Source organism: Pectinophora gossypiella, chromosome 28 (assembly GCF_024362695.1).
Source record: "Pectinophora gossypiella chromosome 28, ilPecGoss1.1, whole genome shotgun sequence".
In the NCBI taxonomy this organism is placed as follows: domain Eukaryota; kingdom Metazoa; phylum Arthropoda; class Insecta; order Lepidoptera; family Gelechiidae; genus Pectinophora; species Pectinophora gossypiella.
Window position 1 is genome coordinate 1,267,869 of NC_065431.1, and position 1,027,755 is coordinate 2,295,623.

At 39.4% G+C, this 1,027,755-nt stretch overlaps 32 protein-coding genes, 3 long non-coding RNA genes and 2 other non-coding genes across 80 annotated transcripts in view; 17 read left to right on the plus strand and 20 right to left on the minus strand.

Annotated features, from left to right (window-relative positions):
- Positions 1-5,905: 5,905 nt before the first annotated feature.
- Positions 5,906-59,946, minus strand: LOC126379228 (homeobox protein PKNOX2-like). 2 transcript variants are annotated; one of them, XM_050027919.1, is made up of 11 exons: positions 59,642-59,946; positions 30,275-30,371; positions 29,529-29,718; positions 28,988-29,117; positions 26,918-26,994; positions 24,997-25,090; positions 24,021-24,101; positions 21,431-21,576; positions 15,654-15,789; positions 14,960-15,040; positions 5,906-14,044 (listed from the first exon to the last, which is right to left on the minus strand). In XM_050027919.1, the coding sequence occupies exons 2-11, from the start codon at positions 30,343-30,345 to the stop codon at positions 13,926-13,928; spliced, it is 1,125 nt and encodes a 374-aa protein (XP_049883876.1). In that variant the 5' UTR covers positions 30,346-30,371; positions 59,642-59,946; the 3' UTR covers positions 5,906-13,925. The 2 variants fall into 2 exon arrangements, with proteins under 2 accessions (XP_049883876.1, XP_049883877.1); XM_050027920.1 differs by lacking the exon at positions 59,642-59,946 and adding an exon at positions 58,985-59,070.
- Positions 59,947-61,441: 1,495 nt separating this feature from the next.
- On the plus strand, positions 61,442-81,439 carry LOC126379198 (importin subunit alpha-1-like). Its single transcript, XM_050027883.1, has 11 exons — positions 61,442-61,617; positions 63,119-63,266; positions 68,592-68,739; positions 70,718-70,799; positions 72,017-72,234; positions 73,220-73,311; positions 74,060-74,238; positions 75,353-75,546; positions 75,974-76,145; positions 76,832-76,933; positions 78,646-81,439. The coding sequence occupies exons 1-11, from the start codon at positions 61,555-61,557 to the stop codon at positions 78,775-78,777; spliced, it is 1,530 nt and encodes a 509-aa protein (XP_049883840.1). The 5' UTR covers positions 61,442-61,554; the 3' UTR covers positions 78,778-81,439.
- Positions 81,440-84,091: 2,652 nt separating this feature from the next.
- Positions 84,092-112,978, minus strand: LOC126379213 (ankyrin repeat domain-containing protein 50-like). The gene is made up of 10 exons (XM_050027902.1): positions 112,723-112,978; positions 92,551-92,668; positions 91,616-91,770; positions 90,487-90,619; positions 89,407-89,589; positions 88,705-88,810; positions 88,048-88,188; positions 86,972-87,063; positions 86,295-86,444; positions 84,092-85,070 (listed from the first exon to the last, which is right to left on the minus strand). The coding sequence occupies exons 2-10, from the start codon at positions 92,659-92,661 to the stop codon at positions 84,750-84,752; spliced, it is 1,392 nt and encodes a 463-aa protein (XP_049883859.1). The 5' UTR covers positions 92,662-92,668; positions 112,723-112,978; the 3' UTR covers positions 84,092-84,749.
- Positions 112,979-116,588: 3,610 nt separating this feature from the next.
- LOC126379251 (uncharacterized protein C1orf198 homolog) lies at positions 116,589-389,371 on the minus strand. 7 transcript variants are annotated; one of them, XM_050027950.1, is made up of 4 exons: positions 389,109-389,371; positions 388,401-388,995; positions 385,942-387,022; positions 116,589-116,610 (listed from the first exon to the last, which is right to left on the minus strand). In XM_050027950.1, exons 1-3 carry the CDS (start codon positions 389,238-389,240, stop codon positions 386,901-386,903), a joined length of 849 nt encoding a protein of 282 aa, XP_049883907.1. In that variant the 5' UTR covers positions 389,241-389,371; the 3' UTR covers positions 116,589-116,610; positions 385,942-386,900. The 7 variants fall into 7 exon arrangements, with proteins under 7 accessions (XP_049883907.1, XP_049883902.1, XP_049883906.1 ...); XM_050027945.1 differs by lacking the exon at positions 116,589-116,610 and adding an exon at positions 149,587-149,629; XM_050027949.1 differs by lacking the exon at positions 116,589-116,610 and adding an exon at positions 171,711-171,732.
- LOC126379264 (uncharacterized) lies at positions 118,903-123,440 on the plus strand. The gene is made up of 4 exons (XM_050027972.1): positions 118,903-119,083; positions 120,537-120,703; positions 121,166-121,332; positions 123,037-123,440. Exons 1-4 carry the CDS (start codon positions 118,903-118,905, stop codon positions 123,236-123,238), a joined length of 717 nt encoding a protein of 238 aa, XP_049883929.1. The 3' UTR covers positions 123,239-123,440.
- LOC126379215 (leucine-rich repeat-containing protein 34) lies at positions 126,194-128,013 on the plus strand. The gene is made up of 2 exons (XM_050027904.1): positions 126,194-126,359; positions 126,818-128,013. Exons 1-2 carry the CDS (start codon positions 126,194-126,196, stop codon positions 128,011-128,013), a joined length of 1,362 nt encoding a protein of 453 aa, XP_049883861.1.
- On the plus strand, positions 128,565-205,670 carry LOC126379101 (GTPase-activating protein CdGAPr). Of its 5 annotated transcripts, none has more exons than XM_050027686.1 (25): positions 128,565-129,039; positions 173,471-173,559; positions 174,579-174,658; positions 175,641-175,729; positions 176,787-176,934; positions 178,404-178,566; positions 179,942-180,123; positions 181,234-181,383; positions 185,256-185,382; positions 185,873-186,051; positions 186,845-187,043; positions 187,783-187,914; positions 188,923-189,073; positions 189,702-189,791; positions 189,967-190,070; positions 190,804-190,939; positions 193,159-193,219; positions 193,586-193,686; positions 194,691-194,812; positions 195,342-195,477; positions 196,017-196,126; positions 196,977-197,114; positions 197,741-197,815; positions 200,380-202,272; positions 203,679-205,670. In XM_050027686.1, exons 2-25 carry the CDS (start codon positions 173,492-173,494, stop codon positions 203,755-203,757), a joined length of 4,713 nt encoding a protein of 1,570 aa, XP_049883643.1. In that variant the 5' UTR covers positions 128,565-129,039; positions 173,471-173,491; the 3' UTR covers positions 203,758-205,670. The 5 variants fall into 5 exon arrangements, with proteins under 5 accessions (XP_049883643.1, XP_049883642.1, XP_049883640.1 ...); XM_050027685.1 differs by lacking the exon at positions 128,565-129,039 and adding an exon at positions 163,658-164,446; XM_050027683.1 differs by lacking the exon at positions 128,565-129,039 and adding an exon at positions 163,658-164,416.
- Positions 141,750-141,822, minus strand: Trnak-cuu (transfer RNA lysine (anticodon CUU)). Its single transcript has one exon. It is a non-coding gene; the product is annotated as a tRNA-Lys (tRNA).
- Trnam-cau (transfer RNA methionine (anticodon CAU)) lies at positions 143,016-143,087 on the plus strand. Its single transcript has one exon. It is a non-coding gene; the product is annotated as a tRNA-Met (tRNA).
- LOC126379311 (uncharacterized) lies at positions 207,310-385,919 on the plus strand. Its single transcript, XR_007568305.1, has 3 exons — positions 207,310-209,599; positions 383,527-384,647; positions 384,930-385,919. It is a non-coding gene; the product is annotated as an uncharacterized LOC126379311 (long non-coding RNA).
- LOC126379131 (SID1 transmembrane family member 1-like) lies at positions 236,623-262,712 on the minus strand. The gene is made up of 20 exons (XM_050027768.1): positions 262,493-262,712; positions 258,819-258,888; positions 258,089-258,185; positions 256,781-256,903; positions 253,595-253,859; positions 252,215-252,341; positions 251,624-251,707; positions 251,017-251,186; positions 249,267-249,430; positions 248,477-248,617; positions 247,870-247,981; positions 246,862-246,973; positions 245,831-246,013; positions 245,199-245,319; positions 244,435-244,557; positions 244,017-244,133; positions 241,901-242,033; positions 240,219-240,344; positions 238,595-238,673; positions 236,623-237,676 (listed from the first exon to the last, which is right to left on the minus strand). Exons 1-20 carry the CDS (start codon positions 262,591-262,593, stop codon positions 237,500-237,502), a joined length of 2,625 nt encoding a protein of 874 aa, XP_049883725.1. The 5' UTR covers positions 262,594-262,712; the 3' UTR covers positions 236,623-237,499.
- Positions 264,001-279,370, plus strand: LOC126379169 (wee1-like protein kinase). The gene is made up of 11 exons (XM_050027832.1): positions 264,001-264,360; positions 269,931-270,046; positions 270,989-271,141; positions 271,262-271,347; positions 272,640-272,857; positions 273,536-273,682; positions 275,146-275,285; positions 275,936-276,061; positions 276,897-277,024; positions 277,881-278,047; positions 278,422-279,370. The coding sequence occupies exons 1-11, from the start codon at positions 264,113-264,115 to the stop codon at positions 278,630-278,632; spliced, it is 1,740 nt and encodes a 579-aa protein (XP_049883789.1). The 5' UTR covers positions 264,001-264,112; the 3' UTR covers positions 278,633-279,370.
- Positions 294,688-335,069, plus strand: LOC126379217 (uncharacterized). The gene is made up of 6 exons (XM_050027908.1): positions 294,688-295,429; positions 312,496-312,618; positions 316,722-316,793; positions 317,011-317,156; positions 333,813-333,939; positions 334,876-335,069. Exons 1-6 carry the CDS (start codon positions 294,688-294,690, stop codon positions 335,067-335,069), a joined length of 1,404 nt encoding a protein of 467 aa, XP_049883865.1.
- On the minus strand, positions 363,327-373,362 carry LOC126379145 (uncharacterized). Its single transcript, XM_050027787.1, has 3 exons — positions 373,018-373,362; positions 369,898-370,837; positions 363,327-368,421 (listed from the first exon to the last, which is right to left on the minus strand). The coding sequence occupies exons 1-3, from the start codon at positions 373,084-373,086 to the stop codon at positions 367,184-367,186; spliced, it is 2,247 nt and encodes a 748-aa protein (XP_049883744.1). The 5' UTR covers positions 373,087-373,362; the 3' UTR covers positions 363,327-367,183.
- On the plus strand, positions 374,191-382,866 carry LOC126379261 (protein dj-1beta-like). 3 transcript variants are annotated; one of them, XM_050027965.1, is made up of 6 exons: positions 374,191-374,373; positions 375,063-375,168; positions 378,923-379,042; positions 380,390-380,504; positions 381,113-381,255; positions 381,838-382,866. In XM_050027965.1, the coding sequence occupies exons 1-6, from the start codon at positions 374,264-374,266 to the stop codon at positions 381,940-381,942; spliced, it is 699 nt and encodes a 232-aa protein (XP_049883922.1). In that variant the 5' UTR covers positions 374,191-374,263; the 3' UTR covers positions 381,943-382,866. The 3 variants fall into 3 exon arrangements, with proteins under 3 accessions (XP_049883922.1, XP_049883923.1, XP_049883924.1); XM_050027966.1 differs by lacking the exon at positions 374,191-374,373 and adding an exon at positions 374,388-374,504; XM_050027967.1 differs by lacking the exon at positions 374,191-374,373 and adding an exon at positions 374,590-374,735.
- A 3,668-nt stretch (positions 389,372-393,039) lies between the features above and the next one.
- On the minus strand, positions 393,040-395,126 carry LOC126379300 (uncharacterized). 3 transcript variants are annotated; one of them, XR_007568288.1, is made up of 4 exons: positions 394,900-395,126; positions 394,385-394,514; positions 394,129-394,211; positions 393,040-393,194 (listed from the first exon to the last, which is right to left on the minus strand). It is a non-coding gene; the product is annotated as an uncharacterized LOC126379300 (long non-coding RNA). The 3 variants fall into 3 exon arrangements; XR_007568287.1 differs by having other exon boundaries at positions 394,912-395,125; XR_007568286.1 differs by lacking the exon at positions 394,385-394,514 and having other exon boundaries at positions 394,565-395,123.
- Positions 395,127-395,421: 295 nt separating this feature from the next.
- Positions 395,422-402,709, plus strand: LOC126379147 (zinc finger protein 333-like). The gene is made up of 7 exons (XM_050027790.1): positions 395,422-396,796; positions 397,610-397,910; positions 398,559-398,730; positions 399,272-399,424; positions 400,215-400,313; positions 400,976-401,115; positions 402,249-402,709. Exons 1-7 carry the CDS (start codon positions 395,530-395,532, stop codon positions 402,340-402,342), a joined length of 2,226 nt encoding a protein of 741 aa, XP_049883747.1. The 5' UTR covers positions 395,422-395,529; the 3' UTR covers positions 402,343-402,709.
- Positions 402,710-412,491: 9,782 nt separating this feature from the next.
- On the minus strand, positions 412,492-417,191 carry LOC126379287 (enhancer of rudimentary homolog). Its single transcript, XM_050027995.1, has 3 exons — positions 417,041-417,191; positions 416,775-416,960; positions 412,492-416,255 (listed from the first exon to the last, which is right to left on the minus strand). Exons 1-3 carry the CDS (start codon positions 417,041-417,043, stop codon positions 416,133-416,135), a joined length of 312 nt encoding a protein of 103 aa, XP_049883952.1. The 5' UTR covers positions 417,044-417,191; the 3' UTR covers positions 412,492-416,132.
- A 519-nt stretch (positions 417,192-417,710) lies between these two features.
- Positions 417,711-431,315, plus strand: LOC126379096 (breast cancer type 2 susceptibility protein homolog). The gene is made up of 10 exons (XM_050027667.1): positions 417,711-418,170; positions 418,304-418,451; positions 418,765-423,547; positions 424,471-424,648; positions 425,290-425,497; positions 426,597-426,706; positions 426,976-427,089; positions 427,292-427,493; positions 427,930-428,026; positions 429,200-431,315. Exons 1-10 carry the CDS (start codon positions 417,889-417,891, stop codon positions 430,314-430,316), a joined length of 7,239 nt encoding a protein of 2,412 aa, XP_049883624.1. The 5' UTR covers positions 417,711-417,888; the 3' UTR covers positions 430,317-431,315.
- Positions 431,316-433,309: 1,994 nt separating this feature from the next.
- Positions 433,310-532,540, plus strand: LOC126379155 (glycogen [starch] synthase). Of its 6 annotated transcripts, none has more exons than XR_007568273.1 (19): positions 433,310-433,522; positions 442,747-442,891; positions 451,890-451,967; positions 452,539-452,645; positions 453,393-453,584; positions 454,898-454,992; positions 455,830-455,932; positions 456,390-456,498; positions 457,219-457,372; positions 458,594-458,714; positions 459,739-459,905; positions 460,474-460,588; positions 461,474-461,551; positions 461,740-461,914; positions 462,421-462,550; positions 464,535-464,616; positions 466,314-466,446; positions 470,217-471,515; positions 532,522-532,540. XR_007568273.1 is itself a non-coding variant. In XM_050027801.1 (18 exons), exons 2-18 carry the CDS (start codon positions 442,753-442,755, stop codon positions 470,306-470,308), a joined length of 2,070 nt encoding a protein of 689 aa, XP_049883758.1. In that variant the 5' UTR covers positions 433,310-433,522; positions 442,747-442,752; the 3' UTR covers positions 470,309-474,546. The 6 variants fall into 6 exon arrangements, 3 of the variants coding, with proteins under 3 accessions (XP_049883758.1, XP_049883759.1, XP_049883760.1); XR_007568272.1 differs by lacking the exon at positions 532,522-532,540 and adding an exon at positions 479,080-479,129; XR_007568271.1 differs by lacking the exon at positions 532,522-532,540 and adding an exon at positions 472,868-474,546 and having other exon boundaries at positions 470,217-471,984.
- Positions 467,707-469,429, plus strand: LOC126379282 (uncharacterized). The gene has a single exon (XM_050027990.1). It carries the CDS (start codon positions 468,982-468,984, stop codon positions 469,363-469,365), a length of 384 nt encoding a protein of 127 aa, XP_049883947.1. The 5' UTR covers positions 467,707-468,981; the 3' UTR covers positions 469,366-469,429.
- LOC126379075 (myb-like protein X) lies at positions 474,942-481,781 on the minus strand. Its single transcript, XM_050027637.1, has 7 exons — positions 481,728-481,781; positions 480,047-480,133; positions 479,162-479,398; positions 478,119-478,733; positions 477,091-477,150; positions 476,568-476,834; positions 474,942-476,486 (listed from the first exon to the last, which is right to left on the minus strand). The coding sequence occupies exons 1-7, from the start codon at positions 481,779-481,781 to the stop codon at positions 474,942-474,944; spliced, it is 2,865 nt and encodes a 954-aa protein (XP_049883594.1).
- Positions 494,134-504,117, minus strand: LOC126379076 (uncharacterized). Its single transcript, XM_050027639.1, has 8 exons — positions 503,982-504,117; positions 502,887-503,027; positions 501,843-502,217; positions 499,695-499,892; positions 499,135-499,197; positions 498,424-498,487; positions 496,458-497,626; positions 494,134-496,427 (listed from the first exon to the last, which is right to left on the minus strand). Exons 1-8 carry the CDS (start codon positions 504,115-504,117, stop codon positions 494,134-494,136), a joined length of 4,440 nt encoding a protein of 1,479 aa, XP_049883596.1.
- Positions 510,034-519,017, minus strand: LOC126379077 (uncharacterized). The gene is made up of 8 exons (XM_050027640.1): positions 518,714-519,017; positions 516,112-517,995; positions 515,466-515,603; positions 514,700-514,816; positions 514,126-514,161; positions 512,493-512,561; positions 510,832-510,946; positions 510,034-510,168 (listed from the first exon to the last, which is right to left on the minus strand). The coding sequence occupies exons 1-8, from the start codon at positions 519,015-519,017 to the stop codon at positions 510,111-510,113; spliced, it is 2,721 nt and encodes a 906-aa protein (XP_049883597.1). The 3' UTR covers positions 510,034-510,110.
- On the minus strand, positions 525,039-547,845 carry LOC126379167 (carcinine transporter-like). Of its 2 annotated transcripts, none has more exons than XM_050027830.1 (14): positions 547,714-547,845; positions 546,770-546,937; positions 545,896-545,969; positions 544,969-545,105; positions 544,516-544,702; positions 543,602-543,731; positions 543,134-543,262; positions 542,118-542,310; positions 531,846-531,951; positions 531,145-531,392; positions 530,508-530,587; positions 528,786-528,961; positions 527,102-527,271; positions 525,039-525,173 (listed from the first exon to the last, which is right to left on the minus strand). In XM_050027830.1, the coding sequence occupies exons 2-14, from the start codon at positions 546,855-546,857 to the stop codon at positions 525,152-525,154; spliced, it is 1,740 nt and encodes a 579-aa protein (XP_049883787.1). In that variant the 5' UTR covers positions 546,858-546,937; positions 547,714-547,845; the 3' UTR covers positions 525,039-525,151. The 2 variants fall into 2 exon arrangements, with proteins under 2 accessions (XP_049883787.1, XP_049883786.1); XM_050027829.1 differs by having other exon boundaries at positions 546,761-546,937.
- On the minus strand, positions 547,657-802,912 carry LOC126379097 (acetyl-CoA carboxylase). Of its 12 annotated transcripts, none has more exons than XR_007568241.1 (55): positions 802,538-802,912; positions 792,146-792,243; positions 791,395-791,573; positions 772,496-772,613; positions 771,191-771,298; positions 769,344-769,484; positions 768,258-768,438; positions 767,205-767,312; positions 766,930-767,024; positions 766,303-766,396; positions 765,457-765,572; positions 764,997-765,170; positions 764,461-764,623; positions 763,631-763,793; positions 762,811-762,955; positions 761,374-761,483; positions 760,426-760,592; positions 759,839-760,050; positions 759,475-759,580; positions 759,219-759,356; positions 758,082-758,188; positions 757,195-757,331; positions 755,631-755,717; positions 754,932-755,014; positions 753,277-753,386; positions 752,775-752,903; positions 751,897-752,079; positions 727,573-727,712; positions 726,371-726,581; positions 725,479-725,571; positions 724,794-724,951; positions 723,993-724,173; positions 723,112-723,227; positions 722,124-722,244; positions 721,456-721,552; positions 719,199-719,305; positions 718,639-718,740; positions 718,101-718,203; positions 717,152-717,252; positions 713,155-713,325; positions 711,443-711,662; positions 711,035-711,173; positions 709,526-709,739; positions 708,204-708,390; positions 707,323-707,450; positions 706,144-706,258; positions 705,224-705,401; positions 703,869-703,984; positions 703,139-703,231; positions 702,366-702,460; positions 702,089-702,154; positions 700,765-700,947; positions 699,820-699,960; positions 698,356-698,666; positions 547,657-547,688 (listed from the first exon to the last, which is right to left on the minus strand). XR_007568241.1 is itself a non-coding variant. In XM_050027669.1 (54 exons), the coding sequence occupies exons 1-54, from the start codon at positions 802,626-802,628 to the stop codon at positions 698,601-698,603; spliced, it is 7,179 nt and encodes a 2,392-aa protein (XP_049883626.1). In that variant the 5' UTR covers positions 802,629-802,912; the 3' UTR covers positions 691,313-698,600. The 12 variants fall into 12 exon arrangements, 10 of the variants coding, with proteins under 10 accessions (XP_049883626.1, XP_049883625.1, XP_049883627.1 ...); XR_007568242.1 differs by lacking the exon at positions 547,657-547,688 and adding an exon at positions 602,806-602,849 and having other exon boundaries at positions 698,358-698,666; XM_050027669.1 differs by lacking the exon at positions 547,657-547,688 and having other exon boundaries at positions 691,313-698,666; positions 723,112-723,221.
- On the minus strand, positions 556,145-604,381 carry LOC126379159 (organic cation transporter protein-like). Its single transcript, XM_050027814.1, has 12 exons — positions 604,162-604,381; positions 578,283-578,720; positions 563,600-563,792; positions 563,142-563,271; positions 562,255-562,383; positions 561,267-561,459; positions 560,283-560,388; positions 559,059-559,309; positions 557,987-558,066; positions 557,559-557,734; positions 556,646-556,818; positions 556,145-556,370 (listed from the first exon to the last, which is right to left on the minus strand). Exons 2-12 carry the CDS (start codon positions 578,657-578,659, stop codon positions 556,184-556,186), a joined length of 1,995 nt encoding a protein of 664 aa, XP_049883771.1. The 5' UTR covers positions 578,660-578,720; positions 604,162-604,381; the 3' UTR covers positions 556,145-556,183.
- On the plus strand, positions 655,425-688,656 carry LOC126379078 (lysosomal alpha-mannosidase-like). The gene is made up of 31 exons (XM_050027641.1): positions 655,425-655,442; positions 657,811-657,913; positions 658,172-658,253; positions 658,746-658,931; positions 659,697-659,821; positions 660,801-660,881; positions 661,867-662,003; positions 663,188-663,321; positions 664,797-664,917; positions 665,476-665,583; positions 665,753-665,855; positions 666,656-666,746; positions 667,729-667,819; positions 668,442-668,559; positions 669,215-669,372; positions 670,412-670,504; positions 671,211-671,378; positions 672,109-672,260; positions 673,098-673,219; positions 674,386-674,537; positions 675,382-675,508; positions 676,442-676,569; positions 678,484-678,601; positions 679,556-679,730; positions 679,942-680,054; positions 680,370-680,972; positions 684,232-684,419; positions 685,020-685,169; positions 686,450-686,621; positions 687,955-688,105; positions 688,473-688,656. Exons 1-31 carry the CDS (start codon positions 655,425-655,427, stop codon positions 688,618-688,620), a joined length of 4,416 nt encoding a protein of 1,471 aa, XP_049883598.1. The 3' UTR covers positions 688,621-688,656.
- Positions 743,657-748,352, minus strand: LOC126379245 (uncharacterized). Its single transcript, XM_050027939.1, has 2 exons — positions 747,348-748,352; positions 743,657-744,297 (listed from the first exon to the last, which is right to left on the minus strand). The coding sequence occupies exons 1-2, from the start codon at positions 748,263-748,265 to the stop codon at positions 744,280-744,282; spliced, it is 936 nt and encodes a 311-aa protein (XP_049883896.1). The 5' UTR covers positions 748,266-748,352; the 3' UTR covers positions 743,657-744,279.
- Positions 801,692-857,704, plus strand: LOC126379128 (zinc finger protein swm). Of its 8 annotated transcripts, none has more exons than XM_050027763.1 (24): positions 801,692-802,023; positions 811,065-811,183; positions 811,806-811,961; positions 812,554-812,702; positions 815,115-815,189; positions 816,048-816,160; positions 816,858-816,950; positions 818,859-819,002; positions 819,990-820,090; positions 820,871-820,984; positions 821,116-821,215; positions 826,028-826,152; positions 827,601-827,734; positions 829,181-829,312; positions 837,424-837,576; positions 839,510-839,669; positions 840,564-840,682; positions 842,927-842,971; positions 845,946-846,023; positions 847,390-847,493; positions 851,529-851,673; positions 852,058-852,186; positions 853,792-853,890; positions 855,444-857,704. In XM_050027763.1, the coding sequence occupies exons 2-24, from the start codon at positions 811,150-811,152 to the stop codon at positions 855,528-855,530; spliced, it is 2,589 nt and encodes an 862-aa protein (XP_049883720.1). In that variant the 5' UTR covers positions 801,692-802,023; positions 811,065-811,149; the 3' UTR covers positions 855,531-857,704. The 8 variants fall into 8 exon arrangements, with proteins under 8 accessions (XP_049883720.1, XP_049883714.1, XP_049883717.1 ...); XM_050027757.1 differs by lacking the exon at positions 801,692-802,023 and adding an exon at positions 807,157-807,375; XM_050027760.1 differs by lacking the exon at positions 801,692-802,023 and adding an exon at positions 807,157-807,375 and having other exon boundaries at positions 826,043-826,152.
- A 4,948-nt stretch (positions 857,705-862,652) lies between these two features.
- Positions 862,653-863,537, minus strand: LOC126379308 (uncharacterized). The gene is made up of 3 exons (XR_007568302.1): positions 863,446-863,537; positions 863,112-863,167; positions 862,653-863,010 (listed from the first exon to the last, which is right to left on the minus strand). It is a non-coding gene; the product is annotated as an uncharacterized LOC126379308 (long non-coding RNA).
- A 6,720-nt stretch (positions 863,538-870,257) lies between these two features.
- On the minus strand, positions 870,258-932,577 carry LOC126379109 (probable multidrug resistance-associated protein lethal(2)03659). Its single transcript, XM_050027714.1, has 34 exons — positions 932,343-932,577; positions 914,200-914,411; positions 911,847-911,909; positions 910,547-910,623; positions 909,474-909,576; positions 908,600-908,704; positions 907,486-907,588; positions 903,955-904,186; positions 903,148-903,304; positions 901,808-902,164; positions 900,960-901,107; positions 900,603-900,764; positions 899,691-899,820; positions 898,770-898,879; positions 897,840-897,965; positions 896,200-896,328; positions 893,492-893,591; positions 890,921-891,071; positions 890,302-890,372; positions 889,807-889,972; positions 889,176-889,302; positions 887,400-887,550; positions 886,512-886,748; positions 886,160-886,260; positions 885,853-885,967; positions 885,236-885,327; positions 884,649-884,767; positions 882,548-882,734; positions 880,621-880,793; positions 878,886-879,002; positions 877,796-877,898; positions 876,798-876,907; positions 875,617-875,716; positions 870,258-874,346 (listed from the first exon to the last, which is right to left on the minus strand). Exons 2-34 carry the CDS (start codon positions 914,277-914,279, stop codon positions 874,311-874,313), a joined length of 4,338 nt encoding a protein of 1,445 aa, XP_049883671.1. The 5' UTR covers positions 914,280-914,411; positions 932,343-932,577; the 3' UTR covers positions 870,258-874,310.
- A 4,001-nt stretch (positions 932,578-936,578) lies between these two features.
- Positions 936,579-942,609, minus strand: LOC126379151 (uncharacterized). Its single transcript, XM_050027796.1, has 6 exons — positions 942,413-942,609; positions 942,031-942,131; positions 939,356-940,948; positions 938,489-938,659; positions 937,268-937,431; positions 936,579-936,845 (listed from the first exon to the last, which is right to left on the minus strand). Exons 2-6 carry the CDS (start codon positions 942,103-942,105, stop codon positions 936,665-936,667), a joined length of 2,184 nt encoding a protein of 727 aa, XP_049883753.1. The 5' UTR covers positions 942,106-942,131; positions 942,413-942,609; the 3' UTR covers positions 936,579-936,664.
- A 311-nt stretch (positions 942,610-942,920) lies between these two features.
- LOC126379140 (juvenile hormone esterase-like) lies at positions 942,921-983,698 on the plus strand. 3 transcript variants are annotated; one of them, XM_050027781.1, is made up of 5 exons: positions 942,926-943,038; positions 963,897-963,946; positions 976,066-976,213; positions 980,219-981,489; positions 982,438-983,698. In XM_050027781.1, the coding sequence occupies exons 2-5, from the start codon at positions 963,909-963,911 to the stop codon at positions 983,096-983,098; spliced, it is 2,118 nt and encodes a 705-aa protein (XP_049883738.1). In that variant the 5' UTR covers positions 942,926-943,038; positions 963,897-963,908; the 3' UTR covers positions 983,099-983,698. The 3 variants fall into 3 exon arrangements, with proteins under 3 accessions (XP_049883739.1, XP_049883738.1, XP_049883737.1); XM_050027782.1 differs by lacking the exon at positions 963,897-963,946 and having other exon boundaries at positions 942,921-943,038; XM_050027780.1 differs by lacking the exons at positions 942,926-943,038; positions 963,897-963,946 and adding an exon at positions 969,388-969,716.
- A 2,560-nt stretch (positions 983,699-986,258) lies between these two features.
- LOC126379182 (esterase FE4-like) lies at positions 986,259-995,337 on the minus strand. Of its 2 annotated transcripts, XM_050027859.1 has the most exons (4): positions 995,009-995,337; positions 991,704-991,840; positions 988,903-990,191; positions 986,259-987,490 (listed from the first exon to the last, which is right to left on the minus strand). In XM_050027859.1, exons 2-4 carry the CDS (start codon positions 991,833-991,835, stop codon positions 987,331-987,333), a joined length of 1,581 nt encoding a protein of 526 aa, XP_049883816.1. In that variant the 5' UTR covers positions 991,836-991,840; positions 995,009-995,337; the 3' UTR covers positions 986,259-987,330. The 2 variants fall into 2 exon arrangements, with proteins under 2 accessions (XP_049883816.1, XP_049883815.1); XM_050027858.1 differs by lacking the exon at positions 995,009-995,337 and having other exon boundaries at positions 991,704-992,826.
- Positions 995,338-995,781: 444 nt separating this feature from the next.
- Positions 995,782-1,021,086, plus strand: LOC126379126 (putative uncharacterized protein DDB_G0271606). 2 transcript variants are annotated; one of them, XM_050027752.1, is made up of 17 exons: positions 995,782-995,910; positions 997,349-997,430; positions 998,592-998,690; positions 999,320-999,429; positions 1,001,225-1,001,329; positions 1,003,179-1,003,814; positions 1,004,733-1,005,163; positions 1,006,746-1,006,896; positions 1,007,455-1,007,545; positions 1,007,976-1,008,103; positions 1,009,467-1,009,583; positions 1,010,032-1,010,154; positions 1,011,197-1,011,355; positions 1,012,120-1,012,260; positions 1,013,174-1,013,316; positions 1,013,827-1,013,929; positions 1,015,741-1,021,086. In XM_050027752.1, the coding sequence occupies exons 1-17, from the start codon at positions 995,872-995,874 to the stop codon at positions 1,016,044-1,016,046; spliced, it is 2,964 nt and encodes a 987-aa protein (XP_049883709.1). In that variant the 5' UTR covers positions 995,782-995,871; the 3' UTR covers positions 1,016,047-1,021,086. The 2 variants fall into 2 exon arrangements, with proteins under 2 accessions (XP_049883709.1, XP_049883710.1); XM_050027753.1 differs by having other exon boundaries at positions 1,007,979-1,008,103.
- A 3,944-nt stretch (positions 1,021,087-1,025,030) lies between these two features.
- LOC126379293 (dynein axonemal intermediate chain 7-like) overlaps positions 1,025,031-1,027,755 on the minus strand; it is a 51,385-nt gene continuing 48,660 nt past the window's right edge. Inside the window, exons 22-23 of the mRNA XM_050028000.1 lie at positions 1,027,316-1,027,420; positions 1,025,031-1,025,762 (exon numbers count right to left, since the gene is read on the minus strand). Coding sequence (XP_049883957.1) covers positions 1,025,625-1,025,762; positions 1,027,316-1,027,420 — 243 coding nt within the window. The 3' untranslated portion in view covers positions 1,025,031-1,025,624. The remainder of the gene's footprint in view (positions 1,025,763-1,027,315; positions 1,027,421-1,027,755) is intronic.

Below are 1,027,755 nucleotides of genomic sequence, written 5' to 3' on the forward strand. Positions count from 1 at the left end.
AGTGTTTTTTGACATTTTTGAGAACTGCTGGCCTATTCTGTAACGTTGACAGAAACGGTGGACAACTCGGTTCTGTCAAAAATCAAAATCAAATTTGTTTATTCAACATAGGAAAGTACTTTGTCGAAGTAAACCATCAAACTATATTTTTAATTTACTTTATCAGAGAAAAACTTGTCGAAAGTTAAGTTTACAATAAAATAACAGTCTAAAATGAATTGGATTTTGAATTTTGACAGTACGTAACAAACCGCACCGCACCGCACTCCACCGTTGTGTACCGCAGTTGTCAAAGTTATAAAATATGCCTACTGTATATTAAGTCCTATTTTCTTGGTGATGGATGGGTCTTATTATGTTTTTTTTCTAGGAAGGGTGTTTGGTTTTCAGTTACCTTCTAGCACAAGACTTTTTAGTCTGTGACTGACCTGTTTTTCTTGAATATTTGAATGTTTTTTTTTTTAATATTTGATTGTTTTTTTTTTAAGATTAGACTTGGTAGACTAGTAAAATTGTACAAAACATATTTGTTTTTTGTGAAAATTGTTGGATGCCCAGTATATTATTATAAATATCCTAAAAAATTCAAAATACTTATGTGATATAATTATAAATAAGTATATTAAACTTACAGGTATATTTTAGGGGGAAATATAAGCATATCAACATAAAAGATTTCTATATAAAATATTGAAATGTGGCTGCCAATATAATATACATTTTTATCTTTTTTACAAACAAAAAGACATAAAATATTTTTTGAATATTTTTTATGAAATGTATTTAAAATGTAGTCAAATGAATTGAACGGAATTTTTGAATTGAATTTTAACTAATAATGTGAAAAATAAAATTTTTCAAAAAATCTTAATGGCGGCTGCTATTTTAATGATAAATATAGATTAAAAATAAGCTCAGTAAAAGCTTTAATTTCATCAAGACTTTTCTATATATAACGAATAATAATTATAGAAAATAGAAAAGGTATTGTGAAGAATACATTCCATTTTGTATGTAATAAAAGGGTAAATAAGGACTATTTTTGTACGAAACGTAGACATTTAAAGTTGTAAATATTATTTTTAAGGCATAAATGTAATGAAATTTTTTGTTTATAATAAAATTATGGTAAAATACGCAGTGTACATTGTGTTCTTTATTTTAACCTTTTTCTTTTTTATGTTTACATTAATAATTTGAAAACAGGGGGTCGAAAAAAGCCACTTTGAAGAAATTCACTGAAAAAAGCAATATTGCTATTTGAAGCACTTACCCTTTTAGGCGCAAATGTCAAATTCCAATTCATCTAAAAAGCAATATTTGACATTCGCGCGATTAAAATTGCGTAATAGATTGTCCATTAATGGGTTCTGGGAAATCTACGTGAAAGCGGTGCCAAGGGGCCTCCGGTGTCTCCCAGGGGTGGTGTGGGGCCCTGGCCGGCTGATTCTGCATTCTCGACACCCTCTAACAAGTTCTTCAATGTCTTTACCAATGTTCCTCCAATAAACAAATGCTCGCGCTGAGTTTCATTTTCACAATACCCAAGTGCCTTGAAATGTCAAATTACATACCAACCACCGTTGCTTGTACGAATATTACTTGTCAAATATGGCCGTATCATCTCAATGTACCAGGAAGACAATAAACAGTAGGAGAAAATATCAGAAAATGCAATAGCAAAAAATGGTAAAAACATGGACATTTCGCAGCGAAACGCAAATGAAAGTACCAGGACAACATAGGCTAGTAGGAGTTCGTTAGTAAACAGCCGAGCACACTTGTCGGGAGCTGTCAGAACAATACCCGTCTCTTTCGCACTAGGCTGTATACTATCTCTCTGTCCTGTTCTCAAATCCGTCATCATAAACATGAGAATGTTAAAAAATTGCGGGTAGTTCAACATTTGGTTACTTGTCAACTTGACAGCAGCAGCCGTCAGACAATACACATCTCTTTCGCACTAGCCTTTATGCTATCTCTCTGTCCTGTTGTGAAAAATGGACTCGTCCACTGTTTCTTTGACATTTGTTTTTTTCTTCGCCCATTTAAGAACAGGCTAAGGTCATGAGGCCGTACTGCCAAACTAAACAACACTTCTAACGATATAATGCTCTCCTAGTACTCGATTACAAATATTCAACCTATACTGGCAGAAGATGTGCTCAAAATCGTTTTCTATATTATATTTTATTTAATCGATTTTAAAAATGGAATAATTCGAGTGCCATTTTCATTTTATTTTATAATTACTATATTTATGAATGCCGTTCGTGAAAACACTATTAAAATAAGTTAAAAACTAGTAGGACAAAGTTAAATAAAACACCAAATCTTAAAGCTTAAAGTTGGCTTAATATGTTATTTAGCCAGCAAAATTATACCGTATTAGTATACGTATTGTGTTTTCACGTTCAAATTGTCAATTTGTACTGAAATTAAATTTTTCATGGCCTGTAAAACGAGGCCAAAAACAAATTTTCACTATAAAACATCATAATTAACAGCCTACGCTCGTCCATTGCTGGAAAAAGTCCTCTCCTATGGCACTGAGCTCGGTTACTGAGCTCGGTTTTAGGATTTCCTCCTCCAGCCGCTGCCAGCCACCTTACGGATGTAGTCATACCATCCTATCCCAAGAGCGTCACACTACGTTTTCCAAGATACGGGTGTCCGGTCACGAGCATTAATGTATACACTTTGGTACCATGTCACATTAACTTTTTTGGCAAATTGATCTGTAAGTCTCACTAAATGACAAATATGTTAGTGCGACAGAGTCCTAAAGTGGGTACATGATATTGCTCATGACTGTCCACTCGAGAATCCGTCTTCCCCTACAATCTTATAAATCAGTTTCTTCTAAATTCGCAGCAAACCGCAGATGAAGTACCAGGACAACATAGGCTAGCAGGAGTTCGTTATTAAACAGCCGAGCACACTCTTGTCGGGAGCTGTCAGAACAATACACGTCTCTTTCGCACTTGGCTGTATACTATCTATCTGTCCTGTTCTCCAATCCGTCATCATAAACATGATAAAGTTAAAACATTGCGGGTAGTTCAACATTTGGTTACTTGTCAACTTGACAGCAGCAGCCGTCAGAACAATACACGTCTCTTTCGCACTAGCCTTTATGCTATCTCTCTGTCCTGTTGTGAAAAATGGACTCGCCCGCTGTTTCTCTGACATTTGTTTTTTATTCGCCCATTTAAGAACAGGCTAAGGTCATGAGGCCGTACTGCCAAATTAAACAACACTTCTAACGATGTATGCTCTCCTAGTACTCGATTACAAATATTCAACCTATACTGGCAGAAGATGTGCTCAAAATCGATTTCTTAAAAACGGTCATATTATATTTTATTTAATCGATTTTAAAAATGGAATAATTCGAGTGGACTAATGTTATGGGCGATAGGCAGATCCCTTATCACCATAAGGTTCATCATATCCATCTTTGGACTTCGTATCAACAGTGGCTGCAAGTTGTCTTTGATTACTTGTGGCTCTGCCCACCCCATTAGGGATTACGGGCGTGAGTTTATGTATGTATGTATGTATGTAATAATTCGAGTGCCATTTTCATTTTATTTTATAATTAAGATATTTATGAATGCCGTTCGTGAAAACACTAAAATAAGTTAAAAACTAGTAGGACAAAGTTAAATAAAACACCAAATCTTAAAGCTTAAAGTTGGCCTAAAATATGTTATTTAGCCAGCAAAATATACCGTATTAGTATACGTATTGTGTTTTCACGTTCAAATTGTCAATTTGTACTGCAATTACATTTATTATGGCCTGTGAAACGAGGCCAAAAACAAATTTTCACTGTAAAACATCATAATTAACAGCCTACGCTCGTCCATTGCTGGAAATAGTCCTCTCCTATGGCACTGAGCTCGGTTACTGAGCTCGGTTTTAGGATTTCCTCCTCCAGCCGCTGCCAGCCACCTTACGGATGTAGTCATACCATCCTATCCCAAGAGCGTCACACTACGTTTTCCAAGATATGGGTGTCCGGTCACGAGCATTAATATGTATACACTTTGGTACCATGTCACATTAACTTTTTTGGCAAATTGATCTGTAAGTCTCACTAAATAACAAATATGTTAGTACGATAGAGTCCTAAAGTGGGTACATGATATTGCTCATGACTGTCCGTCCACTCGAGAATCCGTCTTCCCCTACAATCTTATAAATCAGTTTCTTCTAAATTCGCAGCAAACCGCAGATGAAGTACCAGGACAACATAGGCTAGCAGGAGTTCGTTATTAAACAGCCGAGCACACTCTTGTCGGGAGCTGTCAGAACAATACACGTCTCTTTCGCACTTGGCTGTATACCATCTATCTGTCCTGTTCTCCAATCCGTCATCATAAACATGATAAAGTTAAAACATTGCGGGTAGTTCAACATTTGGTTACTTGTCAACTTGACAGCAGCAGCCGTCAGAACAATACACGTCTCTTTCGCACTAGGGTTTATGCTATCTCTCTGTCCTGTTGTGAAAAATGGACTCGCCCACTGTTTCTCTGACATTTGTTTTTTATTCGCCCATTTAAGGGCAGGCTAAGATCATGAGACCGTACTGCCAAACTAAACAACACTTCTAACGATGTATGCTCTCCTAGTACTCGATTACAAATATTCAACCTATACTGGCAGAAGATGTGCTCAAAATCGTTTTCTTAAAAACGGTCATATTATATTTTATTTAATCGATTTAAAAAATGGAATAATTCGAGTGCCATTTTCATTTTATTTTATAATTACTATATTTATGAATGCCGTTCGTGAAAACACTATTAAAATAAGTTAAAAACTAGTAGGACGAAGTTAAATAAAACACCAAATATTAAAGCTTAAAGTTGGCTTAAGTATGTTATTTAGCCACCAAAATATACCGTATTAGTATACGTATTGTGTTTTCACGTTCAAATTGTCAATTTGTACTGAAATTAAATTTTTCATGGCCTGTGAAACGAGGCCAAAAACAAATTTTCACTGTAAAACATCATAATTAACAGCCTACGCTCGTCCATTGCTGGAAATAGTCCTCTCCTATGGCACTGAGCTCGGTTACTGAGCTCGGTTTTAGGATTTCCTCCTCCAGCCGCTGCCAGCCACCTTACGGATGTAGTCATACCATCCTATCCCAAGAGCGATACACTACGTTTTCCAAGATACGGTGTCCACCCGAGAAACCATCTTCCCCTACAATCTCATAAATCAGTTTTTTCTAAACAGTACAACAGATTAATTCGCAGCAAACCGCAGATGAAGTACCAGGACAACATAGGCTAGCAGGAGTTCGTTATTAAACAGCCGAGCACACTTGTCGGGAGCTGTCAGAACAATACCCGTCTCTTTTGCACTAGGCTGTATACTATCTCTCTGTCCTGTTCTCAAATACGTCATCATAAACATGAGAAAGTTAAAATATTGCGGGTAGTTCAACATTTGGTTACTTGTCAACTTGACAGCAGCAGCCGTCAGAACAATACACGTCTCTTTCGTACTAGGGTTTATGCTATCTCTCTGTCCTGTTGTGAAAAATGGACTCGTCCACTGTTTCTTTGACATTTGTTTTTTTTCTTCGCCCATTTAAGAACAGGCTAAGGTCATGAGGCCGTACTGCCAAATTAAACAACACTTCTAACGATGTATGCTCTCCTAGTACTCGATTACACATATTCGAGCGGTTTGCTGGTCAAATTCTTAATCAAAAGATTTTTAATCGATTGAAAAAGAAATAAATTAAATCGACTGAGATTTTAATTACTTATCTTTTTTGTTCTGGACTTGTACATACATGGACAGATAATTCTTTTTTTTATTTCTTTTTATAAAAGAAAAGAAAACAATCAGTAGGAAAAAATTAAATAAAACATGGAAATTATTGAGCCTAAAGTATTTTATTTGACTAGCAAAATATTATGCCGTATTATACGTATTGTATATCCAAGTTGAAATTGTCCGTTTGTACTGAAATTACATTCTTAATGGCCTGTGAAACCAGGCCAAAATCCACAAATAATACGAATTCAACACAAAAATAACAATTTTCACTGTAAAACCGAGCCAGAAAATATTAAAAAAAAACAACTAACGCGATGGCGCTATTACACATTTTTATTCTGTAGGGTGTCAAAAAAGGTTCTTAATAATACCCACATTAGGGCGAAACGTTTTTTTTTATATTTTTGGTCTGGCTTTTAATTATTTTTTTAAACATCTTTATCCAGACTCAAAAAATTGTTTTTTTACAAATATTAAAAAAAGTATGATACAGCAATATTGTTTTTTTATATTTTGCATGTATTTTCAGTACAAACAAACATAACCTTATGTTATAATGAAGCACAGACTGTTAATTCTATAGTATACTAGAAACTGGACATTTTCACTATTCTTTAATTTTTTCGTGTCTTAGAATGATAAAAAAAATTACAATAAGTACAAGATGTTTAGTTCTATACATTGGACTTTTTTAACTGAAACTTTGCTATTGAACATAATAAGACGAAACAATTTGTTTTGGTTTTCCCCGAAGGGCAAGGCAAAGGGAACGATGCCCATACAGCCATGTCTTATGTATTTGTTTTCTTGATGACGATTAATGAAACGATGAAAAGTGATGACGATGAATGATGAAACCTAAACCTCCACCCTCGGCGCAGACTCCTACTCCGAACCCCAAACGAATTAACTCAAAAGTCCGCATAAACTTTCGAGTTATAAAGCGGCTTGTTGGCACGAAGCGAAAATAGATAGGTACACTTTGTTTATTGAATCAGATATAATAACACTATCGCGAATGTTTTCCGACTAACTTAATGCGATCATTAATCACAAAACAGCACTTCGTATTAATTGTTCAGATTATTCAATGAAGAAAGCAACCGTCCCGTTCCCGCCAAAAAGCCTTGCAATAGATAGTCTAATTTCAATCCAGGACAAAAAATATGGTCTGAATTATTACCAAGAGTGAAATTAATTGGAGGACATCGAGATTTTGTTGAAGTAAATCACAAGTCGCCGCGACTAAATGGTATTTCATAGTCTGCTCATTGGGAAACAGACGTGGCTTTAACTGTTATGTGGGCGGAAAGGTTCTCGAATGGCGACCACGTGTCGGACGACGCTCAGTAGATAGGCCGCTACAAGGTGGACCGACGATCTGGTGAAGGTCGCAGGAAGCCGCCGGATGCGGGCAGCGCAGGACCGATCGTCGTGGAGATCCTTGGGGGAGGCCTATGCCCAGCAGTAGGCGTCGTACTGATGATGATGATTAACTTTTATAATTATAACAATACGTAAGCTCATACTATATACCCAACTGGCCTAGGAATAGGTACTACCATCGCAAGATGAACTGAGTGACCGCGATTCACATTTATTTCATGTCATGTATGTGAAGACATTGGTGGAGGCTATTAGCCGTAAAGACACCGCTACCAACCCGCAGTGGAGCAGCGCGGTGGAGAATACTCCATACCTCCTAGTTGATTGAGGGGAGGCCTGTGCCCAGCAGTGGGACATTTATAGGCTGTTTATGTTAGTATGTATGTTTTTTTGTTTTTTTTTTTTAATTTTAAATGTCCAAGATACCAAAATAAACATCTTATACATATTAAAACAATAATTATAACAAGCCCTATGACATAGTAAAAAATATTGGCATTTTTATTCCAACCCACTTCTGTTCGATTGTATTGAATTCGATTTTTGTCTATATAAATGTAAAGATTAATTAAACATTTTAAAATATATAAATAATAACATATATAATGGCCCCGATTCCTGCAGACACCGCCTAATTTTATTTTAAGTTATATCCGTCATTTTCATATCCGTCGAAAAGGAAAGGGACGGATGATTCACAGCTCTTAATTTTAGGAAGAATGAGTAAATGAATGAATAACCCGGGCGAATCAAAAAGGTACGTCGCTGGTATGCAATCCGTTTGACGTGCTGTCTACTTAACTGTGTCGGGTTATTGACGGATGTAAAATTTTTAGATGGTTGGTTTAGATTTGTGCTTAAAATTGACGTGTGTTCCATAAATTTTATGCTTGTCGATTACCCGTCCCTTTCCTTTTCGGCGGATAAGAAAATGACAGATATAACTTAAAATAAAATTAGATGGTATTTACAGGAATTAGCACCATTATAAATATAAAAAATCCCCAACCCAAGCATTAACCTTGCTTCCTGGGGTTGCCTCATAAGTTTATGTTGCTTAAAACAAGAAATAAACACTTTTGTTATTTTTATTTTTTTATAAATGCCCCCTGTTCCGGTTCGTTCGTGGGAAAAAGGTTGGCCATTGCTATTTAGCGCGGTAATATGGCGACCGTTATGGGCAACTTTCCAATAACAGTGAGGGGCGGGTGATTATTTTTTAACAACTAAGATAATAATAATAAATACAGGGTGTTAGTGACACAGTATCGAAAACTAAGGGATGATTTGACGTCGCAAATGTATGAAAATTAAAATAATTTAAAAAACACTAAAATTTTCGTGAGTTTTGCGACGGAAAATTCCACTTGATGTTAAATCAGAATCACTGTCTGAATCATCTCTCTTTCAGTTTTCGGCACAATGTCTCTTACACCCTGTATATTGTTAAAGTATGACTGTATGAATTTGTAACTTTTAATAAAGCATTTTTTTTGTCATTACGGAATATTAACTCGGAAAAAGTAAGGTTCGATTCATTCAATTCGATTCGTTTTTTTATGCAATTTTGAAATATTGATTTATGTTTTATAGTTCATGGAAGACTATCTTAGACAATAGAACTATAAAATCTTTTTTTTTCATGATAATTTTTTTTTTTTACAATTTCAATACAATCGAATAATAGTGTTAAATATTCGTTTTAAAATTACAATTTATTACTACTAAGGTATACGTACAGTTATATTTATTATTTAATAATTATAAAAAATCTTTTTTTTTTCATCAATCCGAATTACGTATATCCGTTGCCTCGTATAACAGACGAAATCACTGACCTCCGATATAATATGGCGGACTTAAAAATGGCGAATTACATATCATGATTTTTTGGTTTACGAGACTGTTTTTTTACAAATGACGCATGATATTCATTTTAACACGAAGTGAAACAAGACAAATGATTCTAAATACTAAAATTACGTATGTTGGTATATAAATAAGACTTAATGTCAGATTTTTTTTTACAATACAGACGCCATTTTAATTTTACATGTCAGTCGCCATTAAGCATTTTATTTTTTAATTTTTACGTAATAGTCGCCATTTTCAAACCCCGCCAAATTGTAACCACATTAGCTAAAATAGAATGGAATACTGACAATTATTGCATAAGAATTTAAATACTGAGTTTTATACCTATTTATTTCTTATTTTTAGCCAACGTGGTCAACCAAGCACTTTACAGTTACGTCAAGCTATTCTACATAATTTGACGTGGATTCTCGACTTATTATATGAAAAAATAACTTTAAATTATGCTTAGATTTTTATATACGCATTTTCTCATTTCAGGGGGTTAAAAAATCCTCATCGAAGCAACAATGTGACTCTTTTAACCACCGCGATTAGTTGATTTAAATTGTAATAATTAGGTACTTACTCTGCATGCTTATGATGTTACCACTCAAAATGTTAATTTTAATTAAATTTTTCATTATCAATAAGTCGATATCTCACGCAATACTGATAGCATCATTCATTCAAATGTCAAAAAATTTACACCTAAACATTAAAAAAAATTGATTACTTTTTAATACATCTGACGTATACAGTTTTGAATCATTTTTTTTTTGAGTATACAATTTACTTGGATCGTATATTTAGGTCGTATAATCGTATTTAAAATTACACAGCGGATTAATTTTAACACTGGGAATTTCAGAAACAAATACTTTTGCAAATTCCTACCTTCTAATACGAAAAAAAGCGCAATTTTTTTTAACAGCCTTTTCCCAATGTAAAATAAAAACGCCGTATCACTTACGATAGTAAAATTCTAATATGGCTGCCTTAAAAAAAATAAACATAATTATACACAGTGAGTATATTATTTAAAACTTATTTTTTTTACAATTTAAATAAATACAATTTTTCTTGTGGACGGTTTTCTATAGTTTTTTCGTGGTTTGTGAAAATATCCTTAAGTCTATTTCATTCAGTCGGCTAAATGGAAGTCAAGACAAAAAAAAAACTTTTTTATTCACAACCCGGTGTATAAAAATTGACGAACGCTTGTTACGAAAATAAAAAGCGGAAAAAATGTAATGATCAAAATGTCCGGTTCTTGAAAAATAAGATTTTATAATTTTATGATTTTCAAAAATGAGGCTTAGTTGAATAAACACGACTTCTCTATTACAAATACAACAACGAATTATGTACTTGACTTTTCTAAAGTCAGCTCTATTTTTACTGCCCAGGATGGGCAGTAAAGTAGTCTAAAGTAGTAGTCTCGACGTAGTAGTTAAAAAAAAAACAATCGATAAAAAACCCATTTAACAATCTTTTGCCTACATAAATACAAAAATATAAATCACCAAAACCTTTAATTTAAAGTAAAACCAATAAAAAAAAAACTACATTAAAAACCGCGTTACATCAAACAAGGCTCTATTGCGTAAGGCCTTTGCCGACAAAATTAAAAAGAAACAATTGAAAATGGCCACGACTCGAAAATTTCTAACCTAAAAATCGTGTTTATTCATCTACCCTTTGCAAGGAAATACAACCTATTATAACTAAATAGATGGATTATTTTTAAGTTTTTCAATTTTATACTTAATAGTGAGGTATGGTTTACGTATACATGGTCTTATCCTACGTGCTAAGTACTGAAATATTGCCTGGCTGAATAGTTTGAGAGCACTGGCGAATAGTACCTGCCTTTGCCTACAATAGATAGTTAAAAAAACATGGTATCCATAGACCATTTTTTTTTTTGTTTTGGTTTTCCCCGAAGGGTAAGGCAAAGGGAACTATGCCCATACAGCCATGTCTGACGTATTTTTTTTCTTGATGATTAATGAAATGATGAAAGGTGATGATGATGAAACCTAAGCCCCCACCCTCGGAGTAGACTCCTACTCCGAACCCCGAACGAATTAACTCAAAAGTCCGCATAAACTTTTGAGTTATGAAGCGGCTTCCTGACACGAAGCGAAAATAGGCAGATACACTTTGTTTATTGAATACTCCAATATAATAACACTCGCGAATGTCTTCCGACTAACTTAATGCGATCATTAACCACAAAACACCACTTCGTATTAATTATTTAGATTATTCAATGAAGAAAGCAACTGTCCCGTTCCCGTCTCCCGCCAAAAAGCCGTATCCATAGACCATGGTATAATAAAACAAGGTATGCTCACTCGTATTTTTTTTCAATTCCATTTTTGAAGTATGGCTTCTGTCATTTTTGATGCTCACTCGTACGAAAACCCGCCATTGCTAGACGTTTGATGACGTAAGTGTTACCACTGTGTTACCAATAGATTGGTATCTCCAACATTCCAAGGACGTACATTTTATTGTTGAAAATTAAGTGAATTACTGACTAATGTATTTAATTACTATTACATATATATAAGAAAACTAGATGCCGCGTGGTTCGCTCGCTGCAAGCAGCTCGCGTGTCCTGTATTAGTTCGAAACTTTGTATGGCGGCCATATTGTTTTTTTTTACCGGCAATTGTATTCGACCAAGATTTTAATAGGTCTCATGAAAACCAAAACGTTCCAGGTGTATATGTTTGCCAGGCCGTAGGGTGCCCCCTGATGCGGAGCAGTTTTCAAAGATGACGTTCCGATCACACCCCTATACATCATTTTTACCTCTGAGACATTTTCTGGAAAAACGAAAATTTGTATGGCGGCCAGTTTTTTTTTCACCGGCGATAAAATTTGACTAAGATTTTAATGAAAATATTAAAACTGTAAGTAAATCTTTTACTAAAAGTTAAAAACGTCAAAAAACATTAGTCGTTGGTAATTTTTTTTTTACAAAATGGCAACGGAGGGTGAGATGACGTCAGCTGGGCTAACCTTGAAATGTTAGCTGTCACTTTTGAGCATACCTGGTTTTATTATATAGGTGGGGAGCGGAGAGTTGCCGTATACTATACGTGGCATTATTCCTTAATCTATGCCACAACTAAAAAACGGGAATGTAGAAGCTTCTCTAAAACCCAGGCAACAATTTCAGTACTTTTTTAGCTAAAAATTGCTTAAAATTAGAGTATACCAAACGTATATGTCTTTTATTTTTTTTATTTGTGACATGGGATTTGTCATGGTACTCAGACTATAATGCATAATTTCAATCTTTTCAGGTTACGTTCCTCAAAAACCATATAAATGGCGCTGTAAAGATGTTCCTTCGTTTAACCGAAGTTAAACGAAGGAACATCTCGCACATTTTTTTCTTTGTTTTTGGGTGTAAATGATGACCCTTGTTATTACACCCAGGCACAATTACATCTTCCACCCATTTTATTCTGATCAAAATAAAGAGAAGCAATATAGGTAGCAACAGGTTGGCCGCTGCAAGGATAATCTTTGCAGGTGGGGATATCTGGTTGATGGTTGCGATGATTGCGAGTGTGGAGTATCACCACAAACTATGGCTCACCTTTTGTGCTGTCCTAAGTGCCCTAACACCTGCACTATTAAAGACCTTTACGAAGCCACTGACAATGCCGTAAGCGTGGCCAATTATTGGTCAGCAAAAATTTAGTATCGATCGCCATCGACTCGCAAAGAAGAAGGTAGCAACTTAATTATATACATGTTGTAATTCAAATATCAAGCAACAATTATTTTTATATATGCTTCTGCCTTTACTTTGTATTTTGGAATAATTATGTACCCGAATAATGAGAAAGTAGGTAATTATCACTTTAAAGCTGCACAACGCCATCTACATTGTTTTTGGTGAACGTAGCCTGTAAAGTCACTCATTGATACGTTTTGAGATGATTTCGAAAACGATAATATTGTATTTAAAATTCAAAAGTGTTTTCAACATTTACTTTTCACAATTTTGGTTCTACAAGCGATCTTAAAATTAGAAATTAGTGCATTTTTAGTTTGACAGATGGCTGAGGAAAGAGAGGCCTTTGCCCAGCATTGGGATTAGTTCTAAAACTAGTTTTATCTCTGTCTCGCACTCGTAGTAAGTGAAGGACGGTACTATTCCACCACCTTGCAAATAAAAAATAAACCAGGGATGAACGTGGGTTCAAGTATTTGACAGCCAAGCAAAGCTCAGTCGAATTGTATGATAATTGGATTCAGTTTTTCGTGGCTGTCAAATACTTAAAACCCACGTTTACCCCTGGTTTATTTTTTATTTGTAAGAGTTATTAAGTGTAGGTGGCAAATCAGCCACTTTATATAACCCTGCGGGCGAGTTGTCCCCTTTTATATTTTTTTTGTAGTCAACTCGCCTGAAACACTTCACTGAGTTTACTTCGACCAAAGAAGGAAGCGGTATTCTGTTACAAAATTTTAGTTTGGACTACAAAAAATATGAAGTGTAAACTGGCCCACAGACCTGTTATTATGTGGGCGACATGCCCCCTAAGCCTATTTTTAGTGCTGTCACACTAAATAAAAATTATGTTTTGTCTGCAAATTGACATCTTAAATGGCCGGAAGCCACCAATGAGTGAAACGAACGCGCGTGGATTATCTATCTCGCTTACACTTAGGCGTCAGGCACACACTAAGCATGACATTGTTGTATAGTGCCCGGAGTATGTAACTCGGAGTATGTAGTTTTCGACCTATTTAGCTCTAGACGTTGATAACCTTCTTTTTTGAAGTCGGTTTAAAATCAGATTGCTTGTAAAACCAAAATGTTCATATATACCGTACCAATTACCACCCTAATGCATACTCTGTTGTATGGGAGGGAAGTGCTCTGAGGGCTGGTCCTCCTGAGGGTCGTGCTCGTCGCCGGAGGGGTCGCCCTCCTGGTCCTCATCCTCTGAGGAGGAGAGGAGGCCTGCAACAGAGAGGGCTTTGTACACACGAGGGGATCTGGAGCATACTAGACCACGCTGCTCCACCGCAGGTTGTTGGGGGTTTGCACGGCTTAACGTGCCATCCGAAGCACGGAATCATCTTACTTTTTCAGACAATCAGGTGATTCAAGCCTACAAGTCTTTACCAAACAAAGGACAGTCTCACAAAGTGATTTCCGCAATTTCCCCATCGGAAATCGAAACCGGATCTACAGTTCGTGACCACGGAAGTTATGTGTGTTATTATGGTGATTATAAATATATAAATAATAGTATTTTATGCAACAGTTGTATAAGAAGGGTCAAAAAATGCGAGTGGCGTGAGTTGCGATGTGAGCCTTGGCGAACATCGCAATAAGAGACGCCACGAGCATTTTTTGACCTAGTTATACAACGTTGCATACAATACTTTTTCTACGACGACGTAATTTTAAACGAAACATAAAAATTTTCCAATTTATTTTCCAACGCGCGGGAAAATGGCGGCAAATGTATACTTTTTTTTTATAGTATATCTATGGCACCAAACAAAGTAAAGGTGCCAGTTTCCAGGTCAAAAAAAAACAACAACAATGCTTTTTTTTTAGAAAAAAGTATACATTTGCCGCCATTTTCCCGCGCGTTGGTAAATAAATTGGAAAATTTTTGTGTTTCGTTTAAAATTACGTCGTCGTAGAAAAAGTATTGTATGCAACGTTGTATAACTAGGTCAAAAAATGCTCGTGGCGTCTCTTATTGCGATGTTCGCCAAGGCTCACATCGCAACTCACGCCACTCGCATTTTTTGACCCTTCTTATACAACTGTTGCATAAAATACTATTACAATATAGGATACTACTGCACGTGTATCCGAACGGCATTAAAAACAAATGAACAAATGAATGTATTAATTTACCAGCTGTGAACTGCGGGTTGGTAAGAGCGTCAGGCCAATACCGCTTGCTTATCGACGAGCCGTTTTTGCTCTTCTTACCACCTGCAATAAAGAGGGAAAAAAATAATTAATAACGTTATTTTATTTAAAAGATCAAAGAATAATTAGGTAACAATAATTTAAAAACAATGAGACGACGCATCCACCACAGGGTTTGTTTGTTAAGACGATAAAATATAAATACTATTTCCATACTCGTATACACTTGGAAAAATTAAAATCATTGCTTACCTGCCTAGACATGTCGTGTACCTGCCTAGACGTTTCGGAATTTTCCATTTTGGGACGAATTATCCGCCTTGGGACGAATAATCCGTCGTGGGACTAATTTTTCGTCTTGGGACGAATTTTCCACCTTGGATTGCATTATCCGTCGTGGGGCGAACCTTATCTTGGGACGCATTATCCGTCGTGGGACGAATCTTATCTTGGGATAAATTTTCCGTTTTGGAACGTATTTTCCGTCTTGGGACGAATTTTCCGTCTTAGGACGAATATTCCGTCTCGGGACGAATGCTCCGTCCTGGTACGAACTTTCCGTCTTGGGATGAATGTTCCGTCTTGGGATGAATTTTCCGTCTTGGGACGAAATATCCGTTTTGAAACGAATGTCCGATCTTGGGGCAAATTGATGATGAATAAAGAATCTACTTACCAGGCTTGTCAGCACAGTCCAGCATGGGCTGCAGGATACGGCGGCGCGCGTTGATGAACCAGTTATTGACTTGCAGCAGCGTCAGCCGCGTCTGCGCGGCCAGGGTGCGCTTCTCCTCCTCTGTGGGGTAGGGGTGCTGGAAGGAGACATTATATTGGTTAATATAAGTTAGAGACCTGAGGGTCAAAAAAGGTCAAATCAGTTCAAAATCAAAAATATCTTTATTCAGTAGGTAACATAGTTACACTTGATCGGACAATCGAACGTCTCATCCACCTAAAACTACTGCAGCTTCTCACAACCTGTATAGCCGGGGAAAAGAAGCTGCAAGAAAAACCTCGGCACAAACCCTAGACGTTCTTTAAAAAATAACAGAAAATATTGTTATACAATTGAGTAATTTAGCTGCCTAATATCAATTCTCAGACAGTTAATCCCATGCATTCATATCTTCTAAATAATCACTAACTTTATAATAAAAGGTTATTATAAAGTTAGTGATTATTTAGTTAGTGACAAAAAAGGTTTTGTAAAGTTTGTTAGCAGTTGAAAGGCAAATTCTGAATGTCAATGGGAATCTTATTGTAAAAACGTATATTTTAAACGTAAATCTATACATTGCCCCTTAAAAGATTTAGTAATCTTATGTAATCGACTTACTTGTAAAGCAAGTTTATTTTTATTCCTGGTATTAACAATGTGCCGATCGCTATTTTTTGCAAATAATCCTATATGTTTTTTTACATATATTAAGTTTTCAAAGATATATTGTGATGCCAACGTTAAAATAGTAATTTCTTTAAATTTCTTACTTTTTCTAAAAGTCAAAACACGAAGTAACTATGGAATTTAAAAAAAAAACTGTAAAAAGCAAACTGTGACGTCATAGAGAAACGTAAGAAAATGACGCACATATTATTGCGTTTTTCTTGATTAAGGTGATGTGTTTCAGTCAGCTAGGTAACGCTGCGTCAGTAGATGGCGTTACTTCTGCAGTTTTCGTATTTTTTTCCATTTATTCGTTTAGTGTTGAGTTCTGACCCAGTGAAATGTTAGGTGGCGAAATCTTACATACATTATCTTTAAGTTAAGCTACAATTTTGAAGTATTTACTGAAGATATCATATTGAAACATTGCATCAAAAGTTGGTGTCATTTCAATTTGTGTACAAACACGAAGCTGTCACACACACATGCGAACTAGGTTAGCTATTAAAAGAGATGCATAATTTGAAGTCTACTTCTAACTTCTAAATGGCGCATTTGGTAAAGCAGTAGCCGCCATTCTTAAGGTTCACGGTTCAAACCCAACTGCATGTTTTAATTGTTTTTACTTTTTGTATTTTTTTTTACAATTGAATTTGGCGAACCCGTCTATTTGTTACGGAATTTTCAAAAAGTATCACTTTTACCAATAATATTATAATTAAGTATACAATAATTTACTTTGCACTAAAGTACCTTCCGTAATTTCCGTATTTTTTATTTTGTAAAATTCTAATAGGCATTAATCGCATCAGTGAACATGCGGCTAACTAAAAAACTACTGAACGGATTTTCATACGGTTTTCACCAATGAGTAGAGTGATTCATGGGCGTGCTTTAGGGTTTATAATTTATACAAGTATTTTTTTTGTATAAAATGGTTCAAAAATGATGATGAATGTCAAACATAATTATCGTTACAAATATAGCCGACTTGGAGCTTTCGGCGAAAACGCTGCCTGAGCCCATTGAGATATAACAAAACAACGTATGGTTGAATTGTTCCTTTTTTGTAGGTATACCGAAAAGTCCACAATATGTCATAATAATTATATTGTGTATAAAGAATTGTGTATATGTATTGTATGATTTTACAAATAACGATCACAGTACAGTAATAATAAGGTAGATTTTTCCTAAATTGCGTAGGTTCAAACTTTGTCGCATCGCGTTTGAAAGATGTAATAGCGCTTCAGGACGTCCCGCAAGCACGGCGCTGATGTCGCAGTATCCGCATATAATTATTATGACTTGTCATTTAGTTCCAATAAAATCCGCGGGACTTCATACGTATGTCAGTGACAGCTGGTGATAGCATGCGGGACACTTAGCACCTAATCGAATTCTATGTTGTTTTCGCGCCCAGTCCAGACGACTCACAGCGCATTTCTGGACATATATTTACGCGTGGTGTTTATTGTTAGGTTAGTTAGTTCAGGTTAGGACGTCTTTTTATAACGAGGACGTTAAAAAAAGACGAGGCTGGGACGTATTGAAGTAGTATTTCCATATATACGCGGCCTGAAATGGGCTGTTTCGGGGACCTGAACTGGTTGCTGTCGAACTTATTATCACGTTTTCTTGATTAAAATTCATAAATAAGTCAAATAGAAAAAAGAAAAAAGATTTTATTTAGTTTTAGATCTGTCAAGATGTCTGTGATGTTTGTTTATTATACATAAGAACTTCAAAATTTATCTTATTTTTTTTCCCAAAGGGCAAGGCAAAGGGAACTATGAACATACAGCCATGTCTTGTGTTTTTTTTCTTGATGATGATTAATGAAATGATGAAACCTAAGCCCCACCCTCGGAGCAGACTCCTACTCCGAACCCCAAATGAAGTAAGCGGCTTGTTGGCGCAAAGCGAAAATAGATAGGTACACTTTGTTTATTGAATATTTCGATTTAATAATACTATCGGGAATGTTTTCCGACTAATGTGATCATTAACCACAAAACACCACTTCGTATTGATTATTTAGATTATTCAATGAAGAAAGCAACCTTCCCGTTCCCGTTTCCACCAAAAAGTCCGCGGCAAAGAGAATATAAATAAATCTGTATGTTGGATGGAAAAACAATTAATTATAAATGACTACTATTTAGGCCGGCAAATGCAACAACTTCTTTTTTGATTTGGTTTTCCCCGAAGGGTAAGGCAAAGGGAACTATGCCCATACAGCCAATTCATTTTATGTATTGATTTTTTATTATAATATATGTCCTCTTTTAAAACACGGTATTTACCCATTATTTAAAAATGTTTAAATAAGATACGTTATTACAAAAATATTTTTCCAATATTCCTTTTCTCAGATTGTAGTATTTTTAGTTTTTTATTTATATTTATTCTCTTCATACAAAATCTCTTTATAAATTGTCACTGACATTCTATTACACTTGTCAAGTAGTCAAAGCCTTTAGAAAAAAAAAACTATCACGCACACAAACTAACATTGACACCTCTACACGCTCAGCAAATACACTGTAATCTGCACCACTACAAATGTAGAATTGATCAAAATTGAGGGTCTGAAATATGGTACTTCTCGTATTCGGACCCTAAATTTTTGTTAGTTTGCGAAAATAATACACCAAAATATTACTATTTATCGGTTTTATAACAATATTCCTCTATCCGTTTTCCTGTAGCACTGCATCAACTTTTGTATGGAAAACGAATCACCTTAAATCTCAAAAATAAGTTAAACTGAGAAATAAGGCCTAAACCAATGATTGACGAATTTGTTTTAGAATTCATGTTTGGATCATAAAAAAATAATAATAATAATAAAAAAGTTTATTTAGGTAAAATCTACGACACACATATACATTTACAACATGAAAATATACACACATTACATTAATATTCAGTGGGAAAACATAAAGGTATATGGGTGCCGCAGTTCACCAAAAAAGGCCAGGGTTCAGTGAAAATTTACCCAGAGGGCAACACTGATTTTCAACCCACGCCGATCGGTGAAAAAATAAATGATTCTCACGTGCTCAGCGGTGAAGGAAAACATCGGGAGGAAACCCACATTCCCGAGAAATGCATTTTCGGAGGTATGTGACCTAACCTTTATTGGTTGGTTGGAAGGTCAGACAGGCAGTCGCTACTGTAAAAAACCGGACCTGTCAAATCTTCAGGTTTCTTCTTACCTTTGAAGGGTTTGCTCTTGGCCCCAGACTTGCCCGAAGGCATTGACGAGGCCTGAGATAACTACTTAACCTTGGCCTTTAAACCACCCGGAATACAGAAGACGGGAGAGAATTGCACTCCTCAGGTTAGATAAGCGGACCTTGTGAAAAACGGGATAATGCTAGGGGGATGACGTCCGCCCTGTAGTTCTGAGCGTAAGAATAGGGCTACGGTACCCCCTGTGTAGGAGCCCGTTCTTAGTTTAAGTCTGAACACCCACTTCTCTTAATACAGGGTGTTAGTGACATCGTAACGAATACTCAGAGGGATGATTCAGACCATGATTCTGAGTTAATATCAAGTGGAATTTTCCGTCGCAAAATTCATGTTTTTTTTAGTTTTTTTAAATTATTTTCAATTCTATACTTTTGCGATGGAAAATTCCACTTGATATTAACTCAGAATAATCAGCTGAATCATCCCTCTCAGTATTCGTTACGATGACACTTACACCCCATACAAGTACATACAGTAGCCATACAAGTAGGTAGTGGTGTTAGTGACACTGTAACGAATACTGAAGGGGATGATTCAAACCATGATTCTAAGTCGATATCAAGTGGAATTTCCTGTCGGGGAAGTCATGAAAATTTTAGAGCTTATTTAAATTATTTTCCGGTCCATACTTTTGCGACGAAAATTCCACTTGATATCAACTTAGAATTATGGCCTGAATCATCTCTCAAAGTTTTCGTTACGATGTCACTAACACCCTGTATAGTTGACAAGGTAAGTTAATGAAAGATGCGAGTGCAATATAAGACGATAATTATTCAGTTATTTAGTTTACAAGATAGAATTAAGGTAGAGTATCGCTTACGTTGAGATTAGTTATTACACTAAAGATTACTAAGTAAGTGAAATAGTCACGCAGCCTGAAAGTAGGTTGTGCGTGACGTAGGTAAATTCTGTGCGGTTCGAGACCGTACACCCTGCCTGTCGTAAGAGGCGACCGAAAGGGGACACTAGGGATCGTGCGTGGTAAGGGTGGGGGCCTGAACCGCTCATCACACGGTCTCCGGGAGGGACGGCAATGCGACATGGCCTCGCATTGCTGTAAAACTGGGATGGCGTTGGGGTGGGGATCTAAAGCAAGTGCGAGGGAACCACCAGTGCGTTCGACAGAGATCCCGGAGCTTCCCGACATGCACAGCAGAGGGCCACCGGAGGGGTTTTAGTCGGTAAGAGTCCGAGATAACCTCGTCGCTCCCCCGGGTGGCGAAGCATCCATGAGGATTTCCCCTTCGTTACCAAAAAAAAAAGGGGGATGATGTATTGAAACAATCTTCTTCATCTATCGTGTGGGTTGTGAGGTGGAGTACCAACCTCACCAACCCTGGTGTCAGGGTTACTATTGAGTCGCCAGAGGCCCCTGACATGGCTCATGTAACGACTACTTACTTACTTAATCAGTAAGTAGTAACCGGGACCAACGGCTTTACGTGCCTTCCGAAGCACAGATCATCTTACTTTTTGGACAATCAGGGGCCTGTTTAATAAAACTTACAATTGTAAATTACAATGACAATTTGATGTACATTGCGGAGTGTGTGATCACGAATATTTTGCAGTTTCATATTAGCTACGCAATGAACATCAAATTGTCGTTCTAATTTACAATTGTAAGTTTTATTAAACAGGCCCCAGGTGACCAGCCTGTAATGTCCTAACCAAACTAGGGATCACAAAGTCATTTTTGTGATATGTCCCCACCGGGATTCGAACCCGGGACCTCCGGATCGTGAGCCCAACGCTCAACCACTGGAAGCCGTTACTTATTGTTATTGAAACAATGAAACAGTGCTTACAACGAGATGCTGGAAGAGCCATGCGCGCATGACCTGGGTGGCGTGCCGCGGTAGGACTCCGCGCTTGCCGCCACAGTCGTCGCCGCAGTCCTCCTCGGGGGGCGGAGACCCCGACACTGACGAGCACGAGTTGTTGGAGTTTGTTCCTGGTGATGAAGGTTTAACGGATAGAATATAACATAGCATAGCGTTAGGTCTAAGACATATACAGGGTTAAAACACATAATAACGGGTTCTTATCGCGTTTAAAGGGGATATGAGACTCCCGATATTTCGACACTGTTGCAAGTGCCATGATCATGGGATGACTGATGAAATTGGAGTGGAGTACATAGATCCATAATTTTCGACGGGCAGACATATCTGTCTACCCTCTTTCTTTGCCGCTTGCTTATGTATTTGATATCGGAATGTTCGGAACCATCTGAACTCGCACCACACTCAACTCACTCAGTGTCGAAATATCGGGAGTCTCATATCCCTATTTTAAACGCGGTAAGAACCCGTTATTGTGTGTTTTAATTATGATAATAACCGCGTAAACTTAAAACAATGCAAATCGACATCGTAAGGAAAACTTTGAGGGATGATTCAGCTCATGACTGGGTTTATATCAAGTGGAATTTTTCGTCGCAAAAGTATGGAACTGAAAATAATTTAAAAAAACTAAAATTTTAATGATTCTTTTTCCTGTCGGAAAATCCATGAAGATTTTTGTGTTTTTTTTTTTATTTTATATAAATAAAAATATTTATTTGACCATAATAACAACAAACTTAGGACAATAGATTAAAAACTAAAAACATAAGCTTCAAAACTTGAACCCTGCTCCTTAAACTAGGTTAGCCTGTATCTTAAGGAGCAGTGATCGGTGCATGCGAGATAACAGTACAGTACCAGTGTTATAACAGCTTGTTCGGATTTAAAATACATACTTAATATTAGTGTTCATATTTGTTAGAGTGTATGTGTGTGTGTGTGAGTGTGTGTGTGTGAGTGTGTGTGTGTGAGTGTGAGTGTATGTGTTTGTGTGTGTGAGTGTGAGTGTGATTTTCTGTTCCTTTTGCGACGGAAAATTCCACTTGATATCAACTCAGAATCATGGTCTGACCAATCCTCAGTATTCGTTACGATGTCACTAACACCCTGTATGTACAGTCATGAGCAATATAATGTACTCACTTTAGGACTCTGTCGCACTAACATATTTAACATTTAGTGAGACTTACAGTTCAATTTATCAAAAAAGTTAATGTGACATGGTACCAAAGTGTATACATATTCATTAAGGCACTCCTCTTAAGAATGTTTCGCAATTTAAATACCTGGGGCACTGGGTCACGAGTACTCTCAAGGACGATATGGACATGGATAGGGAACGCAGAGCCCTGGCTGTCCGATGCAATATGTTGGCTCGTAGGTTTGCAAGATGTTCAAGGCCAGTTAAAATCACGCTATTCAAGGCGTATTGCCAGTCATTTTACACATGCAGCCTGTGGACCAACTATACGCGGAAGGCATACAGGGCACTGCGTGTCCAATAAAATAATGCGTTCAGGGTGATGCTGGGGTTGCCACGCTACTGCAGTGCATCGGGTATGTTTGCCGAGGCACGGACAGATGGCTTCGATGCCATCGTGCGAAAGCGAATAGCCTCACTGGTGCGGCGGGTGCGGGGCAGCGGCAGCGTCCTCCTGAATAGCATTACGGATAGGGTTGATTGCCCTATGGTTAGGCATTGGATGAAGGCACTAATAATGCCTGATTCTGGTGCCTATGATAAATAATGATAGTGTGTTATATATAGGTGTTGTACTACTAACATAGAATTAAGTTTCATTGTTTTCATACTTTAATATTTAATTTGATTGTTAACTAACCTAGTAAGTAAGTGCATTGTTACTAACAAATTATGGATGTATACGTATTATCCGAAATAAATTGTTTTGAATTGAATTGAATATTAATACTCGTGACCGTATATGCTCCTCCCATTACATTGCCTTTTTGAATTATGTACCCAAGCAATGGGAAAATAGGTAATTATCACGTCAAATCTGAACAGCGCCATCTATATTGATTTTGGGGAACGTAGCCTGGAAAGACCCTCAGTAAATAAAGTTCTCACTCTTTATTTAAGAGCTGCGCTCTTGTCGGTGGAGTAATCGCCATCACTCCATAGATAGGGCGTGTAGAACGGTGGTTGCCCCAATCGCCTTCCGTTCCGCAGCACACCGACCAATTTCTCAATCGGTGATGTTCTAGCTAGAGCCCTACCAGAATCCATTTCCTCGGCCTCCAACCAGTACTGATACCGCTGCTGCCCGGCATCAGGGGTGCGCTTTTGAAGTAGCGGCGCCTACTCGCTACGTCACAAGATCGTCATAGAACCTAAGTAGCATTTTATAGGTTAGCCCGTCCCAGTGAGCTACCCACTACGTTCTGCTAATCCTGTCGCTGTTTGGTCGGGGACTGCTTATTTTTATATTCGCAGCTAACCATCATACCTGATGGCCATTCCACTATCCGCCACCTGTGGACCCTGTAGATGGCCTCCAACTCAGCCTACTACAAAAATAAAGTTACTAACCTGTAAAGGAGTCATTATTAGTCAACAACCCGGCTCCAATCTGGCCGATCGGCGTCGACCCCTGGACCACAAGCGAGGACGCTGGAAACAGGGAATATACTGATGTAAGTTTAGTGCTAGTAAGAGTAAGGGAAAAAAGACAAATACTGAGAATTATTGAAGTTTAGGACAGACAGGAGGAGCTCGGTGGCGCAGCGGTAAACGCGCTCGGTCTGCGATTGTTGAAGTTAAGCAACTTTCGCAAAGGCCGGTCATAGGATGGGCGACCACAAAAAAGTTTTCATCTCGAGCTCCTCCGTGCTTCGGAAGCCACGTTAAGCCGTTGGTCCCGGCTGCATTGGCAGTCGTTAATAACCATCAATCCGCACTGGGCCCGCGTGATGGTTTAAAGCCCGATCTCCCTATCCATCCATTGGGAGGGCCCGTGCCCCAGCAGTGGGGACGTTAATGGGCTGGTGATGATGATTGAGGACAGAAGAGGCAAGAGGATTGGACACCTAATAAGACACGACGAATTGAAAAAAAGCTAGAAGGAAAGAGAGGAAGGGGAAGACCAAGAAGTCCTCTTCGTCATACTACATCATATTGGCTAATTCGTACGTAATTATCATGGATAAACTTGTTGAAGGTCAATGTAACATTTTTGAAGTTACGTCATTTCGCAAGGTGTTATGGCTGAGGAGAAGAAATGACAAGAAACTACAAAAGCAACACGTCTTTTAAATCAATGTAGGTATACATTACAAGTTATTAAATAACTAGAGGAACACATTAAATACCAGACATTTTCATCATTTAAGTAGTCAATGGTGCTAATTCCTGTAAACACCATCTTATTTTATTTTAAGTTATACCTGTCATTTTCTAATCCGCCGAAAAGGAAAGGGACAGGTAATCGATAAGCATAAAATTTATGGAACACATACGTCAATTTAAGCACAAATCTAAAGTAATCCTATAAAATCATATAACTCACGTGGGTCCCGCAGCGGCGCCGCGTACGGCAGGTCGGCGTGTGGCGGGAACACGGCGGGGAACGACGGCGCCGGCAGCGGGGGCGCCGGCGGGGACTGCGGGCGGAAGACAAGGGATTCTCTTAAAATGCATAAATGGAACTTTATGGAAAATGCATAAAGAAAACATGAAACAGTAGGACTAGGGCCCTGTGCTGGGAGGTTTTCTGGCCACGTGTTTCCCTCAGCGTTACAGATTCCGATGTGGTAGTAGTTTTACAGCTAGTTACATAATATGTAATTTAATTATGTTTGACGTTCAAAAAGCGCTAACTTTGTAAACCAATTTTGAAAAATAAATATTTTTGAATTTTGAATTTTTGAATTTTATGGTTTTGTCATAATTTTAATGATCATAATCCTTTTCGCATAACGTTTTTAAGCATAATAGTACTTTCCCATAATCACATCTAAGAATACTGGTTTGTTAGGTATAACTTATTTTTGGACTAATATTTGTTGGTATAAATTTTATTCGCATATAAATATGTATCCATAATTCTTTTTACACACGAAAAGTATGCTGAATGATGGATGACCAACAGCATGAAATAGTGTCAAAAAATATAAAAAGTCACAATCATGAACCAAATGCAGCCAAGGAAAAAGTAAGTTTCGGAAATTTTCAAAGTTGTGCCAAAACTTTTCTTATTCGGAGTATAGTTTTTATGCTTATAATACTTATGCTTATATGTCATTATTGTCATTAATTATTATGCTTATGGTAGTTATGAGTTTCAAAATTATGCTTAAAAAGTTATGACAAATTAATACTATGCGTAACTAATAATAGGACAAGTAACATTATGCCATGGTACATTAATTACATAAAAAAATATGCGTAAAAATAGACAACCGGAAGACAATGCATATAATGGTGCTAATTCCTCCCCACCAGCGGCTGAGCTAGGTTTACCTCACCCCCTCGGTCTTACTTTAGTCTTCAATCGTACGGCGTCACACGTCACACACAGATGCGCGTGTACGATAACGTCAATAAACGTTGCATACGTGAACGTGTTAATACTTTATAATAGACTAGCGACCCGCCCCGGCTTCGCTCGGGTGCAATGCTGAGGAAAAAATTTAATTATTTACGACATCACATTAAAAACCTCAAAAATAACAGTATTTATCCACTATTTAATGGATGTTATTATACATATAAACCTTCCTCTTGAATCACACTATCTATTAAAAAAAACCGTATCAAAATCCGTTGCGTAGTTTTAAAGATTTAAGCGTACAGTCACGAGCAATATCATGTACCCACTTTAGAACCCTGTCGCACTATCATATTTGACAGACACACGCGCACACACACACATATGCGCATACAGACGCGCGCTCACATTCACACACACACGCACTCAAACGCACACAGAATCTTTACATTTACCTTACATACTTCTTTGTGTACCACTCAATTTTTATACTTTATGTTTTGTTTTGGCTTCACTTTTCTATAGTTCTAAGGTTATAAATTAGGAGTTCCGTAAGAGGTTGGGAGCCTGGTGATCTGTCACACAGGGTCACACCTAGTATCGACACCAGTCTCTCACAAAGGCACTGTAGTGCGTATCATTACCTTAGTTAAGTTTACATAATTTGTGTTACCTTAATTAAAACACATAATAACGGGTTCTTACCCGGGTTGTGTTACCTTTGTGAAGGGAAAATAAAGATTATTTTTATTTATTTTTTTTTATTTAATGAGACTTACGGTTTAATTTGTCAATAAAGTTAATGTGACGTGGTATCAAAGTGTATACATATTAGTACTCGTGACCGTACATAGGGATATATGGACAGAAAAAGCGACTTTGTTTTATACTATGTAGTGATGTGTGAGCGAGACGGGTAATGTGAACATACATTTCATACCTGATATTGTGGCGAGTTTGAGGTGCTGGAGTGGTCGTCCAGGGGACCGGACAGGTTGTTATTGCTCTCCACGCCGCCTGGAATATGAAGAAATTAAATAAAAAAGAATACACATACATACATACATAAACTCACGCCCGTAATCCCAAATGGGGTGGGCAGAGCCACAAGTAATCAAAGACAACTTGCAGCCACTGTTGATACGAAGTCCTAAGATGGATATGATGAACCTTATGGTGATAAGGGATCAGCCTATCGCCCATAACATTAGTCCATCACGTTAGAGGACGCAATCCCTCTGTCGGTTAAAAAAGAATCATTCGAAAGATAATCATGCGGGGTAAAAGAAAGAAAATCAAAAGAAAAGAAAGATAATCAATAATCGGGGGAAAGATAATCAGAGGGATTGTGTCCTCTAGCATGATGGACTAATGTTATGGGCGATATGCTGATACCTTATCACCATAAGGTTCATCATATCCAGCTTACGACATCGTATCAACAGTGGCTGCAAGTTGTGTTTGATTACTTGCGGCTCTGCCCACCCCATTAGGGATTACGGGCGTGAGTTTATGTATGTATGAGTATAATCATGCGGGGTACCGAACTGAGCATAATACCCCGCTAGCACCAAGTTGGTAGTGTGACTAGGGATCGACGATCCAACGGTGTTATGTTCTCTCTCACTTGTATCGTGTGGGTTGTGAGGTGGATTACCAACGCCATCAACCCTGGTGTCAGGGTTATTATTGAGCCGCCAACGGCCCCTGAGAGTCGTTTGTTTTTTTTTTGTTTTGGTTTTCCCCGAAGGGTAAGGCAAAGGGAACTATGCCCATACAGCCATGTCTTACGTATTTTTTTTCTTGATGATTGATGAAATGATGATGATGAAACCTAAGCCCCCACCCTCGGAGTAGACTTCTACTCCGAACCCCAAACGAATTAACTCAAAAGTCCGCATAAACTTTCGAGTTATGAAGCGGCTTCCTGGCACGAAGCGAAAATAGGCAGATACACTTTGTTTATTGAATACTCCTATATAATAACACTCGCGAATGTCTTCCGACTAACTTAATGCGATCATTAACCACAAAACACCAATTCGTATTAATTATTTAGATTATTCAATGAAGAAAGCAACTGTCCCGTTCCCGTTTCCCGCCAAAAAGCCGAGAGTCGTTTGAATGTATCCTCCCTCCCGCTTTTTTTAATTAAATTTATGGCATGTCCTGATATATATACAGGCTGTTTGGGACATCGTAACGAATACTGAGACGGATGATCCGGGGTTGATTCTAAGCTAATATCAAGTGGAATTTTCCGTCGCAAAAATTCATTTTTTTTTTTTAGTTTTGCGATGGAAAATTCCACTTGATATCAACTCAGAATAATTATGGTCTGAATCATCCCTCGAAGTTTTCGTTACGATGTCAGTAACACCCTGTATGTTATAGAGTTAATTTTCCTTTAGTTTTATTGTTTTCATAGCAATAGCTATTTCTGGTTGGCTCATGTCGACTACTTAAGTTGGTACATGGGCCTTCTCAGGGGCCTTTGGCGGCCCAATATTAACTTGCATCAGCAAGTAGTAACTGGGACCAACGGCTTAACGCGCCTTCCGACGGTGTTACGTTGGTCTTACTTGATGTCACAATTCTTTATTCAATTCAATTCTTGATGAATGGGGTCACAATTCTTGATGTGCATGTATTTTATTTGACTGACACCTGTGTTTTATTCCTAACTCTATGGACACAGAACGGCTTACTGTAAGGCCGACCAATCAGGAACAGCCTTCGGACAGTTGACAATTTGATAATTGTAAGATTGATTTAACAGTTTCACTTCGATAGATTATAATCTGACGAATTATAATACGTTAAATTGTAAGCAGTATGTTACTGTTCACAATTTTTCGACAGTTCACAATCTCATATATACGAGATAGATTATAATCTAACGTTATTTACAATTTTACGGTGACATATATACGTCGCGCTGTGAAAACTTCGATACCGCGTTTCAGAACCATTCCCCCCTCCTTCCCCTCTAATACTACGTGACGCTCACCAGCGGAGTAGTCTGTGCGCAACAGGTTCTCGCTCTGCATCTTGGTCTTGAGGCAGGCGATGTAGCGCCCGCAAAAGTCCCGGCACAGCTCCTGGACCTTCTCCAACTCCAGCAGGTGGATGCGGAGCACCTGGAAACCAGAAGAAAAGCTTATATAATAGAATATATTTACATAACATAAACATACCCCCAGAGAGCTCGGTGGCGCAGCGGTAAACGCGCTCGGTCTGCGATTGTTGAAGTTAAGCAACTTTCGCAAAGGCCGGTCATAGGATGGGTGACCACTATAAAAAAGTTTTCATATCGAGCTCCTCCGTGCTTCGGAAGGCACGTTAAGCCGTTGGTCTCGGCTGCATTAGCAGTCGTTAATAACCATCAATCCGCACTGGGCCCGCGTGATGGTTTAAAGCCCGATCTCCCTATCCATCCATAGGGAAGGCCCGTGCCCCAGCAGTGGGGACGTTAATGGGCTGATGATGATGATGATCGACACAAGATACAGAAATAATGACAACAGATGCAGAAAGGGACAACAACTAACCTGTATGCTTTTGATCATAAGGCCGTCGATCTCTGGCTCGTCGGTGAGGAAGGGCCGACGGTCGCGGCGTTGGTGCTGCACGAAGGCCTGAAGGTCCGCTCCGAAGGCGTCGGCCGCCACGGGCTCCGCCCCCGCTGTGGCCTGCTCGCATCGCTCTAATAAGAGGGCTAGCAGCGGAAACAGTGGGTGTCTGGAAGGACAGAGACAGATTACATTAGCATACAATATAAAAGCCTATAATACTACGTATAGAACGGCAACTCTCCGCTCCCCACCAGCGGCTGAGCTAGCTTTACCTCACCCCCCTCGGTCTTACTTTAGTCTTCAATCGTACGACGTCACACAAACAGTTGCGCGTGTACGATAACGTCAATGTGTATGTGTAGCGAGCGTCACATATGGCGGGTGACGCGGTGAGCGACGCAGATGACGCACCAAGACCCGCTATGTCTGAACCGCACGAGTCTCCATGAACGTCTTCTGTCCACCCTTTCAGGTATACAAGCGTGATGCTATTGTCCAACTCACTAATAACCCTGACACCAGGGTTGATTAGGTTAGTATTCCACCTGACAAACCACACGATAAGAAGATTGTCCAACGGTGTTATGTTGGAAGTTGTATATATGCATCGCGCTGTGAAAACTTCGTTAGCGCGTTTTAGGACTGCAGTGAATGATGCGCGCCATCTGTTGCTTATGGGCGGAATTAGCTCGTCAACCAGTTACTATGTTATGTTGTCTTACTTGTAGACGGCGCGCTTGTCGGCCTCGAACTGTGCCTGGTCGGCGTCCGCGGCCGGCGCTCCGCCCTGCATGCCGCTCACCACGCCCGCCGACGCATCTGCAACCAGAGGAGCTGGAGTTAGACAACATTTGCAACCAGGACGGGCAATCGACAGAAAATGGCCGTGATTCCTGCATACACGAAAAAAAAGAAGTGTTCTTGTATTTGACAAATGACAGATACTGAGGCATGGAACTAACTCTGTATCATCATAAGTTCATAATGAACATTTTTCATATAATAAAGTACAATTAGAGCTGCCTTATTGTTAGTATACCTACTTAAATGAAAATAAAAACCACTTTTCGCATTATAGGTAGGTATTCGCCCCGATTCCTGCAGACACCTCCTAATTTTATTTTAAGTTATACCCATCATTTTCTTATCCGTCGAAAAGGAAAGGACGGGAAATCGACAGGCATAAACTTTATAAAACACACGTGAAATTTTAGGCAGAAATAACAACCCTCTCAAAATTTTACACTGGCGAATAACTCGACGAAATTAAGTTGACAACACACGTCAAACGGGTTGCTTTTTTTTTGACGTGTCTTATTGTAGATTTGCCGCAGATGGCATTAACTACTTGGCCGGACAAATGACAAACGGGTTGCATACCAGCGAGATGCCTATGTGATTCGCTCGGGTTATTTATTCATTCACTCGTTTTAAAATAATAGACGGTGAAAAATAAATTATAAAATGCTAATCTTGAAATAAAAGCCTCATTTTAAAGTAGGGTATTTGACTGGGTCACAGATAAATTATGAAATGCTAATCTAGAAATAGGAGGAGCTCGGTGGCGCAGCGGTAAACGCGCTCGGTCAGCGATTGTTGAGGTTAAGCAACTTTCGCAAAGGCCGGTCATAGGATGGGTGACCACAAAAAAAAAAGTTTTCATCTCGAGCTCCTCCGTGCTTCGGATGGCACGTTAAGCCGTTGGTCCCGGTTGCATTAGCAGTCGTTAATAACCATCAATCCGCACTGGGCCCGCGTGATGGTTTAAGGCCCGATCTCCCTATCCATCCATAAGGAATAGAATAGAATAGAATAGAATAACTTTAAGGAAGGCCCGTGCCCCAGCAGTGGGGACGTTAATGGGCTGGCGATGATGATGATGAATCTAGAAATAGAAGGCAGTCGAAGTTGATCAAAAATCAATCCCATTTCGCTTTCAGACTTAGTAAATAGAATGAGTTCGACGTTTGACCTTTTTTAGTGATGTCACAGGACAGTATTTCCATACAAACTTTAGTAAAAAGTATCTCATTTGACTAGGTTGTCATGTAGCCTATTAACAGCTGTCAATCATCCGTCCCTTTCCTTTTCGGCGGATGGGTATAACTAAAAATAAAATTAGGTATCTGCAGGAATCGGGGCCATTATAACTAAAACAACTTTGGTGTTAATTCCTGTAAACACCATCTGAATTTATTTTAAGTTATATCTGTCATTTTCTTATCCGCCGAAAAGGAAAGGGACGGGTAATCGTTAGGCATAAAATCTTTGTTTTAGATTTGTGCTTCAAATTGACGAGTGTTCCCTATAAAAAAAATTGCATTGGCTAATAACCCGTCAAACGGTTTGCATACCAGCGAGATACCTTTTTAATTCGCCCAGGTTATTCGTTAATTTACTCATTCTTCCTAAAATTAAGAGCTATCAATCATCCTTTTCGGCGGATAAGAAAGTGACAGGTGTAGGCTTAATAGATAGCGAGGAAAACAGGGCGTTAGGGACATCGTAAGGAATACTGAGAGGAATGATTGCGCTGATTATTCTTGATATGATGATGATTTAAGTTAATATCAAGTGGAATTTTCCATCGCAAAAGTAAAGTAAAATTAGGAATTGTCTGCAGGAAAACCATTATAATATTGTAGTTATGTAAAGATCGTCAAAACAATGCCAATGGCATAAAGTAGAACAAGTGGTAACAAGCGGGGACGCCAGTAAACATGTAAGGAGATGCGAGAGACATATACCACGGAACAGAACAGGCTAGTATCCAACCAGTCAAATCAGTTCATCATCATCACCAGCCCATTAACGTCCCCACTGCTGGGGCACGGGCCTTCCCTATGGATGGTTAGGGAGATCGGGCCTTAAACCATCACGCGGGCCCAGTGCTAATGCAGCCGGGTCCAACGGCTTAACGTGCCGTTCCGAAGCACGGAGGAGCTCGAGATGAAAACTTTTTTTTTGTGGTCACCCATCCTATGACTGTCCTTGGCGAAAGTTGCTTCAACAATCGCAGACCGAGCGCGTTTACCGCTGCGCCACCGAGCTCCTCAAATCAGTTACTTCTTACTAAACGTCAAAACACGAAATTACTGCGGAATCTGTAGCACTCTGTGACGTCATAGAAGAACGAAATAAAAAAACCGGATATTATTACGTTTTTCTCGATTCTTCTTCTATCGTGTGGGTTGTGAGGTGAATTACCAACTTCATTAACCCTGCTGTCAGGGTTATTATTGAGCCGCCAAAGGCCCCTGACATGGCTCATGTAACGACTACTTACTTACATCAGTAAGTAGTAACCGGGAAACGAAAAGCCGTTGGCTTAACGTGCCTTCCGAAGCACGGATCATCTTACTTTTTCTCGATTAAGGTTCATAAAAAAGAAAATGTTTTTCTTCACTTTTAGGACTGTCTTTATTTAGTAATCAGTATTTCATCATTTATCTTTGATTTAGGACGCTACCCGATTACACTGGAACGGAATAAAGTGACTCTTGTACCATAGACCACAGTGACTCTTGTACCACAGGACCACATTCACTCTTGTATCACAGGACCATAGTGATTCTTAAACCACAGAACCCCAGTGACTCTTGTACCATAGAACCACAGTCACTCTTATAACACAGGACCAGTCACTCTTGTAAGAACCACAGTGACTCTTGTACCACAGTCACTCTTGTACCACAGGACCAGTCACTCTTGTAAGGACCATAGTGACTCTTCGACCACAGTCACTCTTGTATCACAGGACCACAGTCACTCTTGTACCTCAGGACTACAGTGACTTCAGACAACGAATTATCTCAAAAACCATCCCTTAACCCATAGTTTACTCCGCTCCCCTACGTGTTATGAACGAAGGCTGGCAATAAAAAGAGATATTAAAAGCGAACGCGGCACATTCATCACAAGTGTTGCCAGTTGCCGGATTGATATAAGATGGCCTCACCCCATTCCGGGGTAGTTTTATGTAGTGGCGGCGGTTTGTACGAATAATGGAGGTTTACAATGGTTTTTAAATGTTTACATCCACTCCTTGCCAGATATGTTCAAGTCCCACGTAATAGGGCGAGCCTATTACCATTCTCTCTCTTTATTTAAGAGCTGCGCTCTTGTCGGTGGAGAAATCGCCTTCATTACTCCATAGATAGGGCGTGTAGAACGGTGGTTGCCCCAATCGCCTTCCGTTCCGCAGCACACCGACCAATTTCTCAATCGGTGATGTTAGAATAGAATAGAATAGAAAAAGTTTATTATAAAAGGACGCCACACACAAAAAAAAGACAACAACATCATATCAAATTTCCACTAAAACAATTACAAAAAAGCAAGACGGATGTTTGTCGAAATGACCATAATGTGGTGGTGGACGTCCTGAGATAAAAGGGCCTCACTCAGCACAAGCGGCGTGAACCACGACGCTGATATTATGTGGACCCTGTTGGGTGACGCACGAACATCGTATTTCATAAACATGTGTTAATGGTGTATATATTCAAATTCAATTCAAAAATATACATTATAAAAACGTATATACCAAATTATTTTAATAGAATTAGAGTGTACATAGACAAATATTATCGCAAAGATGTATACGTAAATACTTAAGATTAGAATTAAAAAAAAGAAAGTTATTAATATAGGTAAAACTAGTAAACAAATGTAATAATATAAACAAATACGAATTCCATGAATGTGTAGTCTGTCTGTGTTAGTACCTATATATCGCGCGTGCCGCACCCGCACCCCGATGTTCTAGCTAGAGCCCTACCAGAATCCATTTCCTCGGCCTCCAACCAGTACTGATACCGCAGCTGCCCGGCATCAGGGGTGCGCTTTTGAAGTAGCGGCGCCTACTCGCTACGTCACAAAATCGTCATAGAACCTAAGTAGCATTTTATAGGTTAGCCCGTCCCAGTGAGCTACCCACTACGTTGATTGTTCACTATTGCCATTAACCGGGCACAAATTTTGGAAACCACGTGATATCAACGGGATACTTTCTAAGCTCATCAATTCAATTTAAGAGCCACGCTCTTGTCGGTGTAGCATTTTCCATTCCAGTTTATGAAAGGCCAATTCCTTGACTTCCCTATAAGACACGACGTTAACCTTTTCTTTAATCTGTTCCATGTAAGCTCTTCTTGGTCTTCCCCTTCCTCTCTTTTCTTCTAGCTTTCTAAGCTACGTTCCCCAAAAAAAAAACTATAGGTGGCGCTCTATCAAATTGTTTTTCCTTCTAATTTCATAGATAACAGACATATGCAACTTTTATCTTTGTTTTTGGGTATAAATGATGACCCTTGTTATTTCACCCAGGCACAACACATCTTCCACCCATTATTGTTCTGATCAAAATAAAGAGAAGCAATATAGGTAGCAACATTAGCAAGCGACAATTATTTTTATATGCGTCTGCCTCCGTAGTCTAGTGGTAAGAGCGTTAGGCTCACGATCTGGAGGTCCGGGTTCGATTCCCGATGGGGACATTGTCAAAATCACTTTGTGAGACTGTCCTTTGTTTGGCAAGGACTTTTCAGGCTTGAATCACCTGATTGTCCGAAAAAGTAAGTTGATTCCGTGCTTCGGAGGGCACGTTAAGCCGTTGGTCCCGGCTATTAGCCGTAAAAACACCTCCACCAACCCGCAGTGGAGCAGCGTGGTGGAGTATGCTCCATACCCTCTCCGGTTGATTGAGAGGAGGCCTGTGCCCAGCAGTGGGACGTATATAGGCTATTTATGTTATGTATGTTATGCGTCTGCCATTAGATTTTATATTTTTGAATAATTACGTATGTATGTACCAGATTAATGAGAAAATAGGTAATTATCACGTTAAATCTGGACAGCGCCCTCTATGCTTTTTTAGAGAATGTAGCCTGGAAAGTCCGTCATTATGTAGTATCAATTACTTATACTTATTTCATTATTTACAAATACAATTTTACATTATTACATTAGAAACAACTTCACGCTTAATTTTTTTTTTTTTTTACCAACGAGGTAAGCTTTTATTTGATATGGAGTTTCATAAAATACAAAGATTTTGGTAAGGGTATTACTTTAAAAAATAAAAAGCATCCCCTTTTGACGTGGTTTGTATATTTACCGCAAATATCATGAACTACTTGGCCGGACAAATGGGGACAGATGATGAGCCAATCGCTCATGTATAACAGAACTTACAATCTATTTGTTTTCTTAGTTAGTCAAAATACCAATCGCTTTTTTTTTTTCATTTCTTTTTTAATCTATTTCACTTAGGTGCATGTACCGTTTACATTAAAAACGCTTTAAAAATCGAATAGCAATTTTAACGGACAAGGTGTCTCCCGGTTTCCCCTCATTTTTTTCGCACTCCGCGACGCCCTCCAAACATTTGCTCATTTTGTCTCTAAAAGGCAAAGGACCTCTCGAATTAAGGCTCAACGACAATTAAACCGAAAATTGTCGATGGTTCTTTTTCGGCCAGTACCCAGCGACTTGTCAATTAGTTAAATTTTCTGAACGAAGCGACTGTGTTGCCAGAGTGGAAAATTTGTTTTTGAGTGGTAATTATTTTTAAGTGTTTGAGTGATTTTTACGAGTGTCATTCGTTATAATAATAAGTCAATGTGGTTCTGTGGTACACCGGCTTGCTTCTCAAACGAAAAGCGCCGTTTCAAACCCCGGTACCGGACTTGCATCATCGTCATCATCATCATCAGCCCATTAACGTCCCCACTGCTGGGGCACGGGCCTTCCCTATGGATGGATAGGGAGATCGGGCCCTAAACCATCACGCGGGCCCAGTGCGGATTGATGGTTATTAACGACTGCTAATGCAGCCGGGACCAACGGCTTAACGTGCCTTCCGAAGCACGGAGGAGCTCGAGATGAAAACTTTTTTTTGTGAAAACTCATTGATGCAAGTAAAAAAAAAAGTTTTCACTTTTTTTTTTACTTGCATCAATGAGTTATTAATTTATCTTAAGTGCAATTTTCACTAACACATTGGATCGACCGGTATAAACAGCGATACGGCTCACCATCTATCACGTTGGTCTAACAGAAAGCTCGGTGAGGTGTGGGTACTTAGTTCATCTTGCGATGGATGTGCCTCTGACTACCCCAATTGGGATATAGTCGTCAGGCTCACGAAGTGAGCTTATGTAATGTTATGTATTTTAAACAACAATTAAATGAAATGAGCGGAAATGCCAAAAAGCAGCATTACTTTTTAAGATGAAATGCTTAATGTGGCTGAATGATTAATGACGCACAAACAATTTTTATAAATAATATATAATCTCCTTAGGTTATCAGAATTTCTATGTTTTATTCTTCTATGGTGTTTGATTGTCTTTTGTCAGGCTTTTTGGCGGAAACGGGAACAGGGCGGTTGCTTTCTTCGTTAAATAATCTAAACTTAATAAAATGTCGCACATATTCATATTATTGCGTTTTACTTGATTATAATTCATAAATAAGTAAAATAGGAAAAAGAAAATCATTTTCCTAAGGTTTAGATATGTTTTTATTTAGTAAATCAGAATTTCATAACAAAAATCATGAATCTAATTTATAAGTGTATGGTATATTGACTTCCGGTGTTCGAAAACCTATCCATCGACAGAGGTTACAAGTTCTCTATGATTACTTGTATCTGATGTTTGTTCCTCCCTCTCAGGCCACCACAAAGGAACTATTTCATACGTTTCTCCAACAATATTTTCACTAAAGGGTAAAATCTAGTTTCCATAGAGATCTGTCCTCTACATAATTCACGGTGCACGACGCGACTGTCTACAAACGTCTATTTTTCCCAGACGTACTGTCGTTATAAGTAGTGATGGGTAGGTTTATCGATAAGTCACTAAGTGAAAGTTTATTTTCTTTCTATATTTTCGTACCTTACGAAACTTTCTAAGGCATGTTTCTAGTGTTATCCGTTCTCATAGAGTCCGCTTACCTAACCTACAATTTTGACAGGATTTAACTTTATTCATCATCATCATCTCCCTAGAATTATCCCGTTTTTCACAGGGTCCGCTTACCTAACCTAAAGATTTGACAGGTCCGTCTTTTTTACAGAAGCGACTGCCTGTCTAACCTTCCAAACCGCGACGGGAAAACCAGCCCAATACTGGTTAGAGCACATACCTCCAAAATGCATTTCTCGGCAATTTGTGAATGTGGGTTTCCTCACTATCTTCCCCCTAAACCCCGACCGTTCACCGTTCTCTATTCTCCCTAAATTAGGCTGACTTTTACACCTTAAATCCCGATTAATTGTTCGGAATCATCCCCTAAAGCTTTCGTTACGATGTCACTAACACCCGGTATATTCATTAGATAGGTAATATAGTCACTTTGAATCGTCAATTTTTAATCAAAATAACTCCCTTTTTGTCACTAAATTTGATACGTAAAGATTAACATTTCTCGACATAAGTATTTTTTATAAAAATCAATTATTTCTTTTCTAACTTCATGTCGATAAGCACATCCCTAGGAACGAACTCTCGAACGTATAACTCGGCCATTTGAATGCGGCGCGCGTTCGATCCCGCGCTTCGAATTTTGAATATTTACAATACACGTACCATAGACAAGTGCTGGCTGAAAACTTGGCGGGATTTATAGAAACGCCATCTTGATTTTTGAATGTAGGTATCGTGTAAGGAGTGAGTATTATTGTAATGTTGTTGGGAAGTTAAAATTGCAGTTTTGCACGTATTTTGTTCTGGTTTATTGCGCGGACTTGGCAAGTTTCTCTTGCTGATAATAGGATAATAACGGCCTCTGTGGTCGAGTGGTTGAGCGTTAGGCTCACGATCCGGAGGTCCCGGATTCGAATCCCGGTGGGGAAATATCACGAAAATTGCTTTGTGATCCCTAGCTTGGTTAGGACATTACAGGCTGATCACCTGATGCTCCCGGTTACTACTTACTAATGTAAGTAGACGACATCGTATCAACAGTGGCTGCAAGTTGTCTTTGATTACTTGTGGCTGTGCCCACCCCTTAGCGATAACGGTCGTGAGTCTGTGTGTGTATTTGAACCTCCACAACCGTCCCCTTTTCCGAATCTCCGAGGAGTAATTACCCTCCTTCATATATTTTTAAGGAAAACGCAAATACATACAGTCATGAGCAATACACTTTAGGACTCTGTCGCACTAACATATTTGACATTTAGTGAGACTTACAGTTCAATTTGTCAAAAAAGTTAATGTGACATGGTATCAAAGTGTATACATATTAATGCTCGTGACCGTACATACATACATAAACTCACGCCCGTTATCCCTAATGGGGTGGGCAGAGCCACAAATAATCAAAGACAACTTGCAGCCACTGTTGATACGATGTCGTAAACTAGATATTATTTATTATTTTATTTATTTATTATTAAACCTTATGGTGATAAGGGATCAGCCTATCGCCCATAACATTAGTCCATCATGTTAGAGGACACGATCTCTCTGTTGGTTTTTACGACATGCCCGGGAAGACAAGCAGTTGAATGTGTTCTATGTTTTTTACTTGCTCCCAGATCATTATAGAAGCAAAAAAAAATTTGCTACAAAAAAATCCATAAAACATATAATTTAAATAGCATTTACCCCAGTACCGGACATGCGCCAATGAGTTATTAATTTACACAGTTAGCTCGACAATTGTAGATGGTGATACTCACCTATCACGTTGGTTTAACAGAAAGTGATAACTCTGTGAGGTGTGGGTACTTTCATCTTGCGATGGATTTGCTTCTGACTACCCCAATTGGGACATAGTCGTAACCTTATGTAATTAGTCTTAACCGAGAACATGAAGACAAAATGGAAAGAGTAAATAATGAAAGAAAATTTCCCTCAAGACACAAATGACGGAACATAATTACATCCAAAACGATTTGGGGCTGACTTGCAATAACAGAACTACGTTGCCTCGTAGAAATTCCGTTTTAGTTATAAGGCTACCATGGTTCGCTTTAAATGAATAGAAAAATAGTCCAGAAAACACACACACACACACACACTTCCTCTCTTCCCTTCAACGTTGCTGTGCCCTACAGGGTCCATGTTTTAGTTCCTATACCTATGTAACACCCCATTGTACTACATGGAATGCAATAAATAATTGAATTGAATTGAAAAACGTTAGTGACTGGTTCAAAAATTCAAAAATATTTATTCTTCAAAATTGGCTCACATAGATAGCGCTTTTTGAACGTCAAAAATTAAATTACATATTAGTGCTAATTCCTGCAGACGCCATCTAATTTTATTATAAGTTATACCTGTCATTTTCTTATCTGCTGAAAAAGAAAGAGACGGGTAATCGACAGGCATAAAATTTATGGAACACGCGTCAATTTTAAATAGAAATCTAAAACAACCGTCTAAACAGTTTACATCGGCCAATAACCCGACAGAATTAAGTTAACAGCACACGTCAAACGGTTTGCATACCAGCAAGATACCTTTTCGATTCGCCCGGGTTATTCATTCATTTACTCATTCTTCCTAAAATTAAGAGCTGTCAATCATCTGTTCCTTTCCTTTACGGCGGATGAGAAAATGACAGGTGTAACTTAAAGTAAAATTAGGAGGTGTCTGCAGGAATCGGGGCCATTATGTCACTAGCTGTAAAACTACTACCACATCGGAAGCTGTATCGCTGAGTCTACTTTTTCGGGATCAATCCCGAAGCATAATATGACGAGATCCCATTCGAGATTGACGGGATTCGGCGAATCACCTCGAGTTATACTTTCTGTTTTGATTATGCTGATTTCGAAAGGAAACTTAATTATTTAGTTAGTAATATTAATAATAAAAATATTTATTTCCTTCACAACATAACATGATACAAAGTGTACATATACATCTTAGACAATAGGATTAAACATAACGGGTGATCATGTGTAAAGGCTGGAACCTAAACTAGGATACCCTGTATTTAGCATCCCAGGCCTCCACCTCCAGATCAGCAGTCTTAATGGGTAGCCATAATTACAACTTAGAAAGAAACAAACGACTACAAAAATAAAAGAAATAAGGATAAAAATTAAAAAACTAATCAATCAATAGGGAATTATGTAGAACTATTTGTGTCAAAATATGTGATGGTGTGATTTCGTGTGCATGGTGTGTAAATGAAAGTAATATGTGTGAATGTGTGTGTGTGTAAAAATGGGTGACCATAAAATGGGAGTTAAAAGTCCATTTTAAGATTCCGAGATTTAGGCAAATCAAAATCGAGACAAAACATAATAAATAAAAATAAAAATATAAAATATTGAAGAATAAATGTTTTTGTTTTCATTCACTATCAAGCTATTATTAAAACTATCAACAAGCAGTTTTCATCGTTTTCAGCCATCCTAAATTTACATTCTTTTATGAACTAGACTAGATTCCAAATAATATATAACATGATATAAACAGCCAAAAAAAAGCACTTGCCAACAATAAATCAATATATTTAGATTCAGACTTGAGAATAAAATGGGTACATGATCGCAATACTAAACAGTTACAAAGCTAATGTTTAGCATAAAGTATACATAAATGGGAAGGTCGCGCGGCGCGTGATCCAAATGTGCTACTGCTTCTATGGCTCAATTTACGAATATCCAAGCCTTAAAATGTGAAAAAAAAAATGTCATCACGACAATAGACAGCGATACGGCTGACCTATCACGTTGGTCTAACAGAAACCTCAGTGAGGTGTGGGTACTTAGTTCATCTTGCGATAGATGTACCTCTGACTACCCCAGTTGGGTTATAGTCGTGAGCTTATGTTAAAAAAACCATGAATAGCAACATAACATAGCATCACGCAGAGGTGGTTCTAAGTTATTAGTAGTCTGAGTAGGTCTGAGTCCCTATACGAACTTAGCCACCATCTTACTCCGGTCTACTGAAGTAAGAGGCGCCCACCCCCGCGGATAGAAAATCACTGCTCTAAAAATCTTCAGAAATTTTACAGAAGAAATTGCTATTTGAAAAATCCCGACACACAATGCTATGTCTTCGCAATGGAGAATTTCTAGTCAAGAATCCATCGTCTACACCTCAACACATTAAAAAAAACAACGTGTGTGGCCATCACAAATTACTAAAGATACCGGATCGTGTTTACAAAATTACCATTAGCATTACATTAGACATGCGTTCGCGCATCGAAACTAGTCCAGTGCTTGCATAGTTGTGGTAATTAATAGGCAACACTTCCACTCCGGCGGTGTGCAAGTTAAGAGAAATGGGGGTTAAAATGGCCACGATCGAAGCGATTCATCTAAGAAAGCAATATTGCTATTTGACATTTGTTTGCATTGCGCACTTACTTTTTTATGCGCAAATATCAAATTGCAAGATTAATATCCGTTAAATTGTGCTAGAAACTCTCATTCTACTCGTCAACTTGGCGTGACATATGAACTAATATTATTTTTTCGGTTTTACAGATAAAGTCATCATCATAATCATCATCATCATCATCATTATCATCATCATCATCATCATCATCATCATCCAAGCCGTGTCCGGCGACGGCGACTCCTAAATGTCTATCCCAGGTCGATGTTATGATAGGCTCTAATGTGGCTAGCAAAACCGAACTTCGATTTGAAGGTTCGGCCACATGGCGCACAGAAAACTGGCCAGCAGAATAAAGTACGTAGCTATCAGACTACAAAAAAAAGAAAGTTTTCATCTCGAGCTCCTCCGTGCTTCGGAAGGCACGTTAAGCCGTTGGTCCCGGCTGCATTAGCAGTCGTTAATAACCATCAATCCGCACTGGGCCCGCGTGATGGTATAAGGCCCGTTCTCCCAATCCATCCATAGGGAAGGCCCGTGCCCCAGCAGTGGGGACGTTAATGGGCTGATGATGATGTAGCTATCAGACACTTATCTGGCAGATAACTTCACTGTTATAAACAGACATGTTCACTACACTAACCCTTTAAGAAAACCGAAAACTTAAAAAAACGCTCACCGCTTGTGACTCGCATCAACCCCAACACACGCTTGACGCATTACGATCACTTAGCGTTCAAAAACTGCTGATGAAACTGGAGAGGCGAGAAGCAGTGATAATTAACGTGCAATGTTTATTTCAAATAGTTCCATGTAGATTTGGTTTTTCTCGCTATGCGCTCCGAGAGAGATTATTCGAGAGGCAAGTTCCGGGGCCTCAGTCAAGGGGGGCGAAAAAGGCTAGTTTTGATGAATCATAATAATATATGTACAAAGATTTCTTTCTGATGTATTGCTTTGCTCGTGTCTACCATCAGAATGCCTGTACCAATTTCCTAAACCCTGGAGGGAGTATTTTCTTCCCGCCTCCGTCACATTTTACGTTTCTATATTTGCGCGGGAATGTAACTCACCAACCACGTGCTACCTCCACAGTTAATATCCCTACAGATGGCGCCACTGTTAATCATAGACTAAATACCGCAGAATAATAACTAAATACCATTGTTAGAGCATAGATTAATAACTAATAACTGGACAAGTGTTACAAAATATGATTTGTTTAAAATCGTTTTTTGTTTAAATTCATCAAAAGTAGCCTTTTTAGCATGTTCATGTTCCTATTATTAATTGAATTGTTTCAGATCCTCTAAGGAATGCGACCATTTTACCAAAAATAGCAGAATTGCTTCAATAATGCTCGGAATTCAGGAAATGATTTGGATTTAGATGAATTGCTAAAGTGGTCATTTTAGCCCCCAAGATTTAAACGATTATAAATGACAATCCACAATCACAGTGGTAAAAATGTATGGGATTGACAGCTTAGATCGGTCTTGATATTAACTCTGAATCATCCCCTTTAGTATTGTATTGTATTGTTTCGATCCTGACGCTACTTCTCTTGCTTCCTCCACATTCATCATCGTTTCAGTCACGCCGGTTCAGAGTAGATCGTACTGAACCTTTTCGTAGTGTTTTTTTAAAGTATTTTCAGTTCCATACTTTTGGGACGGAACATTCTACTTGATATCAACTCAGAATCATGGTCTGAACCATGGTATAAGAAGATCAGGTATGCTCAATCCTATGACAAGCCGCCATTGCAAGCCCTTGATGACGTAAGTGTTACCATTCAGTTGGTATCTCCAACATTTCAAGGACGTAAATTCGATTATTAAAAATTACGTGAATTACTGACTAATGTATTTAATTACTATTACTTGTCACATATACAAAAAATATTAAAACTGTAAACAAATCTTTTTACTAAAAGTTCAAAATTTCCTTGCAAAGTAAATATAAAAACATTGGTCGTGGGTAATTTATTTATTACGAAATGGCAATACAGGGTGGGATGACGTCAGCTGGGCTAACCTTGAAATGTTAGCTGTCAGTTTTGAGCATACCTGGTCTTCTTATACCTTGGTCTGAACCATCAAAGTTTTAGTCACGTCACTAACAACCTTACGTAAAAAAAGTCAAGTAAGACGTTGTCCAGACCGTGAGCCAGCCATTTTGTTTTCGGTACCTCACGACGTGGGTAGTTGTGAATGTCAATGGGATTTGAACTGCCGACATTTTGCACAAATGTCATACGCACCGTAGGTTGTCGACAGGGATTGGTCGACTGAATAGTTTATTTTTATCTGATTATACTGTTCTAAGGGTGATATTAATAAACTAATCTCAGCTGAGACTGCCCTTAAGATCTGCTCAAGTCTCTGTTTTTATATGAAAACTGTCACATTGACATGATCTTGAGGGCAGTCTCAGCTGAGATTAGTTTATTAATACCACCCTAACTGTGAGTCTCATTGTGAGGTCGTAGTTTCGAATCCCAGCACCGGCCTAAACCAATGATTTTCAAATTTATTTTTGATTTAATTGACGGAGAGAGAAGAACAATGAAGCGGAAACACAGAAAGAAACACCAGGGGGGTTAAAATGGCCACATCGAAGCAATTCATCTAAGAAAGCAATGTTGCAATGTGACATTTGCGCATATAAAAGTTAGTGCGCAATGCAAACAAATGTCAAATAGCAATATTGCTTTTTAGATGAATTGCTTCGTGGCCATTTTAACCCCCCAGGTCGTAAAATAATATACCTATAAAAAAATAGTATTTTTTTTTTGTCAAACGAGGAACGCCCGGTTGAACCGGTCCGGATGTGCACCAATGAGTTATTAATTCATATTAAGTGCAGTTTTCACTAACACAGTTGTCTCGACCATTATAGACGGCTATACGGCTTACCTATCACGTTGGTCTAACAGAAAGCTCGGTGAGGTGTGGGTGCTTAGTTCATCTTACGATGGATGTACCTCTGACTACCCCAATTGGGATACAGTCGTGAGCTTATGTTATGTTACGGTTTATGTATGTCTGCAGCATTTCTTCTCGTGTGCAAGTTAGCCCACAGTGTGTAATAAACCGCACTTCGATTTCATAAAAGTCAGGCCGGGGTTGAACCTACGACCTCTTAAACGAGTGGCATGCACTACCGACGAGCTACTTACGCCTCGAACCGTTTAATGACAGTAAAATTGAACAGGAGATAATTTCTTGGGCTTGACTGTACTGTAAGTACCTACCCCACACAGATGACAACCAATAATGAAAATTAATTTAAGACAACAGACCTGTGGGAGCCCTGTTGGGCGCGTACCTCGACTCAGGGCGTCGTCTGAGAGAAAGAATTAATCGACCCTAGTGGGTCGACAGCTATAAAGGCTGAATGTACCTACCACAAATAAATAAGTATGTAAAATAATTTGTATTATTTTCATTTCAGATGCTATCCAGAACCTTAATACAAACATCGAGCTCTAACTTTGCCCGTTACATTTTAATAAATGAACAATTTCAAGGTTGGCAACACTGAAAGGGCAGTGACCTCCCGCATTAAACAGTTGCATTTACAGAATTACCTAAATTGGCTACACTGTTAGATAAATATAGAAGTTTTAAATTATAGCGTTATTAGCTTCTATACTATGTTGGTATCTCTTTTCTAATGAGGAATTTTCCAGACTACGTCCCAAAAAAATAATTAGATGGCGCTGTACAGATTTGCCTTCGCTTAACATTCTAATTTCATAGATAACGGATATTATAAGCAACTTTTATCTTTGTTTTTGGGTGTGTGATTTAAATAATATTTACCTAAGTGCTTGCACCAATGAGTTATTAATTTATCAGTAAGCCCTGCACGGTAACTGCGCCGCGGCCTACGACCAATAGCCGTTTGACGTCCATCTACGTAGACAGCATTCGTATTGTTTATTGGTCGAAGCGCTCAATATAATTCGCGGCGCGGTTGTCATGCAGACCCGGCTGATCTGTATTCTCAAAAAAATAGTTTTGTCGATTGGTGCTAATATGTGAAACCAAATAAGTCATGTCGTTCTGTCCAAATACGAACAAAATCACGTGGCACGCATGTTATTGAAAAAAAAAACAAACATATCGATTTCGATATAGTTCATTGATGCGATAGATAATTTTATCACGTTGCGCTGGTGTTAGGGAATGTAATCCCGATCTCGCGTCATCTCGTCTAATTTTTCGAGATCAATCCCGAAGCATAATATCACGAAATCCCATTCGAGACTGACCGGATTGGGCGAATCTCCTTGAGTTATACTTTTTGTTTTGATATTTTATGCTGATTTCCAAAGAAAACTTAATTATTTAGTTAGTAATATTGAAGAATAAAGGTTTTTGTTTTCTTTCGAAAACATTTTGTTTTAATTTACCTCACTATCACAAACAAGCAGTTTTCATCGTTTTCAGCCATCCTAAATTTTCATTTTTTTATGAACTAGTCGAGATCTCGAAAATTCCGGGATCTCTAGTCGGGATGGCATTCCCTAGCTGGTATCCAATCAGCCAGTTTGTTGAAAAAACGAGTCAGCATCTGCGCGGGTCGCAATTTATGGTAATATTTGTTAAATAATATACAAGGTTCGTATTAAGAAACAAATTCTTATAAGGGGATCGCTCCCGACGTATCGAGGAAAGGGTAAATTTATAGGGATGTGCTAGCTTTGTAGTGTCTTATATCGATGGATGGAAAAAAGAAGTCGACAATATGCCAATAATATATAATATATCCTCGCTACGTCGAGAGCGATCCCCCTTATACGAATTTGTTTCATACGAACCTTGTATATTTTTTTTTTGTTTTTTTTTATTTTTTTTTTGTATATTACCTTGTATATTATTTAACAAATATTACCATAAATTGGGTCCCACGCAGATGTTGTTTGTTTCAGATGTGCCAACATCTAGGACCTGTTTCATAAAACTTACAATCGTAAATTACAATGACAATTTGATGTACATTGCGGAGTGTGTGATCACGAATATTTTGCAGTTTCATATTAGCTACGTAATGAACACCAAATTGTCGTTGTAATTTACAATAGGCTAGTTTCCAACTAGTCAAATCAGTTACTTTTTACTAAACGTCAAAACACGAAATTACTATGGAATTTGTATGAAAAAGCACTCTGTGACGTCATAGAAAAACGTGACAAAATGTCGGACTTATTATTACGTTTTTCTTGATTAAAATTCATAAATAAGTTTAATAGAAAAAAGAAAATGTTTTTCGTTAGTTTTAGATGTGTCTTTATTTAGTAATCAGAATTTCATAATTTATCTTGAACCTAGTACACGACCCAATTGTAAGTTTTATTAAACAGGCCCCAGAACGTGCGCAACGGGGAATTTAACACAGTGGCCCCGACTCCTGCAGACATCTCCTAATTTTACTTTAAGTTATACCTGTCATTTTCTTATCCGCCGAAAAGGAAAGGGACAGATGATTGACAGCTCTTAATTTTAGGAAGAATGAGTAAATGAATGAATAACCCGGGCGAATCTAAAAGGTATCTCGCTGGTATGCAAACCGTTTGACGTGGGCTGTCAACTTTATTAACCAATGCAAAAGTTTTATAGGTTTATTTTAGATTTGTGCTTGAAATTGACGTGTGTTCCATAAATTTTATGCTTGTCGATTACCCGTCCCTTTCCTTTTCGGCGGATAAGAAAATGACAGATATAACTTAAAATAAAATTAGATGGTATTTACAGGAATTAGCACCAATGAGGCACTTTCCATGCTACGTTCCCCAAAAACAATATAGATGGCGTTGTACAGATTTAATATAAAAATTACCAATTTTCTCATTGCTCGGGTACATAATTATTCAAAAGTACAATGTAAATGGCAGAAGCATTACATACATAAACAGCCTATATACGTCCCACTGCTGGGCACAGGCCTCCCCCCTCAATCAACCGGAGGGTGTATGGAGCATACTCCACCACGCTGCTCCACTGCGGGTTGGTGGAAGTGTTTTTACGGCTAATAGCCGGGACCAACGGCTTAACGTGCCCTCCGAAGCACGGAATCATCTTACTTTTTCGGACATTCAGGTGATTCAAGCCTGAAAAGTCCTTACCAAACAAAGGACAGTCTCACAAAGTGATTTCGACAATGTCCCCATCGGGAATCGAACCCGGACCTCCAGATCATGAGCCTAACGCTCTAACCACTAGACCACGGAGGCAGAAGCATAATATAAAAATATAATTGTTGGTTAACATTTGGAGGTTATGTACAGAGTTATGTTGCTACCTATATTGCTTCTCTTTATTTTGATTAGAATAATAATGGGTGGAAGATGTGTTGTGCCCGAGTGTAATAACAAAGCAAATGTGTACAGCGCAATCTGTATTTTTTTTTTTTTTGGAACGTCTCATTCAATAAAAGTATTTCAATTTGACATTTGCGCAAGTGAAAGAAATTGCGAAAGTGTGAAGTGTCAACAAATGACAAATTTTAATATTGTAGTTTTAGAATTGCTCCAATGTGGCCTTTTAAACACATCGGGGGCGTAAAGAGGCCGCATTAAAGCAATCCATTGACGGTTTTTTTTTTCTTTATATCCTTAATCTAAATACATGGTTTGAATGATGCCGTTAAACCACAGAGGTTTGTCTCGGCACCTATAAGTAGGTCTGAAAATAACAAATATCAACAGGTATTGATTTGTAATATTATCATTGCTCCAATGTGGCCGTTTTTAGTGTATCAGCCCTATCGATACATCGACATCTTCCCCACCCTAAAGGTAGGGCTACCCCGACATTTCCATGTGGGTCGCATAAAAATAACATTCGCGCCTGGCTTGCTCGCATCTGTTCAAATATTGACTTGCAGCCGACGAGAGTATAAGAGTACGCGATTGCTTTCCAGAAATAGGACTTCCAAGACCATCAGGCTATGGATAGGAGACAAGTAACTTTAAAAAATGACCAAATAACCCTCCATTTTCTTTCGCCGCAGTAGAAATAGCATCAAACTCACAAATATCTTTATCTAGTTGGTAACATCGCGAGAAAAACAAGAGACCAAAGACAGGAGTTTAAAGAGAGAGGAGATCAAAGAGAGAGGAGTGGAGATCTGTTATGCAAGCCCTACATCCCAACAGGAGATAAAGGATTAGAGGAAGAAGTAGAATTGGTAACATAGTTACACTTTGAATCGTCAATTTTTACATAAATATACAGGTGTTAGTGACATCGTAACAAATGACTTCCGATCGAGTCGCTTCTGTAAAAAAGCGGACCTGTCAAATCTTCAGGTTAGGTTAGGTTAGGTTAGTTAGTGCTCCGCCCTGTAGTTCCGGGCGCAAGAATAGGGCTACGGTACCCCCTGCCTGTCGTAAGAGGCGACTGAAAGGGGACACTGGGGATCGTGAGTGATAAGGGCGGGGGCCCGAACCACTCAACACACGATCTCCGGGATGGACGGCAATGCGATATGGCCTCGCATCGCCGTAAAACTGGGATGGCGTAGGGGTGGGGATCTACCCCGGGACGCGCTTTAGTGAAAGCAAGTGCGAGGGGAGCACCGGTGCGTTCGACAGAGATCCCGGAGCTCCCCGACATGCACCGCAGAGGGCCATCGGAGGGGTTTTAGTCGGTAGGAGTCCGACATAACCTCGTCGCTCCCCCGGGTGGCGAGGTATCCATGAGTTCGTTACCAAAAAAAAAAAAAAAAAAAAAAAAAAAAAGGTTAGTTAGTGCTAGGGGATGAGTGACGTCGTAACGAATTCTCAGGGGGATGATTCAAGCCATATTCTGGGTTGATATCAAGTGGTATTTCCTGCCGGAATATCCATGACAAATGTTAGTGTTCTTTAATTATTTTCAGTTCCATACATTTGCGACGGAAGATTCAAATCAAATCAAATAATTATACTTTATTGCACACAACATACAAAACAAATTTACACAAATGGATGTTAGATACAGTACAATCTGGCGGCCTTATTGCTAAGCAGCAATTTCTTCCAGGCAACCAGAAAAAACCAGGGGGGGGGGGGAAAAAGAGCAAAGTTCCACTTGATCACTCAGAATCATGGTCTGAATCATCCCCCTCAGTATTCGTTACGATGCCACTAGCACCTTGTATACATTTACTTACACAATTTAACAACATTAATTACTTAACCAAAGAATACAATTTAAAACATAAAATATATAGCTCTTTTTACATAAGTTTTGCTCCTTTTTAATGTCGGGAATATTCTCGCGAGCAGCACAACTGGGCATGGGAAAGTATGCTCTAAACCCCCTTCTATTGAGGGGAGAGCTGACTTAATAAGTACTACTTCGTCTACGTGTATAGGCTGTCGATGTAAATGAGAACAATTATTTAAATTAGCGAACTCAGGAGCTAGCAACGTGAGCTGTGATGGTTCAGAGGTGGGAATAAGTGCATTTTGCACACGAGCTCTGGCGGAGCCTCCACACCCCAGTTGGGATAAAATAACCATTAATTACTTTACTTTATTTATTTTTTATACAATACAATACAAATACACTTTATTGCACCAAAATAAAAAGAAATAAATATTTATTTAATTTTTTTATATTTTTATATTATTTTTTAAATTGTTAATCATAATTTTGAATGATAATTGTAATTTTATTAATTTAACTTATTAGATATGGATAATTATGTTAATCTGGAATAAATGAATTTATTCTTCTTATCGTGTGGGTTGTGTGATGAAATATCAACCTCGTCAACCCTGGTGTGAGGGTTATTATTGAGCCGCCAAAGGCCCCTGACATGACTCGTGTAACGACTACGTACTTACATCAGTAAGTAGTAACCGGGACCAACGGCTTAACGTGCCTTCCGAAGCACGGATCATCTTACTTTCGGACAATCAGGTGATCAGCCTGTAATGTCCTAACCAAACTAGGGATCACAAAGTGATTTATTCCCATCGGGATTCGAACCCGGGACCTCCGGATCGTGAGCACAACGCTCAACCACTGGACCACGGAGGCCGTTGAAATGAATTTATTATTATTATTTTGAAGAACGTTGTGTATTCGATTCTCAGGTATTTCAAATATAATCCCCTCAGACGACCAGTAAGGCTAAAATGCGCAACGCGATAAAATGCCATATGCTGTTGCTTTTTACGCAGACTCCGTCGTCCAGTGGTTGAGCGTTGGGCTCACGATCCGGAGATCCCGGGTCCGAATCCCGGTGGAGACATACCACAAAAATTACTTTGTGATCCCTAGTTTGGTTGATCCCTAGGACATTACAGGCTGATCACCTGATTGTCTGAAAGTAAGATGATCCGGAAGGCACGTTAAGCCGTTGATCCCGGTTACTACTTACTGATGGAAGTAAGTAGTCGTTACATGAGCCATGTCAGGGGCCTTTGGCGGCTCAATAGTAACCCTGATACCAGACACGATAGAAGAAGATTACGTATATATTAAATTATGTAGGTACTATAAGTTCGTTCCCTCAAATTAAAGTTGTACAATGCCATACTAACATCACTACACTGCCGTAGCTTGACAAGATGCGCCACGGATGCTCTTTTTCCCAGCTATTAGTAGTCTATTTGTTTCTATACGAGGTCAATGCTTGGTAGTCAAATATTTAAAATGACAAATAATATTAAATAACTGGCAACTCCACAATTAAAAGAATCCCTCTTAAAAAAGAAAATCCGTTACAGAAAAACTAAAACGCACACAACAACAGTGAAAATTAAAAACTCAACGTTTGAATAAAGAACGGGCAGGAAAGAAACGCAATTTTTCCCGCTTCCCACTGCAACCGGAAGGTGTTCCGAATTCAAATTTGAAATTGGATCGAGGGATGCTGACGCGGGGTGTTTTGTTTACCTTTCCTTTTTGGGGCGAATTGATTGGTGACGTCAGCGAATATGTTATACTGCAGTGAATTGAGGGTAGGATGAAACGTGTCTTTTTATAAATCAGCAACCTACTTGCTTTGAGGACAGATAGCCCGTTTAGATAGAGCCGGATAACATAACATAGCATAGCATAGAAGATGACAGGTATAACTTAAAATAAAATTAGATGGTGTGTTCTGGATTCAGCACCATTGTGGTCATATGCTTTCCTATCTACCATAAGAAAAGAAATAAGAAATTCGTTCTTCGAACAGGGAGGTTAAATTTGCCACATCAAAGCAAATCATGTAAAAAAGCAATATTGCTATTTGACATTTGTTTGCATTGCGCACTTACTTTTATATGTATGCGCAAATGTCAAATTGAAATATTGCTTTTTTAGATGAATTGCTTTTAATGTGGCCTTTTTAACCCCCCAGGGCTACCACGGATTTCATCATCATCATCATCAGCCCATTAACGTCCCCACTCCTGGGGCACGGGCCTTCCCTATGGATGGATAGGGAGATCGGGCCTTAAACCATCACGCGGGCCCAGTGCGGATTTATGGTTATTAACGACTGCTAATGCAGCCGGGACCAACGGCTTAACGTGCCTTCCGAAGCACGGAGGAGCTCGAGATGAATACTTTTTTTTTTGTGGTCACCCATCCTATGACCGGCCTTACCACGACCACGGATTTATATTGATGTAATTCCAATATAATGACAGGCATAATCTACTCATAATTTTGACCGCATTGCAAACTATCAAGAGCATATTGATGTATATCTGAATCTGATTTGTAACTATGATGTTTGAATTGATAATAAATTCAATTCAAGTGCTTTATTTATTTACACGTACAACATTCTATAATAAACATCGGAAGTATATTCAATTACACGCAATTACACCTTCCAAGCTACGTTCACCAAAAGCAATATGTATAGATAGCGTTGTACAGCTTTAACGTGATAATTACCTATTTTCTCATTACTTAGATAGGTACACAAATGAGTATGATCTCTCCGACCGATTTCGGCCATGGCGACCACTTCGACTCCTAGTCTGCACGACGCTGATGCGCCCGAAGATGGCTTATGTAGCCTATCTTTACAGTGAACTCCCGCGCACAGTGAGGGCACGTGAGCACACCGTTTTGGTAATTATAATGAATAGCGGCAGGGGGACGGGCCTTCAACTCATCACGTTTAGCGTCGAGGTCTGCCGTGCGCTGTTGCTCGAACTCGTGTACTCGCCTCATCACTAGCCTGCGCCATTCTGGGCGCTGTGCTGCCAAAACCCTCCCATTGAGAAGGCTCAATGTTGCATCTTTTCATATGCCGCTTCAGAACATCTTTATACCTGAGGAGTTGTCCGCCATGTTTTCGCTTACCCTCCTCAAGCTCAGAATAAAAGATGCGCTTCGCCACTCTCTCCTCCGCCATACGTGTACACAAATATTCCAAAATACAATGTAATGACTGAAGCATATATCGGTCCAGTGATGGCCTCCGTGGTGTGGTTGAGTGTTGGGCTTACGATCCGGAGGTCCCGGGTTCGAATCCCGGTGGGGTCATATCAGAAAAATCACTTTGTGATCCCTAGTTTGGTTAGGACATTACAGGCTGATCACCTGATTGCCAAAAATGTAAGATGATCCGTGCTTCGGAAGGCACGTTAAGCTATTGGTCCCGGTTACTACTTACTGATGTAAGTAAGTAGTCGTTACATGCCATGTCAGGGGCCTTTCGCGGCTCAATAGTAACCCTGGTGGGTTGATGGGGTTGGTAATCCACCTCACAACCCACACGATAGAAGAAGAAGAAGAAGCATATATAAAACAAATTGTTGCTTGATATTTGGATCACATTATGTATAGAATTATGTTGCTACCTACTTTGCTTCTCTTTACTTTGATCAGAATAATAATGGGTGGAAGATGTAATTGTTCCTGGGTGTAATAAAAAGGGTCATCATTTATACCCAAAAACAAAGATAAAATATGCATGTCTGTTATCCGTGAAATTAAAAGATTAAACAAAGGAAAATCTGCGCCATCTACTTATATTGTTTTTAAGGAACGAAGCCTGGAAAGTCGCTTATTGGGGTAGTCAAAGGTACAGTCATGAGCAATACAATGTACCCACTTTAGGACTCTGTCGCACTAACAAATTTGTCATTTAGTGAGACTCACAGTTCAATTTGTCAAAAAAGTTAATGTGACATGGTACCAAAGTGTATACATATTAATGCTCGTGACCGTACATCCATCGCAAGATGAACTAAGTACCCACACCTCACCGAGCTTTCTGTTAGACCAACATGATAGGTGAGCCGTATCGCCGTCTATAATGGCCGAGCCACTAAAAAAAAGTCACACATTTTCCGCACAAACCTATCACGGATTTTTCGTATTAATTAATTCCTATATTGACAGAGCGAATTGCAGTACTAAACGGCCATCATAGCACTAGTTTAAGTAACAAAAAAAGTTATTTAAAAAAAAACCGACTTCAAAATCTGACAAATAAAAAGTAAGAAATAATAATTTATATTTTTATTATTATTTTTCTGCTCCTTTTACGTTACTGTTAATAATTGTGATTTTGTGTAAGTTTTTTTTTCCTACTGTGTTTGTATTGATACTGTGGCGTCCTCTAATAATAAATATTTTCTTTCTTCTTTCTAATTTTGTTAAATACAATCAATATCTGTTAGAATCTAAATTCTGAAGCCGACGCAGGTAGAAAGGCGGTCGAACTGCATGTTATACCCATTGATCAAATTGAAAACCTCTTTCTTTTTTAAAGTTGGTTAAAACATCGAAGATTATCCCTCGAACAAGCCCTAGTACTAACAGAGGCTAATAAACAAAACGTGTTGTCTTCAAAGCAAATAAATAAAACGAACGCACCATAACTTGTGGTTTAGCGTTATTAAAATCTGTCCATAAGTCGAGACGCCAATTACAGCGCGGCCGAGCGTCACTTGTCTATAATGGCGCAGTTTCCCGCCTTTTTCGCTGTCAAAGCGGTTTTTTCGCGGGAAAGCTGGCAGGGGTTTTGGGAGCTCAGCACTTGGGACAGTATCTTTTGGTTATTATATCCAGGCGCGCATTGTTCGTGCAAATTCTGTTCGGCTGGTTTTCTGTTGAGGATGAATAGTGAGTTTCAAGTGTCTCAGATTTTTGAGAAGTCTTTTTTTTATAATTTCCTTATGTTTGGTTCTAAATGAAAGTTTGGGAAGCTTGGTTGCGAATACAAGAAAAGTTTTTTAGTAGTGTACCCGTTCAATAATTGGATATCTATACTTAGCTATCTATCTATCTTTTATCTATCTTATCTACCTTTTTAGTGGCGTGCGGCCAATCTCCTGCGGCCTCTGCCTTCTGCCGGTCGTACCGGCTGTCCGGTCCATCGGCACCGGGAGGTTGAGGAGGAGAGAGTGGACTTGTACCAGCGCAACTACTTGTTCACTATAATAAACTCACGCGCAGTTGACTCCTGCATGTTAGTTGGGAGGAGCGAGCTCGTCTTAGACCGGAATGGCGTTACACTGTCCACAAAAACGTGGAACTGTATGAAAAGAAGCGTTTAGAAGATCTTGACGTAAAACGTCAAATACGGAAGACTCGACACAAGCCCTCCTACAACTATACATTTAATTCTGCTGGCCAGTTATTCTGTGCGCCATGTGGCCGAATCTTCAAATCGAAGTTCGGTTTTGCTAGTCACATTAGAGCCTATCATAACATCGACCTGGGATAGACATTTAGGAGTCGCCGTCGCCGGACACGGCTTGGATGAGGATGATGATGGATCTATACTTAGTCGATAGTTGGCCTCACGACTATATCCGCATTGGGGGTAGTGAGAGGTACAATCAAAGAGCAAAAGTGTAGTCACTGTGCCCAGCGAATTATTTGTAAATAGTGGTGAAATAATGTACCATTAGGTACTTGTCATAATTATAAAATTTGTTTTATAAGTGTTTATGGTCTATTACAGAAACGACATGTAACCAGAAGGTCTTAAGTGCAACCAGTTAATTTATTACTTTGCAAGAAACTGATTGGACTTTTGCATCATATCGTACATCTACCGCAAGATGAACTAAGCACCCACGCCTCACCGAGCATACTTTAGCGACGGGAAATTCCACTTGATATCAACTCAGGATCATGGTCTGAATCATCCCTCAAAGTTTTCGTTACGACGTCACTAACGCCTTGTATATAATTTATTATATACGTACGTACTTAATAAATAATAAATGCTATAAATATCTATGTGTTGCTGGCAACACAAGTATAAAGATAATTAATTAATATTTTTTGGTATGGCAATGTGTTAAGTATCGAATGGCCGACGCCTCCCGCGAAAGTGTAAGTGTGTATTTTATTAACAATTTAATTAAACAGTGAAAAGTAACAATCTGGTGTTTTGCTGCAGTTGGATTTAGAACCCTCGACCTCTCACCATATACATATTATACAGTCCACACAAACCAAGAGCCGAACAGTATGTATACTCATAAGTATTCTTATTCTTATTCTATATATTTTACTTGTAACTCAGAGTTATCAAGTCATTATTACACCGGCCTACTGAGTTTCTTTCAATATAGCAGTTATGAACACTCGCACTGAAGATAACCGAAGAAATCCTAATTAGGGATAAGCTCGCCTATGCTTTTGTATCTAAATTGTCTTTGTATTTTAAAGCAATAAAGATTACACAAACATACAAGTAGGTACTACTGCTTCTGAAATTCTATAGCCACTTTACCGGCAATGTAGATGTGAGTAGATTTATGTGATAGACTGCAATTTTATCATTACTTTTCGTATGATATCACTAAAAGGAAAGAAAGAAAGAAAAAACATTGATTCGACATACTTATTGTTTTCACATATTAAAACAAAATAATACAATTATGAATGTATGCCGAAACGGTTCCACCTCAACATAATTCCATAGCCTAGGCTATGACGCTTATTTTCGGTTGGAACCGGTAAGGTAATCAGGTAACACATTAAACAAAAAAGATTTATTAAAGATTAGATATAAAGTGTGTTCCTTTAATTATAAATTGCTAATTGATGGACTTTTTGTTACAATGTATTAAGGATCTCCACGACAGGCGGGCAGGCATCCTTGGGGGGAGGCCTATGCCCAGCAGTGGGCGTCGTACGGCTGATAATGACTATGATGATGATATTATTATTTAAGATCTTTTGTACCACTCTAGAGCAAATACATTCATTTTATGGACAATCTTAGTCTGAAATAAAATATAATATTTTTATTTTATTTTCTATTTTCTTTTTATTTTATTTACCTGTAAAAAAATAATTTTACTTTTTCGTTTTACAAAATTATGCTCCTAAAGCTAAAGCGCACCTCTGCCTACCCCTTCAGGATACAGGCGTGATATTCTGTTATGTAATTTTTACCGTTATATCATATCTATATCATTCATAAATGATATTTTAATCAAAATCAAATCAAATCAAATATACTTTATTGCACAGAACTAAAATTTCAACAATCAGACATAACACATGAAAACAGTACAATTTGGTCGGCCTTATTGCTCTAGAGCAATTTCTTCCAGGCAACCACCAAAAGGAAACAAACATTTACAAACAACTTGGATGCGGGATGGTGCAATAAAAAATAAATACCTAAAAGTAAAACTAAAGTTAATATAATAAATACTCTATACTATACGTACATATATTAATAAATACTCAATATAATATAAACCATATATACTAAAAATATACCTAACCATAATCAGAGAAAACTATAATAATAAATAAAAGACTATACACATTTAATCATTAAATAAATGAATAAAGTTTTATTTAATGCTCCTCAGACCCATATTCAGCATCCCTAGCAATATCCAGTTTCTCACAGGGTCCCCTTACCTAACCTGACGATTTGACAGGACCAGTTTTTTACAGAAGCGACTGCCTGTCTGACCGTCCAACCCACGAAGAGAAAACACATACCTCTGAAAATGCATTTCTCGGGAATGTTGGTTTCCTCCACCGCTGAAAATGTGACAAACATTTATGAAGAATGTTTTTTAGTCCGAACCCTATTGTTTGACTATTGTATCTGAAACTCTCTAAAGACCGATGACCTTTACCATATATTGTTGGAATGTGCCCGGAATTCAGATGTTAGAAGTGTTTTGTATACCAATATTTTATGTTTTATGTTTATTTTTATTTTTTTAAAGAACGTCTAGGGCCCTGTGCCGAGGTTTTTCTTGCAGCTTTTTTTCCCCGGCTATACAGGTTGTGAGAAGCTGCAGTAGTTTTAGGCGGATGAGACGTTCGTTATGTAAAATTGACGATTCAAACTATGTTACCTACTGAATAAAGATATTTTTGAATTTGAATTTGAATTTTCAGTCTCAGCGGAGAAGTCAATTGATGGTTGCCAGAGCCACTATCATGTAAGGCTTTTAGTTTGTATAATCTGGTTGACCAATTCTTTGTCTAAGGGATAGGTATGCGAAAGCGCCTATAAGACTGGCATGACCACTCAGGTTGTTCAAAGCCTTATGAAAAAGTAGAAAATTTTTTTTTTCTCTTTTGTATTCTGCTACTTGACGATCTGTTGTTCAACAATGAGCCAATTTTAGGTCCGACTTGTAGTGTGATATGGTTTACTTAATTTAGAAGGGCATTCATCAATGCCACTTCCATTACATGTTGTCGAATCTATTTACTAGATTAGGTACACTATGTCATTTTAGTCTGGAGTGGAGTAGGCTGCCAGTCATTTCTAGCTGTGTCGCTAATGGATTGATATGGTTAGAGAGTCTTGTTTGGTATTTCCGGCTAAATTAGAAAAATGGCATACACTATTTGGTGGAACAGATGGATATCAAAAACTTCCACCCACATTCATAATCCTGGTCTTCAGAAATGTATACACGGATCTTAGTAATCATTTATTTATGCTATTTATTATTGTAAAACATTTCTAAGTTTTCACTCTAACTATAATAATTGAGAGGTAATTTACCTATTTATAAGTAATCATAATTTGTTTTGCAGCCTTTCTTTTATAACTGCAGTGCAAGCATAACTACCATGCAAAATCAAAAAATTTTAAAAACATACTTTCATTTTTTCTTTACTTAATTATTATTAATAATATTGTGAATTAATAACTTACCTATTCCTAAAAATTTGAGCGAAATGTTGAAAGGTAACTCTTTAGTTTGCCTTTTTCAGAAAAGCAAATAGTGGGTAGACTAAAAAATAAAATCGATAAAATCAAATAGAAAAACGAATAAAAATATTATAATAGTGATGCGCAAATTCCAATTTCTCAAGTCCGTCGTCAACAGTATCACAATGTGTAAAAAAAATCGAAATCCCAAATATCGATTTTCAAACACACTAGACGTAGTAAAAAAGCACAATGACTTCAAACCACGTGGAGCGCCAAGGTCGAATTTATGTTTTCAACTTGTCAAGCGCGGCGTGTGATAAATTAATTCTACGGGCCGTTATCGCGGTGGGCAAACACCGAATTTTAACCTTAACTTAAACACTTAAGGTTCAATTTTGTCTGCGCAGCCATCCCACGCATAGTCGCCAACCCGGGCAATATATCTTAGGCCGTGTACTGCCCGTGACAGTTCGTAAACAAACTGGATCTACCGCAACAAAGGGTAACTGTCATTTCCCACTTTATAGCACCACGTACAGCCCGAACACGACACTATATTGCAAATACTAGCTTGCTACACTTCCAGAAATATCTATATGAAGCGTCACGATTATTGACTATACTATAAACTCAATAGTTTTTAATAAAAACACTTACCAGAAAACAACACGCGGTTGAATAATAATGCGGAGTCATCTGAAGTACATCTTGCACTATCGATCACAGTCTTGCAGTTCTCTCAAAAACACAACTAAAAAAAGTATGAGGTTAGCACCAAAAATCGGAAACTCTCAGTCTGTCTATCACTCGTCACGTTTGATCGTTGTTTAAAATGATATTTTATTGCAAACGCGAGACGGTTACGTGTGAATCAAGTCGGCTCGTTATGTGATTAGTTGAATCAAAATAAAAATAGTGTGCCAGACGCTGCGTCGACGGCCGCGCCACTGTCTGTCTGCTGTGCTGTCAATATTCGTCAAAACGAAAATGGCGACACCCTCGACAGAATACGATCAGCGCCGGCCTGCCCGCTACAGCCCTCTCGCTCGCTCCCTCGTACCGAACAAGGACGGAAGGCCGACGTGTTGTCTTCAACCTGACCGGACTGATTTGTGATGTCACGCCCAGCGGCGTAACGTTTTGCGTAATTACACGTTCATGATGGCTTGTAAACTCGTTTTAATAACGTTAATTTACGATCGTTTCATACGTAAGGTCGCCGGATGAAAGTGTCGGTCATAGCGTAGGTTAATTATAGTGTAATGTGGGATTATTTTTGGGCAATACGTCTCTGCGCATGTTAGGCCCGTCCCACCACTCAATATCTGTCGTGAGAGCGCCTCCTACTTGCTTTTATTTTATTCAGTACGTTTTTTCAGATGTTCATCTCAGCTGCATTAATTCGATGGCTCTAGTGCAGTCGCAATGCAGTTTGATTAATAATGAAGTTAAGCATAATTTGCTATTCCACTGCTGTCCTCTTTTGTCAGACAATTACATTACGTTAGGCATTTACACATATTTCATCAAAGTTACTCGCCAGTTTAGTTTCATTCAAGTTTCAATGATGACTATATTTTAGTACAAGAATAAATTAAATGTTCCCTGTAAGTAGATAGATACTTAGCACAAAGATATTACGCTCAAAAGTAATGAACGTTTTCACCTAAACCTAACACGATTCAATTAAAGATAATGACCAGGTGCTGCACTAGATAACTGTCTATCAAAGAGCTATAGCCATTGAGATAAGCATCATACATTAAAGTCATATCATAACCTACTCAACTCTATAATTATCACACCATAAAAGATTAAAGGCTCATTTTATTAATATTACTATAAAATGAGTTATATTTGCAACTAAAATATAGTAATTGGTACAGATATCATTATCGCAAATGCAACAAAGGCAAGGTCAAAGTAATAAAAATGCCATTCATTGTAATGAAAAGGAAACGATAGATTATTGTAGTTTATCCATTGCGTCATTCCTTTCTGTCAGATGAATGCTGAATGTCAGATCAGAACAGCTGATATTTATTTGACGTATGTGCCGTTCAAGCTGTAATCACAACGCGGCGCGTTTATTCCGCATAATAAAATAACACGATTTTGAATATCGATTTTGTATATTTTTTTCTGGAAATCGATGTATTGATTATTTAGAAATAGTATTTTTTAGAAAGAGCGTGTACATCCTTATTGTTACTATTTTTTTTAAGAACTAATAGTGTTGCCATTTTAAAAAAACATATACTGGCATAGGAAGGATTTATTATAAATATCTTTTACGTTTTATTTTACGAACATAAAAAATAGTAAAATACGTATTGCTGAACCTTATAAAAGGCAATATAGTGGGAAGTTAGAGAAAAAATTAATACAATATTTAAAAATTCACTTAACACAAATATTACTTGACATATATTTGTAAGGGGCAACACAATTTTTAAAATTCCGATAATATCCGTCCGTTGCTCTTCGAAATCTTCGAATTTCGTTCTCTCACGTTTCTGTTGCGTTTCTGTGATTTGTTTCTTATTATTTATTGTTCAAATTAATTTACAATGTCCGAAAAAACACACAATTCACGACTCGCTGCCTATAAAAATGCTGGAGTTGGAACAAATGTAAGTAAAAGTGTCTATAATTTAGCTTTTTCTTTGTTCGAATTTCGAAGTCGATTTCATTTGTTTTTTACTAATTTTTCATTCTGATTACGTATGTTCTACTTTTTTTTGCTAATTATGTTTCTTTTGTAATTAATTTCTGACTACGATATGTCGACGAATTAACATTAAATACCCACAATCTTATTATGTTCACTTGTGCTTTTTAAATAAAGGTTTTATTTAAATTAGATTAACCTTTGCTTACTTTTTACATTAGGATTCATGCGATGAACTTCACAGTCCATAATATAATAAAAACTCACCTGACAATTTGTGAAGAGCATACCTATTTGATATAAAAAGGTGAATACTTTCTTTGTTTTAAAATACTACCTCCTTAATATACACACTTTTATTTTAACTTCGAAGTAAAAGTAAGAAGATTCTATGTAATAAATCTTCCCCAATTTAAAATACAAAATACCTTTGACCCCGTTAATCCCCGGAAATTCCTACTATTAAAGAGAAAGTTGTTACCTATAGTATGTATAGCCGTTGGTCCCGGTTATTACTTACTGATGTAAGTTTGTAGTTGTCATGAGTCATGTCAAGGGCCTATGGCAGCTCAAATAATAACCATGACACCATGGTTGATGGGGTTGGTAATCCACCTCACAACCCACACAATAGAAGAAGACCTATAGTATAAACTACAAGGAAAGACTTCAAAGCCACACCAACAAGCTAGCTAGAGATCTACTGCAGATATACCAGATAAGATGTCTGAAAAGATGGAATATACTTTCCCTGCATGAGAGACTAAAAAAATAAATATAGGGTTCAAATTCTGGTAAAACATATCCTTGAGGATCGCAGTTCCTGGACTGCACCTCGAAATAAATAAAATCAACCACACACCATCTGATGAAAGACTTTCAAGTCTATGGCAGATGCAGTGCAGTGGAAAAAAACCTTTGAGTCTATGAAATACCCTATCCAGCATAGAAGCTACCACATACATACACAAACACAACATACACACATATATATAAACTCACACATAATTCCATTTGTTTTGATCTTGACACACTTCTCTTGCTTCCTCCACATTCATCAATTGTTTCATACACGCACATCAGTTCAGGGTAGATACTAAGTCTTATAGGAGCTACTATACATAATAACAGCCTCCATAGTGCAGTGGTTAGAGCATTGTGCCTCATGATCTTGAGATCTGGGATTGATTCCCAATGGGGACATTGACAAAATCATTTTGTGGGACTGTCCTCTGTTTGGTAAGGACATTCCAGGCTTGAATCACCAGATTGTTTCGAAAAAGTACTCCGATGGGCACATGAAGCTATGGTTCCAGATATTAACCATATATAAAGCACCTGTCCTAGCCCGCAGTGGAGCAGCATGGTATAGTATGCTCCATACTCCCACCGCTGGATCGACAGGAAGCCTGTGCCCAGTATTGGTATGTTTAAAGGTTGTTTATGCTTTAATTAATCTTCAGGATCTCCGCCGCAAACGAGCCGAGCTGAGCGTGAACCTCCGCAGGCAAGCCCGTGATGAGCAGCTGCTCAAGAGGCGGGCGATGTCTCCGGAGGCCGGAGATGTGGTGCACGATGAGAAGGTGCGCACTCCGGCTGAGATTGTTCAGGGTATGTTTAGTCATTAGGTTTGCCTATTTTCCGCGTTTAGACTTATGGCCCCTAATCTAATTTAGCCTACTAGCCGCGGCTGGGCAAAGGCCTCCCCTTCATCTCCTTCCTCCTCCACTTCCTCCACCCCTTACGCCCCGTCCTCCCCTTCCTCCTCCCCTTCCTCCTCCCCTTCCTCTCTCTCCTCCTCCTCCTCCTTTCTCCTTCCTCCACCCCTTCCTCCTCCCCTTCCTCTCCCTCCTCTCTTCCTCCTTCCTCCTCCCCTTCCTACTCCCCTTCCTCCTCCCCTTCCTCTCCTTAACATAACATAACATAATAAATACTTTATTGCACAAACAGGAAAAAACAAAATACAAAACAAAAGAGAAATAGAATTCTCCTTCTCCTTCCTCCTCCCCTTCCTCCTAATGATTCGAAGGGCACGTTAAGCTGTTGGTTCCCCCTAGTAGCCCTAAATCACCTCCATTAACCCGCGGTGGAGTAGCGCGGAGGTATGCGCCATACCCCCTCCGGTTGAGGGGTCGCTTGTGCCCAGCAGTGGGACGTATATAGGCTGTTTATGTCATGTTACATATTCTTTAGGTTTATCTTTTTGTCTACATTTGTCAGTTTAATGACATCGAGGCATTGTCAATTAATCAAAATTATGTCAAAATTCTGTGTACAAATAAACAGTTTTTATTTTATTTAAATTACTTAATAAAAAAAATTTGTTATAAATTAATATTTTGCAGTAGTCTGGCAACTCAGTACCTCTACAATTTATAAAGTATACATTAAAAATATTTAGATTTTTAGACCAATATCTACTATGGTAGTGACTTCATGTCATAGAAATATTCTAAAACACATTCAGGAATTCCACAATGATTGCTTGACGAAGTTTTTCGACTTTGATTATGATGGGCATACACAGGATGAATCGTTTGTAAGGCAGATTAAACATGGTATGTTAACCACATAATGAATGTAAATGTTAATAAGACCGAGAAGGACTTACGATGACCAAATTGGAGATGTCCTTAAAATAAAATAAATAAATAAAATAATAAAATAAGCCTTTTTTGCTGTAACTTGCAGTATAAAAATTAATAACATAACATAACATAAACAGCCTATACACGTCCCACTGCTGGGCACAGGCCTCCCCTCAATCAACTGGAGGGGGTATGGAGCATACTCCACCACGCTGCTCCACTGCGGGTTGGTGGAGGTGTTTTTACGGCTAATAGCCGGGACCGACGGCTTAACGTGCCCTCCGAAGCACGGAATCATCTTACTTTTTCGGACAATCAGGTGATTCAAGCCTGAAAAGTCCTTACCAAACAAAGGACAGTCTCACAAAGTGATTTCGACAATGTCCCCATCGGGAATCGAACCCGGACCTCCAGATCGTGAGCCTAACGCTCTAACCACTAGACCACGGAGGCTGTTAAAAAATTAATACTTATTTTTAAATATTTATGATAGCGCGACAGCGAAATATTGAAAATCTAAATATTATGTTAACTGTAAACAACACGTGCGGCTAGCAAACAAACAACACCTGCACTTGTTTACGACACACGTGCAAGGTACGGTAGTGGGGACAACCCTTATAAGAAGGCGAGCCGCACGAGTTGTACCATTCTTGTGTCGAACTCCGTACAGAGAACATCCAATAAAAGTAATCCGTGACAGTAAGCCATTGTTTAACTGGCGCTATGCGTCCTCCACAAAGGTCACTGTTACCTTGGGATCAGAGTATAATATTCTTACTCTAACATCAGAAGTGGGATCGTCCTGCTGCCCACCCATTATATTGAAAAAGACGGCCACAAAGGATGAAACTAAGTTTCAAATACTCGTATTATCCTAATAAGATAATAATCGTGGATGGAGTCAGGTGTTTAATTAATTAAAACTAAGGCTAAACTTGGAATTGGACCTGAATATAAAAATTGGACCTGGACTTGAGCCGTGGCATATTCATCACAATGTCTATGTACTGTCAGGATCGAGGATAATGGTGCCTACCTGCATTTGAATACTATTGTTACGGTGAGTCGTTTTCATACTGGAACTTTATTGTTATTGACTTCATTGCTGGGTGTATTTTAATTTTTAATAATGAGGAAATTGATTTCAAATTAACTTGGAAAGTACTATTTCTCTCAATTTTAAAACAAAATTGACGAGACATATTCCCGCAATACGTGTCAATCATAATTCAAACCGCGTTTTCAAATCGGTTTTCATCATCGTCAAATCTTGGTATTTTGGTCTAAAAATGTTTTGAATTGGTGCAGACACGCTAACGCTGCGTGGTTTAAGCTGTATTTTCTCACTCCAAGCAATAAAGAAATGAACTTTCGTTAAATTACAACGTGATTTGTAATCTACCGTCATTAATCAAATCTTTATAAACCGATTGAAAGAGTCATGTGAATGTGATAATACACCTAGTTATTTTGTTTCATGTGACCACTGCTAAATGACGACGAGTGAATGACAAACGGCGAAGGCGTTACAGCATGGCACACTCTGAGAGTGGCAGCCGTGCCGCGTGTGTGCCGTGTGGTGGTGACTTCGTGGCAGCGTATTGTATACTAAGCTGGCGCTTGATTGCCGATAGCCGCCATTTCTTTTAATAGATTATCAGAATGACCGAACAATCTTCAGAAAGCAAGAAACGTTTCGATTCCAAATGTGCTAAAGTAAAATTATTTCATCCAGGAGACTTTGTGCTTTGTAAAGATACCCAATGGTCTAATAACAAGCTAGGTCCTAAATATTTAGGGCCATATCAAATTGTAAAAATTATTGGCAATGATCGATACGAAATACAAAGTCCTGGCCAAAAAAATACTACAATAGCTCATGAACATCTCAGATTAATACCAAACCTGAATTTAGAATGATCCGTGATAGCAGTTTACAAGAAATAAAAAAAAAATGGTTGTAAAGGTCACTTGTCAAAACAAGCCACAAAATAGCCTCTTGAGTTCATCGAATATTTCTGAGACTGGAACTGCTGCTAATCCAAGCAACTAAAGCCTCTGAGTTTGGCAAACGTCCCTTTCACCGTGATGTTGTTGAAACAAGCTATATTTTCGGCCGCTGAGTTTGACAACTGAACCTTCAGCCAGAACAAGCTTATAAAAATTTAAGCCTCTGAGTCTGGCGAAAAGTAAAATCACCAGAAGCAACAACCAACAAATATCAAAAACAAGCCACAAAATAGCCTCTGAGTTCATCGAATATTTCTGAGACTGGAACTGCTGCTAATCCAAGCAACTAAAGCCTCTGAGTTTGGCAAACGTCCCTTTCACCGTGATGTTGTTGAAACAAGCTATATTTTTGGCCGCTGAGTTTGTCTACTGAACTTTCAACCAGAACAAGCTTATAAAATTTAAGCCTCTGAGTCTGGCGAAAAGTAAAAACTATTTGGTTGATTAACATCTTCACCCATTTTAATCCGATCCTTGAACAAATAACGGACTAGGAAACTATTATTTTTTAATTTGTGAGATCGTATCGATGGAACGATATAGCTTACAACTGGGCGTAACAATGCAATTTAAAGAATGAAACGATTATTATTGAATTTGCCAATTGTAAGCTCGTGTCGATGCACCGATATAGACTTACAACAACTGACTTAACAGCACAAATACTTAGTTACAAATTGAATATGCTACTACAGTGAACTAAAAGATACCCTTGTTTCAGAATAAACGCAAGCTCAGAGCACGAGCTGCGTATCAGTATGGCCGTGATAGCGCGACAGCGAAATATTGAAAATCTAAATATTATGTTAACTGTAAACAACACGTGCGGCTAGCAAACAAACAACACCTGCACTTGTTTACGACACACGTGCAAGGTACGGTAGTGGGGACAACCCTTATAAGAAGGCGAGCCGCACGAGTTGTACCATTCTTGTGTCGAACTCCGTACAGAGAACATCCAATAAAAGTAATCCGTGACAGTAAGCCATTGTTTAACTGGCGCTATGCGTCCTCCACAAAGGTCACTGTTACCTTGGGATCAGAGTATAATATTCTTACTCTAACATTTATATGGGGAACCGGTTTTTCTTTTACAGCTTGTCCTTCGACAAAGGCCTCCTCTAAGGATTTCCATTTCGTTCTGTCCTTTGCAGTGCGTGTCCACCCTGAACCAGCTATCTTTTTTATGTCGTAAAAAAAAAAGATAGATGTCCTTAGAAAAGGTTTAATACGATCTACTCTGAACCGGCGTGCGTGTATGAAGCGATTGATGAATGTGGAGGAAGCAAGAGAAGTGTGTCAGGATCGAAGCAAATAGAAATCATTTATTTTAGATATAAGTATTAGTATAACAGTAGAAGTGAACATTGTAATTACAAACTTATTTCTAAAAAGGGACGCCAGCTCAGCAATATGTTGTGACACTCCGACATCGAGGGAGTGCCACAACGCTGATTTTCAGCTGTGCCCCAAAAAAAAAAACACTAAAAAATAAAATAAAAATAAGATATATAAATGCTTAAATCTAGATAAAACAAATTAAAATTAGCTGTGTTAATAAAGTGTCCATGCAGAGGGTGTAATTGCGTGTGTTTGTTAGGATGTGTGTGATTATGTTCGTTAAGAGGGTGTGCGTGTGTGTATGTGTGAGTAGGGTATATGTCAATATGTGAGACATATGGCCCGGATAGTTAGGATAGGTCAAATTATGGTCGCTCGAAATGGAATTCTATAGTCTCTGCTTACCCCGGAAAATAGGCGTGAGTTTATGTATGTAAGTATGTTAAACAAACTAGCTTCTATTCATAGAATAAAGAATACTACGTATAGAACGGTAACTTCTCCCCTCCGCACCAATTCGTAACGGGCGCCTACCTCACCCCCTCTGCGTCTTAGTCTTAAATGGCAAAAAAAAACATGTGATATCAATTGTCTAGTTTCCTAGGTCAAAAACATGCTAAAATTCTATATCACTACATAGTATAAAACAAAGTCGCTTTTCTGTCCCTATATCCCTCATCATCACCAGCCCATTAACGTCCCCACTGCTGGGGCACGGGCCTTCCCTATGGATGGATAGGGAGATCGGGCCTTAAACCACCACGCGGGCCCAGTGCGGATTGGTTATTAACGACTGCTAATGCAGCCGGGACCAACGGCTTAACGTGCCTTCCGAATCACGGAGGAGCTCGAGATGAAAACTTTTTTTTGTGGTCACCCATCCTATGACCGGCTTTTGCGAAAGTTGCTTAATTTCAACAATCGCAGACCGAGCGCGTTTACCGCTGCGCCACCGAGCTCCTCCAACTATAATATTATTCTCATCCAATTCCAGGCCTCAGATCCGAAGACCTGGCGATCAAGACATCATCAGCGCGCGCAGCCCGTCGTATGTTGTCCCGGGAGCAGAACCCACCTATCTCCACCATGGTGGAGGCTGGAGTCATCAAGCCACTTGTAGAAGCCCTGGACAGAGATGACTGGTAAGCCACTATACAGGTTGTTAGTGACATTGTAACGAATACTGAGGGGGATGATTCAGACCATTATTCTGAGTTAGTATCATGTAGAATTTTCCGTCGCAAAATTAATTTTTATTTTTTAGATTTTAAAATTATTTTCAATTCTATACTTTTGCGATGGAAAATTCCACTTGATATTAACTCAGAATAATCAGCTGAATCATCCCCCTCAGTATTCGTTACCATGTCACTTACACCCCGTACCAGACATACAGGTAGCCATGAAAGAAAGAAAGAAAGTATTTATTATTAGAGGACACCACAGTAACAATACAAACACAGTAGGGAAAAAAAAATATTACACAAAATCACAATTATTAACAAAAACGTAAAAGAAACAGAAAAATAATAATAAAATACAAAATATTGGTCGTACAGTCATGTGGCGGTCATGACCGGATCTACCTATGGGCTGATTGGGCTGCAGCCCAGGGCCCCGGGGTTACAAGGGGCCCCCAGATCCCGCTAAAAAGTAGACCATAATTTGAAAAAAAAAATGTCTGTTAAAATATTTTTTGCTATTAGTTGAGTATTAAGATAGGCCCCCAAGTAGTTTCAGCTCAGGGCCCCACAAATTCACGATCCGACCATGCAGGTAGCCATACAAGTAGGTATGGGTGTTAGGGATACCGTAACGTAAACTGAGGGGGATGATTCAGACCATGATTCTGAGTTGTGAAGAGGAATTTGCTATCGGAATATTCATGGATATTTTAGTGCTTTTTTTTTAAAATTTATTTTCATCTTTGAACAATAAACTAATGATTTACACTGCAATATTGAAACCAATCTGGCTCTATGGAATCGCCCTATGGTCTACCGCCAGCAAATCCAATATACTAAGTCTGCAGAGGGTTCAGAACAATATCTTGAAGACTATGTGCGCGGCGCCCTGGTTTATTCGAAACTCAGAGGTACATCAATACCTAGACATGCCAACGATCACAGAAGAAATTGAAAAGTACAACAAAAGGCATAAGGAACGGTTGAGTAACCATCCAAATCCCTTAGCAACTATGCTGTTGGAAGCTAGCAACAGGGTGAAGAGGCTCAAAAGGAAGGATGTTCTTGGGCGCTGAGTACTATGGAAGATGGTGGCATTGGTTGCTTTACTTCTAACTAATCAATTCACACACCAAATCTGATTAAAGTCTTGCGACTGATTGCAGATATTTAAAAGAAAAAAAATATATATTTTCAGTTACATTTACGACGGAAAATTTCACTTGATATCGACTCAGAATCATGGTTTGAATCATCCCTCAAAGTTTTTGTTACTATGCCACTATAGTCCGGCAATCTCGTGCGCGACCCTCCTGCGGGGCGACAGACGGTGGCGGGGACGGGGTAGCGCGTCATCATCTTGACATTCTAGAACACGGCTGCACTCGTAGAGAAGTGTGCCAGGATAAATCTTGCAATAAGTTGTACTTACTTGTGACGTAATATATGTAGGAGTGAATAAAGAGATAGAACTATTTTATTTTATTTTTATTATTATGCTTGACGACCAATTATTAGGAAAACTAAAATATGAATAGATTGTTTTATTATAAATCAATTTCCATATCGCTTTCATTTTCACTCTCCGTTTGATATTCTTCGTCACTTCTCTTTGATTTCTCCGTGTTTTGCTCATTAATTATTTATGTACAACCTCCTTAAGTTGTCTTGAGATCGCCTCACTCATCCTCAGATATTAATCTCGTGTGCGTCGCCCTCAAAGTAGTACAGATTATCAAGCACGTGTTGCCGCTTCGGCTGCGCGGCCGAGACTGCCGTACTTGACGCGCAGATGCACGCGTTTCCCTTCCCCGCTACACCACCTGCTACCCGCTGACATCTTAGCTACCCCGTCCCCGCCACCGTCTGTCGCCCCGCAGGAGGGTCGCGCACGAGATTGCCGGACTATAACATCCTGTGTATATGTCAATTACAGTGCAGATCTTCAGTTTGAGGCGGCCTGGGCTCTAACCAACATAGCTTCTGGGACCCACAACCATACCATGGCCGTTGTTGATGTAAGTACAGCATTTACTCTCATGATGTGCCATAAGTCACTGTAGGCCAGTGGTAAACCAGCTTGCTTCTAAAATTTATTCCGGGTGCAAAGGAGAACCATATTGAAGACTATAGAGAACCGGAGAGGAAATATGATTGGCCACCTGATACGACACGATTCATTTATGACAAACATCATAGAAGGAAAAATTTAAGGGAAGAGAGGAAGGGGTAGACCTAGGATAACATTTATGAAACAAATAAAAGAGAAGGTGCAGGTCGTGTCGTATCGTGAGGTGAAGGTTTTGGCGGGAAGAAGAGAGGAATGGCGATTACTCCACCGACAAGAGCGCAGCTCCTACTTAATGTTATTTTTAGTGGTTAAGCGTTGGGCTCACGATCCGGAGGTCCCGGGTTCGATTCCCGATGGGTGCATATCACAAAAATTACTTTGTGGTCCCTAGTTTGGTTAGGACATTACAGGCTGATCACCTGATTGTCCGAAAGTAAGATGATCCGTGCTTCGGAAGGCACGTTAAGCTGTTGGTCCCGGTTACTACTTACTGATGTACTGATGTAAGTAAGTAGTAGTTACATGAGTCATGTTGTGAGGTGGAGTACGAACGTCATCAACCCTGACTCCAGGGTTAATGACGTTCGTACTCCACCTCACAACCCACACGATAGAAGAAGAAGATTAAAAAGTCTATCAGGCAAGTCTATCTGATTATTTGAAGTACTTAAGAGATGAAATTATAACGAATTTATTTATAAAAAAATTTAAAACAATGCTATTTAAAAAGAGCTATTATACTGTAGACGAATTTTTAAATGATAAGTTTTAATTTTAATAATTTTAATAACCAACGGCTTAACGTGCCTTCCGAAGCACGGAGGAGCTCGAGATGAAAACTTTTTTTTTGTGGTCACCCATCCTATGATCGGCCTTTGCGAAAGTTGCTTAACTTCAACAATCGCAGACCGAGCGCGTTAACCGCTGCGCCACCGAGCTGGATCTCCCTATCCATCCATAGGGAAGGCCCGTGCCCCAGCAGTGGGGACGTTAATGGGCTGGTGATGATGATGATGAAGTTTTAATTTTAATACACACTTCCTCTCTTCCCTTCAACGTTGCTGTGCCCTACAGGGTCCATGTCATAGTTCCTATGCCTATGTAACACCCCATTGTACTACATGGAATGCAATAAATAATTGAGAATTTAAACTTGTCTTCCAGGGGGGAGCTATTCCAAAGCTGGTATATCTTCTCGCTCGCGGCGGAGTAGTGGGCGAACAAAGCGCCTGGGCCCTCGGCAACATCGCCGGCGACGGCGCCTCCACGCGCGACCTGGTGCTGGAGGGCGGAGCCCTACCGGCGCTGCTGCCGCTGCTGGCGCTCACCACGCCCGCCTCGCAGCTGCGCACCGCCGTCTGGACATATAGCAACCTGTGCAGGTAATTCACGGAGATATTTGCACTAACATCCTTTGGCTTACAAAACAGGTTAGGACACAACCCACACGACAAGAATAATTGTAGATGTGCGGCAAATGGGATTAACCACTTGGCCGGACAAATGGGGAGCATTAAGGGTGCCCGATTGGGCGTGTACCTCTAAGGGGATTACATTTGAAAGAATTAATCGACCCTAGTCCGAAAGCGATAAAAAATAAATAAAAAATCGTTGGTCTAGGCCCTTGCCGAGATTCGAACCTGCGACCTTACAGCGAGAGTCAAGCGTTGTTCCCGCTGGGCCACCACGGCTTCTATGCCTACTGTAAATTAACAAACCTGTTGGCAACATCCAACAAAATTATTATTTTTTACTTTTTTATTTATAAAATAGCAATACTTTTTCCTTCTTCTTCTACGATCAACGAATTGTGTAATAACGCAAATTGTGTGTGCTTAATTATCTAATAAAACTACGTGGTCTACTCAAAGTCGCTGTATTCTTTACCATCTCATATACACCAGGCAGAGCACATCAACATCTGTGTGCGACAAACCTTTACATAGATAGATAAAATACTTGCTTCAAGACAATGGCCACGAGATACAGAAATAAGGACAACAGACACACAATGACACAACAGGCGGCCTTATTGCTCATGCAGAAGTTTCTTCCAGGCAACTTTAACCTTAATTATTTTTATTTTTTTAACTTTGGCGGCAAGGATGTGCTGCCGCCAAAGGATGTTTTCAGGGTACCGAACTGAGCATAGTACCCCGCTAGCCACAAGTTGGTAGTGTGACTAGGGATCGACGATCCAACAGTGTTGTGTTGGAAGCTGTATATGCGTCTTGCTGTGTAAACTTCGATATCGCGTTTCACGACTGCTTGAAAACTGTATTATTGAATGTGACGCCATCTGTTGCATGCGGGCGGAACTAGGTGGCCAACTAGTTGGGTCCGCTACATTAACCTTTATTATTTCAGAAACAAGAATCCGCTGGTAAAATTCGAGATGGTCGCCCCGGCACTGTTTTACATCTCTGAACTGCTCACCGTTCAGGATCAAGACGTTTTAGGTATGTTCTAACATATTAACACACACACATACACTCTTACACACTCACGCACGCACGCACGCATACACACACACCGTCACACACACACTCACACACACACTCACCGTCACAAACACACACACCCCCTCAAATTGACGCTCACATACACTCCCACACACTCGGGGTGAGTCACACACAGACGGCGATACGGCTCACCACCTATCACTTAGTTTATCTTGCGATGGATGTACCTCTTTTTTTATCTCTTGACTATCCCAATTGGGTAATCATGAGCTTGTGTTATGTTGTTATTTTGAAATATATCATTACATACTCTCTCTCTCTCCTTGGCATATTATTCCCATTCCCAAAAAAAAAAAGTTTTCATCTCGAGCTCCTCCGTGCTTCGGAAGGCACGTTAAGCCGTTGGTCCCGGCTGCATTAGCAGTCGTTAATAACCACCAATCCGCACTGGGCCCGCGTGGTGGTTTAAGGCCCGATCTCCCTATCCATCCATAGGGAAGGCCCGTGCCCCAGCAGTGGGGTCGTTAATGGGTTGGTGATGATGGTGATGATCAGTGAGTAACATAGTTACACTTTGAATCGTCAATTATTACATAACGAACGTCTCATCCGCCTAAAACTACTGCAGCTTCTCACAACCTGTATAGCCGGGGAAAAGAAGCTGCAAGAAAAACCTCTGCACAAAACTATCGGCATAAAACCGTCGCCACAAACCTACTAACCATTCTTAACTATCTTTCCACAGCGGACGCTTGCTGGGCGCTGTCATACCTCACTGACGGTCCCAACGAGCGCATAGAAGGTGTCCAGACCACGAAGGATTTGTTGCCGCGAGTGATATCGCTATTGGAGCATAAGGCCGCCGCGGTCAAGACGCCGGCGCTGCGGGCTGTGGGGAACATGCTTACTGGCTCCGATGTGCAGGTAAAAAAAAAACAAAATCTTCTATCGTGTGGCTTGTGAGGTAGACTACCAACCTCATCAACCCTGGTGTCAGGGTTACTATTGAGCCGCCAAAGACACCTGACATGACTCATGTAACGACTACGTACTTACATCAGTAAATAGTAACCGGGACCAACGGCTTAACGTTTCTTCCGAAGCACGGATCGTCTTTCGGACAATCAGGTGATCAGCCTGTAATGTCCTAACCAAACTAGGGATCACAAAGTGCTCCAAATAAAAGTAAAATTAAAACAGGTTAGCGGATAACGGAAGGCGATTGGGGCAACCACCGTTCTACACGCTCTATCTATGGAGTAATGGTAATTACTCCACCGACAAGAGCGCAGCTCTTAAATAAAGAGAGAGAGAGAATACCGCTATTCTCTCTCTCTCTTTATGATGATTTCCGTGTAGAGGATATTTCTTTTGTTTTTTTCTTATACAAGGTGTTAGTGACATCGTAACAAATACTGAGGGGGACGATTCAGACCATTATTCTGAGTTAATATCAAGTGGAATTTTCCGTCGCCGTCAAATTTACGTCCTTGGAATGTTGGAGATACCAATTGAATGGTAACACTTCCGTTATCAATGGGCTAGCAATGGCGGCTTGTCATAGGATTCAGCATACCTTTTATATGCGCAAATGTCAAACTGCAACATTGCTTCGATGTGGCCATTTTAACCCCCCCTGGTCTTCGAATTTAAATTCTAAAATATCTTTATTCAGTAGGTAACATAGTTACACTTTGAATCGTCAATTTTTACATAACGAACGTCTCATCCGCCTAAAACTACTGCAGCTTCCCACAACCTGTATAGCCGGGGAAAAGAAGCTGCAAGAAAAACCTCGGCACAGGGCCCTAGACGTTCTTTAAAAAAAGAAATAAACATACAATTCTTCTTATACCTTGGTGTGTACAGTCATGAGCAATATAATGTACCCACTTAAGGACTCTGTCGCACTAACATATTTGACATTTAGTGAGACTTACAGTTCAATTTGTCAAAAAAGTTAATGTGACATGGTACCAAAGTGTATACATATTAATGCTCGTGCCCGTACTGGATTCATGACCATTGTTGTCTCCAGACGGACCGCTGCATCGAGGCCGGGTGCCTGCCGCCGCTCAACCAGCTGCTGCGCTGCGGCAAGCCGGCGCTCATGAAGGAGGCCGCGTGGGCCATCAGCAACGTGCTGGCCGGCACCACCCACCAGATCCAGGCCGCCCTCGACGGCGGGGCCGCCGGCCATTTGCTGCACGTGCTCACCTATGAGGACATCAAGTCAGTCTTTTTTTTAATTTCCTTATAATAACGGCCTCCGTGGTCCAGTGGTTGAGCGTCGGGCTCACGATCCGGAGGTCCCGGTGGGGACATAATCTTTTATTTATGTGATCGTTATAATTTTTTACATTGTGTTCGACATTATACATTATCCATACTTAACATTATTTAAATATTTCATGACAAGAACATAACAATTTGACATATACAAAAATAATTAATAGCATAAAATGTATAGCAATTTATAATTTAATAGCAAAAAACAAAGTATCAATGTCAATGAATTGAATTGAATTAAGCAATAATGTCAAAATTTCAAAAATATCACTTATTTTTTTTTATTCTTATTTTTAAGCATTATCGAATTGGACCTGGCCTGTAATGATATGTAAATAAATAAATAAATATTTTTTTGTGTTTGTTCAAGATGTCAGAAGGAAGCGGCGTGGGCGATAACCAACGTGTGCCTGGGCGGCACCCCGGAGCAGCTGGACACGCTGCTGTCCGCCGGCTTCCTGGAGCCCTACTGCGCGCTGCTGGCCGCGCCCGACCAGCGCGCGCTCACCGTCGTGCTGGACGGCCTGGCGCATCTGCTGCAGGTGCGCCTCGCGTGCTTTATTATTCAAATTCAAAAATATCTTTATTCAAATTCAAAAATATCTTTATTCAAATTCAATAATATCTTTATTCAAATTCAAAACATTCTTTATTCAAATTCAAAATATCTTTATTCAAATTCAATAATATTTTTATTCAAATTCAAAAATATCTTTATTCAAATTCAAAACATTCTTTATTCAAACTCAAAAATATCTTTATTCAAATTCAATAATATCTTTATTCAAATTCAAAAATATCTAAAGGCGGAGGACAGGAGTCCTAGGCTTTGGAATAGACTACTCTGGGCGCCATCACACTCGCGTCAGAGTACTGCGGGGCGGAAGGCAAGAGGGAAACCACTGCCCTATTTTCCCCTAAAAAAGTAGCATGGAAAATGCTGCACCGACAAGAGCGTGGCTCTTAAATTGATGATGATGAAAAAAAGTAACGTTTTTTGACACTTAGAGCAGAATTTCATAATTTATCTTTGACCTAGGAAACTACCAATTGTCCCAGTGGAGGGCAGGGGTGACTCGGTCCCCCCTAGAGCCAGGTTAATAGTTTTATATGAAACCAAAGCCAAAGGCTGGGATAATTACGTTGAATAAATGATTCTGATTTCTGATCAGGGCCCATTACCACGTAACTTGGTAAAGGAAATAAAGATTTTACTTGCTTATTGCAGGCTGCAGTGAAGTATGGCCAAGTGGAGCCGCTGTGTCTCAAGTTGGAGGAGATCGGTGCCCTGGACCAGATGGAGGCCTTGCAACAACATGAGAACGAGGAGGTAGGACTTGATGAAGTAACTATTATCACATGAGCTCATAAGCTCACGACCAGCGCCGTCTTAAACTAGGCTGGGGCCCTTGGGCACACAAGAATTTGGGGCCCTTTGTGAAAGTAAAGAAAGCGAATTGGAAAGTAAAAAAAGAAAAACACTTACATGTTTTACTAAGTACCTATGAACCCATTTATAAGTAATCAAATACAACATAGGTTCTTTGGTTTTTGGAAAAGTCGCAGTCATCGATAATATAATGGCGTAGTATATGATATGCCTTGTAAATCTAACCTGATAAGATTCCTGATTTGTGAAAAAAGTGTAATGTGCCCGACAAAAATGTTTTGAGAATTAATGTGTGAGAAATTGTGGATCCTTCGGGGCCCCCCGAGAGGGCCCTGGGCACGGGCCCCGTGTGCCCTTATGGTGAAGACGGTATTGCTCACGACTATATCTCTTTTGGGGTAGTCAGAGGTACATCCATCGCAAGATGAACTAAGTACCCACACCTCACCGAGCTTTCTGTTAGACCAACGTGATAGGTGGTGAGCCGTATCGCCGTCTATAATGGTCGACCCGACTGTGTTAGTGCAAACTGCACTTAAGATAAATTAATAACTCATTGGTGCAAGTACGGTACCGGGGTTCGAACCTGCGAAGTTTTAGGAACAAGCCGGTGAATTTTATACAGGGTGTTAGTGACATCGTAACGAAAACTTTGAGGGATGATTGAGACCATGATTCTGAGATGGTATCAAGTGGAATTTTCCGTCGCAAAAGTATGGAACAGAAAATAACTTAAAAAAAAAACAAAAATTTTCATGAATTTTCCGACTGAAAATTCCACTTGATATTAACTCAGAATAATCAGCTGAATCATCCGCCTCAGTATTCGTTACGGTGTCACTAACACCCATACCTACTTGTATGGCTACAGTATGTACTTGTGCGGGGTGTAAGTGACATCGTAACGAAGACTGAGGCGGATGATTCAGCTGATTATTCTGAGTTAATATCAAGTGGATTTTTTAATCGCAAAAGTATATGTAGAATTGAAAATAATTTAAAAATACTAAAAAAAAACATGAATTTTGCGACGGAAAATTCCACTTGATGTCAACTCAGAATCATGGTCTGAATCATCCCCCTCAGTATTCGTTACGATGTCACTAACACCCTGTATATTAAGATTAAGGAATAAAACTACGTATAGAACGGCAACTCTCCGCTCCCCACCAGCGGCTGAGCTAGGTTTACCTCACCCCCTCGGACATAGTTTAAAGTTGAATCGTATGACGTCAGACGTCACACACACAGATGCGCGTGTACGATAACGTCAACGCGACGAACAGGAATTGCCCCAGTGGAGGACAGAGAAGGTGACTCTGTCCCCCCTGGGGCCGGGTTAATGGTCTTGTATGGAACCAAGACCAAAGGCAAAAATCACCACTCCGTATTAATTATTGTAGATTGATGAAAGCAATCGTCCCGTTTCCGCCAAAAAGTCCATACCATAATAAAAAAAAAGAAGACATTTTCTGGGTGCTTCTCCAAAAAAGATCAAGATCACCAAAGACTAGGCTGTATGGGCTAAGTTCCCTTTGCCTGCCCGAATGGGCAAATAATTAAAAAATAAAATAAAATAAAAAAAAAACATATAAAAAATAAAACATAACATAACATATTATACATAACTATAATTAATTTTCCGTTCCCAGGTGTACAAGAAGACAGTGGCGATTTTAGACACGTACTTCGCCGATCAAGAGGACCAGACAGGCCAACCAGCGAAGACAGAGCAGGAGTACCAGTTTGGCACCAACCCACAGGATAATCAAATCAACTTTTAAAACGCCTGCAACTGTATGACAACTTAGCTTATTCCAAGAACAGCAAACAATGTTAACATAATCGTCGGCTCATAGGGTGGTATATAAAACTAATTTTTTTTTTTGGTTTGGTTTTCCCCGAAGGGTAAGGCAAAGGGAACTATGCCCATACAGCCATGTCTGACGTATTTTTTTTCTTGATGATTAATGAAATGATGAAAGGTGATGATGATGAAACCTAAGCCCCCACCCTCGGAGTAGACTCCTACTCCGAACCCCAAACGAATTAACTCAAAAGTCCGCATAAACTTTTGAGTTATGAAGCGGCTTCCCGGCACGAAGCGAAAATAGGCAGATACACTTTGTTTATTGAATACTCCAATATAATAACACTCGCGAATGTCTTCCGACTAACTTAATGCGATCATTAACCACAAAATACTTTTCTAATACGAAGTGCGTATTAATTATTTAGATTACTCAATGAAGAAAGCAACTGTCCCGTTCCCGTTTCCCGCCGAAAAGCCTATATAAAACTAATCTCAGCTTCGAAACTGCCCTCAAGATAATGTCAATGTGACAGTTCTCATATAAAAACAGAGACTTGAGCATGATCTTGAGGGCAGTCTCAGCTGAGATTCGTTTATTAATACCATCCATGGTGCCAACCAAGTAAGCACCTTTTTGAAATTCACCTTCAAATGTAACTCGCAATAGACAAACTGGCTTCAATCCAGATTAAAAATGTAGCGACTTTTTGGCGGGAACGGGACGGTTGCTCTCTTCATTGAATAATCTAAATAATTAATACAAAGTGGTGTTTTGTGGTTAATGATCGCATTAGGTTAGTCTGAAAACATTCGCGATAGTGTTATTATATCGGAATATTCAATAAACAAAGTGTACCTATCTATTTTCGCTTCGTGCCAATAAGCCGCTTTATAACTCGAAAGTTTGCGGATTTTTGAGTTAATTCGTTTGGGGTTAGTAGGAGTGTGCTCCGAGGGTGGGGGCTTAGGTTTCATCATTCATCGTCATCACCTTTCATCATTTCATTAATCATCATCATGAAAAAAAAATAAGATATGGCTGTGTTGGCATAGTTCCCTTTGCCTTGCCCTTCGGGGAAAACCAAAACAAAAAAAATATCTCTTAGTAATTATCCAAATGGAAATTAATTGTAAAAAATCGAGGTTTTGTTGAAGAAATCACATCGTCAAAAGGCGGTTACATGTTAAGTTACACACTGATACTGATTCCTGTATACACCATCTAATTTTATTTTAAGTTATACCTGTCATTTTCTTATCCGCCGAAAAGGAAAGGGACGGGTAATTGACAGGCATAAAATTTATGGAACACACGTCAATTTCAGGCAGGAATTTTGAAAACTCCCAAATTTTTATATTGGCCAATAACCTGACAGAATTTGAAAACTTGATATCCCTATTGTACTCATTCTATTACTCTTTTGTTTTGTTAGCCGACTTCAAAAAAGAAGGTGGATCCAAGTTCGATGGGGTCTCTTTTTTAATTATTCAAAAGTGCTTACAAGGTGTCAAAACGTTCCACTATGAAGCGATGAAACGTAGATTTTATAACTAAGACTGAATTTATAAAACATTGGCCCCGATTCCTGCAGACACCTCCTAATTTTATTTTAAGTTATACCCGTCATTTTCTTATTCGCCGAAAAGGAAAGGGACGGATGTTTGTTTACAAGTTAATTGAATGAATAACCCGGGTGAATAAAATAGGCGTACTGTCTACTTTGTTGTTTTAGATTTATCCTTAAAATTGACGTGTGTTCCATAAATTTTATGCCTGTCGATTACCCGTCCCTTTCTTTTTCAACGGATAAGAAAATTACAAGTATAACTTAAAATAAAATTAGATGGCGTCTGTAGGAATTAGCACCATTGTCTCATTTAATCAACACTTTTACTACATATACAAATAAATAATATTTGACCTCTCATGTGAGGCTAAATAACCTACCTTATTAACCCTCATAATATAATTAATTAATGTTACAAGGCTAAGTTTAAGGGTTTTGGGACCCTAGCTTGGCGACAACAGATGGCGTAAGTGTAGCCATGCATTCGGTGATCGAAATTATTATCTTTGTCATAGATAAACTAAGCTAAATGAGCTCTACACCTTTTTGCCACTACTTGAAGGTCTCGAGAACCTACAAACAATAAAAAATATTATAAATGCTTCCTATTTTCTTCAGGTTTACTCTGGGTCTGAAGTTATTGTCAACTACCTACATAAATGTTAGTTTTGTTACTTATTAGGAACTACATAAAAAAGTTTTGTAAAGGTTTATTTGTAACAACAAAAGTACGTAACTTCAGACCCAGAGTAAACCTGAAAATAGGAAGGATTTATAATATTTTTTATTGTTTGTAGGTTCTCTAGACCTTCAAGTAGTGGCAGAAAGGTGTAGAGCTCATTAAGTTTAGTTTATCTATGAAAAATAGTAATTTCGATCGGCGCTACACTTAAGCTATCTATTGTCGCTGAGCGAGGGTCCCAACACCCTTAAACAATATCCAATTGAAATACCAAGCTGGTCTTGAGATACGTAATCAAATCACCAGGGACCAATATCATATCATGTACAATCAATTGTGATACTATTAGGATGTAAGATTTTAATAAACATTTTAGCTTTTTATTTGTGGCCTATTATTTTCCTAGTCAATTTGAAGAATAGACTAGTTTCCAACTAGTCAAATCAGGTACTTTCTACTAAACGTCTTTTTTTGACCGACGTGACTTGTAGATTTCCCACATATGGCATTAACTACTTGGCCGGACAAATGGGGAGCGCTGAGGTACAAAATTTAAGGAAACAGGCCTGAGGGTGCCCAGTTGGGCGCGACCCTCAGGGCGTCGTCTGAGGGAGTTAATATTTGAAAGAATAAGACAAAAAATAAAAACCATGCTGTGACGTTATATAAAAAAGTGATAAAATGACAAACTTATTACGTTTTATTGATTAAAATTCATAAAAAATGTGTTTCTACTGTTTTAGATCTGTATTTATTAATCAGAATTACGTATGACTTAGGATACTACCCAATTGTAGCTCTCCTAACCCAAAAAATTGCTTGTGAGGTCCTTCACTGAGAAATGTAATGGTAAAAATTGTTTTTTTCTTTTCTGGGAAGTAATCGTAGCAATTGTCTTATATCTAATACTAACAAATTGTGCTGTTCTATTTTCTAAGTTCAATCTACATTGGACTAATCACCGATTATTTTAATTTAACTGATCAACTCTTTCTATAAAACCCTGACGCTGCCAGAATCTTTCTTTCTGAACGATGCAGCCATAAAGAAGAAAAAAGTTGAAGGGTTTATAAAAAATAAATAAGTAGTTGAGAATATTCTTGTTTATTTTAGAAGTAGCGTTTGATAGACAATTTAAATGGATTTTATAAATTAACAAAAGGCATTAACTGAGAATTGAATCGAAGGCCAGTTACAGATGAGCGTCTGAACTCGTGGTAGTTCTCAAACATGCCGATAAAAACTATAAGGGTTTGTATTTTTGAGGTTCAAGGGGGTTAAAATGGCCACATCGAAGCAATTCATCTAAGAAAGCAATATTGCTATTTGACATTTGTTTGCATTGCGCACTTTCTTTTATATGCGCAAATGTCAAATTGCAATATTGCTTTCTTAGATATATTGCTTCAATGTGGCCTTTTTAACCCGCCAGATCCTTAGAAATACTTCAAACGACATTGACCAATGTTGTATGGAATTTGGTCCAAATATACACCACTAAAGAGACCTACGTACCGAAATAAACCACTAAATACTGAGTAGTAATACCAAACCGTAGTCTAAATTATGCTGTCAGTAAAAAGTTATGGCTAAACGAAAAATCATGTTTTTTTTTAACCTTTTCATGGGAAAATATTTTCAATATCATTGTTCCGAATGCATCTGTTGAAAATTAAACAGATTTAAAAAAAAAGTTTCATTCAGCCATAGCTTTTTACTGACACCATATTTTTGACTACAGTTTGGTATTTATTGCTCAGTATTTAGTGGTCTATTTCAGTACATAGTCTTCGTTGGTGATGGATATTTGGACCACTTTAGGTCAATCTCCTTTGGCCTTTATCTGGGCATGAAGGTGGTTGAACATTCTCAGATTATAATCTTATTAAGAAATCTTATAGCTATGACATTATTGATCTAACGAAGTTACGCCTTATTCTGTTCCTTCAGCTTTTCCAATTGTTGCCTGAAATAAATTAAAAATAACTTTAGAAAAGTAATTAAAAAAAAGGAAACAATTTGAAAAGTCATACTGCACATATTTATTTATAATATTTATGTAAATACATAAATTGTGTGGGCTGAGCCACAAGTAATCAAAGACAAATTGCACCCACTTGATATTTATAACCAAAAAAAGTATGCAATCCTCTTAACACTGATTTTACATACTCATGGACGAAAATATAATTCAAATAAGGTTTAGATAAAGTAAGTTTGTTTTTAATCACCGTTTAGCCTTTTTTTACCAGTTCGAGAACTACACCAATAAAACGAAAAAAAACTAACCTCAACTGCTGGTTGAAATCATCTTGAACGATGTCATCTTCCCAGTTATCCTCCCAGACGGACACGTCCTCATCATCAGCGTCTTCCGTACCCCAATCTAACATGAAAATACCCAATTAGTCACAAAGAAATACACAAAACGAACCTTCATACAATGTTCTAGAAAATACAATATTTCCTTACTTTCAGCGGGAAATTCTTCAAATTCATCGTCTTCTTCCAAAAGGCCGAGGTCTACTTTCTGTTTGTCAGCCATTTCAGTTACAATTTAGAGAAATATTAACAAAAATCGAAGGAAAAGCGAATTGTTTATGACAACGCGAAAATGCAATCTTTTGACAGTCACTCTTTAGTGTTGCTATTTCTTAGCAAATTTTTACCTTCCAATCGAATGTTGCAAGCGTAAATGATAATTACCCGATTTAAAATGCTAATAGGACTACCTTTGTAATATTTTTAGGATTCTCGTGTTTAATGTATTATTATAAAGATGCACCTTTGTATGTGCTTACATCAAACGTTAGTCTTCATTTCAGTAGCTCCCGCCAAATGAATGCTTAGCAACGTAACTTGTGAAAAAATATTATTTTGAAGAATCCTTCGCTCACAAAACAAAAGAAAAACAGAATGTCTATGTTTTTGTACGTACAACTAAGGTCTTTGGTACAACTAACTCAATGATCTAACCAACTTTGACTTTTTGAAATATATAACTAAGATGGGTATCAGAGGAAGTAAAAACAATATTATAATTTTCACACACATTTATTTTAATATCATTATAATTACAATACAGTCGTGCATATAATAAGTACTTGAGAGTATTTAATCTCTTAAAAATCACAAGTAATGCCTTAAACCTAAGATTATATCACAAAGTATCACCATAAGTATGTAATCAGACTACAAAAATGGATACTGTAAATAATTATGAAGTTTAATCTAGGTACTGAATAATCAGTATGAAATTTCATAAAAAGGAAATAATTGATAAGATAATCCATTACAAAACAAGACAAATCGTAAAACTGAAATCTACTTAATAATATATTTATCCATGAGAGATATCCTCACAATTTTAATTTCTAAAAACAAATAATTAATTCGAAATTTATTTTAGCATTTTTCTTTGAACTTTTCTCCTTAAAGACTAAAGTATATTTTTTCCTTAAAAATACATAGGAGATCTTCGTATTGAGATAAGTATACAAAACATATCAATACAAAGAATACAAAAATATAATGAAGTACCAACTCTTATCCAAAACTCCCGCCTTACTAGGGAAAAAATTCCCGACCGGCAACACCAAATATATTTTTTTTTCAACTAAAATAGGCGGGTAAGGTACGCGGCCTTTCAGCCTACAAGAACAATTTAAATCCAAATTTTTACTTACTAAAAGTTTAACTGCACTCAAAAAGCAAATACTGGTGCAGAGTTTTTGGTATTTCAAGTTTCTGCGCAATATCAATGAGGGAGGTGCGGAAAAATTTGCGGAAGAATATTCTTGCTTGCGCTAATAAGGTTATGGGAGTTTTGGCGCGCTCGATCAAAACCTCCTTCTGTTTTGAGGTTATAGTTGAGTTTCTTTTGATCATGCAAAGGTCGAAGGCTTCGGCAGCTTCTAGAAGCTTGTAGAAGATGTGTTCATATTCAGGTGATGTCACATTCTGCAGATGGTTGAGGATACCGTCCGGGTCACGGAACTGGGTTTTCATTATTACCTGGAGCATTAAAAAGGTAAGTTTTTATTTCTTGTCGTGCCTATATTTATAAAAAAATGTTTATATCGTGTGTCATTATTTTTAACAATTTACCTGAATATTTAAATGAATTAAATATAAAAGAATTTAAGCATGATTTAACTAAATGGTTATTACATATAGGTTTTTAAAGTGTCAACGAATTCCTTAACTACCTATAGGAATAAGTCTATTAATAATAATATGTATAATTATATAAATATTTGAATGCATACCTACTGTTTTACTTAGAATAATATCTTTAACTTTGTTTTCTTGTAAATAAATGATTGATTATGATTAAAAACCTTTACTGAATCTATATAAAATGGTCATTCTTCTATGAACGAATAAAAAACATGGAACATATTCAGCTGCTTGACTTTGCGCCTCCCGAGTATGTCGGAAAATCCGACAGAGGGGTTGTGTTATCTCTAACATGATGGACTAATAGGTATTATGGGTGATCATCATCATCATCATTATGTGTGATAGGCTGATCCCTTGTCACCATAATTTCATCATATCCATCCAACACAATAAATCATCTGCCATTTTAACAGAGCAACCACTGTTGATTCAATGTTATTTGTGGCTTTACCCACCTCATTAGTCCTATAGGCGTGAGTTTATGTATGTATGTATAATGTAACTTATGTTAACTTCTTTGATTTTCTATTCTATTTATTACATTTATAAATTACAGCCAACAACGGCGTAGCGTGGGTGTCGGCCGCCCGGGGCGGAAGACAATTTTGCCGCCCTTTTATTTAGATATTTCAATTTAATGTATACTATCATTACATACATTAATTCTAGAGAAGTTTTCGGCTAGAACAGTCATAACTATTTACTCGCTCCTTGTTCGAGAGGTATTTACAGTGTAGTCTACGTCTTATGCAACAGCATCGTCACGAACAAGGAGCTTCGTATAATCTCATAATTATATAGGTTAAGCCGTTTTTATGTTACGTCGTGATAACGGAAAACGGGTTTCATTTTTATATATATTATAGATTGTGAAATTTTGCCGCCCCCTAAAAAGTGCCGTCCGGGGCGGGCCGCTCTGCCGCCCCCAATACGCTACGCCGCTGATTACAGTACCTTTGTTTGCATGGCACTGTATAGCATTTCATGGCATTACATAATATTCCCCGGCATAGCATAGCATGGCATAGCATGCAATGACATTGTATTATAACTCACCCTGGCTCCATATCTGAGCAGCATGGTGATAATCTCGCTGCTGGGGTCAGGATTGCTGGCCAGGTACTCTGCCAGTGCCGGCCGCAGCTGGGTGCCATCTTCATCGTTGTAAACCTTCAGGTTCGGGTCTGCTCCGCGTTCGAGGAGGATCTGGAACCGGAAGTGTTGATTTGTACGGACTTTCAAGGCCATGTTCACTAATAAAACTGTAGATGGCGCTGTATAGGGTTGTCTTCGTTTAACCTTCTAATTTCGTGGATTCCAGAATGTAGTTAGATGATTTCCAAGGTCACCTATCGATAGTTTAGTAACTATCGTAAGAGCCACAAAAGACATGTTTTAGTCTACAACATAGACTAAGGAATAATACTGCGTTTAGAACGCCAACTCTCCGCTCCCCACCAGCGGCTGAGCTAGGTTTACCTCACCCCCCGGTCTTACTTTAGTATTCAATCGTATGGCGTCAGACGTCACATATACAGATGCGCGTGTACGATAACGTCGATGTGTAGTATCTTTGTAAAACTAGGTTGTAAGTATGACGTGTCCGAGGTGTGCTTACACATGAAGTTGTTGACGGCGCGAAAGTTGTGGATGAGTTGGGAGGAGGCCTATACCCAGCAGTGGGATGATGCAGGATTGATGATGATGATGAAGTTGTCGATGCTAACACTTACTGTAATGATTTCTTTCCTGTTAGATATATTGTCGGAGCAAGCCACGTGGAGAGGTGACCCGATGACGGAGCTTGAAGCGTTCACGTGCGCGCCTGTAAGTTTAATTAAATATTAATTTAAAGTTTGTGGGAGTACCCGTGGAGGCATTTGGGATAGTAAGGTTCAAATATTCTTTATTCTCATTAAGACATGACATAAGTCACTTACATGAGAACAGATTACAATAAAATAAATACTAATTAATGTTCGTTCGTACAGAAAATTCACAGTTAACTTCACAAGTCTAGTAGCCCGGGACTAATGGATTAACACCTTCCGAAGCACGGAATCATGTTACTTTTCCGTAAAATCATCTTCAATGTCCTTACTTCTTCTTATCGTGTGGGTTGCGAGGTGGAATACCAACCTCATCAACCCTGACGTCAAGGTTATTACTGAGCCGCCAAAGGCCCCTGACATGGCTCATGTAACGACTACATACTTACAGGAAGTAGTAACCGGGACCAGCGGCTTAACGTACCTTCCGAAGCACGAATCATCTTTCTTTCGGACAATCAGGTGATCAGCTTGTAATATTCTAACCAAACTAGGGATCACAAAGTGATTTTTGTGTAATGTCCCCATCGGGATTCGAACCCGGGGCCTCCGGATCGTGAGCACAACGCTCAACCACTCGATTACGGAGGCCATTAATGTCCTTACTAAACAAAGGTGAGTCTCACAAAGTGATTTCGACAATGTCCCTATCGGGTGGTTATTTTTTTACTATGTTATTGTCTCTTTGTTGTTTACATTTAAGTTTGGTAATGTGGCGTCCCATTTGGAAATAAAGCCGTTGGTTACTACTTACTAATGTATGTATCTATGTAATGTAGTCGTTACATGGGTCATGTCAGGGGCTTTTGGCGGCTCAATAATAACCCTCAGGGTTGATGAGGTTGGTATTCCACCTCACCATCCACACGATAAGAAGAAGATGTGGAAATATTTTCTTTCTTAAAGTGGCGCCCAGCATGGGGCCTTACTGGCGCCCTACTTGGGGCCTTGGGCGCAAGTGTATACGCAGACTTCCTCACCAGCAGCTGTGAGCATGTGTAACATGTGCACGTCTCCCTTGAGTATGGCCAGGTCGAGCGGGCTCGGCTTGCTGAGCTCCGCACACGAGTAGTTCACACGGGCACCCTGCTTCACTAGGAGGTTCACCACGTCTGTGTTGCCTGGGGGAAATTTTTTAAAGTATTTTTAATTGTGCTGGTTTATAAATCCAACTGGGCACCCTCAGGACTGTTGTCTTAAATTTTGTAAGAGCCTTCAGCGCCCCCTATTTGTTCGGCCTAGTAGTTAATGCCACTTGCGGCAAATCTACAATAAGTCATTTGTAGATATACGTCCCATTGCTGGGCACAGGCCTCCCCTCAATCAACTGGAGGGGATATGGAGCATACCACCATACCACCATATCCATTAATGGTGGACCACGCTGTTCCAATGCGGGTTGGTAGAGGTATTTTTACGGCTAATAGCCGGGACCAACGGCTTAACGTGCCCTCCGAAGCACGGAATCATCTTACTTTTTCGGACAATCAGGTGATTCAATCCATTGATGATGATGTGATGTCAGGTGATTGATAATAAATCAAGTAAATAAAAAAGTACTGTAGCAGCCAGAAACACTTAACGGTTTTTGCTTTTACGAAGAAAAAGCTAACGTTCAGCATATCCGTACCACTTACCACTAAGAACAGCATAGTGCATGACAGTCCGGTAATCGTTCCTGGCGTCAGTCATCGCGTTGACGTCCGCGCCGAAGCTGATGAGCAGGAGCACCGCGTCCATACCCTGGGCATGAGGAAGAGGATAAATACAGGGTGTCAGTGACGTTGTATCGAAAACTTTGGCGTATGATTCAGTAGTTGATATCAGGTAGAATTTGTTGTCGGAAAATTCATAAAAAAAAATTGTGTTTTTTTTCACTTCCATGCTTTTGCGATGGAAAATTGCATTTGATATCAACTCGGAATCATGGTCTGAATCATCTCTCAAAGTTTTTGTTACGGTGTCACTAACGCATTTGACTATCGCTTCAGAGTGATAGAGTCCGCAGCGCAAGAAACTCCTCAAAAACTTCACTATTGCTATTGTTTTAATACCTACTCCTCCTAGTGTTAATTTATGACTAACAGAAGATTCAGAAAATTATCCGGATGACCCAAATAAGTATCTACTCTAGCCAGCATAGGTACTTAAGACTAAGATTAATCTTGTCGACGTTTCCCCTCCTATTATTTTACTTATCATAGCCGTCGATTTGCCGCAGACGGCATTAACTACCTACTCGGCCGGACAAATGGGGAGCGCTGAGGGCTATGACCCGGAACAAAATTAAAGATTCCCTCCTTCGAAACGATTACGAAGTATTCCATCCAACAACCTACCTTTCTCTGCCGAGCTGCCTTCATGAGCGGCGTCAAGCCCGCCCTGTCTCTAGAGTCAGGGTTAGCTCCGAAAGTCAGCAGTAGCTCCAGATACTCCGGGTCCGACACCAGGTTTATCTCTGAGCCGAAGAAGTAACGCTTGTTCGGATCAGCACCGTGCTCTAGGAGGAGACGAGCGCAATCCTGCGGAGAAATACCATTGGGTTAGTTCGAAGTCCGATGGCCTCCGTGGTCCAGTGGTTTGAGCGTTGGGCTCACGATTCGGAGGTCCCGGGTTCAAATCCCGGTGGGGACATACCACAAAAATCACTTTGTGATCCCTAGTTTGGTTAGGACATAACAGGCTGATCACCTGATTGTCCCAAAATAAGATGAGCCGTGCTTCGGAAGGCACGTTAAGCTGTTGGTCCCGGTTACTACTTACTGATGTAAGTAAGTACTCGTTACATGAGCCATGTCAAGGGCCTTTGGCGGCTCAGTAGTAACCCTGACACCATTGTGTTTATTTTGTGGTTGATGAGGTTGGTAATCCCCCTCACAACCCACACGATAGCAGAAGAAGTTCGAAGTCTAATCGGTAGAAGTCTCAGAGGAATTATTGCCAAGCGCATGCGTACCTCTGCCGATGTACATGAAGGGTCGTTCGTGTTTTATTATTTCATGCGTTTATAGAGACATGTGCGGCAGTGAGATTTTGTGTCATCTCCCTAGCATTATCCGCTTACCTAACCTGAACATTTGACAGGTCCGGTTTTTTACAGAAGCGACTACCTGTCTGGCCTTCCAATTCGCGAAGGGATACCTCCGAAAATGCATTTCAGGAGAATGTGGGTTTCCTCACAGTCGAGCACGAGCACCGATAGTCATTTATGATCCAAAGTTGAATCCGAAAACAAATTCGACAATCACTGGTTTAGGCGTGTGCTGGATTCGAACCTGCGACCTCAAAGTAAGAGGCAAGCGTTCCACCACTTGGGCTACCACGTCTCAATGAGTAGATATTGTGTGCTGTTCGTAAAAGGTATTTCACTTCACAAGTGTAGAAATAGGATAATTTAAGCAGCATGGAAGTTTACTCACATAATGTTTATTCCTGATAGCAAGACGCAGCGGCTCGTCGCAGAGTGTGGTGCGTGGAAACTCTTCACCCGTGTCCTCGCGGTAGTCCACCGCCGCCCCACTCTCCAGCAGTAGCTTCACTAGCTCCGTATACCTGCAATTGACACCAGCTGTTAATTCTTTTTTTTTGACATGACTTATTGTAGACTTGCCACAAATGAACTTGGACGAACAAATAACGAGCGCTGAAGGCTTTCACCCGGTGCAAAATTTAAGACAAAAGGCCTGAGGTTGCCCAGATGGGCGCGAACCTCGGCTCAGGGCGTCATCTGAGAGGATTACATTTGAAAGAATTAATTAAATATGGCATCGATCGCCACCGACTCGCAAAGAAGAAGAAGAGACCCTAGTGGGCCGATGGCGATAAGCGCTTCTTCTATGGTGTGGGTTTTGAGTTGGAGTACCAACCTCATCAACCCCGGTGTCAGGGTTACTATTGAGCCGCCAAAGGCCCCTGACATGGCTCATGTAACGACTACTTACTTACATCAGTAAGTAGTAAGGATCTTCTGGTGATCAGCCAGTATTGTTCTAACCAAACTAGGGATATGTTCCCACCGGGAATCGAACCCGGGAACTCCGGATCGTGAGCCCAACGCTCAACCACTGGACCACAGAGGTCGTCGTTCTTTTACTTAAAAGCCACGCGTTTAGCAAACCAATGAGAATGTCTCCATGAAGGCGAAGTTGCTTTTGGTGCTTTTAGCGTCTAAAGGTACTCCCTCATTGCGAACATTCGCTTGCAATGTAATGTTACAGATCCGAGCATTACATCGGTGAGGGAGGACAAATGCTTTATGCATTTTATCAATTTCGAAACTAGTTGAGTTGGACAGAAAGGGTTACAAATGAGGAAGTGCTAGTAAGAGTAAGGGAAAAGAGACAAATACTGAGAATTATTGAGGACAGAAGAGGCAAGATGATTGGACACTTAATAAGACACGACGAATTTATTAAAAACATCATAGAAGGAAATCTAGAAGGAAAGAGAGGAAGGGGAAAACCAAGAAGAGCTTACATGGAACAGATTAAAGAAAAGGTTAACGTCGTGTCTTATAGGGAAGTCAAGCTTGGTGAAACCAATACAGACCCGTGTTCGGCGCTGAGATGCAACGCGCTGTAGCCGCAGTCATCGCGCGCGTTGACGTCGCAACCGCGCACGAGCAGCAGCCTGGTAGCCTCCAGGTGACGCTGCCAGATCGCGTAGTGCAGGGGGCGGAGCCCCTGAGTCACTGGCTCGTTCACCTGGGAACAATCATGAGGGTATGATGAGTATCCACGGCTTCCTTCACGAGTGAAGGTGCGGATTGTACTTCGTTTGTCTTGCAAGTGTTGCTTTTTTTTTAGTTTGTCAAAAATATTGTAAAGAACTCCGATAATGACAAAGCGACAGCGGTGAGGAAAACATCGTGAGGAAACCCACATTCCCCAGAAATGCATTTTCGGAGATATGTGACTTAACCCCCAGAACCTTTCCTGTCCCCTCCTCCACTCTCTTCTCTTTTATGAGAAGGCGAGTGTCTTATCAGGAGGTGAAGGAATTGGTCTTTGATATACAAGAATGGAGGATACTACACCGACAAGAGCGTGGTTCTTAAATTAGTGATGATGTGACTTAACCTGTATTGAGCTGGTTTTCCCTTCGCGGGTTGGAAGGTCAGACAGGCAGTCGCTTCTGTGTAAAAAACCGGTGCTGTCAAATCTTCAGGTTAGGTAAGAAAAACGGGATATGCTAGGGAGATGATGATTATTATTATCAATTATATTTTCTTTTTTCCCTGCTTACCTCGCCGATGGCGGGAAATAATCGTGAGTTTTATGTATGCGCGTGTGTGTATCTTACAAAAAAAATAAAAAATATTTATTTTTCAAAATTGGCTTACAAAGTTAGCGCTTTTTGACAACTTACCTTAGCGCTTACCTTACGACATCGTATCAACAGTGGCTGCAAGTTGTCTTTGATTACTTGTGGCTCTGCCCACCCCATTAGGGATTACGGGCGTGAGTTTATGTATGTATGTGTACCTTAGCGCCACAAGCCAGCAGGATCCTGATCTCGTCCAGAGGAACCATCCTGATGATGGAGTCAGCCAGCTCGCGCTGCAGCGACTTCTCTGATATCACCTCCGAAGGCATCTTGTTGCTGGAACAAAATAAATTAATGGATATTTGACTGGGTCAAAGATAAATCTTCTCCGGCCTCCGGTTCAGTGGTTGAGCGTTGTGCGCACGATCCGGAGGGCCCGGGTACGAATCCCGGTGGATGGTGGTAACGACTACTTACATCAGTGAGTAGTAACCGGAACCAACGGCTTCACATGCCTTCCGAAGCACGGATCATCTTCCTTTTTGGACAATCAGGTGATCAGCCTGTAATGCCCTTACCAAAGTAGGGATCACAAAGTGATTTTTGTGATATGTCCCCATCGGGATTCGAACCCGGGACGTCCGGATTGTGAGCCCAACGCTCAACCACTGGACATCAAAACACATATAAACACAACACTAAAAATAATTACAAATGTGACAAGAGAAGCACGATCGGCGGCCTTATTGCTAAATAGCAATGTCTTTCAGGCAACCTTAGGGTGAAAGGACTTGCTACATATTGGAGTCGGGGACGGTGCAATACAGATATAAGTAAATAATCCACAGTAATCAATAATTATTTTACTGTTTACTTAATATTGAAAGTTTCGTTGAATAAATGATTCTGATTTCTGAATAATAATAAATAAATAATTCACGTACAGAATACGAAAGAAAATACCGGAAAAAAATATTCGCATGTCCTATTTTAGGACGCGGAAAACTCTGAGATGAAATGCCAATAAACTACTGTTTTTGACCTTCGGCGCACGAGTTGACAAACAGAAACACAGGCCTTGGCTGAAGTCGGTCTAACCTAGAAAATACTAACTTCACTGCCAAGTCTATTTTTTTTTCTGACGTGACTTTAGATTTGCCGCAAATGGCAGTAATTACTTGGCCGGACAAATGGGGAGCACTGAAGGCTCTCACCCGGTACAACGTTTAAGACAACAGGCCTGAGGGTGCCCAGTTGGGCGCGACCTCGGCTCAGGGCGTCGTCTGAGAGGAAAAATATTTGAAAGAATTAATCGATCCTAGTGGGTCGATAGCAACAAGCGCTGATTGAGGGAAATCGTCGTCCACGCCGGCGGAGTCGCTAATGCAACCGGGACCAACGGCTTAACGTGCCTTCCGAAGCACGGAGGAGCTCGAGATGTTTTTTTTTGTGGTCACCCATCAAGTAGTGAATAACACGCGGCAAATCTCTGACTTTTCAAGGACACCTACTAACTACCGAAATCACATGTTATAACCGGGAAAAACACACGTTAGATAATAAATAACGTAGTAACGTCCCGTAGACGAATAACGTAGATTAATCAAGCGCAACACTCGGGCACTCTGCCCGTAATAACTACATAACCTCAATTGGAAAACATTTTATATTTAGAAAAAACGCGCAAAAGCATTATGTTTTTTTTAGTTTTAGTTGTAAAATATTCTCCTGCGCAGATATCTTCTGTCAGTCTGCCACCGCACCGGGCGCCGAAATAGGGGGCCAAAATCAACCAAGACTAATTCACCCGGAAACTAAAATTACATCGGGTTAGATTGCGGCCACATAAAACTCGTACAGGGAAGCCGTAAACGTCATTTTAAAAGACTTACGTAGGTAAATTTCAGTGGCCGTAAATTTATCGAAAAGTTTTGTATTTTAAGGGGCTGAGAGGTGCCATTTTGAGGTTTCGCTCCAGCTAAATATTTTCCTAGGGCCGAAACTTACTTGGAACACGTGCTAAAAAGAGATAGGCCTAGTTTTAAGTGCGAGACAATCTGCTTCCCTTTACTCCTTAGTTCAAAGTCAAAAGTCAGACCGAGAAGGGGTGAGGTCGGCGCTCGATACGAATTGGTGCGGGGCGGAAATTTACCGTACTATATGTATTATTATTCTTTGTTCTATGAAAAAACAGAAGTGTCACGTTTAATAATAATTAGTTTAGCTAATACGATGAACTCACTGTACGTCAGCGGGAGTCGCTGACATCTTGGCAATGACTTCCAATTTTTAATTGGACTCATTTTCCTATTTCCGAGACTATAGTTTGTTTTCTAATGAGATAATGTGTGGAAATACTTTCTTTGATGCTCTAATAATAGACAACAGGATAATGTTGTCAAATGAGATGCTCGTAACGTCTTTTTTTACGTAACTTACCTACCGTCTGTCAGTTCGTTTGCCTCCGGGCATAGGTACCAGGGGGGTTAAAAGCCACATCGAAGCAATTCATCTAAGAAAGCAATATTTCTATTTGACATTTGTTTGCATTGCGCAGTTACATACATTTACATGCGCAAATGTAAAATTTTTGGAAAGCCGATGCTTTCCATACTTTGACGGGCCCAAATTTGAAAGTGCCGGCCAGAGAAAAAAAATGTGTCGATTCTTTCGATTAGATTTCTCTGAACATTTTTTACTATGCCACCAAACGTGTATGACCATTAGTTTGGCTTTAATTGGATTTTAAAAATCTCGATTTTTCATACCTGGTGGTGACTGGGAACCTATTGCCCCCCATCCAAGTCGCTGTAGGTACATTGTGGCGTGAAACGCCAACCCCACCTAACGAAATTCCTCGCTCGGGACTAAATTTGATAGACCTTTGCCAGAATCATAGGACAAGCATAAGCTATCATTATTCTTCTTTTTTTAATTAAGATGGGTTTACTCTTGACTTCATTCTTCCACGAGGAGAAGAAGAGATCGACGTTGGAACTAGCTTACCCAGAAAATACCTATTCACCCGTGATTCAAAGGACCCCAGGTTATAAGATACAGGAAACACCGAAGCCGGCAGCCCATTCCATTCCTTGGCTGTGCGCATTATGAAAGATGAAGCGAAGCGCTTGGTGCGGATTAGTGGTATGTCAACCAAGTAAGGATGGTAACCCGCCGTACGTCTGGATGTCCTCAGGTGGAATGGACTTGGTGGAATGAGCTGATGGATGAGTTTCGCCCATTCTCCTTTCTTGTACTCAGTTTTTTCTTCAGTACCTTGACGTTGGCAGAGTTATGGTTTCTAAACGATGCAGCCAAACATTTAAAAAGGGAAATGTCAAGTGCAATTTAATGGCTGACATGTGTAGATCTGCGCCTGCGCCGATCCGAAGAATCCCCCTTCAAAGAAATTACGTCATTTAATTTGGCGCAAGAGACATGCGTGCGCTGCCCTCGTGTTGGACGCGCGCCATGCGCGTTACAGTAGCGCGCTTTCGCGCAAATGTCATGGGCTCGACCGGGGTTTTTTTCCTCTACTCCGCTTAATGAACAAAGGGAAAGTATTATCTAGAAAGTATCTTTAAAATAGTTTTTATTTGTATTGTAAAATTGCGCATGATATTCAGAAAACAGAATCATTTATTCAACGTAATTACCTATCATGGATAAACTTGTTGAAGGTTAATGTAACATTTATGAATTTACGTCATTTCGCAAGGTGTTATGACTGAGGAGAAGAAATGACAAGAAACTGCTAGAAGAACACATTCAATACCAGACATATTTATCATTTAGGTAGTCATTAATCTTACAATACTTAAGCTTTTTTTAAGTAAACTTCACATGAGCTTTAAATTTATTTTCTGACAAATTTTAAATATTATCTGGTATTTTATCGTAGAAAGACGTATACATAACCCCAAAAAAGATGAATTTAACACCAGATCTGTGCGAGTAAAATGTGTCCTACGAGGATGTGTAGCTGTGCTGTGGAAATGTGTAGGGGTTTCCACCAGAGCTGTGCGAGGTAAATGTCTCGTACGATGAAGTGTAGCGGAGCTGTCAAAATGCGCAGATGTGCGGTTCGAGTTCGAAATCGTCGCAAACCTCGCAACATACTTATTCCTCGCAGCACATTTCTCGCAGCACATTCCTCGCAGCACATTCCTCGCAGCACATTTCTCGCAGCACATTTCTCGCAGCACATTCCTCGCAGCACATTTCTCGCAGCACATTCCTCGCAGCACATTCCTCGCAACACATCCGTTGCAACATATCCTTCGCACACATTTTTCGCTTGTTTTGTATGAAGAATGACGTCGCTTCGCTAAACCCTTTTCCACCAGACTTGAGCTGAGCAAGGCTAGGAAAATGAAGTGATTCTATTGGTGGATTTTTTCCTCGCACACCGCTTAGCTACCTCGCACAGGTGGTGGAAAAGCAGCCTAAAGGCTTACGGATTGAATGGACTAAAGTGGCCCCCACCGCGGGGATGAGGTTACTCCAGCTCACTACAATCTCGTATCGCTGCGGGGCGAAGATTGTCCTTTGTTTATTCTATGACAATGACGAGCCATTTCTCTCATTCAAGTCCTTTGTTTCTTACAACTTTCGTTCCATAAACAAGGAATCAAATTGTTTGTTTTGAGCAAACATTTGGGCCAACAACCTTGGAGCATTGGCCGGCGTTGGCGATAATATGTTTGTTTTGAACAAAGGACCACGTGGAGATCTATACGCGGATAATAATATCCACTGCGTTTACGATCACGCTATTTATAACCTTGATAACTACGCCGCTGGATTTATATTTGAACGGCGCAGGAGTTTCCTTCGGAGATGATTGAGCTAAATCATTTTGATGTTCAATCGACTTGTTCATTATCGAACGACGTAATATGCGATCCTGACGACCATAGAGGCGGCCAATCAGCTCGCGACATACCGACCACGCCGACGTGGTCGGCGATTTCTATCGGCCTACTGAAGTCGATTAATTCTTTCAAATATGTTCTTTTTCTATTGTGTAGGTTGTGAGGTGGATTACTGACCCCATCAACCCTGGTGTCAAGGTTGTTATTGAGCCGTCATAGGCATCAATCGCTTCATACACGCACGCCGGTTCAGAGTAGATCCTACTAAACCTTTTTTAAATAAAAGAAGATAAATATTGAGAGTTATTGAGGACAAAAGAGGCAAGTTGTTTGCACACTTAACGAGACAAGATACATTTATTAAAAACATTATAGAAGAGAAGATATAAGGAAAGACAGGAAGGGGAAGACCAAGAGCTTACATGGAACAGATTAAAGAGAAGGCGAACGTCGTGTCTTATAAGGAAGTCAAAGAATTGGCCTTTGATAGACAAGAGTGGAGAATGCTACTCCGAGAAGACAGTGATGAAGATGGTGATTTTGTTTTTTATTTATTTAATCACAAACGAAAATATTTCACCCTGGCTTAACAGAAAGCTCTGTGAGGTGTGGATACTTAGTTCATCTTGCGATGGATGTACTGCCTACCCCAATCGGAATATAATCGTGAGCTAATGTTTTATTACAAACGAAAATAGCCCTTATTGCCTTTAACAAGTCAAGTTCGGTGATCGCCGAAGGTTACCGCGTTGGAAGACATATCGTTATCGATTGCCAATTTCCTATCGATCGGCGCGTGCGCATATATGGCGACGCCTTGTATCCGATGTATTGGCAAGATGGTCGAATTAGGTTAGTTTTGTAGGGCGTTGAAGGTGGATAGAAATGGGTCCATTTTGCACCTGTTAGGGCTATTATTGACTTTATGTTTTGTGTTCGGGTGAAGCCGACAGGGCCCCGATATCGATCCCGCCGGCGTGGTCGACGACTTCCCTCAATCAGCGCTTATCGCTATCAACCCACTAGGGTCGATTAATTCTTTCAAATATTTTTCCTCTCAGACGACGCCCTGAGCCGAGGTTCGCGCCTTACTGGGCACCCTCAGGCCTGTTGTCTTAAACGTTGTACAGGGAGAGAGCCTTCAGCGCTCCCCATTTGTCCAGCCAAGTAGTTAATGACATCTTTAGGGTATGGTTGAGAAGGCGACAAAATGTCTATTTCTAAATATCCCGGGCCAAACCAAATTTAATTGTTGCCATATCTAAAAATGCGCGTAGACAGTATTGCCATGCCAAATAAACAGATATAAGTATGTCACTGGCATTTCCGATTGACGAACAGCTGATAGTAAAGTACATAAGCAATTTGATAAAAAAAACTTGTCTTTTATCCAATTTTTGTCTTTTTCTAAGTTGTGAGGAAGGAAAGAGATAGTGAAACAATTGTCTGATAGATTCGAAATGTTTTCTGCGAATGTCTGTATGTATTGATTGAAAATGTATGACATATATGGTCACTATATCCGGTGATATATAATTAAAATTTATTGGCAAATGGTATTAATAATTTGGGATCCATTTCAAATCATTTTCTCCCGTTGTTCAAATCAAATTAATTTATTTGCGAGAACATATAAAATACAAAGAGATGGTAAAATAATTTACACAACAATTTAAGTATTATTAATAATAATAAATAATGAATAAAAAATGAATAATGAATAAATATGTAATTCAAGTATTATTGATTGATTGATTGATTGAACAATTTTATGATGTGTACGGCCTGCAATCAGACGTACAATTATAAAAAAAGAAATGGTACATTGACAAGAAAATTATACTTAATATTACAAAATATTTTTTTTTTTGTTGATAGAAAACGTAACGACAATATCCCAATTAGGGTAGCCACAGGCACATGCATCGCAAGATATACTAAGTACCCACGCGTTACCGAGCTATCTATTAGACCAACGTGATAGGTGAGCCGTATCGCCGTCTATAATGGTCGAGCCAACTGTGTTAGTGAAAACTGCACTTAAGATAAATTAATAACTCTTTGGTGCAAGTCCGGTACCGGGATTCGAACCGGTACTCTCCTTTTGACAAGCCAGCCGGTGTACCACAGAACCACAGTCACTAGTTAGAGGGATTCTATTTTTCGGTTTAAAAAGGGGAATTCAATCATTTTTAGAAATACCTGTATATAACGGAAATAATGAATTACGAAACAAATTAATCATTATTTTTATTTATTATGAACTGTTCCATACTGAACCCATTTCAATGATTTATCATCATACTTAATCAAATCCTATGGCAATAAGCATTACGTAAATCAATCTATAAATGTTAATATGACGTCAATGCAAGGTCACTTCGTGCATTACCCGACCGACTCCTCTGCCAATCAGACACGCGTTGTCATAGCAACGGTTGCAGTTTGACAGTTATTTCGGATGACATAACTTTGTGATGGCGTGTTTTTGTTCAATTTATTATAAGTAAAGTGAAGTGATAATCGAAGGAAATTCAAATTGAAGGGAAGAGAGGAAGGGGTATACCTAGGATAACATTTATGAAACAAATAAAAGAGAAGGTGCAGGTCGTGTCGTATCGGGAGGTGAAGGTTTTGGCGGGAAGAAGAGAGGAATGGCGATTACTTCACCGAAAAGAGCGCAGCTCTTAAATAGAGAGAGAGAGAGAGAGAAGTGATAATCCTGAATTGAAAGGCTAGGTAAATAGGATATTCTGAACGTATTATAAGATGTAGGCTAGATTCGATGAATTGGGGATTGAAAATGCGAGTTGATAAATATTATGTGTAGGTGAGTATTTCATCATAGAAGGGAAGCTTTACTACCCAGAATAAGAACTAACTATGGCAGGATGAAGAGCTCGGTGGCGCAGCGCTAAACGCGCTCGGTCTGCGATTGTTGAAGTTAAGCAACTTTCGCAAAGGCCGGTCACAGGATGGGTGACCACAAAAAAAAGTTTTCATCTCAAGCTCCTCTGTGCTTCGGAAGGCACGTTTATTTATTTATTTATTTATTTATGTAATACAAACAAACATTATCATGACAGGCACTTAACCTAATGCGACAATGTTAGCGTACAATCTTATAAGATAACAACGTTAAGCCGTTGGTCCCGGCTGCATTAGCAGTCGTTAATAACCATCAATCCGCACTATGCCCGCGTGATGGTTTAAGGCCCGATCTCCCTATCCATCCATAGGGAAGGCCCAAGCCCCAGCAGTGGGGACGTTAATGGGCTGATGATGATGATGGCAGGATGACTATATGTTTTGAGGGAGCTAAACTTTATAATAAGTTATCATCGCATTCAAATAAAATCGTCGTTTCGTTGCAATGTTTTCAAATCCCTATTCAAATCGAATCTGCGACCTCAAAGTAAGAGGCAAGCGTTCTACCAACTGGGCTACCACAGCTTCAAGGTGGTTTCCGGGATTTGTGCCTGGTTAATAGCAATAGGCTCGCCTCGTTTTAAATGGGAGATACACATAGCTGATTTCTTGTAGGTACGTAGCATATTATGTAAGGTCAATGTGGGGAAGACCGTCTGGGGTAAAAGACCGTCTAGTGCCAATAACTTCTGATTTATAAACATAGCCAAGTAAATTATCTATCGTACGCGATCATAATGACTTTGTCGTCTATAAGTAGTAAGATTCCGTGCTTCAGAGGGCACGTTAAGCCGTTGGTCCCGGCTATTAGCCGTAAAAACACCTTCACCAACCCGCAGTGGAGCAGCGCGGTGGAGTATGCTCCATACCCCCTCCGGTTGATTGAAGGGAGGCCTGTGCCCAGCAGTGGGACGTATATAGGCTGTTTATGTAATATCTTCTTCAATAAATCCAGTCAAACTCATATTTTAGAATATGCCGGTCTTCCCCCACATTGGCCTTATGTCTTGTGTATACATATAGATGTACATAATAATATGTCTCTTAAGTAAATAGTATCGGAAAGATTTGTAGCTACTAAACGTCACATAATGATTTAAGAAGGATTACAAGACAAATGTGTTATTTGGATTTAGTAAACAAATAAGCTGGGAATAGCGATGCATCTAGTATTTACATTTTATGTAACTGTTACACAGCGACACTGTGACAGCCTCCGTGGTCCAGTGGTTAGAGCGTTAGGCTCACGATCTGGAGGTCTGGGTTCGATTCCCGATGGGGACATTGTCGAAATCACTTTGTGAGACTGTTCTTTGTTTGGTAAGGACTTTTCAGACTTGAATCACCTGATTGTCCGAAAAAGTAAGACGATTCCGTGCTTCGGAGGGCACGTTAAGCCGTTGGTCCCGGCTATTAGCACACCTCCACCAACCCGCATTGGTGCAGCGTGGTGGAGTATGCTCCATACCCACTCCGGTTGATTGAGGGGAGGCCTGTGCCCAGCAGTGGGATGTATATAGGCTGTTTATGTTATATTATGTGTGTAACTGTTACATATTGGAAATAATTATCGGATAAGAAAATGACGGGTATATAAGCGGGAAGTATGTCTGTCTCCAACAATCCAAGGCCAGGTCAAAGCTCTGAGATAGGGTTATTTATAGCAGCCATTTTGTTTAGCTGTCGGCCATGTTGTCTGGAGTTTAACCTCGACTTTTGGATTTAATTGGGCTTTCTGTTTATAACATACATAAATAAACTCACGCCTATTTCCCACCGGGGTAAGCAGATAACATAAAATAAAATTAGATGGTGTGCGCTGGCATTAGCACCATTGTCTTTTTGTTGAAGATCTATGACCTGGATATTTATTGCGTGTCTCAGACTAGGTGTTGCCAGATACGAACGCACATTAACCTTATTAAAAAAGTTGTATCTACTTTTATAAATATCCAAGTCTGGCATGTCCCGGTACGGTTGAAGTCCGATCCAAGGTTAGGTCAAAGCTCCACGTTTTGGGGGTATTTATAGAATTCCCTCTCCGATTGGGATTCAGGAACGTACTTGCTTAACCTCACGCTTGTAATCCCTAACAGGGTGGGCTGAGCCACAAGTAATCTGTAATAAGTCTGTCACCGTTGATACGAATTAACAAGATAGATATTATGATGAATTTTTTTTTGACGTGACTTATTGTAGATTTGACGTTACTTGGCCTGATAAATGGGGAGCACTGAAGGCTCTCACCCGGATATGGTGAACCTTATAGTGACAGATGATCAATCATCAAGTTCGAAAGAAATACCCTTTTTTTGCCTTGGAAAAGCGTCTCTCTCTACTTAAGAGCTGCGCTCTTGTCGGTGGAGTAATCGCCATTCCTGTCTTCTTCCCGCCAAAACCTTCACCTCCCGATACGACACGACCTGCACCTTCTCTTTTATTTGTTTCATAAATGTTATCCTAGGTCTACCCCTTCCTCTCTTCCCTTCAATTTTTCCTTTTTTTATGTTTGTTATAAATGAATCGTGTCGTATCACATGGCCAATCATATTTCCTCTCCGGTTCTCTATAGTCTTCAATATGGTTCTCTTTTCTCCAACTCTTTCCAGCACTTTTTCATTTGACACCATTTCAGTCCAGCTTATACCCTCCATCCTTCGCCAACACCACATCTCAAACGCACATCTCAAACGAAAAGGGTACAAGAAGACAATTTATTAAAAAAAATCCTGGAAACGACGTGATATGAACTATTATCCTATTCATTCATAAGTCCCGCGGTCACGGATTCTCAAAATATTCGAAACTTCGTCTAGTTCATAAAAAAAATAAAGTTAGGATAGAATAGAATAGCTAAAAAAAAAAACCTCCACCAACCCGCAGTGGAGCAGCGTGGTGGAGTATGCTCCATACCCTCTCCGGTTGATTGAGAGGAGGCCTGTGCCCAGCAGTGGGACGTATATAGGCTGTTTATGTATGTAGAAATTGAGGTTGGGTAAAACAAATAAAATCCGTCAAGTTCACTGAGACACTGAGTTTATTATTATTTTCCACTATTTTAAACTATTTTTAACAGAAATATTCACTATCTCACACACGTCGTCCGTCACACACCATTCGCCATTACCCCCTTCCTTCTCTCCTTTCCCCTCTCATGCCATCTCACTCACATCATCTCACTCACACACAATCTGTACCGTTCGTTCCATCGTCCCAGTCATCCTACAGCTCGGCCATCCTGAAGTTAAGTCTGCCCTCAGACCACCAAAACAAAGTTACAATGAATCAAGTAAGTATAATAATTATGGTAAGTATAGCAAACAACAACTCAGAGCTAAGAAATACAATGATAGCATAGACTGGCAGCAACAAACACTTCCCTGCAAAAGTTAGGTATCATCAAAACATCTTAAAATTTACAACAAATAGTTTTCATAATAAAATAAAAGTTAGGTATCATCAAACATCTTAAATTAAGAACAGTTTTCTTAAAAATAAAAGTTGGGTGTCATCAAACATCTTAAATTAAGACAGTTTTCTTAAAAATAAAAGTTAGGTATCATCAAACATCTCAAAATTAAGAACAGTTTTCATAAAAATAAAAGTTAGGCAGGTATCATCAAACGTTTTTAAATAATCTTACTCTTATCCTAATAAAAAACACAACATAGTAAAGTTTCAGTATTACACATTCTCTCAATACACAATAATGGCTAATTTTGAATAAAAGTGTACAATAAATCAAGACTATTTAGAAATATAACAGGCACTTAATTAAATTATTAACCTTTTAAGTAGCAACAATATTACATCACACAGCCACAGCACTGAAAGTTTAGAAGAAATAAAATACCTACTGCACTATGAAAATTTTTGCTATGTGATAGTGTACCTACAAACCTTCTCTAATTAGCAGAGCTGTCACCTGCAGGCCAAGGCTTCATGAAATCTGCTGCCGAGCTGGTTCTCCTCGGTCCTTCCGCCAAGTCGTCGAGTTTCTCCACATCATAGCGATCTTTACCCTTAATTGTTGTGACCTTGTAAGGACCTAGGAATTTAGGTTTTATCTTCATTCCAACTCCAAATTGCGTTCTTCTGATCGCCACCAGATCTCCAACTGAATACTTTTGGCTTGCTTTTCTCTTCCTATTGAATGTTCTTGCATTTTCCTCTTGAATTTTTAATATTTGCTGTTTCGCTTTCTCTCTTAAATCTTCTCTATTTATAAAGTAATTTTCTATTTCCTCTTCTTTCAACAATCTACATAATTCTATGTCTTCCCTATTCTTCATCTTCACACCAGTCAGTAACTCAAAAGGAGACATGCCAATGCTTCTCTGGTAGGTACTATTGAGACATCTTTGTATTTTACTGACATGCTTGTACCATAGAGTAGGGTCTTCTATGCAATATTTAGTGAGTACTGATATGATGGTCCTGTGCATCCTCTCAACCTGTCCATTTCCTCTAGGTATGCCCGTTGTGATGGTGATATGCTGGATGCCTTCCTCTTTACAATAGTCTTGGAACTCACCACTAGTAAAAGCGGTTCCCCTGTCTGACACTATCCTAGTAGGGTTTCCAAATGTTTCTTGATGAATCTTTAGTTTCTCTATCGTCTCTCTGCTTGTGGTACTTTTAGTAGGGAAAATCCATGTGAATTTTGTAAAAGCGTCCACAATAGTGAGTATGTGATTATACTGTTTCTTTGTAGTCGTCATAGGTCCAAGGTGATCTACATGTAGGGTATGTAGTGGTACATTTTCCTTGTCTATAGGGTTCAGCCATCCCTCTTGCTTCCCTTCTTTTCGGTTTGCTAGTAAACAAGGAACACATGTGATGATAAAATTCTCAACTTTCTTCTCTAAATTAGAAATGTGGTAGTCCTTACTGATGAGACTCATCATTTTTGTTTTTGCGAAGTGACCATTTTCATGTGCTCTTTTAATTATCTCACTTTCTAAACTCTTCGGAATTACCAACTTCTTTTCTTGTCCTTTATACAGGAGTCCATTATCTAGACAATAATCTTCAAAAGACTGAGACTTCAAAATTTCTTTTATGGCTTTTAAACCTTCATCATTATCTTGCGAATATAGTATGCTGTCATGAAGATCAGAAAATATCATTCCCACATAAGGTACCCTGCTCAATGCGTCGACATGGCGCATTTTCTGGCCTTCACGGTGCACCACTTCAAAATCATAGTCTTGTAATAAAATTATCCATCTAGCCACCCTGGTGGACATTGCCAAGTCTTTCTTCTTTATTGTCATTTCAAATGCCTTACAATCTGTAACAACTTTAAAGTGTATACCAAACAAATAATGTCGAAACTTTTTGATTCCTTCAACTATAGCCAATGCTTCCAATTCATAGCTGCTATATTTGCTTTCTGCATCGCTGGTCTTCCGGCTTAGATAGTGTACTGGATGCAATTGTCCATCTTCTGGATCCCTTTGCATTAAAATTGCTGAATATGCAATGCTTGAAGCATCCGTGTGAACTTCAGTTTCTTTTCTTGGGTCAAAGATTTTTAAGACTGGATTTGTTACCAACGCTTCCTTTAATGTGATGAAACTCTTCCTATGCTCATCACTAAACTCAAATTGAACATTCTTCTTTAATAAGTCTGTTAATGGCTTCGCCACAATGGCAAAATTCTCCACAAACTTCCTGAAATATGAGCATAATCCAACAAAGCTGTGCAGCTGTTTTAAATCTTTTGGCTCTGGATATCTCCTGACTACCTGCGTCTTCTCGGGCGATGGTCGTATCTCTCCACATCCAATAACATGCCCCAAGTATTCAACACTCTTCACCACAAGCTGACTCTTTTTCCAATTAATATCCAGGCCATATTCGGAAGCTCTTCTCAACACTCGTTCCAACCGCTGCACCGCTTGTTGTTCATCCTCTGCTGGAATTAAAATATCGTCAATGAATACCAGAACAATGCCCTCCTCAATCAGATCACGAAATATTATATTTATGAAGCGTGTAAACACCTTCGGACATGTGGCAATACCAAATGGTGCCTTTAGGAATTCGTACTGTCCATTCATAGTTACAAACGATGTGTACTCTATTGAATCTTCATGCACACCAAGGTGAAAATAACCATTTTTTAAATCCAAAGCACTAAAGATCGTTGCATTATGACATTTATCCAGCAAGTTATCAATCAATGGCAGAGGATATTGATCCTTGACCATTTTTTGGTTTAGTTTCCTGTAATCAACGCAGACCCTCAAGCTGCCATCTTTCTTACGTACCAACACCAATGGGCTAGAATATTCAGATGTACTTACGCGGATAATTCCATCCTGTAACCACTGTTTTACTTGAGCATCAATTTCAATCTGTTCCTTTAACGCCACACGACGCGGTCGCTGCGCTACAGGGATATCATCTTTCAGGTGTAGTTTGAGCTTGATGGGAGCTTCCCTCGTCTTTACCGGTTGATATGACGTCACCAACTCACCCACTGCTCGCTGCACTCCCGGTGACACCTCACGTCCTATAATGTCAAAATCAGACACAACACATGCAACACATTGCAACCAATTTTCGTTTTCAAGCATAAAATATACATCCGAGCCATCCATTACCATAACTGTGTGCTGTAAAAATTGTTGCCCAATGATAACAGAACAAGGTATAGCGTTATTTTGCACTATATAAAACGTAATGTCTCTATAACAGACGTCGTCCACAGACACTGATGTTATTATTTGCCCAAGCGCACGAATTCTCGTCGAGCCGAGTCCCGTCAACACCACGTCACAGTCATCGTATTTGCACCCAGTTAAGCTTTTATAGCACTGCCACGACATTAGATTAACATCACTGCCGGTATCAATAAGCGCACTCAGTTCCTTACCAGCAATTTTCATTATTTTCATAGGTTTTCTTGTACCCGTCATGCGTTTATCGACGCTCAGTACATCACCTGTTGTTGACGTGTAGTCGCCATCTTGTTTGCCATTGTCAAATGACACTTCACGGTTGCGTTCCGTTTCACAATATAAAGTTGACGTCTCGTTATCAAATGTCACTTCAGGGTTACGTTCCGCTTCGCAATATAAAGTTGACGTTCGTCTATTTCCCATTTCTGCCACCGAGAAAGAGCGATGTCGCTGCTGTGCCGCAGTACCGCCAACTTGACGATTTCGCTCACGCCCTCTCTGATTTTCAAACTTGCCCGCCGCCGCTTGGACTCCAATTCCGGTGTTTGTTGTCGCGCTCGCGCCGCCGCCATTGCTCGATTCCGCCATTTTGCACTGAGATGACAAATGTCCGAATGAACCGCATCGAAAGCACTTCGAACCCTTGTTTCTATGAGGACAATCCACTGATAAATGCCCATTATCGCCGCAATTGAAGCATTTTCTTCCATCTAGGTAGTGTCCTTGCCGGGGCTGCGCCGATGGTTGTGGTCGCATACCGCCGCCGTCACTTCTTCTGTCGTCGTGTTTCATTTTCTCCTTTATACTCTCATAAATCTTCAATTTTTCTTTCAGCTCGCCGTACGTGGAGACACCATAAAGCATCATTTTGTTGGTTTCCTTGTCAATAATGCCATCGACTATGTATTGTACAGCCACGTAATCTGCCATTTTGCCGCGCCGTCCAAGTTCTTTCATTACCAACATATAATCGAGACAGCTTTCATCTCGTCTCTTTTTCCTCGCGGTCATTATTTCATGTACTTTCTTCACGTCCATTTTATCGGGAAACTCTTTCAACAGCGCCGCCTTTAGGTTCTCCCATGATTTATGAGGTCGTTCCGATTTTATCCACAACGCCGCCGTTCCCGTTAGAGCTCGCCGCGCCACTAATAATTTCTGCAATGGTGACCACGAAAATATTTCCGCGTTATCTTCCAGGTCTTCTATGAAATTTGACACCGTATAATCTCCATCTTGGCCGTTGAATGTAGGCACAAGTTCGGCCGTCATGAAAAGCATTTTGCTCCCAAAATTGACATCCTCTTTAATGCCGTCGTCGTTAACGCGTTGCTGGTCTTTAGACATGTTGGACAAGTGATGAAAACGCCTTTTCGTCGTCGTCGTTCGTCGTAAAATCGCCTTTTCGCCGTTTTCACCCACGCCGCCACGTGCCACGCCACGCCCAACCTCAAACCGCAATACTGTTCTTCAATCCCGTACGAGCCCCCAATTTGTAGAAATTGAGGTTGGGTAAAACAAATAAAATCCGTCAAGTTCACTGAGACACTGAGTTTATTATTATTTTCCACTATTTTAAACTATTTTTAACAGAAATATTCACTATCTCACACACGTCGTCCGTCACACACCATTCGCCATTACCCCCTTCCTTCTCTCCTTTCCCCTCTCATGCCATCTCACTCACATCATCTCACTCACACACAATCTGTACCGTTCGTTCCATCGTCCCAGTCATCCTACATGTATATATGTATGTAGAATAGAATAGAATAACTTTATTCCCAAAACAAGATAAAGATCAGTATACAAATCAAAAAATACACTGCCAGGGAAATGGGACTGACTCAGCATGTTGTTGCGAAGGATAGTAGAAATACCACTCTCAGCAACACTGATATTGTAAGATGGCTGAAAGTTGGCTGTAGTTAAGATGGCTGAAAACGATGAAAACTGCTTGTTGATAGTTTTAGCTTGATATTACATACATACGTAAACTCACGCCTATTTCCCACCGGGGTAAGCAGAGACTATAGAATTCCATTTGCTTCGATCCTGACACACTTCTCTTGCTTCCTCCACATTCATCAATCGCTTCATACACGCACGCCGGTTCAGAGTAGATCGTATTGAACCTTTTCTAAGGACATCTCTAATTTGGTCATCGTAAGTCTTTCTCGGTCTTCCTCTGCCAGCCCTACCATCAACTTTCGCTTTATATACCGCTTAAGTTTTAGCTTGATAGTGAGGTTAATCAAAACAAATACCCATATAAGTACCTTTATGTTTTCCAACTAAATATTAATGTGTGTATATTCTAATGTTTTAAATGTATATGTGTGTCGTAGGTTTTACATAAATAAAGTATTTTATTAATATTTTTATTCTTTAAAATAGTTTTTGAAAGAAAACAAAACCTTTATTCTGCAATATAACCAAATAATTCCGTTTTTGGAAATCAGCAAAATCAAAACAAAAAGTATAACTCGAGGAGATTCGCCCAATCCCGTCGATCTCGAATGGGATCTCGGCATATTATGCTTCGGAATTGATCACGAAAAATTACACGAGATCTCGCGAGATTGGGATTGCATTGCTTAGTGCCAACCACACATGAGTGGAATAGAGACAGGAGGGCGATGGTTGTATACTTATGTACTATATTATGATAAAGATAACATAACATAAACTGCCTATGTACGGGCACAGGCCTCCCCTCAATCAACCGGAGGGGGTATGGAGCATACTCCACCACGCTGCTCCACTGCGAGTTTGTGTTTTTACGGCTAATAGCCGGGACCAACGGCTTAACGTGCCCTCCGAAGCACGGAATCATCTTACTTTTTGGACAATCAGGTGATTCAAGCCTGAAAAGTCCTTACCAGACAAAGGACAGTCTCACAAAGTGATTTCGACAATGTCCTCATCGGGAATCCAACCCGGACCTCCAGATCGTGAGCCTAACGCTCTAACCACTAGACCACGGAGGGTGTTTTACTTTCTTTTTTTTATATTTTCAATGTTTCCAACTCCAAAAACCCGGTGTTATTGTAAACATGCAGTCCATTCGCGTAAGCCGTTTATTCTCGAAGCTAATTCCGTATTGATCAACAGACTCCCACGCATCCGGCGCCTGCGCAACTGTTCGTTGCTGAAACTTTATTGTGATCGTGTTGAATTGAAGGTGTTGGAAATAGGCAAACAAACGGATGGATACACTGTTATACGTTTCTGTTAATATGGAATGTCGTGTAATACTAAGGTAATTTTTATTTCTTACTGTTTTTGTATTCTTCATTTATACATATCCTTCTATCGTGTGGGTTGTGAGGTGGAGTACCAACCTCATCAATGCTGGTGTCAGGGTTACTATTGAGCTGCCAAAGGCCCCTGACATGGCTCATGTAACGACTACTTACTTACATCAGTAAGTAGTAACCGGATCCAACGGCTTAACGTGCCTTCCGAAGCACGGATCATCTTACTTTCGGACAATCAGGTGATCAGCCTGATCACCTGATTGAGATCAGACTACACACACTTGACATTTGTAATATGTAATTTATGTGTAGTTTTGTTAAACATAGGCTGTGCCTTGTAGTACAAGATTTTTTTTTGTAAAAATGTTCATTATTGAAAAACTACAGTCATGTAAACGCAATGCAAATATTGCTTTTTTAGATGAATTGAGTCGTTGTGGCCTTTTTAACCCCTCTCATTACCCGACAGCGACGAAGCAAAAAGGTGGGTTATGTGTTTGACTTTCTTAATGATTCACACATCAAACAAAAGTGACTGTGACTTTGGCAACAACAGATGTACCACGAATGATATCCACAACATGGCCAGACAAATGGGGGGTGTGAGACATCAAAATGTTGAATGGATCTCCATAAAAATGGCATGAAGAAGTTACTGAATGCCTTTGAAAATGCGGCAAAGTTTTGGCGTTCACTACTTGACCGGACAAAGTATTATGGGACTGAATAAAACGTTTGAAGAATGGTAATACCTTGCAGTAGGCAAGTAAGGGTTGCCACTGATGATAATTATCATAAGTCTAGTGGTGTTGCCAGTTGAGGAGAAGTAACCTGGGGCAAAGAGAGAGATAGCTTCAGGAAAGAAGAAGAGAGAAATAGATGTTCTTCTATCGTGTGGGTTGTGAGGTGGATTACCAACCCCATCAACCCTGGTGTCCGGGTTACTATTGAACCGCCAAAGGCCCCTGTCATGGCTCATGTAACGACTACTAACTTGCATCAGTAAGTAGTAACCGGGACCAACGGCCTAACGTGCCTTCCGAAGCACGAGAAGGGTGAACTATTGCACAGACAAGTATATTGTTTGGAGGATAAAAACTGTCTATATCGCCCATCAGATGTCGCTAATGTTGAGTGTGCTTAAATTTTGACAGTTCCTCATACTATTTGCTCCTTTGCGCAGTGTAAAACTGAAAAATCATAGTGTTATGTTTATTCCCTAAAGATCGGAAAGATGACAACTTAGAAAAACTTATTTTCAACCAAAACTGGCTATAAACGACGCACGAACATTTTTAATGGATTTTATACTTTTTATAAATTATAAGTATACAATCTTCTTACTCTATGTCACTAAAGCTTAAAAACTAGATATTAATTATACTTAAAATTAGTCAAATAGCCCGCCTCGGAGCATACCCGGCTGAAATGTACCCTTCACGCTGGCCGCGTTGCCGCGTTGGATGGCCAGCGAGATGTGCTGAACCAGGTATTATCGGCGTCCGAAGGACGTAACGTAATATACGATCCCGACGACGCGATTACTCTAGCCATAGAGGCAGCCAATCAGCTCGCGACACCAAACACTTCAGGGCCCCGATACCGACCCCGCCGGCGTGGTCGACGATTTCCCTTATTCAGCGCTTATCGCTATCGACCCACTAGGGTCGATTAATTCTTTCAAATATTTTTCCTCTCAGACGACGCCCTGAGCCGAGGTTCGCGCCCAACTGGGCACCCTCAGGCCTGTTGTCTTAAACGTTGTACCGGGTGAGAGCCTTCAGCGCTCCCCATTTGTACGGCCAAGTAGGTAATGCCAGCTGCGGCAAATCTACAATAAGTCACGTCAAAAAAAAAATGAACCAGGTATGACCCGGAGCGGGAGTCAATCTTCTTACTTTATAAGATTTTCTGTTTTATTCTTCTATATGGTATGAATGTCAGTCCATTAGGGTAGCCAGAGGCACATGCATCGCAAGATGAACTAAGTACCCACACCTCACCGAGCTTTCTGTTAGACCAACGTGATAGGTGAGCCGTATCGCCGTCTATAATGGTCGAGCCAACTGTGTTAGTGAAAACTGCGCTTACGATAAATTAATAACTCATTGGTGCAAGTCCGGTACCTGGGTTAGAAGCAAGCCGGTAGCTACTCACAGGAAGTTTACAATTTATATTCCAAAATATAACTTCTGGGTTTCACGCTGGTGTATGTTTTCCGAGTTTGTGTTATTTTGTTGGATTTATATGACGCCCGTCATCACTATCAGGGTGGATAAAGCCCCAAATGGTCATCAGACGTCAAGATATTCGTTTTGAACAATTGTACGTAAGGTATAAGGCCGCCTTATGGACCCTGTTTGTCCGGCAAAGTAGCTAATGCCATATAAGTAAAAAAATGGCCACCCTTTGTATTTATGTTATTCTCAGTTTTCTTTCACTATGACATGGTACTATTTTCTTTTAACTTTATTCTATTTTGGAACCCTTTCACGACAGAATTTCCTCTGAATCATCATCTTTTCAACTATTTTAAAATTTAAGCAAGGATACTACGTCATACTTTTCCATTGTCATTGATATATTTTTAAAGTTTCATCACAAGTTTTGGTTATAAAAGCTTAAAAAACGAAACTCACCTCTTTACGACCACCAAAGTCCAAAATCCAGTGGCACTACACACAACGCCTTTGTTCACGCAAAAAGAAAAGAAAAAATCAAACTGCGCGGGAACGCTTTCCCGCGCTGTCAAATTGCTTTTCCACAAATTCTAACCTCAAAATTATCAATTTATTTGTTGAAATAAACTAAATATTTTGTTTGGTTATTAAATATTGGTAAGCAAAAGGCACGTGTGAACTGTTTTGTGGCTCGGTGGCGACTGTTATCGAGTAGAGGCGCGTGGTTCTGTGTAGATGTGTTGGATGGACGCCAATGGCGGTTTGCCAAGTACGAAGTGCTGTGCGATGCAAGCTCTCTTTGTCGGGTTTAGGGCGTAGTTGTCGACTTATGCCTTTGGTGGCGTACAAGGATAAACTAAGGTAATCATGTTCATAGCGTTACAATTTCCCGACGACCCGATTACTCTAGCCATGGAGGCGGCCAATCAGCTCGCGACAACAAACACTTCAGAACTCAGAACCCACTCTCTCTCTTCATTTAAGAGCTGCGCTCTTGTCGTTGGAGTAATCGCCATTACTCCATAGATAGGGCGTGTAGAACGGTGGTTGCCCCAATCGCCTTCCGTTCCGCAGTACACCGACCAATTTCTCAATCGGTGATGTTCCACAACCCACTAGGGTCGATAAATTCTTTCAAATATATCGTTCCTCTCAGACGACGCTCTGAGCCGAGGTTCGCGCCCAACTGGGCACCGTTAGGCCTGTTGTTTTAAATTTTGTATCGGGTGAGAGCCCTCAGCGCTCCCCATTTGTCCGGCCAAGTAGTTAATGCCATCTGCGGCAAATCTACAATAAGTCAAAAAATAAATAAAAAATAAGCTCACCCCAACAAAGATTACGGGCGTGAATAGCATCCATCGTAGTATGCGTACAACAACAGTGCTTGTCTCCCTACGCGCGCGCATGTGTCTGTGAACTCGACACAGCTCGCGGCGCACTTTGTTTACCTCGCTTCTCCTTCATCATTTACTTAGGTACCTGGATAGATACAATACAATATGTTACAGAAAAATACATATGGCATGTATATATGGTTTTCTCTTTTTCACGTGTCTTATTGAGGATTTGCCTCAAATATCATTAACTGCCTCCGTGGTCTAGTGTTTAGAGCGTTAGGCTCACGATCTGGAGGTCTGGGTTCGATTCCCGATGGGGACATTGTCGAAATCACTTTGTGAGACTGCCCTTTGTTTGGTAAGGACTTTTCAGACTTGAATCACCTGATTGTCCGAAAAAGTAAGATGATTCCGTGCTTCGGAGGGCACGTGAAGCCGTTGGTCCCGGCTATTAGCCGTAAAAAACACCTCCACCAACCCACATTGAAGCAGCGTGGTGGAGTATGCTCCATACCCCCTCCGGTTGATTGAGGGGAGGCCTGTGTCCAGCAGTGGGACGTATATGTATAGGCTGTTTATGTTATGTATGTTATGTCATTAACTACTTGGTCGGACAAAAGGGGGGTGCTGAGGGCTCTCACCCGGAACAGGCATGAAGATGCCCAGTAGGACGAACCTAGGCGTAAGGCGAACCTAGGCTCAGGGCGTCGTCTGATAGGAAAATATTTAAAAAAATAGCGATAAGTGCTGAATGAGGGAAATCGTGACCACGCCGGATGGGTCGGTATCGGGGTTCAAAAAAAGGGTGTTTCTAGAGATAATCTGAACTGATTTTGTCGAGTTGCCATGATGTTTTCCCCGACGCAACGGGTAGGTAAGGGTCATACCTACTTGTCTAACTAAAAATAAATTAGGTATACCTACATAGAACTTGCTAAGTCGACGCCTAATTATAATGCTCAGTGACCCATAAACGTGAACGTTGAGGTCAAACGCCGACTTAACAGCTGGTTGGATACAGAATGCTCCAACGCCAAACATCCATACATACACTCACGCCTATTTCCCACCGGGGTAAGCATAGACTATGGAATTCCTTTTGCTTCGATCCTGACACTTCTCTTGCTTCCTCAGTCATCAGTCATTTCATACACGCACGCGTGTTCAGAGTTATTCGACCATGAACTCAAAAATAATTTAGGCCTCTGTGGTCCAGTGGTTGAGCGTTGGACTCACGCTCCGGAGGCCCCGGGTCCGAATCCCGGTGGGGACATATCACAAAAATCACTTTGTGATCCCTAGTTTGGTTAGAACATTACAGGCTGATCACCTGATTGTCCGAAAGTAAGATAAACAACAAACAAACATAAATTCGAAAACATATATTCGACAATCATTGGTTTAGCCTGTGCTGGATGGGAACCTGCGACCTCAAAGTGAGAGGCAAGCGTTCTACCAACTGAGTTACCACTTCAATAAGCAATCTGTCTTAAAACAGAATTAAGGCGGGGGTGTTTTCCCTTGATTCAGTTAATTGTAATGCGAGCGAAGCTGCGGGGCGGTTAGTGGGGTGAGATTAGCTTATGAAGGCGCTGGGAATAGGTTGGGGGCACACTCGGAACTGTTATTTCAAATGAAATCTCTCTCTCTTTATTTAAGAGCTGCGCTCTTGTCGGTGGAGTAATCGCCTTCATTACTCCATAGATAGGGCGTGTAGAACGGTGGTTGCCCCAATCGCCTTCCGTTCCGCAGTACACCGACCAATTTCAAATGAAATAAGTATACTTTATTTATCTTTTTATAACTTAACTTATAAATTTGTTGTTTATAATAAAGATTTATTTTTTTATGGCCGCTGGGGCGGAAAGGTTCTAGAATGGCGACCACGTGTCGGACGACGCTCAGTGGGTAGGCCCGCTACAAGGTGGACCGACGATCTGGTGAAGGTCGCGGGAAGCCGCTGGATGCGGGCAGCGCAGGACCGATCGTCGTGGAGATCCTTGGGGGAGGCCTATGCCCAGCAGTGGGCGTCGTACGGCTGATGATGAATGAAGTATACTTTATTTATGTTTTTATAACTTAACTTATAAATTTGTTGTTTATAATAATAAAGATTTATTTTCAGACATTAAAATCCATAGACATGTCGTGGCCAGATCATAGAATTGATCATTTCATGATGTGCTCGATCATTTCATGAAATGGTCATATTTCATGAAATAGAATATCATTCGTTGGCCACATCATGATGTAGTTTGGCCAGATGAATGAACACAAAACGTTTAACGATATGAGCAAATAAATGCTTGATTACTTCATGATATGCCATGCATAAGGCCAAACGTTGGCAATCATATCGTAAAATTAGTAACATTATCTATCGATAGTGGCGCTGGTGTCGATTATACTTAAAACTTGATTGATATTATAATCGATGAATCAATGTACTTAATTGTACAATTTTCCATATCGAATAGGTACTTACATAATTTAGATCCTAAGAAATGAATCGACTATTCGCATTTTTCTTACACCACATAGCATGGACACCGCCTGCATTAACGATATGGCCCAAACGTTGATTGAAATATAATTAAACGTTGACGTTTCAACGATATGGTCAACTTAAGTTATCTATTTCATGAAATATGACCATTTCATGAAATTATTGTTTATGGACTTTTTTTAATTATTTTCAAGTCTATACTTTTGCTATTCAAAATTCCACTTGATAGTATCTTAGAATAATGAGCTGAATTTGTTACGATGTCACCTACACCCCATACAAGCACGTGTATGGGTGCTAGTCACACCGTAACAAATACAGGACAGGATGATTCAGACCATGATTCTAAGTTGATATCAAGTGGAATTGCCTGTCCGAAAATTCATGAAAATTTTAGTGTTTTAAAATTATTTTCAGTTCCATACATTTGCAACGGAAAATTCACTTGATATCTACTCAGAATCATGGTCTGAGTCATCCTTCAAAGTTTTCGTTACGATGTCACTAACACCCTGTTTGAAAGATGAATAGTCTAAGGTTTGTACGGTCACGAGCATTAATATGTATACACTTTGGTACCATGTCACATTAACTTTTTTGACAAATTGAACTGTAAGTCTCACTAAATGTCAAATATGTTAGTGCGACAGGGTTCTAAAGTGGGTACATTATATTGCTCGTGACTGTACACCCCAGCTCCTAACTCCCAGTGTGCCCTCAGCCTGTGTCAGACAGCAAACCTCATTGTGATCTCATCCCTGGAGACGAGCAGTCGTCCACAAGCGGACAGAAGTCGCAGACAGGAAGATACTCCGACACGTAAGTACCATCATACTGATAGATAGCAAAGAGTCTTCTTCTATCGTGTGTCAGGGTTACTATTGAGCCGCCAAAGGCCCCTGATATGGCTCATGTAACGACTACTTACTTACATTTGTAAGTAATAACCGGGACCAACGGCTTAACGTGCCTTCCGAAGCACGGATCATCTTACTTTCGGAATCCCGTTATTATGTGTTTTAGTTACGATAATAACCGCGTAAACTTAAAACAATGTATAAACAACATTGTGGTTTGAAACAATGTAAAAACAGTTTTTTTTTGACGTGACTTATTGTAGATTTGCCGCAGATGGCATTAACTACTTGGCCGGACAATGGGGAGCGCTGAAGGCTCTCACCCGGAGTAAAAACAGTGACTTCATCTATATTGAAGCACACTATTACCTATCACGTTGGTCTAACAGAAAGCTCGGTGAGTGGGTACTTAGTTCATCTTGCGATTTATGTATCTCTGACTACCCCGTTTGGGATATAGTCGTGAACTTATGCCGTGTTAGGTATAATACTTAGTTGTATGTAAGTTGACCTCAACTCGGCTAAATCTAGTTGAGATGAAGCTAGAGGTCTCTGTGTATGACTTATAAATCGAATTATGGATTCTGAACAGTGAGGTACCGTTTCCGGGAATATTACCGGGTTATCTGAACATGACGCATGTGCACATAGACGACAATTCATTAATTTTGGATTAATTTAAAAATAATTTAATTATAACTACATTTTGTATCTATGTGTAATTGGACTAAGTTTTTATTTATTTATTATAATTGAATTTGTATCTGCCAGTTTAAATGTTTATTACCTTAAAAAATTACAAACCTAAAACCTAAATGATACAAATTTTAATTTGGTAATTATCACGTTAAACTTCCCACTTTGGGAGTGTTCCCGGCAATAAAAAGTAAAAAAAAAATACTTTTTTAAAGTAAAAAGTAATTTGATATAACTTATCATAAGCTCACAAATACATATATTCCAATGAGGGGCTTTTTAGACTACGTTCCACAAAAATTATATAGATGGCGCTGTTCAGATTTGACGGAATAATTACTTTAGAATTATGTAAATTTTAAATTGTCTTTCAACAAGTTTATCTATGATAATTATCATAATCCAATTCAATTCAATTTACATAATCCAATTATAATTGGAGGAGCTCGGTGGCGCAGCGGTAAACGCGCTCGGTCTGCGATTGTTGAAGTTAAGCAACTTTCGCAAAGGCCGGTCATAGGATGGGTGACCACAAAAAAAAAGTTTTCATCTCGAGCTCCTCCGTGCTTCGGAAGGCACGTTATGCCGTTGGTCCCGGCTGCATTAGCAGTCGTTAATAACCATCAATCCGCACTGGGCCCGCGTGGTGGTTTAAGGCCCGATCTCCCTATCCATCCATAGGGAAGGCCCGTGCCCCAGCAGTGGGGACGTTAATGGGCTGATGATGATATGTTGCTACGTATATTGCTTCTCTTTATTTCGATCAGAATAATATTGGATGCAAGATGTATTGTGCCTGGTTATTACAAGGTTCATCAACATCATGTACTTATACTCAAAAACAAAGATAAAAGATGCAATATTTAGTTTAGTTTCATTAAGTTTAATTACCTTTCTGCTACTGTTAAATTTGTAAATTAGTTTATGCATTGTGAGTGCTATGGACTTACACCGTTATTGTTACACATATCAGTCAGAATACCTAATTAAGTTATGGAATAAGCTCAATATGTGTGATGTGGTTGTACTTTTTTAAATAAATAAATAAATAAATAGCAGTTCCGTAACATTAAAAAATATATATATGTCTGTTATCCATGAAACTAAGGAAAATTTTACAGCGCCATCTATAATTTTTTTGGGGAACGTAGCCTGGATAGACCATCATTATAGATGTTAAGAACTCCTCTGGACTATAATAACATAAACTGCAAGACCGCAACTTGATTCTCCTAACCAGGCCATGGTCTTCACGCGCCCCTCCACCATCCCACTACCAACAATCTGGCACCGGTTCTCGGTAACCAGGGGAGGCGTCACCCACAACCTGAGGGTGCAGGACCTTACTCCTGAGATGAGGGAAGCCGCTGTTCAGCTGCTAGCCAAATACTTCACGAGGGATGAGCCGCCTTGCAAGTACATAGGTGAGTTTACTATCTTCTTCTTATCGTGTGGGTTATGAGATGGATTACCAACCTCATAAACCCTGGTGTCAGGGTTACTAATGAGCCGTCAAAGGCCCCTGACATGGCTCATGTAACGACTCATACTTACATCAGCTTACTATCTACTAGGCCACTTTCCAACTAGTTTTTTTTTCTGTCTGAATCATCCCCTGAATATTCGTTACGATCAGAAATCAGAATTATTTATTCAACGTAATTATCATGGATAAACTTGTTGAAGGTCAATGTAACATTTTTGAATTTACGTCATTTCGCAAGGTGTTATGGCTGAGGAGAAGAAATGACAAGAAACTGCAACAGCAACACATCTTTTAAAAACCAATGAGGATATACATTACAAGTTATTTAATAACTAGAGGAACACATTCAATACCAGACATTTTTATCATTTAGATAGTCATTAATCTTATAATAAGCTTTTTTACATAAAGTAAGCTTCACATGAGCTTTAAATTTATTTTCTGACAAATTTAAAATATTATCTGGTATTTTATTGTAAAAACGTATACATAACCCCAAAAAAGATGAATTTAATTTACTTAATATAGAATTTTGAATAGCAATTTTATGTTTATTTCTTGTATTGTAAGTATGCCTTTCACAGTTTCTCGGAAGGAGAGATACATTTTTACGTACATGATGTCACTAACACCCTGTATATAGTTTATTAACAACACAATCACACTCACAATTATGATCAAACCCAGAATTAAAGGGCACGGCCAGAGCTAAACAGTATCTAGGCATATATTATAGTCATTCTTATGAAGGTCGGGGATGCAATGAGTTAGTGTAAAAATGAAAGGAAATGCGGAACGGAATGAGAATTTCGAAATTAAAAATGATTGACCGTCAGAACGAAAGACCAGTATGTGCAGAGTTTGTACTCTGCTACAACAGTGTGCTTTTTCATACAAGTTCCATGGTAATTTCGTGTTTTGACGTTTAGTAAAAAGTAACTGATTTGACTAGTTGGAAACTGTCCTATTGTTCTTAAACAAAAAAAGAAAGAACCGTGATCAGGGCCGTAGTAAGTGGAATTCAGTGGTTTCTGCCTACCCCAACGGGATTTAGGCGTGATGTTACGTATTTGTCAGAAAATAAATTTAAAGCTCATGTGAAGCTTACTTTATGTAAAAAAGCTTATTATAAGATTCATGACTAGGCACTTAAATGATAAAAATGTCTGGTATTAAATGTGTTTCTCTAGTTATTAAATAACTTGTAATGTATCCTCATTGATTTAAAAGATGTGTTGCTGTTGCAGTTTCTTGTCATTTCTTCTCTTCAGCCATAACACCTTGCGAAATGACGTAAATTAAAAAATATAACATTGACCTTCAACAAGTTTATCCATGATAATTACGTTGAATAAATGATTCTGATTTCTGTATGTATGTAATCTTAACAGATATCAACAAGTACCCGACGGCTCTGGCTGAGCTGACTAAACTCTGGTGGAAGACCATGGAGGACAACGTGTCGCTGGTCTGCGTCGAGGACAAAGAGGGGGGGGAGCTGGTGGGGTGCAACGTGCTCACTGTGGCCTGCAGGGGCGATGATGATGAGGCTTTCCAGGTTAGTATCGAATGCCATTGAAGTCTGCGCTGAAGTGCTGAAGTAGTGTTGCCCACCGAAATATCTGATTTACCGGTTTATCTTCTTCTACCGTGTGGGTTGAGGTGAATTACCAACCTCTCTTACTCCCCCTGAACGGCCTCTGTGGTCCAGTGGTTGAGCGTTGGGCTTACGGTCCCGGGTTCGATGCCCGGTGGCGACATATCACAAAAATTACTTTGTGGTCCCTAATTTGGTTAGGACATTATGGGCTGATCACCTGTTGTCCGAAAGTAAGACGATCCATGCTTCGGAAGGCACGTTAAGCCGTTGGTCCCGGTTACTACTTACTGATGTAAGTACGTAGTCGTTGAATCATGTCAGGGGCCTTTGGCGGCTCAATAGTAACCCTGGCACCAGGTTTGGTGAGGTTGGTATTCCACCTCACAAGCCACACGATAAAGAAGGTTACTTTATTCGCAGACGGAAGATAAAGTCTGGGCGAAGCTGTTCGGAGCAGTGGACGCCGTTAGCCGTGGGGTGAATATCTTCGAGAAGTACCGGGTGGAGCAGTACCTTACCGCGTATGGCCTGGTGGTGGACCCCAAGTGGAGGGGGCTTAGCGTTGGGAAGGAGATACTTAGAGCCAGGTAAGTATCACGGAATAGAAGAAACCCTCGATGTAAGTATGACCTTTTTTTTTGACGTGATTTATTGTAGATTTGCCGCAGATGGCATTAACTACTTGGCCGGAAAAATGGGGAGCGCTGAAGGCTATCGCCCGGTACAACGTTTAAGACAACAGGCCTGAGGGTGCCCAGTTGGGCGCGAACCTCGGCTCAGGGCGTCGTCTGAGAAGATCTTACAGAGTGTCACTAAGATTTCGTAACGAAAACTTTGAGGGATGATTCAGACCATGATTCCGAGTTGATATCAAGTGGAATTTTCCGTTGCAAAAGTATGGAACTGAAAATAATTTAAAAATACACTATTCATGAGTTTTCCGACAGGAAATTCCACTTGATATTAACTCAGAATCATGGTCTGAATCATCCCTCTCAGTGTTCATTACGATGTCACTACTACTACTATCGTGTTGGTTGTGACGTGGAATACCAGCGTCATCAACCCTGGTGTCAGGGTTATCATTGAACCGCCAAAGGCCCCTGACATGGCTCATTTAACGATTACTAACTTACATCAGTAAATAGTAACCGCGACCAACGGCTTAACCTGCCTCCCGAAGCACGGATCATCTCACTGACACCCTGATTTTGAAAGAATGAATCGACCCTAGAGGGAAATCGTAGACCACGCCGGCGGGGTCGGTATTGGAATACGATTACCGATGTTAATAATATTTAATGGGATTCCGAACATACCCACTCGCTCTCACATTCCCGGTCAAATTCCGAAGTTATCCCGGTATTACGGAATTCCGCGTCGGTCCCGGGAATTTATTCCCGTTTATTGCGATAGAAGAATGTCTTGGGTAGTAATTGAAGTTGAAGTGTAGATTGAAATCCGTTTTTCTCATTTAAACCATTCGATGAAGATCTTAGCTTGGATTGATCGGTTTCCAGTCAGTTTTTAATTTAAATTCGTCTTATTTTACATTTCTCGTTTATAAAAACCGGCCAAGTGCGACTCGGACTCGCGCACGAAGGGTTCCGTACCATTGTTATTATTGATATCGAGCTAAAAAGGCTTCCCCCCCTTAAATATTTTTGGGCACGGTACCCTAAAAATGAAGAAGAAGAAAGAAAGAAAGTATTTATTATTAGAGGATGCCACAGCAACAATACAGTCACAGTAGGGGAAAAAAAACTTACACAAAATCACAATCAACTCTAAATCTTTTGAGGGGCTGTATTTGTACTATACTTTTTACAGTAATATTATGTACAGTTCCATACATTTGCGACGGAAAATTCCACTTTATCAACTCAGAATAATGGTCTTAATCAGCTTCAAAGTTTTCGTTACGGTGTCACCAACTGTTGTGATTAACGTAGATTTAAAAATGGATTTAGCGTCTGATGAATATTCCAAAAGGTTTTCAAAAAATAAAAATGACTTGCATGTTCTGATGACTTATTTATTGTGTAGGGGTTGAACCACGCCCCAATACAAAGCAAGAAAAAGCGCCTGCTGGCAATGTAATAGTGATATACCTACTTAATTAAACAATAAATTGCTCTGCATAAGACGGCAGGCGCTCCAACCCCAAATACATAGCAAGAAAAAGCGCCTGATAGAAAAGTAATATCTATACCTACTTCATTAAATAATAATTTGCTCTGTATAAGACAGCAGGCGTTCCAACACTAACACCTATATTTCTTTGCCCCTAGGGTGCCTCTGTGTAAGGCCCTGGGCATCAAAGTTACAGCAACTGTCTTCACGGCGGGGGCGTCACAGGCGGTCGCGGCTAAAGCGGGGTTCACGACAATCTTCGAGATTTCTTACGAAGACCTGGCCAAGCGAGGGTTCATCTTCCCAGGCATTGAGGAGGACACGAAGAGTTCAAAGCTGATGGTATTGGTTGTTGAGTAGGTTTGGTCTTGGCTTGATCTGCACACATCATCATCACTAATTTAAGAGCCAAGCTCTTGTCGGTGTAGCATTCTCCATTCTTGTCTATCAAAAACCAATTCCTTCACTTCCTTATAAGACGTTCGCCCACAAACATAAACTCTAATGTTTCCCACCGGGGTAAGCAGAGACTATGGAATTCCATTTGCTTCGATCCTAACACACTTCTTGCTTCCTCCACATTCACCAATCGTTCCATACACGCACGCCGGTTCAGAGTAGATCGTACTGAACCTTTCCTAAGGACATCTCCAATTTGGTCAACGTAAGTCCTTCTAGATCTTCCTCTGCCAGCCCTACCACCAACCTTCGCTTTATATACCGCTTTCGTAATCCTATTATCCTTCATAACGATAACTTTATAACATTCCAAAATCTAGATTAAGTATTTCATTTACTTATAAGTACCTATGTTAGCTTGAAGCATTTATTAGTCATTGTAACGTTCTAGTTAAAGCTGTGATATTTCTTCTCGCAAATCTAAATAATTAATATTATTGATGCAAAGATGATGAGGAGCTCGGTGGCGCAGCGGTTAACGCGCTCGGTCTGCGATTGTTGAAGTTAAGCAACTTTCGCAAAGGCCGGTTATAGGATGGGTGACCACAAAAAAAAAAAGTTTTCATCTCGACCTCCTCCGTGCTTCGGAAGGCACGTTAAGCCGTTGGTCCCGGCTGCATTAGCAGTCGTTAATAACCACCAATCCGTACTGGGCCCGCGTGATGGTTTAAGGCCCGATCTCCCTATCCATCCATAGGGAAGGCCCGTGCCCCAGCAGTGGGGACGTTAATGGGTTGATGATGATGATGATGCAAATTTATTTATTTACCGTGGCTGTTACCTAGTAATTATTATTTTAATGTATTTACTTACATATCAAATGTTTATAATAGCTATCACATGGGACTTAAACATAGCTAGCGAGGACTGGGGGTGTATACTGAGTGGCCCAGAAGTTCGCGTTCAAAATGAAAATTTAGATAGAGGGGCTTATTAGCTACCAGAAACACCCCCTTTGATTTGACTGTTTTTCTTTTTTCACCTAGCGGTACATATCTTTAGCCCATAGTTATGAAGTAAAATAAAAGAATTATTAAGAAAGGAATAGCGACAAAATGATGACTTCTGAAGTAAGGTAGAAAATCTAGAAAAAGGTACAAAATGGGTCATATCTCCTAAACCGTAAATAATTGCTGAACATACATGGGGGTGTTTCTGGTAGCTAATGAGCCCCTCAATCTAATTTTTCATTTTGAACGTGAACTTCTGGGCCACCCTGTATATGCTATAAACTCCTGCCTACCCTTTTCGGGGATACAGGAGTGATGCTATACTTATATGTAATTGTTCTCGTTCATTATAATGAATGTATAGTAATAGTCATAACAAAGTTGTATTAAATGTTTCAAACAAATACTTCAGTGTATCCAAAGGTGCCAAATAAATGTATTGTACCTATGTTAAAGCTTGGATCAATTGTTTTATTCTAAGTAAGAACCTTTTTATTTTATTTTTGCAACTCACTCTAATGTCTTTGTTATTTTATTTTTTTTCATTTTGGCATGATGCAGTTTGCGTATTTGCCACTGACAAAACTATAGGTGTACCAGAATCTCGTGGCAAATGGGGAAATAAAATTTCTATAGTAAGCAACACTCGGGTAATTGGATGAAAACGTCTTGATACTTTTTATTTTTTACCTATTGACGGACAATATGGACATTATATAAAGTACTTATAGAGGTACAAGGTTTTGTGCTACTTTTTATCCTTACTAATGTTATTTTGAGGAAGCGTATGCAATAGTATGAAAGTGTTCACACACTTTATTAGTATTGTCCGCCCGGTTGTCTGGTGAACGCTAACGCCTGAACACTCATCACGTTAAAACTAAGCAATGATGTATCCTACGGGCTTAGCACCGTAAGCGCGCGACTCTTTCTCGCCTCGACATACGTCACCCGTCACTCTCTCACGGTACTACACAGAAAGAGACAGACGATCTTTGTCACGGCGAGAACAAGTCGCGTGCTTACGGTGCTAGGCCCGTAGGAAACATATTATGAAAGAATAAACACCAATTTTGGAAAGTGATTCTTGTTAAAGCGATATTACATCTTTCAATCATTCGTCAAACATGACTTAGAGGTTTCATGGAAAAAAATTGGTTGGAAAAAATTGCTCTAGAGCAATAAGGCCGCCCAAATCGTACTGTATTCATGTGTTATCCCTGATTGTTGAAATTTAGTTCTGTGCAAATAAAGTATATTATTAAGTATATTTGATTTGAAGAATTGACATTATTTGTATACTGTGCGGCTGTCGTAACCACAGATATTTAATACGAGTTTATTCCGTGGTTCATTACTTTTGATAATCATAAACTTGATCATAAATTCATTGTAAATTCATAAGTCATAACAACATTAAATGTCTTTCATGTTCAAGAGACACTAGATTTTTGACATTTCAAATTAAAATTCCAAATTTTACGTAAATTATAAATTTCCGTTTTTTGCAGCGGTTTTCACAACCAGTTGGACGCGAGTGTATATTTTGTGTCATAATTGTTTTTTTCTTCAAATATTTTTTATTGAGATTTATTGGAAACTCACTGCGATGCAGGTGTAAGTTTTGTCTCTGAGGTGGTTTTCGTGGCTTCAGAGTTCTAAACGGAAGAGAGAATACATTTATTTTGCAGTGGAACAATTGAAAGTCGATGACCAGAAAAGCATTATCATAATTTTACTCAACCTAACCTTAATGTAACCATCTAAACTTTGAAGTAACCACCTAATCTTTGAAGTAGCCACCTAATCTTTGAAGTAGCCACGTAATCTTTGAAGTAACCATCTAATCATTGAAGTAGCCACCTAAAGTTGAAGTGAAACCCTCCCCAAGATGATTCATAAACCGATGCCGTTGAGTAAAAGAGAGAGGAAATGTATCTGCGACACAGACCACCTTCTAGGCCAGATCACCGGAGTGCCAGAACCTTTGAAGAGTACTGAGGTTAACAAGATCCGGCTGAGTTTGTTCACGGAGAGGAATTCTGATGGCACGGGATACTTGGTTTTGAGAGGTAACTTATCCAATTTCTACTTTAAGGTGTAATCTACAATAAGTCACGTCAAAAAACAAATCTACTTTAAGGTTTCGGGACCAGTGTTCCTCCGGTTAGGGTTAATAACAGAAATATCTCAACTATGCCTGATGGTAAAATAGAGAAGCCCTAATTGCAGTAGCAACTGAAAAGCAACGCAATGAGTCAGTTACGAATCAATTGCGACTACCATACTGGCCTACTAGGTGCTTCTTCAAGTTTCGCTTAAAGGACCTCATGTTGTAAGAAGAAGGGAACACTTGAGCCCCGGCAACCCCTTCCACTTTTTAATGGTGCGGCAGAGATAGGAATTGGCGAATTTTTTTGTGCGTTGGCCGGCTCGTGTGGCCCTGTGACGGAAGAGGTAGGGTGGGATAAGGGCAAACAATTCTCTCTTAACCTATTTATAATCAATAATTAATTTTGTATCCCCTTAGGTAAAGACCTGCATGATCGATATAAGAAAAGGATCAGAGATTCAGACATCAGAGCCATATGTTTATACATACGAGAATCCCCAAGACGAATAACCAAATTGGATCTTTGCTACAACGAAATAACGGACGTAGGTTTCTTCAAACTTCTCAAAAAGTTGTTAATAAAAGGCCGTTCCAGCATCATAAACTTAAACATTATGAACAATAACATAACTGCGAAATCTATAGAATACTTAGCAAGATACGCGGAGTACGTAAAGTTGAGATATTTGAGGCTAAACGGGAACGATTTTGGCACAATCGGCGGGGGTTATTTCAAAGAGTTTTTACTTAAAAACTCCACCGTTGAATACGTGGACATCGGTCAAACAGACCAAACTCTAACAAACGTAGCACAAATCATCACAGCTCTAAGACCGGAGCACGGAGGTAACACGACAGTGAAAGTGTTAGATTTCAGCAGAATCGTACCTTTATTCAACAGATATTCTTACGAAACAAAATGGCTGGCGTACCATATAGAGTACCTTCTCGAACGCAACACAACAGTTATAGAACTACACTTACAGAAAAACCAATTTATAGGGCACGATATGGAGTATTTCGCGAGGGGATTACGAATGAACAACACTTTATTGTATTTAGACTTAGGTTACAATAGAATTGGGGAATACGGCATAGAATTACTAGCGAAATATCTAGCCGAAGGCCCGCAGTTGATTTTACTAAATGTGGCGGGAAACGGGATTAAAAATACTGGGGCTAGAGCGCTAAGTTTCGGGTTGCCATACTCAAAAGTTCGCGCGCTCGATATTTCTCACAATAAAATCACCGACAGGGGTATTCTGGATATTTTGAACACGTTAAGAAAACCGTATTACATGCGATTTTTGAATCTTTGGGGCAACAAATTTGGACATTTACCCTGTTCAGTTATAAAAAGAATGTTGGAAAATGGGATTCTGTTTCAACACACTATTGACGTGTGGATATACGAAGTGGATGATGTTTTACACGCCGCGTATTATCCTAATCCCGCTGATAGGAATAAGCATCTATATTATTGCGAATTAGAATATGGACACGCTCAACCGATTTATCATATTACAAGAAATGCGATACTTGAACCAGAAGATGTGAAAGTTGATTGTCAACACATGCATAAATTGGGTAAAACATCCAAAAATACTTTTTGATTTTTGTGTTAATTTATTTATTCATTTTTTCTTTTTTGTAAGTCTATTTTTGTATTGTACAGTTGTAAAGTTGTGTTTGTCCTTGTTTACGTGTTTGGATAAAGTTTTGTTTTTTGTAATAAAGAAAAATTATAATTTATGTAAGTAAGTAAAATAATTATACCTATTGTCTTTATATCTGCATGTTTTATTTGTGTTTGTAGCATGGTATAAATAGGTACCTATCCTTTTTCTCATTAGGACATATTCTCAATTGTTGTCATACTGGAATTCCTACTTCTGCCTACCCCAGTTGACTTTACAGTTTACAGCGACATCTGACGGACTAAAGCTCTATCATTTTCTACAGCGCCATCTAAACAGACAGGAAAGTTATGACACATTACTTATAATATCTGTCACTAGATGGCAATAGTAAATGTAAAGCTTCAATACATGTAACGCTAAATATTTTGCTATGAAAATGGGGAGTTTTCAAAATAAAAATGGCAACACAAGTCAAGATGGCGTCACATCGATGAGGCAATTTTTTTTCGCCTGTCAAACGGTTGTTGACTCCCGAAGTCGCCTCGTCTTTCGTGTGCTGTGCAAATAAATAATAATTAACAAATTAGTGTTAATAATCCTTTGTAAATGACTGTGTGATGCGTAAAAACGCTATAATAAAGTGATAAAATTGTTTCGATTGTTTAAAAAGTGCGTGTGAAAATATTAAAATAATGTTGTGTCTTTAACTTAGCAACCTGACACTGGTATACAAAATATTGTTTTCAAATAACATCCCACACGCTGAATGTTTTAATTTCATCACTATCGAGCCGTTAATATTTGTATTGTGCTATTTCCTGTGTTTCATTCGCTAACGATTGCATTCGTAATCGAAAAATATTTTTTTCGTGCTTGAAAAAACTATATTAGACTGTATTTTCTTAAGAAAAAGTGTGTGTGTGTGTTTTAAAATCTGTGTGTGGGATAACCATGGATTTCCACCGTTCAGCCATTGAATAGCTGCCCCCTACAGTGAAGGTATGTTTAAAAATAAAATCTATTTTTGATGTAAACAAGGAACTATGCATGCTTTCTTTGATATGAGATACTTATTCGGTTGTGGATTTCTTATACGAATTTATAAGTCCAGTAACTTGAACATAAAACAAATAAAATAGTAGGTACTTACATATTACCTACATTTTCGAAATCAGGTCAACTGGAATTCTGTAAATTACTTTTACAATTACGAAATATTTTTATTGCGTGCTCCACCAACCCACAGTAGAGCAGCGTATGCTCCATATCCCCTCTGGTTGATTGAGGGGAGGCCTGTGCCCAGGCATGGAGCATACTCCACCACGCTGCTCCACTGCGGGTTGGCATCATGTATTTGAGACATTGTTTCTTTGATATTAGCCCTACCTACACTGTTAAGGATTACAGGTGTGAATTGTGCGTCTAATTATCACACCATTACCATAATTCACACATAACTGAGTAATCAGTCTGTCTAAAGCACTTTCTTTTGCTCTAATTCTAATAACTTGTTAATTGTGTTTGCAAATTTTAATTCAGTCTAGTGGGGTAGTGGTCTGTGCTGCTTTCTTCAAATTTAAAAGTTTTAAACTTTTCTTTTTTACGCTGGAGTGAGTAGTCCAATTGGTAGAACGCTTGCCTCTCACTTTGAGGTCACAGGCTCAAATCCAGCACAGGCCTAAACCAATGATTGACGAATTTGTTTTCGAATTCATGTTTGGATCATAAATGATTATCATGTGCTCAGCATCTTCTAACCGGTAGATTCGCTTCCTCCTTCATTATGCGAACTGTTAAAGAATAGAATTCTCTTCCTGTGTCATTGTTCCCCGATACATATAATTTTGGGGATTTCAAGGCAAGAATAAGCAGAAATCAGTGGTTGAGCGTTGGGGTCACGATCCGGAGGTCCCGGGTTCGAATCCCAGTGGGGAGATATCACAAAAAACACTTTGTGATCCCCAGTTTCCAGCTGCTGGATGCGGGAAGTACGATGATCCGTGCTTCGGATGGCACGTTAAACCGTTGGTCCCCCCGGTTAACTTACTGATGCAAGTATGTAGTTGTTACATGACTCATGTCAAGGGCTCTGGTGGCTCAATAGTAACCCTGACACCTGGGTTTATGGGGTTGGTAATCCACCTCACAACCAACACAAGAGAAGAAGACATTAAACCACACTGCTTAAGACCGGGCTGGATTGTGGTCAACATACATACATACATACATAAACTCACGCCCGTAATCCCAAATGGGGTGGGCAGAGCCACAAGTAATCAAAGACAACTTGCAGCCACTGTGTGCACTTGATTGTTGTCAAACGCACTAAATTTTTTTAATTTCAAAAAATAGTCATCTATCTATCATAATTGGGTGTTTTCGAGACATTTAAACACCTGATTTGGCTTACCAACCACAGACATGCATCAATGGTTATTGAAAGCTGCAATTAAAATATTTTCCCTTCGTATCTCATCATGGTGAAGAAAGTGGTATTGTGTTATAATTATAATGCATATTCACATAGTTATTTTTAAATAATTATTATTGTTAACACTTTCAATTGTTGGGTCTCAGCTCTGTGGTGTCTCACCAACAGCTCTCCACAAGCTGGCCTGCGGAGACTGACTACACTGTTGAGTTCACCAGGTTCGCGCTTCTTCTATTGTGTGGGTTGTGAGGTGAATTACCAACCTCATCAACCCTGGTGTCAAGGTTAATATTGAGCCGCCAAAGGCCCCTGACATGGCTCATGTAACAATTACTAACTTGCATCAGTAAGTAGTAACCGGGACCAACGGCTTAACATGCCTTTCGAAGCACGGATCATCTTACTTTCGGACAATCAGGTGAACAGCCTGTAATTTCCTTACCAAAATGGGGATCACAAAGTGATTTTCGTGATATGTCCCCACCGGGAATCGAATCCAGGACCTCCGGATCGTGAGCTGTATGGTATCATGTACGTATCATACAACAAACACCAACTTATTTAACATTTTGAACTATGTTACTTACAAAGTTACCCTAACTGGTCATTATCCTAATTGTCCTTAATTGCCAGTTGTGCCGCTACACGGATAACCGAGCCCTTTAACTAGTGTGTTAATTTGTTTGCGACATATCTGCACGCTACGTCCGTTAGGGACTGGGCAGGGCATTAAATAATAAATGAGGACAGTTAAGCAAGAAATTGCCACCACTACAAGGCTATACAGAGATCGAATTACTCATCACCAAAACAAACTGGCCCGGAGTTTAAGTGACAACCACTATATGAGACGCCTCAAAAGGACGCACATATGGGATAACATACAGTAGCACCTTAATGAAGGCAGCCTTCTAATGAGGGGGCCTGTCCTGCATGTTAATAAAACCAAGCCATCAAAACTGCTTATGGTCAGTCGACCGATCGCATGTTTGGGCACAAAAATGAAAAAGAAAAAAAAAAAAAAAAAAAAATGTGTCTCTCTTTTCGCGCTTTGTCATTAAAAGTACATTAACATAAGCTCACGACTATATTCCGAATTGGGGTAGTCAGATGTACATCCATCGCAAGATGAACTGAGTACCCACACCTCACCGAGCTTTCTGTTAGACCAACGTGATAGGTGAGCCGTATCGCCGTCTCAAAGCCAACTGTGTTAGTGAAACTTTCGTTTTCACAGGGTCCGCTTACCAAACCTGAAGATTTGACAGGTCCGGTTTTTTACAGAAGCGACTGCCTGTCTGACCTTCCAACCCAAGGGAAAGCCAGCCCAATACAGGATTAGGTCACATACCTCCGAAAATGCATTTCTCGGGAATGTGGGTTTCCTCGCGACGTTTGCCCGCTGAGCACGTGATAATCATTTTATGATCCAAACATGTATTCGAAAATAATTGGATTTGCCTGGTGCTGGGGTTTGAACCTGTGATCTCACAGTGAGAGTCAAGCATTCTTCCAACTGAGCCACTGGGATTTATGTATGTATGCATGTGTAGAGTCTTGAGAAATATAATGCACCCACTTTAGGACACTGTCGCACTAACATATCTGACATTTAGTGAGACTTCAATCACTTACCCACCGAAATAAAATTGTTAGACGGTAAGACATTTAAAAAACGTCTAAAAAATTGGCTAGTTGATATGGAATTTTATGACTTGAATGAATATTTTCAACAACAATGATATTTAAAATTGACATATGTTTATAATGTGACTAATTATTAGGTACTTACTTATTTCCTTGATGCTCAATACTGATATTATTTGTAATATTGTACGTCCGACATGGACATGCTGTTGAGACAATTTCATAATGTTTGACACCTGCATGTATGTACCTACACAGCTTCTCAATAAATGTTTCTTGTTTTGTTTACTTACAGTTCAATTTGACAAAAAAGTTAATGTGACCTGGTACCAAAGTGTATTATACATATTAATGCTCGTGACCGTATGTATGCTTGTGTATTATAAACTGTTTTTCCCTGAAGTATCGGGTTTGATATAAAAGTTGATATATGTTTTTTGTAAACACAGAACGCGCAAAGTCAACAATGATTGTTCGCGTTAGCCGTAACGATAGATTGAAGAATAATACTACGTATAGAACGGTAACTCTTCGCCCCCCCACCAAATCGTATCGGGCGCACCTCACCCCCTCTGGGTCTCACTGCACTGCTGCTAATTCAAGTACACAGCATCTAATTTTATTTTAAGTTATACCTGTCATTTTCGTATCCGTTGTAAAAGTGAGGGACGGATAATCGACAGGCATAAAATTTATGGAACACACGTCGATTTTAGGCAGAAATTAAAAAAAAAAACCCTCCCAAAATTTTACATTGGCCAATAACTCTACGGAATTAAGTTGACAGCTCACTTCAAACGGGTTGCATATAAGCGGGATGCCTATTTGATTCGCCCGGGTTATTCATTCATTTTAAAATTAACCTATTGATAATCATCCATCTCTTTCCTTTTCGACAGATAAGACAATGACGGGTATATCTTAAAATAAAATTACGAGGTTTCTGCGGGAATCGGGGCCACTATCTAATTTTATTTTAAGTTATGTCTGTCATTTTCTTATCCTTTAAAAAGAAAGGGACGAATAATCGTGACGCACATAATTCGTCAATTTTAGGCAGAAATTAAAAAAAACCCTCCCAAAATTTTACATTGACCAATAACCCTACGGAATTAAGTTGACATCACACGTTATGTAAAAAATGTCAATTAAAAGTAACTATGTTACCCGCTGAATAAAAATATTTTTGAATTTATAATAGGCTATTTAAAGTTTTTTTAAGTTAAGTTTTAAGGAAAAGAAATCTTTACCTGGTGCAATCCAGCGTTCAAGGTCTAGGTAGAAATCTTGTGACTTAGAACAGTGGTTGCAGTCAAGTCACTCACTGAACTAGATCGAAAGTCGAAAGTTGTACGTGTTTAGAGAAACCAGCACATAGTGTTGTGCACCCTTCAACGAACTGACACGCAGGTTATGGAGAACTACATAAACCCACGACCATATCCCAATGGGGTAGTCAGAGGTACATCCATCGCGAGATGAACTAATTGCCCACGTCTCACTGAGCTTTCTGTTAGACCAACGTTATAGGTGGTAACGGCTTCCGTGGTCCAGTTGGCAAAAATGATGACCCTTTTTATTACACCCAGGCACAATTACATCTTCCACCCATTATTATTGTTATCAAAATAAAGAGAAGCAATAAATATCAAACCACAATTATTTTTACATAATATAACCGTGGTGACCCAGTTGGTAGAACGCTTGCCTCTCAATTTGAGGTCGCAGGTTCGAGTCCAGCACAGGCCTAATGATTGACGAATTTATTTTCGAATACATGTTTGGATCATAATGATTATCACGTGCTCAGCGGTGAAGGAAAACATCGCGAGAAAACCCGCATTCCCGAGAAATGTATTTTCGGACGTATGTGACCTAACCTGTATTGGGCTGGTTTTCCCTTCGCGTGTTGGGTCAGACAGGCAGTCGCTTTTGTAATAAACCGGACCTGTCAAATCTTCAGGTTAAGAGGACCCTGTGAGAAACGGGATAGTGCTAGGGGGATGATGAATTATTTTTTATATGCTTCTGCCATCACATTGTATTTTGGAATAATTATTTACCCGAGTAATGAGAAAATAGGTAATTATCACGTTAAAGTTGAACAACGCCATCTATATTGTTTTTGGTGAAAGTCGCTTGGAAAGTTCCTCATTGGGGTATAATTGTGAGTGAGCCTATGTTATTATTATGATATGACACGGCCTTTCGCGTGCTAAAGGCCATCCCACCACCATTAAGGGGTGACCCAGAATGACGTAAGCTGCCATTTTTAGCATGACATGGATTCACACCCCTAATGCCATTGGAAATGCCATGATAATTATCCATCATAACCTTTTATGGCAGGGAATATGAATCGTACACATCCACGAACCTGACAGAGGGCAGCAGTACCTGTCCTATTCAATTATCTTTATCTCTCCCCGGTCCCGGGTTCGAATCCCGGTGGGGAAATATCACAAAAAAATACGTTGGCGTTGGCGTAGTAGGGTGGCTCTTAAATTGATGATGATACATAAAATGATAATTTCCCACTGGTGTAAGCAGAGACAATGGAATTCAGAATTCAATGCGTTGTTATAAAAGTTTAGCATAAATGTGATATTCACGTTAATATCACTTCATCGTAACCGCAAAACCCACCGCGGCCAGCTTCACCGATTTGGTCTAGATTTCTAGCCGTAATTATGATACCTTTCAACATAGAATAAGGAATAATTAGGAATAATTTTTTTAGTATATATGGATTATATTAAATTGAGTATTTATTAATATATGTACGTATAGTCCTTCCGAAGCACGGAGGAGCCCGAGATGAAAACTTTTTTTTGTGGTCACCCATCCTGTGACTGGCCTTTGCGAAAGTTGCTTAACTTCAACAATCGCAGACGGAGCGCGTTTACCGCTGCCCCACCGAGCTCCTCAAAAGGTAAAAAAATAGCATGGAAATGCTGCACCGACAAGAGCGTGGCTCTTAAATTGATGATGATGGTACGTATAGTATAGAGTATTTATTATATTAACTTTAGTTTTACTTTTAGGTATTTATTTATTTATTTTTTTTGTTGCACCATCCCGCATCCAAGTTGTAAATGTTTGTTTCCTTTTGTTGGTTGCCTGGAAGAAATTGCTCTAGAGCAATAAGGCCGCCCAAATTGTACTGTATTCATGTGTTATGTCTGATTGTTGAAATTCTAGTTCTGTGCAATAAAGTATATTTGATTTGATTTGAATAATACTACGTATAGAACGGCAACTCTCCGCTCCCCACCAGCGGCTGAGCTAGGTTTACCTCACCCCCTCTTGGTTTGCTTACCCCGGAGGGAGATAAGTGTAATTTTATGCATGTATGCATGTTTTTTTAGATGAAATACTCAATGCCCTGTTTGTATATGTCAACGTAAAATTGTAAATATCGTTAGATTATAATCTATCGATTGAATCTCGCGAGATTGTGAACTGTCGAATAATTATGAATCGTATCATATTGCTTACAATTTAACGTATTATTATTATCGGTAGATTATAATTTATCGAAGTGAAACCGTCAAATTGTGATACGAAACGCACCTCGCGTGCTATACCATAGAGTTACAAAACTATTAGAGTGAGCATAATGTTAATTTGGGATTCTCTTAAAATGCATAAATGTTTTTGTCATAATTTTAATTATCATAATCCTTTTTGCATAACGTTTTTTAGCATAATAGTTTTACTTTCCCATAATAACATCTAGGAATACTGGTTTGTTAGGTATAACTTATTTTTGGGATTAATAAATAGATATCCATAATTCTTTTTTAGAATAATAGTGTTTTGTCATAATTTTTACAAGGCATAACAGTAGGTTAGGGTGCGGCGGGGGTGGCCCTTGGGCCACCCCTATGCCGCCAGCATGTTTATCTTACACACGAAAAGTATACTGAATGATACGTTTCAGATTTTTTAATTTTGATACACTTTTTCCATGTGATGTCAGAATTATTGATTACTTACTAAATAATTAATAAATACGTACTTGATTTCACAATCTTGAAGAGCATTTATTTTATTTGACTGACACCTGTGTTTTATTCCTAACTCTATGGACACAGTACGGTCTACTGTAAGGCCGACCAATCAGGGACAGCCGTCGGACAGTTGACAATTTGACAATTGTAAGATTGTGATTTAACAGTTTTACTTCGATAGATTATAATCTGACGAATAATAATACGTTAAATTGTAAGCAGTATATTACGTTTCACAATTTTTCGACAGTTCACAATCTCGCGAGATAGATTATAATCTAACGTTATTTACAATTTTACGGTGACATATATACGCAATTCGGTAGTTTCCTAAGTCAAAGATAAATTATTAAATTCTGATTACTAAATAAAGACAGATCTAAGGGCGACAAAAGACGTTTTCTTTTTTCTATTTAAATTATTTATGAATTTGAATAAAGAAAAATGTAATAATACCTGCGATATTTTTATATTTGTCACGTCTTTCTATGACGTCACAGGTTGTTTTTTCACACAAATTCCATAGTGATTTCGTGTTTTGACGTTTAGTAAAAAGTAACTGATTTGACTGGTTAGAATACTAATGATATTAAAATTTAACTTCCTCTTTTTATTATTATTTTCCAAATTCCGTTCCTTATCCGGTATATTTTATTATTGAAAAGTTTCCTCGTTTTAACGACTGCACAATAATAATATATGATGCCATAATGATACCACGATAATTATCATTGAAGACCAAGATTATTTTGTCATTGGCGCATCGCTTCGTTCCATACAATCTCTTAACATATTTATATATATTCTATCAGCGACACCTGTAAATTGCGCAGATCGCACACAACATTTCAAGCGATTTGGCATACCTAGTAATATTCTTCATTTCATCTTCAAAGTTCCAGCCTCGATAAAATCGATATATTGATAGTTGTCATTTTGAGAAGTTGGCATTCTGAGAAGTTGGCATTTTGAGAAGTTGTCATATTGAGAAGTTGGCGTATTGAGAAGTTGGCATTTTGCGAGTGGTTGGCATTTTGCGAAGTTGTCGTTATGAGATGAAACTGCTGCGAAAGCCACAAAAAAGAAATGCCCATTGGATGGGAAATACAATCGAATAAAGTGGGTATTCTTATTCCTCTCGACGCCGGGGTGGCCGTGACCTGTATCGCCCAGGACTGCCGCACTGCGTATTGGGAGCGTCACGGAATGACGCACCGCACTATAAAGGCCTCTGTGGTAAAGTGGTTGAGCGTTGGACTCACGATCCGGAGGCCCCGGGTTCGATTCCCGGTGGGGGCATATCACAAAAATCACTTTGTGATCCCTAGTTTGGTTAGGACATTACAGGCTGATCACCTGATTGTCCGAAAGTAAGATGATCCGTGCTTCGGAAGGCACGTTAAGCCGTTGGTCCCGGTTACTATTTACCGATGTAAGTCAGTAATCGTTACGCGAGCCATGTCAGGGGCCTTTGGTGGCTCAATTATAACTCTGACACTAGTGTTGATGAGGTTGGTATTCTACCTCACAACCCACACGATAAGAAGAAGAAGATAGTGGTATAGCGCGGTATTCAGTGACATCTTCATCATCATCAATAGAAACGGAACCCTTTACCATGCGAAAAAATACTTGGAATGCCATCATGGCTGGTTGCCCATCTTTTTTTTTATTTTTTTTTTTTTATTTATTTTCATGGGATAATAAACAATTATACATGATATATTAACAACAGGTGTATGATTTTTTCACATAAGTACATGTACAATCAACCACATTATCCACGTATTAGTTTACAATGTCGTCTAGTGAGTTGAAATAGGTTATGTTATAAATTAAACAAAAAATAAATCAGCTCAGGGCTTGAATAATAGATTTTTTAAATTTAGAACTAGATAAATTGAATATGTCTATATAATGAAATGATTCATTGTATTGAGAGAGAATACGACGTAGAGGTACTCGCCTGCCGGCGTTGGTGCGGCAGCGCACCGTTCTAAACAGCGGGTAGGATCGAGCCGCTCGTCGATGAACTCTCATAGGCACGTTAAATCCAATGTCATTAACAAGGTCTGGGCAGTCTATTAAGTTATGGCAGATTCTATAAAGTCCATCTGACTACTGTTCAAATTACACAGGCTGATAGAAGAAACGTTTATTATTTATTTATTTATTTATAAAAAAGGTACACCAACAGCTTAATAAAACATTAAATAAAATAAAAGTCACATCAGGAATTAGACTGTTACATAAGCCAATTATAGGTGCACACAACATTTGCAAAGTGAGACAACGTAATCGTTTAGTAGATAACTAAATAATAAAATTTAAAAAGCAGATAATTAAAAAAATACATAAAAAAGTAAAATATATATTATGCTGGAGGACATAAATATTTATAAATTTTATCCTTATACTGCCTGAGAGAATTGAAAAATAGGTCTAGATCTGGCATTGCGGCACTTAGTTCATTATGAGTCACGCAGATGCGACTCAACACTCAACGCAATATGTATTGTATATGGCGATCATCGTATCAACAGTGGCTGCAAGTTGTCTTTGATTACTTGTGGCTCTGCCCACCCCATTAGGGATTACGGGCGTGAGTTTATGTATGTATGTATATGGCGATACGGCTCCTATCACGTTGGTCGGACAGAAAGCTCGGTGAGGTGTGGGTACTCAGTTCATCTTGCGATGGATGTGCCCCTGACTACCCCAATCGGGATATAGTCTTATGTTATGGTAATCCGAAACAAAATGCAATTCCATACTCTCTGCTTACCCGAATGGGAAATAGGCGTGAGTTTATGTATGAATGTCATCAGCATTTTCCATTCCAGTCTATCTAAGGCCAACTCCTTGACTTCCCTATAGGACACGACGTTAACCTTTTCTTTAATCTGTTCCATGTAAACTCTTCTTGGTCTTCCCCTTCCTCTCTTTCCTTCTAGCTTTCCGATGATGTCTTTAATAAATTCGTTGTGTCTTATTAGGTGTCCAATCATCTTGCCTCTTCTGTCCTCAATAATTCTCAATATTTGTCTTTTTAGTGACAACCTCTTAAGACCGAGATTTCCAGACACAATAGTTAAACAATGGGGTTTGGATTTATAAAGAACATTCGGTCTTAGGAGGTTAAACGAAAAAAAAAATACAACATCTGTTTGACTGTACAGTCATGAGCAATATAATGTACCCACTTTAGGACTCTGTCGCACTAACATAATTTGACATTCAGTATGCATATTATTGAAAGAAAGAAAGAAAGAAACATTTATTATTTAGGACACCACAGACACGGACCGCTCGTGACCGTACTTAAAACGATGGTAGGTGTTTTTGGCTGTAGGTATCTGTGACAAATCTACAATAAGTCATGTCAAAAAACCCCCCCGAAATACCTATTGTTACTCATCCCCCCCTGAGTCATGGCAGCTTCCGAATCATGTTTCCAGGAATCCAAACGGAGGGGTATCGTCCTTTGAAATACACCATAAAATTACTCACCATAAAAGTATTCGAAGCGATGGCAAAGATAGACTAACGGTTCGCGTACACCAAAACCGATCCGTCGGCCGTTTTCGGGTCGGAGCTGTTCGGACGACTGTCTCGGACGATCAACTGAATACACTGCAGACGATAACGGCCGTTGCCGGTGTAACCATAACACCAAAACACTACTCGATCGCAGAAAGAAGCGGGTAAAACTGACAAAAAATTCAAACATGTTCGGACTCGTCAGTTGATCGTCCGTTTTCGGGCGTTATCGGACGAAGTCGGTAGTAGCAGTGTATGCGCGCTCTTTCTTTTACTTACGTTTGATTTGATCGGCCGAGTTCGGCCGATGACGCCCGAGCATACTTCGGCCGATGGCGGATTCGGTGTACGCGAGCCGTATGTCTGTATGAGACGTCGCATAGCTTGTTTGGCCAAGTAGTGAATTCCATTTGCGGCGAATATACAATGAGACACGAAAAACAACATTCCCGTATAGAGCCGTGGCGCAGCGGTAAACGCGCTCGGTCCGCGATTGTTGAAGTAAAGCAACTTTCGCAGAGGCCGGTCATAGGATGGGTGGCCACAAAAAAAAAGTTTTCATCTCGAGCTCCTCCGTGCTTCGGAAGGCACGTTAAGCCGTTGGTCCCGGCTGCATTAGCAGTCGTTAATAACCACCAATCTGCACTGGGCCCGCGTGGTGGTTTAAGGCCCGATCTCCCTATCCATCCATAGGGTAGGCCCGTGCCCCAGCAGTGGTGACGTTAATGGGCTGATGATGATGATGATAGAGCCGTGGAAGCTGTTAATGTTCAACTAAGATGTCAGCCATAACAGCTTGTTTCGATAACATAAGTATGTATGTCGCAGTCGGATTGTATAATCCGCTGTATTACATTACGGCTAGCTGTTTTCAAAAACATGGCCGTTTTGTAATGCGGCGGTTCAACGATTAGCTGTATTGAATGCGGCTAGACCTATCTATCTACGCGCGGCTACATTACACGTGCGTGATACGATGTTGATACCTAGGTAGGTACCTATTTTAGTAGAGTTTTCGTTCTTCGTTATAAGTGTATGTTTGTCCCTTCGGTTGTCTAGTCTAGTCGCCCAGACGTCTCGACGTATGACGTCACTATGATTTGCCACCCTCTTTTTACCCCTCGACAGAGCTCAGACTAATCCAGTATGTAGACACACTTGTACAAGTTCCATTTAAGAGGATATACCTTTAAGCTTGAGGAGCTCGGTGGCGCAGCGGTTAACGCGCTCGGTCTGCGATTGTTGAAGTAAAGCAACTTTCGCAGAGGCCGGTCATAGGATGGGTGGCCACAAAAAAAAAATTTTTCATCTCGAGCTCCTCCGTGCTTCGGAAGGCACGTTAAGCCGTTGGTCCCGGCTGCATTAGCAGTCGTTAATAACCACCAATCCGCACTGGGCCCGCGTGATGGTTTAAGGCCCGATCTCCCATCCATCCATAGAGAAGGCCCGTGCCCCAGCAGTGGGGACGTTAATGGGCTGATGATGATGATGATGATGACCTTTAAGCTTGTAGTGTCATAGAATATACAGCAGTAGTTTTAGGCGGATCATCTTACTTTTTGGGCAATCAGGTGATCAGCGTATAATGTTCTAACCAAACTAGGGATCACAAAGTGATTTTTGTGATATGTCCCCACCGGGATTCGAACCCGGGGCGTCCGGATCGTGAGCCCAACGCTCAACCACTGGACCACGGAGGCCGTTCAGCCTGTGTAATTTGACCAGTAGTCAGATGGGCAACCGGGCATGACGGCATTCCATGTATTTTTTCGCATGGTAAAGGTTTCCCATCGTTTGCCATATGCCGCTGCTTTTTACGCAGGTTTTTTTTTATAACCACTGACGCAGAAAGACAGAGAGAGGCTCGAGGCCTTTGAAATGTGGTGTTGGAGGAGGATGGAAAGAATAAGTTGGACGAAAAGGGTTACTGAAGAAGTGCTAGTAACAGTAAGGGAAAAGAGGCAAATATTGAGAGTTATTGACGACAGAAGAAGCAAGATTGTCAAAGAAATGCAATATTTAAGTCATAAGTCAAAAATAAATTAATTAGGAAAAAAAATCTCGACCCAAAAAGAGATCGCCCAACGTGGGGCTCGAACCCACGACCCTGAGATTAAGAGTCTCATGCTCTACCGACTGAGCTAGCCGGGCTGTGGTCGAGTGACCCAAATTATATAAACCCTTGTGACGGTAGTAGTAAATCTATGGTTTGTATAGTTGGCCCGTGAGAAGCTTGGCTCTACATGAGATCTGGGGAGTTAAAATGGCCACATCGAAGCAATTCATCTAAGAAATCAATGTTGCCATTTGAAAAAATAAGTGCGCAATGCAAACAAATGTCAAATAGCAATATTGTTTTCTTAGATGTGGCCATTTTAACCCCCCTGATAACTTTTTGACTTGGCATTATTTTACATGAAGACGTTTTTGTTGGGATTCATATTTCTCAAACTAGTTTTTTTTTCGTACAGTTATTTAAAGCCTACAATGGCACCGATTCCTGCAGACACCGTCTAATTTTATTTTAAGTTATATCCGTCATTTTCATATCCGTCGAAAAGGAAAGGGACGGATGATTCACAGCTCTTAATTTTAGGAAGAATGAGTAAATGAATGAATAACCCGGGCGAATCAAAAAGGTATGTCGCTGGTATGCAATCCATTTGACGTGCTGTCTACTTACCTAACTGTGTCGGGCTATTGACTGAAGTAAAATTTTTAGACGGTTGTTTTAGGTTTGTGCTTAAAATTGACGTGTGTTCCATAAATTTTATGCTTGTCGATTACCCGTCCCTTTCCTTTTCGGCGGATAAGAAAATGACAGATATAACCTAAAATAAAATTAGATAGTATTTACAGGAATTAGCACCAATATAAACATAGGCAGTTTGCGTGTGTGTCCGTTGCCTGCTATAAACATGAGCACGATTTATGAACCGTTAAAAAAAAGAAATTGCCTGAATAAAGTTATTATGGTTTTATTTGTCATAATTACTAGTTTATGAGTAGATTAGATTTATTACTTTCTAATGGCCAAGCGAGAGACAAGATGATTGGACACTTAATAAGACACGACGAATTTATTAAAAACATCATAGAAGGGAAGGTTCATCATATCCATCTTTGGACTTCGTATCAACAGTGGCTGCAAGTTGTCTTTGATTACTTGTGGCTCTGCCCACCCCATTAGGGATTACGGGCGTGAGTTTATGTATGTGTGTGTGTGTATCATAGAAGGGAAGCTACAAGGAAAGAGAGGAAGGGGAAGACCAAGAGCTTACATGGAACAGATTGAAGAGAAGGCGAACGTCGTGTCTTATAAGGAGGTGAGGAGGGGAGGAACGGCCTCCGTGGTCCAGTGGTTGAGCGTTGGGCTCATGATCCGGAGGTCCCGGGTTCGAATCCCGGTGGGGACATATCACAAAAATCACTTTGTGATCCCTAGTTTGGTTAGGACATTACAGGCTGATCACCTGATTGTCTGAAAATTAAGATGATCCGTGCTTCGGAAGGCACGTTAAGCCGTTGGTCCCGGTTACTACTTACTGATGTAGGTAAGTAGTCGTTACATGGGCCATGTCAGGGGCCTATGGCGGCTCAATAGTAACCCTGACACCAGGGTTGATGAGGTTGGTACCCGTTTGAGAATCAAGCCGGTGTACCACAGCGCCTTTTTATGTGTTTACTAGCTTTTGGTATATAAAGCGAAAGTTGATGGTAGGGCTGGCAGAGGAAGACCGAGAAGGACTTATGATGACCAAATTGGAGATGTCCTTAGAAAAGGTTCAATACGATCTACTCTGAACCGGCGTGCGTGTATGAAGCGATTGATGAATGTGGAGGAAGCAAGAGAAGTGTGTCAGGATCGAAGCAAATGGAATTCTATAGTCTCTGCTTACCCCGGTGGGAAATAGGCGTGAGTTTATGTATGTATGTATGTAGCTTTTGCCCGCGACTTCGTCCGCGTGGCGTGTTATAAAAGAGAGATCTTTGTGTGTGTGGGAGTGCATGTCAAATTTCAAGCATCTAACTTATGCAGTTTATACATTGTTTTAAGTTTACGCGATTATTATCATAATTAAAGCACATAATAACGGGTTCTTACCCCGTTTAAATGGGGATATCCCGTGATCATGGCACTTGCAACAGTGTCGAAATATCGGGAGTCTCATATCCCCATTTAAACGCGGTAAGAACCCGTTATTATGTGCTTTAATTATGCAGTTTAGATTTTTTTGATACAACATTTCTTTCCCGCTAACTTCCATTTTTCAAAATACAGCCATAACTAAACTTTATATTTACTAAGGTATGCATGCATGCTAGATTGAAAACATCTACTCGTATCTTACGCGGTTAAGATTTTTTCATACAAATGTTTTTTCCCCGCTAACTCCCGTGGTCTAACTTAAGTGGTTTAGATTTTTCATACAAAAGGATTTTCCCGCTAATTCCCGTTCCCGTGGGAATTTCAGGAATGCCTTTCTTAGTGCATCTCTACGATACCTAAGCTACGTCCCTTCCAAATTTCAAGTGCCTACATTTAACCGTTTAGGCTGTGCGTTGATATGTCAGTCAGTGAGTCAGTCAGTTTCTCCTTTTATATATTTAGATAATGTTTCCTACCACGTTATAAAAGTAACTCGAGTTTCACTTTAAACAAAACTCAGTGAACTAACTGGAACGTTCACGGAGTCAGGTAAAGTTTAAGTTAAACTACCGTTGTTTATGTTTACGGAGAATGTTACGAACAATGTTTATGTGTCGTGTTATGGCTCCCTGTGCGATAGTTTATTTTTTATTTTACTTTTAAATTCTGACTAGAATGCCGCCTTTTATGAACATTAGGAAGTCAAGGCTAATTATAGGTGTTATAAAAAAATGTGTAAGTTAAGGCTTGGTTTTACCCGACTGTGGCGAAGCAAAAGGAGAGTTATGTTTAACATTTGCTAATAAGCTGCCTGAAGGTCTATGAACCTGAATAATCACTGAGAGATTCTCATCATCATTAAGAGCCACACTTTTGTCGGTGTAGCATTCTCCACTCTTGACTATCAAAGGCCAATTCCTTCACTTCCTTATAAGACACTACGTTCACCTTCTCTTTAATCTGTTCCATGTAAGCTCTTGGCTTTTGGCTCTTTTAGCTCACTGTACACGTGCGGCCTGTGGGTGAATTACACCCAAACAGCGTACAGGGCCATGCGCACCCATTATAATAACGCCTTCAGGGCGCTGATGGGGCTGCGCCGTCACTGCAGTGCATCTAGGATGCTAGCAGAAGCTGGAGTCGATAGCTTCTCAGCTATAATTAGAAAGCGCATCGCATCCCTGGTCCATCGGGTGAGGAGCAGCTCCAACAGCCTCCTGCAGACTGTCGCGGCAAGGCTGGACGTGGACAGTGCTATTATGCAGCACTGGACCCGCGTCCAACTTGCCAAAGACACTAAATTATATAATTATTTAATAAAGCTCAAGCTCATAGACTTATGTCACGTCAATTTCGGTTGCTTTACATAATTATTAAAATTATTGTACTAAATATAATGTTTTCATATTATTTAATTGATTAATTAATTGTAATTTTTTACTAACATAGATATAAGACGTTTGTTACTAACAATTGCTATGGGAAAACACCCGAAATAAATGATTTTTATTTTTTTCTTGGTCTTCCCCTTCCACTCTTTTCTTCTATCTTCCCTTCTATGTTTTTAATAAATTCTAATGTGTTTACGATGGTGAAAATATTATAAGTGCTGAGTATTATAATGGTCGTGTGATATGAATAATATTTAGAATTCCGTATCTTTTACGACCCTACCATTTTAATTAGTTCAAGTTTCATGCGTTCAGCATACTAATGGGCAGTTTTCTACTGAAAGCGAATGTCTTAAGTGAAACTTGAGTTATTTATTATTTTAATTAATTGACAATAAAATGAACCATTAACCCGCGCGAGTATCAGAAATCAGAATCACTTATTCAACGTAATTATCATAGATAAACTTATTGAAGGTCAATGTAACATTTTTGAATTTACGTCATTTCGCAAGGTGTTATGGCTGAGGAGAAGAAATGACAAGAAACTGCATCAGCAACACGTCTTTTAAATCAATGAGGGTATACATATCTAGAGGAACACATTTAATACCAGACATTTTTATGATAAAGTAAGCTTCACATGAGCTTTAAATTTATTTTCTGACATATTCAAAATATTTTCTAGTATTTTATTGTATACATGAAAAAGATGAATGTAACCCCAAAAAAGGGAGGAACCCTTTGGAAATGAGGAAGTGCTAGTTAGAGTAAGGGAAAAGAGACAAATACTGAGAATTATTGAGGACAGAAGAGGCAAGATGATTGGACACCTAATAAGACACGACGAATTTATTAAAAACATCATAGAAGGGAAGCTACACGGAAAGAGAGGAAGGGGAAGACCAAGAAGAGCTCACATGGAACAGATTAAAGAGAAGGCGAACGTCGTGTCTTATAGGGAAGTGGAAGAATTGGCCTTTGTTAGACAAGAATGGAGAATGCTACACCGACAAGAGCGTGGCTCTTAAATTAGCGATGAATAAAAACAAATAACAAGTAAATTAAGTCGACCCTTTTTTTGGTGTTGTATGGAACGAACAGTCCGCACATACAGCCACGCCCGTGGCTTTGTAGGGGTAGGCAGACGAGATTAATAACTGTAAGGCATAACACACATCATTATCAGCCCATTAACGTCCCCACTGCTGGGGCACGGGCCTTCCCTATGGATGGATAGGGAGATCGGGCCTTAAACCACCACGCGGGCCCAGTGCGGATTGATGGTTATTAACGACTGCTAATGCAGCCGGGACCAACGGCTTAACGTGCCTTCCGAAGCACGGAGGAGCTCGAGATGAAAACTTTTTTTGTGGTCACCCATCCTATGACCAGCCTTAGCGAAAGTTGCTTAACTTCAACAATCGCAGACCGAGCGCGTTAACCGCTGCGCCACCGAGCTCCTCAACACACAAGACGATTAAAATCATATTTGTATTTGAAAAAGATGAATGACAATAAAATTATAGTTAACAATGATAAATTGATATATCTAAAGAGAGATCAAGAGATAAAATAAATGTTACAGCCTTCTCACGTTTTCACTTTCCACCCCTAAACATACTCACGCCCGTAATCCCTAATAGGGTTAGCAGAGCCACAAGCAATCGTAGTTACTTATGATAAGGAGTGCTAAGATGGATTATGACTGAACGTAAATTGCCTTTAATTTATATTTCAATATACCGGGCGTTAGTGACCCATATGTCCCGTAAGTGTCTGCGGAATATCTTCTCGTCCAAAATACCTCAGTGTCTCAAGACGAAAGTCTTTGACCAGTGCGTGTTGCCAGTGATGACCTACGGCAGTGAGAGGTGGCCGCTTACTATGGGTCTCGTGAGGAGGCTCGGTGTCGCTCAGCGGGCAATGGACAGAGCTATGCTCGGTATTTCCCTGCTCGATCGAATCAGAAATGAGGAGATCCGCAGGAGAACTGAAGTCACCGACATAGCTCGGAGAATTGCAAAGTTGAAGTGGCAGTGGGCAGGACACATAGCGAGGAGAACCGATGGCCGCTGGGGCGGAAAGGTTCTAGAATGGCGACCACGTGTCGGACGACGCTCAGTGGGTAGGCCCGCTACAAGGTGGACCGCCGATCTGGTGAAGGTCGCGGGAAGCCGCTGGATGCGGGCAGCGCAGGACCGATCGTCGTGGAGACACTTGGGGGAGGCCTATGCCCAGCAGTGGGCGTCGTACGGCTGATGATGATAATGTACCCGTAAGGCTACCTGTATGTACTTGTATATGGTGTAATTGACATCGTAACGAATACTGAGGGTGGTGATTCGACTGATGATTCTGAGTTAATCTCAAGTGGAATGTTCCATCGCAGAAATGTAGGATTGAATATAATTTAAAAAAAAAAAACACCAACTATCATATGAATTTTGCGACGCAAAATTTCACTAGATATTAACTCAGAATTATGGTCTGTGTCATCCCTCACAGTATTTGTTACGATGTCACTCACGCCCTGTATAAAATCATATAATCTTTCTATGTTATAATGTCCACATAAAGACACCAAAATGGCTGACCGCGCGTCATCAATGACAGCCGGAAGTGGCAATGAACTTGGCGGGAAGCGGCGTTCTTAATTTTAAATTTAACTTTTTTTCTCTCGTGAGACGCACTGGGTCTTTTAAAGGATATTTTTTGTTGTGTAATTGGATCTTCTTGCGTATCTTAGGTCAAAGAAAAATTACGAAATTCTGATTACTAAATAAAGACAGATCTAAAAAACGTTTTCTTTCTTTCTATTTAACTTATTTATGAATTTTAATAAAGGAAAATGTAACAATAACTCCGACATTTTACCAGGTTTTTTCTATGGCATCACAGGGAGCTTTCATACAAATTCCGTAGTGACTTCGTGTTTTGACGATTAGTATACAATACGATACCTGATAAATTTAAAAACGGACCCACTAGAGTTATGACTTTTAAATTACGCGAATGGCTTATTACTAATAGTTTTTATAGTATAAGAGAATTTTTAAATTTTCGACATTTGCATGCTAATAATAATTAGCAGGATAGAGATGCTGTAACACTGCTTTATTGTGACTCTGTACCTACCTATCCTAAACGAATAAATGATTTCTGATTTCTGAGTAAAAAGTAACTGATTTGAGTAGTTGGAACTACTCGGAACCTAGCCTATTGCTTGGGCGCACACCACGTCACTATGCGCTCGTACGATAACGTCAATGTGTAGTGTCTGTGTGAAACGAGGTTGTTTGTATGAAGTGTCCGGGGTGTGCGAATAAAAAAATCTTATGATTATATAGGTATTTTTTTATTGTTGCATTGCAAATGAAATCACGGACAAGACATAAAACCGCGGGTCCATAATACCGCTAGGGGTCAGGTCTGACAAGCTCCGTGACCAGTGTGCCTTCCCCGAGAATATTCCCAAAGTGGCAATGTTCCCGTTGTAATTTGCAACGGGAATATCCGCACTTGACGCCTGATTGTCCTAAAGTAAGATGATTTTTGCTTCGGCACGTTAAGCCGTTGGTCCCGGTTACTACTTACTGATGTAAGTACGTAGTCGTTACTTGAAGGCCTACAGTGCCCTACGTTGTGGGTTGTTGCGGCTTCCGCGTTTCTGCAGTGCATCGGCAATGTTTGCGCTGGCGGATGTCGACAGCTTTGAAGCTATTGAACGCAAGAAAACAGAAAAAAAGAGTCATTGATGCGCAGACTGCGCGGCAGCAGCAACAGCCTCCTGAGGGCGGTAGCCGACAGTGGGGATTGTCCACTGATCGGCTGTATGATTAATAGAACCTTATCGATATTTAAGATAATTTACTAACATAGTTCTTAAGTTTGTTACTAACCAAATGGATCTCGTTGTTCGATAATATACAGGGTGTTAGTGACGTCGTAACGAAAACTGAGGGGGATGATTCAGACCATGATTCTGAGTTAAAATTAAGAGGTATTTTCCGTCGCAAAATTCATGACTTTTTTTAGTATTTTTTTAATTATGTTCAATTCTATACTTTGCGATCGAAGATTCCACTTGATATTAACTCAGAATAATGAGCTAAATCAGCCCTCTCAGTATTCGTTACGATGTCACTAACACCCTGTATATTATGTACCAGTACATACAGTAGCCATACAAGTACGTATGGGTGTTAGTGACACCGTAACGAATACTGAGGGGGATGATTCGGACCATGATTCTGAGTTGATATTAAGTGGAATTTCCTGTCGGAAAATTCATGAAAATTTTTGTGTTTTTTTTTTAATTATTTACCATTCCATACTTTTGCGACGAAAAATTCCTCTTGATATCAACTCAGAATCATGGCTTGAATCATCCCTCAAAGTTTTCGTTACGATGTCACTAACACCCTGTATATTGTTTTTTATCTGCGTAAAAGTTAGATAATAAAGCTATTTTTACATAAGTTTTGCGCCTTTTTACTGCTGGGAATGTTTCCAAAGTGGGAATATTCTCAGGAACAGCGCAGCACTGTCCGTGAGCTTAGGGTCAAGTGTACAACAAGTGTTCATTTCGTTCTATCTTATACCATCTAACGGTTGTGTCATGATTGGTCGGATCATATTTTACTAAGCCGTGGTACAGTCACGAGCAATATAAGTACCCACTTTAGGACTCTGTCGCACTAACATATTTGACATTTAGTGAGACTTGCAGTTCAATTTGTGAAAAAAGTTAATGTGACATGGTACCAAAGTGTATAAAATGCTCGTGACCGTACTTCAGTTGGAAGAACGGTCGACTCTCACCGTGAGGTCCCAGGTTCGAACCCACGGACCTAAACCGAGGATTAACAAATTTGACGATTTGGCGGTGAAGGATGGGTTTCTATTTACTCATTCTTCCTAAAATTAAGAATAAGAATAAAATAACGTTTGGGCGCAGAATGTCCAATTCGCAAAATGTCCAATTAGCAGAATGTCCAAGTCGCAAAATGTCCAGTTCGCAAAACGTCCAATTCGCAGAATGTCCAGTTCGCAAACAAAATTTTGCTGTCAATCATCCGTCCCTTTCCTTTTCGGTGGATAAGAAAATGACAGAATCGGGGCCAGTGTCCTTACTATTAAAGAGTTTTACAACGGGAACATTCGCACTTTGGAAACTTTCCGGGGAACTAACACACGCTGCACACACGCTGCATGGATCGTATTTATAGTCCTTCCTATGAATTAAACAGTCCAATGTGTAGAATACTCGTTTCAATTCAAGTCTCTGAGTGAAAGTAAAACCGGACAGTTATGTAAATGTAACGGCAGTACCAGCGACATCTTGTGCTTTATGACTGTGAAGTTTAAGTTAAAATAATAATATCTTCTTCTATCGTGTGGGTTGTGAGGTGGATAACCAACCTCATCAACCCCGGTTAGGGTTATTATTGAGCCGCCAAAGGCCCCTGACGTGACTCATGTAACGACTACGTACTTACATCAGTAAGTAGTAACCGGGACCAACGGCTTAACGTGCCTTCCGAAGCACGGATCATCTTACTTCTGGATAATCAGGTGATCAGCCTGCAATGTCCTAACCAAACTAGGGATCACAAAGTGATTAGTCCCCACCGGGTTTCGAACCCGGGAGCTCCGGTTCGTGAGCAAAACGCTCAACCACTGGACCAAGGAGGCCGTTAATAATAATATTACAAGGCATCACGCCTGTATCCCTGAATGGGTAAGCAGAGGTGTAAAGTATATACAGGGTGATAGTGACAACGTAACGAATACTGAGGGGGATGTTTCAGACCATGATACTGAGTACATCATCACTAATTTAAGAGCCACGCTTTTGTCGGTGTAGCATCCTCCATGCTACTTTTTAGGGAAAAATAGGGCAGTGGTTTCCCTCCTGCATTCCACCCCGCAGTACTCTGTCTGACGCGACTGGGATGGCGCCCAGAGTAGTCTGTTTCAAAGCCGTACTAGGACTCCAGTCCTCCGCCTCTGAATAGTACTGACAGTTACTGCTGCCCTCTGTCAGGTTCCAGGTTACAGTCCCTGTGACTCGCCTCTTCCGTCCTGCATTGCCGTACCGATGGCTCCCATCTCCGCCTCTGCAACCGTTGAGGTCTTTACCCGTATCCCCGGGCAAGGGTTCGACGTTACACCCCGACTCCGAGTTCTGTGTTAATCTATATCAGCCTGAATTCCTATCCAATTTTGGACGTAGGCCTCATCCATGTTTTTCCACTTCCGACGATCTTGGGCTATCGACATCCAGCCATATCCGGCGTGCCGTGCGATGTCGTCCTTCCATCTCATTGGTGGTCTTCCTCTCGGTCTTGTGAATGCTCGTGGGCGCCACTCTAACAATCTCCCGGTCCATCTTTCTTTGGTCATTTGGTGTCACACATCAAGTGGTTTTTTGTTGGATACGAACCAGCAACCACTGGACCACGAACCCAGTTATATTGATAGATATGATACTCAACAACCCATCACATAATATTAACAAATAAATAAAATTGTTTATTTCGGATCAAAAAATTACATCCATATTATGTTAGTAAGATGTGACTTATGAAACTATTGTTAGTAATGAAAATTATATTTTGCACGCATTCATGACCATCACGTGAACGGGTAAGTTCCCGTGATCGTCACCCTACGCACAAAACATCTCCAAAGCGGCGATGTGTATCGATCAGCTAATGTCTTCAGGATGCTGTTGGGGCTGTTTCTCAACCTGGTGAGCAGGGAGCCAGTTTTTTTGCGTAAGATCGCTTCGAAACCATCGGTCTGATACTCCGCAAACATCCCCGAAGCGCTACAAAAACGCGGTAGACTCAACATCATCCTAAAGACATTATTATACTGTATACGCAGGGTCTCAAGCGATTTTTTGGTGTACCCAACCCACAGATTTCCCGTGTACATAATGACCATAATCATAACTAAATAGAACCAACAGAAGACACACAAACCTCAAAACTTTCAAATATTAATTTTCAAATTCGTGAGTTACCAATACTAAAACTATTTTTGAATGGACTCAAAATAACTTGATTAGCATATTTGGCTTTCCAACTGGTTTTTTGTATTCTTTGATTGAGTTAATTATTTTTATATTACTAACGTTCTTTTGGTGAATAAAGAAAAAAATTGCTGCTTAAATCAGCTGTTTATCTTCCCGGGCATGTCGTAAAAATCGACAGTCTCTTTTCTAACACGATTGATAGTAATCACCGTGGTATAAGAAGACCAGGTATGATCAAAACTGACAGCTAGCATTTCAAGGTTAGCCCAGCTGACGTCATCCCACCCTGCGTTGCCATTTCGTAAGAAATAAATTACCCACGTCCAATGTTTTTAATTTACTTTGCAAGGAAATTTTTTTTGTACTTTTAATAAAAGATTTACGTACACTTTTAATGTTTTTTTTGTTTACGTGGCAAGTATTAGTAATTAAAAACATTAATAATTCACTAAATTTTCAATAATAAAATTTTCGTCCTTTGAATGTTGGAGATACCAATTTAATGGTAACACTTACGTCATCAATGGGCTAGCAATGGCGGCTTGTCATAAGATTGAGCATACCTGGTCTTCTTATAGGTACCATGGGGTAATCACTAACACAGTTGCCTCAGCAGCAATGTCCCCATCGGGATTCGAACCCGGACCTCCAGATCGTGAGCCTAACGCTCTAACCACTAGACCACGGAGGCTGTTAACTATCTAAATAAATTTAAAAAAATGAATAACTGCCTCTGTAAGTACACTGTAATGGGTTTAACACCTCACTCTCTCCCAACAGTTGCGTAATGAATTTTCTCAATTTAAGTTGGTACTTACTTTGTTTTCTTGTTCTAGCGAAAGTATTGTTTTATTTAGTGACTCGCCGCTTTAATGTTGGTAGTTTACTCGTAACTAACATAAGTACACGACCAAATGAACGGCCTCCGTGGTCCAGTGGTTAGAGCGTTGGGCTCACGATCCGGAGGTCCCGGGATCAAATCCCGGTGGGGGCACATCACGAAAATCACTTTGTGATCCCTAGTTTGGCTATGACATTACAGGCTGATCACCTGATTGTCAGAAAGAAAGATGATCCGTGCTTCAGAAGCCACGTTAAGCCTTTGGGCCCGGTTATTACTTACTCATGTAAGTAAGTAGTCGTTACATAAGCCATGTCAGGGGCCTTTGGTGGCTCAATAGTAACCCTGAAACCAGGGTTGATAGTGTTGGTAATCTACCTCGCAATCCACACGATAGAAGTAGACGAGAATATTCCTAATTTGGAAACATTGCGGGGAATGGCACGCACATCACTGGAGGTGGACTACCAAGCCCATCAACCCTGGAGTCAGGGTTATTACTTAGCCGCCAAAGGCCCCTGACATGGCTCATGTAACGACTACTTACGTAAGTAATAACCGGGACCAACGGCTTAACGTGGCTTCCCAAGCACGGATCATCTCTCTTTCAGACAATCAGGTGATCAGCCTGTAATGTCCTAACCAACCATGGCTCATGTAACGACTACTTACTTACATCAGTAAGTAGTAACCGGGACCAACGGCTTAGACAGTGGAATCCGTTTAATTTTCTATACAGTTACCTAGTTTTAAGGTTGTGTTAGATGATGTTAAAACCTGTTTTGAGGTTGCAATAGAAAGCGGTGCGATGTGTAGATCATTGATACCATGGTATAACAAGACCAGGTATGCTCAATCCTATGACAAGCCGCCATTGCTAGCCCATTGGTGACGTAAGTGTTACCATTCAATTGGTATCTCCAACATTCCAAGGACGCTAAATTTATTATTGAAAATCAAGTGAATTACTGACTAATATTTAGTTACTTTGATTGATGCTGCTGGCATTATAAATTTCATTTGCCGATTGATCTTTCAAGTACATACATACATAAACAGCCTATTTACGTCCCACTGCTGGGCACAGGCCTCCCCTCGGGGGGTATGGAGCATACTCCACCACGCTGCTCCAATGCGGGTCAGTGGAGGTGTTTTTACGGCTAATAGCCGGGACCAACGGCTTAACGTGCCCTCCGAAGCACAGAATCATCTTAGTTTTTCGGACAATCAGGTGATTCAAGCCTGAAAAGTCCTTACCAAACAATGGACAGTCTCACATAGTGATTTCGATAATGTCCCCATCGGGAATCGAACCCGTACCTCCAGATCGTGAGCCTAACGCTCTAACCACTAGACCACGGAGGCTGTTAAAAAAAATCTCGTAATAAAATTGGAACAACACCTATGTTTCTCATATGTGCACGTCATTTTACAGTGAGTTGTAAGGTTTTTGAACAGTGTCTGTGGTCTAGTGTTTAGAGCGTTAGGCCCACGATCTGGAGGTCCGGGTTCGATTCCCGATGAGGATGCGGACATCACTTTGTGAGACTGTCCTTTGCACGCTTGAATCACCTGATTGTTCGAAGAAGTAAGATGATTCCGTGCGTCGGAGGGCACGTTAAGCCGTTGGTTAGACGTAAAAATAACATGTCCATCAACTCGCATTATAGCACCGTGGTGGAGTATGCTCCGTACTCCCTTCGCTTGATCGCTGGCAGGCCTGTGCCTAGCAGTGGGACGTATATAGGCTGTTTTAAAAAGTAAGACTTAATAAGACAGAGGGGAGTGAGGTAAACCTAGCTCAGTCGCTGGTGGGGAGCGGAGAGTTGCCGTTCTATACTTAGTATTATTCCTTATTCTGTGTCATTACATTGACTCGATTCGAGTCAATCAGAAATGTTAGAGAAAGTATTACTACCTACCGCATGCAAATTTTCACCCGAATTCAAACAATTTGAAAAACTACGAATTTCGGATTCGGAACGCATCCGTAAGTGTTGCGAGCGTAGGAAAAAATTACCCCTCCTTAGTGTTGCCATGCGACGCTGCACTTCCGCCGACTTCCGCGCATTGTAGCGTGACGTGCGTGCGAAAATATATTTAAAAATATATATATCTCATTGGAATAGTGATGGGGAATTGTTTGTTTAACTAGTATGCGCTCGGTTTTATTATTATTACTTTTTGTCACGCTATAAGATAGTTTCCTAACTTAACGGTGTGAGTTGACGAATATTTAGTATTGTTTATAAGTTTTGAATATAGACATACATGTACAGACATACATGAACTCACGCGTATTTCCAACCGGGGTAAGCAGAGACTATGGGGTTCCATTAGCTTCGATGATCTGACACACTTTTCTTGCTTCCTCGACATTCGTACTATATATTTTCTAAGGACGTCTCCAATTTGGTCAATGTACGAATATAGAGATAGATGCAGTAATATTATGGGCAAGGAGTAAACAATTATAGGTAATTATTAGTACTTAGTATTCAGATTACTTTAAATATTTCGTTTGCTTCTTCTTTTTCTTTATTAATAGTATGTGCATTTTTATGTCATGGCGCCGCAAAATTAGGAGAGCCGACCCCACCTAAAGTGGGATAGCGCAAGGAAGAAGAAGAGATGTGTATTTTTATGTGGCCAAATAATTATGTTTATTTTTATATTGATATACACTTTTTTTCAGTGTTCAGATGTTTTGAACGCTACGTATGATCACGCCTATATCCCGTTGGGATAGGCAGAGACTACTAATTCCAATTACTACGACTTCTTTTGATCCTGATATTATTAAGCTTTCAGTTTCTGCAAAAACTTAAATTACATGCAACTAAAAACATTTACATTCCATATTCCGTGAAAGAACAATTTAGGATATCAGTTTTAAATCGTTACATCTCTAAATACTTTCGTTCTCAATGAATATTATCTATCTATACTTCACAATAGGGTTCACAATGGCACGCCATCGCATGACAGTCATTTTTTAAGTGCCGTTGACAATGGCGTCGGCAAGTGTAATGTCGGGGTCGTTCACTTTTCGCGCGCTTTTTTCCGCGTAGAAGGTCTTTTTAGGTTCACACTCGGTAATTTAATTAAATGATACATGACATGACACTGTGCTTTTTGTTTAAAGCTCGTTGGTCGAGTTTATTGGTCGTAAAAGACCATTTCTTGGCAATACAACTTGCCACCACACTGCACTCATACAGTATTTGAAGTCTTAATATGGATTTTATGAATCGCATGTTGACAGAATACAAGAGTGCCATTACGAATTCTGTTAGTCATATTATAATTGTAATGTTTTGTTCTATTTCAGGTAATACAACGGTTATCCTGTGATGACTTTACCGGTACAATTTTACCGGAGATTCTTTATGGGCAAGTGTCTTTTCTGTACTTTGTCAGTAATGGCTGTCTCTACTCTATGACGACCGCCTGCAATAAATTTTACTTCCCATCAAAAATATCGAAACACATCATAATTTTTATTCAACAAAACACGAGGGTAGCTCAATTTTAAATTTGAATTTGGAACATTAAAAAGTAAAATGTCAATGTTTTTTTAATCCTAATACTCGTATTTAATATTTTTCTGATAAAACTTACGAAACATAAAACTTACGAGGTGTTTCGATTTTTTTGATGAAAAGCATGCAATTGTTGTTGAATTCTGTAGCTGATTTTACGACAGTCACAAGTCGATATACTCAAGTATCTATATAATATAATAGAATAGAATATTATGTTTACTTATCAAAAAACTTAAACATGTATACATTACTGGCGGACCCCGCATTAGGGAAACCCTGTATCGCAGAGGTCCTGAACATTTGTTATTACCAAATACTTTAAAAAAAAACCGGCGAGCTAGCCTTAAATAAGAGTTAATTACTTAAGAGAACGTGTAAATGTATACCGTGTGGCAGTACCAAGAAACAAAATAAAATAAAATCGACTATGTACTTGTTACATGAACCATATTGAACATCCTTTGGCGGCTCAATAATAACCCTGAGGGTTGATGGGGTCGGTTATTCATCTCACAACCTACTTGAGAGAAGAAGGGTCGATAGAAGAAAAATGAGGATAGGTGGTTTGGAATTTGGAACGAAGTCACGTGAACTTACTTGGCAAATTAATACAAAGTCCCTCTACAAAGTTTAAATCTCAGACATGTTAAAACGACATGGTTCTAAAGTCAATGAAACACCTTTTAAGATGCGACCGTACTTCAAAAAACCGCTACTTCATTCCGCAAAAATAGAGATCTTAATATCTTTTGAATAGACTCGCGAATGGGAAACGGTAGTTAACTTAACAGCCGTAGTTAACCGTAGATCTCTTACAGATCCATTGGCCTGTAACAACATACAACTGTGCAATCATTTTTTTTCTTTCTCCAATCATTTGTCATGCTCCGCTGGTTCTTAACTGCCAGTTACGCGTAGGGTTGCCATAGTAAAATATTAAGTTGGAATAATTTATTCTTTATCTTTTTTTTTTTTTTTGACGTAAGTAAATAGTTTAAATTAAATTAGAAATTTAATTAGTTTTATTTATTAGTTGTTTTTAAATTATAATTTTATGATTGTAGTGGGGTGGCCTGTGTTTAATAGAGCATGGATAAGTGTAGGTTGGGACTTTGGAACCAACTAAAATTAACTAAGTAGAATGTTTTTACAAGTTTCTAGCGCTGCAATTATTCGGGCAATTAAACTTATTTTCATTTTATTTATTTTATTTATTTGGCTCACAAAACAGGTTGGGATTACAACACTAAAAATAGGTACAAAAAAAATTGAACTAGATCCCAGCCCAAGACATGACTAGACATTTTCAATCAAAACTGCCTTTTTCCAAAAGATGGCTATTCTTTTTCGTAACCCATCCTTCATACGGGATACAGTCCACGTTGCTCCGTAGTTTATAGCAATTCATCACGAATTTTAGCTGGACAGTATGAAGAACTGTCAAAATTTAGGAACACGCAACATTGCTGCCGCCTACATTTGAGCTTGTAGTTTTTGTCCCCATTATTATATCGGGCTGTTTAGCAATAAGGCCGCCTATTGTGCTTATGTTTTATTCGTATGTTTATGTCCTTTGTATATGTTGTTGTGCAATAAAGTATTATTGATTGATTGAATGATGTACCAAACTTAACATTAAATGCATCGGACTACTCTCACGGAAATTACAGACGGAAATTGGCTTTGACACTACATTTTTTCAGCCGCTTTTTGCGGGAGGTGAGAACGTACACGTACAGCACATATCTACTCACTCGTGAGAAAGAATCAACGTCTCTATAAACGCATGCCAAAACGAAACCGTCACACTTTTAATAACAACCGATCCGATCGTTTATGTAATTCGGCAGAGGGGAACGTGTGCGCTTGGCAACTCCCGTCTATAATTTCTCCGAGTGACAACCATAGGAAACAACAACTTAAACCTAACTGTTCCATAACGTTATAATTATCACGCTAATTCTAAATAAGGTTTTGTTTAGTTAACTAATGTGATAATGTGTAACTGGTGGGTTAAAAAGCAATATTGCAATTTGACATTTGCGCATATAAAATTAAGTGCGCAATGCACACATTTGTCAAATTGTAATATTGCTTTTTTAGATGAATTGCTTCGATGTGGCCTTTTTAATCAGATAGGCATCCCGCCGATGGTCAACCCTTTTGACGTGTGCTGTCAATTTAATTCTCCCGAGTTATTGGCAGATGTAAAATTTTTAGAGGATTGTTTTAGATTTCTGCCTAAAATTGACGTGTGTTATAAATTGTATGCCTGTCGATTGCGCGTCCCTTTCCTTTTCAATGGATAAGAAAATGACAGGTATAACTTAAAATAAAATTAGATGGTGTGTAGTATAGTGTATAGCACCATTAAGATTGTATATAATAAAAATCAAAAAGTCGTTTCAATAAGTCAATTAACAAAATTATTAACATCCACGTGAATGACTAATTCAATTTTGTCCGTTCCAATTTGACATGATTCATACGAAACGTCATAATCTAATTACACAGAAACGTTGACTGATGGCCTTTATGTTTTTTTTTTGGGAATGTTTTTTTGTCTCTCATTATGAGGTCGCAGGTTCGAATCCACGGCCTAAACTCTAAACCAATGATTTTAGAATTTCCTTTACGGACATTCAGGCGATTCAAACCTGCAAAGCCCTTACTAAACAAAAGAAACACGAAGTAATTTCTACAGTGTCCCTATCGGGAATCGAACCCGGACCTTCAGGTCGTGAGCCTAACACTCTAACCACTAGACTACAGACTACGGAGGTTGTTTTAATGGCTGGTTTAATTTTTAATAAAATATCTGTTTAGTGATGTGTTGTGTGATGAATGTACCTCTAACTACCCCAATTGGAATATAGTTGTGAAGTTATGTATGTTGGTAACCAAATTGTTTACATATTAACAATTAAGAAGCTACTTGCGCTTGCGTCGTATAATAAAACTCAACTTATACGGCGTATGGGCTCGGCTGTGAGTCAGGAGTTATGTCATAATCGACCAATTATTTCGATGTAAACAACATGTACCTTGTTGTTATGTTGTTAGATATGATTGGATTGGTAGCGCTACTGTATAGGGATAGCGTCAGTGGTCTAGTGGTTAGAGCGTTTGGCTCACGATCTGGAGGTCCGGGTTCGATTCCCGATGCGGACATTGTCGATATCACTTTGTGAGATTGTCCCTTGTTTGGTAAGGACTTTGCAGGCTTGAATCACCTAATTGTCCGAAAAAGTAAGATGATTCCGTGCTTCGGAGGATACGTTAACCCGTCGATCCCGGCTATTAGTCGTAAAAACACCTCCAGCAATCCGCAGTGAAGCAGCGTGGTGGAGTATGCTCCATACCCCCTCTGGTTGATTGAGAGGAGGCTGTTTATGATGATGACTGTTCAGGGATAATAATTGTTAATTATTAGCAATTCTAAAAAGCAATATTTTAATTTGACATTTGCGCATATAAATGTAAGTGCGCAATGTCAAATAGCAATATCGCTTTCTTAGAATTGCTTCAATGTGGGTCACCTTTACTTCCGGACCAGAAGAGAACTTCTTTTTTTTTATAATTATTGTGCGTGTATTGTAAGAGACATGTCCCACGGTCGTCTGGTGGCGTTACGTCATATTCCCTCGCGGTGCAGATGTTGTGGACTGGTTTAGGGATCTGCCATGCTAAACGGGAAACCATTGTTTAAGATTGTGTAAACGTGTTTTTTAAATTGTGTAAGTGAGTGTATAACGCACACGAATTTTTTGTTTTTTAAAGGACGTCTAGGGGCCTGTGCCGAGGTTTTTCTTGCTACTTCTTTTCCCCGGCTATACAGGTTGTGAGAAGCTGCAGTAGTTTTAGGCGGATGAGACGTTCGTTATGTAAACAATGACGATTCAAAGTGTAACTATCTTCTTCTTATCTTCTTCTGGTGTCAGGGTTACTATTGAGCCGCCAAAGGCGCCTGACATGACTCATGTAATGACTACTTACTTACATCAGTAAGTAGTAACCGGGACCAACGACTTAACGTGCCTTCCGAAGCACGGATCATCTTACATTCGGACAATCAGGTGATCAGCCTGTAATGTCCTAACCAAACTAGGGATCACAAAGTAATTTTTGTGATATTTCCCCACCGGAATTCGAACCCGGGACCTCCGAATAGCGAGCCTAACGCTCAACCACTATATTTTTGAAATTTAATTTGATATCCAATACTGTAACAACTCAAAGAATTGGTGTTTTGAGAGAAGTATTGATTATTTTCTCTATTAATTAGTAAAAATATTTTTTTAAGGAATGCGACATTCCAGGTTTGTATCACCTGATTGTTAGAAAACCATTCTTTCCATAGCGGGGAACTATTTACTTAAGTGTAGTCGTTAAGTAAGTAGTCGTTACATGCGCCATGTCAGAGTTGTTGAGGTCTGTCATTGGTTTTTATAATTAATGCCTCTGCAATGAGATTATTTAGAAGATATGAATGCATGGGATTAACTGTCTGAGAACTGATATTAGGCAGCTAAATTACTCAATTGTATACCAATATTTTATGTTTATTTTCAATTTTTTTTAAAGAACGTCTAGGGCCCTGTGCTGAGGTTTTTCTTGCAGCTTCTTTTCCCCGGCTATACAGGTTGTGAGAAGCTGCAGTAGTTTTAGGCGGATAAGACGTTCATTATGTAAAATTGACGATTCAAAGTGTAACTATGTTACCTACTGAATAAAGATATTTTTGAATTTGAGAAAATAGGTAAATATCACGTTGAATCTCGACAGCGCCATCTATATTCTTTTCGGGCACGTAACCTGGAAAGTCCCTAGTCAAAGTAAAGGTTTCAATAAAGTAAGCTTTCCTCAGGGTGAGGCGGTCATGGTATGTTTACAGACGTGTATCGGGGACCGGAAGCTTAACCGGTCTGGCAATGCCATGAGAAACTGTCCAGTTTTCACGGCTGCAGCGAATTTTACTTTTGTACACACATACATACATAAACTCACGCATATTTTCCACCGGGGTAAGCAGAGACTATGGAATTCCATTTGATTCGATCCTGACGCACTTCTCTTGCTTCCTTCACATTCGTCAATCGTTTCATTCACGCACGCCGCCGGTTCAGAGTAGATCGTCATCATCACCAGCCCATTAACGTCCCCGCTGCTGGGGCACGGGCCTTCCCTATGGATGGATAGGGAGATCGGGCCTTAAACCACCACGCGGGCCCAGTGCGGATTGGTGGTTATTACCGACTGCTAATGCAGCCGGGACCAACGGCTTAACGTGGCTTCCGAAGCACGGAGGAGCTCGAGATGAAAACTTTTTTTTTGTGGTCACCCATCCTATGACCGGCCTTTGCGAAAGTTGCTTAACTTCAACAATCGCAGACCGAGCGCGTTTACCGCTGCGCCACCGAGCTCCTCAGAGTAGATCGTACTAAACCTATTCTAAGGACATCTCCAATTTGGTCAATATATATTATGTTCTTCTAGGACCTTCTTTTATTTTTGTGTTTTGTCAATATAAGCGTAGGTGATGGCCCCGATTCCTGCCGACACGTAATTTTATTTTAAGTTATACCCGTCATTTTCTTATCCGCCTCCTTTTCAGGGGATAAAACAATTACAGGTATAATTTAAAATAAAATTAGATGGTGTCTACAGGAATTAGCATTATAGGGTGAAATTAATAAAAAAACCCTTTCAAAATGTTATATTGGCCAATAACCCGACAGAATAAAGTTGATAGCACACGTCAATCGGATGGCATATGGGCGAGATGCCCAGTTTATTCGCCCGGGTTGTTCATTTATTTTAAAATTAACAGTTATCAATCGTCCGTCCCTTTCCTTTTTTGTGGATAATGACGGGTATAACTTAAAATAACATTTTAGTCGTTTTGTAAAAAGGCAGCATTTTTTTCTTTGTGCCTGACCAGCCATGCAACAAAACGTACGTAACTTTTTTACACGCGATGAAATATGTGTTGCAAAGATCGCATGTCAAACCCAACATGTGTTCACAATACACAAATATGTATAAAACACATTAAATATTCTATCAGGCTGATGTTTATGAATGAGTGTCCGCAGAAGGCGCGCTACAAATGCAGTTGTAGTGTTGTTCGGTATTAGTTATCGATGATATCGATAGTAAATATGCTTGCGCGGAAAGCAATAGGGACCCACTGATTTTCGAATTTATTTTCTAATTCATGTTTGGATCATTAATGTGTATCACCAGCTTAGCGGTGAAGGAAAACATCGTGAGGAAACCCTCATTCTCGAGAAATGCATTTTACATATAACTTATATTGGGCTTTCCCTTCACGGGTTGGCAATTCAGACAGGCAGTCGCTTCTGTAAAAACAAGCGACCCTGTGACAACAGGATAACGCTAAGGAGATGATGATGACTGTAGAGACCTTTCCAAGTCAACTGTCGATAGGCCAATTATCGATAGCTCGACAGCACTACGTAACCGTGAAACGATTCGAGTCAATAGCGTTTTCTCAAGCGATGACCGGTTGCGCTTCCGGTCAAGGTGGAACGAAGCTTATAATCGGTATCATATTTACATTTGAAGAAAGCTTATATACCGAATTATAATTTTTATAGTGTATGTGTAAATAAATAAATAAAACCCCGTGCGTTTGTCAAGTTTTTTTTTAATATGTCGTGCTATTATTTTGTTTTATATATGTATAATGTGTCTTGATAATTGCTCGCGTATATTAGTGGAGAATACCCGATTAGGTTAAATACCAAATAACGGTTTTTCTGTTTCCATTAGTGTGTCCTTTCGATGGACACTTCGTTATTCACTTCAATGTTCGAAACAAATTACGGTACTAATCAATACATACATTATTTTTTTTACCCAAAACGAAAAATATCAGTGTCATTCACTAGGTTAAAAACTCCCCAACTTTAGGGTATTTTTTCCACAGCTGGCAACCCGACGATCGACCGTAGAGCCGCGGCAGCGGTGCGGGGGGGCTGTCAAATCGAATTATATCTTGAGTTACGATTCGCGTTTGTTTTACTAGAAAAAACGCTTTTTCCTACGTTAATTTACTAATAGATTTGTATCTAAGTGCCGTTCCAACGACGAATGAACACGGAAAAACAGAAATAAAACCTATTTAGTGATTAACATCGGAGTGATTCGCATCGGCCGGAGGACTTTGCTATTTTAGTTCTGTAGCCCCAATTTTGCCGTATAAATATTGTTTTTAGTGTCGAAATCGAGCTGCAGACGGTTTTTTTTCTTCCTTTTTTATATCCAAACACGTTACTTGAAATTCAGCGGTGCGTAAAGTGATTGGCCAAAGATTCTATTGCAAATTTTAGCTTTCGAAAACCTATTTACAAGCAAACGTTCGGTGCCAATTCAAGTACAAAAACGGTTTTTGTGTCCTAAATGCAGTGCCAAGTGGACTTGTGATTTAAAACTTAGTGCAATAAAGACAGTTGGACAAAACCAGGCTCTATAAAATACCCAATTAAAAATAATAATTTATAATACTACTGGCTGTGCTGTGCGTCGCCTTTTGCTTATAATAAAAACAATAAATATTTGAAATTGGAACTGTGTCAATATTTTTATACTCACCAAAAGTGGACAAAGGCAAGTGAATATACAGACGTGGAATAAATAAATTTCGGACTAAATGGAATGTTTCAGAGTGAAACTAGAATTTTGTGAGGGAAGAAAATGAGGAGAGTCTTCGGAGTGTGCTCCGATAGCTGGATGCTTTGTGGACAGAATGTGAGCCTGTAGCCGCTCTATATGTTGTCTGTATGTTTTTTACTTTTTATTTTTTAATTTTCCATATGGCTATGTACCTAATATTTTGTTCAGTTTCTTATTGGTTTGTGAAAAAATGTTGGCTTGTTGGCATGGTAATTCATTCTAGGTAAGCATGTCTCATCCTTAGCCACATAGTCAATCACCATCATGTCAGGAAAAATAACTTTTAATGATTCTTGTATTAACTGTTTAATAGCATGTGTGTGTATGTGTGGGTTAAAAGGCCACATCAAAGCAATTCATCTAAAGCAATATTGCTATTTGACATTTGTTTGCTTATTTTTACAGACTTCAAAAAAGGAGGAGGTTCTCAATTCGACAGTATATTTTTTTTATGTTTGTTCAGGGATAACTTTGTTGTAAAATTCACCACACCACATTCAACAAATTGCAATATTGCTTTTTTTAATGAATTACTTTGATGTGGCTTTTTTAACCCCTGTATTTTTTTTTATATTTTGATTGACAATGGTATTTAAAATATTCTTCCACCTATTGAACACACTATCTTGCAGCTGGACATGCATGACTATACTGATGAACAAGTCCTAGTGTAAGGTCTTGAGGGAGGCACTTGCTAGGGTTTTTTGGTAATAAAACGCCGGGGCAGTTATTTATTTATGAACCGATGCAGACTATAATCTTGTTACACAGGAAGCGAGAGAATACAAAACTTGTTACCACCTTAAAAAATATAAAAGTAATTATTTTATTTATTTATTTATTAAATCTTAATACTAAAAATACAATTTGTCAATACCCTGCAAAACTGTTTAAACAGTTTGTCTGCAGCTGCAATATTTTAGTTGGTGTTGCCAACAGCTGGAGAGTTAGCATAGTTGGAAAGCCAAATGTTTAAAAAACGCGACAGGTAAAAATGTATGAGATTTAGATCTGTCTTTATTTAGTAATCAGAAAATCTGAATTTTATAATTTATCTTTGACGTAAGAAACTACCCAATTCGATCCATGTATCGTCATTAAGCCGATGCCATCATCAGTCTAGCCTAAAAAGGCAATTTAGGGAGTGTGAGATACAGTGTTAGGTTAGGTTAGCAACCCGCAGTGGAGCAGCGTGGTGGAGTATGCTCCATACCCCCTCCGGTTGATTGAGGGGAGGCCTGTGCCCAGCAGTGGGACGTATATAGGCTGTTTATGTTTCAAAAATTTGTAGTGTTTGTGTAAAACACCTCACACATTGACGTTATCGTACACGCGCATCTGTGTGTGTGACTTCTGATGCAATACGATTGAAGACTAAAGTAAGACTGACGGGGGTGAGGTAAACCTAGCTCAGCCGCTGGTGGGGAGCGGAGAGTTGCCGTTCTATACGTAGTATTATTCCTTATTCTATGGTGACATAATACTTTAAAAAGTATACAATTGTGACACTCTTTCACAAGTGGTGGTCGATAAGTCATAAAGAAGAGAAGTATCACATAACATTTTACGGAGCAATAAAATTTTACAACAAAATCTTTTATGACACATAAGATAGTGGGGTGTGGTCGTGTGCTAGCGATTCTTGCATAGATTTGCCACTACCGTACATTGAACATCAGCGCTCAAAAGGTGGGACGCAAAGTTACTGTTAATAATAATAATAATAATAATCTTTATTCAAAAAAAAAAAAAAAGAAAGTAAGTCTTTATTCAAAAAAAAAGAAAGTTTACAAAAATGTTTTGAAGACTCTGACTCTTAAACTAGACGAATCTGTGTCTTAAGAGTCAGCGGCCTCTCCCAAATGGTATCAATGAAATTTTGAACAAAGTAGGTAAATTCTTAGTTACTAGAAAAACATGACTAACTCTATATATATATATATATTATATATTATATATTATACTCATATATATATATATATATATATATATATATATATATATATATATATATATATATATATATATATATATATATATATATATATATATATATACATACATACTTATACTTACATACATATAGATACATAAAGATCTATAAATATGTAGAATATAATGAATAGAATAAATTAAATTTTAATATTATATATATGTATGAATAGTGTAATAAGTAAGAGAACTTAACACATTACTCTTTTTATTTAAAATTTGTTAACAGTTCCTCAGTTTTGTCATAGTCCAGGGATAACAAATATTCCTTCAGGATTTTTTTACATTGGTATTTAGTCATATAGCGACGTTGACAGTACTTTACCTCAGTGCGCGATTAGGCGCCGAACTGGCAACACGGCGAAGTGCGTGCAAAAATAGAAGCTCAAAGCGAAAACAGAAGAATGGAACATCATATTTCTAATAAGTAATGACATTGTCCATGTTTCTGAATCTGATACAGTTCAATTTGTTAAAAAAGTTAATGTGAGATCTTCACCTGTATCCCTGGGCAAGGATTTTACGTTATACCCCGTAGGTCTGGCTCCCTATCCGAACTCAGCCACCATTTCACTCCGACCGCGGCAAGGACGCGCCGAACAGGAATTAAAAAACAAAGAATTTGTGAAGTGGTGAGTTGCCATTATCCAACGTAAGCTCATGACAACATCCCAATAGGGGTAGTCAGAGGTACGTCCATTGCAAGGTGAACTAAGTACCCACGCCTCACCGAGCTTTCTCTTAGACCAACGTGATAGGTGAGCCGTATCGCCGTGTATAATGGTCGAGACAACTGTGTTAGTGAAAACTGCACTTGAGATAAATTAATAACACGTTGGTGCAAGTTCGACACCGGGGTTCGATCTGGCGTCCTACGATTGAGAAGCAAGCCGACGTACCACAGGACGACAGTGACAGTGATATTAGGCAGCTAAATTACTCAATTGTACATACATACATACATAAACTCACGCCTATTTCCCACCGGGGTAAGCGGAGACTATAGAATTCCATTTGCTTCGATCCTGACACACTTCTTTTGCTTCCTCCACATTCATCAATCGTTTCATACACGCACGCCGGTTCAGAGTGGATTATTCAATTGTATAAAAATATTTTATGTTTATTTTTTTAAAGAACTTCTAGGGCCCAAAGTTAATGTGCCATGGTACCAAAGTGTATACATATTAATGCTCGTGACCGTACTGGAAAAAAAAATCGGTTCAGTGGAAATCGATTCGTAAAAAGTGAACGGTTCTCGATGCTCTACTAATAAGGTGGATTGAATCGCTACCCGCGTCTCCTATCACGCCGCTACCACACAGCCGCACCCAATACATTATGAAATATGAACTTTGTGACCTACTTATTGAAATACAGTATAACATAGACAAACTATATTCCAGTTTACCAATACTTTAGAATCGTGTCTTCTTCTTATTCTTCTATGGTATGGGTTGTGAGGTAAATTACCAACCTCACCAACCCTGGTGTGGTATTCTTTTAAAATGCATAAATGTTTTTGTCATAATTTTAATTGTCATAATCCTTTTTGCATAACGTTTTTTAGCATAATAGTACTTTCCCATAATAATATCTAGGAATACTAGTTTGTTCGGTATAACTTATTTTTGGACTAATATTTTTTGGTATAAATTTGATTCGCATATAAATAGGTCTCCATCATTGTTTTTTAGAATGTGTTTTGTGATATTTTTTACAAGGCATAACAGTAGGTTAGGGTGCGGCGGGGGTGGCCCTTGGGCCACCCCTACGCCGCCAGCATGTTTGTCTTACACACGAAAAGTATACTGAATGATGACCAACAGCATGAAATAGTGTCAAAAAATATAAAAGTCACAATTGTGAACCAAATGCAGCCAAGGAAAAAGTAAGTTTCGAACATGTTCAAAGTTGTGCCAAAACTTTTCTTAGTCGGAGTATAGTTTTTATGCTTATATATCATTATTGTCATTAATTATTATGCTTATAGTAGTTATGAGTTTCAAAATTATGCTAAAAAAGTTATGACAAATTAATACTATGCGTATTGCGTAACTAATAATAGGACAAGTAACAGTATGCCATGATAAATTATTACATAAAATTTTATGAGTAAAAATAGAGAACCCCCTGGTGTCAGGGTAACTATTGAGCCGCCAAAGGCCCCTGACATGGCTCATGTAACGACTACTTACTTACATTAGTAAGTAGTAACCGGGACCAACGGCTTAACGTGCCTTCCGAAGCACGGATCATCTTTTTGGACAATCAGGTGATCAGCCTGTCATGTCCTAACCAAACTATGGATCACAAAGTGATTTTTGTGTCCCCACCGGGATTCGAACCCGGGACCCCCGGATCGTGAGTCCAACGCTCAACCACTGGACCACGGAGGCCGTTATCCGATATGATCGTGCCTTGTTGACTTGTAACAGAACATCGAGCATTCGCCGTTTTTATATTTTTCGAACTGAACAAGGCGAGTTAAGCATAGAGCCAAACATAGCTATGAACGTTTTAGAATAGAATAGAAATAGTTCATTATAAAAGGACACCACACCCAAAAAAGAAAAAAAAAGACAACAACATCATATAAAATTTCCACTAAAACAATTACAAAAAAGCAAGACGGATGTTTGTCGAAATGATCATAAGGTGGTGGTGGACGTCCTGAGATAAAAGGGCCTCACTCAGCACAAGTCGCGGCGTGAACCACGACGCTGGTATTATGTGGACCCTATTGGGTGACGCACGAACATCATGTTCCATAAACATGTGTTAATGGTGTACATACATTATAATATAATACCAAATTACTTTAATAGAAATAGTGTACATATTTTCATGAGCAAGAACGCTCGATGGAATGCTAAAATGTTCTCGTACTTTTCTCGTGTTGTAACATTCGCACAAATGCTCATTAAAATCTTGAGCATTCATCAAGTTCATCAGCCCCTTTAGTTTCGACATCGGAGATGTCATTAGAAAAGGTTTAGTACGATCTACTCTGAACCGACGTGTTCACTAATCTTATAATAATCTTTTTTACAAAGTTTCTTTTAAATCACTGTCTTAAAACTGTTCAAAGGTAAATTCTAAATGTGAATGGGAATGTTATTGTAAAAAAATATCCGGCCAAGTAGTTAATGCCATCTGCGGCAAATCTAAAATAAAAAAAGAAAAAAAAAAACATTTATTTTCAGACTACAGTCCATAGATACTTACATGCTATGTTAGTAACAAGGTAATAATGTAGATAATAAAATAAACACGGAAAGAAGCCCCTACACAGATGGGCAAGCTCGGTGTATCCCACTATTTCCATGGAAATCTTATCTAGCCTATTCGATCCCACTGCTGGGCAAAAAAACACCCTGTATAATCTTAAAGCATGCTGCGCCTACGCCGACCCTTACAGACAATTACTATGACAGACAGACGTGCAGACGTAAATATAGTCCAAGGCACTGCATACATTGTGGCATGCAAGGATCAATTCATTAGCACATCGACTGATGCAGTCAATGATTAGCTAAGTGCGTAGTACTGAGTATTGTGGGCTACCTACCAGACTTCTAATCGTGTGGGTTGTGAGGTGGAATACCAACCTCATCAACCCTGGTGTCAGGGTTACGATTGAGCCGCCAAAGGCCCCTGACATGGCTCATGTAACGACTACTTACTTACATCAGTAAGTAGTAACCGGGACCAACGGCTTAACGTGCCTTCCGACTTTCGGACAATCAAGTGATCAGCCTGTAATGTCCTAACCAAACTAGGGATCACAAAGTGATTTTCGTGATATGTCCCCACCGGGATTCGAACCCGGGGCCTCCGGACTGGCCCACCAGACTGGTCAAGTAGTTTAAGGTGTTAGGACCCGCGCTATATTCGTTCCGGCGACAATTTTCTCGTCCGTTGAAAAAGAAAGGGACGGATGATTGACAGCTCTTAATTTTAAGAAGAATGAGTGAATTAATGAATAACCCGGGCGAATCGAAAAGGTGTCTACTTCGGGGCCAATATAATAATTACCTATTGTATGTCAGAATGCGACTGAATGTGCTGAACCATAATATTTACTTCCTTCACTATGTATGACCACAATTACTACAATTTTCATTTTATTTCAACAGCCTCCGTGGTCTAGTAGTTAGAGCGTTAGGCTCACGATCTGGAGGTCCGGGTACGATTCCCGATGGGGACATTGTCGAAATCATTTTGTGAGACTGTCCTTTGTTTGGTAAGGACTTTTCAGGCTTGAATCACCTGATTGTCCGAAAAAGTAAGATGATTCCGTGCTTCGGAGGGCACGTTAAGCCGTTGGTCCCGGCTATTAGCCGCAAAAACACCTCCACTAACCCGCAGTGGAGCAGCGTGGTGGAGTATGCTCCATACCCCCTCCGGTTGATTGAGGGGAGGCCTGTGCCCAGCAGTGAGACGTATAGAGGCAGTTTATGTTATGTTATGTTCATTTTATTTCATGAGTGTAGCTGACACACTGAAGGAAAAATTGAAGGGAAGAGAGGAAGGGGTAGACCTAGGATAACATTTATGAAACAAATAAAAGAGAAGGTGCAGGTCGTGTCGTATCGGGAGGTGAAGGTTTTGGCGGGAAGAAGAGAGGAATGGCGGTTACTCCACCGACAAGAGCGCAGCTCTTACATAGAGAGAGAGAGAGCTGACACACTTAACACGTACAAGTAAACATATTATGAATGCAAAACATGCACCGTAGATGCGCAGTGGCAATGCATTATGATGAACACGAGATGACGTTGTAGGGCGCATTCTTGCATTTATTCTTCTCTCGTGTGGGTTGTGAGGTGGATTATCAACCTCATCAACCCTGGTGTCAGGGTCATCATCATCAACACATTAACGTCCCCACTGCAGGGGCACGGGCCTTCCCTATGGATGGATACGCGTAGGGAGAACGGGCCTTAAACCATCACGGGGGCCCAGTGCGGATTGATGGTTATTAACGACTGCTAATGCAGCCGGGACCAACGGCTTAACGTGCCTTCCGAAGCACGGAGGAGCTCGAGATGAAAACTTTTTTTTTTTGTGGTCACCCATCCTATGAGCGGCCTTTGCGAAAGTTGCTTAACTTCAACGATCGCAGACCGAGCGCGTTCACCGCTGCGCCACCGAGCTCCCCGAGGTGTCAGGGTAATTAACTAATTACTGAGCCGCCAAAGGCCCCTGACGGGATTCATGTAACGACTACGTACTTACATCAGTAAGTAGTAACCGGGACCAACGGCTTTTTATATACTTGCATATAAAAAGATTACTTAATTAGTAGATAAACTCGTGCTGTACCGTATACAGGGTGTTAGTGACTCTAACGAAAACTTTAAGGATCATCCGTCAAAGTTTTCGTTACGATGTCACTAACACCTTTTTTTTGACGTGACTTATGACTTGCCGCAGATGGCATTAACTACTTGGCCGGACAAATGGGGGGCGCTGAAGGGTCTCACCCGGTACAACGTTTAAGACAACAGGCCTGAGGGTGCCCAGGTGGGCGCGAACCACGGCTCAGGGCGTCGTCTGAGAGGAAACATATTTGAAAGAATTAATCGATAAACGCTGAATGAGGGAAATCGTATCCACGCCAGCGGGGTCGGTATCGGGGTCCTGAAGTGTTTGGTGTCGCGAGCTGATTGGCTGCTTCTATGGCTAGAGTAATCGGGTCGTAGGGATCGTATATTACGTCCTTCGGACGCCGATGCTTTTTAGTACCGTCCCTAAGCGGGATGTAAACTAACACCCTATATAATGTTAGGAGCTCGGTGGCGCAGCGGTAAATGCGCTCGGTCTGCGATTGTTGAAGTAAAGCAACTTTCGCAAAGGCCGGTCATAGGATGGGTAACCACAAAAAAAAAGTTTTCATCTCGAGCTCCTCCGTGCTTCGGAAGGCACGTTAAGCCGTTGGTCCCGGTTGCATTAGCAGTCGTTAATAACCACCAATCCGCACTGGGCCCGCGTGGTGGTTTAAGGCCCGATCTCCCTATCCATCCATAGGGAAGGCCCGTGCCCCTGCAGTGGGGACGTTAATGGGCTGGTGATGATGATGATGATGATATAATGCTAATGTCAGTCCTTTAGACGCCGATACCTTTTAGTACCGTCCCTAAGCGGGATGTAAACTAACACCCTATATATAATGCTAATGTCAACAGTAGTACAACTGTAGATATGCTTATGCCACTTGAGATAACTTCCAAAAACGTCGTTCGTGAGTTAGGCACTTCATTTGTGCGCGTTTATCTGAAACACTTTAAGATAACGCACTAATGCGTTAGGATATTTGGAGTACTCTCGAATCAGAGTCATTCAACGTAACAAGCTTGTTTCCAACTAGTCAAATCAGTTACTTTTTACTAAACGTCAAAACACGAAATCACTATGGAATTTGTATGAAAAAGCTACCTGTTCTTCTTCTGTCGTGTGGATTGTGAGGTGGATTACCAACCCCCATCAACCCTGGTGTCAGGGTTATTATTGAGCCGCCATAGGCCCCTGACATGACTCACGTAACGACAACGTAGTTACATCAGTAAGTAATCGGGACCAACGGCTTAACGTGCCTTCCGAGGTTCATCTTACTTTCGGACAATCAGGTGATCAGCCGGTAATTTCCTAACCAAACTAGGGATTTGTCCCCACCGGGATTCGAACCCGGGACCTCCAGATCGTGAGCCCAACGCTCAGCCAGTGGACCACGGAGGCCGAGGAGGGGGTAATTAGTATCATACATAACATAAACAGCCTATATACGTCCCACTGCTGGGCACAGGCCTCTCCTCAATCAACCGGAGGGGTACGTTGCATACTCCACCACGCTGCTCCAATGCGGGTTGGTGGATGTGTTTTTACGGCTAATAGCCGGGACCAACGGCTTAACCTGTCCTCCGTAGCACGAAATCATCTTACTTTTTCGGACAATCAGGTGATTCAAGCCTGAAAAGTCCTTACCAAACAAATGACAATCACAAAGTGATTTCGACAATGTCCCCATCAGGAATCGAACCCGGACCTGCAGATCGTGAGCCTAAAGCTCTAACCACTAGACCACGGAGGATTAGTATCATGTTTTCTTTTTAATTAGTGGCCATTCTCCCTCAGGGTTCGCCACGTGGGTCCGTGATGTCGTGCCAGTCGCTGGCTGCGCGTGCGTTCGCCGAGCCCACCACAGCCCAGCACCCCGCACATAGGTAAGTGGAGAACACCGAAAGAATTCTATTTCGTCCCTAGGGACTCTAGACAAATTAACATCTATGGTGAAATACATATTTCTATTTTTTAAATTTGTTTGGGTCAACCAACAATGATACAATCTTCTCTCTTCTTTGTCCACCCCTGTTCCCAGTTTTATTTTAATTTATTTATTTAAAAGGTACACACAACAGGTAACAATCATGGCATGCGAAAATAAAAGGTTACAGATGTGGGTAATAACTAGATTGAAACCCAAAACGTGTATACACGGCGTGGTTAGGAAATTTTGTATCGTGAGGTTGGTTGCAGTTAAATGCTAAAAAGTGGTCAATTACTAAATAACAACAAAATAAAACAAGGAAAAAAAAGTGAAAAGAAACATTCTATCACGGAGGGCAAGCATGGTTAACGACGCCCTGAGCCGAGGTTCGCGCCCAACTGGGCACCCTCATGCCTGTTGTCTTAAATTTTGTACCGGGTGAGAACCCATTTGTCCAGAAGTAGTTAATGCCATTTGCGACAAATCTACAATAAGTCAACTCAAAAACAAGCTACAACCCTTCTTTACTACTACTCCAAAATTCTCAATTTCTTCAATCTCAATTTCAATCTCAATTTTCCTGTACCCAAAGGTTGCCTGGAAGAAATTGCTGCATGAGCAATAGGGCCGCCTGTTGTGCTTTTCAGTATATGTTGTCCTTATCTCCGTATTTTGTGTCCATTGTGCTCAATAAAGTATTTTATCTATCTGTCTATCTATCTACTCCTTCTATCGTGTGAGTCAGACTATAGCTCATCTGACTACTTGCCCCGCGTGCCCTGATAGGTTCCTGCACGCGAGAGGTGCTGATGAATGCCACCGAGGATGCTGTCCGAGTGGCGGAATACTGGGCTGAAGAAATCTGAATGCCATCGAAACGACAAGAAGATCGTGTGGGTTGTGAGGTGGATTACCAACCTCACGATGATGATGATGATGGTGTCACTAACACTAATACTCATTTTCTACTTTCAGATCGGTACGATTCAGTTCAGAGTCGCGCAGCTCCACCAGAGAGAAGAATAATGAAGCGGAAACACAGAAGGAAACACCAGGTAATGAAAGATATACCTAGAACACGAAAAAAAATACATTTTTTTTTGACAAACGGGGAACGCCAGTTCGAACCGCTCCGGACTTGCACCAATGAGTTATTAATTCATCTTAAGTGCAGTTTCCGAGAGGAGCTCGGTGGCGCAGCGGTAAACGCGCTCGGTCTGCGATTGTTGAAGTTAAGCAACTTTCGCAAAGGCCGGTCATAGGATGGGTGACCACAACAAAAAAGTTTTCATCTCGAGCTCCTCCGTGCTTCGGAAGGCACGTTAAGCCGTTGGTCCCGGCTCCATTAGCAGTCGCTAATAATCATCAATCCGCACTGGGCCCGGTTTATGGTTTAAGGCCCGATCTCTCTATCCATCCATAGGGAAGGCCCGTGCCCCAGCAGTTTTCACTAACACAGTTGGTTCGACCATTGTAGACGGCGATACGGCTCACCTATCACGTTGGTCTAACAGAAAGCTCGGTGAGGTGTGGGTACTTAGTTCATCTTGCGATAGATGTACCTCTGACTACCCCAATTGGGATATGGTCGCCGAGCCGTGTCGCCGTTTAATTAGGACATTACAGGCTGATCACCTGATTGTCCGGAAGTATAATGATCCGTGCTTCGGAAGGCACGTTAAGCAGTTGGTCCCGGTTATTACTTACTGATGTAAGTTAGTAGTTGTTACATGAGCCATGTCAGGGGTCTTTGGCGGTTTAATAGTAACCCTGACACCAGGGTTGGTGAGGTTCGCAATTCACCATCAGTAAGTAGTAACCGGGACCAACGGCCTAGCGTGCCTTCCGAAGCACGGATCATCTTACTTTTTGGACAATCAGGTGATCAGCCTGTAATGTCCTATCCAAGCTAGGTATCACGAAGTGATTTTTATATGTCCCCACCGGGATTCGAACCCGGGACCTCCGGATCGTGAGCCCAACGCTCAACCACTGGACCACGGATGTCGTTATTAATAGTGTACTTTGTTTTTTCAGGGTCTATATCGCTGACAGCGTTGTCGGTAACGCCACAGTCACAGAACATGTCCTCCTCATCAAACTTCACCTTCGATCTGCAACAGACGGTAATACGCACAAATTCAAATTCAAAAATATCTTTATTCAGTAGGTAACATAGTTACACTTTGAATCGTCAGTTTTTACATAACGAACGTCTCATCCGCCTAAAACTACTGCAGCTTCTCACAACCTGTACAGCCGGGGAAACCCTGCAAGAAAAACCTCGGCACAGGGCCCTAGACGTTCTTTAAAAAAAAAATAAACATAAAATACTTATTGGTATACAATTGAGTAATTTAGCTGCCTAATATCAGTTCTCAGACAGTTAATCCCATTCATATCTTCTAAATAATCACTTTATAATAACCTCACACACACACACACACACACACACACACACACACACACACACACACACACACACACACACACACACACACACACACACACACACACACACACACACACACACACACACACACACTAATTAAAGAGCCACGCTTTTGTTGGTGTAGCATCCTCCATGCTACTTTTTAGGGAAAAATAGGGCAGTGGTTTCCCTCTTGCCTTCCGCCTCGCAGTACTCTATCTGACGCGAGTGGAATAGCGCTCAGAGTAGTCTATTTCAAAGCCGTACTAGGACTCCTGTCCTCCACCTCTGAATAGTACTGACAGTTACTGCTGCCCTCTGTCAGTTTCCAGGTGATACATTACCAAAAAATCCCAAATAGAATTGAAAATAATTTAAAACAATACTTAACATTTTCATGAGTTTTCCGACAGGAAAATCCACTTGATATCAACTCAGGTCTGTATCATCCTCCTCAGTATCTGTTACGATGTCACTAATGCCCTATCTACTTGTATGAACTTAGACGGGGTGTTAGTGACACCGTAACGAATACTGAGGAAGATGATTCAGACCATGATTCTGAGTTGATATCAAGTGGAATTCTCCAGCGCAAAATTCACGATTCTGTTTATATTTTTTTAATTATTTTCAATTTTATACTCTTGGGACGGAAAATTCCACTTGATATCAACTCGGAATCCTGATCCGAATCATCCCCCTCAGTATTCGTTACGATGTCACTAACACCCTGTATATTTGTCTCGTTCCAGCCTGCTCCAGTAGCGGCGTCATGCCGGTTCCCCAAGCTGGAGGAGTGCGCTCACTTCCACTACGAGCGCGTGTCGCTCGGAGGACTGAGCATTGAGACCATACCGGTGCCCAGCGAGGAGATGAGCGCAGACTGGACACACCACGAAGGTGTAGTATTCAGGCCCTACAGCACACAGCAGACACCAGCGGCGTAGCGTAGTGCGGGTGGCAGGGGCGGCCCGCCCCGGGCGGCACTTTTTAGGGGGCGGCAAAATTTCACAATTTATATATAATATATATAAAAATGAAACCCGTTTTCCGTTGTCACGACATAACATAAAAACGGCTTGACCGATTAGGCTGATTTTTTTTTGTAGTTTACTAATAATCTGTACAAGGTTCTTACGGAAAAAAATATTAAGAAAATCTCTCAGAAAGATTGAAAAATATACATTTAATTTTGCATATTTTAAAAAACGCGCATAACGAACATAAACGTCATTCAATTTAAAACAAAAAAATCAGTGGTAATTTGTAAATTGAAATATCTAAATAAAAGGGCGGCAAAATTGTCTTCCGTCCCGGGCGGTCGACACCCACGCTACGCCGCTGGCGGACACTTCATACAAAACACCTCGTTTCACACAGACACTACACATTGACGTAAACACGCGTATCTGTATGTGTGACGATTGAAGACTAAAGTAAGACTGAGGGGGTGTGGGGCAAACCTAGCTCAGCCGCTTCGTATGGAGTCAAAGCCAGGGACTCTTCTCTCTAAAAAAAATCTGAACCGGACTGAACCGGTGTAGGACCAACCATGGAAAGTCGAACCATCACTTACATAAATGGAGCTTAAAGGAGTCGCCATACTGTGAATGTGGTCACCCATGGATCAAACCCTATCTCACATAGTGAACGAGTGCCCTCTGCACTGGTTCCCAGGTGGCATAGCCGAGCTGCATTGTGTGACGGATGAGGCAGAGACTTGGTTAGGGGAGCTTAAGCTGGATATTTGATCCACGCAGGATATTTTATTTTTGTCTGCCATACGCAATAATAACAGCCTCTGTGGTTACACCGTTAGGCTTACGATCTGGAGGTCCGGGTCCGATTTCCGATGGGGACATTGTCGAAATCACATTGTGAGACTGTCCTTTGTTTGGTAAGGTCTTTTCAGGCTTGAATCACCTGATTGTCCGAAAAATTAAGATGATTCCGTCCTTCGGAGGGCATGTTAAGCCGTTGGTCCCGGCCATTAGCCGTAAAAACACCTCCACCAACCCGCAGTGGAGCAGTGTGGTGGAGTACGCTCCATACTCCCTCCGGTTGATTGAGGGGAGGCCTGTGCCCAGCAGTGGGACGTATATAGGCTGATGTTATGTATACGCAATAATAATATAACACAGGTAGGTTTACTTAACTTTAAATTACCTACTTGTGTTGATCTTGTATTATCTTAAGAACGAGATTTTTGTATGGACTGTTCGGGGTGTGATTCTTGGTGACAATGAGCACGTTTTGGGTCTGTCCAACCTCACCAAAAATATGCCACAAGAGAATTATTTATTCAGATAGATAGATTTTTTTTATCAGTACTCGCAAAACCGTCTAACAGTTTCCCCTTTCATTCCCAGGATGGATATGCCTAAAGGTGCGGTCACACGTGAACTCGTCGTGCGATGAGTCTGTCGACGCGCGCACGCTGACCTGCAGCTGGACGGAGGCGAGTGACGTCAGAGAGTGGACTCTCACCAGGAACAGGGACAACTTGCTGCAACTCGACGATATGCTGCACAGGTGATATGTGACACTAGACATGTCATAATAGACACGCCACACTAGTCATGCTATACTAGATATGCCACACTAGATATGCCACACTAGATATGCCACATTAGATATTCCACACTAGATATTCCACACTAGATATGCCACACTAGATATTCCACACTAGATATGCCACTTTAGATATTCCACACTAGATATTCCACACTAGATATGCCACACTAGATATTCCACAATAGATATTCCACACTAGATATGCCACTTTAGATATTCCACACTAGATATTCCACACTAGATATGCCACACTAGATATTCCACACTAGATATTCCACACTAGATATACCACACTAGATATTCCACAATAGATATGCCACACTAGATATTCTACACTAGATATTCCACACTAGATATTCCACACTAGATATTTCACACTAGATATGCCACACTAGATATTCCACACTAGATATTCCACACTAGATATACCACACTAGATATTCCACAATAGATATGCCACACTAGATATTCTACACTAGATATTCCACACTAGATATTCCACACTAGATATTCCACACTAGATATGCCACACTAGATATTCCACAATAGATATGCCACACTAGATATTCTACACTAGATATTCCACACTAGATATTCCACACTAGATATTCCACACTAGATATGCCACACTAGATATTCCACACTAGATATTCCACACTAGATATACCACACTAGATATTCCACAATAGATATGCCACACTAGATATTCTACACTAGATATTCCACACTAGATATTCCACACTAGATATTTCACACTAGATATGCCAAACTAGATACGATACATACTAGATTTGCCACACTAGATAAGCTACACTAGACATGCCACACTAGACACGCATTTGACTCAACACACGCTACCCAACTCGGCATAATGTAGACTAGACATGCATTCCGCATGCGTGTAGACTTGACACGTTTTGACACGTTACGCTAGACACACAAGTAGACTATCATTGCACCGATTCTGCTCCAATAGAATTCCATCTTAAATCCCCACCCAACACTAACAAAGACGGCCTCTGTGGTCCAGTGGATTGAGCGTTGGTATCACGATCCGGAGGTCCCGGGTTCAAATCCATGTGGGGACACATCACGAAAATCACTTTGGTTATAGGACATTACAGGCTGATCACCTGATTGTCCGCAAGTCGGAAGGCACGTTAAGCCGTTGGTTCCGATTAATACTCACTGATGTATGTAGGTAGTCGTTACATGAACTATGTCAGGGGCCTTTGGCGGCTCAATGGTAACCCTGCCACCAGGGTTGATGTGGTTGGTAATCCACCTCACAGCAACACTATAGAAGAAGACTAACAAAGGCCTTCCTCAACAGATGCATATACGACAGAAAAGTGTCCGGTCTTCCCAACTTGACGGAAGAAGTGCGCCGCTTGCCCAGCCAGGGTGACGAGTACCAGCAGCTGATATCTGACTACGTGCACCACTTGTCCATCATCGCTGACGACTCCATCAACTGCGGGCCGGTGTTGAACTGGCTGCAAATGGACAATAAAGGTAACTTGTTATAGACTTGTGTTTTCCTGCGAAGGATGTACCTCTGACTACCCCCATTGGGATATAGTCATATATAGATACGGCCTCCGTGGTCCAGTGGTTGAGCGTTGGGCTCATCATCATCATCATCAGCCGTACGACGCCCACTGCTGGGCATAGGCCTCCCCCAAGGATCTCCACGACGATCGGTCCTGCGCTGCCCGCATCAGCGTTGGGCTCACAAAATCAAAATCAAAAATATTTATTTTTCAAAATTGGCTTACAAAGTTTGCGCTTTTTGAACGTCAAAAATTAAATTACATATTATGTAACTAGCTGTAAAACTACTACCACATCGGAATCTGTAACGCTGAGGGAAAGACGTGGCCAGAAAACCTCCCAGCACAGGGCCCTAGTCCTACTGTTTCATGTTTTCCTTTCTTTTCTTTTTTTTTAAATCCAATTTGTATTACATAATTTATAAACTTAAATACAATGGTATTCCAATTACAATCGGTGGAAGGAAAATGAAAAATAAAGAGTTTATGTGACTTTATCACAGAAACAGTGTTTTATGAGCTCCCTGATAGAAGCAGGCCTGTCCACATACGCAGCACCCGATCACGAGTTGACGCGATCCGGAGGTCCCGGGTTCGAATACATGGGGACAATCACAAAAATCACTTTGTGATCCCTAGTTTGGCTAGGACATTATAGGCTGATCTCCTGATTGTCCGAAAGTAAGACGATCCGTGCTTCGGAAGGCATGTTAAGCCGTTGGTCCTGGTTACTGATGTGAATACTTTAGTCGTTACATGGTACATGTCAGGGGCCTTTGGCGGCTCAATAGTAATCCTGACACCAGGGTTGATCATCGGTCCTGTTCATCGGTTTGCTCCTCAAACGGGGAGTGGTGAGGTTATATTATGTCTTATGTTGTTGTTATGATGTTATATATTATAATCATAATCATTTTCATTCATCATCATCATCATCAATTTAAGAGCCACGCTCTTGTCGGTGTAGCATTTAAAAATACTCTCCATGCTACTTTTTTTAGGGAAAAATAGGGCAGTGGTTTCCCTCTTGCCTTCCGCCCAAATTCAAATCATTTTTTTATCATTGTTACAGGGCACAAACTTCTGGTGGCCAACGAGGACTCCAGCTCGATCAACACGCCAGCAGTGGCTGCGGCGTACTCCGTCAGGAAATACGTGTCGCAAGCACGGGACGAGATCAGCTTCGAAGTGGGGGACATGATCTCCATCATAGATATGCCTGGTGAGTGCAACGATTGTCCGGTCTAGTGGTGAACGTGGTCGACGAGTATGAGTGAGTGAAAATGGGTGTGTGTGAGTGGGTTAGTGTGTGGATGAGTGGGTAAGTGTGTGAGTGACTGGGTAAATGTGTGAGTGAGTGGGTAAGTGTGTGAGTGACTGGGTAAGTGTGTGAGTGACTGGGTAAGTGTGTGAGTGAGTGGGTAAATGTGTGAAAAAAGGGGGTAAGTGTGTGAGTGTGTGGGTGAGTGGGTAAATATGTGGTTGAAAGCGTGTGAATGAGTGGGTAAATGTGTGAGAGAAAGTGTGTAGGTGGGTAAGTGTGTGAATGAGTGGGTAAGTGTGTGAGAGAAAGTGTGTAGGTGGGTAAATGTGTGAGTGAGTGGGTAAATGTGTGTGGCTAAGTATGCGAATGAGTGGGTAAGTGTGTGAATTTGTGAGTGTGTGGTGAATGAGGGAGTGTTGTGTAAGAGCACAAACCAGAAGAAGTTAGTTGTACGAGTATTAAGTGAGTGAGAATTGACAGCACACGTCAAACGATTTGCATACCAGCGAGATACCTTTTTGATTCGCTCGGGTTATTCATTCATTTACTCATTCTTCCTAAAATTAAGAGCTGTCAATCATCCGTCCCTTTCCTTTTCGGTGGATAAGAAAATGGCAGGTATGACTTAGATTAAAATTAGGAGGTGTCTGCAGGAATCGAGGCCGTGAAATTAAATTCATGTTTTGATCACAGATATATTTTTAATATAAGTACCCATCCTATATTATGTGCCTCATTGTATTGTTTACTGGTAATAAAAATATTTTTCTTTTTCATTTTTTTCATTGTAAAGTTATAAAATGCCAGTCTTAATCAGCTATGTTGATGTATTTATAATAGTATTGGTTTATAGCAGGTGCCTTTGATTGCAATGCTTGTTTTCCTTCTCTGTGGTCACAGATCTAAATATAGACATTCACATATGCATTGCAGCTCGGTCTGCATGACAACCGCGCCGCGCGCGGCGCGAATTATATTGAGCGCTTCAACCAATAAACGATACGAATGCTATCTACGTGGATGGTCGTCAAACGGCTATTGGTCGAAGGCCTCGGTATAATTTGCGCCGTGGCGCGGATACCGTGCAGAGCCTACAGTGCTGTATTACACTATTGTTAATCTAGTTTACAAATAAAATGACAAATACGAGACAATGACCCCGATTCCTGCAGACACCTCCTAATTTTATTTTAAGTATCCGCCGAAAAGGAAAGGGACGGATGATTGTCAACAGGTTAATTTTAAAATGAACGAATAACCCGTGCGAATAACATAACATATCAAATACTTTATTGCACAAACGGGAAAAAACAAAATACAAAACAAAAGAGAAATAGAATGAGTACAATAGGCGGCCTTATTGCTGAGTAGCAATCTCTTCCAGGCAACCTTTAAGTATAGGAGATATTTAATATTATGTAATATAGCGGGATAAAATAAAATAGGCATCTCGCTGGTATGCATTCCGTTTGACGTGCTGTCTACTTAATTCTGTCGGGTTATTGGCCGATGTAAAATATTTAGACGGTTGTTTTAGATTTCTGCTTAAAATTGCCTGTCGATTACCCGTCCCTTTCTTTTTCAACGGATAAGAAAATGACAGGTATAACTTAAAATAAAATTAGATGGCGTCTGCAGGAATTAGCACCAATAACAAATATAATACTAAAAATAAAATATAATTTTACTAATAAGATGACATTTACAGCATGATCAAATATAATTCTAATAATAAAATGACAAATATGATATATCGCATGATCCAATACCATTATTTAATTCAAATTCAAAAATATCTTTATTCAGTAGGTAACATAGTTACACTTTGAATCGTCAATTTTTACATAACGAACGTCTCATCCGCCTAAAACTACTGCAGCTTCTCACAACCTGTATAGCCGGGGAAAAGAAGCTGCAAGAAAAACCTCGGCACAGGGCCCTAGACGTTCTTTAAAAAAATAAAAATAAATATAAAATATTGGTATACAATTGAGTTAAGACAGTTAATCCCATGCATTAATATTTTCTAAATAATCACTAACTTTATAATAACCTTTTTTGTAAAGTTTTTGTTTAACTACTGTCTTAAAACAGTTGAAAGGCAAATTCTGAATGTCAATCGGAATCTTATTGTAAAAACGTATACATTACGTATAATTTATATCTATACTTAATGTTTTTATTTATTTTGACCATCGCGCAGTCCGCTCAAATTTTGCAACACCCTACCAGAGTCATGTACTTACCTTTTTTATGATTTATTAATCATAAATTATTATAACATCCTGTATAATTATGTACATGAAGCAATAAACTATAACTATAGTTGAATCACTACATAGTATTAAACAAAGTCGCTTTTTCTGTCCCTATATCCCTATGTACGCTTAAATCTTTAAAACTACGCAACGGATTTTGATGCGGTTTTTTTTAATAGATAGAGTGATTCAAGAGCAAGGTATATATGTATAATAACATCCATTAAATAGTGGAGAAATACTGTTATTTTTGAGGTTTTTAATGTGATGTCGTAAATAATTTCATTTTTTCCTCAGCATTGCACCCGAGCGAAGCCGGGGCGGGTCGCTAGTAATAAATAATATTGTGTTCACATAACAATTTTCCTGTTGATATAAGGACGTGAGCCATAGTGAAAATCAATAGTGGTGCTAATTCCTGCAGACGCCATCTAATTTTATATTAAGTTATACCTGTCATTTTGTTATCCGCCGAAAAAAAAAAACGGGTCATCGACAGGCATAAAATTTATGGAACACACGTCAATTTTAGGCACAAGTTTAAAACAAGTTAAGTCCCAAATTCTTGTTTAAAGGGTGTTATCATAATAAAGAAAGAAAGAAAGAAAGAAAGAAAGAAAGAAAATATTTATTTCCATATTGGACGCCACATTTACAAACTTACAATACAGAAATAACAAAAAAAATAGAAAAAAAACAAAGACAAATAATACAGACATTAAATACACAATGGAGGCGCCCAAAATAAAAAAAGGATCTCCCTCAGCATAATGCCGTGACACGTGCTTAGCACGGGCCGCGGCGCTGGTATTATGGGAGACCTATCGAACGTGAGCCACGGACACACCAAACTCAATTACGTACCTACTTATATACAATAAAGAAAACATACTATGATACTTATATAGATTATAATGCATTACTTATACTTGATATTATAGATATATATTCCTATTAAAGATATATATGCAAAATGAATAAATAAAACTTACTTATAATAACAAAACTACTAACGAAAAGAATACATTATAATAGATAAATTATGGAGACGTGTAACTGTGTAGTGTGAGTGAATGTACAACGTTGCTATTTGTGCAAATCTCAGCCTCTCAGCGTTCAACATGCGCGAAAGAAAGTGCGACTATCTCGTTCTGCCATGAGCCGCTCGGCGCGGCGCTCGCTTCATACTGGCTACGGCAGTCACCGTCAATAATAATAATAATCGTGTTAGTGACATGCATCGTAACGAATACTGAGGGGGATGATTCAGACCATGACTCTGAGTTAATATCGAGTGGAATTTTCCGTCGCAAAAGTATGGATCGGAAAATAAATAAAAAAAACACAATAAAATGAATTTTTGACAGGAAATTCCAATTAATATCAACTCAGAATCATGGCCTGAATCATCCCCCTAAGTATTCGTTACGATGTCACTAACACCCTGTATAGGCTGTTTATGTGTTGTTATATTTGTATATTTCTGAACGTCTCATCAGCCAAACTACCGCAGCTTCTCAACCTGGAAGCTGCAAGAAAAACCTTCTTTGTAACGTGTTGTATCACCCACAGGGCCCAACGAGTCCCTCTGGTGGCGCGGCAAGCGTGGGTTCCGAGTGGGGTTCTTCCCCCACCACTGCGTCGCTGTCATAGGAGACAAGGTGCCCAGGCACATGACACAGCCACCGCCGATAGTCGGGTATGATTTATAATTCATAATTCATTTATTCACCTTAAAAATGGTGGGTACAGTTTGCACATGGTCAGCATTTAGCATTAGGTCAACATATTTAGTTATGAAAAATATAACATGCAAATAATAATGACAAGAAGATATTAAATTATTAAACATAAAAATTATTCTTTACAAATCAAAGAATAATTTCTTCAACGTAATTATCATGGATAAACTTGTTGAAGGTCAATGTAACATTTTTTAATTTACGTCATTTCGCAAGGTGTTATGGCTGAGGACAAGAAACGACAAGAAACTGCATCAGTCAGAATAGGCACTTTCTGGGTAAGCTCGTTCCACCGTCGATCTCTTCTTCTCCTCGTGCAAGAACGAAGTCAAGAGCAAACCCATATTAATTAAAAAAAAAATCACATCAATACCAGACATTTTTATCATTTAGATAGTCATTAATCTTGTAATAAGCTTTTTTTACATATCATTGTTTCTTTAACAGCTCAGTGGCAGTAGCTCCAATCAAGCCGGTTCTCCGCAAGCACGGCAAGCTGATATCCCTGTTCCGCAGCTTCATCCTGTCTCGACCTTCGCGGCGGAGCCTTAAGCAGCAGGGGATCCTGAAGGAGCGAGTGTTCGGCTGCGACCTGGGAGAGCACCTGCTCAACTGCGGCCATGACGGTCAGTCGGGGGGTGTTGTGTGTCACTTGGGGGGAGTGGGTCACTGGGGGGGGGGGTAGTTTGTTACTTAGGGGGTGTGGTGCGTCACTCTAGGCATAAATATGCGGTTGTGAGATTAAAATTCAAAGCTTACAAATATTTACATCTATAACTGACTTTAAAAAAGGAGGTTCTCAACTCCACCAGTGTGTACCTGTGCTTATATGTTGCTTTTTAGATAAGCATCCAAACTCGTGTGACAATTGAATAATGATAATAAAACACTTTATTGTACTGTACAAGTATGCATATATGTTTTCCTGCGATATCTCAGATACTACACAAATTCAAATTTATTTTGCTCATTAAACTAGTTTATTTCGCGTTACATAATCATGTAATGCAAAATAATATATAACTTATATATAACAGCCTCCGTGGTCTAGTGGTTAGAGCGTTAGGCTCACGATCTGGAGGTCCGGGTTCGATTCCCGATGGGGACATGGTCGAAATCACTTTGTGAGACTGTCCTTTGTTTGGTAAGGACTTTTCAGGCTTGAATCACCTGATTGTCCGAAAAAGTAAGATGAATCCGTGCTTCGGAGGGCACGTTAAGCCGTTGGTCCCGGCTATTAGCCGTAAAAACACCTCCACCAACCCGCAGTGGAGCAGCGTGGTGGAGTATGCTCCATACCCCGTCCGGTTGATTGAGGGGCCTGTGCCCAGCCGTGGGACGTATATAGGCAGTTTATGTTATGTTAATCATATAATGACAATGTTCAACGGATTTTTGTAACTCTCGTTTCCCACGCAGTTCCTCTGGTGCTGGTGGAATGCGCGAGCTGCATCGAGGCCCGCGGCGCCGTGGACGGCGTGTACCGGCTGTCGGGCGGGTCGGGGCTGACGCAGCGGCTGCGCGCCGCCTTCGACGCGGGCGCCGCCCCCGACCTCGCCGCGCCGCCTGTGGCGCGGGACCCGCACGCCGTCGCTAGCTTGCTCAAGATGTACTTCAGGTGAGCGGGCTATTTGCTGTGGTTTTAGTGTAGGGAGGGGTGTAATTAGTCACTCGGGGGGGGGGGGGGGGGTACTAAAGAGTCACTGGGGGGGAGTTGTGGAATCACTCGGGAGGTACTCGCGGGCTTTTGTAGTGTGTCACTTGAGGTACTTGTGCGTCTCTCGGGGAGGGGGTTGTAAGTGCATCACTCGGAGTAATAAACGTCATTCAGAAGGTACTAGTACGTCATTCGGCATATAAGGTGGGGGCCTTATATGCCGTTTAAACATCTATTCGTCGCCAGAAATGTTAAATCCTATGTGTGTGTTTGGGGGGGTTTAGAAGTAATGCTACAACATAACATACCAATGTATAGTTTAAACATCCACTCGTGGCCAGAAATGTTAAGTCCCATGTGTGTGGGGGGGGGGTTTAGTTGTTAGAAGTATATAATATTTTATATTTTAAAAATATATATACTTTTTTTAAATAATATAGTCTTGCGTTTGACCACAAAAAAAAAATTAAGGGAATTAACAGACTTTTTGTAATTATTTATGTTTAGTTTGGTGCAATAAAGTGTATTTGTATTGTATTGTATTGTAAAAAAAATACACAAAATCACCATTATTAACAAAAATGTAAAAGAAACAGAAAAATAATAATAAAATCTCAATCTCACCTCATGTGGATCACGCTTACCTAGCAAATACCTCTCACTCTAGCCATATATTGTTATTGAAATGTTCCGTGTCCAGAGAGCTGCCCAACCCGCTGTGCACGTACCAGCTGTACGAGAGCTTCGTGTCGGCCGTGCAGGCGCCCGACGAGGCGGCGCGGCTGCGGGCCGTGAGGGACACCGTTGTCAAGCTGCCGCCGCCGCACTACAGGTACGTACAGAGGTCCCCGGTTCGATTCCCGGTGGGAACGTATCACAAAAATCACTTTGTGATCCCTAGTTTGAGTAGGAAACTACTAACTGATCTAAGTATGTAGTCGTTACATGAGTCATGTCGGGGGCCTTTGGCGGCTCAATAATGACCCTGACACCAGGGTTGATGAGGTTGGTAATCCACCTCACAACCCACACGATAAGAAGAAAAGCCAGAAGTTGGTAGTGTGGCTAGAGGTTGACGATCCACTTGAGTCATGTTGGAAGTTGTATATATGCGTTTCGCTGTGTAAACTTCAATAGCGCGTTTCAGGACTGCATTATTCAATGGTGGCGCCATCTGTTGGATGCGGGCGGAACTAGCTGGCCAACCAGTAGGGTCCGCCGCACTTGGGACAGTTATCCCGTTTCTCACAGTGTCCGCTTACTTAATTTGAAAATTTGACAGGTCCGGTTTTTTACAGAGGCGACTGCTTGTCTGACCTTCCAACCCGCGAAGTGAAAACCTGTTCAATACAGGTTAGGTCACATACCTCCGAAATGTGCATTTTGTCGGGAATGTGCGTTTCGTCACGATGTTTTCCTTAACCGCTGAGCACGTGATAATCATTTAAGATCCAAACCTGAATTCGAAAACAATTTCTTATTGGTTTAGGACCGTGCTGGGATTCGTACTCGGGACCTCACAGTGAGGGTCAAGCGTTCTTCCCTAATTCATAATTCATTTATTCGCCTTAAAAATGGTAGGTACAGTTTGCAGATGGTCAGCATTTAGCATTAGGTCAACATTTTTAGTTATGAAAATATTAAATTATTAAACTAAAATAAATTAACGAATATAACAATTATTCTTTCCAAATCAAAAAGTCATTCATTACAAAACAATACAGAAAAACAATGTCATAGAATAAAATCGATAAAATAATAACAATTGACCGACTGAGCTACCACGGCTTCAACGGAGAGTTATCGTTCTATAAATAAATTCTAATCCACCTCTCAACAGAACCCTGGCGTACCTGATGCGGCACCTGCGGCGGGTGTCGCTGCTGGGGTCAGTGACCGGCATGACCGCCAGGAACATGGCCATAGTGTGGGCACCCAACTTGCTACGCTCACCAAGACCGCAACACGCCTTGCAGGGAGTAGCCGTACAGGTGTGTGTGCAAGTCCCACACTTACACACAATTCCCACACTTAAAACCCACACACAAATCCCACACATCAATCCCACATTGTTTTAAGTTTACGCGGTTATTATCATAAGTAAAACACATAATAACGCCCCATCCCGTCGACACTGTTGCAAGTGTCATCCCGTGATCATGGCACGGTGTCGAAATATCGGGAGTCTCATATCCCTATTTTAAACGCGGTAAGAACCCGTTATTATGTGTTTTAATTATCAATATCACACACAAATCCCACACATCAATCCCACACATAAATCCCACACACGAATCCCACACACAAATCCCACACATCAATCCCACACACAAATCCCACACATCAATCCCACACATAAATCCCACACACGAATCCCACACACAAATCTCACACGTCAATTCCACACATACATCCCTCACAAATCCCACACAAAAGTCCTACACATGAATCCCACATATATATCTTACACACAAATCCCACACATAAATCTCATACACGAATCCCACACTTTTTCAAGATGATTTGCTTCAACGTGACCTTTTCAAACCATTTTCCTGTTCTAAACACTAGTGTGGGAATTCAGAAGAAATGTTTAAAAGATAAATTCATATTTCGCAGGCGGTGGTGACAGAGTTCCTCATCTGTTTCGCTGAAGAGTTGTTTGCGCAGGAGCAGGGCGCGGACTCTGGACCGGATTCACTCGAACAGGTAGGTTACACTACACATACATACCTACAATCGATCGATTTTGGGGGAAGAAATCGAGATTTTGTCAAAGAAGATCGCATCAGAATGTATTTTTTCAAAAAGGCGCTTGCCTGGTTTCCTCTGAAGATATGTGTGTGTAGTAAATGGCTATTGAGTATAAGTATTTTGTACCCAGCAGGAGGAGGCTGCGTGTGTGGAGGGCGGCGTGGAGACGCGCGGCCGAGACTCGTGCCGCCGCCCCAAGAGCCTGCCGCTACACCCGCCCACCAAGCTGCTCAGGTAACACCACTCACATATATCCATACACATACACACTCCCACACACAGAAACACACATACACACTCCCACACGCAGACTCACCCACACACAAACTAACCCATACATACACACTCTCACAAACATACCCACCCACACATATACACACTCCCACACACATACCCACCTACACACATGCACACTTCCACACGCATACCCACCCACACATACACACTCCCACCCACTACCCACCCCCGCCCCCAACCCACACACACATAAACAATCCCACACGCAGACCCACCCACACACCCACCCACACTCCCATACACATACCCACCCACGTAAATATCAAGACGGGTATCTTAGGTTTAATTTCCTATTTTTATTTTAATCATAGTTATTAGTCGATTAAAATACACGTATTTGTGTAAACTTTAGCATGTAAAGTGTGTATTTGAAGTGAAAATATTGGTGTAAATTCAAATAAATTAGCTGTTAGTCGTACACACCCACCCGCACACACGGCGTTCGCGGGCTATCGCGTATTTACCTGCCCGGACCTGGTGAGTGCATTTTTAAAACATTTGATATCATTCCTTTCTTCCCTGTTGACCCAAAATAATAGACCAATAGACCACTCTGTCATAGTATATTTTAGAATGCCCCTGAAAACAAACAAAAAATAAAGAAGCGTTGGGCTAACGAAACGTATTTCCAGCGTGTGCAATATAGTATTTGTGCCGTCACGTTTGCCAGCCTGGAGGAGGCCCGCCGGCGCGGCAAGCCGGAGTCGTGCGTGAGCCCGCGCCTGCCGCCGCCCTCGGGCGCCATCGCGGCCGCCGCCGGCACGCAGCTGCGGCCGCAGGGGGACCTCAAGCCCAAGTACATCGAGGTACGTGGCCCCACACACCATACGCACAAGGCTCTAACCACAACCGCACACCGGACACTTCATACAAACAACGTCGTTTCACACAGACACTACACATTGACGTTATCGTACACGCGCGTCGTGACGTAATTTGCGCCCAAGTAATAGACTAGTTTCCAAATAGCCAAATCAGTTACTTTTTACTTAACGTGAAAACACAAAATTACCATGGAATTTGTATGAAAAATCAATCTGTGACGTCATAGAAAAACGTGACAAAATGTCGAACTATTACGGATTTCTTGATTAAAATTAAAAAATAAGTTAAATGAGGATCTCGGCGGCGCAGCGGTAAACGCGCTCGGTCTGCGATTGTTGAAGTTAAGCAATTTTCGCAAAGGCCGGTCATAGGATGGATGACCACAAAAAAAAAGAAAGAAAAAAAAAATCATCTCGAGTTGGTCCCGGCTGCGTTAGCAGTCGTTAATAACCACCAATCCGCACTGCCCGCGTGGTGGTTTAAGGCCCAATCTCCCTATACATCCATAGGGAAGGCCCGTGCCCCAGCAGTGGGTACGTTAATGGGCTGGTGATGATGAAGTTAAATAGAAAAAAGAGAACGGTTTTTGTCACCTTTAGATCTGTCTTTATTTAGTAATCAGAATTTCATAATTTATCTTTAAAGAAACTACACAACTAACCACTGAATGGAAAGAAAGAAAGAAAGAAAATATTTATTTCCATATTGGACGCCACATTTACAAACTTACATTACAGAAATAAAAAAAAATAGAAAAAAAAACAAAGACAAAAAGACAAATAATACAGACATTGGCCCCGATTCCTGCAGACACCGCCTAATTTTATTTTAAGTTATATCCGTCATTTTCATATCCGTCGAAAAGGAAAGGAATTACATTCTGATGCGATCTTTGACAAAATCTCGATTTCTTCCCCCAAAATCGATCGATTGTAGGTATGTTGTTGACGGATGATTCACAGCTCTTAATTTTAGGAAGAATGAGTAAATGAATGTGTCGAGTTATTGACTGATGTAAAATTTTTAGACGGTTGGTTTAGATTTGTGCTTAAAATTGACGTGTGTTCCATAAATTTTATGCTTGTCGATTACCCGTCCCTTTTCTTTTCGGCGGATAAGAAAATGACAGATATAACTTAAAATAAAATTAGATGGTATTTACAGGAATTAGCACCATTAAATACACAATGGAGGCGCCCAAAATAAAAAAAAGGATCTCCCTCAGCATAATGCCGTGACACGTGCTTAGCACGGGCCGCGGCGCTGGTATTATGGGAGACCTATCGAACGTGAGCCACGGACACACCAAACTCAATTACGTAACTACTTATATACAATAAAGAAAACATACTATGATACTTACATAGATTATTATAGATATATATTCCTATCAAAAATATATATATGCAAAATGGCCCCGATTCCTGCAGACACCGCCTAATTTTATTTTAGGTTATATCCGTCATTTTCGTATCCGTCGAAAAGGAAAGGGACGGATGATTCACAGCTCTTAATTTTAGGAAGAATGAGTAAATGAATGAATAACCCGGGCGAATCAAAAGGTACGTCGCTGGTATGCATTCCGTTTGACGTGCTGTCTACTTAACTGTGTCGGGTTATTGACGGATGTAAAATTTTTAGACGGTTGGTTTAGATTTGTGCTTAAAATTGACGTGTGTTCCATAAATTTTATGCTTGTCGATTACCCGTCCCTTTCCTTTTCGGCGGATAAGAAAATGACAGATATAACTTAAAATAAAATTAGATGGTCTTTACAGGAATTAGCACCAATGAATAAATAAAACTTACTTAATGGCTTGTTTTAAAGCTAATTTTACTTTTAAGACTTGGATGTAATGATGGAATTTCCAATCGACGTTCCCCAAACACACGATAGATGGCGTTGTTCACTTTTAACGTGATAATTACCTGTTTTCTCATTGCTGGGGTGCATAATTATTCAAAAATGTAATGTAATGGCAGAAGCATATATAAAACTAATTGTTGTTTGATATTTGGATCACATTATGTATAGAATTATGTTGCTACCTATATTGCTTCACTTTATTTTGATCAGAATAATAATGGGTGGAAGTTGTAATTGTACCTTGGTGTAATAAAAAGGGTCATGATTTATACCCAAAAACAAAGACAAACGATGAGATATTATGTCTGTTATCCATGAAATTACTGCCAACAGGTCGGCTCTGGACCCAACAACCTGCCCCAATACCACACTGTGTTGGACCTGCCCGGACCTGGTGAGTGCATTTTTAAAACAGTTGATATCATTCCTTTCTTCCCTGTTGACCCAAAATAATAGACCAATAGACCACTCTGTCATAATATATTTTGGAATGCCCCTGAAAACAAACAAAAAATAAAGAAGCGTTGGGCTAACGAAACAATTATTTTGTACCTAATAAAATAAATGAAAGAAAAGTTTATATTACTAAAATGAAGAGAACCACTAAATAGTCCTCTACAGACACATCTTTATATGTTTTAAAATATTTATTTCCGTTATAATTTTACAGATGTTAAGTCCGATATATCGCGAAAATGTCTTTTCATTGTCGATAAAAAAGAAGAACGACCCAATTATGTTTTTTTTATGTGTATGACAGGTACAAAGCGTGGTCTGAAGCGCTCGCCCCTGGGCTGGCGCGGGCTGTTCTCTCGCAACAAGCTGCAGCGAGCGCCGCCCGCCACGCCGCCACCCATTGAGGTAAACACACATAGTCTCTTTCTCTCTCTCTCTCTCTCACACACACACACACTAGAGAGTCTCTCTCTCACACACACACACAGAGAGAGAGAGAGAGAGAGATTATCTTTCTGTGAGAGAGAGATTATCTTTCTGTGAGAGAGAGATTATCTCTCTCTCTCTTTCACACACACACACACACACACACACACACACTAAACAAACAATACATAATACATGTAGGAAAGGACTTTTTCGTCTTCAATTAAACACGACCTCCATGGTCCAGTGGTTGAGAGTTGGGCTCACGATCCTGAGGCCCGGGTTCGAATCCCGGTGGGGACATATCAGAAAAATCACATTGTGATTCCTAGTTTGGTTAGGACATTACAGGCTGATCACCTGATTGTCCGTGTAAGATGATCCGTGCTTCGGAAGGCACGTTAAGCCGTTGGTCCCGGTTACTATTTACTGATGTAAGTATGTAGTCGTTACATGAGCCATGTCAGGGAACTTTGGCGACTCAGTAATAACCCTGGCACCAAGGTTGATGAGGTTGGTATTCCACCTCACAACCCACACGATAAGAAGAAGAACATGAATTTGAAAACAAATTTGACAATCATTAGTTTAGGCCTGTGTTGAATGTTTGTGTGTGTGGATGTGGGTGTTGGTTTTCCAAATAAAAGTGAATGGTACATGTTGCTCGAGGGAGGCGATGAGGAGCTCGGTGGCGCAGCGGTAAACGCGCTCGGTCTGCGATTGTTGAAGTTAAGCAACTTTCGTAAAGGCCGGTCATAGGATGGGTGACCACAAAAAAAAAGTTTTCATCTCGAGCTCCTCCGTACTTCGGAAGGCACGTTAAGCCGTCGGTCCCGGCTGCATTAGCAGTCGTTAATAACCATCAATCCGCACTGGGCCCGCGTGATGGTTTAAGGCCCGATCTCCCTATCCATCCATAGGGAAGGCCCGTGCCCCAGCAGTGGGGACGTTAATGGGCTGGTGATGATGATGACATGTTGCAGCTTCAAGACACGCCAATGCCGGCGCTGCGGCCGGTGAAGTCGTGCGAGTCCATAGCCTCGGACACTGACACCCTGGCGCCGTTAGCTGAACATAGCGCCGCGCCGCTGAAACACCATACTAGGTAAGTGGGCTATACAGGGTGTTGGTGTGATACATTCGTATTTAGTGTGTGTTTCGAGGATTACAATTTGACAGCCTCCGTGGTCTAGTGGTTAGAGCGTTAGGCTCACGATCTGGAGGTCCGGGTTCGATTCCCGATGGGGACATTGTCGAAATCACTTTGTGAGACTGTCCTTTGTTTGGTAAGGACTTTTCAGGCTTGAAACACCTGATTGTCCGAAAAAGTAAGATGATTCCGTGCTTCGGAGGGCACGTTAAGCCGTTGGTCCCGGCTATTAGCCGTAAAAAACACCTCCACCAACCTGCAGTGGAGCAGCGTGGTGGAGTATGCTCCATACCCCCTCCGGTTGATTGAGGGGAGGCCTGTGCCCAGCAGTGGGACGTATATAGGCAGTTTACGTTATGTTCGAGGATTAGAAATCAAGCGATAAGGCCGCCATTGGCGATGTACCTGGTTAAGAGTCTTTTTGTAATTATTTATTTTTATTTTGGTGCAATAAAGTATAATTTGTGTTGTATTGTACCCGCAGATCGTCATCCTGCGACTCGTACTTCGAGCCGTGGCAGGCGGAGCTGGCCGACATGCGCCTGCGCCTGTCGCCGCAGGAGCGAGACAGACACATGTTCAGCGAGGAGGACGACACCGCTCTACACGCTGTACCACAGGTGAAAAAAAACATAGCATAAAAAAAACATTAGTTCACCACTCAAATTCAGAAATATCTTTATTCAGTTGGTAACAGTTACACTTTGAATCGTCATTTTTTACATAACGAACGTCTCATCCGCCTAAAACTAGGAAAAGAAGCTGCAAGAAACACCTCGGCACAGGGCCCTAGACTTTCTTTAAAAAAAGAAAATAAAAAGATATTGTTACAGATAGTTCTACTCAGTTGTGCGCGCGGCCCTATGTGTGGGTAAACCTTGTAAATATACAGTGACTTTGTGTGCGTGACAAGATGTACAGTCGGGTACAAATATAAATACAGTTATTTACGGGTTATATACGGGTTTTAAAAAAAGAAACAGTTATTTCGTAATTTAATGTTTATTTATCGAACTATTCATTATGAGTTACATTAATTTTAAAATCAACAGCTGTCAATCATCCGTCTCTTTCCTTTTCGGCGGATAAGAAAATGACAAATATAACTTAAAATTAGATGGCGTCTGCAGTGATTAGCACCAATATGTTTATTCAACAGGGGGATTCTCTCTGCTCGACCCCTCCGGAGTCGGGTCTGTGCAGCGCGGAGCCCAGCCCACGACGCAACCTTAGAGTAGACATCGAGGCTGCTAACGAACTGGCTGACAAGTAAGGGTTACTGTTTAATGAGGGACTTTCCAGGTTCCCAAAAAAATTATATAGATGGCGCTGTTCTGTTGTTTTATAAAAAAATACCTCCGCGGTCCAGTGGTTGAGCGTCGGGCTCACGATCCGTCGGGTTCGATTCCCGGTGGGGACATATCACAAAAAATACTTTGTGGTCCCTAGTTTGGATAGCACATTACTGGCTGATCACCAGATTGTAAGAAGATAGGGAAGTCATTCATTCAGTGTAATTTTATCTTCTTATAGATGGATGATGATTACCAACCTCATCAACCCTAGTTTCAAGGTTATTACAGAGCCGCCATAAGCCCCTGACATGGCTCATGGAACTACTACATACTTACATCAGTAAGTAGTAACCGAGACCAACGGCTTAACGGGCCTTCCGAAGCACGGATCATTTTACGGACAATCAGGAGGTGATCAGCCTGTAATGTCCTAACCAAACTAGGGATCACAAAGTGATCTTCGTGATATGTCCCCCACCTGGATTCGAACCCGGGGCCTCCGGATCGTGAGACAACGCTCAACCACTGGACCACATAGGCCGTTATGTGCGTGAATGAGTTCCCTATTACATGGGACTTAAACATAGCAGATGAGTGGGTACAGTCATGAGCAATATAATGTACCCACTTTAGGACTCTGTCGCACTAACATATTTGACATTTAGTGAGACTTACAGTTCAGTTTGTCAAAAAAGTTAATGTGACATGGTACCAAAGTGTATAATTAATGCTCGTGACCGTACACTACTTACCCCTTGGGGGAAAAAGGAGTGATGCTGTGTTATGGCTTTAAAATGGCCACTGAAACATTCTGTCTATTCCAGGCAACGCACAGCCCTGGAGGAACAGCTGGCTTCAATCAGCTACATAGACGGCGAGTCCCCGCGCTCGAGGCCCGCCCACGCTGAGAAGCGACACTCTGCCCGCCCCGCTTCGCCGCCTAGCAGCGATGTCGCTAAACGGTAGGTTAACACGCGCAAATAAAAGTAACTCGGCCAAATTGTGGAAATAATCCGGCCAAATCGTGAAAATAATCCTGCCAAATAGTGAGAATAACTCGGCCAAATAGTGAAAATAATCTGGCCAAATAGTGAAGATAACTCCGCCAAATCGTGAAAACAAATCTGCTAAATAGTGAGAATAACTCGGCCAAACAGTGGAAATAACTCGGGCCAAACAGTAGGAATAACTCGGCAAAAATATTTAAAATAACTCGGCCAAATCGTGAAAATAATTCTGCCAACTAGTGAGAACAACTCGGCCAAATATTTAAATAGTAAGTTTTGCTTTTATAGCAATCACCCGTGCGGAAACTCACAAATTAAGTCGAAGAAATGTCCGAATCGGACGGGACATGAACCCGCAGCTCCTGTCAAGCCGGGGCGAGCGTGTTAACCATTACATCACCGTATTAAGCCGACGCAAAGTGGAATTTTCCGTCGCAAAATTCATGTTTTTTTTTTAAATTCTTTTCAGTTCCATAATTTTGCGACGGAGAATTCCACTTGATAACTACACAGAAAAAAGGTCGGAATCATTCCTCAAAGTTTTCGTTACGATGTCACTAACACCCTGTATATCTTTCCAGCCTATGCAAAGACCGGGACAGTCCCCTGTCATCTACTACGGACTTCCAGAACTCCGCTGGGACAGTGAAGATGAGGTGAGCATCCCACACTATCAATTGCACACACAAACATACATAATAATTAATATTAATTTTGACCAGAAATATAACAAAACACAACCTAAATATAATTTGTGATATGTCCCCACCGGGAATCGAACCCAGAACCTCCGGAGCCCAACGCTCAACCACTGGACCACGGAGGTCATCACAAAAATCACTTTGTGGTCCCTAGTTTGGTTAGGACACTATAGGCTGATCACCTGACTGTCCGAAAGTAAGACGATCTGTGCTTCGGAAGGCACGTTAAGCCGTTGGTCCCGGTTACTACTTACTGATGTAAGTAAGTAATCGTTACATGAGCCATGTCAGGGGACTTTGGCGGCTCAATAGTAACCCTGACACCAGGGCTGATGAGGTTGGTACTCCACCTCACAACCCACACGATAGAAGATGACCTAAATATAATAATTTGTCTGGAAGAACTCGCTCTTAGCGATAAGACCGTTATTTACCATATCGTGTAGGTTATGAAATGTATTACCAACCCCATCAACCCTGGTGTCAGGGTTACTATTGACCCGCCATATGCCCCTGACATGGCTCATGTAACGACTACGTACTTACATCAGTAAGTAGTAACCGGGAGTAACTAAGGGTGTTGGGACCCTTGCTCGGTGACAATAGATGGCGTAAGTGTAGCCATGATCGCTACACTTACGCCATCTATTGTCGATGATCGAAATTATTATTTTTGCCATAGATAAACTAAGCTAAATGAGCTCTTTACCTTTCTGCCACTACTTGAAGGTCTAGAGAACCTACAAACAATAAATAATATTATAAACCCTTTCTATCTTCTTCAGGTTTACTCTGGATCTGAAGTTATTGTCAACTTCCTACTTAAATGTTATTTTTATTACTTATTATTAGAAACTACATATAAAAAAAGTTTTGTAAAGGTTTATTTGTAACAAAACGAGAACGTTACGCTGATCACCCGATTGTCAAAAATAAGTATTTTCATACTGACAGAGGGATTGTGTCCTCTAACATGATGGACTAATGTTATGGGCGATAGGCTGATCCCTTATCACCATAAGGTTCATCATATCCAGCTTACGACATCGTATCAACAGTGGCTGCAAGTTGTCTTTGATTACTTGTGGCTCTGCCCACCCCATTAGGGATTACGGGCGTTAGTTTATGTATGTATGTGTAAGCATTTTCATATTAATAATAACGTGTTATATTTCTGCACATCTCTGCCTACCCCTTCGGGTATACAAGCGTGATGTTATGTTTGTTGTATTTCTGGTCAAGTTCATCAAACCATAGTTTTAGTGTGGTCAATTTAATTCATTGTATATTTATCATTAAATTGTTGTTCATCAGTTGTAGATTGATGTCTTCGCGAGTTTGATAATAATGAACTGGGGAGTTAAAAAGGCCACATCGAAGCAATTCATCTTTAAAGCAATATTGCTATTTGACATTTGCGCATACTCATATAAATAGTTGACAATTACTGTGGCGTTCTAGTTTCAATTATTGAGTAGTATGCTGGTATTCTAATTAAACGACCACATAAAGTAATATTTGAAAGGTTTATTGTTTCTCACATATTTACACATTTTACACTTTTAATGTTAATATTAATGTTTTATAAAACACCGTGTTTTTTGTATTTTTAAACTGTTTTTTTAACACAAGAAAATATTAATTATGAATCCATTTTTGATGCTAAGAAGGAAGTGTCTATCTATCTTTGTCTATGACAATACCTTTTTTATAGTAACCAAAACCATAGACATTGTTACATTTTGTTCGTGATCCGAACAATTACTTCCGCACAATATCCCAGGAAGAGGAAATGACTGAAAACCAGTTTAATTAGAATACCAGCATACTACTCAATAAATTAAACTAGAACGCCACAGTATTTGCCAACTATGTATATGAGTATGCGCAAATGTCAAATTGCAATATTGCTTTATAGATAAATTGCTTCGATGTGGCCTTTTTTACAGATACTTTTAGATTAAAATAAGCATACTTTTTTCACCAAAGGCGATCAAAAATTTTTAAATCGATAATTGATTTAGTCGTATTTACTTAGTTAAAAAATATTCATTGATATTAGTCTGTTTTTTAGATATTAATTTATACATAGATAAAATTAGTTTAGCCTATGTGTCCCGCAGCTTGGCACAGGCCTCCCCTCAATCAACCGGAGGGGGTATGGAGCATACCACGCTGATCCAATGCGGGTTGGTGGAGGAGGAATGATTTCATAATAACAGTATATTTTAAATGAACATGAAAAGTACAAATACAAATATACTTTATTGCACCAAAATAAAAAGAAATAATTACAAAATACTCTTAACTTACCCTTATCGCTTATAGCGAAAAAAAAGAACATATTATTTAAACACAATTATTTCTTACCAATCTGTTGCTGACCTAAAGGAAACTACTCCAGCATTCTCTGACCATTGCTTCCTATGAAACATCTTGAAGTGCCTCTATGTGCTAAACGTACTCACCGAAGCACACCAATCTACAACACCCCTTTTAACACAAACTAACATTTGCAGAGAACGAAACTCGCCGCGTAAAGCGAAAAGCTCACGTTACAGCGGTATGTACGCGATAAACAACTCTAACGAAAACGTCACAGTGTCGAGATTGTCTTGGCACGGGCGCGACGGGCATTCCACATTAATAAAAATCGATTGGCCCATTGAAAACACGTCGATAAGTAACCTTACGAGTACTAACAGCACTATGAACACTCCAGTGACACCTGCCACACCGAATTACGAGACTCTCGAAAGCGACTCCGAAGTCAGTGATAGCAACAAACACACGATAAAAATAAGCAACTGTGACAATTGCAACGAAGAGAAATGTCTCAAATGCGAACTCAAAGCGGCCGATTACGAGAACGTTAAATTCAAGGACAGTCTCGAAATGCTACATAATAGTCCACATTCGAGTGACATCAGTTATCAGAACCTTAACAGACTGTCAGCTGTGTCGACGTCATCAAACTCAGAGTCTGACAAGAAGAATGACGCGTTGAAAACCATGACGTCGTCACATGAAAGCTCTTCGAGTTTCTCGAACCCAAGCAAGAATGATGACCTCTACGAATGCTACAACTTCCGACCGAATTACATTAACTTACAGTCTTCGTCTACCAGCAAAAGTTCGCCCGGTAGCCCTTTGAAAAGTCCGTTAAAGTCTACTATAAGTATTACGTTTCGATCGCCGACTAAATCCAAAGATTACGAGAATGTCGAAACGCCCACTAATGACAGAGATTCAATTTACGAAGATGTTATATTAGATAGGAATCTTTCCATTGTAGAAGAGGCGACCGTGCCTGAAACTGATGCGTCTTTACCAACACCCGCCTGCCAGCCAAGTTACAACCAAGACCTGATCATCCTCGAGACACCAACACAAACTGACATTGAAGAAAACGTCGACGTCTACAGCCAAGTCAAATTCTTCAAGAAAAGTATAGAAGAAGTTAATGCTATGATTCTAGAGTCGCCTGTCAAAGAACGGCATTACGAAAATGTAGGTTTCGGCCCCGAGTTTGACGCCAACGTTGAAACATTAAAGATTTGCGAGAAAGACGTAACCGTTGATAATGACGAACTCCAGAGTCATGACAACGGGAATATCGTTGAAAGTAAAAACTTAAAAGTGAGAGAATTAGCTAATAGATTCGAAAGCCCCACCGAGCAGAAAGGGCCGTTTCTGTTTGAGAAGTTCAAAGCCGAGATTAAATATCCCAGTTTAGAAAGGAAAGAAGATAGTAGAAGGAACAAAGAGAAAGAGTCCAAACCACCGGTGTCGCCGAAAACGTACAAATTGTCCAAGAATTCAAGTAACGCGCGGTCGCTAGACGAAAACGCCTTCGTGAAAGAATTCGGTGGCGACTCGGACAGACGAAAGAGTCTAGAAGTAAGAGATGCGAAGACGAAGAAATTCCTGCCCGATCTAAACCTAAACATGGCGGAGGAACACAAAGAAGAGAAAGTGGAAAGCATAACTCCTACGACGGAGAACAAAATCTCGTTAATACAAAGATTTGACACTAAGAAACCTGATATAAAGAACATAATAAGCTTCGACACCGAGAAGAAACTAAGCAGGGAGAGAATAGAGAAATACAAAGAAGAACGCAGGAACTTTCTAAGAGAGAAGTACAGCTCCCAATCATTCAGAAGCAACCCAGAACAGTTGACCAGAATAAAGATAAAGAAAGAACAAGAAGATAAAATTGACTGCGAAAGATTAAAAGACGAACCGAAGTTTGAGAGGAGAAACACGGTTGATTTGGGCCAAAGAATGCGGTTTTCGCTAGCGAAAAGCGCTAATAATTTAGACGCGATACCTTCCCCGACTAGTCCGACAAGGGAGAGGGGAAGAGAAGAGAACTGTAAGAGAGAGAGTGATCGGAGGGAGTTTGACAGGTAGGTTGGATTTTGTATGTTTTTTTGAGAGCACTTTGATGGTAACACTATTGATATAACCTATATCCTCGTAGCTTCTTTTCCCCGGCTATACAGGTTGTGAGAAGTTGCAGTAGTTTGAGGCGGATGAGACGTTCGTGAAATATATTTACATAAAAATTGATGATTCTCGAACTATGTTACCTAATGAATAAAGATATCTTTTGAGTTTGAAGCCCTGATTCCTTCAGATACCACCTAATTTTATTTTAAGTTATACCTGTCATTTTCTTATCCGCCGAAAAGGAAAGGGACAGGCATAAAATTTATGGAACATACGTCATTTTTTGGCAGAAAAATAACCTTCCAAATTTTATATCGGCCAATAACCCGACAGAATTAAGTTGACAGCGCACGTCAAACGGGTTGCGCATGAGCGAAATGCCTATTTTAAATGCCCGGGTATATATAATACTCATTCATTTTAAAATTGACAGCTGTCAATCATCCGACCCTTTCCTTTTCGGTGGATAAGAAAATGACAGGTGTAATTTAAAATAAAATTAGGAGGTGTGTACTGGAGTCAGGGTCGTTGTAACTGTTAGAAAACATAATTTTATTTTAAGTAAGTAAAATCCTTTCGACATATTTATTTTTTGTTACAAAAGTGTTACCTTCAATGTGTTTTTTTTTTTAATTCTATGTTGTTTTTTTTGTGGATGTGTGTAGTAACAGTATTAAGTCATTTTCATACTAAAATTATTTCCATTGTGTTTCTATAGTAGAAATTTAGGTCTAAATAAATTATTATTTTCCCCGTTATAATGTTTTTAATGTTGTTTAGTGGAATTTTCTAAGAATATGCACGTGTTTTTTATTTTTTTCTAGTAGGCTATTAGGTGTAATTACATTTTTTTTTTCAAAATGTATGCAACTGTCATTAGTGTGGAACAAATCATATAAGGTTTAAAAAGTATGAAAGTTGGAAAGGCTGTAGGATTATTTTTTTATTTGCGACAATAACAGCATAATAGGCTAGTTTCCAACTAGTCAAATCAGTTACTTTTTACTAAACGTCAAAACACGAAATTACTATGGAATTTGTATGAAAAAGCACACTGTGACGTCATAGAAAAACGTGACAAAATGTCGGACTTATTATTACGTTTTTCTTGATTAAAATTCATAAATAAGTTTAATAGAAAAAAGAAAATGTTTTTCGTTAGTTTTAGATGTGTCTTTATTTAGTAATCAGAATTTCATAATTTATCTTGAACCTAGTACACGACCCTATTACCCCAATAATTAATAATAATTATTATTGATAAGAAAATGACAGGTATAACTTAAAATTAAATTAAATGGTGTTTACAGGAATTAGCACCGATAAATAAATGAAATGTAATTTAAACAAAATTTGCCCTCAGGAAAGAGAAGGTGTCACCTTCGTACAACATCCGGGACATGACAGCCCTCTTCGAACAGAAGTCCCTCAACAGCGGATGAACCGTTGGTAATATAGTAACTAGTACAGGCACGAGCAATATCATGTACCCACTTTAGGACTTTGTCGCACTAACATATTTGACATTTAGTGAGACTTACCGTTCAATTTGACAAAAAAGTTAATGTGACGTGGTACCAAAGTGTATACATATTAATGCTCGTGACCGTACAGTCATGAGCAATATCATGTACCCACTTTAGAACCCTGTCACACTCATGGTATCGAAGCAATATTGCAATTTGACATTTGCGCATACAAAAGTAAGTGCGCAATGCAAACAAATGTCAAATAGCAATATTGCTTTCTTAGATGAATTGCTTCTATGTGGCCATATCAACCCCCCTGGTATGCTCAATCCTATGACAAGCCGCCATTGCTAGCCCATTGATGACGTAAGTGTTACCATCAAATTGGTATCTCCAACATTCCAAGGACGTTATAATTGAAAATTAATCGAATTACTGACTAATGTATTTAATTACTATTACTACTTGTCACATATATAAAAGTCATTAAAACTGAAAGTAAATCTTTTACTAAAAGATCAAAATTTCCTTGAAAAGTAAATATGAAATCATTGGTCGTGGGTAATTTATTTTTTACGAAATGGCAACTCAAGGTGGGATGACGTCAGCTGAGATAACCTTGAAATGTTAGCTGTCAATTTTGAGCATACTTGTAAGCTCTGCACGGTAAACGCGCCGCGCGCAATTACATCGAGGCCTTCCACCAATAGCCGTTTGACGTCAATCTACGTAGATAGCATTCGTATCGTTTATTGGTCGACATAACTCGCGCTCAATATAATTCGCGCCGCGCGTGGTTGTCATGCAGACCCGGATGGTATTCTTATACCATGGTTGCACTATCATATTTGACATTTAATGAGACTTACGGTTTGATTTGTCAAGAAAGTTAATGTGACATGGTATCGAAGTGTAAACATAATATATTATTGCTCGTGACCGTACAGTTTGGCGGGTATTGTGAGCTGATAATGTTACTTAGGTTTGTGGCTGGATGGTTTCCTAGCCACGCTACTAACAGTGTTGCCTGACAATCGACTGAATATCGATTAATAATCGATTATTTTCTAAGCACCTAAATAATCTAAATATCGGTATTGCCTATCGATAGCATCGATATTGAAAATTGTATAATGTTATCGTTTATAATCGATTTTTGCAATTTAATCGATTATATCTAACAATATTATTATATTAAAATCGATATAATTTTAGAATTTCCAATATCGATACTATTATTGATGGGCATATCGATATTTAGGGGTAAATAATCGATAATTCGGCAATGCTACTACCAAACTGTGGCTAGCGGGATGATGTGGCTAGCGGGATGAAGAACAGAGCGTAGTACCCCGCCAGCCACAAGTTAGTAGTGTGACTAGGTATTTTGGAAGTTGTATATATGCGTCGCACTGTGTAAACTTCGATAGCGCGTTTCAGGACCGCATTGCTAGCGCCATCTGTTGGTTATGGGCGGAATTAGCTCGTCAACTAGTTGGAGCCCGCCACAGGGTAACCTAATCTCGGTGGCACAACCGTGGTGGCGCGACTGTAGTGGCTCTACCGTAGTGGCGCGACCGTAATGACGCGACTCGGTGGCGCAACCGTGGTGGCGCAACCGTGGTGGCGCGACTGTAGTGGTGCTACTTGGTGGCTGGACCCATGTGGCGTGACGGTGGTGACGCAACTTTACTGGCGCGATTTGGTGGAGCGACCGTGGTGGCGCAACTTTAGTGGAGCGTGGAGGTACCATGGTGTCCTAGTAATATATGGCCCTAACAGCTCACAATACCTCCAAACTTACGTAGCTATATTAACTGTTATTTGTATATTATAAAGAACTAACTTAACTCCATTGTAACCAGCAGTTTGGATAATTATGTTATGGTTATTGAGAGTGCTTTTGCAGTTGTGTGGAGTGTGATCTCCACTTGAGTGGAGCAGCGTGGTGGAGTTTCGGCGACGGAGCATGTTTAATCATCTATTTTTTTTTGAAACGTGGCTTGGACCGCTTCTCATTCAAAGTAATAACATAAACTGCCTATATACGTCCCACTGCTGGGCACAGGCCTCCTCGGTCAACCAAAGGGGGTATGGAGCATACTCCACCAAGCAGCTGTAATGGAGAAAAAAAAAGCACTTTCCACACAATTGTTAAAACATTTTCTATGTAATAAGTGACTTGTTAATTTATTTATTTGTAATGATAAAAAAGTAATTAATTAATCTTAAAATAATAACATCACAAAGTTTTTTAGTATTATTTTGTATTTAATAATTATTAATAATATTATATTATTATTTAAGTTATTTCTATTACTGCATCGACAGGTTAATAATAATATTTTAATGGCAAAAATCTTATCTTTACCTACCCTACAAGTAATCAAAGCGTGAAGTGTGAGTTGAGTGAACCTAAAAACTACGCAGAGGCTAATAAAAATCTAAATTAGTTGACAAATCCACTAAACCGTTTTTGATAAAACTTTCGCCATTGAATATTATTTTTATACTACTCAATCTATTGTTATTTTTGTCTAGTTTATAGTGTAAAGGGTTAGAAATCTTTTTTTTTTCTTTTTTTCATTACAATACTATTTAATTTATATTAAACAATCTGTTTTTTTATATATGTCTTATGTATATTCGTGGAAATCAAAATAACTGAAAAAAAAATTCATAAAAATACCATGAACCATCTATACTACTGAATTCTACTTTATGGGTTAGGTTTAAAAAAACTCAAATCATTTATTGTATGTATTTGGTTACATAGTGGCCCCAATTCCGGCAGACATCTCCTAATTTTATTTTAAGTTATACCCGTCATTTTCTTATCCGCCGAAAAGGAAAGGGACGGATGATTGTCAACAAGTTAATTCTAAAATAAATGAATAACCCGTGCGAATGAAATAGGCATCTCGCTGGTATGCAATCCGTTTGACGTGCTGTCTACTTAATATTGTCGGGTTATTGGCCGATGTAAAATTTTTAGACGGTTGTTTTAGATTTCTGCTTAAAATTGACTTGTATTTCATAAATTTTATGCCTGTCGATTACCCGTCCCTTTCTTTTTCAACGGATGAGAAAATGACAGGTATAACTTAATTAAAGCACATAATGACGGGTTCTTACCGCGTTTAAATGGGGATATGAGACTCCCGTTATTATGTGCTTTAATTATGATAATAACCGCGTAAACTTAAAACAAGGTATAACTTAAAGTAAAATTAGATGGCGTCTGCAGGAATTAGAACCAATTTGGTCTTAAAAAATAATCTTATGACTAAGTTCTACCAAACTCTATCTTTAAAGACATATACAAACATTATTTACAATACGGGATAAAAATCGTTCACAAATAAGGATCTTTCAATGCGTCTTATTGGGGCTTCGGGAGATGCTAGGGCTGGTAGTTATTTCTGTCAGAGGTAATGCTGCCAGCCTGTTGGGCACCTTGCCTCGGTGTGACGCATTGGAGGAGGTGTTTTATTTATAAGATGTGTTTGTTTTGTTTTTAATTGTTCACAAATTATGAATTACGATAATGGCTCGTGTATTTTTGAATTCATCTTTAGATCATAGACAATTGATATCACGTGGTTTTCAGGATTTGTACCCGGTTTATGGCGCTAGGCTCGCCCCCTGTTACATGGGACTTGAACACAGCTGGCGAGGAGTGCGTGTTTTAAATAGTGATGTGCCGGATCGTTAAAAATGTATATCCGCGGATACGGATACAAATGCGGATCTTTATTTTCTTAAAAAAAAGATTAAAGTTTTAGTTATTTTATTGTTAAGTGTGATATTTTATCTTGCTTTCATTATGAAGACCTATCTATCTAAATGTTTGCAATATAAAGGTGCCAAATATTTGATTTTAAGAAATAAAAACAATCTGAATGGAATTTTATAGTTTTTTATATAAAAATTCTACTTAATCATTTGAAAAAGATCCGCGTGAAAAGTAACGGACACGGATACGGATTTTTCTTTTATCTCGGATATCCGCGGATACGGATACGGATATTCGGAACATCACTAGTTTTAAACAATATATCTCTGCCTACCCCTTCGGGTATACAGGCGTGATGCTACACTATGTTGTTATTTACAATAAGACACATGTGCTCAGCGGTGAAGGAAAACGTCGTGAGGAAACACACATTCCTGAGAGCATTTTCGGAGGTATGTGACCTAACCTGTATCGGGCTGGTTTTCCCTTCGCGGGTAGGAAGGTCGGACGGGCAGTCGTGTCTGTAAAAAGCGAACCTGTTAAATCTTCAGGAGATGAAAATAAGACTTATATGGAAAACAGATTGTAATAAATGAATCTCTTGACTTAAATACTCAAAATTATCACAAAATGTTTGTTTAAGAATAATGATTATAATTTATTGCGTAGCTTCTTTAAGCTTAAAACATGATTTAAATATTGTCAAAAAAGTATTTAAAAGAAAATCGAATTGCGGGCCCCTACACTACTCTAACGTTTTATGAAAATCGACAAGGTTTGAATCGAACCCGGATCTCCAGATAATGAGCCCAACGCTCTAACCACTAGACCAAGTATGCTGTTCTCCTCACAAATAATCAAATAAGATTATGAGGAAAATTAATAAAATAAAAAATCACACTTTTTTGGTTATTGCTTTTTTCTTTTAAATGTAATTTTGACAACCCAGTTTCAGAACGCTATCTTTATTTTTTTTTATTTATTACGTGTTGTGTGGCCATATTTGTGAAATATTGAATAAAACATGCATTTATTATTTATATTATATTTTTTAAGCACTGTTTAAACTTAGTGTAGTGGAGAAGCTTTTTGCTGAATTAAAAATGTCATTTATTTTTAATTTTATTTTAACATTGTTTTAAGTTTACGCGGTTATTATCATAAATAAAGCACATAATAACGGGAGAACACCGCCGCCCGTTGGCGGCCGTTATTATGTGCTTTAATTATTTTATTTTAACTTTAAAACGTTGGGTGTTCCTAAATTTTGACAGTTCTCCATACTGGCCTCGATTCCTGCAGACACTTCCTAATTTTACTTTAAGTTATACCTGTCATTTTCTTATCCACCGAAAAGAAAAGGGACGGATGATTGGCAGCTCTTAATTTTAGGAAGAATGAGTAAATGAATGGATAACACGGGCGAATCAAAAAGGTATCTCGCTGGTATTAAAACCGTTTAACGTGTGCTGTCTTAATTCTGTCGGGTTTTTGGCCAATATAACATTTTTAGACGGTTGTTTTAGATTTGTGCTTAAAATTGACGTGTGTTCAATAAATTTTATGCTTGTCCATTGTCCCTTTCCTTTTCGGCGGATAAGAAAATGACAGATATAACTTAAAATTAGATGGTGTTTACAGGGATTAGCACCACTGTCCAGCTAAAATTCGTGATAAATTGCTACAAAATGTGGAGCAAGGTGGAGTGTATCCCGTCTGGAGGATGAGTTACGAAAAAGAAAACCCATCAGTTGGAAAAAGGCAATTTTGAAAATAAGTTTTCCTAAGTTTATTTCTTTCCGATCTTTAGGGAATAAATATGACATTATGATTTTGCAGTTAAACACTGCGCAAAGGGTTATAGCGTAAAAATATAACCAAAACAATTATGTTAGTTTACTCAAATAGTATGGGGAACTGTCAAAATTTAAGCACACTAACAATAAGTACGACTTTTTCCGACAGAGGGATTGTGTCCTCTAACATGATGGACTAATGTTATGGGCGATAGGCTGATCCCTTATCACCATAAGGTTCATCATATCCAGCTTACGACATCGTATCAACAGTGGCTGCAAGGTGTCTTTGATTACTTGTGGCTCTGCCCACCCCATTAGGGATTACGGGCGTGAGTTTATGTATGTATATATGTACGACTTTTGACCGCTTTTACTAATGGCGTCACAGGCCAGTATTTCCATACAAGTTCCATTGAAAATTTTCGTTTGACGTTTCGTAAAAAGTATATCATTTGACTAAGTTGTCAAGCCAATTCTTTATTCTATGCTTGTGGTTCTGCCCGACCCGTTTGGGGTTACAGGCGCGTATCAGTCTCAAGAATCTCATTTTTATCAGTTATATTTAAAAATAAATGACATTTTGAAAAAAGATTTTTCTTCTAAGTTTTATTTAAAAGTGTATCGTTTGTAAAAATTGGAAAATCTCACTGAGACATAAATTGTTGCAGCTATGAAGGGTGAGAGCCCTCAGCACTCCCCATTTGTCCGGCCAAGTGTTTTACAAATCGTATACTTTGTACCGCTTTTAACGAAGCATGATTAGAATGACAACAGGACAGATATAGTACTTCGCTTAGCGCGAAAGAGACGAAGGATTTAACCTCCTAAGACCGAATGTTCTTTATAAATCCAAACACCATTGTTTAACTATTGCGTCTGGAAATCTCGGTCTTAAGAGGATATAAAAAGTATGTATTTACAGTAACGTACTATTGTGTCATACATACATAAACAGCCTATATACGTCCCACTGCTGGGCACAGGCCTCCCGTCAATCAACCGGAGGGGGTATGGAGCATACTCCACCACGCTGCTTCCACTTGATATTAACTCTGAATCATGACAAATGGGGAGTGCTGAAGGCTCTCACCCGGTACAACGTTTAAGACAACAGGCCTGAGGGTGCCCAGTTGGGCGCGCGAACCTCGGCTCAGGGCGTCGTCTGAGAGAAAAAATATTTGAAAGAATTAATCGACCCTAGTGGGTCGATAGCGATAAGCGCTGATTGAGGGAAGTCGTCGACCACGCCGGCGAGGTCGGTATGTCTGAATCATACCCCTCAGTATTCGTTACGGCGTCAATTAAACCCAGTATAATGTGGCTATACTTTGATAAATAAATAGGTGTGTTGTATCTTTCGCACTAACGGTGAGCAGCTTAGTTAGAAAGAGATAGGAGATAATGGTGCTAATTCCTGTAAATACCATCTAATTTTATTTTAAGTTATATCTGTCATTTTCTTATCCACCGAAAAGGAAAGGGACGGGTAATCGACAAGCATAATATTTATGGAACACACGTCAATTTTAAGCACAAACCTAAAACAACCGTCTAAAAATTTTACTTCAGTCAATAACCCGACACAGTAGACAGCACGTCAAACGGATTGCATACCAGCGACGTACCTTTTGATTCGCCCGGGTTATTCATTCATTACTCATTCTTCCTAAAATTAAGAGCTGTGAATCATCCGTTCCTTTCCTTTTCGACGGATATGAAAATGACGGATATAACTTAAAATAAAATTAGGCGGTGTCTGCAGGAATCGGGGCCAATATGTGACTTTAATTATGCTACGTTAAAAATGGTGTTCAACATTGGTGTTATGTTTTTATATAAGTTACTCTTTTGTATATAATATTAAATTTAAAATGCACATTTTTTGTATAAACCACACCGAGTCATCAACTTATGCTAATGAACTTAAATAAAGAATATTGTAAACAGACAATAATGTTTAAAAATAAAGGTAATAATTAAAAAGTAACTTTGCTATACATATTTCGACTAACTTCTGTAATATAATATAACTACCCTACATTGAAATCGTAATGATTATGAGGGACTTTCCACGTTCCCCAAACACACGATAGATGGCGTTGTTCACTCTTAATGTGATAATTATTTCAAAATAAGAATCATATATCATCATTATCATCTTCCTAGCGTTATCATATTTTCAAGGAGCCTGGTCTGTCTACTAAAAACATTACTAATAGAGATGGGCCGAGTACTCGTTTGATACTCGGTACGGTCACGACCATTAATATGGATACACTTTGGTACCACGTCACATTAACTTTTTTGACAAATTGAACTGTAAGTCTCACTAAATGTCAAATATGTTAGTGCGACAGAGTCCTAAAGTGGGTACATTATATTGCTCATGACTGTACATAATTATTCAAAAATGTAATGGAAGAAGAATACAGAATATATAAGACTAATTGTTGCTTGATATTTGGATTACATTATGTATAGAATTATGTTGCTACCTATATTGCTTCTCTTTATTTTGATCAGAATAATAATGGTTTGATGTTGTAATTGTACCTTGGTGTAATGAAAAGGGTCATCATTTATACCCAAAAACAAAGATAAAAGTTTGTCGTAGTGAGTTTTGTGCGAGTTCAGATGGTTCCGAACATTCCGATATGCATACATCTGTTATCAATGAAATTAGAAGTTTAAATCAAGAAAAAACTTAATAACGCCATCTTCATTTTTGAAGAAAGTCTCTCATTGATATCACGTGGTTTCCAGGATATGGACCCGGTTAGGCAGTAACAACATAAATAGCCTATATACGGCCCACTGCTGGGCACAGGCCTCCCCTCAATCAACCGGAGGGGTATGGAGCATGCTCCACCACGCTGCTCCACCCTTTTAAAATCTGCAATAATCAAGGATTTTCCAGGCTACGTTCCCCAATAATGTAGATGGCGTTGTCGCGATCCTTTCGGTTCAATTGGACCACTTTCCCAATTCGCCACGTTTCCCAATACGGCCACTTTCCCAACTCGCCTATTTCCAAATTCGACCACTTTCCCAGTTCGACCACTTTCCCAATTTGCCCATTTCCCAGTTCGACAACTTTCCCGATTGAACAACTACCTTTTAAAAATGGTTTAAATTTTCTTAGTTATGTTAGATTTTCTCAGTTGTTCTTTCTAGTTATGTTATTTGTTACACTCTCAACAGTACTTAATTAAATATTATTCTATTCGGTTCCGGTTTTTATCATAAATAGTTAGTAGAAGTAGGGTAGTACTAAAATAGTTTAAACTGTCATGCCGTAAATTAATCCTGCTTGGCATCGTTTGTTTTTGTGTTTTGCATTGTGAAAATGGAGATAGTTAAAACGAAGAGAAATCAAGATTGTGTGTTATTAGAGGGATATCGGTACTATTTACACAAGAGAAACAAACGTGGAACCTCCTTATGGAGATGCGAAAACAAAGATAAATGCATCGCTTCAATAATTATTTTTTTTGGTATTTTTAACTTGGTAAATTGGTAAGTTATCTAATTGAAAAGTTGTCGAATTTAGAAGTTGTCGAATTGGGAAGTTGTCGAATTGGGAAGTTGTTGAAATGGAAAGTTGTCGAAATGGGAAATAGAATTGATCATTTGTCCAATTGGGAAAGTTGGCGAAATGGGAAAGTGGTCCAATTGAACCGAAAGGGTCGCGATTTAACGTGATAATTACCTAATTTCTCATTACTCTGTGATGAAATCTAAGGGAATGCAAACAGTGCCTGACAAAACTTTAAGAGGAATGTCACGCTTATCTGTAATGCTCTTAAAATATAGATAGGCTCTCTGTCATCGACACTCCCTGTATTTTATTAATTATCTGATTAAGTGTTTATTACATTCAAACGGGGTTTAATTTCATACATACATAATTACATTCATTATTGTACATAATTATTCCAAAATACAATGTAATGGCAGAAACATATATCAAAATAATTGTTGCTTGATATTTGGATTACATTATGTACAGAATTATGTTGCTACCTGTATTGCTTCTCTATATTTTGATTATAATAATAATGGTTGCAAAAAAAAAACGTGGTTGTAAAAAGAGTCATCATTTATACCCAAAAACAAAGACAAAAGTTTGTCGTAGTGAGTTATGTGCGAGTTCAGATGGTTCCGAACATTCCGATATCAAAAACATAAACAAGCGGCAAAGAAAGATGGTAGACAGATATGTCTGCACGTAGAAAATTATGGATCTACCTACTCCACTCCAATCTCATCAGTCATCCCGTGATCATGGCACTTGCAACAGTGTCGAAATATCGGGAGCCTCATATCCTCATTTAAACGCGGTAAGAACCCGTTATTATGTGCTTTAATTAAAGACAAAAGATGTATACTTACATGTTATCCATGAAATTAGAAGGTTAAACGAAGGCAACTCGATACAGCGCCATCTATATTTGTTTTGGGGAACGTACTCTGAAAAGTCTCTCATTAAACGACTTTATCGTAATAAGTAAAATAAAAGAGAATTATCTACTATCACTACGGAGTTTCTGTAAAAAAACTAGACCGCAACTGAACAGGAACTTAAAGCGAACTATAGAATAAACGTTAGGGAGATAATAGTTTATTTCCTTAGAAAGTATTAAATGTGTTAAGACCCTCGCTCAGCGACAATAGATGGCGTTAGTGTAGCGGTGATCGGAATTACTATTTTTGTCATAGATAAACTAAACTAATAACATCATAGAAGGAAAGCTAGAAGGAAAGAGAGGAAGGGGATGACCAAGAAGAGCTTACATGGAACAGATTAAAGAAAAGGTTAACGTCGTGTCTTATAGGGAAGTCAAGGAATTGGCCTTTGATAGACTGGAATGGAAAATGCTACACCGACAAGAGCGTGGCTCTTAAATTGATGATGATGAAACTAAACTAAATGAGCTCTACACCTTTTTGCCACTACTTGAAGGTCTAGAGAACCTACAAACAATAAAAAATATTATAAATCCTTCCTATTTTCTTCAGGTTTACTCTGGGTCTGAATTTACGTCCTCTTTTTGTTACAAATAAACCTTTACAAACTTTTTTTGTATGTAGTTTCTAATAATAAGTAATAAAAATAACATTTAAGTAGGAGGTTGTCAATAACTTCAGATCCAGAGTAAACTGGTAAGTTTTCAATAAAGAACGTATAATTGTGAACATCGTTTATTTTCCGACTGACTGACTGACGCAAGATGGCTGCCGTGTTGCCATTTTCAAACTTAATAATATACTATTATGTACCATAAACCTGAAGAAAATAGGAAGGATTTATAATATGTTTTATTGTTTGTAGGTTCTTTATACCTTCAAGTAGTGGCAAAAGGGTGTAGAGCTCATTTAGTTTAGTTTATCTATGACAAAAATAATAATTTCGATCACCGATACACTTACGCCATCTATTGTCGTCGAGCGAAGGTCCCAATGCCCTTGACACAAATTACTACAATACCTTCATGTGCCCTGATAAATCTATAGAGTTTCCGATCTGCCTTCAATTTTACACCTAACTATTAATAAATAAGAACCAAATCCTTATGAATACTAACTTAGGCATTTTCCAATTAAGTAACTTCTTAATAAGATTTGTAAATTGTTTTAAGTTTACGCGGTTATTATCATAATTAAAGCACATAATAACGGGTTCTTACCGCGTTTAAATGGGGATATGAGACTTCCGATATTTCGACACTGTTGCAAGTGCCATGATGTCATCCCGTGATCATGGCACTTGCAACAGTGTCGAAACATCGGGAGTCTCATATCCCCATTTAAACGCGGTAAGAACCCGTTATTATGTGCTTTAATTATGATTTGTAAATTAATATATTCAATATACTCCGGTACCGGACTTGCACCAATGAGTTATTAATTTATATTAAGTGCAGTTTTCACAAACACAGTTGGCTCGACCATTATAGACGGCGATACGGCTCACCTATCACGTTGGTCTAACAGAAAGCTCGGTGAGGCGTGGGTACTTTGTTCTCTATCTACCTCTTAATTATATTTAAAGTTATACTTACTTGTCTTTTTCTTGTCCGCTGAAATGGATAGGGACGGGTAATCGACAAGCATAAAATTTTTCCCACTCAAAATTTTTCATTGGCCAATAACCCGACAGAATTAAGTTTTCAGCACACGTCAAACGGATTGCATCAACGAGATGTTCATTTTATTCGCCCGGGTTACTCACTCGTTCATTTCAAAATTATCAGCTGTCAATCGTCTGTCTCTTTCCTTTTCGGCGGATAAGAAAATGACAGGTATAACTTAAAATAAAATTAGGAGGTATCTGCGGGAATCACGGCTATTAGGTACCTCTTGCTAAATAAATCTTAAATTGTCATCTCTTCCACTGTTAATAAACTCTTCTATTACTATAAATAGACATTAGGCTTTGTGAATAGTGCCTACGCAGTCTAAAGCGCGTCTAGGGTTCGACTCGAGCTTTAAGTGTCCTCTGCGGATGTGCTGTGTATTATATACCTAATAATAATTATTATTATTAATATTATAGCTACAATAATAGTAATAACGCTTACAACCTTGAGTAGATCAGATTATACAATAAAAAAACATTATGGAAATAACTTTGATGGTTTTATTGGATCCTATTAATAGTAGTAGTCCTAAGCCATATTTAATAATATCTCGAAAACTATACATTTTTAGGCAAAAATAATGAAGAACCCCCACCCTCTTTATAACCCCCCCCCCATCCGTATAAACCCCCCTACACCCCACCCCTATATAAACCTTCCTACACCCCACCCCTATATAAACCGTCCTACACCCCACCCCTATATAAACCCCCCTACACCCCACCCCTATATAAACCCCCCTACACCCCACCCCTATATAAACCCCCCTACACCCCACCCCTATATAAACCCCCCTACACCCCACCCCTATAAAAAACCCCCTACACCCCACCCCTATATAAACCCCCCTACACCCCACCCCTATATAAACCCCCCTACACCCCACCCCTATATAAACCCCCCTACACCCCACCCCTATATAAACCCCCCTACACCCCACCCCTATAAAAATCCCCCTACACCCCACCCCTATATAAACCCCCTTACCCCCACCCCTTTATAAACCCCCCCCTCTACACATCCACCATCCACATCGTGGTCACTCAGTTCATCTTGCGATGGAAGTACCTATTCCTAGGCCAGTAGAGTATATAGTTGTGAGCTTAAGTATTGTTATAATTATAACAGTTAATCATCATCATCAGTACGACGCCTACTGTTGGGCATAGGCCTCCCCCAAGGATTTCCACGACGATCGGTCCTGCGCTGCCCGCATCCAGCGGCTTCCCGCGACCTTCACCAGATCGTCGGTCCACCTTGTAGCGGCCTATCTACTGAGCGTCGTCCGACACGTGGTCGCCATTCGAGAACCTTTCCGCCCACATAACAATTACAGCCACGTCTGTTTCCTAATGAGCAGACTATGAAATACCATTTAGTCGCGGCGACTTGTGATTTACTTCAACAAAATCTCGATGTCCTCCAATTAATTTCACTCTTGGTAATAATTGAGACCATATTTTTTGTCCTGGACTGAAATTAGACTATCTATTGCAAGGCTTTTTGGCGGGAACGGGACGGTTGCTTTCTTCATTGAATAATCTGAACAATTAATACGAAGTGCTGTTTTGTGGTTAATGATCGCATTAAGTTAGTCGGAAAACATAAGCGATAGTGTTATTATATCGGATTCAATAAACAAAGTGTACCTATCTATTTTCGCTTCGTGCCAACAAGCCGCTTTATAACTCGAAAGCTTATGCGGACTTTTGAGTTAATTCGTTTGGGGTTCGGAGTAGGAGTCTGCTCCGAGGGTGGAGGCTTAGGTTTCATCATTCATCGTCATCACTTTTCATCATTTCATTAATCATCATCAAGAAAATAAATACATAAGACATGGCTGTATGGGCATAGTTCCCTTTGCCTTGCCCTTCGGGGAAAACCAAAACAAATTGTTTCGTCTTATTTATTATGTTCAATCATTCAATAGCAAAGGTTCAGTTCAGGCAAAAAAGTCCAATGTATAGAACTAAACATCTTGTACTTATTGTAATTTTTTTATCATTCTAAGACACGAAAAAATTAAAGAATAGTGAAAATGTCCAGTTTCTAGTATACTATAGAATTAACAGTCTGTGCTTCATTATAACATAAGGTTATGTTTGTTTGTACTGAAAATACATGCAAAATTATATATATAAAAAAACAGTATTGTTGTATCATACTTTTTTTTAATATTTGTAAAAAAACAATTTTTTGAGTCTGGATAAAGATGTTTAAAAAAATAATTAAAAGCCAGACCAGAAAAAAAACCAAAACCAGAATAAAAAAAAACGTTTCGCCCTATTGTGGGTATTATTAAGAACCTTTTTTTGACACCCTACAGAATAAAAATGTGTAATAGCGCCGTACTCAAGCTGTAATAGCGCCATCGCGTTAGTTGTTTTTTTTTTTGTTTTCTGGCTCGGTTTTACAGTGAAAATTTTTATTTTTGTGTTGAATTCGTATTATTTGTGGATTTTGGCCTGGTTTTACAGGCCATTAAGAATGTACTTCAGTACAAACGGACAATTTCAACTTGGATATACAATACGTATAATACGGCATAATATTTTGCTAGTCAAATAAAATACTTTAGGCTCAATATTTCCATGTTTTATTATTTCATTTTGTCCTACTGATTTTTTTCTTTTCTTTTGTAAAAAGAAATAAAAAAATAATTATCTTTATTCAGTCCATGTATGTACAAGTCCAGAACAAAAAAGATAAGTAATTAAAATCTCAATCGACTTAATTTATATATTTTTAAATCGATTAAAAATAACATTTTAGCCTGCCCTTAAATAGGCGAATAAACAAACCGTTCGAATATTTGTAATCGAGTACTAGGAGAGCATACATCATTAGAAGTGCTGTTTAGTTTGGCAGTATGGTGTCATGATCTTAGCCTGTCCTTAAATGGGCGAAGAAAAAAACTCAGAGTCCATTTTTGACAACAGGACAGAGAGCTAGCATAAAGGCTAGTGCGAAAGAGACGTGTATTGTTCTGACAGCTGCTACTGCAAACTGACAAGTAACCAAATGTTGAACTACCCGCAATTTTTAACTTTCTCACATTTATGATGACGGATTTGAGAACAGGACAGATAGATAGTATACAGCCTAGTGCGAAAGAGACAGGTATTGTTCTGACAGCTCCCGACAAGTGTGCTCGGCTGTTTACTAACGAACTCCTATTAGCCTATGTTGTCCTGGTACTTCATCTGCGGTTTGCTGCGAATTTAGAAGAAACTGATTTATGAGATTGTAGGGCAAGACGGATTCTCGAGTGGACGGACAGTCATGAGCAATATCATGTACCCACTTTAGGACTCTATCGTACTAACATATTTGTCATTTTGTGAGACTTACTGTTCAATTTGTCAAAAAAGTTAATGTGACATGATACCAAAGTGTATACATATTAACGCTCGTGACTTGACACCCGTATCTTGGAAAACCTAGTGTGACGCTCTTGGGATAGGATGGTATGACTACATCCGTAAGGTGGCTGGCAGCGTCTGGAGGAGGAAATCCTAAAACCGAGCTGAGTGCCATAGGAGAGGACTATTTCCAGCAATGGACGAGCGTAGGCTGTTAATTATGATGTTTTACAGTGAAAATTTGTTTTCGGCCTTGTTTCACAGGCCATGAAAAATTTTGCTGACTAAATAACATATTGTAGGACAACTTTAAGCTTTAAGATTTGGTGTTTTATTTAATTTTGTCCTACTAGCTTTTAACTTATTTTAGTGTTTTCAGGAACGGCATTCATAAATATAGTTTTACAAAATATTTTTTTTTTTTAAATCGATTAAATAAAATATAACCGTTTTAAGAAAACGATTTGAGCAAATGTTCTGTCAGAATAGGTTGAATATTTGTAATCGAGTACTAGGAGAGCATACATCGTTAGAAGTGTTGTTTAGTTTGGCAGTGCGGCCTCATGATCTTAGCCTGCCCTTAAATAGGCGAATAAAAAACAAATGTCAGAGAAACAGTGGGCGAGTCCATTTTTCACAACAGGACAGAGAGATAGCATAAACCCTAGTGCGAAAGAGACGTGTATTGTTCTGACGGCTGCTGCTTTCAAGTTGACAAGTAACCAAATGTTGAACTACCCGCAATATTTTAACTTTCTCATGTTTATGATGACGTATTTGAGAACAGGACAGATAGATAGTATACAGCCTAGTGCAAAAGAGACGGGTATTGTTTTGACAGCTCCCGACAAGTGTGCTCGGCTGTTTACTAACGAACTCCTACTAGCCTATGTTGTCCTGGTACTTCATCTGCGGTTTGTTGCGAATTAATCTGTACTGTTTAGAAGAAACTGATTTATGAGATTGTAGGGGAAGACGGACTCTCTAATGGACACCGTATCTTGGAAAACGTAGTGTATCGCTCTTGGGATAGGATGGTATGACTACATCCGTAAGGTGGCTGGCAGCGGCTGGAGGAGGAAATCCTAAAACCGAGCTCAGTAACCGAGCTCAGCGCCATAGGAGAGGACTATTTCCAGCAATGGACGAGCGTAGGCTGTTAATTATGATGTTTTACAGTGAAAATTTGTTTTTGGCCTCGTTTCACAGGACATGAAAAATTATTATATCGGATTCAATAAACAAAGTGTACCTATCTATTTTCGCTTCGTGCCAACAAGCCGCTTTATAACTCGAAAGTTTATGCGGACTTTTGAGTTAATTCGTTTGGGGTTCGGAGTAGGAGTCTGCTCCGAGGGTGGAGGCTTAGGTTTCATCATTAATCGTCATCACTTTTCATCATTTCATTAATCATCATCAAGAAGATAAATATATAATTTATTTATTATTAATTTATTATTTATTTAATTTTAAGATAACATAGATCCAATTATATAATATGTATAAGACATGGCTGTATGGGCATAGTTCCCTTTCCCTTGCCCTTCGGGGAAAACCAAAACAAATTGTTTCGTCTTATTATGTTCAATCATTCAATAGCAAAGGTTCAGTTCAGGCAAAAAAGTCCAATGTATAGAACTAAACATCTTGTACTTATTGTAATTTTTTTATCATTCTAAGACACGAAAAAATTAAAGAATAGTGAAAATGTCCAGTTTCTAGTATACTATAGAATTAACAGTCTGTGCTTCATTATAACATAAGGTTATGTTTGTTTGTACTGAAAATACATGCAAAATTATATATATAAAAAAAACAGTATTGTTGTATCATAATTTTTTTAATATTTGTAAAAAAACAATTTTTTGAGTCTGGATAAAGATGTTTAAAAAAATAATTAAAAGCCAGACCAGAAAAAAAACCAAAACCAGAATAAAAAAAAACATTTCGCCCTATTGTGGGTATTATTAAGAACCTTTTTTTGACACCCTACAGAATAAAAATGTGTAATAGCGCCGTAATCAAGCTGTAATAGCGCCATCGCGTTAGTTGTTTTTTTTTTGTTTTCTGGCTCGGTTTTACAGTGAAAATTTTTATTTTTGTGTTGAATTCGTATTATTTGTGGATTTTGGCCTGGTTTCACAGGCCATTAAGAATGTACTTTCAGTACAAACGGACAATTTCAACTTGGATATACAATACGTATAATACGGCATAATATTTTGCTAGTCAAATAAAATACTTTAGGCTCAATATTTCCATGTTTTATTATTTCATTTTGTCCTACTGATTTTTTTCTTTTCTTTTGTAAAAAGAAATAAAAAAATAATTATCTTTATTCAGTCCATGTATGTACAAGTCCAGAACAAAAAAGATAAGTAATTAAAATCTCAATCGACTTAATTTATATATTTTTAAATCGATTAAAAATAACATTTTTCGACCAAATGTTCGAGCAGAATAAATAAAACCGTTCGAATATTTGTAATCGAGTACTAGGAGAGCATACATCATTAGAAGTGCTGTTTAGTTTGGCAGTATGGTGTCATGATCTTAGCCTGTCCTTAAATAGGCGAATAAAAAACAAATGTCAGAGAAACAGTGGGCGAGTCCGTTTTTCACAACAGGACAGAGAGATAGCATAAAGGCTAGTGCGAAAGAGACGTGTATTGTTCTGACAGCTGCTACTGCAAACTGACAAGTAACCAAATGTTGAACTACCCGCAATTTTTAACTTTCTCACGTTTATGATGACGAATTTGAGAACAGGACAGATAGATAGTATACAGCCTAGTGCGAAAGAGACAGGTATTGTTCTGACAGCTCCCGACAAGTGTGCTCGGCTGTTTACTAACGAACTCCTATTAGCCTATGTTGTCCTGGTACTTCATCTGCGGTTTGCTGCGAATTTAGAAGAAACTGATTTATGAGATTGTAGGGCAAGACGGATTCTCGAGTGGACGGACAGTCATGAGATCATGTACCCACTTTAGGACTCTATCGTACTAACATATTTGTCATTTAGTGAGACTTACTGTTCAATTTGTCAAAAAAGTTAATGTGACATGATACCAAAGTGTATACATATTAACGCTCGTGACTGGACACCCGTATCTTGGAAAACCTAGTGTGACGCTCTTGGAATAGGATGGTATGACGACATCCGTAAGGTGGCTGGCAGCAGCTGGAGGAGGAAATCTTAAAACCGAGCTGAGTGCCATAGGAGAGGACTATTTCCAGCAATGGACGAGCGCAGGCTGTTAATTATGATGTTTTACAGTGAAAATTTGTTTTTGGCCTCGTTTCACAGGCCATGAAAAATTTAATTTCAGTACAAATTAACAATTTGAACGTGAAAACTCAATACGTATAATAATACGGTATATTTTGCTGACTAAATAACATATTGTAGGACAACTTTAAGCTCTAAGATTTGGTGTTTTATTTAATTTTGTCCTACTAGCTTTTAACTTATTTTAGTGTTTTCAGGAACGGCATTCATAAATATAGTTATTACAAAATAAAATATATATTTTTTTAAATCGATTAAATAAAATATAAGGGTATCATTTAAGCTATCACCAATTTAATTAGTTTTGTGTTTCTTAAATAATAGGGTTTGTCCTCAAAATAGTAGATCTGTCACCAAAATGTAGTCACCAAACAATGCAAAATCAGTTTCACAATAAATCACCTAAAATCCTGAGATATAAGGTCTAGTACCAAATAAATGTTTTTGTATGTATTATAATAGGTGTGTCCTAATAAGTATTTAAACAAACTAATTTAAAGAGATTACCAATAAATCATATTATGTTACTAGAAAATTGCATTAAGTTCAAATAAAAAATTAGGGTTGTCATCATCGTTTCAACCAAAAGATTCTGCTACTTAACTAGACTCCCAAGGTTCTAAATTTCCACTGGTAGTATAAATTATATTTAGCAGAGTAGTAAGTAAAACAATTAAAGTCAATATAATCAATATTTATTGTTTAAAATAATTACCACTGAACAATCAGCGCTGGTTTAAAATAGCTGGCTTATGGCACGCCGCCCGCGTCGCGCATCGTGTGATCGAACCTAGTTACCTACTACCCATCGTTGAGGCCGGATTGGGCAATTTTTAAAGCGCGCCAATTTGTCTCTGCCCCTTTGATCATTTTTTCATTAAAATTATAAATTGATGTATTAAATTGGTAACGAATACTATTAATTTAATATCTGAACGAAATAAAATGTTACTACTGTATTGGTGACAAAATATCAAATAAAAAGGAGTCGCAGTCAGGGATCGATAATCGATTTATTTGGTGACAGATCTACCATTCTGAGCACAGAGTTATTATTTAAGTAACAAAACTGTTATTATAAAAACGAAGTTTATATTCATGTAATGCAAAATAATTTTATTGGTTATCGATCTCTTATTTTACACATATATTAACATTAATTTGATAATTCATACCTGGGAACAATTTTTGTTTATCTGAGAACGAAAATATTTCGTGGCGATAGATCTATTTATTAGGTGATACATCTTGATGACAAATATAAATTTTGGTGATAGAAAATATAGTCCCCAAAATATAACCGTTTTAAGAAAACGATTTGAGCAAATGTTCTGTCAGAATAGGTTGAATATTTGTAATCGAGTACTAGGAGAGCATACATCGTTAGAAGTGTTGTTTAGTTTGGCAGTGCGGCCTCATGATCTTAGCCTGCCCTTAAATAGGCGAATAAAAAACAAATGTCAGAGAAACAGTGGGCGAGTCCATTTTTCACAACAGGACAGAGAGATAGCATAAACCCTAGTGCGAAAGAGACGTGTATTGTTCTGACGGCTGCTGCTGTCAAGTTGACAAGTAACCAAATGTTGAACTACCCGCAATATTTTAACTTTCTCATGTTTATGATGACGTATTTGAGAACAGGACAGATAGGTAGTATACAGCCTAGTGCAAAAGAGACGGGTATTGTTTTGACAGCTCCCGACAAGTGTGCTCGGCTGTTTACTAACGAACTCCTACTAGCCTATGTTGTCCTGGTACTTCATCTGCGGTTTGTTGCGAATTAATCTGTGTTGAAACTGTTTTATGAGATTGTAGGGGAAGACGGACTCTCTAATGGACACCGTATCTTGGAAAACGTAGTGTATCGCTCTTGGGATAGGATGGTATGACTACATCCGTAAGGTGGCTGGCGGCGGCTGGAGGAGGAAATCCTAAAACCGAGCTCAGTAACCGAGCTCAGTGCCATAGGAGAGGACTATTTCCAGCAATGGACGAGCGTAGGCTGTTAATTATGATGTTTTACAGTGAAAATTTGTTTTGGCCTCGTTTCACAGGCCATGAAAAATTTAATTTCAGTACAAATTGACAATTTGAACGTGAAAACACAATACGTATAATAATACGGTAGTATATTTTGCTGGCTAAATAACATATTTCAGGCCAACTTTAAGCTCGATAATTTGGTGTTTTATTTAACTTTGTCCTACTGGTTTTTAACTTATTTTAGTTTTTTTCACGAACGTCATTCATAAAAATAGTTATTACAAAATAAAATAAAAAAGGCACTCGATTTATATATTTTTTAAATCGATTAAATAAAATATAACCGTTTTAATATAACTTTCATGTCGGAACCCAGTTTTTCACGAAAATATTATATAAAAGTTCGCCACCAAACTTGGCGCATTTTGATATTCACCCTTTTAAAATCTGCAATAATCAAGCACTGAGGCTACGTTGCCCAAAACATATAGATGGCGCTGTTGCGATTTGACGTGATAATTACCTATATATATATTCTCATTACTCGGTGAAGAAATTAAAATTCAAAAATATCTTTATTCAGTAGGTAACATAGTTACACTTTGAATCGTCAATTTTTACATAACGAACGTCTTATCCGCCTAAAACTACTGCAGCTTCTCACAACCTGTATAGCCGGGGAAAAGAAGCTGCAAGAAAAACCTCGGTCCAGGGCCCTAGACGTTCTTTTAAAAAAATAAACATAAAATATTTTCATACAATTGAGTAATTTAGCTGCCTAATATCAGTTCTCAGACAGTTAATCCCATGCATTCATATCTTCTAAATAATCACTAACTTTATTATAATCTTTTTTGTAAAAAATTGTAAAAATCTAAGGGAATGCAAACAGTGCCTGACAAAACTTTAAGAGCAATGTCACGCTTATCTGTAATGCTCTTAAAATATAGATAGGCTCTCTGTCATCGACACTCCTCATCGTATCTTATTAATTTTCTGATTAAAAGTAATAATTACATTCAAACGGGGTTTAATTTCATCATACATACATTCATTATTGTACATAATTGTTCCAAAATACAATGTAATGGCAGAAGCATACATAAAAATAATTGTTGCTTGATATTTGGACCACATTATGTACTTACAGAATTATTTTGCTACCTGTATTGCTTCTTTTCATGTTGATTACTTATAATAATAACGGGTTCTTACTGCGTTCAAAGCAGGGATATGATACTCCCTATATTTTGACACTGTTGCAAGTGCCATGATCACGGGATGACTGATGTGATTGAAGTCCAATCTGCTTTGAACGCGGTAAGAACCCGTTATTATGTGTTTTAATTCTGATTATAACCGCGTTAACTTAAACAATGTAATAAAAATTGACATCATTTAAACGCAAAAACAAAGAAAGATGCATATGTCTGTTATCCATGAAATTAGAAGGTTAAACGAAGGCAACTCGATACAGCGCCATCTATATTTGTTTTGGAGAACGTACTCTGAAAAGTCTCATTAAGCGTGAAACTTTCAGTTATTTCAGATGTCTGCTGTCTACGCACCTCACTAGAGGGGTCGCGGGGCGGCCGCCGATCGCCGTTCATTCGTCGCTCGCCGACCCGCTCGTTGGCAACACTAATAAAAAAAAACACTTCTCTCTGCGCCTCGCTCGCGTTCGCGTTCGATTTGTAATCTTATAATAATAATATAATAATATCTTTATTTCGTACCATTAAAGCCTTAAATATATGACAATATTTGTTTACATTTATAAATATGTAGTTACAGGCTGTGACATAATTGCTATGAGTCGGCTGTTATCCCTAAAAGTTTTAAAACTGAGCTAAGGATACCAGCTACCATCCAAAAGTTGTATGCAAAAGCCAAAAGTGAGGGTGCTGACAAATATTGTAATATTTTGGAATTAATAGACAGCGATATAGTTACAGTCCGCTAGTTTTATTTATTGCTATCAAGGATCCCAACATCTGCATTATTTTCAAATTAGCAATGTCCTAACATTTTCTAAAAAAAAGCAGTTTCAATATCAAAAAGCACTTTATTTATATTTACAATTGTATTCATAATTAGTTTAGCAGTAACATAATAAACATATCTATAGAAATTTTATATTACAACTAAGTAAGTAGATTTGATGATAGAACCCTTCTAGAGTCATTCATCAAAAGCAGCCTTAAGCTAGAATTCAAAATATCTCGAAAAGTATGCGTCGTCAGGCAAAAAGAATGAAATCCCCCCACCCTTCAAAACACCTACACCTTTTAGGGTTGTATTAATAAATTAATCTCAGCTTCGAGACTGCCTTCAAGATAATGTCAATGTGACAGTTCTTATAAAAACAGGGACTTGAGCATGATCTTGAGGGCAGTCTCAGCTGAAATTAGTTTATTAATTATTAATATTAGACTACAACGGATTAAACATGAAAATATTAGGGATTTTTAGGAACTTCAGATGTCTGTATGAGTTCCGTATTAGCAACGTAATCATAATCATGTCATTTATTGCATTCCACGTGGTAGGAGGTTGGTAACATAAGTAGAGTAACACATATAGACCCGTACAGTCATGACTTGAGTAATATCATGTACCCACTTTAGAACCCTGTCTCAGTATCACATTTGACATTTAAGACTTATGGTTTAATTTTATGAGGAGCTCGGTGGCGCAGCGGTAAACGCGCTCGGTCTGCGATTGTCGAAGTTAAGCAACTTTCGCAAAGGCCGGTCATAGGATGGGTGACCACAAAAAAAAAGTTTTCATCTCGAGCTCCTCCGTGCTTCGGAAGGCACGTTAAACCGTTGGTCCCGGCTGCATTAGCAGTCGTTAATAACCATCAATCCGCACTGGGCCCGCGTGGTGGTTTAAGGCCCGATCTCCCTATCCATCCATAGGGAAGGCCCGTGCCCCAGCAGTGGGGATGTTATATGGCTGATGATGATGATGGTTTAATTTGTCAAACAAGTTAATGTGACATGGTTTCAAAGTGTATATTAGTCCTCGAGACCGTACATTATTAAGAACATCACAATTGTCTATACATCAGTTTCCTGAAAGGAGATCATCGGATTTCGGCCCAGAAGTCAAAGTGCCGGCCAAAAAATAATTTTGCTATATTCCGTTAGATCTTATTCACTTGAGCATTTATTACTATGGCACCAAAGCTGTAGGATCAATATCTTCGGTTTTATTCGAATTCAAAAAACTGTATTTTTCATACATTTTTGGTCAAAATGTAAAGTGCCGGCCAAGTAACAATAATGGTATATATCCTTAGAACTTATCCGTCTGAGCATTTATTACTATGGCACCAAAGCTGTAGGGTCAATATTTTCGGTTTTATTCGAATTAAAAAAACATGAATTTTCATACATTTTTGGTGAAAATGTGAAGTGCTGGTCAAGAAACAATATTGGTATAATCCGTTATAACTTATCCGTTTGACCATTTATTATTATGGCACCAAACGTCTATGACCATTATTTTGACTTTTGTTGGACTTTACGTTATAGTTTCTGTGTGAAAAGTGCCGGTCAGCAAAAAACACATGTCAAAGCTATCGAGAAGATACCTGTACACATTATTCACTATGACAAAAATGTGTATGACCATTAGTTTGGCTTTTGTTAGATTAAAAAAAAAACTTGATTTTTGATTCATTTTGTAAAAAAATATAATACAACAGGCACGTTATGTAAAGGATCGTCAAAATGTTTATTACTATGGAATTAAACGTCTATGGCCACTATTTTGAACTTGATTCGATTTTTCAAAAATCTGGTGTTTTCATAGATACCTACACACATTTTTGACACATTTTTATAAATTAAAAATAGGTTTGAGTTTACGCTTTAGAAGCTACTTTTTTAAGAAAAGTATGTATACAAGGAAAATACAGTGGGGTGATAGAGGTACTACGTTATCGGCCGAGTAGCACCAGGACATTGTGATTGTGTTAGAGTAAGAATATTATACTCTGATCCCAAGGTAACAGTGACCTTTGTGGAGGACGCATAGCGCCAGTTAAACAATGGCTCACTGTCACGGATTACTTTTATTGGATGTTCTCTGTACGGAGTTCGACACAAGAATGGCACAACTCGTGCGGCTCGCCGTCTTATAAGGGTTGTCCCCACTACCGTACCTTGCACGTGTGTCGTAAACAAGTGCAGGTGTTGTTTGTTTGCTAGCCGCACGTGTTGTTTACAGTTAATATAATATTTAGATTTTCAATATTTCGCTGTCGCGCTATCACGGCCATACTGATACGCAGCTCGTGCTCTGAGCTTGCGTTTATTCTGAAACAAGGGTATCTTTTAGTTCACTGTAGTAGCATATTCAATTTGTAACTAAGTATTTGTACTGTTAAGTCAGTTGTTGTAAGTCTATATCGGTGCATCGACACGAGCTTACAATTGGCAAATTCAATAATAATCGTTTCATTCTTCAAATTGCATTGTTACGCCTGTTATTTGTTCAAAGATCGGATTAAAATGGGTGAAGATGTTAATCAATCAAATAGTTTTTACCTTTCGCCAGACTCAGAGGCTTAAATTTTTATAAGCTTGTTCTGGCTGAAGGTTCAGTTGTCAAACTCAGCGGCCGAAAATATAGCTTGTTTCATCAACATCATGGTGAAAGGGACGTTTGTCAAACTCAGAGGCTTTAGTTGCTTGGATTAGCAGCAGTTCCAGTCTCAGAAATATTCGATGAACTCAGAGGCTATTTTGTGGCTTGTTTTGACAAGTGACCTTTACAACCATTTTTTTTTATTTCTTGTAAACTGCTATCACGGATCATTCTAAATTCGGGTTTGGTATTAATCTGAGATGTTCATGAGCTATTGTAGTATTTTTTTGACCAGGACGAAGACTTTGTATTTCGTATCGATCATTGCCAATATTTTTTACAATTTGATATGGCCCTAAATATTTAGGACCTAGCTTGTTATTAGACCATTGGGTATCTTTACAAAGCACAAAGTCTCCTGGATGAAATAATTTTACTTTAGCACATTTGGAATCGAAACGTTTCTTGCTTTCTGAAGATTGTTCGGTCATTCTGATAATCTATTAAAAGAAATGGCGGCTATCGGCAATCAAGCGCCAGCTTAGTATACAATACGCTGCCACGAAGTCACCACCACACGGTACACACGCGGCACGGCTGCCACGCTCAGACTGTGTCATGCTGTAACGCCTTCGCCGTTTGTCATTCACTCGTCGTCATGTAGCAGTGGTCACATGAAACAAAATAACTAGGTGTATTATCACATTCACATGACTCTTTCAATTGGTTTATAAAGATTTGATTAATGACGGTAGATTACAAATCACGTTGTAATTTAACGAAAGTTCATTTCTTTATTGCTTGGAGTGAGAAAATACAGCTTAAACCACGCAGCGTTAGCGTGTCTGCACCAATTCAAAACATTTTTAGACCAAAATACCAAGATTTGACGATGATGAAAACCGATTTGAAAACGCAGTTTGAATTATGATTGACACGTATTGCGGGAATATATCTCGTCAATTTTGTTTTAAAATAAAGAGAAATAGTACTTTCCAAGTTAATTTGAAATCAATTTCCTCATTATTAAAAATTAAAATACACCCAGCAATGAAGTCAATAACAATAAAGTTCCAGTATGAAAACGACTCACCGTAACAATAGTATTCAAATGCAGGTAGGCACCATTATCCTCGATCCTGACAGTACATAGACATTGTGATGAATATGCCACGGCTCAAGTCCAGGTCCAATTTTTATATTCAGGTCCAATTCCAAGTTTAGCCTTAGTTTTAATTAATTAAACACCTGACTCCATCCACGATTATTATCTTATCAGGATAATACGAGTATTTGAAACTTAGTTTCATCCTTTGTGGCTGTCTTTTTCAATATAATGGGTGGGCAGCAGGACGATCCTCTACTTCTGATGTTAGAGTAAGAATATTATACTCTGATCCCAAGGTAACAGTGACCTTTGTGGAGGACGCATAGCGCCAGTTAAACAATGGCTCACTGTCACGGATTACTTTTATTGGATGTTCTCTGTACGGAGTTCGACACAAGAATGGTACAACTCGTGCGGCTCGCCGTCTTATAAGGGTTGTCCCCACTACCGTACCTTGCACGTGTGTCGTAAACAAGTGCAGGTGTTGTTTGTTTGCTAGCCGCACGTGTTGTTTACAGTTAATATAATATTTAGATTTTCAATATTTCGCTGTCGCGCTATCATACATGCAAAGTACAACTGCCCGACTCCTGTCTTCCCTTAAAGCTACTTCAGACGTCATGCCAAAATACGAGTTTCGTCACTAGATGGCAAGCTTATCTTTGGAGGGTGGTAACCATCTACAGTCATAATAATTCAACCTAAACTTAGGCCGTAACGTTGAGTGGAATGCAAAAACTACAGCCAACGTCATATCTAAAATCAGATGGTATTAATATAGAAGTTCACCTATCAACACACAAAACAAAAACACAAAGTATTTATCTGACTAATAACTAGTCATTGGGAAAGCTCTGCTTGTTGTCATTGTTAAAATGTATAAAAAAAATAAAGATTTTAAAAAGGTCAATAAAAGCCAAAGTCAAAAATGTTTTGCGCCAGATTATTAAATGTTCAAAGTTGTATTAAAGGTCCTTTGTAATCCGCCGTATCGCAATTTTTGCCCAAAGCACTTTATTTTTAAACAAAATAAATAAGAAATCAAGATTTTCAAAATAAAATAAAAGCCAAACTAATGATCGTACACGTTTGGTGCTATAGAAAAAAATGTTAATAGGCATCTACTCGATACTGTCTACATGCTATTTTTGCTGGTCGGCACTTTTCACATTTGAACTAAAACGTAAATTCCAATAAAAGTCAAAATAATGGTCATAGATGTTTGGTGTCATATTAAAAAATATTGAGAAGCAACTATTAGACGGATTCGTCGTATTCTTTTCGATTGCCGGCATTTTAATATATTAACCAAAACGGAAAGTCCAATAAACGTCAAAATAATGGTCATAGAAGTTTGGCGCCATACTAATAAATGTTCTAACGGTCCTTTGTAATACGCCTGTATCCCCTTTTTCCAAACGGACACAATATTTTTTTTTACAAAATGTATGAAAAATCGTGATTTTTAAAATCCAATTAAAGCCAAACTAATGGTCATACACGTTTGGTGTCATAGTAAAAAATGATCAGAGCAATCTACTCGAAAGGTTCGACACATTTTTTTTCTCTGGCCGGCACTTTCAAATTTGGGCCGGCCAAAGTATGGAGAGCCGATGATCTCCTTTTCATGTTTTTAATAGTTTGCAGTCTGAAAGGTGTGAGGGTTCGTAAATGGGGTGTCGTCCGGGGGAAAGTTTCCTGAACACAGTTTTCGAGACATTTTAAATCATAGCTTAGGACTGCCGCTGATATTCAATATCAAAAAAACAAAGGAACTTTTATTTTGACAAAACTAGTGCTCTCTCTTTCCTACACTAAGTGTAAGTGAAAGATATCTTTAAATCACACAAAATAACTTAAAAAAAATGAGCTATTCGGTAACAATTTAATAATAGCACCTTTCTTACATTTTTTTCTAATTTTGTTTTACATTTTATGCGAAGAATTGAACTATTCGAAACAAAATTATCCTAACACTCAAAATACAAAAAGACATATCATGTTTCTTTTTAAAAATCTGAAAGTTTATAACTCCAATTTTAAATGTGAAAGGTGAAACAGATAATAAACGTAATTAAAATAAATGTTGTCATTTTCCAGTGCTGAAATTTAAAAAAAAATAATAAAAAAAAATACATTACTATTGCATTTTTAAAGATATATTACAGTTCACAGGTAATTATACGTAATATATAAATTAGTATTGCCTCATTTTAAGCCTAATTCCATTGTGTCGTAAACAATGAGAAAAAAAGTATAATGACTTTCCAGGCGGAGTGACTTTTGGAGGAGCTCGGTGGCGCAGCGTTTAACGCGCTCGGTCTGCGATTGTTGAAGTAAAGCAACTTTCGCAAAGGCCGGTCATTGGATGGGTGACCACAAAAGAAAAAAAAAAGTTTTCATCTCGAGCTCCTCCGTGCTTCGGAAGGCACGTTAAGCCGTTGGTCCCGGCTGCATTAGCAGTCGTTAATAACCATCAATCCGCACTGGGCCCGCGTGATGGTTTAAGGCCCGATCTCCCTACCCATCCATAGGGAAGGCCCGTGCCCCAGCAGTGGGGACGTTAATGGGCTGATGATGATGATGATGATGACTTTCCAGGCTACGTTCACCAAAAACAATATAGATGGCGTTGTACAGCTTTAACGTGATAATTACCTATTTTCTCATTACTCGGGTACATAATTACTCATATATACAATGTAATGGCAGAAGCATATATATCTAGGAAAGTTAGAATACTATTGAAGGATAATGAATGGAAATTCGATTGTTTATGGTATGAAAGGAGGATGGTTAATGAATGGGACGTAAGGCAGTTTTAAAAAGTAAGAAAGGGAGTCTATGGTGGGATGTCGGTCAGGGTTAGAGGATAAGGGAAGAAGGATTTTTTGTTTTGTTAAAATTAATTATAATGTAACGAGTAAAGATATTTAAAATATCCCGTTTTATTTCTATATGGGTGAATATCGAAATGTGCCAAGTTTGGTGGCGAACTTTCATATTATTTTTTCGTGAAAAATTGGGTCCCGACATGAAAAAGGATCTAAAAGGATCCGAAAGGATGTCGGATCCCAATTGTTCACGAAAAAATAATATGAATGTTCGCCACCAAACTTGACATTTTGATATTCACCCATATCCCACATATAAAAATAATTGTTGCTTGGTATTTGGATCAGATTATGTATAATGTTGCTACTTCTTCTCATTATTTTGATCAGAATAATTGTTGGAAGATGTAATTGTGCTTGTTTGTAATAAAAAGAGTCATCATTTATACCCAAAAACAAAGATATAAAATGCAAATGGCTGTTATCCACGAACGAAGTTAAACGAAGGCTCTGTACAGTCATGAGCAATATCATGTACCCACTATAGAACCCTGTCGCACTATCATATTTGATATTTAAAGAGACTTACGGTTTAATTTGTCGAAAAAAATAATGTGACATGGTTTCAAAGTGTATACATATTAGTACTCGTGACCGTACACCACCATCTATATTGTTTTTGGAGAATATAACACGAAGTCTTTAAAAAGTTTTCCTAAAGTGATATCAACGCCATCTCTGTATATTGATGGAACTAACTAGAACACTCCCCGTTAAAATTAATTTGGTGTCACATCTAATAGTATTTTATGCAACAGTTGTATAAGAAGGGTCAAAAAATGCGAGTGGCGTGAGTTGCGATGTGAGCCTTGGCGAACATCGCAATAAGAGACGCCACGAGCATTTTTTGACCTAGTTATACAACGTTGCATACAATACTTTTTCTACGACGACGTAATTTTAAATGAAACAAAAATTATACAAAGAAAAATTTTATTTATAAAAATGAAGATGTAAATCTTGAGCTAACGTTGAAATTTCTTCTGGTGTAGAATTCAATAGTTCTTCATCCATTTTTCCTTTTTATTTTATACTTTTTAGTGTTTTGAAACGAAACACAAAAATTTTCCAATTTATTTTCCAACGCGCGGGAAAATGGCGGTAAATGTATACTTTTTTTTTATAGTATATCTATGGCACCAAACAAAGTAAAGGTGCCAGTTTCCAGGTCAAAAAAAAAACAACAACAATGCTTTTTTGGCGACATTATAGTACAGTTACACTTTGTAAACAATGCTTTTATAGGCCATAGAGCGTACACTTTTTCAAAGAGTTTAATTATGTATGTACTTATATTAGACTTTTTGGTTATTTAAATGCCAGATTAAAGTAGAGGAGTAGAAAAAATACTATTATGCAACAGTTGTATAAGAAGGGTCAAAAAATGCGAGTGGCGTGAGTTGCGATGTGAGCCTTGGCGAACATCGCAATAAGAGACGCCACGAGCATTTTTTGACCTAGTTATACAACGTTGCATACAATACTTTTTCTACGACGACGTAATTTTAAATGAAACAAAAATTATACAAAGAAAAATTTTATTTATAAAAATGAAGATGTAAATCTTGAGCTAACGTTGAAATTTCTTCTGGTGTAGAATTCAATAGTTCTTCATCCATTTTTCCTTTTTATTTTATACTTTTTAGTGTTTTGAAACGAAACACAAAAATTTTCCAATTTATTTTCCAACGCGCGGGAAAATGGCGGTAAATGTATACTTTTTTTTTATAGTATATCTATGGCACCAAACAAAGTAAAGGTGCCAGTTTCCAGGTCAAAAAAAAAACAACAACAATGCTTTTTTGGCGACATTATAGTACAGTTACACTTTGTAAACAATGCTTTTATAGGCCATAGAGCGTACACTTTTTCAAAGAGTTTAATTATGTATGTACTTATATTAGACTTTTTGGTTATTTAAATGCCAGATTAAAGTAGAGGAGTAGAAAAAAAGTATTTAAAGCATTTTACTGTCATCTTCAAAGAAAGCTTAATCCGTACCCAACTAATAAAATAATTATAATAAGAATCGTCACAAAACGAGTATGTTACACGAATTTTACAAGTCTGTTCCTTTTTTCCTCTAAACTAGTTTTTTTTTTTTAAAAAGGAACGGAATTCATAAGATTTATACATTTTATAAATTATAATTTTAAAAATATTTACTACATTAAAATATGAAACAGAATACAAATTTTTTGACAGTGTACTTATTTCGTCATAAAAAGTGTTTAAAACAGACAGCAAATTCGAAAACAAAATTTTGCATTAAAAAAAGAACTTTTAATTTAAAATATATCTACAGCGGGCTTAGCACCGTAAGCGTGCGACCCTTTCTCGCCTCGACATACGTCACCCGTCACTCTCTCACAGTACTGCACAGAAAGAGACAGAAGATCTCTGTCGCGGCGAGAAAGAGTCGCGTGCTTACGGTGCTAAGCTAACAGATAACCTTCAAGAAAATTCTGTCTTAAATCTATAAAGAGAAGTTGCACTTTATTGTGAAATCCACGAAGGCGCCATTTTGTATATCACATTCCGATGTGATTTTCTCCAACAATAAAGAATCGAATTTCAATTCGAGTAAAAATTGAAACCACATTTTTTTATGTGGATTGATTTTTTTGTTTTTTTTTTATTTGCCCATTCGGGCAGGCAAAGGGAACTTAGCCCATACAGCCTAGTCTTTGGTGATAATATAAAAACAATGTAAAAAACTTTTTTTTTGTTATTTTGTCCGTAGGACAGGCAAAGGTATCATAGCCCATACAGCCAAGTCATATGTTATTTTTATTTATTTATTTTAATTATAAAATTCATAGAAGGCCGAAACCAAGTCTGGCGTATTACGTGGTTTGAAATAAGCGTGTCTATTTCGAGGTTTGCAAGAACAGGTACTTAAACAAAATAAAATAAAAACTAATACAAAGGTAAAGTATAGAGGATATACGATGCATACGATATTACGATATTAGCATAAGGGGCCCGATTCCTGCAGACACATCCTAATTTTAAGTTATACCCGTCATTTTTTTATCCGCCCAAAAGGAAAGGGACGGATGATTTTCAACAAGTTAATTTTAAAACGAATGAATAACCCGGGCGAGCCGTTTGACGTGCTTGCTACTTAACTCTGTTGGGTTGTTGGCCGATGTAAAGTTTTTAGACGGTTGTTTTAGATTTCTGCTTAAAATTGACGTGTGTTCCATAAATTTTATGCAAATTTTATGCCTGTCGATTACCCGTCCCTTTCTTTTTCAGCGGATAAGAAAATGACAGGTATAACTTAAAATAAAATTAGATGGCGTCTGCAGGAATTAGCACCAATGCCTGCTTTTTGTTAACCTATAGTTAATAAATGCATTTGATTTGATTTAAAAGTCACATAAGAATATGATTATTCAAAATGGCGCTCACGCAGTTCGCATATGGCGACAATAAATTCGTAATTAAACGAAAAGTGAGATCTTTTTTATGCTAATGAAAATCTAATATGTGCAATTAGGAGCAATAGAGTAGTTGAAAAGTATATAAAAAAACTCGTTTTTCATTATAGTACCAAGTAGACACAAAATGGCCCCGATTCTGAAAAAGATGATTCCATGTTTCGGAGGGCATGTTAAGTTATTGGTCTCGGCTATTAGCCGTCAAACTCCACCAACACGCAGTGGAGCAGCGTGGGGCAGTATGCTTCATACCCCCTCCGGTTGATGGAAGGGAGGCCTGTGCCCAGCAGTGGGACGTGTATATATGTCGTGGCCAGATCTTCGAATTGATCAAATAGGATATCATTCGTTGGCCACATCATGATGTAGTTTGGCCAGATCAATGAACACAAAACGTTTAACGATATGAGCAACTGAATTATCATGAATTTACTTCATGATATGGCCAAACGTTGGCAATCATATCGTAAAATTAGTAACATTATCCACCGGTAGTGGCGCTGGTATCGATTATATTTAAAACTTGATTGATATTATTATCCATGAATCAATGTAATTGTACAATTTTCCATATCGATTAGGTAAATAATTTTGAACCTAAGAAATTAATCGACTATTCGCATTTTTATTACACCACATAGCATGGACACCGCCTACATTAACGATATGGCCAAACGTTGATTGAAATATCGTTAAACGTTGACGTTTCAACGATATGGTCAACTTAAGTTGGCTATTTCATGAAATATTACCATTCCATGAAATGGTCGAACACATTATGAAATGATTAATTCTATGATCTGGCTACGACATCGATAAGTTACATCAAAAAAACACTTACATATTTCATATATTTTACACTGTTTCAATAGTTAGACTTTTAAATTTTTTCAGTTCATAACAACTTTTATAATTCAATTTACATTCGTTCTTCATACGTCATACAGAAGGGATCGAAAAATTCTGCCGGTAATTGAACCCGCACAATAAAAAGTAATACTACGTATACGGAGCTCGGTGGTTCAGCGGTAAACGCGCTCGGTCTGCGATTGTTGAAGTTAAGCAACTTTCGCAAAGGCCGGTCACAGGATGGGTGACCACAAAAAAAAAGTTTTCATCTCGAGCTCCTCCGTGCTTCGGCACGTTAAGCCGTTGGTCCCGGCTGCATTAGCAGTCGTTAATAACCACCAATCCGCACTGGGCCCGCGTGGTGGTTTAAGGCCCGATCTCCCTATCCATCCATAGGGAAGGCCCGTGCCCCAGCAGTGGGGACGTTAATGGGCTGATGATGATGATGATGGTTCTCGCATTGTTACTGTGTAGGGTTCATTTATGATAAATATTTTTTTACTTTTCTATCTAAAATACGTCTATTTCATCCCTAGGGACTCTAGACAAGTTATCATCTATAGTGAAATACATGTTGAAGGAGAAGAACATAGCTATTGAGGACATGAAGTGCCAAATGTCATGGGAGTCATACAACTGCAGCAAGGAACACACCCTGTTGCTCTGTCTTGATTGTGCTGGTGTCAGCTGGAAGAGAAATTGGCGATAAGTCCGCGTTTTTCGTTAGGTGGTAGGAGTGGAGTTAGCTTGTAAGTTATTGTATAAATTTATTATATTTTTAACACGCACAGCTGCTTGTCTTCTCGGGCATGTCGTAAAAACCGAGAGAGGGATTGTGACGTGATAAAATGTCGGACTTATTATTTCGCTTTTCATCAGATTAAAATTCATAAGTAAGTTAAATATAAAAAGAAAGTGTTTTTCGTTAGTTTTAGATCTGTCTTTATTTAGTATAGACTTCATAATTTATCTATCTTTTTTTTGTTTATTTTTTATTTATCTTTGTGCTAGAACACTACCCAATTGGTTAGTTTCCTAGGTCAAAGATAAATTATGAAATTCTGTTTAAAAAAGGTGATTAAAAAGTTTTTTTTTCTATTAACTAATTTATGATTTTTAATAAAAAAAAATTTAGTAATAAGTGCTACATTTTGTCACATTTTTCTATGACGTCACAGTGTGCTTTTTCATACAAATTCCATAGTGATTTCGTGTTGTGACGTTTAGTAAAAAGTAACTGATTTGACTGGTTGGAAACCAGCATATTGGGCGATCAAGAAGGAAGCCTTTGCTCCAGGGATCAGGTATAATAAGACAAGTTTGCCCAATATACTCAATAATAGCTCAACTTAAGTGGCCGAACCCTGATTACCAAGTCACAGGCCTGTGTGCTTAGTTTGGATGATTAGAGTTCAACAATTCATTTGTACAACTTTGCTTCTTATAAATAAAAAATTAATAAATATAAATATATATAATAAAAGAGTAGAGAGAAGAGAGAGAGAGAGAGAGAGAGAAGAGAGAGAGAGTAGAGAGAGAGAGAGAGAGAGAGAGAGTAGTAGAGTAGTTTTATATTTATATGTAATAAAATATTGTGATACTTACCGCCCAGTTGGTGCTTTGGTCGAGGTAGAAATAGCTTGAGCTGAACCATATCGTGTACGTCAGAGCTATGTACACCCAGCTGTGGACAATATAACAAAAAAACGCTATAGCAAAACAACATAACGTAACATCACGTCTATATCCCTGATTTTTTTTTATTTTTTTTATTTAGGCCGCCTGTTGTGCTTTTCTGTATATGTTGTCCTTATCTCTGTATTTTGTGTCCATTGTGCTCAATAAAGTATTTTATCTATCTATCAATCTATCTTACCATACTATATTTAGAATAGTATATTAGTCATAATATATTTACCATACTATATTTGTGATACTATATTTAGCATACTATATTTGTCATACTATATTTAATATACTATACGAAAACTTTGCAGGATGAATCAGACCATGATTCTGAGTTGATATCAAGTGGAATTTTCCGTCGCAAAAATATGGAACTGAAAATAATTAAAAAAAGAACTAAGATTTCCATGTATTTTCCGACAGGAAATTCCACTTGGTATCAACTCAGATTCATAGTCTAAATCACCTCCTCAATATTTGTTACGATGACACTGTATTGCATTAACATGCTATATTTATCATACTATATTTAACACGCTATATTCACCATACTATATTTTAATATTATTATTATTATTATTTTTAACTGCCTATATACGTCCCACTGCTGGGCACAGGCCTCCCCTCAATCAACCGGAGGGGGTATGGAGCATACTTCACCACGCTGCTCCAATGCAGGTTGGTGGAGGTGTTTTTTTATTATTATTTAATCTTTTTTTTACGTGTGGTTGTTGGGGGGAGGAGGCGAAGCAATTCGTTAAGGACGTGGGCCGTCGCCTTAGAGAGCAAGGCTTTGACCCCCCCTCCGAGTCTTACTTGGCTCAGAGGTTGTCCGTGGCAGTCCAGCGCGGTAACGCTGCTAGTGTCATGGGCACTTTTGGGCCGAATTTGACACGGAGTGGGTTCTTTTTTTTTACGTTGGGAAATGCGTTACGCATACGGTTATGTGGGACTCCCCGGGTGTCGCCACCCGGTATACCCACTAAAACCCAACGGTGTTCCTCCTTGCCGCCGTGTGGCGGGGATACGGGAACGCAATTGCACACAACCGCGTCCCCGCCGGCGGATGCCCTTTGGGGCCCAGCGCCCATGCGAGCGCGTCAAGCGCCTCCCCCTCCGCCGAGGGACACGGAGTGGGTTCTAGGTTAAGTAATTTTAAGTTAGGTTATTTGACTTTAATACATATTAATAATATGTATTAATATACATGTATTAATATGTATATGTGTTTAAATATGTATATGTATTAATATTATTATTAATATGTATATTTTAACTAAATATTAATGTTATGTGTGTATATTTTAATGTTGTAAATGTATATGTGTGTCGTAGATTTTACCTAAATAAACTTTTTTATTATTATTATTTTTATTATTACTTTTTTGTAATACTTGATATTTGGACTAATTTAGAAATATAATAAAATTATCTTTTTTTTTAGTATTAATTTTATTTTGTTTGTTACGACACTGATAATTTTGGTTTTTATTTGATTTTATGTAATTTATTTTTTAATTTGTTTTAATGATGGCGTCCGTACCTGTACCAAAGTATGGTCTCGCGGTGCAGCAGCTTCATGACGATGTAGAACAGCGTGTACAGGAACAGGTTGCTCATCAGCACCAGCAGCAGGTGAGACCCGAAGTCGCGGCTGTGCTGCGCCACCCTGCAACCAACATCTATTTCTCAAAAAAAAAAATGATTTTCTTTTTTTATTTTTTTTCTTTTTCTCTATTTATTTGTTTAAAGGGATAGTGGCCCCGATCCCTGCAGACACCTCCCAATTTTACTTTAAGTTATACCTATCATTTTCTTATCCGTCGAAAAGGAGAGCAAAACCCTGGTTATTGTCAGGGTTATTGTTACTATTGAGCCGCCAAAGGCACCTGACATGGCTCATGTAACGATTACTCACTTACATCAGTAACATTCTCTACTTATTCATTTATTTATTTAAAGGGATAGAGGGGGTATGGAGCATACTCCACCACGCTGCTCCACTGCGGGTTGGTGGAGGTGTTTTTACGGCTAATAGCCGGGACCAACGGCTTATTGGTTGGACATATATCACATTGTATATGCGAATGTCATCAATTGTATGTACTAAACCGTGTTGTATGACGCGGTCAGGAGTGGAGGCCTGGTGACCTGTAACACAGGCTCACTGCCTAGCTCGGGCACCAGTCTGCCACAACTGAACATTTAGTTAATAGTTCTATATTTACCATTGTCATCTACTTATATTGTCACATTTCATATTTCCTTATGTTGAGTTGTGGTGCGATATAAAGATTCTTATTATTATTCTTATCGTGCCCTCCGAAGCACGGAATCATCTTACTTTTTCGGACAATCAGGTGATAACAACATATTTTATATCAGATTTGCAAATGGTAAAAAACAAGGTTAGTGACATCGTAACGAAAACTTTGGGGGATGATTCAGACCATGATCCTGAGGTGATATCAAGTAGAATTTTCCATCGCAAAAGTATACAATTGAAAATAATTTCATAAATGTAAAAAAATGAATTATGCGACGGAAAATTCCACTTGATATAAACTCAGAAACATGGTCTGAATCGTCCCCCGCAGTATTCATTACGATGTTTTCTCAATATATATCTTTTCTTTTTTTTTTCCTTTTTCTTTTTTTTTCTTTTTATCTATTTATTTATTTAAAGGGATAGTGACCCCGATCCCTGCAGACACCTCCCAATTTTACTTTAAGTTATACCTATCATTTTCTTATCCGTCGAAAAGGAAAGCAAAACCCAGAGGCCTGTTTTATAAAACTTACAATTGTAAATTACACTGACAATTTGGTGTTCATTACGTAGCTAATATGAAACTGCAAAATATTCGTGATCACATACTCCGCAATGTACATCAAATTGTCATTGTAATTTACAATTGTAAGTTTTATTAAACAGGCCCCTGGTGTCAGGGTTATTATTGAGCCGCCAAAGGCCCCTGACATGGCTCATGTGACGACTACTCACTTACATCAGTAAGTAGTAACCGGGACCAACGGCTTAACGTGCCTGCACGGATCATCTTACTTTCGGACAATCAGGTGATCAGCCTGTAATGTCCTAACCAAACTAGGGTTCACAAAGTGAGTCTTCTTCTTCTATCGTGTGGGTTGTGAGGTGGAGTACTAACCTCATCAATCCTCATCAACAAAGTGAGTAATATTGTTATATGTACTATGAATACTGACCCGTAGGCGGCGATGGCCCAGTTGGCGAGGTTAGCGATAACTAACAGGACACAGCGACCGCAGTACGTCGGGGTGATGGCCGCCAGAGGGCGCGTCACCAGCTCACGCATCGCGCGATACACCACGCCGCCATCTAGGGGCGAGAGAAATTACTTTTAAGTATAACCCAACTAGTTGACGAGCTAATTCCGCCCATAACCAACAGATGGCGCTAGCAATGCGGTCCTGAAACGCGCTATTGAAGTTTTCACAGCGCGACGCATATATACAACTTTCTTTGGCTCAACACCTAGTCACACTACTTATGGCACATATCTCGACACTTAATAGTTTATACAAAACACCTCGTTTTACACAGACACTACACATTGACGTTATCGTACACATCTGTGTGTGTGACGTTCTGACGCCATAGACGACCAATTAAGGCCGAGGGGATTATTAATTTATTCTACAGCATAACATCAGCTCACGACTATATCCCAATGGGGTAGTCTGAGGTATATCCATCTCAAGGTGAACTAAGTACCCACGCCTCACCATCTATAATGATCCAGCCAACTGTGTTAGTGAAAACTGCACTTAAGATAAATTACAATACAATACAAATACACTTTATTGCACCAAAATAAAAAGAAATAATTACAAAAAGTATCTTAACTAAGTACATGGCAAATGGCGGCCTTATCGCTTAAAGCGATTTCTTCCAGACAACCATAAGGTGAGGAAAAAGGTAAAAAAATTTGACAGATTGCGGGTACAAACTATACATACAACTTACCAATAAATACATGCAAATAAATATATAACATACTTACAAATATAATATCTAACACCCTGTATACCTAACCTATACAGGGTGTTAGTGACATCGTAACGAAAACTTTGAGGGGTGGTTCAGGCCATGATTCTGAGTTGATATCAAGTAGAAATTTCCGTCGCAAAAGTATGGATTGGAAAATAATTAAAAAGAAAAGAAAAATTTTTATGAATTTTTGACACGAAATTCCACTTGATATCAACTCAGAATCATGGTCTGAACCATCCCCATCAGTATTCGTTACGGTGTCACTAACATCCATACCTACTTATATGGCTACCGTATGTACCTACTTGTACGGGGTGTAAGTGTCATCGTAACGAATACTGAGAGGGATGATTCATCAGATTATTTTGAGTTAATATCAAGTGGAATTTTCCATCGCAAAAGTATAGAATTGAAACAAATTAAAAAAACTAAAAAAAATACATGATTTTTGCGACGGAAAATTCCACTTTATTTTAACTCAGAATCATGGTCTGAATCAACCCCCTCAGTATTCGTTACGATGTCACTAACACCCAGTATACATAACCTAGCATATATGATAGCGCGACAGCGAAATATTGAAAATCTAAATATTATGTTAACTGTAAACAACACGTGCGGCTAGCAAACAAACAACACCTGCACTTGTTTACGACACACGTGCAAGGTACGGTAGTGGGGCCAACCCTTATAAGACAGCGAGCCGCACGAGTTGTACCATTCTTGTGTCGAACTCCGTACAGAGAACATCTAATAAAAGTAATCCGTGACAGTGAGCCATTGTTTAACTGGCGCTATGCGTCCTCCACAAAGGTCACTGTTACCTTGGGATTAGAGTATAATATCCGTACTCTAACATATATACCTACTTATATAAATAGTACACACAAAATACCTAATAATAAGCAACTAAAGAGCTTCAGAAAATGAGCACTACAACACACTTCGTTATAAAAACAACCATTACCAAATTAATAACTCATTGGTCAAGAACGCATACAATAAATTAATAACGCATTGGATGATGTATCCCCCGTTTACCCCATTAAATGGGAGGCGAGCCTATTGGATATCGTAGTTCAAAGATAAATTATGAAGTTCCGATTACTAATCAGAAATCAGAATCATTTATTCAACGTAATTATCATGGTTAAACTTGTTGAAGGTCAATGTAACATTTTTGAATTTACGTCATTACGCAAGGTGTTATGGCTGAGGAGAAGAAATGGCAAATTACTAAATAAAGACAAATCTAAAAGTTAAGGGAGTTATGTATGTATGTGTGTGTATGTTTAAGATGCCACTCACCAAGCCGGAACCTGCCCAGGTAGTAGATCTGGAAGGTCATGATGAGGCAGGTCACCAGGTGCAGCGCTGTGAACGCCACCCAGAAGTAGAAGTTGGCGTTCAGCACGCCCACTAGGCCTGCGGGGTAGACAGAACAATCTGTGGCGTGGTTCATACGTATAATTTAATCGATCGACCCAATGATCCATGAATCAATCATCCGCCCATATCAATCACCCACCCATATCAATCACCCACCCATATCAATCACCCACCCATATCAATCTACCCACGGCAATTCACCCATAAACGGCCTCCGTGGTCCAGATACCCTGACACCAGGGTTGATGAGGTTGGTATTCCACCTCACAACCCACACGATAGAAGAAGTCTATCCATATCCATCAACCCATGCCACCAGCCCATATCAAGTACTCACCAATGAATATAATGAGCGCGAGCACTCCGAAGGTGGCGTGCGCACGCGCGTTGATGTCGGGATGTCGCGACTGGTAGATCTTGACCATACACAGTACTGACGTCACGTACATAAACGAAGTGTCTGAAAAAAAAATAAGATTAATGACCATTTTTTTTTGTACTGCGGCGCGGAAGGCAAGAAACCACTGCTCTATTTTTTTCCTAAAAAAGTAGCATGAAAAATGCTGCACCGACTCCGAGGATGCCCAGGCCTTAAATTAGTGATGATGTGACAATTTCACGCACACATTCACGACCACGGCACATAACGTCACTTTAAACCGTTAGTCCTGGGCTACTAGCATAAAAACTAACCTTGTTACCCTTTTTGAGCAGCATGGTGGAGTAAGTTCCATACCCCCTCCAGTTGGCTGGAAGAAATTGCTGCTTAGCAATAATGCCGCCACGTTGTGCTGTATCTTTCGTCCATTTGTGTAAATTTGTTTTGTATGTTGTGTGCAATAAAGTATATTTGATTTGATTTTGATTTGATTTTGACTGAGAGATGGCTTGAGCCCAGTAGGGGGACGTATATAGGCTGTTCATTAGGGGATGCGCTCACTTACACTCACCATAAGAGTTCGGTTTACCATTTTCGTTCGGAACCCTAAAAAGTAACCACTGTTTATGGGGGGGGACACTCTTTTTGGACGAACTTACTCAGAATTATTTTCTACCATTTTGGTTCGGACCCCTAAAAAGTAACCACATAATCTGACTTACCAAACTGGAAGTTCATGCTATTGGGACAAACGTGGTAGGCAGCTGAGAGTAGCCCCTCGCTGACTAGAGCTATGCCCATAGCATACAGCAGGCCAAAGTGTTGAGGGATGCCTAACTCCTTCTGTGAACAAGCATTCCACATTTGAATATAACCACACCCTTCTTCTTCTATCGTGTGGGTTGTGAGGTGGATTACCAACCCCATCAACCCTGGTGTCAGGGTTACTATTGCGCCGCCAAAGGCACCTGACATGACTCATGTAACGACTACGTACTTAGATCAGTAAGTAGTAACCGGGACCAACAGCTTAACGTGCCTTCCGAAGTACGGATCATCGTACTTTCGGACAATCAGGTGATCAGACTGTAATGTCCTAACCAAACTAGGGTTCACAAAGTGATTTTTGTGATATGTCCCCACCGGGATTGGAACCCGGGACCTCCGGATCGTGAGCCCATCGCTCAACCACTGGACAATTTCATTTTGTGCCATAAATTTTGTGCCTGTCGATTACCCGTCCCTTTCTTTTTCAGCGGATAAGTAAATGACAGGTATAACTTAAAATAAAATTAGATGGTGTCTGCAGGGATTAGCACGATTATTGTATTATAAATTATGTTCCCTGACTTACCTCCGAGGCGCTGGTGGCGCGATGCCGGGCGTGCCTCGTGTACACGGCCATGAGGAACAACAGGCCGAGCAGGACATATCCCAGGTTTGAGTACACGTGGTTGAAGTCAGAGACCACCATCAGTGGGTGCGCGCATAGAAAGTTGAAGTAGCACAAATCTTGGTTGCCTGACTGGTTCAGCAGCTGCGGACAAAATACGTGTTCATCATCACCAGTCCATTAACGTCCCCACTGCTGGGGCACGGGCCTTCCCTATGGATGGATAGGGAGACCGGGCCTTAAACCATCACGCGGGCCCAGTGCGGATTGATGGTTATTAACGACTGCTAATGCAGCCGGGACCAACGGCTTAACGTGCCTTCCGAAGCACGGAGGAGCTCGAGATGAAAACTTTTTTTTTGTGGTCACCCATCCTATGACCGGCCTTTGCGAAAGTTGCTTAACTTCAACAATCGCAGACCGAGCGCGTTTACCGCTGCGCCACCGAACCGAAAAATTGCAATATTGCTGTTAGATGAATTGTTTCGATGTGGCCATTGGTCTTGGTCTTTTTACATCCCGGATTTAAGAAAAAGAAAAACAAATTTGAGAGTACTCTAAACCGACAAGCATGCGTGAAGAGTGATGAGAGTCGAAGAGGCGAAGAGGCGAATGAATGTCAGGGTCGTAGTAAGTTGAATTCCGTGGTTCCTGCATACCTTAACGTAAAAACGAACCTGTGCAACTCCTTCTCTTCAGAATTATGCAGCTTCTGATGGCACATTTATCTCCTTTTCAAGTTCTGTGTGCCCAAATCCATTTTCGGGCCTTGATCGAATGGGTAGAAGTAATATTTCGGCTGACTAGGCGTCACTGTTAGATTGGTGGTAGAATTCATCTTGATGTAAAAGAACCGGGTGATTGATATGGGTGGGTGATTGATATGGGTGGGTGATTGATATGGGTGGGTGATTGATATGGGTGGGTGATTGATATGGGTGGGTGATTGATATGGGTGGGTGATTGATATGGACCACGGAGGCGTTACTCACCCGTTGGTACGTGACGACGAGCTGTATCACCGGCAAGGTGTAGAACACGGCCACTGTGAGCACGTTCCAGAGGTACATCTTGGAGCGGGCAGTCAGCACGCGCGGCCGGCACCTGGCCACAACACACAGTCATGAACAATATAATGTACCCACTTTAGGACTCTGTCGCACTAGCATATTTGACATTTAGTGAGACTTAAAGTTCAATTTGTCAAAAAAGTTAATGTGACATGGTACCAGAGTGTATACATATTAATGCTCGTGACCGTACACGCAATTAATCTTCCATCAGAATCATTTATTCAAAGGCTTAACGTGTCTCGGAACCCCGTTGGTCCCGGTTACTACTTATGTAAGTTCGTTACATGAGCCGTATGGAGATGGATAATACAAAATACCCATCAATTTCAGGAGTTTTATAAAAGGAGGCCCATTTCCTCCTCACGTTGAATAAATCTTCTATCGTGTAGGTTTTGAGGTGGATCTCATCAAATCAGGGTTACTATTGAGCCGCCAAAGGTCGCTGACATGACTACGTAGTAACCGGGACCAACGGCTTAACATGCCTTCCAAAACTCGGACAATCAGGTGATTCAAGCCTACAATGTCCTAACCAAACAAAGGACATTCTCACAAAGCTATTTCGACAATCGGAATCGGAAATCGAACCGTACCCTCCAGATCTTGAGCCTAACGCTGTTATGTTCATCTTGTCGGTGCAGCATTCTCCATGCTACTTTTTAGGGAAAAATAGGGCAGTGGTTTCCCTCTTGCCTTCCACCTCGCAGTACTCTGTCTGACGCGAATGGGATGGCGCCCAGAGTAGTCTATTTCAAAGCCGTACTAGGACTCCTGTACTCCGCCTCTGAATAGTGCTGACAGTTACTGCTGTCCTCTGTCAGGTTCCAGGTTACAGTCCCTGTGACTTGCCCTTTCCGTCCTGCATTGCCGTGCCGATGGCTCCTCTTCGCCTCTGCAACCATTGAGCTCCTCAATAAAGCTCATTACCTGGCCAAGTTGGCGACACACAGCCTGCCGCCGACCCGGTACAGGTCCTTGTCAATCTCATTCTCGTCCAGCCGGGAGAACTCCGATTCGGTGTCCGACGACGAACTGCGATCTGGTGACAAAAATACTGTTGTTACCGTGCATCCACACCGCAGTTAACTTTTGTGGAGCAAAACAATGCAACACATTAGGTAACTATCTGTTATGTGTCTGTGAGGAGCTCGGTGGCGCAGCGGTTAACGCGCTCGGCCTGCGATTGTTGAAGTAAAGCAATTTTCGCAAAGGCCGTCCATAGGATGGGTGACCACAAAAAAGAAGTTTTCATCTCGAGCTCCTCTGTACTTCGGAAGGCACGTTAAGCCGTTGGTCCCGGCTGCATTAGCAGTCGTTAATAACCATCAATCCGCACTGGGCCCGCGTGGTGGTTTAAGGCCCGATCTCCCTATCCATCCATAGGGGAGGCCCGTGCCCTATGAGTGGGGACGTTAATGGGCTGATGATGATGATGATGAAATAAAATAATAATGTGTTATGTCTGATTGTTGAAATTTTAGTTCTGTGCAATAAAGTATATTTATTTTGATTTAATTTGATTTTGAATAATTACCATAGAGCGTGTTGTCTCCATCGCCGACGAGCGCCTGTCGCGACGTGGACTCGGCGCTGGTCGTCATGACGTGTGCTCGGCGCCGCGCCGTCGGCACGTTGTCCACGTCGTGGGGCACCGACGGCGGGGTGATGCGGCCTTCTGTCATAGAATAAGGAATAATACTACGTATAGCACGGCAACTCTCCGCTCCCCACCAGCGGCTGAGCTAGGTTTACCTCACCCCCTCGGTCTTACTTTAGTCTTCAATCGTATGGCGTCAGACGTCACACACACAGATGCGCGTGTACGATAATGTAATTTTTTTATTTGTATCTTACTAACATTATAAATGTGAAAGTTTGTTGGATATTTGTTACTCTTTCACGCAAAAACTACTGCAAAGATTTTAATGAAACTTTACAATAATGTAGCTTATACATCAGAATAACACACAGGATTTAACAATTAAAAAAAAAATCGGAAATACTTACTCGCTTTACACTTAAAAAAGTGTAAAACGAGGTGTTTTGTATGAAATGTCCGGGGTGTGTCTATGGTAAGCCCTCAATCAGTGCTTATCGCTATCGACCCACTAGAGTCGATTAATTCTTTCAAATATTCTTCCTCTCAGACGACGCCCTGAGCCGAGGTTCGCGCCCAACTGGGCACCATCAGGCCTGTTGTATTAAACTTTATACCGGGTGAGAGCCTTCAGCGCTCCCCATTTGTTCGGCCAAGTAGTTAATGCCATGTGCGGCAAATCTACAATAAGTCACGTCAAAAAAAAGTCTATGGTAAGCCAACTAACCTTCGCTATGACTGCTGGATTCGACTATGGTTGTATTTAGCATCTTGCGTCGTTGGCAGATCAGTATGATGACGAAAGCCACGTAGAATGATAGGAAGAACCCCAGCACAGCGCCGGCTGCTATCAGATACTCTTGGTACGATATCGTTTCTATTATCCTGAAACTAAGATGGATAGACATTGATTTCCTTAATCTACTAACGTAGTATACAGGGTGTTAGAGACATCGTAACGAAAACTTTGAGGGATGATTCAGACCATGATTCTGAGTTGATATCAAGTGGAATTTTCCGTCGCAAAAGTGAAAAATAATTTAAGAAAACACAATTTTTTTTATGAATTTTTCGACGGGAAATTCCACTTAATATCAACTCAGAATCATGGTCTGAATCATCCCCCTCAGTATTCGTTACGGTGTCACTAAAACCCAGTATAAGTTTTGTTATTAACAAAGGTCGCGTCGTACGATGCTCAGTGGGTAGGCCCGCTACAAGGTGGACCGAGGATCTGGTGAAGGTCGCGGGAAGCCGCTGGATGCGGGCAGCGCAGGACCGATCGTCGTGGAGATCCTTGGGGGAGGCCTATGCCCAGCAGTGGGCGTCGTACGGCTGATGATGATGATGATTAACAAATTATGAGTCCTAGTTACTTGAATAAAGAATTTAATTTATTTTTTATTGAAGTAGAAGTAAAATCGGCTTAATGCGGCCCTCGTGCAGGCTGGAAAACTCAACTAAAAGCATTCATGCCATTGGACCAAAGATTTACAATAAAATCCCTGCCGACAATACAATACAATACACTTTATTGCACCAAAATAAAAAGAAATAATTATATATGCGTAAAAATAGTTATATATGCGTACAAAATACAAAAGTATATATGCGTCTTGCTGTGTAAACTTCGATAGCGCGTTTCACGACTGCTTCAAGACTGCATTATCGAATGTGGCGCCATCTGTTGCATGCGGGTGGAACTAGGTGGCCAACTAGTTGGGTCCGCCACACATTGAGGTTAACGCGGTTAATAAATAAATAAATTAGCATAATAGGATAGTAAATGGCATTATCTAATTAGCCGGATAAACGGGGAGCGTTAAAAAAAGACAAGGCCTCAGGGTGCATTATTAAATGTGGCGCCATCTGTTGCATGTGTGCGGAACTAGTTGGGTCCGCCACAAATGTATAGATAGACTCTTTGAGGGAGCTGTTTAAAGAAATTAATATACTGACGGTCGCAAGTCAATATATATACGAAAACATTATGTATGTACGTAAAAATGTATCTCTCCTTCCGAGAAACTGTAAAAGGCATACTTGCAATACAAGAAATAAAAAATAAAATTGCTATTCAAAATTCTATTTTAAGTAAATTAAATTCATCTTTTTTGGTGTTATGTATACGTTTTTACAATAAAATACCAGATAATATTTTAAATTTGTCAGAAAATAAATTTAAAGCTCATGTGAAGCTTACTTTATGTAAAAAAGCTTATTATAAGATTAATGACTACCTAAATGATAAAAATGTCTGGTATTTAATGTGTTCCTCTAGTAATTATATAACTTGTAATGTATACTTATCTTCATTGGTTTTTAAAAGATGTGTTGCTGTTACAGTTTCTTGTCATTTCTTCTCCTAAGCCATAACACCTTGCGAAATGACGTAAATTCAAAAATGTTACATTGACCTTCAACAAGTTTATCCATGATAATTACGTTGAATAAATGATTCTGATTTCTGACTTTACCTGAAAGTTTTGACTCTATGGTCATCTGTGCGCACTCTAACGGTCTCCCCGCTCCAACCGAGGTATGACGCCATGCGGGGTAGGCTGGAGTTGGACCCGCTAGCCACACAATCCTCGTCCGAGCTCTTCACTATGAACACTATGTAGAATCCTAGAGGGAATGTGTCTTGCTGGAAGAAACAATGCAGGGTGTTAGTGACAACGTGACGAATACTGAGGGGGATGATTCAGACCATGATTCTGAGTAGATATCAAGTGGAATTTTCCGTCGCAAAATTCATGTATTTTTTATATTTTTAAATTATTTTTAAGTCTATACTTTTGCGATAGAAAATTCCACTTGATATTAACTCAGAATGATGAGCTGAATCATCCCTCTCAGTATTCGTTACCATGTCACTTACACCCCGTACAAGTACATACAAGTACATATGTGTGTTAGGGACATCGTAACAAATACCGAGGGGGACGATTCAGATCACGATTCTGAGTTGATATCAAGTGAAAATTCATGATTTTTTTTGTCTTATTAAATTATTTTCAGTTCCACATTTTTGCGATGCGAATTCTCCCACTTTCCACAAAGTTAAAATTTAACCAAACTCACCGTCAAAGTAATGCCTCCTCGCCTTGTCATTGTCAAATAGTAACCATCGTAGAGAATATCCCTCTCATTGTCAAATACCGGACACTGAAACAAAAAAATATTTTTTAAGCTTAAGAATGAATAAAATGTAAAATGATGAAATAATAATACTAAGTATACAACGGTAACTCTCCGTCCCCGCACCAGTACGTATAGGGCGCCGATCTCACCCCCTCCGGGTCTTACTTCAGTCTTAAATGGCCGGGTTATTTTCATTATTTGGCCGAGTTATTTCACTATTTGGCCGAGTTATTTTCACTATTTGGCCGGTTTATTTTTACTATTTAGCAGACTTATTTTCACTGTTTGGCTGAATTATTTTCATTATTTGGCCAGGTTATTTTCATTATTTGGCCGGGTTGATAGTTATTTTCATTATTTGGTAGAGTTATTTTCACTGTTTGGCCGAATTATTTTCATTATTTGACTGAATTATTTTCACTAAATAGTGCCAAATGGCCGGCTTATTCTTACTATTTGGCCGAATTATTTTCGTTATTTGGCTTGGTTATTTAATTCCACTAACACCAAAAGGACAATAGTGGTACTTACCGAAAAATTCTGTATTGAAACGACGGCACATATGTCGTCGTCGGATTCAATCATCACAATAACGCTTTTGGGTCTGGACAGCCAGGATGAGTACTCCGTTCTCAACGCGTTACTTTGTACGAAATACCTAGAATAATAAAAATATAATTTTTATTTCTAACGGGCAGCGCAGGACCGATCGTCGCGTCGTGGAGATCCTTGGGGGAGGCCTATGCCCAGCAGTGGGCGTCGTACGGCTGATGATGATCATGATTTCTAACAGCCAAAATCCAGAGATTGTTAGTAACAAGTAACTTAAAAAACCAAATTATAATAATTGTAGTTAACAATTGTAAAAAATGTTTAATAAACATTTGTAGTTGAATGGTTGTGAGACGCTGTGGTGGTGTGAAGCCTTTTTAGACGGATGAGACGTTCGTTATGTAAAAATTGACGATTCAAAGTGTAACTATGTTACCAACTGAATAAAGATATTTTTGAATTTTAATTGAATTTGAATGGATGTTATTTGAATGGAATGTTGTTGATTATGTATTTTTAATTTGTACAAGATTAAACGATATTTACTTAAAAAACTACATTAGGAAGATTCTACAGGATGTAAGCGACACTAATTAAATGTGCTCAATATGACAGATTTAAAATAAAGCGGCAACGTATTTGGTGCTGACTCTCGGCGCTAGATGGCGCTCGCCGCGCCTGCGCGTCACTTCATTTTGAAAGGCGTGGTACGCGGCGGAGAGGTTAGCCAGAGAGAATTAAAAAAAAAATGTAATAGCTTTTAGTGATAAGTGGTTTTTTTATAAAAGAATTAACGTTGGTTTCACTTTAAAAATGATTAACGGTCAGAAAGAAAGGTAATTTTTGACGTGACTTATTTTAGATTTGCCGCAGACGGCATTAACTACTTGGCCGGACAAATGGGGAGGGCTGAAGGCTCTCACCCGGTACAACGTTTAAGACAACAGGCCTGAGGGTACCCAGTTGGGCGCGAACCTCGGCTCAGGGCTTCGTCTGAGAGCGAGAGAGGGTCGATAGCGATAAGCGCTGAATGAGGAATATCGTCGACCACGCCGGCGGGGTCGGTATCGGGGTTCTGAAGTGTTTGGTGTCGCGAGCTGATTGGCCGCCTCTATGGCTAGAGTAAAGAAAGGTCAGTATGTGCAGAGTTTGTACTCTGCTACAGTAGTAAGTTGAATTCCGTGGTTCCTGCATACCATATGTTATGTTATGTTAGTGGGTTCTGTTTTCCGCATTTAGACTCTAAGATGGCCCATTATGCGTGTAATTGTTGACTACGTAAGCCAACCTATCTCCTTCCAGAAGCTCAGAAGCCTCCTGGGGTTTTCACAGGCTTCATACCATAACGTAATAACTAACCTGTGCAACTCCTTCTCTTCAGAATTATCCAGCTTCTCATGGCACATGTATCTCCTCTTCAAGTTCTGTGTGCCCAAATCCATTTTCGGGCCTTGATCGAACGGGTAGAAGTAATATTTCGGCTGGCTAGGCGTCACTGTTAGGTTGGTGGTAGAATTCATCTTGATGTAAAAATCCTGAACCGTTTCCACGACGATTGTGACCCGTATAGGGTCCGGAGACGCTGAAGTCAGGTGAACTATCGGTATGTTCACCGAGGACACATCTGGAAGGAATTGGTACGGTTTTTTGGGCTCCATTTCGTGTAGGCGACGAGGGAAAATGGCGGACGTTAACATTTCTCTAGTTGGTTTTTAAAAACGGGACAAAGTGCGAATCGGACTCGCGCACGAAGGGTTCCGTACCATTGACGAGATAAACAATGACTTATTAATTTATCTTAAGTGCAGTTTTCACTAACACAGTTGTCTCGACCATTATAGACGGCGATACGGCTCACCTATCACGTTGGTCTAACAGAAAGCTCGGTGAGGTGTGGGTGCTTAGTTCATCTTGCGATGGATGTACCTCTGACTACCCCAAGTGGGATATACTCGTGAGATTATGTTATTATACAGGGTGTTAGTGACATTGTAACGAATACTGAGCGGGATGATTCAGACCGTGATTCTGATTCAATATCAAGTGGAATTTTCCGTCGATATCAACTCAGAATCATGGTCTGAATCATCCCTCAAAGTTTTCGTTACGATGTTACTAACATCTTGTAAGTGCAAAATTGTTTTTTTTTGTTTTATTGTTTATTATGAACTTATTTAGATAAAGTTCAAGTTCATCATTAACAATTATTTTTGAGCATTTCATGGCTTCATAGACTTCATAATTCGTTTATATTAATAATTGGCCTATAATTGGCTTATGTAACAGTCTAATTCCTGATGTAAGTTTTATTTTATTTATGGTTTTATTATATAAGCTGTTGGTGTACCTTTTTTGGTCTTGGCTGTTGGTGTAAATATATTGTTTTAGGGGAATAGTATTATAACATCCGCCATTTTGAACCCACCTCGCCTACGCAAAACATACATAGGTGCCGATTCCTGGGGACACCTCCTAATTTAATTTTAAGTTATACCTGCCCTATTCTTATCCGCCGAAAACGAAAGGGACGGGTAATCGACAGGCTCAAAATTTGAGGAACACAAATTATCAGGCAGAAAGATTTACTCTTTCAAAATTTTGAGTTTAGAAACGTTGTAGATTTACTTTTTATATTTTTTACTATTATGGCAATGGGTCGCTTAGGAGTACGACCATTCCGTTGTACTTTAAGTCGACAGAATTAAGTTCACAGCACACGTCAACCGGGTTGCATACCACCGAGATGCCTATTTGATTCGTTCGGTTATTGTTCTATTCACTCATTCATTTTAAAATTAACTCATTGGGTGACCATTTGAAAAACAGTTTTAAACCACTATTAATTTTGTTAAAAACACAATTAAGACTTTATAAAACGATTCCAAAAAAGTGAAGTGAATGATCTATAAAATGAAGATTTGTCTGAAACGACTCGTTTCCAGGCCGTGAACACTTTAAAAAGCAAATTGACAGCTGTCAATCGTCCGTCCCTTTCTTGTCGGTGGATAAGAAAGTGACAGGTGCAACTTAAAATAAAATTAGGAGGTGTCTGCCGGGTTCAGAACCAGTATTTTTATTAACAGTAACAAAATATATATTGTATATTATGAATAATATTATTTATTTACGTATCAAGGGCCCACAGTAGACTTTAATCCACTTCTCACTCACTAAGCAGCCGTGAACAGAAAGAAGAACAAATAAAAATAAATGTGACATACATACATACACACAAACACATACATACATGCTGGATTTTAAATTTTAATCGTATGCCATACATATTCATATTGCCTTATAGTAACCAGGAAAGCGCATTTTTAAAAGATCACATTCTTATTGTGGTATAAGAAAACCAACGGGCTTAACACCGTAAGCGCGCGACTCTTTCTCGCCTCGACATACGTCACCCGTCACTCTCTCACAGTACTGCACAGAAAGAGACAGACGATCTCTGTCACGGCGAGAGTCGCGTGCTTACGGTGCTAAGCCCACAGGTATGCTCAATCCTATGACAAGCCGCCATTGCTAGCCAATTGATGACGTAAGTGTTACCATTAAATTGGTATTTCCAACATTCCAAGGTCGTAAATTTTATTATTGAAAATTAATTGAATTACTCACTAATGTATTTAATTACTATTACTAGCCACATATTTAGAAATCATTAAAACTGTAAGTAAATATTTTACTAAAAGCTCAAAATTTCCTTGCAAAGTAAATATAAAAACATTGGTCGTGGGTAATTTTTTTTACGAAATGTCAACGCTGGGTGGGGTGACGTCAGCTGGGCTAAATTTGAAATGTTAGCTGTCACTTTTGAGCATACCTGGTTTTTATATACCATGAGTCTTTTTTTATCTTCATTAGTTAAACATTGAAAAACCAATATAGCTATTTGACATTTGTATGCAAATATCAAATTGCAATGTTGCTTTTTTAGATATTAGACCCATAAATTGCTTTGATGTGGTTTTTCAACCGCCAAGATATGCAGTATTACCATTGACATCGTATATAAAGAAATAGACTACCAATCTCTGTAGTGTCCCGAGCTATTTTAGAAAAAAAAACCTTAGCGATTGTGTATCTATTTCTTTATAGTATGCCAATGGCCTTGATTCCTGCAGACACCTCCTAATTTTACTTTCAGTTATACCTGTCATTTTCTTATCCGCCGAAAAGGAAAGGGACGGGTGATTGACAGCTCTTAATTTTAGGAAGAATGAGTAAATGAATGAATAACCCGGGCGAATCAAAAAGGTATCTCGCTGGTATGCAAACCGTTTGACGTGTGCTGTCTACTTAATTCTGTCGGGTTATTGGCCAATGCAGAAATTTTATAGGGCTGTTTTAGATTTGTGTTTAAAATTGTGTTCCATTAATTTTATGCTTGTCGATTACCCGTCCCTTTAATTTTCGGCGGATAAGACAATGACAGATATAACTTAAAATAAAATTAGATGGTGTTTACAGGAATTAGCACCAATGAGTATTACTTTTTATTCTGTGCAACAATCATAACACGAATAGAGCACGACTTACCACAGGTGTCCTCGTCTTCCGCGAACAGGTTATTATGAGGACATAGAGTCCTGGATATGTTGGTGAACTGCTCCAAGCTGAACGGCGTTTGGACCAGCATCGGGAGCTGCCAGGAGAAGACTCCTGGAAATTAAAAAAATAAAATGAAAAAAATAAATTGAAATTTGACGGCGACGTTCTTTCATCTGATTCAACTGTGAAGCCTATTTATATATATTGTGATTTTTCATTTCACTCACTCGATCACCTTGTGAGACTGTCCTTTGTTTGGTAAGGACTTTTCAGGCTTGAATCACCTGATTGTCCGAAAAAGTAAGATGATTCCGTGTTTCGGAGGGCACGATAAGCCGTTGGTCGCGGCTATTAGCCGTAAAAACACCTCCACCAACCCGCAGTGGAGCAGCGTGGTGGAGTATGCTCCATACCCCCTCCGGTTGATTGAGGGGAGTCCTGTGCCCAGCAGTGGGACGTATATAGGCAGTCTATGTTATGTTATGTTATGATCCTTCATTGTTCAAAATTTCTTGTTTGTGTGGTAAATAAAAAAATAAATATTAACTGATTATTATAAAAGCATCTTTCGTACTTACGAAAGTAATATTTATTTTTTTATTTAAGTAGTACTACCTACCTAAGTAAGTAATGACGGTTAAATTAGGTATTGTAATTGGCAACCCTCAGACGTCACACACACAGTTGCACGTGTACGATAATGTCAATGTGTAGTGTCTGTGTAAAACGAGGTTGTTTGTATGAAGTGTCCGCGGTGTGGTATAAAAAATTCAAAAAAAAATCAAAAATATTTCTTTTTAAAATTGGCTTACAAAGTCAGCGCTTTTTGAACGTCAAAAAATTAAATTACATATTATGTAACTAGCTGTAAAACTGCTACCACATCGGAATCTGTAACGCTGAGGGAAAGACGTGGCCAGAAAACCTCCCAGCACAGGGCCCTAGTCCTACTGTTTCATGTTTTCCTTTCTTTTCTTTTTTTTAAATCCAGTTTGTATTACATAAATTATAGACTTAAATACAATGGTATTCCAATTACAGTCTGTGGAACGAAAGTGGTGTAGCGTAGCTCATATTACTTGTTAAGGTAAACATAGAGATAAGTTAGCTTTAAGAACTTTTGTATGTCAGTCACCTAGTAAACGCCTTACAGTGAACACGCACTTATTATTTGCCGCCCTTCTGAACCACATAATAATATACTTAGTCTCACATCCAGTCAGTATCTCCACAATTAGCATAAAACACACTATTTCGAAAAAGTAATGACCATTTCGGCAAAGTGGTATAGTTTACCTTTTTGTTGTCTGGCAGTGATAAAGAGAGGGTAGGTGCGGTTAGCGAAGTCGCTTGCCACCGTGATCCGCGCAGGAGTGTCGTACGCTTCTAGATCCTGGGTGCACACACAAAAATGCACTCACTACATCATCATTGCCATTTGCTATGTACGGTCACGAGCATTAATATGTATACACTTTGGTACCATGTCACATTAACTTTTTTGACAAATTGAACTGTAAGCCTCACTAAATGTCAGATATGTTAGTGCGACAGAGTCCTAAAGTGGGTACATTATATTGCTCATGACTGTACTTAGTTAAGTCTTTTTTGTAATTATTTCTTTTTATTTTGGTGCAATAAAGTGCATTTGTATTGTATTGTATCATCTGTCATCATCATCTCTTGAGCCCTCCGTGGTCCAGTGGTCGAACGTTGGACTCACGATTCTGAGGTCCCGGGTTCGATTCCCGGTGGGGACATGTCACAAAAATTACTTTGTGGTCCCTAGTTTGTTTAGGACATTACTGGCTGATCACCAGATTGTCCGAAAGTACAGGAAGGCACGTTAAGCCGTTGGTCCCGGCTGCATTAGCAGTCGTTAATAACCATCAATCCGCACTGGGCCCGCGTGATGGTTTAAGGCCTGATCTCCCTATCCATCCATAGGGAAGGCCCGCGCCCCAGCAGTGGGGACGTTAATGGGCTGATGATGATGATAGCAAGACGGATGTAACCAAAAACTTACCCCAGCGAACTCCATAATGTATTCAGTACTTTTATTCACATACACCACGTAGGGGACATTGTATTTGTACCTGTGACAACAAAAAAGAAACATTTAGTGTTATTAAAAAAAAACAAATATTTTTGAAACATAGACACATACGCGTGATTGTAAAGATAGGAACAGTTATTAGTGGCACTTGTTAGTGGAAGCTGCTGTCAAGGCAGCTCCCGATGCCAAGACACTTCGCGTCATAGGGCTAAAACACACACATACATAAACAGCCTCCGTGGTCTAGTGGTTAGAGCGTTAGGCTCACGATCTGGAGGTCCGGGTTCGATTCCCGATGGGGACATTGTCGAAATCACTTTGTGAGACTGTCCTTTGTTTGGTAAGGACTGTTCGGGCTTGAATCACCTGATTGTCTGAAAAAGAAAGATGATTCCATGCTTCGGAGGGCACGTTAAGCCGTTGGTCCCGGCTATTAGCCGTAAAAACACCTCCACCAACCCGCATTGGAGCAGCTTGGTGGAATATGCTCCATACCCCCTCCGGTTGATTGAGGAAAGGCCTGTGCCCAGCAGTGGGACGTATATAGGCTGTTTATGTAAAACACACCTATAGCTGTAATTTCAAAAAGTCTATTTCTATAACAATGTCTTGCCATGTACTACGAAAATAGGGAGGAAGATAGCCTGGTGATCCGTAACACAGGCATTCCGTCTAATATGGACACCAGTCTCTCTCACAATAGAAACATGTTCACTGTGAGTAGTACTATGTTAAGTTTTACTGTAATTGTGAGTGAGAAATAAACTTATTTTTAATATTATTAAAGGAGCTATTAACGATTAAAACACGAGATAGGAGTAATTTATTTCTGAAGGAGATATTAATAAAGGAAAAAAAGAAAGAAAGAAAAAAGAAAGAAGAAGAAAGTGCTGCCTGTGCTTCCAATAATAATAATAATAATGGAAATGACAAACATAATAATAATAATATAAAAAATATTGTAACATTACATTTATTACTTTTGACTTTTATTTACTTTTTTTTTACTTTTTTACCATTATTATTTTTGTCTTTTCCTGTTTGTGCAATAAAGTATTTGTTATGTTATCTTATAAAATCTTTATTTTAAGAGCTATTTCTATTCATCGAAAATCGCAGTAAAAGTCGGCAATATACATAAAAGTTCTTGCTAGCCAACATAAAATTAAATTTTGCAACAAACTGCATCTAAAAGTCGATGTCATTAACACCCTGTATACTGAACGTCATCATCCATCAATCTCCATCATCATCCATAGAAATAGAAATAATAAAATATATAATAATAAAAAAGTTAAAAAAAAAATAAACAAAAAACTCCTAAAAAAAAACACTCCACAAAATACTCTTTATTTGCCTTTGAAAAGGGTACATTAATAGATGGATGTTCACAAAAGTGCCTCCTTATCAGCTATCAACAATAGCATGCAAATATTGTTACAGTTTAGAAACATTTCCAATAATTTATAATTATCTTAATTATTTTTTTTATTTATATTTTATATTATTTACATTACAACACATTATTTCCAATTGAATGTTTTTGGGATAAAAATTCTTTGACACTATAAAATTTATGGTAAATAAGCCAGCTATATATTGAACATTGAAGTTGTCTCAGTTGTCAACCTTCCCCCAGAACACACACCCCCACTCCGACTCAACCCCCTTTTTGGCCATTTGTTTACCAAACTATTGGTCATAATATTAATTCCAAAAAAAAAGTCCAAAGGAAATAGATTAAGGAAGTGAGTAATAACATAATACAAAGAGTAATATAGTGAGTAATAGATTGTTTTGTGTACAAAGCGGTACTGAAACCAGTATGGACTTACGGCATTCAGTTGTGGGGTGCTGCAAAAACATCAAATATGGAAATACTACAACGCTTCCAAAACGGAGTGCTCAAATCAATAGCGCGAGCACCTTGGTTCACTCGCATGGACGAACTTCACGAGTACCTTGGAATGAGGACAGTTAACCCTTTCGCGGACAGAGATCATGGGTCATATAGTAGGTAATATGACACCTTACAATCGGAACGTCATTAGACGTTCTGTCCTTGAAAGTGTTAAGCAAGAAATTGCCACCTCTACAAGGCTATACAGAGATTGAATTACTCATCACCAAAACAAACTGGCCCGGAGTTTAAGTGACAACCACTATATGAGACGCCTCAAAAGGACACACATATGGGATAACATACCATAGCACCTTAATGAAGGCAGCCTTCTAATGAGGGGGCCTGTCCTGCATGTTAATAAAACCAAACCATCAAAACTGCTTATGGTCAATCGACCGATCGCATGTTTGGGCACAAAAATGAAAAAAAAAAGATTGTTTTGTATGTTGTGTGCAATAAAGTATATTTGTATTGTATTGTATAATAAGATTGTGATATGATGATTTGATGTGAGTCACTCGGTAAGTGTGGGATTTTCTGTTTATTCACCTGATTAGTGTTAGTGGACAGATAAGGTTTTGTTATCAATAAAATGGGCAATGTATTTTCTTCCTAAATGGGCAATAGATTACATGTAAACTTGCTTTTAAGATTTGTGCAAAAGATCTTAAAATTAAAGTTTATTAGAATCCACAAAAAGACAAATACAGTAACAATTGACTTATAGTTAAGAGTACAGCATCTCTTTGTGGAGGGCCGATGCCTATACTAGGTAGAAACCTGTATTATAGGTCATCGGCCCATATGGATAAACTAGTTGAATGTATTTTTTAAGAAATTTAAGGAATTTACATCATTTCGCAAGGTGTTATGGCTGAGGAGTAGAAATGACAAGTGACTGCAACAGCAACACATCTTTTAAATCAATGTATTACAAGTTATTTAATAACTAGAGGAACACATTTAATACCAGGCCGTTTATCATTTAGGTAATCATTAATCTTATGATGAGCATTTTTACATAAAGTAAGATTCACATGAGCTTTACATTTATTTTCTGACAAATTCAAAATATTATCTGATATTATATTGTAAAAACGTATACATAGCCCCAAAAAAGACGAATTTAATTTACATAATCTAGAATTTTAAATAGCAATTTTAATTTTATTCCTTGTATTGTAAGTATGCCTTTCACAGTTTATCTTAAGGAGAGATGCATTTTTACGTATATACATGTTTTCATTTAATAGAATACATTTAATACCAGGCATTTTTATCATTTAGGTAATCATTAATAAATGATTTTTTTTTTGTTAATCTTATGATGAGCATTTTTACATAAAATAAGATTCACATGAGCTTTACAATTATTTTTCTAATTATGGTATGTGATCTATTTGTCTGTTTCGTCTTGTGTACAATAAACTGTTAATTAAATAAATAACATGGCTATATTTAGTACAGGTTGTACATTTAATCTTGAATAAGAAAATTAAAATGAGTATCATGACACATACCTGGGCTCTCATCCTTATAAGAATCAAGAAGGTATTTTATTAGAAAATATAACCCTCCTTTTAGTCGCAGTCGGGTAAAAAGTAAGAAAAACATATGGTGGATAGTTAAGTAATGAAAACAATGATATTCCTATTGTACAAGCAATTAAGACTATATCATGACAATAATTATGGCTTTGAATACCACAGTTACAGCTACATATAAAGCAATAAATACTTACGTATTGTTATAGTAGAAAATAATCCCATCGCTATTAGAATTTTGTGCGAAACAGCAAGGCACGAACACCAAACAGAAGGTAAACCACAAAAACGAAGCCATTTTTATATATATTGAAGTCTTTTTTTTCTAAATATATTTGAGCGAAATCATTTCAAAAGTTTATAACTCTTCACTTTACAATTTAACGCAATTATTTTATAGTTTTTAGGGTTTTTTTTTCAATTCGCCAAAACACAAAGTCTGCAGATTTTTTTTTTTTTTTTTTTGTTTTTGTTTTCCCCGAAGGGTAAGGCAAAGGGAACTATGCCCATACAGCCATGTCTGACGTATTTTTTTTCTTGATGATTAATGAAATGATGAAAGGTGATGATGATGAAACCTAAGCCCCCACCCTCGGAGTAGACTCCTACTCCGAACCCCAAACGAATTAACTCAAAAGTCCGCATAAACTTTTGAGTTATGAAGCGGCTTCCTGACACGAAGCGAAAATAGGCAGATACACTTTGTTTATTGAATACTCCAATATAATAACACTCGCGAATGTCTTCCGACTAACTTAATGCGATCATTAACCACAAAACACCACTTCGTATTAATTATTTAGATTATTCAATGAAGAAAGCAACTGTCCCGTTCCCGTCTCCCGCCAAAAAGCCCCAAAGTCTGCAGAGCAGCAGAATTGTCAAATAATAGTGTTCAACGGGCAAAATAAAAAACGAAATTTTATTCTGACAGCAGGATAGCTTATTACTGTATTTGTGCGAGTGACTAAGAAAAAAGAGCTCAGTTAAATCGATTTTCGTAGTGCTACTAGAACATCAGTCATTGACAACCGCTGATTCTATTAAAACTACTTGTACTGACTTGTACTATATAGCCGGCACGAGTGCATTGCTAAGTTTTTGAAAGAAAATTAGCTATTGTGCCTAGAAAGTAATCAATGGAAATAAAAATTTTAACAAACATAAGCTACTGCTGCCGCTAGTACATTAGAATGAAAAAAATGCGTTCATTATTATTAGAATTGGATTAAAGAAATGACAAAATCATTAGAAATTAGAAAGTTTTGTACGGTCTATCACTTTTACTTTTGCTTGACTTGTTAATATTTATAAGTTTAATTTATTTGTGCAAGCTAGGTGTAAGCACTGCTCTGATTGCTCAATTTTCAGTTTCGATTGCGATTCAACGATATAAGAAAATTAGCATCTCACAAAGGGATTTTAATTCATATTTCATCCCCATCTTTCTTGTATTTGAAATACAATTCAACAAACAAACAATTTAAAACGCTATATTTTATGCAAACGTTTTTCTTTATTTCTTATGACAACGAAACGTGTTCCATATAAAATGAACGCATCTTAATTTTAACGAATCGAATCACGAACCACAATATCGTTATTTAAAAAAAATAAGTTAATCCAATCAGCTTCATGAATTCAATTCACCGGTCAAATACTGTGCTGTGATTGGCCAATCCCTCAAACAGGTGCTATGCGTCATCCGCCATTATCATTGTGAACTAGTGAAAGTACGCGTGAAGTGAGAAAGTGAAAAAATAGACTGAAAACTAGTGTTATTTGTGTGAAAAAGTGCATTTAATGTGTTAATAAACATGACGGAGTGGTATAGAATGAAGAATGGTTTTAATAACAAACACAATTCGTCAGAATTGTCAGTGGAAACATCGTGTGATACATCGGATTCTTTTACTTTATTTTCGGACAATTTAAGTCCTATACCAGCGTCAATAGTGCCTCGGAAGCTGGATTTTAGTGGTATGGACGACGAGGACGCTACGAAAAACGCCTGTACAGCCCCTGTCTCACTTAGTCCTCCTTACAAACGAGTGAGAGCGTTAAGGTAAGCCATCACTTTCTCGTTAAAATTCTGATCATAAATCACCACGATATTGAGAATTGGTATTCCCAACCCGTCCCATTGGTGTCAGAAACCGTTGTAAGTCGCACAATCTAAGAAAAGCCCCGTTTTGTTTATGTTAGTAGCAGATAGTCAAAATACGTGCCTTTGTCAGCAAAAAATGGCTTGTTTTGAAGTAATAATAATAATAGTACTAGTTTCTAGAACGAAACGCATTTACTATAATGTCCTATCTAACGCTTTGTAAGTCAGTTTGTGGAAGATGATGGGAAGTAATGTGTATTCTACGATGTTTCTGATAGAACTCTCTAGATAGATATTTGATATCTTAAGCAGTAAATAAAATGCTAACATCAACTTCTAAAAGACTTCTAAAATAAATAAGTCAAACCTAAACAAGTCAAATATGTTTTATTGCACATAAACAAAACATACAAACATTTAGCAACAGTACAAATGGGTGGTCTTATTGCTCTGAAGCAATTTCTTCTAGGCAACCACTGCCAGGAATCAGCCATAAATAGAATAGAATAGAAATCATTTATTTTAGGTATAAGTAGGTATAGGTACAGTCATGAGCAATATAATGTACCCACTTTAGTACTCTGTCGCACTAACATATTTGACATTTAGTGAGACTTACAGTTCAATTTGTCAAAAAAGTTAATGTGACATGGTACCAAAGTGTATACATATTAATGCTCGTGACCGTACACAGTAGGAGTGAACATGATAATTAAACCTTCTAAAAAGGGACGTCAGCTCAGCAATATGTTGTGACACTCCGACATTGAGGGAGTGCCACAATACTCATTTTCAGCTGTGCCCCAAAACTACCAAAGAAAATAAAAAGATAGTTCCAAAAAAGCTGTAGAAAACAAGCTATCCTTAAAATGATTATCATAATAACATAACAAATAAAAAAAAACAAAAAATAAATAAATAAAATAAATTATAAATAAATACTGTATTGCACAAAATACAAAACAAATGAGAAATAGAATGAGTACAATAGGTGGCCTTGTACAATAAATGTTGGAATATGACTATAATTTTATGTTTTAATGAAAGAAACAGTTAATTATGCAATCAGATTGAATATACATACCTATTACATAATATAAAGTCATCTTTAATGATTTGAGTAGGCAGAGATAATGAAATTCCACTTACTATAAAGATAAAGATAATTTATTTGCTTAAACATGAGTAATATAAATACAGATGACAGTTGTTGGCAGTTGTTGTTGACTGTTGTTGACAGTTGTTGTTGTTGATGGCAGTTGTTGTTGTTGTTGTGTTGTTTTGTATGTTGTGTGCAATAAAGTATATTTGATTTGATTTGATGACAGTGTTCACATTATAGGTTCTTCATGTTTGCCTTGATGATCTTGGTATATGAAAAAAACCAAACAAAAAATATTTAGAACATAAGTAATTCTTTATAAAGGTAAATTTAAGAGGGCACTCACTGAAACTGTACAAGCCTCCATGTGCAAGCAACCGCAGAAAACATTTTCTCCCCAACCGCGTAGTGGACTCATGGAATAACCTTCCAGAGTCGACGATTCAAAGTGTAACTATGTTACCTACTGAATAAAGATATTTTTGAATTTGAATTTGAAAAGTCAGTGATCAGTGCACGATCAGTGAACTCTTTTTTAAGAATAGACTTGAAGAACATTATAAAAAAACAAAAACCCAAGTGCAGAGACATACACGCATCAGCTTGTGCTGCTAGTATACTTAATAAATAATAATAACAAACTCTAAACGATTTACATATTTTTTCTAACTTTCACATTCGCAAAACATTCACAAAAATTTTGCTAATGCAAATGCGAATTTCAAGAAATAGGTATGCAAATATTCGTTACATCACTACTTGGTACACCACTTTCGCTTCCTCAGATGTAATCAATCTGCATAGGTCTTCTTCTTCTATCGTGAGGGTTGTGAGGTGGATTACCAACCCCATCAACCCTGGTGTTAAGGTTACTATTGAGCTGCCAAAGGCTCCTGACATGGCTCATGTAACAACTACATACTTACATCAGTAAGTAGTAACCGGGACCAACAGCTTAACATGCCTTCCGAAGCACGGATTGTCTTCGTCTTATCTTCATAGGTACTCCCGTGAGTCACTGGCCATTGTATTTGTTGGCAACATCCAACAAATTATAAATATTTTTTACTTTTTAATGCATAAAATAGCAATACTTTTACTTCCTTCTTCTACAATCAACCAACTGTAAGAAACATTATAATTTTTGTGTGCCTAATTCAACTCAAAATCGCTGTATTTTTTACCATCCTCTACTGTTGGAGGCGATGGTTGCTCCGGTAAATAAAAACTCTGAGATGTTAAGTGGACTGTATTAAATTAAAAACTAGAAAAATATTTACATATAAGTTAGCGAGAAATAAGAAAACATCCTCGTCGGCAAAGTCCATGGCGTAAGTCCTGTAATATTGCCATAGCAAAATATATTACAGTAAAATATATTATTATAAGACTTTGATGTTGCCAACATCTACTCTACACACCAGGCAGAGCATATTAACGTCTGTCTGCAACAGTATTATTTGAATTATCTACAAAACAAAACTGTGTTCTATCTTTAATTAAATACATTTAAAGCAGAAATTTGAGACTGATCAGTTGACTATTTCACACAGCTTCAAACACCAAACTCCAAACACAGAAAAAAATAAACAAAAAAGCAGCCAAATGTCCATGGTGATGACAGATTCCTGAAGAGGTTGGGTCAAATGAGAGCGATACGCGCGCCATTCAAGTATGAGCAAATAGTTCATACTCCAACTTTGCACTCCACTCGTGCGCAAACTTCACGACGCACGGAGCTCCGCGATAGTATATTAAAAGGTTGTCTTGTGCATTGTGCGTGGTCTAGTAACAGCCTCCGTGGTCTAGTGGTTAGAGCGTTAGGCTCACGATCTGGAGGTCCGGGTTCGATTCCCGATGGGGATATTGTCGAAATCACTTTGTGAGACTGTCCTTTGTTTGGTAAGGACTTTTCAGGCTTGAATCACCTGATTGTCTGAAAAAGAAAGATGATTCCATGCTTCGGAGGGCACGTTAAGCCGTTGGTCCCGGCTATTAGCCGTAAAAAAAACACCTCCACCAACCCGCAGTGGAGCAGTGTGGTGGAGTATGCTCCATACCCCCTCCGGTTGATTGAGGGGAGGCCTGTGCCCAGCAGTGGGACATATATAGGCAGTTTATGTATGTTATGTATGTTGTGTATTATAACCTGCAGGGCATAAAATCAGTAGAGCTATCATAGCAGTAGAGCTATCGTAGTTATCTGTTTGCAGGAGTAGTAGTAAAAGTGGGCGGGGTTGTATCGGCACCAGCGGTTCTTATATAGGGTTGCCATCCGTCCGGGTTTCCCCAGATTTGTCTTAATTTAGAGGGCATCTGGGGAGCGTCCGGGGAAGGTTTCATTTGTAGACCTGGTTATAAAAAATAAATAAAAAAAATTGGGCTGCGAGACACGCACTATGCTCGCACGCACACGTCCAGTCGTGTTAAGGAAAACGGCTCGGAATCGCAACACTTATAACCGGTTTTTCCCAGTTTATCCCAGATTCTTGTCAAAACATGTCTGGACATGATTGGTCACTTTCCCTCCCAATTTTGGTGACTCATGGCATTGTTGACCATGTATGGTGGGTGCCGTACCAGACTGGTGTAACCTGTTTTTGTGTTGGCAAAAATGTGGTGTTTTAAAGTTGTTGTCATGTTAAACCTGACCTGATCTGATAATTTGTCATAACTGCATTTTTGCCTCTAGTCTACAGTCATGAGTACTAATATGTATACACTTTGAAACCATGTCACAGTGACTTTTTTGACAAATTAAACCATAAGTCTCATTAAATGTCAAATTTTATAGTACGACATGGTTCTAAAGTGGGTACATGATGTTGATCATGACTGTACCTACGTTACTAGGTCGGAGAAAATTATTAGATGAATACCCCATATACATACATCCATAAAGCCTAAAGTGACTGCCAAAACAAAAAAAAAAACAAATGAAACAAAAAAAAAAGGTTAAAAACCAAAACTCGACTACAGCAAAATTACGCTCTAAAACGGCCTCCGTGGTCCAGTGGTTGAGAGTTGTGCTCACGATCCGGAGGTCCTAGGTTCGAATCCCGGTGGGGACAAATCATATTCACTTTGTGATCCCTAGTTTGGCTAGGACATTACATGCTGATCACCTGATTGTCCGAAAGTAAGATGATCCGTGCTTCGGAAGGCACGTTAAGCCGTTGGCCCCGCTTATTACTTACTGATGTAAGTACGTAGTCGTTACATGAGTCATGTCAGGGGCCTATGGCGGCTCAGTAATAACCCTGACACCAGGGTTGATGGGGTTGGTAATTCACCTCACAATCCACACGATAGAAGAAGACAAAAAATCACTTTGTGATCCCTAGTTTGGTTAGGACGTTACAGGCTGATCATCTGAGCGGTCCCCGCTGTCTCCATACCCCGCGCCCCTGCACCGCGCAGGCCAAGTCTGATTTAGACTATCTACCTATAGTACGATCCTGACGTAAAATTTCAGTTAAAAATCAGTTAAACTACAGTTACGTGGCACAATGACAACCAAACATATGATCGGAACAGCTGGCAGATGTTTTGAACAAAAAAAAGATCCACCTACACAAAAAAAAGGATGAAAGCACCTTATTGGGTATACACCTTTACGAGAAAAAAATAACGAGTTTTGCAACATAATAACTTGTGACATGGGTAGTAAGGCTAATTTTGTGTTGTAGCCTTTAGCAGTTTTTTTTTTGGAATCTTTAAGATGTGTGGATTATAGGTACCTACTTTGTTTTTTTTTTATATTATTATGTAGCATACGAATATGCTTTATTGCACCAAAATAAAAGGAAATATTTACAAAAGACTCTAAACTCTAGGTACACGGCAAATGGCGGCCTTATCGCTTAAAGCGATTCCTTCCAGACAACCGTAAGGCGAGGAAATATGTAAAAATTTAAAGATTGCGGGTGTAAACTATAATTACAACTTACCAATAAATACATATAGTCATCCCCCTAGCATTATCCCGTTTCTCACAGGGACCGCTTACCTAACCTGACGATTTGACAGGTCCGGTTTTTAACAGAAGCGACTGCCTGTCTGACCTTCCAACCCTCGAAGGGAAAACCAGCCCAATACAGGTTATGTTACATACCTCTGAAAATGCATTTCTCGGAAATATGGGTTTTCTCACGACATGCACAATGTTACACATAATATAATATTTACGGGAGACAGCCCTTAGCGCTCCCCATTTGTCCGGCCAAGTAATGGCATATGCGGGGAATCTACAATAAGACAAGTCTAAAAAAATGTGTATTCCCTGTCGATTACCCGTCCCTTTCTTTTTCGGCGGATAAGAAAATGACAGGTATAACTTAAAATTAGATGCTATCTGCAGGAATTAGCACCAGTAAATGCATTTGATTTGATTTTGATTTGATTTTTGAACGTTCTTTGTTTGCAGGTTATTCGACAGTCCGCACACACCAAAGACCCTGCTGGAGAAGTGCTCCACCCCCTCACACCCCCACTCCCAGACACGGATGAGGCTGTTTCCCCCCAAACTTAACGTGCCGACGGGTAAGACCCCTTATATATATTTTTAATCTTCTATCATGTGGATTTTGAGGTGGATTAACCCATCAACCCTGGTGTCAGGGTTATTACTGAGCCGCCAAAGGCCTTTGCTTCAGAAGGAACGTAAAGCCGTTGGTCCCGGTTACTACTTCTGATGTAAGTACGTAGTTGTCACTTGAGTCATGTCAGAGGTCTTTGGCGGCTCAATAGTAACCCTGACACCAGGGTTGATGGGGTTGGTAATCCACCTTACAACCCACACGATAGAAGAAGAGAATATAAGCTAGCGATAGGCAGACATTTATAGTATAACATATACCTTACTCCTCGCTAGCCATGTTTAAGTCCAGTAAGCTCTTGTCACCAATGTCTCGCCACACTGCGAGCGTGACGTCGTCATCACGTAAAGTAGTCGTGTTGACAGTCGTCACATTACGGGCGCTTGTCGTCACACCGAGCGCCCGCTGTGTGACATCTCTAACGTAATGTGGAGACAGCTTTAGACTCCTTTTTCTTATTTTTTTATTCAAGGAAAGCCATCATGATCACCACGAACGGTTGCCTCTCATTTTGAGGTCGCAGGTTCGAATCCAGCATAGGCCTAAACCAATGATAGTCGAATTTGTTTTCGAATTCATGTTTGGATCATAAATGATTATCACGTGCTCAGCGGTAAAGGGAACCATCGCGAAGAAACCCACATTCCCGAGAAATACAATTTTTGGAGGTATGTGACCTAACCTGTATTGGGCTGGTTTTCCCTTCGCGGGTTGGAAGGTGAGACAGGCAGTCGCTTCTGTAAAAAAGCGGACCAGTCAAATCTTCAGGTTAGGTTTAGCGGACCCTGTGAGATGATTATGTATTTGTTTATTATTGTGCATGTATTTATAGGTAAGTTGTACTTCCAAAGCCATCTTAATACTATATTGGTATATTTCCCCCTAGGCATGCCGTCGGGCTCGTCACACCACCTTCACCCGCCGAGTGACGAGGACAGCGCGCTGGGAAGCCTGCTGGGCGGCGCCGGGCCTGACGACAGCGACGACTCACGCTTGACCCGCCGCCCGCTCGCCAACATCAACCCTTTTACACCTGATGGTGAGTCACCATCAATTTAAGAGCCACGCTCTTGTCGGTGCAGCATTATCTATGCTACTTTTAAGGAAAAATAGGGCAGTGGTTTCCCTATAATATTCTAATGAATGTATTGTTCGTCAGGTCAAGCGTTGAACAAGAAGAAGCGAGCTCTCTCGAAGACACCAACATGGGACGCATCGCCTGAACAACCAGCGAAAAGGCTCAGAGTAAGTTACATTCAAAATATAACATCCATAGTTAGATAGATACTAAGTTAGAGTTGCATTAATCAAAAGTTATGTCCCCTCTTTCCTCTCTATTTAGATTAACACTTTCAAGTACAGAACGTCTATGGACGTTTCGATTCCAAGGTGTTATACTACCTATTATGAACCATCAATGACCCATGGTCTTTGTCCGTGAAAAGGTTTTGGTATTAGGTATTCGCGGGCCGATTTCCGCAACTCGACGTCTGTGCGCCTATTTTGCGTGATACTTGAAACGGCTGGATCACTCCAGCCAGCCTAGCTCCCCAAGGAAGTCTAACAGTCCTTTGACGTTGCTGACCACCTCAGGGAGGCACCCCATCTCTCTCCTCCACACTCCAGTAGAACATGAGCCGCTGTCTCCTCCGCCTCCATGCAGGCTCTGCACAGGGGGCTGTCTGTGACACCTAGTGTGAACAGATGTTTGTTGAAGGCACCGTGAGCAGTCCGTGAAAGGGTTATAACGAACCTTACTTAACCCTTTCACGGACAGAGACCATGGGTCATTGATGGTTCATAATAGGTAGTATGACACCTTGGAATCGGAACGTCCATAGACGTTCTGTCCTTGAAAGTGTTAAAAAGTATGAAACAAGAAAATACGTATATTTCTCTGAAATTCTTCCGAATATTGATGTTTAGGAGTCAGCCGTGGTTGTATGCCAATCTATCCTAAAAGATGTTCTTCAACGGCGTGTAGTTTTTCGAACCCGTCAAACTTTAAGGGTGGATTCTACGAGTAATTTCATCGAGAAAACACCCCCATATGTAGAGTGAAATCTCAATAAAATTTGCTGTTTTTTTTTTTACAAAATATGAGATTATTTTTAGCAGTTGTGGATATTTTTATTCGATAGAGACGACTTTTTGCAGATAAAAGCAATTTATTTCATGTCCGTAAGGCCTTTGAATCTCGAGATATGAATTTTTATGAAGAAGAAAATCTAAAATTTTAAAATGGCCGCCATTTCTAGAATATTGAGATTTGACCCCACATATGGGGGTGTTTTCTCGATGAAATTGCTAGTAGAATCCACCCTTAAAGTTTGTCGCGTCCGAAAAACTACACACTGTATAGTATGGGTCGTGAGGTGGGGTACCAACCCCATCAACCCTGGTGTCAAGGTTAAATTGAGCCACCAAACGCCCCTGGCTCATGTAACGACTACTTACACCAAAAGATGTTGAGTCTTGTCTATTGTATTTTTTTTTTAAACAATAAACAGCTTAACTGACGCCATATTTTTTTCCAGGAATCAAACATATCTCGTTACAACGTCGAGTTCGTCGAGTTGGGCGTGATCGGGCGCGGCCAGTTCGGTCGGGTCACGAAGTGCGTGAACAAGCTGGACGGCTGCGTGTACGCAATCAAGCGCTCGCTGCGGCCCGTGGCGGGCTCGCAGGCCGAGAGGATGGCGCTCACCGAGGTTTATGCGCACGCGGCGCTCGGGAAACACCCTCACGTGGTCAGGTAATATATCCCGCTCAGGGACGGTACTGAAAAGTATCGGCGTCCGAAGGACGTAATATACGATCCCGACGACCCGATTACTCTAGCCATAGAAGCGGCCAATCAGCTCGCGATATCAAACACTTCAGAACCCCAATACTGACCCCGCCGGCGTGGTCGACGATTTCCCTCAATCAGCGCTTATCGCTATCGACCGCGGGTCGTAATTCTTTCAAATATTCTTCCTCTCAGACGACGCCCTTAGCCGAGGTTCGCGCCCAACTGGGCACCCTCAGGCCTGTTGTCTTAAACGTAGTACCAGGTGAGAGCCTTCCGCGCCCCCCATTTGTCCGGCCAAGTAGTTAGTGCCATCTGCGACAAATCTACAATCATCATCATCAATTTATCCTCTCATCTGCCGGAACGCGGATCTCGACCAGACACAATGTAAAATCTATTGTGTCTGATATCTCGGCAGATGAGAGGTTAAGAGCCACGCTCTTGTCGGTGCAGCATTTTCCATGCTACTTTTTTAGGGGAAAATAGGGCAGTGGTTTCCCTCTTGCCTTCCGCCCCGCAGAAAAAAACAAAAGAAAAAAAATCATTTCATTTCAAACCATGTGCATTTCTTCAGACGCTCTCCTGAACCGGATGTTTGTATCGCCCTCAGGCCTCTCAGATTGGTTTCTTTCCTTGCAGATACTACTCAGCGTGGGCTGAGGATGACCACATGATAATCCAGAACGAGTTCTGCGACGGCGGCTCCCTACAACAGGCTATAGAGACCAGCCCGTTGGCGGAGAGCGAGTTGCTGGTACTCCTGGCGCACATAGCTGATGGACTAGCGTGAGTCATAATAACTGACGGCCTCCAGTCGTTGAGCGTTGGGCTCACGATCCGGAGGTCCCAGGTTCGAATGCCATTGGGGACAATAAAGGGGAGGTCTCGATACAGGAACAAGTTGTATAAACCATTGTCAAAATTAACGCTTGCCTCTAATAACTGCTTTCCCATGTGTAAGTTGCTTAACTTCAACAATCGCAGACCGAGCGCGTTTACCGCTGGGCCACCGAGCTCTTCAAAATTGATATTATTATTTGTTATTGTTTTTAAATAATCTGTGTGTATGCCTGAAAAGGTAGTATTTGGTGATACTCAATGAAAAATAACAGCTGTTTGTAACCTAAATACCATGCACAGAATAAATTTCATTTCATTTCACACATCACGAAATCACTTTGTGATACCTTCTGTGGTTAGATTAGGTTAGGGACCACTATCTACATAATGAGCTTAGATTAACGGTCTCCTTGTTTCACATTCCGAAGGTCCCAGGTTCGAATCCCGGTGGAGACACATCACAAAAATTACATTGTTATCTAGTGTGGTTAGGACATTATAGGCTGATGACCTGATTCTCTGAAAGTAAGACGATCCGTGCTTCGGAAGGCACGTTAAGCCGTTGGCCCCGGTTACTACTTGCTGATGTGAGTACGTAGTCGTTACACGAGTCATGTCAGGGGCCTTTGGCGGCTCAATAGTAACCCTGACACCACGGTTGATGGGGTTGGTACTCCACATAATTAGGGTATGCAATCCCGAAATCGGGATCCCGCGAGATCTCGTAAAATTTTTCGAGATCAATCCCAAAGCATAATATGACGAGATCCCATTCGGAAAATTTAACTTGATATTAACCCAGAATCATGGTCTGGATCATCCCCCTGAGTATTCGTTACGATGTCACTAACATCATTACCAGTCCATTAACGTCCCCACTGCTGGGGCACGGGCCTCCCCTATGGATGGATAGGGAGATCGGGCCTTAAACCATCACGCGGGCCCAGTGCGGATTGATTATTAACGACTGCTAATGCAGCCGGGACCAACGTGTTAACGTGCCTTTTTTTAATCTAAAATTTTTAAGAGCGTTTTTTCTGTACAGAATATGCCACCCTCACTCATATAGCTTACATTGAGTTAGAGCTTAATACAGGTAGTCTGCGATCAGTACCGATCTTCACCAATTTAATACAATGCTCTCGCAAGCGCCGAAGTGGGATTAGCTAGAACACTATTGCAGAAGTCTCTCTATTTAAGAGCTGCACTCTTGTCGGTGGAGTAATCGCCATTCCTCTCTTCTTCCCGCCAAAACCTTCACCTCCCGATACGACACGACCTGCACTTCAGAAGAAGTCTACTTCTCCACTATAATTGGCCAATACAAGAAATTGTGCTCTCTCCCTTCTATTTCGAAGTACATTTCATGATGTAACTAACACTCTGTTTAAATACTTGTTATGTAACAGCTATATACATTCGCTGCAACTCGTTCACATGGACGTGAAGCCAGGTAACATCTTCATATCGCGGTCGGACGGCGGCGACACCCACAGCTGCGACAGCGATGATGAAGAGGGCAGGCGCTCCGACCACAAGTACAAGATCGGTGAGTGGAATTCAAACACAAAAAATACCATCATTCAGTACGTAACACAGTTAACATGGTTCACGCCGCGACTTGTGCTGAGTGAGGCCCTTTTGTCTCAGGACGTCCACCACCACCTTATGGTCATTGTAATGAACATCCTCCTATGCTTTTTGTAATTGTTTTGTAAAAAAAATAAGTGATGTTATTGTCTTGTCTTTGTGTGTGGCGTCCTTTTATAATAAACAATTTCTATTCTATTCTATTCTAACATAGTTATGGGCTCGCATGCCACACGCACACACAAATGATTAGTTGATGAATGATTAGACGGAAAATTCCACTTGATGAGGAGCTCGGTGGCGCAGCGGTTAACGCGCTCGGTCTGCGATTGTTGAATTTAAGCAACTTTCGCAAAGGCCGGTCATAGGATGGGTGACCACAAAAATAAAAAAAAGTTTTCATCTCGAGCTCCTCCGTGCTTCGGAAGGCACGTTAAGCCGTTGGTCCCGGCTGCATTAGCAGTCGTTAATAACCATCAATCCGCACTGGGCCCGCGTGATGGTTTAAGGCCCGATCTCCCTATCCATCCATAGGGAAGGCCCGTGCCCCAGCAGTGGGGACGTTAATGGGCTGGTGATGATTAACTCAGAATTTGTTTTTGCCACCAGGTGATCTGGGCCACGTGACGTGTATATCGTCCCCGACGGTGGAGGAGGGTGACTGCCGATATCTGCCCAGAGAAGTGCTGCAGGATGACTTCGGTCATCTCACCAAGGCGGACATATTCGCTTTTGGTGAGTGTTGTTTGCGCTTCGGAGGTTTTTAAGCCGTTGGTCCCGGCTATTCGCCGTAAAATCTCCACCAACCCGCAGTGAAGCAGCGTGGTGGAGTATGCTGTGCCCAGCAGTGGGACGTGTATATGCTGTTTATGTTATATGTCAGGTTTAAGAAAATTTATTCTCATAAGAATTTTACAATTCACTTACATGAGAAACTTAAAGATATTTTAATATAATAATATATGTTTGAGACAAGCGTACGAATTGCAATATTTCTATTTTCTACTATAAAAAATAAAACGAGGTAGGTAGTTGACGAATAATTTGCATGAGGTGTTATTGTGCGAAGCGTTATATGCACTACTCATTCAACGAGCAAAGCACACGGATATGTTATTTATATAAATTAACAGTCTCCGTGGCCTAGTAGTTAAAGCGTTAGGCTCACGATCTGGAGGTCCGGGTTCGATTCCCGATGGGCACATTGTCGAAATGACTTTGTGAGACTGTCCTTTGTTTGGTAAGGACATTGCGGGCTTGAATTAGTTAATTGTCCGAAAAACTGATGTAAGTTGTTAATGTATGTTATGTATTTCATGGAATGATTTTTCTATTTTTTTTTATTATATTTTTTTTAGTTGTAGTGCCCTAACAGGGTTCCTGTTTGTACTTTCTTTTATTTTAAGACCTCTGTAAAACATCAGGAATGCAATAAATATCTTATCTATACAGAACATGCCACCCTCATATGGCCATAAAATATTAAAATGAAAACCAGGCTGCGTGGTCAAAAGCACTCAAATCTTTTAATAAAAAAAAAACAAGTATAATTGTTGATTGTATGGTGCAGGTCTGACGCTGTTCGAGGCGGCCGGCGGTGGCCCCCTGCCCCAGAACGGGCCGGCGTGGCACGACATCCGGGACGGTAAGCTGCCGCACCTGCCTAAACTGTCCCGGGAGTTCAACCAGCTGCTTAAGGTAAACAACACAAACAATACGGTAGAATAAGGAATAGTGTGATAAGGGATTAAACACTTCACTATCACACTATTCCTTAAACACTCCCTTATCATAGTATTCCTTAAACACTTCCTTAACACACTAATCCTTAGACACTCCCTTATCACATTATTCCTTAAACACTTCCTTAACACACTAATCTTTAGACACTCCCCTATCACACTCTGTCTTAAACAGTCCCTTATCATACTATTTCTTAAACACTCCCTTGTCACACTGTTCCTTAAACACTCCCTTATAACACTATTCCTTAAACACTCCCTTATCACACTATTCCTTAGACACTCCCTTATCACATTATTCCTTAAACACTCCCTTGTCACACTATTCCTTAAACACTCCCTTGTCACACTATTACTTAGACACTCCCTTATCGCAATAATCCTTAAACTCCACTTGATATTAACTCAGAATAATGAGCTGAATCATTCCCCTCTGTATTCATTACGATGTCACTTACACCCCGTAAAAGTATTTACATGTAACCATACAAGTGCGTATGGGTGTTAGTGACACCATAACCAATACTGAGGGGGATGATTCAGACCATGATTCTGAGTCAATATCAAGCGGAATTTCATGTTACAAAATTGGTGAATTTTGTATTTTTTTTATTATTACTTTGCGACTTCCGAAGTGAAAATTCCACTCCGAAGTTGCGAAGTGAAAATTCCACTTGCTATCAACTCGGAATCATGGTCTGAATTTGAATCATCCCTGAAAGATTTCGTTACGATGTCACTAACACCCTGTATGTGCAATAAAGCGTTTTTGTATGGTATTGTGTATAATAAAGTTATTGTACTCTATACAGAAAATGATCGACCCGGATCCGACGCAGCGGCCGTCCGCGGTGCGCCTGCGCAGGCACCCGCTGCTGCACCCGTGCGGGAACAAGAGCAAGTCGCAGCTGCTGAGGGAGTTGGCCGCCACCAACATGAAGAACGAGCTGCTCGCCAGGAAACTGCAGGAAGCAGCCAGGTATGTGGAAACTATCGTGATTAGGTGGCTACTTCAAAGATTAGGTGGTTACTTCAAAGATTAAGCGGTTACTTCAAAGATTAGGTGCTTACTTTAAGGATTAGGTGCTTACTTCAAAGATTAGATGCTTACTTTAAAGATTAGGTGCTTACTTTAAAGATTAGGTGCTTACTTCAAGGATTAGGTGGCCAATTCAAAGATTAGGTGTCTACTTCAAAGATTAAGTGGCCAATTCAAAGGTGGCCAATACAAACACACAAAATAAAATACACATAGGTTTCTTCAATTTCAATCTACCTTTCCTTTTACGTTCCAAAAGTGTTTGTGTGCATTTACTATAAATTACTAACCAAAATTAATTTCTCTTCCGCCAGATGTATAAAATCTCTAACGCCGAACTTGTCAGTGGGGCAGGAGTCCGCCAAGTTCCGGACCAGGTCCGCCAAGCGCCTCCAGCCGGACTCGCTCCGGACACGCTCCGGGAAGCCCAGAGTGGACGCGCAACTAGCCGACATGATACAGTCAGTAACATCACCAATCAGAATACCAATAGACAGGCGAAACAGACGAACGAAGAAGGTATAAAATTAGACTTTAAAGGGTTTAAGGTTTGGTTCTCTAAAGCACTCGGTCTGTCCTTGCGGTTGACCCTGGCAAATGTCGACTCAGCAGTTTATAGGCATATACTGTGACATAAGCTCACGCCTATAACCCCAATGGGGTTAGTCAGAGTTACATCGCATGATGAACTAAGTACCTACGCTTCACAATACATCATAAATATAGTCTATATACTGGACAAATTAAAAATAATCAAATTCAACATACACACACACATACACAAATTCACGCCCGCAATCCCTAATGGGGTGGGCAGAGCCACAAGTAATCAAAAACAACTTGCAGCCACTGTTGATACGATGTCGTAAGCTGGATATGATGAACCTTATGGTGATAAGGGATCAGCCTATCGCCCATAACATTAGTCCATCATGTTAGAAGACACAATCCCTCTGTCGGTTTTTACGACATGCCCGGGAAGACAAGCAGCTGAACGTTTTCTATGTTTTTTATTTGCTCCCAGAACAGCATAGAAGCAATCAAATTCAAAAATATCTTTATTCAGTAGGTAACATAGTTACACTTTGAATCGTAATTTTTTACATAACGAACGTCTCCGCCTGAAACTACTGCAGCTTCCCACAACCTGTATAGCCGGGGAAAAGCAGCTGCAAGAAAAACTTCGGCACAGGGCCCTAGGCGTTCTTTAAAAATGTGTAAAATATTGTTATACAATTGAGTAGTTTTCCAGGTTAAATGATGAAATTCTGATTACTAAATAAAGACAGATCTAAAGGTGACAAAAACGTTTTCTTTTTTCTATGACGTCACTTGACGTGTGCTTTTTCAAACAAATTCCATAGTGATTTCGTGTTTTGACGTTTAGTAAAAAGTAACTGATTTGAATAGTTGGAAACTAGCCTATTTGGTAATGTGACTGCTTAATATTGGTTTCCAGACAGTTAATTCCATAGGGCGAGGTGGAGTGGGTATATTCATTGTATACGTCTGCCTACCCCTTCAGGATATAGGCGTGATGTTATATTAATAATTCTATCGTCGAGCGCTCGTCGAGTCTAGGCTGCGAGGATAGCCCTAAAGTTGCTTTGAGAATCACATAGCGGTATAAAGTTTATATCGAGTGTATAGATAGACGTTAGAATAGGGGCTGATATTTCAATACACTATTTTTTTTATATAAATGGAATAACAAAACTTTGTATGGAAAAAAATAAATTTATTCTACGAATAACCTCTGTTTGTCTATTGAGAAATCGGTCCCAATAACTACGCGACCATAAAAGAAAAAAAATATAGTATAGTAAAAAAAATAAATGATAAGCAATGTGAGTGGATGTTCTTGGATTTTGGAAAAAACGCGATGTCTATCTAAATATTTCTTTTTTTGGAAACTTTTCTAGAAGCATTTAAATACTACCATACAAAAAATATCATACAACATTTTTTTTTCATTTTAAGTTATACCATACAACATTTTTTGCATATTTTAAGTAAAAAAAATAACTTTGAATCCCAAAGAATATTTCCATAGACATCAACAACACTTGGATTGACAGCTTATTTTATTTATAAGGGAAATGAATAATTTATTAACTTCTATGGCTAATGCGATCTATTGAACATAATAAGGGGACTTCTGGCGTGGTGGGGGTGTCGCCGTTTTCGTGGTGGCGCACCGCCGTGCACCACCGATGCACCACAAAAAGTGCCGATTATGTGTGATTGTTAATTTTTATAAAGTTACATGTATTTTAGGTTTAAAGTATATAGGATGTTAGTGACATCGTAACGAAAACTTTGAGGGATGATTCAGACCATGATTCAGAGTTGATATCAAGTGGAATTTTCCGTCGCAAAAGTATAGAATTGAAAATAATTTAAGAAAATTAAAAAAAACATTAATTTTGCGGAGGAAAATTTCACTTGATATCAACTCAGAATCATGGTCTGAATCACACCCCTCAGTATTCGTTACGATGTCACTAACACCCTGTATTATTTCTACGGATCTTTGTTACTTGATCATCATCTTCCTAGCGTTATCCAGTGTTTCACAGGGTCCGCTTACCTAACCTGAAGATTTGACAGGTCCGGTTTTTACAAAAGCGACTGCCTGTCCGACCTTCCAACCCGCGAAGGGAGAAAAAGAGGTTAGGGCACATACCTCCGAAAATGCATTTCTCGGAAATGTCGTTGAATAGATTACATTAGCGATAGAATTACACCGAATTTTGACATGTTTACAAAAAGATCAATTATATAAATATTGATCCTAATTCATTACAAAAGGCATATACTATGGTACTAAAGTTTAGAAAGCTAAATATTTTTTTTTATTACAATAATGTTGCCAAACACAATAAATCTGCCAATAATTACAATATACCAATTGTTGCCACATGCAAATAATTTTTGATAAGAAAAAAAGTTATTTCTCGCCTTAGTATATGTCTTGTTCTTAAAAAATGAACAGCCATACTCCTCTTGACTTTCCATAAAAAAAGTATATAAATACGCTTTAAATATACGCCACGCTAACATTGGTATAGAAACGCCATGTTTTTTTTTAATTATCACCTCAATACAATTTTTTGACTTACAATACAATAATTTAACGCCAATAAAACAAACAAAAACGTTTAAAACAGGACAGAAAACAATCGGCGGTCTTACTGCTGCATTGCAATTTCTCCCGCTTTGTTTATTAAGCTTTTTTTTGTAAAGTGATGTTTAAATAGCATGGTGGTTTAAAACCCGGAAAGCGAATACACATCTGCAAAAGATGTTTTTTTTTTAAGAATTTTGTATAGAAAAAAAGTTTTCAAAAGTGCCTTCTAGATACGTTGAAACTATGTGATCGTCAGTGCTTTGAACAAACGAATTTAAGTGTAACATAATATAAATAGAATGTAATTATTAATCGGTAATTAAAAAAAAAAACTGTCCTAAAAATCTTCCATTTTTTTCTTACTTTGTGATATTTGTATGGAATATAGTTTGTAAGGTTTGGGTGCATAGTTATTTTTTACTGTACAATACAATATTTTACCATACAACAATTTGTTACTTTGTTATATTATACAAACAACATAACATAGGTACCCAAGTACGTTAGGATCGAAGCTAATGGAAGTCCGTAGTCTCTGCTTACCCCGGTGGGAAATAGGCGTGAGTTTATGTATGTGTATAACATAACATAAGCCCACGGCAGCATTCCTAACTGGGCTAGACAGACGGCGAGAAGCTTACGATCGTCTATCGTGTGGCTTGTGAGGTTGATTACCAACCCCATCAACCCTGGTGTCAGGGTTATTACTGAGCCGCCATAGGCCCCTGACATGACTCATGTCACGACTTACTTAAGTAGTAACCGGGAGCAACGGCTTAACGTGCCTTCCGAAGCACGGATCATCTTACTATTTGGACAGTCAGGTGATCAGCCTGTAATGTCCTAACCGAACTAGGGATCAGAAAGTGGTTTTTGTGATTTATCCCCACCGGGATTCGAACCCGGGTCCTCCGGATCGTGAGCACAACGCTCTACCACTGGACCACGGAGGCAGTTAAGCTGACGATAAAATAATTTAAACGATAATATTACGTCGATGTTTGACCTTCTCTTTCCAGATTAGCATTTTATAATTTGTCTTTGACCTACAGGGCTGACATGTGCAAAGTTATAAAATTACCGATCGATTCAATAAATTTTGTCGAAATCGATTTGTTTTTTTATTCCAAACATGCGTGGCGCGTCATTTTGTTCGTATTTTGACAGCATGACATGACTTATTTGTGAGGAGCTCGGTGGCGAAGCGGTAAACGCGCTCGGTCTGCGATTGTTGAAGTAAAGCAACTTTCGCAAAGGCCGGTCATAGGATGGGTGACCAAAAAAAAAAGTTTTCATCTCGAGCTCCTCCGTGCATTGGCAGTCGTTAATAACCACCAATCCGCACTGGGCCCTCGTGGTGGTTTAAGGTCCGATCTCCCTATCCATCCATAGGGAAGGCCCGTGCCCCAGCAGTGGGGACGTTAATGGGCTGATGATGATTAGCACCGATCGACAAAACGACATAATTATATCGTCATAATCGATAAAATGACAGTGACAAAATTTTATTACGTTGCGCACATTAGCCTTCCTGGGTGCTTATTTTTAACTCGCGTGTGAAATTAAGAAGACTACATTTTCTAACACAATCTAAATATCTATGTACCCAAAGTTATATCCTAAATAAGGCAGCTTCTACTGTTCCATGTTAAGAGTCAGTTACACAAATATGTGTTGAGAACATTTTATATTGTTTTTTTATTGACGTTTTAACAATATAAATGTAAAGGGCGCCAAACCTCCTAGACCGAGATGTCGAACCATCACCTATACAGTATGTTAGTGACACCATAACGAAATCTTTGAGGGATTCAGACCGTGATTCCGAGTTGATATTTTATATAAAAAGAAAAAAATGGTATATGGGTCGTTCTTCTTTTTTATCGACAATGATCTGTCCTTCGTTCTGCTTCTGATAAGTTATGTTTTAGAATTTTGTTTCATGTTTCCATTGTCCAAAAATATAGTTATCTTATTATACTCAAAATACAAGCAAAATACTAATCGGTTCCTCAATTAGTCCTTAAAGAAGCTTGATTGTTTTTCACAAAATTCTGTGACAGAGTGGTAAATTAAAATGCTGTCTCCACTCTGTCACAATATTTTTTGGAATGTGTCTACAAAGAAAAGTATGTTACCAAGATAAAGAGAACCTCTAAATGGTCCTCTACAGACACATCTTTATATGATGTTTTAAAATATTTAATGCCGTTATAATTTTAAAGATGTTAAATCCGATAAATTGAGAAAATGTCTTTTTATTGTCGATAAAAAAGAAGAACGATCCATATATGATTACAAATTACATGAGTACACACAAACTATAAAAACAATCTTAAACTATATTAGTACAAACCCTTCTTCTATCGTGTGGGTTGTGAGGTGGATTACCAACCTCACTAACCCTGGTGTCAGGGTTATTATGAGCCGCTTTGGCCTCTGACATGACTCGTGTAACGACTACGTACTTACCTTAAAAACCCCAAAGAAAATGTAAATGCGTTCAGACAGTTATTTGTGTAACTGACTCCGTTCTAGTTTAGATTAAGATGATTGTAATGAGGATTTTTTTAATGTAATATTTATAAAGGAAATCATTTGTATTCTATAGTTGTATAAACATATATTTGAAGATTATAATAACTATGAAACAAGTCAGTGTAGGAGCTAGCATGAGAGACTCCAAGCCTCATTTTCGAAAAAAAATATAGATAGCGCTGTCCATTGCCTTCGTTAAACCTTTTAATTTCATGGATAACAGACATATGCATCTTTTATCTTTGTTTTTGGTTCTAAATACCCTTTTTATTACGCCTAGGCACAATTACACCTTCCACCCATTATTATTCTGATCAAAATTGTGGCGGACCCAACTAGTTGGCCACCTAGTTCCGCTCACATGCAACAGATGGCGCCACATTCAATAATGCAGTCTTCAAGCAGTCGTGAAACGCGATATCGAAGTTTACACAGCAAGACGCATATATACAACTTCCAACAACACTGTTGGATCGTCGATCCCTAGTCACACTACCAGCTTGTGGCTAGCGGAGTACTATGCTCAGTTCGGTACCCCGAAAACATCCTTTGGCGGCAGCACACCCTCGCCGCCAAAAAATAAAGAGAAGCAATATAGGTAGCAACATAACTCTATACGTGCCTCTGTCATTATATTATATTCTTGAAAAATTATGTACCCGAGTAATGAGAAAATAGGTATCCCGTCGAAGTTTTACAGCGCCATCTATATGTTTTTTTGGAGAACGTGGCGTGGTTAGTCCTTCATTAACACATTAGTTAGTGTATAATTATTTTAGCTACGTATATTACATTATTTAAGCGTGTAGGTATTTTAGATTCTTAAACACTTATGTAAAAGCCTTCCCTGGTTATTTGTTTATAATTAATTTACATGTATTTTTTTTTAATCATTATCGGCCGTATATACGTCTGTTTTAGTCATAGGCCGTTTGTTAAATCTTTTAGGTCAACCACTATATTAGTTTTAAGCTTCGGCTACGCGTATTTTAATTGCACAAATTCCAGTTTGCACATGTCATCATTTACTTTGCACAAGTCATCGTTACTTAGCAGTTTGCACAAGTCAGCTTTTCCTTTACTATTATACTAGACAGCATAAATCAATAAGGGTTTTCACAAATAAATAAGTAATTTACATAAATAAAACAAATTGAATTGTGTAAGTACGAGTGAAATGTTTGCACATGCAATATGCGTGTAGTCGGAGCTTTATGTGGATAACTTTGGAGGCCTATCATCTACTAATAACAGCTAATCAGGCGGTTGAAGCGCTCTGCTCAAAGGTGACAAATGCTTTCGACACAATGCATTGTTATCTACGCGGGTTGACGTCTCAAACGTCACACTGGAACCTGACAGAGGGCAGCAGTAACTGTCAGTACTATCCAGAGGCTTTGGAATAGACTACTCGGGGCGCCATCCCACTCGCGTTAGAGTACTGTGATGGGGAAGGCAAGAGGGAAACCACTGCCCTATTTTTCTCGAAAAAAGTGGCATGGAGAATGCTACACCGACAAGAGCGTGACTCATAAATTAGTGATACTCTACCCCTTCTTAGCTGCTAAAGTAAGACCCATAGGGGGTGAGGTCGGCGACCGGTAGGAATTGCCGTGGGGGGGGGAGTTGCCGTTCTATACATAGTGCTGTTTATTCTATGCTTAAGGCCGGGTTTCCAATGACGCGGAGATGGGCGGAGAAGAGCGGAGATGTGTGGATTTGACCAATCACAGCGTTCGTAAGAGCGAAAAATGAAGACGCTCTGTCACTCTCTCCCTCACGGTGATTGGTCGATTCCTGCACATCTCCGCACAGCTCCGCGTCAATGGAAACGCAGCCTACTGGTAGGCCTTTATGGTTTCATCGCGATTTATCCTTCACATTAAAACCCAGTGGTAATTAACATAGTAATATTTAATTTATATGATGGCATATCCACATGGTGGGTTGTCAGAATTTTTGATTAATTTTAGGTGTACGATCTCATTAATCTTTTTTTATTATTATGTATATCGGTTTTTTGCGGAATGTTCCTTTGATATGACTTCAAAATATACATTTTCCTCGTCTAAAATGGCAACACTTATTTCAGTCGACCAATCAGGGCCCGATTGTCATTAAGGGTTGCCATTTTATACGTAATTATAAATATTAGCATAAAACTTGTTTAGTGCATACTTTAATTTCTCCCATACTCTGCTAATCCTGTAAAGAATGTGGAGTGAAAATGTAAGTGTCTTATGAACTGGAAATATAGTACTTTTATTAACACTTTCAAGGACAGAACGTCTAATGACGTTCCGATTCCAAGTTGTCATACTCTCATACTACTTATTATGAACCATCAATGACCCATGGTCTCTGTCCGTGAAAGGGTTAAGTTGTTTTTTCAGAAATAGTTACAATAAAAAAGATAATTGTAAAAAAAAAGAAAGCAAAGGGATATTTTCGCTAAAAAAAATCTTTGTACTTTTAAAATAATAATAATAATATATGTAATAATAATAAAATGTATGTATGGCTGTATAAGGTTGTTTGACCAAAGGTGGGCTTGTCAACGTAAAAATATAGTGATGGATGTTTATGTATATTTGCCGAAATAATATGTAATAAATGCTTGTTTCAATAATTATGGTTTTTTTCTGTTATGTACAGTCATGAGCAATATAATATACCCACTTTAGAACTCTGTCGCACTAACATATTTGACATTTATTCAGACTTACAGTTCAATTTGTCAAAAAAGTTAATGTGACATGGTACCAAAGTGTGTACATATTAAGGCTCGTGACCGTACTACCAATTTGTCTCATAATCTTATGATTGCCAAAAAACAATCTTCTATCGTGTGGGTTGTGAGGTGAATTACCAACCTCACCAACCCTGGTGTCAGGGTTATTATTGAGCCGCCAAAAGCCCCTGACATGGCTCATGTAACGTCTACTTACTTACATCGGTAAGTAGTAACCGGGACCAACGACTTAACGTGCCTTCCGAAGCGCGGATCATCTTACTTTTTTGTTTTTTCCCAAAAACAATATTAGATGGCGTTGTACAGTTTTAATATGGAAATTACCTATTATCTCATTGATCCGGTTCATAATTAATTCAAAAATAGAATGTGAATGCCAGAAGCATATATAACAATAATTGTTGCTTGATATTTGGATCAGATTATGTATAGAATTGACAACATTTCAAATTTTTAAGCCGTGGTTTTTTTGTGCTATTTCGAAAGTACTTGTTTAAATAGAAGACACGTATTTTTTCTTTTCAAGATTTTTCCATTAGAAGTTACAAAAAATATTTTTTGAAAATTGGATTCTGCCATTGATAGAATGAAGGCAGTATACTGTAATGTACCTTTGCATGCGTATTTAAAACAAGTCGCAAACAAAGTGTCATGTTATGTATGACATTTACTTTTTTTATAATTTTTATGTAAAGGTCTGAACTTATTATGCCTTCCTCTTCTGACCTCGTGGATTTTTCAATATATTTCTATTATTACTGAATTAAAAAATCTGAAAAAATGTGTTTTGTGTAAATCATAGAAATATCTCGAAATGGTTTTCGATTTAAGGCACCTTAGTAAAAATGAAATGTTGTCAATTGCGGGTAGCGCAGGACCGATCGTCGTGGAGATCCTTGGGGGAGGCCTGTGCCCAGCAGTGGGCGTCATACGGCTGATGATGATGATGTATAGAATTATCTTGCCACCTATATTGCTTCTTTTGATAAGAATAATAATGGGTGGAAGGTGTAATTGTTTGTGCGTGGGTGTAATAACCAAAGATAAAATGTGATAAATATAATGATAAAAGTTGCATGTCTGTTATCCATGAAAACAGCGCCATCTATACTGTTTTTGAGGAACCCAGCCTGAAAAGTCCCTCATTGTAAAGGTAAGGCCTAAACAGATCTATTTTTTCCGAAAATGGTGACTAGAAATCAGCCTATCGCCCATAACAAATTTCTTATCATGTTGCCACAATCTTTATGTCGGATTTTACGACATTCCCGGGAAAACGAACACATAGTGTAGTGTATTCGCTCTTAGCTACGAATAAATAATATTTATGTAAATGGCAGAAGCATATAAAAAAATAATATTTATTCGTAGGCTCTTAGTCAATTACGAAATAAGCTCCATCTAATGGTGAAAATAGTAACTATTACACTGCGGCATTGCATCTCGTAGTTTTCCTACTTGTCAACAGATGGCGGTAGTACTTACTATTTGCTACTGAACAATAGATGGCGCTTAAAGTCTAAAATAAACTATTTTTTTTTAGCGTACGTACGTGACGTTTTAAGTACGTGACTTCTATAGGGGTGAACACAGCCACAAATAATTTTAAAACAATTTGCATCACACGAGTCCCCTAGTACTACTTATTTCTATTATTTCATTTTATTATTCAATACTAGTTTTATAAAATATGTAAAGTTTATGTGTCTAATTGAGGGACTTTCGAGTCTACGTGGCTCAAAAACATGTTTTTTTTTTGTGTTGTTTTTTAATTATTTTCCATTCCATACTTGATATCAACTCATAATCATGGCCTGAATCACCCTCAAAGTTTTCGTTGCAATGTCACTAACATCCTGTATATACGAAACTTAAAACAATTACAAATGTGACAGGAGAAGTACACTCGGCGGCCTTATTGCTAAATAGCAATTTCTTCCTAGCAACCTAATTAATAATAATAATAATAAAAAAATATATATTAATTATTGTCTTCTGACCATTGGTAAAGTCGTGAATTTGCCCACGCTAATAAGAATTAGAATTTATAGGCATAATTTGTGTCTGTGTTTATGTAGCTTGGAGTTTGAGTATGCTCCATACCCCCTCAGATTGATAAAGGGAAGGCCTTTGCCTAGCTGTGGGACGTATATAGGCTACTTTATGTTATGTAATGTATGTAATCGACAATCACAACATTATTATTGATTGCCAGCTTTGAATAGACCGCGAATCCCACACTATGTTTATACCCTTTTATTTTACGGCAAAATTCCCGCTAAACGGATAACAGTTTAAAATAAAATCTGCATGGACAAACCGGTTCCATTTTAATTCTCTTTATAACAAAAATCCACCGTGACACATTTGAATAAAATTAAAAACCGAAGCATAAAATTAGCCATAATTTCGTATTACGATTGGTAATAAATATAACGATAAAATGTAATTATGACAAAACAGGATCTCCATGACTAAAGGAAAGGGCGAATCGAATTCAACAAAAGATGGCGGCACGTGCGCGCTCCCGCCAAAATATGTGTCAACTGTCAAACGCACGCGTTCATAAATCGCATTGCTTTTTAATTTTTGTCATTTATTTTTGGACTACTTACTGATTTTATTAGCAGTGCCAGCTCGGTTAATACGATAAAAGTTAAGATGGTTGGCAATAAGGCCGCCTATTGTACTAATTCTATTTCTCTTTTGTTTTGTATTTTGTTTTTTCCTGTTTGTGCAATAAAGTATTTGTTATGTTATGTTATGGTTTTTGTTGTTGTTTAGGCGCTAAATTATAATCACATCATCACTAATTTAAGATTCAAGCTACAAAAAAAATACTACCAAATTATAATAAGAATAATATTATACAACAATGGTTTAGGCAAATCCCTAGTGGTTAGAGCGTTAGGCTCACGATCTGGAGGTCTGGGTTCGATTCTCGATTTGCGCATATAAAAGTAAGTGCGCAATGCAAACAAATGTCAAATAGCAATATTGCTTTTTAGAATGAATTGCTTCGATGTGGCCATTTTAACCCCCCTGGTCTTCTCATACACGTCCTTCTTCCAACACCATTTAACTCGTTAAACCATCTCCCATACCGTCCCCAGCATTCAAATCGCCGTATTTATACAATTACTAAGATTTGACACGCCAGAGGGTGCGGCTGTCATAACAATGTATTTTAATAACGGCCTCTGTGGTCCAGTGGTTGAGCGTTGTGCTCAAGATCCGGAGGTCTCGGGTTCTAATCCAGGTGGGGACAAATAACAAAAATCACTTTGTGATCCCTGGTTTGACTTAGGACATCACTGATCACCTGATTGTCCGAAAGTAAGATGATCCGTGCTTCGGAAGGCACGTTAAGCCGTTGGTCCCGGTTATTACTTACTGATGTAAGTAGGTAGTCGTTACATGTGTCATGTCAGGGGCCTATGGCGGCTCAGTAATAACCCTGACACCAGGGTTGATGGGGTTGGTAATCCACCACACAACCCGCACGATAGAAGAAGATACGACTAATGAGGGTCTTACCAGGCTACGTTCCTCAAAAACAATATAGATGGCGCTGTACAGATTTTCCTTTGTTTATCCTTCTGAAAGAATATAATAGAAATTGTTTATTATAAAAGGACGCCACACACAGAAACAAAAAAAAACCATAATTTAAAAAAAATCACATAACAATTACAAAAACAAATGTGAATGAGAACAGACAGACATATGCATCTTTTATCTTTGCTTTTGGGTATAAATAATGACCCTTTTAATTTCACTCAGCGCAATTACATCTTCCACCCATTATTGTTCTGATCAAAATAAAGAGAAGCAATATAGGTAGCAACATAATTCTATACATAATGTGACGCAAATATCAAGTTTTGCGTCACATTATGTATAGAATTTATTTAAACTTAACTTTTTTTTATTTAATAACTTTTTTTTAACTTTTTTTTGGATTATACTGTTTGACAGTTTCTTTGTTTATTGGAATGTGACGTCACGGAGCAAAATACCATGTAACCAACCGTTTTCGCGCGAAATTTGAAATTAATGATGAAAAATTCGTTTTTATTCTATTAAATAAAGCTTTTTCGGGAAAATAAAATATATTAAGAGGTATGAAAAAAGCGTCTGTAATTTTTAAAAAAATTGACAAGTAGCCAATTGCCATTAACCGGATATAAATCCTGGAAACAACGTGATATCAATTACTTATCTATGATCCAGACTTTTGGCGGGAACGGGAACGGGACAATTGCTTTCTTCATTGAATAATCTAAATAATTAATACGAAGTGGTGTTTCGTGGTTAATGATCGCATTGAGTTAGTCGGAAAACATTCGCGACAGTGTTATTGTATCGGAATATTCAATAAACAAAATGTATCTATCTATTTTCGTTTTGTGCCAACAAGCCGCTTTATAACTCTAAAGTTTATGCGGACTTTTGAGGTAATTCGTTTGGGGTTCGGAGTAGGAGTCTGCTCCGAGTGTGGGAGCTTAGGTTTTATCATTCATCGTCATCACCTTTCATCATTTCATTAATCATCAAGAAAAAAATGTAGGACATGGCTGTATGGGCATAGTTCCTTTTGCCTTACCCTTCGGGAAAAACCAAAACAAAAAAAATATCTATGATCCAAACATGAATTCAAATTCAAACTCATAAAGTCGAATTCAGTGGTTCCTGAAAAACATATAACTGAAGTATTTCATAATATTCGCAAAAATAAAAACGATTACACACTCGCTATTACGTAAAACAATTCTTATAAATAACAAAAACCGTATAAGTACTTAATAAAACATTTAAGAAACTCTCAGATTGATGATCGAGTCAGGGCCAACGGGGAGATATAATAAATTCATATCACCATAACTCCATTGCCTTATTCGGCTTCAAATACAAAAGAAATAAAAATATCTTACTACCTTTTCATTTATGATCTTGCCTTCACATCCATTCAAGGAAAAAACAACCCTAATTTTGCTGCCAAAAAACTGGGAACGGTATTCGAACGCTCCCGAAACTTACGCCATTTTGAAATTTGTATATCAGCCAATAACGTAAAAGGGCGGGGCTAATTTCAAAACTGGAACGTTTATTTCTTCACGTGAGCGTTTCTTTTTCTTGCCAGTGTTCAGTCTTGCTTGGGACAGGGGTGAATATGGTTTGTTTTTCAGAAATAGTGATGTTCCAAATCGGTTAAATGACCGGTTATTTATAGCGTAAACGGAAACTTATTGGAATAGAAACTAGTTTAGAAATTCCAAAGTTTGATCAGATTGATTAGATAAACATTTGAAATTAGAACAATTTAATATAAGTAAGTATTAATTCATCGCGTTCTTGGTTATTTTAGCGTACATCTCCGAAGTTAGAAAGTTAGTTAACAAACTAAATTGTATTGGTATTTAGATAAATGACATTTATGTTTCTCTTCACAAAATATAGATAGATAGATAAAATCTTTATTTAGGTTTAAGACTGTACTAACTTTTTAATATTAAAATTTGAGCATAATTATTTGAATTGTCGTATCGACCCAATATCGTAACTTTATGCTTGTATTTAGCAAACAGGACAGAAAACAGTCAGACATACGGCTCATTGGTGTTGAGAGTGTTATAATTTTGCCCATACAAAGTGTGTTTTTTATTTTGCTGTGTACCTTGATGATATTTTGATTGGATGTTCCGTGCATTCTGAAGTATAAATGCGTACTAAATATGGCTAAGTATAGCGCTGTTGAGTTTGAACGTGAGAATTATCTATTTTCTCATTTCTTGGGTACTTGATTGTTCAAAAATAATTGTTGCTTGATATTTGGATCACATTATGTATAGAATTATGTTGCTAGGTATTTATCAGGTACCTATTTATTATTTTTTGTAATTTAACCATGTCTTAGTGAGACTCTGATCCTGCAGTCAAATTGCTTACGCAATTTTGCAGGATATTTCATTTATACCAGTGTTACTTAAGGCTTAATTATAATAAATAATAAAGGTACTTACCTATATTGCTCCCTTTTATTTTGATCAGAATAGTAAATTTTGATCAGAGTACTAAATTACTCAATTGTATACCAATATTTTGTTTATTTATTTATACAAAGAAAACAGATAGTACAGGCAAGCTTATCTCTAAACAAAGAGATTTCTTCCAGCTGACCTACGTGACAAGAGAGACTTTCAACGTATAATATTATATATATATATACATACATACGCGTACAAATTACTAATAATAATTAATTATTAATTATTAATTAATTATTTAATTTGCGTTTGTTTCTATTTTTTAAAGAACATCTAGGGCCCAGGTTTTTCTTGCAGCTTCTTTTCCCCGGCTATACAGGTTGTGAGAAGCTGCAGTAGTTTTAGGCGGATGAGACGTTCGTTATGTAAAATTGACGATTCAAAGTGTAACTATGTTACCTATTGAATAAAGATATTTTTGAATTTGAATTTGAATTTGAGTAATGGATGGAAGATGTAATTGTGCCTGGCCGTAATAACAAGGGTCATCATTTATACCCAAAAACAAAGATAAAAGATGCATATGTCTGTTATCCATGAAATTAGAAGGTTAAACGAAGGAAATATCTTAACAGCGCCATCTATATTGTTCTTGAGTATTGAACCTCATTGTTAAAACAAGAGACAGAGGGACAGAAAACATCTACTTATTCATAAATATGTTTATCAAAATGGACGTCAAATCCAGTGGACTACCTATCCATCCAAAGTATGTAGGTATAACAATGTACTTAATAAGTAAGTAAGTATAGAATATTATTACCTTACCTACCTACTGAACAGTTAAAGAGCAAATGTGCAGTCACTGAACCCAGCGAATTATTTATAAACAGTGGTGAAAACCACAACCCTAAGATTACCTGGCAGAAATTGCTATTTAGCAATAAGGCCGCCTATTGTACTTATGTTTTTATTCGTATGTTTATGTCCTTTGTATATGTCGTAGTGCAATAAAGTATTATTGATTGATTGAAATTATGAACCATTAGTTGTCATAATTATAAAATTTATGTTCTTGTAGGTTTTTTGGTCTATTACAAAAACGACATGTCTTAAGTGCAACCAGTTAATTTATTACTTTGCAAGAAACTAATTGGACCTTTGCACCTTATCGTACCTATTTACTGGTGCTAATTCCTGCAGACGCCATCTAATTTTATTTTAAGTTATACCTGTCATTTACTTATCCGTTTCGTTTGGTTGCTTTTTCATACAAATTCCATTAGTAATTTCTTGTTTTGACGTTTAGTAAAAAGTAACTGATTTGACTAGTTGGAAACTACTCATCCAATAAGATGAAAATTTGAGAACGAAAATTCTCAAAACAGCATGGCGATAAACTCACTCCGAATTCTATACTCACTTAAATTCAAACCCTTAAGTATAAACGAGAATCCACACAACGAAATAGACAATCGAAAAATGCACAAATACCCTCTTTTACTTTATCACGTTACGAACAGACTTATAAAATAACAACCCACAAAAGATCCTATTTCGTTCGACCGAACTCAATCGACCAATCGAAACAAAAAGACGATTACTGGCACTTACACCCTTTTCACGAGGCACCTTCGAATAAACACACACATTCAATAGTACATATTATCTCAATACTGCACCAATTGTTTTATTTCATTGCGAGAAGCAAACCAACTTTTATGCCGCTACAATAAGCGTCAAAAGTGCTGCAAAACTGATTTTGTAAGAGAATAAAGTGACTAGTACTATTAGACCTCTCGAATGAAGGAAGATTTCGTTAGGTTGAAGGAGGAGTGTTCGCGGTGAAAGGAGAGGGGCAGGTCTTAAAGTTTTGGTCGTGTTCACACAAAAGCGCGGGTAAAAAGCCACCCCGTGCGTTCAGGAACGCCCCTTCAAGACCCACCCTAAACTCAGTCGCAACAGCGCTTCTATGCGGGATACTTGTGTTAATGCTCCACCGATATGACCCGCGTTTCCGAACGAACGAATTCTAATTTTATAAATTTATTTTTTTAATTTAATTTATTTTTAGTGACGTGCCTCTTTAGACAATAACCGGTTTTAGAACTTTTAAAAACGGTATTTGAGTTCGTATTTGTTTTTACATTTTTTTTCCGGTAATGAATGTATGATGTACCCAACGGAAAATCTCAAACATGGACCATTGAAGTTGAATCCGTTCGTAAAAAGTTTGGATCACAACATTATGTTGAAAACTATTCAAAATTTGTGTTATAACAAGCCGAATGCTCTTACCATGACGTCTCCGTTTCTAGTAGACAACATTTTGCAGCAGCAGAAGAATGTTAACTTCCACAATCAGTATTTGAACCAACAAATCGAGAACTACATGCAGCGACAAACCTACGAGCGGTCAAGAGAAAACTCCCCAGAGATGGACGATTCAAAAATGGCTGACATCGAAGACGATAATCGAACTGAAGCAGGGGAAGCGAAGTTAGAAAACGACGAAGATTCGAAGAGCCGAGACGAAGACGAGACATTCAACGTCAAAAATGAGGTCTACTACAACGATTATTATCGTAACGAGAACACTACAGCTGAGAAAGAAGTCCTGAACATCCCCAATTTGAGCCGCCGTTGCTCTGCATGCGGTGCGTTTGACTGTCCACCGTTTGCTTGCAAGAAATCCGGCATTCGAAGACTTGAAGAGCTAGAAAAGAGGTTCAACCTGAACTACCAGGAGAATTCAGGAGATGAAGGGGACATTGGCAAGGAGAAAGCGTTCACTGAAGACATGGTGCGGAGTTGTGAGGACTATAGTAGCGAGCAGAAGAAACCGCTGCTGAAATTTAGTGTTAGTGCAATACTTGGCGACAGGGAAGACAGCTCGAAGAACAGCAATGTCAATGGTAAGTTGACCACTATAATTTTTTTTTGTGAGTTATTGTGCCGCAGATGGCATTAACTACTTGGCCGGACAAATGGGGAGCGCTGAAGGCTCTCACTCGGTACAACGTTTTAGACAACAGGCCTGAGGGTGCCCAGTTGGGCGCGAACTTCGGCTCAGAGCGTCGTCTGAAAGGAAAACTATTTGAAAGAATTAATCGACCCTAGTGGGTCGATAGCGATAAGCGCTGACGAAAGTCAGGACCGCCTGTGTAGTATCACATAATATCTTAATAAAACATGCAGAAAAATTGTAATTGGTTGTGCTCAAATGTGCTAAGACGATGGATATAAAATTTATTAAGATATTTGATACAACATACTTACTTATAGCGACTTGAACCCCGTCACCGGATTTACACCAATGAGTTATTTATCTCAAGTGCAGTTTTCACTAACACAGTTGGCTCGACCGTCATAGACGGCGATACGGCTCACCAAAATCGTTTTACGCAAAAATCCTCGAGATACCCGTGGTTTCTTCGCGATGAAAATCTGCACATTGATCTGAGCCTGCCAGCCATTGTCCAATAATTAGTTTAATAAGCTTCTTAACGTTTTTACGATCTGCTCCGCACCATCCTTATCCCCTGGTAGTTGCGGCTTCAGAATACATCCTTCTTAGGGACGGTACTGAAAAGTATCGGCGTCTGAAGGACGTAATATACGATCCTGACGACGCGATTACTCTAGCCATAGAGGCGGCCGATCAGCTCGCGACAACAAACGCTTCAGGATCCCGATACCCCGCCGGCGTGGTCAACGAAATCACAAATTCAGCGCTTGTTGTCAGCGCAGTCGAATGATTCTTTTAAATATTATCCTCTCAGACGACGCCCTGAGGTTCGCGCCCAACTGCGCACCCAAGGGATGTTGTCTTAAATTTTGTACCGTGTGAGAGTCCTCAGCGCCATTCGTCCGCTAAGTACTTAATAAAAAAAATGAAAGTTATAAATTTTACTAACTTAGATATAATATTCTGTTGCTTAGATAAATATTTCATTTTTTTTTATTTCTTAATGCCATTATTATTGTCACGTTAAAAAGTAACCGGGGTGTCGTTGTGTGAAACCGCATATAAAATAGCCCGCCTCGCTGCCCGTTCGTCCTGCTTTTCCGGCAAATGTATGCCGACGGTGGAATACCATTGTATTTAAGTCTATAAATTATGTAATACAAACTGGATTTAAAAAAAAATAAAAGAAAGGAAAACATGAAACAGTAGGACTAGGGCCCTGTGCTGGGAGGTTTTCTGGCCACGTCTTTCCCTCAACGTTACAGATTCCGATGTGGTAGTAGTTTTACAGCTAGTTACATAACATGTAATTTTTTTTTTTGACGTTCAAAAAGCGCTGACTATGTAAGCCAATTTTGAAAAATAAATATTTTTGAATTTTTTTGAACGGTATCGTAAGATATTAATATAAACACATGTTCTTCTTCTATTGTGTGGGCTGTGAGGTGGAATACCAACCTCATCAACCCTGGTGTCAGGGTTACTATTGAGCCGCCAAACGCCGCTGACATGGCTCATAATTATAACGACGACGTACTTACATAAGTAAATAGTAACCGAGACCGACGGCTAACGTGCCTGACAGAAGAAATTTTATTTTATTTTTATTTATTTATTTGGCTCACAAAACAGGTTGGGATTACAACACTAAAAATAGGTACAAAAAAGAATGTTTTGAACTAGATCCCAGCCCAAGACATGTGTGCTCAGCGTAGCCAAATGTTACGAAGCTTGCCAATGCCAAATGTTACGAAAATTAGCTATTTATTAATTCATTTTCTTCAAAAAACTATTAACACGCATAAATTCATGTCCGTACGAATAGTACCTAACGAGGTGGAAAGAAGCTGTTGAACCTATTTAGACTTTAGTATTTTGAGCGACGGAAAATTCCTTGAATGCTATCAATAACTTTTTTAAATCAACGTTTCCATAATCATTACATCAACGCCTTATAGTGAAAACCACAAAGGTTCACGGCTATAACCCAATTAGGGTAGTCAGAGGCACCTACAACCATCGCAAGATGAACTAAGCACCCACACCTCACCGAGTTTTCTGTTAGACCTACGTGATAGGTGAGTCGTATCGCCATGATGACACAGCCCATCATTCTGAGTTATCGAGTGAAAATTTCCATCGCAAAAGTGTATAATTTAAACACATAAAAAATATCATCATCATCAGCCGTATGACGCCCACTGCTGGGCATAGGCCTCCCCCAAGGATCTCCACGACGATCGGTCCTGCGCTGCCCGCATATCAACTCAGAATCATGGTCTGAATCATCCCTCAAAGTTTTCGTTACGATGTCACTAACACGTGTGTGGATATTAATATAACGTATTTTATCCTTTAGTATTTATTATTGAGAAACTATTGTCATATCTACATGTAATGTCATATTTAATTATAATAATACGTCTGATATAAATGGGTATATGTATGAATGTATTTATATTTATATATTTCTATTTTATTTTTTATTTATTTATTTTACTTTTATTTGTTTTTTTTATTTATAGTATTTATTATTTTATACTAGATGTTGCACTGTCCCGCACCAAATTGTAATAATGTTTCCTATCCACTGGTTGCCTGGAAGAAATTGCTGCTTAGCAATAAGGCCGCCAGATTGTACTGTATCTATCTTCATCTGTGTGAATCTGTTCTGTATGTTGTGTGCAATAAAGTATATTTGATTTGATTTGATTTGATCTGTATAGTCACTGAGGTCATGTGGTCATCGGCTTGCTTCTCAAAAATATAGCGACGGATTTCACTTGACGAGCTGAATCATCCCTCTCAGTATTCGTTACGATGTCACTATCACCCTGGATTGAACGACCTCCGTGGTCCAGTGGTTGAGCGTTGGGCTCACGATCCGGAAGTCCTGGATTCGATTCCCGGTGGGGACATATCACAAAAATTACTTTGTGGTCCCTAATTTGGTTAGGACATTACAGGCTGATCACCTGATTATCCGAAAGTAAGATGATCCGTGCTTCGGAAGGCACGTTAAGCCGTTGGTCCCGGTTACTACTTACTGATGTAAGTAAGTAGTCGTTACATGAGCCATGTCAGGGGCCTTTAGTGGCTCAATAGTAACCCTGACACCAGGGTTGATGAGGTTGGTACTTTACCTCACAACCCACACGATAGAAGATCACCCTGGATAATAAAACTTTAAATACAATAAGAGTTAAGTACATTGTGAATTAGACTACTTTACTAAGACTACGCAATAGAATAAAAAGTGAAAGCCCCAAGGCACAGGATAATTTATCTGACATTCGCTTCCTGAAAATATAATTATAAGTACTTAAAAAAAAAGAAGGGAGTCTCAAGCGGAGAAGTTTGTATATTGTATATCTGTGTTTTTTTTTATATAGGGTGTTAGTGACATAGTAACGAATACTCAGGGGCATGATTCAGACCACGATTATTCCGAGTTAATATCAAGTGGAATTTTCCATCGCAAAAGTATAGAATTGCATTTAAGATGTTAATTTAATAACATATTTATTATTGAATTGAAAATAATTTAAAAAAACCTAAAAAAAAAAACATGAATTTTGCGACGGAAAATTCCACTTGATATCAACTCAGAATCATGGTCTGAATCATCCCTTAAAGTTTTCGTTACGATGTGCGGTCACTAACACCCTGTATAGTCACTGAGGTCTTGTGGTCATCGGCTTGCTTCTCGAAAACCCAACGCCGGTTCGATTCCCAGTACCGGACTTGCACCAATGAGTTATTAATTTATCTAAAATGCAGTTTTCACTAAAACAGTTGTCTCGACCATTATAGACGGCGATACGGCTCACCTATCACGTTGGTCTAACAGAAAGCTCGGTGAGGTGTGGGTACTTAGTTCATCTTGCGATGGATGTACCTCTGACTACCCCATGAGGGATATAGTTGTGAGTTTATGTTATTTTATAATAAGATTACATTCACAACTCAACGAGCTTCTGTTAGACCAACGTGATAGGTGAGCCGTATCGCCGTCTATAATGGTCGAGACTACTGTGGTAGTGAAAACTGCACTAACACTTCAGGGCCCCGATACCGACCCCGCCGGCGTGGTCGACGATTTCCCTCATTCAGCGCTTATCGCTATCGACCCACTAGGGTCGATTAATTCTTTCAAATATTTTTCCTCTCAGACGACGCCCTGAGCCGAGGTTCGCGCCCAACTGGGCACCCTCAGGCCTGTTGTCTTAAACGTTGTACCGGGTGAGAGCCTTCGGCGCTCCTCATTTGTCCGGCCAAGTAGTTAATGCCATCTGCGGCAAATCTACAATAAGTCACGTAAAAAAAAAAGAAAACTGCACTTAGATAAATTAATAACTCGTTGATTTAAGTCCGTAACCGGGTTTCGAACCGGCGCTCGGCATTTGAGAAGCAAGCATTTGAACTACAGGACCACAGTGGCTATCTTATCTACTTAACGAGATAAACACTCTAACAGAAATGATTTCATATATAATAATATAATATAAACTGCCTACATACGTCCCACTGCTGGGCACAGGCCTCCCCTCAATCAACCGGAGGGGGTATGGAGCATACTCCACCACGCTGCTCCACTGCAGGTTGGTAGAGGTGTTTTTACGGCTAATAGCCGGGACCAACGGCTTAACGTGCCCTCCGAAGCACGGAATCATCTTAATTTTTCGGACAATCAGGTGATTCAAGCCTGAAAAGTCCTTACCAAACAAAGGACAGTCTCACAGTGATTTCGACAATGTCACCATCGGGAATCGAACCCGGACCTCCAGATCGTGAGCCTAACGCTCTAACCACTAGACCATGGAGGATTTCATAACGTTGTTTTATTTATCCCCGCCTAATTGCTATCCCGATATCAAATAACAGAGGCATACAGCAAAAAATATATTAATAGTAAGCCAACATCAATAATAAAGTAACTTGCGCCAACGAAAATGCTAAGAAAAGGACATATTAATTTCGCTCTCGGACGCCCAGCTATCCCTCCCTTTCTCGCGAAAGCATTTCCCGATGTTGCCGTCTCTTTCGCTCCCCCAGGCTTAAGTGTCTTAGCAGATGTTGCCTCTTTTATTGAAAAACTCGGCAGCCATACTGCGACTCTCAGTAAATTAAGATGTAGCGTTCTGGAGAATCGTTATAGCCAATAACGTTATTAATAGCGCGTTAAACGGTTAACGGTTTTTTTCTGTTATATTAATTTTGGACATCACTATTTCGACAGCTTTTTTGTTTTCTAGTACATAAAATACGCTAGTTTCCAACTAGTCAAAGACGTAATATACGATCCCGACGACCCTATTACTCTAGCCATAGAGGCAGCCAATCAGCTCGCGACACCAAACACTTCAGGACCCCGATACCGACCCCGCCGGCGTGGTCGACGATTTCCCTCATTCAGCGCTTATCGCTATCGACCCACAATTCTTTCAAATATTTTTCCTCTCAGACGACGCCCTGAGCCGAGTTTCGCGCCCAACTGGGCACCCTCAGGCCTGTTGTAAGTAGTTAATGACATATATTCCATCCATTCTACAATAAGTCACGTAAAAAAAACTATCATAGAGTCAGCTTACCTAACCTGAAGGTTTGACAGCTTCGGTGATTAATTACAGAAGCGATTGTCAATAAATATAACCTTTTAAATCAAATGGAGAATGAGCACTATTTTTCTATTTATTTATTTATAAACAAAATTAAGTACATATACACTTTAATACTGTGACGACCGGTTGCCATACAACCATAAAGTTAAAAGTTACGTTGTTTAAATTCGCCTTATAAGCAGGCAAAGATTTGAGGACCATACAGCCTTGACTAAAGTCATTTTTATTTTTTTTTTATTTTTTATTTTATTTTATTCATAAGATATCCAACAGCAGTTTTACAGGTAAAGTTAGAGTATCTAAATTACATAGTGTGTCTTAGCCAATAACAGGATATCATAGATTGCGTTAACTGTTGAACCGAAATTAACAGAAAACAATAACAAAACTTAAATGAACAATACGCTAGTGCACAAACGAGTTACATACAATGGTTTAAAAAGTTAAGAATAATATATTTAAATTACAATTATTTTAACTACAGCATTAGAGTAATAAGCGAGTGAATTGCAAGACATAAATCAATCTGAAACAACGAGCAGTAATACAGCTTCGCGGTAATGAGATGAATACGTGAAAATAGTAATGAAACGAAAGTTTACGGCGGCATGCATTGTTTGTTATTTTTCGATAGTTTGTCTAGTACATGTTTCTGTACTTGTCATCATCATCAAGTAATTTAATGTTCGAAGTTCACGATCAAAATAGGCCTAAGCCTTCAGTTTTCAATATCCAATAAGAAGTTGAGCCGTATTTATCTAGCCTAACCTAACATACATAACAAAAAATAGTCTAAGTATATACGTCTCACAGGGCATCTGTATAAAACGAGGTGTGCCCAAACCTGACAATTCAAATCGAAAGACAAAAGGAACAAAGTTACTTACATAACAACAGATCTAAAATTCACAACACGCCCTAAGGAACACGCTAACCCGCGCCAAAACCTGGCAAAAATCGACATTGCGAGTTATAAAATTATGCATTTCGTACCCAAAGCCCGATTTTCTCGATATTAACATGTCATACCGTCATATTGTGATCGTATATCTGAACGACTCTACGGTTCCCGCCAACCGAATTGATTTTGGATAGTGATGTGATGCGGCTGTTATAAAGTATTTGGTTGGGTGACATTTTGTACTTACTTACTTCTTCTATCGTGTGCTCGTGCCAGGGTTACTATTGAGCCGCCAAAGGCCCCTGACATGGCTCATGTAACTACTACTTACTTACATCAGTAAGTAGTAACCGGGACCAACGGCTTAACGTGCCTTCCGAAGCACGGATCATCTTACCTTTTGGACAACCAGGTGATCAGCCTGTAATGTTCTAAACAAACTAGGGATCAGAAAGTGATTTTTGTGATATGTCCCCACCGGGATTCGAACCCGGGACCTCCAGATCGTGAGCCCAACGCTCAACCACTGGACCACGGAGGCCGTTACTTACTTGCTACTTACACACAAAAACATACGCCCGTAATCCCTAATGGCTAGGCAGAGCCTCACATACATAACGAATTTAAGAGCCACGCTCTTGTCGGTGTAGCATTCTCCATTCTTGTCTATCAAAGACCAATTCCTTCACTTCCTTATAAGACACGACGTTCGCCTTTTCTTTAATCTTTTCCATGTACCTACTTAACCTTTTCTTTGTATTCCTCTTCCTTTCTTTCCTTTTAGGTTCCTTTCTATGATATTTTTAATAAATACGCCGTGTCTTATTAAGTGTCCAATCATCTTGCCTCTTCTGTCCTCAACAACTCTCAATATTTGGCAAATACATTATTATCATATATATTATTTGGCCTCAAATACTTAGGAACAACTTGTAGCCACTGTGGACAGGAACTAAGTACTTACTACTTCCATTGGTGCTTTTAGTCACAGCTATTGTGGACCATTTTATAACTACCACCGAACTACCACGGAACTGCCACGAAATCACTTTATTTTCGAAAAATCAGGTGATTTCAGCCAGTAATTTCCTGACTAGACCAGAAATCAAATCCGGGAATCGAATCCAGGACTGTGAGACCAACGCCAACTACTAGACCACGAAGGCCGTTATTATAATTCCTTAGTCGACTTTACAACATTAATTTCTGAACGTATACTATATTTTTTCTTTACTCCAGTACCCAGCAAAGAAATAGCAGTAGCAGTCACGAAAAATACTATCTCTAACGTACCTAGTACCACTATCACATCACTATCGTAATCGATGTCATTCCTCCACAGTTTTCTCGACCTTATTTCCATCAAATAACGCGCAAAGACCAAAGAGGTTCGACTATAAAAAGTTTATATTACCTCGATTTTTTTCACGCGCGTAAAAATGGACTTGGGAATTCGTGAATTTATTCCCGGAAAGTTCTTTTTGTTGGAAATGAGTAGAATAAACGAAATGGGATATTTAAAGGGTAAGTATTTTATAAGCAGGTGGGATTTATTACTATGTTATGCTGATTTGAAGGTTATGGATGTTCACTCTCTGGTAGTTGCGCTTCCGAATACATAAAAGAATCGGCGTCCGAAGAGCGTAATATACGATCCCGACGACCCGATTACTCTAGCCATAGAGGCGGCCAATCAGCTCGCGACATCAAACACTTCAGAACCCCGATACCGACCCGCCGGCGTTGTCGACGATTTCCTTCATTCAGCGCTTATCGCCATCGACCCATTAGAATTATTCTAGGATTAATCACTAGGATTAATTCTTGCAAATATTCTTCCTCTCAGACGACGCCCTAAGCTGAGGTTCGCGTGCCACGCATGTTAGGGAAAAAACAAACTTAACGATTTCGACAAAATTCATTGAATCGATCGATAATTTTATCACGGTGCGCGTGTTATCCCTGCTGGTTTAATTAATATTTTGACAGAACGACATGACTTATTTGGATTAAAATATTAGCACTAATCGACTAAACGACATAATTATATCAGAAATCAGATTTATTTATTCACCGTAATTATCATGGATAAACTTTTTGTAGGTCAATGTAACATTTTTGAATTTACGTCATTTCGCAAGGTGTTATGGCTGAGAAGAAGAAATGACTAGAAACTGCAACAGCAACACATTATTTAAATCAATGAGGGTACTTTACAAGTTATTTAATAACTAGAGGAACACATTCAATACCAGACATTTTTATCATTTAGGTAATGATTAATCTTATGATAAACTTTTTTACATAAAGTAAGCTTCAGCTTTAAATTATATCGTTTATTTTATCATGGGTCTGCATGACAACCGCGCCGCGAATTATATTGAGCGCTTCGACCAATAAACGATACGAATGCTGTCTACGTAGATGGACGTCAAACGGCTATTGGTCGAAGGCCTCGATATAATACGCACCGCGCGCGGCGTGGTTACCGTGCAGAGCTTACTGTTTTGTTTAAAAAGGTTACACAAATTCCCGCCTTCGGAACGCTACCGCCTCTATGTGTATAGAGCTTAATGTGGAACCAATTACGGTTTGTGTAAACGCAGTGAAACCGTATTATTGTCGTTGCGGTTGTCGGGTGTGTGTGACATTATTATGTTTTCCGGCACTGAAATTTCAGAACAAGTTCTGAAACTAGCGTATATTCAAGGGTTTGCTTGTAATCAGGGACATTCCAGGCTATATTCCAAATTTTCTCATTACTCGGATAAGTACAATAATCTTCTATCGTGTGGGTTGTGAGGTGGAGTACCAACCTCATCAACCCTGGTGGCTATCGACCCACTAGGGTCAATTCTTTTAAATATTTTTCCTCTCAGACGACGCCCTGAGCCGAGGTTCGCGCTAAACTGGGCACCCTCAGGCCTGTTATCTTAAATGTTGTACCCGGTGAGAGCCTTCAGCGCTCCCCATTTGTCCGGTCATGTAGTTAATAATAACCCTACTTAGTTTCCAACTAGTCAAATTAGTTTCTTTTTACTATAAGTACGTCAAAACACGAAATCACTATGTGCTATTTGTATGAAAAACGTGACAAAATGTCGCCCTTAATTACATTTTTCTTTATTAAAATTAATTTATAAATTTATTTAATTTTTAATTCATAAAGTTAAATAGAAAAAACATTTTTTGTCACCTTTAGATCTGTCTTTATTTATTATAAGTACTTAAATTATCTTTGACCTAGGAAACCACCCAATTGGCGCCCAACGTGGGTCATCTTTTTATTCGAGATTTGGATGAGTTCGTGAGTCATTTTGGGCGCTTTAGCTCACGACCTCAATAATCCAAAATTGCTACGTAAAAGTACCCAATATTCTCAGAATATCAAATTCAAAATCCGAAGAGAACGCGTTAACTCGCGACCGCACGCCATTGGGCCGTTTAAATTCCGAACGCGTCTGCGGTCGTGTTAACCGTCGCCTATTTGAAATTGGAACAGGTGTAGTGTATGTTCTAGTGTATTAACTACTTACATGTGTAATAGTTGGGTTATGTTACGTGGAATAAACGATTCTGATTGGCTGCTCGGCGTTTTTGATTGGATAATGCGTTTTAAAGCCATGTTACAAAGAATTTAAAAAACTTATAGACGATACGCAAAACATAATAATGAAAAATACATGCATAAGACCACGCCTATTTCCTTTTGGGTAAGCAGAGACTACGGAATTCCACTTACTTATCGTGACACGTCAATTAAGCATCTTCCACTCTCATCAAAGAAAAAAAAATCAGTGATGGTATAATGGCTCTTAATTTCATTTTAAGCTATACCCGTCATTTTTTTATCCACCGAAAAGGAAAGAGACGGATGATTGACAGCTGGTGATTTTAAAATGAATGAATAACCCGGGCGAATAAAATACGCACCTCGCTGGTATGCAACCCGTTTGACGTGTGCCGTGTGACCCAGTATTAAGTTTGTCAACTTAATTTTGTCGGGTCATTGGCCAATACGGCCAACGGCCTCCGTGGTCCAGTGGTTGAGCGTTGTACTCACGATCCGGAGGTCCCGGGTTCGAATCCCAGTGGGGACAAATTACAAAAATCTTATGTGATCCCTAGTTTGGTTAGGACATTACAGGCTGATCACCTGATTGTCGAAAAAGTAAGATGATCCGTGCTTCGGAAGCCACATTAAGCCGTTGGTCCCGGTTATTACTTACTGATGTAAGTTCGTAGTGGTTACATGAGACATGTCGGAGGCCTATGGCGGGTCAATAACAACCCTGGCACCAGGGTTAATGGGGTTGGTAATCTACCTCACAACCCAGACGATAGAAGAAGAAGACTATAAAAAAACGATGCACTTAATTACTTACTTTACATTTTCCTCTTCTTAGAAAACAAATAATTTTGACTTGTTATTTACTTTGTTTACTACACTACAGTCGCAATATTTTCAACAAAAACTCAATATTTCTGTCATCAAAAACCATAGACTTTATTAAGGGAAAATAAAACGGTTAACCTGTGAAAGCAATAACGTTATAACGCTATAATTAACCGTTATTCGGGGACAATTGCGCGCCGGCTGTCGCGGCGATTTCCCGCCAATTTTTGCGCGGGAAAGTGTGAAAATAATTGATTTGGAGGGGACGTTCGGTTTATTGAAAATTACTTTCCGTTGTGCTATTAATTTGGTTTTTTAATAGACTTTTTGTTATTTTTTATACGTAGATACTTGATGGCGGATTGATAATTAATTGTACTTACTTTTTTATTATAAAATACGCTTGCGTTTGACCACGTCTTTAAGCAATAAATAAAAAAATATACTACCATTAGAACAATTAGTGATTATTTAAAAAAAAAAAAACATTTTACAATAGCTATGCGCGCTAAATTATTTATATTTATTTTTGGCCTGGTTACCTTTAGGCTAGTAAGAATTATATCTGTCAGTGCGTAAGCTAGTGTGATGTTCATTAGTATCGTGACGTGTCAGTCGATATTAAGTCGATCGATTCTTTTCTGTGTAACACTAGATACGTTTTATTTAGTAACTGTTTCCTTATTTTGATAAACTAAATTATATTTGAACAGTGTGATTTTTTTTTTCAAAAAATGAAAGTAGAGAAGCAGATATGATGGTGGGTGTAAGTGGTAGAGTAACGACATCGGTGGTCCAGTAGTTGAGCGTTGGGCTCACGATCCGGAGGCCCCGGGTTCGAATCCCAGTGGGGACACATCACAAAAATCACTTTGTGATCCCTAGTTTGGTTAGGACATCACAGGCTGATCACCTGATTGTCCGAAAGTGATTCGTGCTTCGGAAGGCGTTAAGCCGTTGGTCCCGGTTACTACTCACTGATGTAAGAAAGTAGTCGTTACATGACCCATGTTAGGGCTTTTGGCGGCTCAATAGTAACTCTGACACCAGGGTTGACGAGGTTGGTAAACCACCTCAACCCACACGATAGAAGATAGTCTCTGCTTACCCCGGTGGTAAATAAGCATGAGTTGATGTATGTATGTGTTAAAAGGTAATTGCAATTGTAAATCTTGTCAAAAAAGAACGCAGCACAAGCAATGTACAACGCCCATCATCATCATCATCAGCCCATTAACGTCCCCACTGCTGGGGCACGGGCCTTCTCTATGGATGGATAGGGAGATCGGGCCTTAAACCACCACGCGGGCCCAGTGCGGATTGGTGGTTATTAACGACTGCTAATGCAGCCGGGACCAATGGCTTAACGTGCCTTCCGAAGCACGGAAGAGCTCGAGATGAAAACTTTTTTTTGTGGTCACCCATCCTATGATTGGCCTTTGCGAATGTTGCTTAACTTCAACAATCGCAAACCGAGCGCGTTTACCGCTGCGCCACCGAGCTCCTCAACGCCCAATCGCACAGAATAACACTCAATTCATCTTCCTATTATTACTAGAATTAATCGCTTGGCTTTAAAAAAAGATTTACCTTTGTGTTGGGATCAAAACTATCTTTTTAAATGTTGTAGTTTGGGATTAGTGTTGTTTGGATTCGTATTATTGTTAAGTTTATTGCTGTCTATTGTTGGTGGCTGCGAGCTAGTGATGGGATATATTACCAATGGATACAAAAATATATTCGAAATTTGTATAAGCATGTTCATAGTTACCTTCGTTTAACCTTCTAATTTCACAGATAACAGAGATATTCATCTTTTATCTTTGTTTTTGGGTATAAATGATGACCCTTGTTATTACACGCATTATTAATAGTTGCATAGATATTTTAAACGATTCCAATTATATTCCTTTTATAACATAACATAACATAACAAATACTTTATTGCACAAACAGGAAAAAAACAAAAAAAACAAAACAAAAGAGAAATAGAATTAGTACAAAAAAAAATATAAAAAATATATAATGATATTTAAAATTATATGTATATTTAAAAAAAATATATCGTAAAAAAAATATTATATCCTTGTATTTTTGATTTTGTTCAAAATTGTTTCAAATTGTCTTACGTTCACATCACTATTCAAAATGGTGTAACTCGGTTATATTTTTTTTGCGTCGAATGTTTTCTCAAGTGTTCGTTTCTTATAAAATTTTTCGATATGGATAACAACAGTTTAATTGGGTGTGAAATATTATAACTATTGGTAATTTTAAGTTATATTATAAATTGTCGCCTTCAAAAAAAAAATCAAATATATTTATTTTTCAAAATTGCCTTACATAGTCAGCGCTTTTTGAACGTCAAAAATTAAATTAAATATTATGTAACTTAACTAGCTGTAAAACTACCACCACATCGGAATCTTACGCAGAGGGAAAGACGTGGCCAGAAAACCTAGCAAGCACAGGGCCCTTGTTTCATGTTTTCCTTTCCTTCAAGAGGAAACCGTGTTAGCGCCTGATTGAACCCACACACCCGAATGTGAATTTTATTCACAAAACCTCACTATAGACAAGTTAGTTTCAATCCAGGTTAAAAAAGGCCTCAATTTTTACGTAATCGAGGTTTATATTTTATATCTATGGCAACTCGGCCGTAAAAAAAAACTCTCTTCTCTCTGCGACACTAATTGTATACGTGTGCTCTTTCGCAATAAATTAATTCAAGTGGATTCGCTGTATTTTTATTGTGAAGAAACGATAGAAAGAAGCACATCAGAATATAATTTATCACATAGGCGCTTAAGGCGACGATCTAGAAATACTCGCAATCAAGTGCTGTTTTTTTTAATAGGACTTCCCTACCTGTTCACAAATGCATTATATTTTAATTATTTTTTCCAAGCTGAAAATTCAACTAAAAACCATCAATTCACCTTCAAAAGCAGAAAATAACCTCAAAACGCGTCAAAATCTCATTAATTTTGCCACCTATCATATCACCCCTGAATTAATACTGAAAATTTATACTAATTATAAAATGGTGCCGTCGCTTAGCCCTCCAACTTTTCCACGGTTACGCCTCCCCTAGAGGGCCTCCTTATCCCTCCCCTGAGGGATGACTTAAGAGGTTCCCGATTATATTATCCCATTGGGAATCGCTTGGTTGTTTAACTAAGCTCTTGAGCCCTTGTAATCGCCAATGGTTTTGATTTTACTCGAGGCAAAGAATATCACTACGTATAGAACGGTAACGGATCGAAGCAAATGGAATTCTATAGTCTCTGCTTACCCCGGTGGGAAATAGGCGTGAGTTTATGTATGTATGTATGTACAGAACGGTAAGTCTCCGCTCCGCATCAATTAGTATCGGATGCCGAGCTATATTTAATACATCTTGCGGGTTTTACTTCCTTTTTTATATTCTTCTTCTATCGTGTGGGTTGTGAGGTGAATCACCAACCCCATCCCCTCGGGAGGCGAAGCGAGGATTTTATTTTACTTTTCTTCTTCTTATCGTGTGGGTTGTGAGGTAGAATACCAACACAGATTTTATTTTTATTACAAATTATTAATTAATTTTCCGCGCGAGCCGTGGTAGACCATTTGGTAGAACGCTTGTCTCTCACTTTGACGCAGGAATCCAGCACAGGCCTAAACCAATGATTGTCGAATTTGTTTTCGAATTCATGTTTGGATAAATGCTCACGTGCTCAGCGGTGACGGAAAACAACGTGAGGAAACCTACATTCCCGAGAAATGCATTGGGCTGGTTTTCCCTTCGCGGGTTGGAAGGTTAGACAGGCAGTCGCTTCTGCAGAAAACTGGGTCTGTAAAATGTTCACGTTAGGTAAGCGGACCCTGTGAAAAACGGGATAATGATGAGTGGATCACAGTTTATGCCCCCAGAATCACCTCAACACAAGCGTACCTCCATAATAGCCTTTATAACAACACTCTGTTTCCAATACCCGTATCTTAGTTTAAATTAATACGGGAGTCAAAAACAACCAGGGTTGATTAATGGCCTAACAAAGGCCATACAATATATTAGAGGCGGCGTGGTTTTGACAGGAGCGGGGCAAGAAATCGCGGAGCGTCGGCCACGGCTCGAGTCTTGGGAGATTGGCGATGAATTGGGTATTTTAAGGAACAAATGAAATATCTACTTTTGGATATACAGAAACAGGTAAACTCATAGGATGTTGTATAAGCGGCCAGAATTTTAAATTTTAATATTACAAGTTGCAAACTTAAACTACTTATGCATTTTTTATAATACAAACTGATATAATATATATGAATATACACACACACATATTTATGAATATACACACACACATATTCATATATATACAGGGTGGCCCAGAAGTTCACGTTCATAATGAAAAATTGGATAGAGGGGCTCATTAGCTATTAGAAACACCCCCATGTATGTTCAGCGATTATTTACGGTTTAGGAGATATGACCCATTTTGTACTTTTTTCTAGATTTTCTACCTTACTTCAAAAATAATCATTTTGTCGCTATAATAATTCTTTAATAATTCTTATAATACTTAATTATTTTATTTTACTTTATAACTATGCGTGATGTGTACCGCTAGGTGAAAAAAGAAAAACAGTCAAATATAAGATAAAAAAATATATTGGAAGTCAAAGTGAGAATTCGACCAAAAATGTTAAACTTGTTAATACTTCGCCGAAGAATAATAAACACATGAGATTGTGATGGACCTTGAAAGTATTTCTAATAACTGCTCCATTTAATAGGCTTTTAGAAACATCCAAAAAAGCACCCCGGCTTTCTTTGTAAGTATGTTTTTTGTGTCTGTTTTATTGTGTGCAAATAAATATATAAATAAAATAAAATCCTCGCTTCGTCTCCCAACTTGGACCACGGCAAAACGATTGAGATCGCACCCTTATTGTATTTATAATGGTGTACGCGACGAAGGCAACGCTCGGCGATTACCGTGAGGCTCACAAAGTCGACTAAGTGATTATAAACTGCTATTTCGATGCTTTAATTGGGCTTAGATCGTCTTACACTTAATGAGGGCTGATACTACGATGTTATCTGATATTAGGCTGACAAATAATAATAATAATAAACGTTTATTGCAATCAGATCACAGTGCATAAAAATAGTATGTATCACCAAATTCTACTTTTTCAAGCATACACAATGAAAGAACGGACGGTACAAGTTACATTACGTTAACTTCTGTCTGCATAATAAATAACAATTAATGAAATACCTTAAGCCCATAAGCCCATATTCATAAAATATTTAAACTAAAATAAAAAAACACCAAAATCACATCAAAAAATCTAAATCTAAATACTTACTAAATTCTATAACGAAATTTTGTTTTTTTAAAGAGTGTCTACAGCCCTGTGCCTAGGTTTTTCTTGCAGCTTCTTTTCCCCGGCTATACAGGTTGTGAGAAGCTGCAGTAGTTTTAGGCGGATGAGACGTTCGTTATGTAAAATTGACGATTCCTAAAAGGAACTGTTTTATGTGAAATATAGGGCTAAACATATAATATAAAAACTGCATACTCAGTTCGATATATTCTCGTCAATGCAATAGGTATCCGAGACCGTCAAGTTTCATTACGATTAAAAAACATCTGTTCGTGTTTGGGATTCGGTTCTTATCTACATCTCTGTATAATTTTAATACAATTCATTGTTTTAGCGTATAAAATATGTTTTTTTTTTAAATGTCACTAAAAGTTGGTGACGCTACCGAGTGGTGCCTGTCCCACTAACCTAAATATTTATTTTGTATATTTTTTTACCTACCTAGTAAAATAATAATTACTAACATAGTTTTAAGGGCATTGTTACTAACACTCTATGGACTTAAGTTGTCTGAAAATATATTTTTTTTATTTATTTATTTTTATTTAAAAAGCATTACCTGATCCACCCCGTAATAGAACCCGTATATGCTGAGACTCGTACCACTTGTACTTTCTGAGATTTACTGATAATTGTGTCAGCGATCTTTTGCTTAAATTGAAGAAAAATATGAAATGACCACCTTAATGCTTTTTTGACGTGCCTTATTGTGTCTTCCCCAGAATATCGACAGCCGATGGTGACCAGTCCCTGGCCGATCGCCAAGCCGATCGCCAGCCGCCCCATGCCGACCCATCAGCATCTACAGCACTTGCTGGCTCACTGTCACCATCCTTACTTAGCTGGTGAGTCTACATCAGGGGGGTAAAAAAAGAGCCCCACACGGAAGCAATTCATCTAAATATAATTTGATATTTGCGCATATAAAAGTAAGTGCGCTATGTCAAGAAATATCAAATTAGCAATATTGCTTTTTAAAAAGATGAATTGCTTCACTGTAACCTTTTTAGACTCGCTGAATTGCTTCCAAATTTAAAAATCACTAAATAAAAATATTTTTATAAAAAAAAACAAAACATATAAGTTTCGAAAAAACGACAAAACGCATTTTTTACCGAATATTAATAAACTAATATCTCGACCGAAAGGCCAATAAAAATCGCGAACAAATAAAACAGAATACAATAAAAATTGCCCCCAAAATGCCATAACACCATTCACACAATGCTAATACGAAAATACGAATACCTTGAATAGTCGATCACACAAAAGGTCAATATTGGCAGAACTAACAATGATCTTAGAAATTGCAAAAAAGTGGGATATGTGCTTTTGGCTGCCACCGTCGTTTCTTTAAGTGCATTTTATAATATTTTCGAATTGAATTATTTTTGTATAATTTTGAGTTTTAATCGGATTATTTTGCGGAAGTGGTTTCTTTATCATCTTTAAAAGTAAAATAGTACACCCCTGAGGAGCTCCCTAAGGAGCTTGAGGAGCTCGGTGGCGCAGCGGTAAACGCGCTTGGTGTGCGATTGTTGAAGCTGTTAAGCAACTTTCGCAAAGGCCGGTCATAGGATGGGTGATCACAAAAAAAAGTTTCCATCTCGAGCTCCTCCGTGCTTCGGAAAGCACGTTAAGCCGTTGGTCCCGGCTGCATTAGCAGTCGTTAATAACCACCAATATCCGCACTGGGCCCGCGTGGTGGTTTAAGGCCCGATGTCCCTATCCATCCACAGGGAAGGCCCGTGCCCCAGCAGTGGGGACGTTAATGGGCTGGTGATGATGATGATGATGAGCACACCCCAGACGGACACTCCATATAAATGTGCCGCATTTATATATTTATTTAGGAGAAGGATTTGGCGGAGAGAAGAGAGGAATGGCGATTACTCCACCGACAAGAGCGCAGCTCTTAAATAATGAGAGAGAAATTCCCTCGTTGAACAATGTACTATTTTACTCCTAGAGGAGCTAAAATGGCCACATCGAAGCAATTCATCTAAGAAAGCAATATTGTAATTTGACATTTGCACATATAAAAGTAAGTGCGCAATGCAAACAAATGTCAAATAGCAAAATTGCTTTCTTAGACGAATTGCTTCGATGTGGCCATTTAACCCCCAGCTCTTAAATAATGAGAGAGAAATTTCCCTCGTTGAACAATGTACTATTCTTCTTATCGTGTCGATGGCAAACTAAATAGTATCAGACCAAAACTTGGCAACAAGTATGGCGCTATCTGCAGAGCTCATCAGATCCTCCTGCGTGCAGTTGTTCGGGCACGCAGGACACGATGTAAGATGTTCCATCGTTTGGGGAACAGTGCCGCACTTGCACTTTAAGTCCGAGCCATCCGAGGACCACTTGAACAAATTGTCCTTACTTCGGCCCACCGGAGTCCGAAGTCTATTTAGAGACTTCCAGGTAAGCCAAGGCAAATCAAGACCTGGCGGAAGTCTCTCGGACGGCGAAATAAATGGTTTTGGGAGGTGTACCCGTTCCTGCCAGATCCTGCATCTTTCCTTAGAGCGGTCATCATCATGTAGAGGCGACGCACTTGGCGAAACTTTTGCGTCATTTCAGCCCAATGTACAGTCGTGAGCAATATCATATACCCACTTTACAACCCTGGCGCACTAACATATTTGATATTTAATGTGACTTACGGGTTAATTTGTCAAAAAAGTTAATGTGACATGGTATCAAAATGTATACATATTAGTACTCGGGACCGTACTGTTTCACTCCCTGTTCAATACAGAAGTTATGCATGATATTATGTTCCATTATATTATTATATACAGCCTCCGTGGTCTAGTGGTTAGAGCGTTAGACTCACGATCTGGAGGTCCGGGTTCGATTCCCGATGGGGACATTGTCGAAATCACTTTGTGAGTCTGTCCTTTGTTTGGTAAGGACTTTTCAGGCTTGAATCACCTGATTGTCCGAAAAAGTAAGATGATTCCGTGCTTCGGAGGGTACGTTAAGCCGTTGGTCCCGGCTATTAGCCGTAAAAACACCTCCACCAACCCGCAGTGGAGCAGCGTGGTGGAGTATGCTACATACCCCCTCCGGTTGATCGAGGGGAGGCCTGTGCCCAGCAGTGGGACGTATATAGACAGTTTTTGTTATATTATTATAATACTTATTCATTTTAACAATTATTCCTTTATGATAACCAACAATATTATTTCAGCTTCCAAAATTGTTTTTTTATCATTTTTGTGTTACAAATAAGTAACAGTTAATAGTTAATACTTCAGACATTATTTATATTAGAGCTTAAATAACAGACAAGTATTATGTGTTGTTTGTGGGGCAAATTGGGCGTGAAGGGAGATTTAGGGTTCCGTAACAAATTATGTAACACACGGACAGATTTTTCAGCGCTTATTCAGTGTCCCTCATTCAGCGCTTATCGCTATGGACCCGCTGGGGTCAATTAATTCTTTCAAATATTCTTCCTCTCAGACGACGCCCTGAGCCGAGGTACGCGCCTAACTGGGCACCCTCAGGCCTGTTGTCTAAAATATTGTACCGGGTGAGAGCCTTCAGCTCTCCCCATTTGTCCGGTCAAGTAGTTAATGCCATCTGCGGCAGATCTACAATAAGTCACTTCAAAAAAACATGATATCTTTAAACAGCTGTTGATTTGAAACCAACCTTTAACAAGTTAAAAATAAGCTACGGACCCATCGTTTGCAACGCAAAGTTCGCCCTTCCCTAAGGGTAGTTAATCTCTATACATTGTAAACGTATTGTTGATACATTTACAACAATGGTTTGGCTTTTTAACATTGTGGTCTGAATTATGGGAGGTCTATTTTTATTCTTTTTTGTTCCCTAAGATTTGCAATTTTTTGGGTTACGCCCTTTTTTGTCGGGTTTCCATTGAGAGTGATTGAAATTTTGGATTGTTCGATATTGTAAATTTAAATTTGGAAAACATAAATAAAAAAGTTTTCATCTCGAGCTCCTCCGTGCTTCGGAAGGCACCTTAATCCGTTGGTCCCGGCTGCATTAGCAGTCGTTAATAACCATCAATCCGCACTGGGCCCGCGTGATGGTTTAAGGCCCGATCTCCCTATCCATGCATAGGGAAGGCCTGTGCCCCAGCAGTGGGGACGTTAATGGGCTGATGATGATGATGAAATCCTCTGCTGGACATGTGCGAATTATGCGATGGATGATAGAGCAAGGAACATAATATTATTTTCAACTATTATATAAAGCCTTAAAACGCTTGCGAGCAAGCGTTATCCTGTTTGTCACAGGGTCCGTTTACCTAACTTGAAGATTTAACAGGTCAAGTTTTTTAAAAGAAGCGTCTGCCTCTCTCAAAAAGAAAAGGAAAGAAAAGGAAAGTTTAGGTCACATACCTTCGAAAAGCATTTCTCGGGAATGTGGGTTTCCTCACGATGTTTTCCTTCACCGCTGAGCACGTGATAATCATTTATGATCAAAACCAAATTCTAAAAAAAAATATCTTTGGTGGGCATTAACCTGTGCTGGGATTCCAACCTGCGACATCACGGTGAGAGTCAAACGTTCTTCCAGCTGGTCTGCCACGGCTGATCATCATCATCTTATTTATTCTCTTATTAACGTCCCCACTGCTGGGGCACGGGCCTTCCCTATGGATGAATAGGGAGATCGGGCCTTAAACCACCTCGCGGGCCCAGTGCGGATTGGTGGTTATTAACGACTGCTAATGCAGCCGGGACCGACGGCTTAACGCGCCTTCCGAAGCACGGAGGAGCTCGAGATGAAAACTTTTTATTTGATGGGTTACCAAACCCATCCTATGACCGGCCTTTGCGAAAGTTGCTTAACTTCAACAAACGCAGACCGAGCGCGTTTACCGCTGCGCCACCGAGCTCTTTAGCTCCGGCTGATAGCAGTATTTACATGTTAATGCAATTAAAAATTGTATGTGTTGTTGCAGTAAGGCCGGCGCAAGCGCACACACAAGTGTTTCCTCTGCCAGGAGGGTTCCCGTGGGCGCATAGTTCCAGAGGTTAGTATCCCATACGCTCACGACTATATCCCGATTGGGGTAGTCACAGGTACAGCCATCGCAAGATGAACTAAGTACCTACACACCGAGCTTTCTGTTAGACCAACGTGATAGGTGGCGAGCTGTATCGCCGTCTATAATGGTCGACCCAACTGTGGTAACGAAAAATACAATAAAATTGATTAAGTAAAATAAAGAATTGTATTGTATGGTACAGGTAAACCTCGCCGCGGAATGATGCGCCGAGCAGTCTTCTCAGACCTCCAACGGAAGGGGCTTGAGAAAAGGTTCCAGGTACAGAAGTACATTTCCAAGCCGGACCGGAAGAAGCTGGCTGAGAAACTCGGCTTGAAAGATAGTCAGGTGGGTGCTTGAAAAGATAAATTATAAGAAACCCCGCTTGGGCGCCAATAGTTGGTTACTGGCGCCCGAAATGGGACTTAAAAAAATTTGTTAGCAGAGCGTTTATTTTAATATTTTAGTAATAAACAATGATCGTAGATGAGCAATTCTTGGAGAGATTAGTAATTGTAGAAAACCGGTGCCAAAAACCCACCTTCAAAGATTGTAGGTTAGGTTAGGTTGGTTATATATTCTACAAACTTACACAAAGCAATATAAACAGCCTTTTTCCCACGTAACTATAATACCTATAATAACTGCTGGATGTAGTTGTTTGCCTATTATAATGGCATTAGTTACTTGGCCGGTCAAACGAAGAGCGCTAAGGAGACTAGTAAAAGGCAGCTCTCGGAGTTAGAGTTAGCACTAAAAAAGTATTCGTTATGGCGCCAATTCATTTTAAAAAGTTTAAGTCACACATTTTATCAATCTACTTATATCGTTTAGTACGTTTTTATCTGCTATCGTTGTATGTGATATAATAGACCAATCAGCGTGAAATTTTAAGACGGAAGACATATTAAAGTATTAAAGTATATAACTGTTTGGATGTATAGTTATTTTAGTGTAGCTACATTATATACTAAAGCAAACTAAACAAAGTGGCTTAAATCTATGCATAAATAAAATAAAACACACCTAAAAAATCACAACATGCACCTTACCTACTAAAACCGAGCTAAACCCCGAAAATCTAACCTAAACTTCACACCGAAATTCCGACACAGCAAATAACCAACCATTTAAGATCCCCCTGTAGGCTGAATACAGAGTGTTACAAAAAATACAACCCCTGAGGGTTTACAGAGGGAGGGCCTGTCAAAGGCAGACTGAGGGGAGAGCCGTTGCCGCCCCTACAGCCTTAAAACAATTATATCCGATATTTGAATTTTGAGAGAAAAGAGTTCGATTAATTTATACTGGCTGTTTGGGTGTTGCCGTTGCCCTTTTTGCACCTCGCGTGTGTTTTTAATCTGTGGTAGGGTTATTGTTTTTTACAAGGTATTTTTCAGGGACGCGTTTTGGGTGTGCTATATAATTATAAATTGCTAAGGCTTTTTGGCATTAAGTTAGTCTGAAAACATTCGCGATAGTGTTATTATATCGGAATATTCAATAAACAAAGTGCATCTACCTATTTTTGCTTCGTGCCTACAAGCCGCTTCATAACTCGAAAGTTTATGCGGACTTTTGAGTTATTCGTTTAGGGTTCGAAGTAGGAGTCTGCTCCGAGGGTGGGGGCTTAGGTTTCATCATCATCACCTTTCATCATTTCATTAATCATCAAGAAAAAAATACGTAAGACATGGCTGTATGGGCATAGTTCCCTTTGCCTTACCCTTCGGGGAAAACCAAAACAAAAAAAAAATTGCTAAAGAGCAAATAAAAAACACAGATCGCATTCAGCTCCTTATCTTTCCGGGAATGTCCTAAATACCGACAGAGGGATTGTGTCCTTTTTCATATGATAGACAAAAGTGATTGCAATTTGTCTTTTGATTACATCATCGTTTTGATGACATCGTCTTATAGGAAACATCACGAAAGCGCCTTTTTAAAAATAAATCCCATTCGGAAGTGATTCATATTAACAAAACCTCGCAAATAGGCAAGGTTTCAATTCGGATAAAAAAAGTTGTCTGAATTTTTCCTTGATGGAAATTATTAATTTAACGAAATAGGTTTAGTTGAAGTTGATTTTTCAAAATGGCGCTTAAATGTAGTTTTCACTATCTGCAGGTGGCAATACACCTCGCCCTATTACGAATAACGGGTGGGATTATTATAAAGACTCAATTTTTTCATAATCAATAATAAATTCTGCCATTTCCAAAAATCTTAATGTAATAAGAAAGCTCCTTTAAAACAATCACTATCTATTCCAGATACTTTTTTAAACCGAGTTGTCAGAAAATAATTCAATTTAGCGGGAAAATTCCGGAAATAATCAGTTACCGCGGACCGCTTTGTTTTTTAAATTGAGAAGCAAAAGCATTCAACTTTACAGCCTTGTTTTCGAAAACGAATTATATTTTTATTGTGGTGTCATTCAAACTTATAAGTAGGTTTTTTTTATAAAAAAATGTGTTGAGTATTCTGCTTCTTTGCAGTGTTTTTCTGGTCGAGAAGTCAATATCTAATAACTAACAGGCATTAATAATATTCTATTTAAACTCATTATACCTTCACAATCCCTAAAGAAAGAAAGACACATTTATTAGTAGGTCAGGCAACCCCGGACATAATATAACATAATTTCACAAATATATCCCAATGGGGTAGTCAGAGGCACTTACCTACATCCATCGCAAGACGAACTCAGTACCCACGCCTCACCAAGCTTTCTGTTAGACCTACGTGTTAGGTGAGCCGTATCGCCGTCTATAATGGTCGAGATAACTGTGTTAGTGAAAACTGCACTTGAGATAAACATAAACATAACACTGCTGGGCTCAGGCCTCCCCTCAATCAAACGAAGGGGGTATGGAGCATACTTCACCACGCTGCTCCAATGCGGGCTGGTGGAGGTGTTTTAAAGGCTAATAGCCGGGACCAACGGCTTAACGTGCCCTCCGAAGCTCGTAATCTACTTATTATTTCAGACAATCAGGTGATTCAAGCCTATAAAGTCCTTACCAAACAAAGGACAGTCTCAAAAGTGATTTCGACAATGTCCCCATCGGAAATCGAACGCGGACTTCCAGATCGTGAGCCTAACACTCTAACCACTAGACCACAGAGGCTGTTAACTGCACTTCAGATACTTAAGTAAATTAATAACCCTTGATGCAAAAAAAAGTAGAACAGTATAAAATAAACAAAATCCTTGTATCACAATAAAATACCATAACACTGCAATCGACAAAAACATAAACTTATATTTCGACACGAACGTTTGAAATTGGCCGTAAGAGCTATAAGGCAGTCTTTCCAAGTCAATAAAATCGTAGCGCCCTAAACGATGAGCTATAAAAACGGTAAGATGGTATCGCTGTAAATATTGCCTGGGTTCCGTACAGCAATAGACAAAAACATAAACTTATATATTGCCGTGGGTGAAATAAAACGTATCTAAAGTTTTCCAGTAAAGAAACGTAACCACAACATAGCATCGCATCGCGCCTGTATTCCCAAAGGGGTAGATAGAGATAAATAGTACAGTCATGAGCAATATAATGTACCCACTATAGGGACTCTGTCGCAATAACATATTTGACATTTAGTGAGACTTACAGTTCAATTTGTCAAAAAAGTTAATGTGACATGGTACCAAAGTGTATACATATTAATGCTCGTGACCGTACACCCACTCATCGCTATGTTTAAGTTTCATGTAATCAGGGGCGAGCCTATTGCCGTGGGTAGAAACCCTGGAAACCACGTGATTTCAAATTATATAAAAAAAAAAAATAATAATTCTATGGATGTGCTTTACATCTCTGCCTACCCCTTCGGGAATTCAGGCGTGATCTTCTTTTATTATGTGGGTTGTGAGGCGGTGTACCAACCTCATCAACCCTGGTGTCAGAGTTACTATTGAGCCGCCAAAGGCCCCTGACATGGCTCATGTATCGACTACTTTCAGTAAGTAGTAACCGGGATCAACGGCTTAACGTGCCTTCCGAAGCACGGATCATCTTACTTTCGGACAATCAGGTGGCCTGTAATGTCCTAACCAAACTAGGGACCACAAAGTAATTTTTGTGATATGTCCCCACAGGGAATCGAACCTAGGACCTCCGGATCGTGAGACCAACGCTCAACCACTGGTCCACGAAGGTTGTGATGATGTCAGGTTATTTCTGTCATATCAGTTACTAAATCAACCCCTATAAACGCAATTCACAGTCACAACATACAAGAATCGTCGCATAACAGGATCAATAGTCAAATCCACGGACTTCAAACCCTCTTGCAACTGGACGGAACCCCAGAGCACCCATAGCCATATGAAATAATACTTCAGTACAACGTCTTGAGACAAGGGCGTGAGACAGACATACACTTTTAACACGAGTTAGAGGGAGAAAACCATACTCCGCCGTTACGTCTTAAAATGGCTTTCTATTGGCGGATTTGTATCGAATAAAAGTTTAGCGTCGCTCCGCTATTGGTCCGCGTTTTTACTTTTTTATTTGCGATTCGTTTTTTACGATATTTCTGGATTTTATGGACACTTGTAAGCAGGTTTTCGCTCCGGTTATTTAGTTGCGTTTTGTTGTGGCCCATTTTGCTTTGTTATTTGATATTTGATGTTCGGATACGCGCACGTGAGTTTATATTTGGGACATTGGCAATTTTAGCTTTGTATTTTTATCAGATATAGTTAAGTACTTACGTTAGTTTATTTAGGATTACCCTCAATCCACTAGAGGGACATGTAACATAATGTATGAAGATAACATAACTGTTATGTAGGTCATAGTATAAGAAGACCAGATATGCTCAAAACTGACAGCTAGCATCTCAATTTGAAGGTTAGCCCAGCTCACGTCATCCCACCATGCATTGCCATTTCGTAAAAAATAAATAAATACTAAAAATACTATACCGATTACTCTAGCCATAGAGGCGGCCGATCAGCTCGCGACACCAAACACGTCAGCACCCCGATAAACAGTTCATCGCGTTAAATAATATCGATGATGGTGTAGGGAGCGGTGGTAATTGTAATAAAACCCCACACAAACAATTGAATGAACTGTATTACTTAGGATATTAATTAAATTACAAGATCCAAACATTGAGACGCGTTGGCTTGCTCGCGCTAGAGATGTGACTGACCATAAATGGTAGACTATTAGGTATGTCCCATACAGATGGATTGAAAGTCGCCACGTTGTTAAAAGTACCATCACTCCTGTGTCCCAGAAGGTAGACATAGGTATTTTGTTCAGTCATGAGCAATATCATGTACCCACTTTAGAACCCTGTCGCACTATCATATTTGACATTTAATGAGACTTACGGTTTAATTTGTCAAAAACGGCCTCTGTGGTCTTGTGGTTGAGCGTTGGGCTCACGATCCGGAGGCCCCAAGTTCGAATCCCGGTGGGGACATTTCACAAAAATCACCTGGTTATCCCTCGTTTGGTTAGGACATTACAGGCCGATCACGTGATTGTCCAAAAAGTAAAATGATCCGTGCTTCGGAAGGCACGTTAAGCCGTTGATCCCGGTCAGTACTTACTGATGTAAGTAAGTAGTCGTTACATGAGCCATGTCAGGGGCCTTTGGCGACTCAATAATAACCCTGACACCAGGGTTGATGAGGCTGGTATTCTACCTCACAACCCACACGATAAGAAGAAGAAGTTTGTCAAAAAATTTAATGTGACATGGTATCAAAGTGGTCTCGGCTGCATTAGCAGTCATTAATAACCATCAATCCGCACTGGGCCCGCGTGATGGTTTAAGGCCCGATCTCCCTATCCATCCATAGGGAAGGCCCGTGCCCCAGCAGTGGGGACGTTAATGGGCTGATGATGAATGATCATGGTATATCAAAGTGTATACATATTAGTGCTCGTGACCGTACATAAATACACTCCCTCCTCGCCAGCTACGTAAGTTCTGAGTTAAAACATCCTCATATTATATGCTTATCACAGTTCCAAAACAGATAATGCATTCAGCAAAATAATAGATGGTTGAGATCAAAAGGAGTACAATCAAATTTGGCCATTATGTTAACAATTAATTAAGTCAAACAATGGGATTAGATAACTGTGGAGAGGAAGGGGGAGTTGAACTGAAGGGGTGGGGTGAAGGAATTACGTTTAGACTGTATTTTTTTTTTTCGAAATCTTACTTTGGCACGTGAACATGAACTTCAAAGCTGTTGTCTTTGGTCCCGGTTACTACTTACTGATGTAAGTAAGTAGTCGTTACATGAGCCATTTCAGGGGCCTTTGGCGGCTCAGTAACCCTGACACCAGGGTTGATGGGGTTGGTAATTCACCTCACAACCCACACGATAGAAAACTCCAAAGAAGAAAGGACCAAGAAGAGCTTACATGGAACAGAATAAAGAGAAGCCGAACCTCGTGTCTTGTAAAGAAGTCAAAAAATTGTCGGAAAATGCTACACCGACAAGAGCGTGGCTCTTAAATTAATGATAGATAACGGCGAGCAGAGCTATAAGTTTTCGGAGGACTTCTTGCATTCAATTTTGATATAAATGCTAAGATAGATACGATGAACCTTATAGTAACGTAACAAGTTTTGTGCTCATAAGACGCGTATAAAACTAACTAACACACACCCACACACACACACTCACTTCTTACATACATTTACAAAATACGTTCGAGAAATGCAATAAATATCACAGCTCACTAAACTGGCGCCCATAAATGTGGCCCCATTTTGGGCGCCACTTTAATAATTTCAAAATGTTATTTTTACTCATTTATTTATTAAGCTTAAACGAGATATTAATATTCTTATAATAATATGACCATCAAACGACTAGGTACAAATACTAAAATCAAACATCTCGTTTTACGTGTAACCCAAATAAAACTAATAAGTAAGTACCTACGTATAGCGAATTAATTCAATTGTGCCCGGGTGGGACTGATAACTCTCTAATGATAGCTTCATCCGGATCTCTTTTACGGAACATAGGTGGTTTTTTTTTTTTTTTTTTTTTTTTTTTTTTTTTTTTTTTTTTTTTTTTTTGACGTGACTTATTGTAGATTTGCCGCAGATGGCATTAACTACTTGGCCGGACAAATGGGGAGCGCTGAAGGCTCTCACCCGGTACAACGTTTAAGACAACAGGCCTGAGGGTGCCCAGTTGGGCGCGAACCTCGGCTCAGGGCGTCGTCTGAGAGGAAAAATATTTGAAAGAATTAATCGACCCTAGTGGGTCGATAGCGATAAGCGCTGAATGAGGGAAATCGTCGACCACGCCGGCGGGGTCGGTATCGGGGTCCTGAAGTGTTTGGTGTCGCGAGCTGATTGGCTGCCTCTATGGCTAGGGTAATCGGGTCGTCGGGATCGTATATTACGTCCTTCGGACGCCGATACTTTTCAGTACCGTCCCTAAGCGGGATGTAATCGGAAGCCGCAACTACCAGGGGATTCGGGTGGTGCGGAGCAGAATCGAAAAAACGTTTGGAAGCTAATTTGAGCCATTGGGCAATGGTTGGCAGACCTAGGTCAATGTGCAGATTTTCATTGCGAAGGAACCACGGAGCTCCCGTGGCTTTCCGCATGAAACGATTTTGTATTACCTGTAGACGGTGGATTTGAGAGGGACTCGCATGAGCGAAAACTACCCCTGCATAGGTCATGATCGGACGGATGCAAGTCGTGTAGATTTTCACCTTATTCCTAAGGGACAATTTACTTCGCTTGTTAAGGAGACAATGAAGACGGCCCATTACAAACGCGGCGCGATCGCGCACACGTTTGATATGGGCCTTGAAAGTAAGACGTCTATCTAAGACTACGCCGAGATATTTGACTTGCTCCTCCCAAGGGATCGGCTTGCCAAACATCTTAATGATTTTAAGTTGACGGCGTGACCGTGGCGTGTTATAATAGCCCTTTGAAAAGTACACCGCTGCACTTTTCTCCGGGTTTACCTCGATTCTCCATTTGCGAAACCACTTGCCCAAGGCATTGGCCGCGCGTTGGAGGATTCCGGTCATCATAACTCGACCACGGCACGAAGAATAGATGGCTGTATCATCCGCAAATAAAGCTAATTCGGTATTAGGGGATTTGGGAATGTCACTAGTATACAATGAAAATAGTAAAGGGGAGAGAACGGAGCCTTGTGGGACTCCGGCATGTATAGGGTGCGGTGACGAGAGCGTCCCTTCCACGCGGTAGCGAAAGGTTCGATTTGAGAGGAAGTCTCGTATGATGTGCACGAGACGGTCTGGCACTCCCAGTGAATAAAGCTTGTAGATCAAGCCGTTGTGCCAGACTTTGTCGAACGCTTTCGCCACATCGAAGAAGAGCGGAAACATAGGTGGGGTAGAGTATCTATATTCTAACAATTATTATTATACTCATACTGTTATATTTCAGTAGGAGATCAAATCGTGAACGAGCTTTATTTCCCATTAAACTGTTTCAAATACACAGTTTTTATTTTATTAATATTCTATTGCACTTAATTATTATATACGTCTATCTGCCGTCTTCGTGGTGAATATATAATATTTCTATATCGTAACCATTGACAGAAATTTCTTTAAAAAAAAACTGGACTTTTTTTCCAACAGGAGTCCCGTGTTGGGCGCCAACGAAATATACGAAATTTTAAAAACAAAAAGTAAAACGTCCCATTTCTTGGCAGAGACTTCTTTGTATCTATGTTCAGTTAAATATCGAAATCAAATCTCTTTACATTTTCTGTATCGCCATAAAATCCAATTAAAAGCAAACCTCTTTCAAAAATCGAACGCTACATAAAGGCGACTGCACACCGCCCGTCCCGGAGTCCGTATCCGTAATCTTGGTGCGGCGTGCATTTGACGTTAAATAATTGTAGGGTGCCGCTGAGGCGCATAGAATGGGTAGAGGCGAACTCATTTTATTTTTAATACAAAAACGTTTGGTTTCCAGTTGTTCACATTGTGAGAGTTTTGTTCATATGTTTTGTGTAGTATAGTGTGTGTGTGGTTATATATAGTGAGGTTGGGTGAGTTCTATTTTAATTCACCCGACGATCTCTGTAGCGTAATAACTGGACTATTTGATTAATTGACAAAAATACGCACTACATTTATAAGGTCTAAATAATATTAGTTGAGGAGCTCGGTGGCGCAGCGGTAAACGCGCTCGGTCTGCGATTGTTGAAGTTAAGCTACTTTCGCAAAGGGCGGCCATAGGATGGGTGACCACAAAAAAAAGTTTTCATCTCGAGCTCCTCCGTGCATTCGGCACGCATTTTTAAATATATGCCAAAAAAAACATCAATCATCACATGATTAATAGACAGCCTCTTTGTGAGTTTCCTTAAGTACGACTGACAGCTATAAAAACAAAATCAATTAAAACTTGTTTAAAAAAACAGTCTGGAGCATAGAGTTTGGTTTTTTTAGTCACCCAAATAGATAAACCACTAATATTGCTGAACCTAAACTGTATTTTTTATTTAATTTCAAATGTCACTTCTGTCTTTTAATAGCTCTATATAAAGGGGAGGGTAGTTGAAATTTATTTAATGACGCCCAGAGACGGAGCGACTTCCGTTTTTAAACCGATTTGGATTTCTCCAATGGTATTACGGATTTGTTCGTTTTGAGGAATGTCGCGCCTGTAGATAAATACATAGATAAAGTATTTATTTAACATAAGGTCACGACTTTATTCCAATTGTGGTAGTCAATAATAAAAATAATTTAAAAAACACAAAGAATACATTAATTTTGCGACGGAAAATTCCACTTGATATTAACTCAGAATCATAGCCTGAATCATCCCCCTCAGTATTCGTTATAATGTCACTAACACCATATAACGGCTTCCGTGGTCCAGTGGTTGAGCGTTGGGCTCAGATCCGGAGGTCCTGGGTTCGATTCCCAGTTGGGACATATCACAAGAAAAAATACTTTGTGGTCCCTAGTTTGGTTAGGACATGACAGGCTGATCACCTAATTATCCAAAAAGTAAGATGATCCGTGCTTCGGAAGGCACGTTAAGCCGTTGGTCCCGGTTACTACTTACTGATGTAAGTAAGTAGTCGTTACATGAGCCATGTCAGGGGCCTTTGGCGGCTCAATAGTAACCCTGACACCAGGGTTGATGAGGTTGGTAATCCACCTCATTCATCTTTAGGACTCTGTCGCACTAACATATTTGACATTTAGTGAGACTTACAGTTCAATTTGTCAAAAAAGTTAATGTGACATGGTACCAAGTGTATACATATTAATGCTCGTGACCGTACCGCCGTCCCAAAATAGGCCCTAGCTCAGCATTTGCTGCGGAAACTCGGAACGAGTTTCAGCGCTGTTATTCTGCTGGTACACTACTATTAGTGTATCTAATACTACAAAAAACATAAACTGCCTATATACGTCCCACTGCTGGGCACAGGCCTCCCCTCAATCAACCGGAGGGGGTATGGAGCATACTCCACCACGATGCTCCAATGCGGGTTGGTGGAGGTGTTTATACGGCTAATAGCCGGGACCAACGGCTTAACGTGCCCTCCGAAGCACGGAATTATCTTACATTTTCGGACAATCAGGTGATTCAAGCCTGAAAAGTCCTTACCAAACAAAGGACAGTCTCACAAAGTGATTTCGACTATGTCCCCATCGGAAATCGAACCCGGACCTCCAGATCGTGAGCCTAACGCTCTAACCACTAGACCACGGAGGCTGTACACTACTACTATCTGTCTTTATATATTATTCGGAACTCAACATATTTATATCGTCCACAATGGGAGGGATTCGTTAAAATTCAAATGTATGGAATTCGAAGCCGCCTCCATTTTGTTCCGACTAGAGAGAGGCATGGAGTTGACGGGCTAAATAACATATTTGAATAGTATTTAAAACGTGTTAAATACTTCTTTCACTTGTCCGGCCAAGTAGTGAATGCCATCTGACAAAAAAAAATGTTTATCTGCTGAATCGGGAGAAAAAACACAGTTGAGATGATTTTAGTGCTTCTGAACGCACGTAAAGCTGTTGCTCCCGGTTATTACTTACTGATGTAAGTATGTAGTCGTTACATGAGTCATATCAGGGGCCTATGGCGGCTCAGTAATAACCTTGACACCAGGATTGATGGGATTGGTAATCCACTTCACAATCCACACGGTAGAAGAAGGATTATAAATTAATTTCGAATTATTGTCGTTACTGTTTTGTTATTTAATTGCAATAATCTCGCGTATTGGTCGCCATGTCTGCCGGCGTCCAATGAATCTGATTTTCGGACGAAACGGTTCCGAATTTGAAATATTCATATTTGGAATGAATATTCAAACGGCCCCTGTTTACATTCACGGCGTTCCAATTCCAAATATTTGCATTTATTTATTTTGAATTCTGAACTTTTTTTGGCGCGCCAAGTTGACTTTAGGTTTTAGGGTACCGCGAGTTATTTTCTTTTGTTACAATATCTAAAATACAATATTAATTCAATACAATGGTTCAATTCAATACAATTTAGTCGTTACATGAGCCATGTCAAGGGCCTTTGGCGGCTCAAGGTTGGTAATCTACCTCACACACAACCCAGACGATAAGAAGAAGACATTATATACGTCCCACTGCTGGGCACAAGCGTCTCCTTAATCAACCAAAGGGGTATGAAGCATACTCCACCACGCTGCTCCACTGCGGGTTGGTGGAGGTGTTTTTACGGCTAATAGCCGGGACCAACGGCTTGTTGTACCCGAAAGGGTCTGTGATGTGAGACTCAAATGTAACTGACCAACTTGTACACCATCATAGTAGTATATTTATCTATCTTTAAATAATATGCGGAACCATTGATCGTGAACCGGATTACAGACTTGGCATTTAAAAATTGATTGACAGGGCTGCCATTATTAGCATACGCATCCCGACATGTCAAATGAAAAATGTTTGCAATTCAAATACTGTGGTTTTTAGAGTTGCATTCAAATATTATTTGTTCTTTAACCCTTCAATTTGTATAGTCAAATTAAATAGGTTTGTAATAGCAATATCATATCACTATTATAGTAATTGTAATAAATATGTTATATTTCTTTTTATTTAATTTATTTTTGCCGAACGGAGGTTGCAATGTAAACAACCTTTTTTAAGGTTTTATATTTATATTCGAATTTGACATTTAAACACAGTGGGTCGATGGAGATTTCTATGAGACAAACAGGCATAGATATACTTAGAGTATAATAATTATTGAAAAATGCTGCACCGACAAGAGCGTGGCTCTTAAATTGATGATGATGATAATAATTATTAATATTACGTCATCATACAAGCTAAGCAGCATTTTCTTTCAAACTACTTACATTAAAACTCGTTTTTCTTGAAATAACTCTTTGTGTTTATATTTTTTTTTGTGAAAAATTAAGTATACTGTATTATGTGTACATTATAGAGGTACTTCTTGTATATTAACAACAAAATCGTACATAAAATATTTAATTAAGTACGGTATAAAAAAACCATAAAAGTCAGTCTTAAGATTAATAACGTAAATTTTACGTTTACGCGCCAACTCGATGCGACTTGTTCCCCTCGCATTGCGCTAGGAAATCTCTTCATCCCGTAGAAATTGTAATAAAAGTGAATATGTCAAAAAGTAATTAATTCTGAGCGGTCGCACCCCTGTCTATTGATAGGGTTGGGATGGTGTCGATAAAATATCATGTCGATGTTACTTGAATTATACACTTCTCATAAAAAGAAACACCTTGTGAGTTTATGTTTCGGTTTATCAGAAACGTGTTAAATACAAGTAAGAGGGATAAAAAATAAATTACATCTAACAGTGGGTCTTTAATTCATAGAATCTAATGTTTCAAATTCAAATATGAATTAATAGATATATATAGATATTTTGGAGGAGGTGTTTTATTTATAAGATGTGTTTGTTTTGTTTTTAATTGTTTGAATATGAATTTAATTAAATTCGTGTTTTGTTGAACATAAATTCGGAAACGTTTTAATTATTTTTATAAAAAGTTTATTTGTCGGGTAGATATGAAGTTAGTTTGTTAAATAAATATATAATTGGTTATGAAGTTTTCTAAGTTATACAGGAAAATAAAACTATTCCTTATATAGACAGAGAAAACTAAAAAAGTAACAGTAACTAGTAAATGTATAAGTGTCTCATAGTTTTTAAACATAATTATAATATAGTACTTACCAAATTACGAGTCTCCTAGACAAATTAGATAAATTCATCTTTTCTTAGTAGGTTTTCCCTTCAGGTTGCAGGTGAAGATGTTATTTCTGAAAACAAAACGAAAAGTTAATAATTCATAATAGGTGCCTAGAGATCGGAAGAAGCAGGATAAATCCTAGGGGAGACAAGGTCTCTCGTAATTTCATCGATAACTCCGCAACAAGCACATCACTAATCACCCTTAAAGATGGCGAAAGGGCGGCGCGTCAGCTGTGCCCGGCATATTGTCACCGACACACGACGACCGGACCTAATCGCTTCACTAGTGACATCTAGCGGCCGTGATATTAATGAAATTATAATTAAATTATGTATTTTTAATGGCTTTTGTATTTTAGTATTTTCTTCAATAACAACCCTGAGACCAGGGTTGATGAGTTTGGTAATCAACCTCACAAACCGCACGATAGAAGAAGAGTATTTTTCTCGGATTATCCACCAACCCACAGTAGTGAACAGCGTGGTGAAGTATGCTTCATATTCCTTCAGTTACTTAAGGGGATACCTGTGCCCACCAATAAAATACTCAAATACTCACTCTACAGACTGTAACAACATATTTTCATATTCAAGTTCTAAAAACCAATGGTTACTAGCATATCTCTCACATAGATGGTCTGTAATGTCAAAAGTTCTTAAACAGTCGTGAATATAAGTTCGGGGTTCGAATCAATGATGAATGTGGAGGAAGCAAGAGAAGTGTGTTAAGTTCGAAGCAAATGGAATTCCATAGTCTCTGCTTACCCTGGAGGGAAATTAGGCTTGCGTGTATATGAATCATTAACAAAAGTGTAACAATTGTATCCCAACAAAAATTTCCGTTACTACTTGTCAATAACACCTTTTTGACGAATCAATTACTAACAAAACGATTTCACGGTGAAAAAAGCAAAAAAATCCATATTTAAACATTTGACAAATGATAGTTCGAATTTTGAATCGAACGCGTGAACATCGATCATCAGCTGATTGGTTCCAGCCAATCGGCGGCGATTTGTTATTCGAATTTTGAGTTTTTATTTTTCTATCGTTCGTTCTATTGTTCTATGCCTGATTTTTTATAAAAATAAATCAAGAAAAGGGCTTGCTGGAGTCTGGTATTTACTTATTATACATGGTTTATTTTTGACATTATTACATCAGTAGCAATAATTTATTTTCTGTTGACTTGAGGCGCTTGAATAAAAACTATTTATTAACCGACTTCAAAATAGAAGGAGGTTATCAGTTTGACCCGTATATATGAAATATTGTTAATACTAATATCAAAATATGAAATATAATAAAATCATCGAAATAAAAAAAAACCAACGCTATTATTTTTCGCAAAATCACAACTAAATTCGATTCAATTCATTGCCAGTGGCAAAAAACAGCCATAATGACGTAACAACCCCAATAAAACTGGCGTGTCATTCCAAAATTATGACAAATAATGGATTTTATCACAAAAAAATTATAATAAAGGGAATTTTGTCCGATTCATCATTACCACCAGCCCACTGTGCGGGCGTGAGACGAACGCATCTGTCATCGATATATATTATTATAATAAAAATATTATTAAATTATATTTTTACCCCATTGCTTATAAAATAGTTGGTCTTCTCTGCATTTGTCTTCTTAAAGCTTAAGCTTATGGGTTAGGCAGAACAGCAAAGGTGCCAGCAGAAAACATCGTTAAGTATATATGTATTTTTAATTTGTATAACCAAAGAGATGTAACTGCAAGAAAAAGGTTCGAGAAAAAGAGGTTGCATGCATACTATCGTCTTCCGGCTTACTGTTACATTCACTTATCCATTTTAAAGGAGATCATCGGCTTTCCATACTTTGGCCGGCCCAAATTTGAAAGTGCCGGCCAGAGAAAAAGAAATATTTTTGGCTTTGACTTCTGGGCCGAAATCCGATGATCTCCATTAACAGCTTTCAATCATTCTTCCCTTTCCTTTTAGGCGGACAAGAAAATGACAGGTTTAACTTGAGTCTGTGTATACTTACTTGACTCCCGATAGTTAATAATAATATTATATTATTAGCAATTTCCATCAACTTCATTACAAACTAAAACCACAATATTGCAAAATACTTACAATAAATAGTAAAAAATACACACCATAGAACAAAAATAAAACATTGACTTTTTCTAAACCGAAACACGGGCAAAGGAACACTCGCATTCAGCCACGCCCCGCCATCAATATTTCTGTCAACAACACAATACCGAACGCTGCGAAACAGTCCGCTTTTGCAGCGCTGGCCGAAAATAAAGAAAAAATAACAATTCGATGAGTAAAAAAATAATAAAAAGAAAGTCAGTGGCGTTCGCGCCTTTTTTACTTTTTTTTGGATTAGGTTCCTAATAGTCACAGTTATTTAGTGATATTAAATGAAATACATAATTAACCCCCAAATGTTCTGCGTATAGCCACAGGCCAAACACTTAACACAATACAAATATAAGTACTTTATTGCACCAAAATAAAAGGAAAAGTACCATACAAAAAAAATATTTCTTATCGTGTGTCTCCCTTACTCGTTAACGGATAACGGATAAATAAAAGTAGATAAAAGCTTTATTGAGCACTATGGACGCAACAGATGGCCTTATTGCTCATGAAGCAATTCCTTCCAGGCAACCTTCGGATACAGGAAAGTTTGGTACAAATATAATAGTAGTAGGGTTAGCGCAACTGCCTATATGAAATACGCACATTAATCTAACCTGGCTGTTTTGTGGTGTTAGTGAATTAAAAATAATTAAAAAAAAAATGATGAATTTTGCAAGAGAAGTGTGTCAGGATCGAAGCAAATGGAATTCTATAATCTCTGCTTACCCCGGTGGGAAACAGGCGTGAGTTTATATATGTATGTATGTATGAATTTTGCGACGGAAAATTCCAATTGATATCAACTCAGAATCATGGCGTCAATCATCCCTCAAAGTTTTCGTTACGATGTCACTAACACCCTGTATCTAAATATATAAAAGGAGAAACTGACTGACTGACATATCAACGCACAGCATAAACGGCTAAACGTAGGCACTTGAAATTTGGAAGGGATGTAGCTTAGGTACCGTAGAGGTGCACTAAGAAAGGAATTCCCGGAATTCCTACGGAAACGGGAATTAGCGGGAAAATCCTTTTGTATGAAAATTTTGCTTCTATGCTGTTCTGGGAGCAAATAAAAAACATAGAACACGTTCAGCTGCTTGTCTTCCCGGGCATGTCGTAAAAACCGACAGAGGGATTGCGTCCTCTAACATGATGGACTAATGTTATGGGCGATAGGCTGATCCCTTATCACCATAAGGTTCATCATATCCATCTTAGGATTTCGTATCAACAGTGGCTGCAAGTTGTCTTTGATTACTTGTGGCTCTGCCCACCCCATTTGGGATTACGGGCGTGAGTTTATGTATGTATGTATGTATGTATGAAAAATCTAAACCGCTTAAGTTAGACGCTTGAAATATGGCATGCAGGTACCTTAGTAAACTTAAAGCTTAGTTGCAACAGGATATTTCAAAAATTCCCACGGAAACGGGAGTTAGCGGGAAGAAACATTTGTATGAAAAAATCTAAACTAAGCATAAGTTAGATGCTTGAAATTTGATATGCACTCCTTCACACACAAAGATCTCTCTTTTATAACACGCCACGCGGACGAAGTCGCGGGCGAAAGCTAGTATGAACTAAAATATTAAAGCCTTAATTTCGTCGGCAGGTGAAGATCTGGTTCCAGAACCGACGCATGAAGTGGCGCAACTCCAAGGAACGAGAGCTGCTGGCGTCTGGGGGCTCCCGGGAACAGACGCTGCCTAACAAGAATAACCCACATCCAGACCTATCAGGTTTGTATGATTTTAGAGTATTAACTGAGGAGCTCGGTGGCGCAGCGGTAAACGCGCTCGGTCTGCGATTGTTCAAGTTAAGCAACTTCCGCAAAGGCCGGTCATAGGATGGGTAACCACGAAAAAAAAAACATCTCGAGCTCCTCCGTGCTTCGGAAGGCACGTTAAGCCGTTGGTCCCGGCTGCATTAGCAGTTGTTAATAACCATCAATCCGCACTGGGCCCGCGGGGTGGTTTAAGGCCCGATCTCCCTATCCATCCATAGGGAAGGCCCGTGCCCCAGCAGTGGGGACGTTGATGGGCTGATGATGATGAGAGTATTAACAGGGTATTTGACTGGTTAAAAGACAAATTATAAAATGTCCATTATTAAAGGTCCTATTTTAAGCAATGTTCAATATTAGTAGGTAAATTGCTGCTTAGCAATAAGACCGCCTATTGTGCTTGTTTTTTATTCGTATGTATAACATATCCTGTCCTGTGTATAATGTTTTGTGCGATAAAGAATTATAGATTGATTGATTGATTGAAAGGTCCAGAGTTCGATTCCCGGTCAGAGATTTAGTTTTCGAAACCCAGAATGAATATTAAGGATAAGTACATAAAATACCCCATTTTTGTTAGCACCAAATTTAGTTTTTTGACCTGTTCAAAACGATTAAATAAAAATTATAAATGATTATCACGTGCTCAGCGGTGAAGGAAAACATCGTGAGGAAACCCACATTCCCGAGAAATGCATTTTCGGAGGTATGTGACCTGTGTATTGGGCTGGTTTTCCCTTCGCGGGTTGGAAGGTCAGACAGGCTGTCGCTTTTGTAAAAACCGGACCTGTCAAATCTTCAGGTTAGATAAGCGGACCACGTGAAAAGCGGGATAATGCTAGGGAGATGATGAACCTGTTCAAAACGAATAAAGAATTTCACAAAATTTCAGATGCAGAAGCCGACAAACCGAAGTTATCTCCTCTCTCCATGGATGACCAGGAGGATAAGAGCAAAATCTACGCTAGTACTAGCCAGGAATACAGATTTGATGACAAAATGGCCGCTAATTTCAACAGAGAGTTCAACGAAGAAGAAGAATTTGAAAGCGATAGTGGTTCTGATGAGGAAATCAACGTAACATGACGTGTTTTCGCAAGGTTGGGTTAGGTTAGGTTAGAATTGTAAATAACTTTTGAGGTTAGGTTAAGTTCAGTTTTTTAGGATTACGCTTAAAAGATGTGAAATGAATAATGGCTATTTCTTTTCACAACTCGGGGGTTAAAAACGCCACATCGAAGCAATTCAACTAAAAAAAAGTAATGTTGCAAGTTGACATTTGCGCATATAAAATTAAGTGCGCAATGCAAACAAATGTCAAATAGCAATATTGCTTTCTTAGATAATTGCTTCAATGTCGCCATTTTAACCCCCCTCATATTTTGTTTATTAATTGATCAGAAAATTAATTCACAATTTGTAAATACTTACCTAATACAGATAAATGCATAGGAATAAGCTTTGTAACTTAAATCACAATTATGAAATAGTAGATTAGCAAGTAAATGAGACATTCTTTATAATAATAATTCTAAGACTGTAGATATACCTATCTAAATTATTACGAAAATGTAAAATACATTTTGATATTGGTGCACAGGTGGGTTAAAAAGGCCACATTTAAGCAATTCATCTAAAAAAGCAATATTGCTTATTCACATTTTTTGTCATGGCGCGCTTACTTTGCGTACTTAATTGCAATATTGCATCTTTAAACGAATTGCTTCAATGTGGCCATTTTAAGCCCCCAAAACTGTATATTCCATTATTAGACCACAAAAAAGCAATGATACCTGTTATATTTTGAGAAATCCGTCCTACCCCAAATACCTAACTAACAAATTATTATCGCCTAACATTTATTTGAATAAGTAATATTTTTTCCACATTAAAAATGGCATCTTAAAACACCTTAATTGTAAGACTTTTTAATTTATGAATTGAAATAAAATAATATCACAACACAATAGATTTTAAGTACTTAAATATATAATAAATTCGCACCAAGCTCTTGTAAATAATGTAAGTAATGATAACACAAAAAGTTAAGGAACTGTCAGAATTTTGAAATAAGTAATGTGCAAATAAAATCATTAATATGTCTGAAATTATGCTTGTCAGGAGGTCTAAGACGGCCATATCGAAGCAATTCATTGACATTTGCGCATGTGAAAGTAAGTGCGCAATGTCACATCACATAACAATAGGCTACTTGACAACCTAGTCAATTGAGATACTTTTTACGAAACGTCAAAACGAAAGTTTTCCATGGAGTTTGTATGGAAATACTGTCCTGTGACGTCATCAATAAAAGCGGTCAAACGTATTCATTGTTACATACTTTATTCATAAATAAAATTCGAAAATAAGGCGAAAAGCAAAATGAGATTGATTTTTGATCATCTTAGACTGGCTTCTATTTCTAGTTTAACATTTTGTAATTTATCTTTGATCCAGTCAAATACCATATTTTTGCTTTTATAGCGGAGTTACTTCAATATGGCTTTTATAACCCCCAGATTTATCTACTGACGAATGATTTAAAAACTTTTTGTTTTTATTCTGTAAAAAAAATATAACTGATAACACTTTTAAGTACTCCATTAAAACATAGCATGATGAATTTGACAGCTGTAAAAACAAAACAATTTCTTGGCTGTAAATACCCACAAAACTTAACATTAACATACAGATATAACACTAGAATGCATTACATTTGAGCGGCCTTATTGCTCTAAAGCAATTTCTTCTAGGCAACGGCTACCAGAAATCAACCATTAATAAACTTGGATACGAGATTGTGCCACAAAAAAAGTAATAATTATTTCTGTCTTAGGGCATAAAATGGCCACATTGAAGCAATTTATCTAAAAAAGCAATATTGCTATTTGACATTTCTTGATATTGCGCACTTATTTTCATATGTGCAAATGTCATGTTGCAATATTGTTTTTATAGATGAATTGATTCAATGTGGATTTTTCAACCCTCTGCGGGCTTAGCACCGTAAGCGCGCGACTCTTTCTCGCCTCGACATACGTCACCCGTCACTCTCTCACAGTACTGCACAGAAAGAGACAGACGATCTTTGTCGCGGCGAGAAAGAGGCGCGTGCTTACGGTGCTAGGCCCGCTGATGTCAAATAAATTAAGCTATATTTAATTTTAACAGAGTATAATCGTGATTTTTTTGTTCAAATGAACTGTCAGTTTTCTACTACTATTCTAATATTAATAATATTAAGTTCGGTGATCTCATATATTCTAATGAAATAAGTAAGCTTGATCAAGACTTAAGATAACTGTACGAATAATGAAAATACCTAAATGTGGAAATTAAATTAATAAAATTGATCCGTTGTTTTTTTTTACTTCAATACACACAACACAACACAGTCGGCTCGACCATAACGCTGCGTTTCCGTTGACGCGGATCTGTGCGGAGCTGTGCAGGAATCGACCAATCACCGTGAGGGAGAGAGTGACAGAGCGTCTTTGTTTTTCGCTCTCTCGAATGCTGTGATTGGTCAAATCCGCACATCTCCGCTCTTCTCCGCACAGCTCCGAGTCAATGGAAACGTAGCCTTATAGACGGCGATACGGCTCACCACTTATCACGTTGGTCTAACAGAAAGCTCGGTGAGGTGACTTAGTTCATCTTGCGATCGATGTACCTCTGATGTTTGTGATGTTAATAAACGCAAATATGATAGTTGACAAGTAAAATGTATGGAACACGCGTCAATTTTAGGTAGAAATTTAAAAAGCCCTTCTAAAATGTTTCATTGGCCAATAACCGGACAGAAATAAGTTGACACACGTCAAGCAGATTGCATATGAGCGATATGCCTATTTTATTCGCCCGTGTTGTTCTTACATTTTAAAATTAACAGTTCTCAATCATCCGTCCCTTTCCTTTTCGGTGAATAAGAAAATGTCAGATATTGATTTGATTTGATATAACTTAAAATAAAATTGGGAGGTCTCAGCAGGAATCGGAGTCACTATGTTCCCAACATACGGTCACGAGTACTAATATGTATACATTTTGATACCATGTCACATTGACTTTTTTGACAAATTGACCCGTAAGTGACATTAAATGTCAAATATGTTAGTGCGACAGGGTTCTAAAGTGGGTATATGATATTGGTCATGACTGTATATAACACATATATACCGCATTTTGATTAATAAAATCAATAAGCCATGTTTTTATTAGCCAAACATATTTTCCCGTCAAAAAATTTTCTAGTAAGTAATCGCCATATTTATTGCCGCCAAAAATAAATTTTCGCACAAAAAAAACACAAAACATTAAAGGCGGTACCCGAGTTGTAAATATAAAGGTGCTGTCACACGCCACGGCAAGGAGTTTATTTATGTTCACATTCACACCTACGTTGTGAACACGCCCTAATGTCCGGTGGCGTTATAATAATATATTGGAGAATGTTTTTACTTTTTTGGACCTGTGTTGTATAAGGATTAGATTCTTCTGTCGCGTGGGTTGTGAGTTGTGTAATGTGTATGAGGTGTATTACCAACCCCATCAACCCTGGTGTCAGGGTTACTATTGAGCCGCCAAACGCCTCTTAAATGGGTCATGTAACGACTACATACTTACATCAGTAAGTAGTAACCGGGACCAACGGCTTAACGTGCCTTCCGAAGCACGGATCATCTTACTTTTTGGACTATCAGGTGATCAGCCTGCGGTATACTGTAAGAATGAGATGCTTGTATGGAGTGTGGTATAGAGCCAATTTAATAAATCACATTTGACGTAAGTATATTTACTAATATAATAAAAAAAATCGGATACGGAGCTTAGATCCCCGAGAGTCGGTCATGCCCTCCGTCTCCGGCTTGCCTTCACTAGCCCGCCGGAGTGGACCCCAGCGGGGGCCGCAGGACTCTCACCTCTGGCTTGCCTTCATTGGCCAAGAATTTTCCAAACAGGACACCTCTGCCTACCCTTTCGGGGTAGCGTGGCGTGGCTGCAGCCATACTGGTTCACGTTTATTATCAGTCTGCAGCTGTCAAATGTGATCTATTAAATTGGCCCCACTTTGTTGTTAACGCCACTTAAGATAACCTAACCAAAAAACCCTCAAGCACAAACCTGTCTAATACACATCTTTCCAATTTAACAAGGATTCGCTAAACCTATCTGATCCAACCCCATGCATACAGAATACTCCAAATCTAAGCAAATAAACGATTATTTATTTAAATCTTGCTTCGAGGGAACAGGGAGGTAGTCGGGAATTTTGTGCCCCTTTTTGGGCGCCAATTATTTTAGTCGAAGTTCTTACCCGGGCAGCCGGTTAGTAGAACACTTGCGCCCTGGTCACAGATTCGAATCCAGCACAGGCCTAAACCAATGATTGTCGAATTTGTTTTCGAACTCATGTTTGGATCATAAATGATTATCACGTGTCCAGCGGTGAAGGAAAACATCGTGAGGAAACCCACATTCCCGAGACATGCATTTTTGGAGGTATGTCACCTGTGTATTGGGCTGGTTTTCCCTTCGCGGGTTGGAAGGTCAGACAGGCAGTCACGTGGCAGGCAACCACGCTGCTCCACTGCGGGTTGGCGGAGGTTTGTGGGTTAGTAGGTCGGACCAACGGCTTAACATAAGTAATTACTTATATCACTAGTGTTTTACGCGACTGCGGCGAAGCATAAAGGAGGGTTATGTATTTGACCTCTATCTATGTATGTATTATTATTACTATGTATTATTATTATGTGTGTGTAATTGTTTAGGAGGAGTGCTGACGTGCATTGAATGCGGTCGTACATTTAATGCTAAGATCGGATATGTCAGTCACTTGAGAGCACACGAACGACGCTCTCATTGGTTGTCGAGTCGCTGTGGCCGAATACGGTCAGGAAGGATTATTATTATTATTATGTATGTATATTATGTAAGTATGTATGCAATATATATGCCCGTCTATCCCAACGTAACTTCTAAACCACCTGTCAGAATTTAACAAATGAGGTGTCACTAGAATTGCACTAGAAGAATTTCAGAGAAGTATACCTATTTTCTTTTTGCATACTTATTAGAGCGTGATTTTTCCGTAGTCGCGTTTTTTTTAATCTTATTTTTATAAAATTTGTATTCAGTGACCAATGAATGATAGTTGGTTTAAATCAAAAAATGGGCATCGTTCAAGCATTATTTACCGCCCTAAATCTAACGCCCTCCCCCGGCCCTGTAACTCAGAAATCGCAGATCAAAGTCGACAAATTGTCGCGACATATGTTCGTGACGCTAGTTTCGGCACGTGCCGTCACGTGGCTGTCGCGTGCCGGCACGTCTGCTCCGCATCGATCGGGCGCTGTTTACGAGTTTATTTATTTTTATTTTTGTGTTTACTTTTTTGTTTACTTGTGGTTTAGCGTTGAGGTCAACTGTTGTTGAGAGGTTAAATCCTTATCTCGTTTGCCTGAGAACATCCGTCTCGAAGCAAATAAAAGTAAATTTAAAATATTACTTAAACAATAACTTTTAGACTCGTATCCTGGCTAATTCTGGAGTAATAAATATTTCTTTCTTTCTTTCTACTTATTGTTTATTTGGTTAATTTATATGCTACATATAAAAATATATCCGGTTAATTGAGGGGAAGCTTATACCTAGCAGTGGGACTTACTCGTAAGTATATAAAATATTTATAATTATATTTATTTATTTATTGGTACTGACACAATAAAACATACAAAAAACATATAAACAGACAATACAGGGGGGTTAAAATGGCCACATCGAAGCAATTCATCGCGCACTTACTTTTATATGCGCAAATGTCAAATTGCAATATTGCTTTCTTAGATGAATTGCTTCGATGTGGCCATTTTAACCAGGTAAGCTTATCTCTAAACAAAGCGGTTGATTGAGCGTGTGTTTATTGTGGAGCTCGGTGGCGCAGCGGTAAACGCGCTCGGTCTGCGATTGTTGAAGTTAAGCAACTTTCGCAAAGGCCGGTCTTAGGATGGGTGACCACAAAAAAAAAGTTTTCATCTCGAGCTCCTCCGAGCTTCGGAAGGCACGTTAAGCCGTTGGTCCCGGCTGCATTAGCAGTCGTTAATAACCATCAATCCGCACTGGGCCCGCGTGATGGTTTAAGGCCCGATCTCCCTATCCATCCATAGGGAAGGCCCGTGCCCCAGCAGTGGGGACGTTAATGGGCTGGTGATGATGATGATGATGTATTTATATGACATTTTTCAGACAAAGCGCACTTATGTTTACATGTGCAAATGTTAAATTGCAACATTGCTTTCTTAGATGAATTGCTTCGATGTGGCCATTTTAACCCCCCTATGCCCAGCAGTGGGACGTGTAAAGCTTTTTAAGTATCTAAAGACGTACCTCAATACTAACGCTACTCGGTGAGAGCCCTCAGCGCTCCCCATTTGCCCGGCCAAGTAGTTAATGCCATCTGCGGCAAATCTAAAATAAGTAACAGCCTCCATGGTCTAGTGGTTAGAGCGTTAGGCTCACGATCTGGAGGTCCGGGTTCGATTCCCGATGGGGACATTGTCGAAATCACTTTGTGAAACTGTCCTTTGTTTGGTAAGGACTTTTGTCCGAAAAAGTAAGATGATTCCGTGCTTCGGAGGGCACGTTAAGCCGTTGGTCCCGGCTATTAGCCGTATAAACACCTTCACCAACCCGCAGTGGAGCAGCGTGGTGGTGTATGCTCCATACCCCCTCCGGTTGATTGAGGGGAGGCCTGTGCCCAGTAGTGGGACGTATATAGGCTGTTTATGATTTATGATGATTTGTACGTACATTGTATAATAGACATGGTGTTAGTGACATCGTAACGAATACTGAGGGGGATGATTGAGACAATGATTCTGAGTTGATATCAAATGGATTTTCCTGTCGGTAAAGACATGAATATTTTAGTGTTTTTTTTAATTATTTTCAGGTCCATACTTTTGTGACGGAAAATTCCACTTGACATCAACTCAGAATCATCGTATTTCAACATCGCTCAAAAGTTTTCGTGTATTAAGTATATTCATATAAGTACACATATATATTGAATATGCTTTCCCTTATTTTTTAATTATTTTTTTTAATATGAATGTTGGCACTGACGAAGCCTGTGGTGGATTTACATTCTGTTTTTTATTATTATTGTTTCATATACACATATATCCCAAAGTTTGAACTGCAATTATGCCTCTGTACCTGCGTACAATCCCAAAATAGACTAATTTCCAACTAGTCAAATCAGTTACTTTTTACTAAACGTCAAAATACGAAATCATTATGGAATTGGTATGAAAAAGCACACTGTGACGTCATAGAAAAACGTGATTTTCCGACTTATTCTTACGTTTTTCTTGATTAAAATCCGTAAATAAGTTTAATAGAAAAAAGAAAATGTTTTCCGTTAGTTTTAGATCTGTCTTTATTTCATAATTTATCTCAAACCTAGTACACAACCCAATTTATTTATATTAAAAACTTAATCCCATCATTTAATTAGCTGGAAAATCGCTTCCGTCTCTTTCTAACACTGCATAAAAATATATAAAGCTATCTCCGTCCCACACCACATGACGCTGTAAGATTTTCTATGCATCCGTGCGTTTGATATTGACATATTAAAATAATATTTATTTGCGAAGGGTGGCAAGTTAGGGCGTTTTCACACTATATTCGATCCGAATCCGACCGGATGAATGACCAACCTCACCAACCACCAGGGTTACTATTTTTTTTTGACGTTATATAAACAGCCTATATAACGTCCCACTGCTGGGCACAGCTCTCCCCTCAATCAACCGGAGGGGGTATGGAGCATACTCCACCACGCTGCTCCAATGCGGGTTAGTGAAAGTGTTTTTACGGCTAATAGTCGGGACCAACGGCTTAACGTGCCCTCCGAGGCACGGAATCATCTTACTTTTTCGGACAGTCAGGTAATTCAAGCCTGAAACGTCCTTACCAAATAAAGGACAGTCTCACAAAGTGATTTCGACAATGTCCCCATCGGGAATCGAACCCGGACCTCCAGATCGTGAGCCTAACGCTCTAACCACTAGACCACGGAGGCTGTTAACGTGCACGGAGGTGTTGTATGTGTGTGTTGAATACGTCTACAATTTTCTTGAAACCCGCCGAGAAGGAAAGTGTGTTCGACGCGTGGGAATGGAACCTGGACCTCCAGATCGCGAGCCCCACCCTCTAACCACTGGGCCACGTGCATATAAACAGAAAAGAGTAAATATTGTCTGTCCATTTATTGCAACCCAGTGGAAACCCGATAGGGTAGCAAAGTGCTTGGTAAATCTATTAAGGATGATTCGTAACATATTTGTTAGTAATATTGAGTTACTTACTTACTTAACATTATATTGAAGCCGATTCCAGTATTATTTACTAACACGCTGTTCATCAGTGTTACCAACTCCTAAAATATATAACCCTAAAGCTGAAGTTAAAAACCCCTAAAATTGCTACAATTACTAGGAAATCCCCCTAAAAAAATGTTATTATTAAAATGAGAATAAATAATAGTACCCGTACTGAAAAAATATATAAGTACCCGGGTAAAAAAGAAATGTGCCTCATATATGTGACATGTATCAGACATATTTAATTAAAAAAAGAATAATGATTATATTAAATGACAAATAATATTGTTTAATATTCTTTATTCATACATTATCGAATATTTGAAATATGTCATTTTCTTCTGGTTCTGAGCTTTTGAAATCATACATGTTGACATTCAAAATATGACAAAAACTCCCTAAAAATACCCCTAAAAGTAGAACGCCCCTAAAAAAATCCCATCCCACTTATTTACCCCCTAAATTTGGGGGGAAAACCCCTAAGTTGGTAACCCTGCCGTTCATAAAATTAATGTGCAATTATATACATAAGTATGATATTAAGTTATATTATTTTTTTGGCCGTGACTTTTTGTAGATTTGCCGCAGATGGCATCAACTATTTGGCCGGACAAATGGGGAGCGCTGAAGGCTCTCACCCGGTACAACGTTTAAGACAACAGGCCTGAAGGTGCCCATTTGGGCGCGAACCTCGTGTCAGGGCGTCGTCTGAGAGGAATATTTGAAAGGATTAATCGACCCGGGTCGATAGCGATAAGCGCTGAATGAAGAAAATCGTCGACCACGCCGGCGGGGTAGGTATCGGAGAAAGTTATAATAATTTTTGTTTTAACCTATATTAATCATGCATTGTGTAGTAGGCTGAGCTGTAGGCCATCTACGGGGTCCACAGGTGGCGGATAGTGGAACGGTCATCAGATATGATGGTTGGCTGCGAATATAAAAATAAGCAGTCCCCGACCAAGCAGCGATAGGATTAGCAGAAGGTAGTGGGTAGCTCACTGGGACGGGCTAACCTATAAAATGCTACTTAGGTTCTATGACGATCTTGTGACGTAGCGAGTAGTCGCCGCTACTTCAAAAGCGCACCCCTGATGCCGGGCAGCAGCGGTATCAGTACTGGTTGGAGGCAGAGAAAATGGATTCTAGTAGGGCTCTAGCTGGAAACATCACCGATTGAGAAATTGGTCGGTGTACTGCGGAACGGAAGGCGATTGGGGCAACCACCGTTCTACACGCCCTATCTATGGAGTAATGGAGATTACTTCACCGACTAGAGCGCAGCTCTTAAATAAAGAGAGAGAGAGAGATATTTGTTTTGTTTTTATGTGCTATGTGGTGTTGTGTTGTCCTGCTTCAGGAAATATGTGATACCTTTGCCGACCTTTGGACGCACTTATATGAACATTCTCTTTGGACAAATGTGGTTCCTGTACTTGACATTGGCAGTAATGGTTGTCTCTACTCTATGGCGACCGGTTGCCATACAACCATAAAGTTTAAGTTGAAATACACATCGTCATCTCCCTAGCATTATCCCGTTTTTCACAGGGTCCGCTTACCTAACCTGAAGATTTTACAGGTCCGGTTAATTACAGAAGCGACTGCCTGTCTGACCTTTCAACCCGCGAAGGGAAAACCAGCCAATAGAAAGAAAGAAAGAAAGTATTTATAATTAGAGGACACCACAGTAACAATACAAACACAGTAGGGAAAAAAAAATATTACACTAAATCACAATTATTAACAAAAACGTAAAAGAAACAGAAAAATAATAATAAAATACAAAATATTGGTCGTACAGTCATGTGGCGGTGGTGGACGTCCTCAATAAATGGACCTCGCTCAGCATAAGCCGCGGCGTGAGCCACGACGCTGGTATTCTGCGGGCCCAGACGAGTGAGGCATGGACATCGTGTTCCATACTTATTTATTATTTTTTGTTACATAAGTTCGTACATAAATAACATAATACAAGTTAGGTCACATACCTCCGAAAATGCATTTCTTGGGAACGTGGGCTTCCTCACGATGCTTTGATGTATCAGTCGATTCTTTTCTATCTAACAGTATGTGTACACGATAATACATCTTAAGAAAGGGGGAAGTTAATCCTCTGTAGTTATGAATGTACCTATATGTAATCCTATTTTGTCTTTGAACTGTTTGCGTGCATAGTGTATTGCCTATTGTGAGATCAAAGTAGGTACGTAATACGTTTGCGTTCGAAGATAATTGTATGTATGTAGTCATGTATCCTCCCCGGGAATATTTCCAAAGTGGGAATATTCGTTGTAAAATCTCTTTAATGGTGAGGATACCACGTGCTCGGTCCTGGAGGAAAACATAAGAAACCCACATTCCCGAGAAATGCGTTTCGGAGGTATGTGATCTAACTTGTCGTTCAATCGGCTTGCCGAACTTCATGTGACGTCACGAATCGGGGATCGCCATCTTGGCTGTTTACGCGGTACGACAGGATCAAATCGATGTTCGATTTGCTCCAATCTGAATCGGCTTCGTCTTAGCCGGTAGCCCCCCTGTATTGGGCTGGTTATTCCTTCGCGGGCAGATCAAACAGGCAGTCGCTGTTGAAAACATATGAATATATTTAAGATTTGTATTTTAAATATGGAAACACTTTTGTAATTACATTCATTCGCGGAGCTTTCGTTCTTCCCTTCTCTCAATACAACACAAGACAAGACGCTGCTGTTTTATTTCATTAAATCAATTTCACCGTCCCGACACCCAAGGATTTCTTCAGTCGCTTCTGTAAAAACCGGACCTGTCAAATCGTCCGGACAGGTTAGGTAGCGCATTAGCATTAGAGTAATTATAAGTAAACCTAAGTATGGTGGAGATTTCGAATTAACACTAGATACTAGTAAAGGTAAGACAAAGAAGAGCTTACATGGAACAGATTAAAGAAAAGGTTAACGTCGTGTCTTATAGGGAAGTCAAGGAATTGGCCTTTGATAGACTGAAATAGAAAATGCTACACCGACAAGAGCGCGGCTCTTAAATTGATGACGATGACGAGTAACTTTATTTACTGTACTATTAAGTCTTAATCTTCCTAAAAGTACTTATACTTAAATAAAAAACCCACACGAAGAAGACTTTACAAATTCAAATATAGTTACTTTATTCTATTAAAATAAAAATAAATAATTACAAAGGACTCTTAACTAGGGTACATGTCAAATGACGGCCTTGTTACTTGAAAGAGATTTCTTCCAGACAACAATAAGTCGTGGAAAAATGTAAAAATTGTACAACTTACCAAAAAATATATGCAAATAAATTCTTAACGTACATACAAAAATGAATAATAAATAAGAATAAGTACTTACCTATATAAATCGTACACACAAAATACCTAAATAAGCAACTCAATAGCCACAGAATATACTTAAACAAAACCACAACACACTTCATTACAAAAACAGAACCATTTACAATTTTAAAAAGTGATTAAAGATTTTTATTGTGTATTTTAAATAATAGTTGCAAATCACGTCTCACTAAATTTTGCCTTTGTTAGAGAGAGAGAGAAAACAATAAAAAAACCTCAGAACAATAACTAAAGCATAGAAGCTCAGAACAATAACTAAAGCATAGAAGGAAGGCTAAAATAGCAACAGAACTCTATAATTCTGCTCTACTTTATCTTACGGAACCGGCGTAATGTTAGACAAAGACGCATATACAAAAATTGTTTCGTAATTTCGTAGGTTGTCACAAGTTTTTCATTGCCTAGTGTTGGGTTTCACTTTAGTAATATGTCGATAAAATTAAATTTACTTACAATTAATGTCGATAATTTTTTTTACAAGATTTCTTTTTGTAGGACGCAATTATCTTCTTCTTGATGAACGGAGACTCTGTCTCTGATAGATAAGTATCTAACCATTTTTGGATTATATTGTCTGGTTTATATTAGTTTGGAGCTGCAGCTCACATTCAGGAAGGAAAGAAAATAGCCAACTGTTATCGTTTCATCGGTAAGTATTTTGTAATATTCGAATTTATTTATGTTGTCATCCGCCGTGCACTGGTGTTGATCGACGTGCCGTGCAAATTGGAACCGCCGGATCTAAGCCGCACAGACGGTAAGAGGCCCGATGGGCTCACGCTCATACCCTAGGAGAGGGGGCGTGCTTTATTGTGGGACGCGACCTGCGCTTGCAGGTTTGCAGCAACGCACCTGCCCCGTACTACTCGAAACGCAGGGCTGGCTGCCGAGTGGCCCGCTAGCCAAAAACTGGCGAAATATGGGAATTTAACGCGGACCCACAATTTTGTCCCTTTTGCCATCGAGACTTCGGGTGTGTGGTGCTCGGCCGTAATTACCATTTCATCTGTCTGATCTATAATGTTCAATGTAGGAATAGCATCGTCCACTTCGAATTAGGAACACACATAAATGAATCCGCAGTAAAATGTTTCGAGCAAATACGGCTGTACTTATTTGGAATCCAATTTCGTCTATTAATGCGAATTATCCATTCTTTCTCTTTGTTATCGTCTACAGAAAATCTAAAAATTAAAAGTATCGATAATTTTAGTACATCACTATGGACAATCAACATAACCTCAAATCAATTCCGTATTCATCGATGAAACGTATAATATAATGGATATCTCAAATATTTTATGCTACAAATCTATTCAGCAAAACATATTACTTTCCTAAAATTGTTCAGCAGTTCACATTTCACTAGAAAATTACAAAAAACTTACCGATGAAACGACAGAAGTTGTTGGCTATTTTCTTTTCTTCCTGAATGTGAGCTGCAGCCCCATACCACACAAGACATAATGTCACAGAGTCGAGACACTCAATTATTTGATATAAATAAAAGTTTCTTTCCATTTATTTGGAAAAATATTGTTAAATTATCACTTAAAACAATCTGAACACAAGACACTCGTAAACAAAGTTGACGCGACCGTGTCAAATAGTTCGGTAAATATAAGTAAAATCTTCTTATGTATGTTACTATGTATTTGGCCGAGTTAAAATGAGTCCAATAGGTCCAAATGACATTTCATGTTGTGACAACCTCGGAAAAAATGAAGCAAAGAGCGAATCATTTGTCCTTTTCTCACTCATAGTTTGTGTCGTAAGCTAGAAGAGAGCCGGTTTATAGTTTCTGAATTCTTATTTTAGCCTTCCTTCTATGCTTTAGTTATTGTTCTGAGCATAGAAGGAAGGCTAAAATAGCAACAGAACTCTATAATTCTGCTCTACTTTATCTTACGGAACCGGCGTAATGTTAGACAAAGACGCATATACAAAAATTGTTTCGTAATTTCGTAGGTTGTCACAAGTTTTTCATTGCCTAGTGTTGGGTTTCACTTTAGTAATATGTCGATAAAATTAAATTTACTTACAATTAATGTCGATAAATTTTTTTTACAAGATTTCTTTTTGTAGGATGCAATTATCTTCTTCTTGATGAAAGGAGACTCTGTCTCTGATAGGTAAGTATCTAACCATTTTTGGATTATATTGTCTGGTTTATATTAGTTTGGAGCTGCAGCTCACATTCAGGAAGGAAAGAAAATAGCCAACTGTTATCGTTTCATCGGTAAGTATTTTGTAATATTCGAATTTATTTATGATGTCATCCGCCGTGCACTGGTGTCGATCGACGTGCCGTGCAAATTGGAACCGCCGCCGCCGGGTCTAAGCCGCACAGACGGTAAGAGGCCCGATGGGGTCACGCCATAGACATAGAAAAGAGTATGGACTGGAAATACCTACAGAAAAAACGTGCCACTCTGTAAACATAAAATGGCGGTCTTTACTAGGGCTACAAGCTGTTTCAATACTGGGATTACCATACTCGTACCTACTAGATATAGCATTATACTTAAAAAAATACGGCATACAAGTATTCATAAGAGAACAGAAAGGGAAAGTAAAAGGTAGGTAGGTGGTGTACTGTATCTTTCGTGTAAAACTTGTAAGTATTGTATGTTGTGTGCAATAAAGTATATTTGTATTTGTAAAGGAAGGTTTAGTCAAGATTTATCTAAGTCGCTTACACAAATCTATAACATTCATTACATTCTTTATTGGGCGCAGTTCGTATCAACCTGGAGTGTTGGAGTAGGAGTAAATAAGAACACGAGGTAAAATGAAATATAAATTAGATCGTAAATCTGTTCATTTTCATTAGCAAGTATTTATTTCACACGTTATTAATTATGTACATTATATTTACAATAAATACAAATTTATTAATTTCTAAACAGCTTAGAAATTAGAAACTGTCTTTGTGACACCCTGTCACAATGTTTTTTTTTTTTCATTAAGTCGTTTGATCTTGAGGCGGGACTTGTTCAGCTTTTCTTTTAAATTTTTCATCTCGTCTTCTTGAACTGACTGAAATAAAGTTTAATAATAATGTTAAAATAGTATATGTACAAAATAATCTATAAAAATAAAAGTAAAATATATCTGATTTAAGTGCATTGTGCAGCTGGTTGAATTATACACTCTATATATGTATATCATGGCCCCGATTCCTGCAGACACCGCCTAATTTTATTTTAGGTTATATCCGTCATTTTCGTATCCGTCGAAAAGGAAAGGGACGGATGATTCACAGCTCTTAATTTTAGGAAGAATGAGTAAATTAATGTGTCGGGTTATTGACTGACGTAAAATTTTTAGACGGTTGGTTTAGATTTGTGCTTAAAATTGACGTGTGTTCCATAAATTTTATGCTTGTCGATTACCCGTCCCTTTCCTTTTCGGCGGATAAGAAAAGGACAGATATAACTTAAAATAAAATTAGATGGTATTTACAGGAATTAGCACCCATGTTAAAAATATAAAAAAAGAAAATTATCTGATATACCTTTTCATGTAAATCCAGTCGACACTTTTGGATTTAATATCTGAAATCAAAGATAATAATAATTTACTTATATAAAACGTGTACAACTCATAATTGTTTAGACATAAAACAACTACAGACTTAGTATATACTAAGTTTATTAAGTACATAATAATATGTAGTTGAATGATAGATAGTATAAACGTGTTGTGATAACATGATACAAATATCTTATCTATCTATCCAGCAGTGAGATGATGCAGGCTAGGCTGAAATTTAAATTTAAACACCATTTCATCTGTCTGATCTATAATGTTCAATGTAGGAATAGCATCGTCTCGAAGACGCCTCCACTTTGAATTAGGAACACACATAAATGAATCCGCAGTAAAATGTTTCGAGCAAATACGGCTGTACTTATTTGGAATCCAATTTCGTCTATTAATGCGAATTATCCATTCTTTCTCTTTGTTATCGTCTACAGGAAATCTAAAAATTAAAAGTATCGATAATTTTAGTACATCACTATGGACAATCAACATAACCTCAAATCAATTCCGTATTCATCGATGAAACGTATAATATAATGGATATCTCAAATATTTTATGCTACAAATCTATTCAGCAAAACATATTACTTTCCTAAAATTGTTCAGCAGTTCACATTTCACTAGAAAATTACAAAAAACTTACCGATGAAACGACAGAAGTTGTTGGCTATTTTCTTTTCTTCCTGAATGTGAGCTGCAGCCCCATACCACACAAGACATAATGTCACACAGTCGAGACACTCAATTATTTGATATAAATAAAAGTTTCTTTCCATTTATTTGGAAAAATATTGTTAAATTATCACTTAAAACAATCTGAACACAAGACACTCGTAAACACAGTTGACGCGACCGTGTCAAATAGTTCGGTAAATATAAGTAAAATCTTCTTATGTATGTTACTATGTATTTGGCCGAGTTAAAATGAGTCCAATAGGTCCAAATGACATTTCATGTTGTGACAACCTCGGAAAAAATGAAGCAAAGAGCGAATCATTTGTCCTTTTCTCACTCATAGTTTGTGTCGTAAGCTAGAAGAGAGCCGGTTTATAGTTTCTGAATTCTTATTTTAGCCTTCCTTCTATGCTTTAGTTATTGTTCTGAGAAAAAAACAAAAACCTTTTTTTTTTGTTATGGTTTTCCCCGAAGGGTATGGCAAAGGGAACTATGCCCATACAGCCATGTCTTACGTATTTTTTTTCTTGATGATTAATGAAATGATGAAAGGTGATGATGATGAAACCTAAGCCCCCACCCTCGGAGCAGACTCCTACTCCGAACCCCAAACGAATTAACTCAAAAGTCCGCATAAACTATCGAGTTATGAAGCGGCTTGTTGGCACGAAGCGAAAATAGGTAGATACACTTTGTTTATTGAATACTCCGATATAATAACACTGTCGCGAATGTTTTCCGACTAACTTAATGCGATCATTAACCACAAAACACCACTTCGTATTAATTATTTAGATTATTCATCAAAGAAAGCAACTGTCCCGTTCCCGTTTCCCGCCAAAAAGCCAAAAACAAAAAGTTATTAAAGAATATATACAATGGATAAGTAAGGCTATGAAATAACTATAGTGTTCATTCAATTTTAAAAGGAAAAGAATAAGTAACTTATGATTTTATTGATGAACGTGGAAATTAGCGTTCGTTTGTATTCGAAAATGGAATGTAGTTAACATAATTATCACTTGTAGAACAAGAGAGCATTCGAATTATGAATTGAGCAGGAAACAGGCGTACCAACTACGAATGTGTGTTCCTTTCACATAGATGTACGAATTAGCTACGACAATCAATCAATAATAATTCTTTATTGCACAAAAGCATACGTTAGGGACATTTACAGATGAATAAAATAAGCAGAATAGATGGCTTTATTGCTAAACAGCAATTTCTGCCAGCCAAAATACTTAACGTGAAAATACAAAACTAAAGAGAAATACAAGGAGCACAATAGGCGGCCTTATTGCTAAGTAACAATCTCCTTCAGGCAACCTTTAAGTATAGGAGACGGTTAATATTTTATAATATATAGCAACCATAGCAACCTTAAGGTGAAAGAAATTAATGTATTGGAGCGCGGAATAATTAAACCATTAAACATACATACATACATACATAAACTCACGCCTATTTCCCACCGGGGTAAGCAGAGACTATAGAATTCCATTTGCTTCGATCCTGACACACTTCTCTAAACCATTAATATATATATATATAGAGTGTTAGTGTCATTCAGACTATGATTCTGAGTACTTAGATATCAAGTGGAATTTTCCGTCGCAAAATTATGGAGCTGAAAATAATTAAAAAAACACAAAAATTAACATTGCTTTTATGACAGGAAATTCCACTTGATATCAACTCAGTCTGAACCATCCCCCTCAATATTCATTACGGTGTCACTAACACCCTGTAAGTATAATATAAAACTCCATTTGATATTAACTCAGAATTATGAGCGTTTTGTGTTTGACGTGACTTATTGTAGATCTGCCGCAGATGGCATTAACTACTTGACCGGACAAATGGGGAGCGCTGAGGGCTCTCACCCGCTACAAAATGTAAGACAACAGACCTAAGGGTGCCCAGTTCGGCGCGAACCTCGGAACCTTACTGGCGTCGTCTGAGAGGAAAATTTTAGAAAAAAATAATCGACCCTAAAGTAAAGTAAATATAAAAACATTGGTGGTGGGTAATTTATTTTTTACGAAATGGCAACACAGGATGACGTGAGCTGGGCTAACCTTGAAATGTTAGTTGTCACTTTTGAGCATACCTGGTTTTCTTGTACCATGAGGAAATTGATAGAAAGCCATATCCACTATGATTGTACTTCCGCCCATCAATACATCTCTCATGGTGTAGGTACACTGTGCGCTTGTAAACAACACGGCGACAGGGTTGTACTCTGGGACAAAATATAGGAAATTCCCGGCATTAAAAAGCCGTAAAAGTAATGTAAAATAAAAAAGAGTTTTATTAACCAACCGTCGTTCCGTGCTTCCGAACGTTAAGCCGTTGGTCCCGGTTACTACTTACTGATGTAAGTAGTCGTTACATGAGCCATGTCAGGGGCCTTTGACGGCTCAATAGTAACCCTGACTCCAGGGTTGATGAGGTTGGTAATCCACCTCACAGCCCACACGATAGAAGAGAAGATTAACTTACCTTTAAGCAGATAAGACCAGAGTACGGTCACGAGCATTAATATGTATACACTTTGGTACCATGTCACATTAACTTTTTTGACATATTGAACTGTAAGTCTCACTAAATGTCAAATATGTTGGTGCGACAGAGTCCTAAAGTGGGTACATTATATTGCTCATGACTGTACAAGGAAGAACAATGTGAAACAAAAAACCGACCACTGAATTTACCATTAAAGAGTTTTTACAAAAGGAACATTCCCACTTTGCCACCCCGAACGGCACATCGCTGTACACAACGCAGCCTTATTGCTCAATCAGAAATTTCTTCCAAGGAACCTATAAAATTACAATAAAAACCTTCATATAAAAGACATCAACGCGCATACTTATAACACAAAAATATTACGATGATGGGAAGGGATATCTCCCTTTGTGGTGGTATACTTATAACTACATACTTACAACGAAAACTTTGAGGGATGATTCCGACTATGATTCTGAGTTGATATCAAGTTGAATTTTCCGTCGAAATAGTATGTATTAAGTAATTAAAGCACATAATAACGGGTTCTTACCGCGTTTAAATGGGGATATGAGACTCCCGATATTTCGACACTGTTGCAAGTGCCATGATCACGGGATGACTGATGAGATTGGAGTGGAGTAGGTAGATCCATAATTTTCTATGGGCAGACATATCTGTCTACCCTCTTTCTTTGCCGCTTGTTTATGTTTTTGATATCGGAATGTTCGGAACCATAAGTGTGTATATATAAGTGTGTGTGTATTAAATAAATAATCGAAAATAATTTAAAAAATCACTAAAATTTTCATGAATTTTCCAACACGATATTCCACTCGATATCGACTCAGAATCATGGTCTGAATCATCCCCCTCAGTATTCACTAACATAATAATGTTATTGTGAAGATAGCATAATATTTTTGCCCCCTGAGTCCGTCCACAGCCAACTCTCAAAACTGTTCGGGTTCGAATTTCAGCAAATTGCTAACATTGGATACAGGTTTCATGTTCACTATTCACTGGACGTGCACAGTTACATACACACATTTTAATGGGAACTGTGATGAGTGTATGTGTAAGGATTTTACATGTATCTACTTACCTAGGAATATACTATAATTAATAATAAGGGACTAAGTTCCCCAAGGTGCGGTACAGAGTTGCCTTCGTTTAATCTCCTAATTTCATGGATAACAGACAAAATAATATGCATCTTTTATCTTCGTTTTTGGGTGTAAATGATGACAATTGTTATTACACCAAGGTACAATTACAACTTCCACCCATTATTATTCTGATCAAAATATCATCATCATCAATTTAAGAGCCACGCTCTTGTCGGTGTAGCATTTTCCATTCCAGTCTAAAAATATAAAAAAAAAATAAAAAAAAAATAATCAAAATATAGAGAAGCAATATAGGTAGCAACATAATTCTGTACGTAATGTAATCCAAATATCAAGCGACAATTATTTTTATACATTACATTACATTTTTGACGTATTATATACACATGCAATGAGAAAATAGGTAATTATCACGGTAAATCTGTACAACGCCATCTATATTGTTTTTGGGGAACGTAGCCTGGAAAGTCCCTTATTGGGACGTTCTCAGATAAAATTAGACACCAGTGCGAATTACTTAGTATCCTACTCGTAGGTCAAAGATAAATTATGAAATTCTGATTATTAAATAAATACAGATCTAAAGGTCGCAAAAACGTTTTCTTTTTTCTATTTAACTTATTCATGAATTTTAATAAAGAAAAATGTAATAATAAGTGCGACATTTTGTTACTTTTCTTGTTGATTTTTCGTAAAAATTCCATAGTAATTCCATAGTAACAAAAAGGTAAGTAAGTAACAAACTTCTTCTGGAGGTCTCACGGACCTCAGAGACAAAACAATAGACCGATAATTAGTTTTGCAGGCCAGTGAAGTTTCTCACGGCAACACCTGCAAAATATCGCTAAAATTACAAAAAAAATATATGTATAACATTCCTATAAAGATTATCCCGACAAAAAGACGCAAATCCAAAAGGGCAACATTAGACCACACGCAAGAGCGCAAATAGATACTTTACCTATTAAAAAAAGTATAAAACGACCGAACCCCATATAAACATTACCTTCGTCACCCCTTCCTATTAAAAAAAAGTTCTAAACGCGCGAACGCACCCGAAAAAAAGAACAAAAGCCGACAATTGTCAAAATGGCAGACTAATTTGACAGTAAAAAACGCGCGAATTCAATTGTCAGATAATTTATCGATGTTGTGATGTCGAAAAAAGTTTTTATTAATGATGTTTTATAAAATTCATTCTTTAACATTTGTAGACCATAAATAACGTTAAATAATGTTAGTTGAAGTGTTTTCACGCTACAGTTGGTTTTTTAAAGCAGCTAATGTATACAAATGGATCTCTTCGTTCACAAACTGGTTTTTAAAACGATAATTACAAATTATTACGGTACATAAATTCCTTGAGAATTTGCTAGAGACAGTCAGAAACACGGAATAGAAAAAGTTGAAACTCTACTTCTAATTTCCACTCTAACCCAATTATTAAATTGTCTTTTTACTGTGACACTACGTAAGCTTATGATGTTCAAAAATATAACTGTTTTAATTATCAAAAAAAAATATATAATGTGATTTCAGACATATATCTTACGTAAGCAATAATGTAAATACAAGTTAAAATATGTACCAATACTATTTAAAGATGATTGTACGTGAACAGTTACAAATAGGTAATTTATATTTTTCTGAATAAAGAATTATTGTTATATAAAAATATTTGTTGCTTGATATTTGAATCAGATATGGTATAGAATTATGTTGCCATCTATATTGCTTCTCTTTATTTTGACCAATATAATAATGGGTGGAAGATGTGTTGTGCCTGGGTGTAATAGCAAGGGTCATCATTTATAGCCGAAAACAAAGATGAAAGATGCATTATGTCTGTTTTCCATGAAATCACAAGATTAATTAAACGAGGCTTTTTGGCGGGAACGGGAACGGGACAGTTGCTTTCTTCATTGAATAATCTAAATAATTAATACGAAGTGGTATTTTGTGGTTAATGATCGCATTAAGTTAGTCGGAAGACATTCGCGAGTGTTATTATATTGGAGTATTCAATGAACAAAGTGTATCTGCCTATTTTCGCTTCGTGCCAAGAAGCCGCTGCATAGCTCGAAAGTTTATGCGGACTTTTGAGTTAATTCGTTTGGGGTTCGGAGTAGGCGTCTACTCCGAGGATGGGGGCTTAGGTTTCATCATCATCACCTTTCATCATTTCATTAATCATCAAGAAAAAAAATACGTAAGACATGGCTGTATGGGCATAGTTCCCTTTGCCTTACCCTTCGGGGAAAACCAAAACAAAAAAAAATAATTAAACGAAGGAAAATATTTACAGCGCCATCTATATTGTTTTTGAAAGAACCTCAGCACCGTAACGTAAACACAACGGTAGAATTAAAAATATGGACTTTTTTAATTTCCACTCGCGAACCCGGAGGCCAGGGAAACAATTACATGATGACAATTTAATTATTAATTATCTGTTTGTGATACGTAAACAATTTAAGCCGACTGGCCGGTGGCTGTCAGTGGAACAACTCGGAAAATACAATTTCAATCTCTAAACTTCGGGGCGTATGTCAAAAACCAGTTTGAAATTTGAAAATTTGAACCACCCACACCAAGGGTGCTACATGACTTCAGCTAGCTTCGGAGATATTTCGTTTTGTAATGCTCGTAAAAAAAAATATACCAACCCTTCTTAATTTCTTATTTATTTATTGTTTAAGTATTTATTGGTAACTTATTAACTCGATGTTACCTTTTCATCGCGAAATTAAAAAACTAAAAAACACATTTTTGGTTAACAAGTGCTACGTTTGTATGTACTTTAAATAAGTTTTTACAATAAAATACCAGATAATTTTAGAATTTGTCAGAAAAGAAAAATTTAAAGCTCATGTGAATCTTACTTTATGTAAAAAAATATTATGAGATTAATGATTAATACCTAATTACCTGAATGATAAAAAAGCCTGGTATGAATGTGTTCCTCTAATATTAAATAACTTGTAATGTATACCTACATTGATTTAAAACTACACTTTTCAGACCACGTTGCCTACTTAATAAAACTATAGATGTACAACGTTGACTTCATTAAATTTAACCTTCTAATTTCATAGAATTGAGATATAATGCGTCTTTAATCTTTGTTTTGGATCAAAATAATGACAAGCGGTATAATATAGGTAGCCACGTAATTATATACAAATCTGATCTGAATATCAATACATTTTTGAATAATTAAGTAACCGAGCAATGAGAAAATAGGTACAGTCATGAGTAATACCATGTACCCACTTTAGAACCCTGTCGCACTATCATATTTGACATTTAATGAGACTTACGGTTTAATTTGTCAAAAAAGTTAATGTGACATGGTATCAATGTGTATATATCGTGGCCATATCATAGAATTGATCATTTCATGAAATGATCGACCATTTCATGAAATGGTCGTTGTTCACGCCAACGTGAACGCACCATAATACTGAAAAACGGCAACACCGATGAAGTTCCGGTCCCGGTCCCGGTCTTTTTTCAATTCACTCTCTACGCTACGATCTATCTCCGCGTCACGCACTTAACGACCAACTAACTAATATAACAATGTAACTATCGCGTACGCGCACAACACAAAATGTAACCAGTATCAAGACAATAAACAATCCCCCTCAAGACGAAGGTTTCATTGAAGCAATCCTATCTGCTAAACATCTACAACACAACAAACTATAACCCCACGCCGGAGCTACTGCAGCGCCGACAGTCGTATTTCATGAAATAGAACAACATTCGTTGGCCACATCATGATGTGGTTTGGCCAGATCAATGAACACAAAACGTTTAACGATATGACCAACTAAATGCATGATTACTTCATGATATGGCCAAACGTTAGCGATCATATCGTAAAATAGTAACATTATCCACCGGTAGTGGCGCTGGTGTCGCTTTGTTTATGTTTTGCATAATGGCGGCGGACAATAATTATTCTTGTGTGAACGCGAATAATACGAATAATAATGAGCAAATACAAGATAAAAGTGCAGTGAAGCAATGTTTTGACACTAAGGTGAAAAGAAAAACTCGTATTAACAGTAGACAGCAACTTTATTTTTATTTTTAGGTTATATGGCAAATAATGAAGGTCGAGTGACCACGCTACGTAAATCAATGGACTATTATTGGATTTCAAAATGTGATATAATTAAAACTGCGAATGAAGAGATATTAATTTTAAAAAAGAAAAATATAGACGATCCTACTGTCCGTAAAGTTTCTTTTTTTGACGTGACTTATTGTAGATTTGCCGCAGATGGCATTAACTACTTGAAACGGGATTCTATTAAAACGCATAAATGTTTTTGTCATAATTTAAATTATCATAATCCTTTTTTTTATAATTTTTACAAGGCATAACGGTAGGTTAGGGTGCGGCGGGGGTGGCCCTTGGGCCACCCCTACGCCGCCAGTATGTTTATCTTACACACGAAAAGTATACTGAATGATGACCAATGGCATGAAATAGTGTCAAAAAATATGACGACGACTTCAAAGCGAGATGCAGTTACGGCGTATATGTCAACTACATCAACACTCTGTTAATCGAAAATGACTTTTTAATTTTTATTTGACTTTTAAACATTTTTGTACTTTGTACTAGAGTAATACATTATTTCCTACCTTATTTCGCGTTTTTATTACACCACTTATCATGGACACCCTACATTTATGATATGGCCAAACGTGGATGGAAATATCATTAAACGCTGACGTTTAAACGATATGGTCAGTTGAAGTTGGCCATTTCATGAAATACGACCATTTCATGAAATGGTCGATCATTTCATGAAATGGTCAATTTTATGATCTGGCCACGACATATACATATTAGTGCTCGTGACCGTACTTATCCCGTTAAAGTTATACACCGCCATCTATATATTTTTTTAGGGAACGTGCTGGAAAGTACCTCATTAAGTATTATAAGTCTTTTCTGAGACGATATGGTCAAACGGAAGCAACCCTCGCCATCGTAGCGCGGGAAACTCAATCAAAACGGACATCGTGCGCCGGGCAGCTGCCAGTCGTCAGGATTTTAGAACGCCATTGTTTTTATTTTTTATTTCGCATTGCAACACTAGCCGGTTGGCGGGCTTTTTACCTTTTTAGGTTACGTTAAGTTTTTTTTCTAAAATGTAAGCTAGAAATGTGAAGTGCCATGTAAAAGGCTTGGTTTTTAAATATCAATGCAATTCTTAAGGGAACATTTGACAGATTTGATGTGGTCAGTATTATTATTTGTAAACAGTAAAGTTATTTTGTTTATCAAAAACAGGCGGTCAAAGCAATTCGTCTAAAAAAGCTATATTTCAATTTGATGAGCGCATAAAAAGTAAGTAAGTGACGTCAAATAGCAATATTTTCTCACCTGATCGTAAGTGATCTGATGACTTCCTGTGCTCTGAGATCCACCCTTATAGGTAACTACCACCACTTCTCATCAAAAAAGTCGAAATACTTACCTCGCAATAATTATTTTTAGAATAGAATAGAAATAGTTTATTATAAAAGGGCGCCACACACAAAAAAAGACGACATCATATCAAATTTCCAATAAACAATTACATAAAAGCAAGACGTATGTTAGTCGAAATGATCGTAAGGTGGTGGTGGACGTTCTGAGATAAAAGGGCCTCACTCAGCACAAGTCGCGGCGTGAACCACGACTTTGGTATTATGTGGACCCGGCTGGATGACGCACAAGGATTTTTCATAAGGATTATCAAAAAAATATAAGGTAGGTACTTACTATGAATAAAAAGCAAATGACATTTTACAGTGGATATTAGTTATAAGGTTTTTAATTCTTAATGTTCCATTAAATTCGTGTACTTATTGTTGAACACTGTTAGGACACCGACCATGAATCCCTTCCAAAAACTCCTTTGGTTCGCGCCAAAAACTCCCGCCACCCCAAGCCACGAAAAAAGAAAAAGAAAGTTGACTCGACTACCGCGGTCGCGCGTTTCTGTACTTACAAGAAATTTCTAAAATAACATAAAAGTATATTAATTCAAGTTGTGCTGTTTAAACATAATCTGAAAGTGCACTAGCAGTCTCCAGAGCACCCCGAGGTCAGAAGAAACCAAATTCAACAATCCTGTAAGTACTTTTCCTTTGGTCAGTGTTTTGTATGGGCAAGTCTATTTTTCAGACTAAAAAATTTCACTAATCTCAGTTATCCAACAAACACAAATTCGAAAAAGCTTTGATTTCTGCGAAGTGGAGTATTTATGACAATCCACATCAAAACATACCTATTAATTTAAAAAGCGAACTTATTTTTTACGATATATTAATACCATCATTGTGGAGTCGTATTTTAGTCGCAGAATCGATTTAGAATTTATTGTCATAAGTTATTATCTATTTAAAAAAAGGACTTTTAAATACATCAGCCGATTACACGGATCATTAGGCAAAATTTTGATTTATTTTGAAGGGGTGAAGTCACACTTCGGATACTCCATACAAAAATCTCACTCTTACCGTATTCGGTTCGGTGAGTGCGAGCGGGACGCAGTCAACGCGCCTTCCTCCTCACTCGTTAGTTGCTTCACTGTTGGAACGAATGCGCGGCAGCTCCAAACCTTCCTCTGGCCGTATACAGAAAGGAAGCTGGAAACTTATAAGTGCTTGACAGCGCTGGTGACCCGCGCATGAAAATATATGAACGCGCGCCGATAAGCACCTAAATTGAAACAACCTGCTTCCTTTGTGTAGAACGGACCAGCGCTGTCAAGCGCCGGTAAGCGCTTATAAGTTTCCAGCTTCCTTTCTGTATACGGCCTCTCAGACGACGCCCTGAGCGGAGGTTCGCGCCCAACTGGGCACCCTCAGACCTGTTGTCTTAAACGTTGTACCGGGTGAGAGCCCTCAGCGTTCCCCATTTGTCCGGTCAAGTAGTTAATGCCATCTGCGGCAAATCTACAATAAGTCACGTCAAAAAAATATAAGTAGATAAAATTATCGATCGATTCAATAAGTTTCGTCGATATCGATAAGTTTGTTTCTTTCTCTAACATGCGTGCCCCGTGATTTTGTTCGTATTTTGACAGAACGATAGGTATGACTTATTCGGGTTCACATATTAGCACCAAACAACAAAATGACATAATTATACTGTCAGAAATTTCCTTGCAAAGTAAATTAAAAAACTTTGTCGTGGTTAATTCTTCTTCTTCTTCTATCGTATAGATTTTGAGGTGGATTACCAACCCCATCAACCCTGGCATCAGGGTTATTATTGAGCCGCCATAGGCCCCTAACATGTCATGTAACGACTACTTACTTACATGAGTAAGTAGTAACCGGGACCAACGGTTTAACGTGCCTTCCGAAGCACGGATCATTTTACTTTTGGACAATCAGGTGATCAGCCAGTAATGTCCTAACCAATAGAAATCACAAAGTGATTTTTGTGATTTGTCCCCACCGGGATTCAAACCCGGGATCGTGAGCACAGCGCTCAACCTCTGGACCACGGAAGTTACCTTAGGGATGATTTCGACCATGATTCTGAGTTGATATCAAGTGGAATTTTCCGTCGCAAAAGTATGGAACTGGGGGGTTTAGAGGCGGCCCGGGTAATTTATTTTTTACGAAATGGCAACACAGGATGAGATGACGTCAGCTGGGCTAACCTTGAAATGTTAGCTGTCACGTTTTTGAGCATACCTGGTTTTCTTATACCATTAGTGATATCACTAACATAATTCATATTTGCCACAGACCTGTCATTCTGACCAATACAATTTCAGTAATTTGGCTGCATAGTGGTTGTATACCATTTGCACCCTTGTATTGCCTACAGCGCTGCCAATCAACAACCGAGCTTGCAACGCCGGAGGTCCTGTCAATCAGTCCGATGCATCGCATGCAGCAATTGAATTACTGTAATGATTTACAATTATACTGACTCACGATATTTCGACACTGTTGCAAGTGCCATGATTACGGGATGACTCTCTCATATACCTGCTTTAAACGCGGTAAGAACCCGTTATTATGTGTTTTCATTATGATTTACAAAAAAATGTTTCTAGCTTAGTGGAGTCAGTGACGACCGCCTCGGTGGTCCAGTGGTTGAGCGTTGTGCTCACGATCCCGGGTTCGAATCCCGGTGGGGACATATCGCAAAAATCACTTTGTTATCCCTAGCTTCATCATCAGCCGTATGACGGCCACTGTTGGGCATAGGCCTCCCCCAAGGATCTCCACGACGATCGGTCCTGCGCTGCCCGCATCCAGCGGCTTCCCGCGACCTTCACCAGATCGTCGGTCCACCTTGTAGCGGGCCTACCCACTGAGCGTCGTGGTTAGGACATTACTGGCTGATCACCTGATTGTCCAAAAGTAGTGTATCGGAAGGCACTTAGAAGCTTCAGTGGATGAGACGTTCGAGATAAATTATACACGTAGCGACATCTGTGAGTTAATAGCAATACATCATACAGCGCCATCTATTATCGAGTAGTGGTACTATTTAGTAATATTTTTCTCATTCGTAACGTTATTCTCTTATTGTTAGTCCAAACAACAGAAGTTCCTCTCCAAATCCTTTTTTTTTTTCTTTTACAGAAACTAATTTTTGCTTATCTTCGCACTTATAGCCATTGCCGGGTAGGCAGGCACATACATAATCTCACGTCCGAAATCCCTAATGGGTATAAAAATAAAATACACAAAACGGTACACTTTGGTAAGCGGCATTTATTACAAAAAAGAACATACAAAAATGATTATAACGTAAAAAATAACACTAATCACTTAAAACTATTCAATTCGTTAAAATCTATTAACAATTTTGTGATGATTATGTAGAGTTGTACTTGAACTGAACTTAAATTACTTTTTTTTTCTATATCGTGGTATTATAATAAAAACCACGAAAGCGCATTTTTGAAAAAACACATTCGGAGTTAAGAACATTCAGACGTGAAGTTAAATTGATATTCATTTTTGTATGAAAGTAAAATGTAACAAATTATCACAACTTGTTGAACAAATGTTGTTTATGATGTCAGCTATCTACTCCTGCGAGTTTGTTGATGTTTTAAAAATAACCCTGTATAGAATAAAACACCGCCCTAACGCGTTTTAAACTAGGAAAAATCCGGGGAAAGCTGGACCAGCCCAGGTTTCCCCGGATTTCTATATTCTTAATATCGCTCGGCATTCGTCGCATTTCCAAATACAAATTTCCGTGTTCATCGAGTATTTACATTTACCTTGATTCAGAATTTGATTTTGGAACTGCGTACTTTATTGTTGTTTTGGGTTTGAATATGGAAATTAGCGTTCCATTGCATTCAGAATTTTTCCATGTTCATCGAGTATTAGAATTACAGTGATTCAGAAATTGATTTTAGAACTGCGTACTTTATTGTTGTTTTGTTTTCGAATGTTTGTTTTTTATTTATTTAAATGTTTTTTTGTTCTTCAAGTATTGAATTACTGTGATTCAGAATTAGATTTTGGAACTGTGTACTTTGTTGTTTTGTGTTTGAATATGGAAATTAGTATTCCTTTGAATTCAGAAATTCGTTGATTGGCGAGCGACATTCAAGTAAATATGCATAATTTAAGTTATGTTCAAGTACTCTCTAAATTCTTTTAATCCATTAGATACCGTCAAAATCTCTTGGTAACATTTTTTTAAGTGACTACTTAGTAGAGATTATGGCCAATTCGAATTATATTTTAACTTTATTGTTTGGAAACAGCCTCCGTGGTGTAGTGGTTTGAGAGTTAGGCTCATGATCTGGAGGTCCAGCTTCGATTCCCGATGAGGGCATTGTCGAAATCACTTCGTGAGACTGTCCTTTGTTTTGTGAGGACTTTTCAGGCTTGAATAACCTGATTGCCTGGAAAATATGATTCCGTGCTTCGGAGGGCACGTTAAGCCGGTGGTCCAAGGTTAAGGCAAGAAGGTTAATAAACGAAGGCAACTCTGTACAGCGCCATCTATATTTTTTGGGGAACGTAGTCTGGAGTCCCTCACCTCATTATGACTTTACTTAAAAATTCTCATCGGTCACAATCTCTACTAAACAGTCAACATCAATATACAATTTTAGTTTTATAGAACACTTATTTTTTGTATAAAATCCCTCTCACAGCCTATAGGCATTACAGGACACATCATAAGACTTAAAAACTAACACCCGAATAGGGTAGTTTCCAACTAGTCAAATCAGTTACTTTTTACTAAACGTCAGAACACGAAATTACTATGGAATTCGTATGAAAAAGCACACTGTGACGTCATAGAAAAACGTGACAAAATGTCGCACTCATTATTACATTTTTTTATATAAAAAATCTTAAATAAGTTATATAAATACTTGTTGACAGATGGATTTATAGTATTGTTTTTATTGTTGATTCAGTTTCCTTTTGTTTTCTGTTTCAAGCTTAAAAGGAGGTACCAGCCACTAGTTTTATTGTAAACTCTTTTGTTAAAGAAATAAAGCATATTAGAAAAAAAAACGAAAAAAAAATGCGAAAAAAAAGAAAAATGAAAACGTTTTTGTCACCTTTAGACCTGTCTGTCTTTATTTAGTAATAAGAATTTCATTATTTATCTTTGACATAAGAAACTACCCAATTCTAAGATGTTCACTCCAACTTCCTCGCCTTCCTCGAAGTCAGCTCAAAATCGGTATTCTTATACAGCGCCTTCACTCGAGTTTACTCTAAGCATGACGTCATCATTGTCGTACTATTATGTTGGCAGTATGACATGCTCGACTCCAGTGAGTAAAGTCCTCAAGTCGAGGGCGTAAATGTCAACTTAAAATACCAAAATGCTCAGCTGAGGCTGAGTCGAATAGAAGAAGAGTCGAGTTAACATCTTACAACACGGGTGTAAATGCCTAATTGATAAAAAAGTGAATCTCAAAACAGTTTTTTTGTTAAGTTTTTTTTCACAACCCTTTTATTTCAATAGATCTTTTATGTGGTATACAATTACTGGCTGATTACAATCAATCATTGTGCGAAAACCGGCACCATTTTGTTTTGGGAGTTTTCCAGTTAGTAGTTCCATCATTATGGAGAGATGGCGTTGACATCGCTTTAGAAAAAAAAAATGTCGAATGATCCAAATAAATGGACTGTTGTGTTTTGATTTATTTACTTGAATAAACTTCCAAAAGTGATTTCAGCGCCATCTCTGCTCATTGAAAGAACTAAAATTACTACACCTACTGGAAAACTCTTCATTCGTTGCGTATTTACTTTAACTTAACGATAGTCCATAATATAGAGTTGATATAACCGTTCGACTTTTAAAATATTTCGTTCTTTATTATTTTTCTTTTTTTTTATGAATTTTATTCGTCATTAGAAGATTAAAATACTTAATATAGTTGTTCGGACTGCTATTTCTTGCTGGAACATAATTTCGAAATAGTAATAAATTCATTTTTTAGATGCACATTTTAATATACCTATTACAGTGAGTGTGTTAGAAAAGTAATAAAATAATTGTGTTATTTCAAGTCAGGTAAAACGGTCTTCTTCTTTCGTGTGCCGAGGTTTTTCTTGCAGCTTCTTTTCCCCGGCTATACAGGTTGTGAGAAGCTGCAGTAGTTTTATGCGGATGAGACGTTCGTCATGTAAAAATTGACGATTCAAAGTGTAACTATGTTACCTACTGAATAAAGATATTTTGAATTTGAATTCGTGTGGGTTGTCGCCGTCATGACTCATGTAATGACTGCTTACCTACTTACATCAGTAAGTAGTAACCGGGACCAACGCAACGGCTTAACGTGGTAAAACGGTGAATGGTAATATTGGTAATACCAACTCTATATTATGGAACTTCGTCATATATGGTAAATAAGACACCGAATTTCTGAACTACACATATGAAAGTAAAAAAAAAACCTTATTAAATCCGTGTTTTCACATATTTCTAGTGAGGTCAAGATTTTGTTTTTAATATTTCCCAAAACCTACGGACAAAACAGTGCATATAAAATTTTGTAAATTTATTTTTTGAGGAACATAGTCACATAAGAGAGCAGCAATATTAATTCTAGAAATTCATCATCACTAACTTATTATCACAATACAAAAATATTAATCGAAAAAAATGATAAAAAAATTAAAAAAGAAATGACAAAAAATACTGACACTTTCAATTTCAACCGTTGTGTGGGTTGAGAGGTAAATGAGGGTATTAAAAAATGGGGGACAATTGCGGTAATGAGGGGTTTTCAATCTGGGCGATTCATGTAACTCAGTTTCAGACATTTACGTAAAAAAAGACAGATATGAATACACATAAATTACAAAAATACTATCCTGTGATTGGCTGGCAATAAATTGTCAGGAGTAGTATTGCTTCTAAGTTAAACTGGGAACGAATAAAAACACAAAAATACAAAACCCCTCATTTGAAATGGGAGTAGTAAAATCGAAAAATACTTGACATTTTTCAACTTTTTCACGGGACAAAGCTGTTATGAAATCTCCAACCCAGAAAATGTCATTAAAAATTCACAATTTCTTCACCTAGTTACACTTAACTTCCTAAAACTATGACTGCACTTGTAACTCTTTATCTTGACTCGAGTAATCGTCCTTCTTAACACTCAAATTCTGGATAGTTTCCACATTCTCATCATTTTTCAGCACATTTTGCTCAAAATTCTCCACTAGAAACTGCGTATTTTGATCTGCATGTTTGAATTGCAGATGTTTTTCCAGACTCGACTTTTGCACGCATCTGTACGGACAATGCGGACATTTGACGGACTTTTGCCTCGGTCTGTACGGCTTGACTTGGTTTTTAACGTCAACCTTATCCCCGTCCTTTTCGTTCAGATGCCTCTGCTTATGCTTAGTCAAATTAGTTTTCTGAACGCATCTGTAACTGCACTGATCGCAACTGAAAGGTTTTTGGTCCGTGTGTAAATACATGTGTTTGACTAGGTTTGGTTTTTGAACGGTGCGGTAGTCGCAATACGGACAGGCGAAGGGTTTAAACCCAGTGTGGGTTCTTTCGTGAACCACTAAATTGTTTTTCTGAGCGCATCTGTACTCGCAATATTGACAGCGAAACGGTTTTTCTTTCATGTGAACTAATATGTGCTTGGCAACGTTATTTTTCTGACCAGATTTATAGTCGCAGAAGGTACAAGAGAACGGCTTCTCGCCTGTATGGACCCTTTCGTGTATTTTCAAAATGGCCGGCGATTGACACCTATAAGCGCATTGGGCGCAACTGAATTTACCTAACTTCTCCCCAGCTTCGTTTTCACCGTTTTCCCAACAGATTTTAGCGTGTTGTTTTAAACCCCTTTTGGAGGGAAACACTTCAGCGCATTTATAGCAAATGTATTCCCCTTTTATCATCGAAACGTCTTCGGAAATGGTCAATTTCCCATCGTTTTCATCCTCATCCTTTTCCACGTTTTGATTGTTGTAAACATTCTGATTTTGACCGTTATATTCCGAATAAAACAACTTATTCTGATCCGTCGGTTTTAAATTCTCTTTAGGCTGTTCCTTTGCGTCTTTCCCGCCATTTTGCTCGACGCCATCTTGGGGAAACTTTTTAAAATCGTCCTGGTAAGGGCTGGTATTCTCAAACTGCCTATGTACAACTAAATTTTGTGGGTTTTCGCGGTTATTTGTGTAGTTTTGAACGTAGTTTTGGGGTCGGGAGTATAGGTCTATAGGGTTTAAAGCGGGTATGTCCATGTTAGGGTTGTTAAAGACGTACATATGTAAGTTGGTCGGCTGTTGGTGTTCTGTAGGGACTGCTATATGACCTGGAAAGAGATAAAAAATATAATTGAAACACGGTTTCGAACCCGGGACCACGCTCAACCGCTGGACCGCGGAGCGTATATATAAGATCACGCCTATTTCACGTTGGGGCAGACAGACACCACGGAATTTCATTACTACGATCCTGACACACCACTTTCACTTTCATCAGACTTCATGCATGCTCAATGGTTTAGAATACCCTTCTTTAAACTATCCTGGATCTGATCGCAGTATACGCAGTTTATTTATAGTAATTATGTATAAGAAATATGAAAATAATGGCGCCAATTCCTGCAGACACCTCCTACTTTTAAGTTATACCTGTCATTTTCTTATCCGTCGAAAAAGATTGACAGCTGTTAATTTAAAAAAGAATGAGTGAATAAATGAATACCCCGGGTGAATCAAATAGGTCATCTCTCTGGTATGTGAACCGTTTGACGTGTCAGCATCTGTCGGGTTATTGGCTAATATAACATTTTGGGAGGATTTTTATAATTTCTAGCGGAGATTGACGTGTGTTTCATAAATTGTATGCCTGTCGATTACCCGTCCTTTTTCTTTTCGATGAATAAGAAAATGACAGGTATAACTTAGAATAAGGAATTGGCACTAATCAGTCGAATTCGATTTTACACATAAAACTAGATAAGAAGCTTGTCCAAATAAATGGTAACCTATAACCTTCGAAGCATTAGAAAAAAAAAGAAAGAAAAAACGGAATGCGTTGATGAACTTTGAAACCAGTTTACTTTGGCCTTTCGGTTTTAAATATTTATAGGTAACAGGTTAAGACACATATTATTTTCTATGTAATTTGTTTTTTATTTTCCTAATTAGTGACTTAATAAGACACTACGCATTTATAAAAAAAAAACATAATGGAAGAGGATAGAAAGAAAGAGAGGAAGGGGAAGTCCAAGAAGAGCTTACATGGAACAGATTAAAGGGAATGTGAAAGTCGTGTCTTATAAAGACGTCAAAGAATTGTCCATGGATGAACATGAATGGAGAATGCTACACCGACAAAGGCGTTGCTGTGACTGGACCAGACTTCGCCTGGGTATTTTTTTTTGACGCGATGTGTTTTCTTCAGATGGCATTAACTCCTAAGCGCTAAGGGCTCTCATCTCACCCGGCACAAACAATTTAAGACAAGCCCTGCGGGCGGCCAGTTGGGCGCGAACATCGGCTCAGGGCGTCGTCTGAGAGGTTTATATTTATATAGCGCGGAATGAAAGAAATCGTCCACCACGCCGGCTGGGTCGGAATCGAGGTCCTGTAGTTGGTGGTGTCTGATAGCCGGCATCTATGGCTAGAGTATTGTGAGTTTTAACCCAGTGTGCGTGGTCTGGTGTGACGTCGTAAAAACCGACAGAAGGATTGTGACCCTTCTAACATGAATGATGAACCTTTGTATGAGTGATGGGCTCATGACTTACGTACCTATGAATGTTATTAAGTAATTTACTCACCATTCATCCCATTTGCGTTAATATTCTGGTTAATATTTTCATAAAAATATCCGTCGTCTTCCTGTTCCGACTTTATGTGGAAAGGCATAGGCAGTAAATGCTCGTTTTGTTGTATAGGTCGTTGAGTTTCCTGTAGATCCATCGTTGTGTTCACTAACCGTTGCCCCAAATTTTGCTCTAACCGGTGATTCAAGTTCTGTTCCAATCGTTGCCCCAAATTTTGCTCTAATCGTTGATTCAAACTTTGCTCTAATCGTTGATTCAAACTTTGCTCCAATCGTTGACTCAAATTCTGTTCCAACCGTTGAGCCAAATTCTGCTCAATTAAATTGTCTTGCATGACTATCATTGGAGTCCTTCTTTCATTCTGATTTAAAATCTCCTGCTCTAAGTTTTGGCGACTCAAATGATGAGACAGATCAATTTCATGACTCAAATTATGAGGTAAATCAGACCTTAAATTCTGTGGTAACACATCACTGATACGATTCAAATTTTGACTCAAATCGTTGCTTAGATTTCTAGCTACGTCTTGTTCAGTAAGATTCTGTACTAAAGATTGAGCTAGATTATTTTGCAGCTCCAATTCAGTAGTTAAGTTCCTAGCTAGCGTTAAATCTAAGTTTCTACCCAGATTCTGACTTAGTACTAAGTCTTCAGGCCTACAGTTCTGAGGTATCTCGTTAGCCAAGTTTTGTACTAAGTCTATATCCGTTACTAAATTGCGAGGTAAGTGTGCGGGTATTTCGTTGAAGTTTAAATTACGGCTCAAGTGGTTTGTTTTGAGCATTAATGTGGACATCTGTCGTGGAGATAGAGGAAGTTGGAAATTGTGCGCGATGGTGCTGGCGTTGAGAGACGTCTGCATGGCTTGGTGGAGTTGCTCCATTGAAATTGCGGTGTGCTGGTACTCGGTTTCCATTTGATGGGTTTTCTGGAGCTGAAATAATAAGAGATAGCGATTAATTTATTTTATTATATCCATTTTAGTAGACAGTTTTCCACTGTGTTCGACTTTATGAGTTTGAATTCATGTTTTGATCGTAGATAATTGATATTGAAAGCCTCCCGCCTGGAAGCAATCTAGCGTGGCTGACATGGAAGTCTTTAAATAGGCTCCGGACACAGGTTGGCCGCTGCAAGGATAATCTCTGCAGGTGGGGATACCTGGCTGATGGTTGCGATGATTGCGAGTGTGGAGTATCACCACAAACTATGGCTCACCTTTTGTGCTGTCCTAAGTGCCCTAACACCTGCACTATTAAAGACCTTTACGAAGCCACTGACAATGCCGTAAGCGCGGCTAATTATTGGTCAGCAAAAATTTAGTATCGATCGCCATCGACTCGCAAAGTAGAAGATTGATATTACGTGATTTCAAAGATTTGTGTTCGGTTAATGGTAATAAGCTCGCCCCTTATTACATGGGACTTAAACATAGCTGGTGACGAGTGGGTGTGCATATTATACTATAAATTTTTGTCTACCCCTTCGGGAATATTAGGCGTCACGCTTTGTTATATTTAACAGACTCCAAAAAGGACGATTTTTTTTATAAAAAGAAACTCCGATTACGCCAAGACCAATTTGAATTATTCTTTTACACCCTTAAACACAGTTGGCTCGACCATTATAGACGGCGATACGGGTCACCACCTATCACGTTTGTCTAATAGAAAGCTCGGTGAAGCATAAGTACTCAGTTCACCTTCAATTGATGTACTTGACTAACCCCATTGGGAATAAAGTCGTGAGCTTATGTTAATGCTCACCCACTGCTAAGGTAAGCATTCATTGGGCCATCTTGTGTCTGAAGTATTATTTCTTGTTTTTATATTTATAAGTCAGACATTCAGTGGCAAAAAGCCTAAATTTGTTGGTAGTCCATAATATAGAGTTGATATTACCACCTTATCAGACATTTTATTTGTCCAAATTCCTAAGGCACTGTAATATTAATAATGTGCATATAAAATTAAAAAAATCCGTAACTACAGGCATAACAATAACATACTGAAATAAAAATCGAGTCAGTGTTCATGAAAAACTTTAAAAAAAGATCTATTAAGTATTTATAATACTATTACCAAATAAAATAAGTAATAATTCAATAATTGATATTTTAAAAATCCAGGTAAGTAATGCGGTGAATGGTAATAGCAACTCTGTATTATGTACCACCACCAAGTTTAGGTAAAAATGCTACATAATTAAATTTAAATTTAATTGAATTTCCAACGTATAAATAATATAAAATAAATATTTTACCTTAAATTCACTCTTTTTAAAAGCTCTTTCAAATAAGATATATATTTTAACCGAGTGTGTAAAAACATTTTTGTTTTTTCTGATTATGTATGATTAATCAAATAGCCATATCTAATAATGTCTCAAGATTATTTTTTTTACAGTAGGATAAGTTGCAAACATAATAATAGTTTAAAACCTGCCAATATTAACTAAGACAAAAAATAAATAAAAAAGGACAAAAAATACTTACACTTTTTATATGTATAATGTCACCTTATAGAGAAAACCTACTTTATATATTTCCTTTCTCCAATAAAACCTTACAAACATTGACACCACAATTTTTTATCTCGGTTGACACCAACTTGTCTATTGTCTTGTATGATGTTTCAAAAAAGTGCTTTACAGTTTTTCATTATGAGGTGATGAACTGGATGGTTTGGACTGGATTGTAAACAGGACTACACATTTAAAAACAAACTGATTACATAAAAGACAAAAAGAAGACACCCCTTCAGTTAATGGACAGAAAGCCTGCCTGTAGGTATCAATTATCTAGGCTATATAAGTTTTTTATGTACTTTTTATTTTTTTTTATAATATGTTTAGTGCTGGTATGAAGTTTACATGCCTACTTCTCTATGTAAAGAGGTACTAACTGCAAATTTTACAGACAAATTGTAAGTTTTCCCACATATTAACACTATTTATAGGCACAAACATAAAGTAAATGATGTTATGAGCCCGTTTTACCAAGGATATTCTCGTTAGATGTCAAAGTTCAAACCAGAGACGGGAAACAAGTTTATTACTGAACACTTTTTTATAGAATTTTGAAGACATTTTTGTAAAACTTGAAAATACACTTACACTCTCCAAATACGCCTTGTACTGGTCCTCTTCAATTAAATGCTGGTCTTCTCGCTTAACGAAATCCATAATGGATATTTAAATAACGTTTAGCACAACATAAAAAACAAAGTTTGATTAAAAAAAATACAGTTTTTTATCGCATAACGTTCGAAACCTAACCTAAGCTAGTATTTACACAGGAATATGACTTAAAATTTACATTTTTACCAAATAAAAACGCAAGAGTAACACTAGTAGTTGTAAAATTACATGATTTCAAGTTTCGTTCAAGAGAAAAAATGGAAAAATAGAAGTAAAAAAAGGTTTTTCTGTTCGCTTGACGTTAAGCGAGCGAAAGAAAGGAAGCGGCCATCGACAATGTAGAGTTGCCGTCAACGAACATCTGTCGGGGATACCAGCTTTTGAAATATAAGTATCCTAAAACGTTAAAAATTAGTTGAGTTGATCAAAGATCTTCCGCTCTAGCATGATGCGAATGAAAGCAGAAAGCAGGAGATTAAAAAGATTACAGCTAATACATCTAAAGACAAACCAATAGAAACTATGGCTGTGAAACTTTGAAAACTGTGAAATTTTAGACAAGATAGTAATATTTGTATATAACAAGACGATCGGGGACCAAGTAGTACGCCTCAACAGCGTAGCATAGTACAAAAGAGACAACAGAATTTATAATGGACTATTCTGTCCAATTCCCCATGCCAAGGTTTATTTATGTAACATGTAACATAAATAAACATTAAACGTCATTTTGTCTTTACAATGTCCAGCCAATAGACGGGTATCGAATCCGATATTTTCATTCAATATAAATTCTGTAATATCATATCAATGTTAGACTAAAGATTTAAGTAGGAACAAGACAATGATATTTTTTAGGATAAGTTTAATGACTGTTGGTCCCTTTCGAAATAAATTAACTTCTCATGTTTTTCTTATCACTGGCAACATACTTCATAGACAAAAGTTTCGTTCAAAATCAGTGATATTCTCATTGATTACCAATAATATTTTAATTAGAATCCTTTTGTATTCATTTAAATATTTACTAACCATGTCAAAATTAGATATTAAATGTTTTTACAAATGCTCTTCGCGTTCCCAATAAAGGTCAAGGCTTATCGTATTGACCTATTGATTACATAATTAATTTCGAATGAAAACCGGTGTCTACCGGTTCTTTGACCTTCAAAACGGACAACGAAAGTAATTTCAAAACGTGTGAAAAAAAGTTTTCGTTTTGATGTTTTTCCTAAAAACAGTTTGTTCGAAAACATTATTATTTTCGCAAAAGCTTGCGGTTCCTATAAATTCAAATTTACTATTCAGTAATCTACTGAGTTTGCAAAGAAGGTAATGTTGTTTATTTGATTGCGAAAATACTATTTTTAGCATTTGGAGATCTTCGTAACCTGTTCCGGTCAACCTACCTACATTAAATTTCGTGTTACCGATATGCGGTTTATATTATTTCTTTCTCTCTTGTAAGTACTACGCATTAATAAATAATGTAAATAGGGCAAACTCATGTGATAAAAAAGAAATAGATTAAGAATAAAAAGACGATATACCACCAATCCGCACTGAAAGTTTGCCTCTTCCTTTTTGATTCGAATAGCACAGGACTGGAACTGTCTGCCGTCTCTCTCTCTCTGTTTTTCCAACTGGTTATATTCTGGGAGTCTTCAAGGCTAGAGCGCATAGGCATTTGCTAGGTAAGCGTTATCCACCCTAGATGACATCGTCACTTACTATCAGGTGAGATTGTGGCCAAACATGAGGATATTCTTTATTTTAATTATTAATGAGGTTTTGATTGCCCTGAGTGATCATGCCAGCCTCATAGGTGCTTTCGTATACCCTTAGGCAAAGGATTGGTCAACCAGATAATATGAACACAAGCCTTACATGATAGTGGTTCTGCCTACCAGAAATTGACTTTCGTTGCCATGAGAATGAAAAACCCTATCACATCTTAATTCCAGGCACATTCCAACAATATATGGCTATATTGTTTAAAAATAAATCTATTATAATTGCAGTACTACGAGTTACTGCTCACCAATGTCTACCGCACTGGTGATCCTGGCTCAGGGGGCCGAGGAGATGGAAACCGTCATCACCGTTGACGTGCTGCGACGTGGTGGGGTAAGTTGACCTCCGAAGGTTGAGATTTCCAGACACAATAGTTAAACTGCTTATAATCGACAGACAGAGGCAAAACTGGAGAAATAAAATTGTACGGAAGAAGTTTGTCATTGGTACAACAATCCGTACTTTACTCATATTATAAATGCTAAAGTAACTCTTGTATGTTACCATTTAAAGTCTGAAATGTTGAACCGATTTACATGAAATTTTTTATGACAAGGAAAAGCCAGCATTTATTTTTTTTTGCTTTTTATTTATAATTGAATTAGATAAGGGCTTTCCCGGTTATGTTCCTCAAAACAATAGAGATGATGCTGTAAAGATTTTGAAATGAAATGAAATGAATTTTCTTTTGTTTAACCTTCTAATTTCATGGATAACAGACATGCATCTTTGTTTTTTGGTTATGAATTTTGGATGATCCATTGTTTTAAGTTTACGTGGTTATTATCATAATTAAAACACATAATAACGGGTTCTTACCCCGTTTAGAGTAGGGATATGACTCCCTCATATCCCTACTTTAAAGGGAGTCTCATATCCCTACTTTAAACGCGGTAAGAACCCGTTATTATGTGTTTTAATTTGTATGATCCTTTTTATTACACCCAGGCACAATTGTCTTCCACCCATTATTATTCTGAACAAAATATAAGTAGGTAATATAAATAGCAAATTCTATACATAATGTGATCCAATTCTCAAGCAGCAATAATTTTTATATAAGATTCTGCCATTACATTGTATTTTGGAATAATTATGTACCCAAGTAATGAGAAAATAGGTAATTATCCGAAATAGAGGAGCTCGGTGGCGCAGCGGTAAACGCGCTCGGTCTGCGATTGTTGAAGTTAAGCAACTTTCGCAGAGGCCGGTCATAGGATGGGTGACCACAAAAAAAATTCATCTCGAGCTCCACCATGCTTCGGAAGGCACGTTAAGCCGTTGGTCCCGGCTGCATTAGCAGTCGTTAATAACCACCATTCCGCACTGGGCCCGCGTGATGGTTTAAGGCCCAATCTCCCTATCCATCCATAGGGAAGGCCCGTGCCCTAGCAGTGAGGACGTTAATGAGCTGATGATGATGATCCGAAATAAATCTCGACAGTGCCATGGTAAAAGAAGACCATATGCTCAATCCTATGACAAGCCGCCATTGCTAGCCCATTGATGACGTAAGTGTTACCATTAAATTGGTATCTCCAACATTCCAAGGACGTTAATTTTATTATTGAAAATTAATTGAATTACTGACTAATGTATTTAATTACTATTACTTTTCACTTATATAGAAATTATTAAAACTGTAAGTAAATCTTTTTAAGTTCAAAATTTCCTTGCAAAGTAAATATATTTATACACTTCTCATCAAAAAAATCGAAACACTTCCGTTTTCATTGTTTCTGTCCGAATTTAACACAAAAAAGAATTCATACGATGAAAAAAAATACATAAATGTATAGCTGGCAGTTTGGCCATTACAGTAATAAGCGAAAATTCTAAATTCAAAATTAGAATTTCATTTATTTATCTTATAAACGAAATGAATCACTGTTTTGAGACAAATGTGTGTTTAGGGTTGGAGTACATTTAGCGTTTAAAAACTAAAAATTGGCGCCTATCCTTAAACTTTTTGTTTTTTATTTCAATACTGTGACTTTGGGACGTCTGAAAAAAGGTTTTTTTTCTAAAACGTATGGATACTTCGCCCACAGAAGCCGCCCAAGTTGTGGCATTGCTGGATTCTGGCCTTAGTCAGCGTGTTGTGGCTGCAAGACTGCATCTAAGCCTGTTATCTGTTCATAGAGTCTATAAACGTTATCGGGAGACTGGTTTGTTCACGCGCCGTTCAGGATCTGGCAGGAATCGGGTCACTTCTGAGCGAGATGATCGATTTATTGTAACAACTTCTTTAAGAAATCGACGCCTTAACGCTTTTCAACTGCAGCAGCGGCTTCGTGTTGTACGAAGGGTGGCTGTAAGTGACTCTACAATTAGAAGAAGGTTGAAGGATCGTGGACTGGTACCGCATAAGCTAGCAAATGGGCCGAAATTAACTGCAGACCATCGAAGAGCGCGCCCTAACTTTGCACGTGAGCACCTAAATTGGTCATACCTACAGTGGAGCAAAGTTCTATTTTCTGATGAGTGTAAAATTATGCTGTATGGTAACGACGGAAGGAACAAGGTCTACAGAAGAGACGGAGAACGCTATGCACAATGCTGCATTGAAGAAAAGGTCAGCTATGGTGGCGGTTCGTGGACGGTTTGGGGAGGAATCAGCGCCGACGGTAAGACAGAGCTTGCTTTCGTGTCTGGGCCACGTCTGCCTGCACTAAACTGTCATCGGTACGTCGAAGAGTGTCTCGAGCCTCATGTGATGCCCTATGCACATTTTATTGGCAACGGCTTCATATTCATGCACGACAATGCTAGGGCTCACACCGCGGGCGTCGTACGAGATTATCTTAACGAAGTCGATATCTCTATTATGGAATGGCCAGCAAGAAGCCCGGACATGAATCCCATTGAACATCTGTGGGATGAATTAAAGAGACGAATTCGAGGAAGAGATTCTGCCCCAGAAACACTTAGCCAGCTGCAAGATGCAATCCAAGAGGAATGGGACAATATACCACAGCATGTGATCGTGACTCTCATCCGATCGATGAAGAACCGTATGGAAGCAGTAATTAGAGCTCGGGGAGGGAATACAAGTTATTAAATAAACGTTTTTTAGCTTTTTTTTTCATTTACGTGTGTTGTTTTATCCATTTCCTTTATATTCCATACGGAATAAAAATGACTCATTTAACAAAATACGAAACCTATGAAAAATTCATTTAAATTTAGAACATTAACATTAAGATTTGATAAGCTCATATTACTCACTATTAAACGACATTTAACATTTATTCCTAAATGTACACATTTTTCTGATAATCCTGACAAAACGTAAACTTGCAAGGTGTTTCGATTTTTTTGATGAGAAGTGTATTTACTTTGCAAGTAAAAACTGAACTTAAAAAGATGGTCGTGGGTAATTTAATTATTACGAAATGGCAATACAGGGCGGGATGACGTCAGCTGGGCTAACCTTGAAATGTTAGCTGTCAGTTTTGAGCGTATCTGGTTTTCTTATACTTTTGGGGAACCAAGCTTGGAGGGTACATGTTAGAAGTCATAATTAAAACAGATAATAACAGGGTTCTTACTGCGTTTAAAGTAGGTCTATGGGACTCCTGATATTTCGACACAAAAAAAAAACAGTATCGGGAGTCTCATATCCCTACTTTAAACGCGGTAAGAACCCGTTATTATGTGTTTTAATTATGATAATGGTGCTAATTCCTGTAAATACCATCTAATTTTATTTTAAGTTATATCTGTCATTTTCTTATCCGCCGAAAAGGAAAGGGACGGGTAATCGACAAGCATAAAATTTATGGAACACACGTCAATTTTAAACACAAATCTAAACCAACCGTCTAAAAATTTTACATCAGTCAATAACCCGACACTTTCATTTACTCATTCTTCCTAAAATTAAGAGCTGTGAATCATCCGTCCCTTTCCTTTTCGACGGATATGAAAATGACGGATATAACTTAAAATAAAATTAGACGGTGTCTCCAGGAATCGGGGCCAATAACCGCGTAAACTTAAAACAATGTATATAAGAAGTCACTATCTATCTGATGTCTTCTATCTGATGTACCTGTCTTCTTATACAATAAATATCTGATGTCAGGTAACAGTAACCCTGGCTGGTCTGGATGGTGACTGCCCCGTGCTATGCTCCAGGCAGGTCACCCTGGTGCCCGACAAGTCCCTCGCCGATGCCCTGGCTGAAAACCCTACATACGACGCTGTAAGTATTATAATTTTATTCTTTTTTTTATCAATTTTTTTTTCGAAGCTTAAGCCACTCTTGGTGGATATGCCAGCCTCATAGTTTAGAGCGTTTAATGATGATCAAATCATTACTTTACAAAAGAACACCATTACAGCACTACACCATGCTGTTCAGGGATTGTTATTCCTGAGAGACACAGTACAGTATTTTTAAGAAGCGGTTAAGATTTTTCATACAAAAGGATTTTCCCGCTAATTCCCGTTCCCGTGGGAATTCCTTTCTTAGTGCACCTCTACGGTACCTAAGCTACGTCCCTTCCAAATTTCAAGTGCCTACGTTTAGCCGTTTAGGCTGTGCGTTGATATGTCAGTTTATACAAGCCTTGCCGCTACAGACACTGGATCTGCCAAGAGGCACTCAATCACTCCTCCATGTAGATTTTGGTGGAATAATTTCCTTCTAATCTATATAATAACCTCTGATTACCCCAGTTGGGATATAGTTGAGCTTATGTTATGTTGTTCGTCCGCGTGGAGTCAATGCTTTCACCCCAATCCCTGTTTTAAAACTTTAGGCGATGAATTTCCAAAAATACCTTCCAGAAAACCAGCCCAATACTTACAGTTTAGGTCACTTACCTCCGAAAATGTATTTTTCTTTTATTATGGCAATGGGTCGCTTAGGAGTACGACCATTCTGCCAGTGTCGAAGTGATCAGAAAACAAACTGAAAATATTTGATAGGTTGATTAATTTTAAACTGTAGGTAGAGAGCTAAGCTTCGAGTTGACAAGACAAAACAAGACGTCACAAAACGTTTATCACAATTTCTCGGGAATGTGGATTTCCTGCTTGCTAAATAATAATAATAACATCACATTTAGTGTAAATTGTCTCATTTAGTGTAAATTGTAACAGCCTCCGTGGTCTAGTGGTTAGAGCGTTAGGCTCACGATCTGGAGGTCCGGGTTCGATTCCCGACGGGGACATTGTCGAAATCACTTTGTGAGACTGTCCTTTGTTTGGTGAGGACTTTTCAGGCTTGAATCACCTGATTGTCCGAAAAAGTAAGATGATTCCGTGCTTCGGAGGGCACGTTAAGCCGTTGGTCCCGGCTATTAGCCGTAAAAACACCTCCACTAACCCGCATTGGAGCAGCGTGGTGGAGTATGCTCCGTACCCCCTCCGGTTGATTGAGGGGAGGCCTGTGCCCAGCAGTGGGACGTATATAGGCAGTTTATGTATGTCTCAAGGGGCCTCTACGTGTTGGCTTCGGCCCCACGCACGCCTTCCAAAAGTCCGGGACTCAATAGGCCCGAGATATGGAAACGACATACAAATAATAATAAAAATTGCTTTGCAGGTAATCCTCCCAGGAGGTCTGGAGGGTTCGGACCGTCTTTCCAAGTCCAGCGTAGTGGGCACCCTGCTCAAAGACCAGGAGAAAACATGCAGGATCATTGCTGCCATCTGCGCTGGTGAGTTCTTTCTTTTTTTAATCATTTTTAAGTTGTTTCTTAAAAAAAAATTGGGTGTGCTCTTGACCAGTGAAGTAACGGCCTCCGTGGTCCAGTGGTTGAGCGTTGTGCTCACGATCCGAAGGTTCCGGGTTCAAATCCCTGTGGGGACTAATCACAAAAAACACTTTGTGTTACCTAGTTCAGTTAGGAAATTAAAGGCTGATCACCTGATTGTCCAAAAAGTAATATGATCCGTGCTTCGGAAGGCACGTTAAGCCGTTGGTCCCGGTTACTACTTACTGATGTAAGTGAGTAATCGTTACACGAGCCATGTCAGGGGCCTTTGGCGGCTCAATAATAACCCTGACACCAGGGTTGATGAGGTTGGTACTCCACCTCACAAGTAATAGTAATTAAATACATTAGTCAGTAATTCACTTAATTTTCAATAATCAAATTTACGTCCTTGGTATGTTGGAGATACCAATTTAATGGTAACACAGTGGTAACACATACGTCATCAATGGGCTAGCATCGAAGCAATTCATCTAAGTAAGCAATATTGTGGCCATTTTAACCCCCCCGTCTTCTTATAAAATGACCTCAACAAAATATCCTTTTAACAGCACCAACGGCGTTGGCAGCTCACGGCGTCGGTGTTGGCAAGCGTGTGACGTCATATCCGTCAACGAAAAACAAAATGGCCGCCAACTATACCTACGTGGAGGGGGAGCGGGTTGTGGTAGACGATAATTTCGTTACTAGCAGGGTGAGCTGGCATCAAAATTATTCCTATCTCAATTGTAGGGAGCGCTGGTAAATTGTAATAAAACCCCACACAAACAATTGAATGAACTGTATTACTTAGGATATTAATTAAATTACAAGATCCAAATATTGACACGCGTTGGCTCGCTCGCGCTAGAGATGTGACTGACCATAAATGGTAGACTATTAGGTATGTCCCCTACATCAATGAGGAGCTTTCCAATCGACGTTCCCCAAACACACGATAGATGGCGTTGTTCACTTTTAACGTGATAATTACCTATTTTCTCATTGCTGGGGTACATAATTATTCAAAAATGTAATATAATGGCAAAAGCATATATAAAACTAATTGTTGCTTGATATTTGGATCGCATGATCCCTGAGCCGAGGGTCGCGCCCAACTGGGCACCCTCAGGCCTGTTGTCTTAAACTTTGTTCCGGGTGAGAGCCTTCAACGCTCCCCATTTGTCCGGCCAAGTAGTTAATGCCATCTGCGGCAAATCTACAATAAGTCACGTCAAAAAAAACTTAAGTCCCACATTAGATTACTAATGATTCTTATTTTACCTTTTACTCCCAGGGCCCCGGGACAGCCTACTGGTTTGGCCTGAAGCTGGTTGAGATGCTCGTCAGCAAGGAGAAGGCTGACGAAGTCGAGAAGGGAATGATCATCACTGGATACTGAAGATTTGTGTGAAGTTCAAATATACAGGGTGTTAACATCGTAACGAAAAATTTGAGGGATGGTTCAGACCATGTTTCCGAGTAATAAAACTTTATTTACACCTTTTTTTTTACCTTATTTTACTATGGCGAATGATTCAGACCATGATTCTGAGTTGATATCAAGTGGAATTTTCTGTGGCACACAAAAAATTTCACGACTTTTTTGATAGAAAATTCCACTTGATATCAACTCAGAATCATGGTCTAAATCATCCTCTTAAGTATTCGTTACGATGTCACTAACACTCTGTATAGCCAGACAGGCTAGGGAATAAAGTAGCGTTGTGCTGGTAAAGGGTTTTCAAAATCGGAGTTTCAAACAAACTCACAAATGTTTAAAAGTTGATTTTAATTAAGTGCAAAAGTAAACCGCGTAATATTTTTGTTTTCGAATATTTTATTTTTCATTATTCGGTTTTTTCTTCTGGTATTTATTTATGTAGTCTAAGAATTGTTATTAAATGGACGTAATTTAATTATTAAAATATGAATTTATCTCGTAAATCCCAGGATTTATTTGAGTCAATCAAATCAAATCAAATATACTTTATTGCACAGAACTAAACGTCAACAATCAGACATAACACATGAATACAGTACAATTTGGGCGGCCTTATTGCTCTACAGCAATTTCTTCCAGGCAACCTAGTGGTTGCACCTCAGAATCATGGTCTGAATCATCCCTCAAAGGTTTCGTTACGATGTCACTAACACCCTCTATATTATAAATAAAAACAAAATTTCGATTACTAAATTATATTTGGATATAACTGACTGCAATGTACTCGCTACACAGTAGAAAATACTTAAAATTAAAAGAATATTACACACATTGAAAAATAAATGCAAAAGAGAGAAATTATTTAATAAATAAATTATGAAAGCACGTTTTAATGAACAGTCAGTTATGGATATCAAACCATATAATATCCTAACGCACATTTGGATTCAGTTGGATTCAAAATATCCTGAACAATAACCCCACATTGGCTGATAAAGGACTTTGCAGGCTACATTCACCAAAAGAAGAATACAGATGGCGCTGTATAGTTTTACCTTCGTTTTTAACCTTCTAATTTCATACATGGTATAAGACCAGGTATGCTCAATTCTATGACAAGCCGCCATTGCTAGCCCATTGATGACGTAAGTGTTACCATTCAATTGGTATCTCAAGGACTTTACTTTGTTACTGACTAATGTATTTAATTACTATTGTTTGTAATATATATAAAAATCATTACAACTGTAAGTAAATCTTTTACCAAAAGTGCGAAATTTCCTTGCAAAGTAAATTAAAATCACTGGAATGGTAATTTATTTTCTAAGAAATGGCAACGCAGGGCCGAATGACGTCAGCTGGGCTAACCTTGAAATGCTAGCTGTCAGTTTTGAGCATGCCTGGTTTTCTTATACCGTGGACAGAAGTACATCCATGACACATGTACATGATGGACTAATGTTATGGGCGATAGGCTGATCCCTTATCACCATAAGGTTCATCATATCCATCTTTGGAATTCGTATCAACAGTGGCTGCAAGTTGTCTTTGATTACTTGTGGCTCTGCCCACCCCATTAGGGATTACGGGCGTGAGTTTATGTATGTATGTATGTATGTGTAAGTACATCCATCGCAAGATGAACTAAGTACCCACACTTCACCGTGATAGGTGATGAGCCGTATCGCCCTCTGTTACGGTCGAGCCAGCTGTATTATACTTAACAGTTAAACTAAATGTTTAACTTTAGAACATTTCAGGTTGAAATAGCTTGGTTGTCCGAAAAAGTAAGATTATTTCGTGCTTCGGAAGGCACGTTGGTTTCGGCTACTAGCCGTAAACACACCTCCACTAACCTGCAATGGAGCTGCGTGGTGGAGTATGCTCCATATCCGCGTTCGGTTGAAGGGAGGCATGTGCCCAGCAGTGGGACGCATATAGGCTTGTGGCGCGGACCGAACTAGTTGGCCAGCTAGTTCCGCCCGCATGCAACAGATGGCGCCACACTCAATAATGCAGTCGTCAAGCAGTCGTGAAACGCGCTATCGAAGTTTACACAGCAAGACGCATATATACAACTTCCAACATAACGCCGTTGGATCGTTGATCCTTAGTCATACTACCAACATGTGGCTAGCGGGGTACTATATTTAATTGTAAATAGTAATACAAAAAACAGTCTTAATACTGAGATTACACGAGTTACATTAAATTAATATCAAACTTGATGTATTTGGCAAGTCTAATACTATTTGCGTATTGGCCCCGATTCCTGTACACACCATCTAATTTTATTTTAAGCTGTACCTGTCATTTTCTTATCCGCCGAAAAGGAAAGGAACGGATGCTCGACAGGCCTAAAATTTACAGAACACGTAAATTTTAAGCAGAGATTTATAAGCTCCCAAAATTTTACATCGGCTAATAACCCGACAGAATTAAGATGACAGCACACGTGAAAACGTTTTGCATATCAGCGAGATGCCGTATTCATTCATTCACTCATTCATTTTAAAATTAACAATTGTCAAGTCCCTTTCCTTTTCGACGGATAAGAAAACGATGGTGTACAACTTAAAATAAAAATTAGGTGTCTGCAGGAATCGGGGCCATTAAAAATATTCGAGTATTTTTATATACTAAAAACATCCATTTATTAATAGGTGCTTCTATGCTGTTCTGGGAGCATATAAAAAACATAGGACACGTTCAGCTGCTTCTCTTCCCGGGCATGTCGTAAAAACCGACAGAGGGATTGTGTCCTCTAACATGATGGACTAATGTTATGGGCGATAGGCTGATCCCTTATCACCATAAGGTTCATCATATCCATCTTTGGACTTCGTATCAACAGTGGCTGCAAGTTGTCTTTGATTACTTGTGGCTCTGCCCACCCCATTAGGGATTACGGGCGTGAGTTTATGTATGTATGTATGTATTAATAGGTTTGGTTTACAAAAGCGATTAACATCAGGCCTTGCAATCCTATGGGCTCCGCTGCCGCGTCATACAATAAAGAATACTACGTATAGAACGGCAACTAAGCACCCACCAGTGGCTGAGCTGAAGTTTACCTCACCCCCGTATAGAGTCAGACGTCACACACTCAGATGCGCGTATACGATAACGTCATTGTGTAGTGTCTGTGTAAAACGAGGTGTTTTGTACGAGGTGTCCGGTGTGCGGCCTTGCTCAGCACTGGTGGACAGGCAGCCTTAGTATTTGATATCAATTTAAAAAACATGAAAACAAACTGTTTCAATGTTATATTTTGTCCCGGGATTCGAACCCTTAATCTGAAACACTACAACATTGGCTTCATGCATTGTATTTTAATTATTATTAGGTATCAATATTTAATACGTCATAAATCAATCACAAATAAATATTGCACACACAACTAACGTATCTAATATAATACCATCATAATTATAAAAGATTTTACTAAACAATTTTATAAATAAGCTTCACATACTTACATTGTTTTAAGTTTACGCGGTTATTATCATAATTAAAACACATAATAAAAAAATAATTATAATTAATCTCATCAGTCATCCCGTGATCATGGCACTTGCAACAGTGTCGAAATATCGGGAGTCTCACATCCCCATTTAAACGCGGTAAGAACCCGTTATTATGTGTTTTAATTAAGCTTCACATGTATACATAAGCTATGTATAGTATATCTAATAGAAGCTATCTATGTATACAGTAGCTCAATAATAACCCTGACACCAGGGTTAATGAGGTTGGTAATTTACCTCACGACCCACACGATAGAAGATGTGTATAGAATACAGGGTGTTAGTGACATCGTAATGAATACTTTAAAAACACACAAAAATAAACATGAATTTTGCGACAGAATTCCATTTGATATCAACTCTGAATCGTGGTCTGAATCATCCCTCAAAGTTTTCGTTACGATGTCAATAACATGCAGGAGCACATGACATAACAAATACTTTTACACACATAGTTTTTTGTCATGCAAAATTTTAAATATTATCGAGTAATATTGATTATACTATATGCGCTCAGACATTTGAGTACAGACTAAGAAAATGTAAAAAATATATACCTGTCATTTTCTTATCCGCCGAAAAGGAAAGCGATGAATTATTGACAGCTGTTAATATTAAAATGAATGAGTGAATGAATGAATAACACAGGTGAATCCAATGGGTGGCCGTTTGACCTGTGCTGTTAATTCGGTTACTGGCGAATGTAAAATTTAGGGTTGTTTTAGATTTGTGTTTATGTAGCGACCTTGGTCGCAGATCAATATGTAAACAAACCTGCCCTTGGGCAATGTCACATCATGGTCACCCTACGCCGGTCCTCATTTTTATATATGCTGGAATGGTAGGCTGAATGAAACGTAACGCAAAGGTGTGTGAAAGAGAGAGCAACGAATGAGAGAGAAGAGGGAATTGCGGAATGACAGGGAAATGGCGGTCGGTTATTTATTTATTTATTAAAAATAAGTACTGGGGGGTTAAAATGGCCACATCGAAGCAATTCATCTAAGAAAGCAATATTGCTATTTGACATTTGTTTGCATTGCGCACTTACTTTTATATGCGCAAATGTCAAATTGCAATATTACTTTCTTAGATGAATTGCTTCGATGTGGCCATTTTAAGGCCCCAGTTGTTAATAAGAGAAAACGTAAAAAAATATAAAACGTGTAAAATAAACAAAGGTAAAGAATAATCGTTTCCTTCATGCCCCATATATGTTTATCCACAAAATTTACTGACACCCTACTGCCTACGTCAGCAGAAATTTGACTCCTGTCGATTACCCATCCCTTTCTTTTTCAGCGGATAAGAAAATGACAGGTATAACTTAAAATGCAATTAGATTGTGTCTTCGTACACACCATTGTATATTTAAAGTCCGATATAAAGTTACCAGTTGTCCAGAAAATCGTAACCTGTCTTTGGCACGGAGTCGGTTAGTGTTTCGGTTGATTGGAAGTCCGTTGATGAGGCGTGGCTTGAGAGGAGGCCGCGGTTCTCATCGGAGAGGTCTGGAAACGTAAAGAAAACTTTTTTACCTTACATACATACATAAACTCACGCCTATTTCCCAGCGGGGTAACGACCTCCGTGGTTGAGAGATGGACTCACGATCCGGAGGTCCCGGGTTCGATTCCCGGTGGGGACATATCACAAAAATTACTTTGTGGTCCCTAGTTTGGTTAGGACATTTCTGGCTGATCACCAGATGGTCCGAAAGTGAGATGATCCGTGCTTCGGTAGGCACGTTAAGCCGTTGGTCCCGGTTACTAGTTACTGATGTAAGTGAGTAGTCGTTGTATGAGTCATGTCAGGGGCCTTTGGCGGCTCAATAGTAACCCTGACCCCAGGGTTGATGATGTTGGTACTCCACCTCACAACCCACATGATAAAAAAAGAAGCGAGTTAAGCAGAGACTATTGCACCCGAGCGAAGCCGAGGCGCGTCGCTAGTAATATATATAAATATTTTTTTGTATACTATACACTGCCTACCCCTTAAGGAATACAGCCAATGCTATTAGGTGATACTACGTATTTATCTTTGACCCGATGAAACACCGTACCTAATTAGTTAGTCACACTTTTAATATCTATTCAAACAACAACCAAGCTATGTATGTGTGCAATTAGGAAGTTGACTCATCAAGATGTTTAACTTAACACAAAGATAGACCACGCATTATCCATTGTGTCAATCAACAGACAAAGCACATGTTGACTATTTAGTTTCATTACTATTGTATTGTGTATTGTCATGTTCTATACTACGGTTTTGACTGGGCAAAATAATTGTTATCGTGTGGATTATGAGGTGGATTACCAACCTCATCAACCCTGGTGTCAGGGTTACTATTGAGCTGCCAAAGGCGTCACATGGCTCGTGTAACGATTACTCACTTGCATCAGTAAGTAGCAACTGGGACCAACGACTTAACGTGCCTTCCGAAGCATGGATCTTACTTTCGCACAATCAGGTGATCAGCCTGCAATGTCCTGAGATCACAAAGTGGTTTTTATAATATGTCCCGGTGGGGATTCGAACCCGGGGCCTCCGGATCGCGAGATCAACGCTCAACCACTGGACTACAGAGACAAAATACAGTGGAGGCTGATATCCGTGCACGAAAATGGCGGTGGAGTGGTCATGTCCTTAGAAGAACAGTCTGCCGGGTCTGCATGACAACGGCGCCGCGCACGGCGCGAATTACATTGAGCGCTTCGACCGATAGCCGTTTGACGTCCATCTACGTAGATAGCATTCGTATCGTTATCGCGCTTGGACCAATAGCGCTCGATTAATTCGCGCGGAAAATTACACCATGGGAGCGAAGAACACTTCTTCTCACGTCGGAAGTTACAAACAAAATAAATATAATAAATAACTTACCACTATTAGATTTCACCATGCTGCTTCTGTAGTCCTTCTCAAACTTGGCGTCAGACTGTGGACTCTTAAAATTCGTTCGGAAGAAGTTATCTGAAGACGCTACTATCTGAGTCTGAGGTCCTGGTGTTACCAAACACTCCCGTTCTTCATCCTTCATCTTAAAGTTCCCGATGAACTTACTTATAAATCCCGTGGGAGAAGTCACGTCTCTCTCCTGAGTATCTTTATAAGTTTTCAATTTATCATGAGATTTTAAAGCATTTTTCAGTTCGCAGACAACTTTTGAGTGAGATAGTGCCAATTCGGTCATAACCGGTGGTGGTGATGTTGTTTTCAAGTCTTTTGGGATTCTGTGCTCGCTTAACACGCAGAGGTTTAGTTGGCTTTTGGTTTGGTATAAGAATGGAGCTGAGTGTTCATCTTTATAAGTCGTATTGTCATCATGAACGATCCTCTGGCCATGATCACGACCGAAGAAGGACATCAAATCATCTTTTCTCACCGGAGGATCGTTTATGTCGAAGTCCAGAGAGTCCAGTAGCGCATATTTCAGTGCTATTTCCGGTTTGATTATAGATTCGTTTATAATTTCAGTCTGCAGAAAAAAGTATAGGAAGTTTTTTATTTCATTGCGAAAGTTGTGGTATTTTTAACAGAAACGAGAGCCTGAATAATAATAATGAAGTAGTAAATGCCTAAAAAACATACCTTTTCTTTATCTGTAAGCGTTTCCCAGATGTTTTCGTAAGAATTTTTTGCTTCTTCTATGTCTTCATGAATTTTAGCAGCGAGAGGGTTCATTGAACGGAAATACTCTTCCGCTACAGCGCTCAGCGCCATCGTTGCGTGCGAATTCACTCGCTTTCGTTTGAAACACTCATTTATTATCCATAATTACTGGGGTAATTGAAATGGAAATAAATAATTCGCTGAAATCAACACACATCCACTTAGTACAAGCGACGGAAAATAAATAAAAAAGTTTCCAATGGTTATCAGAGCTAACTTTGGAGATAAGTGGTAACAACGAAAGAGAGAACTTCATAATAATTTTTGTTTCTTTCTATACCACATAAAGCGTACTTTTCATGTTAAATAAACAGCTGTAAATATCGTTCATTTATCGGTTTTTTTTTTTTTTTTTTTTTGGTTTTTCGGCGGGAAAACTTAAGTTGAGCGGGAGCTTAAATTTTTCTTGTGAAGTTTAATTTAAAATATTATTTGTAAAAAGTGTACAAATATAGTATTTTAAGTAGTGTAATTATGGACGGTGATGAGGGGGGTGGGGGCGAAGCCCCCAACCCCGGGTATAAGCGAAAAAGGACGCTGGACAATAGCGGTAGTGGTGAGTGTATAGTCCGGCAATCTCGTGCGCGACCCTCCTGCGGGGCGACAGACGGTGGCGGGGACGGGGTAGCGCGTCATCCTTTTGACATTCTAGAACACGGCTGCACACGTACAGAAGTGTGCCAGGATAAATCTTGCAATAAGTTGTACTTACTTGTGACGTAATATATGTAGGAGTGAATAAAAAGATAGAACTATTTTATTTTATTTTTATTATTATGCTTGAGGACCAATTATTAGGAAAACTAAAATATTAATAGATTGTTTTATTATAAATCAATTTCCATATCACTTTCATTTTCACTCTCCGTTTGTTATTCTTCGTCACTTCTCTTTGATTTCTCCGTGTTTTGCTCATTAATTATTTATGTACAACCTCCTTAAGTTGTCTTAAGATCGCCTTACTCATCCTCAGATATTAATCTCGTGTGCGTCGCCCTCAAAGCAGAACAGAATATCAAGCACGTGTTGCCGCTTCGGCTGCGCGGCCGAGACTGCCGTACTTGACGCGCAGATGCACGCGTTTCCCTTCCCCGCTACACCACCTGCTACCCGCTGACATCTTAGCTACCCCGTCCCCGCCACCGTCTGTCGCCCCGCAGGAGGGTCGCGCACGAGATTGCCGGACTATAGTGACACGGCGGCGGGGGTGAGTGACTTCACATCTTTCGCGCCATACTTTAAACCGAACTATAAGAGATTATACCCCGAAAACTCTTTGGGCAATGAATTTAAGGTCTACGTGCAAGGAATCAATGGAACCTCGACTGAAAGATTAGGCAACAAAAGCCCAGTCTATTTGAACCATATTTTCCAGACGGAAATAAAAGGTGTGGTGGCAATCCACAGAGTGAATGCTAATAAGATTGCTGTGACTTTCAAACAATTTATTACGGCAAACAATTTCTTAACAAATACAGGATTCTTACAAAAACAAAATCTGACAGCGTATATACCTTCGGCTCATATTGAGAAGATTGGAATTATCCGTTTTGTCCCAACTAATATTTCTAACAAAGAACTATATGACAAACTTTCATCCCACTTTGACATTATTGCAGTACGTAGATTCACAAAAAAGGTTGGCAATCAAAAGATTCCCCTTCAAACAGTAAGCTTAACTTTTTTGTCGAATGTATTACCAGATACAGTGCAATACGATTTATTCTCTTACAGGGTTTTTGATTATGTTCCTCCGTTGCAGCAATGCTATCGTTGCATGAAATTTAATCATTCAGCAAAAATATGTAATGGAAAGCAACGTTGCAGCTGCTGCGGCGGTGAACATATATACAAAGAATGTAATACACCAAACGATTTATGTTGCGCGAACTGTGGTGGCCCTCATTTGGCTATTTCAAAAGCATGTCCTATTAAAATGAAAAAAATTGAAGAAAAACGAAATAAAATTACTTATGCTAGTATTACAAATACAAAAAAGTTAAGCTATGCTGATAATGAATTCCCTCCCCTGCCTCAGACAACCAAAACTATTTCTTACGCGAATAAAGCAATTGTAAATAAATCTGTACACAAAATTGTAAATAAAGATGTAAATATCCCTCCTGTACATGTTGTAAATAAAAATGAAAATGTACAAAAAGAAAAAAATACCCCACCCCCGCAAGAGACGATCGATGTTAGGGCCCAGTTACTTAATAACGAGGCCCTTACGTCGGCTATCGTCCGTACACTTGTGGAGTTGGCTAACAATGTTAGCAATCTGCCAATCACAAATGCTAAAATTAAAGATATGCTTTTACAAAATCTTTCATAATGGATCCCAATATACATTCACAGTTACGAATTGCTCAGTATAATATCCAAAGTGTTCGCAATAAAAAACCATTGTTAAATAAGTTCTTGCAAGAACAAAATATTGACATTTGCCTTCTGAATGAAACCTGGCTCAATAATAATCATATTCTTCGTGTCTCTGGATACAATACTCATTTTAAAAATGCTCAGAATGAACATGGTGGTGTAGCAATACTTATTAAACCTTATCTTAAATATAAAAACCTACAAACTACCTTCTATGAAGATGTACAATCAATTGCTATATCACTATCAACAGTGAATGGCGATCTTACAATCCTGTGTGTTTATTGTCCTCCCACTAGTCACATTAGAATAAGTAAACTTCGTAATATAGTTAGAGATCTCCCAAAGCCTATATTCATAGCTGGTGACTTTAATGCACATCATACAGCTTTTGGTTGCCTTTCTATTAAAGGACGTGGACAACAACTGTACGACTTAATGGACGACTTAGACCTATGCATATTAAATGATGGTAATTTCACAACTATAAATTATCCTAATAGAAATCCATCTGCAATTGATGTCAGCTTTGCTAGCCCAACTATTACACCACTGTGTGAGTGGATGGTGCATGATGATAATATGGGTAGTTATCACTTTCCAACTATTACAAATATCACATTAGCCATAGACAGGTACCAGGTAAACCCTCCTACTGAGAAGTTTTTGTATGATAAAACAGACTGGAGTTTATATAGCCAAATGTCTCTAAATTACTTCTCCAATGTAACTGTGAATGTTTCTAATCCAATGGAATCATATAACTGTTTTTGTGATCGGCTTAATGCCCTTAAGTTGGAGTGTGTTCCTAGATTTATTAAAACTAACGCGTATAGAAGTAAGCCGCCAGCTCCATGGTGGAATAAAAGATGTGAGGAGGCTGTAATTGCCTCCTATAAAGCCTTGAATTTCTATAGAAATAATCCTAGTATGGCAAATTTTATTAAGTATAAAAGATTGGATGCAATTAAAAAGAGAACTATTTCTGAGGAAAAGAAAAGCGGTTGGAGAATTCTATGTGATAGTTTTAACAGAACTACTCCTATTAGTCAAATCTGGAATTATATCAAAAGATTTAAAGGCATTAAAGTTGGAAATAGGTCATATAGTGATGAATTTGTTAACCCTTTTTTAGATAAACTTGCAGATAGAGGTGAACAAGTTGATAATTTAAATAATTTCTTTAGTCTTCATAATGACAATGTAAATACTAATTTTTTAATCCAACCATTTTCTTTTCAAGAATTCAAAGTTAGTTTACAAAGTCGTAGGAACACATCTCCAGGATTAGATGACTTTCCATATATTTTAATCAAAAAATTAGATCCATCTGTACAAATATTATTCCTTGATATACTTAATGCTCTTTGGCTTCAACTAGAAATACCACAGTCATGGAAAACACAATGTGTTGTGCCAGTACTTAAAACAGATAAACCACCAGACAATGCAAATTCCTATAGACCAATTTCGTTATCATCTTGTTTAGGAAAAATTTTCGAGAATATGATTAAAATCCGTCTTGATTGGTATGTTGAGTCCAAGGGTATTATACCAAATATTCAATATGGCTTCAGGCGAGGAAGAAGTTGTGCAGACAGCTTTGTCTCGCTTGTGTCAGATCTGAAAAATGCAAAAACAAATAAGTTAAGTGTTGCTTGTGCCTTTCTTGATGTACAAGGCGCATTTGATAATGTGCAACCTGGTATTCTGGTTAAGATTATGTCTCAACTAGATATACCTGGGGTACTATGTCAGTGGATTTATAAATTTTTAGTAGATAGGACTTTATATGTCCGACACAATAATACTTTATATGGACCCAAAACTGCTTCTAAAGGCACAATGCAAGGGGCAACTTTATCCCCATTGTTGTATAATATATATACATGTGAAATTTGTAAATATGTAAATATACAAGATGTAAATATTTTACAATTTGCTGACGATCTAGTTGTATATAGTGTAAATAATGATATTGATTTTGCTATTAATAATGTAAATAATGCTTTAAATAGCCTACATGTATATTATAGCACCAGGCTCAAATTAAATATAAACCCTAGCAAAAGTAATGTTATGATTTTTACAAAAGATCTCCCAAGCACAGCTGTGTTTTTTAATGATCAGGTCATCCCAGTAGTAAATAGACATACTTTCTTAGGAATAATCATTGATAATAGGTTATCATTTGAACAGCATGTTAATTATATTGTACAAAGAGCATCAAAAGGTATAAATATTATGAGATGCTTAGCTGGAGTTTCTTGGGGAGCTGACCCAAAAATATTGTCCATTCTGTATAAAGCCATTGTAAGAAGCCATTTTGACTATAGTTGTTTAGCATATTTAGATAGTCACTTTGTAAATAGATTAGATGTTGTACAAAATAAGGCTTTGAGGATCATATCTGGTGCTATGTGTTCAACTCCCATTCGTGCTATGGAGGTTGAGACGGGTGTAATGCCTCTCACCATAAGAAGGCTATTAATTGCTGAAAGATTTTGTATAAAGCTACAAGCTTCTGACAATAAAGAAATAATTAAAAGAATATTACCTCATCCATGTCAGCAAATTGCACCCTCAATAACTGGAAGTGACCTTCTCTGTCGTAAATCACCAAGCATGTCTCAAATTTTCCTTAAAACACAGATAAAATATTCAAGTATATATAAATATTCTCCATGGCCTTGTTACTCCCTATCTTACAATAGTTTATTATTTGGAATTTCAGTAATAAAAACTAAGGTGGACAATAATCATGAATTTCTTCAATTTATTGAACAAAATAAACAATATTATACATTGTTTACCGATGGCAGCAAAGGTCAGGCCCATGTCCGTAGTGCGGTATATGATCCTCAAATAAATTTTTGTCAAAGTTTTGCTCTTAGCACCAATGCCAGTATTTTTACTGCAGAGGCATATGCAGTTTTAGAAGCGCTGAAAAAAATTTGTAAAATTAATAGTCACAAGTATTTTTTAATACTCACTGATTCATTAAGTGTTCTCCAGGCACTAGACAATTTAAACTTCCACTTCAAATCCAACTATTTATTATTTAAGATAATTCAAATTTTATATGAATTTAAAGCTGTCAAGGGAGTTGAAATATCCTTTATGTGGATACCCTCCCATAGAGGAATAACAGGAAACGAAATTGCGGATAAAGCTGCATATGAGGGGACTAATTTATTAGATGTTTCATTTGTTGCAAATACTCCATTCACTGATTTCTATGCATCAATTAAAAAGGATATGTTAGAAATATGGATTGATTTTTGGAAAGAAGACCAACAAGAAAAAGGAAAATGGTACGGAAGCGTACAAGAAGTTTTACCAACTCAACCGTGGTATAACAATTTGAAGGTTGCTAGCCGAGATTTTATTACGACCATGAACCGGCTTCGTTTTGGCCACCACACCACTCCTGCACATTTATATAGATTGGGCATAATACTGGATAACAAGTGCACCGCCTGTGAAAATACTGTTGGTGATATTGAACATTTGATTTTCAGCTGTCATAAATTTCCGTTAGAAAGACTCATCCTTGCCAGTGAATTAAGTGAAAAATTACCAAATACCCCCCGCCGCCTTAAAGATTTATTAAAAAATGTGAAGTGTTTCCAACCCATTTATAATTACATTAAGAAAACATTTCAAAAAATATAAGTGCATATTTTCATGTGTCTGCTGGAATCAGCTCCAAAATGAAGACGTGGCCTAAAGGTCTATGTAACCAGGCCAAAAATTCCAAAAAAAAAAAAAAAATCGGTTTTTTTTTTTACGAAAGTAAGACACTCATGTTACATTCTATGTCCGTAACCTTTTTCGGTAAAGTATCGTTTTTTGACAAAAAATCAAGTTGTCAAAATGGCTTTCATAAAGGTTGTTTATCTTCTATTTTATACGCCCCAAACGTAAATAAACTAGTGAATTGTGTTCAGAAATAACTATGTTGCATAATAGTGGGCCTTACGGGCCGAGTGACACATCTGTAAACATCGGCCAACCCGTCAATATGAAACAAATGGCACCCCCATTGAACATTGGTCACAACTTGAATAATTTGAGTAAAATTGCTCAACCACCGCCTGCGATGCCTAGTGGGCACTATAATATGCCTGATTACGCTCCTTACGGTCATCCTTCGCTGAATTTAGGTTCCCAATTAGGACCCTTTCCTAACTATCCGAACCACTTTCAGTCGCCGTACATACCTCAGAATGCGACTTCAGTTCATGATACGAGTTGGCAAAATGGAATGTTACCGATGAGTTTGCACCCACAGGCGTCCCACGGGCTGAATTTGGCTAACTATCCTTACGACAAAAGGCCACTGAATTCTGCTTTAAGTAATGCTTATAAGGATGATGAAGTTCCCCATAAGAATTTGCCAATTAACGTGCCGCAAGGTCCAAAAGCATTCCAAAAAGATGAAAGGCTCGATAATTATAGCATGTACAATATAAACCAAGATAGATTTAATAACTTCAATCAACACTACGATTTTAACTTGGTACCTCAAGAGAGATCCTATCTAGATAATACAAGGCGAAAAAGCCTTGAAAACACAGTAAGGCTAATAGAAGACATACTAATTAGTACTTCAAAAAACAAAGAAACTGAGGAGCAGGAAAGAAAAGCAAGTGAAGAAAAGAAACAGGAAATTCCAAAGCAAACTGATCCTCCAAAACCTGTTGAAGAAAACATTGATGAAGAAAAACTCTATGAAGAAAATCTCGACGAAGGAAAACTTGATGAAGATAATATTGATGAGGAAAATCCTCCTGTGGAATCAAGTACAAGTGATGAAGAAATTGGTGAAATAGAGGAAGAAGCGAAAGTTGAATCACCAAAAGAAGATACTTCAAAAAGTAATGAGATTAACCTAAACAAAAATAACGAAAACATGCAAGGTGAAGAAAGTCCAGAAAATTTGACAATGGAAAGGAATGAATTGTTGTCACAGCCAGAAAAATCGGAGAGCCCGATAAATGATGTTACGAATACAGAAAGAGTAATAATAAAAGTAGAACTTGAAGAAGAACCGTGTGACGCAAAAATTCATGTAAAGGTGGAACCTATGTTCTGGGCGGATTCTGATTATGTAGCACCGTTCCAACGGGATCTTAACGGAGTAACGAGTGAAGATGTACCGCATAGAGCAGTCATGTTTGGTGAAAATAGTATCGAGGAGGCTACAGCTTTTGTTAGAAGTGGTAATTAAAATAATAATTTTAACAACATGACTCTATTCCCCCAAAATTGATATTTTGTATTCATCATCATCAAATTAAGAGCTACGCTCTTATCGGTGCAGCATTTTCCATGCTACTTTTTAGGGGTTTTTTACTTTTTCCATGCTTTAGTTTTATTTTGTATTAGATAGATAGATATAGATATAGCCTATATTATGAACTTATTCTAACAAAAACAAACTTTTTTTTAAGGCATTAAGTTTAATTTTTATAATTTTTGTATTAAGGCATTTAAAATCAAGTGATATAAATTGGATGGGAATATCAGTATCATTCTTACTAAGAGCTAGCTAATAAGATAAGATAATATATTTATTGCATTCCTGATGATTTTACAGAGGTCTTAAAAGTAGAGGAAAGTACAAACAGGAACCCTGTGTGTGTGTCGTGTTGTATAACAAAATTCAAAATTTACACAATGAAAACAGACAATTAAAAATAAAAATAATACAGATTATGTGAAAAAAAAAATATAATATCAAATACTTAGTAATCAATGAGGGACTTTCCACCTTTAAAATTCCACTTTTAAAATGAGAGCGAAAACTGCGAAAAGCGAAAAACACCTCACGTCTAAGAGGTTAATGCATAAGATGAATTAAATTCAAATTCGAAATTACTATTTTGGATATACTTTTAACTTTTTTTTTAACATCCCACTGGCAAAATAACATAAATGCTTATGGTCGAAAGACCGATCGCATGTTAGCAGAATAAATAACAAAATAAAAATATTTTTTTTGTTAATTAAAAACCATTTTCTCTCATCCCCAGGCATCCCAACTACAACTTCAACAGCCTATTACGAATGTCCACACTGCTCTCTCCACTTCAACCATCCAAAGCGATTCCTCATCCACGTTAAATGGCACTCCTTCGGTCTCACCTACGAGAGACGGTCAGAAATTGCAAGAGAACGGGAGATCAGCCGGAACCAACGAAGAGAGGCCAGAGTTGTTGACCGGATGAATTCGAAGGAGGTAACGGAGGCGACGACTGCTAAGAAAGTATATCCGTGCAAGGACTGTGACAAGGCATTTTGTTCGAAGGGCAGTCTCAAGAATCATAGGCAAAGGTGAGTTGGTTAAGTAGGCTAAACTTTTGTAGATATGTCATCATCTCTCTAGCGTTATCCCGTTTCTCACAGGGTCCACTTACCTAACCTGAAGGTTTGACAGATCCGGTTATTTACAGAAGCGACTGCCTGTCTGACCTTCCATCCCGTGAAGGAAAACCAACCCAATACGGGTTAATGGGGAATGTGGGTTTCCTCACGATGTTTTCCTTCACTGCTGTGCACGTGAATTCGGAACAAATTCGACAATCATTGGTTTAGGCATATGCTGGGATTCGACTCCCCAATCCCTGCGACTTCAAACTGAGAGGCAAGCGGGCCAACTGGGCTACCACGGCTGATACGGGTACTAGCGACCCGCCCCGGCTTCGCTCGGGTGCTGTGGAAAAAATGAAATTATCTACGAAATCACATTAAAAACGTCAAAAATAACAGTATTTCTGCACTATTTAATGGATGTTATTATACATATAAACCTTCCTCTTGAATCACTCTGTCTATAAAAAAAAACCGCGTCAAAATCCGTTGGGTAGTTTTAAAGATTTAAGCGTACATAGGGATATAGGGACAGATAAAGCGACTTTGTTTTATACTATGTAGTGATTTGTTTTTTAATATTGTGTTTTGTCACCTCTATTGTCCTCCAAGGTTCCACCCAACCCGCGTCCGCGCGTGTAAGCTATGCGGCGCCACTGTGCTGGGCTGGATGGCGCTCCGCGAGCACCTCGCGGCTCACACCTCCATCGGGTATCGCTGCGACCACTGCCACAAACACTTCAAGTATCCGCACTCTCTCGCCAAACACAGGGACACGCACTTGGTAAGGGCATAAAGAATAATACTACGTATAGAACGGCAACTCTCCGCTCCCCACCAGCGGCCGAGCTAGGTTTACCTCACCCCCCTCGGTGTTACTTTACTCTTCAATCGTATGGGCGTCAGATGGAATTTTAAGCGGATGGAGTTATCAAATGGAATTTTCTGTCATTCTAACGTGCAACCTCACAATGAGAGTAAAGCCGGGTTTCCACTGACGCGGAGATGGGCGGAGAAGAGCGGAGATGTGCGGATTTGACCAATCACAGCGTTCGAGAGAGCGAAAAACGAAGACGCTCTGTCATTCTCCCTCACGGTGATTGGTTGATTCCTGCACATCTCCGCACAGCTCCGCGCAGCTCCGAGTCAATAGAAACGCAGCCTTAAGCGTTCTTCCATTTAGGCTACAGGTCCAACAGAATATTCTTTATTTGAAAATTTCGTTACATACATACATTTTCGTAATAACATCTCGTGTGTTCAAAATCCACCTTTGCGCAACCCTAAAAACGAGTCCACAGTCTCACCAGCACCTCTGTCCCCAGGAGAAGACAGTGTCCTGCGAGCTCTGCCCCAAGAAGTTCGGCACGGCAGGCCTACTCAAGATGCACCAGAAGGTCCACGAGCGAGCGCAGCGCGGCGCCACCTTCAGATGCTCGTACTGCGCCAAAGGATTCTATGAGGCTTACAACTTGTCTGTGAGTAGCTTCATTATCATCAATCATCATCATTCATCACTTATCACAAGTTCTGAAGACGCACATTTAGATGCTCCTACTGCGCCAAAGGATTCTATGAGGCTTATAATTTTCTGTGAGTAGCTTCATTACCATCATTCATCATCACTCATCATTATTCATCACTTATCACAACTTCTGAAGACGCACCTTCAGATGCTCCTACTGCGCCAAAGGATTCTATGAGGCTTACAACTTGTCTGTGAGTAGCGCTGATCGCGTTTATTATTATCATCATCACTCATCATCATTATTCATCAGTTATCACAACATCAGAAGATGCTCCAGAAGGCCAACTAGCGTAGCGCGGCGCCACTCCTCGTTGAGCAACAAAATAGTTAAAAAACAGCCAAATCGGTCAAGTCGTTTTTATGTTATGTCGTGACAACGGAAAACAGGGTTCATTTTTATATTTATTTATTTTTTAATTTATTTATATCATTAAAGTATTACATAGTTAGGTAAACCACTGATACCGTTAAACCACAATACGGTTTGTCTCGGTACCAGTCTCCTCAGTTCGTTCGTCTCACAAACATCAGTAAGTTTTATTATCTAAAGCAGTCAAACTAACCTCACATAAAGAATAACAAGTTGCTATGTTCATATAGAATATAGATTGTGAAATTTTGCCGCCCCCTAAAAAGTGCCGCCCGGGGCGGGCTACGCCGCTGCCCGGTTGGTCTGTGAGTATACAGGATGTTAGTAACACATAAATTAGCACCAATGTTGCATGTTTTTTTTCTTTCAGGTCCACGAGCGCACACACCGCAACGAGAGGCCATTTTTATGCGAGATCTGCAACACCAGCTTTGGCACCAACTCGAGCCTCAAGAGACATTTAAAAGTGGTAAGTGCTGTTGGATAGAATGCAAATAATTTCTGCCGAAGGTTGTCTGGAAGAGATCGCTCTTGGCGATAAGGCCGCCTTTGCCCACCTTAGAATTAAGTTTATCCTGTAAATGTTTTGTGAATTTGTGTGCAATAAAGTGTTTTTATTATTATTAATTTAATATTAACGCATATTTATGAAACACGACGTTTGTGCGTCACCCAACAGGGTCCACATAACACCAGCGTGGTGGTTCACGCCGCGACTAGTGCTGAGTGAGGCCATTTTATCTCAGGACGTCCACCACCACTTTATGATCATTTCGACAAACATCTGTCTTGCTTTTTTTTTTAATTGTTTTAGTTGAAATTTGATATGATGTTGTTGTCTTTTTTTTTGTGTGTGGCGTCCTTTAATAATAAACTCATCATCATCAGCCGTACGACGCCCACTGCTGGGCATAGGCCTCCCCCAAGGATTTCCACGAAATAAACTATTTCTATTCTATTTTTTTGCCGCTGCCGTCCGCATTGAAAATTGTCACAATGGAAATAGTAGGAGAATGTGTCCCAGTATTTCCATCAATGGTAATTCGTTATTTAAATAGTGGGATACACCCAAACGACGCGACATCATAGCCCTAAGTACGGTGCCAAGAAGTTTTTCTTTTCAATCTCCAGTCGCACAGCACTTCGAAGCCTCACGAATGCAGCACCTGTCACCGCTCATTCGTGTCTGAGGCCATCCGGGACAGACATGAGGCCAGAATCCACGGAGATCCAGCTCGCTTCCCGCACCGATGTACACTGTGCGATGGCAAGTGAGTATACTGTGGCGGTTTTCCCGCAAGCATTTATTTACTAAACATTTATTGTAATAATTTTAATATTTTAAATTTGTCAGAAAATATATTTAAAGCTCTCGTGAAGCTTACTTTATGTAAAAAAGCTTATTATAAGATTAATGATTGCCTAAACGATAAAAATGTCTGGTATTGAATGTGTTCTTCTAGTTATAAAATAACTTGTAATGTACCCTCATTGATTTAAGCGATGTGTTGCTGTTGCAGTTTCTTGTCATTTCATCTCCTCAGCCATAACACCTTGCGAAATGACGTAAATTCAAAAATATTACATTGACCTTCAACAAGTTTATCCATGATAATTACTTTGAATAAATGATTCTGATTTACTGACTTTCCACGCTATGTTCACCAAAAACAATATAGATGGTTTTGTTTGAATGTGTTAGACAGAAATTCAACCGGATGGGGTATGGAGCATACTCCACCACGCTGCTCCACTGCGGGTTGGTGGAGCCGGGACCAACGGCTTAACGTGCCCATAGTGGGCGTTGGTGTTTATGTAGACAGAAATTAAACTAATACGATTTTGGAATCACTGTTTACTTTCAAGAGGTTTTAAAATAGATTTGAGAAGATTAAATATTAAAACAACCCGGTGAACACAAACTAGGAAGAAAAAAGAAATATGGCGACACCGGAAAAGGTAGTAAGTAGTGCCAACCAAACAAACATTCAGGCGCTCTGATCGGCCGTCCGCTGCGTGTTCAACAGCAACACATATTTTAAATCAATCAGAATCAGAATCATTTATTCAACGCAATTATCATGGATAAACTTGTTGAAGGTCAATGTAACATTTTTGAATTTACGTCATTTCACAAGGTGTTATGGCTGAATAGAAGAAATTACTAGAAACTGCAACAGCAACACATCTTTTAAATCAATGAGGGTACATTACAAGTTATTTAATAACTAGAGGAACACACTCAATACCAGACATTTTTATCATTTAGGTAATCATTTATCTTATAATAAACTTTTTTACATAGAGTAAGTCAAAAAATAAATGACCTCCATGGGTCGGTGGATGAGCTGGGCTCACAATCCGAAGGTATTTAAATAATAATATTATTTATTGTAATTTTCAGGTACACAAAACTCAAGGATCTCCAAAAACATATGAACAAAGCTCATCCCAAAAGCAAAGGTAGGAAGAAGAAAAAGGACAGCGATAGCGAATAATACGTGTTAGAGCGAGACAAATATATATATCACTTTGGTACACTTCTTATTGTAGATGAGTAGTGCAAAAGTTTAGCACATTTGTGTAAGTGAGATAGAAAATAGAAGTTTCCTTTAGAGTAAGCGGGACGGCTGTATGTCGCTTAGATTTACGTTTTAACATTGCGAAATTTTTAAAACATGTCAAAAAATCCCGGAAATTATCTGCCTATTGGGGCAGAATTGGGTAGTTTCCTAGGTCGATGATAAATTATGAAATTCTGATTACTAAATAAAGACAGATCTAAAAGTGGCAAAAATGATTTATCTTTTCTATTATTTTTCTTATTATTTTTTTTTTAAATGAATGTTGGTACTGACGAAGCCTGTGGTGGATTTACATTCTGTTTTTTATTATTATTGTTCATAAAAAAATAAATAAAAAAAACATATTTAAATTCACGCCTGGAATCCCTGTCCGAGGAAATTATTTTCTATTTAATTTATTTATGAAGTTTAATAAAGAAAAATGTAATAATAAGTCCGACATTTTGTCACGTTTTTCTATGACGTCACAGTGTGCTTTTTCATACAAATTCCATAGTAATTTCGTGTTTTGACGTTTAGTGAAAAGTAACTGATTTGACTAGTTGGAAACTACCCTATTAATTTTGCTTCAGTTAGACATTTCTGGAAGTAGCGCTGTCCCTTTCTTGCACCTATCGCAAGACAAGGACGGCACTACTTTTAGAGCTCTCACACTAAACTATTACTGTGATCAAAGCGAGATAGCTGCATCATTACATTGGAACATATTATTAATTTAATTATTATAGTATTACATATTAGTATTAACGTTTTACGACTAAAAAGTGTTCTAAACTAAAAGGGAAATTTGGCTCATTTATCAAACTTTCGGAGGTACGTGACCTGTCAAACCTGAAGATTTGACAGGTCCGGTTTTTCAAATTCAAATAATTTATTTTCAGACCACAATAACGTCCATAGAAAAAATAAATAGGTAATAATAAACAATAAATAAGTAGAAAAATTGTTAAAAAATAAAAAGAGAATTTTACAGAAGCGACTGCCTGTCTGACTTTCCAACCCGAAAGGAAAACCAGCCCAATACAGGTTAGGTCACATACCTCCGAAAATGCATTTCTCGGGAATGTGGGTTTCCTCACGACGTTTTCTTTCACCGCTAAACCCGTGATAAAATGATCTAAACATGAATTCTAAAATTATTGGTTTTAAGCCCGAGTTGAGATTTGAACCTGTGACCTCAGAGTGAGAGTCGAGGGTTCCTCCAACTGGGCTACTCCAGCTCCAAAATTTGAACAGCACAAAAGGTAAGGACTCAGGTTCGATACCTGCTAGTGTATATAATATTGCAACGACACAACTTACATAGAAACTCACGCCCGACATCCCTAATGGGGTGGGTAGACTTTCAATACGAAGTCCTAAGATGGATATGATGGGTATGCAGCTTAAGTAGCAGCCTCAGAGTGAGACAGACAATACGCGCGCTTCCCCTTACAAAAGACAAAGAGAAAGAAAGAAATATTTATTATTTAGGACACCATTTTTCTTTATTAAAACTCCGAAAATAAGTTAAATAGAAAAACGTTTTTGTCTTTATTTAGTAATCAGAATTTCGTAATTAATCTTTGACCTGGGAAACTACCCAGTTACCATGGTATAAGAAGACCAGGTATGCTCAAAAGTGACAGTTCACATTTCAAGGTTAGCCCAGAGGACGTCACTCCCCAGCGTTGCCATTTCGTAAAAAATAAACTACCCACAACCAATGTTTTTATATTTACTTTGCAAGGAAATTTTGAACTATTTAAAAAAAAAGGTACTTACAGATTATAAAGATTTTTATATAATGTGACAAGTAATAGTAATTAAATACATTAGTCAGTAATTCATTTAATTTTCAATGATAAAATTTACGTCCTTGGAATGTTGTAGATGTAAGACCAAATTAATGGTAAGGCTGCGTTTCCATTGCCGCGGAGCTGGGCGGAGAGGTGCGGAGATGTACAGGAATCGACCAATCACTGTGAGGGAGAGAGTGACAGAGCGTCTTCGTTTTTCGCTCTCTCGAACGCTGTGATTGGTCAAATCCGCACATCTCCGCTCTTCTCCGCCCATCTCCGTGTCAGTGGAAACCCGGCCAGTGGAAACCAAACACAGTGGTAACACTTACGTCATCAAAGGGCTAGCAATGGCGGCTTGTCATAGGATTGAGCATACCTGGTTTTCTTATACCATGCCAGTTACCGCGCGGCCTGTCCGTCGTACGCGCAATAGACGGCACTCGGTAGCCGATAGCAATGAGACTGTTTTAAGTTTACGCGGTTATTACATAAAACATAAACTGCCTATATACGTCCCACTGCTGGGCACAGGCCTCCCCTCAATCAACCGACGCGCGGTTATTATCATAATTAAAACACATAATAACGGGGGGGGGGGGGTTACCATTTAAACGCGGTAAGAACCCGTTATTATGTGTTTTAATTAGCAATGAGACTTTCGTATGAAAGAATGAAATCTTAAGTTGTGTCGTTGCGAAACACTTTTTCTGTAGATTAAATGTTGTTCTAACCAAAAATCGTATTTCCTTGTTTTTAGATGTAAAATAAAAAGCTTATGTAATTGTCCTAGGTACCTACTTTATGTAACAATGAGGAATTATCCAGGCTACGTTCCCCAAAAACAATATAGATGGCGTTGTTCAGATTTAACGTGATAATTACCTACTTTCTCATTGCTCGGGTACGGTCACGAGCATTAATACACTTTGGTACCATGTCACATTAACTTTTTTGACAAATTGAACTGTAAGTCTCACTAAATGTCAAATATGTTAGTGCGACAGAGTCCTAAAGTGGGTACATTATATTGCTCATGACTGTACATAATTATTCAAAAATATAATCTAATAGCTGAGGCATATACTGGGTGTTAGTGACATCGTAACGAATACTGAGAGGGATGATTCAGACCATGATTCTGAGTTAATATCTAGTGGAATTTTCCGTCGCAAAATTCATGAAATTTTGAGTTTTGTTTTTAATTATTTTCAATTCCATATTGTGCTTTTAGCTGCATAGAACCAAAATTTCAATAAAAAAAACAATAATGACAAATTATCGAAAATTTTCGATGTAATGGAGACAACAGCTGCTCGAACGGGTCAACGGCCACACGCACCGCGCCACGCGCCCCGCTCCGCACGCCCCGCTCCGCACGCCGGCGGCGGCGGCGGCGCGGCGGCGGCGCGGCCTACAAAGTAGGCACTACGAACCGATCCTATTTCTTTCTCTGTCTATCGTAAATTATAAATTTATTTTATTCTTATTCTTAAATGGACGGATAATCAACAGGCATAAAATTTATGGAATACACGTCAATTTTAAGCAGAAATCTAAAACAACCGACAGAATTAAGTTGACAGCACACGTCAAACGGTTTGCATACCAGCGAGATACCTTTTTGATTCGACCGGGTTATTCATTCATTTACTCATAGGAATCGGGGCCATTATCTACCTAAAACAGTTGAAACAGTAAATAATTGTATTCTTTGTTGTCATTAGAATAACTAACAACCAACTAACACAACCACCACAGATTAGATAATTAGTTACCTACTATGTCAACCATCCACCAACTTAGTATGTAAGTACCTACGCAAAACCACGCTACACAAAAATCGAGCGAGATCGCGTCTAGAATTGGGCGGACACTCCGCCAGAGTGTTGCCTATCGATATTCTATCGATACCTAGTTAAAAAAAAACCAATAGTAGGTACCTATCGATAGATCTTTTAGATCAATACCCATTATTGTTACAAAGCAAGACCTATCGGTACTATCGCAAGTATCGATCTAAATGTACTATCACTACTTTCGATAGTTTAGACAATTTTCAAGTTCAACAATTGATAATCTACCTATCGATAGTTCGGCAACTCCGCCGCGTAGGCAATGTCGGCATGTTCAAAGAAAAAAATTGTCCGAGAGGAGTGATCTTATTTTTCTTGTTACATGTTGGTACCGAGGTACTAAGTACATACTAAGTTATTCGTGTTTTAAATCTCATTGTTAAATCATCAGTAAAGAACTAATTAAACCTATCCTGTTCTGTGTGTACAATATTCATGTAACGGCTACGTGCTTACATAAGTACCTAGTAGACGGGAGCAACGACTTAACGTACCTTCCGAAGCACGGATCATTTTACTTTCGGACAATCAGGTGATCAGCCTGTAACGTCCCAACCAAAGGCCTTATAAACAGATTTTTGTGATATGTCCCCACCGGAATACGAACCCGGACCCTCCGCATCCCATCGCTCAACCACTGGACCACATAGGCCAAGAAGGTTCTAAGACATAATTAAAGGATCCTGGGACGCAAGACCTCCGAGTTAGGGCTTGTTTGATCTGTCTTGATGGATAGTCGGACGTGAATAGCCTCACGGATCAAGGGCAACGCGCGCCAATAAAGTAGGCATTACGAACAGATACTAGGTATTTCTTTGAGTTGATAGGTATCAAGTGAAGTTTCCTGTCGCAAAATTCATAAAAAAATTAGATTTTTTTCAGTCCCATATTGTGTTTTAAGCTGCATAGAACGCACATTTAAAATAAACAAATAATAAAAATTACTAATTGTTAAATTTTATCAATGTCATCAATAATAATAATAACGTATCTACAACTTCAGCTATGCGCAGGTGAATAGCCGGCGCACGGGTCAAGGGCAACGCTCGCCAATAATGTAGGCATACGAACAGATACTATTTCTTTCTCTGTCACTTGCACCATAAACATACTTCTCTCTCTCTGTCTAGTCGTCGGCTCGACTCGGCCGCGGCCGGCGTGTCGTCGGCGCGCCTTTGATGCTTTGCGCTAACGCCGCCGCGCGCTTCCGCGCTCAGTCGAATACTAAGCTTGACCCGAATCGCGTGATGTTTTTCGAGGATATTTTTTTCGTGTTTGTGAGTGTTTTGTGTTTGTTTTATTCTGTAAATGAGTAGTGTCGACTATGATGATAGATCATAGACCATTTACTGCACAAAAGTATGGAAGATTGTTGATGTTTATTAAAGAGCAAGGTGTTGTGTTTGTGAGTGCGTGTGATACCTACCTACCGCGGAGGAAACGCGATGTTGCATACCTACGTGACGTGACATGTTCTAGGGTACCTACCTAGGTACTTCATCCGAAGGAATAACAATTAAGGTAAGGCAAGAGTAGGGTTTTTATTGTTAATAAGTTAGGAACGTTTTAATAACTGGTAGGTAGGTACCGTGCGTGAAAAATCGTGGCAGTAGGTGTTCTACTTCAACAAACTCAACATTTTTAAACGTTGCACCACTAAGCATCTAAATACAAGAGAATGAAAACTCCTACCTAGATACAACATCGTATCACGCACGCACGCGTAACGTAGCCGTGCGTAGGTTTAACGTCTGTGTGCCGCGTTGTTCGACTTACATTGCGGCACAGTAAAAATTCAAAATCTTAATTAAACATTTGCGACAAGAAAAACACCCACCATCGTTTTTAGTACAATCAAATAGGCGTTCCATTTTTTTTTTCGTTACGATGTCCCTAACACCCTGTATAAAAATAATTATTGTTTGATATTTGGATCAGATATGTATAGAATTGTGTTACTACCTGTACTGCTTCTATTTATTTTGATCAGAATAATAATGGGTGGAAGATGTAATTGTGCCTGGGTGTAATAGCAAGGGTCAACATTTAGGCCGGGTTTCCACTGACGCGGAGAAGAGCGGAGATGTGCGGATTTGACCAATCACAGCGTTCGAGAGAACGAAAAACGAAGACGCTCTGTCGCTCTCTCCCTCACGGTGATTGGTGGATTCCTGCATATCTCCGCACAGCTCCGCGTCAATGGAAACGCAGCCTGATACCCAAAAACAAAGATAAAAGATGAATATTTTATGTATGTTGTTGTTCTCAATTAAATTAGAAGGTTAGGGTCTGTTCATACCAAACGGAAAATGCGTCGAGCGTATCATCCGTCGCACTAACGTATCATCGGTTGAGTGTAAACGGTCGAGTTAATTTCCCTCAATCAGCGCTTATCGCTATCGACTCACTAGGGTCGATTAATTCTTTCAAATATTTTTCCTCTCAGACGACGCCCTAAGCCGAGGTTCGCGCCCAACTGGGCACCCTCAGGCTGTTGTCTTAACTTTGTACCGGGTGAGAGCCTTCAGCGCTCCCCATTTGTCCGGCCAAGTAGTTAATGCCATCTGCGGCAAATCTACAATAAGTCACGTAAAAAAAGTCTATGGTTACCCAACTAACCTTCGCTATGACTGCTGGATTCGACTATGGTTGTATTTAGCATCTTGCGTCGTTAACAGATCAGTATGATAACGAACGCTACGTAGAATGAGAGGAAGAAGCCCAGCACAGCGCCGGCTGCTATCAGATACTCTTGGTACGATATCGTTTCCATTATCCTGATACTAAGAGGGATAGAAGTAGAAGTAAAATAAGTCACGTCAAAAAAAAGCGTTTCGCGACTGGTAATACCCGACTGATTATCCGTCAAAAATGAACAAGCCCTTAAATGAAGGCAATTTTTTACAGCGCCATCTATTTTTTTTTTTGGGGAACGTAGCCTGGGTAGTTCCTCATTTAAGTGTAAAAATAAGATCGTATATCAAAGTTTTTATTATCGGTGCCCGTTCCGGCGAACTATTTTTAATTTGACAGCTGTAAAAAATAGTGCTAACCTTTAGATACATATGTAAACTCCACAGAGCCACAAGTAATCAAAGATTATTATATCGTATGTATCTATGTTCATATACTATATACATATATATACTTATTGTAGCACACGTAAACACGCATATACATGCAAACACTTAAACACACACACACACACGTTACTTTGAGCTTGATAAGTTTATACAAATTATTAGCTGTGTTTACCTTTAATTGGTTACGCATTTAGAATAACACCTATGTTTGTTGAATAAGCGTAGTAATAATGTTGTGACTGTTGGTAAACCTAATAAAAAAAAAGACAACTTGCTTGCTGCATGTGAGTTTATGTATGTATATAATTGGGACTGTCATACATTGATATAAAAGGTGTTAGTGACATCGTAACGAATACTCAGGGGGATGATTCAGATCAGTATTCTGATTTAATTTTAATCATCATCACTAATTCAACAGCCGCTTTTGTCGCTGTGGCATTCTCCATGCTACTTTTCTAGGGAAAAATAGGGCAGTGGTTTCCCTCTTGCCTTCCACCCCGCAGTACTCTGACGCGAGTGGGATGTCGCCCAGAGTAGTCTATTTCAAAGCCATACTAGGACTCCTGTCCTCCGCCTCTGAATAGTACTGACAGTTACTACTGCCCTCTGTCAGGTTCCAGGTTACAGTCCCTGTGACTCGCCTCTTAAAATGCGAGTTATTATCCGACAGTAAATTCCACTTGATATCAACTAGAAATGATGGCCTGAATGGTCTCTCAAAGTTTCCGTTACGATGTCCCTAACACTCCCGAATAAGGCTGCGTTTCCATTGACGCGGAGCTGTGCGGAGCGGAGCGGAGATGTGCTGGAATCGACCAATCACCGTGAAGGAGAGTGTGACAGCGTCTTCGTTTTTCGCTCTCTCGAACGCTGTGATTGGTCAAATCCGCACATCTCCGCTCTTCTCCGCCCATCTCCGCTTCAGTGGAAACCGGGCCTAAGTACCGTAAATAACGCGCGTCATACAAAAATACGACAAAACTTGACGCTAAGTTAGCTATACATTCATACGCGGTACGTAGATACAATAAAATCGTCAAAAATTACGTAGATACCGCCGTCGTCTTGGCATCTATAGCGCGTGGTGATTCGTAACGCGGTCGGGTTATGCAATTCCACATGTAGTTCGTCGTCTAATCGCGCACTACGGATTGTCAGACCATAAACCAAGATATGCTCAAAACTGACATCTCATGGTATAAGAAAACCAGGTAAGCTCATCCTATGACAAGCCGCCATTGCTAGCCCTTTGATGACGTATGTGTTACCATTAAATTGGTATCTCCAACATTCCAAGGACATAAATTTTATTATTGAAAATTAAGTGAATTACTGATTAACGTTGACATGTTAGCTGTCACATAAGAAGACCAGGTATGCTCAAAAGTGACAGCTAACATTTCAAGGTTAGCCCAGCTGACGTCATCATACTATCCCTTGGCATTTTATATAAAAACAAATTACCCACAACTTATATTTTTCATTTGCTTTGCAAGGCAATTTTGAACATTTAGTAAAATATTTACTTACTAAGTACGGTCACGAGCATTAATATGTATACACTTTGGTACCATGTCTCCATGTCACATTAACTTTTTTGACAAATTGAACTGTAAGTCTCACTAAATGTCAAATATGTTAGTGAGACAAGAGTTCTAAAGTGGGTACATTATATTGCTCATGACTGTACTCAACGTACGTACATAACAAAAACACCGACGTACGTGTGTGAGTTAATCAGTAATTCTCTTAATTATCAATAAAAAAAATGTGTCCTTGGAATGTTGGAGATACCAATTTAAAGGCAACACTCATGTAACACTTACGTCATTTAACGGCTAGCAATGGCGGCTTTTCATGGGATTGACTTTGATTGAGGGGAGGCCTGTGCCCAGCAGTGGGACGTGTATAGGCTGGTTATGAGCATACCTTTTTTTTGTTGAGCCAACAAATCTACGGTACTTTTTTATCAATGCTGTCGTTAATGGTGGTTGTAGCTCGAATTTTCGATTGATTTTTAATTATTTTTTATTCAACTAATTCCGTTTTTAGCACCTATAATGTTGTTTCTTATTGTTATTTTATGTATTATTGTAAGTAGAAATAATTTATAAGTTGTTATAAGTCCTGTATTGCCAAATCAAAAGTATATTAAGGTTTTTAACTGTTATAAATAGGTATACATAGTCGACAAACCTAAGGGTTAGCGCACATCGACGGTATCTATTCCCCGCTATTCTGCGGTGACCCTATTTTTTTTTAGGTATACAGGGCTTGTGTAAATTTAATTTTGAATATTTTTGAAAAGCCGTATCTGTAAATCTTAATATGCTAATGGTGCTGATTCCTGTACATACCATTTAATTTTATTTTAAGTTATACCTGTCATTCTCTTATCCGCCGAAAAGGAAAGGGACGGATGCTCGACAGGCATAAAATGTATGGAACACACGTCAATTTTAGCCAGAAATTTAAAATGCCCTCCTAAAATTTTATATTGTCCAATAACCCGACAAAATTGAGTTGACAGCCAAACTGGTTGCATATCAGCGAGATGCCTATTTTATTCGCCCGGGTTGTTTATTTATTCACTCATTCATTTTAAAATTAACAGTTGTCAATCATTCGTCCCTTTCCTTTTCGTCGGATAAGAAAATGACGGGTATAACTTAAAATAAATTTAAGTGTCTGCAGGATTCAGGGTCATTATCTATTGTAGTATATTTTTACTTTTATCTTTTAGGTATGGTTTATCATGTCAATAATTTAGAGAATTTAAAAATGTATATTTAAATAAATATTGTCGAATATTCATACCTATTCTTTTTTACCCTTGATTTAGTGGACGTAAACCCACATGAATGTGAATCCCCACATGAATCCCGAGAAATGCATTTTCGGTGGTATGTGACCTAACCTGTATTGGGCTGGATTGCCCTTCGCGGTCAGTCGCTTCTGTAAAAAACCGGACCTGTCAAATATTCAGCTTAAGTAAGTGGACCCTGATAAAAACGGGATAATGCTGGGGAGATGATGATCTAGTGGACATAAACGGCTTTATCGCTAACAGCGATCCCTATCACAGCCTTTAGTCATAGAATAAGAATAATACTACGTATAGAACTGTAACTCTCCGCCCCTCACCGATTCGTACCGCGCGCGGACTTCACCCCCTCTGGGTTTTACTATAGTCTAAAAGGCCGTAAATCGCTAAGGAGTAAGAGCGCGCGCGGATTGTGCCTTGCTCACACGCGTTAGGCGGCATTCGGTAAGAATGTCATTTTTGTATGGACAGCCCGGGGTGTTCTTTAGTAGAGAAATGTGAAATTGTATAATACAAAAAATAATCAAAAAACTTTATTGCTTACATTAATAATATTAGGTACTTACACAGTATCTTAAAGTAATGTATTTTAACTAAAGTGGACTTACTATAACGCTCTAACGAAGAAAAACTAAGATGTCTAGCGAATCTAATTTAGTTTTAGTTTAAAACTGGTGATGATTCCAGTACACACCTAATTTTATTTTAAGTTATACCTGTCATTTTCTTATCCGCCAAAAACGAAAGGGACGGACGGTTGACAGGCATAAAATTTATGGAACACGTCAAATTTACGCAGAAATTTAAACAACCCTCCCAAAATTTTACATTGGCCAATAAACCGACAGAATTATGTTGAAAGCATATGTCAAACGGGCTGCATATCCCCGTGATGTCTATTTCATTCGCCCGGGATATTCATTCATTCGCACATTAATTTTAAAATTAACAGCTGTCAATCGTATATGTTCCCTTTTCCGCAGACAAGAAATTGACAGGTATAACTTAAAATAAATTTAAAAAAATCGGGGACTGTCAACCTAAAATTAAATTAGATTCGTCAGAGGTGCTCTTATATAGACATCTTTACATCTTACCGGTATGTTACGAATATCAGAACATTCGAAGGGCTATTAAATAATTAGCTATTAAAGGTGTGTAACACCATACCGAAATCTGAGGGGAATAATTCAGCTCATAATTCTATACTTTAGCGATGGAATTTTCCACTTGATATTAACTCAGAATCATAAGCTGAATTGTCTGCCTCAGTATTCGTTACGGTGTCACTTACACTCCATTCTAGTACGTACAGATGGCCGAACGGATATGTATGGGTGTTAGTGACACGTAACGAAAACTTTTGGGGATGATTCAAACTCTTAAGTTGATATCAAATGGAAAAAATTCCACTTCATATCAACTCAGAATCAACCTTGAAAGTTTTCGTTACGGCGTCACTAGCACCCTGTATAAGAAAACAAAAATAATGACTTCTCTTACAAAAATCATAAAAACTAAAAAGTATTTTAGAGAACCTATCAATCGTCCAAGACAAAAAAGCAAAGACTAACAGACACTTAAATTAGTGACAACTGTAAAATAGCTCTATCTTTTTCTTGCACGCATTGTAAGTAAAGGATGGAAGTATTTTTAGAGCTGTCAAAATGACTATTTCAGACATTATAGAACTTCAGAATAATTTAAATCTACTGACAAAATTTCTTGTACACAGTTTTTTCTTCAGTACCTTGACGTTGGCAGAATCATCGTTTCTACACGATGCAGCCATAAAAATTAAAAAGTGAAGAGAAGTGACATTATAGTGGAAATCGTGGCACGAAAACGCCATTTTGAAAATCAATATTCTGATAAATTTCACTCCGGGTAACTGGATTGAAACTAGCGCGTTTATTGCGAGAATGTGATTTTTCAAAAAGGCCCTTATCCATTTTAGGCGAAGATTTATGGGCACAGAAGTCGGCAATTTAGCGGTGACCATAATTTATGCTGGACGTAGACATATTTTGGGAATTTTACACCCGTATTTTAAGATGTTCACTCGACTTTTCCTCAACCCCGTCATCAGATGAGGCGAGCTCAAAACCTTCCTCGATCTCAGCTCAAAATTGGTAGTTTTAGACTCTCGAGTTTACTTAATTTTCGTATTATTACGTTGGCAGTATGATATGCTCGAGTCTAGTGAGTAAAGACTCAACTTGAGGACGTAAATGTGAACTCAAAGTACAAAAAAGCTCAACTGAGACAGACACATGTTATTAAAAAAACTGCAAATTACAATCACACGCATAATGCTTAGTAAAATACTAATAATATTAGTATTTGGAAACTATCAAAATACATTCATACATATTTTTTTTTATTTAAAAATATTTTGTACCTTACAAAGTGGGACAGTTTTCCTGTGTTGTATGGAAAAAAAATATCAATTTTATATATTTCTCTTGTTACATCCTGCTCTATCGTGTATTTTCTTCATTATGTTATGATGACAGAATTATGATCACAGAGAAGCAATTAATCAAGATTTGAATTTATTATGGACACATACCGAAAGATCATTGTCATCTCTATATTTTAAACATGAAATTTGAACGCCAGACTAAGTAACTTTATACTGTTATCGGAACCTTAAATTACCAGTAGATTCACTTTTGTTACTTTAAAAAGTTCCCATTATTAAACACCTAATCAACACCATAGAAAGAGAAAAGGAGGATGACTTCTTTTGAGGTGTAACTTTTTTGATACAAACTTTTTGGTTCTTGTTTTTCTTTTTTCAAATTTCGTGTTGCTTGTGTACGGTTACCGACCGTAAGCAAGCAGGTGGTTTAGAGCGTATCAATGTGGGCATTTATAATCCTGTGATTGTTTTTTTTTTAAGGAAAAACAGTTTATTAAAAACCAGTCTGACAAAGTAAAGTTTACTGTTACATGAAGTGAAAATTGAAAAAATTGACGTTTTTTTTTTCTTATTTTTATCGAGGCTTGAGCCATACTTGGTGGTTACACCAGTAGCAAAAAAGAAAACCTCAGCATGCATTGTCAACTTTCATGTCTATCTCGTAATAACTATAGCCATACCATGAAGACCACATCTGGGGAGTTAAAAATGCCACCTCGAAGCAATTTATCTAAAAAAGATATAGAAATATTGTAATATTGTTTTTTTTTTTTGGGTAAATTGCTGTGATGTGTGTGTTGCTTTTTTATCCCCTGGTCATTTTGGAACAATACCATTAGATTCAGTAAAGGAAGCTGCATCAACCCATCTGATCAGTATATTTTTGTCTTCATTAGTTTGAGATACGGTAAACATTTAGGATGTTAAGTTTAAGTTTAGTAATTTTGACTGAATACTGAGCTAAAAGGTGGCAATTCGCTACGTTAGACTTCTGCTATGCACAGAAAGATGTTAGTTACGTGTTTTATTGCGTATTCTTGCAGACACATCCTAAATTTATTTTAAGTTATACCAGTCATTTTCTTATCCCATGTTAATTTTAAAATTAATGAATAACCTGGGCAATTTATCATTTCACATGTACTGTCAACTTAATCTCTCATATGCCGAGATACCAGACACAATAGATTTTACATTGTGTCTGGTCGAGATCCGCGTTCCGGCGTTCGAAAGATTAATTCTGTCGCGTTATTGGACTAATATAAAATTTTGGGAGGGATTTTTAAATTTCTGCCTGAAATTGACGTGACCTTTTTGGTGGGTAAGAAAATGACAGGTATAACTTAAAATAAAATTTGATGGTGTGTACGGTCACGAGTATCAATATGTATGTATACACTTTGAAACCATGTCACATTAACTTTATTGACAAATTCAACCGTAAGACTCATTAAATGACAAATATGATAGTGCGACAGGGCTCTAAAGCGGGTACATGATATTATTGCTCATGACTGTACTGGATATAGCACTGATGAATACACAGGTACTCCACTGATCCAAAATTTTACAATAGTAGGTTTTTTGTTTCCATTTCTTGAAATGTACAATATCCTTACTCCATGGTACAGCTACAGGTAAAATCTTTTGAAATTTTGCAAAGCAAATTTACATAAGACGTTCAAGTTTAACAACAGAAATGCCTCTTTCCTCGACTCTTGTATGCGGTAACTCTCAGTCGGTCTGTCCGGCTGCCTGACGAAGGAGTACGTAGATCTTCTCTTTGATCCAGTCCTTGTTGTATGGAGCATATGTGTTTGTTGATTTTTGGTATACTAGACATGATAGGTCTGCCAACTGAAAAGGAAACATTATTTTTAATGGTAAGTGATCTCAACCCTGGTGTCAGGGTTACTATTGGGCCAAGGATCAAGTAACGACTACATACTTCAGTAAATATAAACCAGGACCATGGTGAATGTCTTGACCAACCCAGGGAATGTTCACAGTGATTTTTTGTTGGACGTGTCCCCGACCAGGAATTGAAACCGTGGACATCGTGAGTGAGCCTAAATATACCTATAAGTGACAGGATGATCACCATAATATAGTTCCATTGTGTTCTTATTACTTGTGGCTCTGCCCATCCCATGAGTGATTATGGACGTGAATTTCTATGTAAGAAGGATTAGTAAGCACTAGCCCTACCTTTTTTGACGTTATTGTATATTTAAGGATTAAATACTTTCTTAATACTAAGATGAGCTAAAAGTTGCGTTATGATGACGTGAAGCTCTGTTCAATCCGTTAACGAAGGTATGTCTTATCTATGAGAACAAAAAAATAAAAAAAATTAAATATGTGTTATTTTTGTACCTGATCAACAAAATCAAACAGTTGAGATATGTCGTAAGTTATTGTAGGTGTATTAGGATTTCGCCTCTTTAAATGCTCCTCGTATATCTTGCAGACACCTTCCATGCAGTCATTGACGCTCTCATAGTCAGAATATGTCCTGGTTTCTGGCCTTGGCCCCGGCTGAACCAGCAAAATTGTATGGGACTGAAAAATATAACCTCAATTTTACCGCCATTTTTACAAGAAATACAAAGTTAACAAGGCAAATTTCTAGTTTCATTTACCATTTTGTAATCCTCAGGGATACGAGAAATGGCGAAAATGATTTTGTAACGTCGCAATGTATTAAAAGCAGCAAATACAATGTTTTTCGAGAAATCTCTCTGTTGGAGAACAGGAACACGGGAAAGCTTACGTTCAAAAATGAAGTAGCGATAGCGAGTGAGGAGCTCAAATTTTTATGATTTTTATGTACAAGTTATAGTAAATAAGAAGTAGCAATGCTATAAAATATCAAACGAATAATAGAAACTATAGAAAGAATGAAATTGGCAACATAAACTAAATTTTAGATTATATTTAGTTTACTTCTTAAAAATTTAATTGAATTTCTGAACGTAATTTTACGTTCCTAATTACGCATCTGAAGAAATAAGTATGACATTTAACTTCAATAAAAATGAATAAAATCAAATAAAACATTATGTTCGAGTAAACAGAAACACAAACTTTTCAATGGAAATATTTAATCTCTGCAAGAAAATAGAATTCGTAATAACATTTCATAAAGACATTTGCGTGCGAAGGAACGTAGCAAAATGCGTTTATTTATCACCAAATAGAACTCTGTTACAATATTAAACAGAGACACAAAACTGTTCTCATCGTATGATGTGATCCCTGTCTTGTTTATACCACCTGCAAGAATTTGTAACAAAATCGTAATGTCAAAATGTCAAAACAAGTTTTCGCTCGCATTTGCAGTCTTTATTTTTCTTATTTTTGCGTTGATAAACAAAGGTTACTTCATTAATGTGTAATGAGTTTTCTTTTTAATTGTAATTCGGTTTATGTTTCAATGTAGTGCTTGTGAAAATCACTTTTTTATCTGTATTGCGTCGTGTTGTTTAACATGGATGGAAATTCAGAATTCATTGCGAATTTTGAGAGTTTACTAAGACAAAAGAGCAGTAAAAACCCTCCAATACTGTACAGAAACACAAGAAAAGAAAATACACTTAATTTTAAACCGATACAGACTATAACAGCTAAAGATGTGATAATGAACGTAGCTAAGCAATTGAAAGCGACACAAAACGCCGATTGCATGAAAACTGGTAAAAAGTCTGTTTTAAATAAAAATCGATACAAGAAATCGACTTTTGTACCTGTAAATATGTTGAGGGAAGAGGAGGTAAGTGAAAAGTTTGTTTTTACTTAAAAAGTTTTCTAACAGCATAATGACCGTAAACAGACCACGCACAGATTAAAAAGCTATACAATAAATAAAAAAAATACAACTTACATATTTTTCTTTATTTTTGCAGCTACCTCTCAAAAAATCCAAGTTTGATACTCAGCCAGTATCCGATACACAATTGATCAACATTGTTCAAGATGCAGAAGCTCTGGACGGACCAAGTGGCATGACGCAAGAGTTTGACACTTCATTCTGCCATAGCCATACTGAAGATGGTAAGTTATTTTTTTTAAATTAGGCAACCAAAAGCCATTTACTACATTTTATGTGCCGGATTGTTCTTGGTGCAAAGGTCCATTGCTGTGCAGTGAGGAAATGCGACTAGTGTAGTGGGCAACTTTGCGTCTGGATCAGTCAGGGGCAGACTTTTTGACGAGTGCAGTAAATCACGGTGTTGTGTAAATTTACTGTGCAAATTGTTTACAAGTATATTGTATTGTTCATTTTATTTACAATTAATTCTATACATAGATATCCATTGTTAAGGCAAAAAAGTCTTCACGTGAATGTTATTTACTTACTTTTCAGGAGGACAAACACTCCAACAACATTACAAAACAGACAAAAATCCAATATTTCCTGTTCTCGACATCACATTGAAAGAGCCTGACCGTAACTCAAGGCTAGACCACATAAATTCATCTCCTCTAGAACCTAATACCGTTGTTAACACCCAAAATGTTGATATCGCAACTGAAAACGAAGATACGGTACTCAAACTAGACACACAAATCGAAAACTGTACTCAACTTTTAAATGATTGTGTTGAAATAGAAAACCAACTAGATGTTCCCATGCAAGACACCTCAATACATGAACCTTTAAGTCCAATTTTTTGTGTAAAATCTAAGAAAATTTCGAACACCTCGTCTGCTTTAGTATTCAATCTCGAATCTTTCGAGAAATTCGAAGCTCTCGCGCAACCAGTCATTGAAGAAACTTCTGACCCAGTAATTGCGAGAAAAATGATCAATTCTCAAATTCTCGGCAAAGAATTGTTCATACAGGCTGATTTCGAGCCTACTGTCAACAGAGTTGATCAAATAAGTCCCATCATTGAGTTGAGTAACGAAGTGTTAAAGGTGGATAAAGAGTTTCTTAACAAAAACTCTTTGAAGGCTACCCTCGAAAGTGCCAAAGAAGATGCAGAAGATACAAAAGAAAAAGGAGGAACAGAGAGCGAGAAAGAAGTCTTTAAAGACGAAATTCTTTTCAGCAGTGATGAGGAAGGCGATTATGTTTACAAATCATACCAAGACCTGCCATTTACTTGTGCCTTAGAAACCTCTTTCTACGATCATATTGATGTCTTGGACAAGACAATGTTCGTAGGCTTCCAGACAGCGAGCAACAAATGTATTCAGATAAATTCAGAATCTTTTTCAAAAGCCAAAGGCTTGTTTGTTGATATAGATGAAGATGTAAAGAAAGAAGCTACTGTGACAGATTTAGTTAAGATTTGTGATACTAATTTTAGTGTGGATGATAATGGTAATAATAATACAGAGAAACTTGAAGTCGGTGCTGCTAGCGACATTAAAGTTGAAGAGGATGTGTTACCAAGTAACAATCCTGTAGAAATTGTGAAAGATTGTAAAGGACTAAAAGAGACAGATAAGTTTAATGTTATTAATGAAAATACGGAAGATCTATTTGCAGATGATGATTATTGTGATATGTTAAGTGTACATTTTGATGAAAAGAATAAAGATAAAACAGACAATGTACAACTTGTTAAAGAAGAAAACCTCGCCTATTCTGTGCCTGTAAAACAGGACAAAAAATTCGAAGGGTTCAAGACAGCTAATAATAAAATAATTCCACTTTCAGAAAAAGCACTGGAACGAACGAAAACAATATTCCAAGATATTATTATCGATGAAAATGTGCAATTTAAATCTATTGCTAACAACGAAGTAACGAACGTAAAACCAAAACTAGCTACAAAGATTGAGAAAGAAGAAAAAAGCATTTTTAGCGACGAAGAAGACATTATATTTGAAGAATATAATCAAAACGAACATCTCAATGAAATTACTAAAATGGACGATGAAATATTTCAAGAGTTTGAAAACGAAATGGGACATGAGGAACAAACAGATACAAAAAAAGAAGAGAAAGCACCTGAATTTGTCGGTTTTAAAACTGCAAACAATAAAAATATGAAAATATCGGATGCGGCATTAGCTAAAACTAAGAATATTTTTCAAGATATTGATTTAAACGATAAATTCGATATTAAAAGTAAAGATACTGATTCGAAACCTGCAGAAGAAATGCTTCTGTATCCGACGACTGGACTTGAAACAGTTGATAATAATAAATCTAACAAACATGTTGAGCTAAACCTAGAAAATGTGGGTTTTAAAACTGCTAGCAATAAGAACATTGAGATATCTAGAAAGGCATTGTCTAAAATTAAGAAGATTTTTAGTGATATTGAATTCACGGATGATTTTAAATTAACTGATATTCCTAATTCAGTTATTGATGTCAATGATGAAGATGAAGCTAGAGAAGTACAAAAAAAATCTCACCACGATGATCAACTATCAAGAAGTAATAGTTACGCTGGCTTCCGGACTGCAAGCAATAAAGATATAAAAATTACAGAACAGGCGCTTTTGAAAACAAAAAATATTTTCCAAGATATTCATTTAGAAAATGACAAGTCTAATAGTAGAAAAGTATCTATTGATTCTATAAAACCTGTTGAAAAAGTCGACAGCAAAGAGATTGCATTTCCTGGATTTAAAACTGCAAGCAACGAAAAAGTTTCTATATCAGCTAATGCACTTGTTAAAAGTAAAAAAGTTTTCAGTGATATAGAAAATTTAAACACTTTTGATGAAAACGAAAATAAGGATGACGAAACCGAACCTCCTTTTTATGGCTTTGAACAAGCTGAGAACGATGTTGCAAATATTGAAACAGCTTTGGCTAAAAGCCAGGTCATACTTGAAAAAATTGGTTATCACGATGTTTTGAGTAATCCTAGCCTTAGCAAAGTGTCTAGTGACGTCATAATTAGCGATCATGTGCAAATAAATCAAGGGTTCCAAGCGGCAAGTGACAAACCCGTTACAGTATCAGCAGAAGCTGTAGAAAAAGCTAAAAATATGTTTAAAGATATAGATACAACGAAAACGGATAAATCTATTTCAGGAAGTGAAGCTAATATTGACAATAAGAATTCAGTGTCAAATTTTGGAGATTTCAAGACGGCTAGTAATAAAGACGTGACAGTATCTATGGCGGCTTTGGAAAAAAGTAAAAAGATATTTCACGATATTGATAAGGATGATAACAGCGACATCTACTTAGAAAAAGGAGGTATTTTAAAAGAACCAGAATTCAAAGGTTTCATTACAGCCAGCAACAAAAATGTGAAGATATCTAAAGAATCTCTAGTTAAAAGCAGAAAGTTAATGCAAGATATTGATGAACAGAAAGATAAAACACAAAGCCAGAGTGCAGATTCTATTCCAACGTTCAGGGGTTTTCAAACAGCGAGTAATAAAAAAGTTAAAATATCTGAAGAAGCTCTCGCTAAAAGTCGAGAGTTGTTTCAAGACATTGATAAGCAAACACCGATTGACATAAGTCTCAATCATCCTGAAAAATCGAATGTGTTTCCAGCATTAAAGAGCTTTCAAACTGCTAACAACAAACAAGTAAAGGTTTCTAAAGAAGCTCTGGCGAAAAGTATAAAGATCTTTCAAAATATTGATCTAAAAGCACCTGAAGATATGAATAATGATTCTATTCCACAATTCAAAGGATTTCAAACTGCTAGTAACAAAGAAGTAAGAATTTCAGAAAAAGCACTCGCTAAAAGTAAAAAGATCTTTCAAGACATTGATGAAAAGGAGTTAGTTGACATAACTGAAACACATTTAGGAAATATAAATGAGGTTCCTACATTTAAAGGCTTCCAAACTGCCAGTAACAAGAAAGTCAAAGTATCCGAAGAAGCTCTAGCTAATAGTAAAAAGATGTTTCAAGATATAGCCGAGGAGAAAGTAGGAAATAAAGATGCAGATTCTATTCCACAATTCAAAGGTTTCCAAACGGCTAATAACAAACAAGTTAAGGTATCCAAGGAAGCTCTTGCTAGAAGTAAAAAGATCTTTCTAGATGTAAGTGAAGATACTGTTGAAAAAAGTGATCTTAATATTAAAAGGCCATCTTTCAAAGGTTTTCATACGGCAAGTAATAAACAAGTACAAATCTCTGGCACTGCTCTGATTCGAAGCAGAAAAATATTCGAAAACCTCGATTTGGACGTACCTATAGTAAACGAAGAGTTTAATGAACATTCTATAGCAAATGAAAACATTCTAAAGAATAAAAATATCGGTTTTAGAACAGGTAATCACAATAAAATTGCGATATCTAAAGAAGCATTAATAAACTCTCGAAAACTATTTTCTGAACTTGACAATTCTTATAATAAAAATCCTAAAATGGGTAAAGAAATGTATAAATCAGAACTGGCTACAAAAGCGGGTATCAAGAGTAACAACGAAAGACATAATTCTGTCAAAGAAGATCACGATGTTGCTAAAACTACTGTCAATAAAGATACGGACAATATAGATAGCATAATCAACACACAAGTATTGAATAACTTCGAAATGACTTTAAACACTGAAGATTTCTTGAAAGAGGAAACTCCAAAGAAATCGAAAAGGTCAGGAAGTCCCATCCTTTCATGTCCAAAAGCAAAGAGGCGGAAAGTGTTCCAAACTCCTTACAGCCAGAAAATCAAAGAAGAAAAAGACGTTCAATTCAAACCTCCAAAAGCATCACCATCGAACGTTTTCAAATTCGATGCAAATTACAAAAAAACAAAGATGTACACTTTGAAAGACTTAGAAAATCTCGAAAAGGAATCCTTAAATCCTGACGAAACAGATTCCTACATTTCGAATTTTAAATTCGAAAACTTACTTTCTTTCGAATTTTTCGGGAAACGGAATGACTTAGACAGATCAACTATTACTATAACTGACTTGAAAAAGCTCTTCTTGGATTCAGTCAACAAGAAATTAGTACCAGAAGGTTGGCTAGACATACATTTAAAACTAATAATATTCAAATTACTTTCGTACGAGTTGAAATTTCCAAAGACTATGAACTTCGTGTGTACTGCCAGGAACGTCATAGAGCAACTAAAATACAGATATGACAAGGAATTGTATAATGCTGAGAGATCAGCGCTAAGGAAGATTATGGAAAAAGATGACATCGCAATGAAGACTTTAGTTCTTTGCGTTGTTGATGTATATTTAGACAAATCTGCTAGCAGGTATGTACCTTATATTACTATATCAATATTATAGTCAAAATATACTAGGTGTTAGTGACACTGTACCAAATACTGCGGGTGATAATTCAGCTAACGACCTCCGTTGTCCAGTGAATGAGCGATGGGCTCACGATCCGGAGGTCCCGGGTTCGAATCCCGGTGGGGACATCACAAAAATCACTTTGTGATCCCTAGTTTGGTTGGGACATTACAGACTGATCACCTGATTGTCCAAAAAGTAAGATGATCCAGAAGGCACCCGTTGGAAGGAAGCCGTTGGTCCCGGTTACTGCTTACTGATGTAAGTAAGTAGTCGTTACATGAGTCATGACAGGGGCCTTTGGCGGCTCAGTAATAACCCTGACACCAGGGTTGATGGGGTTGGTAATCCACCTCACAACCCACACGATAGAAGAAGATTCGGGCTATAGCTTTAAAAGTTACAGAGAGTGGTTGCCCGAATCGACTCTATTCTCTCATGATCATCAATAATTTAAGAGCCACGCTCTTGTCGGTGTAGCATTCTCCACTTTTGTCTATCAAGGCCAATTCTTTGATTTCCTTATAAGACACGACGTTCGCCTTCTCTTTAATCTGTTCCATTTAAGCTCTTGGTCTTCCCCTTCCTTTCTTTCCTTGTAGCTTCTCTTCTATGATATTTTTAATAGATTCGTCGTGTCTTATTAAAGGTCCAATCATCTTACCTCTTCTGTCTTTAATAATTTAATGATAAATAATCTCTCTCATTCTAGGTGACGCTAAAACTTTCATGTACCGATTAATTCTTCATTCATCTCCCCAGCATTGCCCCGTTTTTTCACAGGGTCCAGTTACCTACCCTGAAGATTTGACAGGTCCGGTTTTTTACAAAAGCGACTGCCTGTCTGACCGTTTCATTCGTCATTCTTAATTTAAATTTCCAGCACTACCAACATACCGAACACAGAGCTGCTTCTTTCGGACGGTTGGTACTGCATCAGGGCGGTAACAGATAGAATGTTGGCCAAATTGGTACATGATGACAAAATCAGGATTGGCACGAAATTGGTCACACATGGAGCTGAGTTGGTTGGATCCGAGCAGGCGGTTTCTCCCTGGGAGGTAAGACATACTTACTTATATCACTCTTTACGTGTCAGACACGTGTCGGGGCTAAAATGGCCACACCGAAGCAATCCATCTAAGAAAACAATATTGCAATTTGACATTTGCGCATATAAAAGTAATTGCGCAATGCAAACAATTGTCAAATAGATATTGCATTCTTAGATGAATTGCTTCGATGTGGCCATTTTAGCCCCCCTGATTGTCCGTAAAAGTAAGCTAACGGCACGGTCACGGTTGTTAGCGTTTCCAAATCGAAGTTCCCCAAACTCACGATAAATGGCTTTGTTGACTTTCAACGTGATAATTACCTATTATCTCATTGCTGGGGTACATAATTATTCAAAAATGTAATATAATGGCAGAAGCATAATATAAAACTAATTGTTGCTTGATATTTGGATCACATTATGTATAGAATGATGTTGCTACCTACATTGCTTCTCTTTATTTTGATCAGAATAACAATGGGTGGGAGTTGTAATTGTACCTTGGTGTAATAAAAAGGGTCATCATTTATACCTAAAAACAAAGATAAAAAATGCACATGTCTATCCATGAAAATAGAAGTTTAAACGAAGAAAAAACTTAACAACGCCATCTATCGTGTTTTTGAAAGTTCCTCATTATAATCCTAGGATACTGCATCAATCCGTCTGAAACTCTCCGGCAATTCGACGCGGCGCGCGCACTGGCACGCCCGCCTCGGTTACCATGGCAACGGCGCCATCTTGTCGCAGCTGTCAAACGTGGCGCAAGATGGCGGGAAAGTGTCAAAGTTGCGAGTCTATGTGACCAGAGTGTATCCTGCATTGTATATTGAGAAGTTTGAGGATGGTAGTACTGGTAAGTTAAAAAAAAAGAAAATAAGTGCGAGTACTATTTTTGAATCGGAAATGAGGAGACCCGCAGGAGAACTAAAGTCACCGACATAGCTCGGAGAATAGCAAAGCTGAAGTGGCAGTGGGCAGGACACATAGCGAGGAGAACCGATGGCCGATGGGGCGGAAAGGTTCTGGAATGGCGACCACGTGTCGGACGACGCTCAGTGGGTAGGCCCGCTACAAGGTGGACCGACGATCTGGTGTTGGTCGCGGGAAGCCGCTGGATGCGGGCAGCGCAGGACCGATCGTCGTGGAGATCCTTGGGGGAGGCCAGCAGTGGGCGTCGTTCGGCTGATGATGATGATGACTATTTTTGCGAGTTGATTATTATTTCTACAGAACTCGCTTTGAGCATCATCCCAACCACCTCGCTCAGGATCTCCTGCAAATAAACCAATTCCGTCGTCTTGAAAGACGGCCTATCATGGAGACGGAAATGGATTAATGTTTCTGAATCACCTCTTTATTTAAGTCAGTGGATATGTCTCTCATAAAGCCAAGTTCCCCTTCAGCTCATCTGCTCATAGTAACACAAACGGACGAAACACCACCGAAAGAAACACCGTGCCTTGGAAGGCACGTTAAGCCGTTGGTCCCGGTTACTATTTACTCTCTCTCTCTATTTAAGAGCTGCGCTCTTGTCGGTGGAGTAACCGCCATTCCTCTCTTCTTCCCGCCAAAACCTTCACCTCCCGATACGACACGACCTGCACCTTCTCTTTTATTTGTTTCATAAATGTTATCCTAGGTCTACCCCTTCCTCTCTTCCCTTCAATTTTTCCTTCTATAATGTTTGTTATAATGTGTGTTTGTTTGTTTGTTGTTGTTTGTTATGTTTGTTTGTTACTATTTACTAATGTACCTAAATACGTAGTCGTTACATGAGCCATGTCAGGGTCCTTTTGCGGCTCAATAGTAACCCTGACACCAGGGTTGATGAGGTTGGTAGTTCACCTCACAACCCACACGATAGATGGAGAGACTAAGAAAAAATAAAAAGTGTGAGTACACATAACTTTTAACTGTTTAGGTACTAATATATTGTTGTATGTTGCTCACAGTTACCCGGTCAGAACGTCTAGAGACTTTGCATCAAATGAGATATGAGACGGACAAACAGATGCAGCTTGAGAAGATTTACGAAGAAGTTGAGAAGGAGATTTATGATCAGGTCAGTTAACAGTAACAACCGCTGTGGACCAGTGGTTGAGCGTTGAGCTGGAGGTCCTGGGTTTGAATCCACGAAAATCACTATGTGGTCGCCAGTTTGGTGATTGGTGTGATGATTCACGGGTTTCTAGTGATCACCCTGAAATGTCCAAGCCAAACAAAGGACGGTCTCACAAAGTGACATAATGCCCCTATCGGGAAACGAACCCGGACCTCCTGAACGTGAGCCTGACTCTCGGTCGGTTATGGTATTATTTTAACCTATTACAGGACTCCCAAGATTCCGAAGGCTCAGTACCATCAGGCAGCAAGAGGAAATGTCTAGACTCCGGTTCTCAGATAGCCAAGATGATGAAGAGGAGCAGAGATCCTGCCGAGTTTAGGGTGAGTGTTGTTTATTGCTTATGCAGCAATTTCTGCCATGCGCCCTTTGGGTAAATTGGGTAAAGCAAGAAAATACATTAAATTCATGCCCGTAATCTAACATTATACTTTGTCGGTTTTCACGACATGCCCTGGAAGATTAGCAGCTGAACGCGGTGGTATTTTTAACTTTCCCTAGTTCAGTAAAACCTTTCGATTTCAGTCCAACTTAACGTCGTCACAAACCGACCTCCTAGTAGAGCACACGTCGAGACAACGCGAGAGACAACTCCAATCCATACAGAACAAGGTGCAAGATAGACTGGCTAAATCCGGCCTGAATGTTGGCAGGAATGTCGTGTCGCTATTGAAGATCAGAGTCGCAGGAGTTGAGGAGAGAGAAGACACTGTTGTTGTTAGTAGAGGTACGTGTGAAAACCGCATGAAAATTCGTTCAGCGGTTCTCAGAATTAAAGCGAGCCTGGACCCCCCCCCGAACCAGGTACCGAACAGCCTATATACGTCCCACTGCTGGGCACAGGCCTCCCCTCAATCAACCGGAGGGGGTATGGAGCATATTCCACCACGCTGCTCCACTGCGGGTTGGTGGAGGTGTTTTTACGGCTAATAGCCGGGACCAACGGCTTCACGTGCCTTCCGAAGCACGGATCATCTTACTTCTGGACAATCAGGTGATCAGCCTGTAATGTCCTAACCAAACTAGGGATTACAAAGTGATTTGTCCCCACCGGGATTCGAACCCGGGACCTCCGGATCGCAGAACGCGCAACCACTGGACGGCGGAGGCCGTTCTTTGTGAATAAAGATATTTTTGAGTTTGAATTGTATTTATTCTTCTAGGGATGTTGTCAATATGGAAGCCAAATGATGCCGTAACAGAGATGATCAGAGAGGGAACATGGCTTGAAGTTATTAATGTCATGCCTACTGCTGTCAGGTAAGCGTACACAGCATCACGCCTGTATCCCCAAAAGGGTAGGCTGCGGTGTATAATACACCCACTCTTCGCCAGCTATGTTCAAGTCCCATGTAATAGGCGAGCCTATTGCCATTCATCATCATCATCATCATCAGCCCATTAACGTCCCCACTGCTGGGGCACGGGCCTTCCCTATGGATGGATAGGGAGATCGGGCCTTAAAGCACCACGCGGGCCCAGTGCGGATTGGTGGTTATTAACGACTGCTAATGCAGCCGGGACCAACGTCTTAACGTGCCTTCCGAAGCACGGAGGAGCTCGAGATGAAAACTTTTTTTTTTGGTCAGCCATCCTATGATCGGCCTTTGCGAAAGTTGCTTAACTTCAACAATCGCAGACTCCTCCTCCATTGCCATTAACCGGGCACAAATCCTGAAAACAACGTGATATCAATTATCTATGAGGCAGACATGAATTCATAGGCTGTATACGTCCCACTGCTAGGCATATGCCCCGCCCTCCGAGGGGGTATGGAGCATACTTCACCATGCTGCTCTACTGCGGGTTGTTGGTCATAATATGACCAAAACAATTATGTTTGTTTACTCAAATAGTACGGGGAACTGTCAAAATTTAAGAACACTCAACAGTAGCGACACCAGATGGGAGAAATAGGATTTTTTATCCTCATAATCATACTGAAAAATTAAAATGAAAAAAAAAAAATGAAAATATTGTTTATTGTATCCGATATAGGACTTAATTAGGTACATTCATTTAATTATAAATACAGAGATATATTCAAACTTAGACCCAAATAAATCCATCTCTTAAAAACTGAGCAGAGGTCCCCAAACTAGGCACAGCCTGTATCTTGGGGAACCAAATTACAATTAGGTTGCTGAGTTTGTACGAATAAGGTAAAATGAAATGTAGGTATACTAAAATTTAGGTTTACAAAGTTTCCCAAAATTATCACTAAAATTAACATAGCCAAATTAACTTAAATTAGTCAAAACTGCAACTATTACAATGAGGTAAAGCATTGTGAAAATAAGAATTGCGTGGTGTAACGATGTGTGGTGGATCATCAAAAGGGTAGTAGGGCCTCCGTTTGTTCATAATTTAGGTCAGAAAGATATTTTGTAATTAAAACACAGGCTTGTTATACTATATCTTTTATCATTACAGGTATGCCGAAATCCAACTTTCTGCCGGTCGCCAATCTGTTTTCAGCCAGTTGAAATACAAAGAAACCGAAAAAATAAAACCATATTTAACGTCACTTAAAAGAACCTGCTACCCTATAAAAGACCTAATCAGAAATCCTGGGATGACCACAGACTATAACGAAGTCGATACCGCCGGAATAATATTCGAAATCGATCCATCGATCAAGGAGTTCGATTTGAAAAAGCATCAATTTCAAAACGTGCATTTGACAGATGGCGAGATGAATATAATCTGTGTTAACTTCTGGGGCGGTTTAAAAAAGTTCGGTTTCGATGTTTTGGATACTGGGCAAGTAGTTGCTGCTATGAATTTGCAGAAACGGGCTGGGAACTCTAGAAAAAATATTCCCCATTATAGGGTGACTGAGTTCTCTTACTTCACAAAGACACCTAAAAACGAAAATGCAAGAAAAATCGTCGACGAATTGAGCAAAACATTCTATAGTTTAGACAAAAAAAAGTTTATAAATGACTGCATTAATACGAAGAATAACTACTCTATTAAATTACAGAGTAATGAGAATATATCGCCATACAGATTCCCAAATATGGACTTAAATTTGACAAAGAATAAAATGTTTTTAGATTCGCCCTTGGCGCAGAAAAGTAATCGAATCGATGAGAATGTTAACCTTACAGGGTTGGACTTCGAGTCCACTTTTAAACAGACAGACACGCAAGAATTGTCGCCAAAAACTCTAATGAGGAAGAAGCAAGTTAAAGAAAAAATTGCGAAGTTAAAAAGATATGGCGAACCGCCTCAGCTAAGCCCCATGCATATCATAAACAAATCTAATATGGCGTTCAAAAGCCCGCTAATTTCGAAATCTGACGTTTCTAACAGTGTTGCCAGTGAAAAGAAAATCCTACTAAATCGTGAAAACTCAATGACTGATGAAGAAATTAGTTGCAGCCCAGTGATTTGTATGAATAGGACTTATGTTAAAAGAGCAAACGTTAATCCTGTGAAACTAAATTTTTCTTCCAATGGTGCCATGAATGAGACCAGTTTAAGTGAGGTTGTTGATGAGTTTGCTGAAGAATTTGACGGAAGTCCGCCTTTAAGTTTAGATTAAGTTTGTATATTTGCTAAGTAGATGAGGTGTTAGTGACATCGTAACAAATACTTAGGGGGATGACTCAGACCATGATTCCAAGTTAATATCAAGTGGAATTTTCCGTCGCAAAATTCGTGATTTATTTTTAGTATTTTTAAATTATTTTCAATTCTATACTTTTGCGATGGAAAATTCCACTTGATATTAACTGAGAATAATGAGATGAATCATCCCTCTCAGTATTCGTTACGATGTCACTTACACCCCATACAAGTACATACAAGCAGCCATACAAGTAGATATGGGTGTTAGTGACTCCGTAACGAATACTGAGCGGGATGGTTGAGACCACGATTCTGAGTTCATATCAAGTGGAATGTTGTCCTGTCGGAAAATTCATGATTTTTTTTTTCTATTCCATACTTTTGCGACGGAAAATTTCATTTGATATCAACCCAGAATCATGGTCTGAACCATCACACAAAGTTTTCGTTACAATGTCACTAACACCCTGTATGTCGTAAACTTATGTAAGTTCTAACTGTATATTTGAGAAAAGACCGAAGATTCTGCCATATTTCATATTGCCTGAAAATTCAATGGTCTATGCTTGGCCCCGGAGAGAAATAATCGTTAGTTTATGTATGTATGTGTATGTAAATAGTTTTGCTGAGCGCTGCTGGTGACTTCGACGGATCCCAGGTCAAGAGACGCTGGTCAAGGGTTAGCATCACCAACGGTTACAGCAATATCTTGTACCCACATTAGAACCTTGTCGCATTAAAATATTTGACATTTAGTGAGATTAGAAGTTGGATTTGTCAAAAAGTTAATGTGATAAGGTTCTATATTGGGTACAAGAAGTTATTCCTATAAGTTTCAAATTATATCGTATAAGTTGTTATGTTTAATAATCGTCCAGTGCCTAATAATAATTATCGTAAAATCGTTATAAAGTTGATTATTTATGTAAAGTTTGTAAATTGTATAAAAAATACATATATATTATTCCATAAATACTTTCGTTTTCATATACATTTTGGTATTTGAGAATCCCAACAGAACAGATACGATTCATGCTTACAATCCTTAGCAGGGTTGGGCAGAATTACACGTCACCCAAAAGGCATGTAGCCCAGTCATCGTAGAAAAAAATATTACTGTTTTTTTTAACATCGGTAACTTCGCCCCGCGCCAATTCGCTTCGGTCAGTGACCTCACCCCCTATAGGGGTAGTATTACTCCATTTCGAAACCCTATTTATAGAAAGACGTTTCCTCGATGACAATTCACCGATAGATTAGCGAAGTCATATTTCCCTGATAGCTTACTATGCCGAAGGCAATTTTACCGATGGTTCGTTTCACCGAATTTTATTTTACCGACATGAAATTGCCGTCGTGCTTTATTTTCTCGAAATATTTTAAACTTTTACTATAAAAGTTCATACTCTCTCAAACATCACCCGAGGAATAATCTTTCTATTATTAGTACTTTCTGGCTTCTGTCGACAGGGACAATTGATATTCTATAAACTAATAATACGAAACATGACGTCAAGTGACCAAAAATTGCCCATAATGAAGTTTAAAACACAGTTCTTTTATTGTAGGCGAGTTTTCAATGCTTTAAAATGATTTATTTGGGGTTTGAAACGGCAACATTTGGTTTAAAACGTTTTAAATCGGTTGTTTTACATCTATAGCCCCGGGTGTGTCCACCAGAAAATCTTCTTCTATTGTGTGGGTTGTGAGGTGAATTACTAACCTCATCAATTCTGGTGTCAGGGTTATTATTGAGCTGCCAAAGGCCCCTGACATGGCTCATGTAACGACTACTTACTTACATCAGTAAGTAGCAACCGGGACCAACGGCTTAACGTGCCTTCCGAAGCACGGATCATCTTACTTCTTGGACAATCAGGTGATCAGCCTGTAACGTCCTAACCAAACTAGGGACCACAAAGTGATTTTTGTGATATGGGCCCCCACCGGGATTCGAACCCGGGACCTCCTTATCGTGAGCCTGACGCTCAACCACTGGACCACCCACGGAGGCCACCAGAAAATGATCTGCCATTATTAAAAAAACAGCCCTGTCGGTTTTTACGACATGTCCGAGAAGATAAGCAGCAAAACGCTTCTAAATTTAATAGCGGTGTCTGTTTGTATTAAACATGCTCAAAAAATGCTCATATAAGTTTAAATAATCTAAAATCAACAGAGCGCGTCGAGCCAATAGATCGTAACGAGAAATACATAGAAGTCATTAAAAAAGTTGACATCATTTTTTAACTGCACGCAGTTCTTTTTTTCTCGTAATATTTAAAACGAGATTTACTTATTAGTTGAGATTGCATGCTATTTTGATACACGTGGGTGCCTTTTGAATTACTTTTTTCATTATAATATGCGTTTCCGATAGTGCTATAACAGACACATACACAAGAAATTAGAAAATAAGTACTTATCCCGTTGGAGATCATCATCATCATCAGCCCATTAACGTCCCCACTGCTGGGGCACGGGCCTTCCCTATGGATGGATAGGGAGATCGGGCCTTAAACCATCACGCGGGCCCAGTGCGGTTATTAACGAGTGCTAATGCAGCCGGGACCAACGGCTTAACGTGCCTTCCGAAGCACGGAGGAGCTCGAGATGAAAACTTTTTTTTGTGGTCACCCATCCTATGACCGGCCTTTGCGAAAGTTGCTTAACTTTAACAATCGCAGACCGAGCGCGTTTACCGCTGCGCCACCTAGCTCCTCCCCGTTGGAGATAAACAGCGCCATATATATTTTTTTTGGGGAACGTGGCCTGGAAGTTTCCTCATTCAATCATTTACGATCCGATCACCTGAGGTCCGTATTGCTGTATGTTTACGATCGAAAATTGATATTTTTCGATTTGATATTTATATCAAACCAAAGATATCGTTCGATTAAAATAAAACTGGTCCTAAAACTGGCAACACCGTCAGCTGTCATTTCAAGGTGACCTTCAAACTGGATTAGTTTGACGTTTCATAACCTCTAAACTTTATTTTCATTTACTTTTTCTACCCGCCGGACATGCAAGGCGCTCGGAAATAGCGCAAATAACATTGCAATTCTAATATATTGCTTGTAAACTGTTCAATTTACGTGCCAAGTGCAACTTTCAGTGATAAAACCGTGCTGTGCAGTTAGTTCGTGCGGCCGTCGCTTCAAATAGTTTCTTTGTAAGGTAAGTCGCAGTTTTATAGTATTTATCGGTGTAGATATGCGCGTCGCTTCATTGAGAAGACATCGTGGTTAAAAATAGGCTGAAATTGTGTTCCGGCACTAGTAAAAACAGTCATTGTATTGGCGTTAATCGCAGTAAGTTTTTCACACATTTTCCGTTTAGAAAATTACGTATTGGTGGAAAAAAGTTGGATTAAGGAGGTATTTGTCTTATAAGAAGTTGTAACACTTATCGTACGACCTAGAAATATTTATTAATGTATTTTCAGTAAACGATTTAGTTGATTAAAGCAAAATATTATTATTTATTATAAAAAAATAATAATTAAAATGATTGGTAAGATTCTTTTAAAATGTATAGAAGTTTGATAAATTCGATGAATGATAATATGATTTTGATCCTCTGTTAAGCATATTAATATAGTTTTTATATATTTTTTTTTTTGCTGCAGTTCCATATAGGTACAAGTTAAGGTTTGTTATGATAATAGTAAAAACGACCTATTTAATTATTATTAGATTATATAACTAATAACAGACGGAATAAAGGCGTGAATGTGTGTCACATTTTTATTAAAAAAAAAAGAAATCAAAATTAGTGTTTTTATTTTTGATTTCTTCTTTTTCGATCGAAGCAAATGGCATTCCATAGTCTCTGCTTACTCCGGTGGGCAATAGGCGTAAGTTTATGTCCATATTAGGATTGACAATCTAAATAACAAAATATTCGAATAGATGCTCAATCTTTTAATTTTTATATATTTCCTCGCCTTACGGTTGTCTGGAAGAAATTGCTTTAAGTGATAAGGCGCTATTTGCCATGCATTTAGTTAAGAGTCTTTTGTAAATATTTCCTTTTATTTTGATGCAATAAACTATATTTGTATTTGTAGGATTAAGAAATATTTGACTGCCCACCCCAGAACTGATGGAGCGTTAAGTAGCTGCTATTATTACCACAGCTATCCTATTAAATATAGCTTTCCATGATACTACTTTTAAATTTAATCAGGTATGATTAGATTATATCGCTTTCATTAATCAAATTATTAAAAAAAATGATTCCTACCTCTGGTTACCTGGAAGAAATTGCTCTAGAGCAATAAGGCTGCCAATCGTGTAGTATTATTATAGTAATATTTTCAGAAGGTTGGCAAGAGTCAGAGATAAGTGACGACTAAGATAAATAATATCTTTAAACCTTATTTTAAATAGTAGGTTTAAGCTAAATATCAAGTTGTTTATATATATTGTTTATAGTTAGAATAAGTCCATAATAAAGGTTACATCTATCTAATATGTACAGGGTGTTAGTAACATTGTAACGAAAACTTTGAGGGATGATTCAGACCATGATTCTGAGTTGATATCAAGTAAAATTTTCTGTCGCAAGAGTAAGGAACGGAAAATAATTTTAAAAAGACAATAAAATGTGCATGAATTTTCCGACAGGAAATTCCACTTGATATCAACTCAGAATCATGGTCTGAATCATCCCCCTCAGTATTCGTTATGATGTCACTACTACTATCGTGTGGGTTGTGAGGTGGATTACCAACCTGATCAACCCTGCTGTCAGGGTTACTATTGAGCCGCCAAAGTCCCCTGACATGGCTCATGTAACGACGACGTACTTACATCAGTAAATAGTAACCGGGTCCAACGACTTAACGTGCCTTCCGAAGCACGGATCGTCTTACTTTCGGACAATCAGGTGATCAGCCTGTAATGTCCTCATCAAACTAGGGATCACAATGTGATTTTTGTAATTTGATCCTACCGGGATTCGAACCCGGGAACTCCGGATCGTGAGCCCAACGCTCAACCACTGGACCACGGAAGCCGTACGATGTAACTAACACCCTGTATTTTTATATCAAAATGTTTTTTAATTCATCATTTTTTAATTATCTTTCGTAACAGTTTTAGTGTAAACAATATTACATAAACGATGTTATCACTGTGGCAGTGAACGGGTTGAATTAATCGAGTGACTTTATTAACATAACATAAGTTCACGACTATATCCCAATTGGGGTAGGCAGAGGTACATCCATCGCAAGATGAACTAAGTACCCACGCGTCTCCGAGCTTTCTGTTAGACCAACGTGATAGGTGAGCCGTATCGCCGCCTATAATGGTCGAGACAACTGTGTTAGTGAAAACTGCAGTTAAGATAAATTAATAACTCATTGGTGCAAGTCCGGTAACGGAGTTCGAAATCACGCTGCCCTTTTGAGAAGCAAGCCGGTGTACCACAGAACCAAAACCATTTTTTGGGTGAATATCAAAATGTCAAGTTTGGTGGCGAACTTTCATATTATTTTTTCGTTTAAAATTGGGTTCCGACAAATTCAAATTCAAAAATATCTTTATTCAGTAGGTAACATAGTTACACTTTGAATCGTCAATTTTTACATAACGAACGTCTCATCCGCCTAAAATTACTGCAGCTTCTCACAACCTGTATAGCCGGGGAAAAGAAGCTGCAAGAAAAGCCTCGGTACAGGGCCCTAGACGTTCTTTAAAAAAATAAAAATAAACATAAAATATTGGTATACAATTGAGTAATTTAGCTGCCTAATATCAGTTCTCAGACAGTTAATCCCATGCATTCATATCTTCTAAATAATCACTAACTTTATAATAACCTTTTTTGTAAATCCTTTCGGATCCTTTTGGATCCTTACGATACAATACAATACAAATACAATTTATTGCACCAAAATAAAAAGAAATGATTACAAAAAGACTCTTAACTAAGTAAATGGCAAATGGCATATCGCTTAAAGCGATTTCTTCCAGGCAACCATAAGGTGAGGAAAAATTGAAAAAAAAAAAATATTGAAAGATTGCGGGTACAAACTATAAGTACAACTTATCAATAAATACATGCAAATAAATATATAAAATACTTACAAATATATATACCTAACCTATATACATAACCTAACATATATACCTACCTTTTGGATCCTTTTTCATGTCGGAACCCAATTTTTCACGAAAAAATAATATGAAAGTTCGCCACCAAACTTGGCACATTTTGATATTCACCCTTTTGTTACATAGACCTTTAGGCCACTCATTAGAGGTGTGTAGGTACGAAAGCTAGTGTTGTGACGTCTATCAGAATTGTGTCAGTCGATACTAGGTCGATTGTTTCTTTTCTGTGTAACAGTATGTACAAGATATTATATTTTATGCCATAATGTACATCACGAATTGATCACTTTACGACACGCCGGAGATAAAAAACAGCACGAAATATGCATGACTGTTGTTACCCTGTATACTATCAGATATTGTAGGCATTTATCGGATAACATTCAGCTAAAAAAAAATGTAGTTATTGTACTGTTGTAGTATACACACTAGAAACACGTTATTGATAACGCTTATCGTATTAAATTAAATAATATAATTATGTTATGAGAGTGCTAATTCCAGTGCACGCTGTCAAATTTTATTTTAAGTTATACCTGTCATTTTCTTATCCGCCGAAAACGAAAGGGACGGATGATTGACAGCTCTTAATTTCAGGAAGAATGAGTAAATGAATTAATAACCGTGGCGAATTAAAAAGGTATCTCGCTGGTATGCAAACCGTTTCACGTGTGCTGTCAACATAATTCTGTCGGGTTATTGGCCAATGTAAATTTTTTAAACGATTTTAGATTTGTGCTTAAAATTGACCTGTGTTTCATAAATTTTATGCTTGTCGATTACCCGTCCCTTTCCTTTTCGGCGGATAAGAAAATGACAGATATAACTTAAAATAAAATTAGATGGTGTTTACAGGAATTACTACCTATTATTAGCACCAGTACCTGTAATTTTGTTATCCGCTGAAAAAGAAAGGGACAGGTAATCGACAGACATAAAATTTATTGAACACACGTCAATTTTAGCTAATAACCCGATAGAATTAAGTTGACAGCACACGTCAAAAGGTGTGCATATTAAGCGAGATGCCTATTTTATTCGCCCGGACTACTTACCGATAAAGTATTAGAATAATATAAAGTATTAAGTAATAATGACTGAATTGAGAAACTTTCGATTGTGTTTATGTAACTGACTGAATAGTTACTTTATCTTACTTTATTTTATTCTATTATCGGTTCCTACCCAAGTAGCAACCGATTGTCTTAAAAGAGAATTGTAGATATCTTGAAGGCAAGTAGACTAAATCAAACCCTTGTCTTGGATAAGTCTTATAGGTCTCCAAGGTATCCCTCAAGATATCTTGAAGATACAGTTTAGTAAAAGTGGGCACATACTTTAACTCTTATACAAGACAGACTTAAGACAACGCTAAGTCAGACTTAAACCCTACTTTAGACAATGTTCTTGCATATTCTAAACTTAGAATTCTTGTAGTATCACTTAATACCAAGAATGTATACTTGAAGATATCTACAATACTTAGTTAAGACTATAGGATTGAATTGCACTGAGTCAATTGTAACTTAACGAAGTAAAACTTCAGGTCATACTAAAACGATTTTTACTTCACGGGTCTTTATTTTAGAATATAATGGCGAACATTTATATTAACACAAGAAATGAAGTCTGTAAGAAAATGGCGTCTAAAATATTTGTTAAGTTGTTTTAACAAAAGGTTATTCTGCCGTTTCACATACAGGAAATTATAAACGCATGATTGTTTCTCGTGTAAAATCGATAGAAAGTGTTAAAAAACAGAAGGGCCTTTAATATACCAGAAAAATAATAATAAAATTTGGATTGATTATTCAGCAAATAAAATAAATGGTGACATATAGTATAGAGAAATTCATTTTCTATTAATATGTGACAGCTTAACGCAGTAATTGTTACTACAACAGAAATATATATTAATTTACTTCAGTTTTTGACGATAATATTGTCAAAAAAATATTACATGTTTTCTTCCTGTAAGTGCAAAATGGCGTTAAGTAATATTTTTCTAAATGAAGTAAGACTTTAGAAACAATTGATTTCGTAAGAATCAGTTTAGAAAAGTAAAGTCAAGTTGCACTTCATCAAGTACTAGTTAAGATAAATTTTACTTCAATTGTCTAGGAGTATACCAACTTAAGACAAAAAGTATTTAGTGAATTCCTACTTAAAACTCTTATATCTAAAGTGATCCTCTATTTTGATTTAGTAAAGTAATGTCGTAAAATCATGTTTGTTTATTCTGTGCCAGAATCATCTATGTAACAAGTAACAATTAAAATCGAACAAGCTTAAAACCTATGGAAAGTATGTTTGTTTGAGAGGTAAGTTTTTCGACTCGTGGAAGATAAAAAATATTGTTATGCTGAGTTCTTACTTGGATAGGAATGTGATTTTCTCAATTATTTAATATTTATCACAATTGGAACTAACAAACATAAACTCAATTTGCTAATGAGTCTCCGCGCATACATTCTCATAGGTACCTACATGGTTCGCTGACGCAAAGTAGGTACGATCACCGCGCTTCTAATTGCCAATGGAAACAATGTGATTATTGTAAAAATTAACGAGTATCCGTTGAATATTGTATATACGAAGAACCCTTGCAATTTGATTAACGTCGTGTGTGTGCGCGGTAGTTTCTAATCCCACCTAAAACATTATTGTTAAAAAAGGCGGCCAAATTCCCAATGTCTTTATCAAGCTAAAAAAATAAAGGAATCGAATCTAATGCCCAATTTAAATGCATTTAACCATACACAAAACTTAAAATAGATATGTTTTGTTTATGATTGTGTATAAAGCTTAGTTAAAAATAGGTACATTTTTAAAATTATTAAAAGAAAGAATGAAAGAAGAAAGAAAAGTATCTAGACACGCGGTAGCATGTCAAGCCAAGTTCAAGAAATAGAACTGGCGAGCCGCACCGTGTGTATTATTACACGAACCATTTGGAGCCACTTTTGACCTCCTCATAAATCAAAAACTATTTCACATAAACGTATCAAATTTGGCTCATATATTGAGACTTGTGAGATACATATAAGTGTTCTAAATTTCATAAGCTTATCTCAAACGGTTATTTAGATATTAATGTCCAAAATCCTCATTTTTATCATTGACTGACTGACTGACTCATTTTTATCAAAACTCTAACCCAGTTCCGGATGACCTAGAGAGTTAAAATTTGGTATGCAGATAGGTAATTAGATGAATATAAAGGAAAAAATAAAAAAAAACTGGCAACTTTTTAATAATTAGATTCTATCATGAACGCTTAACATAAATACCTAATTAGTGCCTGTACCTAACTATAGATGTAAGAATCAGTAAGTAATCAAAACTCATGACAGCCGGTCTTTTTGTGGTAGGTATGTAGATTAACTTAACATAACATACAATCACGCCTATATAGGGGTAGGCAGAGCACTAAGTGATCATAAAACTACTTGATGCCACATTCGACAAGTACTTTAAGGGTAGGTAAGCAAGTTGGAACATGTGATTAGCGGTGATAGGTTGTCAGCTTTTCGCCCACGATACAACACAACTCTCATCCATTTTACTGGCATATTATTTTTTTTTAACTTAACGTGAACCTTAAACGAGTTTAATAGGTATTTAAAATGTTTTATACCTATAAAGTCGAATTTTAGAGTTTTGAATTTGTCCTTTTAAAAGGACCCACGCGTTACGAAGATATGTACTTACCTACAATAAGACAGACCTTAGGCTACAATATATTATCTTATGTTATAAGAAGATATGATATGTTATACTGTTACTTATAAATACATTTCAGGACTAAATAACAATAGTATTCAATAGTATTGTTAATTAAATCAAGTAGTTACTATTATTATATTGCTTATTGTTACTTGAAGTCTTATGTACTGCTTAAACTATTTTTGCATGGTTTGTAAGTGTTTATTTTGCAAAATAAATGATTTGATTTGACTGACCATTGAACTTGGCACCCATTTAGATCTCACTTCTTTTGTCGTTGAAGTCAACAACCAAAGCATTGCATAATATTGAGCTTGGCTCTCATTTCACATTTATGTTTTTGATTGGATTTATTTATTATTAGACTAATAGGTACCTAATTTTATATTTGAACTTAGCAGGTTTTAATATAAAACTCGATTTTTCATGGTGTAATGTTGCCGTGCGCTTAGACTAGGTTAGACTAGCTTAGTCATTTTTGAGAAGATTTGTGCGAGACGTAGGTACCTGGGCTGCCACACGCTGGATCGGATTTGAAAAACAGGAACTTACTTACGTTTTTTTTGCCAAAATTAAATGATTGTGTTATACCAATCGATATAAAAAAAATTATGGCAATGAAGAAGATATCGCATCGCTAACAAAAACAGTGGGATGTGCATTATCACAGGTTAATTTTCTGTATTTAATATTCTGCCTTCGAAAACCACCAGATCCTTTTATTATTTGGACTTCATCCATCTTTCTGCTTGCTTTTATTTCGATTTTATCGTCCATTGAATAGACTTTTCTTATGTTTTACTTATTGTAGTCAAAAACGAATAAAACAGTCTTGTATAGGAGCAACAAATAATAAAAATTGCCTTAAGTATATCTAGGCAATCAATTTTTACTTTACAAGACTAAACTGATACTTCACTAAATCAATTTAGTGTTAAGTGAGCCTTTAAATAATCTGAGTAAAGTAAAATAATACTTGTAGACTTAACAGTAGGCTGAGATAAGACTAAATAGTTTTGTGAATACTTAACTTGGTTTTGTGTATTCTAAATTATCTAAAGTAGGATTTGTTGAAAACTATATAGTATTAAAGAAGGAAATGAATTTATGAAGTCCTAATAAGTCCTATTTGATTTGGATAAATCTCACTTTAGCTAAAGTTTAGACATATATGACTTAATCACAATTCTTGATTGCTACTTGGGTATCTTTGCATCAATTTTGGGTCTGTCATTTGGAATACCTTTTATGTAATATACAAACATACATACATCACAACGAACTCACAAATTATACAAATTGGAGATGTCATTAGAAAAGGTTCAGTACGATCTACTCTGAACCGGCGTGCGTGTATGAAACGATTGATGAATGTGGAGGAAGCAAGAGAAGTGTGTCAGGAACGAAGCAAATGGAATTCTATAGTCTCTGTTTACCCCGGTGGGAAAATGGCGTGAGTTTATGTATGTAAGTTGTATAGCAATGTGAATAAAACTAAATATTTACAAGTCAAGGTCGCTGTTTTTCTAATTAACTCGTATATTATGCATACATTACATTAATATACTATGGGCTTGCTTGGAACGAATCCAATTCCAGTAAATATGTTCGGATTCTCTTATAATGTGTGTTCGTGGCGTGTCTATAGATATCATCATCACCAGCCCATTAACGTCCCCACTGCTGGGGCACGGGCCTTCCCTATGGACGGATAGGGAGATCGGGCCTTAAACCATCAAGCGGCCCAGTGCGGATTGATGGTTATTAACGACTGCTAATGCAGGTGGATTACCAACCTCATCAACCCTGGTGTCAGGGTTACTATTGATCCGCCCAAGGCCCCTGACATGACTCATGTAACGACTACGTACATACATCAGTAAGTAGTAACCGGGACCAACGGCTTAACGTGCCTTTCGAAGCACGGATCGTCTTTTGGACAATCGGGTGACCAGCCTGTAATGTCCTAACCAAACTAGGGATCACAAAGTGATTTTTGTGATATGTCCCCACGATTCGAACCCAGGACCTCCGGATCGGTGTCACTGGACCACGGAGAACGTTGTAACGCGGTAAGAACCCGGTATTATGTGTTCTAATTAAGACAACCACACACACGCACTGATGATTGAATGTGGGCCACACATATGACAGCTAACTGATAGGTAGATAAATTATTGTATTTATTGGCATATCCTGATGTCAAGGATATGGCTGTTGTATGGGTGGTTCATATGTATTATGATTATTTTCTAAATGTTTTCTTTTTGTTTTTTTTTTGTTAGAAATAGAGACAATTATATTATGTAAGTTATGTATGCCGTAACAAAGATTTACATCAGATCTATACACACATATATACATTAATACTCTTATTATATATTATATATATATATATATAATAGGAGTTAATTAGTATTAATGTATAAATGTAAACCATGTGGCAGTACTAATTAAATAAATAAATAAATAAGACAAAAACCGCGTCGGGCAACTTCAATCCTCTTTTAATCAGAAAGAACCACAACCTAATCGCCCTTACTTCCTCAACAGACCACCATGTCTCGAGACCGGACCTCCCGTCGGTTCTACCGAGCTGACTCCACCCATGACCTGCTCTCCTTCATGGATCGAGGAGCGGCCGCCAGCGACGAGAACAGGTGGACCTTCGAGACTGCCTGGGAGGCCGCCAATAAAGGTAATCATAATCATATTTTTTTTCATTCATAATCTCTTTTGTGGCATGGTACACTCCCGACGACCCGATTACTCTAGCCATAGAGGCAGCCAATCAGCTCGCGACACCAAACACTTCAGGACCCCGATACCGACCCCGCCGGCGTGGTCGACGATTTCCCTCAATCAGCGCTTATCGCTATCGACCCACTAGGGTCGATTAATTCTTTCAAATATTTTTTCCTCAGACGACGCCCTGAGCCGAGGTTCGCGCCTAACTGGGCACCCTCAAACGGATTACCAACCCCATTAACCCTGGTGTCAGGGTTAATATTGAGCCGTCAAAGGCTCTCGGCATGGCTCATGTAACGACTACTTACATCAGTAAGTAGTAACCGGGACCAACAGCTTAACGTGCCTTCCGAAGCACGGATCGTCTTACTTTCGGACAATCAGGTGATCAGCCTGTAATGTCCTAACCAAACTAGGGATCACAAAGTGCCCCATCGGTATTTGAACCCGGGACCTTCGGATCGTGAGCCCAACGCCTTCTCTTTAATCCATGTAAGTTCTTGGTCTTCCCCTTCCTCTCTTTCCTTGTAGCTTCCCTTCTATGATGTTTTTAGTTTTTGTTTTATCTAAGCTCAAAAGTGCATAACTCTAAATCATAATTAAAGCACATAATAACGGGTTCTTACCGCGTTTAAATGGGGATATGAATCATGGATCTACCTACTCCACTCCAATCTCATCAGTCATCCCGTGATCATGGCACTTGCAACAGTGTCGAAATATCGGGAGTCTCATATCCCCATTTAAACGCGGTAAGAACCCGTTATTATGTGCTTTAATTATGATTTAGAGTTATGCACTTTTGAGCTTAGAAAAAACAAAAACTAAAAACATCATAGAAGGGAATAAAAAACATAGAAAACGTTCAGCTGCTTGTCTTCCCGGGCATGTCGTAAAAACCGACAGAGGGATTGTGTCCTCTAACATGATGGACTAATGTTATGGGCGATAGGCTGATCCCTTATCACCATAAGGTTCATCATATCCAGCTTACGACATCGTATCAACAGTGGCTGCAAGTTGTCTTTGATTACTTGTGGCTCTGCCCACCCCACTAGGGATTACGGGCGTGAGTTTATGTATGTATGTTAATTATGATAATAACCGCGTAAACTTAAAACAATGTACTCTAAATCATGATTTTCATCCACATAGTTTTAGCGCTGGTAACATCTTCAAGGTAAGTAGCGTAGTAATATGACACGCATTGTGCTAACGCAAGTTGCGTGAACAAACATAATATTGAAGACAGGACTAACTGGTTTTGAACATCTTATCAAAACTATGTGTGCTTTGTTTTAATGTAGAATATTTGTTAACATAACATGAACAGCCTACGGCGCGATGGATGGTGATGGAGTCCTGACATACCGGCAGAGTAGTACCAGGAGAGTAGGATGAATAGTAATAGCGAAGGAAACAGCAAACACCAACAGGAATACACAGTTTATTAGACGCCGATAACGACTCCGCCGGCGTGGTCGACGACTTCCCTCATTCAGCGCTTATCGCTATCGACTCGCCAGGGTCGATTAATTCTTTCAAATATTTTTCCTCTTAGACGACGCCCTGAGCCGAGGTTCGCGCCCAACTAGGCACCCTCAGGCCTGTTGTCTTAAACGTTGTACCGGGTGAGAGCCTTCAGCGCTCCCATTTGTCCGGCCAAGTAGTTAATGCCACCTACGGCAAATCTACAATAACACGATGCTATATAAAATACGGTGAAGAATTGATAATCACAATTTAAAGTTAGTGGGCACGGCCAGAGCTAAGCAGTATAGATGCTCTTATCAAAGTCGGGGATACCATTATTGTGGAATGGAATGAGAATTTCGAAATTTGAAATTATGTATACGTTTTTTATATATATTTATGTACACCTAAATTCTATTTTAAGTAATTTGGTAATATTTAATCTATGTATGAATATTAACGCATATTTATGAAACACGACGTTCGTGCGTCACCCAACAGGGTCCACATAACACCAGCGTCGTGGTTCACGCCGCGACTTGTGCTGAGTGAGGCCCTATATCTCAGGACGTCCACCACCACCTTATGATCATTCTAATGAACATCCTCCTATGCTTTTTGTAATTGTTTTATGAAAAAAATTAAGTGATGTTATTGTCTTGTCTTTGTGTGTGGCGTCCTTTTATAATAAACAATTTCTATATTCTAAAATGATTGACGGTAAGAAGGCCAGTATGTGCAGAGTTTGTACTCTACTACAAACGTGTATACGTCCACTGCTGGGCACAGGCCACGTGTACATAGGCTGTCTATGTTCATTGAAACTATGCAGGGTGTTAGTGACAACGTAACGAAAACTGAGGGATAATTCAGACCATGATTCTTAGTTGATATCAAGTGGAATGTTCCGTCGCAAAAGTATTGTTAGGTTTTCTGTAATTTTGTGCGAATTTGTGTTGCCTTCATATGGCAACACTAGGAGAAAGGGTATAAAAAGGCGTGTTTGTCTTTCATTGGGGCTTTTTTGATTCGAGCACGCATCGAAGGCAGACGTACCATTTTGAACACGTGTACACTTGTGTTTGAGCACGCGTGCGTTTTGGAAATTTAGAGTAAGTAACCAATATACTTATTATTTATTATTTCAATGGTTGTTTTATTTATAGAGCATGTACCTGAGGCAGCTTTATGTATATCCAGGTATCCGTATGTTAGTTAATGATCATGTTACCGTGGTCATACTACATTTCAGAAGTGGGATCGTATCCATATTTGTTAATCAGGATACACCGTTTTTGAGATATTTTACTTTGGAAATATATCTGTATAAATATATACATATAGGGTTATCTGAAGAATATTTACACGTTCCAATGTTTTCGAGTTCCAGATTATGCCTCTTGAAGACGAGATCGTTCCACGAAGACGACTGACGAGCCGAGCCGAGCCGAGCCGAGCCGAGCCGAGCCGAGCCGAGCCGAGACGAGCCGAGACGAGCCGAGACGAGCCGAGCCGAGCCGAGACGAGCCGAGACGAGCCGAGATGAGCCGAGACGAGCCGAGACGAGCCGAGCCGAGCCGAGACGAGCCGAGACGAGCCGAGACGAGCCGAGCCGAGCCGAGCCGAGCCGAGCCGAGCCGAGCCGAGCCGGGAGCGCAGCCGGAGAGAGAGCCGGGAGTGCAGCCGGAGAGAGACGTCGCTTCACGCGTCGGCACAACGAGCGACACAGCCAACGACGTCGCGGCGAAGGGCAGGAGGTGCGACGTTCGTCGGCAGCTAAGGGAATAGAAAGGTCAGATAGCCCTACATTTTCATCTAAAGATGTTCTTAATATTGTTGAATCATTAGTTAACTTAAGATCTTAACCTAATCCGACAGCAGTCGCCACATCACATCCTTCCAGTAGTATTATGAACCATGTTACCCGAATTTGGACCCTCATCGAAAAGTCAAAAGATTGATACTTGGTTAAAGAAAGTTAATGAGTGTGCCACTGTTTACGGATGGGATGAGAACAACCGTTATCCACTTCGCAATGCAGAAACTGCAGGAGTTGGCCAAAGTTTGGTATGAAAGCTTCAATTCTATTTTGTACAGCTGGGCAGAATGGCAGCAAAAGTGGTTAGACGCATTTCCTTTTGAACATGATTATGGCCAATCCCTGGAGGATACGCTTAGGCGAAAGAGTAGGTTTGGTGAACCGCTAGAGGTTTATTATTATGAAGAATTAGCCATCGTGAACCGGTGTGACATCGAAGGGAAACGAGCCGTGGACTGCATTATCCACGGATTAAGTGACAAGATAATTAGATCCGGCGATAAGCGTTACGATGTACGCAGCCTGATCAACTCCATTTTCTGATGAGTAATAAGGAGAACCAACCGCCGCCTGATCGCTTTCATTTTAATAAAACAAAGTAGTCGACTGAATCCACAGCGGGAAGTAATAATGACAATAGGGATAAATCAGTTAAGACTTCAAAAAAAATTCAAGTTACAAATTATTTTGTTTTAACTGTAGGGAAAAAGGTTACCCGTATCTTAAATGCCCCAAACCTCTGGTCCAATGTACAGGATGTCGTAGGTTCAGTCATAAAATGGAAACTTGCAGAGTCCTTTTTTTTTTTTTGAAAACCGTGATAATCTAGGTAACATTCCTAAAATCATGCGCATACTTACCTCTAAGTCGGGCTCAAAATATTTCAATACAGTTAGGGTAAATGACACCTCTATGATATCGTTTATAGATTTCGGTAGCGAAATTTCGCTCATAAAACAAACAACGACACTGATTTTGGGGTAGACTGGTGGTCAACCCCCGACTCCATTAAAAGTTTTGGTAGTAATTTTATTTTGTCCATGGGCAGGACACAGGTTAATTTATGCATCGACGGTGTTAGTGCGGATGTTTTGTGTCACGTGGTTGACAGTAATCTGCTCAATTGTCCGATATTAGTAGGACAGTCCTTCACCGAACAGAAGCAGGTGCTGGTATTCAAGAATGCCAACGAATTGAGGTTTTATTATGATAATGAATTCCCTTTTGCTAACGGTGGTAGTGGTGATACTGCGAGTGTAAAGGTCGTCTCCGCTTCATGCGCAAGATTGAGTGGAGAGGCGATTATCAGAGCTCGTACTGATGTTGTGATTAATTGATATGTTAGGCTTAGCGGAAGAGTCGTGGGGAAGCCAAACCGAGAATTCACGATAGCCGGCGGGTTATACAAAGTAGAGGAAGGTCAGCTCTTTGTTCATATTACCCCATTGTCAGCTTTTGTTATATTGATGAAGGTGATATTATAGGTAGATGAAATAGAGTTCAGATTGTCAATCATAATTGTACATCACCCACAGACCTCGTTGGCGAGCATTTAGGTATAGAACCTAAAGATGTTAACTTTAGCAAAAACGCTTGAAGAGCCACATAAACGACGTCTATTTTAACATTTTGAACGAATACAAGCATTGCTTCGCGTAATCATTAGAGGAGTTGGGATGTGCAAATATGACTGAAATGAAAATTGAATTGAATATTGAGCGTCCTGTGGTTTACCGGCCTTACATATTGTCGCACAAGGAACGACAACAAGTAAGAGAAATGGTTGGTGAGATGATGAATGCGGGGATTGTACGAGAAATTGTATCGGAATATGCGAGTCCAATTATGTTGGTTCGTGAGAAGGACGGTAAACAAAGGCTCTGTGTTGATTATAGGTTTCTGAATTCAATGACAGTTAAGATAAGGTACGTGATGGCAGTGATTGAAGACGAGATTGCTCGATTAGTGGGGCAGGCTTACTTTATAACTTTGGATCTGGCATCTGGATACTACCAGGTGCCTATTGCAGAAGAATCGAAACCCTTAACTTCCTTTATCACCCCAGACGACCAATATGAATTTAATCGTATGCCGTTTGGGTTGGCTAACGAACCAGCTGTATTTCAAAGGCTGATGAATAAGGTATTGGTTTCCGCTAGGTTCTCAGAAGCTACTGCTTACATCGATGACGTATTAACTTACGAAAAGGATGTGGAAGAGTGTTTGGATAGGTAAGAAAGGGCTTTACAGTTGATAGAAAAGGCAAGCCTAACTCTGAATTTGGCAAAATGTAATTTCTTACAGCAGAATTATTAACTATTTGGGTTATGATATTAGCGCTACTAGGGTGCGGCCGGCTGACAAAAAGACACAGTCAGTGTTTGATGTTCCTCGTCCCACCAGTCCACATTCCGTCCGCCAATTTCTGGGACTAGTAGGATATTTTCGGAAAATTTATAAGGAATTACGCGTCTTTATCACATCCGTTGAATAAGTTGCTCAAGAAGGATGTGGAATGGTGTTGGACTGAGGAACAAGAAGCCGCATTTGTTGATCTCAAGAGTAGTCTGATAGATAGGCCAATCTTAGCCATTTACGATCCGACCGCCGAAACACAGTTGCACACTGACGCCAGTGAAGTGGGCGTCAGTGGAATATTGATGCAGCGACGTAATGGAAACGACACCTACCATCCCGTAGCGTACTATAGTCGCCAGACATCTCCAGAAGAGAAAAGGTTTATAAACTTGAGACTCTTGCTATAGTAAGTTCGCTCAAAAGTTTCGGGTTTATCTGGGTCAGAATTTTAAAATCATGACCGATTGTAGTGCGTTGCGCTCCATGCTTTCCAAACGTGATTTGGTTAGACGTATTGCCCGCTGGTGGCTGTTTTTGCTTTTTGAATATCGTGCTGGCACGAAAATGTCGCACGTGGACCTTCTATTTCGGAACCCAATTGAGGATCTTAGTTCAATGGAAATTGACGCTGGTCTTTACCCGACGGTTATGTCAATCAATGAGGGGGACAGGTTGTAGACTCTTCAATTAGGTGATAGTGAACTGGGTCGCATTCGGGAATTTCTTACCACTGATATTGATGCAGATGGGTTAAAGTACATAACAGAAAACTAATTCAAATGAGGGCCTATTCCACGTAAACGAAAAGTCGAGGTGCCTTTTCACACCCTGTACATCAATCACCTTGGACCTTTTTGTGCGATCAAAGAGAGGAAAACTCTTACCTATTGGTAGTCGTAGATGCCTTTACGAAATCTAAATTTATCAGGCCAGTCAGAAATACCAAAAACAGTTACAACAACGCGAGAATTAGAAGATATTTTCTATACATTCAGAAATCCAGATCGAATGATTAGCGACCGCAGTACTTGCTTCACATCGTACGTGTTCAAACGTTTTGCTCGGATAAAGGTATTAGACACGTGTTGAACGCAGTTGCAAGTCCTAGGTCCAATGGACAAGTAGAGCAGTGTAATCGCACGATGTTAGGGTCGTTAACTGCGCAAAATCTTAATTTTGACAAGAACGTCTGGGATGACAAGATAGGTAGAGTCCAATGGGGCATGAACAACACCCGTCGGAAGACAACGGGACGGACTGAGGTAATGTTTGGACTTCAGATGGATGCGGAAATTAATCCTATGTTGAACGAAATAGTATGCGAAACGCAAAATTATACTTTATTGTGAGTTCGGGAATCCCTTAAAGATGTAAAAATTGACGATTCAAAGTGTAACAATGTTACCTACTGAATAAACATATTTTTGAGTTTGAATTTGTTGGGATTGATGACTACTTCATTTAACAAATCGAATGTCACCCTGGATTCACGTTAATGATGATAAAGAAAGTAGTGATGAAGATGACTGATTGTGTCATTATTATATACAATCAAAAGAAAGTAAGTAGAGGTACTGTTTGTTGGATGAAACTGTAAGATGTGTATTTAGTAATAGCTTGAGAAGGAGGGCTCATAGCTATTTAGTTAAGGTGACTTTCAATTTTGTGAGGAGGGTACAAAATTATTTTAATTATCGTATATAAGAAGGAAGGGTTTGTATACGATAGTTACAAGTGTGAGAAAGAAGGTTCACACTCAATTGCTTTGCAATAGTTCGTGAGAAAGAAGGGTTTGCGAACTATTGCCAACTTGAATAGCTTTATAATGTTATGATTATTTTAATTATCGTATATAAGAAGGAAGGGTTTGTATACGATAGTTACAAGTGTGAGAAAGAAGGTTCACACTCAATTGCTTTGCAATAGTTCGTGAGAAAGAAGGGTTTGCGAACTATTGCCAACTTGAATAGCTTTATAATATTATGATTATTTTAATTATCGTATATAAGAAGGAAGGGTTTGTATACGATAGTTACAAGTGTGAGAAAGAAGGTTCACACTCAATTGCTTTGCAATAGTTCGTGAGAAAGAAAGGTTTGCGAACTATTGCCAATTTGAATAGCTTTGTAATATTATGATTATTTTAATTATCGTATATAAGAAGGAAAGGTTTGTATACGATAGTTACAAGTGTGAGAAAGAAGGTTCACACTCAATTGCTTTGCAATGGTTCGTGAGAAGGAAGGGTTTGCGAACTATTGACAACTTGAGTAGCTTTATATTATGATTATTTTAATTATCGTATATAAGAAGGAAGGTTTGTATACGATAATTACAAGTGTGAGAAAGAAGGTTCACACTCAATTGCTTTGCAATAGTTCGTGAGAAGGAAGGGTTTGCGAACTATTGACAACTTGAATAGCTTTATATTATGATTAGAAAGAAGAGCTGATGTTTCACCCCGTAAATGTGATTATATGTCGTTGTACTTTTAGATTTTAAGTGAAGCTTTGTAACTGTTCTCGATGAGTGTGGAATCACTTGGCCCGCCGAATGTTAGGTTTGAACATTAGACGTTTTATCTACGTGCATGAGGACATGCACAACGTCAGGATGGTCGAATGTTAGGTTTTCTGTAATTTTGTGCGAATTTGTGTTGCCTTCATATGGCAACACTAGGAGAAAGGGTATAAAAAGGCGTGTTTGTCTTTCATTGGGGCTTTTTTGATTCGAGCACGCATCGAAGGCAGACGTACCATTTTGAACACGTGTACACTTGTGTTTGAGCACGCGTGCGTTTTGGAAATTTAGAGTAAGTAACCAATATACTTATTATTTATTATTTCAATGGTTGTTTTATTTATAGAGCATGTACCTGAGGCAGCTTTATGTATATCCAGGTATCCGTATGTTAGTTAATGATCATGTTACCGTGGTCATACTACAGTATAGATCTGAAAATAACTATTTTTATTAATTTTCCGACAGGAAATTCCACTTGATATCAACTCAGAATCATAGTCTGAATCATCCCCCTCAGTATTCGTTACGGTGTAAATAACAACCATACGTACTTCTATGGGGTGTAAGTGACATCGTAACGAATACTGGGAGGTGTGAGTCAGCTCATTATTCTGAGTTAATATCAAGTCGATTTTTCTATCGCAAAATTATAGACCTGAAAATCGTGAATTTTGCGACGGAAAATTCCACTTGATATCAACTCGGAATCATGGTCTGAATAATCCCCCGGTGTATTCGTTACGATGTCACTAACCCTGTATACCTTTTGTTCTAGTGGGCGGTATCTACACTGTAATCAGATCTAAGGCATATGTCTCTACCGAAGAAATGGGAGAAAATTATTGCTTGCTCGGTGAGTTAATTTTTGTTGTTCTTCTCTATCGTGTGGGTTGTGAGATGGAGTACCAACCTCATTAACCCTGGTGTCAGGGTTACTATTGAGCCGCTAAAGGCCCCTAACATGGCTATTGTAATGACTACTTACTTACATCAGTAGTAGTCAAGTGGAATTTTTCATCGCAAGTTACCCCGATACCGACTCCGCCGACGTAGTCGACGATTTCCCTCATTCAGCGTTTATCGCTATGGACCAGCTAGGGTGGATTAATTCTTTCAAATATTCTTCCTCTCAGACGACGCTCTGAGCCGAGGTTCGCGCCCATCTGGGCACCCTCAGGCATGTTGTCTTAAATTTGGTACCGGTTGAGAGCCCTCAGCGCTCCCCAATTGTCCGGCCAAGTAGTTAATGCCATCTGCGGCAAATCTACAATAAGTCTCGTCAAATTTTTTTTTAATTTTATCGCAATAGTATGAATTTTGAGATGGAAAATTCCACTTTATATTAACTCAGAATAATGGTCTGAATCATCCCCCTCAGTATTCGTTACGGTGTCGATAACCTGTATATTTTTTTTACATTTCAGGACCCTACAAGGAGCAGTGCGCACGTACGGAGGTGGAGGAGGCCGACTTCCCCCCCAACTCCCCTCTCCACGCCGCTGTGACCGAGATGAGGAACCAGGGGTACAAGGTACGTGATATCCAAATTAAGGTTGTTAGGGGTGCATCCGCCTCTTAAACGTTGTACCGGGTGAGAGCCTTCAGCGCTCCCCATTTGTCCGGCCAAGTAGTTAATGCCATCTGCGGCAAATCTACAATAAGTCACGTCAAAAAAAGAAAAAAAAGGTGCATCCGCCTCGGTCTACCACGCCTGCGTCTGTCTCTACTCGGAGACTATTCTGTGGTGATCTTAGCCCACAGGTCGTTAGGCATCCGACAGACGCGACGACTTGGATGCTTTCCTGGAAGGCTGGGCGGAGAAAGCACTGGAGAGAGAGTCCTGGAAAAAATGGAGAGAGGCCTTTGCCCAGCAGTTGCCCGGACACTTTAGGCTAGATAAGATAAGGGGTACATCCATCGCAAGATGAACTAAGCTAGAGATGGCCCGAATATTCGGCTACTATTCGGCCACTTTTTTTGATACTAATTCATACTTGTATGCCGGGATCAATTGCTTAACGTGCCGTCCGAAGCACGGAATCATCTTATTTTTTCAGACAATCAGGTGGTTCAAGCCTGTAAAGTCCTCACCAAACAAAGGAGAGTCTTACAAAGTGATTTCGACAAAGTCCCCATCGGGAATCGAACCTGGACCTCCAGATCGTGAGCCCAACGCTCTAACCACTAGATCACGGAAGCTGTTGTTGGCTGTTGTTGGAGGCGGAGGCTATTGTTGTGGAGTATATTTTTGTTTATTTTAGGTTTTCTTTTTCCACAGCTCCGCACAGGCACGTGGTTGGTTGATGGCAACCCCCAGATCATCCTGTTCGACATCGGCTCAGGCGCATGGCGGATGGACGGATACAAGCAGGAACTGTGGGACACATGCTCCCTGGGCATCCCACACCTGGACATTGAGGCGAACGACGCCGTCATACTGGGCTTCATGGTGGCGCAGTTCATTACTGAGGTGAGCTGACTGACTCACTCACAGACCCACTCACTGACTCGCTCACTGATTCGCTTACTGGCACGCTCACCGACTCACACTTAATCACTAACTGACTCGATCACTGACTCACTCACTGACTCGCTCACAGATCCACTCACTGACTCACACACAGACTCACTCACTGACTCGCTCACAGATCCACTCACTGATTCACACACAGACTCACTCACTGACTCGCTCACAGACTCACTCACTGAATCACTCACTGTCTCACTCACTGACTCGCTTACAGATCCACTCACTGACTCACACACAGACTCACTCACTGAATCACTCACTGTCTCACTCACTGACTCGCTTACAGATCCACTCACTGACTCACACACAGACTCACTCACTGATTCACTCCTGACACGCTTACAGATCCACTCACTGACTCACACACAGACTCACTCACTGAATCACTCACTGACTCACTCACTGACTCGCTTACAGATCCACTCACTGACTCACACACAGACTCACTCACTGAATCACTCACTGACTCACTCACTGACTCGCTTACAGATCCACTCACTGACTCACACACAGACTCGCTTACAGATCCACTCACGGATCCACTCACTGACTCGCTCACTGACTTACTCACTAATTCGGTCACTGACTCTCACTGACTCACACACAGACTCACTCACTGACTTGCTCAGTGACTGGCTCACATACATATCAGATATCAAAAACTATGTAGTGAAATGTCACGTTTTTTTTTTCGTTGACCACATATTATAATTCATGTTTTCGAAGAGCGCGAATAAGGAATAATACTACGTATAGAACGGCAACTCTCCGCTCCCCACCAGCGGCTGAGCTAGGTTTACCTCACTCCCTCGGTCTTACTTTAGTCTGCAATCGTATGGCGTCAGACGTCACACACACAGATGCGCGTGTACGATAACGCCAATGTGTAGTGTCTGTGTAAAACGAGGTGTTTTGTATGAAGTGTCCGGGGTGTGTTACTGCCAGAATGAGATATCTTCTTCTGTCGTGTGGGTTGTGAGGTGGATTACCAACCCCATCGACCCTGGTGTTAGGGTTATTACTGCCGCCATAGGCCCCTGACATGGCTCATGTAACGACTACGTACTTACATCAGTAAGTAATAACCGGGACCAACCGGGAGCAAGTTAAGCAACTTGCCGTCTGAAACACGGATCATCTTACTTTTTGGACAATCAGGTGACCAGCCTGTAATGTCCTAACTAAACTAGGGATCACAAGGTGATTTTTGTGATTTGTCCCCACCGGGATTCGAACCCTACATTTGTTCTCAGTTCAGGAAAGCAGCTGAGAATTACGCCGACACGCCGCCAAGGGTGGTGGCTCACTTCCACGAGTGGCAAGCGGGCATCGGCCTTATTGTGTTGAGGTAAGGTTCACTATTGTTTGTTAAGTTAATCATCATCATTAATTTAATCTCAATAGGGTAGTTTCAGGCTAGTAACAGCCTCTGTGGTCTAGTGGTTAGAGCGTTAGGCTCACGATCTGGAGGTCCGGGTTCGATTTCCGATGGGGACATTGTCGAAATCACTTTGTGAGACTGTCCTTTGTTTGGTAAGGACTTTTCAGCCTTGAATCATCTGATTGTCTGAAAAAGTAAGATGATTCCGTGCTTCGGAGGGCACGTTAAGCCGTTGGTCCCGGCTATATAGCCGTAAAATCACCTCCATCAACCCGCAGTGGAGCAGCGTGGTGGAGTATGCTCCATACCCCTCCGGTTGATTGAGGGGAGGCCTGTGCCCAGCAGTGGAACGTATATAGGCAGTTTATGTAGGCTAGTTTCCAAGTAGTTATTAAGTGGAATTTTCCATCGCAAAAGTTTAGAATAGAAAATATTTTTGCGACGGTAAATTCCACTTGATATCAACTCAGAACCATGGTCTGAATCATCCCGCTCAGTATTCGTTACGGTGTCACTAACACCTATACCTACTTGTATGGCTACAGTATGTACTTGTACGGGGTGTAAGTGACATCGTAACGAATACTGAGAGGGATGATTCAGCTGATTATTCTGAGTTAACGTGAAGTGGAATTTTTCATTGCAAAAGTATAGAATTGAAAATAATTGAAAAAAACTTAAAAAATATCATGAATTTTGCGACGGAAAATTCCATTTGATATCAACTCGGAATCATGGCCTGAATCATCCCTCCAAGTTTTCGTTACGATGTCACTAACACCCTGTATATATATATTTTTTCAGATGTCGCCACGTCGACGTAGCTACGGTGTTCACGACGCATGCAACTTTGTTGGGGAGATATCTTTGCGCTGGGAGCACAGATTTCTATAACAATTTAGATAAGGTAAAAAATTACTCTGGCCTTCATAACTAAGGGTGGTCTTAATAAATTAATCTCAGCTTCGAGATTGCCCTCAAGATCATGTCAATGTGACAGTTCTCATATAAAAACAGAGACTTGAGCATGATCTTGAGGGCAGTCTCAGCTTCTTCTATCGTGTGGGTTTTGAGGTGTATTACTATCCTCATCAACCCTGGTGTCAGGGTTATTATTGAGCCGCCAAAGGCCGCTGACATGGTTCATGTAACGACTACTTACTTACATCAGTAAGTAGTTAGTCACGTTTATTAATACCACCCTAAGTACTTTTTATTACTCTTCAAATCCTTTTTTGTTTCCACTCCTCGCGATATTTTGAAACAAGAAGAAAAATACCCCCTTCCGGTTGATTGAGGAGGCCTGTGCCCAGCAGTGGCACGTATATAGGCTGTTTATGTATGTATCATCTATCTCTGTCTAGTTCTCAGTGGACGAGGAAGCGGGAAAGAGACAAATATACCACCGGTACTGCATGGAGCGAGCGGCCGCACATATGACGCACATCTTCACCACCGTATCGGATATTACTGGTAAGAATAACTAGTAAATCGTCCAAATTTTGCCTCAGATTGTGGTCATTACTTAGTCTTTTGTGCTGTCCTAAGTGCCCTAACACCTGCACTTTTAAAGACCTTTACGAAGCCACTGACAATGCCGTAAGCGTGGCCAATTATTGGTCAAAATTTAATGTCGATCGCCATCGACTCGCAAAGAAGAAGACTACTTGGCCGGTCAAGTGGGGTAAGCATCGTAAACGGGACTCTTTTTTTCGCATAATGTTGTTTGTCCTATTTTAATTAGGCATAACCGGTTAGGCATATTTTTTTTAGCCATAATCGTCTATTGGCATAATGGTTACTTGTCATACTGTTATAAAATTTTATGCAACAAAATAGGGAACCATCGTCAACACGTGAACAGATAAGAGGATTTACTACGTAAGACCTTAAACCTACCTGGCGAGGGCTGCGTGTGTATTATACACATCTGTCTACCCCTTTGAGGGTGCAGGCGTGATGTTATGGTATTGTTATGTCCGGGACGTGACGGAATATACAGGGTGTTAGTGACATCGTAACGAATACTGAGGGGGATGATTCGGACCATGATTCTGAGTTGATATCAAGTGGAATTTTCCGTCGCAAAATTCATGTCTTTTTGTGTTTTTTAAATTATTTTCAGTTCCTTATCCATACTTTTGTGACGGAAAATTCCATTCACGTTAAATATATGATTCTGATTTCAACTAGGTTACGAAGCCGAGCACCTTCTCAAGCGTAAACCGGACATCATAACGCCAAATGGGCTGAACGTGAAGAAATTCTCAGCTCTCCACGAGTTCCAGAACCTCCACGCTTTGGCCAAGGAGAAGATACATGAGTTTGTCAGAGGACACTTCTATGGGTGAGTGCAAAAACAGCGGGTCTCCGATAGATTAAGTTCATCATCATCAGCCCATTAACGTCCCCACTGCTGGGGCACGGGCCTTCCGTATGGATGGATAGGGAGATCGGACCTTGAACCACCACGCGGGCCCAGTGCGGATTGGTGGTTATTAACGACTGCTAATGCAGCCGGGTCCAACGGCTTAACGTGCCTTCCGAAGCACGGAGGAGCTCGAGATGAAAACTTTTTTTTTGTGGTCACCCATCCTATTGCGAAAGATGCTTAACTTCAACAATCGCAGACCGAGCGCGTTTACCGCTGCGCCACCGAGCTCCTCATAGATTAAGTTAGTTAATAAAATTGTACTTACACGGTGTTAGTGACACCGTACCGAATACTGAGATGGATGATTCAGCTCACGATTCAGAGTTGATATCAAGTGGAATTTTCCGTAGCAAAATTCATGTTTTGTTTTGTTTTGACGTGAATTTGACACATCTTAAACCCATTATGGGTTTCAGTGTCGTAATGTAAGAATTTTATAATATCTTTTGTAATGAATCATCATTATCATCAGCCCATTAACGTCCCCACTGCTGGGGCACGGGCCTTCCCTATAGATGGATAGGGAGATACATGAATAAATAAAACGAATAAATAAATAATAAACCGGGACCAATTAGATAGATAGATAGATAGAATACTTTATTGAGCACAATGGACACAAAATACAGAGATAAGGACAGCATATACAGAAAAGCACAACAGGCGGCCTTATTGCTCATGCAGCAATTTCTTCCAGGCAACCTTTGGGTACAGGAAAATTTTGTACAAGTATAATAATAGCGGGTTAGTGCATTCTAACAAAATAAATAATTAAAAACAACAATTATTATATTGTTTCATACATACATACATAAACTCACGCCTATTTCTCTCCCGGGTAAGCAGAGACTTCGATCCTGGCACACTTCTCTTGCTTCCTCGACATTCATCTATCGTTTCATACACTCATGCCAAACAACCGTATTGTTTAATAATTATAAATTATCCGTTAAGCCGTTGGTCCCAGTTACTACTTACCGATGTAAATAAGTAGTCGTTACATGAGTCATGTCAGGGGCCTTTGGCGGCTCAATAGTAACCCTGACACCAGTGTTGATGGGGTTGGTAATCCACCTCACAACCCACACGATAGAAGAAGATTATAAATAATTGTATAATTATTTGCTCTCTCAGACATTTCAACTTCGACCTGGACAAGACTCTCTACTTCTTCATAGCTGGTCGCTACGAGTTCGGAAATAAGGGAGCGGACATCTTCATTGAGGCTTTAGCTAGGCTCAACCACTACATGAAGGTAGGGTATCTTTTAGAGTTACCAAAAAGTTTTTATACTTCCTAACCACGGTAGCAATGGGGAGTTTTCCAGTTAGTTCCAACATGGGACAGAGATGGCGTTGACTTCACTTTAGGAAAGCTTTGTACGGGATGATAATTATTTAACTTTTCTACATTCAAAAGATAAAGATAATTTATTTGCTTAAACTAAGCAAAGCTAAGAGATCTCTCTTAGAGATAAGTCCTCCCTTGTAAACGTCCATTTCATGTTTGTGATGTAACTAGTTGTTAAGTGCAATATAAATTATATATATATATATACAGCCTCCGTGGTCTAGTGGTTAGAGCGTTAGGCTCAAGATCTGGAGGTCCGGGTTCGATTCCCGATGGGGACATTGTCGAAATCACTTTGTGAGACTGTCCTTTGTTTGGTAAGGACTTTTCAGGCTTGAATCACCTGATTGTCCGAAAAAGTAAGATGATTCCGTGCTTCGGAAGGCACGTTAAGCCGTTGGTCCCGGCTATTAGCCGTAAAAACACCTCCACCAACCCGCAGTGGAGCAGCGTGGTGGAGTATGCTCCATACCCCCTCCGGTTGATTGAGGGGAGGCCTGTGCCCAGCAGTGGGACGTATATAGGCTGTTTATTTTTTATTTTATATATATATATATATAAATGTAATAATAAAAATAAAAATTGTTTATTTCAGGCAATAATTATTAATTATACAACACAATTAATACACCCACCCATAATATCATTATTATTACATAATTTGTCCACTTAAATAATTAATTAATTAAATTGAAATTATTATTAATTGAAATTGTAATAATTATACATAATAATAATAAATAATCAATACATGTCAATATCCGGCACAATCAGGCATTCTTTAAATATGTAGTTATATACACAGACTTGTGGATTGCGTCTATAATTAAATTTTTTGTAGAACATAGTCTCTCATGAAAAGATGTTTTCAACCTGCTTAATAGCATGATAAGGTCGCTCACCCCGTTCACTAATATTCTCCTCTTTAGTCGTCCGGCTCGGAGTACACGGTGGTGGCGTTCCTGATCTTCCCGGCGAAGACCAACAACTTCAACGTGGAGAGTCTGCGAGGCCACGCCGTCACCAAGTCACTGAGAGACACCATCAATGACATACAGCAGAAAGTTGGCAAGAGGATGTATGATACCTGCTTGGGGTGAGTTAACTGTCTTTATCTAAAATATCTCATCAAGGTAACTTCCCAGAGTGACCTGTTCCCAGAATGACCCGTTCCCAGAGTGACCCTTGCCCAGAGAGACCCATCCCCATATACACCCTTACCCAGAGATACCCTTACCCAGAGTGACCCGTCCCCATATAGACACTTACCCAGAGAGACCCTTACCCAGAGTGACGCGTCCCCATACAGAACCTTACCCACAATAATCCGTTCCCAAAGTGACCCTTACCCAGAAAGACCTTTACACAGAGAGACCCGTCCCCATAGTGACTCGTTACCGGAGTGACCCTTGTCCAGAGTGGCCCGTCCCCATATACACCCTTACCCAGAGAGACCCTTACACTGAGAGACCCTTACACTGAGAGACCCTTACCCAGAGTGACCCTTACACAGAGATACCCTTACCCAGAGAGACCCTTACCCAGAGAGACCCTTACCCAGAGTGACATGTTCCCAGAGTGACCCGTCTTCAGAGTGACCGGTGCCAGAATATTAAGTTGCCAAGGTTTATTCTAAGGTCATGTCTGTAAACCTTTTTTTACAGAGGTCACTTACCCGACCCCGCGGAGCTTCTAACAAAGGAGGACACGGTGCGACTAAAGCGTTGTCTCTACGCGCTCCAACGCGACGGCCTACCGCCCGTAACGACACATAACGTGGTAAGTACTACCACTTGGTCCACCCGTGGTCGGCGTAGGTTGAAAATCAGTGTTGCCCTCTGGGTAAATTTTCACTGAACCCTGGCCTTTTTTGGTGAACTGCGGCACCCATATATACCTTTATGTTTTCCAATTAAATATTAATTTAAAGTGTGTATATTTAAATGTTGTAAATGTATATGCGTGTCGTAGATTTTACCTAAATAAACTTTTTTATTATTTTGATTATTATTTTTTACTAAAACAAACTAGTGATGTGCCGGATCGTTAAAAATGTATATCCGCGGATACGGATCTGAATACGGATATTTAGTGTAAAGATCCGCGGATACGGATACGGATCTTTATTTTCTTAAAAAAAAAGATTAAAGTTTTAGTTATTTCATTGTTATAAAAGTGATATTTTATCTTGCTTTCATTATAAAGATCTATCTATCTATTTTTCACCTGAAAAAGATCCGTAAAAGATCCGCGTGAAAAGTAACGGACACGGATACGGATTTTTCTTTTATCTCGGATATCCGCGGATACGGATACGGATATCCGGAACATCACTAAAACAAACCTATAATTTAGTAGTATAGAAAATTGATATCACGTGGTGGCGGCCTCCGTGGTCCAGTGGTTGAGCGTTCGAACCCTGGACTCAGGGTTATTACTGAGCCGCCAAAAGCCCCTGACATGACTCATGTAACGTCTACGTACTTACATCAGTAAGTGTCCTAACCAAACTAGGGATCACAAAGCTTTTGTGATTTGTCCCCACCGGGATTCGAACCCGGGACCTACAGATCGTGAGCACAACTCTGAACCACTGGACCACGGAGGCCGTTATATTATGTTACGAAGTGATATTATGTTATGATGATACTTTTTTGTTTTCAGGTGGATGACTGGGCTGATCCAGTACTGAACGGAGTCAGGAGGTGTCAGCTGTTTAACACTGTCAACGATAAAGTTAAAGTAAGAACCACTAAATTAATTCATCATCATTAATTCATTAATTCATCATCTGGCGTCAGACGACACACACACACAGATGCGCGTGTACGATAACGTCAATGTGTAGTGTCTGCGTAAAACGAGGTGTTTTGTATGAAGTGTCCGGGGTGTGTTAATAGTGTACGTAATTTTCCTCGTTGCTTCCCCAGGTGATCTTCCACCCAGAGTTCCTGACGTCCACCAACCCCCTCTTCGGGTTGGATTATGAGGAATTCGTGAGGGGGTGTCATTTGGGGGTGTTTCCCTCGTACTACGAGCCGTGGGGGTACACCCCCGCCGAATGCACTGTTATGGGGATACCTTCTATAACCACCAACCTGTCAGGTAAGTTTGCGAGGCCATTGACCAACCGTACCAACTGTACTACTGTTGGTCCCAACTGTACTACTGTTGGTACCAACTGCACTACTGTTGTTCCCAACTGTTCTACTGTTCGTCCGAACTGCACTACTGTTGGTCCCAACTGTACTACTGTTCGTCCGAACTGCACTACTGTTGGTCCCAACTGTACTACTGTTGGTACCAACTGCTTTCAATGTTTTTTTTTTGTTTACGATAATCCTTGCCTGTTATTTTCTTATCCGCCGAAAAGGAAAGAGACGCGGGTAATCGACAGGCATAAAATTTATTTAATTTTTATTTGTAGAACACGTCAATTTTAGGCAGAATTTTAAAAACCCTCCCAAATTTTTATATTGGCCAATAACTCGACAGAATTAAGTTGACAACACACGTTTACAGCACAGTTTTTTTTTAAATATATATCTGAAAACTGGCAAGTGACCAATTAGGTACCCAAATTGAGTTTTGAGTTTTATTTCTGTCCCCAGGTTTCGGGTGTTTCATGCAGGAGCACATTGCGGACCCAATGTCGTACGGTATCTATGTTGTGGACCGCCGTTACATCTCTCTAGAAGGCTCCGTTCAACAACTGGCTCAGTATATGTTCGACTTTACAAAGTGAGTCCCTTATAACATCATATTCACACATACACTGCTACACACACACACCTGTGTATGTGTGTGTACACCTGTGTGTGTGTATACACCTGTGTGTGTGTGTATACACCTGTGTGTGTGTGTGTGTGTGTGTGTGTGTGTACAGCTGTGTGTGTGTGTGTGTGTGTGTGTGTGTGTGTGTGTGTAGCTGTGTGTGTGTGTGTGTGTGTGTGTGTGTGTGTGTGTAAAGCTGTGTGTGTGTGTGTGTGTGTGTGTGTGTGTGTGTGTGTGTGTGTGTGTGTACAGCTGTGTGTGTGTGTGTGTGTGTGTGTGTGTGTGTGTGTGTGTGTGTGTACAGCTGTGTGTGTGTACACCAGTGTGTGTGTGTGTGTGTGTGTGTGTGTGAAATCAGAAATCAGAATCATTTATTCAACGTAATTATCACGGATAAACTTGTTGAAGGTCAATGAACATTTTTGATATTACGTCATTTCGCAAGTTGTTATGGCTGAGGAGAAGAAATGACAAGAAACTGCAACAGCAACACATCTTTTAAATCAATGAGGGTACATTACAAGTTATTTAATAACTAGAGGAACATATTCAATACCAGACATTTTTATCATTTAGGTAGTCATTAATCTTATAATACGCTTTTTTACATAAAGTAAGCTATGACAAGTGAGTGAGTTGATTTATGCAAATTGTTTAAAGTTATATTTGAGTAATGTTATATGCAGGGTAATTTAGTGACACCGTAACGAATACTGAGGGGGATGATTCAGACCATGATTCTGAGTTGATATCAAGTGGATGTGACTAACACTCTGTATATTTATATTTCCATGATTCTGAGTTGATATCAAGTGGAATATTCCGTCGCAAAATTCATGTTTTTTTTTTAAATTATTTTAGAAACTATACTAACTGCGAACGGAGGGAAAATTCAACTTGATATCAACTCAGAGTCATGGCCTGAATCATCCTTCAAATTTTTTGTTACGATGTCACTAACACCCCGTTAGTATAGTTTCGAAAATAATAAAAAAAAAACATGAATTTTGCGGCGGAAAATTCAACTTGATATTAATAAATAAATTATTAAACGCTGCGCAAGTGGTTATAGTGTAAAAATATAACCAAAACAATACATTTGTTTGCTCAAATAGTATGGGGAACTGTCAAAATTTAAGAACACTCAACAGTAGCGACACCTGACGGGAGAAATGCGCATTTATCCTTATTAGTATGTTATGTAGGGTGGTGGAGTAAAAATAAAATCACTCGTAATAATTAAAACAATGTATCACTCGTAATGTTCGGTCACGAGCATTAATATGTATATACTTTGGTACCATGTCACATTAACTTTTTTGACAAATTGAACTGTAAGTCTCACTAAATGTCAAATATGTTAGTGCGACAGAGTCCTAAAGTGAGTACATTATATTGCTCATGACTGTTCAAAGTTTTTTTATATATTCCTTTTCTTGAAAATTATAATCCAGACAATCACTTCTAATCTCTAACCGCCGCCATCTTCCTTTCCCTTCCTCTCTCTCTCCATCTCACTCCCCCTCAGGACACGTTCATAAACTTAACCTCATACATATCACGTTCATAATAATCCTTCATTCCCACATAACAACATAAATAGCCTATATACGTCCCACTGCTGGGCACAGGCCTCCCCTCAATCAACCGGAGGGGGTATGGAGCATACACCACGCTGCTCCACTGCGGGTTGGTGGAGGTGTTTTTACGGCTAATAACCGAGACCAACGGCTTAACGTGCCCTCCGAAGCACGGAATCATCTTACATTTTCAGACAATCGGTGATTCAAGCCTGTAAAGTCCTTACCAAACAAAGGACAGTCTCACAAAGTGATTTAGACAATGTCCCTATAGGGAATCGACCCCGGACCTCCAGATCGTGAGCCTAGCGCTCTAACCACTAGACCAGGAAGGCTGTTGCCCAGATAAATAACGAAATAAATTATTGCAGACTGACCCGGCGACAGCGTATCATTCAGCGAAACAGAACAGAGCGATTGTCTGACCTGATGGACTGGAGAAACCTCGGCATTGTAAGTTCTTTTTGTATATTTTTGACTGAGTATTTTTTTGAAGACCTGACAGCGGACAGCAGTAACTGTCAGTACTATTCAGAGGCGGAGGACAGGAGTCCTAATACGCCTTTGTAATAGACTACTCTGGGCGCCATCCCACTTGCGTCAGATAGAGTACTGCGGAAGGCAAGAGGGAAACCACTGCCCTATTTTCCCCTAAAAAAGTAGCATGGAAAATGCTGCACCGACAAGAGCGTGGCTCTTAAATTGATGATTTTTTTGAAGAAACATATTTTATAAACGATTTATGAATTTAGATACACATACGTAACTTCCGGTACCTATATTTTTATTTATTTTTACAAAAGTACGTTTTTTTCACAATACTTTCATCATCACCAGCCCATTAACGTCCCCATTGCTGGGGCACGGGCCTTCCCTTGGATGGATAGGGAGATCGGGCCTTAAACCATCACGCGGGCCCAGTGCGGATTGATGGTTATTAACGACTGCTAATGCAGCCGGGACCAACGGCTTATCGTGCCTTCCGAAGCACGGAGGAGCTCGAGATGAAAACTTTTTTTTTGTGGTCATAGGATTCATCATCATCATCATCAGCCCATTAACGTCCCCACTGCTGGGGCACGGGCCTTCCCTATGGATAGATAGGGAGATCGGGCCTTAAACCATCACGCGGGCCCAGTGCGGATTGATGGTTATTAACGACTGCTAACGCAGCCGGGACCAACGGCTTAACGTGCCTTCCGAAGCACGGAGGAGCTCGAGATGAAAACTTTTTTTTTGTGGTCACCCATCCAATGACCGGCCTTTGCGAAAGTTGCTTTACTTCAACAATCGCAGACCGAGCGCGTTAACCGCTGCGCCACCGAGCTCCTCCACATAGTTATCTCATAGTACATACATACATAAACTCACGCCTATTTCCCATCGGGGTAAACAGAGACTATAGAATTGGGTCGTGTACTAGTTCCAAGATAAATTATAAAAGTCTAATTACTAAATAAAGACTGATTTAGGACTAACAAAAAACATTTGCTTTTATCTATTTAACATATTTTTGAATTTTAATCAAGAAAAACGTAATAATAAGTCAGACATTTTATCACGTTTTTCTGTGACGTCACACTGTGCTATTTCATACAAGTTCCATAGTAATTTCGTGTTTTGACGTTTAGTAAAAAGTAACTGATTTGACTAGTTGGAAACTAGCCTATTCCATTTGCTTCGATCCTGACACACTTCTCTTGCTTCCTCCACATTCATCAATCGCTTCATACACGCACGCCGGTTCAGAGTAGTATCTCATAGTTATGTTACAAAATAATAATATATATTTTTTTTTTTTATATAATATATGTTATGTGTGTGTTGTTGTGTTGCTTCTATGCTGTTCTGGGAGCAAATAAAAAACATAGAAAACGTTCAGCTGCTTGTCTTCCCGGGCATGTCGTAAAAACCTACAGAGGGATTGTGTCATCTAACATGATGGACTAATTTTATGGGCGATAGGCTGATCCCTTATCACCATAAGGTACATCATATCCAGCTTACGACATCGTATCAACAGTGGCTGCAAGTTGTCTTTGATTACTTGTGGCTCTGCCCACCCCATTTGGGATTACGGGCGTGAGTTTATGTATGTATGTATGTTACAAAATTTTATTATTTTTATGTCTCTCATCGTTCTCTCGCAGTATTACCGCCAGGCGCGCGCCAACGCCCTGAAGATGGTGTATCCTGACTACGTGGACCACATGGACCGCGAGCTCGGCAAGCAGTTCAACTACCCGCGCCCCATCTCCGAGCCACCCAGCCCTACGCATTCCAGTGAGTAGTTAAACAAAAACTTTACAAAAAAGGTTATTATAAAGTTAGTGATTATTTAGAAGATATGAATGCATGGGATTAACTGTCTGAGAACTGATATTAGGCAGCTAAATTACTCAATTGTATATCAATATTTTATGATTTTTTTTTAATTTTTTTTTTAAAGAACGTCTAGTGCCCTGTGCCGAGGTTTTTCTTGCAGCTTCTTTTCCCCGGCTATACAGGTTGTGAGAAGCTGCAGTAGTTTTAGGCGGATGAGACGTTCGTTATGTAAAAATTGACGATTCAAAGTGTAACTATGTTACCAACTGAATAAAGATATTTTTGAATTTGAATTTGAGTACATCCATTCTCACTCTCTTCAATCAATGAATCAATCAATCAATCATTTATTTGTAAGAACACAAAGTTAAAGATCTTATTCTAAGTAAAACAAATAAATAAATAAATAAATAAATAAAACAGTGCATGTATTCAACCTGCAAGCAGGTGTGCAAATATTTATACATATACCTAATTATATTATTATTAAGACTTATTCCTAGTTAAAGAATTCGTTGACACTATAAAAACACATATGTAATAACAATTTCGTTAAATCATGCTTAAATTCTATCATATTTAATTCCTTTAAATTTTCAGGTAAATTGTTAAAAATTATGACACACATGTTATAAACATTTTTTTTATAAATATACGCACGACAAGGAGGCTGGTATAGTACGTTCGCGTATTGTCTTCTAAGTTGTCTTGTACTTACTTCATTACATTTTTTGAAATAATGTTTTTGTGATTTTACAAAAATGCAGGCATCTTTATTTAAGAGCTGTGCTCTTCTAGGTGGAGTAATCGCCATTACTCCATAGATAGGGCGTGTAGAACGGTGGTTGCCCCAATCGCCTTCCGTTCCGCAGTACACCGACCAATTTCTCAATCGGTGATGTTCTAGCTAGAGCCCTACCAGAATCCATTTCCTCGGCCTCCAACCAGTACTGATACCGCTGCTGTCCGGTATCAGGGAGACATCCATCGAAAGAATACTAAAAAAAAAATAGTGGTCGCCATGGCCGAAATCGGTCGGCGATCATCATCAATCAATAAAAAAATATGTAAAACCAAATTCATACTGTATATGAATTATGAATACTGTAAATATTAACGAAATTAATAAGGTAAACACAAGTACCTTATTAACAAAATGAATAAATTAAACACAACACACAATTGTGACGTGATAGAAAAACGTGATAAAATGTCGGACTTATTATTGCGTTTTTCTTGATCAAAATTCATAAATAGGAACTTTAGGACGACTAGACATCGGCGGGCATTTCGTCCTTATGTTGTGGATATTTCTCCAATCCGCACTAAACAAGAAACAAGAAACATTTATTGAGAAGCTGTGTAGGTACATACATGCAGGTGTCAAACATTATAAAATTGTCTCAACAGCATGTCCATGTCGGACGTACAATATTACAAATAATGTCAGTATTGAGCATCAAGGAATTAAGTAAGTACCTAATAATTAGTCACATTATAAACATTTGTCAATTTTAAATATCATTGTTGTTGAAAATATTCATTCAAGTCATAAAATTCCATATCAACTAGCCAATTTTTTAGACGTTTTTTAAATGTCTTACCTTCAAACAATTTTATTTCGGTGGGTAAGTGATTGAAAATTCGAACGGCTGATACAAATACACTTTTATATAATACTGAACCGTTTGATGATGGAAGATAAAAGTTATATAAATATTTGGAACGTAAGTTTTCCCTAACTGAACATTTCTCTATAAAATATTCCTTGTGATTTTTTACAAATGTACAAATTTCCAAAATGTAAATACATGTCAAGGTTAGTAGGTTGTTAGTTTTAAATACATTTCTGAGTGATTCAATTTGGTACTTTCTATAAATTATCCATATACATCGCTTCTGCAAAATAAATATTGATTTGACGTTTACAGAATTGCCCCAAAAAATTATTCCGTATGACAGTATGGGATAAACAGTGCCATAGTAAGCACTTATTGTGACCGACATTTTGCCTCTTCCTTTTTGATGCAAACAGCGAAGGACTGGAACTTGTCTGCCGTCGTCTGTTATTCCAACTCGTTATAATCTGGGAGTCTTCAAGGATAGAGTGAATAGGCATTAGCTAGGAAAGCGAGATCCACCCTAGACTAAATCGTCACTTACCATAGGTGATATTGTGGACAAACGCGAACCTATTTTATAAAGAAAATAATAAGTTAAATAGAAAAAAAGAGAGTGTGTTTCGTCAGTTTTAGATCTGTCTTTATTTAGTTATAAGAATTTCATAATTTATCTTTGACGTAGGATACTACCCATTTCGCAGGGGGAGCAAAACCTATGGGGTGTTTCCAATAAACTTTGAAATCATGCAAATTTCCAACTTTACTTTATATTTTCTTTATTTTTACATTTCCATTGCATTCTGTAGTCCTTCTACTCGACCACGCCGCCACCTCCTACCGAATTGAGACAAAAGAAACAGTCGACAAACATATGCAAACCGACGAGGACAAATTTGACGATGCGAAACATATTGAACACAAAGGTGACACAACAAAAACCGAACACAAAAATGGCTATAAAAATTCTGAACACAAATATGACTACAAAAATTCTGAACACAAAATTGACATTCAAAAGAAGAACGCAATAAACGTTCAGAAATCGTTAGAGATTTTGGAGATAACCGACGTGGCGGAAGACACAGGGGTGGAAGTGAGTTTCGAGAGGAAAAGTTGGGGGGAGGATGATGGGAGGGAGTGCGAGGAGCATTACAGGACTCCCAGCGACTACCTGCAGCCGCTGACGGAGGCGGTGACCGACCAGATCGACCAGCTCATCTGCAAACTCAACGAATGCCACCAGGCATATAATTAGGTCACACTTTCTATACATTCTCAGGGTGGTAGCACTGAGTATCAAATTGTAGGTTAGCTTTTTAAGAGTGGTATCACTGATTTTCAAAATAGCAATGATTTTTAACCACTCACAGACCACCACACACACAGGCCACTCTCAGTATAGACCCTCTCACCAGTCAGTATACTTGGTGGATGACGAAGGGAGTGCGAGGAGCATTACAGAGGCGGTGGCCGACCAGATCGATCGTCATTAGGAAAATAATTGGGTCACACTTTCTTTGCAATCTTAAGGTGGTAGCACTGATTTTTAGTAGTTTTAGCATTTTCAGGATGGTATCACTGATTTTTTAACTGTAGGTTAGCTTTTTTAAGGTGGTAGTGATGATTTTTAAACTGTTGGTAAGCATTTTCAGGGTGGTAGCACTGGTTTTTCCTTTATAACGTTTTGATTTTGTGTTTTTAAGAACGTTTTGGACACGTAGAACGGATGAAGGTTAATAGGATTACGAAAGCGGTATATAAGGCGAAGGTTGTTGGTAGGGCAGGCGGAGGAAGACCTAAAGGGACGTACATTGACCAAATTGAAGATGTCCTTAGAAAAGGTTCAGTACGATCTACTCTGAACCGGCGTGCGTGTATGAAACGATCGATGAATTTGGAGGAAGCAAGAGAAGTGTGTCAGGATCGAAGCAAATGGAATTCCATAGTCTCTGCTTACCCGGTGGGAACTTGGCATGAGTTTATGTTTGTTAAGAGCGTTTTGGACGTTTGCTTCGTTTGCAGCCGCTGACGTCTGGCCAATCTCCACTTAATACTCGTGATAACCCCGGCCAAATCATGAATTTAATGTTTTTTTTTCTTCACCAGAATGCACGACCCCAGCAGCATCAGTGCACGGGTCTGATGATGAAGATGAAGTGGATGAGGAAAACGAATTGGCAGAACTGAGGATCCAGTGAGACAAGGTATAAAAAAAATATAGTTTTTTTTTAATCATCGAGAATTGTAGTACAGTCATGAGCAATATAATGTACCCACTTTAGGACTCTGTCGCACTAACATATTTGACATTTAGTGAGATGTACAGTTCAATTTGTCAAAAAAGTTAATGTGGCATGGTACCAAAGTGTATACATATTAATGCTCGTGACCGTACGTGGATCTTAGATCAAGAGTTCTCTAGTCGTCGTCATATTGTATAATCACGCGTGTATTCCTGCCAGGGTGGGCAGAGTTGAAGTCTCAATTAACAGAATCCGTCGCCTTCTTCTGTCGTGTGGGTTGTGATTTGGAATACCAACCTCATCAACCCTGGTGTCAGGGTTAGTATTGAGCCGCCAAAGGCCCCTGACATGGCTCATGTAACGACTACTTACATCAGTAAGTAGCGGGACCAACGGCTTAACGTGCCTTCCGAAGCACGGATCATCTTACTTTCGGACAATCAGGTGATCAGCCTGTATTGTCCTAACCAAACTAGGGATCACAAAATGATTTTTGTGATATGTCCCCACCGGGATATGAACCCGGGACCTTCGGATCGTGAGCTTGACGCTAGCTATTCCTGGTATTCGTTCTAAGATGGATATTATGATGAACTGACAACTTAACAAAAAAAAAAATAAAAAAAAAATGCGATGTTTTTATTGGTAACTTATGTCGATCTTTTATCTAAAGAACTTCTTGATCTGAGATGTAGATAGAAAAAAAAAAACAATTATTTACTCTTTTTGTAATGTTCTTAAAAAAAAAATGATTTAATGAAATATTGTGTTCTCTAAATTAAGTCAAAATTTATTTTTTATATACTTTTTTATTAATTTTTAATTATTTTTTTAGGCCAGTATATGATTGTTATGTGAACTTTAGAATTGTCAACATTGCCAACAAAAGTACCTCGGAAAAAAAGATAAAATTTTATTTTTCTAAGTAGTTCCTTCTATATACTTTGATAGTATTTTTATCTGTATATTCGAAATGATATACAGGGTGTTAGTCACATCATACCGAATACTAAGGGTGTTGCTTCAGACCATGATTCTGAGTTAATATCAAGTGGAATTTACCATCGCAAAATTCATGATTTTTTTGTGCTTTTTTAAATTATTTTCAATTCGACACTTTTTGCGATGGAAAATCCACTTGATATTAACTCAGAATAATGAGGTGAATCATCCCCCTCAGTATTCGTTACGATGTCACTTACACCCTGAATACAAAGAAATCGACATTTTAATCTGAAAAATAATGTCTGACATAAAAAATGTGAAAAAAAAATGTTCCTTTTATAAAATTGCAATATTTTAACATATAATAATATAAGTTTTGCACTTTTTAAGTTTAAGCACACAGAAATATAAAATGCTGTCATAAAAACATAAAACAGCCTATAAAGACGTCGTAACGAAAACTTTGACGGATGATTCAGACCATGGTTCTGTGTTGTATATATCAAGTTGTGTATATCAAGTGGAATTTTCCGTCGCAAAAGTATGGAACTGAAATTAATTAAAAAAAAAAAACAAAAAACCTTCATGAAATTTCCGACAGGAAATTCCACTTGATATCAACTCAGAGTCATGGTCTGAATCATCCCCCTCAGTATTCGTTACGATGTCACTAACACCCTGTATAAGTCCCACTGCTGGGCACAGGCTATCCCTCAATCAACCGGAGGGAGTATGGAGCATACTCCACCACAAAAACGTCATAATAAGTAAAAAGAAATATCACAATTTTAAAATAGGGTTGGTACAAAACAACATACATACATAAACTCACGCCCGTAATCCCTAATGGGGTGGGCAGAGCCACAAGTAATCAAAGACAACTTGCAGCCACTGTTGATACGAAGTCCAAAGATGGATATGATGAACCTTATGGTGATAGGGGATCAGCCTATCGCCCATAACATTAGTCCATCATGTTAGAGGACACAATCCCTCTGTCGGTTTTTACGACATGCCCGGGAAGAGAAGCAGCTGAACGTGTTCTATGTTTTTTATATGCTCCCAGAACAGCATAGAAGACAACAAAACAACATAGTGAGGAAACCCACATTCCCGAGAAATGCGTTTCGGAGGTATGTGACCTAACCTGTATTGGGTTGGTTTTCACTTCGCGGGTTGGAAGGTCAGACAGGCAGTCTAACGTTGAGTTGATATTACAACGAAATTCCTCGTAATATCAACTCAGAATCATGGTCTGAATCATCCCCCTCAGTATTCGTTACGGTGTCACTAACACCCATACCAACTTATATGGCTACCTGTATGGTGTATGTACTTGTATGGGGTGTAAGTGATATCGTAACGAATACTGAGAGGAGTGATTCAGCTCATTATTTTCAGTTAATATTAAGTGGAATTTTCCATCGCAAAAGTATAGAATTGAAAATAATTAAAAAAACACAAAATCATACATTTTGCGAAGGAAAATTCCACTTGATATCAACTCAGAATCATGGTCTGAATCATCCCCCTCAGTATTCGTTACGATGTCACTAACACCTTGTATAGTTCTGTAAAATAAATTGCACTGGGTGTGATGTGGCCATTCTGTTTGTCTTCTACACTGCGCTCTTCGAACCAACCCTTTAGCATATTTATGTATAAAACATATATTTACATCAAGTTTATCTACATAGAATTTTACATAAAAATATTGTGTTATACAATAGAAAAAAGATTTTAAAATAATAATTTAGAATTGATTTTAAAGTTAGGAAGCCTTCCTTACTGCCACCTTTGTAATCTTTGCACAAATTGGTGCAATTTTTGCACAACTTTGTGGCACAACAAACTGTTTGTGCTGGTAATGCTCTTCGATTCGGTAGTATATCAAGTTGTTTGGAATTATACTTGTTGTGAAAGAATGCGTCAATCTACATGAAATGTTTTCACAAATTCATCATCATCATCATCATGTCGTCCAAACCGTATCCGGCGACGGCGACTCCTAAATATCTATCCCGGGTCGTTCTTGTGGTGGGCTCTGATGTGGCTGGAGAATCCCAACTTCGACTTGAAGATCCGGTCACACGACACACAATAAAGCTGGTCTGATGAATTGAGTAGTAGTTATAGGAGGGTTACGGTCGAGTCTTCCGTATTTGGCGCTTTGCGTCGATATCTTGTAAACGCTCACAAATTGAGGTGCGCTGGAAGAATCATAAGCTGAGAGAGTTCCATTCTATATGTTATCTAATAAATGAAATTAATTTGGTACTTATAACGATAATACTAAGGAACTCCTTAGTCTCGAGATATATAAAAAACATCACAAATAATAATAAAATACTTTATTGCACACCACTGGAAATGTTGTTGCAAAATTGTGTGAATAGGAATAGGAAGATAAGAAGTGAATAGGGTTCCAACTAATCAAATGAACTTACATAACATAACATAAACTGCCTATATACGTCCCACTGCTGGGCACAGGCCTCCTCTCAATCAACCGGAGAGGGTATGGAGCATACTCCACCACGCTGCTCCACTGCGGGTTGGTGGAGGTGTTTTTTTACGGCTAATAGCCGGGACCAACGGCTTAACGTGCCCTCCGAAGCACGGAATCAACTTACTTTTTCGGACAATCAGGTTATTCAAGCCTGAAAAGTCCTTACCAAACAAAGGACAGTCTCACAAAGTGATTTCGACAATGTCCCCATCGGGAATCGAACCCGGACCTCCAGATCGTGAGCCTAACGCTCTTACCACTAGACCACGGAGGCTGTTATGTTATGATGGCAAATGAACTTACTTTTTACTAAACGTCAAAACACGAAATTACTTTGGAATTTGTATGAAAAAGCACACTGTGACGTCATAGACAAACATGACAAAATGTCGCATTTATTACTACAATTTTCTTTATTAATATTCATAAATAAGTTAAATAGAAAAAAGAAAACGTTTTATGTCACCTTTAGATCTGTCCTTATTTAGTAATCAGAATATCATAATTTATCTTTGACCTAGGAGTACCCAATTTTCCTAATTTGCCAAACCGAAACGGCTTTTGCACAAATTTGTGCAAATTATGACAAACTTGTGCAGCACCAATAAGTGCAAAGATTTAGTTTTAAGTCTGAAGCGAATTTTGCAATTGGAATTTGTCCATTGTCTTTTATTATTGTGCCATACGATCCGGAATTGTTATTTAGTGGTTTAGAAATAAATAAATTGTGTTAAAAGATTTTAGGCTGTTTTATTTTTCTTACACATAGACATAAAACATAACATTAACAAACTATTTACATAACCTAACCCCTGAGCTGCTCCATTACAGGTTGATGGCGTATAACCCAACAGAAGCAGACAGCACACGTCAATCGGGTTAGATACCGAGATGCCTATCTAATTTGTCCGAGTTACTGTTTCATTCACTAACATTTTAAAATTTACAGCTGTCAATCACCCGACCATTTCCATTTCGGCGGATAAGAAAATGACAGGTATAACTTAAAATAAAATTAGGAGGTGTCTATAAGCGCTGCTATTTGTACTCAAGCGGTTAACTTTATTTTAGGCTTTCTTTATCTGTCGATACGGGAATCAATTTCTCTGTATTAGACTCTGTTTCTGTTATATTTTAATCTTCTTTTAAATCTTCTTTGTTTGATTTATCTTTTAAATCTATTTCAATTTTGTCTTCTTCTTTCGATTCAATTTTACTGCTTTCATTCTTAGTATCTTTTGACTCTGTTTCACTCTTCTCTTTCTCTTCAGACTCATGTGTTTCCGGTTCTTCTTTGTGAGTATTGTCTATAGGAGTTTCTTTATTTGGTTCTGTGCTAGAAGAGTCCTTGTTTTCTTTTTGTTCTTCTTTTGGCTTATCCTCTTCTTTCTTGTCAATTGGCTTTTCAGTATTTTCTTCTTTATTTAAATTACTATTATCGACATCTTTGTTTTCATGTGTGATTGATTCTATGTTTTCGTTATGTTCCTCTTTGGTTGGTTTCTTTCCGTTATTATTTTCATCTTTACCATTGTCGTTTTTATCTTTTGGTTCTTTTAAATCTTCAATAGGTTTAATAGTTGTTGTATCTTTATCCTTGTCATCTTTACCATCATTGTTTTTATCTTTTGGCTCTTTTAAATCTTCGATAGGTTTATTAGTTGCTGTATCCTTGTCATCTTTACCACCATTGTTTTTATCTTTTGGTTCTTTTAAATCTTCAATAGGTTTATTAGTTGATGTAGCCTTATCCTTGTCATCTTTACCATCACTGTTTTTATCTTTTGGTTCTTTTAAATCTTCAATAGGTTTAATAGTTGTTGTATCTTTATCCTTGTCATCTTTACCATCATTGTTTTTATCTTTTGGCTCTTTTAAATCTTCGATAGGTTTATTAGTTGCTGTATCCTTATCCTTGTCATCTTTACCATCATTGTTTTTATCTTTTGGTTCTTTCAAGTCACCAATTGGTTTACTTGTTGTCGTAATATTATTATGTTCTGTCATAGTAGCGTCGTCTTTTTGTCCTATTATTTGTGGTTCTTTTCTTTTATCTATTTTTTCGTTACCACCAAAAGCGAATATGTTATCAGAATCATTGATATAAGGTTTCAGGTCATCGTCTATTTCATAGCTATCTTCATCATCCGAGGGATAGAATATGAACACATTTGTGACTTTGTCATTACCAGCGGAGTTGCCGAATATGTTAGTAGCTGATACATGTATAGGCGAGTTTGGTTTAGGCTTCTCATCGGCAGGTTTTCCTTTGTGCGGATTAAAAGTTGTTGCTTTATGATCTTTTTTGTCTTTTCTATGCTTTAAGTCATTCTCTCTTTCTTTAACATCGTCTATTTCAAAATTTGTGTTATGAGTTATGGGGATTTCTTTACCGTCAATGATTATTTTGTCATCTGCAACTGTTTGTTCCTTTTTGTCAATGTCGGCGTTTTTAGTTATGTTTTTCTGGTTGCCTTTGTTAAACTCTTCTTGCTTAGGTTTATCCATTTCCTTCTCTTTAGCTTTTTTTTCTTTTTTGTGGATTGGTTTTCTTTTATGTTCTGTTTCTTTCGGTTTCTCATCTGTGAGTTCCTTTTTGCCTTCGACCAGTGTGTTTCTCATTGCTTCATAGGCCTTTATCTGCCGTGATACTTCCTCGTGCACGTAATTCTTGATGTGCTGCAAAATAATGCTCAATTAATAAAAAGTTGTGAGACTCGGAAATCTCAGCCGTCAACTTGTGCAACCTGTGTAACTTACGCAACCTAGGGGACTGTGTGACTTAGGGGACTTGAGCAACTTGGGTGACCCAGACAATCTAGGCAACCTGAGGGACTCAACTACTGAGGTGCTGCCAGCGGGACCATTCAAACAAGCAATTATGAAGCGTGTACTCCAGGACCCAAGTGTCAACACCACGACCTCACCCCCAAGGATCTCCTCGACACAAGGCGTACAATCTGAGGCGGAGCCACTGGGTCGAGCCTCCGAGATGCAACGACCCGCGCCGCCCAACCCATGCTCTTTCTGCCACAACCTCATGAGCATAATACATGGTCTGCAGGGGTTATAAAAAGCAACATGGACACAATTGAGACCCTGCATCTTAAACGAAAATCTTCACTCTGCCCAGGGTCAGCATGAAGACCAACCCAATGAACCATCTATGGCTGAACCATCTTAACCAACCATCTAAAGGTGTTTCTTTTAGAGTTTACTTACATATTTTCTTTCTTTGTTTTGTTAATATTTATTGTGTAAAATAAATAATTTGAATATTTACCTTCATCAATAGTTCCAAATATGTAGACGTCCAGTCGCCAAACCATTTCCAAAATTCTTCCTGTAAACATAAAATCAAAGTAAGTTATTAATATCTCAACAAATATATTTTGAAGATGAGATCATATTGATCACAATGTCAAAAAGTTATCAGATCTCATATAGAGCCAAGTTTCTAACTCCACACGCCCTAACTAACTGATGTAGGTGCGACTGAAAATCAGCGTTTGCTTCCCTTTGGGCCAAACATATGCTGAGTCGTTTTACCTTTTCAAATAAATGCACACTATCTCACACAACACTTTTGTCATTAATTTTATTTCTTTTCTTTTGTGTAAATGTCTATAGCCTATAAGTGTTATTTTCAATGTTATGTTTTCGTTTTGTGTGCTGTTTGTTTGAATAAACGTTTTCTCTCTCGCTCTCTCTCTCTCTCTAACTCAAATAATACCTTATGCTCATGTGATGGCATACGCTAATACTATATATGTGACGGAATCACCTTGGTATCTTAAGTGCAGTTTTCACTAACACAATTCTTCTTCTTATCGTGTGTATTGTGAAGTAGAATACCAACCTCATCAACCCTGGTGTCAGGGTTATTACTAAGCCGTCAAAGGCCCTAGCATGGCTCATGTAACGACTACATACTTACATCAGTAACTAGTAACCGGGACCAACGGCTTAACGCGCCTTCCAAAGCACGCATCATGTTACTTTCGGACAATCAGGTGATCCTGTAATATCCTAACACTAGTTTGGATCACAAAGTGTCCCCACCGGGATTCGAACCCGGGGCCTCCGGGTCGTGAGCCCAACGCTCCACCACTGGATCACGTTTCTAACACAGTTGACTCGACCATTATAGATGGCCATACGGTTCACCACGTAGGTCTAACAGAAAGCTCGGTGGGTTAGTTACTTAATCCATCTTACAATTGATGTACCTCTGACTACCCCGATCGCGATATAGTCGCGAGATTATGTTCCGATAGAATAGGTCGGGATAATAATATCTTCCATACTTACGTTGTTCAAAAGATCTTTGAATGGATCTGCTTTTTCGACTGGTACAGTTACTTTCTTCGTCATCTCTTCGTCTTTATTAGAATTGTCTCCTTCCGCATTTTGTTTAGAAACATCTTTATGTGGTTCTGACGCCAGAGGACTTTCTGTTTTATAATTTCTTGATAAGTTCTTTTTCAGATGTTTTTTATTATCTGGTTGTTTCTCTACACTTTCTTCAAAACTTGCTTTTTCATTTGTCAAATCTTTATTTTCCTCTAATTTAATTTTGTCATCATGTTTTTCTTCATGTTTCAACTCTAGATAATCTTTTTCGTCATCTATTTGTACTGATTTCAGTGTTTTCGGTATTTCTATGTCGTCTAAATCATGATGGTTTACAAGATTATCATGCGATTCTGTATGTTTATTCGTTTCTTCGTCTTTAGTGTCTTCGATATCATGATTTCCTTCAACAATAATAGGTCTGCTTTCGGCGGGGTGTGGTATGTGCCCTACAGATTCAATATCGCTGTAATTAGGTATGTCAGGTGTGATTTCTTTCTTGTCCTCTTCTTTTTCTTGAACTGACTCTAAGTCTCCGATATCGAAAGACATACCAGGTTTGCTCCAAAGGTCCTGTTCGAACAAGATACATGAATACCGTTATTTTCCACCTACACATATGACACATAATTAATGTAAGTATACAGGTTGTTAGTGACATTGTAACGAAGATTTTGAGGGATGATGTGGACCGTGATTTTGAGTTAATATCAAGTTTAATTTCCATCGCAAAGGTATAGAATTTAAAATAAAACTATACTTTACTACTTCCACTTGACCCGCCAACCCGCAGTGGAGCAGCGTGGTGGAGTATGCTCCATACCCCCTCCGGTTGATTGAGGGGAGGCCTGTGCCCAGCAGTGGGACGTATATAGGCTGTTTATGTTACTTCCACTTGATATTACCTCAGAATCATGAGGTGAATCACCCCCCTCAGTATTCGTTACGATGTCACTAACACCCTGTATGTCATTTGTAACTAGAAATAGATTTATGCTTACATTCCACACATATCCTCGGTCCATGGTCAAATTCATTCCATAAGTTCGCGGCACTCTTATGAACTCTTCATCATCTTCAGTTTCTAAATCATCTTCATCATTATCACCTTCATCACTATCATCATCAGGCATAGCCTCTGCTATCATTTCATCAATCTTATGTTCGAGTTCTTCTTTGAAATCTTCTGCGCTGAAGTCACCTGGTTCTTCATAATCCTTGAGGTGTGTTAATATCTCCTATTGAGAAAGAAGAGATTATGAGGTGAACGTGCATCTAGATGCCCGCAGAAGCCACACGCGCCGAAGCCATTGAATTTTGAAACAAAATGCGGGTCGAGTGACGTACGATTTCAAATAAATGGTTTATAAAATGCGACGATTTCAGCCCGTTTGACGTCATCTTACCGCAAATGGCATTAACTACTTGCCCGGACACATGGAGAGTGCTGAGGGCTCTCACCTAAGGGTGCCTTAAGTAAGTTGGACGCGAACCTCGGCTCAGGGCGTCGTCTGAGTCGTCTGAATATTTGCGTTTTATACTCAGAAACACACATTTCTCGGGAATGTGGATTTCCTCACGATGTTTTCCTTCACCATGTATGCGCCAACATCACATGTACTTAGCCTTTTTTTACGGTTTCCCAAGATACACACTCCGCCTAGTTTGGGAACCTCTGTTCATTTGGATATATTTTTAATATAAGTACCCATCCTACTTTATATGCCTCATTGTATTGTTTTCTCGTAATAAAAATATTTTTCATTTCATTTCACCGTTGAGCACGTGATAATCATACTTAGATAGTTTTTGTAGTAAGTATGGAATGTAATATTCTGGTTATTCGGTTGATTATTTAACTTTTTTACTATCTAATACAAACTTACAGGTTTTGGTGTTGATATAAGCTTCCTTACAAACTCTGGTAAGGCATCGTAGTTCAATTGTGGCAGACGTGGCGCTTCTGGGATGTTCTGTTGAATACATAGATAAAATTAAAAAATAAATACCTAAGTAAGTATTTATAAAACAGTTGACAAAAAATACATAAAGAGAGAGTGATTCAGTAAGTATTTATTTTTTAAAAATGCTCCATTTACTTAATAGGTTTTTAGTAACATCCAAAAAAATAGCGGTAACACACTTAAAAAATGGCGCGAAAATTCGCCATTCTCGTACATGGACGATTGCAGTGAAGTTGCAGCGGTCAGGCGCTAGATGCCGTCAGCGGGATTGAGATGAAGTCAGTCACTAACTGTTTCGTTTACTCAGTTACGATCGGAACGCGGACGGTGTTAGACGTCGTTTCGTTCGGATTTTTGGGGATTCGCGTGATGTGAAACGGGAAAAAGCCCGAGCGAGTACCTTTCGCATATCCCTTGATTCGTGTGTTGTGTATGTTTACCATGTGTTATGATTTTAATAATTATTGTGATAGTAATTATTGATAGTGTGATAGTGAAACAGGAATTGGACTAACACCTAAGAATATTCACGTGAAGCTTACTTTATATAAAAAAGCTTATTATAAGATTAATGAGTACCTAAATGATAAAAATGTCTGGTATTGAATGTGTTCCTCTAGTTAATAACTTGTAATGTACCCTCATTGATTTAAAAGATGTGTTGCTGTTGCAGTTTCTTGTCATTTCTTCTCCTCAGCCATAACACCTTGCGAAATGACGTAAATTCAAAAATGTTACATTGACCTTCAACAAGTTTATCCATGATAATTACGTTGAATAAATGATTCTGATTAGTTGCGTCGTGATCACACGCTTACTGTGTGGGAAGATTTCTGACGTGGCATATTGGCCGCATATGGCCGGACAAAAGGGGAGCGCGGGTTCTCTCACCCGGTATAAAATTTAAGGCAATTGAGGATGCCCAGTTGGCCGCGAATCTCGGCTCAGGTTGTCGTATGGATTATATTGAAAGAATGAAACGACACTAGTGGGCCGATAGCGATAAGCGCTGAAGGCAACTCGTCAACCACGCCGGCGGGGTCGGTGTCGGGGTCCTGAAGAGTTACAAGCCAACTGCAACTTGTTAACTGCGTTTTGGTGAGTGATTTTCTTCTTGTCTTGGTTTTTTATGTGATTCTCTGTCGCGGGGCCACTTCCAATATATTTGAAAACGATATAGGTAGTTTAATGTACGTACTACGTACATGGTGTACGTGAAAAGATTTTATACTATGTACGTGCTATAGTAATAAAGAAAACAACGAATTTAAGTGGCCCCGCTGCTGAGCATACTCCCTAGCGGAGCCACTCAGTAGGTATACACAATTCTAGATGTTTTCTTTCTCTAATTTTAAGTACAGGTAGATGTACGTATTACGTACATAGTGTACGTTTAAAGATTTTATGCGTACGTTCTATAATAAGAAAGAAAGTAATGAATTAAAGTGGCTCCGCTCAGAGCATACTCCACAGCGGAGCCACTCAGTAGGTATACATACTTCCCGATATTTTCTCTGATTAATTTAAAGTACAGGTCGAAGTGGTGGCCCCGCGACAAAGCATCATACTATATTTTGTGTCAAAATCAATATATTATAGTTACCTTGATCTTAATCTCCCTTTTCGATCTAGCAGGCGTCTGAAAACATAGTAACATTATTAAAAGTACATCATACACTTTAAAATATGGGTTGGAAAGGCTCTCATCATTAAGCCACGCTCTTGTCGGTGTAGCATTCTCCATGCTACTTTTCAGGGAAAATAGGGCAGTGGTTTCCCTCTTGCCTTCCGCGCCGCAGTGCTCTGTCTGACGCGAGAGCGATAGCGCCCAGAGTAGTGTATTTCGAAGCCGTACTAGGACTCCTGTCCGCCTCTGAAAGGCCCTAACGCGCATTTTGTGTGACTGCGAACCGCTGTCGAGGGTTCAAACCCGTTCTTTTACTACTACTCCTGCAAACAGATAACTACGATATCTCTACTGCTTCTTAAATTCCATAGCCACTTTACCGGCAATGTACCTACGTATTATTAAACAGAACGACCAGCGGGCTTAGCACCGTAAGCGCGCGACTCTTTCTTTTACCAGTGCAATAGTAAAACCGGTTAGGGTGTCGTAAAAGGGGTCCCAACACTTAGAAAAATTTCACTTCAATTTTGTATGAACCATCGACTTAGCCGAATTTTCGAATGAAATTACTATGGAAGCTGGACTTGTAAAATTTTCAAAAGTTGATTCTACGTAGTGTCGCAAAAAGGGTCCGAGACTTAGAATAATTTTGGTCGTTTTTGTATGAGCCACGGACATAGCCGATTTTCGAGGGAAATTACTATGAAAGCAGGACTTGAAAAATTTTTCAATTTTTTTTGAAAAAGTAAGTTTTTTTTATTTTAATATATGCGGAAGAGGTGGGTTAGGGGCATCTAAAAGGGGGCAATTTTTTGTTATTTTTGCGCTACGACGCACCGTTTTCGAGATATTTTAAAAAATGCGTTTTATGTAATTTAAAAATATATCTTTAATTTTTTCTATAGAGCTCCGCGAAACACGTCCACGCTCGGTGTCCGCCACGCGTAATTCTTTTTTACAGGTATCCTTTTGTCACGGGTGCGAGCGAAGCGAGCACGGAAATTCGCGGCACCCCGACACTGTAGATATAGGTTACGAAGGCTGTATGGCAGGGGGCGAGCAAAGCGAGCCCCCTGCCATATAGCCGAGTGGGTTAGGTTACTTGTGACCATCGAGGCCCGAAGGGCCGAGAGGCGGCGGTGAAGACCTTTAAAGGTCACTGACTTTGAAGGTTTACTACACAAAGTTGATATAATGGGAATATTTTTGATTTTGGATAAGTGACCTTGACCTTTAAGGTCAATGATCTTGGTGACCTTGACCTTTGAGGTCACTGAAATCGAAAGTTTACTGCATAAAGTTGATATAATGGTAATATTTCTGATTTTGGATAAGTGACCTTGACCTTTAAGGTCAATGACCTTGACCTTTGATGTGTCTGACCTACACTATATTTGTGGATAATAAGGGAATAAGGTCATGACCTTGACTTTAAGGTCAGTGACCTCCCAAGGTCATCTAAGGTCACCCGTGGTTTCCCCCCACCCTAATACTCCCACATCCCCCCGGATCCCGAATGTTACTTTTGGCGATTTTTGTTAAAAATTTTCTAGTCCTAATTTTATATGGGACCCTTTTTGCGACACCCCGACCCTATTATACGCCCACGCAAATACACACACACACACACACACACGCACGCACGCACGCACGCACGCACGCACGCACGCACGCACGCACGCACGCACGCACGCACGCACGCACGCACGCACGCACGCACGCACGCGCATACGCTCACAAACAATTTAAAAAAAAAATTTGTCTTATGTATCATCAAATCTCATCTCTGCTAATTTGTGTTATATAAACATAAAATAAGTAGCTATATACACTAATCACCCGAGGGGGGAGCCTGGGGTTCTGTACTACAAGCTAACGCTTCTCACAGACCCCAGTCTCTCTCACCAACCACTGTATCATAATCTTGTTTTATTGTTAATTACCAATTATCGTGTTGATGTGAGAGTAATAAACATATTTTTTTTTTCTCGCCTCGACATACGTCACCCGTCACTCTTTCACAGTACTGTACAGAAAGAGACAGATGATTTCTGTCGCGGCGAGAAAGAGTCGCGTGTTTACGGTGCTAAGCCCGCTGTTCAGTACAATAATTGATTATATTTCAATAAGGTAACATTTTAAAATCGTCGCAATGCCCGGTAAGTACATAAGCTAGTGTTGTGAAGTTCATTATCGTAGTGATGTCATCATCAGCCCCACTGCTGGGGCACGGGCCTTCCCTATGGATGGATAGGGAGATCGGGCCTTAAACCATCACGCGGGCCCAGTGCGGATTGATGGTTATTAACGACTGCTAATGCAGCCGGGACCAACGGCTTAACGTGCCTTCCGAAGCACGGAGGAGCTCGAGATGAAAACTTTCTTTTTTTGTGGTCACCCATCCTGTGACCGGCCTTTGCGAAAGTTGCTTAACTTCAACAATCGCAGACCGAGCGTGTTTACCGCTGCGCCACCGAGCTCCTCGTAGTGATGTATCCAGTCGATATAATATTTATGTGATAGGCTGCAACTGGGTAGATTCCTAGGTCAAAGATAACTTATGAAATTCTGATTAGGTACTAGTTAATAATTTGAGTGATAGAGTGAGAAACAGTGTGATAAGACAGAGATGTGGTGTAAAAGACGATATAGTGACTAGGATTGAGAAGGGAATGTTAGGTTGGTTTGGACACGTTGAGCGGATGAAGGATAATAGAATTGCAAAAGCGGTATATAAAGCGAAAGTTGATGGTAGGGCTGGCAGAGGAAGACCGAGAAGGACTTACGATGATCAAATTGGAGATGTCCTTAAAAAAGGTTCAATACGATCTACTCTGAACCGGCGTGCGTGTATGAAGCGATTGATGAATGTGGAGGAAGCAAGAGAAGTGTGTCAGGATCGAAGCAAATGGAATTCTATAGTCTCTGCTTACCCCGGTGGGAAATAGGCGTGAGTTTATATATGTATGTATGTATGTATGATTAGGTACTAAATAAATACAGATCTAAAGGTGTCATAAAACGTTTTCTTTTTTATATTTAACTTATTTATGAATTATAATAATAATAAGTGCGACATTTTGTCACGTTTCTCTGTGACGTCACTTTTTTTTTTGTTTTGTTTTTCCCCGAAGGGTAAGGCAAAGGGAACTATGCCCATACAGCCATGTCTTACGTATTTTTTTTCTTGATGAAATGATGAAAGATGATGATGATGAAACCTAAGCCCCCACCCTCGGAGTAGACTCCTACTCCGAACCCCAAACGAATTAACTCAAAAGTCCACATAAACTTTCGAGTTATGAAGCGGCTTCCTGGCACGAAGTGAAAATAGGCAGATACACTTTGTTTATTGAATACTCCAATATAATAACACTCGCGAATGTCTTCCGACTAACTTAATGCGATCATTAACCACAAAACACCACTTCGTATTAATTATTTAGATTACTCAATGAAGAAAGCTACTGTCCCGTTCCAGTTTCCCGCCGAAAAGCCTCTATGACGTCACTTCACTTCACTTTTTAAAGTTTATGGCTGCATCGTTTAGAAACGATGATTCTGCCAACGTCAAGGTACCGAAGAAAAAAAAAACAGTAAAAAAAAATATTTAAAAAATATAAAAAAAAATTAGTCGGTAGGTTAATTTAAATTATACTGAAGACTGTTCGGTGGGAAGTCCAATGATGTAGTCCAGAACTAAGTTCCCTAAAAATAAACGTCACAAATTTCGTGGTTTGACGTTTAGTAAAAAGTAACTGATTTGACTAGTTGGAAAGTATCCTATTCTTTCTTCAATCTCCAAGCATCAATTCGAAAATAATTGGTTTACCGTGCCGGGATTTTAACCTACGACCTACTACTACGTTCTTCCAACTGAGTTACCACGGCTCATTTGGGGAACCATTTAAGTTTATTGTTATGAATGGGTAGGTAGGTACATACCGACTTCCGGACAATATTCTGATATTTATTCTTCGCTTGACTGAAGAGAAGATTCCTTGCATTTTTCTTCTGAAATAAATGTATTTATTTTTTAATAATCCGTTTCTTTTTACCTTTGATGGGTTTGCTCTTGGCCCCAGACTTGGCCGAAGGCATTGACGAGGCCTAAGATGGAGCGAGCTCGCTCAGAAGGTGCCTGTTCACTCTGGCCTTGAAAGCACCCGGGTTATATGCATTCGGAAATACAGAAGCCGGCAAAGAATTCCACTCCCTAGCAGTGCGCATAATGAAGGACGATGCGAAGCGCTTTGTGCGAATATTTGGGATGTCCACCAGATGTCCCGGCTATTAGCCGTAAAAAAACACCTCCACCAACCCGCAGTGGAGCAGCGTGGTGGTTTATACCCCCTCCGGTTGATTGAAGGGAGGTGTGTGCCCAGCAGTGGGACGTTTATAGGCTGTTTATGTGTTGAAATATAAGATGTTTACCTCTTCAACAACGTCGTCTCTCCTATCAGTAGTCATTTCAATGTCTGGAGTCTGTAAATTAATCATTCTATTAGTAATTAAAACACATAATAACGGGTTCTTAATTATGATAATAACCGCATAAACTTAAAACATTCTGTTAGTTTCTAAAGAAAGATTAGGTCTAGAATATTCCACAGCCAGATAGTGGCCCCGACTCCTGCAGACACGTCCTAACTTTATTTTAAGTTATACCCGTCATTTTCTTATCCGCTGAAAAGGAAAGAGACGGGTAATCGACAAGCATAAAATGTATGGAACACACGTCAATTTTAAGCACAAATCTAAAACAACCGTCAAAGATTTTTACATTGGTCAATAACTCGACAGAATTAAGTTGACAGGACACGTCAAACGGTTTGCATACCAGCGAGATACCTTTTTGATTCGCCCGGGTTATTCATTCATTAACTCATTCTTCCTAAAATTAAAATCTGTCAATCATCCGTCCCTTTCCTTTTCGGCGGGTAAGAAAATGACAGGTATAACTTAAAGTAAAATTAGGAGGTGTCTGCAGGAATCGGGGCTATAATCACGTTAAAAGTGAACAATGCCATCTATCGAGTGTTTAGGGAACGCCGATTTGAATGTCCCTCATTGGGTTATAGTCGGGAGCTTATACAGTGAAACTTGGTTAAGTGGGACCTGGATAAGTGAGAAACCTCCATAACTGGAACTCATGCTGAGGTCCCAACACTTTGGCACTGAATTACCTCTGTTAGTGGGACGAGGTAAGCCTCTATATCTGGGATTCGTTCTTTCGATTTATCATCATAGTTACCTCTATAACTGAGTCAGCGAGTAAATTTTTTATTCATAAACCTCTGTAACTGAGATAACATTGTTTGTTTACTCATTCTTATTCTACCCACAAATTCCACACGTAATACCAAGTACGTAAGAACACATTTTGAGTTTCAATTACCTTCATTTTTAGTTTCGCTTTACTATCATACAGATGTTTATTTGAAAAATGCCAAAACGAAAGCTACAATCGTTATCTGGGTAAGAGGAATCGAGACACTGGGTAAGTGGAATACCTCTATAAGTGAAACGACATTGCAGGTCCCTTGATGTCTCACTTAACCAGGTTTCACTGTATTTACTTATGTAAAAAGTTGTATTTACCGTTGTTATAAGCGCATCGGTTGTCGTTTCAACTACCGATTCTACTAATTCCTTAGTAGCACTAGTTGTAGCTAATACTTCTGTTTTATTTGATTCTGCTGCATTTTCTTCCGCGTCAACAACTTCTCGTGCAAATTCTTCTAAAGGCGTATCTGATTCTTCTTTTACTTCTTCTGAAATCTGCAAAAAATACATGAAATTAAATGATTTTTCTTTTTATAGCACCCATTCACTAACTGCCTCCGTGGTCCAGTGGTTGAGCGTTGGGCTCACGAGCCGGAGGCCCCGGGTTCGAATCCCGGTGGAGACATCACAAAAATCATCTTTGTGATCCCCAGTTTGGTTAGGACATTACAGGCTCATCACCTGATTGTATGAAAAGTAAGATGATCCGTGCTTCGGAGGTCAGGGGCCTTTGGCGTTTCAATAATAACCCTGACATAACTTAACATTTAACGTGCCTTCCGAAGCACTGATAATCTAACTTTCGGACAATCAGGTGATCAGCCTGAAATGTCCTAACCAAACTAGGGATCACAAAGGGATTTTTGTGATATGTCCCCACCGGGATTCGAACCCGGGACCCCCGGATCGTGAGCCCAACGCTCAATCACTGGACCACGGAGGCCGTTCATATAATGCTTGCAATCAATTACCTTTTCACTAGAATTCTCTGCTTCTAAATCTTCATCTTCATTTTCTTCGTCCTTTCCATCATCTTCGCTCACTTCAGTTTCATCAGGAATGAATGGTAGGCCATGACTGTTGGTGAATGGTCTACTGACATCCATTATATTCAGTCCATCATCATCCTTTGATTTCTGTAATTTAACCATAATAGAACATACCATAGGATCACGAGAAGATGCAAACATAGCTGGCGAGAAGTGGTTGTTTAAACTATACACCTATATAGTTTAATCACCCATTCCTTGCCAGAGGATGATGATATTTGATGGTTAGATATTTGATGATAATATATTTGATGGTTAGATATTTGATGGTAAGATATTTGATGGTTAGATATTTGATGGTAAGATATTTAAACAACTCCAACGTGCTCCAATGCATAAACTACTTTCACCCTAAGGTGCCTGGCAGAAATTGATGTTTAGCAATAAGGCCGCCTATTGTGCTTATGTTTTTATTCGTATGTTTATGTCTTTTGTGTATGTCGTTGTGCAATAAAGTATTATTGATTGATTGATATTTTATGGTAAGATATTTGATGGTAAGATATTTGATAGTAAGATATTTTTTGATGGTAAGATATTTGATGGCATGAAGTCTTTGATGAAAGTTGAAGAAGCGAAAGTGTGTGGTGTCTACCTATCCCAACGGTATGTAAATATCTTACCTGGTTCTCATAAGGCGTCTCAATAACATGGTAGTATATGATTTCTCTCAAGGTTGGTTTATCAGCTCTCGGGTGAACGATCCTTATCGTCTCTTTGTCTCCCTCTCTCACTTGGTAAACGTCAACTTGCTTGCTATCTTCCATCTCACTCGCTTGGGATATTCTTTGCTGAAATCGTTTATCACATTTATTACACTTTCATACCTTTTTTTTGACGTGACTTATTGTAGATTTGCCGCAGATGCCATTAACTACTTGGCCGGACAAATGGGGAGCGCTGAAGGCTCTCACCCGGTACAACGTTTAAGACAACAGGCCTGATTGTGCCCAGTTAGGCGCGAACCTCGGCTCAGGGCGTCGTCTGAGAGGAAAAATATTTGAAAGAATTAATCGACCCTAGCGGGTCGATAGCGATAAGCGCTGAATGAGGGAAATCGATCGACGATTTCCCTCATTCCCGAAAGTGTTCCTGACGACCCGATTACTCTAGCCATAGAGGCAGCCAATCAGCTCGCGACACCAAACACTTCAGGACCCCGATACCGACCCCGCCGGCGTGGTCGACGATTTCCCTCATTCAACGCTTATCGCTATCGACCCACTAGGGTCGATTAATTCTTTCAAATATTTTTCCTCTCAGACGACGCCCTGAGCCGAGGTTCGCGCCCAACTGGGCACCCTCAGGACTGTTGTCTTAAACGTTGTACCGGGTGTGAGCCTTCAGCGCTCCCCATTTGTCCGGCCAAGTAGTTAATGCCATCTGCGGCAAATCTACAATAAGTCACGTCAAAAAAAAAATTGTAATCTAACTAAACTAGGGATGACAAAGTGATTTTTGTGATATGCCCACTGGGATTCGACCGGGAGTTTCGGATCGTGAGCCCAACGCTCAACCACTGGACCTCTGAGGGCGTTACCTCGTAGATAACAAATAAATGCACTTACCTGTATTTTGGGTATGGAATAACCAAGGATGATACTGGATTCAAATAGGAGTAGAATACATGATACCTGTAAGAAAGAGAAAGAAATAATAATTATCGTCATAAACAAATGTTGGCGATTTCAAAAAAGGAACGTCACGTCACTTTTTAAGAGAAAAACGTTTTGGCGGGTGTTCCGTCTGGGACTACGAAGAGAAAAACAAGTGAAGACGATTATTGTCGAGAGAAGCGAAAACTGAAAGACTAGTTGCTGTATTCTTTTGTATTAATATTTCTTATTATAATTTGTAGTAATAATATTTGGTTTCTGTAATAAGAGTGATATTTGTGGTACTTAACATTTTACTGATTAAAACTGAGTATGTTACTAATATTTACGTTTTATTGTAGAGTTTGCTAACACAAAGAGAAAATTGATTCGAAAAAAATCTGATTCGGACGGAATTTGATCTCATAAAATATAATAACAAACATTATAGAAGGAAAAATTGAAGGAAGGGGTAGACCTAGGATAAAATTTATGAAACAAATAAAAGAGAAGGTGCAGGTCGTGACGTATCGGGAGGTGAAGGTTTTGGCGGGAAGAAGAGAGGAATGGCGGTTACTCCACCGACAAGAGCGTAGCTAGAGAGAGAAAATATAATGTGGCCAGCTAGCTAAATTGTTACACCCCGTTTTCGCTAGATGGCGCTTGTCTGTGACATGCTGCCACCACCTCAAGCCGGGACGAGCGTGTTAACAATTACACCTCCGGGTCTTGTCCATGCGAAATTCTTAAATAATTTAATATTTATTTTAATAAGTATCATACTTGTGTCGATTTCTGCAGGCAAACCTAAATTTATTTTAGCTAAGATTACGTTTATAAAAATGTCAAAAACTGGATTTGTATTCTGGCGGCACATTTTAGTTGACGCCTAATCTGTGTGAATAAGACGATTCTGTGCTTCGAAGGGCACGTTAACCCGTAGGTCCCTGCTATTAGGCGTGAAAACACTTCCACCAACCCGCTGCGGAGTAGAGTGGTGGAGTAAGCTCCATACCCCTCCGGTTGATTGAGGGGAGGGCTGTGCTCAGCAGTGGGACGTGTTTAGGCTGGTTATGTTTATGTTAATATCACGTGGAATTTGCCTTCGCAAAAGTATAGAATTGAAAATAATTTAAAAAAAGACACTGAAAAAAAACATAAATTTTGCGATGGAAAATTCCATTTGATATTAACCCTTTCACGGACAGAGATCATGGGTCATTGATGGTTCATAATAGGTAATATCACACATTGGGATCGGAACGACATTAGACGTTCTGTCCTTGAAAGTGTTAACACAGAATCATGGTCTGAATCATCTCCCTCAGTATTCGTTACGATGCCACTAACACCCCGTGCAGGTACATACAGATAGCCATACAAGTAGGTATGGGTGTTAGTGACACCGTAACGAATACTGAGGGGGATGATTCAGACCATGATTCTGAGTTAACTTCTACCCCAACTAACTAACTTCCACTTCCATTTGATATTAACTCAGAATCATGGCCTGAATCATTCCTCAAAGTTTTCGTTACGATGTCACTAACACCCTGTAGATAATTACTTACTTACCGATAAAGTATTCATTGTAAATTTATACACTGTTCTTGATTAAAACTAGAATGATGACTGAATTGAGAAACTTTCGATTCTGTTTATATAATTGACTTAATAGTTATTTTATCTTACTTTATTTTGATCTTATATCGGTTCTTATCTTTGAATCAATTTGGGATCTGTCATTTGGAATACTTTGTATGTAATATACAAACATACATACATCACTACAAACTCACAAATCATACAAATTGGAGTCCTAAAAAGGTTCAGTACGATCTACTCTGAAACGGCGTGCGTGTATGAAACGATTGATGAATGTGGAGGAAGCAAGAGAAGTGTGTCGGGATCGAAGCTAATGGAATTCATAGTCTCTTACCCCGGTGGGAAATAGGCGTGAGTTTATGTAGGCAGGCAGAGCTTAAAGACGATTTGTAGTCATACTTAATGTGGTGTTCGCCCCGATTCCTGCAGACACCTCCTAACTTTATTTTAAGTTATACCTGTCATTTTCTTATCCGCCGAAAAGGAAAGGGACGTATAATTGACAGCTGTTAAATTTAGGAAAAATGAGTAATGAATAAATACCCCGAGCGAATCAAAAAGGTATCTCGCTGGTATGCCAACCGTTTGACGTGTGCTGTCAACTTAATTCTGTCAGGGTTTTGCCAATGTACATTTTTATAGGGTTGATTTAGTTTTGTGCTTAAATTTGACGTGTGTTCCATTTTTACGTTTGTCGATTACCCGTCCCTTTCCTTTTCGGCGGATAAGAAAATGACAGGTATAACTTAAAGTAAAATTAGATGGTGTGTACTGGAATCAATCAACAGCCTCCGTGGTCTAGTGGTTAGAGCGTTAGGCTCACGATCTGGAGGTCCGGGTTCGATTCTCGATGGGGACATTGTCGAAATCACTTTGTGAGACTGTCCTTTGTTTGGTAAAGACTTTTCAGGCTTGACTGTCCGAAAAAGTAAGATGCTGATTCCGTGCTTCGGAGGGCACATTAAGCCGATGGTCCCGGCTATTAGCCGTAAAATCACCTCCACCCGCAGTGGAGCACCGTGGTGGAGTATGCTCCATACACCCTCCGGTTGATTGAGAAGAGGCCTATGCCCAGCAGTGGGACGTATATAGGCTGTTTATGTACTGGAATCAGCATATTCGCACCGTGGTCCGAACCGCTTGTGTTCCGAAACGACTAAAGACCCCAAAAATTCGAGTAACTCCGTCGAAAATAGCTAGTTTCAAATAAGTATATTGTTTATCAGTGATAGATTAAAGATAACACCTACATATCAGTTTCTTTAATTACTTCAACCGTTAATGACTCAAGCTATTCTTAGGTAAATGAAATAACTAATTAACAGTATTAGGGCATGGAAAACCAGCCCAATACAGGTTAGGTCACATATCTCCGAAAATGCATTTCTCGGGTATGTGGGTTTCCTCACGATGTTTTCCTTCACCGCACTGCAGGTCGCTTGCTGTTTTGCTTCACTGTTTCTTCAGTTTTTGAGTTTATTCAATACAAACAGAAATACAAATCTTTTACCTTTATTAGTCATCATCACTAATTCAAGAGCCACGCTCTTGTCGGTGTAGCATTCTCCATGCTACTTTTCTAGGGAAAAATAGGGCAGTGGTTTCCCTCTTGCCTTCCGCCCCGCAGTACTCTGTCCGACGCGAGTGGGATGGCGCCCAGAGTAGTCTATTTCAAAGCCGTATTAGGAATCCTGTCCTTCGCCTCTGAATAGTACTGACAGTTACTGCTGTCCTCTGTCAAGTTCCAGGTTACAGTATCTGTGACTTGCCCCTTTCGTCCTGTATGGTGTGTCAGATGGGCTAAGAGAAATCATAGTTGCCAACCGCACGCGTACCCCGTGCATTGAAGGGAGGCCTGTGCCCAGTAGGTAGTGGGACGTTTATAGGCTGTTTATGATAATGATGAAGTCCCAGAGGGGGTGTAGTAAACCTACGAATAGGTGCGGGGCAGAGGGTTACCTACCGTTCTATTCATTCCATTTTTATTATCTAAATATATAAAAGGAGCAACTGACTGACTGACATATCAACGCACAGCCTAAACGGCTGAACGTAGGCATTTGAAATTTGGAAGGGACGTAGCTAAGTACCGTAGAGGTGCACTAAGAAAGGAATTCCCGGAATTCCCACGGGAACGGGAATTAGCGGGAAAAAACATTTGTATGAAAAAATCGAAACCGCGTAAGATAGATGTTTTCAATCTAGCATGCATAGTAAATATAAAGTTTAGTTATGGCTGTATTTTGAAAAATGAGAGCGGGAAAAAAAAGTGTATGGAAAAAATCTAAACTGCATAAGTTAAATGCTTGAAATTTGATATGCACTCCCACACACACAAAGATCTCTCTTTTATAACACGCCACGCGGATGAAGTCGCGGGCAAAAGCTAGTAATAATTATATTTCTTTTATTTCCACACACATCAATTTACATATTATTCACAATTACATTGACAGATTGTATAATTTTGATGGTGGCTATTTAAAAGCAGAAGGCAACCCTGTCTCTTTGGTTGTTTGTTTTGTATTTGTTACTGTGGTGTCCCTTTATAATAAACGTTTCTTTCTTTCTGTCAAACTAGGGGATCTGTATCTTGAGAGACAGATTAATATGACTGTGGTTTGTCTTATTCTCGACTTCTGCCCACCCTAATAGGGACTACGGGCGCGAGCTTACGCACGTTATTGAAAATAAAAAACATTTTTACACGAATATTTATTAAATAAATTATTAAACCAATAAATTACTTTTAAGTATAACTCAACAGAAAACTCGTTGAGGCGTGGGTACTTCGTTCATCATAACTCTGCCTACCCCAATCGGGATACAGTCGTGAACATACAGTTGTTACGTATAAGTTTTAGTCAAATTGTACCTGGTTCTGGCCATATTATTATCGTACGCCTTTTTAACATCTATAGGAGATACTTTATAATCATTTTGTATATTATCAACGAAAAATCTGCTTACGTTGACTTCCCTCTTGATAGTAGGTCCAGTTTTTCTTGTTTTTTCGTCTCTAGTGATAGCGTAGTCGCCTGGCCTTTTGGCATTGTTGTTGTAATTAGTATTAGTGTGAATGTGCCCTTGGTAAACTACACTAGCCACAGGTGAATTCGGCTTATTAGGCAACGGGAAAGGCTGTTGATATGCGTAAACGAATGGTATAGACACGTGAGTATCGTTCTTGCGTACTTCTAAATTCGGCATCGTTTTACTAAAGAACGGTTCGTATGATTCCTTCCACTCTTTTAAATGGTTAAAGTCGTTTGTTCTCGGTTTTGCCTCCGGTGGGATATAAGTGTATTCCTGTTTAGGCGTTACTGGCAACAGTTTATCTGATAGCTTTTCCAAAAACAACTGCAGCAGGTTTGTGTTTTTGTCTATCTTGTACAAGATTATGTTCGTTAAGTTCTCATTCTTCTGTATCGTCTTTAAAATCTTCTGCTTTTCCATATCCATTTTTGGTTTTTCAGTTGTTGTCGTTGCTAAGGTTGTGAGTTTTGTTGTTATGGACTCCATTAATGAACTGCTGGCGTTTAACGGTATGCCGTTGAGAGATATGTCGTTCAACTGCGGAGCATCGTGGAGCTTCATCAATGCTGATGTTATTAGCTGACCAGCTTCAGCTTTGTTTAAATGCAGCATTTGCGGAGGATTCAACGGTAACATTACATCGATTATATCAGTCTTCTTTTCTTTCTCATTTGGCACTATTATGCTCTCTATGTTCTGCTTCTCTCTCTTTAAAGTGTCAAGCTGATCGTCTATCCGTTTTCTGTGCTGTTTTAGGAGTTGTTTCATCTTTTCCTGTTGTTCTCTTATGTGTTTCACAAGCGGGAAGTATGAAGTTGAAGACTCGGTTTTGTCTCCCGTAGCAGGGACAGGCATAGGAACGCCAACATTGGCCAAGTTTACAGGGGGACTGTTGTTGCAAGGGTTGTACGGGAGGGGAGGAGGTTGGTAGACAGGTTTAGACTCCGGTTTCAGTTCTTGTTTAGGTTCTTGTTTGATTTCCTGCTTGGTTTCCATCGGTACGTAGCGCAGATCTGGTTGTGGCGGGTGACTCGCTTTCTCTTGTTTGTTTTTCTGATCTATATTTTCAACTTTAGATACCTCTGAAACGTTGACTTGAGAAGAATATAGAAGACCATTTCTATTGATACTCTTGTTGATGCTAGTGTAGATTTCCTTAAAACCTGAGTCGATATCCGAGCTGTTTTTAGGTACGATTTTGACTGTCAATTTGTAATTTGGTTTTGAGCCTGATGGAAGATTCATGTCGCCTGTCGCTTGTTGAGTTGGTAATACAACGGGGTTGTTCACAAAAGGCGATGCTGTGGTATCCAAATTTTTGAATTCAGCGAAGTTCCCCATTAATTTGGTGTAGAAGAAAGGGCTCTCTTCTTCTTTAGAACGGGATATTTCTTCTAGAAAAAGATGAGGGTATTTGGACATAAGAGCATTGTGTCTTGATCTGGCGCTAAAAAAGTCTGTGTAAGATGGCTGGGAACCAAACTTGAAGGATTGTGTGCTATGGTCGTATATACGATGCGGGTTCAAGTATTCTATAGGTACATGTTCTTCCTGGTCTTCTGGATCGGGTAATTCTACCTCTCTTACAACTGCTCGATCAGCAAACACATTCTCATCAGACATAACGAAGATGTTTTCGTCCGAATGCCTTTGTAAATGAGGCATATTGTCAGTAGCAATAATCCTTATTTTATCTATCTGTCTTTTGCTTCTTTTATTCTTACTCATAATGAGTCGTTTGTTCATTCTATTCGTGTTTAGGAATCTATTGAGTTTTGATCTCGAACGGGTTTTTAAGTTCGAATATTTCTTTACGGTTACTTTTGGTGATCGCTTCTTCCTATCCAATAGATTTGCCAAACCGAATATTTCCGATGGCTTCAGCTGTTTTTTGAATATGTTATCGTCAATTATGAATGGCAATAGTTCTTGTCGTTTGCTACTCTTTATTCTTGAATCCAAAAGCGTTTGGACGTTCGTTACCTTGTTCTGTCTCTCCAGGGATAGAGTCACTTTCTTGTTTTTATCTTCGAATATTTCGGAATACGTGTCGTAAGGTAAGTAATGGTTGTCGAACACGATTTTGTACTCATTAGAATGGTAATCTGGTGCATTGTCGTCAAAGATACCAGCACCTGGTCTCTTCGCTCTGCTTACGTCACGTTTCCTCATCTCATGTGACGCATCTGTGGATTTACCAGTCTCTGTGTTATTAGCTTCATTCCCACTACCAGTCTCGTCGTAATTCTGATGGTAAGTTTTGATCAACTGCTGTAGGCCTGTGAATAATTTTATACTTTCTGGGTCGGGCGCTTCACCTACGTATTGATTGAAACCTATAGAGAAACCAGTGCCATCTATGTCTTTTATGTAAAACTTCAAATCGCCAAGATTGAAGTAGCTATCGTCTGGTTCAGCCGTCTGTTCCACATTATCAGTGTTCAAAGGCTGTTGCAATCTCTGTGGTATCCCAGAATCACCTAGAACTTTACTGTAATCTAAATCGACGAGGCCGAACTCACCAGAGTTAATAGCTTTTGTGTTCGATAGAAAGGTTGATCCTTGGTACGTCTTTTTCCAATTCTCTCCAAATTTATCGTACACTTTAGGCATAGGCTCGGATAGTTGGACAGCTTTGCTTATAGGATGTGAATCTCTATGTACTACTCTGTTGAAAGGAATTATAATCTTGTTCTTGAGCAGATTTTCTTCTCTTATCTCGAAGGGGTTTTGTAATCGTTTCTTGATGTGCATCATGTTGTTTCCGCGTTTTCCCTTTCTGTGTTTTAAACGAGCGTGTTTAGCGATTTCTTGTAGTGAATCTAAATCAGAATGTATAGCTTTTTGTATTTTCTCAACCAAATCCTTGACGAGTTTCTTTTTTTTCTCACCTTTAATGCCTTTGCCGTCGAAGTGAGTTTCGATTTCGACATAAAGCTCTTCTTCTTCGTTCTTCTTGTGTTTTGGCTTGTCAGTGGTGACAATACTCCTAGGACTATCATTATCACTGACATTCCTAGGTCGCACTTTGACGTTCCGTTTCAGCCGTTTATTTTTGAACTTCTTCTCAAGCTTCGGATATTTAGTCAGATATTTGTTTATGGCTTGGTCTAGGTAAGTGTCTAGTATGTTGCCATTTTCATCTTGAAGCAGATCCGTTTCGAGTTTTTGCGTTTCGCCGTCAAGTTCTGAATTGGCGAGCGTTTTTTTCTTCTCTTCGTCATCTTCCATTCGGGTGAACTTTATTGGTTTGCCGTTGTATATCAGTTTTATCAGTCCTTTGATGTTATTCTCGTTTATCGATCTGTAGAAAGAAAATATATATTTAGTTGGTGAAGTTTCCTTAGGTTAGTGATTGCACGGGAGGACCATACATTTAACACAAAAATATAACAACATATATATACACACACATACATAAACTCACGCCTATTTCCTGCCGAGGTAAGCAGTGACTATGGAATTTCATTTGTTTCTTTCCTGATCTGACACACTTCTCTTGCACATCTCATACCCGCACGCCGCTCCAGAGAAGATTGCGCTGAACCTTTTTAAGGACATCCCCAATTTGGTTAATGTCAGCCCTACCAAGAACCTTCGCTTATCCTTTATTCGCTCGAGAAAAATGATTTATTTCTATAATGGACGCGACAATATAGACTTAGACTCAACAAAAAGATACAAAACAATCATGATTTTCCTGGCAATTTCAGTAATATACTTTCATCATCACCATAAATTTAAGAGCTCTTGTCGGTGTAATATTCAAAACTCTTGTCTATCAAAGGCCAATTCTTTATGTGCCGGACCTTCAAGTACAAGTTCGATTTCACCAGCCACATCAGAGCCCACCACAGCAACGACCCGGGATAAATATTTAGGAGTCACCGTCGTCGGATACGGTTTGGATGACATGATAATGATGATGATGAATTTGTTCTATGCAAGCTCTTTTTGGCCTTCCCCGTCCTATCTTTCCTTCTATCTTCTTCTTCTGTCGTGTGGGTTGTGAGGTGGAATACCAACCCCATCAACCCTGGTGTCAGGCCGTTCTATGATGTTTGACTAGCCCATAAGGAAAATGATGACAAAAGTACTCACGTTTTGTTATGATCATTCTTCAACGTCTTTATGTCTATTATCGTTTTGATCAGCATATGTGGAGCTGAAAGGTAATATAATCAATTCAAATGGTAAAAAATATAGCTTATCTACTCAGTCGATTTGCCTTAAACAAGTATCTCCGAAGGGGTAGGCAAATGTGCGTAGTACACGCACTTCGAGCTTATTGCCTTCAACCAGCCAGGGCATAAATCCTGGAGAATCACGTGACAACATCAACATATTTAATATCTCTGACATGTTTTAGAATTGCCGGAGGAGGAGAATAGGAGAACCTATCGTGTGGGTCGTGAGGTGGATTACCAACCTCATCAATCCTGGTGTCAGAATTATTATTGAGCCGCCAAAGGCCCAGAAAAAAAAGAATGACTACGTACATCAATAAGCAGTAACCGGGACCAAGGGCTTAAGGTGTAGTCTTACTTTTGGACAATCAGGTGATCTTCTTGAAATGTCCTAACCAAACTAGGGAACATAAAGTGACTTTTTTTAGTGATAGGTCCCCATCGAGATTCGAACTCGAGACCTACGCTCAACTGGACCATAGAGGCCGTTGTTAGAATTGCTAAAAGCATGTGATGTCAAGTAGGTGGAGTGCTTCTCAGATCCATGAGGATCTTATGTCACTTGGATGACATTGACTTGGGCGTTGGTGTGCATGGTCTCCATACATAAAAACTGATTACTCACTGTCTTTCCCCAACGTCTCGACGTGGACGACATCGTATTCATCAGGATTCTTCATCACCAATCCTATCATAACACAACATATAAGCATCTGGACGTCCCAATTGTGAGCAAACCTGAGCATAGACCTTCGATCATCATCAGAGGGGGCATGGAGCATACTCCAATAGTACTACCAAAGTGTAAGTAGGAGAAAGCATCAGGTATTAACCTGATGCTGCTTAATAATGATGCTTTTTCTTATTTCTGATCTATTAAATTCAAATCCAAGAATATCTTCATTCAATCAAGTTTTGAATCGTCAAGTTTTACTTAACGAACGTCTCATCCGCCTAAAACTACTGCAGCTTCTCACAACCTGTATAGCCGAGGAAAAGTAGCTGCAAGAGAAACCTCGGCACAGCGCCCTAGATGTTCTTAAAAAAGAACGTAAAATATTGTAAAACAATACAGTAATTTTCCTGCCGAATATCGGTTCCGATACAGTTAATCCTATGCATTTATATCTTCTAAATAATCACTAACCTTATAATAACCTTTTTTTGCAAAATTTATATTCTCACCTTTATCATTTATAGTATTATCGAAGCGTCTAGTATCAAGAAGTTCCAATTTCTCATTAGTCTCGGCAGCAATTTGCTTTTTCAGTCCTTCACATTTCGTAAGTTCGTCGAAAAACTTGCTTTCTATCGAGAAAAGGCTCTTTGGAATTTCGATTATCTCTTTCGAACCATCTTCTTTCTTTTTCAGTAAGGTTTTTTCTGTCAATGAATGTACCGTCATGTCTAGTGAACGAATTTCAACTTTATTGATTTTAAAAAAGGTAAGTTTGTCTTTTGAAAAAATGGGGATGAATTCGGAATCGGTTTTAGTGTATCAATCAACTTCTTCGAGTATGCCAATACCCCATCTGCGAAGGAGTCCGTACTTCTCAAGGTGGCTTTCGGGACGATGAGGGACTTTCCAGGCTAATTCCTCAAAACCAATATAGATGGCGTTGTAAAGATTTTCCTTCGTTTAACCTTCTCATGGATGACAGACATATGCATCTTTTATCTTTGTTTTTGGGTATGAATGATGACCCTTTTTATTACACTTAACAAAATTACATCTTCCACCCATCTTCTTCTTTGCGAGTCGATGGCGATCGAAACTAAATTTTTGCTGACCAATAATTGGCCACGCTTACGGCATTGTCAGTGGCTTCGTAAGGCTTTAATAGTGCAGGTGTTAGGGCACTTAGGACACTATTATTCTGATCAAAATAAAGAAAAGCAATAAAGGTAGCAATATAATCCTATACATAATGTGATCCAAATATAAAGCAACGATTATTTTTCTATATGCTTCTGCTATTACATTGTATTTTGGAATGATTATGTACCCGAGTAATGAGACAATTCACGTTAAATCTTGACAACGCCATCTATATTATTTTTGGGGAACGTAGCCTGGAGGTGCCTCATTATCAAAACAATATTTAAGAGTTACAGACTCTTGAAGATAGATGTCTATGCTCAGCAGAATGTATTATGTTTATATATTGCAAATCATTCAAAGCAATCAAAGCAATCAAAGCAATCAGAAAAAGATATGTCAAAACTTTCGTATGGAGTATAGCCCTCTATGGATGTGAAACTTGGCACAGACACAGAGGGACAGAGAGAGACTCGAGCCTTTTGAAATATGGTGTTGGAGGAGAATGGAAAGAATAAGTTGGACAGAAAGGGTTACAAATGAGGAAGTGCTAGTAAGAGTAAGGGAAAAAAAGACAAATACTGAGAATTATTGAGGACGGTGATTGGACACCTAATAAGACACGACGAATTTATTAAAAACATCATAGAAGGAAAGCTAGAAGGAAATAGAGGAAGGGGAAGACCAAGAAAAGCTTACATGGAACAGATTAAAGAAAAGGTTAACGTCGTGTCTTATAGGGAAGTCAAAGAATTGGTCTTTGATAGACTGGAATGGAAAATGCTACACCGACAAGAGCGTGGCTCTTAAATTGATGATGATGATTGCAAATCATTAATGACTTAAAAACACCAAACCCATATTTGGGTTGGTCTCAGATTGTCCAGGTAGCAATATGACTAACTACAATAAAGACTACATTGCAAAGCGACTACATATTATCTTTTCATCTAGATCTTATATTAACCTTTTCGCAAAATGACTGCATAGCTTGATTGACCAACTTCGTATACTGACAAAACAGTCAAGTGCAAAATGCTTTTTACAAATTTGAAATCACGCACAAACGCTCATTTCAACAACCACACTTCAAACACTTCTCTTGCTTCCTCCACATTCATCAATCGTTTCATACACGCAAGCCGGTTCAGAGTAGATCGCACTGAACCTTTTCTAAGGACATATCCAATTTGGTCAATGTACGTCCTTCTAGGTCTTCCTCCGTCAGCTTTACCACCAACCTTCGCTTTATATACCGCTTTTGTAATTATAGTATCCTTCATCCGCTCTACGTGACCAAATCAACTTAACATTCTCAATCTTAGTCACTATATCATCTTTTACACCACTTTTCTCTCTTACTAAACTAACTAACAGATATTGGCACAAAAATTTCGATATGGGTCATTTGGGAATTGCGACATTTATGGCTATATCCTAAATTTATACGCAATAAAATATTTTATCTTTCTTTTTTGGTCTAAATCTTGTATCTTTATCTTTAGTAAACGTACCTTTGTTCCCTTCATCCCCTTTCCTTCTAAAGTCCAGTTTTTTCTTACCATCAAGATCAAAATTCTGCACCAGTTGATGTACTTTCTTATAAACATCATTAAGATCCATATGTCCTATTATTCCTTGGAGTAGGATATTGTGCATTGCTAAGTGCAATAGGTCGTCTTCAGGTTTAATTTTATCTTTTTTATCATCCATTTTGACATTGTCGACTTCTACTAAGATCTTTGACCGCTCGTGTTCTTTTGTTTTCTCGATTTTATTAATTGTTTGCGTTTCTTCAGCATCTAACTCTTCAAGTAAGGTGGCCAGTTTGTGCGTGAGTATTTCCTTCATTTTTGGATTTCGAACGTGAAACTGGAAATTTTGGGTGTCTGTAAATTTAAAAGAAAAATGTTGTAGCAACGGGATCAAATAACATAAGACCACGGTAATATATACTGGGGTTATAGTAATCAGAGGTACATCCTTCGCAAGATGAACTAAGTACCCACACCTCACCAAGCTTTCTGTTAGACCAACGTAAAAGATAGGTGAGCCGTATCGCCATCTATAATGGTCGAGCCAACTGTGTTAGTGAAAACTGCACTTAAGATAAATTAATAATCATTCGAACCGGCGCTCCCCGTTTGAGAAGCAACACCGGCTTGCTTCACAGCCACAGGGCCACAGTGAATGAATGGCTAGAAATGAATAGCAAAATTCTTTGACTCCAAGCGAAAAATCTGGACGCGACTGAACCGGTGTAGGACCAACCATGGAAAGTCAAACCATCACCTACATAAATGGGGCTTAAAGGAGTCGCCATACCGTGAATGTGGTCACCCGGACCAAACCATATCTCACATAGTGAACGAGTGCCCTGTGCACCAGTTCCCAGGTGGTATAGCCGAGCTGCATTGTGTGACGGATGCAGCAGAGACTTGGTTAAGGGAGCTTAAGCTGGATGTTTGATCCACGCAGGATATTTTATTTTTTGTCTGCCATACGCAATAATAATAATAATAATAATAATAGCAAAATACCTAACGATCTCTTGGTACGGTAATTCCCATCATCATCATCTCTCTCTGTCTTGAAGTCGTAGAAGGTGTCAGTTTTCTGGTCGATCTTGTTGTCATCTGGCTGGAACAATACTTCATTGTTCAGTTGCGCCTGCGTCGGTTCGTGGTTCAGAGACTTTTCTGGGAAAAAGAAAAGGGAATTGTTTGTTGTTTCTTTTTTAGACTTAACCGAGGTGTCAGGTTTGAAGTGTTCTGTGGTGCAGTGTCTAATTGACTAGTTAGTTAGTATTTAAGGTTGGGATTCGCTTCTCGGTGAAGTTATTAAAATTTTCCCTGTTCAGTTTAAACGGTAACGGTTTTTACGAGTTATTTTAGAACACACATAGATACACGCCTATTTCCCACCGGGGTAAGCAGAGACTATGGAATTCCATTCGCTTCGATCCTGACACACTTCTCTTGCTTCCTCCACATTCCCCAATCGTTCCATACACGCACTCTCGTTCAGAGTAGATCATACTGAACCTTTTCTAAGGACATCTCCAATTTGGTCAATGTGCGTCCTTCTAGGCCTTCCTCTGTCAACGCTACCATCAACCTTCTTTCTTTGGTTTTTTTTAGAAAAAGCTTGAAAACTTTCTTTACCTGACGGAATATTCGTCTTTTGATCAAAAAATCTTTGTTGCCACTTTTCTTACCTATCTCCTGACTAGATCTCAATTCGTTGATATCGATTAAAAAATTGGTCACTATAACGGTAAAGGTGATCGCGTTGGCCAGGGAAGTGTCGGATGCCTTGTTGCTAAGCAGCAATCTCTTCCACACCTTCATCATCATCAGCCCATTAACGTCCCCACTGCTGAGGCACGGGCCTTCCCTATGGATGGATAGGGAGATCGGGCCTTAAACCATCACGCGGGCCCAGTGCGGATTGATGGTTATTAACGACTGCTAATGCAGCCGGGACCAAGGTGTCTTCCGAAGCACGGAGGAGCTCGAGATGAGAATTTTTTTTTGTGGTCACCCATCCTATGACCGGCTTTTGCGAAAGTTGCTTAACTTCAACAATCGCAGACCGAGCGCGTTTACCGCTGCGCCACCGAGCTCCTCCACGCCTTACTTGGTGTTTATTACCTTTCTCCTTGCTGGAGAGTAGTCCGTCAATGTCAATGAAGACATTGGTGAGGATCACGGTGAAGGTGAACGCGATGGCGAGCAGGGTGATGCAGAACGCCCTGTAGAAGACCCCGTCGTAGTCGCAGCGAGTCATCTGTAGGTGTGCTTCTGAGGAGAAATACAAATCACGGATGTTATGGATATGAAATTTAAATAAAACACATAATAACGGGATCTTACCGCGTTTAAAGAAAGAGGGTAGACAGATATGTCTGCCCGTAGAAAATTATGGATCTACCTACTCCACTCCAATCTCATCAGTCATCCCGTGATCATGGCACTTGCAACAGTGTCGAAATATCGGACGTCTCATATCCGTGATTTAAACGCGGTAAGAACCCGTTATTATGTGTTTTAATTATTATTTTTCTTTGCGAGTCGATGGCGATCGATATAATTTTTTTGCTGACCAATAATTGGCCACGCTTACGGCATTGTCAGTGGCTTCGTGAAGTTCTTTAATAGTGCAGGTGTTAGGCATTTAGGACAGCATAAAAGGTGAGCCATGGTTTGTGGTGATACTCCAAACTCGCACTCATCGCAACCATCAACCAGGTATCCCCCCCGGATACGGATTTAAGAATGATTATTATAACGACCTCTATGGTCCAGTGTTTGAGCGTTGGGTCCCGGGTTCGAATCCCAGTGGGGACATATCACAAAAATCACTTTGTGATCCCTAGTTTGGTTACGACATTACAGGCTGATCACCTGATTGTCCAAAAAGCAAGATGATCCGTGCTTCGGAAGGTTAAACTGTTGGTCCCGGTTATTACTTACTGATGTAAGTAAGTCGTTACATGAGCCATGTCAGGGACCTTTGGCGGCTCAATAATATCCCTGACACCAGGGTTGATGAGGTTGGTTATTCACCTCACAACCCACACGATTGAAGAAGATACCGGACAGTGGCCTCGATTCATGCAGACACCTCCTAATTTTATTTTAAGTTATACCCGTCATTTTCTTATCCGCCGAAAAGGAAAGGGACGGATGATTCAACAAGTTAATTTTAAAACGAATGATAAACCCGGGCGAATAAAATAGGCATCTGGTATGCAATCCGTTTGACGTGCTGTCTACTTAAATCTGTCGGGTTATTGGCCGATGTAAAAATTTGAGACGGTTGTTTTACATTTCTGCTTAAAATTGACGTGGGTTCCATAAATTTTATGCCTGTCGACTTCCCGTCCTTTTCTTTTTCAGAGGATAAGAAAATGACAGGTATAACTTAAAATAAAATTAGATGGTGTGTACAGTCATGAGCAATATAATGTACCCACTTTAGGACTCTGTCGCACTAACATATTTGACATTTAGTGAGACTTACAGTTCAATTTGTCAAAAAAGTTAATGTTACATGGTACCAAGGTGTATACATATTAATGCTCGCGACCGTACAGGAATTAGCACCATTATCTTACTTAACAAAATATAACACAAAACTAATACTCACATGCGCACGTTGATAATTCTGTAATTTACAATCTTATAACCACTTTACAGAATGTATTTTTCCGCCGTCACTCTATGTGACTCTGACCGCTCATTCATACTGTTTTGTAAACACAATCGTAAATTTCTCGATTCTTTTTTAACATTTCTGAAACTTGTTATTGTGGGCACTGTTTAGTAATAGAAGTAAAAAAAACTCGGTCAAAAGTGTTGGGTGTTCTACTTTTTGTGTCTTCACAATGGTAGGTTGTTATTGACTGTGTTGAGATGCATCTTTTTGGGGCATCGTCATAGAATAAGGAATAATACTACGCATAGAACGGCAACTCTCCGCTCCCCACCAGCGGCTGAGCTAGGTTTACCTCACCCCCTCGGTCTTACTTTAGTCTTCAATCGTATTAGCGTCAGACGACACACACACAGATGCGCGTGTACGATAACGTCAGTGTGTAGTGTCTTTGAGCGAGGATTTTTGTATGAAGTGTCCAGGGTGTGGCGTTGTGGTGGATATGTAGAACAAAGTGTCATGGGTTCGAATCGTTCTGTCTCGGGCTCTAAACCACAGAATTCGACTTAACAGTAGTCATATTAGATAAAAGATAGATAGATAGATATTGTTTATTATAAAGGGACGCCACACGCAAAGACAAGACAATAACATCACTTAAAAAAGCATAGGAGGATGTTCATTAGAATAATCATAACCACCTTATGATTATTCTAGTATGGTTAGGTTCTAATATTCTGGTGGACGTCCTGAGATAAAAGTGCCTCACTCAGCACAAGTCGCGGCGTGAACCACGACGCTGGTATTATGTGGACCCTATATATATATATATATATATATCACAAAAAAGCTGGGTATATCTATTATCACAAAAAAGTATACATAAATACTTAATGTTAGTATTATAATAGTAATTAATGCAAGCGGATATAGTACGCACCTGATGAAACAAATACGAATGCATACAACATAATAAGTAGGAATTATATTATGTAAGTATGTGTATTGTGTAGTCTGTTTGTGTTAGTATCTATCGCGCGCGCAGCTCCTCGAGTCAGCTCGGTCGGCAAAGTAGTATTACGAAACGGGCCTTTGGCGGCTCAATAGTAACCCTGACACCAGGGTTGACAAGATTGGTAGTCCATCGCACAACCCGCACGATAGAACAAGAAGACGAAACGAAGACTAAAATATGACACGTACTAAGTAGTATTACACCTACATCCCCGAAGGGTTAGGCAGCCGCACATCCCGAACACTTCATACAAAAATCCTCGCTCAAAGACACTACACATTGACGTAATCGTACACGCGCATGTGTGTGTGACGTCTGACGCCACACGATTGAAGACTAAAGTAAGACCGAGGAGGTGAGGTAAACCTAGCTCAGCCGCTGGTGGGGAGCGGAGAGTTGCCGTTCTATACGTAGTATTATACCTTATTCTATGCTTTTGGTCAATTTATTATTTATTTATTTGTTCATATAAAGTATAGTACAGTGCAATACATTGTTTCATAGGCTAATAACATATTTATAACCGGTAAGGCAATAAGCCTCTGCAGCCGAACTAGGTGAAACCTGTATCTCAGCATGCAGCACTTGTTCCCAACGGATAATAACAACTTAGCCAAATAAATTGTCCTTATTTAGTACTTACATACTTGTATAGGTATATAACAATTCATTGTTCATTTTGTCTTTGATAGATTGTCAATAGTATATTATTTGACCATTTGATGTGTTAGGTTTGTTTTTGGTTAATTTAAGCTTTTGGTCAAATAATTGAAGAGTACGTATATATAGGAAGTGGTATATAGTGAAACACAACTTAGCAGTTATTCGTTTAATCGTGAACTGACGAATGGCCGAAAATGTATACATAATACCCTTCTTCTTCTATCGTGTGGGTTGTGAGGTGGATTACCAACCTCATCAACCCTGGTACATACCCTCTTTACATAATAACTTAATAACAATAACAAAAGCATACCCTACATTACAATTACATATATACATACATACATAAACTCACGCCCGTAATCCCTAATGGGGTGGGCAGAGCCACAAGTAATCAAAGACAACTTGCAGCCACTGTTGATACGAAGTCCAAAGATGGATATGATGAACCTTATGGTGATAAGGGATCAGCCTATCACCCATAACATTACAATTATGTCTGTCATATTATTGATACCTATTCGATATGTAGTTCTTTTTTAAATATATAATATTCATTAACTGTGTAATTGCTTTTAATTGAATTTAATTGAAATGAAAGATTGAATCATCTTACTTTTTCGGACGATCAAGTGATTCAAGCCTGCAAAGTCGTTCAAAGTCCAAAAAAGGACAGTCTCACAAAGTGATTTCGACAATGTCTCCATCGGGAATCGAATCGGATCTCCGATCCGTGAGCTTAACGCTGTAACCTCTAGACCACAGAGGCTGTTCTGGCTGAGACTTTTTTTCGAATTGATCTTTATATAAGATGGTGAGATGTGAGGCTTGTGGAGAAATAAGACGAATTATAAAGACAGTGTTTAATTGAAGAAGAAGAAGTCACTTCCTACATAACTGTATCCCTAAAGAGGTAGGCAGATGTGCCTCACTTAGCCTGCTAACCCTGTGGACCCTGGTCCACAGAATACCAGCGTCGTGGCTCGCGCCGCGGCTTATGCTGAGTGAGGCACTTTTATAAAGGACACCATCACCATCGTTGACCAATCCATACACTGAATTACAATTTGTCTTAATGTTTACTGTCTATTTATTCGTACTCTCTTGTGTAAGTTTTGTTTTCTCCCTTTTCTCGCCAGCTATGTTTTGTATGTTGCCTGTAATAGGTAGTTTTCTGTACTTACAACTTATTAATAGAATCTATAGATTTACAACTACCGTAGATAGAACATCAGCGCTTAAAAAGTGAAATGTGGCGATGGTGTGGTGTGTAGTGTGGTGTGGTAGTGTGGTGATATAGACACTTTGATCACCACTCCAGGGATCAACATTCAAACGATTTATGACATCATTGTACAAAGAAATTAAAACATGATCTCTCTCTCTCTCTCTCTCTAGGAGTAGGGTCCTGTGCTGGGAGGTTTTCTGGCCACGTCTTTCCCACAATGATACAGCTTCCGATGTGGTAGTAGTTTTACATCCAGTTACATAATACGTAATTTAATTATTGACGTTCAAAAAGCGTTTTTTTTACTAACTAGCGGACTCGACAGACTTCGTTCTGTCAAAAAGATTTGTAATGTAGCAGTTTATTGTTCCTACTTATGGTTAGACAACGTTTGTATGGGAAAAAGAAAAGGGCTGTTTTTAGGATTTTTCCGGCAAATATACGATTTTTTCTCAACGTAAAAACCATAATGGACTTCTAAGAACATTTTAAAAAAAAAGAATTGGCATAATTGGTCCAGGCGTTGTTGAGTTATGCGCTTACCAACACATTTTGCGATTCATTTTTATATTATAGAAGATAGAGTGATAGGGTAACGGCCTCCGTGGTTCAGTAGTTGAGCGTTGGGCGGATCGTGAGATCCGGAGGTCCCGGGTTCGAATCCCGGTGGGGACATATCACAAAAATCACTTTGTGATCCCTAGTTTGTTTAGGACATTACAGACTGATCACTTGATTGTCCAAAAGTAAGAAGATCCGTGCTGCGGAACGTCCCGGTTACTACTTACTTACTGATGTAAGTAAGTAGTCGTTACATGAGCCAGGGGCCTTTGGCGGCTCAGTCATTACCCTGATACCATGGTTGATGAGGCGGGTATTCCACCTCACAAACCACACGATAAGAAAAAAAACTGTGAGATCACAGGTTTGAATCCCAGTACCGGCGTCAACGGGTTGATGAGCTCGGTGGCGCAGCGGGAAACGCGTTCGGTCTGCGATTGTTGAAGTTAAGCATCTTTCGCAAAGGCCGGTCATGGGATGGGTGACCAAAAAAAAAATCATTTCGAGCTCCTCCGTGCTTCGGAACGCACGTTAAGCCGTTGGCCCCGGCTGCTTTAGCAGTCGTTAATAACCATCAATCCGCACTGGGCCCGCGTGATGGTTTAAGGCCCGATCTCCCTATCCATCCATAGAGAAGGCCCGTGCCCCAGCAGTGGGGACGTTAATGGGCTGGTGATGATGATGATACATATAGTTGTGTGCTTATGTTATGTGAATGGTTTGACTACTGCTCTTTTTGGATAGGTCCTAATGTAAGTGTGTATTTTATCTTCTCAGGTATCTTGAGGGACGCCTGTGCCCAGCAGTGGGAGTGGGTCGTGTATACTGATCGTGTTTTAAAAAAGGATTAAAAAAACAAAGGTTACATAATATCACATTTATTATAAATTAAATTATTATTATTAGTTACAGAAAAATATTAGTTAATCTATTAAATACTAAGGCACAAAATGAAATTATATGCATTTTGATCTGTGGTCAATTATTAAATTATTGGCATTATTTGCATTTGAACTGCAAATCAACCGTAATCGAACTGTAACCCAACTGTAACTCAACTGTAATCCAACTGCAATCCAACTGCAATAGATTATTAACTTTTTAGAACTATAAGGTATTGCTATTATTCTGTTCTTCTCTTCTCTCTTCTCCATCCTTCTAGAGTTTCGTCATTTTCTTTAGCATGCTTTCATACTTCATCCTGGAATAGAACGATCTACGGGAATATTAAGATTGTGATAGATTCTGTTCAGCCCATAGACCTCGTATAAGAAATAGACAACCAGTATCTTTTAAAATGTCCGCGACGCATTTTGTCACAAGTCTGTTACGACACTGTACAGTCATGAGCATTAATATGTATGAACACTTTGGTACCATGTCACATTAACTTTTTTGACAAATTGAACTGTAAGTCTCACTAAATGACAAATATGTTAGTGCGACAGAGTCCTAAAGTGAGTACATTATATTGCTCATGACTGTACAGTCATGAAGATAAGCAGCTGAACCATTATCTCTATCTATCATGTGGATTGTGAGGTGAATTATCAACCCCATCAACCCTGGTGTCAGGGTTATTACTCAGCCGCCATAGGCCCCTGACATGACTCATGTAACGACTACGTACTTACATCAGTAAGTAATAACCGGGACCAACGGCTTAACGTGCCTTCCGAAGCACGGATCTTTCTACTTTTTGGACAATCAGGTGATCAGCCTGTAATGTCCTAACCAAACTAGGGATCACAAAGTGATTTTTGTGATTTGTCCCCACCGGGATTTGAACCCGGGACCTCCGGATCGCGAGCACAACGCTCAACCACTGGACCACGGAGACCGTACCCCGTAAGCAATCACAGGAGTATAGTTTATTTACCTGCGTAACATAGCGCGTCTCATGGCCTGGGTATCGAAGTTTTCCGGGTCGATGGTGTCTATTCGAGAGTTGCTGTCGAGTCCTGGCATAATATCCGACTCGCTGTTGTGGTCATCTGAAAAAACGGAATACATTAATAAATTAATACCACAAACCTCATATCTTCTTCTATCGTGTCGGTTGTGAGGTGGAGTACCAATTGGATATGGAGCTATATTCTGTTGACGATTTTATGAAAAAAATACATTGTATTTTATTGTAATTACTTGAATGTAATTTTATTTTATACATAAATAATTTATTACTCATATTAGCCATGACATTGTATTAATTTATTATCTTGTGACATTTTATTTTAATTTATTATCTTCTATGTTGACATTATTTTGTTATCTTCTTCTATCGTGTGGGTTGTGTGGAGTACCACCCTCATCAACCCTGGTGTCAGGGATACTATTGAGCCGCCAAAGGCTGACATGGCTTATGTAACGACTACTTACATCAGTAAGTAGTAACCGGGACCAACGGCTTAACGTGCCTTCCGAAGGATCATCTTACTTTCGGACAATCTGGTGTTCAGTCTGTAATGTCCTAATCAAACTAGGGACCACAAAGTAATTTTTGTGATATGTCCCGTAGGAATCGAACCCAGGACCTACGGATCGTGAGCCCCACGCTCAACCACTGGAGCTCGTACGAATAGACACTCAATTTCTACATTGTTTTAAGTTTACGCGGTTATTATCATAATTAAAACACATAATAACGGGTTCTTGCCGCGTTTAAATCAGTCATCCCGTGATCATGGCACTTGCATCAGTGTCGATATATCGGGAGTCTCATATCCCTGATTTAAACGCGGTAAGAACCCAGTGTTTTAATTAATCACTCAATTTCTGTGAAAAACAGTGTCTTTAATGACGATACATAGATCGAAATAGTTTCGCATGGACAGGAGGAGGACCCAAGTGCAAAGGTTTTTCTTGCAGCTTCTTTTCCCCGGCTATACAGGTTGTGAGAAGCTGCAGTAGTTTTAGGCGGATGAGACGTTCATTATATAAAAATTGACGATTCTAAGTAACTATGTTAACTACCGAATAAAGATATTTTTGAATTTGAATTTGAATGGTAGCTCGTCCCGGCTTGACTGCTGCGGGCTCAAGTCCTGTCCGAGTCAGAATTCCGATCGGCGTGCGTTGAAAATCAGTGTTGCCCTCTGAGTAAATGTTCACTGAACCCTGGCCTTTTTTGGTGAGCTGCGGCACCCATATACCTTTATGTTTTCCAACTCAATATTAATGTGTGTATATTTTAGTATTGTAAATGTATATGTTTGTCGTAGGTTTTACTAAAATTTTTATGTTTGTCATTTCCATATCTCGGGCCTATGGAGTCCCGGAATTTTGGAAGGCGTGCGTGGGGCCGAAACCAACACGTAGAGGCCCCTTAAGATAAGTTAATCTAAATGTTGTGTGACACCAATCGGCGATTAACCCTGTATACACTATGGGAGTGCCAAAGACAATCCCCGGTTCGTGTAGGACTAATTTTCCTTTTTTTTTTTCGATTTAAATTTTCTCTTTGGGGATTCCATTTCCTTGGTCGTTTGTTAGCTTTTTTGTTTTAGTAATAGATTATCCACTTGGCTAGGCAAGAGTCACCTTTGATGACGTCGCTGGCGTGCAAGCTTCCGTCATAGTAAAAGTTGCCCTCTGTGTCCGGTCTTAAGTCTGAAAAGAAAAATAAACCCGATAAAGTACGAGTCATAATCGCTTACCGATCCGTACAGTCATGAGCAATATCATGTACCCACTTTAGAACCCTGTCGCACTATCATATTTGACATTTAAAGAGACTTACGGTTTAATTTGTCAAAAAAGTTAATGCGACATGGTTTCAAAGTGTATACATATCAGTACTCGTGACCGTACACATAAGAGAAATAGCCTTTAAACGTCTCATTTATGGACACAGGCCTCCCCTCAACCAACTGGAGAGGATATGGTATAACTAGATTCGATCCCGGTCCATTTTTCTAATCCCGGGATTTCGGGATTACCTACAGTTAATCTCGGAGTCCCGGGATTGTATTAGTAATAGAAAGTGGTAACAAAAATACAGTGAAACATATCAAAATCAACTCTTTTTTAAATCTTCAGTTAAATATTCAAAGAACAAAACAAAATTAAGCTTTCACGTGATAAAATAAACAACAAACTATGCATTTCTGAAAATAATTTCATAATTGTCTTGTCTGTTTTTTTTTTATTTTACAATAAACTTAAAAAAGTCAACTACCTACTTAAAAACTTGTTTAAATAGTTATGCTATAAAAAAGACTATATACTAAAAACATTTAAGTCTATGCACAATATTAGCATAACTTCTTAGAGCTACAGAAAATAGAATTGTAGCGTTGACAGCGTCTTTCCCAACGGCGACCCGCGCTACGGCGAGTCTCTACTGCGAGTGGCCTTATTTTCCCTCTACGTCGAGCGAGTTGTGATGTTATTGTACAGTTATGGTAAAAACTGGTTTGCTATTTTCTTATACTTTTCAGTTCGTTGTTTTTATATAAGTAGTATTGTTAGACCTATTCAAATCAATCTTTCTTGCTTGTGATTGAAGTGGCTTTTTCGATATTCTTACGTTTAGAATAATTTCAAGGAATCTTTGGAAAATCTCAGTATTGTTGACAAAACATGTACAAAATATGTTTGACTTGACAGGGGACAGTTTAACATTACCATAGGGAAATCAATATTTTTTTTACTTTTTTACGCCATCAGATTCTGGTAGACCTATAGTGTTAGACCTATTCTTTTTTTGTGTTAATACTCGTTTTGTTATCATCAATTAACAAAAAATATCAATATTATCACGACGAAAAGCTGATATTTTATACACTTCATTCCACGCACATTTTCAAATTAACTTATATAAAAAATATTTTAATCCCGAAAATCCCCGGATTTATTAAATTTAATCCCGAAAATTTCGGGATTAAAATACGACCGGGATCCCGGATCGAATCCTTTAGGTATAACCCTAACAATAGGATCAGTTTGTTGTCCGTCCGTCTGTCTGTCAGCCAAAACATTTTTTCTCGGGAACGCGTGGTTGTATCAAGTTGAAACTAACACCTAATACTTATGTCTGTGGTCCCTTGAAGATGTAAAAACATCAAGCTTCCAAATCAACGCAATCGGAAGATAGGGGCCATTTCAGCCTTATTTTCTAAAAAAGTAAAAAAATACAGTAACAAAGAGGAAGAAGTTTGTGATAGCCACTTACCAAATTGTTTCAGGTTTGATTCTATTTTTTCGTTATCTGAAAAACAATTGAAAACTTGGTCATTTTCAGTTCACTAACTGTCTTAAAAAATAAAAACGATTATTTTTGGACAACAAGATTCATTTTGTCGAGCTGTGTTAGTGAAAATTGCGGGCCTAGCACCGTCAGCACGCGACTCTTTCTCGCCGCGACAGCGATCGTCTGTCTCATTCTGTGCAGTACTGTGAGAGAGTGACGGGTGACGTAGGTATGTCGAGGCGAGAAAGAGTCGCGCGCTTACGGTGCTAAGCGCACTGCACGTAAGATAAATTAACAAATTATTATATTATTTAATTATTTAAATTAACAAATTATTTTATTATTAATATTATTTATTTATTATTACTATTATGTCTAAATTCGTATTCTCTTTTAATCATCCTATGTGTGTTATATTGATACATGTGTTATTTTAAGCTGTATGTATTCCTTAAATAAAAAAATAAAAATAAATAAATAAATAAATTATTGGTGCAAGTCCGGACCCGGGGTCAGACAGACGCTCCCCGATGTTTATTAAGTAAAAAAAAATTACCAGGGAAGAACAGGTTCAGTTTCTGTGTGGTCTCAGTCAGGACCGTGCTCATTGGAGAGTACGTGTATAGGACCGGGGTGGATGACGCGCCTGATAATGTACTCTGATACGTTTTAGCTAAAACAAACAAGGTTAAAGTAGGTATTATTCAAAATAATGTATAATGTATCATTCCCCTCAGTATTCGTCATGATGTCACTTTTACCATTGTTTTAAGTTTACGCGGTTATCATAATTTTATTAAAACACATAATAATGGGTTCTTACCGCGTTTAAAGTAGGGATATGAGGTAGATCCATAATCTACTTTAAACGCGGTAAGAACCCGTTATTATGTGTTTTAATTATGATAATGGCCCCGATTCCTGCAGACACCGCCTAATTTTATTTTAAGTTATATCCGTCATTTTCATATCCGTCGAAAAGGAAAGGGACGGATGATTCACAGCTCTTAATTTTAGGAAGAATGAGTAAATGAATGAACAACCCGGGCGAATCAAATGGTACGTCGCTGGTATGCAATCCGTTTGACGTGCTGTCTACTTAACTGTGTTGGGTTATTGACGGATGTAAAATTTTTAGACGGTTGGTTTAGATTTGTGCTTAAAATTGACGTGTGTTCCATAAATTTTATGCTTGTCGATTACCCGTCCCTTTCCTTTTCGGCGGATAAGAAAATGACAGATATAACTTAAAATAAAATTAGATGGTATTTACAGGTATTAGCACCATTAACAGCGTAAACTTAAAACAAGGCATTACTTACTTGTAGGATGGTTTTCAATAGTGGGTACCACAGTGCTAACAGTTGTTTCCTTGTGTGAACTGGGTTTCCTCCGAGGTACGTATATTTTCTCATCCCTCTTGGGTTCCGTAGGCGGTGGTAGAGGGGGCATTTTTATTTCTGAAATCACGTTATATATCGTGTGGGTTGTGACGTGGATTACCAACCCCATCAACCCTGGTGTCAGGGTTATTATTGAGCCGCCATAGGTCCCTGACATGACTCGTGCCAATGACACTATAATGTTAGTCTGATTTGAATGGTGAACATAATCATTAATTTTAATTTGATTTCAACGTACCAAATGCCTTATAAAATTCTAAAAATACGTAAAGTTACCAGAAATAAACTGTTATTTTGGTATGACTAGATAATAGTTTGTTTTAAAGTGCCTTAGGTGGCATTCACTACTTGGCCTGACAAATGGGGAGCGCTGAAGGCAAAGGTGCTACAATGATGACCTGTGTTTGTCGTGTTAGTTGTCCGCTCACTTGTTGGTTCATGATTCTCATTATTTTCGTCTCTGGTTTCGTGTCTGTCTACGCACCGCGCTGCAACGAATACGCCAAAACACAGGTCATCACCCACCCTTACCTTACAAGAAAGTCATACGAATAAATATATTTACCAATATTCTGCAGTCTCCTCAACGCTTTCTCCACACACCAGTCCAGGATTTGGGGGCTTGAGCTCTGTCCAATGCCTTTGCAGAAGCCGGTAGCCATCGTTATAAAAGCATCGCTCTTATGTAGGTCTATTGTATTGATTTTCATTTCATTTGGAGTTTTCGCTGGCGTCGGATCAAACATATTGTCTACTGCTTTCTTGTTTTTAATCGGTTTTTCATCGTCTGCGTTATTGTTTTCAGCTGCACCTTTCCCCCTGTTCTTGCGTCTATTCTTCTTTCTAGAATGATGGCTGATCCACCTGCGTTCTCGTGTTATAACTTTTCCTCCCAACTCGTCAAATCCTGGGTTGTTCACTGGCAATAAAAGTGTAGTGCCTTCAGTTACCTCATCCCTTTTGCTTTTGTAATTGCGTGTGTTGTCATTAAGTTCACCGGTGCTTATAAACCCAGTGAGAAAATTCTTCATCAAAGTGTCAATAAATGTGTTATTAAAATAATATTTGTAGACTAAATCATCGACTGGTTGTTCGTCCTTTTCGTTCAGTAGCAAATGATCTTGGTTTTCTATTCTAGGTATAGATGGGATAGAAAACAGATTGATTTTGACTGAATCAGTGGGGACAGGCCTTAAAGTAGAAGGTCGTGGTGGTGTTTGGATGTCCTCAGCTTTTGCTGTCGCACTATTATCTAGTTTTGCATAAGGCGGTGATGCTGACGGAGATGTCTTTGGTTGGTTATGTTTGCTGTCGAAATAAACTTGTTTCGCCTTCTTCAAAATTCTCGCGAAATTGTTCTGTCTGTGCGAAATTTCGCTCTGTGTCTTTGCTATTGCGTTCTGTTTCGAATTGATTCTTTCATTCTGTGCCAGCATCAATTTTTGGATGTTATAAAACTGCCGCTGTTGAGTCAAGAATTTCTTCTGTTGGATTTCGAATTCGACTAAGTTTTTCGATAGTTCTCTCTCTTTAGTTTTGAAATGTTGCTCTCTAGCAGTGAGTTTCTCGTCCATTTCAGTGATTTTTTGGTTAAAAGCAACAAGATTAGCGTATTTCGATTCAAAGTCTTGGAATTTGTCGGATATTAACTCGACATTCTTTAAGAAATCTTCATTCATTCCGTGGAGCTTCTTGTGAATTTCTTTAATGTCGCTGTGTTGTTTCATTATCTTCTTGAATGTATTAGTTAGCATAGAAAGTACTTTAATAAGCCCTCTTTCGGTTACTGGTCTGATAATTTTACTATCATCATTTTTATTTACAACTTTATACTTGTGTGTGTCTGGTACTGGCGCGTTTTGATGCCAGGCTTCATCTTTCTTAGCAAACATATCTCTGTCGATAAAGCTTCTCGTCGTCCCTTGGGTTTTGTTTAAGTCTTCTGCGATTTCAATCTTTTTGATCACTTCAGATTCGTAATTATTCATACTCCTTTTTGGAACAACATTTGTAGAGTTAGTCTTGTTTGTTTCTTCAGCGATCGCTTCTAGTTTGCTTGTTACGTTGCTCAATTCAGTCAATGGTATTACAGTTAGATTCTGCCCGTCCTCTCTTATCATTTCATTGATTACATAGGTAGAATAGTTCTTCGTTTCATCCATAGCATCTTTGTTGTTTCCAAGAAGGATGGCAATTTCATAGGGATAGTCATTAAAGACTGACGCGGGCTTTAGCTTCGATATAAGTTTGGATTTAATTAACGAAGGGTTTTCATCAAGTACGTTGTTTGTGTTACAGTTCTTGTTTTCACATTTGGTTAGACTTTTCCTGTACCGTCTGACCCTCTTATCCGGAACGTGTGAAAGGAATCTATTTATTATACTCGTTATTGGGGTCCTCGTTTCTTTTTTTATTGAGTTGCGTTCACTTGGCTTTTGATTTGGGGTTACTGCAAGAAATACAGGTTATATTACACACAATACGGACATTTTCAGTTATTACAAAACATCATAATCATCTCCTAAGCGGTATCCCGTTTTCAGAGGGTCCGCTTACCTAACCTGAAGATTTGACAGGTCCGGTTTTTTGCAGAAGCAACTGCCTGTCTGACCTTCCAACCCGCGAAGGGAAAACCAGCCCAATACAGGTTAGGTCACATACATCCATTACGCATTTAATTCTCGTGTATGTGGGTTTTCTCATGATGTTTTCCATGTGATCCAAACATGAATTCGAAAAGTTTATTATTTTAAACCTGGTTTATCTCTAGTCTTCGTTTTGTAAAAATGCGGTGAGAGTTTGATTTTAAGCATGAATTTATAATACATGTATGATTGGTGTGTCTTCTTCTATCGTGTGGGTTGGGAAGTGGATTACCAACCTCATCAACCATGGTGCCAGGGTTACTATTGCCGAAGACCACTGACATGGTTCATGTAACGACTACTTACATCAGTAAGTAGTAACCGGGACCAACGGCTTAAGCTTCCCGAAGCACGGATCATCTTTTGGACAATCAGATGTTCTTCTTGTAATGTCCTCATCAAAAGATCATGGCTTAAAGATCATAAAGTGTTTTTGTGATATGTCCCCATCGGGACTCGAACCCGGGACCTTCTCAGACTCTGCAATTAAAACAACGATTAAAAAATGAAGTCATTACTTACGATCAGCGGAACGCTTGCTTCTTTCTACATAAGACGAAATGAACGGCGAATTTGGCCCACTATTATCACTAAAAGCGTTGAAATCCCCGTGAATTATGTTATCTACATCTATTGAGTTGCCTCTGAAGAGGAAGTTTCCACCAGCTAACTTGTCGTTTTCTTTGAAATTCCTGACCCAAACTCCTTTATTGACAATATTGTTCCTCTCGAGTCGCGGATTTTTGTAACTGCTCTCAACTTCCAAATAATTGCAAAATATACTTGTGACATGCAATGTTATAAGGAATGCTTGTTGTAAAGACATGGTGGGTTCATGTCTTGCTGTGGAGTGCAGAAGCTCTTTAGCAGAGTATTTGAGTAATCGTGCATCACATTTTTGGTTTGTTTGTAAACTTGGGATTAGTGATGGCTGAGGGGTCGAGTTTTATCGATATCGAATCCATTCAAATGACTGCATTGTTTTAAGATTACGCGGTTATTATAATTAAAAGTAGTTTTAGGCGGATGAGACGTTCGTTATGTAAAAATTGACGATTCAAAGTGTAACTATGTTACCTACTGAATAAAGATATTTTTGAATTTGAATTTGAAAAAACACATAATAACGAGTTCTTACCGCGTTTAAATCAGGGATATGAGACTCCAGACATTCCAACTACTCCACTCCAATCTCATCAGTCATCCCGTGATCATGGCACCTGCAACAGTGTCGAAATATCGGGAGTCTCATATCCCTCACTTAAACGCGGTAAGAACCCGTTATTATGTGTTTTAATTTTCAAATGACTGCAGTTGGTAAAGGCGATAAACAAAACTACGATCTTCAGTGTGAATGTTTATCACTGCTATGCACGTTACAGCGAAGAAATATATCATAGATACACTATGCTTCGATGTATCTTCTTGCGATGTGTTAACATCGCGTAAATACTAAATTGCGATGCAGGATACTGCGATAGATTAAAACTTTAGTACACTCCAAAAGCCCCTGACATGTCTCATGTAACGACTACATACATCACTAAGTAGTAACCGGGACCAACGGCTTAACGTGCGTTCCGAAGCACGGATCATCTTAATATTGTTAATGCTGTTTGTTTAATATCCGGTTTCCGTTCCGGTGTACATAGAGCCAATACCTCTATTTAAAAATTGGACTTGCTACATCATAATATCAGAGATAACGGCCTCCGAAGTCCAGTGGTTGAGCATTGGGCTCACGATCCGGAGGTCCCGGGTGCTAATCTCGGTGGGGACACATCACGAAAATCATTTTGTGATCCCTAGTTTGGTTATAGGACTTTACAGGCTGATCTCCTGATTGTCCGAAAGTAAGATGATCTGTGCTTCGGAAGGCACGTTAAGCCGTTGGTCCCGGTTACTACTTACTAATGTATGTAGTCGTTACATGAGTCATGTCAGGGGCGTTTGGCGGCTCAATAGTAACCCTGACACCAGGGTCGATGGGGTTGGTAATCCACCTCACAACCCACACGATAGAAGAAGACATCAGAGATTACTTTCGGATCATCATCATTGCGTATGGCAGACAAAAAATAAAATATCCTGCGTGGATCAAATATCCAGCTTAAGCTCCCTTAACCAAGTCTCTGCCGCATCCGTCACACAATGCAGCCCGGCAGCCCGGCTATGCCACCTGGGAACCGGTGCAGAGGGCACTCGTTCACTATGTGAGATTTGGTTTGATCCGGGTGACCACATTCACGGTATGGCGACTCCTTTAAGCTCCATTTATGTAGGTGATGGTTTGACTTTCCATGGTTGGTCCTTCAACTTCAGTCGGACTTTCAGATTGAAGTTATCGATAAACGCTAACCAATACAGCGCTTCCCTAACCGTCAATATTTACAACGCCTCGCGTGTTCGCTCGGAATCTGTTTTGATTTTCATTTCCACTGTTATTCTGTGTTTTTTTATTATTATTTTCGTATTGATAAGCGTCTGACCTCCTTTAGGTTATGTTACCCTATTTGTAAACAATTTGGTAAAAGAATTTCAGACGTATCCAGTTATTTTATTTGCTACGTTCACCGAGCTTCCTGTTAGAACAACGCGATAGGTGGGCCGTATCGCCGTCTATGATGGTTGAGCCGACTGTGTTAGTGAAAACTGCACTTGAGATAAATTAATGCAAGTTTGGTACCGGGGTTCGACCGACGGCGGCGTAGGATAAAAGCATACATACATAAACTCACGCATAATCCCCACCGGGGTAAGCAAATCCCATTTGCTTCGGGATTAACTGTCTGAGAACTGATATTAGGCAGCTAAATTACTCAATTGTATACCAATATTTTATGTTTAAGGTAAACGCTCCTATTAACGCCACCCAAAAATCGACATCGTTTACCGCCACCTTTTTTAAATTGCGGATATTTTGAATTGTGTCCGAGATAGAAAATTGATTCAAATGTCAAAAGATACATGTATTAATTGACCATGAAACGAACATACCCCTGAGCGTGGGCAACAACAGTCTAATTTGTGATTGGTCTGTAAGTGTGCAGTGTCCGCGCAAGCAACGCGCTCCATACAAGCCACTACTGAAATGCATAAGCATACAACATTTTTTTCTTAAGGTTTTGTGTCCGATGAAACATATATTTCTTCATTTTAGTAATTATAACTACTTGTTAATACGTTTAAGAACTGAGAAAGCATGCTATATTTGATATTTGTGTTAGTTTTAAATGATTAATTTGAGATTTAAAATGTGGCGGTGATAGAAGCATACATTTGCAGTTTGGTTACTATTACCGCCACCTATGGCGGCGATCGATATTTGTATGATATTTGTATTTTTTAGTTATTTAAGGTAACATGCCCAATCATTCATAATGTTATCATCTTATTTTATAGTATGGTTCATGAACTATATTAAAATCTATTAACGCCACACATTTGGTGGAATTCAAGTATCCTGTGCTGCATATAAGTTAATGTTTTTTTTAAAGAAATGTATGAACAAGTAGTTGAAGTAATTATGAATTTCTAATTTAAATACTTTATATATTTATTAAAATATGCTTTGAAACTGGTTATTACATACGTAGCTCTCATTTTGAATATTTATTTGTTTTCTTAAGGCTAATTTTTATGTGGCGGAAATTGAAACACAGAAATTACATACATGTTTCTATTACCGCCACCATAGATTCCCTCTTATGATTTATAGACAGGGTGATGCATTATTCTTCGGACTGACAGAGACGGACGGACAGACCGAAACGGACGGACAGATAGAGACAGACGGACGGACAGACCGAAACGGACGGACAGATAGAGACAGACGGACGGACAGACCGAAACGGACGGACAGATAGAGACAGACGGACGGACAGAGACAGAAGAACAGACAGAGACAGAAGGACAGGCAGAGACAGACGGACGGACAGAGACAGACGGATAGACAGAGACAGAAGGACAGACAGAGACAGACGTACGGACAGAGACAGACGGACGGACAGAGACAGACGGACGGACAGAGACGGACGGACAGAGACAGACGGATAGACAGAGACAGACGGACCGGCAGAGATACAGACGGATAGACAGAGACAGACGTCAATTATGTATATAAATCTATGAAACCAAAAGATTTTTCTATAGTTTATGTCATAATTCATTTAATAAAAAAATAACAATAATAATAAAGTTTATTGAAAACTCCTCATACAGAATCATTTCGTCGACTCCCGAAATCGTGAGGGAGATTGGGAGTTTCTATAGACAGCTATATTCCACGAAAACATCAGGCGAAAACATGGCTCGAGACCCTCGAGCCAAGCTTACCCGACACTACACTGAAGATATCCCGGACGTCAGCCTGTACGAGATTAGGATGGCCCTCAAACAGCTCAAAAACAACAAAGCGGCAGGAGATGACAGAATCACAGCAGAACTTCTGAGAGCGGGCGGAACGCCAATACTCAAAGCCCTCCAGAGGCTCTTCAATTCCGTCATATTTCAGGGCAAAACGCAGAGGGCATAGAGCGGAAGCGAGGTGGTCCTGTTCTTCAAGAAAGGTGATAAAGCCCTACTGAAGAACTACAGACCTATCTCGCTTCTGAGCCATGTCTACAAGTTGTTTTCGAGGGTCATTACGAATCGTCTCGCTTGCAGATTTGACGACTTCCAGCCTCCCGAACAAGCCGGTTTCCGAAAAGGCTTTAGCACCATAGACCACATCCATACGCTGCGGCAGGTTATACAGAAGACCGAAGAGTATAATCTGCCACTTTGCTTGGCGTTTGTGGACTATGCCTTTGATTCGATCGAGACCTGAGCGGTGTTGCAGTCTCTTCAGAGGTGCCAAGTGGACCATAGGTACATCGAAAAGCTAAGGGACCTCTACCAAAATGCCACTATGTCAGTTCGAGTACAGAACCAGAGCTCTAATCCGATCCAACTGCAGCGAGGAGTGAGACAGGGAGATGTCATCTCTCCGAAACTGTTCACTGCTGCATTGAAGGATATTTTTAAGCTTCTGGACTGGAAAGGATTTGGCATCAACATCAACGGTGAGTACCTGACGCACCTTCGATTTGCCGATGATATAGTCCTAATGGCTGAGACCCTGGAAGAACTGAACACCATGCTCGAGCATCTCAGTAACGCATCCCAACGAGTGGGTCTTAGCATGAACATGGCAAAGACAAAAATTATGTCCAACGACCATGTTGCACCCACTCCAGTTCAGGTTGGGAACGTTACACTCGAAGTTGTAGACCAGTACATTTACCTAGGACAAATAATCCAGTTAGGTAAGTCCAACTTCGAGAAAGAGATCTCTCGTCGGATCCAACTCGGATGGGCAGCGTTCGGGAAGCTGCGGAATATCTTCTCGTCCAAAATACCAGTGTCTCAAGACGAAAGTCTTTGACCAGCGCGTGTTGCCAGTGATGACCTACGGCAGTGAGACGTGGCTGCTTACTATGGGTCTCGTGAGGAGGCTCGGTGTCGCTCAGCGGGCAATGGAGAGAGCTATGCTCAGTATTTCCCTGCTTGATCGAATCAGAAATGAGGAAATCCGCAGGAGAACTAAAGTCACCGACATAGCTCGGAGAATTGCAAAACTGAAGTGGCAGTGGGCAGGACACATAGCGAGGAGAACCGATGGCCGCTGGGGCGGAAAGGTTCTGGAGTGGCGACCACGTGTCGGACGACGCTCAGTGGGTAGGCCCGCTACAAGGTGAACCGACGATCTGGTGAAGGTGCCGAGGTGGAAGCCGTTGGATGCGGGCAGCGCAGGACCGATCGTTGTGGAGATCCTTGGGGGAGGCCTATGCCCAGCAGTGGGCGTCATACAGCTGTTGATGATGATGATTATTGAAAACAGTTCGTTTACAGTTTTTGTTGGAACCCTGTCTTTCAAACTAGGTGAACCTGTATTTTGAGAGACAGTGCCTTCCCAATTTATGTATCTATTAACTACATTAACAGTGGTAAAAACAACGTTTTTTTTAAATAAAGTATTTTATTGTACCTGAATAGTTGGTTAGATATCTCGTTGGCGGTATTCGATGCAGCAAAGGCGGTAATAGAAAGAAACCGCAATTTATGTGGCGGTAATAGAGGAAAGTGAGTTTTCGGACATAAAATTATTTTTTATCCAAAATATTCACTCAAAATTAAAAATTCTTGATGTATTTAGCAGAAGACAGTCATAACAATACAAATAAAATAAATAAGCTGCACTAGCAAATACAGAAGTACTTAATTTCTGAGAGGTAATCAGAGCATAGCTTAACCTGGCGGTAATAGGAGCGTTTACTTTTTATTTTTTTTAAAGAACGTCTAGGGCCCTGTGCCGAAGTTTTTTCTTGCAGCTTCTTTTCCCCGGCTATACAGGTTGTGAGAAGCTGCAGTAGTTTTAGGCGGATAAGACGTTCGTTATGTAAAAATTGACGATTCAAAGTGTAACTACGTTACCTACTGAATAAAGATATTTTTGAATTTGAATTTGAATTCGGTCCTGCTTAATTCTTTCAATATGATCCCTTCAGACGCCTTGAGCCGACGTTCGCATCCAACTGGGCACCCTCAGGCCTGTTGTCTTAAATTTTATACCGGGTGAGAGCCCTTAGCGCTGCCCATTTGTCCGGCCAAGTGGTTAATGCCATATACGGCAAATTTACAATTAGTCACGTCAAAAAAACTTGCTTCCTTTGCATTCATCAATCGTTTACATTTGCATAAACTACCATAAAATAGATGGTACAAACCGCTGCCTTATGGCAAAGGTAGCAATATCCTTCAGTCAATGTTTAGGTATAGGAAATGAATAAAAGCGTAGCGTTTATATAAAAAAACATATAATTCAATATTTATTATTTATTTTATAAGTACGTGATACATTTTTTTCATTTCTCAGGCTAGCTTTTGTGGAGGTCTAGAAATCTGATATATTTCGATCATCTACTTCGTACAAATGTCTTTCCTGAAAAAGAAAACGAAATTAATCTCTGTTGGACTAGGTACAGTAGACTCCGCCGGCGGGGTCGCAGTTGTCACGGCATCTCTTGCGAGGTCTACCACGACGCCTGTACCCGTCATCGCCTGTGCCCACCGCTCAGGGTGCATGCGACAAACATGTCCGACCCAATCCCATTTGAAATCAAGGCCGCCCATGCATTTATTTTTTTATTTATTTAATTATTAAAGATACACCATCGGTATACAGGGTGTTAGTAACATCGTAACGAAAACTTTGAGGTATGATTGGGACCATGATTCTGGGATGATATCAAGTGGAATTTTCCGTCGCAAAAGTATGGAACAGAAAATAACTAAAAAAAAAAACAAAAATTTTCATGAATTTTCCGACTGAAAATTCCACTTGATATCATTTCAGAATCATGGTCTGAATCATCCCTCAAAGTTTTCGTTACGATGTTACTAACACCCTGTATACCGATGGTGTATCTTTAATAATTAAATATAATAAATAAAAAAATAAATGCATGGGCGGCCTTGATTTCAAATGGGATTGGGCCGGACATGTTTGTCGCATGCACCCTGAGCGGTGGGCACAGGCGATGACGGGTACAGGCGTACCCGTAGGGGTAGGCGTAGGCGTTTTCTTTTACTTTTTTTTTTTCTTTACATACATAAAAATTACATGAATAAAATTCAACGGACAATGACCGTATGTTATACCATTACAGGCATATACAACACTCAAGTTAGTTTTAAACAAATAATAAAACAAAAAAAAACAATAGAGAAAAAAATTTAGATAAAAAGTATATAAAGTAAAATTATAGGAAATTGAGTGAATTTATATAATATTTGTAAGGAGCTCGGTGGCGCAGCGGTAAACGCGCTCGGTCTTCGATTGTTGACGTAAAACAACTTTCGCAGAGGCCGGTCATAGGATGGGTGACCAAAAAAAAAAAAAGTTTTCATCTCGAGCTCCTCCGTGCTTCGGAACGCACGTTAAGCCGTTGGTCCCGGCTGCATTAGCAGTCGTTAATAACCACCAATCCGCACTGGGCCCGCGTGATGGTTTAAGGCCCGATCTCCCTATCCATCCATAGGGAAGGCCCGTGCCCCAGCAGTGGGGACGTTAATGGGCTGGTGATGATATAATATTTGTAATTTTATATTTAAAGTTGGTGAGGGTTTCGTGGAAGATGTCGATGTTATTTTTACATGCTTCGTTATACGTTAGCATACAACGGTTTAATGGAGAGTATTTGCCAACATTAGTACGATATCGGGGGATGTGCAAACTGTTGCGAATAGGGAACCGTGGAGGCTTTCTAGGCACCGCTAAGCCAATCCGAGACAAAATATTAGGTAACGCGCCTAATACTAATCCATTCAAAACTTTGAAAAGGACATGTTTTTTTCGTCGTAAATGTAGTTTTTCAATATAGAATAACCACTAACCGTTTAAAAACCTTTTTACAAAGTTTCTGTTTAATTACTTACTGTCTTAAAACTGTTCAAAGGTAAATTCTGAATGTCAATGGGAATCTTAATGTAAAAACATATGCATTCGTGTGGGATCAAAGGCCTTTGTAACTATGTTACCTACTGAATAAAAATATTTTTGAATTTTGAATTCAAAACCACTATAAGGTCACCATAAGGTTCATCATATCCAGTTTACGACATCGTATCAACAGTGGCTGCAAGTTGTCTTTGATTACTTGTGGCTCTGCCCACCCCATTAGGGATTACGGGCGTGAGTTTGTGTGTGTGTGTGTGTGTGTGTGTGTGTGTGTGTGTGTGTGTGTGTGTGTAGAATTTTGAATTTGATTTTTTTCGTTTGGAATCAATATTCAGGATATTTTTATTGTGCAATATCATTGTAAGTGTGCGGGCGCCTTAGTTTTGCAAGCCAGTGTACATAACTCTTACTTGCGACTTGGTAACTCCCAGAACCTCTGGTTCCTCCCGTAGTCCTCTGCTTCCTGAATGGTCTGCGGCATCTCCTTGCCGGTGGACTCTGGGAGGAGGAGGCAGAGACACCCTCCGAATATACCCAGCGTTCCAAGGATTATGAGGGGGATGTAGGTTTTTATTGTAGCCTGAAAATACACATTAGAATTAACATCTTCTCTTCCGTGGGTTAATTTCACGCTGGCTTGCATTCTACCCTGGATAGCGCTGGGCGAGATGGACTGGCGAATGTACGCACTGATAAGTAGTGTACCACTTGCTTTGTCTATACTAACTCCCTGGGTGGTTCCTGATAGCGCCAGGTGAGGTACCCAAGTTATATTAAAATTGAATGCACAATGGTACTTCTTCTCATCGTGTGGGTTGTGAGGTGGATTACCAACTTCATCAACCCTGGTGTCAATGTTACTATTGGCTGCCAAAGGCCGCTGACATAGATCATGTAACGACTGCTTACTTACATCAGTAAGTAGTAACCGGGACCAACGGCTTATCGTGTCTTCCGAAGCACGGATCATTAGAACAATTAGGTGATCAGCCTGTAATATCCTAACCAAACTAGGGATCACAAAGGATTTTTCTGATATGTCCCCACCGGGATTCGAACTCGGGACCTCTGGATCGTAAGCCCAACGCTCAACTACTGGAGCGCGTAGGTCGTTATCCCCTAGGTCAAAGTTAAGTTATGAAATTCTGATTACTAAATACAGATCTAAAAGTGACAAAAACGTTTTCTTTTTTCTATTTAACTTATTTATGAATTTTAATCCAGAAAAACGTCATTATAAGTACGACATTTTGTCACGTTTTTCTATGACGTCACAGGGTGCTTTTTCATACAAATTCCATAGTAATTTAGTGTATTGAGGTTTAGTAAAAAGTAACTGTAAAGACAATAGTGCTGATTACAGTACAAACCATCTAATTTTATTTTAAGTTATATACCTGTCATATTCTTATCCGCCGAAAAGGAGAGGGACGGACAATCGACATGCATAAATGAACACACGTCAATTTTAGGCAGAAAAAAAGATCCCTCACAACATTTTATAGTCATCAATAACCCGACAGAATTAAGTTGACAGCCCACGTCAAACGTGTACACATCAGCGATATGCCTATTTTATTCACTTGGGTTATTCATTGATTTTAAAATTGACAGTAGTAATTTCATGCTTTGACGTTTAGTAAAAAGTAACTGTTTTGACTAGTTTTTTTTATCTAATTTTTATCGAGGCTTGAGACACTCTTGGTGGTTATGCCAGCGTCATAGTTTACAGCGTTTGATGATGATCAAATCATCTTTTTACAAAATAACACTATTACAGCATCGGGGATTGTTATTCCTAAGAGACAGTACAGTATTTATATACAAGCCTTGCCGCTACGGACACTGGATCTGTCAGTGGCACCCAATCTCTCCTTCATGTAGATTTTGGTGGTATAAAATTATCCAAATCCTTCTAATATCTTTTATCTGGTCACACTCCACCAAGAAATGAATAAGGTCCTCGTCAGTCCCACAGCGTGTACAATTGGGCGAGTCTTTTGACTAGTTGGAAACTACCCTACTTATTATGTTTAGCTGGCACTTTTTACATCTTTACAAACTATCGCGCTCCTCAAACGACCGCATACTTACCAAATAAACTATATAAGGGACGAGTATAGTCGCCACGTATCCTGTTATATGAATGGTGGCCAGGCCCTGGGCTCTCAGTACAGTGGGCAGCAACTCCGCCGCGTACTGCATGCCGATATTGTAGGATATGTTTACTGCGAACCTGCCCACTATACCCAGACACGCCGACGGTACGCCTAGTGGGTTAACAAAGATTACATGTTACAATGAATGATTGATTGATTGTTTCATGATTGATGAATGTGTCAACAGCCTCCGTGGTCTAGTGGTTAGAGCGTTAGGCTCACGATCTGGAGGTCCGAGTTCGACTCCCGATGGGGACATTGTCGGAATCACTTTGTGAGACTGTCCTTTGTTTGGTAAGGACTTTTCAGGCTCGAATCACTTGATTTCCGAAAAAGTAAGATGATTCCGTGCTTCGGAGGGCACGTTAAGCCGTTGGTCCCGGCCGCAAAACACCTCCACCAACCCGCAGTGGAGCAGCGTGGTGGAGTATGCTCCATACCCCCTCCGGTTGATTGAGTGGAGGCCTGTGCCCAGCAGTGGGACGTATACATATAGGCTGTTTATGTATGTATATATGTGATGAATGTGTAGGATGCAAGAGAAGTGTGTCAGGATCGAAGCAAATGGAATTCCATAGTTTCTGCTTACCCCGGTGGAAAATAGGCGTGAGTTTATATATGTATGTATGTGTACATGTCACAAAAAATAAAATTATACAGGATGTTCGTGACATCGTAACGAAAACTTTGAGGGTTGATTCAAATTCTCAGTAGAATTTTCAGTCGCAAAAGTATGGAACTGAAAATAATTAAAAAAACACTAAAATTTTTATTAATTTTCTGACAGGAAAAACCACTTGATATCAACTCAGAATCATGGTCTGAATCATCTCCCTCAGTATTCGTTACGGTGTCACTAACAACCATAGCTACTTGTATGGCTACCTGTACGTATTTGTACGGGGTGTAAGTGACATCGTAACGAATATTGAGAGTGATGATTCAGCTCATTCTTCTGAGTTAATATCAAGTGGAATTTTCCATCGCAAAAGTATACAATGGAAAATAATTTAAATAAACTAAAAAATATATAAATTTTGCGATGGAAAATCTACTTTAGCTGCCAAAGGCCCCTGACATGGCTCATGTAACAATTACTCACTTACATCAGTAAATAGTAACCGGGACTAATACGCCCACTGCACGGATCATCTTGACCATTCTTTAATCAAGTGCAATTTTCCATCGCAAAACATCGCATTGTGGAGTTGAAAATAATTTATATAAACTAAAAAAAAACCATGAATTTTGCAAGAAGTCAGCATCATTGAAGCGCAGACTGCGCGACAGCAGCAACAGCGTCCTGAGGGCGGTATTGTCCACTGATCGGCTGTATGATTAATAGAACCTTATCGATATTTAAGATGATTTACTAACATAGTTCTTAAGTTTGTTACTAATCAAATGGATCTAGTTGTTCGATAATTTTTTATTTTTTTTGCGACGGAAAATCTACTTGATACTCGTATTAACTCTGAATCATCCTCTTTAGTATTCGTTACGGTGGCACTAACACCCTGTATAATACTCCAATCTATCTTCTTTTATCGTGTGGGTTGCGAGGCGAATTACCAACCTCATCAACCCTGGTGTCAGGGTTGTTATTGAGCCGCCAAAGGCCCCAATGGTTCTATAATATACGTGTATAGAATGTTACCAATAGGCACGGCAGCAGCCAACAAGCTGAATACTCCACTCAGGATCATTGAGCTGCAAGATAGCCAGCGGCGCCCCACACTGAAACCAAAATTAAAGTAGCATTTAATATTATGTAACTGTGGTTTGGTGTCGTTGCTCTTGTGTCGTTGCTCTTGTGTTGTTGCTCTTGTGTCGTCGGTCTTGTGTTGTATGTCTTGTGTTGTATGTCTTGTGTTGTATGTCTTGTGTTGTTGGTCTTGTGTTGTATGTCTTGTGTTGTATGTTTTGTGTTGTATGTCTTGTGTTGTTGGTCTTGTGTTGTTGGTCTTGTGTTGTTGCTCTTGTATTGTTGCTCTTGTGTCGTTGATCTTGTGTCTATGGTCTTGTGTTGTTGGTCTTGTGTCGTTGGTCTCGTGTCTATGGTCTCGTGTCGTCGCTCTTGTGTTGTTGGTCTTGTGTTGTAAGTCTTGTGTTGTTGGTCTTGTGTTGTTGCTCTTGTGTTGTTGCTCTTGAGCAGTTTGTCTTAGGTATATGATTTTGCGTCTTTTTTCTTGTGTCGTTTGTCTTGTACCGGTGGTCGTATGTCTATGGTCTTGTGTCTATGGTCTTGTGTCTGTCTGTGTGTGTCTTGGAATATCAAGGTACTTAATACTTACACATCAAGAATCAGGATCAGCAAGACATCCGCTGGGAACTCGGTGGCTGTAGCGACTGAGAAGGTCGTGAAGATGTCCAGCCCAAGGGAACCGACGTTCCTGACGTGCCCGTCAAACACCATAGCGATGGTGATCCAAATTACGATGAGTAGAAGACTATGGCGGCGCAGGCGTGGCGTCTTGAACAGGTCCAGTGCGGAGTATTTCTTGGTTTCCTCTTCTGCTTTGGCTATTTCTATTGCAGTTTCCTGAAAACATAACATCAGCTACCTACTACCATACTACTACTACTACCATAGACTATATTCGGATAAACCCAACTGGGACAGTCATTTCCCTCATTCTTCACTAGGGTCGATTAATTCTTTCAACAATTTTTCCTCTCAGACGACGCCCTGAGCCGAGGTTCGCGCCCAACTGGGCACCCTCAGGCCTGTTGGCGTAAACGTTGTACCGGGTAAGAGCCTTCAGCGCTCCTCATTTGTCCGGCCAAGTAGTTAATGCCATCTGCGGCAAATCTACAATAAGTCACGTCAAAAAAAAACACGCCTATTTCCCACCAGGGTAAGCAGAGACTATGGAATTCCATTTGCCTCAATACTGACACATTTCTCTCGCTTCCTTAATTCATTAATCGTTTCATACACGCACACCGGTTCAGAGTAGATCGTTCTAAACCTTTTCTTCAAATCAGAACTTACTCTAAAATTCTGTATAATTTCCTTAGGTATTTTCTTCCCGTTGATTCTTTCGCATTTTTTCAAGATCTTCAGAGCTTCGTCGATTCTTCCTTGTGCTATTAGCCATCTGAAATTAAACACATATCGTTGTATATACAGAGTGTTAGTGACATTGTACCGAATACTCAGGGGGATGATTCAGACCATGATTCTGAGTTAATATCAAGTGGATTTTTTTTTCATAATATCCTTAATCCGTGCATATATCTTTATCGCATGCATCCGGAATGATGGGCAAAGATCATCACGGACTGGGTACCACAGGACGGACACAGTAGACGTGGTAGACCCCGGAAACGATGGCGTGATGATCTCGACGGTTATCGAAAAGACTGGATAGAGCTTGCACAGAACCGGGATACTTGGAAAGATATGGGGGAGGCCTTTGAATAATAATAATCCTTAGTCTAAATACATGGTTTGAATGATGCCGTTAAACCACAGAGGTTTGTCTCAGCACCCATTCATCGCATAAAAACAAAAAAAAATAAAAAAAAAATACAGAAAACATTTAAAGGAATCATATCGATAGCGTTACACAAAATGTAGCTTAATAGTTATAGGGGAATGTTTTTATGGGTTTTTTTTTAATTAGGCGCTGGAAAATTCCAACTTGATATTTACTCAGGATTATGAGCTGAATCATCCCCCTCAGTATTCGTTACGGTGTCACTAACACTTGGTATCATGAAAACTGCTATACGGTTGTTTTAGATTTCTGCTTAAAATTGACGTGTATTCCATAAATTTTATGCCTGTCGATTACCCGTCCCTTTCTTTTTCAACGGATAAGAAAATGACAGGTATAACTTTAAATAAAATTAGATGGCGTCTGCAGGAATTAGGACCATTGTTGTTGTGTGGCCTCTGTGGTCCAGTGGTTGAGCGTTGTGCTCACGATCCTTTTTTTTTCTCTCCTCGTTCTCGAACCGAGCGGACGTGTGTTGTGCGATCACTATAAATTCAAATTCAAATTCAAAAATATCTTTATTCAGTAGGTAACATAGTTACACTTTGAATCGTCAATTTTTACATAACGAACGTCTCATCCGCCTAAAACTACTGCAGCTTCTCACAACCTGTATAGCCGGGGAAAAGAAGCTGCAAGAAAAACCTCGGCACAGGGCCCTAGACGTTCTTTTAAAAAAAATAAAAATAAACATAAAATATTGATATACAATTGAGTAATTTAGCTGCCTAATATCAGTTCTCAGACAGTTAATCCCATGCATTCATATCTTCTAAATAATCACTAACTTTATAATAACCTTTTTTGTAAAGTTTTTGTTTAACTACTGTCTTAAAGCAGTTGAAAGGCAAATTCTGAATGTCAATGGGAATCTTATTGTAAAAACGTATACATTGCCCCTTAAAAGATTTAGTAATCTTATGTAATCGACTGACTTGTAAAGCAAGTTTATTTTTATTCCGGGTATTAACAATGTGCCGATCGCTATTTTTTGCAAATAATCCTATATGTTTTTTTACATATATTAAGTTTTCAAAGATATATTGTGATGCCAAAGTTAAAATATTAATTTCTTTAAATTTATTTCTAAGTGACATCTTGGGTCCCAATTTGTAAATCGCCCGAATGGCCCGCTTTTGCAGAACAAAAATGCTGTTCACATCTGCAGCATGACCCCACAGCAAGATGCCGTACGACATTAGACTGTGGAAGTAGGCAAAATAAACTAATCGCGCGGTTTCTACATCGGTTATTAAACGAATTTTTTTGACCGCGAATGCTGCTGAGCTGAGCCTTTTGGACAACTTATCAATATGAGGACTCCATTGCAACTTAGCGTCCAAAGTAATTCCCAAAAATACAGCAGTATCCGTGAGGTCCAATTCCTTATTTTTTACAATAATAGAATCGAGCGGCCTACTAACATTCGATAACGTAAAATAAACATATTTTGTTTTATTTTCATTAAGTAGCAGGTTGTTTACAGTAAACCAATCCACTACCTCTGAAATGGCGTTGTTTACATCGTCAAAGGAATCTTGTCGTCTCTTTACTTTAAAAAGTAAGGAGGTATCATCTGCAAACAGCACCACTTCATGTTTTACAAGACTAGGTAGGTCGTTTATGTAAACTAGGAATAGAAATGGACCTAGAATTGAGCCCTGCGGGACGCCTATAGTGACGTTAGATCCACACGATCTGGAGCCATGCACATCAACCCTCTGAACGCGGCCACTAAGGTACGACTCCAAAAGAGCGATGGCATTATCTGTTATTCCATAGTGACGAAGTTTCGCGATCAATATATCATGACAAACGCAATCGAAGGCTTTGGAAAGGTCACAAAAGACACCAATAGCATCTTTGGACTCCTCCCAAGCCTGAAAAACATGATTTATTAACTCAACACCAGCATCGGTTGTTGAGCGACCCTTTGTGAAACCAAATTGTTTATTAGACATTAAATTGTTTAAATTGAAATGTTGAAGTAATTGCAGTAATAAATTTTTTTCAAATATTTTACTAAGCGTGGGTAGTATAGATATTGGTCTAAAATTAGTAGGGTCAGAAGTACTACCAGCTTTAAACAATGGAATGACTTTACTGTGCTTCATTAAATCTGGAAACACACCATTGTCTACACATTTATTAAATATACATGATAGATAGGGAGCTATGCAATCAATCACGGAGTTAATGACTTTAACAGAGAGACCATGAAGATCTGCAGTCTTTTTCATTTCTAAAGATTTAAAAGCTCTTAAGACGTCCCTAGGACTCACGTGTGTAAATGTTAGTTTATCTACTTTGGACGTATCTATGTGCTCCTTTACAAGTGATTGAGCGAGTGCAGGAGATGACTTCAAGTCCTTGGTAGTCGAAAATGGAATGTCAGTAAAGAATTTTTCAAAAGCTTCAGCAACTTGCTTATCATTTGTGAGTAGTTTACCGTCAATTTGTAATTGATACTCGAGATCGCGTGCTTTTACTTTCCCATTTTCGCTATTTATAACTTTCCAAGTCATTTTAATAATATCTGAGCTACCTTTAATTTTACTGCTAACAAACATTGCCTTCGCGGTAACGCAAACACGTTTAAAAACTTTTGAATACCGTTTTACATAGTCGTGAAAAGCTACGCTATGATTGTATGTTCTTTCTTCATAAAGTTCATACAACCTGTTTCTACTCTTATAAATTCCTACCGTCGCCCAGTCACTAAAAATTCGTGTGTCTGCTTTCTTAATTGTTTTTGCCTTAAATACTTTACTAACTTCCGATTTTGTTAGATTAAATAGGGAGTTATATAACAAATTTGGGTCATCACAGTAAGGAAGTTCTGGTAATTTGTTTGACATATTATCTTTGAATTGTTCTAAACGACTACTTGATATGGGATTGCATGTAACATCCTTTTTCAGAGAGCGGTCAATAAATAAGTTGAAAGATATTTGTTGACCACAGTGATCTGACTTTAATTTATTAATTATTAATTTATCACAAGGTTCTAAGTTACTAAAAATATTATCGATACATTTCGCGGACTGTGACGTGATTCGGGTTGGTTCTGAAAAAAGATTTACAAGATTATAACACTGAAATAAAGATTTGAATGTAGTACTTAATGAGCAATTTTCCAGAATATCAATATTGAAATCACCGCAGACGATAACATGTTTGCTTTTATTACATAATTTGCATAAAGCTTCATCAATAACTTTCTCAAATAGATCATAAGATGAAGCGGGGGGTCTGTATACGCTCAATACAATAAGCCGGCTGAGTTCAATACAGGCTAGCTCAACAGTTCGCTCAACTGAGAGACTTACAATATCCGTTCGTTCCTTATATTTTAAACAATTACGTACTAATATTAATGAACCGCCACGGATAGCCGTCTCCCTGCTGTACGAGCTGGCAACCTGGTGATTATTGAAGCAAACGAACTCATGTTTTTTTAGCCAATGTTCAGTTACGCACATAATATCAACACAATTACTGTTTAAAAAAAGTTCAATTTCAAGTTCCTTGCCCAATATTCCTTGTATGTTTTGGTGTACCAGGTTGATTACATTTGTATTTTTCTTATTGCATTTTATATTTAATATGTCCTCATTTAACTTACTACAGCCAAAGTTTTTCTCTGTTGTCATTAAATTTAATTTAAATCACAAATGTCAGAAATAAAAATAGGCTGCTCAATAGGAGCAGACGCGTTAAAAGCCAACGAATTGGCTGATTCTATTGTAAAAAAAAAGGATAGCGACTTCGCTATTTGTCTTTTGTAAAAGTTAGATAGATAGTAATATCTATCTTTGGTCAAATAAAAATTCCTAACATAGGAATTCGTATCAATAAACTGAAACTTATTATAATAATCGCATACTAAAGTATGCAACGTCAGGTTTAGATCATGTCTAAACTTATTTTCGGTTTTTAGCTGACTTTGGCTGAAAGGCAATGCAAACAAAATCACTTGTGCTACATTCGGTAGGCTGTTAAGTAAGGAAATATAATGAGTAAGTAGTTCTTTGTTCGCGTTACCTCTCCTACCGGCCAAGATTATGATTGTACTATTTTGTGAGATATACTTTTTGATTATTTAATTTGAGTATTTGTAGTTGCTTGCTTTTGGCTCAGTGGTCAAGTTCGGTGCCTCCTGTTTACTCTTATCGGAGAGCCCATATACTGCAGTGGCCATATTTGATTTCTTCGGACCTCTCACTTACCATTCCTGACGTCACTTGAAGAGAATCGGCGCCTCCTGCTTCAACTTGCGTGCGGACCCATCTGCCACGGCGGCCATTGTGAATTTCATCGGACCTCTCGCTTGCGCTTCATTGGGTGCGGAATTCGGTGAATCTTTGCTTATTATTTCATTTTTTTGAAATTGCAAACAAATTGATAATCTAAAAAGACCGGAGACGTGGGAATCGAACTCGGGGTCTTGAGAGCGCCGTGCAGCGCCTTGTCCGCTAGACCACGAATGCGTGAGACTTCGCCGTTAAAATTGAGGATCACTATCAACGTTTCTTATGAGCGCCATCTAGTGAGTTTTAAACGGACCGCTACGCTTCAAGCGACTATACACCGATAGTGCGCATCTAACGATCACTACCACTAATTTACTACAGAGGTCAGCACTTGCATATTATTAACACCTTATACCTACCAGCAATGGATTGTACTGGGTGTTCGTCTAACTTAGATGAGAGTAGAACCGTCAAATGTAATGCTTGCGGGTCACGCTACTGTCTTTCGTGTTTAAACATCAACACGAAAAAGGTCTCGGATATTAAACCTGAGCTATTGGCTACATTGAAATGCCCTTCATGCATGAATGTTAACGCATCTCGTAGAATGCGCTCCGAACATACCTCTGTACGCCTGCCTGCTAGCGCCACTGAATCGCCTACTGCCCATCGCTCATCGCATAACTTGTCCCTTGACGATATAAGCGCTCTTTTCGATCAGAAGCTAGCACCATCTTCTTTGGCCATGACGAACCTACGTACTGCTTGGAAAAATGATGTTAAAACCTTGATTGCTGAAGAAATTAATTTGGCTATAAAGCAGATTAAGGAGGATTTTACCTTAACCACAGATTTTATAATGAACGAGGTAAAAGAGCTGCAGTCGAGGGTTAATGAAAAGGATCGAATTATCAAGAAACTCGAAAGCGAACACTCTAAGCTGCAGAACGATTATGCAAGCTTGTCCAACCGAATCTCCTCTCTGGAAAAAATATCCCGTAGTTGCAACATCGAATTGCAAGCTGTCCCAGAAAGAGATAAAGAAGAGTTGAATACGGTTTTTAAGAAATTGTGCGAGACCGTAAATACCCCAGTCACAGAAGTAGACATACGCGCCTGCCGGCGAGTTGCCAAGATGGATCTCTCATCCAACAGACCTCGCAATATAATTGTAACACTGGCGTCGCCGGGGCTGCGTGATTCGGTTCTATCGGCCGCTCATCGTTTCAATAAAGAACACCCCAAAGACAGGCTAAGCTCGAAGCATATTGGAATTGAAGGAGAAACACGCATGATATATGTTTCGGAGCACTTATCACCTGAAGTAAAACAGCTACATTATGATGTGAGACAGTTCGCGAAGGAGAATGACTATAAATTTGTATGGGTGAAATACAGCCAAGTTTACCTACGAAAAGATATCGACAAGGTCGCCATCCGTGTAAAGAACAAGTCATTTCTTCAATCACTTAAACATTAATATTAATTCTCCTTTTTTACAATGCTACCTGTATTGTCTCTACTTATTCGTTATATTTTGTGTATAACTCATTGTTGTCAGATATTATGAAAGACAACTGCTTGTACTTTCTTGTATGCTTATTAATTATCCTTATTCACTATAGTAATATGTTCACTCATAATGTCATACTTTCAATTACATACGTAACACACATATTAAACCTAACTTTTCGAGAACAATTCTATATATGTATATCTCTATTGTTTATTTGTTTTTCTCAGTATACGACAATATCATCATCACCTCTCTCTAAATCATGCCTTTGCATGCATAACTCTCGTATTAACATTAAAAATCACATACTTTTGCTTCGTGGTAAATTATGTAATAGATATAACAACAACATCATAGTTAACTCAGAAACCTGCTATAATTTTCATGTTATATGGTCCTGTTTATCAATCTTTAATGGCTAATCAAAAGTTGTCTATATTCTACCAAAACGTCAGGGGTCTTAGAACGAAAACCTTACAATTTTATCAAAATATATTGAGCTCCGACTTGGACATAATTTTAATAACCGAGACATGGTTGCACTCAGGGATACTGGACACGGAGCTATGTGATAATAGATACGATGTTTTTCGAAACGATAGAGTAACCGTAACTAAGGGTGGGGGCGTACTGATATGCGTGAAGAAAACTCTAGCAGCCAAGTTTCGCTCTGACTGGTCTAAACCACCTACTGAGCTCTTATGGCTAACAATTCCGCGACGGTCACTTGGCGGTGTAGAACACGACTTACACATTTGTATTACATACATTGTTGGAGGTAAAAGAGATCAGGCGCAACATATCTTTAATGTCATGGATACCGTGTCTAATGCTGTCAACTCTTTTCCTAATGACTATTATCTTATTACCGGTGATTTTAATTTGCCTTGTATTAAATGGTCCGAGCCCCATACTACTATTGTAAAGGAGGGTCTCACTGAGACACAGGAGGCAGCTGAGAGGCTTTTAAACGTTTTTAACATGCTAGAGCTAAATCAATTTAACGTCCATAATAATGCATATGATAACGTATTGGACTTAATTTTCTCTAATTTCTTTTTAACTATAAACAAATCACTAAACCCACTCGTGAACGAGGATCCAAGTCATATTACGTTGGATATAGAAGCTGCCGACATATTTTTACCTACTTTGCCCAAAACATGTACCCCCAAATTTCAATTCCATAAAGCTAACTATAATATAATTAATAGTGAAATTGACAAAATCGACTGGAACTCTATAATTACTGATGTGCCTATGGAAGTTGCAACGAATATATTCTATGAGTTAATTAATAACTTGATAATGTTACATGTCCCAGTTAAACATATTAATAATAATCAACAACTTTATCCGGTGTGGTACTCGAATTCTTTAATTAAACTAATTAAACATAAAGGGAAATCTCATGCAAAGTGGAAAAAATATAAGAACCCTAGAGATTACGACGAATTTTCATTACTTCGCTCTCGCCAAAAATATTTGCAGGAAAAGTGCTACAATAATTTTGTTAAACAATCCCAAGTTAATATTAAACGCAACCCAAAAATGCTATGGAGTTTCATACATACAATGCGCGGAAATAGTGGTAAATCAGGATATCCTAATGTACTCTCGAATGGCCGAGAGACCTTGGATAATGGTCCTGACATCTGCCAAGGCTTTAATGACTTTTTCCAAAGTGTATTTAATCAACCTGCCTTGAATTATCCTGTACAAGACACCTTGCCTGCTCCCCGAGGTGATAGTTGTTATGTGCATACCCTACTGACTAGCAGTGACTTAATATATAAATACATTAACAAATTGGACCCTCATAAGGGAGCCGGTAGCGATGGTATACCACCAGTATTTCTCATTCAGTGTGCACACAGTATATCCAAACCGTTATCAATAATTTTTAATCGCTCTATCAAGGAGGGTATATTTCCCGATGTATGGAAGGAAGCAAACATAGTTCCAATTCATAAAAAGGGGTCTAAGACAATCATACAGAACTACCGACCAATCTCTATACTGAACACAATAGCAAAGTTATTTGAGAGGATTGTATACGATACTATTTATAATACTATAGCTTCCAATATTAGCGAATTCCAGCACGGCTTTTTGCGTCGCAGGTCGGTATACACTAATCTATGTCCCTTTACTAGATATATTTCTCGGAGTATGGAGGAAAACAGTCAGGTGGACGTGATCTACACGGATTTCGAAAAGGCGTTTGACCGTGTGGATCACGTCATACTATTACACAAATTATATAACCTTGGTATACAGGGCGATTTGTTCCGTTGGGTAAAATCCTATATAACAAATAGAACGCAAGCAGTGGTGCTGGGTGGTTATAAGTCTAACTATATACACATCCCCTCTGGAGTCCCCCAGGGATCCCATTTGGGACCTTTATTTTATAATGCGTATTTATTCGACATCCATACGTGCTTTGTACATTCCAGGCACTTACTCTACGCTGATGATAAAAAAATTTACCTAAAAATATCTAAACTTGATGACTGCAGGAAAATTCAAGCAGATCTAGACCGGCTTTCGATATATTATGCATATAACAGAATTAACGTGAATGTTGACAAATGCACACAAATTACCTTCACTCGTAAAAAGAAGCCAATACTGTTTGATTATAATATACATAACATTCTACTTCAACGGGTTGTACAGTCTCGTGACCTGGGCGTTATTTTGGACAGCCAACTTTCCTTCAGCAAACACATTGACACGATTGTTGAAAAAGCCTATAAAAATCTAGGATTTGTTATGCGAGTCTGTAAGCCCTTTGACGACATAGCCTGCATTAAGATGGTCTATTATGCCTATGTAAGAAGTGTTTTGGAGTTTGGAAGCGTAATATGGAATCCACAATACAAAAAATATGTCGAAAAAATTGAACGCATTCAAAAAAAATTCATTAAACACCTTAATTATAGAGAGAAAATAAAATTACCATCCTATGAGGAGGGATGCATATATCACCGCGTCAGTAATCTGAAGGATAGAAGAATACTACTGGACATGGCCTTTTTGCACGATATAGTTAACGCAAGTCTTGATTGTCCCGCACTTACATCATCTATCTCTCTTATCACGCCACAACGACGCCCTCGACATCCCTTACATAAAGTATTTCATATCCAGCGGAATCGCACAAACTACGGAAGCAACGATTTTACTTCACGAGCACTTAATGTTTATAATAATACATTTAGTGATTTTGACATTTATGCTTTATCGAAACCTTCTTTTAAGAAACTTGTACTCGAGAGGTTATCTAAATTATAAATTAGAAGCATATAAATAACCATCATGTAGTTAAATCCATATTATATTTATAATATATTTATAATAATAATAATATATATATATATATATATATATATATATATATAATTACTTAGATATATTGTGCTATTAATGTTAACATGTATGTATTTATTTTGTTATTTCATTGTCTTTTGTATAAGTATAATACACACATACACACACACACACAGACACACGCGAACACGGTTCATTTAAATTTGCATGTTATGATATCCTGTTATTGGCGAAGAAATTTTGTACATGTATTATATAAGAAAACGACTATTGTTAATGCTGTTGGATATCTAAATAAATAAATAAATAAATAAATAAATAAATAAATAAATAAATCCGGAGGCTCCGGGTCCGAATCCCGGTGGGGACATATCACAAAAATCACTTTGTGGTCCCTAGTTCGGTTAGGACATTACAGGCTGATCACCTGATTGTCCGAAAGTAAGATGATCCGTGCTTCGGAAGGCACGTTAAGCCGTTGGTCCCGGTTACTACATACTGATGTAAGTAGTCGTTACATGAGCCATGTCAGGGGCATTTGGCTGCTGAGTAGTAACCCTGACACCAGGGTTGACGAGGTTGGTATTTCACCTCACAACCCATACGATGAGAAGAAGTACCATTGTGCATTGAATTTTAATATAAGTTGGGTACGTTACCTGGCGCTCTCAGGAACCACCCAGGGCGTTAGTATAGACAAAGCAAGTGGTACACTGGTTACCAGTGCGTAGATTCGCCAGTCCATCACGCCCAGCGCTATCCAGGGTAGAATGCAAGCAGCCAGCGTGAAATACACCGCTATTGACATGTTAGCTACGAACGTCCGCCATTTTGGACCCACATACTCAATCACTGAAAGAGAAAATAAGGGTTGAGTTAATCTTACGCTATTCTTTAATCTTCTTATTAGTGTCAAGGTTACTATTGAGCCGCCAGAGGCTCCTGACATACTCATGTAACGACTACGTACTTACATCAGTAAGTAGCATCCGGGAACAACGGCTTAACGTGCCTTCCGATCACGGATCGTCTTACTTTCGGACAATCAGGTGACCAGCCTGTAATGTCGTAACCAAACTAGGGATCACAAAGTGATTTTTGTGATATGTCCCCCCTAGGATTCGAACCCGGGACCTCCGGATCGTGAGACCAACGCTCAACCACTGGACCCCGTTAAAAACTTGTTTTTGTACATATTTATAATGTGCAAATTAAGCCCTTTCATTTGGTTTCCAACACTTCATTAAAGAGTGGGGAAGATGATTCGTGCTTCATACAAGTAAAGCTAAATAAGACATCAAAATAATACAATAAAAATATAAGTAAGTTCAAAAACTAAAACCTATCTACGGAAAAATTACGGAGTATGAAACCTCCGAAAATGCATTACTCGGAAATGTGGGTTTCTTTACGATGTTTACTTTCATCGCTGAGCACGTGATATGAAAATTCCACTTGATATCAACTCAGATTCATGGTCTGAATCATCCCCCTCTGTATTCGTTACGATGTTTGCTTCTTTTCCCCGGCTATACAGGTTGTGACAAGCTGCAGTAATTTTAGGCGGATGAGACGTTCGTTATGTAAAAATTGACGATTCAAAGGGCAACTATGTTACCTACTGAATAAAGATATTTTTGAATTTGAATTTGTTATTAACACCCTGTATACTTACCAACAATATACATGATGATGAAGCAGTTGTCATAAGCCAGGCCGACAAGGAAGCGGCACAGGCAGAATGACCAGAAACTGTCAGCGAAGGCGGTGCCAACTCCGGCCAGGAAACCAGCCATGTTGGATCCTATGGATGATAGGAATATTAACGGCCTCTGCGGTCCAGTACTTGAGCATTATGCTCATGATCCAAGGTCCCGATGGGGACATAACACAAATATAGAACAGCTGAATAAGGGACAGCGTCGACCACGTCAGCGGGGTCACTGAATGGTGGCCAAGGGATGGTATGCGATATCGAGGCAGACCACCAGCCCGGATCGGATAGCATTGTGAGGTATGCCGGAAAGCAATGGATGAGACTTGTACAAGACCCGAAAGGATGGCGTGAAAGAGGCCTATGCGAGCAGTGGGTGGATGCAGGCTGAGTAGATAGTAGATGGAAGAGAGATCTGGAGTTCCTTACCCACTAAAGCTGGTATCCTGCCGTATTTATCAGCTATCCAGCCGAATAAGAAGCCACCGACAATGCCACCACAGAAGAATACAGCCTGGGCCGTCGCAGGGTAGTCGTCCCTGTCGCACACCCAGTTCAACTGCGGAGAGAGAAAAGGATCATCTCTCTAGCATTATCCCGTTTTTTGTAGTCAAAGCTAAAAAAATAATAATCTGGACCCGACTGAACCGGTGTAGGACCAATAATGGAAAGTCAAACCGTGAACGTGGTCACCCTGATCAAACCCTATCTCACATATGAACGAGTGCCCTCTGCACCGGTTCGTAGGTGGCATAGCCGAGCTGCATTGTGTGACGGATGCGGCAGAGACTTGGTTAGGGGAGCTTAAGCTGTGCTGGATTCGAACCTGCGACCTCAAAGTGAGAGGCAAGAGTTCTACCAGCTGGGCTATCACAGCTCACGGAGAGAAAAAAGATAGCATTGTAAAAATATTGCATACAAAACATACGCGTTACATAAGCTCACTGTATCCCAATTGGGGTAGTCAGAAGTATATCTATCGCGAGAACTAAGTATGCATAGCTCCCCCGAGCTTTCCGTTACACAGACGTGTAACTAACATAAACTCACACCTTTTATCCACCGGGGTAAGCAGAGACTTGGAATTCCATTTGCTTCGATCCTGACACACTTCTTGCTTCCTCCACATTCATCAATCGTTTCATACACGCACGCCGGTTTAGAGTCGATCGTACTGAACCTTTTCTAAGAACATTTCCAATTCGGTCAATATTCGTCCTTTTAAGTCTTCCTCTGCCAGCCCTACCTAACCTAACCAACCTTCGCTTTATGAATAAACTACTGCGCTCGCTGACTAATATAAATACGATTTAAGGCTAAATTAATTATATTAGATCAAATACCTCTGTTGCTATAGTTTCATAGGGCACATCAGTGAAGTTGAATTCCCATTTTCCCGCGCATTTCTTGGTCGGCCATTTTGTGTCGGGATCTCGGACGCCATTTTGTAGCACCGTCGTCCAATTCACGTCGTAAACGATACATCTTTCGAATTTATTATCTGTTGTCATTGGAATTGACAGGTGGCGGCTGGAAAAATATTATTATAAAGGTGAATTATAAAACAACTTAGTCCTGCTTTTGATTCTATGTTTTTTTAAAGAACGTTTAGGGCCCTGTGCCGAGGTTTTTCTTGCAGCTTCTTTTCCCTGGCTGAGGTGAGAAGCTGCAGTAGTTTTAGGCGGATGAGACGTTCGTTATGTAAAAATTGACGATTCAAAGTGTAACTATGTTACCTACTGAATGAAGATATTTTTGAATTTGAATTTGAACATGAGAAGGAGACAACAACTCACCGCTCCTCCAAGCTAAGTTCCCCCAACTCTTCCACGTAGCACCAATGGTGTTCAGGCACAATAGTCATAAAGATTTGGGCGAAGTAGACGAAGGCAAAGAATGAAGCATAAGGTATCATCAGGAGGAACAGTATGCGCTGGGGAATAAGAAAATCAAGTTAAATTATTGCAATCGAGAATCGACCTCCGTTCAGGAGTTGAGCGTTGGACTCACGAACCGGAAGTCCCAGGTTCAAATCCCGCTGGGAATCACAAAAATCACTTTGTGAGACCTGGCATAACATTTTGTCACAGTCATTTTATCGATTCTGACGATATAATTATGTCGTTTTGTCGTTTGGTGCTAATATGTGAACCCAAATAAGTTATGTCGTTCTGTCAAAGTACGAACAAAATCACGTGGCACGCATGTTAGGGGTAAAAAACAAACTAATCGATTACGACAAAATTGAATCGATCGATAGTTTTATCCCGTCGCGCATCCTAGCCCTGCTGGTTCTGTTAGGACATTATAAGCTGATCACCAGATTGTCCAAAAGATATCCGTGCTTCAGAAGGCAGGTTAAGCCGTTGGTCACTGTTACTACTTACTGATGTAAGTACGTAGTCGTTACACGAGCGATGCTAGGGCGATGCCTTTAACGGCTCAATAATAACCATGACACCAGGGTTGATGAGGTTGGTAACCTCACAACCCACACGATAGAAGATTTTGCGGTTTACAGGCAAATAGTTCGTGAGTGTTTTTTTGACGTGACTTATTGTAGATTTGCCGCAGATGGCATTAACTACTTGGCCGGAAGTTCGTGAGTGAAAATTACGCTTAGGATAGGTTAATAACTCGTTGGTGCAAGTTCGGTGCTGGGGTTCGAACCGACCAACCACAGGACCAGAGTAACTTTATTTAAGGCAGGTAGTAGACAATACCTGGTACCAGCCAAACTCGCCGATGTAGGGGAACAGGTCGTCCAGATTTTTGAGCTTCAAGGCTGGACAGATTTCTGAAAAAATAAAAAACTGTATTGGCCTCGATTCCTGCACACACCTAATTTTATTTTAAGTTATACCTGTCATTCTGTTATCCGCCGAAAAGGAAAGGGACGGATGATTGACAACTGTTAATTTAAAAAATGAATGAATACCCCGGGCGAATAAAATAGGCATCTCGCTGATGTGGACACGTTTGACGTGTGCTGTCAACTTAATTCTGTCGGATTATTGATAAATACATTTGTGATGGTTTTTTTCTGCCTAAAATTTACATGTGTTCCACAAAAATTAAGCTGGCCAATATAAAATTTTGTGAGGGTTTTTTTTAATTTCTGCTTAAAATTGACGTGTTCCAAAAATTGTATGCCTGTCGATTACCCGTCCCTTTCCTTGTCGGCGGAAAAGAAAATGACAGGCATAACTTAAAATAAAAAAAATAGATGGTGTGTTTTGGAATCAGTACCACTGTCTGTATTTGGTATGATATGTTAATACTGGCGTCCAACTAGTCAAATCAGTTACTTTTTTCTTCACGTCAAAACACGAAATTATGGAATTTGTATGAAAAAGCACACTGTGACGTCATAGAAATGCGTGATAAAATGTCGTACTTATTATTACGTTTTTCTTGATTGTAAAATAAGTTAAAAATAAAAAAATAAAATATGCTTCGTTAGATTTGGATCTGTCTTTATTTAGTAATCAGAATTTCATAATTTGATGGAGATGTTTGCGTCATGAGCCGCAAAAATCGATTTAGGGTTAGTAATCCATATTATTTTGAAAAAAAAAAAATACTTACCAGTCTTACCATTTCTGTCCCCCTCTTCAGAGGTCACGTTTCCAAGGTCACCAGGGGTGGCCCCGCCGATCACGGCCCTCTTCTCATGTGATTCCATTTTGAAAGAACGTTTTTGCTTTAAAAGACACTTTTCCCGACGTGGTTCTGGTCACCGGAAACGGAACTTGGAACGCTGGACTGAAATAAAAAGAAAACATAAATATATGTAGCATTACGCTAACTCACTTCACTCACACTCACTCACCAACCCATTCGTTCACTAACTCACCCATTCACCCACTTAAACTCACCCACTCAAAAAAATCAATTCAGACCATGATTCTGAGTTGATATCAAGTTTAATTTCCTATTGCTTGAAATTTTTCGTATTTTGTGAATATTTACAGTTCCATACTTTTGCGACGGAAAATTCCACTTGATATTAACTCAGAATCATGGTCTGAATCGTCCCTCAAAGTTTTCGTTACGATGTCACTAACACCCTGTTTACTATACATCTCTGCCTACCCTCCGGGGAGATAGTCGTAATTTATTCCCCTTTTCGAAAAAGGACTCGAAGAAAAGTACTCGCTTTCCAAGTAGATGTAGTAATAAAATGTGTGAAGCAAATAATACTGAGAACAGAGATAACCAAAGGCAATTATATACATTTTAGATCAAATATGAAACTGTGATAAGATAGAGATGTGGTGTAAAATATGATATAGTCAAGTTCATTTGGATACGTAGAGCAGATGAAGAATAATAGGATAACAGGGTGTTAGTGACATCGTAACGAATACTGAGGGGGATGATTCAGACCATGACTCCGAGTTGATATCAACTGGAATTTTCCATTGGAAAATTTATGTTTTTTTTTTTAATTATTTTCCGTTAAATACCTTTGCGACGGAAAATTCCTCAAAGTTTTCGTTACGATGTCACTAACCTTATATACAAAAAAATGTACTCACTCAATGTTTTCCTAATTTCCACCAAAGACGCTATGAAACTTTAAATTCAGAACAAACACAAAGTGACCAAAGAATTCAGGGAGAAATGTTTGAATCGAATTATTTAATTAAATACGTCCGAACAAAGCTGAAGTTTCGATGTGAATGAAGATCTGTCTCGCGAGGCATCTTTTGTATAGTTTTAATTATCATGTCGCGGATCGAGTTTCAAATTGGACTATGTTGGAAATGGCTAGATTTCGCGGAAGTTCTAATTTTATGCGAAAAGTCTTTGCTACTGTGTAATATTATCCATTTTTTTATTTTTTTCTTAATGTTCTAGAACTTTCTTTTTATTTTCTTACAGAGTGTGAGTGACATCGTACCGAATACTTAAGGGTCGTCCCCCTGGTCTGAATCATTTTAGACCATGATTCTGAGTTGTTAATAAGCGGAATTTCCTCTCGGAAAATTCATGAAATAATTTGGGCTTTTTAAAATTATTTTCAGTTCACTTCTCTTGTCGGTGTAGCATTCTCCATGCTACTTCTTCTTCTATCGTGTAGGTTGTGAGGTGGAGTACCAACTAGATAAACACATTCTATACCAGGCATTTTTATCGTTTGGCGTCCTCATTCCCAGCAATTTCTTCCAAGCATTCAGACTTATTACCAACCTCATCAAGCCTGGAGTCCGGGTTACTATTCAGCCGCCAAAGGCCTTGGCATGTGTCATGTAACGACTACTTACATCAGTAAGTAGTAACCGGGACCAACGGCTTAACGTGCCTTCTGAAGCACGGATCATTTTACTTTCGGACAATCAGGTGATGAGCCTGTAATATCCTAACCAAACTAGGGACCACAAAGTAATTTCTGTGATATGTCCCCATCGGGAATCAAACCTAGGAACCACTGGGCCACGGTCTTTACGATGTCACTAGCACCCTGTATATTTGTTCCCAGTCCAGAATAGATCGAGTTGTATTGTTTTTTATTGATATTACTATTGTAGGCACTAAACACTGACAATGAATTACCTATAAATAGATACTCATCATTATTTAATTCTGTAGAATAGAAAACGAAGGTCGATTTATTGTTAGTTATAAGCGCACGACTGTATCCCAATTGGGTAGACAGAGTTACCATCGGAAGAACGAAGTACCCACACCTTACGGAGCTTTCTGTTAGACCAACGTGATAGGTAAGCCGTATCGCCGTCTTTAATGGTCGAGACAACAGTGTTAGTGAAAAAGAAAAATTTAAAAACCCCCGACCAAAAATAGTATTCAATTATTATGACAAAAGGTTTAAAATGCTAAACCCTATCATCATCATCATCACCAGCCCATTAACGTCCCTTCCCTATGGATGGATAGGGAGATAGGGCCTTAAACCACCACGCGCGCGGATTGGTGGTTATTATCGACTGCTAATGCAGCCGGGACCTACGGCTTAACGTGCCTTCCGAAGCACGGAGGAGCTCGATATGAAAACTTTTTTTTGTGGTCACCCATCCTATGACCGGCCTTTGCGAAAGTTGCCTTCAACAATCGCAGACCGAGCGCGTTAACCGCTGCGTCACCGAGCTCCTCAAAACCAAAGCTCGAGCTAAACCCTATAAAAAACCAAAAAGTAACTTATCCCACAATGCTTGCAAGCAAACTGAGCGTGTAACATTCCTATCACACTAAACAAACGACCTGATGACCTTGAAGACCTGAACCGATTTCCACAAAACATAGCTAAGAACACTCTCGACTTATATACCTTTCAAACAAAAAAAACGCATTAAAATCGGATCATCCGTTTGGGAGCTACGATGCCACAGACAGACACATACACATTTACACAGACACGTCAAACTTATAACACCCCGTCGTTTTTGCGTCGGGGGTTAAAAACTGCCCATAAGATAAATTAATAACTCATTGGTGCAAGTCTGGTGACGGGGCAGACGAAGCAAGCTGGTTAACCACAGGAGCACAGTGACTATTGAGTTGTTTAATATAACATAAAACACGAGTTCACGTCTATATTCCCTATGGGGTTAGTCAGAGGAACAATTCTTCTTATCGTGTGGGTTGAGGTGGAATACCAACCTCATCAACTCTGGACTCAGGGTTATTATTAAGCCGCCAAAGGTCCCTGACATGGGTCATGTAACGACTACATACTTACATCAGTAAGTAGTAACCGGGACCAACGGCTTAACCTGCCGAACAACGGATCATCTTGCTTTCGGACAATCAGGTGATCAGCCTGTAACGTCCTAACCAAACTAGGGATCTATCACAAGGTGTTTTTTGTGATATGTCCCCAACGGGACTCGAACCCGGGACCTTCGGATCGTGACAACTCTCCACTGGTCCACGGAGGCCGTGTTTAAATGTACCAGTGTTACAGTTTTTATTGAGCGTATAACTAACGATGCACTCGCGTGTGTCCAACAATCAAGCTTATTGACAAGTTGTAATATGATGCAGGGACGTATTTGTGGCTGTGGCGGACCCACCTAGTTGGCCAGCTAGTTCCGCCCACATGCAACAGATGGCGCCACATTCAATAATGCAGTCTTGAAGCAGTCGTAAAACGCGCTATCGAAGTTTACACAGCGAGACGCATAACAACAACATAACACCGTTGGATCGTCGATCCCTAGTCACACTACCATCTTGTGGCTAGCGGGGTACTATGCTCTGTTCGGTACCACGCTTACATTCTTTGGCTGCAGCACATCCTCACCGTCAAATGGCTTTAAAATAATAGGCTACCTGACAAGCTAGTCAGATGAGATACTTTTTACGAAACATCAAAACGAAAGTTTTCTATTGTGTGTCAAGGTCGAAGTAGGTAAATGGAATGGCAACACTATTCTCTGCTTACCCCGGTGTGAAATATTAACTCAGTAATGAGCTGAATCAGCCCCCTCAGTATTCGTTACGATGTCACTTACACTCCGTACCAGAACATAAGTACTGTTGACGACAGGTCGACATGGCAATCGGGGCATGAGGTGAGCCGCGGAGGCGGGGTCGCCCCGCACACCCGCACAGTCCCCGCGGCGTTTTAGTCTTAGTGTCGCACGAGTCCGTATAGACCGCGTTTATCGATTATAATCTCGCTCACATAATTTATTGAATTAGAAATTAACATTAACACAAAAGTATGGGTGTTAGTGACACCGTAACGAATACTGAGGGGGATGATTCAGACCATGATTCTGAGTTGATATCAAGTGGAATTTCCTGTCGGAAAATTCATTAAAAAAATGTTTTTTTTTTATTATTTTTCCGTTCCATACTTTTGCGACGGTAATTTGATATCAACTCAGAATCGTGGCCTGAATCATCCCTCAAAGTTTTCATCACGATGTCACTAACACTCTATATGTGTTAAATTTACTAAACCCGGCCCTGGTTTTGGCCCCACCACGTGAGCAATGAACCAATGGTATTGATATAGCGTACTTTATGGTGCTATAACAAGAGCAATAGGCTATTTGACCAGGTCAAAGATAAATTATAAAATGCTAATCTAGAAATGAGGATAAAAACGAAGCTCAAATGTAGGTGGCAGCACTGACGAGTGTTCCCAAATTTTGACAGTTCTCCATAATAGCCCAAAAAAAAAAATAATTCTAAAATATTTATTTTTCAAAATTGGATTACAAATTTAGCGCTTTTTGAACGTCAAAAAATTAAATTACTTATGTAACTAGCTGTAAAACTACTACCATATCGGAAGCTGTAACGCTGAGGGAAAGACGTGGCCAGAAAACCTCCCAGCACAGGGCCCTAGTCCTACATGTTTTCATTACTTTTTTTTAAATCCAGTTTGTATTACATAATTTATAGACTTAAGTAAATACAATGGTATTCCAATTACAGTCGGTGGAAGGAAAGTGAAAAATAAAGAGTTTATGTGACCCTGCAGACACCTAAATTTATTTTAAGTTATACCTGTCGATTTGTTATCCGCCAAATAGGAAAGGGACGGGTGATTGACAACTGTTAATTTTAAAATGAACGAATAACCCGGGCGAATAAAATAGGCATCTCGCTGGTATGCAACCCGTTTGTCGTGTGCTGTCAACTTTTCTGTCGGATTATTGGCCAATATAAAAAAAAATACCATACAAGCCAGGGGCACGGCAACTCGTAGGCTGATGATGATGATAAAAAATTGGGGGGTTTTTAAAAATCCTGTCTAAAATTGACGTGTGTTCCACAAATTTTATGCCTGTCGATTACCCGTCCCTTTCCGTTTCGGCAGATAAGAAAATGACAGGTATAACTTAAATAAAATTTAAAAAAAATTAATAAAGAAATAAAAAAAAAAATTTAAGTTACTTAAAATAAAATTAGATGGCGTGTACTGGAATCGGCACTATTCTCCAGCTAAAATACGTGATAAATTGCTATAAAATGTGGAGCAACGTGGAGTGTATTCCGCCTGAAGGATGAGTTACGAAAAAGAAAAGCCATCAGTTGGAAAAAGGTTTTGATTGAAAATGTTTTTTTCCAAGTTTCCTTCTTTCCGATCTTTAGGGAATAAATATAACACTATGATTTTGCTGTTAAACGCTGTGCAAAGGGTTATAGTGTAAAAATATAATCAAAATAGGCAGTCGCTTCTGTAAAAAATCAGCCCTGTCAAACCTTCAGGTTAAGTAAGCGGACACCGTGACAACTAGATACAAGGTACTAGGAGATACATTAATTTAATTTCATCTTACTTCATCACATTTCATCTCAATTCATCTTATTTCATAGGATAGGGTAGGGTAGGGTACGGTACGGTAGGTAGGGTTATGGATGAGACTTGCTCAGGACCGGAAAGGATGGCGTGAAAGACAGGAGGCCTATACCCAGCAGAGGGTGGATACAGGCTGAGTTGATAGTAGATAAGACTAAGAGGCTGGTCTAGTTAGTGTCGCAGTGATAAACAGTGCATTAAGAATAAGAATAAATTAAATTTATTGCCAGTAACAATTTACATTTGCTATATAAACTAAGTAATTATGAATATTGCGAATACGGGCAAAAGGAAATGTCTCAGCTTGTGCTGCCATGGAGCCATGTTATGGCGCCATCCAGCGCTGGTTTTCAGTCATTTCCTCTTCCTGGGATATTGTGCGGAAGTAATTGTCAACGAGGGCTAGAGGATATTAAATAGAATTATACAGTAGCTTTAGGTAAAAAAAGAAACAATAAAAATACAATCAATTAAAATTATAAGTAGGTACTCTTGAGTGTGTTTGTGTATGCGTATGCGTGCGTGCGTGTGTGTGTGTGTGTGTGTGGGTGTGGGTGTGTGTGTGTGTGTGTGTGTAAGCGTGTTTGTTGGGTTAGATTGTGTTTGAATGAATGTATAATTATCTCAGAAGTAAACTATTTTAACAACTGCATAATTTCCAGCGTTAAAAAAATCACAAAGTCTTGTCGGTTTTTACGACATGTCCGGGAAGATAGTAGCTGAACGCGTTTCCTGTTTTTCGTTCGCTACTTAGTAACAATGAGATTTTTCGTTTTGTCAATAAGAAGAAAAACAAATACTTTAATTATCTTTACAATTCTAGTTACAGCTGGTTATCACTAGTTTGACGCATTGTTTTACTTAAATATTTATTTTAAGCTGATAAAAATAAGTCTTTGAATTACACAAATATTCATTAAGTATATCCCTAGGTTTTTTGTAGGCCTTGATTTTTTTTCTCGGGTATAAGTATATTCAAAAATATCTGTCGACGGGTTCGGACAGTTATACTATTTCAGTTGCAGTTTCTTGTCATTTCTTCTCCTGAATTAAATTAGTATTAGTATTTATTTAAATTTTGGATAGGTTTATTAAAACAAAAACACAGAAAAAAACTTTTCAATTCTTTAATTTTTCTCTTATATCACAGAATTATTCGAAAAATCACATTTTTGCACCATACAATGAATGGCATTATATAAAATACTGCTAAAATTTGTTCGTTTTGATTAAGATCTAAGTATTATTTACACAAATCCATGTTCAAAGATATATTAATTAATTCATTTCTAAGTCTTTATTACATTTTTATATAAGTACTACTAAAATTACGACGCAACTCATAAAACCCAATATCACAATATATTTAGAAGTAAATTTTGAAAATTACTGTCATTATTATTAATCATTTACATTGTTGAAAAAAAAATTAAAAAAAAATTAGGAGACTCCAGAAAAAAGTTATCTTGATTTTAAATGAAAGAAAGTTTAGAATTGAATTAAGAAATAAAACTAATAGAAGTAATTATAATTAATTATAAATAATTAAAAATAATTAATTATTAGTTTATAATTATTAGGAAATAAATTATTTACAGTTTAACTTAAAACATTAATAGACATAGAACATAGTAAAACTTAAGTTAAATAACTTACTATTACTACTTTACATCGAATTTGAGCTTAAAGGATTCCGCCATTAAAGTTATTTTTTTAATCATCACAGGTACTTTTGAGATTCTGACAAATAATAATTTTAAATATAACAAGAGAGCAATTTGCTTGTATCCGAAGCTGGCAAGAATTAAAAATAATTTATTCTCTGTTCCTTAAGCTTGATTAATTTCATTGACAGCACCATAAAAAAAAATGGTGCTCATTCCAGCAGGCACCTATTTTCTTTTTATCTGTCATTTTCTAATCCACCGAATAGCCTGTTAATTTTTAAATAAATTAGAGAATAAAAAAATAACTCGGATGAATCAAATAGGCATCTCGCTGGTACGCAACCCGTTTGACGTATGCTGTCAACTTGATTCTGTCGGGCTATACGCCTATGTTCCTAAACGTACAATATAAAATGTTTTTAAAAAAGATTTCTGTCTAATATTGACGCGTGCTCTACAAAATTTAAGCCGATCGATTACGCGTCCCTTTCGTTTTCGGTGGATGAGACAATGACAGGTTTAACTAAAAATAAATCTATATTTAACGGCGTTTAACATATCAAACAGTATACCATTGATCCATAGATCAATGCAGTTTGCCTCACACGTTTTTATTTTCAAGAGTATAATAATGATTTTGTACTTTTTAATAGCGTCTAAGCGCACTGTAGTGTGCAGGGGCGTCAGTCAAGTTGCAAACAATTAGGGTTTATGACAATCGACTTTGACAGTGATATTAGTACATTGTTTGAGATTTACGCGGTTATAATAATAATTAAAACACTTAATACCGGATTCTTACCGTGTTAAAATCAGTGATATGAGACTCCCGATATTTCAACACTATTTATTTATTTATTTTATTTAAAAAATATATTTAGCCATGATCACGGGATGACTGATGAAAACCTCCCCATATCCCTGATTTTAACGTGGTAAGAACCCGGTATTATGTGTTTTAATAATGTATGGGATTGACATAAGGTGACATGTCAAACCCATACATTTTTATCACTGTTGAATGCCATAAATCATAATCGTTTGCAATTTGCCTAAAGCCTCTGGATAAGTTTTGACATGTATAACAAAACCAGATATGCTCAATCCTATGACAAATCGCCATTGCTGGCCCATTGATGACCCGTGCGTTGCCACAGTGTTACCACTAAATTGGTATCTCCAACATTCCAAGGACGCAAATTTTATTATTGAAAATTAAGTGAATTACTGACTAATGTATTTAAATACTATTACTTGTCACATATAATATAATAATAATAATATAATAATATATATAAAACTCATTAAAACTCTAAGCAAATCTTTTACTAAAAGTTCAAAATTGCAAAGCAAATTAAAAGCATTGGTTGTGGGTAATTTCTTTTTTACGAAATTGCAACGCAGGGTGGGATGACGTCAGCTGGGCTAACCTTGAAATGTTAGCTGTCACTTTTGAGCATACCTGGTTTTTATATACCTACCATGAGTTTTAACAAGTCACTTTATAACACTAGTTCGGTAACTTAGGATTCCAAATAAATACTTATCTTGTCAAAATAAATCTTTTTCATCTGTCATTCTCATACCTTTCGACTCAAATACTTGACTATCAATCACTGTCAATATATAAATAAGAACATACTATCCCACTCAATTTAACTTCTTTCATGCTGCATTTAGAACCTATAATATCTTCCCTATTCATCATCATATCTCTCACTTTAGTGTTTTTTGACATAATAGGCATAGAATAAAGAATACCACATATAGAATGGCAACTCTTCGCCCTGCACCGATTCGAATCGGGCGCCGACCTCACTCTCTCTGTCCAAAAAAGTAAGATGATTCTTCACAAGACACGTTAAGCCGTTGGTCCCGTACTACTAGCCCGAACAGCTCCACCAGCTTGCAGTGGAGCAGCGTGGTGGAGTATGGTCCCATACCCCCTGTTAATTGAGGAAAGGCGTGTGCCCAGCAGTGGGACGTATATATATATATATATATATATATATATATATATATATATAGGCTATTTATGTTTACATTATTTGTATTTTTTTGGACTCATGCGGCGTTCTCCGTTCTTTCGCTGCTCTCTCTCCTCTGGGATCTGGTTGAAGCCCTGATGGAGGCTCTAATTGAGGCTCTGGAGCCTATCGTCCCGGGCATAGCTCTTACGAACTCCTGGTTATCCTGGATGGAATGGCGTTTGACGTACTTTCCTGGATTCTCTGGGTCTTCGACGGTTTTTCTGTAACAGACAAGTTGCGTCACGATTAGTGGAGCGGAATTCTCTGCCTGTGAATTGTATTTCCGAATGCATATAACCCGGGTGCTTTCAAGGCTAGAGTGAACAGGCACCTTCTGGGTGAGCTCGCCGTATCGCCGTCTATAATGGACGAGACAACTGTGTTCGTTAAAACAGCAAATCCGGTACCAGGGTTTGAACTGGCGCTCTTGAGAAGCAAGTCGGTGAACCACAGGACCACAGTGACTTCCACAGAGTGTCAGAGTTTCTCATCTTACCTGGGGAAACAAGGATTATCCCAGAACCTCTGGTCTTTTCCGAAGTTCTCTCCGTCCTGAAGGGTCTGCGGCATCTCAGTGTCCATGGTCTCTGGCAGGAACAGACAGAGCAGGCCTCCAAAGATGCCCAGCACGCCGAGGATCAGGAGTGGTAGGTCCTGGGATATGTTGGCCTGGAAATTGGGAACATTTTATTGTATCATCAAAACACATAATACCGGGTTCTTACCGCGTTAAATCAGTAACATGAGACTCCCGACATTGACACATCGCAAACACCCTCTCACACACACATATTTATATGACATTTTATTGTAATTATCTCTTAGAGCCCGTGCTCTGAATAAGTGACCTTTCTGACTTTTGATTATCTGCATTATGGGTTGAAGGAATCACAAGAGCAAGCAATTTTTTTACGTGATTTATTAAAGGTTTACTATATATAGCGTTAAACTAATTGGCCGGATAAATAGAGAGAGCTGAGGGCTCTACCTGGCACAAAATTGAAGACAATAGGCCTGAGGGTGCCCAGTTGAGCGCGAACTTCGGCTCAGGGCGTCGTCTGAGAGGATAATATTTGAAATCGTAGTCGTCGTTTGTAGTCGTTACATGAGCCATGTCAGGGGCCTTTGGCGGATCAATAATAACCCTGGCACCAGGGTTGATGAGGTTGGTAATTCCCCTCACAACCCACGCGATAGAAGAAGAGATATTTCAAATAATTAATCGTCTCTAGCCGGCTGATAGCGATAAGCGCTGAATGGGGCAAAGCCTCGACCAAGCCAGCGGGATCGGTATCGGGATCCTGAAGTGTTTGTTGTCGCGAGCTGATTGGTCGCCTCTATGGCTAGGGTAATCGGATCGTTAGGATCGCATGCTATATCCTTTTTTTCAATTTCTTCCAGACACTCACCAGATAAACGACGAAAGGCGCGACGATGGAAGCGACATAACCCATGATATGTATCAAGGCAACGCCCTGGGCCCTCACTACAGTGGGTAGCAGTTCAGCCGCGTACTGAAGACCAATGTTGTAAGAGATGTTGACGGCAAAACGGCCGAGGATAGCCAGAGAGGCTGACGGTCCACCTGAGAGGAAGAAGACGCTCATAAACATTTCTTAAAATAATTAGCAGACATTAACTAAAGGTTAACAAGGTAAGTATGTAGTCGTTACATTAGCCATGTCAGGGCCTTTGGCAAACAGTAACCCTGCCACCAGGGTTGATGAGGTTGGTACTCCATCTCACAGCCCACACGATAGAGTAACAACGTATAAGTTTCCACCTAAGAGCTGATAAGTTGCCAGGGTAGGCAAAGCAACGAAATAATGGTTCTTACCAACTGGCACAGCCGTTGCCAGTAGGCTGAAGATGCCACTGATGACCATGGAGCCACACGCCAGCCATCTCCTGCCCCATCTGAAAAATATGAACAATAAAATAAATCATCATCTTTTCAGCATTATTCCGTTTTTTGACAGGGTCCGCTTACCTAATCTGAATATTTGACAGGTCCGGAACAATTAAACAAATATCATCATCATCATCATCAGCCCAATAACCACTGTGGGGCACGGGCCTTCCCTATGGATGGATAGGGAGATCGGGCCTTAAACCACCACGCGGGCCCAGTGCGGATTGGTGGTTATTAACGACTGCTAATGCAGCCGGGACCAACGGCTTAACGTGCCTTCCGAAGCACGGAGGAGCTCGAGATGAAAACTTTTTTTTTGTGGTCACCCATCCTATGACCGGCCTTTGCGAAAGTTGTTTAACTTCAACAATCGCAGACCGAGCGCGTTTACCGCTGCGCCACCGAGCTCCTCAAACAAATATAGGTTTTATTTATTTACATTTCTCGACATTACAATGCAGAAGCGCCAATGCACCGTAAAACTTTCATAAAAAATAATAAAATAAAATAAAATAAAAAAAATAAATAAAAAAAAATTAACCAGACTTAAGACATATAAGTACAAATAAGGTAACTTAACTATGGTACTGATTCCTGTACACACCATCTAATTTTACTTTAAGTTATACCTGTCATTTTCTAATCCGTCGAAAAAGAAAGGGACGGGTAATCGACAGGCATAAAAGATATGGAACACGGTTGGTAGAACGCTTGCCTCTCATTTTTGAGGTCGCAGGTTCGAATCCAGCACAGGCCTAAACAAATGATTGTCGAATTTGTTTTCGAATTCATGTTTGGATCATCAATGATTATCACGTGCTCAGCGGTGAAGGAACACATCGTGAGGAAACCCACATTCCTGAGAAATGCATTTTCGGAGCTATGTCACCTAACCTGTGTAGGGCTGGTTTTCTTTTCGCTGGTTGGAAGGTCAGACAGGCAGTCGCTTCTGTAAAAACCATGACGATGTTCAGCATTTTTTTTGTTCATCTCTCACCTGTCCAAAACAGCAGTCAAGAACGTGTCAGCTGGTAACTCAGTAGCAGACGCAATGGTGAAGGTGAGGAAGATGTCCAGACCCAAGGAGCCGACATTTCTGACATGGCCATCGAACACCAGAGATATGGCCATCCATATCACAATGAGCAGGATGGCGTTCCTCCGGAGTCGTGGAGTCTTGAACAGGTCCAACACGGAGTAGGTCCGGGACTCAGCTTCGCACTCTTTGATCGTTTTTAGGGATGATTCCTGGAAGACGCGGGAATAGTTTTGTTTTAGACAGTTTATCAAATAGAATTGTTTTTTTTTTTCATTATAAAAGGACACCACACATAACATCACTTAAAATCTTCACAAATTAACAATAAGGCAGAAAGGATGTTCTTTTTCTTCTATCGTGTGGGTTGTGAGGTGGAGTACCAACCTCAGCAACCCTGGTGTCAGAGTTACTATTGAGCCGCCAAAGGCCCCTGACATGGCTCATGTAATGACTACTTATATCAGTATGTAGTAACCGGGACCAACAGCTTAACGTGCCTTCTGAAGCACGGATCATCTTACTTTCGGACAGTCTGGTGATCAGCCAGTAATGTCCTAAACAAATTAGGGACCACAAAGTTTTTTTTTGTGATATGTCCCCACCGGGAATCGAACCCAGGACCTCCGGATCGTGAGTCCAACGCTCAACCACTGGACCACGGAGGTCGTTAGAAAGGATGTTGAACAATGGTGTCCTGAAGGTGCCCAGCTGGGCGCGAACTTCGGCTCAGGGCGTCATATGAGAGGATTATATATTTAAAAGATTTAATCGACACCAACATTCCCGAGAAATTCATTTTCGGAGGTATGTGACCTAACCTGTATTGGGCTGGTTTTCCCTTCGCGGGTTGGAAGGTCAGACTGACAGTCGCTTCTGTAAAAAACCGGATCTGTCTAATCTTTTTAATATTATTTGTATGTCGTGTCTATATCTCGGGCCTATGGAGTCCCGGACTTTTGCAAGGCGTGCGTGGGGCCGAAGCCAACACGTAGAGGCCCCTTAAAACAATTCAATCTAAATGTTGTGTGACTACAACCGGCGATTATCCCTGTAGGCACTATGGGAGTGCACTCAAAGATAATCCGCGGTTCGTGTAGGACTATTGCAGATTATGGGAGCAAAGGGAACTGGGCTATTGGGTTGGGGGTTAGTGGACCGGGGCAATGCCAATCTACAACTCACCGTGAAATCACTAAGGACTTTCTCTGGGATCTTCGTTTTGTTGATCCTCTCAAACTTCTTCATGATCGTCAAAGCCTTGTCGATCTTTCCTTGTGACACCAGCCATCTGAAATATATGAACATAAGTAACATAATGAGAAACTGGTAGCCCATCAAGGCAATGCGATCAGTATCAAGCCGCGTTTTCACTACTAATTATTTTCAGGGGGGTTAATGGATTCTGGTAGGGCTCTAGCTAGAACATCACCGATTGAGAAATTGGTCGGTATACTGCGGAACGCAAGGCGATTGGGGCAACCACCGTTCTACACGCCCTATCTATGGAGCGCAGGTCTTAAATAAAGAGAGAGAGAGAGAGAGAGAGAGAGAGAGAGAATGGCCACATCGAAGCAATTCATCTAAGAAAGCAATGTTGCAATTTGACATTTGCGCATATAAAAGTAAGTGCGCAATGCAAACAAATGTCAAATAGCAATATTGGTTTCTTAGATGAATTGCTTCGATGTGGCCATTTTAATCCCCCCCAGTTCCATACTCTTGCGACGGACAATTCCACTTGATATCAACTCAGAACCATGGTCTGAATCATCCTTAAAATGTAACCTCCGTGGTCAAGTGTTCGAGCGTTGGGCTCACGATCCGAAGGTCCCGGCCTCGAATCCCGGTGGGGACATACCACGAAAATTACTTTGTGATCCCTAGTTTGGTTAGGACATTACTTGCTGATCACCTGATTGTCCGAAAGTAAGATGATCCGTGTATCGGAAGGCACGTTAAGCCATTGGTCCCGGTTACTACTTACTGATGTAAGTACGTAGTCGTTACATGAGCCATGTCAGGGGTTTTTGGTGGCTCAATAATAAATCTGACACCAGGTTTGGTAATCCACCTCATGACCCAGTGGGACAGCGGAGTCTTAGTAATAGGGTCCCGTTTTTGACCCTTTGATTAGGGAATTGTTAAAAACCAAGAAATAAACCTCACCTAGCACTCTCTGGTACCAGCCAAGGAGTAGCAGCAGCCAAGATGAAAGGCACACTGGTTCCAAGCGCGAACCGTCTCCAATCATCAGCCCACAGGGCGATCCAGGGCAGCAGGGAAGCAGCGAGAGTGAAGAACAACGCGATAGACATGTTGGCTACGAAGGTACGCCACTTCGGCCCCACGTATTCTAGCACTGGAATTAATACATTTTTATATTTAACAGCCTCCGTGGTCTAGTGGTTAGAGCGTCAGGCTCACGAACTGGAGGTCCGGGTTTCCCGATGGGGACATTGTTGAAATCACTTTGTGAGACTGTCCTTGGTTTGGTAAGGACTTTTCAGGCTTGAATCACCTGATTGGCCGAAAAAGTAAGATGATTCCGTGCTTCGGAGGGCACGTTAAGCGTTAAGGCTATTAGCCGTAAAACACCTCCACCAACCCGCATTGGAGCCGGACGGAAAATTCCTCTTGATATCATCACAGAATCATTGTTTGATTCATCCCTCAAAGTTTTCGTTACGATGTCACTAACACCCTAACATCCTGTATACATTGACGTTATCGTCCACCCGTACCTGTGTGTAACGTCTGACGCCCAAACGATTGAAGACTAAAGTAAGACCGAGGGGGTGAGGTAAACCTAGCTCAGCCGCTGGTGGGGAGCGGAGAGTTCCCGTTCTATACGTAGTATTCAAATTCAAAATTCAAAAATATCTTTATTCAGTAGGTAACATAGTTACACTTTGAATCGTCAATTTTTACATAACAAACGTCTCATCCGCCTAAAACTACTACAGCTTCTCACAACCTGTATAGCCGGGGAAAAGAAGCTGCAAGAATAACCTCGGCACAGGGCCCTAGACGTTCTTTAAAAAATAAAAATAAACATAAAATCATAAACAAAAAATAATACAATTGAGTAATTTAGCTGCCTAATATTTATTTCATACTCTATGGTTTTGTTATGTGATGATGATGAAGAACTTACCAAGGATGTACATCATAGTGAAGCAGTTGTCGAACGCCAAGCCCACGAGGAACCGACAGAGAGCGAAGGACCAGAAGCTGTCGCAAAATGCTGTGCCTACTCCAGCGATGAAGCCCATCAGGTTTGTTCCTGAAATTACAATACAATACAATACAAATACACTTTATTGCACCAAAATAAAAAGAAATAATTACAAAAAGTCTCTTAACTAAGTACATGGCAAATGGCGCCCTTATCGCTTAAAGCGATTTCTTCCAGACAACCATAAGGTGAGGGAAAAGGTAAAAAAAAATATTGAAAGATTGCGGGTACAAACTATACATACAACTTAACAATAAATACATGCAAATAAATATATAACATACTTACAAATATAATATATACCTAACCTATATACATAACCTAGCATATATACCTACTTATATAAATAGTACACACAAAATACCTAATAATAAACAACATGGGTTAGAATAGAATACCCAATAATGAAACCAATTATTTACAATTATAGACGTTACATTGGGGCTTTTGGCGGCTCAATAATAACCCTGACACCAGTCGATCCGGAGGTCCCGGGTTCGAATTCCTGTAGGGACGTATCACAAAAATAATTTTGTCATCCCTAGTTCGGTTAGGACATTACAGGCTGATCATCTGATTGTCCGAAAGTAAGATGATCCGTGCTTCGGAAGGCACGTTAAGCCATTGGTCCCGGTTACTACTTGCTGATATTTAGGTAGTCGTTACATGAGTCGTGTCAGGGGCCTTTGGCGGCTCAATGATAACCCTGATACCAGGGTTGATGAGGTTGGTCGTCCTCACGACCCATAAGATAGTAGAACGGAAAGCTCGGTGAGGTGTGGGTACTTAGTTCATGGTATGCTTACCAACTAAAGCAGGTATTCTGCCGTATTTATCAGCTATCCAGCCGAAGACGAAACCACCGACTATGGCACCGCAGAAGAAGATGGCCTGGGCTGTGGCGGGCAGGCTGTCCTTCTCACACACCCAGTCCAGCTGTGGAACAGAAAGAGATAGATGTTGGTTAGGTTTTTTAGACGCAAAAATAGGCGAATTAGCGTTTATACAACTGCATACATTTTGTTGGTGGCGCGAATTTGGTTTGTTTTTTAAACTAGTGATGTTAATGCCTCAGTGATTTTCGAGTAGTTACCCATCAAAATTTTGTCCACTGTTTCACCGTGGGTACCTCTCAATTTTAAGATTACGGTTACCCATCCGACTTTTGACCACACCAACCCTACCTTGACCTATATTTTTTTTTCTTATTTTGGTATGGCGTGCACTACTTGACCAGTGTTCACCACTTGTCCGGGCTACTTGCCTGCGAAGCGATGGTCTCATAGGGCACATCGCTGGTGTTGTACTCCCAGCCGCTCTGGCAGGGGACTACAGGCCACTCATCATCAGGGGTGCTCCGCCCCTCAGCCAGGGCCTGCGCCCAGTCAGTCTTGTACATACGGCAGCGGTCGTGAGAGAAGGGACCCTCGGTCTTGGGGGGGATAGCTAGCGCTCGTCTGTGGACAAAAAATCTTATTAATAACAGCCTCCGTGGACTAGTGGCTCACGATCTGAAGGTCCGGGTTCGATTCCCGATGGGGACATTGTGGAAATCACCGTCTCTTCTTCTTCTATCGTGTGGTTTGTGAGGTGAATTACCAACCCCTAGTCTCAGGGTTATTCCTGAGCCGCCATAGGCCCCTGACACCCGTAGTGTTTGACAGTCGCAGTGATAAAAAAGTATGGGACTGACATAAGGTAACATGACCTTTGAACAGTGACAGTGATAAAAATATATGGGACTGACGAAAGGTGACATGACATGTCAACGGTAACAGTGATAAAAATGTATGGAAGGGATTGACTTTAGGTGACATATTTAGGAACCCCTTCAAATTCAAATTCAAATAAATGACACACAGGTACAGTGGGTAGATGTTACAAAGATAATAATAAGACCGCTGTGATCTGCCGGTAGGCGTACAATTAAATTAAATTTGGTGAGACGAGAATTTACTTGTAAGTGTTTAATAATTTTTAATTTGTTTCACATCACCATCAACATCATCATCTTCTCGTTCAACATTAAGTGATCACTTAACTGAAACCTTATTCGACATACAAGGAATAAAAATACAATGGCCCCGATTCCTGCAGACACCGCCTAATTTTATTTTAAGTTATATCCGTCATTTTCATATCCGTCGAAAAGGAAAGGGACGGATGATTCACAGCTCTTAATTTTAGGAAGAATGAGTAAATTAATGTGTCGGGTTATTGACTGACGTAAAATTTTTAAACGGTTGGTTTAGATTTGTGCTTAAAATTGACGTGTGTTTCATAAATTTTATGCTTGTCGATTACCCGTCCCTTTCCTTTTCGGCGGATAAGAAAATGACAGATATAACTTAAAATAAAATTAGATGGTATTTACAGGAATTAGCACCAATTGCTATTCAAAATTCTAGATTAAGTAAATTCAATTCATCTTTTTTGGAGTTATGTATTCGTTTTTTCATTAAAATACAAGATAAAATACTGTGTCAGAAAATAAAGTTAAAGCTCATGTGATTATTTTATGTAAAAAAGCTTATTATAAGATTAATGACTACCTAAATGATAAAAATGTCTGGTATTCAGTGTGTTCCTCTAGTTATTAAATAACTTGTAACGTATATCCTCATTGATTTATAAGATGTGTTGCTGTTGCAGTTTCTTGTCATTTCTTCTCCTCAGCCATAACACCTTGCGAAATGACGTAAATTCAAAAATGTTACATTGACCTTCAACAAGTTTATCCATGACAATTACGTTGAATAAACGATTCTGATTTCTGATAGTCTTTAAACAGCCCTGTTTAGTATTGATGTAGATTTAATTGTTTATATTAAAATGTCTCCCTTCTTTTTTGAAGGTTCTTCCTTGATACAACATGTTACCATCGTGACCGCAACACCGTTGTTTATAGGAAATAAATTATTTGACAACAATACAACATTCACTTCGGGGTGTTATTGAAATTCCTTCAAGCCACGATTTAAGTGGTTATGTCATGTCGTTGAATGTCATATTATGTGCTTTATGTGAGTGTGTCGTGGCCAGATCTTAGAATTGATCATTTCATGATGTGCTCGATCATTTCGTGAAATGAAATAAAATAAAAGCTAGTTTAGGCACCAGCCTCTTCTCAACTTACAATTTTACAAAAATCTTACAATACAAATACACTTTATTGCACCAAAATAAAAAGAAATAATTACAAAAAGTCTCTTAACTAAGTACGTGGCAAATGGCGGCCTTATCGCTTAAAGCGATTTCTTCCAGACAACCATAAGGTGAGGAAAAATGACCAAAAAAAAAACCAATCTGAATGATCTTAGTAACCAAATGTCTTTTGTTATGGATTATTTTTTTGTGGAGGAAATAAACTTTTTGCTTACATAGAATACAAACTGTTTTTAAATCTTAAAAAAATAGAATAAGTACTCACATGTGTATGTAAAATCAAACTGTGACGTCATAGAAAAATGTGTCAAAATGTCACACTTATTATACATACATACATACATAAACAGCCTATATACGTCCCACTGCTGGGCACAGGCCTCCCCTCAATCAACCGGAGGGGGTATGGAGCATACCCCACCACGCTGCTCCACTGCGGGTTGGTGGAGGTGTTTTTACGGCTAATAGCCGGGACCAACGGCTTAACGTGGCCTCCGAAGCACGGAATCATCTTACTTTTTCGGACAATGAGGTGATTCAAGCCTGAAAAGTCCTTACCAAACAAAGGACAGTCTCACAAAGTGATTTCGACAATGTCCCCATCGGGAACCGAACCCGGACCTCCAGATTGTGAGCCTAACGCTCTAACCACTAGACCACGGAGGCTCACTTATTATTACATTTTCTTTATTAAAATTCGTAAATACGTTAAATAGTAAAAAGAAAATGTTTTTTGTCGCTTTTAGATATATTATGTATTTATTTAGTAATCAGAATCAGCTTCCTAGTAAAAGTAGTTTCCTAGGTCAAAGATAAATTATGAAATTGTAATTACTAAATAAAGACATATTTAAAACTTACGAAAAACATTTTCTTTTTTCCTATTTAAGTGTTTTGACGTTTACGTAAAAAGTAACTGTCTTTACATTGTTTTAAGTTTACGCGGTTATTATCATAATTAAAACACATAATAACGGGTTTGGGAGTCTCATATCCCCATTTAAACGCGGTAAGAACCCGTTATTATGTGTTTTAATTAAGTAACTGTCTTCCTATTATCGCGACAAATTCGAAAGCGTGATCTGTATTATTTTTGGGAAACGTAACCTGGGGTGTTAAAATGGCCACATTGAAGCAATTCATCTAAGAAAGCAATATTGCTATTTGACATTTTTTACTGCTGCCCTCTGTCAGGTTCCAGGTTACAGTCCCTGTGATTTGCCCCTTCCGTCCTGCATTGCCGTACCGATAGCTCCCATCTTCGCCTCTGCAATCGTTGAAGTCTTCATCCGTATCCCTGGGCAAGGGTTCTACGTTATACTATTCAGAGGCGGAGGACAGGAGTCCTAGTATGGCTTTGTAATAGACTACTCTGGGCGCCATCCCACTTGCGTCAGACAGAGTACTGCGGAAGGCAAGAGGGAAACCACTGCCCTATTTTCCCCTAAAAAAGTAGCATGGAAAATGCTGCACCGACAAGAGCGTGGCTTTTAAATTGATGATGATGACATTTTTTTGCATTGCGCACTTACTTTTATATGCGCAAATGTCAAATTGCTATATTGCTTTTTAGGTGAATTGCTTTGTTGTGGCCTTTCTAACCCCCAGGAAAGCCCCTTAATATCTACGACCCAGTCAAATACCCTATAGGCTCGCCCCCACAAATCAATCCTAACAATGAAATTACTGACCTAACTTTCAATTTAATCCAACATGGCCTCTGCAAAGGTCAGTTTGCTAAGCGGCGAATTCGTGCAATTGCTAAGGTCATCTTTAATCAACAGTAACTACACTACGGAATTCCGGTATTTATTCCGGTTTCCTAATTCATGATGAATAGACTTTATACGGTCTATTGGATAATATAGCACGAAAACGGTTATTTTAACCGTTTTCTATTGTTAAGTGAGTTTAAAATTAACCTCGAGGGAAAGAACAGATTGTTTTTATCTATTTCTGCGTTTCATTGATATGATTTCTATGAAGTTCACATTATAGAATAGAATAGAAATAGTTTATTATAAAGGGGCGCCACACACAAAAAAAAGACAACAACATCATATCAAATTTCCACTAAAACAATTACGAAAAAGCAAGACGGATGCTTGTCGAAATGATCATAAGGTGGTGGTGGACGTCCTGAGATAAAAAAGGGCCTCACTCAGCACAGGAGCTGATGAGGATGAGGAGCTCGGTGGCGCAGCGGTAAACGCGCTCGGTCTGCGATTGTTGAAGTTAAGCAACATTCGCGATGGCCGGTCATAGGATGGGTGACCACAAAAAAAAAGTTTTCATCTCGAGCTTCTCCGTGCTTAGGAAGGCACGTTAATCCGTTGGTCCCGGCTGTATTAGCAGTCGTTAATAACCATCAATCCGCACTGGGCTCGCGTGATGGTTTAAGGCCCGATCTCCCTATTCATCCATAGGGAAGGCCCGTGCCCCAGCAGTGGGGACGTTAATGGGCTGATGATTATGACGTCTTTCTAGGTCTTCCTCTGCCAGCCCTACCAGCAACCTTCGCCTTATATACAGATTTCCTAAACCTTGCTTCTCAAATGAACCCTGGTACCGTACTTGCAGTAATAAGTTACTAATAATTTATCTGAAGTGCAGTTTTGACTAACACAGTTGGCTCGACCATTATAGACGGCGATACGGCTCACCTATCACGTTGGTCTAACAGAGCTCGGTGAGGCGTGGGTACTTAGTTCATCTTGCGATGAATGTACCTCTGACTACCCTGTAATGTGTTATGTTCGTAATCCTAAGTATTATTTTTCCATCGTGTGGGTTGTGAGGCGGATTACCAACCCCATCAACCTTGGTGTCAGGGTTATTACTGAGCCGCCAAAGGCCCCTGACATGACTCATGTAACGACTACTTACTTACATCAGTAAGTAGTAACCGGGACCAACGGCTTAACGTGCCTTAATTATCTTTCTGCCTCTCCACGTGTCCAATCAAGGAGTTATGTTGTTAATTACTTAATTGAATTTTTTTTTACTCTATATTTTTCCTCAAGATGACTGAATATGTATCGGTTACGTTCAATTATAGTAAATACTAAATATCTTATAGGAATGACATATGTAATTTAATAGGTATTTCCTGTTTTTTCCGTAAGTTACCTAACTGCTCTGCTAAAGTTACCGCGTGAGAACCTTAAGCGTTCCCCATTTGTCCGGCCAAGTAGTTTATGCCATTTACAAATTATCGCGTCAAAAAAAGAAGAATGCGTTCTGATGCTTTTTATCCGAGTATTTGTTTACTTCAATAACTAACCCCGCCGGCGTGGTCGATGATTTCCTTCATTCAGCGCTCACCGCTACCACAAGGGTCGATTAATTCATTCAAATATAATCCTCTCTCTCTAATAATAACAGCTTCCGTGGTCTAGTGGTTAGAGCGTTAGGCTCACAATCTGGAGGTCCGGGTTCGATTCCCGATGGGGGCATTGTCGAAATCACTTTGTGAGACTGTCCTTTGTTTGGTAAGGACTTTTCAGGCTTGAATCACCTGATTGTCCGAAAAAGTAAGATGATTCCGTGCTTCGGAGGGCACGTTAAGCCGTTGGTCCCGGCTATTAGCCGTAAAAACACCTCCACCAACCCGAGGTGGAGCAGCGTGGTGGAGTATGCTCCATACCCCCTCCGGTTGATTGAGGGGAGGCCTGTGCCCAGCAGTGGGACGTATATAGGCAGTTTATGTATGTTATTATCCTGTCAGACGACGCCCTGAGCCGAGGTTCGCTCCCAACTAGCAACTTTCAGGTCTGTTGTCTTAATGTTGAATCGGGTGAGAGCCATCAGCGATCCCGATTTGTCCGTTAGTTAACACGTTCACTGTATATGAACCACATATGAAGCAATTGAAACTCATACATGTTTCTCCCATATTTGTGGGACAGAAAATGGAAAAATGAGACGGGACGCTGCTCCACTGCGGGTTGGTGGAGGTGTTTGGGCTAGTAACTCTTAACGGCTTAACGTGCCTTCCGAAGCACGGAACCACCTTACTTTTTCGGACTGTCAGATAATTCAATCTATACATCCATAAACTCACGCCCGTAATCCCTAATGGGGTGGACAGAGCCACAAGTAATCAAGGACAACTTGTAATGTCCTAGCCAAACAAAGTGATTTCGACAATGTCCACATTGGGAATTGAATCCGGACCTTCAGATCGTGAGCTTAATTCTCTAACCACTAATCCATTTAGGCTGTGAACGCGGAACTCTTTTTTCTTGTGTTTTTATTTGCTACATTAGCCCACATTACATTAGTCCTTTTACACGTGCAGTCTGTGGGTGGATTACACGCGCCGGGCATACAGCGATGTGCGCGTCCAGTATAATAACGCTTTCAGGATATTGTTGAGGTTGCCGCGATATTGCAGCGCCTCTGGTATGTTCGCTGAGGCTTTTTTTTTTGACACGTGACTTATTGTAGATTTGCCGCAGATGGCATTAACTACTTGGCCGGTCAAATGGGGAGCGCTGAAGGCTCTCACCCGGTACAACGTTTAAGAGAGGAAAAATATTGAAAGAATTAATCGACCCTAGTGGGTCGATAGCGATAAGCGCTGAATGGGGGAAATCGTCGACCACGCCGGCGGCGTCGGTATCGAGGTCCTGAAGTGTTTGGTGTCGCGAGCTGATTGGCTGCCTCTTCGCTGAGGCACACACAGATGGTTTTGCAGCAATCATGCGGAAACGTGCGTCGCTTCTCACGCGGAGTCGAGTCAGCCCCAGCAGTATCCTGAAGACGTTATGTGATAGGTGGGACTCCCCCCTTCTAAAAAGGTGGATGGAGCTTCACACTTTATAAGTTTGTATTTATGATCGTCCGAATAATGTCTTACTAACAGTAGTTTATAAGTCGTTTGTATGCTAACATTCTATGGACTTTGTCCGAAATAAACGATTTTTTTTAATAGCCCATTGACATATTTCAATGCAAATACTATATAGATACTATGATAGATTGAGATGTAATTTTTAATGGTAGCTTAGAAAAAAAAACTGTCAGCAGTTTTTTAGTTCCGGTTCTGACGAAGTAATTTGTTATATTGATGGGTGTGACTATACACTGTTAGTGACATCGTAACGAATACTGAGGGGGATGATTCTGAGTTGATATCAAGTGGAATTTCCGTCGCAATGAAAATAATTTAAAAAAAAATACTAAAATGTTAACACCCATAAGTACCTAATTCGCTACCTGCATACTTGTACGTGGTGTAAGTGACATCGTAATGAATGCTGTGAGGGATGATTCAGCTTATTATTCTGAGTTAATATCAAGTAGAATTTTCGATCGCAAAAGTATAGAATAGAAAATAATTTAAAAAAAAGTAAAAGAAAAACATGGTTTTGCGACGGATAATTCCACTTGATATTAACTCAGAATCATGGTCTGAACCATCCCCCTTAGTATTCGTTACAATGTCACTAACACCCTGTATAGTGACTAAGGGTGGTATTAATAAACTAATCTCAGCTTCGAGACTGCCCTCAAGGTCATGTCAATCTGACAGTTCTCATATAAAAACATGATCTCGAGGGCAGTCTCAGCTGAGATTCGTTTATTAATACCAGGCTAAGATTGAAAAGGGAATGTTAAGTTGGTTTGGACATATACAATTGATGACGGTAGATATTTACAAAATACTTTTTTTTTCTGTAGCCTAATTGATGTCCCACTGCTGAGCAAAGGCCTCCCCTTCTCTTTCCAACTCTCCCTGTCTTGGGCATTGTTCTGCCAAGTTAGTCGGAAGGCGAAATTACATCTGATTGGTCTCCACATCGTCGAGGCAGACCACGACGACGGTGGAGGGACGAGCTGGACGCCTTCCGGCACACTTGGCAGACGTCGGGTTTCTTCTCGTCGCGGGCGAAGCAGAACACATCATAAACAGCCTATATACGTCCCACTGCTGGGCACAGGCTTCTCCACAATCAACCGGAGGGGGTATGGAGGATACTCCACCACGCTGCTCCAATGCGGGTTGGTGGAGAACAAAATACTTTTATTTTTCTTTTTTTTGTTACGTAGCATGATAGAGTGAGAAACAGTGTGATAAGAGAGAGATGTGGTGTAAAAGACGATATAGTGACTAAGATTGAGAAGGGAATGTTAGGTTGGTTTGGACACGTAGAGCGGATGAAGGATAATAGGATTACGAAACCGGTATATAAAGCGAAGGTTGGTGAAAAAGTAGAGAAAGACATACATTGACCAAATTGGAGATGTCCTTAGAAAAGGTTCAGTACGATCTACTCTGAACCGGCGTGCGTGTATGGAACGATTGATGAATGTGGAGGAAGCAAGAAGTGTGTCAGGATCGAAGCGAATGGACTTCCAAAGTCTCTGCTTACCCCGGTGGGAAACGGGCGTGATGATGACTTGTAAAATTATTTCAATGACTTGTCAAGGTCACTTTTGTAACTTTTGAATGAACTTTTATCTGCCTATCATCGGATTACGTTTTTTTTCTTTTTTTTTTGGCTAATCGTGATGTTGTATTGAAGATGAACGGGCATAAGAAATCGAACAACAATGAGGGATTTCTCTATTTTTTTTTATCATTTATATTTATTTTTAAAAAAGAAGCTAAGTGTATCTTGCGCGTAGAATTAGCGGTTCTCAATATTTTATTGTTTTCGCTTACATAACTTCTTCTATCGCGTGGGTTGTGAGGTGAATTATCAACCTCATCAACTGATGTTAGGGTTATTATTGAGCCGCCTAAGGCCCTTGACATGGCTCACGTAACGATTACTCACTTACATCAGTACCACCGACTTAACGTGCCTTCCGAAGCACGGATCATCTTACTTTCAGACAATCAGGTGATCAGCCATGTCCTAACCAAACTGGGGATCACAAAGATGATTTTTGTGATCCCCACCGGGATTCAAACCCGGGACTCCGGATCGTGAGGTCAACGCTCAACCACTAAACCACAGAGGCCGCATACATAACATAAACAGCCTATTCTTATATTCGAACCTGCGACCTTACAGTGATAGTCAAGCGTTTTTCCGACTGAGCTACCACGGTTTGGTAAGCAAGCATATCACGCATAAAAAATTATATGGTGTTTACAGGAATTATCACCAATAATTCGCCTAGTTTGGGAGACAGGGTTTCAATGCATAATGAAAACTTATTCCAATAAACTTTATTATTATCATAATTAAAACACATAATGACGGGTTCTTACCGCGTTTAAATCAGAGATATGAGACTCCCGATATTTCGACACTGTTGCAAGTGCCATAATCACGGGATGGCTGATGAGATTGGAATGGAGTAGGTAGATCCATAATTTTCTACGGGCAGACATATCTGTCTACCCTCTTTCTTTCTCTCCGACATCAAATACATAAACAAGCGGCAAAGAAAGAGGGTAGACAGATATGTCTGCCCGTAGAAAATTATGGATCTACCTACTCCACTCCAATCTCAACAGTCATCCCGTGATCATGGCACTTGCAACAGTGTCGAAATATCGGGAGTCTCACATCCCTGCTTTAAACGCGGTAAGAACCCGTTATTATGTGTTTTAATTATGATAATAACCGCGTAAACTTAAAACAATGTTGTTACACGATTTTTGTTTTTGCAAGAATTAGCTTTTTGTATTTTTATGTGTATTTTTCACTCGCATTGGAGCAGCGTGGTGGAGTATGCTCCAAATCCCCTCCGGTTGATTGAGGGGAGGCCTGTGCCCAGCCGTGGGACGTATATAGGCTGTTTTATGTATGTGTATTTTTATGCAAATAAATTGATTTGAGTTACGTCAAAAAAGTAAAAGATTTCTAGCTAAATTACACGGTATCCTAAAAACGTATTAACGTAAAAACTACGCACGTATTTAACGTAATATTTTATTGTACTAAGTAATAATTCGTACATAAAAACCGTAAAAAAACAAAGTCAGAAATGAATTAAAATTAACCTTGAGCCGTTCACTATAACATACAGTACTTACTTAATTAACTGTTTAATATGTTATATCATCATCATTAATTTAAGAGCCACGATCTTGTCGGTGTAGCATTCTTCATGCTGCTTTTTTAGGGAAAAATAGGGCAATGGTTTCCGTCTTGCCTTCCGTCCCGCAGTACTCTGACGCGGGTATGATGGCGCCCAGAACAGTCTATTTCAAAGCCGTACTAGGACTTATGTATGTACAGAGGAGTTCTAGTTTGTAATAGACTACTCTGGGCGCCATCACACTTGCGTCAGACAGAGTACTGCGGGGCGGAAGGTAAGAGGGAAACCACTGCCCTATTTTTACCCTATTATTACCATACTTGTTTACCACTGTCTCTGTTGACATGTCTAGTCACCTTATGCCAGTCCCATACATGTTTACCACTGTCTCAGTTGACATGTCATGTCACCTTATGTCAGTCCAATACATTTTTATTACTGTTGACATGTCTTGTCACCTTATGTCAGTCCCATACATTTTTATCACTGTTGACATGTCATATCACCTTATGTCAGTCCCATACATTTTTATCACTGTCACTGTTGACATGTCTTGTCACCTTGTGTCAGTCAGTCCCATACATGTTTACCACTGTCACTGTTGACATGTCTTGTCACCTTGTGTCAGTCAGTCCCATACATTTTTATCAGTGTCACTGTTGACATGTCATGTCACCTTATGTCAGTCCCATACATTTTTATCACTGTCACTGTTGACATGTCTTGTCACTTTATATCAGTCCTGTCGATTGTCATAATCGTTTGCAACTAAACTAAGGTCTCTGGGCCGATTTTAGAAAATTCTTTCACCATTAGGACGTCAGAAATATCTGAGTAACATGGTCTATATTTATTAGGGCAAGTCCCGGGTAGATGGCCTTAAGAAAAAAACGTGGAACCGTTGGCCAGATATTTCTGGAAACTGATTAATTCGCTTCGGTTTGTGTGTGGAGGCTACATACATAAACCGCCGCATCCGTGGTCCAGTGGTTGAGTGTTGGGGTCACGATTCCTGGTTCGATTCCCGGTGGGGACATATCACAAAAAATAATTTGTAGTCCCTAGTTTGGTTAGGACATTACAGGCTGATCACCTGATTATCCGAAGATGATCCGTGCTTCGGAAGGCACGTTAAGCCGTTGGTCCCGGTTACTACTTACTGATGTAATTAGTCGTTACATGAGCCATGTCAGGGGCCTTTGGCGGCTGAATAGTAACCCTGACACCAGGGTTGATGAGGTTGGTACTCCAACTCACGACCCACACGATAGAAGAAGACCGCCGCCGGGGTAAGCATAGACAATAGAATTCCATTCGCTTCGATCCTGACACACTTCTCTTGCTTCCTCCACATTCATCAATCGCTTCATACACGCACGCCGGTTCAGAGTAGATTGTACTGAACCTTTTCTAAGGACATCTCCAATTTTATAACACCCCGAGGTTAAAATACACTTATACCGCTTTAGTTTCTCAATAACAATTAAGTAGTGCTTATTCGAAATTGCTTAATTTAAAAATTGCGTTAAGTAGTTACCTGCTTTTGGATTCTCATTATTTTTTATGACAATAAAAATAATTATAATAATACTATTGCAGGATTTCCAAGATAATATTATTAAATTCTCAATAAAGGTCTGTGCCCACGTGCTAGGCGGTGAAGGAAAACATCGTGAGGTTATGGAGCCGTGGTAGCCTAGTTGGTAGAACGCTTGTCTCTCACTTTGAGGTCGCAGGTTTGAATCCAGTACAGGCCTAAACCAATGATTGTCGAATTTGTTTTCGAATTCACGTTTGGATCATAAATGATAATCACGTGCTCGGCAGTGAAGGAAAACATCGTGAGGAAACCCACATTCCCGAGAAATGCGTTTTTGGAGGTATGTCTAGCCTGTATTGGGCTGGTTTACTCTTCGGCTTGGAAGCTGAGACAGGCAGTCGCTTCTGTAAACAACCGGACCTGTCAAATCTTCAGGTTAGGTAAGCGGACCTTGTGAAAAACTGGACAATGCTAGGGAGATGTATGCAAAATTCTACATGATATCAACTCGGAATCATGGTCTGAATCATCCCTGAAAGTTTTCGTTACGATGTCACTAACATCCTGTTTACCGGGAATTTTGCCCGGTTCGTGCATGGTTCGGTGGTGGTCAGTGACTAAGGTCTAATACCTGTCGGTATTTGTGGGAGACACGGCTTCCGTACCTCACTCAGCAGGATCCACAGAATACCCGCGTCGTGGCTCGCGCCGCGGCTTATGCTGAGTGAGGCCCTTTTATAAAGGACACCACCACCATCGTTGACCAGTTCATACACTCATACATACATAAACTCACGCCTATTTCCCATCGGGGTAAGCAGAGACTATAGAATTCAATTTGCTTCGATCCTGACACACTTCTCTTGCTTCCTCCACATTCATCAATGGCTTCATACACGCACGCCGGTTCAGCGTTCAACTCAATTATTTGTATTTCTCGTGTATGTTGTTTTTATTATGTGTTTTGATTGTAAGTTATGTGTTACTCCGTGTTTTATATTATATATTTGTTATTTGTTTTATATTTGTTACTGTGGTGTCCCTTTATAATAAACGTTTCTTTCTTTCTTTCTAATGGGCGCTGCGCCATACAAATTCATACAAAGAATATTTATATGCCTGCATCGGGATATCGTCCTGGTATGAACACTGTGTAGTGAACACAGACCTTAATATCGTATTCTATTAAGTTAAGTGTTCTTAAAACGGTTTTCTGAAATACGTTACTAAAGGTCACTCTAAGGCATTCAATAATCAGAAATCAGAATCATTTATTCAACGTAATTATCACGGATAAACTTGTTGAAGGTCAATGTAACATTTTTGAATTTACGTCATTTCGCAAGGTGTTATGGCTGAGGAGAAGAAATGACAAGAAACTGCAACAGCAACACATCTTTTAAATCAATGAGGGTACATTACAAGTTATTTAATAACTAGAGGAACACATTCAATACCAGACATTTTTATCATTTAGGTAAGTAATCATTAATCTTATAATAAGCTTTTTTAGATAAAGTAAGCTTCACGTGAGCTTTAAATTTATTTTCTGACAAATTTAAAATATTATCTGGTATTTTATTGTGCCTCCACTGGGGCAATTCCTGTTCGGCGCGTCCTTGCCGCGGGGGTGGGCGCCTCTTACTTCAGTAGGCCGGAGTGAGATGGTGGCTGAGTTCGAATAGGGACCCAGACCTACGGGGTATAACGTAGAACCCTTGCCCAGGGATACGGGTGAAGACCTCAACGGCTGCAGAGGCGGAGATGGGAGCCATCGGTACGGCAATGCAGGACGGAAGGGGCATGTCACAGGGACTGTAACCTGGAACCTGACAGAGGGCAGCAGTAACTGTCAGTACTATTCAGAGGCAGAGGACAGGAGTCCTAGTATGGCTTTGTAATAGACTACTCTGGGCGCCATCCCACTCGCGTCAGACAGAGTACTGCGGGGCGGAAGGCAAGAGGGAAACCACTGCCCTATTTTTCCCTAAAAAGTAGCATGGAGAGTATTCGGAAAATGCTACACCGACAAGAGCGTGGCTCTAAAATTGATGATGATGATGATTTTATTGTAAAAACGTATAAGTACATAACCCCAAAAAAGATGAATTTAATTTACTTAATCTAGAATTTTGAATAGCAATTTTATTTTTATTCCTTGTATTGTAAGTATGCCTTTCACAGTTTCTCGGAAGGAGAGATTACTTTTCAAACAATCAGGTGATCAGCCTGCAATGTCCTAACTAAACTGGGGATCACAAAGATGATTTTTGTTATGTCCCCACCGGGATTCGAACCCGGGACCTCCGGATAGTGAGCTCAACGCTCAACCACTGGACCACAGAGGCCGTTAGGGTGTTATTTTTTTTATTATTATTATTTTCTTATTTTATTTTATTTTTTCTTTTTATTATTGTTCGTGTCATTATATGTTTATTGCACCAGCCCGTGCTCCAATGCATTAACTTCTTTCACCCTAAGGTTGCCTGGCAGAAATTGCTATTTAGCAATAAGGCCGCCTATTGTACTTATGTTTTTATTCGTATGTTTATGTCCTTTGTATATGTCGTTGTGCAATAAAGTATTATTGATTGATTGATTGATTGATATTATGGAACTGAAAGTAATAAAAAAGTACTAAGGTTTTGCGACGGAAAATTCCAATCCTGGATATATCTACCTACATCTATTCCATAGGTACTGTTTCTTAAAGCAAGAGAAGTTACAGTCTAAAAATAACAGTCAGACAACTCAACCTCGTAATCTTTAACCACCTTACAAATAAAAAATAAACCAGGGCTGAACATGGGTTTAAGTATGTGACAGCCAAGCAAAATTGAATCCAATCATCAATTATGAGCTGAGCCCCCTCAGTATTCAATTTGTGAGGTGGAATATAGGTTAAGGTTATTATAAAGTTAGTGATTATTTAGAAGATATGAATGCATGGGATTAACTTTCTGAGAACTGATATTAGGCAGCTAAATTACTCAATTGTATACCAATATTTTATGTTTATTTTTTTTAAAGAACGTCTAGGGCCCTGTGCCGAGGTTTTTCTTGCAGCTTCTTTTCCCCGGCTATACAGGTTGTGAGAAGCTGCAGTAGTTTTAGGCGGATGAGACGATCGTTATGTAAATATTACTATGTTACCTACTCAATATAGATATTTTTGAAATTTGAATTTGATTACACCTGTGTAGGGTATAGCTTAATTGAAAAGAGAAGAAAAATGACTCACCTCTCTTCGACTGTCAGATTGGCCAGCTCGGGCACCCAGCACCAATGTTGTTCAGGCGCTATCGTCATGAAAATTTGCGAAAAATACACGAACGCAACGAAAAACGCAAACGGTATCATAAGTAGGAACAAAATCTTCTGGTAAAGTCCAAATTCCCCCACATATGGCAATAAATCGTCAAAATCCGTTGCTTTTTTCTTTTTTTCTAAATTATCATCCTTTTTGAAGTTTACTGTGGCAACATTTTCGGCTGTATCGTTGACGTAGCCTTTGTTCACAAAGCCGCCACTCAAGTCTATGTTTGACAGGTTGTCTATGGTTGAGTTTTGGCGGGAATCTTCTTGCTCACAACAAGGAGTTCGCTCTTGTGGCGCCATCTTGTTTTTTTATTTAGAGGTTATCTCTGGTGCATGCTATTCTTCTAGGCTGTTGAGATATCTGAAACAAGAAAAATACATTATTAAGCATAAGTATATCGAAAAAAATCCTTATTCAGTAGGTAACATAGACTTTGAATCGTCAAATTTTACAGGCCTTAACCAATGATTGTCGAATTTGTTTTCAAATTCATGTTTACATCATAAATGATTATCACGAATGAAACCCACAATCCCGAGAAATGCATTTTCGGAGGTATGTGACATAACCTGTATTGGGCTGGTTTTCCCTTCGCGGGTTAGAAGGTCAGTAGTCGCTTCTGTAAAAAACCGAACCTGTCAAATCTTCAGGTTAGGTAAGCGGACCCTATGAAAAACGGGATAATGCTAGGGTGATGATTGAAATATCTGTTTCATTCTGTCTAAAGTACCTACCGACTTATGAACAACACAATGTTAAACACAACCTCACTCGACTAAACCTTAACACTATCTAATAAACTTCAAGACCTAACCTGCATTAGGAATGTTTAGGTAGACAACTTAAGTACATAGATGTGGTCCTAGGCCGTGTTACGATAGTACTTGGCTGTTGATTCGAAATTTAGATGAAGTTTTTTTTTAACGTGACTTATTCACTTTTTTTTTATTTTACTCATTTGCCGCAGATGGCGTTAACTACAATACTGAGAACTGATATTAGGCAGCTAAATTACTCAATTGTATAACAATATTTTATGTTTATTTATTTTTTTAAAGAACGTCTAGGGCCCTGTGCCGAGGTTTTTCTTGCAGCTTCTTTTCCCCGGCTAAACAGGTTGTGAGAAGCTGCAGTAGTTTTAGGCGGATGAGACGTTCAAAGTGTAACTATGTTACCTACTGAATAAAGATATTTTTTGAATTTGAATTATAGAAACGACATGTAACCAGGAGGTCTTAAGTGCAACCAGTAAATTTATTACTTTGCAAGAAACTGTTTAGACCTTTTGTAACGTATTTTACCTCTGACTACCCCAACAGGGATATAGGCGTGAGCTTATGTATATATGTATATCGACGGTAAAAAGCAATCCTGCTGTAACCCACAAAATGCAAAATGTTCACCAGAGCCCAAAAACTTTTGAAAAATTTGAAAAAAAATCATATCTCCTAAACTATTACGCCTATAAATGTGATTTTTAGAACCAAAATGTATTTTTTGATTATCTATCAAGGCAAATACCTAAAACTTACTAGAAGTTAATTTAAGCCTATGTTTGTGTGGGTTACAGCAATCGCACTTTTTTTTCTGTTACACAAAGTTGCTGTAAATGAAGCAGGTAAATGTATGGGCCACTCAAAATCAAGTACTTTATTTATACGCAAAATTGCTGTAAATCACTTATAATAACTATTCCTATACAGCAATTTTGATGTAACTGTCACAAGTCTGTGTTAGCTGGTGCACTTAATTGTTTTAACTAACAGAAGTTGTGAATTGATAATAAAATTAAAATGATGTAAGTATGGAATGACAATTATATGAAGTCATTTTAAAATGTTAAAGAACATAAACCCACTAATAAATAGCTAAATTATGAAATAAAAAATTACCATCTTGCATACATCTAAGCAACAATAGTGTACTCCGCCCGCTTAAAGCACGGGAAATACTACCTGCAGCGTGCTATACTATTTAACAGGTAAATTGTGAGATCAAAAAACTATATACACTACTCCTACCTAGGTATCTATTGAAGAAAATACTTCTGTAGATTTGCCGCAAATGGCATTATTTACTTGGCTAGACAAATGGGGGGCGCTGAGGGCGCGTACCCTGTACAAAATATAAGACAACAGGCAGATTAGCCGCTGTACTTAAAGCTTTGAAGGTACTCAGAAGCCAACCTTTCTCTGCGGCTACCCACTCTGCGACCTGAGGCGTGAAGTAGGAGGTGTGATTGGTGGATGTGGTTCCTTAAATCCTGACCATCTGCTGGATTGACTTCCTCTGAACAATGATTGTATGAATTCTTTGCTTGAAGATGTAGGTATGTGTGTATGGTTATCACGAATGTATGGGCTTCTTCTGGGTGGCGATAAATGATAACGCTCAAGTATGATATTTAAAGCACTCTAATAAACTTTTCACAACAATACTGGTTATAATAAATTATGAGACAATGGATTTACATCTACGTTATGTGAAAACGCAGTATATCGGACGGTGGATTAGACGGAAGTGGTGACGTAGTTCGGTTGCCGGCTTGCCGGAGGTAGGGTGGGAACACGCCGATTGATTCACGATTGAACTGTGTCGCCGCTTTGGTCTGCGTCTGTGACTTAATTCTGATCATGTCCCCCCGCGTTGAAAGTATCGCTTTCAACTGAATCTGTAACATGCTTCTTATCTTCTGCTGGGAGCGGACATATCTTATTGAATGCTCTCCGTATCAATCCCTTATTGGTGAGTATGTCTGCTACACGGGCAACTCCGTCAACTCCTGGATAAGTCTTCTGAATTCGTCCAAGGCACCATTTCATTGGAGGTAGATTATCATCTTTGATGATGACTAACGTCCCTTCTTCAAGATTACCTCTCGATGATCGCCATTTTATCTTCTGTTGTAGCTCGGCCACATACTCTTTGTGCCATCTTGTCCAGAAATTCTGGCGCATCTGCTCAACTCTTTCCCAACGCTGCAGCCTTGTTGGGTTGACGTCGTCTAACCTAGGACTTGGCAAAGCAGTCAAAGGTCGCCCGACCAAGAAATGTCCTGGAGTAAGTGGATTCAGATCCTGCGGATCTGGAGACATTGGTGACAATGGACGTGAATTTAAAATGGATTCGATTTGAACCAAAGTTGTATATAATTCTTCAAATGTAAGATGCGAATCTCCTAACACACGAACTAAATGATATTTGAATGATTTGACCCCTGCCTCCCATAGCCCACCAAAATGGGGCGTATACGCAGGAATGAATTTAAATTCAATGCCTTCATTTGCCATTGTATCTGTAACACCGCATGAAATTTGTTTAAGAAAATTGTTAATTTCATTTTTGGCTCCCACAAATTGGGTGCCATTATCAGAGAAAATCGTTACAGGCTTTGAACGTCGTGCAATAAATCTGCGCAAAGCAGCAATGTATGTTTCCTTAGTTAAATCACTGATCAATTCCAAATGAATAGCTTTAACAGCGAAGCACACAAAGACCGCGACATACACCTTAATAAGCTTGCATCCACGTCCCCGTCTGTCAGCAGCAATAAGAGGACCGGCATAGTCTACACCAGTTGTTTGAAAAGGGTAACCAGGACTTACGCGCTGCTCAGGTAATTGACCCATAATAGGATTGATCGTTTTAGCTTTCATCCTGAAACACCTTTGACACCTGTGTACGATCGCTCTAGCCATGTTTCGACCGCCCAATGGCCAGAATTGTTCCCTAATTGAAGACAGTAGTAATTGTGGGGCTGCGTGAAACAGTCGTTTGTGCTCTTCCGTAAATATAAGCTTCGTAATTGGATGTTTATTCGTCAATAAAATTGGGTGCTTTTTGTCGTATTGAAAATGTGAATTGTTTAAACGCCCTCCAACTCTTATCAATTTATCATCATCTAAGAAAGGAGATAATTTTATCAGTGTATTTTTATTTGACAGGTTTTGCTCATTTTGTAACGTTATGTATTCTGGAAATGATTGTATTTGTGATAGTCTTAATAAATGTTTAAATGAATTATTTAACTCCGTTGCGGCTAGTGGACCGCTCAGTTTTGCATCCGAAACACGATTCTTGCAATTGTGTATAAACCTTAATACGAAAGCGAAAGACCTTTTCAGCTTAAGCAAACTTGAAAATTTATTAAAATCTATGACTGAATCATTCACTTCTCTTGCTGCTGCTAAATGTGTAACTACTTCAGGTAGAAAAGTAGAACCTTTGTCAAGTTTAGAAGTAGGCCAACTATTCTCATCTTCGCTGAAAAAGTGTGGACCCTTCCACCACAAATCCAAATTCTGAATATCAGACATATTTATACCGCGAGTTAATAAATCAGCTGGATTTTGATCTGTATTAATATGACGCCATGTATGATTTTGTGACAACTCCTGTATCTCCGCAACACGATTCTTAACAAATTGTTTTAATTTATTGGGTGCTGTTTTTAACCAACCCAATACTATCGATGAGTCAGTCCATAAAACACATTTTTGAATCGGTAATCGAAAGGATTGAATGACTTTGTCAGTTAAACGGGCAGCTATTAAGGCTCCGCAGAGTTCTAACCGAGGAATTGTTACTGGTTTTAAAGGTGCGACTCGACATTTTGCGCATAATAATCGGGACTGTATAATACCGTCGCTAGATGTCGTCCGAACGAACACACATGCTCCATAAGCATCTTGTGAGGCGTCACAAAATGTATGAAGTTCGATTCTTGTCGGATTATGTCCAGACACGCAGCGGGGTATACGCAAACTATTTAAGAATGTTAAGCCAGACAAGAAATTTTGCCAAATCGTAATGATGTGATGAGGCAACGGCTCATCCCATGAGACTTTAAGCAACCAAAGTTTTTGCAATATAATTTTGGCTTGAATAATAAATACGCACAACAAACCAAGCGGGTCAAAGATTTGTCCAATGGAGGACAAAATTGATCGCTTAGTAGGTTGGGTATCGCTTGTAATTGTTTGAGAAAAATATAATTCATCCGTTGCTGGAGACCAACCAAGCCCTAAGGTGGTACTGGCGGTTTCTTGGCCTAAATTCAAGGGAACGCACGAATTAGCTTGGATGACTGCAAAATTCGAAATATTAGATTTTATTTTACGCAAATTAAAACATCCCGTAGATAGCACTCTGCAAACCTCGTCGCGAATCTTAATTAATTCCTCAATTGACTGACTTCCAGTTACCAAATCATCCACGTAAAAATCTTCATCTATAATTTTTGAAATTAAAGGGTTCTTGCATTCAATTGCAAGCTGTTTCAGGCATCTAATAGCCAAAAAAGGGGCCGACGCCGTGCCGTATGTGACGGTATTTAGCTCATACACATCAAGCTCTTTACTAGGATCGTCTCGCCAAATGATTTTTTGCAAAGATCGCTGTGAATCTGTAACTAACACTTGCCGGTACATTTTCTCGATGTCACCAGTCATAACATACGAGAAATGTCGAAATCTGATTAAAATCGAGAAAAGATCGCTTTGCACTGTGGGGCCGATTAGTTGCAAATCATTGAACGATAACCCAGACGACGTCGGTGCACTTGCATTAAATACTACTCGCAGCTTGGTTGTCTCACTTGTTTCTCGTAAAACTCCATGGTGGGGCAGATAATAAGACTGTTTTTTATTATCGGATTTAGATGTATTTGAACATAGTGACATATGACCTAGCTCCTTATATTCGAATAAGAAATCTGTATACATTTGCCTTAATCGTGACTGACGTTGTAAACGACGTTCAAGAGATAAAAAACACTGTTTTGCACGTTCAAATGAATCGCCCAAACATGATTCAGGCATTTTAAGTGGAATCGACACTACAAATCGACCATCTGGATTACGTGCAAAATTCTGTATAAAATGATCTTCACATTGCTTTTCTTCAATGGATAAAACTGGTTCTGAATGTTTCTCTGTCTCTTCAAGCGACCAAAACTTGTATAACTGGTCCTGTATATCTGTGCAATCATTTTGTATCATATTACAAGTAATTACCTGGTTTTTGCTATGAATTGACTGAGCAAGACCACTGGTGGGCCCCGATACTATATAGCCCAATTTTGTTAATTGTAACACGGGACTATGCGGCCCAAGACGTATTTGGCCTTGATCTATAAGATCCCAGAAAATGTCTGCACCTAACAATAAATCAATGTTAGATGGACTGTAGTACTCGGGATCTGCCAATTTCAATTGTTTGGATATATTTAAATCCTGTATACGAGCACTATCCTTGCACAGATTCGCAATGTTTGGTAAAACTAGAAATGACATCTCGACTTTGTATGGGGTTACTCTGGATTCTATACTTGTATTACAACGCTTGGATATCTGAGACACTGAATTATTTATGCCTACCACTGACGTATGTGTATGTGTACATTTCAGTTTTAACTTGGATAATAATGCCTCCGTCATAAAGGATGCTTGGCTCCCGGAATCGAGAACAGCCCTAGCTTCATGACGCTCATTGTATTTATCTCGAATATATACCACCGCCGTTGAGAGCAACACCGGCTCCGTCACGTGAACTGAGAGCGACGTCGCAGCGTCAACTGGTGGCTGTACTTGCCCCTTTGAGGATGAATCAAAATGCAATAATGTGTTGTGTCTATGCCCGCACTGTGTGCACGGACCTAATCTGCACTCGCGAGCCCGATGGCCCTTTCGCAGACAATTGAGACACAATCTCAGTCTACGACAAGACTCTGCTCTCTCATGTGCAGTTTGCCCTAAAAATGTTTCACAACTAAATATGCGATGATTTCCATTACAAACGGGACATGTAAACGTATACGATTGTTGGGTAACTGTAGCTAAGCCCTTTACATGATCGGTATTTGGTTTAATTTTGTCTGTTTTATTATTCATGTATATAGTTTCTAACAAATCAGCCTTATCTTTCAAAAAACTCATCATTTTCGAAAGTGTGATTGCATCGAGTTTATTTTTATGTTCTTCCCATTCGCGGGATGTTTTAGCATCAAGTTTGGAATTAATCAAGTAGATAATAAGCGTGTCCCATGACTGTGTAGGTTCCCCTAATATTTTTAAAGACCTAAGATTTTTAGAATATGTGTCAATAATATTTCGAATTGACTGTGCCGATTCTTTTTTGATTTGTTCTACACAGAATAAGGATTGAACATGGTTTTGCAGCAACAGCCGTTTATTATCATAGCGATCGCACAATAATTTCCAGGCGACGGTGTAATTGTTGGATGAAAACTCCAACGATCGTATTACCTGTGCAGCACCACCCTCCATAGAAGCTCTCAAATAATGGAATTTTTGAATGTTGTTGATGGATTCATTTTTATGTATCAACGACGAGAATGTATCGCGGAACTCAAGCCAGTTCTCATATTGGCCGCTGAACTTGGGGATCTGGATGGTAGGTAACTTAATGCCGCGAACCACTTTGCTCGCTGAAGACTTTCCTGAAACATACGATTCCTCAGATGAGTCGTTATCATCATCACTCTGCGACGATTCATTGCACTCACACATTTGCATAGCCTTGGCTGAAATAGCATAATATTGATTCTCAAACTCTTGTCTCTCGGATTGTTGTGTTGCTATTTCACTTTCATCCACCTCACATTCGATACAAGTTTGAACTTCATCGAAATGTTTGTAAAATTCGTCTACTTTGGATAAACGGAGTTTTAATTCCGTTTGTTGCACAATAGACAACACAGGCTTTAAGCTGCTTACATAATTAGCAAATGTGGTAAGCCTACCCTTTAGCGAACCTCGTTTTCTAATTAAATCCTTTAAATCTAACATTCTGATGAGCTATGAAAAACGTTAAACAAATTATTTAATTAAGTACGAAAATAAATAATAATTATTCTTGATTTTATTATCTATAAATAACCAATCAATATTCTATAAATAAACTGATTTTGCGTTTTACTTACGTAAAAAGCAAATAATGCAATTAGATTTTAAAAACAATATAAAATATAAGTAGTAAACAACTTTGGGTTCAATTCACTAACAAGCCGTAGGCATTATAAAACTGCATTCCAAAGCGCCCGGCTTCCAGCTACGAGAACAAAAGGCTACGTCACGCGTAGCCGCTGATCAACGCGCTTCTATGTTGTAAACAACTCACGATGTTTTATAATAATAGTGAATTAGATAACAAAGTAATCTATATGCGTGGTTATTGCACATAAATTAATGTAATAATTAGAAATTAATATTAAATCAAATTACCAGGAATATAACTGGTTAATTACCTCTTATAATGTGAATTAATAGAAATAGGTAACTTAATATTATTGGACGGGCTCACTTTAACTACTTCACTTCAGTTCACGGTATCTGACTATTCATAAATTAAGGCTGATTCTTACTTGCTTGTAGCACAAGTGGGTACTTAGCTACGGTATTCTCCACGCTATATAATTCGCTGATTTATCTTTCAAATCTTCTTCCAAAGATTAATCCGGCTCGAAGGACCATTGATTGGTGGATGTGGTTCCTTAAATCCTGACCATCTGCTGGATTGACTTCCTCTGAACAATGATTGTATGAATTCTTTGCTTGAAGATGTAGGTATGTGTGTATGGTTATCACGAATGTATGGGCTTCTTCTGGGTGGCGATAAATGATAACGCTCAAGTATGATATTTAAAGCACTCTAATAAACTTTTCACAACAATACTGGTTATAATAAATTATGAGACAATGGATTTACATCTACGTTATGTGAAAACGCAGTATATCGGACGGTGGATTAGACGGAAGTGGTGACGTAGTTCGGTTGCCGGCTTGCCGGAGGTAGGGTGGGAACACGCCGATTGATTCACGATTGAACTGTGTCGCCGCTTTGGTCTGCGTCTGTGACTTAATTCTGATCAAGGTGTATTTTAAAGTACTCTCTTGCGCGGTGACAAACGATACCACCGTTACCGCTCCTGAGACAGCGAGTCTCACCGGGAAGAGTGTAGTAGCTAGTGCTCTGTGAGACGGCCCGCTAAGCTTCGTACCGGTACAGTCCTGCCACGCCTAGGCCGTTAAGGTCGAAGCATGGCTCTCCCAATGGCAGGCGTGACAAAGGAACGAACGCGCACATTTGTTCGCTCGCGCATCCCTATGGCGCCAGCCGCTGCTTCAAGCCGCAACTCGCCGCACACCAAATACGACGCCCACGCCATATTTCGCTTGCGGAGATCTTCGGCTATCCCCTTTTCCACTGCCGCTACCCCAACTCCCTAGAGCAGAACATGTCGGGAATAAGAGGATAACAACACCGCCAGAACGGTAGTCAACGCACCAAAACCTATATCGATCTCCGGTTTCTCCATGCCCTCTTTGGACATGGAGACGACACCACCGCGCTCATACGCGGCGGTTTACACTACCCCTGGCTCACCCCCACATGCTCCTCCATGTCTATCCCTGCGGATGACGCCCACGCCTGCGCCCGCTCTAGCTCCGGTGAGTTTGCAACCACTGCTCGCAATTGCGAGCAAGAAGGTTCCGCCCACAGTGGTGAATCATCTGCCCAATTGGACGCACCACTTCCGACAGGTGTGGGATAAGTTAGGCCATGTTCGCAACGCGCGTCCGTACGACAAAAGAGTACGCTTCGTGGCGAAAACCGATGAGGAGTTCAGGCTTTACCAGCGTTACGTCACCAACCTGGAGAAAGACACTGGACTCTTTTGGTTCACGTACACAACCCCGATGGAACATTCGCTGAAACTGGCGACCCGCGAATTACCGGAGGATACCGACATCGCAAAACTCGAGGAGGAGCTGAAGAACCGAGGCTACGAACAGGAGTATATCCGGTCCATCCAGGCCCGAACAGGCAAGGTTGGCTGCATCTTCTTCGTGGAGATCCGGCAAACACTGGGGTTCCAAAAGATCTACGAAACCTCCGAACTCCTATATGCATGCCCGGTATAAAAGTTAAACCATAGAGAAGACCCAAGCGCCACAGTGCCACCACTGCCAATAATTCCGGCACAGCAGCCACAACTGTCATCGTCCCATAGCCTGCGTGCGATGCGGTATGAGCCATGTGGCGAAAGACTGCATGCCTCCCCGTGAGGAACCGGCTACCTGTTGCAACTGCAGCGGACTTCACCCGGCTAACAGCTCATCCTGCCCGGTAAAAATGCGCGAGCTGGCAACACGAATGGAGGGCACTACGCCATCAACGAGTGCAAGAGCCTCGAAACCCACAGCAGCAGCTACCGTCGCGAAGCATCCCAGCGAACTGACAGCCCAGAATTCGCACTTGGCAGCGGCAACCGTCCAGATGAACATAAACCGCACAAGTCGAAGCAGTCACGCAAGAAGGCAAAACCTGCCCTGTCTGCCGCTGAGGATTCCGAACCACCACGACCAACACCAACCGCAACAACAACGGCGGTCGCCGCCCCTCCATAGGAAAAGAAGGCAAGGCGGAGACATTACTTCCTACAGTGAATAAGCTGGAGATGCTGGAGCAGACTATCCAGCTACTCTACGATATCCTGGACGCCATCCGAAGCAAGATAGATCCGGTGCCCATTATAGTGAGAGGCTTGACCTCACTACTAATCCAGTTCAGTGGCGGTATTGACCATCTCCATTGGACTGCCAACGACTAGAACGAGGCTGTCCACATCTACTACTCTTCGCTGAATAATTAGTATAGTGGTCATCTTCGAGGGTGAGTGACGTTTCCAAGTGGTAGTTAACAGTCGTCGCCCCAAAGCGTCCACCTTCTTCAGACCGAGCAATATGACGGAGCAGCCCTCCAACACCGGACGACAGTATAAAACTGACGACCATCGCCGCAAGCTGACGTGCGCTCACCGGGCCTACCCCAACGGGTAACCACCCGGTGGGCTTGACCTCGCTAGTGGCAGATATAAGGATTAGACCAACTCCAAATGGACAATCCCGTGACCCACTCGTATAAGTAATAATATAGTATTTTATGCAACAGTTGTATAAGAAGGGTCAAAAAATGCGAGTGGCGTGAGTTGCGATGTGAGCCTTGGCGAACATCGCAATAAGAGACGCCACGAGCATTTTTTGACCTAGTTATACAACGTTGCATACAATACTTTTTCTACGACGACGTAATTTTAAACGAAACACAAAAATTTTCCAATTTATTTTCCAACGCGCGGGAAAATGGCGGCAAATGTATACTTTTTTTTAAAAGTATATCTATGGCACCAAACAAAGTAAAGGTGCCAGTTTCCAGGTCAAAAAAAAAAACAACAACAATGCTTTTTTGGCGACATTATAGTACAGTTACACTTTGTAAACAATGCTTTTATAGGCCATAGAGCGTACACTTTTTCAAAGAGTTTAATTATGTATGTACTTATATTAGACTTTTTGGTTATTTAAATGCCAGATTAAAGTAGAGGAGTAGAAAAAATAATAAAAAAAATGACTCCATATTGGTAGCGTAAGATAGTTACAGCAAATATGTCACTCCTTCCCGACTGTCGCGGAGTAACTGAGCGACGCGGTAACCCGCGGTCATATACGCGCGAGCGCGTATTATAATGGTGGTAAATGCGCATGACCAGTAAATAACGATGTTTTTAAATTGGCGTAAGTTGTCATTGTCTGTAATATCATACTTGTTTAAAATGTAGTAAACAACGCCGATCAACAGATTATTGTCTAATAAATGTAGTAAACACAGTACGTTACTTAAATGTGTTATGCAATTATGCAGTAACCCGCACTGTTCACCATTAAATAGTGCTGTAACTACAAAGATCAAATTATTTGCAAAAGCAAAATTGATGTAAAAGACATATCACAGAAAAATGCTGTTTTTAATGCTATTTACAGCAAATATTCAGTTGTCTTTTTGGAAAAATAAGCAAAATCCCAACGCTGTACAGAAATTTCTAGAGGTCGTAGAGCCATGGGAATAGGACCATTCGACGCAGAATTTTTTTCTGATTCCGAATCAAAAATAAAAAAATTTTGGCCAGGGTGTGGTTTACAGCAGGATTGCTTTTTACCGTCGATATACAAATTGTTACTGCTAATAGTACAATTATTATTTAAATTGTTTCTCTGACATGATTGATAAAACCTTGTTCTGTCGACTGTGTGGCGAATAATTATTTATTTTTGCAAACATGACCTTAACTTATTGAAGTTATCATTCATCAACGGTAACTGGGATTTTGAGTGTGATGCTCTGTCGCGGGGCCACCACCTCCAATTCAGTTGAAAACGATATAGATTACTGTACGTACCATGTACATAGTGTACGTGAAAAGATTTTATGTGTACGTGCTATAATTAGAAAGAAAACAACAAATTAAAGTGGCTTCGCTGGAGAGCATACTCCCCAGCGGAGCCACTCAGTTTGCATACTTCGAGATGTTTTCTTCCTGTAAATTGAAGTATAGTTTGATGTACGTACTACGTACATAGTGTACGTGAAAAGATTTTATGTGTACGTGCTATAATTAGAAAGAAAACAACAAATTAAAGTGGCTTCGCTGGAGAGCATACTCCCCAGCGGAGCCACTCAGTTTGCATACTTCGAGATGTTTTCTTCCTGTAAATTGTAGTATAGTTTGATGTACGTACTACGTACATAGTGTACGTGAAAAGATTTTATGTGTACGTGCTATAATTAGAAAGAAAACAACAAATTAAAGTGTATATGACGGCATGAACAAAACGTGAAGCGCTGAAGATTTTAAGAAACAATCTCCTTGCGAGAACTTTTTATCTATGCACAAACTACTAAGAGAACCTATTTCAGACGAACGTCTCTCATACAAAACAAAGAGCCTCAGAATTTAGAGTATGACACTTGATTTGACATATAAAATTATATTGCCACACGCAAAAATAATTGTGGGGTTGCCATAGTAATGATATGGCACGGCGTGGCAGTAGTGATAGCTTTAAATTATTTAGATTACTTTAAATTTTGATGACAAGGTTTATAAAAAAAAGACTGCAGTTGTATCACATTTTATTTTTTAATTTTGTTTTATATTTTATGGATTTTTTTTCTGAAATAGAGCTTTATTATTATTATTTTAAATATGCCTTTTTGCATTAATGGCAAACTTTCCTCTAAACTCTCTAATCTAGAGACATCTGTACCCTTTAATATTTTGTTTATAATAACACTGCTAATCTTGAGAGACCCGGATAGTTTTTAATAAAAATGTCTTTGTGCAATCCGCATGGCAAACACAATTGTTCCCAGTAGTCCTAAGCCTTCGCAAATTGTCATCACACAAACACTGTAACTTCTGCACTTCTAGAGTTCTTCCTAGCTCACTTTTAGGAAACTGGTGAAATATAGCGTCTTTTCGTCTTTTCGCTTACTTATCTTACACTCATACTGTATAGATATCACAGTTTTCTAGTTGAGAGGCTAACTACGGAATTTATTCAACGCAAATTTCACTCGATCACTTACATTTATAAAACTACAATGAAACAATGATTGATTTTGGATTTTGTTTGGTTAGGACGCCGGGCGGGCAGCGCCTGCCCTTGTGTCTATGTTTATATCCTAACCTAAGATTGTCCCAAGATGGCGGAAGATCGCAGAGGGGTGAAATGAAGTAGGAGAGGGGTGAAGTAGCTGTCATTTTCTAAACTCGATACATTTGCGCTATGGTACAATTTTTTTGTATGAACGTTTCCGGCCGTGTATCTATGACAGATTTGACATAAATTGTCAGTGCCGTACCGATCCGTCACTAAACCTTGTCATCAAAATTTAAAGTAATCTAAATAATTTAAAGCTATCACTACTGCCACGCCGTGCCATATCATTACTATGGCAACCCCACAATTATTTTTGCGTGTGGCAATATAATTTTATATGTCAAATCAAGTGTCATACTCTAAATTCTGAGGCTCTTTGTTTTGTATGAGAGACGTTCGTCTGAAATAGGTTCTCTTAGTAGTTTGTGCATAGATAAAAAGTTCTCGCAAGGAGATTGTTTCTTAAAATCTTCAGCGCTTCACGTTTTGTTCATGCCGTCATATACACTTTAATTTGTTGTTTTCTTTCTAATTATAGCACGTACACATAAAATCTTTTCACGTACACTATGTACGTAGTACGTACATCAAACTATACTACAATTTACAGGAAGAAAACATCTCGAAGTATGCAAACTGAGTGGCTCCGCTGGGGAGTATGCTCTCCAGCGAAGCCACTTTAATTTGTTGTTTTCTTTCTAATTATAGCACGTACACATAAAATCTTTTCACGTACACTATGTACGTAGTACGTACATCAAACTATACTTCAATTTACAGGAAGAAAACATCTCGAAGTATGCAAACTGAGTGGCTCCGCTGGGGAGTATGCTCTCCAGCGAAGCCACTTTAATTTGTTGTTTTCTTTCTAATTATAGCACGTACACATAAAATCTTTTCACGTACACTATGTACATGGTACGTACAGTAATCTATATCGTTTTCAACTGAATTGGAGGTGGTGGCTCCGCGACAGAGCATCACACGATTTTGAAGTGTTGGCTCTATGCATGCGTGTGCTATGAAAAAATAGTCACGGTTAAATAGCCGTGGTCTAGTGGTTAGAGCGTTAGGCTCACGATCTGGAGGGCCGGGCTCGATTACTGATGGGGACATTTCGAAATCACTTTGTGAGACTGTCCTTTGTTTGGTAAGGACTTTTCAGGTTTGAGTCATCTGATTGTACTAAAAGTAAGATGATTCCGTGCTTCGGAGGGCAAGTTAAGCCGTTGGTCCCGGCTATTAGCCGTAAAAACACCTCCACCAACCCGCAGTGGAGCAGCGTGGTGGAGTATGCTCCATACCCCCTCCGGTTGATTGAGGGGAGGCCTGTGCCCAGCAGTGGGACGTGTATAGGCAGTTTATGTTATGTACTTGTGGCTCTGCCCACCCCATTTGGGATTATGGGCGTGAGTTTATGTATGTATACCCGTCATCTTCTTATCCGCCGAAAGGGAAAGGGACGGATGATTGTCAACAAGTTAATTTTAAAACGAATGAATAACCCGAGCGAATAAAATAGGCAAGATCGCTGGTATTGAAATCCGTTTGACGTGTCTACTTAACTCTGTCGGGTTATTGGCTGATGTAAAATTTTTAGACGGTTGTTTTAGATTTCTGCTTACCTAAAATTGACGATCATCATCATCAATTTAAGAGCCACGCTCTTGTCGGTGCAGCATTTTCCATGCTACTTTTTTAGGGAAAAATAGGGCAGTGGTTTCCCTCTTGCCTTCCGCCCCAAAAAAATTGACGTGTATTCCATAAATTTTATGCCTGTCGATTACCCGTCCCTTTCTTTTCCATCGGATAAGAAAATGACAGGTTTAACTTAAAATAAAATTAGATGGCGTCTGCGGGAATTAGCACCATTACCTGTCTGTGTGTACAGTCATGAGCAATATAATGTACCCACTTTAGGACTCTGTCGCACTAACATATTTGACCATTAGGGAGACTTACAGTTCAATTTGTCAAGAAAGTTAAAGTGACATGGTACCAAAATGTATACATATTAATTTAATGCTCGTGACCGTATACATCTCTGCCTAGCCCTTCGTGGATACGGGCGTGATCTGCTATTGCTTAAGTGACAGTTAACAGATGTCTTGTTGAGATTTATGCTGCGCACCTGTTTGCGCAGTGGTCGCTAGTTGCGAAATATAACCTTGTGTGGCGTACTTATTGCTAGGACCGATCTAGAATATTGAACTAAGTACAAGTCTGTACATTTGTCGTGGCCAGGGGGCTTAAAATGGCCACATCGAAGCAATTCATCTAAGAAGACTTATTGTAGATTTGCCGCAGATGGCATAGTAGCTCAAGTACGTGTAATTGTGTCTTGAAATTCGATTCTTACGTGGCTATAGTGGGTATGTGCGTGAGTATATGTTCAAATTCAAATTCAAAAATATCTTTATTCAGTAGGTAACATAGTTACACTTTGAATCGTAATTTTTTACATAACGAACGTCTCATCCGCCTAAAACTACTGCAGCTTCTCACAACCTGTATAGCCGGGGAAAAGAAGCTGCAAGAAAAACCTCGGCACAGGGTCCTAGATGTTCTTTAAAATAAATAAATAAATAAACATAAAATATTGATATACAATTGAGTAATTTAGCTGCCTAATATCAGTTCTCAGACAGTTAATCCCATGCATTCATATCTTCTAAATAATCACTAACTTTATAATAACCTTTTTTGGAAAGTTTTTGTTTAACTACTGTTTTAAAGCAGTTGAAAGGCAAATTCTGAATGTCAATGGGAATCTTATTGTAAAAACGTATACATTGCCCCTTAAAAGATTTTTAATCTTATGTAATCGACTGACTTGTAAAGCAAGTTTATTTTTCTCCCTCTAAGGGTGTGGGCAGAAAATAGACTGTCAAAGACAAAAAAAAAATGCATAACTTAATCACCACTTTGCCTAAAGTAAACATATTTGCATATTTATAAAATTAATTGTTTAATTACTTAAACTTTGATATATATTGACGTCTATAGTGTCCTAAATAATAAATGTTTCTTTCTTTCTTTCTTTCTTTCTTTCTTTCTTTCTTTCTATTAATATATTCGACGAATATTTTACAATTAATTAATAAATTAACTTTTTCTTATTCTGTATCAAGGCACATCCGTATTTTCGCATTGTTATTACAACATCACAGCGTACAGTCATGAGCAATATAATGTACCCACTTTAGGACTCTGTCGCACTAACATATTTGACATTTAGTGAGACTTGCAGTTCAATTTGTCAAAAAAGTTAATGTGACATGGTACCAAAGTGTGTACCCCTTCACCCCTTCCCCCTCATCTCCTTCTGTTATGGGGTTTTCTTATACTATGCCTTATTCTATGCTATAGGTTAGGATACCCAGCGAGGCTCTGCACGGTAACCGCGCCGCGGCGCGAATTATATCGAGGCCTTCGACCAATAGCCGTTTGAAATCCATCTACGTAGATAGCATTCGTATCGTTTATTGGCCGAAGCGCGCAATATAATTCGCGTAGCGCGCGGCGCGATTGTCATGCAGACCCGGCTGATTAGGCTAGTACAAAATATAAACTGCGTTCAAGGACTGTTGCGTAGGCAAAAGGCGCGCCTATTCCGGAACCAACAACTACTAATTTAGGTTTACTTATGGTTAACTTTCAAAAGTAACCTTAATCCATGCTATATCTCACTAAGACACCATGTTGGCGCCATCATCATGGTCGATACCACGGAATAGAAGGAAGAGGATGGAAAGGCAGATAAGGCGGATGGTGGTTAGATTATGGTTAGGTATATTTTTGGTAAATATGTATTTTATTATATTGAACTAGCGACACCCGCCCCGGCGTCAGTCGGGTGCAATGCTGAGGAAAAAATTAAATTATTTACGACATCACATTATAAACCTCAAAAATAACTGTATTTCTCCACTATTTAAATTTAATTATAATACTATTTTTATTTTTTTATGTGATTTATGTGCAAAAAAGAGTTTTTTGTATTGTATTGTATTGTATTTACTGCATGTTATTATACATATAAACCTTCCTCTTGAATCACTCTGTCTATTAAAAAAACCCGCATCAAAATCCGTTGCGCAGTTTTAAAGATTTAAGCGTACATAGGGATGTAGGGGGATTCTCTTAAAATGCATAAATGGTTTTGTCATAATTTTAATTATCATAATCCTTTTTGCATAACGTTTTTTAGCATAATAGCACTTTCCCATAATAACATCTAAGAATACTGGTTTGTTAGGTATAACTTATTTTTGGACTAATATTTGTTGGTATAAATTTGATTCGCATATAAATAGGTATCCATAATTCTTTTTTAGAATAATACGTAGATAAATGTTTTGTCATAATTTTTACAAGGCATAACGGTAGGTTAGGGTGGGGCGGAGGTGGCCCTTGGGCCACCCCTACGCCGCCAGCATGTTTATCTTACACACGAAAAGTATACTGAATGATGACCAACAGCATGAAATAGAGTCAAAAAATATAAAGTGACAATCATGAATCAAATGCAGCCAAGGAAAAAGTAAGTTTCGGAAATGTTAAAAGTTGTGCAAAAACTTTTCTTATTCGGAGTATAGTTTTTATGCTTATAATAATTATGCTTATATATCATTATTGTCATTAATTATTATGCTTATCGTAGTTATGAGTTTCAAAATTATGCTTAAAAAGTTATGACAAATTAATACTATGCGTAACTAATAATAGGACAAGTAACATTATGCCATGGTAAATTATTACATAAAATTTTATGAGAAAAAAATAGAGAACCGATGTAGGGACAGAAAAAGTGACTTTGTTTTATGCTATGTAGTGATTTATTAATATAATATATAATAATTATGTAAGTATAGTAAGTATAGAGTATTTTATTATATATTATTAAATTTAGTTTTACTTTTAGGTATTTATTTTTTCTTGCACCATCCCGCATCCAAGTTGTTTGTAAATGTTTGTTTCCTTTTGGTGGTCGCCTGGAAGAAATTGCTCTAGAGCAATAAGGCCGCCCAAATTGTGCTGTATTCATGTGTTATGTCTGATTGTTGAAATTTAGTTCTGTGCAATAAAGTAATTATTTGATTTGATTTGAAAGGCCCTAACGCGCATTTTTTTACCTTTGATGGGTTCGCTCTTGGCCCCAGACTTGTCCGAAGGAATTGACGAGACCTAAGATGGAGCGAGCTCGCCCAGAAGGTGCCTGTTCACTCTAGCCTTGAAAGCACCCGGGTTATATGCATTCGGAAATACAGAAGACGGCAGTTTTTTTTTGACGTGACTTATTGTAGATTTGCCGCAGATGGCATTAACTACTTGGCCGGACAAATGGGAGCGCTGAAGGCTCTCATCCGGTACAAAATTTAAGACAACAGGAATGAGGGTGCCCAGTTGGGCGCGAACCTCGGCTCTGGGCGTCGTCTGAGAGGAAAAATATTTGAAAGGATTAATCGACCATAGTGGGTCGATAGCGATAAGCGCTGATTTAAGGAAATCGTCGACCACGCCGGCGGGGTCGGTGGTCCTGAAGTGAGGGTTGAACCGGCGATAGCGGTTCTCATGCAAAATGCGCGCTAGGGCCTTTCCAACTTCTTTCTTCTATTTCGTGACATCGTTAAGAAGAAAAAGTAGTTGACAACTAGTTGACAAATTCTGTAGCGCATCAGGCATGTTTGCCGAGGCACACACAGATGGCTTTCATGCTATTGTGCGGAAGAGAGTTGCCTCAATAATGCGGCGTGTGCGCGGGAGGCCCAGTATAGTCCTGAAGGTGTTGTGTGACAGACCTGATTGCCCAATATGGGCATACTGGACGGACCTCCATATTATACCAGTCAAGCCGGGATATGGTGTCCGCCGGTAAAATCGGGTCTGATAAATTTATCATATTTTATTTTTGTTGCTTTTGTTTGTTTTATGTACCTGTTACTAACATTAGGTTTAAGTTACTTTGCACTTACTAACATCTATGGATTTCAAATCCGAAATAAATTCTTATTCATTCATTCATTCATTCAAATTACCTAAAGGATTGCCTGAGTACTTAGTACTTTTATTTAAACCTAGACTTAGGCATTAAAAAATCTATTGTATGCTAAACAGACATTTTTAATTGTTCTGTAACCTTACAACTTTACTAACGCACTTCACAAAGCCACATTTCCGTCGACTCGCTTCTAAAACTACTCACGTTTAACTGCAAAATTAAGTTTGTATTCAAAACTTTTTACAAAGTTAACGTTACTGTTGGCTAAAAGGATTTCAGTATGCAGAATTGTTGATTTAAAGCCGATTTTAGGTTTAAACAACAGCATTTGACGTGCAGTATTGACACTGACCCCGTTGGGTACTGATCACGAATAACATTTTTTTTTCTCGGATGTAATAAAAAAATGGACGCGGCAAAATTGAATGTAATGGATAGGTAGTTTGAACAATCGATTTATTTTCATAATTCATGAGATGCTATAGTTATTATCGATCTTTCAAGATCATTTTGTAGATCAGTTTTTAGAAGTGAATTAAACGGTTAATTACCATGTTATTCAAGATCGTTTAAGTATTGTGTTATAGTTAGAAATGGAAGTAAAATTAGGCCAGGAACTGGTACTCATTCTAGTCTGTAAATTAAAATCGTGTTTGTTTTTGTGATATGTCCCCACTGGAATTCGAACCTGGGACTTCCGCATCGTGAGCCCAACGCTCAACCACTGGACCACGGAGGCCGTTATTTTGAAGGGCTAATTTGTACTTACGTTTTTACTTCGCGACTTATTTTCAAATTTTATTTAAGAACTATGCTACAATGACTATGAAATTTCACCGCTTTTATTGATCTTCTTCTTATCGTGTGGGTTGTGAGGTGGAATACCAGCCTCATCAACCCTGGTGTCAGAGTTATAATTGAGCATTACATATTTACATCATTAAGTAGTAACCAGGACCGACGACTTAACGTGTCTTCCGAAGCACGGATCATCTCACTTTCGGACAATCAGGTGATCAGCCTGTAATGTCCTAACCAAACTAGGGATCACAAAGTGATTTTTGTGATATGTCCCCACCGGGATTCGAACCCGGGCTTTTATTGATGACGTCACAGGACAGTATTTCCATACAAACTCCAAAGAAAACTTTCGTTTTGACGTTTCGTAAAAAGTATCTTTTGACTAGGTTGTCAAGTCTATTGCGTTGAATAAATGATTCTGATTTCTTAATATACCATATCCACTTTCTACCTTAGTTGCTTTCTTACCTCACTCGTTTGAAGCAGGCAATAAACAACTACATAATCACTTAATAAGGCCGCATTTGTACTGTTGCTAAATGTTTTAAAACTGTTTATAACTTTTGTTTGTGTACAATAAAGTACATTTGATTGATTCATTCATTTTAATGACCGGGTGAGAGCCTTCAGCGCTCCCCATTTGTCCGGCCAAGTAGTTAATGCGATATGCGGCAAATCTACAATTAAAAAAAAAACATTCTAATGCAACCCACAGCCGAGCCGTGGTAGCCCAGTTGGTAGAACGCTTGCCTCTCACTTTGAGGTCGCAGGTACGAATCAACCTAAACACTTATATGCATTGGGAAATAAAGAAGACGGCAGAGAATTCTACTCCGTAGCAGTGCGTATAATGAAGGACGATGCGAAGCGCTTTGTGCGAATAGTTGGGATATCCATCAAATAGGGATGGAACCCGGCACGTCTGGAAGTCCGAAGATAAAAGGGGGATGGTGGAATGAGCTCTTGTAGATCGCGGGCACACTCCCCAAAGTCTGTAGAATACCGACATACTGGCGATAGTATTGAGTGGATTAAGTTTGTATGAATCGTTCAATGACACCTTACAATTATTTCTTCATCGAATTGCAATACTTCGTCCACTTTATTAACAAATTAAAATTAGTGTTTTTTAAAGTAAAATTATTTATTTATTTCTATAAAGTTGCCAAGAAAGTGTGGATGGATTGTGTAAAGAATTGCGGGGTTGGGCGCCTCTTACTTCAGTAGGCCGAAGTGAGATAGTGGCTGAGTTCGGATAGGGACCCAGACATAAAGGGATAACGTAGAACCCTTGCCCAAGGATACGGGTGAAGAGCTTGCAGAGGCGGAGATGAGAGCCATCGGTTCGGCAATGCAGGACGGAATGGGCAAGTCACGGACCCATATGGCCATATGGGCAAATCTATAGATAAATCACGACGAACTTACATTGACCAAATTGGAAATGTCCTTAGAAAAGGTTTAGTACGATCTACTCTAAACCAGCGTGCGTGTATGAAGCGATTGATGAATGTGGAGGAAGCAAGAGAAGTGTGTCAGGATCGAAGCAAATGGAATTCTATAGTCTCTGCTTACCCCGGTGGGAAATAGGCGTAAGTTTAAGTTATGTATGTAAATCACGACGAAAAAAAAAACGCAATTTTCGCTTCGTTAATGGCTTGCCATCTGTCTATATACATAACAGACGAGGTTAATAGACTGTGGCTGCGATGCCCGCGGTCAAAGATTCAATGCCAGGTCGGTAAGTTATATAATTCGAGGCCTTCACCTAGTGGTCGAACTATCCGGAACCATATTGTCTTTGGACACAATCGACATGATCTCTGGCAAGTGAAGTTGACTGATCTATTAGCTATTCAAAGATGAAAAACAAAGCAAAAAGAATATTTGAACCGACCATTAAAGACGGCGACACGGCTCACCTATCACGTTGGTCTAACAGAAAGCTCGGTGAGGTGTGGGTACTTAGTTCATCTTGCGATGAGTTGCGTAAAGAGTTGTCATTGAGCGGCGGCAGGTATGTCAAATTTCAGTGGTTTAGAGCCCGAACCGAAGAGCTCGGTGGCGCAGCGGTTAACGCACTCGGTCTGCGATTGTTGAAGTAAAGCAACTTTCGCAAAGGCCGGTCATAGGATGGGTGACCACAAAAAAAAAGTTTTCATCTCGAGCTCCTCCGTGCTTCGGAAGGCACGTTAAGCCGTTGGTCCCGGCTGCGTTAATAAACATCAATCCGCACCGGGCCCGCGTGATGGTTTAAGGCCCGATCTCCCTATCCATCCATAGGGAAGGCCCGTGCCCCAGCAGTAGGGACGTTAATGGGCTGATGATGATGAGAGCCCGAACTATTCGAATCATCATCTCCCTAGCATTATCCCGTTTTTCACAGGGTCGGCTTACCTAAACTGAAGATTTGACAGGTCCGGTTTTTTACAGAAGCGACTGCCTGTCTGACCAACCAAACATTCGAATGATAATCATTATTACAAAATTTTGTTTTGTTGTTCGTAATTATTAAAATAACAATAATTTTAGTTGGACTTAGGGAAGTACTGACTCCAAAATTATAATGCACATTGTACATGTACAATGGTAAAAGATAAAAAGTTAATGACTGAACGTACTTATCTTCAAGCCATGACCCTTCCGGGGTTGATTAAGATAAAACTAGCGGCACGCTAAGATGGCTGTTTTGGCGTTAGTCCCGCTCATCAAATTAAGTGTAACCTCCGTGGTCCAGTGGTTGAGGGTAGGGCTCACGATCCGGAGGTCCTGGGTTCGATTCCCGGTGGGGACATATCACAAAAAATACTTTGTGGTCCCTAGTTTGATTAGGACATTACAGGCTGATCACCTGATTGTCCGAAAGTAAGATAATCCGTGCTTCGGAATACGTTAAGCCGTTGGTCCCGGTTACTATTTACTGATGTAAGTAAGCAGTCGTTACATATTCATGTCAGGGGTCTTTGGCGGCTCAATAATAACCCTGACACCAGGGTTGATGAGGTTGGTAATTCACCTCACAACCCACACGATAGAAGAAGAAAACCTTAGAAATATAGGAAATAAAAGCTAAAACAAAAACATAAAATATCAAAATTGAGTGGTACAGTCATGAGCAATATAATGTACCCACTTTAGGACTCTGTCACAGTAACATATTTGACATTTAGTGAGACTTACAGTTCAATTTGTCAAATAAGTTAATGTGACATGGTACCAAAGTGTATACATATTAATGCTCGTGACCGTACACAAAAGAAGTATGTAGTAAAGTAAATGTAAAGAATCTATGCGTGTTTGAGTCTGTGTGTGCGTGTGTGTGTGTGTGTGTGAATGTGTGTGCGCGTGTGTGCATTCATTCATTAAAACTGTTCGAATATAGGTACCTTTATGTTTTCCAACTAAATATGAATGTGTGTAACTATATTTTAATGTTGTAAATGTATATTACTAGCTGTTACCCGTGACTTCGGACGCATAAAAGCCTACTATTAAAACAAAGGCAAAGTTTCATACAAACTTTTCTACCCCTTTTGACTTCCCTTAGGGGTTGAATTTCGCACAATTCTGTCTTAATGTGGAGCATCCTACAATGAACCTCCATGCAAAGTTTGAGACTCCTAGAACTTGTAGTTTCTGAGATTTTGTGATGAGTGAGTCAGTCAGTCAGTGAACTTTCCCCTTTATACTGGGTGTTAGTGACATCGTAACAAAAACTTTGAGGGGTGATTGAGGCCATGATTCTGAGATGATATCAAGTGGAATTTTCCGTCGCAAAAGTATGGAACTGAAAATAATTAAAAAAAACACAAAAATTTTCATGAAATTTCCGACAGGAAATTCCACTTGACATCAACTCAGAATCATGATCTGAACCATCCTATCTATCCACTAACACCCATACATACTTGTATGGTTAGGTACCTGTATGTACTTGTACAGGGTGTAAGCGACATTGTAACGAATACTGAGAGGGATGAATCGGCTCATTATTCTGAGTTAATATCAAGTGGAATTTTTCCATCGCAAAAGTATAGAATTGAAAATAATTTACGAGAACTAAAAAAAAGTCATGATTTTTGCGACAAAAGATTTCACTTGATGTTAACTCAGAATCATGGTCTGAATCATCCCTCAAAGTTTTCGTTACGATGTCACTAACACCTGTATATTAGATGTGTGTCGTAGGTTTTACGTAAATAAACTTTTTTATTATTAATTCGCGATAGCACTGTTCGAAGAATGCGCGACTAACATCGAAATGTCACAGTCACAGGTTAGAATCCTGGCTCGGGATTCTAAACTTCTAAATTCGACTTATGAATTTGAGTTCATATGTGGCTTTTAGATAATTGATATCACGTGGTTTTCAGGATTTGTGCCCGGTTAATGGCAATAGATACGGTTACAGAGGCGATGATGGGAGCCATCGGTACGGCAACGCAGGACGGAAGGGGCAAGTCACAGGGACTGTAACCTGGAACCTGAGAGCAGCAGTAACTGTCAGTACTATTCAAAGGCGTAGGACAGGAGTCCTAGTACGGCTTTGAAATATACTACTCTGGGTGCCATCCCACTCGCGTCAGACAGAGTACTAAGGGGCGGAAGGCAAGAGGGAAACCACTGCCCTATTTTTCCCTAAAAAGTAGCATGGAGAGTTAGGAGAATGCTACACCGACAAGAGCGTGGCTCTTAAATTAGTTATGCGAATGGCAACAGGCTCCCCCCTATTACATGGAACTTAAACATATCCGGTTAGAAGAGGGTGTATAATCAATCATATTATTAATACTGTACGGTCACGAGCACTAGGGGTAGCTTGCGTAAGGGTCTTTAAACATGTTTAGTGGGCCACTAAACACTTTGATACCATGTCACATTAACTTTTTTGACAAATTAAATCGTAATCTCATTAGATGTCAAATGATAGTGCAACAGGGTTCTAAAGTGGGTACATGATATTACTCATGCATGACTGTACACCTCTGCCTACTCCTTTGGGGCTTAGGGGCGTTGTGCTATTTATGTTATAAAGCAAGTTTATTTATTCTTGATTCATCATCGTCAGCCCATTAACGTCCCCACTGCTGGGGCACGGGCCTTCCCTATGGATGGATACGCGTAGGGAGAACGGGCCTTAAACCATCACGCGGGCCCAGTGCGGATTGATGGTTATTAACGACTGCTAATGCAGCCGGGACCAACGGCTTAACGTGCCTTCCGAAGCACGGAGGAGCTCGAGATGAAAACTTTTTTTTTGTGGTCACCCATCCTATGACCGGCCTTTGCGAAAGTTGCTTAACTCCAACAATCGCAAACCGAGCGCGTTTACCGCTGCGCCACCGAGCTCCTCAATTATTTTTATTTAGTTATTCTTGATTATAGTGTACAAATAACCTCCTTCTGTTTTAAAATCGGTTAGTAATAGATAACTATGAACAAAGAACGAACAGAGTAAAAACTTTTTCAAACTCACCTCCTTCCCTTTTCCGAATAAAAAATAAATAGTTCGAAAAACTGGAGCTCCGAAAAAGAAAATCACTGCACAATTCGAATTTTTAAAATTATCCAATGGCCGACTATAAGCTTTACTTTTTAAATTCGGCTCAATTTGACACAGGCACAAGTAACTAAACGTTCAACCGTAAAATTTACTTGGTTTTTTTTTTAATTCTGTGCAGGCAAACGCGGGCCACGCCGCATCTACTACTACTGCCGGCGACGATGCAACCTTGCTTTTTAAATAACAGCATAACTCTGTTACATTGAACATTTACGAGTGGGTAACTTCGGTTTGTCTATCCGTAATTTTATTAATTATTTATTTATTTAACCTAACAGTTTATTTGTACCTTGTTTGAGTAATCATCATCATCTCCGTTGCGTTAATCCGTTTTTTCACAGGGTCCGCTTACCTAGCCTAAAGATTTGACAGGTCCGGTTTTTTACCAAAGCCATTTCCTGTCTGACCTTCGAAGGGAAAACAAGACCGATACAGACAGGTTAAGGCACATACTTCCGAAACGCATTTATATTCTAACTACATAATTAATATTTTACTACTACTAACCTTATACCTGTTTATATTAAAATTTACGAAAAATTCGGCACGGAAAATTCCACTTGATATCAACTCAGAATCATGGTCTGAATCATCCCTCGAAGTTTTCGTTACGATTTCACTAACACCCTGTATACAAACTAAAATAATGTACAATAATAAGCAATAAAGCTATTTAAGAGTATTATTCAAACTCAAGAGAGAGTATTATTCTGTTAAGTATGCCGAATAAATATTTTCTTTCTTTCTTCTCCCTAGACAAAAATATAATATCTAGGTAAATACACTTTATTAAGAAAAGCACATCTTTGAAAAAAAGTACCTTACATAACATAAACAGCCTGTATTCGTCCCACTGCTGGGCACAGGCTTCCACTCAATCAATTGAAAAGCAATCATTTTAATCCTTCTATGCTTTTTGTAATTGTTTTGTAAAAAAAATAAGTGATGTTATTGTCTTGTCTTTGTGTGTGGCGTCCTTTTATAATAAACAATTTCTATTCTATTCTATTCTTAATATACTAACAAATATCCATGCCTATGTTATGGCAAAATATGCTGTACAGTCATGAGCAATATAATGTACCCACTTTAGGACTCTGTCGCACTAACATATTTGACATTTAATGAGACTTACAGTTCAATTTGTCAAAAAAGTTAATGTGACATGGTACCAAAGTGTATACATATTAATGCTCGTGACCGTACCTACTTAAATATTATTTATTGTTACCACCTAAAATACCATATTTGTGCAATAAATGATTTGATTGATTGATTTAATAAATTAAAAAAAAAAATCTATCTCCCGGAATCAATTTTATGATGTTGAACAAATTAATGGGGGACTTTCAAATCAAATCAAATATACTTAATTGCACAGAACTACATTTAAACAATCAGACATAACACATGAATACAGTACAATTTGGGCGGCCTTATTGCTCTAGAGCAATCGTCATCTATATATTTTTTGGCGTACGCAGCCTGGAAATTCCCTCCCTGAATAATGCAATGAATGTACCTCTACTCACCCCTATTAGGAATAATCGTGAGCTTATATTATGTTTAAGGTGGGCTTGTCTCTAAAAGAAATCTCTTCTTTGATCCCGACTGGTTTCATTTAAGATTGTTGGTAAAACCAAAATTAAAAATAAAAGTATTTCGATAATTTTAGAGACTTACCGGAGTAATCTTCAACAACATTGGCTATCCACTAACAGGCAATAGTAATAAAAACCAACAAACGATGACCTCCCTTCGTACTTAATGTTGTAAGAAATAGTTCAAAAGGATCTTATTGTTACGGATCAACTTATTTTGGATGATAAACTAATTATTCTTCTAGTCGATTATGTCGTATAATTCCTTGGAATAAGGATTTGCAGGTATTAATGTAATGAACATTTCAAGTTACGTTTCCCATAAAAATATAGATGGGGCTGTCCAAATTTAAAAATAGAATAGAATAGAAATAGTTTATTATAAAAGGACGCCACACACAAAAAAAAAAGACAACAACATCATATCAAATTTCCACTAAAACAATTACAAAAAAGCAAGACGGATGTTAGTCGAAACGTGGTCGTGGTCGTGTTTAATGTGGTAATTGGCCCCGGTTCCTGCAGACACATCCTAATTTTACTTAAAGTTATACCTGTCATTTTCTTATCCGCCGAAAAGGAAAGGGACGGATGATTGACAGCTCTTAATTTTACGAAGAATGAGTAAATGAATCAATAACCCAGGCGAATCAAAATGGTATCTCGCTGGTATGCAAACCGTTTGACGTGTACTGTCAACATAATTCGGTCGGGTTACTGGCCAATGTAAAATTTTTATACGGTTGTTTTAGATTTGTGCTTAAAATTGACGTGTGTTCCATAAATTTTATGCTTGTCGATTACCCGTCCTTTTCCTTTTCGGCGGATAAGAAAATGACAGATATAACTTAAAATAAAATTAGATGGTGTTTACCGCTGAGCACGTGGTAATCATTTATGTTCCTCTAGTTATTAAATAACTTGTAATGTACCCTCATTGATTTAAAAGATGTGTTGCTGTTGCAGTGTCTTGTCATTTCTTCTCCTCAGCGAAATGACGTAGATTCAAAAATGTTAAATTGACCTTCAACAAGTTTATCTATGATAATTACGTTGAATAAACGATTCTGATTTCCGGCCAAGTAGTGAACCTATATCTGTCTACAAAAAGTCACATTTAAAAAAAATACCTTTTCTCTTAGACCATGAAGGCCCACCCAATGTTTAGGTATAACTAATTATAAGATATAGTTTTCGGCTAATTAGCTAACAAAAACCGTTTATAAGTTAAAAAAAAATAGACAAAATTAGGACATCGCGCCATCAGCGTAGCGTTATGGGTCAGTACAAGTCGGATAAAAACTAAGGTATGATAACGTCAATGTGAATTGGTTCATCATCATCAATTTAAGAGCCACGCTCTTGTCGGTGTAGCATTTTCCATTCCAGTCTATCAAAGGCCAATTCCTTGACTTCCCTATAAGACACGACGTTAACCTTTTCTTTAATCTGTTCCATGTAAGCTCTTCTTGGTCTTCCCCTTCCTCTCTTTCCTTCTAGCTTTCCTTCTATGTGAATTGGTTACTAACAAAGAAAATAAAATATTTTATCAATAACAAAATTTATAAGTACAGAATTTTACAGAATTAACAGCCTCCATGGTCCAGTGGTTTGAGCGTTGGGCTCACGATCTCAAAGTCCCGGGTTCTAATACCGGTGGGGATATACCACAAAAATCACTTTGTGATCCCTATCAATCCTTCCTGACCGTATTCGGCCACAGCGACTCGGCAACTAATGAGAGCGTCGTTCGTGTGCTCTCATGTGACTGACATATCCGATCTTAGCATTAAATGTACGACCGCATTCAATGCACGTCAGCACTCCTCCTAAATAATTATAATTTATGGCAGCAGGTGGTCGCGCCTTGAGCTCGTCTCGTTTCGTATCGAGCTTCTGGAGTCTCTCCTTCTCGAAGTCAAACACCTTGGTGTTCACTGTACGCCTCCATAACGACCGTTCAGCTGCCTCCGCCTCCCATTGCAACGGGTCTACGTCACATTGTTTCATGTGACGCTTAAGCACATCTTTGTACCGCAGAATTTGGCCGCCTTGTTTCCGCTTGCCACTCTGAAGTTCCGAATAGAAGATGCACTTCGTCACTCTGTCATCAGACATCCGGGAGACATGGCCGCACCACCGCAACTGCCGCCGCATTAGATAGGCCTCTATTCCACCGACATTAGCTCTTCGCAGAACTTCCGTGTGATCCCTAGTTTGATTAGGACATTACAGGCTGATCACCTGATTGTCCGAAAGTAAGATGATCCGTGCTTCGGAAGGCACGTTAAGCCGTTGGACCCGGTTAATACTTATTGATGTAAGTAGTCGTTACACGAGTCATATCAGGGGCCTTTGGCAGCTCAATAGTAACCCTGACACCAGGGTTGTTGGGGCTGGTAATCCATCTCACAACCCACACAACAGAAGGAGAAGACCTTAGAAATATAGGAAACTGAAGCCAAAACAAAAACATAAAATATCAAAATTGAGTGATACACAAAAGAAGTATGTAAAGTAAACGTAAAGATTCTATACGTGTTTAGAATAATTTCATAATCGTAAACAGGTTACACCTCCGGCAACCGCAGTGGAGCAGCGTGGTGGAGTATGCTCCATACCCCCTCCGGTTGATTGAGGGGGGGCCTGTGCCCAGCAGTGGGACGTATATAGGCTGTTTATGTTGTGTTATGTGAAAGAAGTTTATCAGGATCGAAGCAAATTGAATTCCATCGTCTCTTCTTATCCCGCTAGGAAATAGGCGTGAGTTTATTTATGTATGTAAAGAATATATCTATAAAACGCAATTGAATTTCGATTACGACCCCACATACTCATATATAGATTGTTTATGTACATAATTTTTATTATACTTCCGCGCTTTTAAAATTCGAATAAATAAAATTATGCGCCAATCTAAATTGGTCTAACTATGGCACTAGTTTTTTGTCACCACTATTTCTAGGCAGTCGGGAAATGTTTTTCTTCCTATTTTAATTGCGACAAAAACTATAGTTATTAGTCATTATGTTATTTTATTTTGTAACCAATAAATACTAAATTAAATTGAATTGAATACTAGGTAAACGTGATGAGTTGAAGGCCCGTCCCCCTGCCGCTATTCATTATAATTACCAAAACGGTGCTCACGTGCCCTCACTGTGCGCAGGAGTTTACTGTAAACATAGGCTACATAAGCCATCTTCGGGTGCATCAGCGTCGTGCCGACTAGGAGTCGAAGTGGTCGCCATGGCCGAAATCGGTCGGAGATTATCATCACTTAAACTAATGAGGAAACATCGTCGTCAACATTCAGACGCTCGATAGACGCGAGTCTCTAAATAACCAGATACTTGTGTTGGAATGATTCGCAACTTCACCCAGGTAACTACAGTTCGCAACTTCCCTTAAGGCCAGGTAACTACAGTTTTACAGGTAATTGAGCCTCTTAACGTAGATAAGCAAGAGATAGATTTAGTTTAAAAATTTGAGTTACACAATTAATTAATGTAAGTTAGTGTTTAATTTATATGTAAGTTATAATTTTAGATGTAGGTAGGTTTATATTTTTGTTACAATATAATTACTTTTTTGGTGTGGGTGTCTGTGTGTGTGACTGTGAGAGATTGCTACCGCAACAATAAGGCCGCTTTTTGTATTAGGTATTTATTTGTTTATGTATATGTGTGTCGTAGGTTTTACCTAAATAAACTTTTTTATTGTTATTATTATTTGTGTTGTAGGTGTGTACTTTGTTCCGTCTGTGTCAAGTGTCAAATGTTGCCAAGTTAAAACGCGGCTTTGTTATTAAAGATAAAGATTTTTTTTTTCTTTGTTTTTTTTTTTTTTTATATATGATTCAAAGTTACTGTGCAAGGTAGCACATCTTTTTATGTAATTTTACCTCTTTTGTCTTATGTTATCTAGCCTAAAGTGTCCCACTGCTGGGCAAAGGCCTCCCTTCATTTCTTCCAGGACTGTCACTCCAGTGCTTCCTCCAGCCAGCCTTCCAGGAAAGCATCCAAATCGTCGCGCCATCTCCGCCTCGGTCTGTCACGCCTGCGTCTGTCTCTACTCGGAGACCATTCTGTGGTGATCTTAGCCCACAGGTCGTTAGGCATCCGACAGACGTGATCTGCCCAATCCCACCACCTCTTTTATATAGTTTTTTATTCATTTGATTGTCTTTGATTTTGATAATGACTTTTGTTCTTTTTTGTCTTGTAAAAATATATTGTTAAAGAGTTGAAGAAAAGAGAACCATATTGAAGACTATAGAGAACCGGAGAGGAAATATGATTGGCCACCTGATACGACACGATTCATTTATAACAAACATTATAGAAGGAAAAATTGAAGGGAAGAGAGTAAGGGGTAGACCTAGGATAACATTTATGAAACAAATAAAAGAGATGATGCAGGTCGTGTCGTATCGGGAGGTGAAGGTTTTGGCGGGAAGAAGAGAGGAATGGCGATTACTCCACCGACAAGAGCTCAGCTCTTAAATAGAGAGAGAGAGAGAGAGAGAAATATATATTATATTTCTGTCTGCACGAGAACCGTTTTTATTATTGGTAGTTCGTCAATAGTTACAATTATGTTGTCGAGTTAGATTATAATAACTTTATTAAACATGTCGGCCTAGACCTAAAAATCAATTGATTAAGTAATAGTGTCTACTATTAAGTCGACTTGTACCATCACGCTATGTCTAAAACGAAGTGGACAGTCTGTGATTTGTAGGTGAGGAGGCTTTGGGATGTAAGCGGCTCCAAATGACACCTTTCGGAGCCCAAGCCAACCTCGCCTGCACGCGGTACATCCTGCTGGTCAACGAAAGAGGCTCTGGCGATCCATCAACACGCACTGGACCAGCGCGGCGGGCTTATGGTCCAAACCCCCCACTATATGATCCTTGGGGGAGGCCTATGCCCAGCAGTGGGCGTCGTACGGCTGATGATGATGAGACTTTGGCATAGAATGAAGAACGGTAACTTCTTAGAATAAAGAATAATACTAAGTATTGAATGGTAACTCTCCGCCCGGTTGGATAACCAACCCCATCAACCCTGGTATCAGGGTTACTATTACGCCGGGTGAGAGCCTTCAGCGCTCCCTATTTGTCCGGCCAAGTAGTTAATGCCATCTGCGGCAAATCTACAATAAGTCACGTCGAAAAAAAACTATTAAGCCGCCAAAGGCCCCTGATATGACTCATGTAACTACTTACTTCAGCAAGTAGTAACCGGGACCAACGACGTAACGTGCCTTCCGGCACGGATCATCTTACTTTAGGACAATCAGGTGATCAGCCTAGTTTGGTTAGGACATTACAGTCCTAACCAAACTAGGGATAACAATATAATAATAATATTAATAATATTTTTTTTTGTATGTCCCTACAGGGATTCGAATCTGGGACCTCCGGATCGTGAGCACAAAGCTCAACCACTGGACCACGAGGGCCGTACGTAACCTTAAAATAGTAGACTACAGAGAGACAGACAATCGATCAAGCAATAGGTGTGATACGTTGCGAATTGTCAGTCGGAGGTGAGATGAACTGATATACTTGAACGATTGCAGTCGTGAGACAATGGCCCCGATTCCTGCAGACACCGCCTAATTTTATTTTAAGTTATATCCGTCATTTTCATATCCGTCGAAAAGGAAAGGGACGGATGATTCACAGCTCTTAATTTTAGGAAGAATGAGTAAATGAATGAATAACCCGGGCGAATCAAAAGGTACGTCGCTGGTATGCAATCCGTTTGACGTGCTGTCTACTTAACTGTGTCGGGTTATTGTCGGATGTAAAATTTTTAGACGGTTGGTTTAGATTTGTGCTTAAAATTGACGTGTGTTCCATAAATTTTATGCTTGTCGATTACCCGTCCCTTTCCTTTTCGGCGGATAAGAAAATGACAGATATAACTTAAAATAAAATTAGATGGTATTTACAGGAATTAGCACCATTGTGTAGTAACAGTGACAGCGATTAGCGATTTATGATAATCAAAAATCATTTATTTCAGACTTGATGGTCCATCAAGACAAGACATTGGCGCTGAGGATTCAAGTAAAAAAATCGTCGGTAATAACTTATAAACATGGTTTGTTTTTAATGATTTATTATTTAAATAACATTGTAATACATTGTGAAATTGATATTTTTCAAATAACAAAACTATAAACTGTCTGAAAAACTAATGCATGTGTCCTTAGATATTATAACGATAAGAAAAAATACTTACAGTTAAATTGGTAAAAAATATTTGACTGATATCTGACTTTGGCGGCGAGGGCACGAAACTTAAATGTCTGATATATCAGACTTTGGCGGTGAAAGGGTTAACGACTGCTAATGCAGCCGGGCCCAACGGCTTAACGTGCCTTCCGAAGCACGGAGGAGCTCGAGATGAAAACTTTTTTTGTGGTCACCCATCCTGTGACTGGCCTTTGCAAAAGTTGCTTAACTTCAACAATCACAGACGGAGCGCGTTTACCGCTGCCCACCGAGCTCCTCAAAAGGTAAAAAATTAGCATGGAAATGCTGCACCGACAAGAGCGTGGCTCTTAAATTGATGATGGTGATGTCTCCTTATCACGTAGGTCAGCTGGAAGAAATCTCTTTCTTAGAGATAAGGTTACCTGTACTGTCTTTTTTCTTTGTGTGTTTCTTTCTGTGTTCTATTGTGTACAAATAAATAAATATTTGAAAATTTCGGTGTTTTTTTTTGTTAAATCAGCTTCAATACTTTTGCGACGGGAAATTCCACTTGATACCCAGAATCGTGGTCTGAATCATCCATCAGAGTTTTCTTTATGATGTCGCTAACACTCTGTACATAATTTCGTAATGTTTGTAGGTTAGGGTAAATGTAGGTAATGGGGATCACTTAAGCGAAAATGAAAAAAAAAGCTAATCTATGAATCAACTATTTATTACTCTGTTTTTATTATAAACTTTACTCTACTAACTATCGATTGTACTTTGGTTTATTAGTTTTGGTACAATAGCATTTAAAAAAAAAATAACTTTGATCCCGATTGTCAACTTGGGTTGGCAATGGTGATCAGTATGTGGGCAATGGTGATCAACACATATCGCAAATATAATTGTGCGCAGTATTCCACCCAGAACAGTCGGCATGAGTCCAGAGCCCACAAGAAGTGCACCGGTACCATGTTTCATTGTTTCGGCCGAATTCACCATATACAAGACACAAGCTGCTTGCATCTTCTGCATCGTCATTTTCCTGGCATAACACATCCGTGATCACGTCTGACGTCGAAGTAGGTACCTAATCGTTATAAATATAACATCCACAATTTTATTATATAACATTATATAATGAATTAAGTAGAGCAAGGGCAATGGATGGTATTGTCAAATTCATTGTAAACGCAGTATGCTGAAAATTAAGAGATAATTCAACAATAATTTTGTTATAACGTAACATTGGTGCTAATTCTTGTAAACATCATCTATTTTTTTAAGTTATACATTTTCGTATCCGTTCAAAATTTGATCATTTCGCAGCGAATGTACCAGGATAGCATAAGTTTATAGGAGGTTCTTAGCCATCAGTCGGACGCTATTGTTTAAAAGCAGCTGTCAGAACAATACACGTCCCTTTCGCACTCAGCTGTAATGTATCTTTCTGTCTTATTATCAAAATAAACAGTATGAATTATACAAATATTGAGGGTAGTTCAACTTATGGTTAATTCGCAGCGACGCGCAGATGTAAGGACAGAACAATACATATCTCTTTTACACTCAGCAGTATTGCATCTTTCTGTCTTGCTATCAAATGAAACTATTTCGGCGCGTTCCACTTTTCACCGATATTCGGGTCGGCTGAGAAAGGTATATCAATAGAGCGAGATGCACAGATCGATCGACTTTTTGTAGGACGTGTTCGTTTCACTGCTGCAACAAAAAACGTTTCATTTTACGCCATAAGGTAAAAAGAAAGTAATTAAAATATTTAATAAATAAATTAAAAAAAACTAAAATTGATACCGATGCGAAAATTATAGATAAATAGATTTTGATACCCCCTCCGGTTGATTGAGGGGAGGCCTGTGCCCAGCAGTGGGACGTGTATAGGCAGTTTATGTTATGTTATGTTTAGATTTTGATACAAATCTTCAATTCACTGGCAATTTTCGTACCTCCTTTGATATTTTTAAATTAATTTTAATTATGCTATACACGTCGGGCTAAAGAAACAAACAACATAAGTAATTTAATTTAAGAATACATATTTCGATTTGCATCTCAATATCTAAGGAAAGCATTAAATACCAAGAGAAAAATCATGACCAGAAAATACTTCAAGAGAGATTACGGCAGAACGTTCAAATATTTGGTCATTTCGCAGCGAATGTACCAGCGGGCTCGGCACGACTATCTACTGCCGCGCGGCGCGGAATTTATCCGAGGGCTTGGACCAATAGGATCAAAGAATGCTATCCACGTGGATATATTAAATCGATGCGTGCACGACGTCGTCGTACGAGTAGATAGCAATTCCGCTAACAACTGTCACTTGCCGATGGTGGATAGTATATCCAAGTGCGTGCACGGCGCCAATATGGCTGCCGTCTGATTTCTACGTATGACATTTCGATTGACATATATTTATCTGCCTCCCGAGAGTGGCAGATAGGCTTGAGATAGGCGTCGTTAGACAAGTATTTGCAAGTTATTTTGAATAAAAATGTCGAGGGGCTACATCAGAAACTTAATAAGTTTTTATGAAGAGAAGAGGGAGAGAAAGGAGCAGCGGAGCGATGTTAGGAACTTCGCGTATATTTATAGTTTGCCAAGAAACGAGTTTAAAACCAAATAGAACAATTCGGATTTGATACTTACTTCTTTTTCCCTAACTGCGGGTTCATTTCCAAAAAGATCACGAAAACTTTTACTTCACAAAGTTCAAAAGAAGTTGAGGACTTTTCTTAGTTCGTTTGTATTTTTTATGTTCGCGTTTTTTTTTGTTCGCGTTTTTTTGTCATTGAAACAATCACAAGACTCATAATAAAACAGTAAAAACTTGTATAGCGCTATCCTTTTCTAATCTTGTGAGTACGTCAAAAATCGCATTTATAAACCAAAAAAAGAAAAAAGATTACGAAATGAACGAATGATTTAGAACAGCACTATTGGGGGTATAGTGTTAACAAATGAAAAAACAACACTTTTATTTCAGATAGCAACATTTTTTTATGCGACGAGTTATAATTTTATCCACGGTAGATAGTGGATCGCGCTGTCAAACCGTGCCCGCAGAGAAGATAGAAACTGCATATATCTTAAACCATACCGCGCCGCGCCGCGGCGCGGCAGTAGATAGTCGTGCCGAGCCCGCTGGATAGCATAAGTTTATAGGAGGTTCTTGGCTATCAGCCAGACGCTATTGTTTAAAAGCAGCTGTCAGAACAATACTTGTCTCTTTCGCACTAGTCTGGATGCTATCTTTCTGTCCTTTTATCAAAATAATCAGTATAAATTAATCAAATATTGCGGGTAGTTCAACATTTGGTTAATTCGCAGCGACGCGCAGATGTATGGACAGAACAATACCTATCTCTTTTACACTCAGCTGTATTGTATCTTTCTGTCCTGCTGTCAAATGAAACTATTTCGGCGCGTTCCACTTTTCACCGATAGTCGGGTCGGCTGAGAAAGGTATATGCCAATAGAGCGAGATGCACAGATCGATCGACTTTTTGTAGGACGTGTTCGTTTCACTGTTGCAACAAAAAACGTTTCATTTTGCACCAAAAGGTAAAAAAAATAAAGGTAATTAAGATTAAATATTTAAAAAAAAACTAAAATTAAAACCGGTGCGACAAATTATAGATAAATATGTTTTGATACAAATCTTCAATTTACTGGCAAATTTCGTACCTCCTTTGATATTTTTAAATTAATTTTAATTCTGCTATACTAGTCGGGCAAAAGAAACAAACAACATAAGAAATCTAATTTTAATAATAATAAATGGAATATGCATTTCGATTTGCTTCTCCATATCTAAGGAAAGCATTAAACACCAAGAGAAAAATCATAACCAGATACGGCGGAACGTTCAATATTTGGTCATTTCGCAGCGAATGTACCAGGATAGCATAAGTTTATAGGAGGTTCTTGGCTATCAGCCAGACGCTATTGTTTAAAAGCAGCTGTCAGAACAATACTTGTCTCTTTCGCACTAGTCTGGATGCTATCTTTCTGTCCTTTTATCAAAATAATCAGTATAAATTAATCAAATATTGCGGGTAGTTCAACATTTGGTTAATTCGCAGCGACGCGCAGATGTATGGACAGAACAATACCTATCTCTTTTACACTCAGCTGTATTGTATCTTTCTGTCCTGCTGTCAAATGAAACTATTTCGGCGCGTTCCACTTTTCACCGATAGTCGGGTCGGCTGAGAAAGGTATATGCCAATAGAGCGAGATGCACAGATCGATCGACTTTTTTGTAGGACGTGTTCGTTTCACTGTTGCAACAAAAAACGTTTCATGTTGCGCCATAAGGTAAAAAGAAATAAAGGTAATAAAGATTTAATAAAAAAATAAAAAAGTCGAAAATTAATAACGGTGGGAAAATTTATAAATAAATAGATTTTGATACAAATCTTCAATTTAGTGGCATTTTCGTACATCCTTTGATATTTTTAAATTAATTTTAATTCTGCTATACTAGTCGGGCTAAAGAAACAAACAATATAAGTTATATAATTTTAATAATAAATGGAATATGCATTTCGATTTGCGTGTCAATATCTAAGGAAAGCATTAAACACCAAGAGAAAAATCATGACCAGAAAATACTTCCAGAGAGATTACGGCGGAACGTTCAAAATTTGGTCATTTCGCAGCGAATGTACCAGGATAGCATAAGTTTATAGGAGGTTCTTGGCTATCAGCCGGACGCTATTGTTTAAAAGCAGCTGTCAGAACAATACTTGTCTCTTTCGCACTAGTCTGGATGCTATCTTTCTGTCCTTTTATCAAAATAATCAGTATAAATTAATCAAATATTGCGGGTAGTTCAACATTTGGTTAATTCGCAGCGACGCGCAGATGTATGGACAGAACAATACCTATCTCTTTTACACTCAGCTGTATTGTATCTTTCTGTCCTGCTGTCAAATGAAACTATTTCGGCGCGTTCCACTTTTCACCAATAGTCGGGTCGGCTGAGAAAGGTATATGCCAATAGAGCGAGATGCACAGATCGATCACCTTTTTGTAGGACGTGTTCGTTTCACTGTTGCAACAAAAAACGTTTCATATTGCGCCATAAGGTAAAAAGAAATAAAGGTAATAAAGATTTAATAAAAAAATTAAAAAGTCGAAAATAAATAACGGTGGGAAAATTTATAGATAAATAGATTTTGATACAAATCTTCAATTTAGTGGCATTTTCGTACATCCTTTGATATTTTTAAATTAATTTTAATTCTGCTATACTAGTCGGGCTAAAGAAACAAACAATATAAGTTATATAATTTTAATAATAAATGGAATATGCCTTTCGATTTGCGTCTCAATATCTAAAGAAAGCATTAAACACCAAGAGAAAAATCATAACCAGAAAATACTTCAAGAAAGATTACGGCGGAACGTTCAAAATTTGGTCATTTCGCAGCGAATGTACCAGGATAGCATAAGTTTGAAGGAGGTTGTTAGCTATCAGCCGGACGCTATTGTTTAAAAGCAGCTGTCAGAACAATACACGTCTCTTTCGCACTCAGCTGTAATGTATCTTTCTGTCTTATTATCAAAATAAACAGTGTGAATTAGACAAATATTGCGGGTAGTTTAACATTTGGTTCATTCGCAGCCACTCGCACGTCTACGGACAGAACAATACATATCTCTTTCGCACTCAGTAGTATTGTATTTTTCTGTCCTGCTGTCAAATGAAAATATTTCGGCGCGTTCCACTTTTCACCGATTGTCACATCGGCGAGTTTTATATCGGTCGATTATTTTGTAGCACGTGTTCTATTTATTTTATTTCATGTCTGTTTCCTTTTGCACCATGAACTTTTTAATAAGATAAAAAAGTAATAAAGATAATTATTTAAAATAAATACCGATGCGTAAAAGTTATAAATAAATAAATTTTGATATAAATTGGTTTCTAGGATTCGATGTGCATACTTTTCGGCAGCAGAGCAAACGATCTTTATTGTGCTGGCGGACTTCATACCTCCTCAGATATTTTTAAATTTAAATAAATACTAAAGAAACTATGCTTTATTTTTTTATACATAAGTAATTAAGGGTGGCTTGCGTAAGGGTCTTTAAACACGCAACGCACGCTTTTACGCAAGCCACCCTTAAAATATACTTTAATATCACAGGAAAGCGTTAACGTTAACACCATGAGAAAAATAAAATAAACAGAGATAATTCAAGTGTGATTACGGTGAAAAGTTTGGTCATTTTGCACCTAAAGTACCAGGATAGCATAAGTTTGTAGGAGGTTGTTAGCTATCAGCCGGACGCTATTGTTTAAAAGCAGCTGTCAGAACAATACTTGTCTCTTACGCACTAGTCTGGATGCTATCTTTTTGTCCTTTTATCAAAATAATCAGTACTTATAAATTAATCAAATATTGCCGGTAGTTCAACATTTGGTTAATTCGTAGCGCTGCGCAGATGTATGGACAGAACAATACCTATCTCTTTTACACTCAGCTGTATAGTATCTTTCTGTCCTGCTGTCAAATGAAACTATTTCGGCGCGTTCCACTTTTCACCGATAGTCGGGTCGGCTGAGAAAGGTATATGCCAATAGAGCGAGATGCACAGATCGATCGACTTTTTGTAGCTCAGAACAATAACTAAAGCATAGAAGGAAGGCTAAAATAGCAACAGAACTCTATAATTCTGCTCTACTTTATCTTACGGAACCGGCGTAATGTTAGACAAAGACGCATATACAAAAATTGTTTCGTAATTTCGTAGGTTGTCACAAGTTTTTCATTGCCTAGTGTTGGGTTTCACTTTAGTAATATGTCGATAAAATTAAATTTACTTACAATTAATGTCGATAAATTTTTTTTACAAGATTTCTTTTTGTAGGATGCAATTATCTTCTTCTTGATGAAAGGAGACTCTGTCTCTGATAGGTAAGTATCTAACCATTTTTGGATTATATTGTCTGGTTTATATTAGTTTGGAGCTGCAGCTCACATTCAGGAAGGAAAGAAAATAGCCAACTGTTATCGTTTCATCGGTAAGTATTTTGTAATATTCGAATTTATTTATGATGTCATCCGCCGTGCACTGGTGTCGATCGACGTGCCGTGCAAATTGGAACCGCCGCCGCCGGGTCTAAGCCGCACAGACGGTAAGAGGCCCGATGGGGTCACGCCATAGACATAGAAAAGAGTATGGACTGGAAATACCTACAGAAAAAACGTGCCACTCTGTAAACATAAAATGGCGGTCTTTACTAGGGCTACAAGCTGTTTCAATACTAGGATTACCATACTCGTACCTACTAGATATAGCATTATACTTAAAAAAATACGGCATACAAGTATTCATAAGAGAACAGAAAGGGAAAGTAAAAGGTAGGTAGGTGGTGTACTGTATCTTTCGTGTAAAACTTGTAAGTATTGTATGTTGTGTGCAATAAAGTATATTTGTATTTGTAAAGGAAGGTTTAGTCAAGATTTATCTAAGTCGCTTACACAAATCTATAACATTCATTACATTCTTTATTGGGCGCAGTTCGTATCAACCTGGAGTGTTGGAGTAGGAGTAAATAAGAACAGGAGGTAAAATGAAATATAAATTAGATCGTAAATCTGTTCATTTTCATTAGCAAGTATTTATTTCACACGTTATTAATTATGTACATTATATTTACAATAAATACAAATTTATTAATTTCTAAACAGTGTCAATTTGCTTAGAAACTGTCTTTGTGACACCCTGTCACATTGTTTTTTTTTTTCATTAAGTCGTTTGATCTTGAGGCGGGACTTGTTCAGCTTTTCTTTTAAATTTTTCATCTCGTCTTCTTGAACTGACTGAAATAAAGTTTAATAATAATGTTAAAATAGTATATGTACAAAATAATCTATAAAAATAAAAGTAAAATATATCTGATTTAAGTGCATTGTGCAGCTGGTTGAATTATACACTCTATATATGTATATCATGTTAAAAATATAAAAAAAGAAAATTATTTGATATACCTTTTCATGTAAATCCAGTCGACACTTTTGGATTTAATATCTGAAATCAAAGATAATAATAATTTACTTATATAAAACGTGTACAACTCATAATTGTTTAGACATAAAACAACTACAGACTTAGTATATACTAAGTTTATTAAGTACATAATAATATGTAGTTGAATGATAGATAGTATAAACGTGTTGTGATAACATGATACAAATATCTTATCTATCTATCCAGCAGTGAGATGATGCAGGCTAGGCTGAAATTTAAATTTAAACACCATTTCATCTGTCTGATCTATAATGTTCAATGTAGGAATAGCATCGTCTCGAAGACGCCTCCACTTTGAATTAGGAACTCACATAAATGAATCCGCAGTAAAATGTTTCGAGCAAATACGGCTGTACTTATTTGGAATCCAATTTCGTCTATTAATGCGAATTATCCATTCTTTCTCTTTGTTATCGTCTACAGGAAATCTAAAAATTAAAAGTATCGATAATTTTAGTACATCACTATGGACAATCAACATAACCTCAAATAAATTCCGTATTCATCGATGAAACGTATAATATAATGGATATCTCAAATATTTTATGCTACAAATCTATTCAGCAAAACATATTACTTTCCTAAAATTGTTCAGCAGTTCACATTTCACTAGAAAATTACAAAAAACTTACCGATGAAACGACAGAAGTTGTTGGCTATTTTCTTTTCTTCCTGAATGTGAGCTGCAGCCCCATACCACACAAGACATAATGTCACACAGTCGAGACACTCAATTATTTGATATAAATAAAAGTTTCTTTCCATTTATTTGGAAAAATATTGTTAAATTATCACTTAAAACAATCTGAACACAAGACACTCGTAAACACAGTTGACGCGACCGTGTCAAATAGTTCGGTAAATATAAGTAAAATCTTCTTATGTATGTTACTATGTATTTGGCCGAGTTAAAATGAGTCCAATAGGTCAATTCAATTCAATTTTTGAAGTATGGCTTCTGTCATTTTTGACAATTCTGCCAGTGTCCGGGTTGAGAACTACACGAGATTTTCGGTATACAGCCAAATGGTCGGTAGTTTGAGCTAAAACAAACAACAAAACAGCACATTTAATACCATCACCACATTCGTGCAAAAAATAAAATAAGTAATAATAAACACGTATATTTGTTAAGTTGCATATGATGAACTGAGGGAACTACCTAATATTGGTCCATTTTATAGAAAACTAGGTCAAAAGAGTAAAAAAAAAAAAAAAAAAAAAAACATAACGGCCGACATTTCTGAAATGACGAGTGAAAAATAGAATTTCATTAAAGTTTAATTTTGAATCTTTCTATAAAGAGAAGTAGAATATCGATAATAGGCGGTTCCAAAGAAGATAAAACAGAGTTCATATTAAAAGGGCGAGGGAAAGAAGAAGGAAGGACATCATATAGAGAGATAGGAATGTTGGAGCAGTTGAAGAAGATATGGTCAACAGTACCCTCGTCAAGACCACACTCACATAGGGAGTGGTCCCGAACCCTGATCTTTGCGAGAAAATGCGGACTACAGGAGTGGCCAAGTCGCAATCGAATAATAGTTGAAGTAACGAATTTGGGGGCATTGCGAAACTTAAAAAACCAAGGAGTATCTGGTATATTGGGCTGCAAGTTACCGTAGTGTTTGCCTTTTACGAGACGAGATCTGATCCAATCTTCTGTCCATCGAATTTTTATGTCCGCCTTTGCAAGAGAGCGCAAGTCCAAGGGAAAACAGTTCGCATATGTTTCTACCCCATTCCGGGCAGACCACTTAGCACACAGATCTGCTTGCTCATTCCCAGAAATACCAGAATGCCCAGGGATCCACGCAATGGCAACTTCGATACCAGCTAAATGACATTTGTAGAGGACTTCTCTAGTTTTGAGAATAATTGGATGGATATTTTTTGAGCGTAAAGGGGACCCCAGTATATCCTCCAGACAACTGCGACTATCAGAGAAAATTATAGTTTTATTTAAATTATGAGACTCGGCAAAGGACACTGCTTCAAAAATAGCTATGGCCTCACAGGAAAAAATTGAAGATTTTGAAGAGCATTTGAAACTTAAAGTTACATTCTTTTGAGGAACCCACACTGCAGCTCCGGCAGACTCACTGTCTGGTGACTTTGAAGCGTCAGTATACATAGTCAACCAACCTGGGAACTTTTGGTTAAGAATTTCGTTAAAAAGTCTATTAGCACCATGCTCTTGTTTATTAATACCAAAGAATGTTAGTATTTTGGGTTTGAATACTAAGGCAGGAAAGGGAATGGCAAATAAAGGATTACCAGGGAATTGAAAGACCGGAGAATTGTTGTTAAATTTTAGAAAACTTTTATATAAACAAGGGGGATCCTTATGGGACCAATAATTTGATGTCGAGATTAAATTTGAGAGTTGGTTTAAAGAGGTTAATAAAGGGTGAAGAGAATTTTGGGCAATTTTGAAATAGAACCTATCGCAAAGGAACTGTCTCCGAAGGAAAAGAGGTGACTCTAGGCATTCCACTTGGAGAGCTTTAGTGGGGGATGACTTCATAGCCCCACATATAATACGTAGGCACTTAGCTTGAATGTTATCCCACTCGACTAACGCGGTTTTATTACAGGGCTCTAATAGATATGACCCATAATCAAAGTGACTCCGGATAATCGAATTATACAGAAGTTTTTGAGTATAGGGGTGAGCGCCCCACCAGGCTCCTGAGAGAGCTCTCAGGATATTTACTCCTCGTTCACACTTCTCTTTAATATAATTAAAATGGACAGTGCCAGTTAAACGCGAGTCAAACCATACACCTAAAAATTTTGCACAATTTTTGACAGTAATAATTTCCTCGTCGAGGTCTAAGTAAATATGTGGAATGATTCTTTTTCTGGAGAAAACAACTACATTGCTCTTAGAGGCAGACAGTGACAAGCCATGGTCAGAAAGCCAGACACTGAGATCCCTTAGGGCACAATTAAGCCGAGCAGAACATTCCTCAATTGATGAGGATGCATAATACAAGGCTATGTCATCAGCATATTGTAGAATATTACATTCGGACGAGCAACAAGTATCAAGATCTGACGTGTATAAGCTGTATAACAAGGGGCTTAATACAGAGCCCTGGGGTAATCCCTTCCAAACCATTCTTGGGGGCTGTAATGAACCATGGACCCGGACAGAAATTGATCGAGCCATAAATAAATTACAGATGGTGTTCACCATCCTCGCAGGTAGACTCAGCTGTAACATTTTTTGTCTGAGCAGCGGGAGGAGAACGTTGTCATAGGCGGAAGAAATATCGAGGAAAACACCAACGAAATGTTCACCCCTTGAAAAAGCCAAACGAATTTCGGTTGTAAAGACACCCAAGCTATCCATCGTGCCCATTCCTTTACGGAAGCCGAATTGAGTTTTAGACAAGATGCCTCTATTTTCCAAAGTCCACTCTAGTCTGTTTTTAATAAGGTGTTCCATTATTTTTGCCAGGACAGAAGAAAGGGCTATTGGCCTATACGAAGTAGGGTCTTCTGGGTCTTTGCCGGGCTTCAAAATTGGAATAATAATTTGGTGTTTCCAGGAGTCAGGCACAGTACCTGTTTCGTAAATTTTGTTAATAATGCTTAAGAGAATTAATTTGGAAGAATCTGATAGCTTTTTAATAAAAGAGTAGGGTATGCCATCAATACCAGGAGAAGAGTCTTTAACACCATCAAGAATGGAAGAAATTTCGTCAAAGGAAAAAGGTTCATCCAAAGGGTCATAAGAGGGAGAAGCAGGAGCAGATGATGGAAAACAACTTTCAGATGGAACAAATGGAGGAGCTAATTTATCTAAAAAGTCGTCTAGCCAAATTCTAGAATCATTAGAGGAAGGACAATTATTACAAGAGAATGAACCACGAAATCTATTAAAACTTTTCCAAATTATAGAAATTGGTGTACGGGGAGCCAAGTTCTCACAAAAACGGGACCAACCACTCTTTTTCTTTTTTGAAAGTTCTTTTTTGGATTTGGCATTAGCCTTTTGGAAATTAATAAAATTATCCATGGACGGGCAATCCAAGAACACTTGCTCCTCCTCGTCTCTTCTACGAATGGCCTCTGTGCAATCAGAATCCCACCAGGGAGGGGAGGGAATTAAGTCCTTCGGTGTTTTTTTGATCGGAATGTGTTGGTTAGCCGAAGATATTAGTACACTAATAAACTCATTATAAAGATGTATAAAATTCTCCGCTGTAGCCGAAGGAAATGAATTAGTTTTCTCTGTGACAAAACATCTGTATTCTTCCCATTTTGCCCTTGAGAGACGATACTTCAGGAGGGGAGGGACTGGCATAGGGTTTGCAGGAATAGGGCGGGAAAAGGAGATAAGAATTGGAAAGTGATCGCTGCCGTGGGACAAGGAAAGAACTCGCCATGTGCTCTGAGAGGCTAAACTAGGAGAAGCTAGGGAGAGATCGACGCAGCTAGGGTTCTGAGTAGGGGATGTTCTCCTAGTTGGAGTGCAATCATTTAGCAGACAGAGGTTTTGGGTATCAATTAAGTCTATAAGTGAAGAGGAAGGATAGGCGCAATTTAGAGAACCCCACATAGTGTGGTGACAGTTGAAGTCTCCCACCACAACTAAGGGGGGAGGGAGTGTTGAAAGAATAGAATCCAGTTCATAGATGATAGAAGAAGAAGGATATGGAATATAAATAGATACAAAAGTAATTTCTAAGGCTCTGACAGCAACTATATTATAAGTAGGAGAGTGAGGAGGAAGAGAAATTAGAGAATAAATAATAGATTGTTTTATAAGGAGAGCACAGCCATCATAACCACGATCATGATCATCACGGAGACACGAAAATCCAGGAACCCGAAAACGAGACTCCGGGCGTAACCATGTCTCCGAAATGGCCAAGACAAGTGGGGAGTGGGAATTAATAAGAGATATGATATCAGATTTTTTATGTCGTATACTCTTGCAGTTCCATTGGAGTAGAACTGTCGCCATTTTGGATGTTATTGACAGCGGAAATCTGGATTAGTTTTTCTGAGACGTTGTTCGGTATGGCAATATTATGCTGAGTTATTATGTTTATCAGTGAAAGAATAAGGTCAATGAGATTAGCTAATTTCGAACTCAACTCATCTGATTGAGTGTTATTATTGAGCGCACAGCCGTTACATTGAGCAGATTTCGGAGTGTGAACAATATCTTCATGAAGAGATTTATCATATCCCTTATCAAGGGGAGCAGGAGAGCGTCGGTTGATGAAGATGGTCTTACGATGAGAAGTAGGAGGAGGAGTTAAGGGGCTCATAGGCGGACGAGGGGGAGTGGACGTAACAGATGAGTGAAATGGAGAAGGACGAGATATGTCAGAGTACATGGGGCGGGGTCGGCGGAAACGGAGAGAAGCCTCTGAATAGGGAATATTTTCTTCCGACATAACAATCTTTATAGATTTTTGTCTACTATGTTCCGGGCAGCTGGGATGAGTAGCCCAGTGGGGGCCCAAACAAAGAACGCATGTGGCTTGATTTTCGGGAACAGAACAAGATTCACCAGTGTGTGGCTGGGTGCACTTAAAACACTTCGGTTTCGACCTACATTTGATTTTGATGTGTCCAAATTGACAGCATTGGTTGCATTGGATTGTGGGCAAAGTGTATAGACCAACAGGGAGTGAGGTGTAGCAACAGAACACTTTTTCTGGCAAGACTTGCCCCAGGAACGTAACTACCACTGTTTGCGTGGGAATCCACTCCGTTTTACCGTCAGCAACAGATTTCCGATTAAGCCTCCTAGCTTTAATAGCACGGCACTGAGTAGTAGAGCACTCTACAGACGACAAGAACTCTTCCATCGACCATTCAACTGGGATGTTCTTCACAATACCCATGCGAGTAATGTGGAAAGTGGGAATAGACGCTGTATATTTATTGTCATGAAGCAGAGGGCTATCAATAAACAAGTTGGCATATTCGGCGTTTTGAAACTCGACCACCACTCGGTTGCGACCAGCAGATTTTATACCTTCTCTCAAGACTCCAGGAACTTTATGTTTATAAATAACTTGGGCAAATTTGAGAAGTCTGATAGTTAGGCCTGCCGCAGGGTCTGGCTCCACCCGGGAGACATGGACTATGAATGGTCCTTTATCAGAGTCACTGTACTTTAATTTAGTGTCACAGAATTCTGGGAGGGTATATGTGTGTTGAACGGAGGCTGTGGGAGGGATGGAGTTATCTCGCTTAGGTTGAGAGTTAGAGATTGGTTCAGAGCTTCGTTTAACAGCCTTTGCCGTTTTTATAGGCTCAGTGGAATGAGGAGCGATAATATCTCGGTCAGATAAGTGCATGTCAATATCGAGTGAGGTAACCTCACCACCGCCCCCATCTGGGGGCTCCTCAGGATCCATCCACAATAGTTAGAATTAGTAACACCACTTACCTGTATTTAAGCACAACAGACACAGAACAAAACAGTAAACAGTCACAACAAATAAACCGTTTTTCACTGAAAAATCCCAATTTATAATTCGCGCACGTGTAGTAAACAATACCTCAACGAGCAGAATCAACGTCCAATAGGTCCAAATGACATTTCATGTTGTGACAACCTCGGAAAAAATGAAGCAAAGAGCGAATCATTTGTCCTTTTCTCACTCATAGTTTGTGTCGTAAGCTAGAAGAGAGCCGGTTTATAGTTTCTGAATTCTTATTTTAGCCTTCCTTCTATGCTTTAGTTATTGTTCTGAGTTTTGTAGGACGTGTTCGTTTCACTGTTGCAACAAAAAACGTTTCATGTTGTGCCATAAGGTAAAAAGAAATAAAGGTAATAAAGATTTAATAAAAAAATAAAAAAGTCGAAAATTAATAACGGTGGGAAAATTTATAGATAAATAGATTTTGATACAAATCTTCAATTTAGTGGCATTTTCGTACATCCTTTGATATTTTTAAATTAATTTTAATTCTGCTATACTAGTCGGGCTAAAGAAACAAACAATATAAGTTATATAATTTTAATAATAAATGGAATATGCATTTCGATTTGCGTGTCAATATCTAAGGAAAGCATTAAACACCAAGAGAAAAATCATGACCAGAAAATACTTCCAGAGAGATTACGGCGGAACGTTCAAAATTTGGTCATTTCGCAGTGAATGTACCAGGATAGCATAAGTTTATAGGAGGTTCTTCGCCATCAGTCGGACGCTATTGTTTAAAAGCTGCTGTCAGAACAATACACGTCTCTTTCGCACTCAGCATTATTGTATCTTTCTGTCTTATTATCAAAATAAACAGTATAAATTATACAAATATTGAGGGTAGTTCAACTTATGGTTCATTCGCAGCGACGCGCAGGTGTAAGGACAGAACAATACATATCTCTTTTACACTCAGCAGTATTGCATCTTTCTGTCCTGCTGTCAAATGAAACTATTTCGGCGCGTTCCACTTTTCACCGATAGTCGGGTCGGCTGAAAAAGGTATATACCGATAGAGCGAGATGCACAGATCGATCGACTTTTTGTAGGACGTGTTCGTTTCACAATTGCAACAAAAAACGATTCATTTTGCACCAAAAGGTAAAAAAAATAAAGGTAATTAAGATTAAATATTAAAAAAAACTAAAATTAAAACCGGTGCGACAAATTATAGATAAATAGATTTTGATACAAATCTTCAATTTACTGGCAAATATCGTATCTCCTTTGATATTTTTAAATTAATTTTAATTCTGATATACTTACTAGTCGGGCTAAAGAAACAAACAACATAAGAAATCTAATTTTAATAATAATAAATGGAATATGCATTTCGATTTGCTTCTCAATATCTAAGGAAAGCATTAAACACCAAGAGAAAAATCATAACCAGATACGGCGGAACGTTCAATATTTGGTCATTTCGCAGCGAATGTACCAGGATAGCATAAGTTTATAGGAGGTTCTTGGCTATCAGCCGGACGCTATTGTTTAAAAGCAGCTGTCAGAACAATACTTGTCTCTTTCGCACTAGTCTGGATGCTATCTTTCTGTCCTTTTATCAAAATAATCAGTATAAATTAATCAAATATTGCGGGTAGTTCAACATTTGGTTAATTCGCAGCGACGCGCAGATGTATGGACAGAACAATACCTATCTCTTTTACACTCAGCTGTATTGTATCTTTCTGTCCTGCTGTCAAATGAAACTATTTCGGCGCGTTCCACTTTTCACCGATAGTCGGGTCGGCTGACAAAGGTATATGCCAATAGAGCGAGATGCACAGATCGATCGACTTTTTGTAGGACGTGTTCGTTTCACTGTTGCAACAAAAAACGTTTCATGTTGCGCCATAAGGTAAAAAGAAATAAAGGTAATAAAGATTTAATAAAAAAATAAAAAAGTCGAAAATTAATAACGGTGGGAAAATTTATAGATAAATAGATTTTGATACAAATCTTCAATTTAGTGGCATTTTCGTACATCCTTTGATATTTTTAAATTAATTTTAATTCTGCTATACTAGTCGGGCTAAAGAAACAAACAATATAAGTTATATAATTTTAATAATAAATGGAATATGCATTTCGATTTGCGTCTCAATATCTAAAGAAAGCATTAAACACCAAGAGAAAAATCATAACCAGAAAATACTTCAAGAAAGATTACGGCGGAACGTTCAAAATTTGGTCATTTCGCAGCGAATGTACCAGGATAGCATAAGTTTGAAGGAGGTTGTTAGCTATCAGCCGGACGCTATTGTTTAAAAGCAGCTGTCAGAACAATACACGTCTCTTTCGCACTCAGCTGTAATGTATCTTTCTGTCTTATTATCAAAATAAACAGTGTGAATTAGACAAATATTGCGGGTAGTTCAACATTTGGTTAATTCGCACCGACGCGCAGATGTATGGACAGAACAATACATATCTCTTTTACACTCAGCAGTATTGCATCTTTCTGTCTTGCTGTCAAATGAAACTATTTCGGCGCGTTCCACTTTGAGAAAGGTATATGCCGATAGAGCGAGATGCACAGATCGATCGACTTTTTGTAGGACGTGTTCTATTTTATTGGACGTCTGTTTCCTTTTGCACCAATGACTTTTTACTAAGATAAAAAAGAAATAAAGATAATTATTTAAAATAAATATCGATGCGTTTAAATAAATACATTTTGATATAAAGTGGTTTCTAGTATTCTATGTGCATATTTTTCGGCAGCAGAGCAAACCTGATCTTTATTTTGCTGGCGGACTTCATACTTCCGCAGATATTTTTAAATTTAATTTAATACTAAAGAAACTATGCTTTGTTTTTTATACATAAATAATTTTAATAATATCACAGGAAAGCGTTAACTTTAACACCACGTGAAAAATAAAATAAACAGAAGATAATTAAAGTGTGATTACGGTGAAAAGTTTGGTCATTTTGCACCTAAAGTACCAGGATAGCATAAGTTTGTAGGAGGTTGTTAGCTATCAGCCGGACGCTATTGTTTAAAAGCAGCTCTCAGAACAATACTTGTCTCTTTCGCACTAGTCTGGATGCTGTCCTTTTATCAAAATAATCAGTATAAATTAATCAAATATTGCGGGTAGTTCAACATTTGGTTAATTCGCAGCGCTGCGCAGATGTGTGGACAGAACAATACCTATCTCTTTTGCACTCAGCTGTATTGTATCTTTCTGTCCTGCTGTCAAATCAATGATCGGCAGTCATGGTGCCGATCCGACTATCGGTAAAAGTGGAACGCGCCTAAATGGGATGATTAATCTGACAGCAGGACAGAAATATATAATACTGCTGAGTGCGAAAGAGATATATATTGTTCTGTCCATACATCTGCGCGTCGCTGCGAATTAACCAAATGTTGAACTACCCGCAATATTGGATTAATTTATACTGATTATTTTGATAAAAGGACAGAAAGATAGCATCCAGACTAGTGCGAAAGAGACAAGTATTGTTCTGACAGCTGCTTTTAAACAATAGCGTCCGGCTGATAGCTAACAACCTCCTACAAACTTATGCTATCCTGGTACATTCGCTGCGAAATGATCAAATTTTGAACGTTCTGCCGTAATCTCTCTTGAAGTATTTTCTGGTCATTGATTTTTCTCTTGGTGTTTTAATGCTTTCCTTAGATATTGAGACGCAAATGTAAAAAAAATGCATATTCCTTTTATTATTAAAATTAAATAGCTTATGTTGTTTGTTTCTTTAGCCCGACTCCGTGTATCAGAATTAAAATTAATTTAAAAATATCAAAGGTGGTACGTTTGCCAGTAAATTTAAGATTTGTATCAAAATCTATTTATGTCTATAAATTTTCCCACCGGTATTAATTTAATTTTTTTATTTTTTATTTATTAAATCTCAATTACCTTTATTTCTTTTTACCTTATGGCGCAAAATGAAACGTTTTTTGTTGCAACAGTGAAACGAACACGTCCTACAAAAAGTCGATCGATCTGTGCATCTCGCTCTATCGGCATATACCTTTCTCAGCCGACCCGACTATCGGTGAAAAGTGGAACGCGCGGAAATAGTTTCATTTGACAGCAAGACAGAAAGATGCAATACTGCTGGGTGCGAAAGAGATATGTATTCATCTGTCCATACATCTGCGCGTGGCTGCGAATGAACCAAATGTTGAACTACCCGCAATATTTGATTAATTTATACTGATTATTTTGATAAAAGGACAGAAAGATAGCATCCAGACTAGTGCGAAAGAGACAAGTATTGTTCTGACAGCTGCTTTTAAACAATAGCGTCCGGCTGATAGCTAACAACCTCCTATAAATTTATGTTACCCTGGTACTTTAGGTGCAAAATGACCAAACTTTTCACCGTAATCACACTTGAATTATCCTTCTGTTTATTTTATTTTTCTCGTGGTGTTAACTTTAACGCTTTCCTGTGATATTATTAAAATATATTTTTAATTACATGTACTTATAAAAAAACCAAGTATTTATTTAGTATTAATTTAAATTTAAAAATATCTGAGGAGGTATGAAGTCCGCCAGATCAGGTTTGCTCTGCTGCCGAAAAATATGCACATAGAATCCTAGAAACCACTTTATATCAAAATTTATTTATTTATACTTATACGCATCGGTATTTATTTTAAATAATTATCTTTATTTCTTTTTTATCTTAGTAAAAAGCCATTGGTGCAAAAGGAAACAGACATGCAATAAAATAGAACACGTCCCACAAAATAGTCGACCGATATGAAACTCGCCGATGCAACTATCGGTGGAAAGTGGAACGCGCGGAAATATTTTAATTTGACAGCAGAACAGAAAGATACAATACTGCTGAGTGCGAAAGGGATATGTATTGTTCTGTCCGTACACGTGCGAGTGGCTGCGAATGAACCAAATGTTGAACTACCTACAATATTTGTCTAATTCATACTGTTTATTTTGATAATGAGACAGAAAGATACAATACAGCTGAGTGCGAAAGAGACGTGTATTGTTCTGACAGCTGCTTTTAAGCAATAGCGTCCGACTGATAGCCAAGAACCTCCTATAAACTTATACTATCCTGGTACATTCGCTGCGAAATGACCAAATTTTGAACGTTCCGCCGTAATCTCTCTTGAAGTATTTTGTGGTCATGATTTTTCTTTTGGTGTTTAATGCTTTCTTTAGATATTGAGACGCAAATCGAAATGCATATTCCATTTATTATAAAATTAAATTTTACTTATTTTGTTTGTTTCTTTAGCCTCACTAGTATAGCAGAATTAAAATTAATTTTAAAATATCAAAGGAGGTACGAAATTTGCCAGTAAAGTGAAGATTTGTCTCAAAGTCTATTTATCTATAAATTTTTTCACCGGAATTAATTTTAGATTTTTTATTTATATATTAAGGTGCTAATTCCTGTAAATACCATCTAATTTTATTTTAAGTTATATCATTTTCTTATCCGCCGAAAAGGAAAGGGACGGGTAATCGACAAGCATAAAATTTATGGAACACACGTCAATTTTAAGCACAAATCTAAACCAACCGTCTAAAAATTTTACATCAGTCAATAATCCGACACGTTCATTTACTCATTCTTCCTAAAATTAAGAGCTGTGAATCATCCGTCCCTTTCCTTTTCGACGGATATGAAAATGACAGATATAACTTAAAATAAAATTAGACGGTGTCTCCAGGAATCGGGGCCTAAATCTTAATTACCTTTATTTCTTTTTAACTTATGGCGCAAAATGAAACATTTTTTGTTGCAACAGTGAAACGAACACGTCCTACAAAAAGTCGATCGATCTGTGCATCTCGCTCTATTGGCATATACCTTTCTCAGCCGAACGGACTATCGGTGAAAAGTGGAACGCGCGGAAATAATTTCATTTGACAGCAGGACAGAAAGATGCAATACTGCTGAGTGCGTAAGAGATATGTATTCTTCTGTCCATACACCTGCGAGTCGCTGCGAAATAACCAAATGTTGAACTACCCGCAATATTTGATTAATTTATACTGATTATTTTGATAAAAGGACATAAAGATAGCATCCAGACTAGTGCGAAAGAGACAAGTATTGTTCTGACAGCTGCTTTTACACAATAGCGTCCGGCTGATAGCTAACAACCTCCTACAAACTTATGCTATCCTGGTACTTTAGGTTCAAAATGACCAAATTTTGAACTTTTCACCGTAATTACACTTGAATTATCTTCTGTTTATTTTATTTTTCTCGTGATGTTAACATTAACGCTTTCCTGTGATATTATTAAAGTATATTTTTTACTTATAAAAAAAACAAAGTATAGTTCTTTAGTATAAATTTAAATTTAAAAATATCTGAGGAGGTATGAAGTCCGCCAGCAAATTAAAGATCAGGTTTGCTCTGCTGCCGAAAAATATGCACATCGAATCCTAGAAACCACTTTATATCAAAATTTATTTATTTATACGCATCGATATTTATTTTAAATAATTATCTTTATTTCTTTTTTATCTTATTAAAAAGTCCATGGTGCAAAAGGAAACAGACATGCAATAAAATAGTACACGTACAAAATAGTCGACCGATCTATGAAACTCGCCGATGCGACTATCGGTGGAAAGTGGAACGCGCGGAAATACTTTCATTAGACAGCAAGACAGAAAGATGAAATACTGCTGAGTGCGAAAGAGATATGTATTGTTCTGTCCATACACGTGTGAGTCGCTGCGAATTAACCAAATGTTGAACTACCCGCAATATTTGTCTAATTCATACTGTTTATTTTGATAATAAGACTGAAAGATACAATACTGCTGAGTGCGAAAGGGACGTGTATTGTTCTGACAGCTGCTTTTAAACAATAGCGTCCGACTGATAGCCAAGAACCTCCTATAAACTTATGCTATCCTGGTACATTCGCTGCGAAATGATCAAATTTTGAACGTTCCGCCGTAATCTCTCTTGAAGTATTTTTCTGGTTATGATTTTTCTCTTGGTGTCTTTAATGCTTTCTTTAGATATTGAGACGCAAATCGAAACGCATATTCCATTTATTATTAAAATTAGATTACTTACTTATGTTGTTTGTTTCTTTAGCCCGACTCGTATAGCAGAATTATAATTAATTTAAAAATATCAAAGGAGAAAAAAAAAGTAGAGGCCAGCCCGAATCACCGAAGCCGCGGGCAGCTATGTAACCGCGTGCAATCGCACCCAGCAGCTCAGCAGCGGCGAGTCGTACCGGTCCACCAATGCGCTCAGGATGGATAATAACCCACGTCAAACGGTTTGCATACCAGCGAGATACCTTTTTGATTCGCCCGGGTTCTTCATTCTTCTCATTCTTCCTAAAATTAAGAGCAGTCAATCATCCATCCTTTTCCTTTTTGGTGGATAAGAAAATGACAGGTATAACCTACCTTAAAGTAAAATTAGGAGGTGTCTGCAGGAATCGGGGCTATTAACAGCCTATATACGTTCCTCTGGTGGGCATAGGTCTCACCTTAATCAACCGGAGGGGGTATGTAAGTCTATAAATTATGTAATACAAACTGGATTTAAAAAAAAAAGAAAGGAAAACATGACACAGTAGGACTAGGGCCCTGTGCTGGGAGGTTTTCTGGCCACGTCTTTCCCTTAGCGTTACAGATTCCAATGTGGTAGTAGTTTTACAGCTAGTTACATAATATGTAATTTAATTTTTTTGACTTTCAAAAAGCGCTAACTTTGTAAGCTAATTTTGAAAAATAAATATTTTTGTTTTTTTTTTTTTAATTATGGAGCATACTCATAAGGAAAGTCTCAACCAAAACTACTGCAGCTTCTCGCAACCTCCTTTGTGTATGTTTAAATGTAAAATAATTTATCTGTAATGTTACAATATACTATTTGCAATAAAGTTATTACAAGGCCCGCGTATGATATGCTACAATGGCCCCGATTCCTGGAGACACCGCCTAATTTTATTTTAAGTTATATCCGTCATTTTCATATCCGTCGAAAAGGAAAGGGACGGATGATTCACAGCTCTTAATTTTAGGAAGAATAAGTAAATTAATGTGTCGGGTTATTGACTGACGTAAAATTTTTAGACGGTTGGTTTAGATTTGTGCTTAAAATTGACGTGTGTTCCATAAATTTTATGCTTGTCGATTACCCGTCCCTTTCCTTTTCGGCGGATAAGAAAATGACAGATATAACTTAAAATAAAATTAGATGGTATTTACAGGAATTAGCACCATTGTTACACTGAAATAGTGATTGACAATCTCTGCAGTGGGGTACCACAGTAAGCGAATGAGACTATCCAGGCTACGTTCATCAAAAACTATGATGATGATGATGATGCGATCCACCCGATTTCGGCTACGGCGACTGCTCCAATTATATAGATGGCGTTGTACAAGTTTAACGTGATAATTACCTATTTTCTCATTACTTACGAGCACATAATTATTCCAAAATACAATGTAGCAGGAGCCTTCATAAACAGCCTATATACGTCCCACTGCTGGGCACAGGCCTCCCCTCATCATCATCATCAATTTAAGAGCCACGCTCTTGTCGGTGTAGCATTTTCCATTCCAGTCTATCAAAGGCCAATTCCTTGACTTCCCTATAAGACACGACGTTAACCTTTTCTTTAATCTGTTCCATGTAAGCTCTTCTTGGTCTTCCCCTTCCTCTCTTTCCTTCTAGCTTTCCTTCTATGATGTTTTTAATGAATTCGTCGTGTCTTATTAGGTGTCCAATCATCTTGCCTCTTCTGTCCTCAATAATTCTCAGTATTTGTCTCTTTTCCCTTACTCTTACTAGCACTTCCTCATTTGTAACCCTTTCTGTCCAACTTATTCTCCTCAACTGTTTTTCTGTTCAACTTGGCCTCCCCTCAATCAACCTGAATTGTAGCGTTGACAGCGTCTTTCCGAACGGCGACCCGCGCTACGGCGAGTCTCTACTGCGAGTGGCCTTATTTTCCCTCTACGTCGAGCGAGTTTTGATGTTATTGTACATACATAACATAAACAGCCTATATACGTCCCACTGCTGGGCACAGGCCTCCTTTCAATGAACCGAAGGGGGTATGGAGCATACTCTACCACGCTGCTCTACTGCGGGTTGGTGGAGGTGCTTTTACGGCTAATAGCCGGGACCAACGGCTTAACGTGCCCTCCGAAGCACGGAATCATCTTACTTTTTCGGACAATCAGGTGATTCAAGCCTGAAAAGTCCTTACAAAACAAAGGACAGTCTCACAAAGTGATTTCGACAATGTCCCCATCGGGAATCGAACCCGGACCTCCAGATCGTGGGCCTAACGCTCTAACCACTAGACCACGGAGGCTATCCATATATAAAAATAATCGTTGCTTGATATTTGGATCATATTATGTAAAGAATTATGTTGCTATACCTATATAAGTAATATTGCTTCTCTTTATTTTGATTCGGAATAATAATGGGTGGAAGATGTAATTGTGCCTGGGCGTAATAAAAAGGGTCAACATTTACACCAGTGTGAGTTTTTAATGTCACTACGCCTATGAACGGTCACGAGCATTAATATGTATACACTTTGGTACCTTACCACATTAACTTTTTTGACAAATTGAACTGTAAGTCTCACTAAATGTTAAATATGTTAGTGCGACAGAGTCCTAAAGTGGATACATTATATTGCTCATGACTGAACAAGTATGGAAATTGAGTTTATCCCTAATTTAAAACAAGTCACCTCAGCATAATGTCATAACTTAGACTATGACGCTGATTTTCAGTTGGAACCGGTAAGGTAATCAGGCAACACATCAAACAAAAAATCGGTAAGACACGATGTCGGTACAGCCTTTCCAACCTCAATCAATCAATAATACTTTATTGCACAACAACATATACAAAGGACATAAACATACGAATAAAACATAAGCGCAATAGGCGGCCTTATTGCTAAACAGCAATTTCTGCCAGGCAACCTTAGGGTGAAAGAAGATTGTTCATTGGAGCACGGGCTGGTGCAATAAACGTATAATGATACCAACATAACAAAAAAAAATATATATATACCAACCTCCTTCTATTCCGTGGTTACAACCATGGTTGCAAGTGCACAACCGAAACCAATTACAACCCATAGAATCAACAACAAAGACCCATACAGTGTCGTTTGACAATTCACCATTATCATAGCCAGTAAAGGCCCTTTACCCGACTGCCCAAAAAGTGGGTCATGATAGGTCACGTCAGGTCATGCAGCGACCGTTTGGTCACGTCGAGGATAATCGGATACGTGGCTGTTAGACGCTGTTAGTGTTTGGGGGTGTGCAGACGAGAGGATTTGGTCCTAAGACCGAGTTTGGTAACGAAAATAAGGGATAATCGACAATACTAGCGGTATATAAAGCGAAAGTTGATGGTAGGGCTGGCAGAGGAAGACCGAGAAGGACTTATGATGACCAAATTGGAGATGTCCTTAGAAAAGGTTCAATACGATCTACTCTGAACCGGCGTGCGTGTATGAAGCGATTGATGAATGTGGAGGAAGCAAGAGAAGTGTGTCAGGATCGAAGCAAATGGAATTCTATAGTCTCTGCTTACCCCGGTGGGAAATAGGCGTGAGTTTATGTATGTGTATGTATGTAATCGACAATACTAAACGCAATCCCTTATTTAGTAAAAGGCGGTCAACGCCGCTGGTGGTACAAGGATTTAATTCTCCAGAGGTGAGGCGTAATTACACTCTAGTAACAAATGCCTGCCGCACGGTGCGCAGTGGTTCGGACTGTAAAGTCGTGAAATGTAAATAAATAATAATAATAATTGTAATATTAATTATTAAACCATATTGTATCATTGTTGGTTGATCCAAAAAAATAAGAAAAAAATCCCCTCTGTCTCAAAACGAAGAGTAATGATAATAAAAGAGGAAATTAAATCGTTCTTCTTCTATCGTGTAGGTTGTGAGGTGAGTTACCAACCTCATCAACCCTGGTGTCAGGGTTATTATTTAGCCGCCAAAGGCCCCTGACATGACTCATATAACGATTCCGTACTTACATCAGTACCTAAGTAGTAACCGGGACCAACGGCTTAACGTGCCTCCCGAAGCACGGATCGTCTTACTTTCGGACAATCAGGTGATCAGCCTGTAATGTCCTAACCAAACTGGGGACCAAACTGGGGGAAGTAATTTTTGTGATATGTCCCCACCGGGAATCGAACCCAGGACGTCCGGATCGTGAGCCCAACGCTCAACCACTGGACCACGGAGACCGTGGTCCATTAAATCGTTAAAATTCTGACTCGGACGGGACTTGAACCCGCAATTTTAGTCAAGCCGGTACGAGTTAACCATTACACCACCGGGTCCTCTTCTTGTCCATGCGAAATTCTTCGATCTATTAATAACCATAGTAGACTGTCTCCGCTCCCCACCAGCGGCTGAGCTAGGTTTACCTTGGTCCGGGCAGCCCTCGGCGGAGGGTGAGGCGCTTGACGCGCTCCTATGGGTGCTGGGCCCCAAAGGGCATCCGCCGGCGGGGACGCAGTTATGTGCAATTGCGTTCCCGTATCCCCGCCACACGGCGGCAAGGAGGAACACCGATGGGTTTTAGCGGGTGTACCGGGTGGCGACACCCGGGTAGTCCCACATAATGGTATGTGTAACGCATTTCCCTACGTTAAAAAAGGCTTACCTTGGTAACATGCTTTTCTTTGCAGAGGCATTCCAAAAAATGTTGTGACAGCGTGGCCCTGTTCATCGGAGACAGCATTTCCATTTACCACTCTGTCACAGGATTTTGTATAAAACAACTAAGCTACGGTAATCTTTAATCGAGGAACCGATTAGTATTTTGCTGGTATTTTGACTATAATAAGATAACTACAACAACAATAACATAACTGCAACTTTCGCAAAGGCCGGTCATAGGATGGGTGACCACAAAAAAAGTTTTCATCTCGAGTTCCTCCGTGCTTCGGAAGGCACGTTAAGCCGTTGGTCCCGGCTGCATTAGCAGTCGTTAATAACCACCAATCCGTACTGGGCCCGCGTGGTGGTTTAAGGCCCGATCTCCCTATCCATCCATAGGGAAGGCCCGTGCCCCAGCAGTGGGGACGTCATTGGGCTGGTGATGATGATGAGATAACTACGTACATATTTCTGGACAATGGAAAGCTTTAATAAAATTCCAAAACATATAACTTACCAGAATGAAGGACAGATCATTAAGTATTATTTTTTAGTTTGGTAAATGTTGCCTGGAAGAAATTTCTCTAGAGCAATATAGCCGCCCAATTTGTACACTATTCATGTGTTATGCCTGATTGTTGAAATTTAGTTCTGTGCAACAAAGTATATTTGATTTGATTTGAACATTGTCATTAAAAAAAAAAACGACTCCCGTACCAAATTCGACGGTCTATAATTTGTCATCTGTTACATTGTACAAAGTACCTAAACACGAAACGTAACTTAAGTCTTTATCTTGAAGTAGTCGAGCATACCAGATTTCTTGCTTAGTTAAGCAGTACTTATCTACACGCTATGCTCCTTTTGGGGTCAGACAGACAATTCACAAATAAGTGTGTAATAGTAATTGAGCAGTATCCTAGGTCAAAGATAAATAGGAGCTCGGTGACGCAGCGGTAAACGCGCTCGGTCTGCGATTGTTGAAGTTAAGCAACTTTCGCAAAGGCCGGTCATAGGATGGGTGACCACAAAAGAAAGTTTTCATCTCGAGCTCCTCCGTGCTTCGGAAAGCACGTTAAGCCGTTGGTCCCGGCTGCATTAGCAGTCGTTAATAACCACCAATCCGCACTGGGCCCGCGTGATGGTAAGTACGTACTTACGTATTTTTTTACGTAATGAAAAATATTTTGTTACACTTACTTCAATTTTTATTTAATTACTTTTCTATAATTTTTATTGACTTTTGTTAATTTGAATTTGGTTTATGTGAATTAATTTAATGACATTTATTTAAATCTGTAAGTACGACAATTAATTTCATTATAGGACCTTTGTCTGAATTGTCACTTTTATATTTTAAATTTTATAAATTTTGCATGATTTATGTAATTTAAATGCACGGTAAACTATATTTTTTGTAATATCTGTCACAATGCATTTATGGCAAATAAAGAATCTTATCTACGAAATGGCATCGTAGGTTAGGATGAGGCTTTTTGGCGGGAAACGGGAACTGGACAGTTGCTTTCTTCATTGAATAATGTAAATAATTAATACGAAGTGGTGTTTTGTGGTTGATGATCGCATTAAGTTAGTCGGAAGACATTCGAGAGTGTTATTATATCGGAGTATTCAATGAACAAAGTGTATCTGCCTATTTTCGCTTCGTGCCAAGAAGCCGCTTCATAACTCGAAAGTTTATGCGGACTTTTGAGTTAATTCGTTTGGGGTTCGGAGTAGGAGTCTACTCCGAGGGTGGGAGCTTAGGTTTCATCATCATCACCTTTCATCATTTCATCAATCATCAAGAAAAAAAATACAAAAATACTTTGCCTTACCCTTCGGGGAAAACCAAAACAAAAAGGTTAGGATGACGTCAGCTGGGCTAATCTTGAAATACTAGTGTCAGTTTTGATTTGAGCATACCTCGTTTTCTTATACCATGAAGTATATTCTATAATTAAGGTTTTATTCAATGCCTACATTGCTAGATCACCTTGCTGTTGATATAATTAATGTTTTCAATCACATTTTTAGATCGGAAGTCGATCCAAAATGATCGTATATACAGGATGTGGTTGGTTTGCCTTGACAACACTCTATTTTTGAATGTTGGTCAAAATTTTGTCACTTATTATGATATAAAGTGACGGGTGACATTTTTAACGAATTAAACGAAGGTGCTTATAATTAGTAGGTGTGTCAACCCTGACGTGTTAGGCAAGTCGCAAACGATTATGACAATCAGAATTTACCTTCTTCTTCTTCTATCGTGTGGGTTGTAAGGTGAATTACCAACCCCATCAACCCTGGTGTCAGGGTTACTATTGAGCCGCCAAAGACCCCTGACTTGGCTCATGTAACGACTACTTACTTACATCAGTAAGTAGTAACCGGGACCAATGGCTTAACGTGCCTTGAAGCACGGATCATCTTACTTTCGGACAATCAGGTGATCAGCCTGTAATGTCCTAATCAAACTAGGGATCACAAAGTGATTTTTGTGATATGTCCCCACCGGGATTCGAACCCGGGGCCTCCGGATCGTGAGTCCAACACTGAACCACTGGACCACAGAGGCCGTTAACAGTAAGTAATTAAAACATAAACAAATACGTAATTAAAGCACATAATAACGGGTTCTTACCGCGTTTAAACCCAACCCGTAAGAACCCGTTATTATGTGCTTTAATTATGATAATAACCGCGTAAACTTAAAACAATGTATAAACAAATACGAATTCATACATAGAAGATAAACCACCACCAGCGTCGTGGCTCACGCCGCGACTTATGCTGAGCGAGGTCCTTTTATTCCGGACTCCACCGCAGATGATCGGGCCGTCAGTGCGTTGCATTTAGAATACTTAGTTTTATTAATATTGTTTTTATGATTTTGGTTTTTGTTTTTCTTTTTGTTTTGGTTTTTTTTTTGTCTGTGTACTTAACATAACAACATAACATAACAAATACTTTATTGCACAAACAGGAAAAAACAAAATATAAAACAAAAGAGAAATAGAATTAGTACAATAGGCGGCCTTATTGCTAAGTAGCAATCTCTTCCAGGCAACCTTTAAGTATAAGAGATATTGAATATTAGGTAATATAGCGGGATAGTGCAGCATGGGAATACTTGTGCATATAAAAATAAATACACTTTTGACTACATAAACTACATAATAATAATACACATAATTATAATTGTTATAATAAATAAATATCACTACTTAAACTACTACATATACTATGGAAGAAAAGGAGTAGATAGATTATGAAGATTTCCTTATTGATTTCCGTGTGGTTTCTGTCCTGTGTTTGAATGTAATGTACCAGTCTGGGTGTGTCTGTGGTGTCCGGAAGTAATAAATGTTTCTTTCTTTCTTTCTATAAAAATAGGATATTATAATAATATCGAGGGTCCCAACATCCTTAAGCATACGGAACTCTTTGGATCCAACTCCTTACCACACTTAAAGCAGAATCAGAATCAGAATCATTTATTCAACGTAATTATCATGGATAAACTTGTTGAAGGTCAATGTAACATTTTTGAATTTACGTCATTTCGCAAGGTGTTATGGCTGAGGAGAAGAAATGACAAGAAACTGCAACAGCAACACATCTTTTAAAAACCAATGAGGATATACATTACAAGTTATTTAATAACTAGAGGAACACATTCAATACCAGACATTTTTATCATTTAGGTAGTCATTAATCTTATAATAAGCTTTTTTACATAAAGTAAGCTTCACGTGAGCTTTAAATTTATTTTCTGACAAATTTAAAATATTATCTGGTATTTTATTGTAAAAACGTATACATAACCCCAAAAAAGATGAATTTAATTTACTTAATCTAGAATTTTGAATAGCAATTTTATGTTTATTTCTTGTATTGTAAGTATGCCTTTCACAGTTTCTCGGAAGGAGAGATAAGTTTTTACGTACATACATAATGTTTTCATATATATATTGACTTGCGACCGTCAGTATATTTATTTCTTTAAACAGCTCCCTCAAAGAGCATTTTTTTTTATCTCTTATCAAGTAAGTCAGACAGACAGACGCCAGTTAAAAAAGCTATTTCCTTTTAGCATTGAACGGTACCGAACAGTCATTGTATTATTTGAACCAAAGTCAAATATGCGTAAAATTAATAAGACAACATGGCCCTGGGTTTAGAAGGTTTTTTATACTCACCGACGTCATAGTAACGTCCCCACTACTGGGGCACAGGCCTTCCCTATAGATGGATAGGGAGATCGGGCCTTAAACCATCACGCGGGCCCAGTGCGGATTGGTGGTTATTAACGACTGCTAATGCAGCCGGGACCAACGGCTTAACGTGCCTTCCGAAGCACGGAGGAGCTCGAGATGAAAACTTTTTTTTGTGGTCGCCCATCCTATGACCGGGCTTTGTGAAAGTTGCTTAACTTCAACAATCGCAGACCGAGCGCGTTTACCGCTGCGCCACCGAGCTCCTCATGACTTGCACCAATGAGTTATTAATTTATCTTAAGTGCAGTTTTTGCCGCAGATGGCATTAAGTACTTGGCCGGACAAATGGGGAGCGCTGAAGGCTCTCACCCGGTACAACGTTTAAGACAACAGGCCTGAGGGTGCCCAGTTGGGCGCGAATCTCGGCTCAGGGCGTCGTCCTAGAGGAAAAGTTTTATTGCTAAGTAGCAATCTCTATTTGGGTGAATATCAAAATTGATAATTGATTGATTGATTGAGTGATTGGGTTGATGAGGTTGGTAATGTACCTCTCAATCCACACGATAGAAGAAGAATATCAAAATGTCAAGTTTGGTGGCGAACTTTCATATATTTTTTTCGTGCAAAATTGGGTTCCGACATGAGAAAGGATCCTTTTGGATTCTTTTTCGTGTCGGAACCCAGGATCCTTTTGGATCATTTTAATGTCGAAACCCATTTTTTCACGAAAAAATAATGTGAAAGTTCGCCACCAAACTTGGCACATTTTGATATTCACCCATATAGAAATAAAACGGGATATTTTAAATATCTTTACTCCTTATATTATAATTAATTTTAACAAAACAAAAATCCAAGAAGGATTTATCCTCTAATCCCTTATCCTCTAACCCTGACCGACATCCCACCATAGACTCCTTTCTTACTTTTTAAAACTGCCTTACGTCCCATTCAATAACCATCTTCCTTTCATACCATAAACAATCAAATTCCCATTCATTATCCTTACATAGCATTCTCACTTACCTACACATATATGCTTCTGCCATAACATTGTATATATGAGTAATTATGTACCCGAGTAATGAGATTTTTTTTTTTTTTTTTGACCTGACTTATTGTAGATTTGCCGCAGATGGCATTAACTACTTGGCCGGACAAATGGGGAGCGCTGAAGGCTCTCACCCGGTACAACGTTTAAGACAACAGGCCTGAGGGTGCCCAGTTGGGCGCGAACCTCGGCTCAGGGCGTCGTCTGAGAGGAAAAATATTTGAAAGAATTAATCGACCCTAGTGGGTCGATAGCGATAAGCGCTGAATGAGGGAAATCGTCGACCACGCCGGCGGGGTCGGTATCGGGGTCCTGAAGTGTTTGGTGTCGCGAGCTGATTGGCTGCCTCTATGGCTAGGGTAATCGGGTCGTCGGGATCGTATATTACGTCCTTCGGACGCCGATACTTTTCAGTACCGTCCCTAAGCGGGATGTAATCGGAAGCCGCAACTACCAGGGGATTCGGGTGGTGCGGAGCAGAATCGAAAAAACGTTTGGAAGCTAATTTGAGCCATTGGGCAATGGTTGGCAGACCTAGGTCAATGTGCAGATTTAGTAATGAGAAAATAGGTGTTTTATGTATGAAAGAATGATTTCCGATGATTCCAAATACTCTGCGTCGAGCGGCCGTCCCGAACGGTCGTTTGTTCAGAGGTCCAGAGCTGCGCCCCGCAGCTCCCCGCGCTGCGCCCCGCAGCCCCCCGCCGCGCGCCCCGCGCCCCGTGCCGCCATTGTCTGCCGGCTACCTGCTGGCGTGACCCTGCCGCCATACATTGAGCCAACAATAGTTCTTCTCAGAACTTGCTGGCTTATCTAAGTTTCAAGGTTAAAATAACGACTGTTATTTTACAGTTGCATCGATCTTAATTTAAAACCACAGTTTCGTGGTCCTCAGTGGATACCTTGCGGTGTTAACTAAGCTGAGTGGGACGTGGCCCTGGGGCGTCCGCTTGCCTCACTTTGAGGCAGGCATATCACCCGGACGGGGCTAGAACCACCGGCCTTGGGGTCTACCCTAGTCGACTCTAGCTGTCACCCGGGGTAGAGTGACCAATCTCTACCCCTTATTCTTTTCTCTTCGTGTTTCGGGGTGTAAAAACCCTCCGCACTTAGAGCATAGGAACCCTCTTGCACAATAAGATCGGCAAAGGGATACCAGCTTAGGGCACACCATAAGCACACATCCTCTTTGTTAACCCCAACCAAAGAGGCAAAACTCACTCTCACACACCCTCGAGCAATCCCACTCGAGTTGCGAAAGTTAGCGAGCGATCGCCTCAGAGTTTCTTGCGCCGCTTATTCTCTGAGGAACGCTTTTGCGAAGCGGTAGTAATTATTCTATAGCAGATTGGCCGTCCCTTAAAAATGGCCGACAGCTCCGAGCTGTGGGCCGAAATCGGTAAACTCATTTTGACGCATATCCTAGCGGATAAAAGCAGCGCGCTTTACGCTGAGATATGCCGTTTAGTACCGCAAGTTGCGGCGTTAACTTTGCCTTCCGCGCCCCGCGTTGATAGCCCTCGTGCCGACCGCGCTTCGTCACCCAGTCTCCCCGCGACCCCCTGCCCCACCGCGTCCTTCGCGTCGTATCCCGGCCCTGCCCGCCCCACCGCGCCTCTTGCTTTGTCCCAATCGCGCGCGTCATCTCCTTCCCCTGCTTCCCTCCTCGCCGGTGACGATGAGGTATCGTGCGATGTTCGTATGGACGTTGCCGAGTCCGATTCGTCGTCGGAGTGTGTGGAGTCGTCCTCTTCGGAGGACATATTCACGCTCGTGGAGGGCCGTAAGGGAAAACGAGCCCGCCGTCACCGTGAATCTGAGCCTGCTAAGGTTCAGAAAACGTCCTCGGGAACGTCGATCCCCTCTTCCATCCCCGAGGTCCGTAAGGTCCCTTCCAGCCCTTCTAAGGCTGTCACTGAAGTACAAAAAGGTCCCACCCCTCCGCCCTTGTACATGAGGGACAAAAATAGGTGGAACGAAGTCTCCCTTCGGGCGAAAGAGGAGAACATCATAATCACCAGCGCCCGCACGACCCAAGATGGGATCAAAATCCAGGTCCCGTCATCTTCTGAGCATAGAAAGCTCACTTCGATTCTGAAAGGTAGAGGAATACAATTCCATACCTACGCCCTCCCGGAGGAACGTATCCTCCGTATTATTCTAAAGGGAATCCCTAAGGAGTGGGAAACCACTCTTGTTAAGGAGGACCTTATTAAAAACGGTTTTCCGGCTCTCGAGGTGCACCGTATGCACCGCGGTCGTGGCCAAGTCCCGTACGACATGGTCACCGTTATATTAGAAAGGACGGATGAGGGCAAGAAGATCTTCAACCTGAAGACTTGTTGCGGTCTATCTGGCCTTAAAGTTGAAACTCCCCATAAGGGAGGCCCCCCAACGCAATGTCATAGATGCCAACTTTACGGGCATTCTAGTAGGCATTGTCATGCCAAGCCTAGGTGCGTAAAGTGCCTAGGTGATCACGCTACCTCGGATTGCCTTAGAGGCAAAAACGAGGTGGAACCCCCTAGCTGTGTGCTGTGTGGTCAGCAAGGTCATCCTGCGAACTATCGCGGATGCACCAAGGCTCCACGCACCCACCATAAGGTAGCTCAACGAAGGGCAGCCCGCGCTGCAGCTTCCCAACCCGGTCCCACTAAGGCCCATATGGCCCCTTCCTCGCACTCTACTCGCGATTTCCCGGCTCTGCCACTCACGCAAACCAAACTCGCGCCACAGCGTCCATCCGCATGGATTCGTCCCCCGGCAATCGTCCGACCCACAAATCCGCTCCGCGCCCAACCTAGTAGCAACTTAGGTATTCCTGCAGCCACTCTTGCGCCTCGTCCGGTTCCTGCGATGGCCCCTCAGGCCTCTGCGTTTCCTGTCAACCAGTTTAGGGAATTTAGTATTCTCTTTAAGTCGGCCCTTAGTCAACTTGACAGTTTATTAGACTCCCTGTCCCAATTTAAAGCCTAATAATGGATTGTACGAATAAAAGTAGAGTCAAACCGCGTTCCCTTACAATAGGTTTTTTCAATGCTGATGGCATCTTAGGTCAACGTGCAGAGATTCACGAGTTTGTAAAACATCATCAGGTAGATATTTTATTAGTGCAGGAATCCTTCCTCAAACCTTCTAATCGCGACCCCAAGATGGCGAATTATAATTTAGTGCGAAACGACAGGATCTTTGCGCCCAAAGGGGGCACTCTCATTTATTATAGAAAGTCACTTCACTGTATACCTATAGACCCGCCTGCCCTCACTGACATTGAGGCTTCGATCTGTCGAGTGGGCATGACAGGACATCAGCCAATCACACTAGTGTCGGCTTATCTATCTCCTAATAACTCTAAGAGGTTACTTAGAAGTGACCTCGAAGCCCTCTTTAATCTCAGTAACTCAGTCATAATTGCTGGCGATCTTAACGCTAAACATCTTTCTTGGAGTTGCTTAACAACAAACACAAGAGGCAGGGTATTAGAAACTCTAGCCGAGCCCCTCTATTATGATATAATAACACCATTGCAGCCCACTAGATATCCCCCTGACTTGAACCACAGACCAGAAATACTCGACTTGGCGCTTCTAAAGAACATAAACTTACGTCTATGTTCTATAGAAGTACTACACGAGTTACAATCCGACCACCGACCTGTTATATTAAAACTAGGCTCCCGTTTAGACGCCCCTGATAATCCAGCAACCCCTAAGACAGTACTGGACTGGGAGAAGGTGGCCGAAGGCCTCCAGTCTTCTAGTTCAGTATACTTAGATAGTATCCCAGTAGAAATAGCCTCCTTAGAGGAGGCCTCGACAGCTATTAACTCCCTCACGGATCACGTGAGGTCGGTTTTGAATGAAAGTTCAAAACAGGTTCCGGAGATGGAAGACCATCGCTGGAAACTGCCTACCGATATCCGTGATCTGCTAACGGAGAAAAACGCAGCCACCCGCGCATATGATTCCAATCGCACCGAGGAATGTCGCCGTCATTTGCGTCTCTTGCAGCATACTGTAAGAAAACGTATTAATGACATGCGACAGAATCGGTGGGATAATCTTTTGAGCGGCATTGAGCCCCACCACCAGGCCATCTGGCAGCTGTCTAGGTCTCTTCAAAAGGATACGGTTGTTCCTACTCCTCCTCTCAATAGGCCTAACCAACCCCCCGCTTTTGACGATGACGAAAAAGCCGAATGCCTTGCCGACAGTCTCGAAGCCCAATGTTCGCCCAGTACTCTCCCTATCGATCGTAGGCACCTCTCGACGGTGAACTCTGAAGTTCAGCGTAGGGCTTCTGTACCTCCCACCGATCCTCCTCTTCCACAGGTTACTGAGGAAGAGGTACTAGGTATCATCAAAAGATTTCATACCCGAAAAGCCCCTGGCTCAGACGGTATCACGAATCGTGTCCTTAAAAACTTCGGTGCTCCCCTCATCTGCTTACTAACGGCAATATTCAACGTCGCCATGAGCAACTGCGTCTTTCCACAGCAGTGGAAAGAAGCAATTGTAATTGGTATACCAAAGCCTGGGAAACCTAAAAACGAACCTTCCAGTTACCGCCCTATAAGTCTCCTCAATACCATGGGGAAGATTTATGAGCGGCTCATATTTGCTAGATTACGGGACTACGCCGAATCCAATAGTCTTATTCCACCAGAGCAGTTTGGTTTTAGAACCAAACACTCCTGCGTTCAACAAGTGCACCGTATTGTTGAACATATCTCCAGTAGATTAAACTTAAAAAAACCTGTCGCTACGGGAGCGCTCTTTTTCGATGTGGCGAAAGCGTTCGATAAAGTCTGGCACAACGGCTTGATCTACAAGCTTTATTCACTGGGAGTGCCAGACCGTCTCGTGCACATCATACGAGACTTCCTCTCAAATCGAACCTTTCGCTACCGCGTAGAAGGGACGCTCTCGTCACCGCACCCGATACATGCCGGAGTCCCACAAGGCTCCGTCCTCTCCCCTTTACTATTTTCATTGTATACTAGTGACATTCCCAAATCCCCTAATACCGAATTAGCTTTATTTGCGGATGATACAGCCATCTATTCTTCGTGCCGTGGTCGAGTTATGATGACCGGAATCCTCCAACGCGCGGCCAATGCCTTGGGCAAGTGGTTTCGCAAATGGAGAATCGAGGTAAACCCGGAGAAAAGTGCAGCGGTGTACTTTTCAAAGGGCTATTATAACACGCCACGGTCACGCCGTCAACTTAAAATCATTAAGATGTTTGGCAAGCCGATCCCTTGGGAGGAGCAAGTCAAATATCTCGGCGTAGTCTTAGATAGACGTCTTACTTTCAAGGCCCATATCAAACGTGTGCGCGATCGCGCCGCGTTTGTAATGGGCCGTCTTCACTGTCTTCTTAACAAGCGAAGTAAATTGTCCCTTAGGAATAAGGTGAAAATCTACACGACTTGCATCCGTCCGATCATGACCTATGCAGGGGTAGTTTTCGCTCATGCGAGTCCCTCTCAAATCCACCGTCTACAGGTAATACAAAATCGTTTCATGCGGAAAGCCACGGGAGCTCCGTGGTTCCTTCGCAATGAAAATCTGCACATTGACCTAGGTCTGCCAACCATTGCCCAATGGCTCAAATTAGCTTCCAAACGTTTTTTCGATTCTGCTCCGCACCACCCAAATCCCCTGGTAGTTGCGGCTTCCGAATACATCCCGTTTAGGGACGGTACTGAAAAGTATCGGCGTCCGAAGGACGTAATATACGATCCCGACGACCCGATTACTCTAGCCATAGAGGCAGCCAATCAGCTCGCGACACCAAACACTTCAGGACCCCGATACCGACCCCGCCGGCGTGGTCGACGATTTCCCTCATTCAGCGCTTATCGCTATCGACCCACTAGGGTCGATTAATTCTTTCAAATATTTTTCCTCTTAGACGACGCCCTGAGCCGAGGTTCGCGCCCAACTGGGCACCCTCAGGCCTGTTGTCTTAAACGTTGTACCGGGTGAGAGCCTTCAGCGCTCCCCATTTGTCCGGCCAAGTAGTTAATGCCATCTGCGGCAAATCTACAATAAGTCACGTCAAAAAAAAAAAAAAAAAAAAAAAAAAAAAAAAAAAAAAAAAAAAAAAAAAAAAAAAAGATGATTCCAAAGGTGACAGATAAACTTAGTTAAAATATATTATGTAAAACATAACCTTGGTTTTAACAAATTCGTGACCGGAGTGTCATTGCCAACGAAAGCCGCGGGGCAGTCGTTAGCGAACGGATTACATAAATAATAATGGCGGACTCCAGGCTACGTTCACCAAAAAGAATATAGATGGTGTTGTTCAGTTTAAACATTTTTTTGTCCTGAACGGAAACTTAGATAGTATGTACATACATACATACATAAACTCACGCCCGTAATCCCAAATGGGGTGGGCAGAGCCACAAGTAATCAAAGACAACTTGCAGCCACTGTTGATACGAAGTCCTAAGATGGATATGATGAACCTTATGGTGATAAGGGATCAGCCTATCGCCCATAACATTAGTTCATCGCATGTTAGAGGACGCAATCCCTCTGTCGGTTTTTACGACATGCCCGGATAGATAGTATGTACTGTTGTTAATAAACATAATGAATATGATTCTTACGATACAGACTTTGCCTAGTGTAAGAATCATAGATATTGGCCCCGATTCCTGCAGACACCGTCTAATTTTATTTTAAGTTATATCCGTCATTTTCATATCCGTCGAAAAGGAAAGGGACGGATGATTCACAGCTCTTAATTTTAGGAAGACTGAGTAAATGAATGAATAACCCAGGCGAATCAAAAAGGTATGTCGCTGGTATGCAATCCGTTTGACGTGCTGTCTACTTAACTGTGTCGGGTTATTGACTGATGTAAAATTTTTAGACGGTTGTTTTAGATTTGTGCTTAAAATTGACGTGTGTTCCATAAATTTTATGCTTGTCGATTACCCGTCCCTTTCCTTTTCGGCGGATAAGAAAATGACAGATATAACTTAAAATAAAATTAGATGGTATTTACAGGAATTAGCACCACTGTCTCTGAAAAACGTAAACTCAATAAAAATTGTAAACTTACACTAAAAATGTAATGCTGTTTATGTAAAAAAATGTACCATTTTTCTGAATAAACATTATTATTATTATTTTTTTATTAAACGTGATAATTACCTATTTTCTCATTACTCGGGTACATAATTATTTCAACATACAATGTATTTGGGGGAGGCCTAGGTTTGCCGCAAATGGCATTAACTACTTGGCCGGACAAATGGGTAGCGCTGAGCTCTAACCCGGTACAAAGCTTAAGACAACAGGCCTGAGGGTGTTCAGTTGGGCGCGAACCACGGCGCAGGGCGTCGTCTGAGAGGAAACATATTTGAAAGAATTCATCGACCCTAGTGGGTCGATAGCGATAAACGCTGAATGAGGAAAATCGTCGTCCACGCCGGCGGGGTCGGGGTTACCATGGTCCAGTGGTTAGAGCATTTTGTACCGGGTGAGAGCATTCAGCGCTCCCCATTTGTCCGCCCAAGTATTTAACGCCATTTACGGCAAATGGACAATAATTCACGTCAAAAAAAGTAAACAAGTAGTTTCATAAAGTTTTATGACGTAAATTCTTAATTACTAACTGTAATTGGTTATAAATATTATCGTACTCATAAAGGTTATAGTGAAAGTATTTATAAAGTAACTAGTATTGAGGAAGTACGTAGACGTACAAGGCTTTGAATGACGTCATTACTACCACACTACCCGCTACACAGCGGCAGGTCAAGATCGGAAGCCTTAGCACCGTAAGCGCGCCACTCTTTCTCGCCTCGACACACGTCACCCGTCACTCTCTCACAGTACTGCACAGACAGATGATCTCTGTCGTGGCGAGAAAGAGTCGCGTGCTTACGGTGCTGAGCCCGCTGAATGTCACATTTTAACTCATAAGTAACATAACACATAAATAACATACCCAATATAGCATTGTAACAACAGAAATGATAAAAAAATATATTATTATGATTATGATTAACACAACATACAACATATTTGTATCTGCCCTCAAAACGTTAGAACAGGGGTCTGTTTAATAAAACTTACAATTGTAAATTACAATGCCATTAAAGTAAAATTAGATGGTGAGTCCAGGAATCAGCACCTTTTAGTATGTAATTAGGTATGAATAATTTTCGATATTCTTCTTCTTATCGTGGGGGTTGTGAGGTGGACTACCAACTCCATCAACCCTGGTGTCAGGGTTATTATTGAGCCGCCCTAGGCCCCTGACATGACTCGTGTAACGACTACGTACTTACATCAGGGGGGTAAAAATGGCCACATCGAAACAATTCATCTAAGAAAGCAATATTGCTATTTGACAGTTGTTTGCATTGCGCACTTACTTTTTTTAGCGCAAATTTCAAATTGCAATATTGCTTTCTTAGATGAATTGCTTCGATGTGGCCATTTTAACCCCCCAGTAAGTAATAACCGACGTTTAATAAATAGTTACTTATTTGATTAGTTGGAAACTAGTCAAATCAAATCAAATCAAATATACTTTATTGCGCACAACATACAAAACAAATTCACACAGATGAAGATAGACACACACTACTAGCTACTACTAGATAGATACTAGTCTATTCTCGTGTCTAATAAAGTGTAATTTATTAACATTACGAGCCCACGTTCGGGCTATAAAATTGATAAGTATAATATTAAACGTATTTATATTTTGACAAGGAAACGGAACAAACTATATAGGTCTATTTAAGTGCCAGTTTTGATTTATATTTTGTCCTTAAACAATATCGATTGTCTTAACTTAATTGTCTGTTATTAAACTGAGCCATTACGTTTGTCATGTACTTATCTACATCATCATGATCAGCCCATTAACGTCCCCACTGCTGGGGCACGGGCCTTCCCTATGGATGGATAGGGATATCGGGCCTTAAACCACCACGCGGGCCCAGTGCGGATTGATGGTTATTAACGACTGCTAATGCAGCCGGGACCAACGGCTTAACGTGCCTTCCGAAGCACGGAAGAGCTCGAGATGAAAACTTTTTTTTTGTGGTCACCCATCCTATGATCGGCCTTTACGAAAGTTGCTTAACTTCAACAATCGCAGACCGAGCGCGTTTACCGCTGCGCCACCGAGCTCCTCACTTATCTACATAGAGATATAATATTATAAAATTGTGTTACCACGAACTATATATTTCCGCTCTACTGGAAGGTCTTTTTGGCCGTTAGTTATTTACAATACATTACAATACAAAAACTCTTTATTGCATTTAAAACATATTAAAAAATACATCATTACAATTAGATAGGTAGTACAATAGGCGGCCTCATTGCTAAGGTAGCAATCTCTTCCAGGCCAGGCAGGTAGTTTAGGACTGAACCAATTATTACGATTTAGGCAAATGAAAGCATGACCTAACGAAACACGTAAAACCGATTTACACCTGCGCATAATACTTATCGATACAAACCAGGGCCTTAGCCAAATGAGGGTATTTCCAATCGACGTTCCCCAAACACACTTGTGTATACCAATACATTGTATAAGAATTGTATACCAATATTTTATGTTTATTTATTTTTTTAAAGAACGTCTAGGGCCCTGTGCCGAGGTTTTTCTTACAGCTTCTTTTCCCCGGCTATACAGGTTGTGAGAAGCTGCAGTTGTTTTAGGCGGATGAGACGTTTGTTATGTAACAATTGACGATTCAAAGTGTAACTATGTTACCTACTGAATAAAGATATTTTTAAATTTGAATTTGACACGATAGATGGCGTTGTTCACTCTCAACGTGGTAAATGGGTACTCGACAGTTTTCGGATAAGTATTTGAAGAATTCGTCAATTTTCTGCTAAAATAATTTGTGTCTTATTGACAATAGCATAAGGTGCAAATCAGATCCGCCAAAAATTTAAGATACGTCAGTTTGCGACGTCAGCGAACAAACGCTTATTTTATACCCCATCAAATAATTAAATAAGAATAATTTTAATAATAAAATAAATAATCAATAAATTTATTTTCTCAGAAAAGCTTTAATAATTTTAATAATAAAATAAATAAATAAATAATAAAGGAGAATGGGCGAATCTGGTCCAAGAACCTCCACTGATGAGACTTATATGTAATGAAAGCTTATGCTTTCCCTATGAATCTGGCAAAGTTCTATCAGATTCTGTCCCGGGGTTCTTTTTTTACGGCCATGTTTGTTCTGGCTAAAAATGTGATAAAATACAGTGGGAGCTAAAATCGACTCAAGATTTGTTGCTGGAGAACTAAGTCTACATAAATAATTATGTATCATATTGTATATCATTTTAAAGAGGATCTTTTCCAGAATCTGAAACATAAAAAAAAAACAAAAAAAATCTTTATGTAAGCGAATTATAGTCAATTTACATCTGCAGCGCCATTGTTTCTCGGTAGCTAAGTTCAAGTTACTCCACCGACAAGAGCGCAGCTCTTAAATAGAGAGAGAGAAGTTCAAGTTATAATACGCTCATAGCGTGCCCTCCGAAGCACAGAATCATCTTACTTTTTTGGACAATCGGATAATTTAAGCCTGCTATGTAAGGACAGACTTTGTTTGGTAAGGACCAAACAAAGTGATTTCGACATTGTCCCTATCGGTAATCGAACCCGGACCTTTAGGTCGTGAGCCCAACATTCTAACAACTAGATCACGGTGGCTGGTAAAAAAAAGAATGAGTAAGAGCAAGCAACAGCTGACATAACAGCATTGTACTGCGCGGGCGCCGAGAATTTGTAACAACCTCGGAAAATGTTGATTGTTTCTTTAAAACCGACACTGTTGGCGTTTCACTCGAATTTGACCCGATGGGAAACTAAGAGGGTGTTCACTATGGCAAAGTTAATATTAATTTAACGACCTCCGTGGTCCAGTGGTTGAGCGTTGGCCCCACGATCCGGAGGTTCTGGGTTCGATTCCCGGTGGGGACATATCACAAAAATGACTTTGTGGTCCCTAGTTTGGTTAGGACATTACTGGCTGATCACCAGATTGTCCGAAAGTAAAATGATCCGTGCTCCGGAAGGCACGTTAGGCCGTTGGCTCCGGTTACTAGTTACTGATGTAAGTATGTAGCCATGTCAGGGGCTTTTGGCGACTCAATAGTAACCCTGACACCAGGGTTGATGAGGTTGGTACTCCACCTCACAACCCACACGAGAGATGAATATTAATTTAAATTGTGATAGCTGTTCGAATAAAGCGTGACTTAAATCGAGTGTCACGGGTTCAAATCCCACCGGGGTAGGCAGAGACTATAGAATACCATTTGCTTCGATCCTGACACACTTCTCTTGCTTCCTCCACATTCATCAATCGTTTCATACACGCACGCCGGTTCAGAGTAGATCGCACTGAACCTTTTCTAAAGACATCTCCAATTTGGTCAATGTACACCCTTCTAGGTCTTCCTCCAGCCATACCACCAACCTTCACTTTATATACTGCTTTCGTAATCCTGTTATCCTTCATCCGCTATACGTGTCCGAACCAACTTAACATTCCCTTCTCAATCTCACTATATCGTCTTTTACACCACATCTCTCTCTTATCACACTGTTTCTCACTCTATCATGCTACGTAATAAAAAAAGAAAAAAAAAGTATTTTGTTCTCCACCAACCCGCATTGGAGCAGCGTGGTGGAGTATCCTCCATATCCCCTCCGGTTGATTGTGGAGAAGCATGTGCCCAGCAGTGGGACGCATATAGGCTGTTTATGATGTGTTCTGCCAAGTGTCCCTCCACCGTCGTCGTGGTCTGCCTCGTCGTCGACGACCCTGTGGAGACCAATCAGATGTGATTTCGCCTTCCGACAAACTTGGCAGAGCGATGCCCAAGACAGGGAAGGTTGGAAAGAGAAGAGGGAGGCCTTTGCTCAGCAGTGGGACATCAATTAGGATACAGAAAAAAAAGTATTTTGTAAATATCTACCCGCATCCGTTGTATATGTCCAAACCAACTTAACATTCCCTTCTCAATCTTAGTCGCCATACATCGTGTTAGTGACATCGTAACGAATACTAAAGGGGATGGTTCAGACCATGATTCTGAGTTGATATCAAGTGGAATTTCCCGTAGTTTTTTTATTTAAATTATTTTCAATTCTATACTTTTACGAAATATTCCTATCTCAATTTCTCTTATCACACTGTTTCTCAGTCTATCACTCAATTTAACATCACAGATGATACGCAACAAAAAAAGGAAAAAGTATTTTGTATAAATCTACCTTAAAAAATCATCTTACATGTGAAGGCGTCTCAATGTAAAACATTCCGTATGACCATTTTCCCAGCATCACATAATATTGTTTCATTTCACACCCGGCTTTGAACACGGAAATAACTGTTCGACATTTACACAATAACCTTTTAACGTCAAATAGCAAGGACAAAACACATCCCCATTTGACCGGCCAAGTATTGAACGCGAAACAGGACTACCTAAGTCACTAAAAATTGTATTTTATATAAAACATAACCTCACTTTTAAAACCGCGATTCGCTATTAAAAAAAAACTTTGTGAAAAATGTAGTAAAGAAAAAACGTGCAATATTGTGTTTTTTATTATGAATTAAAAATGTTTATAAATTACAAACTTTTTTGACGTTAAAAAGGACATTTTAAAAATAGAAAAAATGTTAAAATTAATTTTGAGTATTTTGTTTGTTTGTTCAAACCAAAAATGTGTTTTGTGTGCACGACCTAAAGTTGAATGTGGGTATAAGGTTAGTTATTTATTTATTAGGTAGGTATGGTGCTTCAATACAGTATTACGAATTATAAAAAAAGTCTATGGCAGCGATAGCTTTTTGGCGGGAACGGGAACGGGACGGGTAACTTTTTCATTGAATTATCTTAATAATTAATACGAAGTGGTATTGGTGCTAATTCCTGTAAACACCATCTAATTTTATTTTAAGTTATATCTGTCACTTTCTTATCCGCCGAAAAGGAAAGGGACGGGTAATCGACAAGCATAAAATTTATGGAACACACGTCAATTTTAAGCACAAATCTAAAACAACCGTTTAAAAATTCGCCCGGGTTATTCATTTATTTACTCATTCTTCCTAAAATTAAGAGCTGTCAATCATCCGTCCCTTTCCTTTTCGGCGGATAAGAAAATGACAGATATAACTTAAAGTAAAATTAAGAGATTTCTGCAGGAATCGGGGCCATTTTGTGGTTAAATAAGTTAAGTTACTCGAGAAACATTCGTGATAGTGTTATTATATCGGAATAATAAAGAAAGTGTACCTATCTATTTTCGCTTCGCGCCAAGAAGCCGCTTCATAACTCGAAAGTTTATGCGGACTTTTGAGTTAATTCGTTTGGGGTTCGGAGTAGGAGTCTGCATCATTTAATTAATCATCATCAAGAAAAAAAATACATAAGACATGGCTGTATGGGCATAGTTCCCATTGCCAAAAAAGCAAAACGGATGTTTATTGGAATATGTTAAGTTGGTGGTGGACGTCCTGAAATAAAAGGGCCTCACTCAGCACAAGTCGCGGCGTGAACCACGACTCTGGTATTATGTGGACCCTGCTGGGTGAGTCATAAATGTATCCAAAGAGTATAAGGTTATTGGCCACTATAAAATTAGAACTCCGATACCGACCCCGCCGGCATGGTCGACGATTTCCCTCATTCAGCGCTTATCGCTATCGACCCACTAGGGTCGATTAATCCTTTCAAATATTCTTCCTCTCAGACGACGCCCTGAGCCGAGGTTCGCGCCCAACTGGGCACCCTCAGGCCTGTTGTCTTAAACGTTGTACCGGGTGAGAGCCTTCAGCGCTCCCCATTTGTCCGGCCAAGTAGTTAATGCCATCTGCGGCAAATCTACAATAAGTCACGTCAAAAAAAAGGCCAACATAAAATTCTGGATGGGATTTTTAAATTTCTGCCTAATATTGTCGTGTTCCGTAAATGTTATTTATACATGTCAATTACCCGTCCCTTTCCTTTTCGGCGGATAAGAAAATGACGGGTATAACTTAAAATAAAATTAAATGGTGTTTACAGGAACCAGGGGAGTTAAAATGGCCTCGAAGCAATTCATCTAAGAAAGCAATATTGCTATTTGACATTTCTTTGCATTGAGCACTTACTTTTATATGCGCAAATGTCAAATTGCAATATTGCTTTTTAGATGAATTGCTTCCCTGCACTAATTTCTGTAGTGTTTAAAATTAAACTTAAATTCCAGCAATGTCCTCAAACCAGAGATGGCGCTCTGAACGTCCACCTCATACCGCATTCCCACATGGACGCTGGCTGGGTGAAGACCTTCGATGAATATTATTACGGCAGTAAGTTTTATGGTAGTTGCCATGTCGATTAATTCTTTCAAATATTTCTCCTCTCAGACGACGCCCTGAGCCGAGGTTAGCGCCCAACTGGGCACCCTCAGGCCTGTTGTCTTAAACGTTGTACCGGATGAGAGCCTTCAGCGCTCCCCATTTGTCCGGCCAAGTAGTTAATGCCATACGCGGCAAATCTACAATAAGTCAAAAAAAGCACATGATGGTGTTGAGACGAAAACTAACAATATTTTTTCTGTTTTGCAGCTAGAACTTCAATAAGTACGGCTAATGTCCAGCTCATATACCACTCCGTGCTTTCCGAGTTACTGCACGACAAACGTAGAAAGTAAGTAGAACAATACATCGTCTCCCTAGCGTTATCCTGTCTATTAACCTCGTCTGTTATGTAGATAGTCAGCAGGCACATCAGCGGAGCAAAAAAAATATATATTGGCGTTTCTATTTTTGGCATTGTAGCTTTAAGTACTTGGCGTGTCGTGTGGGTTGTGAGGTGGATTACCAACCTCATCAACCCTGGTATCAGAGTTACTATCGAGCCGCCAAAGGCCCCTGACATGGCTCATGTAACGACTACATACTTACATCAGCAAGTAGTAATCGGGACCAACGGCTTAACGTGCCGAAGCACAGATCGTCTTACTTTCGGACAACCAGGTGATCAGCCTGTAATGTCCTAACCAAACTAGGGATCAGAAAGTGATTTTGTGATGTCCCCACCGGGATTCGAACCCGGGGCCTCCGGATCGTGAGCCCAACGCTCAACCACTGGACCACGGAGGCAGTTAAACTCACCAGAAACCTGTGTCAATTGTCCAAGGTTCACCTTCTCGGAGACAGCGTACTTCTGGCGCTGGTGGAAGGAGCAGCGACCAGCCACGCGCGCCACGTTCCGCGCCCTGGTGCAAGAAGGAAGGATAGAGTTCGCTGGAGGCGGTTGGGTCCAGAATGATGAAGCCACCTTGGACTATGTGCAGATCATTGATCATTTTACTTGGGGGCTGAGGTTGGTATACAGGGTGTTAGTGACATCGTAACGAAAACTTTGAGGGTTGATTCAGACCAAGATTCTCAGTTGATATCAAGTGGAATTTTCCTTCGCAAAATTATGAAACAGAAAATAATTTTAAAAACTCTAAAATTTCTATGAATTTTCCGACAGGAAATTCCATTTGATATCAACTCAGAATCATGGTCTGAAGTTGAACCATCCCGCTCAGTATTCGTTACTTTGCGACTAACATCCGTACCTACTTGTGTGGCTACCTGTACGTACATGTACGGGGTGTAAGTGACATCGTACGAATACTGAGAGGAATGATTCAGCTGATTATTCTGAGTTAATATCAAGTGGAATTTTCCCTACTATGTGGTGTAATAAAAATGCTAATAGTGTTCCCCGATAATTGATTAATTTCGATCGATCAATATGGAAAATAAAACAAAGCGATACCAGCGCCAATACCGGTGGATAATGTTACTAATTTTACGATATGATTGCTATATCATGAAGTAATCATGCATTTAGTTGCTTATATCATTAAACGTTTTGTGTTCATTGATCTGGCCAAACTACGTCATGATGTGGCCAAACTACGTCATGATGTGGCCAACGAATGATTTTCTATTTCAAAGATCTGGCTACGACATAATATACATTGACATAACCTTTAGGCAGATGAGACCATAGTAGAAGAAAGAACAATTGAGAAAAGGGGGGTTCAAAAGCCACATCAAATCATCGAACATTCTTTCATTCTTGTTGTTTCAGGAAACTCAACGATACTTTGGGTCCGTGTGGTAAGCCCAAAGCATCATGGCAGATTGATACGTACGGGCATTCCAGAGAACAGACCTCCTTGCTGGCTCAAATGGGATATGACGGACTTTTTATAGGTAGGCTTGGACTCCACCACTATCACACATTCTTCTCTGGCGTTTCAAAAATTGGCGTTTCTATTTTTGGCATTGTAGCTTTAAGTACTTGGCCGGAATAGAGCAGGAAAACTACGCGTTAAAAAAAAATCTGATCTTCTTCTGTCTTGTGGGTTGTGAGGTGGATTACCAACCTCATCAACCCTGGTGTCAGGGTTATTATTGAGCCGCCAAAGGCCCCTGACATGACTCATGTAACACTACTTACTTACATCAGTAAGTAACCGGGACCAACGGCTTAACGTGACCTCCGAAGCACGGCTGAGGACTCTAATCTGGTAAAAAAAGACATCAGGCCTGAAGGTGTCCAGTTGGAAGGGACCAGCGGCTCAGGCCGTCATCTGAGAGGATTCTGGTTCAAAGAATTATTTAAGCCCAGTGGGCCGTTAGCGATAAGCGCTGAATGAGGGGAATCGTCGACCACGCCGGCGGGGTTGGTATCGTGTAAACCAACCAGCCCAAAATAGACAATACAGCTCAAACCACAAATACCCCCGAAACGCATTTCCTGGGAATGTGGGTTACCTCACGATGTTTACCTTCACCGCTGAGCACGTGATAATAATTTATGATCCAAACATGAATTCGTAAATCATTGGTGTAAACTGTAAACCCGTTCTAGGATTCGAACCTGCGACTCCACAGTGGGAGTCAAGCCTATTTCCATCTAGGCTACCATGGCTAGCAGTCATAATACAGGCTGTTAGTACTTAACGAAAACTTTGAAGGATGATTCAAAACATGATTCTAGGTTAATTATTAAGAGCAATTTTCCGTCGCAAAATAAAAAAAAAAAAAACAAAAGAAATATGAATTTTGCGACGGAAAATTCCACTTGATATCAACTCAGAATCATGGTCTGAATCATCCCCCTCAGTATTCGTTACGATGTCACTAACACCCTGTACATTAAAACTAAAATAAACATTTCTTGTTACAGGTAGAGTGGACCACAGAGAAAGAGAGGCAATGATAGAGGAAGACAGAATGGAGTTTATGTGGAGAGGGAGTGATACCCTGGGTAACGTGCTTATATATCGGGTGTCGTTTTTTCTTCTTTTATTTCCTTTTTTCTTTTTTTCTCTCTCTCTATTTAAGAGCTGCGCTCTTGTCGGTGGAGTAATCGCCATTCCTTTCTTCTTCCCGCCAAAACCTTCACCTCCCGATACGACACGACCTGCACCTTCTCTTTGATTTGTTTCATAAATGTTATCCTAGGTCTACCCCTTCCTCTCTTCCCTTCAATTTTTCCTTCTATAATGTTTGTTATAAATGAATCGTGTCGTATCAGGTGGCCAATCATATTTCCTCTCCGGTTCTCTATAGTCTTCAATATGGTATGGTATTGAATAGAATAGAATAGAATAGAATAGAAATAGTTTATTATGGTATTGTTTGGTCTTCTTTTTTTTAATCGACGCATATTTAACACCTTCACTGTCTAACTGAAAATAAGATATCAACCCCTCACGTGCAATGTTATTTTTCGATAAACACGGCAATATGGCTAGAAAAAACAATCTGAAAATCCTCCCGTCGGACTTTCCCATTTTCCCTAGTGGCCCACATATGGGTCATGCACGTATGAGTTTCAAATTTATTCCTATGCCTCACATGTGGTTCATAAACAGTGGAAGTGTTAATAAATCTCACTGGATTGACCAACTCCTTCGCGAAAGAAATCAAGTTCGGCGGCTGGTTAAAAAACTGTATTTTTTTTTTAATTTTACTAACATGCAAGATATAAGTTCATTGTTACTAACTCTCTATGGATATGTAATACCCGTTTTTTTATACGTTTTAATAATAACGCCTTAAAGTCTGGGTCTCCATAGTGGAAACGACGTACAAATAATAATAATAATTAACATGTTTATTTCGAACAAAAAAATAAATAAAAAAAACACTACTCACATACATTTACTTCTACAATTTAATAACATTACTTAACCTAAGAATTAAAATGAAAAATATAAAATTTTCATTTTTTTTTACTTTGTTTCCAGGGAAAATGTCTGACATAATGACCCACACGCTTTACAACCTGTACAACGCACCAGAAGGGTTCTGCTTCGACTTCCTGTGCAGTGACGAACCCATAGTTGATGATCCTGATAACCAGGCCTACAATGCTGAAAGACGGGTAGGTAATTTTTCTTTTCTATGCAGGACTGGAGACGAATAAATACAGTCATGAGCAATATAATGTACCCACTTTAGGACTCTATCGCACTAATATATTTGACATTTAGTGAGACTTACAGATCAAAAGTTAATGTGACATGGTACCAAAGTGTATACATATTAATGCTCGTGACCGTATATATTTAGCACCAACAGCATACCCCGGAAACTCCATGAATTTTTTTTTTCTTGAATGGGTCACATTTTCAAAATATCTTTGACGTTGACATCGTAAGCGAACTAATTGGTTCATAAAATATGCGCTAGATGGCGCTTGTCCTTGAAACTCCATACAAATGGTCTCATTCTCACCGTGTGCCTTTGTGTTAGCAAACTCTACAATAAAACGTAAATATTAGTAACATATCCAGTTTTAATCAGTAAATGTTGAGTACTACAAATATCACTCTTATTACGGAAACCAAATATTATTACTACAAATTATAATAAGAAATATTAATACAAAAGTATACAGCAACTAGTCTTTCAGTTTTCGCTTCTCTCGACAATAATCGTCTTCACTTGTTTTTCTCTTTGTAGTCCCAGACGGAACACCCGCCAAAACGTTTTTCTCTTAAAAAGTGACGTAACGTTCCTTTTTTGAAATTGCCAACATTTGTTCTGAACATCTAACGCGTAAGTGCGAATGAGACAGTCCGCGAGCTCTCCCTTTTACTCCTTACTGGCCATTTAGACTAAAGCGGTTATTAGACTACCCCATCCACCCAGCCTGATGCGTCAAGGGGTGTTAATATGGCCACATCGAAGCAATTCATCTAAGAAAGCAATGTTGCAATTTGACATTTGCACATATAAAAGTAAGTGCGCAATGCAAACAAATGTCAAATAGCAATATTGCTTTCTTAGATGAATTGTTTCGATGTGGCCTTTTTAACCCCCAAGGTCACAGGCTCACGCAACGAGGTGTATAGAGTCGCTCGAGATCCGGGTTACCATGGTTACGCTCACCAATTTGCTATTACACCACTCAATCCCGATTGCGTAGCCCGTGACCTTGACGCATCAGGCAGAATGGATCGGCAAATAGAATAACCGCTTAAAAACCCAGAAGGGGTGAAGTCGGCGCCCGGTACGAATCGGTGTGCGGAAAGTTACCATTCGTAATAAATAACACGGTTGCAGGTTAACGACTTCATAGCCCAGATAGAGCGGCAGGCGAAGTATTACGACCATGACAACATCATGGTCACAATGGGTGGAGACTTCACATATCAGAGTGCTGCTAACTGGTTTATGAATATGGACAAATTGATCAAGTAAGTATAGTTATTAAAGATCTTCTACATGTGATGGCGGAGTGTGCGCGGGTTGCAGCGGAAAGACAACAATTTCTAATACGATTCCCGAATATTATTATCGAAGATGTTGGTTTGTACATATAATAGTATCTTGGCTTGCCCATTGTCGGCTAGGGTGCTATATAAATATGTAAAATTGTGTTGTGACAATCTAGGTTAGTCCGATTGGTGTGGCGTGGTCAATGTTTGACAAAACCCTCTTTATTAACCCTTTCACGGGGAGAGACCATGGGTCATTGATGGTTCATAATAGATAGTATGGCACCTTGGAATCGGAACGTCTTTAGACGTTCTGTCCTTGAAAGTGTTAACTAAAGATTAAAAAAAAAGATATTCTGGCCTAAAACTGTTACAAACACAGAACTGTGGAGATTGACTGGGCAAAATACTGTGGAGGCTAATATCCGCACATGGAAATGGCGGTGGATTGGTGTCATGTCTTTAGAAGACCTGTGGAACACCCGTCCTGACGAGCTCTGAGTTAATATTTATATGTATATGTGCCCCAATTAAAGGTACCTTCCCACGAAATTCACAATTACAACAACAAAACTTATATACATTATCTAGGTATTATTATATACTTAAGTATAAATATGTAAAAAAATATCTTCTAAATTAATTATTTATTATTATTTGTTATTTTTTATTGTTAAGTATTGTCTTTACTAAAGACAGATGTGTCTTTATTATCTATCTGTATAGTTAAGGCGGAAATAACAGCGAATTGTCGGAACTTATTACTGAAATATATTAAAATTGCGATAAAATCTATTTGTAGATGTCATATCAGTATTTAAGGTAGTTATTTTGTTCCGCGGTTACTTTGTTTGCCCGGCCAGTAATGCAATTTCCGGCCAGGTAGTTAATGCCATTTGCGAAAAATCTACAATAAGTCACGTATCATCATCAGCCCATTAACGTCCCCACTGCTGGGGCACGGGCCTTCCCTATAGATGGATAGGGAGATCGGGCCTTAAACCATCACGCGGGCCCAGTGCGGATTGATGGTTATTAACGACTGCTAATGCAGCTGGGACCAACGGCTTAACGTGCCTTCCGAAGCACGGAGGAGCTCGAGATGAAAACTTTTTTTTTGTGGTCACCCATCCTATGACCGGCCTTTGCGAAAGTTGCTTAACTTCAACAATCGTAGACCGAGCGCGTAAGTCACGTATATAGTTAATAAATAAAAATGTTAGTCGTTTGTTAGCAAATTGAGATTGATTTTTGATCATAAACTGGGCTGGACAAATGGTGAACGCTGCGTGCTCTCATCCGGTATCGTGTTCATCCGGTCTCATCCTGACACCAAGGTTGATGTAGTTGGTCATCCAACTCACAACCCACACGATAGAAAATGGCCAGAATTTCCATACAAATTCAATGAAAAACTCTTTTATTTATTTTTTATTTTCCATTTTTTTTTTCAGTCACGTGAACACCCATCCCGGGAACATATCAGATGTGAATATATTCTACTCGACTCCATCTTGTTATTTGAAGGCTATATACTTGTATGGACGACGGGATAAGGCTATTTACACTGAAAGGGTGAGATTTGTAGAAATATAAACCATCTTATTACAAAACTAAGACTAAACCATCAAATTTCATGTTAACATGTACACTGTGTATGAACTACAAATGAGGCAATACATTTGAAACTCATACGTGCATGTCCCATATGTGGTGCACTGTGTCCCATATGTGGGGCACCATGTCCCATATATGGGACACTATGACCCCTATATGAGTCAGTATGACCCATATGTGGGTACTAGGGAAAATGGGAAAATCCGACGGGAGGTTTTTCATTCATTTTAAAATGAACAGCTGTCAATCATTCGTCCCTTTGCTTTTACGCGGATAAGACAATGACAGATATGATTTAAAATAAAATATGGTGTCTGCAGGAATTAGGGCCAATACCAGGTTTGAAATGAAGTAGATTCACCTCACCTCCTCTGCATCTCTCTCTCTCTCGCTTACACGGTAAGCGGCACACACACACACGTGCGCGATAACGTCAATGTGTAATGTCTGTGTAAAACGAGGTTTGGTATGAAGTGTCCGGGGTGTAATGGTTATATAGTTTTTATTTCATTCCAGAACGACCATTTACCTTACGGCAGTGATGGGAATACATATTGGACTGGCTATTACACATCGCGACCCAGCCTTAAGTATTTCATTAGGAGAGCTCACGTTTTTCTACAGGTAAGATCTTCAACACGTTTACTGTGCATGAACCACATATGAGGCAATAAATTTGGAACTCATTCGTGCATGGCCCATATGTGGGCCACATTTTTTTCTTGTCATAGTGCGTGGTACATAAAGTCCAATGTATAAAAATACTCAATAAATATAAAAACTTTTTATGTAGGTTGTGAAACAACTGACAGTAATAGCAAAGATGGGAGATTCTTTCGAGTTACATCTCCTGAGACACGCTACCAACCTGGTACTACATCACGACGCCATTACAGGTAAGACAGAGGAGCGCTGAGGGCTCTTCTTCTTTTGTCTCGTGTGGGTTGTGAGGTGGATTACCAACCTCATCAACCCTGGTGTCAGGGTTACTATTGAGCCACTAAGGCCTGACATGGCTCATGTAACGACTACGTACGTACATCAGTAAGTAGTAACTAGGACCAGCTTACCAATCTTCTGGGCAGCCTGCAAACCCTGCTCAGGTGTGGTGACACATCCTTTGGCGAACAGTTCTGACGATATCTTGATCTTCTTACTATTGTACTCCGCTTTCAGTTCTGTAACATCAATATTGCTATAATTAAAACACATAATAACGGGTTCTTACCGCGTTTAAAGCAGGGATATGAGACTCCCAATATTTCGACACTGTTGCAAGTAGTGTTGTAGTCATCCAGTGATCATGGCACTTGCAACAGTGTCGAAATATCGGGAGTCTCATGTCCCTGCTTAAACGCGCTCGGTCTGCGATTGTTGAAGTTAAGCAACTTTCGCAATGGCCGGTCATAGAATGGGTGACCACAAAAAAAAGTTTTCATCTCGAGCTCCTCCATGCTTCGGAAGGCACGTTAAGCCGTTGGTCCCGGCTGAATTAGCAGTCGTTAATAACCATCAATCAAGGTTTAAGGCCATCCATAGGGAAGGCCCGTGCCCCAGCAGTGGGGACGTTAATGGGCTGATGATGATGATGATGAAAAAAACCCGGGCCTGTCAAATCTTTAGCTTAGGTAAACGGACCCTTTGAATAACGGGATAACGCTAGGGAGATATGTGTTAATAATGTGAATTATTTCAGGGACCAGTCAACAACATGTGACTAATGATTTCATAAGAACTCTAAGCGAAGCAGTTGATGCTTGTACTAAGAAAGTGTCGAATTTATTAAGGTATGTAATTTATTTGAACATACATACATAAACTCACGCCCGTAATCCCTAATGGGGTGGGCAGAGCCACAAGTAATCAAAGACAACTTGCAGCCACTGTGATACGATGTCGTAAGCTGGATATGATGAACCTTATGGTGATAAGGTATCAGCCTATCGCCCATAACATTAGTCCATCATGTTAGAGGACATTTGGCGGAGAGGGTGTGCTGCCGCCAAAGGATGTTTTCGGGGTACCGAACTGAGCATAGTACCCCGCTAGCCACAAGTTGATAGTGTGACTAGGGATCGACGATCCAACGGTGTTATGTTGGAAGTTGTATATATGCGTCTTGCTGTGAAAACTTCGATATCGCGTTTCACGACTGCTTGAAAACTACATTATTGAATGTGGCGCCATCTGTTGCATGTGGGCGGAACTAGCTGGCCAACTAGTTGGGTCCGCCACAGACACAATCCATCTGTCGGTTTTTACGACATGCTCGGGAAGACAGGCAGCTGGACGTGTTCTATGTTTTTTATTTGCTCCTAGAACAGCATAGAAGTAATTAGACATTTATTTGAAATTATCGTTTTATCTTAGCTACATTCCGGCGTGGTTCACTGTTTGAGTGGTGTCATGATGGAGGATCTGGGTTCAATTCCCGGAGGGAAATAGAATGGAATTCTCTTCTGGGGACACTGTTCCCTGATACATATAATTTGGGGTGGGTTGAAGTTTGAGTAGGCACTATTTGAGTTCGCAGAGTTTTGAGCAGTATTGTGCAGTTGCTAGGAATGTTCCGAAAGTAGGAATGTTCCCGTTGTAAAAACTCTTCAGGATTTACTTTTGCGTTTATTTTTTAATTTGTTTCAATTTCATACTATTGCGATGGAAAATTCCATTTGATATTAAAATCACGAGCTGAATCTCTCTGTAGGTATGTTTGTGAGTGCCATAGGTTAGATATTTTTTTGTAAGTATTTGATTATTTTTTTTCAGCTATTTGACTCCAACTTGGGGCGGTACACGGCGGTCAAAGAATTCCCAACAATTCGTTGTTTGTCATCAACTTAACATCAGCCAGTGTCGAGTAAGTACAGTCATGAGCAATATAATGTACCCACTTTAGGACTCTGTCGTCTTCTTCTATCGTGTGGGTTGTGAGGTGTATTACCAACCCCATCAACCCTGGTGTCAGGGTTATTACTGAGCCGCCATAGCCCCCTGACATGGCTCATATAACGACTACGTACTTACATCAGTAAGTAGTAACCGGGACCGGGCTTAACGTGCCTTCCAAAGCACGGATCGTCTTACTTTCAGACAATTAGGTGATCAGCCTGTAATGCCACACAGTAATTTTTGTGATATGTCCCCATCGGGAATCGAACCCAGGACCTCCGGACCGTGAGCCCAACGCACAACCACTGGACCACGGAGGCCGAATATCAATTAAAGTTTCCGTTATGCTACGATTGTCTCTTTTTCCTTTTGCACTTTTTTCATTTTCCCCATTTTGCACATTTCCTAGTTTACACTTTTCTTAGTTTGCACTTTTTTCCTTCTTCACTTTTTTTGCCGATCGTTTTGTACTCCTAAATTTCTATAATTTCAAAATTATCTTTGTTCCTTCCTGGTTCTTGGTGATCTGCGACTGTAACCCCAATAGGAGTTACAGCAAGGAATTTGAAGGTATGTTTTTTTCTTTCCAGTTCACAGACACCCAGGAATCAATGCTGCTCCTGGTATACAACCCTCTCAGCGTGAAGACATACTTCCACGTTCGTCTTCCGGCCATAGCTCTGCATTACTCCATCCGGGATTTTAATGGTAAAACTGATGATAAGATAGCATAGCATTTAAGTTTACGCGGTTATTATCATAATTAAAACAAATAACGGGTTCTTACCGCGTTCAAATCAGGGATATGAGACTCCCGATATTTCGACACTGTCGCAAGTGCCATGATCACGGGATGACTGATGAGATTGGAGTGGAGTAGGTAGATCCATAATTTTCTACGGGCAGACATATGTGTATACTGTATTTCACTCCTCTTTTCAAAAAAACATAAAAAATTCAACAGGGAAGACGGGTTCAAATTATCGAGCATGTGGAATCCAGTAGTAGGTGTTGTAAAAAGCTTTAAGCTTTAAGGATTATCTTACTTTCGGACAATCAGGTGATCAGCCTGTAATGTCCTAACCAAACTAGGGATCACAAAGAGATTTTTGTGATGTGTCCCCACTGGGATTCGAAACCGGGACCTCCGGATCGTGAGCTCAACGCTCAACCACTGGACCACAGACGCCAGGCCAATATAGTTTTTAACACTTTCAAGAACAGAACGTCCAATGACGTTCCGATTCCAAGTTGTCATACTCTCATACTAATTATGAACCATCAATGACCCATGGTCTCTGTCCGTGAAAGGGTTAATAATATAATTAACTCAGAATAATGAGCTAATTCTTCCCTTCAACAGATGAGGAGGTGGAATACCAGCTGGTCCCGATCCCGACCGCGGTGATCAACCTGCCTGGGCGCACCTCCACCGTCATACAGGAACTGTGCTTCGAGGCTGAGAACATCCCACCGCTGGGCTACGTCGCTTACTACATATCCCCAGTTAGGGATCAACTGGTGAGTATATACATTTTTAAATAAACTTACTCATCTACAGAACCATACAGACATACCCACACACACTCACACGCAGGCAGGCACGCACGCACAAATAACACACTATTAATAATAATATAATAATAAGTATTTTTATTTCCAAAAATAACACAAACGAAAAGTTACAATAGCAGTTGATCGTACAGAGTTTTGATACAAATAGTGATTCTCTGTCCCCCAAACTAGGAAAACCTGTATTACTTACAAATAACATTAAAGCATGTCATGAGCAATATAATGTACCCACTTTAGGACTCTGTCGCACTATCATATTTGACATTTAATGAGACTTACACTTCAATTTGTCAAATAAGTTGATGTGACATGGTTTCAAAGTGTATACATATTAGTACTCGTGACCGTACATTCTTGTACGGGGTGTAAGTGACATCGTAACGAATATTGAGGGGAATGATTCAGCTTATGATTCCGATGATGTTTCTGTAATACAGTGTGTAGTTTTTCGAACCCGACAAACTTTAAGGGCGGATTCTACTAGTAATTTCATCGAGAAAATATGTGGGGTCAAATCACAATATTCTAGAAATGGCGGCCATTTTAAAATTTTAGACTTTTTAGATTTTCTTCTTCATAAAAAATCATATCTCGAGATTTAAAAGCCTTACGGATATGAAATAAAATGCTTTTATCTGCAAAAAGTCGTCTCTATCGAATAAAAATATCCACAACTGCTAAAAAGGTACATAAAATAAGTTAAAAGCACCTAATCTCTTTTTTTTTTGTAAAAAAACAGCAACAATTTTTTGAGATTTCACCTCACATATGGGGGTGTTTTCTCGATGAAATTTCTCGTAGAATCCACCCTTAAAGTTTGTCTGGTCCGAAACAACTACACACTGCATATTCAATAAAACGGCATTTGTAAAAAAATAGATATAAGTACCACAGTTTTATAATGCTTTCCGTCACCGTTAAGTTCGTGATAGTCATTTACTATCCAAACATGAATTGCAAATGAGTGCTTGCTTCCAATTTACAGGAAGAAAATGAATTTGCCAAGAAACACGCTCAGAAATCCAAGACACCAGAGACGGATCCTAATGACATAGTCACCAACAACATTGCCAATGAGGTAGGTATTGTAACTTTGCCCCATATTGCATTCACTACTTGGCCGGTCAAATGGGGAGCGCTGGGTGCTCTCACCCGGTACATAAGACAATAGGCCTGAGGTCTTACAACAAAAATCAAAAACTATTTTTGAAATTGGCTTACATAGTTAGCGCTTTTTGAACGTCAAAAATTAAATTACTAATTATGTAACTAGCTGTAAAACTACTACCACATCGGAAGCTGTATCGCTGAGGGAAAGACGTGGTCAGAAAACCTCCCAGCACAGGGCCCTACTCATAATGTTTCGTGTTTTCCTTTCTCTTTTAAGTCCAGTTTGTATTACATTCGGCTCAGGGCGTCGTCCGAGTGAATTATATTTGTAAATTCGCTGCCTCTGCCGTCACCTTTCCACGCGCACACCAGGGGGGTTAAAATGGCCACATCGAAGCAATTCATCTAAGAAAGCAATATTGCTATTTGACAGTTGTTGCACTTACTTTTATATGCGCAAATGTCAAATTGCAATGTTGCTTTCTTAGATGAATTGCCTCGATGTGGACATTTTAACCCCCCTGGTCAGAGCTCGTCGGGACAGGTGTTCCACAGGGCACCAGGTTGCAGACAACCTTACCTCCGTGGAGAATTGGATAAAATTGCAGTGGCTACCCATGTTACCCATGACCAACCCCCCTGGATCCGCCCATGTTTTAACATGACTTTTTCAGTACCTAAAAGTGACAGTCAACAAGGAGACAGGTCTTCTGGAGTCCATCCAGCACGTGGATGGCGCTAGGATGGAGGTGTCGCAGAACTTCTATTACTACAGCCAGGCGCAGCAGACCCAGCAGTCGGGGGCCTACTGCTTCCGACCAGAGAACTCCAGGCCCACTGCTGTAAGCTACTCAAGTTATTCAAATATACTTTAATGGACTGACCAAAATCATTCACCTAAACACATCTGCTAAGTCAATGTGGTTCTGTGGTTCACAGGCTCGCTTCTCAAATCGGGAACGAGGGTTCTAGCCCCGTACCGGACTTGCACCATACAGCCAGTAAACTTTATCCAGATCAAGCAAAATGTGTTAGAATAATAAATACAGGGTGTTAGTGACACCGTAACGAAAACTTTAAGGGGTGATTCAGACCATGATTCTGAGTTGATATCAAGTGGAATTTTCCGTCGCATTTATGTAATTTTTTAGTTTTTTCAAATTATTTTCAACATGGATGGGTTCAGAAGGTACCTGTAGAGGGGACGATCCCATGTTCCCGGGCATGTCGCAAAATCCGACAGAGGGATTGTGTCTTCTAACATGATGGACTAATGTTATGGGCAATAGGCTAGTCCTTTATCACCATAATGCCTTAATATCGCCATCATATTCAATATTTAATATTTTTTATTTGCATACTATGATGGTGTACAAGTTTGTAAGTTACATATGAGTTTCACCATGAGTTTCATTATGGTACTTGCAACAGTGTCGAAATATCGGGAGTCTCATATTCCTGATTTAAACGCGGTAAGAACCGGTTATTATGTGTTTTAATTATGATAATAACCGCGTAAACCTAAAACAAATGTATAAAATAAATTGTTTGATGGATTTATCTTCTATACAGGTAACCCAAAAAGTGACATACAATGTGGTCCGAGGATCTATTGTGAAGGAGATCAGGCAGCGGTTTTCTGACTGGATCACGCAGGTGATTCGCTTGTACCGTGGCGAAGAGTTTGTCGAGCTGGAGTGGCTAATTGGACCCGTGCCTATCGGGTAAGACTCTTTGTAAGAAACTGATTGGACTTTTGCACCTTATGTCTCTCTGACCACCCCATTAAGGTACAGCCGTGAGCTTCTTCTGTCGTGTGGGTTGTGAGGTGGATTACCAACAACATCAACCCTGGTGTCAGGGTCATGTAACGACTACTTCTTCTATCGTGTGGGTTGTGAGGTGGATTACCAACCTCATCAACCCTGGCGTCAAGGTTGCTATTGAGCCGCCAAAGGCTAGACATGCCCCCATTTTATGACTATTTACTTACATCAGTAAGTAGTAACCGGGACCAACGGCTTAACGTGCCGAAGCACGGCTCGTCTTATCGGACAATCAGGTGATCAGCCCGTAATATCCTAACCAAACTTGGGATCACAAAGTGATTTTTGTGATATGTCCCCACCGGGATTGGAACCCAGGACCTCCGGATCGTGTGGCCAACGCTCAACCACTGGTCAACGGAGGCCGTTTTTTTACCTTTGTTGGGTTTGCTCTTGGCCCCAGACTTGCCCGAAGGCATTGACGAGGCCTAAAATGGAGCTCGCCCAGAAGGTGTTCACTCTGGCCTTGAAAGCACCCGGGTTATATGCATTCGGAAATACAGAAAACGGCAGAGAATTGCCCTCCTTTGTATGAGAACCGCTGTCGCCGGTTCAACCCCGCTCTCTTTTACTACTACTCCTGTTAGATACCTACGATAGCTCTACTGCTTCTCAAATTCCATAGCCACTTTACGGGCAATGCATATTGTATGTGATAGGCTGCAATTCTTTTCGTAAGATCAGCTTGTTTGTAATTAATTCATTGTTTTTTTTTATGTGACCCAAACTCTTCAGCACTGACCTGGGCAAGGAGGTGGTGACCATCTTCAGTACAAATATCACCAACAGTGGACAGTTCTACACCGACTCCAACGGCCGCCAGATGATGAGGAGAACTTGCTGGAATGAGAGCTCGTGTGAGTACACAATTTATTACATGACATAACATAGCATAGCATAACATAGCATAACACGGCATAACATAGCATAACATGGCATAGTATAGCATAAAATAACATAACATAGCATAGTATAACATAAGGAGAATGATATATTTTTTTAAGTGTCCGCCTTTAAGTATGTAATGAGGCGGATTATACTCGTATATACTACAATTATTAACTGCTAGCTTTGGCCCGTGCCTTCGCTCGCGTTAAATTCAGGGTAACATGACTCCCCTTTCTCAATGTACCAATTTTTAGTCCTACCTTGAAAAGTCTTATATAAAATTACTCCGTGTCGCCGTGTTGCCGTGAAAGACGGACAAACAGACTACTTAAAATTTCCGACTGAGCTGTTCTGTACGTCTGCTATTAAAAAATTGAAAGGCGTTACATACGTTCCATAATCGCACGAACAATCAACGGTTTCAGAAAGAAAAAAATGTCGCGTCACGAATGAAGTTTGCGGCGGTGCCACTCGTAGCGTACTTCACTCTTATACGATCAACAAAGCGTTTTATAAATTTTTAAGTCTAGTAACATTACAAAAAAAGAGTTTTAGTAACTTATTATTTTAGTATTATCTATTTTATTATTTAAGAGTATTATTTTTTTAGGTTTAGATAATTATTGGCCCCGATTCCTGCAGACACCTCCTAATTTTATTTTAAGTTATACCCGTCATTATCTTGTCCGCCGAAAAGAAAAGCGACGGATGATTGTCAACAACTTAATTTTAAATGAATGAATAACCCGTGCGAATAAAAAAGGCATCTCGCTGGTATGCAATCCGTTTGACGAGCTATCTACTTAATTTTGTCGGGTTATTGGCCGATGTAAAATTTTTAGACGATTGTTTTAGATTTCTGCTTAAAATTGACGTATATTCCATAAATGTTATGCCTGTCGATTATCCATCCCTTTCTTTTTCAACGGATAAGAAAATGAGAGGTATAGTTGAAAATAAAATTAGATGGCGTCTGCAGGAATTAGCACCATTATTTTATATTTTTCGCTCCTAGATAAAATTTCCGACTGAGATGTTCTGTACGTCTGCTATTAAAAAAGTGACAGGCGTTACAAGACAGACACATAACTCGTACACTTTCCCATGTATAATATTTGTATGGATTATTTCACAGTGCAACAACAAAAGAAGCCAGTATCGTCCTGCTACTATCCGGTGACGTCACGTATCTGTTTGCAATCCCTCAATACCTCTATGGGGATGTGTGTGCTCACTGATAGGGCACAAGGGGGCACATCTTATGTGGATGGACAGGTTGAGCTTATGGTGAGTAGAGGGGAGTAGGGTAGAGTAGGACAGAGTAGGGCAAATTGGGGTATAGAGTAGGGCAGAGTAGGGTAAAGTGGAGTAGTGTAGAATAGGATAGGGTAGTCCCTCGACATTTCTATCGGGGTATGCGTGCTCACTGACGGGGCATTAAGGTACACATGAAATGTGGATGGGTTTGAGTTCATGGTGAGTAGAGTGAAGTAGGGTAGAATAGGAGAGAGTAGGGTAGAGTAATACAAAGTGTAATACAGAGTGAGGTAGTAGACCCTCAATATTTCTAAGGGCACATCTTATGTGGAGCGACAGGATGAGCTCATAGTGAGAACAGTGGAATAGTGCAAAATAGTGGAGTCCCTCAACAATTCTATGGGGATAATACAAGAGAACTCACTGATAATGGCATAAGGGGGCACTTATTATGTGGATGAGACAAGTTAAGCTCATGGTGAGTAGAGTGGAGTAGGGCAGAGTAGAATAAAGTAAAGTACTGATGATGGTATATCAGAGTAGATGGAGTACAATAGAAGAGGATGGAGTAGAATAGAGAAGAATAGAATATGGTCGCTTAGTTAGAGATACAAAAGAACTAATAACTAAACCCCCCCCTCCACCACCCTCCGACCTAATAACTTGTAAATAACTTGTAATAACTTGATTTAAAAGATGTGTTGCTGTTGCAGTTTCTGGACATTTCTTCTCCTCAGTCATAACACCTTGCGATATGACGTAAATTCAAGAATGTTACATTGACCTTCAACCAGTGATTTTCTAGTTGGCTTGTTTGGGGATATTTTCTGTCCTGCCTTCGTGATAAAACTTATGTCTTCTAACCTTTTTTTAGGTTCACAGAAGACTTTTAACGGACGATGGATTCGGTTTAGAAGAATCACTGAATGAAGAGGCGTATGGAGTGGGTCTCGTTGTGAAGGGCAAACACAGAATTATCTTCGGGAATCTTCGACAAGAGAGTGAGTAATATAGTAATTTTAAAATACTGAACCGACTCTCTAGTTTAGTGGTTAGAACTTTTTTTTTTATTTGACGTGACTTATTTTAGATTTGCCGCAGATGGCATTAACTACTTGGCCGGAAGAATGGGGAGCGCTGAAGGCTCTCACCCGATACAACGTTTAAGACAACAGGCCTGAGGGTGCCCAGTTGGGCGCGAACCTTGGGCTCAGGCGTCGTCTGAGAGGAAAAATATTTGAAAGAATTAATCGACCCTAGTTGGTCGATGGTTAGAGCGTCGGTCTCTCCATCTGGAGGTCTTGGGTTCGATTTCTGATGAGGATAATGTCGAAATCACTTTGTGATGCTGTCCTTTATTTTTTTTTATTTTATTTATTTCAAAAATTTAGTACACACAGTGATTATGCTAACTAGCATCGTTAAACCATGGTTTGTGTCAATGCTAGGTATCTACGATGTCCGATGTGTTATTTGACTAAGACATTACAGGTCGAATCATCTGATTGTTGGAAAACGTAAAATGATTTTTTTTTCTGTTTGATGAGGTCACTGTGGTCCTGTGGCTCACCGGCTTGCTTCTCAATCGGAGAGCGCCGATTCGAATCCCGGTGACTTGCACTAATGAGTTATTTATTTATCTCAAGTGCAGTTTTCACTAACACAGTTGTCTCGACCATTATAGACGGCGATACGGCTCACCTATCACGTTGGTCTAACAGAAAGCTCGGTGAGGTGTGGGTACTTAGATCATCTTGCGATGGATGTATCTCTGACTAACCCAATTGGAATTGTGGTCATGAGCTTATGTTATGTAAGATTCCGTGCTTCTTAAGGCACGTTAAGTCTTCAGCTACTACCCCAAAGACCTCCACCAGTCCAGAGGAGCTGCGGATTGGTTACTAATTTAATTATTTGTCTGCCTTTTTTTCCAGTTGACGACCTAACATTCTGGGAGCGGATATCATCAGCAGCTCGGAGGTGGCAGTTCGAGCCCTGGTTGTTCATGACGTCAGGAGACAAGGTCAGCAGGAGGAAGTGGCAGAACGTTAGGAACAAACGGGTGAGTGGTGGACTTATTAATTAAAGCACATAATAACGGGTTCTTACCGCGTTTAAATGGGGATATGAGACTCCCGATATTTCGACACTGTTGCAAGTGCCATGATCACGGGATGACTGATGAGATTGGAGTGGAGTAGGTAGATCCATAATTTTCTACGGGCAGACATATCTGTCTACCCTCTTTCTCTGCCGCTTGTTTATGTTTTTGATACCGGAATGTTCGGAACCATCTGAACTCGCACGAAACTCACTACGACAAACCGCACTCACTGTGTCCTCACGTTTTTTCACCACATTAGGCCGTTTCAAGCTTTTTACAACACCTACTACTGGATTCCACATACTCGACAACTTGAACCCGTCTTCCCTGTTGAAATTTTTATGTTTTCTGATTTCAATAGCCTCTTTTACGAGTCTGGGGATGTAATGACGTTCTGTCGATAATATTTGTGGATTGTTAAACTCTATCCAGTGGTTAGGGCCCGACTCCAGTACGTGCTCAGCTATAGCAGATTTCTGCACGTCGTTTTTCTTCATGGCACTAATATGTTCTTTAATCCGGCAAGAAATAGACCGTTTTGTTTGTCCGATGTACGAACTACCACAACTACAGTCTATTTTGTATACGCCGGGGCTCTCAAACGGAAAACAGTCTTTCGGGGAACGTAGACTCTGTGCAATTTTCTTTGAAGGAGTAAATATAGTTTTTATTAAATATTCATTATTATTAAAGTCTCATATCCCCATTTAAACGCGGTAAGAACCCGTTATTATGTGCTTTAATTATGATAATAACCGCGTAAACTTAAAACAATGGACTTATTAATGTCGTTATTTGGATCAGATTATAGAGCCGTGGTAGCCTAGTTGGTAGAACTGCCTCTCACTTTGAGGTCACTTCGGATCCAGAACAGACCTAAACCAATCTTCTCCTATCGTGTGGATTGTGAGGTGGATTACCAACCCCATCAACCCTGGTGTCAGGGTTATTACTCAGCCGCCATAGGCCCCTCACATGTTAATTCTATTAAATAACTCATGTAACGACTACTTACTGATGTAAGAATTCAAGTTTGCATCATGTGTTCAGCGATGAACATCGTGAGGAAACCCACATTCCCGAGAAATGCATTTTCGGAGGTCACATCCTAACCTGTAGGCTGGTTTTCCCTTCGCGGGTTGGATGGTCAGGCAGGCAGTCGCTTCTGTAAAAATTCGGACCTGTCAAATCTTCAGGTTAGGTAAGCGGACCCTGTGAAAAACGGGATAATGCTAAGGGAGATGATTTGGATTAGATCATGTGTAGAATTATGTTAATTAAAACACATAATAATGGGTTCTTACCGCGTTTAAAGCGGGGATATGAGACTCCCGATATTTCGACACTGTTGCAAGTGCTATGATCACGGGATGACTGATGAAATTTATGTTGCCAATAATTGCTTCTCTTTATTTTGATCAGAATAATAATGGGTGGAAGATGTGTTCGAGGGTCGTGGTACCTAAACAGCTCAGATGCTGGTGGGGAGCGGAGAGTTGCCGTTCTATAACGTAGTATTATTCCTTATTAACAGACTCCGTGATCTAGTGGTTAGAGCGTTAGGCTCACGATCTGGAGGTCCGGGTTCGATTCCCGATGGGGACATTGTCGAAATCACTTTGTGAGACTGTCCTTTGTTTGGTAAGGACTTTTTAGGCTTGAATCACCTGATTGTCCGAAAAAGTAGATGATTCCGTCTCAGCTATTAGCCGTAAAAACACCTCCACCACAGCATTGGAGCAGCGTGGTGAAGTATGCTCCGTACCCCCTCCGGTTGATTGAGGGGAGGCCTGTGCCCAGCAGTGGGACGTATATAGGCAGTTTATGTATGTTATTTCTTATTCCATGCTGTACATGAACTTATTGTTTCAGTACTCGGCGCTCCGGCTGCACGGCCTGCCCCGTCACGTGCACATCCTCACCCTGGAGCCCTGGAAGGGGGGCTCGGTCCTGCTGCGCCTCGAGAACACGCTCCTGCAGCCTACCAGGGGTGACAGACTTTCTATTTCTCTTTCTTTCTTTTTATTTAAGAGACGTCTGAAAAGTTGGTTAGTTAACAGGTGGGTACTGAACTTTTACAAGTTTTACACATTATTATTTTTTATTTTTTTTGACTTATTGTAGATTTGCCGCAGATGGCATTAACTACTTGGCCGGACAAATGGGGAGCGCTGAAGGCTCTCACCCGGTAACACATCAAATGATGACCCAGAATTACGGTTAAATGTGTCACAATTTATTTACTTTCAGAGCCGAAGTATCATCTGTGATACCCCCTATTTTAGGCTTCTGGTGCGGGTAGAATTTTTTTTATTATTTTTTTATTCATTCTTATACTTTAAAAAATACCCACGCTAAAAATCAACGTAATCAGACGAATTTAGGTTCCCTGGGTCTCAGGAGGTTATGCATCAACATTCAGCGGTCGGCAGCGGGCGCCGAAATAAGGGGGGAGGGGTCTGGTCATCTAAGACGAGATCTCCCTGGCTGACAGCCCCGAATCTACAGGGGAGTAACTGGATTGGGCACGCCTGCCCTGTGAATTAGACCACATAAAACTCGAACATTTTATGGGTGGCGGTAAACGACATTCTTCTTCTTCTTCTATCGTGTGGGTGAGGTGGATTACCAACCTCATTAACCCTGGTGTCAGGGTTATTATTGAGCCGTCGAAGGCCCCTGACATGACTCATGTAACGACTACTTACTTACATCAGTAAGTAGTAACCGGGACCAACGGGTTAACGTGCCTTCCACGTGCACTACACACACACACACACACACTTAATAAAAAAGTAAAACTCGATAAAAGGGCAAGCAACCTTTAGGTTTTACCTAAATAAACTTTATTATTGTTATTATTAAAAACAAACTAGCAATGTCTTGGTCAGCCCCAAAAATCCTCGCTCTTTAAATGCTTTCTCTGACCCGCCAATGTCAACAGGGAGGTTCAAGGCGGAGAAGTCGGAGGGCCCAGAGGACTACATCAACAAGCCCTCCCACATCACCGTGCAACTGAGGTTACTGTTCGTGCATTTGAAGATCAAGAGGGTCCGGGAAACCACCCTCGCTGCCAACCAGTGGTTGGACGACGCCAGACAGATGGATTGGAGTACCAGGTAACACTGTTATGTCTACCTCCCTGGTTGCTATCGCTCCTGGCCACTATCTTCACGTCCTCTGGTTGCCACGCTGACACACACACGTTCAAAATTCTGCTAAATTTTAAAAATCTACTTTTAAAGGATTTTTTTTTAATAGCATATGAGGCAAAACTACAAGTCACGAAAATAACAACCTATGTTTATATGTCATCTTCCATCCACACAGATACGTATATCAAGGCGCCGACGATGAGATTCTACCAGAAGACAACGTTGATTACAAGGATGAGAAGAGTAACAAATACAGACAGGAAGACGATAAAGAATATAAAGATGCAGGTAAGTACTACAACAACTCAACTTACAACAACAACACCTCGTAATAACAACAACTTGACTTAAAACAACAACTGACAACAACAGCACACAAATACAACTCTTCTATCGTGTGGATTGTGAGTTTGACGACCAACTTCACCAACCCTGGTGTCAGGGTTACTATTGAGCCGCCAAATGCCCCTGACATGGCTCATGTTACGACTACATACTTACATCAGTAAGTAGTAACCGAAACCAACGGCTTAACGTGCCTCCCGAAGACAAAGACTCCTGACACATGTTTTATGTTTTTTTCCAAATAAAATATATTTTCAGGTCCATATTCCGACGAAGACGGCGATTACGGCCGCAAAACGCAAGGAAAAAGACGTAAAATGGACAAAACAAAAGCAAAATCGAAACATAAAGCTGAATACGAAGACAACTACAGAAGAAAACGATCAGTTAACATCAGCGAAAACATACTAGAAAACACTATTAATGGTACTTTTAATGATAAACTCTTGGACAGCAAGACTAATGAACATAACAACACTAATATTGCCAGCGAAACTTTAGAAACGGATGAAGTTACAGCTAGAGACAACACTACTGTGCTTGAATCAGAACCATTTTTAGTCACAACTATGGAAAGCATTAGTTACAATACTAGCCTCTCTGCTACAACAGAAAACTATCTAGCATACGCTAAAAATTTCAAGCACCTAAAATCTTTAGTTGTGACCAGAAAAACTTTGAAAAGAAAAAACAGTAATAATAACTCGAAATGGTTGAAGCCGAATAAGTTTTTCGCTTTCGAGAAGAGTTCGGAGGAGTTCACCTCGTCGGAGGAAGATTTCTCTTCTAATTTGAAGAAGAGATCGCCGAAGAGACGATACAATAAAGCGGCAAAGGAGAGGAGAAAAGTGAAAGAACCAGGTAAGTGTGACTTACGGAATGGAAAAAAGAGTTTGGAAACGCGCGTTTTGTATGAGAACCGCTGTCTCCGGTTCAACTCCACTCTTTTACTACTACTCCTGCAAACAGATAACTACAATAGCTCTACTGCTTCTCAAATTCCATAGCCGCTTCACCGGCATTGTATAATTTATGTGATAGCTTGTAATTTTATCGTAATATACTGCATACAAGTTTTTTTTTTTTGACAAATAGCCGATCATACTAAAGTATTTAGATTTCCTGTGATAAGGAGTGATCTCCTTGCATGATAGTCGATTTGTGACTTATTGCCCTTATAAAACACAAAACTACCTCTTAATAGGTATAAGTACTATCGCGGGGCTCCGTGTGTCGTAAAATTTGCGGACGAGTGGAGTGCAAAGTTGAATTCTTCTTCTTTGCGAGTCGATGGCGATCGTTACTAAATTTTTGTTGACCAATAATTGGCCACGCTTACGGCATTGTCAGTGGCTTTGTAAAGGTCTTTAATAGTGCAGGTGTTAGGGCACTTAGGACAGCACAAAAGGTGAGCCATAGTTTGTGGTGATACTCCACACTCGCAATCATCGCAAACATCACCCAGGAATTATGAACTATTTGCTCATACTTGTATGGCACGCGTTGCGCGCTGACTAGGTCCTTCTAACCTCTTCTATTCCGTGGTGTGACCTTTCCTACGACACAATCTGATATCGCATAGAGGCGTCGGCATAATTTATTTATTATTTACATTTCACAACTTTACAGTGCAGAAGCGCCAATGCGCCGTGAAACTTTCAATATAAACAATGATATAATTAGACATATGAAACTTAAGTGTAAACAATATAAAAACATATTAACAATTTTCTATCCTCTGGGTACGTGTGGATTACCAACCTCATCAACCTGGTGCCAGGGTTATTATGGAGCCGCCACAGATCCCTGACATTTCTCACGTAACGAATAAGTACTTTCTAGAAGAGAAGAAATAGCAATCTATGAAATATAATGCGGTTGCGGTAGGAAAATACTTACAGTTTGTCTTGCCAATGAACAATCCAATATTATTTTCACTTTACAAAAACACACAGTCGTCGGGAAAGCATTCCATTTACGTTTTATTTAAGATTTCACAAGGTATTGGATTTTTTTTTTAATACTCAATACTACACTACACTTGCGTTGTCCGCGCGGGAATCGAAAAGTGTTTTCTTTTTTAAATATGGCGGTCGTTCCGTTCCTCAGAACAATAACTAAAGCATAGAAGGAAGGCTAAAATAGCAACAGAACTCTATAATTCTGCTCTACTTTATCTTACGGAACCGGCGTAATGTTAGACAAAGACGCATATACAAAAATTGTTTCGTAATTTCGTAGGTTGTCACAAGTTTTTCATTGCCTAGTGTTGGGTTTCACTTTAGTAATATGTCGATAAAATTAAATTTACTTACAATTAATGTCGATATTTTTTTTTTTACAAGATTTCTTTTTGTAGGATGCAATTATCTTCTTCTTGATCTAACCATTTTTGGATTATATTGTCTGGTTTATATTAGTTTGGAGCTGCAGCTCACATTCAGCAAGGAAAGAAAATAGGCAACTATTATCGTTTCATCGGTATTTTGTAATATTCGAATTTATTTATGATGTCATCCGCCGTGCACTGGTATCGATCGACGTGCCGTGCAAATTGGAACCGCCGGGTTTAAGCCGCACAGACGGTAAGAGGCCCGATGGGCTCACGCTCATACCCTAGGAGAGGGGGCATGCTTTATTGTGGGACGCGACCTGCGCTTGCAGGTTTGCAGCAACGCACCTGCCCCGTACTACTCGAATCGCAGGGCAGGGCCGGCTGCCGAGTGGGCCGCTAGCCAAAAACTGGCGAAATATGGGAATTTAACGCGGACCCACAATTTTGTCCCTTTTGCCGTCGAGACTTCGGGTGTGTGGTGCTCGGCCGTAATTACCATTTCATCTGTCTGATCTATAATGTTCAATGTAGGAATAGCATCGTCTCGAAGACGTCTCCACTTCGAATTAGGAACACACATAAATGAATCCGCAGTAAAATGTTTCAAGCAAATACGGCTGTACTTATTTGGAATCCAATTTCGTCTATTAATGCGAATTATCCATTCTTTCTCTTTGTTATCGTCTACAGGAAATCTAAAAATTAAAAGTATCGATAATTTTAGTACATCACTATGGACAATCAACATAACCTCAAATCAATTCCGTATTCATCGATGAAACGTATAATATAATGGATATCTCAAATATTTTATGCTACAAATCTATTCAGCAAAACATATTACTTTCCTAAAATTGTTCAGCAGTTCACATTTCACTAGAAAATTACAAAAAACTTACCGATGAAACGACAGAAGTTGTTGGCTATTTTCTTTTTTTCCTGAATGTGAGCTGCAGCCCCATACCACACAAGACATAATGTCACAGAGTCGAGACACTCAATTATTTGATATAAATAAAAGTTTCTTTCCATTTATTTGGAAAAATATTGTTAAATTATCACTTAAAACAATCTGAACACAAGACACTCGTAAACAAAGTTCACGCGACCGTGTCAAATAGTTCGGTAAATATAAGTAAAATCTTCTTATGTTATGTTACTATGTATTTGGCAGAGTTAAAATGAGTCCAATAGGTCCAAATGACATTTCATGTTGTGATAACTTGTGACAACCTCGGAAAAAATGAAGCAAAGAGCGAATCATTTGTCCTTTTCTCACTCATAGTTTGTGTCGTAAGCTAGAAGAGAGCCGGTTTATAGTTTCTGAATTCTTATTTTAGCCTTCCTTCTATGCTTTAGTTATTGTTCTGAGTTCCGTTCCGAATCTGCTTGTCAAATGTCAAAGGGAAGGGGCGGGAATTTGAAATGCGCGGGAAATATTTAAATAACGAACAAGCAAAATTGCTTTTTAGAAGAATTGGATAGTTTCCTATGTTAAAGATAAATTATGAAATTCTGTTTACTAAATAAAGACAGATCTAGAGATGATAAAAAACGTTTTATTTTTTCTATTTAAAACTTATTTATGAATTTTAATAATGAAAAATGTAATAATAAGTGCGACATTTTGTCAGTTTTTTTCTATGACGTCACAGTGTGCTTTTTCATACAAACTCCATAGTAATTTCGTGTTTTGACGTTTAGTAAAAAGTAACTGATTTGACTAGTTGGAAACTACCCTATATTGCTTCAATGTGGTCTTTTAAACCCGTGTGGTGTTTACAGAAGTCCAAGTCGATGCATCAGACGATGGGATAACCAAATCTATCTACGAGATGTATTATAAGTCGTCTACGATGCCGGCGAAGCCAAAAGTTAAAAATTCACGTTTAGAACCGAAGAGTTCTGAAGAAAACATTGAAGATATAAAAATAATAAGAAGAAGAAGGAAGAATAAGAATCGTCAATTGAAAGTAAGTTACTACTAGTGTTAGGTGCTTGGTGAGAGCTCCCCATTTGTCCGGCCAAGTAGTTAGTGCCACCTGCGGCAAATCTACAATAAGTCACTGCGGAAAAAATACTGACCTATTTATATAAAGGGTGTTAGTTACACCGTAACGAATACTGAGGGGATGGTTCAGACCATGATTCTGAGTTGCTATCAAGTGGAATTTTCCGTCGCAAAATTAATGCTTTTTTTTTAGTTTTTTTTTAAATTATTTTCAATTCTATATTTTTGCGATAGAAAATTCCACTTGATATTAAATCATAAAAATGAGCTAAATTATCCCTCTCAGTATTCGTTACAATGTCATACTAACACCCCGCACAAATACGTACAGGTAGCCTTACAAGCACGTATGGTTGTTAGGGACACCGTAACGAATACTGAGGGGATGGTTCAGACCATGATTCTGAGTTGATATCAAGTGGAATTTCCAGTCGAAAAATTAATGCTTTTTTTTAGTTTTTTTTTAAATTATTTTCAATTCTATATTTTCCACTTGATATCCCTCAAAGTTTTCGTTACGATGTCACCAGCACCCTGTACTAACCAACCACTTTATTTCAAGGTCCGACAAGAACACGACATAGAGCCCAAAACGGAGGCGCCTAAGCCGAAAGAGGAGCATAGTTACGAAGAAGTGACACCAACAACAAAGATAGAGATACAAAGAGAAAGAGATAGAGATTACGAAGATAAAAGTCTAGAAGATAAAAAGGTGAGGTTTTGTTAAAAAACTCTGCTGCATTAGGAGTAAATTCAGGGTTAGTGAGGTGTAGAGTTGCGAAAAGAGTTGTCATTGAGCGGCGGCAGGTATTTCAAATTTCAGTGGTTTAGACCCCGGACCGAGGAGCTCGGTGGCGCAGCGGTAAACGCGCTCGGTCTACGATTGTCGAAGTAAAGCAACTTTCGCAAAGGCCGGTCATTGGATGGGTGACCACAAAAAAAAGTTTTCATCTCGAGCTCCTCCGTGCTTCGGAAGGCACGTTAAGCCGTTGGTCCCGGCTGCATTAACAGTCGTTAATAACTATCAATCCGCACTGGGCCCGCGTGATGATTCAAGGCCCGATCTCCCTACCCATCCATAGGGAAGGCCCGTGCCCCAGCAGTGGGGACGTTAATGGGCTGGTGATGAATGAATGACAGGGTTAGTGACACCGTAACGAAAACATATTGGAATTCCAACGTGCACTTGATTGTACTAAAAACGATGGTAGATGTTTTTCAAATCAAATCAAACAAAAAAAAGCAATCAAAAATCGAATCGGTTTGATCAAAATCAAATCGCCCTGAGGCGAAATTATTTTTGAGTGACATTTCGGCGCGTCTCATTGAGGCAACTGGCGATCCGAGGGCTGGCAGTTATTTTGCGCGGAGAATCGGCCTGGCAGGTCAGAGGAGGAACGCTGCCGGCGTTTTGGGCGCTCTGCCTCAGTGTGGCGCGCTGGAGGAGGTTTTCTATTTATAATTAGCTTGTGTTGTTGTTTTTGCTAAGATTATTTGGGGAGATTGTATTGACTAAAACAAAAAAAAATCAAATACACTTTATAGCACAGAATTCCCAGAATTTCCTAAATTCTAAACGAATTAATAAATAATGGAGTCTTTAATTCTTATTTTTTTTTCCGAAAAAGTAAGATGATTAGCCGATGATTATTAGATGATGATGATGATTAGCCGTAAAAACACCTCCACCAACCCGCATTGGAGCAGCGTGGTGGAGTATGCTCCATACCGGGTATGGAGCATACCCCCTCCGGTTGATTGAGGGGAGGCCCAGCATTGGGACGTATTTAGGCAGTTTATGTTTATGTTAAGATGATTCCGTGCTTCGTTGGGCCCGGCTATTAGACGTAAAAACACGTCCACCAACCCGCAGTGTAGCAGCGTGGTGGAGTATGCTCCAAACCCCCTCCGGTTGATTGAGGGGACGCCTGTGCCTAGCAGTAGGTGTTTATGTGTGTGTAGATGAAGTTGACTTTTAATTTTATTTCGAAGGTAAAAAAAATGAATAAGAGGTTGAAAATGTACAAAATGCCGAGGAGTAACGTGAGAGGAGGAAGAATGCCTCTCTTCGTACAGTCCAGGAGGACAGAGATGAGGAAAAGTGGATATGATGACGAGAGTGTGGAAGAGGTGATCGCGAGGGAGTTTTCTGATGAAACCGGAGGTGAGAATGAAGAATACTCCTACAAATAAAACAACATAAGCTCACGACTGTATCCCAATTGGGGTAGGCAGAGGTACATCCATCGCAAGATGAACTAAGCACCCACACCTCACCGAGCTTTCTGTTAGACCAACGTGATAGGCGAGCCGTATCGCCGTCTATAATGGTCGAGCCAACTGTGTTAGTGAAAACTGCACTTAAGATAAATTAATAACTCATTGGTGCAAGTCATGAGGAGCTCGGTGGCGCAGCGGTAAACGCGCTCGGTCTGCGATTGTTGAAGTTAAGCAACTTTCGCAAAGGCCGGTCGTAGGATGGGTGACCACAAAAAGAAAGTTTTCATCTCGAGCTCCTCCGTGCTTCATAAGGCACGTTAAACCGTTGGTCCCGGCTGCATTAGCAGTCGTTAATAACCACCAATCCGCACTGGGCCCGTGTGATGGTTTAAGGCCCAATCTCCCTATCCATCCATAGGGAAGGCCCGTGCCCCAGCAGTGGGGACGTTAATGGGCTGATGATGATGATGATGGTGCAAATCCGGTACCAGGGTTCGCACCGCTGCTCTCCGTTTGAGAAGCAAGCCGGTGAACCACAGAACCACAGAGACCTCATCAAACAATCACCTTACGCTTTCCTACAATCAGATGATTCGACCTGTAATGTCTTAGTCAAATAAAGGACGGCATCCCAAAGTGATTTCGACAATGTCCCCAACAGAAATCGAACCCAAGACCTCCAGATCGAGACGCCAACGCTCTAACCACTAAATCATCATCTCCCTAGCATTATCCCGTTTATCACAGGGTCCGCTTACCTAACCTGAAGATCTGACAGGGCCGGTTTTTTACAGAAGCGACTGTCTGACCTTCCAACCCGCGAAGGGAAAACCAGCCCAATACAGGTTAGGTCACATACCTCCGAATGTATTTCTCGGGAATGTGGGTTTCCTCACGATGTTTCCTTCACAGCTGAGCACGTGATAATCATTTATGATCCAAACATGAATTCGGAAACGAATTCGACAATCATTGCTTTAGGCCTGTGCTGGATTCCTGCGACTTCAAAGTGAGAGACAAGCGTTCTGCCAACTGGGTTACCACGGCTCTATCTATCAAATAAGTAAAATGAATTGATTGATGAACGGCTTCCGTGGTCCAGTGGTTGAGCGTTGGGCTCACGATCCGGAGGTCCCGGGTTCGAATCCCGGTGGGACAAAAATCACTTTGTGAGGTTTCGAACCTGCGAAAGTGATAGGCAGGCGTCCAACTGGGCTACTACCTTACTGTTTTAATAATTATATTAGAAATTATCAAACCATTTTCTTCTTTTTCAGGAGACGTCATAAAGTCCCGTCGGTCCCTAACCCGCATCAGACGTGGCGACTTGTCAATGCCGCCAGATTACGAAGGATTCGTCGAAGGAGAAGAAGAGAAGGAAGATATGGAAGAAAAGGACAAAGATACTAAGACTGAGAGGAAGAAACGGTAAGAGAAACACTCCTCTTTCTTGAAGGCTTCTTCCATAACGGATGCTTGGAAGAAATTGTTATTTAGCATTATTAACGCCGATTGTGTTCATTTTTTTCTTCATGAAGAAATTGCTCCATGAGCAATAAGGCCGCCTGTTGTGCATTTCGTTTTTTGTCCTATTTTTTTATGAGAACTTGAAGGCTAGATTAGATTTAGATTTTCTGTATCTTTTTTTGACAATAATGTATAACCTTGTACTTTCTTCACACAGTTTTCTTCAGATACTTTTCTTCGCAGATTTTTTCATCACACACTTCCCTTCATATAATTTTCTTCACAAGCTTTTCTTCACATAATTTTCTTCACACATTTTTCTTCACAGAGCCATTCCAACAGAGGAGACCACGGACCCACCCACCGTGGAACAGACGGAGGCGCCAGAGGAACCTGATTACATCATCACCCTTCGTCCAACGCAGATACGCACATTTATCATATACTTCGATAAACCTAGTAACTATGGAGCCTAACTTCAATTCGTACTCATTGTTACATAATTCGTAATGAGGGTTTTTCCCAGGCCATGTTCCCGCTTAAAGATATAGATGGCACTGCATAACTTCGTTTAACCTTCTAATTTCTCCAATTTCATGGATTTCAGACATCATGCATCTGTTATCTTCATTTTTATGTAAGTACATACATACATAAATACGAGCCTTAAAAATGAAATCACAGAACTTAACATTAAATACAAACTAAAGCACCATTTCTTAAATCAGGAAAAATATTAGAGAAACCGCAAAAACCTCCTGTGTGTCGCGCTGTCCGGTAGTTGCGTGTGACGCGCGGGGTGAAGCTGATGCAGCAAACTAGTTTTTGTGTACTTCGTTTGCAAGTGTATAAATTCCTACCTACATGTTCTTTATTTGTTGTACCTATTTGTTCGAGCATGATATTATATTGCAAATTGGAAGCGACGATGGTGAATGTCGGTGTACGGACAAACCAAAGTTGGTTTTTGTTGCACCGTCAATTGTCAAAAAATGTATTAAGTACCGTACTTATTTTTAATAAATATATATAATATATATATAACAGCTTATATACGTCCCACTGCTGGGCACAGGCCTCCCCTCAATCAACCGGAGGGGGTATGGAGCATACTCCACCACGCTGCTCCAATGCCAGTTGGTGGAGGTGTTTCTACAGCTAATAGCCGGGACCAACGGCTTAACTTGCCCTTCCAAGCACGGAATCATCTTACTTTTTCGGACAATCAGGTGATTCAAGCCTGAAAAGTCCTTACCAAACAAAAGCAGTCTCACAAGATATTTCGACAATGTCCCCATCGGGAACCGAACCCGGACTTCCAGATCGTGAGCCTAACGCTCTAACCACTAGACCACGGAGGCTGTTATTGAGGTGTATTTTTATGTATTAAATTAAATGATGACCCTTATTAGTACACACATGGACAACACATCTCCCAACCGTTATAATTCTGATCAAAATAAAGAGAAGCACTGTAGGTAGCCACATACTTAACATTGTTTTAAGTTTACGCGGTTATTGGCCCCGATTCCTGCAGACACCGCCTAATTTTATTTTAAGTTATATCCGTCATTTTCATATCCGTCGAAAAGGAAAAAGAACGGATGATTCACAGCTCTTAATTTTAGGAAGAATGAGTAAATTAATGAATAACCCGGACGAATCAATAGGTACGTCGCTGGTATGCAATCCGTTTGACGTGCTGTCTACTTAACTGTGTCGGGTTATTGACGGATGTAAAATTTTTAGACGGTTGGTTTAGATTTGTGCTTAAAATTGACGTGTGTTCCATAAATTTTATGCTTGTCGATTACCCGTCCCTTTCCTTTTCGGCGGATAAGAAAATGACAGATATAACTTAAAATAAAATTAGATGGTATTTACAGGAATTAGCACCATTATCATAATTAAAACACATAATAACGGGTTCTTACCGCGTTTAAATAGGGATATGAGACTGCCGATATTTCGACACTGTTGCAAGTGCCATGATCACGGGATGACTGATGAGATTGGAGTGGAGTAGGTAGATCCATAATTTTCTACGAGCAGACATATCTGTCTACCCTCTTTCTTTGCTGCTTGTTTATGTATTTGATATCGGAATGTTCGGAACCACCTGAACTCGCACCAAACTCACTACGACAAACCGCACTCACTGTGTCCTCACGTTTTGTCGGGAGTCTCATATCCCTATTTTAAACGCGGTAAGAATAACGGGTCATTATGTGTTTTTGAGGAGCTCGGTGGCGCAGCGGTTAATGCGCTCGGTCTGCGATTGTTGAAGTTAAGCAACTTTCGCAAAGGCCGGTCATAGGTAGTGCTTCGGAAGGCACGTTAAGCCGTTGGTCCCGGCTGCATTAGCAGTAGTTAATAACCATCAATCCGCACTGGGCCCGCGTGATGGTTTAAGGCCCGATTTCCCTATCCATCCATAAGGAAGGCCCGTGCCCCAGCAGTGGGGACGTTAATGGGGTGGTGATGAATGATGATGATTATTTTTTATCGAACATTATGTACCCGAGCAATGGGAAAATAGATTATTATTGCGTAAGAGTTAAACAGCGCCATCTCTTTTTTTGGGAACGTGGCCTGGAAAATCTTTCATTAAAATTCGAAAATAAATCACAAAGACAAATGAGATTGACTGTTAACTCGAAGACTTTGACTAGTGTAGGAAATCTATCTATTACCTACCTATTGTTATTTTCTGTCATTAGGTATAAGTAAATATTTTTGTAAAAGAGTATTATTACATTTTATTAAGTTAAAACTGCGTTTTTCTTTGCCGTGAATAATACGTTTGATAGGGTTACTACCCTATCCCCGCTGTCCCCCGGAGCAACAACTAATCTAACCTAACCCTTTTTAAATCTAACCTAACCCTTTATTTAATCTAACCTAACCTTTTTTTGAACTAATCTAACCCTTTTTTGAAATCTAACCTCACCCTTTTTTAAACTAACCTAAAACCCTTTCACCACCACCCAACTGACCCCTTTTTTGGGTTAGGGTTAGGTGTGAAAAGTAGAAAATTTCCAGTTCGAGAATTATTGGGAATAACCACATCACACCGCAGTGGACCGGAGTGGTGGAGTGTGCTCCGTACCGCTCCGGTTGACTGAGGGGAGGCCTGTGTCCAGCAGTGATAAGTAAAATCAAACTGAATATTTTTATTTCAATTTATTTATTGATGACTCAATTCGTAAATACATTTTATACAAACAATTATCATTTAACCGAATCCCGAACTAAGAGTATCATATAAAGACCCCTTCACTATATGTTTTTGACAGAAACTAAATATTATACAAAACATTATTTATATTTTATCGACGAAATGAAATTATCTTCTCTCGTTTGGGTTGTGTCAGGTATCAACCCTGGTGTCAGGGTTATTATTGAGCCACCAAAGGCCCTTGTCACACACTACACACTACACACTTCAGTAAAACTATGAATTACTTTTTAGTAGTGACATTGTTAAAAGACTTGAGGTACTTGAGGTTCGTGTTAATGAGGATAAAACTGTCTATTTCTCCCATCAGGTGTCGCTACTGTTGAGTGTTCTTAAATTTTGACAATACCCCGTACTATTTGAGTAAACAAACATACATAGCGTTATATTTATTCCGTAAAGAACGGAAAGAAGAAAACTTAGATGAAGTTATTTTCAATCAAAACTTCCTTTTGCCAACTTATGGCTTTTCTTTTTTGTAACTCATCCTTCAGACGGGATACACTCCACGTTGCTTCACATTTTGTAGCTATTTGTAAAGAATTTTAGCTGGACAGTATAGAGAGCTATCAAAATTTAAGAACACTCAACCGTGCTGCCGCCTACATTGGAGCATCTAGTTTTTATCCTCATTCTTATTTGACCACAATCTACTGTTGGTTAATGACGATGGAACGTAACAATGTACACGCTTACCTAAATGCCTATTCACCTTTGGCTACTCAAAGATTAATTATAATGTTTTGGAAAATGTTTACATAGTATAAAAAATAACATAGTAAAAATGAACAATTTCATTTCGCCGAATTTAAAACAATGTTCACGAAACATAAACATAGCTTCTTTAGTTCCTCAAAAACCCGTTTAATTAAAAAATAAATAAACAATAGATTAAATAAATATAACCATAGGTTATATACAAATGATTATGACACAATTATATTGGCTACTAATCATTATGGTTTTCCATTGAAAATTATGTGAAACGACATAATGGATATTTGTCACATACAATATACTATGCTACTACTGGGGCAATTCCTGTTCGGCGCGTCCTTGCCGGCGGGTAGGCGCCTCTTACTTCAGTAGGCCGGAGTGAGATGGTGGCTGAGTTCGAATAGGGACCCAGACCTACGGGGTATAACGTAGAAACCTTGCCCTCGGTTGCAGAGGCGAAGATGGGAGCCATCGGTACGGCAATGCAGGACAGAAGGGGCAAGTCACAGGGACTGTAATATGGAACCTGACAGAGGGCAGCAGCAACTGTCAGTACTATTCAGAGGCGGAGGACAGGAGTCCTAGTACTGCTTTGAAATAGACTTATCTGGGCGCAATCCCACTCGCGTCAGACAGAGTACTGCGGGGCGGAAGGCAAGAGGGAAACCACTGCCCTAATTTTCCCTTTAAAAGTAGCATGGAGAATGCTACACCGACAAGAGTGTAGCTATTAAATTAGTGATGAAGACTTTTATGCAATAAAAGAAATGTAAAAGGCAATAGGCGGAAACGATCCCTTTCGGGTAAGCAAACGATGTGTAAAAGTTGAAAGAACTGAGACCTAATAGGCTTTTATACAAAAATTATGTCAAATATCCATTTCAACGCTCACAAAATCTTTGAAAGGAAAACTTTCCGAACATTATATACACATTCATTCATACACAACTATGTCAGCAAAGGGGTTATTATGTTATATATAAACACACATAATCAGGAATGTAGATTTACAAATTTTGTACGTTCTATAGGTGAAAAAAGGGAACATATTAATTAAGGCATTCTTCTATCGACACCAGGGTTGATAAGGTTGGTAGTCCACCTAACAACCCACACGATAGAAGAAGATTAAGGCATTTAATACAAAAGACAACAAAACTAGATGCTTTTTTTGACGTGACTTATTGTAAATTTGCCGTAGATGGCATTAACTACTTGGCCGGACAAACGGGGAGCGCTGAAAGCTCTCACCCGGTACAACGTTTAAGACAACAGGCCTGAGGGTGCCCAGTTGGGCGCGAACCTCGGCTCAGGGCGTCGTCTGAGAGGAAAAATATTTGAAAGAATTAATCGACCCTAGTGGGTCGATAGCGATAAGCACTGCTTGTGGGAGAAACTAGCTGCTATGTCGGCCGTTTTGACGTATGTCCCGCTCATCAAGTTTCTTATTAATAACTACGGTTTACGGTTACGGGTTTTGTGTCCATTGTGCTCAATAAAGTATTTTATCTATCTAGGGTAATAAAGCACGGACACGACGCTTACGCGGATGATGCTCTTTAGATTTGCTGCAGATGGATTAACTATTTGGCCGGACAAATGGGAAGCGCTGAGGGCTCTCACGCGCAGTAGGAAGAACAAATACGGTTGTGTGCTGCGAGATGTGGTTTAGGATAGTGGGGTCAACTTATGGCTGTATGTCTGTTAAAACACGTTACATGTCGTCATTGCCACCACCATTCATTCATTTGGCCGCCATTTGCCATGTACTTAGTTAAGAGACTTTTTGTAATTATTTATTTTTATTTTGGTGGAATAAAGTGTATTTGTATTGTATTGTCGTCCCTGGTATTAAAAACCCAAAACGTGATATATAAAAAAAACATGTAAAGAAAAAAAAATACAATAACTTTTGTCATTCTATACGTACTTTGAGTACATTTCAGCCTCAATGCTTCAAAAGCGTTTCGCCTAATAATAAGGATTTGAACACAACGACAAATTCGATGAAATGAAAAAGATACGTTGAAAAACTTATTGGCGCAGTTTCTTTCGGATAAAAGTTTTATTTTAATTTATTAGCTCCGTCTCTCCACCAACCCGCATTGGAGCAGCGTGGTGGAGTATGCTCCATACCCCCTCCGGTTGATTGAGTGGAGGCCTGTACCCAGCAGTGGGACGTATATAGGCTGTTTATGTTATGTTATGTATGTAGCTCCGTCTCTCACTAACTACAAGTGCAGAAAAGAATAAGAGCTAGTTTTAATAATAATAAAAAAAATACATTTTTAAATATTAAAATTTATATTACAGGGTGTTAGTGACATAAACAGCCTATATACGTCCTTCTGCTGGGCACAGGCCTCCCCTCAATCAACCCTTTATGTATTAAAATTAATAGTAATATTGCGTCAGTCACATCCTTCACACCCTTCTTACCCACCGCAAAGGAAAGGGACGGAAGATTGACAGATGTTAAATTAGTGTTAAAAAAAAACTGATGCGCCTGGCCATGATCGACTACTTGTCTTTACCGCGTATCTTTTTCTTTTAATCACAAATAGATAGAACTCTGTATGCCGCCTAAGATAATTTTAGACATATCATTTTTATAAAACGCAGTCCCGAAATCCCGATAATTCATGGTCCCGGAAATTTAAGTGTACAAAGAAAAAAGAAAAATTAAAACTATTTGATTTGAGTATTGTAGGCTTTGGGTTATTTTTGTTTCATTTTTACGTGGAACAATGTGTCTATCAATATATACATGATCTAAGGTTTTAGGCTTATATATTATTTAATTAGATAAAGAAGAAAAAAGTTTTTGTCAATATCTCTTACCTAAGCAGACGACAAAACCCATCATCAAAAGAAAGTGTTTAAAATATTTTTTTAATTAAGACTAAAGGAATGAAGTAAGTAATACATAGAAGTTAATAAAAAAGATAACTAATTTTTTTTACGAATTTCGGAACTGCATTCATTTAACTTTCCATACAATATCTTTATCCCGATTGTTATAACCTTTTCCAAAATATATCTCTTTGTGACGGTCCTACATTCGGTGCCACAATTTGTGCCAAATGGGGCACAAATGGTTCCAAATGTGGCACAAGCGGTGCCAAAACTGGCACCACTTCTGGTGCCAACACCAGGTTGCTAGTATAAAAATATAAATGAAAAACAAGCATATCGCCATTCACACAATTTTTACCCCAACCCTATTGACTTAAGGTATCGCATTGTATAAACAATCTTACTAAATAAATAGTATTCTACACAATGATGTCCCGTCCCAGGGAACGCGCAAAAAATATGTAAAGTGAGCTTTATTGCCCGACCTTTAGGCAGATGAGACCGGCAGGGCTAACATACGCAACATAATACAATAATCGATCGACTAGCTTTTGCCCGCGACTTCGTCCGCGTGGCGTGTATCTAAACCGCGTAATATACGCGGTTTAGATTTTTTCATACAAATGTTTTTTCCCGCTAACTCCCGTTCCCGTGGGAATTTTGCAATATCCTGTTGCAACTAAGCTTTAAGTTTACTGAGGTACCTGCATGCCAAATTTCAAGCGTCTAACTTAAGCGGTTTAGATTTTTCATACAAAAGGATTTTCCCGCTAATTCCCGTTCCCGTGGGAATTCCGGGAATTCCTTTCTTAGTGCACCTCTACGGTACCTAAGCTACGTCCCTACCAAATTTCAAGTACCTACGTTTAGCCGTTTAGGCTGTGCGTTGATATGTCAGTCCGTCAGTTTCTCCTTTCATATATTTAGATTCAATAAAATTTGTCAAAATGGCTAGTTTTTTTCCCCTGATGATGATCTCTCCGACCGATTTCGGCCATGGCGACCACTTCGACTCCTAGTCGGCACGACGCTGATGCGCCCGAAGATGGCTTATGTAGCCTCTTTACAGTGAACTCCCGCGCACAGTGAGGGCACGTGAGCACACCGTTTTGGTAATTATAATGAATAGCGGCAGGGGGACGGGCCTTCAACTCATCACGTTTAGCGAGGTCTGCCGTGCGCTGTTGCTCGAACTCGTGTACCCACCTCATCACCAGCCTGCGCCATTCTGGGCATTTTTCCCCTAACATGCATGCCACGTTATATTGTTCATAATTTGACAGAACGACATGTCCTATTTGGGTTCACATATTAGCACCAATCGACAAAACGACATAATCATATCGTCAGAATCGACGAAATGATCCGGGGACAAAATTTTATCATGTTGCTTATGTTACCCTACAGAGTTCGGTCACGAGCATTAATATGTATACACTTTGGTACCATGTCACATTAACTTTTTTGACAAATTGAACTGTAAGTCTCACTAAATGTCAAGTATGTTAGTGCGACAGAGTCCTAAAGTGGGTACATTATATTGCTCATGACTGTACAAGAAAGAACAATTTGAAATAGAAAACCAAAGCGTCTTTACTATTAAAGAGTTTTTACAACGGGAACATTCCCACTTTGCGTACATTCCCGGGAACGGCACATCAGTGATTCTACAAGACCACTTTGAAATATTCTAATAGGTACAGGGTGTTAGTGACATCGTAACGAAAACTTTGAGGGATGATTCGGACCATGATTCTGAGTCGATATCAAGTGGAATTTTCCGTCGCAAAAGTATGGATAGGAAAATAATTAAAAAAAAAAAAACAAAAAAAAATCATGAATTTTTTGACAGGAAATTCCACTTGATATCAACTCAGAATCATGGTCTGAATCATCCCCCTCAATATTCGTAACGGTGTCACTAACACCCATACCTACTTGTATGGCTACCGTATGTACTTGTACGGGGTGTAAGTGACATCGTAACGAATACTGAGAGGGATGATTCAGCTGATTATTCTGAGTTAATATCAAGTGGAATTTTCCATCGCAAAAGTATAGAATTGAAAATAATTTAAAAAAACTAAAAAAAAATACATGATTTTTGCGACGGAAAAATCCACTTGATATCGACTCAGAATCATGGTCTGAATCATCCCTCAAAGTTTTCGTTACGATGTCACTAACACCCTGTATACTTAACATGATTTTGGTTCACCATACAACCATACCTATGTTTCGAAGCAGACATTTACATGACATGGCTCAGTTATCAAACCCGGAGAAATGTAGAGCCTCACCTCTCAGGGCACTCAGGGCTGTGTAGGTAATCATATTCCGGAGAGAAGTTTCCCAGAGTATTATTGTTGACTGACATATGTAAGTAGCCGGACAATATTTTTTTTACCTTTGATGGGTTTGCTCTTGGCCCCAGACTTGCCCGAAGGCATTGACGAGGCCTAAGATGGAACTCGCCCAGAAGGTGCCTGTTCACTCTGACCTTGAAAGCACCCGGGTTATATGCATTCGGAAATACAGAAGACGGCAGAGAATTCCACTCAGAGCTAAGCACTCAGGGCACTCACCCTAAATAATCATATTCCGGAGAGAAGCGGCCCTGAGTATCGTCAACAAAATGTCTGTAAATAGGTAAGTTTTGTATGTATTGCAAAGTAGTCTCTATAAATATAATCATAATAAATAATAACATTGTCGAGCAAAAAGTTTCAGGAGAGATTTTGAAATCATTTAAAATGTTGTAAATTCGAGCACTATAATAACATTTAACATAAGCTCACAACTATATCTCAGAGGTACATCCATCGCAAGATGAACTAAGTACCCACGCCTCACCGAGCTTTCTGTTAGACCAACGTGTCAGGTGAGCCGTATCGCCGTCTATAATGGTCGAGCCAACTGTGTTAGTGTCTGCACTTGAGATAAATTAATAACTCATTGGTGCAAGTCCTGTGCCGGGTTCGAACCGGCGCTTACTGTCCGTCAAAATTCCACCCAATTATCTACCCAATATGGTAATTTTAAGCCTTTAACTTCAAGCGCTTAGTATCAATATCTACCTCGTATTATACAGGAAGTTAGTGACACAGTAACAAATACTGAGGGGGATGATTCAGAGTTAATATCAAGTGGAATTTCCAGTCGGAAATTTCATGAAAATGTTAGTGTTTTTTGTTAATTAATTTATTGTACATGAAGAGACAACATGAGGAGAGACAAAAGGCACAACTTATTTCTAAAAGAAATTTCTTCCAGTAGGCCTGTTAGAGTGAAAGATTAATGAAGAGACGAATACATACTTTTGCGACGGAAAATTCCACTTGATAACTTCAGAATAACGGTCTGAAGCATCCCTCAAAGTTTTCGTTACGATGTGAGTAACACCGTGTATAAGCAACCATTGGTAAAATATAGTGTTTCCTACCAATATGCCACGCTCTCTGCTTACCCCGGTGGGAAACAGGCGTGAGTTTATGTATGTATGTTAATCGATATCAGTATCGATCTTAATAACGATCTTATTAAAATCCCTCCAAAAACCCGATTACCTATTTCAAATTACCTACAAATTTGTTCTCTATTAAGTTACTATTGGTTCGGCGACGTCCGATGTTGATCACGGGCATGTTATTGGTTGAGTTCTAAGGCCGACAGCTTTCTAATGAATTCCGAGCGCTGCGCCGGCGTTAGTTCCTGAAAGGGAGATAGATATATCAATCAAATGCTTTTCAAACACGTTTTCGCTTGACTGGGAGTTAACACAAAACAAACCGCGCGCTTTCTCTTTCCCCCTCTCTCTCTCCTTCCCTCTAAACCCCCCCCTCTCTCCTCCCTCTCAACCCCCCCCCCCCCCCCCCCCCGGGTCCGCACTATCTCTCTGTCTCTCAGCTGTCCATATTAGTGATGTTCCGAATATCCGTATCCTTATCCGTATCCGCGGATATCCGAAATAAAAGAAAAATCCGTATCCGTGTCCGTTACTTTTCACGCGGATCTTTTACGGATCTTTTTCAGGTGATTAAGTAGAATTATTAAATAAAAAACTATAAAATTCCATTCAGATCGTTTTTATTTTTTATAATCAAACATTTGGCACCTTTATATTGCAAACATTTAGCAAAGAAAATATCACTTTTATAACAATGAAATAACTAAATCTTTAATCTTTTTTTTTAAGAAAATAAAGATCCGTATCCGTATCCGCGGATCTTTACACTAAATATCCGTATTCAGATCCGTATCCGCGGATATACATTTTTAACGATCCGGAACATCACTACTCCTAACTCTCTGATCTCTATCTCTTCCCTTCCCCTCTCTCTCTCCTCTCCCTCCCCCTACTAGAGAGCTTCTCCCCATCTTCATTCTATCTATCCTGCATCACTGCTCTCTTATTTCTTCTGCCTTTCCTCTCCCTATGACTCTCTCTCCTAAAGTCAACCCAGAATAACATAACATAAACTAGGCAGTTTATGTTATGTTATTCTGGGTCGTATATAGGCATATACGTCCCACTGCTGGGCACAGGCCTCCCCTCAATCAACCGGAGGGGGTACGGAGCATACTCCACCACGCTGCTCCAATGCGGGTTGGTGGAGGTGTTTTTACGGCTAATAGCCGGGACCAACGGCTTAACGTGCCCTCCGAAGCACGGAATCATCTTACTTTTTCGGACAATCAGGTGATTCAAGCCTGAAAAGTCCTTACCAAACAAAGGACAGTCTCACAAAGTGATTTCGACAATGTCCCCATCGGGAATCGAACCCGGACCTCCAGATCGTGAGCCTAACGCTCTAACCACTAGACCACGGAGGCTGCAACCCAGAATAATATACAACAAACATACCATAACAAGCGAGTTGACTGTGTGCAACACGTTGTCCTCCCTGATGGCGCGGAGGTTGGTGTTGAGCACGGAGGCAGGGTCGCCGGCCTGCGCCTCCAGCCACCGGCACACGGCCTCGTTGTCGTGCTCCCACTGGTGCGACTGTGGAACGCAACAGGCGATGACGGACCTTACAGGCTTCTTCTTCAATCGTGTGGGTTGTGAGGTGAATTACCAACCCCATCAACCCTTGTATCAGGGTTACTATTGAGCCGCCAAAGGTGCGACATGGCTCATGTAACGATTACATACTTACATCAGTAAGTAGCAACCGGGACCAACGGCTTAACGTGCCTTCCGAAGCATGGATCATCTTACTTTTTGGACAATCAGGTGATCAGCCTGTAATTTCCTAACTAAACTAGGGATCACAAAGTGATTTTCGTCATCTCCACGGGGATTCGAACCCGGAATTGTGGATCGTGAGCCCAACGCTCGACCACTGGACCACGGAGGTCGTCATCAACTCGTCATGGTCTGAATCGTCCGTCAAAGTGTTCACTAGGGCGGTAATGTCCAAACTAAGGATCATCTTACTTTTTCGGACAATCAGGTGATTCAAGCCATTAAAAGTCTTTACCAAACAAAGGACAGTCTCACAAAGTGATTTTCATCATGTTTCCACGGGGATCCGAAACCGGGATTGTGGATCGTGAGCCCAACGCTCGACCACTGGACCACGGAGGAGAATCATAGTTTGAATCAAAGATCATCTTACTTTTTCGGACAATCAGGTGATCAGCCTGTAATGTCCTAACCAAACTAGGGATCACAAAGTGATTTTCGTCATGTCTCCACGGGGATTCGAACCCGGAACCTCTGGATCGTGTGCCCGACGCTCAACAACTGGACCAAAAAGGCCGTTATCAACTCATCATAGTCTGAATCGTCAGCCAAAGTGTTCACCTGCGGCTGCCCGCGGTCCTCGGCGAACCAGCGCCGCAGCGTGGCGGCGGCGGCGCCGTGGTCCATGCGCGCGGCGGGCAGCACGCCGGCGGCCTGGATGCGGCGCTCCTGCTCGTTCTGCCGCAGCAGCCGCTTGAGGCGCCAGTGCAGCAGGCGCCGGGACTCGCGCCACGGGATTATGTCCTGCCAACGGACGATACGTTTTTTTTATTTTATTTAGATTGTTGGGGTCTGCGGTTGGTCGTATTCGGGTGAGAGCCTTCAGCGCTCCCCATTTGTCCGGCCAAGTAGTTAATGCTACAATGAGTCAGGTCAAAAAAAAAAAGGTTGGTCGTATTCAAAGACGTAGTTGAAAGTTATAGCAAAATATTAATTTTCTTGCACACGACATACACGTTACATCTTGATGGCGTTGAAGGAGGAAGAGAGAGGGCGATTTTAAAGTTGCCACCTTAATAAAAAATAAAAATATTTTATTGTTGGTGTTGCCAACAAGACAAGTTGTCTTTGATTACTTGTGGCTCTGCCCACCCCATTAGGGATTAAGGGCGTGAGTTTATGTATGTATGTATGTTGCCAACAAGATAACCAACAGCTTACAAAACAGAACATTTAACAAAGTATTTAAAAAAAATATATTACGGGTAAAAAGTAGCATGGAAATGGTGCACCGACAAGAGCGTGGCTCTTAAATTGATGGTGATGATGACGGGTAACTTGCACCCAGGGTGTTAGTAACAATGATTTCTTACTCACTAATATAGGTATTTTGTTTTTTTTTTACTATTATTAGTTTTTATTTTTTTTGGCGCGACGAGTTAGACCGCATTTCGAAACGGCACGAACAAAGGAAGCACAAAGAGAGGAAGGGGTACACCTAGGAGCACTTTTATGAAACAAAAGAGAAGGTGCAGGTCGTGTCGTATCAGGAGGTGAAGGATTTGGCGGGAAGAAGAGAGGAATGGCGATTACTCCACCGACAAGAGCGCAGCTCTTAATTAAAGAGAGAGTTGTGATCATTATAAAATTTATGTTTTTGTAGGTGTTTTGGTCTATTACAGAAACGACATGTAACCAGCCGGGTCTGCATGACAACCGCGCCGCGCGCGACGCGAATTATATTGAGCGCTTCGACCAGTAGCCGTTTGACGTCCATCTACGTAGATAGCATTCGTATCGTTTATTGGTCCAAGCGCTCGATATAATTCGCGCCGCGCGCGGCGCGGTAGTCATGCAGACCCGGCAGGAGGTCTTAGGTGCAACCAGTGAATGTATTATTACTTAGCAAGAAACTGATTGGACTGTTGCAGCTTATCGTACTTACAAATATGCAGCCCTTTTCTAACATTCTTTCAGCAGTGTCATGTAATTCGGCGAATTGGACGGCGATCTGGAAACAAACACAACATTATTGGAGATAACCAGTAGATCGCGGATTCCAGGACTTATGCCCGGTTAATGGCAATAGGCTGGCCCCCTATTACATGGGACTTGAACATAGCTGGCGAGAAGTAGGTGTGTATTAAATACTATACACATCTGCCTACTATACAGGAGTGTTGCTGTTATGTTATTATATAAGTAATTAAATAAAAACTAACCTCATGATATATGGGGCTGAGTTCCTTTTCCCGCGCTTTCACCGTCTTCTCGGCAGCCAAAAGTTCCGTTTCCAACTCGCGTACTTTGGATTCAGCTAAAAAATAAACAAATACTAAATGCTCAGTCCTATAACAAGCGCCATTGCTAGCCCACTGATGACGTAAGTGTTACCATTCAATTGGTATCTCCAACATTCCAAGGACGTAAATATTATTGAAACCTAAGTGAAATACACATATATAACAGTCATTTAAACTGTACGTAATTTTTTTACTAAATATACAAAATTTCCAAGTAAAGTAAATTAAAAACATTGGAAGTGAATTTTTGAGTCATTTTTAAATTTACGTCATTTCGCAAGGTATTATGGCTGAGGAGAAGAAATGACAAGAAACTACAAATCAATAAGTACACAGAAAGAAAAATCCAAAACAAAAAGAAAAACGAACCAAAATCATAAAAACAATAATAATAAATGTAAGCATCCTAAATGCAACGCACTGACGGCCCGATCATCTGCGGTGGCGTCCGGAATAAAAGGACCTCGCTCAGCATAAGTCGCGGGTATATGTGTAACACCACCAACCCGCATTGGAGCAGCGTGGTGGAGTATGCTCCATACCCCCTCCGGTTGATTGAGGGGAGGCCTGTGCCCAGATACGGCACGCCACAAGACACCAATGCAGGACTAACAGAAAGTTCGGTGAGGTGTGGGTACTTAGTGGTAAATTAAGTGGTAAGTCGCGTATGATGCTATGTCATATTATCTCACCTTGTTTACCCGCGTCAGTCTTGATGATGGCGTCGTCGACGGAGCCTCTTCTGTCTAAGTTCTTCGATATCTCCTTAATTTGTTCCTTTAATTCTGTAAAAAAAAGCATTCGTACATCTATGAGGAAAATAGCTATCACTTTTTGTATTAGGTAATAATTTTCATATTAAAAATATTCAATATTCTTTACCACGGTTATTTTTGAGCCGCCAAAGGCGACATGGCTCATGTAACGACTACTTACTTACATCAGGGGGGTTAAAATGGCCACATCGAAAATGGTCATCTAAGAAAGCAATATTTCAATTTGACATTTGCGCATATAAAAGTAAGTGCGCGATGCAAACAAATGTCAAATAGCAATATTGCTTTTCTGAATGAATTGTTTTGATGTGGCCTTTTATATCCCGTAACGGCCTGGGTTTGAATCCCGGTGGGGACATATCACAAAAATCACTTTGTGATCCTCGGTTTTGTTAGGACATTGCAGGCTGAGCACCTGAATGTCCGAATGTAAGATGTGCCGTGTATCGGTAGGCACGTTAAGCCATTGGTCGCAGTTATTACTTACTGATGTAAGTACGTAGTCGTTCCATGAGTCACGTCAGGGGCCTTTGTCGGCTCAATAATAACCCTGACACCAGGGTTGATGAGGATAGTCATCCACCTCACAACCCACACGATTGAAGAAGATATCCCGTGGAATCAGCTTCGATGAATAATATCATACCTGATATTCTGGATCCTAGTCTGAGCAGCTCGGGGTCCATCCTGTGCATGGTCTTGAGGATATCTCTGGGCTTGAACTTGACTTCTACTGTGCCCTCCGGTTCCAAGATGCCTCCTCTATAAGACAAGTAACATTTATACATTGTTAATGAAACTAAGTATTAAAGTTAATATGTATATTTATTTGGAAAGAAACGTTTTCGGTTACAATACGAATATCTGCGCAAGAACAACTGAACTGAACAAAAGAAAAAGCATCAGCTGACAGTGACAGATAGATAGTACAATATTTAGTCACTAGGGGCGTGCCGGTCGCACGTAGAACGAAACGCGTTGCGTTTCAATTATGCAGTGTTCATCGATCAGGTTTATGTTCATATTCCAATAATTGTTATGATTGCTGTGTTGTTGGTTGTGTACGATAAAAAGTTTTCCTAAAAAAGCGTAAAAATCAGGCACTATTGCAAGTGCCATTAACACAGGATGACTGATTAAATGGGGTAAGATACAATACAATACAATACAAAAACTCTTTATTGAATCACATCAAGATAAATTATAAAATTCTGACTACTAAATAAAGACAGATTTAAAACTAACGAAAAACATTTTCTTTTTTTATTTAACTTATTTATGAATTTTAATAAATAAAATGGCCCCGATTCCTGCAGACACCTCCTAATCTTACTTTAAGTTATACCTGTCATTTTCTTATCCGCCGAAAAGGAAAGGGACGGATGACTGACAGCTCTTAATATTAGGAAGAACGAGTAAATGAAAGAGTAACCCAGGCGAATCAAAAAGGTATCTCGCTGGTATGCAAACCGTTTGACGTGTGCTGTCAACTTAATTCTGTCGGGTTATTGGCCAATGTAAAATTTTTAGACGGTTGTTTTAGATTTTTGCTAAAAATTGACGTGATTACCCACCATTACCATTGTAGATTACCCTTTCCTTTTCGGCGGATAAGAAAATGACAGATATAACTTAAAATTAGATGGTATTTACAGGAATGTCAATCATCCGTCCCTTTCCTTTTCGGCGGACAAGAAAAAGACGGGTATAACTTAAAATAAATTTAGGAGGTAGGTCTGCAGGAATCGGGGCTAATGTCTGTATAAAATAATAGTATAGCAAGAATATCGATTAAAAGAAAGGGTTTTAGCCTGTGCTCCAATGCATAATCTTCTTTCACCCTAAGGTTGCCTGGCAGAAATTGCTGTTTAGCAATAAGGCCGCCTATTGTGCTTATGTTTTTATTCGTATGTTTATGTCCTTTGTATATGCTGTTGTGCAATAAAGTATTATTGATTGATTGATTGGTTTCTATTATGTCATGTAATGTGTAGTTCCCACCTGGCCTCGTTGTCGGCGTACATCTCCATGCGCGTGGCGTTGACGCTGGGGTCGACGACGGCCCAGGCGCCGCCGCGCAGCTCGGCGCCGGGCGGGATGTACACCAGCACGGGCGCCGTGGCCCCGCGCAGGGCGCGCACGATCTCCGCGCCGAACTTCAGGATTTGTTCGTACATGTCTGATGAATAATTAGATTTTTTGAAAATTCCACTTGATATAATACCCTGTATTTCTCGGTATATACAGGGTGGCAGTGACATCGTAACGAAAACTTTGAGGGATGATTCAGACCATGATTCCGAGTTGAAAACAAGAGTGGATTTTTCCGTCGCAAAAGTATGGAACTGAAAATAATTAACAAAAAAAACACAAAAATCTCATGAATTTTCCGAGAGGAAATTCCACTTTATATCAACTCAGAATCACGGTCTGACTCATCCCCCTCAGTATTTGTCCAAGTACATACTGGTAGCCATACAAGTAGGTATGGGTGTTAATGACACCGTAACGAATACTGAGGGAAATGAATTCAGAACATGATTATGAGTTGATATCAAGTGGAATTTCCTCTCCGTAAATTCATGTTTTTTTTTTTAATTATTGTCAGTTCCATACTTATGCGACGGAAAATTGCACTTGATATCAACTCATAATCCTGGTCTGAATCATCCCTCAAAGTTTTCTTTGTGTAAGCCGAGAACGCGAAATTGAAATCCATTATTTGTTGAAGATGTATGATTTTATTTCAATAACAGTGCCCTTTAGTGAAAACACTAACACAGTTGGCTCGACCATTATAGACGGCGATATCTGCGGCAAATCTACAATAAGTCACGTCAAAAAAACAAAGTTTGTCCAACAGTGTTTCGCAAAGTATTACGGCTGAAAAAAATGTATAAGTAACTTCACAGTAAACTTGCCTTTCTGTCCAGCGCTGAACCCTCGCCAGTTGGCGAATATGATGATGGGCAGGTTCTCGCGCGAGAAGTCGTTGATGGCTTGAGATGTTTTATACGCTGAGTCGGGGAACCACACCTGCACATATTTATAAGGTTAGAACTATCCACTTCCAAGCCCATGCCGTGGTAACCCATTTGGTAGAACGCTTGACTCTCAATTTGAGATCATGAATGCCAGCATGCGCCTAAAACAATGGTTTTCGAATTTGTTTTCGAATTCATATTTGGATCATAATGATTATCACGCTGCGGCGAAGGAAAACGTCGTGAGTAACCAGGAGGTCTTAAGTGCAACCAATTAATTTATTAATTTGCAAGAAACCGAATGGACTTTGCACCTTATCGTACATAAACATTCTATATATGAGTATGTGAAATTCAATTGCGTTTTATAGATATATCCTTTTACATAACAACATAAACAACCTATACACGTCCCACTCCGGGTGAGAGCCTTCAGCGCTCCCCATTTGTCCGGCCAAGTAGTTAATGCCATCTGCGGCAAATCTACAATAAGTCACGTCAAAAAAAAAACAAAAAAAAATACTCGTCCCACTGCTGGGCACAGGCCTCCCTCAATCCACCAGAGGGGGTATGGAACATACTCCACCACGCTGCTCCACTGCGGTTGGCGGAGGTTTAGCCTGTTTATTATTATAAACACCGTATGTACAGTCATAAGCAATATCATGTACCCACTTCAGAACCCTGTCGCACTATCATATTTGACATTTAATGAGACTTACGGTGGTATATTTTGTCAAAAAAGTTAATGTGACATGGTATCAAAGTGTATACATATTAGTGCTCGTGACCGTATATGTGTGTGTCGAAGGTTTTACCTAAATAAACTTTTTCTATTATAATTATTGTATGTCGTTTCCGTATTTTGGGACTTTGGAGTCCCGGACTTTTGGAAGGCGTGCGTGGGGCCGAAGCTACGAGGCCTCTTAAGACAATTCAATATAAATGTGTTGTGACACCAACCGGCGATTATCTTTGTATGCACTATTCTTCGTTATGTAAAAATTGACGATTCAAAGTGTAACTATGTTACCTACTGAATGAAGATATTTTTGAATTTCAATTGGGTTGGGGGTTAGTGGACCGGGATACTGGGGCTATGGGGGACTATGTCACCTGTGCGGCCTGCTGGACGGTCTTGGCCTCGGAGTCCAGGTTGGCGGGGTCTGCCGGCAGCGTCAGCTCCACCGTGCGGGTCTCCACCGCCACCACCCCCACCGGGATGCCGCCCAGACGGGCGCGACCTGGACAACAAACGCCACATTTCAAAACTTATCCAAACTCCATTCACTCTAACATAACGTAACAAATACTTTATTGCACACACTGGAAACATAAAATACAAAATAAAAGAGAAATAGAAAGAGTACAATAGGCGGCCTTATCACTAAGTAGCAACCTTCTCCAGGCAACCTTTAAGTATAGGAGATATTTAATATTGTATAATTTAGCGAGATAGTGCAGCATGGGAATACTTGTACATATAAAAAAATAAAAAAAAACATAAACAGCCTATATACGTCCCGCTGCTGGGCACAAGCCTCCCCTCAACTATTCGATTCGCCCGGGTTATTCATTCACTCATTTATTATAAAATTAACAACTTTCCTTTACATTATTTAATTCAATTCCTAATATTTTATTTCGGGAACTATTCCATATTTTGTTACTAACAGAAAGCTTGGCCTAGTATCAGTGACAGGAACTTTACATACATACATAACATAAACAGCCTATATACGTCCCACTGCTGGGCACAGGCCTCCCCTCGATCAACCGGAGGGGGTATGGAGCATACTCCACCACGCTGCTCCACTGCGGATTGGTGGAGGTGTTTTTACGGCTAATAGCCGGGACCAACGGCTTAACGTGTCCTCCGAAGCACGGAATCATCTTACTTTTCCGGACAATCAGGTGATTCAAGCGTGAAAAGTAGACAGGAACCTTAAATTTTTTTAAATTATTTTTACAAGTAATTTTTATTTCTTTCAACTCACCGGTGATGACAGTCTGTGCCCAGGGCCTCATGACCTCGTCGAAGGAGCCGACGTCGAAGAACCCAGCCTTAGTGCCGTCTCCGGCGAGCATGAACCGCGGGTCGTGGGGGGCTCTGGTAGGCACCCACTCCACCGGTCGGTCTATTGGGTCCACTGTGCGCATTATTGGCACTGTGCTCAATTTGTCCTGGGGAAAAAAATGATATATTTTTTTAATATAATAGGCTCGCGTTTGTCCACAATCTCAGCTGATGGTAACTGAAGATGTGGTCTAGGGTGCATCACGCTTTCCTAGCAAATGCCTATTCACTCTAGCCTTGAAGACTCCCAGATTATAACGAGTCGGAAAAACAGATGACGGCAGACAGTTCCAGACCTTTGCTGTTCGCATCAAAAAGGAAGAGGCAAAACGCTTAGTGCGGATTGGTGGTCCACACCATAAGGATGAAATGCCTGCCAACGCCATAAACGCGATATATATTTAGTTAAAAGTAGAGTTTAGAAGAGAGGTAGAGGGAAGAAGGGAGAGGAGGGAGTTTTCTTCGTAGGTATTTTTATTGTTGGACGTTTTAGAAGTTTTAGAAAATACGGTTTTGGTAGACTTACCTTGGGCACGTAAGACAGCCACGTGACAACGGTCTCAATAGCGTCCAGTACAAGACACACCAGACCACAGCGGACGACACTTGGATCAGTTGGACACATGTCATGAAAAGCAGGTGCCCCTTGGTAAAGACGGAGGGGGAGGATCATCGGAGATATGTGTATTGTTTTGGGATAGTTCAGGGACTCACCTTGGGCACGTAAGACAGCCACGTGACAACGGTCTCAATGGCGTCCAAACCAAGACGCACCAGACCACAGCGGAGGGCACTAGGACCAGTTGGACACATAGAAAGCAGGTGCTTTTACACTGAACATAGCATGGTGAACTGAGCATAGTACCCCGCTAGCCACATGTTGGTAGTGTGACTAAGGATCGACGATCCGACAGTGTCATGTTGGAAGTTGTATATATGCGTATTGCTGTGTAAACTTAGATATCGCGTTTCACGACTGCTTGAAGACTGCGTTATTGAATGTGGCGCCATCTGTTGCATGTGAGCGGAACTAGCTGGCCAACTATAGCAAGGCCAACCAGACGAGATAAAAAACGTAAACAAATGGACCATTGGCAACAATCTTAATGGCGTCCACCCCAAGTCACACCAGACCCCAGTGACTTGGATCAGCTGGACACATAGAAAACAGGTCCTCCTTGCTAAAGAGGGGGGGAATCTTCGGAGATATGTTTATTGTCGTAGAACAGTTCAGCGACTCACCTTGGGCACGTAAGACAGCCACGTGACAACGGTCTTGATGGCGTCGAGGTCGGTGTGCGCCACGGCGGAGGACACCCCGTTGTTGTGCATGATCTGCACGCCACCCAGCTGGTTGTTGCTGGCGTACACGGCGCGCCCGAGCACCTTGTTCAGCGCCGCGTGGCCCGTTAGGATGATGTACGAGGACTCCACTTGAACCACTCTGTGGCCGAGACTGGAAGGGAAACAAAGGGGTATAACATAACATACAGGGTGTTAGTGACATCGTAACGAATACTCAGGGGGATGATTCAGACCATGATTCTGAGTTAATATCAGGTGGAATTTTTCGTCGCAAAATTCATGTTTTTTTTTTTAGTTTTTTTAAATTATTTTCAATTCTATACTTTTGCGATGGAAAATTCCACTTGATATTAACTCAGAATAGTCAGCCGAGTCATCCCTCTCAGTATTTGTTACGATGTCACTAACACCCATATACCTACTTGTATGGCTACCGTATGTACTGGTGCGGGGTGTAAGTGACATCGTAACGAATACTGAGGGGGATGGTTCAGACCATGATTCTGAGTTGATATCAAGTGGAATTTTCAGTCTGAATATTCATGATTTTTTTTGTGTTTTTTTTTATTATTTTCAGTTCCATACTTTTGCGACGGAAAATTTCACTTGATATCATCTCAGAATCATGGCATCAATCACCCCTCAAAGTTTTCGTTACGATGTCACTAACACCCTGTATATAACATAAACTGCCTATATACGTCCCACTGCTGGGCACAGGCCTCCCCTCAATCAACCAGAGGGGGTAGGTGTGTTTTTTTGGGGAAGGAAAACGAAGGGGTATAATGTTGTAAAAAAAAAATGTAAAAAAACGAGAGCGGAGATGGGAGCCATCGGTACGGCAATATTGATTTCCGTGTGGTTTCTGTCCCGTGTTGAATGTAATGTACCTGTCTGTCTGTGTCTGTGGTGTCCGGAAGTAATAAATGTTTCTTTCTTTCTTTTCTTTCAATGCAGGATGGAAGAGGCGAGTCACAGGGATAGCAGCAGCTACTGTACAGCTTTCATGATTTCTTTCACCGGGATTTGAACCCGGGACCTCCGGATCGTGAGCCCAACGCTCAAACCACGGAGGCCGTCATCGTACCCTATGAGGTACGGGATAACGCTAGGGAGGTGATAGGTGTGAGTTTATATATGTATGTATGAGGAGCTCGGTGGCGCAGCGCTCGGTCTGCGAATGTTGAAGTTAAGCAACTTTCGCAAAGGCCGGTCATAGGATGGGTGACCACAAAAAAAAAAGTTTTCATCTCGAGCTCCTCCGTGCTTCGAAAGGCACGTTAAGCCGTTGATCCCAGGTGCATTAGCAGTCGTTAATAACCATCAATGGCCGCCGCGTGGTGGATTAAGGCCCGATCTCCCTATCCATCCATAGGGAAGGCCCGTGCCCCAGCAGTGGGGACGTTAATGGGCTGATGATGAATGATGGTGTATGTATGAACTGACCGCACGACGTAGGATCCGATGCCGATGGCGCGGCAGGTGACGACGGAGATGGTGACGATGTCCTCGTACGCCTGCGCGGTCTCGCCCGCGATCAGCCCCGCGTCGCGCAGGCACTCCACGCCCAGGCCGTCTTCCTTGCCTGTGGGCCAATGTAACGAACAGTTTTTATGGCTGATTCATGGACTGGAAGAAACTGCTTCAGAGCAATAAAGCCGCCCATTTGTACTGTTTATCGATGCAATTAATCTAAGACCGCAATATTTCTATTTGTATATTTGACATTTGTTCGCATTGCGCACTTACTTTTATATGCGCAAATGTCAAATTGCAATAGATGAATTGCTTCGATGTAGCCATTTTAACCTACTTGTTCGTTCTATAGTCGTCAGCTCGTGTTATGTTACTTACCAATGATATCTGTAATCTTGTATCTGCTCTCCCCCTCGTCTTCAATCAGCTGGGTCTTGACTGAACCCAGGGGTCCGAGCTTAGAGTAAGACTCCGGCGTGAGGTACAAGTACTTAAACCCTCTCTCAGGGCGCTCCGCGTCCACCCACGCCACGTTGAACTCCGACTTCACTTCCTCTGCCACGCCGATACGTGCGCCGGAGTTGACGCTCACATATATCTGGGTAGGGGAAATCATAAAAAATAAGTTACAGAAAATATCAGCGCTATATAACCTGAATTCACCTGAATTTATTAAAAACATCATAGAAGAAATGAGAGGAAGGGGAAGACCAAGAAGAGCTTACATGGAACAGATTTAAGAAAAGGTTAACGTCGTGTCTTATAGGGAAGTCAAGGAATTGGCCTTTGATCGACTGGAATGGAAAATGCTACACCGACAAGAGCGTGGCTCTTAAATTGATGATGATGATAACCTGAAGATTTGACAGGTCCGGTCTTTTATAGAAGCGACTGCCTGTCTGAACTTCTAACCCGCGAAGGGAAAACCAGCCCAATACAGGCTAGGTCACCTCCGAAAATGCATTTCTCGGAAATGTGGATTTCCTCACGATGATTTCCTTCACCGCTGATCACGTGATAATCATTTATGATCCAAACATGAATTCTAAAACAAATCGATAATCGTTGGTGTAGGCCTGTGCTGGATTCGAACCTGCTACCTCAAAGTGAGAGGCAAGCGTTCTACCAACTGGGCTACCAACCAAGGCTCTGTGTTTTCGTACCGACTTATTAGCGAATTTTAAATATGAATTATGTAACTATGAATACTCTACCCATAATACGAAAAATGCTCTCTTTGCGTCGCTGCAGTGGGCTGCACGCACCCAAATGTATTATACTCGCTCCTTGTTCGAGAGGTATTAACAATGTAGTCTACGTCTTAATGCTCCAGCATCGTCACAAAAACAAGGAGCGTCGAACAAGGAGCTTCGTATAATTGAGATAGAACTTCACTTACAGGTAAGTTCGTTTAATCTCATAATTATAAGTTTTTGATATTGTATGTTATTTTTATTTTATACTAACACTATAAATAAGTCATTTACTAACACATATGAGTCAATGGTTATTTGGAATAAAGATTTACTATTATTTATTTAAAAAGGGCGCTGGCGACGAACTTTGGTCAATGATCTAAGTTAGGTAAGCGGACCCTGTGGAAAATGGGACAACGCTAGGAAGATGATACTTCAATGTGGACTTTTTAGACCCACTGCACATCTACAATTCTTCTTCTTCTATCGTGTGGGTTGTGAGGTGTAGTACCAGCCTCGTCAACCCTGGTGTCAGGGTTACTATTGCGCCGCCAAGGGCCAAGCGATTTCATCCAGACCATAAGGTGAGGAAAATGGTAAAAATTAAAAAAAAAAAAAATTGAAATGGAAAAATTGATATACCGTTGTTTAAAACAATAAATACGAAATTATGTGTTTTAATTATAATAAATACGAAACTTCTAAACTAACTAAACTTAACTTCTTCTTCTTTTTGTTTTTTTTTTAACTTCTTTCACCCTAAGGTTGCCTGGTAGAAATTGCTATTTAGAAATAAGGCCGCCTATTGTAGTACTTATGTTTTTATTCATGTTTATGTCCTTTGTATATGTCGTTGTGCAATAAAGTATTATTGATTGATTGATTGAAACTTACCCTTGGAATCTTAAGCTCCCTAGCGTACTGCGAAGCGCGGTAATAAACCCAGTCCTCTTGAGGTCCAAACGACCCCATGTAGTGTGTGAGGTCGTTGGCGATCAGGATCATGTCGCGACCTCTGGGGACCTCTGGCGTGAAGAGGGTCATGCGCCAAGCGACCATGCCAACCTGTGGGGGTAACACATACAATGTACATTACACACATATATAACATAACATAAACAGCCTATATACGTCCCACTGCTGGGCACAGGCCTCCCCTCAATCAACCGGAGGGGGTATGAAGCATACTCCACCACGCTGCTCCAACGCGGGTTGGTGGAAGTGTTTTTACGGCTAATATCCGGGACCAACGGCTTAACGTGCCCTCCCAAGCACGGAATCATCTTACTTTCCGGACTATCAGGTGATTCAAGCTTGAAAAGTCCTTACCAAACGAAGGACAGTCTCACAAAGTGATTTCGACTATGAACCCGGACCTCCAGATCGTGAGCCTAACACTCTAACCACTAGACCACGGAGGCTGTTCACACACATACAGTCAAAAAAGTTAATGTGACATGGTTGCAAAGTGTATACATATTAGTACTCGTGACCGTACATAAACTAATTTAAGACTTGCATTTTATAACTTTACAATATGTGTACTGTTGGTATACCTATCTAAATAAATAAAATAAGCCACGTCAAAAAAAACGAAGTATCAGTGAAGCGGTAGACGCGAAATATTCAAATTCAAAAATATATTTATGTAGGAATGATAGGCTGAATGAAACGTAACGCAAAGTGTGTGAAAGAGAGCGACGAGTGAGCGAGAGAGAAAAGGATGGCAGAATGACAGAGATATGGCGAACGGGTGTTTTTGAATAACGGAAAAGTAAAAACTCATACAACGTTGCAAAATAAACAAAGTTTATTAGAAATAGTAATCGTTTTCTTCATGCCCCATCCCACAATTTTTGGGGGCCCCTCCGGGATGGGCATATAGTTGACGATTACCAAGTTTGAAGAAGATTACCAGGCACGAGACGGAAAAAGGTTATGAAAATTTAAGATGAAAAGAAGATTTACGACGTATTAAAGGTGTTTACTGAGCATTAAAGGTGTTTTGCGAAGTAATAAGAAAATAAAAGAAGAAATAAGACGAAAGATGTTGAAGACGAAAGAAGAAAGAGGTGAATTTACATTTATGAGTACGGGGAATTTGTGTACAATGGCCGATGTTATTCCGAAGTTTAGCGCCGAAGATAAAACCTATTCATCCGCTAAATGGGCGCAGGATATTGAAGATAACGCCGAGATATTCTCATGGACCGCGCAGCAGAAGTTAATTATAGCGCGACGATCATTGGTTGGTACCGCGGAGCTATGGTTGAGGTCCGAAAAACCGTTTAAATCATATGAAGAACTGAAGAATGCGTTACAAAAGGAATTTCCAGACTCCATAGAAAATTGTAAGGAAATGCACGAGATTATGAGTGCACGGAAAAAGCGCAAGAACGAGACATACTATCAGTACATGCTGACTATGAAAGAATTGGGCCGTAGGGCGAAATTCCCGGATTATGTAGCCATTCAGTACATAATTGACGGAATTACCGATCATGAAATGAACAAAGCTATTTTGTACGGTGTAGTTACGTATGGTGCATTGAAAGAGAAGTTAATGTTGTATGAAACTATGAAAGAGAAGATGAAGAAACGTTATGAAGGTGAAGGAAACCAAAGGATGTCTACAAGCATGGATCGATTTGAAAGTAAAAAATCTGTGAAGGGGCAGCATTGTTATAAGTGCGGCGATCAAGATCATGGGGCTATTGCGTGTCCGAAAGGCGTGAAGTGCTTTAAGTGCAATAGTTTCGGCCACATAAGCAGAGATTGCAAGATAAATCACGTGACAAATTCTACGGCTTCGACAAGTCGCCATGATGGTGGGCGTGAATTCCATAGGCAAGCTTTATACGTGCAGTCGCAAGAGGGCGCTCCGATCGCGAATGAATGGAATGAACGAAGTCACGCGGACACGAATGAAGAAATGTCAACGTCAAATCAGACGTCAAAGGCGGCAACGGTACTTAGTGTTTTCAAAAGTGGACTTTCGAATAAATCGCTTAAATTATCGCGCATTTGTGAAGAAGAAGTACAATGTTTGATCGATACCGGCAGTGACATTAATCTCATAACGAGTGATACGTATTCTAAGCTCGGACTAAAGTGTTGTGAAGATGAAAATATGACAATATCAGGAGTTGGTTCTACAAAGGTGTATTCTCATGGCAAGTTGACAACTAGTATGGAAATGGACGGGTATGCTTTTGATGTGGTGTTCCACGTAATACCGGACACTGCTATACCGTATCAGGCCATTTTAGGACAACCTTTTCTGGCTAATACTACAGTTGTGATTGATGCTGGTGATATTAAGATTATGCCACATGATAATAAGTTGACTTTACGGTGTCTACCTGCCCGTGATGAGCAACAGGTTACCGAAGTTCCAGTAGTACCAGAAGTGACTGACAACTACAGGCCTATGAAGATAAAACAGAATCTGGAATGTTGTCAATTGTTTGATAAAAATAACAAGAAAGAATGCATGGACAAAAGTGTACAAGATAAGGTGCTAAAACTAAAAGTACAAGAGGAAGACAATAAGATATTTAACAGGAAGAAAAGACAGAAGTACATAGGAGGACTACGAAAGGTACACGAAGAAAATGAAAGGGCATTTGACAGAAAGAGAAAGAAAATACGGATGTTTGAAGAAGGAGACCTGGTTGGTACTCTGAAAAAGACTATAAACGAAGTGACTATGATCCAGAATGGTGTTATTTGATAGTGTCTTTATTTAGTTAATTTTATTTCAAGGTTCAGGTGTTTAAGTTACTTATTTTGTTTTTTTTTTTCTAGTAGGTATGTTGTAATAAGATGTTAAGGGGTAGTTTAAGATATCATATTATTTCTACAGTGTGTTTAAAGATAGTGTAAGTAGTGATGTTAAGTTTAACAGATAATTATTTCTAAAGTTTGTTCAAAAAGTTATTGATTTTATTATTTCATTTACAACAAAGATGTTTGTCAAGTAGTAGTTATTTGTGTATAAAAGTTGTTATTAAATGTAATATCAGAATGTGTCAGTCTGAGGACAGACTGAGAGCAGGATGGCCGAGTGTAGGAATGATAGGCTGAATGAAACGTAACGCAAAGTGTGTGAAAGAGAGCGACGAGTGAGCGAGAGAGAAAAGGATGGCAGAATGACAGAGATATGGCGAACGGGTGTTTTTGAATAACGGAAAAGTAAAAACTCATACAACGTTGCAAAATAAACAAAGTTTATTAGAAATAGTAATCGTTTTCTTCATGCCCCATCCCACATTTATTCAGTAGGTAACATAGTTACACTTTGAATCGTCAATTTTTACATAACGAACGTCTCATCCGCCTAAAACTACTGCAGCTTCTCACAACCTGTATAGCCGGGGAAAAGAAGCTGCAAGAAAAGCCTCGGTACAGGGCCCTAGACGTTCTTTAAAAAAATAAAAATAAACATAAAATATTGGTATACAATTGAGTAATTTAGCTGCCTAATATCAGTTCTCAGACAGTTAATCCCATGCATTCATATCTTCTAAATAATCACTAACTTTATAATAACCTTTTTTGTAAAGTTTTTGTTTAACTACTGTCTTAAAACAATTGAAAGGCAAATTCTGAATGTCAATGGGAATCTTATTGTAAAAACGTATACATTGCCCCTTAAAAGATTTAGTAATCTTATGTAATCGACTGACTTGTAAAGCAAGTTTATTTTTATTCCTGGTATTAACAATGTGCCGATCGCTATTTTTTGCAAATAATCCTATATGTTTTTTTATATATATATTAAGTTTTTAAAGATATATTGTGATGCCAAAGTTAAAATATTAATTTCTTTAAATTTACTTCTAAGTGACATCTTGGGTCCTAATTTTACAGTGTTATACACTAAACTTACAGTGTTCTGTCCTGGTAGCCTGGTGACCTCCACCACCCTGCGTTCACCATCAGGTTCCACCACCAGCTCCACGCTAGACATAACCGTATCCGGAGGGGGACCTGTAGTAACACACACGCAAATGATTAGATTGCACTATGTCGCGTCGTACGGAGGAGCTCGGTGGCGCAGCGGTAAACGCGCGATTGTTGAAGTTAAGCAACTTTCGCAAAGGCCGGTCACAGGATGGGTGACCACAAAAAAAAAGTTTTCATCTCGAGCTCCTCCGTGCTTCGGAATGCATGTTAAGCCGTTGGTCCCGGCTGCATTAGCAGTCGTTAATAACCATCACTCCGCACTGGGCCCGCGTGATGGTTAGGGCCCGATCTCCCTATCCATCCATAGGGAAGGCCCGTGCCCCAGCAGTGGGGACGTTAATGGGCTGATGATGATGATGTCGCGTCGTCAAATTTGTTTCAGAATTCATGTTTGGATCATAACACGTGCACAGCCGTTAAGGAAATCCACATTCCCAAGAAGTTCCACTGCGGGTTTGCGGAGATATTTTACGGTGCTCAGCGGTGAAGAAAAACATCGTGAGGAAACCCACTCTCTCTCTCTTTATTTAAGAGCTGCGCTCTTGTCGGTGGAGTAACCGCCATTCCTCTCTTCTTCCCGCCAAAACCTTCACCTCCCGATACGTCACGACCTGCACCTTCTCTTTTATTTGTTTCATAAATGTTATCCTAGGTCTAACCCCTTCCTCTCTTCCCTTCAATTTTTCCTTCTATAATGTTTGTTATAAATGAATCGTGTCGTATCAGGTGGGCAATCATATTTCCTCTCCGGTTCTCTTTTCTTCAACTCACCCCACATTTCCGAGAAATGCATTTTCGGAGGTATGTGATTTGAACAAAACATAAATATATCAGCCACCACCGTAGCCCACAACCCTGTATGTATAACGTACCATCAACGCTGCCATCCTCGATGCACTCCCTCCATCTCTTCTCGACGATCTGTCTGAACATGTCCGGGATATCGTAAACGTACGTCGTGCCTTGGGACGTCGCCTGTTGATGGAAATATATTGAATACAGTTAATTACAATCTTTTTAAAATTTGCAAAAACCACGCAAATAACTTAAGGTCTGGTTTTAAACCAATCTTCTTTCTTCTCAGTTGATATCAAGCGGAATTATCCTAACTGAAAATAATTTTAAAAAACACTAAAATTGTCATGAATTTTCGGACAGGAAGGACTTAAAATCAACTCAGAATCATGATCTGAATCAATCGCCTCAGTATTTGTTACGAAGTCGCTAACACCCTATCTACTTGTATGGCTAATTGTATGTACTTGTACAGGGTGTAAGTGACATAGTAACAAATACTGAGGAAAATTCCACTTGATATCAACTGAGAATCATGGTTTGAATTATCCATCAAAGTTTTCAGTACGCTGTCACTAACAGCCTGTTCAGGCTGTTTATTGTTTGTTTACTTACCAGGAATCTCTTCTGCTGCAGATAGTCTTTGGTGACGTATGGCGTGGAGATCGGCAGACCATGCATGGGACCTTGTTTTGGGCCGTACGACTGGAACATTATCTGAGGACAATGTATTGGTACATGATAAATCCGGTGAATACATGATAAAAATGGTAGTTTCCAACTAGTCAAATCAGTTACTTTTTGCTAAACGTCAAAACACGAAATCACGATTATTTTCTATCCAACAGTGCTTAGTTCAACTTCTAAGTTGGTAAGTTATATCACCAGCTAATCGTCCTTTATGTTGTGTTTACAAGCAATACACGTCACGTCTGTCGGATGCCTAACGTCCTGTGAGCTAAGATCACCACAGAATGGTCTCCGAGTTAAGACAGACGCAGGCGTGACAGACCGAGGCGGAGATGGCGCGACGATTTGGATGCTAACCTGAAAGGCTGGCCCGAGGAAGCACTTCAGGGAGTATCCTAGAAGAATTGGAGGGAGGCCTTTGCCCAGAAGACACTTTAGGCTAGATTAGACGTGCAATAAAGTGTTTGGAATTGAATCGGACTCACCACTCCGGTCCTGGGGTCAGACACCTCCTCGTAAGTATACACATCCAGGGAATATCCCGAGCCGTTCGACAGGCACAGGCGGACATTCTTTGTGGGCGCTCCAGGGCCTGAAGGACAAAACATAATATTAAAAAATATAACACAAATAAATAACAGCATCCGTGGTCTAGTGGTTAGAGCGTTAGGCTCACGATCTGAAGGTCCGGGTACGATTCCCGATGGGGACATTGTCGAAATCACTTTGTGAGACTGTCCTTTGTTTGGTAAGGACTTTTCAGGCTTGAATCACCTGATTGTCCCTGATTCCGTGCTTCGGAAGACACGTTAAGCCGTTGCTCCCGGCTATTAGCCGTAAAAACACCTCCACCAACCCGCATTGGAGCAGCGTGTTGGAGTATGCTCCATATCCCCTGCGGTTGATTGAGGGGAGGCCTGTGCTCAGAAGGGGGAAGTGTATAGGCCGTTTTAAATGTATGTAAGACAAACATTTTTTTCCGTGCAAATCCGTGATATGCCTGTACGAAGTACGTATGCCTTACATCCTAGTCATGGCTCAAAATCTCAGCTTGGGCTCTAAACCACTAAATTCGAGTTCACTGAACTTAACATTAAATACAAACTAAAGCATCATTGTTTTAAGTTTACGCGGTTATTATCACACATAATAACGCATAACGCATAAACACATAATATCCCTGCTGTAAACGCGATAAGAACCCATTATTATGTGTTTTAAAGCACCATTTCTCAAACCAGGACGAATATTAGAGAAACCGCAAAGACTTCCTGTGTGTCGCGCTGTCCGGTAGTTATGTGTGACGCGCGGGGTGAAGCTGATGCAGCGAACTAGTTTTTGTGTACTTCGCTTGCAAGTGTATAAGTTCCTAGCTACATGTTATTTATTTATTGTATTTGTTCGAGCATGATATTACGTTGCAAATTGGAAGCAACGATGGTGAATGTCGGTGTACGGACAAACCAAAGTTGGTTTTCGTTGCACCGTCAACTGTAAAAAATTGTATTAAGTACTGTACTTATTTTTAATAAAAATAAATAATAATAAATAAGTTTGAATTCTGTTTGGACCATAGATAATTGATATCACGTGGTATCCAGGAATCGTGCCCAGTTAATGGCAATAGGCTTGTGTCATATTACATGGGGCCTAAACATAGCTGGCTGTGTGTATACAGTCCAACACAATCTACCTCTGCCTCTTGTGATTTATTGAGAAGAAGCAACAATGGTTCTCTATTTTAACGCATAAAAGTTTATGTAATAATTTACCATGGCATAATGTTACTTGTCCTATTATTAGTTACGCATAGTATTCATTTGTCATAACTTTTTAAGCATAAATTTGAAACTCATAACTACTGTAAGCATAATAATTAATGGCAATAATGATATATAAGCATAATTATTATAAGCATAAAAACTATACTCCGAATGAGAAAAGCTTTGGCACAACTTTGAACATTTCCGAAACTTATTTTTTCCTAGGCTGCATTTGGTTCATGATTGTGACTTTTTATATTTTTTGACTCTATTTCATGCTGTTGGTCATCATTCAGTATACTTTTTGTGTGTAAGATAAACATGCTGGCGGCGTAGGGGTGGCCCAAGGGCCACCCCCGCCGCACCCTAACCTACTGTTATGCCTTGTAAAAATTATGACAAAACACTATTATTCTAAAAAAGAAATTATGGATACCTATTTATATGCGAATCAAATTTATACCAACCAATATTAACATAACATAAATAGCCTATATACGTCCCACTGCTGGGCACAGGCCTCCTCTCAATCAACCGGAGAGGGTATGGAGCATACTCCACCACGCTGCTCCACTGCGGGTTGGTGGAGGTGTTTTTACGGCTAATAGCCGGGACCAACGGCTTAACGTGCCCTCCGAAGCACGGAATCAACTTACTTTTTCGGACAATCAGGTGATTCAAGCCTGAAAAGTCCTTTCCAAACAAAGGACAGTCTCACAAAGTGATTTCGACAATGTCCCCATCGGGAATCGAACCCGGACCTCCAGATCGTGAGCCTAACGCTCTTACCACTAGACCACGGAGGCTGTTAACCAATATTAGTCCAAAAATAAGTTATACCTAACAAACCAGTATTCTTAGATGTTATTATGGGAAAGTACTATTATGCTTAAAAACGTTATGCAAAAAGGATTATGATAATTAAAATTATGACAAAACCATTTATGCATTTTAAGAGAATCCCAGCAGCAATACTCACCAATTCTGAGCGTGAATCGAATCTCGGCCTGCAAGACGCGCAGTTTCCACAACCGAGGTCCGTACCGCATCACCATGCCCAGCACCGACTCTTCAATCTGATGGGAAAATAATTATCATTAAATATATTTTTTTTACCTTTGATGGGTTTTCTCTTGGCCCCAGATTTGCCCGAAGGATTGAATTGTGAATGAATCTTCCACCAAACCACTGTGCAGCAGCGTGAGTTGGTACAGGCTGAGCAGATAGATATGTCTTGGCCATATCTTAGAATTGATCATTTGATGATGCGTTCGACCATTTCATGAAACACCATGTAAGCTCACATGGTTACATGGTGTTCCATGTAAGCTCTTCTTGATTAAAGAGAAGGCGAACGTCGTGTCTTATAAGGAAGTGAAGGAATTGGCCTTTGATAGACAAGAATCGAGAATGCTACACCGACAAGAGCGTGGCTCTTAAATTAATAATAATAACAATAAAAAAGTTTATTTAGGTAAAACCGACGACACACATATACATTTACAACATTAAAATATACACACATTAATATTTAGTTGGAAAACAAAGGTATATGGGTGCCGCAGCTCACCAAAAAAGGCCAGGGTTCAGTGAAAAATTACCCAGAGGGCAAAGCAATTAGTGATGATGATTTTATTATCAGCGTACCTTGGCAGGGTCCATGATGACGGTGGGTCCGAAGTTGAGGAAGATGTGGTTGCAGTCGGTCCTCTTGGCCAGTGGGTGGGAGAATGCCACCTCTAGTTCGTCCATCGCTTCCAACAGCACCCTGAGTGCATTAATTATTATGGATCAAAGGAGATTTACCAAAAGTGGTCCAAATATCCATCACTAACAAAACCTATATAACTGAATAGCTCATGAAACAGTAATTAATACTAAGACCGCATTCAAAAATATAACTGACGAATTGTTAACATGTATTTAGCTATAGGTAGGTAGGTATGTAGTATTGTAAGAACTGCAATAGGCGTTTCATTTCCATGGGCCCTGTGCCGAGGTTTTTCTTGCAGCTTCTTTTCCCCGGCTATACAGGTTGTAAGTTCTCGCGGTTATTATCAGAATTAAAACACATAATAACGGGTTCTTCCACTCCAATCTCATCAGTCATCCCGTGATCATGGCACTTGCAACAGTGTCGAAATATCGGGAGTCTCATATCCCTGCTTTAAACGCGGTAAGAATTATCAAAAATATGCTGTCAATAAACAGTTTTGGCTAAATGAAAAAACTAGATTTTTGTCATTTTTGTACGGAAATATCTTCAACCATGTACCATGGACTGCAGTTGAAAGAACATATGACTCTAACTGTGTGGTTGCAGGTTCAAATCCCATTTTCGAATTCATTTTTGGATCATAAATGGTTATCATTTTATTAGTGAAATAACAGAGTCCAACTTGCAGCTCCATCTTCAGACCCTGGATATCATTTAGCACCAGAAAGCTTATCAAGACAAATCAAAGAAGTGCGAATCAGTTAAAATGTGAAAGAAGAAAAGAATAGGATTTAAAAGTTTTTGTGGCGGGATTCTACTTGATGTTAACTTAGAATCGTAACCTGAATCATCCAGCTCAGTGGTCAAAATTTTGAACACAGGGTGTAATTACACCCTGTATGAAAAGAGACAGCTCACCTTTCGCCCTCATTCTGCAGATACTCGAAGCTGGCCTCCTTGGTGATGAGGTCCTGGTGCCGGATGATGGACCGGATGAAGAACCGGTAGTCGGTGACCTCCTGCCCTTTCTTCACCTGAGGAGACCATCCTCATATTTAATCTTGCATGCAAACAACACAATATTTTCGAGCTAAATCTCTTATGCTCTAAGAATGCTGATTTTGAGCTGAGTTCGCTGAAGGATTTGAGATCGCCTTAACTGAGGACGGGGTTAAGGAAGGCCAGAGTGAACATCCTAGAATACGGATAGTTTCCAACTAGTCAAATCAGTTACTTTTTACTAAACGTCAAAACACGAAATTGCTATGGAATTTGTATGAAAAAGCACACTGTGACGTCATAGAAAAACGTGACAATGTGTCGCACTTATTATTACAGTCATCATCAGCCCATTAACGTCCCCACTGCTGGGGCACGGACCTTCATTCCCTATGGATGGATAGGGAGATCGGGCCTTAAACCATCACGCGGGCCCAGTGCGGATTGATGGTTATTAACGACTGCTAATGCAGCCGGGACCAACGGCTTAACGTGCCTTCCGAAGCACGGAGGAGCTCGAGATGAAAACTTTTTTTTGTGGTCACCCATCCTATGACCGGCCTTTGCGAAAGTTGCTTAACTTCAAAAATCGCAGACCGAGCGCGTTAACCGCTGCGCCACCGAGCTCCTCATTACATTCATAAATAAGTTAAATATAAAAAAGGGAACGTTTTCTGTCACCTTTAGATCTGTCTTTATTTAGTAATCAGAATATCACAATTTATCTTTGACCTGGGAAACTACCCAATACGGAAGTTAATCTCGTCTTTGAATCCCATTCCCGGCAAGTTACCACTCACCTTGGCCTTCCCGAGGTACAGGTGCATCTTCTGGTTGCTGGTGGGCAGCGCCTCCAGCTCGTAGCTCCTCATGCGGTACAGCTCCAGCTGGAACGCGGACGCCGGCTCCAGGTGGCGGTAGATCGTGTCCTCGGTGAAATCGTTGCGGGCGCGGTACGTGAAGAACTTGGGGAATTGACGTCTGCAAGGAAATGGGTTAAATCAATCAGCCTCCGTGCTTCCGTGATCCAGTGGTTGAGCGTTGAGCTCACGATCCGGAGGTCCTGAGTTCGAATCCCGGTGGGGACATATCACAAAAATCACTTTGTGATCCCTAGTTTGGTTAATACATTACAGGCTGATTACCTGATTGTCCGAAAGTAAGATGATCCATGCTTCGGAAGGCACGTTAAGCCGTTGGTCCCGGTTACTACTTGCTAATGTAAGTATGTAGTCGTTACATGAGCCATGTCAGGGGCCTTTGGCAGCTCAGTAATAACCCTGACACTAGGGTCGATTAGGTTGGTATTCCACCTCACAACCCACACGATAAGAATATCAATCAGTAGCGAGTATGGTACGTGAAGAACTTGGGGAATTTTAGCTGGACAGTATGGAGAACTATCAAAATTTAGGAACACCCCACAACACACACACACACACAGAACACACACACAACACACCACCAAACCAAACAATGTGTCCAATATGTTCAGTGTAGGAACACTCAACAGTGCTGCCTACATTTGAGTTTCTAGTTTCACTCCATCTGCAGGTGACCTATAGAAATTGTGTGTAACCATTCCAATAAGAACTACTCACTTGATAAGAGACATGAAGGTGATCCTGCGTATACGCTTCTGATGCAGCTCGTGCCTGTGCGCACGACAGAAGTTACCGAAGCGTCTCGCGACGGCGCTGTCGTCTGTCTCACCGGTGTCGCGGACCCCGATCATTAGGATGTGGATCGGCTCCAGGGGCTGTCAGTAGACAACGTCAGGGTTTCAGTATAAAAAGACAAACACGTTCACTGTGTGATGAATCACATCATCTCCCTAGCATTATCCTGTTTTTCCACAGGGTCCGCTTACTTAACCTGAAGATTTGACACGGTTTTTTTACAGAAGCGACTGCCTGTCTGAGCTTCCAACCCGCGAGGGGAAAACCAGCTCAATACAGGTTAGGTCACACACCTCCGAAATGCGTTTCTCGGGAATGTGGGTTTCCTCACGATGTTTTCCTTGACCGCTGAGCACGTGATAATCTATGATCCAAACATGAGTTCGAAACAACTGTGCTGGATTTGAACCAGCGACCTCAAAGTGAGAGGCAATTACTTAGTCCTGGTTACTACTTACTGATGAAAGTACGTAGTCGTTACATGAGCGATGTCAGGCCTTTGGCGGCTCAATGATAACCCTGACACCAGGGTTGATGAAGTTGGTAATCCACCTAACAACCCACACGATAGAAGAAGATTAAAAAGTGGGCTTTTCTTCAGACTCACCACTTCATCAGCGTCGATGTTGGCCTTGTAGTCACCTACGTTGATGCTGGTGCTGTCTCGGCTCTCGCTGCCCTCCTGCAGAGCCTGCAGATCCTGTTGACAAGTTATCTGTAGTTAACCAAACGCAATATGGAGCAAAATCGAAACGCAAGTGGTGCAGACTGAGGGACTTGCCAGGCTACGTTGCCCAAAAAAGCTGTAGATGGCGCTGTACAGTTTTGTCTTCGTTTAACCAACCAATTTAGAATCATAGTATAGAACATCATTGCGTTCGCCAATTACGCTTCAAAACCAGGGTTGATGAGATTGGTTATCCACCTCACAACCCACGCGATAGAACATCATTGCGTTCGACAATTACGCTTTAAAACCAGGGTTGATGAGGTTAGTAATCCACCTCATGATCCACACGATAGAACATCATTGCGTTCGCCAATTACGCTTCAAAACCAGGGTTGATGAGGTTGGTAATCCACCTCACAACCCACACGATAGAACATCATTGCGTTCATACATTGTTTTAAGTTTACGCGGTTATTATCATAATTAAAACACATAATAACAGTGGCACAGTGAGTGCGGTTTGTCGTAGTGAGTTTGGTGCGAGTTCAGATGGTTCCGAACATTCCAATATCAAATACATAGACAAGCGACAAAGAAAGAGGGTAGACAGATATGTCTGCCCGTAGAAAATTATGGATCTACCTCATCCACTCCAATCTCATCAGTCATCCCGTGATCATGGCATTTGCAACAGTGTCGAAATATCGGGAGTCTCATATCCCTATTTTAAACGCTGTAAGCACCCGTTATTATGTGTTTTAATTATCATTGATGATGCTGGTGAGGTTGGTCGTCGACCCTCACGACCAATGGTTCCAATTCCACTCACCTCCCGTCTGACAGTAGCGGAGCTGGCGAAGTCGTGCACCAGGTCGAGGAGCTCGTCAGCGTACTGCGTGAACTGGTCGAAGCTCTCGAACGAGGCGAGAGCGCCGGTGCGGTGGTGGCACTTCCTCTGGGCCGCTGAGCTCAGCTCCGCGGGACACCCTTCCTGGTCTTGAGCTGATGCCAGCTCGATCTCCGATTGGCTGAGGGGGATCCTGTTGGATAAAACAATTGGGTTATAACACACATACATAAGATAGCGCCTGTTTCCCGTAGGCAGAGATCACGGAACAGGCCAATTTCCAACTAGTCAAATCAGTTGCTTATTACTAAACGACAAAACACGAAGTTACTATGGAATTTGTATGAAAAAGCGCGCTATGACGTCATAGAAAAACGTGACAAAATTTCTGACTTAATATTCAATATTCTTTATTTGCTTTATTTTTTTTTATTTTTTTTTACTTATTGTTACGTTTTCCTTGATTAAAATTCATAAATAAGTCAAATAGGAAAATCAACATGTTTTTCGTTAGTTTTAGATCTGGTCTTCAGAATTTTATTATGTATCTTGAACCTAGTACAATTGTATTCACACTATGGATATTTAAATCCGAAATAAATTATGTTGAATTTTGAATTTGAATTATGTGTGTTGTGATTCCTACAGTATATCTGAGACACTGGGTAAGTGGAATAAGTAACCTTTAAGTGACAACTTAATTTCTATTATTAACCTTTTCACGGGCAGAGACTATGGGTCATTGACGGTTCATAATAGATAGTATGACACCTTGGAATCGGAACGTCATTAGACGTTCTGTCCTTGAAAGTGTTAAGGATCCAAACTTGTGCACTCTAAAACATGCAACTTATCAGAACGTAGGACAGATCATTGTTGATAAAAAGAAGAACGATCCAGTTACACTTTGAATCGTCATTTTTACATAACGTGCGTCTCATCCGCCTAAAACTAAAATTGCTCCTAAAATGAAAATTGCTCCCTCGTTACAATAATATCATAACATTACGTTATATCTTTATAACCCAAGTATACATTATTTAAAGTACGTTTACACGTAAGTATGTCCGTTTGTTTGTCTTTAGGTAACTTATTCAATATATCGGGTAATAAGTATTTCCACGTCCTCATGCCATATGCGTTATTCGTTTTAGGTAGTTTGTACCATGCCCTGTACGCTGTACCTGTTGGGATGTCCTGTGGGGAGCACAAACTGGAAGTGCACGACGCCCAGCTCGCCGGACAGCGCGAGGTGCTGCAGACACGTGATGTCGTACGAAGTGTAAGCTCTACGCACGTAAACCTCTAAAGCCGCGTTGCATACCTGCGGGGAAAAAACCCAGGATGAGTTTACATTGCAGAAATGCACAACCCCGACACAAACCCCGCCGGCGTGTAAGAGGAACTAAGCGCTGTTGGATAGAAAAGAATCGATCGACCTAATCGACTGATACATCACTATGCTAATGAAAGTCGTAACACTAGCTTACGAACTTTGACAGATAAAGAAAGAAAATATTTATTCGGCAAAAAAATACATAATTACATATTCTTAAGTGGTAGTAATTAACAATAGAATTTAAGCAAATGCCTTAGCCTAGCTGTAGCTAGATTATGGCGCTGATCTTCAGCTTTTTTTTATTTTTAATTCCCTCTCCGATTAATTGAGTGGAGGCCTGTGCCCAGCAGTGGGATATAGGCTGTTGACGCCCTGAGGACACTGACGAGGTTCGCGCCCAACTAGGCAGCCTCAGGCCTGTTGGCTTAATTTTTTGCACCAGTTGAGAGCCCTCAGCGCTACCCAATTGTTTGCAGTTAATGTCATTTATATCAAATCTATAATCAGTCACGTACAAAAAGTTTAATACATCCATGTCGTGGTAGCCCAGTTGGCAGAACGCTTGCCTCTCACTTAGAGGTCGCAGGTTCGAATCCAGCACAGGCCTAAACCAATGATTGTCGAATTTGTTTTCGAATTCATGTTTGGATCATAAATGATTATCACGTGCTCAGCGGTGAAGGAAAACATCGTGAGGAAACCCACATTCTTGAGAAATTCACTTTCAAAGGTGTGTAACCTAACCTGTTTTGGGCTGGTTTTCCCTTCGCGGTTTAGAAGGTCAGACAGTCGCTTCTTTAAAAATCCGGACCTGTCAAATCTTCAGGTTAGGTAAGCGGACTCTGTGAAAAACGGGATAATGCTAGGGAGATGATGACAAAAAGTTTAATACAATCACAAAAGGAAACCAATATAACCCAAGGCTTCTTCTTCTATCGTGTGGATTGTGAGGTGAATTACCAACCTCATCAACCCTGGTGTCAGGGTTATTATTGAGCCGCCAAAGGCCCCTGACATGGCTCATGTTACGACAACTTAAATAAATCAGTAAGTAGTAACCGGGACCAACGTGCCTTCCGAAGCACGGATCATCTTACTTTTTGGACAATCAGGTGATCAGCCTGTAATGTCCTAACCAAACTAGGGATCACAAAGTGATTTTTGTGATATGTCCCCACCGCGATTCGAACCCGGGACCTCCGGATCGTGAGCCCAACGCTCAACCACTGGACCACGGAGGTCGTCCTGCAACCCAAGGCTAGCTAATAGGTACATAGAATTGGAATTTAATTTAAATCCAATTTCCTTGAGGAGGTAACCAATTTTCAACTGATCAACGTCTAACGACCTTACAAATTACAGGCTCGACTCCACACGTAATCGCCCACTGATTGCTCCACTAAATCGGCCTAATGGGGTTGGGATCAAAGAGCCGTCAGCGCCTGGGGAAAAAATGACGCAACGTCCCCGTCGCCCCAAGTATAGGTTGCGCTGTTATATTTTTGACAGGCGCTTGTTTGAAAAGTAAAGTGACCTGTTCACTCGATGTTTTTTATTTCTAGATCTTCTTCTTCTATCGTGTGGATTGTGAGGTGGATTACCAACCCCATCAACCCTGGTGTCTGGGTTATTACTAAGCCACCATGGGCCCCTGACATGACTCATGTAACGACTACTAACTTACGTCAGTAAGTAATAACCGGGACCAACGGCTTAACGTGCCTTCCGAAGCACGGATCATCTTACTTTTTGAACAATCAGGTGATCAGCCTGTAATGTCCTAACCAAACTAGGGATTACAAAGTGATTTTTGTGATTTGTACCCACCGGGATTCGAACCCGGGACCTCCGGATCGTGAGCACAACGTTCAACCACTAGACCACAGAGGCCTTCTAGATGACAGACTATACAAAATATATTTTTTTTGCCAACCCAGCAAATTTGCCGCAGATGGCATTAACTACTCACCCGGTACAAAATTTAAGACAACAGGTCTGAGGGTTGGGCGCGAACCTCAACTCAGGGCGTCGTCTGAGTGGATCATATTGTAAAAACTAATTGACTCTAGTGGGTTGATAGCGGTAAGCGCCAAATGAGGGAAATCGTCGACCACGCGGGCGGGGTCGGTATCGGGGTGTTGGCAATCATAATTATCGACCGACATTAGAGCACGTTCGGATCTTGTTACGACGCAAATGAAACGAAAAATCAAGTGAGCAAATACCTTAAAACCCCTACAGTCAATATAAAAGGTAAGATGAAGCTAATGCATATCGAACATTCGAGAGAACTTTCCTGACAGCAAAATGTGGCTTAGGAAACCCAAAATACAAGAAAAAAAGAGTGGTATTACTTTCTTTTCTTACGTTTTAACTGCCTTCAGAAAATTTAAAGACATTGGCTGACAAAAATTATTAAATCTTACAATTAAAAATCACAGTCTGAATTACTTTTTGATGTAACGTATTAGATTTGCTTCCCGTGGGTTAAAAAGGCCACATCGAAACTATTCATCTAACAAGCAATATTGCTATTTGATATTTGTTTGCATTGCGCACTTACTGTTGTATGCGCAAATTTCAAATTGCAGTATTGCTTTTTTTAGATGCCTTTTTAACCCCGCAGACGGCATTGACTACTTAGCCGGACAAATGGGGAGTGCTGAGGGCCAGGCCAAATTTCAGAGAACACATAACATAAATAGCCTATATACGTCCCACTGTTGGGCACAGGCCTCCCCTCAATCAACCGGAGGGGGTAGAGGTAAATTGCAGAGTACAGGAAGTCAATTCATGTCACCGAAAAACAATCGTAGAATCTGTGGCGGACCCATCTAGTTGGCCAGCTAGTCCCACTCACATGCAACAGATGGCGCCATCATTCAATAATGCAGTCCTGAAACGCGCTATTAAAGTTCACACAGCAACTTCCAACATGACACTAGTGGATTGTCGACCCCTAGTCACACTACCAATTTAACTAAACTGTATATTTTTTTCTAGAATCCAAATGGTTCAAGCCGTTCCACGAGACATACAAGATCGTAATGTTCAACATGAGCGCAGGCATGCTGTACCCTAACCCAGCTACTGAGAAATTCCGATTTAGGGTCATAGGTAAGTAATTTATCGCTTTGGGTTGTTGGTAGGATTGGCTGAGGTATTATATTAAGGTATGTGACCTAACCTGTATTGGGCTGGTTTTCCCTTTGCGGGTTGAAAAGTCAGACAGGCAGTCGCTTCTATAAAAAACTGGACCTGTCAAATCTTCAGGTTAGGTAAGCAGGTCTAGTTAATAAAAGTGCGGGGATAGTGAAGTTAATCAAAACAGAATATTTTTTAAAGGAAACAAAAACGTTTAATCTTCAATATTACTAACTAATTAATTGAATATTCTTTGGAAATCTGCATAGGTAATCAAAACAAAAAGTATAACTCGAGGAGATTCGCCCAATCCCGTAGATCTTGAATGGGATTACGTCATATTATGCTTCGGGATTAATCCCGAAGTGACTGCCTGTCTGACCTTCCAACACGCGAAGGGAAAACCAGCCCAATACACGATAGATCACATACCCCTGAAAATGCATTTCTCGGGAATGTGGGTCAATTCTTTCAAATCCTCTTAGACGATGCCCTGAAGACGCTGACGAGGTTCGCGCCCAACTAGGCACCCTCAGGCCTGTTGGCTTAAATTTTTGCACTGCGTAATCAAAACAAAAAGTATAACTCAAGGAGATTCGCCCAATCCCGTCAATCTTGAATGGGATCTCGTCAATTATGCTTCGTTATCAATCCCGAAAAATTTGACGAGATCTCGCGAGGATTGCATTCCCTAGTTTTACATCTGTATGAGTACATTTTTTTATTTGTTTCAGTGGCAGTCTTCGTGACAGTGGCCCCGATATCTTTCGTAGTATTTAACGATCTCTACACATCTTGGTTGAGGAGAGATTTACAGAACATCGTACGTCATTGCACTATAATGATACCATTCCTGCTAGTGCTATCTAAGGTAAACTAACTTCTATCGTTTTTTAAGTGTCCGGGGTGTGACTTCATATAAATTTCGAATCTACTGCCAAGTACCATCGTAATACGGCCTAAGACCACATTTATGCACTTAAGTTGTCTATCTAAACATCCCTAAACTAGGTTAGGTCTTGAAGTTTATTAGATAGTGTTAAGGTTTGGTCTAGTGTGGCTGAGTTCTATTACATAAGTTAACCAAGTTCAGTAAAAATAGTGTATATATTTCAATACATTATGGTTTACGCGGTTATTATCGTAATTAAAACACATAATGACGGGTTCTCACCGCTTTTAAATCAGGGATATTTCGACACTGTTTCAAGTGCCATGATCACGGGACGACTGATGAGATTGGAGTGTTTTATCTATCGTGTGGATTATGAGGTGGATTACCAACCCCATCAACCCTAATTTCAGGGTTATTATTCAAAATCCAAATCATTTATACAACGTAATTATCATGGATAAACTTGTTGAAGGTCAATTTAACATTTTTGTACCTACGTCATTTCGCAAGGTGTTATGGCTGAGGAGAAGAAATGACAAGAAACTGCAACAGCAACACATCTTGTAAATCAATTGAGCAGCCAAACGCCCCTGACATGTAACGACTGCATACTAACATCAGTCACTGAGATGTGCCGTTTTCAGGAATGTTCTCACGTTGGAAACATTTATCATTCAGTTTTTCTTACAACAAATTGGTTTCTATTGGTTTAAAATATCCGCCAAATCCTGTGATATCAATTATCTATGAACGAACCATGGATTCAGACTCATAATGTCGAATTCAGTGGTTCACTGGTGTTGGGTTCTTGGTGGAATAATACAATTCTTGTCATTTAATAGAATTAACATGTCAGAAATTGATGGGGTTGGTAATCCACCTCACAACCCACACGATAGAAGTATTGAATTAACAACCGCCTAACTTCCAGATGACCCTAATGTATGTGAACAGAGTCGAAGCCAAGAAGATCATCGACGAAATCAACCACGACTACAACTTGGCCAACTTCTTACCGGATGACTACAAAGAAATAGTCCAAAAACACTTGGATATGAACAATTTCGGCGAAAAGTACTGGCTGTTCATTGTCGTCCATTGCGTATACATATTTCCCTTTATGTCTTCTGTCATGAATTTGTACAACTTCACTTTCAAAGCTGAGCCGAAGAAGTATATGGTTCATGATGTGAACTTACCCTTCAAAGAGCCTGAACAACGGTTTGAGACCCCTTATTTTGAGATTGTCTATGTCTACATGCTGTATTGCTGCGTAATATACTTCACCAATTTTGTTGGTACGTATCTATTTAGATCTAGTGGTTAGAGTGTTAGGCTCACGATCTGGAAATCCGGGTTCGATTCCCGATGGGGACATAGTCGAAATCACTTTGTGAGACTGTCCTTTGTTTGGTAAGGACTTTTCAGGCTTGAATCACCTGATTGTCCGAAAAAGTAAGATGATTCTGTGCTTCGGGGGGCACGTTTAGGCATTGGTGCCGGCTATTAGCCGTAAAAACACCTCCACCAACCCGCATTGGAGCAGCGTGGTGGAGTATGCTCCATACCCCCTCCGGTTGATTGAGGGTAAAGCCTCAGGGTAAAGCCTTCCATTTATACTACACATTGACTGATTGTTTTTGTAGGCTATGACGGATTCTTCCACATAGCGATAAACCACGCGTGCCTGAAGATGGTTCTGTACTGCCGGGCATTGCAGGATGCCATGCAGCAGCGCGATGAGGAGCAGGTGTACACCAAGATGGTGGACGTGATCCAGGCCCAGTGCGAAACTTATAGGTGAGATGGATTTGACTTGACTCATCATCATCTAGCATTATCCCGTTTTTCACAGGGTCCGCTTACCTAACCTGAATATTAGACAGGTCCGGTTTTCACAGAAGCGACTGCCTGTCTGACCTTCCAACCCGCGAAGAGAAAACCAGCCCAATACAGGTTAGATCAAATATCTCCGAAAGTGCATTTCAATGCATGGGTTTGACTTGACTGTGGGTTCTAATACTAGAGAAGAAAAAGGGCGCTACGATAAGGGAAAAGATCAGTGAGTAGACCAGCGGCCCAATTTTCTCTCGTGTGGGTTGTGAAGTGGACTACCAACGTCATGAAACCCTGGCGCAAGGTACTGAGCCGCCGAAGGCCCCTGACATGGTTCATGTAACGACTATATTCTCACATCAGTATGTAGTAACCAGCGGCTTAACGTGCTCCTGTTTCGACTTCTCAGATTCGTGGATACGATCCAAAAGACGTTCAACTTCTGGCTGGGCACGATATTCACGGGCACCGTTGTGCACATATGCAACTGCATGTACCAGATCATGGAGGTATGTTCTTCACACCAAGGGGGGGGGGGGGGGGTGATTTATAAAATAAAAAAAAAGAGAAAGGTCACTGATGTGCAATTTATGCCTGTCGATTACCCGTCCTTTTCTTCTTCAGCAGATAAGAAAATGACAGGTGTAACTGAAAACAAAATTAGATGGTGTGATATAATGTACCCACTTTAGGACTCTGTCGCACTAAGATATTTGACATTTAGTGAGACTTACAGTTCAAATTGTCAAAAAAGTTAATGTGACATGGTACCAAAGTGTATACATATTAATGCTCGTGACCGTACAGGAATCAGCACCATTGTATGTCTTGATCGCTACGTGTAACTTCCTGAACCTAAATAAAGAATTTATCTATCTAAATTTAATTAATTTATTTATTATTCTATTATCTTTAATATTTATTTTATTTATTTATCTTTATTTTTGATTGGTAATTCACCTCGCAACCCACACGATAGAAGAAGATCTATCTATCTACATTTTATCTTTACTATTTTCAGGGATTAGGATTAGATCTGAAGTATCTCATCTTCATTGTTGGTTCTGTAGTCCATATATATCTACCCTGCAAGTACGCTAGCAAACTGCAGATCATGGTAAGTTCATATTTCATGTTTTTTTACTAGATACAGGCTAATACACGGTCCAACGGCTTAACGCGCCGAAGCATGGAATCATCTTACTTTTTCGGACAATAAGTCTCACAAAGTGATTCCGACAATGTCCCCATCGCGAATGGAACCCGGACCTTCAGATGGTGAGGCCAGCTCTCTAATGAGGCTGTTATATACATCACATCGTAATTCAAGAGCCACGCTCTTATCGGTGTAGCATTCTCCATGCTTTTCACCTTTTTAGTGAAAAATAGGGCAATGGTTTCCCTCTTGCCTTCCGCCCCGCGTACTCTGTCTGACGCGATTGGGATGACGCCCAGAACTGACTGGAGCTGTTATATTAACTGTCATTAAATTAAACCCAGTCAGTGGACGCGGCGACGCTGATCTACTGCAGCGGCTGGGAGGATGTGCGCGACCCTCGCATCAGGAAGATGGTGCTGTTCATGATGGCCCGCTCGCAAATACCCGCCAACATCACTGCCTTCAATATGCTCATTTTTGACATGAAGTTGTTTGTTTCTGTGAGTATTAATACAACATAAGCTAATAAGTAGTTGTTAATGGCCTCCGTGGTCCAGTGGTTGAGCATCGGGCTCACGATCCGGAGGTCCCGGGTTCGAATCCCGGCGGGGACAAATCACTTTCTGATCCCTAGTTTGTTAAGGTCATTGCAGACTGATCACCTGATTGTCCGAAAGTAAGATGATCCGTGCTCCGGCAGGCACGTTAAGCCGTTGGTCCCGGTTACTACTTACGGATGTAAGTAAGTAGTCTTTACATGAGCCATGTCAGGTGCCTTTGGCGGCTCAATAGTAACCCTGACACCAGGGTTGATGAGGTTAGTACTCCACCTCACAACCCACACGATAGAAGAAGAGTAAAATACCTGCCGACGCCTAGTGGTCCGTAGATGGAAAGATGATAAGGATATTTTGATTTTTTTTTCTCTTTACTTTTCAGATTCTACACACATCTTACTCCATGTTCACGCTTCTGAGGCCAACGGATTAAAGTAATAAGTATTATTTATATCCTGTCCATAGCTTTACTACTACCGTAGATCGAACATCAGCGCTAAAAAAGTGGGACGCAAAGTTACTGTTAATATAGCGACGTTGACAGTACTTTACCTCAGTGCGCGATTATGCGCCGAACTGGCAACACGGGGACGTGCGTAGTAAAATCTTGCTAAAATAGAAGGTCAATCCGAGTCGCAGTATAACCCGACCGCGTTATGAAGCACCAGGCGCTACTATACGTAATAAAACAATGCGTACTTTCTTAATCTGACACGATTTTATTGAATGTATATACCGCTGTATACGAATGTATAGCTAAACAAGCGCCAAGTTTTCGCCGCATTTTTTTATCAAGCTCTGTATCTACGGTAGTGGTAAATCAATGGTTCTGTTACATAATCAGTGAAGGGGACAGACATTTAGGAGATTTGTCTTAACGTGGACATACTTCCCGAATTTTGAATCTCGAACACGCAATATTCGAATTATTAAAATTATTATTAAACATCTATTTTTATTTTGTGAATTATTTTATTAATTTGTATGTTACGTATTTTTATTGTATTTTTTTTTGTAATGGTTTATCACGCTTCTATTTTATTTTATTTTTTTATGTATTTTTTGTCTGTTTTTTCTTAGCACAAAAAAAAGAAAAACACAAATATAAATAAATACTAATTTTAAAATTATTATTACTAATTATTGTCGTTAAGAAAATAGTATTTAACGACAAATATAGGACTTTTAAAAACCAAAAACTTTGTTTTATTTTTTTTAAACCTAGAATTCTCGCAACACCCTTTCCGTATTCCAAATTAATTCACAGCAAAGCTCATCCAATTACTCGTATAACTTATACCGTTTGGATATAAAATCACAGAGATTTTTAAATGAGAACATAAAAAGCGAATCGCTACACATTATTCTTCAGTGTCAGTGGCAGCTGTCCATTAGGTACTATTAAAAGCACGTTGAAGTAGTTTTTTTTTTAAATATTTCGATCAAAAAAATAACGCGAGGTATTTTTCAACAAATGATTGTTAATCAGCACTTTTAGCCAAGGAAGGTCGTGTACTAGATTCAAGATAAATTATGAAAATCTGATTACTAAGTAGAGACAGATCTAAAACTAATGAAAAACATTTTCTTTTTTCTATTTAACTTATTTATAGATTTTAATAAAGAAAAACGTAATAATATAACGTTTTTCTACGATGCCACAGTGTATTTTAATACAAATTCCATTGTTAATTCGAGTTTTAACGTAAGTGATTTGACTAGTTGGAAACAAGTCTATTACTTCCGCACAATATCTCGAAGAGGAAATGACAGAAAACCATCGCTGGTTGGTGCCATAGCATCATGGCTCCATGATAGCACAAGCTGAGCCATTTCACTTTTGCCAGTATTCGTAATATTCATAATAACCTAGTTCTTATAGAAAAATGTAAACTGTTACTGGCAATAAAATTTCAAATTCAAATTCAAAAATATCTTTATTCAGTAGGTAACATAGTTATACTTTGTATGATCAATTTTTACATAACGAACGTCTCATCCGCCTAAAACTACTGCAACTTCACACAACCTGTATAGCCGGGGAAAAGAAGCTGCAAGAAAAACCTCGGCACAGGGCCCTAGACGTTCGTTAAAAAAATAAACATAAAATATTGTTTTACAATTGAATAATTTAGCTGCCTAATATTAATAATATTTTATTCTTAATCCTAATAGGATTAGGAAAGCGGTATATAAAGCGAAGGTTGGTAGTAGGGCTGGCAGAGGAAGACCTAGAAGGACGTACATTGACCAAATTGGAGATGTCCTTAGAAAAGGTTCAGCGCGTGCGTGTATGAAACGATTGATGAATGTGAAGGAAGCAAGAGAAGTGTGTCAGGATCGAAGCAAGAAATAAGCGAAGAAATTTATAGTCTCTGCTTACCCCGGTAGGAAATAGGCGTGAGTTTATGTATGTTGAGGCTAAAAGAGGATAAAAAACTTCACGGATACTTCAGGGCACATGTTCATTTCACATCAGTTGAGGTTGTGGTCAAACAAAAGTATTTGAAATTAAAAAAGAACTGTCTGAGACGATGAATTGGTTCAGAAAGAAGAAGCAGGAAGACAAAGAAAATACTGTAGGTAAGTACATTCAACTGTTAAATATTATTAAAATATACAGGGTGTTCGTAACATCGTAACGAATACTGAAGGGGATGATTCAGACCATGATTCTGAGTTAATATCAAGTGGAATTTTCCGTCGCAATTTTTTTTTTTTTTTTTATTTTCAGTTCCATACTTTTGCGACGGAAAATTCCCAATTCACATAATATCCGTTAAACAAAAAAATCCAGCTCACAGAATATCCAATTCACAATATCCAATTTACATAAAATCCACTTCATATCCAATTTGCAGAATTTAAAAATCACAGAATATCCAATTCACAGAATGTCCAATACCAGAGGCCGACGAGAAGGAATTCAAGCCGTTCCACGAGACATACCGCATTATAACGTTCGCGTTAAGTATCGGTATGATGTACCCAAACCCTAAGACGCAACGGTGCAGGTTTTTGGGTATCAGTAAGTATACTAATTTTTAAAATCCGGATCTAACGGCCTCTGTGGTCCAGTGGTGGAGCGTTAGACTCACGATCCGGAGGTCCCGGGTACGAATACTGGTGGGGAAATATCACAAAAAATACTTTGTGATCCCTAGTTTGGTTAGGGCATTACAGGCTGATCTCCTGATTGCCCGAAATAAGATGACCCGTGCTTCGGAAGGCACGTTAAGCCGTTGGTCCTGGTTACTACTTACTGATGTAGGTAAGTAGTCGTTACATGAGTCATGTCAGGGGCTTTTGGCGGCTCAATAGTAACCCTGACACCAACCCACACGAGAGAAGAAGAAAACCGGACCTGTCAAATCTTCAGATTGGGTAAGCGGACCCTGTGACAACGGGATAGCGGTATGGAGATGATGATGAAGTATACTATTTTTTCCACTTAATGGCAATCAAAACTAAATAATTCATGTAACTTTTATTTCATTTAATGTTTTAGTGTACAGGACACAATACAGGATGTTAGTGACACCGTAACGAAAACTTTGAGGGGGATGATTCAGGCCATGATTCTGAGTTAATATTTATAGTTAATATCAATGGAATATGGCGTCACAAAATTCATGATTTCATAAAATTATTTTTGCGCTGTAAAATTTAACTCAACTCAGAATCATGGCCTGAATCATCCTTCAAAGTTTTCGTTACGATGTCACTAGCACTCTATAATTTCCAGTGATAATCCTCACGAGTATAGCCCCGGCAGCCACTCTGATATTCATGGACATGTACCAATATTGGCTGCAGCGAGACTTCATCGAAATCATACGCCATACCACCATCGTGGGGCCGTTTCTTGGCGGATTCACTAAAGTGAGTTTTAGGCTTCGATCTTGCAGGGTATTAGTGACACCTAGGGAATGCAATCCCGATCTCGCGAGATCTCGTCTAATTTTTCGTGATCAATCCCGAAGCATAATATCACGAGATCCCATTCGAGATTGACCGGATTGGGCGAATCTCCTTGAGTTATACTTTTTGTTTTGATTACGCCGATTTCCAAAGAAAACTTAATTATTTAGTTGAAGTTTTTGTTTTCTTTCAAAAAATATTTCGTTTTAAGGTGATTCATTTTCCATACAAAAGTTGATGCAGTGCTACAGGAAAACGGATAGAGGAATATTGTTATAAAACCGATAAATAGTAATATTTTGGTGTATTATTTTCGCAAACTAACAAAAATTTAGGGTCCGAATACGAGAAGTACCATATTTCAGACCCTCAATTTTGATCAATTCTACATTTGTAGTGGTGCAGATTACAGTGTATTTGCTGAGCGTGTAGAGGTGTCAATGTTAGTTTGTGTGCGTGATAGTTTTTTTTTCTCTAAAGGCTTTGACTACTTGACAAGCGTAATAGAATGTCAGTGACAATTTATAAAGAGATTTTGTATGAAGAGAATAAATATAAATAAAAAACTAAAAATACTACAATCTGAGAAAAGGAATATTGGAAAAATATTTTTGTTTTAACGCATATTATTTAAACATTTTTAAATAATGGGTAAGTACCGTGTTTTAAAAGAGGACATATATTATAATAAAAAATCAATACATAAAATGAAAAGGCTGTATGGGCATAGTTCCCTTTGCCTTACCCTTCGGGGAAAACCAAATAAAAAAAAAAGTTGTTGCATTTGCCGGCCTAAATAGTAGTCATTTATAAATAATTGTTTTTCCATCCAACATACAGATTTATTTATATTCTCTTTGCCGCGGACTTTTTGGTGGGAACGGGAACGGGAAGGTTGCTTTCTTCATTGAATAATCTAAATAATCAATACGAAGTGGTGTTTTGTAGTTAATGATCACATTAAGTTAGTCGGAAAACATTCCCGATAGTATTATTAAATCGGAATATTCAATAAACAAAGTGTACCTATCTATTTTCGCTTTGCGCCAACAAGCCGCTTACTTCGTTTGGGGTTCGGAGTAGGAGTCTGCTCCGAGGGTGGGGGCTTAGGTTTCATCATTTCATTAATCATCATCAAGAAAAAAAAACACAAGACATGGCTGTATGGGCATAGTTCCCTTTGCCTTGCCCTTTGGGAAAAAAAAATAAGATATATTTTGAAATTCTTATGTATAATAAACAAACATCACAGACATCATGATAGATCTAAAACTAAAGAAAATCTTTTTTCTTTTTTCTATTTGACTTATTTATGAATTTTAATCAAGAAAACGTGATAATAAGTTCGACAGCAACCAGTTCAGGTCCCCGAAACAGCCCATTTCAGGCCGCGTATATATGGAAATACTACTTCAATACGTCCCAGCCTCGTCTTTTTTTAACGTCCTCGTTAAAAAAAGACGTCCTAACCTGAACTAACTAACCTAACAATAAACACCACGCGTAAATATAAGTCCAGAAATGCGCTGCAAGTCGTCTGGACTGGGCGCGAAAACAACATAGAATTCGATTAGCTGCTAAGTGTCCCGCATGCTATCACCAGCTGTCACTGACATACGAATGAAGTCCCGCGGATTTTATTGGAACTAAATGACAAGTCATAATAATTATATGCGGATACTGCGACATCAGCGCCGTGCTTGCGGGACGTCCTGAAGCGCTATTACATCTTTCAAACGCGATGCGACAAAGTTTGAACCGACGCAATTTAGGAAAAATCTACCTTATTATTACTGTACTGTGATCGTTATTTGTAAAATCATACAATACATATACACAATTCTTTATACACAATATAATTATTATGTCATATTGTGGACTTTTCGGTAGACCTACAAAAAAGGAACAATTCAACCATACGTTGTTTTGTTATATCTCAATGGGCTCAGGCAGCGTTTTCGCCGAAAGCTCCAAGTCGGCTATATTTGTAACAATAATTATGTTTGACATTCATCATCATTTTTGAACCATTTTATACAAAAAAAAATATACTTGTATAAATTATATACCCTGAAGCACGCCCATGAATCACTCTACTCATTGGTGAAAACCGTATGAAAATCCGTTGAGTAGTTTTTTAGTTAGCCGCATGTTCACTGATGCGATTAATGCCTGTTAGAATTTAACAAAATAAAAAATACGGAAATTACGGAAGGTACTTTAGTGCAAAGTACATTATTGTATAATTATAATATTATTGGTAAAAGTGATACTTTTTGAAAATTCCGTAATAAATAGACGGGTTCGCCAAATTCAATTGTAAAAAAAAATACAAAAAGTAAAAACAATTAAAACATGCACTTGGGTTTGAACCGTGAAACTTAAGAATGGCGGCGACTGCTTTACCAAATGCGCCATTTAGAAGTTAGAAGTAGACTTCAAATTATGCATCTCTTTTAATAGCTAACCTAGTTCGCATGTGTGTGTGACAGCTTCGTGTTTGTACACAAATTGAAATGACACCAACTTTTGATGCAATGTTTCAATATGATATCTGCAGTAAATACTTCAAAATTGTAGCTTAACTTAAAGATAATGTATGTAAGATTTCGCCACCTAACATTTCAGTGGGTCAGAACTCAACACTAAACGAATAAATGGAAAAAAATACGAAAACTGCAGAAGTGACGCCATCTGTTGACGCAGCGTTACCTAGCTGACTGAAACGCATCACCTTAATTAACCTCACTATCAAAAACAAACAGTTTTCATCGTTTTCCGCCATCCTAACCTTACATTTTTTATAAACTAGACGAGATCCCAAAAAATTGATATTTCCAATCCAACGGGATTTCGAATTTGCGATCTCGAGTCGGGATTGAATTCCCTAGTGACACCATAACGAAAACTTTCGAGTGATGATACAGACCATGATTCTGAGTTGATATCAAGTCAAAGTCACCATCAAGAGCCACGCTTTTGTCGGTGTTGCATTCTCCATTCTTGTCTATCAAAGGCCAATTCACTTTTTGTAAGACACGGCGTTCGCCTTCACGAAAAGTAAACGCAAAATTATAGAATTCTTCTTCTCATATCGTGTGGGTTGTGAGGTGAATTACCAACCTCATCAACCCTGGTGTCAGGGTTATTATTGAGCCGCCAAAGGCCCCTAACATGGCTCATGTAACGGCTACTTACTTACACCAGTAAGTAGTAACCGAGACCACCGGCTTAACGTGCCTTCCGAAGCGGGATCATCTTACCCTGACACCAGGGTTGATGAGGTTGGTAATCCACCTCACAACCCACACGATGCAAGAAGAAGAATTACATCCAAAATCCCCGTATTAATCTTGACTTCACAGATGTTCCTGATGCTGCTCACGTGCAAATCATGCGACGAAATAATCCAAGAAATCAACCGCGACTATGATCTTTACAACCTCGCCGATGCAGAGTACAAAAGCTTAATACGACCAAGACTCCGCAACAGCCTTGTCTACAGCGAACGTTGGTGGACTGTGTGCGTCGTTGGAACCGTCATGACATTCCCACTCATGGCTTCTGTGTCCAACCTTTACAGTTTCACCTTAAAATCCGAACCGCAGAAGTACATGATACACGACGTAAACAAACCCAACTCTGACCCTGACGGGAGATTCGAATCTCCATACTTCGAAATCATGTATGTCTACTTATTCTACTGCGCGTGGTTATACGTGTTAAACTTCTTGGGGTATGATGGCTTTTTTGGATTGGCTATTAATCACGCGTGTTTGAAGATTGAGTTGTATTGCAAAGGGCTGGAGGATGCGATGAGAATGGAAGAGTCAAGTGGGATTCAGAGGAGGATGGTTGGAATCATCGTGGAGCAGAATAGGACTTTCGGGTTAGTTCTTTATGATACACAGTGGCCCCGATTCCTGCAGACACCTCCTAATTTTACTTTAAATTAAACCTGTATTTTTTTAAAAGGCAAGGGATGGATGACATGAGTAAACGAATGAATAACCCAGGCGAATCAAAAAGGTATCTCGATGGTATGCAATCCGTTTGACATGCTGTCTACTTAACTCTGTCGGGTTATTGGCCGATGTAAAATTTTTAGACGGTTCTTTTAGATTTCTGCTTAAAATTGATGTGTGTTCCATAAATGTTATGCCTAACGATTACCCGTCCCTTTCTTTTTCAGCGGAAAAGAAAATGACAGGTATAACTTAAAATAAAATCAGCTGGCGTCTGCAGGAATTAGCACCAGTGTTATTGCAAAAAAACTAGGTTTAAACTATATTCCGGGTCACGAAAGAAGTTCCGCGGCCGCGGCGCTAGTGTAGCTACTGCATACAATGAGGACTATCCAGGCCACATTCCCCAAACAAAAATAGTTAGTGTTTTGTTATGATGGGAATTGCGTCAATCAAACTCCGGTGTTGGGCAGAGACTAAATGTTTATTCAAAATAAAGGTACCTACATATAAAAATAATAATTATGAAACCACCTACAATCTCCCCGTTTAACAAAAAAAAATATAAATATAAAATAATCCAAACAACTAATAGTTAAAATGAAATAATTATAAAAATAACAATAAAATTAAATCCATCTATCCTCTTATTAAAAAAATAAGTAAGTGAAAGAGAATTTATTTAAATACGTAGGTAATAACATTGCATCATTATAATAGTCATTTCATTCCAATTGCTAATTTTAACTCTGTCTATATACCCTTTTAATTTTATTTACTTTGTTTATAATTATACATAGTCTAGACGTGCAAAATCAATAATTGTATAAAAAAAATTCGCTATATTGGTACTATTCATTCATTTTCAATTATTTGTTTATACAATGTTTGTTATCTTATCTTAATCATCATTCATTTGAATTATGTATAAACATAACATAGACATGCAAAATCAATAAAGAGTATGAACATAAAAAAAAAACGTATAGAATTTTAAACAGCTGTTTACAAACCGCACCGTGAGTCGCACCGTTAGCCGAGGCTGACGGCTCATGTGGAGGAGTAGCCCCACCGATCAGGAGGTCGCACTGTCCTGCCGGAACGAGTGGTATAATGATTACTAGAAGTACTTCTCGGACTACTGGGACTGATGTTAGTGCGTGCGTGAATGTCGTCATAGTTAGGACTTTGGAATGTGTTTGGTCTTTGATTAGAGTCAATGATTAAATGCCTTCTATTTCTACGTATCATATTTCCGGTATATGTTCTTACATTATACGACCTCAGTCCTACTTTACCACAAACAGTTCCACTTACCCACTGATTATTTAATTTAACTTTAACTTTTTTACCTTTTTCTAATTCCGTTAATGTTCGCGTTCCCCTATCGTAATAGTGTTTTTGTTTTGTTTGCCGTTTTTTCAATTCGGTTACGGTCTTATTAATGTTTTTTATTTTAGGTAATAATTTTATTGGTACACAGGGAAGAATGCTGCGCAATTTTCTACTGTTTAACAATTCCGCTGGAGATGCTATTTCCGAGTCTATTGGAGTATTTAAATATTCCAATAATGCCAAATTAAAGTCTTTTTGATCATATTCTGTTTTTTTCATCATTGTCTTAATAGTTTGGACTGCACGCTCAACCTGGCCGTTTGATTGAGGATATCGTGGAGATGATGTGACGTGTTGAATGTTCCATTTCATAGCAAATTCTTTAAATCTTCGTGATGCAAATTCCGGTCCATTGTCTGACATAATTATTTCAGGAATACCTTGCCTTCTAAAAATCATTTTTAATTTATTTATTATATGCTCAGATGTCATTGAATCTAGTTTGTCCACTTCTATATATTTGCTAAAATAATCTACTACAATCATAAACGTTTTTCTGCCAAGATGAAATAAATCTATGCCTAATTTGTACCAGGGTCGTTGAGGTATTTCATGAGGTATTAATGGTTCTCTCGGGTTTGATCTTTTATATGTTAAGCATGCCTGACAATTAGATAGGAAATCTTGTATTTGGGTGTTCATATTGGGCCAATACATTATTTCTCGAGCTCTTAATTTCGATTTTTCCAATCCCATATGGCCTGTGTGAATATTTTGTAACATTTCACGCCGCATACACTTTGGTATTATTACTCTTGCACCCCGCCATACAATTCCAAAATTTACTGTCAACTCGTCCCTGCAATCCCAATAGCATCTAATATTTTCATTTACATTTTTCTTTTCATTCGGCCAACCCTTTTTTATAATTTTTATTAATTCTTGTAAGTCATTGTCTTCCCTAGTGTATCGCTGTATCCTTAAGAAATGTGAATCAGTGAGCGGATTACTCGCGGTTAGCGCACACACTTGCGCTTGCGCATCGAGATGGTCGCGCGGCTGTGTGGGTGCGCTTGGGCCCGGTGCTACTGCACGTGATAGCGCGTCGGCTATATGTAGATATTTGCCTGGCTTGTAAACAAGTTTGAAAGTGTATGGTTGTAATCGCATAAGCATTCGCTGCAATCGGGGTGGTGCACTGTTTAACGGTTTGTTTATTATGGTAACAAGTGGTTTGTGATCCGTTTCTATTATTACGTCTGTCCTACCGTAAATATACATGTAAAACCTTTCGCAGGCGAAAACACAGGCATATAGTTCCTTTTCGATTTGTGCGTATGCTTGCTCCGTTTTGGTTAGTGATTTTGAAGCATAACACACTGGCAAGTTGTTCTGCAATAAACATGCTCCCAATCCGTTTTTACTCGCGTCTACTGATAATATTATAGGCTTTTCCATATCATAATATTGTAAGACGGGCCGATTGGATAAACATTTCTTTATTTCCTCAAAACACTGTTCCTGGTTCGTGTGCCAATGCCATTCTACGTCCTTTTTTAGTAATTCTCTTAATATTGATGTTTTTTCCGAAAAGTTTGGCACAAAATTACTTACATATGTTACTAACCCCAAAAATCTTTCTAAATCTTTTATATTCCTTGGACTTGGCATATTTTTAATTGCAATAACGTGTGAATCATCTGGATAAATGCCATTTTTAGTTATTTTATGTCCCAAATATTTTATTTCTGTTAATCCAATTTTACATTTTTCTTTGTTTAATTTGATATTTATTTCTTGACATCTGTTTAGTACCTTACGTAGACGCTCATCGTGTATCTCTTTCGTTGGTCCATATATCAACAAATCATCAACAAACAATACCACCCCTTCAATATCATCAAAATGCTCATATAATCTTTTATGAAATACCTCTGAAGCTGATGATATGCCATACGGTAATCGTAAAAACTTGTACCTACCGAACACCGTATTAAAAGTACACAAATCTGTGCTTTCTTGGTGTAACTTTACCTGCCAAAAACCTTGCTTAGCATCCAAAGTACTAAAGAATTTTGCACCCATTAAGTTAGCAGTTATTTCTTCAAAGGTAGGTAATTTAAAGTGCTCACGTTTAATTGCATTATTTAGATCCAGTGGGTCTAAACACAAACGCAAATCACCATTAGGTTTTTTTACAACTGTCAAACTGTTCACCCAATCTGTAGGTCCTTCTACCTTGGCAATTATCCCATCCCTTTCCATTTCATCTAATTTACTTTTTACTTGTTCTCTAATGGCAATTGGCAGCTTTCTAGGTGCATGAATTACCGGCGAAACATCATCTCTCAACTGAATTTTGTATTCTCCTGGCAAGCAACCTATTCCAATAAACACATCCGGATATTTATCTAGTATTTTTTTACTACTATCATTTTCTGTTAATAATGAAATCCTTTTAATTAACCTTAGCTCCTCACACGAACTTTTACTTAGCACTGGAGGTGAGTCTACATCAGCAATAATGAATTTTAGATAATATTGGTTATTTTTATATTTTACTTTCAAATAACATTTTCCTACAACATCAATATTTACACCAGAATAACCCTGTAATCGCGTCGAGGACGTAGTTAAATCATTTTCAGCTAAATTTATTTTTGTCAAATAACGTCTAGGTAAAACATTTACATCAGCCCCAGTGTCTAATTTAAAACGTATATCATGACCGTTTGTATCATGAACATTCAAATCAACTACCCAATCGCTACAAAACCGACTACTATTATGTAAACAATGTTGACTTGCCTGATCAGAGGACTCCTCCTGCACGGTGTACACCCGACACATACGGGCAAAATGATTTAAACGTCGACACTTCATACACCGCTGCCCGTAGGCTGGGCAATCATTTCTTCTATGTATTTTACCACAATATCCACAGTTATTAGCATGTGTTTGTCTGGAGTCATTATCTTGAGGGCGATACGTCATTAATGATTCACGATTATTACGCGCGGGCGGTTGCGCGGAAGGCGGCGGCGGTTGAACAGGACGACCGCGGCCCCGCGCTGATAACGGACGACGGCGACTAGCGACGGCGTGAATATCCGAGCACCTACCTTCATTTTGAGTTCTTTCTTGTTTTATTTCATGTACTTGATGATTCTCCGACTTAATACTCATGGCTTGCATTCTCGACATTTCTGCTAATTTACATATTTCCACTGCTTTTGTAAGTGTAATGTCCGGTTCTCTTAATAATCGTTCTGATAGTGAAACATCTTGAATTCCACAAATTAATCTACTACAGACGAGGTCGTTCTTTAAACTTTGGAAATCACATTTGGATGCTATTTTATTTAGTTCAAAAGCATATTGTTCAATTGACTCCATTTCCTGTTGGTCTCTTTTAAAAAACTTCTGCCTTTCTACAGCTAGATTCTTTTTCGGTATAAAAAATTGATCAAATCTCAGCAGTACATCTTTTATTGTTTTTGACTCCCCTGTAAATTGATCGTAAATTTCGCGACATTTATCACCAATAATATGTAGCAATATATTTATTTGCACTTTCGGATCTTTCTTTGATAATTCGCAAGCTTCATAATAAATATTAAACGCTGATTTCCATTTTTCCCACTCTGTACATAAATTCCCTGATGTCACATTCACTAAGCTATTTTCAAAAATGAACTGTGGCGGCGGTTGTAATACGGTCTCCATCCTTCTATTTTTCTCACTTCAGTTCTTTACTTCACTGTTTAATCTTCTTAAATCACTATTATTTTCCTTAAAACGTATTTATTTCGAGCGTAACTGCGCCATGTTTTGTTATGATGGGAATTGCGTCAATCAAACTCCGGTGTTGGGCAGAGACTAAATGTTTATTCAAAATAAAGGTACCTACATATAAAAATAATAATTATGAAACCACCTACATTGCGCTGTAAACTTTCAACGTGATAAATTATCCATGTGTGAGACGCCTGACGCCAGATGTCGCGGACCCAACTAGTTGACTAGGTAGTTCCGCCCAATTGCAACAGATGGCGCCACCATTCAATAATGCAGACGTGAAACGCGATATCGAAGTTTACACAGCGAGACGCAAATATACAACTTCCAACATGACTCAAGTGGACGGTCGATCCCTAGTCACACTACCAACTTGTGGCTAACATCCTTTGGCGGCAGCACACCCTCGTGATACCAAACCATACGATTGACGACTGAAGTAAGACCGAGGGAGGGGGGAGGTAAACTTATCCCAGCCGCTGGTGGGGAGCGGAGAGTTGCCGTTCTGTACGTATTATTCCTTATAGTATGGTTGGGTTATGGGTTATGTCATTCTATTGCAGGTTTATAGATCGGATACAAGAGAGCTTCAACATCTGGTTAGGTATAATTTTTGTCGCAACCATGATAGAACTGTGTAACCTGCTCTATCACATCTCAGAGGTTAGTACTCACCATGGTACAAAACCAGGTATGCTCAATCCTATGAAAAGCCGCCATTGCTAGCCGTCTGATGACGTAAGTGTTACACCAGTTAAAACACATAATAACGGGTTCTTACCGCGTTTAAAATAGGGACATGAGACTCCCGATATTTCGACACTGTTGCAAGTGCCATGATCACGGGATGACTTTTGAGATTGGAGTGGAGTAGGTAGATCCATAATTTTCTACGGGCAGACATATCTGTCTACCCTCTTTTTTTGCCGCTTGTTTATATTTTAATACAAGTCTCATCGGTGGAGGTTCTTGAACCAAGTTCCATACATTTTTGCCCATTGTCATTTATTATTGTAAATTCAGCGAATTACTGACTAACTTACTTTATTACTATCATTTATCACATATATGAAAATTAGTAAATAACTCTTTTACTAAAAGTTCAAAATTGCCTTGCTAAGTAAATTAAAAACATTAGTCGTGGGTAATTTATTTTTTATAAAATGGCAACAGAGGGTGAGATGAAGTCAGCGCGGCTAACCTTGGAATGTTAGCTGTCACTTTTGAGCATACCTAGTTTTGTTAGCTAGAACATACATACATAAACTCACGCCTATTTCCCACCGGGGTAAGCCGAGACTATAGAATTCCATTTGCTTCGATCCTGGCACATTAGAAAGCCAAAAAAAGAAGAGAAAAAGTATGGTTAGCTAGAAAATCTTGAAAAAGGTACAAAACAAGAAAAAAGGGTGTATTTTTGTTACTTTCCAGGGATACGGCTTCGATGTCAAATTCATGATATTCATAATCGGAGCGACCGTACAAATTTTTCTGCCTTGCCATTACGCGACCAAATTACAACATATGGTAAGTTTTTTTTATATTCGCCTCAATACTTTTAAGGCCCAAAAAACATTGACCAAGGGACCACATTATACGCCTCTATGATGTATCTACAGGATGTTAGTGACATCGAAACTTAGAAGGTTGATTGAGACCATGATGCTCAGTTAATATCAAGTGGAATTTTCCAGCGCTAAAGTATGGAAATGAAAATAATTAAAAAAAAGGGCATGACTTTTCCGACAGGAAATTCCACTTGATATCAACTCAGAATCATGGTCTGAATCATCCCCCTTAGTAGATATCCGAGCGGGTTAATAAAATAAACACTTTTTAATGAGGATAAAATCTGCCTATCTCTCCCATCAGGTGTCGCTACTATTGAGTGTCCTTATATCTTGACAGTTCCCAATAGATTATCCAGTTTTCCACAGGGTCCGCTTACCTAACCTGAAGATTTGACAGGTCCAGTTTTTCCCAGAAGCGAGGACAGTCACACCAGAAAGCAGGCACAGGCTTATACCAATGATTGTCGAATTTGTTTTCGATTATTACGTGCTCAGCGGTCAAGGAAAACATCGTGAGGAAACCCACATTAACGAGAAATGCATTTTCGGAGGTATGTGACCTAACCTATATTGGGCTGGTTTTCCCTTCACGGATTAGAAGGTCAGCCAGGCAGTCGCTTCTGTAAAAAACCGGGCCTGTCAAATCTTCAGGTTAGGTAAGCGGACCCTGTGAGACACGGGATAATGCTAGGGAGATAATGAATAGTCTGTTGCTTCCGAACCCCAGTGCGCATCGTCAGCAACATCGATGTACTGCAGCGGCTGGGAGGCGGTGTACGAGCAGCGCGTGCGCCACATGCTCGTGTTCATGATTGCGCGGGCGCAGATCCCCACCGAGATCACCGCCTTCAACATGCTCACTTTCAACATGGACCTCTTTGTCTCCGTCAGTATATTACTCGCATAAACAAAAAAATACAACGGTCTCCGTGGTCCAGTGGTTGAGCGTTGTGCTCACGATCAGGAGGTCCCGGGTTCGAATCCCGGTGGGGACAAATCACAAAAAATCACTTTGTAAACCCTAGTTTGGTTAGGACAATACAGGCTAATCACCTGATTGTCGTGGAAGTGGAAAGCACGTTAAGCCGTTGGTCCCGGTTATTACTTACTGATGTAAGTACGTAGTCGTTACATGAGTCATGTCAGGGGCCTATGGCGGCTCAATAATAACCCTGACACCAGGGTTGATGGGGTTGGTAATCCACCTCACAACCCACACGATAGGACTCGGATAAATTATAGATGGGATATACAAAAATCTTCTGACCGCGTGAGAGAGACTCGTAATGAGCAAGTACCAGATCTTTAAAACTCTGTAGATAACTACTTTGATTTTTTTTTGACGTGACTTAGTGTAGATTTGTCGCAGATGGCATTTAACTACTTGGCCGGACAAAGGTAAAGAGTTCCACAGTCGTACAGATTGCACCGAAAAAGACTTCTTTTCTTACTATAGTGACACATCTCTATTACACATCAATAAGTTTCTTATCGCATTGTTTGTTACAGATCCTGCAATCTTCATACTCTATGTATACTCTTCTATCGTCTTAATTTTGTGTCAAGAACAAAACTACAAGCTTATTAACAGTATTACTTAAACTTTAAACATAGGATAAAACACTGGTGCTCCTATAAACACACTGGTGCTCCTATAAACACACTGGTACTCCTATAAACACACTGGTGCTCCTATAAACACACTGGTGCTCCTATAACCACACTGGTGCTCCTATAACCACACTGGTACTCCTATAAACACACTGGTACTCCTATAAACACACTGGTGCTCCTATAAACACACTGGACCACCTATAAACACATTGGACCCTCTATAAACACACTGGTGCTCCTATAAACACACTGGACCACCTATAAACACACTGGATCACTTATAAACACACTAGACCGCCTATATAAAATACTGTACCACATAACAATCCCAACCTCAGCTTAAAATTGGTTGCCCTTCTAAAGCTACTACTCACCGCGGCATTGGTGTGGTAGAAGAAGTCGTGTAGGATGTCAAAGATGCTGGTCTCGCTGAGGATCAGCTTCTGCAGGTTCTCCGGATGGAAGTCGTGCCCGTACATGTCCACGGCGGAGAGGAAGATGGACTCCATCTGGTTGTGGCGCAGCTCGTAAGCGGGCTGGTGCGCCGCTATGAGCACCTGGCGGTCATAAGATATGCTTTATTACACATTTTGGCAACACCAATACACGCGCATGCGCAGGGCGTCAGTTATTTTTTTAATTTATTTATATCATTTAAGTATTATATTGTTAGGTTACCCACTGATACCGTTAAACCACAATACGGTTAATGAAAAGAGACAACAGGAAATGAAAAGGGACAACAGGAACGCGGCGTCGCGGCGCCAACGCAAACTTCTCAACGGACTCCGCCGCCGCAAGCGCGTATTGTTCGTTATACGCTGTCTGTACTGTACTTTTGAGTTAAATATAATTTTTACAGTTAACTAAATGGTTTCAATTAACAACACTCTTACTTAACCTGAAGATTTGACGGATGCAGTTTTTACAGAAGTGACTGCCTGTCTAACAATCCAAACCGCACACTAAAAACCAATACAGGTTAGGTACATATGAGCCCATCTAATATTTTTGACCAAGCTTGTGTGGATTTCATTCTTCTATCGTGTGGGTTGTGAGGTGGATTACCAACCTTTTTCGACTTTTTCGGTTCGACGGAAAATTCCACTAGATATTAACTCAGAATCATGATCCGAATCATCCTCATCAGTATTCGTTACGATGTCACTAACACGCTGCATATAATTTGCGTGTGTAAGTTTTGAGATGTTTTTGTATTGTTATTGTGTAAATAATTTCCCTCTCAGCTCACCTGCCTAGCCCTCAACGCCACGCGACTGTGCTCGGCGCGATGCAGGGATGTCAACTCATTCAGTGTGGCAGCTAGTTCGTCAGTGAGACCAGGCTCGTTAGACCAAAGGTGGTCTATTAGGAGGGTCACCTGTTGGAGAAGGGTACATTAACAATAGGCTAGTTACATATTGGAGACGATGATTAGAAAATGGACGAACTCGCAAGTCTACACAGGTCTCAGCCGAAGGACGCAATATACGATCCCGACGACCCGATTACTCTAGCCATAGATGTTACATTCCATGTGACTCGCCTCTTCCGTCCTGTATTGCTGTACCGATGGCTACCATCTCTGACTCTGCATCCGGTGACGTTAAACCCCGTAGGTCTTGAGTCCCTATTCGAACTCAGCCACCATCTCTCTCCGGTCTACTGAAGTAAGAGGCGCCCACCCCCGCGGCAAGCGACGAGCTACGTCTTGTGGGAGTCAACTGCGAAGTCGGCATCCAAAGTATACTCACCAGCAAATTTTTCTTGGCGACCTGGTTATGTGAGAATATGATGTTGGCGACGGCCTGCATGTCGTCCTTGTAGCGATCACGGAGCGCCATCACGCACTTGTCGTAGGAACCTGGGGAAACAATAACATTTAGAATAGAAGTCTTTTTTGGGGTTATGAATACGCTTTTACAATAAAATACCAGATAATATTTTAAATTTGTCAAAGAATAAATTTAAAGCTCACGTGAAACTTACTTTGTGTAAAAAAGCTACTTATAAGATTAATGACTACCTAAATGATAAAAATGTCTGGTATTGAATGTGTTCCTCTAGTTATTAAATAACTTGTAATGTACCCTCATTGATTTAAAAGATGTGTTGATTTTGCACTTTCTTGTCATTTCTTCTCCTCAACCATAACACATTACGAAATGACGTAAATTCAAAAATGTTACATTGACCTTCAACAAGTTTATCCATGATAATTACGTTGTATAAATGATTCTGATTTCAGAATAGAATAGAAATTCCGCTCACGAAAGAGAACATTTATAAAATTGTTGCGTATGAGGTCTGGAGAAGCCATTCTATGAGAGGTCCTCCGCATAATTACTATACACACACACACACACACACATAAACAGCCTATATACGTCCCACTGCTGGGCACAGGCCTCCCCTGAATCAACCGGAGGGGGTATGGATCATACTCCACCACGCTGCTCCAATGCGGGTTGGTGGAGGTAATAATTACTATACTCCCTGCATATTCACATTATTCACTTACTTTCGAGGATTTGTGCCCGATTACTGGCAATAGACTCGCCTTATAAGACTAGCTTTTTCCCGCGACTTCGTCCGCGTGGACGGATTTTCCCGCTAATTCGCGTTCCCGTGGGAATTTCGGGAATTCGTTTCTTAGTGCACCTCTACGGTACCTAAGCTACGTCCCTTCCAAATTTCAAGTGCCTACGTTTAGCCGTTTAGGCTGTGCGTTGATATGTCAGTCAGTCAGTTTCTCCTTTTGAGTATGAGTGGGAGTAAAAACACACCTAGAGTGGCACAACGGGCTATGGAGCGCGCCATGTTAAGCATCCACCTGGTAGATCGTATATACCAAACGTCGAAATTCGGCAACGCACTAAAGTTGAAGATGTAGGTATACGAATCGCTAGGCTTAAGTGCAGACGGGCAGGACACTTGGCAAGACGGGAACACAACAGTTGGACTAAGGCTGTTACTGAATGGTGGCCAAGGGACGGTATGCGATATCGAGGCAGACCACCAGCCCGGTGGTCGGATGACATTGTGAGGTATGCCGGAAAGCAATAGATGAGACTTGCACAGGACCGATTGTCCGAAAGTAAGATAATCCGTGCTTCGGAAGACAGTTTAAGCCGTTGGTCCCGGTTACTACTTACAGATGTAAGTAGTCCTTACATAAGCCATGCCAGGGGCCTTTGGCGGCTCAACAGTAACCCTGACACCAGGGTTGATGGGGTTGGTAATCCACCTCACAACCCATACGATAGAAGAAAGCATATAAAAGTAAGTGCGAAATGTCAAAAAATGTCAAGTAGAAATGTTTTTCTAGGTAAATTGCTTCGACGTGGCCTTTTTAACCCACCAGGTACAACGTTTATCTACGGAGACAGCAGTCGCAACGAAGACTCACCGAGTTGGAAGTGGCTCTCGACCTGGTAGTATTGTTTGAGCAGGTCGTGGACTGCCGCCTTCATTCTGCCGCGGATACCGTTCCTTAAATAAAAAAATAACAAAATAAATGACATATCTTGATCATAGAATAAGAAATAATACTACGCATAGAACGGCAACTATCCGCTCCCCACCAGCGTCTGAGCTAAGTTTACCTCCCCCCTCTTCGAACATAGTTTAGACTTCAATCGTATGGTGTCAGACTTCACACACACAGATGCGCGGGTGCGTTAACGTCAACGTGTGGTGTCTGTGTAAAACGAGGTGTTTTGTATGAAGAGTCACAGGGACTGTAACCTGGAAGCTGACAGAGGGCAGCAGTAACTGTCAGTACTATTCAGAGGCGGAGGACAGGAGTCCTAGTACGGCTCTGAAATAGACTACTCTGGGCGCCATCCCACTCGCGTCAGACAGAGTATTGCGGGGCGGAAGGCAAGTGGGAAACCACTGCCCTATTTTTCCCTAAAAAAGTAGCATGGAAAAAGCTGCACCGACAAGAGCGTGGCTCTTAAATTGACGATGATGATGATGATGAATATTTCGCTGTCGCGCTATCATATATTACGTCCTTCGGACGCCGATACTTTTCAGTGCCGTCCCTAAGGTATGTGCCTACACTCCACCCAATTTGTAGTTGAATTAATAAATATATATATACCTGTATCTCTGCACGAGGACAACTAAAGCCTGTGTGCTCATGAAGAACACATCTCTGTCGGCGCGCTTCTGCAGGGACGCGGCGTGGCTGTAACCAAACATCAAAGATCTGTTATCAGGTCAGAACGCATTGTATAAGAAAACCAGCTATGCTCAAAACTGACAGCTAACATTTCAAGGTTAGCACGGCTGACGTCATCCCACTTTGCGTTGCCATTTCGTAATAAATAAATTACCCATGACCAATGTGTTTATATTTACTTTGATTTTGAACTTTTAGTAAAAGATTTACATAAACATACATAAACATAAACAGCCTATATACGTCCCACTGCTGGGCACAGGCCTCCCCTCAATCAACCGGATCCGCACCGGTATCAGCCGGAAAAGATTTACGTACAATTTTAATATTTTTTATATAATGTGACAAGTAATAGTAATCAAATACGTTAGTCAGTAATTCACTTTATATTCAATAATAAAATTTACGTCCTTGAAATGTTGGAGATACCAATTTAATGGTAACACATACGTCATCAATGGGTTAGCAATGGCGGCTTGTCATAGGATTGAGCATATCTGTCTCCTTATACCAAGGTCAGACAGGCAGTCGCTTCTGTAAAAAACCGGACCTGTCAAATGTTCAGGTTGGGTAAGCGGACCGTGTGAGATACGGGATAATCTTACGGCTCCTTACCTGCTTCCCCCAGAGTCGCTAACTCTCTTCAGAGCTTCAAAAACCAGTTGCGAGCTCATTTTGAATCCTTATGCGGATATTCTTAAGATATTACTTTTATGTATGATGTATTTTATTTATTTCAATACTTGTTTTGTATGTGTGTGTATATTCTATTATTTATTATTATAGTTTTCTTAGATTATGGTTAGGTATATTTATAGTATATATAATATATGGATTATATTATATTGAGTATTTATTAACAGCCTCCGTGGTCCTGTGGTTGAGCGTTGGGCTCACGATCCGGAGGTACTGGGTTCGATTCCCGGTGGGGACATATCACAAAAATTACTTTGTGGTCCCTAGTTTGGTTAGGACGTTACAGGCTGATCACCTGATTGTCCGAAAGTAAGACGATCCGTGCTTCGGAAGGCACGTTAAGCCGTTGGTCCCGGTTACTACTTACTGATTTAAGTACGTAGTCGTTATATGAGTCACGTCAGGGGCCTTTGGCGGCTCAATAGTAACCCTGACACCAGGGTTGATGAGGTTGGTAATTCACCTCACAACCCACACGATAGAAGAAGAAGAGTATTTATTAATATAGTATGTACGTATAGTATAGAGTATTTATTATGTTAACTTTAGTTTTGCTTTTAGGTATCTATTTTTTGTTGCACCATCCCGCATCCAAGTTTGTAAATGTTTACTTCCTTTTGGTGGTTGCCTGGAAGAAATTGCTCTAGAGCAATAAGGCCGCCCAAATTGTACTGTGTTCATGTGTTATGTCTGATTGTTTAAATGTAGTTCTGTGCAATAAAGTATATTTGATTTGATTTGATTTGATAATGCTAGAGAGATGATGAGGAGTATTTTTAATACACACTGGTCAATGACACTAGCGATCTGCTGGCTGGGGAACTGCGCCAAGACGCTGGTAATATTCCTCTCGTACAAAGCCATCAGCTTCCGGACCTTCTTCTCAACCGAGATTGGGATGCGGCCCGACGTTGACGATAAGACCTGGTGAAAAAATCGTTTCAGTTTTCCAACGATACGTATAAACAATCGGGTCAATCCCAAGTCAAAGATAAATTATGACATTCTGATTGCTAAATAAAGACAGATCTTCTTGTTCTATTCAACTTATTTATGAATTTGAATAAACAAAAATGTAATAATAATTGCGACATTTTGTCACGTTTTTCTATGACGTCACAGAGTGCTTTATCATACAAATTCCATAGTAATTTCGTGACGTTTAGTAAAAAGTACCGATAGCCCGAGTAGGGCCGATTTACCACCTGTACCATCTAATAACCCTCAACTACAATGCCAGTCGTGCGGCCGCTACTGTCGCTCTCGCATCGGACTTTACAGCCATTTTAAAAGCTGCCACAGAAACGCTGTTTGAATCATCTGATAAAGATGTAAAGGCCTGAGAATATTAAAAAGTAACTGATTTGACTAGTTGGAAACTAGCCTATGAGCGTAACTTTTTCCCCCTTATGTACTGAATTGGGGTAGTTAAGAGGTACAGTCTGACTAAATACTACGTAAAAGATGTGTTGCTGTTGCAGTTTCTTGTCATTTCTTCTCCTCAGCCATAACACCTTGCGAAATGACGTAAATTCAAAAATGTTACATTGACCTTCAACAAATTTATCCATGATAATTACGTTGAATAAATGATTCTGATTCTGATTCGTGTAGAACGGCAGCTCTCCGTCCCCCACCAGCGGCTGAGCTAGGTTTACCTCACCCCCTTCGTACCTCTTGCAACTCCAGGAGTGGCAGTGATGGGTCACGTAAGCTCTGCATGAACTTCTCGACCACTTCACGCAATCTCGGCGTATTGTAGGGCTCGGGTAGGCAAAAACCTGTGGAAGACAAAGACAGATAGGTCATCATCTCCCTCAGCATCACCTCCCTCAGCATCACCTCGTTTTTTTCTGAAGATTTGACAGGTCCGGTTTTTTTACAGAAGCCACTGCCTAACCAGCCCAATACAGGTTAGATCACATAATATGTTGGAGGCGATGATTGATCCGGTAAATAAAAACTCTTCGAGATGTTAAGTGGACTGTATTAAATTAAAAACTAGGAAATTATTTACAAATAAGTTAGCGAGAAATAAGAAAACATCCTCGTCGGCAAAGTCCGTGGCTCGTTCTGTAATATTGCCATAGCAAAATATATTACAGTAAAATATATTAATATAAGACTTTAATGTTGCCAACAACATACCTCCGAAAATGCATTTCTCTGGAATGTAGGTTTCCTCGCGATGTTTTCCTTCACTGATAATCATTTATGATCCTAACATGAATTCGAAAACAAATTCGACAATCATTGGTTTAGGCCTGTGCTGGATTGCAACCTGCGACCCCAAAGTGAGAGGCAAGCGTTCTACCAACGGCTTAAATTTAACCAGCCGAATAGTCGCTAGCGCTTGTAATTCCACTCAGAAGCATGAGCAAAATCATCCCCCTCAGTATTCGGAACGGTGCCAATTACACGCCGTATCTCTGACTTTGATTGACTTAAAAAACCCCCGACCAAAAAAAAGTACTTACTCAATTATTATGACAAAAGGTTAAAAATACTAAACTCCATAAAAAGCAAAAATAACTTATCCCACATATGCTTGTAAGCAAACTGAGCGAGTAACATTCCTCTCACACTTAACAAACGACCTGATGACCTTGAAGACCTGAACCGATTTCCACCAAACATAGCTAAGAACACTCTCGACTGATATACCTTTCAAACAAAAAAAAAACGCATTAAAATCGGATCATCCGTTTGGGAGCTACGATGCCACAGACATACACATTTACACAGACACGTCAACTTATATCACCCCGTCGTTTTTGCGTCGGGGGTTAAAAATACGGTTGTTTTACATACCAGCAAGTGTGTTCTCCAATATGGACCTAAACTTGTTGTGCGCATGGTTCAGTTTGTCCGAGACTGTGGGCCCGTCATCCAGAGGGAACTGGCCCTTGTAGGGTTGCGCCGTTGTCACCAGCGAGGGGTCGTCCAGCTCTGAGGAGAAAGAGAGACAAGTCATCAAATCAAATCAAATCAAATATACTTTATTGCACAGAACTAAAGGCCGATGATGGGATTTGAACAACAAGTCTACGAGCATTAAAAACCTTACCAAGGGTGCCCATCAGCGAGCCCATCTCGAGCACAGCACCAGGTCGAAGGTTCCACGTCACTTTGCCGGACTCTGGGGCCGATAATGTCATCACCATCTTCATCACCTGATGACGAAAAAAAATCCTATATTTCGCCGTATTGCTGATGGATGATTCAGCTTGTTGCAAAATTTTATTACATTTTGTGCTTTTTTTTTTCAATTTCATACATTTGCGATGGAAAATTCCACTTGATATTAACTCAGAATCATGAGGAGAACCAACCCCTTCAGCAATCGGTACGGTGGCACTAAAACCCTATATTTACTCTTGTTTTAATCTCGGTCTACTGTGGTCTTCTCTAGTCTACTGCGGTCTACTCACCTCAATCTCAGCAGTAGGCTGTCCCTTGGCAACATGTCCACCATCCTCGACCAGACAGTTGATCAGTTTGCCAGCAGACGGCGCGCGCAGCTTCGACGGGTCCTTTTCCTTCTCGAAGACCACGGTCTGGTTGCCAATCACAATTCTGTACTTATCCACTTCGTCTTTCAGGTAGGTCGTGAAAGACGCGCCGTCTACTGACAGCAGAGTGCCTGGGGAGAAGAAGTTTTGTCATAATATTCGCTTGCTCATGCGATGTTGGGAAATTATAATACTCTGGGTCCGGGTATATACTGAGTCTATTCTAAAGGGTTACATGTGTCTTATACAGAGTGTTAGTGACGTTCAGGTGACACCGTGACACATGATGATGAGTTGATCTCAAGTGGAATTTCCTGTCGGAATATTAATGATAATTTATATTTTATTATTATTATTTTCAGTTCCATACTTTTGCGACGGAAAATTCCACTTGATATCAACTCAGAATCATGGTCTGAATATATCAACTCAGAATTGGTTTAAGCCCGTGATGACCATCCAACATGCGACGGGAAAACCGGCCCAATACAGGTCAGGTCACGTACCTCCATCAGTAAGCTTATGGACCTCCAGCTCCTTGAAGCTGCCATTCATAGCCAAGAAGTATGAGGTGGGGCCAGACTTGGTGGCTTGCACGCGGTACTTCGTACCCTCGTGGATTAGCTCCACGTCCACGTTGTTCGACAGCTGCGATGACCCTTGGATTTGACCCCTGATGAAGGAGTTTATGGATTAATCACTCGTCTGTCGAGATGTGGCGGACCCAACTAGTTGGCCAGTTAGTTCCGCGTATACGCTACAGATGGCGTTGGCCGCAGACTGGTGAAGGGAAATAAACATAGAAGCAGTCTCTTTATACTCTCCGCAGTTGATTATTGACGCCAAAACACAATCACAATAGCAAAATAATCACACACTAAAATTTTAAAAACACGTTAATGTTATTGATTTTATGTCGCTATTTGTCTGTGCTGTTTTGTGATACGCTGACATACTGGTAAGCGACATAAGGCGCTCGATTTATACCTTTATCCCACAGCAATAAAGGCCATGGTGGCATATTAATGCTACACAGGTAGAACATTTTCTCTTTCACACACGTATCCTGCATCTTGCATCTGTCTCACTCGATTAAAGCCACTCTATACAGGTATTGACGGGGAGGGAGGTAGGGTCTGGGTAATACTACACAGGTAGGACGGTATGATTTTGATTCTCCCCCCCCCCCCTCGCGTCCAGAGACATTTCCTCTCTCCTACACGTATCTTGCATCTGTCTCACTCGATTAAAGCCACACTATACAAGTAGACGGGGAGGTAGGGTCTGGGTCTTAATACTACACAAGTAGGACGGTTTGATTTTGATACTCCACTCAGAGCCATTTTCTCTTTCCCACACGTATTATGCATCTCTGTCTCACGTACCTGTCTCTCTCTACCTTTACTCTCTTCTTACCCACACCTTCATAGATCCTACCACAAGTGGTCACTTACTTCTCTAGCGCACTCTTGAACTCCTGGAGATGGGCAGTAATTATGCTGTCAGCTATCAGGATTGAGCCGCAGATCACGCCCAGCATTATGTCTGGCTTCTCCGATTGTACCTGAGTAGAGACATGGAAATTTATTCTTTGCTTTTTTAACCTACACCACCACTGGTCTGGCAAAGATCCTAAGCCCTACGCCCTTTTATTTTTTATTTTTTTTATAATTCTTCTTATTTTATCGTGTGGGTTGTAAGGTAGATCACCGACTTAGAAATTAGTAACCGGAACCAACGGCTTAATATGCCTTCCGAAGTACGAATCATCTTACTTGTGGACAACCAGGTGATCAGCCTGTAATGTCCTAACCAAACTAGGGATCACAAAGTGTTTTTGTCATTTTATTTAATTCATTTCAACCAAAACATGTTTACATGTTGGCTGTATCTTTGGATTGCCTTGATTTTTTTACAGCTTCAAGAGACAGCAGACATAAGTATTATACATTGTTTTAAGTGTACGCGGTTATTATCATAAAGAAAACACATAATAACGGGTTCTTACCGCGTTTAAATCAGGGATATGAGACTCCCGATATTTCGACACTGTTGCAAGTGCCATGATCACGGGATGACTGATGAGATTGGAGTGGAGTAGGTAGATCCATAATTTTCTACGGGCAGACATATCTGTCTACCCTCTTTCTTTGCCGCTTGTTTATGTATTTGATATCGGAATGTTCGGAACTCGCACCAAACTCACTACGATAAGCCGCACTCACTGTGTCCTCACGTTTTGTCACCACATTAGGCCGTCAGTCATCCCGTGATCATGGCACTTGCAACAGTGTTGAAATATCGGGAGTCTCATATCCCTTAAACACGGTAAGAACACGTTACTATGTGTTTTAATTATAACATAAGTATTAAATGTTAATTTCAACCAGCCAGCCTTTCCAGCCTGTTAGGCACCTTGCCTCGATGTGACGCATTGGAGGAGGTGTTTTATTTATAAGATGTGTTTGTTTTGTTTTTAATTGTTTGAATAAATAGATTTTATTTCAACTTGACACCTTTAAGCGTTTCCGAGGAAAAGGATCTTGACAGACGGACAACAAAGTGATCCTATAGGGATTCTATCGTCCTTTTGAGGTTCGAAACCCTGAAAATTCCATATAACTCTTGCTAAGGGCAAAATCTAGCATTTAGTAGAGGCTTTGTGAGAAAACCTGGTCTTCTTCTTTGCGATGGCGATCGATACTAAATTTTTGCTGACCAATAATTGGCCACACTTACGGCATTGTCAGTGGCTTCGTGAAGGTCTTTAATAGTGCAGGTGTTAGGGCACTTAGGACAGCACAAAAGGTGAGCCATAGAAAACCTGGTAAGAATTCCAAAGTTATGCCTAGAAAAAAAATGCCTTCACTCTTGCTCGTCATCCAACTCACCCTCTCAGCGATGAGGGCGTCCAACCAGGCGGTGTCAATGTTGTTGTCCTGGAAGGAGCTGGTCTCCAGCAGCGTGATGAGGTATTCCACGGTGGTGCGGAAGTCGCCCCGGATGCTCAGCTCTTTGAGGGCTATCACCAGATTCCTGGGAAACATGATGGATAGTTAGATACCGGGATTTTGAGTTTCTCAGACAGATATGATTCCTGCACGTTGTACTTGTCAGAATCCATTATAGGGCTATCATATTCGGACAACGCGAAACATACGTCCTAGTGTTATGGGTAAGAATCCAACACGAGCTCTAATGATGGTCGAGCCAAAGTAACTCATTGGTGAAAGTCCGGTACCGGAATTCGAACCCGCACTCCACGTTTGAGAAGTAAGCCGGTGATACACAGGATCACAGTGACATTATATTGAGGAGCTAAAGTTATATGACACATTCAAATCACCCCAGAAGAAGCAGCGCCCAAACAGCGATTTCATCCAAACCTACTACCATCATGGTCTACTCATTTTCCCAGTAGACCGAGAACAGTAGACTAACAAGTCTACTGGTCTATTCAGTCTAGTGGCCTGCTCCCTGGTTTCTCCTCAAGAGGAGAAATACCTAAACTTAGAGTCTATATTTAAACTTTCTATCATTATTGGTCTACTAGTCTTCTCGGTCTACTAGTCTACTGGTCTACTCACTGTCGGGCCTGCTCTCTGGTGTCGCCTCAAGAGGTGCAGTACCTAAACTGCGAGTCTATTTAAACTTTCTATAATTATTGGTCTTTTAGTATTCTCGGTCTACTAGTCTATATAGTCTACTCACTCTCTGGCCTGCTCCCTGGTCTCGCCCCATGAGAAGCAGTGTCCAAACTGCGAGTCAGCGAACTCGTGCAGCCCTCCTGACGCCGCCACGCTAAAGTAGCCCCATACGTTCTTTGATGAACGGAAGTTCAGCTCTTGTACGGTTCCCGATGAAGGTTTGAAACCTGAAAGACAAAAGAAAAAATATTCTGGTCAAATAATCAATCATAAGTATTAATTAGTTGTTGGTAGGGCTGGCTGAGGAAGACCTAGAAAGACGTACACTGACCAAATTGGAGATGTCCTTAGAAAAGATTTAGTATGATCTCCTCTGAACCGGTGTGCGTGTATGAAACGTTGATGAATGTGGAGGAAGTAAGAGAACTATGAATAAAAAACAGAACACGCTCAGGTGCGCGCGTCCCGGGCATGTCGTAAAATCCGACAGAGGGATTGTGTCTTTTCTAACATGATAGACAATTGTTATAGACGATAAGCTGAGACCTTGGGGTGGTTAAAATGGCCACATCGAAGCAATTTAACTAAGAAAGCAATATTGCTATTTGACAGTTGTTTGCATTGCGCACTTACTTTTATATATGCGCAAATGTCAAATGCAAATATTGCTTTCTTAGATGTGGCCATTTTAACCCCCTTGTCACCGTAAGGTTCATAATATCCATCTTAGGACTTTGTATCAACAGCGGCCGCTAAACTAGCGCTCGTTATCCCTAATGGGGTGGGCAGAGCCACAAGTACTCAGAAGACAAACTTGCAGCCACTATTGATATGAAGTCCTCAGATGGCAAGTCTTCTACTGGTCTACTAATCCACTGTATACGGTCTACTGACCTTCATCAGGGTTCTCGGAGGTGATCCTAGCGGCGATGACGTGACCCCACGGCGACGGCCGCTGCTTGGGCTCGTCGAAGTCAATCTGTGTCATACCCCACGGAGACTCGCCATATAAGAGGCGGATGTCCTTGATTTGGTAGAGAGGCAACCCCATTGCGATCTGTGAGGGAAAGACTTTTAATGTAGGATAACGAAATAAATAACATTCCTATATTTTTTTGCGGTAATCAACAACTTGACATAAGAAATATTGACGAGTGATTTTTTCTTTATGTCTGAGGCCACCAACTTTATGGTCTATTATGGTCTTCTATGTACTTATTACGGTCTACTTTAATATACCACGGTCTACTGTATCTGCAGTTGAGAGGGGTGCTAGGGTCGTATTTTTCTATTCTATTCTATAGGTATTCCATTGTGCCCGCGCTCACGTAACCCACCATCGTGACCGATATGGTCTATTACGGTCTCCAATAGTCTTATTTTACTCCGGTCTACTGTGGTCTACTCTAGTATACCACAGTCTACAGTACCTGCAGTTGAGCGGCGGGCAGATTTACGTCGGCCACCATCTCAGTGCAAGGATGCTCCACTTGCAGGCGAGGGTTGAGCTCGAGGAAGTAGTAGGAGCCGCTGCTAGGGTCGTACAGGTATTCCACTGTGCCCGCGCTTACGTAGCCCACCATTTTGGCTAGGCGGACCGCAGCCTGGGAATGAAAGTAGTACAATTATTCTTCTTCTATCCTGTGGGTTGTGAAGTGGATGACCTGCGGCAACCCTGGTGTAAGGGTTAATATTGAGCCGCCAAAGGCCCCTGACGTGACTCAAGTAACGACTACGTACTTACATCAGTAAGTAGTAACCGGGACCAACGGCTTAACGAGCCGTCCGAAGCATGGATCATCTTACTTCTGGACTATCGCGATAGGTGGTGAGCCGTATCACCGTCTATAATGATGGAACCAACTGTGAATGTCTAGTTATCCATAATACCTTCTCCATCTCAATAAAGACGTCTGGCTTGGCGACGGCCGCCGGCGCCTCTTCTATGATCTTCTGGTGGCGACGTTGGATCGAGCAGTCGCGCCCGAACAGAGATATGGCGTTGCCTGGAAGATAATTTCTGGTTGTAGTGGTTTGGCGGAAGGCAAGAGGGAAACCATTGCTCTATTTTCCCGTAAAAAAGTAGCATGGAGAATGCTACACCGACAAGAGCGTGGCTCTTAAATTAGTGATGATGAGTTAAGTTGTGGTGTCTGCCCTTCCAACATGCACAACGAGATAAAATTATCGATCGAGTCAATAAATTTTGTCGAAATCGAAAAGCATTCATGTGTGAGCATAGATTTACTACTGCCGTAGAATAAACATCAGCGCTCAAAAAGTGGGACGCAGAGTTACTGTTAATAAAGCGACGTTGACAGTACTTTACCTCAGTGCGCGATTAGGCGCCGAACTGGCAACACGGGGAAGTGCGTGGTAAAAACTTGCAAAAACAGAAGCTCAAAGCGAAAAAAGAAGAATGGAACATCATATTTCTAATAAGAAGTTGAAGTAACAAGCAAGCAAGCAAGAAGACATTGAAGTAACAAGCAAGCAAGTAGAACTACTAAATAAATAGTTGTTGTTGTATTGTAGTTTGAAGTATTTTATCTATCTATCAATTTATTGTGCATCATAGTATAAACATTTCAATTTTCGCAGTAAACCCCACCAAAATTATTATTTTAAAATATACTAAAACAAATACTCCCGGTCAATCAGAGTCGCAGTATAACCCGACCGCGTTACGAAGCACCGCGCGCTTAGCGGTATTATTTAAAAGACCGAAGTTCTCACCGTACTGGTCTGCCAACAGCTGCACCTCCAGATGCCGCGCGGACTTGGCTAGCTTCATCACGAATATCGGCGAGCCGGGCACCTCCGCTTGAACCTGTATCACGACATTACGTTAGCATTTTTTTGGTATTTTTACATCTTAAAGTGGAACAGATTAAAGAGAAGGCGAACATCGTGTCTTATAAGGAGGTGAAGGAATTGGTCTTTGATAGACAAGAATGGAGAATGCTACACCGACAAGAGCGTGGCTCTTAAATTAGTGATGACATCTTAAAGTGAAAACCACCTAAGCGCCTTTTGAGAAATGGCTGATATGAACAAATCTTGCAAGTTTCCAGTGCCAGTTATAAACACCACAAAAGGTCAGACAGGCAGCCGCTTCTGTATAAAATGCTTTTCTCGGGTGGATTTCCTCACGATATTTTCCTTCACCGCTGAGCACGTGATAATCATGTATGATCCAAACATGAATTCGAAAACAAATTCGACAATCATTAGTTTAGGCCTGAGCTGGATTCGGATCTGCGACCTCAAAGTGTGAGGTAAGCGTTCTACCAACTGGGCAACCACAGCTCTAAAAAAGAAACTTGTTGAAGATATTAAAAATAAAATATGAATGATACAAACCTGTCGAAACATGTTATTGAAGTCGTCTGGGTTCTCCACCTTCCTGATGCCCTTGCCGCCGCCACCCTCCGAAGCCTTGATCATCACCGGGAACCCTGGAAACATACACATAAAAATAAATGAAAATTCTTCTCTACACTCGTGTGGGTTGAGAGGTGGATTACCAACCTCATCAACCCTGGTGTCAGTCAGGGTTACTATTGATCCGCTAAGGCCCCGACATGGCTCATATAGCGACTACGTACATCAGTAAGTAGTAACCAGGACCAACTTACCAATTTTCTGAGCAGCCTGCAAACCCTGCTCGGGTGTGGTGACACATCCCTTGGCAAACAGTTCCGAGGATATCTTGATCTTCTTACTGTTGTACTCCGCTTTCAGTTCTGTAACATCAATATTGCTATAATTAAAACACATAATAACGGGTTCTTAGCGCGTTTAAATAGGGATATGAGACTCCCGATATTTCGACACTGTTGCAAGTGACTGATGAGATTGGAGTAGAGTAGGTAGATCCATAATTTTCTACGGGCAGACATATCTATCTACCCTCTTTCCTTGCCGCTTGTTTATGTATTTGATATCAGAATGAATATTGGGAGTCTCATATCCCTATTTAAACGCGGTTAGAACCTGTTATTATGGGTTTTAATTATGATAATAACCGCGTAAACTTAATACAATGTATCAATATTGCTGTTTAAGATTGGCTATATAAGCCACATGAACGTTGGAGTTGAAGCAGTCGCCTTAGCCGAAATCGTCTTGATCACATGTACATTGCTGTTTATTATTTCAAATACAATAGTTAATAGTGTTGGGACCCTCGCTCGGCGACAATAGATGGCGTAAATGTAGCCACACCGTTCGGTGATCGAAATTATTATTTTTGTTATAAATAAACTAAGCTAAATGAGCTCTACACCTTTTTGCCACTACTTGAAGGTCTAAAGAATCTACAAACAATAAAAAATATTATAAATCCTTCCTATTTTCTTCAAGTTTAGCCTGCAGATTAGACAGGTCCGGTTTTTTACAGAAGCGACTGCCTGTCTGACTGTGCAACCCGCGAAGGTAAAACCAGCCCAATACAACATACCTCCGAAAATGCATATCTCGTGTGAGTTTCCTAACGATGTTTCCCTTCACCGCTGAGCACGTGATAATCATTTATGATCCAAACATGAATTCGAAAACAAATTCGACAATCATTGGTTTAGGTCTGTGCTGGATTGGAACCTGCGACCTCAAAGTGAGAGGCAAGCGTTCTGCCAACTAGGCTTAACCTGCTACAACTTAAACTTATTTGACACATTCAAACCACTCACCGCTACCACTCCAGGGCAATGTTGGTATGTCAGCGGTCTGGGCGACAATGGACGAGGCGATCTTGTCTCCTAACGCCCACATAGCCTTCTCGGGGGGACCGATGAAAACCACGCCGGCGCGGTGGAGCAGCTCGGGCAGTTTCGGGTTCTCCGACGCGTGGCCCCAGCCTGCCCATACCGCCTGGTGGGAGAATATTAAATAAATAATAATAATAAAATAAATTTATATAATAAAATGGCCGCTGCGACCTAGTCAGATCTATTGCGGCCAAGTCCCTACATATTTAAAACTCCTCTAGACCGATCCTTTTAATTAAATCGAGCGTCTTTTTGGAAGGAAGCTCCATGACCACCTGGGGACCCATTATGTGGCCCCCCAGTGCTCGGCTTCTACTGTGTATGAGAGCCTCACAGCTGCGCAGCAGGTGTAATGGCATCTCATCTTTCTTTAAACAAAATTTACATAAAGGGGACTCGGTCAGCTCCTTAGGTGCTTGTTGAGTCTGCATCTACTCGGGACGGTTACCTGAACTTGGGTCTGTATAGCTCGGTCAGCTCTATTCTATGTAGGTGCTTGTTGAGTCTGCATCTACTCGCGACGGTTACCTGAACGTGGGTCCGTTTAGCTGGGTCACCTCCATTCTATGTAGATGCTTGTTCAGTCTACACCTACACGAGACGGTTACCTGAACTTGGGTCCGTATAGCTGGGTCAGCTCCATTCTATGTAGGTGCTTGTTGAGTCTGCACCTACACGGGACGGTTACCTGAACTTGGATCTGTATAGCTCGGTCAGCTCCATTCTATGTAGGTGCTTGTTGAGTCTGCACCTACACGGGACGGTTACCTGAACTTGGGTCCGTTTAGCTGGGTCACCTCCATTCTATGTAGATGCTTGTTCAGTCTACACCTACACGAGACGGTTACCTGAACTTGGGTCCTTATAGCTCGGTCAGCTCCATTCTATGTAGGTGCTTGTTGAGTATGCATCTACTCGGGACGGTTACCTGAACTTGGGTCCTTATAGCTCGGTCAGCTCCATTCTATGTAGGTGCTTGTTGAGTCTGCATCTACTCGGGACGGTTACCTGAACTTGGGTCCTTATAGCGATGTCGACGATGAGCTCCACATTCGCGTAGTTGTTGTTGTTGGATCCCCCGGGCACGGGCACGTAGTGGTCCGCCATCTTTATGTACTCCGCATTGGCCTTCAGGTCTTCTGGAGTCACCTGGAATTTCACAGGGTGTTAGTGACACCGTAACGAAAACTTTGGAGGACGATTCAGGCCATGATCCTGAGTTGATATGAAGTGGTATTTCCTGTTAGAGGATTGATGAAAATTTTAGCTTTTTTTATTTTCAGTTCCATATTGAGCTTTAAGCTGCATTGAAGCTAAAATAAAAATAAAAATGACAAATAGGATATTTCACTGGCTCAAAGATAAATTGTGCTTAGGAAAACTCACAAAGCAAAACTTACGGCCGCCTATTGTACTAATTCTATTTCTCTTTTGTTTTGTTTTTTGTTTTTTCCTGTTTGTGCAATAAAGTATTTGTTATGTTATGTTATATTAAAGAGAAAATTAAATCGAAAAATATCGGACTCGGTCGGGATTTGGACCCGCAGCTCTTGTCAAACCGGGACGAGCGTGTTAACCATTACACCACCGGGTCCTCCTCCTGTCCATGCGAAATTCTTTGGATCTATGTATCGTCATTAAGCAGACGCCATCTATCTAGAATATTGAGTGCTAATATTACTTTCCATTCGAAGGGCACCGTCGTTGGATGCTTTCAAAGGGCAAGTCAAGCAGCACTTTCTCATCTCTCTCTCCTCTTCTTTATAACGTTTTTCTTTTCTATTCCATTCTTCTTACATCTTCTTCTTTATAAACTAGGTATTGTAGTACTGTCATGGTTTCCTTTCTTCCATAGTAATGTATGTATATATTTACGTATTTATATATTATTATAATCATTATTTATTGTCTTCTATGTATTTTTTTTTAATATATTATAGTTTATCTAGTTATAAGTACTTATATTTTTCAACATTTTATTATTATTACGTATTTTTTATTTTTTTTGCTCTGTCTATCCCGCTACATTTTTCATTAAATTCATATCCTATACCTAAAGGTTGCCTGGAAGAGATTGCTACCTTAGCAATAAGGCCGCCTGTTGTACTACCAATTTAATTATAATACTAATGTATTTTTAATGTGATTCAAGTGCAATAAAGAGTTTTTGTATTGTATTGTTTTTGTATTGTACTTTTAACCTAACACAGCTCGACCTATCGCCGTCTGGTTAGGGCTCACCACCTATCACGTTGGTCTAACAGAAAGCTCGGTGAGGTGTGGGTACTTAGTTCATCTTGTGATGGATGTACCTCTGACTACTAATTGGGATATAGTCGTGGTAGTATGTAATATCGTTACGAAGCAGTGGCAGCCCTAGCAAAATATTCGGGCGGTGCGAGACCCCATAGTGGCACTCCTAAGCCCCTTAACATACAAAATCTTTCGATTCGTTTACGGCCCCCGAAATTAACCTATTTAAATCTTTTAAAAATGTTGTTTACGGCCGGTATGAGTTATATGTGAAACTAACTTCATCGGGTTAGGATTTCCACTGACGCGAAGATGGGCAGAGAAGAGCGGAGATGTGCGGATTTGACCAATCACAGCGTCCGAGAGAGCGAAAAACGAAGACGCTCTGTCACTCTCTCCCTCACGGTGATTGGTCGATTTCTGCACATCTCCGCGTCAATGGATACGCAGCCTTGGATTGCTGCCAGGGTGAACCAGTCTCGGTTGATTTTGGCGCAACCGCCCCCCCCCCCCCCCCATTCCGGCGCCGGGTGCGGTGGCACACCTCGCACCGCCCTAGGGCAGCCATTGCAAGGTATATAGATGTATGACGAAGCTCTCACCATGACAACGAAGCGGACAGCTCGTTCGTTCTTGAACATCTCGTAGGACCATCTTCGGATAGACCTCATGCATTTTACAGCGCCAATACCGTTGTTCGCGATTAACACCTGTGAACAAAATAGTTTACTACCGTAGATTGAACATCAGCGCTCGAAAAGTGGGACGCAAAGTTACTGTTATTACAGCGACGTTGACAGCACTTTACCTTAGTGCGCGATTAGGCGCCGAACTGGCAACACGGGGAAGTGCGTGGTAAAAACTTGCAAAAATAGAAGCTCAAAGCGAAAAAGTATGGATGGGACATCATGTTTCTAATAAGTATAAACATTCTAAAACCCACCTATGTTATTATTTACTTTATAATTCACTAAAACAAGTACTCCCGGTCAATCCGACTCGCAGTATAACCCGACCGTGTTACGAAGCACCACGCGCTAATATACGTAATAAGACGATGCGTACTTCCTTAATTTGACACGATTTTATTGAATGTATAGGTATACCGCTGTGTACAAATGTATAGCTAAACAAACGCCAAGTTTTCGCCGCATTTTTGTATCAAGCGCTGTATCTACGGTAGTGGCAAATCGATGCGTTCGATACTCATTAACTTTACATATGCTAGGGGTGTGTGCGCCCTTGATGAGCAAGGGCTGCGTCATCTTTGGAGGACACCTAATGACCACTGCATGCCTATGGGGACGCGATGCTCGATAAAATAACATTTTTCTTCCTTCGTCTTCTTCTATCTTGTGGGTTGTGAGGATTACCAACCACAGCAACCCTGGTTTTAGAGTTACTATTGAGCCAAAGGCCCCTGACATAGCTCATGTAACGACTACTCACTTACATCAGTAAGTAGTAACCGGGACCAACGGCTTAACGTGCCTTCCGAACCACGGATCATCTTACTTTCGGACAATCAGGTGATCAGCCTGTAACGTCCTAATCAAACTAGGGATCACAAAGTGTTTTTTGTGATATGTCCCCAACGGGATTCGGACCCGGGACCTTCGGATCGTGATTAGTATTAGTGACCGTACCTATAGAGTACCTATTTATTATACTAACTTTTTTTTTTATAAGTGCGATTTGATCACGTTTATTGATGACGTCACTACTATGTAGATACTTTAGTTTACTTTTAATTATTTCGCAACTCATCCTTCAGACGGGATACACTCCACGTTGCACCACATTTTATTGCAATTTAGAATTTTAGCTGGACAGTATGGACAACTGTCAAAATTTAAGAACACTCAACAGTGCCATTTGAGCTTCTAGTTTTTGTCCTCATAAAATACCTTATTGATGGGCTTAGTTCCCTGGAAGCGGCGTACAAACTCCTCAGGCGTGGCGACTGTAAAGTCCTTCTCTTGGAAGCGATGGCTGTGCACGACCGTGCCTTGAGACATAGAGGGTCTGAAAAAAAAAAAACAATAAAATTTATTCACCTATCATATCACGTTGGTCTGACAGAAAGCTCGGTGGGTACTTAGTTAGTTTTTTTCTTTTACAACAGCCTAGTGGTTAAAGCGTTACGCTCACGATCTGGATGGAGGTCCGGGTTCGATTCCCGATGGGGACATTATCGAAATCACTTTGTGAGACTGTCCTTTGTTTGGTAAGGCCTTTTCAGGCTTGAATCACCTGATTGTCCGAAAAAGTTAGATGATTCCGTGCTTCGGAAGGCATGTTAAGCCGTTGGTCCCGGCTATTAGCCGTAAAAACACCTCCACCAACCCGCATTGGAGCAGCGTGGTGGAGTATGCTCCATACCCCCTCCGGTTGATTGAGGGGAGGCCTGTGCCCAGCAGTGGGACGTATATAGGCTGTTTATGTATGTATGTTTCTTTTACAAGCCTTAACAACTGGTGGATTGGGGACTGCATTTAACCGGACCTGTCAAATCTTCAGGTTAGATAAGTGGACCAGCCGGGTCTGCATGACAACCGCGCCGCGCGCGGTGCGAATTATATTGAGCGCTTTGACCAATAAACGATACGAATGCTATCTACGTAGATGGACGTCAAACGGCTATTGGTCGAAGGCCTCGATATAATTCGCGCCGCGCGCGGCGCGGTTTCCGTGCAGAGCCTACTGGTTAGAAACGGGATAATTCTAGGGATATGATGATGATTTTATTTACTGATAACGACATTATTCACATACAACTTAACAGATTTATTGTAAATTCATAAGATTATTTCAAGTATGTATAATTATGTACTTTACCGATTGATAAGATTAGCTTCATTTCTACAGGGTGTTAGTGACATCGTAACGAATACTGAGGGGAATGATTCAGTTCAGTTAATATCATGTGGAATTTTCCGTCGCCAAATGCATGGATGTTTTTTCGTTTTTAAAATTGACATCAACTCAGAATCATACCTCAAAGTGTCACTAACACCCTTTGTATTATTTAGTAGCAGTTTCGCGCGACTTTGTTCGCGTGAAACCCTACTATTAAAACTATAGAAGTTTCATACAAACTTTGCCAACCTTTTTTACCCCCTTAGGGGTTGAATTTCGCAAAATCCCGTCTTAGTGGTCAGTAACGTCCGTGCTTCGGAAGGCACTTTAAGCCGTTCGTCCCGGTTACTACTTACTGACGCGTTTCGGAGGTATGTGACCTAACCTGTATTGGGCCTGTTTTCCCTTCGCGGGTTGGAAGGTCAGACAGGCAGTCGCTTCTATAAAAAACCGGACCTGTCAAATCTTCAGGTTAGGTAAGTGGACCAGCGGGTCTACTTAGTGACATGGCTCATGGGGGCCTTTGGTGGCTCAATAGTAAACCTGACACCCGGGTTGACAGAAGAAGAAGAAGTGAACTGCCTTCAAAAAGGAACCCCCATGCAAAATTTGAGACAGCTAGCACTTGTAGTTTCTGAGATTTCGTGATCGATAAGAGAATGGTATTTCGCTTTGATAATAGATGTTGATAACATTAAATTCTATAAGACACAAATATACCAACAGCCTAAAACTTTTGCGATAAGATTAGATATGGAATGAGGGATTTTTCAGACTATGTTCACCAAAAAACAATATAAATGACCTTGTATAGATTTAACATGACAATTATCTATTTTTTAATTCCTCTGTAATGGCCGAAGGATATATAAAAGTAATTGTTGCTTGATATTTGGATTGAGTGCTTCATCCAAAAGCCGTTTGACGTCGTCATCGTCGTTTGACGTAGATAGTATTCATATCGTTTATTGGTCCAAGCGCTCAATATCGATTAGAGCTAACATGATAGCCCGCAGATTTGCACGGTGCTCAAGAGAGGTAAAGTTAACTCTCTTTCGAGCCTATTGTACCTCTTTTTATACGTGCAGTTTGTGGGCTAGATATGTGCAAAAATCATATAATGCACTCCGCGTGCAATACAACAACGCATTCAGGGTGCTGTTAGGGTTGCCTCGTTTTTGTAGCGCGTCAGGGATGTTCGCTGAAGCGCGCGTTGATTGCTTCTACGCCACAATGCGCAAAAGATGCGCGTCCCTGGTGCGCAGGATACGGGCTAGTTCCAGCAGCGTCCTGGCGATGTTGGCTAGCAGGTTGGACTGTGTGTACATGTCTCGCTGCTGTGCTATTGCTGGGGGTGTGGCAAGGCGGTGAGTCGCGGCTCAACTCTCCCGTATTTAATTATATTTCCTTATTCTACTAACCTAGTATATAAGTTTTGTTATTAACACATTATGAGTCCTAGTAACTTGAATAAAGAATTTAAAATTAAATTAAATTAATATAATTCGCGCCGCGGCGCGGTTGTCGTGCAGACCCGGCAGATGTGGTATAGAATTATGTTGCGACCTACATTGCCTTTCGTCGCATAATGTCCCTTTTGCAAAATGTCCCTTTCGCAGAATGTCCGTTTCGCAGAATGTCCCTTTCGTAAAACGTCCCTTTCGGAAAATGTCCGTTTCGCAATACATCCCTTTACATACCTATATACTCACGCTTACTTACCATACGGGTTGAGCAGACCCATTGCATACACTACACCGCGCACTTAAGATTATAATTTGTATCTAGGGACATTTTGAGAAAGGGACCTATTGCTACCCGGGGACATTTTGCGACAAAGCCCATCATTTCATCAAAGATGCATATTTCTGTTATCCATGAAATTATTAATGTTTTTTTATTTTATCATTGTAAACCTGTCTTGTGTTTAGTTAAATAAAAGGCTTTGAAATTGAAATTGAAGAGGGCTCGAACTAATGTAGAATGACCACTACGACCTAGCTAGATCTATTGTGGCCAAATCCCTACGTATATTTAAAGCTCGTCTGGTTCATGTAACAACTGTTGATTATCTTATCAAGGTGGGTGGTAAACTTAAATCTGCCGTCAAATGTTTCCTAAATCTGTTATCTTATTCATACGGCATAATACAATATCATTTGCGGAATATTTAATACGGAGTTTTATTTTATTTTTATTTTTTTCTTATTCTGTGACCACTTGCAATCGGTCCGAAGACCATAAGCTGGTCTGTTCCTTCATTTCATCAGTCTTATTAGAAGCCAATCCTCTTTTGCACAATTGCAGGATCTGGTGTCTTTTAAGCCATGACCTTTAATACGGAGTAGATTTTTTTTTTGTGTAAGTTATGCATACATACATAAACTATTTCCCACCGGGGTTAGCAGAGACTACGAAACTCCATTTGCTTTGATCCTGACATATTTCTCTTGTTTCCTCCACATTCATCAACAACATATGCACGCCGGTTCAGAGTAGATCGTGCTGAACCTTCTGTGTTAGTTATGTGGTAACACTTATTACTATTTAAAGTCATTTCCAGATATACCCAGTGCCCAGACTATTGAGATCTAGGCGATTAAAAATGCCACATCCAAGCAATTCGTTTAAAAAAGCAATATTGCTATTTGACGCTTATTTGCAATGCGCATTTATTTTTATTTGTGCAAATGTCAAATAGCAATATTGCTTTTTTAGATGAATTGCTTCAATGTGGCCTTTTAACCCTCCCGTTTGTAATAATGAGATGATGAATTGTGATTTTTATTTTATTACTAAAAAGTTTGATTATTTTCATAGGTAATGCGGTTTTTTTGAATCAGAAGAAACAAATTCATTACTTTTCTTCATTTCATTTAAGTAGGTAGGTAGACTTACTTTTTTTTTAAATTTCATTTATACTATTTAACGCAGCCCGAACTATTTTTTGTTCAATATTTTATACGTGAGATGCCTCAAAAATATTCAAAAGTTTCTATATTCAAATCGAATAGTGAAATTAATAAGTGAAATCTAATTGTGGCATACTTAAAGATTTCTTTTGCCAAATGGCGTCATATGACAGAAAACAATTACATACCCTTTGAAATATATAATAAATACAAGTTGAACGAAATATTTTGTATAAAATACAAGGAAAACCGAGAACGAATATAGAATATTTTTCTAACCTGTAAGAGCTTTCAGAGTACAATCCGTTCATGCTTGGGTACATTTTTCACCATGAAAATAAATAATATAACACAAATTCACACAATAACACCGTTTAGAACACTTATTTCTGCGTAAAAACAATTATTATTGAACATTTCTCCGGAAATAAACTCGATACAGTTTTGTTTTCGTATTTTTGCGATTTTGACGTAGGGAACGCCAATAGAAGTCCAATGACGGATCATACGATCGCTCCGTTTCACACACACGCGTTGATTAAGCAAAGATTGAGAGAGATAGATAACAAGTTAGGGTTGCCGTGATTTGAAATTGAAACAAGTTGGAAACAAGGAGGTTGCGTAAGAAAATTGTTTTTCATATTATTTACTAGAGATAGGCAGAGTCACGTGTTTTATCGATAATCGAAAATAACAAACAACTGAACAATAATATTGTAAGCAGATTGTTTTTTTCTAAATCTGTCAACTTGATAAGTAGATACTATTGATACTATTGTTAGCTGGTAAATCACGTTTATTTAATCTATAATCGAAATAAATGCGAATAAGTTTAAGTATAATAACGATAGGAGATAAATAAAAAGGTGATTACAAATAATATTAATACACTTCTCATCAAAAAAATCGAAACACTTCCGTTTTCATTGTTTCTGTCCGAATTTAACACAAAAAAGAATTCATACGATGAAAAAAAATACATAAATGTATAGCTGGCAGTTTGGCCATTACAGTAATAAGCGAAAATTCTAAATTCAAAATTAGAATTTCATTTGTTTATCTTATAAACGAAATGAATCACTGTTTTGAGACAAATGTGTGTTTAGGGTTGGAGTACATTTAGCGTTTAAAAACTAAAAATTGGCGCCTATGCTTAAACTTTTTGTTTTTTATTTCAATACTGTGACTTTGGGACGTCTGAAAAAAGGTTTTTTTTCTAAAACGTATGGATACTTCGCCCACAGAAGCCGCCCAAGTTGTGGCATTGCTGGATTCTGGCCTTAGTCAGCGTGTTGTGGCTGCAAGACTGCATCTAAGCCTGTCATCTGTTCATATAGAGTCTATAAACGTTATCGGGAGACTGGTTTGTTCACGCGCCGTTCAGGATCTGGCAGGAATCGGGTCACTTCTGAGCGAGATTATCGATTTATTGTAACAACTTCTTTAAGAAATCGACGCCTTAACGCTTTTCAACTGCAGCAGCGGCTTCGTGTTGTACGAAGGGTGGCTGTAAGTGACTCTACAATTAGAAGAAGGTTGAAGGATCGTGGACTGGTACCGCATAAGCCAGCAAATGGGCCGAAATTAACTGCAGACCATCGAAGAGCGCGCCTTAACTTTGCACGTGAGCACCTAAATTGGTCATACCTACAGAACCGCCACCATAGCTGACCTTTTCTTCAATGCAGCATTGTGCATAGCGTTCTCCGTCTCTTCTGTAGACCTTGTTCCTTCCGTCGTTACCATACAGCATAATTTTACACTCATCAGAAAAGAGAACTTTGCTCCACTGTAGGTATGACCAATTTAGGTGCTCACGTGCAAAGTTAAGGCGCGCTCTTCGATGGTCTGCAGTTAATTTCGGCCCATTTGCTGGCTTATGCGGTACCAGTCCACGATCCTTCAACCTTCTTCTAATTGTAGAGTCACTAACAGCCACCCTTCGTACAACACGAAGCCGCTGCTGCAGTTGAAAAGCGTTAAGGCGTTGATTTCTTAAAGAAGTTGTTACAATAAATCGATCATCTCGCTCAGAAGTGACCCGATTCCTGCCAGATCCTGAACGGCGCGTGAACAAACCAGTCTCCCGATAACGTTTATAGACTCTATGAACAGATGACAGGCTTAGATGCAGTCTTCCAGCCACAACACGCTGACTAAGGCCAGAATCCAGCAATGCCACAACTTGGGCGGCTTCTGTGGGCGAAGTATCCATACGTTTTAGAAAAAAAACCTTTTTTCAGACGTCCCAAAGTCACAGTATTGAAATAAAAAACAAAAAGTTTAAGCATAGGCGCCAATTTTTAGTTTTTAAACGCTAAATGTACTCCAACCCTAAACACACATTTGTCTCAAAACAGTGATTCATTTCGTTTATAAGATAAACAAATGAAATTCTAATTTTGAATTTAGAATTTTCGCTTATTACTGTAATGGCCAAACTGCCAGCTATACATTTATGTATTTTTTTTCATCGTATGAATTCTTTTTTGTGTTAAATTCGGACAGAAACAATGAAAACGGAAGTGTTTCGATTTTTTTGATGAGAAGTGTATGTTAGTGACATCGTAACGAAAATTTTAAGAGATGATTAAGATTAAAAAAAAATGGAATTGGCCTTTGATAGACTGGAATGGAAAATGCTACACCGACAAGAGCGTGGCTCTTAAATTGATGATGATGATTAAGACCATGATTCCGAGTTGATTTTAAGTGGAATTTCCCGTCGCAAGAAGATAAGTTTATGTAGGTACTGATAAAGTAATGCCGGTAACCCCTAATGGGGTAGGCAGAGCCCCAAGCCATATTTCGATAACAGGACTAGCTGATAAATTAAACGTTTATCGATATTGTTTTTCATTCTAACAATGCTTACACCGGAATAATAATTACCTATTTAGACTAATAAATACAAAGAAGTAGGTGGCTATTACGAAAATTAGAATAAAACTGGTTTGAACTATGTCGTGTCAACTATTGGTTTTAACAGAGCGTAAACACAGTGAGTTACACCTGTATTCTAAGATGTTCATTCGAACCTTCCTCGACTCTCGAGTACGTAAACATCAACTTCTTCACCTTCTATCGTGTGGTGTGGGTACTGGTGTCAGGGTTACTATTGAGCCGCCAAAAGCCCCTGACATGACTCATGTAACGATTACATAAGTAGTAGTTAAGTAGTTACCGGGATCGACGGCTTAACGTGCCTCCCGAAGCACGGATCATCTTACTTTCGGACAATCAGGTGATCAGCCTGTAATGTCCTAACCAAACTAGCGACCACAAAATATTTTTTTGTGATATGTCCCCACCGGGACGCTCAAACACTAGACCACGGAGGTCGTTAAAATGACAACTTCAAATTACACTTGATATCAACTCAGAATCATGGTCTGAATCATCCCTCAAAGGTTTTGTTACTATGTCACTAACACCCTGTATAAAATCATGATGAATATTCCATAGGTACCTCTTATCGTCCTGGCTATATCTGCCAGGTACGTTCGATATTTTAAAACGACTTTATGTTTCGCACACCCTATTAGGGCTTATAGGTGTAGTTTCAAATATTTGTGTAAACAAATGCAAAATTTTCTAGAATATTCGATACTAGACCCTAGACCTCGCTTCAACAATTTACCGCGTGAATTATGCACTATTTGCTCGAGCTACTCAAAGTTGAATAAAATAAAATTGAACTTTTCCTCTACGTGGCATTGACTTTATTTATCTTAGCTAATAGTAGAGGGCTCTATAACAGTTCGAGAGTTTGCGGGGTGAGAGCCTTTAGAGCTCTCCATTTGTGCGGCCAAGTGATTATACTCTACAATATGTCACGTGTTTTGACGAAGACGGGTAAACGATACATGTTCATGATGCTTAAGCCTGGGAACAGTGAAGTTTTGACAGTCAAATATGGAAAATATGGGGTAGGTGTATACCTACCCTTAAGGGGTATCCCTTCGATTAATGAAGGCGCAAGTCTGATTCAAGTAGTCTACACAAAAGTTTTTTTTTTATAATTATGATGTATACAGGTTGTTATTTTAGAAAATGTTATTTTGTGAGCTCGGTGAAGTGAGGGTACTCATTTCATCTTGCAATATGAGTTAGTACCCAGTTATCCTGAGTGCTCAGTTATATAGTTCTGCCTAGCTCAATGGGTTATATAGTCGCAAGTTATGTAATTTTAGAGGATATCCTTATGCTGCACGTACAAAACCTATAAAATGTCTAATAATAAAATTGAACGACACAAATTCATTTTATTGTATATTTACACACAAACCCGTCTTTAGATTCCTCGTTAGACCTGCAAACGTCAATAAAAATCATCATTTGAATTATACAGGGTGTTTGTGACATCGAAACAAAAACTTTGAGGGATGATTCAGACCATGATTCTGAGATGATATCAAGAGGATTTTTTCGTCGAATCCCGTTCAATCAGGGGCCTGTTTTAGAAAACTTACAATTGTAAATTACAACGACAATTTGATGTTCATTACGTAGCTAATATGAAACTGCAAAATATTCGTGATCACACACTCCGCAATGTACATCAAATTGTCATTGTAATTTACAATTGTAAGTTTTATTAAACAGGCCCCAGGAAACATTTCCCTCAGTATTCGTTATGATGTCACTAACACATACGTAAAGAATAACACACATTACAAAAAATATATCCAAAATTGCACTATAGTGTATTTTACCTTAAAATTTTATTAAAATATACAAGCAAGCAACAAAAAAAAATATTATCCATAAACATACTTGTACCGTACGTTATAATTATCATATCATAATTATAATATTTTTTGTTGCTTGACATAAACCCTCTGGATTTTACAAGTCCGCGAAAACAAGCAGCTGTTTAAAATAAAATAAAAAACAATGACACAAGTTAGTTATTTTGTGATCTACCTGTGTGTTACGGACGTGACTTTATGTTAGCTTTTTGCTCAAGCATACTTTAATTATAGTATACTACATACGTATAACAAACAACGCAAAAAAAGTCAGAAAACATTTTAGGTAGGTACTGACGGTCTTTAATTTTGTAGACCGACAGTCATTTGCATTGCTTTAAAAAAGTTTACGTCACTGGCCCTAGTTCACAAATAAACGCCCAAAATGTATTTCAATCATTATTGTAAGTATCAATAACAACACTTACAGCTTTTTTGCACTCACCAAAAACAATATAGATGGCGTTGTTCAGTTTAAACGTGATAATTAACTATTATCTCATTACTTGGGTACATAATTATTCTAAAATACAATGTAATGCCAGAAGCATAATATAAAAATAATTGTTGCTTTATATTAATAAAAAAAAAAGTTTAATATTACGTATACAAGCTGTTACATTTATTTTGATCAGAACAATAATTGGTGGAAGATGTGTTGCGCCTACCCTTTAATAAGAAGGGTCATCATCATCATCAGCCCATTAACGTCCCCACTGCTGGGGCACGAGCCTTCCCTATGGATGGATAGGCCTTAAACCATCACGCGGGCCCAGTGCGGATTGATGGTTATTAACGACTGCTAATGCAGCCGGGGCCAACGGCTTAACGTGCCTTCCGAAGCACGGAGGAGCTCGAGATGAAAACTTTTTTTTTGTGGTCACTCATCCTATGACCGGCCTTTGGGAAAGTTGCTTAACTTCAACAATCGCAGGCCGAGCGCGTTTACCGCTGCGCCACCGAGCTCCTCAAAGAAGGATCATTTATACCCAAAAACAAAGATAAAAGATGCATATATCTGTCATTCATGAAATAAATAAGGTTAAACGAAGAACCATCTGTATTGATTTTGAGGAACGTGCCTCATGGAAAGTCCTTCATTCTTATCCGATCCGAGTCCAAAAATGACGGATAGTAGAACATTATTATAAGATATCGGATGGAAGCAGTGCGCAAGCTATCGCACTTCAGGTCCGTACGAAATTGCCATTTCAATTTACAATTAATTAATACTAGTGACGTACTGGACACTGCGTCAATGACATGAATCGTTTAATTAATTACAAGATAAACATTATTTGAGTACATCTTGATTAAAGTCCATGTAATTAATGCTAGAAATACGTATTTTAAAGTTAGGAAATTTATTTGCATCGATCGTTTGTCTTTGCTAATAATTAAAACACATAATAACGGGTTCTTACCGCGTTCGAAATAGGGATATGAGACTCCCGATATTTCGACACTCTCTCTGAATTTCTGCTAATAAACTATACTGCATTGTTTAAAATATTTGAACGGATTTGCCGCATATTTTGGCTTTCAAATCTTTCAGCCAAGCAGCTAAAAACTAGACTCATTTCCAAAATGCAGTCAAATTGATTTTTACTACGCAACAAAATAAACATTATAACATTTAGGTAGTAAACCGAATTTCCAAACTGGTACAAAGCAAAATATATACTTTAAGTATCAGCATTTCTAAGATAAAATAAATATTCAGAAACATAATTTCGAACTTACGTGAGAGTCGCGTTTGGAAGCCGCAAAAATTTCCCATCTTGCTTCATTCCATTTTCGTCTCTTCTATCGGCTTGTCTATCTGGCTCTGCTTCTAGAGTCATTTGGAACTTCAAGTTGTTAGGTATAGTTTCAATAGCTTCTTCGTCATCATCGTAAGACTTCTTCTCTTCCGGAGCTGATGTATCACCAAGGACGAAACGCTTCGAAGTTCTTCTTTTCAACATCGTGAAGAAATTCCTCAAACTCTCACTTAATGTCACAAAAATGTTCAAAATTTGCACATTTGGTATGTTCATGTATTTCACATCACTACATCATTTATGTTGGTTTGTTAGGGGTTTGTTTTTGCACATAAAATAGAAAAATGTAGCCTTTTTCGATACAGGTAACACCAAAAAGTACTTATATGTTTTTCTGTCCTGTTACGAACACAGCTAATATTTTAATTACACCTAAAATGACAGCTCAGAGTACCTGTGTTATTCAGAACTTCCATTGCCAGATTTCTAATTCTAAGAAATCTCGAATATTTTAATTAAAAGATTTTTAGATCAAAATAAAAAAACACACACAAAAAGCGAAAGTTTGTCAACAGTCGCGATACAATCCACGCAAGATTCAGAATGCGAATGAACTTAGATCATAATATTCAAAAAGAAAAAATTCTAATGACTCTTTGAGTCATAATCACAATGTCGGAGACTGAACAGGTTTTAGTAAATATGTGTTCCTTCTCAAAATCCTATTTTAAACGACGTTGCGTCATACGCGTAATTTCGATAATGGTAGATTAATTAAGTACTAAAGTCTTTACGTGATCAGGTGCAGTAAGTCTACTTTTTTTTTGACGTGACTTATTGTAGATTTGAATGTCATAATCTAAAAAACTATATTACTATAAATTATAGTAATATTGATTTTTGCTATTTTAGACGACTTAGATATGGCTTTTTGGACCCCCAGTAAGATACCTAATCTAATCAAATGCAATTTCTAGATCATTCTCGAAAACGGGTGATACCTTGACGTCAGGACTCCAACGGAGGCAAACACCCGACAGAGTTCAAACAAAAACCGAGTTCCGTATCAGCAATTGATCTTTGTAAACGGCAAATATTGTAGACTTACGCCTTTAACTCGGCGACCTTGCGAATCGAGATGCGTACGTATTGTTTTGTACAACCGCATTAATGATTGGCAACTTCTGTATGTATTTATTTTAGTTTAACAATTTACATAATATGTAAGTAAGTAAATTGTTATGAAATTCTTTAGTCCCTGCTTATCCCGATGGGAAATAGGCGTGAGCTTATACAAGGTTTTAGTGACATCGTAACGAATACCAAGGGGGATGATTCAGATCATGAGTTAATATCAAGTGGAATTTTCCGTCGCACAATCAAAAGGTTTTTTACCCTTAATATCAACTAAAAATTATGGTCTGAATCAACTTTGAGGGCAAAGTTTTCGTTACGATGTCACCAACACCCTGTATAACCTCACGCCTATTTCCCACCGGGGTAAGCAGAGACTATGGGATTTCATTGTGGGACTTTCTAGTTTCCAAAAAATAATATAGATGGCGTTGTAGAGTTTTAATATAATAATAATAAATAATAATAATAAATTGATTTATTTATAAAATTGATTTGTACAATTTTAGGTTTACAATTTGAAAATTACCTCTTTTCCTATTGTAGCAGAGGTACATAATTATTCAAAAATGCTTATTCAGAAGAAGGGCACAAACATATATAAAAATAATTGTTGCTTGACATTTTGATCAGATTATTTTGCTCATTGTGTCAATTGGAAATCAAAAACAAAAATCACTATCAAACAAATTGAGTGACATGAATTGACGTAAATCTATAAAAATATGGAAAAACCAAGTGGTTTCATGCGTTGAGATCTTTACAATCTCATTTGGCCAATACTAAGAAATATTATATAACTTATAGGTAACTACTACTGAAAACCGGTTCAACGTGAACGTTTAAAAATAAACTTATTTATTTCTCGTAGCAACAACCTATAAATAAATTAATACATATGTATACATGCAACATGGAGAGAGATCGTGGAGATCCTTGGGGGAGGCCTATGCCCAGCAGTGGGCGTCATACGGCTGACGATGCAACATAACATTAAATAGCCTATGTACGTCCCACTGCTGGGCACAGGCCTCCCCTCAATCAACCGGAGGGGGCACGGATCATACTCCACCACTCTGCTCCACTGCGTTAGTGGAGGAGTTTTTCAGACTAATAGTCGGAACCAACGGCTTAACTTGCCCTCCGAAGCACAGAAACATCTTTCTTTTTTGGACAATCAGTGCAATGTCCTTACCGAACAAAGACAGTCTCACAGGGTGATTTCGACAATGTCCCCATCGGGAATCAAACCCGGACTTCCAGATCGTAAGCCTAACTCTAAAACCACTAGACACAAGCTGTTAATAATAATAAAATGGCTTATACCTTGCACCTTTCATAATCAGAAGTTTGAATTATTGATTATCGCATAACAGCTAATCAATCACACAATTACTTTCTGATTACAAAGTAGGTACCTACTTAGGTAACTATTGCTAATTTAATCGCTACACATAAACGTAACACATACATAAATAGCCTATATACGTCCCACTGCTGGGCAGAGGCCTCCCCTCAGTCAACCGGAGGGGGCGCATAAACACATAAACGTATTGCTGAAATTTTAAAGGATCTATTCATATCATATAAATTTTACATCTACATACATACATACATAAACTCACGCCTATTTCCCACCGGGGTAAGCAGAGATTATAGAATTCTATTTTACATCTATGCTTATAATATTAGTTATGTACTTAGTTATTTATATGTTATATGTTATACTACTTATTTACCTAAATAGCACAATAAATCTTGTCATGTAAGTAGGTGTGTACGAAGAGCAAACAGTGAATATGCATTTACTTAGGGTAGGTTATATTGCAAGATAAAATTATGTCACTTTAATATTAAAAATTATTACAATCAAGAAAATTAAAATAATAATGAAATAAAGTTAAAAATTATTAAAATCAAAATTAAATATACTTAAAATTAAAATTATATTTATTAAAATAAAACTTATTAAAATCAAAAATTAATGAATATTGAATAAGAATAATTAGTGAATAAGACTTGAAACTCTTGCGAATAATTATGGTTTTATTTCTCAACAGACAGACAGATGACCATCTGCGAAAACGACATAAATAAAAATCGAAAGTATTACATCAAAAATACTGCCAAGTGCGAGTAGATGTTGCAAACTAAGGGTTCCCGACCCGATACGTTGAATAAGTACTAAGCAGCACATTTTCGAAGAAAGTCTAAAAAGGCCAATTTGAAGCAATTCGTCTATTTATATTTTATTATTGCTATTTGATATTTGATGACATTGCGCACTTATTAGACACAAATAAGTGACAGCCTGATTGTATGGTATATTTTTAACTTCTAAAACTCTGTGTTATCCGATGCCTATTTCTTTAGTTTTTTACATTTAGACCTTAGAAGGATAAACGTCAAAAATTCAAAAATATTTATTCTTTTAAATTGGCTTACATAGTTAGCGCTTTTTGGAGGTTAAAAATTAAATAACATATTATGTAAGTAGCTGTCAAACTACTACGACTGTAAAACTGCTGAATCGCTGATGGAAAGACGTGGCCAGAAAACCTCCCAGCACAGGGCCCTAGTCCTACTGTTTCATGTTTTCCTTTCTTCGTGTAAAAAAGAGTAAAAATTATGTACGGTACCCAAAAATCGACTCGTTTTCATTCATGCCGTGTAGACGACCGCCTTGACCTAGCGGGTAAAACAATGGCAGTGGAACGATGTCTCGGGTTCGGAACTGGTTTGGTAGCACAGCCTTGTTCGGAAAATTGTTAATGAATTTTCAGTTGCGACAGAAGTTAATGGTACATGTTTACCGTAGTTACGGACCGAGAAGATTCCAGAGGCCCTCTTGACCGGTCAAGTTGTTAATGCTATTTGGGGTAAATCTAAAAAAAGTCACGTCAAAAAAAGGTCAACCCACTAGGCTCTCGAAGAAACTTTTGCCCGAGCATCTTCAGGCATCCGAATATTTGGCTTTTATTTGCAAAATGTTCCGTTTTTTCATGTTAGAAATAATGTCGTTAGTAAAGAATTTGTCCTAGTACGGCTTTGAAATAAACTACTCTGGGCGCCATTCCACTCGCGTCAGACAGAGTACTGCGGGGCGGAAAGCAAGAGGAAAACACTGCCCTATTTTTCCCTAAAAAGTATGAGAATGCTACACCGACAAGGGCGTGGCTCTTAAATTAAAGAAATAAATATTTATGCGTATTGTACCGTTTTATTCAATCTATTAATAAAAGTTGCTATGTAAGTGACCGGCGAAGTAGTTATATGCCATATGCGGCAAATCTACAATAAGTCACGTTATAACAAAAAAGCTAAGTAAGGTACATTGTGCATATCACGCTGCGGTACTGAGGTGCATAAACTATAGCATTAAAGATTATAAATACTTATGATTATACAGAACGAACATACGATAAGTAACCAGTAAGTGAGAAACAGTGTGATAAGAGAGAAATGTGGTGTAAAAGACGATATAGTGACTCAGATCGAGAAGGGAATTTTAAATGCTGGTTTGGATGAAGGATAATAGGATTAAGAAAGCGAAGGTTCATTGTTGGGGCTGGCAGAGGAAGACCTAGAAGGACGTATATTGACCAAATTGGAGATGTCCTTAGAAAAGATTCAATATGATTTACTCTGAACCGGTGTAAGTGTATGAAACGATTGGTGAATGTGGAGGAAGAGAAGTGTGTCAGGATCGATACAAATGGAATTCCATAGCACTCTGCTTACCCCGGTGGGAAATAGGCGTGAGTTTATGTGTATGTAACATACGTAGTATTTAGATTTCGATATAACAGTAATAAATAATAAACGAAATAAAATATATTTATAATTTTACACTTTGTACCATCAACAACATAATTTTATCATCATATTTTTTTTACACCGTAGAAGGGAAGATAGAAGGAAAGAGAGGAAGCAGAAGACCAAGAAGAGTTTACATGAAGCAAATTAAAAAAAGGCGAACGTCGTGTGAGAGAATTAACCTTTGATAGACAAGAATGGAGAACACTACACCAACAAGAGCGTGGCTCTTAAATTAATGATGATGATAATTACCATCTAGATTCTAGATGTATGGTATCATCTAGAATGATCATGAAATCAATGATCATCATACAAAAACTATAATATGTATTAGCTCAAAGTCCGCTCAATTGATCTAATCTCTACTGATTGACAAACAACCTCTATCATATACTCGTATACATAATATTGAGAATCTACGTCACTACCATATCTTAATTATGTGATTTGTTGTTCTTAAACTAGATGCAGTTTTATAGTATACTCTAGTACAGGAGTACCCAAGCTTTTAAGACAACGGAACATCTCCAAATCCCTTTTTATAGAAGCCTCTTACATCGTGTCCTGCGTGCCCGAACACCTGCACGCAGGAGGATCTGATGAGCTCTGCAGATAGCGCCATACTTGTTGCCAAGTTTTGGGCTGATACTATTTAGTTTGCCATCGACACGATAAGAAGGGGTAGAAACCTATAGCAATCAAATTATTTTCAATTATTAATTATATGGTCTTCTTCTTATCGTGTCGATGGCAAACTAAATAGTGATGGCCCAAAACATGGCAACAAGTATGCAGCGTTCATCTGATCCTCCTGTCTGCAGGTGTTCGGGCACGCAGGACACGATGTAAGATGTTCCATCGTTTGGGGAACAGTGCCGCACTTGCACTTTAAGTCCGAGCCATCCGAGAAACCCCACCTGAACAAATTGTCCTTACTTCGGCCCACCTGAGTCCGAAGTTTATTTAGAGACTTGAATTATATGGTGATTTTGTGGGATTTCTGCGGGGCCGAAGGCAAGAGGGAAACCACTGCACTGTTTTCCCTAAAAAAGTAGCATGGAGAATGCTACACCAACAAGAGCGTGGCTCTTAAATTTGTAAGTAGTAAGGTGATTGTCTCCAATTTAATAATATCAAGTTGCCTTCTGATTACTTTTTGGTTCTGCTAACCCCATGAATAGGGTGGTTTCCAACTAGTCAAATCAGTTTTTATTAAACGTCAAAACACGAAATTACTATGTAATTTGTACGAAAAAGCAACTTGTTGATTTTTCTTTATTAAAATTTATTAGTAAGTTAAATAGAAAAAAAGAAAACATTTTTGTCACCTATAGACCTGTCTTCATTTAGTCATCTGAATTTTCATGATTTATCTTTGACCTAGGAAACTACCCAATTTCGGGCGTGGCTTTATGCATGTCCCTATGTTTAAATTGCAAAGCACGTGTACGGCATATTTCTTTTATCAGACCAAGTTTGCTTCGGAATCTTATCATATCAATGTTAATCTGTATGTAAGCGGTCTTACTTCAAATACTGAATACAAACGAACAAAAATGCGAAGTTCAAACAAGCGTTTTTAGATATCGATTGCTAAGAATAGATATTTAGCATCCTTGCTTGTTTTGTTATGATGTCATATTCATTTTCCAAGTTAGAAAACAAACACATAAATGGACAAATTACGATGTATACGTAACGATGCAAAGAGGATTAATTACCCTTGGTGATTTTCAAAACAAATAATTTTATAGCTTTGCTAAAAGAACTTGTTTCATCGAGAAATTAACGTTCGAGGTCACACTAAGGTGTCACTATGTAAATACGATTTGATTAGGACCTTTAGAGAATGTACACATTTTACTACTAAAATAATAAATAAAATGACCGTCGATTAGGTTACTTCCTAAAGACCTTATGGAAAAATATTCAAGCAAAATTCAAGCTTACTGATTTAAGTATTCTTCTACTTTAGAAAGTAAAATGGTTCGATAAAGGGCTGAAAGTGGACCGTGATTCTCGACTGCTCATGTTCATTTTATATTTCCTACTCATTTCCAGAGTCAAACATGAAAAGTTTTCTAACTTACCACTTAAAAAAGTATTGAAATTTATAAATTCATAAATAATACAGTGCAATGTATATTATTATGTAAATGTTAAATATATTTTTATGCACCTATTTGGCACTTATTACTTTCCTTACATTCACTAACTAAAGCGTAGATCAGCACAATGTTGTACTCATACTATGTAAATTGTAAACAAAATCTATAAGTAGATTATCGATATTCTAAACAACACATGCTGCACATCCCTATTTTCGTCCTAATTTATTTTTAATTTACAAATTAACACTGGCAACATTGCAATGAAAAAAACAAACCCCAAACTTTTTTCAAAATGAACGCAATGAGGCCAAACGTAAACACTTACACCAACAACTTTTCACATACAAACTTCACAAATTACTTCCAAATATTCCTGTAACTCAACTAAAAACAGACTTTTGTCCGTATCTCAACACGATTTTACAAGGAAAATAGCTGCAAAACTAAACGAAATACGTGTTAAAGCCGCAGAGACTTGTGGCCTACTGATCGTGAAGAATTTTTCCCGCCATTTGTGACAGCCAAACCAAACTAAACATCAGTTGCTTAATGGAGTCCGTCCGTGACCATTGCTTATGTAATATGGTGTTTATTGCAAGTCGAACGAGCAAAAGGAGTGAACAGTGAATTTGTTTACATTGCTAGCACGTACGTACTTAAATAATGGAGCTATGTATTAATGTATATGTGGTTAAGTATCGATCTTGGCATAGTAACGCGCGTCGATACGTCAATAAGTAGGTAGGTTATAGAGTAATACGGGTCTCTGTGGACCGAAGGTAGGTACTAGTTTAGATTAGATTTTATATTTTCGATTGGCTTGTTTTTCTAAACGAAAAGTTGACATGTTCCCTTAGATTTTATAAGATGGATTAGGTACCTACCAACTTAGTGATAATGCTACACTAACGTCAATATCGTAAGGTTTTATCTATCTATCAGTAGGTACACTTGATTACACGACAAGTAAGTACCTTGCTCCTTCGGAGAGCGTAAAACTGACGAGAATTGCAAGGTGTTGTTGGGTTCCTGGAAGCTGGTTGTAAGTTCTAACGAATTAAAGCTCTGTCCACCCCATCAGGAAGGACAAGCGAGTTACATTATAAGGGGTGAGAATTGTGAATGCATGGCGATAAAGCAGTAACACCCTCTGTGGTGCACTTTTTAAGCGCTGGGATCGCGATCCGGAGTTCCCGGATTCGAATACCCGGTGGGGTCATATCATAAATATCACTTTGTGATTCCTGATCACCTGACTGTCCGAAAGCAACATGATCCGTGGTTTGGAAGGCACGTTAAGCCGTTGGTCCTGGTTACTACTTACTGATGTAAGGAGTCGTTACATGAGCCATGTCAGGGGCGTTTGGAGGCTCAATAATAACCCTGACACCAGGGTTGATGAGGTTGGTAATCCACCTCATAACCCACACGATAGAAGAAGAATATAGCAGTTTTACCTGAGCTTAGCTCGTTTTTCGGCGAGCGCGAGCTGCTGCGCAGGAGTGAGTCTCCGCCGGATGTTGGGCGGCGGCGCGTTGGGGAACGAGTCGCGGCCCTCGTGCGCTGGCCCATCCTCCTCCGTGGCTGCATCAGGGGACTCCGGCTCATTATCTACCACGAACTTTATAGGCTCGCCCTGGGGGGAACGTACATATGGGATGTCAAGTCTGGGTAAAAGATCCGAGTAAGGTAATATAAGTAAAACGAGTTAGAAAAAGACAGATTGATGTGAGATTATTAAGAGTTTTGAGGAAAGATTTGATGATTTGATATGATTTGATCTCCGACCTATTTCGGCCATGGCGACCACTTCGATTCCTAGTCCTAGTTCCTTAAGTAGCCTATCTTCACGGTGAACTCTTGCGCATAATAAGGGCACGTGAGCACACCGTTTTGGCAGTTATAATGAATAGCGGCTAGCTGATAAACTGTTGGCGCTGTTGCTCAAACTCGTGGACTCGCCTCATCACAAGCCTGCGCCTTTCTATACGAGCCACAGCTAGGCACACCTCCACTTATTCCACCGGAAAGGATAAAGGGAGAAAATTGGAAAAAAGAACGATATTGGACCTTCCGGTTCAATTGGATCACTTTCCTAATTCGCCAAGTTTTCCAATTGGACAAATGATCAATTCTATTTCCCAATTCGACAACTTTCCATTTCGACAACATTGGATGGGAGGAATTGGTTAAGAATTCCCGACTTACATTTTCATCCTGCCTGACCTCTTCGGAGTCAATCTTCTCGAAATTGTCACTCTCGCTGGAGGAGCAGCGCGCTTGCTCCTGTTCCGACATCTTGTTGCCTGTTGACGAATAAAAAAAATAAAGGTAAATACTTCATACATTTTTTTTCACTTGCACAATGAATTACCGGGTGAGAGCCTTCCGCGCTCCCCATTTGTCCGGCTAAGTAGTTAATGCCATCTGCGGCAAATCTACAATAAGACACGCTAAAAAGAAAACAAGCACAATGAATTTTCTGGCCAAATAGTTAATGTCATTTACGGCAAACGTCAAAAAAAAACAACGAATGTTTCCCTTCGGATTAAAATTTCGGAGTCAGGAATGGCTTGCTTTAAAACTCAATAATCTAAAACAAACTATTCCTGACTGCGTGAAGCAATTACTGTCACGAGTTACGTATTTACTTAAGTAAATTGTTCACAGGACAAAACTTAGAAACACAAATTGACAGATAAAACCACAGAATAAGATGCTGTACCGAGATTTAATTTGTTATACATTACACAGGTAAGTAGGACTTTAACAAGGCTTCTAATAGTGAATCAACGTACAAAATGTTGAAGTAAACTAGCTATGAAGATCATAGGAAAACGAGGGACAAAAACAAACAGGATGGTCTTAGAAACATCTGGTATATTGCACTAGGCTGGTGTATGAGGAAAACCAAGTTTTAGCAAGTATTTATAGGTACAGTCAGAAGCAAATATTTAGTGACAGTCAAGGTATACATATACTTAGCAACATCCAGAAAGTCCAATAATTAGGGACGTTAAAGTTTTTTTTTTTTGATGTGACTTATTGTAGTTGTAGTACTACTTGGCCGGACAAATGGGGAGCGCTGAAGGCTCTCACCCGGTAGGTACAACGTTTAAGACAACAGGCCTGAGGGTGCCCAGTTGGGCGCGAACCTCGGCTCAGGGCGTCGCGTCGTCTGAGAGGAAAAATATTTGAAAGAATTAATCGACCCTAGTGGGTCGATAGCGATATGCCTGATTGAGGGGAATCGTCGTTCGTCGGGGTCCTGAAGTGTTTGGTGTCGCGAGCTGATTGGCTGCCTCTATGGCTAGAGTAATCGGGTCGTCGGGATCGTATATTACGTCCTTCGGACGCCGATACTTTTCATGGGACGTTCAAGGTGGCCGTATAGATATGACACTCTTAAGTGACCAAAAACATCGGCACAAACTGCGTATTCAAAATGTTGGCAACAACCTAATCGCAACAGCTTACTTAGCCCTTCCAACCACTATCTCCTATTGCGTAGTTATAAATTATTTATTCACTAACCTGTAGGTAAACAGAACACATTTAGGCACATCATCATTGCACACATTTTCGTCAAACTTTAAAAAAACAAAACTCGTCTTTAAAAACAAACGAACTTCATCAAATTCTCAGCACATTAGCCACCACTTTTATTTGTAAAAAATTGTTAATTTAAATAAAGTAAATATAAGTAGTAAAAGTAATAGTAGTGTTTAATAAATAATAAGTTTATCTTTGAATAAAAATAATAAGTTATTTATATAATAACCCTAAATTTAAGACATGTTATAACTAAGAAACTTAGGAAGAAATGGCATAACGTTCACTCTTAGAATTACATTTTAAGAGTGAAAGGAAAGAGTGGTTGAAGTCATAAAGCGTAACAATTTATGTATCAATTAAAATAAATATTGCAATTTCTATTTTGCTTGCTATTTTGTCAGGATTTAGCTGAAAATTAAGACGTATATACGCGAAGGAGTCTTTTTCAACTTCGATATAGTATATAAATAATATTATTAAGGTAATTAACATAAATATCTATGTTTAATTGCACTTAAACAAGCTCATATTTAACTAAAACGCCTATTTTTAAATATTAGCAAAGCGAATGTTTCGTGTATATTTTTTTGCTATAACAAACTCGCCAGGCGTATTATGAAATCAATAATTTACGAAGATGGATTTTTGAAGTTTTGGTTTCGGCTTTTGTTTCTTTAAACTTTGAAGTACCATACTAAACTAACCATAGTGGAATAGGCCTCATGTGGGCCTCATGGTTGATTGAGGGCAAGCCTGCCCCCAACAGTGGGACGTGTATAGGCTATAATTTATGTTGTCTTAAGTGCATCATGTTAGTGGAATACTTAGAATGACTTTGACGACTCGACATCCCCGGGAAGATGGCGGTCCAGCAAAAAAGTCAATTTTTAAACATTTATTTATAACAAACACTTCATAAATTACTTACACTGTTACACATAATGGTTTACGAATTTCGCGCTTGTATTATCAATACAAACGCAACAAACACAGGCCTAAATATTGGTTTATTTTCGAATTCATGTTTGGATCGTAAATGATTATCACGTGCTCAGCGGTGAAGGAAAACATCGTGAGGAAACCCACATTCCCGAGAAATTCATTTTCGGAGGTGACCTAACCTGTATTGGGCTGGTTTTCCCTTCGCCTGTTGGAAGGTCAGACAGGCAGTCGCTTGTGTAAAAAATCGGACCTGTCAAATCTTCAGGTTAGGCGGACCCTGTGAGAAACGGGATAATGCTAGAGGGATGATGAAGTCCTTATACCTCAAACATTCAGTAAGTCGAATGGAATTTGATCGATTTTCATTACGGAATTCCGACGAGGGTGAATTCTAACACGATTCCCGGAGCTTAATACGAATCGTTCAGCTATCTGAATGAAGGTCTTTCCAGGCGTACCTCAAAAACAATATAGATGGCGCTGTACAGATTTTCCTTCGTTTAACCTTCTAATTTCATGGATAACAGACATATGCATCTTTTATCTTTGTTTTTGGGTATAAATGTAACCCTTGTTATTACACCAACAACACATCTTGCACCCATTATTATTCTGATCAAAATAAAAATATCAAGCAACAATTATTTTTATGTACCCTGAGCAATGACAAAATAGGTAATTAGTATGACGTTAAATCTGTACAGCGCCATCTGTATTGCTTTGGAGAACGTAGCCTGGAAAGTTCCTTTTGCGAATAGGTCTTTACAAGAATAAGCCATTTTGAGAATAGGTCGTTTTAAGAATAAGTCATTGTACGAATAGGTCCTTTTTTTACGGGTAAGGCGTTTTGCGAATAAGTCCTTTGTCTATTAAACCCCAATGGGGTGTTTTGTCCCACAATAAGTACATTACGTAACAACCGGTAGGTAGATAGGTACCTACAGGTAATGTCCAGCGATTAGATTTTAAAGATGGAAAGAATCTCGTAGTTTTTTTTAAATGCTTGAATTTGAGAAGAATTAAAAAAGAAACCTTGAATTTGAATTATTGTATAAAAAAATAATGACTTGAAGGTCAAGTTCGTGATTGGGCATAATCAAAATACGGTCACTTGAATTTTTAATTTATTTTATATGTGATTTTACATAAATTACACACAATACTCAAACAAAAAATTTAGAAAAAAAATAAACTGGTTAAGTACACCTTGCAGCGCACCTGAAAAATAGTTAGTGTGTGAAATGTTCTGTGGAAATATTATTATTTTTACCTAAAAGTATACATTTTACAGCCTTCAATGTACTCCACATAATTCTCATTTACTAAATTATAATTAAAAACTTCAATAATTTAAAAAATAAAATGCCTTTACTGGGTACATTTTAGTTCAACACTTTTTCACCCTTTATTTAATTTAGTGCGGGGAACACGGTCACATCGTACCGTAAAAACACTTAAAACCGGTAACCCGGTAAGTAATTATTATTTATCTTTTGGTTATCTCGTGTCAAAAGTTGATATGTCAGAGCATTATGACACGCGTGCTTTTGAAGGTGAAAGAGGACGCATGATAGTGAGGAAGTGAAATAGAGGGCATCGAGGAGCATGAGTGTCGTCTTGGCGTGTTGATAAATGCGCGCTTATTTGAGAACAAACGTAGAAATTGCGTTCCGATTAACCCTTCGTTTTATTTTATAAGTTTTATATTAATATACGTACTATAGAAAAGAAAGAAAGAAACGTTTATTATAAAGGGACACCACAGTAACAAATATAAAACAAATATATATTATAAAACATGGAGTAACACATAACTTACAATCAAAACAACAATTAGACAATCTGTATTTCTCCCCCTGGTAAAACTATGCGTCTTTTAAGCCAATCAACCTGGCATTTCTTTGAAACATCCTGGAATTGACCGCGACATGTCTTCCGATTCTATCACTTACACCCGTAGCATGAATATTTTTCGTAAGTCAACTTACATAATTAAATATGTAGGTTAACTTAATAGTTTATAAATACTTACACGTGTTATAGACTATTTTAAGTACTAGTTAAACTAAAATCGTTTAACACCGTAGGTTCAGTCTCATCTATTTTAACATTTTGATTAAACCTCTAATAACTCAGAGCTCCGGCTAGAGTTAAACTATGCATAATTAGTTTGGTTAGCTCAGTGGCACAAGTTTAAGTTTGGATCAACATTGGCAATTATTTTTACTTTTTTTATTTTTGACGTGACTTATTGTAGATTTACCGCAGATAGCATTAACTACTTGGCCGGACAAATGGGGAGCGCTGAGGGCTCTCACCCGGTCAACTCAACGTTTAAGACAACAGGCGTGAGAGTGCCTAGTGAGAGTGCATCGTCTGAGAGGAAAATATTTGAAAGAATTAATCGACCCTAGCGGGTTGATAGTGATAAGCGCTGAATGGGAGAACTCGTCGATCACGCTGGCGGGGTCGGTATCAGGGTTCTGAAGTGTTTGGTGTCGCGAGCTGATTGGCCGCCTCTATGGCTAGTTTTTCCACCTATCACGTTGGTAGCAAGCTCGGCAAGGTGTGGGTATTTAGTTAATCTTGCGATGGATATACCTCTGATTGTCCTGACGGAATATATTCATGAGCTGATGTTATGTTATGATAAAATATTAACAACAACATGCTACTATCACATATCTCACCTACTCCCGTACATATTGTATTATCTGAATAGCGCTCAAGTGGCCTTGTCGAACTAAGTATGTCATTTCCTCATTGCGACACAAAAGACGAATAAAAATCTCTATTTACTATTCCACTCCAAACGACGTATCGCATGCGAATAATTTGATTGTTAGTGAAATTGGCCACGGAATAGATGTTGAACTATGGACTGTTCCGTACTCGACTAATAACGATGATAAAACTCATAAACGTGGAATATTGCTTGGAAATTGCAGTAATAAGATCTGCCGACAGGATTCCTTTCCGCTGGTACAATCATGCATATTGTCTTTCCGCGTTGGCTGAGAGATATGTCGGAGAAACATCCTATACTTAGTAGCCGATAGCGATAAACGCTGAATGATGGTAAACATCGACTCCGGAAGATCTACAATCTTTATATCTAGAGCTGATTGACAGCCTATTCAATTCTTACGTGAAAATTATCAAAAGTGGCCACAGCTTTATAAATCTGGGCAAATACAGGATTATTTACTTTGTAATATTGACCAACTATTTAAAAAAAAAACAAGTCATCCAAAAGCCTCGAACTTGACTTATCAACGACGACTTGGGTTAATGGCCCTTCGAAGCACGACCATACAATGCGAAATCTTTGCGCGATTCTGCAATGTTTAAAATTGGACTGAATGAAAAATAATTTCGAATTTCTTTACATCACTTTGCATTATGAATTATGTATATTCGCTACATACAAGGCCCCCCTTCTTCCCCACCGCACTACCAAGCCGCACTACCAGTTGTGCCGTGGGGAATATTTCATCATCATCTCCTTAGCGTCAGTCTTTTATGAAGTCCGTTTACCCATCCTGAAGATTTAGCGTGTCCGTGAGGGTAAAAATGGACACATTTAAACAATTCATCTGACCTTTTTAACCTATGGTTTTGTCTGTCTGACCTTCCAACTTGAAGGGAATACCTAATATTACTGTTTACAGGTTAGGTCACATACCTCCGAAAAACATAACGAATGAATTTATCAATCAAAGAACGATTTTCTTGTCGCCTTGAAGAAATTTCGTTTATAATTTCAGTAGGTACCTACTAAGAATTTTAGAATTTAGCTAACCTTTTAGGCTCGCCTTTTTTTTGACGTGACTTATTGTAGATTTGCCGCAGATGGCATTAACTACTTGGCCGGACAAATGGGGAGCGCTGAAGGCTCTCACCCGGTACAACGTTTAAGACAACAGGCCTGAGGGTGTCCATTTGGGCGCGAACCTCGGCTCAGGGCGTCGTCTGAGAGGAAAAATATGTGAAAGAATTAATCGACCCTAGTGGGTCGATAGCGATAAGCGCTGAATGAGGGAAATCGTCGACCACGCCGGCGGGGTCGGTATCGGGGCCCTGAAGTGATTGGTGTCGCGAGCTGATCGACTGCCTCTATGGCTAGAGTAATAGGGTCGTCGGGATCGTATATTACGTCCTTCGTTTAGGCTCGCCGTAAACACAATTTTTACATTGAAACCTATTGAAAAACGTGTGGCTTATTGTAGATATACAGCATAATAAGGTATTAACTAATTGGCCGAACAAATGGGGCGTGCTGACCGCTCTCATCCAGTACAAAAATTAAGACAACTGGTCTGATGGTGCATGGGAGTATATTTGAAAGAAGTAATCTATCCGAGCGAGTCGATAGCGATAAGCGCTGAATGAAGGAAATAATCGACCACGCCGGCGGGTTCGGTATCGGGGTTTTGAAGTGTTTGTTGTCACTGTTGGGGTGACTGTCGAACGATTTGCGATTATGCTACCGGGAGGAAAGAATGAGGCGTGCAAGTATCGATGGATTGGTCACCTTTTGAAAAAATATATAATATCTCATTTGTCTTCAGTCTCTTTTATTTCAGTTGCCAATTTTAAAAATGAAACAATGTCTTCTGCCTATAGTAATCACTGCGATGCCTCAGCAAGAATATTTTTTAAATTTATGCGTGCTACGTTTCTATGTTTAATAGTCCAATGTAGTGTAATGTATGCGTGATTGAATGCAAATGATTCCCGTTCGTCAACAGGTTCACCGGTGTCGGGTGTGCGTAAAAATTTGTTAATTAGCCACATTGGATTACTAACAAGCAAAAAAAGGACAAAGACAGACAGAAAGAGAGCTTGGAAGTATGACAGGATCGAAGCTAATTGAATTTCATAGTCTCTGCTTATGCCGGTCGGTAACAGGCGTGAGTTTGAAATTTTAAACGTAACTGGAAGAGAAGTGGGTGTGTGTACGGTCACGAGCATTAATATGTATACACTTTGATACCATGTCACATTAACTTTTTTAACAAACTGAACTGTAAGTCTCACTAAATGTCAAATATGTTAGTGCGACAGAGTCCTGAAGTGGGTATATTATATTGCTCATGACTGTACTATACACCTCTGCCTACTCCTTCGGGGATACAGGCGTGATACCATGTTATAAAACTATATTAAAACACATACACACATAAACATACATAAATTCACATTATAAGTAATCAGAAGACATCGTGCATACACTTTTAATACGAAGTTCTAGTATTAACCATATTTTTTTTATGTTTGAGAAATCTTTAACAATAGATGGCATATACCGGGTGTTAGTGACATCGTAACGAATACTGAGAGGGATGATTCAGACCATGATTCTGAGTTAATATCTAGTGGAATTTTCCGTCGCAAAATTCATGAAATTTTGAGTTTTGTTTTTAATTATTTTCAATTCCATATTGTGTTTTTAGCTGCATAGAACCCAAATTTCAATAAAAAAAACAATAATGACAAATTATCGAAAATTTTCGATGTAATGGAGACAACAGCTGCTCGAACGGGTCAACGGCCACACGCACTGAGCCGCGCGCCCCGCTCCGCACGCCCCGCTCCGCGCGCCCCGCGCCGCACGCCGGCGGCGGCGCGGCCTACAAAGTAGGCACTACGAACCGATCCTATTTCTTTCTCTGTCTATCGTAAATTTATAAATTTATTTTATTCTTATTCTTAAATGGACGGATAATCAACAGGCATAAAATTTATGGAATACACGTCAATTTTAAGCAGAAATCTAAAACAACCGACAGAATTAAGTTGACAGCACACGTCAAACGGTTTGCATACCAGCGAGATACCTTTTTGATTCGACCGGGTTATTCATTCATTTACTCATAGGAATCGGGGCCATTATCTACCTAAAACAGTTGAAACAGTAAATAATTGTATTCTTTGTTGTCATTAGAATAACTAACAACCAACTAACACAACCACCACAGATTAGGTAATTAGTTACCTACTATGTCAACCATCCACCAACTTAGTATGTAAGTACCTACGCAAAACCTCGCTACACAAAAATCGAGCGAGATCGCGTCTAGAATTGGGCGGACACTCCGCCAGAGTGTTGCCTATCGATATTCTATCGATACCTAGTTAAAAAAAACCAATAGTAGGTACCTATCGATAGATCTTTTAGATCAATACCCATTATTATTACAAAGCAAGACCTATCGGTACTATCGCTAGTATCGATCTAAATGTACTATCACTACTTTCGATAGTTTAGACAATTTTCAAGTTCAACAATTGATAATCTACCTATCGATAGTTCGGCAACTCCGCCGCGTAGGCAATGTCGGCATGTTCAAAGAAAAAAATTGTCCGAGAGGAGTGATCTTATTTTTCTTGTTACATGTTGGTACCGAGGTACTAAGTACTAAGTTATTCGTGGTTTTAAATCTCATTGTTAAATCATCAGTAAAGAACTAATTAAACCTATCCTGTTCTGTGTACAATATTCATGTAACGGCTACGTGCTTACATAAGTACCTAGTAGACGGGAGCAACGACTTAACGTACCTTCCGAAGCACGGATCATTTTACTTTCGGACAATCAGGTGATCAGCCTGTAACGTCCCAACCAAAGGCCTTATAAACAGATTTTTGTGATATGTCCCCACCGGAATACGAACCCGGACCCTCCGCATCCCATCGCTCAACCACTGGACCACATAGGCCAAGAAGGTTCTAAGACATAATTAAAGGATCCTGGGACGCAAGACCTCCGAGTTAGGGCTTGTTTGATCTGTCTTGATGGATACTCGGACGTGAATAGCCTCACGGATCAAGGGCAACGCGCGCCAATAAAGTAGGCATTACGAACAGATACTAGGTATTTCTTTGAGTTGATAGGTATCAAGTGAAGTTTCCTGTCGCCAAATTCATAAAAAAATTAGATTTTTTTCAGTCCCATATTGTGTTTTAAGCTGCATAGAACGCACATTTAAAATAAACAAATAAAAATTACTAATTATTAAATTTTATCAATGTCATCAATAATAATAATAACGTATCTACAACTTCAGCTATGCGCAGGTGAATAGCCGGCGCACGGGTCAAGGGCAACGCTCGCCAATAAAGTAGGCATACGAACAGATACTATTTCTTTCTCTGTCACTTGCACCATAAACATACTTCTCTCTCTCTGTCTAGTCGTCGGCTCGACTCGGCCGCGGCCGGTGCGTCGTCGGCGCCCTTAGTCGGCGCCTTTGATGCTTTGCGCTAACGCCGCCGCGCGCTTCCGCTCAGTCGAATACTAAGCTTGACCCGAATCGCGTGATGTTTTTCGAGGATATTTTTTTCGTGTTTGTGAGTGTTTGTTTCATTCTGTAAATGAGTAGTGTCGACTATGATGATAGATCATAGACCATTTACTGCGCAAAAGTAGGAAGATTGTTGATGTTTATTAAAGAGCAAGGTGTTGTGTTTGTGAGTGCGTGTGATACCTACCTACCGCGGAGGAAACGCGATGTTGCATACCTACGTGACGTGACATGTTCTAGGGTACCTACCTAGGTACTTCATCCGAAGGAATAACAATTAAGGTAAGGCAAGAGTAGGGTTTTTATTGTTAATAAGTTAGGAACGTTTTAATAACTGGTAGGTAGGTACCGTGCGTGAAAAATCGTGGCAGTAGGTGTTCTACTTCAACAAACAACATTTTTAAACGTTGAACCACTAAGCATCTAAATCAAGAGAATGAAAACTCCTACCTAGATATCAACATCGTATCACGCACGCGTAACGTAGCCGCGCGTAAGTTTAGCGTCTGTGTGGCGCGTTGTTCGACTTACATTGCGGCACAGTAAAAATTGAAAATCTTAATTAAACATTTGCGACAAGAAAAACACCCACCATCATTTTTAGTACAATAAAATAGGCGTTCCATTTTTTTTTTCGTTACGATGTCACTAACACCCTGTATATAACAACAATGTGAATTAAAGCGCGGTATAATAAAAATAACATTTAAAAAAATAACTAGTTTGTTAGTTAATTGTTACGGAAAATACATAATAAAAAAAGTAAAATTAACGAAAATAATGAAATAAAACTTACTTGAAGAAATGGCCTCCTCGGAGGATTTAACAAAAAACTTAAATAAATAGCAAATTAAAACAACTCCAACGATTAACGCAATTGTTAACATCAAAAATAAAACCGGTAACACATCACAACACTATCACAGCCATTTGATGGAATAAAATAAATTAAAAAAAAAAAATAAACCGAAAAGGGAACGTCTTCCCGCCTTTATGCGCAGCGACTGTCGTTTCCGCGCGAAACACCAATACGGCAACCTATCACTCAAAAATGGAATACATTCCACGCTGTATTGACATTAAGCAAACAAATCACGTATCACTTAAATTACACGCGTTTAATATCGATAAAATGTTCCTTTTAATTTGTTCACCTATAATAACAACACGAGACTCTACATGCTTGTTTCACGGGATACTACGAAAACATGTTAATAAAAAACGCGCTGCCCTAACTTTATAATTAGACAAGCGATCGCCCGCGACTTCGTCTTGTCCTTCACGTCATGATACTTACCAAGAGGTTTATATTATTAAACTCAAAAATCCAAACTTGTTTGAGAAAAGTTGTGTGTTACGTGAGTAAAGTGACTTTGGTGTCGCCACATCTCATGTGCCAAGATTTTTTTGGTACTACGTTACAATCCATTCAGAAATTGACGTACGCAATCTAGAGTAAAGCTTAGAGGAAAACAACATTTTTATTATTAGCAATAAATTATTACGTCTTAATATAGTTATAACGGGGTGAGCGAGCCAATTTGGTGTAAGGCCATCCACCATGTTATGGGCTGATATTCCATATCGTTGCCTTAAAGTGTTTTTGTTAGATTCAATCCCGGTAAAAAGATGTGTTCTCAATGTTTTCGCGAATTGAAATTAATTTAAAAAAAAAACGAGGTTTTATTGAAGAAAATCACAAAATAATGGGATTTTTCAAAATTAACATTTTTTTTCTTTCAAACCATACCTGATTTTAGTCACTTTTGATAGATTCTATATTTTTTTCAACAGGCCAGACAGAATGTAACTTTTTAAATTAATATTAACTATTTTAGAAATAAAGAATATAATAAAAAGAGTTTTTTTTTTTCAGCTTTTCACGAAGTATACTTAAAGCGCCGTTTGAGCTGAATTATTGGAACATTATCGCATGATCCCAGTGAACTCGCAGCACACATCGGGTGTTTGCCACTCTGACTTCAATCTTGATAACCTTGGTGCCAAAGAAAGATCACTACACTATTTTTGTCTTTCTTTTCAGCGTGAAAAAAAGTGTTTTCAGACAAAAATACAAAGGAAAAGTGTATAAATAGGTACTATTATTAAATAGGACGTTCTATTTTAGTTGCTTATGTGAAATTTACGTGTAGTTTTAAGAGGGCCTCGTTTGGTTATGTTACTTGATTGGATGCGATGATCTTCGTTCAATAACGTTGTTCAAAATCATTTTAAACCATTTTAAAGCTTTCATTAGAATCTCTTTGAGTCTACAATTAAACGCGTGAATGAAAAAGTGAAACGCAGTAGTTTTATCAACGTTAGTAGCTCATTTGACACCATCTTTCTGTTTTTAATTCAAATAAAAATCAATCATTTTCAAATCAGGTGAAATTGTGGTCAAACGAGAGCCTACCTATATTATTAAAAAAAAAAAACAATATCCGCCGTGTACAAAGTCTTTGATTAGAGTGAAAGAAGCGAAAATTTGATATGATGTTATTGTATTTTCTTGTGTGTGGCGCCCTTTTATAATAAACTATTTCTATTCTATTCTATTTCTTTCCATTAAAATGGTGTGTCAGGATAGCAGTGAGTGGAATTGCCTACCCCAACGGGAAACAGGCGTCATCTTATGTTATGTGTGTTCCGTCCGTCCGTTCGTCAGTTTCTTATTAGTTCTTATCAGTTGTAACAATAAAATATAATAAAACCGGTATAATTATGAGCCAAACACAAACAAGTGAGAAATAAACACGTAATATTTGAAAATATTTGGACACAAACATATTTAAATTACCGTTTGATTAAATCATATTAGGTGCCTACTTATCTACTGTGTTACTTGTACTCTGCTGGTCGTAAAGTAAAAACATATACATAGAATATTCCGAAATGGTTTTCAAAATTATATACGAGTATTTGAATAATAAATGATTATCACATGCTCAGCTGAGAAGGAAAACATGGCGAGGAAATCCACGTTTCCGAGGAATTCGAAACTGTATTTCCTAGAATGGAAAGTAGGCAGTCACTTCTGATAACCGGACCTGTCAAATCTTCAGGTTATGTTAGCGGACCTTTTTTTTCGTGACTTATTGTAGCTTTGCCGCAGATGGCATTAACTACTTGGCCGAACAAATGGGGAGCGCTGAGGGCTCTCACTCGGTCAACTCAACGTTTAAGACAACAGGCCTGAGGGTGCCCAGTTGGGCGCGAATCTCGGCTCAGGGCGTCGTATGAGAGGAAAAATATTTGAAAGAATTAATCGACCCGGGTCGATAGCGATAAGCGCTGATTGAGGAAAATCGTCGACCACGCCGGCAGGATATGTATCGGGGAGTTAGCGGACCCTGTGAAAACGAAATGATGCTCACTCAACGGTACTCAGAGCCAATATATTCAACTACTATCATCCCTGGCATGTTTTAAATGTCATCTAGGGAAGAAGAAGATGAGCAAACCGCTAATAACCTGTGGCCATAGCGGCGCTGATGTCGTGAACTGACGTATCTGCAATTTTCGGCGAAACTGATAAATGCATCTTTTACAATTGGCAATATATAATAATTTTTGACGTGACTTTTTGTAGATTTGCCGCAGATGGCGTTAACTACTTAGCCGGACAATTGGCAATAAGATACAATACGTTTTAGCAAAAAATTACAGATACGTTAATTAGCAAAGTCATAGGTACATTACAATTGATTATATTAGTTTTGTATTTAAAAATCCCGTGAAACCAGGATCGACAAGAAAAGGTAGTTAAGGAAACCTTATTTTTTTTATTTTAAATTTTAAACCACTAAATAGGTAGTTATCGGCATTAAAATCTTTTATTTTTTTATCGAGAACTTGAATCACAATCACCTACGTAACAATCACACACTAATACGTATATTCACGCTATTCAACAAAATAATCCGATCTACTATTCTAACAATAGGCAGGAAAAAAGCATGAGATTAAAATAAAAAGATTAAAAAAGATAAATAAACCCGTAAAAACACGGGATTTGAAATCGGTTAGAAACCCGAAGAGGGTGCAACACTATTTGAAACCGGTATTTTTTGGATTGCATTTGCGTCATAGAAGTTTAAAGAGGGACTTTCCAGGCCATGTTCCCTAAATAAAAAAAACAATTCAATATCATAAGTCCCGAGACGAGATGCATCTGCAACTTTCGGAAGCCATCACGGCAACTTTTAACCTTGAGAATGACATTCATTAATATCACTGACTTATCGCTTTGGAACAGCTGTGGTCACGCGTTTCATATTATATAAACAAATATGTTTATTTTTTTAATTTATACAATGAGGGACTATACAGGCTACGTTCCTCAAAAAAAATATAGATGGCGGTGTACAGATTTAACTGAATAATTAGAGAATAAAAATAATTAGAGATGAGACGGGTACCCGGTTTGGATTTGGCTGGCACTTTTTTAAGGATCCGGCTGAGTACCGGATAATGCGCTCGGCAAAATTAGGACCCAGTGCAACACTAATAATTACCTATTTTCTTATTATCCAGGTACCAAAATATAATATTTTATAATAGCAAAGGCATTAAAAATAATTGTTGCCTGATATTTGGATCAGATTTATATAGAAGTATGTTGCATCCTATAGCAATATCTTCTTTTTATTTTGATCAGAATAATAATATTTGTAAGATGTGTTGTGCCTGGGTGTAATAACAAGAGTCATCATTTATACCCAAAAATAAAGATAATATCTGGAAGAAACTTTTTACACGCCATCTATATTTTTAATATACTAGAAAATCCCCCAACTTATCTAGCCTTGAAAATTCCAAGTAGCGCAGTGAATTATATTTATGAAACACAGGCTAAAAAGTGAGAAGTTATCCTTCCAAATTCGAATTTCTTTTCGAATTCATGTGGCATGGATTTAGGTACTTATTAATTTATACAACGTAGTTAACGGTGGAGAAAATGATCGTGAACTTCATTTTAATTTATATTCTCAACAACGTAAAACTATTTTGAAATTCGCGTGTCGCGGCGGAACAAGAACACGGAAACAGAAAGTCTTGCCCGTTCCGAATAATCTTCTTATTATATATTTTTTAATAAATTTTACTACCATGCAAGATAAAGCGTTTCTATTTTCCATTCAGTAGGTAGCTACTAGAATACAACAATATTACAATTAATCTGATATAACTACGACTCAAAAACTCAAAAAAAATAGTATACAGGAAGAAAAAGAATATATTTACATTGTAACTATAATATGAAAAAAAAACTACATTACCAGTTTAACTTAAGTAGGTCTTGGGTGGAGAGATAATTTAACTGTAATAATGGTGGAAGTCATATTCGTTTTATAGCAACACTGGTTAATGGCAGAACGCGATAATGTTCTTTGCCACGCGCGAACGTGACAAACAAAAAAAAAACAGTCTAGAAAAGATTTGACACGCAAAGGTTGTGCGAATTTTTCCAAGGAAATTTACAGATTTACTGCCAAGATATTTAATTTTTGCATTTTCATCAAGTGAATCGTGGATGGATTGTTTGTTGTGACACGTATTTTGTGCATCCGAGATGATTATTGAGAATCCAGACGCTTTCAAATCGTGGTTGACTTCCATATTGGAACCCCTGTGAGTAGCCATATTTATTTAATTTATTTACCTCTCTGTCACATTTTTACTTGAAACATGATTCTTACTTACGTCCAAACTGCTTATATCACACAATTTTCACTTTAAAAACTTAAGAGAAACATGTTTTCACTTCGCACATATCAAATTTCAGTTTCGTAATACGCATAGCGTACATAGACTTACTCTGTATTTTTTTATCATTTTGACGTTTGCCAATTTCACATGGCGAATTTAATCTATTTTTCATAAAAGTTACACGTAGCTAGGTTGCTTTTCGTGGTATTTGTGCTTGCTTATTGTGAAACATGGCATTTTCGGTTGGTAATTTTTGCAAACATGTCAAATTAAATGGTAGTCCTGAAACCATACTTTCCGGTTTCAGAATACCTACGTTAGATTATCATGGACACCCTTTTTGCGTTTCAGTAGTTTGCACTACGTACTGTTTTGCGTGTAATTTTTTTTTTTAAATAATTGCCATGAATTACGTGTATTTTGAGGTTGTAGATTATTTTTACTTTTATTTATACATTTATTATTACAAAACACATACATTTATTCATACATTGACCATTAGAGATGTCCTTTGAAAAGGTTTAGTACAATCTACTCTGAACTGGTGTGTGTGTATGAAGCGATTGATGAATGTAGAGGAAGCAAGACAAGTGTGTCATGTACGAAACAAAAAAAAATGAAAACAAAATTATAAAAAAAACATGTAATTAAGGCAGGTATATGTTGGGAAACACTGTCATAATGAGTCCATTAGGATTCAACATAATAGGGCAAATCTCAGAACCCTGGATGTCAATATCATTAGCTACAACATTAGTTGATACTGGGTGGGGAGCTAGTGACATCGTAACGAAAACATTGAGGGATGACTTAGACCACGATTCTGAGTTGATATCAAGTAGAATTTTCCATCGCAAAAGTATATGGAAATGAATATAATTTTAAAAAAGCACTAAAATTTTTATGAACTCAGAATCATCTTAGTATTTGTTACAATGTCACTAAACATATAAATAACATACATATGTCAATCATAACAAGAGATTGGACATAATAGGGCAAATCTCAGAACCGTGGATGTCAATATTATAAGCTACATCATTAGTCATCCATCACAAAAGTATATGGAACTGAAAATAATTTAAAAACATATAAACTCAGAATCATGGTCTGAATCATCCCCCTTAGTATTTGCTACAATGTCACTGACACCCTCACAAAAATATTCTATGGTATTTTGCATTGATATGAAAAATATGTCTTCCAGACAAACTTTGATACAGTATAAACATGAGCATGAGTTTATGTACGTATGTAAATAGCCCAAAGACCAACAGGTAGATCTAATGCTGTAGAATAAAATCTATTTCTGAAGTTGACACCTCCACTGGTGTTATTTTTGGCTCCAAACTCTCTGTAGGTTGGATCTAATTATAATTAATCCTTGTAGAATGATGTTGACTCATGTAATATATGATTAGATTTTTATAAATTAAGATACGCAGTGGAGCGTGCTCCATACTCCAGATTGAGGGAAGGCCTGTGCCCAATGCACACACTCAATCACACACGCACACAAACACACACTCAATTACACTCAATTATTTGTATTTCTCGTGTAAGTTGTTTTTATTATGCGTTTTGATTGTAAGTTATGTGTTACTCCGTGTTTTATATTATATATTTGTTTTATATTTGTTACTGTGGTGTCCCTTTATAATAAATGTTTCTTTCTTTCAATGGTGGGACGGATATGCGGAGCATTCTCTGCCCACTGCTGGGAAAATGCTTCCTAGAAATAAGGGTACTTAGTTCATCAATCAATCAATAATACTTTATTGCACAAGAACATATATAAAGGACATAAACATACGAATAAAACATAAGCACAATAGGCGGCCTTATTGCTAAACAGCAATTTCTGCCAGGCAACCTTAGGGTGAAAGAAGATTATTCATTGGAGCATGGGCTGGTGCAATAAACATATAATGATACCAACATAACAAAAAAAAAAGAAAAAAGGTATAATAAATTATATATACTTATCTAAAGAAATAATACAATATAATACATATAAGGAGAATAAGAAAACTACTTCCAAGTTATGCTTGCAGGAAAAGCGCCTTCACTCTTGCCCTGAAAGAGTCCAGAGAAGGAGCCCTCCTGACAGACATCATCATGCTTTGGGTCTAGTTCTGACTATCTCAATGAGGGACTTTGAAGGCTACATTCTTTGAAAACCTATAGTTAAAGCTGTAGATTTAACATGATAATGTTCTATTTTCTCATTGCTCGGGTACATCATTTTTTTTTTTTTTTTCCTTTATGTATCCTGCTCAACACAGCAATCTGTCATCATGGACATTTAGCTGCTTCTTTGTTTGGTTTCTCCTGTATTTGGTCTTTTTAGCGGTGAGAAATGATCCACTGATCGGTCTCACTTTTCAGCAGGGTACATAATTATTCAAATATGTATATAATTTAATTGCAGGGGTGGCATCCATGCTACTTTTTAGGGAAAAATTGTTCAGTGGTTTCCCTCTTGCCTTCCACCCCGCAGTACTCTGTCTGACGCGAGCGGGATAGTGCCCAGAGTAGTCTATTTCAAAACCGTACTAGGACTCCTGTCCTCCACGTCTGAATAGTAATGACAGTCACTGCTGCCATCTGTCAGGTTCCAGGTTACAGATATTTAGATTACATTATGTATATAATTATGGTGCTACCTATGTTGCTTCTCTTTATTTTGATCAGAATAATAATGTGTGGAAGATGTGTTGTGCCTGGGTTAACAAGGGTCATAATTTATACCAAAAAATATGGATGAAAGATGCAAATGTCTGTTATCCATGAAACTGGAAGGTTAAACGAAGGTTACACTGAACAGCGCCATCTATCCTTTATTTGGTTTTGGCCTGGAAAATCCCTCATTGGGAATAGTTGTGAGCTCATATTTTTTTTTACTATAAAATCCTCCTTTTAAGCTGATTCCATTGTCACCGTAAGGTTCATCATATCCATCTTAGGACTTCTTATCAACAGTGGCTACAGGTTATAATTACTTGTAGTTGTTTCTCTGCCCACTCCATTAGGGGAACGAGCGTGAATTTCTGTATTGTATGTATTATAAAACAAATACTGCATGTTACCTTATCTAATAGATAACAAGCCACATATCATATACAATGAATGACATAATCAAACTTGTTATTATGAAATTAATTTGTTCCGTAAAAGATAAAGGTGTGTGTAACGCTTTATATTTAGACATATTAGTATTGTTGTAATAAGTGAATTTATTTACATAACGTTGTAACATATAATAGTAAAAACCATAGTGAACAAAACCAGCCCTCGCGGCATGGCAACCGAATCGCAAATTATATTGAGGGCTTTGACCAATACGTCGTATACGTCGTCTAACCACGTAGGTGGTATTCGCCGCGTCTATTGGTCAAAACCCTCGATATAATTCAGAGAGAGGGTAGGCAGATTCCACGGAATTCTCCTTACGATCCTGACACCCCACTTTCGCTTCCACTCTCACCAAAGACTTCATCGCCGGTTTTGATTACTCTTTACATGACCTTCGTTTAAAACATCCTAAATATGTATGCTTTGTGTGAGTTGCATCTGAACTCCCAAGTAATCCAGTTTTCTTATGATTCCAGGTGTGATGCGGACCCAGCTGCTCTGGCCAAGTATGTCTACGCCCTGGTCAAGAAGGACAAACCGGTGGCCGAGCTGCGAGAAGGCATGTTGGACCAGCTTGATGTCTTCCTGCAACAGGGTAAGGCTTATTTTTGCTGAGGACCGTATTCCCATTTAACAACCTTACGTAACATATTTTTCTTATTTTTTAAATTTATTAGGTTTACCAACAGTTTATTACTACACTTATTCAACAACCATAGGTGTCATTCTAAATGCGTAACCAATTAAAGGTAAACACAGATAACAATTTTTATAAACTTAACAAGCTAAAAATAACGCGAGGGTGTGTGTGTGTGTGTGTTTGCATGACATAAACAGCCTATGTACGTCCCACAGCTGGGCACAGGCCTCCCCTCAATCAACTGGATGCCATCCATAACCCATGCAGCATACTCTACCACGCTGCTCCACTGCAGGCTGGTGGTGTTTGGCCTAATACCCGGGATCAACAGCTTAACGTGCCTTCCGAAACACGGATCATCTTACAATACAAATACACTTTATACACTTTCAGACAATCAGGTGATTCAGCCTAATGTTCTAGCCGAACAAAGGACAATGTCCCAAAGTGATTTTCGTCAGTGGCCCTATGGGGAATCGAACCCGGACCGTCCAGATCGTGAGCCCAATGCTCTACCCACTAGACCATAAAAAAAATATTAAGAATATTTTATTAAGTCTTTACTACGTAATTACAGAAACGAGGCCGTTCGTAGACATGCTGTTCAAATCGCTGGAGTCTCAGGAGTACCTGAAGCCCCAGGCCGGCGAGAAGCCACCGTCGCCGGCGCCCGAGGCGGAGCCCGAGAAGGAGCCAGAAGTTGAGAACCATGACCAGTTGGAGTCCAATATTGGTGAGTTGGTATTTGACTAGAAATAGAATCAAATCGAGGTGCTCGGTGGCGGAGGAGCTCGGTGGCGCAGCGGTAAACGCGCTCGGTCTGCGATTGTTGAAGTTAAGCAACTTTCGCAAAGGCCGGTCATAGGATGGATGACCACAAAAAAAAAGTTTTCATCTCGAGCTCCTCCGTGCTTCGGAAGGCACGTTAAGCCGTTGGTCCCGGCTGCATTAGCAGTCGTTAATAACCATCAATCCGCACTGGGCCCGCGTGATGATTTAAGGCCCGATCTCCCTATCCATCCATAGGGAAGGCCCGTGCCCCAGCAGTGGGGACGTTAATGGACTGATGGTGAGAATCAAATCAAATTATTCTTTATTGCACAGAATTAAATTTCAACAATCAGACATAACACATGAATACAGTACAATTTGGGCGGCCTTATTGCTTTTACTAATGGGCTGATGATGATGATGATGATTGCTACTTAATGAAGAAATTGGTTAATTGAGGAGGCCTGTGCCCAGCAGTGGGACATATATAGGCTATTTATGTTTTGATGTTATACCTTAGTCTTTCCAAAGTAATCCAACGACGTGTCCTTTAGCAGCGCCGCTGCCCCCCAACGGCAAGGAGGAGGTGGCGGAGCCCCCGGGCGCCCGGCCGCGCTCCCCGGCGCGGCACCGCGTGGTGCTGACCCGGGGCGGCCGGCCCGCGCCGCCGCGGGCGCCCCCGCTGGAGCACACGCTAGTCAAGGTGCGTGCCACACAGCCTGCTAGCCACGTCGTAACGAATACTTTGACGGATGATTCAGACAATGATTCTGAGTTGACATCAAGTGGAAAAAAAATACACCATCATGAATTTTCGGACAGGAAATTCCACTTGATATGAACTCAGAATCATGGTCTGAATCATGCCCCTCAGTATTCGGTACAGTATCACTAACAACCATACATACTTGTACGGGGTGTAAGTGACACCGTAACGAACACTGAGAGGGATGATTCAGCTCATGATTCAGAGTTAATATCAAGTGGAATATCCTGTCGGAAAATTGAAAATAATTTAAAAAAGACTAAAAAATAATCATGAATTTTGCGACGAAAAAATCTACTTGATATTAACTCAGAATCATGGTTTAATTCGTTACGATGTCACTAACACCCTGTATATTTATTATCATATGAGATAGAAATGACTCGAGCGCACCCCGAACACTTAATACAAAACACCTCGCTTTACTCAGACACCACATATTGACGTTATCGTACACGCGCATCTGCGTAGATTAATACATAAGTAGTATATACCCGGGGTAAATAACAAATGCTAATAACCTTAATTTCTTTAGCATTAGCATTAATTACTTTTTACACTGTCTGACTGACTGTCTCTGTACAACTCCATTGTAAATTAATATACAATAGTACTTAAATAAAAAAACTGGCTAATTTTATATCTTTTATCACAAAAAGTTTTTTTTTTTTTTTTTTTATGAGTTTAATGAGTCCCCCTTGAAACTGAATTCATATCAGTTTTCGAATCTGACATTTTGCGTTTCTGTCATTTTTCAGAAACTGTCTTTTTAAGAAACTGTCTTTTTGCGAATCTGTCATTCTGCGAAACCGGCATTTTACGCCATCTGACATTTTGCGTTTCTGACATTTTGTGAATCTGTCATTTTGCGTTTTTGTCATTATGCGCCTAAACCTGTGTGACGTCTGACACCATATGATTGAAGACTAAAGTAAGACTGAGGGGGGTGAAGTAAAGTTTCTTTTTTCGAGGGGAAATGCCTATCGCATACCATCCAAGAGGGCTATATCGGGATGGCATCGACTAAAACCCCCCTGGTGTCCGTATCACCGCCGTTATGCCAAGCTGCGGGGACACTTTCGCATTCTTCCGCGGCTTGGCGACGATTGCCCATAGCACCATCTCGGGGTGAAGCAAACCTAGGTCAGCCGCTGGTGGGGAACGGAGACTTGTCGTTCTATACGTAGTAGCAGTTACCAAATCCCTAATTTCTTAAAATAACCGAGCACAAATCCTGGATACAACGTGATATCAATTATAATTATCTATGTTTCATCATTAACAATATAAATCGGAGACTTAACGCGGACCCACGATTTTGTCCCTTTTGCCGTCGACACTTCGGGTGTGTGGTGCTCGGCGGCCAAGGATTTTATTCGTGTTTTGGGGAGGCGCGGTAGTGACCCCCGCGCCAGCTCGTTCCTGGTTCAACAGGTTTCCTTGGCAATAGTGCGCGGTAACGCGGCCAGTATAATGGGCACCTTTGAACCAGGTACGAGAGGGGGCGGTAGTTTAGACTGACTAGTGTTTGTGTAATAATTTGAAATGTTTTAATTATTCGTAATTTTAAGTGACAAATTGTATAAATTAATAATATCCCATAATAAACAATTTTAGATTACAAAAAAAAACATATAAATTGTATTTGAAATTTTACATATTGTGTACCTATGCATTTAAACAATCCAAAAATATAATAATTGAGCATCTAAAAGCAAACAACTTAAAGTGAAAATCTATATTTATCAATATTTCGACGAATTTAAAAATATATATTAGTAAACAATGTCAACGAAACTTAATTAAATTAAAAACAACTTAGACAATAATTAAAATTCAAAAATAAATAAATAAACATGTACAAAGTCAATTTAAATTCAACATATTTTTTTTGTGATCTAAACATGAATTGAAACTCATACATAAACTGCCTATATACGTCCCACTGCTGGGCACAGGCCTCCCCTCAATCAACCGGAGGGGGTACGGAGCATACTCCACCACGCTGCTCCAATGCGGGTTGGTGGAGGTGTTTTACGGCTAATAGCCGGGACCAACGGCTTAACGTGCCCTCCGAAGCACGGAATCATCTTACTTTTTCGGACAATCAGGTGATTCAAGCCTGAAAAGTCCTTACCAAACAAAGGACAGTCTCACAAAGTGATTTCGACAATGTCCCCATCGGGAATCGAACCCGGACCTCCAGATCGTGAGCCTAACGCTCTAACCACTAGACCACGGAGGCTGTTAAACTCACAAACTCGAATTCGGTGGTTTAGAGTCCGTGCCTAGATTCGAACCTGTGACATATGTATGATGTAAGTTAATATACTGTTGTTATTGTGCCAGGTATTACCCCTAACGGAGCTGTTGGAAGAACCAGTAGACCATCCGCCTAGAAGAAGGGACCGGAGGGGAGACTCGGTAAGTTTTTTTTTAATACTTTTTCACATAAGCCCATCGGCATATGTATCCTGCCGATCCTAACCTACGGTGCCCAAACATGGTCACTGACAGCATCTCAAAAGACCAAGCTCTAGGTCTGCCAAAGAGCAATGGAACGCAGTGTCCCAGCCGTCAAACGAATCGACCGTGTGCGAAACACTACACTACACTGTTTCACTTCAACTGTTTTAACGCAGTTGTTAAACAGAAACTTTACAAAAAAGGTTATTATAAAGTTAGTGATTATTTAGAAGATATGAATGCATGAGATTATTATTAAATTACTCAATTGTATAACAATATCTTATGTTTATTTATTTTTTTAAAGAACGTCTAGGGCCCTGTGCCGAGGTTTTTCTTGCAGCTTCTTTTCCCCGGCTATAAAGGTTGTGAGAAGCTGCAGTCGTTTTAGGCGGATGAGACGTTCGTTATGTAAAAATTGACGATTCAAAGTGTAACTATGTTACCTGCTGAATAAAGATATTTTTGAATTTGAATTTGAATTGCGCTTAAAAACGGGTATCACTGATGTAGGGGAAAAGTCACGTTTGTCGGATGCATCCGGAGCGATGGGCACGGGTCGTTACTCACTGGATACCCCAGGGCGGGCAAAGAAGTCGAGGAAGACCGCGTAAAAGATGGTGTGACGACCTCAATGCTTATCGGAGGGATTGGCCGGAGATCGCGCAAAGTCGAGAGGAGTGGAAAAATCAAGGGGAGGCCTTTGCCCAGCAGTGGGATCGAATAGAATAAATAAGATATGTTTTATATACACTCTCCGTTTGAGAAGCAAGCCGGTGTACTACAGGAAAATATAAATAAATGTATGTCCTACAGTTGCGTGACAAGGACGACCGGCGCCGGCGCCGCTCGCGCTCGTGGGAGCGGCGCGCGCGGCCCAGGAGGCACAACAGGGAGCCGCACGACGACCAGAGGAGGTATGACAACAGGTACTAACATTACTAACGTACTTTTATCGCGTGGGTGAGGTGGATTACCAACCCCATCAACCCTGGTGTCAGGGTTACTATTGAGCCGCCATAGGCCCCTGACATGACTCATGTAACGGGCCATCCCTCAAAATTTTGCGTTGCGATGTCACTTCTTCTTATCGTGTGGGTTGTGAGATGAAACACCAGCCTCATCAACCCTGATGTCAGGGTTATGATGGAGCCGCCAATGGCCCCTGACATGGCGATGTCACTAACACCCTGTTATAATTATTGCGTATGGCAGACAAAAATAAAATATCCTGCGTGGAAATATCCAGCTTCAGCTCCACTAACCAAGTCTCTGCCGCATCCGTCACACAATGCAGCCCGGCTATGCCACCTGGGAACCGTTGTAGAGGTCACTCGTTCACTATGTGAGATATGGTTTGATCCGGGTGACCACATTCGCAGTATGGTGACTCCTTTACGCCCCATTTATGGAGGTGATGGTTTGACTTTCCATGGTTGCCAGGTGAGAGCCTTCAGCGCTCCCCATTTGTCCGGCCAAGTAGTTAATGCCATCTGCGGCAAATCTACAATAAGACGTCAAAAAAAAAAAACTTTCCATGGTTGGTCCTACACCGGTTCAGTCGGGTCCAGAGGTACTAACACCCTGTGTAGGCTGTTTATGTTTGATGTATCGTATTGTCAACAGACGTCCACTATCCCGGTCGCCTTCGCCGCGCGGTCGCTACAGAAACAGAAGTCCACCACCTACCGCGCTGGAGAGGCCGCCCAGCCGATCCCGGTAAGGTTTTTGCCTTAGTTTCTATTCTCTTCTGTTCTGTCTGTCTGTTCTCATCTGTTTGTCTTAGGGTGCTACCAGACCAATCGATCGACGGCATCGATCAACGTCGATCGAAGTTGATCGACTGGTCTGGTAACTTTAATTGATCGAAAGATACTGTTCGATTAAGCAATCGATCGATTACCGGGCGATGACAATAATCGATCCGTCGGTCTGGTAGAAACTATCGATCGACGTCGACTATTCTATTCTACCATCGATCGATGCTGTCGATCGATAATCGATCGATTGGTCTGGTAGCACCCTTAGGGATCCAAACCTCACAAAGAAAAACGCAACCCTTGTAAAATCACTTTGTTGTCTGCCCGTCTGCTTATCAATACCCTTTCTAGAGTTCCAAACCTCGGAAGGAAAATCGGGACCTTTATATGATAACTTTGTTGTCTGTCCCTCAATCTGTCAATACCTTCATTAAGGTTGTAAACCTTAAAAGGAACAAGGACACTCTTAGGCGACAACAAACACTTCAGAAACAGGATAGGAATATACATAGTTCACAATATACACAAAATCCTGTTAATGTTTTGTGAATTTGTGTGCAATAAAGTGTTTTATTATTATTATTATACATACTTCACAAAAGAATCAAGAATTAGAGGGCACGGCCCTAGACAGTACAATATACTTGTTGTTTTTATGAAGGTCGGGGATGCAGTGAGTCAAAAGAGAGTAAAATGAAAGGAAATGCGAATGGAATGGAATGAGAATTTCGTAATTTAAAATGATGATGGTCAGAACGAAAGGCCAGTATGTACAGAGTTTGTACTGTGCTACACTCTTAGGCGATTCTCACACTGCCCGCATGATGCAGCGTAGCGCGTGGATGCGTGTTCTTCCGTTGCTTGTAAGTATCTCCGTTTGTATAGAAAACACGCACGGTCTAACACACAGAAAATGCATCCACGCGCGTTCATACGGATGCATTTTCCAGCGAGATACCTTTTTGATTCGCCCGGGTTATTCATTCGTTTTAAAATTAACTTGTTGACAATCATCTGTCCCTTTCTTTTCGGCGGATAAGACTGTGACGAGTATAACTTAAAATAAAATTAGGAAGTGTCTGCAGGAATCGGGGCCAATGTATGTGTATTTTGTAACTAAAATGAAAAACTTAATTTGAAGGCCCTAACTTGACTGGAAATGGAACTCGGGATCTCTGATTTAGAATAGAATAGAAATAGTTTATTATAAAAGTGCGCCACACACAAAAAAAAAGACAATAACATCATATCACATAAATGTAAATAAAATAAATAATTCTAATATCAAATTTCCACTAAACAATTACAAAAAAAGCAAGACGGATGTTTGTCAAAATGATCATATACATTGTTTTAAGTTTACGCGGTTATTGGCCCCGATTCCTGCAGACACCGCCTAATTTTATTTTAGGTTATATCCGTCATTTTCGTATCCGTCGAAAAGGAAAGGGACGGATGATTCACAGCTCTTAATTTTAGGAAGAATGAGTAAATTAATGTGTCGGGTTATTGACTGACGTAAAATTTTTAGACGGTTGGTTTAGATTTGTGCTTAAAATTGACGTGTGTTCCATAAATTTTATGCTTGTCGATTACCCGTCCCTTTCCTTTTCGGCGGATAAGAAAAGGACAGATATAACTTAAAATAAAATTAGATGGTATTTACAGGAATTAGCACCATTATCATAATTAAAACACGTAATAACGGGTTCTTACCGCGTTTAAATCGGGGATATGAGACTCCCATCCCCTATTTTAAACGCGGTAAGAACCCGTTATTATGTGTTTTAATTATGAAATGATCATATGGCGGTGGTGGTTGGTGATTTCGCAGTCAAGATGCTGATTATAACTATTTTATTCACAGGTCAAGATCCCCAGTGCCGGCGCGAGATCGCGACCACGATAGAGAGAGGGACAGAGTGCGGGCGACGCGTGAGTGCGACCGAGAAAGAATGTCGCGCGACAGAGAACACAGGGACAGGGTGTCTCGCTCGAGAGATAGAGAACGGTTAGTACACATTTTTTCCTGGACTGTAGTTAAAATTAATTTTAGCCACGTTGAAAAAACGTAAGATTGCATTTTTTGGGCGCTATATTGGGCGCCTCATCACTTATCACTAAAAGCAATAAATAATTGAATTGAATTGAATCGAGTGACCAGTTTGATAATCATTAAAGAGTCTTATCTTTTAAAGAGTCTCTAAAATTGTTCATGTGTAAATAAAAATGTATTAGATGTCAGATGGTGGAGGAGCTCGGTGGCGCAGCGGTAAACGCGCTCGGTCTGCGATTGTTGAAGTTAAGCAACTTTCGCAACGGCCGGTCATAGGATGGGTGACCACAAAAAAAAAGTTTTCATCACGAGCTCCTCCGTGCTTCACAAGGCACGTTAAGACGTTGGTCCCGGCTGCATTAGCAGTCAATGGTGCAAATTCCTGTAAATACCATCTAATTTTATTTTAAGTTGTATCTGTCATTTTCTTATCCGCCGAAAAGGAAAGGGACGGATGATTCACAGCTCTTAATTTTAGGAAGAATGAGTAAATGAATGAATAACCCGGGCGAATCAAAAAGGTACGTCGTTGGTATGCAATCCGTTTGACGTGCTGTCTACTTAACTGTGTCGGGTTATTGACCGATGTAAAATTTTTAGACGGTTGGTTTAGATTTGTGCTTAAAATTGACGTGTGTTCCATAAATTTTATGCTTGTCGATTACTTGTCCCTTTCCTTTTCGGCGAATAAGAAAATGACAGATATAATAACTTAAAATAAAATTAGATGGTATTTACAGGAATTATCTATACTTCTATATATTGTCTATTCTAATATTTATAAAAAATAAATTTTGTGAGGTTACAGTAACTCTTTCAGTCCAACTTATTCTTCCCATCCTCCTCCAACACCACATTTCAAACGCCTCGAGTCTCTCTCTGTCTTTCTGAGTCAGCGTCCACGTTTCACATCCATATGTTATGATTCATAAATTGCTTCAGGTCGCGAGAGAGATCGCGGGACAGATCACTATCACCTCGTCTGGAGTCCAGAATAGAACACAATGACGGCTACAACAAGCGACGGTGCCGGGACTTTGACGGTACGTAGCATTTATGTATCAATCACCTGATTGCACGGACTTGGGACGGAAAATTCCACATGATATCAACTCAGAATCATGGTCTGAAAAGTTTTCGTTACGATGGCACTAACACCCTTTATTTTTGAATATTTTGAAATAGTTAATTCATTATTTTGCAAGAAACTGATTGGACGTTTGCAGCTTATTGTACGTTTGAATAAACACAGCACAGGGGGCTTAAAATGGCCACATCGCAATTCTAAGAAAGCTATATTGCTATTTGACATTTGTTTGCATTGCACACTCACTTTTATATGCGCAAATGTCAAATTGCAATATTGCTTTCTTAAATGTATTGCTTCGATGTGGCCATTTTAACCCCCCTGTGCTGTGTTTATTCAAACGTACAATAAGCTGCAAACGTCCAATCAGTTTCTTGCAAAGTAATAAATTAACTATATCAAAATATTCAAAAATAAAGGGTGTTAGTGCCATTTAAAAAAAAAATTCAAAATTGGCTTACAAAGTTAGCGCTTTTTGAACGTCAAAAAAATTAAATTACATATTATGTAACTAGCTGTAAAACTACTACCACATCGGAATCTGTAACGCTGAGGGAAAGACGTGGCCAGAAAACCTCCCAGCACAGGGCCCTAGTCCTACTGTTTCATGTTTTCCTTTCTTTTCTTTTTTTTTAAATCCAGTTTGTATATTTAATATGATGTATTTTTAATATGATTTAAGTGCAATTATTGCACAAGTTGGTGCAAAATACATGGTGTATGTTGTGTGTTGCAGAGAAGGGCTACTGCATGCGCGGCGACCTGTGCCAGTGGGACCACGGCAGCGACCCCGTGGTGCTGGAGGACGCGGCGCTCAGCAGGGTGCTGGCCGCGCCGCCGCCCGTGCCTGGTACATATACTCTTTGTTACATCCAACGGCTTAACGTGCGTGATGTAGTAGAAACGAATGGAAATCCATTTCCCCTGGGAGAAATACTTGTGTTGTTATATCATGGGTAACATTAATGTATCCCCCCCCAGAGTACAACCCGCTGGCGCCGGACATCTGGTGCGGCGCAGGCTTCCCGCCCTACCCGCCGCCGCCGCCGCACGCGCCCCGGGAGCTCATACCCATACCCAGGTATGTGGTGCATCTACATATCTTCACTACATGGTACTCGCGACTTCGGTCGGGAGAAAGCCTAGTATTGTAACACTAGCCACCTTACAAATAAAAAATGATGATGATGATGATGATGAAAAATAAAAAATAAACCAGTGATGAACGTGGGTTTAAGTATTTGACAACCAAGGAAAGTTCAGTCGATTTGTATGATCTTCTCCTTCTATCGTGTGGGTTGTGAGGTGAATTACCAACCTCATCAACCCTGGTGACAGGGTTACTATTGAGCCGCCAAAGGCCCCTGAAATGACTCATATAACGACTACGTACTTACATCAGTAAGTAGTTACCGGTACCAACGGCTTAACGTGCCTTCCGAAGCACGGATCGTCTTACTTTCAGACAATCAGGTGATCAGCCTGTAATGTCCTAACCAAACTAGGGACCACAAAGTAATTTTTGTGATATGTCCCCACCGGGAATCGAACCCAGGACCTCCGGATCGTGAGCCCAACGCTCAACCACTGGACCATGGAGGCAGATTGTATGATAATTGGATTCAATTTTACTTGGCTGTCAAATACCCACCCAATAAACCCACGTTCATCCCTGGGATGATGCGTGTATCAGAAATACGATATGTCAAAGTGATGTCTACCTGTCAAGAGGAAGGGGCCGGCACTGCGTTTTCCGTCATTGACGAAGCATATTCAATTCTTGTAATTTCATTATAATAAAAGTAAATAATAGTATTTTTTCTACTCCTCTACTTTAATCTGCCATTTAAATAACCAAAAAGTCTAATATAAGTACATACATAATTAAACTCTTTGAAAAAGTGTACGCTCTATGGCCTATAAAAGCATTGTTTACAAAGTGTAACTGTACTATAATGTCGCCAAAAAAGCATTGTTGTTGTTTTTTTTTTTTGACCTGGAAACTGGCACCTTTACTTTGTTTGGTGCCATAGATATACTATAAAAAAAAAGTATACATTTGCCGCCATTTTCCCGCGCGTTGGAAAATAATTTTTATAAATAAAATTTTTCTTTGTATAATTTTTGTTTCATTTAAAATTACGTCGTCGTAGAAAAAGTATTGTATGCAACGTTGTATAACTAGGTCAAAAAATGCTCGTGGCGTCTCTTATTGCGATGTTCGCCAAGGCTCACATCGCAACTCACGCCACTCGCATTTTTTGACCTTTCTTATACAACTGTTGCATAAAATACTATTATGCAACAGTTGTATAAGAAGGGTCAAAAAATGCGAGTGGCGTGAGTTGCGATGTGAGCCTTGGCGAACATCGCAATAAGAGACGCCACGAGCATTTTTTGACCTAGTTATACAACGTTGCATACAATACTTTTTCTACGACGACGTAATTTTAAATGAAACACAAAAATTTTCCAATTTATTTTCCAACGCGCGGGAAAATGGCGGCAAATGTATACTTTTTTTTTTTATAGTATATCTATGGCACCAAACAAAGTAAAGGTGCCAGTTTCCAGGTCAAAAAAAAAAACAACAACAATGCTTTTTTGGCGACATTATAGTACAGTTACACTTTGTAAACAATGCTTTTATAGGCCATAGAGCGTACACTTTTTCAAAGAGTTTAATTATGTATGTACTTATATTAGACTTTTTGGTTATTTAAATGCCAGATTAAAGTAGAGGAGTAGAAAAAGTATATAAACAGTTGAAACAACACAAAATATTATTGAAGAGCACCATTCCAAGGCGGCGCATAGTCATTATTTTTTTATTTGTAAGGTGGTAAAAGTTTTATACAAACTTTACCGAAAGTAAACCTAATTAACATGTTTGGCGTCGCAAAATTCATGCTTTTTTATACTTACTTACTTTGCAACGGAAGATTCTACTTAATACGAACTCAGAATTATGAGCTGAATCATTCCCCTCAGTATTTGTTACGATGTCACTTACACACTGTTAGTGACTTCGTAACAAATACTGAGAGGGATGATTCAGACCATGATTCTGAGTTGATATCAAGCGGAATTTCCTGTCCATAAATTCAAGATTAGGGATATTTTTAATTATTTTCAGTACCATACTTTTGCGACGGAAAATTCCACTTGATATCAACTCAATGATTGTCTGATTGATCCATCAAAATGTTCGTTACGATGTCACTAACACCCTGTATATAACAGATCCTATCGAATTAACTACAAATTGTTGTTAGCTAACATGATAATTAAGTTTATATATATGCGGTTTAACAGCCTCCGTGGTCTAGTGGTTAGAGCGTTAGGCTCACGATCTGGAGGTCCGGGTTCGATTCCCGATGGGGACATTGTCGAAAACACTTGGTGAGCCTGTCCTTTGTTTGGTAAGGACTTTTCAGGCGAATCACCTGATTTTCCGAAAAAGTAAGATGATTCCGTGCTTTCGGAGGGCACGTTAAGCCGTTCGTCCCGGCTATTAGCCGGAAAAACACCTCCACCAATCCGCAGTGGAGCAGCGTGGTGGAGTATGCTCAATACCCCCTCCGGTTGATTGAGGGGAGGCCTGTGCCCAGCAGTGGGACGTATATAGGCTGTTTATGTTATGTTATTGTATTGAATATAATTCACCATCACCCCTTACCGTTCTGGGGTAGTCAGCGTGTGTGGAACGGCAAGCTGGCTCAACTACAAGTACAGCCCGCGGCCCAACGCACTGTGTGTTTGGTGGCTGTGAACGAACTCAATGACATGCCGAGGTAATCATGCATGGTCTCGGCCAAGTAGTACCCCGACCAAGTAGACGCCTGTTCGTGACGCTATCTTCTTAGTGATCTTTTGTCACTTTCGCACTAAGCTGTATAACGTTAGTGCGAAAGAGACGCATATATATATCTCTGACCAGCCATTCATGCTTTGCGATAAGGTGTACTACAGTATGGCTTCGCATGATCCGTTGTCGTTGTTAGACAAATTCCGCTTTGTTACAAAACGAAGAGTAAACCGATATGGCGAAGGTGAAGAAGAAATTATAATTAATTAAATATTATTATTTATTTATAACAAAATAAATTTCACGATTGCCTATTGAACTTGGCATTTTAGATCTCACATCTTTTAGAAGAATAGAATAACTACATCACAAAAAAAAAATTGACATTGAAGTCAACAACCAAGGCGTCAATTTTAAATATCAATGTTGTTGTTGTATCAGCGAGATGCCTATTTTATTCGACCGGGTTGTTCATTGATTTTAAAATTAACAGGTGTCAATCATCCGTTCCTGTCCTTTTCGGCGGATAGGAAATTTTACATAGTCCCTTGTTAGTTTCATTAAATTCCGTCATCTTTCGTGACGCGGGTTATCATTTTAAACCTGGTTTATCTTTAATCTTCGTTTTGTAATAAAGCCGTATGTATGAGTTTAAATTCATGTTTGGATAATAGATAATTGATGTCACGTGGTTTCCAGGATATATATCCATATTTTTTTTCTAAGGCCTTTGATATAGAATAGAATAGAAATAGTTTATTATAAAAGGACGCCACACACAAAAAAAAAAGACAACAATATCATATCAAATTTCCACTAAAACAATTACAAAAAAGCAAGAAGGATGTTAGTCGAAATGATCATAAGGTGGTGGTGGACGTCCTGAGATAAAAGGGCCTCACTCAGCACAAGTCGCGGCGTGAACCACGACGCTGATATTATGTGGACCCTGTTGGGTGACGCACGAACATCGTGTTCCATAAACATGTGTTAATGGTGTACATACATTATAATGTAATACCAAAATACTTTAATAGAATAAAAATATCAGGGTTGGATATCTGTCTACCCTCTTTCTTTTCTACCTATTCCACTCCAATTTCATCAGTCGTCCTGTCATGATGGCGCTTGCAACAGTGTTGCTATATAGGGGGTCTCAAATCACTGAACGCGGTAAGAACCCGATATTATATGTTTTAATTACGATAATGGTGCTAATTCCTGCAGACGCCATCTAATTTTACTTTAAGTTATACCTGTCATTTTCTTTTCCGTTGAAAAAGAAAGGGACGGATAATCGACATGCATAAAATTTATGGAATACACGTCAATTTTAAGCAGAAATCTAAAACAACCGTCTAAAAATTTTACATCGGCCAATAACCCGACGGGGTTAAGTAGACAGCACGTCAAACGGAATGCATACCAGCGAGATGCCTATTTTATTCATTGTAAAATTAACTTGTTGACGATGTCCGTCCGTCCGTCCCTTCCCTTTTCGGCGGATAAGAAAATGACGGGTATAACTTAAAATTAGGAGGCGTCTGCAGGAAAACACGTAATACCGGGTTCTTACCGCGTTCAGGGATATGAGACCCCCGACATTGCAACACTGTTGCATATTAAATAGAATTGGAAGCCGGTGTCGACTTAAGTGAAGTTGGTGGTGTAAATATGTTATTATCGCAACCAGAGTCGAAATTTTGTATTAAATTATATTATCTTATAGATAAGCTTATAAAAATTAGAGAATAAAATTTTTGTCACAACTACAGGGCTGACATAGTCGCTCAGCGACGAAAGCCTTTTACCCAAATAAAGATTATAAAAAAAAAAGTGCCATGATGGCAGGACGACTGATGAAATTGGAGTGTAGTAGGTAGAAAGGTAGGAAAGAATCGGGGCCATTAACCGCGTAAAACTCGAAACGATGTATAGTCTTATCTGCCTAAAGGTAATGAAGTTCTTTTTACATGATTTTTGTGCCTTTTTACTTACGCGGGAACGTGTTTAAAGTGGGAATATTTCCCGGAATGCCACGCTATGTCAAAATTTGTTTAAGGATAATAAATAAACAATGCGTAGGACATTTGCCAACAGGATCCGTCACGACGTGCCTCCTCCGATGGGCCCCACCGGCCCAGCTATGATGCCCATGCCGCCGAGACACCCCGCGCCCCCGAAGAAGAACTTCGACTACAACAGACTCGGTATGTACTCATGGACTCGCCAATATTATTGTAGGGAACGCTGGTAATTATTTATTTATTTATTTCCATAATTCTTAAACAATATCTTTACAGGTATACCCAATGCGATATCGATACATAAATGCGATTAAATTTATTATAAAACAAAGTATGAACACACACACAACATAACATCTAGTACCCACTGAAATAATTTAGAGACCGTTCTGTGAATTTCACCACCGAACAAGTAAATAAGTCAACCTCGTAGTTACGTTCCGCTATATCATTAATGTAGCGCAAGGCCCTAGTGACAGGAGCACAGTCCCCCATGTTCGTTATCGAGGGCTGCACCCGAAACATTTGCGGTCTCCGCCTTGTAACGATTCCAGTGTCTGAGGGTTATGAATCATTCCTCTAAATACCTTAAAGTCGTATAAAACCAAGGCGGCATTATAATAAAACCCCACACAAATAATTGAATGAACTGTATTTGTATTACTTAGGATATTATATTAAATTACAAGATCCAAACATTGAGACGCGTTGGTTTGCTCGCGCTAGAGATGTGACTGACCATAAATGGTAGACTATTAGGTATGTCCCATACAATTATGTCACCTTAACGGCCTTCGTGATCCAGCTAAGCGTTGTGCTCACGATCCGGAGGGCCCGGGTTCGAATCTCTGTAGGGACAAATCACAAAAATCACTTAATCCCTAATTCGGTCTGGAGATTACAGGCTGATCACCTGATTGTCTAAAAGCAAGAAGGCCCGTTAAACCGTTGGTCCCGGTTGCTACTTACTGATGTAAGTAAGTAGTCGTTACATGAGTCATGTCAGGGGCCTTTGGCGGTTCGATAATAAGCCTGACTCCAAGTTTGATGAGGTTGGTAATCCACCTCTCAACCCACACGATGATGTCACCTTGGGACCTGGGGGTAAAACGCCATATCGAAGCAATTCATTAAAAAAAAGCACTTGTAAAAGTAAGTGTGTGTGTGTGTGTGTGACGTGTGTAGGTTCATCCTATCCAGCTTACGACATCGTATCAACAGTGGCTGCAAGTTGTCTTTGATTACTTGTGGCTCTGCCCACCCCATTAGAAATTACGGGCGTGATGTTATGTATGTATGTATGTAAGTGTGCAATACAAACATTTAATGTCAAATAGCAACATTGCTTTTTGGATGAATTGGTCCGATGTGGCGTTTTTATCCCTGTATGTAGGGATTTGGTCACAATAATCAGTACGAGACCTCTCAAATGCAAATAATAATAATGTCTGTACGGTCACGAGCATTAATATGTATACACTTTGGTACCATGTCACATTAACCTTTATGACAAATTGAACTGTAAGTCTCACTAAATGTCAAATATGTTAGTGCGACAGAGTCCTAAAGTGGGTACATTATATTGCTCATGACTGTACATGTTTAATCAGCTAACGGCACTGTCCCCGCAGGCCCCGCGCGCCCCCCGCCGCCGCCCGCGGCCGGCAACTGCTCGCTGGAGGTCAAGAAGGTCCCGCGCGGCCTCAACGATATCACACACCTCAACAACCACTTTAGCAAGTTCGGCAAGATCGTGAACATACAGGTAACGTGAACTACAACATACATACATTTCCCATGTACCTAGTTAACACTCACGGGCAGAGACCATGGGTCATTGATGGTTCATAATAGATAGTACTATGGGTCAGTGATGGTTCATAATAGATAATACTATGGGTCATTGATGGTTCATAATAGATAGTATTATGGGTCATTGATGGTTCATAATAGATAGTACTATGGGTTATTGATGGTTCATAATAGATAGTACTATGGGTCATTGATGGTTCATAATAGATAGTAATATGGGTCATTGATGGTTCATAATAGATAGTATGACACCTTGGAATGGGAACGTCGGAAGTATTAACACTTTCAAGGATAGAACGTCTAATGACGTTCCGATCCTAAGGTGTCATATTACCTATTATGAACCATCAATGACCCATGATCTGTGTCCGTGAAAGGGTTGAGAGTCTTTTGTAATTATTTCTTAACGGCCTCCGTGGTCCAGTGGTTCGAGCGTTGAGCTTACGATCCGGAGGTCCCGGGTTCAAATCCCGGTGAGGACATATCACAAAAATCATTTTGTGATCCCTAGTTTGGTTAGGACATTACAGGCTGATCACCTGATTCTCCAAAAAGTAAGATGGTCCGTGCTTCGGAAGGCACGTTAAGCCGTTGGTCCCGGTTACTACTTACTGATGTAAGTACGTAGTCGTTATATGAGTCACGTCAGGGGCCTTTGGCGGCTCAATAGTAAACTTAACACCAGGGTTGATGAGGTTGGTAATTCACCTCACAACCCACATGACGAGTTATTAATTTATCTTAAGTGCAGTTTTCTGAAACAAAGTTGGCTCGACCATTATAGACGGCGATACGGCTCACCAACTCAGTTGGTCTAACAGAAAGCCCGGTGAGATGTAGGTACTTAGTTCATCTTGTGATGGATGTACCTCTGACTACCCCAATTGGGATATAGTCGAGGGCTTATATTATGTTATATATCTCTCTTTTCATAACAGCGATACTATCTGCGCATCCCATAGCATTATGCCTGTATTCCCACATGGGGTAGGCAGTGGTGTAAAGTGAATTTTCTTCTAACCCGTTTACAACAAATAAATAAATAATAAATTATACTTTACGATGGAAAATTCCACTTGATGTCAGCTCAGAATCATGGTCTGAAACATGCCTCAAAGTTTACGTTACGATGTCACTAAAACACCTCCACCTACCCGCATTGGAGCAGCGTGGTGGAGTATGCTCCATACCCCCTCCGGTTGATTGAGGGGAGGCCTGTGCCCAGCAGTGGGACGTATATAGGCTGTTTATGTTATGTATCTTATGTCACTAAAACCTTGTATATCTTTCTTTTCATTAGTGATATGTTCTGCGCATCCCATAGCATCACGCCTGTTTTCCCACAGGGGGTAGGCAGTGGTGTAAAATGAATTTTCTTCTAACCCACGGTACGTTGCAGGTGTGCTACGAGGGTGATCCGGAGGGCGCTCTGATAACGTTCTCGACGCCGACGGAGGCCAACGTGGCGTACAAGAGCACGGAGGCGGTGCTGAACAACAGGTTCATCAAGGTCTTCTGGCATAACCACGAGGTGAGTCGTGACGGCCTCTGTGGTCCAGTGGTTCAATTCAATTATTTACTATAAAAAACTCCTCCAACACAACTCTCAACTCTTTATAATTAAAACACATAATAACGGGTTCTTACCGCGTTTAAATGGGGATATGAGACTCCCGATATTTCGACACTGTTGCAAGTGCCATGATCACGGGATGACTGATGAGATTGGAGTGGAGTAGGTAGATCCATAATTTTCTACGGGCAGACATATCTGTCTACCCTCTTTCTTTGCCGCTTGTTTATGTTTTTGATATCGGAATGTTCGGAACCATCTGAACTCGCACCAAACTCACTACGACAAACCGCACTCACTGTGTCCTCACGTTTTTTCACCACATTAGGCCGTTTCAAGCTTTTTACAACACCTAAACTCTCAACTCTTTCTCTTGTTTTTATTTTTTTTTTCTCAACGGCCTCCGTGGTCCAGTGGTTCGAGCGTTGGTCTCACGATCCGGAGGCCCCGGGATGGGGAAATATCACAAAAATCACTTTGTGATCCCTAGTTTGGTTAGGACATTACAGGATGACTTGATTGTCCGATAGTAAGATGATCCGTGCTTCGAAAGGCACTTTAATCCGTTGGTCCCGGTTACATTTCTGATGTGAGAATATAGTCGTTACATGAGTCATGCCAGGGGCCTTTGGCGGCTCAATAATAACCCTGACACCAGGGTTTAACAGTAGCGACACCTGATGGGAGAAATGGGCAGTTTTAACCTCATTCTTTTTTTATACTAATTTTTTTTTGTTGTTTTGGTTTTCCCCGAAGGGTAAGGCAAAGGGAACTATGCCCATACAGCCATGTCTGACGTATTTTTTTTCTTGATGATTAAAGAAATGATGAAAGGTGATGATGATGAAACCTAAGCCCCCACCCTCGGAGTAGACTCCTACTCCGAACCCCAAACGAATTAACTCAAAAGTCCGCATAAACTTTTGAGTTATGAAGCGGCTTCCTGACACGAAGCGAAAATAGGCATGTTCAGAATTGTACTATATTTCGCCTGGCAACATCACAAACATAACTTTAAAAAAAAATAACTTTTTGAAAATTTAGTTTTGGAACGTCTCTCTCACTCTCTTGCTTTCGTGTCGTTATAGAGGTCAGACGTGTGACCCTCGAATAATTTTTGAATCTTTCGAATCATTGTCGTAATTGCCGAAAATATTCCTAGTGCAACAGTGCCTTTAGATTGGGAAGACAATCCATCGCTCGAGTGTTTTGCCACAGTTATAGGTAACTCGGTAATCTGAGGTAAGTCGGCGAGCTGAAGGTACTGCAGGAGCCTCCCTGGCTGTTGGTTCTCGAGCCTGCGTATGTCACAGCAGGTCATCTAGGTGAGTCTTTCTCTTTTAAAGGCATTTTCTCGTCGATTGTCGTATTTTTATAAGTTGCACTTTCGTATCAATTTTTTACCCAAATTTAGTATATCGCAATTTTCCCAATACAGTCCACTTTTAATATTCATTTTTTGGTCCTTTGAGCACGATATTTCATTTGTAAGGCGATCTAAGGATTCCATAATCAAATTTTTGTAGTTGAAAATTAATTATAAAAAACTTGAAGGTAACTTTAAAACGACACATATTTTATTCTGTGTTAACCTTCAAAAGATTGAAGACCGTTTTGTTTCAAATATTATAATTTTAAATTTTTGAACTTGCTTCTGAACGCACCTTGTCAGTCTGCTGTCACTGTCATCCGTACGTCAAGTTGACTACTTGTCAATCGAGTCTAAAAATAACCTCATACATATCACATTGTTATTCATTGTTTTTGTTGGTTTCGATTGTTTTTCGTGTTGTTTTTGTTAAAATAACTTAAATTAACAATGAGTAACGATGATAGTATGTCGGTTACTGGAGACAGGAACCGCATTGCTCGGGATTATGCATTTGCCCGTATCGAAAGTATGGAAAACACGGACTTGGTAGGATATACTTTACAGGACGTGAAAGAAATTACGGATGAGTTTCACAGAGCGCAGATAGAAGTATTGGCGTCAGTTTCGAAAGAACATAGACCAGGCGAGTTAAATTTTTCGGCTCAGTTTGAAACAAAAGTGAGGTCAATAAAATATCGTATGTTGAAGAAATCGCAAGCTGATATAAAACCTTCAGTTTCAGTTTCGGATAATCAGTGCTTAAGTGTAAAGTTGCCTAAAATAAACATAACGCCTTTTGATGGAAGGATTGAAAATTGGATTTCTTTTAAACAACTTTATGACTCACTTATTCATAATAGGGAAATTCCAGCAGTGGAAAAGCTACATTATTTATTGACCTATGTTCGAGGATGTGCATTGGATTTAATAAAGAATTATCCAATTTCAGATGAGAATTATTTAAATGCATACAATGTTTTGAAAAATCATTATGAACGTAAAAGAGTGTTAGCGTCAATATTTTATGAAAAATTATTACACTGTGAATCTGTGAAGTCTAAAAGTAGTACAGAATTAAATAGAGTTTTTCGTACTTTTAAAGAAAATATTGAAATTTTAGATAAATACCAGTTACCAGATAGGAATTTTATGCTGTTCCATTTGTTATGGTCCAAGCTTGATGTAGCTACTAGAGAGGCTTTCGAGTTACAATTAGAGTCTGATGTTGATATTCCGGAATATGCTGACTTGTGTAAATTTATAGAAAAGCGAAGTCAAGCTTTGGAAAATTCTGGTAAATTGAATATTGTTACTACAAAGCCAGTGTCTAAAACAAAGTCATCGCTTATTGTACCACCTGTGATCAGCTGTACGTTGTGTTTAAAGGTTGGCCATAATATAGACAAATGTCCCAAATTTTTAAAATTGACTCCTCGTGAGAGATTTGCTTGTGTGAAGGATAAACGACTTTGTATTGTATGTCTTCATCCCTCTCATACAGTCAAACATTGTAAGTCATCAGTTCACTGTGACAAATGTAAGTATAGGCATCACGCGCTACTTCATTTCCACACGTCTGCTGATGATGACATTTCTCAACAATGTATCGAAGGGACTTCGTCGAATATTCCCACAGCGTTGACTGTTCCTGGAGGTCATTCCCAAATTTTATTTTCGACTGCTATGGTCTTAATTAAAAATAAATTTAATAAATTGACACCTATTCGCATACTTTTGGACAGTGCTAGTGCCTGCAATTTTATTACTTTGACTTGTGCTCGGAAGCTTGGACTTGACATAAAGGACAATGCCCATTCTGTGAATGGTATTGGTACGGTATCGGCCGATACTCTTGGCACTGTCGAATGTGAGATAGTACCATCTAATGGTGGCTCCTCATGTAACTTTTCGTTTAATGCTCTCGTTTTGTCGCAAATTTGTACTGACATGCCGTCGGGACAAATTGATATTTCCTCTTGGAAACATATTAGGGGATTAGATCTTGCTGATCCATTCTTCCACCAGCCTGGGCCTATTGACATGTTGGTCAACGCCAATATTCTCGCTTCGGCACTTCAACCTGGTCTTGTCAAGGGCGAGTCAGGTCAGCCTGTTGCTATCCGCACTGTTTTCGGCTGGATAGTAATGGGTGAATGTGCAATTGATGTTGACACTTGTCGTTCTCGTTCTCGTAAAGGTTCCTGTGTTGTGACTAAGGACTGTCTTTTAGTGTCGAGTTTGTCTTTGGACAACAGTTTAAAGAAGTTCTGGGAGTTGGAGAATTTAGATCCTCCTAAGCCTGTCGTTTTTTCGAAAGCTGAATTGTCGTGTGAAACCTATATGGAGGCTTCTTATTGTCGTAACCCTGAAGGTAGGATGATTGTCCCGTTGACCTTTGTCGACCCTCAGGAGAAGCCAAGGTTTTTAAATTCTCGTGAGGTCGCACTTAAGCGACTTCTGAATTTAGAGAGGAAGTTTAAAATAACCCCTCTCTTTCGTACTGCTTATATTAACTTCATGGACGATTACCTCAAATGTGGTCATATGGAAGAAGTTGAGCCGCCTCTGTCGTCTGAAGGCCACTTCTATTATATCCCTCATCACGGAGTTCTACGCCCTGACTCGGTTACCACACCCTTGCGTACGGTCTTTGACGCAAGTGCTAAGGATGCCGCTGGCGTGTCCTTGAACGATTCGTTGCTCCCTGGCCCTAAGTTACAGAAGAACATTTTCGATCTTCTGGTTAGGTTTCGTTGGCATGCTGTAGTCTTCACCGGGGACATCAAGCAGATGTATCGCCAATTCTTGGTCGAGTTGCGAGACTGCGACTATCAGCGCATTCTTTGGCGAGCGTCTCCAGAGGATCCTGTGAAGGATTTTCGCCTCCTTACCGTAACTTATGGGGTATCCTGCGCTCCGTACCAGGCGCTTTGGTGCATCGCTAAGGTAGCCGAGGAATTCTCATCTCGTGCTCCTCAAGGTGCTGCTGTCTTGGCGAGAGATACTTACGTAGATGACATTGTGTCAGGTGCAGACTCTATTGAGAGTGCTCTACTAATGCGCAAGGAGTTGCTGGACATCTTGTCGTCGTCTTGTCTCCATTTGCGGAAATGGGCCTCCAATAGCCCTGAATTCTTGAATTCTTGTCCGGACTCTGACTTATATTCCGACCGCCTCCGGAGTTTCGAAGATATAAGTGATTTATCGCTAAAAATTCTGGGTCTCTCTTGGCTCCCACAAGAGGACAAATTTACTTTTCGTACTTCAATGGATGATTCACGCTGTACTAAGCGATCTATCCTCTCGGATATCGCAAAGATTTTCGACCCTTTGGGTTTATTATCGCCGGTCGTATTTTTTGCGAAATATCTAATACAACTGTTGTGGTTGTCTGGAACCGATTGGGATAGCGAAGTTCCTGTTACTATCGCGCAGGAATGGCGTAGGTTTAAGTCGCAGCTATCATCCTTGAGCTCGCTTTCCATTCCTCGTCGAATGGTCGAATCTTTTACGTCGTTGCAGCTTCACGGTTTCTGTGACGCCTCAGAAAAGGGTTACTGTGCCGTCATTTATTGTCGTGTCGTTCAAAATGACAACACTATCGTTGTGCGACTTTGCTGTGCGAAGTCGAAAGTGGCCCCTCTTCGTAGGTGTTCCGTTCCTCGTTTGGAGCTGCTAGCTGCTGTTTTATTATCGAACTTAATCGCTTCGTTCAAAAAGGCTTTAGATGGTTTTTATAATTTTGACGACATCTACTGTTGGTCAGATTCAAGTGTCGCTCTGACATGGATCCGCTCTTGTCCATCGAAGTGGAAAACCTTCGTGGCCAATAGAGTCTCGGATATTCAGGAGAAAGTGTCCCCTCAAAACTGGTACCACGTGGCTGGTTCTGAAAATCCAGCGGATTGCGGTTCTCGCGGTTTACATCCTGCTGACCTCATCCAGAACGTAACATGGTGGGCGGGGCCTAATTGGCTTTCTCAACCTCAAGAGTTTTGGCCACGGTCTGAGATACAGTTTGACCACCTTGCATCTGAAGAACAGAAGATTTATAGCCTCTTTACAGCTTCTAACATATCGTTCGTAGATGAAATTCTCAATCGATATTCATCTTTTAAGCGGATTTTAAACATCCTAGCTTATTGTTTTCGGTTCAAAAATAATTTGAAAAACTCTTCTTCGAAGGATTTAAAATCACAATTGTCGCCTGAGGAAATAAATAATTCATTTCGCTTCCTCGTGAAGCATGTCCAAGAGTGTGCCTTTGCTACAGAAATTCGTCTGTTGTCGAAAGATAGTTCTTCTCGTCCCTTACCTAAACCCATGAGAAAGTTATCTCCGTTTTTGGATGAACATGGGCTTTTGAGGGTGGGCGGTCGCCTATCTAAAGGAAGGCTGACTTATGACGTTAAACATCAGCTATTATTGCCTCGTGATCATAGGCTCACGAAATTAATAGTTGATGATTATCATCAGCGCTTTATGCACCCTGGACTGCAAACTCTCCAAAACTTGTTGGCCCAAGAATTTTGGATCTTGTCTTCGAAAAGAGCAATACACTCTGTTGTGTCGCGTTGTATAAAATGTTTTCGCGCCCATCCGAAAGTGGCACCACCTCCTCTTATGGGTAATTTGCCAGCCTTTCGTATCAACCAGATAAAACCATTCTCGTCTGCTGCTGTAGATTATGCGGGGCCTTTTGATGTGTGTTTGGGTCGGGGTCGAGGTGTGCGCACGTTTAAGGCATATATTTGTGTCTTCGTATGTACAGCCACCAAGGCTCTTCATTTTGAGCTCGTGTCGGAGTTGACCTCCGAGGCCTATCTAGCCGCCTTGAGGCGTTTCATCGCACGGCGTGGTCGCTGCTCGAAACTCATTTCCGACCAAGGTAGAAATTTCATCGGAGCCTACAATATACTTAGTGACCTTATGAAAGGGGCTTCCGGAGCCGAACGAATCGAGTTCGTGTTCAACCCCCCTGGTAGTCCACACTTTTCAGGCTTGGCCGAAGCTGGGGTCAAGTCTGTAAAAACGCATTTGTCGCGTGTCGTTGGCTCGCAACGCCTAACTTACGAGGAATTTTACACAGTCCTCACGCAGATTGAATCCATGTTAAACTCTCGTCCTCTTTCGCCCGTTAGCTCAGACCCTAACGACTTCTCGGTATTGACCCCCGGTCATTTTCTAACTATGGAACCCCTTACTATTTTACCCGAAAACAACTTCCTTGATGTAAAGTTAGGTTCATTGCAGAGATGGAAATTGTTGCAACAAATCCATCAAGATTTTTGGCGCAAATGGCACCTTGAATATTTACACACTTTGCAACAGCGTCACAAGTGGTATAATAGTCGAAGGGAAATTTCGATCGGTACTCTTGTACTCATTGTTAACGAGCAATGCAGTCCAATGAAATGGAAAATCGGTCGCGTCTCGAAACTTCATCCCGGGACTGATGGTGTCTGTAGAGTTGTCACGGTGCGTACAGAAGGTGGCGAATTCAAACGACCTATCGTTAAACTTTGCCCTCTGCCAATGGAGGATTTGAAATAAAACAGTACTCTTTGTTAACTTGTAATGTCGTAAACAAATATTTTTTCGTTCGTGTCGTTTATAGTTTTAATTTTGCTTATATATCGTGTTATAATTTAACTTCGGTTAAAATACAATGTATTTTGGTGGGCGGAATGTTCAGAATTGTACTATATTTCGCCTGGCAACATCACAAACATAACTTTAAAAAAAAATAACTTTTTGAAAATTTAGTTTTGGAACGTCTCTCTCACTCTCTTGCTTTCGTGTCGTTATAGAGGTCAGACGTGTGACCCTCGAATAATTTTTGAATCTTTCGAATCATTGTCGTAATTGCCGAAAATATTCCTAGTGCAACAGTGCCTTTAGATTGGGAAGACAATCCATCGCTCGAGTGTTTTGCCACAGTTATAGGTAACTCGGTAATCTGAGGTAAGTCGGCGAGCTGAAGGTACTGCAGGAGCCTCCCTGGCTGTTGGTTCTCGAGCCTGCGTATGTCACAGCAGGTCATCTAGGTGAGTCTTTCTCTTTTAAAGGCATTTTCTCGTCGATTGTCGTATTTTTATAAGTTGCACTTTCGTATCAATTTTTTACCCAAATTTAGTATATCGCAATTTTCCCAATACAGTCCACTTTTAATATTCAAGGCAGATACACTTTGTTTATTGAATACCCCAATATAATAACACTCGCGAATGTCTTCCGACTAACTTAATGCGATCATTAACCACAAAACACCACTTCGTATTAATTATTTAGATTACTCAATGAAGAAAGCAACTGTCCCGTTCCCGTTTCCCGCCAAAAAGCCTTTTTATACTAATATTACCTAATTATTATAGACGAGGGTGCGCTGCCGCCAAAGGATGTTTTCGGGGTACCGAACAGAGCATAGTACCCCGCTAGCCACAAGTTGATAGTGTGACTAGGGATCGACGATCCAACAGTGTTGTGTTGGAAGTTGTATATATGCGTCTTGCTGTGTAAACTTCGATACCGCGTTTCACGACTGCTTCAAGACTGCATTATTGAATGTGGCGCCATCTGTTGCATGTGAGCGGAACTAGGTGGCCAACTAGTCAGTCGCCGGCTGGTCAGTGTATGATATGTGATAAAATATGTATGAATGGTAAGCCCATATTTGAATGTTTGGTGTTCCCCGCAGAACAAGCAGGAGAACATGTCCCCGGCGGGCCAGCCGGCGGGCGGCGAGCGGCCCAGCAACCAGCACCCGATGTCGCACAACAAGGTGCTCATCAACAGGGACAACATCAGGGCCACGCACGACAACAAGCAACAACAACTCAACATCGACAAGGTACGCGGTTGTTATCATAATTAAAACACATAATAACGGGTTCTTACCGCGTTTAAAACAACAACATGCAACAGTGTCGAAATATCGGGAGTCTCATATCCCTATTTTCAACGCGGTAAGAACCCGTTAATGGCCCCGATTCCTGCAGACACCTCCTAATTTTACTTTAATTTATACCTGTCATTTTCTTATCCGCCGAAAAGGAAAGGGACGGATGATTGATAGATCTTAATTTTAGGAAGAATGAGCAAAAAGGTTATCAAATCAAAAAGGTATCTCGCTGGTATGCAAACCGTTTGACGTGTGCGGTCAGCTTAATTCTGTCGGGTTATGGGCCAATGTAAAATTTTTAGACGGTTGTTTTAGATTTGTGCTTAAAATTGACGTGTGTTCCATAAATTTTACGCTTGTCGATTGCCCGTCCCTTTCCTTTTCGGCGGATAAGAAAATGACAGATATAACTTAAAATAAAATTAGATGGTGTTTACAGGAATTAGCACCATTATGTGTTTTAATTATCGACAAAGTAACTTTACACTTATGTACGGTCACGAGTACTAATATGTGAAAAAAGTTAATGTGACATGGTTTCAAAGTGTATGTATACACTTTGAAACCATGTCACATTAACTTTTTTCATTAAGTCTTATTAAATGTCAAATATGATAGTGCGACAGGGTTCTAAAGTGGGTACATGATATTGCTCATGACTGTACAGTCATTCTTCTAGCCTATTATTTTCAGAATATCTCTTCGAGTTTCAAAATATTGTTTTTGCTGAACCAAAAAAAAAAACTCATTAAATTTTGAGCTGCACCTAAGGAACCCCTATACTTTGCACCAATGAGTTATTAATTTATCTTAAGTGCAGCTTTCACTAACATAGGCTTGACTATTATAAACGGTGATACGGCTCACCACCTATCACGTGGGTCTAAAAGAAAGCTCGGTACGGCGTGGGTACTTAGTTCATCTTGCGATGGCTGCTGTTGTGGTTCCCGATAGAGGATTACTTTGTAACATTCAACACTTTCCAAATTATACAACTAATTTGTTAATTTACTGGTTTTAAAACATGATTTTATAAAGCACATTACGTTATCATTAAAACTTAAACTTCGTAATGACTAGGGTCATTGCATAATTACATTATTTTTATTTCAAAAATATTACCTTTAAACTTGTCAGTAGAACGTTTCGCGTCTCACTGTGCGGTCGCAGGTTTGAATCCGAGGTACGTAACCTAACCTGTATTGGGCTGGTTTTCCCTTCGCGGGTTGGAAGGTCAGACAGGCAGTCGCTTCTGTAAAAAACCGGACCTGTCAAATCTTTAGGTTAGGTAAGCGGACCCTGTGAAAACGAGATAATGCTAGGGAGATGATGACCTTGAAACTTGACAATGTATACGTTTTTACAATAAGATTCCCATTGACATTCAGAATTTGCCTTTGAACTGTTTTAGGACAGTAGTTAAACAAAAGGTTCATCATATCCATCTTAGGACTTCGTATAAACAGTGGCAGCAAGTTGTCTTTGATTACTTGTGGCTCTGCCCACCCCATTTGGGATTACGGGCGTGAGTTTATGTATGTATGTTAAACAAAAACTTTACAAAAAAGGTTATTATAAAGTTAGTGATTATTTAGAAGATATGAATACATGGGATTAACTGTCTGAGAACTGATATTAGGCAGCTAAATTACTCAATTGTATACCAATATTTTATGTTTATTTTATTTTTTTAAAAGAACGTCTAGGGCCCTGTGCCGAGGTTTTTCTTGCAGCTTCTTTTCCCCGACTATACAGGTTGTGAGAAGCTGCAGTAGTTTTAGGCGGACGAGACGTTCGTTATGTAAAAATTGACGATTCAAAGTGTAACTATGTTACCTACTGAATAAAGATATTTTTGAATTTGAATTTGACAATTTTACAGGCCAAGGAGCAAGCGAACGGTGCGAGCGAGCCCGTCAAGAAGGAAGTGTCACTACCAGCTGAGAAGAGCAAACAAGTGATGGAGATGCACAAACGTGCGCAGGCGCTGCTCGAGACGCAGCTGCAGCAGCAGCTGCTGCTCATACAGAGGTTGGAAGCTGGTGAGTAACATTACATATTGATAATTGGGTCGTGTACTAGGTTTGAAGATAAATTAGGATTTAAATAAAGACAGATCTAAAACTATCGAAAAGGGTGAATATCAAAATGTGTCAAGTTTGGTGGCGATTGTCATAATTTTTTCGTGAAAAATTGGGGAAATTGGGAAAATTGGGAATTGAAAAATTCCTTTTTCATGTCGGAACCGAGGATCCTTTTGGATCTTTTTCATGTCGGAACCCAATTTTTCACGAAAAAATAATATGAAATTTCGCCACCAAACTTGAAATTTTGAGATTCACCCAAAAACATTTTCTATTTAGGGTTCCGAATGCTACAGCCACTTTTTTCTATTTAACTTATTTATTATGAATTTGAATCAAGAAAAATGTTAGACATTTTACCGCGGTAAAAAGCACACGATATCACTGTGTGCTTTTTGATATAAATTCCGTAGTAATTTCGTGTTTTGACGTTTAGTAAAAAGTAACTGATTTGACTAGTTGGAAAGTAGCCTATTATTTTGACTTGTCATTAATGAATGGTAAGGCAGTTTTAAAAAGTAAGAAAGGGGAGTCGATGGTGCAATGATTTGGTTAAATATAAGGAGTAAAGACATTTAAAATAATTCCCGTTTTATTACTATATCCCACAATTTTGGGGCTGTGTTACCATTAAATTAGTATCTCCAACATTCCAAGGACGTAAATGTTATTATTGCAAAATTAAGCGAATCACTGACTAATGTATTTAATTGTATTTGTATTTTGTCGTGTCTTATAGGGAGGTCAAGGAATTGGCCTTTGATAGACTGGAATGGAAAATGCTACACCGACAAGAGCGTGGCTCTTAAATTGATGATCCATACAACGTCTAACCTCCATATTGTCTTGCAGGCAACGTGACAGGGCCACAGAAGGCAGCGCTTATGGAGGCAATCAACTCGGCGCAAGAAGGAATAGAGAAGTTGCGGAAGGAGCTGGTCGCGTACAACAAAACGCTGCGGCAGATGCAGGTATGTACAGAGGCACTCGCCGAAGAAAAAAAACTACCCAGCTTGTTCCCAGTGATTTGTACTGTTCCCAAAGTGTGATAGTTCCCGTTGTAAACTCTTAAACAAAGAAAGAAGAAAAAAGAAAGAAAAAATATTTATTCGACATACTTATTGTTTTAATATATTAACATAAAATAATAGAATTATGAATGTATGCCGAAACGGTTCCACCTCAGCATAATGCCATAGCCTAGACTATGACGCTATGATGCTGGTTAAAGAGTCCTTCGAATGCACGAAACACTGATCAGGGCCAGACACAATGTAAAAACTATTGTGCCTCTCATCTCAGCAGATGAGAGGTTAATAGTAAGGACACTGCCAGCTTTTCTTTTTTCAAATTGTTCATTCTTGTACTCTGGGGGGTTTAAAAGGCCACATCGAAGCAATTCATCTAAGAAAGCAATGTGGTAATTTGACATTTGCGCATATAACAGTAGTATATATAGAATATGTATATGTATGTGTAGTGCTTCTATGCTGTTCTGGGAGCAAATAAAAAACATAGAACACGTTCAGCTGCTTGTCTTCCCGGGCATGTCGTAAAAACCGACAGAGGGATTGTGTCCTCTAACATGATGGACTAATGTTATGGGCGATAGGCTGATCCCTTATCACCATAAGGTTCATCATATCCAGCTTACGACATCGTATCAACAGTGGCTGCAAGTTGTCTTTGATTACTTGTGGCTCTGCCCAACCCATTAGGGATTACGGGCGTGAGTTTATGTATGTATGTATGTATATATAGTAGTATATATAAAAGCTAGTGCGCAATGTAAACAAATGTCAAATATAACTCCCGGCAAACTTCTTGAGCATCGAGTGTCGTAGTGGGGGAAAGTTCGCGCACGTACACTTCCGTGCAAAAAAAAAAATGAACTTTTGATTATTTTCTTAACTTCATTAAAAAAACAATTATTATATTATTTAACTATGTAAATAAAACTAAACTATAGTTTATTAAAACTTATATTATATTATTATATTTAATGAAAAAAACTAATCGTCAGGTAAGTATAATATTCCTTCCGTGAGGTTGAAACCAGCAATACCAGAGCTAGTGCTAGGTTTTGGATCTGTAGACATAGACCTCGTGCTAGTAACTAATTCTTAAACTTAAACAAATGAGCAATAACAAAAAAAAACACTAACAAAAGAGCAATAACAAAAACGTGACAGTTTCACTGCACGCAAGTGTATTCGGGAGTCAAAGGGACGAAGACAGGGTGCGCGGGTGAAGTATCGACTGATCTACCAATAGCCGGTCGATGCGGGACTCACCCGCCCCCGCGCCCCGTACCGCACCACCAAAGAGATCTAAAATTCGGTTGTGCGCAGTCAAGGTCGATGCTCAAGAAGTTTGCCGGGACCTATACCAATATTGCTTTCTTAATGAATTGCTTCGATGTGGCCATTTTAACTCCCAGGTCTTATCTGCCTAAAGGTTAGGTTATAATGCTCTTTTTACGCAACTTTTGCGCCTTTTTGCCGCCACGGTTCATCAAAGTCTTCTGGCATAACCAGGAGATGAGTTGTAACGGCCTCTGTGGTCCAATTGAGCGTTGGTTTTACGATCCGGAGGGCCCCGGGTTCGATTCACGGTGGGTACATTACACAAAAATCACTTTGTGATCCAAGTTCGGGTAGAACATTACAGGCTGGTCACCCGATTGTCCGACAGTAAGATGATCCGTGGTCGGACGGCACGTTAAGCCGTTGGTCCCGGTTACTACTTACTGATGTAAGTAGGTACGTAGTCGTTATATGAGTCACGTCAGGGGCCTTTGGCGGCTCAATAGTAACCTTAACACCAGGTTTGATGAGGTTGGTAATTCACCTCACAACCCACACGATAGAAGAAGAAGATCATCATTGTTAATTAGCTGGTCCAGACGTGGTGCAGATTATGGTAGATTATTTAGTGCCTTTGAGTGTCACATCTGTCGGATGCCTAACGACCTGTGGGCTGAGATCACCACAGAATGGTCTCCGAGTAGAGACAGACGCAGGCGTGACAGACCGCGGCGGAGATGACGCGACGACTTGGATGCTTTCCTGAAAGGGTAGGAGCACTGGAGAGAGTGTCCTGGAGGAAATGAAAGGCCTTTGCCCAGCAGTGGGACACCTCCAGATAAGATTCCCTGAAAAACATCAAAGACCCCTGGTCTGTGCCGCTAAGTGTTAACATGTGCAATGATGCAGGACGAGTGCGTGGCGCGCTCGCTGTCGCGGCTGCAGCTCGCGCAGGTATGCGCTTGCGTGTGCGCATGTGCGCGGTATATGCGCGGTCATGTCATGTTACGGTCGAATTCGGAGTGCAAATATCAAATGCGGCTAAATAAAAATACCAAAATATTGAACATTATTTTTTTAATGTTAATTTAATACTATTTGTTCGGTCAAGTAGTTAATGCCATATTCGGCAAATGGGTAGTTTCCTAGGTCAGAGATAAATTATGAAATTCCGGTTTGCTAAATAAAGACAGATCTAAAGGTGACAGAATACGTTTTCTTTTTTCTATTTAACTTATTTATAAATTTTGAATAAAGAAAAATGTAATAATAAGTACGACATTTTTTCACGTTTGTCTATGACGTCACAATGTGCTTTTTCATACAAACTCCATAGTAAATTCGTGTTTTGACGTTTAGTAAAAAGTAACTGATTTGACTAGATTGAAATTAGGCTAATCTATAATAAGAAACGTCAAAAGAATATAATTTGCTATGTTACAGCTTCTATAAGCGATTTGGGATCGAGAAATAGGCTAAACTTTTCACTAACCGTCACAACAAGAAATTACAATTTTTTTAATTAATAATTTGTGTAAAGGAAGCCTCTCCCTCCCTACCTCTCTGGATAACTTTAAATAAAATTAGAGATAGGTGTGTTTTTAGCACTATTTTTAATTTAATAACGGACGCCTAACTTTTGAATAGACCCTAACATAAATAGTTTCAAACTCTTATTTAAAAATAAATAAGAAATAAAAACTTTTTTGTTAATAAAAAAAAAGAAATTTAAATGCAACCGCGGGTTATTGTAATTTAAATTTGGAGAACTTCGAATTCGACCGATGATACATTACTCATTAGATTATAGAGTGGAATGGAATGAACTACAAATTATATGAAAACACTGCATGGTAGGCGCGTTTGGTTTTCCATTTATCTGAGTGAATGAATTGCGTTTGCAATTGTGCATGGGTTTTTACAATTTCTTATTATTTTTTGATTCCTGTCAAAACTTAAAAAATAATATTACTTTCTTGGTTTCTTTATTAAATAACTTGCAATGTATACCTACATTGATTTAAAAGATGTGTTGCTGTTGCAGTTTCTTGTCATTTCTCCTCAGCCATAACACGTTGCGAAATGACGCAGATTCAAAAATGTTAAATTGTTCTTCAACAAGTTTACCTAATTATAGTCTGATTCATTTCATCATCACTAATTTAAGAGCCACGCTCTTGTCGGTGCAGCATTCTCTATGCTACTTTTGCCTTCCGCCCTGACACGTTTAAATTTCATAATTAAGTACATAAGGGATATTTATGACGTAAAACATTTTGAAATCAATTTCCATTCCATTAATGCGCACACGCAAAGCACGTATTCAATACAAGTTTGTCATAACATCTCACTGTATGGTATTCATGAGGACATGTATTGTATTTGTGGTATTTATAGTTTAGTGTCTAACTCTGTATAGTGTCACTTCATTCTTCCATGTATTCATTGTATTATGTATTCATTGGTGCTAATTCAAATTCAAAAATATCTTTATTCAGTTGGTAACATAGTTACACTTTGAATCGTCAATTTTTACGTAACGAACGTCTCATCCGCCTAGAACTACTGCATCTTCTCACAACCTGTTTAGTACAATTCCAGTACTCACCATCTAATTTTATTTTAAATTATACCTGTCATTTTCGTACCCGCCAAAAAGGAAAGGGACGGGTCGACGACAGCCATAGAATTTATGGAACACACGTCAATTTTAGGGACAAATCTAAAACAACCCTCTAAAAACTGTACATTGGCCGAAAACCCGACAGAAAAAGTTGCCAGCACACGTCAAACGGGTTGCATACATGGTAGGCTCACGATCTGGAGGTCCGGGTTCGATTCCCGATGGGGACATTGTCGAAATCACTTTGTGAGACTGTCCTTTGTTTGGTAAGGACTTTTCAGGCTTGAATCACCTGATTGTCCGAAAAAGTAAGTTGATTCCGTGCTTCGGAGGGCACGTTAAGCCGTTGGTCCCGGCTATTAGCCGTAAAAACACCTCCACCAACCCGCAGTGGAGCAGCGTGGTGGAGTATGCTCCATACCCTCTCCGGTTGATTGAGAGGAGGCCTGTGCCCAGCAGTGCGGCGTATATAGGCAGTTTATGTTATGTTATTCATATTAAAATGAAAAGCCGTCAATCATCCGTCCCTTTCCTTTTCGGCGGATAAGAAAATGAAAGGTATAACTTAAAATAAAATTAGATGGTGTCTACAGAAATTAGCACCAACATTTTCATTGCATACTATGTTCCGATATGTCGAATACCCAAAATAAACTCACGTCTATTTCCCACCGGGGTAAGCAGAGACTATGGAATTTCATTTGCTTCGATCCTGTAATACCCTTTTGCTTCATCCACGTTACTACTAGACTTTATTGATATTTATTATTGATGCTTCTTAGTTGTACTATCGAAACATACTATGTCCATTGTAAATAATAATATGTAATGGTTGGTTTGTACTTAATTAAGTATTTATAGTTAATTAGATTAGATAATTTAGAAAGAGTATTTGATTAGAAGTAATCAATTATTATTAAAATTCATTGAGCTTCCCTTTTATCGATAAAAGCTTTTAATAATCTGCCAAAATAATAATATTTATATTTTAATGATTAGCGCAGTCGCGACGTGCCTGCTAGGTTACATTTTCTTATTTTTCATAACTAAATATTTATAAATAACTTCCAAAAATAGAGTTAATTAAATTAATATTATAAATAATTATAACAAAATACAAAAAATATTATAATAATATTACAACTAAAATTGATTGAAGGCAATAACTTCTATGTTATCACTTAAATAAACTTTATTTTTAAATTAGATTTATCATAGATTTGCCCGTTATAGCGTTCACTACCGGACTATGCTTTGTAAATAGCGCAACTAAATATTATAATGTATGTGTGTACTTGTCAACAGGCTAAAAAACCAAAAACACGGGAGGAGGCGCAGAAGGAGATTCTAGATGCCGAGCTGGACATGTTCACTAAACAACAGGTTAGTTTAGTTTTATAGATTATACGATCTACGTCACACACGTAGTTCGTCACAAACGCAGTTCGTCACAAATATAGTTCGTCACGTATATAGTTCGTCACATACACAGTTCGTCACAAACGCAGTTCGTCACAAACGCAAATTTGTCACTAAGTCACTTACTCACACTAATCACACTCGCTCAATTCCGAACACTCACACACTCACCTACACACTCACTCACCACACACTCTCGCTCACTCACCACCACGCCACCACTAATCTCTTTTGTCACTCTTCACTAATTTCGGAACTGACTAACGAACTGTGAACGGTTTACCGTACCCCACCTAAAACTCTATATGACAGAGATAAAGAAAAGATAAGTAATAAGCCTGATAGCAATATGTGCCTGATGGCAACATACTCTACCTGTAAACCAGAAACCTATATTAGTTATTATCCTTGTTTAAGTATCGGCATAGAATTAGGGATAATACGCAACTCTCTGAGGAGCTCGGTGGCGCAGGAGGAGCTCGGTGGCGCAGCGGTTAACGCGCTCGGTCTGCGATTGTTGAAGTAAAGCAACTTTCGCAAAGGCCGGTCATAGGATGGGTGACCACAAAAAAAAAGTTTTCATCTCGAGCTCCTCCGTGCTTCGGAAGGCACGTTAAGCCGTTGGTCCCGGCTGCATTAGCAGTCGTTAATAACCATCAATCCGCACTGGGCCCGCGTGATTGTTTTAAAGCCCGATCTCCCTATCCATCCATAAGGAAGGCCCGTGCCCCAGCAGTGGGGACGTTAATGGGCTGATGATGATGATGATGAGGTACCCATATTGTAAGATACAATTATGTCACTTTAAAATTAAAAGTTATTACAATCATAACATTTTAAAATAATAATGAAATAAAGTTAAAAAATATTAAAACAAAACTAAATGAATTTAACTAACTAATTTATTTAATTTAACTAGCGAACTAGTTTTTGTGTACTTCGCTTGCAAGTGTATAAATTCCTACCTACATGTTCTTTATTTGTTGTACCTATTTGTTCGAGCATGATATTATGTTGCAAATTGGAAGCGACAATGGTGAATGTCGGTGTACGGACAAACCAAATTTGGTTTTTGTTGCACCGTCAATTGTAAAAAATGTATTAAGTACTGTACTTATTTGTAATAAATAAATAATAAAATTAAAATCATATTTATTAAATGAAACTTATTAAAATCAAAAATGAATGAATATTGAATTAAAAATAAATGTAAAATAATAAAATCATTTTTTTAATAAACACATTTTTTATTTTTTCATGTATTCGTCGAGTTTAGGTTTAGCGTTTTCTATATTACTCTAATCAAATGTTTTTTTTTATTGAAAAATAGGAAGGACAGGACGTGACCGAGCTAGCGAAGAAGATAGCTGAGCTGCGGCGACAGATGGCGATACAGTTCCCCTCACACCTCACCATGAGGAGGCAGCACTCCAGGTTGGTATCTGTCGTGTGTAGAATTCAATATAAAAAAAAAAGATTATCCGAATACGAATTCCCGGGAAAAAATCTTTACCCGTATTTTCCCGGAAATGAAAACACGGTAATTCGAAAAACGCGGGAAAAAACCATAATTATATTCGATAACGAGATGTGGTAGCCCAGTTGGTGGAACGCTTGCCTCTCACTTTAAGGTTGCGGGTTCGAATCCAGCACAAGCCTAAACCAATGATTGTCAAATTCGTTTTTGAATTCATGTTTGAATCATAAATGATTATCATGTGTTCAGCGGTGAAGGAAAACATCGTGAGGATACCCACATTCCCGAGAAATGCATTTTCGGAGGCGTGTGGCCTAACCTGTATTGGGCTGGTTTTCCCTTCGCGGGTTAGAAGGTGAGACAGGCAGTCGCTTCTGTAAAAAACCTGACCTGTCTGGATAATAAATAAAATGTCTCCGGATAATTATTAGTATCTGTTAATGTGTGTTTCTTTTTTCAAGCTATCGAATTGTGAAGAGAAAACTTAGGTGAGACATAATTAGTTGTCCGATGTGATATTTTATCGTTTAAGACATCAATTTTTATATCTTTATGTATAAACAACAGGACAAGCTACAAAGACACCTTTCTCAGTAGAGTGTCTCATATTTTGCACCTATATATATATACATGGTATAAGAAGACCCAGGTATGGTCAATCCTGTAACAAGCCGCCATTGCTAGCCCATTGATGACGTAAGTGTTATCATTCAATCTCCAAAATTACAAGGACGTATATTTTATTATTAAAAATTAAGTGAATTACTGACTAATGTATTTAATTACTATTATTTGTCATACATATAAAAAATCTGTACGTAAATCTTTTTGGGTCATTTAAGGCGAAATTGGTGCTAATTCCTGTAAATACCATCTAATTTTATTTTAAGTTATATCTAGAACACACGTCAATTTTAAGCACAAATCTAAACCAACCGTCTAAAAATTTTACGTCAGTCAATAACCCGACACATTAATTTACTCATTCTTCCTAAAATTAAGAGCTGTGAATCATCCGTCCCTTTCCTTTTCGACGGATACGAAAATGACGGATATAACCTAAAATAAAATTAGGCGGATTAGCTAGTTATATTCTGGAAAAGTGAGTTTAATGTGTTTTTGTTTTTATTGATATTTACTGTGGTAACAGATGTTTCTAAAAATTGTACTTACCTATCAAACGCAAATGCATACCTACATACTCATAGTGTAAGCGAACTAAAAAATTTAATTTACCTACCGCTTGTTTCTTAAGTAAAAGACATTGTAACTGTCGTTATTAAGAAATATATATCTTTAAACTGAATAAAAGTACAAAATTTAAATTAAAAACATTGGACGTGGGTAATTTATTTTTTACGAAATGGCAACGCAGAGTCGCTTGACGTCAGCCGTGCTAACCTTGAAATGCTAGCTGTCAGTTTTGAGCATACCTGGTTTTCTTATACCTTGCCTATATATATCTACTGTACATATCGAACTAAAAAATCTAATTTACCTACCGCTTGTTTCTTAAGTAAAAGACATTGTAACTGTCGTTATTAAGAAATATACAGGGTGTTAGTGACATCGTAACGAAAACTTTGAGGGATGATTCAGGCCATGATTCTGAGTTGATATCAAGTGGAATTTTCCGTCGCAAAAGTATGGAACGGAAAATAATTTAAATAAGCTCTAAAATTTTCATGACTTCTCCGACAGGAAATTCCACTTGATATCGATTCAGAATCATGGTCTGAATCATCCCCTTCAGTATTCGTTACAGTGTCACTAACACCCATACCTACTTGTATGGCTACTGTATGTACTAGTATGGGGTGTAAGTGACATCGTAACGAATACTGAGAGGGATGATTCAGCTGATTATTCTGAGTTAATATCAAGTGGAATTTTCCATCGCAAAAGTATAGAATTGAAAATAATTTAAAAAAACTAAAAAAATAACATGAATTTTGCGAAGGAAAATTCCACTTAATATTAACTCAGAATCATGGTCTGAATCATCCCTCTGAGTATTCGTTACGATGTCACTAACACCCTGTATATCTTTAAACTGAATAAAAGTACAAAATTTAAATTAAAAACATTGGACGTGGGTAATTTATTTTTTACGAAATGGCAACGCAGAGTCGCTTGACGTCAGCCGTGCTAACCTTGAAATGCTAGCTGTCAGTTTTGAGCATACCTGGTTTTCTTATACCTTGCCTATATATATCTACTGTACATATCGACGTAAAATTCTCTTAAATTGATATTCTTTCAGCGTTTATAGATGGTAAGAATAACATTTCTTAAATAATGTAGATTCAAATTCAAAAATATCTTTATTCAGTTGGTAACATTGTTACACTTTGAATCGTCAATTTTTACATAACGAACGTCTCATCCGCCTAAAACTACTGCAGCTTCTCACAACCTGTATAGCCGGGGAAAAGAAGCTGCAAGAAAATCCTCGGCACAGGGCCCTAGACGTTCTTTAAAAAAATAAAAATAAAATATTGGTATACAATTGAGTAATTTAGCTGCCTAATATCAGTTCTCAGACAGTTAATCCCATGCATTCATATCTTCTAAATAATCACTAACTTTATAATAACCTTTTTTGTAAAGTTTTTGTTTAACTACTGTCTTAAAACAGTTGAAAGGCAAATTCTGAATGTCAATGGGAATCTTATTGTAAAAACGTATACATTGCCCCTTAAAAGATTTAGTAATCTTATGTAATCGACTGACTTGTAAAGCAAGTTTATTTTTATTCCGGGTATTAACAATGTGCCGATGATGAGATGACCGCGTAATCTGAAAATAGAAGCCAATCTGAGATGATGAACAGAAAGCTCGGTGAGGTGTGGGTACTTAGTTCATCTTGCGATGGATGTACCTCTGGTTGAGATATAGTCGTGGAGACGTAACGAATACTGAGGGGGATGATTTAGACCATGATTCTGAGTTGATATCAAGTGGAATTTCTGTCCATATTTTTTTCTCAGTTCAATACTTTTGCAACGGATATCAACTCAGAATCATGGTCTGAATTATCCCTCAAAATTTTCGTTACGATGTCACTAACACCATATGATTTAAGAGCCACGCTCTTGTCGGTGTAGCATTCTCCATTCTTTACCATCAAAGGCCAATTATTCTTATAAGACACAACGTTCGCCTTCTCAACGCGTTTGCGTTCGTGCGTTTCTTATATGATTACTTATTTTTTGCTTGACTTGACTTATTGTAGATTTGCCGCAGATGGCATTAACTACTTGGCCGGACAAATGGGGAGCGCTAAGGGCTCTCACCCGGTACAGAATTTAAGACAATAGGCCTGAGGGTGCCCAGTTGGGCGCGAACCTCCACTCAGGGCGTCGTCTGAGAGGAAGGATATTTCAAAATAATTAAAACACATAATAACGGGTTCTTACCGCGTTTAGCAGTAACTGTCAGTACTATTCAGAGGCGGAGAACAGGAGTCCTAGTACGGCTTTGAAATAGACTACTCTGGGCGCCATCCTACTTGCGTCAGACAGAGTACTGCGGGGCGGAAGGCAAGTGGGAAACCACTGCCCTATTTTTCCCTAAAAAAGTAGCATGGAAAATGCTGCACCGACAAGAGCGTGGCTCTTAAATTGATGATGATGACCGCGTTTAAATCAGGGATATGAGACTCCCGATATTTGGACCCCCGTTATTACGTGTTTTAATTACGATAATAACCGCGTAAACCTAAAACAATGTAAGGATATTTGAATTTATAATTACATTGAATACATGGTTTGTTTGGTTTGAATAAATGATTCCGTGCTTCGGAGGGCACGTTAAGCCGTTGGTCCAGGCTATTGGCCGTAAAAACACCTCCACCAACCCGCATTGGAGCAGCGTGGTGGAGTATGCTCCATACCCCCTCCGGTTGACCGAGGTAAGGCCTGTGCCCAGCAGTGGGACGTATATAGGCTGTTTTTGTATGTTATGTTTATGTACATGGTTTGTCTGTGCAGGGGCGGTAGATTCAACAGCGCGACTCGCTTCACTCGCAACACGGCGAAGGTGTTCGTGAACCAGGTGGTGGACCACAGGCCGCGCGCGCTGCTCGTGTCGGGTTTCGAACCTGACGACCTCACCTCGCTGCTACAACACTTTGCCGTGAGTACCAATAAGAAAATGACGGGTATAACTTAAAACTAGAAGGTGTCTGCAGGAATCGAGGGGGATGATTCAGCTCATTATTCTGAGTTGATATCAACGCAAAAGTATAGAATCGAAAATTATTTAAAAGAACAGAAAACAGTCACCTTCTGGGCGAGCTCCATCTTAAGCCTCGTCAATGCCTTCAGGCAAGTCTGGGGCCAAGAGCAAACTCATCAAATGTAAATAAACAAAATCATGAATTTTGCGACGGAAAATTCCACTTGATATTAACTCAGGAACATGAGCTGAATCATCCCCCTCAGTAATCATTACGGTGCCACTAACACCCTGCATACAGCCACTACTGGGTCTGCTGATGCATTATGTATATTTTAACAGCAATTCGGCGAGATAACGGGCAAGGAAGTGAACTTGGCGGTGCCAGAGCTGGTGATCCAGTATCGCGCGCGGTCCAACGCCGAGCAGGCCGCCCTCAGGGGGCGCCACTACAACGACCGGACGCTGTCGGTGAGTGCACACGTTCAACATACACAACATCACGCCTGTATCTCCAAAGGGGTAGGCAGAGGTGTATAGTATATACTCCGCAGAAGCAGTCGCCGTAGCCGAAACCGGCTAGAATCACATTTCATCAAAAGGGGATTTCATCATGTGACGCCGTACATAATACTGAGGGGACTAACTGAGAATCATGACCTGAATCATCCCTCTCAGTATTCGGTCGGTTCGGTCAGTATTTGGGGCCTTTGGCGGCCCAATCATAACCTTGACACCACGATTGATGAGGCTGGTATTCCACCTCACAACTCACACGATAAGAAGAAGAGTATTCGGTATGATGTCAATAATACCTATACAGATCAAATTATCAAAGTTCCTCGCGTAAGCCCTCCGGCGTCACACACACAGTTGCGCGTGATAATGCCAATGTGTAGTGTCTGTGTAAAACAAGGTTGTTTGTATGAAGTGTCCGGGGTGTGGTTTGTGGTTTCACGCGGTTATCATAATTAAAACACATAACACCGGGTTCTTCAATGGCCATTATTGTTTTTCCATCCAGATAACATGGGTGACCAACAACATGTATTTTATTTTATTTTTTTTATTAGGTTTGCCAACAGACAAAAACACTATTAATAACTACTAGAGGAACATATTAAATATCAGACATTTTTATCATTTAGGTAGTCATTAATCTTATTATAAGCATAGAATAAGGAATAATACTGCGTATAGAACGGCAACTCTCCGCTCCCCACCAGCGTCTAAGCTAGGTTTACCTCGTCTTGTTTGTGATTTGTGTGGTTAATAAGTAAATAAATATTAACTGATTATTAACAGCCTCCGTCGTCCAGTGGTTAGAGAGTTTTTTTTTTCCTAGTACCCCTGCCGCACAGGATAGGCAGGGACGTTTTTACAGTTACATAACATATCTCTTCTTCTACTTGTATTCTCTATAATGCCCGCAATAGGGCCCTACTCTCCGAACACATCCATTCCAGTCCTGTGGTTAGAGGGTTAGGCTCACGATCTGGAGGTCCAGGTTCGATTCCCGATGGGGACATTGTCGAAATCACTTTGTGAGACTCCTGGCTTGAATCACCTGATTGTCCGAAAAAGTAAGATGATTCCGTGCTTCGGAGGGCACGTTAAAGCCGTTGGTCCCGGCTATTAGCCGTAAAAACACCTCCACCAATCCGCATTGGAGCAGCGTGGTGGAGTATGCTCCATACCCCCTCCGGTTGATTGAGGGGAGGCCTGTGCCCAGCAGTGGGACGTATATAGGCTGTTTATGTTAACTGATTATTATAAAAGCATCTTTCGTAAGTAGTACTACCTACCTAAGTAAGTAATGACGGTTAAATTAAGTATTGTAATTGGCAGCCATCAGACGTCACACACACAGTTGCGCGTGTTGATAATGTCAATGTGTAGTGTCTGTGTAAAACGAGGTTGTTTGTATGAAGTGTCCGCGGTGTGGTTTGAGATCTTCTGTCGTGTAGGTTGTGAGGTGGATTACCAACCTCATCAACCCTGGTGTCAGGGTTATTATTGAACCGCCAAACACATAACACCGGGTTTTTCAATGGCCTTTATTGTTTTTCCATCCAGATAACATGGGTGACCAACAACAAGCCCATCGGCGGCGGCAGCGGCGCCCCGCCCGCCGCCGTCAACGGAGACACGCACGACGAGAACAAGGAAGTCGAGGTTGGTACACAAATCCCTTTTTTTTTGACCTGACTTATTGTAGATTTGCCGCAGATGGCATTAACTACTTGGCCAGACAAATGGGGAGCGCTGAAGGCTCTCACCCGGTACAACGTTTAAGACAACAGGCCTGAGGGTGCCCAGTTGGGCGCGAACCTCGGCTCAGGGCGTCGTCTGAGAGAAAGAATATTTGAAAGGATTAATCGACCCTAGTGGGTCGATAGCGATAAGCGCTGAATGAGGGAAATCGTCGACCACGCCGGCGGGGTCGGTATCGGGGTCCTGAAGTGTTTGGTGTCGCGAGCTGATTGGCTGCCTCTATGGCTAGAGTAATCGGGTCGTCGGGATCGTATATTACGTCCTTCGGACGCCTTACAACAACATTTAAAATTGACAAATGTTTATAATGTGACTAATTATTAGATACTTACTTAATTCCTTGATGCTTAATACTGACATTATTTGTAATATTGTACGTCCGACATGGACATGCTGTTGAGACAAATTCATAATGTTTGACACCTGCTTGTATGTACCTAAACAGCTTCTCAATAAATGTTTCTTGTTTCTTGTTGTTTCTTACAATACAGGGTTTTAGTGACATCGTAACGAAAACTTTGACGGATGGTTCGAACCATGATTCTATGTTGATATCTCTCTCTCTCTCTCTCTCTATTTTAGAGCTGCGCTTTTGTCGGTGGAGTAATCGCCATTCCTCTCTTCTTCCCGCCAAAACCTTCACCTCCCTTTACGACACGACCTGCACCTTCTCTTTTATTTGTTTCATAAATGTTATCCTAGGTGTTGATATCAAGTGGATCAATTTCCGTCGCAAAAGCATGGAACTGAAAATAATGTTAAAAAAAACAGGCCAGGAAAATCCACCTGATATCAACTCTGAATCATGGTCTGAATCATCCCCCGAAGTTTTTGTTATGATGTCACTAACACCCATACATACCCGAATGGCTACCTGTATGTACTTGTACATGGTGTAAGTGCCATCGTAACGAATATTGAGGGGGCTGATTAGGCTCATGATTCTGAGTTAATGGCCCCGATTCGTGCAGACACCGCCTAATTTTATTTTCGTCATTTTCATATCCGTCGAAAAGGAAAGGGACGGATGATTCACAGCTCTTAATTTTAGGAAGAATGAGTAAATGAATGAATAACCCGGGCGAATCAAAAGGTACGTCGCTGGTATGCAATCTGTTTGACGTGCTGTCTACTTAACTGTGTCGGGTTGTTGACTGATGTAAAATTTTTAGACGGTTGTTTTAGATTTGTGCTTAAAATTGACGTGTGTTCCATAAATCTTATGCTTGTCGATAACCCGTCCCTTTCCTTTTCGACGGATAAGAAAATGACAGATATAACTTAAAATCAAATTAGATGGTATTTACAGGAATTAGCACCAATATCAGTATAAAATTAAAATTAATCCACTTGATATTAACTCGAGAATCATGGTCTGGATCACCCCTCTCAGTATTCGTTACGATGTCACTAACACCCTGTATAACTTGTGACGTGACAACCCTCTCTGACAGACCCCAACGGAGCTGAGCGAGGACGCGCTCCTCCGCTTCGACGAAGAGGAGGACGAGGACGCGGAGGACCGCTCGTGGAGACGTTGACGCAGCCGCCGCCGTGACGTCATGCGGCGCCGGTAGCACGCGCGTGACGTCACAACGCGCCCGTGATGCAAACAAATGTCAAATAGCAATATTGGTATCTTAGATGACTTGTTTTTGGCCGTTTTAACCTCCCTGAAAGGACTAAATTTCTCATTCTTCTTGATTATACTCCGTGTTAGAAGGAGGCTTTAGGTGCATATGGCACGATTTATTTATGATATGACGTACAAAAAATTCGATTAGTTCGTAACAGTGATATGCTCGGGAATATGCATTTGCCGCTTTGGGCAAATTCCCGACATCAAAAGACGCAAAACTTATATAAAAATAACTTTATTACATAACCTTTAGGCGGATAAACCCGGAGTACAGTCATGAGCAATATAATGTACCCACTTTAGGACTCTGTCGCACTCACATATTTGACATTTAGTGAGACTTACAGTTCAATTTGTCAAAAAAGTTAATGTGACATGGTACCAAAGTGTGTACATATTAATGCTCGTGACCGTACACCTCTGCCTACCCCTTCGGGGATACAGGCGTGATGCTAACGGTGTCATATTACCCTGATTCGTTCTTTGCTAACGTAGAAACTGTTCTACTTTACAAAACGTAATATGATTACAATGAGCAGGACAGAGATATAGTACATCTCCTAGTGCGAAAGGGACATATCTTCCGTGTTTTTACCTTTGATGGGTTTGCTCTTGGCCCCAGACTTGCCTGAAGGCATTTACGAGACCTAAAATGGATAGAGCTCGCCCAGAAGGTGTCCACTCTGTCCTTGAAAGCACCCAGGTTATATGCATTCGGAAATACAGAAGGCGACAGAGAATTCACCCGCCTATATACGTCCCACTGGGCACAGACCTCCCGTCGATCAACCGGAGGGGGTACGGAGCATACTCCACCACGCTGCTCCGCTGCGGGTTGGAGTTTTTACGGCTAAGAGCCGGGACCAACGGCTTAACGTGCCCTCCGGAGCACTAATACACGAGAATACCAATATACGTCCAATATCGAATAAGTGAACAATAACAATAAAAAATTTCGTTGTCGGTGTAATTAGATGTCGTATAGATTGAGCTAGACTTAGATTTTAAAAGATACAGAACGCTCATTTCGTTACGGTGTTACTAAAGTCTTAACTTTTTATTAGCTGCAGTAAAATGACGTTTTGTGGGTTGCCGCTTTTTGAAGAAAAATAAACAGGGATGTAACTTAGTGAGTGAGTGAATCATACAATGAATGATCAGTTTGGTTTTACTTTTGAAATAAATTAATAATTAAATCAAAATCAAATCAAATAATTTATTTCGAACTACTATGGTCCATATTGATGTTACATACATACATAAACTCACGCCTATTTCCCACCGGGGTAAGCAGAGACTATAGAATTCAATTTGCTTCGATCCTGACACACTTCTCCATATTGATGTTAGTATGACTTAATCTATGTAATTATTATGAGTTAGTTGTGGAACTATTTGATCTTTAGTGAACTGAATCACATCCCTATTGAGATTAGGCTGGCAACTTTATTTTACGGAATGACATTTTGAAACGTCAGTTTACTGCAGCTGATTAAAAGTTCGACTTTAACACCCTGTATAAGTAAGATTTGTTTCGTACGGTTCGATATTTTGGCGGAAGTCTGGATTTCTATCGCGGTTTGATAATTCTGATTTCTCCAATACAATGGTATACATTTTAAAGCAACATAAATGGTATAAAAAACCAGGTATACTCAAAACTGACAGCTAGCATTTCAAGGTCTCAGCTGACGTCATCACACTCTACGTTGCCATTTCTTAAAAAATAAATTACCCACGACCAAAAATAATTTACTTTGCAAGGAAATTTTGTACTTTTAGTAAAAGATTTACGTACAGTTTTAATGATTTTTGTATATGTGATAACAAAATAGTAATTAAATACATCAGTCAGTAATTCCCTTAATTTTCAATAATAAAATTTACGTCCTTGGAATGTTGGAGATGCTAATTGAATGGTAACACTTACGTCATCAATAGGCTAGCAATGGCGGCTTGTCGTAGGATTGAGCATACCAGTAGGCTCTGCACGGTAACCGCGCCGCGCGCGGCGCGAATTATATCGAGGCCTTCGACCAATAGCCGTTTGACGTCCATCTACGTAGATAGCTATATTATGTTATGTTAGTGGCCTCTGTTTTCCGCATTTAGACTCTAAGATAGCCCATTATGCGTGTAATTGTTGACTTCGTAAGCCAACCAGAAGCTCAGAAGCCTCCTGGGGTTTTCTCAGGCTTCGTGGAGCGACCCCATTCCTTTGAGGATTTTTACCCGTTGTGCTGACACTCCCGTGCATTCCAGGATTACATGGGGGGCAGTTTCTTCTGCATTCAGACTGTGGCTGTCCGTTATCTCTAAATTAAATAGATGTTTGTTGAGTGGACAGTGACCCGTAATAACTGCCCACTACTATTCGGAGGTCATCTACGTAGATAGCATTCGTATCGTTGGTCGAAGCGCTCAACATAATTGCTGCGCGCGGCGCGGTTGTCATGCAGACCCGGCTGGTCTTATACCATGACAATATACATCATGTAATAAATTAAAACTCGTCATCCCCTCTCTTTTCAACAGAATCATCAAACCACCGAAAAAATTGCGATTTTCATCAAAATCATCAAGTTAAGAACGTATTATGATCGAAATACGGTTCATTTTGCACCTGTAGTAGTATATGCCTTAATATCATATAGGAATCTATAGCTGTACGTGTCTTTAATACGGACGGGATGAAATCTTAGTTTTGTTTGACAGTTCCAAAAAAAAACCGGCCAAGTGTGAGTCAGAGTCGCACACGAAGGGTTCCGTACCATTGACGAAGTAAACAATCACTTATTCTATGATCATAGTAAAGTATATATTTCGTGCGCTAACGGGACTGTCGAACAAAACTTAAGAGGTTATTGGAGAGATGTTAATACACTTTGCATTGTCGTGGCGTTATAGGGAATCTTAAACATTCTTATGAATATCATCAAAAATGTATATTTGTATCAATTTTCTATGCAAACGTGTAACTTAGTTTTTTATGCATATTCATATTAATTTATTTCGTAATAGCTATATGACATGTCATATGGAAAATATAATAATACAGTAATGGTACTTAAGTACTAAGCGGTCATTTTTAAAGTTAAAAATTCTTTAAAGCTATAGAAAGTGTTCGAGTAGCCAGCATTTAAAGGCTACTTTTGAAACATTTCAATGATGGGGCGTCAACGATTGATTTAGGCAATCTGTTATACACGGTTGGTCCTGTCACATGAGTCAGTTTGCTGGCCTTTGCGAGTCTGTGTCTGACAGGTTGCCTGGTAGCGTTCTTTTAAAGTGATAGGGCTCTAGTCGGTCGGTATTCTTAACGCGTCGCCTCGACCTTACCTCGGGTATACTCCAGTAAGGATTGACGTCATAATTTTCGTATTATTATGTTGGCAGTATGTTACGCTCGACTCCAGTGAGTAAAGTCCTCAAGTCGTAGACGAAAATGTCAACTTAAAATACCGAAATGCTCAGCTGAGGCCGAGTCGTGAAAGGAAGTTACGAGTTAACATCGAATAATTCTCTTTCACAAACTCTTCTTTCATTGTTTTCATTACGCCGTATTCGAACGGTTTGTAAATAAATAAAATGTTTGTTTTGTTGTAAATATTATCGAAATTCTCAGCTTTTCGCGTGAGTCAGTCAGTTTTTGTGGTTATAATTATTAATAGGAACGTTTTGGGGCATATAATTTATGGATAGATTGTTAATTCGAGTCAAATTCTGCTTTGTTCCATTTCAATGTTCATAAGTCACCATCCGGGGTGACCTTTTATTACATTTTTCTTTATTAAAATTCATAAATAACTTAAATAAAAAAAGAAAACGTTTTTTGTCACCTTTAGATGTTTCTTTATTTAGTAATCAGAAATTCATAATTTATCTTTGACCTAGGAAACTGCCCAATAGTCGAATGCAATTCATATTAATTATTTATTTTTAAACATTTGTTGATTTTATTTTATAACAACGTCTAAAAACTATCGCCATTAATATATCGCCTTTTCTCATAATGTTTGGTAAAGTTTGCAAGGAAACCTATGACTGACTTCTAGGGGTGGTGTTAATAAACTAATCTCAGCTGAGATTGCCCTCAATATCATGCTCAAGTTGCTGTTCTTATATAAGAACTGTGACATTGACATGATCTTGAGGGCAGTCTCGAAGCTGAGATTAGTTTATTAATGGTACCAATTCCTATACACACCATCTAATTTTATTTTAAGTTATACCTGTCGTTTTCTTATCAGCTGACAAAGAAAGGGACGGGTAATCGACAGGCATAAAATTTACACAAGTAAATTTTAGGCAGAAATCTAAAATAATCGCTTAATAATTTTACATCGGCACACGTCAATCGGGTTGCATACCAGCGAGATACTGTTTGATTCGCCCGGGTTATTCATTCATTAATTTTAAAATTAACAGCCGTGAATCATCCGTACCTTGCCTTTTCAGCGGATAAGAAAATGACAGGTGTAACTTAAAATAAATTTAGGAGGTGTCTGCAGGAATTAGCATCATTACCACTCGATGTCTAAAATATAAAAAATACAGCCTTATTGCTAAAAAAGAATTTCTAGACAACTTTATCTCTTCTTCTCTCTACTTCAAACTTCCGTCTAAAAGTTTAAAGCTTAAACTGTTGATAAATATTTATATTTTCCATATTTTGTATACATGGAACACTTAGGACAATACATACAAAAGTCTCATTCATACCGTGTTCTGCCTAACGCGTCAGCGAACTAGATAGACAGTCCGCGCGCTCCCCCCTAGTCTTTCTTTTTTTGCAAACTAGCAAAGTCTATAATAATATAGTTTTCTAAACGAGTCATGATGAACTAAACTTGAAACATCCGGTGCTTCCACCATTTCTACCAAAGTATTTCTCCCAGGGGAAATATGTATCCATTCGACGGATCTATTTTCCCTGGGAGAAATACTTTGGTAGAAATAGCACTGGCAACATCTGGTTGTTACGTGTAGATATTCAATGAGAACGAGGCTTGTGCGCGTGTGTGATGCTTTGTTTTAACTGTTTTTATGATTAGGTAATTAATATAATTGAGAATTTCCCTAATTAATAATTAGGTTTTATTATTATTGTTAGTCTCTTGTTGGTTACAAGACTAAATTTAAATGTACGTTTTTCTATAGCAACGTGTTGCGAGAAATCGTACGTGACATGCGCGCAAAAGTTGAGTCTAACGCCCAAGTAGGAAATGCAATCCCGACACGAGATCGCAAATTCGAGATCCCGCAGGATTGTCAATATCGATCCCGCAATCTCGAAATTTTCGAGATCTCGTCTATTTCATAAAAAATGTAAAGTTAGGATGGCTAAAAACGATGAAAACTGCCTGTTTGTGATAGTGAAGTTAATTAAAACAAAATATTTTTTGAAAGAAAACAAAAACCTTTATTCTTCAATATTGCTAACTAAATAATTAAGTTTTCTTTGGAAATCAGCATAATCAAAACAAAAAGTATAACTTAAGGAGATTCGCCCAATCCCGTCAATCTCGAATGGGATCTCGTGATATTATGCTTCGGGATTTATCCCGAAAAATTAGATGAGATCCCGCGAGATCGGGATTGCATACCCTACACCCAAGGTCATTGGCTTCTAACACATGTAATAGAAATGTGTACTTTTATATTTGGCCGTGTAATCAACAAGGGTACAATAACTATTTGTTGAATAGAAATTCTATTTATATAATCACATGCGCGCATTATTTTTTAACCGACTTCAAAAAGAAGGAGCTTATAATGTTAAACTTTTATACACAGCTATATTTTAAAAGTCCCTAATGTCAACACACTCTTTGGTGATACATGAAGCTAAGTTATATAACTTAAACTTTACCTATAGGTGCTGATTTCAGTACACACCACCTAATTTTATTTTAAGTTATACCTGTCCTTTTCTTACCCATCGCGAAAGAAAGGGACGGGTAGTCAGGCATAAAATGTATGGAACACACGTCAATTTAGGCAGTAATATTAAATAACCCTCTCAACTTTACATCGCCCAATAACCCAACAGAATAACCTCGCTGACATGCAACCCGTTTGACGTGTGCTGTCAACTTCATTCTGTCAGGTTATTGGCCAATATAAAATTTTGGGAGGTTTTTTTTTAATTTGTCTTGTTGCAGGATAACTCGAGGTTTAGCTCTCTACCTACAGTTTAAAATTATTCAACCTGTCAAATTTTTTCAGTTTGTCTTCTGATCACTTCGACACTGGCAGAATGGTCGTATTCCTAAGCGACCCATTGCCATAACAAAAAAAGGGTTTTTTTTAAAAAACTTCTGCCTAAAATTGACGTGTGTTTTATAAATTTTATGCCTGTCGATTGATTACCCTTCCCTTTCTCTTTCGGCGGATAAGAAAATGACAGGTATAACTTAAAATAAAATTAGATGGTTTGTATAACCACTTGACAGTCCAGGCGCACTAGCAAATCTAGCCTCAACAGTCCAGGCATTTCGAACTTGCGCGGCGTTCGGTGGGCGATATCGTGGCGTGTTATAAATAGGCTTGTAACTCAAAAACTACTGTGGCTATAATAAAGAAAATTCAGAAACAGCAAGCCAGATGTGCAATGATTCTAATTAGATAAAAATAAAAAAGATCACATTATAAAATCTATCTCAAATCCAATTAGAATTGACAGAATCCGCTCATTTTTTCAGTTATCCCAGCCATGCCTGTTAATAGCATGTAAAGTATCATGTTCTAGGGACTGTAATAATTTTTATTTGAAAGCGCATTTCTTACACTTTTTACTAGTATTCAAATTATATTTTAATGTTATTTAGTTTAAACACAAGAAATATAAATATAACACCTGGTCACGACTTATTTGTAACACCGTATTCTTACCAAGATGGCCGCCCTCGCTAAGTTTCTGTTCGCACTGAGCGTTTCTGCCTTTTTAAGTCGATGGTAACTATGGTTACCAATAACGGGTAAGATTGACATAGACATTTTGTGTGTGTGATTTCAGGAATTAAAGAAAACCAGTAGAAAAATTAAGGTTTATTAATATGAACTAAAACCAATTTATAATTGAATGCTTGTTTTATTTACATTTTTTACCAAGCACTTAACATTCGGACCTTAAAAATATATATTTTTTATTAGAATTTAAAATTACAGTCTTGCAATACAATATACTTGATTGCACAAAATGACGTACCAAACAAATAAATCGAGACACTAGAGACAAAAGGCGGCCTTATTGCTAAATCTAATTGCGCCTGCCGCTTTCTGTCCGTAAGCTCCTGTCGGACATCTACTGGCAGTTTAGTAATTCGTTTTTTTTTTGTAATTACTCTCTGTGTCCTCTCTATAGCTGAACTATAGCATCTCTGAAAAAAAAGTCATTGTTTAGAACTGAAATTAAAATAACGCTAGCGCTCCGTTTGTACGAACCCTTAAACCCAGATAAGTCGATGGTAGGTTTAGTTACCATGATGAAAGTTGACCAAATTTGGTGTACCCTGCAATCAATATCCTGGGCATCTGCTGAAATAATTGTTTATTTCGGTAAATAATGTGTTTCCACGAGTAACTAATAAGTAACGTGGTATATTTAAAACATTATAAAATATAATGCGTCGTGTAATATTCCGTAATTTGCCTCCATTTTAGTGTCAAGAGACGTTTTTTTTGATACGATATTTTTCTCTTAATGTTTTTGGAACAAAATCATGGCTTAAATGTTCAGGTTTTTGTAGAAAACGGTAGAGGATATATTCAAGATGTATGCTAATCAATAAAAATAATATATTTTATATACTTACGGCATATTTCTTGTCTAAAACACTCAATCGCAAACACAGTAGTTGACAGTAGACTCGACCAACACTCGTCTGACTTCGACAGTTGTTTTTTTAATGTTACCAACTCATAGGGAAGAGATGCAAATACCACCTAGTAAGGATTTTTATAGTACACAATACTAGTATAATTTTATAATCTATACTAGCTTGTAAAACTAGTTAATCCATAAAATTGGTCACCCTAACGGAACCCCGACTATTGGTAAGTATAGCTACCATCGACTCCTGAGGTGAATTTGGAATCGGTAGCTATAATTACCAACGACTGTAGAGTGGATAAGAATTAGCACCACTGTGCCACAAAATTTTTTGAGTCTTAGAACTTCAATGAAATTAGCAATGTTTATATTCTTCCTAAAATTTGTTTTAGGACCCTATGGTTTTGACCAACTGTTATTATTTAGTTTTAAAAGCTATTATTATTAATAGTATTAATTATTATTATTATATTATTATTAAAAATATTATTTTACCTGTGGAAGTGTGTTAGTTTTAAACATCATTTGTAAAATATTGTCGAAATTGTCATGGGAATTTTAACTGTGAGATGAGAAAAGTACATTTAGTAATAACAAAATGCACGTTAAATACATATTATAGTTAAAATTGTGTTTAAACTGGAAATCAAGTATAGAGATTAAAAATCTACTCGCTATTCATCCGCCTGAGACAGTTTCCATCTAGTCGAATACGATAAACTTCGATGAGAGTGGAATATTGCAATCTCTGCCTACCCCTACGGGAAATAGGCGTGGTATTATGTATGTATGAATCCAATGAGTAGCATCAGTCGGTAGCCGCAGCAGTTTTAAGCTTCTACTGCTTAGGAGAGCACGAAAATTTCCATTTCAGAAGTTTTATACCCAGACTTCTTGCGACGGTTTGAAAATTGGATTGGCTGCCTACCCCGTAATGGAAAGCGTGGTCCTTATACATCAGAATGATGGAACCCTATGCTTTTTGTTTTAATATAATTAAAAGTACTGCGGGGCGGAAGGCAAGAGGGAAACCACTGCTCTTTTTCCCTGTAGTAGCATGGAGAATGCTACACCGACAAGAGCGTGGCTCTTAAATTAGTGATGGTGATAATTATATTGATTTCCAGTTTAAATACAAGTATCGAAAGAATAGTACTTTAGCTTAGACATAAAGATTTAACAAAATGATTAAATTAGTTTTCAGTTAAAATTCTCAATATTTGTAAATATTAAAACAGTTTGCTTGTTTTCCCCTATTTTCTATAGTTAAGGTGTTTGTAAATCTTAGTTTTAGTATAATGTGTATCTGGCTCAGTTGTAAACTTGTAATAAATGAGAAAAAAAAATGGCTACCCACCGCCGTCAAAAAAATAAATAAATAACAATCGACGGCGTAAAAGATTATTTTGGAAAAGTCAGTACATATTTTTTTAAGGGCGGTTGCATTTTTTTGTAAAAGAACAGTTTGTAATCCAAGAAAAGAAAGGCTCGACTAGACTATTGTAAAAAAAAGATGGCAGTTAAAAAAATTAGCAACCGCCAAAATAAAAAAAAAAATGGTTCAACAGTTTCAAGGTAAACATCGATATTGCCTTCGGGCACATTTTTTTTCAGCTTCATGAAGAGATTTTGGTGAAGATTTTGATTCGTGAAGAAACAAGAAAACTCGGAGCGTCTAGAGCAAATGCTAAAAAAAAACAGATTTTCCTTATCCTGTTCCTACCACCACACCAAACCCCAGTGTTCGGAATTTCCCTAAAATTCCCTAAGCACCTTGAACTTCCTTAAATTTCCTAATTACCAGAAAAAATCGTGAAGAAATAAAGTATACCCCAAAATGAAGAAGCTAGGCTTTGAAGAAGAAGACTGAAGATAATAAATGTTGTGCTGTTTTTATTTACCTGTTCCTATTCGTCATAAATTGCCCACCAAAAGTAGTTCACTTCTCCACGGAGCAACTTCAGGATGTCTTGACCATCTGCAGACTACGGTAAGTGTCGTTTTCCGTCGTTTAGGTAACCTTTTAATTTCATGGATAACAGACATGTTTCCACAGTCGCCGTCGATGACTATGACTTGGCTGTATGGACTACGTTCCCTTTGCCTGCCCAGGACGGGTAAATAAAAATAATACTGATTACTTTAAATTGTATTTTGCGCCATGACGAATATACGACAAAGATGGGTACATATGACACTTCATATCGCTTTCTCTTTCTTGAAATATGTTGTTACATACATGACTGTAAAATAAACCAGGGGCGTCGTTGACTGTTTGACAACAGGACAGATAGATAGCAACCAGCCTAGTGCGAAAGAGACGTGTATTATTCCGACAGCTGCTGCCGTCAAAATGCAAAGTAACCAAATTTTGAACTACCCACAATATTTTAATAATTTTCTGTATAACGTGTTATGTTTAATTTGATAAGGACAGAAAGATAGCAACCACCTTAGTGCGAAAGAGTCAACTATTGTTCTGATAGCTACTACTGTTGAACAGTTACGTCGGCTGTACGTTAACGACCTCCTACAAGCTTATGCTATCCTGGTACATTCGCTGCGAAATGGCCAAGTTTTGACTCTCCGCCGTCATCGCATTTGAAGAAATTTTTAGACGTTTGTTTTTTTCTCGGAGTTTCAATCTTATAAACGCATTTCTCGGGAATGTGAGTTTCCTCACGATGTTTTCCTTCACCGCTAAGCACGTGATAATCATTTATGATCCAAACATGTATTCGAAAATCATTGGTTAAGCCCGTACTGGGATTCGAAGCTGCGAGGTGTGGGTACAGTTTAGTTCATATTGCAATGGATGTACCTCTGGCTACCCCAATAGTCGTGGCTTATGTTATGTTATGATCCACTCAAAGTCGAATTTAGTAGACAGATGAAAAATCTTACTCTGATCACGCTACGTTGAAAGAGCGTTGCGTTAGAGTCTTTTTGTAATTTTTTATTTTGGTGCAATTAAGTGTTTTTGTATTGTAGAAAGGGGTATAATTTGTCGTACGCCCTTATACGTCCCTTATGCATTCACTACTTGGCCGGGGTTCATATCATACACACATGTCTTATTAAGCCTGGTAAGAATATAGAAAGCTGATTACGTGGGTGTATCCCTTTTTTCTTTAACCTGGACTATTTCAGGATACTTATAGAAACATCGCAAGTATTTGGATTCTTCCTTTCCTTCATTTTATTTTTCAAAAGTTCTTATTTGTTTTTTCTTATTTTTACATTTTTGTGTGTATCATACACATAAGATGTCTCAGGTAGTGTAATCTTTAAATAGTGTAAATAATAGGAGACAATTTGCAACCAAATAGTATTATGGTCGATAATCGGCGTAGCAAACTTGAAATATTACAGATCGTGTACCAGGAGTGCATACGTCCATAAGAGGTTGCGACTTGTTCAGTGAGCGTGAATGACGTATTTTTTTTTTTTTTTTTTTTTTTTTTTTTTTTTTTTTTTTTTTTTTTGACGTGACTTATTGTAGATTTGCCGCAGATGGCATTAACTACTTGGCCGGACAAATGGGGAGCGCTGAAGGCTCTCACCCGGTACAACGTTTAAGACAACAGGCCTGAGGGTGCCCAGTTGGGCGCGAACCTCGGCTCAGGGCGTCGTCTGAGAGGAAGAATATTTGAAAGAATTAATTGACCCTAGTGGGTCGATAGCGATAAGCGCTGAATGAGAGAATGACGTATTAAAACAGGACAGAAATATAGCATACAGCTTAGTGCGAAAGAGATACCGGACGACGTAATCTGTGTACATAAAATTTGTACAACACCTACGTATTACGATTTTGACAAAGACAGATAGATGATACACAGCCCTGGTGCGAAAGGGACGTGTATAGTTCCGATAGCTACTGCTGTCAAAATGATAAGTAACTTTGAACTACCCGCAATATTTGACAACATGTGTTATGTCTTATGATTAATTTGAGATCAGGACAGAGATAGCAACCAGCCCAGTATGAGAGAGACGTGTATTATTCCGGCAGCTACTGCTGCCAACATGATAAGCAACCAAATTTTGAACTACCCGCAATATTTTAATCATTTTCTGTGTTACTTATTATGATTAATTTGACAACAGGACAGATAGATAGCAACCAACCTGGTGCGAAAGAGACGTGTATTGTTCTGACAACTGTTGTTGTTAAACAGTCGTGTTCGGTTGTACGCTAACGAACTCCTACAAGCTTATGGTATCCTGGTATCTGCATATGCGATTCGTTGAAAGATAAAAGCCACTAGCCAACATTTCTAATACATATCGGAATGAGGGACCCATGTGCGGGACTTTCCACTTCGTTACTCAAAACAATATAGATGGCGCTGTACAGATTTCTCTTCGTTTAACTTGCTAATTTCATGGATAACTCTTTTATCTCTTTTTTTAGGTATAAATGATAACCCTTTTTATCCCCCAGGCGCAATTACATCATTCTCATGGGTGGACGGAACATAATTCTATAAATAATGTGATCCAAATATCAAGCAACATTTATTTTTATATATGCTTCTGCCATTACTTACATAAAATTTTAGAATAATTATGTACTGGATTAATGAGAAATTATGTAATTATCACGTTAAAGCTGTACAACTCCATCTATATTGTTTTTGGTGAAAGTAGCCTGGATCCAAATCCTAAAATAGTACCGACCTTTGTCAATTTGATATTTAAAAAGTCCAAAAAAAAAATACCGAAATACCTTTGTTTGACGTTGTTATTATTATAATAATTTATTTTTTCTTTGGCCATTAGAAGGGACAGGCAAAGATCATGAGATCATACTGCCTAGTCAACAGTAATTAAAAAAAATATCCGCGTGGACTTCGGTTTTCGCGATGCTTATTTTTTTCATGCTCACGCTGATAATCTTCAAAAGGGCGGGCAGAGCCACAAGTAATTACGATTGCAAAACAATTTGCAGCCATGTTGGATAAATAACTCCTTAGACGGATATGGTTAGGAATAAAAAAGTTTATTCATTTAAAATATATATTTTATATCACATTATGTATCACACCGTCAAAAGCAATAGTATAAACATACCAACGTCTTTTGACTGCAAAATACAAATCTATATAACAGTGAATATTTTACATAAGTATTAGCTACAACTATGCATAATTGACAATATTATTTAAATAAAAAATATTTTTATTATAAAACAATGCGATGTAGTGGATTTTATAATACAAACTTCAATTGTATTTTAGATTGACAGAATTGAAAGGGCTAGAAAATTTCGACCTGCCAAACTCCCTCATCATCATCATCAGCCCATTAACGTCCCCACTGCTGGGGCACAGGCCTTCCCTATGGATGGATAGGGAGATCGGGCCTTAAACCACCACGCGGGCCCAGTGCGGATTGATGTTTATTAACGACTGCTAATGCAGCCGGGACCAACGGCTTAACGTGCCATCCGAAGCACGGAGGAGCTCGAGATGAAACTTTTTTTTTGTGGTCACCCATCCTATGACCGGCCTTTTACGAAAGTTGCTTAACTTCAACAAGCGCAGACCGAGCGCGTTTACCGCTGCGCCACCGAGCTCCTCCATCCATCCAAACTCCCTCATTTATTGCTTATCGCTATTGGCCCACTAAAGTAGATTATTTCCAAATACTATCCTCTTACACGAGGCCCTGAAGAGGTTCGCGCCCAACTGGGCACCCTCAGGCCTGTTGTCTTAAATTTTGCACCGGAGAGCCCGCTTTGCTCCGCGTTTGTCCGACGAAGTACTTAATGCCATTTGCGGCAAATCAAATTGATTTATTGTAATAAGTCAAGTCAAAAAAAGACCTGCCAAGCTAAAATAAAATTAAGATTGTATCTGTCGAAATCGACACTAATTTCTAATTAATCGCTAAATTACGTGCGATACATATTTGATACATTTGTTGTTTTCTCTTTAGAAAACCATACCTGACGCACGCCCTTAACCCTTATAGGTTAGACAGAGCCACAACTTGTAGTTCGACAACGATACATACATACAGGGTGTTAGTGACATCGTAACGAAAACTTTGACGGATGATCGAGCCCATCATTCTGAGTCGATATCAAGTGGAATTTTCCATCGCAAAATTATGGAACTGAAAACATTAAAAAAAAACAATTTCACGAATTTTGCGAGAGGAAATCTCACTTGATCAACTCAGAATCATGGTCTGAATCATCCCCTTCAGTATTCGTTACGGTGTCACTAACACCCATACGTACTTGTATGGGGAGTAAGTGACATCGAAACGTAAACTAAGGGGGATGATTCAGGTCATTATTCTGAGTTAATATCAAGTGCAATTTTCCATCGAAAAAGTATAGAATATAAAATAATAAAAAAACATTGATTTTGTAACGGAAAATTCCATTTGATATCAACTCGGAATCATGGTCTGAATCATCCCCCTCAGTATTCGTTACGATGTCACTAACACCCTGTATTGTTAATTGAATGGCGACATACTATAACAAATGCGTTACGTTAGATAGGACCTCGGAAAATTACACACGGGAGTTGCATTTGGACTAACTTTACACTATATTTACTGTCACTTTTTGCGGCAGGTGAGTTTTACACGTACAGAACACATCTACTCACTGCCGCACACTCGTAAGAAGTAATCAACATTTCTATAAACACATACATACATAAACTCACGCTCGTAATCCCTAATGGGGTGGGCAGAGCCACAAGTAATCAAAGACAACTTGCAGCCATTGTTGATACGATGTCGTAAGCTGGATATGATGAAGCTTATGGTGATAAGGGATCCGCCTATCGCCCATAACATTAGCCCGTCATTTAGAGGACACAATCCCCCTGTCGGATTTTACGACATGTCCGGGAAGACAAGCAGCTGAACGTGTTCTATGTTTTTTATTTGCTCCCAGAACAGCATAGAAGCACATACCAAAACAAAACCGTCACACATATAACAAGACACGAGCGGATCGTTCATGTATTGCGGCAGCTTGAACGTGCGCTTGATAACTCCCGTCTATAATGCCTATCTTTTTTTTTGAGGATATGACGTAGATCTTAGGCCCCTTCCACATTTACACTGGCCAACGTCTCCGTAAATGTGTAAGCGGTCTTAGGCAACTGCCACTGAATAATTTTTGATAATTTGACAGCTCCAATTGCATCATCATTGTAAATGCTACGAGGATGACAAATTCTTTATAGAAAAACTCACGCCGCGGCATAAGCTGAGTGAGAACCTTTTATACGGGACACCATCCACTACACATGGGTAAGCCGACATGACGTCACATTTTAATTTAGGTATAAGTTTCTGTGTTCGTTTTCCATGTTTCTATATAGAAAATATTTCGTGTGGGCGTTAACTTCTGATGTGATGTCATTATAATGTATATATATGTAATCCGTGTCTGTGGTGTCCTAAATAATAAATGTTTCTTTCTTTCTTTCTTATAAAAACAAGGGCGATATGGACGTCCTGAGATAAAAGGGCCTCACTCAGCACAAGTCGCGGCGTGAACCACGACGCTGGTATTATGTGCGCCTGATATGCCCTCAGCACTAAATTACTCGAGTCCGCATGTCGCCTGTTAACCCACGTCGGCGTGTGAAGCGGCCGCCCCAAGACAGTTCTGGCTGGACGGCTACATACATTTACCCGCGGTTTATTGCGTAGTAACACAAGCACTAATTGTGTTTGCGCGATACCAAAGAAGCAATGAATGACGTAGGAAGTTTTATTATACGATCGTTGTCTCATATAATATGCTCATTGTGTGCATATGTCTGTCCGGCTACGCTCCCACGGTATCTATAATAAGAATTCTGTGGAAAAAAACTCTCAAATAATGTTACAATTGCGTTCCTATTAGATTAAACATAAGTACAATAAATTTCTTACTAAGTACAATATTAATTCGTATTTCTAAAAGAATATAAACATTATTTAAAATAATTGTTTACCCCATGTCCAGCATTAGGATTTCTAAAGGTTAGACATCGAATGTTTGTTGTAAAAGTGTTATTTAGAATTATTCATAAAAAACTATGATACAAAAGCAATCATTTTTCACTGGTATACATAATATATTAAATAATAAGACAGACCTGCCAATCAGTTTTTTTAGGTCATAGCAATCGCCTAGGTGGCTTTATTCTTAGCCTCTCAAAAATACCAAATTCCCGCAATTTTTTTTTTGACCTAGATATAGGGACATATTAGGACATTACTTTTTTTATTCGTCGTCTTTACGAATAAATAATTCCTTTTTTGAAATGTTTCCTCGTTTTGCGTAAACCACGTCATGCCAAAAAGAAAAATTAAAAACAAAATCCTTTCTACTAATCAGCCTCATGTAACCTAACGAACGGCCTTTATGTAAGTACTTACCCAGATTGCCGCTCTTTTAAAGCCTCTTGTGATATGTCAAAAATCGAATTAATAATTTCGTTTTATTCTAGAATAAGCACAATGAACCCTTATATATTGCATTGACATGCGCCTACAGCACCAAAAGTTAAGTATATTTTAAGTTTACGTATATTAATGTGAGATCGCACTCGGCAAGGCGTAATTGAAATATGATCAAAGCACCATTAGACACTTAATTTAAGAATTATTTTTTACTAGGAAGACACTATGGAGTAATTTGAGTAGGCAACAAATTGCTATTTAATTTAAAATAAAATCTAATCCCTTAAATAGGCAGTTAGCCTCGGACCTTTGCCTTATCAAGAATAGATAAGTAAAAATTGGGTTTTTTATAGAGCCAATTGTTTAAAATTCGAATAAACAATGTTCAAGAATACACGTAAAATACGTGTATATTTAGAATAATAAAATGCAGTAAAATACTTTACTGCTAATTCGGGCGGACTCAAACGGAACAAAATTTACTTTGATAGCTCTCACTGGTGCCGTCCTTCACTAACAATAAGTACAGTAAAGATATAGAGCTAGTTTTAGTCCTGTCAAATTAAGTTGGTGGTTGCCCAAATCGTAAATATTAAAAATGGAAAACTCGGGAGGCAATGGATTTGTATAAAAAAAATATTCCCGCTTATTTGTATGACAGTAATGTCAAACATTCTGATCCTTTTTCAAAATTCGAAATGAATGAATTTTATTTTCTTTTTAATTAGTATTTAAATAAGAAAGAAGACGCTTTCCGAGTAGGTGTAGTATACAATAAATGGCATGATTAAATTAGTTAATAAATAGTAGCAACTATTGCAATTAAAAAAACTAAAGATAAAATTTACATTACAGAAAAAAAATGCACCACAAAACAAACGTGTAAAATCGATACAGTAAGTATATTTTGTCTATTATTCTAATTGAATATTAAATACTGATGCGTAACTTATTGTAATAATTTATTATAATTAGGAACTTTCCAATCGGCGTTCCCCAAAAACACGGTAGATGGCGTTGTTGAGTTTTTTCCCCGCTTAAACTTCTAATTTCATGGATAACAGACATATGCATCTTTTACCTTTGTTTTTGGGTATAAATGATGACCCTTTTTATTACACCAAGGTACAATTACAACTTCCACCCATTATTATTCTGATCAAAATAAAGAGAAGCAATATAGGTAGCAACATCATTCTATGGGTCGTTCTTCTTTTTTATCGACAATGATCTGTCCTTCGTTCTGCTTCTGATAAGTTATGTTTTAGAATTTTATTTCATGTTTTGATTGTCCAAAAATATAGTTATCTTATTATACTCAAAATACAAGCAAAATACTAATCGGTTCCTCAATTAGTTATTAACGTAGCTTGTTTTTCACAAAATTCTGTGACAGAGTGGTAAATTGAAATGCTGTCTCCGATGAAAAGGGCCACTCAGTCACAATATTTTTTGGAATGCGCCTGCAAAGAAAAGTATGTTACCAAGATAAAGAGAACCACTAAATAGTCCTCTACAGACACATATTTATATGATGTTTTAAAACATTTATTGCCGTTATAATTTTAAAGATGTTAAATCCGATAAATCGAGAAAATGTCTTTTTATTGTCGATAAAAAAGAAGAACGACCCCTATACATAATGTGATCCAAATATCAAGCGACAATTAGTTTTATATAATGCTTCTCCCATTACATTACATTTTTGAATAATTATGTACCCCAGATATTGGTGCTAATTCCTGTAAATACCATCTAATTTTATTTTAAGTTATATCTGTCATTTTCTTATCCGCCGAAAAGGAAAGGGACGGGTAATTGACAAGCATAAAATTTATGGAACACACGTCAATTTTAAGCACAAATCTAAACCAACCGTCTAAAAATTTTACATCAGTCAATAACCCGACACATTCATTTACTCATTCTTCCTAAAATTAAGAGCTGTGAATCATCCGTCCCTTTCCTTTTCGACGGATATGAAAATGACGGATATAACTTAAAATAAAATTAGGCGGTGTTTGCAGGAATCGGGGCCATTATCACGTTAAAAGTGAATAACGCCATCTATCGTGTGTTTGGGGAACGTCGATTGGAAAGTCCCTCATTGCAATCAATTACAGCGAGATAGATAGACTGTTTTCACCAATAAATAATTATTGTCCGAAGATTCATACCGTACATTCGAGATACGTCATAGAAAAAATTATAATTATGTGTGTATTTATTATATGGGTATACTTAACTTAAAATAAAATCAGGTGTCTGCAGAAACCAGCGCCATTGCATAATGAACCCAGTCTACCCAAATCTCCATAAATGTTTGCATGTTATTGTTTGTGATTGTAACGTAGCGTCGAAAAATAATTTCACTAACAGCCTTTGGTTAGGAATGTTGATTCCCGCTGATGTCTTCTTGGTTCAAGCTGTCTTCTTTTGCTGCATTTTGTTGTAGCTCTGTAAATTTGAAAGTAGTAAATGAAACGCGATGTTCGTGCCTCACTCGGCCGGGGCCTGGGCCTGCAGAATACCAGCTAGTGTTGCCCGATAATCGACTATATATCGATTAATAATCGATTATTTTCTACATACACATATAGTCCGTTCAAGAATGATCTTCATAAAAGGTAAACAAATATGGCTGCCGATATTTTTTATCTGTGTCAAAATGCATACTAGTGAAGTGCTGTTGATTTCAGCTCAAGTTATTTTATCAAAATGAACTGACTCTCTTGGGTTGTTTGAATATTTTGTATGATAATATTAAAATATATATTGTATGTTTCTTTGTGGTTACACTAACTCACTTTGAAAGTCATTTTTTCTGCGCATTTCGGCTTATTAAGTACAGTACACTCACTTAAGTTATTCACGGAACTGACTCGTTTTCCTGACCTGAATGAAATGTCTCATCACTAATCGTCAAATTGACAGCTAGCCACAGATTAACAAGAATTTATGATGTCAACTTTTTTGTGTGAGGTTTTGTTTGATTTTTGTTTTTACATGAAAAAATGTGTTTTTAATAACTATTTTACGTTAATTTCACATTGAGCTAAGAAATCATACATCTATTGAGTGCTACGGATGTTATTAGAAGAATACTTTGCGTAGTTTCGGTTTCGGTTTGTTTACCTTTTATGAAGATCATTTTTGAACGGACTATACATACATAAACTCACGCCCGTAATCCCTAATGGGGTGGGCAGAGCCACAAGTAATCAAAGACAACTTGCAGCCACAGTTGATACGACCGAAAGCATTGACGAGGTCTAAGATGGAGCGAGCTCGCCCAGAAGGTGCCTGTTCACTCTGGTCTTGAAAGCACCCGGGTTATATGCATTCGGAAATACAGAAGACGGCAGAGAATTCCACTCCCTAGCAGTGCGCATAATGAAGGACTGCGAAGCGCTTTACGATTTATAACGATTCTGTTTTTGTTATACATATATACATAAGTACATAAACTCACGGCCGTAATCGCTAATGGGGTGGGCAGAGCCACAAGTAATCAAAGACGATGTCGTAAGCTGGATATGATGAACCTTATGGTGATAAGGGATCAGCCTATCGCCCATAACATTAGACTATCATGTTAGTGGACACAATCCCTCAGGCGGTTTTTACATCGCCCGGGAAGACAAGCAGCTGAACGTGTTCTATGTTTTTTTATTTGCTCCCAGAACAGCATAGAAGAAAGTGTTTTTGTTATATAGTTAGATAATACCTCCTCGGCCATCTGGTACAGCATCCGGGCGGTTTCCGGCCCGGTCTGCTCCACCAGGCTCTTGAAGATGCCCTGGGGCTCCGCCTCGCTCGCCTCCGACCTGCAACACATACACACATATTACATTCGCAACTCATACATTACATACGTATTACATAACACGCTCACTAATATAATAGGCTACTTTCCAACTAGTCAAATCGGTTACTCTTTACTAAACGTCAAAACACGAAATTACTATGGAATTCGTATGAAAAAGCACACTGTGACGTCGTAGAAAATCTTGATAAAATGCCGGACTTATTATTGCGTTTTTCTTTATTAAAATTCTTAAATAAGTTAAATAGACTTTTTTCTTATATTCTTCTTTTTTTGTTGAAGTGTTGCCTGGCTGTAACTTTTCATCATCATCATCATCATCATCATCAGCCCATTAACGTCTCCACTGCTGGGGCACGGGCCTTCCCTATGGATGGATAGGGAGATCGGGCCTTAAACCATCACGCGGGCCCAGTGCGGATTGATGGTTATTAACGACTGCTAATGCAGCCGGGACCAAACGCCTTAACGTGCCTTCCGAAGCACGGAGGAGCTCGTGATGAAAACTTCTTTTTTGTGGTCACCCATCCTATGACCGGCCTTTGCGCAAGTTGCTTAACTTCAACAATCGCAGACCGAGCGCATTAACCGCTGCGCCACCGAGATCCTCATACACGTTAATTACATAAGTTGTGCACGTCTGTAATTGGTGCAAATACTAGCCTTAAGATAGTTATATTAATTGTCGTGTGTTTGAACTGTTGATGTGTTTAACAAATAAATAAATATATAAAGAAAAGAAAATTTTTATCCTCTTCAAGTAACGCAACATAACATAAACAGCCTATATACGTCCCACTGCTGGGCACAGGCTTCCCCTCATACAAACGGTTCATACTCCACCACGCTGCTCCACTGCAGGTTGGTGGAAGTATTTGGGCTAGCCCGGGACCAACGGCTTAGCGTACGTAGCCGTTACATGAGCCATGTCAGGGGCTCTTGGCGGCTCAATAGTAACCCTGACACCAGGGTTGATGAGGTTGGTACTCCGCCTCACAACCCACACGATCCGGTTGATTGAGGTCTGTGCCCAGCAGTGGGACGTATATAGGCTGTTTATGTGTATCGTAAATGATGTTTACCTGTTGGAATATGTGCGTATCCGGTCTCGTGACAGTACGACAGTCTCGTTGTGGTCTTCAAGACGTGTCTTTGATTCAAACGTGAAGTTCTCCGGGATAGCTAGCGGCGCCTGGAAATAGATTTACAATGAAAGAAAGAAAGAAACGTTTATTATAAAGGGACACCACAGTAACAAATATTTATTATTATTATTTATTTTATTTATTTATTTAGGTACACAAACAGCAATATATATTTAACTTTTACAGACAGCATTATAAATAGAAAGAAAGACTAACACATAACTTACAATCAAAACACATAATAAAAACAACATACACGAGAAATACAAAATGGCACCTCCTAATTTTACTTTTAAGTTACTATTAAGTTATACCTGTCATTTTCTTATCCACCGAAAAGGGACGAATAATCGACGAGCATAAGGGTGAATATCAAAAAGTGCTGATTTTTTCCAATTTTGGTGGCGAATTTACATATTATGTTTTCGTGAAAAATTGGGTTCCGATATGAAAAAGGATAGTTCTAGCTACGAGGAACTGCATGAGTCCTAAGAATATCTTGATTATTTTTCGAGATATTAGAGTTTAAAATGAAGTTGAACCACCAAAATTGAAAATCGACCACCAAAATAGAAATCTGGCCACCAAAATTTAAAACTGACCACCAAAATCTAAAGGAAAGTAAATAAAAAATTTATCGAACACACACACAAAAAAATTTACATCGGCTAATAACCCGACAGAATTAAGTAGACTGCACGTCAAACGCATTGCATAACAGCGAGATGCCCATTTCATTCGCACGGGTTATTCATTCGTTTTAAAATTAACTTGTTGACAATCATCCGTCTCTTTTCTTTTCGGCGGTTAAGAAAATGACGGGTATAACTTAAAATAAAAATTGGAGGTGTCTGCAGGAATCGAGGCCATTGTAACATAACATGCAATAAATAAATAATTAAAGATTTTATCTATGTAAAACTATGTGAACGGACCTGTCCTTTGGAGAGCAGCGACCGGCGCTGCGGCGTCTCACTCCTGGTCGCTGCTGACATCGTCAACAGCTCGTGCGGGTGACCACTCTCCACCACGCGCCCTCTGCAATGAATAACACAACATCTTCAAATTCAAAAATATCTTTATTCGGTAGGTAACATATTTACACTTTCAGTCGTCGGATAATTGACAGCTGTTAATTTTAAAATCAATGAGTGAATAAATGTAAAACCCGGGCGTGTCAAGTAGGCATCGCGGTAGTGATATTCAAGTCGTTTGACGTGCGCTGTCAGTTCAAAAGTATCTTTATTCAGCAGGTAACATAGTTACACTTTGAATCGTCAATTTTCACATAACGAACGTCTCATCCGCCTAAAACTACTGCAGCTTCCCACACCCTGTATAGCCGGGGAAAAGAAGCTGCAAGAAAAACCTCGGCACAGGGCCCTAGACGTTCTTTTAACCTCCCCCCCTCCCACCGGTCTTTCCAGGGAGAGAGAGAGAGAGAGAGAGAAAATGTTTATTCAACAAATTGTGACACATTACATACGAAGTGTTACAAACAGAGTAAAAATAACAAAATATCATAAAACAATTTTTAAAACTCAGTACATAATGTGGCACAGCAGTGAATAGGACACGAACTCAGCATTGTGTCTATTTCCGAAGAAACAGACGCTGTTTTTCAGTCGCTCCTTAACAGAGCCCGCAGAATACCAGCGTCGTGGCTCACGCCGCGACTTATGCTGAGCGAGGTCCTTTATTCCGGACGCCACCGCAGATGATCGGGCCGTCAGTGCGTTGCATTTAGAATACTTAGTTTTATTATTATTGTTTTTATGATTTTGATTTGTTTTTCTTTTCGTTTTGGATTTTTTTTCTGTGTACTTATTGATTTCCGTGTGGTTTCTGTCCTGTGTTGAATGTAATGTACCTGTCTGTCTGTGTCTGTGGTGTCCGGAAGTAATAAATGTTTCTTTCTTTCTTTCTTTCTCGTAAGAAAGTGCAGGGGGGGAGGTGTCATATCCCTGATAATTACGCGGTAAGAACACATTACAGTTCCGTTTTAGCATAACAAGTAGCACTCACTTGTCCATTACGATGACCCTGTCGTAATCCATGACAGTGTTCAGCCTGTGTGCTATGGTGAGCACGGTGGAGTCTGCGAACTTGCTGCGAATGGTCTCTTGGATGTGCTTGTCGGTCCTGTGACAAAAAAAAGGCCGGGTGAACTAGGGAATGGGATCCCGATCTCGCGAGATCTCGCCAAATTTTTCGGGATCAATCCCGAAGCATAATATCACGAGATCCCATTCGAGATTGACGGGATTGGGCGAATCTCCTTGAGTTATACTTTTTGTTTTGATTATGCTGATTTCCAAAGAAAACTTAATTATTTAGTTAGTACTAATATTGAAGAATAAACATTTTTGTTTTCTTTCAAAAAAATAATATTTTGTTTTATTAATCTCACTATCACAAACAAGCAGGTTTCATCGTTTTCCGCCATCCTAACTTTACATTTTTTTTATGAACTAGACGAGATCCCGAAAATTTCGTGATCCCGCGGGATTGATATTACCAATCCCGCGGGATTTCGAATTTGCGATCTCGTGTCGGGATTGCATTTCCTAGTCTGAACATATAAACACATAACATAAGCCCTAATATCTCTTATCTGTACTTTTCAATATTATTTATTTATTTGTAAAAAATAAAACAGACACAAGAAACATACAAAGAAAACAGATAGTACAGGCAAGCTTATCTCTAAACAAAGAGATAATGGCCCCCATTCCTGCAGACACCGCCTAATTTTATTTTAAGTTATATCCGTCATTTTCATATCCGTCGAAAAGGAAAGGGACGGATGATTCACAGCTCTTAATTTTAGGAAGAATGAGTAAATGAATGAATAACCCGGGCGACTCAAAAGGTACGTCGCTGGTATGCAATCCGTTTGACGTGCTGTCTACTTAACTGTGTCAGGTTATTGACGGATGTAAAATTTTTAGACGGTTCGTTTAGATTTGTGCTTAAAATTGACGTGTGTTTCATAAATTTTATGCTTGTCGATTACCCGTCCCTTTCCTTTTCGGCGGATAAGAAAATGACAGGTGTAACTTAACCCCTTAAATGCCGGAACGCGTATCTCGACCAGACACAATGTAAAATCTATTGTGTCTGGTATCTCGGCATATGAGAGGTTAAAATACAATTAGATGGTATTTACAGGAATTAGCACCATTATGTACCCTAGTAATGAGAAAATATGTATTTATCACGTCAAATCTCGACAACGCCACCTATATAATTTTCGGAGAACGTAAATGGAAATTCCCTCTGGGTTAATCAGAGGTACATCCATCGCAAGACTAAGTAGAAATAGTCTGGTTTCTTAATTCTGAGCGACTTTATCTGGATGGTTCAATCAGACTATTCATCTGGGCGGTTAAAATTGGGTGGTTATTTGAGTAATTCATTAGAATTTGTCTGGGTTATTTATGAAGGGAGGAGCTCGGTGGCGCAGCGGTTAACGCGCTCGGTCTGCGATTGTTGAAGTAAAGCAACTTTCGCAAAGGCCGGTCATAGAATGGGTGACCACAAAAAAAAAAAGTTTTCATCTCGAGCTCCTCCGTGCTTCGGAACGCACGTTAAGCCGTTGGTCCCGGCTGCATCAGCAGTCGTTAATAACCATCAATCCGCACTGGGCCCGCGTGATGGTTTAAGGCTCGATCTCCCTTTCCATCCATAGGGAAGGCCCGTGCCCCAGCAGTGGGGACGTTAATGGGCTGATGATGATGATGATTTATGAAGTTCTCACTCGGTGTCGACGTTGGCGGTGGCCTCGTCCAGCACCAGCACGTTGCAGCCGGCGAGGGCGGCCCGCGCCAGGCACAGCAGCTGGCGCTGGCCGCTGGACAGGTTGCCGCCGCCGTCGCCCAGCCGGGTGGACAGCCCCGCCGGCAGGTTCGACACCAGCTCGGTCAGCTCCACCTGGGGGGAGGAAATACATTACTCTTTTGTCTTAGTAACGTAGAATTATTCATGACCCACCTAAAGGCTTCTATGTCGTAAAATATTGGAACAAGATGAACAATGTGAAAATTTAAACGAATTAAATACGAATGTGCGAATGATAAGTAATTTATATCGTTAAATGCAATCATAAGTTTTGTATTAGAACTTCATTGTGGAGTGGTTACCTAAAAAAAAAATGTAAACGACACCACAGTGGCGCAGTATCATGTATTGACAATACATGGTTCTCGGACGAATTTTTAGAAAAACTCCTTAGCGCTAAGGAAGGGCGCGCATAATATCAGCGTCGTGGTTCGGCCCGGGACTTGTGCTGAGTGAGGCCCTTTTATCTCAGGACGTCCACCACCACCTTATGATCATTTCGACTAACATCCTTCTTGCTTTTTTGTAATTGTTTTAGTGGAAATAAGATATGATACATTGTATTTAGTTAAGCGTACCTAATGAAATTATTTTTAATCATATTCACATTTATATTAACTCACATTATTTTAATATCTAATTGAAATTGTAATTTAAATATATTAGAATTAAAATTGTACACCTAGACTGGTATGCTGCAGTGGATGTAAGTATGTAATATTGTTTTTCTACTCCTCTACTTTAATCTGGCATTTAAATAACCAAAAAGTCTAATATAAGTACATACATAATTAAACTCTTTGAAAAAGTGTACGCTCTATGGTCTATAAAAGCATTGTTTACAAAGTGTAACTGTACTATAATGTCGCCAAAAAAGCATTGTTGTTTTTTTTTTTTTTTGACCTGGAAACTGGCACCTTTACTTTGTTTGGTGCCATAGATATACTATAAAAAAAAGTATACATTTGCCGCCATTTTCCCGCGCGTTGGAAAATAAATTGGAAAATTTTTGTGTTTCGTTTAAAATTACGTCGTCGTAGAAAAAGTATTGTATGCAACGTTGTATAACTAGGTCAAAAAATGCTCGTGGCGTCTCTTATTGCGATGTTCGCCAAGGCTCACATCGCAACTCACGCCACTCGCATTTTTTGACCCTTCTTATACAACTGTTGCATAAAATACTATTTTCTACTCCTCTACTTTAATCTGGCATTTAAATAACCAAAAAGTCTAATATAAGTACATACATAATTAAACTCTTTGAAAAAGTGTACGCTCTATGGCCTATAAAAGCATTGTTTACAAAGTGTAACTGTACTATAATGTCGCCAAAAAAGCATTGTTGTTGTTTTTTTTTTTTGACCTGGAAACTGGCACCTTTACTTTGTTTGGTGCCATAGATATACTATAAAAAAAAGTATACATTTGCCGCCATTTTCCCGCGCGTTGGAAAATAAATTGGAAAATTTTTGTGTTTCGTTTCAAAACACTAAAAAGTATAAAATAAAAAGGAAAAATGACGTCGTCGTAGAAAAAGTATTGTATGCAACGTTGTATAACTAGGTCAAAAAATGCTCGTGGCGTCTCTTATTGCGATGTTCGCCAAGGCTCACATCGCAACTCACGCCACTCGCATTTTTTGACCCTTCTTATACAACTGTTGCATAAAATACTATTAAGACCTTCTTGACCTGTAGCAATGCAATAAATACATTTGAATTTGATATTGTTGTCTTTCTTTTTGTGTGTGGCGTCCTTTCATAATAAACTATTTCTATTCTATTCTAAGAATGTGTAAGGATGTGAGCTTATTTAAGAGGATGTTAGTGGTTGTCGGTGGTACTGGCCTGCTGCAGCGCGGCGTGTATCTGCGCGTCGCTGTGGCGGCCGCCGGGGTCGAGGTTGTCCCGCAGCGTGGCGGCGAACAGCGCGGGCCGCTGCGGCAGCGCGCACAGCCGCGAGCGCCACGCGCGCAGCCCCGCCTGCTGCGGACACACGCCGTCCACCGACACGCGGCCACACACCTTGCTGAGCCTGCGGGACAGGCCAGGGCGCCCGGTAATACGCTACTTCCCAACTAGTCAAATCAGTTTTCATCTTCTTTTATCGCGTGGGTTTTTTTTTAAATCTTTATTTAAAGAGCTTAGTCATCTCTTTCTTCATGTAGTAACAACTACATAAAGAAAGAGATAGCAGGTTGAGCCTAGAACGCCGATACATTATCGCAGTTTTAAACCCACCCTATACATACGTAAACTCACGCCCGTAATCCCTAATGGGTTGGGCAGAGCCACAAGCAATCAAAGACAACTTGCAGCCACTGTTGATACGATGTCGTAAGCTGGATATGATGAACCTTATGGTGATAAGGGATCAGCCTATCGCCCATAACATTAGTCCATCATGTTAGAGGATACAATCCCTTTGTCGGTTTTTACGACATGCCCGGGAAGACAAGCAGCTGAACGTGTTCTATGTTTTTTATTTGCTCCCAGAACAGCATAGAAGCACCCTAACTAATCGATATAGTGCTTTAGCTTCCCTGGACAAAGGAAAAGCCAAAACAATGTTACATACTCCAACCTCCTTAATACTACAACATACAATTTGAATAACATTATTCCTTTAATTGTCATTCCGAATACACTCTAACATTGTTGCGAGGTGAATTACCAACCTCATCAACCCTGGTGTCAAGGTTATTATTGAGCCGCCAAAGGCTACGACTTGCATCAGTAAGTAGCAACCGGGAACAACGGCTTAACGTTCCTTCCGACGGAACATCTTACTTTCGGACAACCAGATGATCAGCCTGTAATGTCCTAACCAAACTAGGGACCACAAGGTGATTTATGTGATACGTCCCCACCGGGATTCGAATCCGGGACCTCCGGATCGTGAACCCAACGCTCAACCACTGGACCACGGAAGCCGTTAATGTCTCAATTTGGATGCAGACTTTAAATCTTTGGTCTTGTGTAAAAAAGCAGTAAGTTGTCACTAACAGAGATGGTATCTTTTGTTGCAGAAAAGAAATGAACGTTATAAGAAAATGTCGTGGCTCCGGGCTGTGATGCTGTCCTGTGTAAAACTGAACACCAGAGTGGCCATCTTTCTTTCCATCATATCTTTCCTTTCTTTAGAAAACGATTTGATTTGGCCGTTGCAGCTCCTCACAACGCAAATAGGCGGGGAAAAGAAGCTGCAAGAAAAACCTAGGCACAGGGTTCTGACCTTCTTTTTTTGATTTAGAATTGTAGCAGAGTACAAACTCTGCACATACTGGCCTTTCGTTCTGACCGTCATCATTTTAAATTACGAAATTCTCATTCCATTCCGCATTTCCTTTCATTTTACACTGACTCACTGCATCCCCGACCTTCATAAAAACAACACAAGTATATTTACTGTTTAGGGCCGTGCCCTCTAAATCTTGATTCTTTTGTGAAGTGTGTATATTGTGAACTATGTATATTCATATACTGTTTCTGAAGTGTTTTTAATAAACTGTATATATTCCTGATTGCTGCTTGCTTCCAATTTATCATTGTTATCACCAATCATTCCCCTACTCTGCCGGCACGTCGGGATACCAAAGTGGCCTCACTCGGCAGGGCCCGCAGAATACCAGCGTCGTGACCCACGCCGCGACTTATGCTGAGCGAGGTCCTTTTATTCCGGACTCCACCGCAGATGATCGGGCCGTCAGTGCGTTGCATTTAGTATACTTAGTTTTATTATTATTGTTTTTATGATTTTGGTTTGTTTTCTTTTTGTTTTGGATATTTTTTTTTTGGCTGTGTACTTATTGATTTCCGTGTGGTTTCTGTCCTGTGTTGAATGTAATGTACCTGTCTGTCTGTGTCTGTGGTGTCCGGAAGTAATAAATGTTTCTTTCTTTCTTTCTATACCATCGTCACCACCCAGCGTGCCGCAGAGTGAACTGACCTGAACAGTGCAGCAATGAGCGAGCTCTTCCCCGCGCCGGTCCTGCCCACCACGGCCACCTTCTCCGCTGGCCGCACTGTGAAGCTCACCCCGCGGATGGCGAACACTGGCTCCTCTACCTGTTACATTCGAAAAGCCACGTACAGTGCCACGGACAGCGCCACCTAGTGCACATTTTGTGTACCACCAGTTCATTTACGATGTCAATGTCAAAGATATTTAAAAATACGACGAAGTAACCGAAAAACCCAACAGATGTCGCTAAAAAGTAACGCAAATAAATCAGAGAATAAATTTAAAGCTCACGTGAAGCTTACTTTATGTAAAAAAACTTATTATAAGATTAATGATTACCTAAATGATAAAAATATCTGGTATTGAATATGTTCCCCTAGTTATTAAATAACTTGTAATGTACCCTCATTGATTTAAAAGATGTGCTGCTGTTGCAGTTTCTTGTCATTTCTTCTCCTCAGCCATAACACCTTGCGAAATGACGTAAATTCTAAAATGTTACATTGACCTTCAACAAGTTTATCCATGATAATTACGTTGAATAAATGATTCTGATTCAATAATGTCAATACCTTCATGGCTTCGGAGACGGGCGGGGGGTGTGGTTGGTCCTTCTTCGGGGGTTTCTCGTACTCCAAGGATACGTCTTCGAACACTATTTCTCCTGTAAATAATTAATTCTAATTAGAAATTAGAAGAAGAGCTTGGTGGCGCAGCGTTAAACGTTAACCATCAATCCGCACTGGGCCCGCGTGATGGTTTAAGGCCCGATCTCCCTATCCATCCATAGGGAAGGTCCCAGCAGTGGGGCGTTAATGGGCTGATGATGATGAAGGTCTGTCCCTTGTATGTATATCATTCCATTGTCCCAGAATAGGACACTAAAACCGCTCTGCTATCGGTTGGAGGATAGTGTTGGCGCTCCGACGCACTCTGCTCAGCAATGAAGCGGATCTTTTACGAATGATTGCACCATACCATACCATGCCATTTTTTATACCTTTTTGTTATTTTTTTTTTTTGACGTGACTTATTGTAGATTTGCCGCAGATGGCATTAACTACATGGCCGGACAAATGGGGAGCGCTGAAGGCTCTCACCCGGTACAACGTTTAAGACTACAGGCCTGAGGGTGCCCAGTTGGGCGCGAACCTCGGCTCAGGGCGATTTTTCATACCATGGCACCTACCTTTGCTAGGCCACTTGTCGAAGTCCAGTCCGGGATGGTTGTTCTTGAGCGCCACCTCGTCCACGTCCATCGGCTGCTCAGGAGGCAGGTTCGTGTACTCCAATATCCTCTCCACCTGAAATAATGTGTTATGTAAAAATATTTATTAGCTCATTGACTCAGGACCCACTCCTCGATAGTTTGGGTCTGTGTGTGTATGTCTGTGTGTGTGTGTGCGTGCGTGTGCGTGCGTACGTGTGTGTGTCTGTGTGTGTGTGTGTGTGTGCCTGTTTGTGTGTGTGTGCGTGAGTGTGTGTGCGCTACTCACTGACGTCATCTGGTTCTCCACCTCGGCCGTCTGCCTCATCCCGTACTGGCACATGCCCACCAGGCCGATCACCTGGGTGATGGCCAGCCCCACGTTGCCGCCTGTTGAATATGTCAACAATTATCAATTATTACGTATAAGTACAATAAAAAAGATAAAAAAAAAATAAACAGACTTAAAAATCTGTCAAATAAAAGTAACAAATAAAAAAGTAATAATTTGTCGAACTCTCTGTAGTCGTCTTTCCGTAGACCGGTCTATCGGTCTGTCTATTTGTCCATCGCATCAGGCAGGTCTACTGGTCTATCGAACTACTGGTCTATCGGTCTACTAGTCTATCTAAGTTACTCACCTTCGCTAGCAAACAGGAAGAAACTAAACGTCACCAGCGCCAGGTATAAACAGCAGACCATGTCCATCCAGAAGCCGAAGGCTCTGTTAGTATCCAGGACCAGAGACCAGCTAGCTGAGTGAAGATCCTGAAGTTTGTCGAACTCTCTGGCGATGGTGCGCTGCTGTTCCCCTGAGGATCTGATAGTGTTGAGTCCTGATACTGTTGCCGCGCAGTGGTTCAGGGATTGACTTCGTGCTGGAAGAAATACAGCGGTTTTAGTATGTAGGGTAACTCACATCTTTTCTGGCGAATTAAAGAAGAAAACAAGAATTATTTCAACTGCTTGTCAATCCAGGCATTGGTTAGGTTACACAATCCAGAGCTCCGGGTTCGATTCTCGAAGGGGATATTTTACAAAATCACTTTATGAGACTGTCTTCTGTGTGTTAAAGACATTCGAGCATGAACCACCTGATTGTTCGACAAAGTAAAAAAGATTGCTTGCTTCGGAAGGCACGTTAAGTCGTTGATCCTGAGCTACTAGCCCAAACACCCCACCAAACTGCAGTGGAGCAGCGTGGTGAATTATGCTTCATACCCCCTCATGACCTCAATGACCTAAGCTCGGTCTGCGATTGTTGAAGTTAAGCAACTTTCGCAAAGGCCGGTCATAGGATGGGTGACCACAACAAAAAAAAAGTTTTCATCTCGAGCTCCTCCGTGCTTCGGAAGGCACGTTAAGCCGTTGGTCCCGGCTACATTAGCAGTCGTTAATAACCATCAATCCGCACTGGGCCCGCGTGATGGTTTAAGACCCGATCTCCCTATCCATCCATATGGAAGGCTCGTGCCCCAGCAGTGGGGACGTTAATGGGCTGATGATGATGACATGTCCCAAAGACTCACCAATAGCTTCAATCCTCTTGAGCTCTCGACTGGTGTTGAGGAACAAGCTTCGCAGCAGGAACAGCAGCGTGGCGACAACTGCTGTCGGCAGTAAAAGCCACCAGTTGACCAAGCAGACGACCACCAGAATCGCTATCACCTCCAGAAAGAACTGAAGAATAGAATAGATTATAATAGAAGTATAGAAATAGTTTATTATAAAAGGGCGCCAAACACAAACAAAAAAGACAACAACATGATATCAAATTAAAATATAGTATGATAAATACAGCAACAGCCTCCGTGGTCTAGTGGATAGAGCGTTAGGCTCACGATCTGGAGGTCCGGGTTCGATTCCCGACGGGGACATTGTCTAAATCACTTTGTGAAACTGTCCTTTGTTTGGTAAGGACATTTCAGGCTTGAATCACCTGATTGTCCGAAAAAGTAAGATAATTCCGTGCTTCGGAGGGCACGTTAAGCCGTTGGTCCCGGCTAATAGCCGTAAAAACACCTCTACCAACCCGCATTGGAGCAGCGTGGTGGTGTATGCTCCATACCCCCTCCGGTTGATTGAGGGGAGGCCTGTGCCCAGCAGTGGGACGTATATAGGCTGTTTATGTTTATGTATGTATGATAAATACAAGTTGTATCGCTGACTAATAATTAAGTATGTTGTCCTCTCTACCAGTTGCAGTGCCCTTGCTGGGTCCATGTTGATACTATAATACTTACTTCTGTATTTTTATAACACCACAATTTGTACGAACACATACATGGTCGCAATAAAACATTTCTATTTCTAAAAAAAATCCACTAACAATTACCAAAAAAAGCAAGACCGACTGAGATGAACTGCAAGCGAATGAAAAGTTATGGTATTTTCTTTTTTAATTTTTATTTAAAGAGCTTAGTCACTACGTGACATGTCGCTCTTTGGCAACTACATACAGGGTGTTAGTGACATCGTAACGAATACTGAGGGGGATGATTCAGACCATGATTCTGAGTTAATATCAAGTGGAATTTTCCGTCGCAAAATTCATGATTTTTGTTTTATTTTAATTATTTTAAATTCTATACTTTTGCGACGGAAAATTCCACTTGATATTAACTCAGAATAATGACCTAAATCAGCCCCCTCAGTATTCGTTACGTATAGGTTGCCATACAAGTAGGTATGTTTGTTAGTGACACCGTAACGAATACTGAGGGGGGTGATTCAGACCATGATTCTGAGTGGAATTTCCTGTAGGAAAATTCATGAAAATGTTTGTGTTTTTTTAATTTATTTTCCGTTCCATACTTTTGCGACGGAAAATTTCACTTGATATCGACTCAGAATCATGGTCTGAATCGACCTCAAAGTTTGTTGTATAGAAAAATATAGCAGGTTGAGCTTAGAACTCCGATAAATTATCGCAGTTTTAAACCAGTGGGACGTATATAGGCTGTTTATGGATATGACTTTTTGTTTATGAGTATGAAGTAATATATATCCCCCTAACATTATCCCATTTTTGACAGAGTCCGCTTACCTAACCCGAAGATTTCACAGGTCTGGTTTTTTACAGAAGGGACTGCCTGTCTGACCTAACCCGCGAAGGGAAAACCAGCCCAATACAAATTAGGTCACATATACCTCCGAAAATGCATTTCTCGGGAATCTGAGTTTCCTCACGATGTTTTCCTTTACCGCTGAACACGTGATAATAATTTATGACCCAAACATGAATTCGAAAATGTATTCGACAATCATTGGATTGACTATGAGGTAATGATAATGACAATACTTACCCCAAGACAGTCGACCAAGGCGACTGGCAGCAAGGTGTCCACCTGCCCTATATCCTTGGAGAAGCGGTTGAGGATACGCCCTGATGGATTGTGGTGGAAGAACCACATCGGAGCGTTCGTTACACCTCTGAAAAGAATAGTTATTTATTTAAAAAAAAAATTGTTTTTTGTTTACTGAGTGAGTGAGTGAGTCGGTCAGTCAGTGAACTTTCGCTTTTATATACAGGGTGTTATATCAACTCAGAATCATGGTCTGAACGATGGTACAGACCTTAGGGGGATGCCCCCCAGTATTCGTTACGGTGTCACTAACACCCATACCTACTTGTATAGCCACCTGTATGTACTTGTACGCGGTGTTAGTGGCATCATAACGAATACTGAGAGGGATGATTCAACTCATTATTCGGAGTTAATATCAAGTGAAATTTTCTATTACAAAAGTATAGAATTGAAAATAATAAAAAAAAAATTGCGACGGAAAATTCCACTTGATATCAACTCAGAATCATGGTCTGAATCATCCCTCAAAGTTTTCGTCACGATGTCACTAACACCTTGTATAGTTTGAACCCAGTTAGTACAGACCGATAGCCCAGTAGCCTATTAGACTGATAGACCAAAAGATTACCTGAACATGTGGTCGTGCAGCCGCGCCGAAGCGCGTATACACGTGTTGTAGAAGACGACCAGCTTGTTCCAAGTGAACACTGCGCATGTCACGATTAGCGCAGCGTACATCATCACACACTGCTCCCTCGTGAGGTGGAACACGTTGTTCGGAAGTGCTGTGAAGTCTGCAGAGAGAAATAAAAAGTAAATATTATATTCATTTAGAAATACAAATAACTCAATACGGGGTGATTTAGACCATGATTCTGAGTAAATATTGAGTGGAATTTTCCGTCACAAAATTCAACATTATTTTTTTTAAATTTCAAGTCTACTACAAAAGTAAACTACGTCTAGTCTAAATGGGTGTGTGCGTGCGTGTGTGTGTTATTTTTTATTGTTTTCAGTTCCACTATGGTAGTACTTTTGCGATGGAAAATTCCACTTGATATCAAGTGACCTGACATCTGCCTACCCCGGTGGGAAGTACGCGTGAGTTTATGTATGAAAATACCTGGAGGAGGATTGTCGGAGGAATTTCTGGCTGCGACCACTGCAGCGCTATTGGCCTCCTCGATATTTACCCTGCAAGGGAAGAGGCGCATATTTATTATTACACTTAACAGTCACCATGGTTTAGTGGTTGAGCATTGGGCTCATGATCCGGCGGTCATGGGTTCAAAATACAATCTCTAGTGTTGCTCTGCTCAGAACTATGTCCATACAGCCATGTCTTACGTATTTTTTTTCTTGATGATTAATGAAATGATGAAAGGTGATGATGATGAAACCTAAGCCCCCACCCTCGGAGTAGATTCCTACTCCGAACCCCAAACGAATTAACTCAAAAGTCCGCATAAACTTTCGAGTTATGAAGCGGCTTCCTGCCACGAAGCGAAAATAGGCAGATACACTTTGTTTATTGAATACTCCGATATAATAACACTCGCGAATGTCTTCCGACTAACTTAATGCGATCATTAACCACAAAACACCACTTCGTATTAATTATTTAGATTATTCAATGAAGAAAGCAACTGTCCCGTTTCCGTCTCCCGCCAAAAAGCCTCCCCTCATTATAAGTGTAAAAAAAATTACAGTATTTTTGTTTTTTTTTTTTTTAGTAGACTCACCACTCCTTGAGCCAGACGTCGGTGGCGGAGTAGAACACCTGCGCGCACAGGAACAGCGCGAACAGCAGCGACATCGCCAGCTTGCCGCCGCCGCTCTTGATGTACCCCACGTACACGCTGCTGGCCACCGAGCCCTTGTTCTGGCTCTCACCTGCAACACACCGGACACTTCATATAAAAACCCCATTTTATCGTGCGAGACAGACAATCCCCCCCCCCCCCTACTTATCACAACACCGATGCCACATCCAGGCCACTCCATACAGTGTCATTCTTACCGTGCGAGGGAGACAAACAATCCGCTCCCCCCTTACTCATCACAACGCCGATGCCACACCCGGGACACTCCGTACAAAAGCCTCATTTTTACCCTCGGGAGACAGACAATAAGCTCCCCCCCCTTATTTGGCATAATGCCAATGCCACACCCGGGAGCGGGACGTTTCATACAAAAACCTCTTCTTTCATTCTTACCGTGCGAAGAAGACAGACAATCCGCACCCCCCCGGCCCCTTACTTAGCACAATGCCGATGCCACACCCGGGACACTCCGTACAAAAGCCTCATTCTTACCGTGCGAGGGAGACAGACAGTCCGCGCTCTCCCTCTTACTCCGCACTACACCCCACTACTCATCACAACACCGATGCCACACCCAGGAAACTTCATGAAAAAGCCTCATTCCTACCGTGCGAGGGAGTTAGACAATCCGCACCCCCTCCCCCCCGGCCCCTTACTTAGCACAATGCCGATGCCACACCCGGGACACTTCGTACAAAAGCCTCATTCTTACCGTGCGAGGGAGACAGACAATCCCCCCTTACTCATCACAACATCGATGCCACACCCGGGACACTCCGTACAAAAGCATCATTCTTACCGTGCGAGGGAGACAGACAATCCCCCCCCTACTCATCACAACATCGATGCCACACCCAGGTCACTCCGTACAAAAGCCTCATTCTTACCGTGCGAGGGAGACAGACAATCCCCCCTTACTCATCACAACATCGATGCCACACCCAGGTCACTCCGTACAAAAGCCTCATTCTTACCGTGCGAGGGAGACAGACAATCCCCCCCTACTCATCACAACATCGATGCCACACCCAGGTCACTCCGTACAAAAGCCTCATTCTTACCGTGCGAGGGAGACAGACAATCCCCCCTTACTCATCACAACATCGATGCCACACCCAGGTCACTCCGTACAAAAGCCTCATTCTTACCGTGCGAGGGAGACAGACAATCCCCCCCCTACTCATCATAACATCGATGCCACACCCAGGTCACTCCGTACAAAAGCCTCATTCTTACCGTGCGAGGGAGACAGACAATCCCCCCCCTACTCATCACAACATCGATGCCACACCCAGGTCACTCCGTACAAAAGCCTCATTCTTACCGTGCGAGGGAGACAGACAATCCCCCCTTACTCATCACAACATCGATGCCACACCCAGGTCACTCCGTACAAAAGCCTCATTCTTACCGTGCGAGGGAGACAGACAATCCCCCCCCCTACTCATCATAACATCGATGCCACACCCAGGTCACTCCGTACAAAAGCCTCATTCTTACCGTGCGAGGGAGACAGACAATCCCCCCCCCTACTCATCACAACATCGATGCCACACCCAGGTCACTCCGTACAAAAGCCTCATTCTTACCGTGCGAGGGAGACAGACAATCCCCCCTTACTCATCACAACATCGATGCCACACCCAGGTCACTCCGTACAAAAGCCTCATTCTTACCGTGCGAGGGAGACAGACACTCCCCCCCCCTACTCATCATAACATCGATGCCACACCCAGGTCACTCCGTACAAAAGCCTCATTCTTACCGTGCGAGGGAGACAGACAATCCCCCCCCCTACTCATCACAACATCGATGCCACACCCAGGTCACTCCGTACAAAAGCCTCATTCTTACCGTGAGAGGGAGACAGACAATCCCCCCCCCTACTCATCACAACATCGATGCCACACCCAGGTCACTCCGTACAAAAGCCTCATTCTTACCGTGCGAGGGACAGACAATCCCCCCCCCTACTCATCACAACATCGATGCCACACCCAGGTCACTCCGTACAAAAGCCTCATTCTTACCGTGCGAGGGAGACAGACAATCCCCCAAAACTCTCCCCCCCCCCTTACTCATCACAATACCGATGACCACACCCGGGACATTTCATTCAAAAACCTTTTCTTTCGTTCTTACCGTGCGAGGGAGACAAAAGATAGTCCGCGTTCTCCCTCTTGCTCATCACATCACCGATTTAACACCCGGGACACTCCATACAAAAAGCCTCATTCTTACCGTGCGAGGGAGACAGAAGATAGTCCGCGTTCTCCCTCTTGCTCATCACAACACCGATTTCACACCCGGGACACTTCATAAAAAAGCCTCATTCCTACCGTGCGAGGGAGACAGACAACCGCCCCCCGTCCCCCTTACTCATCACAACACCGTGCCACACTCGCGCCACTCCGTACAAAAGCCTCATTCCTACCGTCCGATCCCTCGTCAGACAATGAAAAATATTTAAATTAATTCGTGGCAACATACCCTCGTATTTTGGATCCAAATTGTTGTCTAAATCCAGATTGAATGATAACTGTGACGCCTCGGACATTGATCGTTGCGTGCGCAGTTTATGGTTGTGTTCCTGCAAACATTAAACGAATAAATAAAAAATTGTTACAAACGAAATTTCCGCTGTAACGCGCGGAAATGCAGCGCCGGTGGCGAGCATTTGTACTAACTGTCAAAGTGTTCATAATAATACGACGCGCCGTCACTAGATGGCGCTCATTGACAATATAATAATAATAATAATAATTTATTTATTTCACGAAACATGTCTCATATGTGTTAGTAAACTTATTCTAGATGTTAGTCGCTTTATCTAATATTAGATGCTATGACATGCAAGTCACAGCATCTACGCAGATACGGGCAGTCGAGTCGCGCACTTATCATCGAGAGGGCGGGGTTGCCGCTGCCCCGCACCCTGCGCACCAGAGACGTGCATCGCTTCCTCATAGTCGTATAAAAGCAGTCAACGCGAGCTTCAGCGAACATGCCCGAGGCGCTACAGAAGCGAGGCAGCCGCAATAACACCCTAAAAGCGTTGTTGAACTGGACGCGGATAGCGTTGTATGCTTTCTGATTGAAATTCGCCCACAGGAAAATGCGAATATGAAAATACCTATACCAACAGAATCCCTAAACTTAAAAAACATTAAAACACATACATACATAAACTCACGCCTAAGAAGAAAACCGCCTGACGCCTGAGAAGTGTGTCAGGATCGAAGCAAATGGAATTCTATAGTCTCTGCTTACCCCGGTGGGAAAAAAACATTAAAAACACCCTTAAAAAGCTATATCTAAGCAACATATAAAGAACATATCATACATACCTATTCATTAACTACACAATACACATACATTCTCTCTAACACACACAAATACGGTTAGTGGAAGGCAGTTTCCGACACCAAGAGGCTTAGAATCTCGTAGGTCTAACCAAACACATATCCACATGCTCACATACATAATGTACACGACATAAGTGTTGTCTTAAAACTAATATAATTAATAACAATGGAAATAAATAATAAATTTAAAGAAAAACTGTTGAAATAAAACACATCACTGTTTAAAAATAGTAAGTAAAACAATGGCCCCGATTCCTGCAGACACCGCCTAATTTTATTTTAAGTTATATCCGTCATTTTCATATCCGTCGAAAAGGAAAGGGACAGATGATTCACAGCTCTTAATTTTAGGAAGAATGAGTAAATGAATGAATAACCCGGGCGACTCAAAAGGTACGTCGCTGGTATGCAATCCGTTTGACGTGCTGTCTACTTAACTGTGTCGGGTTATTGACGGATGTAAAATTTTTAGACGGTTGATTTAGATTTGTGCTTAAAATTGACGTGTGTTCCATAAATTTTATGCTTGTCGATTACTCGTCCCTTTCCTTTTCGGCGGATAAGAAAATGACAGAAATAACTTAAAATAAAATAAGATGGTATTTGCAGGAATTAGCACCAATTTCTAAAACAAGATATAATGAAGCGATGGCATGCCAGGACAAACCCAAGACGGTTAGCGACATCTAGTTACTCCATGGCGAACTAAAGTAACAATATACTACAGTAACTAAGCAAACTACTAAAAAGAACGCCGGCGAGCATTGGGTAGTTTTCTAGGTCATAAATAATATTCTGATTATACATTGTTATAGGTTTACGCGGTTACTATCATAATTAAAACACATAATAACGGATTCTTACCGCGTTTAAATCAGGGATATGAGACTTCCGATATTTCGACACTGTTGCAAGTGCCATGATCACGGGATGACTGATGAGATTGCAGTGGAGTAGGTAGATCCATAATTTTCTACGGGCAGACATATCTGTCTACCCTCTTTCTTTGCCGCTTGTTTATGTATTTGATATCGGAATGTTGTTGTTGCTGGATATGTCTGCTCGTAGAATATTATGGATCTACCTACTCCACTCCAATCTCATCAGTCATCCCGTGATCATGTCACTTGCAACAGTGTCGAAATATCAGGAGTCTCATATCCAAATCAAATCAAATATACTTTATTGCACAGAACTAAAATATATATATATGTATATATATAATATATATTAATATCCCTATTTTAAACGCGGTAAGAACCCGTTATTATGTGTTTTAATTAATATTCCGATTACTAAATAAAGACTAGAATATAAAGGATTCAAATCTAATAATACTTAGTTACAAGTATAGGTATAATAATAACTAACACTTCGTTTTATATCTGCTTTTAGAGGATCTGTATTGACCATAGGGTTGAACACCTATGGGGAAAGAATTACAAGATTAATTAGTGATGTGTAACTATTATTTTGAGGAGCTCGGTAGCGCAGCGGTAAACGCGCTCGGTCTGCGATTGTTGAAGTTAAGCAACTTTCGCAAAGGCCGGTCATAGGATGGGTGACCACAAAAAAAAAGTGTTCATCTCGAGCTCCTCCGTGCTTCTGAAGGCACGTTAAGCCGTTGGTCTCGGCTGCATTAGCAGTCGTTAATAACCACCAATCCGCACTGGGCCCGCGTGATGGTTTAAGGCCCGATCTCCCTATCCATCCATAGGGAAGGCCCGTGCCCCAGCAGTGGGGACGTTAATGGGCTGGTGATGATGATGAACATATTCCACCTCACAATCCACACGATAAGAAGAATAAAGTGTCAAAGAAAATTCAACATACCGTGCTCTCCTGCGTCTCGTAGCTGGTCTTCTTCTGCTTCTCCTCGTGATCTCTCTCTCCCATCTCCACCAGCTTGTTGAACTCCACCGCGCCGCTCTTCAGCTCGCTGTACGTACCCTGGGCTACGATCTGGAGACAATATTGGCGACCATTTTAAAACTAAAATCCATGAATAACGCGGAAGAATAAAATAGGCATCTCGCTGAATAACCTAAAATTGACGTGTGTTCCAAAAAAATTTATGCCTGTCCATTACCCGTCTAACATGTCCGTAGTCGTTACATATGAGCCATGTCAGGGGCCTTTCGCGGCTCAATAGTAACCCTGACACCAGGGTTGATGAGGTCGGTAATACAACTTAACTACACGATTAAAATTCAAATTCAAAAATATCTTTATTCAGTAGGTACCATAGTTACACTTTGAACCGTAAATTTTTACATAACCAACGTCTCATCCGCCTAAAACTACTGCAGCTTCTCACAACCTGTATAGCCGGGGAAAAGAAGCTGCAAGAAAACCCTCGGCGCAGGGCCCTAGACGTTCTTTAAAAAAACATAAAATATTGTTATACAATTGTGTAATTTAGCTGCCTAATATCAGTTCTCAGACAGTTAATCCATGCATTCATATCTTCTACGTAAATCATCATCATCAGCCGTACGACGCCCACTGCTGGGCATAGGCCTCCCCCAAGTCTTCTAAATAATCACCAACTTTATAATAACCTTTTTTGCAAAGTTTCTGTTTAATTACTGTCTTAAAACAATTAAAAGGCAAATTCTGAATGTCAATTGGAATCTTATTGTAAAAACGCATACATAGATAGAAGAAGACCCGTCTTTTTCTGCGGATAAGAAAATGACAGGTATGACTTAAAAAAAATAACAAAAAAAAACCGACTTCAAACGCATAACTAAAAAGCAATAAATAAATTTACTTCGCACTAAGTAATAAGTACGTATTTTCAATTAGTTAATTAATTTTATAATTCTGAAGGCGGTGCCAAGTAAATGCTACAACGAGGTACCGATTCATATATTTTTCAAATACTGATTATTTTGTGATTGCTTTAATATGGGTATTTAACAATATTGTGTGTACATAGTAATTTGATATTGTAGTAGGGTTGTTTTTTGAAAATTCCCCTCGATTTCTCTGATCTCCCATCATCAGACCCTGACTTCCTTGACATGGGACCACCTTGGGAATATCTCCTTTCGAACAAAAAAAGAATTATGAAAATCGGTTCATAAACAAAAAAAAATAATTCAAAAATATTTATTTTTCAAAATTGGCTTACAAAGTTAGCGCTTTTTGAACGTCAAACAAAATTAAATTACATATTATGTAACTAGCTGTAAAACTACTACCACATCGGAATCTGTAACGCTGAGGGAAAGACGTGGCCAGAAAACCTCCCAGCACAGGGCCCTAGTCCTACTGTTTCATGTTTTCCTTTCTTTTCTTTTTTTTTAATCCAGTTTGTATTACATAATTTATGGACTTAAATACAATGGTATTCCAAACGACCAAGTTATCCCTTTTTTGAAGTCAGTAAAAATAGGGTTGATGGGGTTGGTAATCCACCTTACAACCCACACGAGAGGAGAAGACTTAAAAAAACCACACCAACATACCTTGCCCCCCCTCATGACACACACGGCGTCAGCGTGTCTGGCGTACTGCACGTGGTGCGTCACCAGCACGGTCGCCTTGTCGCGGAGGAAGCCGCGGATGCACTCCTCATAGATCGCTTGGGCCACCTGTAACGCAAAATCCAAAACCACGTGATATCAATTGGGTCGTGTACGGTCACGAGCATTAATATGTATATATATAATAATACGTTAAATTGTAAGCAATATGATACGATTCATAATTATTCGACAGTTCACAATCTCGCGAGATTCAAATCGATAGATTATAATCTAACGTTATTTACAATTTTACGGTGACATATACACCTTGGTACCATGTCACATTAACTTTTTTTGACAAATTGAACTGCAAGTCTCACTAAATGTCAAATATGTTAGTGCGACGGAGTCCTAAAGTGGGTACATTATATTGCACATGACTGTACTAGGTTCAAGATAAATTATGAAACTAGCTATACGTACGTACAGGCTGTTTATGTATGTATTTGTAGTTTATACAAGATTATTTTTATCCATAGAGTATTCGTAGTCTAAGTATATTGTTATATATATAATAGGTATACGGGTATGTATGTAGGTATAGTATATTTTATATGTGTATATATTTATAGAGGTTTAGGCATATGTTTGTGTATATATATTTTTTAAACGGTTTTATATGTAGATATAATTATTATAATGTATTTAATATATTGCACCTGTTTTTATTCTTCCGCAGTTACTCTAATACTACCTCTGGGTTGGCTGGAAGAGATCTCTCTTAGAGATAAGTCCACCCTTGTAAACGTCCATTTCTTGTGTGTGATCTAACTAGTTGTTAAGTGCAATAAAGTATATTTAATAAAGGACAACTCTTTATTGCATACAACACACAAAACAAGACACATTCAAAGTTGAAGCAAACCTCACCTTAGCGTCGACAGCGGCTAGCGGATCGTCCAAGAGATAGACATCTGCATGTTGGTACACGCACCGCGCCAGAGATATCCTCGCGCGTTGACCACCAGACAGAGAGGCACCTGGAGCATTTACATAACATAACATAAACAGCCTATATACGTCCCACTGCTGGGCACAGGCCTCTCCTCAATCAAACGGAGGGGGTATGGAGCATACTCCACCACGCTGCTCCACTGCGGGTAGGTGGAGTTGTTTTTACTACTAATAGCCGGGACTAACGGGTTAACGTGCCCTCCGAAACACGGAACCATCTTACTTTTTCGGACAATCAGATGATTCAAGTCTGAAAAGTCCTTACCAAACAAAGGACAGTCTCACAAAGTGATTTCGACATTGTCCCCATCGGGAATCGAACCCGGACCTCCAGATCGTGAGCCTAACGCTCTAACCACTAGACCACGGAGGCTGTTGCCTGGAGCATTTATTTATTTATTATTTGGCGGCGAGGGTGTGCTGCCAAAGGACGTTTTTCGGGGTACCGAACTGAGCATAGTACCCCGCTAGCCACAAGTTGGTAGTGTGACTAGGGATCGACGATCCAACAGTGTTGTGTTGGATGTTGTATATATGCGTCTTGCTGTGTAAACTTCAATATCGCGTTTCACGACCGCTTGAAGACTGCATTATAGAATGTGGCGCCATCTGTTGCATGTGAGCGGAACTAGGTGGCCAACTAGTTGGATCGTCGATCCCTAGTCACACTACCAACTTGTGACTGGGGGGGGTATTATGCCCTGTTCGATACCAGGAAAACATGCTTTAGCGGTAGCAGATTCTCGCCACCAAACATCTTTTACACTGCATTTGTGGCACGTAAAGAAATCTTATCTTCTAAAATCAATAAAAACATTATCAACATAATAAACCTACCTCGTTCGCCAACGATAGTCTTGTCTCCATGCGAGAGTATCTCGAGGTCACTCTTGAGCTGGCAACACTTGATGACCTGCTTGTACCGCCGCAGGTCCATGTCTTGACCGAACAGGATGTTCTGGCGGACCTGAACAAGTGGAAAACACGTGAAGTCGAAATAAACAAAGGTAACCAATGCTGCCTTTATCAAAACTTACAAGTCTACACGCTCACAAGGTACATACATAATCTCACACCTATATTATAGAATTCCATTTGCTTCGATCCTGACACACTTCTCTTGCTTCCTCCACATTCATCAATCGCTTCATACACGCACGCTGGTTCAGAGTAGATCGTATTAAACCTTTTCTAAGGTCATCTCCAATTTGTCAATGTAAGTCCTTCTAGGTATTCCTCTGCCAGCCCTACGAACAACTTTCGCTTTATATACCGCTTTCGCAATTCTATTATCCTTCACAAGCTACAAGTTACTCATAAAATGTTAATAAAAAAGGAGAGGATAAACAAGTCTGACACCCTGAAGAAGAAGGTGGGCGGCAGCACGCAGGGAGCGGTCCACGTAGCATACTGCTGTATTGAATAGAAAACCATGTGGCCAGCTAGTTCCGCTCGCATGCAACAGATGGCGCCACATTCAATAATGCAGTCTTGAAGCAGTCGTGAAACGCGCTATCGAAGTTTACACAGCGAGACGCATATATACAACTTCCAACATAACACCGTTGGATCGTCCATCACTACCAACTTGTGGCTAGCGGGTACCCCGAGAAACATCCTTTGGCGGCAGCACACCCTCACCGCCAAAACCATAACCTGTGGTCACGATCCTCAGCAGTGAGGGAACGACGAAGAAGAAGTGACGATGAATAATGGCTGCAGTTTATGATATACTGAAACAATACTCACGGAAGCCTCGAACAACCAGGGGTCCTGCGAGGCATACGCCACCACGCCATTGACCCTGAGGGTTCCACTGGTGGGTGACAGCTCTCGTAACATCGCCTGCAGCAGCGTCGACTTCCCAGAGCCAACTGTGCCCACTACAGTCGTCAGGGATTCCGGTTTGATCTGGAAAAGGAATAAAACGAGTTAATAAAACCCTTTCTTTTTTGTTTGTGGTCACCCATCCTATGACCGGCCTTTGCGAAAGTTGCTTAACTTCAACAATCGCAGACCGAGCGCGTTTACCGCTGCGCCACCGAGCTCCTCCGTTTAAAATAAATAAAAATGAAAAAATATGTACCACAATATTATACAACTCACGGTAAGATTAATATCACTGAGTGCTGGTATCTTCCTCTCCTGGGTCACGTCGCCGGCGTTCTTCCAGTGCGCTGTGAACCCCTTCAGGGTGATCAGCTCCTGTTTACCACGGTCCAGGTTCGAGTCGGACTTTATGTATGTTTGTTGTCTGAAATGGTCATGAATTAAGAATATTATTTAGGTTAAAAAAATCTAGAGTCTAACTCGCGTACCATCATCTCCAAGTTTCAAGGTTAGCCCAGCTGACGTCATCCCGCCCTGGGTTACCATTTCGTAAAACATTAAAATACCCACGACCAAATTATGAAATTGAAATTTTCCTTAAAAAAGTAGCATGAAGAATGACTCTTAAATGAATGATGACTTATTTTAGATTTGCCTCGAATGATATTAACTACTTACCCGGACAAACGGGGAGCGCTAAGGGCTCTCCCCCGGAACGAACCTGTGACACAGCCGAACAGGGCTCATCATCATCTCTCTAGCATTATACCGTTTTTCACAGGGTCCGCTTACCTAACCTTAAGATTTGACAGGTCCGAGGTAAGAGTTTTTTACAGAAACGACTACCTGTCTGACCTTCCAACCCGCAAAGGGAAAACCAGCCCAATACAGATTAGGTCTCATACCTTCGAAAATGCATTTCTCGGGAGTGTGGGTTTCCTCACGACGTTTTCCTTCACCGCTGAGCACGTGATAATCCAAACAAATCCAAACGAATTCGAAAACAAATTCGACAATCATTGGTTTAGGCCTGTGCTGGATTCGAACTAGCGACCTCAAAGTGATAGGCAAGCGTTCTACCAACTGGTCTACCACGGCTAAAAAAAATACTTTTTTTAACTTACCCATTGCCAATCTTTTCAAAAACTTTCGTCTTCTCAGTCGTCTCTTCACTTATATTCAACAAGTCGACGCCATCTTGGTTATCGACTTCGGGCAAAAGCAAGAACTCTTGCATCCTCTTCACACTGACATAGGCTTCCAAAGTGAAAGTGATTGCTAAAGGCAAAAAATCCACCAAAGTGTACTTTAGCATTTCGTAGTAGGAAAAGATGACGAACACTTTAGCAGCTGTCAAATCGTTATCTAAAGCAAGGAAAGATATGATGGAAAGAAAGATGGCCACTTTGGTGTTCAGTTTTACACAGGACAGCATCACAGCCCGGAGCCACGACATTTTTTTTATAACGTTCATTTCTTTTCTGCAACAAAAGATACCATCTGTTAGTGCCAACAACTTACCGCTGTGTTAAACAAGTCATCCAAATTGAGACATTAACGGCTTCCGTGGTCCAGTGGTTAAGCGTTAGGCTCACGTTCTGAGTCAAATCCCGGTGGGGACATATCACAAAAATTACTTTGTGATCCCTAGTTTGGTTAGGACATTACAGGCTGATCACCTGATTGTCCGAAAGTAAGACGATCCGTGCTTCGAAAGGCACGTTACGCCGTTGGTCCCGGTTACTACTTACTTATGTAAGTACGTAGTCGTTACATCAGTCATGTCAGGGGCTTTGACGGCTCAATAGTAACCCTGACACCGGGGTTGATGAAGTTGGTAATGCACCTCATAACCCACACGGTAGAAGAACTATATTTTTTTGGGGAATCTGGCCAGCAAACTCCCTCGTTGAATGTAATGTTTATTGGAGGCGTTTGAGGCGAAAGAAGTGAGATAGGACAGGGAGAAGTGGAACGCAGAGTACAGCCCTTTGCCATAGAATAAGGAATATTACTACGTATAGAACGGCAACTCTCCGCTCCCCACCAGCGGCTGAGCTAGGTTTACCTCACCCCTCGGTCTTACTTTAGTCTTCAATCGCCTGGCGTCAGACGCCACACACACAGATGTGCGTGTACGATAACTTTTTTTTGACGTGACTTATTGTAGATTTGCCGCAGATGGCATTAACTACTTGGGCGGACAAATGGGGAGCGCTCCCAATTCGCAATTTTTCCTCACCTTATGGTTGTCTGGAAGAAATCGCTTTAAGCGATAAGGCCGCCATTGCTTTTTATTTTGGTGTACAACCCGGTACAACGTTTAAGACAACAGGCCTGAGGGTGCCCAGCGAACCTCGGCTCAGGGTGTCTGCGAGGAAAAATAATCTGGACCAAAGAGGCCGTTGCATAAAAATATAGTTGGCGCTGTCTAACTCCTACTTTTGGTAGAGCCACCACTTACTTCCTGGCTTGTCCGATGATCCTCACGAAGGCCTCCTCCCAGGCGTACATCTTGATGGCCTCGATGCTCTGTATCACCTCGTTCATCAGCCGGATGCGGTTGTCAGTCCTGATGGCTGTCTTGCGGCGCAACTTGCTCGATATCTTGCCCAGGTACGCTGTGGAGTCATGACACCTTGATGATGGTGATGTTTTGATGCACATACATACATACATAAATAGCCTATATACGGCCCATTGCTGGGCACAGGCTTCCCCTCAATCAACCGGAGGGGGTATTGATGCACACGAGGTACAAATTCAATTCAAATTCAAAAATATCTTTATTCAGTAGGTAACATAGTTACACTTTGATTCTTCATTTTTTACATAACATACGTCTCATCCGCCTAAAACTACTGCAGCTTTTCACAACCTGTATAGCCGGGGAAAAGAAGCTGCAAGGAAAAGCTCGGCACAGGGCCTTAGACGTTCTTTTAAAAAAATAAACATAAAATATTTTGATACAATTGAGTAATTTAGCTGCCTAATATAAGTTCTCAGACAATTAATCCCATGCATTCATATTTTCTAAATAATCACTAACTTTATAATAACCTTTTTTGTAAAGAAAGAGAGGAAGGGGAAGACCAGGAAGAGCTTACATGGAACAGATTAAAGAAAAGGTTAACGTCGTGTCTTATAGGGAAGTCAAGGAATTGGCCTTTGATAGACTGGAATGGAAAATGCTACACCGACAAGAGCGTGGCGTGGCTCTTAAACTGATGGTAATGAGTGTAGAAAGGAAAAAGTGAAATCTCGTACAAACCTTGTAGCGGTATGAACATCAGCAGGAACGCGACTCCAGAGAGCGTGGCAACACCGATCTGCCTGTACATCAAGTAAATGATGAGCACACACTCTATGGGGGTCCTGACCAGGTCCACCAGGAACAGAGACGCCATGTCGAACCGCTGGGCGTCTGTCGTCAGCAGGTTCACCACATGGCCGGCCAAGCCTTCCGAGGCTTTGCCGCCTACAGTCAAATCTAGGCGGAGAAGCTGGAAGAAGACATTGGTTAAGAAAAACTGGTTTGTTCCGATCATACACCTCGCATCAATAGACAACCACGGAATAGAAGAAAAAAATGAAAAAAGAAAACCCCAAAAAGAAAAAATGAAAAAAAGAAAACCTCAAAAAAAAAAGAAAAAAAACCCGCTGTCACCGGGCCAACCCTACTCCCCTACTACCCTTGACGTAAGGGACAAATGACAGGTTTTCAGGAGAAACAAAAAACATTTCTTGATACTTAAAGTCTCATAACTTTCGTCATTCTAAACGTATTGAAAGACGTTAAATACCATAATTCTTAGAATTTTCTTGTCTACCACTTAAAAATAGAATTACTTTAATAACTAGCAAAATAAGAAAGTTACTAACCCTTACGCCCTTGTGTTATTTAAAAAACTTCCCTTACAACTATTAGGTAAACATTTTTTTTTTGCATTTTTGGGTTGTAAAAGTCAGATTTTTTAATATTTTGTGTATTTTTGGGTTGTAAAGGTCAGTTTTTTAAATATTTTGGTAAAATATTGAAGTAAAGGTCTGTAAAAATTCACAACAATTGGTTAAAATCACTTATATTTATTGAAATTATAGTTGAATTTTACTTTGAGACATCTAAACACCATGTGCTTGAATATGTTTGCCGATTTATAATAATAGGCAAATTAAAAAACACATACTTATTAAACATTTGTGTCATTTTAAACTTATTGTATCTAGTTTTGTTGAAATGCAGGTAAATTACCTATAGTCTTAGGTTATCAGATTGAGAACAACATACAACAGAATTGACAGAATCGCACTTCACAGACACATTTTTCTTTTTAGCTTTCGGCATCATTAAAAAGTATCGCCCCTTCGATTTGAATTCTAAACAAAACGTGTCCTACTCTGATGGCGCTTGAACACAACCACTGTGAACGCAACTGAGGAGCCGAGCCATTACCGTGGGTCGCGAACCCGCGAGCGGGTACGGGTAGGGAGGGCCACAAGGCTCCGTCCTCTCCTTTACTATTTTCATGGTATACTAGTGACATTCCCAAATCCCTTAAGACCGAACTAGCTTTATTTGTGGATGATACAGCCATCTATTCTTCGTGCCGTGGTCGAGTTATGATGACCGGAATTCTCCAACGCGCGGCCTTGGGCAAGTGGTTTCGCAAATGGAGAATCGAGGTAAAACCGGAAAAAAGTGCAGCGGTGTACTTTTCAAAGGGCTATTATAACACGCCACGGTCACGCCGTTAACTTAAAGTCATCAAGATGTTTGGCAAGCCGATCCCTTGGGAGGAGCAAGTCAAATATCTCGGCGTAGTCTTAGATAGACGTCTTCCTTTCAAGGTCCATATCAGACGTGTGCGCGATCGCGCCGCGTGTGTAATGGGCCGTCTTCGTTGTCTCCTTAACAAGCGTAGTAAATTGCATCCTTCCGATCATGACCAATGCAGGGGTAGTTTTTGCTCACGCGAGACCCTCTCAAATCCACTGCCTACAGGTAATACAAAATCGTTTCATGCGGAAAGCCACGGGAACTCCGTGGTTCCTTCGAAATGAAAATCTGCACATTGACCTAGGTCTGCCAACCATTGCCAAATGGCTCAAATTAGCTTCAAAACTTTTTTCGATTCTGCTCCGCACCACCCAAATCCTTTGGTAGTTGCGGCTTCTGAATACATCCAGCTTAGGGACGGTACTGAAAAGTATCGGCGTCCGAAGGACGTAATATACGATCCCGACGACACGATTACTCTAGTCATAGTTGCAGCCAATCAGCTCGCGACTCCAAACACTTCAGGACCCCGATACCGACCCCACCGGCGTGGTCGACGACTTAAGCAGCGCTTAATCGTTATCGACCCACTAGAGTCGATTAATTTCTTCAAATATTTTTCCTCTCAGACGACGCCCTGAGCAGAGGTTCGCGCCCAACTGGGCACCCTCAGACCTGTTCTCTTAAACGTTGTACCGGGTGAGAGCCTTCAGCGCTCGCCATTTTTTCCGGCCAAGTAGTTAATGCCATCTGCGGCAAATCAACATAAGTCACGTCAAAAAAAGGGTGTGGAGGGGATTCGGTGCACGTACACGTGGGCGTAGGCATAAAATGTACGGCGAAAGAGTTGAGTAGTGTAATAAGGTCTTAAGCGAAGTTCTATCTTTGTTTATTTCTAAATGAAAGAATAATAATTAGTCTACCAGTTTAGGTTGTATGGTAAATATAAAACTACAAGATTTTTAAACACAGCGGACTCATTGCTAGTTACGTCGTGTTAATACGTGTAGACATAAATGACAAAATAAATAACAACAGTTACTTACGTCCCTATATCAATATTGTTTGTTATAATTTCATGTTAGCTTTAGTGTCGTAAAAGACATTGTCATAATTTAAATAACTTTTTTATAAATCAAGACCCTTACATCACTTAAGTAAAAAAAAATTGTGATATACGTCATACTTTCAAAATCTTGGGTCCTTTACGCCGTTTTGTTCAAAAATATCAGAATATTCAATCGTTAATAAAATAAAAAATATGAGAGCTATTGGTATTTCAAATGTATCAATCGATGGAGAAAAACAAGCTCTATCGAATAATGCAATAAAAAAATTGACCAAATGTCCCTTACAGCAATTGAAATTTCCAGCGACGATATATATATACAGGGTGTTAGTGACATCGTAACGAAAACTTTGAGGGATGATTCAGACCATGATTCTGAGTTGATATCAAGTGGAATTTTCCGTCGCAAAAGTATGGATAGGAAAATAATTAAAAAAGACACAAAAAAATTCTTGAATTTTTTGACAGGAAATTCCACTTAATATCAACTCAGAATCATGGTCTGAATCATCCCCCTCAATATTCGTTACGGTGTCACTAACACCCATACCTACTTGTATGGCTACCGTATGTACTTGTACGGGGTGTAAGTGACATCGTAACGAATACTGAGAGGGATGTTTCAGCTGATTATTCTGAGTTAATATCAAGTGGAATTTTCCATCGCAAATGTATAGAATTGAAAATAATTTTAAAAAACTAAAAAAAGTACATGATTTTTGCGACGGAAAAATCCACTTGATATCGACTCAGAATCATGGTCTGACGCATCCCTCAAAGTTTTCGTTACGATGTCACTAACACCCTATATATATATATATATATAAAGGGTGTTAGTGACATCGTAACGAAAACTTTCCACTTGATATCGACTCAGAATCATGGTCTGAATCATCCCTCAAAGTTTTCGTTACGACGTCACTAACACCCTGTATATAGAAATAAAAAATATTTACCTTTCTATATATGAGCGAGCAACACGCCACTCGTATTTTTACACTCATGGTCAATAACCACAGCAACATTGGGTGTATTATCGTTGCGTTCAATGCCATTAGCCTGAAAAATAAAATACATTTTTTTAAAGGATTTATACATAGATTTACTACTACCGTAGATTGAACATCATCGCTCAAAAAGTGGGACGCAAAGTTACTGTTAATATAGCGACGTCGACAGTACTTTAACCTCAGTGCACGATTAGGCGCCGACCTGGCAACACGGGGAAGTGCGTGGTAAAAACTTGCAAAAATAGAAGCTCAAAGCGAAAAAGGAAGAATGGAACATCATATTTCTAATAAGTAATGACATTATGCATGTTATCATAGTATAAACATTTAAATTTTCACAGTAAAACCCGCCAAAATTATTATTTTAGATCAAAATACACTAAAATAAGTGCTCCCGGTCAATCCGAGTCGCAGTATAAGCCGAATAAAGTCGCGACAAATGTGATAAAACTACTGCTCTCAGGTGGGGAGGGGCTCGTCGTAATCGAACAATTCAGCAATTCTCTTGAATAATGTTATATTTTCATAAACAATGTTAAACTCTCCAACTCTTCATAGCAGATTACCGCAACCGAACAAAAGTTCCGTCACCGCCTTTTTAATAAAAAGGCGGGAAAACGTTCCCGTTCGAAAAAGAAGAAATCAAAATAAAACAAAAGAAATAATATGCCAGTTCCAAATTAAAAATAATAAAGTCATGACACAGATTCACGACTTTATTCCGTCTGTTATTAAGTTATATATTCTAATAATAATTAAATAATAAAATAAACAGTAAGAACCCTAGCACTTTATTATACGTTAATACTGAGTTAGTCATCTTTGATTTCGCTCGCTAATAGGATCCATTTTTTCTTTCGAGGCAAAGAACCTTATATTTATTTGCATGTATTTATTGGTAAGTTGTACTTATAGTTTGTACCCGCAAACCCGGTTGCCTGGAAGAAATCGCTTTAAGCGATAAGGCCGCCATTTGCCATTTACTTAGTTGAGAGTCTTTTTGTAATTATTTCTTTTTATTTTGGTGCAATAAAGTGTAAAAATTAAGAATACAACTTACCCAACCACGCCCAAAGCATACAAATAAGCTTGTTGCGATGTTATACCCGAATGTGACGGCGAAAAGTATTTTATTAACCCTTCTAGACACATTGGTATTGATAACCTGAAAAATAAATAAAACAGGGTGTTAGTGTCACCGTAACGAATACTGAGGGGGATGATTCAGACCATGACTGTTTTTTTTTTAGATTTTTTAAAATATTTTCAATTCTATACTTTTGCGATGGAAAATTCCACTTGATATTAACTCAGAATAGTGAGCTGAATCATCCCCCTCAGTATTCGTTACGATGTCACTTACACCCCGTACAAGCACGTACAGGTAGCCATACAAGTAGGTATGGGTGTTAGTTACACCGTAACAAATACTAAGGGGGGTGATTTTGACCATGATTCTGAGTTGATATCAAGTGGAATTTCCTGTCGGGATTATACACGTCCCACTGCTGGGCACAGGCCTCCCCTCAATCAACCGGAGGTGGTATGGAGCATACTCCACCACGCTGCAGCGCGCTGCTTCACTGCGGGTTGGTGGAGTTATTTGGGCTACTATCTCGGGACCAACGGCTTAGCGTGCTTTCCGAAGCACGGAATCATGTTACTTTTTCGGACAATCAGGTGATTCAAGCCTGAAAATTCCTTACCAAACAAAGGACAGTCTCACAAAGTGATTTCGACAATGTCCCCATCGGGAACCGAACCCGGACCTCGAGATCGTGAGCCCAACGCTCGAAGCACTAGACCACGGAGGCTGTTACTAACATAAGATCACGCCTACTTCCCGGTGGGGTAGGCAGTGTTCACGGAATTACACTTACTACGATCCTGACACACTTTCGTATCTTCCATTCTTATTTTAAATTTGTACTTACCGTATACTAGCATCCACTAACGCGAATATAAAGTTGCCTAAGAAAAAACTGAATCCATGAATTTTCATGATAGCCTTCAGAAGAGACGGATTCTTGCCCTTTTCTGAAAAAAAAAAAACTTTTTTTAAATTTAATATCAACATTCAGTAGGCGCGCCGCCGCCGGCAAATTTTGGGTTGTCTCCGACCTCTAATATAGCTACAAACCCATGTACTGACTGACTGACAAATTTGTTCTCCCAGGAGCGTCTGGGGGTGAAAATAATGTATGCGGGGTTTGATCTGGACCTCCCGGTCAGTATGGGAAAACTTCCAGATCTTGGAAAACTGCTCCGCATCAGGGAGACCTAAATCCCTGGATCAATTTTTTTTCGCACAATATATTTAAATCTTGGTCAAATCAAATCGCCGCGCCGGTGAAAAAGAATCAAAATGGCGGAAACACAAGATGGCCGCCATACAAAATGGTAGGTGGGGCAGTTTCGAACACAAACACGACGAATCACGCGAAATCTAGTTCTTCTTTAAAACTGACTAAATAAAATTTAAGTTTTCTTTGGAAACTAGCATAATCAAAACAAAAAGTATAACTCGAGGAGATTCGCCCATCTCATACTCCCCATTTGTCCGGCCAAGTAGTTAATGCCATCTGCAGCAAATCTACAATAAGTCACGTCAAAAAAAAAGCCCATCTCATCGATCTTGAATGGGATCTCGTCATACTCACGTGAAGCTTACTTTATGTAAAAAAGCTTATTATAAGATTAATGATTACCTAAATGATAAAAATGTCTGGTATTGAATGTGTTCCTCTAGTTATTAAATAACTTGTAATGTACCCTCATTGATTTAAAAGATGTGTTGCTGTTGCAGTTTCTTGTCATTTCTTCTCCTCAGCCATAACACCTTGCGAAATGACGTAAATTCAAAAATGTTACATTGACCTTCAACAAGTTTATCCATGATAATTACGTTGAATAAATTATTTTGATTTCTGATTTATGCTTCGGGACTGATCCCGAATTAAACGTGATCTCGCAAGATTGGGATTGCATTTCCTAATCAAATATTTACCTTGTTTTTGTAACTGCTTCTTCCATTTTTGTCCCATTACATCGCCGCGCGGCGCCGCCTTCGTTTCTGGCGAACATCTGTACAAACAATGATGATTAAAAATGTGCCGATATACACTTCGTATAACAAATAGACAACTTCTTCCATCGTGTGGGTTGTGAGGTGGATTACCAACCTCTTCAACCCTAGTATCAGGGTTACTATTGAACCGCCAAAGGCCCCTGACATGGCTAATGTTACGACTACTTACTTACATCAGTAAGTAGTAACCGGGACCAACAGCTTAACGTGCCTTCCGAAGCACGGATCATCTTACTTTCGAACAATCAGGTGATCAGCCTGTAATGTCTTAACCAAACTAGGGACCACTAAGTGTTTTTTGTGATATGTCCCCACCGGGAATCGAACCCGAGATCTCCGGATCGAGAGCCCAACGGTCAACCACTGGACCACTGAGGCCGTTTGATTGCGTTATTAAACGTATTATCCATCTAACAAATTCAATTATATTTCTTTTCACCAAAAAATAGGAAGAAAGTGGTTATAAAAGAGACTTATCTATGTACATGGCAAATGGCGGCCTTATCGCTTAAAACGATCACTCCCAGACAACCATAAGGTGAGAAAATATGTAAGTATATAAGTATTGTTACTTTTTAACAAACTAATAAATAATAAAACTCTTGCGCATTTAATAGGTGATGGATGTCAATTATCAACACGCGCCGAGTTATCGCAAGTTATAACAGTAGGTTAACAAACATATTTATTTTATAATTATTTATGAGTATTTATGTAATACTTTCCCATTAAGCTGAGGTTATCAAAGTATATGAGGTTATGTTTCCTGATTCATGTAATTTATTGCCTGTACCGGGGATGGCTAACCAATGGCACGCGACTAAATAATTTGGGCACGGCAATGATGGCACGCAACAAATTACATATTGTATTTACGAGGTCAATGCACGCGACAAAATAATTTGGGCACGGTTATGATAGCATGCAACAAAATAATTTGGTCACGGCATTGACGGCACGCAACAAAATAATTTGAGCACGGCTATGATGGCATGCAATAAAATAATTTGGGTACGGCTATGATGGCACGCAACAAAATAATGTAGGCACAGCAATGATGGCACGCAACAACATAATTTGGGCACAGCATTGATGGCACGCAACAAAATAATTTGGGCAAGGCATTGATGGCACGCAACTACTCACATATTGTTTATAAGAGACTCGCGACAATCAATATATGTATATATTTTTAATGGAATTAATTAATAAGTCTTACCTATAGACGTCTGATATGCTAAGCTGTCCTTTTCTGCCTTTAGCGAAAAGTGTTCGTGTATACCTGATAACATAAATGGTAGTTAATAATTGTATAATAATACAAAATAAGATAATAGGATTACGAAAGCGGTATATAAAGCGTAGATTGATGGTAGGGCTGGCAGAGAAAGACTCAGAAGGACGTACATTGACCAAATCGGAGATGTCCTTAGAAAAGGTTCAGTACGATCTACTCTGAACCGGCGTGCGTGTATGAAGCGATTGATAAATGTCGAGGAAGCGAGAGAAGTGTGTCAGGATCGAAGCAAATGAAATTCCATTCCAATTCCAGTCTCTGCTTACCCCGGTGGAATATACGTGGGTAACCTCTCCGTGCACCGCGGTGAGCACGCGGCTTGAAGCACAGATTACTAGTTACAACATATACATACATACATAAACTCACGCCTATTTCCCATCGGCGTAAGCAGAGACTATAGAATTCCTTTGCCTTCAATCCTGACATACTTCTCTTGGTTCCTCCACATCCATCAATCGTTTCAAACACGCACGCCGGTTCAGAGTAGATCGTACTGAACCTTTTCTAAGGACATCTCCGATTTGGTCAATGTACGATGAGCTGCAAAAGTCCAATCAGTTTCTTGCAAAGTAATATATTAACTGGTTGCACTTAAGACCTCCTGGTTACATGTCGTTTCTGTAATATACCAAAAACACCTACAAAAACATAAATTTTATAATTATGAGAACTAATGGTTCATAATTTCACCACTGTTTACAAATAATTCGCTGGGCTCAGTGACTGGACTTTTGCTCTTTGATTGTACGTCCTTCTAGATTAGTGGTTCCTAACCTGGGGGTAATTACCCCCTTAGGGGTAAAACGGAGATTCTAGGGGGGTAACACGAAATAGTATTATAACTCTTGTTACATTAAAAAAAAAGCCAGAAACCGTCTGAATGTTGAGCATGACATGAGATGCGCGTTGAGTGAAACCGAACGTAATACAGTGAAACCTGGTTAAGTGAGACATCAAGGGACATGCAATGTCGTTTCACTTATAGAGGTATTCCACTTACCCATTGTCTCGATTCCATTTACCCAGATAACGATTGTAGCTTTCGTTTTGGCATTTTTCAAATAAACATCTGTATGATAGTAAAGCGAAACTAAAAATGAAGGTAATTGAAGCTCAAAATTTGTACTTACGTACTTGGAATTACGTGTGGAATTTGTGGGTAGAATAAGAATGAGTAAACAAACAATGTTATCTCAGTTACAGAGGTTTATGAATAAAAAATTTACTCGCTGTCTCAGTTATAGAGGTAACTATGATGATAAATCGAAAGAACGAATCCCAGATATAGAGGCTTACCTCGTCCCACTAACAGAGGTAATTCAGCATGAGTTCCAGTTATGGAGGTTTCTCACTTATCCAGGTCCCACTTAACCAAGTTTCACTGTATTGTCAAACTTGCGAATGCAAATTCAACCTTCACACTAGTTAACTCCGAGATTAATATATCACTTTACTAGTTACCTAAACGTGCATTTTCTTACTTACATAATGGTGCTAATTCCTGTAAATACCATCTAATTTTATTTTAAGTTATATCTGTCATTTTCTTATCCGCCGAAAAGGAAAGGGACGGGTAATCGACAAGCATAAAATTTACGGAACACACGTCAATTTTAAGCACAAATCTATACCAACCGTCTAAAAATTTTACATCCTTCAATAACTCGACACAGTTAAGTAGACAGCACGTCAAACGGATTACATACCAGCGACGTACCTTTTGATTCGCCCGGGTTGTTCATTCATTTACTCATTCTTCCTAAAATTAAGAGCTGTGAATCATCCGTCCCTTTCCTTTTCGACGGATATGAAAATGACGGATATAACTTAAAATAAAATTAGGCGGTGTCTGCAGGAATCGGGGCCAATAAGGGGGGAATATATTCGTTCGAATTTGTGTGGTTTTAATTATTTTAAATTAGGGGTAAACTCAATTTCCATACCTGTTCACAGGAGTAGTGACATTAAAAAGGTTAGGAACCACTGTTCTAGGTCTTCCTCTGCCAGCCCTACCACCAACCTTTGGTATATAGACATAAATAGGCCCTTTTATAAAGGACACCACCACCATCGTTGACCAGTCCATACACTCAATTATTTGTATTTCTCGTGTATGATGTCTTTTTATTTTTTATTATGTGTTTGATTGTAAGTTATGTGTTACTCCGTGTTTTATATTATATATTTGTTATTTATTTTATATTTGTTACTGTGGTGTCCCTTTATAATAAACGTTTCTTTCTTTCTTTAAATAAATCTTTAAAATACTTACCAAAATGTAATTCTGGAGAATATATTAGCGTTGTCTTTCGGATTTTCCTTCCGCTCGGTATCAAAATAACCTGGATCCATTGTATACTTAGATATAGTTTATTTATAACTAACTTTGTATATAATTGGCACTTTGTGATTGACCACTATAACTATATCACTGATTTTTTAAGTATCGTTCAAGTTATGATTAAATATTCGCCATAGTTGAATCTGAAACAAACAATGAAGGTTAGTTATTGTTAGAATAACAGACTAATAAACACTTTGTGAGACTGTCCTTTGTTTGGTAAGGACTTTTCAGGCTTGAATCACCTGATTGTCCGAAAAAGTAAGATGATTCCGTGCTTCGGAGGGCACGTTAACCTGTTGGTCCCGGCTACTAGCCGTAAAAACACCTTCACCAACCCGCATTGGAGCAGCGTGGTGGAGTATGCATATTATCCCTTCTGGTTGATTGAGGGGAGGCCTGTGCCCAGCAATGGGACGTATATAGGCTGTTTATGTAAATACCCCACATCGCGGTCGGGGTGGGCAGTCACAAGTAATAAGGTGTAAGGGAGACAGCACGAACTCGGTCTCGCTCGCACTTACGGGTTAGACGGCACATAGTAAAAATGAGAATTCTGTCAACGTAATACCTATGTTAGTTTCCAACTAGTCAAATCAGTTACTTTTTACTAAACGTCAAAACACAAAATTACAATGGAATTTGTATGAAAATGCACACTGTGACGTCGTAGAAAAACGTGCCAAAAAGCAGAGACTATAGAATTCCATAACTAAAAAAACTCAAAACTTTTAAATTAACTCAAAAGTTCGCATAAACTTTTGATTTAAGAAACGGCTTGTTGGCACGAAGCGAAAATAGATAGGTACACTTTGTTTATTAAATATTCCGATATAATAACACTATCGCGAAAGTTTTCCGACTAACTTAATGCGATCATTAACCACAAAACACCACTTCGTATTAATTGTTTAGATTATTCAATGAAGAAAGCAACCGTCCCGTTTCCGTTCCCGCCAAAAAGTCCCCACTTATGTAATACTCCAAATCTTATCATTGTCATATGAGTTTCTATAAACTGGCAAATCACGACTTGCAAAAGACCACATTTACGTAAGCATATCTTTAAATAATCATTTAGGCCAGTATACATTTTCCCGTTACCTTGGAAACAATGCACATACCTACTATTACCATTTGTATTGAGATTATTTTTTCTTTTTACTTTGTGAGAAACAGTGTGGTAAGAGATAGATGTGGGGTAAAGGACGATATCCCATCAAAAACATAAATGTGAAATGAGAGCCAAGTTCAATACTATGCCTTGGTTATTGACTTCAACGACAAAAAGAAGTGAGATCTAAATGGTTGCCAAGTTCAATGGTCAGTCCTATTTATACATTGTTTTAAGTTTACGCGGTTATTATCATAATTAAAGCACATAATAACGGGTTCTTACCGCGTTTAAATGGGGATATGAGACTCCCGATATTTCGACACTGTTGCAAGTGCCATGATCACGGTATGACTGTCAGTCAGTCATCCATATCCCCATTTAAACGCGGTAAGAACCCGTTATTATGTGCTTTAATTAGTCCTATTTATAACAACATAAAATATAATTTTTGATTGCAGGTTCGAGTCCTGTCACGGTCGCCACAGAAATATGGCAGATGAAAATGCGTTTGTGCAACGTAAAACAACATTTAATTCGAAGAGAGAAAATTTATGTATGACACTCAAAAACAGCAGTTTTGATCTGTAACCAAGCAACATACGTCACAGATAATATATTGTAGCCTAAGGTCCAACTTGGCTACTTTTTATATACGCGACGCGTCAATTTGACGCGTTTATGTGAAATAGTTTTTGTATTATGAAGGGAACAAAAGTGTCTCGAAAAGGTTCGTGTAATATTACACACGGTGCCGCTCGCCAGTGCTGTTACGTGAACTTGGCTTGACACGCTACCGCGTGTCTAGATAGTGACTAACATTGAGAAAGAAATGTTAAGTTGGTTTGGACACTTAGAGAGGACGAAGGATAATAGGATTACAAAAGCAGTATATAAAGCGAAGGTGGTAGGACTGGCAAAGGAAGACCTAGAAGGACGTATATTGACCTTAGAAATAATGTCCTTAGAAAAGGTTCAGTACGATCTACTCTGAACTAGCGTGCGTGTATGAAACGATTGATGAAAGTGGAGGAAGCAAGAGAAGTGCGTCAGGATCGAAGCAAATTGAATTCCTTAGTCTTTGCTTACACCGGTGGGAAATAGGTGTGAATTTATGTATGTATACTTTGTGAGACTGTCCTTTGTTTGGTAAGGACATTTCAGGCTTGAATCGCGTGTGGTCCTCGTTAATAGTTACTGTTGTAAGTACGTAGTAACATGAGCCATGTCAGGCTTTTGGCGCCTCAATAGTAACCCTGACACTAGGGTTGATGAGGTTGGTTTCCACCTCACAACTCACACGATAGAAGGTTTCAAGCGAACGAAATCGCGGGTACGAACAACAGCTAGGATATGTATATAGCGGAGATGGGAGTCTTCGAAACGGCAATGCAGGACGGAAGAGGCGAGTCCACAGGGACTGTAACCTGGAACCTGACAGAGGGCAGCAGTAACTGTGACAGGAGTCCTGGCACGGCTTTGAAATAGACTACTGTGGGCGCCATCTCGCGTCAGAAAAGAGTACTGCGGGGCGGAACGCAAGACGGAAACCACTGCCGCTACCGCTACCGCTCTATTTTTCTCTAAAAAAGTAGCATGGAGAATGCTACACAGACAAGAGCGTAAATTAATAATGTTCATGACAAGTGCAATAACAGGGATATATTGTACACTATCTCTCATTATGATGGACCTGTCATTGACATGGTTTTGATATTAAGGACGTCCAGAGTAATTCGATCTCCAATTACGAAATTAATGTATAGATCGGAGGGCCTTAGTCAATTGTATGTTATCGTATCGTATCTCGGTGAGATAATATGACATTGGCATTTCTACGAAATGATTTTAGATCACTCAACAAAACGAGACAAGAGGGAAACCACTGTTATATAGAGCGGGTATAGAGCGTACTCCACCTCGCTGCTCCACTATACTGGACTTTGCAAGCTTGAATCACCTGATTGTCTGAAAAAGTAAGATGATTCCGTGCTTAGGAGGGCACGTTAAGCCCGGGACCTCCCGGGATCCCAACGTTACTCTCCATATTAAAGTCCTAACATAATAAATCTTATGGATGCATCAATGGTAACAGGTTGCCAGCCTATATATTTCCTCGTTCAAACTTGACAACCTTGGGATCGAACCTGTCAACTTTTAACCTACTGCCTTTCTATTTAACTTTCCGCTTTTAAACCTAGTTTTAAACTTAGTTTAATTATGTATAGCCTTGAATTCTAGACGTTTATAATTAACTAAGGTAAACCAATCATAGATGTTGATTGATGCGATAACTATAATTTAATTACTTTTCTATTTCAATCTCAATATATTAATAAGCCTAAAAATATGTACATGTCGCCGAAGGAAATAAATATTCCTTTGGCCAAAACTCTATGGTCCAGTCCTTTAAAAAGAAACATAATGGCGGACATTTTTAAGAAGAAAACAAGAAAGAAGATAGTTGACGATCGGAAGCAAAAAGGAATACTGTATGGGCTAAGCTCCCTTTGCCTGCCCGAATAGGCTAATAATTTAAAAAAAAGCTAAGAGGATTTAGTCATGGTTGAACTATAGGTATTTAGTTATATTAGATGTATTGAATAATACACCGTGGAGCCGTGGTAGCCCAGTTGGTAGAACGCTTGCCTCTCACTTTAAGGTCGCAGGTTCGAATCCAGCACAGGCCTAAACCAATGATTGTCGAATTTGTTTTCGAATTCATGTTTGGATCATAAATGGTTATCACGTGCTCAGCGGTGAAGGAAAACATCGTAAGTTGGAAGCGAGTTGAGTTGAAAGCTTCCAACCCTTCGCGGGTTGGAAGGTCAGACAGGCAGTCGATTCTGAAAAAAAAACGGACCTGTCAAATCTGTCTGTCACTGTATTGTTTTTTTTTTTTTTAGCATTGGCTAGGGAAATGATGATGAAGTACATTAAGGCAGTTTACTTATTCACAGAAATATATTACTGTTTTCGTAACTTATTATCTGGCAGTAAGAACTCTATGGTGGAATTAAAAAAAAACTGTAATTACGAGTAAAACACACTAGTGAGGTAATTTTAAATTACTGTACGGGTGTTTTAACAAGGTGCTATGGCTGTATGGGCATAGTTCCATAGTGCCCTTCGAGGAAAACCAAAACAAAAAAAATAAAAAATAAGGTGCTTTATGTAACTAAAAGCGAGAAAGTGTTGAAAAAATATTTGTCGCATTGCGTTTAACAAGTATGTAAGAAAATCAATGAACTATTATGTTGACCTTTACGAACTAAACTCAGAATCCCATAACATAAGGTCTATAGCTATTAGGCTACCTGACAACCTAGTAAATTTTTCTTTTTTGTTTTGGTTTTCCCCGAAGGGCAAGGCAAAGGGAACTATGCCCATACAGCCATGTCTTATGTATTTTTTTTCTTGATGATGATTAATGAAATGATGAAAGGTGATGACGATGAATGATGAAACCTAAGCCCCCACTCTCGGAGTAGACTCCTACTCCGAACCCCAAACTAATTAACTCAAAAGTCCCCATAAACTTTTCGAGTTATAAAGCGGCTTGTTGGCACGAAGCGAAAATAGATAGGTACACTTTGTTATTGAATATTCCGAGATAATAACACTATCGCGAATGTTTTCCGACTAACTTAATGTGATCATTAACCACAAAACACCACTTCGTATTGATTATTTAGATTATTCAATGAACAAAGCAACCGTCCCGTTCCTGTTCCCGCCAAAAAGCGTCCCGTTCCAACCTAGTCAAATAAGATACTTTTTACGAAACGTCAAAACAAAAGTTCACGTTGGAGTTTGTATGGAAAAATTGTCCTGTGACGTCATCATTAAAAGCGGTCAAACGTCGTACTCATTGTTGCTTCATTCACAAATAAAATTCGAAAATAAGTCGAAAAGTATAATGAGATTGATTTTTGATCAAGTTAAACTGGCTTCTGTTAACAAACTCTACAATAAAACGTAAATATTAGTAACATACCCAGTTTTTTCTAGTTAGTATTACAATAAATAACACTATTACAGCGAATACCAAATATTATTACTACGATTTATCTTCTTCTTTGCGGGTCGATGGCGATCGAAGCTAAATTTTTGCTGACCAATAATTGGCCACGCTTATAATAAGTAATATTAATAAAGTCCAATACAGCAACTATTTTTTTCAGTTTACGCTTCTCACGAAAAATTCCGTCCCCACTCGTTTTTGTTTTCTTCGAAATCCTAGACGAGACTGACGCCAAAACGCATTTTTTAAAAAAGTGATGTGTCGTTCCTTTTTTGAAATTGCCAACATGTCTATTTTATTTAAGATTAGCATTTTATAAAATTCTCGTCAATAAATCCAATCCGTTCAATTAAAAAACAGTAACACGACCTTTTAAACTGCAATAGAGTAATACCGTTACAGATAACTAATCAATGATTGATGGTTGACCATATATACAGGGTGTTAGTGACATCGTACCAAATACTTACCAAAGTTCTTCATGATTTTAGTGTTTTTTTTATTTTTTTCAGTTCCATACTTTTGGGGTAAATTCTACTTGATATCAACTCGGAATCATTATCTGAATTATACGTCAAAGTTATCGTTACTCCTCTGCTGGACTGGGAGTAAAGAAAAAACATAGAATGCGTCCAGCTGCCTATCTTCCCGTGCATGTCGTAAAAGGCGACAAAGGGACAGCGTCCTGTCGAACATGATGGATCATCTGTAAGACCGTTAGGCTGATCCCCTATCATCATACGTTTTATCATTATCCACCTTAGGACTATGTATCAAAAGTGGCTGCAAATAGTTACTTCATTATTTGTAGTTCTGCCCACCCCTTTGGGGAATACGGGCGTGAGTTTATGTATGTATGTAACACCCTGTATAGTCGAGATAAGGCATTGCGTAAAAGCTTGGCTCTTGCCCTTTCATGGAGGTTTATTTCGCTTCACATTTTAATTGTGAACAGGTCCATTAGACGCCATGACCCAGATTTCGCGAGTTCACGGTCATGTCAAGCCAAAGACGGACTTTTCAGGTTACGTTCACCAAAAACAATATAGATGGCATTGTACAGCTTTAACGTTACTGCCTCCGTGGTCCAGTGGTTGAGCGTCAGGCTCAAGATCCGGAGGTTCCGGGTTCGAATCCCGGCAGGGACATAACACAAAAAATACTTTGTGATCTCTAGTTTGGTTAGGACATTACAGGCTGATCACCTGATTGTCCGAAAGTAAGATGATCCGTGCTTCGGAGCGCACGTTAAGCCGTTGGTCCCGGTTACTACTTACTGATGTAAGTAAGTAGTCGTTACATGAGCCATGTCAGGGGCGTTTGGCGGCTCAATAGTAACCCTGACACCAGGGTTGATGAGGTTGGTACTCCACCTCACAACCCACACGATAGAAGAAGAATCTAAAGCTGAGACGGCCCTCAAGATCATGCTCAAATCCCTGTTGCAGAAAAAGAAAGGGACGGCTAATCGACAGGCATAAAATTTATGGAACACACGTCAATTTTAAGCATAAATCCAAAACAACCGTCTAAAAATTTTACATTGGCCAATAACCCGACAAAGTTAAGTAGTCAGCACGTCAAACGGATTGCATACCAGCGAGATGACTATTTTATTCGCCCGGGTTACTAATTCATTCGTTTTAAAATTAACTTGTTGACAATCATCTGTCCCTTTCCTTTTCGGCGGATATGAAAAAGACGGATATAACTTGAAATAAAATTGGGAGGTGTCTGCAGGAATCGGGGCCATTATTAACACAACGATGTGTAGATAAGTACTTATTTATATCGTATTGTTTCGTATGATGCATTGTTCTACAAACCACAAAACGTTAAGTAACTATTTACCTTGAACATTTTATAGTTGAGTTGATGGTTACGGTTGACCATCACTAGCTTGTGTCAAGTAGGTTAATAAGTCTTTTCTCTTCTTCTAATCCTCTTATCCTCTGTTGGATTAATAGCAGATTTTCTCGCATACCCTCTTTCTTTGCCGCTTGTTTATGTACTACGGGTAGACAGATATGTCTGAAAATTATGGATCTACCTACTCCACTCCAATCTCATCTGTCATCCCGTGATCATGGCACTTGCAACAGTGTCGAAATATCGGGAGTCTCAAGTAACTGATATAAACCCGGTAAGAACCCGTTCAGGTCTCACAGAATACCAGCGTCGCGGCTCACGCCGCGGCATAAGCTGGGTGAGGACCTTTTATACGGGACACCATCCACTACACATGGGTAAGCCGACATGACGTCACATTTAATTTAGGTATAAGTTTCTGTGTTCGTTCTCCATGTTCTATATAGAAAATATTTCACGTGTGCGTGATATATATATATATATACATCTATTTAAAAGCTGAGCTCTTGTCGGTGGAGTAATCGCCATTCCTCTCTTCTTCCCGCCAAAACCTTCACCTCCCGATACGACACGACCTGCACCTTCTGTTCTTGGGTTGATTCAGACCATGATTCTGAGTTAAAATCAAGTGGAATTTTCCGTCGCAAAATTCATGATTTTTTTTAGTTTTTTAAAATTATTTTCAATTATATACTTTTGCGATGAAAAATTCCACTTGATATTAACTCAGAAAAATCAGCTGTTTCATCCCCCTCAGTATTCGTTACGATGTCACTTACACGGTTACACCCCGCACAAGTACATACTGTACCCATACAAGTAGGTATGGGTGTTAGTGACACCGTAACGAATACTGAGGGTGATGATTCAGACCATGATTCTGAGTTGATATCAAGTGGAATTTTCAGTCGGAAAATTCATGAAAATTTTTGTTTTTCTTTTTATTAATTGCTGTTCCATACTTTTGCGACGGAAAATTCCACTTCATATCATCTCAGAATCATGGTCGCAATCATCCCTCAAAGTTTTCGTTACGACGTCACTAACACCCTGTATATATTGTAATCCGTGTCTGTGGTGTCCTAAATAATAAATGTTTCTTTCTTTCTTTCTATTATGTTTTAATTGAGTACTACTTACACACATGAGTTAGTTTACATTCAAATAAACGTCACCACTACCATTTCACGCCCTTAATCTTTATTTTTATCATGCAAACACGTCAATATGCAAACATTACAGTAGTGTTCTGAATCACAAATAACATATTATGGCGTAACTAGTATTAAATATAAGATACAGGGGGGTTAAAATGGCCACATCGAAGCAATTCATCTAAGAAAGCAATATTGCTATTTGAAATTTGTTTGCATTGCGCACTTACTTTTATATGCGCAAATGCAAATTGCAATATTGCTTTCTTAGATGAATTGCTTCGATGTGGCCATTTTAACATTGAGCCGCCAAAGGCCCCTAACATGACTCATGTAAAAAAAATAGCATGGGGAATGTTACACCGACAAGAGCGTGGCTCTTAAATTAGTGACGATGATTTATTTATAAATGTATGTTATTTATTGGTAAGTTGTACTTGGGTGAATATCAAAATTTCAACTTTGGTGGCGAAATTTCATATTATTTTTTCGTGAAAAATTATATGAAAATTGCAACCCTATTATAGTAAAATTTACATACTAATATAAGATACGGATGTTGTCACAGTAAGATAAAAGCGTTGAATGAAAATATCAATTCTGAGCGCGTAAGTAGTCAACAAATATTGAATAAAAGACTTCAGTAATATATCTTGCGCAAAGTGTCTGCTTCTTGTGAAATACTGAAGTAAATAATTCAGTTTACTTAACTGTTCTATCTAAGAAGGTTAATAAAATATCTTGTATATCTTGATGCGGAAGACAAGAGTCCTAGTATGGCTTTGAAATACAGGGTGTTAGTGACATCGTAACGAAAACTTTGAGGTGAAGATGATGAGTTGATATCAAGTGGAATTTTCAGTCGCAAAAGTATGGAAGTGAAAATCTAAATATATAAAAGGAGAAACTGACTGACTGACATATCAACGCACAGTCTAAACGGCTAAACGTAGGCACTTGAAATTTGAAAGAGACGTAGCTTAGGTACCGTAGAAGTGCACTAAGAAAGGAATTCCCGGAATTCCCACGGGAACGGGAATTAGCGGGAAAATCCTTTTGTATGAAAAATCTCAACCGTTTAAGTTAGACGCTTGAAATTTAACATGCAGGTACCTTAGTTAACTTAAAGCTTAGTTGCAACATGATATTGCAAAATTCCCACGGAAACGGGAGTTAGCGGGAAGAAACATTTGTATGAAATAATCTAAACTGCATAAGTTAGATATGCACTCCCACACACACAAAGATCTCTCTTTTATAACACGCCACGCGGACGAAGTCGCGGGCAAAAGCTAGTAATTTTATAAAACACAAAAAAAATCATGAATTTTCCGACAGGAAATTCCACTTGATATCAACTCAGAATCATGGTCTGAATTATCCTCCTTAGTATTCGTTACGGTGTCACTAACACCTGTATACTACTCTGGGCGCCATCCCACTTGCGTCAGACAGAGTACTACGGGGCGGAAGGCAAGAGGGAAACCACTGCCTAACTTTTCCCTAAAAAAGTAGCATGGAGAACGCTACACCGACAAGAGCGTGGCTCTTAAATTAGTGATGATGAAACATCTTATACTAGTAGTGACCCGCCCCGGCTTCGTGCTGGTAGCCAGAGCATATGACAGCGCGAAGTTGTTATAATGTGCGTGGTAGCCCAGTTGGTAGAACGCTTGCCTCTCACTTAGCGGTCGCAGGTTCAAATGCAGCACAGGCCTAAACCAATAATTGTCGAATTTGTTTTCGAATTCACGTTTGGATCATAAATGCTTATCACGTGCTCAAGTGCATCGTGAGGAAACCCACATACCCAAGAAATGGATTTTCGGAGGTATGTGACCTAACCTGTAGTGGGCTGGTTTTCCCTTCGCAGGTTGGAAGGTCAGACAGGCAGTCGCTTCTGTAAAAAACCGGACCTGTCAAATCTTCAGGTTAGGTAAGCGAACTGTGAACAACGGGATAATAATACTAAGGAGATGATCTGCTATCATAAATTAGTTTCCCGTGAGTTTAAGTTTGCAAACAATAATGTTTCAGTTCTCGGCATTAAACCTTGGACTTATTTGGCGTTCTGCCAATTAGTTTACGAAGTCGTTGTCCCCCTTACAAAGAAAGGTCGTTGGGTACAAAGAGACAGTTTCTTTAAACACTACTCTTTGAACAAAGATAAGTATCACACATTATAAACGCTAGCTTATCCACTTCACATATTTTTTGACGTGACTCATTGTACACTTGGCCGGACAAATGGGGGGCGCTGAGGACCTTCACCCGGCTTGAGCCGTGGTAGCGCAATTCGGAGAAAGTTCGTGACTTACATCGAATTGTCATAAAATTACTGAACTCGACTTTGTGAGATTGAATTCATGTTTGGTTTCCAGGATTTGTACCCGGTTAATGGCAATAGGGAATGAGGAGCTCGGTGGCGCAGCGGTAAACGCACTCGGTCTGCGATTGTTGAAGTTAAGCAACTTTCGCAAAGGCCGGTCATAGGATGGGTGACCACAAAAAAATAAAGTTTTCATCTCGAGCTTCTCCGTGCTACGGAAGGCACGTTAAGCCGTTGGTCCCGGCTGCATTAGCAGTCGTTAATAACCATCAATCCGCACTGGGCCCGCGTGATGGTTAAGGCCCGATCTCCCTATCCATCCATAGGGAAGGCCCGTGCCCCAGGAGTGGGGACGTTAATGGGCTGATGATGATAATGGCAATAGGCTCGCCCCTATTACATGGGACTGAAACATAGCTGGCGAGGAGTAGGTTCTTCTTCTATTATGTGGGTTGTTAGGTTAATTACCAACCTGATCAACCCTGGTGTCAGGGCTATTATCGAGCCGCCAAAAGCCCCTGACATGCCTCATGTAACGACTACTTACTTACATCAGTAAGTAGTAAGCGGGACCAACGGCTTAACGTGCTTTGCGAAGCACGGATCATCTTACTTTCGGACAATCAGGTGATCAGCCTGTAATGTCCTAACTAAACTAGGGATCACAAAGTGATTTTTGTGATATGTCCCTACCGGGATTCGACCCCGGGACCTCCGGATCGTGAGCCCAACGCTCAACCACTGGACCACGGAGGCTGATTTATGATATGCCCGGGGCAATAATATGTTTATGTCTGCATGGACACAATCCCTTAGTCTTTTAAGACTGGCTCATTTAATGCTTATTGTAACAAATTGGTTCGTATTAGAGCTAATAACCTCACATTGGAATGTTGTGATGAGATGTTTGTACGCTCGCCACTCGGTTAAAAGGTCAAGGGTTCATACCCGGCTGTTTCATGGGTATTACACAATATGTTGGTTTGCATACTCAGTTCATCTTGCGATGGATGTATGTACCTCTAGCCCAATAACATAAAATAAGGAATACTACGTATAGAACGGCAACTCTCCGCTCCCCACCAGCGGCTGAGCTAGGTTTACCTCACCCCCTCGGTCTTACTTTAGTCTTCAATCGTATGGCGTCAAACGTCACACACACAGATGCGCGTGTACGATAACGTCAATGTAGTGTCTGTGTAAAGTGAGGTTCTCTTTTATTTGTTTCATAAATGTTCTCCTAGGTCTACCCCTTCCTCTCTTCCCTTCAATTTTTCCTTCTATGATGTTTGTTATAAACGAATCGTGTCGTATCAAGTAGCCAATCATATTTCCTCTCCGGTTCTCTATAGCCTCCAATATGGTTCTCTTTTCTTCAACTCTTTCCAGCACTTTTTCATTTGACACCATTTCAGTCCAGCTTATACCCTCCATCCTTTGCCAACACCACATCTCAAACCAGAACAGAAACCCTGCAAGTGTCTTCAAAGACAATTCTGCTCGTTGGTTATCCGACAGTTTTTTCAACACTATGTGGAATTCTTGTTGTAATAACAAGCCGACACAACACAGACGATGTTACAACAACATTCGGTTTCCTCAAACATACACTGTATCGTCGCTGTATAGTGACAGTTAAGGTTTTTTTTTATCCAGGCAGAGGATTTTGAGCTTCTTTATATAAGTGGTGCATGCTCGCCTCGAAATGTTCGTGTACGCGGTGGCGTCCAGAAGTCGGGTCGCACCTTTCCCTCAAAAATGTGCGAAGGGAGCGATGGCTGGCTTTCGCGTCAACTCGTGATCGGCTGCGTATGTGGACAGGCCTGCTTCTGTCAGGGAGCTCATAAAACACTGTTTCTGTGATAAAGTCACATAAACTTTTTATTTTTCACTTTCCTTCCACTGATTGTAAGTGGAATACCACTGTATTTAAGTCTATAATTTGTGTAATACAAAATGGATTTAAAAAAAAAATGAAACGAAAACATGAAACAGTAGGACTAGGGCCCTGTGCTGGGAGGTTTTCTGGCCACGTCATTCCCTCAGCGTTATAGATTCCAATGTGGTAGTAGTGTTACAGCTAGTTACATAATATATGTAATTTAATTTTTTGACGTTCAAAATACGCTAAGTTTGTAAGGCAATTTTGAAAAATAAATATTTTATTTAGGCGTCCGCTTAACTAGAAAACATCACAATATCACGTTTGATATTTAAGTTATATCTTATTTGGCTAATTTGTGTACAATTTGCTTTTATGGGAGAGCGGAGTCTTTAGAACAAATTTAGAACAAATGTGTTGCTTAAGAAACATCTTACGCGGTGACCTGTTTGAGTCCTTTCACTTTAACAAAAGAAAGTAACAGTCAAGTTTGTATCAAATTAGCTTTCGTATACTTAGGGACTTTCCAGGCTACCTTCACCAAAAACAATATTGATGACGTTGTACATGTTGCTTTAACGTGATAGTTACCTCATCATCATCAGCCCATTAACGTCCCCACTGCTGGGGCACGGGCCTTCCCTATGGGTGGATAGGGAGATCGGGCCTTAAACCACCACGCGGGCCCAGTGCGGATTGATGGTTATTAACGACTGCTAATGCAGCCGGGACCAACGGCTTAACGTGCCTTCCGAAGCACGGAGGAGCTCGAGATGAAAACTTTTTTTTGTGGTCACCCATCCTATGACCGGCCTTTGCGAAAGTTGCTTAACTTCAACAATCGCAGACCGAGCGCGTTAACCGCTGCGCCACCGAGCTGCTCAGACTCAGACTTATTGTATATTTGTCGCATTTGGCGTTAACTACTTGGCCGGACAAATGGGGAGCGCTGAGGGGTATCGTACAAAATTTAAGACAACATGCCTGACGTAATTATCACGCTAAAAGTATACATCGCTATTTTTTTTTGATGGAACGTGACCTGGAAAGTCCTTTATTAAAATTACTTATTTTCCTCAACATCTTTTTACCTTCACAAGTTTCCTCTACGATTAAAATGACGTAATGCGATACAAATCGAGTTATTTTAGACCTCGGGTCAGTTCGTAGAAGGTTCACAGAAAAAATCAACCTCAATCAAGCTCAAATTCAAATTCAAAAATATCTTTATGCAGTAGGTAACATAGTTACACTTTGAATCGTCAATTTTTACATAACGAACGTCTCATCCGCCTAAAACTACTGCAGCTTCTCACAACCTGTATAGCCGGGGAAAAGAAGCTGCAAGAAAAACCTCGGAACAGTGCCCTAGACGTTCTTTAAAAAAAAACATCAAGGTCATCTTGACCAACTAGTGGTCCCGGATTTGATTCCCATCATCACCCCAGCATTATGTTTATGGAAGACGAAGTTCGTGCGTCACCCAACAGGGTCCACATAACACCAGCGTCGTGGTTCACGCCGCGACTTGAGCTGAGTGAGGCCCTTTTATCTCAGGACGTCCACCACCACCTTATGATCATTTCGGCAAACATCCGTCTTGCTTTTATGTAATTGTTTTAGTGGAAATTTGATATGGGTGCTAATTCCTGTAAATACCATCTAATTTTATTTTAAGTTATATCTGTCATTTTCTTATCCGCCGAATAAGAAAGGGACGGGTAATCGACAAGCATAAAATTTATGGAACACACGTCAATTTTAAGCACAAATCTAAACCAACCGTCTAAAAATTTTACATCCGTCAATAACCTGACACAGTTAAGTAGACAGCACGTCAAACGGATTGCATACCAGCGACGTACATTTTGATTCGCCTGGGTTATTCATTCATTTACTCATTTTTCCTAAAATTAAGAGCTGTGAATCATCCGTCCCTTTCCTTTTCGACGGATATGAAAATAACGGATATAACTTAAAATAAAGTTAGGCGGTGTCTGCAGGAATCGGGGCCAATATGTTGTTATAATTAAAACACATAACTAAAAACAATGTATGATGTTGTTGTCTATTTTTTTTTGTGTGTGGCGCCCTTTTATAACTATTTCTATTCTATTCTAAATTTTGTCGAAATCGATAAGTTTTTTATTTCCCTAACATGCGCGCCACGTGATTTTGTTCGTATTTTGACAGAACGACATGACTTATTTCGGTTCACATATTAGCACCTATCGACAAAACGACATAATTATGTCGTCAGAATCGATAAAATGACCGTGATAAAACTTTATCACATTGAGAATGTTAGCCCTACTGAGCGTGCCCAGGTGGGCGCGAACCTCGGCTCAGGGCGTCGTCTGAGCGGATTCAAATTCAAAAATGTCTTTATTCAGTAGGTAACATAGTTACCTACATATGACATACGATCTACTCTGAACCGGCGTGCGTGTATGAAGCGATTGATGAATGTGGAGGAAGCAAGAGAAGTGTGTCAGGATTCGAGCAAATGGAATTCTATAGTCTCTGCTTACCCCGGTGGGTTTATGTTTATGTTAGATCTGTCTTTATTAAATTTATGAATTTTAATCAAACGAAAACTTATCAATAGAACGACTTCGCAAGGTTGAAAACGGTCAGTCACTTATGTAAATTATTACGTAATATGCAAATCATTCGAATAAAAAACGGTAGTTGATAAAATATCAGTCAACTAGTGATGCCTTGGTTCTTGCTTCGCTTAGCTTTGAAGTTATTTTCACATAAGTTCACGACTATATCGCAATTGGGTAGTTTCCTAGGTCAAAGATAAATTATGAAATTCTGATTACTAAATAAAAACGGAGCTTGAGGAGCTCGGTGGCGCAGCGGTAAACGCGCTCGGTCTGCGATTGTTGAAGTAAAGCAACTTTCGCAAAGGCCGGTCATAGGATGGGTGACCACAAAAAAAAAAGTTTTCATCTCGAGCTCCTCCATGCTTCGGAAGGCACGTTAATCCGTTGGTCCCGGCTGCATTAGCAGTCGTTAATAACCACCAATCCGCACTGGGCCCGCGTGGTGGTTTAAGGCCCGATCTCCCTATCCATCTATAGGGAAGGCCCGTGCCCCAGCAGTGGGGACGTTAATAGGCTGGTGATGATGATGATGAAATAAAAACGGATCTAAATTTGACGAAAAACATTTTCTTTTTTCTATTTAACTTATTTACGAATTTTAATAAAGAAAAATGTAATAATAAATGCGACATATTATCACGTTTTTCTATGACGTCACAGTGTGCTTTTTCATACAAATTCCATAGTAATTTCGTGTTTTGACGTTTAGTAAAGAGTAACCGATTTGACTAGTTGGAAAGTAGCCTATTGGGGTAGTCAGATGTATATCCATCGCAAAATGTACTAAATACCCCCCACCTCAGAGTTCTGTGTTAGATCAACGTGATAGGTGATGAGCCGAAAACTGCAACTTAAGATAGATTAATAACTCATTGGTACATGTCCGGTAGCGCGGTTCGACCTGACACTCCCCGATTGGGAAGCAAGCCAATATGCCACAGGAGCACAGAGTTTTATTTAATAACTATACTATTTACTATCTAGCACAGAATAAATACAGTATATATGGTCACAACAGGGATTAGAACTCCTAAAGGTCTTTTTGTAACCAGGCCAAAAATTCCCAAAAAAAAAAAATCGAACTCTGGACCTCCGGATCGTGAGTCCGACGCTCAACCACTTGACTACGGAGGCCGTTAACTAGTGCAATGACTAATCAATACTATCTACATTTATCTAAAAATAGCGAAACCTAACTCTGTCTGTCTGTTGATAGACAAGCACCCACACACAAACGCAGCAGCGATAAGAACGATATATTGGACGGTGGTCGGGGTAACACCGTCCACAACGAAGGTCCCGGGCCTTCGCAGTGTCTTCGCAGGTGCATCCCTGGCGTGGCATGCGTAACGCATTTGCCAACGTAAGGCGCCCCATACACCTACAATAATATTGCACAATATATCTGCATACACAATATTATTGAATGTTTAGGGATAGTATTGAAACATTGCACAATGATTGAACAAAATATTGAGCGAGCTTAATTTTTATTGGCCAATATTTTTTTCTTGCACTGTGTAGGCTTAACATTGCGCAATATTTTTCATTTTAGTTTTCCGAGCGATCGCGATCGGTCAGTCACGGTATTATTTTTAAATATTGTTTAGACTGGTTTGTCAATTTTATTGAGAGAATTTATTGAATGTTTGGAATCAAAGGGGTTATTCAATATTATTGCACAATTAAAGGATTGTACAATATTATTGTAGGTGTATGGGGCGCCTAAAGAAACACGGAATAGAACAAAAAGGATGGAAACGCCGAGCTCATTCCATTCCCCTTTTATCTTTGGACTTCCAGACGTAAGGCCGGATTCCATCCCTATTTAGTGGATATCCCAACTATTCGCACAAAACACTGTTAGGGAGTGGAATTCTTTGCCGTCTTCTGTATTTCCGAATGCATATAACCCGGGTGCTTTCAAGGCCAGAGTGAACAGGCACCTTCTGGGCGAGCGAGCTCCGTCTTAGGCCTCGTCTTCGGGCAAGTCTGGAGCCAAGAGCCAAAAAAAAAGCCGTAACACGCATTTTGTATGAGAACCGCTGTCGCCGTTTCAACCCAGCTCTTTTTTACACTACTCCTGCAAACAGATAACTCTACGAAAGCTCTACTAGACTGGTTTCGTAGAGCTATCGTAGAGTTATCTGTTTGCAGGAGTAGTTACAAAGTTTACTAAAAAAAATCTCGTTTTAATAAAAGTCTAGGTGATTTTATCATTTTTTACATGTTTTTTACGAAGGCGGTAATATTTATAATTTTCTCATACAGGAAGACAATGGAAAGCAGTCATACAGCCTCTTTTTAAAAACAATTGGCTTATAGGTATGTCGGTAATGTATTTTATCTAATAGTGTGTTTATGCAAAGCGATTCGGTTCGGCACTTTGTCTGCCGCTGCCGCGGCACGTTCCCTCGAGTCGTGGGTGGTGATCACCATACTAACCTAACCCATTTAGGCTGAATAGTTTAGTAGCTTTGCCTATCCTAGTAACAACAACATTAGCAATATCAAGCTGCGAAATTTTAGGTTACCTATACTGTAACTGTAATAGTATGAAAAATAACAGAAAATAAGAGTGATTATATCAAAAACTAAAAGCTTTCTCACAAAATGAATAGGTGTGTATCCGATTTTTCACCATGAAAAGATTCCCCGTTGATCTGTATATTATTTCGTTTTCAGAAAACAAACCCCAGCCTACTTTTCTTTCATAGTATAATCCTATTAGACTTGAGCTTTGATGTTCTTGATTTATACGTAGGTTTCTACATTTATATGTATCCTACTTTCTTCTGACGAATCGTGCTTGTGTATTGCCTAGGTACCAATGAGGACAATGAGGATTATGGGCGCAAGTAAATGTTATGTAGGTAGGTAGGTGCCAGATGTGATTTAGGTATAATTTGTTTACATTTAACAAAATATCGAAATAAAATCTTTTTATATTATTCCATTGGCATCAGGAATTGACGTGAAAACGCATGTACCATAATATAAATAATATACTATATTTCACATTATTTCAAGCTATAGTGGAAAGGAATATTTCCAATAACTTATACGGAAAGTGTATTTATTTTAACTTACCGAGAAACCGGAAATTGGCTGAAACAGCGAGCCGTCAGCTGATCGGCACAAAAAAAATTAAGGCACAAGAAAACACAGCTTTCGTCCACACAAAACACAAGAAAAACTTACAGTTCTATTCATACAATATAATTTAAAATAACAATTAAACTAAATAAACACTAATTCACTAAACTATCGAATATCGAACAAAGAGCACACAACAAACGTCCTTTCACATCAAAAGAAATTTCGAATGCTGAGCTGAATGTCAAACTGACATTTGCTTGACACAGTGTGAAAAAGTAAATGAATGAATGGGTTTTAAATTTAGTTCCTTACAAGCTATAATACCACCGCTATAGTTTATATTGCAGATCAAAAATATTGCAATTTTAAGCGGCTGTATTATATTACACTTTTTGACCGAATGGAAATCGAAAATGTTGCCCACTTTAAAAAGTTTGTCTGTTTAGTTGAATTTCTGTATCAAGAATAATTTCAAGTTGTTTTTACATAGACAGGTTCTTTAAATTTATGTACAAAATTACACAGACCTTTGTGTTCATCATCATCAATTTAAGAGCCATGCTCTTGTCGGTGTAATATAAAAATTATAATATTAATTATTTGCACCCATGATATACATGTGTAGATTTTGGCGTACAAAATTTAATTATAATTTAGTTTGGCCATCTTTAAAATAAGTACGAGAAAGAGAGATAGAGTTGGGCAATCTAAATTAAGATTAAATTTGTCGGCAACACTTCTCACTTATTCATAACAATGGCAACACTCATTCATTCATTCTTTGCGCGGGCTATTTTAATAATTAATGTAATTTATTATTTAATTCCTTGTAAATATCGCTTTGAATCTAATAATAAGACCGCCGGTAGCGTGTCGTTTATCCAGTATACGACCACGCGAGGTAGCACAAGCAGAACAAATGGGGTCCGTACTGCCTTCTGGTGATGCTGAAAATAAGGACTTTGTAGGCGACGTCACATTACTTTTGAATTGCGTGTAGAGGAGTTGAGCGACAAGTGACAACAGTTTCGTCATTTACAACGGGATTTTTTCTGTGTAGCCAAGATATGGGACACGAATTTACTTATGGATGTACGTAATGCGTATTTCTCTCCACCAACCCGCATTGGAGCAGCGTGGTGGTGTATGCTCCATACCCCCTCCGGTTGATTGAGGGGAGGCCTGTGCCCAGCAGTGGGACGTATATAGGCTGTTTATATGCGTGTGTACGTATTCTGTGAGCACTTCCAGATTTTCTATTTGCAAAAATAAAACATTCTTTTCAGTCCAATATTTTTATTATAATAAAATAAACTAAAAATACCACAATATAATGCCAAGCATAATTAGATATATTAATTAATTCAAACTATTTATTTACATACAATTAAAACTGTGATAAGCCTTAGGCCCTGCGCAGACGACAGACTATCCGTGACGCACTTTTTAGTCTGTGAAAATATAACCTATGCAATTATATGCAGTAACGCACACGACGCGCAAAAAGTCCGGCGCGTTACTGCATATAATTGCATAGGTTATATTTTCACAGACTAAAAAGTGCGTCACGGATAGTCTGTAGTCTGCGCAGGGCCTTATTACAATAACTTAACAGAATTTTGTTTTTGTTTGTATATTACATTGGATTGAAAGAGAAAAAACCATAGTAGCGGCGAGAGCATGCGATAATTGAATTTTATTACGTACTCACGCACTAATAGGGTAGGCAGAGCCACAAGTAATCAACAAAAATAGTCAAACAAACTATCGATAGTTCAGCAAAGTTAATTGTAACTTCGTACAAGTAATAATTATTCATGATTTACTCAATTTTAAAGCTTAAACCATTGTTATTAAGCAAGTATACAAAAGTCAATATTCAATACAGACATAATTCATAACATTGTTAACAGAAATCACATTATGTACTATGCATAATATGTCTAATACTTCTTATTACTGGGAATAGAGTCCTAATAAGATTGATATGATGGAATTATTATTGACGGGCAGGCAAGTATGATAAACTTTCATATATGGCATAACATTTGCCTTTGGTTTTCGTTTCATACAAGACCATTAACCCGGCCCCAGGGGGTACAGAGTCATCTTCTCTGCCCTCCACTGGGGCAATTCCTGTTCGCCGCGTCCTTGCCGCGGGGGTGGGCGCCTCTTACTTCAGTAGGCCGGAGTGAGATGGTGGCTGAGTTCGGATAGGGGCCAAACCTATATGGTATAACATAGAACCCTTGCCCATGGATACGGGTGAAGACCTCAACGGTTGCAGAGGCGGAGATGGGAGCCATCGGTACGGCAATGCAGTACGGAAGGGGCAAGTCACAGGGACTGTAACCTGGAACCTGACAGAGGGCAGCAGTAACTGTCAGTACTATTCAGAAATGGAGGACAGGAGTCCTAGTACGGCTTTGAAACCACTACCCTATTTTTCCCTAAAAAAAAGTAGTATGGAGAATGCTACACCGACAAGAGCGTGGCTCTTAAATTAGTGATGATGATTACATAGCACAACATAAGCTCACGACTATATCCTAATTGGGGTAGTCAGAGGTACATCCATCGCAAGATGAACAAAGTACCCGCACCTCACCGAGTCTTCTGTTAGACCAACGTGGTAGGTAGTTAGTCGTATCGCCGTCTATAATGGTCGAGTCAACTGTGTTAGTGAAAACTGTACTTGAGATGAATTAATAACTCATTGGTGCAAGTCCGGTAACCCATTCAGGGAGCCGGGTAGCCCAGTTGGTAGAACGCTTGCCTCTCACTTTGAGGTCGCAGTTTCGAATCCAGCACAGGCTAAACCAATGATTGTCGAATTTGTTTTCGAATTCATGTTTGGATCATAAATGATTATTACGTGTTCAACGGTGAAGGAAAACACCGTGAAGAAAACCCACATTCCCGAGAAATGCATTTTCGGAGGTGTGTGACCTAACCTGTATTACCTGATGGATTTCGTGGGTTGGAAGGTCAGACAGGCAATCACTTCTGTAAAAAACCGGACCTGTCAAATCTTCAGGTTAGGTAAGCGGACCTTGGGAATAACGGGAGAATGCTAGGGAGATTATGACAGACAGGCATATAGGGTTCCGTTTTTCCTTTTAAGGCAAAACAAAACATAACACAAAAATACAAAACAAGAGAAATAAAAAAGACTGCAATAGGCGGCCATATTGTTAAGCCCCCGTTTATATGGCCGTCTATTGTAATACTCTTAGATCGAACCCTAAAAAACAGGTCAAATGAAAGTGGTCGTTATAAAAAAACATAATGCTAGGGAGATGATGGTGATGATTGGGACAAGTCCGGCACCGGGGTTGGAACCGGCGTTCCCCTTTTGAGAAGCAAGCTGAGACAAAATTACCTGAATGATCCATACATGAATTCTACCTAAAATCCGGATAAAATATGGCAAACGGATGATAACTTACGAGGGCGCACAACTTTTTAACAACTTACCTTCACAATATCGAATCTTTAAATGATTTTAAACGTAACTTAGCTCAATATATTATAATTAAATATCAACCATAACTTGTTTTTGGAGGGATTGTGATGGAAATGTAATTTAATGTGAAATAAATTAAGTGTGGTGAGTTGTGAAGTTAACTGTGAATTTTCTGTACGAGCGAACATTAGTATTTATTTTATTGTAATCTGTTCTCATGTAAGTGACTTATTTCATGTCTTAATGAGAATAAAGAATCTTTGAACCTAATTCAGACTTATAAAGTCGAATTAAGTGCTTTCCGAATCGTGATTGCAACCAATGACATTGCAATAGAGACTTTCGATAGTTTGAAAAATACCAATAATATTGAGTATTGAGTGTTAAGTCTGTATAGTTTTGAACTACAACAAAACCAGGTACGCTCAATCCTATGAAAAGCCGCCATTGCTAGCCGTTAGAGGGTGTTTCATTTATTATGATTTTGTCACACCACTTTCGCTTCGTCCACTCTCACCAACTCTGCTACTCCTGACCTGGGCTTCAAAACATCCTGGATTTCATCGCCGTTTTTTCGCCTAGACCTTTCTCTAAGTAGGACGTAGATGGGTGAATATGGATCCTTTTGGATCTTTTTCATTTCGGAACCCAATTTTTCACGAAAAAATAATATGAAATTTCGCCACCAAACTTGAAATTTTGATATTCACCCAGATATGACATTCTTTTTTTTTTCAAGTACTTACTGTTTTTTTTTTAAAAAAAAAAGCTCGCTGGTGTGGGTACTTAGTTCATATTACGATGGATGTTACTTTGTTTTAGGCTTGTTACGTTTGTGTTTTTTTTACTAAGGGGTCTCGCTAAGTTTATCATTGGGTACAAACACAAGGGGGTGTCCTAGTAACCCCGCCTGTCGAACAGTCGACACCACTTGTAAGGGGGTCCTCTTGGCGCTCCAATGGGCGCTTAGCCGGCCGCTGCGCCTCACTGGGGTCACTGTGTACTTCGGAGGCTCCTGGGTGTGACGTCTGTGGGACAAAAAAAAAAACAAAAAATTAAAAAAAAAAAACAAAAACAAAAAAAAATGACCTATCTAGAAGAAGGCTCCTCGTTAATGTTTCACTCTCACATGCCTACTGGAAGAAATTACTGTTAGAAATAAGTTGTGCCTTTTGTCTCTCCTCATGATGTCATATTTGTTTCTGTATTATCCTGTGTACAATGAATTATTAAATAAATAAAAAAAATATGTTAAAAGCAGTGATGGTTCCCGGGTATAAATAATAAAGAACTTTATTGTACATAAATTTAGATTAGAAAAATCTAACAAAACATATAGAATATTAAAACTAAAACCCGACTAAAAGAGAAAAATCACGCTCTAAAAAAATAGCAGTCAAACACATAACCCTCCTTTTTGCTTCCCCGAAGTCGGGTAGAACAAACTTACAAGTTAGCCTGTTGAACGGCGAATCTGATGAGGGTGCTCTTGAAGACATTCTTCACGTCCACCATCTTGGGGTCGGGCAGCTTCTTCTTCCCAGTGTTGGGACTGATCTTCAGCTGCATGAACTTGCCCAGAAGCTGGTCCAGATTCGCTTCCACTACTGAGCGCTGAAAAATATAAAAACAAAAATTTTTATATTATTGAAAAACTTAAATAAAAATAATATTAAAAAACATAAATAAAAAATAATCATATATAATATAATATGTTAAAATATATCGTGTCACTGGAAAGGCTAAATTACGTAAGCGTCAAAACGCCGTTTAAAGTTTTTTTTATTATATCATATTTTTTTTATTATATCATATTTTTTTTATATTTTTTTTAGACTACTCTGGGCGCCATCCCACTCGCATCAGACAAAGTAACGCGAAAAATGCGGGGCGGAAGGCAAGAGGGAAACCACAAAATAGCATAGATAATGCTACACCGACAAGAGCGTGGCTCATTAGTGATGATGAATTTTTTACCCAATTTATACCCAATATAAGATATCTTTTTTTCTTTTTCTATGCATATGATCGATGATTAGTGTCCATACATTTCGAGTATATATTTTTTTAATTTGTTATATACTTACATAACTTTTAAACCATGGATTCAATCAGTATTACTTTCTGATTTAATAATTTATTGTAACTCATCGATTGGCAAAGGTGGGGAAAAAAAAAAGGAAATATATTATTTGTTGCACTTAACACCTAGTTATATTAGAAACATTAAATGAACCTTAACAAGGGAGGACTTATCTCCAAGAGAGATCTCTTCCAGACAACCCAGAGATAGTACAAGAATAGCTACGAGAGAACAATAAAAGTGCAATATAGGAAATAGAAAAAAAAAATGAAATACGTATCTGCAGGTGTACATACATACATAAACTCACGCCTATTTCCCACCGGGGTAAGCAGAGACTATAGAATTTCATTTGCTTCGATCCTGACACACTTCTCTTGCTTCCTCCACATTCATCAATCGCTTCATACACGCACGCCGGTTTAGAGTAGATCGTACTAAACCTTGGTCAGTGTAAGTCCTTCTAGGTCTTCCTCTGCCAGCCCTACCATCATTCCATCTATGTGTACTACCTTTGTGAATGAATGAATGAATGCCAGAATCCTTCGGCAAAATCGACCGATTAACAGATCGATGTGTCCCACCTACCTCGGTCCCCTTAGCGACAGCTTCTTGCCAGCAGTGCACGGAGGCCGAGAGGTCCCCGCGGCGCTCCTCCAGCGCGGCGCGGCACTCCCAGTACGCGGCGGTGGCAGGGGCGGAGGGAAACCGGTCCCTGATGGCGCGCAGCCAGCGAGCGCATTGCTCCCAGTCGAAGCCCTAAAACAGTTTTACATAACACATGACATGACACGACTGTATACAAGATGTTCCATACTTTTGCTACAGAAAATTCTACTTGACATCAACTCAGAATCATGTTCTGATTCATCCCTCGAAAGATTTCGTTACGGTGTTACAGCTCTCTCCATTTGTCCGGCCGAGTAGTTAATGCCATTTGCGGCAAATCAACAATAGGTCACGTCAAAAAATCTGTCCTATATGTTATTTGTGCAATTAAATAAACTTTTTTATTATTATAATAATTAAAACACATAATAACGGGTTCGGGTTTTTTATTATTATTACATAACATACATACATAAACAGCCTATATACGTCCCACTGCTGGGCGCAGGCCTCCCCTCAATCAACCGGAGGGGGTATGGAGCATACTCCACCGCGCTGTTCCAATGCGTGTTGGTGGAGGTGTTTTTACGGCAAATAGCCGGGACCAACGGCTTAACGTGCCCTCCGAAGCACGGAATCATCTTACTTTTTCGGACAATCAGGTGATTCAAGACTGAAAAGTCCTTACCAAACAAAGGAATCACAAAGTGATTTCGACAATATCCCCATCGGCAATCGAACCCGGACCTCCAGATCGTCTGCCTAACGCTCTAACCACTAGACCACGGAGGCTGTTATCATTATTATTATTAATTATTGATTGAATGATTTGTAAGTTCGTCTTACCTCACGAAGCAGCTCAGTCAAGTCGTTGAGAGCCCCCAAGAGCAATTCATCAACATGATGCATTTCTAACGGAGTCCTCATTGAATCTTGTGTCTCGTTGAAATCCACACTATCTGACACAATACTAGCTCTACGCCATTTGTGTTTAGCCATCTCATCCTCTTTAACATTCATATTTTCTTCATACGAATCATTGTCACTATCTGACTCTAACGGCTGGTTTTCCTTGTCTTCATCGTTGTCGTTGAAATCAAACGGTTCAGCTTCAAGGTTCAACGGCTTAATTTCATGCTGTAGATGGTGCAGACCAAAACATTGCAAGTGATGGTAGGAGTCTAGTGACTTCCCGCGCTTTTGGAGCCAATTCTTCAGCCTAGCCTGCAGCTCTTCCGGCTTAGGAGTGTTGAAGTTAGGAGTTGGAGTGTGGAACTTAACTTTCTTACGTTCGCTTTTGACAGCGGAAACGATCTTGTCACCCTTCACAGCTGCGTCTTCGTTGATATCAGAAAGATGGACTTGGTCTAATTTGTCACCAATTGAAGACCATTTATGGAAGCAATTGCTTAGTTCATTCTTGCTTATTCTTCTAAAATGTACAGCCGATATCGACCGGCGCACCGGTGGTTGTGAGCGCTCCTTTGTATGCTCGAAGACTGTGTGGCGTTTACTCAAAATCAGTCCAGTGTTTTTGATAACTTTCTTAAGAAAACTAGGGTCGTTTTGCAGTTTTTCCGAGTCAGTGATTTGTTTTTTTGCAACCATTTTCGGTTGGTACAGCCTCTCGAAAACAGATTGTCGGTTTGGGTTAGGTTTAGTCGCGCTTTGCGATGTTTTTGGCTGAATGCTCTTTCTAGAATTCTCTGTCGGTTTAGGATTGAGAGCTTTTGTCGGCTCAAATTTTGGCGCGAAACTTTTTCTGGCGGATTTTGGTTCGTTTTTATAACTAATTATCTTGTTATTATTAAATCTAGCATCCCCTTTAGCGTTCTTATTCTTTATATCATTCGGTTTTTTCTCAATTTTTTTATTGTTTTCAATGAAATTGATCGTTTTTCTTTCAGGTTTTGGTGCATAACTCACGCCGTTAGCAGTCTTATCAGGATGTTTATCAGCAGCATCACCTGATTTCAACTCAATCTGTATGGATTCTTGAACATGTTCTACCGTTACTGAAGTTTGGGCGATTTCCGTAATGTTTACGCCATTTTCAACAAGTTTACTTTCGATATGTGTTACTGTCTGTTTATTATCTGTTATTTCAGATACAGTAGTAAGTTTCCCATCACTTTTTTTAGCCTCAACATTAGTCATATTTTTTTTAACATTATTAATAGTTTTTACTTCATTCCTAGTATTAGTCATTGAAATACTCTGCCTGTAAGTACTTGTAGTTTTATTTACGTCAGTTTTTTTGTTATATGTCACCGGAGCAGTGATAGGTCTTTTAGAAGTACCATTAACATGGAAATTGTTTTTTGGGAGACCGAAGTTGGTCTTTTTCGTGTCTGTTTTGGCAATGGATATGGTTGAGACAGATTTTGGTGGTGGCGGCGGTTCATTCTTATTGTATTTCTTGAGATTCAGTTCCCTTAACTGAAACATGACATGAAGGAGTAAGATAACATTACCGATTTAGGATAGTCTCTGGAAGGATAACGCTTTTGACTAAGTAAATCATTTATAAATAAATAACTAAAACATAAGGATTAGAAAAGAGAAGAAAATTGAAAGAGAAGAAAAGAAGAGAAGTGAAAGAGAGAGTGAGAGTGGAAGAGAAGTGTCTCTGCTTACCCCGGTGGGAAATAGGCGTGAGTTTATGTATGTAACATAAGGATTAAAAAAGTAATGAAAATTAAAAAGTTAGACTTTTTCTTTTTAATCTAATTTCTATTGAGGCTTGAGCCTCTCTTAGTGGTCATGCCAGCCAAGTTACATATAAAACAAAATAGAATAGGCAAAACGGTCATACTCATTGATATTTATATTTTTGTCCATTCTGCTTGTTTATACCATACATACATAAACTCACACCCGCAATCCCTAATGGGGTGGGCAGAGTCACAAGTAACCAAAGGCAAATTGCAGCCATTGTTGATACAACCAGCCTATTTCCCTTCACAATTTTCCATCATGTTGGGACACAATCCCTCTGTCGGATTTTACGACATGCTCGGGAAGACAAACAGCTGAATGTCATCCCATTGCTTCACACAACATTGTCTTTGTTATGTCTTAATTATGTTTGTGACATGCAATAAATATGACAGCTCAATTTGTCAAAAAAAATGTGACATGGTACCACAGGTGGTTGAAAAGGCCACATCAAAACAATTAATCTAGAAAAGCAATATTGCTATGTAATACATTGTTTTGAGTTTACGCGGTGTCATCCCGTGATCATGGCACTTGCAACAATGTCGAAATATCGGGAGTCTCATATACCTGATTTAAATGCAGTAAGAATCCGTTTTTATGCGTTTTAATTAATGCTGTGCACACTTACTTTTTAAATGCAAATGTGAAATTGCAATATTGCTTTTTTAGATGATTTGCTTTGATGTTTTTTTTTATTAATGCACATGACCGTACAATAAGCTAGTAAAAAAAAAATAAAGTTGAAACCTTCCTTTCGCAAATGAAATATTAAATAAAAAAATATAATGTAGAAAGAATACCTTTTCAATTCTCGCCTTCTCGCGGGCAATTCTCTCTTCCCTGATCTTATTCAAATGCTCGTGAATTGAAGACATATCGGCGAAAATATTTTAATTTAAATCTGAAATATAAAAAAATACATTCTATGCCAGAAGTCTACAAAAAATAAAAAATGAATCACTTAATTAAAAATTTATTAATAAGAATTACTTAATAAAAAATACTAATTTGTAAGTATGAATAAATATACTTTTGAGATGAATTGATAGTTGCCATCCAATATGAAAGAAATAACTGAACTTAATTTTAGAATATGTATTTCCTACTATTATCATTTATGTGTACGTTAGAAGCTTATTTTTTAGAAGCTGATAGATAATTCTTATAGCTAATAAATCTTACCTGAATAATAAACTAAAACTTGCACCAGTTAATAGAAGTGAAGTAGTAGATAGCACAGTATAACACTTTCTTTTTTTACACATATAATATTGAGTAATTCTACAGTGATAGTTCAAGCACTAAATTAAAATAAAATGAAGCAAAAATAACCACAAGAAGACAAAAACACGACAAGCAACGAACAAACAAAACGAATGACGGTTTGAAACCGCTGGTTTTCAAAATTTTTGTTTTGACATAAACATTATGGCTGCGTTCACACCCGCATGCATGCGGATTACAATTTCCATTTAAAAATCATGAACATTAAAATCTTAACTTTTTTTTTAATTATTAGTTGTGTGTGTATTAATAACATTTAAGTTAATTGCTTTTCTCTAAATTAACGTAAGAAATTTTTGAGAGTGAATAGCGCTTTTATAAAATAATGGTAGGATTTATTTCTCAAAATGGCAGCACCGCTCAATTATACCAATATGGCAGTACGCAACGTCACTCAGTTGGGCGCGTCACATTGGCAGTACTGCAAGTGTTAATGCCCGTTCGGTCACGAGTGCGCGAGGCGAATTGCATTTTCAAGTTTTCTGAATTAAATTACGGATTATCTTTGTTCGGATCGTGATCAGGTGAGTGTTGTTTTAAATATTTACGTTTAGAAGTATTTGTTTGTGATATTTGCAAGCGTTATGAATGTGTAACTAGTGCTTGGTTGTAAAAAAAGCAGTTCTTTAGTGCCGGTCGCGGGAACCGTGCGATTTTTGCAAACTGGTTCTCAAGTGCTTTTGTTTTACTTATTACTTTTTGATTTTTAACAAGTCGTGATGTGGGATGGAGGCGTTTACCGTGCGATGTTAAAAACCGCTACACTGTCTATTTCAACCTATATCCTACTTTAAAGTCGTTTCAGGAATATAAATTATTTTCTTACGAGATCGACATACCGGCTGGGTAAATTAAAGAAAATATATCGAATAGGTACCTACCTATCTAGGCACACAACTGAAAAACTACGTAAGCACTTGACCGATTTGGAGCATAATTATCTTCTTTCATTGAAACTGTCTTGTATCTCGAATTTGTAGATAAGATACCTACCCACAAACATGTATTATCCACCCAGCATCAATTTTATTTTAGATATTCAGATTCTATTAAAAAAAATAGTAGGTAGGTAGGTATTTTTTTTTACTGTTGTAAACATTTAGATGTTTATTAAAAAAGAGGGTAGGTATTTACTGTTAATTGAAATGAATGGCTAGGTATCTCTCCGGTGTATTTAAGTGTTTGCAAATAAAAAATATTCAGGACCTCCGCGATACGGGGTTTCCCTAGTGCGGGGTCCACCACTAATGTACCTATACATGTTTAAGTTTTTTCATAAATAAACATATTCTATGCTAAAAAAAATGGATTAAATAATTCTTGTAAGAATCTTATTTCATTTAAGAAACTATGACTGTAAACTAAATAAACTCACGCCCTAATCTCCTAATTCGGTAGTCAGAGTTCCAAGTAGACAGACAACAACTTTCTGCCACTTTCGGTTGGTACTAAGCCTTAAGACGGATGTGATGAACCATACGGTGCCAGGTGATCAGCCATGATACAGCTCACCACCTATCACATTGGTCTAACAGAAAGCTCGGTGAGGTGTGGGTACTTAGTTCATCTTGCGATGGATGTACCTCTGACTATCCCAATTGGGATATACTCATGAGCTGTTCCTCCTTTTGCTGGTGCTCCTTTTTACTATGGAGATAAGTAGCTAGATACAAAGAAATTACAAAGAGATTTTCCGTAATACGACCTGTGAGGTAACGGACGAACCTTTGAAGATAAAGCCACAAATTGTTTTATAATAAGATTCTTATAAGATCCAAACTAGACTGCTAAAATGAACTTAAAAACTGCTAATCTAGAAACAGAGCCAGTCTAAGATGACCAATTTAAGTTGGCCAGTTTAAAAGTAAATTTTTATTTTCTAGTGCCCAAAAGGGTCTGATATGAAACTCATATGCAACTTAAAGAATATTGAATTAAAAATCAATATTTGCTTTTGATTTGAGGCAAGTTTTAAAAACCGACAGATTGATTGTATCCTCTTTATATAACATGATGGACCATTATATGGGGTTTGGGGTAGTACCTTATCACCATTTGGGCCAAGTAACCTATCTATATGTAGGTTGAGTATGCTATCATAATTTGGTCCAAGTAACCTATCACTTTTTGGTCCAAGTAGCCTAACAAACTATTGATCCACAATACTATCACTATTTGGTCCAAGTAACCTATCACTGTTTGGTCCAAGTAACCTATCAAACTATTGATCTACATATCCTATCACTTTTTGGTCCAAGTAGCCTAACAAACTATTGATCCACAATACTATCACTATTTGGTCCAAGTAACCTATCACTGTTTGGTCCAAGTAACCTATCAAACTATTGATCTACATATCCTATCACTTTTTGGTCCAAGTAGCCTAACAAACTATTGATCCACAATACTATCACTGTTTGGTCCAAGTAACCTATCAAACTATTGATCTACATATCCTATCACTTTTTGGTCCAAGTAGCCTAACAAACTATTGATCCACAATACTATCACTATTTGGTCCAAGTAACCTATCACTGTTTGGTCCAAGTAACCTATCAAACTATTGATCTACATATCCTATCACTTTTTGGTCCAAGTAGCCTAACAAACTATTGATCCACAATACTATCACTGTTTGGTCCAAGTAACCTATCAAACTATTGATCTACATATCCTATCACTTTTTGGTCCAAGTAGCCTAACAAACTATTGATCCACAATACTATCACTATTTGGTCCAAGTAACCTATCACTGTTTGGTCCAAGTAACCTATCAAACTATTGATCTACATATCCTATCACTTTTTGGTCCAAGTAGCCTAACAAACTATTGATCCACAATACTATCACTGTTTGGTCCAAGTAACCTATCAAACTATTGATCTACATATCCTATCACTTTTTGGTCCAAGTAGCCTAACAAACTATTGATCCACAATACTATCACTATTTGGTCCAAGTAACCTATCACTGTTTGGTCCAAGTAACCTATCAAACTATTGATCTACATATCCTATCACTATTTGGTCCATGTAACCTGTCACTTTTTAGGCTGAGTATCCTATCATCATTTGGTCCAAGTAATCTATCACTGTTTGGTCGTAAGTACCCTATCAAACTATTGATCGACATATCCTATCACTATTGGTCCAAGTAAGGGGCCGTCCATTAATCATGTGATGTTTTTTTTGTATTTTTAACCACCATTTGATCCAATAACTTATCACTATTTTAATTTTATTGCTTTTAGCAGTGTGTTATGAATGTAATATGGACTGTCATGTCTGAAATAAATTATTTTATTATTTATTATTATTACTATGTAGGCTGTGTACTTATCATATCATCATTTGGTCCAAGTAACCTATCACTATTTGGGCTAAGTAACGATGTATTCATACTTGTACCAAATGGTGGTTATTTGGTACAAGTATGCATACATCGTTATTATATGGCAGTGCGCCGGCGCGCAGTCATGTTATGTATCTCTGTAGTAATAATAAGTATACTTTCTTGACAACATATGCAACGTAAAGTCAACATTTACTTCGCGATAAAACCTTGACGCTTACATTATTAAGTAGATTATGTGCTTTATATATTGCGTTTGTTATCTCGATGCGCTCATTTTTAATGTAAAGAAAAACATATTTAGCGTTTTTCATACATCTGTCTCTCAAGTTCACCCGTGTTCACGAGGTCCGCTTACCTAACCTGAAGATTTGACAGGTCCGGTTTTTTACAGAAGCGACTGTCTGATTTTCCAACACGCGAAAAGAAAACCAGCCTAATACAGGTTAGGTCACATACCTCCGAAACGCATTTTTCAAAAATATGGGTTTCCTCTCGTGATAAACATTTGATAACAAATTCGAAAATCATTGATTTAGGTCCTTGGTGGGATTTGAACTTGCGAGGTCACAGTGAGAGTTAGGTGTTCCTCCAACCATGACCGGATCTACCTATGGGCTGATTGGGCTGCAGCCCAGGGCCCCGGGGTTACAAGGGGCCCACCAGATCCTTAGACCATAATTTGAAAAAAAAATGTCTGTTAAAATATTTTTTGCTATTAGTTGAGTATTAAGATAGGCCCCCAAGTAGTTTCAGCCCAGGGCCCCACAAATTCACGATCCGGCCATGCCTCCAACTGAGCCGGCTCTAATTTATCTTCTTCTTCTTCAGGTGCCTCTCCAACTAGTGGAGGTTGGCCATCAGCTTCGAATATTTATCCTTATCTCCCGCGAGGCGGAACAGTTCGACCGCACTCGTTATCCCGGTCCACTCCCTGATGTTACGCAACCAGGACTTCTTAACACTTTATTGCACAACGACATACACAAAGGACATAAACGTACGAATAAAAATAAGCTCAATAGGCGGCCTTATTGCTAAACAGCAATTTCTGCCAAGCAACCTTAGGGTGAAAGAAGTTTATGCATTGGAGCACGGGATGGTGCAATTAACATATAATGATACCAACATAATTAAAAAATGCCGGAAATAAAAATATATACCTCTAGAAATATACACACATATATACAAATAGCCTATACAATATAATACATATAAGGACTTCTTCCTTAAGGACACTTCTTCCTCCGACCCACTTTTCTTTTTCCTGCGACTTTCCCCATCATTATGAGTTGCAGCAGCTCGTACCTTTCGTGTCTTAGCACATGCCCTAAATATGCAACTTTTATCTTTTTACATTGTTTTAAGTTTACGCGGTTATTATCATAATTAAAAAAAAAAAAGAAAAGAAAGGAAAACATGAAACAGTAGGACTAGGGCCCTGTGCAAAGGTTCAAGCTGAGGTTTTCTGGCCACGTCTTTCCCTCAGCGTTACAGATTCCGATGTGGTAGTAGTGTTACAGCTAGTTACATAATATAATTTTTTTTTTGACGTTCAAAAAGCGCTAACTTTGTAAGCCAATTTTGAAAAATATTTTTTTTAAACACATAATGGCCCCGATTCCTGCAGACAGCGCCTAATTTAATTTTAAGTTATATCCGTCATTTTCATATCCGTCGAAAAGGAAAGGGACGGATGATTCACAGCTCTTAATTTTAGGAAGAATGAGTAAATGAATGAATAACCCGGGCGAATTAAAAAGGTATGCAATCCGTTTGACGTGCTGTCTACTTAACTGTGTCGGGTTATTGACTGATGTAAATTTTTTAGACTGTTGTTTTAGATTTGTGCATAAAATTGACGTGTGTTCCATAAATTTTATGCTTGTCCCTTTCCTTTCCTTCTCGGCGGATAAGAAAATGACAGATATAACTTAAAATAAAATTAGATGGTATTTACAGGAATTAGCACCAATAACGGGTTCTTACCGCGTTTAAAATAGGGATATGGATATTTCGACACTGTTGCAAGTGCCATGATCACGGGATGACTGTGACACGTGATAATGGCACTTGCAACAGTGTCGAAATATCGGGAGTCTCATATCCCTGATTTAAACGCGGTAAGAACCCGTTATTATGTGTTTTATCTTTTTGACAGTCTGCAAAGGTTCAAGTTCTAATTTATATGCATCTTTTATCTTTGTTTTTGGGTATAAATGATGACCCTTTTTATTACATCCAGGCACAATTACATCTTCCACCCATTATTATTCTGCTCAAAATAAAGAGAAGCAATATAGGTAGCAACATAATAGGGTAATTTCCAACTAGTGAAATCGGTTACTAAAGAGGTTAACATAACATAAACTGCCTATATACGTCCCACTGTTGGGCACAGGCCTCCCCTCAATCAACCGGAGGGGGTATGGAGCATACTCCACCACGCTGCGCCACTGCGGGTTGGTGGAGGTGTTTTTACAGCTAATAGCCGGGACCAACGGCTTAACGTGCCTTCCAAAGCACGGAATCATCTTACTTTTTCGGACAATCAGGTGATTCAAGCCTGAAAAGTCCTTACCAAACAAAGGACAATCTCACAAAGTGATTTCGACAATGTCCCCATCGGGAATCGAACCCGGACCTCCAGATCTTGAGCCTAACGCTCTAACCACTAGACCACGGAGGCTGTTCAGAGGCTGGCTGGCTTGTTGGCTGTTAAAGAGGTTACTCGAGAGTAAACCTGAAGAAAATGGGAAGGGTTTTTTAATATTTTTTATTGTTTGTAGGCTCTAGACCTTCAAGTAGTGGCAAAAAGGTGTAGAGCTTATTTAGTTTAGTTTTTCTTTGACTAAAATAATAATTTCGATCACCGCTAAACTTACGCCACCTATTTTTGCTGAGCGAGGGTACCAACACCCTTAAATGTTTAAATTATTTAACTTCATGGTATGGAGTGTTCATTCTGTAATAGATGTTATAATGCTGTCAATATTATGTAGGTATTGTGTGGCAAACAAACATGGCGTCTTATTAAATTATATGCAGTGTCTTTATGTTGGAGTTGAATCGAATAAACTAAGAACAATTGTTGGACAGACCCTTATTCAAGACAAAGAGAGGAAGGACGGCGATTGTATGATAAGTATTATGACACTAAGAGTCATCATGATCGTTTAGTTCTTTCAAATGGCGCAGGTTGCAACTGCAAAATGCTTTAACACACACAAACATAACATAAACAGCCTATATACGTCCCACTGCTGGGCACAGGCCTCCCCTCAATCAACCGGTGGGGGTATGGAGCATACTCCACCACGCTGCTCCAATGCGGGTTGGTGGAGATGTTTTACGGCTAATAGCCAACGGCTTAACGTGCCCTCCGAAGCTCGGAATCATCTTTAGACTGCCGTGATAGGTGGTGAGCCGTATCGCCGATATTTTATTTGCCTTGTGCAAAACGGTGATTCATCATTTCATAGGTGCATAATGGGTAAGTATAGTTAAGGTATGACTCATCAACTTAAAAAAGAAATAAAGGCAAACGCAACCCTCACCCGTAATCCGTATCGGGGTGGGCAGAGCTGTCATTTAAGAATAAGAATAAAACTTTTATTTCTGTTAGCCAAATGTTTTAAAACATTTGGCTATTAATTATGTTTATTTATTTTGGAACTAATAATAATGAAAACCTATAGTTTTTCTTCTTCTATCGTGTGAGTTGTGAGGTGGATTACCAACCTCATCAACCCTGGCGCCAGGGTTAATACCGAGCCGCCGAAGGCCCCTGACGTGGCTCATGTAACGACTACTTACATCAGTAAGTAGTAACCGGGACCAACGGCTTAAAGTGCCTTCCGAAGCACGGATCGTACGTCCTTCTAAGCCTTTCGTATATTTTTATACATTTTTTAACGTGAGTAATTGTAGATTTGCCGCAGATGGCATTAACTATTTGGCCGGACAAATGGGGAGCGCTGAGGGCTCTCACCCATCCATCAAAACATAAACTGTTATGGAAAACTTTCACTTTAATTCTTTATTGTGTGAAAGAAATCTCTTTGTTAATTATTTGGTGGGAAACTTTTGTTAAAAGGTGAACGAGACAAGTTGAAAATTATGATAACATGATGATGGAAGTCGTCTTGAGTTTAAGCGCATGACAGAAAAGGAAATTAGTCAGACTTTTGTATATGTTCAATGAGGGTTACATCAAACCGTTACATGAGCCACGTCAGGGGTCTTTGGCGGCTCAATAATAACCCTGACACCAGGGTTGATGAGGCTGGTATTCCACCTCACAACCCACACGCTAAGAAGAAAAATGAGGGCTTTTCTAGGGTAGGGAGGGGGCAAGGTCGGCGCCCGATACTAATTAGTGCGGGGCGGAGATTTACAGTTCTATACGTAGTATAGTATTCTTTATTATATACCCAGAGGAAAATAATCCAAATCGCGCGAAAGCTAAAAAAGAACAATACAGAGTGTAAGTGACATCGTAACGAAAACTTTGAGGGATGATTCAGATCATGAGTTGATATCAAATGGAACGGAAAATAATTTAAAAAAACACTACGTATAATCTTCATGAATTTTCCGACAGGACCTATCTACTTGTATGTACTTGTACGGGGTGTAAGTGACATCGTAACAAATGCTGAGGGGGATGATTGATCTTATTATTCTGAGTTGATATCAACTGGAATTTTCCACCGTGAAAGAAAATAATTAAAAAAAAACACAAAAAATACATTAATTTTCCGACGGAAAATCATCAATATTCGTTACGATGTAACTACCCTGTATCTAATTTATTGATAAAAAAGATTTTTCTGAGCATTATATTCGCAGTGTTTTTACACAGAGAAAAACGGACCTCCGCGGACTGGTGTTTTCAAGATTATCGGCATAGTATAAAATATTCTCAGAACTCCTTTGCCAAGCATTCTAAGATTGTCAATTCGTTTCAGATAGAGCGTGAACAAAATAGAAATGACTCATAATTGTGTTATAACTATCGATAGCAATATAACATCACGCCTATATCCCGAAAGGGGAAGGCAGACGTGTATAGTATATAGTATATTTATATAAATCGATCTCGATCGATCGAATCAGAAATGAGGAGATCCGCAGGAGAACTAAAGTCACCGACATGGCTCGGAGAATTGCAAATCTGAAGTGGCAGTGGGCAGGACACATAGCGAGGAGAACCGATGGCCGCTGGGGCGGAAGGGTTCTGGAATGGCGACCACGTGTCGGACGACGCTCAGTGGGTAGGCCCGCTACAAGGTGGACCGACGATCTGGTGAAGGTCGCGGGAAGCCGCTGGATGCGGGCAGCGCAGGACCGATCGTCGTGGAGATCCTTGGGGGAGGCCTATGCCCAGCAGTGGGCGTCGTACGGCTGATGATGATGATGATATTTATATAAAAAAAGAATTCATGTTTGGAACATACATAAATGTTACGTGGTTTCCAGTATTTGTGCCCGGTTAATAGCAACAGGCTTGCCCCCTATTACATGGGAGTTAAACATAGCTGGCGAGCAGTGGGTGTATAAATACGCTATCCGATTATCGACCGAAGCTAATGTCCATACGCCTCATTTATTTATTATATACGGCAATAAAATAATACACATCATAAATACTCAAATAACAGCACAAGCAAACAAACAAGCAAACAGCGACAGGATTAGCAGAACGTAGTGGGTAGCTCACTGGGACGGGCTAACCTATGAAATGCTACTTAGGTTCTACGACGATCTTGTGACGTAGCGAGTAGGCGCCGCTACTTCAAAAGCGCACCCCTGATACCGGGCAGCAGCGGTATCAGTACTGGTTGGAGGCCGAGGAAATGGATTCTGGTAGGGCTCTAGCTAGAATATCACCGATTGAGAAATTGGTCGGTGTACTGCGGAACGGAAGGCGATTGGGGCAACCACCGTTCTACACGCCTTATCTATGGAGTAATGGTGATTACTCCACCGACAAGAGCGCAGCTCTTAAATAAAGAGAGAGAGAAATACTCAAATATACAATAACCATTTGTAACGCTTTTGTAAACCAAAAAACTGCATAAGAAACATGAACATATAACCCGGGTGCTTTCAAGGCCAGAGTGAACAGGCACCTTCTGGGCGAGCTCCATCTTAGGCCTCGTCAATGCCTTCGGGCAAGTCTGGGGTCAAGAGCAAACCCATCAAAGGTAAAAAAAAAGAACTCTCACTGCAAACTTTCTTTTTACTTGCATTAAACTGTTGTTCGGGCTCACTATCCGGAGGTCCCTGGTTCTAATCCCAGTGGGGACATTGCAGGCTTATCACGTCTTCTATCGTGTGGGTTGTGAGGATTACCAACTTCATCAACCCTGGTGTCAGGGTTACTATTGAGCCGCCAAAGGATTAACGTGTAATGTCCTAACCAAACTCGGGATCACTAAGTATTTTTTGTGATATTACGCACCAGCTCAACGCTCAACCACTAGACCACGGAGGCCGTCTTCTTATCGTGTGGGTTGTGAGGTGGAATACCAGCCTCATCAACCCTGGCGTCAGGGTTACTATTGAGCCGCCAAAGGCCCCTGACATGGCTCATGTAACGACTACTTACTTACGTAAGTAGTAACCGGGACCAACGGCTGAACGTGCCTTCCGAATCACGGATCATCTTACTTTCGGACAATCAGGTGATCAGCCTGTAATGTCCTAACCAAACGACGGATCACAAAGTATTTTTTGTGATATTATTACCCCACCGGGAATCGCACCCGGGATCGTGAGTCCAACTGTTTTAAGACAGTAGTTAAACAAAAACTTTACAAAAAAGGTTATTATAAAGTTAGTGATTATTTAGAAGATATGAATGCATGGGATTAACTGTCTGAGAACTGATATTAGGCAGCCAAATTACTCAATTGTATACCAATATTTTATGTTTATTTTTATTTTTTAAAGAACGTCTAGGGCCCTGTGCCGAGGTTTTTCTTGCAGCTTCTTTTCCCCGGCTATACAGGTTGTGAGAAGCTGCAGTAGTTTTAGGCGGATGAGACGTTCGTTATGTAAAATTGACGATTCAAAGTGTAACTATGTTACCTACTGAATAAAGATATTTTTGAATTTGAACACTCAACCACTGGACCACGGAGGCCGTTATCAAAGCCAAATTGATATTAAACCAGACAAGAATTTATTAAACAATCTTATTTACAAATTATCCAGCCACCAGTCCCATTGTCTATTTAACAATACGTTATATCATCGAGGTTTCTTAGACACTTACCATCTAAATGCAAGCGAGACAGACAATGGCCCCGATTCCTGCAGACACCGCCTAATTTTATTTTAAGTTATATCCGTCATTTTCATATCCGTCGAAAAGGAAAGGGACGGATGATTCACAGCTCTTAATTTTAGGAAGAATGAGTAAATGAATGAATAACCCGGGCGAATCAAAAGGTACCTCGCTGGTATGCAATCCGTTTGACGTGCTGTCTACTTAACTGTGACGGGTTATTAACGGATGTAAAATTTTTAGACGGTTGGTTTAGATTTGTGCTTAAAATTGACGTGTGTTCCATTAATTTTATGCTTGTCGATTACCCGTCCCTTTCCTTTTCGGCGGATAAGAAAATGACAGATATAACTTAAATTAAAATTAGATGGTATTTACAGGAATTAGCACCATTATACGCGCTCCCTTTCACTGTATGGCCATTTAAGGCTAAGGCATCATCATCATCATATCATTATGCCCTTTTATAATATACATACATAAACTCACGCCTATTTCCCACCGGGGTAAGCAGAGACTATAGAATTCCATTTGCTTCGATCCTGACAACTTCTCTTGCTTCCTCCACATTCATCAATCGCTTCATACACGCACCCTTTTATAACGATATCTCTAACTTGGCCAGTGTACGTTCTACAGATTTAACGTGATAATTGCCTATTTTCTCATTTCTCGGATACATTATCTCTTTTAAACTTCTATTTTGTTGTGCCCGAAAGGGTCTATGATGTGAAACTCATATATGTAACTTACAAACTTGTACACCATCATAGTATGCAAATAAAGAATATTGAATACATAATTATTCAAAAATATAAGGTTTTTTATGCCATCTTTATCGTCAGAATCGATAAAATGACCGCGACAATTTATGACGTTTCGCTTATTAGTCCTGCAGCCGGGTCTGCATGACAACCGCGCCGCGCGCGGCGCGAATTATATTGAGCGCTTCGACCAATAAACAATACGAATGCTATCTACGTAGATGGACGTCAAACGGCTATTGGTCGAAGGCCTCGATGTAATTCGCGCCGTGCGCGGCGCGGTTACCGTGCAGAGCCTACTGGAAGGATAGACAGACAATCAACATAACATTTATGATAGATCATCATTATCCCGTTTTTCACAGGGTCCGCTTATCTAACCTGAAAATTTGACAGATCCGGTTTTTTACAGAAGCGACTGCCAGTCTGACCTTCCAGCCCGCGAACGGAAAACCAGCCCAAGACAGATTAGGTCACATACCTCCGAAAATGCATTTCTCGGGCAAGCATTTAAGGCTAAGACATAGAATAAGGAATATAGTATAGAACGGCAACTCTCCGCTCCCCACCAGCGTCTGAGTTAGGTTTACCTCACCCCCCCCTCGAATATAGTTTAGACTTGAATCGTATGGTGTCAGACATGTATGATAATGCCAATGTTTAGCGTCTGTGTAAAACTAGGTTGTTTGTATGAAGTGTTCGAGGTGTGGCTAAGGTAAGAAGATGCAGAGGGGGTGAAGTAAATCTAGCTGCGAATCGCGGGGGAGAGTTATACGTAATACTATTCTATATTCTATGATTACACTGGTAACTACTTACTAATGTAAGTACGTAGTCGTTACACGAGCCATGTCAGGGGCCTTTGGCGGCTCAACAGTAACCCAGGGTTGATGAGGCTGGTATTCCACCTCACAACCCACACGATAAGAAGACGGCCTCCGTGGTCCAGTGGTTGAGCGTTGGGCTCACGGGTGCGTAATATCACAAAAAATACTTTGTGATCCCTAGTTTGGTTAGGACATTACACGTTAATCCTTTAGCGGCTCAATAGTAACCCTGACACCAGGATTGATGAGGATGGTAATCCACCTCACAACCCACGCGATAGAAGAACTGAACACAAAAATGAAGTAATGATTCACGCCCGAATGACACATTCGTTGAATGAATCGATTGGTGAATTGTAAATGCTATGAATCATTCACCTCTTTGTGTTATCGATGGATTCTGAATCGGAAACGTAGTAAAATCGAATATTTGGAGTGTATTGGCTACTAATTAGGAGGGAGGAGCTCGGTGGCGCAGCGGTAAACGCGCTCGGTCTGCGATTGTTGGAGTTAAGCAACTTTCGCAAAGGCCGGTCATAGGATGGGTGACCACAAAAAAAAAAGTTTTCATCTCGAGCTCCTCCGTGCTTCGGAAGGCACGTAAAGCCGTTGGTCCCGGCTGCATTAGCAGTCGTTAATAACCATCAATCCGCACTGGGCCCGCGTGATGGTTTAAAGCCCGTTCTCCCTATCCATCCATAGGGAAGGCCCGTGCCCCAGCAGTGGGGACGTTAATGGGCTGATGATGATGGCTACTAATTATCATTATTTTTTATATTAAAAGGAGCTGTGGTAGCCCAGTTGGTACGCTTGCATCTCATTTTGAGGTCGCAGGCTCGAATCCAGCACTAGCCTAAACCAATGATTGTCGAATTTGTTTTCGAATTCATGTTTGGATCATAAATGATTATCACGTGCTCAGCGGTGAAAGAAAACATCGTGAGGAAACCCACATACCCGAGAAATGTGTTTCGGAGGTATGTGACCTAACCTGTATTGGGCTGGTTTTCCCTTCGCGGGTTGAAAGGTCAGTCGCTTCTGTAAAAAACCGGACCTGTCAAATCTACAGGTTTTATAAAACTAATTGTTGCTTAATATTTGGATCACAATGTATAGAATGGTGTTGCTACCTATATTGCTTCTCTTTACTTTGATCAGAATAATAATGGGTGGAAGTTTAAGAAGATGTCATTGCACCTTGGTGTAATAAAAAGGGTCATCACATCATTTATACCCAAAAACAAAGATAAAAGATGCATATGTCTGTTATCCATGAAATTGGAAGTTTAAACGGAGAAAAAACATAACAACGCCATCTATTTTTATATTTGTACAATTTTTTTCTGTTGTCCGGAAGAAATAGCTGCATGAGCAATAAGGTCGCCTGTTGTGCTTTTCTGTACATGTTGTCGTTATCTCTGTATTTTGTGTCCATTGTGCCCAATAAAGTTATCTATCTATCTATCGTGTTTTTGAGGAACGACGATTGGAAAATGCCTCATTAGTGACGTGAAGGTTAGCAGAAAATACATTATAAAAATATGTAGTCATCCCCTCGTAACATTAGAGTCTATGTTTACTTCGTGTCGTGCTATTAATAGCCTGAAGCCTCTTCAGGCGAGAGGGTTACGTTCAGGGATGTGACGTTCTCGGGAATATTCCCACTTTGGAATCATTCCCGGCAGTAAAAAGGCGCAAGTTATATAAAAAGAGCTTTATTACCTAGCCTTTAGGCAGGTAGGTTCAGAGTACGGTCACGAGCATTAATATGTATACACTTTGGTACCATGTCACATTAACTTTTTTGACAAATTGAACTGTAAGTCTCACTAAATGTCAAAAAGCCGTTGGTCCCGGTTATTACTTACTGATGTAAGTACGTAGTCGTTACTTGAGTCATGTCAGGGGCCTATGGCGGCTCAGTAATAACCCTGACACCAGGGTTGATGGGGTTGGTAATTCACCTCACAATCCACACGATAGAAGAAGAATGTCAAATATGTTAGTAACTAAAGTGGGTAAATTATATTGCTCATGACTGTACACATGGTATAAGAAAACCAGGTATGCTCCAAAGTGACAGGTAACATTTCAAGGTTAACCCAGCTGACGTCATCCCACACTGGGTTGCCATTTCGTAAAAAATAAATTACCTACGACCAATGTTTTTATGTTTACTTTGCAAGGAAAATTGGAACTTTTAGTAAAAAAGTTACAGTTTTAATGATTTTTATGTATGTGACAAGTAATAGGAATTAAATACATTAGTCAGTAATTCAATTTAATTTTCAATAATAAAATTCGCGTCCGTATAATTTTGGAGATATACCAATTGAATGGTAACACTTATGTCATCAAAGGGTTAGCAATGGCGGCTTGTCATAGGATTGAGCATACCAGGGGCCTGTGTATAATTGTAAATTACAACGACAATTTGATGTTCATTACGTAGCTAATATGAAACTGCAAAATATTCGTGATCACATACTCCGCAATGTACATCAAATTGTCATTGTAATTTACAATTGTAAGTTTTATTAAACAGACCCCAGGTTTTCTTATACCATGCAGAATAGGTACAAGAAAGAACAATTTGAATAAAGAAGCAGCCAGTGTCATTACTATTAAAGAGTTTTTACAACAGGAAAATTCCCACTTTTCGAATATCCCCGCGAACGGCATTCCCGATTATCGATTATGATAATCTATACTAGGCTTTGAGTTTTCAAAGTGCGATACATATTTAATATCTTTGCAGAGCCGTGGTAATCCAGTTGGGAAAACGTTCGACTCTCACTGAGTTTGTAGGTTCAAATCCAGCGCGGGACTTAACTAATGATTTTCGAAAATTAGAATAGAAAAAAAGAATAGAAATAGTTTATTATAAAAGGGCGCCACACACAAAAAAAGACAATAACATCATATCAAATTTCCACTAAACAATTACAAAAAAGCAAGACGGATGTTTCATCTCGAATTCATCTTTGGATAATAAAATATTTACACGTGCTCAGCGATGAAGGTACTGAAAAGTATCGGCGTCCGAAAGACGTAATATACGATCCCGACGACCTGATTACTCTAGCCATAGAGGCAGCCAATCAGCTCGCGACACCAAACACTTCAGGAACCCGATACCGACCCCGCCGGCGTGGTCGACGATTTCCCTCATTCAGCGCTTATCGCTATCGACCCACTAGGGTCGATTAAATTCTTTCAAATATTTTTCCTCTCAGACGACGCCCTGAATCGAGGTTCGCGCCCAACTGGGCACCCTCAGGCCTGTTGTCTTAAACGTTGTACCGGGTGAGAGCCTTCAGCGCTCCCCATTTGTCCGGCCAAGTAGTTAATGCCATCTGCGGCAAATCTACAATAAGTCACGTCAAAAAAAAAAATTAGCGATGAAGGAATCTTTGTGAGGAAACTCAGATTCCCGAGAAATGCGAATTATCTATACTTAATTTAATTATTTCATTCTATGTGAAATGTCTATAATTGGCAGCCATACCGGAAGTTTGCATATGTGTATTTTATTTTGTGTGTATACAGGGTGTTAGTGATATCGTAACGAAAACTTTGAGGGATGATTCAGGCTATGATTCCGAGTTGATATCAAGTGGAATTTTCCGTCGCAAAAGTATGGGACGGAAAATAATTTAAAAAGTACTAAAATTTTCCTGATTTTTCCGTCAAGAAAATCCACTTGAATCATCCCCCTCAGTATTTGTTACGATGTCACTAACACCCTGTACAAGTACATACAAGTAGATAGGTCCTGTCGGAAAATTCATGAAGATTTTATTTTTTTAAAATTATTTCCCGTTCCATACTTTTGCGACGGAAAATTCCACTTGATATCAACACAGAATCATGGTCTGAATCATCCTCCTGAGTATTTGTTACGATGTCACTAATACATCTCTGGAATACAAGCGTTTTTTATTTTTTATTTTATGTTTTAAGAAACTATTTTCAAAAATATCGAAACGAAAAGTCGCAAAAACCCACGTTATGGTTGTCAAAGATGTGAAATGTTGTTTAACTACTCTCGGGTTGATATAATTGGTTATATGACTTACTTTTACGTTCTTTGCAAGGTTGTCTGGGGTACTATTACTGTCTTCACTCGTCTGGGTTGTGAGGCGGATGACCGACCTCATCAACCCTGGTGTCTGGGTTGTTATCGAGCCGCCAAAGGCCCCTGACATGACTAAAGTAACGAAAGTGATTTTTGTTATATGTTCCAACCGGGATTCGAACCCGGGACCTCCGGATCGTGAGCCCAACGCTCATCCACTATTACTGTGGTTCAGTGGTTTGAGTGTTGGGCTCATGATCCGGTGGTCCCGGGTACAAATCCCGGTGGGGACATATCATAAATATCGCTATGGTCCTGTGGTTTATCGGCTTGCTTCACAATCGGGTAGCGTCGCGGTCGGTTCGAATCCCGGTACCAGACTTGCACCAATGAGTTTATTAATTTATCTTAAGTGCAGTTTTCACTAACACAGTTGCCTCGACCATTATAGACGGCGATACGGCTCACCTATCACGTTGGTCTAACAGAGAGCTCGGTGAGGTGTGGGTATTTAGTTCATCTTGCGCTGGATGTACTTCTGACTACCCCAATTGGGACATAACCGTCAGCTTATGCATGGCATTACTAAAATACAATACAATAGACAGTATTTTGTACAAAGATAAACATAACAGTGAGTTTTTAGTTTATAAATAAGTTTTTTTTCTTTTCTTTCTTTTTTTTATACAGATAAGTATTTCTGAAATATTTTTCAGTACCTAATGTAAGCAGTTATTATTGTATGTCACAACATGACTAAATGTGCTGAGCGCTATAAGCTTCACTTCCATCGATATACTTACCACATTTATGACAATAAATTTTCATTTCATTTCAACAAACTATGTATTAAATGCTTAAAAAAATTTTTTTCTGTTTATTGAGAAATCAACCTTAGCTACCAGAAAAAAACCGAATTTTGCTTTAGAGCGTTCGTTACAAGTTCGTATCGATTATAAAAAAAGTTCGAAGACAATTTCGAACAAGTCCATAATACACCCTTCTTGAACTTTCACTTTTGTTAAGTAATATTCAGATGTTATCGAGTTTTTGTGAGTCGATTTATTTGACTGATATACATAAATACATACATAAGGCCACGCCCGTAATCCTTAATGGGGTGGGCAGCGCCATAAGTAATCAAAGACAACATGACATAACAAATACTTTATTACTTATTATAGCGACCTCCGTGGTCCTGGGTTCGATTCCCAGTAGAGACATATCACAAAAATTACTTCGTGATCCCTAGTTTGGTTAGGACATTACATGTAGATCATCTGATTGTCCGAAAGTAAGACGATTCGTGCTTCGGAAGGCACGTTAAGCCATTGGTCTCGGTTACTACTTACTGATGTAAGTAAGTAGTCGTTACATGAGTCATGTCAGGGGCCTTTGGCGGCTCAATAGTAACCCTAACACCAGGGTTGATGAGGTTGGTAATCCATTTCACACAACCCACACGATAGAAGAAAGTTTGTATGAAACTGCTATAGTTTTAATACGGTTTTCACGCGAACAAAGTCGCGGGTAACTGCTAGATTCTAATAGAGCTATTAGAAGAATCACTAGTACATTGAAGACACATTCCTAAACATATCTGAATCGTGACTAACAAAATTAACTGTATATGTAAATAATGTGCATTTGTATGCAAAATTCATTAGTTAGACTTAATAGACCACGGATACAGCTAAAAAAGAAAGAAACGCTACGCAGAATACTGCTCGGGTCGATATCGATAAGCGCTGAACGAGGGAAAACGTCGACCACGCCGGCGTGGTCGGTATCGGGGTCCTTAACCACCTTACAAATAAAAAATAAACCAGGGACGAACGTGGGTTTAAGTATTTGACAGCCAAGAGGAATTGAATCCAATCATCATACAATCCGACTGAACTGTGCTTGGCTGTCAAATACCAAAAACCCACGTTCATACCTGGACTTTTTTTTTGTAAGATGGTAAGTGTTTGTGTTGATGGGAGCCATCGGTACGGCAATGCAGGACGGAAGGGGCAAGTCACAGGGACTGTAACCTGGAACCTGACAGAGGGCAGCAGTAACTGTCAGTACTGTTCAGAGGCGGAGGACAGGAGTCCTAGTATGGCTTTGTAATAGACTACTCTGGGCGCCATCCCACTTGCGCCTGACAGAGTACTGCGGGGCGGAAGGCAAGAGGGAAACCACTGCCCTATTTATCCCTAAAAAAGTAGCATGGAAATGCTGCACCGACAAGAACGTGGCTCTTAAATTGATGATGATGAAGTGTTTGTCGCCGGTACCGGACGGGCACCAATGACCCCGATTCCTGCAGACGCCGGCTATTTTTATTTTAAGTCATACCTGTCATTTTCTTATCCGCCGAAAAGGAAAGGGACGGATGATTGTCAACAAGTTAATTAAAAAAAAGAATAACCCGGACGAATAAAATAGGCATCTCGCTGGTTTGCAATCCGTTTGACGTGCTGTCTACTTAACCCCGTCGGGTTATTGGCCGATGTAAAATTTTTAGACTGTTGTTTTAGATTTCTGCTTAAAAGTGACGTGTATTCCATAAATTTTATGCCTGTCGATTACCCGTCCCTTTCTTTTTCAGCGGATAAGGAAATGACAGATAAAACTTAAAATAAAATCTGACGGCGTTTGCAGGAATTAGCACTAATGAGTTATTAATTTATCTTAAGTGTAATTTTTGCAACAGTTGGCTCGACCATTATAGACGGCGATACGGCTCACCTATCACGTTGGTCTAACAGAAAGCTCGGTGAGGCGTGGGTACTTACTACTTAGTTCACCTTGCCATGGCTGTACCTCTGCCTACCTCAATTGGGATATAGTCGTGTGTATTATGTTATGTTATAAATTATCCCATTCTCAGTCTTCGTTACATCATTTCAATGTATTATTTTGAGAATATTTTCTCACGAAAGTGTTATCTATCAGCCATTATCTCGAGAAGTTATTTATCTTTCACGATATCTCTTGAGACGTGTTTGAGTATACATCTTGTACGAGTGGATCACATGAATTTTTTCCTAGGCATTTATTTAAACCTTGAACAACGTACATTGATTAAAACACATAATAACGGGTTCTTACCAGGAAATCACGAGTGGACTCCACTCCAATCTCATCAGTCATCCCGTGATCATGGCACTTGCAACAATGTCGAAATATCGGGAGTCTCATATCCCTGAGTAACGGGTTCTTACCGCGTTTAAATCAGGAGTGGACTCCACTCCAATCTCATCAGTCATCCCGTGATCATGGCACTTGCAACAATGTCGAAATATCGGGAGTCTCATATCCCTGAGTAACGGGTTCTTACCGCGTTTAAATCAGGAGTGGACTCCACTCCAATCTCATCAGTCATCCCGTGATCATGGCACTTGCAACAATGTCGAAATATCGGGAGTCTCATATCCCTGAGTAACGGGTTCTTACCGCGTTTAAATCAGGAGTGGACTCCACTCCAATCTCATCAGTCATCCCGTGATCATGGCACTTGCAACAATGTCGAAATATCGGGAGTCTCATATCCCTGATTTAATCGCGGTAAGAACCTGTTATTATGTGTTTTGATTATGATAATAACCGCGTAAACTTACATTGGCCAAATTATATTGGACCCGCTTCCTGTAGACACCATCTGAGTTTATTTCAAGTTATACCTGTCAGTTGCTTATCCGCCGAAAAGGAAAGGGACGAGCAATCCACAGGCATAAAGTTTATGGTACACACGTCCGTTCTTTTATGTCCTCTAGAGAGTGCCACATTGCATTTCCTCATTTGTTAAAATCGGACTGGTAGTTTAGAAGTTAGGTTGGAACAGACGTGTCACATGTATACATACATACATAGCGGTCAAACACATAACCTTAACCTTTTTTGCTTAGCTGGAATCGAAGAAGGATGGAATCGATGAAACCCCTTTTTACTTTTGTACTTTTTGCTCCTCTGTGCAATAAAGAATATTAAATTTGTGGTTTGTTTCCTGATTAGTTGTATATTAGTTGTATCCACCCTGTAATGGATTATAGGCGTGCGTTTTATGTTTGTTTTTGCATTTAAAGTTGTCTAACTCGGTAAATAGATTAGTATGTGTAACTGTAAGTCAGTATAGAGTTATTGAGCCGTATGTCCGCCTATAAGGCTTCAGTCAAGGTTAACTTAGTTGCAATAATATTAAATAAATTCTTTATCGTTTTTATTTATACACGGTGTGACATCGTAACGAAAATTTTGAGAGGTGATTCAGTCCATGATACCAAGTGGAATTTTCCGTCGCAATAATGTAGAACCGAAAATAATTAAAATTTTCATGAATTTTCCGACAGAAAATTCCACTTGATATCAACTCAGAATCATGGTCTGAATCGTCCCTCTCAGTATTCGTTACGGTGTCACTTACACCACGTACAAGTACATACTGGTATACTGAGAGAGATGATTCAGGTCATTATTCTGTGTAATATCAAGTGAAATTTTCCACCGCAAAAGGATAGAATTGAAAATACATAATTTAAAAAAACAAGAATTTTGCGACGTGAAATTCAACTTTATATCAACTCAGAATCATAGATTAGATTCATTTATTTCACATTTAGTTATACAACACATTTTAGACACAATATAAAACGGTAACAACATAAATATGATCGTCGAAAATGATAATAAAAGAACATAGTCGGAATCATCCCCCTCAGTATTCGTTACGGTGTCACTGACACCCATATGTACTTGTATAACCTGTACGTATTTGTACGTGGTTTAAGTGACATCGTAACGAATATTGAGAGGGATGATTCAGCTCATTATTGAAATATTCCATCACAAAAGTATAGACTTGAAAATAATTTAAAAAAACACAAGAATTGTTATAACTCAGAATCATGGTCTGAATCATCCCCCTCAGTATTCGTTACGATGTCATAACGCCCTGTTTATAACTATCTAATGCTGTGCATTCTAAAAGATACACTATAAATATTATGATACATCTATTGTAAAGAAAACGTATTAAATAAACAATAACATTATACTACATTGTTCTCATTTTCTCTTCCAGCAATTGATAACCATGATATCAGCCGTGAATGAGTTTCTCGACGACCTACGGTGAGCTCCAATTGACGAATTAAAACTAATCTGAACTAACTAAACTAAAAGACTAATTTAGTTCTAAATCATCGACTAAACTTGAGACGCTACTAAAATACACATCAATAGGTGCTGATTCCAGAACAAACCATTTAATTTTAAGTTATATCAGTCATTTTCTTATCCGCCGAAAATAAATTTTACATGGACGGAATTAAGTTGACAGCACACGTCAAACGTGTTGCATATCACCGAAATGCCTTTTTGGTTCGCCTGGTTTATTCATTCATTTTAAAATTAACAGCTATCATCCGACATTTCCTTTTCGGCGGATAAAAAATTGACGGGTATAACTTAAAATAAAATTAAGAGGTGTCTGCAGGAATTAGGGCCATACGCACACTAAATCATCCATAAAAACATAATCTCCATTTAAACAATTGCTTGGAAACACCTTGAAAATCATGCTTTTAATCTTCTCTGGTGTGGGTTGTGCGGTGGATGACCTCATCAACCCTGGTGTCAGGGTTATTTGTTGAGCCGCCAAAGGCCCCTGACGTGGCTCATGTAACGACTACTTACTTACACCAGTAAGTAATAACCGGGACCGACGGTTTGACATGTCTTTCTGAGCACAAATCATCTTACCTTCGGACAGCTTCTGGTGATCAGCCTTTAATTATTTTTGTGATATTTTCGTATCGGGATTCGAACCCGGGAGCTCCGGATAGTGAGCCCAACGCCCAACCACTGGACCTTAAAGGTTGTTATTAATGGTATAATAATATAAAGATTCTATTCGGAACACAACCGCAGAGTACACCCGCAAACCACAGGCGACCTACTGGTTTCTGACCATACACATACATAAAACAACGCCCATTTTCCACCTTTGTAAGCAGAGACTGAGGGAATTCCATTTGCTTCGATCCTGACACACTTCACTTGCTTCCTCCACGTTCATTAATCGCTTCATACAGGCACGCCGGTTCAGAGTAGATCGTACTAAACCTTTTCAAAGGACATCAATTTGGTCAATGTAAGTCCTTCTAGCGATGGATGTACCTCTGGCTACCCCAATTGTTATGTTAAAAATGGAAATAGCTGTGAAAATTGGAGCAAGGTTAGGTTTTAGTGGATTCCGGATTGGAACATTGGAGACTGCTCGTAAGTTCACAATGTCGTGTCCTACATCCCACACAATTTAGACTCAGTTCTTATGCAATCGATATCACAACATTGAAACTGCGCCAAAAATGCACAACTTAAACTCTAGTTTCATACTCATAAGTATATCCCAAATGGGGTAATCAGTCAGAGGTATTTATTTATTTATCATTTACATTTCACGACTTTACAGTGCAGAAGCGCCAATGTGGCGTGAAACTTTTAATATAAACAATAATATAATTAGACATATGAAACTTAAGTGTAAACAATATAAAAACATATTTAATTTTCACACATCATTCATCATCTCGCAGAACCTCAAGACACTCGCGACACACATACGTCCACTCACTCGCAAACAGATCACACTCTGGTGCTGATGCAAGGAGTGCATTAAGGTGAACTATGTACCGACACTTCATAATGGTCGAGCCAAGTGTGTTAGTGGAAACTGCACTTAAGATAAATTAGTAACTCTTCGATACTCTTCCGCTATACAGGCGTGATGCATTGTTGTTTTTAATGTTTCGTCTCTTATATTCCTCTGATTTTTCGTCCCTTTCTGTCTCTGGTCGTATGCAGTTTAAATAACGTTTAAAACAATACAATACAAAAAGCTTTACTGCATATATAAACACAACATTTAGGGTGGTATTAATGCTAACCTCAGCTGAGACTGCCCACAAGTTCTTGCTCAAGACCCTGTCCTTATAAGAACTGTCAGATTGATATGATCTTGAGGGCAGTCTCGAAGCTGAAATTACTTTATTAACACCACCGTAAAAACAATCACAAAACTGTCTGGTGAAGTACAATCAGCGGCCCTATTTCTGAATAGCAATTTCATCCAGGCGACCTTAGGGTGGAAGACCTGGTTAGATATTGGAGGTAGGGACACATACCTATACATACATACATAAACTCACGCCTATTTCCCACCGGGGTAAGCAGAGACTATGGAATTCCTTTTGCTTCGATCCTGACACACTTCTCTTGCCTCCTCCACATTCATCAATCGCTTCATACACGCACGCCGGTTCAGAGTAGATCGTACTGAACCTTTTCTAAGGACATCTCCAATTTGGTCAATGTACTTCCTTCTAGGACACATAACTAACATAACATATTTTTTTTATAATACTTGGTATAAACATCATTGGTGTTGTTGGATTCGTGATTCAAAACCATTTATTTTAACAACAGCACATCCTGAAAACTTCATACAAAACTCCTCATTTTACGCAGACACTACACATTGACGTTATCGTACACGCGCATCTGTTTGTGTGACGTCTGACGCCATACGATTGAAGACTAAAGACCGAGAGGGGTGAGGTAAACCTAGCTCAGCCGCTGGTGGGGAGCGGAGAGTTGTCGTCCTATACGTAGTATTATTCCTTGTTCTATGATTGGGATAAACAACATTACTGCTCTTGGATTCGTGATTCAAACCCATTTTTTTTACAACAGTCAGACAATCGAACCTAATCGATCATTCATAGCCTGTTGCCCATTGTATGGCAATGTATTGTTAATATTTACGGAAAATGGGACTCCTCAAGGCCAGAATGATCAGGCGTTTTCTGGTTGAAACATAATCTAACATACTACTGTAACATTTCCAACTGGTGAATTCTCAGGTGATAGCCCTGTTCAGAGGAACCCAGTTTTGGTAGAACGCTTGCCTCTCACTTTGAGGTCGCAGGTTCGAATCCAGCCCACTCCTTAACTAATGATTGTCGGATTTGTTTTCAAATTCATGTTTGGTCATAAATGATTATAACGTGCTCACCGGTGAAGGAAACCATCGTGAAGAAACCCACATTCCCGAGAAATGCGTAATGGAAGGCCAGACAGGCAGTCGTTTCTGTAAAAAACCGGACCTGTCAAATCTTCAGGTTAGTTGAGTGGACCCTGTGAAAAATAGAATAATGCTGGGGAGATGACGATGAGCCCTATTCGGCAGACGTCTGACTTACATGTAGTGTCACAGGTTCGTTCCGGGGGAGAGCGCTCCCCATTTGTCCGGCTAAGTAGTTAATGTCATTTGAGGAAAATCTAAAAGAAGTCATCATTCATTAAAAATATCAAGTTCAAAATTTCCTTGCAAAGTAAATATAAAAGCATTGGTCGTCGGTAACTTATTTTTTACGAAATGGCAACCCAGTGTGGGATGATGTCAGCTGGGCTAACCTTGAAATGTTAGCTGTCACTTTTGAGCATACCTGGTTTTCTTATACCATGTATAATAGGAGCTCTGTAGGACCCATATCACGTAGTGGCGCTAAGTATTATGTAAATATAAAAACATTGGTCGTGGGTAATTTATTTTTTACGAAATGGCAACCCAGTGTGGGATGATGTCAGCTGGGCTAACCTTGAAATGTTAGCTGTCACTTTTGAGCATACCTGGTTTTCTTATACCATGAATAGGAGCTCTGTAGGACCCATATCACGTAGTGGCGCTAAGTATTATGTCGCAATGACCTTGGCAACGCGTGAATTGACTTAATCGAGGAAAAGTCTAGAGTGAAGAATTGAGTGACTCAGTACTGTGTTCTTGACGGGGTGAGCGTTAGACTCACGATCCAGAGGTCTCGGCTTCTAATCCGACCGAACACATCACGAAAAACACTCGTCATCCCTAGTTTGGTTAGGACATCCAGAAGTTGATCTATGCTTCGGAAGGCACGTTAAGCCGTTGGTCTCGGTTACTACTTACTGATGTAAGTAAGTAGTCGTTACATGAGCCACGTCAGGGGCCTTTGCCGGCTCAATAATACCCCTGACACCAGGGTTGATGAGGTTGGTTCACCTCACAATCCACACGATAGAAGAAGCAGCATCTTAATTTACCTTTCCTAGCAAAGCACCTCCCTGATAAAGAGATGTTTGCTGTTTACATTATCACGATGAAGCTATAAGCATTACATAATTGCATTATGGCCGTCACTCGGCCAAGGCAAACGTATCTCTAACTCGTCAAGCAGAACAAATTATTGTTTATAAAACAGTTATTAAAGTTAGTATTTTGGGAATGAGAGACTTTCCAGGCTAAGTTCCCAAAAAAAAAAAACATATAGATGGCGCAGTACAGAGTTGCCTTCGTTTAACCCTCTAATTTCATGGATAACAGACTTATGCATCTTTTGTCTTTGTTTTTGGGTATAAATAATGACCCTTGTTATTACTTACACCCAAGGACAATGCCACACATTATTATTCTGATCAAAATAAAGAGAAGCAACATACGTATATATAGCTTCTCTTTATTTTGATGACGAGCGCTACGCTCAACCTTAACGGCCTCCGTGGTCAAGTGGTTGAGCGTTGTGCTAACGATCCGGAAGTCCCGGGTTCGAATCCCGGTGGGGACAAATGACAAAAATCACGTTGTGATCCCTTAGATTGGTTAGGATATTGCAGGCTGATCACCTGATTGTCCAGAAGTGAGATGATCCGTGCTTCGGAAAGGGACGTTGAGCCATTGGTCCCGGTTACTACTTACTGATGTAACTACGTAGTCGTTACTTGAGTCACGTCAGGGGCCTTCGGCGGCTCAGTAACCCTGACACCAGGGTTGATGACCTTAGTCATCCACCTCACAACCCACACGATAGAAGTAGAACGCGTGCATAAAACATTATAAATACATACAAACCACAATCTTGCGAGGTTCACTTAACTAGAACAAAGCAACAGAATATTGTACATCACTAAACTTAACCGTAGCAAAACGTAACTATTACAATTCATGTTGTAACATACATCAATTGGCGAATCACGAATTAACCTTCACCATAGTGACTTCAAAATCTGCTTATGTCAAAGAAATACGACCTGAAATATTGGATGTAACAGCAAAATAAAGTTTGTCAAACCGTATATTCTATTTTTGACACAATTTACACCATCTATCATAATAATATTGTCGTTTCAACGCTAATTAGTCTTGAAATTTCCATACGAACGATAAACTAGTACTTGGCTGGCTGTTTACCGCAAAGCCATTGTCTTGTACGGTGCGGAATAAAAAATAAATTAGCGCGGGAAGATATTGATTAAGATAATTTCAATTGTGTTCGATATAGTTGCTTTTTACTTTTAAAATTAAAAAGAAAATTCTAAAACAATAGTGTTCTTTTTTAAAACAAAAAAGTGTTCGAAATTCGGAAATCAAGTGTGACTAATGCCTGCCAGTACGTTTCGCTCCATTTAAAGAAGGAATTAAAGTGAATTAAAAAAATACTTATCAGTGTTACCATTACTAAAACATTTCACAATTTAGTAGTTTTAATATTTGTATGGCAAAAACCCTAGAAGAACTTATTATATTGAAAAGGACTGCTTTAAAATATCTTTTGATAAGAGAATCGAGACTTCTGGCTTTAGGCAAAAGACCGGTGAATAAAAAAATTGCTAAGTTTGTTAGAAATCATCAAGAAAATAATAACGTATTGTCTGGATGTTTGGATTCTTTGAATGAGGATTTGTCGAGGAATATCAACGTGTTTGAGTGGAGAATAGGAGAGGATAACAGCACACCGGTGGAGAGAAGGGTGTTTCGATTGAATTCCGAGTCGCGGGATTATTTGATGAACTACAAAATGCCTCATTGGTGAGATTTCTTTTCAAGTTAACAAGGTCCCAGGCCTCCGTGGTCTAGTGGTTACTCTCTGGCTCACGATCTGGAGATCCGGGTTCGATTCCCGATGGGGACATTGTCGAAATCACTTTTGTTTGGTAAGGACTTTTCAGGCTTGAATCACCTGATTGTCCGAAAAAGTAAGATGATTCCGTGCTTCGGAGGGCACGTTAAGCCGTTGGTCCCGGCTATTAGCCGTAAAAACACCACCAACCCGCATTGGAGCAGCGTGGTGGGGTATGCTCCATACCTCCTCCGGTCGATTGAGGGGAGGCCTGTGCCCAGCAGTGAGTGTGTGATATGCTGTCGTATATGGCAGATCCCAGGATCTTAGACTAGTTGCAAACGGTTATGACAATCGACAGGGACAGTTCTTTCTTCTATCGCGTGATGAGGTTGGTAACCCACCTCACAACCCTAGTGTCAGGGTTATTTAATTCAAATTCAAAAATATCTTTATTCAGTAGGTAACATAGTTACACTTTGAATCGTCAATTTTTACACAACGAACGTCTCATCCGCCTAAAACAACTGCAGCTTCTCACAACCTGTATAGCCGGGGAAAAGAAGCTGCAAGAAAAACCTCGGCACAGGGCCCTAGACGATTTAAAAAAAAAACCAAAATATTTTTATACAATCGAGTAATTTAGCTGCCTAATATCAGTTCTCAGACAGTTAATCCTATGCATTCATATCTTCTAAATAATCACTAACTTTATAATAACCTTTTTTGTAAAGTTTTTGTTTAACTACTGTCTTAAAACAGTTGAAAGGCAAATTCCGCCGCCAAAGACCCCAGACACAGCTCATGTAGCTACTACATACTTACATCAGTAAGTAGTGCCTTCCGAAACACAGATCATGTTGCTTGCGGACAATCGGCTGAGGGTTGCATATTAGCGAGATACCTATTTTATTCGCCCGGGTTATTAATTTATTTTAAAGTGAACAGTTGTCAGTTGTATTGTTGTTTAGCAATTGTTAGTTGTGAGGTATGCTGGAAAAGGATGGATGAGATTTGCACAGGACCGGAAAGGATGGCGTGAAAGAGAGGAGGCGTATACCCAGCAGTGGGTGGATACAGGCGGAGTAGATAGTAGATAGTTTTAACTAACTCGTACATACCCTTCAATTGTGCATTATTTTGTGAAACCCATCTATGTACATTGTGGAGAACAAATAAAAAGATCTTTTATTATTATTATTATTTATAGTTGTCAATCATCCGTCCCTTTCCTTTTCGGCGGATAAGAAAATGACGAGTATAATTTAAATTAAAATAAGGTATCTACAGGAATTTGAGCCTTTAAGTCACGCCAAAAAATATGTATTGTCGATTGTCATAATGGTTTCTCGTCCCTGACGAGCATAGTTAAACATTCATCATCAATTTAAGAGCCACGCTCTTGTCGGTGTAGCATGATTGCTACTTTTTTAGGGAAAAATAGGGCAGTGGTTTCCCTCTTGCCTTCCGCCCCGCAGTACTCTGTCTGACGCAAGTGGGATGGCGCCCAGAGTAGTCTATTACAAAACCATACTAGGACTCCTGTCCTCCGCCTCTAAATAGTACTGACAGTTACTGCTGCCCTCTGTCAGGTTCCAGGTTACAGTCCCTGTGACTTGCCTCTTCCGTCCTGCATTGCCGTACCGATGGCTCCCATCTTCCCCTCTGCAACAGCTAAACATTAAGTATAATCAAATCAGATATAGGTGGATAGGCAGGCGAAATATTTCAATTTGTCATAAGCAGTATCAATGAGGATGTACTAAGCCTCTAATTCATCATATTACGAAATGAATTACCATCCTATCACGGTGCCTGTGAGGAGAGATATCGTATCGCAACTATGTACAGAAATATAGAAGCAGTAAACTAAGATAAATTACAGGGTGTTAGTGACATCGTAACGAAAACTTATACAATAAACATAAAATAAGTATCTATAGACACTAATCATCCGAGGGGGGAGCCTGGGGTTCTGTACTACAAGCTAACGCTTCTCACAGACCCCAGTCTCTCTCACCAACAACTGTATCTTAATCTTGTTTTATTGTTAATTACCAATTATCGTGTCGATGTGAGAATAAACATATTTTTCTATAACTTTGAAGGACACAGATAAAAACAATGGAACTTAATAAAAATGACATTATAAATAAAAAACTTAATAAAAACCAAGGAGGCTGTCGTTAACAACCGGAGTCCGAAAATCTACCATAAGGTGTTTAGAGGTTAGGTTAGGTGCAAGTCCGTGACTGACGAATAGTAGAAAATTACTAATTCAGTAGCTATTAATCAAGGATAGGTTATGTGACTGCTTCAAAGATAAATTACAAAAACTAATCTAGAAATAGAAGCCAGTCAAAAATGACTAAAAATCTATATCATTTTACGTTGCGACTTATTTTCGAATTTTATTTATGAATTAAATTATAATGAGTACGACCGCGACGTTTGACCGCTTTTATTGATGACGTCACAGAACAGTAATTGGGTCGTGTACTAGGTTCAAGATAAATTATAAAATTCTGATTACTGAATCAAATCATCATTATCATCATCATTAGCCCATTAACGTCCCCACTGCTGGGGCACGTGCCTTCCCTATGGATGGATAGGGAGATCGGGCCTTAGACCATCACGCGGGCCCAGTGCGGATTGATGGTTATTAACAACTGCTAATGCAGCCGGGACCAAAGGCTTAACGTGCCTTCCGAAGCACGGAGGAGCTCGAGATAAAAACTTTTTTTTGTGGTCACCCATCCTATGACCGGCCTTTGCGAAAGTTGCTTAACTTCAACAATCGCAGACCAAGCGCGTTAACCGCTGCGCCACCGAGCTCCTCCCGAATACTGAATCAAATACAGATCTAAAACTAACGAAAAACATTTTGGTTTTTTTTTGTATATTAAACTTATTAATTATTTTTAATGAAGAAAAACGTAATAATAATTCCGACATTTTATCACATTTTTCTGTGAAGTCACAGTGTCCTTTTTCATACAAATAGGTACCACAGTAATTTCGTATTAATGTTTAGTAAAAAGTAACTGATTTAACTAGTTGGAAACTAGCCTATTCCATACAAATTCGACGTTTCTTAAAAAGTATCTCATTTGACTGGGTTGTCAAGTAGCTTATTGAATTGAATTCTTCGTAGCTACGTCACCTGTTATATACTTCCCGTTTATATTAGTACTGTGTGTAGTTTACTATCTAGTGATAACGTCGTGATATATCAGTCAATCTAGTTGTTCAACAGAAGTGACTGTTCGTGTGCTTTCCTCTTATTTTTTGGATTTTTTTTTTATCTAAAGGTAAGTTTTTTTTGCATGGATTTTAATGGGTAGTCAGTTTTCCCTTTTTTTAATGTGTATGTAATCGTCAACCTCTGTATAATAAAATGACGTTGATTGAAAACTTCACACGGACAGGATTAATACCCGGATGTGTTGATATAGCACTTACATACATAAACTCACGCCTATTTCCCACCGGGGTAAGCAGAAACTATGGAATTCCTTTTGATTCGATCCTGACGCACTTCTCAACATCTCTTCCTGTTCTCTTCTACTAATAGCCTCTCTTTATTTAAGAGCAGCACTCTTACCGGTGAAGTAATCCCCATTCCTCTCTTCTCTCCGCCAAATCCTTCACCTCCTGATACGACACGACCTCCATCTTCTCATCATCGGATCATCATTGTCAGTCATGATTGGATCATAAATGATTATCATGTGCTCAACAGAGGAATACATCGTGAGGAAACCCACATTTCCGAGAAATTCATGGGACCTAATCTGTATTGGGCTGGTTTTCTCTTCGCGCGTTGGAAGTTCAGACAGGCAGTCGCTTCTGTAAATAACCGGACCTGTCAAAACTTCAGGTTAGGTAAGCGGACCCTGTGAAAAACGGGAGAATGCTAGGGAGATGATGAAAGACAGGCAGATAGGGTCCCGTTTTTCTTTTAAAGCAAAACAAAACATAACACAAAAATACAAATCAAGAGAAATATTATTATTATTATTGAATTTTTTTTTTATTTTTTTTTTACTTTTGAGACATAGAAAAGACTACAATAGGCGGCCATATATAAGCGGGGGCTTAGCAATATGGCCGCCTATTGTAATACTCTTAGACCGAAACCTAAAAAAACAGGTCAAATGAAAGTGGTCGTTATAAAAGTCACAGGATTCTCGAGGAATCTTATCATATTATTGCCAGTAAGTGTATCATCTGTAGCGGCCAAAGAACTCGCTTATCAACGCCGCTATTATACTTAATTGTCACGAGGAGGTATTATGCACTTTATATTGATTAATAACTGAAGTATACAGGGTGTTAGTGACGTCGTAACGAATACTGAGGAGGATGATTCAGACCATGATTCTGAGTTAATATCAAGTGGAATTTTGTGTCGCAAAATTCAAGTTTTTTTTTTTTCAGATTTTTCAAATTCTTTTCAATTCTATACTTTACTTGATATTAACTCAGAATAAAGAGCTACATCAGCCCCTTCAGTATTCGTTACGATGTCACTTACACGGCTTACACCCCGTACCGGTACATACAGGTAGCCATGCAAGCAGGTATGGGTGTTAGTGACACCGTACCGAATACAGAGCGGGATGGTTCAGACCATAATTGTGAGTTGATATCAAGTGGAATTTCCTGTCGGAAAATTCATGAAAATGTTTGTGTTTTTTTTTTATTATTTTGAGTTTCGTGCTTTTGCGGCGAAAAATTCCACTTGATGTCAACTCGGAATCATGGTCTGAATCATCCCTCAAAGTTTTCGTTACGACGTCACTAACACCCTGTATAGAAAATTTTCTGCCTCGGACGGGATTTCAACCCGCAGCACTTGTCAAGCCGGGACGAGCGTGTTAACCATTACACCGAGTTCTCATCCACTTACAGATAATCGAAATAAAGTGTGTGGATTAAAATCTAAAATGGCAATTATCAAACTCTTGAAGAAGTACCGATGATTGTTGTTATCATTGAAATATTCGATAAGGATCTACCTATCTATAAAGAATTTTCGATACTATTGTGACTAAGATTATCATTGACTCAATTTTCAACATGTGATTTCCACTCGCAGTGGAAGCAAGAGAAGTGTGAGTGTGTCAGGATCGAAGTAAATGGATTTCTATAGTCTCTGCTTACCCCCGTGGGAAATAGGCGTGAGTTTATATATGTATGTACAAAAGAGACTTAACTAGGTATATTACAAATTGCTCGTCTTCTCTCGTGTGGGTTGTGAGGTGGATTACCAACCTCATCAACCCTGGTGTCAGGGTTACTATTGAGCCGCCAAAGGCTCCTGACATGACTCATGTAACGACTTACTTACATCGGTAATTATTAACTGGAACCAACGGCTTAACGGAAGGCATTCCGAAGCACGCATCATCTTACTTTCAGACAATCAGGTGATCAGCCTGTAATGTCCTAACCAAACTAGGGATAACAAAGTAATTTCTGCAAAGTAATTACAAATTACTTATCTGCAAGTTACCTTCAATTACTCGTGACTCTGCCCAGCCCATTGGGGATTGTGGGCGTGAAATTATGTATGAATGTGTATTTGTTTATTGCTTAGATAATATTATGTATACGATATGTATTTACTACGAATCGTTATCGTAAATAATCCGTTTAGCCAAAATTATCTAAGAATTCCTGTCAAATCCATTAGTTATAAATTCTTGTCTAAGCTGTAAGTAGCTATGTGCTAATTATATCCGTGAGGAGATGGGCCTCCTTTTGTAAATAAAAGTCCGAACTGGATGGATGTTAATTAAAGAAATGAAAAATTAATAAAATGTTATTTTAATTGTTATGTTTTTGTTTTCAAATTGTGAAAATATTTGCATGCCTAGTTAAGGTTGAATACTATGACATACTGTAATACTATACCATCTTTTGTAAATTGTATTCTTTCAAATAAAAAAACGATTGATTGATTGAATATTCTATCTTATTGGGCCTGAGCGTGGTATTATTCGTTATTCTACATACATACATAAACAGCACAGGCCTCCCCTCAATCTACCGGAGGGGGTATGGAGCATACTCCACCACGCTCTAATGCGGGTTGATGGAGGTGTTTTTACGGCTAATGGCCGGGACCAACGTCTTAACGTGCCCTCCGAAGCACGGAATCACCTTACTTTTTCGGACAACTTCTTTTATCCTAAGGTTGCCTTGCAGAAATTGTCGTTTGGCAATAAGACCGCTGTGCTTGTTTTATCCGGTTGTTACCGGTTGATTGGTTGACTTATGATATTAAAGTTCGCGCTTTCTCCGTTGCAGGGGTGGAAGAATGACGGAAGCTCCAGTAGTATCCGTGGAGCAGGGCCAACTGCAGGGCCGCGTGGTTACCAGCCCCGCCGGCAAGGCCTTCTACAGCTTCCAGGGCATCCCCTACGCCAAGCCGCCGCTCGGCTCACTTCGGTTTAAGGTGAGATCTTCATTACTGATCATTATCAGTCATTTCACGCTGATCACCCAATTCTTCTCTCTCTTCTTATCGTGTGGGTTGTGGGATGGAATACCAACCTCATCAACCCTGGTGTCAGGGTTACTATTGAGCCGCCAAAGGCCCCTGCCGTGGCTCATGTAACGACTTCTAACTTACATCAGTAAGTAGTAACCGGGACCAACAGCTTAACGTGCCTTGCGAAGCACGGATCATCTTTCTTTCGTATAATCAGATGATCAGCCTGTAATGTCCTATAACCAAACTAGGGATCACAAAGTGATTTTCGTGATTTGTCCCCGCCGGGAATTGAACCCGGAACCTCCGGATCGTGAGCCCAACGGTCTAACCACTGGACCACGGAGGTCTTATTTATTTATTTATTTCATTCTCATTATCAGTCATTACAGGCTGATCACCTAATTGTCCAAGTTAGATGAGCAGTACTTCGGAGGGTACTTCTAAGGCGAATTGAAGCCCTCGATATAATTGACTACTCGACAGATGTAACAATAAAATATGTCGGATATAGTAGTTTGGACAGCCTCCGTGGTCTAGTGGTTAGAGCGTTAGGCTCACGATCTGGAGGTCCGGGTTCGATTCCCGATGGGGACATTGTCGAAATCACTTTGTGATGTCCTTTGTTTGGTAAGGACTTTTCAGGCTTGAATCACCTGATTGTCCGAAAAAGTAAGTTGAATCCGTGCTTCGGAGGGCACGTTAAGCCGTTGGTCCCGGCTATTAGCCGTAAAAACACCTCCACCAATCCGCATTGGAGCAGCGTGGTGGAGTATGCTCCATACCCCCTCCGGTTGATTGAGGGGAGGCCTGTGCCCATATAGGCTGTTTATGTTATGTATCCAATAGTTTTTTTTATTAAGATAAGTTTTTAAATATTTTATTTTTACAAGATAAGAATACGATTTTTATCTGTGTATTACAAGACTCGAAACACGGGCGTCCATGATTGAGCATCATGTGACGTCACATTTCATTAAATAAACAAAAACTGTCTGGTTTAGATTGAAAACTGAAGACAAGGCACTGGCCTAAATTGGATATTGAAAACTGAAGACAAGGCCTATTTTGATCGTGATTTTCGAATATTAAATTACTTAAGTCGAGGCTGTATGGTTTTCAGATCTTTGCCTGCCTTATATAAGGCGAATTTAACGCGGGGCGCGGTTACCGTCCCGCAAGCTCTGGCGTTCCATCGGCCTTGAGAGTTTAAACAGTTAGATAATGCACAAAATATTTCATTTAATGCTATTTCCGGCAAAATAAATAAAGTTAAAAATCCTAAAAACCCAACTGTGACGCGAACAAGATAGCAAGTAATCTTAACAAATACTTTAAGAGATAACTCATGATAAACTAGTTGAAACGGTACACTGGCTGCATCTTTGCCTTCCCAGGTATTTAATAAGCCCGCGACTATATCCCATCTGGAGTAGGCAGAGGTACATCCATCGCAAGATGAACTAAGTAGCCACGTCTCACCGACCTTTCTGATCGACCAACGTGATTGAGCCGTATCGCCGTCTATAATTCAAATTCAAAATATTAATTTCGGATTTCTTTAAAATGGTTGAACACCTCATCATCATCAGCCGTACGACGCTCACTGCTGGGCATAGGCCTCCCCCAAGGATCTCCACGACGATCGGTCCTGCGCTGCCCGCATCCAGCGGCTTCCCGCGACCTTCACCAGATCGTCGGTCCACCTTGTAGCGGGCCTACCCACTGAGCGTCGTCCGACACGTGGTCGCCATTCTAGAACCTTTCCGCCCCAGCGGCCATCGGTTCTCCTCGCTATGTGTCCTGCCCACTGCCACTTCAGGTTGGACATCTATCACAATGTAAATGCAAATGTCATCAATTGTATGCACTAAACCGTGTTGTGGTGACCGTGCTGTTATTAGTCTATATTTTCCAAATTCAAAAATATCTTTATTCAATAGGTAACATAGTTACACTTTGAATCGTCAAATTTTACATAACGAACGTCTCATCCGCCTAAACTACTGCAGCTTCTCACAACATGTATAGCCGGGGAAAAGAAGTTGCAAGAAAAACCTCGGCACAGGGCCCTAGACGTTCTTTAGTTAGTAACAAAAAACTTAACCTAGTATTAGTAACAGATTCGAAAGACGACAACATAAAAATAAACTACATGAGGCCGGCCCGAATCACCGAAGCCGCGGGCAGCTATGTAACAGCGTGCAATCGAGACGTACCGGTCCACCAATGCGCTCATAATGGTGTTGGGGCACGGCGCAACAGAAACGCACAGCGCTTGCGCATGATCGCGTGGACGTCGTCTACACGCGCCTCGCAGAACATACCGGAGCATGGCCGGATCGTGAATTTGTGGGGCCCTGGGCTGAAACTACTTGGGGGCCTATCTTAATACTCAACTAATAGCAAAAAATATTTTAACAGACATTTTTTTTTCAAAATATCTACTAAATATCTACTTTTTAGCGGGATCTGGGGGCCCCTTGTAATCCCGGGGCCCTGGGCTGCAGCCCAATCAGCCCATAGGTAGATCCGGTCATTTACCGGAGACGCTACAGCGCGCTGTAATAGTCGAGTCAACTGTGTTAGTGAAAACTGCACTTAAGATAAATTAGTAACTCATTGGTGCAAGTCGGGTACCGGGGATCGAACCGGTGCTTCCCGTTTGAGAAGCAAGCCAAGTCATGAGCAATATAATGTACCCACTTTAGGACTCTGTCGCACTAACATATTTGACATTTAGTGAGACTTACAGTTCAATTTGTCAAAAAAGTTAATGTGACATGGTAGCAAAGTGTCATATTAATGCTCGTGACCGTACCTCAGGACAACAGTGACTTATGACTCCCAGGTACTTATATAACTCAAAATTCACGTCACTTCATAAGCCTAATGTTCGTAATTCCCTGCAATTAAAGCTACATAAAAAAAGTTTATTGCACCCACGGGAAATACATAATTACTTACAAACAAAAGAAATATAATACTTGTCTACAAGTCTTTACTCTTTAGTGATGATAAAAAGAAAAGTCATCAGTTGGAAAAAGGCAGTTTTGATTGAAAAAAACTCTAAGTTTCCTTCTTTCCGATCTTTAGGGAATAAATAAACACATCATCTTACAGTTAAAACGCTGCGCAAAGGGTTACATAAACTGCCTATATACGTCCCACTGCTGGGCACAGGCCTCCCCTCAATCAACCGGAGAGGGTATGGAGCATACTCCACCACGCTGCTTCAGTGCGTGTTGGTGGACGTGTTTTTACGGCTAATAGCCGGGACCAACGGCTTAACGTGCCCTCCGAAGCACGGAATCATCTTACTTTTTCGGACAATCAGGTGATTCAAGCCTGAAAAGTCCTTACCAAACAAAGGACAGTCTCACAAAGTGATTTCGACAATGTCCCCATCGGGAATCGAACCCGGACCTCCAGATCGTGAGCCTAACGCTCTAACCACTAGACCACGGAGGCTGTTAAGACCACGGAGGCTGTTATAAACGCTGCGCAAAGGGTTATAGTGTCAAAATATAACCAAAACAATATGTTTGTTTACTCAAGTAAGTAGTATGGGAACTGTCAAAATTTAAGAACACTCAACAGTAGCGGCACCTAATGGGGAAATGGGCAGTTTTTATCCTCAACGTTTAGAAGATAAACGTATTCAAATTCGGAACTTTTTACGCAGCAGAGAAATGCACCATTCGCAGTAGCGGATGTGCCCTGGCCTATGTCAGCTAGATATTAGAAGCGGCAAACATGAGAAAAAGAAACAAAGAAATTATTTATTGGCCCCGATTCCTGCAGACACCTCCACCTTCTATTTTAAGTTATACCCGTAATTTTCTTATCCGCCGAAAATGAAAGAATACGGGCCTTACGAGGCTAAAACTTGATCGCTGAAAGCAACCTCTTGTTATCTTCCAGAAAACTGATTATGTCTACTCAACCTTTATCTTCTATTCTTTACAGGCCCCACAACCTCCGGAACCATGGGAGGGCATCAGAGAGGCGACCGCAGAGGGCAATGTTAGCGCCCAAATCGACCCTCTAGTCCACAAACAATACATTGGCGACGAGAATTGTCTCTTTCTCAATGTTTACACCCCGAACTTGGATGGGGAGTTCCTACCAGTCATGGTTTTCATTCATGGAGGAGGTTTCAGGTTCGGTTCCGGGAATTCCAGGATGTACGGAGGCGATTACTTAGTAGAAAAGGATGTTATCGTTGTGACATTGAACTACCGCTGTGGTGCCCTAGGTTTCCTAAGTCTAAACACTCCTGAAGTCCCCGGGAATGCTGGGCTGAAAGACATGGTTCAAGCTCTTAGATGGATAAAGGATAACATTCACAATTTCGGTGGTAATTCCGGAAATATCACCCTTTTTGGGGAAAGCTGTGGGGGTGCTGCCGTCTCGATTCTGACTGCGAGTCCTGCTTCAAAGCATTTGATCAACAAGGGCATTATCCAATCCGGAACGGGGCTCAACAGCTGGGCTTTCCAGAAGACTCCTTTGGAGAACGCTAGAAGCCTCGCTAAGAATCTTGGCTGCGAATCTGACGACGTAGACGATATTCTGGAGTTCCTAACCGCGACTCCTGTTAGAGAAATCGTTGAGGCCAACGACAAGATGCATCCCAGCGATCTGTTTTACACTAGAGGCGAGAACATTTTCGCCGCAGTCGTCGAGAAAGAATTCCCTGGAGTAGAAGGGGTTCTGACCGAGGCCTTCATAGATTTACTGACATCAGGGCGCGTGGCTGAGATTCCGATTATGATCGGGTCGACAACCCTCGAGTTCACATTTGACAAGACCGAGGAAGACTTGCAAACCTTCATCCCTGATGACTTGAAAATTGAGAAGAACTCTCAAGAATCTGTAGCTATAGCTGAACAGATCAAAGAGCTATACTTCAAAGGCAAGCATGTTGGCGTGGAGACGTTACCAGAATATTTCGAGCTGCTTTCAGATAAACTTGTTAACATCAATACGCATAGATACGTTCAATATCTGATACAAGTGTCGAATAAACCGATTTACTATTACAAATTTGATTACGTTGGCGAGTTGAACCTTACGAAGAAGTTGCTCAGGACTCTAGGTTTAAACCACGCAGGACATATGGATGAACTAGGGTATCTATTCAAGAATGACCTGCTGAAAGATGTGGAGCCTACTCCTCAGGATGTCAAGATGCGGGAGAGAATGCTTCGGCTTTGGACCAACTTTGCCAAATCCGGGTAAGTTCTTTATGATCAAACATTTTACAAAGTCACTTAAAGTTTTAATAGTCACTGTGGTCCTGTGGTAGAGTCACTGTGGTAGTGGTCATTTCACGTCTTTGTTAAAATTTCAAGATATGTAGTAAAAATAAAGTTACAATCTTCTCTTCTATCGTGTGGGTTGTGAGGTGGATTACCGATATCATTAGCCTTTCAGGGTGTCAGGCCTATTATTGAGTCGAAAAAGGCCCCTGACATAGCTCTCTTAGCTCTTTTCTTCCCGTTCTATACGTAATATTACTCTTTTTAGCCGTAAAAACACTTCCACCAACCCGCAGTGGAGCAGCGTGGTGGAGTATGCTGCATACCCCCTCCTGTTGGTTGAGGAGAGGCCTTTGCCGAGCAGTGGGACGTATATAAGTTGTTTCTGTATGTATACTGGGTGTTAGTGACATCGTAACGTATACCGAGGGGGTTGATTCAGACCATGATTCTGAGTTAAAATCAAGTGGAATTTTCCGTCGCAAAATTCATGTTTTTTTTTTAGTTTTTTTAAATTATTTTCAATTCTATACTTTTGCGATGGAAAATTCCACTTGATATTAACTCAGAATAATTAGATGAATCATCCCTCTCAGTATTCGTTACGATGACACTTACACCCCGTACAAGTACATACGGTAGCCATATAAGTAGGTATGGGTGTTAGTGACACCGTAACGAATACTGAGGGGGATGGTTCAGACCATGATTCTGAGTTGATATCAAGTGGAATTTCGTGTCAAAAAATTCATGAAAATTTTTCTTTTCTTTTTAATTATTTTCCAATCCATACTTTTGCGTCGGAAATTTCTACTTGATATCAACTCAGAATCATGGCCTGAACCACCCCTCAAAGTTTCGTTACGATGTCACTAACACCCTGTATATATATATGTAACTGATATTTACCGAAACCTTTTTCAGAAACCCGACTCCTGAAGAGAGCCATTACCTGACAGTCACTTGGCAGCCAGTTACGAAGGACAACCTCTACTATCTCAACTTGAGCAATGAGTTATCCCTTGGCACCAACCCTGATAAGGAAAAGATGGCCTTCTGGGACTCCTTGTACAGCAAATACTTCAAAATCTGGGAACACCCTAAGATCAACAACGAAGAACCACCGAAAAGGATCGTAGACCTCATTGTCGACGAGGTTCAGAAACCAGAGCCGATAGTAGAACCGACACCAGTACCGGAGATAAAGGAAGAACCCGTTATCGTCGTGTCTGAACAGATTACCCACGAAGAACCAATAATCGTCCAGGAAACAACCATAGAAACCGTCACGGTCGACAATGGCGACGCGGAACCGCAGGAAATCATCAAAATCACTGAAGAAATCAAAGTATTAGATGTACAACAACCGGAACCCGAGAAGCCGGCAGAAGAAGTTAAGCACGTCAATGGTAACGGCATCGATAGGAAACCGAGGCCCTCGAACGAGATCAAAATGGTCCAACATTCCAACGGAGGCCCTCGTGACGTCATCAGAGCCAACGACCCTCCAGAAGACGATTTGCCCAAGAACATCGGAGTCAATAAATTTGTTAATTTCTTCGAGTCACTAGGCGGAAAGAAGTAAATGCCATAGTTAGGTGTTTCTATCGATATGTAAGTACCGTAGACAAAGCGCTTCAAAGAAAAATACGACGAAAACTTGACACTAACTTAGCTATTTATACGCAGCGGTATATACATTAAATAAAATCGTCAAAATTACGTAGGTACGGTCGTCTTAGCGTCTATAGCGCGTGGTGATTTGTAACGCGGTCGGGTTATACAATCAAAGAGCAAAAGTCACTGAGCCCAGCGAATTATTTGTAAACAGTGGTGAAATTACGAACAATTATTTGTCATAATTATAAAATTTATATTTTTGTAGGTGTATTTGGTCTATTACAGAAACGACATGTAACCAGGTCTTAAGTGCAACCAGTTAATTTATTACTTTGCAAGAAACTGATTGGACTTTTGCAGCTTATCGTACGATTCCACATGTTGCCAATTCGTCGTCTAATCGCGTACGGTCACGAGCATTAATATGTATACACTTTGGTACCATGTCGTATTAACTTTTTTGACAAATTGAACTGTAAGTCTCACTAAATGTCAAATATGTTAGTGCGACAGAGTTCTAAGGTGGGTACATTATATATGTACATTATACATTACATTATATAGGTACATTATATTGCTCATGACTGTACTGCGGAATGTCAGAGCATGCATCGCTATTTCTGCTCTAACTTTTCGTCCCACTTTTGCGCTCATGTTCAATCTACGGTACTAACATATCAATGGATATTTCTCGTAATTGTTTTAGCCTGGTTTCGGACTAAAAGAAATATATGGATGGAATCGTAGTCCAATGGTCTTCCCAGTGGTGTTTTGAGCATAGCTCGGACACTTCATACAAAAATTTCGTTCTTACCGTGTGCTGACGCGCAAGTACGCGAGACAGACAGTTCGCGCGCTTTCCCTTACTCAAACTTACGGCCATTTTAAGTAGTATTAGCTATCGATAGCTCAATTAGATCAGTCCTATCGATACTATAATATAGTTATTGCAATAGTCAGAAGTGATACTATCAATAGTATTGCTGTGTAACTATAGTATGGATCTAAATGAGCTATAGAAACTATCGATAATATATTGCTCCTGACTATTGCAAGGACTATCGATAGTACTTCTGACTATTACAAGGACTGTCGATAGTACTTCTGACTATTGCAAGGACTATCGGTAGTACTTCTGACTATTACAAGGACTGTCGATAGTACTTCTGACTATTGCAAGGACTATCGATAGTACTTCTGACTATTGCAAGGGCTGTCGATAAGTAAAACTATTACAAACGTGTTGTAGGTTGTAGAAAGTTGTCCATTGCGTCCTGTCTTTTTTTTGGTCTGGAAGTGGGACCAAACTATCTCCTCCATCACACAGGTTAAATGGCAACCCTAGGATGCTGTCATTCGATGATTTAATCAGTGTTGCTATTGTAAAACAAAATGATAATTAAAATTGAAATCGTCTTTATAAAATGTAAGACACTATTTTTTAAATAAATGTCTATATTTAATGTATAATTGCTGTAAAACAGTTTTCTTTTTTTACTGTTGGTCTGTTAATCAATTAAATAGAATTTTTGAAATATCATTAACTTAATTATAATTAAAACATTCGGATTCCGTTACATTCCTAAATGGTGCATTTTTGACTTTATAATTAAATTAAGTGAAATTTATTTTTACAGTATTTATATTTTTTGTAGCATTAAGAGAACATTCCATTATTTAAAATTGTATTGACGGAAAACAAACCTATTTAATATTATTTTTTAAAGTTGCTGGTTTGACGATATAAAAATTTAATTTTAATAGCTGCCATTTTACATTCTTGTCAATTAAAAAATGGTACTGATTCCAGTCCACGACATCTAATTTTATTTTAAGTTATACCTGTCACTTTCATATCCGTCGAAAAGGAAAGGGACGAGCAATCGACAGGCAAAAAATTTATGAAACACGTCAATTTTCGCTAGATATTTAACACGTTAACAGTCCCCATACAAGCGTTTCAAAACATGCCATATGTCCAAATGAGATATTATATTTTTTGGCTTTCGTTTGTTATTCAATGTGACATGTTTTTGACTTTTTCTATTTATAAGGTCTTTGGCTACAAGTCCTTTATGAAAATATCAACAAATTTTACGAGTCCGTGATTTGACAGCCCATAAAGCTGCACTGGTCTCGTGTACCTCATAGGGTACACGAACTCGGCGGAACCGCTCCCCGTGTGCCACATACGGTACACCGGACTGTTAACGTGTTAAAATGCCTCAATATTTTATATTGACCAATAACCCGACAGGATTAAGTTTACAAGTCAAACGGGTTGCATATCAGCGAGTTGCCTATTTCATTCATTTTAAAATTAACAGTTGTCAACTATCCTTCCCTTTCCTTTTCGGCGGATAAGAAAATGACAGGTATAACTCAAAATAAAATTAGGTGTCTGCAGGAATCAGGTCCGTTGTGTATTTAAAAATCAAAATTCTGTAATTATTATTGTAGATATCTGTGCCAATAATGTGCTAGTGTTAATTTTACTTCCAATTAAAATTATAATTATTAATTTGTAGTAAATTTATGTGTAGAAACTGTATTTTTATAATTATAATGGATATAAATAAATAGGTATTGTAAAATACTAAAAGTTTTCTTTATGCCCAACTAATAAATAGGCAATAGGCCCCATATTACATGGGACTTAACACGTTCATTGTGTAACTGAGATATCAACCCCTCACGTCGTGAGGGTTGTGAGGTGGAATACCAGCCTCATCAACCCTGGTGTCAGGGTTATTATTGAGCCGCCAAATGCAATGTTATTTTTCGATAAATACATAGACAATCAAGAAAAAAACGTGGTCCACATATGGGACATGCACGTATGAGTTTCAAAATTAATGCCCCATATGTGGTTCATACACAATGAACGTGTTAAACATAGCTGACGAAGGGTGGGTGTGTAATGTATACAGGGTGTTAGTGACATCGTGACGAATACTGAGGGGGATGATTCAGACCAGAGTTAATACCAAGTAGAATTATCCGTCCCAAAAGTGGTCTGATCATTCTCTAAGTTTTTGTTACTAACATCCTGTATACTTTACCCTGCTACCTCTTTGGGAATACAGGATAAATGCTGGTTTTTTTTAAATAAAATTAACGGAATATATAAATAAAGGGAAATCACCATTTTAATAATTTATTCACTAACAATTACATCATTTCCGATTTTTAAGCTATCAACGATAAACAATTTAAAAAAACAACAACGAAAGAGTTAACAATAATAAAAAAATATTTAAGTACTTGGAAGTACCTGTGACTACCCCATTGGGATATAGTAGTGAACTTATTTTACTTACTTCGTATATAATATTAATGTGTATTAAATCATATTTCAACGAAGCTCTACTATCCCTGAATAAAAATATAACAATTTTAACAGAAACAAGATTAGAACCTCTTTTTTAGAAGCCTGTTAAATAAAACATTAAGCACAAATCTAAAATCCTATAAAAAATTGCAAATAACCCGACAGAATTATGTTGACGGCACACGTCAAACGGTTTACTTACCAGCGAGATACCTTTTTGATTCGCCCGGGTTATTCATTCATTTACTCATTCTTCCCAAAATTAAGAGCTGTAAATAATCCGTCCCTTTCCTTTTCGGTGGATAAGAAAATGACAGGTACCTATAACTTAAAGTAAAATTAGGAGATGTTTGCAAGAATCGGGGCCATTTTATGCCTAAGCGGTAAATGAGATTGACCAGCGGTGTTCGAAGATAATAACATATAACAGCCTCCGTTGTCTTGTAGTTAGAGCGTTGCGGTCACGATATGGAGGTCCGGGTTCGACTCCCGATGGGGACATAGTCGAAATCACTTTGTGAGACTGTCCTTTGTTTGGTAAGGATTCAGGCTTGAATCACCGGATTATCCGAAAAAGATGATTCCGTGCTTCGGAGGGCACGTTAAGTCATTAGTCCCGGCTATTAGCCGTAAAAACACCTCCACCAACCCGCATTGGAGCAGCGTGGTGGTGTATGCTCCATACCCCCTCCGGTTGATTGAGGGGAGGCCTGTGCCCAGCAGTGGGACGTATATAGGCTGTTTATGTATGTATATGTTCCTGCTGAAGTTTATAAGTTATTTTGTCACCGTTTATCACCAATCATTTCTCTACTCTGCCGGCACGTCGGGATACCACCTTCACCACCCACTGTGCCGCAGTACTATTACAATTTGGACCTTTCACCCATATTATCTATCCAGAATTTGATTCTTTTCCATCCTGGATATTGTACTAGTGACAAATTGTTGTCAATGTTGAGACACAGCCGTTTGGCTTGGTCGTAAGGCTGCCATTCCACTTTCTGGTCAGACCACGTGGGTTTACTGTGAAAAGAGAAAAAGGAAATGTTAACTTGATGCTTATCTCGGGGCTTCTAATAAAAATAAACTTGCTTTACAAGTCAGTCGATTACATAAGATTACTAAATCTTTTAAGGGGCAATGTATACGTTTTTACAATAAGATTCCCATTGACATTCAGAATTTGCCTTTCAACTGTTTTAAGACAGTAGTTAAACAAAAACTTTACAAAAAAGGTTATTATAAAGTTAGTGATTATTTAGAAGATATGAATGCATGGGATTAACTGTCTGAGAACTGATATTAGGCAGCTTAATTACTCAATTGGACCGATCGTCGTGGAGATCCTTGGGGGAGGCCTATGCCCAGCAGTGGGCGTCATACGGCTGATGATGATGATACCAATATTTTATTTTTATTTTTTTTAAAAAGAACGTCTAGGGCCCTGTGCCGAGGTTTTTCTTGCAGCTTCTTTTCCCCGGCTATACAGGTTGTGAGAAGCTGCAGTAGTTTTAGGCGGATGAGACGTTCGTTATGTAAAATCGACGATTCAAAGTGTAACTGTTACCTACTGAATAAAGATATTTTTGAATTTGAAAAAACTTCTATGGTATTTTACCACCATAACTCGGTAAATACTAAGATTTACCGTAGTTCGGGGTTAAAAATGTAGGAAAGTGAGAATGCTATGTAAGGATAATGAATGGGAGTTTGATTGTTTATGGTATGAAAGGAGGATGGTTAATGAATGGGACGTAAGGCAGTTTTAAAAAGTAAGAAAGGGGAGTCTTTGGTGCGATGTCGGTCGGGTGAGGTTTTTTTCTTTGAATATAAGGTGTAAAGATATTTAAAATATCCCGAGTTATTTCATTATCCCACATAAATAAATAAATAAAACAATTTCAGGCTACCAAGTGAGCTGTGGTGGCCCAGTTGGTAGAACGCTTGCCTCTCACTTTGACAAATTCGACAATCATTGGTTTAGGCCTGTGCTGGTTGAACCTGCGACCTCAAAGGCGGCTACCACGGCTCATCGAATATGAAAATTAATGTTAATTGTTAAATGTGAAGTGTTCACTTGAAAGCAATAATATAAATTAAGAATAGTTATTTTTTTATTCAGGGATTTTTTTTCCGTTATTTTTATCTGCAATCAGTCGCAAGACTTTTATCAGATGTGATGCATTGTTTGAAGTATAGCAACCAATGTCACTATCTTCCATTATTTATTTTTTTTAGTGTCCAAGAACATCCATTCTCTTGAGCCTCTTCACCCTGCTGCTGGTTTCCAACAGCATGGTTGCTAAGGGCTTTGGATGGTTGGTCAACCGTTCCATATGCCTTTTATTCAGGGATAATAAAAAAAAATGATACATGTATAATTGTGTATACAGGCTATTAGTGACATCGTAACAATTATTGACTGTTTTACCCACCCATTTTTAGCGAAGTTGCACCACGCTTCGCATATAAATTTGATAATTGCTTTGTCCTTCTCGTCACATAAGTCGGCTTTGTTTTTTTTGTAGAATTGATACTGCACTATATCGCCGTGTGAGGCCCCTTTCAAACCCAATTGCTTCATTACTCTTGTGTTCATATTACCAGCGTAACAGAAATTGTAGAAGTATACATTATCACAATACTTCGAATAGTACTCGGCGAACATTACTATGTCCCTATTGAAATATGAATCAGATATAAAGTCTATGTATTCTTCTTTCGTTTCTTCATTGATTTCTTTATTTTTAAAGTAAAATTGCTTCAATTGTTTACCGAAATTAACAGCTCTGGGACTATTTTCGGGTATAGATAGATATCTCGGAATGAACTTCGCAGGGTCTGTTAAATATTGGATCTTGCCTTCAGAGTCTCTTCTTAAAAATAACGCGCCTTCGTGCGAGTTTAAGCCAAATAGCATCGGTATTTTTAAATAACGATTTTGCTTCAATGTTGCAATTGGATATTCTTCGAAAAAAGGTTCGACGCCTTCTAACTTTTTCTCGACGTTTGGTAAGAAGTAAGCGCTTATAATATGCGGAGGGCGGGATAACTCCGCGACTCCTGCTGCGAAAATTAGCTCCTCTATAGGGGCATTTACTAAAAACTCATATAAACTTTTTTCATCTTTCAAATCCCGTCCTAAAATCGATGCGATATGTCTGGCTTTCTCTACAGGATCATCTTCGATTAAAAGCAAATCTGATATACAAACTCCTGATTGGCCAATAATTTTGTTCACGAGACCGTCCGCCATTTTAGTAGTTACATATGACGTCACTAGCCCAGCTCCCGCGCTTTCGCCAAAAGCTGTCACATTATTCTCGTCGCCATTAAAATATTTTATATTTTTTTTCACCCACCTCAGCGCCATTATTGTATCTTTAAATGCGGCGTTTCCAGGTGCCTCCGGTATATGTAGGCAAAGGAAACCTAATATATGCAGCCTGTAATTAATTGTGACTAAAATTACATCGTTTTGTAGGAAATAGTCTGGTTGGTAATAATCGCCGTAGCCTACTAAAAATCTACCACCGTGTACGAAGAATATTACTGGTAGGTTTTCAATTTTTTCCTGTGGCAAGCTTGGGGTGTAGATGTTGAGGTAAAGGCAGTCTTCGGAGCCTATCAGGGCGTTTTTGCCGTAGGGGTCCATTTGAGCACATTTGTTTCCTGGTTTAGTGGCATCACGGATGCCAGTCCAGCTTTCTGCTGGTTGAGGGTCCTGAAATCAAGCAAAGGGTATCTTTAGAAGCAGGAGCGTATCCAGCTTTTATGTCAGGGGGGTCACCAGGTCGCAGACAACCAGTCCTCCTAGAGAATTAAATTAGAGATAGCCCCGGGGGGGGGGGGGCTCATGACGTCATCAATCCTGGTGTAACACCCGTATTCCAAGATGTTCACTCGGCGACAGCTGAGTATTTTGGTATTTTAAGTTGACATTTACTCCAACCTTTCTAGATTCTGTCCTCAGTCCTCAGGCGAACCTCATCATCACCCATTATCCCGTTTTTCACAGGGTCCGCTTACCTAACCTGAAGATTTGACAGATCCGGTTTTTTACAGAAGCGACTGCCTGTCTGACCTTCCAACCCGCGAGGGGAACCAAAACCAGCCCAATACAGGTTATGTCACATACCTCCGGAAATGCATTTCTTGGGAATGTGGATTTGCTCACGATATTTTCCTTCAGTGCTGAGCGCGTGATAATCATTTATGATCCGAACATGAATTCGAAAACAAATTCGACAATCATTGGTTTAGGCCTGTGCTGGATTCGAACCTGCGACCTCAAAGTGACAGGCAAGCGTTTTAACAACTGGGCCACCACGGCTCCATACAAGTATACTTATATCAAATTGCTTAAATGAGGCCGAAAAAAAAAATTTTGGAAAATGCTACACCGACAAGAGCGTGGCTCTTAAATTGATGATGATGAATTGAGGCCGAGTCTAGTGGAGGTGTCAGAGTTACATACTCAGAGTTATATGATCCTCAGTGTCAAGAGTTATATAATCTTTAGTCGACGAGTATGCAAAACATAGTACTTTTATAAGTTTTCAAGATTCAAAGTTTATTCTCAGGTTATGTAAATAAAATGTTTGTTTTAACGTTGTTATGTACTTAACCTACTTACTATGTAGTACTTGTTTATATACAGGGTGTAAGTGACATCGTAACGAATACTAAGGGGGATGATTCAGACCGCGATTCTGAGTTAATATCAAGTGGTATTTTCTGTCACAAAATTCAGATATTTTTTTTAGATTTTTTAAGGGCCTTTGGCGGCTCAATAGTAACCCTGACACCAGGGTTGATGAGGTTGGTACTCCACAACCCACACGATAGAAGAAGATACCTTGCGAAATGACGTAGATTAAAAAAAAAAGATTGGAGGAACTCGGTGGCGCAGCGGTAAACGCGCTCGGTCTGTGATTGTTGAAGTTAAGCAACTTTCGCAAAGGCCGGTCATAGGATGGTTGTGTAATAAAAAATCATATGTGGAAAAAAAACATCTCGAGCTCCTCCGTGCTTCGGAAGGCACGTTAAGCCGTTGATCCCGGCTGCGTTAGCAGTCGTTAATAACCACCAATCCGCACTGGGCCCGCGTGGTGGTTTAAGTCCCGATCTCGCTATCCATCCATATGGAAGGCCCGTGCCCCAGCAGTGGGGACGTTAATGAGCTGGTGATGATGATGATGATCTACGATAATTACGTTGATTAAATGTATCTTACCCGAAATCGCAGCTTGGCCACAGGGGGTTTCGCGTAAGGTATTCCTTCGAAGCTGTAGTATTTCCTGCCGTTATACGTCGTGCACTCCTTGCCTTGAAGGCTACCTTGTTCCACGTTCACTATACACGTCATGTTCTCTGAAAAGTGTATCAATGGGTACAGTGACATGTTTAGTCTGTTTACAAGCGGAGTGGCGTGGTGGAGTATGCTCTGAATGCTACATAGTACTCCGATTGAGAGGAGATTACTTGTACTTGGATGGGCTCGGTGGCGCAGCGGTAAACGCGCTCGGTCTGCGATTGTTGAAGTTAAGCAACTTTCGCAAAGGCCGCTCAAATGATGGGTGACCACAAAAAAGTTTTTATCTCGAGCTCCTCCGTGCTTCGGAAGGCAAGTTAAGCCGTTGGTCCCAGCTGCATTAGCAGTCGTTAATAACCATCAATCCGCACTGGGCCCGCGTGATGGTTTAAGGCCCGATCTCCCTATCCGTCCATAGGGAAGGCCCGTGCCCCAGCAGTGGGGACGTTAATGGGCTGATGATGATGAAGACTTGTACTTTATGTCATATCAAACATTAAAGCGAAATTGTGCAGCGTGGTGGAGTATGCTCCATAGTCCCTTTAGTTGATTGAATGGAGGCCTATGCCCAGCAGTGTGATGTAGTTTAGGTTGTTCGATTTTTCTTTTTATAAATGTTAATAATAATCTCAAAAATCACAATCACTTTATTTAATTTCAAAATAGGGGAAATGGTCTTTGTAACAAAAAAAGTTCATATACTAAGTTACTGAAGATATTTTTTTTTATATTATTTATACTCTGTATTGTTGAACAATTAAATCATAGTTTGTTTTTTAGTTTCACATGACACTTTTATTCTTTTTTAATTTATATCTTCTCTTCTTCTAATCCTTTTATCCACTGTTGGAATGTAGGGTTCGAATAACAGATTTCCACTCCTCGTAATCTAATAAAAACTTAAGTAATTTAGTTTATATTTAAAAAAAATGTCCGAATAGCACAACAACCGTGAGAACTTTGCCATCTAATTGAATTTAAAAATAAAACAAAAAAAATAACAATGTAACATTGAACGTTTGCTATCGCACTTAAACACGAACTAAACGCGCATAAAAAGTGCCTACCTACTCTGTGATGCTTCGTTAGATACAATATAATTCGAAATACAATTTTCATATCGATACATGTAGAAGATAGATTAATATCTTATGAGGGATTTTCCAATCGGCGTTCCCCAAAAACACGATAGATGGCGTTGTTAAGTTTTTTCTTCGTTTAAACTTCTAATTTCATGGATACCAGACATATGCATCTTTTATCTTCGTTTTTGGGTGTAAATGTTGACCCTTTTTATTACACCAAGGTACAATTACAACTTTCACCCATTATTATTCTGATCAAAATAAAGAGAAGCAATATAGGTAACAACACCATTCTATGCATAATGTGATCCAAATATCAAGCAACAATTAGTTTTATATTATGCTTCTGCCATAACATTACATTTTTGAATAATTCACGTTAAAAGTGAACAACGCCATCTATCGTGTGTTTGGTCTGAGGAAATAATGTTGGGGTTCACTAGCCTCCTATCCTACACTATAAAGTAAGACTCAGAGGGGGTGAGGTAAAGCAAGTTCGGCGCCCGTTGCGAATTGGTGGGGGGATGGAGAGTTACCGTCTTCACGTATTAATATTCTTTACTCGGTTACCGGTCTTCTTCTTCTATAGTGTGGGTTGTGAGGTGAATTACCAACCCCATGACACCAGGTCATGGTTATTAATGAGCCGCCAAAGGCCCCTGACATGGCTCATGTAACGACTACTTACTTGCATCAGTAAGTAGTAACCGGGACTAACGGCTTAACGTGCCTTCCGTAGCACGGATCATCTTACTTTTTGGACAATCAGGTGATCAGCCTGTAATGTCCCAACCAAACTAGGGATCACAAAGTGATTTTTGTGATATGTCCCCACCGGGATTCGAACCCGGGTCCTCCGGATTATGAGCTCAACGCTCAGCCACTGGACTACGGAGGTCGTCGGTTAAAGGTACCTATGTTTAGAGAAAAAAGAAAAAAATGCTTTACATTGCTTTTAGTCGTATGATAACTGTTACTAGAATTGTAGAGAATCACTGAAGTGCTAACATATTGGCGGAAGCATATTACGATTGTATTACGAACTGAATTCTAATTAATAATTACGCACCCTACCTAATGAGGGACTTTCCAGGCTACATTCACCAAAAACAATATAGATGGCGTTGTACAGATTTTCTTTGTTCCTTCTAATTTCATGAATCTTTCTTTCCAAACAGAATTCGAAAATTAAGTTACCTTATTACCATACAATAGGTATTTTAATTAAACAATGCAATGGATATAAATTAACTGAGTGTTGGTTTCAAAAAGATTCCGTAGGTAACCAACCTAAAGTATTACTTAAGGAAAACATATTATGTCAATGCAAATATAATTTCGTTGTAAAGGAAGCAAGACCTGAACGTGTATTGGGCTGGTTTTCCCTTTGCGGGTTGGAAGGTCAGAGAGGCAGTCGCTTCTGTAAAAAACTGGACCTGTCAAATATTCAGGCTAGGTAAGCAGACTTTGTGAAAAACGGGATAGTGCTAGGGAGAAGATGTGGATGAAGCTAGAGAATTATGTCAGGATTGAAGCAAATGGAATTCCATAGTCATTCCGCAGTGGGAAATAAAAGTTCAAGAAACACTAAAGGGATCTGGATTTACCACATCAATTTTACCAAAAAAGCATAGTAGGCAACATAGCTTAATCATCATCATCTCCTTAGCGTTATCTCATTTTCACATGGTCCGCTTACCTAACCTGAAGATTTGACAGGTCCGGTTTTTTACAGGATATCTAGACTATACGTATATTATTATGCTAACAGTGCTGGTTTGAATCTCTAGCATAGAAAAATAAATATTACACTATGTCAGTACGGCAACTCTCCGCTCCCCACCAGTGGTTGAGCTAGGTTTACCTCACCCCCTTGGTCTTATTTTAGTCTTCAATCGTATGGACGTCAGACATCTCACACACAGATAAGCGTGTATGATAATATAGTTATTAATGTGTGACTAATAGGGTAGGAACTTGTGTCCAGTTTTCAGTCATGTACGTAATATTTTTAGTAACTTATACCAAAAGTGGCTGCAAGTTGTCCTGGCTACCTACCCCGGTAGTTTCACGCACTTATACGTGTGTACTTTTACCGTAAAATAAAATAGAATCACTTGTAAATAATTTTGTCATACTTACACCAAAAATGTTGTTCCTTATACTTTTAGAGTCCGAAATTAATATTTGCCTTCAGTTTTACCAAAAGTAAGCAATTATCAATTTAATAACGTATGGCTATTGTGATTATTTATCATTATCACTGCTTATCACTTGAATTTTTATAGAACTTCCGGAATATCAGACTTGTCATTCATTTTTCACACACAAGTAATGAATGTTTATGTTAATAAAATATGTATTTACTTTTATGTTTTATTCATTGCTTGCAAAGTACGTTACCGAAAGGGACGTGACTTACTAGATATGCAATGTACACGCGTACCACTGAATATTTTATTTGTAACCATTTCGTGGAACCATGTTTGTGTGACTTGACACCAAACTTTTACCGCCTAATGTCACTCTGACTGTTCATGTGATTGGCTGAAGTATGTTATACGATCTTGACGTACACCAATCAAGACTGACATCAGGAATTGCTATTTTATCAAAATAATTCAAAGAAATCTGAACATCAATCGATCTTACTCGATATCGGCCACGGCGAGGCATCTAATGTTCTTTGATCTTTCTTTATTTTAGTATAGCAGACAGCCTTGTGCCGTTCCCGGGAGTGTTTACAAAGTGGGAATGTATCCGTCGTAAAAACTAATAGGTCAATTCTTATACAAACTGTTCTTTCATGTATTATACAGGGAGAATATTCCCGGGAACGGCACATTTTATTGGTACGGGAGGTGGTTAATATTTAATGGCAACACTAAACAACACGCCACCTGGCGCCCATGCCACGAAACTTCAGTAATGGCCGCCTTCGCCATTGCGACATATGTAGTATGACAAGTCATGTCATTTTTGTCCATGATATATGAAAAATTCCAATGGCAGATTCTTTCTTCGGGTTCGATACTTCGCTATCGGTAAGCCTTATTCAATTTCTACGTGAACCAACCGACTTTTCCTTGCTAAATATGCCACCTTTCGTTTTCTTAGCAACTCTGCCAGCGTGCCATTTCGATGTTTTATTTTCCAGTTTTGGGCCTATTTTTTTGTTTTTATCGTAATGTGTCTGCTATTTCCCGCCTTTTCCGAAGCTCATCTTGCGGTAAAGTCGCTGATATTTTGGTATGGACTGTGAAAATAGCTGAAATACAATCGGGTTTTGCGTTCATATAAAATTCGTGTATAGGCATAGGTTTTTAGTGTCATTTGTTTATATCGTTGAACAGCACATCATGGGGTAGTGGTTTGCCGCCTTCTTAACGTGCTAGTTACTTATTAAAGCTCGAAAAGATCAATACAATCCACACTGCCTTGGAACAGGTTGTTACAGTGTTGTAACTTCAGTCATGACACAATATGATTCAAGTTTTGATTAATGTTGGTAAAGAAAAATGTGGCATTAAGAAAAAATCTTTTATTTAGCTATTCTCCAGGAACTGCATTTCTTATTTTTAAATTTCATTCGTATACAATATTATATTAGATTGTAGGTTATCAAAACTTAATAAGGTGTGCCAAATGTTTTATGTTAAGCTGAGATCAAGTCTGTTAGTGTTGGGATTAACTGTCTGGGAACTGACATTATGCAGCCAAATTACTAGATTGTATAACAATTTTTTTTTTATTCTTTTTTAAAGTATGTTTAGGTCCCTGTTCTAAGGTTTTTCTTGTAGCTTCTTTTCCCCGGCTATACAGGTTGTGAGAAGCTGCAGTACAAAATGACGATTCAAAGTGTAACTATGTTACCTACTGAATAAAGATATTTTTGTATTTGAATTTGTACAGTCACAAGTAGATTTTGAAACCACGTCATCATGAAAGGCTTTTGCCCAACAGTGGGATTGAATAGGCTAGATAATATTTACCCTAGTAGTTCACGGCCTATCGGTTTAGGCCACACAGAGGTCAATGCCCTGATTCTAACAAACAAAGCAAGCTGTTTGAAACTTTGTTTTGAATACCAATACACCACAGCGCTCATTATCCAAGGGTGATAGTATGCGCATCAAAAGGGAACACACAAAAAATATCTCTGGAAATCCAGGCCTTACGACGATATATATATATATATATATATAATAAAACAATGGGATTAGTGCTACTAGTAGGGTCGTGGGCCTTAGGAGGATAATATATATGTGTGTATTATTATTATGTAGTTTATATACTCTTAAGTGTGTCTACCCATTTATATAATATTAAATATCTCCTATACTTAAAGGTTGCCTGAAGGAGATTGCTACTTAACAATAAGGTCGCCTATTGTACTCTTTATATTTCTCTCTCCTTGACCCACCCACTCTTCTCGGCTCTGCGCTCGTTTAGTTTTGCCTAAAATGATGTTTTCTTTTTCAGAACTTAAATGATGATGAAGGAGGCGGGGAACCGTCAGAGGATGAGTATGATGCTCTCAACGATGAAACCTTTGGACAGGACTGTAAGTTATTTTTCTTTTTTCCTCAGAATATCCATATATTTGAGTATGTAGCCGTCATTGTCATCTCCACACCTCTACTACTCTTAACATCTCTCTCTCTATTTAAGAGCTGCGCTCTTGTCGGTGGAGTAATCGCCATTCCTCTCTTCTTCCCGCCAAAACCTTCACCTCCCGATACGACACGACCTGCACCTTCGCTTTTATTTGTTTCATAAATGTTATCGTACCCCTTCCTCTCTTCCCTTCAATTTTTCCTTCTATAATGTTTGTTATAAATGAATCGTGTCGTATCAGGTGGCCAATCATATTTCCTCTCCGGCTCTCGATAGTCCTCAATATGGTTCTCCTTTCTTCAACTGTTTCCAGCACTTTTTCATTTGACACCATTTCAGTCCAGCTTATACCCTCCATCCTTCGCACTCTTAACATAAGCTCAACTATATCTCAATTGAGTTATTCAGAGGTACATCATAAGTACCCACACCTCACCGAGCTTTCTTTTAGACCAATGTGATAGGTGAGCGGTATCGCCGTCTATAATGGTCGAGCCAACTGTGTCAGTGAAAACTGAACTGGAGATAAAATAACTCATTGGTGCAAGTTCGAACGAGCGCTCCCGGTTTGAGAAGCATGTCGGTGAACCACTAGACTACTAAAGGCTTCTGTGGTCTTACTTAAAATAAAATTAGATGGTATTTACAGGAATTAGCACCATAGTTTGTATTGTGGATTTCTTGTAAAATTAGTCGATTGCCATGCATAACATAAGCTTACGATTATACTCCAATTTAAAGAGTAGACTATACGGCCGTACGGCTCCCGTAGTCCAGTGGTTGAGCGTTAGGCTCACGATCCGGAGGTCCCGGGTTCGAATCCCGGTGGGGACAAATAACAAAAAATCACTTTGTGATCCCTAATTTGGTTAGGACATTACAGGCTGATCACCTGATTGTCCGAAAATAAGATGATCCGTGTTTCGGAAGGCACGTTAAGCTGTTGGTCCCGGTTACTACTTACTGATGTAAGTAAGTAGTTGTTACATGAGGTGTGTCAGGGGCCTTTGGCGGCTCAATAATAATCATGACACCAGGGTTGATGAGGTTGGTAATTCACTACAACCCACACGATAGAAGAAGATATATGATTACTCCTCGTCAACAGCGGAGGCCCCGGACTGGGAGGTGCAGCACGAGCAGCTTGCCGAGCAGCTGGAGAGCAGCAGGCCACGACATCAGCAGCTCGACCACGCCGCCCACCTTGGTACGTACATACACGAGCAGTTTTGAGCCAACTACTCCTCAGACGCTCAAGGGCATTATACCACTCATATTAAAGCATTACCAGCCTATATACGTCCCACTGCTGGGCAACGGCCTCCATGGTCCAATGGGTTGAGCGTTGGGCTCACGATCCAGAGGTACCGGGTTCAAATCCCGCTGGGGACATATCACAAAAATCACTTTGTGATCCTTAGTTTGGTTAGGACATTACAGGCTGATCACCTGATTGTCCGAAAGTAAGATGATCCGTGCTTCGGAAGGCACGTTAAGCCGTTGGTCCCGGTTATTACTTACTGATGTAAGTAAAGTAGTCGTTACATGAGTCATGTCAGGGGCCTTTGGCGGCTCAATAGTAACCCTGACACTGACACCAGGGTTGATGGGAAAAGGAAAATATCGTGAGGAAACCCACATTCCCAAGTAATGCATTTTCGGAGGTATGTGACCTAACCTGTATGGGCTGACGGCTTGGAATGTCAGACAGGCAGTCGTTTCTGCAAAAAAACCGGACCTGTCAAATCTTCAGGTTAGGCAAGTGGACCCTGTGAAAAACTGCATAATGCTAAGGTGATGATGTTCTTTGTCCTGACTACCCAATTTTGTTTGCAGAGGCGTCGCTGTCGCAGCTGGTGCTCGATGAGCGGGACAGCGTCCATTCCCGCGCACTGGGCTCCAGCGTGTGGCGACACAGCGAGCTACCCTTCACGCTCGCACCAACGGTCAGTGTAACACAGATCATAGCCTACATGGTATAAGAAAACCAGGTATGCTCAATCCTATGACAAGCCGCCATTGCTAGCCCTTTGATGACGTAAGTGTTACCATTAAATTGCCATCTCCAACATTGCCAGGTCATAATTTTACAATACAATACAATACAAATACACTTTATTGCACCAAAATAAAAAGAAATAATTACAAAAAGTCTCTTAACTAAGTACATGGCAAATGGCGACAAAACCATAAATTTTATTATTGTAAATTAAGTGACATACTGACTTATGTATTTAATGACTATTACTTGTTACATAAGTAAAAATCTTTCAAAATTTCTTTGCAAAGTAAATATAAAAACATTGCTCGTGGGTAATTCATTTTTTACGAAATGACGTGATGACTTCAGCTGGGCTGATCTTGAAATGTTAGCTGTCACTTTTGAGCATACCTCCTTCTTTTACCTAATATATTATACTTAATGTATATATAGTTAAATGTGTATATTAGGTTAAGATATACAGGGTGTTAGTGAAATCGTATGGAATTGTATGATATGGAATGGTAATAAAAGTATGGAATTGAAAATAATTAAAAAAAATCATGAATTTTCCGATAAGAAATTCCACTTGATATTAACTCAGAATAATGAGCTGAATCACTCCACTCAGTATTCGTTACGATGTCACTTACACCCCGTACAAGTATATACAAGTAGACATACAAGTAGGTACGGGCGTTAGTGACACCGTAACGCATACTGAGGGGGATGATTCAGACTATGATTCTGAGTTGATATCAAACGGTATACATAACGGTATTGGATTATTGTTTTTTAAATTAATTGCAGTTCCATACTTTTGCGATATAAAATTCCACTTGATATCAACTCAGAGTCATCGGACCAAGATTCATCACCCCTCAAAGTTTTCGTTACGATGTCACTGACACCCTGTATGTAGATTAATTATAATTGTGTATTTTATTTTATTGTGTGTTTTATTCTGGAGGTCCGGGTTCGATTCCCGATGGGGACATTGTCGAAATCACTTTGTGAGACTGTCCTTTGTTTGGTAAGGACTTTTCAGGCTTGAATCACCTGATTGTCCGAAAAACTAAGATGATTCCGTGCTTCGGAGGGCACGTTAAGCCGTTGGTCCCGGCTATTAGCCGTAAAAACACCTCCACCAACCCGCAGTGGAGCAGCGTGGTGGAGTATGCTCCATACACCCTCCGGTTGATTGAGGGGAGGCCTGTGCCCAGCATTGGGACGTATATAGGCTGTTGATGATGATGATGATTTTATTCTACTCTGGGCGCCATCACACTCGCGTCAGACAGAGTACTGCGGGGCGGAAGGCAAGAGGGAAACCACTGCCCTATTTTACCCTGAAAAATAGCATGGAGAATGCCACACCGACAAGTGGTTCTTAACCCTTTCACGGGCAGAGACCATGGGACATTGATGGTTCATAATAGATAGTATGACACCTTGGAATCGGAACGTCATTAGACAGATAGTTTTTTTGTTATTATTTCTTAAAAACGTAGACTATTTGTTTGCTAGGGTTATTAATTTGCACACTAGATTGACAATAAATTAATTTTAATATTGTATATAATTATGTAATGTTGCACGCCCGATTGGGTTAAATTGTATCTAAGAACTGTATTTTTTCTTTTTATAATGTAAACTATGACATCTTTTTTTTTGGACTGTACAATTGCAATAAAACACTTTTGATTTTGATTTAGACGTTCTGTCTTTGAAAGTGTTAAATTTGTGACGATTCTATTCAGCCGGTGCCGACGCTCAAGAATGTGTGCACGGTGGAGGAGCTGGAGCGACAGCTGCGGCACAAACAACAACAACAGGCTTTCAACCAACAACAGAACTTCTATCAGGTAATAGAAATAGAAATGTTTTATTGCGACCATGTGTTCGTACAAATTGTGGTGTCATAAAAATACAGAAGTAAGTATTATAGTATCAACATGGACCCGGTAAGGGCACTGCAACTGGTAGAGAGGACAACATACTTAATTATTAGTCAGCGATACAACTTGTATTTATTATACTTACTATATTTTAACAATATTATTGCACTTATATTTTAAGTATTGTTTTATATGTTTATTATGATTTAATTTATAAAATATTAAAATTTATTCATTTTAGTTTATCATTTATACAGGGTGTTAGTGACGTCGTAACGAAAACTTTGATGGATGATTGAGACCATGATTCTGAGATGATATGAAGTGGAATTTTCCGTCGCAAAAGTATGGAACAGAAAATAATAAAAAGAAAAACAAAAATTTTCATGAATTTTCCGACTGAAAATTCCACTTGATATCAACTCAGAATCATGGTCTGAATCATCCCCCTCAGTATTCGTTACGGTGTCACTAACACCAATACCTACTTGTATGGGTACAGTATGTACTTGTGCGGGGTGTAAGTGACATCGTAACAAATACTGAGGGGGATGAAACAGCTGATTATTCTGAGTTAATATCAAGTGGAATTTTTCATCGCAAAACTATAGAATTGAAAATAATTTTAAAAAACTAAAAAAAAATCATGAATTTTGCGACGGAAAATTCCACTTGATATCAACTCGGAATCATGGTCTGAATCATCCCCCTCAGTATTCGTTACGAAGTCACTAACACCCTGTATACATTGACCCTGGATTCATTGACTGTGTAATAGCTTTTAGTGATAAGTAGTAGCTTTAGTTGTTTTATAAAAGAATTAACGTTGGTTTTGTTTTTAATAGTATCAGGAAGGTGGTTATATATTTTGATTGACATAACTAGTGGGCTATTGGTGTGCAGTGCTAAACGGGAGGTGGGTAGGTGGGTAGCATCAGTCTGTCTGTAAGATTCTTCTTGGTTTTGTATCCGACAGCATTTGACATAGGCCCCGATTCCTGCAGACACCGCCTAATTTAATTTTAAGTTATATCCGTCATTTTCATATCCGTCGAAAAGGAAAGGGACAGATGATTCACAGCTCTTAATTTTAGGAAGAATGAGTAAATGAATGAATAACCCGGGCGAATCAAAAGGTACGTCGCTGGTATGCAATCCGTTTGACGTGCTGTCTACTTAACTGTGTCGGGTTATTGAGGGATGTAAAATTTTTAGACGGTTGGTTTAGATTTGTGCTTAAAATTGACGTGTGTTCCATAAATTTTATGCTTGTCGATTACCCGTCCCTTTCCTTTTCGGCGGATAAGAAAATGACAGATATAACTTAAAATAAAATTAGATGGTATTTACAGGAATTAGCACCATAGTTTGTATTGTGGATTTGTTGTAAAATTAGTCGATTGCCATGCATAACATAAGCTTACGATTATACCCCAATTTAAAGAGTAGACTATACGGCCGTACGGCTCCCGTAGTCCAGCGGTTGAGCGTTAGGCTCACGATCCGGAGGCCCCGGGTTCGAATCCCGGTGGGGACATATCACAGAAATCACTTTGTGATTCCTAGTTTGGTTAGGACATTACAGGCTGATCACCTGATTGTCCGAAATAAGATGCTCCGTGCTTCGGAAGGCACGTTAAACCGTTGGTCCCGGTTATTACTTACTGATTTAAGCATCGTGGTTAGAGTGTTGAGCTATCGATCTGGAGGTCCGGGTTCGATTGAAGAAGCTGGTGTACCACAGGACACCAGGAACACAGGACCACAGTGAGTGAATGATAATTTTTGCTTTAAAACTTGTTTTTTTTCCTTGCAGCCAAGATTTCCCCCGGTAATTCTCCAAAGGCCCCCCGGCCTACAAGCGCCAGTGCCACTGCCGTTCGCGCCGCAACAATCCATGCCACACAATATGACTCAAATGAATCAATCACTCAACAAAATCATCGGCCAAAGCACCCAACTCGGCCAATCCAACATGATGCAAAACCAAATGGGCCAGAATGTGAACCAAATGGGCCAAAATGTGAACCAAATGGGCCAAAACGTGAACCAATTTATGCAGAATGCAAATCACATGGGGAATTTTCAAAACAGCATGGGGCAGAATAACATGATGAACATGTCACAAAACATGCAAGTACATCAGATGAACCAGATGGGCCAAAATGTGAACCAAATGGGCCAAAACGTGAACCAAATGGGCCAAAACGTGAACCAGATGGGCCAAAATGTGAACCAGATGGGCCAAAATGTGAACCAGATGGGCCAAAACGTGAACCAGATGGGCCAAAATGTGAACCAGATGGTCCCAAACGGTAACCAGTTCAACCCCGGTATGAACCAGTTCCCCCACATGATGGGCCAACCCAGGATGATGGCGCCACCACCAGGAATGAACATGCCCAGGCAGAATTTTAACCAAACTGTGGGCCAGTATAATCCTACTTTTCGTGTAAGTATTTTATGTGTCCTGTGTGTAGTGTCTGTGTATAGAGTGTATGGAGAGAGTGTTTGGCTTTTTGCGAGAAGATTTATTAATGATTTACTGTTTTGTTTTTTTCCATTATTATTTTTATTTTTTGTGTGATAGTTTACCTTTTAATTTGTTTTTTTTTTTTGATTTTCATGTTATTTATAGTCTTATTTTTCTTTTTTCATTCATTATTTTTTTTGTTGTATTAATTTTTATATTCTTTTTCGCGTCATACAGCACATTAGGTTACATTGTAATGTTGTATGTATTTATAAATAAATAAATAAATTATAACTCCTGATAACAATGGAGCAGCGTGGTTTGAAAGACAGTAACTTTTATTATATAAGGACACCACAGTAACAAATATAAAACAAAATATGGAATAACACATAACTTACAATCAAAACACGTAAGAAAAACAACTTACACAAGAGAGTACAAATAAATAGACAGGAAACATTAAGGCAAATTGCAATAGAGTGTCTAGTTTGCCTTGCAAGGTGTCATGTTCGGCTTTTAGCGGTCGTGTCCCGCGAAATATTTGCGTGTTAGGCTTGTTAGGGTTTTTTGTATAGCGCAGAGTCCAGCCTTCTTATTTTAGGGCCTGGCAACCCTAAGCTTGGTGGAGTATGCTCCGTACCCCCTCCGATGGATTAACGGGAGGCCTGTAGCGAGCAATAAGATGTATATAGGCTATCTGTTTGCCCCCTTTGGGTCTTTATTTACTCAAAATGGGCGTAATCCTTTAAGCAGTAAGGAAGCATGTCTGTCTTGCCCGTCAGCACATTTGCTTCGACCCTGACACACTTCTCTTGCTTCCTGCACATTCATCAATCGATCAATATCAATCGTTTGATGTTATCAATATATTTTAAAGTATTTTATTTTTCTCAGGGCCCAAATCTACAACCCAAACCAGACCAGCAACAGTTGAACCAACAAAACATAGTGCTCAACCAACAGATGTTACAGAAAAACCAATCGACCCAAATCAACCAGAAACCGATCAGCCAGCCTAACCCTATCCAATCGCCACAGAGTAAAAACCAGAAGGTTCAGCAGAGGGCACAACCCGAACAGAAAATGCAGAAGAGCCGAGTCTACAACAACTCTAAGAACTTAGCGGCGCAGAATCTAACGTCGCAGAATTTAGTACAGTTGATACAAAATACGCACCCGATGCTACAGTTCAACAGCAGCTTTCACAACGCAAGCCATCACCCGATGTTGAACAACAGAAGTAACGTCTTCAACAACAATCAATTTGTTAATAGCAACATTTACAATAATCAAAGGCATAATGGCATGTACAGTAATAATAATAGGTAAGTTATTCATAATTCCATAGTTTATACACTAACCTAACCGCGAATCCATAAATAGTAAGTACAACTAGTGTTGCCGAAAAATCGATAGTTTTACTATCGATAGTAAACAGCCAAAATCATCTACCCAACCGATAGGCCTATCAATAGTATCGCCAAAAAAGAGCTATCGATACTATCGATTAATTATCGATACTATCGTTGTTTGGTAAACTATCGATATTTCGATCGAAAACTATCGATAGGGCGCTATCGAGCGGCAACACTAAGTACAACAGCAAAGCTCTACTAACACACATACCCAAGGACGCGCGCAGGCAATTTATTAGTGGTACGACTGTGGTTGCTCCACTATCGTGTCCTAGTGAGATAAGGCCCTTATAACATCATCTTAATTTCCCTAGCCGTATCCCGTTATTCACAGGGTCCGCTTACCTAACCTGAAGATTTGACAGGTCCGGTTTTTCCAGAAGCGACTGCCTGTCTCACCTTCCAACCCCCGAAGGGAAAACCAATCCAATACAGGTTAGGTCATATCCGAACATGCAATTCTCGGGAATGTGCGTTTCTGCACGATGTTTTCCTTCACCGCTGAGCATGTGATAATCATTTATGATCCAAACATGATTTCGACAATCATTGGTTTAGGCCTGTGCTGGATTCGAACCTGCGACCTCAAAGTGTGGCAAGCGTCGTAGGAACTGGGCTTCCACGGCCATAGTTTATAACACATTATCATAGTAAAACATGTAAACGTACTTTAAAGAATTTATACTTGGGTTCTAAAGATGTAACGTAATGTTATGATATTATTGTAACGAGCGAGCAATTTTCATTCGCTTCTCGCATAAGCCTTATTCAGGCTTTTAGATAAGCGTCTTATACTGTGTAAATAAATAATTTGTAGTGTTTTGAACAAAATAAATAAAAAAATAAAAAAATAATAACTGGGCGAAAATTTTTATCGAAAAAATTTTTTTGTCTCGCTCGGCTATTCCAGTGGTGTAATGGTTAACACGCTCATCCCGGCTTGACAAGAGCTGCGGGTTCAAGTCCCGTTTGAGTCAGAATTTTTTACGATTTAATTTTCTCTTCATGTACAGTCATGAGCAATATAAAGTACCCACTTTAGGACTCTGTCGCACTAACATATTTGACATTTAGTGAGACTTACAGTTCAATTTGTCAAAAAAGTTAATGTGACATGGTACCAACGTGTATACATATAATGCTCGTGACCGTATGTATGAATGAATTACGTAGGCTGCTGCCGGAGGATCGAAAAAAAAACCGAAATGATTTATAAAACTATTTAATTTCAGTAATTGAAATTACAATATTTAAACTTATATTAATTAAAACTAAGAGAACCTAACTTGTTCGATACAAGAATAAGTAATGACAATCTAAAATTATACATCAAAAAGGAAATGTCGAAATAGTGGGGAAATAATATTGAGTCCGCGGAACGTGTCGTCGCTTGTCTTCAATCTAGATGTTAACGCTAACGCAGGTTTTGCGTCGGCGATAGTCTTATAGTAGGCATATGTAACAAATGGACTTAGATTGTTTACCCCTTCAGGCACGCAATGAACGGTGACGACGGGTCGATATGCAGCGACACGGACGAGTACGCCGGCCTGATGACGCAGCGCGAGAAACAATGGCTGCTCAACATCCAGATGCTGCAGCTCAGCTCCGGGACGCCCTATATACACGACTTTTATTACACGGTCAGTATTCACCATGGACATTTCATAAAATGACCGCTTTTAACAGTCAGACTTTCAATAGAGACTTTTCAATGGAGACTTTTCAACAGACACTTTTTAATAGAGACTTTTCAACAGACACTTTTTGATAGCCACTTTTCAACAGGAACTTTTTAACAGACACGTTTCAACAGGTACTCTTTAATAGAGACTTTTCAACAGATGGTTTTCAACAGCCACTTTTTAACAGAGACTTTTCAACAGATGGTTTTCAACAGCCACTTTTTAACAGAGACTTTTCAACAGATGGTTCTCAATAGACATTTTAACAGCCACTTTTCAACAGGCACTTTTCCACAGATACTTTTCTACAGACATTTTTCGACATACACATTTCCAATAGATGGTTTTCAACATACACTTATCAACAGACACCTCAACAGTCAATTTTTGGCAAGTTCTTTTTAACAGACTCTTTCAATAAGTACTTTTTTAAAGACACTTTTTTAGATAAGTGTTTCTCATAATGTGAATTTGCTCTTAGCAAAATAAAGAATGACTTATTCCATATTGTTGCAGGTATTCTTAGAGCGGCAGGCGAGTAAAGAGAAGGAGGGAGTCAAAGAAGCGCACAAGGCAAACCAGCAGAATCATCCCTTCTATAGCGGGGGTGAGTGGCCAATTGATTTTATTACATACATACATAAACTCACGCCTATTTCCCACCGGGGTAAGCAGAGACTATAGAATCATATAGACTATTAGATATAGACTATTGATTTTATTATCTTCATAATAACAGCCTCCGTGGTCTAGTGGTTAGAGCGTTAGGCTCACGATCTGGAGGTCCGGGTTCACGCCGCGACTTGTGCTGAGTGAGGCCATTTTATCTCAGGACGTCCACCACCACCTTATGATCATTTCGACAAACATCCGTCTTGCTTTTTTGTAATTGTTTTAGTGGAAATTTGATATGATATTGTTGTCTTTTTTTGTGTGTGGCGCCCTTTTATAATAAACTATTTCTATTCTATTCTACTTATACATATGCCTCTAACGTCACCACTTGCCCGGCCAAGTAACCAGCATGTCCGTTGCAGCAGTGAAGCAGGAGAGTCACCCCCGCGAGCGCCACAACTCGGCCCGCCACAACTCCAGCAGCGAGGATGCGCAGGCGACGCGGGCGTACGCGCCGCAGCAGTTCGAGAACTCGCTCGGGAAGCTGCAGGTACGTACTGGCCAGGGTTGGCAGATTTTTTTTTGCCAAGTCGGGTGTTTAGAACTTTTTGAGTGAAAATAGCGGGATTCTTTCGTCGAAAGCGGGACATAGTAAAATAAACGTATATAATAAAAAGGTTTTGAATATTTATCTTATAATTTGAGTTCAAATTACGTTTACGTAACAATAGATAGCAAAAATATCCATAGAAAATGTATTTTAATTGTAATTACGCACGTATTAAGTTTTACTTGTTATTAAGTTTTACACGTGTGGTGCGGTACACACACTAAACAACTGTATGATATAATTTTGTACCTACCTAATTACTTAATAATAATATTTAGTTAGTTGTTATAATATTATTATAATAAGGCACCTAGTGTCGCCTCTTTTATATTGCCGTGCCCTTGCAGGGCGACACATGTACCTTTTTACTATGTTCCACCTTAATTTATGTTTGTGACATGCAATAAATGAATATCGTCACTGAAAAGGCAAAATTACGTAAGCGCCAAAATGCCACTTCAAGAAAAAGCCGCTTAAAGTATTTTATTCGTTTTTTATCATAACTTTTTACCCATTTATCCAATTTAGATGACATCAACGTAAGTTTACATTGTTTTTTAAATTTCTATGTCTAGTAATAAATATCATAAGATGGACTATTTTAGGATATTTTGGCGCTTATGTAATTTTGCCTTTCCAGTGACGATATGAATAATGCAACTTACCACCTGCTCACTGATTTCCTTCATCACGCGCCGGCCAGGCGGCCAGTGCACACTTGTCTGTGTCATCCGCCCACGCTTTCTCAGTACGTTGCACGCATGGTCGAGTTATTCCCGAAAAGCGGGACTGAGCCTGTCCCGTGCGGGACATTAAATTTTGATTTAAAAATCGGGACGTCCCGCCGAAGTCGGGACGTCTGGCAACGCTGGTAGTCCTTCTTGGCGTGTAGGCTGTGAGGACTACCAACCTCATCAACCTCTCGTCGTACGGCTAGACAGAGACAGACGATAGATACAGCGCTTGATACAAAAATGCGGCGCTTCGTAACGCGGTCGGATTATGCTGCGACTCGGATTGACCGGGAGTACTTGTTTTGGTGTATTTTAAACTAAAATAATAATTTTGGTGGGTTTTACTGCGACAATTAAAATGTTTATACTACAATAACATGCATAATGTCATTACTTATTAGAAATATGATGTTCCAACCTTCATTTTCGCTTTGAGCTTCTATTTTTGCAAGCTTTTAAAAATGACTAAAAATTATACCTACTATACATCAGCCTACCCGTTTGGGGATCTAGGCGTGATGCTGTGATAGGCGGAGTTAAGTTCTAATGATGATGGTGTTCCTCCCCAGTGCGGCAGCGTGACGGCCCCCCGGAAGATCATCGACGTGGAGCTGGTCGCCAACGAGCCCTCCCCCGGCCGCGCCAGCCGGGCCCCCAGCGTCGCCAGCACCACCAACCCTGCTGAGGTAAACATGATAAACTACGTAATTATTATATTAAGCTAGAGATCCACTGAACTGACTGACTGACTCACTCACTCACTGACAGAGTTGTTCTCCCAGAAGGAGTTCTTGGTTGATATCAAGTGGAATTTACTACGCGAAAATAGTTAAAAACAATACATTTTCATAAATTATCCGACAGGAAAATCCACTTGATATCAACGCAGAATCATAGTCTGAATCATCCCCGTATGCATTCGTTACGATGTCACTGACACCCTGTATATAAAAATCTGTTATTTTTTTCGTAGTCTGGATTGTCCCACTGCTGGGCAAAGGCCTCCGCTCTGAGCTTGCACTTCTCCATGTCCTGAGAGATCTCTCTACAATCCGTTTCAAACGCATCCCTGGTCGTCTTTCCATCTTGTTTCATTTTGGTAGATCGAAATGTTTATTTTTTTTAAAATTGCAGATCCCGCGAGAGATGCGGCGGACGAAGCAGCTCTTACTGGACATCGAAGCTCTATACCTGATCCTGCTCCGATTAGAGGAACTCAACGACCCCCTCGCTATTTCCAACGCGCTTATACTCAAGGTAATTGTACGGTCCTTGATGTGGCCGTAATATCTTTAACTTGATTGATCTAAAATGATAAAATTACTGAATTATTCGGAAAGGAGTGGAAATGAGTACACGCGGCGCTTGTTATACGTGAACTGATTTATTGTAATATGTCAGCGTAAATTGATATAATGTACAAATTATAACTTGCAGCCACTGTTGATACGAAGTCCAAAGATGGATATGATGAACCTTATGGTGATAAGGGATCAGCCTATCGCCCATAACATTAGTCCATCATGCAGTGCAGTGGCTGCAAGTTGTCTTTGATTACTTGTGGCTCTGCCCACCCCATTAGGGATTACGGGCGTGAGTTTATGTATGTATGTATGTATGTACAAATTATAACGATGTGCGGTATAAACCGTACAGTAATAACAAAAAAAGGATTTCACACATCTCCCTAGCATTATCCTGATTTTTGACAGGGTCCGCTTACCTAACCTGAAGATTTGACAGGTCCGGTTTTTTACAGAAGCGAATGCCTGTCTGACCATCTAACCCGCGTAGGCACGTTAAGCCGTTGGTCCCAGTTACTACTTACTGATGTTATTCAGTAGTTCTGTAATTAGTTCAAACAGATACCTGTGACACGCTGGGTGGTGAGGATATGGTATCCCGACGTTCCGGCAGAGTAGGGGAGTGATTGGTGATAACGATGATAAATTAGAAGCAAGCAGGAATATATACAGTTTATTAAGAACACTTCACAAACAGGATGGGAATATACATAGTTCACAATATACACACTTCACAAAAGAATCAAGAGTTATAGGGCACGGCCCTAAACAGTATAATATTACTTGTTATTTTTATGAAGGTTGGGGATACAGTGAGTCAAAAGAAAGTAAAATGAAAGAAAATGCGGAATGGAATGAGAATTTCGCAATTTAAAATGATGATGGTCAGAACGAAAGGCCGGTATGTGCAGAGTTTGTACTCTGCTACATACCCTTCCGTTTATTTTATATTGATGCGAATCGGTAATTCGAAGTTTAAAATATATTTTTTTTAGGAAAGAGAAGAGAAGCAGAAGCAACTAGAACAAGCGCAGAAGGAGGCGCTCGAGAAGGAGCAAGAAGAGGACTCGAACGTGTTCCTCAGAAACATAGAGTCGGTGCAGCGCCGCCCCAAGCAGGACAGCCCCAAGAGCGACGCCATAGACAAGAGACAGGTGAGCAGCAAAATAGTCCAGTCATTCCGAAAATAGCTCCACAATGTCCCACACCGGAGAGGAAATATGATTGGCCACCTGATACGACACGATTCATTTATAACAAACATTATAGAAGGAAAAATTGAAGGGAAGAGAGGAAGGGGTAGACCTAGGATAACATTTATGAAACAAATAAAAGAGAAGGTGCAGGTCGTGTCGTATCGGGAGGTGAAGGTTTTGGCGGGAAGAAGAGAGGAATGGCGGTTACTCCACCGACAAGAGCGCAGTTCTTAAATAGAGAGAGAGAATGTCCCACAAAAATATAGGTCCAGCAATAAACTTAGGTCCGAAAAAAGCATAAGTCCGACAAAAGCATAGGTCCGAAAAAAGCATAGGTCCGACAAAAAGCAAAGGTCCGACAAACAAACAGCATTGGTCCGACAAAAAATATTTAAGTGGGTTTCCTCACGATGTTTTCTTTCACCGCTGAGCACGTGATATTTTTTTTTTTGTTAAATAATATAGGCTTGCGTTTGACCACAATCTCACCTGATGGTATCTGACGATGTGGGCTAGGCTGGATCACGCTTACCTAGCAAATGCCTATTCACTCTCACACGACGACACGACGGGACAGAATGGTTAGATTATTTATGATCGAAACATGAATGATGCAAAAATCTTTGGTTTAGGCCCGTGCTGAGAGCTGCGAACTCACAGCGGGTTACCACGTCTCTAATGGTATTCTTTCGCCATTCACAAACTGCTATTCATTTTCCCAGGTGGTAAACCTGGCGGTGAGCCAGAAGCCTCCGGTGAAGAATCTCCTGGATGAAGACAAGGATGAGCTGATCAATAAGATGTTCGCTGGTTTGCTCCACGGAGACCGGATACAACAGATGCTTACTGTCAGGAAAGGACGGGTGAGACGCATTTTTTTTTTATTAAGATGGGTTTGCCCCAGGGATACGGGTCTTCACCTCAACGGTTGCAGAGGTGATTTAGTCCCCACAGGGATTCGAACCTGGGCACTCGGGATCGCGAGCCCAACGCTCAATCACTGGACCACGGAGGTTACACAGTTAATGCAGAAATAATAAGTAAATGCAGGAAAAAATACTTGTAAGATTTGTCCTTTGAATTTTCAGGCTAAGTTCTACAACTGTTGAATGCAATACAAGCAGATTTTTACCGTAAAATTTTATTGAATTTCTCTAGGAAGAATAAATAAAATATTGTATTGTAATAAGCTAGGCCCTAACCTGACAGAGGGCAGCAGTAACTGTCAGTACTATTCAGAGGCGGAGGACTGGAGTCCTAGTACGGCTTTGTAATAGACTACTCTGGGCGCCATCTCACTTGCGTCAGACAGAGTACTGCGGGGCGGAAGGCAAGAGGGAAACCACTGCCCTATTTTTCCCTTAAAAAGTAGCATGGAAAATGCTGCACCCATAAGAGCGTGACACCGTAACAAATACTGAGGGGGATGATTCAGACCATGTTTCTGAGACGAAATCAAGTGGATTTTTCTGTAGGAAAACCCGTGAGCGTTTTTTTGAAAAATCACTTGCGGATAGACATAGTCGCTGTGGTTCTGTGGTTCACGAGCTTGCTTTTCCATCGGGGCGCTCTGGTTCGAACATTGATGCCAGATTTGCCCCAATGTTATTAATTTATGTTAAGTGCAGTTTTCACTAACACAGTTGGTTCGACCATTATAGACGGCGATACGGCTCTAACAGAAAGATCGGTGAGGTGTGACTTGCGATGGATGTATTTCTGACTTTTCCAATTGGGATATACCTGTGAGCTTACGTTGTGTTACCCCCGGTACAGACCCTGCTGTCCCGCTTCCTGCAGCGCACGGCGGCCGGCCACCCGCTGCTGCGCGGCGTGTGGAGCCGCGTGCTGCCCGCGCTCACGGCCGCCGCCAGGCGCGATCCCGCCGGCCTGGCGCCGCTCGCGCCGCACTACAGGAAGTTAGTATGCACGCACACTCAACCCACACGCTACGCGCACTTCACCCACACTCTACTCTCACTTCGCCCACACTCCACCCACACTCTACCTACACGCCATCCACACTCTACCCATACTTCACCCACACTCTACTCACACTCTACTCACACTCCATCCACACCCCACACACACTCCACTCACACTCTACCCACACTCTGCCCTCACTCTGCCCACACTCCACCCACACATATCCCACACTGTACCCACACTCCACTCACACCCCTACCCAAACTGTATCCACACTCTACCCACACCCACCTACACTCTACCCACACTCCACCCACACCCCTACCCACACCCCTACCCACACTACCCACACTCTACCCACACCCTACCCATACTTCACACACACTCTTCCCACATTCATCACGGTCACAGCGCTGTCAGTAGCTTCCTGCATCGTACAACAGCTGAGGGCACATAGAAGCAATTCATCTTAAAATCAATATCGCAATTTTATAATTTTCCAGGTATATCCAAAACACGACGGGCTGGTCGGCCATCTTGGAGTCGTGCAGCCTGCTGGCGGAGGCGTTCGACCCGGCGCGCACGCCGCACGCGCTCACTTCGCCCGTAAGTATTGTTGCATCAAGTCTTGATGAGCGGAAGAAGCGAAAGTGGTGTGTCAGGATCGTTGTAAGTGGAATTCCGTCTCTGCCTACCCCAACGGGGTATAGGCGTGGTCTTATGTATGTATGTAAGTATTTTTTTTATAATTTTCTACGATGTTTCGGTTATTCAGCTACGTCTCCAACGATTTTGAGCGATGGCGAGATTTAACGTGTTAATTACCTATTGGTGCTAATTCCTGTAAATACCAGCTAATTTTATTTTAGGTTATATCTGTCATTTTCTTATCCGCCGAAAAGGAAAGGGACGGGTAATCGACAAGCATAAAATTTATGGGACACACGTCAATTTTAAGCACAAATCTAAAACAACCGTCTAAAAATTCGCCCGGGTTATTCATTTATTTACTCATTCTTCCTAAAATTAAGAGCTGTCAATCATCCGTCCCTTTCCTTTTCGGCGGATAAGAAAATGACAGGTATAACTTAAAGTAAAATTAAGAGATGTCTGCAGGAATCGGGGCCATTTTCTCATTACTCTGGTACATGATTATTAAAAATACAATGTAAGGGCAGAAGCATACAGAAAAATATTTTTCTTCTTCTTATCGTGTGGGTTGTGAGGTGAAATACCAACCTCATCAACGCTGGTGTCAGGGTTATTACTGAGCCGCCAAAGGCTAATAAAATAATTTTTGGTTCATATTTAGATCACATTATGTATGGAATTATGTTGTTACCTATACCGCTTCTATTTATTTTAATCAGAATAATAATGGGTGGAATATGTTATTGTACCCTGGTGTAATAACAAGGGTCATAATTTATACCCAAAAACGGATTCTTACCGCGTTTAAATCAGGGATATGAGACTCCCGAACAATGTAAAAACGTTTATAAAGATAAAAGATGCATATGTCTGTTATCTATAAAATTAGAAGGGTTTAACGAAGGAAGAACATTACAGCGCCATCTGTATTACTGTTTTCCACCAGTTGGAGTCTTCTCCTGCAGAGTGTGCGGTAGAGTTTGCCGCTCTAGGATTGGCTTACACAGCCATGAAAGAAAGTGCATTTCTTTGAGGCAATGACGTCATAAATCGTCTGAAACAGACGTATAAGGCCAATGATGAGGAACGTACCCTAAAGAGTCGTTCATAGATAGATAAAATACTTTATTGAGCACAATGGACACAAAATACAGAGATACATACATACATAAACACACGCCCGTAATCATTAATGGGGTGGGCAGAGCCACAAGTAATCAAAGACAACTTGCAGCCACTGTTGATACGAAGTCCAAAGATGGATATGATGAACCTTATGGTGATAAGGGATCAGCCTATCGCCCATAACACACAAAATACAAAGATAACGACAACATATACAGATAAGCACAACAGGCGGCCTTATTGCTCATTCTATAATAATAAAATTTGTATTCATCATCTTCTACAAAACTGTGTAGTATACAATTATATAAGTTTTTTGAGCGTTATTAACAAGGTTTTTCCAACCTCCTAAACTAGGTCAACCTGTAATTTAGGAGGCAGAATTCATCCGTGAGCTTTTAAATAACTTATAGGTTTGTGCAACGAACTATTATTATAAAGATATAGATGAATGAAACATGTGTGTGTAAGTGTCTGTGTGTGTGTGTTTGTGTTTGAGTGGGTGTGTGTGGTGTGTGTGAGTGCGCGTGCGTGTGTAGTTGCGTATGTCTAGCTAGAAGGTACATATTTAGAAGGAAAGTAGTTTCTCCGTGTCTTCATAATTTAGTTTAGTATTCTATAAGTAATCTATTCTCTTCCAGCTAACCCTCAGCTGCGTGTGCGCGCTAGTAGAAAAAGCAGCGTTACTCGTCAACACTCCAGAAGCCACGTCCAACGAGCGACAGTGGTCCAAATTCCTCAAGACCCTGGCCAGGGCACTCAAGAACACAACATTGACCGTAGCCAGACCAACCGCCCCGCTGCCTGAAGCCAAACTCATGCATCATATAAAGCAATTGGAATCCAGAAGTACGATAGAAATACTTCAGCGAGGTAAAACCGCTACTGAATTCGCTGATATTACGAAGACGGACGTCTCAGAACAGTTGATAAAACATTTATGTTAATTTAGACAGAGATTTGGACAATCAGGTGGACCCCGATACCGACCCCGCCGGCGTGGTCGACGATTTCTCTCAATCAGCGCTTATGGCTATCGACCCACTAGGGTCGATTAATTCTTTCAAATATTTTTCCTCTCAGACGACGTACTGAGCCGAGGTTCGCGCCCAACTGGGCACCCTCAGGCCTGTTGTCTTAAACGTTGTACCGGACGAGAGCCTTCAGCGCTCCCCATCTGTCCGGCCAAGTAGTTAATGTCATCTGCGGCAAATCTACAATAAGTCACGTCAAAAAATAAAGAAAAAATGAAAGGACATTCAGGTGATTCAAGCCTGCAATATACGTACCAAACACAGGAAAGTCTCACGAAATGGTTTTGACAATGTCCCCATCGGGAATCGAACCGGGGCCTCCAGATCGTGAGCTAACGCGATAAAAAGTTTGCGTATCGCGTTGAAGGTATATGTTATACTGGACTTGAAACTTTAATGGTTTTAACTGTGGAATGTTTCATATGTATTCGGTACATAATCGCTCTCGGCGCTCAACATTTGTCCGGCCAAGTAGTTATTGAATAAGTACATAATCACACACCAGACAACCCATACAAAAATCTTTGTTACCGTCTGCCGTTTAACGCGTGAGTGTGAGCGAGAGAAGAGTACCGCTACTCTTAATCCTGTCAAATTAAGTTAATGTTTGGCCGGATCGATCCCATATACTTTTTTTATTTAAACATTTTTTTGTATCACTTTGCACACGGCTGAACGACAAAAAAAATGCGGACTTTATAATGAAAGGACTTAAATGTTTTGACTAAGAAATTGTAGATAATTTTAATTTCAGTGATAATGTATAAAAAAAGAATTACCAAAATAGGGCGAACTTTTTTTGACTGAAAATGGAAATCAGAAATAAAAATGTCATGGACAATCAATCATCATGATTAAGTGTATAATGTAAAGTAAATAAAGTTTAATTTTTTTCCACAATTTTTATCACTTTTTAATGAAATGTGTGACATTTGGAAGGTAGTACTTTGTCAGATAGTTTCTACTTAACTGCAAGACATACGTGCAGGGTGTTAGTGGCATCGTAACGAATACTGAGGGGGATGATTCAGACCATGATTCTGAGTTAATATCAAGTGGAATTTCGTGTCAGAAAATTAATAAAAAAATAGTATTTTTTTTTCAATTATTTCCAGTATACTTTTTTCGGAAAATTCCACTTGATATCAACTCAGAATCATGATCTGAATCATTCCTCATATGCTTTCGATACGATGTCCCGAACATCCTGTATATAGATTATTTGTTGTAGAATAACCAAAGTGCTATTTTTCTAACGTCGCGAACTGAAGTTGTTATAGAAGTCAAATAAAAAATAAAATACAAATATAATTTATTGCACCAAAATAAAAATAAATAATTACAGCAGACTTAACTAGGTACATAGCAAATGGGTGAATCTCAAAATGTGTCGTTTGGTGGCGACTGTCATATATTTTTTTCGTGAAAAATTGGGGAAATTGGGAAAATTGGGAAAATTGGGAATTGAAAAATTCCTTTTTCATGTCGGAACCGAGGATCCTTTTGGATCTTTTTCATGTCGGAACCCAATTTTTCACGAAAAAATAATATGAAATTTCGCCACCAAACTTGAAATTTTGAGATTCACCCAAATGGTGGCCTTATCGTTTAAAGCCAACCCATAAAAAAAAAACATTTATCGTGATTAAAAATTCGAATTCCAAATGACATTCCCGGGATCTTAAAGTACGTAAACTAATTTTATCCGCGGGATAATATGCAAATGGCCCCGATTCCCGCACTTCCTAATTTTATTTTAAGTTATACCTGTCATTTTCTTATCCGCGTAAAAGGAAAGGGACGGATTATTGACAGTTGTTGATTTTAAAATGAATGGTAACATATATAGTTACACTTTGAATCGTCAATTTTTACATTACGAACGTGTCATCCGCCTAAAACTACTGCAGTTTCTCACAACCTGTATAGCCGGGGAAAAGTAGGTGCAAGAAAAACCATGGCACAGGGACTGAGTATAACCCGGGAACACAATAAGCATCTCGCTCATATGAAATCCGTTTGACGTGTGCCGTCAACTTAATTCTGTCGGGTTATTGGCCGATATAAAGTATTGGAAGGATCTTTTAAACTGCCTAAAATTTACGTGTGTTCCATAAATTGTATGCCTGGCGATTACCCGTCCCCTTCCTTTCCTGCGGATAAGAAAATTACAGGTATAATTTAAAATAAAATTAGATGGTGTGTTTAGGAATCACCAATCACCACCATTATGTATATTAGAAAATATTTTGTCCGTCAGTATCAACGAAAATTTAAATCTTCATTTCGTTCAGAAATTTTGACTCCTATATACAATTTTAGATTAAGAGACATAGTTTTTTAATGTACCTATATTCACCTGTATAATATTTATATCTGTTATATTATGTATGTCTATATAACGATTTTATTTTAATTATGTATACGAAATGGGATTGCGCGTAATTTTGAATGCTATATATTGATATACAAATATGTATACCACCTTATATTCTTCTTCTATCGTGTGGGTTGTGAGGTGGAGTACGAACCTCATCAACCCTGGTGTCTTGACGTTATATTAAAAGCCACATATAAATAGCCTTTATACGTCCCACTGCTGGGTACATGCCTCCCCTCAAACAACCGGAGGGGGTAAGGAGCATACTCCACCACGCTGCTCCACTACAAACTGCCAACTCCAAGCCACGTAAACTTCCTTTTTTGAAAAATTACATTCTTCTGAGTTAATATCAAGTGGATATTTCTGTCGGCAAATTCGAGCAGAGCAGTAAGGCTATCTCTCATTTATTCTCCTACGTTTACGACATTCACTGTTCATTTTGAGTGCAATAAAAATTAAACGATAGTTGTATTTAGGCATTTTAGTTGGGTAGTTCTCAAACTATCTTTTTTCTTGCTCTATAGAACGTTATATACTTAACAATACACGACGCTTCACCGTTTGGTGCGTGTCGGGTAGCAAATCCGATGGTTATTATATTATATTTAGTAAAATATATTAACGTTATAGTTAGATTAAAGAAACTCCGTTCAATCCCATTTCTTTTTCATGTTCATTTTAATCGAAAAAAGTCATTCTGATATTAGTTTAGCAAAGAATGACGTCATCGAATCGTGCGAGTCAACTTGCCGCCTCCACTTGCCTTTAGTTGTGAGAACTGTCTAGTTAACGTCTACATCGGTGGACAAATGACGTCTGTCAAAAATCAAAATCAAATTCCTTTATTCAACGTCGTCAAAGAATCTTGTCAAAGGTCGATTTTACGGTATTTCTTATTGTAAACTTGGCTTTCAACAAATTTATCTTTGGCAATTACGTTGAATAAATGAATTTGATTTTGATTTACGTAATCAGTGAGTTGTCAAGTTGACTCGCACGAATTATTGCCTTCGAAAGTCTGAGGAAATAGCATTACGACGGGGTTGCCAGTTATTTTCAATAAAAACTACCAATTGCACGCTCGTTTATCACAAGAAAATCTCTGGCAACACTAAACAAAAACGAAGTATAACACATTCATTTATTTCTGTAAATATTAAGAATAGACAAACGATTTGAAAAAAGGTTTTATTATCATAGTAGAATTAGATGCTTTTAATTTAAAATATGCTTTTAATAACGGCCGGTCAGAGATATATGATAGTTTTCAAAATGGCGGCTTTTTAGTAAAATTTTTAAACGTTGTAAAGTCACAATGTAACGAGTCTTTACATTTCCTTCGAGACGACATTTTGTTCGAATTCGAATATATTTTTTTCTTAAATGCGTAATTGTTATAATATTTAATGTATATTTAAAAGATAAACTCGGCCAAAATATATATGGATATCGTTGAATTTTTGCTTTATCGAATTTTAATTATATGAAAATTATCCAATTTGTCACAAGATGAAAAGTTCATATATTTTTGGACGAGTTAACGTAAATCTTAGGTCACTTAAAGGAATTATAAAGACTACAATTATATGCTTATTGTAAAAAGAAAAATATTTTCAAAATGGCTGACTAAAATATGTTTTTGATCGGCCATTTAGCGGGGGTAACAATACAAGAAAAAACAATCCACTGAATTTTCAAAATGGAGGATATATGTTTTAAATCCATACAAATTCTTGGATTAACATAAAAAAACGCTATTTTACTTGAGGATTGATTTTTTGTTGTGTAAAAAAAAAACTGCGATCAGGCAACGTGATGGTCTTATTTTTTTCTTAATTCCACGTGCAATTTTTTTCGGCGTGATTCTCTTGTGATATTCGAAAGAAAAGTCAGTCCTCAGTGAAATTTTAAGAAAAAAAAATCACATTTCTACATTTGTTTTACGTTAATGTGACTTTTTAGCTTAATGTAAAAACAAAAATAATTAACTATGTATTGATTGTACAATGATTAAGTCGATGGAAAAATATTTAAAAAAACTGACTCTAAAATTTATTAATTAAAAAAGGGTCGTTTGATTTTAGTCGCGATATAATGCAATTTCATGTTAAAATCGCTGCAGGCGCTTGTACGTGATGAGATCCGGTTTTGATCCTAATTTGACCACTTTAGTCGATTTTCGTCCTAGCGAGACTGACCAAAATTGACCATTGTGATCAAAACTGGTCGCTTACGACCACGGTAATCAAACGATCGACGTTTAAATTCCAATTTCAATTTTATTTATTTTTCTTTTCTCCCACGTCGATGCGACCAGGTCTTTTCACGTACAAGTTTCTTTGACGTATTTTTTTTAAAGTAGTTTAAAAAATGTATATAATAAAGTATCTACTGCCAGTAACTTCGTAAATCATATAAGTTATATGCAAAGAAAATATTTGTTAACAATACATTTTTTTTTTGTAAAATAACGTTTTATTTTTGCGTTTAGCGGGAGATGTTCTTTTTTACTATTGGTAGTTTTTAGTTTTTTTTATCCATAAAATAAAATAGAGAATTTGTTTATAGTATTACGTGTTTTATTCTGAACCAATTTCTAACATATTATGGTTAGGGAACAATCTTTTCGTACAAAAGGAAGACCTATCCTTTTCATCATCTACTTTTCGTCATTTACCAGAGCGAGAGGCAACACAAATGTTTCAGCAGATAAAATACTTTATGCCGCTAAAAAAATATTCAAAAGATATATTTTTTTTTTATCTGTGTATTACAATACCCTAAACACCATGTGGGGCGGCCATGATTGTGACGTCATATTTTACAATTGAGCCAACATGTGCCGCGTGAACGTTACCCACTTTTTTCACAAACGGTCAAGCATTACGAGTGAAGTCAAAATGAAGTAGTGCTGCGATCTTATTGATCAATTCAAGACAGGCTTAAAATGCCACTAGGCCAGAGCCGTTAAATCCTAAAAAGCGTTGAAAATACCTTAAATTTCTATTTGCCGTCGTCTCCACGTACCAGGATAGCATAGGCTTGTAGGAGGTCGTAGCGTAAAGCCGAACACAATTGTACGACAGCAGCAGCTGTCAGAAAAATGAATGTCTCTTTCACACTCGGCTGAATGCTATCTTTCTATCCTTTTCTCAAATTAATCAACATCAAAAAATATTCAAACATTGCGGGTAATTCAATATTTGCTTTCTTGACAGCTTCCCGCAGGCGTCTAGACAGAACAATATCTGTTTCTTTCACACTAGGTTGTACGCTATCTTTCTGTTCTGTTTCCTGTTTTCCGTCCTGTGTTTATTGTTACAACCATGTTACAATGGATTTCAAGAAGAGAGATAGTGATATGAAGTTTCGTATGTACCTATCTTTGTCGTTTATTTAGCATGCCCCAAAATGTAATTTGAATTAATCGGTCAACTCTTACGCACACGTTGACGCATCTTGGTTTCTGCCGTTCTACTTATTCAATGTTCATTTTAGTTCTACGAAGTCAATGAGGGATTATGCAGACGTTCCCTAAAAAAATATAGGTGGCACTGTACAGATTTTTTGGAGAATGTAGCCTGGAAATTCCCTCCCTTATTATGTCCTATTTGAATACACCAAGTTGCTGAAATTCCTGAAAGTTTCATGTTTAATCTGTTGAAGTAAAACAGGCATGAAAGTTTATTAAATTATTGCTTTGAATTGCAACAGTCACAAAGCAAAAACTTGTATTTGTCGAGCCCGACAAAATGCCTGGTGAGTTGGGTCACAATTTGGTTATTTCGCAGCGAATGTACCAGGATAGCATAAGCTTATAGGAGATCGTTGGCGTACAACCGAACTATTATTTAAGAGCAGCTGTCAGAACAATACATGTCTCTTTCGCACTCGGCTGAATGCTATTTTCCTATCCTGTTGTCAATTAAATTATTCAAATTGCGGGTAGTTCAAAATTTGGTTAGGCAGCGATCGGCAGATGTATGGACAAAACAATACATGTTTCTTTCGCACTAGGCTGTGCGCCATCTTTCTGTCCTGTTTTTTTTAATCAGTCATTCAACCAAGTCGACGCGCCCCGGTTTATTGTTACAATAGATTTCCAGAAAAGAGACAACGATATAAAGTATCGTATGCATTTATCTTTGTCGTTTATTAATCATGTAGCAGAATGTAACTACTTATACACACGTATAAAAGTACGTAAGTAATTAATGGTCTTAATAAAGGTAGTGCATTGCTAATATCATGGTATATGCTAGCTAATATAGAAATAAATACATGCTAAGTTCCTGAACTGATGTTTAAACGTTAAAATATTTCGTAGTGTATGTTCATTTTAGTTCGATGAAGTCAATAAATATCATTCCTATCTGACGCACTAAGTACCTGAAATTCCTGAAAGTTCCATTTGTGTATTTGTAGGAAAAATCCATGGAGGTTAATTATATTAATTGCTTTGAATCAGAAAGCGATCATATTTAATTGTTATTTGTCGAGCCCGGCAAAATATCTGGCGTGTCAGGTTAAAATTTGGTCAATTCGCAGCGAATGTACCAGGATAGCATAAGTTTGTAGGAGATCATTGCCTTACAACCGAACTCTATTGTTTAAGAGAAGCTGTCAAAACAGTAATGTCTCTTTCGCACTCGGCTAAACGCCATCTTTCTGTCCTGTTGTCAATTAAATCAACGACATAAAATAATTCAAATTGCGGGTAGTTCAACATTTGGTTACTTGAAAGCGATACGCAGATGTATGGACAGAACAATTCGTATCTCTTTCGCACTAGCCAGTATGCCATCTTTCTGTCCTTTTCTCAAATTAATCCCACCCACACATACAACTCTACGCACACTACGACGAGCCCCGTTTTATTGTTACAAGCATGTTACAATAGATTTCAAGAAAAGAGATAGCGGTACGAATTGTCGTATGAACCTTCTTTGTCGTTTATTCATCATGGCGCAAATTGTAGCTATAAATTTTATATGCACGTATCAATTAACGATGTTAATGATGGTAGTGCATTGTTATTATGGAAATAAAAAATAAATAAATACATGTAATGTTGAACTGATGTACTTTATACATTTTTTTTTCTTTTAGTTCAATAAAGTCAACAAGGTCCTATCTTAAATGCCATGTTTCGCAAATTCCTGAAAGTTTCTAGTTTAATTTGTTGTAGTAAAAAAGGGATTTGAGCTCCTTTAAGAGGGTTCTAATTTTCATTATTTTTTTTCCAAAACGCACCATTTTCTAAATATTTGAAAAAGTAATTGTCGAGCCCGGCTAAAATGTCTGGTGTTCGTGTTAAAATTTGCTTATTTCACAGCGAATGTACCAGGATAGCATAAGTTTGTAGGAGATCGTTAGCGTACAACCGAACTCTTTAAGAGCAGCTGTCAGAACGATACTTGTCTCTTTCGCACTCGGCTGAGTGCTATTTTCTGTCCTGTTGACAAATTATCCACAACATTAAATTATTCAAATTGCGGGTAGTTCAATATTTACTTACTTGACAGCGAACCGCAGATGTATGGACAGAACAATACATGTCTCTTTCGCACAAGGATATACGTCATCTTTCTGTCCTGCTTTTTTAATCAGCCACTCATACAACTGCGCCCCGTTTTATTATGACGGCTATGTTGCAACAGATTTGGATAAAAGAGTTAGATAATTATCTGTCTTTGTTGTTTATTCATCATAGCGAAAAATATATAGGTTTTTTTTTAACGAGGCCTATCAATTGATCTTCTATTTAATGTGATCGGATTTACATCGCAATTTTAAAATCGTGATTTTTTAAATTCGGTTGCAAATCAAATTGATTGAACGTATAATATGGGTCCGTCTTTGATATGTATAGATTTGGGGCGGATTAAAAATTGACACACCGACACTAAAATGAAGTGATTCTCTCGTTCAATTAAGGACAGGCTTAAAAGGCTATTAGGCGAAAGCCGTTAAAACCTTTGCAAAAATTGTAGTTGTCAATTCATGTTTTGGCGGCACGCTTCAAAACCATTCTTTCAAACTTTATTACGAATTAGTTCAGTATTTTGCATTCCCAAAAATAATATAGATGGCGCTGTCGAGAGATTTAACGTGATAATTACCTATTTTTCAATTACTTAGTTATTCAAAAATACAATGTAATGGCAGAAGCATAATAAAAATAATTTGTTGCTTGATATTTGGATCACAATATGTATAGAATTATGTTGCTACCTATATTGTTTCTGTTTATTTTGATCTGAATAATAATGGGTGGAACATGTAATTGTGCCTGGGTGTAATAAAAAGGGTCACCATTTATACATAAAAACAAAGATAAAAGATGCATTATGTCTGTTATCCATGAAATTAGAAGGTTAAACGAAGGGAAATCTTCACAGCGCTATCTATATTGTTTTTGAAGCCCGATCATCATGAAATTTTGCAAACACGTCCTAAAGGATACATAGAAAAGGATAAGGATATAGGATTTCCGGTGACGGGAAAATAAATGTCAATTTCTGTGAGTGTATTTACGGAATAAATCTTCTGTAGGTACAGTTAATATTAATCTATGATCGTGCTGTTAACAAATGTGCGAAACTTAATAAAAAACATTATTCGAAAGTGTGACCGCGGGTGAATATCCAAATTTCAAGTTTGGTGGCGAACTTTCATATTATTTTTTCGTGAAAAATCGGGATCCTTTTGGATCCTTTTTCATGTCGGAACCCAATTTTTCACGAAAAAATAATATGTAAGTTTGCCACCAAACTTGGCACATTTTGATATTCACCCACACCTTGCTTTCATGTGCAGTGGCAGCCCTAGCAAGATATTTAGGTGGTGCTAGACCTCACAGTGGCACCCCTCAGCCCCTTAAAATAAAAAAAAAAATGTTTACGGCCGCTCGGTATGAGCAATCTAACCCGATGAAGTTAGTTTGCGGCCAGGATGAACCAGTCTTAAATAAATGGTAATGGTATGGTGGTGGTTTTCAGTAATAAATGTTTCTTTCTTTCTTTCTTGGTTGATTTTGGCGCCCCCGTATTTCGGTGTCTCTCGCACCGCCCTAGGGCTGCCACTGTTTACGTGCTCATCAAACGTTTTAGGAATAGCTACATAATTTCAATTCTTGCAGCAAATTAAATACGGTTTCTACCAATTTGAACTTCATAGTGAACGTGGCTCGGCGGGCGTCTATTGATCCGTACGACAGGTTCAGTGTGAAGAGATCCGGGTAAAACTGGAACAATTGGTGCAAAAAAATTGGTTGAAGCAAATGGAATTCTATAGTCTCTGCTTACCCCGGTGGGAAATAGGCGTGACTTTATGTGTATGTGTGGAACATTTGTTTTTAAAATAAGCTCAGCTACACACATTGGCCCCAATTCCTGCAGACACCTCTTAATTGTACTTTAAGTTATACCTGTCATTTTGATATCCGCCGAAAAGGAAAGGGACGGATTATTGACAGCTCTTAATTGTAGGAAGAATGAGTAAATGAATGAATAACCCGGGCGAAACAAAAAGGTACCCCGCAGGTATGTCAACCGTTTGACGTGTGTTGTCAACTTAATTCGGTCACGTTATTGATCAATGTAAAATTTTTAGACGGTTGTTTTAGATTTGTGTTTAAAATTGACTGTGTGTTCCATAAATTTTATGCTTGTCGACTACCCGTCCCTTTCCTTTTCGGCGGATAAGAAAATGACAGATATAACTTAAATTAAATTAGATGGTGTTTATAGGAGTTAGCAGCAATGTAAGGTCTATTGTGTCTGGTATCTCGGCAGATGAGAGGTTAATACTGTGCGTATTAATAATAATCACCTAATATTAATACACACAGTAATAAATAAATAAAGGTTAAACGATTGGAGCTGACGTCCCTTTTTAGAAATAAGGTTTAATTATTATGTTCACTCCTACTGTGTAGTGTATAGGATAGGTATAGGACCTATACCTCAATTCGTCAGGCCAGCTTTATTGTGTGCCGTGTGCCCGGACCTTCAAGTCGAAGTTCGGTTTCGCCAGCCACATCAGAGCCCACCACAACAACGACCCGGGATGGATGTTTAGGAGTCGCCATCGCCGGATACGGTTTGGACGACATGGTGATGATGATGTACCTATACCTACTTATATGTATATCTAAAATAAATGATTTCTATGATGGGTTATGAGCCAAATAAAAGAGATATTTATGATTAATACGGATTTTTAAGGAGCAATTACACTAAAAAGACCTTCAGTGCTCTGCGCGTTCAATATAATAACGCCTTCAGGGGGTTGTTGGGGCTGCCCTGGCGCTGCAGTGCCTCGGGGATGTTCGCCTCCTGGAGCACTGATGGCTTCCAGGCTGTTCTACGCAAGCGTGTGGCTTCTCTGTGGGAGCGAGTGCGGGGCAGCAGCAACAGTCTCCTGAAGGTGGTCTCACAAAGGATGACAGTCCCATCCTCACTCACTGGATGTACATGCATGTGACATCCAATGAAAAATATAAATTTTACTAACTTAGATATAATCTTCTATTACTAACAAAATATGGATAAATATCTGAAAATAAAATATTTCATTCATTCATTCATTTAATTTTTAACTTTAAATTACAACCGGCGGCCATACAGTGCAAGGAGCAGGAGAACGAGTGAGGTTATGAATGTCAATGTCAGATTGACAACGACACTGACAGATGCGTTTAACGTTCCATTATGCTGAAGTTTATTATTCTACTAAATATATCTAAACATATATTCCAACATTCTATTCTATGCTATTTCTAAATAAATAAATTACCTGCATGCCCATCATAGGTTCAGTATCGAATTCCTGCATCACCATTTCACTCTGTTTGAGCACTGTCGACTTTTGGGGACTGACGTAGAGAAGCTGTAGTTTCGACTGGAACAGAGAAGGATATAGCATCACGCATGTAACCCGTAAGGAGTAGGCAGCGGTGAATAAGATAAGATAAATACACTTTATTGAGGAGCTCGGTGGCGCAGCGATTCACGCGCTCGGTCTGCGATTGTTGAAGTTAAGCAACTTTCGCAAAGGCCGGTCATAGGATGGGTGACCACAAAAAAAATGTTTTCATCTCGAGCTCCTCCGTGCTTCGGAAGGCACGTTAAGCCGTTGGTCCCGGCTGCATTAGCAGTCGTTAATAACCATCAATCCGCACTGGGCCCTGTGTGCGTGTGTGCGTGCGTGCGTGCGTGCGTGCGTGTATGTGTGTG

Bases quoted from the DNA above. Each gene is read 5' to 3' on its own strand.
- LOC126379228 (XM_050027919.1), bottom strand. From the start codon at position 30,345: ATGCAGGGCGGAGCGCCGGCCGCGGACGCCGACCAGGCACAGTTCGAG. The intron at 25,091-26,917 runs GTATGAAATGTA...TTCCGCCCGCAG, and splicing joins CAAACTCGCCACAATATCAG to TCCCCGCCGGCGCCCCCGCT. The intron at 24,102-24,996 runs GTGAGTTATATG...CCCTGTTTCCAG, and splicing joins GGCGCCGCTGCGGGACCCAC to CGTCCTCGCTTGTGGTCCAG.
- LOC126379198 (XM_050027883.1), top strand. From the start codon at position 61,555: ATGTCCGAAAAAACACACAATTCACGACTCGCTGCCTATAAAAATGCT. The intron at 63,267-68,591 runs GTATGTTTAGTC...ATCCAATTCCAG, and splicing joins TCCGGCTGAGATTGTTCAGG to GCCTCAGATCCGAAGACCTG. The intron at 76,146-76,831 runs GTGCGCCTCGCG...TGCTTATTGCAG, and splicing joins GCCTGGCGCATCTGCTGCAG to GCTGCAGTGAAGTATGGCCA.
- LOC126379213 (XM_050027902.1), bottom strand. From the start codon at position 92,661: ATGCCTTCGGAGGTGATATCAGAGAAGTCGCTGCAGCGCGAGCTGGCT. The intron at 88,811-89,406 runs GTAGGTTGTTGG...CCTCATGCCCAG, and splicing joins AGGCAGCTCGGCAGAGAAAG to GGTATGGACGCGGTGCTCCT. The intron at 85,071-86,294 runs GTGAGTTATAAT...TTAATGCTCCAG, and splicing joins TGCTCAGATATGGAGCCAGG to GTAATAATGAAAACCCAGTT.
- LOC126379264 (XM_050027972.1), top strand. From the start codon at position 118,903: ATGGTCTTCACGCGCCCCTCCACCATCCCACTACCAACAATCTGGCAC. The intron at 119,084-120,536 runs GTGAGTTTACTA...TAATCTTAACAG, and splicing joins GCCGCCTTGCAAGTACATAG to ATATCAACAAGTACCCGACG. The intron at 121,333-123,036 runs GTAAGTATCACG...CTTTGCCCCTAG, and splicing joins AAGGAGATACTTAGAGCCAG to GGTGCCTCTGTGTAAGGCCC.
- LOC126379215 (XM_050027904.1), top strand. From the start codon at position 126,194: ATGCCGTTGAGTAAAAGAGAGAGGAAATGTATCTGCGACACAGACCAC. The intron at 126,360-126,817 runs GTAACTTATCCA...GTATCCCCTTAG, and splicing joins GGGATACTTGGTTTTGAGAG to GTAAAGACCTGCATGATCGA.
- LOC126379101 (XM_050027683.1), top strand. From the start codon at position 164,363: ATGAGGAGAGTCTTCGGAGTGTGCTCCGATAGCTGGATGCTTTGTGGA. The intron at 174,659-175,640 runs GTAATGAAAGAT...TTGTTTTTTCAG, and splicing joins AACACAGAAGGAAACACCAG to GGTCTATATCGCTGACAGCG. The intron at 185,383-185,872 runs GTATGATTTATA...TTTCTTTAACAG, and splicing joins CAGCCACCGCCGATAGTCGG to CTCAGTGGCAGTAGCTCCAA.
- LOC126379131 (XM_050027768.1), bottom strand. From the start codon at position 262,593: ATGGCTTCGTTTTTGTGGTTTACCTTCTGTTTGGTGTTCGTGCCTTGC. The intron at 253,860-256,780 runs GTAAGTCGTGCT...AATTCCTTCCAG, and splicing joins GGAAGACGAGGACACCTGTG to ATGTGTCCTCGGTGAACATA. The intron at 246,974-247,869 runs GTAATGAGCTTT...TGTTGTGGCCAG, and splicing joins TGTGTCGCCAACTTGGCCAG to GTGCCGGCCGCGCGTGCTGA.
- LOC126379169 (XM_050027832.1), top strand. From the start codon at position 264,113: ATGACGGAGTGGTATAGAATGAAGAATGGTTTTAATAACAAACACAAT. The intron at 264,361-269,930 runs GTAAGCCATCAC...CTTTGTTTGCAG, and splicing joins AAACGAGTGAGAGCGTTAAG to GTTATTCGACAGTCCGCACA. The intron at 270,047-270,988 runs GTAAGACCCCTT...ATTTCCCCCTAG, and splicing joins CAAACTTAACGTGCCGACGG to GCATGCCGTCGGGCTCGTCA.
- LOC126379217 (XM_050027908.1), top strand. From the start codon at position 294,688: ATGTACCCAACGGAAAATCTCAAACATGGACCATTGAAGTTGAATCCG. The intron at 317,157-333,812 runs GTGGGTGCTTGA...TTTCGTCGGCAG, and splicing joins TCGGCTTGAAAGATAGTCAG to GTGAAGATCTGGTTCCAGAA. The intron at 333,940-334,875 runs GTTTGTATGATT...ACAAAATTTCAG, and splicing joins CCCACATCCAGACCTATCAG to ATGCAGAAGCCGACAAACCG.
- LOC126379145 (XM_050027787.1), bottom strand. From the start codon at position 373,086: ATGGATTTCGTTAAGCGAGAAGACCAGCATTTAATTGAAGAGGACCAG. The intron at 370,838-373,017 runs GTAAGTGTATTT...TTATTATTTCAG, and splicing joins ACAAGGCGTATTTGGAGAGT to CTCCAGAAAACCCATCAAAT. The intron at 368,422-369,897 runs GTGAGTAAATTA...ATCTCTTTCCAG, and splicing joins TAACGCAAATGGGATGAATG to GTCATATAGCAGTCCCTACA.
- LOC126379261 (XM_050027965.1), top strand. From the start codon at position 374,264: ATGTTTTTCCTAAAAACAGTTTGTTCGAAAACATTATTATTTTCGCAA. The intron at 374,374-375,062 runs GTAATGTTGTTT...TTATAATTGCAG, and splicing joins CTACTGAGTTTGCAAAGAAG to TACTACGAGTTACTGCTCAC. The intron at 379,043-380,389 runs GTAAGTATTATA...ATTGCTTTGCAG, and splicing joins AAAACCCTACATACGACGCT to GTAATCCTCCCAGGAGGTCT.
- LOC126379251 (XM_050027950.1), bottom strand. From the start codon at position 389,240: ATGGCGCTGAGCGCTGTAGCGGAAGAGTATTTCCGTTCAATGAACCCT. The intron at 388,996-389,108 runs GTATGTTTTTTA...TTTTTTCTGCAG, and splicing joins CGCTTACAGATAAAGAAAAG to ACTGAAATTATAAACGAATC. The intron at 387,023-388,400 runs GTAAGTTATTTA...TTACGTTTCCAG, and splicing joins CATGGTGAAATCTAATAGTG to ACCTCTCCGATGAGAACCGC.
- LOC126379147 (XM_050027790.1), top strand. From the start codon at position 395,530: ATGTTGCATAATAGTGGGCCTTACGGGCCGAGTGACACATCTGTAAAC. The intron at 396,797-397,609 runs GTAATTAAAATA...TCTCATCCCCAG, and splicing joins TACAGCTTTTGTTAGAAGTG to GCATCCCAACTACAACTTCA. The intron at 399,425-400,214 runs GTGAGTAGCTTC...TTTTTCTTTCAG, and splicing joins ATGAGGCTTACAACTTGTCT to GTCCACGAGCGCACACACCG.
- LOC126379287 (XM_050027995.1), bottom strand. The intron at 416,256-416,774 runs GTACAAAAATAA...TTTCCTTTTCAG, and splicing joins TGTTTGATTTTGTTGATCAG to TTGGCAGACCTATCATGTCT.
- LOC126379096 (XM_050027667.1), top strand. From the start codon at position 417,889: ATGGATGGAAATTCAGAATTCATTGCGAATTTTGAGAGTTTACTAAGA. The intron at 427,090-427,291 runs GTGAGTGTTGTT...TTTCGATTTCAG, and splicing joins GAGATCCTGCCGAGTTTAGG to TCCAACTTAACGTCGTCACA. The intron at 428,027-429,199 runs GTAAGCGTACAC...TTATCATTACAG, and splicing joins GTCATGCCTACTGCTGTCAG to GTATGCCGAAATCCAACTTT.
- LOC126379155 (XM_050027801.1), top strand. From the start codon at position 442,753: ATGTCTCGAGACCGGACCTCCCGTCGGTTCTACCGAGCTGACTCCACC. The intron at 455,933-456,389 runs GTAAAAAATTAC...ATCTCTGTCTAG, and splicing joins TCTATAACAATTTAGATAAG to TTCTCAGTGGACGAGGAAGC. The intron at 456,499-457,218 runs GTAAGAATAACT...GATTTCAACTAG, and splicing joins CACCGTATCGGATATTACTG to GTTACGAAGCCGAGCACCTT.
- LOC126379282 (XM_050027990.1), top strand. From the start codon at position 468,982: ATGCAAACCGACGAGGACAAATTTGACGATGCGAAACATATTGAACAC.
- LOC126379075 (XM_050027637.1), bottom strand. From the start codon at position 481,781: ATGTTACTATGTTTTCAGACGCCTGCTAGATCGAAAAGGGAGATTAAG. The intron at 478,734-479,161 runs GTAAGCATAAAT...TTGTTCGAACAG, and splicing joins ACCGAGGATATGTGTGGAAT to GACCTTTGGAGCAAACCTGG. The intron at 476,835-477,090 runs GTAAATATTCAA...AGGTTGTGGCAG, and splicing joins ATTTGGAACTATTGATGAAG to AAAGAGCATGGGTTGGGCGG.
- LOC126379076 (XM_050027639.1), bottom strand. From the start codon at position 504,117: ATGACTCGCTGCGACTACGACGGGGTCTTCTACAGGGCGTTCTGCATC. The intron at 502,218-502,886 runs GTACCAAGAGAT...TTAAATTTACAG, and splicing joins TGATGATGATGGGAATTACC to ACACCCAAAATTTCCAGTTT. The intron at 499,198-499,694 runs GTGAGAATATAA...GTGTTATGATAG, and splicing joins TAATACTATAAATGATAAAG to GATTGGTGATGAAGAATCCT.
- LOC126379077 (XM_050027640.1), bottom strand. From the start codon at position 519,017: ATGTCTTTACAACAAGCATTCCTTATAACATTGCATGTCACAAGTATA. The intron at 517,996-518,713 runs GTAAGTAATGAC...TATTTCTTGCAG, and splicing joins AAGCAAGCGTTCCGCTGATC to TAACCCCAAATCAAAAGCCA. The intron at 515,604-516,111 runs GTAAATATATTT...ACGTGATTTCAG, and splicing joins GAGGAGACTGCAGAATATTG to AAATAAAAATGCCCCCTCTA.
- LOC126379167 (XM_050027829.1), bottom strand. From the start codon at position 546,857: ATGGAATCACATGAGAAGAGGGCCGTGATCGGCGGGGCCACCCCTGGT. The intron at 531,393-531,845 runs GTAAGTTCTGAT...TTATGTTTTCAG, and splicing joins AAATTATACAGAATTTTAGA to GAAACTGCAATAGAAATAGC. The intron at 528,962-530,507 runs GTAACATTCTAT...TTAACCCACTAG, and splicing joins GGCTGCTGCCGTGCCTATTG to GCGTACCGTCGGCGTGTCTG.
- LOC126379159 (XM_050027814.1), bottom strand. From the start codon at position 578,659: ATGGCGCCACAAGAGCGAACTCCTTGTTGTGAGCAAGAAGATTCCCGC. The intron at 559,310-560,282 runs GTGAGTTGTAGA...CGCGTCTTCCAG, and splicing joins AAGTCCTTAGTGATTTCACG to GAATCATCCCTAAAAACGAT. The intron at 557,735-557,986 runs GTAAGAACCATT...TCTTCCTCTCAG, and splicing joins GGCAACGGCTGTGCCAGTTG to GTGGACCGTCAGCCTCTCTG.
- LOC126379078 (XM_050027641.1), top strand. The intron at 668,560-669,214 runs GTAAAACTGATG...TCCCTTCAACAG, and splicing joins CTCCATCCGGGATTTTAATG to ATGAGGAGGTGGAATACCAG. The intron at 684,420-685,019 runs GTAAGTTACTAC...CTTTATTTCAAG, and splicing joins ATAAGAATCGTCAATTGAAA to GTCCGACAAGAACACGACAT.
- LOC126379245 (XM_050027939.1), bottom strand. From the start codon at position 748,265: ATGGAGACCGTATTACAACCGCCGCCACAGTTCATTTTTGAAAATAGC.
- LOC126379097 (XM_050027668.1), bottom strand. From the start codon at position 802,628: ATGTTAACAATTGCGTTAATCGTTGGAGTTGTTTTAATTTGCTATTTA. The intron at 768,439-769,343 runs GTAACCGTCCCG...TTCTCCCACCAG, and splicing joins CTATAAGGACCCAAGTTCAG to GCGGTATGGGCAGGCTGGGG. The intron at 752,080-752,774 runs GTGAGCTGAGAG...TATGACCGCCAG, and splicing joins TGGCGTTGAGGGCTAGGCAG to GTGCTCATAGCGGCGCACCA.
- LOC126379128 (XM_050027757.1), top strand. From the start codon at position 807,317: ATGATTATTGAGAATCCAGACGCTTTCAAATCGTGGTTGACTTCCATA. The intron at 842,972-845,945 runs GTATGCGCTTGC...ACTTGTCAACAG, and splicing joins CGCGGCTGCAGCTCGCGCAG to GCTAAAAAACCAAAAACACG. The intron at 846,024-847,389 runs GTTAGTTTAGTT...ATTGAAAAATAG, and splicing joins ACATGTTCACTAAACAACAG to GAAGGACAGGACGTGACCGA.
- LOC126379109 (XM_050027714.1), bottom strand. From the start codon at position 914,279: ATGGATCCAGGTTATTTTGATACCGAGCGGAAGGAAAATCCGAAAGAC. The intron at 885,968-886,159 runs GTGAGTAGCGCA...ACATTATTTCAG, and splicing joins TGGAGAACCAGATGACGTCA to GTGGAGAGGATATTGGAGTA. The intron at 879,003-880,620 runs GTGAGAACTTCA...TTTTTGTCACAG, and splicing joins ACCGCCAACGTCGACACCGA to GACCGACAAGCACATCCAAG.
- LOC126379151 (XM_050027796.1), bottom strand. From the start codon at position 942,105: ATGTCTTCAATTCACGAGCATTTGAATAAGATCAGGGAAGAGAGAATT. The intron at 940,949-942,030 runs GTATTCTTTCTA...GTCATGTTTCAG, and splicing joins AGAAGGCGAGAATTGAAAAG to TTAAGGGAACTGAATCTCAA. The intron at 937,432-938,488 runs GTAGGTGGGACA...TATATTTTTCAG, and splicing joins CTGTCGCTAAGGGGACCGAG to CGCTCAGTAGTGGAAGCGAA.
- LOC126379140 (XM_050027780.1), top strand. From the start codon at position 969,403: ATGGCAAAAACCCTAGAAGAACTTATTATATTGAAAAGGACTGCTTTA. The intron at 976,214-980,218 runs GTGAGATCTTCA...TATTCTTTACAG, and splicing joins TCGGCTCACTTCGGTTTAAG to GCCCCACAACCTCCGGAACC. The intron at 981,490-982,437 runs GTAAGTTCTTTA...AACCTTTTTCAG, and splicing joins ACCAACTTTGCCAAATCCGG to AAACCCGACTCCTGAAGAGA.
- LOC126379182 (XM_050027858.1), bottom strand. From the start codon at position 991,871: ATGTCACTGTACCCATTGATACACTTTTCAGAGAACATGACGTGTATA. The intron at 990,192-991,703 runs GTAAGATACATT...GCTTGATTTCAG, and splicing joins TGGCCAAGCTGCGATTTCGG to GACCCTCAACCAGCAGAAAG. The intron at 987,491-988,902 runs GTGGGTAAAACA...CTCTTTTCACAG, and splicing joins TGCAACTTCGCTAAAAATGG to TAAACCCACGTGGTCTGACC.
- LOC126379126 (XM_050027752.1), top strand. From the start codon at position 995,872: ATGGCAGATTCTTTCTTCGGGTTCGATACTTCGCTATCG. The intron at 997,431-998,591 runs GTAAGTTATTTT...CCTCGTCAACAG, and splicing joins TGAAACCTTTGGACAGGACT to CGGAGGCCCCGGACTGGGAG. The intron at 1,003,815-1,004,732 runs GTAAGTATTTTA...TATTTTTCTCAG, and splicing joins AGTATAATCCTACTTTTCGT to GGCCCAAATCTACAACCCAA.